General features: G+C 41.1%; 1 protein-coding gene, 1 long non-coding RNA gene, 1228 other non-coding genes and 138 pseudogenes across 1230 annotated transcripts; all 1368 read right to left on the bottom strand.

The window, feature by feature from the left end:
• Window positions 1-273: 273 nt before the first annotated feature.
• On the bottom strand, window positions 274-392 carry LOC130618658 (5S ribosomal RNA; annotated as a pseudogene).
• Window positions 393-842: 450 nt separating this feature from the next.
• On the bottom strand, window positions 843-961 carry LOC130617721 (5S ribosomal RNA). The gene has a single exon (XR_008978798.1). It is a non-coding gene; the product is annotated as a 5S ribosomal RNA (ribosomal RNA).
• A 450-nt stretch (window positions 962-1,411) lies between these two features.
• Window positions 1,412-1,530, bottom strand: LOC130617499 (5S ribosomal RNA). Its single transcript, XR_008978577.1, has one exon. It is a non-coding gene; the product is annotated as a 5S ribosomal RNA (ribosomal RNA).
• A 450-nt stretch (window positions 1,531-1,980) lies between these two features.
• On the bottom strand, window positions 1,981-2,099 carry LOC130617435 (5S ribosomal RNA). The gene has a single exon (XR_008978513.1). It is a non-coding gene; the product is annotated as a 5S ribosomal RNA (ribosomal RNA).
• Window positions 2,100-2,549: 450 nt separating this feature from the next.
• On the bottom strand, window positions 2,550-2,668 carry LOC130618738 (5S ribosomal RNA; annotated as a pseudogene).
• Window positions 2,669-3,118: 450 nt separating this feature from the next.
• On the bottom strand, window positions 3,119-3,237 carry LOC130618619 (5S ribosomal RNA; annotated as a pseudogene).
• Window positions 3,238-3,687: 450 nt separating this feature from the next.
• On the bottom strand, window positions 3,688-3,806 carry LOC130617720 (5S ribosomal RNA). Its single transcript, XR_008978797.1, has one exon. It is a non-coding gene; the product is annotated as a 5S ribosomal RNA (ribosomal RNA).
• Window positions 3,807-4,256: 450 nt separating this feature from the next.
• LOC130618304 (5S ribosomal RNA) lies at window positions 4,257-4,375 on the bottom strand. Its single transcript, XR_008979378.1, has one exon. It is a non-coding gene; the product is annotated as a 5S ribosomal RNA (ribosomal RNA).
• A 450-nt stretch (window positions 4,376-4,825) lies between these two features.
• Window positions 4,826-4,944, bottom strand: LOC130617538 (5S ribosomal RNA). Its single transcript, XR_008978615.1, has one exon. It is a non-coding gene; the product is annotated as a 5S ribosomal RNA (ribosomal RNA).
• A 449-nt stretch (window positions 4,945-5,393) lies between these two features.
• LOC130617356 (5S ribosomal RNA) lies at window positions 5,394-5,512 on the bottom strand. Its single transcript, XR_008978434.1, has one exon. It is a non-coding gene; the product is annotated as a 5S ribosomal RNA (ribosomal RNA).
• Window positions 5,513-5,962: 450 nt separating this feature from the next.
• LOC130617087 (5S ribosomal RNA) lies at window positions 5,963-6,081 on the bottom strand. Its single transcript, XR_008978164.1, has one exon. It is a non-coding gene; the product is annotated as a 5S ribosomal RNA (ribosomal RNA).
• Window positions 6,082-6,531: 450 nt separating this feature from the next.
• Window positions 6,532-6,650, bottom strand: LOC130615223 (5S ribosomal RNA). Its single transcript, XR_008976313.1, has one exon. It is a non-coding gene; the product is annotated as a 5S ribosomal RNA (ribosomal RNA).
• A 450-nt stretch (window positions 6,651-7,100) lies between these two features.
• On the bottom strand, window positions 7,101-7,219 carry LOC130618721 (5S ribosomal RNA; annotated as a pseudogene).
• Window positions 7,220-7,669: 450 nt separating this feature from the next.
• Window positions 7,670-7,788, bottom strand: LOC130618508 (5S ribosomal RNA; annotated as a pseudogene).
• A 450-nt stretch (window positions 7,789-8,238) lies between these two features.
• On the bottom strand, window positions 8,239-8,357 carry LOC130617335 (5S ribosomal RNA). Its single transcript, XR_008978413.1, has one exon. It is a non-coding gene; the product is annotated as a 5S ribosomal RNA (ribosomal RNA).
• A 450-nt stretch (window positions 8,358-8,807) lies between these two features.
• LOC130615211 (5S ribosomal RNA) lies at window positions 8,808-8,926 on the bottom strand. Its single transcript, XR_008976301.1, has one exon. It is a non-coding gene; the product is annotated as a 5S ribosomal RNA (ribosomal RNA).
• Window positions 8,927-9,376: 450 nt separating this feature from the next.
• LOC130618500 (5S ribosomal RNA) lies at window positions 9,377-9,495 on the bottom strand (annotated as a pseudogene).
• Window positions 9,496-9,945: 450 nt separating this feature from the next.
• On the bottom strand, window positions 9,946-10,064 carry LOC130615198 (5S ribosomal RNA). Its single transcript, XR_008976288.1, has one exon. It is a non-coding gene; the product is annotated as a 5S ribosomal RNA (ribosomal RNA).
• A 450-nt stretch (window positions 10,065-10,514) lies between these two features.
• On the bottom strand, window positions 10,515-10,633 carry LOC130618720 (5S ribosomal RNA; annotated as a pseudogene).
• Window positions 10,634-11,083: 450 nt separating this feature from the next.
• Window positions 11,084-11,202, bottom strand: LOC130618507 (5S ribosomal RNA; annotated as a pseudogene).
• Window positions 11,203-11,652: 450 nt separating this feature from the next.
• On the bottom strand, window positions 11,653-11,771 carry LOC130617334 (5S ribosomal RNA). The gene has a single exon (XR_008978412.1). It is a non-coding gene; the product is annotated as a 5S ribosomal RNA (ribosomal RNA).
• Window positions 11,772-12,221: 450 nt separating this feature from the next.
• On the bottom strand, window positions 12,222-12,340 carry LOC130615186 (5S ribosomal RNA). Its single transcript, XR_008976276.1, has one exon. It is a non-coding gene; the product is annotated as a 5S ribosomal RNA (ribosomal RNA).
• A 450-nt stretch (window positions 12,341-12,790) lies between these two features.
• Window positions 12,791-12,909, bottom strand: LOC130618499 (5S ribosomal RNA; annotated as a pseudogene).
• A 450-nt stretch (window positions 12,910-13,359) lies between these two features.
• LOC130615174 (5S ribosomal RNA) lies at window positions 13,360-13,478 on the bottom strand. The gene has a single exon (XR_008976263.1). It is a non-coding gene; the product is annotated as a 5S ribosomal RNA (ribosomal RNA).
• Window positions 13,479-13,928: 450 nt separating this feature from the next.
• LOC130618497 (5S ribosomal RNA) lies at window positions 13,929-14,047 on the bottom strand (annotated as a pseudogene).
• A 450-nt stretch (window positions 14,048-14,497) lies between these two features.
• LOC130618506 (5S ribosomal RNA) lies at window positions 14,498-14,616 on the bottom strand (annotated as a pseudogene).
• Window positions 14,617-15,066: 450 nt separating this feature from the next.
• On the bottom strand, window positions 15,067-15,185 carry LOC130618116 (5S ribosomal RNA). The gene has a single exon (XR_008979191.1). It is a non-coding gene; the product is annotated as a 5S ribosomal RNA (ribosomal RNA).
• A 450-nt stretch (window positions 15,186-15,635) lies between these two features.
• LOC130618278 (5S ribosomal RNA) lies at window positions 15,636-15,754 on the bottom strand. The gene has a single exon (XR_008979351.1). It is a non-coding gene; the product is annotated as a 5S ribosomal RNA (ribosomal RNA).
• A 449-nt stretch (window positions 15,755-16,203) lies between these two features.
• LOC130618689 (5S ribosomal RNA) lies at window positions 16,204-16,321 on the bottom strand (annotated as a pseudogene).
• Window positions 16,322-16,771: 450 nt separating this feature from the next.
• On the bottom strand, window positions 16,772-16,890 carry LOC130618505 (5S ribosomal RNA; annotated as a pseudogene).
• A 450-nt stretch (window positions 16,891-17,340) lies between these two features.
• On the bottom strand, window positions 17,341-17,459 carry LOC130618115 (5S ribosomal RNA). Its single transcript, XR_008979189.1, has one exon. It is a non-coding gene; the product is annotated as a 5S ribosomal RNA (ribosomal RNA).
• Window positions 17,460-17,908: 449 nt separating this feature from the next.
• On the bottom strand, window positions 17,909-18,026 carry LOC130618687 (5S ribosomal RNA; annotated as a pseudogene).
• Window positions 18,027-18,476: 450 nt separating this feature from the next.
• LOC130618744 (5S ribosomal RNA) lies at window positions 18,477-18,595 on the bottom strand (annotated as a pseudogene).
• Window positions 18,596-19,045: 450 nt separating this feature from the next.
• LOC130617455 (5S ribosomal RNA) lies at window positions 19,046-19,164 on the bottom strand. The gene has a single exon (XR_008978533.1). It is a non-coding gene; the product is annotated as a 5S ribosomal RNA (ribosomal RNA).
• Window positions 19,165-19,613: 449 nt separating this feature from the next.
• Window positions 19,614-19,732, bottom strand: LOC130618302 (5S ribosomal RNA). The gene has a single exon (XR_008979375.1). It is a non-coding gene; the product is annotated as a 5S ribosomal RNA (ribosomal RNA).
• Window positions 19,733-20,181: 449 nt separating this feature from the next.
• Window positions 20,182-20,299, bottom strand: LOC130618566 (5S ribosomal RNA; annotated as a pseudogene).
• Window positions 20,300-20,749: 450 nt separating this feature from the next.
• LOC130618589 (5S ribosomal RNA) lies at window positions 20,750-20,868 on the bottom strand (annotated as a pseudogene).
• A 450-nt stretch (window positions 20,869-21,318) lies between these two features.
• Window positions 21,319-21,437, bottom strand: LOC130617098 (5S ribosomal RNA). Its single transcript, XR_008978175.1, has one exon. It is a non-coding gene; the product is annotated as a 5S ribosomal RNA (ribosomal RNA).
• Window positions 21,438-21,887: 450 nt separating this feature from the next.
• Window positions 21,888-22,006, bottom strand: LOC130616282 (5S ribosomal RNA). Its single transcript, XR_008977365.1, has one exon. It is a non-coding gene; the product is annotated as a 5S ribosomal RNA (ribosomal RNA).
• A 450-nt stretch (window positions 22,007-22,456) lies between these two features.
• On the bottom strand, window positions 22,457-22,575 carry LOC130618588 (5S ribosomal RNA; annotated as a pseudogene).
• Window positions 22,576-23,025: 450 nt separating this feature from the next.
• On the bottom strand, window positions 23,026-23,144 carry LOC130616489 (5S ribosomal RNA). Its single transcript, XR_008977570.1, has one exon. It is a non-coding gene; the product is annotated as a 5S ribosomal RNA (ribosomal RNA).
• Window positions 23,145-23,594: 450 nt separating this feature from the next.
• On the bottom strand, window positions 23,595-23,713 carry LOC130615008 (5S ribosomal RNA). Its single transcript, XR_008976098.1, has one exon. It is a non-coding gene; the product is annotated as a 5S ribosomal RNA (ribosomal RNA).
• Window positions 23,714-24,163: 450 nt separating this feature from the next.
• Window positions 24,164-24,282, bottom strand: LOC130618641 (5S ribosomal RNA; annotated as a pseudogene).
• A 450-nt stretch (window positions 24,283-24,732) lies between these two features.
• Window positions 24,733-24,851, bottom strand: LOC130618586 (5S ribosomal RNA; annotated as a pseudogene).
• A 450-nt stretch (window positions 24,852-25,301) lies between these two features.
• On the bottom strand, window positions 25,302-25,420 carry LOC130617097 (5S ribosomal RNA). Its single transcript, XR_008978174.1, has one exon. It is a non-coding gene; the product is annotated as a 5S ribosomal RNA (ribosomal RNA).
• Window positions 25,421-25,870: 450 nt separating this feature from the next.
• Window positions 25,871-25,988, bottom strand: LOC130618690 (5S ribosomal RNA; annotated as a pseudogene).
• Window positions 25,989-26,438: 450 nt separating this feature from the next.
• LOC130616488 (5S ribosomal RNA) lies at window positions 26,439-26,557 on the bottom strand. Its single transcript, XR_008977569.1, has one exon. It is a non-coding gene; the product is annotated as a 5S ribosomal RNA (ribosomal RNA).
• A 450-nt stretch (window positions 26,558-27,007) lies between these two features.
• Window positions 27,008-27,126, bottom strand: LOC130615007 (5S ribosomal RNA). Its single transcript, XR_008976097.1, has one exon. It is a non-coding gene; the product is annotated as a 5S ribosomal RNA (ribosomal RNA).
• Window positions 27,127-27,576: 450 nt separating this feature from the next.
• On the bottom strand, window positions 27,577-27,695 carry LOC130618585 (5S ribosomal RNA; annotated as a pseudogene).
• Window positions 27,696-28,145: 450 nt separating this feature from the next.
• Window positions 28,146-28,264, bottom strand: LOC130616486 (5S ribosomal RNA). The gene has a single exon (XR_008977568.1). It is a non-coding gene; the product is annotated as a 5S ribosomal RNA (ribosomal RNA).
• Window positions 28,265-28,714: 450 nt separating this feature from the next.
• On the bottom strand, window positions 28,715-28,833 carry LOC130616095 (5S ribosomal RNA). The gene has a single exon (XR_008977179.1). It is a non-coding gene; the product is annotated as a 5S ribosomal RNA (ribosomal RNA).
• A 447-nt stretch (window positions 28,834-29,280) lies between these two features.
• On the bottom strand, window positions 29,281-29,399 carry LOC130617659 (5S ribosomal RNA). The gene has a single exon (XR_008978735.1). It is a non-coding gene; the product is annotated as a 5S ribosomal RNA (ribosomal RNA).
• Window positions 29,400-29,849: 450 nt separating this feature from the next.
• LOC130616225 (5S ribosomal RNA) lies at window positions 29,850-29,968 on the bottom strand. The gene has a single exon (XR_008977308.1). It is a non-coding gene; the product is annotated as a 5S ribosomal RNA (ribosomal RNA).
• A 450-nt stretch (window positions 29,969-30,418) lies between these two features.
• On the bottom strand, window positions 30,419-30,537 carry LOC130617920 (5S ribosomal RNA). Its single transcript, XR_008978996.1, has one exon. It is a non-coding gene; the product is annotated as a 5S ribosomal RNA (ribosomal RNA).
• Window positions 30,538-30,987: 450 nt separating this feature from the next.
• LOC130616683 (5S ribosomal RNA) lies at window positions 30,988-31,106 on the bottom strand. The gene has a single exon (XR_008977764.1). It is a non-coding gene; the product is annotated as a 5S ribosomal RNA (ribosomal RNA).
• Window positions 31,107-31,556: 450 nt separating this feature from the next.
• LOC130618584 (5S ribosomal RNA) lies at window positions 31,557-31,675 on the bottom strand (annotated as a pseudogene).
• Window positions 31,676-32,125: 450 nt separating this feature from the next.
• Window positions 32,126-32,244, bottom strand: LOC130617919 (5S ribosomal RNA). The gene has a single exon (XR_008978995.1). It is a non-coding gene; the product is annotated as a 5S ribosomal RNA (ribosomal RNA).
• A 450-nt stretch (window positions 32,245-32,694) lies between these two features.
• On the bottom strand, window positions 32,695-32,813 carry LOC130616682 (5S ribosomal RNA). The gene has a single exon (XR_008977763.1). It is a non-coding gene; the product is annotated as a 5S ribosomal RNA (ribosomal RNA).
• A 450-nt stretch (window positions 32,814-33,263) lies between these two features.
• LOC130618582 (5S ribosomal RNA) lies at window positions 33,264-33,382 on the bottom strand (annotated as a pseudogene).
• A 450-nt stretch (window positions 33,383-33,832) lies between these two features.
• LOC130615006 (5S ribosomal RNA) lies at window positions 33,833-33,951 on the bottom strand. Its single transcript, XR_008976096.1, has one exon. It is a non-coding gene; the product is annotated as a 5S ribosomal RNA (ribosomal RNA).
• A 450-nt stretch (window positions 33,952-34,401) lies between these two features.
• Window positions 34,402-34,520, bottom strand: LOC130618338 (5S ribosomal RNA). The gene has a single exon (XR_008979412.1). It is a non-coding gene; the product is annotated as a 5S ribosomal RNA (ribosomal RNA).
• A 450-nt stretch (window positions 34,521-34,970) lies between these two features.
• On the bottom strand, window positions 34,971-35,089 carry LOC130615005 (5S ribosomal RNA). Its single transcript, XR_008976095.1, has one exon. It is a non-coding gene; the product is annotated as a 5S ribosomal RNA (ribosomal RNA).
• Window positions 35,090-35,539: 450 nt separating this feature from the next.
• Window positions 35,540-35,658, bottom strand: LOC130618337 (5S ribosomal RNA). The gene has a single exon (XR_008979411.1). It is a non-coding gene; the product is annotated as a 5S ribosomal RNA (ribosomal RNA).
• A 450-nt stretch (window positions 35,659-36,108) lies between these two features.
• On the bottom strand, window positions 36,109-36,227 carry LOC130618735 (5S ribosomal RNA; annotated as a pseudogene).
• Window positions 36,228-36,677: 450 nt separating this feature from the next.
• LOC130616485 (5S ribosomal RNA) lies at window positions 36,678-36,796 on the bottom strand. The gene has a single exon (XR_008977567.1). It is a non-coding gene; the product is annotated as a 5S ribosomal RNA (ribosomal RNA).
• A 450-nt stretch (window positions 36,797-37,246) lies between these two features.
• LOC130618772 (5S ribosomal RNA) lies at window positions 37,247-37,365 on the bottom strand (annotated as a pseudogene).
• A 450-nt stretch (window positions 37,366-37,815) lies between these two features.
• LOC130616484 (5S ribosomal RNA) lies at window positions 37,816-37,934 on the bottom strand. Its single transcript, XR_008977566.1, has one exon. It is a non-coding gene; the product is annotated as a 5S ribosomal RNA (ribosomal RNA).
• A 450-nt stretch (window positions 37,935-38,384) lies between these two features.
• On the bottom strand, window positions 38,385-38,503 carry LOC130618780 (5S ribosomal RNA; annotated as a pseudogene).
• Window positions 38,504-38,953: 450 nt separating this feature from the next.
• Window positions 38,954-39,072, bottom strand: LOC130616483 (5S ribosomal RNA). The gene has a single exon (XR_008977565.1). It is a non-coding gene; the product is annotated as a 5S ribosomal RNA (ribosomal RNA).
• A 450-nt stretch (window positions 39,073-39,522) lies between these two features.
• Window positions 39,523-39,641, bottom strand: LOC130618568 (5S ribosomal RNA; annotated as a pseudogene).
• Window positions 39,642-40,091: 450 nt separating this feature from the next.
• LOC130616979 (5S ribosomal RNA) lies at window positions 40,092-40,210 on the bottom strand. The gene has a single exon (XR_008978058.1). It is a non-coding gene; the product is annotated as a 5S ribosomal RNA (ribosomal RNA).
• A 450-nt stretch (window positions 40,211-40,660) lies between these two features.
• On the bottom strand, window positions 40,661-40,779 carry LOC130617998 (5S ribosomal RNA). Its single transcript, XR_008979074.1, has one exon. It is a non-coding gene; the product is annotated as a 5S ribosomal RNA (ribosomal RNA).
• A 450-nt stretch (window positions 40,780-41,229) lies between these two features.
• Window positions 41,230-41,348, bottom strand: LOC130618504 (5S ribosomal RNA; annotated as a pseudogene).
• A 450-nt stretch (window positions 41,349-41,798) lies between these two features.
• LOC130617719 (5S ribosomal RNA) lies at window positions 41,799-41,917 on the bottom strand. The gene has a single exon (XR_008978796.1). It is a non-coding gene; the product is annotated as a 5S ribosomal RNA (ribosomal RNA).
• Window positions 41,918-42,366: 449 nt separating this feature from the next.
• On the bottom strand, window positions 42,367-42,484 carry LOC130618685 (5S ribosomal RNA; annotated as a pseudogene).
• A 450-nt stretch (window positions 42,485-42,934) lies between these two features.
• LOC130618743 (5S ribosomal RNA) lies at window positions 42,935-43,053 on the bottom strand (annotated as a pseudogene).
• A 450-nt stretch (window positions 43,054-43,503) lies between these two features.
• On the bottom strand, window positions 43,504-43,622 carry LOC130617450 (5S ribosomal RNA). Its single transcript, XR_008978527.1, has one exon. It is a non-coding gene; the product is annotated as a 5S ribosomal RNA (ribosomal RNA).
• A 449-nt stretch (window positions 43,623-44,071) lies between these two features.
• Window positions 44,072-44,190, bottom strand: LOC130617678 (5S ribosomal RNA). The gene has a single exon (XR_008978755.1). It is a non-coding gene; the product is annotated as a 5S ribosomal RNA (ribosomal RNA).
• Window positions 44,191-44,639: 449 nt separating this feature from the next.
• LOC130618565 (5S ribosomal RNA) lies at window positions 44,640-44,757 on the bottom strand (annotated as a pseudogene).
• A 450-nt stretch (window positions 44,758-45,207) lies between these two features.
• On the bottom strand, window positions 45,208-45,326 carry LOC130618644 (5S ribosomal RNA; annotated as a pseudogene).
• A 450-nt stretch (window positions 45,327-45,776) lies between these two features.
• On the bottom strand, window positions 45,777-45,895 carry LOC130615003 (5S ribosomal RNA). Its single transcript, XR_008976094.1, has one exon. It is a non-coding gene; the product is annotated as a 5S ribosomal RNA (ribosomal RNA).
• Window positions 45,896-46,345: 450 nt separating this feature from the next.
• Window positions 46,346-46,464, bottom strand: LOC130618581 (5S ribosomal RNA; annotated as a pseudogene).
• A 450-nt stretch (window positions 46,465-46,914) lies between these two features.
• LOC130616482 (5S ribosomal RNA) lies at window positions 46,915-47,033 on the bottom strand. The gene has a single exon (XR_008977564.1). It is a non-coding gene; the product is annotated as a 5S ribosomal RNA (ribosomal RNA).
• Window positions 47,034-47,483: 450 nt separating this feature from the next.
• LOC130615001 (5S ribosomal RNA) lies at window positions 47,484-47,602 on the bottom strand. Its single transcript, XR_008976092.1, has one exon. It is a non-coding gene; the product is annotated as a 5S ribosomal RNA (ribosomal RNA).
• A 450-nt stretch (window positions 47,603-48,052) lies between these two features.
• On the bottom strand, window positions 48,053-48,171 carry LOC130616481 (5S ribosomal RNA). Its single transcript, XR_008977563.1, has one exon. It is a non-coding gene; the product is annotated as a 5S ribosomal RNA (ribosomal RNA).
• Window positions 48,172-48,621: 450 nt separating this feature from the next.
• On the bottom strand, window positions 48,622-48,740 carry LOC130616480 (5S ribosomal RNA). Its single transcript, XR_008977561.1, has one exon. It is a non-coding gene; the product is annotated as a 5S ribosomal RNA (ribosomal RNA).
• A 450-nt stretch (window positions 48,741-49,190) lies between these two features.
• On the bottom strand, window positions 49,191-49,309 carry LOC130616726 (5S ribosomal RNA). The gene has a single exon (XR_008977807.1). It is a non-coding gene; the product is annotated as a 5S ribosomal RNA (ribosomal RNA).
• A 450-nt stretch (window positions 49,310-49,759) lies between these two features.
• LOC130616479 (5S ribosomal RNA) lies at window positions 49,760-49,878 on the bottom strand. Its single transcript, XR_008977560.1, has one exon. It is a non-coding gene; the product is annotated as a 5S ribosomal RNA (ribosomal RNA).
• A 450-nt stretch (window positions 49,879-50,328) lies between these two features.
• LOC130616477 (5S ribosomal RNA) lies at window positions 50,329-50,447 on the bottom strand. Its single transcript, XR_008977558.1, has one exon. It is a non-coding gene; the product is annotated as a 5S ribosomal RNA (ribosomal RNA).
• Window positions 50,448-50,897: 450 nt separating this feature from the next.
• On the bottom strand, window positions 50,898-51,016 carry LOC130615000 (5S ribosomal RNA). Its single transcript, XR_008976091.1, has one exon. It is a non-coding gene; the product is annotated as a 5S ribosomal RNA (ribosomal RNA).
• Window positions 51,017-51,466: 450 nt separating this feature from the next.
• On the bottom strand, window positions 51,467-51,585 carry LOC130616475 (5S ribosomal RNA). Its single transcript, XR_008977557.1, has one exon. It is a non-coding gene; the product is annotated as a 5S ribosomal RNA (ribosomal RNA).
• A 602-nt stretch (window positions 51,586-52,187) lies between these two features.
• Window positions 52,188-52,306, bottom strand: LOC130618583 (5S ribosomal RNA). The gene has a single exon (XR_008979491.1). It is a non-coding gene; the product is annotated as a 5S ribosomal RNA (ribosomal RNA).
• A 450-nt stretch (window positions 52,307-52,756) lies between these two features.
• Window positions 52,757-52,875, bottom strand: LOC130617642 (5S ribosomal RNA). The gene has a single exon (XR_008978719.1). It is a non-coding gene; the product is annotated as a 5S ribosomal RNA (ribosomal RNA).
• Window positions 52,876-53,325: 450 nt separating this feature from the next.
• LOC130618727 (5S ribosomal RNA) lies at window positions 53,326-53,444 on the bottom strand (annotated as a pseudogene).
• A 450-nt stretch (window positions 53,445-53,894) lies between these two features.
• On the bottom strand, window positions 53,895-54,013 carry LOC130617355 (5S ribosomal RNA). The gene has a single exon (XR_008978433.1). It is a non-coding gene; the product is annotated as a 5S ribosomal RNA (ribosomal RNA).
• Window positions 54,014-54,463: 450 nt separating this feature from the next.
• LOC130617641 (5S ribosomal RNA) lies at window positions 54,464-54,582 on the bottom strand. Its single transcript, XR_008978718.1, has one exon. It is a non-coding gene; the product is annotated as a 5S ribosomal RNA (ribosomal RNA).
• A 450-nt stretch (window positions 54,583-55,032) lies between these two features.
• On the bottom strand, window positions 55,033-55,151 carry LOC130617527 (5S ribosomal RNA). Its single transcript, XR_008978604.1, has one exon. It is a non-coding gene; the product is annotated as a 5S ribosomal RNA (ribosomal RNA).
• Window positions 55,152-55,601: 450 nt separating this feature from the next.
• On the bottom strand, window positions 55,602-55,720 carry LOC130618592 (5S ribosomal RNA; annotated as a pseudogene).
• Window positions 55,721-56,170: 450 nt separating this feature from the next.
• Window positions 56,171-56,289, bottom strand: LOC130618726 (5S ribosomal RNA; annotated as a pseudogene).
• Window positions 56,290-56,739: 450 nt separating this feature from the next.
• LOC130616127 (5S ribosomal RNA) lies at window positions 56,740-56,858 on the bottom strand. Its single transcript, XR_008977211.1, has one exon. It is a non-coding gene; the product is annotated as a 5S ribosomal RNA (ribosomal RNA).
• Window positions 56,859-57,308: 450 nt separating this feature from the next.
• On the bottom strand, window positions 57,309-57,427 carry LOC130617640 (5S ribosomal RNA). Its single transcript, XR_008978716.1, has one exon. It is a non-coding gene; the product is annotated as a 5S ribosomal RNA (ribosomal RNA).
• A 450-nt stretch (window positions 57,428-57,877) lies between these two features.
• On the bottom strand, window positions 57,878-57,996 carry LOC130617526 (5S ribosomal RNA). Its single transcript, XR_008978603.1, has one exon. It is a non-coding gene; the product is annotated as a 5S ribosomal RNA (ribosomal RNA).
• Window positions 57,997-58,446: 450 nt separating this feature from the next.
• On the bottom strand, window positions 58,447-58,565 carry LOC130618694 (5S ribosomal RNA; annotated as a pseudogene).
• Window positions 58,566-59,015: 450 nt separating this feature from the next.
• Window positions 59,016-59,134, bottom strand: LOC130618394 (5S ribosomal RNA; annotated as a pseudogene).
• A 450-nt stretch (window positions 59,135-59,584) lies between these two features.
• On the bottom strand, window positions 59,585-59,704 carry LOC130618368 (5S ribosomal RNA). Its single transcript, XR_008979441.1, has one exon. It is a non-coding gene; the product is annotated as a 5S ribosomal RNA (ribosomal RNA).
• A 495-nt stretch (window positions 59,705-60,199) lies between these two features.
• On the bottom strand, window positions 60,200-60,318 carry LOC130618729 (5S ribosomal RNA; annotated as a pseudogene).
• Window positions 60,319-60,768: 450 nt separating this feature from the next.
• LOC130616709 (5S ribosomal RNA) lies at window positions 60,769-60,887 on the bottom strand. Its single transcript, XR_008977789.1, has one exon. It is a non-coding gene; the product is annotated as a 5S ribosomal RNA (ribosomal RNA).
• Window positions 60,888-61,337: 450 nt separating this feature from the next.
• LOC130618574 (5S ribosomal RNA) lies at window positions 61,338-61,456 on the bottom strand (annotated as a pseudogene).
• Window positions 61,457-61,905: 449 nt separating this feature from the next.
• Window positions 61,906-62,024, bottom strand: LOC130617672 (5S ribosomal RNA). Its single transcript, XR_008978748.1, has one exon. It is a non-coding gene; the product is annotated as a 5S ribosomal RNA (ribosomal RNA).
• A 450-nt stretch (window positions 62,025-62,474) lies between these two features.
• On the bottom strand, window positions 62,475-62,593 carry LOC130618460 (5S ribosomal RNA; annotated as a pseudogene).
• A 450-nt stretch (window positions 62,594-63,043) lies between these two features.
• On the bottom strand, window positions 63,044-63,162 carry LOC130617671 (5S ribosomal RNA). Its single transcript, XR_008978747.1, has one exon. It is a non-coding gene; the product is annotated as a 5S ribosomal RNA (ribosomal RNA).
• Window positions 63,163-63,612: 450 nt separating this feature from the next.
• Window positions 63,613-63,731, bottom strand: LOC130618459 (5S ribosomal RNA; annotated as a pseudogene).
• Window positions 63,732-64,721: 990 nt separating this feature from the next.
• On the bottom strand, window positions 64,722-64,840 carry LOC130618760 (5S ribosomal RNA; annotated as a pseudogene).
• A 450-nt stretch (window positions 64,841-65,290) lies between these two features.
• Window positions 65,291-65,409, bottom strand: LOC130617670 (5S ribosomal RNA). Its single transcript, XR_008978746.1, has one exon. It is a non-coding gene; the product is annotated as a 5S ribosomal RNA (ribosomal RNA).
• Window positions 65,410-65,858: 449 nt separating this feature from the next.
• Window positions 65,859-65,977, bottom strand: LOC130618472 (5S ribosomal RNA; annotated as a pseudogene).
• A 450-nt stretch (window positions 65,978-66,427) lies between these two features.
• LOC130614898 (5S ribosomal RNA) lies at window positions 66,428-66,546 on the bottom strand. The gene has a single exon (XR_008975988.1). It is a non-coding gene; the product is annotated as a 5S ribosomal RNA (ribosomal RNA).
• Window positions 66,547-66,996: 450 nt separating this feature from the next.
• Window positions 66,997-67,115, bottom strand: LOC130617639 (5S ribosomal RNA). Its single transcript, XR_008978715.1, has one exon. It is a non-coding gene; the product is annotated as a 5S ribosomal RNA (ribosomal RNA).
• Window positions 67,116-67,564: 449 nt separating this feature from the next.
• Window positions 67,565-67,683, bottom strand: LOC130617524 (5S ribosomal RNA). The gene has a single exon (XR_008978602.1). It is a non-coding gene; the product is annotated as a 5S ribosomal RNA (ribosomal RNA).
• A 450-nt stretch (window positions 67,684-68,133) lies between these two features.
• Window positions 68,134-68,252, bottom strand: LOC130618693 (5S ribosomal RNA; annotated as a pseudogene).
• Window positions 68,253-68,702: 450 nt separating this feature from the next.
• LOC130618393 (5S ribosomal RNA) lies at window positions 68,703-68,821 on the bottom strand (annotated as a pseudogene).
• A 450-nt stretch (window positions 68,822-69,271) lies between these two features.
• Window positions 69,272-69,390, bottom strand: LOC130617638 (5S ribosomal RNA). Its single transcript, XR_008978714.1, has one exon. It is a non-coding gene; the product is annotated as a 5S ribosomal RNA (ribosomal RNA).
• A 450-nt stretch (window positions 69,391-69,840) lies between these two features.
• Window positions 69,841-69,959, bottom strand: LOC130617523 (5S ribosomal RNA). The gene has a single exon (XR_008978601.1). It is a non-coding gene; the product is annotated as a 5S ribosomal RNA (ribosomal RNA).
• Window positions 69,960-70,409: 450 nt separating this feature from the next.
• LOC130618692 (5S ribosomal RNA) lies at window positions 70,410-70,528 on the bottom strand (annotated as a pseudogene).
• Window positions 70,529-70,978: 450 nt separating this feature from the next.
• LOC130618392 (5S ribosomal RNA) lies at window positions 70,979-71,097 on the bottom strand (annotated as a pseudogene).
• A 450-nt stretch (window positions 71,098-71,547) lies between these two features.
• Window positions 71,548-71,667, bottom strand: LOC130618366 (5S ribosomal RNA). The gene has a single exon (XR_008979439.1). It is a non-coding gene; the product is annotated as a 5S ribosomal RNA (ribosomal RNA).
• A 495-nt stretch (window positions 71,668-72,162) lies between these two features.
• Window positions 72,163-72,281, bottom strand: LOC130618715 (5S ribosomal RNA; annotated as a pseudogene).
• A 450-nt stretch (window positions 72,282-72,731) lies between these two features.
• LOC130616707 (5S ribosomal RNA) lies at window positions 72,732-72,850 on the bottom strand. Its single transcript, XR_008977788.1, has one exon. It is a non-coding gene; the product is annotated as a 5S ribosomal RNA (ribosomal RNA).
• A 450-nt stretch (window positions 72,851-73,300) lies between these two features.
• LOC130618573 (5S ribosomal RNA) lies at window positions 73,301-73,419 on the bottom strand (annotated as a pseudogene).
• A 449-nt stretch (window positions 73,420-73,868) lies between these two features.
• LOC130617667 (5S ribosomal RNA) lies at window positions 73,869-73,987 on the bottom strand. Its single transcript, XR_008978744.1, has one exon. It is a non-coding gene; the product is annotated as a 5S ribosomal RNA (ribosomal RNA).
• Window positions 73,988-74,437: 450 nt separating this feature from the next.
• LOC130618458 (5S ribosomal RNA) lies at window positions 74,438-74,556 on the bottom strand (annotated as a pseudogene).
• Window positions 74,557-75,546: 990 nt separating this feature from the next.
• Window positions 75,547-75,665, bottom strand: LOC130618759 (5S ribosomal RNA; annotated as a pseudogene).
• Window positions 75,666-76,115: 450 nt separating this feature from the next.
• Window positions 76,116-76,234, bottom strand: LOC130617666 (5S ribosomal RNA). The gene has a single exon (XR_008978743.1). It is a non-coding gene; the product is annotated as a 5S ribosomal RNA (ribosomal RNA).
• A 449-nt stretch (window positions 76,235-76,683) lies between these two features.
• Window positions 76,684-76,802, bottom strand: LOC130618471 (5S ribosomal RNA; annotated as a pseudogene).
• A 3,425-nt stretch (window positions 76,803-80,227) lies between these two features.
• On the bottom strand, window positions 80,228-80,346 carry LOC130618406 (5S ribosomal RNA; annotated as a pseudogene).
• A 450-nt stretch (window positions 80,347-80,796) lies between these two features.
• On the bottom strand, window positions 80,797-80,915 carry LOC130616148 (5S ribosomal RNA). The gene has a single exon (XR_008977231.1). It is a non-coding gene; the product is annotated as a 5S ribosomal RNA (ribosomal RNA).
• A 450-nt stretch (window positions 80,916-81,365) lies between these two features.
• LOC130618691 (5S ribosomal RNA) lies at window positions 81,366-81,484 on the bottom strand (annotated as a pseudogene).
• Window positions 81,485-81,934: 450 nt separating this feature from the next.
• LOC130618390 (5S ribosomal RNA) lies at window positions 81,935-82,053 on the bottom strand (annotated as a pseudogene).
• Window positions 82,054-82,503: 450 nt separating this feature from the next.
• On the bottom strand, window positions 82,504-82,623 carry LOC130618480 (5S ribosomal RNA; annotated as a pseudogene).
• A 495-nt stretch (window positions 82,624-83,118) lies between these two features.
• LOC130618728 (5S ribosomal RNA) lies at window positions 83,119-83,237 on the bottom strand (annotated as a pseudogene).
• Window positions 83,238-83,687: 450 nt separating this feature from the next.
• LOC130616706 (5S ribosomal RNA) lies at window positions 83,688-83,806 on the bottom strand. The gene has a single exon (XR_008977787.1). It is a non-coding gene; the product is annotated as a 5S ribosomal RNA (ribosomal RNA).
• A 450-nt stretch (window positions 83,807-84,256) lies between these two features.
• LOC130618572 (5S ribosomal RNA) lies at window positions 84,257-84,375 on the bottom strand (annotated as a pseudogene).
• Window positions 84,376-84,824: 449 nt separating this feature from the next.
• Window positions 84,825-84,943, bottom strand: LOC130617665 (5S ribosomal RNA). The gene has a single exon (XR_008978742.1). It is a non-coding gene; the product is annotated as a 5S ribosomal RNA (ribosomal RNA).
• A 450-nt stretch (window positions 84,944-85,393) lies between these two features.
• On the bottom strand, window positions 85,394-85,512 carry LOC130618457 (5S ribosomal RNA; annotated as a pseudogene).
• A 990-nt stretch (window positions 85,513-86,502) lies between these two features.
• Window positions 86,503-86,621, bottom strand: LOC130618777 (5S ribosomal RNA; annotated as a pseudogene).
• Window positions 86,622-87,071: 450 nt separating this feature from the next.
• Window positions 87,072-87,190, bottom strand: LOC130617664 (5S ribosomal RNA). The gene has a single exon (XR_008978741.1). It is a non-coding gene; the product is annotated as a 5S ribosomal RNA (ribosomal RNA).
• A 449-nt stretch (window positions 87,191-87,639) lies between these two features.
• On the bottom strand, window positions 87,640-87,758 carry LOC130618470 (5S ribosomal RNA; annotated as a pseudogene).
• Window positions 87,759-91,183: 3,425 nt separating this feature from the next.
• LOC130618674 (5S ribosomal RNA) lies at window positions 91,184-91,302 on the bottom strand (annotated as a pseudogene).
• Window positions 91,303-91,752: 450 nt separating this feature from the next.
• LOC130616147 (5S ribosomal RNA) lies at window positions 91,753-91,871 on the bottom strand. Its single transcript, XR_008977230.1, has one exon. It is a non-coding gene; the product is annotated as a 5S ribosomal RNA (ribosomal RNA).
• Window positions 91,872-92,321: 450 nt separating this feature from the next.
• LOC130617423 (5S ribosomal RNA) lies at window positions 92,322-92,440 on the bottom strand. Its single transcript, XR_008978501.1, has one exon. It is a non-coding gene; the product is annotated as a 5S ribosomal RNA (ribosomal RNA).
• A 450-nt stretch (window positions 92,441-92,890) lies between these two features.
• Window positions 92,891-93,009, bottom strand: LOC130618673 (5S ribosomal RNA; annotated as a pseudogene).
• Window positions 93,010-93,459: 450 nt separating this feature from the next.
• Window positions 93,460-93,578, bottom strand: LOC130616145 (5S ribosomal RNA). The gene has a single exon (XR_008977228.1). It is a non-coding gene; the product is annotated as a 5S ribosomal RNA (ribosomal RNA).
• Window positions 93,579-94,028: 450 nt separating this feature from the next.
• Window positions 94,029-94,147, bottom strand: LOC130617410 (5S ribosomal RNA). Its single transcript, XR_008978488.1, has one exon. It is a non-coding gene; the product is annotated as a 5S ribosomal RNA (ribosomal RNA).
• Window positions 94,148-94,597: 450 nt separating this feature from the next.
• Window positions 94,598-94,716, bottom strand: LOC130617831 (5S ribosomal RNA). Its single transcript, XR_008978908.1, has one exon. It is a non-coding gene; the product is annotated as a 5S ribosomal RNA (ribosomal RNA).
• Window positions 94,717-95,166: 450 nt separating this feature from the next.
• Window positions 95,167-95,285, bottom strand: LOC130617491 (5S ribosomal RNA). Its single transcript, XR_008978569.1, has one exon. It is a non-coding gene; the product is annotated as a 5S ribosomal RNA (ribosomal RNA).
• A 450-nt stretch (window positions 95,286-95,735) lies between these two features.
• Window positions 95,736-95,854, bottom strand: LOC130616143 (5S ribosomal RNA). The gene has a single exon (XR_008977227.1). It is a non-coding gene; the product is annotated as a 5S ribosomal RNA (ribosomal RNA).
• A 450-nt stretch (window positions 95,855-96,304) lies between these two features.
• On the bottom strand, window positions 96,305-96,423 carry LOC130617830 (5S ribosomal RNA). The gene has a single exon (XR_008978907.1). It is a non-coding gene; the product is annotated as a 5S ribosomal RNA (ribosomal RNA).
• A 450-nt stretch (window positions 96,424-96,873) lies between these two features.
• LOC130617490 (5S ribosomal RNA) lies at window positions 96,874-96,992 on the bottom strand. Its single transcript, XR_008978568.1, has one exon. It is a non-coding gene; the product is annotated as a 5S ribosomal RNA (ribosomal RNA).
• A 450-nt stretch (window positions 96,993-97,442) lies between these two features.
• Window positions 97,443-97,561, bottom strand: LOC130616142 (5S ribosomal RNA). The gene has a single exon (XR_008977226.1). It is a non-coding gene; the product is annotated as a 5S ribosomal RNA (ribosomal RNA).
• A 450-nt stretch (window positions 97,562-98,011) lies between these two features.
• Window positions 98,012-98,130, bottom strand: LOC130618081 (5S ribosomal RNA). Its single transcript, XR_008979155.1, has one exon. It is a non-coding gene; the product is annotated as a 5S ribosomal RNA (ribosomal RNA).
• Window positions 98,131-98,580: 450 nt separating this feature from the next.
• LOC130618446 (5S ribosomal RNA) lies at window positions 98,581-98,699 on the bottom strand (annotated as a pseudogene).
• Window positions 98,700-99,149: 450 nt separating this feature from the next.
• Window positions 99,150-99,268, bottom strand: LOC130618080 (5S ribosomal RNA). The gene has a single exon (XR_008979154.1). It is a non-coding gene; the product is annotated as a 5S ribosomal RNA (ribosomal RNA).
• A 450-nt stretch (window positions 99,269-99,718) lies between these two features.
• LOC130618656 (5S ribosomal RNA) lies at window positions 99,719-99,837 on the bottom strand (annotated as a pseudogene).
• Window positions 99,838-100,287: 450 nt separating this feature from the next.
• LOC130616911 (5S ribosomal RNA) lies at window positions 100,288-100,406 on the bottom strand. Its single transcript, XR_008977990.1, has one exon. It is a non-coding gene; the product is annotated as a 5S ribosomal RNA (ribosomal RNA).
• A 450-nt stretch (window positions 100,407-100,856) lies between these two features.
• Window positions 100,857-100,975, bottom strand: LOC130618276 (5S ribosomal RNA). The gene has a single exon (XR_008979350.1). It is a non-coding gene; the product is annotated as a 5S ribosomal RNA (ribosomal RNA).
• Window positions 100,976-101,425: 450 nt separating this feature from the next.
• On the bottom strand, window positions 101,426-101,544 carry LOC130617859 (5S ribosomal RNA). The gene has a single exon (XR_008978935.1). It is a non-coding gene; the product is annotated as a 5S ribosomal RNA (ribosomal RNA).
• Window positions 101,545-101,993: 449 nt separating this feature from the next.
• LOC130616467 (5S ribosomal RNA) lies at window positions 101,994-102,112 on the bottom strand. Its single transcript, XR_008977548.1, has one exon. It is a non-coding gene; the product is annotated as a 5S ribosomal RNA (ribosomal RNA).
• A 450-nt stretch (window positions 102,113-102,562) lies between these two features.
• LOC130616141 (5S ribosomal RNA) lies at window positions 102,563-102,681 on the bottom strand. The gene has a single exon (XR_008977225.1). It is a non-coding gene; the product is annotated as a 5S ribosomal RNA (ribosomal RNA).
• Window positions 102,682-103,131: 450 nt separating this feature from the next.
• LOC130616228 (5S ribosomal RNA) lies at window positions 103,132-103,250 on the bottom strand. The gene has a single exon (XR_008977312.1). It is a non-coding gene; the product is annotated as a 5S ribosomal RNA (ribosomal RNA).
• Window positions 103,251-103,700: 450 nt separating this feature from the next.
• Window positions 103,701-103,819, bottom strand: LOC130616140 (5S ribosomal RNA). Its single transcript, XR_008977224.1, has one exon. It is a non-coding gene; the product is annotated as a 5S ribosomal RNA (ribosomal RNA).
• Window positions 103,820-104,269: 450 nt separating this feature from the next.
• LOC130616464 (5S ribosomal RNA) lies at window positions 104,270-104,388 on the bottom strand. The gene has a single exon (XR_008977546.1). It is a non-coding gene; the product is annotated as a 5S ribosomal RNA (ribosomal RNA).
• A 450-nt stretch (window positions 104,389-104,838) lies between these two features.
• LOC130616750 (5S ribosomal RNA) lies at window positions 104,839-104,957 on the bottom strand. The gene has a single exon (XR_008977830.1). It is a non-coding gene; the product is annotated as a 5S ribosomal RNA (ribosomal RNA).
• A 450-nt stretch (window positions 104,958-105,407) lies between these two features.
• Window positions 105,408-105,526, bottom strand: LOC130616463 (5S ribosomal RNA). The gene has a single exon (XR_008977545.1). It is a non-coding gene; the product is annotated as a 5S ribosomal RNA (ribosomal RNA).
• A 450-nt stretch (window positions 105,527-105,976) lies between these two features.
• On the bottom strand, window positions 105,977-106,095 carry LOC130615525 (5S ribosomal RNA). The gene has a single exon (XR_008976613.1). It is a non-coding gene; the product is annotated as a 5S ribosomal RNA (ribosomal RNA).
• A 450-nt stretch (window positions 106,096-106,545) lies between these two features.
• On the bottom strand, window positions 106,546-106,664 carry LOC130616139 (5S ribosomal RNA). The gene has a single exon (XR_008977223.1). It is a non-coding gene; the product is annotated as a 5S ribosomal RNA (ribosomal RNA).
• Window positions 106,665-107,114: 450 nt separating this feature from the next.
• Window positions 107,115-107,233, bottom strand: LOC130615524 (5S ribosomal RNA). Its single transcript, XR_008976612.1, has one exon. It is a non-coding gene; the product is annotated as a 5S ribosomal RNA (ribosomal RNA).
• Window positions 107,234-107,683: 450 nt separating this feature from the next.
• On the bottom strand, window positions 107,684-107,802 carry LOC130615522 (5S ribosomal RNA). The gene has a single exon (XR_008976611.1). It is a non-coding gene; the product is annotated as a 5S ribosomal RNA (ribosomal RNA).
• A 450-nt stretch (window positions 107,803-108,252) lies between these two features.
• Window positions 108,253-108,371, bottom strand: LOC130616138 (5S ribosomal RNA). The gene has a single exon (XR_008977222.1). It is a non-coding gene; the product is annotated as a 5S ribosomal RNA (ribosomal RNA).
• A 450-nt stretch (window positions 108,372-108,821) lies between these two features.
• On the bottom strand, window positions 108,822-108,940 carry LOC130615521 (5S ribosomal RNA). The gene has a single exon (XR_008976610.1). It is a non-coding gene; the product is annotated as a 5S ribosomal RNA (ribosomal RNA).
• Window positions 108,941-109,390: 450 nt separating this feature from the next.
• On the bottom strand, window positions 109,391-109,509 carry LOC130617489 (5S ribosomal RNA). Its single transcript, XR_008978567.1, has one exon. It is a non-coding gene; the product is annotated as a 5S ribosomal RNA (ribosomal RNA).
• Window positions 109,510-109,959: 450 nt separating this feature from the next.
• Window positions 109,960-110,078, bottom strand: LOC130615520 (5S ribosomal RNA). Its single transcript, XR_008976609.1, has one exon. It is a non-coding gene; the product is annotated as a 5S ribosomal RNA (ribosomal RNA).
• Window positions 110,079-110,528: 450 nt separating this feature from the next.
• LOC130616137 (5S ribosomal RNA) lies at window positions 110,529-110,647 on the bottom strand. The gene has a single exon (XR_008977220.1). It is a non-coding gene; the product is annotated as a 5S ribosomal RNA (ribosomal RNA).
• A 450-nt stretch (window positions 110,648-111,097) lies between these two features.
• On the bottom strand, window positions 111,098-111,216 carry LOC130615519 (5S ribosomal RNA). Its single transcript, XR_008976608.1, has one exon. It is a non-coding gene; the product is annotated as a 5S ribosomal RNA (ribosomal RNA).
• Window positions 111,217-111,666: 450 nt separating this feature from the next.
• LOC130617488 (5S ribosomal RNA) lies at window positions 111,667-111,785 on the bottom strand. The gene has a single exon (XR_008978566.1). It is a non-coding gene; the product is annotated as a 5S ribosomal RNA (ribosomal RNA).
• A 450-nt stretch (window positions 111,786-112,235) lies between these two features.
• On the bottom strand, window positions 112,236-112,354 carry LOC130617762 (5S ribosomal RNA). Its single transcript, XR_008978839.1, has one exon. It is a non-coding gene; the product is annotated as a 5S ribosomal RNA (ribosomal RNA).
• A 450-nt stretch (window positions 112,355-112,804) lies between these two features.
• Window positions 112,805-112,923, bottom strand: LOC130616136 (5S ribosomal RNA). Its single transcript, XR_008977219.1, has one exon. It is a non-coding gene; the product is annotated as a 5S ribosomal RNA (ribosomal RNA).
• A 450-nt stretch (window positions 112,924-113,373) lies between these two features.
• On the bottom strand, window positions 113,374-113,492 carry LOC130616227 (5S ribosomal RNA). The gene has a single exon (XR_008977311.1). It is a non-coding gene; the product is annotated as a 5S ribosomal RNA (ribosomal RNA).
• Window positions 113,493-113,942: 450 nt separating this feature from the next.
• LOC130616135 (5S ribosomal RNA) lies at window positions 113,943-114,061 on the bottom strand. The gene has a single exon (XR_008977218.1). It is a non-coding gene; the product is annotated as a 5S ribosomal RNA (ribosomal RNA).
• A 450-nt stretch (window positions 114,062-114,511) lies between these two features.
• Window positions 114,512-114,630, bottom strand: LOC130616462 (5S ribosomal RNA). Its single transcript, XR_008977544.1, has one exon. It is a non-coding gene; the product is annotated as a 5S ribosomal RNA (ribosomal RNA).
• Window positions 114,631-115,080: 450 nt separating this feature from the next.
• On the bottom strand, window positions 115,081-115,199 carry LOC130616749 (5S ribosomal RNA). Its single transcript, XR_008977829.1, has one exon. It is a non-coding gene; the product is annotated as a 5S ribosomal RNA (ribosomal RNA).
• Window positions 115,200-115,649: 450 nt separating this feature from the next.
• On the bottom strand, window positions 115,650-115,768 carry LOC130616461 (5S ribosomal RNA). The gene has a single exon (XR_008977543.1). It is a non-coding gene; the product is annotated as a 5S ribosomal RNA (ribosomal RNA).
• A 450-nt stretch (window positions 115,769-116,218) lies between these two features.
• LOC130615518 (5S ribosomal RNA) lies at window positions 116,219-116,337 on the bottom strand. The gene has a single exon (XR_008976607.1). It is a non-coding gene; the product is annotated as a 5S ribosomal RNA (ribosomal RNA).
• Window positions 116,338-116,787: 450 nt separating this feature from the next.
• LOC130616132 (5S ribosomal RNA) lies at window positions 116,788-116,906 on the bottom strand. Its single transcript, XR_008977216.1, has one exon. It is a non-coding gene; the product is annotated as a 5S ribosomal RNA (ribosomal RNA).
• Window positions 116,907-117,356: 450 nt separating this feature from the next.
• Window positions 117,357-117,475, bottom strand: LOC130615516 (5S ribosomal RNA). The gene has a single exon (XR_008976604.1). It is a non-coding gene; the product is annotated as a 5S ribosomal RNA (ribosomal RNA).
• A 450-nt stretch (window positions 117,476-117,925) lies between these two features.
• On the bottom strand, window positions 117,926-118,044 carry LOC130615515 (5S ribosomal RNA). Its single transcript, XR_008976603.1, has one exon. It is a non-coding gene; the product is annotated as a 5S ribosomal RNA (ribosomal RNA).
• Window positions 118,045-118,494: 450 nt separating this feature from the next.
• LOC130615514 (5S ribosomal RNA) lies at window positions 118,495-118,613 on the bottom strand. Its single transcript, XR_008976602.1, has one exon. It is a non-coding gene; the product is annotated as a 5S ribosomal RNA (ribosomal RNA).
• A 450-nt stretch (window positions 118,614-119,063) lies between these two features.
• LOC130617487 (5S ribosomal RNA) lies at window positions 119,064-119,182 on the bottom strand. Its single transcript, XR_008978565.1, has one exon. It is a non-coding gene; the product is annotated as a 5S ribosomal RNA (ribosomal RNA).
• Window positions 119,183-119,632: 450 nt separating this feature from the next.
• Window positions 119,633-119,751, bottom strand: LOC130615513 (5S ribosomal RNA). Its single transcript, XR_008976601.1, has one exon. It is a non-coding gene; the product is annotated as a 5S ribosomal RNA (ribosomal RNA).
• A 450-nt stretch (window positions 119,752-120,201) lies between these two features.
• Window positions 120,202-120,320, bottom strand: LOC130616131 (5S ribosomal RNA). Its single transcript, XR_008977215.1, has one exon. It is a non-coding gene; the product is annotated as a 5S ribosomal RNA (ribosomal RNA).
• A 450-nt stretch (window positions 120,321-120,770) lies between these two features.
• LOC130615511 (5S ribosomal RNA) lies at window positions 120,771-120,889 on the bottom strand. Its single transcript, XR_008976600.1, has one exon. It is a non-coding gene; the product is annotated as a 5S ribosomal RNA (ribosomal RNA).
• A 450-nt stretch (window positions 120,890-121,339) lies between these two features.
• LOC130617486 (5S ribosomal RNA) lies at window positions 121,340-121,458 on the bottom strand. Its single transcript, XR_008978564.1, has one exon. It is a non-coding gene; the product is annotated as a 5S ribosomal RNA (ribosomal RNA).
• Window positions 121,459-121,908: 450 nt separating this feature from the next.
• LOC130617761 (5S ribosomal RNA) lies at window positions 121,909-122,027 on the bottom strand. Its single transcript, XR_008978837.1, has one exon. It is a non-coding gene; the product is annotated as a 5S ribosomal RNA (ribosomal RNA).
• Window positions 122,028-122,477: 450 nt separating this feature from the next.
• On the bottom strand, window positions 122,478-122,596 carry LOC130616130 (5S ribosomal RNA). The gene has a single exon (XR_008977214.1). It is a non-coding gene; the product is annotated as a 5S ribosomal RNA (ribosomal RNA).
• A 450-nt stretch (window positions 122,597-123,046) lies between these two features.
• On the bottom strand, window positions 123,047-123,165 carry LOC130617485 (5S ribosomal RNA). Its single transcript, XR_008978562.1, has one exon. It is a non-coding gene; the product is annotated as a 5S ribosomal RNA (ribosomal RNA).
• A 450-nt stretch (window positions 123,166-123,615) lies between these two features.
• LOC130616869 (5S ribosomal RNA) lies at window positions 123,616-123,734 on the bottom strand. The gene has a single exon (XR_008977949.1). It is a non-coding gene; the product is annotated as a 5S ribosomal RNA (ribosomal RNA).
• Window positions 123,735-124,184: 450 nt separating this feature from the next.
• On the bottom strand, window positions 124,185-124,303 carry LOC130616129 (5S ribosomal RNA). Its single transcript, XR_008977213.1, has one exon. It is a non-coding gene; the product is annotated as a 5S ribosomal RNA (ribosomal RNA).
• A 450-nt stretch (window positions 124,304-124,753) lies between these two features.
• Window positions 124,754-124,872, bottom strand: LOC130618492 (5S ribosomal RNA; annotated as a pseudogene).
• A 450-nt stretch (window positions 124,873-125,322) lies between these two features.
• On the bottom strand, window positions 125,323-125,441 carry LOC130618538 (5S ribosomal RNA; annotated as a pseudogene).
• A 450-nt stretch (window positions 125,442-125,891) lies between these two features.
• Window positions 125,892-126,010, bottom strand: LOC130616910 (5S ribosomal RNA). The gene has a single exon (XR_008977989.1). It is a non-coding gene; the product is annotated as a 5S ribosomal RNA (ribosomal RNA).
• A 450-nt stretch (window positions 126,011-126,460) lies between these two features.
• On the bottom strand, window positions 126,461-126,579 carry LOC130615510 (5S ribosomal RNA). Its single transcript, XR_008976599.1, has one exon. It is a non-coding gene; the product is annotated as a 5S ribosomal RNA (ribosomal RNA).
• A 450-nt stretch (window positions 126,580-127,029) lies between these two features.
• LOC130616909 (5S ribosomal RNA) lies at window positions 127,030-127,148 on the bottom strand. Its single transcript, XR_008977988.1, has one exon. It is a non-coding gene; the product is annotated as a 5S ribosomal RNA (ribosomal RNA).
• Window positions 127,149-127,598: 450 nt separating this feature from the next.
• LOC130619267 (5S ribosomal RNA) lies at window positions 127,599-127,717 on the bottom strand. The gene has a single exon (XR_008980009.1). It is a non-coding gene; the product is annotated as a 5S ribosomal RNA (ribosomal RNA).
• A 450-nt stretch (window positions 127,718-128,167) lies between these two features.
• On the bottom strand, window positions 128,168-128,286 carry LOC130616908 (5S ribosomal RNA). Its single transcript, XR_008977987.1, has one exon. It is a non-coding gene; the product is annotated as a 5S ribosomal RNA (ribosomal RNA).
• Window positions 128,287-128,736: 450 nt separating this feature from the next.
• Window positions 128,737-128,855, bottom strand: LOC130615509 (5S ribosomal RNA). The gene has a single exon (XR_008976598.1). It is a non-coding gene; the product is annotated as a 5S ribosomal RNA (ribosomal RNA).
• A 450-nt stretch (window positions 128,856-129,305) lies between these two features.
• LOC130616459 (5S ribosomal RNA) lies at window positions 129,306-129,424 on the bottom strand. The gene has a single exon (XR_008977541.1). It is a non-coding gene; the product is annotated as a 5S ribosomal RNA (ribosomal RNA).
• A 450-nt stretch (window positions 129,425-129,874) lies between these two features.
• Window positions 129,875-129,993, bottom strand: LOC130618431 (5S ribosomal RNA; annotated as a pseudogene).
• Window positions 129,994-130,443: 450 nt separating this feature from the next.
• Window positions 130,444-130,562, bottom strand: LOC130618430 (5S ribosomal RNA; annotated as a pseudogene).
• Window positions 130,563-131,012: 450 nt separating this feature from the next.
• Window positions 131,013-131,131, bottom strand: LOC130618428 (5S ribosomal RNA; annotated as a pseudogene).
• Window positions 131,132-131,581: 450 nt separating this feature from the next.
• Window positions 131,582-131,700, bottom strand: LOC130618427 (5S ribosomal RNA; annotated as a pseudogene).
• Window positions 131,701-132,150: 450 nt separating this feature from the next.
• On the bottom strand, window positions 132,151-132,269 carry LOC130618184 (5S ribosomal RNA). The gene has a single exon (XR_008979259.1). It is a non-coding gene; the product is annotated as a 5S ribosomal RNA (ribosomal RNA).
• Window positions 132,270-132,719: 450 nt separating this feature from the next.
• Window positions 132,720-132,838, bottom strand: LOC130617463 (5S ribosomal RNA). The gene has a single exon (XR_008978540.1). It is a non-coding gene; the product is annotated as a 5S ribosomal RNA (ribosomal RNA).
• Window positions 132,839-133,288: 450 nt separating this feature from the next.
• Window positions 133,289-133,407, bottom strand: LOC130616128 (5S ribosomal RNA). Its single transcript, XR_008977212.1, has one exon. It is a non-coding gene; the product is annotated as a 5S ribosomal RNA (ribosomal RNA).
• A 450-nt stretch (window positions 133,408-133,857) lies between these two features.
• On the bottom strand, window positions 133,858-133,976 carry LOC130617874 (5S ribosomal RNA). Its single transcript, XR_008978951.1, has one exon. It is a non-coding gene; the product is annotated as a 5S ribosomal RNA (ribosomal RNA).
• A 450-nt stretch (window positions 133,977-134,426) lies between these two features.
• Window positions 134,427-134,545, bottom strand: LOC130617873 (5S ribosomal RNA). The gene has a single exon (XR_008978950.1). It is a non-coding gene; the product is annotated as a 5S ribosomal RNA (ribosomal RNA).
• Window positions 134,546-134,995: 450 nt separating this feature from the next.
• LOC130616705 (5S ribosomal RNA) lies at window positions 134,996-135,114 on the bottom strand. The gene has a single exon (XR_008977786.1). It is a non-coding gene; the product is annotated as a 5S ribosomal RNA (ribosomal RNA).
• Window positions 135,115-135,564: 450 nt separating this feature from the next.
• LOC130617350 (5S ribosomal RNA) lies at window positions 135,565-135,683 on the bottom strand. The gene has a single exon (XR_008978427.1). It is a non-coding gene; the product is annotated as a 5S ribosomal RNA (ribosomal RNA).
• Window positions 135,684-136,133: 450 nt separating this feature from the next.
• LOC130617872 (5S ribosomal RNA) lies at window positions 136,134-136,252 on the bottom strand. The gene has a single exon (XR_008978949.1). It is a non-coding gene; the product is annotated as a 5S ribosomal RNA (ribosomal RNA).
• A 450-nt stretch (window positions 136,253-136,702) lies between these two features.
• Window positions 136,703-136,821, bottom strand: LOC130617774 (5S ribosomal RNA). The gene has a single exon (XR_008978851.1). It is a non-coding gene; the product is annotated as a 5S ribosomal RNA (ribosomal RNA).
• A 450-nt stretch (window positions 136,822-137,271) lies between these two features.
• On the bottom strand, window positions 137,272-137,390 carry LOC130618618 (5S ribosomal RNA; annotated as a pseudogene).
• Window positions 137,391-137,840: 450 nt separating this feature from the next.
• Window positions 137,841-137,959, bottom strand: LOC130617406 (5S ribosomal RNA). Its single transcript, XR_008978483.1, has one exon. It is a non-coding gene; the product is annotated as a 5S ribosomal RNA (ribosomal RNA).
• Window positions 137,960-138,409: 450 nt separating this feature from the next.
• On the bottom strand, window positions 138,410-138,528 carry LOC130618079 (5S ribosomal RNA). The gene has a single exon (XR_008979153.1). It is a non-coding gene; the product is annotated as a 5S ribosomal RNA (ribosomal RNA).
• Window positions 138,529-138,978: 450 nt separating this feature from the next.
• LOC130618273 (5S ribosomal RNA) lies at window positions 138,979-139,097 on the bottom strand. The gene has a single exon (XR_008979347.1). It is a non-coding gene; the product is annotated as a 5S ribosomal RNA (ribosomal RNA).
• Window positions 139,098-139,547: 450 nt separating this feature from the next.
• Window positions 139,548-139,666, bottom strand: LOC130616693 (5S ribosomal RNA). Its single transcript, XR_008977774.1, has one exon. It is a non-coding gene; the product is annotated as a 5S ribosomal RNA (ribosomal RNA).
• A 450-nt stretch (window positions 139,667-140,116) lies between these two features.
• LOC130617442 (5S ribosomal RNA) lies at window positions 140,117-140,235 on the bottom strand. Its single transcript, XR_008978520.1, has one exon. It is a non-coding gene; the product is annotated as a 5S ribosomal RNA (ribosomal RNA).
• Window positions 140,236-140,685: 450 nt separating this feature from the next.
• LOC130618077 (5S ribosomal RNA) lies at window positions 140,686-140,804 on the bottom strand. Its single transcript, XR_008979152.1, has one exon. It is a non-coding gene; the product is annotated as a 5S ribosomal RNA (ribosomal RNA).
• A 450-nt stretch (window positions 140,805-141,254) lies between these two features.
• On the bottom strand, window positions 141,255-141,373 carry LOC130617441 (5S ribosomal RNA). The gene has a single exon (XR_008978518.1). It is a non-coding gene; the product is annotated as a 5S ribosomal RNA (ribosomal RNA).
• Window positions 141,374-141,823: 450 nt separating this feature from the next.
• LOC130618007 (5S ribosomal RNA) lies at window positions 141,824-141,942 on the bottom strand. The gene has a single exon (XR_008979083.1). It is a non-coding gene; the product is annotated as a 5S ribosomal RNA (ribosomal RNA).
• A 450-nt stretch (window positions 141,943-142,392) lies between these two features.
• On the bottom strand, window positions 142,393-142,511 carry LOC130618272 (5S ribosomal RNA). The gene has a single exon (XR_008979346.1). It is a non-coding gene; the product is annotated as a 5S ribosomal RNA (ribosomal RNA).
• A 450-nt stretch (window positions 142,512-142,961) lies between these two features.
• LOC130616692 (5S ribosomal RNA) lies at window positions 142,962-143,080 on the bottom strand. Its single transcript, XR_008977773.1, has one exon. It is a non-coding gene; the product is annotated as a 5S ribosomal RNA (ribosomal RNA).
• Window positions 143,081-143,530: 450 nt separating this feature from the next.
• Window positions 143,531-143,649, bottom strand: LOC130617440 (5S ribosomal RNA). The gene has a single exon (XR_008978517.1). It is a non-coding gene; the product is annotated as a 5S ribosomal RNA (ribosomal RNA).
• A 450-nt stretch (window positions 143,650-144,099) lies between these two features.
• LOC130618076 (5S ribosomal RNA) lies at window positions 144,100-144,218 on the bottom strand. The gene has a single exon (XR_008979151.1). It is a non-coding gene; the product is annotated as a 5S ribosomal RNA (ribosomal RNA).
• Window positions 144,219-144,668: 450 nt separating this feature from the next.
• Window positions 144,669-144,787, bottom strand: LOC130617439 (5S ribosomal RNA). Its single transcript, XR_008978516.1, has one exon. It is a non-coding gene; the product is annotated as a 5S ribosomal RNA (ribosomal RNA).
• Window positions 144,788-145,237: 450 nt separating this feature from the next.
• Window positions 145,238-145,356, bottom strand: LOC130618006 (5S ribosomal RNA). The gene has a single exon (XR_008979082.1). It is a non-coding gene; the product is annotated as a 5S ribosomal RNA (ribosomal RNA).
• Window positions 145,357-145,806: 450 nt separating this feature from the next.
• LOC130617544 (5S ribosomal RNA) lies at window positions 145,807-145,925 on the bottom strand. The gene has a single exon (XR_008978622.1). It is a non-coding gene; the product is annotated as a 5S ribosomal RNA (ribosomal RNA).
• A 450-nt stretch (window positions 145,926-146,375) lies between these two features.
• LOC130616916 (5S ribosomal RNA) lies at window positions 146,376-146,494 on the bottom strand. Its single transcript, XR_008977995.1, has one exon. It is a non-coding gene; the product is annotated as a 5S ribosomal RNA (ribosomal RNA).
• Window positions 146,495-146,944: 450 nt separating this feature from the next.
• Window positions 146,945-147,063, bottom strand: LOC130617543 (5S ribosomal RNA). The gene has a single exon (XR_008978621.1). It is a non-coding gene; the product is annotated as a 5S ribosomal RNA (ribosomal RNA).
• A 450-nt stretch (window positions 147,064-147,513) lies between these two features.
• Window positions 147,514-147,632, bottom strand: LOC130618371 (5S ribosomal RNA). Its single transcript, XR_008979445.1, has one exon. It is a non-coding gene; the product is annotated as a 5S ribosomal RNA (ribosomal RNA).
• A 450-nt stretch (window positions 147,633-148,082) lies between these two features.
• On the bottom strand, window positions 148,083-148,201 carry LOC130617438 (5S ribosomal RNA). The gene has a single exon (XR_008978515.1). It is a non-coding gene; the product is annotated as a 5S ribosomal RNA (ribosomal RNA).
• Window positions 148,202-148,651: 450 nt separating this feature from the next.
• LOC130616915 (5S ribosomal RNA) lies at window positions 148,652-148,770 on the bottom strand. The gene has a single exon (XR_008977994.1). It is a non-coding gene; the product is annotated as a 5S ribosomal RNA (ribosomal RNA).
• A 450-nt stretch (window positions 148,771-149,220) lies between these two features.
• LOC130618105 (5S ribosomal RNA) lies at window positions 149,221-149,339 on the bottom strand. Its single transcript, XR_008979180.1, has one exon. It is a non-coding gene; the product is annotated as a 5S ribosomal RNA (ribosomal RNA).
• A 450-nt stretch (window positions 149,340-149,789) lies between these two features.
• On the bottom strand, window positions 149,790-149,908 carry LOC130617453 (5S ribosomal RNA). The gene has a single exon (XR_008978531.1). It is a non-coding gene; the product is annotated as a 5S ribosomal RNA (ribosomal RNA).
• Window positions 149,909-150,358: 450 nt separating this feature from the next.
• Window positions 150,359-150,477, bottom strand: LOC130617452 (5S ribosomal RNA). Its single transcript, XR_008978529.1, has one exon. It is a non-coding gene; the product is annotated as a 5S ribosomal RNA (ribosomal RNA).
• Window positions 150,478-150,927: 450 nt separating this feature from the next.
• Window positions 150,928-151,046, bottom strand: LOC130617728 (5S ribosomal RNA). Its single transcript, XR_008978804.1, has one exon. It is a non-coding gene; the product is annotated as a 5S ribosomal RNA (ribosomal RNA).
• Window positions 151,047-151,496: 450 nt separating this feature from the next.
• Window positions 151,497-151,615, bottom strand: LOC130618104 (5S ribosomal RNA). The gene has a single exon (XR_008979178.1). It is a non-coding gene; the product is annotated as a 5S ribosomal RNA (ribosomal RNA).
• Window positions 151,616-152,065: 450 nt separating this feature from the next.
• On the bottom strand, window positions 152,066-152,184 carry LOC130617451 (5S ribosomal RNA). Its single transcript, XR_008978528.1, has one exon. It is a non-coding gene; the product is annotated as a 5S ribosomal RNA (ribosomal RNA).
• A 450-nt stretch (window positions 152,185-152,634) lies between these two features.
• On the bottom strand, window positions 152,635-152,753 carry LOC130615917 (5S ribosomal RNA). Its single transcript, XR_008977003.1, has one exon. It is a non-coding gene; the product is annotated as a 5S ribosomal RNA (ribosomal RNA).
• Window positions 152,754-153,203: 450 nt separating this feature from the next.
• Window positions 153,204-153,322, bottom strand: LOC130617646 (5S ribosomal RNA). The gene has a single exon (XR_008978723.1). It is a non-coding gene; the product is annotated as a 5S ribosomal RNA (ribosomal RNA).
• Window positions 153,323-153,772: 450 nt separating this feature from the next.
• On the bottom strand, window positions 153,773-153,891 carry LOC130616917 (5S ribosomal RNA). Its single transcript, XR_008977996.1, has one exon. It is a non-coding gene; the product is annotated as a 5S ribosomal RNA (ribosomal RNA).
• A 449-nt stretch (window positions 153,892-154,340) lies between these two features.
• LOC130617256 (5S ribosomal RNA) lies at window positions 154,341-154,459 on the bottom strand. The gene has a single exon (XR_008978334.1). It is a non-coding gene; the product is annotated as a 5S ribosomal RNA (ribosomal RNA).
• Window positions 154,460-159,315: 4,856 nt separating this feature from the next.
• On the bottom strand, window positions 159,316-159,434 carry LOC130618137 (5S ribosomal RNA). Its single transcript, XR_008979211.1, has one exon. It is a non-coding gene; the product is annotated as a 5S ribosomal RNA (ribosomal RNA).
• Window positions 159,435-159,884: 450 nt separating this feature from the next.
• LOC130618403 (5S ribosomal RNA) lies at window positions 159,885-160,003 on the bottom strand (annotated as a pseudogene).
• A 450-nt stretch (window positions 160,004-160,453) lies between these two features.
• Window positions 160,454-160,572, bottom strand: LOC130617925 (5S ribosomal RNA). The gene has a single exon (XR_008979000.1). It is a non-coding gene; the product is annotated as a 5S ribosomal RNA (ribosomal RNA).
• A 450-nt stretch (window positions 160,573-161,022) lies between these two features.
• Window positions 161,023-161,141, bottom strand: LOC130618402 (5S ribosomal RNA; annotated as a pseudogene).
• A 450-nt stretch (window positions 161,142-161,591) lies between these two features.
• On the bottom strand, window positions 161,592-161,710 carry LOC130618258 (5S ribosomal RNA). The gene has a single exon (XR_008979331.1). It is a non-coding gene; the product is annotated as a 5S ribosomal RNA (ribosomal RNA).
• A 450-nt stretch (window positions 161,711-162,160) lies between these two features.
• LOC130618110 (5S ribosomal RNA) lies at window positions 162,161-162,279 on the bottom strand. Its single transcript, XR_008979185.1, has one exon. It is a non-coding gene; the product is annotated as a 5S ribosomal RNA (ribosomal RNA).
• Window positions 162,280-162,729: 450 nt separating this feature from the next.
• LOC130618256 (5S ribosomal RNA) lies at window positions 162,730-162,848 on the bottom strand. The gene has a single exon (XR_008979329.1). It is a non-coding gene; the product is annotated as a 5S ribosomal RNA (ribosomal RNA).
• Window positions 162,849-163,298: 450 nt separating this feature from the next.
• On the bottom strand, window positions 163,299-163,417 carry LOC130616752 (5S ribosomal RNA). Its single transcript, XR_008977832.1, has one exon. It is a non-coding gene; the product is annotated as a 5S ribosomal RNA (ribosomal RNA).
• A 450-nt stretch (window positions 163,418-163,867) lies between these two features.
• Window positions 163,868-163,985, bottom strand: LOC130618253 (5S ribosomal RNA). The gene has a single exon (XR_008979327.1). It is a non-coding gene; the product is annotated as a 5S ribosomal RNA (ribosomal RNA).
• A 450-nt stretch (window positions 163,986-164,435) lies between these two features.
• LOC130618683 (5S ribosomal RNA) lies at window positions 164,436-164,554 on the bottom strand (annotated as a pseudogene).
• A 5,183-nt stretch (window positions 164,555-169,737) lies between these two features.
• LOC130616704 (5S ribosomal RNA) lies at window positions 169,738-169,856 on the bottom strand. The gene has a single exon (XR_008977785.1). It is a non-coding gene; the product is annotated as a 5S ribosomal RNA (ribosomal RNA).
• Window positions 169,857-170,306: 450 nt separating this feature from the next.
• On the bottom strand, window positions 170,307-170,425 carry LOC130618669 (5S ribosomal RNA; annotated as a pseudogene).
• A 450-nt stretch (window positions 170,426-170,875) lies between these two features.
• LOC130616703 (5S ribosomal RNA) lies at window positions 170,876-170,994 on the bottom strand. The gene has a single exon (XR_008977784.1). It is a non-coding gene; the product is annotated as a 5S ribosomal RNA (ribosomal RNA).
• A 450-nt stretch (window positions 170,995-171,444) lies between these two features.
• LOC130617385 (5S ribosomal RNA) lies at window positions 171,445-171,563 on the bottom strand. Its single transcript, XR_008978462.1, has one exon. It is a non-coding gene; the product is annotated as a 5S ribosomal RNA (ribosomal RNA).
• Window positions 171,564-172,013: 450 nt separating this feature from the next.
• Window positions 172,014-172,132, bottom strand: LOC130616702 (5S ribosomal RNA). The gene has a single exon (XR_008977783.1). It is a non-coding gene; the product is annotated as a 5S ribosomal RNA (ribosomal RNA).
• Window positions 172,133-172,582: 450 nt separating this feature from the next.
• On the bottom strand, window positions 172,583-172,701 carry LOC130618164 (5S ribosomal RNA). Its single transcript, XR_008979239.1, has one exon. It is a non-coding gene; the product is annotated as a 5S ribosomal RNA (ribosomal RNA).
• Window positions 172,702-173,151: 450 nt separating this feature from the next.
• Window positions 173,152-173,270, bottom strand: LOC130616701 (5S ribosomal RNA). The gene has a single exon (XR_008977781.1). It is a non-coding gene; the product is annotated as a 5S ribosomal RNA (ribosomal RNA).
• Window positions 173,271-173,720: 450 nt separating this feature from the next.
• Window positions 173,721-173,839, bottom strand: LOC130617398 (5S ribosomal RNA). The gene has a single exon (XR_008978476.1). It is a non-coding gene; the product is annotated as a 5S ribosomal RNA (ribosomal RNA).
• Window positions 173,840-174,289: 450 nt separating this feature from the next.
• LOC130618319 (5S ribosomal RNA) lies at window positions 174,290-174,408 on the bottom strand. The gene has a single exon (XR_008979393.1). It is a non-coding gene; the product is annotated as a 5S ribosomal RNA (ribosomal RNA).
• A 450-nt stretch (window positions 174,409-174,858) lies between these two features.
• LOC130616700 (5S ribosomal RNA) lies at window positions 174,859-174,977 on the bottom strand. Its single transcript, XR_008977780.1, has one exon. It is a non-coding gene; the product is annotated as a 5S ribosomal RNA (ribosomal RNA).
• Window positions 174,978-175,427: 450 nt separating this feature from the next.
• LOC130618349 (5S ribosomal RNA) lies at window positions 175,428-175,546 on the bottom strand. Its single transcript, XR_008979423.1, has one exon. It is a non-coding gene; the product is annotated as a 5S ribosomal RNA (ribosomal RNA).
• A 450-nt stretch (window positions 175,547-175,996) lies between these two features.
• On the bottom strand, window positions 175,997-176,115 carry LOC130617516 (5S ribosomal RNA). The gene has a single exon (XR_008978593.1). It is a non-coding gene; the product is annotated as a 5S ribosomal RNA (ribosomal RNA).
• Window positions 176,116-176,565: 450 nt separating this feature from the next.
• Window positions 176,566-176,684, bottom strand: LOC130617199 (5S ribosomal RNA). Its single transcript, XR_008978276.1, has one exon. It is a non-coding gene; the product is annotated as a 5S ribosomal RNA (ribosomal RNA).
• A 450-nt stretch (window positions 176,685-177,134) lies between these two features.
• LOC130618265 (5S ribosomal RNA) lies at window positions 177,135-177,253 on the bottom strand. The gene has a single exon (XR_008979339.1). It is a non-coding gene; the product is annotated as a 5S ribosomal RNA (ribosomal RNA).
• Window positions 177,254-177,703: 450 nt separating this feature from the next.
• On the bottom strand, window positions 177,704-177,822 carry LOC130617698 (5S ribosomal RNA). Its single transcript, XR_008978775.1, has one exon. It is a non-coding gene; the product is annotated as a 5S ribosomal RNA (ribosomal RNA).
• Window positions 177,823-178,272: 450 nt separating this feature from the next.
• On the bottom strand, window positions 178,273-178,391 carry LOC130618042 (5S ribosomal RNA). Its single transcript, XR_008979118.1, has one exon. It is a non-coding gene; the product is annotated as a 5S ribosomal RNA (ribosomal RNA).
• Window positions 178,392-178,841: 450 nt separating this feature from the next.
• Window positions 178,842-178,960, bottom strand: LOC130616787 (5S ribosomal RNA). The gene has a single exon (XR_008977866.1). It is a non-coding gene; the product is annotated as a 5S ribosomal RNA (ribosomal RNA).
• A 450-nt stretch (window positions 178,961-179,410) lies between these two features.
• LOC130618041 (5S ribosomal RNA) lies at window positions 179,411-179,529 on the bottom strand. The gene has a single exon (XR_008979117.1). It is a non-coding gene; the product is annotated as a 5S ribosomal RNA (ribosomal RNA).
• A 450-nt stretch (window positions 179,530-179,979) lies between these two features.
• On the bottom strand, window positions 179,980-180,098 carry LOC130618040 (5S ribosomal RNA). The gene has a single exon (XR_008979116.1). It is a non-coding gene; the product is annotated as a 5S ribosomal RNA (ribosomal RNA).
• A 450-nt stretch (window positions 180,099-180,548) lies between these two features.
• LOC130617540 (5S ribosomal RNA) lies at window positions 180,549-180,667 on the bottom strand. The gene has a single exon (XR_008978617.1). It is a non-coding gene; the product is annotated as a 5S ribosomal RNA (ribosomal RNA).
• Window positions 180,668-181,117: 450 nt separating this feature from the next.
• LOC130618252 (5S ribosomal RNA) lies at window positions 181,118-181,235 on the bottom strand. Its single transcript, XR_008979326.1, has one exon. It is a non-coding gene; the product is annotated as a 5S ribosomal RNA (ribosomal RNA).
• A 450-nt stretch (window positions 181,236-181,685) lies between these two features.
• On the bottom strand, window positions 181,686-181,804 carry LOC130618468 (5S ribosomal RNA; annotated as a pseudogene).
• Window positions 181,805-182,254: 450 nt separating this feature from the next.
• LOC130616698 (5S ribosomal RNA) lies at window positions 182,255-182,373 on the bottom strand. The gene has a single exon (XR_008977778.1). It is a non-coding gene; the product is annotated as a 5S ribosomal RNA (ribosomal RNA).
• Window positions 182,374-182,823: 450 nt separating this feature from the next.
• Window positions 182,824-182,942, bottom strand: LOC130618467 (5S ribosomal RNA; annotated as a pseudogene).
• Window positions 182,943-183,392: 450 nt separating this feature from the next.
• LOC130616696 (5S ribosomal RNA) lies at window positions 183,393-183,511 on the bottom strand. The gene has a single exon (XR_008977777.1). It is a non-coding gene; the product is annotated as a 5S ribosomal RNA (ribosomal RNA).
• Window positions 183,512-183,961: 450 nt separating this feature from the next.
• Window positions 183,962-184,080, bottom strand: LOC130617384 (5S ribosomal RNA). Its single transcript, XR_008978461.1, has one exon. It is a non-coding gene; the product is annotated as a 5S ribosomal RNA (ribosomal RNA).
• Window positions 184,081-184,530: 450 nt separating this feature from the next.
• LOC130616695 (5S ribosomal RNA) lies at window positions 184,531-184,649 on the bottom strand. The gene has a single exon (XR_008977776.1). It is a non-coding gene; the product is annotated as a 5S ribosomal RNA (ribosomal RNA).
• Window positions 184,650-185,099: 450 nt separating this feature from the next.
• Window positions 185,100-185,218, bottom strand: LOC130617383 (5S ribosomal RNA). The gene has a single exon (XR_008978460.1). It is a non-coding gene; the product is annotated as a 5S ribosomal RNA (ribosomal RNA).
• Window positions 185,219-185,668: 450 nt separating this feature from the next.
• LOC130616694 (5S ribosomal RNA) lies at window positions 185,669-185,787 on the bottom strand. The gene has a single exon (XR_008977775.1). It is a non-coding gene; the product is annotated as a 5S ribosomal RNA (ribosomal RNA).
• A 450-nt stretch (window positions 185,788-186,237) lies between these two features.
• Window positions 186,238-186,356, bottom strand: LOC130615896 (5S ribosomal RNA). The gene has a single exon (XR_008976983.1). It is a non-coding gene; the product is annotated as a 5S ribosomal RNA (ribosomal RNA).
• Window positions 186,357-186,806: 450 nt separating this feature from the next.
• Window positions 186,807-186,925, bottom strand: LOC130617386 (5S ribosomal RNA). Its single transcript, XR_008978463.1, has one exon. It is a non-coding gene; the product is annotated as a 5S ribosomal RNA (ribosomal RNA).
• A 450-nt stretch (window positions 186,926-187,375) lies between these two features.
• Window positions 187,376-187,494, bottom strand: LOC130617282 (5S ribosomal RNA). The gene has a single exon (XR_008978360.1). It is a non-coding gene; the product is annotated as a 5S ribosomal RNA (ribosomal RNA).
• A 450-nt stretch (window positions 187,495-187,944) lies between these two features.
• LOC130617697 (5S ribosomal RNA) lies at window positions 187,945-188,063 on the bottom strand. Its single transcript, XR_008978774.1, has one exon. It is a non-coding gene; the product is annotated as a 5S ribosomal RNA (ribosomal RNA).
• A 450-nt stretch (window positions 188,064-188,513) lies between these two features.
• Window positions 188,514-188,632, bottom strand: LOC130618334 (5S ribosomal RNA). Its single transcript, XR_008979407.1, has one exon. It is a non-coding gene; the product is annotated as a 5S ribosomal RNA (ribosomal RNA).
• Window positions 188,633-189,082: 450 nt separating this feature from the next.
• Window positions 189,083-189,201, bottom strand: LOC130618307 (5S ribosomal RNA). Its single transcript, XR_008979381.1, has one exon. It is a non-coding gene; the product is annotated as a 5S ribosomal RNA (ribosomal RNA).
• A 450-nt stretch (window positions 189,202-189,651) lies between these two features.
• On the bottom strand, window positions 189,652-189,770 carry LOC130616785 (5S ribosomal RNA). Its single transcript, XR_008977865.1, has one exon. It is a non-coding gene; the product is annotated as a 5S ribosomal RNA (ribosomal RNA).
• A 450-nt stretch (window positions 189,771-190,220) lies between these two features.
• LOC130617696 (5S ribosomal RNA) lies at window positions 190,221-190,339 on the bottom strand. Its single transcript, XR_008978773.1, has one exon. It is a non-coding gene; the product is annotated as a 5S ribosomal RNA (ribosomal RNA).
• Window positions 190,340-190,789: 450 nt separating this feature from the next.
• LOC130618440 (5S ribosomal RNA) lies at window positions 190,790-190,908 on the bottom strand (annotated as a pseudogene).
• A 450-nt stretch (window positions 190,909-191,358) lies between these two features.
• LOC130618030 (5S ribosomal RNA) lies at window positions 191,359-191,477 on the bottom strand. Its single transcript, XR_008979106.1, has one exon. It is a non-coding gene; the product is annotated as a 5S ribosomal RNA (ribosomal RNA).
• Window positions 191,478-191,927: 450 nt separating this feature from the next.
• Window positions 191,928-192,046, bottom strand: LOC130616783 (5S ribosomal RNA). The gene has a single exon (XR_008977863.1). It is a non-coding gene; the product is annotated as a 5S ribosomal RNA (ribosomal RNA).
• A 450-nt stretch (window positions 192,047-192,496) lies between these two features.
• On the bottom strand, window positions 192,497-192,615 carry LOC130618315 (5S ribosomal RNA). The gene has a single exon (XR_008979389.1). It is a non-coding gene; the product is annotated as a 5S ribosomal RNA (ribosomal RNA).
• A 450-nt stretch (window positions 192,616-193,065) lies between these two features.
• LOC130616782 (5S ribosomal RNA) lies at window positions 193,066-193,184 on the bottom strand. The gene has a single exon (XR_008977862.1). It is a non-coding gene; the product is annotated as a 5S ribosomal RNA (ribosomal RNA).
• A 450-nt stretch (window positions 193,185-193,634) lies between these two features.
• On the bottom strand, window positions 193,635-193,753 carry LOC130617515 (5S ribosomal RNA). Its single transcript, XR_008978592.1, has one exon. It is a non-coding gene; the product is annotated as a 5S ribosomal RNA (ribosomal RNA).
• A 450-nt stretch (window positions 193,754-194,203) lies between these two features.
• On the bottom strand, window positions 194,204-194,322 carry LOC130617198 (5S ribosomal RNA). Its single transcript, XR_008978275.1, has one exon. It is a non-coding gene; the product is annotated as a 5S ribosomal RNA (ribosomal RNA).
• A 450-nt stretch (window positions 194,323-194,772) lies between these two features.
• Window positions 194,773-194,891, bottom strand: LOC130618056 (5S ribosomal RNA). The gene has a single exon (XR_008979131.1). It is a non-coding gene; the product is annotated as a 5S ribosomal RNA (ribosomal RNA).
• A 450-nt stretch (window positions 194,892-195,341) lies between these two features.
• Window positions 195,342-195,460, bottom strand: LOC130617197 (5S ribosomal RNA). The gene has a single exon (XR_008978274.1). It is a non-coding gene; the product is annotated as a 5S ribosomal RNA (ribosomal RNA).
• Window positions 195,461-195,910: 450 nt separating this feature from the next.
• LOC130617281 (5S ribosomal RNA) lies at window positions 195,911-196,029 on the bottom strand. Its single transcript, XR_008978359.1, has one exon. It is a non-coding gene; the product is annotated as a 5S ribosomal RNA (ribosomal RNA).
• A 450-nt stretch (window positions 196,030-196,479) lies between these two features.
• On the bottom strand, window positions 196,480-196,598 carry LOC130617695 (5S ribosomal RNA). Its single transcript, XR_008978771.1, has one exon. It is a non-coding gene; the product is annotated as a 5S ribosomal RNA (ribosomal RNA).
• Window positions 196,599-197,048: 450 nt separating this feature from the next.
• On the bottom strand, window positions 197,049-197,167 carry LOC130618333 (5S ribosomal RNA). The gene has a single exon (XR_008979406.1). It is a non-coding gene; the product is annotated as a 5S ribosomal RNA (ribosomal RNA).
• Window positions 197,168-197,617: 450 nt separating this feature from the next.
• LOC130618028 (5S ribosomal RNA) lies at window positions 197,618-197,736 on the bottom strand. Its single transcript, XR_008979104.1, has one exon. It is a non-coding gene; the product is annotated as a 5S ribosomal RNA (ribosomal RNA).
• A 450-nt stretch (window positions 197,737-198,186) lies between these two features.
• On the bottom strand, window positions 198,187-198,305 carry LOC130616781 (5S ribosomal RNA). Its single transcript, XR_008977861.1, has one exon. It is a non-coding gene; the product is annotated as a 5S ribosomal RNA (ribosomal RNA).
• Window positions 198,306-198,755: 450 nt separating this feature from the next.
• LOC130618027 (5S ribosomal RNA) lies at window positions 198,756-198,874 on the bottom strand. The gene has a single exon (XR_008979103.1). It is a non-coding gene; the product is annotated as a 5S ribosomal RNA (ribosomal RNA).
• Window positions 198,875-199,324: 450 nt separating this feature from the next.
• On the bottom strand, window positions 199,325-199,443 carry LOC130616780 (5S ribosomal RNA). The gene has a single exon (XR_008977860.1). It is a non-coding gene; the product is annotated as a 5S ribosomal RNA (ribosomal RNA).
• Window positions 199,444-199,893: 450 nt separating this feature from the next.
• Window positions 199,894-200,012, bottom strand: LOC130616779 (5S ribosomal RNA). Its single transcript, XR_008977858.1, has one exon. It is a non-coding gene; the product is annotated as a 5S ribosomal RNA (ribosomal RNA).
• A 450-nt stretch (window positions 200,013-200,462) lies between these two features.
• Window positions 200,463-200,581, bottom strand: LOC130617694 (5S ribosomal RNA). Its single transcript, XR_008978770.1, has one exon. It is a non-coding gene; the product is annotated as a 5S ribosomal RNA (ribosomal RNA).
• A 450-nt stretch (window positions 200,582-201,031) lies between these two features.
• On the bottom strand, window positions 201,032-201,150 carry LOC130618439 (5S ribosomal RNA; annotated as a pseudogene).
• Window positions 201,151-201,600: 450 nt separating this feature from the next.
• LOC130618026 (5S ribosomal RNA) lies at window positions 201,601-201,719 on the bottom strand. The gene has a single exon (XR_008979101.1). It is a non-coding gene; the product is annotated as a 5S ribosomal RNA (ribosomal RNA).
• A 450-nt stretch (window positions 201,720-202,169) lies between these two features.
• On the bottom strand, window positions 202,170-202,288 carry LOC130616778 (5S ribosomal RNA). Its single transcript, XR_008977857.1, has one exon. It is a non-coding gene; the product is annotated as a 5S ribosomal RNA (ribosomal RNA).
• Window positions 202,289-202,738: 450 nt separating this feature from the next.
• On the bottom strand, window positions 202,739-202,857 carry LOC130618314 (5S ribosomal RNA). Its single transcript, XR_008979387.1, has one exon. It is a non-coding gene; the product is annotated as a 5S ribosomal RNA (ribosomal RNA).
• Window positions 202,858-203,307: 450 nt separating this feature from the next.
• Window positions 203,308-203,426, bottom strand: LOC130618039 (5S ribosomal RNA). Its single transcript, XR_008979115.1, has one exon. It is a non-coding gene; the product is annotated as a 5S ribosomal RNA (ribosomal RNA).
• Window positions 203,427-203,876: 450 nt separating this feature from the next.
• On the bottom strand, window positions 203,877-203,995 carry LOC130616777 (5S ribosomal RNA). The gene has a single exon (XR_008977856.1). It is a non-coding gene; the product is annotated as a 5S ribosomal RNA (ribosomal RNA).
• Window positions 203,996-204,445: 450 nt separating this feature from the next.
• Window positions 204,446-204,564, bottom strand: LOC130618345 (5S ribosomal RNA). The gene has a single exon (XR_008979418.1). It is a non-coding gene; the product is annotated as a 5S ribosomal RNA (ribosomal RNA).
• A 450-nt stretch (window positions 204,565-205,014) lies between these two features.
• On the bottom strand, window positions 205,015-205,133 carry LOC130618175 (5S ribosomal RNA). Its single transcript, XR_008979250.1, has one exon. It is a non-coding gene; the product is annotated as a 5S ribosomal RNA (ribosomal RNA).
• Window positions 205,134-205,583: 450 nt separating this feature from the next.
• Window positions 205,584-205,702, bottom strand: LOC130618710 (5S ribosomal RNA; annotated as a pseudogene).
• Window positions 205,703-206,152: 450 nt separating this feature from the next.
• On the bottom strand, window positions 206,153-206,271 carry LOC130617513 (5S ribosomal RNA). Its single transcript, XR_008978591.1, has one exon. It is a non-coding gene; the product is annotated as a 5S ribosomal RNA (ribosomal RNA).
• A 450-nt stretch (window positions 206,272-206,721) lies between these two features.
• On the bottom strand, window positions 206,722-206,840 carry LOC130618709 (5S ribosomal RNA; annotated as a pseudogene).
• A 450-nt stretch (window positions 206,841-207,290) lies between these two features.
• Window positions 207,291-207,409, bottom strand: LOC130617512 (5S ribosomal RNA). The gene has a single exon (XR_008978590.1). It is a non-coding gene; the product is annotated as a 5S ribosomal RNA (ribosomal RNA).
• A 450-nt stretch (window positions 207,410-207,859) lies between these two features.
• Window positions 207,860-207,978, bottom strand: LOC130615686 (5S ribosomal RNA). Its single transcript, XR_008976774.1, has one exon. It is a non-coding gene; the product is annotated as a 5S ribosomal RNA (ribosomal RNA).
• Window positions 207,979-208,428: 450 nt separating this feature from the next.
• LOC130616633 (5S ribosomal RNA) lies at window positions 208,429-208,547 on the bottom strand. Its single transcript, XR_008977713.1, has one exon. It is a non-coding gene; the product is annotated as a 5S ribosomal RNA (ribosomal RNA).
• Window positions 208,548-208,997: 450 nt separating this feature from the next.
• Window positions 208,998-209,116, bottom strand: LOC130615685 (5S ribosomal RNA). The gene has a single exon (XR_008976773.1). It is a non-coding gene; the product is annotated as a 5S ribosomal RNA (ribosomal RNA).
• Window positions 209,117-209,566: 450 nt separating this feature from the next.
• On the bottom strand, window positions 209,567-209,685 carry LOC130618174 (5S ribosomal RNA). The gene has a single exon (XR_008979249.1). It is a non-coding gene; the product is annotated as a 5S ribosomal RNA (ribosomal RNA).
• Window positions 209,686-210,135: 450 nt separating this feature from the next.
• On the bottom strand, window positions 210,136-210,254 carry LOC130618707 (5S ribosomal RNA; annotated as a pseudogene).
• A 450-nt stretch (window positions 210,255-210,704) lies between these two features.
• Window positions 210,705-210,823, bottom strand: LOC130617511 (5S ribosomal RNA). The gene has a single exon (XR_008978589.1). It is a non-coding gene; the product is annotated as a 5S ribosomal RNA (ribosomal RNA).
• A 450-nt stretch (window positions 210,824-211,273) lies between these two features.
• On the bottom strand, window positions 211,274-211,392 carry LOC130618706 (5S ribosomal RNA; annotated as a pseudogene).
• Window positions 211,393-211,842: 450 nt separating this feature from the next.
• LOC130617510 (5S ribosomal RNA) lies at window positions 211,843-211,961 on the bottom strand. The gene has a single exon (XR_008978588.1). It is a non-coding gene; the product is annotated as a 5S ribosomal RNA (ribosomal RNA).
• A 450-nt stretch (window positions 211,962-212,411) lies between these two features.
• Window positions 212,412-212,530, bottom strand: LOC130617750 (5S ribosomal RNA). Its single transcript, XR_008978826.1, has one exon. It is a non-coding gene; the product is annotated as a 5S ribosomal RNA (ribosomal RNA).
• A 450-nt stretch (window positions 212,531-212,980) lies between these two features.
• Window positions 212,981-213,099, bottom strand: LOC130615684 (5S ribosomal RNA). The gene has a single exon (XR_008976772.1). It is a non-coding gene; the product is annotated as a 5S ribosomal RNA (ribosomal RNA).
• A 450-nt stretch (window positions 213,100-213,549) lies between these two features.
• Window positions 213,550-213,668, bottom strand: LOC130617829 (5S ribosomal RNA). The gene has a single exon (XR_008978906.1). It is a non-coding gene; the product is annotated as a 5S ribosomal RNA (ribosomal RNA).
• A 450-nt stretch (window positions 213,669-214,118) lies between these two features.
• On the bottom strand, window positions 214,119-214,237 carry LOC130617749 (5S ribosomal RNA). The gene has a single exon (XR_008978825.1). It is a non-coding gene; the product is annotated as a 5S ribosomal RNA (ribosomal RNA).
• A 450-nt stretch (window positions 214,238-214,687) lies between these two features.
• LOC130617748 (5S ribosomal RNA) lies at window positions 214,688-214,806 on the bottom strand. The gene has a single exon (XR_008978824.1). It is a non-coding gene; the product is annotated as a 5S ribosomal RNA (ribosomal RNA).
• A 450-nt stretch (window positions 214,807-215,256) lies between these two features.
• Window positions 215,257-215,375, bottom strand: LOC130615683 (5S ribosomal RNA). Its single transcript, XR_008976771.1, has one exon. It is a non-coding gene; the product is annotated as a 5S ribosomal RNA (ribosomal RNA).
• A 450-nt stretch (window positions 215,376-215,825) lies between these two features.
• Window positions 215,826-215,944, bottom strand: LOC130616632 (5S ribosomal RNA). The gene has a single exon (XR_008977712.1). It is a non-coding gene; the product is annotated as a 5S ribosomal RNA (ribosomal RNA).
• A 450-nt stretch (window positions 215,945-216,394) lies between these two features.
• Window positions 216,395-216,512, bottom strand: LOC130617701 (5S ribosomal RNA). The gene has a single exon (XR_008978778.1). It is a non-coding gene; the product is annotated as a 5S ribosomal RNA (ribosomal RNA).
• Window positions 216,513-216,962: 450 nt separating this feature from the next.
• Window positions 216,963-217,081, bottom strand: LOC130617143 (5S ribosomal RNA). The gene has a single exon (XR_008978220.1). It is a non-coding gene; the product is annotated as a 5S ribosomal RNA (ribosomal RNA).
• Window positions 217,082-217,531: 450 nt separating this feature from the next.
• LOC130617431 (5S ribosomal RNA) lies at window positions 217,532-217,650 on the bottom strand. The gene has a single exon (XR_008978509.1). It is a non-coding gene; the product is annotated as a 5S ribosomal RNA (ribosomal RNA).
• Window positions 217,651-218,100: 450 nt separating this feature from the next.
• On the bottom strand, window positions 218,101-218,219 carry LOC130618705 (5S ribosomal RNA; annotated as a pseudogene).
• A 450-nt stretch (window positions 218,220-218,669) lies between these two features.
• On the bottom strand, window positions 218,670-218,788 carry LOC130615895 (5S ribosomal RNA). The gene has a single exon (XR_008976982.1). It is a non-coding gene; the product is annotated as a 5S ribosomal RNA (ribosomal RNA).
• Window positions 218,789-219,238: 450 nt separating this feature from the next.
• LOC130616397 (5S ribosomal RNA) lies at window positions 219,239-219,357 on the bottom strand. The gene has a single exon (XR_008977480.1). It is a non-coding gene; the product is annotated as a 5S ribosomal RNA (ribosomal RNA).
• A 450-nt stretch (window positions 219,358-219,807) lies between these two features.
• LOC130615682 (5S ribosomal RNA) lies at window positions 219,808-219,926 on the bottom strand. Its single transcript, XR_008976769.1, has one exon. It is a non-coding gene; the product is annotated as a 5S ribosomal RNA (ribosomal RNA).
• A 450-nt stretch (window positions 219,927-220,376) lies between these two features.
• LOC130617747 (5S ribosomal RNA) lies at window positions 220,377-220,495 on the bottom strand. The gene has a single exon (XR_008978823.1). It is a non-coding gene; the product is annotated as a 5S ribosomal RNA (ribosomal RNA).
• A 450-nt stretch (window positions 220,496-220,945) lies between these two features.
• On the bottom strand, window positions 220,946-221,064 carry LOC130615681 (5S ribosomal RNA). Its single transcript, XR_008976768.1, has one exon. It is a non-coding gene; the product is annotated as a 5S ribosomal RNA (ribosomal RNA).
• Window positions 221,065-221,514: 450 nt separating this feature from the next.
• Window positions 221,515-221,633, bottom strand: LOC130616630 (5S ribosomal RNA). The gene has a single exon (XR_008977711.1). It is a non-coding gene; the product is annotated as a 5S ribosomal RNA (ribosomal RNA).
• A 450-nt stretch (window positions 221,634-222,083) lies between these two features.
• Window positions 222,084-222,202, bottom strand: LOC130618643 (5S ribosomal RNA; annotated as a pseudogene).
• Window positions 222,203-222,652: 450 nt separating this feature from the next.
• LOC130615894 (5S ribosomal RNA) lies at window positions 222,653-222,771 on the bottom strand. Its single transcript, XR_008976981.1, has one exon. It is a non-coding gene; the product is annotated as a 5S ribosomal RNA (ribosomal RNA).
• A 450-nt stretch (window positions 222,772-223,221) lies between these two features.
• Window positions 223,222-223,340, bottom strand: LOC130616396 (5S ribosomal RNA). Its single transcript, XR_008977479.1, has one exon. It is a non-coding gene; the product is annotated as a 5S ribosomal RNA (ribosomal RNA).
• Window positions 223,341-223,790: 450 nt separating this feature from the next.
• On the bottom strand, window positions 223,791-223,909 carry LOC130615680 (5S ribosomal RNA). Its single transcript, XR_008976767.1, has one exon. It is a non-coding gene; the product is annotated as a 5S ribosomal RNA (ribosomal RNA).
• A 450-nt stretch (window positions 223,910-224,359) lies between these two features.
• Window positions 224,360-224,478, bottom strand: LOC130617745 (5S ribosomal RNA). Its single transcript, XR_008978822.1, has one exon. It is a non-coding gene; the product is annotated as a 5S ribosomal RNA (ribosomal RNA).
• Window positions 224,479-224,928: 450 nt separating this feature from the next.
• Window positions 224,929-225,047, bottom strand: LOC130615679 (5S ribosomal RNA). The gene has a single exon (XR_008976766.1). It is a non-coding gene; the product is annotated as a 5S ribosomal RNA (ribosomal RNA).
• Window positions 225,048-225,497: 450 nt separating this feature from the next.
• Window positions 225,498-225,616, bottom strand: LOC130617744 (5S ribosomal RNA). The gene has a single exon (XR_008978821.1). It is a non-coding gene; the product is annotated as a 5S ribosomal RNA (ribosomal RNA).
• A 450-nt stretch (window positions 225,617-226,066) lies between these two features.
• LOC130615677 (5S ribosomal RNA) lies at window positions 226,067-226,185 on the bottom strand. The gene has a single exon (XR_008976765.1). It is a non-coding gene; the product is annotated as a 5S ribosomal RNA (ribosomal RNA).
• Window positions 226,186-226,635: 450 nt separating this feature from the next.
• Window positions 226,636-226,754, bottom strand: LOC130616746 (5S ribosomal RNA). The gene has a single exon (XR_008977827.1). It is a non-coding gene; the product is annotated as a 5S ribosomal RNA (ribosomal RNA).
• A 450-nt stretch (window positions 226,755-227,204) lies between these two features.
• LOC130615675 (5S ribosomal RNA) lies at window positions 227,205-227,323 on the bottom strand. The gene has a single exon (XR_008976763.1). It is a non-coding gene; the product is annotated as a 5S ribosomal RNA (ribosomal RNA).
• Window positions 227,324-227,773: 450 nt separating this feature from the next.
• On the bottom strand, window positions 227,774-227,892 carry LOC130615674 (5S ribosomal RNA). Its single transcript, XR_008976762.1, has one exon. It is a non-coding gene; the product is annotated as a 5S ribosomal RNA (ribosomal RNA).
• A 450-nt stretch (window positions 227,893-228,342) lies between these two features.
• Window positions 228,343-228,461, bottom strand: LOC130618173 (5S ribosomal RNA). Its single transcript, XR_008979248.1, has one exon. It is a non-coding gene; the product is annotated as a 5S ribosomal RNA (ribosomal RNA).
• A 450-nt stretch (window positions 228,462-228,911) lies between these two features.
• LOC130615673 (5S ribosomal RNA) lies at window positions 228,912-229,030 on the bottom strand. The gene has a single exon (XR_008976761.1). It is a non-coding gene; the product is annotated as a 5S ribosomal RNA (ribosomal RNA).
• A 450-nt stretch (window positions 229,031-229,480) lies between these two features.
• Window positions 229,481-229,598, bottom strand: LOC130616983 (5S ribosomal RNA). Its single transcript, XR_008978062.1, has one exon. It is a non-coding gene; the product is annotated as a 5S ribosomal RNA (ribosomal RNA).
• Window positions 229,599-230,046: 448 nt separating this feature from the next.
• On the bottom strand, window positions 230,047-230,165 carry LOC130617786 (5S ribosomal RNA). Its single transcript, XR_008978863.1, has one exon. It is a non-coding gene; the product is annotated as a 5S ribosomal RNA (ribosomal RNA).
• Window positions 230,166-230,615: 450 nt separating this feature from the next.
• LOC130616629 (5S ribosomal RNA) lies at window positions 230,616-230,734 on the bottom strand. The gene has a single exon (XR_008977710.1). It is a non-coding gene; the product is annotated as a 5S ribosomal RNA (ribosomal RNA).
• Window positions 230,735-231,184: 450 nt separating this feature from the next.
• Window positions 231,185-231,303, bottom strand: LOC130617443 (5S ribosomal RNA). Its single transcript, XR_008978521.1, has one exon. It is a non-coding gene; the product is annotated as a 5S ribosomal RNA (ribosomal RNA).
• Window positions 231,304-231,753: 450 nt separating this feature from the next.
• Window positions 231,754-231,872, bottom strand: LOC130615672 (5S ribosomal RNA). Its single transcript, XR_008976760.1, has one exon. It is a non-coding gene; the product is annotated as a 5S ribosomal RNA (ribosomal RNA).
• A 450-nt stretch (window positions 231,873-232,322) lies between these two features.
• LOC130616469 (5S ribosomal RNA) lies at window positions 232,323-232,441 on the bottom strand. Its single transcript, XR_008977550.1, has one exon. It is a non-coding gene; the product is annotated as a 5S ribosomal RNA (ribosomal RNA).
• A 450-nt stretch (window positions 232,442-232,891) lies between these two features.
• Window positions 232,892-233,010, bottom strand: LOC130617785 (5S ribosomal RNA). The gene has a single exon (XR_008978862.1). It is a non-coding gene; the product is annotated as a 5S ribosomal RNA (ribosomal RNA).
• A 450-nt stretch (window positions 233,011-233,460) lies between these two features.
• On the bottom strand, window positions 233,461-233,579 carry LOC130617185 (5S ribosomal RNA). Its single transcript, XR_008978262.1, has one exon. It is a non-coding gene; the product is annotated as a 5S ribosomal RNA (ribosomal RNA).
• A 450-nt stretch (window positions 233,580-234,029) lies between these two features.
• Window positions 234,030-234,148, bottom strand: LOC130617193 (5S ribosomal RNA). The gene has a single exon (XR_008978271.1). It is a non-coding gene; the product is annotated as a 5S ribosomal RNA (ribosomal RNA).
• A 450-nt stretch (window positions 234,149-234,598) lies between these two features.
• Window positions 234,599-234,717, bottom strand: LOC130617509 (5S ribosomal RNA). Its single transcript, XR_008978587.1, has one exon. It is a non-coding gene; the product is annotated as a 5S ribosomal RNA (ribosomal RNA).
• Window positions 234,718-235,167: 450 nt separating this feature from the next.
• Window positions 235,168-235,286, bottom strand: LOC130615671 (5S ribosomal RNA). The gene has a single exon (XR_008976758.1). It is a non-coding gene; the product is annotated as a 5S ribosomal RNA (ribosomal RNA).
• Window positions 235,287-235,736: 450 nt separating this feature from the next.
• On the bottom strand, window positions 235,737-235,855 carry LOC130615670 (5S ribosomal RNA). The gene has a single exon (XR_008976757.1). It is a non-coding gene; the product is annotated as a 5S ribosomal RNA (ribosomal RNA).
• Window positions 235,856-236,305: 450 nt separating this feature from the next.
• Window positions 236,306-236,424, bottom strand: LOC130616656 (5S ribosomal RNA). Its single transcript, XR_008977736.1, has one exon. It is a non-coding gene; the product is annotated as a 5S ribosomal RNA (ribosomal RNA).
• Window positions 236,425-236,874: 450 nt separating this feature from the next.
• LOC130615669 (5S ribosomal RNA) lies at window positions 236,875-236,993 on the bottom strand. Its single transcript, XR_008976756.1, has one exon. It is a non-coding gene; the product is annotated as a 5S ribosomal RNA (ribosomal RNA).
• A 450-nt stretch (window positions 236,994-237,443) lies between these two features.
• Window positions 237,444-237,562, bottom strand: LOC130617507 (5S ribosomal RNA). The gene has a single exon (XR_008978584.1). It is a non-coding gene; the product is annotated as a 5S ribosomal RNA (ribosomal RNA).
• Window positions 237,563-238,012: 450 nt separating this feature from the next.
• Window positions 238,013-238,131, bottom strand: LOC130615668 (5S ribosomal RNA). The gene has a single exon (XR_008976755.1). It is a non-coding gene; the product is annotated as a 5S ribosomal RNA (ribosomal RNA).
• Window positions 238,132-238,581: 450 nt separating this feature from the next.
• LOC130615666 (5S ribosomal RNA) lies at window positions 238,582-238,700 on the bottom strand. The gene has a single exon (XR_008976754.1). It is a non-coding gene; the product is annotated as a 5S ribosomal RNA (ribosomal RNA).
• Window positions 238,701-239,150: 450 nt separating this feature from the next.
• Window positions 239,151-239,269, bottom strand: LOC130615665 (5S ribosomal RNA). Its single transcript, XR_008976753.1, has one exon. It is a non-coding gene; the product is annotated as a 5S ribosomal RNA (ribosomal RNA).
• A 450-nt stretch (window positions 239,270-239,719) lies between these two features.
• LOC130615663 (5S ribosomal RNA) lies at window positions 239,720-239,838 on the bottom strand. Its single transcript, XR_008976751.1, has one exon. It is a non-coding gene; the product is annotated as a 5S ribosomal RNA (ribosomal RNA).
• Window positions 239,839-240,288: 450 nt separating this feature from the next.
• Window positions 240,289-240,407, bottom strand: LOC130617243 (5S ribosomal RNA). The gene has a single exon (XR_008978320.1). It is a non-coding gene; the product is annotated as a 5S ribosomal RNA (ribosomal RNA).
• Window positions 240,408-240,857: 450 nt separating this feature from the next.
• LOC130618755 (5S ribosomal RNA) lies at window positions 240,858-240,975 on the bottom strand (annotated as a pseudogene).
• Window positions 240,976-241,425: 450 nt separating this feature from the next.
• On the bottom strand, window positions 241,426-241,544 carry LOC130618182 (5S ribosomal RNA). Its single transcript, XR_008979257.1, has one exon. It is a non-coding gene; the product is annotated as a 5S ribosomal RNA (ribosomal RNA).
• Window positions 241,545-254,769: 13,225 nt separating this feature from the next.
• LOC130614411 (uncharacterized) lies at window positions 254,770-268,696 on the bottom strand. Its single transcript, XR_008975873.1, has 2 exons — window positions 265,517-268,696; window positions 254,770-259,406 (listed from the first exon to the last, which is right to left on the bottom strand). It is a non-coding gene; the product is annotated as an uncharacterized LOC130614411 (long non-coding RNA).
• A 97,050-nt stretch (window positions 268,697-365,746) lies between these two features.
• Window positions 365,747-365,865, bottom strand: LOC130614999 (5S ribosomal RNA). The gene has a single exon (XR_008976090.1). It is a non-coding gene; the product is annotated as a 5S ribosomal RNA (ribosomal RNA).
• Window positions 365,866-366,315: 450 nt separating this feature from the next.
• Window positions 366,316-366,434, bottom strand: LOC130618075 (5S ribosomal RNA). Its single transcript, XR_008979150.1, has one exon. It is a non-coding gene; the product is annotated as a 5S ribosomal RNA (ribosomal RNA).
• A 450-nt stretch (window positions 366,435-366,884) lies between these two features.
• Window positions 366,885-367,003, bottom strand: LOC130614998 (5S ribosomal RNA). The gene has a single exon (XR_008976089.1). It is a non-coding gene; the product is annotated as a 5S ribosomal RNA (ribosomal RNA).
• A 449-nt stretch (window positions 367,004-367,452) lies between these two features.
• LOC130618230 (5S ribosomal RNA) lies at window positions 367,453-367,572 on the bottom strand. The gene has a single exon (XR_008979305.1). It is a non-coding gene; the product is annotated as a 5S ribosomal RNA (ribosomal RNA).
• Window positions 367,573-368,022: 450 nt separating this feature from the next.
• On the bottom strand, window positions 368,023-368,141 carry LOC130616229 (5S ribosomal RNA). Its single transcript, XR_008977313.1, has one exon. It is a non-coding gene; the product is annotated as a 5S ribosomal RNA (ribosomal RNA).
• Window positions 368,142-368,591: 450 nt separating this feature from the next.
• LOC130617194 (5S ribosomal RNA) lies at window positions 368,592-368,710 on the bottom strand. Its single transcript, XR_008978272.1, has one exon. It is a non-coding gene; the product is annotated as a 5S ribosomal RNA (ribosomal RNA).
• Window positions 368,711-369,160: 450 nt separating this feature from the next.
• LOC130614997 (5S ribosomal RNA) lies at window positions 369,161-369,279 on the bottom strand. The gene has a single exon (XR_008976087.1). It is a non-coding gene; the product is annotated as a 5S ribosomal RNA (ribosomal RNA).
• A 450-nt stretch (window positions 369,280-369,729) lies between these two features.
• Window positions 369,730-369,848, bottom strand: LOC130616094 (5S ribosomal RNA). The gene has a single exon (XR_008977178.1). It is a non-coding gene; the product is annotated as a 5S ribosomal RNA (ribosomal RNA).
• Window positions 369,849-370,298: 450 nt separating this feature from the next.
• LOC130615829 (5S ribosomal RNA) lies at window positions 370,299-370,417 on the bottom strand. Its single transcript, XR_008976916.1, has one exon. It is a non-coding gene; the product is annotated as a 5S ribosomal RNA (ribosomal RNA).
• Window positions 370,418-370,867: 450 nt separating this feature from the next.
• On the bottom strand, window positions 370,868-370,986 carry LOC130614996 (5S ribosomal RNA). The gene has a single exon (XR_008976086.1). It is a non-coding gene; the product is annotated as a 5S ribosomal RNA (ribosomal RNA).
• Window positions 370,987-371,436: 450 nt separating this feature from the next.
• On the bottom strand, window positions 371,437-371,555 carry LOC130617177 (5S ribosomal RNA). The gene has a single exon (XR_008978254.1). It is a non-coding gene; the product is annotated as a 5S ribosomal RNA (ribosomal RNA).
• Window positions 371,556-384,550: 12,995 nt separating this feature from the next.
• Window positions 384,551-384,669, bottom strand: LOC130616902 (5S ribosomal RNA). Its single transcript, XR_008977982.1, has one exon. It is a non-coding gene; the product is annotated as a 5S ribosomal RNA (ribosomal RNA).
• A 450-nt stretch (window positions 384,670-385,119) lies between these two features.
• LOC130615647 (5S ribosomal RNA) lies at window positions 385,120-385,238 on the bottom strand. The gene has a single exon (XR_008976734.1). It is a non-coding gene; the product is annotated as a 5S ribosomal RNA (ribosomal RNA).
• Window positions 385,239-385,688: 450 nt separating this feature from the next.
• Window positions 385,689-385,807, bottom strand: LOC130616982 (5S ribosomal RNA). The gene has a single exon (XR_008978061.1). It is a non-coding gene; the product is annotated as a 5S ribosomal RNA (ribosomal RNA).
• Window positions 385,808-386,257: 450 nt separating this feature from the next.
• On the bottom strand, window positions 386,258-386,376 carry LOC130614995 (5S ribosomal RNA). The gene has a single exon (XR_008976085.1). It is a non-coding gene; the product is annotated as a 5S ribosomal RNA (ribosomal RNA).
• Window positions 386,377-386,826: 450 nt separating this feature from the next.
• On the bottom strand, window positions 386,827-386,945 carry LOC130617121 (5S ribosomal RNA). The gene has a single exon (XR_008978198.1). It is a non-coding gene; the product is annotated as a 5S ribosomal RNA (ribosomal RNA).
• A 450-nt stretch (window positions 386,946-387,395) lies between these two features.
• LOC130616324 (5S ribosomal RNA) lies at window positions 387,396-387,514 on the bottom strand. The gene has a single exon (XR_008977406.1). It is a non-coding gene; the product is annotated as a 5S ribosomal RNA (ribosomal RNA).
• Window positions 387,515-387,964: 450 nt separating this feature from the next.
• LOC130614994 (5S ribosomal RNA) lies at window positions 387,965-388,083 on the bottom strand. The gene has a single exon (XR_008976084.1). It is a non-coding gene; the product is annotated as a 5S ribosomal RNA (ribosomal RNA).
• A 450-nt stretch (window positions 388,084-388,533) lies between these two features.
• Window positions 388,534-388,652, bottom strand: LOC130614992 (5S ribosomal RNA). Its single transcript, XR_008976083.1, has one exon. It is a non-coding gene; the product is annotated as a 5S ribosomal RNA (ribosomal RNA).
• Window positions 388,653-389,102: 450 nt separating this feature from the next.
• Window positions 389,103-389,221, bottom strand: LOC130617120 (5S ribosomal RNA). Its single transcript, XR_008978197.1, has one exon. It is a non-coding gene; the product is annotated as a 5S ribosomal RNA (ribosomal RNA).
• A 450-nt stretch (window positions 389,222-389,671) lies between these two features.
• LOC130616323 (5S ribosomal RNA) lies at window positions 389,672-389,790 on the bottom strand. Its single transcript, XR_008977405.1, has one exon. It is a non-coding gene; the product is annotated as a 5S ribosomal RNA (ribosomal RNA).
• A 450-nt stretch (window positions 389,791-390,240) lies between these two features.
• Window positions 390,241-390,359, bottom strand: LOC130614991 (5S ribosomal RNA). Its single transcript, XR_008976082.1, has one exon. It is a non-coding gene; the product is annotated as a 5S ribosomal RNA (ribosomal RNA).
• A 450-nt stretch (window positions 390,360-390,809) lies between these two features.
• Window positions 390,810-390,928, bottom strand: LOC130617119 (5S ribosomal RNA). The gene has a single exon (XR_008978196.1). It is a non-coding gene; the product is annotated as a 5S ribosomal RNA (ribosomal RNA).
• Window positions 390,929-391,378: 450 nt separating this feature from the next.
• On the bottom strand, window positions 391,379-391,497 carry LOC130616322 (5S ribosomal RNA). The gene has a single exon (XR_008977404.1). It is a non-coding gene; the product is annotated as a 5S ribosomal RNA (ribosomal RNA).
• Window positions 391,498-391,947: 450 nt separating this feature from the next.
• LOC130614989 (5S ribosomal RNA) lies at window positions 391,948-392,066 on the bottom strand. The gene has a single exon (XR_008976080.1). It is a non-coding gene; the product is annotated as a 5S ribosomal RNA (ribosomal RNA).
• Window positions 392,067-392,515: 449 nt separating this feature from the next.
• LOC130617842 (5S ribosomal RNA) lies at window positions 392,516-392,634 on the bottom strand. The gene has a single exon (XR_008978919.1). It is a non-coding gene; the product is annotated as a 5S ribosomal RNA (ribosomal RNA).
• A 450-nt stretch (window positions 392,635-393,084) lies between these two features.
• On the bottom strand, window positions 393,085-393,203 carry LOC130618667 (5S ribosomal RNA; annotated as a pseudogene).
• A 450-nt stretch (window positions 393,204-393,653) lies between these two features.
• On the bottom strand, window positions 393,654-393,772 carry LOC130617841 (5S ribosomal RNA). Its single transcript, XR_008978918.1, has one exon. It is a non-coding gene; the product is annotated as a 5S ribosomal RNA (ribosomal RNA).
• Window positions 393,773-394,222: 450 nt separating this feature from the next.
• Window positions 394,223-394,341, bottom strand: LOC130618666 (5S ribosomal RNA; annotated as a pseudogene).
• A 450-nt stretch (window positions 394,342-394,791) lies between these two features.
• On the bottom strand, window positions 394,792-394,909 carry LOC130617898 (5S ribosomal RNA). The gene has a single exon (XR_008978975.1). It is a non-coding gene; the product is annotated as a 5S ribosomal RNA (ribosomal RNA).
• Window positions 394,910-395,359: 450 nt separating this feature from the next.
• Window positions 395,360-395,478, bottom strand: LOC130616940 (5S ribosomal RNA). Its single transcript, XR_008978019.1, has one exon. It is a non-coding gene; the product is annotated as a 5S ribosomal RNA (ribosomal RNA).
• A 450-nt stretch (window positions 395,479-395,928) lies between these two features.
• Window positions 395,929-396,046, bottom strand: LOC130617773 (5S ribosomal RNA). The gene has a single exon (XR_008978850.1). It is a non-coding gene; the product is annotated as a 5S ribosomal RNA (ribosomal RNA).
• A 450-nt stretch (window positions 396,047-396,496) lies between these two features.
• Window positions 396,497-396,615, bottom strand: LOC130614988 (5S ribosomal RNA). The gene has a single exon (XR_008976079.1). It is a non-coding gene; the product is annotated as a 5S ribosomal RNA (ribosomal RNA).
• A 450-nt stretch (window positions 396,616-397,065) lies between these two features.
• On the bottom strand, window positions 397,066-397,184 carry LOC130616554 (5S ribosomal RNA). Its single transcript, XR_008977635.1, has one exon. It is a non-coding gene; the product is annotated as a 5S ribosomal RNA (ribosomal RNA).
• A 450-nt stretch (window positions 397,185-397,634) lies between these two features.
• LOC130614987 (5S ribosomal RNA) lies at window positions 397,635-397,753 on the bottom strand. Its single transcript, XR_008976078.1, has one exon. It is a non-coding gene; the product is annotated as a 5S ribosomal RNA (ribosomal RNA).
• A 450-nt stretch (window positions 397,754-398,203) lies between these two features.
• On the bottom strand, window positions 398,204-398,322 carry LOC130617117 (5S ribosomal RNA). Its single transcript, XR_008978195.1, has one exon. It is a non-coding gene; the product is annotated as a 5S ribosomal RNA (ribosomal RNA).
• A 450-nt stretch (window positions 398,323-398,772) lies between these two features.
• Window positions 398,773-398,891, bottom strand: LOC130616552 (5S ribosomal RNA). The gene has a single exon (XR_008977634.1). It is a non-coding gene; the product is annotated as a 5S ribosomal RNA (ribosomal RNA).
• A 450-nt stretch (window positions 398,892-399,341) lies between these two features.
• Window positions 399,342-399,460, bottom strand: LOC130614986 (5S ribosomal RNA). Its single transcript, XR_008976076.1, has one exon. It is a non-coding gene; the product is annotated as a 5S ribosomal RNA (ribosomal RNA).
• Window positions 399,461-399,910: 450 nt separating this feature from the next.
• Window positions 399,911-400,029, bottom strand: LOC130617115 (5S ribosomal RNA). Its single transcript, XR_008978193.1, has one exon. It is a non-coding gene; the product is annotated as a 5S ribosomal RNA (ribosomal RNA).
• A 450-nt stretch (window positions 400,030-400,479) lies between these two features.
• On the bottom strand, window positions 400,480-400,598 carry LOC130617050 (5S ribosomal RNA). The gene has a single exon (XR_008978129.1). It is a non-coding gene; the product is annotated as a 5S ribosomal RNA (ribosomal RNA).
• Window positions 400,599-401,048: 450 nt separating this feature from the next.
• Window positions 401,049-401,167, bottom strand: LOC130617049 (5S ribosomal RNA). The gene has a single exon (XR_008978128.1). It is a non-coding gene; the product is annotated as a 5S ribosomal RNA (ribosomal RNA).
• Window positions 401,168-401,617: 450 nt separating this feature from the next.
• Window positions 401,618-401,736, bottom strand: LOC130615828 (5S ribosomal RNA). The gene has a single exon (XR_008976915.1). It is a non-coding gene; the product is annotated as a 5S ribosomal RNA (ribosomal RNA).
• A 450-nt stretch (window positions 401,737-402,186) lies between these two features.
• On the bottom strand, window positions 402,187-402,304 carry LOC130617897 (5S ribosomal RNA). The gene has a single exon (XR_008978974.1). It is a non-coding gene; the product is annotated as a 5S ribosomal RNA (ribosomal RNA).
• Window positions 402,305-402,754: 450 nt separating this feature from the next.
• LOC130617772 (5S ribosomal RNA) lies at window positions 402,755-402,872 on the bottom strand. Its single transcript, XR_008978848.1, has one exon. It is a non-coding gene; the product is annotated as a 5S ribosomal RNA (ribosomal RNA).
• Window positions 402,873-403,322: 450 nt separating this feature from the next.
• On the bottom strand, window positions 403,323-403,440 carry LOC130617896 (5S ribosomal RNA). The gene has a single exon (XR_008978973.1). It is a non-coding gene; the product is annotated as a 5S ribosomal RNA (ribosomal RNA).
• Window positions 403,441-403,890: 450 nt separating this feature from the next.
• Window positions 403,891-404,008, bottom strand: LOC130618317 (5S ribosomal RNA). The gene has a single exon (XR_008979391.1). It is a non-coding gene; the product is annotated as a 5S ribosomal RNA (ribosomal RNA).
• Window positions 404,009-404,458: 450 nt separating this feature from the next.
• Window positions 404,459-404,577, bottom strand: LOC130614985 (5S ribosomal RNA). Its single transcript, XR_008976075.1, has one exon. It is a non-coding gene; the product is annotated as a 5S ribosomal RNA (ribosomal RNA).
• Window positions 404,578-405,027: 450 nt separating this feature from the next.
• On the bottom strand, window positions 405,028-405,145 carry LOC130617771 (5S ribosomal RNA). The gene has a single exon (XR_008978847.1). It is a non-coding gene; the product is annotated as a 5S ribosomal RNA (ribosomal RNA).
• A 450-nt stretch (window positions 405,146-405,595) lies between these two features.
• Window positions 405,596-405,714, bottom strand: LOC130616551 (5S ribosomal RNA). The gene has a single exon (XR_008977633.1). It is a non-coding gene; the product is annotated as a 5S ribosomal RNA (ribosomal RNA).
• A 450-nt stretch (window positions 405,715-406,164) lies between these two features.
• On the bottom strand, window positions 406,165-406,283 carry LOC130617493 (5S ribosomal RNA). The gene has a single exon (XR_008978570.1). It is a non-coding gene; the product is annotated as a 5S ribosomal RNA (ribosomal RNA).
• A 446-nt stretch (window positions 406,284-406,729) lies between these two features.
• LOC130616549 (5S ribosomal RNA) lies at window positions 406,730-406,848 on the bottom strand. The gene has a single exon (XR_008977631.1). It is a non-coding gene; the product is annotated as a 5S ribosomal RNA (ribosomal RNA).
• A 450-nt stretch (window positions 406,849-407,298) lies between these two features.
• Window positions 407,299-407,417, bottom strand: LOC130614984 (5S ribosomal RNA). Its single transcript, XR_008976074.1, has one exon. It is a non-coding gene; the product is annotated as a 5S ribosomal RNA (ribosomal RNA).
• A 450-nt stretch (window positions 407,418-407,867) lies between these two features.
• Window positions 407,868-407,986, bottom strand: LOC130617965 (5S ribosomal RNA). Its single transcript, XR_008979041.1, has one exon. It is a non-coding gene; the product is annotated as a 5S ribosomal RNA (ribosomal RNA).
• A 450-nt stretch (window positions 407,987-408,436) lies between these two features.
• LOC130614983 (5S ribosomal RNA) lies at window positions 408,437-408,555 on the bottom strand. The gene has a single exon (XR_008976073.1). It is a non-coding gene; the product is annotated as a 5S ribosomal RNA (ribosomal RNA).
• Window positions 408,556-409,005: 450 nt separating this feature from the next.
• Window positions 409,006-409,124, bottom strand: LOC130616548 (5S ribosomal RNA). The gene has a single exon (XR_008977630.1). It is a non-coding gene; the product is annotated as a 5S ribosomal RNA (ribosomal RNA).
• A 450-nt stretch (window positions 409,125-409,574) lies between these two features.
• Window positions 409,575-409,693, bottom strand: LOC130614981 (5S ribosomal RNA). The gene has a single exon (XR_008976072.1). It is a non-coding gene; the product is annotated as a 5S ribosomal RNA (ribosomal RNA).
• Window positions 409,694-410,143: 450 nt separating this feature from the next.
• LOC130617964 (5S ribosomal RNA) lies at window positions 410,144-410,262 on the bottom strand. The gene has a single exon (XR_008979040.1). It is a non-coding gene; the product is annotated as a 5S ribosomal RNA (ribosomal RNA).
• Window positions 410,263-410,712: 450 nt separating this feature from the next.
• Window positions 410,713-410,831, bottom strand: LOC130617081 (5S ribosomal RNA). The gene has a single exon (XR_008978159.1). It is a non-coding gene; the product is annotated as a 5S ribosomal RNA (ribosomal RNA).
• A 450-nt stretch (window positions 410,832-411,281) lies between these two features.
• Window positions 411,282-411,400, bottom strand: LOC130614980 (5S ribosomal RNA). The gene has a single exon (XR_008976071.1). It is a non-coding gene; the product is annotated as a 5S ribosomal RNA (ribosomal RNA).
• Window positions 411,401-411,850: 450 nt separating this feature from the next.
• Window positions 411,851-411,969, bottom strand: LOC130616547 (5S ribosomal RNA). The gene has a single exon (XR_008977629.1). It is a non-coding gene; the product is annotated as a 5S ribosomal RNA (ribosomal RNA).
• A 450-nt stretch (window positions 411,970-412,419) lies between these two features.
• Window positions 412,420-412,538, bottom strand: LOC130614979 (5S ribosomal RNA). The gene has a single exon (XR_008976070.1). It is a non-coding gene; the product is annotated as a 5S ribosomal RNA (ribosomal RNA).
• Window positions 412,539-412,988: 450 nt separating this feature from the next.
• LOC130617963 (5S ribosomal RNA) lies at window positions 412,989-413,107 on the bottom strand. Its single transcript, XR_008979039.1, has one exon. It is a non-coding gene; the product is annotated as a 5S ribosomal RNA (ribosomal RNA).
• Window positions 413,108-413,557: 450 nt separating this feature from the next.
• On the bottom strand, window positions 413,558-413,676 carry LOC130617078 (5S ribosomal RNA). Its single transcript, XR_008978157.1, has one exon. It is a non-coding gene; the product is annotated as a 5S ribosomal RNA (ribosomal RNA).
• Window positions 413,677-414,126: 450 nt separating this feature from the next.
• On the bottom strand, window positions 414,127-414,245 carry LOC130614977 (5S ribosomal RNA). The gene has a single exon (XR_008976068.1). It is a non-coding gene; the product is annotated as a 5S ribosomal RNA (ribosomal RNA).
• A 450-nt stretch (window positions 414,246-414,695) lies between these two features.
• LOC130616546 (5S ribosomal RNA) lies at window positions 414,696-414,814 on the bottom strand. Its single transcript, XR_008977627.1, has one exon. It is a non-coding gene; the product is annotated as a 5S ribosomal RNA (ribosomal RNA).
• A 450-nt stretch (window positions 414,815-415,264) lies between these two features.
• Window positions 415,265-415,383, bottom strand: LOC130614976 (5S ribosomal RNA). Its single transcript, XR_008976067.1, has one exon. It is a non-coding gene; the product is annotated as a 5S ribosomal RNA (ribosomal RNA).
• Window positions 415,384-415,833: 450 nt separating this feature from the next.
• LOC130617961 (5S ribosomal RNA) lies at window positions 415,834-415,952 on the bottom strand. The gene has a single exon (XR_008979037.1). It is a non-coding gene; the product is annotated as a 5S ribosomal RNA (ribosomal RNA).
• Window positions 415,953-416,402: 450 nt separating this feature from the next.
• On the bottom strand, window positions 416,403-416,521 carry LOC130617077 (5S ribosomal RNA). Its single transcript, XR_008978155.1, has one exon. It is a non-coding gene; the product is annotated as a 5S ribosomal RNA (ribosomal RNA).
• Window positions 416,522-416,971: 450 nt separating this feature from the next.
• LOC130614975 (5S ribosomal RNA) lies at window positions 416,972-417,090 on the bottom strand. Its single transcript, XR_008976065.1, has one exon. It is a non-coding gene; the product is annotated as a 5S ribosomal RNA (ribosomal RNA).
• A 450-nt stretch (window positions 417,091-417,540) lies between these two features.
• LOC130616545 (5S ribosomal RNA) lies at window positions 417,541-417,659 on the bottom strand. Its single transcript, XR_008977626.1, has one exon. It is a non-coding gene; the product is annotated as a 5S ribosomal RNA (ribosomal RNA).
• A 450-nt stretch (window positions 417,660-418,109) lies between these two features.
• Window positions 418,110-418,228, bottom strand: LOC130614974 (5S ribosomal RNA). Its single transcript, XR_008976064.1, has one exon. It is a non-coding gene; the product is annotated as a 5S ribosomal RNA (ribosomal RNA).
• Window positions 418,229-418,678: 450 nt separating this feature from the next.
• Window positions 418,679-418,797, bottom strand: LOC130617960 (5S ribosomal RNA). The gene has a single exon (XR_008979035.1). It is a non-coding gene; the product is annotated as a 5S ribosomal RNA (ribosomal RNA).
• Window positions 418,798-419,247: 450 nt separating this feature from the next.
• Window positions 419,248-419,366, bottom strand: LOC130617076 (5S ribosomal RNA). Its single transcript, XR_008978154.1, has one exon. It is a non-coding gene; the product is annotated as a 5S ribosomal RNA (ribosomal RNA).
• Window positions 419,367-419,816: 450 nt separating this feature from the next.
• On the bottom strand, window positions 419,817-419,935 carry LOC130614973 (5S ribosomal RNA). The gene has a single exon (XR_008976063.1). It is a non-coding gene; the product is annotated as a 5S ribosomal RNA (ribosomal RNA).
• Window positions 419,936-420,385: 450 nt separating this feature from the next.
• LOC130616921 (5S ribosomal RNA) lies at window positions 420,386-420,503 on the bottom strand. The gene has a single exon (XR_008977999.1). It is a non-coding gene; the product is annotated as a 5S ribosomal RNA (ribosomal RNA).
• A 450-nt stretch (window positions 420,504-420,953) lies between these two features.
• Window positions 420,954-421,072, bottom strand: LOC130614972 (5S ribosomal RNA). Its single transcript, XR_008976062.1, has one exon. It is a non-coding gene; the product is annotated as a 5S ribosomal RNA (ribosomal RNA).
• A 450-nt stretch (window positions 421,073-421,522) lies between these two features.
• On the bottom strand, window positions 421,523-421,642 carry LOC130618136 (5S ribosomal RNA). Its single transcript, XR_008979210.1, has one exon. It is a non-coding gene; the product is annotated as a 5S ribosomal RNA (ribosomal RNA).
• A 450-nt stretch (window positions 421,643-422,092) lies between these two features.
• On the bottom strand, window positions 422,093-422,211 carry LOC130617549 (5S ribosomal RNA). The gene has a single exon (XR_008978626.1). It is a non-coding gene; the product is annotated as a 5S ribosomal RNA (ribosomal RNA).
• A 450-nt stretch (window positions 422,212-422,661) lies between these two features.
• Window positions 422,662-422,780, bottom strand: LOC130618370 (5S ribosomal RNA). Its single transcript, XR_008979444.1, has one exon. It is a non-coding gene; the product is annotated as a 5S ribosomal RNA (ribosomal RNA).
• A 449-nt stretch (window positions 422,781-423,229) lies between these two features.
• LOC130617047 (5S ribosomal RNA) lies at window positions 423,230-423,348 on the bottom strand. The gene has a single exon (XR_008978126.1). It is a non-coding gene; the product is annotated as a 5S ribosomal RNA (ribosomal RNA).
• Window positions 423,349-423,798: 450 nt separating this feature from the next.
• Window positions 423,799-423,916, bottom strand: LOC130617895 (5S ribosomal RNA). The gene has a single exon (XR_008978972.1). It is a non-coding gene; the product is annotated as a 5S ribosomal RNA (ribosomal RNA).
• Window positions 423,917-424,366: 450 nt separating this feature from the next.
• Window positions 424,367-424,484, bottom strand: LOC130617894 (5S ribosomal RNA). Its single transcript, XR_008978971.1, has one exon. It is a non-coding gene; the product is annotated as a 5S ribosomal RNA (ribosomal RNA).
• A 450-nt stretch (window positions 424,485-424,934) lies between these two features.
• Window positions 424,935-425,053, bottom strand: LOC130617405 (5S ribosomal RNA). The gene has a single exon (XR_008978482.1). It is a non-coding gene; the product is annotated as a 5S ribosomal RNA (ribosomal RNA).
• A 450-nt stretch (window positions 425,054-425,503) lies between these two features.
• Window positions 425,504-425,622, bottom strand: LOC130616614 (5S ribosomal RNA). Its single transcript, XR_008977695.1, has one exon. It is a non-coding gene; the product is annotated as a 5S ribosomal RNA (ribosomal RNA).
• A 450-nt stretch (window positions 425,623-426,072) lies between these two features.
• LOC130616544 (5S ribosomal RNA) lies at window positions 426,073-426,191 on the bottom strand. The gene has a single exon (XR_008977625.1). It is a non-coding gene; the product is annotated as a 5S ribosomal RNA (ribosomal RNA).
• A 450-nt stretch (window positions 426,192-426,641) lies between these two features.
• LOC130614970 (5S ribosomal RNA) lies at window positions 426,642-426,760 on the bottom strand. The gene has a single exon (XR_008976061.1). It is a non-coding gene; the product is annotated as a 5S ribosomal RNA (ribosomal RNA).
• Window positions 426,761-427,210: 450 nt separating this feature from the next.
• On the bottom strand, window positions 427,211-427,328 carry LOC130617770 (5S ribosomal RNA). Its single transcript, XR_008978846.1, has one exon. It is a non-coding gene; the product is annotated as a 5S ribosomal RNA (ribosomal RNA).
• Window positions 427,329-427,778: 450 nt separating this feature from the next.
• LOC130616543 (5S ribosomal RNA) lies at window positions 427,779-427,897 on the bottom strand. The gene has a single exon (XR_008977624.1). It is a non-coding gene; the product is annotated as a 5S ribosomal RNA (ribosomal RNA).
• Window positions 427,898-428,340: 443 nt separating this feature from the next.
• Window positions 428,341-428,459, bottom strand: LOC130614969 (5S ribosomal RNA). The gene has a single exon (XR_008976060.1). It is a non-coding gene; the product is annotated as a 5S ribosomal RNA (ribosomal RNA).
• Window positions 428,460-428,909: 450 nt separating this feature from the next.
• Window positions 428,910-429,028, bottom strand: LOC130616393 (5S ribosomal RNA). The gene has a single exon (XR_008977476.1). It is a non-coding gene; the product is annotated as a 5S ribosomal RNA (ribosomal RNA).
• Window positions 429,029-429,478: 450 nt separating this feature from the next.
• On the bottom strand, window positions 429,479-429,597 carry LOC130618099 (5S ribosomal RNA). Its single transcript, XR_008979174.1, has one exon. It is a non-coding gene; the product is annotated as a 5S ribosomal RNA (ribosomal RNA).
• A 450-nt stretch (window positions 429,598-430,047) lies between these two features.
• Window positions 430,048-430,166, bottom strand: LOC130617114 (5S ribosomal RNA). Its single transcript, XR_008978192.1, has one exon. It is a non-coding gene; the product is annotated as a 5S ribosomal RNA (ribosomal RNA).
• A 450-nt stretch (window positions 430,167-430,616) lies between these two features.
• LOC130617716 (5S ribosomal RNA) lies at window positions 430,617-430,735 on the bottom strand. The gene has a single exon (XR_008978792.1). It is a non-coding gene; the product is annotated as a 5S ribosomal RNA (ribosomal RNA).
• A 450-nt stretch (window positions 430,736-431,185) lies between these two features.
• On the bottom strand, window positions 431,186-431,303 carry LOC130617769 (5S ribosomal RNA). The gene has a single exon (XR_008978845.1). It is a non-coding gene; the product is annotated as a 5S ribosomal RNA (ribosomal RNA).
• A 450-nt stretch (window positions 431,304-431,753) lies between these two features.
• LOC130616541 (5S ribosomal RNA) lies at window positions 431,754-431,872 on the bottom strand. The gene has a single exon (XR_008977623.1). It is a non-coding gene; the product is annotated as a 5S ribosomal RNA (ribosomal RNA).
• A 443-nt stretch (window positions 431,873-432,315) lies between these two features.
• On the bottom strand, window positions 432,316-432,434 carry LOC130614968 (5S ribosomal RNA). Its single transcript, XR_008976059.1, has one exon. It is a non-coding gene; the product is annotated as a 5S ribosomal RNA (ribosomal RNA).
• A 450-nt stretch (window positions 432,435-432,884) lies between these two features.
• Window positions 432,885-433,003, bottom strand: LOC130616392 (5S ribosomal RNA). Its single transcript, XR_008977475.1, has one exon. It is a non-coding gene; the product is annotated as a 5S ribosomal RNA (ribosomal RNA).
• Window positions 433,004-433,453: 450 nt separating this feature from the next.
• On the bottom strand, window positions 433,454-433,572 carry LOC130618098 (5S ribosomal RNA). The gene has a single exon (XR_008979173.1). It is a non-coding gene; the product is annotated as a 5S ribosomal RNA (ribosomal RNA).
• A 450-nt stretch (window positions 433,573-434,022) lies between these two features.
• On the bottom strand, window positions 434,023-434,141 carry LOC130617113 (5S ribosomal RNA). The gene has a single exon (XR_008978191.1). It is a non-coding gene; the product is annotated as a 5S ribosomal RNA (ribosomal RNA).
• A 450-nt stretch (window positions 434,142-434,591) lies between these two features.
• On the bottom strand, window positions 434,592-434,710 carry LOC130617715 (5S ribosomal RNA). Its single transcript, XR_008978791.1, has one exon. It is a non-coding gene; the product is annotated as a 5S ribosomal RNA (ribosomal RNA).
• A 450-nt stretch (window positions 434,711-435,160) lies between these two features.
• Window positions 435,161-435,279, bottom strand: LOC130614967 (5S ribosomal RNA). Its single transcript, XR_008976058.1, has one exon. It is a non-coding gene; the product is annotated as a 5S ribosomal RNA (ribosomal RNA).
• A 450-nt stretch (window positions 435,280-435,729) lies between these two features.
• LOC130617112 (5S ribosomal RNA) lies at window positions 435,730-435,848 on the bottom strand. Its single transcript, XR_008978190.1, has one exon. It is a non-coding gene; the product is annotated as a 5S ribosomal RNA (ribosomal RNA).
• A 450-nt stretch (window positions 435,849-436,298) lies between these two features.
• LOC130617289 (5S ribosomal RNA) lies at window positions 436,299-436,417 on the bottom strand. The gene has a single exon (XR_008978367.1). It is a non-coding gene; the product is annotated as a 5S ribosomal RNA (ribosomal RNA).
• Window positions 436,418-436,867: 450 nt separating this feature from the next.
• Window positions 436,868-436,986, bottom strand: LOC130614965 (5S ribosomal RNA). The gene has a single exon (XR_008976056.1). It is a non-coding gene; the product is annotated as a 5S ribosomal RNA (ribosomal RNA).
• A 450-nt stretch (window positions 436,987-437,436) lies between these two features.
• On the bottom strand, window positions 437,437-437,555 carry LOC130617657 (5S ribosomal RNA). Its single transcript, XR_008978734.1, has one exon. It is a non-coding gene; the product is annotated as a 5S ribosomal RNA (ribosomal RNA).
• A 450-nt stretch (window positions 437,556-438,005) lies between these two features.
• On the bottom strand, window positions 438,006-438,124 carry LOC130618418 (5S ribosomal RNA; annotated as a pseudogene).
• Window positions 438,125-438,574: 450 nt separating this feature from the next.
• Window positions 438,575-438,693, bottom strand: LOC130616540 (5S ribosomal RNA). The gene has a single exon (XR_008977622.1). It is a non-coding gene; the product is annotated as a 5S ribosomal RNA (ribosomal RNA).
• Window positions 438,694-439,143: 450 nt separating this feature from the next.
• Window positions 439,144-439,262, bottom strand: LOC130618036 (5S ribosomal RNA). The gene has a single exon (XR_008979111.1). It is a non-coding gene; the product is annotated as a 5S ribosomal RNA (ribosomal RNA).
• A 450-nt stretch (window positions 439,263-439,712) lies between these two features.
• LOC130618254 (5S ribosomal RNA) lies at window positions 439,713-439,832 on the bottom strand. The gene has a single exon (XR_008979328.1). It is a non-coding gene; the product is annotated as a 5S ribosomal RNA (ribosomal RNA).
• Window positions 439,833-440,282: 450 nt separating this feature from the next.
• On the bottom strand, window positions 440,283-440,401 carry LOC130617046 (5S ribosomal RNA). The gene has a single exon (XR_008978125.1). It is a non-coding gene; the product is annotated as a 5S ribosomal RNA (ribosomal RNA).
• Window positions 440,402-440,850: 449 nt separating this feature from the next.
• On the bottom strand, window positions 440,851-440,969 carry LOC130617045 (5S ribosomal RNA). Its single transcript, XR_008978124.1, has one exon. It is a non-coding gene; the product is annotated as a 5S ribosomal RNA (ribosomal RNA).
• A 449-nt stretch (window positions 440,970-441,418) lies between these two features.
• LOC130617044 (5S ribosomal RNA) lies at window positions 441,419-441,537 on the bottom strand. The gene has a single exon (XR_008978122.1). It is a non-coding gene; the product is annotated as a 5S ribosomal RNA (ribosomal RNA).
• Window positions 441,538-441,987: 450 nt separating this feature from the next.
• LOC130617111 (5S ribosomal RNA) lies at window positions 441,988-442,106 on the bottom strand. Its single transcript, XR_008978188.1, has one exon. It is a non-coding gene; the product is annotated as a 5S ribosomal RNA (ribosomal RNA).
• Window positions 442,107-442,556: 450 nt separating this feature from the next.
• LOC130618074 (5S ribosomal RNA) lies at window positions 442,557-442,675 on the bottom strand. Its single transcript, XR_008979149.1, has one exon. It is a non-coding gene; the product is annotated as a 5S ribosomal RNA (ribosomal RNA).
• Window positions 442,676-443,124: 449 nt separating this feature from the next.
• Window positions 443,125-443,243, bottom strand: LOC130617043 (5S ribosomal RNA). The gene has a single exon (XR_008978121.1). It is a non-coding gene; the product is annotated as a 5S ribosomal RNA (ribosomal RNA).
• A 450-nt stretch (window positions 443,244-443,693) lies between these two features.
• On the bottom strand, window positions 443,694-443,812 carry LOC130617110 (5S ribosomal RNA). Its single transcript, XR_008978187.1, has one exon. It is a non-coding gene; the product is annotated as a 5S ribosomal RNA (ribosomal RNA).
• Window positions 443,813-444,261: 449 nt separating this feature from the next.
• Window positions 444,262-444,380, bottom strand: LOC130617041 (5S ribosomal RNA). Its single transcript, XR_008978119.1, has one exon. It is a non-coding gene; the product is annotated as a 5S ribosomal RNA (ribosomal RNA).
• A 450-nt stretch (window positions 444,381-444,830) lies between these two features.
• LOC130617109 (5S ribosomal RNA) lies at window positions 444,831-444,949 on the bottom strand. The gene has a single exon (XR_008978186.1). It is a non-coding gene; the product is annotated as a 5S ribosomal RNA (ribosomal RNA).
• A 450-nt stretch (window positions 444,950-445,399) lies between these two features.
• On the bottom strand, window positions 445,400-445,519 carry LOC130618135 (5S ribosomal RNA). Its single transcript, XR_008979209.1, has one exon. It is a non-coding gene; the product is annotated as a 5S ribosomal RNA (ribosomal RNA).
• Window positions 445,520-445,969: 450 nt separating this feature from the next.
• LOC130617039 (5S ribosomal RNA) lies at window positions 445,970-446,088 on the bottom strand. Its single transcript, XR_008978118.1, has one exon. It is a non-coding gene; the product is annotated as a 5S ribosomal RNA (ribosomal RNA).
• A 449-nt stretch (window positions 446,089-446,537) lies between these two features.
• LOC130617038 (5S ribosomal RNA) lies at window positions 446,538-446,656 on the bottom strand. The gene has a single exon (XR_008978117.1). It is a non-coding gene; the product is annotated as a 5S ribosomal RNA (ribosomal RNA).
• Window positions 446,657-447,105: 449 nt separating this feature from the next.
• Window positions 447,106-447,224, bottom strand: LOC130617037 (5S ribosomal RNA). Its single transcript, XR_008978116.1, has one exon. It is a non-coding gene; the product is annotated as a 5S ribosomal RNA (ribosomal RNA).
• Window positions 447,225-447,674: 450 nt separating this feature from the next.
• On the bottom strand, window positions 447,675-447,793 carry LOC130617108 (5S ribosomal RNA). The gene has a single exon (XR_008978185.1). It is a non-coding gene; the product is annotated as a 5S ribosomal RNA (ribosomal RNA).
• Window positions 447,794-448,243: 450 nt separating this feature from the next.
• On the bottom strand, window positions 448,244-448,363 carry LOC130618132 (5S ribosomal RNA). The gene has a single exon (XR_008979207.1). It is a non-coding gene; the product is annotated as a 5S ribosomal RNA (ribosomal RNA).
• A 450-nt stretch (window positions 448,364-448,813) lies between these two features.
• Window positions 448,814-448,932, bottom strand: LOC130617036 (5S ribosomal RNA). The gene has a single exon (XR_008978115.1). It is a non-coding gene; the product is annotated as a 5S ribosomal RNA (ribosomal RNA).
• Window positions 448,933-449,381: 449 nt separating this feature from the next.
• On the bottom strand, window positions 449,382-449,500 carry LOC130617541 (5S ribosomal RNA). The gene has a single exon (XR_008978619.1). It is a non-coding gene; the product is annotated as a 5S ribosomal RNA (ribosomal RNA).
• Window positions 449,501-449,950: 450 nt separating this feature from the next.
• Window positions 449,951-450,068, bottom strand: LOC130617893 (5S ribosomal RNA). The gene has a single exon (XR_008978969.1). It is a non-coding gene; the product is annotated as a 5S ribosomal RNA (ribosomal RNA).
• A 450-nt stretch (window positions 450,069-450,518) lies between these two features.
• Window positions 450,519-450,637, bottom strand: LOC130615738 (5S ribosomal RNA). Its single transcript, XR_008976826.1, has one exon. It is a non-coding gene; the product is annotated as a 5S ribosomal RNA (ribosomal RNA).
• Window positions 450,638-451,087: 450 nt separating this feature from the next.
• Window positions 451,088-451,206, bottom strand: LOC130618518 (5S ribosomal RNA; annotated as a pseudogene).
• Window positions 451,207-451,656: 450 nt separating this feature from the next.
• On the bottom strand, window positions 451,657-451,775 carry LOC130617794 (5S ribosomal RNA). Its single transcript, XR_008978870.1, has one exon. It is a non-coding gene; the product is annotated as a 5S ribosomal RNA (ribosomal RNA).
• A 450-nt stretch (window positions 451,776-452,225) lies between these two features.
• LOC130617892 (5S ribosomal RNA) lies at window positions 452,226-452,343 on the bottom strand. Its single transcript, XR_008978968.1, has one exon. It is a non-coding gene; the product is annotated as a 5S ribosomal RNA (ribosomal RNA).
• A 450-nt stretch (window positions 452,344-452,793) lies between these two features.
• LOC130617871 (5S ribosomal RNA) lies at window positions 452,794-452,908 on the bottom strand. The gene has a single exon (XR_008978947.1). It is a non-coding gene; the product is annotated as a 5S ribosomal RNA (ribosomal RNA).
• Window positions 452,909-453,358: 450 nt separating this feature from the next.
• LOC130615726 (5S ribosomal RNA) lies at window positions 453,359-453,477 on the bottom strand. Its single transcript, XR_008976813.1, has one exon. It is a non-coding gene; the product is annotated as a 5S ribosomal RNA (ribosomal RNA).
• Window positions 453,478-453,927: 450 nt separating this feature from the next.
• Window positions 453,928-454,046, bottom strand: LOC130618517 (5S ribosomal RNA; annotated as a pseudogene).
• Window positions 454,047-454,496: 450 nt separating this feature from the next.
• On the bottom strand, window positions 454,497-454,615 carry LOC130617609 (5S ribosomal RNA). The gene has a single exon (XR_008978687.1). It is a non-coding gene; the product is annotated as a 5S ribosomal RNA (ribosomal RNA).
• Window positions 454,616-455,065: 450 nt separating this feature from the next.
• On the bottom strand, window positions 455,066-455,183 carry LOC130618281 (5S ribosomal RNA). Its single transcript, XR_008979354.1, has one exon. It is a non-coding gene; the product is annotated as a 5S ribosomal RNA (ribosomal RNA).
• Window positions 455,184-455,633: 450 nt separating this feature from the next.
• Window positions 455,634-455,752, bottom strand: LOC130617374 (5S ribosomal RNA). Its single transcript, XR_008978451.1, has one exon. It is a non-coding gene; the product is annotated as a 5S ribosomal RNA (ribosomal RNA).
• A 450-nt stretch (window positions 455,753-456,202) lies between these two features.
• On the bottom strand, window positions 456,203-456,321 carry LOC130614964 (5S ribosomal RNA). The gene has a single exon (XR_008976054.1). It is a non-coding gene; the product is annotated as a 5S ribosomal RNA (ribosomal RNA).
• Window positions 456,322-456,771: 450 nt separating this feature from the next.
• Window positions 456,772-456,890, bottom strand: LOC130617106 (5S ribosomal RNA). Its single transcript, XR_008978184.1, has one exon. It is a non-coding gene; the product is annotated as a 5S ribosomal RNA (ribosomal RNA).
• Window positions 456,891-457,340: 450 nt separating this feature from the next.
• LOC130618131 (5S ribosomal RNA) lies at window positions 457,341-457,460 on the bottom strand. Its single transcript, XR_008979206.1, has one exon. It is a non-coding gene; the product is annotated as a 5S ribosomal RNA (ribosomal RNA).
• A 450-nt stretch (window positions 457,461-457,910) lies between these two features.
• On the bottom strand, window positions 457,911-458,029 carry LOC130617362 (5S ribosomal RNA). Its single transcript, XR_008978439.1, has one exon. It is a non-coding gene; the product is annotated as a 5S ribosomal RNA (ribosomal RNA).
• A 450-nt stretch (window positions 458,030-458,479) lies between these two features.
• Window positions 458,480-458,598, bottom strand: LOC130614963 (5S ribosomal RNA). Its single transcript, XR_008976053.1, has one exon. It is a non-coding gene; the product is annotated as a 5S ribosomal RNA (ribosomal RNA).
• Window positions 458,599-459,048: 450 nt separating this feature from the next.
• On the bottom strand, window positions 459,049-459,167 carry LOC130617105 (5S ribosomal RNA). Its single transcript, XR_008978183.1, has one exon. It is a non-coding gene; the product is annotated as a 5S ribosomal RNA (ribosomal RNA).
• Window positions 459,168-459,617: 450 nt separating this feature from the next.
• Window positions 459,618-459,737, bottom strand: LOC130618130 (5S ribosomal RNA). Its single transcript, XR_008979205.1, has one exon. It is a non-coding gene; the product is annotated as a 5S ribosomal RNA (ribosomal RNA).
• A 450-nt stretch (window positions 459,738-460,187) lies between these two features.
• On the bottom strand, window positions 460,188-460,306 carry LOC130617035 (5S ribosomal RNA). Its single transcript, XR_008978114.1, has one exon. It is a non-coding gene; the product is annotated as a 5S ribosomal RNA (ribosomal RNA).
• Window positions 460,307-460,755: 449 nt separating this feature from the next.
• On the bottom strand, window positions 460,756-460,874 carry LOC130617034 (5S ribosomal RNA). Its single transcript, XR_008978113.1, has one exon. It is a non-coding gene; the product is annotated as a 5S ribosomal RNA (ribosomal RNA).
• Window positions 460,875-461,324: 450 nt separating this feature from the next.
• Window positions 461,325-461,442, bottom strand: LOC130617891 (5S ribosomal RNA). The gene has a single exon (XR_008978967.1). It is a non-coding gene; the product is annotated as a 5S ribosomal RNA (ribosomal RNA).
• A 450-nt stretch (window positions 461,443-461,892) lies between these two features.
• On the bottom strand, window positions 461,893-462,011 carry LOC130616013 (5S ribosomal RNA). Its single transcript, XR_008977097.1, has one exon. It is a non-coding gene; the product is annotated as a 5S ribosomal RNA (ribosomal RNA).
• A 450-nt stretch (window positions 462,012-462,461) lies between these two features.
• On the bottom strand, window positions 462,462-462,580 carry LOC130617501 (5S ribosomal RNA). The gene has a single exon (XR_008978579.1). It is a non-coding gene; the product is annotated as a 5S ribosomal RNA (ribosomal RNA).
• Window positions 462,581-463,030: 450 nt separating this feature from the next.
• LOC130617890 (5S ribosomal RNA) lies at window positions 463,031-463,148 on the bottom strand. Its single transcript, XR_008978966.1, has one exon. It is a non-coding gene; the product is annotated as a 5S ribosomal RNA (ribosomal RNA).
• Window positions 463,149-463,598: 450 nt separating this feature from the next.
• On the bottom strand, window positions 463,599-463,713 carry LOC130617870 (5S ribosomal RNA). The gene has a single exon (XR_008978946.1). It is a non-coding gene; the product is annotated as a 5S ribosomal RNA (ribosomal RNA).
• Window positions 463,714-464,163: 450 nt separating this feature from the next.
• LOC130615714 (5S ribosomal RNA) lies at window positions 464,164-464,282 on the bottom strand. The gene has a single exon (XR_008976801.1). It is a non-coding gene; the product is annotated as a 5S ribosomal RNA (ribosomal RNA).
• A 450-nt stretch (window positions 464,283-464,732) lies between these two features.
• LOC130618516 (5S ribosomal RNA) lies at window positions 464,733-464,851 on the bottom strand (annotated as a pseudogene).
• A 450-nt stretch (window positions 464,852-465,301) lies between these two features.
• LOC130617783 (5S ribosomal RNA) lies at window positions 465,302-465,420 on the bottom strand. Its single transcript, XR_008978859.1, has one exon. It is a non-coding gene; the product is annotated as a 5S ribosomal RNA (ribosomal RNA).
• Window positions 465,421-465,870: 450 nt separating this feature from the next.
• Window positions 465,871-465,988, bottom strand: LOC130618280 (5S ribosomal RNA). Its single transcript, XR_008979353.1, has one exon. It is a non-coding gene; the product is annotated as a 5S ribosomal RNA (ribosomal RNA).
• A 450-nt stretch (window positions 465,989-466,438) lies between these two features.
• LOC130617348 (5S ribosomal RNA) lies at window positions 466,439-466,557 on the bottom strand. Its single transcript, XR_008978426.1, has one exon. It is a non-coding gene; the product is annotated as a 5S ribosomal RNA (ribosomal RNA).
• Window positions 466,558-467,007: 450 nt separating this feature from the next.
• On the bottom strand, window positions 467,008-467,126 carry LOC130614962 (5S ribosomal RNA). The gene has a single exon (XR_008976052.1). It is a non-coding gene; the product is annotated as a 5S ribosomal RNA (ribosomal RNA).
• A 450-nt stretch (window positions 467,127-467,576) lies between these two features.
• On the bottom strand, window positions 467,577-467,695 carry LOC130618059 (5S ribosomal RNA). Its single transcript, XR_008979134.1, has one exon. It is a non-coding gene; the product is annotated as a 5S ribosomal RNA (ribosomal RNA).
• Window positions 467,696-468,145: 450 nt separating this feature from the next.
• On the bottom strand, window positions 468,146-468,263 carry LOC130618279 (5S ribosomal RNA). Its single transcript, XR_008979352.1, has one exon. It is a non-coding gene; the product is annotated as a 5S ribosomal RNA (ribosomal RNA).
• A 450-nt stretch (window positions 468,264-468,713) lies between these two features.
• Window positions 468,714-468,832, bottom strand: LOC130617336 (5S ribosomal RNA). The gene has a single exon (XR_008978414.1). It is a non-coding gene; the product is annotated as a 5S ribosomal RNA (ribosomal RNA).
• A 450-nt stretch (window positions 468,833-469,282) lies between these two features.
• Window positions 469,283-469,402, bottom strand: LOC130618259 (5S ribosomal RNA). Its single transcript, XR_008979332.1, has one exon. It is a non-coding gene; the product is annotated as a 5S ribosomal RNA (ribosomal RNA).
• Window positions 469,403-469,852: 450 nt separating this feature from the next.
• On the bottom strand, window positions 469,853-469,971 carry LOC130617266 (5S ribosomal RNA). The gene has a single exon (XR_008978344.1). It is a non-coding gene; the product is annotated as a 5S ribosomal RNA (ribosomal RNA).
• Window positions 469,972-470,420: 449 nt separating this feature from the next.
• LOC130617033 (5S ribosomal RNA) lies at window positions 470,421-470,539 on the bottom strand. The gene has a single exon (XR_008978111.1). It is a non-coding gene; the product is annotated as a 5S ribosomal RNA (ribosomal RNA).
• A 450-nt stretch (window positions 470,540-470,989) lies between these two features.
• LOC130617265 (5S ribosomal RNA) lies at window positions 470,990-471,108 on the bottom strand. Its single transcript, XR_008978342.1, has one exon. It is a non-coding gene; the product is annotated as a 5S ribosomal RNA (ribosomal RNA).
• Window positions 471,109-471,557: 449 nt separating this feature from the next.
• Window positions 471,558-471,676, bottom strand: LOC130617032 (5S ribosomal RNA). The gene has a single exon (XR_008978110.1). It is a non-coding gene; the product is annotated as a 5S ribosomal RNA (ribosomal RNA).
• Window positions 471,677-472,126: 450 nt separating this feature from the next.
• LOC130617645 (5S ribosomal RNA) lies at window positions 472,127-472,245 on the bottom strand. The gene has a single exon (XR_008978722.1). It is a non-coding gene; the product is annotated as a 5S ribosomal RNA (ribosomal RNA).
• Window positions 472,246-472,695: 450 nt separating this feature from the next.
• On the bottom strand, window positions 472,696-472,814 carry LOC130617264 (5S ribosomal RNA). Its single transcript, XR_008978341.1, has one exon. It is a non-coding gene; the product is annotated as a 5S ribosomal RNA (ribosomal RNA).
• Window positions 472,815-473,263: 449 nt separating this feature from the next.
• Window positions 473,264-473,382, bottom strand: LOC130617822 (5S ribosomal RNA). The gene has a single exon (XR_008978899.1). It is a non-coding gene; the product is annotated as a 5S ribosomal RNA (ribosomal RNA).
• Window positions 473,383-473,832: 450 nt separating this feature from the next.
• On the bottom strand, window positions 473,833-473,951 carry LOC130617262 (5S ribosomal RNA). The gene has a single exon (XR_008978339.1). It is a non-coding gene; the product is annotated as a 5S ribosomal RNA (ribosomal RNA).
• Window positions 473,952-474,400: 449 nt separating this feature from the next.
• On the bottom strand, window positions 474,401-474,519 carry LOC130617031 (5S ribosomal RNA). Its single transcript, XR_008978109.1, has one exon. It is a non-coding gene; the product is annotated as a 5S ribosomal RNA (ribosomal RNA).
• A 450-nt stretch (window positions 474,520-474,969) lies between these two features.
• Window positions 474,970-475,088, bottom strand: LOC130618204 (5S ribosomal RNA). The gene has a single exon (XR_008979279.1). It is a non-coding gene; the product is annotated as a 5S ribosomal RNA (ribosomal RNA).
• A 449-nt stretch (window positions 475,089-475,537) lies between these two features.
• On the bottom strand, window positions 475,538-475,656 carry LOC130617821 (5S ribosomal RNA). Its single transcript, XR_008978898.1, has one exon. It is a non-coding gene; the product is annotated as a 5S ribosomal RNA (ribosomal RNA).
• Window positions 475,657-475,823: 167 nt separating this feature from the next.
• Window positions 475,824-475,942, bottom strand: LOC130617260 (5S ribosomal RNA). The gene has a single exon (XR_008978338.1). It is a non-coding gene; the product is annotated as a 5S ribosomal RNA (ribosomal RNA).
• Window positions 475,943-476,391: 449 nt separating this feature from the next.
• On the bottom strand, window positions 476,392-476,510 carry LOC130617028 (5S ribosomal RNA). Its single transcript, XR_008978107.1, has one exon. It is a non-coding gene; the product is annotated as a 5S ribosomal RNA (ribosomal RNA).
• A 450-nt stretch (window positions 476,511-476,960) lies between these two features.
• Window positions 476,961-477,079, bottom strand: LOC130617370 (5S ribosomal RNA). Its single transcript, XR_008978448.1, has one exon. It is a non-coding gene; the product is annotated as a 5S ribosomal RNA (ribosomal RNA).
• A 450-nt stretch (window positions 477,080-477,529) lies between these two features.
• On the bottom strand, window positions 477,530-477,648 carry LOC130617259 (5S ribosomal RNA). The gene has a single exon (XR_008978337.1). It is a non-coding gene; the product is annotated as a 5S ribosomal RNA (ribosomal RNA).
• A 449-nt stretch (window positions 477,649-478,097) lies between these two features.
• Window positions 478,098-478,216, bottom strand: LOC130617027 (5S ribosomal RNA). Its single transcript, XR_008978106.1, has one exon. It is a non-coding gene; the product is annotated as a 5S ribosomal RNA (ribosomal RNA).
• A 450-nt stretch (window positions 478,217-478,666) lies between these two features.
• LOC130617258 (5S ribosomal RNA) lies at window positions 478,667-478,785 on the bottom strand. Its single transcript, XR_008978336.1, has one exon. It is a non-coding gene; the product is annotated as a 5S ribosomal RNA (ribosomal RNA).
• Window positions 478,786-479,234: 449 nt separating this feature from the next.
• Window positions 479,235-479,353, bottom strand: LOC130617820 (5S ribosomal RNA). Its single transcript, XR_008978897.1, has one exon. It is a non-coding gene; the product is annotated as a 5S ribosomal RNA (ribosomal RNA).
• A 167-nt stretch (window positions 479,354-479,520) lies between these two features.
• Window positions 479,521-479,639, bottom strand: LOC130617257 (5S ribosomal RNA). Its single transcript, XR_008978335.1, has one exon. It is a non-coding gene; the product is annotated as a 5S ribosomal RNA (ribosomal RNA).
• A 449-nt stretch (window positions 479,640-480,088) lies between these two features.
• LOC130617026 (5S ribosomal RNA) lies at window positions 480,089-480,207 on the bottom strand. Its single transcript, XR_008978105.1, has one exon. It is a non-coding gene; the product is annotated as a 5S ribosomal RNA (ribosomal RNA).
• A 450-nt stretch (window positions 480,208-480,657) lies between these two features.
• Window positions 480,658-480,776, bottom strand: LOC130617369 (5S ribosomal RNA). The gene has a single exon (XR_008978447.1). It is a non-coding gene; the product is annotated as a 5S ribosomal RNA (ribosomal RNA).
• Window positions 480,777-481,226: 450 nt separating this feature from the next.
• Window positions 481,227-481,346, bottom strand: LOC130618215 (5S ribosomal RNA). The gene has a single exon (XR_008979290.1). It is a non-coding gene; the product is annotated as a 5S ribosomal RNA (ribosomal RNA).
• A 450-nt stretch (window positions 481,347-481,796) lies between these two features.
• Window positions 481,797-481,915, bottom strand: LOC130618655 (5S ribosomal RNA; annotated as a pseudogene).
• Window positions 481,916-482,365: 450 nt separating this feature from the next.
• LOC130618214 (5S ribosomal RNA) lies at window positions 482,366-482,485 on the bottom strand. The gene has a single exon (XR_008979288.1). It is a non-coding gene; the product is annotated as a 5S ribosomal RNA (ribosomal RNA).
• Window positions 482,486-482,935: 450 nt separating this feature from the next.
• LOC130618129 (5S ribosomal RNA) lies at window positions 482,936-483,055 on the bottom strand. Its single transcript, XR_008979204.1, has one exon. It is a non-coding gene; the product is annotated as a 5S ribosomal RNA (ribosomal RNA).
• A 449-nt stretch (window positions 483,056-483,504) lies between these two features.
• LOC130617103 (5S ribosomal RNA) lies at window positions 483,505-483,623 on the bottom strand. Its single transcript, XR_008978181.1, has one exon. It is a non-coding gene; the product is annotated as a 5S ribosomal RNA (ribosomal RNA).
• A 450-nt stretch (window positions 483,624-484,073) lies between these two features.
• Window positions 484,074-484,193, bottom strand: LOC130618213 (5S ribosomal RNA). Its single transcript, XR_008979287.1, has one exon. It is a non-coding gene; the product is annotated as a 5S ribosomal RNA (ribosomal RNA).
• Window positions 484,194-484,643: 450 nt separating this feature from the next.
• Window positions 484,644-484,762, bottom strand: LOC130617025 (5S ribosomal RNA). Its single transcript, XR_008978104.1, has one exon. It is a non-coding gene; the product is annotated as a 5S ribosomal RNA (ribosomal RNA).
• Window positions 484,763-485,211: 449 nt separating this feature from the next.
• LOC130617024 (5S ribosomal RNA) lies at window positions 485,212-485,330 on the bottom strand. The gene has a single exon (XR_008978103.1). It is a non-coding gene; the product is annotated as a 5S ribosomal RNA (ribosomal RNA).
• A 450-nt stretch (window positions 485,331-485,780) lies between these two features.
• On the bottom strand, window positions 485,781-485,899 carry LOC130615354 (5S ribosomal RNA). The gene has a single exon (XR_008976444.1). It is a non-coding gene; the product is annotated as a 5S ribosomal RNA (ribosomal RNA).
• A 450-nt stretch (window positions 485,900-486,349) lies between these two features.
• Window positions 486,350-486,468, bottom strand: LOC130615353 (5S ribosomal RNA). The gene has a single exon (XR_008976443.1). It is a non-coding gene; the product is annotated as a 5S ribosomal RNA (ribosomal RNA).
• Window positions 486,469-486,918: 450 nt separating this feature from the next.
• On the bottom strand, window positions 486,919-487,038 carry LOC130618128 (5S ribosomal RNA). The gene has a single exon (XR_008979203.1). It is a non-coding gene; the product is annotated as a 5S ribosomal RNA (ribosomal RNA).
• A 449-nt stretch (window positions 487,039-487,487) lies between these two features.
• Window positions 487,488-487,607, bottom strand: LOC130618380 (5S ribosomal RNA). The gene has a single exon (XR_008979453.1). It is a non-coding gene; the product is annotated as a 5S ribosomal RNA (ribosomal RNA).
• A 450-nt stretch (window positions 487,608-488,057) lies between these two features.
• Window positions 488,058-488,175, bottom strand: LOC130618086 (5S ribosomal RNA). Its single transcript, XR_008979161.1, has one exon. It is a non-coding gene; the product is annotated as a 5S ribosomal RNA (ribosomal RNA).
• Window positions 488,176-488,624: 449 nt separating this feature from the next.
• Window positions 488,625-488,743, bottom strand: LOC130617023 (5S ribosomal RNA). The gene has a single exon (XR_008978102.1). It is a non-coding gene; the product is annotated as a 5S ribosomal RNA (ribosomal RNA).
• A 449-nt stretch (window positions 488,744-489,192) lies between these two features.
• LOC130617760 (5S ribosomal RNA) lies at window positions 489,193-489,310 on the bottom strand. The gene has a single exon (XR_008978836.1). It is a non-coding gene; the product is annotated as a 5S ribosomal RNA (ribosomal RNA).
• A 449-nt stretch (window positions 489,311-489,759) lies between these two features.
• On the bottom strand, window positions 489,760-489,879 carry LOC130618624 (5S ribosomal RNA; annotated as a pseudogene).
• Window positions 489,880-490,329: 450 nt separating this feature from the next.
• On the bottom strand, window positions 490,330-490,449 carry LOC130618438 (5S ribosomal RNA; annotated as a pseudogene).
• A 450-nt stretch (window positions 490,450-490,899) lies between these two features.
• On the bottom strand, window positions 490,900-491,017 carry LOC130618084 (5S ribosomal RNA). The gene has a single exon (XR_008979159.1). It is a non-coding gene; the product is annotated as a 5S ribosomal RNA (ribosomal RNA).
• A 449-nt stretch (window positions 491,018-491,466) lies between these two features.
• On the bottom strand, window positions 491,467-491,585 carry LOC130617022 (5S ribosomal RNA). Its single transcript, XR_008978100.1, has one exon. It is a non-coding gene; the product is annotated as a 5S ribosomal RNA (ribosomal RNA).
• A 450-nt stretch (window positions 491,586-492,035) lies between these two features.
• LOC130618378 (5S ribosomal RNA) lies at window positions 492,036-492,155 on the bottom strand. Its single transcript, XR_008979451.1, has one exon. It is a non-coding gene; the product is annotated as a 5S ribosomal RNA (ribosomal RNA).
• Window positions 492,156-492,605: 450 nt separating this feature from the next.
• On the bottom strand, window positions 492,606-492,723 carry LOC130618536 (5S ribosomal RNA; annotated as a pseudogene).
• A 449-nt stretch (window positions 492,724-493,172) lies between these two features.
• On the bottom strand, window positions 493,173-493,291 carry LOC130617021 (5S ribosomal RNA). Its single transcript, XR_008978099.1, has one exon. It is a non-coding gene; the product is annotated as a 5S ribosomal RNA (ribosomal RNA).
• Window positions 493,292-493,740: 449 nt separating this feature from the next.
• On the bottom strand, window positions 493,741-493,860 carry LOC130618377 (5S ribosomal RNA). Its single transcript, XR_008979450.1, has one exon. It is a non-coding gene; the product is annotated as a 5S ribosomal RNA (ribosomal RNA).
• Window positions 493,861-494,310: 450 nt separating this feature from the next.
• Window positions 494,311-494,428, bottom strand: LOC130618535 (5S ribosomal RNA; annotated as a pseudogene).
• A 449-nt stretch (window positions 494,429-494,877) lies between these two features.
• On the bottom strand, window positions 494,878-494,996 carry LOC130617020 (5S ribosomal RNA). Its single transcript, XR_008978098.1, has one exon. It is a non-coding gene; the product is annotated as a 5S ribosomal RNA (ribosomal RNA).
• A 450-nt stretch (window positions 494,997-495,446) lies between these two features.
• Window positions 495,447-495,565, bottom strand: LOC130617677 (5S ribosomal RNA). Its single transcript, XR_008978754.1, has one exon. It is a non-coding gene; the product is annotated as a 5S ribosomal RNA (ribosomal RNA).
• Window positions 495,566-496,015: 450 nt separating this feature from the next.
• LOC130618375 (5S ribosomal RNA) lies at window positions 496,016-496,135 on the bottom strand. The gene has a single exon (XR_008979449.1). It is a non-coding gene; the product is annotated as a 5S ribosomal RNA (ribosomal RNA).
• A 450-nt stretch (window positions 496,136-496,585) lies between these two features.
• On the bottom strand, window positions 496,586-496,704 carry LOC130617019 (5S ribosomal RNA). Its single transcript, XR_008978097.1, has one exon. It is a non-coding gene; the product is annotated as a 5S ribosomal RNA (ribosomal RNA).
• A 450-nt stretch (window positions 496,705-497,154) lies between these two features.
• LOC130617676 (5S ribosomal RNA) lies at window positions 497,155-497,273 on the bottom strand. The gene has a single exon (XR_008978753.1). It is a non-coding gene; the product is annotated as a 5S ribosomal RNA (ribosomal RNA).
• A 450-nt stretch (window positions 497,274-497,723) lies between these two features.
• LOC130618374 (5S ribosomal RNA) lies at window positions 497,724-497,843 on the bottom strand. Its single transcript, XR_008979448.1, has one exon. It is a non-coding gene; the product is annotated as a 5S ribosomal RNA (ribosomal RNA).
• Window positions 497,844-498,293: 450 nt separating this feature from the next.
• Window positions 498,294-498,412, bottom strand: LOC130617016 (5S ribosomal RNA). The gene has a single exon (XR_008978095.1). It is a non-coding gene; the product is annotated as a 5S ribosomal RNA (ribosomal RNA).
• Window positions 498,413-498,862: 450 nt separating this feature from the next.
• LOC130617811 (5S ribosomal RNA) lies at window positions 498,863-498,981 on the bottom strand. Its single transcript, XR_008978888.1, has one exon. It is a non-coding gene; the product is annotated as a 5S ribosomal RNA (ribosomal RNA).
• A 450-nt stretch (window positions 498,982-499,431) lies between these two features.
• LOC130618494 (5S ribosomal RNA) lies at window positions 499,432-499,551 on the bottom strand (annotated as a pseudogene).
• Window positions 499,552-500,001: 450 nt separating this feature from the next.
• On the bottom strand, window positions 500,002-500,121 carry LOC130618665 (5S ribosomal RNA; annotated as a pseudogene).
• A 450-nt stretch (window positions 500,122-500,571) lies between these two features.
• Window positions 500,572-500,690, bottom strand: LOC130617015 (5S ribosomal RNA). Its single transcript, XR_008978094.1, has one exon. It is a non-coding gene; the product is annotated as a 5S ribosomal RNA (ribosomal RNA).
• Window positions 500,691-501,138: 448 nt separating this feature from the next.
• Window positions 501,139-501,257, bottom strand: LOC130617014 (5S ribosomal RNA). Its single transcript, XR_008978093.1, has one exon. It is a non-coding gene; the product is annotated as a 5S ribosomal RNA (ribosomal RNA).
• A 450-nt stretch (window positions 501,258-501,707) lies between these two features.
• Window positions 501,708-501,826, bottom strand: LOC130614961 (5S ribosomal RNA). Its single transcript, XR_008976051.1, has one exon. It is a non-coding gene; the product is annotated as a 5S ribosomal RNA (ribosomal RNA).
• A 450-nt stretch (window positions 501,827-502,276) lies between these two features.
• LOC130615381 (5S ribosomal RNA) lies at window positions 502,277-502,395 on the bottom strand. Its single transcript, XR_008976470.1, has one exon. It is a non-coding gene; the product is annotated as a 5S ribosomal RNA (ribosomal RNA).
• A 450-nt stretch (window positions 502,396-502,845) lies between these two features.
• Window positions 502,846-502,965, bottom strand: LOC130618373 (5S ribosomal RNA). The gene has a single exon (XR_008979447.1). It is a non-coding gene; the product is annotated as a 5S ribosomal RNA (ribosomal RNA).
• Window positions 502,966-503,415: 450 nt separating this feature from the next.
• LOC130616555 (5S ribosomal RNA) lies at window positions 503,416-503,534 on the bottom strand. Its single transcript, XR_008977636.1, has one exon. It is a non-coding gene; the product is annotated as a 5S ribosomal RNA (ribosomal RNA).
• Window positions 503,535-503,984: 450 nt separating this feature from the next.
• Window positions 503,985-504,104, bottom strand: LOC130618372 (5S ribosomal RNA). The gene has a single exon (XR_008979446.1). It is a non-coding gene; the product is annotated as a 5S ribosomal RNA (ribosomal RNA).
• Window positions 504,105-504,554: 450 nt separating this feature from the next.
• LOC130617759 (5S ribosomal RNA) lies at window positions 504,555-504,672 on the bottom strand. Its single transcript, XR_008978835.1, has one exon. It is a non-coding gene; the product is annotated as a 5S ribosomal RNA (ribosomal RNA).
• A 449-nt stretch (window positions 504,673-505,121) lies between these two features.
• On the bottom strand, window positions 505,122-505,239 carry LOC130617758 (5S ribosomal RNA). The gene has a single exon (XR_008978834.1). It is a non-coding gene; the product is annotated as a 5S ribosomal RNA (ribosomal RNA).
• Window positions 505,240-505,688: 449 nt separating this feature from the next.
• On the bottom strand, window positions 505,689-505,808 carry LOC130618545 (5S ribosomal RNA; annotated as a pseudogene).
• Window positions 505,809-506,258: 450 nt separating this feature from the next.
• On the bottom strand, window positions 506,259-506,376 carry LOC130617756 (5S ribosomal RNA). The gene has a single exon (XR_008978833.1). It is a non-coding gene; the product is annotated as a 5S ribosomal RNA (ribosomal RNA).
• Window positions 506,377-506,825: 449 nt separating this feature from the next.
• LOC130617013 (5S ribosomal RNA) lies at window positions 506,826-506,944 on the bottom strand. The gene has a single exon (XR_008978092.1). It is a non-coding gene; the product is annotated as a 5S ribosomal RNA (ribosomal RNA).
• Window positions 506,945-507,393: 449 nt separating this feature from the next.
• Window positions 507,394-507,512, bottom strand: LOC130617012 (5S ribosomal RNA). Its single transcript, XR_008978091.1, has one exon. It is a non-coding gene; the product is annotated as a 5S ribosomal RNA (ribosomal RNA).
• A 449-nt stretch (window positions 507,513-507,961) lies between these two features.
• LOC130614958 (5S ribosomal RNA) lies at window positions 507,962-508,080 on the bottom strand. Its single transcript, XR_008976049.1, has one exon. It is a non-coding gene; the product is annotated as a 5S ribosomal RNA (ribosomal RNA).
• Window positions 508,081-508,529: 449 nt separating this feature from the next.
• LOC130617011 (5S ribosomal RNA) lies at window positions 508,530-508,648 on the bottom strand. Its single transcript, XR_008978089.1, has one exon. It is a non-coding gene; the product is annotated as a 5S ribosomal RNA (ribosomal RNA).
• A 449-nt stretch (window positions 508,649-509,097) lies between these two features.
• Window positions 509,098-509,216, bottom strand: LOC130617010 (5S ribosomal RNA). The gene has a single exon (XR_008978088.1). It is a non-coding gene; the product is annotated as a 5S ribosomal RNA (ribosomal RNA).
• A 450-nt stretch (window positions 509,217-509,666) lies between these two features.
• LOC130614957 (5S ribosomal RNA) lies at window positions 509,667-509,785 on the bottom strand. Its single transcript, XR_008976048.1, has one exon. It is a non-coding gene; the product is annotated as a 5S ribosomal RNA (ribosomal RNA).
• Window positions 509,786-510,235: 450 nt separating this feature from the next.
• Window positions 510,236-510,354, bottom strand: LOC130617271 (5S ribosomal RNA). The gene has a single exon (XR_008978349.1). It is a non-coding gene; the product is annotated as a 5S ribosomal RNA (ribosomal RNA).
• Window positions 510,355-510,804: 450 nt separating this feature from the next.
• On the bottom strand, window positions 510,805-510,923 carry LOC130617009 (5S ribosomal RNA). The gene has a single exon (XR_008978087.1). It is a non-coding gene; the product is annotated as a 5S ribosomal RNA (ribosomal RNA).
• Window positions 510,924-511,373: 450 nt separating this feature from the next.
• LOC130617008 (5S ribosomal RNA) lies at window positions 511,374-511,492 on the bottom strand. The gene has a single exon (XR_008978086.1). It is a non-coding gene; the product is annotated as a 5S ribosomal RNA (ribosomal RNA).
• Window positions 511,493-511,942: 450 nt separating this feature from the next.
• LOC130617006 (5S ribosomal RNA) lies at window positions 511,943-512,061 on the bottom strand. The gene has a single exon (XR_008978085.1). It is a non-coding gene; the product is annotated as a 5S ribosomal RNA (ribosomal RNA).
• Window positions 512,062-512,511: 450 nt separating this feature from the next.
• Window positions 512,512-512,630, bottom strand: LOC130616612 (5S ribosomal RNA). The gene has a single exon (XR_008977692.1). It is a non-coding gene; the product is annotated as a 5S ribosomal RNA (ribosomal RNA).
• Window positions 512,631-513,080: 450 nt separating this feature from the next.
• Window positions 513,081-513,199, bottom strand: LOC130618305 (5S ribosomal RNA). The gene has a single exon (XR_008979379.1). It is a non-coding gene; the product is annotated as a 5S ribosomal RNA (ribosomal RNA).
• Window positions 513,200-513,649: 450 nt separating this feature from the next.
• LOC130617004 (5S ribosomal RNA) lies at window positions 513,650-513,768 on the bottom strand. The gene has a single exon (XR_008978083.1). It is a non-coding gene; the product is annotated as a 5S ribosomal RNA (ribosomal RNA).
• Window positions 513,769-514,219: 451 nt separating this feature from the next.
• Window positions 514,220-514,338, bottom strand: LOC130617732 (5S ribosomal RNA). The gene has a single exon (XR_008978809.1). It is a non-coding gene; the product is annotated as a 5S ribosomal RNA (ribosomal RNA).
• A 450-nt stretch (window positions 514,339-514,788) lies between these two features.
• Window positions 514,789-514,907, bottom strand: LOC130618109 (5S ribosomal RNA). Its single transcript, XR_008979184.1, has one exon. It is a non-coding gene; the product is annotated as a 5S ribosomal RNA (ribosomal RNA).
• A 450-nt stretch (window positions 514,908-515,357) lies between these two features.
• Window positions 515,358-515,476, bottom strand: LOC130617788 (5S ribosomal RNA). Its single transcript, XR_008978865.1, has one exon. It is a non-coding gene; the product is annotated as a 5S ribosomal RNA (ribosomal RNA).
• A 450-nt stretch (window positions 515,477-515,926) lies between these two features.
• On the bottom strand, window positions 515,927-516,046 carry LOC130618746 (5S ribosomal RNA; annotated as a pseudogene).
• A 450-nt stretch (window positions 516,047-516,496) lies between these two features.
• LOC130617003 (5S ribosomal RNA) lies at window positions 516,497-516,615 on the bottom strand. The gene has a single exon (XR_008978082.1). It is a non-coding gene; the product is annotated as a 5S ribosomal RNA (ribosomal RNA).
• A 449-nt stretch (window positions 516,616-517,064) lies between these two features.
• LOC130618046 (5S ribosomal RNA) lies at window positions 517,065-517,182 on the bottom strand. Its single transcript, XR_008979121.1, has one exon. It is a non-coding gene; the product is annotated as a 5S ribosomal RNA (ribosomal RNA).
• A 450-nt stretch (window positions 517,183-517,632) lies between these two features.
• On the bottom strand, window positions 517,633-517,752 carry LOC130618127 (5S ribosomal RNA). Its single transcript, XR_008979202.1, has one exon. It is a non-coding gene; the product is annotated as a 5S ribosomal RNA (ribosomal RNA).
• A 450-nt stretch (window positions 517,753-518,202) lies between these two features.
• Window positions 518,203-518,320, bottom strand: LOC130618045 (5S ribosomal RNA). The gene has a single exon (XR_008979120.1). It is a non-coding gene; the product is annotated as a 5S ribosomal RNA (ribosomal RNA).
• Window positions 518,321-518,770: 450 nt separating this feature from the next.
• Window positions 518,771-518,890, bottom strand: LOC130618126 (5S ribosomal RNA). Its single transcript, XR_008979200.1, has one exon. It is a non-coding gene; the product is annotated as a 5S ribosomal RNA (ribosomal RNA).
• A 450-nt stretch (window positions 518,891-519,340) lies between these two features.
• On the bottom strand, window positions 519,341-519,459 carry LOC130617787 (5S ribosomal RNA). The gene has a single exon (XR_008978864.1). It is a non-coding gene; the product is annotated as a 5S ribosomal RNA (ribosomal RNA).
• Window positions 519,460-519,909: 450 nt separating this feature from the next.
• LOC130618745 (5S ribosomal RNA) lies at window positions 519,910-520,029 on the bottom strand (annotated as a pseudogene).
• A 450-nt stretch (window positions 520,030-520,479) lies between these two features.
• On the bottom strand, window positions 520,480-520,599 carry LOC130618613 (5S ribosomal RNA; annotated as a pseudogene).
• A 450-nt stretch (window positions 520,600-521,049) lies between these two features.
• LOC130617002 (5S ribosomal RNA) lies at window positions 521,050-521,168 on the bottom strand. The gene has a single exon (XR_008978081.1). It is a non-coding gene; the product is annotated as a 5S ribosomal RNA (ribosomal RNA).
• Window positions 521,169-521,617: 449 nt separating this feature from the next.
• LOC130618043 (5S ribosomal RNA) lies at window positions 521,618-521,735 on the bottom strand. The gene has a single exon (XR_008979119.1). It is a non-coding gene; the product is annotated as a 5S ribosomal RNA (ribosomal RNA).
• Window positions 521,736-522,185: 450 nt separating this feature from the next.
• LOC130618125 (5S ribosomal RNA) lies at window positions 522,186-522,305 on the bottom strand. The gene has a single exon (XR_008979199.1). It is a non-coding gene; the product is annotated as a 5S ribosomal RNA (ribosomal RNA).
• Window positions 522,306-522,755: 450 nt separating this feature from the next.
• Window positions 522,756-522,874, bottom strand: LOC130617605 (5S ribosomal RNA). The gene has a single exon (XR_008978682.1). It is a non-coding gene; the product is annotated as a 5S ribosomal RNA (ribosomal RNA).
• Window positions 522,875-523,323: 449 nt separating this feature from the next.
• LOC130618325 (5S ribosomal RNA) lies at window positions 523,324-523,442 on the bottom strand. Its single transcript, XR_008979398.1, has one exon. It is a non-coding gene; the product is annotated as a 5S ribosomal RNA (ribosomal RNA).
• A 450-nt stretch (window positions 523,443-523,892) lies between these two features.
• On the bottom strand, window positions 523,893-524,011 carry LOC130617001 (5S ribosomal RNA). The gene has a single exon (XR_008978080.1). It is a non-coding gene; the product is annotated as a 5S ribosomal RNA (ribosomal RNA).
• Window positions 524,012-524,461: 450 nt separating this feature from the next.
• LOC130617000 (5S ribosomal RNA) lies at window positions 524,462-524,580 on the bottom strand. The gene has a single exon (XR_008978078.1). It is a non-coding gene; the product is annotated as a 5S ribosomal RNA (ribosomal RNA).
• A 450-nt stretch (window positions 524,581-525,030) lies between these two features.
• On the bottom strand, window positions 525,031-525,149 carry LOC130616999 (5S ribosomal RNA). The gene has a single exon (XR_008978077.1). It is a non-coding gene; the product is annotated as a 5S ribosomal RNA (ribosomal RNA).
• A 450-nt stretch (window positions 525,150-525,599) lies between these two features.
• LOC130616998 (5S ribosomal RNA) lies at window positions 525,600-525,718 on the bottom strand. The gene has a single exon (XR_008978076.1). It is a non-coding gene; the product is annotated as a 5S ribosomal RNA (ribosomal RNA).
• Window positions 525,719-526,168: 450 nt separating this feature from the next.
• On the bottom strand, window positions 526,169-526,287 carry LOC130616997 (5S ribosomal RNA). Its single transcript, XR_008978075.1, has one exon. It is a non-coding gene; the product is annotated as a 5S ribosomal RNA (ribosomal RNA).
• Window positions 526,288-526,737: 450 nt separating this feature from the next.
• On the bottom strand, window positions 526,738-526,856 carry LOC130614956 (5S ribosomal RNA). The gene has a single exon (XR_008976047.1). It is a non-coding gene; the product is annotated as a 5S ribosomal RNA (ribosomal RNA).
• Window positions 526,857-527,306: 450 nt separating this feature from the next.
• LOC130616271 (5S ribosomal RNA) lies at window positions 527,307-527,425 on the bottom strand. Its single transcript, XR_008977354.1, has one exon. It is a non-coding gene; the product is annotated as a 5S ribosomal RNA (ribosomal RNA).
• A 450-nt stretch (window positions 527,426-527,875) lies between these two features.
• On the bottom strand, window positions 527,876-527,994 carry LOC130617733 (5S ribosomal RNA). The gene has a single exon (XR_008978810.1). It is a non-coding gene; the product is annotated as a 5S ribosomal RNA (ribosomal RNA).
• A 450-nt stretch (window positions 527,995-528,444) lies between these two features.
• On the bottom strand, window positions 528,445-528,563 carry LOC130614955 (5S ribosomal RNA). Its single transcript, XR_008976046.1, has one exon. It is a non-coding gene; the product is annotated as a 5S ribosomal RNA (ribosomal RNA).
• Window positions 528,564-529,013: 450 nt separating this feature from the next.
• LOC130617082 (5S ribosomal RNA) lies at window positions 529,014-529,132 on the bottom strand. Its single transcript, XR_008978160.1, has one exon. It is a non-coding gene; the product is annotated as a 5S ribosomal RNA (ribosomal RNA).
• Window positions 529,133-529,582: 450 nt separating this feature from the next.
• On the bottom strand, window positions 529,583-529,701 carry LOC130616270 (5S ribosomal RNA). The gene has a single exon (XR_008977352.1). It is a non-coding gene; the product is annotated as a 5S ribosomal RNA (ribosomal RNA).
• Window positions 529,702-530,151: 450 nt separating this feature from the next.
• On the bottom strand, window positions 530,152-530,270 carry LOC130616995 (5S ribosomal RNA). Its single transcript, XR_008978074.1, has one exon. It is a non-coding gene; the product is annotated as a 5S ribosomal RNA (ribosomal RNA).
• Window positions 530,271-530,720: 450 nt separating this feature from the next.
• LOC130616268 (5S ribosomal RNA) lies at window positions 530,721-530,839 on the bottom strand. The gene has a single exon (XR_008977350.1). It is a non-coding gene; the product is annotated as a 5S ribosomal RNA (ribosomal RNA).
• Window positions 530,840-531,289: 450 nt separating this feature from the next.
• LOC130616267 (5S ribosomal RNA) lies at window positions 531,290-531,408 on the bottom strand. The gene has a single exon (XR_008977349.1). It is a non-coding gene; the product is annotated as a 5S ribosomal RNA (ribosomal RNA).
• A 450-nt stretch (window positions 531,409-531,858) lies between these two features.
• Window positions 531,859-531,977, bottom strand: LOC130616994 (5S ribosomal RNA). Its single transcript, XR_008978073.1, has one exon. It is a non-coding gene; the product is annotated as a 5S ribosomal RNA (ribosomal RNA).
• A 450-nt stretch (window positions 531,978-532,427) lies between these two features.
• Window positions 532,428-532,546, bottom strand: LOC130614954 (5S ribosomal RNA). The gene has a single exon (XR_008976045.1). It is a non-coding gene; the product is annotated as a 5S ribosomal RNA (ribosomal RNA).
• Window positions 532,547-532,996: 450 nt separating this feature from the next.
• On the bottom strand, window positions 532,997-533,115 carry LOC130616265 (5S ribosomal RNA). The gene has a single exon (XR_008977348.1). It is a non-coding gene; the product is annotated as a 5S ribosomal RNA (ribosomal RNA).
• A 450-nt stretch (window positions 533,116-533,565) lies between these two features.
• On the bottom strand, window positions 533,566-533,684 carry LOC130616831 (5S ribosomal RNA). The gene has a single exon (XR_008977910.1). It is a non-coding gene; the product is annotated as a 5S ribosomal RNA (ribosomal RNA).
• Window positions 533,685-534,134: 450 nt separating this feature from the next.
• Window positions 534,135-534,253, bottom strand: LOC130616992 (5S ribosomal RNA). The gene has a single exon (XR_008978071.1). It is a non-coding gene; the product is annotated as a 5S ribosomal RNA (ribosomal RNA).
• A 450-nt stretch (window positions 534,254-534,703) lies between these two features.
• On the bottom strand, window positions 534,704-534,822 carry LOC130614952 (5S ribosomal RNA). Its single transcript, XR_008976042.1, has one exon. It is a non-coding gene; the product is annotated as a 5S ribosomal RNA (ribosomal RNA).
• A 450-nt stretch (window positions 534,823-535,272) lies between these two features.
• Window positions 535,273-535,391, bottom strand: LOC130616264 (5S ribosomal RNA). Its single transcript, XR_008977347.1, has one exon. It is a non-coding gene; the product is annotated as a 5S ribosomal RNA (ribosomal RNA).
• A 450-nt stretch (window positions 535,392-535,841) lies between these two features.
• On the bottom strand, window positions 535,842-535,960 carry LOC130616862 (5S ribosomal RNA). Its single transcript, XR_008977942.1, has one exon. It is a non-coding gene; the product is annotated as a 5S ribosomal RNA (ribosomal RNA).
• Window positions 535,961-536,410: 450 nt separating this feature from the next.
• Window positions 536,411-536,529, bottom strand: LOC130616263 (5S ribosomal RNA). Its single transcript, XR_008977346.1, has one exon. It is a non-coding gene; the product is annotated as a 5S ribosomal RNA (ribosomal RNA).
• A 450-nt stretch (window positions 536,530-536,979) lies between these two features.
• On the bottom strand, window positions 536,980-537,098 carry LOC130614951 (5S ribosomal RNA). The gene has a single exon (XR_008976041.1). It is a non-coding gene; the product is annotated as a 5S ribosomal RNA (ribosomal RNA).
• Window positions 537,099-537,548: 450 nt separating this feature from the next.
• Window positions 537,549-537,667, bottom strand: LOC130616262 (5S ribosomal RNA). Its single transcript, XR_008977345.1, has one exon. It is a non-coding gene; the product is annotated as a 5S ribosomal RNA (ribosomal RNA).
• Window positions 537,668-538,117: 450 nt separating this feature from the next.
• Window positions 538,118-538,236, bottom strand: LOC130616101 (5S ribosomal RNA). The gene has a single exon (XR_008977184.1). It is a non-coding gene; the product is annotated as a 5S ribosomal RNA (ribosomal RNA).
• Window positions 538,237-538,686: 450 nt separating this feature from the next.
• On the bottom strand, window positions 538,687-538,805 carry LOC130615782 (5S ribosomal RNA). The gene has a single exon (XR_008976868.1). It is a non-coding gene; the product is annotated as a 5S ribosomal RNA (ribosomal RNA).
• Window positions 538,806-539,255: 450 nt separating this feature from the next.
• Window positions 539,256-539,375, bottom strand: LOC130618124 (5S ribosomal RNA). The gene has a single exon (XR_008979198.1). It is a non-coding gene; the product is annotated as a 5S ribosomal RNA (ribosomal RNA).
• A 450-nt stretch (window positions 539,376-539,825) lies between these two features.
• LOC130615827 (5S ribosomal RNA) lies at window positions 539,826-539,944 on the bottom strand. The gene has a single exon (XR_008976914.1). It is a non-coding gene; the product is annotated as a 5S ribosomal RNA (ribosomal RNA).
• Window positions 539,945-540,394: 450 nt separating this feature from the next.
• Window positions 540,395-540,513, bottom strand: LOC130616261 (5S ribosomal RNA). The gene has a single exon (XR_008977344.1). It is a non-coding gene; the product is annotated as a 5S ribosomal RNA (ribosomal RNA).
• Window positions 540,514-540,963: 450 nt separating this feature from the next.
• On the bottom strand, window positions 540,964-541,083 carry LOC130618123 (5S ribosomal RNA). Its single transcript, XR_008979197.1, has one exon. It is a non-coding gene; the product is annotated as a 5S ribosomal RNA (ribosomal RNA).
• A 450-nt stretch (window positions 541,084-541,533) lies between these two features.
• LOC130615826 (5S ribosomal RNA) lies at window positions 541,534-541,652 on the bottom strand. Its single transcript, XR_008976912.1, has one exon. It is a non-coding gene; the product is annotated as a 5S ribosomal RNA (ribosomal RNA).
• A 450-nt stretch (window positions 541,653-542,102) lies between these two features.
• On the bottom strand, window positions 542,103-542,221 carry LOC130616260 (5S ribosomal RNA). The gene has a single exon (XR_008977343.1). It is a non-coding gene; the product is annotated as a 5S ribosomal RNA (ribosomal RNA).
• Window positions 542,222-542,671: 450 nt separating this feature from the next.
• LOC130617397 (5S ribosomal RNA) lies at window positions 542,672-542,790 on the bottom strand. Its single transcript, XR_008978474.1, has one exon. It is a non-coding gene; the product is annotated as a 5S ribosomal RNA (ribosomal RNA).
• Window positions 542,791-543,240: 450 nt separating this feature from the next.
• Window positions 543,241-543,359, bottom strand: LOC130617396 (5S ribosomal RNA). The gene has a single exon (XR_008978473.1). It is a non-coding gene; the product is annotated as a 5S ribosomal RNA (ribosomal RNA).
• Window positions 543,360-543,809: 450 nt separating this feature from the next.
• Window positions 543,810-543,929, bottom strand: LOC130618120 (5S ribosomal RNA). The gene has a single exon (XR_008979195.1). It is a non-coding gene; the product is annotated as a 5S ribosomal RNA (ribosomal RNA).
• A 450-nt stretch (window positions 543,930-544,379) lies between these two features.
• LOC130616751 (5S ribosomal RNA) lies at window positions 544,380-544,498 on the bottom strand. Its single transcript, XR_008977831.1, has one exon. It is a non-coding gene; the product is annotated as a 5S ribosomal RNA (ribosomal RNA).
• A 449-nt stretch (window positions 544,499-544,947) lies between these two features.
• Window positions 544,948-545,065, bottom strand: LOC130617828 (5S ribosomal RNA). The gene has a single exon (XR_008978905.1). It is a non-coding gene; the product is annotated as a 5S ribosomal RNA (ribosomal RNA).
• Window positions 545,066-545,515: 450 nt separating this feature from the next.
• LOC130618241 (5S ribosomal RNA) lies at window positions 545,516-545,634 on the bottom strand. The gene has a single exon (XR_008979315.1). It is a non-coding gene; the product is annotated as a 5S ribosomal RNA (ribosomal RNA).
• Window positions 545,635-546,083: 449 nt separating this feature from the next.
• Window positions 546,084-546,202, bottom strand: LOC130615852 (5S ribosomal RNA). The gene has a single exon (XR_008976939.1). It is a non-coding gene; the product is annotated as a 5S ribosomal RNA (ribosomal RNA).
• A 452-nt stretch (window positions 546,203-546,654) lies between these two features.
• LOC130618119 (5S ribosomal RNA) lies at window positions 546,655-546,774 on the bottom strand. Its single transcript, XR_008979194.1, has one exon. It is a non-coding gene; the product is annotated as a 5S ribosomal RNA (ribosomal RNA).
• A 450-nt stretch (window positions 546,775-547,224) lies between these two features.
• LOC130614950 (5S ribosomal RNA) lies at window positions 547,225-547,343 on the bottom strand. Its single transcript, XR_008976040.1, has one exon. It is a non-coding gene; the product is annotated as a 5S ribosomal RNA (ribosomal RNA).
• Window positions 547,344-547,780: 437 nt separating this feature from the next.
• LOC130614948 (5S ribosomal RNA) lies at window positions 547,781-547,899 on the bottom strand. The gene has a single exon (XR_008976039.1). It is a non-coding gene; the product is annotated as a 5S ribosomal RNA (ribosomal RNA).
• Window positions 547,900-548,336: 437 nt separating this feature from the next.
• Window positions 548,337-548,455, bottom strand: LOC130614947 (5S ribosomal RNA). Its single transcript, XR_008976038.1, has one exon. It is a non-coding gene; the product is annotated as a 5S ribosomal RNA (ribosomal RNA).
• A 450-nt stretch (window positions 548,456-548,905) lies between these two features.
• LOC130617776 (5S ribosomal RNA) lies at window positions 548,906-549,025 on the bottom strand. Its single transcript, XR_008978853.1, has one exon. It is a non-coding gene; the product is annotated as a 5S ribosomal RNA (ribosomal RNA).
• A 449-nt stretch (window positions 549,026-549,474) lies between these two features.
• Window positions 549,475-549,594, bottom strand: LOC130617148 (5S ribosomal RNA). Its single transcript, XR_008978226.1, has one exon. It is a non-coding gene; the product is annotated as a 5S ribosomal RNA (ribosomal RNA).
• Window positions 549,595-550,044: 450 nt separating this feature from the next.
• LOC130618363 (5S ribosomal RNA) lies at window positions 550,045-550,164 on the bottom strand. Its single transcript, XR_008979437.1, has one exon. It is a non-coding gene; the product is annotated as a 5S ribosomal RNA (ribosomal RNA).
• A 450-nt stretch (window positions 550,165-550,614) lies between these two features.
• On the bottom strand, window positions 550,615-550,734 carry LOC130618412 (5S ribosomal RNA; annotated as a pseudogene).
• Window positions 550,735-551,184: 450 nt separating this feature from the next.
• LOC130616676 (5S ribosomal RNA) lies at window positions 551,185-551,303 on the bottom strand. Its single transcript, XR_008977756.1, has one exon. It is a non-coding gene; the product is annotated as a 5S ribosomal RNA (ribosomal RNA).
• Window positions 551,304-551,753: 450 nt separating this feature from the next.
• LOC130618087 (5S ribosomal RNA) lies at window positions 551,754-551,872 on the bottom strand. Its single transcript, XR_008979162.1, has one exon. It is a non-coding gene; the product is annotated as a 5S ribosomal RNA (ribosomal RNA).
• A 449-nt stretch (window positions 551,873-552,321) lies between these two features.
• LOC130614946 (5S ribosomal RNA) lies at window positions 552,322-552,440 on the bottom strand. The gene has a single exon (XR_008976037.1). It is a non-coding gene; the product is annotated as a 5S ribosomal RNA (ribosomal RNA).
• Window positions 552,441-552,890: 450 nt separating this feature from the next.
• LOC130616674 (5S ribosomal RNA) lies at window positions 552,891-553,009 on the bottom strand. The gene has a single exon (XR_008977755.1). It is a non-coding gene; the product is annotated as a 5S ribosomal RNA (ribosomal RNA).
• A 450-nt stretch (window positions 553,010-553,459) lies between these two features.
• LOC130618114 (5S ribosomal RNA) lies at window positions 553,460-553,578 on the bottom strand. Its single transcript, XR_008979188.1, has one exon. It is a non-coding gene; the product is annotated as a 5S ribosomal RNA (ribosomal RNA).
• Window positions 553,579-554,028: 450 nt separating this feature from the next.
• Window positions 554,029-554,147, bottom strand: LOC130615988 (5S ribosomal RNA). Its single transcript, XR_008977073.1, has one exon. It is a non-coding gene; the product is annotated as a 5S ribosomal RNA (ribosomal RNA).
• A 450-nt stretch (window positions 554,148-554,597) lies between these two features.
• LOC130615427 (5S ribosomal RNA) lies at window positions 554,598-554,716 on the bottom strand. Its single transcript, XR_008976515.1, has one exon. It is a non-coding gene; the product is annotated as a 5S ribosomal RNA (ribosomal RNA).
• A 450-nt stretch (window positions 554,717-555,166) lies between these two features.
• On the bottom strand, window positions 555,167-555,285 carry LOC130618205 (5S ribosomal RNA). The gene has a single exon (XR_008979280.1). It is a non-coding gene; the product is annotated as a 5S ribosomal RNA (ribosomal RNA).
• Window positions 555,286-555,734: 449 nt separating this feature from the next.
• LOC130617731 (5S ribosomal RNA) lies at window positions 555,735-555,853 on the bottom strand. Its single transcript, XR_008978808.1, has one exon. It is a non-coding gene; the product is annotated as a 5S ribosomal RNA (ribosomal RNA).
• Window positions 555,854-556,303: 450 nt separating this feature from the next.
• Window positions 556,304-556,423, bottom strand: LOC130618659 (5S ribosomal RNA; annotated as a pseudogene).
• A 450-nt stretch (window positions 556,424-556,873) lies between these two features.
• On the bottom strand, window positions 556,874-556,992 carry LOC130616672 (5S ribosomal RNA). Its single transcript, XR_008977753.1, has one exon. It is a non-coding gene; the product is annotated as a 5S ribosomal RNA (ribosomal RNA).
• A 450-nt stretch (window positions 556,993-557,442) lies between these two features.
• On the bottom strand, window positions 557,443-557,561 carry LOC130614945 (5S ribosomal RNA). The gene has a single exon (XR_008976036.1). It is a non-coding gene; the product is annotated as a 5S ribosomal RNA (ribosomal RNA).
• Window positions 557,562-558,011: 450 nt separating this feature from the next.
• Window positions 558,012-558,130, bottom strand: LOC130614944 (5S ribosomal RNA). The gene has a single exon (XR_008976035.1). It is a non-coding gene; the product is annotated as a 5S ribosomal RNA (ribosomal RNA).
• Window positions 558,131-558,580: 450 nt separating this feature from the next.
• On the bottom strand, window positions 558,581-558,700 carry LOC130618118 (5S ribosomal RNA). Its single transcript, XR_008979193.1, has one exon. It is a non-coding gene; the product is annotated as a 5S ribosomal RNA (ribosomal RNA).
• Window positions 558,701-559,150: 450 nt separating this feature from the next.
• On the bottom strand, window positions 559,151-559,270 carry LOC130618415 (5S ribosomal RNA; annotated as a pseudogene).
• A 450-nt stretch (window positions 559,271-559,720) lies between these two features.
• On the bottom strand, window positions 559,721-559,839 carry LOC130617916 (5S ribosomal RNA). The gene has a single exon (XR_008978991.1). It is a non-coding gene; the product is annotated as a 5S ribosomal RNA (ribosomal RNA).
• A 450-nt stretch (window positions 559,840-560,289) lies between these two features.
• On the bottom strand, window positions 560,290-560,408 carry LOC130614943 (5S ribosomal RNA). The gene has a single exon (XR_008976034.1). It is a non-coding gene; the product is annotated as a 5S ribosomal RNA (ribosomal RNA).
• Window positions 560,409-560,858: 450 nt separating this feature from the next.
• Window positions 560,859-560,978, bottom strand: LOC130618117 (5S ribosomal RNA). The gene has a single exon (XR_008979192.1). It is a non-coding gene; the product is annotated as a 5S ribosomal RNA (ribosomal RNA).
• Window positions 560,979-561,428: 450 nt separating this feature from the next.
• LOC130618414 (5S ribosomal RNA) lies at window positions 561,429-561,548 on the bottom strand (annotated as a pseudogene).
• Window positions 561,549-561,998: 450 nt separating this feature from the next.
• LOC130617915 (5S ribosomal RNA) lies at window positions 561,999-562,117 on the bottom strand. The gene has a single exon (XR_008978990.1). It is a non-coding gene; the product is annotated as a 5S ribosomal RNA (ribosomal RNA).
• A 450-nt stretch (window positions 562,118-562,567) lies between these two features.
• Window positions 562,568-562,686, bottom strand: LOC130618003 (5S ribosomal RNA). Its single transcript, XR_008979078.1, has one exon. It is a non-coding gene; the product is annotated as a 5S ribosomal RNA (ribosomal RNA).
• A 450-nt stretch (window positions 562,687-563,136) lies between these two features.
• On the bottom strand, window positions 563,137-563,255 carry LOC130616357 (5S ribosomal RNA). The gene has a single exon (XR_008977439.1). It is a non-coding gene; the product is annotated as a 5S ribosomal RNA (ribosomal RNA).
• A 450-nt stretch (window positions 563,256-563,705) lies between these two features.
• LOC130616585 (5S ribosomal RNA) lies at window positions 563,706-563,824 on the bottom strand. The gene has a single exon (XR_008977666.1). It is a non-coding gene; the product is annotated as a 5S ribosomal RNA (ribosomal RNA).
• Window positions 563,825-564,274: 450 nt separating this feature from the next.
• On the bottom strand, window positions 564,275-564,393 carry LOC130615702 (5S ribosomal RNA). Its single transcript, XR_008976789.1, has one exon. It is a non-coding gene; the product is annotated as a 5S ribosomal RNA (ribosomal RNA).
• Window positions 564,394-564,843: 450 nt separating this feature from the next.
• Window positions 564,844-564,962, bottom strand: LOC130615688 (5S ribosomal RNA). The gene has a single exon (XR_008976776.1). It is a non-coding gene; the product is annotated as a 5S ribosomal RNA (ribosomal RNA).
• A 450-nt stretch (window positions 564,963-565,412) lies between these two features.
• On the bottom strand, window positions 565,413-565,531 carry LOC130616314 (5S ribosomal RNA). Its single transcript, XR_008977396.1, has one exon. It is a non-coding gene; the product is annotated as a 5S ribosomal RNA (ribosomal RNA).
• Window positions 565,532-565,981: 450 nt separating this feature from the next.
• Window positions 565,982-566,101, bottom strand: LOC130618442 (5S ribosomal RNA; annotated as a pseudogene).
• A 450-nt stretch (window positions 566,102-566,551) lies between these two features.
• Window positions 566,552-566,670, bottom strand: LOC130617235 (5S ribosomal RNA). The gene has a single exon (XR_008978313.1). It is a non-coding gene; the product is annotated as a 5S ribosomal RNA (ribosomal RNA).
• Window positions 566,671-567,119: 449 nt separating this feature from the next.
• LOC130616039 (5S ribosomal RNA) lies at window positions 567,120-567,238 on the bottom strand. Its single transcript, XR_008977124.1, has one exon. It is a non-coding gene; the product is annotated as a 5S ribosomal RNA (ribosomal RNA).
• Window positions 567,239-567,687: 449 nt separating this feature from the next.
• LOC130616038 (5S ribosomal RNA) lies at window positions 567,688-567,806 on the bottom strand. The gene has a single exon (XR_008977123.1). It is a non-coding gene; the product is annotated as a 5S ribosomal RNA (ribosomal RNA).
• A 450-nt stretch (window positions 567,807-568,256) lies between these two features.
• On the bottom strand, window positions 568,257-568,375 carry LOC130614942 (5S ribosomal RNA). The gene has a single exon (XR_008976032.1). It is a non-coding gene; the product is annotated as a 5S ribosomal RNA (ribosomal RNA).
• A 450-nt stretch (window positions 568,376-568,825) lies between these two features.
• LOC130618362 (5S ribosomal RNA) lies at window positions 568,826-568,945 on the bottom strand. Its single transcript, XR_008979436.1, has one exon. It is a non-coding gene; the product is annotated as a 5S ribosomal RNA (ribosomal RNA).
• Window positions 568,946-569,641: 696 nt separating this feature from the next.
• On the bottom strand, window positions 569,642-569,760 carry LOC130617818 (5S ribosomal RNA). Its single transcript, XR_008978895.1, has one exon. It is a non-coding gene; the product is annotated as a 5S ribosomal RNA (ribosomal RNA).
• A 450-nt stretch (window positions 569,761-570,210) lies between these two features.
• LOC130615676 (5S ribosomal RNA) lies at window positions 570,211-570,329 on the bottom strand. The gene has a single exon (XR_008976764.1). It is a non-coding gene; the product is annotated as a 5S ribosomal RNA (ribosomal RNA).
• Window positions 570,330-570,779: 450 nt separating this feature from the next.
• LOC130618615 (5S ribosomal RNA) lies at window positions 570,780-570,899 on the bottom strand (annotated as a pseudogene).
• Window positions 570,900-571,349: 450 nt separating this feature from the next.
• LOC130616603 (5S ribosomal RNA) lies at window positions 571,350-571,468 on the bottom strand. Its single transcript, XR_008977684.1, has one exon. It is a non-coding gene; the product is annotated as a 5S ribosomal RNA (ribosomal RNA).
• Window positions 571,469-571,918: 450 nt separating this feature from the next.
• LOC130617908 (5S ribosomal RNA) lies at window positions 571,919-572,037 on the bottom strand. The gene has a single exon (XR_008978984.1). It is a non-coding gene; the product is annotated as a 5S ribosomal RNA (ribosomal RNA).
• A 449-nt stretch (window positions 572,038-572,486) lies between these two features.
• Window positions 572,487-572,605, bottom strand: LOC130616037 (5S ribosomal RNA). Its single transcript, XR_008977121.1, has one exon. It is a non-coding gene; the product is annotated as a 5S ribosomal RNA (ribosomal RNA).
• Window positions 572,606-573,055: 450 nt separating this feature from the next.
• LOC130617905 (5S ribosomal RNA) lies at window positions 573,056-573,174 on the bottom strand. The gene has a single exon (XR_008978982.1). It is a non-coding gene; the product is annotated as a 5S ribosomal RNA (ribosomal RNA).
• A 449-nt stretch (window positions 573,175-573,623) lies between these two features.
• On the bottom strand, window positions 573,624-573,742 carry LOC130616036 (5S ribosomal RNA). Its single transcript, XR_008977120.1, has one exon. It is a non-coding gene; the product is annotated as a 5S ribosomal RNA (ribosomal RNA).
• A 450-nt stretch (window positions 573,743-574,192) lies between these two features.
• LOC130616602 (5S ribosomal RNA) lies at window positions 574,193-574,311 on the bottom strand. Its single transcript, XR_008977682.1, has one exon. It is a non-coding gene; the product is annotated as a 5S ribosomal RNA (ribosomal RNA).
• A 450-nt stretch (window positions 574,312-574,761) lies between these two features.
• LOC130617904 (5S ribosomal RNA) lies at window positions 574,762-574,880 on the bottom strand. The gene has a single exon (XR_008978980.1). It is a non-coding gene; the product is annotated as a 5S ribosomal RNA (ribosomal RNA).
• A 450-nt stretch (window positions 574,881-575,330) lies between these two features.
• LOC130616600 (5S ribosomal RNA) lies at window positions 575,331-575,449 on the bottom strand. The gene has a single exon (XR_008977680.1). It is a non-coding gene; the product is annotated as a 5S ribosomal RNA (ribosomal RNA).
• Window positions 575,450-575,899: 450 nt separating this feature from the next.
• Window positions 575,900-576,018, bottom strand: LOC130616599 (5S ribosomal RNA). The gene has a single exon (XR_008977679.1). It is a non-coding gene; the product is annotated as a 5S ribosomal RNA (ribosomal RNA).
• Window positions 576,019-576,467: 449 nt separating this feature from the next.
• On the bottom strand, window positions 576,468-576,586 carry LOC130616035 (5S ribosomal RNA). Its single transcript, XR_008977119.1, has one exon. It is a non-coding gene; the product is annotated as a 5S ribosomal RNA (ribosomal RNA).
• A 450-nt stretch (window positions 576,587-577,036) lies between these two features.
• LOC130616597 (5S ribosomal RNA) lies at window positions 577,037-577,155 on the bottom strand. The gene has a single exon (XR_008977678.1). It is a non-coding gene; the product is annotated as a 5S ribosomal RNA (ribosomal RNA).
• Window positions 577,156-577,605: 450 nt separating this feature from the next.
• On the bottom strand, window positions 577,606-577,724 carry LOC130617718 (5S ribosomal RNA). The gene has a single exon (XR_008978795.1). It is a non-coding gene; the product is annotated as a 5S ribosomal RNA (ribosomal RNA).
• Window positions 577,725-578,174: 450 nt separating this feature from the next.
• Window positions 578,175-578,293, bottom strand: LOC130617840 (5S ribosomal RNA). The gene has a single exon (XR_008978917.1). It is a non-coding gene; the product is annotated as a 5S ribosomal RNA (ribosomal RNA).
• Window positions 578,294-578,743: 450 nt separating this feature from the next.
• On the bottom strand, window positions 578,744-578,862 carry LOC130615812 (5S ribosomal RNA). The gene has a single exon (XR_008976898.1). It is a non-coding gene; the product is annotated as a 5S ribosomal RNA (ribosomal RNA).
• Window positions 578,863-579,312: 450 nt separating this feature from the next.
• Window positions 579,313-579,431, bottom strand: LOC130617847 (5S ribosomal RNA). Its single transcript, XR_008978923.1, has one exon. It is a non-coding gene; the product is annotated as a 5S ribosomal RNA (ribosomal RNA).
• Window positions 579,432-579,880: 449 nt separating this feature from the next.
• LOC130615970 (5S ribosomal RNA) lies at window positions 579,881-579,999 on the bottom strand. The gene has a single exon (XR_008977055.1). It is a non-coding gene; the product is annotated as a 5S ribosomal RNA (ribosomal RNA).
• A 450-nt stretch (window positions 580,000-580,449) lies between these two features.
• On the bottom strand, window positions 580,450-580,568 carry LOC130617838 (5S ribosomal RNA). The gene has a single exon (XR_008978914.1). It is a non-coding gene; the product is annotated as a 5S ribosomal RNA (ribosomal RNA).
• A 450-nt stretch (window positions 580,569-581,018) lies between these two features.
• LOC130618482 (5S ribosomal RNA) lies at window positions 581,019-581,138 on the bottom strand (annotated as a pseudogene).
• Window positions 581,139-581,588: 450 nt separating this feature from the next.
• Window positions 581,589-581,707, bottom strand: LOC130617903 (5S ribosomal RNA). Its single transcript, XR_008978979.1, has one exon. It is a non-coding gene; the product is annotated as a 5S ribosomal RNA (ribosomal RNA).
• A 449-nt stretch (window positions 581,708-582,156) lies between these two features.
• Window positions 582,157-582,275, bottom strand: LOC130616032 (5S ribosomal RNA). Its single transcript, XR_008977117.1, has one exon. It is a non-coding gene; the product is annotated as a 5S ribosomal RNA (ribosomal RNA).
• Window positions 582,276-582,725: 450 nt separating this feature from the next.
• On the bottom strand, window positions 582,726-582,844 carry LOC130615799 (5S ribosomal RNA). The gene has a single exon (XR_008976886.1). It is a non-coding gene; the product is annotated as a 5S ribosomal RNA (ribosomal RNA).
• A 450-nt stretch (window positions 582,845-583,294) lies between these two features.
• Window positions 583,295-583,413, bottom strand: LOC130618640 (5S ribosomal RNA; annotated as a pseudogene).
• Window positions 583,414-583,862: 449 nt separating this feature from the next.
• On the bottom strand, window positions 583,863-583,981 carry LOC130616031 (5S ribosomal RNA). Its single transcript, XR_008977116.1, has one exon. It is a non-coding gene; the product is annotated as a 5S ribosomal RNA (ribosomal RNA).
• A 450-nt stretch (window positions 583,982-584,431) lies between these two features.
• LOC130615787 (5S ribosomal RNA) lies at window positions 584,432-584,550 on the bottom strand. The gene has a single exon (XR_008976874.1). It is a non-coding gene; the product is annotated as a 5S ribosomal RNA (ribosomal RNA).
• A 450-nt stretch (window positions 584,551-585,000) lies between these two features.
• LOC130618639 (5S ribosomal RNA) lies at window positions 585,001-585,119 on the bottom strand (annotated as a pseudogene).
• Window positions 585,120-585,568: 449 nt separating this feature from the next.
• Window positions 585,569-585,687, bottom strand: LOC130616209 (5S ribosomal RNA). Its single transcript, XR_008977293.1, has one exon. It is a non-coding gene; the product is annotated as a 5S ribosomal RNA (ribosomal RNA).
• A 449-nt stretch (window positions 585,688-586,136) lies between these two features.
• On the bottom strand, window positions 586,137-586,255 carry LOC130614940 (5S ribosomal RNA). The gene has a single exon (XR_008976030.1). It is a non-coding gene; the product is annotated as a 5S ribosomal RNA (ribosomal RNA).
• A 450-nt stretch (window positions 586,256-586,705) lies between these two features.
• Window positions 586,706-586,824, bottom strand: LOC130614939 (5S ribosomal RNA). Its single transcript, XR_008976029.1, has one exon. It is a non-coding gene; the product is annotated as a 5S ribosomal RNA (ribosomal RNA).
• Window positions 586,825-587,273: 449 nt separating this feature from the next.
• LOC130616500 (5S ribosomal RNA) lies at window positions 587,274-587,392 on the bottom strand. The gene has a single exon (XR_008977581.1). It is a non-coding gene; the product is annotated as a 5S ribosomal RNA (ribosomal RNA).
• Window positions 587,393-587,475: 83 nt separating this feature from the next.
• Window positions 587,476-587,594, bottom strand: LOC130614937 (5S ribosomal RNA). Its single transcript, XR_008976028.1, has one exon. It is a non-coding gene; the product is annotated as a 5S ribosomal RNA (ribosomal RNA).
• Window positions 587,595-588,043: 449 nt separating this feature from the next.
• Window positions 588,044-588,162, bottom strand: LOC130617248 (5S ribosomal RNA). Its single transcript, XR_008978326.1, has one exon. It is a non-coding gene; the product is annotated as a 5S ribosomal RNA (ribosomal RNA).
• Window positions 588,163-588,612: 450 nt separating this feature from the next.
• Window positions 588,613-588,731, bottom strand: LOC130614936 (5S ribosomal RNA). Its single transcript, XR_008976027.1, has one exon. It is a non-coding gene; the product is annotated as a 5S ribosomal RNA (ribosomal RNA).
• Window positions 588,732-589,181: 450 nt separating this feature from the next.
• Window positions 589,182-589,300, bottom strand: LOC130615781 (5S ribosomal RNA). The gene has a single exon (XR_008976867.1). It is a non-coding gene; the product is annotated as a 5S ribosomal RNA (ribosomal RNA).
• A 450-nt stretch (window positions 589,301-589,750) lies between these two features.
• On the bottom strand, window positions 589,751-589,869 carry LOC130615643 (5S ribosomal RNA). The gene has a single exon (XR_008976731.1). It is a non-coding gene; the product is annotated as a 5S ribosomal RNA (ribosomal RNA).
• Window positions 589,870-590,319: 450 nt separating this feature from the next.
• LOC130614935 (5S ribosomal RNA) lies at window positions 590,320-590,438 on the bottom strand. The gene has a single exon (XR_008976026.1). It is a non-coding gene; the product is annotated as a 5S ribosomal RNA (ribosomal RNA).
• A 450-nt stretch (window positions 590,439-590,888) lies between these two features.
• LOC130615780 (5S ribosomal RNA) lies at window positions 590,889-591,007 on the bottom strand. The gene has a single exon (XR_008976866.1). It is a non-coding gene; the product is annotated as a 5S ribosomal RNA (ribosomal RNA).
• A 450-nt stretch (window positions 591,008-591,457) lies between these two features.
• On the bottom strand, window positions 591,458-591,576 carry LOC130614934 (5S ribosomal RNA). Its single transcript, XR_008976025.1, has one exon. It is a non-coding gene; the product is annotated as a 5S ribosomal RNA (ribosomal RNA).
• Window positions 591,577-592,026: 450 nt separating this feature from the next.
• Window positions 592,027-592,145, bottom strand: LOC130614933 (5S ribosomal RNA). Its single transcript, XR_008976024.1, has one exon. It is a non-coding gene; the product is annotated as a 5S ribosomal RNA (ribosomal RNA).
• A 450-nt stretch (window positions 592,146-592,595) lies between these two features.
• On the bottom strand, window positions 592,596-592,714 carry LOC130619180 (5S ribosomal RNA). The gene has a single exon (XR_008979923.1). It is a non-coding gene; the product is annotated as a 5S ribosomal RNA (ribosomal RNA).
• Window positions 592,715-593,164: 450 nt separating this feature from the next.
• Window positions 593,165-593,283, bottom strand: LOC130614932 (5S ribosomal RNA). Its single transcript, XR_008976023.1, has one exon. It is a non-coding gene; the product is annotated as a 5S ribosomal RNA (ribosomal RNA).
• Window positions 593,284-593,733: 450 nt separating this feature from the next.
• LOC130614931 (5S ribosomal RNA) lies at window positions 593,734-593,852 on the bottom strand. Its single transcript, XR_008976021.1, has one exon. It is a non-coding gene; the product is annotated as a 5S ribosomal RNA (ribosomal RNA).
• Window positions 593,853-594,302: 450 nt separating this feature from the next.
• On the bottom strand, window positions 594,303-594,421 carry LOC130619168 (5S ribosomal RNA). Its single transcript, XR_008979911.1, has one exon. It is a non-coding gene; the product is annotated as a 5S ribosomal RNA (ribosomal RNA).
• Window positions 594,422-594,871: 450 nt separating this feature from the next.
• On the bottom strand, window positions 594,872-594,990 carry LOC130615536 (5S ribosomal RNA). Its single transcript, XR_008976624.1, has one exon. It is a non-coding gene; the product is annotated as a 5S ribosomal RNA (ribosomal RNA).
• A 450-nt stretch (window positions 594,991-595,440) lies between these two features.
• On the bottom strand, window positions 595,441-595,559 carry LOC130614930 (5S ribosomal RNA). The gene has a single exon (XR_008976020.1). It is a non-coding gene; the product is annotated as a 5S ribosomal RNA (ribosomal RNA).
• Window positions 595,560-596,009: 450 nt separating this feature from the next.
• On the bottom strand, window positions 596,010-596,128 carry LOC130615664 (5S ribosomal RNA). Its single transcript, XR_008976752.1, has one exon. It is a non-coding gene; the product is annotated as a 5S ribosomal RNA (ribosomal RNA).
• A 450-nt stretch (window positions 596,129-596,578) lies between these two features.
• Window positions 596,579-596,697, bottom strand: LOC130616004 (5S ribosomal RNA). The gene has a single exon (XR_008977088.1). It is a non-coding gene; the product is annotated as a 5S ribosomal RNA (ribosomal RNA).
• A 450-nt stretch (window positions 596,698-597,147) lies between these two features.
• Window positions 597,148-597,266, bottom strand: LOC130616171 (5S ribosomal RNA). The gene has a single exon (XR_008977255.1). It is a non-coding gene; the product is annotated as a 5S ribosomal RNA (ribosomal RNA).
• Window positions 597,267-597,716: 450 nt separating this feature from the next.
• LOC130615535 (5S ribosomal RNA) lies at window positions 597,717-597,835 on the bottom strand. The gene has a single exon (XR_008976623.1). It is a non-coding gene; the product is annotated as a 5S ribosomal RNA (ribosomal RNA).
• Window positions 597,836-598,285: 450 nt separating this feature from the next.
• Window positions 598,286-598,404, bottom strand: LOC130614928 (5S ribosomal RNA). Its single transcript, XR_008976018.1, has one exon. It is a non-coding gene; the product is annotated as a 5S ribosomal RNA (ribosomal RNA).
• Window positions 598,405-598,854: 450 nt separating this feature from the next.
• LOC130615879 (5S ribosomal RNA) lies at window positions 598,855-598,973 on the bottom strand. The gene has a single exon (XR_008976965.1). It is a non-coding gene; the product is annotated as a 5S ribosomal RNA (ribosomal RNA).
• Window positions 598,974-599,423: 450 nt separating this feature from the next.
• LOC130616003 (5S ribosomal RNA) lies at window positions 599,424-599,542 on the bottom strand. The gene has a single exon (XR_008977087.1). It is a non-coding gene; the product is annotated as a 5S ribosomal RNA (ribosomal RNA).
• Window positions 599,543-599,992: 450 nt separating this feature from the next.
• LOC130616119 (5S ribosomal RNA) lies at window positions 599,993-600,111 on the bottom strand. The gene has a single exon (XR_008977203.1). It is a non-coding gene; the product is annotated as a 5S ribosomal RNA (ribosomal RNA).
• Window positions 600,112-600,561: 450 nt separating this feature from the next.
• On the bottom strand, window positions 600,562-600,680 carry LOC130614926 (5S ribosomal RNA). The gene has a single exon (XR_008976017.1). It is a non-coding gene; the product is annotated as a 5S ribosomal RNA (ribosomal RNA).
• Window positions 600,681-601,131: 451 nt separating this feature from the next.
• Window positions 601,132-601,251, bottom strand: LOC130618778 (5S ribosomal RNA; annotated as a pseudogene).
• Window positions 601,252-601,701: 450 nt separating this feature from the next.
• Window positions 601,702-601,820, bottom strand: LOC130615347 (5S ribosomal RNA). Its single transcript, XR_008976436.1, has one exon. It is a non-coding gene; the product is annotated as a 5S ribosomal RNA (ribosomal RNA).
• Window positions 601,821-602,270: 450 nt separating this feature from the next.
• LOC130615533 (5S ribosomal RNA) lies at window positions 602,271-602,389 on the bottom strand. Its single transcript, XR_008976622.1, has one exon. It is a non-coding gene; the product is annotated as a 5S ribosomal RNA (ribosomal RNA).
• Window positions 602,390-602,839: 450 nt separating this feature from the next.
• LOC130615532 (5S ribosomal RNA) lies at window positions 602,840-602,958 on the bottom strand. The gene has a single exon (XR_008976621.1). It is a non-coding gene; the product is annotated as a 5S ribosomal RNA (ribosomal RNA).
• A 450-nt stretch (window positions 602,959-603,408) lies between these two features.
• On the bottom strand, window positions 603,409-603,527 carry LOC130616280 (5S ribosomal RNA). Its single transcript, XR_008977362.1, has one exon. It is a non-coding gene; the product is annotated as a 5S ribosomal RNA (ribosomal RNA).
• Window positions 603,528-603,977: 450 nt separating this feature from the next.
• On the bottom strand, window positions 603,978-604,096 carry LOC130614925 (5S ribosomal RNA). Its single transcript, XR_008976016.1, has one exon. It is a non-coding gene; the product is annotated as a 5S ribosomal RNA (ribosomal RNA).
• Window positions 604,097-604,547: 451 nt separating this feature from the next.
• Window positions 604,548-604,667, bottom strand: LOC130618636 (5S ribosomal RNA; annotated as a pseudogene).
• Window positions 604,668-605,117: 450 nt separating this feature from the next.
• Window positions 605,118-605,237, bottom strand: LOC130618635 (5S ribosomal RNA; annotated as a pseudogene).
• A 450-nt stretch (window positions 605,238-605,687) lies between these two features.
• On the bottom strand, window positions 605,688-605,806 carry LOC130614924 (5S ribosomal RNA). Its single transcript, XR_008976015.1, has one exon. It is a non-coding gene; the product is annotated as a 5S ribosomal RNA (ribosomal RNA).
• A 450-nt stretch (window positions 605,807-606,256) lies between these two features.
• LOC130615652 (5S ribosomal RNA) lies at window positions 606,257-606,375 on the bottom strand. The gene has a single exon (XR_008976740.1). It is a non-coding gene; the product is annotated as a 5S ribosomal RNA (ribosomal RNA).
• A 449-nt stretch (window positions 606,376-606,824) lies between these two features.
• LOC130618083 (5S ribosomal RNA) lies at window positions 606,825-606,943 on the bottom strand. The gene has a single exon (XR_008979158.1). It is a non-coding gene; the product is annotated as a 5S ribosomal RNA (ribosomal RNA).
• Window positions 606,944-607,392: 449 nt separating this feature from the next.
• Window positions 607,393-607,511, bottom strand: LOC130618082 (5S ribosomal RNA). The gene has a single exon (XR_008979156.1). It is a non-coding gene; the product is annotated as a 5S ribosomal RNA (ribosomal RNA).
• Window positions 607,512-607,960: 449 nt separating this feature from the next.
• On the bottom strand, window positions 607,961-608,079 carry LOC130616578 (5S ribosomal RNA). Its single transcript, XR_008977659.1, has one exon. It is a non-coding gene; the product is annotated as a 5S ribosomal RNA (ribosomal RNA).
• Window positions 608,080-608,529: 450 nt separating this feature from the next.
• LOC130616497 (5S ribosomal RNA) lies at window positions 608,530-608,648 on the bottom strand. The gene has a single exon (XR_008977579.1). It is a non-coding gene; the product is annotated as a 5S ribosomal RNA (ribosomal RNA).
• Window positions 608,649-609,097: 449 nt separating this feature from the next.
• Window positions 609,098-609,216, bottom strand: LOC130617725 (5S ribosomal RNA). The gene has a single exon (XR_008978801.1). It is a non-coding gene; the product is annotated as a 5S ribosomal RNA (ribosomal RNA).
• Window positions 609,217-609,666: 450 nt separating this feature from the next.
• On the bottom strand, window positions 609,667-609,785 carry LOC130616878 (5S ribosomal RNA). Its single transcript, XR_008977957.1, has one exon. It is a non-coding gene; the product is annotated as a 5S ribosomal RNA (ribosomal RNA).
• A 449-nt stretch (window positions 609,786-610,234) lies between these two features.
• LOC130616030 (5S ribosomal RNA) lies at window positions 610,235-610,353 on the bottom strand. The gene has a single exon (XR_008977115.1). It is a non-coding gene; the product is annotated as a 5S ribosomal RNA (ribosomal RNA).
• A 450-nt stretch (window positions 610,354-610,803) lies between these two features.
• On the bottom strand, window positions 610,804-610,922 carry LOC130614923 (5S ribosomal RNA). Its single transcript, XR_008976014.1, has one exon. It is a non-coding gene; the product is annotated as a 5S ribosomal RNA (ribosomal RNA).
• Window positions 610,923-611,372: 450 nt separating this feature from the next.
• LOC130614922 (5S ribosomal RNA) lies at window positions 611,373-611,491 on the bottom strand. Its single transcript, XR_008976013.1, has one exon. It is a non-coding gene; the product is annotated as a 5S ribosomal RNA (ribosomal RNA).
• Window positions 611,492-611,941: 450 nt separating this feature from the next.
• LOC130614921 (5S ribosomal RNA) lies at window positions 611,942-612,060 on the bottom strand. Its single transcript, XR_008976012.1, has one exon. It is a non-coding gene; the product is annotated as a 5S ribosomal RNA (ribosomal RNA).
• Window positions 612,061-612,572: 512 nt separating this feature from the next.
• LOC130615779 (5S ribosomal RNA) lies at window positions 612,573-612,691 on the bottom strand. The gene has a single exon (XR_008976865.1). It is a non-coding gene; the product is annotated as a 5S ribosomal RNA (ribosomal RNA).
• A 449-nt stretch (window positions 612,692-613,140) lies between these two features.
• LOC130617407 (5S ribosomal RNA) lies at window positions 613,141-613,259 on the bottom strand. The gene has a single exon (XR_008978484.1). It is a non-coding gene; the product is annotated as a 5S ribosomal RNA (ribosomal RNA).
• A 450-nt stretch (window positions 613,260-613,709) lies between these two features.
• LOC130615777 (5S ribosomal RNA) lies at window positions 613,710-613,828 on the bottom strand. Its single transcript, XR_008976864.1, has one exon. It is a non-coding gene; the product is annotated as a 5S ribosomal RNA (ribosomal RNA).
• A 450-nt stretch (window positions 613,829-614,278) lies between these two features.
• On the bottom strand, window positions 614,279-614,397 carry LOC130614920 (5S ribosomal RNA). The gene has a single exon (XR_008976010.1). It is a non-coding gene; the product is annotated as a 5S ribosomal RNA (ribosomal RNA).
• A 512-nt stretch (window positions 614,398-614,909) lies between these two features.
• On the bottom strand, window positions 614,910-615,028 carry LOC130615776 (5S ribosomal RNA). Its single transcript, XR_008976863.1, has one exon. It is a non-coding gene; the product is annotated as a 5S ribosomal RNA (ribosomal RNA).
• Window positions 615,029-615,478: 450 nt separating this feature from the next.
• Window positions 615,479-615,597, bottom strand: LOC130614919 (5S ribosomal RNA). The gene has a single exon (XR_008976009.1). It is a non-coding gene; the product is annotated as a 5S ribosomal RNA (ribosomal RNA).
• Window positions 615,598-616,047: 450 nt separating this feature from the next.
• Window positions 616,048-616,166, bottom strand: LOC130614918 (5S ribosomal RNA). The gene has a single exon (XR_008976008.1). It is a non-coding gene; the product is annotated as a 5S ribosomal RNA (ribosomal RNA).
• A 450-nt stretch (window positions 616,167-616,616) lies between these two features.
• On the bottom strand, window positions 616,617-616,735 carry LOC130614915 (5S ribosomal RNA). The gene has a single exon (XR_008976006.1). It is a non-coding gene; the product is annotated as a 5S ribosomal RNA (ribosomal RNA).
• A 450-nt stretch (window positions 616,736-617,185) lies between these two features.
• On the bottom strand, window positions 617,186-617,304 carry LOC130615994 (5S ribosomal RNA). Its single transcript, XR_008977079.1, has one exon. It is a non-coding gene; the product is annotated as a 5S ribosomal RNA (ribosomal RNA).
• Window positions 617,305-617,754: 450 nt separating this feature from the next.
• LOC130617065 (5S ribosomal RNA) lies at window positions 617,755-617,873 on the bottom strand. Its single transcript, XR_008978143.1, has one exon. It is a non-coding gene; the product is annotated as a 5S ribosomal RNA (ribosomal RNA).
• A 450-nt stretch (window positions 617,874-618,323) lies between these two features.
• Window positions 618,324-618,442, bottom strand: LOC130616618 (5S ribosomal RNA). Its single transcript, XR_008977699.1, has one exon. It is a non-coding gene; the product is annotated as a 5S ribosomal RNA (ribosomal RNA).
• Window positions 618,443-618,892: 450 nt separating this feature from the next.
• LOC130615640 (5S ribosomal RNA) lies at window positions 618,893-619,011 on the bottom strand. The gene has a single exon (XR_008976728.1). It is a non-coding gene; the product is annotated as a 5S ribosomal RNA (ribosomal RNA).
• A 450-nt stretch (window positions 619,012-619,461) lies between these two features.
• Window positions 619,462-619,580, bottom strand: LOC130614914 (5S ribosomal RNA). The gene has a single exon (XR_008976005.1). It is a non-coding gene; the product is annotated as a 5S ribosomal RNA (ribosomal RNA).
• A 450-nt stretch (window positions 619,581-620,030) lies between these two features.
• LOC130614913 (5S ribosomal RNA) lies at window positions 620,031-620,149 on the bottom strand. Its single transcript, XR_008976004.1, has one exon. It is a non-coding gene; the product is annotated as a 5S ribosomal RNA (ribosomal RNA).
• A 450-nt stretch (window positions 620,150-620,599) lies between these two features.
• LOC130615500 (5S ribosomal RNA) lies at window positions 620,600-620,718 on the bottom strand. The gene has a single exon (XR_008976589.1). It is a non-coding gene; the product is annotated as a 5S ribosomal RNA (ribosomal RNA).
• Window positions 620,719-621,168: 450 nt separating this feature from the next.
• Window positions 621,169-621,287, bottom strand: LOC130616867 (5S ribosomal RNA). Its single transcript, XR_008977946.1, has one exon. It is a non-coding gene; the product is annotated as a 5S ribosomal RNA (ribosomal RNA).
• A 450-nt stretch (window positions 621,288-621,737) lies between these two features.
• Window positions 621,738-621,856, bottom strand: LOC130614912 (5S ribosomal RNA). The gene has a single exon (XR_008976003.1). It is a non-coding gene; the product is annotated as a 5S ribosomal RNA (ribosomal RNA).
• Window positions 621,857-622,306: 450 nt separating this feature from the next.
• Window positions 622,307-622,425, bottom strand: LOC130615316 (5S ribosomal RNA). The gene has a single exon (XR_008976405.1). It is a non-coding gene; the product is annotated as a 5S ribosomal RNA (ribosomal RNA).
• Window positions 622,426-622,875: 450 nt separating this feature from the next.
• On the bottom strand, window positions 622,876-622,994 carry LOC130615531 (5S ribosomal RNA). The gene has a single exon (XR_008976620.1). It is a non-coding gene; the product is annotated as a 5S ribosomal RNA (ribosomal RNA).
• A 450-nt stretch (window positions 622,995-623,444) lies between these two features.
• Window positions 623,445-623,563, bottom strand: LOC130615315 (5S ribosomal RNA). Its single transcript, XR_008976404.1, has one exon. It is a non-coding gene; the product is annotated as a 5S ribosomal RNA (ribosomal RNA).
• Window positions 623,564-624,013: 450 nt separating this feature from the next.
• Window positions 624,014-624,132, bottom strand: LOC130616499 (5S ribosomal RNA). Its single transcript, XR_008977580.1, has one exon. It is a non-coding gene; the product is annotated as a 5S ribosomal RNA (ribosomal RNA).
• Window positions 624,133-624,582: 450 nt separating this feature from the next.
• On the bottom strand, window positions 624,583-624,701 carry LOC130616617 (5S ribosomal RNA). The gene has a single exon (XR_008977698.1). It is a non-coding gene; the product is annotated as a 5S ribosomal RNA (ribosomal RNA).
• Window positions 624,702-625,151: 450 nt separating this feature from the next.
• On the bottom strand, window positions 625,152-625,270 carry LOC130615628 (5S ribosomal RNA). The gene has a single exon (XR_008976716.1). It is a non-coding gene; the product is annotated as a 5S ribosomal RNA (ribosomal RNA).
• A 450-nt stretch (window positions 625,271-625,720) lies between these two features.
• On the bottom strand, window positions 625,721-625,839 carry LOC130615314 (5S ribosomal RNA). Its single transcript, XR_008976403.1, has one exon. It is a non-coding gene; the product is annotated as a 5S ribosomal RNA (ribosomal RNA).
• Window positions 625,840-626,289: 450 nt separating this feature from the next.
• Window positions 626,290-626,408, bottom strand: LOC130615530 (5S ribosomal RNA). Its single transcript, XR_008976619.1, has one exon. It is a non-coding gene; the product is annotated as a 5S ribosomal RNA (ribosomal RNA).
• A 450-nt stretch (window positions 626,409-626,858) lies between these two features.
• On the bottom strand, window positions 626,859-626,977 carry LOC130616616 (5S ribosomal RNA). The gene has a single exon (XR_008977697.1). It is a non-coding gene; the product is annotated as a 5S ribosomal RNA (ribosomal RNA).
• A 450-nt stretch (window positions 626,978-627,427) lies between these two features.
• On the bottom strand, window positions 627,428-627,546 carry LOC130615713 (5S ribosomal RNA). Its single transcript, XR_008976800.1, has one exon. It is a non-coding gene; the product is annotated as a 5S ribosomal RNA (ribosomal RNA).
• Window positions 627,547-627,996: 450 nt separating this feature from the next.
• On the bottom strand, window positions 627,997-628,115 carry LOC130615528 (5S ribosomal RNA). Its single transcript, XR_008976617.1, has one exon. It is a non-coding gene; the product is annotated as a 5S ribosomal RNA (ribosomal RNA).
• Window positions 628,116-628,565: 450 nt separating this feature from the next.
• Window positions 628,566-628,684, bottom strand: LOC130616615 (5S ribosomal RNA). Its single transcript, XR_008977696.1, has one exon. It is a non-coding gene; the product is annotated as a 5S ribosomal RNA (ribosomal RNA).
• Window positions 628,685-629,134: 450 nt separating this feature from the next.
• On the bottom strand, window positions 629,135-629,253 carry LOC130616090 (5S ribosomal RNA). Its single transcript, XR_008977173.1, has one exon. It is a non-coding gene; the product is annotated as a 5S ribosomal RNA (ribosomal RNA).
• Window positions 629,254-629,703: 450 nt separating this feature from the next.
• Window positions 629,704-629,822, bottom strand: LOC130616512 (5S ribosomal RNA). The gene has a single exon (XR_008977593.1). It is a non-coding gene; the product is annotated as a 5S ribosomal RNA (ribosomal RNA).
• Window positions 629,823-630,272: 450 nt separating this feature from the next.
• Window positions 630,273-630,391, bottom strand: LOC130614911 (5S ribosomal RNA). The gene has a single exon (XR_008976002.1). It is a non-coding gene; the product is annotated as a 5S ribosomal RNA (ribosomal RNA).
• A 450-nt stretch (window positions 630,392-630,841) lies between these two features.
• On the bottom strand, window positions 630,842-630,960 carry LOC130616088 (5S ribosomal RNA). Its single transcript, XR_008977172.1, has one exon. It is a non-coding gene; the product is annotated as a 5S ribosomal RNA (ribosomal RNA).
• Window positions 630,961-631,410: 450 nt separating this feature from the next.
• On the bottom strand, window positions 631,411-631,529 carry LOC130616511 (5S ribosomal RNA). Its single transcript, XR_008977592.1, has one exon. It is a non-coding gene; the product is annotated as a 5S ribosomal RNA (ribosomal RNA).
• Window positions 631,530-631,979: 450 nt separating this feature from the next.
• LOC130614910 (5S ribosomal RNA) lies at window positions 631,980-632,098 on the bottom strand. The gene has a single exon (XR_008976001.1). It is a non-coding gene; the product is annotated as a 5S ribosomal RNA (ribosomal RNA).
• Window positions 632,099-632,548: 450 nt separating this feature from the next.
• Window positions 632,549-632,667, bottom strand: LOC130615878 (5S ribosomal RNA). The gene has a single exon (XR_008976964.1). It is a non-coding gene; the product is annotated as a 5S ribosomal RNA (ribosomal RNA).
• A 449-nt stretch (window positions 632,668-633,116) lies between these two features.
• On the bottom strand, window positions 633,117-633,235 carry LOC130617548 (5S ribosomal RNA). Its single transcript, XR_008978625.1, has one exon. It is a non-coding gene; the product is annotated as a 5S ribosomal RNA (ribosomal RNA).
• Window positions 633,236-633,685: 450 nt separating this feature from the next.
• Window positions 633,686-633,804, bottom strand: LOC130614909 (5S ribosomal RNA). Its single transcript, XR_008975999.1, has one exon. It is a non-coding gene; the product is annotated as a 5S ribosomal RNA (ribosomal RNA).
• A 450-nt stretch (window positions 633,805-634,254) lies between these two features.
• LOC130616087 (5S ribosomal RNA) lies at window positions 634,255-634,373 on the bottom strand. Its single transcript, XR_008977171.1, has one exon. It is a non-coding gene; the product is annotated as a 5S ribosomal RNA (ribosomal RNA).
• Window positions 634,374-634,823: 450 nt separating this feature from the next.
• Window positions 634,824-634,942, bottom strand: LOC130616510 (5S ribosomal RNA). Its single transcript, XR_008977591.1, has one exon. It is a non-coding gene; the product is annotated as a 5S ribosomal RNA (ribosomal RNA).
• Window positions 634,943-635,392: 450 nt separating this feature from the next.
• LOC130614908 (5S ribosomal RNA) lies at window positions 635,393-635,511 on the bottom strand. The gene has a single exon (XR_008975998.1). It is a non-coding gene; the product is annotated as a 5S ribosomal RNA (ribosomal RNA).
• Window positions 635,512-635,961: 450 nt separating this feature from the next.
• Window positions 635,962-636,080, bottom strand: LOC130615876 (5S ribosomal RNA). Its single transcript, XR_008976963.1, has one exon. It is a non-coding gene; the product is annotated as a 5S ribosomal RNA (ribosomal RNA).
• A 449-nt stretch (window positions 636,081-636,529) lies between these two features.
• LOC130617546 (5S ribosomal RNA) lies at window positions 636,530-636,648 on the bottom strand. Its single transcript, XR_008978624.1, has one exon. It is a non-coding gene; the product is annotated as a 5S ribosomal RNA (ribosomal RNA).
• A 450-nt stretch (window positions 636,649-637,098) lies between these two features.
• LOC130615326 (5S ribosomal RNA) lies at window positions 637,099-637,217 on the bottom strand. The gene has a single exon (XR_008976415.1). It is a non-coding gene; the product is annotated as a 5S ribosomal RNA (ribosomal RNA).
• A 450-nt stretch (window positions 637,218-637,667) lies between these two features.
• Window positions 637,668-637,786, bottom strand: LOC130616002 (5S ribosomal RNA). Its single transcript, XR_008977086.1, has one exon. It is a non-coding gene; the product is annotated as a 5S ribosomal RNA (ribosomal RNA).
• A 450-nt stretch (window positions 637,787-638,236) lies between these two features.
• On the bottom strand, window positions 638,237-638,356 carry LOC130618361 (5S ribosomal RNA). Its single transcript, XR_008979435.1, has one exon. It is a non-coding gene; the product is annotated as a 5S ribosomal RNA (ribosomal RNA).
• A 450-nt stretch (window positions 638,357-638,806) lies between these two features.
• LOC130618360 (5S ribosomal RNA) lies at window positions 638,807-638,926 on the bottom strand. The gene has a single exon (XR_008979434.1). It is a non-coding gene; the product is annotated as a 5S ribosomal RNA (ribosomal RNA).
• A 450-nt stretch (window positions 638,927-639,376) lies between these two features.
• On the bottom strand, window positions 639,377-639,496 carry LOC130618359 (5S ribosomal RNA). Its single transcript, XR_008979433.1, has one exon. It is a non-coding gene; the product is annotated as a 5S ribosomal RNA (ribosomal RNA).
• Window positions 639,497-639,945: 449 nt separating this feature from the next.
• LOC130617727 (5S ribosomal RNA) lies at window positions 639,946-640,064 on the bottom strand. The gene has a single exon (XR_008978803.1). It is a non-coding gene; the product is annotated as a 5S ribosomal RNA (ribosomal RNA).
• A 450-nt stretch (window positions 640,065-640,514) lies between these two features.
• On the bottom strand, window positions 640,515-640,633 carry LOC130614907 (5S ribosomal RNA). Its single transcript, XR_008975997.1, has one exon. It is a non-coding gene; the product is annotated as a 5S ribosomal RNA (ribosomal RNA).
• A 450-nt stretch (window positions 640,634-641,083) lies between these two features.
• LOC130615616 (5S ribosomal RNA) lies at window positions 641,084-641,202 on the bottom strand. Its single transcript, XR_008976703.1, has one exon. It is a non-coding gene; the product is annotated as a 5S ribosomal RNA (ribosomal RNA).
• Window positions 641,203-641,652: 450 nt separating this feature from the next.
• LOC130615604 (5S ribosomal RNA) lies at window positions 641,653-641,771 on the bottom strand. Its single transcript, XR_008976691.1, has one exon. It is a non-coding gene; the product is annotated as a 5S ribosomal RNA (ribosomal RNA).
• Window positions 641,772-642,221: 450 nt separating this feature from the next.
• Window positions 642,222-642,340, bottom strand: LOC130616596 (5S ribosomal RNA). The gene has a single exon (XR_008977677.1). It is a non-coding gene; the product is annotated as a 5S ribosomal RNA (ribosomal RNA).
• Window positions 642,341-642,787: 447 nt separating this feature from the next.
• On the bottom strand, window positions 642,788-642,906 carry LOC130615706 (5S ribosomal RNA). Its single transcript, XR_008976794.1, has one exon. It is a non-coding gene; the product is annotated as a 5S ribosomal RNA (ribosomal RNA).
• A 449-nt stretch (window positions 642,907-643,355) lies between these two features.
• Window positions 643,356-643,474, bottom strand: LOC130616029 (5S ribosomal RNA). Its single transcript, XR_008977114.1, has one exon. It is a non-coding gene; the product is annotated as a 5S ribosomal RNA (ribosomal RNA).
• Window positions 643,475-643,924: 450 nt separating this feature from the next.
• Window positions 643,925-644,044, bottom strand: LOC130618358 (5S ribosomal RNA). Its single transcript, XR_008979431.1, has one exon. It is a non-coding gene; the product is annotated as a 5S ribosomal RNA (ribosomal RNA).
• A 449-nt stretch (window positions 644,045-644,493) lies between these two features.
• Window positions 644,494-644,612, bottom strand: LOC130616577 (5S ribosomal RNA). Its single transcript, XR_008977658.1, has one exon. It is a non-coding gene; the product is annotated as a 5S ribosomal RNA (ribosomal RNA).
• Window positions 644,613-645,062: 450 nt separating this feature from the next.
• LOC130618357 (5S ribosomal RNA) lies at window positions 645,063-645,182 on the bottom strand. The gene has a single exon (XR_008979430.1). It is a non-coding gene; the product is annotated as a 5S ribosomal RNA (ribosomal RNA).
• Window positions 645,183-645,632: 450 nt separating this feature from the next.
• Window positions 645,633-645,750, bottom strand: LOC130617187 (5S ribosomal RNA). Its single transcript, XR_008978264.1, has one exon. It is a non-coding gene; the product is annotated as a 5S ribosomal RNA (ribosomal RNA).
• Window positions 645,751-646,199: 449 nt separating this feature from the next.
• LOC130616574 (5S ribosomal RNA) lies at window positions 646,200-646,318 on the bottom strand. The gene has a single exon (XR_008977656.1). It is a non-coding gene; the product is annotated as a 5S ribosomal RNA (ribosomal RNA).
• A 450-nt stretch (window positions 646,319-646,768) lies between these two features.
• LOC130618356 (5S ribosomal RNA) lies at window positions 646,769-646,888 on the bottom strand. Its single transcript, XR_008979429.1, has one exon. It is a non-coding gene; the product is annotated as a 5S ribosomal RNA (ribosomal RNA).
• A 450-nt stretch (window positions 646,889-647,338) lies between these two features.
• On the bottom strand, window positions 647,339-647,456 carry LOC130616914 (5S ribosomal RNA). Its single transcript, XR_008977993.1, has one exon. It is a non-coding gene; the product is annotated as a 5S ribosomal RNA (ribosomal RNA).
• A 450-nt stretch (window positions 647,457-647,906) lies between these two features.
• Window positions 647,907-648,025, bottom strand: LOC130615592 (5S ribosomal RNA). The gene has a single exon (XR_008976679.1). It is a non-coding gene; the product is annotated as a 5S ribosomal RNA (ribosomal RNA).
• Window positions 648,026-648,474: 449 nt separating this feature from the next.
• LOC130616028 (5S ribosomal RNA) lies at window positions 648,475-648,593 on the bottom strand. The gene has a single exon (XR_008977113.1). It is a non-coding gene; the product is annotated as a 5S ribosomal RNA (ribosomal RNA).
• A 450-nt stretch (window positions 648,594-649,043) lies between these two features.
• On the bottom strand, window positions 649,044-649,162 carry LOC130614906 (5S ribosomal RNA). Its single transcript, XR_008975996.1, has one exon. It is a non-coding gene; the product is annotated as a 5S ribosomal RNA (ribosomal RNA).
• A 450-nt stretch (window positions 649,163-649,612) lies between these two features.
• Window positions 649,613-649,731, bottom strand: LOC130615886 (5S ribosomal RNA). Its single transcript, XR_008976973.1, has one exon. It is a non-coding gene; the product is annotated as a 5S ribosomal RNA (ribosomal RNA).
• Window positions 649,732-650,180: 449 nt separating this feature from the next.
• LOC130615774 (5S ribosomal RNA) lies at window positions 650,181-650,299 on the bottom strand. The gene has a single exon (XR_008976861.1). It is a non-coding gene; the product is annotated as a 5S ribosomal RNA (ribosomal RNA).
• Window positions 650,300-650,749: 450 nt separating this feature from the next.
• LOC130616503 (5S ribosomal RNA) lies at window positions 650,750-650,868 on the bottom strand. The gene has a single exon (XR_008977585.1). It is a non-coding gene; the product is annotated as a 5S ribosomal RNA (ribosomal RNA).
• Window positions 650,869-651,317: 449 nt separating this feature from the next.
• LOC130617069 (5S ribosomal RNA) lies at window positions 651,318-651,436 on the bottom strand. The gene has a single exon (XR_008978148.1). It is a non-coding gene; the product is annotated as a 5S ribosomal RNA (ribosomal RNA).
• Window positions 651,437-651,886: 450 nt separating this feature from the next.
• Window positions 651,887-652,005, bottom strand: LOC130614903 (5S ribosomal RNA). The gene has a single exon (XR_008975994.1). It is a non-coding gene; the product is annotated as a 5S ribosomal RNA (ribosomal RNA).
• Window positions 652,006-652,455: 450 nt separating this feature from the next.
• Window positions 652,456-652,574, bottom strand: LOC130614978 (5S ribosomal RNA). Its single transcript, XR_008976069.1, has one exon. It is a non-coding gene; the product is annotated as a 5S ribosomal RNA (ribosomal RNA).
• A 449-nt stretch (window positions 652,575-653,023) lies between these two features.
• Window positions 653,024-653,142, bottom strand: LOC130616027 (5S ribosomal RNA). Its single transcript, XR_008977112.1, has one exon. It is a non-coding gene; the product is annotated as a 5S ribosomal RNA (ribosomal RNA).
• A 450-nt stretch (window positions 653,143-653,592) lies between these two features.
• Window positions 653,593-653,711, bottom strand: LOC130615983 (5S ribosomal RNA). The gene has a single exon (XR_008977068.1). It is a non-coding gene; the product is annotated as a 5S ribosomal RNA (ribosomal RNA).
• Window positions 653,712-654,161: 450 nt separating this feature from the next.
• On the bottom strand, window positions 654,162-654,280 carry LOC130615982 (5S ribosomal RNA). The gene has a single exon (XR_008977066.1). It is a non-coding gene; the product is annotated as a 5S ribosomal RNA (ribosomal RNA).
• A 450-nt stretch (window positions 654,281-654,730) lies between these two features.
• Window positions 654,731-654,849, bottom strand: LOC130614902 (5S ribosomal RNA). Its single transcript, XR_008975993.1, has one exon. It is a non-coding gene; the product is annotated as a 5S ribosomal RNA (ribosomal RNA).
• A 450-nt stretch (window positions 654,850-655,299) lies between these two features.
• LOC130616640 (5S ribosomal RNA) lies at window positions 655,300-655,418 on the bottom strand. The gene has a single exon (XR_008977721.1). It is a non-coding gene; the product is annotated as a 5S ribosomal RNA (ribosomal RNA).
• A 450-nt stretch (window positions 655,419-655,868) lies between these two features.
• On the bottom strand, window positions 655,869-655,987 carry LOC130616458 (5S ribosomal RNA). Its single transcript, XR_008977539.1, has one exon. It is a non-coding gene; the product is annotated as a 5S ribosomal RNA (ribosomal RNA).
• Window positions 655,988-656,437: 450 nt separating this feature from the next.
• On the bottom strand, window positions 656,438-656,556 carry LOC130614901 (5S ribosomal RNA). The gene has a single exon (XR_008975992.1). It is a non-coding gene; the product is annotated as a 5S ribosomal RNA (ribosomal RNA).
• A 449-nt stretch (window positions 656,557-657,005) lies between these two features.
• Window positions 657,006-657,124, bottom strand: LOC130617522 (5S ribosomal RNA). The gene has a single exon (XR_008978600.1). It is a non-coding gene; the product is annotated as a 5S ribosomal RNA (ribosomal RNA).
• Window positions 657,125-657,573: 449 nt separating this feature from the next.
• On the bottom strand, window positions 657,574-657,692 carry LOC130616769 (5S ribosomal RNA). Its single transcript, XR_008977849.1, has one exon. It is a non-coding gene; the product is annotated as a 5S ribosomal RNA (ribosomal RNA).
• Window positions 657,693-658,142: 450 nt separating this feature from the next.
• LOC130614900 (5S ribosomal RNA) lies at window positions 658,143-658,261 on the bottom strand. Its single transcript, XR_008975991.1, has one exon. It is a non-coding gene; the product is annotated as a 5S ribosomal RNA (ribosomal RNA).
• A 450-nt stretch (window positions 658,262-658,711) lies between these two features.
• Window positions 658,712-658,831, bottom strand: LOC130618353 (5S ribosomal RNA). The gene has a single exon (XR_008979427.1). It is a non-coding gene; the product is annotated as a 5S ribosomal RNA (ribosomal RNA).
• A 449-nt stretch (window positions 658,832-659,280) lies between these two features.
• Window positions 659,281-659,399, bottom strand: LOC130617458 (5S ribosomal RNA). The gene has a single exon (XR_008978536.1). It is a non-coding gene; the product is annotated as a 5S ribosomal RNA (ribosomal RNA).
• Window positions 659,400-659,848: 449 nt separating this feature from the next.
• On the bottom strand, window positions 659,849-659,967 carry LOC130617457 (5S ribosomal RNA). Its single transcript, XR_008978535.1, has one exon. It is a non-coding gene; the product is annotated as a 5S ribosomal RNA (ribosomal RNA).
• A 450-nt stretch (window positions 659,968-660,417) lies between these two features.
• Window positions 660,418-660,537, bottom strand: LOC130618352 (5S ribosomal RNA). Its single transcript, XR_008979426.1, has one exon. It is a non-coding gene; the product is annotated as a 5S ribosomal RNA (ribosomal RNA).
• A 450-nt stretch (window positions 660,538-660,987) lies between these two features.
• Window positions 660,988-661,105, bottom strand: LOC130616912 (5S ribosomal RNA). The gene has a single exon (XR_008977992.1). It is a non-coding gene; the product is annotated as a 5S ribosomal RNA (ribosomal RNA).
• Window positions 661,106-661,555: 450 nt separating this feature from the next.
• Window positions 661,556-661,674, bottom strand: LOC130615579 (5S ribosomal RNA). The gene has a single exon (XR_008976667.1). It is a non-coding gene; the product is annotated as a 5S ribosomal RNA (ribosomal RNA).
• A 449-nt stretch (window positions 661,675-662,123) lies between these two features.
• On the bottom strand, window positions 662,124-662,242 carry LOC130616026 (5S ribosomal RNA). Its single transcript, XR_008977110.1, has one exon. It is a non-coding gene; the product is annotated as a 5S ribosomal RNA (ribosomal RNA).
• Window positions 662,243-662,692: 450 nt separating this feature from the next.
• Window positions 662,693-662,811, bottom strand: LOC130616001 (5S ribosomal RNA). Its single transcript, XR_008977085.1, has one exon. It is a non-coding gene; the product is annotated as a 5S ribosomal RNA (ribosomal RNA).
• A 450-nt stretch (window positions 662,812-663,261) lies between these two features.
• LOC130614899 (5S ribosomal RNA) lies at window positions 663,262-663,380 on the bottom strand. Its single transcript, XR_008975990.1, has one exon. It is a non-coding gene; the product is annotated as a 5S ribosomal RNA (ribosomal RNA).
• Window positions 663,381-663,829: 449 nt separating this feature from the next.
• LOC130615773 (5S ribosomal RNA) lies at window positions 663,830-663,948 on the bottom strand. Its single transcript, XR_008976860.1, has one exon. It is a non-coding gene; the product is annotated as a 5S ribosomal RNA (ribosomal RNA).
• Window positions 663,949-664,398: 450 nt separating this feature from the next.
• Window positions 664,399-664,517, bottom strand: LOC130617400 (5S ribosomal RNA). The gene has a single exon (XR_008978478.1). It is a non-coding gene; the product is annotated as a 5S ribosomal RNA (ribosomal RNA).
• A 449-nt stretch (window positions 664,518-664,966) lies between these two features.
• LOC130617068 (5S ribosomal RNA) lies at window positions 664,967-665,085 on the bottom strand. The gene has a single exon (XR_008978147.1). It is a non-coding gene; the product is annotated as a 5S ribosomal RNA (ribosomal RNA).
• Window positions 665,086-665,535: 450 nt separating this feature from the next.
• Window positions 665,536-665,654, bottom strand: LOC130620032 (5S ribosomal RNA). Its single transcript, XR_008980765.1, has one exon. It is a non-coding gene; the product is annotated as a 5S ribosomal RNA (ribosomal RNA).
• A 450-nt stretch (window positions 665,655-666,104) lies between these two features.
• Window positions 666,105-666,223, bottom strand: LOC130615565 (5S ribosomal RNA). Its single transcript, XR_008976654.1, has one exon. It is a non-coding gene; the product is annotated as a 5S ribosomal RNA (ribosomal RNA).
• Window positions 666,224-666,672: 449 nt separating this feature from the next.
• On the bottom strand, window positions 666,673-666,791 carry LOC130616025 (5S ribosomal RNA). The gene has a single exon (XR_008977109.1). It is a non-coding gene; the product is annotated as a 5S ribosomal RNA (ribosomal RNA).
• Window positions 666,792-667,241: 450 nt separating this feature from the next.
• LOC130616877 (5S ribosomal RNA) lies at window positions 667,242-667,360 on the bottom strand. The gene has a single exon (XR_008977956.1). It is a non-coding gene; the product is annotated as a 5S ribosomal RNA (ribosomal RNA).
• A 450-nt stretch (window positions 667,361-667,810) lies between these two features.
• LOC130615981 (5S ribosomal RNA) lies at window positions 667,811-667,929 on the bottom strand. Its single transcript, XR_008977065.1, has one exon. It is a non-coding gene; the product is annotated as a 5S ribosomal RNA (ribosomal RNA).
• A 450-nt stretch (window positions 667,930-668,379) lies between these two features.
• LOC130620031 (5S ribosomal RNA) lies at window positions 668,380-668,498 on the bottom strand. The gene has a single exon (XR_008980764.1). It is a non-coding gene; the product is annotated as a 5S ribosomal RNA (ribosomal RNA).
• Window positions 668,499-668,948: 450 nt separating this feature from the next.
• LOC130616793 (5S ribosomal RNA) lies at window positions 668,949-669,067 on the bottom strand. Its single transcript, XR_008977873.1, has one exon. It is a non-coding gene; the product is annotated as a 5S ribosomal RNA (ribosomal RNA).
• A 450-nt stretch (window positions 669,068-669,517) lies between these two features.
• LOC130615980 (5S ribosomal RNA) lies at window positions 669,518-669,636 on the bottom strand. The gene has a single exon (XR_008977064.1). It is a non-coding gene; the product is annotated as a 5S ribosomal RNA (ribosomal RNA).
• Window positions 669,637-670,086: 450 nt separating this feature from the next.
• Window positions 670,087-670,205, bottom strand: LOC130616457 (5S ribosomal RNA). The gene has a single exon (XR_008977538.1). It is a non-coding gene; the product is annotated as a 5S ribosomal RNA (ribosomal RNA).
• A 450-nt stretch (window positions 670,206-670,655) lies between these two features.
• Window positions 670,656-670,774, bottom strand: LOC130615386 (5S ribosomal RNA). The gene has a single exon (XR_008976476.1). It is a non-coding gene; the product is annotated as a 5S ribosomal RNA (ribosomal RNA).
• A 449-nt stretch (window positions 670,775-671,223) lies between these two features.
• LOC130617521 (5S ribosomal RNA) lies at window positions 671,224-671,342 on the bottom strand. The gene has a single exon (XR_008978599.1). It is a non-coding gene; the product is annotated as a 5S ribosomal RNA (ribosomal RNA).
• Window positions 671,343-671,792: 450 nt separating this feature from the next.
• On the bottom strand, window positions 671,793-671,911 carry LOC130617480 (5S ribosomal RNA). Its single transcript, XR_008978558.1, has one exon. It is a non-coding gene; the product is annotated as a 5S ribosomal RNA (ribosomal RNA).
• A 450-nt stretch (window positions 671,912-672,361) lies between these two features.
• On the bottom strand, window positions 672,362-672,480 carry LOC130620030 (5S ribosomal RNA). Its single transcript, XR_008980763.1, has one exon. It is a non-coding gene; the product is annotated as a 5S ribosomal RNA (ribosomal RNA).
• Window positions 672,481-672,929: 449 nt separating this feature from the next.
• Window positions 672,930-673,048, bottom strand: LOC130617738 (5S ribosomal RNA). Its single transcript, XR_008978814.1, has one exon. It is a non-coding gene; the product is annotated as a 5S ribosomal RNA (ribosomal RNA).
• Window positions 673,049-673,498: 450 nt separating this feature from the next.
• Window positions 673,499-673,617, bottom strand: LOC130616174 (5S ribosomal RNA). The gene has a single exon (XR_008977258.1). It is a non-coding gene; the product is annotated as a 5S ribosomal RNA (ribosomal RNA).
• Window positions 673,618-674,067: 450 nt separating this feature from the next.
• On the bottom strand, window positions 674,068-674,186 carry LOC130615489 (5S ribosomal RNA). Its single transcript, XR_008976578.1, has one exon. It is a non-coding gene; the product is annotated as a 5S ribosomal RNA (ribosomal RNA).
• Window positions 674,187-674,636: 450 nt separating this feature from the next.
• On the bottom strand, window positions 674,637-674,755 carry LOC130615979 (5S ribosomal RNA). Its single transcript, XR_008977063.1, has one exon. It is a non-coding gene; the product is annotated as a 5S ribosomal RNA (ribosomal RNA).
• A 450-nt stretch (window positions 674,756-675,205) lies between these two features.
• LOC130615772 (5S ribosomal RNA) lies at window positions 675,206-675,324 on the bottom strand. The gene has a single exon (XR_008976859.1). It is a non-coding gene; the product is annotated as a 5S ribosomal RNA (ribosomal RNA).
• A 449-nt stretch (window positions 675,325-675,773) lies between these two features.
• On the bottom strand, window positions 675,774-675,892 carry LOC130616809 (5S ribosomal RNA). Its single transcript, XR_008977888.1, has one exon. It is a non-coding gene; the product is annotated as a 5S ribosomal RNA (ribosomal RNA).
• An 840-nt stretch (window positions 675,893-676,732) lies between these two features.
• On the bottom strand, window positions 676,733-676,851 carry LOC130615644 (5S ribosomal RNA). Its single transcript, XR_008976732.1, has one exon. It is a non-coding gene; the product is annotated as a 5S ribosomal RNA (ribosomal RNA).
• Window positions 676,852-677,691: 840 nt separating this feature from the next.
• On the bottom strand, window positions 677,692-677,810 carry LOC130616950 (5S ribosomal RNA). Its single transcript, XR_008978029.1, has one exon. It is a non-coding gene; the product is annotated as a 5S ribosomal RNA (ribosomal RNA).
• A 449-nt stretch (window positions 677,811-678,259) lies between these two features.
• On the bottom strand, window positions 678,260-678,378 carry LOC130616425 (5S ribosomal RNA). The gene has a single exon (XR_008977506.1). It is a non-coding gene; the product is annotated as a 5S ribosomal RNA (ribosomal RNA).
• Window positions 678,379-678,828: 450 nt separating this feature from the next.
• On the bottom strand, window positions 678,829-678,947 carry LOC130617529 (5S ribosomal RNA). Its single transcript, XR_008978606.1, has one exon. It is a non-coding gene; the product is annotated as a 5S ribosomal RNA (ribosomal RNA).
• A 449-nt stretch (window positions 678,948-679,396) lies between these two features.
• LOC130616655 (5S ribosomal RNA) lies at window positions 679,397-679,515 on the bottom strand. The gene has a single exon (XR_008977735.1). It is a non-coding gene; the product is annotated as a 5S ribosomal RNA (ribosomal RNA).
• Window positions 679,516-679,965: 450 nt separating this feature from the next.
• LOC130616660 (5S ribosomal RNA) lies at window positions 679,966-680,084 on the bottom strand. Its single transcript, XR_008977741.1, has one exon. It is a non-coding gene; the product is annotated as a 5S ribosomal RNA (ribosomal RNA).
• A 449-nt stretch (window positions 680,085-680,533) lies between these two features.
• On the bottom strand, window positions 680,534-680,652 carry LOC130616424 (5S ribosomal RNA). Its single transcript, XR_008977505.1, has one exon. It is a non-coding gene; the product is annotated as a 5S ribosomal RNA (ribosomal RNA).
• Window positions 680,653-681,101: 449 nt separating this feature from the next.
• Window positions 681,102-681,220, bottom strand: LOC130616654 (5S ribosomal RNA). The gene has a single exon (XR_008977734.1). It is a non-coding gene; the product is annotated as a 5S ribosomal RNA (ribosomal RNA).
• Window positions 681,221-681,670: 450 nt separating this feature from the next.
• On the bottom strand, window positions 681,671-681,789 carry LOC130616659 (5S ribosomal RNA). Its single transcript, XR_008977740.1, has one exon. It is a non-coding gene; the product is annotated as a 5S ribosomal RNA (ribosomal RNA).
• A 449-nt stretch (window positions 681,790-682,238) lies between these two features.
• Window positions 682,239-682,357, bottom strand: LOC130616423 (5S ribosomal RNA). The gene has a single exon (XR_008977504.1). It is a non-coding gene; the product is annotated as a 5S ribosomal RNA (ribosomal RNA).
• Window positions 682,358-682,807: 450 nt separating this feature from the next.
• On the bottom strand, window positions 682,808-682,926 carry LOC130620029 (5S ribosomal RNA). The gene has a single exon (XR_008980762.1). It is a non-coding gene; the product is annotated as a 5S ribosomal RNA (ribosomal RNA).
• Window positions 682,927-683,375: 449 nt separating this feature from the next.
• LOC130617637 (5S ribosomal RNA) lies at window positions 683,376-683,494 on the bottom strand. The gene has a single exon (XR_008978713.1). It is a non-coding gene; the product is annotated as a 5S ribosomal RNA (ribosomal RNA).
• Window positions 683,495-683,944: 450 nt separating this feature from the next.
• Window positions 683,945-684,063, bottom strand: LOC130620028 (5S ribosomal RNA). The gene has a single exon (XR_008980761.1). It is a non-coding gene; the product is annotated as a 5S ribosomal RNA (ribosomal RNA).
• Window positions 684,064-684,513: 450 nt separating this feature from the next.
• On the bottom strand, window positions 684,514-684,632 carry LOC130615646 (5S ribosomal RNA). The gene has a single exon (XR_008976733.1). It is a non-coding gene; the product is annotated as a 5S ribosomal RNA (ribosomal RNA).
• A 450-nt stretch (window positions 684,633-685,082) lies between these two features.
• On the bottom strand, window positions 685,083-685,201 carry LOC130615977 (5S ribosomal RNA). Its single transcript, XR_008977062.1, has one exon. It is a non-coding gene; the product is annotated as a 5S ribosomal RNA (ribosomal RNA).
• Window positions 685,202-685,651: 450 nt separating this feature from the next.
• On the bottom strand, window positions 685,652-685,770 carry LOC130615976 (5S ribosomal RNA). Its single transcript, XR_008977061.1, has one exon. It is a non-coding gene; the product is annotated as a 5S ribosomal RNA (ribosomal RNA).
• Window positions 685,771-686,220: 450 nt separating this feature from the next.
• LOC130617160 (5S ribosomal RNA) lies at window positions 686,221-686,339 on the bottom strand. Its single transcript, XR_008978238.1, has one exon. It is a non-coding gene; the product is annotated as a 5S ribosomal RNA (ribosomal RNA).
• Window positions 686,340-686,789: 450 nt separating this feature from the next.
• Window positions 686,790-686,908, bottom strand: LOC130620026 (5S ribosomal RNA). The gene has a single exon (XR_008980759.1). It is a non-coding gene; the product is annotated as a 5S ribosomal RNA (ribosomal RNA).
• Window positions 686,909-687,358: 450 nt separating this feature from the next.
• LOC130616792 (5S ribosomal RNA) lies at window positions 687,359-687,477 on the bottom strand. The gene has a single exon (XR_008977872.1). It is a non-coding gene; the product is annotated as a 5S ribosomal RNA (ribosomal RNA).
• Window positions 687,478-687,927: 450 nt separating this feature from the next.
• LOC130615975 (5S ribosomal RNA) lies at window positions 687,928-688,046 on the bottom strand. The gene has a single exon (XR_008977060.1). It is a non-coding gene; the product is annotated as a 5S ribosomal RNA (ribosomal RNA).
• Window positions 688,047-688,496: 450 nt separating this feature from the next.
• On the bottom strand, window positions 688,497-688,615 carry LOC130616456 (5S ribosomal RNA). Its single transcript, XR_008977537.1, has one exon. It is a non-coding gene; the product is annotated as a 5S ribosomal RNA (ribosomal RNA).
• Window positions 688,616-689,065: 450 nt separating this feature from the next.
• On the bottom strand, window positions 689,066-689,184 carry LOC130615771 (5S ribosomal RNA). Its single transcript, XR_008976857.1, has one exon. It is a non-coding gene; the product is annotated as a 5S ribosomal RNA (ribosomal RNA).
• A 450-nt stretch (window positions 689,185-689,634) lies between these two features.
• LOC130620025 (5S ribosomal RNA) lies at window positions 689,635-689,753 on the bottom strand. The gene has a single exon (XR_008980758.1). It is a non-coding gene; the product is annotated as a 5S ribosomal RNA (ribosomal RNA).
• A 450-nt stretch (window positions 689,754-690,203) lies between these two features.
• On the bottom strand, window positions 690,204-690,322 carry LOC130616791 (5S ribosomal RNA). The gene has a single exon (XR_008977871.1). It is a non-coding gene; the product is annotated as a 5S ribosomal RNA (ribosomal RNA).
• Window positions 690,323-690,772: 450 nt separating this feature from the next.
• On the bottom strand, window positions 690,773-690,891 carry LOC130615974 (5S ribosomal RNA). The gene has a single exon (XR_008977059.1). It is a non-coding gene; the product is annotated as a 5S ribosomal RNA (ribosomal RNA).
• Window positions 690,892-691,341: 450 nt separating this feature from the next.
• Window positions 691,342-691,460, bottom strand: LOC130616455 (5S ribosomal RNA). The gene has a single exon (XR_008977536.1). It is a non-coding gene; the product is annotated as a 5S ribosomal RNA (ribosomal RNA).
• Window positions 691,461-691,910: 450 nt separating this feature from the next.
• Window positions 691,911-692,029, bottom strand: LOC130620023 (5S ribosomal RNA). The gene has a single exon (XR_008980757.1). It is a non-coding gene; the product is annotated as a 5S ribosomal RNA (ribosomal RNA).
• Window positions 692,030-692,479: 450 nt separating this feature from the next.
• On the bottom strand, window positions 692,480-692,598 carry LOC130620022 (5S ribosomal RNA). The gene has a single exon (XR_008980756.1). It is a non-coding gene; the product is annotated as a 5S ribosomal RNA (ribosomal RNA).
• A 450-nt stretch (window positions 692,599-693,048) lies between these two features.
• Window positions 693,049-693,167, bottom strand: LOC130616827 (5S ribosomal RNA). The gene has a single exon (XR_008977907.1). It is a non-coding gene; the product is annotated as a 5S ribosomal RNA (ribosomal RNA).
• Window positions 693,168-693,578: 411 nt separating this feature from the next.
• Window positions 693,579-693,697, bottom strand: LOC130620021 (5S ribosomal RNA). Its single transcript, XR_008980755.1, has one exon. It is a non-coding gene; the product is annotated as a 5S ribosomal RNA (ribosomal RNA).
• A 449-nt stretch (window positions 693,698-694,146) lies between these two features.
• On the bottom strand, window positions 694,147-694,265 carry LOC130617061 (5S ribosomal RNA). The gene has a single exon (XR_008978140.1). It is a non-coding gene; the product is annotated as a 5S ribosomal RNA (ribosomal RNA).
• A 450-nt stretch (window positions 694,266-694,715) lies between these two features.
• On the bottom strand, window positions 694,716-694,834 carry LOC130616173 (5S ribosomal RNA). The gene has a single exon (XR_008977257.1). It is a non-coding gene; the product is annotated as a 5S ribosomal RNA (ribosomal RNA).
• A 450-nt stretch (window positions 694,835-695,284) lies between these two features.
• On the bottom strand, window positions 695,285-695,403 carry LOC130615488 (5S ribosomal RNA). Its single transcript, XR_008976577.1, has one exon. It is a non-coding gene; the product is annotated as a 5S ribosomal RNA (ribosomal RNA).
• A 450-nt stretch (window positions 695,404-695,853) lies between these two features.
• LOC130615971 (5S ribosomal RNA) lies at window positions 695,854-695,972 on the bottom strand. The gene has a single exon (XR_008977057.1). It is a non-coding gene; the product is annotated as a 5S ribosomal RNA (ribosomal RNA).
• Window positions 695,973-696,422: 450 nt separating this feature from the next.
• Window positions 696,423-696,541, bottom strand: LOC130615770 (5S ribosomal RNA). The gene has a single exon (XR_008976856.1). It is a non-coding gene; the product is annotated as a 5S ribosomal RNA (ribosomal RNA).
• A 449-nt stretch (window positions 696,542-696,990) lies between these two features.
• LOC130616807 (5S ribosomal RNA) lies at window positions 696,991-697,109 on the bottom strand. The gene has a single exon (XR_008977887.1). It is a non-coding gene; the product is annotated as a 5S ribosomal RNA (ribosomal RNA).
• Window positions 697,110-697,949: 840 nt separating this feature from the next.
• LOC130620020 (5S ribosomal RNA) lies at window positions 697,950-698,068 on the bottom strand. The gene has a single exon (XR_008980754.1). It is a non-coding gene; the product is annotated as a 5S ribosomal RNA (ribosomal RNA).
• Window positions 698,069-698,518: 450 nt separating this feature from the next.
• LOC130616175 (5S ribosomal RNA) lies at window positions 698,519-698,637 on the bottom strand. Its single transcript, XR_008977259.1, has one exon. It is a non-coding gene; the product is annotated as a 5S ribosomal RNA (ribosomal RNA).
• Window positions 698,638-699,086: 449 nt separating this feature from the next.
• Window positions 699,087-699,205, bottom strand: LOC130616422 (5S ribosomal RNA). The gene has a single exon (XR_008977503.1). It is a non-coding gene; the product is annotated as a 5S ribosomal RNA (ribosomal RNA).
• A 450-nt stretch (window positions 699,206-699,655) lies between these two features.
• On the bottom strand, window positions 699,656-699,774 carry LOC130617528 (5S ribosomal RNA). Its single transcript, XR_008978605.1, has one exon. It is a non-coding gene; the product is annotated as a 5S ribosomal RNA (ribosomal RNA).
• Window positions 699,775-700,224: 450 nt separating this feature from the next.
• On the bottom strand, window positions 700,225-700,343 carry LOC130615480 (5S ribosomal RNA). Its single transcript, XR_008976568.1, has one exon. It is a non-coding gene; the product is annotated as a 5S ribosomal RNA (ribosomal RNA).
• Window positions 700,344-700,793: 450 nt separating this feature from the next.
• LOC130616658 (5S ribosomal RNA) lies at window positions 700,794-700,912 on the bottom strand. The gene has a single exon (XR_008977739.1). It is a non-coding gene; the product is annotated as a 5S ribosomal RNA (ribosomal RNA).
• Window positions 700,913-701,361: 449 nt separating this feature from the next.
• On the bottom strand, window positions 701,362-701,480 carry LOC130616420 (5S ribosomal RNA). The gene has a single exon (XR_008977502.1). It is a non-coding gene; the product is annotated as a 5S ribosomal RNA (ribosomal RNA).
• A 449-nt stretch (window positions 701,481-701,929) lies between these two features.
• Window positions 701,930-702,048, bottom strand: LOC130616652 (5S ribosomal RNA). The gene has a single exon (XR_008977733.1). It is a non-coding gene; the product is annotated as a 5S ribosomal RNA (ribosomal RNA).
• Window positions 702,049-702,498: 450 nt separating this feature from the next.
• Window positions 702,499-702,617, bottom strand: LOC130616657 (5S ribosomal RNA). The gene has a single exon (XR_008977737.1). It is a non-coding gene; the product is annotated as a 5S ribosomal RNA (ribosomal RNA).
• Window positions 702,618-703,066: 449 nt separating this feature from the next.
• LOC130616419 (5S ribosomal RNA) lies at window positions 703,067-703,185 on the bottom strand. The gene has a single exon (XR_008977501.1). It is a non-coding gene; the product is annotated as a 5S ribosomal RNA (ribosomal RNA).
• A 450-nt stretch (window positions 703,186-703,635) lies between these two features.
• Window positions 703,636-703,754, bottom strand: LOC130620019 (5S ribosomal RNA). The gene has a single exon (XR_008980753.1). It is a non-coding gene; the product is annotated as a 5S ribosomal RNA (ribosomal RNA).
• Window positions 703,755-704,203: 449 nt separating this feature from the next.
• On the bottom strand, window positions 704,204-704,322 carry LOC130616418 (5S ribosomal RNA). The gene has a single exon (XR_008977500.1). It is a non-coding gene; the product is annotated as a 5S ribosomal RNA (ribosomal RNA).
• A 450-nt stretch (window positions 704,323-704,772) lies between these two features.
• On the bottom strand, window positions 704,773-704,891 carry LOC130620018 (5S ribosomal RNA). Its single transcript, XR_008980752.1, has one exon. It is a non-coding gene; the product is annotated as a 5S ribosomal RNA (ribosomal RNA).
• Window positions 704,892-705,340: 449 nt separating this feature from the next.
• On the bottom strand, window positions 705,341-705,459 carry LOC130616651 (5S ribosomal RNA). The gene has a single exon (XR_008977732.1). It is a non-coding gene; the product is annotated as a 5S ribosomal RNA (ribosomal RNA).
• A 536-nt stretch (window positions 705,460-705,995) lies between these two features.
• LOC130617635 (5S ribosomal RNA) lies at window positions 705,996-706,114 on the bottom strand. Its single transcript, XR_008978712.1, has one exon. It is a non-coding gene; the product is annotated as a 5S ribosomal RNA (ribosomal RNA).
• A 450-nt stretch (window positions 706,115-706,564) lies between these two features.
• Window positions 706,565-706,683, bottom strand: LOC130620017 (5S ribosomal RNA). The gene has a single exon (XR_008980750.1). It is a non-coding gene; the product is annotated as a 5S ribosomal RNA (ribosomal RNA).
• A 450-nt stretch (window positions 706,684-707,133) lies between these two features.
• LOC130614966 (5S ribosomal RNA) lies at window positions 707,134-707,252 on the bottom strand. The gene has a single exon (XR_008976057.1). It is a non-coding gene; the product is annotated as a 5S ribosomal RNA (ribosomal RNA).
• Window positions 707,253-707,702: 450 nt separating this feature from the next.
• On the bottom strand, window positions 707,703-707,821 carry LOC130615769 (5S ribosomal RNA). Its single transcript, XR_008976855.1, has one exon. It is a non-coding gene; the product is annotated as a 5S ribosomal RNA (ribosomal RNA).
• A 450-nt stretch (window positions 707,822-708,271) lies between these two features.
• On the bottom strand, window positions 708,272-708,390 carry LOC130616156 (5S ribosomal RNA). The gene has a single exon (XR_008977239.1). It is a non-coding gene; the product is annotated as a 5S ribosomal RNA (ribosomal RNA).
• Window positions 708,391-708,840: 450 nt separating this feature from the next.
• LOC130620016 (5S ribosomal RNA) lies at window positions 708,841-708,959 on the bottom strand. The gene has a single exon (XR_008980749.1). It is a non-coding gene; the product is annotated as a 5S ribosomal RNA (ribosomal RNA).
• A 450-nt stretch (window positions 708,960-709,409) lies between these two features.
• On the bottom strand, window positions 709,410-709,528 carry LOC130620014 (5S ribosomal RNA). Its single transcript, XR_008980747.1, has one exon. It is a non-coding gene; the product is annotated as a 5S ribosomal RNA (ribosomal RNA).
• Window positions 709,529-709,977: 449 nt separating this feature from the next.
• Window positions 709,978-710,096, bottom strand: LOC130616650 (5S ribosomal RNA). Its single transcript, XR_008977731.1, has one exon. It is a non-coding gene; the product is annotated as a 5S ribosomal RNA (ribosomal RNA).
• A 450-nt stretch (window positions 710,097-710,546) lies between these two features.
• LOC130615943 (5S ribosomal RNA) lies at window positions 710,547-710,665 on the bottom strand. Its single transcript, XR_008977029.1, has one exon. It is a non-coding gene; the product is annotated as a 5S ribosomal RNA (ribosomal RNA).
• Window positions 710,666-711,114: 449 nt separating this feature from the next.
• LOC130615482 (5S ribosomal RNA) lies at window positions 711,115-711,233 on the bottom strand. The gene has a single exon (XR_008976570.1). It is a non-coding gene; the product is annotated as a 5S ribosomal RNA (ribosomal RNA).
• A 450-nt stretch (window positions 711,234-711,683) lies between these two features.
• LOC130620012 (5S ribosomal RNA) lies at window positions 711,684-711,802 on the bottom strand. The gene has a single exon (XR_008980746.1). It is a non-coding gene; the product is annotated as a 5S ribosomal RNA (ribosomal RNA).
• Window positions 711,803-712,252: 450 nt separating this feature from the next.
• LOC130616154 (5S ribosomal RNA) lies at window positions 712,253-712,371 on the bottom strand. Its single transcript, XR_008977238.1, has one exon. It is a non-coding gene; the product is annotated as a 5S ribosomal RNA (ribosomal RNA).
• Window positions 712,372-712,821: 450 nt separating this feature from the next.
• On the bottom strand, window positions 712,822-712,940 carry LOC130615334 (5S ribosomal RNA). The gene has a single exon (XR_008976424.1). It is a non-coding gene; the product is annotated as a 5S ribosomal RNA (ribosomal RNA).
• Window positions 712,941-713,390: 450 nt separating this feature from the next.
• On the bottom strand, window positions 713,391-713,509 carry LOC130615968 (5S ribosomal RNA). Its single transcript, XR_008977053.1, has one exon. It is a non-coding gene; the product is annotated as a 5S ribosomal RNA (ribosomal RNA).
• Window positions 713,510-713,959: 450 nt separating this feature from the next.
• On the bottom strand, window positions 713,960-714,078 carry LOC130616153 (5S ribosomal RNA). The gene has a single exon (XR_008977237.1). It is a non-coding gene; the product is annotated as a 5S ribosomal RNA (ribosomal RNA).
• A 450-nt stretch (window positions 714,079-714,528) lies between these two features.
• On the bottom strand, window positions 714,529-714,647 carry LOC130615553 (5S ribosomal RNA). Its single transcript, XR_008976642.1, has one exon. It is a non-coding gene; the product is annotated as a 5S ribosomal RNA (ribosomal RNA).
• A 450-nt stretch (window positions 714,648-715,097) lies between these two features.
• LOC130615768 (5S ribosomal RNA) lies at window positions 715,098-715,216 on the bottom strand. Its single transcript, XR_008976854.1, has one exon. It is a non-coding gene; the product is annotated as a 5S ribosomal RNA (ribosomal RNA).
• A 450-nt stretch (window positions 715,217-715,666) lies between these two features.
• On the bottom strand, window positions 715,667-715,785 carry LOC130615766 (5S ribosomal RNA). Its single transcript, XR_008976853.1, has one exon. It is a non-coding gene; the product is annotated as a 5S ribosomal RNA (ribosomal RNA).
• A 450-nt stretch (window positions 715,786-716,235) lies between these two features.
• Window positions 716,236-716,354, bottom strand: LOC130615747 (5S ribosomal RNA). The gene has a single exon (XR_008976834.1). It is a non-coding gene; the product is annotated as a 5S ribosomal RNA (ribosomal RNA).
• Window positions 716,355-716,804: 450 nt separating this feature from the next.
• LOC130616024 (5S ribosomal RNA) lies at window positions 716,805-716,923 on the bottom strand. Its single transcript, XR_008977108.1, has one exon. It is a non-coding gene; the product is annotated as a 5S ribosomal RNA (ribosomal RNA).
• A 452-nt stretch (window positions 716,924-717,375) lies between these two features.
• LOC130620011 (5S ribosomal RNA) lies at window positions 717,376-717,494 on the bottom strand. Its single transcript, XR_008980745.1, has one exon. It is a non-coding gene; the product is annotated as a 5S ribosomal RNA (ribosomal RNA).
• Window positions 717,495-717,944: 450 nt separating this feature from the next.
• Window positions 717,945-718,063, bottom strand: LOC130616118 (5S ribosomal RNA). Its single transcript, XR_008977202.1, has one exon. It is a non-coding gene; the product is annotated as a 5S ribosomal RNA (ribosomal RNA).
• Window positions 718,064-718,513: 450 nt separating this feature from the next.
• LOC130617201 (5S ribosomal RNA) lies at window positions 718,514-718,632 on the bottom strand. The gene has a single exon (XR_008978279.1). It is a non-coding gene; the product is annotated as a 5S ribosomal RNA (ribosomal RNA).
• Window positions 718,633-719,082: 450 nt separating this feature from the next.
• LOC130620010 (5S ribosomal RNA) lies at window positions 719,083-719,201 on the bottom strand. Its single transcript, XR_008980744.1, has one exon. It is a non-coding gene; the product is annotated as a 5S ribosomal RNA (ribosomal RNA).
• Window positions 719,202-719,651: 450 nt separating this feature from the next.
• On the bottom strand, window positions 719,652-719,770 carry LOC130615928 (5S ribosomal RNA). Its single transcript, XR_008977014.1, has one exon. It is a non-coding gene; the product is annotated as a 5S ribosomal RNA (ribosomal RNA).
• A 450-nt stretch (window positions 719,771-720,220) lies between these two features.
• Window positions 720,221-720,338, bottom strand: LOC130618203 (5S ribosomal RNA). Its single transcript, XR_008979277.1, has one exon. It is a non-coding gene; the product is annotated as a 5S ribosomal RNA (ribosomal RNA).
• A 450-nt stretch (window positions 720,339-720,788) lies between these two features.
• On the bottom strand, window positions 720,789-720,907 carry LOC130617966 (5S ribosomal RNA). The gene has a single exon (XR_008979042.1). It is a non-coding gene; the product is annotated as a 5S ribosomal RNA (ribosomal RNA).
• A 450-nt stretch (window positions 720,908-721,357) lies between these two features.
• Window positions 721,358-721,476, bottom strand: LOC130620009 (5S ribosomal RNA). The gene has a single exon (XR_008980743.1). It is a non-coding gene; the product is annotated as a 5S ribosomal RNA (ribosomal RNA).
• A 450-nt stretch (window positions 721,477-721,926) lies between these two features.
• LOC130617324 (5S ribosomal RNA) lies at window positions 721,927-722,045 on the bottom strand. Its single transcript, XR_008978402.1, has one exon. It is a non-coding gene; the product is annotated as a 5S ribosomal RNA (ribosomal RNA).
• Window positions 722,046-722,494: 449 nt separating this feature from the next.
• Window positions 722,495-722,613, bottom strand: LOC130617368 (5S ribosomal RNA). Its single transcript, XR_008978446.1, has one exon. It is a non-coding gene; the product is annotated as a 5S ribosomal RNA (ribosomal RNA).
• A 450-nt stretch (window positions 722,614-723,063) lies between these two features.
• Window positions 723,064-723,182, bottom strand: LOC130617302 (5S ribosomal RNA). The gene has a single exon (XR_008978380.1). It is a non-coding gene; the product is annotated as a 5S ribosomal RNA (ribosomal RNA).
• A 450-nt stretch (window positions 723,183-723,632) lies between these two features.
• LOC130615906 (5S ribosomal RNA) lies at window positions 723,633-723,751 on the bottom strand. Its single transcript, XR_008976993.1, has one exon. It is a non-coding gene; the product is annotated as a 5S ribosomal RNA (ribosomal RNA).
• Window positions 723,752-724,201: 450 nt separating this feature from the next.
• On the bottom strand, window positions 724,202-724,320 carry LOC130617200 (5S ribosomal RNA). The gene has a single exon (XR_008978278.1). It is a non-coding gene; the product is annotated as a 5S ribosomal RNA (ribosomal RNA).
• Window positions 724,321-724,770: 450 nt separating this feature from the next.
• On the bottom strand, window positions 724,771-724,889 carry LOC130620008 (5S ribosomal RNA). The gene has a single exon (XR_008980742.1). It is a non-coding gene; the product is annotated as a 5S ribosomal RNA (ribosomal RNA).
• Window positions 724,890-725,338: 449 nt separating this feature from the next.
• Window positions 725,339-725,457, bottom strand: LOC130618512 (5S ribosomal RNA; annotated as a pseudogene).
• Window positions 725,458-725,907: 450 nt separating this feature from the next.
• Window positions 725,908-726,026, bottom strand: LOC130618511 (5S ribosomal RNA; annotated as a pseudogene).
• Window positions 726,027-726,476: 450 nt separating this feature from the next.
• LOC130615765 (5S ribosomal RNA) lies at window positions 726,477-726,595 on the bottom strand. Its single transcript, XR_008976852.1, has one exon. It is a non-coding gene; the product is annotated as a 5S ribosomal RNA (ribosomal RNA).
• Window positions 726,596-727,045: 450 nt separating this feature from the next.
• Window positions 727,046-727,164, bottom strand: LOC130620007 (5S ribosomal RNA). The gene has a single exon (XR_008980741.1). It is a non-coding gene; the product is annotated as a 5S ribosomal RNA (ribosomal RNA).
• A 450-nt stretch (window positions 727,165-727,614) lies between these two features.
• On the bottom strand, window positions 727,615-727,733 carry LOC130617553 (5S ribosomal RNA). Its single transcript, XR_008978631.1, has one exon. It is a non-coding gene; the product is annotated as a 5S ribosomal RNA (ribosomal RNA).
• A 451-nt stretch (window positions 727,734-728,184) lies between these two features.
• On the bottom strand, window positions 728,185-728,303 carry LOC130616758 (5S ribosomal RNA). Its single transcript, XR_008977838.1, has one exon. It is a non-coding gene; the product is annotated as a 5S ribosomal RNA (ribosomal RNA).
• Window positions 728,304-728,753: 450 nt separating this feature from the next.
• On the bottom strand, window positions 728,754-728,872 carry LOC130616023 (5S ribosomal RNA). Its single transcript, XR_008977107.1, has one exon. It is a non-coding gene; the product is annotated as a 5S ribosomal RNA (ribosomal RNA).
• Window positions 728,873-729,322: 450 nt separating this feature from the next.
• On the bottom strand, window positions 729,323-729,441 carry LOC130620006 (5S ribosomal RNA). The gene has a single exon (XR_008980739.1). It is a non-coding gene; the product is annotated as a 5S ribosomal RNA (ribosomal RNA).
• Window positions 729,442-729,891: 450 nt separating this feature from the next.
• Window positions 729,892-730,010, bottom strand: LOC130616536 (5S ribosomal RNA). Its single transcript, XR_008977618.1, has one exon. It is a non-coding gene; the product is annotated as a 5S ribosomal RNA (ribosomal RNA).
• Window positions 730,011-730,460: 450 nt separating this feature from the next.
• On the bottom strand, window positions 730,461-730,579 carry LOC130615764 (5S ribosomal RNA). The gene has a single exon (XR_008976851.1). It is a non-coding gene; the product is annotated as a 5S ribosomal RNA (ribosomal RNA).
• A 449-nt stretch (window positions 730,580-731,028) lies between these two features.
• On the bottom strand, window positions 731,029-731,147 carry LOC130616533 (5S ribosomal RNA). The gene has a single exon (XR_008977614.1). It is a non-coding gene; the product is annotated as a 5S ribosomal RNA (ribosomal RNA).
• A 450-nt stretch (window positions 731,148-731,597) lies between these two features.
• Window positions 731,598-731,716, bottom strand: LOC130620005 (5S ribosomal RNA). Its single transcript, XR_008980738.1, has one exon. It is a non-coding gene; the product is annotated as a 5S ribosomal RNA (ribosomal RNA).
• A 449-nt stretch (window positions 731,717-732,165) lies between these two features.
• Window positions 732,166-732,284, bottom strand: LOC130618718 (5S ribosomal RNA; annotated as a pseudogene).
• A 450-nt stretch (window positions 732,285-732,734) lies between these two features.
• On the bottom strand, window positions 732,735-732,853 carry LOC130617552 (5S ribosomal RNA). The gene has a single exon (XR_008978630.1). It is a non-coding gene; the product is annotated as a 5S ribosomal RNA (ribosomal RNA).
• Window positions 732,854-733,304: 451 nt separating this feature from the next.
• LOC130616757 (5S ribosomal RNA) lies at window positions 733,305-733,423 on the bottom strand. The gene has a single exon (XR_008977836.1). It is a non-coding gene; the product is annotated as a 5S ribosomal RNA (ribosomal RNA).
• A 450-nt stretch (window positions 733,424-733,873) lies between these two features.
• LOC130616020 (5S ribosomal RNA) lies at window positions 733,874-733,992 on the bottom strand. The gene has a single exon (XR_008977105.1). It is a non-coding gene; the product is annotated as a 5S ribosomal RNA (ribosomal RNA).
• A 450-nt stretch (window positions 733,993-734,442) lies between these two features.
• Window positions 734,443-734,561, bottom strand: LOC130620004 (5S ribosomal RNA). The gene has a single exon (XR_008980737.1). It is a non-coding gene; the product is annotated as a 5S ribosomal RNA (ribosomal RNA).
• Window positions 734,562-735,011: 450 nt separating this feature from the next.
• Window positions 735,012-735,130, bottom strand: LOC130620001 (5S ribosomal RNA). Its single transcript, XR_008980735.1, has one exon. It is a non-coding gene; the product is annotated as a 5S ribosomal RNA (ribosomal RNA).
• A 449-nt stretch (window positions 735,131-735,579) lies between these two features.
• Window positions 735,580-735,698, bottom strand: LOC130618717 (5S ribosomal RNA; annotated as a pseudogene).
• A 450-nt stretch (window positions 735,699-736,148) lies between these two features.
• Window positions 736,149-736,267, bottom strand: LOC130617551 (5S ribosomal RNA). Its single transcript, XR_008978628.1, has one exon. It is a non-coding gene; the product is annotated as a 5S ribosomal RNA (ribosomal RNA).
• A 451-nt stretch (window positions 736,268-736,718) lies between these two features.
• On the bottom strand, window positions 736,719-736,837 carry LOC130616756 (5S ribosomal RNA). The gene has a single exon (XR_008977835.1). It is a non-coding gene; the product is annotated as a 5S ribosomal RNA (ribosomal RNA).
• A 450-nt stretch (window positions 736,838-737,287) lies between these two features.
• On the bottom strand, window positions 737,288-737,406 carry LOC130616019 (5S ribosomal RNA). The gene has a single exon (XR_008977104.1). It is a non-coding gene; the product is annotated as a 5S ribosomal RNA (ribosomal RNA).
• A 450-nt stretch (window positions 737,407-737,856) lies between these two features.
• LOC130620000 (5S ribosomal RNA) lies at window positions 737,857-737,975 on the bottom strand. The gene has a single exon (XR_008980734.1). It is a non-coding gene; the product is annotated as a 5S ribosomal RNA (ribosomal RNA).
• Window positions 737,976-738,425: 450 nt separating this feature from the next.
• On the bottom strand, window positions 738,426-738,544 carry LOC130616535 (5S ribosomal RNA). Its single transcript, XR_008977616.1, has one exon. It is a non-coding gene; the product is annotated as a 5S ribosomal RNA (ribosomal RNA).
• A 450-nt stretch (window positions 738,545-738,994) lies between these two features.
• LOC130615762 (5S ribosomal RNA) lies at window positions 738,995-739,113 on the bottom strand. The gene has a single exon (XR_008976849.1). It is a non-coding gene; the product is annotated as a 5S ribosomal RNA (ribosomal RNA).
• Window positions 739,114-739,562: 449 nt separating this feature from the next.
• Window positions 739,563-739,681, bottom strand: LOC130616532 (5S ribosomal RNA). Its single transcript, XR_008977613.1, has one exon. It is a non-coding gene; the product is annotated as a 5S ribosomal RNA (ribosomal RNA).
• A 450-nt stretch (window positions 739,682-740,131) lies between these two features.
• LOC130619999 (5S ribosomal RNA) lies at window positions 740,132-740,250 on the bottom strand. Its single transcript, XR_008980733.1, has one exon. It is a non-coding gene; the product is annotated as a 5S ribosomal RNA (ribosomal RNA).
• Window positions 740,251-740,699: 449 nt separating this feature from the next.
• Window positions 740,700-740,818, bottom strand: LOC130618660 (5S ribosomal RNA; annotated as a pseudogene).
• Window positions 740,819-741,268: 450 nt separating this feature from the next.
• LOC130615761 (5S ribosomal RNA) lies at window positions 741,269-741,387 on the bottom strand. Its single transcript, XR_008976848.1, has one exon. It is a non-coding gene; the product is annotated as a 5S ribosomal RNA (ribosomal RNA).
• A 450-nt stretch (window positions 741,388-741,837) lies between these two features.
• Window positions 741,838-741,956, bottom strand: LOC130619998 (5S ribosomal RNA). Its single transcript, XR_008980732.1, has one exon. It is a non-coding gene; the product is annotated as a 5S ribosomal RNA (ribosomal RNA).
• Window positions 741,957-742,406: 450 nt separating this feature from the next.
• On the bottom strand, window positions 742,407-742,525 carry LOC130616099 (5S ribosomal RNA). The gene has a single exon (XR_008977183.1). It is a non-coding gene; the product is annotated as a 5S ribosomal RNA (ribosomal RNA).
• Window positions 742,526-742,975: 450 nt separating this feature from the next.
• Window positions 742,976-743,094, bottom strand: LOC130615927 (5S ribosomal RNA). Its single transcript, XR_008977013.1, has one exon. It is a non-coding gene; the product is annotated as a 5S ribosomal RNA (ribosomal RNA).
• A 450-nt stretch (window positions 743,095-743,544) lies between these two features.
• LOC130619997 (5S ribosomal RNA) lies at window positions 743,545-743,663 on the bottom strand. The gene has a single exon (XR_008980731.1). It is a non-coding gene; the product is annotated as a 5S ribosomal RNA (ribosomal RNA).
• Window positions 743,664-744,113: 450 nt separating this feature from the next.
• Window positions 744,114-744,232, bottom strand: LOC130619996 (5S ribosomal RNA). The gene has a single exon (XR_008980730.1). It is a non-coding gene; the product is annotated as a 5S ribosomal RNA (ribosomal RNA).
• Window positions 744,233-744,682: 450 nt separating this feature from the next.
• On the bottom strand, window positions 744,683-744,801 carry LOC130619995 (5S ribosomal RNA). Its single transcript, XR_008980728.1, has one exon. It is a non-coding gene; the product is annotated as a 5S ribosomal RNA (ribosomal RNA).
• Window positions 744,802-745,251: 450 nt separating this feature from the next.
• On the bottom strand, window positions 745,252-745,370 carry LOC130616098 (5S ribosomal RNA). The gene has a single exon (XR_008977182.1). It is a non-coding gene; the product is annotated as a 5S ribosomal RNA (ribosomal RNA).
• Window positions 745,371-745,820: 450 nt separating this feature from the next.
• Window positions 745,821-745,939, bottom strand: LOC130617881 (5S ribosomal RNA). The gene has a single exon (XR_008978957.1). It is a non-coding gene; the product is annotated as a 5S ribosomal RNA (ribosomal RNA).
• Window positions 745,940-746,389: 450 nt separating this feature from the next.
• LOC130619994 (5S ribosomal RNA) lies at window positions 746,390-746,508 on the bottom strand. Its single transcript, XR_008980727.1, has one exon. It is a non-coding gene; the product is annotated as a 5S ribosomal RNA (ribosomal RNA).
• A 450-nt stretch (window positions 746,509-746,958) lies between these two features.
• LOC130616097 (5S ribosomal RNA) lies at window positions 746,959-747,077 on the bottom strand. The gene has a single exon (XR_008977181.1). It is a non-coding gene; the product is annotated as a 5S ribosomal RNA (ribosomal RNA).
• Window positions 747,078-747,527: 450 nt separating this feature from the next.
• Window positions 747,528-747,646, bottom strand: LOC130616534 (5S ribosomal RNA). The gene has a single exon (XR_008977615.1). It is a non-coding gene; the product is annotated as a 5S ribosomal RNA (ribosomal RNA).
• A 450-nt stretch (window positions 747,647-748,096) lies between these two features.
• LOC130615760 (5S ribosomal RNA) lies at window positions 748,097-748,215 on the bottom strand. The gene has a single exon (XR_008976846.1). It is a non-coding gene; the product is annotated as a 5S ribosomal RNA (ribosomal RNA).
• A 449-nt stretch (window positions 748,216-748,664) lies between these two features.
• Window positions 748,665-748,783, bottom strand: LOC130616530 (5S ribosomal RNA). Its single transcript, XR_008977612.1, has one exon. It is a non-coding gene; the product is annotated as a 5S ribosomal RNA (ribosomal RNA).
• A 450-nt stretch (window positions 748,784-749,233) lies between these two features.
• On the bottom strand, window positions 749,234-749,352 carry LOC130615847 (5S ribosomal RNA). Its single transcript, XR_008976933.1, has one exon. It is a non-coding gene; the product is annotated as a 5S ribosomal RNA (ribosomal RNA).
• Window positions 749,353-749,802: 450 nt separating this feature from the next.
• Window positions 749,803-749,921, bottom strand: LOC130616595 (5S ribosomal RNA). The gene has a single exon (XR_008977676.1). It is a non-coding gene; the product is annotated as a 5S ribosomal RNA (ribosomal RNA).
• Window positions 749,922-750,371: 450 nt separating this feature from the next.
• Window positions 750,372-750,490, bottom strand: LOC130616529 (5S ribosomal RNA). Its single transcript, XR_008977611.1, has one exon. It is a non-coding gene; the product is annotated as a 5S ribosomal RNA (ribosomal RNA).
• A 450-nt stretch (window positions 750,491-750,940) lies between these two features.
• LOC130616528 (5S ribosomal RNA) lies at window positions 750,941-751,059 on the bottom strand. The gene has a single exon (XR_008977610.1). It is a non-coding gene; the product is annotated as a 5S ribosomal RNA (ribosomal RNA).
• Window positions 751,060-751,509: 450 nt separating this feature from the next.
• LOC130615846 (5S ribosomal RNA) lies at window positions 751,510-751,628 on the bottom strand. The gene has a single exon (XR_008976932.1). It is a non-coding gene; the product is annotated as a 5S ribosomal RNA (ribosomal RNA).
• Window positions 751,629-752,078: 450 nt separating this feature from the next.
• On the bottom strand, window positions 752,079-752,197 carry LOC130616594 (5S ribosomal RNA). Its single transcript, XR_008977675.1, has one exon. It is a non-coding gene; the product is annotated as a 5S ribosomal RNA (ribosomal RNA).
• Window positions 752,198-752,647: 450 nt separating this feature from the next.
• Window positions 752,648-752,766, bottom strand: LOC130617465 (5S ribosomal RNA). Its single transcript, XR_008978543.1, has one exon. It is a non-coding gene; the product is annotated as a 5S ribosomal RNA (ribosomal RNA).
• Window positions 752,767-753,216: 450 nt separating this feature from the next.
• On the bottom strand, window positions 753,217-753,335 carry LOC130615845 (5S ribosomal RNA). Its single transcript, XR_008976931.1, has one exon. It is a non-coding gene; the product is annotated as a 5S ribosomal RNA (ribosomal RNA).
• Window positions 753,336-753,785: 450 nt separating this feature from the next.
• On the bottom strand, window positions 753,786-753,904 carry LOC130616593 (5S ribosomal RNA). The gene has a single exon (XR_008977674.1). It is a non-coding gene; the product is annotated as a 5S ribosomal RNA (ribosomal RNA).
• A 450-nt stretch (window positions 753,905-754,354) lies between these two features.
• LOC130619993 (5S ribosomal RNA) lies at window positions 754,355-754,473 on the bottom strand. Its single transcript, XR_008980726.1, has one exon. It is a non-coding gene; the product is annotated as a 5S ribosomal RNA (ribosomal RNA).
• A 450-nt stretch (window positions 754,474-754,923) lies between these two features.
• LOC130617192 (5S ribosomal RNA) lies at window positions 754,924-755,042 on the bottom strand. Its single transcript, XR_008978270.1, has one exon. It is a non-coding gene; the product is annotated as a 5S ribosomal RNA (ribosomal RNA).
• Window positions 755,043-755,492: 450 nt separating this feature from the next.
• LOC130617674 (5S ribosomal RNA) lies at window positions 755,493-755,611 on the bottom strand. The gene has a single exon (XR_008978751.1). It is a non-coding gene; the product is annotated as a 5S ribosomal RNA (ribosomal RNA).
• A 450-nt stretch (window positions 755,612-756,061) lies between these two features.
• On the bottom strand, window positions 756,062-756,180 carry LOC130619992 (5S ribosomal RNA). The gene has a single exon (XR_008980725.1). It is a non-coding gene; the product is annotated as a 5S ribosomal RNA (ribosomal RNA).
• Window positions 756,181-756,630: 450 nt separating this feature from the next.
• On the bottom strand, window positions 756,631-756,749 carry LOC130617464 (5S ribosomal RNA). The gene has a single exon (XR_008978542.1). It is a non-coding gene; the product is annotated as a 5S ribosomal RNA (ribosomal RNA).
• Window positions 756,750-757,199: 450 nt separating this feature from the next.
• LOC130615843 (5S ribosomal RNA) lies at window positions 757,200-757,318 on the bottom strand. The gene has a single exon (XR_008976930.1). It is a non-coding gene; the product is annotated as a 5S ribosomal RNA (ribosomal RNA).
• Window positions 757,319-757,768: 450 nt separating this feature from the next.
• Window positions 757,769-757,887, bottom strand: LOC130616592 (5S ribosomal RNA). Its single transcript, XR_008977673.1, has one exon. It is a non-coding gene; the product is annotated as a 5S ribosomal RNA (ribosomal RNA).
• Window positions 757,888-758,337: 450 nt separating this feature from the next.
• LOC130619978 (5S ribosomal RNA) lies at window positions 758,338-758,456 on the bottom strand. The gene has a single exon (XR_008980713.1). It is a non-coding gene; the product is annotated as a 5S ribosomal RNA (ribosomal RNA).
• Window positions 758,457-758,906: 450 nt separating this feature from the next.
• On the bottom strand, window positions 758,907-759,025 carry LOC130617191 (5S ribosomal RNA). The gene has a single exon (XR_008978269.1). It is a non-coding gene; the product is annotated as a 5S ribosomal RNA (ribosomal RNA).
• Window positions 759,026-759,475: 450 nt separating this feature from the next.
• Window positions 759,476-759,594, bottom strand: LOC130617673 (5S ribosomal RNA). The gene has a single exon (XR_008978749.1). It is a non-coding gene; the product is annotated as a 5S ribosomal RNA (ribosomal RNA).
• A 450-nt stretch (window positions 759,595-760,044) lies between these two features.
• LOC130619966 (5S ribosomal RNA) lies at window positions 760,045-760,163 on the bottom strand. Its single transcript, XR_008980702.1, has one exon. It is a non-coding gene; the product is annotated as a 5S ribosomal RNA (ribosomal RNA).
• A 450-nt stretch (window positions 760,164-760,613) lies between these two features.
• Window positions 760,614-760,732, bottom strand: LOC130617813 (5S ribosomal RNA). Its single transcript, XR_008978889.1, has one exon. It is a non-coding gene; the product is annotated as a 5S ribosomal RNA (ribosomal RNA).
• A 450-nt stretch (window positions 760,733-761,182) lies between these two features.
• On the bottom strand, window positions 761,183-761,301 carry LOC130615759 (5S ribosomal RNA). The gene has a single exon (XR_008976845.1). It is a non-coding gene; the product is annotated as a 5S ribosomal RNA (ribosomal RNA).
• A 450-nt stretch (window positions 761,302-761,751) lies between these two features.
• LOC130615803 (5S ribosomal RNA) lies at window positions 761,752-761,870 on the bottom strand. The gene has a single exon (XR_008976889.1). It is a non-coding gene; the product is annotated as a 5S ribosomal RNA (ribosomal RNA).
• A 304-nt stretch (window positions 761,871-762,174) lies between these two features.
• Window positions 762,175-762,293, bottom strand: LOC130615527 (5S ribosomal RNA). Its single transcript, XR_008976615.1, has one exon. It is a non-coding gene; the product is annotated as a 5S ribosomal RNA (ribosomal RNA).
• A 450-nt stretch (window positions 762,294-762,743) lies between these two features.
• Window positions 762,744-762,862, bottom strand: LOC130616582 (5S ribosomal RNA). The gene has a single exon (XR_008977663.1). It is a non-coding gene; the product is annotated as a 5S ribosomal RNA (ribosomal RNA).
• Window positions 762,863-763,312: 450 nt separating this feature from the next.
• Window positions 763,313-763,431, bottom strand: LOC130619954 (5S ribosomal RNA). The gene has a single exon (XR_008980691.1). It is a non-coding gene; the product is annotated as a 5S ribosomal RNA (ribosomal RNA).
• A 449-nt stretch (window positions 763,432-763,880) lies between these two features.
• On the bottom strand, window positions 763,881-763,999 carry LOC130616159 (5S ribosomal RNA). The gene has a single exon (XR_008977242.1). It is a non-coding gene; the product is annotated as a 5S ribosomal RNA (ribosomal RNA).
• A 450-nt stretch (window positions 764,000-764,449) lies between these two features.
• Window positions 764,450-764,568, bottom strand: LOC130619942 (5S ribosomal RNA). The gene has a single exon (XR_008980679.1). It is a non-coding gene; the product is annotated as a 5S ribosomal RNA (ribosomal RNA).
• Window positions 764,569-765,018: 450 nt separating this feature from the next.
• LOC130616580 (5S ribosomal RNA) lies at window positions 765,019-765,137 on the bottom strand. Its single transcript, XR_008977662.1, has one exon. It is a non-coding gene; the product is annotated as a 5S ribosomal RNA (ribosomal RNA).
• Window positions 765,138-765,587: 450 nt separating this feature from the next.
• On the bottom strand, window positions 765,588-765,706 carry LOC130619930 (5S ribosomal RNA). Its single transcript, XR_008980667.1, has one exon. It is a non-coding gene; the product is annotated as a 5S ribosomal RNA (ribosomal RNA).
• Window positions 765,707-766,155: 449 nt separating this feature from the next.
• On the bottom strand, window positions 766,156-766,274 carry LOC130616157 (5S ribosomal RNA). The gene has a single exon (XR_008977240.1). It is a non-coding gene; the product is annotated as a 5S ribosomal RNA (ribosomal RNA).
• Window positions 766,275-766,724: 450 nt separating this feature from the next.
• Window positions 766,725-766,843, bottom strand: LOC130619918 (5S ribosomal RNA). The gene has a single exon (XR_008980654.1). It is a non-coding gene; the product is annotated as a 5S ribosomal RNA (ribosomal RNA).
• Window positions 766,844-767,293: 450 nt separating this feature from the next.
• On the bottom strand, window positions 767,294-767,412 carry LOC130615900 (5S ribosomal RNA). The gene has a single exon (XR_008976986.1). It is a non-coding gene; the product is annotated as a 5S ribosomal RNA (ribosomal RNA).
• Window positions 767,413-767,862: 450 nt separating this feature from the next.
• LOC130619906 (5S ribosomal RNA) lies at window positions 767,863-767,981 on the bottom strand. Its single transcript, XR_008980642.1, has one exon. It is a non-coding gene; the product is annotated as a 5S ribosomal RNA (ribosomal RNA).
• Window positions 767,982-768,431: 450 nt separating this feature from the next.
• On the bottom strand, window positions 768,432-768,550 carry LOC130619894 (5S ribosomal RNA). The gene has a single exon (XR_008980630.1). It is a non-coding gene; the product is annotated as a 5S ribosomal RNA (ribosomal RNA).
• A 450-nt stretch (window positions 768,551-769,000) lies between these two features.
• On the bottom strand, window positions 769,001-769,119 carry LOC130615898 (5S ribosomal RNA). The gene has a single exon (XR_008976985.1). It is a non-coding gene; the product is annotated as a 5S ribosomal RNA (ribosomal RNA).
• Window positions 769,120-769,569: 450 nt separating this feature from the next.
• Window positions 769,570-769,688, bottom strand: LOC130619882 (5S ribosomal RNA). Its single transcript, XR_008980618.1, has one exon. It is a non-coding gene; the product is annotated as a 5S ribosomal RNA (ribosomal RNA).
• Window positions 769,689-770,138: 450 nt separating this feature from the next.
• Window positions 770,139-770,257, bottom strand: LOC130617054 (5S ribosomal RNA). Its single transcript, XR_008978132.1, has one exon. It is a non-coding gene; the product is annotated as a 5S ribosomal RNA (ribosomal RNA).
• Window positions 770,258-770,707: 450 nt separating this feature from the next.
• On the bottom strand, window positions 770,708-770,826 carry LOC130615758 (5S ribosomal RNA). The gene has a single exon (XR_008976844.1). It is a non-coding gene; the product is annotated as a 5S ribosomal RNA (ribosomal RNA).
• A 450-nt stretch (window positions 770,827-771,276) lies between these two features.
• On the bottom strand, window positions 771,277-771,395 carry LOC130616776 (5S ribosomal RNA). Its single transcript, XR_008977855.1, has one exon. It is a non-coding gene; the product is annotated as a 5S ribosomal RNA (ribosomal RNA).
• A 450-nt stretch (window positions 771,396-771,845) lies between these two features.
• On the bottom strand, window positions 771,846-771,964 carry LOC130619869 (5S ribosomal RNA). The gene has a single exon (XR_008980606.1). It is a non-coding gene; the product is annotated as a 5S ribosomal RNA (ribosomal RNA).
• A 450-nt stretch (window positions 771,965-772,414) lies between these two features.
• Window positions 772,415-772,533, bottom strand: LOC130617053 (5S ribosomal RNA). Its single transcript, XR_008978131.1, has one exon. It is a non-coding gene; the product is annotated as a 5S ribosomal RNA (ribosomal RNA).
• Window positions 772,534-772,983: 450 nt separating this feature from the next.
• Window positions 772,984-773,102, bottom strand: LOC130617273 (5S ribosomal RNA). Its single transcript, XR_008978350.1, has one exon. It is a non-coding gene; the product is annotated as a 5S ribosomal RNA (ribosomal RNA).
• A 450-nt stretch (window positions 773,103-773,552) lies between these two features.
• LOC130617353 (5S ribosomal RNA) lies at window positions 773,553-773,671 on the bottom strand. The gene has a single exon (XR_008978430.1). It is a non-coding gene; the product is annotated as a 5S ribosomal RNA (ribosomal RNA).
• A 450-nt stretch (window positions 773,672-774,121) lies between these two features.
• LOC130616093 (5S ribosomal RNA) lies at window positions 774,122-774,240 on the bottom strand. Its single transcript, XR_008977176.1, has one exon. It is a non-coding gene; the product is annotated as a 5S ribosomal RNA (ribosomal RNA).
• A 450-nt stretch (window positions 774,241-774,690) lies between these two features.
• Window positions 774,691-774,809, bottom strand: LOC130619856 (5S ribosomal RNA). Its single transcript, XR_008980594.1, has one exon. It is a non-coding gene; the product is annotated as a 5S ribosomal RNA (ribosomal RNA).
• A 450-nt stretch (window positions 774,810-775,259) lies between these two features.
• On the bottom strand, window positions 775,260-775,378 carry LOC130616062 (5S ribosomal RNA). The gene has a single exon (XR_008977147.1). It is a non-coding gene; the product is annotated as a 5S ribosomal RNA (ribosomal RNA).
• A 450-nt stretch (window positions 775,379-775,828) lies between these two features.
• Window positions 775,829-775,947, bottom strand: LOC130617378 (5S ribosomal RNA). Its single transcript, XR_008978456.1, has one exon. It is a non-coding gene; the product is annotated as a 5S ribosomal RNA (ribosomal RNA).
• Window positions 775,948-776,397: 450 nt separating this feature from the next.
• On the bottom strand, window positions 776,398-776,516 carry LOC130617684 (5S ribosomal RNA). Its single transcript, XR_008978760.1, has one exon. It is a non-coding gene; the product is annotated as a 5S ribosomal RNA (ribosomal RNA).
• Window positions 776,517-776,966: 450 nt separating this feature from the next.
• LOC130615757 (5S ribosomal RNA) lies at window positions 776,967-777,085 on the bottom strand. Its single transcript, XR_008976843.1, has one exon. It is a non-coding gene; the product is annotated as a 5S ribosomal RNA (ribosomal RNA).
• Window positions 777,086-777,535: 450 nt separating this feature from the next.
• Window positions 777,536-777,654, bottom strand: LOC130619844 (5S ribosomal RNA). Its single transcript, XR_008980582.1, has one exon. It is a non-coding gene; the product is annotated as a 5S ribosomal RNA (ribosomal RNA).
• A 450-nt stretch (window positions 777,655-778,104) lies between these two features.
• LOC130616117 (5S ribosomal RNA) lies at window positions 778,105-778,223 on the bottom strand. The gene has a single exon (XR_008977201.1). It is a non-coding gene; the product is annotated as a 5S ribosomal RNA (ribosomal RNA).
• A 450-nt stretch (window positions 778,224-778,673) lies between these two features.
• Window positions 778,674-778,792, bottom strand: LOC130616012 (5S ribosomal RNA). Its single transcript, XR_008977096.1, has one exon. It is a non-coding gene; the product is annotated as a 5S ribosomal RNA (ribosomal RNA).
• A 450-nt stretch (window positions 778,793-779,242) lies between these two features.
• Window positions 779,243-779,361, bottom strand: LOC130618382 (5S ribosomal RNA; annotated as a pseudogene).
• A 450-nt stretch (window positions 779,362-779,811) lies between these two features.
• On the bottom strand, window positions 779,812-779,930 carry LOC130619132 (5S ribosomal RNA). The gene has a single exon (XR_008979874.1). It is a non-coding gene; the product is annotated as a 5S ribosomal RNA (ribosomal RNA).
• Window positions 779,931-780,380: 450 nt separating this feature from the next.
• Window positions 780,381-780,499, bottom strand: LOC130618156 (5S ribosomal RNA). The gene has a single exon (XR_008979230.1). It is a non-coding gene; the product is annotated as a 5S ribosomal RNA (ribosomal RNA).
• Window positions 780,500-780,949: 450 nt separating this feature from the next.
• Window positions 780,950-781,068, bottom strand: LOC130619832 (5S ribosomal RNA). The gene has a single exon (XR_008980570.1). It is a non-coding gene; the product is annotated as a 5S ribosomal RNA (ribosomal RNA).
• A 450-nt stretch (window positions 781,069-781,518) lies between these two features.
• On the bottom strand, window positions 781,519-781,637 carry LOC130617792 (5S ribosomal RNA). The gene has a single exon (XR_008978868.1). It is a non-coding gene; the product is annotated as a 5S ribosomal RNA (ribosomal RNA).
• A 449-nt stretch (window positions 781,638-782,086) lies between these two features.
• LOC130619820 (5S ribosomal RNA) lies at window positions 782,087-782,205 on the bottom strand. The gene has a single exon (XR_008980559.1). It is a non-coding gene; the product is annotated as a 5S ribosomal RNA (ribosomal RNA).
• Window positions 782,206-782,655: 450 nt separating this feature from the next.
• LOC130615775 (5S ribosomal RNA) lies at window positions 782,656-782,774 on the bottom strand. Its single transcript, XR_008976862.1, has one exon. It is a non-coding gene; the product is annotated as a 5S ribosomal RNA (ribosomal RNA).
• Window positions 782,775-783,224: 450 nt separating this feature from the next.
• On the bottom strand, window positions 783,225-783,343 carry LOC130616056 (5S ribosomal RNA). Its single transcript, XR_008977140.1, has one exon. It is a non-coding gene; the product is annotated as a 5S ribosomal RNA (ribosomal RNA).
• Window positions 783,344-783,793: 450 nt separating this feature from the next.
• On the bottom strand, window positions 783,794-783,912 carry LOC130619808 (5S ribosomal RNA). The gene has a single exon (XR_008980546.1). It is a non-coding gene; the product is annotated as a 5S ribosomal RNA (ribosomal RNA).
• A 450-nt stretch (window positions 783,913-784,362) lies between these two features.
• LOC130616976 (5S ribosomal RNA) lies at window positions 784,363-784,481 on the bottom strand. Its single transcript, XR_008978054.1, has one exon. It is a non-coding gene; the product is annotated as a 5S ribosomal RNA (ribosomal RNA).
• Window positions 784,482-784,931: 450 nt separating this feature from the next.
• LOC130616279 (5S ribosomal RNA) lies at window positions 784,932-785,050 on the bottom strand. Its single transcript, XR_008977361.1, has one exon. It is a non-coding gene; the product is annotated as a 5S ribosomal RNA (ribosomal RNA).
• Window positions 785,051-785,500: 450 nt separating this feature from the next.
• Window positions 785,501-785,619, bottom strand: LOC130617621 (5S ribosomal RNA). Its single transcript, XR_008978699.1, has one exon. It is a non-coding gene; the product is annotated as a 5S ribosomal RNA (ribosomal RNA).
• Window positions 785,620-786,069: 450 nt separating this feature from the next.
• LOC130616018 (5S ribosomal RNA) lies at window positions 786,070-786,188 on the bottom strand. The gene has a single exon (XR_008977103.1). It is a non-coding gene; the product is annotated as a 5S ribosomal RNA (ribosomal RNA).
• A 450-nt stretch (window positions 786,189-786,638) lies between these two features.
• LOC130616278 (5S ribosomal RNA) lies at window positions 786,639-786,757 on the bottom strand. Its single transcript, XR_008977360.1, has one exon. It is a non-coding gene; the product is annotated as a 5S ribosomal RNA (ribosomal RNA).
• A 450-nt stretch (window positions 786,758-787,207) lies between these two features.
• Window positions 787,208-787,326, bottom strand: LOC130617620 (5S ribosomal RNA). Its single transcript, XR_008978698.1, has one exon. It is a non-coding gene; the product is annotated as a 5S ribosomal RNA (ribosomal RNA).
• A 450-nt stretch (window positions 787,327-787,776) lies between these two features.
• LOC130615755 (5S ribosomal RNA) lies at window positions 787,777-787,895 on the bottom strand. The gene has a single exon (XR_008976842.1). It is a non-coding gene; the product is annotated as a 5S ribosomal RNA (ribosomal RNA).
• Window positions 787,896-788,345: 450 nt separating this feature from the next.
• LOC130619795 (5S ribosomal RNA) lies at window positions 788,346-788,464 on the bottom strand. Its single transcript, XR_008980533.1, has one exon. It is a non-coding gene; the product is annotated as a 5S ribosomal RNA (ribosomal RNA).
• Window positions 788,465-788,914: 450 nt separating this feature from the next.
• LOC130617652 (5S ribosomal RNA) lies at window positions 788,915-789,033 on the bottom strand. Its single transcript, XR_008978729.1, has one exon. It is a non-coding gene; the product is annotated as a 5S ribosomal RNA (ribosomal RNA).
• Window positions 789,034-789,483: 450 nt separating this feature from the next.
• On the bottom strand, window positions 789,484-789,602 carry LOC130619783 (5S ribosomal RNA). The gene has a single exon (XR_008980521.1). It is a non-coding gene; the product is annotated as a 5S ribosomal RNA (ribosomal RNA).
• A 448-nt stretch (window positions 789,603-790,050) lies between these two features.
• Window positions 790,051-790,169, bottom strand: LOC130617142 (5S ribosomal RNA). Its single transcript, XR_008978219.1, has one exon. It is a non-coding gene; the product is annotated as a 5S ribosomal RNA (ribosomal RNA).
• Window positions 790,170-790,618: 449 nt separating this feature from the next.
• On the bottom strand, window positions 790,619-790,737 carry LOC130616648 (5S ribosomal RNA). The gene has a single exon (XR_008977729.1). It is a non-coding gene; the product is annotated as a 5S ribosomal RNA (ribosomal RNA).
• A 450-nt stretch (window positions 790,738-791,187) lies between these two features.
• On the bottom strand, window positions 791,188-791,306 carry LOC130619770 (5S ribosomal RNA). Its single transcript, XR_008980509.1, has one exon. It is a non-coding gene; the product is annotated as a 5S ribosomal RNA (ribosomal RNA).
• A 452-nt stretch (window positions 791,307-791,758) lies between these two features.
• LOC130617917 (5S ribosomal RNA) lies at window positions 791,759-791,877 on the bottom strand. The gene has a single exon (XR_008978993.1). It is a non-coding gene; the product is annotated as a 5S ribosomal RNA (ribosomal RNA).
• Window positions 791,878-792,327: 450 nt separating this feature from the next.
• On the bottom strand, window positions 792,328-792,446 carry LOC130617683 (5S ribosomal RNA). Its single transcript, XR_008978759.1, has one exon. It is a non-coding gene; the product is annotated as a 5S ribosomal RNA (ribosomal RNA).
• Window positions 792,447-792,896: 450 nt separating this feature from the next.
• Window positions 792,897-793,015, bottom strand: LOC130615754 (5S ribosomal RNA). Its single transcript, XR_008976841.1, has one exon. It is a non-coding gene; the product is annotated as a 5S ribosomal RNA (ribosomal RNA).
• A 450-nt stretch (window positions 793,016-793,465) lies between these two features.
• LOC130619758 (5S ribosomal RNA) lies at window positions 793,466-793,584 on the bottom strand. Its single transcript, XR_008980497.1, has one exon. It is a non-coding gene; the product is annotated as a 5S ribosomal RNA (ribosomal RNA).
• A 450-nt stretch (window positions 793,585-794,034) lies between these two features.
• LOC130616116 (5S ribosomal RNA) lies at window positions 794,035-794,153 on the bottom strand. Its single transcript, XR_008977200.1, has one exon. It is a non-coding gene; the product is annotated as a 5S ribosomal RNA (ribosomal RNA).
• A 450-nt stretch (window positions 794,154-794,603) lies between these two features.
• LOC130616010 (5S ribosomal RNA) lies at window positions 794,604-794,722 on the bottom strand. The gene has a single exon (XR_008977095.1). It is a non-coding gene; the product is annotated as a 5S ribosomal RNA (ribosomal RNA).
• A 450-nt stretch (window positions 794,723-795,172) lies between these two features.
• LOC130618381 (5S ribosomal RNA) lies at window positions 795,173-795,291 on the bottom strand (annotated as a pseudogene).
• A 450-nt stretch (window positions 795,292-795,741) lies between these two features.
• On the bottom strand, window positions 795,742-795,860 carry LOC130619119 (5S ribosomal RNA). The gene has a single exon (XR_008979861.1). It is a non-coding gene; the product is annotated as a 5S ribosomal RNA (ribosomal RNA).
• Window positions 795,861-796,310: 450 nt separating this feature from the next.
• LOC130618154 (5S ribosomal RNA) lies at window positions 796,311-796,429 on the bottom strand. The gene has a single exon (XR_008979229.1). It is a non-coding gene; the product is annotated as a 5S ribosomal RNA (ribosomal RNA).
• A 450-nt stretch (window positions 796,430-796,879) lies between these two features.
• LOC130619746 (5S ribosomal RNA) lies at window positions 796,880-796,998 on the bottom strand. Its single transcript, XR_008980485.1, has one exon. It is a non-coding gene; the product is annotated as a 5S ribosomal RNA (ribosomal RNA).
• Window positions 796,999-797,448: 450 nt separating this feature from the next.
• On the bottom strand, window positions 797,449-797,567 carry LOC130617789 (5S ribosomal RNA). Its single transcript, XR_008978866.1, has one exon. It is a non-coding gene; the product is annotated as a 5S ribosomal RNA (ribosomal RNA).
• Window positions 797,568-798,016: 449 nt separating this feature from the next.
• On the bottom strand, window positions 798,017-798,135 carry LOC130619733 (5S ribosomal RNA). The gene has a single exon (XR_008980472.1). It is a non-coding gene; the product is annotated as a 5S ribosomal RNA (ribosomal RNA).
• Window positions 798,136-798,585: 450 nt separating this feature from the next.
• On the bottom strand, window positions 798,586-798,704 carry LOC130615763 (5S ribosomal RNA). Its single transcript, XR_008976850.1, has one exon. It is a non-coding gene; the product is annotated as a 5S ribosomal RNA (ribosomal RNA).
• Window positions 798,705-799,154: 450 nt separating this feature from the next.
• On the bottom strand, window positions 799,155-799,273 carry LOC130619721 (5S ribosomal RNA). Its single transcript, XR_008980460.1, has one exon. It is a non-coding gene; the product is annotated as a 5S ribosomal RNA (ribosomal RNA).
• A 450-nt stretch (window positions 799,274-799,723) lies between these two features.
• Window positions 799,724-799,842, bottom strand: LOC130616975 (5S ribosomal RNA). Its single transcript, XR_008978053.1, has one exon. It is a non-coding gene; the product is annotated as a 5S ribosomal RNA (ribosomal RNA).
• A 450-nt stretch (window positions 799,843-800,292) lies between these two features.
• On the bottom strand, window positions 800,293-800,411 carry LOC130617312 (5S ribosomal RNA). The gene has a single exon (XR_008978390.1). It is a non-coding gene; the product is annotated as a 5S ribosomal RNA (ribosomal RNA).
• Window positions 800,412-800,861: 450 nt separating this feature from the next.
• LOC130616973 (5S ribosomal RNA) lies at window positions 800,862-800,980 on the bottom strand. Its single transcript, XR_008978052.1, has one exon. It is a non-coding gene; the product is annotated as a 5S ribosomal RNA (ribosomal RNA).
• Window positions 800,981-801,430: 450 nt separating this feature from the next.
• On the bottom strand, window positions 801,431-801,549 carry LOC130616276 (5S ribosomal RNA). Its single transcript, XR_008977359.1, has one exon. It is a non-coding gene; the product is annotated as a 5S ribosomal RNA (ribosomal RNA).
• A 450-nt stretch (window positions 801,550-801,999) lies between these two features.
• On the bottom strand, window positions 802,000-802,118 carry LOC130617619 (5S ribosomal RNA). The gene has a single exon (XR_008978697.1). It is a non-coding gene; the product is annotated as a 5S ribosomal RNA (ribosomal RNA).
• A 450-nt stretch (window positions 802,119-802,568) lies between these two features.
• On the bottom strand, window positions 802,569-802,687 carry LOC130616017 (5S ribosomal RNA). Its single transcript, XR_008977102.1, has one exon. It is a non-coding gene; the product is annotated as a 5S ribosomal RNA (ribosomal RNA).
• A 450-nt stretch (window positions 802,688-803,137) lies between these two features.
• On the bottom strand, window positions 803,138-803,256 carry LOC130616275 (5S ribosomal RNA). The gene has a single exon (XR_008977358.1). It is a non-coding gene; the product is annotated as a 5S ribosomal RNA (ribosomal RNA).
• Window positions 803,257-803,706: 450 nt separating this feature from the next.
• Window positions 803,707-803,825, bottom strand: LOC130617617 (5S ribosomal RNA). Its single transcript, XR_008978694.1, has one exon. It is a non-coding gene; the product is annotated as a 5S ribosomal RNA (ribosomal RNA).
• A 450-nt stretch (window positions 803,826-804,275) lies between these two features.
• Window positions 804,276-804,394, bottom strand: LOC130615753 (5S ribosomal RNA). The gene has a single exon (XR_008976840.1). It is a non-coding gene; the product is annotated as a 5S ribosomal RNA (ribosomal RNA).
• A 450-nt stretch (window positions 804,395-804,844) lies between these two features.
• LOC130619709 (5S ribosomal RNA) lies at window positions 804,845-804,963 on the bottom strand. The gene has a single exon (XR_008980447.1). It is a non-coding gene; the product is annotated as a 5S ribosomal RNA (ribosomal RNA).
• A 450-nt stretch (window positions 804,964-805,413) lies between these two features.
• On the bottom strand, window positions 805,414-805,532 carry LOC130617651 (5S ribosomal RNA). Its single transcript, XR_008978727.1, has one exon. It is a non-coding gene; the product is annotated as a 5S ribosomal RNA (ribosomal RNA).
• A 450-nt stretch (window positions 805,533-805,982) lies between these two features.
• On the bottom strand, window positions 805,983-806,101 carry LOC130619697 (5S ribosomal RNA). Its single transcript, XR_008980435.1, has one exon. It is a non-coding gene; the product is annotated as a 5S ribosomal RNA (ribosomal RNA).
• Window positions 806,102-806,549: 448 nt separating this feature from the next.
• LOC130617139 (5S ribosomal RNA) lies at window positions 806,550-806,668 on the bottom strand. The gene has a single exon (XR_008978217.1). It is a non-coding gene; the product is annotated as a 5S ribosomal RNA (ribosomal RNA).
• A 449-nt stretch (window positions 806,669-807,117) lies between these two features.
• Window positions 807,118-807,236, bottom strand: LOC130616647 (5S ribosomal RNA). The gene has a single exon (XR_008977728.1). It is a non-coding gene; the product is annotated as a 5S ribosomal RNA (ribosomal RNA).
• Window positions 807,237-807,686: 450 nt separating this feature from the next.
• On the bottom strand, window positions 807,687-807,805 carry LOC130619685 (5S ribosomal RNA). The gene has a single exon (XR_008980423.1). It is a non-coding gene; the product is annotated as a 5S ribosomal RNA (ribosomal RNA).
• A 452-nt stretch (window positions 807,806-808,257) lies between these two features.
• On the bottom strand, window positions 808,258-808,376 carry LOC130617780 (5S ribosomal RNA). Its single transcript, XR_008978856.1, has one exon. It is a non-coding gene; the product is annotated as a 5S ribosomal RNA (ribosomal RNA).
• A 450-nt stretch (window positions 808,377-808,826) lies between these two features.
• On the bottom strand, window positions 808,827-808,945 carry LOC130615704 (5S ribosomal RNA). The gene has a single exon (XR_008976791.1). It is a non-coding gene; the product is annotated as a 5S ribosomal RNA (ribosomal RNA).
• Window positions 808,946-809,395: 450 nt separating this feature from the next.
• On the bottom strand, window positions 809,396-809,514 carry LOC130615830 (5S ribosomal RNA). The gene has a single exon (XR_008976917.1). It is a non-coding gene; the product is annotated as a 5S ribosomal RNA (ribosomal RNA).
• Window positions 809,515-809,964: 450 nt separating this feature from the next.
• Window positions 809,965-810,083, bottom strand: LOC130617132 (5S ribosomal RNA). The gene has a single exon (XR_008978209.1). It is a non-coding gene; the product is annotated as a 5S ribosomal RNA (ribosomal RNA).
• A 450-nt stretch (window positions 810,084-810,533) lies between these two features.
• On the bottom strand, window positions 810,534-810,652 carry LOC130615437 (5S ribosomal RNA). The gene has a single exon (XR_008976525.1). It is a non-coding gene; the product is annotated as a 5S ribosomal RNA (ribosomal RNA).
• Window positions 810,653-811,102: 450 nt separating this feature from the next.
• Window positions 811,103-811,221, bottom strand: LOC130619673 (5S ribosomal RNA). Its single transcript, XR_008980411.1, has one exon. It is a non-coding gene; the product is annotated as a 5S ribosomal RNA (ribosomal RNA).
• A 452-nt stretch (window positions 811,222-811,673) lies between these two features.
• Window positions 811,674-811,792, bottom strand: LOC130615541 (5S ribosomal RNA). The gene has a single exon (XR_008976630.1). It is a non-coding gene; the product is annotated as a 5S ribosomal RNA (ribosomal RNA).
• Window positions 811,793-812,241: 449 nt separating this feature from the next.
• On the bottom strand, window positions 812,242-812,360 carry LOC130618474 (5S ribosomal RNA; annotated as a pseudogene).
• Window positions 812,361-812,810: 450 nt separating this feature from the next.
• Window positions 812,811-812,929, bottom strand: LOC130615882 (5S ribosomal RNA). The gene has a single exon (XR_008976969.1). It is a non-coding gene; the product is annotated as a 5S ribosomal RNA (ribosomal RNA).
• Window positions 812,930-813,380: 451 nt separating this feature from the next.
• LOC130617804 (5S ribosomal RNA) lies at window positions 813,381-813,499 on the bottom strand. The gene has a single exon (XR_008978880.1). It is a non-coding gene; the product is annotated as a 5S ribosomal RNA (ribosomal RNA).
• Window positions 813,500-813,949: 450 nt separating this feature from the next.
• Window positions 813,950-814,068, bottom strand: LOC130615881 (5S ribosomal RNA). Its single transcript, XR_008976967.1, has one exon. It is a non-coding gene; the product is annotated as a 5S ribosomal RNA (ribosomal RNA).
• A 452-nt stretch (window positions 814,069-814,520) lies between these two features.
• On the bottom strand, window positions 814,521-814,639 carry LOC130615529 (5S ribosomal RNA). Its single transcript, XR_008976618.1, has one exon. It is a non-coding gene; the product is annotated as a 5S ribosomal RNA (ribosomal RNA).
• A 450-nt stretch (window positions 814,640-815,089) lies between these two features.
• On the bottom strand, window positions 815,090-815,208 carry LOC130615517 (5S ribosomal RNA). Its single transcript, XR_008976606.1, has one exon. It is a non-coding gene; the product is annotated as a 5S ribosomal RNA (ribosomal RNA).
• Window positions 815,209-815,658: 450 nt separating this feature from the next.
• LOC130619660 (5S ribosomal RNA) lies at window positions 815,659-815,777 on the bottom strand. Its single transcript, XR_008980399.1, has one exon. It is a non-coding gene; the product is annotated as a 5S ribosomal RNA (ribosomal RNA).
• A 450-nt stretch (window positions 815,778-816,227) lies between these two features.
• On the bottom strand, window positions 816,228-816,346 carry LOC130616079 (5S ribosomal RNA). Its single transcript, XR_008977163.1, has one exon. It is a non-coding gene; the product is annotated as a 5S ribosomal RNA (ribosomal RNA).
• Window positions 816,347-816,796: 450 nt separating this feature from the next.
• On the bottom strand, window positions 816,797-816,915 carry LOC130616493 (5S ribosomal RNA). Its single transcript, XR_008977575.1, has one exon. It is a non-coding gene; the product is annotated as a 5S ribosomal RNA (ribosomal RNA).
• Window positions 816,916-817,357: 442 nt separating this feature from the next.
• On the bottom strand, window positions 817,358-817,476 carry LOC130616076 (5S ribosomal RNA). The gene has a single exon (XR_008977161.1). It is a non-coding gene; the product is annotated as a 5S ribosomal RNA (ribosomal RNA).
• A 450-nt stretch (window positions 817,477-817,926) lies between these two features.
• LOC130615880 (5S ribosomal RNA) lies at window positions 817,927-818,045 on the bottom strand. The gene has a single exon (XR_008976966.1). It is a non-coding gene; the product is annotated as a 5S ribosomal RNA (ribosomal RNA).
• Window positions 818,046-818,496: 451 nt separating this feature from the next.
• On the bottom strand, window positions 818,497-818,615 carry LOC130615505 (5S ribosomal RNA). Its single transcript, XR_008976593.1, has one exon. It is a non-coding gene; the product is annotated as a 5S ribosomal RNA (ribosomal RNA).
• A 450-nt stretch (window positions 818,616-819,065) lies between these two features.
• Window positions 819,066-819,184, bottom strand: LOC130615410 (5S ribosomal RNA). Its single transcript, XR_008976500.1, has one exon. It is a non-coding gene; the product is annotated as a 5S ribosomal RNA (ribosomal RNA).
• Window positions 819,185-819,634: 450 nt separating this feature from the next.
• On the bottom strand, window positions 819,635-819,753 carry LOC130619648 (5S ribosomal RNA). The gene has a single exon (XR_008980387.1). It is a non-coding gene; the product is annotated as a 5S ribosomal RNA (ribosomal RNA).
• Window positions 819,754-820,203: 450 nt separating this feature from the next.
• Window positions 820,204-820,322, bottom strand: LOC130616946 (5S ribosomal RNA). The gene has a single exon (XR_008978025.1). It is a non-coding gene; the product is annotated as a 5S ribosomal RNA (ribosomal RNA).
• Window positions 820,323-820,772: 450 nt separating this feature from the next.
• On the bottom strand, window positions 820,773-820,891 carry LOC130619636 (5S ribosomal RNA). The gene has a single exon (XR_008980375.1). It is a non-coding gene; the product is annotated as a 5S ribosomal RNA (ribosomal RNA).
• A 450-nt stretch (window positions 820,892-821,341) lies between these two features.
• LOC130616078 (5S ribosomal RNA) lies at window positions 821,342-821,460 on the bottom strand. The gene has a single exon (XR_008977162.1). It is a non-coding gene; the product is annotated as a 5S ribosomal RNA (ribosomal RNA).
• Window positions 821,461-821,908: 448 nt separating this feature from the next.
• Window positions 821,909-822,027, bottom strand: LOC130618097 (5S ribosomal RNA). Its single transcript, XR_008979172.1, has one exon. It is a non-coding gene; the product is annotated as a 5S ribosomal RNA (ribosomal RNA).
• Window positions 822,028-822,470: 443 nt separating this feature from the next.
• LOC130615493 (5S ribosomal RNA) lies at window positions 822,471-822,589 on the bottom strand. Its single transcript, XR_008976581.1, has one exon. It is a non-coding gene; the product is annotated as a 5S ribosomal RNA (ribosomal RNA).
• A 450-nt stretch (window positions 822,590-823,039) lies between these two features.
• Window positions 823,040-823,158, bottom strand: LOC130616164 (5S ribosomal RNA). The gene has a single exon (XR_008977248.1). It is a non-coding gene; the product is annotated as a 5S ribosomal RNA (ribosomal RNA).
• A 451-nt stretch (window positions 823,159-823,609) lies between these two features.
• LOC130615842 (5S ribosomal RNA) lies at window positions 823,610-823,728 on the bottom strand. The gene has a single exon (XR_008976929.1). It is a non-coding gene; the product is annotated as a 5S ribosomal RNA (ribosomal RNA).
• Window positions 823,729-824,178: 450 nt separating this feature from the next.
• On the bottom strand, window positions 824,179-824,297 carry LOC130619624 (5S ribosomal RNA). Its single transcript, XR_008980363.1, has one exon. It is a non-coding gene; the product is annotated as a 5S ribosomal RNA (ribosomal RNA).
• Window positions 824,298-824,747: 450 nt separating this feature from the next.
• LOC130615481 (5S ribosomal RNA) lies at window positions 824,748-824,866 on the bottom strand. Its single transcript, XR_008976569.1, has one exon. It is a non-coding gene; the product is annotated as a 5S ribosomal RNA (ribosomal RNA).
• A 450-nt stretch (window positions 824,867-825,316) lies between these two features.
• On the bottom strand, window positions 825,317-825,435 carry LOC130619611 (5S ribosomal RNA). The gene has a single exon (XR_008980350.1). It is a non-coding gene; the product is annotated as a 5S ribosomal RNA (ribosomal RNA).
• A 452-nt stretch (window positions 825,436-825,887) lies between these two features.
• LOC130615469 (5S ribosomal RNA) lies at window positions 825,888-826,006 on the bottom strand. The gene has a single exon (XR_008976557.1). It is a non-coding gene; the product is annotated as a 5S ribosomal RNA (ribosomal RNA).
• A 450-nt stretch (window positions 826,007-826,456) lies between these two features.
• LOC130615456 (5S ribosomal RNA) lies at window positions 826,457-826,575 on the bottom strand. Its single transcript, XR_008976545.1, has one exon. It is a non-coding gene; the product is annotated as a 5S ribosomal RNA (ribosomal RNA).
• A 450-nt stretch (window positions 826,576-827,025) lies between these two features.
• Window positions 827,026-827,144, bottom strand: LOC130616259 (5S ribosomal RNA). The gene has a single exon (XR_008977341.1). It is a non-coding gene; the product is annotated as a 5S ribosomal RNA (ribosomal RNA).
• A 450-nt stretch (window positions 827,145-827,594) lies between these two features.
• On the bottom strand, window positions 827,595-827,713 carry LOC130619599 (5S ribosomal RNA). The gene has a single exon (XR_008980337.1). It is a non-coding gene; the product is annotated as a 5S ribosomal RNA (ribosomal RNA).
• A 450-nt stretch (window positions 827,714-828,163) lies between these two features.
• LOC130619587 (5S ribosomal RNA) lies at window positions 828,164-828,282 on the bottom strand. The gene has a single exon (XR_008980325.1). It is a non-coding gene; the product is annotated as a 5S ribosomal RNA (ribosomal RNA).
• A 450-nt stretch (window positions 828,283-828,732) lies between these two features.
• LOC130615426 (5S ribosomal RNA) lies at window positions 828,733-828,851 on the bottom strand. Its single transcript, XR_008976514.1, has one exon. It is a non-coding gene; the product is annotated as a 5S ribosomal RNA (ribosomal RNA).
• Window positions 828,852-829,303: 452 nt separating this feature from the next.
• On the bottom strand, window positions 829,304-829,422 carry LOC130615443 (5S ribosomal RNA). Its single transcript, XR_008976532.1, has one exon. It is a non-coding gene; the product is annotated as a 5S ribosomal RNA (ribosomal RNA).
• A 450-nt stretch (window positions 829,423-829,872) lies between these two features.
• LOC130615431 (5S ribosomal RNA) lies at window positions 829,873-829,991 on the bottom strand. Its single transcript, XR_008976520.1, has one exon. It is a non-coding gene; the product is annotated as a 5S ribosomal RNA (ribosomal RNA).
• A 450-nt stretch (window positions 829,992-830,441) lies between these two features.
• Window positions 830,442-830,560, bottom strand: LOC130619575 (5S ribosomal RNA). The gene has a single exon (XR_008980313.1). It is a non-coding gene; the product is annotated as a 5S ribosomal RNA (ribosomal RNA).
• A 450-nt stretch (window positions 830,561-831,010) lies between these two features.
• On the bottom strand, window positions 831,011-831,129 carry LOC130615752 (5S ribosomal RNA). The gene has a single exon (XR_008976839.1). It is a non-coding gene; the product is annotated as a 5S ribosomal RNA (ribosomal RNA).
• Window positions 831,130-831,581: 452 nt separating this feature from the next.
• Window positions 831,582-831,700, bottom strand: LOC130615419 (5S ribosomal RNA). Its single transcript, XR_008976508.1, has one exon. It is a non-coding gene; the product is annotated as a 5S ribosomal RNA (ribosomal RNA).
• Window positions 831,701-832,150: 450 nt separating this feature from the next.
• LOC130616113 (5S ribosomal RNA) lies at window positions 832,151-832,269 on the bottom strand. The gene has a single exon (XR_008977196.1). It is a non-coding gene; the product is annotated as a 5S ribosomal RNA (ribosomal RNA).
• A 450-nt stretch (window positions 832,270-832,719) lies between these two features.
• LOC130615406 (5S ribosomal RNA) lies at window positions 832,720-832,838 on the bottom strand. The gene has a single exon (XR_008976496.1). It is a non-coding gene; the product is annotated as a 5S ribosomal RNA (ribosomal RNA).
• Window positions 832,839-833,288: 450 nt separating this feature from the next.
• LOC130619562 (5S ribosomal RNA) lies at window positions 833,289-833,407 on the bottom strand. Its single transcript, XR_008980301.1, has one exon. It is a non-coding gene; the product is annotated as a 5S ribosomal RNA (ribosomal RNA).
• A 450-nt stretch (window positions 833,408-833,857) lies between these two features.
• Window positions 833,858-833,976, bottom strand: LOC130617102 (5S ribosomal RNA). The gene has a single exon (XR_008978180.1). It is a non-coding gene; the product is annotated as a 5S ribosomal RNA (ribosomal RNA).
• A 452-nt stretch (window positions 833,977-834,428) lies between these two features.
• LOC130618341 (5S ribosomal RNA) lies at window positions 834,429-834,547 on the bottom strand. The gene has a single exon (XR_008979415.1). It is a non-coding gene; the product is annotated as a 5S ribosomal RNA (ribosomal RNA).
• A 450-nt stretch (window positions 834,548-834,997) lies between these two features.
• On the bottom strand, window positions 834,998-835,116 carry LOC130619549 (5S ribosomal RNA). Its single transcript, XR_008980289.1, has one exon. It is a non-coding gene; the product is annotated as a 5S ribosomal RNA (ribosomal RNA).
• Window positions 835,117-835,566: 450 nt separating this feature from the next.
• LOC130618023 (5S ribosomal RNA) lies at window positions 835,567-835,685 on the bottom strand. Its single transcript, XR_008979098.1, has one exon. It is a non-coding gene; the product is annotated as a 5S ribosomal RNA (ribosomal RNA).
• A 450-nt stretch (window positions 835,686-836,135) lies between these two features.
• LOC130615425 (5S ribosomal RNA) lies at window positions 836,136-836,254 on the bottom strand. Its single transcript, XR_008976513.1, has one exon. It is a non-coding gene; the product is annotated as a 5S ribosomal RNA (ribosomal RNA).
• Window positions 836,255-836,706: 452 nt separating this feature from the next.
• Window positions 836,707-836,825, bottom strand: LOC130615394 (5S ribosomal RNA). Its single transcript, XR_008976483.1, has one exon. It is a non-coding gene; the product is annotated as a 5S ribosomal RNA (ribosomal RNA).
• A 450-nt stretch (window positions 836,826-837,275) lies between these two features.
• On the bottom strand, window positions 837,276-837,394 carry LOC130615382 (5S ribosomal RNA). The gene has a single exon (XR_008976471.1). It is a non-coding gene; the product is annotated as a 5S ribosomal RNA (ribosomal RNA).
• Window positions 837,395-837,844: 450 nt separating this feature from the next.
• LOC130619537 (5S ribosomal RNA) lies at window positions 837,845-837,963 on the bottom strand. The gene has a single exon (XR_008980277.1). It is a non-coding gene; the product is annotated as a 5S ribosomal RNA (ribosomal RNA).
• A 450-nt stretch (window positions 837,964-838,413) lies between these two features.
• LOC130615749 (5S ribosomal RNA) lies at window positions 838,414-838,532 on the bottom strand. Its single transcript, XR_008976837.1, has one exon. It is a non-coding gene; the product is annotated as a 5S ribosomal RNA (ribosomal RNA).
• A 452-nt stretch (window positions 838,533-838,984) lies between these two features.
• LOC130615370 (5S ribosomal RNA) lies at window positions 838,985-839,103 on the bottom strand. The gene has a single exon (XR_008976459.1). It is a non-coding gene; the product is annotated as a 5S ribosomal RNA (ribosomal RNA).
• Window positions 839,104-839,553: 450 nt separating this feature from the next.
• LOC130615358 (5S ribosomal RNA) lies at window positions 839,554-839,672 on the bottom strand. The gene has a single exon (XR_008976447.1). It is a non-coding gene; the product is annotated as a 5S ribosomal RNA (ribosomal RNA).
• Window positions 839,673-840,122: 450 nt separating this feature from the next.
• LOC130615345 (5S ribosomal RNA) lies at window positions 840,123-840,241 on the bottom strand. Its single transcript, XR_008976435.1, has one exon. It is a non-coding gene; the product is annotated as a 5S ribosomal RNA (ribosomal RNA).
• Window positions 840,242-840,691: 450 nt separating this feature from the next.
• LOC130619525 (5S ribosomal RNA) lies at window positions 840,692-840,810 on the bottom strand. Its single transcript, XR_008980265.1, has one exon. It is a non-coding gene; the product is annotated as a 5S ribosomal RNA (ribosomal RNA).
• A 450-nt stretch (window positions 840,811-841,260) lies between these two features.
• Window positions 841,261-841,379, bottom strand: LOC130617101 (5S ribosomal RNA). The gene has a single exon (XR_008978179.1). It is a non-coding gene; the product is annotated as a 5S ribosomal RNA (ribosomal RNA).
• A 452-nt stretch (window positions 841,380-841,831) lies between these two features.
• Window positions 841,832-841,950, bottom strand: LOC130618340 (5S ribosomal RNA). Its single transcript, XR_008979414.1, has one exon. It is a non-coding gene; the product is annotated as a 5S ribosomal RNA (ribosomal RNA).
• Window positions 841,951-842,400: 450 nt separating this feature from the next.
• Window positions 842,401-842,519, bottom strand: LOC130619513 (5S ribosomal RNA). The gene has a single exon (XR_008980253.1). It is a non-coding gene; the product is annotated as a 5S ribosomal RNA (ribosomal RNA).
• Window positions 842,520-842,969: 450 nt separating this feature from the next.
• Window positions 842,970-843,088, bottom strand: LOC130618010 (5S ribosomal RNA). The gene has a single exon (XR_008979086.1). It is a non-coding gene; the product is annotated as a 5S ribosomal RNA (ribosomal RNA).
• A 450-nt stretch (window positions 843,089-843,538) lies between these two features.
• LOC130617203 (5S ribosomal RNA) lies at window positions 843,539-843,657 on the bottom strand. The gene has a single exon (XR_008978281.1). It is a non-coding gene; the product is annotated as a 5S ribosomal RNA (ribosomal RNA).
• A 452-nt stretch (window positions 843,658-844,109) lies between these two features.
• Window positions 844,110-844,228, bottom strand: LOC130616356 (5S ribosomal RNA). Its single transcript, XR_008977438.1, has one exon. It is a non-coding gene; the product is annotated as a 5S ribosomal RNA (ribosomal RNA).
• A 444-nt stretch (window positions 844,229-844,672) lies between these two features.
• Window positions 844,673-844,791, bottom strand: LOC130616224 (5S ribosomal RNA). The gene has a single exon (XR_008977307.1). It is a non-coding gene; the product is annotated as a 5S ribosomal RNA (ribosomal RNA).
• A 452-nt stretch (window positions 844,792-845,243) lies between these two features.
• LOC130615333 (5S ribosomal RNA) lies at window positions 845,244-845,362 on the bottom strand. The gene has a single exon (XR_008976423.1). It is a non-coding gene; the product is annotated as a 5S ribosomal RNA (ribosomal RNA).
• A 450-nt stretch (window positions 845,363-845,812) lies between these two features.
• On the bottom strand, window positions 845,813-845,931 carry LOC130616223 (5S ribosomal RNA). The gene has a single exon (XR_008977306.1). It is a non-coding gene; the product is annotated as a 5S ribosomal RNA (ribosomal RNA).
• A 452-nt stretch (window positions 845,932-846,383) lies between these two features.
• On the bottom strand, window positions 846,384-846,502 carry LOC130615320 (5S ribosomal RNA). Its single transcript, XR_008976410.1, has one exon. It is a non-coding gene; the product is annotated as a 5S ribosomal RNA (ribosomal RNA).
• A 450-nt stretch (window positions 846,503-846,952) lies between these two features.
• Window positions 846,953-847,071, bottom strand: LOC130615308 (5S ribosomal RNA). The gene has a single exon (XR_008976398.1). It is a non-coding gene; the product is annotated as a 5S ribosomal RNA (ribosomal RNA).
• A 449-nt stretch (window positions 847,072-847,520) lies between these two features.
• On the bottom strand, window positions 847,521-847,639 carry LOC130618758 (5S ribosomal RNA; annotated as a pseudogene).
• A 450-nt stretch (window positions 847,640-848,089) lies between these two features.
• Window positions 848,090-848,208, bottom strand: LOC130615718 (5S ribosomal RNA). Its single transcript, XR_008976806.1, has one exon. It is a non-coding gene; the product is annotated as a 5S ribosomal RNA (ribosomal RNA).
• A 450-nt stretch (window positions 848,209-848,658) lies between these two features.
• On the bottom strand, window positions 848,659-848,777 carry LOC130619242 (5S ribosomal RNA). Its single transcript, XR_008979983.1, has one exon. It is a non-coding gene; the product is annotated as a 5S ribosomal RNA (ribosomal RNA).
• A 450-nt stretch (window positions 848,778-849,227) lies between these two features.
• On the bottom strand, window positions 849,228-849,345 carry LOC130618546 (5S ribosomal RNA; annotated as a pseudogene).
• A 450-nt stretch (window positions 849,346-849,795) lies between these two features.
• Window positions 849,796-849,914, bottom strand: LOC130615296 (5S ribosomal RNA). The gene has a single exon (XR_008976386.1). It is a non-coding gene; the product is annotated as a 5S ribosomal RNA (ribosomal RNA).
• Window positions 849,915-850,364: 450 nt separating this feature from the next.
• On the bottom strand, window positions 850,365-850,483 carry LOC130615717 (5S ribosomal RNA). The gene has a single exon (XR_008976805.1). It is a non-coding gene; the product is annotated as a 5S ribosomal RNA (ribosomal RNA).
• Window positions 850,484-850,933: 450 nt separating this feature from the next.
• Window positions 850,934-851,052, bottom strand: LOC130619229 (5S ribosomal RNA). Its single transcript, XR_008979971.1, has one exon. It is a non-coding gene; the product is annotated as a 5S ribosomal RNA (ribosomal RNA).
• Window positions 851,053-851,502: 450 nt separating this feature from the next.
• Window positions 851,503-851,621, bottom strand: LOC130617247 (5S ribosomal RNA). Its single transcript, XR_008978325.1, has one exon. It is a non-coding gene; the product is annotated as a 5S ribosomal RNA (ribosomal RNA).
• A 450-nt stretch (window positions 851,622-852,071) lies between these two features.
• LOC130615284 (5S ribosomal RNA) lies at window positions 852,072-852,190 on the bottom strand. Its single transcript, XR_008976373.1, has one exon. It is a non-coding gene; the product is annotated as a 5S ribosomal RNA (ribosomal RNA).
• Window positions 852,191-852,640: 450 nt separating this feature from the next.
• LOC130619501 (5S ribosomal RNA) lies at window positions 852,641-852,759 on the bottom strand. Its single transcript, XR_008980241.1, has one exon. It is a non-coding gene; the product is annotated as a 5S ribosomal RNA (ribosomal RNA).
• A 450-nt stretch (window positions 852,760-853,209) lies between these two features.
• Window positions 853,210-853,328, bottom strand: LOC130616871 (5S ribosomal RNA). The gene has a single exon (XR_008977951.1). It is a non-coding gene; the product is annotated as a 5S ribosomal RNA (ribosomal RNA).
• Window positions 853,329-853,778: 450 nt separating this feature from the next.
• Window positions 853,779-853,897, bottom strand: LOC130618344 (5S ribosomal RNA). The gene has a single exon (XR_008979417.1). It is a non-coding gene; the product is annotated as a 5S ribosomal RNA (ribosomal RNA).
• Window positions 853,898-854,347: 450 nt separating this feature from the next.
• LOC130615272 (5S ribosomal RNA) lies at window positions 854,348-854,466 on the bottom strand. Its single transcript, XR_008976361.1, has one exon. It is a non-coding gene; the product is annotated as a 5S ribosomal RNA (ribosomal RNA).
• Window positions 854,467-854,916: 450 nt separating this feature from the next.
• On the bottom strand, window positions 854,917-855,035 carry LOC130615260 (5S ribosomal RNA). The gene has a single exon (XR_008976349.1). It is a non-coding gene; the product is annotated as a 5S ribosomal RNA (ribosomal RNA).
• Window positions 855,036-855,485: 450 nt separating this feature from the next.
• Window positions 855,486-855,604, bottom strand: LOC130615716 (5S ribosomal RNA). The gene has a single exon (XR_008976804.1). It is a non-coding gene; the product is annotated as a 5S ribosomal RNA (ribosomal RNA).
• A 450-nt stretch (window positions 855,605-856,054) lies between these two features.
• On the bottom strand, window positions 856,055-856,173 carry LOC130619488 (5S ribosomal RNA). The gene has a single exon (XR_008980227.1). It is a non-coding gene; the product is annotated as a 5S ribosomal RNA (ribosomal RNA).
• A 450-nt stretch (window positions 856,174-856,623) lies between these two features.
• Window positions 856,624-856,742, bottom strand: LOC130617246 (5S ribosomal RNA). Its single transcript, XR_008978324.1, has one exon. It is a non-coding gene; the product is annotated as a 5S ribosomal RNA (ribosomal RNA).
• Window positions 856,743-857,192: 450 nt separating this feature from the next.
• LOC130615248 (5S ribosomal RNA) lies at window positions 857,193-857,311 on the bottom strand. The gene has a single exon (XR_008976337.1). It is a non-coding gene; the product is annotated as a 5S ribosomal RNA (ribosomal RNA).
• Window positions 857,312-857,763: 452 nt separating this feature from the next.
• Window positions 857,764-857,882, bottom strand: LOC130616395 (5S ribosomal RNA). Its single transcript, XR_008977478.1, has one exon. It is a non-coding gene; the product is annotated as a 5S ribosomal RNA (ribosomal RNA).
• A 449-nt stretch (window positions 857,883-858,331) lies between these two features.
• Window positions 858,332-858,450, bottom strand: LOC130618682 (5S ribosomal RNA; annotated as a pseudogene).
• A 450-nt stretch (window positions 858,451-858,900) lies between these two features.
• Window positions 858,901-859,019, bottom strand: LOC130616918 (5S ribosomal RNA). Its single transcript, XR_008977997.1, has one exon. It is a non-coding gene; the product is annotated as a 5S ribosomal RNA (ribosomal RNA).
• A 450-nt stretch (window positions 859,020-859,469) lies between these two features.
• Window positions 859,470-859,588, bottom strand: LOC130615841 (5S ribosomal RNA). The gene has a single exon (XR_008976928.1). It is a non-coding gene; the product is annotated as a 5S ribosomal RNA (ribosomal RNA).
• A 419-nt stretch (window positions 859,589-860,007) lies between these two features.
• On the bottom strand, window positions 860,008-860,126 carry LOC130618274 (5S ribosomal RNA). The gene has a single exon (XR_008979348.1). It is a non-coding gene; the product is annotated as a 5S ribosomal RNA (ribosomal RNA).
• Window positions 860,127-860,576: 450 nt separating this feature from the next.
• Window positions 860,577-860,695, bottom strand: LOC130616364 (5S ribosomal RNA). Its single transcript, XR_008977447.1, has one exon. It is a non-coding gene; the product is annotated as a 5S ribosomal RNA (ribosomal RNA).
• A 447-nt stretch (window positions 860,696-861,142) lies between these two features.
• On the bottom strand, window positions 861,143-861,261 carry LOC130617123 (5S ribosomal RNA). Its single transcript, XR_008978201.1, has one exon. It is a non-coding gene; the product is annotated as a 5S ribosomal RNA (ribosomal RNA).
• Window positions 861,262-861,680: 419 nt separating this feature from the next.
• LOC130618151 (5S ribosomal RNA) lies at window positions 861,681-861,799 on the bottom strand. The gene has a single exon (XR_008979226.1). It is a non-coding gene; the product is annotated as a 5S ribosomal RNA (ribosomal RNA).
• A 450-nt stretch (window positions 861,800-862,249) lies between these two features.
• Window positions 862,250-862,368, bottom strand: LOC130617648 (5S ribosomal RNA). The gene has a single exon (XR_008978724.1). It is a non-coding gene; the product is annotated as a 5S ribosomal RNA (ribosomal RNA).
• A 450-nt stretch (window positions 862,369-862,818) lies between these two features.
• Window positions 862,819-862,937, bottom strand: LOC130615715 (5S ribosomal RNA). Its single transcript, XR_008976802.1, has one exon. It is a non-coding gene; the product is annotated as a 5S ribosomal RNA (ribosomal RNA).
• A 450-nt stretch (window positions 862,938-863,387) lies between these two features.
• LOC130619476 (5S ribosomal RNA) lies at window positions 863,388-863,506 on the bottom strand. Its single transcript, XR_008980215.1, has one exon. It is a non-coding gene; the product is annotated as a 5S ribosomal RNA (ribosomal RNA).
• A 450-nt stretch (window positions 863,507-863,956) lies between these two features.
• On the bottom strand, window positions 863,957-864,072 carry LOC130618211 (5S ribosomal RNA). The gene has a single exon (XR_008979285.1). It is a non-coding gene; the product is annotated as a 5S ribosomal RNA (ribosomal RNA).
• Window positions 864,073-864,522: 450 nt separating this feature from the next.
• LOC130616274 (5S ribosomal RNA) lies at window positions 864,523-864,641 on the bottom strand. Its single transcript, XR_008977357.1, has one exon. It is a non-coding gene; the product is annotated as a 5S ribosomal RNA (ribosomal RNA).
• A 450-nt stretch (window positions 864,642-865,091) lies between these two features.
• On the bottom strand, window positions 865,092-865,210 carry LOC130618220 (5S ribosomal RNA). Its single transcript, XR_008979295.1, has one exon. It is a non-coding gene; the product is annotated as a 5S ribosomal RNA (ribosomal RNA).
• A 450-nt stretch (window positions 865,211-865,660) lies between these two features.
• On the bottom strand, window positions 865,661-865,779 carry LOC130616273 (5S ribosomal RNA). Its single transcript, XR_008977356.1, has one exon. It is a non-coding gene; the product is annotated as a 5S ribosomal RNA (ribosomal RNA).
• Window positions 865,780-866,229: 450 nt separating this feature from the next.
• LOC130618218 (5S ribosomal RNA) lies at window positions 866,230-866,348 on the bottom strand. The gene has a single exon (XR_008979293.1). It is a non-coding gene; the product is annotated as a 5S ribosomal RNA (ribosomal RNA).
• A 419-nt stretch (window positions 866,349-866,767) lies between these two features.
• Window positions 866,768-866,886, bottom strand: LOC130618225 (5S ribosomal RNA). Its single transcript, XR_008979299.1, has one exon. It is a non-coding gene; the product is annotated as a 5S ribosomal RNA (ribosomal RNA).
• Window positions 866,887-867,336: 450 nt separating this feature from the next.
• On the bottom strand, window positions 867,337-867,455 carry LOC130616363 (5S ribosomal RNA). The gene has a single exon (XR_008977446.1). It is a non-coding gene; the product is annotated as a 5S ribosomal RNA (ribosomal RNA).
• Window positions 867,456-867,902: 447 nt separating this feature from the next.
• On the bottom strand, window positions 867,903-868,021 carry LOC130618224 (5S ribosomal RNA). Its single transcript, XR_008979298.1, has one exon. It is a non-coding gene; the product is annotated as a 5S ribosomal RNA (ribosomal RNA).
• A 450-nt stretch (window positions 868,022-868,471) lies between these two features.
• LOC130618223 (5S ribosomal RNA) lies at window positions 868,472-868,590 on the bottom strand. The gene has a single exon (XR_008979297.1). It is a non-coding gene; the product is annotated as a 5S ribosomal RNA (ribosomal RNA).
• Window positions 868,591-869,040: 450 nt separating this feature from the next.
• LOC130616362 (5S ribosomal RNA) lies at window positions 869,041-869,159 on the bottom strand. The gene has a single exon (XR_008977445.1). It is a non-coding gene; the product is annotated as a 5S ribosomal RNA (ribosomal RNA).
• Window positions 869,160-869,606: 447 nt separating this feature from the next.
• Window positions 869,607-869,725, bottom strand: LOC130617797 (5S ribosomal RNA). The gene has a single exon (XR_008978874.1). It is a non-coding gene; the product is annotated as a 5S ribosomal RNA (ribosomal RNA).
• A 419-nt stretch (window positions 869,726-870,144) lies between these two features.
• LOC130618389 (5S ribosomal RNA) lies at window positions 870,145-870,263 on the bottom strand (annotated as a pseudogene).
• A 450-nt stretch (window positions 870,264-870,713) lies between these two features.
• LOC130618388 (5S ribosomal RNA) lies at window positions 870,714-870,832 on the bottom strand (annotated as a pseudogene).
• Window positions 870,833-871,282: 450 nt separating this feature from the next.
• Window positions 871,283-871,401, bottom strand: LOC130616474 (5S ribosomal RNA). The gene has a single exon (XR_008977556.1). It is a non-coding gene; the product is annotated as a 5S ribosomal RNA (ribosomal RNA).
• Window positions 871,402-871,851: 450 nt separating this feature from the next.
• On the bottom strand, window positions 871,852-871,970 carry LOC130616684 (5S ribosomal RNA). Its single transcript, XR_008977765.1, has one exon. It is a non-coding gene; the product is annotated as a 5S ribosomal RNA (ribosomal RNA).
• A 416-nt stretch (window positions 871,971-872,386) lies between these two features.
• On the bottom strand, window positions 872,387-872,505 carry LOC130616901 (5S ribosomal RNA). Its single transcript, XR_008977981.1, has one exon. It is a non-coding gene; the product is annotated as a 5S ribosomal RNA (ribosomal RNA).
• Window positions 872,506-872,955: 450 nt separating this feature from the next.
• Window positions 872,956-873,074, bottom strand: LOC130618009 (5S ribosomal RNA). Its single transcript, XR_008979085.1, has one exon. It is a non-coding gene; the product is annotated as a 5S ribosomal RNA (ribosomal RNA).
• Window positions 873,075-873,524: 450 nt separating this feature from the next.
• Window positions 873,525-873,643, bottom strand: LOC130616959 (5S ribosomal RNA). The gene has a single exon (XR_008978038.1). It is a non-coding gene; the product is annotated as a 5S ribosomal RNA (ribosomal RNA).
• Window positions 873,644-874,062: 419 nt separating this feature from the next.
• Window positions 874,063-874,181, bottom strand: LOC130616900 (5S ribosomal RNA). The gene has a single exon (XR_008977979.1). It is a non-coding gene; the product is annotated as a 5S ribosomal RNA (ribosomal RNA).
• A 450-nt stretch (window positions 874,182-874,631) lies between these two features.
• Window positions 874,632-874,750, bottom strand: LOC130615476 (5S ribosomal RNA). The gene has a single exon (XR_008976565.1). It is a non-coding gene; the product is annotated as a 5S ribosomal RNA (ribosomal RNA).
• Window positions 874,751-875,200: 450 nt separating this feature from the next.
• On the bottom strand, window positions 875,201-875,319 carry LOC130616755 (5S ribosomal RNA). Its single transcript, XR_008977834.1, has one exon. It is a non-coding gene; the product is annotated as a 5S ribosomal RNA (ribosomal RNA).
• Window positions 875,320-875,769: 450 nt separating this feature from the next.
• Window positions 875,770-875,888, bottom strand: LOC130616380 (5S ribosomal RNA). Its single transcript, XR_008977462.1, has one exon. It is a non-coding gene; the product is annotated as a 5S ribosomal RNA (ribosomal RNA).
• A 450-nt stretch (window positions 875,889-876,338) lies between these two features.
• On the bottom strand, window positions 876,339-876,457 carry LOC130616958 (5S ribosomal RNA). Its single transcript, XR_008978037.1, has one exon. It is a non-coding gene; the product is annotated as a 5S ribosomal RNA (ribosomal RNA).
• Window positions 876,458-876,907: 450 nt separating this feature from the next.
• LOC130618477 (5S ribosomal RNA) lies at window positions 876,908-877,026 on the bottom strand (annotated as a pseudogene).
• Window positions 877,027-877,445: 419 nt separating this feature from the next.
• LOC130618528 (5S ribosomal RNA) lies at window positions 877,446-877,564 on the bottom strand (annotated as a pseudogene).
• A 450-nt stretch (window positions 877,565-878,014) lies between these two features.
• LOC130616646 (5S ribosomal RNA) lies at window positions 878,015-878,133 on the bottom strand. The gene has a single exon (XR_008977726.1). It is a non-coding gene; the product is annotated as a 5S ribosomal RNA (ribosomal RNA).
• Window positions 878,134-878,552: 419 nt separating this feature from the next.
• On the bottom strand, window positions 878,553-878,671 carry LOC130616899 (5S ribosomal RNA). The gene has a single exon (XR_008977978.1). It is a non-coding gene; the product is annotated as a 5S ribosomal RNA (ribosomal RNA).
• A 450-nt stretch (window positions 878,672-879,121) lies between these two features.
• LOC130616956 (5S ribosomal RNA) lies at window positions 879,122-879,240 on the bottom strand. The gene has a single exon (XR_008978034.1). It is a non-coding gene; the product is annotated as a 5S ribosomal RNA (ribosomal RNA).
• Window positions 879,241-879,690: 450 nt separating this feature from the next.
• On the bottom strand, window positions 879,691-879,809 carry LOC130618475 (5S ribosomal RNA; annotated as a pseudogene).
• Window positions 879,810-880,228: 419 nt separating this feature from the next.
• LOC130618526 (5S ribosomal RNA) lies at window positions 880,229-880,347 on the bottom strand (annotated as a pseudogene).
• A 450-nt stretch (window positions 880,348-880,797) lies between these two features.
• LOC130616645 (5S ribosomal RNA) lies at window positions 880,798-880,916 on the bottom strand. The gene has a single exon (XR_008977725.1). It is a non-coding gene; the product is annotated as a 5S ribosomal RNA (ribosomal RNA).
• Window positions 880,917-881,335: 419 nt separating this feature from the next.
• On the bottom strand, window positions 881,336-881,454 carry LOC130616898 (5S ribosomal RNA). Its single transcript, XR_008977977.1, has one exon. It is a non-coding gene; the product is annotated as a 5S ribosomal RNA (ribosomal RNA).
• A 450-nt stretch (window positions 881,455-881,904) lies between these two features.
• On the bottom strand, window positions 881,905-882,023 carry LOC130616955 (5S ribosomal RNA). The gene has a single exon (XR_008978033.1). It is a non-coding gene; the product is annotated as a 5S ribosomal RNA (ribosomal RNA).
• Window positions 882,024-882,473: 450 nt separating this feature from the next.
• LOC130616897 (5S ribosomal RNA) lies at window positions 882,474-882,592 on the bottom strand. Its single transcript, XR_008977976.1, has one exon. It is a non-coding gene; the product is annotated as a 5S ribosomal RNA (ribosomal RNA).
• Window positions 882,593-883,042: 450 nt separating this feature from the next.
• Window positions 883,043-883,161, bottom strand: LOC130617656 (5S ribosomal RNA). Its single transcript, XR_008978733.1, has one exon. It is a non-coding gene; the product is annotated as a 5S ribosomal RNA (ribosomal RNA).
• A 450-nt stretch (window positions 883,162-883,611) lies between these two features.
• On the bottom strand, window positions 883,612-883,730 carry LOC130616954 (5S ribosomal RNA). The gene has a single exon (XR_008978032.1). It is a non-coding gene; the product is annotated as a 5S ribosomal RNA (ribosomal RNA).
• Window positions 883,731-884,180: 450 nt separating this feature from the next.
• Window positions 884,181-884,299, bottom strand: LOC130617500 (5S ribosomal RNA). Its single transcript, XR_008978578.1, has one exon. It is a non-coding gene; the product is annotated as a 5S ribosomal RNA (ribosomal RNA).
• Window positions 884,300-884,718: 419 nt separating this feature from the next.
• Window positions 884,719-884,837, bottom strand: LOC130618525 (5S ribosomal RNA; annotated as a pseudogene).
• A 450-nt stretch (window positions 884,838-885,287) lies between these two features.
• Window positions 885,288-885,406, bottom strand: LOC130616644 (5S ribosomal RNA). Its single transcript, XR_008977724.1, has one exon. It is a non-coding gene; the product is annotated as a 5S ribosomal RNA (ribosomal RNA).
• A 419-nt stretch (window positions 885,407-885,825) lies between these two features.
• LOC130618524 (5S ribosomal RNA) lies at window positions 885,826-885,944 on the bottom strand (annotated as a pseudogene).
• Window positions 885,945-886,394: 450 nt separating this feature from the next.
• On the bottom strand, window positions 886,395-886,513 carry LOC130616643 (5S ribosomal RNA). Its single transcript, XR_008977723.1, has one exon. It is a non-coding gene; the product is annotated as a 5S ribosomal RNA (ribosomal RNA).
• A 419-nt stretch (window positions 886,514-886,932) lies between these two features.
• On the bottom strand, window positions 886,933-887,051 carry LOC130616895 (5S ribosomal RNA). The gene has a single exon (XR_008977975.1). It is a non-coding gene; the product is annotated as a 5S ribosomal RNA (ribosomal RNA).
• A 450-nt stretch (window positions 887,052-887,501) lies between these two features.
• On the bottom strand, window positions 887,502-887,620 carry LOC130616204 (5S ribosomal RNA). The gene has a single exon (XR_008977288.1). It is a non-coding gene; the product is annotated as a 5S ribosomal RNA (ribosomal RNA).
• A 450-nt stretch (window positions 887,621-888,070) lies between these two features.
• Window positions 888,071-888,189, bottom strand: LOC130616972 (5S ribosomal RNA). The gene has a single exon (XR_008978051.1). It is a non-coding gene; the product is annotated as a 5S ribosomal RNA (ribosomal RNA).
• Window positions 888,190-888,614: 425 nt separating this feature from the next.
• On the bottom strand, window positions 888,615-888,733 carry LOC130619464 (5S ribosomal RNA). Its single transcript, XR_008980203.1, has one exon. It is a non-coding gene; the product is annotated as a 5S ribosomal RNA (ribosomal RNA).
• Window positions 888,734-889,183: 450 nt separating this feature from the next.
• On the bottom strand, window positions 889,184-889,302 carry LOC130617700 (5S ribosomal RNA). The gene has a single exon (XR_008978777.1). It is a non-coding gene; the product is annotated as a 5S ribosomal RNA (ribosomal RNA).
• A 450-nt stretch (window positions 889,303-889,752) lies between these two features.
• On the bottom strand, window positions 889,753-889,871 carry LOC130616400 (5S ribosomal RNA). Its single transcript, XR_008977482.1, has one exon. It is a non-coding gene; the product is annotated as a 5S ribosomal RNA (ribosomal RNA).
• A 450-nt stretch (window positions 889,872-890,321) lies between these two features.
• LOC130617436 (5S ribosomal RNA) lies at window positions 890,322-890,440 on the bottom strand. The gene has a single exon (XR_008978514.1). It is a non-coding gene; the product is annotated as a 5S ribosomal RNA (ribosomal RNA).
• Window positions 890,441-890,865: 425 nt separating this feature from the next.
• Window positions 890,866-890,984, bottom strand: LOC130619452 (5S ribosomal RNA). Its single transcript, XR_008980191.1, has one exon. It is a non-coding gene; the product is annotated as a 5S ribosomal RNA (ribosomal RNA).
• Window positions 890,985-891,434: 450 nt separating this feature from the next.
• Window positions 891,435-891,553, bottom strand: LOC130617699 (5S ribosomal RNA). Its single transcript, XR_008978776.1, has one exon. It is a non-coding gene; the product is annotated as a 5S ribosomal RNA (ribosomal RNA).
• Window positions 891,554-892,003: 450 nt separating this feature from the next.
• On the bottom strand, window positions 892,004-892,122 carry LOC130616832 (5S ribosomal RNA). The gene has a single exon (XR_008977911.1). It is a non-coding gene; the product is annotated as a 5S ribosomal RNA (ribosomal RNA).
• Window positions 892,123-892,572: 450 nt separating this feature from the next.
• On the bottom strand, window positions 892,573-892,691 carry LOC130616092 (5S ribosomal RNA). Its single transcript, XR_008977175.1, has one exon. It is a non-coding gene; the product is annotated as a 5S ribosomal RNA (ribosomal RNA).
• A 450-nt stretch (window positions 892,692-893,141) lies between these two features.
• Window positions 893,142-893,260, bottom strand: LOC130616937 (5S ribosomal RNA). The gene has a single exon (XR_008978016.1). It is a non-coding gene; the product is annotated as a 5S ribosomal RNA (ribosomal RNA).
• Window positions 893,261-893,710: 450 nt separating this feature from the next.
• LOC130615884 (5S ribosomal RNA) lies at window positions 893,711-893,829 on the bottom strand. Its single transcript, XR_008976971.1, has one exon. It is a non-coding gene; the product is annotated as a 5S ribosomal RNA (ribosomal RNA).
• Window positions 893,830-894,279: 450 nt separating this feature from the next.
• LOC130617876 (5S ribosomal RNA) lies at window positions 894,280-894,398 on the bottom strand. The gene has a single exon (XR_008978953.1). It is a non-coding gene; the product is annotated as a 5S ribosomal RNA (ribosomal RNA).
• Window positions 894,399-896,387: 1,989 nt separating this feature from the next.
• On the bottom strand, window positions 896,388-896,506 carry LOC130619439 (5S ribosomal RNA). The gene has a single exon (XR_008980179.1). It is a non-coding gene; the product is annotated as a 5S ribosomal RNA (ribosomal RNA).
• Window positions 896,507-897,982: 1,476 nt separating this feature from the next.
• Window positions 897,983-898,101, bottom strand: LOC130619427 (5S ribosomal RNA). The gene has a single exon (XR_008980167.1). It is a non-coding gene; the product is annotated as a 5S ribosomal RNA (ribosomal RNA).
• A 450-nt stretch (window positions 898,102-898,551) lies between these two features.
• LOC130616203 (5S ribosomal RNA) lies at window positions 898,552-898,670 on the bottom strand. The gene has a single exon (XR_008977286.1). It is a non-coding gene; the product is annotated as a 5S ribosomal RNA (ribosomal RNA).
• Window positions 898,671-899,119: 449 nt separating this feature from the next.
• Window positions 899,120-899,238, bottom strand: LOC130616936 (5S ribosomal RNA). The gene has a single exon (XR_008978015.1). It is a non-coding gene; the product is annotated as a 5S ribosomal RNA (ribosomal RNA).
• A 449-nt stretch (window positions 899,239-899,687) lies between these two features.
• LOC130617594 (5S ribosomal RNA) lies at window positions 899,688-899,806 on the bottom strand. Its single transcript, XR_008978671.1, has one exon. It is a non-coding gene; the product is annotated as a 5S ribosomal RNA (ribosomal RNA).
• Window positions 899,807-900,256: 450 nt separating this feature from the next.
• LOC130616399 (5S ribosomal RNA) lies at window positions 900,257-900,375 on the bottom strand. The gene has a single exon (XR_008977481.1). It is a non-coding gene; the product is annotated as a 5S ribosomal RNA (ribosomal RNA).
• A 449-nt stretch (window positions 900,376-900,824) lies between these two features.
• On the bottom strand, window positions 900,825-900,943 carry LOC130616408 (5S ribosomal RNA). The gene has a single exon (XR_008977491.1). It is a non-coding gene; the product is annotated as a 5S ribosomal RNA (ribosomal RNA).
• Window positions 900,944-901,392: 449 nt separating this feature from the next.
• LOC130617939 (5S ribosomal RNA) lies at window positions 901,393-901,511 on the bottom strand. Its single transcript, XR_008979015.1, has one exon. It is a non-coding gene; the product is annotated as a 5S ribosomal RNA (ribosomal RNA).
• A 449-nt stretch (window positions 901,512-901,960) lies between these two features.
• LOC130619415 (5S ribosomal RNA) lies at window positions 901,961-902,079 on the bottom strand. Its single transcript, XR_008980155.1, has one exon. It is a non-coding gene; the product is annotated as a 5S ribosomal RNA (ribosomal RNA).
• A 450-nt stretch (window positions 902,080-902,529) lies between these two features.
• LOC130616473 (5S ribosomal RNA) lies at window positions 902,530-902,648 on the bottom strand. Its single transcript, XR_008977555.1, has one exon. It is a non-coding gene; the product is annotated as a 5S ribosomal RNA (ribosomal RNA).
• A 449-nt stretch (window positions 902,649-903,097) lies between these two features.
• Window positions 903,098-903,216, bottom strand: LOC130617582 (5S ribosomal RNA). Its single transcript, XR_008978659.1, has one exon. It is a non-coding gene; the product is annotated as a 5S ribosomal RNA (ribosomal RNA).
• Window positions 903,217-903,665: 449 nt separating this feature from the next.
• LOC130619403 (5S ribosomal RNA) lies at window positions 903,666-903,784 on the bottom strand. The gene has a single exon (XR_008980143.1). It is a non-coding gene; the product is annotated as a 5S ribosomal RNA (ribosomal RNA).
• Window positions 903,785-904,234: 450 nt separating this feature from the next.
• Window positions 904,235-904,353, bottom strand: LOC130617084 (5S ribosomal RNA). The gene has a single exon (XR_008978162.1). It is a non-coding gene; the product is annotated as a 5S ribosomal RNA (ribosomal RNA).
• A 449-nt stretch (window positions 904,354-904,802) lies between these two features.
• Window positions 904,803-904,921, bottom strand: LOC130619390 (5S ribosomal RNA). Its single transcript, XR_008980131.1, has one exon. It is a non-coding gene; the product is annotated as a 5S ribosomal RNA (ribosomal RNA).
• Window positions 904,922-905,371: 450 nt separating this feature from the next.
• Window positions 905,372-905,490, bottom strand: LOC130618101 (5S ribosomal RNA). The gene has a single exon (XR_008979175.1). It is a non-coding gene; the product is annotated as a 5S ribosomal RNA (ribosomal RNA).
• A 450-nt stretch (window positions 905,491-905,940) lies between these two features.
• On the bottom strand, window positions 905,941-906,059 carry LOC130615329 (5S ribosomal RNA). The gene has a single exon (XR_008976419.1). It is a non-coding gene; the product is annotated as a 5S ribosomal RNA (ribosomal RNA).
• A 962-nt stretch (window positions 906,060-907,021) lies between these two features.
• Window positions 907,022-907,140, bottom strand: LOC130617532 (5S ribosomal RNA). Its single transcript, XR_008978610.1, has one exon. It is a non-coding gene; the product is annotated as a 5S ribosomal RNA (ribosomal RNA).
• Window positions 907,141-907,590: 450 nt separating this feature from the next.
• Window positions 907,591-907,709, bottom strand: LOC130616774 (5S ribosomal RNA). Its single transcript, XR_008977854.1, has one exon. It is a non-coding gene; the product is annotated as a 5S ribosomal RNA (ribosomal RNA).
• A 450-nt stretch (window positions 907,710-908,159) lies between these two features.
• LOC130617434 (5S ribosomal RNA) lies at window positions 908,160-908,278 on the bottom strand. Its single transcript, XR_008978512.1, has one exon. It is a non-coding gene; the product is annotated as a 5S ribosomal RNA (ribosomal RNA).
• Window positions 908,279-909,242: 964 nt separating this feature from the next.
• Window positions 909,243-909,361, bottom strand: LOC130615432 (5S ribosomal RNA). The gene has a single exon (XR_008976521.1). It is a non-coding gene; the product is annotated as a 5S ribosomal RNA (ribosomal RNA).
• A 963-nt stretch (window positions 909,362-910,324) lies between these two features.
• LOC130616208 (5S ribosomal RNA) lies at window positions 910,325-910,443 on the bottom strand. Its single transcript, XR_008977292.1, has one exon. It is a non-coding gene; the product is annotated as a 5S ribosomal RNA (ribosomal RNA).
• Window positions 910,444-910,893: 450 nt separating this feature from the next.
• Window positions 910,894-911,012, bottom strand: LOC130616201 (5S ribosomal RNA). The gene has a single exon (XR_008977284.1). It is a non-coding gene; the product is annotated as a 5S ribosomal RNA (ribosomal RNA).
• Window positions 911,013-911,462: 450 nt separating this feature from the next.
• LOC130616773 (5S ribosomal RNA) lies at window positions 911,463-911,581 on the bottom strand. The gene has a single exon (XR_008977853.1). It is a non-coding gene; the product is annotated as a 5S ribosomal RNA (ribosomal RNA).
• A 450-nt stretch (window positions 911,582-912,031) lies between these two features.
• On the bottom strand, window positions 912,032-912,150 carry LOC130618185 (5S ribosomal RNA). The gene has a single exon (XR_008979260.1). It is a non-coding gene; the product is annotated as a 5S ribosomal RNA (ribosomal RNA).
• A 963-nt stretch (window positions 912,151-913,113) lies between these two features.
• On the bottom strand, window positions 913,114-913,232 carry LOC130615430 (5S ribosomal RNA). The gene has a single exon (XR_008976519.1). It is a non-coding gene; the product is annotated as a 5S ribosomal RNA (ribosomal RNA).
• Window positions 913,233-913,682: 450 nt separating this feature from the next.
• Window positions 913,683-913,801, bottom strand: LOC130616771 (5S ribosomal RNA). The gene has a single exon (XR_008977851.1). It is a non-coding gene; the product is annotated as a 5S ribosomal RNA (ribosomal RNA).
• A 450-nt stretch (window positions 913,802-914,251) lies between these two features.
• LOC130617433 (5S ribosomal RNA) lies at window positions 914,252-914,370 on the bottom strand. Its single transcript, XR_008978511.1, has one exon. It is a non-coding gene; the product is annotated as a 5S ribosomal RNA (ribosomal RNA).
• A 450-nt stretch (window positions 914,371-914,820) lies between these two features.
• LOC130616583 (5S ribosomal RNA) lies at window positions 914,821-914,939 on the bottom strand. The gene has a single exon (XR_008977664.1). It is a non-coding gene; the product is annotated as a 5S ribosomal RNA (ribosomal RNA).
• Window positions 914,940-915,389: 450 nt separating this feature from the next.
• Window positions 915,390-915,508, bottom strand: LOC130617902 (5S ribosomal RNA). Its single transcript, XR_008978978.1, has one exon. It is a non-coding gene; the product is annotated as a 5S ribosomal RNA (ribosomal RNA).
• A 450-nt stretch (window positions 915,509-915,958) lies between these two features.
• LOC130616770 (5S ribosomal RNA) lies at window positions 915,959-916,077 on the bottom strand. Its single transcript, XR_008977850.1, has one exon. It is a non-coding gene; the product is annotated as a 5S ribosomal RNA (ribosomal RNA).
• A 450-nt stretch (window positions 916,078-916,527) lies between these two features.
• On the bottom strand, window positions 916,528-916,646 carry LOC130617432 (5S ribosomal RNA). The gene has a single exon (XR_008978510.1). It is a non-coding gene; the product is annotated as a 5S ribosomal RNA (ribosomal RNA).
• A 450-nt stretch (window positions 916,647-917,096) lies between these two features.
• LOC130618348 (5S ribosomal RNA) lies at window positions 917,097-917,215 on the bottom strand. Its single transcript, XR_008979422.1, has one exon. It is a non-coding gene; the product is annotated as a 5S ribosomal RNA (ribosomal RNA).
• Window positions 917,216-917,664: 449 nt separating this feature from the next.
• Window positions 917,665-917,783, bottom strand: LOC130616991 (5S ribosomal RNA). The gene has a single exon (XR_008978070.1). It is a non-coding gene; the product is annotated as a 5S ribosomal RNA (ribosomal RNA).
• Window positions 917,784-918,232: 449 nt separating this feature from the next.
• LOC130616501 (5S ribosomal RNA) lies at window positions 918,233-918,351 on the bottom strand. The gene has a single exon (XR_008977582.1). It is a non-coding gene; the product is annotated as a 5S ribosomal RNA (ribosomal RNA).
• Window positions 918,352-918,800: 449 nt separating this feature from the next.
• Window positions 918,801-918,919, bottom strand: LOC130615797 (5S ribosomal RNA). Its single transcript, XR_008976884.1, has one exon. It is a non-coding gene; the product is annotated as a 5S ribosomal RNA (ribosomal RNA).
• Window positions 918,920-919,368: 449 nt separating this feature from the next.
• LOC130616472 (5S ribosomal RNA) lies at window positions 919,369-919,487 on the bottom strand. Its single transcript, XR_008977554.1, has one exon. It is a non-coding gene; the product is annotated as a 5S ribosomal RNA (ribosomal RNA).
• Window positions 919,488-919,937: 450 nt separating this feature from the next.
• On the bottom strand, window positions 919,938-920,056 carry LOC130616471 (5S ribosomal RNA). The gene has a single exon (XR_008977553.1). It is a non-coding gene; the product is annotated as a 5S ribosomal RNA (ribosomal RNA).
• A 450-nt stretch (window positions 920,057-920,506) lies between these two features.
• On the bottom strand, window positions 920,507-920,625 carry LOC130616258 (5S ribosomal RNA). Its single transcript, XR_008977340.1, has one exon. It is a non-coding gene; the product is annotated as a 5S ribosomal RNA (ribosomal RNA).
• Window positions 920,626-921,074: 449 nt separating this feature from the next.
• Window positions 921,075-921,193, bottom strand: LOC130615796 (5S ribosomal RNA). The gene has a single exon (XR_008976883.1). It is a non-coding gene; the product is annotated as a 5S ribosomal RNA (ribosomal RNA).
• Window positions 921,194-921,643: 450 nt separating this feature from the next.
• Window positions 921,644-921,762, bottom strand: LOC130618409 (5S ribosomal RNA; annotated as a pseudogene).
• A 960-nt stretch (window positions 921,763-922,722) lies between these two features.
• Window positions 922,723-922,841, bottom strand: LOC130616588 (5S ribosomal RNA). The gene has a single exon (XR_008977668.1). It is a non-coding gene; the product is annotated as a 5S ribosomal RNA (ribosomal RNA).
• A 450-nt stretch (window positions 922,842-923,291) lies between these two features.
• On the bottom strand, window positions 923,292-923,410 carry LOC130619378 (5S ribosomal RNA). Its single transcript, XR_008980119.1, has one exon. It is a non-coding gene; the product is annotated as a 5S ribosomal RNA (ribosomal RNA).
• Window positions 923,411-923,860: 450 nt separating this feature from the next.
• Window positions 923,861-923,979, bottom strand: LOC130619365 (5S ribosomal RNA). Its single transcript, XR_008980105.1, has one exon. It is a non-coding gene; the product is annotated as a 5S ribosomal RNA (ribosomal RNA).
• A 450-nt stretch (window positions 923,980-924,429) lies between these two features.
• On the bottom strand, window positions 924,430-924,548 carry LOC130619353 (5S ribosomal RNA). The gene has a single exon (XR_008980093.1). It is a non-coding gene; the product is annotated as a 5S ribosomal RNA (ribosomal RNA).
• Window positions 924,549-924,998: 450 nt separating this feature from the next.
• Window positions 924,999-925,117, bottom strand: LOC130619341 (5S ribosomal RNA). The gene has a single exon (XR_008980081.1). It is a non-coding gene; the product is annotated as a 5S ribosomal RNA (ribosomal RNA).
• A 449-nt stretch (window positions 925,118-925,566) lies between these two features.
• On the bottom strand, window positions 925,567-925,685 carry LOC130615795 (5S ribosomal RNA). Its single transcript, XR_008976882.1, has one exon. It is a non-coding gene; the product is annotated as a 5S ribosomal RNA (ribosomal RNA).
• A 450-nt stretch (window positions 925,686-926,135) lies between these two features.
• LOC130619328 (5S ribosomal RNA) lies at window positions 926,136-926,254 on the bottom strand. Its single transcript, XR_008980069.1, has one exon. It is a non-coding gene; the product is annotated as a 5S ribosomal RNA (ribosomal RNA).
• Window positions 926,255-927,215: 961 nt separating this feature from the next.
• Window positions 927,216-927,334, bottom strand: LOC130615794 (5S ribosomal RNA). Its single transcript, XR_008976881.1, has one exon. It is a non-coding gene; the product is annotated as a 5S ribosomal RNA (ribosomal RNA).
• A 450-nt stretch (window positions 927,335-927,784) lies between these two features.
• Window positions 927,785-927,903, bottom strand: LOC130619316 (5S ribosomal RNA). Its single transcript, XR_008980057.1, has one exon. It is a non-coding gene; the product is annotated as a 5S ribosomal RNA (ribosomal RNA).
• A 961-nt stretch (window positions 927,904-928,864) lies between these two features.
• On the bottom strand, window positions 928,865-928,983 carry LOC130616426 (5S ribosomal RNA). The gene has a single exon (XR_008977508.1). It is a non-coding gene; the product is annotated as a 5S ribosomal RNA (ribosomal RNA).
• A 450-nt stretch (window positions 928,984-929,433) lies between these two features.
• LOC130617425 (5S ribosomal RNA) lies at window positions 929,434-929,552 on the bottom strand. Its single transcript, XR_008978503.1, has one exon. It is a non-coding gene; the product is annotated as a 5S ribosomal RNA (ribosomal RNA).
• A 947-nt stretch (window positions 929,553-930,499) lies between these two features.
• On the bottom strand, window positions 930,500-930,618 carry LOC130615342 (5S ribosomal RNA). Its single transcript, XR_008976432.1, has one exon. It is a non-coding gene; the product is annotated as a 5S ribosomal RNA (ribosomal RNA).
• Window positions 930,619-931,067: 449 nt separating this feature from the next.
• LOC130615341 (5S ribosomal RNA) lies at window positions 931,068-931,186 on the bottom strand. The gene has a single exon (XR_008976431.1). It is a non-coding gene; the product is annotated as a 5S ribosomal RNA (ribosomal RNA).
• Window positions 931,187-931,635: 449 nt separating this feature from the next.
• LOC130615340 (5S ribosomal RNA) lies at window positions 931,636-931,754 on the bottom strand. Its single transcript, XR_008976430.1, has one exon. It is a non-coding gene; the product is annotated as a 5S ribosomal RNA (ribosomal RNA).
• Window positions 931,755-932,203: 449 nt separating this feature from the next.
• LOC130615339 (5S ribosomal RNA) lies at window positions 932,204-932,322 on the bottom strand. Its single transcript, XR_008976428.1, has one exon. It is a non-coding gene; the product is annotated as a 5S ribosomal RNA (ribosomal RNA).
• Window positions 932,323-932,771: 449 nt separating this feature from the next.
• On the bottom strand, window positions 932,772-932,890 carry LOC130616628 (5S ribosomal RNA). The gene has a single exon (XR_008977709.1). It is a non-coding gene; the product is annotated as a 5S ribosomal RNA (ribosomal RNA).
• Window positions 932,891-933,340: 450 nt separating this feature from the next.
• Window positions 933,341-933,459, bottom strand: LOC130616990 (5S ribosomal RNA). The gene has a single exon (XR_008978069.1). It is a non-coding gene; the product is annotated as a 5S ribosomal RNA (ribosomal RNA).
• A 450-nt stretch (window positions 933,460-933,909) lies between these two features.
• On the bottom strand, window positions 933,910-934,028 carry LOC130617351 (5S ribosomal RNA). Its single transcript, XR_008978428.1, has one exon. It is a non-coding gene; the product is annotated as a 5S ribosomal RNA (ribosomal RNA).
• Window positions 934,029-934,478: 450 nt separating this feature from the next.
• Window positions 934,479-934,597, bottom strand: LOC130616386 (5S ribosomal RNA). Its single transcript, XR_008977469.1, has one exon. It is a non-coding gene; the product is annotated as a 5S ribosomal RNA (ribosomal RNA).
• Window positions 934,598-935,559: 962 nt separating this feature from the next.
• LOC130617739 (5S ribosomal RNA) lies at window positions 935,560-935,678 on the bottom strand. Its single transcript, XR_008978815.1, has one exon. It is a non-coding gene; the product is annotated as a 5S ribosomal RNA (ribosomal RNA).
• Window positions 935,679-936,128: 450 nt separating this feature from the next.
• Window positions 936,129-936,247, bottom strand: LOC130616491 (5S ribosomal RNA). The gene has a single exon (XR_008977572.1). It is a non-coding gene; the product is annotated as a 5S ribosomal RNA (ribosomal RNA).
• A 7,586-nt stretch (window positions 936,248-943,833) lies between these two features.
• LOC130613465 (ATP-dependent DNA helicase PIF1-like) lies at window positions 943,834-945,726 on the bottom strand. The gene has a single exon (XM_057434805.1). It carries the CDS (start codon window positions 945,724-945,726, stop codon window positions 943,834-943,836), a length of 1,893 nt encoding a protein of 630 aa, XP_057290788.1.
• Window positions 945,727-949,750: 4,024 nt separating this feature from the next.
• Window positions 949,751-949,869, bottom strand: LOC130616800 (5S ribosomal RNA). The gene has a single exon (XR_008977879.1). It is a non-coding gene; the product is annotated as a 5S ribosomal RNA (ribosomal RNA).
• Window positions 949,870-950,319: 450 nt separating this feature from the next.
• Window positions 950,320-950,438, bottom strand: LOC130618106 (5S ribosomal RNA). Its single transcript, XR_008979181.1, has one exon. It is a non-coding gene; the product is annotated as a 5S ribosomal RNA (ribosomal RNA).
• Window positions 950,439-974,064: the final 23,626 nt, after the last annotated feature.

Raw genomic sequence — 974,064 nt, 5'->3', positions numbered from 1 at the left:
AAAAAGTTCCAACGAAGGCAATCTAGGGTACTTTCAGACTTAATTTTCATATGACAAAAATAATTAGCAAAGTAACTACATCGCCATTTTCTTTGTCTGACGCTCGTAATCCATTCATTTGCGACGTGGCGCATATATAAAAGCAAAATTGTAGCCTTTTTGAAGGGAAAGCAACTTCTAATCACGTCCCTTACTTGATTTACTCGGCGGTTATTGCGTAAAAAAGATACGTCACAGTCGTAATGATAAATAATGTAACGTGAAAAAGTCAATAGCCTACGACACCGGGAGATCCCAGGCGGTCCCCCATCCAGGTACTATCCCGGCCCGACGATGCTTAACTTCCCTGAACGGACAAGAACAGGTGTGTTCATCGTGGTATGGTCGTAGACAAACAAACGGGCAGATATCTACGATTTATTAGCACATTACATCGAAAATGGTTCAAACTTTAAAGGTCATAATTCTTGATTGGATTATCCGAAATAGGTCGTGTTTATGTGCATTTGCAAGCTCTTTTCAAGCGCTATCCATTATTCACGACAACCATGCGCTTTAAGATTTCGGGTAAAAAGTTCCAACGAAGGCAATCTAGGGTACTTTCAGACTTAATTTTCATATGACAAAGTTAATTAGCAAAGTAACTACATCGCCATTTTCTTTGTCTGACGCTCGTAATCCATTCATTTGCGACGTGGCGCATTTATTGCAGCAAGATTGTAGCCTTTTTGAAGGGAAAGCAACTTCTAATCACGTCCCTTACTTGATTTACTCGGCGGCTATTGCGTAAAAAAGTTACGTCACAGTCGTAATGATAAATAATGTAACGTGAAAAAGTCAATAGCCTACGACACCGGGAGATCCCAGGCGGTCCCCCATCCAAGTACTATCCCGGCCCGACGATGCTTAACTTCCGTGATCGGACAAGAACAGGTGTGTTCATCGTGGTATGGTCGTAGACAAACAAACGGGCAGATATCTACGATTTATTAGCACATTACATCGAAAATGGTTCAAACTTTAAAGGTCATATTTCTTGACTGGATCATTCGAAATAGGTCGTGTTTATGTGCATTTGACAGCTCTTTTTAAGCGCTATCGATTCTTTACAACAATAATGCGCTTTATGATTTCCGGTAAAAAGTTCCAACAGAGGCAATCTAGTGTACTTGCAGACTTAATTTTCATATGACAAAGTTAATTAGCAAAGTAACTACATCGCCATTTTCTTTGTCTGACGCTCGCAATCCATTCATTTGCGACGTGGCGCATTTATTGCAGCAAGATTATAGCCTTTTTGAAGGGAAAGCAACTTCTAATCACGTCCCTTACTTGATTAACTCAGCGGCTATTGCGTAAAAAAGATACGTCACAGTCGTAATGATAAATAATGTAACGTGAAAAAGTCAATAGCATACGACACCGGGAGATCCCAGGCGGTCCCCCATCCAAGTACTATCCCGGCCCGACGATGCTTAACTTCCGTGATCGGACGAGAACAGGTGTGTTCATCGTGGTATGGTCGTAGACAAACATACGTGTAGATATCTATGATTTATTAGCACATTACATCGAAAATGGTTTAAACTTTAAAGATCATAATTCTTGACTGGGTGATCGGAAATAGTTCGTGTTTATGTGCATTTGAAAGCTCCTTTTAAGCGCTATCGATTCTTTACGACAATAATGCGCTTTAAGATTTCCGGTAAAAAGTTCCAACGTAGGCAATCTAGGGTACTTTCAGACTTAATTTTCATATGACAAAGTTAGTTAGCAAAGTAAGTACATCGCCATTTTCTTTGTCTCATGCTCGTAATCTATTCATTTGCGACGTGGCGCATTTATTGCAGCACGATTGTAGCCGTTTTGAAGGGAAAGCAACTTCTAATCATGTCTCTTTCTTGATTTACTCAGCGGCTATTGCGTAAAAAAGATACGTCACAGTCGTAATGATAAATAATGTAACGTGAAAAAGTCAATAGCCTACGACACCAGGAGTTCCCAGGCGGTCCCCCATCCAAGTACTATCCCGGCCCGACGATGCTTAACTTCCGTGATCGGACGAGAACAGGTGTGTTCATCGTGGTATGGTCGTAGACAAACAAACGGGCAGATATCTACGATTTATTAGCACATTACATCAAAAATGGTTCAAACTTTAAAGGTCATATTTCTTGACTGGATTATCCGAAATAGGTCGTGTTTATGTGCATTTGAAAGCTCTTTTCAAGCGCTATCCATTATTCACGACAACCATGCGCTTTAAGATTTCGGGTAAAAAGTTCCAACGAAGGCAATCTAGGGTACTTTCAGACTTAATTTTCATATGACAAAGTTAATTAGCAAAGTAACTACATCGCCATTTTCTTTGTCTGACGCTCGTAATCCATTCATTTGCGACGTGGCGCATATATAAAAGCAAAATTGTAGCCTTTTTGAAGGGAAAGCAACTTCTAATCACGTCCCTTACTTGATTTACTCGGCGGTTATTGCGTAAAAAAGATACGTCACAGTCGTAATGATAAATAATGTAACGTGAAAAAGTCAATAGCCTACGACACCGGGAGATCCCAGGCGGTCCCCCATCCAGGTACTATCCCGGCCCGACGATGCCTAACTTCCCTGAACGGACAAGAACAGGTGTGTTCATCGTGGTATGGTCGTAGACAAACAAACGGGCAGATATCTACGATTTATTAGCACATTACATCGAAAATGGTTCAAACTTTAAAGGTCATATTTCTTGACTGGATCATTCGAAATAGGTCGTGTTTATGTGCATTTGACAGCTCTTTTTAAGCGCTATCGATTCTTTACAACAATAATGCGCTTTATGATTTCCGGTAAAAAGTTCCAACAGAGGCAATCTAGTGTACTTGCAGACTTAATTTTCATATGACAAAGTTAATTAGCAAAGTAACTACATCGCCATTTTCTTTGTCTGACGCTCTTAATCCATTCATTTGCGACGTGGCGCATTTATTGCAGCAAGATTGTAGCCCTTTTTAAGGGAAAGAAGCTTCTAATCATGTCCCTTACTTGATTTACTCGGCGGCTATTGCGTAAGAAAGATACGTCCCAGTCGTAATGATAAATAATGTAACGTGAAAAAGTCAATAGCCTACGACACCGGGATATCCCAGGCGGTCACCCATCCAAGTACTATCCCGCCCCGACGATGCTTAACTTCCGTGATCGGACAAGAATAGGTGTGTTCATCGTGGTATGGTCGTAGACAAACAATCGGGCAGATATCTACGATTTATTACCACATTACATCGAAAATGGTTTAAACTTTAAAGGTCATAATTCTTGACTGGATTATCCGAAATAGGTCGTGTTTATGTGCATTGGCAAGCTCTTTTCAAGCGCTATCCATTATTCACGACAACCATGCGCTTTAAGATTTCGGGTAAAAAGTTCCAACGAAGGCAATCTAGGGTACTTTCAGACTTAATTTTCATATGACAAAGTTAATTAGCAAAGTAACCACATCGCCATTTTCTTTGTCTGACGCTCGTAATCCATTCATTTGCGACGTGGCGCATTTATTGCAGCAAGATTGTAGCCTTTTTGAAGGGAAAGCAACTTCTAATCACGTCCCTTACTTGATTTACTCGGCGGCTATTGCGTAAAAAAGTTACGTCACAGTCGTAATGATAAATAATGTAACGTGAAAAAGTCAATAGCCTACGACACCGGGAGATCCCAGGCGGTCCCCCATCCAAGTACTATCCCGGCCCGACGATGCTTAACTTCCGTGATCGGACAAGAACAGGTGTGTTCATCGTGGTATGGTCGTAGACAAACAAACCGGCAGATATCTACGATTTATTAGCACATTACATCGAAAATGGTTCAAACTTTAAAGGTCATATTTCTTGACTGGATCATTCGAAATAGGTCGTGTTTATGTGCATTTGACAGCTCTTTTTAAGCGCTATCGATTCTTTACAACAATAATGCGCTTTATGATTTCCGGTAAAAAGTTCCAACAGAGGCAATCTAGTGTACTTGCAGACTTAATTTTCATATGACAAAGTTAATTAGCAAAGTAACTACATCGCCATTTTCTTTGTCTGACGCTCGCAATCCATTCATTTGCGACGTGGCGCATTTATTGCAGCAAGATTATAGCCTTTTTGAAGGGAAAGCAACTTCTAATCACGTCCCTTACTTGATTAACTCAGCGGCTATTGCGTAAAAAAGATACGTCACAGTCGTAATGATAAATAATGTAACGTGAAAAAGTCAATAGCCTACGACACCGGGCGTTCCCAGGCGGTCCCCCATCCAGGTACTATCCCGGCCCGACGATGCTTAACTTCCCTGATTGGACGAGAACAGGTGTGTTCATCGTGGTATGGTCGTAGACAAACAACCGGGCAGATATCTACGATTTATTAGCACATTACATCGAAAATGGTTTAAACTTTAAAGGTCATATTTCTTGACTGGATCATTCGAAATAGGTCGTGTTTATGTGCATTTGACAGCTCTTTTTAAGCGCTATCGATTCTTGACAACAACCATGCGCTTTAAGATTTCCGGTAAAAAGTTGCAACGAAGGAAATCTAGGGTACTTTCAGACTTAATTTTCATATGACAAAGTTAATTAGCAAAGTAACTACATCGCCATTTTCTTTGTCTGACGCTCGTAATCCATTTATTTGCGACGTGGCGCATTTATTGCAGCAAGATTGTAGCCGTTTTGAAGGGAAAGCAACTTCTAATCACGTCCCTTACTTGATTTACTCAGCGGCTATTGCGTAAAAAAGATACGTCACAGTCGTAATGATAAATAATGTAACGTGAAATAGTCAATAGCCTACGACACCGGGAGATCCCAGGCGGTCCCCCATCCAAGTACTATCCCGACCCGACGATGCTTAACTTCCGTGATCGGACGAGAACAGGTGTGTTCATCGTGGTATGGTCGTAGACAAACAAACGGCACATATCTACGATTTATTAGCACATTACATCGAAAATGGTTCAAACTTTAAAGGTCATATTTTTTGACTGGATCATTCGAAATAGGTCGCGTTTATGTGCATTTGACAGCTCTTTTTAAGCGCTATCGATTCTTGACAACAAAAATGCGCTTTATGATTTCCGGTAAAAAGTTCCAACGAAGGCAATCTAGGGTACTTGCAGACTTAATTTCCATATGACAAAGTTAATTAGCAAATTAACTACATCGCCATTTTCTTTGTCTGACGCTCGTAATCCATTGATTTGCGACGTGGCGCATTTATTGCAGCCAGATCGTAGCCGTTTTAAAGGGAAAGAAACTTCTAATAACGTCCCTTACTTGATTTACTCAGCGGCTATTGCGTAAAAAAGATACGTCACAGTCGTAATGATAAATAATGTAACGTGAAAAAGTCAATAGCCTACGACACCGGGAGTTCCCAGGCGGTCCCCCATCCAAGTACTATCCCGGCACGACGATGCTTTACTTCCGTGATCGGACGAGAACAGGTGTGTTCATCGTGGTATGGTCGTAGACAAACAACCGGGCAGATATCTACGATTTATTAGCACATTACATCGAAAATGGTTCAAACTTTAAAGGTCATATTTCTTGACTGGATCATTCGAAATAGGTCGTGTTTATGTGCATTTGACAGCTCTTTTTAAGCGCTGTCGATTCTTTACAACAATAATGCGCTTTATGATTTCCGGTAAAAAGTTCCAACGAAGGCAATCTAGGGTAATTTCAGACTTAATTTTCATATGACAAAGTTAATTAGCAAATTAACTACATCGCCATTTTCTTTGTCTGACGCTCGTAATCCATTTATTTGCGACGTGGCGCATTTATTGCAGCAAGATTGTAGCCGTTTTGAAGGGAAAGCAACTTCTAATCACGTCCCTTACTTGATTTACTCAGCGGCTATTGCGTAAAAAAGATACGTCACAGTCGTAATAATAAATAATGTAACGTGAAAAAGTCAATAGCCTACGACACCGGGAGTTCCCAAGCGGTCCCCCATCCAAGTGCTATCCCGGCCCGACGATGCTTAACTTCCGTGATCGGACGAGAACAGGTGTGTTCATCGTGGTATGGTCGTAGACAAACAAACGGGCAGATATCTACGATTTATTAGCACATTACATCGAAAATGGTTCAAACTTTAAAGGTCATATTTCTTGAGTGGATCATTCGAAATAGTTCGTGTTTATGTGCATTTGAAAGCTCCTTTTAAGCGCTATCGATTCTTTACGACAATAATGCGCTTTAAGATTTCCGGTAAAAAGTTCCAACGTAGGCAATCTAGGGTACTTTCAGACTTAATTTTCATATGACAAAGTTAGTTAGCAAAGTAAGTACATCGCCATTTGCTTTGTCTCATGCTCGTAATCCATTCATTTGCGACGTGGCGCATTTATTGCAGCACGATTGTAGCCGTTTTGAAGGGAAAGCAACTTCTAATCATGTCTCTTTCTTGATTTACTCAGCGGCTATTGCGTAAAAAAGATACGTCACAGTCGTAATGATAAATAATGTAACGTGAAAAAGTCAATAGCCTACGACACCAGGAGTTCCCAGGTGGTCCCCCATCCAAGTACTATCCCGGCCCGACGATGCTTAACTTCCGTGATCGGACGAGAACAGGTGTGTTCATCGTGGTATGGTCGTAGACAAACAAACGGGCAGATATCTACGATTTATTAGCACATTACATCAAAAATGGTTCAAACTTTAAAGGTCATATTTCTTGACTGGATTATCCGAAATAGGTCGTGTTTATGTGCATTTGAAAGCTCTTTTCAAGCGCTATCCATTATTCACGACAACCATGCGCTTTAAGATTTCGGGTAAAAAGTTCCAACGAAGGCAATCTAGGGTACTTTCAGACTTAATTTTCATATGACAAAGTTAATTAGCAAAGTAACTACATCGCCATTTTCTTTGTCTGACGCTCGTAATCCATTCATTTGCGACGCGGCGCATATATAGCAGCAAGATTGTAGCCTTTTTGAAGGGAAAGCAACTTCTAATCACGTCCCTTACTTGATTTACTCGGCGGTTATTGCGTAAAAAAGATACGTCACAGTCGTAATGATAAATAATGTAACGTGAAAAAGTCAATAGCCTACGACACCGGGAGATACCGGGCGGTCCCCCATCCAGGTACTATCCCGGCCCGACGATGCTTAACTTCCCTGATCGGACAAGAACAGGTGTGTTCATCGTGGTATGGTCGTAGACAAACAAACGGGCAGATATCTACGATTTATTAGCACATTACATCGAAAATGGTTCAAACTTTAAAGGTCATATTTCTTGACTGGATCATTCGAAATAGGTCGTGTTTATGTGCATTTGACAGCTCTTTTTAAGCGCTATCGATTCTTTACAACAATAATGCGCTTTATGATTTCCGGTAAAAAGTTCCAACAGAGGCAATCTAGTGTACTTGCAGACTTAATTTTCATATGACAAAGTTAATTAGCAAAGTAACTACATCGCCATTTTCTTTGTCTGACGCTCTTAATCCATTCATTTGCGACGTGGCGCATTTATTGCAGCAAGATTGTAGCCCTTTTTAAGGGAAAGAAGCTTCTAATCATGTCCCTTACTTGATTTACTCGGCGGCTATTGCGTAAGAAAGATACGTCCCAGTCGTAATGATAAATAATGTAACGTGAAAAAGTCAATAGCCTACGACACCGGGATATCCCAGGCGGTCACCCATCCAAGTACTATCCCGCCCCGACGATGCTTAACTTCTGTGATCGGACAAGAATAGGTGTGTTCATCGTGGTATGGTCGTAGACAAACAAACGGGCAGATATCTACGATTTATTAGCACATTACATCGAAAATGGTTTAAACTTTAAAGGTCATAATTCTTGACTGGATTATCCGAAATAGGTCGTGTTTATGTGCATATGACAGCTCTTTTTAAGCGCTATCGATTCTTTACAACAATAATGCGCTTTATGATTTCCGGTAAAAAGTTCCAACGAAGGCAATCTAGGGTACTTGCAGACTTAATTTTCATATGACAAACTTAATTAGCAAAGTAACTACGTCGCCATTTTCTTTGTCTGACGCTCGTAATCCATTCATTTGCGACGTGGCGCATTTATTGCAGCAAGATTGTAGCCTTTTTGAAGGGAAAGGAACTTCTAATCACGTCCCTTACTTGATTTACTCAGCGGCTTTTGCGTAAAAAAGATACGTCACAGTCGTAATGATAAATAATGGAACGTGAAAAAGTCAATAGCCTACGACACCGGGAGATCCTAGGCGGTCCCCCATCCAAGTACTATCCCGGCCCGACGATGCTTAACTTCCGTGATCGGACGAGAACAGGTGTGTTCATCGTGGTATGGTCGTAGACAAACATACGTGTAGATATCTATGATTTATTAGCACATTACATCGAAAATGGTTTAAACTTTAAAGATCATAATTCTTGACTGGGTGATCGGAAATAGTTCGTGTTTATGTGCATTTGAAAGCTCCTTTTAAGCGCTATCGATTCTTTACGACAATAATGCGCTTTAAGATTTCCGGTAAAAAGTTCCAACGTAGGCAATCTAGGGTACTTTCAGACTTAATTTTCATATGACAAAGTTAGTTAGCAAAGTAAGTACATCGCCATTTTCTTTGTCTCATGCTCGTAATCCATTCATTTGCGACGTGGCGCATTTATTGCAGCACGATTGTAGCCGTTTTGAAGGGAAAGCAACTTCTAATCATGTCTCTTTCTTGATTTACTCAGCGGCTATTGCGTTAAAAAGATACGTCACAGTCGTAATGATAAATAATGTAACGTGAAAAAGTCAATAGCCTACGACACCAGGAGTTCCCAGGTGGTCCCCCATCCAAGTACTATCCCGGCCCGACGATGCTTAACTTCCGTGATCGGACGAGAACAGGTGTGTTCATCGTGGTATGGTCGTAGACAAACAAACGGGCAGATATCTACGATTTATTAGCACATTACATCAAAAATGGTTCAAACTTTAAAGGTCATATTTCTTGACTGGATTATCCGAAATAGGTCGTGTTTATGTGCATTTGAAAGCTCTTTTCAAGCGCTATCCATTATTCACGACAACCATGCGCTTTAAGACTTCGGGTAAAAAGTTCCAACGAAGGCAATCTAGGGTACTTTCAGACTTAATTTTCATATGACAAAGTTAATTAGCAAAGTAACTACATCGCCATTTTCTTTGTCTGACGCTCGTAATCCATTCATTTGCGACGTGGCGCATATATAGCAGCAAGATTGTAGCCTTTTTGAAGGGAAAGCAACTTCTAATCACGTCCCTTACTTGATTTACTCGGCGGTTATTGCGTAAAAAAGATACGTCACAGTCGTAATGATAAATAATGTAACGTGAAAAAGTCAATAGCCTACGACACCGGGAGATCCCAGGCGGTCCCCCATCCAGGTACTATCCCGGCCCGACGATGCTTAACTTCCCTGATCGGACAAGAACAGGTGTGTTCATCGTGGTATGGTCGTAGACAAACAAACGGGCAGATATCTACGATTTATTAGCACATTACATCGAAAATGGTTCAAACTTTAAAGGTCATATTTCTTGACTGGATCATTCGAAATAGGTCGTGTTTATGTGCATTTGACAGCTCTTTTTAAGCGCTATCGATTCTTTACAACAATAATGCGCTTTATGATTTCCGGTAAAAAGTTCCAACGTAGGCAATCTAGTGTACTTGCAGACTTAATTTTCATATGACAAAGTTAATTAGCAAAGTAACTACATCGCCATTTTCTTTGTCTCATGCTCGTAATCCATTCATTTGCGACGTGGCGCATTTATTGCAGCACGATTGTAGCCGTTTTGAAGGGAAAGCAACTTCTAATCATGTCTCTTTCTTGATTTACTCAGCGGCTATTGCGTAAAAAAGATACGTCACAGTCGTAATGATAAATAATGTAACGTGAAAAAGTCAATAGCCTACGACACCAGGAGTTCCCAGGTGGTCCCCCATCCAAGTACTATCCCGGCCCGACGATGCTTAACTTCCGTGATCGGACGAGAACAGGTGTGTTCATCGTGGTATGGTCGTAGACAAACAAACGGGCAGATATCTACGATTTATTAGCACATTACATCAAAAATGGTTCAAACTTTAAAGGTCATATTTCTTGACTGGATTATCCGAAATAGGTCGTGTTTATGTGCATTTGAAAGCTCTTTTCAAGCGCTATCCATTATTCACGACAACCATGCGCTTTAAGACTTCGGGTAAAAAGTTCCAACGAAGGCAATCTAGGGTACTTTCAGACTTAATTTTCATATGACAAAGTTAATTAGCAAAGTAACTACATCGCCATTTTCTTTGTCTGACGCTCGTAATCCATTCATTTGCGACGTGGCGCATATATAGCAGCAAGATTGTAGCCTTTTTGAAGGGAAAGCAACTTCTAATCACGTCCCTTACTTGATTTACTCGGCGGTTATTGCGTAAAAAAGATACGTCACAGTCGTAATGATAAATAATGTAACGTGAAAAAGTCAATAGCCTACGACACCGGGAGATACCGGGCGGTCCCCCATCCAGGTACTATCCCGGCCCGACGATGCTTAACTTCCCTGATCGGACAAGAACAGGTGTGTTCATCGTGGTATGGTCGTAGACAAACAAACGGGCAGATATCTACGATTTATTAGCACATTACATCGAAAATGGTTCAAACTTTAAAGGTCATATTTCTTGACTGGATCATTCGAAATAGGTCGTGTTTATGTGCATTTGACAGCTCTTTTTAAGCGCTATCGATTCTTTACAACAATAATGCGCTTTATGATTTCCGGTAAAAAGTTCCAACAGAGGCAATCTAGTGTACTTGCAGACTTAATTTTCATATGACAAAGTTAATTAGCAAAGTAACTACATCGCCATTTTCTTTGTCTGACGCTCTTAATCCATTCATTTGCGACGTGGCGCATTTATTGCAGCAAGATTGTAGCCCTTTTTAAGGGAAAGAAGCTTCTAATCATGTCCCTTACTTGATTTACTCGGCGGCTATTGCGTAAGAAAGATACGTCCCAGTCGTAATGATAAATAATGTAACGTGAAAAAGTCAATAGCCTACGACACCGGGATATCCCAGGCGGTCACCCATCCAAGTACTATCCCGCCCCGACGATGCTTAACTTCTGTGATCGGACAAGAATAGGTGTGTTCATCGTGGTATGGTCGTAGACAAACAAACGGGCAGATATCTACGATTTATTAGCACATTACATCGAAAATGGTTTAAACTTTAAAGGTCATAATTCTTGACTGGATTATCCGAAATAGGTCGTGTTTATGTGCATATGACAGCTCTTTTTAAGCGCTATCGATTCTTTACAACAATAATGCGCTTTATGATTTCCGGTAAAAAGTTCCAACGAAGGCAATCTAGGGTACTTGCAGACTTAATTTTCATATGACAAACTTAATTAGCAAAGTAACTACGTCGCCATTTTCTTTGTCTGACGCTCGTAATCCATTCATTTGCGACGTGGCGCATTTATTGCAGCAAGATTGTAGCCTTTTTGAAGGGAAAGGAACTTCTAATCACGTCCCTTACTTGATTTACTCAGCGGCTTTTGCGTAAAAAAGATACGTCACAGTCGTAATGATAAATAATGGAACGTGAAAAAGTCAATAGCCTACGACACCGGGAGATCCTAGGCGGTCCCCCATCCAAGTACTATCCCGGCCCGACGATGCTTAACTTCCGTGATCGGACGAGAACAGGTGTGTTCATCGTGGTATGGTCGTAGACAAACATACGTGTAGATATCTATGATTTATTAGCACATTACATCGAAAATGGTTTAAACTTTAAAGATCATAATTCTTGACTGGGTGATCGGAAATAGTTCGTGTTTATGTGCATTTGAAAGCTCCTTTTAAGCGCTATCGATTCTTTACGACAATAATGCGCTTTAAGATTTCCGGTAAAAAGTTCCAACGTAGGCAATCTAGGGTACTTTCAGACTTAATTTTCATATGACAAAGTTAGTTAGCAAAGTAAGTACATCGCCATTTTCTTTGTCTCATGCTCGTAATCCATTCATTTGCGACGTGGCGCATTTATTGCAGCACGATTGTAGCCGTTTTGAAGGGAAAGCAACTTCTAATCATGTCTCTTTCTTGATTTACTCAGCGGCTATTGCGTTAAAAAGATACGTCACAGTCGTAATGATAAATAATGTAACGTGAAAAAGTCAATAGCCTACGACACCAGGAGTTCCCAGGTGGTCCCCCATCCAAGTACTATCCCGGCCCGACGATGCTTAACTTCCGTGATCGGACGAGAACAGGTGTGTTCATCGTGGTATGGTCGTAGACAAACAAACGGGCAGATATCTACGATTTATTAGCACATTACATCAAAAATGGTTCAAACTTTAAAGGTCATATTTCTTGACTGGATTATCCGAAATAGGTCGTGTTTATGTGCATTTGAAAGCTCTTTTCAAGCGCTATCCATTATTCACGACAACCATGCGCTTTAAGACTTCGGGTAAAAAGTTCCAACGAAGGCAATCTAGGGTACTTTCAGACTTAATTTTCATATGACAAAGTTAATTAGCAAAGTAACTACATCGCCATTTTCTTTGTCTGACGCTCGTAATCCATTCATTTGCGACGTGGCGCATATATAGCAGCAAGATTGTAGCCTTTTTGAAGGGAAAGCAACTTCTAATCACGTCCCTTACTTGATTTACTCGGCGGTTATTGCGTAAAAAAGATACGTCACAGTCGTAATGATAAATAATGTAACGTGAAAAAGTCAATAGCCTACGACACCGGGAGATCCCAGGCGGTCCCCCATCCAGGTACTATCCCGGCCCGACGATGCTTAACTTCCCTGATCGGACAAGAACAGGTGTGTTCATCGTGGTATGGTCGTAGACAAACAAACGGGCAGATATCTACGATTTATTAGCACATTACATCGAAAATGGTTCAAACTTTAAAGGTCATATTTCTTGACTGGATCATTCGAAATAGGTCGTGTTTATGTGCATTTGACAGCTCTTTTTAAGCGCTATCGATTCTTTACAACAATAATGCGCTTTATGATTTCCGGTAAAAAGTTCCAACGTAGGCAATCTAGTGTACTTGCAGACTTAATTTTCATATGACAAAGTTAATTAGCAAAGTAACTACATCGCCATTTTCTTTGTCTCATGCTCGTAATCCATTCATTTGCGACGTGGCGCATTTATTGCAGCACGATTGTAGCCGTTTTGAAGGGAAAGCAACTTCTAATCATGTCTCTTTCTTGATTTACTCAGCGGCTATTGCGTAAAAAAGATACGTCACAGTCGTAATGATAAATAATGTAACGTGAAAAAGTCAATAGCCTACGACACCAGGAGTTCCCAGGTGGTCCCCCATCCAAGTACTATCCCGGCCCGACGATGCTTAACTTCCGTGATCGGACGAGAACAGGTGTGTTCATCGTGGTATGGTCGTAGACAAACAAACGGGCAGATATCTACGATTTATTAGCACATTACATCAAAAATGGTTCAAACTTTAAAGGTCATATTTCTTGACTGGATTATCCGAAATAGGTCGTGTTTATGTGCATTTGAAAGCTCTTTTCAAGCGCTATCCATTATTCACGACAACCATGCGCTTTAAGACTTCGGGTAAAAAGTTCCAACGAAGGCAATCTAGGGTACTTTCAGACTTAATTTTCATATGACAAAGTTAATTAGCAAAGTAACTACATCGCCATTTTCTTTGTCTGACGCTCGTAATCCATTCATTTGCGACGTGGCGCATATATAGCAGCAAGATTGTAGCCTTTTTGAAGGGAAAGCAACTTCTAATCACGTCCCTTACTTGATTTACTCGGCGGTTATTGCGTAAAAAAGATACGTCACAGTCGTAATGATAAATAATGTAACGTGAAAAAGTCAATAGCCTACGACACCGGGAGATCCCAGGCGGTCCCCCATCCAGGTACTATCCCGGCCCGACGATGCTTAACTTCCCTGATCGGACAAGAACAGGTGTGTTCATCGTGGTATGGTCGTAGACAAACAAACGGGCAGATATCTACGATTTATTAGCACATTACATCGAAAATGGTTCAAACTTTAAAGGTCATATTTCTTGACTGGATCATTCGAAATAGGTCGTGTTTATGTGCATTTGACAGCTCTTTTTAAGCGCTATCGATTCTTTACAACAATAATGCGCTTTATGATTTCCGGTAAAAAGTTCCAACAGAGGCAATCTAGTGTACTTGCAGACTTAATTTTCATATGACAAAGTTAATTAGCAAAGTAACTACATCGCCATTTTCTTTGTCTGACGCTCGCAATCCATTCATTTGCGACGTGGCGCATTTATTGCAGCAAGATTGTAGCCTTTTTGAAGGGAAAGCAACTTCTAATCACGTCCCTTACTTGATTAACTCAGCGGCTATTGCGTAAAAAAGATACGTCACAGTCGTAATGATAAATAATGTAACGTGAAAAAGTCAATAGCCTACGACACCGGGATATCCCAGGCGGTCACCCATCCAAGTACTATCCCGCCCCGACGATGCTTAACTTCTGTGATCGGACAAGAATAGGTGTGTTCATCGTGGTATGGTCGTAGACAAACAAACGGGCAGATATCTACGATTTATTAGCACATTACATCGAAAATGGTTTAAACTTTAAAGGTCATAATTCTTGACTGGATTATCCGAAATAGGTCGTGTTTATGTGCATTTGAAAGCTCTTTTCAAGCGCTATCCATTATTCACGACAACCATGCGCTTTAAGATTTCGGGTAAAAAGTTCCAACGAAGGCAATCTAGGGTACTTTCAGACTTAATTTTCATATGACAAAGTTAATTAGCAAAGTAACTACATCGCCATTTTCTTTGTCTGACGCTCGTAATCCATTCATTTGCGACGTGGCGCATTTATTGCAGCAAGATTGTAGCCTTTTTGAAGGGAAAGCAACTTCTAATCACGTCCCTTACTTGATTTACTCGGCGGCTATTGCGTAAAAAAGTTACGTCACAGTCGTAATGATAAATAATGTAACGTGAAAAAGTCAATAGCCTACGACACCGGGAGATCCCAGGCAGTCCCCCATCCAAGTACTATCCCGGCCCGACGATGCTTAACTTCCGTGATCGGACAAGAACAGGTGTGTTCATCGTGGTATGGTCGTAGACAAACAAACGGGCAGATATCTACGATTTATTAGCACATTACATCGAAAATGGTTCAAACTTTAAAGGTCATATTTCTTGACTGGATCATTCGAAATAGGTCGTGTTTATGTGCATTTGACAGCTCTTTTTAAGCGCTATCGATTCTTTACAACAATAATGCGCTTTATGATTTCCGGTAAAAAGTTCCAACAGAGGCAATCTAGTGTACTTGCAGACTTAATTTTCATATGACAAAGTTAATTAGCAAAGTAACTACATCGCCATTTTCTTTGTCTGACGCTCGCAATCCATTCATTTGCGACGTGGCGCATTTATTGCAACAAGATTGTAGCCTTTTTGAAGGGAAAGCAACTTCTAATCACGTCCCTTACTTGATTAACTCAGCGGCTATTGCGTAAAAAAGATACGTCACAGTCGTAATGATAAATAATGTAACGTGAAAAAGTCAATAGCCTACGACACCGGGCGTTCCCAGGCGGTCCCCCATCCAGGTACTATCCCGGCCATACGATGCTTAACTTCCCTGATCGGACGAGAACAGGTGTGTTCATCGTGGTATGGTCGTAGACAAACAAACGGCCAGATATCTACGATTTATTAGCACATTACATCGAAAATGGTTTAAACTTTAAAGGTCATATTTCTTGACTGGGCGATCGGAAATAGTTCGTGTTTATGTGCATTTGAAAGCTCTTTTTAAGCGCTAACGATTCCTTACGACAATAATGCACTTTAAGATTTCCAGTAAAATTTCCAACGAAGGCAATCTAGGGTACTTGCAGACTTAATTTTTATAAGACAAAGTTAATTAGCAAAGTAACTAAATCTTCATTTTCTTTGTCTGACACTCTTAATCCATTCATTTGCGACGTGGCGCATTTATTGCAGCAAGATTGTAGCCCTTTTTAAGGGAAAGAAACTTCTAATCACGTCCCTTACTTGATTTACTCAGCGACTATTGCGTAAAAAAGATACGTCACAGTCGTAATGATAAATAATGTAACGTGAAAAAGTCAATAGCCTACGACACCGGGAGTTCCCAGGCGGTCCCCTATCCAAGTAATATCCCGGCCGGCGATGCTTAACTTCCCTGATCGGACGGGAACAGGTGTGTTCATCGTGGTATGGTCGTAGACAAACAAACGGGCAGATATCTACGATTTATTAGCACATTACATCGAAAATGGTTCAAACTTTAAAGGTCATATTTCTTGACTGGATCATTCGAAATAGGTCGTGTTTATGTGCATTTGACAGCTCTTTTTAAGCGCTATCGATTCTTTACAACAATAATGCGCTTTATGATTTCCGGTAAAAAGTTCCAACAGAGGCAATCTAGTGTACTTGCAGACTTAATTTTCATATGACAAAGTTAATTAGCAAAGTAACTACATCGCCATTTTCTTTGTCTGACGCTCGCAATCCATTCATTTGCGACGTGGCGCATTTATTGCAGCAAGATTGTAGCCTTTTTGAAGGGAAAGCAACTTCTAATCACGTCCCTTACTTGATTAACTCAGCGGCTATTGCGTAAAAAAGATACGTCACAGTCGTAATGATAAATAATGTAACGTGAAAAAGTCAATAGCCTACGACACCGGGATATCCCAGGCGGTCACCCATCCAAGTACTATCCCGCCCCGACGATGCTTAACTTCTGTGATCGGACAAGAATAGGTGTGTTCATCGTGGTATGGTCGTAGACAAACAAACGGGCAGATATCTACGATTTATTAGCACATTACATCGAAAATGGTTTAAACTTTAAAGGTCATAATTCTTGACTGGATTATCCGAAATAGGTCGTGTTTATGTGCATTTGAAAGCTCTTTTCAAGCGCTATCCATTATTTACGACAACCATGCGCTTTAAGATTTCGGGTGAAAAGTTCCAACGAAGGCAATCTAGGGTACTTTCAGACTTAATTTTCATATGACAAAGTTAATTAGCAAAGTAACTACAACGCCATTTTCTTTGTCTGACGCTCGTAATCCATTCATTTGCGACGTGGCGCATTTATTGCAGCAAGATTGTAGCCTTTTTGAAGGGAAAGCAACTTCTAATCACGTCCCTTACTTGATTTACTCGGCGGCTATTGCGTAAAAAAGTTACGTCACAGTCGTAATGATAAATAATGTAACGTGAAAAAGTCAATAGCCTACGACACCGGGAGATCCCAGGCAGTCCCCCATCCAAGTACTATCCCGGCCCGACGATGCTTAACTTCCGTGATCGGACAAGAACAGGTGTGTTCATCGTGGTATGGTCGTAGACAAACAAACGGGCAGATATCTACGATTTATTAGCACATTACATCGAAAATGGTTCAAACTTTAAAGGTCATATTTCTTGACTGGATCATTCGAAATAGGTCGTGTTTATGTGCATTTGACAGCTCTTTTTAAGCGCTATCGATTCTTTACAACAATAATGCACTTTAATATTTCCAGTAAAATTTCCAACGAAGGCAATCTAGGGTACTTGCAGACTTAATTTTTATAAGACAAAGTTAATTAGCAAAGTAACTAAATCTTCATTTTCTTTGTCTGACACTCTTAATCCATTCATTTGCGACGTGGCGCATTTATTGCAGCAAGATTGTAGCCCTTTTTAAGGGAAAGAAACTTCTAATCACGTCCCTTACTTGATTTACTCAGCGACTATTGCGTAAAAAAGATACGTCACAGTCGTAATGATAAATAATGTAACGTGAAAAAGTCAATAGCCTACGACACCGGGAGTTCCCAGGCGGTCCCCTATCCAAGTAATATCCCGGCCGGCGATGCTTAACTTCCCTGATCGGACGGGAACAGGTGTGTTCATCGTGGTATGGTCGTAGACAAACAAACGGGCAGATATCTACGAAATATTAGCACATTACATCGAAAATGGTTTAAATTTTAAAGGTCATATTTCTTGACTGGATTATCCGAAATAGGTCGTGTTTATGTGCATTTGAAAGCTCTTATCAAGAGCTATCTATTATTTACGACAACCATGCGCTTTAAGATTTCCGGTAAAAAGTTCCAACGAAGGCAATCTAGGGTAATTTCAGACTTAATTTTCATATGACAAAGTTAATTAGCAAAGTAACTACATCGCCATTTTCTTTGTCTGACGCTCTTAATCCATTCATTTGCGGCGTGGCACATTTATTGCAGCAAGATTGTAGCCCTTTTTAAGGGAAAGAAACTTCTAATCACGTCCCTTACTTGATTTACTCAGCGGCTATTGCGTAAAAAAGATACGTCACAGTCGTTATGATAAATAATGTAACGTGAAAAAGTCAATAGCCTACGACACCGTGAGTTCCCAGGCGGTCCCTCATCCAAGTAATATCCCGGCCCGGCGATGCTCAACTTCCCTGATCGGACGGGAACAGGTGTGTTCATCGTGGTATGGTCGTAGACAAACAAACGGGCAGATATCTACGATTTATTAGCACATTACATCGAAAATGGTTTAAATTTTAAAGGTCATATTTCTTGACTGGATTATCCGAAATAGGTCGTGTTTATGTGCATTTGAAAGCTCTTTTCAAGAGCTATCCATTATTTACGACAACCATGCGCTTTAAGATTTCCGGTAAAAAGTTCCAACGAAGGCAATCTAGGGTAATTTCAGACTTAATTTTCATATGACAAAGTTAATCAGCAAAGTAACTACATCGCCATTTTCTTTGTCTGACGCTCGTAATCCATTTATTTGCGACGTGGCGCATTTATTGCAGCAAGATTGTAGCCCTTTTTAAGGGAAAGAAACTTCTAATCATGTCCCTTACTTGATTTACTCAGCGGCTATTGCGTAAAAAAGATACGTCACAGTCGTAATGATAAATAATGTAACGTGAAAAAGTCAATAGCCTACGACACCGGGAGATCCCAGGCGGTCCCCCATCCAAGTACTATCCCGGCCCGACGATGCTTAACTTCCGTGATCGGACGAGAACAGGTGTGTCCATCGTGGTAAGGTCGTAGACAAACATTCGGGCAGATATCTACGATTTATTAGCACATTACATCGAAAATGGTTTAAATTTAAAGGTCATATTTCTTGACGGGATTATCCTAAATAGGTCGTGTTTATGTGCATTTGAAAGCTGTTTTCAAGCGCTATTCATTATTTACGACAACCATGCGCTTTAAGATTTCCGGTAAAAAGTTCCAACGAACGCAATCTAGGGTAATTTCAGACTTAATTTTCATATGACAAAGTTAATTAGCAAAGTAACTACATCGCCATTTTCTTTGTCTGACGCTCTTAATCCATTCATTTGCGACGTGGCGCATTTATTGCAGCAAGATTGTAGCCCTTTTTAAGGGAAAGAAACTTCTAATCACGTCCCTTACTTGATTTACTCAGCGGCTATTGCGTAAAAAGGATACGTCACAGTCGTAATGATAAATAATGTAACGTGAAAAAGTCAATAGCCTACGACACCGGGCGTTCCCAGGCGGTCCCTCATCCAGGTACTATCCCGGCCCGACGATGCTTAACTTCCCTGATCGGACGAGAACAGGTGTGTTCATCGTGGTATGGTCGTAGACAAACAAACGGGCAGATATCTACGATTTATTAGCACATTACATCGAAAATGGTTTAAACTTTAAAGGTCATATTTCTTGACTGGGTGATCGGAAATAGTTCGTGTTTATGTGCATTTGAAAGCTCTTTTTAAGCGCTATCGATTCCTTACGACAATAATGCACTTTAAGATTTCCAGTAAAATTTCCAACGAAGGCAATCTAGGGTACTTGCAGACTTAATTTTTATAAGACAAAGTTAATTAGCGAAGTAACTACATCTTCATTTTCTTTGTCTGACGCTCTTAATCCATTCATTTGCGACGTGGCGCATTTATTGCAGCAAGATTGTAGCCCTTTTTAAGGGAAAGAAACTTCTAATCACGTCCCTTACTTGATTTACTCAGCGGCTATTGCGTAAAAAAGATACGTCACAGTCGTAATGATAAATAATGTAACGTGAAAAAGTCAATAGCCTACGACACCGGGAGTTCCCAGGCGGTCCCCCATCCAAGTAATATCCCGGCCGGCGATGCTTAACTTCCCTGATCGGACGGGAACAGGTGTGTTCATCGTGGTATGGTCGTAGACAAACAAACGGGCAGATATCTACGATTTATTAGCACATTACATCGAAAATGGTTTAAATTTTAAAGGTCATATTTCTTGACTGGATTATCCGAAATAGGTCGTGTTTATGTGCATTTGAAAGCTCTTTTCAAGAGCTATCTATTATTCACGACAACCATGCGCTTTAAGATTTCCGGTAAAAAGTTCCAACGAAGGCAATCTATGGTAATTTCAGACTTAATTTTCATATGACAAAGTTAATTAGCAAAGTAACTACATCACCATTTTCTTTGTCTGACGCTCTTAATCCATTCATTTGCGACGTGGCGCATTTATTGCAGCAAGATTGTAGCCCTTTTTAAGGGAAAGAAACTTCTAATCACGTCCCTTACTTGATTTACTCAGCGGCTATTGCGTAAAAAAGATACGTCACAGTCGTAATGATAAATAATGTAACGTGAAAAAGTCAATAGCCTACGACACCGGGAGTTCCCAGGCGGTCCCTCATCCAAGTAATATCCCGGCCCGGCGATGCTTAACTTCCCTGATCGGACGGGAACAGGTGTGTTCATCGTGGTAAGGTCGTAGACAAACATTCGGGCAGATATCTACGATTTATTAGCACATTACATCGAAAATGGTTCAAACTTTAAAGATCATATTTCTTGACTGGGTGATCGGAAATAGGTCGTGTTTATGTGCATTTGAAAGCTCTTTTTAAGCGCTATCCATTCTTTACGACAATAATGCACTTTAAGATTTCCAGTAAAAAGTTCAAACGAAGGCAATCTAGGGTACTTGAAGACTTAATTGTCATATGACAAAGTTAATTAGCAAAGTAACTACATCGTCATTTTCTTTGTCTGACGCTCGTATTCCATTTATTTGCGACGTGGCGCATTTATTGTAGCAAGATTGTAGCCGTTTTGAATGAAAAGAAACTTCTAATCACGTCCCTTACCTGATTTACTCAGCGGCTATTGCGTAAAAAAGATATGTCACAGTCGTAATGATAAATAATGTAACGTGAAAAAGTCAATAGCCTACGACACCGGGAGTTCCCAGGCGGTCCCCCATCCAAGTACTATCCCGGTCCGAAGATGCTTAACTTCCGTGATCGGACGAGAACAGGTGTGTTCATCGTGGTATGGTCGTAGACAAACAAACAGGCAGATATCTACGATTTATTAGCACATTACATCGAGAATGGTTTAAACTTTAAAGGTCATATTTCTTGACTGGATCATCCGAAATAGGTCGTGTTTATGTGCATTTGAAAGCTCTTTTTAAGCGCTATCGATTCTTTTCGACAACCATGCGCTTTAAGATTTCCGGTAAAAAGTTCCAACGAAGGAAATCTTAGGTACTTTCAGACTTAATTTTCATATGACTAAGTTAATTAGCAAAGTAACTACATCGCCATTTTCTTTGTCTGACGCTCGTAATTCATTCATTTGCGACGTGGCGCATTTATTGCAGCCAGATCGTAGCCGTTTTGAAGGGAAAGAAACTTCTAATCAAGTCCCTTACTTGATTAACTCAGCGGCTATTGCGTAAAAAAGATACGTCACAGTCGTAATGATAAATAATGTAACGTGAAAAAGTCAATAGCCTACGACACCGGGAGTTTCCAGGCGGTCCCCCATCCAAGTACTATCCCGGCCCGACGATGCTTAACTTCCGTGATCGGACGAGAACAGGTGTGTTCATCGTGGTATGGTCGTAGACAAACAAACGGGAAGATATCTACGATTTATTAGCACATTACATCGAAAATGGTTCAAACTTTAAAGGTCATATTTCTTGACTGGATCATTCGAAATAGGTCGTGTTTATGTGCATTTAACAGCTCTTTTTAAGCGCTATCGATTCTTTACAACAATAATGCGCTTTATGATTTCCGGTAAAAAGTTCCAACGAAGGCAATCTAGGCTACTTGCAGACTTAATTTTCATATGACAAAGTTAATTAGCAAAGTAACTACATCACCATTTTCTTTGTCTGACGCTCTTAATCCATTCATTTGCGACGTGGCGCATTTATTGCAGCAAGATTGTAGCCCTTTTTAAGGGAAAAAAACTTCTAATCACGTCCCTTACTTGATTTACTCAGCGGCTATTGCGTAAAAAAGATACGTCACAGTCGTAATGATAAATAATGTAACGTGAAAAAGTCAATAGCCTACGACACCGGGAGTTCCCAGGCGGTCCCTCATCCAAGTAATATCCCGGCCCGGCGATGCTTAACTTCCCTGATCGGACGGGAACAGGTGTGTTCATCGTGGTAAGGTCGTAGACAAACATTCGGGCAGATATCTACGATTTATTAGCACATTACATCGAAAATGGTTCAAACTTTAAAGATCATATTTCTTGACTGGGTGATCGGAAATAGGTCGTGTTTATGTGCATTTGAAAGCTCTTTTTAAGCGCTATCGATTCTTTACGACAATAATGCACTTTAAGATTTCCAGTAAAAAGTTCAAACGAAGGCAATCTAGGGTACTTGCAGACTTAATTGTCATATGACAAAGTTAATTAGCAAAGTAACTCCATCGTCATTTTCTTTGTCTGACGCTCGTATTCCATTCATTTGCGACGTGGCGCATTTATTGCAGCATGATTGTAGCCGTTTTGAATGAAAAGAAACTTCTAATCACGTCCCTTACCTGATTTACTCAGCGGCTATTGCGTAAAAAAGATATGTCACAGTCGTAATGATAAATAATGTAACGTGAAAAAGTCAATAGCCTACGACACCGGGAGTTCCCAGGCGGTCCCCCATCCAAGTACTATCCCGGCCCGAAGATGCTTAACTTCCGTGATCGGACGAGAACAGGTGTGTTCATCGTGGTATGGTCGTAGACAAACAAACAAGCAGATATCTACGATTTATTAGCACATTACATCGAGAATGGTTTAAACTTTAAAGGTCATATTTCTTGACTGGATCATCCGAAATAGGTCGTGTTTATGTGCATTTGAAAGCTCTTTTTAAGCGCTATCGATTCTTTTCGACAACCATGCGCTTTAAGATTTCCGGTAAAAAGTTCCAACGAAGGAAATCTTAGGTACTTTCAGACTTAATTTTCATATGACTAAGTTAATTAGCAAAGTAACTACATCGCCATTTTCTTTGTCTGACGCTCGTAATTCATTCATTTGCAACGTGGCGCATTTATTGCAGCCAGATCGTAGCCGTTTTGAAGGGATAGAAACTTCTAATCAAGTCCCTTACTTGATTAACTCAGCGGCTATTGCGTAAAAAAGATACGTCACAGTCGTAATGATAAATAAAGTAACGTGAAAAAGTCAATAGCCTACGACACCGGGAGTTCCCAGGCGGTCCCCCATCCAAGTACTATCCCGGCCCGACGATGCTTAACTTCCGTGATCGGACGAGAACAGGTGTGTTCATCGTGGTATGGTCGTAGACAAACAAACGGGCAGATATCTACGATTTATTAGCACATTACATCGAAAATGGTTCAAACTTTAAAGGTCATATTTCTTGACTGGATCATTCGAAATAGGTCGTGTTTATGTGCATTTGACAGCTCTTTTTAAGCGCTATCGATTCTTTACAACAATAATGCGCTTTATGATTTCCGGTAAAAAGTTCCAACGAAGGCAATCTAGGGTACTTGCAGACTTAATTTTCATATGACAAAGTTAATTAGCAAAGTAACTACATCACCATTTTCTTTGTCTGACGCTCTTAATCCATTCATTTGCGACGTGGCGCATTTATTGCAGCAAGATTGTAGCCCTTTTTAAGGGAAAGAAACTTCTAATCACGTCCCTTACTTGATTTACTCAGCGGCTATTGCGTAAAAAAGATACGTCACAGTCGTAATGATAAATAATGTAACGTGAAAAAGTCAATAGCCTACGACACCGGGAGTTCCCAGGCGGTCCCTCAACCAAGTAATATCCCGGCCCGGCGATGCTTAACTTCCCTGATCGGACGGGAACAGGTGTGTTCATCGTGGTAAGGTCGTAGACAAACATTCGGGCAGATATCTACGATTTATTAGCACATTACATCGAAAATGGTTCAAACTTTAAAGATCATATTTCTTGACTGGGTGATCGGAAATAGGGCGTGTTTATGTGCATTTGAAAGCTCTTTTTAAGCGCTATCGATTCTTTACGACAATAATGCACTTTAAGATTTCCAGTAAAAAGTTCAAACGAAGGCAATCTAGGGTACTTGCAGACTTAATTGTCATATGACAAAGTTAATTAGCAAAGTAACTACATCACCATTTTCTTTGTCTGACGCTCTTAATCCATTCATTTGCGACGTGGCGCATTTATTGCAGCAAGATTGTAGCCCTTTTTAAGGGAAAGAAACTTCTAATCACGTCCCTTACTTGATTTACTCAGCGGCTATTGCGTAAAAAAGATACGTCACAGTCGTAATGATAAATAATGTAACGTGAAAAAGTCAATAGCCTACGACACCGGGAGTTCCCAGGCGGTCCCTCATCCAAGTAATATCCCGGCCCGGCGATGCTTAACTTCCCTGATCGGACGGGAACAGGTGTGTTCATCGTGGTAAGGTCGTAGACAAACATTCGGGCAGATATCTACGATTTATTAGCACATTACATCGAAAATGGTTCAAACTTTAAAGATCATATTTCTTGACTGGGTGATCGGAAATAGGTCGTGTTTATGTGCATTTGAAAGCTCTTTTTAAGCGCTATCCATTCTTTACGACAATAATGCACTTTAAGATTTCCAGTAAAAAGTTCAAACGAAGGCAATCTAGGGTACTTGAAGACTTAATTGTCATATGACAAAGTTAATTAGCAAAGTAACTACATCGTCATTTTCTTTGTCTGACGCTCGTATTCCATTTATTTGCGACGTGGCGCATTTATTGTAGCAAGATTGTAGCCGTTTTGAATGAAAAGAAACTTCTAATCACGTCCCTTACCTGATTTACTCAGCGGCTATTGCGTAAAAAAGATATGTCACAGTCGTAATGATAAATAATGTAACGTGAAAAAGTCAATAGCCTACGACACCGGGAGTTCCCAGGCGGTCCCCCATCCAAGTACTATCCCGGTCCGAAGATGCTTAACTTCCGTGATCGGACGAGAACAGGTGTGTTCATCGTGGTATGGTCGTAGACAAACAAACAGGCAGATATCTACGATTTATTAGCACATTACATCGAGAATGGTTTAAACTTTAAAGGTCATATTTCTTGACTGGATCATCCGAAATAGGTCGTGTTTATGTGCATTTGAAAGCTCTTTTTAAGCGCTATCGATTCTTTTCGACAACCATGCGCTGTAAGATTTCCGGTAAAAAGTTCCAACGAAGGAAATCTAGGGTACTTGCAGACTTAATTTTCATATGACAAAGTTAATTAGCAAAGTAACTACATCACCATTTTCTTTGTCTGACGCTCTTAATCCATTCATTTGCGACGTGGCGCATTTATTGCAGCAAGATTGTAGCCCTTTTTAAGGGAAAAAAACTTCTATTCACGTCCCTTACTTGATTTACTCAGCGGCTATTGCGTAAAAAAGATACGTCACAGTCGTAATGATAAATAATGTAACGTGAAAAAGTCAATAGCCTACGACACCGGGAGTTCCCAGGCGTCCCTCATCCAAGTAATATCCCGGCCCGGCGATGCTTAACTTCCCTGATCGGACGGGAACAGGTGTGTTCATCGTGGTAAGGTCGTAGACAAACATTCGGGCAGATATCTACGATTTATTAGCACATTACATCGAAAATGGTTCAAACTTTAAAGATCATATTTCTTGACTGGGTGATCGGAAATAGGTCGTGTTTATGTGCATTTGAAAGCTCTTTTTAAGCGCTATCGATTCTTTACGACAATAATGCACTTTAAGATTTCCAGTAAAAAGTTCAAACGAAGGCAATCTAGGGTACTTGCAGACTTAATTGTCATATGACAAAGTTAATTAGCAAAGTAACTCCATCGTCATTTTCTTTGTCTGACGCTCGTATTCCATTCATTTGCGACGTGGCGCATTTATTGCAGCATGATTGTAGCCGTTTTGAATGAAAAGAAACTTCTAATCACGTCCCTTACCTGATTTACTCAGCGGCTATTGCGTAAAAAAGATATGTCACAGTCGTAATGATAAATAATGTAACGTGAAAAAGTCAATAGCCTACGACACCGGGAGTTCCCAGGCGGTCCCCCATCCAAGTACTATCCCGGCCCGAAGATGCTTAACTTCCGTGATCGGACGAGAACAGGTGTGTTCATCGTGGTATGGTCGTAGACAAACAAACAAGCAGATATCTACGATTTATTAGCACATTACATCGAGAATGGTTTAAACTTTAAAGGTCATATTTCTTGACTGGATCATCCGAAATAGGTCGTGTTTATGTGCATTTGAAAGCTCTTTTTAAGCGCTATCGATTCTTTTCGACAACCATGCGCTTTAAGATTTCCGGTAAAAAGTTCCAACGAAGGAAATCTTAGGTACTTTCAGACTTAATTTTCATATGACTAAGTTAATTAGCAAAGTAACTACATCGCCATTTTCTTTGTCTGACGCTCGTAATTCATTCATTTGCGACGTGGCGCATTTATTGCAGCCAGATCGTAGCCGTTTTGAAGGGAAAGAAACTTCTAATCAAGTCCCTTACTTGATTAACTCAGCGGCTATTGCGTAAAAAAGATACGTCACAGTCGTAATGATAAATAAAGTAACGTGAAAAAGTCAATAGCCTACGACACCGGGAGTTCCCAGGCGGTCCCCCATCCAAGTACTATCCCGGCCCGACGATGCTTAACTTCCGTGATCGGACGAGAACAGGTGTGTTCATCGTGGTATGGTCGTAGACAAACAAACGGGCAGATATCTACGATTTATTAGCACATTACATCGAAAATGGTTCAAACTTTAAAGGTCATATTTCTTGACTGGATCATTCGAAATAGGTCGTGTTTATGTGCATTTGACAGCTCTTTTTAAGCGCTATCGATTCTTTACAACAATAATGCGCTTTATGATTTCCGGTAAAAAGTTCCAACGAAGGCAATCTAGGGTACTTGCAGACTTAATTTTCATATGACAAAGTTAATTAGCAAAGTAACTACATCACCATTTTCTTTGTCTGACACTCTTAATCCATTCATTTGCGACGTGGCGCATTTATTGCAGCAAGATTGTAGCCCTTTTTAAGGGAAAGAAACTTCTAATCACGTCCCTTACTTGATTTACTCAGCGGCTATTGCGTAAAAAAGATACGTCACAGTCGTAATGATAAATAATGTAACGTGAAAAAGTCAATAGCCTACGACACCGGGAGTTCCCAGGCGGTCCCTCATCCAAGTAATATCCCGGCCCGGCGATGCTTAACTTCCCTGATCGGACGGGAACAGGTGTGTTCATCGTGGTAAGGTCGTAGACAAACATTCGGGCAGATATCTACGATTTATTAGCACATTACATCGAAAATGGTTCAAACTTTAAAGATCATATTTCTTGACTGGGTGATCGGAAATAGGTCGTGTTTATGTGCATTTGAAAGCTCTTTTTAAGCGCTATCGATTCTTTACGACAATAATGCACTTTAAGATTTCCAGTAAAAAGTTCAAACGAAGGCAATCTAGGGTACTTGCAGACTTAATTGTCATATGACAAAGTTAATTAGCAAAGTAACTACATCGTCATTTTCTTTGTCTGACGCTCGTATTCCATTTATTTGCGACGTGGCGCATTTATTGCAGCATGATTGTAGCCGTTTTGAATGAAAAGAAACTTCTAATCACGTCCCTTACCTGATTTACTCAGCGGCTATTGCGTAAAAAAGATATGTCACAGTCGTAATGATAAATAATGTAACGTGAAAAAGTCAATAGCCTACGACACCGGGAGTTCCCAGGCGGTCCCCCATCCAAGTACTATCCCGGCCCGAAGATGCTTAACTTCCGTGATCGGACGAGAACAGGTGTGTTCATCGTGGTATGGTCGTAGACAAACAAACAGGCAGATATCTACGATTTATTAGCACATTACATCGAGAATGGTTTAAACTTTAAAGGTCATATTTCTTGACTGGATCATCCGAAATAGGTCGTGTTTATGTGCATTTGAAAGCTCTTTTTAAGCGCTATCGATTCTTTTCGACAACCATGCGCTTTAAGATTTCCGGTAAAAAGTTCCAACGAAGGAAATCTTAGGTACTTTCAGACTTAATTTTCATATGACTAAGTTAATTAGCAAAGTAACTACATCGCCATTTTCTTTGTCTGACGCTCGTAATTCATTCATTTGCGACGTGGCGCATTTATTGCAGCCAGATCGTAGCCGTTTTGAAGGGAAAGAAACTTCTAATCAAGTCCCTTACTTGATTAACTCAGCGGCTATTGCGTAAAAAAGATACGTCACAGTCGTAATGATAAATAATGTAACGTGAAAAAGTCAATAGCCTACGACACCGGGAGTTCCCAGGCGGTCCCCCATCCAAGTACTATCCCGGCCCGACGATGGTTAACTTCCGTGATCGGACGAGAACAGGTGTGTTCATCGTGGTATGGTCGTAGACAAACAAACGGGCAGATATCTACGATTTATTAGCACATTACATCGAAAATGGTTCAAACTTTAAAGGTCATATTTCTTGACTGGATCATTCGAAATAGATCGTGTTTATGTGCATTTGACAGCTCTTTTTAAGCGCTATCGATTCTTTACAACAATAATGCGCTTTATGATTTCCGGTAAAAAGTTCCAACGAAGGCAAAGGGTACTTGCAGACTTAATTGTCATATGACAAAGTTAATTAGCAAAGTAACTACATCGTCATTTTCTTTGTCTGACGCTCGTATTCCATTTATTTGCGACGTGGCGCATTTATTGCAGCAAGATTGTAGCCGTTTTGAATGAAAAGAAACTTCTAATCACGTCCCTTACCTGATTTACTCAGCGGCTATTGCGTAAAAAAGATATGTCACAGTCGTAATGATAAATAATGTAACGTGAAAAAGTCAATAGCCTACGACACCGGGAGTTCCCAGGCGGTCCCCCATCCAAGCACTATCCCGGCCCGAAGATGCTTAACTTCCGTGATCGGACGAGAACAGGTGTGTTCATCGTGGTATGGTCGTAGACAAACAAACAGGCAGATATCTACGATTTATTAGCACATTACATCGAGAATGGTTTAAACTTTAAAGGTCATATTTCTTGACTGGATCATCCGAAATAGGTCGTGTTTATGTGCATTTGAAAGCTCTTTTTAAGCGCTATCGATTCTTTTCGACAACCATGCGCTTTAAGATTTCCGGTAAAAAGTTCCAAGGAAGGAAATCTTAGGTACTTTCAGACTTAATTTTCATATGACTAAGTTAATTAGCAAATTAACTACATCGCCATTTTCTTTGTCTGACGCTCGTAATTCATTCATTTGCGACGTGGCGTATTTATTGCAGCCAGATCGTAGCCGTTTTGAAGGGAAAGAAACTTCTAATCAAGTCCCTTACTTGATTAACTCAGCGGCTATTGCGTAAAAAAGATACGTCACAGTCGTAATGATAAATAATGTAACGTGAAAAAGTCAATAGCCTTCGACACCGGGAGTTCCCAGGAGGTCCCCCATCCAAGTACTATCCCGGCCCGACGATGCTTAACTTCCGTGATCGGACGAGAACAGGTGTGTTCATCGTGGTATGGTCGTAGACAAACAAACGGGCAGATATCTACGATTTATTAGCACATTACATCGAAAATGGTTCAAACTTTAAAGGTCATATTTCTTGACTGGATCATTCGAAATAGGTCGTGTTTATGTGCATTTGACAGCTCTTTTTAAGCGCTATCGATTCTTTACAACAATAATGCGCTTTATGATTTCCGGTAAAAAGTTCCAACGAAGGCAATCTAGGGTACTTGCAGACTTAATTTTCATATGACAAAGTTAATTAGCAAAGTAACTACATCACCATTTTCTTTGTCTGACGCTCTTAATCCATTCATTTGCGACGTGGCGCATTTATTGCAGCAAGATTGTAGCCCTTTTTAAGGGAAAGAAACTTCTAATCACGTCCCTTACTTGATTTACTCAGCGGCTATTGCGTAAAAAAGATACGTCACAGTCGTAATGATAAATAATGTAACGTGAAAAAGTCAATAGCCTACAACACCGGGAGTTCCCAGGCGTTCCCCCATCCAAGTACTATCCCGGCCCGAAGATGCTTAACTTCCGTGATCGGACGAGAACAGGTGTGTTCATCGTGGTATGGTCGTAGACAAACAAACGGGCAGATATCTACGATTTATTAGCACATTACATCGAAAATGGTTCAAACTTTAAAGGTCATATTTCTTGACTGGATCATTCGAAATAGGTCGTGTTTATGTGCATTTGACAGCTCTTTTTAAGCGCTATCGATTCTTTACAACAATAATGCGCTTTATGATTTCCGGTAAAAAGTTCCAACGAAGGCAATCTAGGGTACTTGCAGACTTAATTTTCATATGACAAAGTTAATTAGCAAAGTAACTACATCACCATTTTCTTTGTCTGACGCTCTTAATCCATTCATTTGCGACGTGGCGCATTTATTGCAGCAAGATTGTAGCCCTTTTTAAGGGAAAGAAACTTCTAATCACGTCCCTTACTTGATTTACTCAGCGGCTATTGCGTAAAAAAGATACGTCACAGTCGTAATGATAAATAATGTAACGTGAAAAAGTCAATAGCCTACGACACCGGGAGTTCCCAGGCGGTCCCCCATCCAAGTACTATCCCGGCCCCAAGATGCTTAACTTCCGTGATCGGACGAGAACAGGTGTGTTCATCGTGGTATGGTCGTAGACAAACAAACGGGCAGATATCTACGATTTATTAGCACATTACATCGAAAATGGTTCAAACTTTAAAGGTCATATTTCTTGACTGGATCATTCGAAATAGGTCGTGTTTATGTGCATTTGACAGCTCTTTTTAAGCGCTATCGATTCTTTACAACAATAATGCGCTTTATGATTTCCGCTAAAAAGTTCCAACGAAGGCAATCTAGGGTACTTGCAGACTTAATTTTCATATGACAAAGTTAATTAGCAAAGTAACTACATCACCATTTTCTTTGTCTGACGCTCTTAATCCATTCATTTGCGACGTGGCGCATTTATTGCAGCAAGATTGTAGCCCTTTTTAAGGGAAAGAAACTTCTAATCACGTCCCTTACCTGATTTACTCAGCGGCTATTGCGTAAAAAAGATACGTCACAGTCGTAATGATAAATAATGTAACGTGAAAAAGTCAATAGCCTACGACACCGGGAGTTCCCAGGCGGTCCCTCATCCAAGTAATATCCCGGCCCGGCGATGCTTAACTTCCCTGATCGGACGGGAACAGGTGTGTTCATCGTGGTAAGGTCGTAGACAAACATTCGGGCAGATATCTACGATTTATTAGCACATTACATCGAAAATGGTTCAAACTTTAAAGGTCATATTTCTTGACTGGATCATCCGAAATAGGTCGTGTTTATGTGCATTTGAAAGCTCTTTTTAAGCGCTATCGATTCTTTACAACAATAATGCGCTTTATGATTTCCGGTAAAAAGTTCCAACGAAGGCAATCTAGGGTACTTGCAGACTTAATTTTCATATGACAAAGTTAATTAGCAAAGTAACTACATCACCATTTTCTTTGTCTGACGCTCTTAATCCATTCATTTGCGACGTGGCGCATTTATTGCAGCAAGATTGTAGCCCTTTTTAAGGGAAAGAAACTTCTAATCACGTCCCTTACTTGATTTACTCAGCGGCTATTGCGTAAAAAAGATACGTCACAGTCGTAATGATAAATAATGTAACGTGAAAAAGTCAATAGCCTACAACACCGGGAGTTCCCAGGCGTTCCCCCATCCAAGTACTATCCCGGCCCGAAGATGCTTAACTTCCGTGATCGGACGAGAACAGGTGTGTTCATCGTGGTATGGTCGTAGACAAACAAACGGGCAGATATCTACGATTTATTAGCACATTACATCGAAAATGGTTCAAACTTTAAAGGTCATATTTCTTGACTGGATCATTCGAAATAGGTCGTGTTTATGTGCATTTGACAGCTCTTTTTAAGCGCTATCGATTCTTTACAACAATAATGCGCTTTATGATTTCCGGTAAAAAGTTCCAACGAAGGCAATCTAGGGTACTTGCAGACTTAATTTTCATATGACAAAGTTAATTAGCAAAGTAACTACATCACCATTTTCTTTGTCTGACGCTCTTAATCCATTCATTTGCGACGTGGCGCATTTATTGCAGCAAGATTGTAGCCCTTTTTAAGGGAAAGAAACTTCTAATCACGTCCCTTACTTGATTTACTCAGCGGCTATTGCGTAAAAAAGATACGTCACAGTCGTAATGATAAATAATGTAACGTGAAAAAGTCAATAGCCTACGACACCGGGAGTTCCCAGGCGGTCCCCCATCCAAGTACTATCCCGGCCCCAAGATGCTTAACTTCCGTGATCGGACGAGAACAGGTGTGTTCATCGTGGTATGGTCGTAGACAAACAAACGGGCAGATATCTACGATTTATTAGCACATTACATCGAAAATGGTTCAAACTTTAAAGGTCATATTTCTTGACTGGATCATTCGAAATAGGTCGTGTTTATGTGCATTTGACAGCTCTTTTTAAGCGCTATCGATTCTTTACAACAATAATGCGCTTTATGATTTCCGCTAAAAAGTTCCAACGAAGGCAATCTAGGGTACTTGCAGACTTAATTTTCATATGACAAAGTTAATTAGCAAAGTAACTACATCACCATTTTCTTTGTCTGACGCTCTTAATCCATTCATTTGCGACGTGGCGCATTTATTGCAGCAAGATTGTAGCCCTTTTTAAGGGAAAGAAACTTCTAATCACGTCCCTTACCTGATTTACTCAGCGGCTATTGCGTAAAAAAGATACGTCACAGTCGTAATGATAAATAATGTAACGTGAAAAAGTCAATAGCCTACGACACCGGGAGTTCCCAGGCGGTCCCTCATCCAAGTAATATCCCGGCCCGGCGATGCTTAACTTCCCTGATCGGACGGGAACAGGTGTGTTCATCGTGGTAAGGTCGTAGACAAACATTCGGGCAGATATCTACGATTTATTAGCACATTACATCGAAAATGGTTCAAACTTTAAAGGTCATATTTCTTGACTGGATCATCCGAAATAGGTCGTGTTTATGTGCATTTGAAAGCTCTTTTTAAGCGCTATCGATTCTTTTCGACAACCATGCGCTTTAAGATTTCCGGTAAAAAGTTCCAACGAAGGAAATCTTAGGTACTTTCAGACTTAATTTTCATATGACTAAGTTAATTAGCAAAGTAACTACATCGCCATTTTCTTTGTCTGACGCTCGTAATTCATTCATTTGCGACGTGGCGCATTTATTGCAGCCAGATCGTAGCCGTTTTGAAGGGAAAGAAACTTCTAATCAAGTCCCTTACTTGATTAACTCAGCGGCTATTGCGTAAAAAAGATACGTCACAGTCGTAATGATAAATAATGTAACGTGAAAAAGTCAATAGCCTACGACACCGGGAGTTCCCAGGCGGTCCCCCATCCAAGTACTATCCCGGCCCGACGATGCTTAACTTCCGTGATCGGACGAGAACAGGTGTGTTCATCGTGGTATGGTCGTAGACAAACAAACGGGCAGATATCTACGATTTATTAGCACATTACATCGAAAATGGTTCAAACTTTAAAGGTCATATTTCTTGACTGGATCATTCGAAATAGGTCGTGTTTATGTGCATTTGACAGCTCTTTTTAAGCGCTATCGATTCTTTACAACAATAATGCGCTTTATGATTTCCGGTAAAAAGTTCCAACGAAGGCAATCTAGGGTACTTGCAGACTTAATTTTCATATGACAAAGTTAATTAGCAAAGTAACTACATCACCATTTTCTTTGTCTGACGCTCTTAATCCATTCATTTGCGACGTGGCGCATTTATTGCAGCAAGATTGTAGCCCTTTTTAAGGGAAAGAAACTTCTAATCACGTCCCTTACTTGATTTACTCAGCGGCTATTGCGTAAAAAAGATACGTCACAGTCGTAATGATAAATAATGTAACGTGAAAAAGTCAATAGCCTACGACACCGGGAGTTCCCAGGCGGTCCCTCATCCAAGTAATATCCCGGCCCGGCGATGCTTAACTTCCGTGATCGGACGAGAACAGGTGTGTTCATCGTGGTATGCTCGTAGACAAACAAACAGGCAGATATCTACGATTTATTAGCACATTACATCGAGAATGGTTTAAACTTTAAAGGTCATATTTCTTGACTGGATCATCCGAAATAGGTCGTGTTTATGTGCATTTGAAAGCTCTTTTTAAGCGCTATCGATTCTTTTCGACAACCATGCGCTTTAAGATTTCCGGTAAAAAGTTCCAACGAAGGAAATCTTAGGTACTTTCAGACTTAATTTTCATATGACTAAGTTAATTAGCAAAGTAACTACATCGCCATTTTCTTTGTCTGACGCTCGTAATTCATTCATTTGCGACGTGGCGCATTTATTGCAGCCAGATCGTAGCCGTTTTGAAGGGAAAGAAACTTCTAATCAAGTCCCTTACTTGATTAACTCAGCGGCTATTGCGTAAAAAAGATACGTCACAGTCGTAATGATAAATAATGTAACGTGAAAAAGTCAATAGCCTACGACACCGGGAGTTCCCAGGCGGTCCCCCATCCAAGTACTATCCCGGCCCGACGATGCTTAACTTCCGTGATCGGACGAGAACAGGTGTGTTCATCGTGGTATGGTCGTAGACAAACAAACGGGCAGATATCTACGATTTATTAGCACATTACATCGAAAATGGTTCAAAATTTAAAGGTCATATTTCTTGACCGGATCATTCGAAATAGGTCGTGTTTATGTGCATTTGACAGCTCTTTTTAAGCGCTATCGATTCTTTACAACAATAATGCGCTTTATGATTTCCGGTAAAAAGTTCCAACGAAGGCAATCTAGGGTACTTGCAGACTTAATTTTCATATGACAAAGTTAATTAGCAAAGTAACTACATCACCATTTTCTTTGTCTGACGCTCTTAATCCATTCATTTGCGACGTGGCGCATTTATTGCAGCAAGATTGTAGCCCTTTTTAAGGGAAAGAAACTTCTAATCACGTCCCTTACTTGATTTACTCAGCGGCTATTGCGTAAAAAAGATACGTCACAGTCGTAATGATAAATAATGTAACGTGAAAAAGTCAATAGCCTACGACACCGGGAGTTCCCAGGCGGTCCCTCATCCAAGTAATATCCCGGCCCGGCGATGCTTAACTTCCGTGATCGGACGAGAACAGGTGTGTTCATCGTGGTATGCTCGTAGACAAACAAACGGGCAGATATCTACGATTTATTAGCACATTACATCGAAAATGGTTCAAACTTTAAAGGTCATATTTCTTGACTGGATCATTCGAAATAGGTCGTGTTTATGTGCATTTGACAGCTCTTTTTAAGCGCTATCGATTCTTTACAACAATAATGCGCTTTATGATTTCCGGTAAAAAGTTCCAACGAAGGCAATCTAGGGTACTTGCAGACTTAATTTTCATATGACAAAGTTAATTAGCAAAGTAACTACATCGCCATTTTCTTTGTCTGACGCTCTTAATCCATTCATTTGCGACGTGGCGCATTTATTGCAGCAAGATTGTAGCCTTTTTGAAGGGAAAGCAACTTCTAATCATGTCCCTTACATGATTTACTCGGCGGCTATTGCGTAAAAAAGATACGTCACAGTCGTAATGATAAATAATGTGACGTGAAAAAGTCAATAGCCTACGACAACGGGAGATCCCAGGCGGTCCCCCATCCAAGTACTATCCCGCCACGAAGATGCTTAACTTCCGTGATCGGACAAGAACAGGTGTGTTCATCGTGGTATTGTCGTAGACAAACAAACGGGCAGATATCTACGATTTATTAGCACATTACATCGAAAATGGTTCAAATTTTAAAGGTCATATTTCTTGACTGGATTATCCGAAATAGGTCGTGTTTATGTGCATTTGAAAGCTCTTTTTAAGCGCTATCGATTCTTTACGACAATAATGCACTTTAAGATTTCCAGTAAAAAGTTCAAACGAAGGCAATCTAGGGTACTTGCAGACTTAATTGTCATATGACAAAGTTAATTAGCAAAGTAACTACATCGTCATTTTCTTTGTCTGACGCTCGTATTCCATTTATTTGCGACGTGGCGCATTTATTGCAGCAAGATTGTAGCCGTTTTGAATGAAAAGAAACTTCTAATCACGTCCCTTACCTGATTTACTCAGCGGCTATTGCGTAAAAAAGATATGTCACAGTCGTAATGATAAATAATGTAACGTGAAAAAGTCAATAGCCTACGACACCGGGAGTTCCCAGGCGGTCCCCCATCCAAGTACTATCCCGGCCCGAAGATGCTTAACTTCCGTGATCGGACGAGAACAGGTGTGTTCATCGTGGTATGGTCGTAGACAAACAAACAGGCAGATATCTACGATTTATTAGCACATTACATCGAGAATGGTTTAAACTTTAAAGGTCATATTTCTTGACTGGATCATTCGAAATAGGTCGTGTTTATGTGCATTTGACAGCTCTTTTTAAGCGCTATCGATTCTTTACAACAATAATGCGCTTTATGATTTCCGGTAAAAAGTTCCAACGAAGGCAATCTAGGGTACTTGCAGACTTAATTTTCATATGACAAAGTTAATTAGCAAAGTAACTACATCGCCATTTTCTTTGTCTGACGCTCTTAATCCATTCATTTGCGACGTGGCGCATTTATTGCAGCAAGATTGTAGCCTTTTTGAAGGGAAAGCAACTTCTAATCATGTCCCTTACATGATTTACTCGGCGGCTATTGCGTAAAAAAGATACGTCACAGTCGTAATGATAAATAATGTGACGTGAAAAAGTCAATAGCCTACGACACCGGGAGATCCCAGGCGGTCCCCCATCCAAGTACTATCCCGCCACGAAGATGCTTAACTTCCGTGATCGGACAAGAACAGGTGTGTTCATCGTGGTATTGTCGTAGACAAACAAACGGGCAGATATCTACGATTTATTAGCACATTACATCGAAAATGGTTCAAATTTTAAAGGTCATATTTCTTGACTGGATTATCCGAAATAGGTCGTGTTTATGTGCATTTGAAAGCTCTTTTTAAGCGCTATCGATTCTTTACGACAATAATGCACTTTAAGATTTCCGGTAAAAAGTTCAAACGAAGGCAATCTAGGGTACTTGCAGACTTAATTGTCATATGACAAAGTTAATTAGCAAAGTAACTACATCGTCATTTTCTTTGTCTGACGCTCGTATTCCATTTATTTGCGACGTGGCGCATTTATTGCAGCAAGATTGTAGCCGTTTTGAATGAAAAGAAACTTCTAATCACGTCCCTTACCTGATTTACTGAGCGGCTATTGCGTAAAAAAGATATGTCACAGTCGTAATGATAAATAATGTAACGTGAAAAAGTCAATAGCCTACGACACCGGGAGTTCCCAGGCGGTCCCCCATCCAAGTACTATCCCGGCCCGAAGATGCTTAACTTCCGTGATCGGACGAGAACAGGTGTGTTCATCGTGGTATGGTCGTAGACAAACAAACAGGCAGATATCTACGATTTATTAGCACATTACATCGAGAATGGTTTAAACTTTAAAGGTCATATTTCTTGACTGGATCATCCGAAATAGGTCGTGTTTATGTGCATTTGAAAGCTCTTTTTAAGCGCTATCGATTCTTTTCGACAACCATGCGCTTTAAGATTTCCGGTAAAAAGTTCCAACGAAGGAAATCTTAGGTACTTTCAGACTTAATTTTCATATGACAAAGTTAATTAGCAAAGTAACTACATCGCCATTTTCTTTGTCTGACGCTCTTAATCCATTCATTTGCGACGTGGCGCATTTATTGCAGCAAGATTGTAGCCTTTTTGAAGGGAAAGCAACTTCTAATCATGTCCCTTACATGATTTACTCGGCGGCTATTGCGTAAAAAAGATACGTCACAGTCGTAATGATAAATAATGTGACGTGAAAAAGTCAATAGCCTACGACACCGGGAGATCCCAGGCGGTCCCCCATCCAAGTACTATCCCCCCACGAAGATGCTTAACTTCCGTGATCGGACAAGAACAGGTGTGTTCATCGTGGTATTGTCGTAGACAAACAAACGGGCAGATATCTACGATTTATTAGCACATTACATCGAAAATGGTTCAAATTTTAAAGGTCATATTTCTTGACTGGATTATCCGAAATAGGTCGTGTTTATGTGCATTTGAAAGCTCTTTTTAAGCGCTATCGTTTCTTTACGACAATAATGCACTTTAAGATTTCCAGTAAAAAGTTCAAACGAAGGCAATCTAGGGTACTTGCAGACTTAATTGTCATATGACAAAGTTAATTAGCAAAGTAACTACATCGTCATTTTCTTTGTCTGACGCTCGTATTCCATTTATTTGCGACGTGGCGCATTTATTGCAGCAAGATTGTAGCCGTTTTGAATGAAAAGAAACTTCTAATCACGTCCCTTACCTGATTTACTCAGCGGCTATTGCGTAAAAAAGATATGTCACAGTCGTAATGATAAATAATGTAACGTGAAAAAGTCAATAGCCTACGACACCGGGAGTTCCCAGGCGGTCCCCCATCCAAGTACTATCCCGGCCCGAAGATGCTTAACTTCCGTGATCGGACGAGAACAGGTGTGTTCATCGTGGTATGGTCGTAGACAAACAAACAGGCAGATATCTACGATTTATTAGCACATTACATCGAGAATGGTTTAAACTTTAAAGGTCATATTTCTTGACTGGATCATCCGAAATAGGTCGTGTTTATGTGCATTTGAAAGCTCTTTTTAAGCGCTATCGATTCTTTTCGACAACCATGCGCTTTAAGATTTCCGGTAAAAAGTTCCAACGAAGGAAATCTTAGGTACTTTCAGACTTAATTTTCATATGACTAAGTTAATTAGCAAAGTAACTACATCGCCATTTTCTTTGTCTGACGCTCTTAATCCATTCATTTGCGACGTGGCGGATTCATTGCAGCAAGATTGTAGCCTTTTTGAAGGGAAAGCAACTTCTAATCACGTCCCTTACATGATTTACTCGGCGGCTATTGCGTAAAAAAGATACGTCACAGTCGTAATGATAAATAATGTAACGTGAAAAAGTCAATAGCCTACGACACCGGGAGATCCCAAGCGGTCCCCCATCCAAGTACTATCCCGGCCCGAAGATGCTTAACTTCCGTGATCGGACAAGAACAGGTGTGTTCTTCGTGGTATGGTCGTAGACAAACAAACGGGCAGATATCTACGATTTATTAGCACATTACATCGAAAATGGTTCAAACTTTAAAGGTCATATTTCTTGACTGGATTATCCGAAATAGGTCGTGTTTATGTGCATTTGAAAGCTCTTTTCAAGCGCTATCCATTATTTACGACAACCATGCGCTTTAAGATTTCGGGTAAAAAGTTCCAACGAAGGCAATCTAGGGTACTTTCCGACTTAATTTTCATATGACAAAGTTAATTAGCAAAGTAACTACATCGCCATTTTCTTTGTCTGACGCTCTTAATCCATTCATTTGCGACGTGGCGCATTTATTGCAGCAAGATTGTGGCCCTTTTTAAGGGAAAGAAGCTTCTAATCATGTCCCATACTTGATTTACTCGGCGGCTATTGCGTAAGAAAGATACGTCACAGTCGTAATGATAAATAATGTAACGTGAAAAAGTCAATAGCCTACGACACCGGGAGTTCCCAGGCGGTCCCCCATCCAAGTACTATCCCGGCCCGAAAATGCTTAACTTCCGTGATCGGACGAGAACAGGTGTGTTCATCGTGGTATGGTCGTAGACAAACAAACAGGCAGATATCTACGATTTATTAGCACATTACATCGAGAATGGTTTAAACTTTAAAGGTCATATTTCTTGACTGGATCATCCGAAATAGGTCGTGTTTATGTGCATTTGAAAGCTCTTTTTAAGCGCTATCGATTCTTTTCGACAACCATGCGCTTTAAGATTTCCGGTAAAAAGTTCCAACGAAGGAAGTCTTAGGTACTTTCATACTTAATTTTCATATGACTAAGTTAATTAGCAAAGTAACTACATCGCCATTTTCTTTGTCTGACGCTCGTAATTCATTCATTTGCGACGTGGCGCATTTATTGCAGCCAGATCGTAGCCGTTTTGAAGGGAAAGAAACTTCTAATCAAGTCCCTTACTTGATTAACTCAGCGGCTATTGCGTAAAAAAGATACGTCACAGTCGTAATGATAAATAATGTAACATGAAAAAGTCAATGGCCTACGACACCGGGAGTTCCCAGGCGGTCCCCCATCCAAGTACTATCCCGGCCCGACGATGCTTAACTTCCGTGATCGGACGAGAACAGGTGTGTTCATCGTGGTATGGTCGTAGACAAACAAACGGGCAGATATCTACGATTTATTAGCACATTACATCGAAAATGGTTCAAACTTTAAAGGTCATATTTCTTGACTGGATCATTCGAAATAGGTCGTGTTTATGTGCATTTGACAGCTCTTTTTAAGCGCTATCGATTCTTTACAACAATAATGCGCTTTATGATTTCCGGTAAAAAGTTCCAACGAAGGCAATCTAGGGTACTTGCAGACTTAATTTTCATATGACAAAGTTAATTAGCAAAGTAACTACATCGCCATTTTCTTTGTCTGACGCTCTTAATCCATTCATTTGCGACGTGGCGCATTTATTGCAGCAAGATTGTAGCCCTTTTTAAGGGAAAGAAGCTTCTAATCATGTCCCTTACTTGATTTACTCGGCGGCTATTGCGTAAGAAAGATACGTCCCAGTCGTAATGATAAATAATGTAACGTGAAAAAGTCAATAGCCTACGACACCGGGATATCCCAGGCGGTCACCCATCCAAGTACTATCCCGCCCCGACGATGCTTAACTTCTGTGATCGGACAAGAATAGGTGTGTTCATCGTGGTATGGTCGTAGACAAACAAACGGGCAGATATCTACGATTTATTAGCACATTACATCGAAAATGGTTTAAACTTTAAAGGTCATAATTCTTGACTGGATTATCCGAAATAGGTCGTGTTTATGTGCATTTGAAAGCTCTTTTCAAGCGCTATCCATTATTCACGACAACCATGCGCTTTAAGATTTCGGGTAAAAAGTTCCAACGAAGGCAATCTAGGGTACTTTCAGACTTAATTTTCATATGACAAAGTTAATTAGCAAAGTAACTACATCGCCATTTTCTTTGTCTGACGCTCGTAATCCATTCATTTGCGACGTGGCGCATTTATTGCAGCAAGATTGTAGCCTTTTTGAAGGGAAAGCAACTTCTAATCACGTCCCTTACTTGATTTACTCGGCGGCTATTGCGTAAAAAAGTTACGTCACAGTCGTAATGATAAATAATGTAACGTGAAAAAGTCAATAGCCTACGACACCGGGAGATCCCAGGCGGTCCCCCATCCAAGTACTATCCCGGCCCGACGATGCTTAACTTCCGTGATCGGACAAGAACAGGTGTGTTCATCGTGGTATGGTCGTAGACAAACAAACGGGCAGATATCTACGATTTATTAGCACATTACATCGAAAATGGTTCAAACTTTAAAGGTCATATTTCTTGACTGGATCATTCGAAATAGGTCGTGTTTATGTGCATTTGAAAGCTCTTTTTAAGCGCTATCGATTCCTTACGACAATAATGCACTTTAAGAGTTCCAGTAAAATTTCCAACGAAGGCAATCTAGGGTACTTGCAGACTTAATTTTTATAAGACAAAGTTAATTAGCAAAGTAACTAAATCTTCATTTTCTTTGTCTGACACTCTTAATCCATTCATTTGCGACGTGGCGCATTTATTGCAGCAAGATTGTAGCCCTTTTTAAGGGAAAGAAACTTCTAATCACGTCCCTTACTTGATTTACTCAGCGACTATTGCGTAAAAAAGATACGTCACAGTCGTAATGATAAATAATGTAACGTGAAAAAGTCAATAGCCTACGACACCGGGAGTTCCCAGGCGGTCCCCTATCCAAGTAATATCCCGGCCGGCGATGCTTAACTTCCCTGATCGGACGGGAACAGGTGTGTTCATCGTGGTATGGTCGTAGACAAACAAACGGGCAGATATCTACGAAATATTAGCACATTACATCGAAAATGGTTTAAATTTTAAAGGTCATATTTCTTGACTGGATTATCCGAAATAGGTCGTGTTTATGTGCATTTGAAAGCTCTTTTCAAGAGCTATCTATTATTTACGACAACCATGCGCTTTAAGATTTCCGGTAAAAAGTTCCAACGAAGGCAATCTAGGGTAATTTCAGACTTAATTTTCATATGACAAAGTTAATTAGCAAAGTAACTACATCGCCATTTTCTTTGTCTGACGCTCTTAATCCATTCATTTGCGGCGTGGCGCATTTATTGCAGCAAGATTGTAGCCCTTTTTAAGGGAAAGAAACTTCTAATCACGTCCCTTACTTGATTTACTCAGCGGCTATTGCGTAAAAAAGATACGTCACAGTCGTTATGATAAATAATGTAACGTGAAAAAGTCAATAGCCTACGACACCGTGAGTTCCCAGGCGGTCCCTCATCCAAGTAATATCCCGGCCCGGCGATGCTCAACTTCCCTGATCGGACGGGAACAGGTGTGTTCATCGTGGTATGGTCGTAGACAAACAAACGGGCAGATATCTACGATTTATTAGCACATTACATCGAAAATGGTTTAAATTTTAAAGGTCATATTTCTTGACTGGATTATCCGAAATAGGTCGTGTTTATGTGCATTTGAAAGCTCTTTTCAAGAGCTATCCATTATTTACGACAACCATGCGCTTTAAGATTTCCGGTAAAAAGTTCCAACGAAGGCAATCTAGGGTAATTTCAGACTTAATTTTCATATGACAAAGTTAATCAGCAAAGTAACTACATCGCCATTTTCTTTGTCTGACGCTCGTAATCCATTTATTTGCGACGTGGCGCATTTATTGCAGCAAGATTGTAGCCCTTTTTAAGGGAAAGAAACTTCTAATCATGTCCCTTACTTGATTTACTCAGCGGCTATTGCGTAAAAAAGATACGTCACAGTCGTAATGATAAATAATGTAACGTGAAAAAGTCAATAGCCTACGACACCGGGAGATCCCAGGCGGTCCCCCATCCAAGTACTATCCCGGCCCGACGATGCTTAACTTCCGTGATCGGACGAGAACAGGTGTGTTCATCGTGGTAAGGTCGTAGACAAACATTCGGGCAGATATCTACGATTTATTAGCACATTACATCGAAAATGGTTTAAATTTAAAGGTCATATTTCTTGACGGGATTATCCTAAATAGGTCGTGTTTATGTGCATTTGAAAGCTGTTTTCAAGTGCTATTCATTATTTACGACAACCATGCGCTTTAAGATTTCGGGTAAAAAGTTCCAACGAAGGCAATCTAGGGTAATTTCAGACTTAATTTTCATATGACAAAGTTAATTAGCAAAGTAACTACATCGCCATTTTCTTTCTCTGACGCTCTTAATCCATTCATTTGCGACGTGGCGCATTTATTGCAGCAAGATTGTAGCCCTTTTTAAGGGAAAGAAACTTCTAATCACGTCCTTTACTTGATTTACTCAGCGGCTATTGCGTAAAAAGGATACGTCACAGTCGTAATGATAAATAATGTAACGTGAAAAAGTCAATAGCCTACGACACCGGGCGTTCCCAGGCGGTCCCCCATCCAGGTACTATCCCGGCCCGACGATGCTTAACTTCCCTGATCGGACGAGAACAGGTGTGTTCATCGTGGTATGGTCGTAGACAAACAAACGGGCAGATATCTACGATTTATTAGCACATTACATCGAAAATGGTTTAAACTTTAAAGGTCATATTTCTTGACTGGGTGATCGGAAATAGTTCGTGTTTATGTGCATTTGAAAGCTCTTTTTAAGCGCTATCGATTCCTTACGACAATAATGCACTTTAAGATTTCCAGTAAAATTTCCAACGAAGGCAATCTAGGGTACTTGCAGACTTAATTTTTATAAGACAAAGTTAATTAGCAAAGTAACTACATCTTCATTTTCTTTGTCTGACGCTCTTAATCCATTCATTTGCGACGTGGCGCATTTATTGCAGCAAGATTGTAGCCCTTTTTAAGGGAAAGAAACTTCTAATCACGTCCCTTACTTGATTTACTCAGCGGCTATTGCGTAAAAAAGATACGTCACAGTCGTAATGATAAATAATGTAACGTGAAAAAGTCAATAGCCTACGACACCGGGAGTTCCCAGGCGGTCCCCCATCCAAGTAATATCCCGGCCGGCGATGCTTAACTTCCCTGATCGGACGGGAACAGGTGTGTTCATCGTGGTATGGTCGTAGACAAACAAACGGGCAGATATCTACGATTTATTAGCACATTACATCGAAAATGGTTTAAATTTTAAAGGTCATATTTCTTGACTGGATTATCCGAAATAGGTCGTGTTTATGTGCATTTGAAAGCTCTTTTCAAGAGCTATCTATTATTCACGACAACCATGCGCTTTAAGATTTCCGGTAAAAAGTTCCAACGAAGGCAATCTAGGGTAATTTCAGACTTAATTTTCATATGACAAAGTTAATTAGCAAAGTAACTACATCACCATTTTCTTTGTCTGACGCTCTTAATCCATTCATTTGCGACGTGGCGCATTTATTGCAGCAAGATTGTAGCCCTTTTTAAGGGAAAGAAACTTCTAATCACGTCCCTTACTTGATTTACTCAGCGGCTATTGCGTAAAAAAGATACGTCACAGTCGTAATGATAAATAATGTAACGTGAAAAAGTCAATAGCCTACGACACCGGGAGTTCCCAGGCGGTCCCTCATCCAAGTAATATCCCGGCCCGGCGATGCTTAACTTCCCTGATCGGACGGGAACAGGTGTGTTCATCGTGGTAAGGCCGTAGACAAACATTCGGGCAGATATCTACGATTTATTAGCACATTACATCGAGAATGGTTTAAACTTTAAAGGTCATATTTCTTGACTGGATCATCCGAAATAGGTCGTGTTTATGTGCATTTGAAAGCTCTTTTTAAGCGCTATCGATTCTTTTCGACAACCATGCGCTTTAAGATTTCCGGTAAAAAGTTCCAACGAAGGAAATCTTAGGTACTTTCAGACTTAATTTTCATATGACTAAGTTAATTAGCAAAGTAACTACATCGCCATTTTCTTTGTCTGACGCTCGTAATTCATTCATTTGCGACGTGGCGCATTTATTGCAGCCAGATCGTAGCCGTTTTGAAGGGAAAGAAACTTCTAATCAAGTCCCTTACTTGATTAACTCAGCGGCTATTGCGTAAAAAAGATACGTCACAGTCGTAATGATAAATAATGTAACGTGAAAAAGTCAATAGCCTACGACACCGGGAGTTCCCAGGCGGTCCCCCATCCAAGTACTATCCCGGCCCGACGATGCTTAACTTCCGTGATCGGACGAGAACAGGTGTGTTCATCGTGGTATGGTCGTAGACAAACAAACGGGAAGATATCTACGATTTATTAGCACATTACATCGAAAATGGTTCAAACTTTAAAGGTCATATTTCTTGACTGGATCATTCGAAATAGGTCGTGTTTATGTGCATTTGACAGCTCTTTTTAAGCGCTATCGATTCTTTACAACAATAATGCGCTTTATGATTTCCGGTAAAAAGTTCCAACGAAGGCAATCTAGGGTACTTGCAGACTTAATTTTCATATGACAAAGTTAATTAGCAAAGTAACTACATCACCATTTTCTTTGTCTGACGCTCTTAATCCATTCATTTGCGACGTGGCGCATTTATTGCAGCAAGATTGTAGCCCTTTTTAAGGGAAAGAAACTTCTAATCACGTCCCTTACTTGATTTACTCAGCGGCTATTGCGTAAAAAAGATACGTCACAGTCGTAATGATAAATAATGTAACGTGAAAAAGTCAATAGCCTACGACACCGGGAGTTCCCAGGCGGTCCCTCATCCAAGTAATATCCCGGCCCGGCGATGCTTAACTTCCCTGATCGGACGGGAACAGGTGTGTTCATCGTGGTAAGGTCGTAGACAAACATTCGGGCAGATATCTACGATTTATTAGCACATTACATCGAAAATGGTTCAAACTTTAAAGATCATATTTCTTGACTGGGTGATCGGAAATAGGTCGTGTTTATGTGCATTTGAAAGCTCTTTTTAAGCGCTATCGATTCTTTACGACAATAATGCACTTTAAGATTTCCAGTAAAAAGTTCAAACGAAGGCAATCTAGGGTACTTGCAGACTTAATTGTCATATGACAAAGTTAATTAGCAAAGTAACTACATCGTCATTTTCTTTGTCTGACGCTCGTATTCCATTTATTTGCGACGTGGCGCATTTATTGCAGCATGATTGTAGCCGTTTTGAATGAAAAGAAACTTCTAATCACGTCCCTTACCTGATTTACTCAGCGGCTATTGCGTAAAAAAGATATGTCACAGTCGTAATGATAAATAATGTAACGTGAAAAAGTCAATAGCCTACGACACCGGGAGTTCCCAGGCGGTCCCCCATCCAAGTACTATCCCGGCCCGAAGATGCTTAACTTCCGTGATCGGACGAGAACAGGTGTGTTCATCGTGGTATGGTCGTAGACAAACAAACAAGCAGATATCTACGATTTATTAGCACATTACATCGAGAATGGTTTAAACTTTAAAGGTCATATTTCTTGACTGGATCATCCGAAATAGGTCGTGTTTATGTGCATTTGAAAGCTCTTTTTAAGCGCTATCGATTCTTTTCGACAACCATGCGCTTTAAGATTTCATGTAAAAAGTTCCAACGAAGGAAATCTTAGGTACTTTCAGACTTAATTTTCATATGACTAAGTTAATTAGCAAAGTAACTACATCGCCATTTTCTTTGTCTGACGCTCGTAATTCATTCATTTGCGACGTGGCGCATTTATTGCAGCCAGATCGTAGCCGTTTTGAAGGGAAAGAAACTTCTAATCAAGTCCCTTACTTGATTAACTCAGCGGCTATTGCGTAAAAAAGATACGTCACAGTCGTAATGATAAATAATGTAACGTGAAAAAGTCAATAGCCTACGACACCGGGAGTTCCCAGGCGGTCCCCCATCCAAGTACTATCCCGGCCCGACGATGCTTAACTTCCGTGATCGGACGAGAACAGGTGTGTTCATCGTGGTATGGTCGTAGACAAACAAACGGGCAGATATCTACGATTTATTAGCACATTACATCGAAAATGGTTCAAACTTTAAACGTCATATTTCTTGACTGGATCATTCGAAATAGGTCGTGTTTATGTGCATTTGACAGCTCTTTTTAAGCGCTATCGATTCTTTACAACAATAATGCGCTTTATGATTTCCGGTAAAAAGTTCCAACGAAGGCAATCTAGGGTACTTGCAGACTTAATTTTCATATGACAAAGTTAATTAGCAAAGTAACTACATCACCATTTTCTTTGTCTGACGCTCGTATTCCATTTATTTGCGACGTGGCGCATTTATTGCAGCATGATTGTAGCCGTTTTGAATGAAAAGAAACTTCTAATCACGTCCCTTACCTGATTTACTCAGCGGCTATTGCGTAAAAAAGATATGTCACAGTCGTAATGATAAATAATGTAACGTGAAAAAGTCAATAGCCTACGACACCGGGAGTTCCCAGGCGGTCCCCCATCCAAGTACTATCCCGGCCCGAAGATGCTTAACTTCCGTGATCGGACGAGAACAGGTGTGTTCATCGTGGTATGGTCGTAGACAAACAAACGGGCAGATATCTACGATTTATTAGCACATTACATCGAAAATGGTTCAAACTTTAAACGTCATATTTCTTGACTGGATCATTCGAAATAGGTCGTGTTTATGTGCATTTGACAGCTCTTTTTAAGCGCTATCGATTCTTTACAACAATAATGCGCTTTATGATTTCCGGTAAAAAGTTCCAACGAAGGCAATCTAGGGTACTTGCAGACTTAATTTTCATATGACAAAGTTAATTAGCAAAGTAACTACATCACCATTTTCTTTGTCTGACGCTCGTATTCCATTTATTTGCGACGTGGCGCATTTATTGCAGCATGATTGTAGCCGTTTTGAATGAAAAGAAACTTCTAATCACGTCCCTTACCTGATTTACTCAGCGGCTATTGCGTAAAAAAGATATGTCACAGTCGTAATGATAAATAATGTAACGTGAAAAAGTCAATAGCCTACGACACCGGGAGTTCCCAGGCGGTCCCCCATCCAAGTACTATCCCGGCCCGAAGATGCTTAACTTCCGTGATCGGACGAGAACAGGTGTGTTCATCGTGGTATGGTCGTAGACAAACAAACAAGCAGATATCTACGATTTATTAGCACATTACATCGAGAATGGTTTAAACTTTAAAGGTCATATTTCTTGACTGGATCATCCGAAATAGGTCGTGTTTATGTGCATTTGAAAGCTCTTTTTAAGCGCTATCGATTCTTTTCGACAACCATGCGCTTTAAGATTTCATGTAAAAAGTTCCAACGAAGGAAATCTTAGGTACTTTCAGACTTAATTTTCATATGACAAAGTTATTTAGCAAATTAACTACATCGCCATTTTCTTTGTCTGATGCTCGTAATTCATTCATTTGCGACGTGGCGCATTTATTGCAGCCAGATCGTAGCCGTTTTGAAGGGAAAGAAACTTCTAATCAAGTCCCTTACTTGATTTACTCAGCGGCTATTGTGTAAAAAAGATACGTCACAGTCGTAATGATAAATAATGTAACGTGAAAAAGTCAATAGCCTACGACACCGGGAGTTCCCAGGCGGTCCCCCATCCAAGTACTATCACGGCCCGACGATGCTTAACTTCCGTGATCGGACGAGAACAGGTGTGTTCATCGTGGTATGGTCGTAGACAAACGTACAGGTAGATATCTACGATTTATTAGCACATTACATCGAAAATGGTTCAAACTTTAAACGTCATATTTCTTGACTGGATCATTCGAAATAGGTCGTGTTTATGTGCATTTGACAGCTCTTTTTAAGCGCTATCGATTCTTTACAACAATAATGCGCTTTATGATTTCCGGTAAAAAGTTCCAACGAAGGCAATCTAGGGTACTTGCAGACTTAATTTTCATATGACAAAGTTAATTAGCAAAGTAACTACATCACCATTTTCTTTGTCTGACGCTCGTATTCCATTTATTTGCGACGTGGCGCATTTATTGCAGCATGATTGTAGCCGTTTTGAATGAAAAGAAACTTCTAATCACGTCCCTTACCTGATTTACTCAGCGGCTATTGCGTAAAAAAGATATGTCACAGTCGTAATGATAAATAATGTAACGTGAAAAAGTCAATAGCCTACGACACCGGGAGTTCCCAGGCGGTCCCCCATCCAAGTACTATCCCGGCCCGAAGATGCTTAACTTCCGTGATCGGACGAGAACAGGTGTGTTCATCGTGGTATGGTCGTAGACAAACAAACGGGCAGATATCTACGATTTATTAGCACATTACATCGAAAATGGTTCAAACTTTAAACGTCATATTTCTTGACTGGATCATTCGAAATAGGTCGTGTTTATGTGCATTTGACAGCTCTTTTTAAGCGCTATCGATTCTTTACAACAATAATGCGCTTTATGATTTCCGGTAAAAAGTTCCAACGAAGGCAATCTAGGGTACTTGCAGACTTAATTTTCATATGACAAAGTTAATTAGCAAAGTAACTACATCACCATTTTCTTTGTCTGACGCTCGTATTCCATTTATTTGCGACGTGGCGCATTTATTGCAGCATGATTGTAGCCGTTTTGAATGAAAAGAAACTTCTAATCACGTCCCTTACCTGATTTACTCAGCGGCTATTGCGTAAAAAAGATATGTCACAGTCGTAATGATAAATAATGTAACGTGAAAAAGTCAATAGCCTACGACACCGGGAGTTCCCAGGCGGTCCCCCATCCAAGTACTATCCCGGCCCGAAGATGCTTAACTTCCGTGATCGGACGAGAACAGGTGTGTTCATCGTGGTATGGTCGTAGACAAACAAACAAGCAGATATCTACGATTTATTAGCACATTACATCGAGAATGGTTTAAACTTTAAAGGTCATATTTCTTGACTGGATCATCCGAAATAGGTCGTGTTTATGTGCATTTGAAAGCTCTTTTTAAGCGCTATCGATTCTTTTCGACAACCATGCGCTTTAAGATTTCATGTAAAAAGTTCCAACGAAGGAAATCTTAGGTACTTTCAGACTTAATTTTCATATGACTAAGTTAATTAGCAAAGTAACTACATCGCCATTTTCTTTGTCTGACGCTCGTAATTCATTCATTTGCGACGTGGCGCATTTATTGCAGCCAGATCGTAGCCGTTTTGAAGGGAAAGAAACTTCTAATCAAGTCCCTTACTTGATTAACTCAGCGGCTATTGCGTAAAAAAGATACGTCACAGTCGTAATGATAAATAATGTAACGTGAAAAAGTCAATAGCCTACGACACCGGGAGTTCCCAGGCGGTCCCCCATCCAAGTACTATCCCGGCCCGACGATGCTTAACTTCCGTGATCGGACGAGAACAGGTGTGTTCATCGTGGTATGGTCGTAGACAAACAAACGGGCAGATATCTACGATTTATTAGCACATTACATCGAAAATGGTTCAAACTTTAAACGTCATATTTCTTGACTGGATCATTCGAAATAGGTCGTGTTTATGTGCATTTGACAGCTCTTTTTAAGCGCTATCGATTCTTTACAACAATAATGCGCTTTATGATTTCCGGTAAAAAGTTCCAACGAAGGCAATCTAGGGTACTTGCAGACTTAATTTTCATATGACAAAGTTAATTAGCAAAGTAACTACATCACCATTTTCTTTGTCTGACGCTCTTAATCCATTCATTTGCGACGTGGCGCATTTATTGCAGCAAGATTGTAGCCCTTTTTAAGGGAAAGAAACTTCTAATCACGTCCCTTACTTGATTTACTCAGCGGCTATTGCGTAAAAAAGATACGTCACAGTCGTAATGATAAATAATGTAACGTGAAAAAGTCAATAGCCTACGACACCGGGAGTTCCCAGGCGGTCCCCCATCCAAGTACTATCCCGGCCCGAAGATGCTTAACTTCCGTGATCGGACGAGAACAGGTGTGTTCATCGTGGTATGGTCGTAGACAAACAAACAGGCAGATATCTACGATTTATTAGCACATTACATCGAGAATGGTTTAAACTTTAAAGGTCATATTTCTTGACTGGATCATCCGAAATAGGTCGTGTTTATGTGCATTTGAAAGCTCTTTTTAAGCGCTATCGATTCTTTTCAACAACCATGCGCTTTAAGATTTCCGGTAAAAAGTTCCAACGAAGGAAATCTTAGGTACTTTCAGACTTAATTTTCATATGACTAAGTTAATTAGCAAAGTAACTACATCGCCATTTTCTTTGTCTGACGCTCGTAATTCATTCATTTGCGACGTGGCGCATTTATTGCAGCCAGATTGTAGCCGTTTTGAAGGGAAAGCAACTTCTAATCATGTCCCTTACATGATTTACTCGGCGGCTATTGCGTAAAAAAGATACGTCACAGTCGTAATGATAAATAATGTGACGTGAAAAAGATTTGCAACGTGGCGCATTTATTGCAGCACGATTGTAGCCGTTTTGAAGAGAAAGCAACTTCTAATCATGTCTCTTTCTTGATTTACTCAGCGGCTATTGCGTAAAAAAGATACGTCACAGTCGTAATGATAAATAATGTAACGTGAAAAAGTCAATAGCCTACGACACCAGGAGTTCCCAGGCGGTCCCCCATCCAAGTACTATCCCGGCCCGACGATGCTTAACTTCCGTGATCGGACGGGAACAGGTGTGTTCATCGTGGTATGGTCGTAGACAAACAAACGGGCCGATATCTACGATTTATTAGCACATTACATCGAAAATGGTTCAAACTTTAAAGGTCATATTTCTTGACTGGATCATCCGGAATAGGTCGTGTTTATGTGCATTTAAAAGCTCTTTTTAAGCGCTATCGATTCTTTACGACAACCATGCGTTTTAAGATTTCCGGTAAAAAGTTTCAACGAAGGAAATCTAGGGTACTTTCAGACTTAATTTTCATATGACAAAGTTAATTAGCAAAGTAACTACATAGCCATTTTCTTTGTCTGACGCTCGTAATCCATTTATTTGCGACGTGGCGCATTTATTGCAGCAAGATTGTAGCCGTTTTGAAGGGAAAGCAACTTCTAATCACGTCCCTTACTTGATTTACTCAGCGGCTATTGCGTAAAAAAGATACGTCACAGTCGTAATGATAAATAATGTAACGTGAAATAGTCAATAGCCTACGACACCGGGAGATCCCAGGCGGTCCCCCATCGAAGTACTCTCCCGGCCCGACGATGCTTAACTTCCGTGATCGGACGAGAACAGGTGTGTTCATCGTGGTATGGTCGTAGACAAACAAACGGGCAGATATCTACGATTTATTAGCACATTACATCGAAAATGGTTCAAACTTTAAAGGTCATATTTCTTGACTGGATCATTCGAAATAGGTCGTGTTTATGTGCATTTGACAGCTCTTTTTAAGCGCTATCGATTCTTTACAACAATAATGCGCTTAATGATTTCCGGTAAAAAGTTCCAACGAAGGCAATCTAGGGTACTTGCAGACTTAATTTTCATATGACAAAGTTAATTAGCAAAGTAACTACATCGCCATTTTCTTTGTCTGACGCTCGTAATCCATTTATTTGCGACGTGACGCATTTATTGCAGCAAGATTGTAGCCCTTTTTAAGGGAAAGAAGCTTCTAATCATGTCACTTACTTGATTTAGTCAGCGGCTATTGCGTAAGAAAGATACGTCACAGTCGTAATGATAAATAATGTAACGTGAAAAAGTCAATAGCCTACGACACCGGGATATCCAAGGCGGTCCCCCATCCAAGCACTATCCCGCCCCGACGATGCTTAACTTCCGTGATCGGAAAAGAACAGGTGTGTTCATCGTGGTATGGTCGTAGACAAACAAACGGGCAGATATCTACGATTTATTAGCACATTACATCGAAAATGGTTCGAACTTTAAAGATCATAATTCTTGACTGGGTGATCGGAAATAGTTCGTGTTTATGTGCATTTGTAAGCTCTTTTTAAGCGCTATCGATTCTTTACGACAATAATGCGCTTTAAGACTTCCGGTAAAAAGTTCCAACGAAGGCAATCTAGGGTACTTTCAGACTTAATTTTCATATGACAAAGTTAGTTAGCAAAGTAAGTACATCGCCATTTTCTTTGTCTGACGCTCGTAATCCATTCATTTGCAACGTGGCGCATTTATTGCAGCACGATTGTAGCCGTTTTGAAGAGAAAGCAACTTCTAATCATGTCTCTTTCTTGATTTACTCAGCGGCTATTGCGTAAAAAAGATACGTCACAGTCGTAATGATAAATAATGTAACGTGAAAAAGTCAATAGCCTACGACACCAGGAGTTCCCAGGCGGTCCCCCATCCAAGTACTATCCCGGCCCGACGATGCTTAACTTCCGTGATCGGACGGGAACAGGTGTGTTCATCGTGGTATGGTCGTAGACAAACAAACGGGCCGATATCTACGATTTATTAGCACATTACATCGAAAATGGTTCAAACTTTAAAGGTCATATTTCTTGACTGGATCATCCGGAATAGGTCGTGTTTATGTGCATTTAAAAGCTCTTTTTAAGCGCTATCGATTCTTTACGACAACCATGCGTTTTAAGATTTCCGGTAAAAAGTTCCAACGAAGGAAATCTAGGGTACTTTCAGACTTAATTTTCATATGACAAAGTTAATTAGCAAAGTAACTACATAGCCATTTTCTTTGTCTGACGCTCGTAATCCATTTATTTGCGACGTGGCGCATTTATTGCAGCAAGATTGTAGCCGTTTTGAAGGGAAAGCAACTTCTAATCACGTCCCTTACTTGATTTACTCAGCGGCTATTGCGTAAAAAAGATACGTGACAGTCGTAATGATAAATAATGTAACGTGAAATAGTCAATAGCCTACGACACCGGGAGATCCCAGGCGGTCCCCCATCGAAGTACTCTCCCGGCCCGACGATGCTTAACTTCCGTGATCGGACGAGAACAGGTGTGTTCATCGTGGTATGGTCGTAGACAAACAAACGGGCAGATATCTACGATTTATTAGCACATTACATCGAAAATGGTTCAAATTTTAAAGGTCATATTTCTTGACTGGATCATTCGAAATAGGTCGTGTTTATGTGCATTTGACAGCTCTTTTTAAGCGCTATCGATTCTTTACAACAATAATGCGCTTTATGATTTCCGGTAAAAAGTTCCAACGAAGGCAATCTAGGGTACTTTCAGACTTAATTTTCATATGACAAAGTTAATTAGCAAAGTAACTACATAGCCATTTTCTTTGTCTGACGCTCGTAATCCATTTATTTGCGACGTGGCGCATTTATTGCAGCAAGATTGTAGCCGTTTTGAAGGGAAAGCAACTTCTAATCACGTCCCTTACTTGATTTACTCAGCGGCTATTGCGTAAAAAAGATACGTCACAGTCGTAATGATAAATAATGTAACGTGAAATAGTCAATAGCCTACGACACCGGGAGATCCCAGGTGGTCCCCCATCGAAGTACTCTCCCGGCCCGACGATGCTTAACTTCCGTGATCGGACGAGAACAGGTGTGTTCATCGTGGTATGGTCGTAGACAAACAAACGGGCAGATATCTACGATTTATTAGCACATTACATCGAAAATGGTTCAAACTTTAAAGGTCATATTTCTTGACTGGATCATTCGAAATAGGTCGTGTTTATGTGCATTTGACAGCTCTTTTTAAGCGCTATCGATTCTTTACAACAATAATGCGCTTAATGATTTCCGGTAAAAAGTTCCAACGAAGGCAATCTAGGGTACTTGCAGACTTAATTTTCATATGACAAAGTTAATTAGCAAAGTAACTACATCGCCATTTTCTTTGTCTGACGCTCGTAATCCATTTATTTGCGACGTGACGCATTTATTGCAGCAAGATTGTAGCCCTTTTTAAGGGAAAGAAGCTTCTAATCATGTCACTTACTTGATTTAGTCAGCGGCTATTGCGTAAGAAAGATACGTCACAGTCGTAATGATAAATAATGCAACGTGAAAAAGTCAATAGCCTACGACACCGGGATATCCAAGGCGGTCCCCCATCCAAGCACTATCCCGCCCCGACGATGCTTAACTTCCGTGATCGGACGAGAACAGGTGTGTTCATCGTGGTATGGTCGTAGACAAACAAACGGGCAGATATCTACGATTTATTAGCACATTACATCGAAAATGGTTCAAACTTTAAAGGTCATATTTCTTGACTGGATCATTCGAAATAGGTCGTGTTTATGTGCATTTGACAGCTCTTTTTAAGCGCTATCGATTCTTTACAACAATAATGCGCTTAATGATTTCCGGTAAAAAGTTCCAACGAAGGCAATCTAGGGTACTTGCAGACTTAATTTTCATATGACAAAGTTAATTAGCAAAGTAACTACATCGCCATTTTCTTTGTCTGACGCTCGTAATCCATTTATTTGCGACGTGACGCATTTATTGCAGCAAGATTGTAGCCCTTTTTAAGGGAAAGAAGCTTCTAATCATGTCACTTACTTGATTTAGTCAGCGGCTATTGCGTAAGAAAGATACGTCACAGTCGTAATGATAAATAATGTAACGTGAAAAAGTCAATAGCCTACGACACCGGGATATCCAAGGCGGTCCCCCATCCAAGCACTATCCCGCCCCGACGATGCTTAACTTCCGTGATCGGAAAAGAACAGGTGTGTTCATCGTGGTATGGTCGTAGACAAACAAACGGGCAGATATCTACGATTTATTAGCACATTACATCGAAAATGGTTCGAACTTTAAAGATCATAATTCTTGACTGGGTGATCGGAAATAGTTCGTGTTTATGTGCATTTGTAAGCTCTTTTTAAGCGCTATCGATTCTTTACGACAATAATGCGCTTTAAGACTTCCGGTAAAAAGTTCCAACGAAGGCAATCTAGGGTACTTTCAGACTTAATTTTCATATGACAAAGTTAGTTAGCAAAGTAAGTACATCGCCATTTTCTTTGTCTGACGCTCGTAATCCATTCATTTGCAACGTGGCGCATTTATTGCAGCACGATTGTAGCCGTTTTGAAGAGAAAGCAACTTCTAATCATGTCTCTTTCTTGATTTACTCAGCGGCTATTGCGTAAAAAAGATACGTCACAGTCGTAATGATAAATAATGTAACGTGAAAAAGTCAATAGCCTACGACACCAGGAGTTCCCAGGCGGTCCCCCATCCAAGTACTATCCCGGCCCGACGATGCTTAACTTCCGTGATCGGACGGGAACAGGTGTGTTCATCGTGGTATGGTCGTAGACAAACAAACGGGCCGATATCTACGATTTATTAGCACATTACATCGAAAATGGTTCAAACTTTAAAGGTCATATTTCTTGACTGGATCATCCGGAATAGGTCGTGTTTATGTGCATTTAAAAGCTCTTTTTAAGCGCTATCGATTCTTTACGACAACCATGCGTTTTAAGATTTCCGGTAAAAAGTTCCAACGAAGGAAATCTAGGGTACTTTCAGACTTAATTTTCATATGACAAAGTTAATTAGCAAAGTAACTACATAGCCATTTTCTTTGTCTGACGCTCGTAATCCATTTATTTGCGACGTGGCGCATTTATTGCAGCAAGATTGTAGCCGTTTTGAAGGGAAAGCAACTTCTAATCACGTCCCTTACTTGATTTACTCAGCGGCTATTGCGTAAAAAAGATACGTGACAGTCGTAATGATAAATAATGTAACGTGAAATAGTCAATAGCCTACGACACCGGGAGATCCCAGGCGGTCCCCCATCGAAGTACTCTCCCGGCCCGACGATGCTTAACTTCCGTGATCGGACGAGAACAGGTGTGTTCATCGTGGTATGGTCGTAGACAAACAAACGGGCAGATATCTACGATTTATTAGCACATTACATCGAAAATGGTTCAAATTTTAAAGGTCATATTTCTTGACTGGATCATTCGAAATAGGTCGTGTTTATGTGCATTTGACAGCTCTTTTTAAGCGCTATCGATTCTTTACAACAATAATGCGCTTTATGATTTCCGGTAAAAAGTTCCAACGAAGGCAATCTAGGGTACTTTCAGACTTAATTTTCATATGACAAAGTTAATTAGCAAAGTAACTACATAGCCATTTTCTTTGTCTGACGCTCGTAATCCATTTATTTGCGACGTGGCGCATTTATTGCAGCAAGATTGTAGCCGTTTTGAAGGGAAAGCAACTTCTAATCACGTCCCTTACTTGATTTACTCAGCGGCTATTGCGTAAAAAAGATACGTCACAGTCGTAATGATAAATAATGTAACGTGAAATAGTCAATAGCCTACGACACCGGGAGATCCCAGGTGGTCCCCCATCGAAGTACTCTCCCGGCCCGACGATGCTTAACTTCCGTGATCGGACGAGAACAGGTGTGTTCATCGTGGTATGGTCGTAGACAAACAAACGGGCAGATATCTACGATTTATTAGCACATTACATCGAAAATGGTTCAAACTTTAAAGGTCATATTTCTTGACTGGATCATTCGAAATAGGTCGTGTTTATGTGCATTTGACAGCTCTTTTTAAGCGCTATCGATTCTTTACAACAATAATGCGCTTAATGATTTCCGGTAAAAAGTTCCAACGAAGGCAATCTAGGGTACTTGCAGACTTAATTTTCATATGACAAAGTTAATTAGCAAAGTAACTACATCGCCATTTTCTTTGTCTGACGCTCGTAATCCATTTATTTGCGACGTGACGCATTTATTGCAGCAAGATTGTAGCCCTTTTTAAGGGAAAGAAGCTTCTAATCATGTCACTTACTTGATTTAGTCAGCGGCTATTGCGTAAGAAAGATACGTCACAGTCGTAATGATAAATAATGCAACGTGAAAAAGTCAATAGCCTACGACACCGGGATATCCAAGGCGGTCCCCCATCCAAGCACTATCCCGCCCCGACGATGCTTAACTTCCGTGATCGGACAAGAACAGGTGTGTTCATCGTGGTATGGTCGTAGACAAACAAACGGGCAGATATCTACGATTTATTAGCACATTACATCGAAAATGGTTCAAATTTTAAAGGTCATATTTCTTGACTGGATCATTCGAAATAGGTCGTGTTTATGTGCATTTGACAGCTCTTTTTAAGCGCTATCGATTCTTTACAACAATAATGCGCTTTATGATTTCCGGTAAAAAGTTCCAACGAAGGCAATCTAGGGTACTTGCAGACGTAATTTTCATATGACAAAGTTAATTAGAAAAGTAACTACATCGCCATTTTCTTTGTCTGACGCTCTTAATCCATTTATTTGCGACGTGACGCATTTATTGCAGCAAGATTGTAGCCCTTTTTAAGGGAAAGAAGCTTCTAATCATGTCACTTACTTGATTTACTCAGCGGCTATTGCGTAAGAAAGATACGTCCCAGTCGTAATGATAAATAATGTAACGTGAAAAAGTCAATAGCCTACGACACCGGGATATCCCAGGCGGTCCCCCATCCAAGTACTATCCCGCCCCGACGATGCTTAACTTCCGTGATCGGACAAGAACAGGTGTGTTCATCGTGGTATGGTCGTAGACAAACAAACGGGCAGATATCTACGATTTATTAGCACATTACATCAAAAATGGTTTAAACTTTAAAGGTCATATTTCTTGACTGGATTATCCGAAATAGGTCGTGTTTATGTGCATTTGAAAGCTCTTTTCAAGCGCTATCCATTATGTACGACAACCATGCGCTTTAAGATTTCGGGTAAAAAGTTCCAACGAAGGCAATCTAGGGTACTTTCAGACTTAATTTTCATATGACAAAGTTAATTAGCAAAGTAAGTACATCGTCATTTTCTTTGTCTGACGCTCGTAATCCATTCATTTGCGACGTGGCACATTTATTGCAGCAAAATTGTAGCCTTTTTGAAGGAAAAGCAACTTCTAATCACGTCCCTTACTTGATTTACTCAGCAGCTATTGCGTAAAAAAGGTACGTCACAGTCGTAATGATAAATAATGTAACGTGAAAAAGTCAATAGCCTACGACACCGGGAGTTCCCAGGCGGATCCCCCATCCAGGTACTATCCCGGCCCGACGATGCTTAACTTCCCTGATCGGACGAGAACAGGTGTGTTCATCGTGGTATGGTCGTAGACAAACAAACGGGCAGATATCTACGATTTATTAGCACATTACATCGAAAATGGTTTAAACTTTAAAGGTCATATTTCTTGACTGGATTATCCGAAATAGGTCGTGTTTATGTGCATTTGAAAGCTCTTTTCAAGCGCTATCCACTATTTACGACAACCATGCGCTTTAAGATTTCCGGTAAAAAGTTCCAACGAAGGCAATCTAGGGTAATTTCAGACTTAATTTTCATATGACAAAGTTAATTAGCAAAGTAACTACATCGCCATTTTCTTTGTCTGACGCTCTTAATCCATTTATTTGCGACGTGACACATTTATTGCAGCAAGATTGTAGCCTTTTTTAGGGGAAAGAAACACATTTATTGCAGCAAGATTGTAGCCCTTTTTAAGGGAAAGAAGCTTCTAATCATGTCACTTACTTGATTTACTCAGCGGCTATTGCGTAAGAAAGATACGTCCCAGTCGTAATGATAAATAATGTAACGTGAAAAAGTCAATAGCCTACGACACCGGGATATCCCAGGCGGTCCCCCATCCAAGTACTATCCCGCCCCGACGATGCTTAACTTCGCTGATCGGACAAGAACAGGTGTGTTCATCGTGGTATGGTCGTAGACAAACAAACGGGCAGATATCTACGATTTATTAGCACATTACATCGAAAATGGTTTAAACTTTAAAGGTCATATTTCTTGACTCGATTATCCGAAATAGGTCGTGTTTATGTGCATTTGAAAGCTCTTTTCAAGCGCTATCCATTATTTACGACAACCATGCACTTTAAGATTTCCGGTAAAAAGTTCCAACGAAGGCAATTTAGGGTAATTTCAGACTTAATTTTCATATGACAAAGTTAATTAGCAAAGTAACTACATCACCATTTTCTTTGTCTGACGCTCTTAATCCATTCATTTGCGACGTGGCGCATTTATTGCAGCAAGATTGTAGCCCTTTTTAAGGGAAAGAAACTTCTAATCATGTCCCTTACTTGATTTACTCGGCGGCTATTGCGTAAAAAAGATACGTCACAGTCGTAATGATAAATATTGTAACGTGAAAAAGTCAATAGCCTACGACACCGGGAGATCCCAGGCGGTCCCCCATCCAAGTACTATCCCGGCCCGACGATGCTTAACTTCCGTGATCGGACGAGAACAGGTGTGTTCATCGTGGTATGGTCGTAGACAAACAAACGGGCAGATATCTACGATTTATTAGCACATTACATCGAAAATGGTTTAAACTTTAAAGGTCATATTTCTTGACTGGATTATCCGAAATAGGTCGTGTTTATGTGCATTTGAAAGCTCTTTTCAAGCGCTATCCCTTATTTACGACAACCATGCGCTTTAAGATTTCCGGTAAAAAGTTCCAACGAAGGCAATCTAGGGTAATTTCAGACTTAATTTTCATATGACAAAGTTAATTAGCAAAGTAACTACATCGCCATTTTCTTTGTCTGACGCTCTTAATTCATTCATTTGCGACGTGGCGCATTTATTGCAGCAAGATTGTAGCCCTTTTTAAGGGAAAGAAACTTCTAATCATGTCCCTTACTTGATTTACTCGGTGGCTATTGCGTAAAAAATATACGTCACAGTCGTAATGATAAATAATGTAACGTGAAAAAGTCAATAGCCTACGACACCGGGAGATCCCAGGCGGTCCCCCATCCAAGTACTATCCCGGCCCGACGATGCTTAACTTCCGTGATCGGAGAAGAACACGTGTGTTCATTGTGGTATGGTCGTAGACAAAAAACGGGCAGATATCTACGATTTATTAGCACATTACATCGAAAATGGTTTAAACTTTAAAGGTCATTTTTCTTGACTGGATTATCCGAAATAGGTCGTGCTTATGTGCATTTGAAAGCTCTTTTCAAGAGCTATCCATTATTTACGACAACCATGCGCTTTAAGATTTCGGGTAAAAAGTTCCAACGAAGGCAATCTAGGGTACTTTCAGACTTAATTCTCATATGACAAAGTTAATTAGCAAAGTAACTACATCGCCATTTTCTTTGTCTGACGCTCGTAATCCATTCATTTGCGACGTGGCGCATTTATTGCAGCAAGATTGTAGCCTTTTTGAAGGGAAAGCAACTTCTAATCACGTCCCTTACTTGATTTACTCAGCGGCTATTCCGTAAAAAAGATACGTCACAGTCGTAATGATAAATAATGTAACGTGAAAAAGTCAATAGCCTACGACACCGGGAGTTCCCAGGCGGTCCCCCATCCAGGTACTATCCCGGCCCGACGACGCTTAACTTCCCTGATCGGACGAGAACAGGTGTGTTCATCGTGGTATGGTCGTAGACAAACAAACGGGCAGATATCTACGATTTATTAGCACATTCCATCGAAAATGGTTTAAACTTTAAAGGTCATATTTCTTGACTGGATTATCCGAAATAGGTCGTGGTCATGTTCATTTGAAAGCTCTTTTCAAGCGCTATCCATTATTTACGACAACCATGCGCTTTAAGATTTCCGGTAAAAAGTTCCAACGAAGGCAATCTAGGGTAATTTCAGACTTAATTTTCATATGACAAAGTTAATTAGCAAAGTAACTACATCGCCATTTTCTTTGTCTGACGCTCTTAATCCATTCATTTGCGACGTGGCGCATTTATTGCAGGAAGATTGTAGCCCTTTTTAAGGGAAAGAAACTTCTAATCATGTCCCTTACTTGATTTACTCGGCGGCTATTGCGTAAAAAAGATACCTCACAGTCGTAATGATAAATAATGTAACGTGAAAAAGTCAATAGCCTACGACACCGGGACATCCCAAGCGGTCCCCCATCCAAGTACTATCCCAGCCCGACGATGCTCAACTTCCGTGATCGGACAAGAACAGGTGTGTTCATCGTGGTATGGTCGTAGACAAACAAACGGGCAGATATCTACGATTTATTAGCACATTACATCGAAAATGGTTTAAACTTTAAAGGTCATTTTTCTTGACTGGATTATCCGAAATAGGTCGTGCTTATGTGCATTTGAAAGCTCTTTTCAAGAGCTATCCATTATTTACGACAACCATGCGCTTTAAGATTTCGGGTAAAAAGTTCCAACGAAGGCAATCTAGGGTACTTTCAGACTTAATTCTCATATGACAAAGTTAATTAGCAAAGTAACTACATCGCCATTTTCTTTGTCTGACGCTCGTAATCCATTCATTTGCGACGTGGCGCATTTATTGCAGCAAGATTGTAGCCTTTTTGAAGGGAAAGCAACTTCTAATCACGTCCCTTACTTGATTTACTCAGCGGCTATTCCGTAAAAAAGATACGTCACAGTCGTAATGATAAATAATGTAACGTGAAAAAGTCAATAGCCTACGACACCGGGAGTTCCCAGGCGGTCCCCCATCCAGGTACTATCCCGGCCCGACGACGCTTAACTTCCCTGATCGGACGAGAACAGGTGTGTTCATCGTGGTATGGTCGTAGACAAACAAACGGGCAGATATCTACGATTTATTAGCACATTCCATCGAAAATGGTTTAAACTTTAAAGGTCATATTTCTTGACTGGATTATCCGAAATAGGTCGTGGTCATGTTCATTTGAAAGCTCTTTTCAAGCGCTATCCATTATTTACGACAACCATGCGCTTTAAGATTTCCGGTAAAAAGTTCCAACGAAGGCAATCTAGGGTAATTTCAGACTTAATTTTCATATGACAAAGTTAATTAGCAAAGTAACTACATCGCCATTTTCTTTGTCTGACGCTCTTAATCCATTCATTTGCGACGTGGCGCATTTATTGCAGGAAGATTGTAGCCCTTTTTAAGGGAAAGAAACTTCTAATCATGTCCCTTACTTGATTTACTCGGCGGCTATTGCGTAAAAAAGATACCTCACAGTCGTAATGATAAATAATGTAACGTGAAAAAGTCAATAGCCTACGACACCGGGACATCCCAAGCGGTCCCCCATCCAAGTACTATCCCAGCCCGACGATGCTCAACTTCCGTGATCGGACAAGAACAGGTGTGTTCATCGTGGTATGGTCGTAGACAAACAAACGGGCAGATATCTACGATTTATTAGCACATTACATCGAAAATGGTTTAAATTTTAAAGGTCATATTTCTTGACTGGATTATCCGAAATAGATCGTGTTTATGTGCATTTGAAAGCTCTTTTCAAGAGCTATCCATTATTTACGACAACGTTGCGCTTTAAGATTTCCGGTAAAAAGTTCCAACGAAGGCAATCTAGGGTAATTTCAGACTTAATTTTCATATGACAAAGTTAATTAGCAAAGTAACTACATCGCCATTTTCTTTGTCTGACGCTTTTAATCCATTCATTTGCGACATGGCGCATTTATTGCAGCAAGATTGTAGCCCTTTTTAAGGGAAAGAAACTTCTAATCATGTCCCTTACTTGATTTACTCGGCGGCTATTGCGTAAAAAAGATACGTCACAGTCGTAATGATAAATAATGTAACGTGAAAAAGTCAATAGCCTACGACACCGGGAGATCCCAGGCGGTCCCCCATCCAAGTACTATTTTACTAGTGTTCTAACACCATAGCGCGAAGAAAAACGACTTGGAACGTCGTATTCAATTGAGACTGGAAGGACTACATCAATGGTAGCATGGCTGGGAGCATGGAAGCACGTTATTTACGGGTAAGGCCTTTACTAGCCTGCAAAAGACAATAATGCCGCATTTAGAGGGCTGTGGACGTAGTTAACAGTGTTTTAACGCTAAAGCGCCAAGGAAAAGGACTTGAGACGTCATATTCCACTAAGACTGGGAACACTAGACCATTGGTAATCTTGCTTGGGGCGTGGAAGAACGTGATTTGCGTGTAAGACCTTTATTGGTCTGTAAAAGGCCATGTTACAGCATTTAGAGGACTGTGCGCGTAAGATTGTAGCCCTTTTTAAGGGAAAGAAACTTCTAATCATGTCCCTTACTTGATTTACTCGGTGGCTATTGCGTAAAAAATATACGTCACAGTCGTAATGAAAAATAATGTAACGTGAAAAAGTCAATAGCCTACGACACCGGGAGATCCCAGGCGGTCCCCCATCCAAGTACTATCCCGCCCCGACGATGCTTAACTTGCGTGATCGGAGAAGGACACGTGTGTTCATTGTGGTATGGTCGTAGACAAACAAACGGGCAGATATCTACGATTTATTAGCACATTACATCGAAAATGGTTTAAACTTTAAAGGTCATATTTTTTGACTGGATTATCCGAAATAGGTCGTGCTTATGTGCATTTGAAAGCTCTTTTCAAGAGCTATCCATTATTTACGACAACCATGCGCTTTAAGATTTCGGGTAAAAAGTTCCAACGAAGGCAATCTAGGGTACTTTCAGACTTAATTCTCATATGACAAAGTTAATTAGCAAAGTAACTACATCGCCATTTTCTTTGTCTGACGCTCGTAATCCATTCATTTGCGTCGTGGCACATTTATTGCAGCAAGATTGTAGCCTTTTTGAAGGGAAAGCAACTTCTAATCACGTCCCTTACTTGATTTACTCAGCGGCTATAGCGTAAAAAAGATACGTCACAGTCGTAATGATAAATAATGTAACGTGAAAAAGTCAATAGCCTACGACACCGGGAGTTCCCAGGCGGTCCCCCATCCAGGTACTATCCCGGCCCGACGACGCTTAACTTCCCTGATCGGACGAGAACAGGTGTGTTCATCGTGGTATGGTCGTAGACAAACAAACGGGCAGATATCTACGATTTATTAGCACATTCCATCGAAAATGGTTTAAACTTTAAAGGTCATATTTCTTGACTGGATTATCCGAAATAGGTCGTGTTTATGTGCATTTGAAAGCTCTTTTCAAGCGCTATCCATTATTTACGACAACCATGCGCTTTAAGATTTCCGGTAAAAAGTTCCAACGAAGGCAATCTAGGGTAATTTCAGACTTAATTTTCATATGACAAAGCTAATTAGCAAAGTAACTACATCGCCATTTTCTTTGTCGGACGCTCTTAATCTATTCATTTGCGACGTGGCGCATTTATTGCAGGAAGATTGTAGCCCTTTTTAAGGGAAAGAAACTTCTAATCATGTCCCTTACTTGATTTACTCGGCGGCTATTGCGTAAAAAGATACCTCACAGTCGTAATGATAAATAATATAACGTGAAAAAGTCAATAGCCTACGACACGGGGAGTTCCCAGGCGGTCCACCATCCAAGTACTATCCCAGCCCGACGATGCTCAACTTCCGTGATCGGACAAGAACAGGTGTGTTCATCGTGGTATGGTCGTAGACAAACAAACGGGCAGATATCTACGATTTATTAGCACATTACATCGAAAATGGTTTAAATTTTAAAGGTCATATTTCTTGACTGGATTATCCGAAATAGGTCGTGTTTATGTGCATTTCAAAGCTCTTTTCAAGAGCTATCCATTATTTACGACAACGTTGCGCTTTAAGATTTCCGGTAAAAAGTTCCAACGAAGGCAATCTAGGGTAATTTCAGACTTAATTTTCATATGACAAAGTTAATTAGCAAAGTAACTACATCGCCATTTTCTTTGTCTGACGCTCGTAATCCATTCATTTGCAACGTGGCGCATTTATTGCAGCACGATTGTAGCCGTTTTGAAGAGAAAGCAACTTCTAATCATGTCTCTTTCTTGATTTACTCAGCGGCTATTGCGTAAAAAAGATACGTCACAGTCGTAATGATAAATAATGTAACGTGAAAAAGTCAATAGCCTACGACACCAGGAGTTCCCAGGCGGTCCCCCATCCAAGTACTATCCCGGCCCGACGATGCTTAACTTCCGTGATCGGACGGGAACAGGTGTGTTCATCGTGGTATGGTCGTAGACAAACAAACGGGCCGATATCTACGATTTATTAGCACATTACATCGAAAATGGTTCAAACTTTAAAGGTCATATTTCTTGACTGGATCATCCGGAATAGGTCGTGTTTATGTGCATTTAAAAGCTCTTTTTAAGCGCTATCGATTCTTTACGACAACCATGCGTTTTAAGATTTCCGGTAAAAAGTTCCAACGAAGGAAATCTAGGGTACTTTCAGACTTAATTTTCATATGACAAAGTTAATTAGCAAAGTAACTACATAGCCATTTTCTTTGTCTGACGCTCGTAATCCATTTATTTGCGACGTGGCGCATTTATTGCAGCAAGATTGTAGCCGTTTTGAAGGGAAAGCAACTTCTAATCACGTCCCTTACTTGATTTACTCAGCGGCTATTGCGTAAAAAAGATACGTGACAGTCGTAATGATAAATAATGTAACGTGAAATAGTCAATAGCCTACGACACCGGGAGATCCCAGGCGGTCCCCCATCGAAGTACTCTCCCGGCCCGACGATGCTTAACTTCCGTGATCGGACGAGAACAGGTGTGTTCATCGTGGTATGGTCGTAGACAAACAAACGGGCAGATATCTACGATTTATTAGCACATTACATCGAAAATGGTTCAAATTTTAAAGGTCATATTTCTTGACTGGATCATTCGAAATAGGTCGTGTTTATGTGCATTTGACAGCTCTTTTTAAGCGCTATCGATTCTTTACAACAATAATGCGCTTTATGATTTCCGGTAAAAGTTCCAACGAAGGCAATCTAGGGTACTTTCAGACTTAATTTTCATATGACAAAGTTAATTAGCAAAGTAACTACATAGCCATTTTCTTTGTCTGACGCTCGTAATCCATTTATTTGCGACGTGGCGCATTTATTGCAGCAAGATTGTAGCCGTTTTGAAGGGAAAGCAACTTCTAATCACGTCCCTTACTTGATTTACTCAGCGGCTATTGCGTAAAAAAGATACGTCACAGTCGTAATGATAAATAATGTAACGTGAAATAGTCAATAGCCTACGACACCGGGAGATCCCAGGTGGTCCCCCATCGAAGTACTCTCCCGGCCCGACGATGCTTAACTTCCGTGATCGGACGAGAACAGGTGTGTTCATCGTGGTATGGTCGTAGACAAACAAACGGGCAGATATCTACGATTTATTAGCACATTACATCGAAAATGGTTCAAACTTTAAAGGTCATATTTCTTGACTGGATCATTCGAAATAGGTCGTGTTTATGTGCATTTGACAGCTCTTTTTAAGCGCTATCGATTCTTTACAACAATAATGCGCTTAATGATTTCCGGTAAAAAGTTCCAACGAAGGCAATCTAGGGTACTTGCAGACTTAATTTTCATATGACAAAGTTAATTAGCAAAGTAACTACATCGCCATTTTCTTTGTCTGACGCTCGTAATCCATTTATTTGCGACGTGACGCATTTATTGCAGCAAGATTGTAGCCCTTTTTAAGGGAAAGAAGCTTCTAATCATGTCACTTACTTGATTTAGTCAGCGGCTATTGCGTAAGAAAGATACGTCACAGTCGTAATGATAAATAATGCAACGTGAAAAAGTCAATAGCCTACGACACCGGGATATCCAAGGCGGTCCCCCATCCAAGCACTATCCCGCCCCGACGATGCTTAACTTCCGTGATCGGACAAGAACAGGTGTGTTCATCGTGGTATGGTCGTAGACAAACAAACGGGCAGATATCTACGATTTATTAGCACATTACATCGAAAATGGTTCAAATTTTAAAGGTCATATTTCTTGACTGGATCATTCGAAATAGGTCGTGTTTATGTGCATTTGACAGCTCTTTTTAAGCGCTATCGATTCTTTACAACAATAATGCGCTTTATGATTTCCGGTAAAAAGTTCCAACGAAGGCAATCTAGGGTACTTGCAGACGTAATTTTCATATGACAAAGTTAATTAGAAAAGTAACTACATCGCCATTTTCTTTGTCTGACACTCTTAATCCATTTATTTGCGACGTGACGCATTTATTGCAGCAAGATTGTAGCCCTTTTTAAGGGAAAGAAGCTTCTAATCATGTCACTTACTTGATTTACTCAGCGGCTATTGCGTAAGAAAGATACGTCCCAGTCGTAATGATAAATAATGTAACGTGAAAAAGTCAATAGCCTACGACACCGGGATATCCCAGGCGGTCCCCCATCCAAGTACTATCCCGCCCCGACGATGCTTAACTTCCGTGATCGGACAAGAACAGGTGTGTTCATCGTGGTATGGTCGTAGACAAACAAACGGGCAGATATCTACGATTTATTAGCACATTACATCAAAAATGGTTTAAACTTTAAAGGTCATATTTCTTGACTGGATTATCCGAAATAGGTCGTGTTTATGTGCATTTAAAAGCTCTTTTCAAGCGCTATCGATTCTTTACGACAACCATGCGTTTTAAGATTTCCGGTAAAAAGTTCCAACGAAGGAAATCTAGGGTACTTTCAGACTTAATTTTCATATGACAAAGTTAATTAGCAAAGTAACTACATAGCCATTTTCTTTGTCTGACGCTCGTAATCCATTTATTTGCGACGTGGCGCATTTATTGCAGCAAGATTGTAGCCGTTTTGAAGGGAAAGCAACTTCTAATCACGTCCCTTACTTGATTTACTCAGCGGCTATTGCGTAAAAAAGATACGTGACAGTCGTAATGATAAATAATGTAACGTGAAATAGTCAATAGCCTACGACACCGGGAGATCCCAGGCGGTCCCCCATCGAAGTACTCTCCCGGCCCGACGATGCTTAACTTCCGTGATCGGACGAGAACAGGTGTGTTCATCGTGGTATGGTCGTAGACAAACAAACGGGCAGATATCTACGATTTATTAGCACATTACATCGAAAATGGTTCAAATTTTAAAGGTCATATTTCTTGACTGGATCATTCGAAATAGGTCGTGTTTATGTGCATTTGACAGCTCTTTTTAAGCGCTATCGATTCTTTACAACAATAATGCGCTTTATGATTTCCGGTAAAAAGTTCCAACGAAGGCAATCTAGGGTACTTTCAGACTTAATTTTCATATGACAAAGTTAATTAGCAAAGTAACTACATAGCCATTTTCTTTGTCTGACGCTCGTAATCCATTTATTTGCGACGTGGCGCATTTATTGCAGCAAGATTGTAGCCGTTTTGAAGGGAAAGCAACTTCTAATCACGTCCCTTACTTGATTTACTCAGCGGCTATTGCGTAAAAAAGATACGTCACAGTCGTAATGATAAATAATGTAACGTGAAATAGTCAATAGCCTACGACACCGGGAGATCCCAGGTGGTCCCCCATCGAAGTACTCTCCCGGCCCGACGATGCTTAACTTCCGTGATCGGACGAGAACAGGTGTGTTCATCGTGGTATGGTCGTAGACAAACAAACGGGCAGATATCTACGATTTATTAGCACATTACATCGAAAATGGTTCAAACTTTAAAGGTCATATTTCTTGACTGGATCATTCGAAATAGGTCGTGTTTATGTGCATTTGACAGCTCTTTTTAAGCGCTATCGATTCTTTACAACAATAATGCGCTTAATGATTTCCGGTAAAAAGTTCCAACGAAGGCAATCTAGGGTACTTGCAGACTTAATTTTCATATGACAAAGTTAATTAGCAAAGTAACTACATCGCCATTTTCTTTGTCTGACGCTCGTAATCCATTTATTTGCGACGTGACGCATTTATTGCAGCAAGATTGTAGCCCTTTTTAAGGGAAAGAAGCTTCTAATCATGTCACTTACTTGATTTAGTCAGCGGCTATTGCGTAAGAAAGATACGTCACAGTCGTAATGATAAATAATGCAACGTGAAAAAGTCAATAGCCTACGACACCGGGATATCCAAGGCGGTCCCCCATCCAAGCACTATCCCGCCCCGACGATGCTTAACTTCCGTGATCGGACAAGAACAGGTGTGTTCATCGTGGTATGGTCGTAGACAAACAAACGGGCAGATATCTACGATTTATTAGCACATTACATCGAAAATGGTTCAAATTTTAAAGGTCATATTTCTTGACTGGATCATTCGAAATAGGTCGTGTTTATGTGCATTTGACAGCTCTTTTTAAGCGCTATCGATTCTTTACAACAATAATGCGCTTTATGATTTCCGGTAAAAAGTTCCAACGAAGGCAATCTAGGGTACTTGCAGACGTAATTTTCATATGACAAAGTTAATTAGAAAAGTAACTACATCGCCATTTTCTTTGTCTGACGCTCTTAATCCATTTATTTGCGACGTGACGCATTTATTGCAGCAAGATTGTAGCCCTTTTTAAGGGAAAGAAGCTTCTAATCATGTCACTTACTTGATTTACTCAGCGGCTATTGCGTAAGAAAGATACGTCCCAGTCGTAATGATAAATAATGTAACGTGAAAAAGTCAATAGCCTACGACACCGGGATATCCCAGGCGGTCCCCCATCCAAGTACTATCCCGCCCCGACGATGCTTAACTTCCGTGATCGGACAAGAACAGGTGTGTTCATCGTGGTATGGTCGTAGACAAACAAACGGGCAGATATCTACGATTTATTAGCACATTACATCAAAAATGGTTTAAACTTTAAAGGTCATATTTCTTGACTGGATTATCCGAAATAGGTCGTGTTTATGTGCATTTGAAAGCTCTTTTCAAGCGCTATCCATTATGTACGACAACCATGCGCTTTAAGATTTCGGGTAAAAAGTTCCAACGAAGGCAATCTAGGGTACTTTCAGACTTAATTTTCATATGACAAAGTTAATTAGCAAAGTAAGTACATCGTCATTTTCTTTGTCTGACGCTCGTAATCCATTCATTTGCGACGTGGCACATTTATTGCAGCAAAATTGTAGCCTTTTTGAAGGAAAAGCAACTTCTAATCACGTCCCTTACTTGATTTACTCAGCAGCTATTGCGTAAAAAAGGTACGTCACAGTCGTAATGATAAATAATGTAACGTGAAAAAGTCAATAGCCTACGACACCGGGAGTTCCCAGGCGGATCCCCCATCCAGGTACTATCCCGGCCCGACGATGCTTAACTTCCCTGATCGGACGAGAACAGGTGTGTTCATCGTGGTATGGTCGTAGACAAACAAACGGGCAGATATCTACGATTTATTAGCACATTACATCGAAAATGGTTTAAACTTTAAAGGTCATATTTCTTGACTGGATTATCCGAAATAGGTCGTGTTTATGTGCATTTGAAAGCTCTTTTCAAGCGCTATCCACTATTTACGACAACCATGCGCTTTAAGATTTCCGGTAAAAAGTTCCAACGAAGGCAATCTAGGGTAATTTCAGACTTAATTTTCATATGACAAAGTTAATTAGCAAAGTAACTACATCGCCATTTTCTTTGTCTGACGCTCTTAATCCATTTATTTGCGACGTGACACATTTATTGCAGCAAGATTGTAGCCTTTTTTAGGGGAAAGAAACACATTTATTGCAGCAAGATTGTAGCCCTTTTTAAGGGAAAGAAGCTTCTAATCATGTCACTTACTTGATTTACTCAGCGGCTATTGCGTAAGAAAGATACGTCCCAGTCGTAATGATAAATAATGTAACGTGAAAAAGTCAATAGCCTACGACACCAGGATATCCCAGGCGGTCCCCCATCCAAGTACTATCCCGCCCCGACGATGCTTAACTTCGCTGATCGGACAAGAACAGGTGTGTTCATCGTGGTATGGTCGTAGACAAACAAACGGGCAGATATCTACGATTTATTAGCACATTACATCGAAAATGGTTTAAACTTTAAAGGTCATATTTCTTGACTCGATTATCCGAAATAGGTCGTGTTTATGTGCATTTGAAAGCTCTTTTCAAGCGCTATCCATTATTTACGACAACCATGCACTTTAAGATTTCCGGTAAAAAGTTCCAACGAAGGCAATTTAGGGTAATTTCAGACTTAATTTTCATATGACAAAGTTAATTAGCAAAGTAACTACATCACCATTTTCTTTGTCTGACGCTCTTAATCCATTCATTTGCGACGTGGCGCATTTATTGCAGCAAGATTGTAGCCCTTTTTAAGGGAAAGAAACTTCTAATCATGTCCCTTACTTGATTTACTCGGCGGCTATTGCGTAAAAAAGATACGTCACAGTCGTAATGATAAATATTGTAACGTGAAAAAGTCAATAGCCTACGACACCGGGAGATCCCAGGCGGTCCCCCATCCAAGTACTATCCCGGCCCGACGATGCTTAACTTCCGTGATCGGACGAGAACAGGTGTGTTCATCGTGGTATGGTCGTAGACAAACAAACGGGCAGATATCTACGATTTATTAGCACATTACATCGAAAATGGTTTAAACTTTAAAGGTCATATTTCTTGACTGGATTATCCGAAATAGGTCGTGTTTATGTGCATTTGAAAGCTCTTTTCAAGCGCTATCCCTTATTTACGACAACCATGCGCTTTAAGATTTCCGGTAAAAAGTTCCAACGAAGGCAATCTAGGGTAATTTCAGACTTAATTTTCATATGACAAAGTTAATTAGCAAAGTAACTACATCGCCATTTTCTTTGTCTGACGCTCTTAATTCATTCATTTGCGACGTGGCGCATTTATTGCAGCAAGATTGTAGCCCTTTTTAAGGGAAAGAAACTTCTAATCATGTCCCTTACTTGATTTACTCGGTGGCTATTGCGTAAAAAATATACGTCACAGTCGTAATGATAAATAATGTAACGTGAAAAAGTCAATAGCCTACGACACCGGGAGATCCCAGGCGGTCCCCCATCCAAGTACTATCCCGGCCCGACGATGCTTAACTTCCGTGATCGGAGAAGAACACGTGTGTTCATTGTGGTATGGTCGTAGACAAAAAACGGGCAGATATCTACGATTTATTAGCACATTACATCGAAAATGGTTTAAACTTTAAAGGTCATTTTTCTTGACTGGATTATCCGAAATAGGTCGTGCTTATGTGCATTTGAAAGCTCTTTTCAAGAGCTATCCATTATTTACGACAACCATGCGCTTTAAGATTTCGGGTAAAAAGTTCCAACGAAGGCAATCTAGGGTACTTTCAGACTTAATTCTCATATGACAAAGTTAATTAGCAAAGTAACTACATCGCCATTTTCTTTGTCTGACGCTCGTAATCCATTCATTTGCGACGTGGCGCATTTATTGCAGCAAGATTGTAGCCTTTTTGAAGGGAAAGCAACTTCTAATCACGTCCCTTACTTGATTTACTCAGCGGCTATTCCGTAAAAAAGATACGTCACAGTCGTAATGATAAATAATGTAACGTGAAAAAGTCAATAGCCTACGACACCGGGAGTTCCCAGGCGGTCCCCCATCCAGGTACTATCCCGGCCCGACGACGCTTAACTTCCCTGATCGGACGAGAACAGGTGTGTTCATCGTGGTATGGTCGTAGACAAACAAACGGGCAGATATCTACGATTTATTAGCACATTCCATCGAAAATGGTTTAAACTTTAAAGGTCATATTTCTTGACTGGATTATCCGAAATAGGTCGTGGTCATGTTCATTTGAAAGCTCTTTTCAAGCGCTATCCATTATTTACGACAACCATGCGCTTTAAGATTTCCGGTAAAAAGTTCCAACGAAGGCAATCTAGGGTAATTTCAGACTTAATTTTCATATGACAAAGTTAATTAGCAAAGTAACTACATCGCCATTTTCTTTGTCTGACGCTCTTAATCCATTGATTTGCGACGTGGCGCATTTATTGCAGGAAGATTGTAGCCCTTTTTAAGGGAAAGAAACTTCTAATCATGTCCCTTACTTGATTTACTCGGCGGCTATTGCGTAAAAAAGATACCTCACAGTCGTAATGATAAATAATGTAACGTGAAAAAGTCAATAGCCTACGACACCGGGACATCCCAAGCGGTCCCCCATCCAAGTACTATCCCAGCCCGACGATGCTCAACTTCCGTGATCGGACAAGAACAGGTGTGTTCATCGTGGTATGGTCGTAGACAAACAAACGGGCAGATATCTACGATTTATTAGCACATTACATCGAAAATGGTTTAAATTTTAAAGGTCATATTTCTTGACTGGATTATCCGAAATAGATCGTGTTTATGTGCATTTGAAAGCTCTTTTCAAGAGCTATCCATTATTTACGACAACGTTGCGCTTTAAGATTTCCGGTAAAAAGTTCCAACGAAGGCAATCTAGGGTAATTTCAGACTTAATTTTCATATGACAAAGTTAATTAGCAAAGTAACTACATCGCCATTTTCTTTGTCTGACGCTTTTAATCCATTCATTTGCGACATGGCGCATTTATTGCAGCAAGATTGTAGCCCTTTTTAAGGGAAAGAAACTTCTAATCATGTCCCTTACTTGATTTACTCGGCGGCTATTGCGTAAAAAAGATACGTCACAGTCGTAATGATAAATAATGTAACGTGAAAAAGTCAATAGCCTACGACACCGGGAGATCCCAGGCGGTCCCCCATCCAAGTACTATTTTACTAGTGTTCTAACACCATAGCGCGAAGAAAAACGACTTGGAACGTCGTATTCAATTGAGACTGGAAGGACTACATCAATGGTAGCATGGCTGGGAGCATGGAAGCACGTTATTTACGGGTAAGGCCTTTACTAGCCTGCAAAAGACAATAATGCCGCATTTAGAGGGCTGTGGACGTAGTTAACAGTGTTTTAACGCTAAAGCGCCAAGGAAAAGGACTTGAGACGTCATATTCCACTAAGACTGGGAACACTAGACCATTGGTAATCTTGCTTGGGGCGTGGAAGAACGTGATTTGCGTGTAAGACCTTTATTGGTCTGTAAAAGGCCATGTTACAGCATTTAGAGGACTGTGCGCGTAAGATTGTAGCCCTTTTTAAGGGAAAGAAACTTCTAATCATGTCCCTTACTTGATTTACTCGGTGGCTATTGCGTAAAAAATATACGTCACAGTCGTAATGAAAAATAATGTAACGTGAAAAAGTCAATAGCCTACGACACCGGGAGATCCCAGGCGGTCCCCCATCCAAGTACTATCCCGCCCCGACGATGCTTAACTTGCGTGATCGGAGAAGGACACGTGTGTTCATTGTGGTATGGTCGTAGACAAACAAACGGGCAGATATCTACGATTTATTAGCACATTACATCGAAAATGGTTTAAACTTTAAAGGTCATATTTTTTGACTGGATTATCCGAAATAGGTCGTGCTTATGTGCATTTGAAAGCTCTTTTCAAGAGCTATCCATTATTTACGACAACCATGCGCTTTAAGATTTCGGGTAAAAAGTTCCAACGAAGGCAATCTAGGGTACTTTCAGACTTAATTCTCATATGACAAAGTTAATTAGCAAAGTAACTACATCGCCATTTTCTTTGTCTGACGCTCGTAATCCATTCATTTGCGTCGTGGCACATTTATTGCAGCAAGATTGTAGCCTTTTTGAAGGGAAAGCAACTTCTAATCACGTCCCTTACTTGATTTACTCAGCGGCTATAGCGTAAAAAAGATACGTCACAGTCGTAATGATAAATAATGTAACGTGAAAAAGTCAATAGCCTACGACACCGGGAGTTCCCAGGCGGTCCCCCATCCAGGTACTATCCCGGCCCGACGACGCTTAACTTCCCTGATCGGACGAGAACAGGTGTGTTCATCGTGGTATGGTCGTAGACAAACAAACGGGCAGATATCTACGATTTATTAGCACATTCCATCGAAAATGGTTTAAACTTTAAAGGTCATATTTCTTGACTGGATTATCCGAAATAGGTCGTGTTTATGTGCATTTGAAAGCTCTTTTCAAGCGCTATCCATTATTTACGACAACCATGCGCTTTAAGATTTCCGGTAAAAAGTTCCAACGAAGGCAATCTAGGGTAATTTCAGACTTAATTTTCATATGACAAAGCTAATTAGCAAAGTAACTACATCGCCATTTTCTTTGTCGGACGCTCTTAATCTATTCATTTGCGACGTGGCGCATTTATTGCAGGAAGATTGTAGCCCTTTTTAAGGGAAAGAAACTTCTAATCATGTCCCTTACTTGATTTACTCGGCGGCTATTGCGTAAAAAGATACCTCACAGTCGTAATGATAAATAATATAACGTGAAAAAGTCAATAGCCTACGACACGGGGAGTTCCCAGGCGGTCCACCATCCAAGTACTATCCCAGCCCGACGATGCTCAACTTCCGTGATCGGACAAGAACAGGTGTGTTCATCGTGGTATGGTCGTAGACAAACAAACGGGCAGATATCTACGATTTATTAGCACATTACATCGAAAATGGTTTAAATTTTAAAGGTCATATTTCTTGACTGGATTATCCGAAATAGGTCGTGTTTATGTGCATTTCAAAGCTCTTTTCAAGAGCTATCCATTATTTACGACAACGTTGCGCTTTAAGATTTCGGGTAAAAAGTTCCAACGAAGGCAATCTAGGGTAATTTCAGACTTAATTTTCATATGACAAAGTTAATTAGCAAAGTAACTACATCGCCATTTTCTTTGTCTGACGCTTTTAATCCATTCATTTGCGACATGGCGCATTTATTGCAGCAAGATTGTAGCCCTTTTTAAGGGAAAGTAACTTCTAATCATGTCCCTTACTTGATTTACTCGGCGGCTATTGCGTAAAAAAGATACGTCACAGTCGTAATGATAAATAATGTAACGTGAGAAAGTCAATAGCCTACGACACCGGGAGATCCCAGGCGGTCCCCCATCCAAGTACTATTTTACTAGTGTTCTAACACCATAGCGCGAAGGAAAACGACTTGGAACGTCGTATTCAATTGAGACTGGAAGGACTACATCAATTGTAGCATGGCTGGGAGCATGGAAGCACGTTATTTACGGGTAAGGCCTTTATTAGCCTGCAAAAGACGATAATGCCGCATTTAGAGGGCTGTGGATGTAGTTAACAGTGTTTTAACGCTAAAGCGCCAAGGAAAAGGACTTGAGACGTCATATTCCATTAAGACTGGGAACACTGGACCATTGGTAATCTTGCTTGGGGCGTGGAAGAACGTGATTTGCGTGTAAGACCTTTATTGGTCTGTAAAAGGCCATGTTACAGCATTTAGAGGACTGTGCGCGTAGTTGCCGGTCTTCTAACGCCAAGGTACCAAAGAAAACGACTTGGGACGTTGTAGTCCATTGGGACTGGAAGGACTAGACCAATGGTATCCCGCGGAGGGTGGTGGAACGACGCTGTTTACGTATAACACCTTTATTAGGCTGCAAATGGCCATGTTACAGCCCTTAGAGGGCTGTGCACGGAGTTAAAAGTGTTCTAAAGCCATGGCGCCAAGGAAAAGGACTTGGGACGTCATAGTCTATTGAGACTGGAAGGACTAGATTAATGGTATCCCGCGAAGGGTGGTGGAACCACGTTATTTACGTGTAAAGCCTTTATTTGGCTGCAAAAGGCAATATTACAGCATTTAGAGGTCTGTGCACGTAGTAAAAAGTGTTTTAACGCTAAGGCGCCAAGGAAAAGAAATTGTGACGTCGTAGTTCAATGATAGTCGCAAAAGGTACACCATTGGTAGCCTGGTTTGGAGAGTGGAAGCACGTGATTTACGCGTAAGGCCTTTTTTAGACTTACAAAGGCCATACTATAGCATTTAGAGGACTGTGCGCGTACTTAGGCGTTTTCAAACGTCACGGCGTCAAAGGAAACGACTTGGTACGTCATTGTCCATTGAGACTGGAAGGCCTACACCAATGGTAACTTGCGCAGGCAGGTGGAGCGACAGTATTTACGTATAAGGCCTTTAATAGGCTGCAAATGGCCATATTACAGCGTTCAAAGGGCCGTGCACGTAGTTAACAGTGTTCTAACACCATAGCGCGAAGGAAAACGACTTGGCACGTCGTATTCCATTGAGACTGGAAGGACTACATCAATGGTAGCATGGCTGGGAGCATGGAAGCACGTTATTTACGGGTAAGGCCTTTATTAGCCTGCAAAAGACGATAATGCCGCATTTAGAGGGCTGTGGGCGTAGTTAACAGTGCTCTAAAGCCATGGCGTCACGGAAAAGGACTTCAGACGTCATATTCCATTAAGACTGGGAACACTAGACCATTGGTAGCCTTGCTGGGGACGTGGTAGAACGTGATTTACGTGTAAGGCCTTTATTAGGCTCCAAATGGCCATATTAATGCCTTTAGAGGGCTGTGCACGTAGTTAACAGTGTTCTATAGCCATGGCGCCAAGGAAAAGGACTTGGGACGTCATAGTCCATTGAGACTGGAAGCACTACTCCTATGGTAACCTGCGCAGGCAGTTGGAACGACAGTATTTACGTTTAAAGCCTTTATTAGTCTGCAAAAGGCCATGTTACAGCATTTAGAGGGCTGTGCACGGAGTTAACCTTGTTCTAAAGCCATGGCGCCAAGGAAAAGGACTTGGGACGTCATAGTCCATTGAGACTGGAAGGACTACTCCTATGGTAACCTGCGCAGGCAGGTGGAACGACGCTATTTACGTATAACACCTTTATTAGGCTGCAAATGGCCATATTACAGCCTTTAGAGGGCTATCCACGGAGTTAAAAGTGTTCTAAAGCCATGGCGCCAAGGAAAAGGACTTGGGACGTCATAGTCTATTGAGACTGGAAGGACTAGACTAATGGCATCCCGCGAAGGGTGGTGGAACCACGTTATTTACGTGTTAAGCCTTTATTTGGCTGCAAAAGGCAATATTACAGCATTTAGAGGTCTGTGCACGTAGTAAAAAGTGTTTTAACGCTAAAGCACCAAGGAAAAGGACTTGACACGTCATAGTCTATTGAGACTGGAAGGACTAGACTAATGGTATCCCGCGACGGGTGATGGAACCACGTTATTTACGTGTAAAGCCTTTATTTGGCTGCAAAAGTCAATATTACAGCATTTAGAGGTCTGTGCACGTAGTAAAAAGTGTTTTAACGCTAAAGCGCCAAGGAAAAGGAATTGTGACGTCGTAGTTCAATGATAGTCGCAAAAGGTACACCATTGGTGGCCTGGTTTGGAGAGTGGAAGCACGTGATTTACGCGTAAGGCCTTTTTTAGACTTACAAAGGCCATACTATAGCATTTAGAGGACTGTGCGCGTACTTAGGCGTTTTCAAACGTCACGGCGTCAAAGAAAACGACTTGGGACGTCATTGTCCATTGAGACTGGAAGGACTAGACTAATGGCATCCCGCGAAGGGTGGTGGAACCACGTTATTTACGTGTTAAGCCTTTATTTGGCTGCAAAAGGCAATATTACAGCATTTAGAGGGCTATCCACGGAGTTAAAAGTGTTCTAAAGCCATGGCACCAAGGAAAATGACTTGGGACGTCATATTACATTGAGACTGAAAACACTAGACCAATGGTAACTTGCGCAGGCAGGTGGAGCGACAGTATTTACGTATAAGGCCTTTAATAGGATGCAAATGGCCATATTACAGCGTTCAAAGGGCCGTGCACGTAGTTAAATGTGTTTTAACGCTAAAGCGCCAAGGAAAAGGAATTGGGACGTCGTAGTTCAATGATTGCAAGATTGTAGCCCTTTTTAAGGGAAAGAAACTTCTAATCATGTCCCTTACTTGATTTACTCGGCGGCTATTGCGTAAAAAAGATACGTCACAGTCGTGATGATAAATAATGTAACGTGAAAAAGTCAATAGCCTACGACACCGGGAGATCCAAGGCTGCCCCCCATCCAAGTTCTATCCCGGCCCGACGATGCTTAACTTCCGTGATCGGACGAGAACAGGTGTGTTCATCGTGGTATGGTCGTAGACAAACATACGGGTAGATATCTACGATTTATTAGCACATTACATCGAAAATGGTTCGAACTTTAAAGATCATAATTCTTGACTGGGTGATCGGAAATAGTTCGTGTTTATGTGCATTTTAAAGCTCCTTTTAAGCGCTATCGATTCTTTACGACAATAATGCGCTTTAAAATTTCCGGTAAAAAGTTCCAACGAAGGCAATCTAGGGTACTTTCAGACTTAATTTTCATATGACAAAGTTAGTTAACAAAGTAAGTACATCGCCATTTTCTTTGTCTGACGTTCGTAATCCATTCATTTGCGACGTGGCGCATTTATTTCAGCACGATTGTAGCCGTTTTGAAGGGAAAGAAACTTCTAATCATGTCCCTTACTTGATTTACTCGGCGGCTATTGCGTAAAAAAGATACGTCACAGTCGTGATGATAAATAATGTAACGTGAAAACGTCAATAGCCTACGACACCGGGAGATCCCAGGCGGTCCCCCATCCAAGTTCTATCCCGGCCCGACGATGCTTAACTTCCGTGATCGGACGAGAACAGGTGTGTTCATCGTGGTATGGTCGTAGACAAACAAACGGGCAGATATCTACGATTTATTAGCACATTACATCGAAAATGGTTCAAACTTTAAAGGTCATATTTCTTGACTGGATCATTCGAAATAGGTCGTGTTTATGTGCATTTGACAGCTCTTTTTAAGCGCTATCGATTCTTTACAACAATAATGCGCTTAATGATTTCCGGTAAAAAGTTCCAACGAAGGCAATCTAGGGTACTTGCAGACTTAATTTTCATATGACAAAGTTAATTAGCAAAGTAACTACATCGCCATTTTCTTTGTCTGACGCTCGTAATCCATTTATTTGCGACGTGACGCATTTATTGCAGCAAGATTGTAGCCCTTTTTAAGGGAAAGAAGCTTCTAATCATGTCACTTACTTGATTTAGTCAGCGGCTATTGCGTAAGAAAGATACGTCACAGTCGTAATGATAAATAATGTAACGTGAAAAAGTCAATAGCCTACGACACCGGGATATCCAAGGCGGTCCCCCATCCAAGCACTATCCCGCCCCGACGATGCTTAACTTCCGTGATCGGACAAGAACAGGTGTGTTCATCGTGGTATGGTCGTAGACAAACAAACGGGCAGATATCTACGATTTATTAGCACATTACATCGAAAATGGTTCAAATTTTAAAGGTCATATTTCTTGACTGGATCATTCGAAATAGGTCGTGTTTATGTGCATTTGACAGCTCTTTTTAAGCGCTATCGATTCTTTACAACAATAATGCGCTTTATGATTTCCGGTAAAAAGTTCCAACGAAGGCAATCTAGGGTACTTGCAGACTTAATTTTCATATGACAAAGTTAATTAGAAAAGTAACTACATCGCCATTTTCTTTGTCTGACGCTCTTAATCCATTTATTTGCGACGTGACGCATTTATTGCAGCAAGATTGTAGCCCTTTTTAAGGGAAAGAAGCTTCTAATCATGTCACTTACTTGATTTACTCAGCGGCTATTGCGTAAGAAAGATACGTCCCAGTCGTAATGATAAATAATGTAACGTGAAAAAGTCAATAGCCTACGACACCGGGATATCCCAGGCGGTCCCCCATCCAAGTACTATCCCGCCCCGACGATGCTTAACTTCCGTGATCGGACAAGAACAGGTGTGTTCATCGTGGTATGGTCGTAGACAAACAAACGGGCAGATATCTACGATTTATTAGCACATTACATCAAAAATGGTTTAAACTTTAAAGGTCATATTTCTTGACTGGATTATCCGAAATAGGTCGTGTTTATGTGCATTTGAAAGCTCTTTTCAAGCGCTATCCATTATGTACGACAACCATGCGCTTTAAGATTTCGGGTAAAAAGTTCCAACGAAGGCAATCTAGGGTACTTTCAGACTTAATTTTCATATGACAAAGTTAATTAGCAAAGTAAGTACATCGTCATTTTCTTTGTCTGACGCTCGTAATCCATTCATTTGCGACGTGGCACATTTATTGCAGCAAAATTGTAGCCTTTTTGAAGGAAAAGCAACTTCTAATCACGTCCCTTACTTGATTTACTCAGCAGCTATTGCGTAAAAAAGGTACGTCACAGTCGTAATGATAAATAATGTAACGTGAAAAAGTCAATAGCCTACGACACCGGAAGTTCCCAGGCGGATCCCCCATCCAGGTACTATCCCGGCCCGACGATGCTTAACTTCCCTGATCGGACGAGAACAGGTGTGTTCATCGTGGTATGGTCGTAGACAAACAAACGGGCAGATATCTACGATTTATTAGCACATTACATCGAAAATGGTTTAAACTTTAAAGGTCATATTTCTTGACTGGATTATCCGAAATAGGTCGTGTTTATGTGCATTTGAAAGCTCTTTTCAAGCGCTATCCACTATTTACGACAACCATGCGCTTTAAGATTTCCGGTAAAAAGTTCCAACGAAGGCAATCTAGGGTAATTTCAGACTTAATTTTCATATGACAAAGTTAATTAGCAAAGTAACTACATCGCCATTTTCTTTGTCTGACGCTCTTAATCCATTTATTTGCGACGTGACACATTTATTGCAGCAAGATTGTAGCCTTTTTTAGGGGAAAGAAACACATTTATTGCAGCAAGATTGTAGCCCTTTTTAAGGGAAAGAAGCTTCTAATCATGTCACTTACTTGATTTACTCAGCGGCTATTGCGTAAGAAAGATACGTCCCAGTCGTAATGATAAATAATGTAACGTGAAAAAGTCAATAGCCTACGACACCGGGATATCCCAGGCGGTCCCCCATCCAAGTACTATCCCGCCCCGACGATGCTTAACTTCGCTGATCGGACAAGAACAGGTGTGTTCATCGTGGTATGGTCGTAGACAAACAAACGGGCAGATATCTACGATTTATTAGCACATTACATCGAAAATGGTTTAAACTTTAAAGGTCATATTTCTTGACTCGATTATCCGAAATAGGTCGTGTTTATGTGCATTTGAAAGCTCTTTTCAAGCGCTATCCATTATTTACGACAACCATGCACTTTAAGATTTCCGGTAAAAAGTTCCAACGAAGGCAATTTAGGGTAATTTCAGACTTAATTTTCATATGACAAAGTTAATTAGCAAAGTAACTACATCACCATTTTCTTTGTCTGACGCTCTTAATCCATTCATTTGCGACGTGGCGCATTTATTGCAGCAAGATTGTAGCCCTTTTTAAGGGAAAGCAACTTCTAATCATGTCCCTTACTTGATTTACTCGGCGGCTATTGCGTAAAAAAGATACGTCACAGTCGTAATGATAAATATTGTAACGTGAAAAAGTCAATAGCCTACGACACCGGGAGATCCCAGGCGGTCCCCCATCCAAGTACTATCCCGGCCCGACGATGCTTAACTTCCGTGATCGGACGAGAACAGGTGTGTTCATCGTGGTATGGTCGTAGACAAACAAACGGGCAGATATCTACGATTTATTAGCACATTACATCGAAAATGGTTTAAACTTTAAAGGTCATATTTCTTGACTGGATTATCCGAAATAGGTCGTGTTTATGTGCATTTGAAAGCTCTTTTCAAGCGCTATCCCTTATTTACGACAACCATGCGCTTTAAGATTTCCGGTAAAAAGTTCCAACGAAGGCAATCTAGGGTAATTTCAGACTTAATTTTCATATGACAAAGTTAATTAGCAAAGTAACTACATCGCCATTTTCTTTGTCTGACGCTCTTAATTCATTCATTTGCGACGTGGCGCATTTATTGCAGCAAGATTGTAGCCCTTTTTAAGGGAAAGAAACTTCTAATCATGTCCCTTACTTGATTTACTCGGTGGCTATTGCGTAAAAAATATACGTCACAGTCGTAATGATAAATAATGTAACGTGAAAAAGTCAATAGCCTACGACACCGGGAGATCCCAGGCGGTCCCCCATCCAAGTACTATCCCGGCCCGACGATGCTTAACTTCCGTGATCGGAGAAGAACACGTGTGTTCATTGTGGTATGGTCGTAGACAAAAAACGGGCAGATATCTACGATTTATTAGCACATTACATCGAAAATGGTTTAAACTTTAAAGGTCATATTTCTTGACTGGATTATCCGAAATAGGTCGTGCTTATGTGCATTTGAAAGCTCTTTTCAAGAGCTATCCATTATTTACGACAACCATGCGCTTTAAGATTTCGGGTAAAAAGTTCCAACGAAGGCAATCTAGGGTACTTTCAGACTTAATTCTCATATGACAAAGTTAATTAGCAAAGTAACTACATCGCCATTTTCTTTGTCTGACGCTCGTAATCCATTCATTTGCGACGTGGCGCATTTATTGCAGCAAGATTGTAGCCTTTTTGAAGGGAAAGCAACTTCTAATCACGTCCCTTACTTGATTTACTCAGCGGCTATTCCGTAAAAAAGATACGTCACAGTCGTAATGATAAATAATGTAACGTGAAAAAGTCAATAGCCTACGACACCGGGAGTTCCCAGGCGGTCCCCCATCCAGGTACTATCCCGGCCCGACGACGCTTAACTTCCCTGATCGGACGAGAACAGGTGTGTTCATCGTGGTATGGTCGTAGACAAACAAACGGGCAGATATCTACGATTTATTAGCACATTCCATCGAAAATGGTTTAAACTTTAAAGGTCATATTTCTTGACTGGATTATCCGAAATAGGTCGTGGTCATGTTCATTTGAAAGCTCTTTTCAAGCGCTATCCATTATTTACGACAACCATGCGCTTTAAGATTTCCGGTAAAAAGTTCCAACGAAGGCAATCTAGGGTAATTTCAGACTTAATTTTCATATGACAAAGTTAATTAGCAAAGTAACTACATCGCCATTTTCTTTGTCTGACGCTCTTAATCCATTCATTTGCGACGTGGCGCATTTATTTCAGGAAGATTGTAGCCCTTTTTAAGGGAAAGAAACTTCTAATCATGTCCCTTACTTGATTTACTCGGCGGCTATTGCGTAAAAAAGATACCTCACAGTCGTAATGATAAATAATGTAACGTGAAAAAGTCAATAGCCTACGACACCGGGACATCCCAAGCGGTCCCCCATCCAAGTACTATCCCAGCCCGACGATGCTCAACTTCCGTGATCGGACAAGAACAGGTGTGTTCATCGTGGTATGGTCGTAGACAAACAAACGGGCAGATATCTACGATTTATTAGCACATTACATCGAAAATGGTTTAAATTTTAAAGGTCATATTTCTTGACTGGATTATCCGAAATAGATCGTGTTTATGTGCATTTGAAAGCTCTTTTCAAGAGCTATCCATTATTTACGACAACGTTGCGCTTTAAGATTTCCGGTAAAAAGTTCCAACGAAGGCAATCTAGGGTAATTTCAGACTTAATTTTCATATGACAAAGTTAATTAGCAAAGTAACTACATCGCCATTTTCTTTGTCTGACGCTTTTAATCCATTCATTTGCGACATGGCGCATTTATTGCAGCAAGATTGTAGCCCTTTTTAAGGGAAAGAAACTTCTAATCATGTCCCTTACTTGATTTACTCGGCGGCTATTGCGTAAAAAAGATACGTCACAGTCGTAATGATAAATAATGTAACGTGAAAAAGTCAATAGCCTACGACACCGGAAGATCCCAGGCGGTCCCCCATCCAAGTACTATTTTACTAGTGTTCTAACACCATAGCGCGAAGAAAAACGACTTGGAACGTCGTATTCAATTGAGACTGGAAGGACTACATCAATGGTAGCATGGCTGGGAGCATGGAAGCACGTTATTTACGGGTAAGGCCTTTACTAGCCTGCAAAAGACAATAATGCCGCATTTAGAGGGCTGTGGACGTAGTTAACAGTGTTTTAACGCTAAAGCGCCAAGGAAAAGGACTTGAGACGTCATATTCCATTAAGACTGGGAACACTAGACCATTGGTAATCTTGCTTGGGGCGTGGAAGAACGTGATTTGCGTGTAAGACCTTTATTGGTCTGTAAAAGGCCATGTTACAGCATTTAGAGGACTGTGCGCGTAAGATTGTAGCCCTTTTTAAGGGAAAGAAACTTCTAATCATGTCCCTTACTTGATTTACTCGGTGGCTATTGCGTAAAAAATATACGTCACAGTCGTAATGATAAATAATGTAACGTGAAAAAGTCAATAGCCTACGACACCGGGAGATCCCAGGCGGTCCCCCATCCAAGTACTATCCCGCCCCGACGATGCTTAACTTCCGTGATCGGAGAAGGACACGTGTGTTCATTGTGGTATGGTCGTAGACAAACAAACGGGCAGATATCTACGATTTATTAGCACATTACATCGAAAATGGTTTAAACTTTAAAGGTCATATTTTTTGACTGGATTATCCGAAATAGGTCGTGCTTATGTGCATTTGAAAGCTCTTTTCAAGAGCTATCCATTATTTACGACAACCATGCGCTTTAAGATTTCGGGTAAAAAGTTCCAACGAAGGCAATCTAGGGTACTTTCAGACTTAATTCTCATATGACAAAGTTAATTAGCAAAGTAACTACATCGCCATTTTCTTTGTCTGACGCTCGTAATCCATTCATTTGCGTCGTGGCACATTTATTGCAGCAAGATTGTAGCCTTTTTGAAGGGAAAGCAACTTCTAATCACGTCCCTTACTTGATTTACTCAGCGGCTATAGCGTAAAAAAGATACGTCACAGTCGTAATGATAAATAATGTAACGTGAAAAAGTCAATAGCCTACGACACCGGGAGTTCCCAGGCGGTCCCCCATCCAGGTACTATCCCGGCCCGACGACGCTTAACTTCCCTGATCGGACGAGAACAGGTGTGTTCATCGTGGTATGGTCGTAGACAAACAAACGGGCAGATATCTACGATTTATTAGCACATTCCATCGAAAATGGTTTAAACTTTAAAGGTCATATTTCTTGACTGGATTATCCGAAATAGGTCGTGTTTATGTGCATTTGAAAGCTCTTTTCAAGCGCTATCCATTATTTACGACAACCATGCGCTTTAAGATTTCCGGTAAAAAGTTCCAACGAAGGCAATCTAGGGTAATTTCAGACTTAATTTTCATATGACAAAGCTAATTAGCAAAGTAACTACATCGCCATTTTCTTTGTCGGACGCTCTTAATCTATTCATTTGCGACGTGGCGCATTTATTGCAGGAAGATTGTAGCCCTTTTTAAGGGAAAGAAACTTCTAATCATGTCCCTTACTTGATTTACTCGGCGGCTATTGCGTAAAAAGATACCTCACAGTCGTAATGATAAATAATGTAACGTGAAAAAGTCAATAGCCTACGACACGGGGAGTTCCCAGGCGGTCCACCATCCAAGTACTATCCCAGCCCGACGATGCTCAACTTCCGTGATCGGACAAGAACAGGTGTGTTCATCGTGGTATGGTCGTAGACAAACAAACGGGCAGATATCTACGATTTATTAGCACATTACATCGAAAATGGTTTAAATTTTAAAGGTCATATTTCTTGACTGGATTATCCGAAATAGGTCGTGTTTATGTGCATTTGAAAGCTCTTTTCAAGAGCTATCCCTTATTTACGACAACGTTGCGCTTTAAGATTTCCGGTAAAAAGTTCCAACGAAGGCAATCTAGGGTAATTTCAGACTTAATTTTCATATGACAAAGTTAATTAGCAAAGTAACTACATCGCCATTTTCTTTGTCTGACGCTTTTAATCCATTCATTTGCGACATGGCGCATTTATTGCAGCAAGATTGTAGCCCTTTTTAAGGGAAAGTAACTTCTAATCATGTCCCTTACTTGATTTACTCGGCGGCTATTGCGTAAAAAAGATACGTCACAGTCGTAATGATAAATAATGTAACGTGAGAAAGTCAATAGCCTACGACACCGGGAGATCCCAGGCGGTCCCCCATCCAAGTACTATTTTACTAGTGTTCTAACACCATAGCGCGAAGGAAAACGACTTGGAACGTCGTATTCAATTGAGACTGGAAGGACTACATCAATTGTAGCATGGCTGGGAGCATGGAAGCACGTTATTTACGGGTAAGGCCTTTATTAGCCTGCAAAAGACGATAATGCCGCATTTAGAGGGCTGTGGATGTAGTTAACAGTGTTTTAACGCTAAAGCGCCAAGGAAAAGGACTTGAGACGTCATATTCCATTAAGACTGGGAACACTGGACCATTGGTAATCTTGCTTGGGGCGTGGAAGAACGTGATTTGCGTGTAAGACCTTTATTGGTCTGTAAAAGGCCATGTTACAGCATTTAGAGGACTGTGCGCGTAGTTGCCGGTCTTCTAACGCCAAGGTACCAAAGAAAACGACTTGGGACGTTGTAGTCCATTGGGACTGGAAGGACTAGACCAATGGTATCCCGCGGAGGGTGGTGGAACGACGCTGTTTACGTATAACACCTTTATTAGGCTGCAAATGGCCATGTTACAGCCCTTAGAGGGCTGTGCACGGAGTTAAAAGTGTTCTAAAGCCATGGCGCCAAGGAAAAGGACTTGGGACGTCATAGTCTATTGAGACTGGAAGGACTAGATTAATGGTATCCCGCGAAGGGTGGTGGAACCACGTTATTTACGTGTAAAGCCTTTATTTGGCTGCAAAAGGCAATATTACAGCATTTAGAGGTCTGTGCACGTAGTAAAAAGTGTTTTAACGCTAAGGCGCCAAGGAAAAGAAATTGTGACGTCGTAGTTCAATGATAGTCGCAAAAGGTACACCATTGGTAGCCTGGTTTGGAGAGTGGAAGCACGTGATTTACGCGTAAGGCCTTTTTTAGACTTACAAAGGCCATACTATAGCATTTAGAGGACTGTGCGCGTACTTAGGCGTTTTCAAACGTCACGGCGTCAAAGAAAACGACTTGGTACGTCATTGTCCATTGAGACTGGAAGGCCTACACCAATGGTAACTTGCGCAGGCAGGTGGAGCGACAGTATTTACGTATAAGGCCTTTAATAGGCTGCAAATGGCCATATTACAGCGTTCAAAGGGCCGTGCACGTAGTTAACAGTGTTCTAACACCATAGCGCGAAGGAAAACGACTTGGCACGTCGTATTCCATTGAGACTGGAAGGACTACATCAATGGTAGCATGGCTGGGAGCATGGAAGCACGTTATTTACGGGTAAGGCCTTTATTAGCCTGCAAAAGACGATAATGCCGCATTTAGAGGGCTGTGGGCGTAGTTAACAGTGCTCTAAAGCCATGGCGTCACGGAAAAGGACTTGAGACGTCATATTCCATTAAGACTGGGAACACTAGACCATTGGTAGCCTTGCTGGGGACGTGGTAGAACGTGATTTACGTGTAAGGCCTTTATTAGGCTCCAAATGGCCATATTAATGCCTTTAGAGGGCTGTGCACGTAGTTAACAGTGTTCTATAGCCATGGCGCCAAGGAAAAGGACTTGGGACGTCATAGTCCATTGAGACTGGAAGCACTACTCCTATGGTAACCTGCGCAGGCAGTTGGAACGACAGTATTTACGTTTAAAGCCTTTATTAGTCTGCAAAAGGCCATGTTACAGCATTTAGAGGGCTGTGCACGGAGTTAACCTTGTTCTAAAGCCATGGCGCCAAGGAAAAGGACTTGGGACGTCATAGTCCATTGAGACTGGAAGGACTACTCCTATGGTAACCTGCGCAGGCAGGTGGAACGACGCTATTTACGTATAACACCTTTATTAGGCTGCAAATGGCCATATTACAGCCTTTAGAGGGCTATCCACGGAGTTAAAAGTGTTCTAAAGCCATGGCGCCAAGGAAAAGGACTTGGGACGTCATAGTCTATTGACACTGGAAGGACTAGACTAATGGCATCCCGCGAAGGGTGGTGGAACCACGTTATTTACGTGTTAAGCCTTTATTTGGCTGCAAAAGGCAATATTACAGCATTTAGAGGTCTGTGCACGTAGTAAAAAGTGTTTTAACGCTAAAGCGCCAAGGAAAAGGACTTGACACGTCATAGTCTATTGAGACTGGAAGGACTAGACTAATGGTATCCCGCGACGGGTGATGGAACCACGTTATTTACGTGTAAAGCCTTTATTTGGCTGCAAAAGTCAATATTACAGCATTTAGAGGTCTGTGCACGTAGTAAAAAGTGTTTTAACGCTAAAGCGCCAAGGAAAAGGAATTGTGACGTCGTAGTTCAATGATAGTCGCAAAAGGTACACCATTGGTGGCCTGGTTTGGAGAGTGGAAGCACGTGATTTACGCGTAAGGCCTTTTTTAGACTTACAAAGGCCATACTATAGCATTTAGAGGACTGTGCGCGTACTTAGGCGTTTTCAAACGTCACGGCGTCAAAGAAAACGACTTGGGACGTCATTGTCCATTGAGACTGGAAGGACTAGACTAATGGCATCCCGCGAAGGGTGGTGGAACCACGTTATTTACGTGTTAAGCCTTTATTTGGCTGCAAAAGGCAATATTACAGCATTTAGAGGGCTATCCACGGAGTTAAAAGTGTTCTAAAGCCATGGCACCAAGGAAAATGACTTGGGACGTCATATTACATTGAGACTGAAAACACTAGACCAATGGTAACTTGCGCAGGCAGGTGGAGCGACAGTATTTACGTATAAGGCCTTTAATAGGATGCAAATGGCCATATTACAGCGTTCAAAGGGCCGTGCACGTAGTTAAATGTGTTTTAACGCTAAAGCGCCAAGGAAAAGGAATTGGGACGTCGTAGTTCAATGATTGCAAGATTGTAGCCCTTTTTAAGGGAAAGAAACTTCTAATCATGTCCCTTACTTGATTTACTCGGCGGCTATTGCGTAAAAAAGATACGTCACAGTCGTGATGATAAATAATGTAACGTGAAAAAGTCAATAGCCTACGACACCGGGAGATGCAAGGCTGCCCCCCATCCAAGTTCTATCCCGGCCCGACGATGCTTAACTTCCGTGATCGGACGAGAACAGGTGTGTTCATCGTGGTATGGTCGTAGACAAACATACGGGTAGATATCTACGATTTATTAGCACATTACATCGAAAATGGTTCGAACTTTAAAGATCATAATTCTTGACTGGGTGATCGGAAATAGTTCGTGTTTATGTGCATTTTAAAGCTCCTTTTAAGCGCTATCGATTCTTTACGACAATAATGCGCTTTAAAATTTCCGGTAAAAAGTTCCAACGAAGGCAATCTAGGGTACTTTCAGACTTAATTTTCATATGACAAAGTTAGTTAACAAAGTAAGTACATCGCCATTTTCTTTGTCTGACGTTCGTAATCCATTCATTTGCGACGTGGCGCATTTATTTCAGCACGATTGTAGCCGTTTTGAAGGGAAAGAAACTTCTAATCATGTCCCTTACTTGATTTACTCGGCGGCTATTGCGTAAAAAAGATACGTCACAGTCGTGATGATAAATAATGTAACGTGAAAACGTCAATAGCCTACGACACCGGGAGATCCCAGGCGGTCCCCCATCCAAGTTCTATCCCGGCCCGACGATGCTTAACTTCCGTGATCGGACGAGAACAGGTGTGTTCATCGTGGTATGGTCGTAGACAAACATACGGGTAGATATCTACGATTTATTAGCACATTACATCGAAAATGGTTCGAACTTTAAAGATCATAATTGTTGACTGGGTGATCGGAAATAGTTCGTGTTTATGTGCATTTGAAAGCTCCTTTTAAGCGCTATCGATTCTTTACGACAATAATGCACTTTAAGATTTCCGGTAAAAAGTTCCAACGAAGGCAATCTAGGGTACTTTCAGACTTAATTTTCATATGACAAAGTTAGTTAGCAAAGTAAGTACATCGCCATTTTCTTTGTCTGACGCTCGTAATCCATTCATTTGCGACGTGGCGCATTTATTTCAGCACGATTGTAGCCGTTTTGAAGGGAAAGCAACTTCTAATCATGTCTCTTTCTTGATTTACTCAGCGGCTATTGCGTAAAAAAGATACGTCACAGTCGTAATGATAAATAATGTAACGTGAAAAAGTCAATAGCCTACGACACCAGGAGTTCCCAGGCGGTCCCCCATCCAAGTACTATCCCGGCCCGACGATGCTTAACTTCCGTGATCGGACGAGAACAGGTGTGTTCATCGTGGTATGGTCGTAGACAAACAAACGGGCAGATATCTACGATTTATTAGCACATTACATCGAAAATGGTTCAAACTTTAAAGGTCATATTTCTTGACTGGATCATCCGAAATAGGTCGTGTTTATGTGCATTTGAAAGCTCTTTTTAAGCGCTATCGATTCTTTACGACAACCATGCGCTTTAAGATTTCCGGTAAAAAGTTCCAACGAAGGAAATCTAGGGTACTTTCAGACTTAATTTTCATATGACAAAGTTAATTAGCAAAGTAACTACATCGCCATTTTCTTTGTCTGACGCTCTTAATCCATTCATTTGCGACGTGGCGCATTTATTGCAGCAAGATTGTAGCCTTTTTTAAGGGAAAGAAACTTCTAATCATGTCCCTTACTTGATTTACTCGGCGGCTATTGCGTAAAAAAGATACGTCACAGTCGTGATGATAAATAATGTAACGTGAAAAAGTCAATAGCCTACGACACCGGGAGATGCAAGGCTGCCCCCCATCCAAGTTCTATCCCGGCCCGACGATGCTTAACTTCCGTGATCGGACGAGAACAGGTGTGTTCATCGTGGTATGGTCGTAGACAAACATACGGGTAGATATCTACGATTTATTAGCACATTACATCGAAAATGGTTCGAACTTTAAAGATCATAATTCTTGACTGGGTGATCGGAAATAGTTCGTGTTTATGTGCATTTTAAAGCTCCTTTTAAGCGCTATCGATTCTTTACGACAATAATGCGCTTTAAAATTTCCGGTAAAAAGTTCCAACGAAGGCAATCTAGGGTACTTTCAGACTTAATTTTCATATGACAAAGTTAGTTAACAAAGTAAGTACATCGCCATTTTCTTTGTCTGACGTTCGTAATCCATTCATTTGCGACGTGGCGCATTTATTTCAGCACGATTGTAGCCGTTTTGAAGGGAAAGAAACTTCTAATCATGTCCCTTACTTGATTTACTCGGCGGCTATTGCGTAAAAAAGATACGTCACAGTCGTGATGATAAATAATGTAACGTGAAAACGTCAATAGCCTACGACACCGGGAGATCCCAGGCGGTCCCCCATCCAAGTTCTATCCCGGCCCGACGATGCTTAACTTCCGTGATCGGACGAGAACAGGTGTGTTCATCGTGGTATGGTCGTAGACAAACATACGGGTAGATATCTACGATTTATTAGCACATTACATCGAAAATGGTTCGAACTTTAAAGATCATAATTGTTGACTGGGTGATCGGAAATAGTTCGTGTTTATGTGCATTTGAAAGCTCCTTTTAAGCGCTATCGATTCTTTACGACAATAATGCACTTTAAGATTTCCGGTAAAAAGTTCCAACGAAGGCAATCTAGGGTACTTTCAGACTTAATTTTCATATGACAAAGTTAGTTAGCAAAGTAAGTACATCGCCATTTTCTTTGTCTGACGCTCGTAATCCATTCATTTGCGACGTGGCGCATTTATTTCAGCACGATTGTAGCCGTTTTGAAGGGAAAGCAACTTCTAATCATGTCTCTTTCTTGATTTACTCAGCGGCTATTGCGTAAAAAAGATACGTCACAGTCGTAATGATAAATAATGTAACGTGAAAAAGTCAATAGCCTACGACACCAGGAGTTCCCAGGCGGTCCCCCATCCAAGTACTATCCCGGCCCGACGATGCTTAACTTCCGTGATCGGACGAGAACAGGTGTGTTCATCGTGGTATGGTCGTAGACAAACAAACGGGCAGATATCTACGATTTATTAGCACATTACATCGAAAATGGTTCAAACTTTAAAGGTCATATTTCTTGACTGGATCATCCGAAATAGGTCGTGTTTATGTGCATTTGAAAGCTCTTTTTAAGCGCTATCGATTCTTTACGACAACCATGCGCTTTAAGATTTCCGGTAAAAAGTTCCAACGAAGGAAATCTAGGGTACTTTCAGACTTAATTTTCATATGACAAAGTTAATTAGCAAAGTAACTACATCGCCATTTTCTTTGTCTGACGCTCGTAATCCATTTATTTGCGACGTGGCGCATTTATTGCAGCAAGATTGTAGCCGTTTTGAAGAGAAAGCAACTTCTAATCACGTCCCTTACTTGATTTACTCAGCGGCTATTGCGTAAAAAAGATACGTCACAGATGTAATGATAAATAATGTAACGTGAAATAGTCAATAGCCTACGACACCGGGAGATCCCAGGCGGTCCCCCATCCAAGTACTATCCCGGCCCGACGATGCTTAACTTCCGTGATTGGACGAGAACAGGTGTGTTCATCGTGGTATGGTCGTAGACAAACAAACGGGCAGATATCTACGATTTATTAGCACATTACATCGAAAATGGTTCAAACTTTAAAGGTCATATTTCTTGACTCGATCATTCGAAATAGGTCGTGTTTATGTGCATTTGAAAGCTCTTTTTAAGCGCTATCGATTCTTTACAACAATAATGCGCTTTATGATTTCCGGTAAAAAGTTCCAACGAAGGCAATCTAGGGTACTTGCAGACTTAATTTTCATATGACAAAGTTAATTAGCAAAGTAACTACATCGCCATTTTCTTTGTCTGACGCTCTTAATCCATTCATTTGCGACGTGGCGCATTTATTGCAGCAAGATTGTGGCCCTTTTTAAGGGAAAGAAACTTCTAATCATGTCCCTTACTTGATTTACTCGGCGGCTATTGCGTAAAAAAGATACGTCACAGTCGTGATGATAAATAATGTAACGTGAAAACGTCAATAGCCTACGACACCGGGAGATCCCAGGCAGTCCCCCATCCAAGTACTATCCCGGCCCGACGATGCTTAACTTCCGTGATCGGACGAGAACAGGTGTGTTCATCGTGGTATGGTCGTAGACAAACATACGGGTAGATATCTACGATTTATTAGCACATTACATCGAAAATGGTTCGAACTTTAAAGATCATAATTCTTGACTGGGTGATCGAAAATAGTTCGTGTTTATGTGCATTTTAAAGCTCCTTTTAAGCGCTATCGATTCTTTACGACAATAATGCGCTTTAAGATTTCCGGTAAAAAGTTCCAACGAAGGCAATCTAGGGTACTTTCAGACTTAATTTTCATATGACAAAGTTAGTTAACAAAGTAAGTACATCGCCATTTTCTTTGTCTGACGCTCGTAATCCATTCATTTGCGACGTGGCGCATTTATTTCAGCACGATTGTAGCCGTTTTGAAGGGAAAGAAACTTCTAATCATGTCCCTTACTTGATTTACTCGGCGGCTATTGCGTAAAAAAGATACGTCACAGTCGTGATGATAAATAATGTAACGTGAAAACGTCAATAGCCTACGACACCGGGAGATCCCAGGCGGTCCCCCATCCAAGTTCTATCCCGGCCCGACGATGCTTAACTTCCGTGATCGGACGAGAACAGGTGTGTTCATCGTGGTATGGTCGTAGACAAACATACGGGTAGATATCTACGATTTATTAGCACATTACATCGAAAATGGTTCGAACTTTAAAGATCATAATTCTTGACTGGGTGATCGGAAATAGTTCGTGTTTATGTGCATTTGAAAGCTCCTTTTAAGCGCTATCGATTCTTTACGACAATAATGCGCTTTAAGATTTCCGGTAAAAAGTTCCAACGAAGGCAATCTAGGGTACTTTCAGACTTAATTTTCATATGACAAAGTTAGTTAGCAAAGTAAGTACATCGCCATTTTCTTTGTCTGACGCTCGTAATCCATTCATTTGCGACGTGGCGCATTTATTTCAGCACGATTGTAGCCGTTTTGAAGGGAAAGCAACTTCTAATCACGTCCCTTACTTGATTTACTCAGCGGCTATTGCGTAAAAAAGATACGTCACAGATGTAATGATAAATAATGTAACGTGAAATAGTCAATAGCCTACGACACCGGGAGATCCCAGGCGGTCCCCCATCCAAGTACTATCCCGGCCCGACGATGCTTAACTTCCGTGATTGGACGAGAACAGGTGTGTTCATCGTGGTATGGTCGTAGACAAACAAACGGGCAGATATCTACGATTTATTAGCACATTACATCGAAAATGGTTCAAACTTTAAAGGTCATATTTCTTGACTCGATCATTCGAAATAGGTCGTGTTTATGTGCATTTGAAAGCTCTTTTTAAGCGCTATCGATTCTTTACAACAATAATGCGCTTTATGATTTCCGGTAAAAAGTTCCAACGAAGGCAATCTAGGGTACTTGCAGACTTAATTTTCATATGACAAAGTTAATTAGCAAAGTAACTACATCGCCATTTTCTTTGTCTGACGCTCTTAATCCATTCATTTGCGACGTGGCGCATTTATTGCAGCAAGATTGTGGCCCTTTTTAAGGGAAAGAAACTTCTAATCATGTCCCTTACTTGATTTACTCGGCGGCTATTGCGTAAAAAAGATACGTCACAGTCGTGATGATAAATAATGTAACGTGAAAACGTCAATAGCCTACGACACCGGGAGATCCCAGGCAGTCCCCCATCCAAGTACTATCCCGGCCCGACGATGCTTAACTTCCGTGATCGGACGAGAACAGGTGTGTTCATCGTGGTATGGTCGTAGACAAACATACGGGTAGATATCTACGATTTATTAGCACATTACATCGAAAATGGTTCGAACTTTAAAGATCATAATTCTTGACTGGGTGATCGAAAATAGTTCGTGTTTATGTGCATTTTAAAGCTCCTTTTAAGCGCTATCGATTCTTTACGACAATAATGCGCTTTAAGATTTCCGGTAAAAAGTTCCAACGAAGGCAATCTAGGGTACTTTCAGACTTAATTTTCATATGAGAAAGTTAGTTAACAAAGTAAGTACATCGCCATTTTCTTTGTCTGACGCTCGTAATCCATTCATTTGCGACGTGGCGCATTTATTTCAGCACGATTGTAGCCGTTTTGAAGGGAAAGAAACTTCTAATCATGTCCCTTACTTGATTTACTCGGCGGCTATTGCGTAAAAAAGATACGTCACAGTCGTGATGATAAATAATGTAACGTGAAAACGTCAATAGCCTACGACACCGGGAGATCCCAGGCGGTCCCCCATCCAAGTTCTATCCCGGCCCGACGATGCTTAACTTCCGTGATCGGACGAGAACAGGTGTGTTCATCGTGGTATGGTCGTAGACAAACATACGGGTAGATATCTACGATTTATTAGCACATTACATCGAAAATGGTTCGAACTTTAAAGATCATAATTCTTGACTGGGTGATCGGAAATAGTTCGTGTTTATGTGCATTTGAAAGCTCCTTTTAAGCGCTATCGATTCTTTACGACAATAATGCGCTTTAAGATTTCCGGTAAAAAGTTCCAACGAAGGCAATCTAGGGTACTTTCAGACTTAATTTTCATATGACAAAGTTAGTTAGCAAAGTAAGTACATCGCCATTTTCTTTGTCTGACGCTCGTAATCCATTCATTTGCGACGTGGCGCATTTATTTCAGCACGATTGTAGCCATTTTGAAGGGAAAGCAACTTCTAATCACGTCCCTTACTTGATTTACTCAGCGGCTATTGCGTAAAAAAGATACGTCACAGTTGTAATGATAAATAATGTAACGTGAAATAGTCAATAGCCTACGACACCGGGAGATCCCAGGCGGTCCCCCATCCAAGTACTATCCCGGCCCGACGATGCTTAACTTCCGTGATCGGACGAGAAAAGGTGTGTTCATCGTGGTATGGTCGTAGACAAACAAACGGGCAGATATCTACGATTTATTAGCACATTACATCGAAAATGGTTCAAACTTTAAAGGTCATATTTCTTGACTGGATCATCCGGAATAGGTCGTGTTTATGTGCATTTGAAAGCTCTTTTTAAGCGCTATCGATTCTTTACGACAACCATGCGCTTTAAGATTTCCGGTAAAAAGTTCCAACGAAGGAAATCTAGGGTACTTTCAGACTTAATTTTCATATGACAAAGTTAATTAGCAAAGTAACTACATCGCCACTTTCTTTGTCTGACGCTCGTAATCCATTTATTTGCGACGTGGCGCATTTATTGCAGCAAGATTGTAGCCGTTTTGAAGGGAAAGCAACTTCTAATCACGTCCCTTACTTGATTTACTCAGCGGCTATTGCGTAAAAAAGATACGTCACAGTTGTAATGATAAATAATGTAACGTGAAATAGTCAATAGCCTACGACACTGGGAGATCCCAGGCGGTCCCCCATCCAAGTACTATCCCGGCCCGACGATGCTTAACTTCCGTGATCGGACGAGAAAAGGTGTGTTCATCGTGGTATGGTCGTAGACAAACAAACGGGCAGATATCTACGATTTATTAGCACATTACATCGAAAATGGTTCAAACTTTAAAGGTCATATTTCTTGACTCGATCATTCGAAATAGGTCGTGTTTATGTGCATTTGAAAGCTCTTTTTAAGCGCTATCGATTCTTTACAACAATAATGCGCTTTAAGATTTCCGGTAAAAAGTTCCAACGAAGGCAATCTAGGGTACTTTCAGACTTAATTTTCATATGACAAAGTTAGTTAGCAAAGTAACTACATCGCCATTTTCTTTGTCTGACGCTCGTAATCCATTCATTTGCGACGTGGCGCATTTATTTCAGCACGATTGTAGCCATTTTGAAGGGAAAGCAACTTCTAATCACGTCCCTTACTTGATTTACTCAGCGGCTATTGCGTAAAAAAGATACGTCACAGTTGTAATGATAAATAATGTAACGTGAAATAGTCAATAGCCTACGACACCGGGAGATCCCAGGCGGTCCCCCATCCAAGTACTATCCCGGCCCGACGATGCTTAACTTCCGTGATCGGACGAGAAAAGGTGTGTTCATCGTGGTATGGTCGTAGACAAACAAACGGGCAGATATCTACGATTTATTAGCACATTACATCGAAAATGGTTCAAACTTTAAAGGTCATATTTCTTGACTGGATCATCCGGAATAGGTCGTGTTTATGTGCATTTGAAAGCTCTTTTTAAGCGCTATCGATTCTTTACGACAACCATGCGCTTTAAGATTTCCGGTAAAAAGTTCCAACGAAGGAAATCTAGGGTACTTTCAGACTTAATTTTCATATGACAAAGTTAATTAGCAAAGCAACTACATCGCCACTTTCTTTGTCTGACGCTCGTAATCCATTTATTTGCGACGTGGCGCATTTATTGCAGCAAGATTGTAGCCGTTTTGAAGGGAAAGCAACTTCTAATCACGTCCCTTACTTGATTTACTCAGCGGCTATTGCGTAAAAAAGATACGTCACAGTTGTAATGATAAATAATGTAACGTGAAATAGTCAATAGCCTACGACACTGGGAGATCCCAGGCGGTCCCCCATCCAAGTACTATCCCGGCCTGACGATGCTTAACTTCCGTGATCGGACGAGAAAAGGTGTGTTCATCGTGGTATGGTCGTAGACAAACAAACGGGCAGATATCTACGATTTATTAGCACATTACATCGAAAATGGTTCAAACTTTAAAGGTCATATTTCTTGACTCGATCATTCGAAATAGGTCGTGTTTATGTGCATTTGAAAGCTCTTTTTAAGCGCTATCGATTCTTTACAACAATAATGCGCTTTATGATTTCCGGTAAAAAGTTCCAACGAAGGCAATCTAGGGTACTTGCAGACTTAATTTTCATATGACAAAGTTAATTAGCAAAGTAACTACATCGCCATTTTCTTTGTCTGACGCTCTTAATCCATTCATTTGCGACGTGGCGCATTTATTGCAGCAAGAATGTAGCCCTTTTTAAGGGAAAGAAACTTCTAATCATGTCCCTTACTTGATTTACTCGGCGGCTATTGCGTAAAAAAGATACGTCACAGTCGTGATGATAAATAATGTAACGTGAAAACGTCAATAGCCTACGACACCGGGAGATCCCAGGCGGTGCCCCATCCAAGTTCTATCCCGGCCCGACGATGCTTAACTTCCGTGATCGGACGAGAACAGGTGTGTTCATCGTGGTATGGTCGTAGACAAACGTACGGGTAGATATCTACGATTTATTAGCACATTACATCGAAAATGGTTCGAACTTTAAAGATCATAATTATTGACTGGGTGATCGGAAATAGTTCGTGTTTATGTGCATTTTAAAGCTCCTTTTAAGCGCTATCGATTCTTTACGACAATAATGCGCTTTAAGATTTCCGGTAAAAAGTTCCAACGAAGGCAATCTAGGGTACTTTCAGACTTAATTTTCATATGACAAAGTTAGTTAACAAAGAAAGTACATCGCCATTTTCTTTGTCTGACGCTCGTAATCCATTCATTTGCGACGTGGCGCATTTATTTCAGCACGATTGTAGCCGTTTTGAAGGGAAAGAAACTTCTAATCATGTCCCTTACTTGATTTACTCGGCGGCTATTGCGTAAAAAAGATACGTCACAGTCGTGGTGATAAATAATGCAACGTGAAAACGTCAATAGCCTACGACACCGGGAGATCCCAGGCGGTGCCCCATCCAAGTTCTATCCCGGCCCGACGATGCTTAATTTCCGTGATCGGACGAGAACAGGTGTGTTCATTGTGGTATGGTCGTAGACAAACATACGGGTAGATATCTACGATTTATTAGCACATTACATCGAAAATGGTTCGAACTTTAAAGATCATAATTCTTGACTGGGTGATCGGAAATAGTTCGTGTTTATGTGCATTTGAAAGCTCCTTTTAAGCGCTATCGATTCTTTACGACAATAATGCGCTTTAAGATTTCCGGTAAAAAGTTCCAACGAAGGCAATCTAGGGTACTTTCAGACTTAATTTTCATATGACAAAGTTAGTTAACAAAGAAAGTACATCGCCATTTTCTTTGTCTGACTCTCGTAATCCATTCATTTGCGACGTGGCGCATTTATTTCAGCACGATTGTAGCCGTTTTGAAGGGAAAGAAACTTCTAATCATGTCCCTTACTTGATTTACTCGGCGGCTATTGCGTAAAAAAGATACGTCACAGTCGTGGTGATAAATAATGCAACGTGAAAACGTCAATAGCCTACGACACCGGGAGATCCCAGGCGGTGCCCCATCCAAGTTCTATCCCGGCCCGACGATGCTTAATTTCCGTGATCGGACGAGAACAGGTGTGTTCATCGTGGTATGGTCGTAGACAAACATACGGGTAGATATTTACGATTTATTAGCACATTACATCGAAAATGGTTCGAACTTTAAAGATCATAATTCTTGACTGGGTGATCGGAAATAGTTCGTGTTTATGTGCATTTGAAAGCTCCTTTTAAGCGCTATCGATTCTTTACGACAATAATGCGCTTTAAGATTTCCGGTAAAAAGTTCCAACGAAGGCAATCTAGGGTACTTTCAGACTTAATTTTCATATGACAAAGTTAGTTAGCAAAGTAAGTACATCGCCATTTTCTTTGTCTGACGCTCGTAATCCATTCATTTGCGACGTGGCGCATTTATTTCAGCACGATTGTAGCCGTTTTGAAGGAAAAGCAACTTCTAATCATGTCTCTTTCTTGATTTACTCAGCGGCTATTGCGTAAAAAAGATACGTCACAGTCGTAATGATAAATAATGTAACGTGAAAAGTCAATAGCCTACGACACCAGGAGTTCCCAGGCGGTCCCCCATCCAAGTACTATCCCGGCCCGACGATGCTTAACTTCCGCGATCGGACGAGAACAGGGGTGTTCATCGTGGTATGGTCGTAGACAAACAAACGGGCAGATATCTACGATTTATTAGCACATTACATCGAAAATGGTTCAAACTTTAAAGGTCATATTTCTTGACTGGATCATCCGAAATAGGTCGTGTTTATGTGCATTTGAAAGCTCTTTTTAAGCGCTATCGATTCTTTACGACAACCATGCGCTTTAAGATTTCCGGTAAAAAGTTCCAACGAAGGAAATCTAGGGTACTTTCAGACTTAATTTTCATATGACAAAGTTAGTTAACAAAGTAAGTACATCGCCATTTTCTTTGTCTGACGCTCGTAATCCATTCATTTGCGACGTGGCGCATTTATTTCAGCACGATTGTAGCCGTTTTGAAGGGAAAGAAACTTCTAATCATGTCCCTTACTTGATTTACTCGGCGGCTATTGCGTAAAAAAGATACGTCACAGTCGTGATGATAAATAATGTAACGTGAAAACGTCAATAGCCTACGACACCGGGAGATCCCAGGCGGTCCCCCATCCAAGTTCTATCCCGGCCCGACGATGCTTAACTTCCGTGATCGGACGAGAACAGGTGTGTTCATCGTGGTATGGTCGTAGACAAACATACGGGTAGATATCTACGATTTATTGGCACATTACATCGAAAATGGTTCAAACTTTAAAGATCATAATTCTTGACTGGGTGATCGGAAATAGTTCGTGTTTATGTGCATTTGAAAGCTCCTTTTAAGCGCTATCGATTCTTTACGACAATAATGCGCTTTAAGATTTCCGGTAAAAAGTTCCAACGAAGGCAATCTAGGGTACTTTCAGACTTAATTTTCATATGACAAAGTTAGTTAGCAATGTAAGTACATCGCCATTTTCTTTGTCTGACGCTCGTAATCCATTTATTTGCGACGTGGCGCATTTATTGCAGCAAGATTGTAGCCGTTTTGAAGGGAAAGCAACTTCTAATCACGTCCCTTACTTGATTTACTCAGCGGCTATTGCGTAAAAAAGATACGTCACAGTTGTAATGATAAATAATGTAACGTGAAAAAGTCAATAGCCTACGACACCAGGAGTTCCCAGGCGGTCCCCCATCCAAGTACTATCCCAGCCCGACGATGCTTAACTTCCGCGATCGGACGAGAACAGGTGTGTTCATCGTGGTATGGTCGTAGACAAACAAACGGGCAGATATCTACGATTTATTAGCACATTACATCGAAAATGGTTCAAACTTTAAAGGTCATATTTCTTGACTGGATCATCCGAAATAGGTCGTGTTTATGTGCATTTGAAAGCTCTTTTTAAGCGCTATCGATTCTTTACGACAACCATGCGCTTTAAGATTTCCGGTAAAAAGTTCCAACGAAGGAAATCTAGGGTACTTTCAGACTTAATTTTCATATGACAAAGTTAGTTAACAAAGTAAGTACATCGCCATTTTCTTTGTCTGACGCTCGTAATCCATTCATTTGCGACGTGGCGCATTTATTTCAGCACGATTGTAGCCGTTTTGAAGGGAAAGAAACTTCTAATCATGTCCCTTACTTGATTTACTCGGCGGCTATTGCGTAAAAAAGATACGTCACAGTCGTGATGATAAATAATGTAACGTGAAAACGTCAATAGCCTACGACACCGGGAGATCCCAGGCGGTCCCCCATCCAAGTTCTATCCCGGCCCGACGATGCTTAACTTCCGTGATCGGACGAGAACAGGTGTGTTCATCGTGGTATGGTCGTAGACAAACATACGGGTAGATATCTACGATTTATTGGCACATTACATCGAAAATGGTTCAAACTTTAGAGATCATAATTCTTGACTGGGTGATCGGAAATAATTCGTGTTTATGTGCATTTGAAAGCTCCTTTTAAGCGCTATCGATTCTTTACGACAATAATGCGCTTTAAGATTTCCGGTAAAAAGTTCCAACGAAGGCAATCTAGGGTACTTTCAGACTTAATTTTCATATGACAAAGTTAGTTAGCAATGTAAGTACATCGCCATTTTCTTTGTCTGACGCTCGTAATCCATTTATTTGCGACGTGGCGCATTTATTGCAGCAAGATTGTAGCCGTTTTGAAGGGAAAGCAACTTCTAATCACGTCCCTTACTTGATTTACTCAGCGGCTATTGCGTAAAAAAGATACGTCACAGTTGTAATGATAAATAATGTAACGTGAAAAAGTCAATAGCCTACGACACCAGGAGTTCCCAGGCGGTCCCCCATCCAAGTACTATCCCGGCCCGACGATGCTTAACTTCCGCGATCGGACGAGAACAGGGGTGTTCATCGTGGTATGGTCGTAGACAAACAAACGGGCAGATATCTACGATTTATTAGCACATTACATCGAAAATGGTTCAAACTTTAAAGGTCATATTTCTTGACTGGATCATCCGAAATAGGTCGTGTTTATGTGCATTTGAAAGCTCTTTTTAAGCGCTATCGATTCTTTACGACAACCATGCGCTTTAAGATTTCCGGTAAAAAGTTCCAACGAAGGAAATCTAGGGTACTTTCAGACTTAATTTTCATATGACAAAGTTAGTTAACAAAGTAAGTACATCGCCATTTTCTTTGTCTGACGCTCGTAATCCATTCATTTGCGACGTGGCGCATTTATTTCAGCACGATTGTAGCCGTTTTGAAGGGAAAGAAACTTCTAATCATGTCCCTTACTTGATTTACTCGGCGGCTATTGCGTAAAAAAGATACGTCACAGTCGTGATGATAAATAATGTAACGTGAAAACGTCAATAGCCTACGACACCGGGAGATCCCAGGCGGTTCCCCATCCAAGTTCTATCCCGGCCCGACGATGCTTAACTTCCGTGATCGGACGAGAACAGGTGTGTTCATCGTGGTATGGTCGTAGACAAACATACGGGTAGATATCTACGATTTATTGGCACATTACATCGAAAATGGTTCAAACTTTAAAGATCATAATTCTTGACTGGGTGATCGGAAATAGTTCGTGTTTATGTGCATTTGAAAGCTCCTTTTAAGCGCTATCGATTCTTTACGACAATAATGCGCTTTAAGATTTCCGGTAAAAAGTTCCAACGAAGGCAATCTAGGGTACTTTCAGACTTAATTTTCATATGACAAAGTTAGTTAGCAATGTAAGTACATCGCCATTTTCTTTGTCTGACGCTCGTAATCCATTTATTTGCGACGTGGCGCATTTATTGCAGCAAGATTGTAGCCGTTTTGAAGGGAAAGCAACTTCCAATCACGTCCCTTACTTGATTTACTCAGCGGCTATTGCGTAAAAAAGATACGTCACAGTTGTAATGATAAATAATGTAACGTGAAAAAGTCAATAGCCTACGACACCAGGAGTTCCCAGGCGGTCCCCCATCCAAGTACTATCCCGGCCCGACGATGCTTAACTTCCGCGATCGGACGAGAACAGGGGTGTTCATCGTGGTATGGTCGTAGACAAACAAACGGGCAGATATCTACGATTTATTAGCACATTACATCGAAAATGGTTCAAACTTTAAAGGTCATATTTCTTGACTGGATCATCCGAAATAGGTCGTGTTTATGTGCATTTGAAAGCTCTTTTTAAGCGCTATCGATTCTTTACGACAATAATGCGCTTTAAGATTTCCGGTAAAAAGTTCCAACGAAGGCAATCTAGGGTACTTTCAGACTTAATTTTCATATGACAAAGTTAGTTAGCAATGTAAGTACATCGCCATTTTCTTTGTCTGACGCTCGTAATCCATTTATTTGCGACGTGGCGCATTTATTGCAGCAAGATTGTAGCCGTTTTGAAGGGAAAGCAACTTCTAATCACGTCCCTTACTTGATTTACTCAGCGGCTATTGCGTAAAAAAGATACGTCACAGTTGTAATGATAAATAATGTAACGTGAAAAAGTCAATAGCCTACGACACCAGGAGTTCCCAGGCGGTCCCCCATCCAAGTACTATCCCGGCCCGACGATGCTTAACTTCCGCGATCGGACGAGAACAGGTGTGTTCATCGTGGTATGGTCGTAGACAAACAAACGGGCAGATATCTACGATTTATTAGCACATTACATCGAAAATGGTTCAAACTTTAAAGGTCATATTTCTTGACTGGATCATCCGAAATAGGTCGTGTTTATGTGCATTTGAAAGCTCTTTTTAAGCGCTATCGATTCTTTACGACAACCATGCGCTTTAAGATTTCCGGTAAAAAGTTCCAACGAAGGAAATCTAGGGTACTTTCAGACTTAATTTTCATATGACAAAGTTAGTTAACAAAGTAAGTACATCGCCATTTTCTTTGTCTGACGCTCGTAATCCATTCATTTGCGACGTGGCGCATTTATTTCAGCACGATTGTAGCCGTTTTGAAGGGAAAGAAACTTCTAATCATGTCCCTTACTTGATTTACTCGGCGGCTATTGCGTAAAAAAGATACGTCACAGTCGTGATGATAAATAATGTAACGTGAAAACGTCAATAGCCTACGACACCGGGAGATCCCAGGCGGTCCCCCATCCAAGTTCTATCCCGGCCCGACGATGCTTAACTTCCGTGATCGGACGAGAACAGGTGTGTTCATCGTGGTATGGTCGTAGACAAACATACGGGTAGATATCTACGATTTATTGGCACATTACATCGAAAATGGTTCAAACTTTAAAGATCATAATTCTTGACTGGGTGATCGGAAATAATTCGTGTTTATGTGCATTTGAAAGCTCCTTTTAAGCGCTATCGATTCTTTACGACAATAATGCGCTTTAAGATTTCCGGTAAAAAGTTCCAACGAAGGCAATCTAGGGTACTTTCAGACTTAATTTTCATATGACAAAGTTAGTTAGCAATGTAAGTACATCGCCATTTTCTTTGTCTGACGCTCGTAATCCATTTATTTGCGACGTGGCGCATTTATTGCAGCAAGATTGTAGCCGTTTTGAAGGGAAAGCAACTTCTAATCACGTCCCTTACTTGATTTACTCAGCGGCTATTGCGTAAAAAAGATACGTCACAGTTGTAATGATAAATAATGTAACGTGAAAAAGTCAATAGCCTACGACACCAGGAGTTCCCAGGCGGTCCCCCATCCAAGTACTATCCCGGCCCGACGATGCTTAACTTCCGCGATCGGACGAGAACAGGTGTGTTCATCGTGGTATGGTCGTAGACAAACAAACGGGCAGATATCTACGATTTATTAGCACATTACATCGAAAATGGTTCAAACTTTAAAGGTCATATTTCTTGACTGGATCATCCGAAATAGGTCGTGTTTATGTGCATTTGAAAGCTCTTTTTAAGCGCTATCGATTCTTTACGACAACCATGCGCTTTAAGATTTCCGGTAAAAAGTTCCAACGAAGGAAATCTAGGGTACTTTCAGACTTAATTTTCATATGACAAAGTTAGTTAGCAATGTAAGTACATCGCCATTTTCTTTGTCTGACGCTCGTAATCCATTTATTTGCGACGTGGCGCATTTATTGCAGCAAGATTGTAGCCGTTTTGAAGGGAAAGCAACTTCTAATCACGTCCCTTACTTGATTTACTCAGCGGCTATTGCGTAAAAAAGATACGTCACAGTTGTAATGATAAATAATGTAACGTGAAAAAGTCAATAGCCTACGACACCAGGAGTTCCCAGGCGGTCCCCCATCCAAGTACTATCCCGGCCCGACGATGCTTAACTTCCGCGATCGGACGAGAACAGGTGTGTTCATCGTGGTATGGTCGTAGACAAACAAACGGGCAGATATCTACGATTTATTAGCACATTACATCGAAAATGGTTCAAACTTTAAAGGTCATATTTCTTGACTGGATCATCCGAAATAGGTCGTGTTTATGTGCATTTGAAAGCTCTTTTTAAGCGCTATCGATTCTTTACGACAACCATGCGCTTTAAGATTTCCGGTAAAAAGTTCCAACGAAGGAAATCTAGGGTACTTTCAGACTTAATTTTCATATGACAAAGTTAGTTAACAAAGTAAGTACATCGCCATTTTCTTTGTCTGACGCTCGTAATCCATTCATTTGCGACGTGGCGCATTTATTTCAGCACGATTGTAGCCGTTTTGAAGGGAAAGAAACTTCTAATCATGTCCCTTACTTGATTTACTCGGCGGCTATTGCGTAAAAAAGATACGTCACAGTCGTGATGATAAATAATGTAACGTGAAAACGTCAATAGCCTACGACACCGGGAGATCCCAGGCGGTCCCCCATCCAAGTTCTATCCCGGCCCGACGATGCTTAACTTCCGTGATCGGACGAGAACAGGTGTGTTCATCGTGGTATGGTCGTAGACAAACATACGGGTAGATATCTACGATTTATTGGCACATTACATCGAAAATGGTTCAAACTTTAAAGATCATAATTCTTGACTGGGTGATCGGAAATAATTCGTGTTTATGTGCATTTGAAAGCTCCTTTTAAGCGCTATCGATTCTTTACGACAATAATGCGCTTTAAGATTTCCGGTAAAAAGTTCCAACGAAGGCAATCTAGGGTACTTTCAGACTTAATTTTCATATGACAAAGTTAGTTAGCAATGTAAGTACATCGCCATTTTCTTTGTCTGACGCTCGTAATCCATTTATTTGCGACGTGGCGCATTTATTGCAGCAAGATTGTAGCCGTTTTGAAGGGAAAGCAACTTCTAATCACGTCCCTTACTTGATTTACTCAGCGGCTATTGCGTAAAAAAGATACGTCACAGTTGTAATGATAAATAATGTAACGTGAAAAAGTCAATAGCCTACGACACCAGGAGTTCCCAGGCGGTCCCCCATCCAAGTACTATCCCGGCCCGACGATGCTTAACTTCCGCGATCGGACGAGAACAGGTGTGTTCATCGTGGTATGGTCGTAGACAAACAAACGGGCAGATATCTACGATTTATTAGCACATTACATCGAAAATGGTTCAAACTTTAAAGGTCATATTTCTTGACTGGATCATCCGAAATAGGTCGTGTTTATGTGCATTTGAAAGCTCTTTTTAAGCGCTATCGATTCTTTACGACAACCATGCGCTTTAAGATTTCCGGTAAAAAGTTCCAACGAAGGAAATCTAGGGTACTTTCAGACTTAATTTTCATATGACAAAGTTAATTAGCAAAGTAACTACATCGCCATTTTCTTTGTCTGACGCTCTTAATCCATTCATTTGCGACGTGGCGCATTTATTGCAGCAAGATTGTGGCCCTTTTTAAGGCAAAGAAACTTCTAATCATGTCCCTTACCTGATTTACTCGGCGGCTATTGCGTAAAAAAGATACGTCACAGTCGTGATGATAAATAATGTAACGTGAAAACGTCAATAGCCTACGACACCGGGAGATCCCAGGCAGTCCCCCATCCAAGTACTATCCCGGCCCGACGATGCTTAACTTCCGTGATCGGACGAGAACAGGTGTGTTCATCGTGGTATGGTCGTAGACAAACATACGGGTAGATATCTACGATTTATTAGCACATTACATCGAAAATGGTTCGAACTTTAAAGATCATAATTCTTGACTGGGTGATCGGAAATAGTTCGTGTTTATGTGCATTTTAAAGCTCCTTTTAAGCGCTATCGATTCTTTACGACAATAATGCGCTTTAAGATTTCCGGTAAAAAGTTCCAACGAAGGCAATCTAGGGTACTTTCAGCCTTAATTTTCATATGACAAAGTTAGTTAACAAAGTAAGTACATCGCCATTTTCTTTGTCTGACGCTCGTAATCCATTCATTTGCGACGTGGCGCATTTATTTCAGCACGATTGTAGCCGTTTTGAAGGGAAAGAAACTTCTAATCATGTCCCTTACTTGATTTACTCAGCGGCTATTGCGTAAAAAAGATACGTCACAGTCGTAATGATAAATAATGTAACGTGAAAAAGTCAATAGCCTACGACACCAGGAGTTCCCAGGCGGTCCCCCATCCAAGTACTATCCCGGCCCGACGATGCTTAACTTCCGCGATCGGACGAGAACAGGTGTGTTCATCGTGGTATGGTCGTAGACAAACAAACGGGCAGATATCTACGATTTATTAGCACATTACATCGAAAATGGTTCAAACTTTAAAGGTCATATTTCTTGACTGGATCATCCGAAATAGGTCGTGTTTATGTGCATTTGAAAGCTCTTTTTAAGCGCTATCGATTCTTTACGACAACCATGCGCTTTAAGATTTCCGGTAAAAAGTTCCAACGAAGGAAATCTAGGGTACTTTCAGACTTAATTTTCATATGACAAAGTTAGTTAACAAAGTAAGTACATCGCCATTTTCTTTGTCTGACGCTCGTAATCCATTCATTTGCGACGTGGCGCATTTATTTCAGCACGATTGTAGCCGTTTTGAAGGGAAAGAAACTTCTAATCATGTCCCTTACTTGATTTACTCGGCGGCTATTGCGTAAAAAAGATACGTCACAGTCGTGATGATAAATAATGTAACGTGAAAACGTCAATAGCCTACGACACCGGGAGATCCCAGGCGGTCCCCCATCCAAGTTCTATCCCGGCCCGACGATGCTTAACTTCCGTGATCGGACGAGAACAGGTGTGTTCATCGTGGTATGGTCGTAGACAAACATACGGGTAGATATCTACGATTTATTGGCACATTACATCGAAAATGGTTCAAACTTTAAAGATCATAATTCTTGACTGGGTGATCGGAAATAATTCGTGTTTATGTGCATTTGAAAGCTCCTTTTAAGCGCTATCGATTCTTTACGACAATAATGCGCTTTAAGATTTCCGGTAAAAAGTTCCAACGAAGGCAATCTAGGGTACTTTCAGACTTAATTTTCATATGACAAAGTTAGTTAGCAATGTAAGTACATCGCCATTTTCTTTGTCTGACGCTCGTAATCCATTTATTTGCGACGTGGCGCATTTATTGCAGCAAGATTGTAGCCGTTTTGAAGGGAAAGCAACTTCTAATCACGTCCCTTACTTGATTTACTCAGCGGCTATTGCGTAAAAAAGATACGTCACAGTTGTAATGATAAATAATGTAACGTGAAAAAGTCAATAGCCTACGACACCAGGAGTTCCCAGGCGGTCCCCCATCCAAGTACTATCCCGGCCCGACGATGCTTAACTTCCGCGATCGGACGAGAACAGGTGTGTTCATCGTGGTATGGTCGTAGACAAACAAACGGGCAGATATCTACGATTTATTAGCACATTACATCGAAAATGGTTCAAACTTTAAAGGTCATATTTCTTGACTGGATCATCCGAAATAGGTCGTGTTTATGTGCATTTGAAAGCTCTTTTTAAGCGCTATCGATTCTTTACGACAACCATGCGCTTTAAGATTTCCGGTAAAAAGTTCCAACGAAGGAAATCTAGGGTACTTTCAGACTTAATTTTCATATGACAAAGTTAATTAGCAAAGTAACTACATCGCCATTTTCTTTGTCTGACGCTCTTAATCCATTCATTTGCGACGTGGCGCATTTATTGCAGCAAGATTGTGGCCCTTTTTAAGGCAAAGAAACTTCTAATCATGTCCCTTACCTGATTTACTCGGCGGCTATTGCGTAAAAAAGATACGTCACAGTCGTGATGATAAATAATGTAACGTGAAAACGTCAATAGCCTACGACACCGGGAGATCCCAGGCAGTCCCCCATCCAAGTACTATCCCGGCCCGACGATGCTTAACTTCCGTGATCGGACGAGAACAGGTGTGTTCATCGTGGTATGGTCGTAGACAAACATACGGGTAGATATCTACGATTTATTAGCACATTACATCGAAAATGGTTCGAACTTTAAAGATCATAATTCTTGACTGGGTGATCGGAAATAGTTCGTGTTTATGTGCATTTTAAAGCTCCTTTTAAGCGCTATCGATTCTTTACGACAATAATGCGCTTTAAGATTTCCGGTAAAAAGTTCCAACGAAGGCAATCTAGGGTACTTTCAGCCTTAATTTTCATATGACAAAGTTAGTTAACAAAGTAAGTACATCGCCATTTTCTTTGTCTGACGCTCGTAATCCATTCATTTGCGACGTGGCGCATTTATTTCAGCACGATTGTAGCCGTTTTGAAGGGAAAGAAACTTCTAATCATGTCCCTTACTTGATTTACTCAGCGGCTATTGCGTAAAAAAGATACGTCACAGTCGTAATGATAAATAATGTAACGTGAAAAAGTAAATAGCCTACGACACCGGGAGTTCCCAGGCGGTGCCCCATCCAAGTACTATCCCGGCCCGACGATGCTTAACTTACGCGATCGGACGAGAACAGGTGTGTTCATCGTGGTATGGTCGTAGACAAACAAACGGGCAGATATCTACGATTTATTAGCACATTACATCGAAAATGGTTTAAACTTTAAAGGTCATAATTCTTGACTGGATTATCCGAAATAGGTCGTGTTTATGTGCATTTGAAAGCTCTTTTCAAGCGCTATCCATTATTCACGACAACCATGCGCTTTAAGATTTCGGGTAAAAAGTTCCAACGAAGGCAATCTAGGGTACTTTCAGACTTAATTTTCATATGACAAAGTTAATTAGCAAAGTAAGTACATCGCCATTTTCTTTGTCTGACGCTCGTAATCCATTCATTTGCGACGTGGCGCATTTATTTCAGCACGATTGTAGCCGTTTTGAAGGGAAAGAAACTTCTAATCATGTCCCTTACTTGATTTACTCGGCGGCTATTGCGTAAAAAAGATACGTCACAGTCGTGATGATAAATAATGTAACGTGAAAACGTCAATAGCCTACGACACCGGGAGATCCCAGGCGGTCCCCCATCCAAGTTCTATCCCGGCCCGACGATGCTTAACTTCCGTGATCGGACGAGAACAGGTGTGTTCATCGTGGTATGGTCGTAGACAAACATACGGGTAGATATCTACGATTTATTGGCACATTACATCGAAAATGGTTCAAACTTTAAAGATCATAATTCTTGACTGGGTGATCGGAAATAGTTCGTGTTTATGTGCATTTGAAAGCTCCTTTTAAGCGCTATCGATTCTTTACGACAATAATGCGCTTTAAGATTTCCGGTAAAAAGTTCCAACGAAGGCAATCTAGGGTACTTTCAGACTTAATTTTCATATGACAAAGTTAGTTAGCAATGTAAGTACATCGCCATTTTCTTTGTCTGACGCTCGTAATCCATTTATTTGCGACGTGGCGCATTTATTGCAGCAAGATTGTAGCCGTTTTGAAGGGAAAGCAACTTCTAATCACGTCCCTTACTTGATTTACTCAGCGGCTATTGCGTAAAAAAGATACGTCACAGTTGTAATGATAAATAATGTAACGTGAAAAAGTCAATAGCCTACGACACCAGGAGTTCCCAGGCGGTCCCCCATCCAAGTACTATCCCAGCCCGACGATGCTTAACTTCCGCGATCGGACGAGAACAGGTGTGTTCATCGTGGTATGGTCGTAGACAAACAAACGGGCAGATATCTACGATTTATTAGCACATTACATCGAAAATGGTTCAAACTTTAAAGGTCATATTTCTTGACTGGATCATCCGAAATAGGTCGTGTTTATGTGCATTTGAAAGCTCTTTTTAAGCGCTATCGATTCTTTACGACAACCATGCGCTTTAAGATTTCCGGTAAAAAGTTCCAACGAAGGAAATCTAGGGTACTTTCAGACTTAATTTTCATATGACAAAGTTAGTTAACAAAGTAAGTACATCGCCATTTTCTTTGTCTGACGCTCGTAATCCATTCATTTGCGACGTGGCGCATTTATTTCAGCACGATTGTAGCCGTTTTGAAGGGAAAGAAACTTCTAATCATGTCCCTTACTTGATTTACTCGGCGGCTATTGCGTAAAAAAGATACGTCACAGTCGTGATGATAAATAATGTAACGTGAAAACGTCAATAGCCTACGACACCGGGAGATCCCAGGCGGTCCCCCATCCAAGTTCTATCCCGGCCCGACGATGCTTAACTTCCGTGATCGGACGAGAACAGGTGTGTTCATCGTGGTATGGTCGTAGACAAACATACGGGTAGATATCTACGATTTATTGGCACATTACATCGAAAATGGTTCAAACTTTAGAGATCATAATTCTTGACTGGGTGATCGGAAATAATTCGTGTTTATGTGCATTTGAAAGCTCCTTTTAAGCGCTATCGATTCTTTACGACAATAATGCGCTTTAAGATTTCCGGTAAAAAGTTCCAACGAAGGCAATCTAGGGTACTTTCAGACTTAATTTTCATATGACAAAGTTAGTTAGCAATGTAAGTACATCGCCATTTTCTTTGTCTGACGCTCGTAATCCATTTATTTGCGACGTGGCGCATTTATTGCAGCAAGATTGTAGCCGTTTTGAAGGGAAAGCAACTTCTAATCACGTCCCTTACTTGATTTACTCAGCGGCTATTGCGTAAAAAAGATACGTCACAGTTGTAATGATAAATAATGTAACGTGAAAAAGTCAATAGCCTACGACACCAGGAGTTCCCAGGCGGTCCCCCATCCAAGTACTATCCCGGCCCGACGATGCTTAACTTCCGCGATCGGACGAGAACAGGGGTGTTCATCGTGGTATGGTCGTAGACAAACAAACGGGCAGATATCTACGATTTATTAGCACATTACATCGAAAATGGTTCAAACTTTAAAGGTCATATTTCTTGACTGGATCATCCGAAATAGGTCGTGTTTATGTGCATTTGAAAGCTCTTTTTAAGCGCTATCGATTCTTTACGACAACCATGCGCTTTAAGATTTCCGGTAAAAAGTTCCAACGAAGGAAATCTAGGGTACTTTCAGACTTAATTTTCATATGACAAAGTTAGTTAACAAAGTAAGTACATCGCCATTTTCTTTGTCTGACGCTCGTAATCCATTCATTTGCGACGTGGCGCATTTATTTCAGCACGATTGTAGCCGTTTTGAAGGGAAAGAAACTTCTAATCATGTCCCTTACTTGATTTACTCGGCGGCTATTGCGTAAAAAAGATACGTCACAGTCGTGATGATAAATAATGTAACGTGAAAACGTCAATAGCCTACGACACCGGGAGATCCCAGGCGGTTCCCCATCCAAGTTCTATCCCGGCCCGACGATGCTTAACTTCCGTGATCGGACGAGAACAGGTGTGTTCATCGTGGTATGGTCGTAGACAAACATACGGGTAGATATCTACGATTTATTGGCACATTACATCGAAAATGGTTCAAACTTTAAAGATCATAATTCTTGACTGGGTGATCGGAAATAGTTCGTGTTTATGTGCATTTGAAAGCTCCTTTTAAGCGCTATCGATTCTTTACGACAATAATGCGCTTTAAGATTTCCGGTAAAAAGTTCCAACGAAGGCAATCTAGGGTACTTTCAGACTTAATTTTCATATGACAAAGTTAGTTAGCAATGTAAGTACATCGCCATTTTCTTTGTCTGACGCTCGTAATCCATTTATTTGCGACGTGGCGCATTTATTGCAGCAAGATTGTAGCCGTTTTGAAGGGAAAGCAACTTCCAATCACGTCCCTTACTTGATTTACTCAGCGGCTATTGCGTAAAAAAGATACGTCACAGTTGTAATGATAAATAATGTAACGTGAAAAAGTCAATAGCCTACGACACCAGGAGTTCCCAGGCGGTCCCCCATCCAAGTACTATCCCGGCCCGACGATGCTTAACTTCCGCGATCGGACGAGAACAGGGGTGTTCATCGTGGTATGGTCGTAGACAAACAAACGGGCAGATATCTACGATTTATTAGCACATTACATCGAAAATGGTTCAAACTTTAAAGGTCATATTTCTTGACTGGATCATCCGAAATAGGTCGTGTTTATGTGCATTTGAAAGCTCTTTTTAAGCGCTATCGATTCTTTACGACAATAATGCGCTTTAAGATTTCCGGTAAAAAGTTCCAACGAAGGCAATCTAGGGTACTTTCAGACTTAATTTTCATATGACAAAGTTAGTTAGCAATGTAAGTACATCGCCATTTTCTTTGTCTGACGCTCGTAATCCATTTATTTGCGACGTGGCGCATTTATTGCAGCAAGATTGTAGCCGTTTTGAAGGGAAAGCAACTTCTAATCACGTCCCTTACTTGATTTACTCAGCGGCTATTGCGTAAAAAAGATACGTCACAGTTGTAATGATAAATAATGTAACGTGAAAAAGTCAATAGCCTACGACACCAGGAGTTCCCAGGCGGTCCCCCATCCAAGTACTATCCCGGCCCGACGATGCTTAACTTCCGCGATCGGACGAGAACAGGTGTGTTCATCGTGGTATGGTCGTAGACAAACAAACGGGCAGATATCTACGATTTATTAGCACATTACATCGAAAATGGTTCAAACTTTAAAGGTCATATTTCTTGACTGGATCATCCGAAATAGGTCGTGTTTATGTGCATTTGAAAGCTCTTTTTAAGCGCTATCGATTCTTTACGACAACCATGCGCTTTAAGATTTCCGGTAAAAAGTTCCAACGAAGGAAATCTAGGGTACTTTCAGACTTAATTTTCATATGACAAAGTTAGTTAACAAAGTAAGTACATCGCCATTTTCTTTGTCTGACGCTCGTAATCCATTCATTTGCGACGTGGCGCATTTATTTCAGCACGATTGTAGCCGTTTTGAAGGGAAAGAAACTTCTAATCATGTCCCTTACTTGATTTACTCGGCGGCTATTGCGTAAAAAAGATACGTCACAGTCGTGATGATAAATAATGTAACGTGAAAACGTCAATAGCCTACGACACCGGGAGATCCCAGGCGGTCCCCCATCCAAGTTCTATCCCGGCCCGACGATGCTTAACTTCCGTGATCGGACGAGAACAGGTGTGTTCATCGTGGTATGGTCGTAGACAAACATACGGGTAGATATCTACGATTTATTGGCACATTACATCGAAAATGGTTCAAACTTTAAAGATCATAATTCTTGACTGGGTGATCGGAAATAATTCGTGTTTATGTGCATTTGAAAGCTCCTTTTAAGCGCTATCGATTCTTTACGACAATAATGCGCTTTAAGATTTCCGGTAAAAAGTTCCAACGAAGGCAATCTAGGGTACTTTCAGACTTAATTTTCATATGACAAAGTTAGTTAGCAATGTAAGTACATCGCCATTTTCTTTGTCTGACGCTCGTAATCCATTTATTTGCGACGTGGCGCATTTATTGCAGCAAGATTGTAGCCGTTTTGAAGGGAAAGCAACTTCTAATCACGTCCCTTACTTGATTTACTCAGCGGCTATTGCGTAAAAAAGATACGTCACAGTTGTAATGATAAATAATGTAACGTGAAAAAGTCAATAGCCTACGACACCAGGAGTTCCCAGGCGGTCCCCCATCCAAGTACTATCCCGGCCCGACGATGCTTAACTTCCGCGATCGGACGAGAACAGGTGTGTTCATCGTGGTATGGTCGTAGACAAACAAACGGGCAGATATCTACGATTTATTAGCACATTACATCGAAAATGGTTCAAACTTTAAAGGTCATATTTCTTGACTGGATCATCCGAAATAGGTCGTGTTTATGTGCATTTGAAAGCTCTTTTTAAGCGCTATCGATTCTTTACGACAACCATGCGCTTTAAGATTTCCGGTAAAAAGTTCCAACGAAGGAAATCTAGGGTACTTTCAGACTTAATTTTCATATGACAAAGTTAGTTAGCAATGTAAGTACATCGCCATTTTCTTTGTCTGACGCTCGTAATCCATTTATTTGCGACGTGGCGCATTTATTGCAGCAAGATTGTAGCCGTTTTGAAGGGAAAGCAACTTCTAATCACGTCCCTTACTTGATTTACTCAGCGGCTATTGCGTAAAAAAGATACGTCACAGTTGTAATGATAAATAATGTAACGTGAAAAAGTCAATAGCCTACGACACCAGGAGTTCCCAGGCGGTCCCCCATCCAAGTACTATCCCGGCCCGACGATGCTTAACTTCCGCGATCGGACGAGAACAGGTGTGTTCATCGTGGTATGGTCGTAGACAAACAAACGGGCAGATATCTACGATTTATTAGCACATTACATCGAAAATGGTTCAAACTTTAAAGGTCATATTTCTTGACTGGATCATCCGAAATAGGTCGTGTTTATGTGCATTTGAAAGCTCTTTTTAAGCGCTATCGATTCTTTACGACAACCATGCGCTTTAAGATTTCCGGTAAAAAGTTCCAACGAAGGAAATCTAGGGTACTTTCAGACTTAATTTTCATATGACAAAGTTAGTTAACAAAGTAAGTACATCGCCATTTTCTTTGTCTGACGCTCGTAATCCATTCATTTGCGACGTGGCGCATTTATTTCAGCACGATTGTAGCCGTTTTGAAGGGAAAGCAACTTCTAATCACGTCCCTTACTTGATTTACTCAGCGGCTATTGCGTAAAAAAGATACGTCACAGTCGTGATGATAAATAATGTAACGTGAAAAAGTCAATAGCCTACGACACCAGGAGTTCCCAGGCGGTCCCCCATCCAAGTACTATCCCGGCCCGACGATGCTTAACTTCCGCGATCGGACGAGAACAGGTGTGTTCATCGTGGTATGGTCGTAGACAAACAAACGGGCAGATATCTACGATTTATTAGCACATTACATCGAAAATGGTTCAAACTTTAAAGGTCATATTTCTTGACTGGATCATCCGAAATAGGTCGTGTTTATGTGCATTTGAAAGCTCTTTTTAAGCGCTATCGATTCTTTACGACAACCATGCGCTTTAAGATTTCCGGTAAAAAGTTCCAACGAAGGAAATCTAGGGTACTTTCAGACTTAATTTTCATATGACAAAGTTAATTAGCAAAGTAACTACATCGCCATTTTCTTTGTCTGACGCTCTTAATCCATTCATTTGCGACGTGGCGCATTTATTGCAGCAAGATTGTGGCCCTTTTTAAGGCAAAGAAACTTCTAATCATGTCCCTTACCTGATTTACTCGGCGGCTATTGCGTAAAAAAGATACGTCACAGTCGTGATGATAAATAATGTAACGTGAAAACGTCAATAGCCTACGACACCGGGAGATCCCAGGCAGTCCCCCATCCAAGTACTATCCCGGCCCGACGATGCTTAACTTCCGTGATCGGACGAGAACAGGTGTGTTCATCGTGGTATGGTCGTAGACAAACATACGGGTAGATATCTACGATTTATTAGCACATTACATCGAAAATGGTTCGAACTTTAAAGATCATAATTCTTGACTGGGTGATCGGAAATAGTTCGTGTTTATGTGCATTTTAAAGCTCCTTTTAAGCGCTATCGATTCTTTACGACAATAATGCGCTTTAAGATTTCCGGTAAAAAGTTCCAACGAAGGCAATCTAGGGTACTTTCAGCCTTAATTTTCATATGACAAAGTTAGTTAACAAAGTAAGTACATCGCCATTTTCTTTGTCTGACGCTCGTAATCCATTCATTTGCGACGTGGCGCATTTATTTCAGCACGATTGTAGCCGTTTTGAAGGGAAAGAAACTTCTAATCATGTCCCTTACTTGATTTACTCAGCGGCTATTGCGTAAAAAAGATACGTCACAGTCGTAATGATAAATAATGTAACGTGAAAAAGTCAATAGCCTACGACACCAGGAGTTCCCAGGCGGTCCCCCATCCAAGTACTATCCCGGCCCGACGATGCTTAACTTCCGCGATCGGACGAGAACAGGTGTGTTCATCGTGGTATGGTCGTAGACAAACAAACGGGCAGATATCTACGATTTATTAGCACATTACATCGAAAATGGTTCAAACTTTAAAGGTCATATTTCTTGACTGGATCATCCGAAATAGGTCGTGTTTATGTGCATTTGAAAGCTCTTTTTAAGCGCTATCGATTCTTTACGACAACCATGCGCTTTAAGATTTCCGGTAAAAAGTTCCAACGAAGGAAATCTAGGGTACTTTCAGACTTAATTTTCATATGACAAAGTTAGTTAACAAAGTAAGTACATCGCCATTTTCTTTGTCTGACGCTCGTAATCCATTCATTTGCGACGTGGCGCATTTATTTCAGCACGATTGTAGCCGTTTTGAAGGGAAAGAAACTTCTAATCATGTCCCTTACTTGATTTACTCGGCGGCTATTGCGTAAAAAAGATACGTCACAGTCGTGATGATAAATAATGTAACGTGAAAACGTCAATAGCCTACGACACCGGGAGATCCCAGGCGGTCCCCCATCCAAGTTCTATCCCGGCCCGACGATGCTTAACTTCCGTGATCGGACGAGAACAGGTGTGTTCATCGTGGTATGGTCGTAGACAAACATACGGGTAGATATCTACGATTTATTGGCACATTACATCGAAAATGGTTCAAACTTTAAAGATCATAATTCTTGACTGGGTGATCGGAAATAATTCGTGTTTATGTGCATTTGAAAGCTCCTTTTAAGCGCTATCGATTCTTTACGACAATAATGCGCTTTAAGATTTCCGGTAAAAAGTTCCAACGAAGGCAATCTAGGGTACTTTCAGACTTAATTTTCATATGACAAAGTTAGTTAGCAATGTAAGTACATCGCCATTTTCTTTGTCTGACGCTCGTAATCCATTTATTTGCGACGTGGCGCATTTATTGCAGCAAGATTGTAGCCGTTTTGAAGGGAAAGCAACTTCTAATCACGTCCCTTACTTGATTTACTCAGCGGCTATTGCGTAAAAAAGATACGTCACAGTTGTAATGATAAATAATGTAACGTGAAAAAGTCAATAGCCTACGACACCAGGAGTTCCCAGGCGGTCCCCCATCCAAGTACTATCCCGGCCCGACGATGCTTAACTTCCGCGATCGGACGAGAACAGGTGTGTTCATCGTGGTATGGTCGTAGACAAACAAACGGGCAGATATCTACGATTTATTAGCACATTACATCGAAAATGGTTCAAACTTTAAAGGTCATATTTCTTGACTGGATCATCCGAAATAGGTCGTGTTTATGTGCATTTGAAAGCTCTTTTTAAGCGCTATCGATTCTTTACGACAACCATGCGCTTTAAGATTTCCGGTAAAAAGTTCCAACGAAGGAAATCTAGGGTACTTTCAGACTTAATTTTCATATGACAAAGTTAATTAGCAAAGTAACTACATCGCCATTTTCTTTGTCTGACGCTCTTAATCCATTCATTTGCGACGTGGCGCATTTATTGCAGCAAGATTGTGGCCCTTTTTAAGGCAAAGAAACTTCTAATCATGTCCCTTACCTGATTTACTCGGCGGCTATTGCGTAAAAAAGATACGTCACAGTCGTGATGATAAATAATGTAACGTGAAAACGTCAATAGCCTACGACACCGGGAGATCCCAGGCAGTCCCCCATCCAAGTACTATCCCGGCCCGACGATGCTTAACTTCCGTGATCGGACGAGAACAGGTGTGTTCATCGTGGTATGGTCGTAGACAAACATACGGGTAGATATCTACGATTTATTAGCACATTACATCGAAAATGGTTCGAACTTTAAAGATCATAATTCTTGACTGGGTGATCGGAAATAGTTCGTGTTTATGTGCATTTTAAAGCTCCTTTTAAGCGCTATCGATTCTTTACGACAATAATGCGCTTTAAGATTTCCGGTAAAAAGTTCCAACGAAGGCAATCTAGGGTACTTTCAGCCTTAATTTTCATATGACAAAGTTAGTTAACAAAGTAAGTACATCGCCATTTTCTTTGTCTGACGCTCGTAATCCATTCATTTGCGACGTGGCGCATTTATTTCAGCACGATTGTAGCCGTTTTGAAGGGAAAGAAACTTCTAATCATGTCCCTTACTTGATTTACTCAGCGGCTATTGCGTAAAAAAGATACGTCACAGTCGTAATGATAAATAATGTAACGTGAAAAAGTAAATAGCCTACGACACCGGGAGTTCCCAGGCGGTGCCCCATCCAAGTACTATCCCGGCCCGACGATGCTTAACTTACGCGATCGGACGAGAACAGGTGTGTTCATCGTGGTATGGTCGTAGACAAACAAACGGGCAGATATCTACGATTTATTAGCACATTACATCGAAAATGGTTCAAACTTTAAAGGTCATATTTCTTGACTGGATCATCCGAAATAGGTCGTGTTTATGTGCATTTGAAAGCTCTTTTTAAGCGCTATCGATTCTTTACGACAACCATGCGCTTTAAGATTTCTGGTAAAAAGTTCCAACGAAGGAAATCTAGGGTACTTTCAGACTTAATTTTCATATGACAAAGTTAGTTAACAAAGTAAGTACATCGCCATTTTCTTTGTCTGACGCTCGTAATCCATTCATTTGCGACGTGGCGCATTTATTTCAGCACGAATGTAGCCGTTTTGAAGGGAAAGAAACTTCTAATCATGTCCCTTACTTGATTTACTCGGCGGCTATTGCGTAAAAAAGATACGTCACAGTCGTGATGATAAATAATGTAACGTGAAAACGTCAATAGCCTACGACACCGGGAGATCCCAGGCGGTCCCCCATCCAAGTTCTATCCCGGCCCGACGATGCTTAACTTCCGTGATCGGACGAGAACAGGTGTGTTCATCGTGGTATGGTCGTAGACAAACATACGGGTAGATATCTACGATTTATTGGCACATTACATCGAAAATGGTTCAAACTTTAAAGATCATAATTCTTGACTGGGTGATCGGAAATAGTTCGTGTTTATGTGCATTTGAAAGCTCCTTTTAAGCGCTATCGATTCTTTACGACAACCATGCGCTTTAAGATTTCCGGTAAAAAGTTCCAACGAAGGAAATCTAGGGTACTTTCAGACTTAATTTTCATATGACAAAGTTAATTAGCAAAGTAACTACATCGCCATTTTCTTTGTCTGACGCTCTTAATCCATTCATTTGCGACGTGGCGCATTTATTGCAGCAAGATTGTGGCCCTTTTTAAGGCAAAGAAACTTCTAATCATGTCCCTTACCTGATTTACTCGGCGGCTATTGCGTAAAAAAGATACGTCACAGTCGTGATGATAAATAATGTAACGTGAAAACGTCAATAGCCTACGACACCGGGAGATCCCAGGCAGTCCCCCATCCAAGTACTATCCCGGCCCGACGATGCTTAACTTCCGTGATCGGACGAGAACAGGTGTGTTCATCGTGGTATGGTCGTAGACAAACATACGGGTAGATATCTACGATTTATTAGCACATTACATCGAAAATGGTTCGAACTTTAAAGATCATAATTCTTGACTGGGTGATCGGAAATAGTTCGTGTTTATGTGCATTTTAAAGCTCCTTTTAAGCGCTATCGATTCTGTACGACAATAATGCGCTTTAAGATTTCCGGTAAAAAGTTCCAACGAAGGCAATCTAGGGTACTTTCAGCCTTAATTTTCATATGACAAAGTTAGTTAACAAAGTAAGTACATCGCCATTTTCTTTGTCTGACGCTCGTAATCCATTCATTTGCGACGTGGCGCATTTATTTCAGCACGAATGTAGCCGTTTTGAAGGGAAAGAAACTTCTAATCATGTCCCTTACTTGATTTACTCGGCGGCTATTGCGTAAAAAAGATACGTCACAGTCGTGATGATAAATAATGTAACGTGAAAACGTCAATAGCCTACGACACCGGGAGATCCCAGGCGGTCCCCCATCCAAGTTCTATCCCGGCCCGACGATGCTTAACTTCCGCGATCGGACGAGAACAGGTGTGTTCATCGTGGTATGGTCGTAGACAAACAAACGGGCAGATATCTACGATTTATTAGCACATTACATCGAAAATGGTTCAAACTTTAAAGGTCATATTTCTTGACTGGATCATCCGAAATAGGTCGTGTTTATGTGCATTTGAAAGCTCTTTTTAAGCGCTATCGATTCTTTACGACAACCATGCGCTTTAAGATTTCCGGTAAAAAGTTCCAACGAAGGAAATCTAGGGTACTTTCAGACTTAATTTTCATATGACAAAGTTAGTTAACAAAGTAAGTACATCGCCATTTTCTTTGTCTGACGCTCGTAATCCATTCATTTGCGACGTGGCGCATTTATTTCAGCACGAATGTAGCCGTTTTGAAGGGAAAGAAACTTCTAATCATGTCCCTTACTTGATTTACTCGGCGGCTATTGCGTAAAAAAGATACGTCACAGTCGTGATGATAAATAATGTAACGTGAAAACGTCAATAGCCTACGACACCGGGAGATCCCAGGCGGTCCCCCATCCAAGTTCTATCCCGGCCCGACGATGCTTAACTTCCGTGATCGGACGAGAACAGGTGTGTTCATCGTGGTATGGTCGTAGACAAACATACGGGTAGATATCTACGATTTATTGGCACATTACATCGAAAATGGTTCAAACTTTAAAGATCATAATTCTTGACTGGGTGATCGGAAATAGTTCGTGTTTATGTGCATTTGAAAGCTCCTTTTAAGCGCTATCGATTCTTTACGACAATAATGCGCTTTGAGATTTCCGGTAAAAAGTTCCAACGAAGGCAATCTAGGGTACTTTCAGACTTAATTTTCATATGACAAAGTTAATTAGCAAAGTAACTACATCGCCACTTTCTTTGTCTGACGCTCGTAATCCATTTATTTGCGACGTGGCGCATTTATTGCAGCAAGATTGTAGCCGTTTTGAAGGGAAAGCAACTTCTAATCACGTCCCTTACTTGATTTACTCAGCGGCTATTGCGTAAAAAAGATACGTCACAGTTGTAATGATAAATAATGTAACGTGAAATAGTCAATAGCCTACGACACCGGGAGATACCAGGCGGTCCCCCATCCCAGTACTATCCCGGCCCGACGATGCTTAACTTCCGTGATCGGACGAGAAAAGGTGTGTTCATCGTGGTATGGTCGTAGACAAACAAACGGGCAGATATCTACGATTTATTAGCACATTACATCGAAAATGGTTCAAACTTTAAAGGTCATATTTCTTGACTGGATCATCCGGAATAGGTCGTGTTTATGTGCATTTGAAAGCTCTTTTTAAGCGCTATCGATTCTTTACGACAACCATGCGCTTTAAGATTTCCGGTAAAAAGTTCCAACGAAAGAAATCTAGGGTACTTTCAGACTTAATTTTCATATGACAAAGTTAATTAGCAAAGTAACTACATCGCCACTTTCTTTGTCTGACGCTCGTAATCCATTTATTTGCGACGTGGCGCATTTATTGCAGCAAGATTGTAGCCGTTTTGAAGGGAAAGCAACTTCTAATCACGTCCCTTACTTGATTTACTCAGCGGCTATTGCGTAAAAAAGATACGTCACAGTTGTAATGATAAATAATGTAACGTGAAATAGTCAATAGCCTACGACACCGGGAGATCCCAGGCGGTCCCCAATCCAAGTACTATCCCGGCCCGACGATGCTTAACTTCCGTGATCGGACGAGAAAAGGTGTGTTCATCGTGGTATGGTCGTAGACAAACAAACGGGCAGATATCTACGATTTATTAGCACATTACATCGAAAGTGGTTCAAACTTTAAAGGTCATATTTCTTGACTCGATCATTCGAAATAGGTCGTGTTTATGTGCATTTGAAAGCTCTTTTTAAGCGCTATCGATTCTTTACAACAATAATGCGCTTTATGATTTCCGGTAAAAAGTTCCAACGAAGGCAATCTAGGGTACTTGCAGACTTAATTTTCATATGACAAAGTTAATTAGCAAAGTAACTACATCGCCATTTTCTTTGTCTGACGCTCTTAATCCATTCATTTGCGACGTGGCGCATTTATTGCAGCATGATTGTAGCCCTTTTTAAGGGAAAGAAACTTCTAATCATGTCCCTTACTTGATTTACTCGGCGGCTATTGCGTAAAAAAGATACGTCACAGTCGTGATGATAAATAATGTAACGTGAAAACGTCAATAGCCTACGACACCGGGAGATCCCAGGCGGTGCCCCATCCAAGTTCTATCCCGGCCCGACGATGCTTAACTTCCGTGATCGGACGAGAACAGGTGTGTTCATCGTGGTATGGTCGTAGACAAACATACGGGTAGATATCTACGATTTATTAGCACATTACATCGAAAAGGGTTCGAACTTTAAAGATCATAATTCTTGACTGGGTGATCGGAAATAGTTCGTGTTTATGTGCATTTGAAAGCTCCTTTTAAGCGCTATCGATTCTTTACGACAATAATGCGCTTTAAGATTTCCGGTAAAAAGTTCCAACGAAGGCAATCTAGGGTACTTTCAGACTTAATTTTCATATGACAAAGTTAGTTAGCAAAGTAAGTACATCGCCATTTTCTTTGTCTGACGCTCGTAATCCATTCATTTGCGACGTGGCGCATTTATTTCAGCACGATTGTAGCCGTTTTGAAGGAAAAGCAACTTCTAATCATGTCTCTTTCTTGATTTACTCAGCGGCTATTGCGTAAAAAAGATACGTCACAGTCGTAATGATAAATAATGTAACGTGAAAAAGTCAATAGCCTACGACACCAGGAGTTCCCAGGCGGTCCCCCATCCAAGTACTATCCCGGCCCGACGATGCTTAACTTCCGCGATCGGACGAGAACAGGTGTGTTCATCGTGGTATGGTCGTAGACAAACAAACGGGCAGATATCTACGATTTATTAGCACATTACATCGAAAATGGTTCAAACTTTAAAGGTCATATTTCTTGACTGGATCATCCGAAATAGGTCGTGTTTATGTGCATTTGAAAGCTCTTTTTAAGCGCTATCGATTCTTTACGACAACCATGCGCTTTAAGATTTCCGGTAAAAAGTTCCAACGAAGGAAATCTAGGGTACTTTCAGACTTAATTTTCATATGACAAAGTTAGTTAACAAAGTAAGTACATCGCCATTTTCTTTGTCTGACGCTCGTAATCCATTCATTTGCGACGTGGCGCATTTATTTCAGCACTATTGTAGCCGTTTTGAAGGGAAAGAAACTTCTAATCATGTCCCTTACTTGATTTACTCGGCGGCTATTGCGTAAAAAAGATACGTCACAGTCGTGATGATAAATAATGTAACGTGAAAACGTCAATAGCCTACGACACCGGGAGATCCCAGGCGGTGCCCCATCCAAGTTCTATCCCGGCCCGACGATGCTTAACTTCCGTGATCGGACGAGAACAGGTGTGTTCATCGTGGTATGGTCGTAGACAAACATACGGGTAGATATCTACGATTTATTGGCATATTACATCGAAAATGGTTCAAACTTTAAAGATCATAATTCTTGACTGGGTGATCGGAAATAGTTCGTGTTTATGTGCATTTGAAAGCTCCTTTTAAGCGCTATCGATTCTTTACGACAATAATGCGCTTTAAGATTTCCGGTAAAAAGTTCCAACGAAGGCAATCTAGGGTACTTTCAGACTTAATTTTCATATGACAAAGTTAGTTAGCAATGTAAGTACATCGCCATTTTCTTTGTCTGACGCTCGTAATCCATTTATTTGCGACGTGGCGCATTTATTGCAGCAAGATTGTAGCCGTTTTGAAGGGAAAGCAACTTCTAATCACGTCCCTTACTTGATTTACTCAGCGGCTATTGCGTAAAAAAGATACGTCACAGTTGTAATGATAAATAATGTAACGTGAAAAAGTCAATAGCCTACGACACCAGGAATTCCCAGGCGGTCCCCCATCCAAGTACTATCCCGGCCCAACGATGCTTAACTTCCGCGATCGGACGAGAACAGGTGTGTTCATCGTGGTATGGTCGTAGACAAACAAACGGGCAGATATCTACGATTTATTAGCACATTACATCGAAAATGGTTCAAAATTTAAAGGTCATATTTCTTGACTGGATCATCCGAAATAGGTCGTGTTTATGTGCATTTGAAAGCTCTTTTTAAGCGCTATCGATTCTTTACGACAACCATGCGCTTTAAGATTTCCGGTAAAAAGTTCCAACGAAGGAAATCTAGGGTACTTTCAGACTTAATTTTCATATGACAAAGTTAGTTAACAAAGTAAGTACATCGCCATTTTCTTTGTCTGACGCTCGTAATCCATTCATTTGCGACGTGGCGCATTTATTTCAGCACGATTGTAGCCGTTTTGAAGGGAAAGAAACTTCTAATCATGTCCCTTACTTGATTTACTCGGCGGCTATTGCGTAAAAAAGATACGTCACAGTCGTGATGATAAATAATGTAACGTGAAAACGTCAATAGCCTACGACACCGGGAGATCCCAGGCGGTGCCCCATCCAAGTTCTATCCCGGCCCGACGATGCTTAACTTCCGTGATCGGACGAGAACAGGTGTGTTCATCGTGGTATGGTCGTAGACAAACATACGGGTAGATATCTACGATTTATTGGCATATTACATCGAAAATGGTTCAAACTTTAAAGATCATAATTCTTGACTGGGTGATCGGAAATAGTTCGTGTTTATGTGCATTTGAAAGCTCCTTTTAAGCGCTATCGATTCTTTACGACAATAATGCGCTTTAAGATTTCCGGTAAAAAGTTCCAACGAAGGCAGTCTAGGGTACTTTCAGACTTAATTTTCATATGACAAAGTTAGTTAGCAATGTAAGTACATCGCCATTTTCTTTGTCTGACGCTCGTAATCCATTTATTTGCGACGTGGCGCATTTATTGCAGCAAGATTGTAGCCGTTTTGAAGGGAAAGCAACTTCTAATCACGTCCCTTACTTGATTTACTCAGCGGCTATTGCGTAAAAAAGATACGTCACAGTTGTAATGATAAATAATGTAACGTGAAAAAGTCAATAGCCTACGACACCAGGAGTTCCCAGGCGGTCCCCCATCCAAGTACTATCCCGGCCCGACGATGCTTAACTTCCGCGATCGGACGAGAACAGGTGTGTTCATCGTGGTATGGTCGTAGACAAACAAACGGGCAGATATCTACGATTTATTAGCACATTACATCGAAAATGGTTCAAACTTTAAAGGTCATATTTCTTGACTGGATCATCCGAAATAGGTCGTGTTTATGTGCATTTGAAAGCTCTTTTTAAGCGCTATCGATTCTTTACGACAACCATGCGCTTTAAGATTTCCGGTAAAAAGTTCCAACGAAGGAAATCTAGGGTACTTTCAGACTTAATTTTCATATGACAAAGTTAATTAGCAAAGTAACTACATCGCCATTTTCTTTGTCTGACGCTCGTAATCCATTTATTTGCGACGTGGCGCATTTATTGCAGCAAGATTGTAGCCGTTTTGAAGGGAAAGCCACTTCTAATCACGTCCCTTACTTGATTTACTCAGCGGCTATTGCGTAAAAAAGATACGTCACAGTTGTAATGATAAATAATGTAACGTGAAATAGTCAATAGCCTACGACACCAGGAGATCCCAGGCGGTCCCCCATCCAAGTACTATCCCGGCCCGACGATGCTTAACTTCCGTGATCGGACGAGAACAGGTGTGTTCATCGTGGTATGGTCGTAGACAAACAAACGGGCAGATATCTACGATTTATTAGCACATTACATCGAAAATGGTTCAAACTTTAAAGGTCATATTTCTTGACTGGATCATCCGGAATAGGTCGTGTTTATGTGCATTTGAAAGCTCTTTTTAAGCGCTATCGATTCTTTACGACAACCATGCGCTTTAAGATTTCCGGTAAAAAGTTCCAACGAAGGAAATCTAGGGTACTTTCAGACTTAATTTTCATATGACAAAGTTAATTAGCAAAGTAACTACATCGCCACTTTCTTTGTCTGACGCTCGTAATCCATTTATTTGCGACGTGGCGCATTTATTGCAGCAAGATTGTAGCCGTTTTGAAGGGAAAGCAACTTCTAATCACGTCCCTTACTTGATTTACTCAGCGGCTATTGCGTAAAAAAGATACGTCACAGTTGTAATGATAAATAATGTAACGTGAAATAGTCAATAGCCTACGACACCGGGAGATCCCAGGCGGTCCCCCATCCAAGTACTATCCCGGCCCGACGATGCTTAACTTCCGTGATCGGACGAGAAAAGGTGTGTTCATCGTGGTATGGTCGTACACAAACAAACGGGCAGATATCTACGATTTATTAGCACATTACATCGAAAATGGTTCAAACTTTAAAGGTCATATTTCTTGACTGGATCATCCGGAATAGGTCGTGTTTATGTGCATTTGAAAGCTCTTTTTAAGCGCTATCGATTCTTTACGACAACCATGCGCTTTAAGATTTCCGGTAAAAAGTTCCAACGAAGGAAATCTAGGGTACTTTCAGACTTAATTTTCATATGACAAAGTTAATTAGCAAAGTAACTACATCGCCACTTTCTTTGTCTGACGCTCGTAATCCATTTATTTGCGACGTGGCGCATTTATTGCAGCAAGATTGTAGCCGTTTTGAAGGGAAAGCAACTTCTAATCACGTCCCTTACTTGATTTACTCAGCGGCTATTGCGTAAAAAAGATACGTCACAGTTGTAATGATAAATAATGTAACGTGAAATAGTCAATAGCCTACGACACCGGGAGATCCCAGGCGGTCCCCCATCCAAGTACTATCCCGGCCCGACGATGCTTAACTTCCGTGATCGGACGAGAAAAGGTGTGTTCATCGTGGTATGGTCGTACACAAACAAACGGGCAGATATCTACGATTTATTAGCACATTACATCGAAAATGGTTCAAACTTTAAAGGTCATATTTCTTGACTGGATCATCCGGAATAGGTCGTGTTTATGTGCATTTGAAAGCTCTTTTTAAGCGCTATCGATTCTTTACGACAACCATGCGCTTTAAGATTTCCGGTAAAAAGTTCCAACGAAGGAAATCTAGGGTACTTTCAGACTTAATTTTCATATGACAAAGTTAATTAGCAAAGTAACTACATCGCCACTTTCTTTGTCTGACGCTCGTAATCCATTTATTTGCGACGTGGCGCATTTATTGCAGCAAGATTGTAGCCGTTTTGAAGGGAAAGCAACTTCTAATCACGTCCCTTACTTGATTTACTCAGCGGCTATTGCGTAAAAAAGATACGTCACAGTTGTAATGATAAATAATGTAACGTGAAATAGTCAATAGCCTACGACACCGGGAGATCCCAGGCGGTCCCCCATCCAAGTACTATCCCGGCCCGACGATGCTTAACTTCCGTGATCGGACGAGAAAAGGTGTGTTCATCGTGGTATGGTCGTACACAAACAAACGGGCAGATATCTACGATTTATTAGCACATTACATCGAAAATGGTTCAAACTTTAAAGGTCATATTTCTTGACTGGATCATCCGGAATAGGTCGTGTTTATGTGCATTTGAAAGCTCTTTTTAAGCGCTATCGATTCTTTACGACAACCATGCGCTTTAAGATTTCCGGTAAAAAGTTCCAACGAAGGAAATCTAGGGTACTTTCAGACTTAATTTTCATATGACAAAGTTAATTAGCAAAGTAACTACATCGCCACTTTCTTTGTCTGACGCTCGTAATCCATTTATTTGCGACGTGGCGCATTTATTGCAGCAAGATTGTAGCCGTTTTGAAGGGAAAGCAACTTCTAATCACGTCCCTTACTTGATTTACTCAGCGGCTATTGCGTAAAAAAGATACGTCACAGTTGTAATGATAAATAATGTAACGTGAAATAGTCAATAGCCTACGACACCGGGAGATCCCAGGCGGTCCCCCATCCAAGTACTATCCCGGCCCGACGATGCTTAACTTCCGTGATCGGACGAGAAAAGGTGTGTTCATCGTGGTATGGTCGTACACAAACAAACGGGCAGATATCTACGATTTATTAGCACATTACATCGAAAATGGTTCAAACTTTAAAGGTCATATTTCTTGACTGGATCATCCGGAATAGGTCGTGTTTATGTGCATTTGAAAGCTCTTTTTAAGCGCTATCGATTCTTTACGACAACCATGCGCTTTAAGATTTCCGGTAAAAAGTTCCAACGAAGGAAATCTAGGGTACTTTCAGACTTAATTTTCATATGACAAAGTTAATTAGCAAAGTAACTACATCGCCACTTTCTTTGTCTGACTCTCGTAATCCATTTATTTGCGACGTGGCGCATTTATTGCAGCAAGATTGTAGCCGTTTTGAAGGGAAAGCAACTTCTAATCACGTCCCTTACTTGATTTACTCAGCGGCTATTGCGTAAAAAAGATACGTCGCAGTTGTAATGATAAATAATGTAACGTGAAATAGTCAATAGCCTACGACACCGGGAGATCCCAGGCGGTCCCCCATCCAAGTACTATCCCGGCCCGGCGATGCTTAACTTCCGTGATCGGACGAGAAAAGGTGTGTTCATCGTGGTATGGTCGTAGACAAACAAACGGGCAGATATCTTCGATTTATTAGCACATTACATCGAAAATGGTTCGAACTTTAAAGATCATAATTCTTGACTGGGTGATCGGAAATAGTTCGTGTTTATGTGCATTTTAAAGCTCCTTTTAAGCGCTATCGATTCTTTACGACAATAATGCGCTTTAAGATTTCCGGTAAAAAGTTCCAACGAAGGCAATCTAGGGTACTTTCAGACTTAATTTTCATATGACAAAGTTAGTTAACAAAGTAAGTACATCGCCATTTTCTTTGTCTGACGCTCGTAATCCATTCATTTGCGACGTGGCGCATTTATTTCAGCACGATTGTAGCCGTTTTGAAGGGAAAGAAACTTCTAATCATGTCCCTTACTTGATTTACTCGGCGGCTATTGCGTAAAAAAGATACGTCACAGTCGTGATGATAAATAATGTAACGTGAAAACGTCAATAGCCTACGACACCGGGAGATCCCAGGCGGTGCCCCATCCAAGTTCTATCCCGGTCCGACGATGCTTAACTTCCGTGATCGGACGAGAACAGGTGTGTTCATCGTGGTATGGTCGTAGACAAACATACGGGTAGATATCTACGATTTATTAGCACATTACATCGAAAATGGTTCGAACTTTAAAGATCATAATTCTTGACTGGGTGATCGGAAATAGTTCGTGTTTATGTGCATTTTAAAGCTCCTTTTAAGCGCTATCGATTCTTTACGACAATAATGCGCTTTGAGATTTCCGGTAAAAAGTTCCAACGAAGGCAATCTAGGGTACTTTCAGACTTAATTTTCATATGACAAAGTTAGTTAACAAAGTAAGTACATCGCCAATTTCTTTGTCTGACGCTCGTAATCCATTCATTTGCGACGTGGCGCATTTATTTCAGCACGATTGTAGCCGTTTTGAAGGGAAAGAAACTTCTAATCATGTCCCTTACTTGATTTACTCGGCGGCTATTGCGTAAAAAAGATACGTCACAGTCGTGATGATAAATAATGTAACGTGAAAACGTCAATAGCCTACGACACCGGGAGATCCCAGGCGGTCCCCCATCCAAGTTCTATCCCGGCCCGACGATGCTTAACTTCCGTGATCGGACGAGAACAGGTGTGTTCATCGTGGTATGGTCGTAGACAAACATACGGGTAGATATCTACGATTTATTAGCACATTACATCGAAAATGGTTCGAACTTTAAAGATCATAATTCTTGACTGGGTGATCGGAAATAGTTCGTGTTTATGTGCATTTAAAAGCTCCTTTTAAGCGCTATCGATTCTTTACGACAATAATGCGCTTTAAGATTTCCGGTAAAACGTTCCAACGAAGGCAATCTAGGGTACTTTCAGACTTAATTTTCATATGACAAAGTTAGTTAGCAAAGTAAGTACATCGCCATTTTCTTTGTCTGACGCTCGTAATGCATTCATTTGCGACGTGGCGCATTTATTTCAGCACGATTGTAGCCGTTTTGAAGGGAAAGCAACTTCTAATCATGTCTCTTTCTTGATTTACTCAGCGGCTATTGCGTAAAAAAGATACGTCACAGTCGTAATGATAAATAATGTAACGTGAAAAAGTCAATAGCCTACGACACCAGGAGTTCCCAGGCGGTCCCCCATCCAAGTACTATCCCGGCTTGACGATGCTTAACTTCCGCGATCGGACGAGAACAGGTGTGTTCATCGTGGTATGGTCGTAGACAAACAAACGGGCAGATATCTACGATTTATTAGCACATTACATCGAAAATGGTTCAAACTTTAAAGGTCATATTTCTTGACTGGATCATCCGAAATAGGTCGTGTTTATGTGCATTTGAAAGCTCTTTTTAAGCGCTATCGATTCTTTACGACATCCATGCGCTTTAAGATTTCTGGTAAAAAGTTCCAACGAAGGAAATCTAGGGTACTTTCAGACTTAATTTTCATATGACAAAGTTAGTTAACAAAGTAAGTACATCGCCATTTTCTTTGTCTGACGCTCGTAATGCATTCATTTGCGACGTGGCGCATTTATTTCAGCACGATTGTAGCCGTTTTGAAGGGAAAGCAACTTCTAATCATGTCTCTTTCTTGATTTACTCAGCGGCTATTGCGTAAAAAAGATACGTCACAGTCGTAATGATAAATAATGTAACGTGAAAAAGTCAATAGCCTACGACACCAGGAGTTCCCAGGCGGTCCCCCATCCAAGTACTATCCCGGCTTGACGATGCTTAACTTCCGCGATCGGACGAGAACAGGTGTGTTCATCGTGGTATGGTCGTAGACAAACAAACGGGCAGATATCTACGATTTATTAGCACATTACATCGAAAATGGTTCAAACTTTAAAGGTCATATTTCTTGACTCGATCATTCGAAATAGGTCGTGTTTATGTGCATTTGAAAGCTCTTTTTAAGCGCTATCGATTCTTTACAACAATAATGCGCTTTATGATTTCCGGTAAAAAGTTCCAACGAAGGCAATCTAGGGTACTTGCAGACTTAATTTTCATATGACAAAGTTAATTAGCAAAGTAACTACATCGCCATTTTCTTTGTCTGACGCTCTTAATCCATTCATTTGCGACGTGGCGCATTTATTGCAGCAAGATTGTGGCCCTTTTTAAGGGAAAGAAACTTCTAATCATGTCCCTTACTTGATTTACTCGGCGGCTATTGCGTAAAAAAGATACGTCACAGTCGTGATGATAAATAATGTAACGTGAAAACGTCAATAGCCTACGACACCGGGAGATCCCAGGCGGTCCCCCATCCAAGTACTATCCCGGCCCGACGATGCTTAACTTCCGTGATCGGACGAGAACAGGTGTGTTCATCGTGGTATGGTCGTAGACAAACATACGGGTAGATATCTACGATTTATTAGCACATTACATCGAAAATGGTTCGAACTTTAAAGATCATAATTCTTGACTGGGTGATCGGAAATAGTTCGTGTTTATGTGCATTTTAAAGCTCCTTTTAAGCGCTATCGATTCTTTACGACAATAATGCGCTTTAAGATTTCCGGTAAAAAGTTCCAACGAAGGCAATCTAGGGTACTTTCAGACTTAATTTTCATATGACAAAGTTAGTTAACAAAGTAAGTACATCGCCATTTTCTTTGTCTGACGCTCGTAATCCATTCATTTGCGACGTGGCGCATTTATTTCAGCACGATTGTAGCCGTTTTGAAGGGAAAGAAACTTCTAATCATGTCCCTTACTTGATTTACTCGGCGGCTATTGCGTAAAAAAGATACGTCACAGTCGTGATGATAAATAATGTAACGTGAAAACGTCAATAGCCTACGACACCGGGAGATCCCAGGCGGTCCCCCATCCAAGTTCTATCCCGGCCTGACGATGCTTAACTTCCGTGATCGGACGAGAACAGGTGTGTTCATCGTGGTATGGTCGTAGACAAACATACGGGTTGATATCTACGATTTATTAGCACATTACATCGAAAATGGTTCGAACTTTAAAGATCATAATTCTTGACTGGGTGATCGGAAATAGTTCGTGTTTATGTGCATTTGAAAGCTCCTTTTAAGCGCTATCGATTCTTTACGACAATAATGCGCTTTAAGATTTCCGGTAAAAAGTTCCAACGAAGGCAATCTAGGGTACTTTCAGACTTAATTTTCATATGACAAAGTTAGTTAACAAAGTAAGTACATCGCCATTTTCTCTGTCTGACGCTCGTAATGCATTCATTTGCGACGTGGCGCATTTATTTCAGCACGATTGTAGCCGTTTTGAAGGGAAAGCAACTTCTAATCATGTCTCTTTCTTGATTTACTCAGCGGCTATTGCGTAAAAAAGATACGTCACAGTCGTAATGATAAATAATGTAACGTGAAAAAGTCAATAGCCTACGACACCAGGAGTTCCCAGGCGGTCCCCCATCCAAGTACTATCCCGGCTTGACGATGCTTAACTTCCGCGATCGGACGAGAACAGGTGTGTTCATCGTGGTATGGTCGTAGACAAACAAACGGGCAGATATCTACGATTTATTAGCACATTACATCGAAAATGGTTCAAACTTTAAAGGTCATATTTCTTGACTGGATCATCCGAAATAGGTCGTGTTTATGTGCATTTGAAAGCTCTTTTTAAGCGCTATCGATTCTTTACGACAACCATGCGCTTTAAGATTTCTGGTAAAAAGTTCCAACGAAGGAAATCTAGGGTACTTTCAGACTTAATTTTCATATGACAAAGTTAGTTAACAAAGTAAGTACATCGCCATTTTCTTTGTCTGACGCTCGTAATCCATTCATTTGCGACGTGGCGCATTTATTTCAGCACGATTGTAGCCGTTTTGAAGGGAAAGAAACTTCTAATCATGTCCCTTACTTGATTTACTCGGCGGCTATTGCGTAAAAAAGATACGTCACAGTCGTGATGATAAATAATGTAACGTGAAAACGTCAATAGCCTACGACACCGGGAGATCCCAGGCGGTCCCCCATCCAAGTTCTATCCCGGCCCGACGATGCTTAATTTCGGTGATCGGACGAGAACAGGTGTGTTCATCGTGGTATGGTCGTAGACAAACATACGTGTAGATATCTACGATTTATTAGCACATTACATCGAAAATGGTTCAAACTTTAAAGATCATAATTCTTGACTGGGTGATCGGAAATAGTTCGTGTTTATGTGCATTTGAAAGCTCCTTTTAAGCGCTATCGATTCTTTACGACAATAATGCGCTTTAAGATTTCCGGTAAAACGTTCCAACGAAGGCAATCTAGGGTACTTTCAGACTTAATTTTCATATGACAAAGTTAGTTAGCAATGTAACTACATCGCCACTTTCTTTGTCTGACGCTCGTAATCCATTTATTTGCGACGTGGCGCATTTATTGCAGCAAGATTGTAGCCGTTTTGAAGGGAAAGCAACTTCTAATCACGTCCCTTACTTGATTTACTCAGCGGCTATTGCGTAAAAAAGATACGTCACAGTTGTAATGATAAATAATGTAACGTGAAATAGTCAATAGCCTACGACACCGGGAGATCCCAGGCGGTCCTCCATCCAAGTACTATCCCGGCCTGACGATGCTTAACTTCCGTGATCGGACGAGAAAAGGTGTGTTCATCGTGGTATGGTCGTAGACAAACAAACGGGCAGATATCTACGATTTATTAGCACATTACATCGAAAATGGTTCAAACTTTAAAGGTCATATTTCTTGACTGGATCATCCGGAATAGGTCGTGTTTATGTGCATTTGAAAGCTCTTTTTAAGCGCTATCGATTCTTTACGACAACCATGCGCTTTAAGATTTTCGGTAAAAAGTTCCAACGAAGGAAATCTAGGGTACTTTCAGACTTAATTTTCATATGACAAAGTTAGTTAACAAAGTAAGTACATCGCCATTTTCTTTGTCTGACGCTCGTAATCCATTCATTTGCGACGTGGCGCATTTATTTCAGCACGATTGTAGCCGTTTTGAAGGGAAAGAAACTTCTAATCATGTCCCTTACTTGATTTACTCGGCGGCTTTTGCGTAAAAAAGATACGTCACAGTCGTGATGATAAATAATGTAACGTGAAAACGTCAATAGCCTACGACACCGGGAGATCCCAGGCGGTCCCCCACCCAAGTTCTATCCCGGCCCGACGATGCTTAACTTCCGCGATCGGACGAGAACAGGTGTGTTCATCGTGGTATGGCCGTAGACAAACAAACGGGCAGATATCTACGATTTATTAGCACATTACATCGAAAATGGTTCAAACTTTAAAGGTCATATTTCTTGACTGGATCATCCGGAATAGGTCGTGTTTATGTGCATTTGAAAGCTCTTTTTAAGCGCTATCGATTCTTTACGACAACCATGCGCTTTAAGATTTCCGGTAAAAAGTTCCAACGAAGGAAATCTAGGGTACTTTCAGACTTAATTTTCATATGACAAAGTTAATTAGCAAAGTAACTACATCGCCACTTTCTTTGTCTGACGCTCGTAATCCATTTATTTGCGACGTGGCGCATTTATTGCAGCAAGATTGTAGCCGTTTTGAAGGGAAAGCAACTTCTAATCACGTCCCTTACTTGATTTACTCAGCGGCTATTGCGTAAAAAAGATACGTCACAGTTGTAATGATAAATAATGTAACGTGAAATAGTCAATAGCCTACGACACCGGGAGATCCCAGGCGGTCCCCCATCCAAGTACTATCCCGGCCCGACGATGCTTAACTTCCGTGATCGGACGAGAAAAGGTGTGTTCATCGTGGTATGGTCGTAGACAAACAAACGGGCAGATATCTACGATTTATTAGCACATTACATCGAAAATGGTTCAAACTTTAAAGGTCATATTTCTTGACTGGATCATCCGGAATAGGTCGTGTTTATGTGCATTTGAAAGCTCTTTTTAAGCGCTATCGATTCCTTACGACAACCATGCGCTTTAAGATTTCCGGTAAAAAGTTCCAACGAAGGAAATCTAGGGTACTTTCAGACTTAATTTTCATATGACAAAGTTAATTAGCAAAGTAACTACATCGCCACTTTTTTTGTCTGACGCTCGTAATCCATTTATTTGCGACGTGGCGCATTTATTGCAGCAAGATTGTAGCCGTTTTGAAGGGAAAGCAACTTCTAATCACGTCCCTTACTTGATTTACTCAGCGGCTATTGCGTAAAAAAGATACGTCACAGTTGTAATGATAAATAATGTAACGTGAAATGTTCAATAGCCTACGACACCGGGAGATCCCAGGCGGTCCCCCATCCAAGTACTATCCCGGCCCGACAATGCTTAACTTCCGTGATCGGACGAGAAAAGGTGTGTTCATCGTGGTATGGTCGTAGACAAACAAACGGGCAGATATCTACGATTTATTAGCACATTACATCGAAAATGGTTTAAACTTTAAAGGTCATATTTCTTGACTCGATCATTCGAAATAGGTCGTGTTTATGTGCATTTGAAAGCTCTTTTTAAGCGCTATCGATTCTTTACAACAATAATGCGCTTTATGATTTCCGGTAAAAAGTTCCAACGAAGGCAATCTAGGGTACTTGCAGACTTAATTTTCATATGACAAAGTTAATTAGCAAAGTAACTACATCGCCATTTTCTTTGTCTGACGCTCTTAATCCATTCATTTGCGACGTGGCGCATTTATTGCAGCAAGATTGTAGCCCTTTTTAAGGGAAAGAAACTTCTAATCATGTCCCTTACTTGATTTACTCGGCGGCTATTGCGTAAAAAAGATACGTCACAGTCGTGATGATAAATAATGTAACGTGAAAACGTCAATAGCCTACGACACCGGGAGATCCCAGGCGGTCCCCCATCCAAGTTCTATCCCGGCCCGACGATGCTTAACTACCGTGATCGGACGAGAACAGGTGTGTTCATCGTGGTATGGTCGTAGACAAACATACGGGTAGATATCTACGATTTATTAGCACATTACATCGAAAATGGTTCGAACTTTAAAGATCATAATTCTTGACTGGGTGATCGGAAATAGTTCGTGTTTATGTGCATTTGAAAGCTCCTTTTAAGCGCTATCGATTCTTTACGACAATAATGCGCTTTAAGATTTCCGGTAAAAAGTTCCAACGAAGGCAATCTAGGGTACTTTCAGACTTAATTTTCATATGACAAAGTTAGTTAGCAAAGTAAGTACATCGCCATTTTCTTTGTCTGACGCTCGTAATCCATTCATTTGCGACGTGGCGCATTTATTTCAGCACGATTGTAGCCGTTTTGAAGGAAAAGCAACTTCTAATCATGTCTCTTTCTTGATTTACTCAGCGGCTATTGCGTAAAAAAGATACGTCACAGTCGTAATGATAAATAATGTAACGTGAAAAAGTCAATAGCCTACGACACCAGGAGTTCCCAGGCGGTCCCCCATCCAAGTCCTATCCCGGCCCGACGATGCTTAACTTCCGCGATCGGACGAGAACAGGTGTGTTCATCGTGGTATGGTCGTAGACAAACAAACGGGCAGATATCTACGATTTATTAGCACATTACATCGAAAATGGTTCAAACTTTAAAGGTCATATTTCTTGACTGGATCATCCGAAATAGGTCGTGTTTATGTGCATTTGAAAGCTCTTTTTACGCGCTATCGATTCTTTACGACAACCATGCGCTTTAAGATTTCCGGTAAAAAGTTCCAACGAAGGAAATCTAGGGTACTTTCAGACTTAATTTTCATATGACAAAGTTAATTAGCAAAGTAACTACATCGCCATTTTCTTTGTCTGACGCTCGTAATCCATTTATTTGCGACGTGGCGCATTTATTGCAGCAAGATTGTAGCCGTTTTGAAGGGAAAGCAACTTCTAATCACGTCCCTTACTTGATTTACTCAGCGGCTATTGCGTAAAAAAGATACGTCACAGTTGTAATGATAAATAATGTAACGTGAAATGGTCAATAGCCTACGACACCGGGAGATCCCAGGCGGTCCCCCATCCAAGTACTATCCCGGCCCGACGATGCTTAACTTCCGTGATCGGACGAGAAAAGGTGTGTTCATCGTGGTATGGTCGTAGACAAACAAACGGGCAGATATCTACGATTTATTAGCACATTACATCGAAAATGGTTCAAACTTTAAAGGTCATATTTCTTGACTCGATCATTCGAAATAGGTCGTGTTTATGTGCATTTGAAAGCTCTTTTTAAGCGCTATCGATTCTTTACAACAATAATGCGCTTTATGATTTCCGGTAAAAAGTTCCAACGAAGGCAATCTAGGGTACTTGCAGACTTAATTTTCATATGACAAAGTTAATTAGCAAAGTAACTACATCGCCATTTTCTTTGTCTGACGCTCGTAATCCATTCATTTGCGACGTGGCGCATTTATTTCAGCACGATTGTAGCCGTTTTGAAGGAAAAGCAACTTCTAATCATGTCTCTTTCTTGATTTACTCAGCGGCTATTGCGTAAAAAAGATACGTCACAGTCGTAATGATAAATAATGTAACGTGAAAAAGTCAATAGCCTACGACACCAGGAGTTCCCAGGCGGTCCCCCATCCAAGTCCTATCCCGGCCCGACGATGCTTAACTTCCGCGATCGGACGAGAACAGGTGTGTTCATCGTGGTATGGTCGTAGACAAACAAACGGGCAGATATCTACGATTTATTAGCACATTACATCGAAAATGGTTCAAACTTTAAAGGTCATATTTCTTGACTGGATCATCCGAAATAGGTCGTGTTTATGTGCATTTGAAAGCTCTTTTTACGCGCTATCGATTCTTTACGACAACCATGCGCTTTAAGATTTCCGGTAAAAAGTTCCAACGAAGGAAATCTAGGGTACTTTCAGACTTAATTTTCATGTGACAAAGTTAATTAGCAAAGTAACTACATCGCCATTTTCTTTGTCTGACGCTCGTAATCCATTTATTTGCGACGTGGCGCATTTATTGCAGCAAGATTGTAGCCGTTTTGAAGGGAAAGCAACTTCTAATCACGTCCCTTACTTGATTTACTCAGCGGCTATTGCGTAAAAAAGATACGTCACAGTTGTAATGATAAATAATGTAACGTGAAATGGTCAATAGCCTACGACACCGGGAGATCCCAGGTGGTCCCCCATCCAAGTACTATCCCGGCCCGACGATGCTTAACTTCCGTGATCGGACGAGAAAAGGTGTGTTCATCGTGGTATGGTCGTAGACAAACAAACGGGCAGATATCTACGATTTATTAGCACATTACATCGAAAATGGTTCAAACTTTAAAGGTCATATTTCTTGACTGGATCATCCGGAATAGGTCGTGTTTATGTGCATTTGAAAGCTCTTTTTAAGCGCTATCGATTCCTTACGACAACCATGCGCTTTAAGATTTCCGGTAAAAAGTTCCAACGAAGGAAATCTAGGGTACTTTCAGACTTAATTTTCATATGACAAAGTTAATTAGCAAAGTAACTACATCGCCACTTTTTTTGTCTGACGCTCGTAATCCATTTATTTGCGACGTGGCGCATTTATTGCAGCAAGATTGTAGCCGTTTTGAAGGGAAAGCAACTTCTAATCACGTCCCTTACTTGATTTACTCAGCGGCTATTGCGTAAAAAAGATACGTCACAGTTGTAATGATAAATAATGTAACGTGAAATGTTCAATAGCCTACGACACCGGGAGATCCCAGGCGGTCCCCCATCCAAGTACTATCCCGGCCCGACAATGCTTAACTTCCGTGATCGGACGAGAAAAGGTGTGTTCATCGTGGTATGGTCGTAGACAAACAAACGGGCAGATATCTACGATTTATTAGCACATTACATCGAAAATGGTTTAAACTTTAAAGGTCATATTTCTTGACTCGATCATTCGAAATAGGTCGTGTTTATGTGCATTTGAAAGCTCTTTTTAAGCGCTATCGATTCTTTACAACAATAATGCGCTTTATGATTTCCGGTAAAAAGTTCCAACGAAGGCAATCTAGGGTACTTGCAGACTTAATTTTCATATGACAAAGTTAATTAGCAAAGTAACTACATCGCCATTTTCTTTGTCTGACGCTCTTAATCCATTCATTTGCGACGTGGCGCATTTATTGCAGCAAGATTGTAGCCCTTTTTAAGGGAAAGAAACTTCTAATCATGTCCCTTACTTGATTTACTCGGCGGCTATTGCGTAAAAAAGATACGTCACAGTCGTGATGATAAATAATGTAACGTGAAAACGTCAATAGCCTACGACACCGGGAGATCCCAGGCGGTCCCCCATCCAAGTTCTATCCCGGCCCGACGATGCTTAACTACCGTGATCGGACGAGAACAGGTGTGTTCATCGTGGTATGGTCGTAGACAAACATACGGGTAGATATCTACGATTTATTAGCACATTACATCGAAAATGGTTCGAACTTTAAAGATCATAATTCTTGACTGGGTGATCGGAAATAGTTCGTGTTTATGTGCATTTGAAAGCTCCTTTTAAGCGCTATCGATTCTTTACGACAATAATGCGCTTTAAGATTTCCGGTAAAAAGTTCCAACGAAGGCAATCTAGGGTACTTTCAGACTTAATTTTCATATGACAAAGTTAGTTAGCAAAGTAAGTACATCGCCATTTTCTTTGTCTGACGCTCGTAATCCATTCATTTGCGACGTGGCGCATTTATTTCAGCACGATTGTAGCCGTTTTGAAGGAAAAGCAACTTCTAATCATGTCTCTTTCTTGATTTACTCAGCGGCTATTGCGTAAAAAAGATACGTCACAGTCGTAATGATAAATAATGTAACGTGAAAAAGTCAATAGCCTACGACACCAGGAGTTCCCAGGCGGTCCCCCATCCAAGTCCTATCCCGGCCCGACGATGCTTAACTTCCGCGATCGGACGAGAACAGGTGTGTTCATCGTGGTATGGTCGTAGACAAACAAACGGGCAGATATCTACGATTTATTAGCACATTACATCGAAAATGGTTCAAACTTTAAAGGTCATATTTCTTGACTGGATCATCCGAAATAGGTCGTGTTTATGTGCATTTGAAAGCTCTTTTTACGCGCTATCGATTCTTTACGACAACCATGCGCTTTAAGATTTCCGGTAAAAAGTTCCAACGAAGGAAATCTAGGGTACTTTCAGACTTAATTTTCATATGACAAAGTTAATTAGCAAAGTAACTACATCGCCATTTTCTTTGTCTGACGCTCGTAATCCATTTATTTGCGACGTGGCGCATTTATTGCAGCAAGATTGTAGCCGTTTTGAAGGGAAAGCAACTTCTAATCACGTCCCTTACTTGATTTACTCAGCGGCTATTGCGTAAAAAAGATACGTCACAGTTGTAATGATAAATAATGTAACGTGAAATGGTCAATAGCCTACGACACCGGGAGATCCCAGGCGGTCCCCCATCCAAGTACTATCCCGGCCCGACGATGCTTAACTTCCGTGATCGGACGAGAAAAGGTGTGTTCATCGTGGTATGGTCGTAGACAAACAAACGGGCAGATATCTACGATTTATTAGCACATTACATCGAAAATGGTTCAAACTTTAAAGGTCATATTTCTTGACTCGATCATTCGAAATAGGTCGTGTTTATGTGCATTTGAAAGCTCTTTTTAAGCGCTATCGATTCTTTACAACAATAATGCGCTTTATGATTTCCGGTAAAAAGTTCCAACGAAGGCAATCTAGGGTACTTGCAGACTTAATTTTCATATGACAAAGTTAATTAGCAAAGTAACTACATCGCCATTTTCTTTGTCTGACGCTCGTAATCCATTCATTTGCGACGTGGCGCATTTATTTCAGCACGATTGTAGCCGTTTTGAAGGAAAAGCAACTTCTAATCATGTCTCTTTCTTGATTTACTCAGCGGCTATTGCGTAAAAAAGATACGTCACAGTCGTAATGATAAATAATGTAACGTGAAAAAGTCAATAGCCTACGACACCAGGAGTTCCCAGGCGGTCCCCCATCCAAGTCCTATCCCGGCCCGACGATGCTTAACTTCCGCGATCGGACGAGAACAGGTGTGTTCATCGTGGTATGGTCGTAGACAAACAAACGGGCAGATATCTACGATTTATTAGCACATTACATCGAAAATGGTTCAAACTTTAAAGGTCATATTTCTTGACTGGATCATCCGAAATAGGTCGTGTTTATGTGCATTTGAAAGCTCTTTTTACGCGCTATCGATTCTTTACGACAACCATGCGCTTTAAGATTTCCGGTAAAAAGTTCCAACGAAGGAAATCTAGGGTACTTTCAGACTTAATTTTCATGTGACAAAGTTAATTAGCAAAGTAACTACATCGCCATTTTCTTTGTCTGACGCTCGTAATCCATTTATTTGCGACGTGGCGCATTTATTGCAGCAAGATTGTAGCCGTTTTGAAGGGAAAGCAACTTCTAATCACGTCCCTTACTTGATTTACTCAGCGGCTATTGCGTAAAAAAGATACGTCACAGTTGTAATGATAAATAATGTAACGTGAAATGGTCAATAGCCTACGACACCGGGAGATCCCAGGTGGTCCCCCATCCAAGTACTATCCCGGCCCGACGATGCTTAACTTCCGTGATCGGACGAGAAAAGGTGTGTTCATCGTGGTATGGTCGTAGACAAACAAACGGGCAGATATCTACGATTTATTAGCACATTACATCGAAAATGGTTCAAACTTTAAAGGTCATATTTCTTGACTCGATCATTCGAAATAGGTCGTGTTTATGTGCATTTGAAAGCTCTTTTTAAGCGCTATCGATTCTTTACAACAATAATGCGCTTTATGATTTCCGGTAAAAAGTTCCAACGAAGGCAATCTAGGGTACTTGCAGACTTAATTTTCATATGACAAAGTTAATTAGCAAAGTAACTACATCGCCATTTTCTTTGTCTGACGCTCTTAATCCATTCATTTGCGACGTGGCGCATTTATTGCAGCAAGATTGTAGCCCTTTTTAAGGGAAAGAAACTTCTAATCATGTCCCTTACTTGATTTACTCGGCGGCTATTGCGTAAAAAAGATACGTCACAGTCGTGATGATAAATAATGTAACGTGAAAACGTCAATAGCCTACGACACCGGGAGATCCCAGGCGGTCCCCCATCCAAGTTCTATCCCGGCCCCACGATGCTTAACTTCCGTGATCGGACGAGAACAGGTGTGTTCATCGTGGTATGTTCGTAGACAAAGATACGGGTAGATATCTACGATTTATTAGCACATTACATCGAAAATGGTTCGAACTTTAAAGATCATAATTCTTGACTGGGTGATCGGAAATAGTTCGTGTTTATGTGCATTTGAAAGCTCCTTTTAAGCGCTATCGATTCTTTACGACAATAATGCGCTTTAAGATTTCCGGTAAAAAGTTCCAACGAAGGCAATCTAGGGTACTTTCAGACTTAATTTTCATATCACAAAGTTAGTTAGCAAAGTAAGTACATCGCCATTTTCTTTGTCTGACGCTCGTAATCCATTCATTTGCGACGTGGCGCATTTATTTCAGCACGATTGTAGCCGTTTTGAAGGGAAAGCAACTTCTAATCACGTCCCTTACTTGATTTACTCAGCGGCTATTGCGTAAAAAAGATACGTCACAGTTGTAATGATAAATAATGTAACGTGAAATAGTCAATAGCCTACGACACCGGGAGATCCCAGGCGGTCCCCCATCCAAGTACTATCCCGGCCCCACGATGCTTAACTTCCGTGATCGGACGAGAACAGGTGTGTTCATCGTGGTATGGTCGTAGACAAACATACGGTTAGATATCTACGATTTATTAGCACATTACATCGAAAATGGTTCAAACTTTAAAGGTCATATTTCTTGACTCGATCATTCGAAATAGGTCGTGTTTATGTGCATTTGAAAGCTCTTTTTAAGCGCTATCGATTCTTTACAACAATAATGCGCTTTATGATTTCCGGTAAAAAGTTCCAACGAAGGCAATCTAGGGTACTTGCAGACTGAATTTTCATATGACAAAGTTAATTAGCAAAGTAACTACATCGCCATTTTCTTTGTCTGACGCTCTTAATCCATTCATTTGCGACGTGGCGCATTTATTGCAGCAAGATTGTAGCCCTTTTTAAGGGAAAGAAACTTCTAATCATGTCCCTTACTTGATTTACTCGGCGGCTATTGCGTAAAAAAGATACGTCACAGTCGTGATGATAAATAATGTAACGTGAAAACGTCAATAGCCTACGACACCGGGAGATCCCAGGCGGTCCCCCATCCAAGTTCTATCCCGGCCCCACGATGCTTAACTTCCGTGATCGGACGAGAACAGGTGTGTTCATCGTGGTATGTTCGTAGACAAACATACGGGTAGATATCTACGATTTATTAGCACATTACATCGAAAATGGTTCGAACTTTAAAGATCATAATTCTTGACTGGGTGATCGGAAATAGTTCGTGTTTATGTGCATTTGAAAGCTCCTTTTAAGCGCTATCGATTCTTTACGACAATAATGCGCTTTAAGATTTCCGGTAAAAAGTTCCAACGAAGGCAATCTAGGGTACTTTCAGACTTAATTTTCATATCACAAAGTTAGTTAGCAAAGTAAGTACATCGCCATTTTCTTTGTCTGACGCTCGTAATCCATTCATTTGCGACGTGGCGCATTTATTTCAGCACGATTGTAGCCGTTTTGAAGGAAAAGCAACTTCTAATCATGTCTCTTTCTTGATTTACTAAGCGGCTATTGCGTAAAAAAGATACGTCACAGTCGTAATGATAAATAATGTAACGTGAAAAAGTCAATAGCCTACGACACCAGGAGTTCCCAGGCGGTCCCCCATCCAAGTCCTATCCCGGCCCGACGATGCTTAACTTCCGCGATCGGACGAGAACAGGTGTGTTCATCGTGGTATGGTCGTGTACAAACAAACGGGCAGATATCTACGATTTATTAGCACATTACATCGAAAATGGTTCAAACTTTAAAGGTCATATTTCTTGACTGGATCATCCGAAATAGGTCGTGTTTATGTGCATTTGAAAGCTCTTTTTACGCGCTATCGATTCTTTACGACAACCATGCGCTTTAAGATTTCTGGTAAAAAGTTCCAACGAAGGCAATCTAGGGTACTTTCAGACTTAATTTTCATATGACAAAGTTAGTTAGCAAAGTGAGTACATCGCCATTTTCTTTGTCTGACGCTCGTAATCCATTCATTTGCGACGTGGCGCATTTATTTCAGCACGATTGTAGCCGTTTTGAAGGAAAAGCAACTTCTAATCATGTCTCTTTCTTGATTTACTCAGCGGCTATTGCGTAAAAAAGATACATCACAGTCGTAATGATAAATAATGTAACGTGAAAAAGTCAATAGCCTACGACACCAGGAGTTCCCAGGCGGTCCCCCATCCAAGTCCTATCCCGGCCCGACGATGCTTAACTTCCGCGATCGGACGAGAACAGGTGTGTTCATCGTGGTATGGTCGTAGACAAACAAACGGGCAGATATCTACGATTTATTAGCACATTACATCGAAAATGGTTCAAACTTTAAAGGTCATATTTCTTGACTGGATCATCCGAAATAGGTCGTGTTTATGTGCATTTGAAAGCTCTTTTTACGCGCTATCGATTCTTTACGACAACCATGCGCTTTAAGATTTCCGGTAAAAAGTTCCAACGAAGGAAATCTAGGGTACTTTCAGACTTAATTTTCATATGACAAAGTTAATTAGCAAAGTAACTACATCGCCATTTTCTTTGTCTGACGCTCGTAATCCATTTATTTGCGACGTGGCGCATTTATTGCAGCAAGACTGTAGCCGTTTTGAAGGGAAAGCAACTTCTAATCACGTCCCTTACTTGATTTACTCAGCGGCTATTGCGTAAAAAAGATACGTCACAGTTGTAATGATAAATAATGTAACGTGAAATAGTCAATAGCCTACGACACCGGGAGATCCCAGGCGGTCCCCCATCCAAGTACTATCCCGGCCCCACGATGCTTAACTTCCGTGATCGGACGAGAACAGGTGTGTTCATCGTGGTATGGTCGTAGACAAACATACGGTTAGATATCTACGATTTATTAGCACATTACATCGAAAATGGTTCGAACTTTAAAGGTCATATTTCTTGACTGGGTGATCGGAAATAGTTCGTGTTTATGTGCATTTGAAAGCTCCTTTTAAGCGCTATCGATTCTTTACGACAATAATGCGCTTTAAGATTTCCGGTAAAAAGTTCCAACGAAGGCAATCTAGGGTACTTTCAGACGTAATTTTCATATGACAAAGTTAGTTAGCAAAGTAACTACATCGCCATTTTCTTTGTCTGACGCTCGTAATCCATTTATTTGCGACGTGGCGCATTTATTGCAGCAAGACAGTAGCCGTTTTGAAGGGAAAGCAACTTCTAATCACGTCCCTTACTTGATTTACTCAGCGGCTATTGCGTAAAAAAGATACGTCACAGTTGTAATGATAAAAAATGTAACGTGAAATAGTCAATAGCCTACGACACCGGGAGATCCCAGGCGGTCCCCCATCCAAGTACTATCCCGGCCCGACGATGCTTTACTTCCGTGATCCGACGAGAACAGGTGTGTTAATCGTGGTATGGTCGTAGACAAACAAACGGGCAGATATCTACGATTTATTAGCACATTACATCGAAAATGGTTCAAACTTTAAAGGTCATATTTCTTGACTCGATCATTCGAAATAGGTCGTGTTTATGTGCATTTGAAAGCTCTTTTTAAGCGCTATCGATTCTTTACGACAACCATGCGCTTTAAGATTTCCGGTAAAAAGTTCCAACGAAGGAAATCTAGGGTACTTTCAGACTTAATTTTCATATGACAAAGTTAATTAGCAAAGTAACTACATCGCCACTTTCTTTATCTGACGCTCGTAATCCATTTATTTGCGACGTGGCGCATTTATTGCAGCAAGATTGTAGCCGTTTTGAAGGGAAAGCAACTTCTAATCACGTCCCTTACTTGATTTACTCAGCGGCTATTGCGTAAAAAAGATACGTCACAGTCGTAATGATAAATAATGTAACGTGAAATAGTCAATAGCCAACGACACCGGGAGATCCCAGGCGGTCCCCCATCCAAGTACTATCCCGGCCCGACGATGCTTAACTTCCGTGATCGGACGAGAACAGGTGTGTTCATCGTGGTATGGTCGTAGACAAACAAACGGGCAGATATCTACGATTTATTACCACATTACATCGAAAATGGTTCAAACTTTAAAGGTCATATTTCTTGACTGGATCATTCGAAATAGGTCGTGTTTATGTGCATTTGACAGCTCTTTTCAAGCGCTATCGATTCTTTACAACAATAATGCGCTTTATGATTTCCGGTAAAAAGTTCCAGCGAAGGCAATCTAGGGTACTTGCAGACTTAATTTTCATATGACAAAGTTAATTAGCAAAGTAACTACATCGCCATTTTCTTTGTCTGACGCTCTTAATCCATTCATTTGCGACGTGGCGCATTTATTGCAGCAAGATTGTAGCCGTTTTGAAGGGAAAGCAACTTCTAATCACGTCCCTTACTTGATTTACTCAGCGGCTATTGCGTAAAAAAGATACGTCACAGTCGTAATGATAAATAATGTAACGTGAAATAGTCAATAGCCAACGACACCGGGAGATCCCAGGCGGTCCCCCATCCAAGTACTATCCCGGCCCGACGATGCTTAACTTCCGTGATCGGACGAGAACAGGTGTGTTCATCGTGGTATGGTCGTAGACAAACAAACGGGCAGATATCTACGATTTATTAGCACATTACATCGAAAATGGTTCAAACATTAAAGGTCATATTTCTTGACTGGATCATTCGAAATAGGTCGTGTTTATGTGCATTTGACAGCTCTTTTCAAGCGCTATCGATTCTTTACAACAATAATGCGCTTTATCATTTCCGGTAAAAAGTTCCAACGAAGGCAATCTAGGGTACTTGCAGACTTAATTTTCATATGACAAAGTTAATTAGCAAAGTAACTACATCGCCATTTTCTTTGTCTGACGCTCGTAATCCATTTATTTGCGACGTGGCGCATTTATTGCAGCAAGACTGTAGCCGTTTTGAAGGGAAAGCAACTTCTAATCACGTCCCTTACTTGATTTACTCAGCGGCTATTGCGTAAAAAAGATACGTCACAGTTGTAATGATAAATAATGTAACGTGAAATAGTCAATAGCCTACGACACCGGGAGATCCCAGGCGGTCCCCCATCCAAGTACTATCCCGGCCCGACGATGCTTAACTTCCGTGATCGGACGAGAACAGGTGTGTTCATCGTGGTATGGTCGTACACAAACATACGGGTAGATATCTACGATTTATTAGCACATTACATCGAAAATGGTTCGAACTTTAAAGGTCATATTTCTTGACTGGGTGATCGGAAATAGTTCGTGTTTATGTGCATTTGAAAGCTCCTTTTAAGCGCTATCGATTCTTTACGACAATAATGCGCTTTAAGATTTCCGGTAAAAAGTTCCAACGAAGGCAATCTAGGGTACTTTCAGACTTAATTTTCATATGACAAAGTTAGTTAGCAAAGTAACTACATCGCCATTTTCTTTGTCTGACGCTCGTAATCCATTTATTTGCGACGTGGCGCATTTATTGCAGCAAGACAGTAGCCGTTTTGAAGGGAAAGCAACTTCTAATCACGTCCCTTACTTGATTTACTCAGCGGCTATTGCGTAAAAAAGATACGTCACAGTTGTAATGATAAAAAATGTAACGTGAAATAGTCAATAGCCTACGACACCGGGAGATCCCAGGCGGTCCCCCATCCAAGTACTATCCCGGCCCGACGATGCTTTACTTCCGTGATCCGACGAGAACAGGTGTGTTAATCGTGGTATGGTCGTAGACAAACAAACGGGCAGATATCTACGATTTATTAGCACATTACATCGAAAATGGTTCAAACTTTAAAGGTCATATTTCTTGACTCGATCATTCGAAATAGGTCGTGTTTATGTGCATTTGAAAGCTCTTTTTAAGCGCTATCGATTCTTTACGACAACCATGCGCTTTAAGATTTCCGGTAAAAAGTTCCAACGTAGGAAATCTAGGGTACTTTCAGACTTAATTTTCATATGACAAAGTTAATTAGCAAAGTAACTACATCGCCACCTTCTTTATCTGACGCTCGTAATCCATTTATTTGCGACGTGGCGCATTTATTGCAGCAAGATTGTAGCCGTTTTGAAAGGAAAGCAACTTCTAATCACGTCCCTTACTTGATTTACTCAGCGGCTATTGCGTAAAAAAGATACGTCACAGTCGTAATGATAAATAATGTAACGTGAAATAGTCAATAGCCAACGACACCGGGAGATCCCAGGCGGTCCCCCATCCAAGTACTATCCCGGCCCGACGATGCTTAACTTCCGTGATCGGACGAGAACAGGTGTGTTCATCGTGGTATGGTCGTAGACAAACAAACGGGCAGATATCTACGATTTATTAGCACATTACATCGAAAATGGTTCGAACTTTAAAGATCATAATTCTTGACTGGGTGATCGGAAATAGTTCGTGTTTATGTGCATTTGAAAGCTCCCTTTAAGCGCTATCGATTCTTTACGACAATAATGCGCTTTAAGATTTCCGGTAAAAAGTTCCAACGAAGGCAATCTAGGGTACTTTCAGACTTAATTTTCATATGACAAAGTTAGTTAGCAAAGTAAGTACATCGCCATTTTCTTTGTCTGACGCTCGTAATCCATTCATTTGCGACGTGGCGCATTTATTGCAGCACCATTGTAGCCGTTTTGAAGGGAAAGCAACTTGTAATCATGTCTCTTTCTTGATTTACTCAGCGGCTATTGCGTAAAAAAGATACGTCACAGTCGTAATGATAAATAATGTAACGTGAAAAAGGCAATAGCCTACGACACCAGGAGTTCCCAGGCGGTCCCCCATCCAAGTACTATCCCGGCCCGACGATGCTTAACTTCCGTGATCGGACGAGAACAGGTGTGTTCATTGTGGTATGGTCGTAGACAAACAAACGGGCAGAGATCTACGATTTATTAGCACATTACATCAAAAATGGTTCAAACTTTAAAGGTCATATTTCTTGACTGGATCATCCGGAATAGGTCGTGTTTATGTGCATTTGAAAGCTCTTTTTAAGCGCTATCGATTCTTTACAACAATAATGCGCTTTATGATTTCCGGTAAAAAGTTCCAACGAAGGCAATCTAGGGTACTTGCAGACTTAATTTTCATATGACAAAGTTAATTAGCAAAGTAACTACATCGCCATTTTCCTTCTCTGACGCTCTTAATCCATTCATTTGCGACGTGGCGCATTTATTGCAGCAAGATTGTACCCCTTTTTAAGGGAAAGAAACTTCTAATCATGTCCCTTACTTGATTTACTCGGCGGCTATTGCGTAAAAAAGATACGTCACAGTCGTGATGATAAATAATGTAACGTGAAAACGTCAATAGCCTGCGACACCGGGAGATCCCAGGCGGTCCCCCATCCAAGTACTATCCCGGCCCGACGATGCTTAACTTCCGTGATCGGACGAGAACAGGTGCGTTCATCGTGGTATGGTCGTAGACAAACATACGGGTAGATATCTACGATTTATTAGCACATTACATCGAAAATGGTTCGAACTTTAAAGATCATAATTCTTGACTGGGTGATCGGAAATTGTTCGTGTTTATGTGCATTTGAAAGCTCCTTTTAAGCGCTATCGATTCTTTACGACAATAATGCGCTTTAAGATTTCCGGTAAAAAGTTCCAACGAAGGCAATCTAGGGTACTTTCAGACTTAATTTTCATATGACAAAGTTAGTTAGCAAAGTAAGTACATCGCCATTTTCTTTGTCTGACGCTCGTAATCCATTCATTTGCGACGTGGCGCATTTATTGCAGCACGATTCTAGCCGTTTTGAAGGGAAAGCAACTTGTAATCATGTCTCTTTCTTGATTTACTCAGCGGCTATTGCGTAAAAAAGATACGTCACAGTCGTAATGATAAATAATGTAACGTGAAAAAGTCAATAGCCTACGACACCAGGAGTTCCCAGGCGGTCCCCCATCCAAGTACTATCCCGGACCGACGATGCTTAACTTCCGTGATCGGACGAGAACAGGTGTGTTCATTGTGGTATGGTCGTAGACAATCAAACGGGCAGATATCTACGATTTATTAGCACATTACATCGAAAATGGTTCAAACTTTAAAGGTCATATTTCTTGACTGGATCATCCGGAATAGGTCGTGTTTATGTGCATTTGAAAGCTCTTTCAAGCGCTATCGATTCTTTACAACAATAATGCGCTTTATGATTTCCGGTAAAAAGTTCCAACGAAGGCAATCTAGGGTACTTGCAGACTTAATTTTCATATGACAAAGTTAATTAGCAAAGTAACTACATCGCCATTTTCCTTCTCTGACGCTCTTAATCCATTCATTTGCGACGTTGCGCATTTATTGCAGCAAGATTGTAGCCCTTTTTAAGGGAAAGAAACTTCTAATTATGTCCCTTACTGGATTTACTCCGCTGCTATTGCGTAAAAAAGATACGTCACAGTCGTGATGATAAATAATGTAACGTGAAAACGTCAATAGCCTACGACACCGGGAGATCCCAGGCGGTACCCCATCCAAGTACTATCCCGGCCCGACGATGCTTAACTTCCGTGATCGGACGAGAACAGGTGTGTTCATCGTGGTATGGTCGTAGACAAACATACGGGTAGATATCTACGATTTATTAGCACATTACATCGAAAATGGTTCGAACTTTAAAGATCATAATTCTTGACTGGGTGATCGGAAATAGTTCGTGTTTATGTGCATTCGAAAGCTCCTTTTAAGCGCTATCGATTCTTTACGACAATAATGCGCTTTAAGATTTCCGGTAAAAAGTTCCAACGAAGGCAATCTAGGGTACTTTCAGACTTAATTTTCATATGACAAAGTTAGTTAGCAAAGTAAGTACATCGCCATTTTCTTTGTCTGACGCTCGTAATCCATTCATTTGCGACGTGGCGCATTTATTGCAGCACAATTCTAGCCGTTTTGAAGGGAAAGCAACTTGTAATCATGTCTCTTTCTTGATTTACTCAGCGGCTATTGCGTAAAAAAGATACGTCACAGTCGTAATGATAAATAATGTAACGTGAAAAAGTCAATAGCCTACGACACCAGGAGTTCCCAGGCGGTCCCCCACAATCAATCTAATTTAAATGATAATGTATCGTATCATAAATTTCCAAAGGATCCAGAATTATGGATTGCCAAAGTCAAACGGACCTCACTGCCAAAATATCGGTACTTGTGTTCAACCCATTTCACCGAAGACTGTTTCGACAAATCTTTTGATATGCAACAAAAGTATGCAGCAAATAAAAATAAAAAAATGATTCGGAAGCTGGTGCCAGGGGCAATACCCACCTTATTCCCTCATATTGAGCCAACACCTGAGAGAGCATCATCCACAAAAAGATTGAAAGTCAAAGAACAAGCTGAGGTATTGTGATTTGCAATAACAACTTGGTGACCAGTCTTCAGCTTATAATTACGAGATATCAAATATGAAACTTCTTGAGAAAAATGATAAATATAGATACGTAAATTTATTTATCTTCCTTCCAATCATATACATTTTGTGTTATAAAAAGGTGTGACATATATAATATAATATACCTTAGTACCCAGGCCTTATCATTTGATTTTCTTTTAATTTCAGATTGTCTCAGACTTATTAGAAAAACAAGACTCTTATACAATTCCAGTTGATGATTTTGACAGTCTTGGAAGCCTCTCGCCTGCTGATTCTGATGTTCAAGGTTCTAGAAATATGTCAACTCAAACAGACATCACTTACAACACAGTCAGTGTGCAAACAGAACCGACGTATTATCGAGATGCGTCTACCCTCACGAGGATGAGACACTTCAGAAGTATTAGGTGCCAAACAAAAACGTTCAAAAAGAACAATCCATCGAAAGGTGTACAATTTCCAATAGCCAAGAAAGGTATTTTAGAAAGTGATGGCGTAAAAATTGTTTGTCAGAATCGTGAGAGTGTGTCGACTGACGTGTTAGAGACTGTGGTGGCTGACAATTTTTGTAACAATTTGGGTGTTCAGAGTAGTGGTTTAGATGAAGCGGAGGATGTCATTAGTGCTGCTGTTGAAATTGTAAATAATAAATTGGATGGTGTAAATAATAAATTGGATGGTGTAAATAATGAATTGGATGGTGTAAATAATGAATTGGAGGTTGTAAATAATGAATTGGAGGTTGTAAATAATGAATTGGAATTGGATGATAAATCAGAAAGTTCGAGTGACGAATGTGGTGAAGACGCTGCTGATAGTGATTATGTTCCTTCACAGAATGAGAATGCAACAGAATCTGATCTTTCGCAGAATGAGTGTGTCAGTTGGAAGGAGAAAATTAGAAATGAACGTGTATTTCTAGTTTACGAGAGTAAGTTATTTGAATTGCTCGGTCGGTGTCCAAGGTGTGGTGGGCCTGTTGATCAATCTGAAATCAGAGAAGTTATGAATACCGGTTCCCAATTGCATTTAAAAATTAATTGCTTCAATGAATGCAATATCGAATGGAAAAGTCAACCAATGGTCGGCTCACTAAACGGATTGGGAAATTTATTTATTTCAACATCAATCGCTTTTTCAGGGGTACCGTTTGCAAAAATTTCGAGGTTTGCATGGTTGATTAATTTGAAATTCATATCTGACAGTGTGTATTATCAGATTCGACGTGATTTCATCCTTCCCGTAGTTAGACAAAAGTGGAATGTCGAACGTAAACGTATGGTGGAATTGTTGAAATCGCGTGATGTCGTTGTTCTCGTTGGTGACGGAAGATGCGATAGCCCTGGCCATTCTGCAAAGTACTGCAATTATACGTTCATGGAAACACTTACCGGGAAAGTTATTGACACTGTTGTGGTACCTGTAACAGAAGTAAAGAATTCAAACGCCATGGAAAAAGAAGGGTTTGTTCGTATTTTACGACAGCTGCAAAATAATGATGTTCACGTGGATGTTGTGGCCACAGATAAACACACACAAATACGCAAACTAATGCGAGTGAACCCTGAGTTCAACAGAATCAAACATCAATTTGATCCAAGGCACGTTGCCAAAAATATAAATAAAAAAATCAATAAAATTGCAAAAAAGAAAAGTCATGAAAGTTTGTTAGAGTGGGTACCTTCAATAGTGAACCACTTCTGGTGGAGCGTTACAACTGCCAATGGCGATGCTGACCTTATCTATGAAAAATTTCAGTCAATCATCTATCACACTATCAACAAACATGAATGGCCGGGATGTAAAAAATTTAAAAGGTGTGAACATGAACCACTTACGAAAGAAGAACAAAAAAGTAAGAACTGGTTGTTAGAGGGTTCACCAGCTCATCAATATTTAGTTTCAATGGTCAGAGACAAGTCCTTCAAAAATGACTTGAAGTATTTAACGGATGTCGTGCACACAACGAATGTGGAAGTTTTTAACAACCTTTTGTTGAAGTATATTCCTAAGCAGTACCATTTTCAGCACGATCATATGGTCATGGGTGCTTATCTGGCTGCTTTGGATAATAACTTCAACTGCCAGCGAACTCAAGCAATTATTCAATCTGGTGAACAGCTTGGGAAACCACGCTTCAAAATTGCTTGGCGCAAACCAACGAAGAAGTTAATCGCTAGAACAGTATTTGAGAAAAAAAATTATGAATACTTGAAGGTCATGATGATAGGTGCATACAAACGAGCGGCGAAACGTGAAAAACACAGGTCGAGAAAGCGAATCATGGCACCAAAAGAAAGAGCAAGCCGAGATGAAATAATTGAGAAGAAAACGAAAATGGCGAGATTTAAAACATGATATATACATGTAATTTAGAAAAGGTTTTGGGGGAAGCGATTTAATTCTATCAAATATGAAAAACGTCCTGGGTTCTAAGTGCACAAATTCAGTCGAATAGGCGTTTGTGTTAAGGGCTCTATCTGTTCTGTTCTTCGCTCGTCATGTACTCCCACGCCTGGATAATTTCAGACATCCCGTCTGCTCCCTCATCGTCGCCATCGAAATTCACATAAATTCCATTTTCTTCTGGAAATTTTTTTCTAATTTTTGAAACCACACAAGCAGGAATGATTCTACGAACATGTCTTCCAAGTTTTGTATAAACAAACCAAGAAAACTGTCGATACGCTGCGTAGCGATAAGTCCTAAAACGAGAAAACAGCCTGGGGATGAGGTTCATTAAATGTATATTTTTGCATGTACATAAGTTGAGTATAGTTTTTTGAGATATAAATAGAGTTATTTTGTTGTTTTGTATTTTGTTGAGCGTGTTGAGAAACATTTTGTATGAGATCTATGTTTGAGAATAATATATATTTTTACCGATTCGGTATATTGTCTATGCAAGGTAGCCATGCACCTTCCCTGTCATTCAAACTAACCATAGCGGTCCATAAAACATGTGGATTTAAACACACAGCATCGAAACTTTCATGCTGAGTTACGCATGTATAATCTAGAAAAAAAACAAATTGGGAAAATTTACAAACTAGATCTAGAGGCCTGTCTCATACAGGTCCTGGGATCGAGCATATAAAAATTTCTTAGTTATTCATTCAACAAAATATGCACACTAATTAATTATACAGAATCATACCACCAGAAATATATCTCAACTTTATTTCGTCGATTTCTGTGCAGCATAAACATTCACGACTCACAGGCATCGTACAGCAAAACGAACATTTACACCATGAGGATGGTTCGACGTCTAGGCGATTGATACGAGGCTCTTGCTCTCTAACTTCTTCTAGACAGTCGGGAACATCTTCCCAACTATCATCGCTATCATTGTTGGAATTGTTAACAACCTTTTTTTGTGGTTCAAACTGGTAAGGATTTACAGACATTTTGCTGCATTAACGAAACGATTTTCTTGTGTATTATGTATTTCGCGCGCTTTTGATACTGAACTGGCGCGTCACAACTTTGACCCATGGAAAAAAGACTGGACGCTAGAGTTGAATTTTACCGAAATATAATCACAACAAAATGGAGGCGAGCGCTGCTGTTTTTACGAGGTAAACATGGATATATCTACTACATAATATTGATTTGGCTAAAAAGACTTTCTCTACTATATTTCTTTGAATGTTTTGAGTTGCATAAGCATTACTTGTGTAGACACCTCGGGATCCCTTTAAAAGCTCTTTTTAGGCGCTATCGATTCTTTACGACAACCATGCGCTTTAAGATTTCCGGTAAAAAGTTCCAACGAAGGAAATCTAGGGTACTTTCAGACTTAATTTTCATATGACAAAGTTAATTAGCAAAGTAAGTACATCGCCATTTTCTTTGTCTGACGCTCGTAATCCATTTATGTGCGACGTGGCGCATTTATTGCAGCAAGATTGTAGCCGTTTTGAAGGGAAAGCAACTTCTAATCACGTCCCTTACTTGATTTACTCAGCGGCTATTGCGTAAAAAAGATACGTCACAGTCGTAATGATAAATAATGTAACGTGAAATAGTCAATAGCCAACGACACCGGGAGATCCCAGGCGGTCCCCCATCCAAGTACTATCCCGGCCCGACGATGCTTAACTTCCGTGATCGGACGAGAACAGTTGTGTTCATCGTGGTATGGTCGTAGACAAACATACGGGTAGATATCTACGATTTATTAGCACATTACATCGAAAATGGTTCGAACTTTAAAGATCATAATTCTTGACTGGGTGATCGGAAATAGTTCGTGTTTATGGGCATTTGAAAGCTCCTTTTAAGCGCTATCGATTCTTTATGACAATAATGCGCTTTAAGATTTCCGGTAAAAAGTTCCAACGAAGGCAATCTAGGGTACTTTCAGACTTAATTTTCATATGACAAAGTTAGTTAGCAAAGTAAGTACATCGCCATTTTATTTGTCTGACGCTCGTAATCCATTCATTTGCGACGTGGCGCATTTATTGCAGCACGATTGTAGCCGTTTTGAAGGGAAAGCAACTTGTAATCAGGTCTCTTTCTTGATTTACTCAGCGGCTATTGCGTAAAAAAGATACGTCACAGTCGTAATGATAAATAATGTAACGTGAAAACGTCAATAGCCTACGACACCGGGAGATCCCGGGCGGTCCCCCATCCAAATACTATCCCGGCTCGACGATGCTTAACTTCCGTGATCAGACGAGAACAGGTGTGTTCATCGTGGTATGGTCGTAGACACACATACGGGCAGATATCTACGATTTATTAGCACATTACATCGAAAATGGTTCAAACTTTAAAGGTCATATTTCTTGACTGGGTGATCGGAAATAGTTCGTGTTTATGTGCATTTGAAAGCTCCTTTTAAGCGCTATCGATTCTTTACGACAATAATGCGCTTTAAGATTTCCGGTAAAAAGTTCCAACGAAGGCAATCTAGGGTACTTTCAGACTTAATTTTCATATGACAAAGTTAGTTAGCAAAGTAAGTACATCGCCATTTTCTTTGTCTGACGCTCGTAATCCATTCATTTGCGACGTGGCGCATTTATTGCAGCACGATTCTAGCCGTTTTGAAGGGAAAGCAACTTCTAATCATGTCCCTTACTTGATTTACTCGGCGGCTATTGCGTAAAAAAGATACGTCACAGTCGTGATGATAAATAATGTAATGTGAAAACGTCAATAGCCTACGACACCGGGAGATCCCAGGCGGTTCCCCATCCAAGTACTATGCCGGCCCGACGATGCTTAACTTCCGTGATCGGACGAGAACAGGTGTGTTCATCGTGGTATGGTCGTAGACAAACATACGGGTAGATATCTACGATTTATTAGCACATTACATCGAAAATGGTTCGAACTTTAAAGATCATAATTCTTGACTGGGTGATCGGAAATAGTTCGTGTTTATGTGCATTTGAAAGCTCCTTTTAAGCGCTATCGATTCTTTACGACAATAATGCGCTTTAAGATTTCCGGTAAAAAGTTCCAACGAAGGCAATCTAGGGTACTTTCAGACTTAATTTTCATATGACAAAGTTAGTTAGCAAAGTAAGTACATCGCCATTTTCTTTGTCTGACGCTCGTAATCCATTCATTTGCGACGTGGCGCATTTATTGCAGCACGATTCTAGCCGTTTTGAAGGGAAAGCAACTTGTAATCATGTCCCTTACTTGATTTACTCGGCGGCTATTGCGTAAAAAAGATACGTCACAGTCGTGATGATAAATAATGTAACGTGAAAACGTCAATAGCCTACGACACCGGGAGATCCCGGGCGGTCCCCCATCCAAATACTATCCCGGCTCGACGATGCTTAACTTCCGTGATCAGACGAGAACAGGTGTGTTCATCGTGGTATGGTCGTAGACACACATACGGGCAGATATCTACGATTTATTAGCACATTACATCGAAAATGGTTCAAACTTTAAAGGTCATATTTCTTGACTGGATCATCCGGAATAGGTCGTGTTTATGTGCATTTGAAAGCTCTTTTTAAGCGCTATCGATTCGTTACAACAATAATGCGCTTTATGATTTCCGGTAAAAAGTTCCAACGAAGGCAATCTAGGGTACTTGCAGACTTAATTTTCATATGACAAAGTTAATTAGCAAAGTAACTACATCGCCATTTTCTTTATCTGACGCTCTTAATCCATTCATTTGCGACGTGGCGCATTTATTGCAGCAAGATTGTAGCCCTTTTTAAGGGAAAAAAACTTCTAATCATGTCCCTTACTTGATTTACTCGGCGGCTATTGCGTAAAAAAGATACGTCACAGTCGTGATGATAAATAATGTAACGTGAAAACGTCAATAGCCAACGCCACCAGGAGATCCCAGGCGGTCCACCATCCAAGTACTATCCCGGCCCGACGATGCTTAACTTCCGTGATCGGACGAGAACAGGTGTGTTCATCGTGGTATGGTCGTAGACAAACATACGTGTAGATATCTACGATTTATTTGCACATTACATCGAAAATGGTTCGAACTTTAAAGATCATAATTCTTGACTGGGTGATCGGAAATAGTTCGTGTTTATGTGCATTTGAAAGCTCCTTTTAAGCGCTATCGATTCTTTACGACAATAATGCGCTTTATGATTTCCGGTAAAAAGTTTCAACGAAAGCAATCTAGGGTACTTGCAGACTTAATTTTCATATGACAAAGTTAATTAGCAAAGTAACTACATCGCCATTTTCTTTGTCTGACGCTCGTAATCCATTCATTTGCGACGTGGCGCATTTATTGCAGCAAGATTGTAGCCCTTTTTAAGGGAAAGAAACTTCTAATCATGTCCCTTACTTGATTTACTCGGCGGCTATTGCGTAAAAAAGATACGTCACAGTCGTGATGATAAATAATGTAACGTGAAAACGTCAATAGCCTACGACACCGGGAGATCCCGGGCGGTCCCCCATCCAAGTACTATCCCGGCTCGACGATGCTTAACTTCCGTGATCAGACGAGAACAGGTGTGTTCATCGTGGTATGGTCGTAGACACACATACGGGCAGATATCTACGATTTATTAGCACATTACATCGAAAATGGTTCAAACTTTAAAGGTCATATTTCTTGACTGGATCATCCGGAATAGGTCGTGTTTATGTGCATTTGAAAGCTCTTTTTAAGCGCTATCGATTCTTTACAACAATAATGCGCTTTATGATTTCCGGTAAAAAGTTCCAACGAAGGCAATCTAGGGTACTTGCAGACTTAATTTTCATATGACAAAGTTAATTAGCAAAGTAACTACATCGCCATTTTCTTTATCTGACGCTCTTAATCCATTCATTTGCGACGTGGCGCATTTATTGCAGCAAGATTGTAGCCCTTTTTAAGGGAAAAAAACTTCTAATCATGTCCCTTACTTGATTTACTCGGCGGCTATTGCGTAAAAAAGATACGTCACAGTCGTGATGATAAATAATGTAACGTGAAAACGTCAATAGCCAACGCCACCAGGAGATCCCAGGCGGTCCACCATCCAAGTACTATCCCGGCCCGACGATGCTTAACTTCCGTGATCGGACGAGAACAGGTGTGTTCATCGTGGTATGGTCGTAGACAAACATACGGGTAGATATCTACGATTTATTTGCACATTACATCGAAAATGGTTCGAACTTTAAAGATCATAATTCTTGACTGGGTGATCGGAAATAGTTCGTGTTTATGTGCATTTGAAAGCTCCTTTTAAGCGCTATCGATTCTTTACGACAATAATGCGCTTTAAGATTTCCGGTAAAAAGTTCCAACGAAGGCAATCTAGGGTACTTTCAGACTTAATTTTCATATGACAAAGTTAGTTAGCAAAGTAAGTACATCGCCATTTTCTTTGTCTGACGCTCGTAATCCATTCATTTGCGACGTGGCGCATTTATTGCAGCACGATTGTAGCCGTTTTGAAGGGAAAGCAACTTGTAATCATGTCTCTTTCTTGATTTACTCAGCGGCTATTGCGTAAAAAAGATACGTCACAGTCGTAATGATAAATAATGTAACGTGAAAAAGTCAATAGCCAACGACACCAGGAATTCCCAGGCGGTCCCCCATCAAAGTACTATCCCGGCCCGACGATGCTTAACTTCCGTGATCGGACGAGAACAGGTGTGTTCATTGTGGTATGGTCGTAGACAAACAAACGGGCAGATATCTACGATTTATTAGCACATTACATCGAAAATGGTTCAAACTTTAAGGGTCATATTTCTTGACTGGATCATCCGGAATAGATCGTGTTTATGTGCATTTGAAAGCTCTTTTTAAGCGCTATCGATTCTTTACAACAATAATGCGCTTTATGATTTCCGGTAAAAAGTTCCAACGAAAGCAATCTAGGGTACTTGCAGACTTAATTTTCATATGACAAAGTTAATTAGCAAAGTAACTACATCGCCATTTTCTTTATCTGACGCTCTTAATCCATTCATTTGCGACGTGGCGCATTTATTGCAGCAAGATTGTAGCCCTTTGTAAAGGAAAAAAACTTCTAATCATGTCCCTTACTTGATTTACTCGGCGGCTATTGCGTAAAAAAGATACGTCACAGTCGTGATGATAAATAATGTAACGTGAAAACGTCAATAGCCTACGACACCGGGAGATCCCAGGCGGACCCCATCCAAGTACTATCCCGGCCCGACGATGCTTAACTTCCGTGATCGGACGAGAACAGGTGTGTTCATCGTGGTATGGTCGTAGACAAACATACGGGTAGATATCTACGATTTATTAGCACATTACATCGAAAATGGTTCGAACTTTAAAGATCATAATTCTTGACTGGGTGATCGGAAATAGTTCGTGTTTATGTGCATTTGAAAGCTCCTTTTAAGCGCTATCGATTCTTTACGACAATAATGCGCTTTAAGATTTCCGGTAAAAAGTTCCAACGAAGGCAATCTAGGGTACTTTCAGATTTAATTTTCATATGACAAAGTTAGTTAGCAAAGTAAGTATATCGCCATTTTCTTTGTCTGACGCTGGTAATCCATTCATTTGCGACGTGGCGCATTTATTGCAACACGATTCTAGCCGTTTTGAAGGGAAAGCAACTTGTAATCATGTCTCTTTCTTGATTTACTCAGCGGCTATTGCGTAAAAAAGATACGTCACAGTCGTAATGATACATAATGTAACGTGAAAAAGTCAAAAGCCTACGACACAAGGAGTTCCGAGGCGGTCCCCCATCAAAGTACTATCCCGGCCCGACGATGCTTAACTTCCGTGATCGGACAAGAGCAGGTGTGTTCATTGTAGTATGGTCGTAGACAAACAAACGGGCAGATATCTACGATTTATTAGCACATTACATCGAAAATGGTTCAAACTTTAAAGGTCATATTTCTTGACTGGATCATCCGGAATAGGTCGTGTTTATGTGCATTTGAAAGCTCTTTTTAAGCGCTATCGATTCTTCTTCTTCTTCTTCTTAATTTATTTAACGTCGGAGAAATAACTATGTACATATAGCTTCCTGATATAAAAAAATAAATAAATACATACTTATAAATATACAGGAAACTAATCAAATCCGACAAAAATTTGTTTATGGTTTTATGAAAAATGTATAAAAATTAAGAAAAAATATTTAAATAGACCGAGTGACTGAAATCATACTCCTTTAGTTTCGTTTTAAATTTTTTAAGGCTGTTACAACTTTTCAATTCGGAAGGTAAAGTATTCCAAATTTTAGGCCCCAATGAGCGAAGACATTTTTCCCCAAAATTTTTTGTATTAAAGTTCAATGTTTTAAGATTATTTAAATATTGACTTCGTACTGGCCTGTTTGTTTCGCTGCGTTGAAAGATGTCTAACATAAATGGCGGATTTAAATTATTAAGAGATTTAAAAATCTCTATACATAGATTTCGTATTCGCATAATTTTCATGTAGTTACTTTTGTTCTTGGTAGAAATGTACCTTTCTTTTCTCTCTGAATATCCGCTATCTACAAATTTTAGGGCTCGCTTATGGAGTTTTTCGACCCTAGAAAGTGATTTTGAAGATGAGAAATTCCAAATAAGTGGACAGTAGTTAAAGTTTGAATACACAAAACTTTCTGCTAAGACACTCTTAGCTTTAAAAGGAAGTATGTTTTTAAATCTATACAAAGCATTTAGTTGCGCAGATGCTTTCTTGCAAACCTCATTTAAGTGCTGATCAAATCTAAGGTTATTGTCAATTTTAACTCCTAACAGTTTGACTGTGTCTTGCGAATATATGTTTTTATCTCCGATTCTTATCAGTTTACTACTTGTGTTTTCTATCCTATCTTTGCTGATTATAATGCATTGAAATTTGTCAGGGTTAGCAATCATTTTATTTTCATGTAGCCATGCTAACGCCTGCTCAGACTCACCTTCTAAAATTTTAATGAGGTTTGGAATTGAATTGGAAAAGCTTGACAATGTATTATCATCAGCATAGTTGTGTAGGTCACTTCTGGTTATAAAAAGAAAAATATCGTTAAGAAAAATATTAAAAATTATCGGGCCTAAGATTGATCCTTGCGGCACGCCTGAAAGAATCATTTGGAAAAGACTGTAGTGTCCGTTTATACGAGTAGATTGTTCTCTATTTGTTAGGTATGACAGGACAAATTTCAGGGCATTAATTTCAAATCCATATGCCTCAAGTTTAGCGATTAGTAAATCATGTGGCACACAATCGAATGCTTTTGATAGATCCATTAAGACTGCACCAACCACGTAATTCTTATCAAGTTTTTTTTTCCATTCTTCTAGTAAACGAATTAAGACATGCTGTGTGTTATAGTTTTTCCGATAGGCTGACAAAAATATTGAAAGTTTCGATTCTATGAAAGACATGATTTGATCCTTCATTATGTTTTCATAGAATTTTGAAAATACATTCAAACAACTGACAGGTCTAAAATTTTTAATGCTATGTTTGTCTTTGCCTCCTTTGTCAAGAGGTGCTACCGTTGCACGTTTGGCTCCATCGGGAAAAATATTCAATTTTATGCTGCTGTTTATAGCATTTTTCAATGGGCCAATCAGATATTCACTAGCTAACTTCACAAGCTTTGGGGGTATTTTGTCTCTACCTGGAGAGGAATTTATGTTTAAATTAGTAAAAAGTTTTTTGATTGTGTTGTCATCTACCTCCTCAAAGTTAAAAAAATTTATATTTTCGTTGCAGGCTTTAATTTTGACAATACTCGGATGACTCTCGTATGTTTTAATTATCTCATTAATTAGTCTCTCTTTGTCTAAGGAATTTCGATAATCAATTGATATTGGCTTGGTTCCACTACTTTTTTCTACAATGTTAATATAGTGTTCATTAAATAATTCAGCAAGCTCACTGTCATTGGTTATCTGAGCACCATCTTTGATAATCATAATGTTATCATTGTTCAAACCACTTTTATTGGTTATAAACGGCTTAATAGTTTTCCAAAAAGTTTTATTTTCTACAATCCCAGAATCTATAACATTTTTAAAATACATTTTTATGGCTTTCTTTCTGAGTCCAACACACTTATTTCGTTGTTTTTTATAGTTAATCTTGTTTTCTTCAGTAGGATCTTTATTGTATCGGTTTTTAAATCTTGACCTGGTATAAATGGCTTGCCTAAGTTCTTTATTCATAAAAGGTGCTTCATTTCCCCTGAGCAGTTTCTGTTTTAACGGGGCATGCTTTTCAATAATAGAACTAAACGTTTTTGTCAAGTGGTCGTAATTTGAAGCAGGGTCATTTTCATTAAAATCAAAACGTGTATTCCTAACATCAGAAAGAAACTTTCTCTTATCAAACTTTCTGTTACTTCTATAAACAATTAGTTTTGGTTTCAATCTTACCAGATGAGATCTTAGGAAAGTTGTAATCATCAGATGATGGTCACTGAGTCCAGTCTCAGTAACCATAGTGTTTTGAAAAGACCTTTGTTTATTTGTTAAAATAACATCAATTGATGTTCCTTGTTCACTTGCAAAACATGTTTTGTCTTTGACTAAGTTTTTTAGGTCAAAAGTATCGCAAAGAGAAGTTATGTAATGATAATTTATTATTTCATTTTTATTATGAGTATCAATGTTTATGTCCCCCATCACAATGATGTTATCACAAAATGAGAGTGTTTTGTTTAGAATTTTCTCCAAATCTTCAAAGAAACTTTGAAGATTAGAATGACGTGGTGGACGATAAAGGGTGATAATAGTCCATTTTTTGTTTCTGACGTTTAGCTCAGAACATATAATTTCATTACTTGTAAGGTTAGCTATGTTTATTTGCTTACAAACCACTCCCTTTTTTACATACTCAATTAGCCCACCCCCATTTTTATCCCGACCTTTTCTAGATCTTAATTCATAATCATCAATAGTAAATTGACTATTTGGAAAAGTACTATCTAATTTTGTTTCAGATAATACAAAATAATCTGGAGCAAATTTCACAAAGATTTCCCTTAAGTCAATTATTTTTTTCCTTAAACTATTTATATTCAAATATCCTATCAATAGATTGAAAGGATTTTTGATTCTAATATCACAGACATTTTTCAGAGAATTTTGTAAATTATATGTAGAATCATGTGATTGGTCAGTCTCAAATTGATCATTTAATTCCTTATTGCATTCAGAAGAAGTAACCCCATATGGATGTGTTACACCCTGGGAGCAGGATGCCGTAAGTTCAGTGCTTATCCTATCAGAAATCAGTATACATTCGTTTCTATAAAATCCAGACCTAAAAAATTATTTATATAAAATAAGAAATTATTAGCTAACAAAACTTTACCACTTTCCATTAGATGTAATCCATCTTTCCATAAATTAGATTCCATAATATTACTATTGTCGATAAAAATATAGCCATATTTCTTTGCCTCGTTCTCAAGTATATGATTTAACGATTTGATAAACTCAAAATCAATACGAGTACAGATAATAACACTTGAAATAAAAACTTTTTCGACGCCATGATCGATGTATACGCGTGATAGTTTGATTATTTTTTCTGCAATTTCATTAACTGATGATTTATTTCTCTTTATATCCAGCAAGTCGTTTATTCCAACATGCACAACTACTATTTCTGGATTCTCATCTACTAAGGTTGGTAGAGAGTAATGACCCAAATTTTTAATATTTGAACCAGGAAAAACTTTAAATCTTGCATCACCGTTTCTCAAATGATTATTGAATTCTCGAGTATTTATGCCTTTTGCGATGCTATCACTGATAATTCTAATCTTCTTTTTATTTTTACGGGTTTCAGATGATTTGATGTTATGTTGTAAAAGATCTCTTTCTGGAGAAAGGTTAATAACGGGATTTGGTCTTCTTATAGATTTATTTGGTTGTGGTGGTGCGTAACTTTGATTATTCGTAAGTGGTTGTGCGTCATAGTGATTATTGTTGTTTTGTTCGTTCTGAAGTGTACTAAACCGATTTGAAAGACTGAATCTATTATTATATCGTTTCTCTATTTTTCCCGAGGGACCTTTCTTTACTTCGTTCCAATCATTGGTTTCTGATTTGTTTTTAATTTTTTCATAATTATTTATGTTTATGTCTTGTAACAAAACGTCCCTCAACAAACTTTGAGATTCTTTTATCTCGTTTTTTAAAAAATCGTTTTCTTCCTTCAAGTGAACAACCAAATCATTTACCATATTTCTTCTTAATTTACCGACTTCATACGAGACGTATTCTTTCAGGTCCGATACCATTTTAACTATTTCTTTTAAAACTTCAAAGTTTTTAACCTGTTGTAGTTCCTGAGCGAGAAGATCGAGGTGGTCTACTTTTTCATCTGGTTCTTGGATATCATCTTCTCCTTCTTCCCTATCAACACTCGTAATTTTGCCAGTAAAAATGTTTTTACTTATCCTATAGCTAGGTAATCCTCGTCTGTTTATGAGAAAAAGTTTATCAGTATCGCAAAGTCGTTGAACAGTATATTTTACCTTTTCTGGACTGAATTCTTTCGACTCAACAATAATACTGTCCATATCTGCACGTTTCTTTCTTCCATGAATATTTTTAATAGATTGCAAAACGCTTTCTTCTAATGTTTCCATATCCTCGGTGTAATTTACTAAGATATCTTTAGCCGCCATCTTTCAACCTGCTGCCGTCCTCTACGTTTCTGCTACGTCCCCGTGCCTATTTGCGATTCTTTACAACAATAAGGCGCTTTATGATTTCCGGTAAAAAGTTTCAACGAAAGCAATCTAGGGTACTTGCAGACTTAATTTTCATATGACAAAGTTAATTAGCAAAGTAACTACATCGCCATTTTCTTTATCTGACGCTCTTAATCCATTCATTTGCGACGTGGCGCATTTATTGCAGCAAGATTGTAGCCCTTTTTAAGGGAAAGAAACTTCTAATCATGTCCCTTACTTGATTTACTCGGCGGCTATTGCGTAAAAAAGATACGTCACAGTCGTGATGATAAATAATGTAACGTGAAAACGTCAATAGCCTACGACACCGGGAGATCCCAGGCGGTCCCCCATCCAAGTACTATCCCGGCCCGACGATGCTTAACTTCCGTGATCGGACGAGAACAGGTGTGTTCATCGTGGTATGGTCGTAGACAAACATACGGGTAGATATCTACGATTTATTAGCACATTACATCGAAAATGGTTCGAACTTTAACGATCATAATTCTGGACTGGGTGATCGGAAATAGTTCGTGTTTATGTGCATTTGAAAGCTCCTTTTAAGCGCTATCGATTCTTTACGACAATAATGCGCTTTAAGATTTCCGGTAAAAAGTTCCAACGAAGGCAATCTAGGGTACTTTCAGACTTAATTTTCATATGACAAAGTTAGTTAGCAAAGTAAGTACATCGCCATTTTCTTTGTCTGACGCTCGTAATCCATTCATTTGCGACGTGGCGCATTTATTGCAACACGATTCTAGCCGTTTTGAAGGGAAAGCAACTTGTAATCATGTCTCTTTCTTGATTTACTCAGCGGCTATTGCGTAAAAAAGATACGTCACAGTCGTAATGATACATAATGTAACGTGAAAAAGTCAATAGCCTACGACACAAGGAGTTCCGAGGCGGTCCCCCATCCAAGTACTATCCCGGCCCGACGATGCTTAACTTCCGTGATCGGACAAGAGCAGGTGTGTTCATTGTAGTATGGTCGTAGACAAACAAACGGGCAGATATCTACGATTTATTAGCACATTACATCGAAAATGGTTCAAACTTTAAAGGTCATATTTCTTGACTGGATCATCCGGAATAGGTCGTGTTTATGTGCATTTGAAAGCTCTTTTTAAGCGCTATCGATTCTTTACAACAATAATGCGCTTTATGATTTCCGGTAAAAAGTTTCAACGAAAGCAATCTAGGGTACTTGCAGACTTAATTTTCATATGACAAAGTTAATTAGCAAAGTAACTACATCGCCATTTTCTTTATCTGACGCTCTTAATCCATTCATTTGCGACGTGGCGCATTTATTGCAGCAAGATTGTAGCCCTTTTTAAGGGAAAGAAACTTCTAATCATGTCCCTTACTTGATTTACTCGGCGGCTATTGCGTAAAAAAGATACGTCACAGTCGTGATGATAAATAATGTAACGTGAAAACGTCAATAGCCTACGACACCGGGAGATCCCAGGCGGTCCCCCATCCAAGTACTATCCCGGCCCGACGATGCTTAACTTCCGTGATCGGACGAGAACAGGTGTGTTCATCGTGGTATGGTCGTAGACAAACATACGGGTAGATATCTACGATTTATTAGCACATTACATCGAAAATGGTTCGAATTTTAACGATCATAATTCTTGACTGGGTGATCGGAAATAGTTCGTGTTTATGTGCATTTGAAAGCTCCTTTTAAGCGCTATCGATTCTTTACGACAATAATGCGCTTTAAGATTTCCGGTAAAAAGTTCCAACGAAGGCAATCTAGGGTACTTTCAGACTTAATTTTCATATGACAAAGTTAGTTAGCAAAGTAAGTACATCGCCATTTTCTTTGTCTGACGCTCGTAATCCATTCATTTGCGACGTGGCGCATTTATTGCAGCACGATTGTAGCCGTTTTGAAGGGAAAGCAACTTGTAATCATGTCTCTTTCTTGATTTACTCAGCGGCTATTGCGTAAAAAAGATACGTCACAGTCGTAATGATAAATAATGTAACGTGAAAAAGTCAATAGCCTACGACACCAGGAATTCCCAGGCGGTCCCCCATCAAAGTACTATCCCGGCACGACGATGCTTAACTTCCGTGATCGGACGAGAACAGGTGTGTTCATTGTGGTATGGTCGTAGACAAACAAACGGGCAGATATCTACGATTTATTAGCACATTACATCGAAAATGGTTCAAACTTTAAGGGTCATATTTCTTGACTGGATCATCCGGAATAGATCGTGTTTATGTGCATTTGAAAGCTCTTTTTAAGCGCTATCGATTCTTTACAACAATAATGCGCTTTATGATTTCCGGTAAAAAGTTCCAACGAAAGCAATCTAGGGTACTTGCAGACTTAATTTTCATATGACAAAGTTAATTAGCAAAGTAACTACATCGCCATTTTCTTTATCTGACGCTCTTAATCCATTCATTTGCGACGTGGCGCATTTATTGCAGCAAGATTGTAGCCCTTTGTAAGGGAAAGAAACTTCTAATCATGTCCCTTACTTGATTTACTCGGCGGCTATTGCGTAAAAAAGATACGTCACAGTCGTGATGATAAATAATGTAACGTGAAAACGTCAATAGCCTACGACACCGGGAGATCCCAGGCGGTCCCCCATCCAAGTACTATCCCGGCCCGACGATGCTTAACTTCCGTGATCGGACGAGAACAGGTGTGTTCATCGTGGTATGGTCGTAGACAAACATACGGGTAGAAATCTACGATTTATTAGCACATTACATCGAAAATGGTTCGAACTTTAAAGATCATAATTCTTGACTGGGTGATCGGAAATAGTTCGTGTTTATGTGCATTTGAAAGCTCCTTTTAAGCGCTATCGATTCTTTACGACAATAATGCGCTTTAAGATTTCCGGTAAAAAGTTCCAACGAAGGCAATCTAGGGTACTTTCAGATTTAATTTTCATATGACAAAGTTAGTTAGCAAAGTAAGTACATCGCCATTTTCTTTGTCTGACGCTCGTAATCCATTCATTTGCGACGTGGCGCATTTATTGCAACACGATTCTAGCCGTTTTGAAGGGAAAGCAACTTGTAATCATGTCTCTTTCTTGATTTACTCAGCGGTTATTGCGTAAAAAATATAAGTCACAGTCGTGATGATAAATAATGTAACGTGAAAAAGTCAAAAGCCTACGACACCAGGAGTTCCGAGGCGGTCCCCCATCCAAGTACTATCCCGGCCCGACGATGCTTAACTTCCGTGATCGGACGAGAGCAGGTGTGTTCATTGTAGTATGGTCGTAGACAAACAAACGGGCAGATATCTACGATTTATTAGCACATTACATCGAAAATGGTTCAAACTTTAAAGGTCATATTTCTTGACTGGATCATCCGGAATAGGTCGTGTTTATGTGCATTTGAAAGCTCTTTTTAAGCGCTATCGATTCTTTACAACAATAATGCGCTTTATGATTTCCGGTAAAAAGTTTCAACGAAAGCAATCTAGGGTACTTGCAGACTTAATTTTCATATGACAAAGTTAATTAGCAAAGTAACTACATCGCCATTTTCTTTATCTGACGCTCTTAATCCATTCATTTGCGACGTGGCGCATTTATTGCAGCAAGATTGTAGCCCTTTTTAAGGGAAAGAAACTTCTAATCATGTCCCTTACTTGATTTACTCGGCGGCTATTGCGTAAAAAAGATACGTCACAGTCGTGATGATAAATAATGTAACGTGAAAACGTCAATAGCCTACGACACCGGGAGATCCCAGGCGGTCCCCCATCCAAGTACTATCCCGGCCCGACGATGCTTAACTTCCGTGATCGGACGAGAACAGGTGTGTTCATCGTGGTATGGTCGTAGACAAACATACGGGTAGATATCTACGATTTATTAGCACATTACATCGAAAATGGTTTAAACTTTAAAGATCATAATTCTTGACTGGGTGATCGGAAATAGTTCGTGTTTATGTGCATTTGAAAGCTCCTTTTAAGCGCTATCGATTCTTTACGACAATAATGCGCTTTAAGATTTCCGGTAAAAAATTCCAACGAAGGCAATCTAGGGTACTTTCAGACTTAATTTTCATATGACAAAGTTAGTTAGCAAAGTAAGTACATCGCCATTTTCTTTGTCTGACGCTCGTAATCCATTCATTTGCGACGTAGCGCATTTATTGCAGCACGATTGTAGCCGTTTTGAAGGGAAAGCAACTTGTAATCATGTCTCTTTCTTGATTTACTCAGCGGCTATTGCGTAAAAAAGATACGTCACAGTCGTAATGATAAATAATGTAACGTGAAAAAGTCAATAGCCTACGACACCAGGAGTTCCCAGGCGGTCCCCCATCCAAGTACTATCCCGGCCCGACGATGCTTAACTTCCGTGATCGGACGAGAACAGGTGTGTTCATCGTGGTATGGTCGTAGACAAACAAACGGGCAGATATCTACGATTTATTAGCACATTACATCGAAAATGGTTCAAACTTTAAAGGTCATATTTTTTGACTGGATCATCCGGAATAGGTCGTGTTTATGTGCATTTGAAAGCTCTTTTTAAGCGCTATCGATTCTTTACAACAATAATGCGCTTTATGATTTCCGGTAAAAAGTTCCAACGAAAGCAATCTAGGGTACTTGCAGACTTAATTTTCATATGACAAAGTTAATTAGCAAAGTAACTACATCGCCATTTTCTTTATCTGACGCTCTTAATCCATTCATTTGCGACGTGGCGCATTTATTGCAGCAAGATTGTAGCCCTTTTTAACGGAAAGAAACTTCTAATCATGTCCCTTACTTGATTTACTCGGCGGCTATTGCGTAAAAAAGATACGTCACAGTCATGATGATAAATAATGTAACGTGAAAACGTCAATAGCCTACAACACCGGGAGATCCCAGGCGGTCCCCCATCCAAGTACTATCACGGCCCGACGATGCTTAACGTCCGTGATCGGACGAGAACAGGTGTGTTCATCGTGGTATGGTCGTAGACAAACATACGGGTAGATATCTACGATTTATTAGCACATTACATCGAAAATGGTTCGAACTTTAAAGATCATAATTCTTGACTGGGTGATCGGAAATAGTTCGTGTTTATGTGCATTTGAAAGCTCCTTTTAAGCGCTATCGATTCTTTACGACAATAATGCGCTTTATGTTTTCCGGTAAAAAGTTCCAACGAAGGCAATCTAGGGTACTTGCAGACTTAATTTTCATATGACAAAGTTAATTAGCAAAGTAACTACATCGCCATTTTCTTTATCTGACGCTCTTAATCCATTCATTTGCGACGTGGCGCATTTATTGCAGCAATATTGTAGCCCTTTTTAAGGGAAAGAAACTTCTAATCATGTCCCTTACTTGATTTACTCGGCGGCTATTGCGTAAAAAAGATACGTCACAGTCGTGATGATAAATAATGTAACGTGAAAACGTCAATAGCCTACGACACCGGGAGATCCCAGGCGGTCCCCCATCCAAGTACTATCCCGGCCCGACGATGCTTAACTTCCGTGATCGGACGAGAACAGGTGTGTTCATCGTGGTATGGTCGTAGACAAACATGCGGGTAGATATCTACGAATTATTAGCACATTACATCGAAAATGGTTCGAACTTTAAAGATCACAATTCTTGACTGGGTGATCGGAAATAGTTCGTGTTTATGTGCATTTGAAAGCTCCTTTTAAGCGCTATCGATTCTTTACGACAATAATGCGCTTTAAGATTTCCGGTAAAAAGTTCCAACGAAGGCAATCTAGGGTACTTTCAGACTTAATTTTCATATGACAAAGTTAGTTAGCAAAGTAAGTACATCGCCATTTTCTTTGTCTGACGCTCGTAATCCATTCATTTGCGACGTGGCGCATTTATTGCAGCACGATTGTAGCCGTTTTGAAGGGAAAGCAACTTGTAATCATGTCTCTTTCTTGATTTACTCAGCGGCTATTGCGTAAAAAAGATACGTCACAGTCGTAATGATAAATAATGTAACGTGAAAAAGTCAATAGCCTACGACACCAGGAGTTTCCAGGCGGTGCCCCATCCAAGTACTATCCCTGCTCGACGATGCTTAACTTCCGTGATCGGACGAGAACAGGTGTGTTCATCGTGGTATGGTCGTAGACAAACAGACGGGCAGATATCTACGATTTATTAGCACATTACATCGAAAATGGTTCAAACTTTAAAGGTCATATTTCTTGACTGGATCATCCGGAATAGGTCGTGTTTATGTGCATTTGAAAGCTCTTTTTAAGCGCTATCGATTCTTTACAACAATAATGCGCTTTATGATTTCCGGTAAAAAGTTCCAACGAAGGCAATCTAGGGTACTTTCAGACTTAATTTTCATATGACAAAGTTAGTTAGCAAAGTAAGTACATCGCCATTTTCTTTGTCTGACGCTCGTAATCCATTCATTTGCGACGTGGCGCATTTATTGCAGCACGATTGTAGCCGTTTTGAAGGGAAAGCAACTTCTAATCATGTCTCTTTCTTGATTTACTCAGCAGCTATTGCGTAAAAAAGATACGTCACAGTCGTAATGATAAGTAATGTAACATGAAAAAGTCAATAGCCTACGACACCAGGAGTTCCGAGGCGGTCCCCCATCCAAGTACTATCCCGGCCCGACGATGCTTAACTTTCGTGATCGGACGAGAACAGGTGTGTTCATAGTGGTATGGTCGTAGACAAACAAACGGGCCGATATCTACGATTTATTAGCACATTACATCGAAAATGGTTCAAACTTTAAAGGTCATATTTCTTGACTGGATCATCCGGAATAGGTCGTGTCTATGTGCATTTGAAAGCTCTTTTTAAGCGCTATCGATTATTTACAACAATAATGCGCTTTATGATTTCCGGTAAAAAGTTCCAACGAAGGCAATCTAGGGTACTTGCAGACTTAATTTTCATATGACAAAGTTAATTAGCAAAGTAACTACATCGCCATTTTCTTTATCTGACGCTCCTAATCCATTCATTTGCGACGTGGCGCATTTATTGCAGCAATATTGTAGCCCTTTTTAAGGGAAAGAAACTTCTAATCATGTCCCTTACTTGATTTACTCGGCGGCTATTGCGTAAAAAAGATACGTCACAGTCGTGATGATAAATAATGTAACGTGAAAACGTCAATAGCCTACGACACCGGGAGATCCCAGGCGGTTCCCCATCCAAGTACTATCCCGGCCCGACGATGCTTAACTTCCGTGATCGGACGAGAACAGGTGTGTTCATCGTGGTATGGTCGTAGACAAACATACGGGTAGATATCTACGAATTATTAGCACATTACATCGAAAATGGTTCGAACTTTAAAGATCACAATTCTTGACTGGGTGATCGGAAATAGTTCGTGTTTATGTGCATTTGAAAGCTCCTTTTAAGCGCTATCGATTCTTTACGACAATAATGCGCTTTGAGATTTCCGGTAAAAAGTTCCAACGAAGGCAATCTAGGGTACTTTCAGACTTAATTTTCATATGACAAAGTTAGTTAGCAAAGTAAGTACATCGCCATTTTCTTTGTCTGACGCTCGTAATCCATTCATTTGCGACGTGGCGCATTTATTGCAGCACGATTGTAGCCGTTTTGAAGGGAAAGCAACTTGTAATCATGTCTCTTTCTTGATTTACTCAGCGGCTATTGCGTAAAAAAGATACGTCACAGTCGTAATGATAAATAATGTAACGTGAAAAAGTCAATAGCCTACGACACCAGGAGTTTCCAGGCGGTGCCCAATCCAAGTACTATCCCGGCCCGACGATGCTTAACTTCCGTGATCGGACGAGAACAGGTATGTTCATCGTGGTATGGTCGTAGACAAACAAACGGGCAGATATCTACGATTTATTAGCACATTACATCGAAAATGGTTCAAACTTTAAAGGTCATATTTCTTGACTGGATCATCCGGAATAGGTCGTGTTTATGTGCATTTGAAAGCTCTTTTTAAGCGCTATCGATTCTTTACAACAATAATGCGCTTTATGATTTCCGGTAAAAAGTTCCAACGAAGGCAATCTAGGGTACTTTCAGACTTAATTTTCATATGACAAAGTTAGTTAGCAAAGTAAGTACATCGCCATTTTCTTTGTCTGACGCTCGTAATCCATTCATTTGCGACGTGGCGCATTTATTGCAGCACGATTGTAGCCGTTTTGAAGGGAAAGCAACTTCTAATCATGTTTCTTTCTTGATTTACTCAGCGGCTATTGCGTAAAAAAGATACGTCACAGTCGTAATGATAAATAATGTAACGTGAAAAAGTCAATAGCCTACGACACCAGAAGTTCCCAGGCGGTCCCCCATCCAAGTACTATCCCGGCCCGACGATGCTTACATTCCGTGATCGGACGAGAACAGGTGTGTTCATCGTGGTATGGTCGTAGACAAACAAACGGGCAGATATCTACGATTTATTAGCACATTACATCGAAAATGGTTCAAACTTTAAAGGTCATATTTCTTGACTGGATCATCCGGAATAAATCGTGTTTATGTGTATTTGAAAGCTCTTTTTAAGCGCTATCGATTCTTTACGACAACCATGCGCTTTAAGATTTCCGGTAAAAAGTTCCAACGAAGGAAATCTAGGGTACTTTCAGACTTAATTTTCATATGACAAAGTTAATTAGCAAAGTAACTACATCGCCATTTTCTTTGTCTGACGCTCGTAATCCATTTATTTGCGACGTGGCGCATTTATTGCAGCAAGATTCTAGCCGTTTTGAAGGGAAAGCAACTTCTAATCACGTCCCTTACTTGATTTACTCAGCGGCTATTGCGTAAAAAAGATACGTCACAGTCGTAATGATAAATAATGTAACGTGAAATAGTCAATAGCCTACGACACCGGGAGATCCCAGGCGGTCCCCCATCGAAGTACTCTCCCGGCCCGACGATGCTTAACTTCCGTGATCGGACGAAAACAGGTGTGTTCATCGTGGTATGGTCGTAGACAAACATACGGGTAGATATCTACGATTTATTAGCACATTACATCGAAAATTGTTCGAACTTTAAAGATCATAATTCTTGACTGGGTGATCGGAAATAGTTCGTGTTTATGTGCATTTGAAAGCTCCTTTTAAGCGCTATCGATTCTTTACGACAATAATGCGCTTTATGTTTTCCGGTAAAAAGTTCCAACGAAGGCAATCTAGGGTACTTGCAGACTTAATTTTCGTATGACAAAGTTAATTAGCAAAGTAACTACATCGCCATTTTCTTTATCTGACGCTCTTAATCCATTCATTTGCGACGTGGCGCATTTATTGCAGCACGATTGTAGCCGTTTTGAAGGGAAAGCAACTTGTAATCATGTCTCTTTCTTGATTTACTCAGCGGCTATTGCGTAAAAAAGATACGTCACAGTCGTAATGATAAATAATGTAACGTGAAAAAGTCAATAGCCTACGACACCAGGAGTTTCCAGGCGGTGCCCCATCCAAGTACTATCCCGGCCCGACGATGCTTAACTTCCGTGATCGGACGAGAACAGGTGTGTTCATCGTGGTATGGTCGTAGACAAACAAACGGGCAGATATCTACGATTTATTAGCACATTACATCGAAAATGGTTCAAACTTTAAAGGTCATATTTCTTGACTGGATCATCCGGAATAAATCGTGTTTATGTGTATTTGAAAGCTCTTTTTAAGCGCTATCGATTCTTTACGACAACCATGCGCTTTAAGATTTCCGGTAAAAAGTTCCAACGAAGGAAATCTAGGGTACTTTCAGACTTAATTTTCATATGACAAAGTTAATTAGCAAAGTAACTACATCGCCATTTTCTTTGTCTGACGCTCGTAATCCATTTATTTGCGACGTGGCGCATTTATTGCAGCAAGATTCTAGCCGTTTTGAAGGGAAAGCAACTTCTAATCACGTCCCTTACTTGATTTACTCAGCGGCTATTGCGTAAAAAAGATACGTCACAGTCGTAATGATAAATAATGTAACGTGAAATAGTCAATAGCCTACGACACCGGGAGATCCCAGGCGGTCCCCCATCGAAGTACTCTCCCGGCCCGACGATGCTTAACTTCCGTGATCGGACGAAAACAGGTGTGTTCATCGTGGTATGGTCGTAGACAAACATACGGGTAGATATCTACGATTTATTAGCACATTACATCGAAAATTGTTCGAACTTTAAAGATCATAATTCTTGACTGGGTGATCGGAAATAGTTCCTGTTTATGTGCATTTGAAAGCTCCTTTTAAGCGCTATCGATTCTTTACGACAATAATGCGCTTTATGTTTTCCGGTAAAAAGTTCCAACGAAGGCAATCTAGGGTACTTGCAGACTTAATTTTCATATGACAAAGTTAATTAGCAAAGTAACTACATCGCCATTTTCTTTGTCTGACGCTCGTAATCCATTTATTTGCGACGTGGCGCATTTATTGCAGCAAGATTCTAGCCGTTTTGAAGGGAAAGCAACTTCTAATCACGTCCTTTACTTGATTTACTCAGCGGCTATTGCGTAAAAAAGATACGTCACAGTCGTAATGATAAATAATGTAACGTGAAATAGTCAATAGCCTACGACACCGGGAGATCCCAGGCGGTCCCCCATCGAAGTACTCTCCCGGCCCGACGATGCTTAACTTCCGTGATCGGACGAAAACAGGTGTGTTCATCGTGGTATGGTCGTAGACAAACATACGGGTAGATATCTACGATTTATTAGCACATTACATCGAAAATTGTTCGAACTTTAAAGATCATAATTCTTGACTGGGTGATCGGAAATAGTTCCTGTTTATGTGCATTTGAAAGCTCCTTTTAAGCGCTATCGATTCTTTACGACAATAATGCGCTTTATGTTTTCCGGTAAAAAGTTCCAACGAAGGCAATCTAGGGTACTTGCAGACTTAATTTTCATATGACAAAGTTAATTAGCAAAGTAACTACATCGCCATTTTCTTTATCTGACGCTCTTAATCCATTCATTTGCGACGTGGCGCATTTATTGCAGCAAGATTGTAGCCCTTTTTAAGGGAAAAAAACTTCTAATCATGTCCCTTACTTGATTTACTCGGCGGCTATTGCGTAAAAAAGATACGTCACAGTCGTGATGATAAATAATGTAACGTGAAAACGTCAATAGCCAACGCCACCAGGAATTCCCAGGCGGTCCCCCATCAAAGTACTATCCCGGCCCGACGATGCTTAACTTCCGTGATCGGACGAGAACAGGTGTGTTCATTGTGGTATGGTCGTAGACAAACAAACGGGCAGATATCTACGATTTATTAGCACATTACATCGAAAATGGTTCAAACTTTAAGGGTCATATTTCTTGACTGGATCATCCGGAATAGATCCTGTTTATGTGCATTTGAAAGCTCTTTTTAAGCGCTATCGATTCTTTACAACAATAATGCGCTTTATGATTTCCGGTAAAACGTTCCAACGAAAGCAATCTAGGGTACTTGCAGACTTAATTTTCATATGACAAAGTTAATTAGCAAAGTAACTACATCGCCATTTTCTTTATCTGACGCTCTTAATCCATTCATTTGCGACGTGGCGCATTTATTGCAGCAAGATTGTAGCCCTTTGTAAAGGAAAAAAACTTCTAATCATGTCCCTTACTTGATTTACTCGGCGGCTATTGCGTAAAAAAGATACGTCACAGTCGTGATGATAAATAATGTAACGTGAAAACGTCAATAGCCTACGACACCGGGAGATCCCAGGCGGACCCCATCCAAGTACTATCCCGGCCCGACGATGCTTAACTTCCGTGATCGGACGAGAACAGGTGTGTTCATCGTGGTATGGTCGTAGACAAACATACGGGTAGATATCTACGATTTATTAGCACATTACATCGAAAATGGTTCGAACTTTAAAGATCATAATTCTTGACTGGGTGATCGGAAATAGTTCGTGTTTATGTGCATTTGGAAGCTCCTTTTAAGCGCTATCGATTCTTTACGACAATAATGCGCTTTAAGATTTCCGGTAAAAAGTTCCAACGAAGGCAATCTAGGGTACTTTCAGATTTAATTTTCATATGACAAAGTTAGTTAGCAAAGTAAGTATATCGCCATTTTCTTTGTCTGACGCTGGTAATCCATTCATTTGCGACGTGGCGCATTTATTGCAACACGATTCTAGCCGTTTTGAAGGGAAAGCAACTTGTAATCATGTCTCTTTCTTGATTTACTCAGCGGCTATTGCGTAAAAAAGATACGTCACAGTCGTAATGATACATAATGTAACGTGAAAAAGTCAATAGCCTACGACACCAGGAGTTCCGAGGCGGTCCCCCATCCAAGTACTATCCCGGCCCGACGATGCTTAACTTCCGTGATCGGACAAGAGCAGGTGTGTTCATTGTAGTATGGTCGTAGACAAACAAACGGGCAGATATCTACGATTTATTAGCACATTACATCGAAAATGGTTCAAACTTTAAAGGTCATATTTCTTGACTGGATCATCCGGAATAGGTCGTGTTTATGTGCATTTGAAAGCTCTTTTTAAGCGCTATCAATTCTTTACAACAATAATGCGCTTTATGATTTCCGGTAAAAAGTTTCAACGAAAGCAATCTAGGGTACTTGCAGACTTAATTTTCATATGACAAAGTTAATTAGCAAAGTAACTACATCGCCATTTTCTTTATCTGACGCTCTTAATCCATTCATTTGCGACGTGGCGCATTTATTGCAGCAAGATTGTAGCCCTTTTTAAGGGAAAGAAACTTCTAATCATGTCCCTTACTTGATTTACTCGGCGGCTATTGCGTAAAAAAGATACGTCACAGTCGTGATGATAAATAATGTAACGTGAAAACGTCAATAGCCTACGACACCGGGAGATCCCAGGCGGTCCCCCATCCAAGTACTATCCCGGCCCGACGATGCTTAACTTCCGTGATCGGACGAGAACAGGTGTGTTCATCGTGGTATGGTCGTAGACAAACATACGGGTAGATATCTACGATTTATTAGCACATTACATCGAAAATGGTTCGAACTTTAACGATCATAATTCTTGACTGGGTGATCGGAAATAGTTCGTGTTTATGTGCATTTGAAAGCTCCTTTTAAGCGCTATCGATTCTTTACGACAATAATGCGCTTTAAGATTTCCGGTAAAAAGTTCCAACGAAGGCAATCTAGGGTACTTTCAGACTTAATTTTCATATGACAAAGTTAGTTAGCAAAGTAAGTATATCGCCATTTTCTTTGTCTGACGCTGGTAATCCATTCATTTGCGACGTGGCGCATTTATTGCAACACGATTCTAGCCGTTTTGAAGGGAAAGCAACTTGTAATCATGTCTCTTTCTTGATTTACTCAGCGGCTATTGCGTAAAAAAGATACGTCACAGTCGTAATGATACATAATGTAACGTGAAAAAGTCAATAGCCTACGACACCAGGAGTTCCGAGGCGGTCCCCCATCCAAGTACTATCCCGGCCCGACGATGCTTAACTTCCGTGATCGGACAAGAGCAGGTGTGTTCATTGTAGTATGGTCGTAGACAAACAAACGGGCAGATATCTACGATTTATTAGCACATTACATCGAAAATGGTTCAAACTTTAAAGGTCATATTTCTTGACTGGATCATCCGGAATAGGTCGTGTTTATGTGCATTTGAAAGCTCTTTTTAAGCGCTATCAATTCTTTACAACAATAATGCGCTTTATGATTTCCGGTAAAAAGTTTCAACGAAAGCAATCTAGGGTACTTGCAGACTTAATTTTCATATGACAAAGTTAATTAGCAAAGTAACTACATCGCCATTTTCTTTATCTGACGCTCTTAATCCATTCATTTGCGACGTGGCACATTTATTGCAGCAAGATTGTAGCCCTTTTTAAGGGAAAGAAACTTCTAATCATGTCCCTTACTTGATTTACTCGGCGGCTATTGCGTAAAAAAGATACGTCACAGTCGTGATGATAAATAATGTAACGTGAAAACGTCAATAGCCTACGACACCGGGAGATCCCAGGCGGTCCCCCATCCAAGTACTATCCCGGCCCGACGATGCTTAACTTCCGTGATCGGACGAGAACAGGTGTGTTCATCGTGGTATGGTCGTAGACAAACATACGGGTAGATATCTACGATTTATTAGCACATTACATCGAAAATGGTTCGAACTTTAACGATCATAATTCTTGACTGGGTGATCGGAAATAGTTCGTGTTTATGTGCATTTGAAAGCTTCTTTTAAGCGCTATCGATTCTTTACGACAATAATGCGCTTTAAGATTTCCGGTAAAAAGTTCCAACGAAGGCAATCTAGGGTACTTTCAGACTTAATTTTCATATGACAAAGTTAGTTAGCAAAGTAAGTACATCGCCATTTTCTTTGTCTGACGCTCGTAATCCATTCATTTGCGACGTGGCGCATTTATTGCAGCACGATTGTAGCCGTTTTGAAGGAAAAGCAACTTGTAATCATGTCTCTTTCTTGATTTACTCAGCGGCTATTGCGTAAAAAAGATACGTCACAGTCGTAATGATAAATAATGTAACGTGAAAAAGTCAATAGCCTACGACACCAGGAATTCCCAGGCGGTCCCCCATCAAAGTACTATCCCGGCACGACGATGCTTAACTTCCGTGATCGGACGAGAACAGGTGTGTTCATTGTGGTATGGTCGTAGACAAACAAACGGGCAGATATCTACGATTTATTAGCACATTACATCGAAAATGGTTCAAACTTTAAGGGTCATATTTCTTGACTGGATCATCCGGAATAGATCGTGTTTATGTGCATTTGAAAGCTCTTTTTAAGCGCTATCGATTCTTTACAACAATAATGCGCTTTATGATTTCCGGTAAAAAGTTCCAACGAAAGCAATCTAGGGTACTTGCAGACTTAATTTTCATATGACAAAGTTAATTAGCAAAGTAACTACATCGCCATTTTCTTTATCTGACGCTCTTAATCCATTCATTTGCGACGTGGCGCATTTATTGCAGCAAGATTGTAGCCCTTTGTAAGGGAAAGAAACTTCTAATCATGTCCCTTACTTGATTTACTCGGCGGCTATTGCGTAAAAAAGATACGTCACAGTCGTGATGATAAATAATGTAACGTGAAAACGTCAATAGCCTACGACACCGGGAGATCCCAGGCGGTCCCCCATCCAAGTACTATCCCGGCCCGACGATGCTTAACTTCCGTGATCGGACGAGAACAGGTGTGTTCATCGTGGTATGGTCGTAGACAAACATACGGGTAGAAATCTACGATTTATTAGCACATTACATCGAAAATGGTTCGAACTTTAAAGATCATAATTCTTGACTGGGTGATCGGAAATAGTTCGTGTTTATGTGCATTTGAAAGCTCCTTTTAAGCGCTATCGATTCTTTACGACAATAATGCGCTTTAAGATTTCCGGTAAAAAGTTCCAACGAAGGCAATCTAGGGTACTTTCAGACTTAATTTTCATATGACAAAGTTAGTTAGCAAAGTAAGTACATCGCCATTTTCTTTGTCTGACGCTCGTAATCCATTCATTTGCGACGTGGCGCATTTATTGCAGCACGATTGTAGCCGTTTTGAAGGGAAAGCAACTTGTAATCATGTCTCTTTCTTGATTTACTCAGCGGCTATTGCGTAAAAAAGATACGTCACAGTCGTAATGATAAATAATGTAACGTGAAAAAGTCAATAGCCTACGACACCAGGAATTCCCAGGCGGTCCCCCATCAAAGTACTATCCCGGCACGACGATGCTTAACTTCCGTGATCGGACGAGAACAGGTGTGTTCATTGTGGTATGGTCGTAGACAAACAAACGGGCAGATATCTACGATTTATTAGCACATTACATCGAAAATGGTTCAAACTTTAAGGGTCATATTTCTTGACTGGATCATCCGGAATAGATCGTGTTTATGTGCATTTGAAAGCTCTTTTTAAGCGCTATCGATTCTTTACAACAATAATGCGCTTTATGATTTCCGGTAAAAAGTTCCAACGAAAGCAATCTAGGGTACTTGCAGACTTAATTTTCATATGACAAAGTTAATTAGCAAAGTAACTACATCGCCATTTTCTTTATCTGACGCTCTTAATCCATTCATTTGCGACGTGGCGCATTTATTGCAGCAAGATTGTAGCCCTTTGTAAGGGAAAGAAACTTCTAATCATGTCCCTTACTTGATTTACTCGGCGGCCATTGCGTAAAAAAGATACGTCACAGTCGTGATGATAAATAATGTAACGTGAAAACGTCAATAGCCTACGACACCGGGAGATCCCAGGCGGTCCCCCATCCAAGTACTATCCCGGCCCGACGATGCTTAACTTCCGTGATCGGACGAGAACAGGTGTGTTCATCGTGGTATGGTCGTAGACAAACATACGGGTAGAAATCTACGATTTATTAGCACATTACATCGAAAATGGTTCGAACTTTAAAGATCATAATTCTTGACTGGGTGATCGGAAATAGTTCGTGTTTATGTGCATTTGAAAGCTCCTTTTAAGCGCTATCGATTCTTTACGACAATAATGCGCTTTAAGATTTCCGGTAAAAAGTTCCAACGAAGGCAATCTAGGGTACTTTCAGATTTAATTTTCATATGACAAAGTTAGTTAGCAAAGTAAGTACATCGCCATTTTCTTTGTCTGACGCTCGTAATCCATTCATTTGCGACGTGGCGCATTTATTGCAACACGATTCTAGCCGTTTTGAAGGGAAAGCAACTTGTAATCATGTCTCTTTCTTGATTTACTCAGCGGCTATTGCGTAAAAAAGATACGTCACAGTCGTAATGATAAATAATGTAACGTGAAAAAGTCAAAAGCCTACGACACCAGGAGTTCCGAGGCGGTCCCCCATCCAAGTACTATCCCGGCCCGACGATGCTTAACTTCCGTGATCGGACGAGAACAGGTGTGTTCATCGTGGTATGGTCGTAGACAAACATACGGGTAGATATCTACGATTTATTAGCACATTACATCGAAAATGGTTTAAACTTTAAAGATCATAATTCTTGACTGGGTGATCGGAAATAGTTCGTGTTTATGTGCATTTGAAAGCTCCTTTTAAGCGCTATCGATTCTTTACGACAATAATGCGCTTTAAGATTTCCGGTAAAAAATTCCAACGAAGGCAATCTAGGGTACTTTCAGACTTAATTTTCATATGACAAAGTTAGTTAGCAAAGTAAGTACATCGCCATTTTCTTTGTCTGACGCTCGTAATCCATTCATTTGCGACGTAGCGCATTTATTGCAGCACGATTGTAGCCGTTTTGAAGGGAAAGCAACTTGTAATCATGTCTCTTTCTGGATTTACTCAGCGGCTATTGCGTAAAAAAGATACGTCACAGTCGTAATGATAAATAATGTAACGTGAAAAAGTCAATAGCCTACGACACCAGGAGTTCCCAGGCGGTCCCCCATCCAAGTACTATCCCGGCCCGACGATGCTTAACTTCCGTGATCGGACGAGAACAGGTGTGTTCATCGTGGTATGGTCGTAGACAAACAAACGGGCAGATATCTACGATTTATTAGCACATTACATCGAAAATGGTTCAAACTTTAAAGGTCATATTTTTTGACTGGATCATCCGGAATAGGTCGTGTTTATGTGCATTTGAAAGCTCTTTTTAAGCGCTATCGATTCTTTACAACAATAATGCGCTTTATGATTTCCGGTAAAAAGTTCCAACGAAAGCAATCTAGGGTACTTGCAGACTTAATTTTCATATGACAAAGTTAATTAGCAAAGTAAGTACATCGCCATTTTCTTTGTCTGACGCTCGTAATCCATTCATTTGCGACGTGGCGCATTTATTTCAGCACGATTGTAGCCGTTTTGAAGGGAAAGCAACTTGTAATCATGTCTCTTTCTTGATTTACTCAGCGGCTATTGCGTAAAAAAGATACGTCACAGTCGTAATGATAAATAATGTAACGTGAAAAAGTCAATAGCCTACGACACCAGGAGTTTCCAGGCGGTGCCCCATCCAAGTACTATCCCGGCCCGACGATGCTTAACTTCCGTGATCGGACGAGAACAGGTATGTTCATCGTGGTATGGTCGTAGACAAACAAACGGGCAGATATCTACGATTTATTAGCACATTACATCGAAAATGGTTCAAACTTTAAAGGTCATATTTCTTGACTGGATCATCCGGAATAGGTCGTGTTTATGTGCATTTGAAAGCTCTTTTTAAGCGCTATCGATTCTTTACAACAATAATGCGCTTTATGATTTCCGGTAAAAAGTTCCAACGAAGGCAATCTAGGGTACTTTCAGACTTAATTTTCATATGACAAAGTTAGTTAGCAAAGTAAGTACATCGTCATTTTCTTTGTCTGACGCTCGTAATCCATTCATTTGCGACGTGGCGCATTTATTGCAGCACGATTGTAGCCGTTTTGAAGGGAAAGCAACTTCTAATCATGTTTCTTTCTTGATTTACTCAGCGGCTATTGCGTAAAAAAGATACGTCACAGTCGTAATGATAAATAATGTAACGTGAAAAAGTCAATAGCCTACGACACCAGAAGTTCCCAGGCGGTCCCCCATCCAAGTACTATCCCGGCCCGACGATGCTTACATTCCGTGATCGGACGAGAACAGGTGTGTTCATCGTGGTATGGTCGTAGACAAACAAACGGGCAGATATCTACGATTTATTAGCACATTACATCGAAAATGGTTCAAACTTTAAAGGTCATATTTCTTGACTGGATCATCCGGAATAAATCGTGTTTATGTGTATTTGAAAGCTCTTTTTAAGCGCTATCGATTCTTTACGACAACCATGCGCTTTAAGATTTCCGGTAAAAAGTTCCAACGAAGGAAATCTAGGGTACTTTCAGACTTAATTTTCATATGACAAAGTTAATTAGCAAAGTAACTACATCGCCATTTTCTTTGTCTGACGCTCGTAATCCATTTATTTGCGACGTGGCGCATTTATTGCAGCAAGATTCTAGCCGTTTTGAAGGGAAAGCAACTTCTAATCACGTCCCTTACTTGATTTACTCAGCGACTATTGCGTAAAAAAGATACGTCACAGTCGTAATGATAAATAATGTAACGTGAAATAGTCAATAGCCTACGACACCGAGAGATCCCAGGCGGTCCCCCATCGAAGTACTCTCCCGGCCCGACGATGCTTAACTTCCGTGATCGGACGAAAACAGGTGTGTTCATCGTGGTATGGTCGTAGACAAACATACGGGTAGATATCTACGATTTATTAGCACATTACATCGAAAATTGTTCGAACTTTAAAGATCATAATTCTTGACTGGGTGATCGGAAATAGTTCGTGTTTATGTGCATTTGAAAGCTCCTTTTAAGCGCTATCGATTCTTTACGACAATAATGCGCTTTATGTTTTCCGGTAAAAAGTTCCAACGAAGGCAATCTAGGGTACTTGCAGACTTAATTTTCGTATGACAAAGTTAATTAGCAAAGTAACTACATCGCCATTTTCTTTATCTGACGCTCTTAATCCATTCATTTGCGACGTGGCGCATTTATTGCAGCAAGATTGTAGCCCTTTTTAAGGGAAAGAAACTTCTAATCATGTCCCTTACTTGATTTACTCGGCGGCTATTGCGTAAAAAAGATTCGTCACAGTCGTGATGATAAATAATGTAACGTGAAAACGTCAATAGCCTACGACACCGGGAGATCCCAGGCGGTCCCCCATCCAAGTACTATCCCGGCCCGACGATGCTTAACTTTCGTGATCGGACGAGAACAGGTGTGTTCATAGTGGTATGGTCGTAGAAAAACAAACGGGCCGATATCTACGATTTATTAGCACATTACATCGAAAATGGTTCAAACTTTAAAGGTCATATTTCTTGACTGGATCATCCGGAATAGGTCGTGTTTATGTGCATTTGAAAGCTCTTTTTAAGCGCTATCGATTCTTTACAACAATAATGCGCTTTATGATTTCCGGTAAAAAGTTCCAACGAAGGCAATCTAGGGTACTTGCAGACTTAATTTTCATATGACAAAGTTAATTAGCAAAGTAACTACATCGCCATTTTCTTTATCTGACGCTCTTAATCCATTCATTTGCGACGTGGCGCATTTATTGCAGCACGATTGTAGCCGTTTTGAAGGGAAAGAAACTTGTAATCATGTCTCTTTCTTGATTTACTCAGCGGCTATTGCGTAAAAAAGATACGTCACAGTCGTAATGATAAATAATGTAACGTGAAAAAGTCAATAGCCTACGACACCAGGAGTTTCCAGGCGGTGCCCCATCCAAGTACTATCCCGGCCCGACGATGCTTAACTTCCGTGATCGGACGAGAACAGGTGTGTTCATCGTGGTATGGTCGTAGACAAACAAACGGGCAGATATCTACGATTTATTAGCACATTACATCGAAAATGGTTCAAACTTTAAAGGTCATATTTCTTGACTGGATCATCCAGAATAGGTCGTGTTTATGTGCATTTGAAAGCTCTTTTTAAGCGCTATCGATTCTTTACAACAATAATGCGCTTTATGATTTCCGGTAAAAAGTTCCAACGAAGGCAATCTAGGGTACTTTCAGACTTAATTTTCATATGACAAAGTTAGTTAGCAAAGTAAGTACATCGCCATTTTCTTTGTCTGACGCTCGTAATCCATTCATTTGCGACGTGGCGCATTTATTGCAGCACGATTGTAGCCGTTTTGAAGGGAAAGCAACTTCTAATCATGTTTCTTTCTTGATTTACTCAGCGGCTATTGCGTAAAAAAGATACGTCACAGTCGTAATGATAAATAATGTAACGTGAAAAAGTCAATAGCCTACGACACCAGAAGTTCCCAGGCGGTCCCCCATCCAAGTACTATCCCGGCCCGACGATGCTTACATTCCGTGATCGGACGAGAACAGGTGTGTTCATCGTGGTATGGTCGTAGACAAACAAACGGGCAGATATCTACGATTTATTAGCACATTACATCGAAAATGGTTCAAACTTTAAAGGTCATATTTCTTGACTGGATCATCCGGAATAAATCGTGTTTATGTGTATTTGAAAGCTCTTTTTAAGCGCTATCGATTCTTTACGACAACCATGCGCTTTAAGATTTCCGGTAAAAAGTTCCAACGAAGGAAATCTAGGGTACTTTCAGACTTAATTTTCATATGACAAAGTTAATTAGCAAAGTAACTACATCGCCATTTTCTTTGTCTGACGCTCGTAATCCATTTATTTGCGACGTGACGCATTTATTGCAGCAAGATTCTAGCCGTTTTGAAGGGAAAGCAACTTCTAATCACGTCCCTTACTTGATTTACTCAGCGGCTATTGCGTAAAAAAGATACGTCACAGTCGTAATGATAAATAATGTAACGTGAAATAGTCAATAGCCTACGACACCGGGAGATCCCAGGCGGTCCCCCATCGAAGTACTCTCCCGGCCCGACGATGCTTAACTTCCGTGATCGGACGAACACAGGTGTGTTCATCGTGGTATGGTCGTAGACAAACATACGGGTAGATATCTACGATTTATTAGCACATTACATCGAAAATTGTTCGAACTTTAAAGATCATAATTCTTGACTGGGTGATCGGAAATAGTTCGTGTTTATGTGCATTTGAAAGCTCCTTTTAAGCGCTATCGATTCTTTACGACAATAATGCGCTTTATGTTTTCCGGTAAAAAGTTCCAACGAAGGCAATCTAGGGTACTTGCAGACTTAATTTTCGTATGACAAAGTTAATTAGCAAAGTAACTACATCGCCATTTTCTTTATCTGACGCTCTTAATCCATTCATTTGCGACGTGGCGCATTTATTGCAGCAAGATTGTAGCCCTTTTTAAGGGAAAGAAACTTCTAATCATGTCCCTTACTTGATTTACTCGGCGGCTATTGCGTAAAAAAGATTCGTCACAGTCGTGATGATAAATAATGTAACGTGAAAACGTCAATAGCCTACGACACCGGGAGATCCCAGGCGGTCCCCCATCCAAGTACTATCCCGGCCCGACGATGCTTAACTTTCGTGATCGGACGAGAACAGGTGTGTTCATAGTGGTATGGTCGTAGACAAACAAACGGGCCGATATCTACGATTTATTAGCACATTACATCGAAAATGGTTCAAACTTTAAAGGTCATATTTCTTGACTGGATCATCCGGAATAGGTCGTGTTTATGTGCATTTGAAAGCTCTTTTTAAGCGCTATCGATTCTTTACAACAATAATGCGCTTTATGATTTCCGGTAAAAAGTTCCAACGAAGGCAATCTAGGGTACTTGCAGACTTAATTTTCATATGACAAAGTTAATTAGCAAAGTAACTACATCGCCATTTTCTTTATCTGACGCTCTTAATCCATTCATTTGCGACGTGGCGCATTTATTGCAGCACGATTGTAGCCGTTTTGAAGGGAAAGCAACTTGTAATCATGTCTCTTTCTTGATTTACTCAGCGGCTATTGCGTAAAAAAGATACGTCACAGTCGTAATGATAAATAATGTAACGTGAAAAAGTCAATAGCCTACGACACCAGGAGTTTCCAGGCGGTGCCCCATCCAAGTACTATCCCGGCCCGACGATGCTTAACTTCCGTGATCGGACGAGAACAGGTGTGTTCATCGTGGTATGGTCGTAGACAAACAAACGGGCAGATATCTACGATTTATTAGCACATTACATCGAAAATGGTTCAAACTTTAAAGGTCATATTTCTTGACTGGATCATCCGGAATAGGTCGTGTTTATGTGCATTTGAAAGCTCTTTTTAAGCGCTATCGATTCTTTACAACAATAATGCGCTTTATGATTTCCGGTAAAAAGTTCCAACGAAGGCAATCTAGGGTACTTTCAGACTTAATTTTCATATGACAAAGTTAGTTAGCAAAGTAAGTACATCGCCATTTTCTTTGTCTGACGCTCGTAATCCATTCATTTGCGACGTGGCGCATTTATTGCAGCACGATTGTAGCCGTTTTGAAGGGAAAGCAACTTCTAATCATGTTTCTTTCTTGATTTACTCAGCGGCTATTGCGTAAAAAAGATACGTCACAGTCGTAATGATAAATAATGTAACGTGAAAAAGTCAATAGCCTACGACACCAGAAGTTCCCAGGCGGTCCCCCATCCAAGTACTATCCCGGCCCGACGATGCTTACATTCCGTGATTGGACGAGAACAGGTGTGTTCATCGTGGTATGGTCGTAGACAAACAAACGGGCAGATATCTACGATTTATTAGCACATTACATCGAAAATGGTTCAAACTTTAAAGGTCATATTTCTTGACTGGATCATCCGGAATAAATCGTGTTTATGTGTATTTGAAAGCTCTTTTTAAGCGCTATCGATTCTTTACGACAACCATGCGCTTTAAGATTTCCGGTAAAAAGTTCCAACCAAGGAAATCTAGGGTACTTTCAGACTTAATTTTCATATGACAAAGTTAGTTAGCAAAGTAAGTACATCGCCATTTTCTTTGTCTGACGCTCGTAATCCATTCATTTGCGACGTGGCGCATTTATTGCAGCACGATTGTAGCCGTTTTGAAGGGAAAGCAACTTGTAATCATGTCTCTTTCTTGATTTACTCAGCGGCTATTGCGTAAAAAAGATACGTCACAGTCGTAATGATAAATAATGTAACGTGAAAAAGTCAATAGCCTACGACACCAGGAGTTTCCAGGCGGTGCCCCATCCAAGTACTATCCCGGCCCGACGATGCTTAACTTCCGTGATCGGACGAGAACAGGTGTGTTCATCGTGGTATGGTCGTAGACAAACAGACGGGCAGATATCTACGATTTATTAGCACATTACATCGAAAATGGTTCAAACTTTAAAGGTCATATTTCTTGACTGGATCATCCGGAATAGGTCGTGTTTATGTGCATTTGAAAGCTCTTTTTAAGCGCTATCGATTCTTTACAACAATAATGCGCTTTATGATTTCCGGTAAAAAGTTCCAACGAAGGCAATCTAGGGTACTTTCAGACTTAATTTTCATATGACAAAGTTAGTTAGCAAAGTAAGTACATCGCCATTTTCTTTGTCTGACGCTCGTAATCCATTCATTTGCGACGTGGCGCATTTATTGCAGCACGATTGTAGCCGTTTTGAAGGGAAAGCAACTTCTAATCATGTCTCTTTCTTGATTTACTCAGCAGCTATTGCGTAAAAAAGATACGTCACAGTCGTAATGATAAGTAATGTAACATGAAAAAGTCAATAGCCTACGACACCAGGAGTTCCGAGGCGGTCCCCCATCCAAGTACTATCCCGGCCCGACGATGCTTAACTTTCGTGATCGGACGAGAACAGGTGTGTTCATAGTGGTATGGTCGTAGACAAACAAACGGGCCGATATCTACAATTTATTAGCACATTACATCGAAAATGGTTCAAACTTTAAAGGTCATATTTCTTGACTGGATCATCCGGAATAGGTCGTGTCTATGTGTATTTGAAAGCTCTTTTTAAGCGCTATCGATTATTTACAACAATAATGCGCTTTATGATTTCCGGTAAAAAGTTCCAACGAAGGCAATCTAGGGTACTTGCAGACTTAATTTTCATATGACAAAGTTAATTAGCAAAGTAACTACATCGCCATTTTCTTTATCTGACGCTCCTAATCCATTCATTTGCGACGTGGCGCATTTATTGCAGCAATATTGTAGCCCTTTTTAAGGGAAAGAAACTTCTAATCATGTCCCTTACTTGATTTACTCGGCGGCTATTGCGTAAAAAAGATACGTCACAGTCGTGATGATAAATAATGTAACGTGAAAACGTCAATAGCCTACGACACCGGGAGATCCCAGGCGGTTCCCCATCCAAGTACTATCCCGGCCCGACGATGCTTAACTTCCGTGATCGGACGAGAACAGGTGTGTTCATCGTGGTATGGTCGTAGACAAACATACGGGTAGATATCTACGAATTATTAGCACATTACATCGAAAATGGTTCGAACTTTAAAGATCACAATTCTTGACTGGGTGATCGGAAATAGTTCGTGTTTATGTGCATTTGAAAGCTCCTTTTAAGCGCTATCGATTCTTTACGACAATAATGCGCTTTGAGATTTCCGGTAAAAAGTTCCAACGAAGGCAATCTAGGGTACTTTCAGACTTAATTTTCATATGACAAAGTTAGTTAGCAAAGTAAGTACATCGCCATTTTCTTTGTCTGACGCTCGTAATCCATTCATTTGCGACGTGGCGCATTTATTTCAGCACGATTGTAGCCGTTTTGAAGGGAAAGCAACTTGTAATCATGTCTCTTTCTTGATTTACTCAGCGGCTATTGCGTAAAAAAGATACGTCACAGTCGTAATGATAAATAATGTAACGTGAAAAAGTCAATAGCCTACGACACCAGGAGTTTCCAGGCGGTGCCCCATCCAAGTACTATCCCGGCCCGACGATGCTTAACTTTCGTGATCGGACGAGAACAGGTGTGTTCATAGTGGTATGGTCGTAGACAAACAAACGGGCCGATATCTACAATTTATTAGCACATTACATCGAAAATGGTTCAAACTTTAAAGGTCATATTTCTTGACTGGATCATCCGGAATAGGTCGTGTCTATGTGTATTTGAAAGCTCTTTTTAAGCGCTATCGATTATTTACAACAATAATGCGCTTTATGATTTCCGGTAAAAAGTTCCAACGAAGGCAATCTAGGGTACTTGCAGACTTAATTTTCATATGACAAAGTTAATTAGCAAAGTAACTACATCGCCATTTTCTTTATCTGACGCTCCTAATCCATTCATTTGCGACGTGGCGCATTTATTGCAGCAATATTGTAGCCCTTTTTAAGGGAAAGAAACTTCTAATCATGTCCCTTACTTGATTTACTCGGCGGCTATTGCGTAAAAAAGATACGTCACAGTCGTGATGATAAATAATGTAACGTGAAAACGTCAATAGCCTACGACACCGGGAGATCCCAGGCGGTTCCCCATCCAAGTACTATCCCGGCCCGACGATGCTTAACTTCCGTGATCGGACGAGAACAGGTGTGTTCATCGTGGTATGGTCGTAGACAAACATACGGGTAGATATCTACGAATTATTAGCACATTACATCGAAAATGGTTCGAACTTTAAAGATCACAATTCTTGACTGGGTGATCGGAAATAGTTCGTGTTTATGTGCATTTGAAAGCTCCTTTTAAGCGCTATCGATTCTTTACGACAATAATGCGCTTTGAGATTTCCGGTAAAAAGTTCCAACGAAGGCAATCTAGGGTACTTTCAGACTTAATTTTCATATGACAAAGTTAGTTAGCAAAGTAAGTACATCGCCATTTTCTTTGTCTGACGCTCGTAATCCATTCATTTGCGACGTGGCGCATTTATTTCAGCACGATTGTAGCCGTTTTGAAGGGAAAGCAACTTGTAATCATGTCTCTTTCTTGATTTACTCAGCGGCTATTGCGTAAAAAAGATACGTCACAGTCGTAATGATAAATAATGTAACGTGAAAAAGTCAATAGCCTACGACACCAGGAGTTTCCAGGCGGTGCCCCATCCAAGTACTATCCCGGCCCGACGATGCTTAACTTCCGTGATCGGACGAGAACAGGTATGTTCATCGTGGTATGGTCGTAGACAAACAAACGGGCAGATATCTACGATTTATTAGCACATTACATCGAAAATGGTTCAAACTTTAAAGGTCATATTTCTTGACTGGATCATCCGGAATAGGTCGTGTTTATGTGCATTTGAAAGCTCTTTTTAAGCGCTATCGATTCTTTACAACAATAATGCGCTTTATGATTTCCGGTAAAAAGTTCCAACGAAGGCAATCTAGGGTACTTTCAGACTTAATTTTCATATGACAAAGTTAGTTAGCAAAGTAAGTACATCGTCATTTTCTTTGTCTGACGCTCGTAATCCATTCATTTGCGACGTGGCGCATTTATTGCAGCACGATTGTAGCCGTTTTGAAGGGAAAGCAACTTCTAATCATGTTTCTTTCTTGATTTACTCAGCGGCTATTGCGTAAAAAAGATACGTCACAGTCGTAATGATAAATAATGTAACGTGAAAAAGTCAATAGCCTACGACACCAGAAGTTCCCAGGCGGTCCCCCATCCAAGTACTATCCCGGCCCGACGATGCTTACATTCCGTGATCGGACGAGAACAGGTGTGTTCATCGTGGTATGGTCGTAGACAAACAAACGGGCAGATATCTACGATTTATTAGCACATTACATCGAAAATGGTTCAAACTTTAAAGGTCATATTTCTTGACTGGATCATCCGGAATAAATCGTGTTTATGTGTATTTGAAAGCTCTTTTTAAGCGCTATCGATTCTTTACGACAACCATGCGCTTTAAGATTTCCGGTAAAAAGTTCCAACGAAGGAAATCTAGGGTACTTTCAGACTTAATTTTCATATGACAAAGTTAATTAGCAAAGTAACTACATCGCCATTTTCTTTGTCTGACGCTCGTAATCCATTTATTTGCGACGTGGCGCATTTATTGCAGCAAGATTCTAGCCGTTTTGAAGGGAAAGCAACTTCTAATCACGTCCCTTACTTGATTTACTCAGCGGCTATTGCGTAAAAAAGATACGTCACAGTCGTAATGATAAATAATGTAACGTGAAATAGTCAATAGCCTACGACACCGAGAGATCCCAGGCGGTCCCCCATCGAAGTACTCTCCCGGCCCGACGATGCTTAACTTCCGTGATCGGACGAAAACAGGTGTGTTCATCGTGGTATGGTCGTAGACAAACATACGGGTAGATATCTACGATTTATTAGCACATTACATCGAAAATTGTTCGAACTTTAAAGATCATAATTCTTGACTGGGTGATCGGAAATAGTTCGTGTTTATGTGCATTTGAAAGCTCCTTTTAAGCGCTATCGATTCTTTACGACAATAATGCGCTTTATGTTTTCCGGTAAAAAGTTCCAACGAAGGCAATCTAGGGTACTTGCAGACTTAATTTTCGTATGACAAAGTTAATTAGCAAAGTAACTACATCGCCATTTTCTTTATCTGACGCTCTTAATCCATTCATTTGCGACGTGGCGCATTTATTGCAGCAAGATTGTAGCCCTTTTTAAGGGAAAGAAACTTCTAATCATGTCCCTTACTTGATTTACTCGGCGGCTATTGCGTAAAAAAGATTCGTCACAGTCGTGATGATAAATAATGTAACGTGAAAACGTCAATAGCCTACGACACCGGGAGATCCCAGGCGGTCCCCCATCCAAGTACTATCCCGGCCCGACGATGCTTAACTTTCGTGATCGGACGAGAACAGGTGTGTTCATAGTGGTATGGTCGTAGACAAACAAACGGGCCGATATCTACGATTTATTAGCACATTACATCGAAAATGGTTCAAACTTTAAAGGTCATATTTCTTGACTGGATCATCCGGAATAGGTCGTGTTTATGTGCATTTGAAAGCTCTTTTTAAGCGATATCGATTCTTTACAACAATAATGCGCTTTATGATTTCCGGTAAAAAGTTCCAACGAAGGCAATCTAGGGTACTTGCAGACTTAATTTTCATATGACAAAGTTAATTAGCAAAGTAACTACATCGCCATTTTCTTTATCTGACGCTCTTAATCCATTCATTTGCGACGTGGCGCATTTATTGCAGCACGATTGTAGCCGTTTTGAAGGGAAAGCAACTTGTAATCATGTCTCTTTCTTGATTTACTCAGCGGCTATTGCGTAAAAAAGATACGTCACAGTCGTAATGATAAATAATGTAACGTGAAAAAGTCAATAGCCTACGACACCAGGAGTTTCCAGGCGGTGCCCCATCCAAGTACTATCCCGGCCCGACGATGCTTAACTTCCGTGATCGGACGAGAACAGGTGTGTTCATCGTGGTATGGTCGTAGACAAACAAACGGGCAGATATCTACGATTTATTAGCACATTACATCGAAAATGGTTCAAACTTTAAAGGTCATATTTCTTGACTGGATCATCCGGAATAGGTCGTGTTTATGTGCATTTGAAAGCTCTTTTTAAGCGCTATCGATTCTTTACAACAATAATGCGCTTTATGTTTTCCGGTAAAAAGTTCCAACGAAGGCAATCTAGGGTACTTGCAGACTTAATTTTCGTATGACAAAGTTAATTAGCAAAGTAACTACATCGCCATTTTCTTTATCTGACGCTCTTAATCCATTCATTTGCGACGTGGCGCATTTATTGCAGCAAGATTGTAGCCCTTTTTAAGGGAAAGAAACTTCTAATCATGTCCCTTACTTGATTTACTCGGCGGCTATTGCGTAAAAAAGATTCGTCACAGTCGTGATGATAAATAATGTAACGTGAAAACGTCAATAGCCTACGACACCGGGAGATCCCAGGCGGTCCCCCATCCAAGTACTATCCCGGCCCGACGATGCTTAACTTTCGTGATCGGACGAGAACAGGTGTGTTCATAGTGGTATGGTCGTAGACAAACAAACGGGCCGATATCTACGATTTATTAGCACATTACATCGAAAATGGTTCAAACTTTAAAGGTCATATTTCTTGACTGGATCATCCGGAATAGGTCGTGTTTATGTGCATTTGAAAGCTCTTTTTAAGCGCTATCGATTCTTTACAACAATAATGCGCTTTATGATTTCCGGTAAAAAGTTCCAACGAAGGCAATCTAGGGTACTTGCAGACTTAATTTTCATATGACAAAGTTAATTAGCAAAGTAACTACATCGCCATTTTCTTTATCTGACGCTCTTAATCCATTCATTTGCGACGTGGCGCATTTATTGCAGCACGATTGTAGCCGTTTTGAAGGGAAAGCAACTTGTAATCATGTCTCTTTCTTGATTTACTCAGCGGCTATTGCGTAAAAAAGATACGTCACAGTCGTAATGATAAATAATGTAACGTGAAAAAGTCAATAGCCTACGACACCAGGAGTTTCCAGGCGGTGCCCCATCCAAGTACTATCCCGGCCCGACGATGCTTAACTTCCGTGATCGGACGAGAACAGGTGTGTTCATCGTGGTATGGTCGTAGACAAACAAACGGGCAGATATCTACGATTTATTAGCACATTACATCGAAAATGGTTCAAACTTTAAAGGTCATATTTCTTGACTGGATCATCCGGAATAGGTCGTGTTTATGTGCATTTGAAAGCTCTTTTTAAGCGCTATCGATTCTTTACAACAATAATGCGCTTTATGATTTCCGGTAAAAAGTTCCAACGAAGGCAATCTAGGGTACTTGCAGACTTAATTTTCATATGACAAAGTTAATTAGCAAAGTAACTACATCGCCATTTTCTTTATCTGACGCTCTTAATCCATTCATTTGCGACGTGGCGCATTTATTGCAGCACGATTGTAGCCGTTTTGAAGGGAAAGCAACTTGTAATCATGTCTCTTTCTTGATTTACTCAGCGGCTATTGCGTAAAAAAGATACGTCACAGTCGTAATGATAAATAATGTAACGTGAAAAAGTCAATAGCCTACGACACCAGGAGTTTCCAGGCGGTGCCCCATCCAAGTACTATCCCGGCCCGACGATGCTTAACTTCCGTGATCGGACGAGAACAGGTGTGTTCATCGTGGTATGGTCGTAGACAAACAAACGGGCAGATATCTACGATTTATTAGCACATTACATCGAAAATGGTTCAAACTTTAAAGGTCATATTTCTTGACTGGATCATCCGGAATAGGTCGTGTTTATGTGCATTTGAAAGCTCTTTTTAAGCGCTATCGATTCTTTACAACAATAATGCGCTTTATGATTTCCGGTAAAAAGTTCCAACCAAGGAAATCTAGGGTACTTTCAGACTTAATTTTCATATGACAAAGTTAGTTAGCAAAGTAAGTACATCGCCATTTTCTTTGTCTGACGCTCGTAATCCATTCATTTGCGACGTGGCGCATTTATTGCAGCACGATTGTAGCCGTTTTGAAGGGAAAGCAACTTCTAATCATGTTTCTTTCTTGATTTACTCAGCGGCTATTGCGTAAAAAAGATACGTCACAGTCGTAATGATAAATAATGTAACGTGAAAAAGTCAATAGCCTACGACACCAGAAGTTCCCAGGCGGTCCCCCATCCAAGTACTATCCCGGCCCGACGATGCTTACATTCCGTGATCGGACGAGAACAGGTGTGTTCATCGTGGTATGGTCGTAGACAAACAAACGGGCAGATATCTACGATTTATTAGCACATTACATCGAAAATGGTTCAAACTTTAAAGGTCATATTTCTTGACTGGATCATCCGGAATAAATCGTGTTTATGTGTATTTGAAAGCTCTTTTTAAGCGCTATCGATTCTTTACGACAACCATGCGCTTTAAGATTTCCGGTAAAAAGTTCCAACGAAGGAAATCTAGGGTACTTTCAGACTTAATTTTCATATGACAAAGTTAATTAGCAAAGTAACTACATCGCCATTTTCTTTGTCTGACGCTCGTAATCCATTTATTTGCGACGTGGCGCATTTATTGCAGCAAGATTCTAGCCGTTTTGAAGGGAAAGCAACTTCTAATCACGTCCCTTACTTGATTTACTCAGCGGCTATTGCGTAAAAAAGATACGTCACAGTCGTAATGATAAATAATGTAACGTGAAATAGTCAATAGCCTACGACACCGGGAGATCCCAGGCGGTCCCCCATCGAAGTACTCTCCCGGCCCGACGATGCTTAACTTCCGTGATCGGACGAACACAGGTGTGTTCATCGTGGTATGGTCGTAGACAAACATACGGGTAGATATCTACGATTTATTAGCACATTACATCGAAAATTGTTCGAACTTTAAAGATCATAATTCTTGACTGGGTGATCGGAAATAGTTCGTGTTTATGTGCATTTGAAAGCTCCTTTTAAGCGCTATCGATTCTTTACGACAATAATGCGCTTTATGTTTTCCGGTAAAAAGTTCCAACGAAGGCAATCTAGGGTACTTGCAGACTTAATTTTCGTATGACAAAGTTAATTAGCAAAGTAACTACATCGCCATTTTCTTTATCTGACGCTCTTAATCCATTCATTTGCGACGTGGCGCATTTATTGCAGCAAGATTGTAGCCCTTTTTAAGGGAAAGAAACTTCTAATCATGTCCCTTACTTGATTTACTCGGCGGCTATTGCGTAAAAAAGATTCGTCACAGTCGTGATGATAAATAATGTAACGTGAAAACGTCAATAGCCTACGACACCGGGAGATCCCAGGCGGTCCCCCATCCAAGTACTATCCCGGCCCGACGATGCTTAACTTTCGTGATCGGACGAGAACAGGTGTGTTCATAGTGGTATGGTCGTAGACAAACAAACGGGCCGATATCTACGATTTATTAGCACATTACATCGAAAATGGTTCAAACTTTAAAGGTCATATTTCTTGACTGGATCATCCGGAATAGGTCGTGTTTATGTGCATTTGAAAGCTCTTTTTAAGCGCTATCGATTCTTTACAACAATAATGCGCTTTATGATTTCCGGTAAAAAGTTCCAACGAAGGCAATCTAGGGTACTTGCAGACTTAATTTTCATATGACAAAGTTAATTAGCAAAGTAACTACATCGCCATTTTCTTTATCTGACGCTCTTAATCCATTCATTTGCGACGTGGCGCATTTATTGCAGCACGATTGTAGCCGTTTTGAAGGGAAAGCAACTTGTAATCATGTCTCTTTCTTGATTTACTCAGCGGCTATTGCGTAAAAAAGATACGTCACAGTCGTAATGATAAATAATGTAACGTGAAAAAGTCAATAGCCTACGACACCAGGAGTTTCCAGGCGGTGCCCCATCCAAGTACTATCCCGGCCCGACGATGCTTAACTTCCGTGATCGGACGAGAACAGGTGTGTTCATCGTGGTATGGTCGTAGACAAACAAACGGGCAGATATCTACGATTTATTAGCACATTACATCGAAAATGGTTCAAACTTTAAAGGTCATATTTCTTGACTGGATCATCCGGAATAGGTCGTGTTTATGTGCATTTGAAAGCTCTTTTTAAGCGCTATCGATTCTTTACAACAATAATGCGCTTTATGATTTCCGGTAAAAAGTTCCAACGAAGGCAATCTAGGGTACTTTCAGACTTAATTTTCATATGACAAAGTTAGTTAGCAAAGTAAGTACATCGCCATTTTCTTTGTCTGACGCTCGTAATCCATTCATTTGCGACGTGGCGCATTTATTGCAGCACGATTGTAGCCGTTTTGAAGGGAAAGCAACTTCTAATCATGTTTCTTTCTTGATTTACTCAGCGGCTATTGCGTAAAAAAGATACGTCACAGTCGTAATGATAAATAATGTAACGTGAAAAAGTCAATAGCCTACGACACCAGAAGTTCCCAGGCGGTCCCCCATCCAAGTACTATCCCGGCCCGACGATGCTTACATTCCGTGATTGGACGAGAACAGGTGTGTTCATCGTGGTATGGTCGTAGACAAACAAACGGGCAGATATCTACGATTTATTAGCACATTACATCGAAAATGGTTCAAACTTTAAAGGTCATATTTCTTGACTGGATCATCCGGAATAAATCGTGTTTATGTGTATTTGAAAGCTCTTTTTAAGCGCTATCGATTCTTTACGACAACCATGCGCTTTAAGATTTCCGGTAAAAAGTTCCAACGAAGGAAATCTAGGGTACTTTCAGACTTAATTTTCATATGACAAAGTTAATTAGCAAAGTAACTACATCGCCATTTTCTTTGTCTGACGCTCGTAATCCATTTATTTGCGACGTGGCGCATTTATTGCAGCAAGATTCTAGCCGTTTTGAAGGGAAAGCAACTTCTAATCACGTCCCTTACTTGATTTACTCAGCGGCTATTGCGTAAAAAAGATACGTCACAGTCGTAATGATAAATAATGTAACGTGAAATAGTCAATAGCCTACGACACCGGGAGATCCCAGGCGGTCCCCCATCGAAGTACTCTCCCGGCCCGACGATGCTTAACTTCCGTGATCGGACGAAAACAGGTGTGTTCATCGTGGTATGGTCGTAGACAAACATACGGGTAGATATCTACGATTTATTAGCACATTACATCGAAAATTGTTCGAACTTTAAAGATCATAATTCTTGACTGGGTGATCGGAAATAGTTCGTGTTTATGTGCATTTGAAAGCTCCTTTTAAGCGCTATCGATTCTTTACGACAATAATGCGCTTTATGTTTTCCGGTAAAAAGTTCCAACGAAGGCAATCTAGGGTACTTGCAGACTTAATTTTCATATGACAAAGTTAATTAGCAAAGTAACTACATCGCCATTTTCTTTATCTGACGCTCTTAATCCATTCATTTGCGACGTGGCGCATTTATTGCAGCACGATTGTAGCCGTTTTGAAGGGAAAGCAACTTGTAATCATGTCTCTTTCTTGATTTACTCAGCGGCTATTGCGTAAAAAAGATACGTCACAGTCGTAATGATAAATAATGTAACGTGAAAAAGTCAATAGCCTACGACACCAGGAGTTTCCAGGCGGTGCCCCATCCAAGTACTATCCCGGCCCGACGATGCTTAACTTCCGTGATCGGACGAGAACAGGTGTGTTCATCGTGGTATGGTCGTAGACAAACAAACGGGCAGATATCTACGATTTATTAGCACATTACATCGAAAATGGTTCAAACTTTAAAGGTCATATTTCTTGACTGGATCATCCGGAATAGGTCGTGTTTATGTGCATTTGAAAGCTCTTTTTAAGTGCTATCGATTCTTTACAACAATAATGCGCTTTATGATTTCCGGTAAAAAGTTCCAACGAAGGCAATCCAGGGTACTTGCAGACTTAATTTTCATATGACAAAGTTAATTAGCAAAGTAACTACATCGCCATTTTCTTTGTCTGACGCTCTTAATCCATTTATTTGCGACGTGGCGCATTTATTGCAGCAAGATTCTAGCCGTTTTGAAGGGAAAGCAACTTCTAATCACGTCCCTTACTTGATTTACTCAGCGGCTATTGCGTAAAAAAGATACGTCACAGTCGTAATGATAAATAATGTAACGTGAAATAGTCAATAGCCTACGACACCGGGAGATCCCAGGCGGTCCCCCATCGAAGTAATCTCCCGGTCCGACGATGCTTAACTTCCGTGATCGGACGAGAACGGGTGTGTTCATCGTGGTATGGTCGTAGTCAAACAAACGGGCAGATATCTACGATTTATTAGCACATTACATCGAAAATGGTTCAAACTTTAAAGGTCATATTTCTTGACTGGAACATCCGGAATAGGTCGTGTTTATGTGTATTTGAAAGCTCTTTTTAAGCGCTATCGATTCTTTACGACAACCATGCGCTTTAAGATTTCCGGTAAAAAGTTCCAACGAAGGAAATCTAGGGTACTTTCAGACTTAATTTTCATATGACAAAGTTAATTAGCAAAGTAACTACATCGCCATTTTCTTTGTCTGACGCTCGTAATCCATTTATTTGCGACGTGGCGCATTTATTGCAGCAAGATTGTAGCCGTTTTGAAGGGAAAGCAACTTCTAATCACGTCCCTTACTTAATTTACTCAACGGCTATTGCGTAAAAAAGATACGTCACAGTCGTAATGATAAATAATGTAATGTGAAATAGTCAATAGCCTACGACACCGGGAGATCCCAGGCGGTCCCCCATCGAAGTACTCTCCCGGACCGACGATGCTTAACTTCCGTGATCGGACGAGAACAGGTGTGTTCATCGTGGTATGGTCGTAGACAAACAAACGGGCAGATATCTACGATTTATTAGCACATTACATCGAAAATGGTTCAAACTTTAAAGGTCATATTTCTTGACTGGATCATTCAAGATAGGTCGTGTTTATGTGCATTTGACAGCTCTTTTTAAGGGCTATCGATTCTTTACAACAATAATGCGCTTTATGATTTCCGGTAAAAAGTTCCAACGAAGGCAATCCAGGGTACTTGCAGACTTAATTTTCATATGACAAAGTTAATTAGCAAAGTAACTACATCGCCATTTTCTTTGTCTGACGCTCTTAATCCATTTATTTGCGACGTGGCGCATTTATTGCAGCAAGATTGTAGCCCGTTTTAAGGGAAAGAAGCTTCTAATCATGTCAATTACTTGATTTACTCAGCGGCTATTGCGTAAGAAAGATACGTCCCAGTCGTAATGATAAATAATGTAACGTGAAAAAGTCAATAGCCTACGACACCGGGATATCCCAGGCGGTCCCCCATCCAAGTACTATCCCGCCCCGACGATGCTTAACTTCCGTGATGGGACAAGAACAGGTGTGTTCATCGTGGTATGGTCGTAGACAAACAAACGGGCAGATATCTACGATTTATTAGCACATTACATCGTTAATGGTTTAAACTTTAAAGGTCATATTTCTTGACTGGATTATCCGAAATAGGTCGTGTTTATGTGCATTTGAAAGCTCTTTTCAAGCGCTATCCATTATTTACGACAACCATGCGCTTTAAGATTACGGGTAAAAAGTTCCAACGAAGGCAATCTAGAGTACTTTCAGACTTAATTTTCATATGACAAAGTTAATTAGCAAAGTAACTACTTCGTCATTTTCTTTGTCTGACGCTCGTAATCCATTCATTTGCGACGTGGTGCATTTATTGCAGCACGATTGTAGCCGTTTTGAAGGGAAAGCAACTTCTAATCATGTCTCTTTCTTCATTTACTCAGCAGCTATTGCGTAAAAAAGACACGTCACAGTCGTAATGATAAATAATGTAACGTGAAAAAGTCAATAGCCTACGACACCAGGAGTTCCGAGGCGGTCCCCCATCCAAGTACTATCCCGGCCCGACGATGCTTAACTTTCGTGATCGGACGAGAACAGGTGTGTTCATAGTGGTATGGTCGTAGACAAACAAACGGGCCGATATCTACGATTTATTAGCACATTACATCGAAAATGGTTCAAACTTTAAAGGTCATATTTCTTGACTGGATCATCCGGAATAGGTCGTGTTTATGTGCATTTGAAAGCTCTTTTTAAGCGCTATCGATTCTTTACAACAATAATGCGCTTTATGATTTCCGGTAAAAAGTTCCAACGAAGGCAATCTAGGGTACTTGCAGACTTAATTTTCATATGACAAAGTTAATTAGCAAAGTAACTACATCGCCATTTTCTTTGTCTGACGCTCTTAATCCATTTATTTGCGACGTGGCGCATTTATTGCAGCAAGATTGTAGCCCGTTTTAAGGGAAAGAAGCTTCTAATCATGTCACTTACTTGATTTACTCAGCGGCTATTGCGTAAGAAAGATACGTCCCAGTCGTAATGATAAATAATGTAACGTGAAAAAGTCAATAGCCTACGACACCGGGATATCCCAGGCGGTCCCCCATCCAAGTACTATCCCGCCCCGACGATGCTTAACTTCCGTGATGGGACAAGAACAGGTGTGTTCATCGTGGTATGGTCGTAGACAAACAAACGGGCAGATATCTACGATTTATTAGCACATTACATCGTTAATGGTTTAAACTTTAAAGGTCATATTTCTTGACTGGATTATCCGAAATAGGTCGTGTTTATGTGCATTTGAAAGCTCTTTTCAAGCGCTATCCATTATTTACGACAACCATGCGCTTTAAGATTACGGGTAAAAAGTTCCAACGAAGGCAATCTAGAGTACTTTCAGACTTAATTTTCATATGACAAAGTTAATTAGCAAAGTAACTACTTCGTCATTTTCTTTGTCTGACGCTCGTAATCCATTCATTTGCGACGTGGCGCATTTATTGCAGCACGATTGTAGCCGTTTTGAAGGGAAAGCAACTTCTAATCATGTCTCTTTCTTCATTTACTCAGCAGCTATTGCGTAAAAAAGACACGTCACAGTCGTAATGATAAATAATGTAACATGAAAAAGTCAATAGCCTACGACACCAGGAGTTCCGAGGCGGTCCCCCATCCAAGTACTATCCCGGCCCGACGATGCTTAACTTTCGTGATCGGACGAGAACAGGTGTGTTCATAGTGGTATGGTCGTAGACAAACAAACGGGCCGATATCTACGATTTATTAGCACATTACATCGAAAATGGTTCAAACTTTAAAGGTCATATTTCTTGACTGGATCATCCGGAATAGGTCGTGTTTATGTGCATTTGAAAGCTCTTTTTAAGCGCTATCGATTCTTTACAACAATAATGCGCTTTATGATTTCCGGTAAAAAGTTCCAACGAAGGCAATCTAGGGTACTTGCAGACTTAATTTTCATATGACAAAGTTAATTAGCAAAGTAACTACATCGCCATTTTCTTTATCTGACGCTCTTAATCCATTCATTTGCGACGTGGCGCATTTATTGCAGCAAGATTGTAGCCCTTTTTAAGGGAAAGAAACTTCTAATCATGTCCCTTACTTGATTTACTCGGCGGCTATTGCGTAAAAAAGATACGTCACAGTCGTAATGATAAATAATGTAACGTGAAAAAGTCAATAGCCTACGACACCAGGAGTTCCCAGGCGGTGCCCCATCCAAGTACTATCCCGGCCCGACGATGCTTAACTTCCGTGATCGGACGAGAACAGGTGTGTTCATCGTGGTATGGTCGTAGACAAACAAACGGGCAGATATCTACGATTTATTAGCACATTACATCGAAAATGGTTCAAACTTTAAAGGTCGTATTTCTTGACTGGATCATCCGGAATATGTCGTGTTTATGTGCATTTGAAAGCTCTTTTTAAGCGCTATCGATTCTTTACAACAATAATGCGCTTTATGATTTCCGGTAAAAAGTTCCAACGAAGGCAATCTAGGGTACTTTCAGACTTAATTTTCATATGACAAAGTTAGTTAGCAAAGTAACTACATCGCCATTTTCTTTATCTGACGCTCGTAATCCATTCATTTGCGACGTGGCGCATTTATTGCAGCAAGATTGTAGCCCTTTTTAAGGGAAAGAAACTTCTAATCATGTCCCTTACTTGATTTACTCGGCGGCTATTGCGTAAAAAAGATACGTCACAGTCGTGATGATAAATAATGTAACGTGAAAACGTCAATAGCCTACGACACCGGGAGATCCCAGGTGGTCCCCCATCCAAGTACTATCCCGGCCCGACGATGCTTAACTTCCGTGATCGGACGAGAACAGGTGTGTTCATCGTGGTATGGTCGTAGACAAACATACGGGTAGATATCTACGATTTATTAGCACATTACATCGAAAATGGTTCGAACTTTAAAGATCATAATTCTTGACTGGGTGATCGGAAATAGTTCGTGTTTATGTGCATTTGAAAGCTCCTTTTAAGCGCTATCGATTCTTTACGACAATAATGCGCTTTAAGATTTCCGGTAAAAAGTTCCAACGAAGGCAATCTAGGGTACTTTCAAACTTAATTTTCATATGACAAAGTTAGTTAGCAAAGTAAGTACATCGCCATTTTCTTTGTCTGACGCTCGTAATCCATTCATTTGCGACGTGGCGCATTTATTGCAGCACGATTGTAGCCGTTTTGAAGGGAAAGCAACTTGTAATCATGTCTCTTTCTTGATTTACTCAGCGGCTATTGCGTAAAAAAGATACGTCACAGTCGTAATGATAAATAATGTAACGTGAAAAAGTCAATAGCCTACGACACCAGGAGTTCCCAGGCGGTGCCCCATCCAAGTACTATCCCGGCCCGACGATGCTTAACTTCCGTGATCGGACGAGAACAGGTGTGTTCATCGTGGTATGGTCGTAGACAAACAAACGGGCAGATATCTACGATTTATTAGCACATTACATCGAAAATGGTTCAAACTTTAAAGGTCGTATTTCTTGACTGGATCATCCGGAATAGGTCGTGTTTATGTGCATTTGAAAGCTCTTTTTAAGCGCTATCGATTCTTTACAACAATAATGCGCTTTATGATTTCCGGTAGAAAGTTCCAACGAAGGCAATCTAGGGTACTTTCAGACTTAATTTTCATATGACAAAGTTAGTTAGCAAAGTAACTACATCGCCATTTTCTTTGTCTGACGCTCGTAATCCATTTATTTGCGACGTGGCGCATTTATTGCAGCAAGATTGTAGCCGTTTTGAAGGGAAAGCAACTTCTAATCACGTCCCTTACTTAATTTACTCAGCGGCTATTGCGTAAAAAAGATACGTCACAGTCGTAATGATAAATAATGTAATGTGAAATAGTCAATAGCCTACGACACCGGGAGATCCCAGGCGGTCCCCCATCGAAGTACTCTCCCGGACCGACGATGCTTAACTTCCGTGATCGGACGAGAACAGGTGTGTTCATCGTGGTATGGTCGTAGACAAACAAACGGGCAGATATCTACGATTTATTAGCACATTACATCGAAAATGGTTCAAACTTTAAAGGTCATATTTCTTGACTGGATCATTCAAGATAGGTCGTGTTTATGTGCATTTGACAGCTCTTTTTAAGGGCTATCGATTCTTTACAACAATAATGCGCTTTATGATTTCCGGTAAAAAGTTCCAACGAAGGCAATCCAGGGTACTTGCAGACTTAATTTTCATATGACAAAGTTAATTAGCAAAGTAACTACATCGCCATTTTCTTTGTCTGACGCTCTTAATCCATTTATTTGCGACGTGGCGCATTTATTGCAGCAAGATTGTAGCCCGTTTTAAGGGAAAGAAGCTTCTAATCATGTCAATTACTTGATTTACTCAGCGGCTATTGCGTAAGAAAGATACGTCCCAGTCGTAATGATAAATAATGTAACGTGAAAAAGTCAATAGCCTACGACACCGGGATATCCCAGGCGGTCCCCCATCCAAGTACTATCCCGCCCCGACGATGCTTAACTTCCGTGATGGGACAAGAACAGGTGTGTTCATCGTGGTATGGTCGTAGACAAACAAACGGGCAGATATCTACGATTTATTAGCACATTACATCGTTAATGGTTTAAACTTTAAAGGTCATATTTCTTGACTGGATTATCCGAAATAGGTCGTGTTTATGTGCATTTGAAAGCTCTTTTCAAGCGCTATCCATTATTTACGACAACCATGCGCTTTAAGATTACGGGTAAAAAGTTCCAACGAAGGCAATCTAGAGTACTTTCAGACTTAATTTTCATATGACAAAGTTAATTAGCAAAGTAACTACTTCGTCATTTTCTTTGTCTGACGCTCGTAATCCATTCATTTGCGACGTGGTGCATTTATTGCAGCACGATTGTAGCCGTTTTGAAGGGAAAGCAACTTCTAATCATGTCTCTTTCTTCATTTACTCAGCAGCTATTGCGTAAAAAAGACACGTCACAGTCGTAATGATAAATAATGTAACGTGAAAAAGTCAATAGCCTACGACACCAGGAGTTCCGAGGCGGTCCCCCATCCAAGTACTATCCCGGCCCGACGATGCTTAACTTTCGTGATCGGACGAGAACAGGTGTGTTCATAGTGGTATGGTCGTAGACAAACAAACGGGCCGATATCTACGATTTATTAGCACATTACATCGAAAATGGTTCAAACTTTAAAGGTCATATTTCTTGACTGGATCATCCGGAATAGGTCGTGTTTATGTGCATTTGAAAGCTCTTTTTAAGCGCTATCGATTCTTTACAACAATAATGCGCTTTATGATTTCCGGTAAAAAGTTCCAACGAAGGCAATCTAGGGTACTTGCAGACTTAATTTTCATATGACAAAGTTAATTAGCAAAGTAACTACATCGCCATTTTCTTTGTCTGACGCTCTTAATCCATTTATTTGCGACGTGGCGCATTTATTGCAGCAAGATTGTAGCCCGTTTTAAGGGAAAGAAGCTTCTAATCATGTCACTTACTTGATTTACTCAGCGGCTATTGCGTAAGAAAGATACGTCCCAGTCGTAATGATAAATAATGTAACGTGAAAAAGTCAATAGCCTACGACACCGGGATATCCCAGGCGGTCCCCCATCCAAGTACTATCCCGCCCCGACGATGCTTAACTTCCGTGATGGGACAAGAACAGGTGTGTTCATCGTGGTATGGTCGTAGACAAACAAACGGGCAGATATCTACGATTTATTAGCACATTACATCGTTAATGGTTTAAACTTTAAAGGTCATATTTCTTGACTGGATTATCCGAAATAGGTCGTGTTTATGTGCATTTGAAAGCTCTTTTCAAGCGCTATCCATTATTTACGACAACCATGCGCTTTAAGGTTACGGGTAAAAAGTTCCAACGAAGGCAATCTAGAGTACTTTCAGACTTAATTTTCATATGACAAAGTTAATTAGCAAAGTAACTACTTCGTCATTTTCTTTGTCTGACGCTCGTAATCCATTCATTTGCGACGTGGCGCATTTATTGCAGCACGATTGTAGCCGTTTTGAAGGGAAAGCAACTTCTAATCATGTCTCTTTCTTCATTTACTCAGCAGCTATTGCGTAAAAAAGACACGTCACAGTCGTAATGATAAATAATGTAACATGAAAAAGTCAATAGCCTACGACACCAGGAGTTCCGAGGCGGTCCCCCATCCAAGTACTATCCCGGCCCGACGATGCTTAACTTTCGTGATCGGACGAGAACAGGTGTGTTCATAGTGGTATGGTCGTAGACAAACAAACGGGCCGATATCTACGATTTATTAGCACATTACATCGAAAATGGTTCAAACTTTAAAGGTCATATTTCTTGACTGGATCATCCGGAATAGGTCGTGTTTATGTGCATTTGAAAGCTCTTTTTAAGCGCTATCGATTCTTTACAACAATAATGCGCTTTATGATTTCCGGTAAAAAGTTCCAACGAAGGCAATCTAGGGTACTTGCAGACTTAATTTTCATATGACAAAGTTAATTAGCAAAGTAACTACATCGCCATTTTCTTTATCTGACGCTCTTAATCCATTCATTTGCGACGTGGCGCATTTATTGCAGCAAGATTGTAGCCCTTTTTAAGGGAAAGAAACTTCTAATCATGTCCCTTACTTGATTTACTCGGCGGCTATTGAGTAAAAAAGATACGTCACAGTCGTGATGATAAATAATGTAACGTGAAAACGTCAATAGCCTACGACACCGGGAGATCCCAGGCGGTCCCCCATCCAAGTACTATCCCGGCCCGACGATTCTTAACTTCCGTGATCGGACGAGAACAGGTGTGTTCATCGTGGTATGGTCGTAGACAAACATACGGGTAGATATCTACGATTTATTAGCACATTACATCGAAAATGGTTCGAACTTTAAAGATCATAATTCTTGACTGGGTGATCGGAAATAGTTCGTGTTTATGTGCATTTGAAAGCTCCTTTTAAGCGCTATCGATTCTTTACGACAATAATGCGCTTTAAGATTTCCGGTAAAAAGTTCCAACGAAGGCAATCTAGGGTACTTTCAGACTTAATTTTCATATGACAAAGTTAGTTAGCAAAGTAAGTACATCGCCATTTTCTTTGTCTGACGCTCGTAATCCATTCATTTGCGACGTGGCGCATTTATTGCAGCACGATTGTAGCCGTTTTGAAGGGAAAGCAACTTGTAATCATGTCTCTTTCTTGATTTACTCAGCGGCTATTGCGTAAAAAAGATACGTCACAGTCGTAATGATAAATAATGTAACGTGAAAAAGTCAATAGCCTACGACACCAGGAGTTCCCAGGCGGTGCCCCATCCAAGTACTATCCCGGCCCGACGATGCTTAACTTCCGTGATCGGACGAGAACAGGTGTGTTCATCGTGGTATGGTCGTAGACAAACAAACGGGCAGATATCTACGATTTATTAGCACATTACATCGAAAATGGTTCAAACTTTAAAGGTCGTATTTCTTGACTGGATCATCCGGAATATGTCGTGTTTATGTGCATTTGAAAGCTCTTTTTAAGCGCTATCCATTATTTACGACAATAATGCGCTTTATGATTTCCGGTAAAAAGTTCCAACGAAGGCAATCTAGGGTACTTTCAGACTTAATTTTCATATGACAAAGTTAGTTAGCAAAGTAACTACATCGCCATTTTCTTTATCTGACGCTCGTAATCCATTCATTTGCGACGTGGCGCATTTATTGCAGCACGATTGTAGCCGTTTTGAAGGGAAAGCAACTTCTAATCATGTCTCTTTCTTCATTTACTCAGCAGCTATTGCGTAAAAAAGACACGTCACAGTCGTAATGATAAATAATGTAACATGAAAAAGTCAATAGCCTACGACACCAGGAGTTCCGAGGCGGTCCCCCATCCAAGTACTATCCCGGCCCGACGATGCTTAACTTTCGTGATCGGACGAGAACAGGTGGGTTCATAGTGGTATGGTCGTAGACAAACAAACGGGCCGATATCTACGATTTATTAGCACATTACATCGAAAATGGTTCAAACTTTAAAGGTCATATTTCTTGACTGGATCATCCGGAATAGGTCGTGTTTATGTGCATTTGAAAGCTCTTTTTAAGCGCTATCGATTCTTTACAACAATAATGCGCTTTATGATTTCCGGTAAAAAGTTCCAACGAAGGCAATCTAGGGTACTTGCAGACTTAATTTTCATATGACAAAGTTAATTAGCAAAGTAACTACATCGCCATTTTCTTTATCTGACGCTCTTAATCCATTCATTTGCGACGTGGCGCATTTATTGCAGCAAGATTGTAGCCCTTTTTAAGGGAAAGAAACTTCTAATCATGTCCCTTACTTGATTTACTCGGCGGCTATTGCGTAAAAAAGATACGTCACAGTCGTGATGATAAATAATGTAACGTGAAAACGTCAATAGCCTACGACACCGGGAGATCCCAGGCGGTCCCCCATCCAAGTACTATCCCGGCCCGACGATTCTTAACTTCCGTGATCGGACGAGAACAGGTGTGTTCATCGTGGTATGGTCGTAGACAAACATACGGGTAGATATCTACGATTTATTAGCACATTACATCGAAAATGGTTCGAACTTTAAAGATCATAATTCTTGACTGGGTGATCGGAAATAGTTCGTGTTTATGTGCATTTGAAAGCTCCTTTTAAGCGCTATCGATTCTTTACGACAATAATGCGCTTTAAGATTTCCGGTAAAAAGTTCCAACGAAGGCAATCTAGGGTACTTGCAGACTTAATTTTCATATGACAAAGTTAATTAGCAAAGTAACTACATCGCCATTTTCTTTATCTGACGCTCTTAATCCATTCATTTGCGACGTGGCGCATTTATTGCAGCAAGATTGTAGCCCTTTTTAAGGGAAAGAAACTTCTAATCATGTCCCTTACTTGATTTACTCGGCGGCTATTGAGTAAAAAAGATACGTCACAGTCGTGATGATAAATAATGTAACGTGAAAACGTCAATAGCCTACGACACCGGGAGATCCCAGGCGGTCCCCCATCCAAGTACTATCCCGGCCCGACGATTCTTAACTTCCGTGATCGGACGAGAACAGGTGTGTTCATCGTGGTATGGTCGTAGACAAACATACGGGTAGATATCTACGATTTATTAGCACATTACATCGAAAATGGTTCGAACTTTAAAGATCATAATTCTTGACTGGGTGATCGGAAATAGTTCGTGTTTATGTGCATTTGAAAGCTCCTTTTAAGCGCTATCGATTCTTTACGACAATAATGCGCTTTAAGATTTCCGGTAAAAAGTTCCAACGAAGGCAATCTAGGGTACTTTCAGACTTAATTTTCATATGACAAAGTTAGTTAGCAAAGTAAGTACATCGCCATTTTCTTTGTCTGACGCTCGTAATCCATTCATTTGCGACGTGGCGCATTTATTGCAGCACGATTGTAGCCGTTTTGAAGGGAAAGCAACTTGTAATCATGTCTCTTTCTTGATTTACTCAGCGGCTATTGCGTAAAAAAGATACGTCACAGTCGTAATGATAAATAATGTAACGTGAAAAAGTCAATAGCCTACGACACCAGGAGTTCCCAGGCGGTGCCCCATCCAAGTACTATCCCGGCCCGACGATGCTTAACTTCCGTGATCGGACGAGAACAGGTGTGTTCATCGTGGTATGGTCGTAGACAAACAAACGGGCAGATATCTACGATTTATTAGCACATTACATCGAAAATGGTTCAAACTTTAAAGGTCGTATTTCTTGACTGGATCATCCGGAATATGTCGTGTTTATGTGCATTTGAAAGCTCTTTTTAAGCGCTATCGATTCTTTACAACAATAATGCGCTTTATGATTTCCGGTAAAAAGTTCCAACGAAGGCAATCTAGGGTACTTTCAGACTTAATTTTCATATGACAAAGTTAGTTAGCAAAGTAACTACATCGCCATTTTCTTTATCTGACGCTCGTAATCCATTCATTTGCGACGTGGCGCATTTATTGCAGCAAGATTGTAGCCCTTTTTAAGGGAAAGAAACTTCTAATCATGTCCCTTACTTGATTTACTCGGCGGCTATTGCGTAAAAAAGATACGTCACAGTCGTGATGATAAATAATGTAACGTGAAAACGTCAATAGCCTACGACACCGGGAGATCCCAGGTGGTCCCCCATCCAAGTACTATCCCGGCCCGACGATGCTTAACTTCCGTGATCGGACGAGAACAGGTGTGTTCATCGTGGTATGGTCGTAGACAAACATACGGGTAGATATCTACGATTTATTAGCACATTACATCGAAAATGGTTCGAACTTTAAAGATCATAATTCTTGACTGGGTGATCGGAAATAGTTCGTGTTTATGTGCATTTGAAAGCTCCTTTTAAGCGCTATCGATTCTTTACGACAATAATGCGCTTTAAGATTTCCGGTAAAAAGTTCCAACGAAGGCAATCTAGGGTACTTTCAAACTTAATTTTCATATGACAAAGTTAGTTAGCAAAGTAAGTACATCGCCATTTTCTTTGTCTGACGCTCGTAATCCATTCATTTCCGACGTGGCGCATTTATTGCAGCACGATTGTAGCCGTTTTGAAGGGAAAGCAACTTGTAATCATGTCTCTTTCTTGATTTACTCAGCGGCTATTGCGTAAAAAAGATACGTCACAGTCGTAATGATAAATAATGTAACGTGAAAAAGTCAATAGCCTACGACACCAGGAGTTCCAGGCGGTGCCCCATCCAAGTACTATCCCGGCCCGACGATGCTTAACTTCCGTGATCGGACGAGAACAGGTGTGTTCATCGTGGTATGGTCGTAGACAAACAAACGGGCAGATATCTACGATTTATTAGCACATTACATCGAAAATGGTTCAAACTTTAAAGGTCGTATTTCTTGACTGGATCATCCGGAATAGGTCGTGTTTATGTGCATTTGAAAGCTCTTTTTAAGCGCTATCGATTCTTTACAACAATAATGCGCTTTATGATTTCCGGTAGAAAGTTCCAACGAAGGCAATCTAGGGTACTTTCAGACTTAATTTTCATATGACAAAGTTAGTTAGCAAAGTAACTACATCGCCATTTTCTTTATCTGACGCTCGTAATCCATTCATTTGCGACGTGGCGCATTTATTGCAGCAAAATTGTAGCCCTTTTTAAGGGAAAGAAACTTCTAATCATGTCCCTTACTTGATTTACTCGGCGGCTATTGCGTAAAAAAGATACGTCACAGTCGTGATGATAAATAATGTAACGTGAAAACGTCAATAGCCTACGACACCGGAAGATCCCAGGCGGTCCCCCATCCAAGTACTATCCCGGCCCGACGATGCTTAACTTCCGTGATCGGACGAGAACAGGTGTGTTCATCGTGGTATGGTCGTAGACAAACATACGGGTAGATATCTACGATTTATTAGCACATTACATCGTTAATGGTTTAAACTTTAAAGGTCATATTTCTTGACTGGATTATCCGAAATAGGTCGTGTTTATGTGCATTTGAAAGCTCTTTTCAAGCGCTATCCATTATTTACGACAACCATGCGCTTTAAGATTACGGGTAAAAAGTTCCAACGAAGGCAATCTAGAGTACTTTCAGACTTAATTTTCATATGACAAAGTTAATTAGCAAAGTAACTACTTCGTCATTTTCTTTGTCTGACGCTCGTAATCCATTCATTTGCGACGTGGCGCATTTATTGCAGCACGATTGTAGCCGTTTTGAAGGGAAAGCAACTTCTAATCATGTCTCTTTCTTCATTTACTCAGCAGCTATTGCGTAAAAAAGACACGTCACAGTCGTAATGATAAATAATGTAACATGAAAAAGTCAATAGCCTACGACACCAGGAGTTCCGAGGCGGTCCCCCATCCAAGTACTATCCCGGCCCGACGATGCTTAACTTTCGTGATCGGACGAGAACAGGTGTATTCATAGTGGTATGGTCGTAGACAAACAAACGGGCCGATATCTACGATTTATTAGCACATTACATCGAAAATGGTTCAAACTTTAAAGGTCATATTTCTTGACTGGATCATCCGGAATAGGTCGTGTTTATGTGCATTTGAAAGCTCTTTTTAAGCGCTATCGATTCTTTACAACAATAATGCGCTTTATGATTTCCGGTAAAAAGTTCCAACGAAGGCAATCTAGGGTACTTGCAGACTTAATTTTCATATGACAAAGTTAATTAGCAAAGTAACTACATCGCCATTTTCTTTGTCTGACGCTCTTAATCCATTTATTTGCGACGTGGCGCATTTATTGCAGCAAGATTGTAGCCCGTTTTAAGGGAAAGAAGCTTCTAATCATGTCACTTACTTGATTTACTCAGCGGCTATTGCGTAAGAAAGATACGTCCCAGTCGTAATGATAAATAATGTAACGTGAAAAAGTCAATAGCCTACGACACCGGGATATCCCAGGCGGTCCCCCATCCAAGTACTATCCCGCCCCGACGATGCTTAACTTCCGTGATGGGACAAGAACAGGTGTGTTCATCGTGGTATGGTCGTAGACAAACAAACGGGCAGATATCTACGATTTATTAGCACATTACATCGTTAATGGTTTAAACTTTAAAGGTCATATTTCTTGACTGGATTATCCGAAATAGGTCGTGTTTATGTGCATTTGAAAGCTCTTTTCCAGCGCTATCCATTATTTACGACAACCATGCGCTTTAAGATTACGGGTAAAAAGTTCCAACGAAGGCAATCTAGAGTACTTTCAGACTTAATTTTCATATGACAAAGTTAATTAGCAAAGTAACTACTTCGTCATTTTCCTTGTCTGACGCTCGTAATCCATTCATTTGCGACGTGGCGCATTTATTGCAGCACGATTGTAGCCGTTTTGAAGGGAAAGCAACTTCTAATCATGTCTCTTTCTTCATTTACTCAGCAGCTATTGCGTAAAAAAGACACGTCACAGTCGTAATGATAAATAATGTAACATGAAAAAGTCAATAGCCTACGACACCAGGAGTTCCGAGGCGGTCCCCCATCCAAGTACTATCCCGGCCCGACGATGCTTAACTTCCGTGATCGGACGAGAACAGGTGTGTTCATCGTGGTATGGTCGTAGACAAACAAACGGGCAGATATCTACGATTTATTAGCACATTACATCGAAAATGGTTCAAACTTTAAAGGTCGTATTTCTTGACTGGATCATCCGGAATATGTCGTGTTTATGTGCATTTGAAAGCTCTTTTTAAGCGCTATCGATTCTTTACAACAATAATGCGCTTTATGATTTCCGGTAAAAAGTTCCAACGAAGGCAATCTAGAGTACTTTCAGACTTAATTTTCATATGACAAAGTTAGTTAGCAAAGTAACTACATCGCCATTTTCTTTATCTGACGCTCGTAATCCATTCATTTGCGACGTGGCGCATTTATTGCAGCAAGATTGTAGCCCTTTTTAAGGGAAAGAAACTTCTAATCATGTCCCTTACTTGATTTACTCGGCGGCTATTGCGTAAAAAAGATACGTCACAGTCGTGATGATAAATAATGTAACGTGAAAACGTCAATAGCCTACGACACCGGGAGATCCCAGGCGGTCCCCCATCCAAGTACTATCCCGGCCCAACGATGCTTAACTTCCGTGATCGGACGAGAACAGGTGTGTTCATCGTGGTATGGTCGTAGACAAACATACGGGTAGATATCTACGATTTATTAGCACATTACATCGAAAATGGTTCGAACTTTAAAGATCATAATTCTTGACTGGGTGATCGGAAATAGTTCGTGTTTATGTGCATTTGAAAGCTCCTTTTAAGCGCTATCGATTCTTTACGACAATAATGCGCTTTAAGATTTCCGGTAAAAAGTTCCAACGAAGGCAATCTAGGGTACTTTCAAACTTAATTTTCATATGACAAAGTTAGTTAGCAAAGTAAGTACATCGCCATTTTCTTTGTCTGACGCTCGTAATCCATTCATTTGCGACGTGGCGCATTTATTGCAGCACGATTGTAGCCGTTTTGAAGGGAAAGCAACTTGTAATCATGTCTCTTTCTTGATTTACTCAGCGGCTATTGCGTAAAAAAGATACGTCACAGTCGTAATGATAAATAATGTAACGTGAAAAAGTCAATAGCCTACGACACCAGGAGTTCCCAGGCGGTGCCCCATCCAAGTACTATCCCGGCCCGACGATGCTTAACTTCCGTGATCGGACGAGAACAGGTGTGTTCATCGTGGTATGGTCGTAGACAAACAAACGGGCAGATATCTACGATTTATTAGCACATTACATCGAAAATGGTTCAAACTTTAAAGGTCGTATTTCTTGACTGGATCATCCGGAATAGGTCGTGTTTATGTGCATTTGAAAGCTCTTTTTAAGCGCTATCGATTCTTTACAACAATAATGCGCTTTATGATTTCCGGTAAAAAGTTCCAACGAAGGCAATCTAGGGTACTTGCAGACTTAATTTTCATATGACAAAGTTAATTAGCAAAGTAACTACATCGCCATTTTCTTTATCTGACGCTCTTAATCCATTCATTTGCGACGTGGCGCATTTATTGCAGCAAGATTGTAGCCCTTTTTAAGGGAAAGAAACTTCTAATCATGTCCCTTACTTGATTTACTCGGCGGCTATTGCGTAAAAAAGATACGTCACAGTCGTGATGATAAATAATGTAACGTGAAAACGTCAATAGCCTACGACACCGGGAGATCCCAGGCGGTCCCCCATCCAAGTACTATCCCGGCCCGACGATTCTTAACTTCCGTGATCGGACGAGAACAGGTGTGTTCATCGTGGTATGGTCGTAGACAAACATACGGGTAGATATCTACGATTTATTAGCACATTACATCGAAAATGGTTCGAACTTTAAAGATCATAATTCTTGACTGGGTGATCGGAAATAGTTCGTGTTTATGTGCATTTGAAAGCTCCTTTTAAGCGCTATCGATTCTTTACGACAATAATGCGCTTTAAGATTTCCGGTAAAAAGTTCCAACGAAGGCAATCTAGGGTACTTTCAGACTTAATTTTCATATGACAAAGTTAGTTAGCAAAGTAAGTACATCGCCATTTTCTTTGTCTGACGCTCGTAATCCATTCATTTGCGACGTGGCGCATTTATTGCAGCACGATTGTAGCCGTTTTGAAGGGAAAGCAACTTGTAATCATGTCTCTTTCTTGATTTACTCAGCGGCTATTGCGTAAAAAAGATACGTCACAGTCGTAATGATAAATAATGTAACGTGAAAAAGTCAATAGCCTACGACACCAGGAGTTCCCAGGCGGTGCCCCATCCAAGTACTATCCCGGCCCGACGATGCTTAACTTCCGTGATCGGACGAGAACAGGTGTGTTCATCGTGGTATGGTCGTAGACAAACAAACGGGCAGATATCTACGATTTATTAGCACATTACATCGAAAATGGTTCAAACTTTAAAGGTCGTATTTCTTGACTGGATCATCCGGAATATGTCGTGTTTATGTGCATTTGAAAGCTCTTTTTAAGCGCTATCGATTCTTTACAACAATAATGCGCTTTATGATTTCCGGTAAAAAGTTCCAACGAAGGCAATCTAGGGTACTTTCAGACTTAATTTTCATATGACAAAGTTAGTTAGCAAAGTAACTACATCGCCATTTTCTTTATCTGACGCTCGTAATCCATTCATTTGCGACGTGGCGCATTTATTGCAGCAAGATTGTAGCCCTTTTTAAGGGAAAGAAACTTCTAATCATGTCCCTTACTTGATTTACTCGGCGGCTATTGCGTAAAAAAGATACGTCACAGTCGTGATGATAAATAATGTAACGTGAAAACGTCAATAGCCTACGACACCGGGAGATCCCAGGTGGTCCCCCATCCAAGTACTATCCCGGCCCGACGATGCTTAACTTCCGTGATCGGACGAGAACAGGTGTGTTCATCGTGGTATGGTCGTAGACAAACATACGGGTAGATATCTACGATTTATTAGCACATTACATCGAAAATGGTTCGAACTTTAAAGATCATAATTCTTGACTGGGTGATCGGAAATAGTTCGTGTTTATGTGCATTTGAAAGCTCCTTTTAAGCGCTATCGATTCTTTACGACAATAATGCGCTTTAAGATTTCCGGTAAAAAGTTCCAACGAAGGCAATCTAGGGTACTTTCAAACTTAATTTTCATATGACAAAGTTAGTTAGCAAAGTAAGTACATCGCCATTTTCTTTGTCTGACGCTCGTAATCCATTCATTTGCGACGTGGCGCATTTATTGCAGCACGATTGTAGCCGTTTTGAAGGGAAAGCAACTTGTAATCATGTCTCTTTCTTGATTTACTCAGCGGCTATTGCGTAAAAAAGATACGTCACAGTCGTAATGATAAATAATGTAACGTGAAAAAGTCAATAGCCTACGACACCAGGAGTTCCCAGGCGGTGCCCCATCCAAGTACTATCCCGCCCCGACGATGCTTAACTTCCGTGATGGGACAAGAACAGGTGTGTTCATCGTGGTATGGTCGTAGACAAACAAACGGGCAGATATCTACGATTTATTAGCACATTACATCGTTAATGGTTTAAACTTTAAAGGTCATATTTCTTGACTGGATTATCCGAAATAGGTCGTGTTTATGTGCATTTGAAAGCTCTTTTCCAGCGCTATCCATTATTTACGACAACCATGCGCTTTAAGATTACGGGTAAAAAGTTCCAACGAAGGCAATCTAGAGTACTTTCAGACTTAATTTTCATATGACAAAGTTAATTAGCAAAGTAACTACTTCGTCATTTTCCTTGTCTGACGCTCGTAATCCATTCATTTGCGACGTGGCGCATTTATTGCAGCACGATTGTAGCCGTTTTGAAGGGAAAGCAACTTCTAATCATGTCTCTTTCTTCATTTACTCAGCAGCTATTGCGTAAAAAAGACACGTCACAGTCGTAATGATAAAAAATGTAACATGAAAAAGTCAATAGCCTACGACACCAGGAGTTCCGAGGCGGTCCCCCATCCAAGTACTATCCCGGCCCGACGATGCTTAACTTCCGTGATCGGACGAGAACAGGTGTGTTCATCGTGGTATGGTCGTAGACAAACAAACGGGCAGATATCTACGATTTATTAGCACATTACATCGAAAATGGTTCAAACTTTAAAGGTCGTATTTCTTGACTGGATCATCCGGAATATGTCGTGTTTATGTGCATTTGAAAGCTCTTTTTAAGCGCTATCGATTCTTTACAACAATAATGCGCTTTATGATTTCCGGTAAAAAGTTCCAACGAAGGCAATCTAGAGTACTTTCAGACTTAATTTTCATATGACAAAGTTAGTTAGCAAAGTAACTACATCGCCATTTTCTTTATCTGACGCTCGTAATCCATTCATTTGCGACGTGGCGCATTTATTGCAGCAAGATTGTAGCCCTTTTTAAGGGAAAGAAACTTCTAATCATGTCCCTTACTTGATTTACTCGGCGGCTATTGCGTAAAAAAGATACGTCACAGTCGTGATGATAAATAATGTAACGTGAAAACGACAATAGCCTACGACACCGGGAGATCCCAGGCGGTCCCCCATCCAAGTACTATCCCGGCCCAACGATGCTTAACTTCCGTGATCGGACGAGAACAGGTGTGTTCATCGTGGTATGGTCGTAGACAAACATACGGGTAGATATCTACGATTTATTAGCACATTACATCGAAAATGGTTCGAACTTTAAAGATCATAATTCTTGACTGGGTGATCGGAAATAGTTCGTGTTTATGTGCATTTGAAAGCTCCTTTTAAGCGCTATCGATTCTTTACGACAATAATGCGCTTTAAGATTTCCGGTAAAAAGTTCCAACGAAGGCAATCTAGGGTACTTTCAAACTTAATTTTCATATGACAAAGTTAGTTAGCAAAGTAAGTACATCGCCATTTTCTTTGTCTGACGCTCGTAATCCATTCATTTGCGACGTGGCGCATTTATTGCAGCACGATTGTAGCCGTTTTGAAGGGAAAGTAACTTGTAATCATGTCTCTTTCTTGATTTACTCAGCGGCTATTGCGTAAAAAAGATACGTCACAGTCGTAATGATAAATAATGTAACGTGAAAAAGTCAATAGCCTACGACACCAGGAGTTCCCAGGCGGTGCCCCATCCAAGTACTATCCCGGCCCGACGATGCTTAACTTCCGTGATCGGACGAGAACAGGTGTGTTCATCGTGGTATGGTCGTAGACAAACAAACGGGCAGATATCTACGATTTATTAGCACATTACATCGAAAATGGTTCAAACTTTAAAGGTCGTATTTCTTGACTGGATCATCCGGAATAGGTCGTGTTTATGTGCATTTGAAAGCTCTTTTTAAGCGCTATCGATTCTTTACAACAATAATGCGCTTTATGATTTCCGGTAAAAAGTTCCAACGAAGGCAATCTAGGGTACTTGCAGACTTAATTTTCATATGACAAAGTTAATTAGCAAAGTAACTACATCGCCATTTTCTTTATCTGACGCTCTTAATCCATTCATTTGCGACGTGGCGCATTTATTGCAGCAAGATTGTAGCCCTTTTTAAGGGAAAGAAACTTCTAATCATGTCCCTTACTTGATTTACTCGGCGGCTATTGCGTAAAAAAGATACGTCACAGTCGTGATGATAAATAATGTAACGTGAAAACGTCAATAGCCTACGACACCGGGAGATCCCAGGCGGTCCCCCATCCAAGTACTATCCCGGCCCGACGATTCTTAACTTCCGTGATCGGACGAGAACAGGTGTGTTCATCGTGGTATGGTCGTAGACAAACATACGGGTAGATATCTACGATTTATTAGCACATTACATCGAAAATGGTTCGAACTTTAAAGATCATAATTCTTGACTGGGTGATCGGAAATAGTTCGTGTTTATGTGCATTTGAAAGCTCCTTTTAAGCGCTATCGATTCTTTACGACAATAATGCGCTTTAAGATTTCCGGTAAAAAGTTCCAACGAAGGCAATCTAGGGTACTTTCAGACTTAATTTTCATATGACAAAGTTAGTTAGCAAAGTAAGTACATCGCCATTTTCTTTGTCTGACGCTCGTAATCCATTCATTTGCGACGTGGCGCATTTATTGCAGCACGATTGTAGCCGTTTTGAAGGGAAAGCAACTTGTAATCATGTCTCTTTCTTGATTTACTCAGCGGCTATTGCGTAAAAAAGATACGTCACAGTCGTAATGATAAATAATGTAACGTGAAAAAGTCAATAGCCTACGACACCAGGAGTTCCCAGGCGGTGCCCCATCCAAGTACTATCCCGGCCCGACGATGCTTAACTTCCGTGATCGGACGAGAACAGGTGTGTTCATCGTGGTATGGTCGTAGACAAACAAACGGGCAGATATCTACGATTTATTAGCACATTACATCGAAAATGGTTCAAACTTTAAAGGTCGTATTTCTTGACTGGATCATCCGGAATATGTCGTGTTTATGTGCATTTGAAAGCTCTTTTTAAGCGCTATCGATTCTTTACAACAATAATGCGCTTTATGATTTCCGGTAAAAAGTTCCAACGAAGGCAATCTAGGGTACTTTCAGACTTAATTTTCATATGACAAAGTTAGTTAGCAAAGTAACTACATCGCCATTTTCTTTATCTGACGCTCTTAATCCATTCATTTGCGACGTGGCGCATTTATTGCAGCAAGATTGTAGCCCTTTTTAAGGGAAAGAAACTTCTAATCATGTCCCTTACTTGATTTACTCGGCGGCTATTGCGTAAAAAAGATACGTCACAGTCGTGATGATAAATAATGTAACGTGAAAACGTCAATAGCCTACGACACCGGGAGATCCCAGGCGGTCCCCCATCCAAGTACTATCCCGGCCCGACGATTCTTAACTTCCGTGATCGGACGAGAACAGGTGTGTTCATCGTGGTATGGTCGTAGACAAACATACGGGTAGATATCTACGATTTATTAGCACATTACATCGAAAATGGTTCGAACTTTAAAGATCATAATTCTTGACTGGGTGATCGGAAATAGTTCGTGTTTATGTGCATTTGAAAGCTCCTTTTAAGCGCTATCGATTCTTTACGACAATAATGCGCTTTAAGATTTCCGGTAAAAAGTTCCAACGAAGGCAATCTAGGGTACTTTCAGACTTAATTTTCATATGACAAAGTTAGTTAGCAAAGTAAGTACATCGCCATTTTCTTTGTCTGACGCTCGTAATCCATTCATTTGCGACGTGGCGCATTTATTGCAGCACGATTGTAGCCGTTTTGAAGGGAAAGCAACTTGTAATCATGTCTCTTTCTTGATTTACTCAGCGGCTATTGCGTAAAAAAGATACGTCACAGTCGTAATGATAAATAATGTAACGTGAAAAAGTCAATAGCCTACGACACCAGGAGTTCCCAGGCGGTGCCCCATCCAAGTACTATCCCGGCCCGACGATGCTTAACTTCCGTGATCGGACGAGAACAGGTGTGTTCATCGTGGTATGGTCGTAGACAAACAAACGGGCAGATATCTACGATTTATTAGCACATTACATCGAAAATGGTTCAAACTTTAAAGGTCGTATTTCTTGACTGGATCATCCGGAATATGTCGTGTTTATGTGCATTTGAAAGCTCTTTTTAAGCGCTATCGATTCTTTACAACAATAATGCGCTTTATGATTTCCGGTAAAAAGTTCCAACGAAGGCAATCTAGGGTACTTTCAGACTTAATTTTCATATGACAAAGTTAGTTAGCAAAGTAACTACATCGCCATTTTCTTTATCTGACGCTCGTAATCCATTCATTTGCGACGTGGCGCATTTATTGCAGCAAGATTGTAGCCCTTTTTAAGGGAAAGAAACTTCTAATCATGTCCCTTACTTGATTTACTCGGCGGCTATTGCGTAAAAAAGATACGTCACAGTCGTGATGATAAATAATGTAACGTGAAAACGTCAATAGCCTACGACACCGGGAGATCCCAGGGGGTCCCCCATCCAAGTACTATCCCGGCCCGACGATGCTTAACTTCCGTGATCGGACGAGAACAGGTGTGTTCATCGTGGTATGGTCGTAGACAAACAAACGGGCAGATATCTACGATTTATTAGCACATTACATCGAAAATGGTTCAAACTTTAAAGGTCATATTTCTTGACTGGATCATCCGGAATAGGTCGTGTTTATGTGCATTTGAAAGCTCTTTTTAAGCGCTATCGATTCTTTACAACAATAATGCGCTTTATGATTTCCGGTAAAAAGTTCCAACGAAGGCAATCTAGGGTACTTTCAGACTTAATTTTCATATGACAAAGTTAGTTAGCAAAGTAAGTACATCGCCATTTTCTTTGTCTGACGCTCGTAATCCATTCATTTGCGACGTGGCGCATTTATTGCAGCACGATTGTAGCTGTTTTGAAGGGAAAGCAACTTCTAATCATGTCTCTTTCTTGATTTACTCAGCGGCTATTGCGTAAAAAAGATACGTCACAGTCGTAATGATAAATAATGTAACGTGAAAAAGTCAATAGCCTACGACACCAGGAGTTCCCAGGCGGTGCCCCATCCAAGTACTATCCCGGCCCGACGATGCTTAACTTCCGTGATCGGACGAGAACAGGTGTGTTCATCGTGGTATGGTCGTAGACAAACAAACGGGCAGATATCTACGATTTATTAGCACATTACATCGAAAATGGTTCAAACTTTAAAGGTCATATTTCTTGACTGGATCATCCGGAATAGGTCGTGTTTATGTGCATTTGAAAGCTCTTTTTAAGCGCTATCGATTCTTTACAACAATAATGCGCTTTATGATTTCCGGTAAAAAGTTCCAACGAAGGCAATCTAGGGTACTTTCAGACTTAATTTTCATATGACAAAGTTAGTTAGCAAAGTAAGTACATCGCCATTTTCTTTGTCTGACGCTCGTAATCCATTCATTTGCGACGTGGCGCATTTATTGCAGCACGATTGTAGCTGTTTTGAAGGGAAAGCAACTTCTAATCATGTCTCTTTCTTGATTTACTCAGCGGCTATTGCGTAAAAAAGATACGTCACAGTCGTAATGATAAATAATGTAACGTGAAAAAGTCAATAGCCTACGACACCAGGAGTTCCCAGGCGGTGCCCCATCCAAGTACTATCCCGGCCCGACGATGCTTAACTTCCGTGATCGGACGAGAACAGGTGTGTTCATCGTGGTATGGTCGTAGACAAACAAACGGGCAGATATCTACGATTTATTAGCACATTACATCGAAAATGGTTCAAACTTTAAAGGTCATATTTCTTGACTGGATCATCCGGAATAGGTCGTGTTTATGTGTATTTGAAAGCTCTTTTTAAGCGCTATCGATTCTTTACGACAACCATGCGCTTTAAGATTTCCGGTAAAAAGTTCCAACGAAGGAAATCTAGGGTACTTTCAGACTTAATTTTCATATGACAAAGTTAATTAGCAAAGTAACTACATCGCCATTTTCTTTATCTGACGCTCTTAATCCATTAATTTGCGACGTGGCGCATTTATTGCAGCAAGATTGTAGCCCTTTTTAAGGGAAAGAAACTTCTAATCATGTCCCTTACTTGATTTACTCGGCGGCTATTGCGTAAAAAAGATACGTCACAGTCGTGATGATAAATAATGTAACGTGAAAACGTCAATAGCCTACGACACCGGGAGATCCCAGGCGGTGCCCCATCCAAGTACTATCCCGGCCCGACGATGCTTAACTTCCGTGATCAGACAAGAACAGGTGTGTTCATCGTGGTATGGTCGTAGACAAACATACGGGTAGATATCTACGATTTATTAGCACATTACATCGAAAATGGTTCGAACTTTAAAGATCATAATTCTTGACTGGGTGATCGGAAATTGTTCGTGTTTATGTGCATTTGAAAGCTCCTTTTAAGCGCTATCGATTCTTTACGACAATAATGCGCTTTATGATTTCCGGTAAAAAGTTCCAACGAAGGCAATCTAGGGTACTTTCAGACTTAATTTTCATATGACAAAGTTAGTTAGCAAAGTAAGTACATCGCCATTTTCTTTGTCTGACGCTCGTAATCCATTCATTTGCGACGTGGCGCATTTATTGCAGCACGATTGTAGCTGTTTTGAAGGGAAAGCAACTTCTAATCATGTCTCTTTCTTGATTTACTCAGCGGCTATTGCGTAAAAAAGATACGTCACAGTCGTAATGATAAATAATGTAACGTGAAAAAGTCAATAGCCTACGACACCAGGAGTTCCCAGGCGGTGCCCCATCCAAGTACTATCCCGGCCCGACGATGCTTAACTTCCGTGATCGGACGAGAACAGGTGTGTTCATCGTGGTATGGTCGTAGACAAACAAACGGGCAGATATCTACGATTTATTAGCACATTACATCGAAAATGGTTCAAACTTTAAAGGTCATATTTCTTGACTGGATCATCCGGAATAGGTCGTGTTTATGTGCATTTGAAAGCTCTTTTTAAGCGCTATCGATTCTTTACAACAATAATGCGCTTTATGATTTCCGGTAAAAAGTTCCAACGAAGGCAATCTAGGGTACTTTCAGACTTAATTTTCATATGACAAAGTTAGTTAGCAAAGTAAGTACATCGCCATTTTCTTTGTCTGACGCTCGTAATCCATTCATTTGCGACGTGGCGCATTTATTGCAGCACGATTGTAGCTGTTTTGAAGGGAAAGCAACTTCTAATCATGTCTCTTTCTTGATTTACTCAGCGGCTATTGCGTAAAAAAGATACGTCACAGTCGTAATGATAAATAATGTAACGTGAAAAAGTCAATAGCCTACGACACCAGGAGTTCCCAGGCGGTGCCCCATCCAAGTACTATCCGGCCCGACGATGCTTAACTTCCGTGATCGGACGAGAACAGGTGTGTTCATCGTGGTATGGTCGTAGACAAACAAACGGGCAGATATCTACGATTTATTAGCACATTACATCGAAAATGGTTCAAACTTTAAAGGTCATATTTCTTGACTGGATCATCCGGAATAGGTCGTGTTTATGTGTATTTGAAAGCTCTTTTTAAGCGCTATCGATTCTTTACACCAACCATGCGCTTTAAGATTTCCGGTAAAAAGTTCCAACGAAGGAACTAGGGTACTTTCAGACTTAATTTTCATATGACAAAGTTAATTAGCAAAGTAACTACATCGCCATTTTCTTTATCTGACGCTCTTAATCCATTAATTTGCGACGTGGCGCATTTATTGCAGCAAGATTGTAGCCCTTTTTAAGGGAAAGAAACTTCTAATCATGTCCCTTACTTGATTTACTCGGCGGCTATTGCGTAAAAAAGATACGTCACAGTCGTGATGATAAATAATGTAACGTGAAAACGTCAATAGCCTACGACACCGGGAGATCCCAGGCGGTCCCCCATCCAAGTACTATCCCGGCCCGACGATGCTTAACTTCCGTGATCAGACAAGAACAGGTGTGTTCATCGTGGTATGGTCGTAGACAAACATACGGGTAGATATCTACGATTTATTAGCACATTACATCGAAAATGGTTCGAACTTTAAAGATCATAATTCTTGACTGGGTGATCGGAAATTGTTCGTGTTTATGTGCATTTGAAAGCTCCTTTTAAGCGCTATCGATTCTTTACGACAATAATGCGCTTTATGATTTCCGGTAAAAAGTTCCAACGAAGGCAATCTAGGGTACTTTCAGACTTAATTTTCATATGACAAAGTTAGTTAGGAAAGTAAGTACATCGCCATTTTCTTTATCTGACGCTCGTAATCCATTCATTTGCGACGTGGCGCATTTATTGCAGCAAGATTGTAGCCCTTTTTAAGGGAAAGAAACTTCTAATCATGTCCCTTACTTGATTTACTCGGCGGATATTGCGTAAAAAAGATACGTCACAGTCGTGATGATAAATAATGTAACGTGAAAACGTCAATAGCCTACGACACCGGGAGATCCCAGGTGGTCCCCCATCCAAGTACTATCCCGGCCCGACGATGCTTAACTTCCGTGATCGGACGAGAACAGGTGTGTTCATCGTGGTATGGTCGTAGACAAACAAACGGGCAGATATCTACGATTTATTAGCACATTACATCGAAAATGGTTCAAACTTTAAAGGTCATATTTCTTGACTGGATCATCCGGAATAGGTCGTGTTTATGTGCATTTGAAAGCTTTTTTTAAGCGCTATCGATTCTTTACAACAATAATGCGCTTTATGATTTCCGGTAAAAAGTTCCAACGAAGGCAATCTAGGGTACTTTCAGACTTAATTTTCATATGACAAAGTTAGTTAGCAAAGTAAGTACATCGCCATTTTCTTTGTCTGACGCTCGTAATCCATTCATTTGCGACGTGGCGCATTTATTGCAGCACGATTGTAGCTGTTTTGAAGGGAAAGCAACTTCTAATCATGTCTCTTTCTTGATTTACTCAGCGGCTATTGCGTAAAAAAGATACGTCACAGTCGTAATGATAAATAATGTAACGTGAAAAAGTCAATAGCCTACGACACCAGAAGTTCCCAGGCGGTGCCCCATCCAAGTACTATCCCGGCCCGACGATGCCTAACTTCCGTGATCGGACGAGAACAGGTGTGTTCATCGTGGTATGGTCGTAGACAAACAAACGGGCAGATATCTACGATTTATTAGCACATTACATCGAAAATGGTTCAAACTTTAAAGGTCATATTTCTTGACTGGATCATCCGGAATAGGTCGTGTTTATGTGCATTTGAAAGCTCTTTTTAAGCGCTATCGATTCTTTACAACAATAATGCGCTTTATGATTTCCGGTAAAAAGTTCCAACGAAGGCAATCTAGGGTACTTTCAGACTTAATTTTCATATGACAAAGTTAGTTAGCAAAGTAAGTACATCGCCATTTTCTTTGTCTGACGCTCGTAATCCATTCATTTGCGACGTGGCGCATTTATTGCAGCACGATTGTAGCTGTTTTGAAGGGAAAGCAACTTCTAATCATGTCTCTTTCTTGATTTACTCAGCGGCTATTGCGTAAAAAAGATACGTCACAGTCGTAATGATAAATAATGTAACGTGAAAAAGTCAATAGCCTACGACACCAGGAGTTCCCAGGCGGTGCCCCATCCAAGTACTATCCCGGCCCGACGATGCTTAACTTCCGTGATCGGACGAGAACAGGTGTGTTCATCGTGGTATGGTCGTAGACAAACAAACGGGCAGATATCTACGATTTATTAGCACATTACATCGAAAATGGTTCAAACTTTAAAGGTCATATTTCTTGACTGGATCATCCGGAATAGGTCGTGTTTATGTGCATTTGAAAGCTCTTTTTAAGCGCTATCGATTCTTTACAACAATAATGCGCTTTATGATTTCCGGTAAAAAGTTCCAACGAAGGCAATCTAGGGTACTTTCAGACTTAATTTTCATATGACAAAGTTAGTTAGCAAAGTAAGTACATCGCCATTTTCTTTGTCTGACGCTCGTAATCCATTCATTTGCGACGTGGCGCATTTATTGCAGCACGATTGTAGCTGTTTTGAAGGGAAAGCAACTTCTAATCATGTCTCTTTCTTGATTTACTCAGCGGCTATTGCGTAAAAAAGATACGTCACAGTCGTAATGATAAATAATGTAACGTGAAAAAGTCAATAGCCTACGACACCAGGAGTTCCCAGGCGGTGCCCCATCCAAGTACTATCCCGGCCCGACGATGCTTAACTTCCGTGATCGGACGAAAACAGGTGTGTTCATCGTGGTATGGTCGTAGACAAACAAACGGGCAGATATCTACGATTTATTAGCACATTACATCGAAAATGGTTCAAACTTTAAAGGTCATATTTCTTGACTGGATCATCCGGAATAGGTCGTGTTTATGTGTATTTGAAAGCTCTTTTTAAGCGCTATCGATTCTTTACGACAACCATGCGCTTTAAGATTTCCGGTAAAAAGTTCCAACGAAGGAAATCTAGGGTACTTTCAGACTTAATTTTCATATGACAAAGTTAATTAGCAAAGTAACTACATCGCCATTTTCTTTATCTGACGCTCTTAATCCATTAATTTGCGACGTGGCGCATTTATTGCAGCAAGATTGTAGCCCTTTTTAAGGGAAAGAAACTTCTAATCATGTCCCTTACTTGATTTACTCGGCGGCTATTGCGTAAAAAAGATACGTCACAGTCGTGATGATAAATAATGTAACGTGAAAACGTCAATAGCCTACGACACCGGGAGATCCCAGGCGGTCCCCCATCCAAGTACTATCCCGGCCCGACGATGCTTAACTTCCGTGATCAGACAAGAACAGGTGTGTTCATCGTGGTATGGTCGTAGACAAACATACGGGTAGATATCTACGATTTATTAGCACATTACATCGAAAATGGTTCGAACTTTAAAGATCATAATTCTTGACTGGGTGATCGGAAATTGTTCGTGTTTATGTGCATTTGAAAGCTCCTTTTAAGCGCTATCGATTCTTTACGACAATAATGCGCTTTATGATTTCCGGTAAAAAGTTCCAACGAAGGCAATCTAGGGTACTTTCAGACTTAATTTTCATATGACAAAGTTAGTTAGGAAAGTAAGTACATCGCCATTTTCTTTGTCTGACGCTCGTAATCCATTCATTTGCGACGTGGCGCATTTATTGCAGCACGATTGTAGCCGTTTTGAAGGGAAAGCAACTTCTAATCTTGTCTCTTTCTTGATTTACTCAGCGGCTATTGCGTAAAAAAGATACGTCACAGTCGTAATGATAAATAATGTAACGTGAAAAAGTCAATAGCCTACGTCACCAGGAGTTCCCAGGCGGTGCCCCATCCAAGTACTATCCCGGCCCGACAATGCTTAACTTCCGTGATCGGACGAGAACAGGTGTGTTCATCGTGGTATGGTCGTAGACAAACAAACGGGCAGATATCTACGAATTATTAGCACATTACATCGAAAATGGTTCAAACTTTAAAGGTCATATTTCTTGACTGGATCATCCGGAATAGGTCGTGTTTATGTGTATTTGAAAGCTCTTTTTAAGCGCTATCGATTCTTTACGACAACCATGCGCTTTAAGATTTCCGGTAAAAAGTTCCAACGAAGGAAATCTAGGGTACTTTCAGTCTTAATTTTCATATGACAAAGTTAATTAGCAAAGTAACTACATCGCCATTTTCTTTGTCTGACGCTCGTAGTCCATTTATTTGCGACGTGGCGCATTTATTGCAGCACGATTGTAGCCGTTTTGAAGGGAAAGCAACTTCTAATCATGTCTCTTTCTTGATTTACTCAGCAGCTATTGCGTAAAAAAGATACGTCACAGTCGTAATGATAAATAATGTAACATGAAAAAGTCTGTAGCCTACGACACCAGGAGTTCCGAGGCGGTCCCCCATCCAAGTACTATCCCGGCCCGACGATGCTTAACTTTCGTGATCGTACGAGAACAGGTGTGTTCATCGTGGTATGGTCGTAGACAAACAAACGGGCAGATATCTACGATTTATTAGCACATTACATCGAAAATGGTTCAAACTTTAAAGGTCATATTTCTTGACTGGATCATCCGGAATAGGTCGTGTTTATGTGTATTTGAAAGCTCTTTTTAAGCGCTATCGATTCTTTACGACAACCATGCGCTTTAAGATTTCCGGTAAAAAGTTCCAACGAAGAAAATCTAGGGTACTTTCAGTCTTAATTTTCATATGACAAAGTTAATTAGCAAAGTAACTACATCGCCATTTTCTTTGTCTGACGCTCGTAGTCCATTTATTTGCGACGTGGCGCATTTATTGCAGCACGATTGTAGCCGTTTTGAAGGGAAAGCAACTTCTAATCATGTCTCTTTCTTGATTTACTCAGCAGCTATTGCGTAAAAAAGATACGTCACAGTCGTAATGATAAATAATGTAACATGAAAAAGTCTATAGCCTACGACACCAGGAGTTCCGAGGCGGTCCCCCATCCAAGTACTATCCCGGCCCGACGATGCTTAACTTTCGTGATCGGACGAGAACAGGTGTGTTCATAGTGGTATGGTCGTAGACAAACAAACGGGCCGATATCTACGATTTATTAGCACATTACATCGAAAATGGTTCAAACTTTAAAGGTCATATTTCTTGACTGGATCATCCGGAATGGGTCGTGTTTATGTGCATTTAAAAGCTCTTTTTAAGTGCTATCGATTCTTTACGACAATAATGCGCTTTAAGATTTCCGGTAAAAAGTTCCAACGAAGGCAATCTAGGGTACTTTCAGACTTAATTTTCATATGACAAATTTAGTTAGCAAACTAAATACATCGCCATTTTCTTTGTCTGACGCTCGTAATCCATTCATTTGCGACGTGGCGCATTTATTGCAGCACGATTGTAGCCGTTTTGAAGGGAAAGCAACTTGTAATTATGTCTCTTTCTTGATTTACTCAGCGGCTATTGCGTAAAAAAGATACGTCACAGTCGTAATGATAAATAATGTAACGTGAAAAAGTCAATAGCCTACGACACCAGGAGTTCCCAGGCGGTGCCCCATCCAAGTACTATCCCGGCCCGACGATGCTTAACTTCCGTGATCGGACGAGAACAGGTGTGTTCATCGTGGTATGGTCGTAGACAAACAAACGGGCAGATATCTACGATTTATTAGCACATTACATCGAAAATGGTTCAAACTTTAAAGGTCATATTTCTTGACTGGATCATCCGGAATAGGTCGTGTTTATGTGCATTTGAAAGCTCTTTTTAAGCGCTATCGATTCTTTACAACAATAATGCGCTTTATGATTTCCGGTAAAAAGTTCCAACGAAGGCAATCTAGGGTACTTTCAGACTTAATTTTCATATGACAAATTTAGTTAGCAAACTAAATACATCGCCATTTTCTTTGTCTGACGCTCGTAATCCATTCATTTGCGACGTGGCGCATTTATTGCAGCACGATTGTAGCCGTTTTGAAGGGAAAGCAACTTGTAATTATGTCTCTTTCTTGATTTACTCAGCGGCTATTGCGTAAAAAAGATACGTCACAGTCGTAATGATAAATAATGTAACGTGAAAAAGTCAATAGCCTACGACACCAGGAGTTCCCAGGCGGTGCCCCATCCAAGTACTATCCCGGCCCGACGATGCTTAACTTCCGTGATCGGACGAGAACAGGTGTGTTCATCGTGGTATGGTCGTAGACAAACAAACGGGCAGATATCTACGATTTATTAGCACATTACATCGAAAATGGTTCAAACTTTAAAGGTCATATTTCTTGACTGGATCATCCGGAATAGGTCGTGTTTATGTGCATTTGAAAGCTCTTTTTAAGCGCTATCGATTCTTTACAACAATAATGCGCTTTATGATTTCCGGTAAAAAGTTCCAACGAAGGCAATCTAGGGTACTTTCAGACTTAATTTTCATATGACAAAGTTAGTTAGCAAAGTAAGTACATCGCCATTTTCTTTGTCTGACGCTCGTAATCCATTCATTTGCGACGTGGCGCATTTATTGCAGCACGATTGTAGCCGTTTTGAAGGGAAAGCAACTTCTAATCATGTCTCTTTCTTGATTTACTCAGCGGCTATTGCGTAAAAAAGATACGTCACAGTCGTAATGATAAATAATGTAACGTGAAAAAGTCAATAGCCTACGACACCAGCAGTTCCCAGGCGGTGCCCCATCCAAGTACTATCCCGGCCCGACGATGCTTAACTTCCGTGATCGGACGAGAACAGGTGTGTTCATCGTGGTATGGTCGTAGACAAACAAACGGGCAGATATCTACGATTTATTGGCACATTACATCGAAAATGGTTCGAACTTTAAAGATCATAATTCTTGACTGGGTGATCGGAAATTGTTCGTGTTTATGTGCATTTGAAAGCTCCTTTTAAGCGCTATCGATTCTTTACGACAATAATGCGCTTTATGATTTCCGGTAAAAAGTTCCAACGAAGGCAATCTAGGGTACTTTCAGACTTAATTTTCATATGACAAAGTTAGTTAGCAAAGTAAGTACATCGCCATTTTCTTTGTCTGACGCTCGTAATCCATTCATTTGCGACGTGGCGCATTTATTGCAGCACGATTGTAGCCGTTTTGAAGGGAAAGCAACTTCTAATCATGTCTCTTTCTTGATTTACTCAGCGGCTATTGCGTAAAAAAGATACGTCACAGTCGTAATGATAAATAATGTAACGTAAAAAAGTCAATAGCCTACGACACCAGGAGTTCCCAGGCGGTGCCCCATCCAAGTACTATCCCGGCCCGACGATGCTTAACTTCCGTGATCGGACGAGAACAGGTGTGTTCATCGTGGTATGGTCGTAGACAAACAAACGGGCAGATATCTACGATTTATTAGCACATTACATCGAAAATGGTTCAAACTTTAAAGGTCATATTTCTTGACTAGATCATCCGGAATAGGTCGTGTTTATGTGTATTTGAAAGCTCTTTTTAAGCGCTATCGATTCTTTACGACAACCATGCGCTTTAAGATTTCCGGTAAAAAGTTCCAACGAAGGAATTCTAGGGTACTTTCAGTCTTAATTTTCATATGACAAAGTTAATTAGTAAAGTAACTACATCGCCATTTTCTTTGTCTGACGCTCGTAGTCCATTTATTTGCGACGTGGCGCATTTATTGCAGCACGATTGTAGCCGTTTTGAAGGGAAAGCAACTTCTAATCATGTCTCTTTCTTGATTTACTCAGCAGCTATTGCGTAAAAAAGATACGTCACAGTCGTAATGATAAATAATGTAACATGAAAAAGTCTATAGCCTACGACACCAGGAGTTCCGAGGCGGTCCCCCATCCAAGTACTATCCCGGCCCGACGATGCTTAACTTTCGTGATCGGACGAGAACAGGTGTGTTCATAGTGGTATGGTCGTAGACAAACAAACGGGCCGATATCTACGATTTATTAGCACATTACATCGAAAATGGTTCAAACTTTAAAGGTCATATTTCTTGACTGGATCATCCGGAATGGGTCGTGTTTATGTGCATTTGAAAGCTCTTTTTAAGCGCTATCGATTCTTTACGACAATAATGCGCTTTAAGATTTCCGGTAAAAAGTTCCAACGAAGGCAATCTAGGGTACTTTCAGACTTAATTTTCATATGACAAAGTTAGTTAGCAAACTAAATACATCGCCATTTTCTTTGTCTGACGCTCGTAATCCATTCATTTGCGACGTGGCGCATTTATTGCAGCACGATTGTAGCCGTTTTGAAGGGAAAGCAACTTGTAATCATGTCTCTTTCTTGATTTACTCAGCGGCTATTGCGTAAAAAAGATACGTCACAGTCGTAATGATAAATAATGTAACGTGAAAAAGTCATTAGCCTACGACACCAGGAGTTCCCAGGCGGTGCCCCATCCAAGTACTATCCCGGCCCGACGATGCTTAACTTCCGTGATCGGACGAGAACAGGTGTGTTCATCGTGGTATGGTCGTAGACAAACAAACGGGCAGATATCTACGATTTATTAGCACATTACATCGAAAATGGTTCAAACTTTAAAGGTCATATTTCTTGACTGGATCATCCGGAATAGGTCGTGTTTATGTGCATTTGAAAGCTCTTTTTAAGCACTATCGATTCTTTACAACAATAATGCGCTTTATGATTTCCGGTAAAAAGTTCCAACGAAGGCAATCTAGGGTACTTTCAGACTTAATTTTCATATGACAAAGTTAGATAGCAAAGTAAGTACATCGCCATTTTCTTTGTCTGACGCTCGTAATCCATTCATTTGCGACGTGGCGCATTTATTGCAGCACGATTGTAGCCGTTTTGAAGGGAAAGCAACTTCTAATCATGTCTCTTTCTTGATTTACTCAGCGGCTATTGCGTAAAAAAGATATGTCACAGTCGTAATGATAAATAATGTAACGTGAAAAAGTCAATAGCCTACGACACCAGGAGTTCCCAGGCGGTGCCCCATCCAAGTACTATCCCGGCCCGACGATGCTTAACTTCCGTGATCGGACGAGAACAGGTGTGTTCATCGTGGTATGGTCGTAGACAAACAAACGGGCAGATATCTACGATTTATTGGCACATTACATCGAAAATGGTTCAAACTTTAAAGGTCATATTTCTTGACTGGATCATCCGGAATAGGTCGTGTTTATGTGTATTTGACAGGTCTTTTTAAGCGCTATCGATTCTTTACGACAACCATGCGCTTTAAGATTTCCGGTAAAAAGTTCCAACGAAGGAAATCTAGGGTACTTTCAGACTTAATTTTCATATGACAAAGTTAATTAGCAAAGTAACTACATCGCCATTTTCTTTGTCTGACGCTCGTAATCCATTCATTTGCGACGTGGCGCATTTATTGCAGCACGATTGTAGCCGTTTTGAAGGGAAAGCAACTTGTAATCATGTCTCTTTCTTGATTTACTCAGCGGCTATTGCGTAAAAAAGATACGTCACAGTCGTAATGATAAATAATGTAACGTGAAAAAGTCAATAGCCTACGACACCAGGAGTTCCCAGGCGGTGCCCCATCCAAGTACTATCCCGGCCCGACGATGCTTAACTTCCGTGATCGGACGAGAACAGGTGTGTTCATCGTGGTATGGTCGTAGACAAACAAACGGGCAGATATCTACGATTTATTAGCACATTACATCGAAAATGGTTCAAACTTTAAAGGTCATATTTCTTGACTGGATCATCCGGAATAGGTCGTGTTTATGTGCATTTGAAAGCTCTTTTTAAGCACTATCGATTCTTTACAACAATAATGCGCTTTATGATTTCCGGTAAAAAGTTCCAACGAAGGCAATCTAGGGTACTTTCAGACTTAATTTTCATATGACAAAGTTAGATAGCAAAGTAAGTACATCGCCATTTTCTTTGTCTGACGCTCGTAATCCATTCATTTGCGACGTGGCGCATTTATTGCAGCACGATTGTAGCCGTTTTGAAGGGAAAGCAACTTCTAATCATGTCTCTTTCTTGATTTACTCAGCGGCTATTGCGTAAAAAAGATATGTCACAGTCGTAATGATAAATAATGTAACGTGAAAAAGTCAATAGCCTACGACACCAGGAGTTCCCAGGCGGTGCCCCATCCAAGTACTATCCCGGCCCGACGATGCTTAACTTCCGTGATCGGACGAGAACAGGTGTGTTCATCGTGGTATGGTCGTAGACAAACAAACGGGCAGATATCTACGATTTATTGGCACATTACATCGAAAATGGTTCAAACTTTAAAGGTCATATTTCTTGACTGGATCATCCGGAATAGGTCGTGTTTATGTGTATTTGACAGCTCTTTTTAAGCGCTATCGATTCTTTACGACAACCATGCGCTTTAAGATTTCCGGTAAAAAGTTCCAACGAAGGAAATCTAGGGTACTTTCAGACTTAATTTTCATATGACAAAGTTAATTAGCAAAGTAACTACATCGCCATTTTCTTTGTCTGACGCTCGTAATCCATTTATTTGCGACGTGGCGCATTTATTGCAGCAAGATTGTAGCCGTTTTGAAGGGAAAGCAACTTCTAATCACGTCCCTTACTTGATTTACTCAGCGGCTATTGCGTAAAAAAGATACGTCACAGTCGTAATGATAAATAATGTAACGTGAAATAGTCAATAGCCTACGACACCGGGAGATCCCATGCGGTCCCCCATCAAAGTACTCTCCCGGCCCGACGATGCTTAACTTCTGTGATCGGACGAGAACAGGTGTGTTCATCGTGGTATGGTCGTAGACAAAAAAACGTGCAGATATCTGCGATTTATTAGCACAGTACATCGAAAATGGTTCAAACTTTAAAGGTCATATTTCCTGACTGGATCATTCGAAATAGGTCGTGTTTATGTGCATTTGACAGCTCTTTTTAAGCGCTATCGATTCTTTACAACAATAATGCGCTACATGATTTCCGGTAAAAAGTTCCAACGAAGGCAATCCAGGGTACTTGCAGACTTAATTTTCATATGACAAAGTTAATTAGCAAAGTAACTACATCGCCATTTTCTTTGTCTGACGCTCTTAATCCATTTATTTGCGACGTGGCGCATTTATTGCAGCAAGATTGTAGCCGTTTTTAAGGGAAAGAAGCTTCTAATCATGTCACTTACTTGATTTACTCAGCGGCTATTGCATAAGAAAGATACGTCCCAGTCGTAATGATAAATAATGTAACGTGAAAAAGTCAATAGCCTACGACACCGGGTATCCCAGCCGGTCCCCCATCCAAGTACTATCCCGCCCCGACGATGCTTAACTTCCGTGATGGGACAAGAACAGGTGTGTTCATCGTGGTATGGTCGTAGACAAACAAACGGGCAGATATCTACGATTTATTGGCACATTACATCGTTAATGGTTTAAACTTTAAAGGTCATATTTCTTGACTGGATTATCCGAAATAGGTCGTGTTTATGTGCATTTGAAAGCTCTTTTCAAGCGCTATCCATTATTTACGACAACCATGCGCTTTAAGATTACGGGAAAAAAGTTCCAACGAAGGCAATCTAGGGTACTTTCAGACTTAATTTTCATATGACAAAGTTAATTAGCAAAGTAACTACTTCGTCATTTTCTTTGTCTGACGCTCGTAATCCATTCATTTGCGACGTGGCGCATTTATTGCAGCAAGATTGTAGCCTTTTTGAAGGGAAAGCAACTTCTAATCACGTCACTTACTTGATTTACTCAGCGGCTATTGCGTAAAAAAGGTACGTCACAGTCGTAATGATAAATAATGTAACGTGAAAAAGTCAATAGCCTACGACACCGGGAGTTCCCAGGCGGTTCCCCATCCAGGTACTATCCCGGCCCGACGATGCTTAACTTTCCTGATCGGACGAGAACAGGTGTGTTCATCGTGGTATGGTCGTAGACAAACAAACGGGCAGATATCTACGATTTATTAGCACATTACATCGAAAATGGTTTAAACTTTAAAGGTCATATTTCTGGGGACGTGGAAGAACGTGATTTACGTGCAAGGCCTTTATTAGTCTGTAAAAGGACATATTACTGCCTTTAGAGGGCTGTCCACGTAGTTCACAGTATTCTATAGCCATGGCACCAAGGAAAAGAACTTCAGACGTCATATTCCATTGAGACTAGAAGGACTAGATCAATGGTAGCCTGGCTGGGAGCGTGGAAGCACGTGGTTTACGTCTAAGGCCTTTTATAGGCTGCAAAGGTAATAATACAGCTTACAGGTGCACGTAGTTAACAGTGTTCTATAGCCATGGCGCCAAGGAAAAGGACTTTGGACGTCTTATTCCATTAAGACTGGGAACACTAGACCATTGGTAGCCTTGCTGGGGACGTGGAAGAACGTGATTTACGTGTAAGGCCTTTATTAGGCTGCAAATGGACATATTACTGCCTTTAGAGGGCTGTGCACGTAGTTCACAGTATTCTATAGCCATGGCACCAAGGAAAAGAACTTCAGACGTCATATTCCATTGAGACTAGAAGGACTACTCCCATGGTAACCTGCGCAGGCAGGTGGAACGATGGTATTCACGTATAACACCTTTATTTAACTGGAAATGGCCATATTACAGCCTTTAGAGGGCTGTGCACGGAGTTAAAAGTGTTCTAAAGCCATGGCGCTAAGGAAAATGAATTGGGACGTCATATTCCATTGAGACTGAAAACACTAGACCAATGGTAGCCTGGTTGGCAGCGTGGAAGCACGTGGTTTACGTGTAAGGCCTTTATTAGTCTGCAAAAGGCCATGTTACAGCATTTAGAGGACTGTGCACGTAGTTAACAGTGTTCTAACGCCATGGCGTCAAGGAAAAGGACTTTGGACGTCATATTCCATTAAGACTGGGAACACTAGACCATTGGTAGCCTTGCTGGGGACGTGGAAGAACGTGATTTACGTGTAAGGCCTTTATTAGGCTGCAAATGGCCATACTATAGCATTTAGAGGACTGTGCGCGTACTTGCGGGTTTTCAAACGTCACAGCGTCAAAGAAAACGACTTGGGACGTCATAGTCCATTGAGACTGGAAGGACTAGATCAATGGTAGCATGGCTGGGAGCATGGAAGCACGTTATTTACGTGTAAGGCCTTTATTAGGCTGCAAATGGACATATTACTGCCTTTAGAGGGCTGTGCACGTAGTTCACAGTATTCTATAGCCATGGCACCAAGGAAAAGAACTTCAGACGTCATATTCCATTGAGACTAGAAGGACTACTCCCATGGTAACCTGCGCAGGCAGGTGGAACGATGGTATTCACGTATAACACCTTTATTTAACTGGAAATGGCCATACTATAGCATTTAGAGGACTGTGCCCGTAGTTGCCGGTCTTCTAACGCCAAGGTGCCAAAGAAAACGACTTGGGACGTTGTAGTCCATTGGGACTGGAAGGACTAGACCAATGGTGTCCCGCGGAGGGTGGTGGAATCACGGTATTTTCGTGTAAAGGCTTTATTTGGCCGCAAATGGCCATATTACAGCCTTTAGAGGGCTGTGCACGGAGTTAAAAGTGTTCTATAGCCATGGCGTCAAGGAAAAGGACTTTGGACGTCTTATTCCATTAAGACTGGGAACACTAGACCATTGGTAGCCTTGCTGGGGACGTGGAAGAACGTGATTTACGTGTAAGGCCTTTATTAGGCTGCAAATGGCCATATTACTGCCTTTAGAGGGCTGTGCACGTAGTTAACAGTGTTCTATAGCCATGGCGCCAAGGAAAAGGACTTGGGACGTCATAGTCCATTGAGACTGGAAGGACTACTCCTATATGGTAACCTGCGCAGGCAGTTGGAACGACAGTGTTTACGTTTAAAGCCTTTATTTAACTGCAAATGGCCATATTACAGCCTTTAGAGGGCTGTGCACGGAGTTAAAAGTGTTCTAAAGCCATGGCGCCAAGGAAAATGACTTCGGACGTCATATTACATTGAGACTGAAAACACTAGACCAATGATAGCCTGGTTGGGAGCGTGGAAGCACGTGGTTTACGTGTAAGGCCTTTTTTTAGTCTGCAAAAGGCCATGTTACAGCATTTAGAGGACTGTGCGCGTAGTTGACAGTGTTCTATAGCCATGGCGTCAAGGAAAAGGACTTGGGACGTAATAGTCCATTGAGACTGGAAGGACTACTCCTATGGTAACCTGCGCAGGCAGTTGGAACGACAGTATTTACGTTTAAAGCCTTTATTAGTCTGCAAAAGGCCATGTTACAGCATTTAGAGGGCTGTGCACGGACTTAACATTGTTCTAAAGCCATGGCGCCAAGGAAAAGGACTTGGGACGTCATAGTCCATTGAGACTGGAAGGACTACTCCTATGGTAACCTGCGCAGGGAGGTGGAACGACGCTGTTTACGTATAACACCTTTATTAGGCTGCAAATGGCCATCTTACAGCCTTTAGAGGGCTGTGCACGGAGTTAAAAGTGTTCCAAAGCCATGGCGCCAAGGAAAAGGACTTGGGACGTCATAGTCTATTGAGACTGGAAGGACTAGACTAATGGTATCCCGCCAAGGGTGGTGGAACCACGTTATTTACGTGTAAAGCCTTTAGTTGGCTGCAAAAGGCAATATTACAGCAATTAGAGGTCTGTGCACGTAGTAAAAAGTGTTTTAACGCTAAGGCGCCAAGGAAAAAAAATTGTGACGTCGTAGTTCAATGATAGTCGCAAAAGGTACACCATTGGTAGCCTGGTTTGGAGAGTGGAAGCACGTGATTTACGCGTAAGGCCTTTTTTAGACTTACAAAGGCCATACTATAGCATTTAGAGGACTGTGCGCGTACTTGGGCGTTTTCAAACGTCACGGCGTCAAAGAAAACGACTTGGAACGTCATTGTCCATTGAGACTGGAAGTACTATACCAATGGTAACTTGCGCAGGCAGGTGGAGCGACAGTATTTACGTATAAGGCCTTTAATAGGCTGCAAATGGCCATATTACAGCGTTCAAAGGGCCGTGCACGTAGTTAGCAGTGTTCTAACGCCATAGCGCGAAGGAAAACGACTTGGAACGTCGTATTCCATTGAGACTGGAAGGACTACATCAATGGTAGCATGGCTGGGAGCATGGAAGCACGTTATTTACGGGTAAGGCCTTTATTAGCCTGCAAAAGACGATAATGCCGCATTTAGAGGGCTGTGGACGTAGTTAACAGTGCTCTAAAGCCATGGCGTCACGGAAAAGGACTTGAGACTTCATATTTTATTAACACTGAAAACACTAGACCAATGGTAGCCTGGTTGGGAGCGTGGAAGCACGTGGTTTACGTGTAAGGCCTTTTTTTAGTCTACAAAAGGCCATGTTACAGCATTTAGAGGACTGTGCGCGTAGTTGCCGGTCTTCTAACGCCAAGGTGCCAAAGAAAACGACTTGGGACGTTGTAGTCCATTGGGACTGGAAGGACTAGACCAATGGTATCCCGCGGAGGGTGGTGGAATCACGGTATTTTCGTGTAAAGGCTTTATTAGGCCGCAAAAGGCCATATTACTGACTTTAGAGGGCTGTGCACGTAGTTGACAGTGTTCCATAGCCATGGCGTCAAGGTAAAGGAGTTTGGACGTCTTATTCCATTAAGACTGGGAACACTAGACCATTGGTAGCCTTGCTGAGGACGTGGAAGAACGTGATTTACGTGTAAGGCCTTTATTAGTCTGCAAATGGCCATATTACTGCCTTTAGAGGGCTGTGCACGTAGTTAACAGTGTTCTATAGCCATGGCGCCAAGGAAAAGGACTTGGGACGTAATAGTCCATTGAGACTGGAAGGACTACTCCTATGGTAACCTGCGCAGGCAGTTGGAACGACAGTATTTACGTTTAAGGACTTTATTAGTCTGCAAAAGGCCATGTTACAGCATTTAGAGGGCTGTGCACGGAGTTAACATTGTTCTAAAGGCATGGCGCCAAGGAAAAGGACTTGGGACGTCATAGTCTATTGAGACTGGAAGGACTAGACTAATGGTATCCCGCGAAGGGTGGTGGAACCTCGTTATTTACGTGTAAAGCCTTTATTTGGCTGCAAAAGGCAATATTACAGCATCTAGAGGTCTGTGCACGTAGTGAAAAGTGTTTTAACGCTAAAGCGCCAAGGAAAAGGAATTGTGACGTCGTTGTTCAATGATAGTCGCAAAAGGTACACCATTGGTAGCCTGGTTTGGAGAGTGGAAGCACGTGATTTACGCGTAAGGCCTTTTTTAGACTTACAAAGGCCATACTATAGCATTTAGAGGACTGTGCGCGTACTTAGGCGTTTTCAAACGTCACGGCGTCAAAGAAAACGACTTGGGACGTCATTGTCCATTGAGACTGGAAGGCCTACACCAATGGTAACTTGCGCAGGCAGGTGGAGCGACTGTATTTAGGTATAAGGCCTTTATTAGTCTGCAAAAGGCCATGTTACAGCATTTAGAGGGCTGTTTACGGAGTTAACCTTGTTCTAAAGCCATGGCGCTAAGGAAAAGGACTTGGGACGTCATAGTCCATTGAGACTGGAAGGACTACTCCTATGGTAACATGCGCAGGCAGTTGGAACGACAGTGTTTACGTTTAAAGCCTTTATTTAACTGCAAATGGCCATATTACGGCCTTTAGAGGGCTGTGCACGGAGTTAAAAATGTTCTAAAGCCATGGCGCCAAGGAAAAGGACTTGGGACGTCATAGTCTATTGAGACTGGAAGGACTAGACTAATGGTATCCCGCGAAGGGTGGTGCAACCTCGTTATTTACGTGTAAAGCCTTTATTTGGCTGCAAAAGGCAATATTACAGCATCTAGAGGTCTGTGCACGTAGTGAAAAGTGTTTTAACGCTAAAGCGCCAAGGAAAAGGAATTGTGACGTCGTTGTTCAATGATAGTCGCAAAAGGTACACCATTGGTAGCCTGGTTTGGAGAGTGGAAGCACGTGATTTACGCGTAAGGCCTTTTTTAGACTTACAAAGGCCATACTATAGCATTTAGAGGACTGTGCGCGTACTTGCGTGTTTTCAAACGTCACGGCGTCAAAGAAAACGACTTGGGACGTCATTGTCCATTGAGACTGGAAGGCCTACACCAATGGTAACTTGCGCAGGCAGGTGGAGCGACAGTATTTAGGTATAAGGCCTTTATTAGTCTGCAAAAGGCCATGTTACAGCATTTAGAGGGCTGTTTACGGAGTTAACCTTGTTCTAAAGCCATGGCGCCAAGGAAAAGGACTTGGGACGTCATAGTCCATTGAGACTGGAAGGACTACTCCTATGGTAACCTGCGCAGGCAGGTGGAACGACGCTATTTACGTGTTAAGCCTTTATTTGGCTGCAAAAGGCAATATTACAGCATTTAGAGGTCTGTGCACGTAGTAAAAAGTGTTTTAACGCTAAAGCGCCAAGGAAAAGGACTTGAGACGTCATAGTCTATTGAGCCTGGAAGGACTAGACTAATGGTATCCCGCGAAGGGTGATGGAACCACGTTATTTACGTGTAAAGCCTTTATTTGGCTGCAAAAGGCAATATTACAGCATTTAGAGGTCTGTGCACGTAGTAAAAAGTGTTTTAACGCTAAAGCGCCAAGGAAAAGGAATTGTGACGTCGTAGTTCAATGATAGTCGCAAAAGGTACACCATTGGTAGCCTGGTTTGGAGAGTGGAAGCACGTGATTTACGCGTAAGGCCTTTTTTAGACTTACAAAGGCCATACTATAGCATTTAGAGGACTGTGCGCGTACTTAGGCGTTTTCAAACGTCACGGCGTCAAAGAAAACGACTTGGGACGTCATTGTCCATTGAGACTGGAAGGACTACACCAATGGTAACTTGCGCAGGCAGGTGGAGCGACAGTATTTACGTATAAGGCTTTTAATAGGCTGCAAATGGCCATATTACAGCGTTCAAAGGGCCGTGCACGTAGTTAGCAGTGTTCTAACGCCATAGCGCGAAGGAAAACGACTTGGAACATCGTATTCCATTGAGACTGGAAGGACTACATCAATGGTAGCATGGCTGGGAGCATGGAAGCACGTTATTTACGGGTAAGGCCTTTATTAGCCTGCAAAAGACGATAATGCCGCATTTAGAGGGCTGTGGACGTAGTTAACAGTGCTCTAAAGCCATGGCGTCACGGAAAAGGACTTGAGACGTCATATTTTATTAAGACTGGGAACACTAGACCATTGGTAACCTTGCTTGGGGCGTGGAAGAACGTGATTTGCGTGTAAGACCTTTATTAGTCTGTAAAAGGCCATGTTACAGCATTTAGAGGACTGTGCGCGTAGTTGGCGGTCTTCTAACGCCAAGGTGCCAAAGAAAACGACTTGGGACGTTGTAGTCCATTGGGACTGGAAGGACTAGACCAATGGTATCCCGCGGAGGCAGTTGGAACGACAGTGTTTACGTTTAAAGCCTTTATTTAACTGCAAATGGCCATATTACAGCCTTTAGAGGGCTGTGCACGGAGTTAAAAGTATTCTAAAGCCATGGCGCCAAGGAAAATGACTTGGTACGTCATATTACATTGAGACTGAAAACACTAGACCAATGGTAGCCTGGTTGGGAGCGTGGAAGCACGTGGTTTACGTGTAAGGCCTTTTTTTAGTCTGCAAAAGGCCATATTACAGCCTTTAGAGGGCTGTGCACGTAGTTAACAGTGTTCTATAGCCATGGCTCCAAGGAAAAGGACTTGGGACGTCATAGTCCATTGAGACTGGAAGGACTACTCCTATGGTAACCTGCGCAGGCAGTTGGAACGACAGTGTTTGCGTTTAAAGCCTTTATTTAACTGCAAATGGCCATATTACAGCCTTTAGAGGGCTGTGCACGGAGTTAAAAATGTTCTAAAGCCATGGCGCCAAGGAAAAGGACTTGGGACGTCATAGTCTATTGAGACTGGAAGGACTAGACTAATGGTATCCCGCGAAGGGTGGTGGAACCACGTTATTTCCGTGTAAAGCCTTTATTTGGCTACAAAAGGCAATATTACAGCATTTAAAGGACTGTGCGCGTAGTTGACAGTGTTCTATAGCCATGGCGTCAAGGAAAAGGACTTTGGACGTCTTATTCCATTAAGACTGGGAACACTAGACCATTGGTAGCCTTGCTGAGGACGTGGTAGAACGTGATTTACGTGTAAGGCCTTTATTAGGCTCCAAATCGCCATATTACTGCCTTTAGAGGGCTGTGCACGTAGTTAACAGTGTTCTATAGCCATGGCGCCAAGGAAAAGGACTTGGGACGTCATAGTCCATTGAGACTGGAAGGACTACTCCTATGGTAACCTGCGCAGGCAGTTGGAACGACAGTATTTACGTTTAAAGCCTTTATTAGTCTGCAAAAGGCCATGTTACAGCATTTAGAGGGCTGTGCACGGAGTTAACCTTGTTCTAAAGCCATGGCGCCAAGGAAAAGGACTTGGGACGTCATAGTCCATTGAGACTGGAAGGACTACTCCTATGGTAACCTGCGCAGGCAGGTGGAACGACGCTATTTACGTATAACACTTTTATTAGGCTGCAAATGGCCATATTACAGCCTTTAGAGGGCTGTGCACGAAGTTAAAAGTGTTCTAAGGCCATGGCGCCAAGGAAAAGGACTTGGAACGTCATAGTCTATTAAGACTGGAAGGAATAGACTAATGGTATCCCGCGAAGGGTGGTGGAACCACGTTATTTACGTGTTAAGCCTTTATATGGCTGCAAAAGGCAATATTACAGCATTTAGAGGTCTGTGCACGTAGTAAAAAGTGTTTTAACGCTAAAGCGCCAAGGAAAAGGACTTGAGACGTCATAGTCTATTGAGACTGGAAGGACTAGACTAATGGTATCCCGCGAAGGGTGATGGAACCACGTTATTTACGTGTAAAGCCTTTATTTGGCTACAAAAGGCAATATTACAGCATTTAAAGGACTGTGCGCGTAGTTGACAGTGTTCTATAGCCATGGCATCAAGGAAAAGGAATTGTGACGTCGTAGTTCAATGATAATCGCAAAAGGTACACCATTGGTAGCTTGGTTTAGAGAGTGGAAGCACGTGATTTACGCGTAAGGCCTTTTTTAGACTTACAAAGGCCATACTATAGCATTTAGAGGACTGTGCGCGTACTTAGGCGTTTTCAAACGTCACGGCGTCAAATAAAACGACTTGGGACGTCATTGTCCATTGAGACTGGAAGGACTACACCAATGGTAACTTGCGCAGGAAGGTGGAGCGACAGTATTTACGTATAAGGCTTTTAATAGGCTGCAAATGGCCATATTACAGCGTTCAAAGGGCCGTGCACGTAGTTAGCAGTGTTCTAACGCCATAGCGCGAAGGAAAACGACTTGGAACATCGTATTCCATTGAGACTGGAAGGACTACATCAATGGTAGCATGGCTGGGAGCATGGAAGCACGTTATTTACGGGTAAGGCCTTTATTAGCCTGCAAAAGACGATAATGCCGCATTTAGAGGGCTGTGGACGTAGTTAACAGTGCTCTAAAGCCATGGCGTCACGGAAAAGGACTTGAGACGTCATATTTTATTAAGACTGGGAACACTAGACCATTGGTAACCTTGCTTGGGGCGTGGAAGAACGTGATTTGCGTGTAAGACCTTTATTAGTCTGTAAAAGGCCATGTTACAGCATTTAGAGGACTGTGCGCGTAGTTGCCGGTCTTCTAACGCCAAGGTGCCAAAGAAAACGACTTGGGACGTTGTAGTCCATTGGGACTGGAAGGACTAGACCAATGGTATCCCGCGGAGGCAGTTGGAACGATAGTGTTTACGTTTAAAGCCTTTATTTAACTGCAAATGGCCATATTACAGCATTTAGAGGGCTGTGCACGGAGTTAAAAGTATTCTAAAGCCATGGCGCCAAGGAAAATGACTTGGTACGTCATATTACATTGAGACTGAAAACACTAGACCAATGGTAGCCTGGTTGGGAGCGTGGAAGCACGTGGTTTACGTGTAAGGCCTTTTTTTAGTCTGCAAAAGGCCATATTACAGCCTTTAGGGGGCTGTGCACGGAGTTAAAAGTGTTCTAAAGCCATGGCGCCAAGGAAAAGGAGTTGGGACGTCATAGTCTATTGAGACTGGAAGGACTAGACTAATGGTATCCCGCGAAGGGTGGTGGAACCACGTTATTTACGTGTAAAGCCTTTATTTGGCTGCAAAAGGCAATATTACAGCATTTAGAGGGCTGTGCACGGAGTTAACATTGTTCTAAAGCCATGGCGCCAAGGAAAAGGACTTGGGACGTCATAGTCCATTGAGACTGGAAGGACTACTCCTATGGTAACTTGCGCAGGCAGGTGGAACGACGCTGTTTACGTATAACACCTTTATTAGGCTGCAAATGGCCATATTACAGCCTTTAGAGGGCTGTGCACGGAGTTAAAAGTGTTCTATAGCCATGGCGTCAAGAAAAAGGACTTTGGACGTCTTATTCCATTAAGACTGGGAACACTAGACCATTGGTAGCCTTGCTGGGGACGTGGAAGAACGTGATTTACGTGTAAGGCCTTTATTAGGCTCCAAATGGCCATATTACTGCCTTTAGAGGGCTGTGCACGTAGTTAACAGTGTTCTATAGCCATGGCGCCAAGGAAAAGGACTTGGGACGTCATAGTCCATTGAGACTGGAAGGACTACTCCTATGGTAACCTGCGCAGGCAGTTGGAACGACAGTATTTACGTTTAAAGCCTTTATTAGTCTGCAAAAGGCCATGTTACAGCATTTAGAGGGCTGTGCACGGAGTTAACCTTGCTCTAAAGCCATGGCGCCAAGGAAAAGGACTTGGGACGTCATAGTCCATTGAGACTGGAAGGACTACTCCTATGGTAACTTGCGCAGGCAGGTGGAACGACGCTATTTACGTATAACACCTTTATTAGGCTGCAAATGGCCATATTACAGCCTTTAGAGGGCTGTGCACGGAGTTAAAAGTGTTCTAAAGCCATGGCGCCAAGGAAAAGGACTTGGGACGTCATAGTCTATTGAGACTGGAAGAACTAGACTAATGGTATCCCGCGAAGGGTGGTGGAACCACGTTATTTACGTGTAAAGGCTTTATTAGGCCGCAAAAGGCAATATTACAGCATTTAGAGGTCTGTGCACGTAGTAAAAAGTGTTTTAACGCTAAAGCGCTAAGGAAAAGGACTTGAGACGTCATATTCCATTAAGACTGGGAACACTAGACCATTGGTAACCTTGCTTGGGGCGTGGAAGAACGTGATTTGCGTGTAAGACCTTTATTAGTCTGTAAAAGGCCACGTTACAGCATTTAGAGGACTGTGCGCGTAGTTGGCGGTCTTCTAACGCCAAGGTGCCAAAGAAAACGACTTGGGACGTTGTAGTCCATTGGGACTTGAAGGACTAGACCAATGGTATCCCGCGGAGGGTGGTGGAATCACGGTATTTTCGTGTAAAGGCTTTATTAGGCCGCAAAAGGCCATATTACTGACTTTAGAGGGCTGTACACGTAGTTAACAGTGTTCTATAGCCATGGCGTCAAGGAAAAGGACTTTGGACATCTTATTCCATTAAGACTGGGAACACTAGACCATTGGTAGCCTTGCTGGGGACGTGGAAGAACGTGATTTACGTGTAAGGCCTTTATTAGGCTGCAAATGGCCATATTACTGCCTTTAGAGGGCTGTGCACGTAGTTAACAGTGTTCTATAGCCATGGCGCTAAGGAAAAGGACTTGGGACGTCATAGTCCATTGAGACTGGAAGGACTACTCCTATGGTAACCTGCGCAGGCAGTTGGAACGACAGTGTTTACGTTTAAAGCCTTTATTTAACTGCAAATGGCCATATTACAGCCTTTAGAGGGCTGTGCACGGAGTTAAAAGTGTTCTAAAGCCATGGCGTTAAGGAAAATGACTTGGGACGTCATATTACATTGAGACTGAAAACACTAGACCAATGGTAACTTGCGCAGGCAGGTGGAGCGACAGTATTTACGTATAAGGCCTTTAATAGGAGGCAAATGGCCATATTACAGCGTTCAAAGGGCCGTGCACGTAGTTAAATGTGTTTTAACGCTAAAGCGCCAAGGAAAAGGAATTGGGACGTCGTAGTTCAATGATAGTCGGAAAGGTACACCATTGGTAGCCTGGTTTGGAGAGTGGAAGCACGTGATTTACGCGTAAGGCCTTTTTTAGACTTACAAAAGCCATACTATAGCATTTAGAGGACTGTGCGCGTACTTGCGGGTTTTTAAACGTCACGGCGACAAAGAAAACGACTTGGGACGTCATAGTCCATTGAGACTGGAAGGACTACAGCAATGGTAACTTGCGCAGGCAGGTGGAGCGACAGTATTTACGTATAAGGCCTTTAATAGGCTGCAAATGGCCATATTACAGCCTTTAGAGGGCTGTGCACGTAGTTGACAGTGTTCTATAGCCATGGCGTCAAGGAAAAGGACTTTGGACGTCTTATTTCATTAAGACTGGGAACACTAGACCATTGGTAGCCTTGCTGGGGACGTGAAAGAACGTGATTTACGTGTAAGGCCTTTATTAGGCTGCAAATGGCCATATTACTGCCTTTAGAGGGCTGTGCACGTAGTTAACAGTGTTCTATAGCCAAGGCGCCAAGGAAAAGGACTTGGGACGTCATAGTCCATTGAGACTGGAAGGACTACTCCTATGGTAACCTGCGCTGGCAGTTGGAACGACAGTGTTTACGTTTAAAGCCTTTATTTAACTTCAAATGGCCATATTACAGCCTTTAGAGGGCTGTGCACGGAGTTAAAAGTGTTCTAAAGCCATGGCGCTAAGGAAAATGACTTGGGACGTCATATTACATTGAGACTGAAAACACTAGACCAATGGTAGCCTGGTTGGGAGCGTGGAAGCACGTGGTTAACGTGTTAGGCCTTTATTTGGCTACAAAAGGCAATATTACAGCATTTAAAGGCCTGTGCGCGTAGTTGACAGTGTTCTATAGCCATGGCGACAAGGAAAAGGACTTTGGACGTCATATTTCATTAAGACTGCGAACACTAGACCATTGGTAGCCTTGCTGGGAACGTGGAAGAATGTGATTTGCGCGTAAGACCTTTATTAGTCTGTAAAAGGCAATGTTACAGCATTTAGAGGACTGTGCGCGTAGTTAACAGTGTTCTATAGCCATGGCACCAAGGAAAAGGACTTGGGACGTCATAGTCCATTGAGACTGGAAGGACTAGATCAATGATAGCCTGGCTTGGAGCGTGGAAGCACGTGGTTTACGTCCAAGGCCTTTATTAGGCTGCAAAGGCAATAATACGGCTTACAGGGGGCTGTGCACGTAGTTAACAGTGTTCTATAGCCATGGCGTCAAGAAAAAGGGCTTTGGACGTCATATTCCATTAAGACTGGGAACACTAGACCATTGGTAGCCTTGCTGGAGACGTGGAAGAACGTGATTTGCGTGTAAGCCCTTTATTAGTCTGTAAAAGGCCATGTTACAGCATTTAGAGGACTGTGCGCGTAATTGCCGGTCTTCTAAAGCCAAGGTGCCAAAGAAAACGACTTGGCACGTTGTAGTCCATTGGGACTGGAAGGACTAGACCAATGGTATCCCGCGAAGGGTGGTGGAACCACGTTATTTCCGTGTAAAGCCTTTAATTGGCCACAAAAGGCAATATTACAGCACTTAAAGGACTGTGCGCGTAGTTGACAGTGTTCTATAGCCATGGCGTCAAGGAAAAGGACTTCGGACGTCTTATTCCATTAGGACTGGGAACACTAGACCATTGGTAGCCTTGCTGGGGACGTGGAAGAACGTGATTTACGTGTAAGGCCTTTATTAGGCTCCAAATGGCCATATTACTGCCTTTAGAGGGCTGTGCACGTAGTTAACAGTGTTCTATAGCCATGGCGCCAAGGAAAAGGACTTGGGACGTCATAGTCCATTGGGACTGGAAGAACTACTCCTATGGTGACCTGCGCAGGCAGTTGGAACGACAGTATTTACGTTTAAAGCCTTTATTAGTCTGCAAAAGACCATGTTACAGCATTTAGAGGGCTGTGCACGGAGTTAACCTTGCTCTAAAGCCATGGCGCCAAGGAAAAGGACTTGGGACGTCATAGTCCATTGAGACGGGAAGGACTACTCCTATGGTAACCTGCGCAGGCAGGTGGAACGACGCTATTTACGTATAACACCTTTATTAGGCTGCAAATGGCCATATTACAGCCTTTAGAGGGCTGTGCACGGAGTTAAAAGTGTTCTAAAGCCATGGCGCCAAGGAAAAGGACTTGGGACGTCATAGTCCATTGAGACTGGAAGGACTACTCCTATGGTAACCTGCGCAGGCAGTTGGAACAACAGTATTTACGTTTAAAGCCTTTATTAGTCTGCAAAAGGCCATGTTACAGCATTTAGAGGGCTGTGCACGGAGTTAACCTTGCTCTAAAGCCATGGCGCCAAGGAAAAGAACTTGGGACGTCATAGTCCATTGAGACTGGAAGGACTACTCCTATGGTAACTTGCGCAGGCAGGTGGAACGACGCTATTTACGTATAACACCTTTATTAGGCTAGACCATTGGTAGCCTTGCTGGAGACGTGGAAGAACGTGATTTGCGTGTAAGACCTTTATTAGTCTGTAAAAGGCCATGTTACAGCATTTAGAGGACTGTGCGCGTAGTTGCCGGTCTTCTAACGCCAAGGTGCCAAAGAAAACGACTTGGCACGTTGTAGTCCATTGGGACTGGAAGGACTAGACCAATGGTATCCCGCGGAGGGTGATGGAATCACGGCATTTACGTGTAAAGGCGTTATTAGGCTGCAAAAGGACATATTACTGACTTTAGAGGGTTGTGCACGTAGTCAACAGTGTTCTATAGCCATGGCGTCAAGGAAAAGGACTTGGGACGTCATATTCCATTAAGACTGCGAACACTAGACCATTGGTAGCCTTGCTGGGGACGTGGAAGAACGTGATTTGCGTGTAAGACCTTTATTAGTCTGTAAAAGGCCATGTTAGAGCATTTAGAGGACTGTGCGCGTAGTTGGCGGTCTTCTAACGCCAAGGTGCCAAAGAAAACGACTTGGGACGTTGTAGTCCATTGGGACTGGAAGGACTAGACCAATGGTATCCCGCGGAGGCAGTTGGAACGACAGTGTTTACGTTTAAAGCCTTTATTTAACTGCAAATGGCCATATTACAGCCTTTAGAGGGCTGTGCACGGAGTTAAAAGTATTCTAAAGCCATGGCGCCAAGGAAAATGACTTGGTACGTCATATTACATTGAGACTGAAAACACTAGACCAATGGTAGCCTGGTTGGGAGCGTGGAAGCACGTGGTTTACGTGTAAGGCCTTTTTTTAGTCTGCAAAAGGCCATATTACAGCCTTTAGAGGGCTGTGCACGTAGTTAACAGTGTTCTATAGCCATGGCTCCAAGGAAAAGGACTTGGGACGTCATAGTCCATTGAGACTGGAAGGACTACTCCTATGGTAACCTGCGCAGGCAGTTGGAACGACAGTGTTTACGTTTAAAGCCTTTATTTAACTGCAAATGGCCATATTACAGCCTTTAGAGGGCTGTGCACGGAGTTAAAAATGTTCTAAAGCCATGGCGCCAAGGAAAAGGACTTGGGACGTCATAGTCTATTGAGACTGGAAGGACTAGACTAATGGTATCCCGCGAAGGGTGGTGGAACCACGTTATTTCCGTGTAAAGCCTTTATTTGGCTACAAAAGGCAATATTACAGCATTTAAAGGACTGTGCGCGTAGTTGACAGTGTTCTATAGCCATGGCGTCAAGGAAAAGGACTTTGGACGTCTTATTCCATTAAGACTGGGAACACTAGACCATTGGTAGCCTTGCTGAGGACGTGGTAGAACGTGATTTACGTGTAAGGCCTTTATTAGGCTCCAAATCGCCATATTACTGCCTTTAGAGGGCTGTGCACGTAGTTAACAGTGTTCTATTGCCATGGCGCCAAGGAAAAGGACTTGGGACGTCATAGTCCATTGAGACTGGAAGGACTACTCCTATGGTAACCTGCGCAGGCAGTTGGAACGACAGTATTTACGTTTAAAGCCTTTATTAGTCTGCAAAAGGCCATGTTACAGCATTTAGAGGGCTGTGCACGGAGTTAACCTTGTTCTAAAGCCATGGCGCCAAGGAAAAGGACTTGGGACGTCATAGTCCATTGAGACTGGAAGGACTACTCCTATGGTAACCTGCGCAGGCAGGTGGAACGACGCTATTTACGTATAACACTTTTATTAGGCTGCAAATGGCCATATTACAGCCTTTAGAGGGCTGTGCACGAAGTTAAAAGTGTTCTAAGGCCATGGCGCCAAGGAAAAGGACTTGGAACGTCATAGTCTATTAAGACTGGAAGGAATAGACTAATGGTATCCCGCGAAGGGTGGTGGAACCACGTTATTTACGTGTTAAGCCTTTATATGGCTGCAAAAGGCAATATTACAGCATTTAGAGGTCTGTGCACGTAGTAAAAAGTGTTTTAACGCTAAAGCGCCAAGGAAAAGGACTTGAGACGTCATAGTCTATTGAGACTGGAAGGACTAGACTAATGGTATCCCGCGAAGGGTGATGGAACCACGTTATTTACGTGTAAAGCCTTTATTTGGCTACAAAAGGCAATATTACAGCATTTAAAGGACTGTGCGCGTAGTTGACAGTGTTCTATAGCCATGGCATCAAGGAAAAGGAATTGTGACGTCGTAGTTCAATGATAATCGCAAAAGGTACACCATTGGTAGCCTGGTTTAGAGAGTGGAAGCACGTGATTTACGCGTAAGGCCTTTTTTAGACTTACAAAGGCCATACTATAGCATTTAGAGGACTGTGCGCGTACTTAGGCGTTTTCAAACGTCACGGCGTCAAATAAAACGACTTGGGACGTCATTGTCCATTGAGACTGGAAGGACTACACCAATGGTAACTTGCGCAGGAAGGTGGAGCAACAGTATTTACGTATAAGGCTTTTAATAGGCTGCAAATGGCCATATTACAGCGTTCAAAGGGCCGTGCACGTAGTTAACAGTGTTCTATAGCCATGGCGCCAAGGAAAAGGACTTGGGACGTCATAGTCCATTGGGACTGGAAGAACTACTCCTATGGTGACCTGCGCAGGCAGTTGGAACGACAGTATTTACGTTTAAAGCCTTTATTAGTCTGCAAAAGACCATGTTACAGCATTTAGAGGGCTGTGCACGGAGTTAACCTTGCTCTAAAGCCATGGCGCCAAGGAAAAGGACTTGGGACGTCATAGTCCATTGAGACGGGAAGGACTACTCCTATGGTAACCTGCGCAGGCAGGTGGAACGACGCTATTTACGTATAACACCTTTATTAGGCTGCAAATGGCCATATTACAGCCTTTAGAGGGCTGTGCACGGAGTTAAAAGTGTTCTAAAGCCATGGCGCCAAGGAAAAGGACTTGGGACGTCATAGTCCATTGAGACTGGAAGGACTACTCCTATGGTAACCTGCGCAGGCAGTTGGAACAACAGTATTTACGTTTAAAGCCTTTATTAGTCTGCAAAAGGCCATGTTACAGCATTTAGAGGGCTGTGCACGGAGTTAACCTTGCTCTAAAGCCATGGCGCCAAGGAAAAGGACTTGGGACGTCATAGTCCATTGAGACTGGAAGGACTACTCCTATGGTAACTTGCGCAGGCAGGTGGAACGACGCTATTTACGTATAACACCTTTATTAGGCTAGACCATTGGTAGCCTTGCTGGAGACGTGGAAGAACGTGATTTGCGTGTAAGACCTTTATTAGTCTGTAAAAGGCCATGTTACAGCATTTAGAGGACTGTGCGCGTAGTTGCCGGTCTTCTAACGCCAAGGTGCCAAAGAAAACGACTTGGCACGTTGTAGTCCATTGGGACTGGAAGGACTAGACCAATGGTATCCCGCGGAGGCAGTTGGAACGACAGTGTTTACGTTTAAAGCCTTTATTTAACTGCAAATGGCCATATTACAGCCTTTAGAGGGCTGTGCACGGAGTTAAAAGTATTCTAAAGCCATGGCGCCAAGGAAAATGACTTGGTACGTCATATTACATTGAGACTGAAAACACTAGACCAATGGTAGCCTGGTTGGGAGCGTGGAAGCACGTGGTTTACGTGTAAGGCCTTTTTTTAGTCTGCAAAAGGCCATATTACAGCCTTTAGAGGGCTGTGCACGTAGTTAACAGTGTTCTATAGCCATGGCTCCAAGGAAAAGGACTTGGGACGTCATAGTCCATTGAGACTGGAAGGACTACTCCTATGGTAACCTGCGCAGGCAGTTGGAACGACAGTGTTTACGTTTAAAGCCTTTATTTAACTGCAAATGGCCATATTACAGCCTTTAGAGGGCTGTGCACGGAGTTAAAAATGTTCTAAAGCCATGGCGCCAAGGAAAAGGACTTGGGACGTCATAGTCTATTGAGACTGGAAGGACTAGACTAATGGTATCCCGCGAAGGGTGGTGGAACCACGTTATTTCCGTGTAAAGCCTTTATTTGGCTACAAAAGGCAATATTACAGCATTTAAAGGACTGTGCGCGTAGTTGACAGTGTTCTATAGCCATGGCGTCAAGGAAAAGGACTTTGGACGTCTTATTCCATTAAGACTGGGAACACTAGACCATTGGTAGCCTTGCTGAGGACGTGGTAGAACGTGATTTACGTGTAAGGCCTTTATTAGGCTCCAAATCGCCATATTACTGCCTTTAGAGGGCTGTGCACGTAGTTAACAGTGTTCTATTGCCATGGCGCCAAGGAAAAGGACTTGGGACGTCATAGTCCATTGAGACTGGAAGAACTACTCCTATGGTAACCTGCGCAGGCAGTTGGAACGACAGTATTTACGTTTAAAGCCTTTATTAGTCTGCAAAAGGCCATGTTACAGCATTTAGAGGGCTGTGCACGGAGTTAACCTTGTTCTAAAGCCATGGCGCCAAGGAAAAGGACTTGGGACGTCATAGTCCATTGAGACTGGAAGGACTACTCCTATGGTAACCTGCGCAGGCAGGTGGAACGACGCTATTTACGTATAACACTTTTATTAGGCTGCAAATGGCCATATTACAGCCTTTAGAGGGCTGTGCACGAAGTTAAAAGTGTTCTAAGGCCATGGCGCCAAGGAAAAGGACTTGGAACGTCATAGTCTATTAAGACTGGAAGGAATAGACTAATGGTATCCCGCGAAGGGTGGTGGAACCACGTTATTTACGTGTTAAGCCTTTATATGGCTGCAAAAGGCAATATTACAGCATTTAGAGGTCTGTGCACGTAGTAAAAAGTGTTTTAACGCTAAAGCGCCAAGGAAAAGGACTTGAGACGTCATAGTCTATTGAGACTGGAAGGACTAGACTAATGGTATCCCGCGAAGGGTGATGGAACCACGTTATTTACGTGTAAAGCCTTTATTTGGCTACAAAAGGCAATATTACAGCATTTAAAGGACTGTGCGCGTAGTTGACAGTGTTCTATAGCCATGGCATCAAGGAAAAGGAATTGTGACGTCGTAGTTCAATGATAATCGCAAAAGGTACACCATTGGTAGCCTGGTTTAGAGAGTGGAAGCACGTGATTTACGCGTAAGGCCTTTTTTAGACTTACAAAGGCCATACTATAGCATTTAGAGGACTGTGCGCGTACTTAGGCGTTTTCAAACGTCACGGCGTCAAATAAAACGACTTGGGACGTCATTGTCCATTGAGACTGGAAGGACTACACCAATGGTAACTTGCGCAGGAAGGTGGAGCAACAGTATTTACGTATAAGGCTTTTAATAGGCTGCAAATGGCCATATTACAGCGTTCAAAGGGCCGTGCACGTAGTTAGCAGTGTTCTAACGCCATAGCGCGAAGGAAAACGACTTGGAACATCGTATTCCATTGAGACTGGAAGGACTACATCAATGGTAGCATGGCTGGGAGCATGGAAGCACGTTATTTACGGGTAAGGCCTTTATTAGCCTGCAAAAGACGATAATGCCGCATTTAGAGGGCTGTGGACGTAGTTAACAGTGCTCTAAAGCCATGACGTCACGGAAAAGGACTTGAGACGTCATATTTTATTAAGACTGGGAACACTAGACCATTGGTAACCTTGCTTGGGGCGTGGAAGAACGTGATTTGCGTGTAAGACCTTTATTAGTCTGTAAAAGGCCATGTTACAGCATTTAGAGGACTGTGCGCGTAGTTGCCGGTCTTCTAACGCCAAGGTGCCAAAGAAAACGACTTGGGACGTTGTAGTCCATTGGGACTGGAAGGACTAGACCAATGGTATCCCGCGGAGGCAGTTGGAACGACAGTGTTTACGTTTAAAGCCTTTATTTAACTGCAAATGGCCATATTACAGCCTTTAGAGGGCTGTGCACGGAGTTAAAAGTATTCTAAAGCCATGGCGCCAAGGAAAATGACTTGGTACGTCATATTACATTGAGACTGAAAACACTAGACCAATGGTAGCCTGGTTGAGAGCGTGGAAGCAGGTGGTTTACGTGTAAGGCCTTTTTTTAGTCTGCAAAAGGCCATATTACAGCCTTTAGGGGGCTGTGCACGGAGTTAAAAGTGTTCTAAAGCCATGGCGCCAAGGAAAAGGAGTTGGGACGTCATAGTCTATTGAGACTGGAAGGACTAGACTAATGGTATCCCGCGAAGGGTGGTGGAACCACGTTATTTACGTGTAAAGCCTTTATTTGGCTGCAAAAGGCAATATTACAGCATTTAGAGGGCTGTGCACGGAGTTAACATTGTTCTAAAGCCATGGCGCCAAGGAAAAGGACTTGGGACGTCATAGTCCATTGAGACTGGAAGGACTACTCCTATGGTAACTTGCGCAGGCAGGTGGAACGACGCTGTTTACGTATAACACCTTTATTAGGCTGCAAATGGCCATATTACAGCCTTTAGAGGGCTGTGCACGGAGTTAAAAGTGTTCTATAGCCATGGCGTCAAGAAAAAGGACTTTGGACGTCTTATTCCATTAAGACTGGGAACACTAGACCATTGGTAGCCTTGCTGGGGACGTGGAAGAACGTGATTTACGTGTAAGGCCTTTATTAGGCTCCAAATGGCCATATTACTGCCTTTAGAGGGCTGTGCACGTAGTTAACAGTGTTCTATAGCCATGGCGCCAAGGAAAAGGACTTGGGACGTCATAGTCCATTGAGACTGGAAGGACTACTCCTATGGTAACCTGCGCAGGCAGTTGGAACGACAGTATTTACGTTTAAAGCCTTTATTAGTCTGCAAAAGGCCATGTTACAGCATTTAGAGGGCTGTGCACGGAGTTAACCTTGCTCTAAAGCCATGGCGCCAAGGAAAAGGACTTGGGACGTCATAGTCTATTGAGACTGGAAGAACTAGACTAATGGTATCCCGCGAAGGGTGGTGGAACCACGTTATTTACGTGTTAAGCCTTTATTTGGCTGCAAAAGGCAATATTACAGCATTTAGAGGTCTGTGCACGTAGTAAAAAGTGTTTTAACGCTAAAGCGCCAAGGAAAAGGACTTGAGACGTCATATTCCATTAAGACTGGGAACATTAGACCATTGGTAACCTTGCTTGGGGCGTGGAAGAACGTGATTTGCGTGTAAGACCTTTATTAGTCTGTAAAAGGCCACGTTACAGCATTTAGAGGACTGTGCGCGTAGTTGGCGGTCTTCTAACGCCAAGGTGCCAAAGAAAACGACTTGGGACGTTGTAGTCCATTGGGACTTGAAGGACTAGACCAATGGTATCCCGCGGAGGGTGGTGGAATCACGGTATTTTCGTGTAAAGGCTTTATTAGGCCGCAAAAGGCCATATTACTGACTTTAGAGGGCTGTGCACGTAGTTAACAGTGTTCTATAGCCATGGCGTCAAGGAAAAGGACTTTGGACATCTTATTCCATTAAGACTGGGAACACTAGACCATTGGTAGCCTTGCTGGGGACGTGGAAGAACGTGATTTACGTGTAAGGCCTTTATTAGGCTGCAAATGGCCATATTACTGCCTTTAGAGGGCTGTGCACGTAGTTAACAGTGTTCTATAGCCATGGCGCTAAGGAAAAGGACTTGGGACGTCATAGTCCATTGAGACTGGAAGGACTACTCCTATGGTAACCTGCGCAGGCAGTTGGAACGACAGTGTTTACGTTTAAAGCCTTTATTTAACTGCAAATGGCCATATTACAGCCTTTAGAGGGCTGTGCACGGAGTTAAAAGTGTTCTAAAGCCATGGCGTTAAGGAAAATGACTTGGGACGTCATATTACATTGAGACTGAAAACACTAGACCAATGGTAACTTGCGCAGGCAGGTGGAGCGACAGTATTTACGTATAAGGCCTTTAATAGGAGGCAAATGGCCATATTACAGCGTTCAAAGGGCCGTGCACGTAGTTAAATGTGTTTTAACGCTAAAGCGCCAAGGAAAAGGAATTGGGACGTCGTAGTTCAATGATAGTCGGAAAGGTACACCATTGGTAGCCTGGTTTGGAGAGTGGAAGCACGTGATTTACGCGTAAGGCCTTTTTTAGACTTACAAAAGCCATACTATAGCATTTAGAGGACTGTGCGCGTACTTGCGGGTTTTTAAACGTCACGGCGACAAAGAAAACGACTTGGGACGTCATAGTCCATTGAGACTGGAAGGACTACAGCAATGGTAACTTGCGCAGGCAGGTGGAGCGACAGTATTTACGTATAAGGCCTTTAATAGGCTGCAAATGGCCATATTACAGCCTTTAGAAAATGAAAACACTAGACCAATGGTAACTTGCGCAGGCAGGTTTAGAAAATGAAAACACTAGACCAATGGTAACTTGCGCAGGCAGGTGGAGCGAGCGTTCAAAGGGCCGTGCACGTAGTTAAATGTGTTTTAACGCTAAAGCGCCAAGGAAAAGGAATTGGGACGTCGTAGTTCAATGATAGTCGGAAAGGTACACCATTGGTAGCCTGGTTTGGAGAGTGGAAGCACGTGATTTACGCGTAAGGCCTTTTTTAGACTTACAAAAGCCATACTATAGCATTTAGAGGACTGTGCGCGTACTTGCGGGTTTTTAAACGTCACGGCGACAAAGAAAACGACTTGGGACGTCATAGTCCATTGAGACTGGAAGGACTACAGCAATGGTAACTTGCGCAGGCAGGTGGAGCGACAGTATTTACGTATAAGGCCTTTAATAGGCTGCAAATGGCCATATTACAGCCTTTAGAGGGCTGTGCACGTAGTTGACAGTGTTCTATAGCCATGGCGTCAAGGAAAAGGACTTTGGACGTCTTATTCCATTAAGACTGGGAACACTAGACCATTGGTAGCCTTGCTGGGGACGTGAAAGAACGTGATTTACGTGTAAGGCCTTTATTAGGCTGCAAATGGCCATATTACTGCCTTTAGAGGGCTGTGCACGTAGTTAACAGTGTTCTATAGCCAAGGCGCCAAGGAAAAGGACTTGGGACGTCATAGTCCATTGAGACTGGAAGGACTACTCCTATGGTAACCTGCGCAGGCAGTTGGAACGACAGTGTTTACGTTTAAAGCCTTTATTTAACTTCAAATGGCCATATTACAGCCTTTAGAGGGCTGTGCACGGAGTTAAAAGTGTTCTAAAGCCATGGCGCTAAGGAAAATGACTTGGGACGTCATATTACATTGAGACTGAAAACACTAGACCAATGGTAGCCTGGTTGGGAGCGTGGAAGCACGTGGTTAACGTGTAAGGCCTTTATTTGGCTACAAAAGGCAATATTACAGCATTTAAAGGCCTGTGCGCGTAGTTGACAGTGTTCTATAGCCATGGCGACAAGGAAAAGGACTTTGGACGTCATATTTCATTAAGACTGCGAACACTAGACCATTGGTAACCTTGCTGGGAACGTGGAAGAATGTGATTTGCGCGTAAGACCTTTATTAGTCTGTAAAAGGCAATGTTACAGCATTTAGAGGACTGTGCGCGTAGTTAACAGTGTTCTATAGCCATGGCACCAAGGAAAAGGACTTGGGACGTCATAGTCCATTGAGACTGGAAGGACTAGATCAATGATAGCCTGGCTTGGAGCGTGGAAGCACGTGGTTTACGTCCAAGGCCTTTATTAGGCTGCAAAGGCAATAATACGGCTTACAGGGGGCTGTGCACGTAGTTAACAGTGTTCTATAGCCATGGCGTCAAGAAAAAGGGCTTTGGACGTCATATTCCATTAAGACTGGGAACACTAGACCATTGGTAGCCTTGCTGGAGACGTGGAAGAACGTGATTTGCGTGTAAGACCTTTATTAGTCTGTAAAAGGCCATGTTACAGCATTTAGAGGACTGTGCGCGTAGTTGCCGGTCTTCTAAAGCCAAGGTGCCAAAGAAAACGACTTGGCACGTTGTAGTCCATTGGGACTGGAAGGACTAGACCAATGGTATCCCGCGAAGGGTGGTGGAACCACGTTATTTCCGTGTAAAGCCTTTAATTGGCCACAAAAGGCAATATTACAGCACTTAAAGGACTGTGCGCGTAGTTGACAGTGTTCTATAGCCATGGCGTCAAGGAAAAGGACTTCGGACGTCTTATTCCATTAGGACTGGGAACACTAGACCATTGGTAGCCTTGCTGGGGACGTGGAAGAACGTGATTTACGTGTAAGGCCTTTATTAGGCTCCAAATGGCCATATTACTGCCTTTAGAGGGCTGTGCACGTAGTTAACAGTGTTCTATAGCCATGGCGCCAAGGAAAAGGACTTGGGACGTCATAGTCCATTCGGACTGGAAGGACTACTCCTATGGTGACCTGCGCAGGCAGTTGGAACGACAGTATTTACGTTTAAAGCCTTTATTAGTCTGCAAAAGACCATGTTACAGCATTTAGAGGGCTGTGCACGGAGTTAACCTTGCTCTAAAGCCATGGCGCCAAGGAAAAGGACTTGGGACGTCATAGTCCATTGAGATGGGAAGGACTACTCCTATGGTAACCTGCGCAGGCAGGTGGAACGACGCTATTTACGTATAACACCTTTATTAGGCTGCAAATGGCCATATTACAGCCTTTAGAGGGCTGTGCACGGAGTTAAAAGTGTTCTAAAGCCATGGCGCCAAGGAAAAGGACTTGGGACGTCATAGTCCATTGAGACTGGAAGGACTACTCCTATGGTAACCTGCGCAGGCAGTTGGAACAACAGTATTTACGTTTAAAGCCTTTATTAGTCTGCAAAAGGCCATGTTACAGCATTTAGAGGGCTGTGCACGGAGTTAACCTTGCTCTAAAGCCATGGCGCCAAGGAAAAGGACTTGGGACGTCATAGTCCATTGAGACTGGAAGGACTACTCCTATGGTAACTTGCGCAGGCAGGTGGAACGACGCTATTTACGTATAACACCTTTATTAGGCTAGACCATTGGTAGCCTTGCTGGAGACGTGGAAGAACGTGATTTGCGTGTAAGACCTTTATTAGTCTGTAAAAGGCCATGTTACAGCATTTAGAGGACTGTGCGCATAGTTGCCGGTCTTCTAACGCCAAGGTGCCAAAGAAAACGACTTGGCACGTTGTAGTCCATTGGGACTGGAAGGACTAGACCAATGGTATCCCGCGGAGGGTGATGGAATCACGGCATTTACGTGTAAAGGCGTTATTAGGCTGCAAAAGGACACATTACTGACTTTAGAGGGTTGTGCACGTAGTCAACAGTGTTCTATAGCCATGGCGTCAAGGAAAAGGACTTGGGACGTCATATTCCATTAAGACTGCGAACACTAGACCATTGGTAGCCTTGCTGGGGACGTGGAAGAACGTGATTTACGTGTAAGGCCTTTAATAGGCTGCAAATGGCCTTATTACAGCCTTTAGAGGGCCGTGCATGAAATTAACAGTGAGCTAAAGCCATGGCGCCAAGGAAAATGACTTGGCACGTCATAGTCCATTGGGACTGGAAGGACTAGACTAATGGTATCCCGCGAAGGGTGGTGGAACCACGTTATTTCCGTGTAAAGCCTTTATTTGGCCACAAAAGGCAATATTACAGCACTTAAAGGACTGTGCGCGTAGTTGACAGTGTTCTATAGCCATGGCGTCAAGGAAAAGGACTTCGGACGTCTTATTCCATTAGGACTGGGAACACTAGACCATTGGTAGCTTTGCTGGGGACGTGGAAGAACGTGATTTACGTGTAAGGCCTTTATTAGGCTCCAAATGGCCATATTACTGCCTTTAGAGGGCTGTGCACGTAGTTAACAGTGTTCTATAGCCATGGCGCCAAGGAAAAGGACTTGGGACGTCATAGTCCATTGGGACTGGAAGGACTACTCCTATGGTAACCTGCGCAGGCAGTTGGAACGACAGTATTTACGTTTAAAGCCTTTATTAGTCTGCAAAAGACCATGTTACAGCATTTAGAGGGCTGTGCACGGAGTTAACCTTGCTCTAAAGCCATGGCGCCAAGGAAAAGGACTTGGGACGTCATAGTCCATTGAGACTGGAAGGACTACTCCTATGGTAACCTGCGCAGGCAGGTGGAACGACGCTATTTACGTATAACACCTTTATTAGGCTGCAAATGGCCATATTACAGCCTTTAGAGGGCTGTGCACGGAGTTAAAAGTGTTCTAAAGCCATGGCGCCAAGGAAAAGGACTTGGGACGTCATAGTCCATTGAGACTGGAAGGACTACTCCTATGGTAACCTGCGCAGGCAGTAGGAACGACAGTATTTACGTTTAAAGCCTTTATTAGTCTGCAAAAGGCCATGTTACAGCATTTAGAGGGCTGTGCACGGAGTAAAAAGTGTTTTAACGCTAAAGCGCCAAGGAAAAGGACTTGAGACGTCATATTCCATTAAGACTGGGATTACTAGACCATTGGTAACCTTGCTTGGGGCGTGGAAGAACGTGATTTGCGTGTAAGACCTTTATTAGTCTGTAAAAGGCCATACTTTTAGAGGACTGTGCGCGTACTTGCGGGTTTTTAAACGTCACGGCGACAAAGAAAACGACTTGGGACGTCATATTCCATTGAGACTGGAAGGACTACACCAATGGTAACTTGCGCAGGCAGGTGGAGCGACAGTATTTACGTATAAGGCCTTTAATAGGCTGCAAATGGCCATATTACAGCCTTTAGAGGGCTGTGCACGTAGTTGACAGTGTTCTATAGCCATGGCGTCAAGGAAAAGGACTTTGGACGTCTTATTCCATTAAGACTGGGAACACTAGACCATTGGTAGCCTTGCTGGGGACGTGGAAGAACGTGATTTACGTGTAAGGTCTTTATTAGGCTGCAAATGGCCATATTACTGCCTTTAGAGGGCTGTGCACGTAGTTAACAGTTTTCTATAGCCATGGCGACAAAGAAAACGACTTGGGACGTCATATTCCATTGAGACTGGAAGGACTACACCAATGGTAACTTGCGCAGGCAGGTGGAGCGACAGTATTTACGTATAAGGCCTTTAATAGGCTGCAAATGGCCATATTACAGCCTTTAGAGGGCTGTGCACGTAGTTGACAGTGTTCTATAGCCATGGCGTCAAGGAAAAGGACTTTGGACGTCTTATTCCATTAAGACTGGGAACACTAGACCATTGGTAGCCTTGCTGGGGACGTGGAAGAACGTGATTTACGTGTAAGGCCTTTATTTGGCTACAAAAGTCAATATTACAGCATTTAAAGGACTGTGCGCGTAGTTGACAGTGTTCTATAGCCATGGCGTCCAGGAAAAGGACTTTTGACGTCTTATTCCATTAAGACTGGGAACACTAGACCATTGGTAGCCTTGCTGGAGACGTGGAAGAACGTGATTTGAGTGTAAGACCTTTATTAGTCTGTAAAAGGCCATGTTACAGCATTTAGAGGACTGTGCGCGTAGTTGCCGGTCTTCTAACGCCAAAGTGCCAAAGAAAACGACTTGGCACGTTGTAGTCCATTGGGACTGGAAGGACTAGACCAATGGTATCCCGCGGAGGGTGATGGAATCACGGCATTTACGTGTAAAGGCGTTATTAGGCTGCAAAAGGCAATATTACAGCATTTAAAGGACTGTGCGCGTAGTTGACAGTGTTCTATAGCTATGACGTCAAGGAAAAGGACTTTGGACGTCTTATTCCATTAAGACTGGGAACACTAGACCATTGGTAGCCTTGCTGGGGACGTGGAAGAACGTGATTTACGTGTAAGGCTTTTAATAGGCTGCAAATGGCCATATTACAGCCTTTAGAGGGCGTGCACGAAATTAACAGTGTGCTAAAGCCATGGCGCCAAGGAAAATGACTTGGCACGTCATAGTCCATTGGGACTGGAAGGACTAGACTAATGGTATCCCGCGAAGGGTGGTGGAACCACGTTATTTCCGTGTAAAGCCTTTATTTGGCTACAAAAGGCAATATTACAGCATTTAAAGAACTGTGCGCGTAGTTGACAGTGTTCTATAGCCATGGCGTCAAGGAAAAGGACTTTGGACGTCTTATTCCATTAAGACTGGGAACACTAGACCATTGGTAGCCTTGCTGGGGACGTGGAAGAACGTGATTTACGTGTAAGGCCTTTATTAGGCTGCAAATGGCCATATTACTGCCTTTAGAGGGCTGTGCACGTAGTTAACAGTGTTCTATAGCCATGGCGCTAAGGAAAAGGACTTGGGACGTCATAGTCCATTGAGACTGGAAGGACTACTCCTATGGTAACCTGCGCAGGCAGTTGGAACGACAGTGTTTACGTTTAAAGCCTTTATTTAACTGCAAATGGCCATATTACAGCCTTTAGAGGGCTGTGCACGGAGTTAAAAGTGTTCTAAAGCCATGGCGTTAAGGAAAATGACTTGGGACGTCATATTACATTGAGACTGAAAACACTAGACCAATGGTAACTTGCGCAGGCAGGTGGAGCGACAGTATTTACGTATAAGGCCTTTAATAGGATGCAAATGGCCATATTACAGCGTTCAAAGGGCCGTGCACGTAGTTAAATGTGTTTTAACGCTAAAGCGCCAAGGAAAAGGATTTGGGACGTCGTAGTTCAATGATAGTCGGAAAGGTACACCATTGGTAGCCTGGTTTGGAGAGTGGAAGCACGTGATTTACGCGTAAGGCCTTTTTTAGACTTACAAAAGCCATACTATAGCATTTAGAGGACTGTGCGCGTACTTGCGGGTTTTTAAACGTCACGGCGACAAAGAAAACGACTTGGGACGTCATAGTCCATTGAGACTGGAAGGACTACACCAATGGTAACTTGCGCAGGCGGGTGGAGCGACAGTATTTACGTATAAGGCCTTTAATAGGCTGCAAATGGCCATATTACAGCCTTTAGAGGGCTGTGCACGTAGTTGACAGTGTTCTATAGCCATGGCGTCAAGGAAAAGGAGTTTGGACGTCTTATTCCATTAAAGACCATTGGTAGCCTTGCTGGGGACGTGGAAGAACGTGATTTACGTGTAAGGTCTTTATTAGGCTCCAAATGGCCATATTACTGCCTTTAGAGGGCTGTGCACGTAGTTAACAGTGTTCTATAGCCATGGCGCCAAGGAAAAGGACTTGGGACGTCATAGTCTATTGAGACTGGAAGGACTAGACTAATGGTATCCCGCGAAGGGTGGTGGAACCACGTTATTTACGTGTTAAGCCTTTATTTGGCTGCAAAAGGCAATATTACAGCATTTAGAGGTCTGTGCACGTAGTAAAAAGTGTTTTAACGCTAAAGCGCCAAGGAAAAGGACTTGAGACGTCATATTCCAATAAGGCTGGGAACACTAGACCATTGGTAACCTTGCTTGGGGCGTGTAAGACCTTTATTAGTCTGTAAAAGGCCATGTTACAGCATTTAGAGGACTGTGCGCGTAGTTGCCGGTCTTCTAACGCCAAGGTGCCAAAGAAAACGACTTGGGACGTTGTAGTCCATTGGGACTGGAAGAACTAGACCAATGGTATCCCGCGGAGGGTGGTGGAATCACGGTATTTTCGTGTAAAGGCTTTATTAGGCCGCAAAAGGCCATATTACTGACTTTAGAGGGCTGTGCACGTAGTTGACAGTGTTCTATAGCCATGGCGTCAAGGAAAAGGACTTTGGACCTCTTATTCCATTAAGACTGGGAACACTAGACCATTGGTAGCCTTGCTGGGGACGTGGAAGAACGTGATTTACGTGTAAGGCCTTTATTAGGCTGCAAATGGCCATATTACTGCCTTTAGAGGGCTGTGCACGTAGTTAACAGTGTTCTATAGCCATTGCGCCAAGGAAAAGGACTTGGGACGCCATAGTCCATTGAGACTGGAAGGACTAGACCAATGGTATCCCGCGAAGGGTGGTGGAACGACAGTATTTACGTTTAAAGCCTTTATTAGTCTGCAAAAGGCCATGTTACAGCCTTTAGAGGGCTGTGCACGGAGTTAACAGTGTTCTATAGCCATGGCACCAAGGAAAAGGACTTGGGACGTCATAGTCCATTGAGACTGGAAGGACTAGATCAATGATAGCCTGGCTTGGAGCGTGGAAGCACGTGGTTTACGTCCAAGGCCTTTATTAGGCTGCAAAGGCAATAATAAGGCTTACAGGGGGCTGTGCACGTATTTAACAGTGTTCTATAGCCATGGCGTCAAGAAAAAGGACTTTGGACGTCATATTCCATTAAGACTGGGAACACTAGACCATTGGTAGCCTTGCTGGAGACGTGGAAGAACGTGATTTGCGTGTAAGACCTTTATTAGTCTGTAAAAGGCCATGTTACAGCATTTAGAGGACTGTGCGCGTAGTTGCCGGTCTTCTAACGCCAAGGTGCCAAAGAAAACGACTTGGCACGTTGTAGTCCATTGGGACTGGAAGGACTAGACCAATGGTATCCCGCGGAGGGTGATGGAATCACGGCATTTACGTGTAAAGGCGTTATTAGGCTGCAAAAGGCAATATTACAGCATTTAAAGGACTGTGCGCGTAGTTGACAGTGTTCTATAGCCATGACGTCAAGGAAAAGGACTTTGGACGTCTTATTCCATTAAGACTGGGAACACTAGACCATTGGTAGCCTTGCTGGGGACGTGGAAGAACGTGATTTACGTGTAAGGCTTTTAATAGGCTGCAAACGGCCATATTACAGCCTTTAGAGGGCCGTGCACGAAATTAACAGTGTGCTAAAGCCATGGCGCCAAGGAAAATGACTTGGCACGTCATAGTCCATTGGGACTGGAAGGACTAGACTAATGGTATCCCGCGAAGGGTGGTGGAACCACGTTATTTCCGTGTAAAGCCTTTATTTGGCTACAAAAGGCAATATTACAGCATTTAAAGGACTGTGCGCGTAGTTGACAGTGTTCTATAGCCATGGCGTCAAGGAAAAGGACTTTGGACGTCTTATTCCATTAAGACTGGGAACACTAGACCATTGGTAGCCTTGCTGGGGACGTGGAAGAACGTGATTTACGTGTAAGGCCTTTATTAGGCTGCAAATGGCCATATTACTGCCTTTAGAGGGCTGTGCACGTAGTTAACAGTGTTCTATAGCCATGGCGCTAAGGAAAAGGACTTGGGACGTCATAGTCCATTGAGACTGGAAGGACTACTCCTATGGTAACCTGCGCAGGAAGTTGGAACGACAGTGTTTACGTTTAAAGCCTTTATTTAACTGCAAATGGCCATTATGCCATTTGGAAGGACTAGACCAATGGTATCCCGCGAAGGGTGGTGGAACGACAGTATTTACGTTTAAAGCCTTTATTAGTCTGCAAAAGGCCATGTTACAGCATTTAGAGGGCTGTGCACGGAGTTAACATTGTTCTAAAGCCATGGCGCCAAGGAAAAGGACTTGGGACGTCATAGTCCATTGAGACTGGAAGGACTACTTCTATGGTAACCTGCGCAAGCAGGTGGAACGACGCTATTTACGTATAACACCTTTATTAGGCTGCAAATGGCCATATTGCAGCCTTTAGAGGGCTGTGCACGGAGTTAAAAGTGTTCTAAAGCCATGGCGCCAAGGAAAAGGACTTTGGACGTCATATTCCATTAAGACTGCGAACACTACACCATTGGTAGCCTTGCTGGGGACGTGGAAGAACGTGATTTACGTGTAAGGCCTTTAATAGGCTGCAAATGGCCATATTACAGCCTTTAGAGGGCCGTGCACGAAATTAACAGTGTGCTAAAGCCATGGCGCCAAGGAAAATGACTTGGCACGTCATAGTCCATTGAGACTGGAAGGACTAGACTAATGGTATCCCGCTAAGAGTGGTGTAACCACGTTATTTCCGTGTAAAGCCTTTATTTGGCTACAAAAGGCAATATTACAGCATTTAAAGGACTGTGCGCGTAGTTGACAGTGTTCTATAGCCATGGCGTCAAAGAAAAGGACTTTGGACGTCTTATTCCATTAAGACTGGGAACACTAGACCATTGGTAGCCTTGCTGGGGACGTGGAAGAACGTGATTTACGTGTAAGGCCTTTATTAGGCTCCAAATGGCCATATTACTGCCTTTAGAGGGCTGTGCACAGAGTTAACAGTGTTCTATAGCCATGGCGCCAAGGAAAAGGACTTGGGACGTCATAGTCTATTGAGACTGGAAGGACTAGACTAATGGTATCCCGCGAAGGGTGGTGGAACCACGTTATTTACGTGTTAAGCCTTTATTTGGCTGCAAAAGGCAATATTACAGCATTTAGAGGTCTGTGCACGTAGTAAAAAGTGTTTTAACGCTAAAGCGCCAAGGACAAGGACTTGAGACGTCATATTCCAATAAGGCTGGGAACACTAGACCATTGATAACCTTGCTTGGGGCGTGGAAGAACGTGATTTGCGTGTAAGACCTTTATTAGTCTGTAAAAGGCCATGTTACAGCATTTAGAGGACTGTGCGCGTAGTTGCCGGTCTTCTAACGCCAAGGTGCCAAAGAAAACGACTTGGGACGTTGTAGTCCATTGGGACTGGAAGGACTAGACCAATGGTGTCCCGCGGAGGGTGGTGGAATCACGGTATTTTCGTGTAAAGGCTTTATTAGGCCGCAAAAGGCCATATTACTGACTTTAGAGGGCTGTGCACGTAGTTGACAGTGTTCTATAGCCATGGCGTCAAGGAAAAGGACTTTGGACCTCTTATTCCATTAAGACTGGGAACACTAGACCATTGGTAGCCTTGCTGGGGACGTGGAAGAACGTGATTTACGTGTAAGGCCTTTATTAGGCTGCAAATGGCCATATTACTGCCTTTAGAGGGCTGTGCACGTAGTTAACAGTGTTCTATAGCCATTGCGCCAAGGAAAAGGACTTGGGACGTCATAGTCCATTGAGACTGAAAACACTAGACCAATGGTAGCCTGGTTGGGAGCGTGGAAGCACGTGGTTTACGTGTAAGGCCTTCATTTGGCTACAAAAGGCAATATTACAGCATTTAAAGGACTGTGCGCGTAGTTGACAGTGTTCTATAGCCATGGCGTCAAAGAAAAGGACTTTGGACGTCTTATTGCATTAAGACTGGGAATACTAGACCATTGGTAGCCTTGCTGGGGACGTGGAAGAACGTGATTTACGTGTAAGGCCTTTATTAGGCTCCAAATGGCCATATTGCTGCCTTTAGAGGGCTGTGCACGTAGTTAACAGTGTTCTATAGCCATGGCGCCAAGGAAAAAGACTTGGGACGTCATAGTCTATTGAGACTGGAAAGACTACTCCTATGGTAACCTGCGCAGGCAATTGGAACGACAGTGTTTACGTTTAAAGCCTTTATTTAACTGCAAATGGCCATATTACAGCCTTTAGAGGGCTGTGCACGGAGTTAAAAGTGTTCTAAACCCATGGCGCCAGGGAAAATGACTTGGGACGTCATATTACATTGAGACTGAAAACACTAGACCAATGGTAACTTGCGCAGGCAGGTGGAGCGACAGTATTTACGTATAAGGCCTTTAATAGGCTGCAAATGGCCATATTACAGCGTTCAAAGGGCCGTGCACGTAGTTAAATGTGTTTTAACGCTAAAGCGCCAATGAAAAGGAATTGGGACGTCGTAGTTCAATGATAGTCGGAAAGGTACACCATTGGTAGCCTGGTTTGGAGAGTGGAAGCACGTGATTTACGCGTAAGGCCTTTTTTAGACTTACAAAAGCCATAATATAGCATTTAGAGGACTGTGCGCGTACTTGCGGGTTTTTAAACGTCACGGCGACAAAGAAAACGACTTGGGACGTCATAGTCCATTGAGACTGGAAGGACTACACCAATGGTAACTTGCGCAGGCGGGTGGAGCAACAGTGTTTACGTATAAGGCCTTTAATAGGCTGCAAATGGCCATATTACAGCCTTTAGAGGGCTGTGCACGTAGTTGACAGTGTTCTATAGCCATGGCGTCAAGGAAAAGGAGTTTGGACGTCTTATTCCATTAAGACTGGGAACACTAGACCATTGGTAGCCTTGCTGGGGACGTGGAAGAACGTGATTTACGTGTAAGGTCTTTATTAGGCTCCAAATGGCCATATTACTGCCTTTAGAGGGCTGTGCACGTAGTTAACAGTGTTCTATAGCCATGGCGCCAAGGAAAAGGACTTGGGACGTCATAGTCTATTGAGACTGGAAGGACTAGACTAATGGTATCCCGCGAAGGGTGGTGGAACCACGTTATTTACGTGTTAAGCCTTTATTTGGCTGCAAAAGGCAATATTACAGCATTTAGAGGTCTGTGCACGTAGTAAAAAGTGTTTTAACGCTAAAGCGCCAAGGAAAAGGACTTGAGACGTCATATTCCAATAAGGCTGGGAACACTAGACCATTGGTAACCTTGCTTGGGGCGTGTAAGACCTTTATTAGTCTGTAAAAGGCCATGTTACAGCATTTAGAGGACTGTGCGCGTAGTTGCCGGTCTTCTAACGCCAAGGTGCCAAAGAAAACGACTTGGGACGTTGTAGTCCATTGGGACTGGAAGAACTAGACCAATGGTATCCCGCGGAGGGTGGTGGAATCACGGTATTTTCGTGTAAAGGCTTTATTAGGCCGCAAAAGGCCATATTACTGACTTTAGAGGGCTGTGCACGTAGTTGACAGTGTTCTATAGCCATGGCATCAAGGAAAAGGACTTTGGACCTCTTATTCCATTAAGACTGGGAACACTAGACCATTGGTAGCCTTGCTGGGGACGTGGAAGAACGTGATTTACGTGTAAGGCCTTTATTAGGCTGCAAATGGCCATATTACTGCCTTTAGAGGGCTGTGCACGTAGTTAACAGTGTTCTATAGCCATTGCGCCAAGGAAAAGGACTTGGGACGCCATAGTCCATTGAGACTGGAAGGACTAGACCAATGGTATCCCGCGAAGGGTGGTGGAACGACAGTATTTACGTTTAAAGCCTTTATTAGTCTGCAAAAGGCCATGTTACAGCATTTAGAGGGCTGTGCACGGAGTTAACATTGTTCTAAAGCCATGGCGCCAAGGAAAAGGACTTGGGACGTCATAGTCCATTGAGACTGGAAGGACTACTTCTATGGTAACCTGCGCAGGCAGGTGGAACGACGCTATTTACGTATAACACCTTTATTAGGCTGCAAATGGCCATATTGCAGCCTTTAGAGGGCTGTGCACGGAGTTAAAAGTGTTCTAAAGCCATGGCGCCAAGGAAAAGGACTTTGGACGTCATATTCCATTAAGACTGCGAACACTACACCATTGGTAGCCTTGCTGGGGACGTGGAAGAACGTGATTTACGTGTAAGGCCTTTAATAGGCTGCAAATGGCCATATTACAGCCTTTAGAGGGCCGTGCACGAAATTAACAGTGTGCTAAAGCCATGGCGCCAAGGAAAATGACTTGGCACGTCATAGTCCATTGAGACTGGAAGGACTAGACTAATGGTATCCCGCTAAGAGTGGTGTAACCACGTTATTTCCGTGTAAAGCCTTTATTTGGCTACAAAAGGCAATATTACAGCATTTAAAGGACTGTGCGCGTAGTTGACAGTGTTCTATAGCCATGGCGTCAAAGAAAAGGACTTTGGACGTCTTATTCCATTAAGACTGGGAACACTAGACCATTGGTAGCCTTGCTGGGGACGTGGAAGAACGTGATTTACGTGTAAGGCCTTTATTAGGCTCCAAATGGCCATATTACTGCCTTTAGAGGGCTGTGCACGTAGTTAACAGTGTTCTATAGCCATGGCGCCAAGGAAAAGGACTTGGGACGTCATAGTCCATTGAGACTGGAAGGACTACTCCTATGGTAACCTGTGCAGGCAGTTGGAACGACAGTATTTACGTTTAAAGCCTTTTTAAGTCTGCAAAAGGCCATGTTACAGCCTTTAGAGGGCTGTGCACGGAGTTAAAAGTGTTCTAAAGCCATGGCGCCAAGGAAAAGGACTTGGGACGTCATAGTCTATTGAGACTGGAAGGACTAGACTAATGGTATCCCGCGAAGGGTGGTGGAACCTCGTTATTTACGTGTTAAGCCTTTATTTGGCTGCAAAAGGCAATATTACAGCATTTAGAGGTTTGTGCACGTAGTAAAAAGTGTTTTAACGCTAAAGCGCCAAGGAAAAGGACTTGAGACGTCATATTCCAATGAGGCTGGGAACAACTAGACCATTGGTAACCTTGCTTGGGGCGTGGAAGAACGTGATTTGCGTGTAAGACCTTTATTAGTCTGTATAAGGCTATGTTACAGCATTTAGAGGACTGTGCGCGTAGTTGCCGGTCTTCTAACGCCAAGGTGCCAAAGAAAACGACTTGGGACGTTGTAGTCCATTGGGACTGGAAGGACTAGACCAATGGTATCCCGCGGAGGGTGGTGGAATCACGGTATTTTCGTGTAAAGGCTTTATTAGGCCGCAAAAGGCCATATTACTGACTTTAGAGGGCTGTGCACGTAGTTGACAGTGTTCTATAGCCATGGCGTCAGGGAAAAGGACTTTGGACCTCTTATTCCATTAAGACTGGTAACACTAGACCATTGGTAGCATGGCTGGGAGCATGGAAGCACGTTATTTACGTGTAAGGCCTTTTTTTAGTCTGCAAAAGGACATGTTACAGCATTTAAAGGACTGTGCGCGTAGTTGACAGTGTTCTATAGCCATGGCGTCAAAGAAAAGGACTTTGGACGTCTTATTCCATTAAGACTGGGAACACTAGACCATTGGTAGCCTTGCTGGGGACGTGGAAGAACGTGATTTACGTGTAAGGCCTTTATTAGGCTCCAAATGGCCATATTACTGCCTTTAGAGGGCTGTGCTCAGAGTTAACAGTGTTCTATAGCCATGGCGCCAAGGAAAAGGACTTGGGACGTCATAGTCTATTGAGACTGAAAGGACTAGACTAATGGTATCCCGCGAAGGGTGGTGGAACCACGTTATTTACGTGTTAAGCCTTTATTTGGCTGCAAAAGGCAATATTACAGCATTTAGAGGTCTGTGCACGTAGTAAAAAGTGTTTTAACGCTAAAGCGCCAAGGACAAGGACTTGAGACGTCATATTCCAATAAGGCTGGGAACACTAGACCATTGATAACCTTGCTTGGGGCGTGGAAGAACGTGATTTGCGTGTAAGACCTTTATTAGTCTGTAAAAGGCCATGTTACAGCATTTAGAGGACTGTGCGCGTAGTTGCCGGTCTTCTAACGCCAAGGTGCCAAAGAAAACGACTTGGGACGTTATAGTCCATTGGGACTGGAAGGACTAGACCAATGGTGTCCCGCGGAGGGTGGTGGAATCACGGTATTTTCGTGTAAAGGCTTTATTAGGCCGCAAAAGGCCATATTACTGACTTTAGAGGGCTGTGCACGTAGTTGACAGTGTTCTATAGCCATGGCGTCAAGGAAAAGGACTTTGGACCTCTTATTCCATTAAGACTGGGAACACTAGACCATTGGTAGCCTTGCTGGGGACGTGGAAGAACGTGATTTACGTGTAAGGCCTTTATTAGGCTGCAAATGGCCATATTACTGCCTTTAGAGGGCTGTGCACGTAGTTAACAGTGTTCTATAGCCATTGCGCCAAGGAAAAGGACTTGGGACGTCATAGTCCATTGAGACTGAAAACACTAGACCAATGGTAGCCTGGTTGGGAGCGTGGAAGCACGTGGTTTACGTGTAAGGCCTTCATTTGGCTACAAAAGGCAATATTACAGCATTTAAAGGACTGTGCGCGTAGTTGACAGTGTTCTATAGCCATGGCGTAAGGGAAAAGGACTTTGGACGTCATATTCCATTAAGACTGCGAACACTAGACCATTGGTAGCCTTGCTGGGGACGTGGAAGAACGTGATTTACGTGTAAGGCCTTTAATAGGCTGCAAATGGCCATATACCAGCCTTTAGAGGGCCGTGCACGAAATTAACAGTGTGCTAAAGCCATGGCGCCAAGGAAAATGACTTGGCACGTCATAGTCCATTGAGACTGGAAGGACTAGACCAATGGTATCCCGCGAAGGGTGGTGGAACCACGTTATTTCCGTGTAAAGCCTTTATTTGGCTACAAAAGGCAATATTACAGCATTTAAAGGACTGTGCGCGTAGTTGACAGTGTTCTATAGCCATGGCGTCAAAGAAAAGGACTTTGGACGTCTTATTGCATTAAGACTGGGAATACTAGACCATTGGTAGCCTTGCTGGGGACGTGGAAGAACGTGATTTACGTGTAAGGCCTTTATTAGGCTCCAAATGGCCATATTGCTGCCTTTAGAGGGCTGTGCACGTAGTTAACAGTGTTCTATAGCCATGGCGACAAAGAAAACGACTTGGGACGTCATAGTCCATTGAGACTGGAAAGACTACTCCTATGGTAACCTGCGCAGGCAATTGGAACGACAGTGTTTACGTTTAAAGCCTTTATTTAACTGCAAATGGCCATATTACAGCCTTTAGAGGGCTGTGCACGGAGTTAAAAGTGTTCTATAGCCATGGCGCCAAGGAAAAGGACTTGGGACGTCATAGTCTATTGAGACTGGAAGGACTAGACTAATGGTATCCCGCGAAGGGTGGTGGAACCACGTTATTTACGTGTTAAGCCTTTATTTGGCTGCAAAAGGCAATATTACAGCATTTAGAGGTCTGTGCACGTAGTAAAAAGTGTTTTAACGCTAAAGCGCCAAGGAAAAGGACTTGAGACGTCATATTCCAATAAGGCTGGGAACACTAGACCATTGGTAACCTTGCTTGGGGCGTGTAAGACCTTTATTAGTCTGTAAAAGGCCATGTTACAGCATTTAGAGGACTGTGCGCGTAGTTGCCGGTCTTCTAACGCCAAGGTGCCAAAGAAAACGACTTGGGACGTTGTAGTCCATTGGGATTGGAAGAACTAGACCAATGGTATCCCGCGGAGGGTGGTGGAATCACGGTATTTTCGTGTAAAGGCTTTATTAGGCCGCAAAAGGCCATATTACTGACTTTAGAGGGCTGTGCACGTAGTTGACAGTGTTCTATAGCCATGGCGTCAAGGAAAAGGACTTTGGACCTCTTATTCCATTAAGACTGGGAACACTAGACCATTGGTAGCCTTGCTGGGGACGTGGAAGAACGTGATTTACGTGTAAGGCCTTTATTAGGCTGCAAATGGCCATATTACTGCCTTTAGAGGGCTGTGCACGTAGTTAACAGTGTTCTATAGCCATTGCGCCAAGGAAAAGGACTTGGGACGCCATAGTCCATTGAGACTGGAAGGACTAGACCAATGGTATCCCGCGAAGGGTGGTGGAACGACAGTATTTACGTTTAAAGCCTTTATTAGTCTGCAAAAGGCCATGTTACAGCATTTAGAGGGCTGTGCACGGAGTTAACATTGTTCTAAAGCCATGGCGCCAAGGAAAAGGACTTGGGACGTCATAGTCCATTGAGACTGGAAGGACTACTTCTATGGTAACCTGCGCAGGCAGGTGGAACGACGCTATTTACGTATAACACCTTTATTAGGCTGCAAATGGCCATATTGCAGCCTTTAGAGGGCTGTGCACGGAGTTAAAAGTGTTCTAAAGCCATGGCGCCAAGGAAAAGGACTTTGGACGTCATATTCCATTAAGACTGCGAACACTACACCATTGGTAGCCTTGCTGGGGACGTGGAAGAACGTGATTTACGTGTAAGGCCTTTAATAGGCTGCAAATGGCCATATTACAGCCTTTAGAGGGCCGTGCACGAAATTAACAGTGTGCTAAAGCCATGGCGCCAAGGAAAATGACTTGGCACGTCATAGTCCATTGAGACTGGAAGGACTAGACTAATGGTATCCCGCTAAGAGTGGTGTAACCACGTTATTTCCGTGTAAAGCCTTTATTTGGCTACAAAAGGCAATATTACAGCATTTAAAGGACTGTGCGCGTAGTTGACAGTGTTCTATAGCCATGGCGTCAAAGAAAAGGACTTTGGACGTCTTATTCCATTAAGACTGGGAACACTAGACCATTGGTAGCCTTGCTGGGGACGTGGAAGAACGTGATTTACGTGTAAGGCCTTTATTAGGCTCCAAATGGCCATATTACTGCCTTTAGAGGGCTGTGCACGTAGTTAACAGTGTTCTATAGCCATGGCGCCAAGGAAAAGGACTTGGGACGTCATAGTCCATTGAGACTGGAAGGACTACTCCTATGGTAACCTGCGCAGGCAGTTGGAACGACAGTATTTACGTTTAAAGCCTTTATTAGTCTGCAAAAGGCCATGTTACAGCATTTAGAGGGCTGTGCACGTAGTTAACATTGTTCTAAAGCCATGGCGCCAAGGAAAAGGACTTGGGACGTCATAGTCTATTGAGACTGGAAGGACTAGACTAATGGTATCCCGCGAAGGGTGGTGGAACCACGTTATTTACGTGTTAAGCCTTTATTTGGCTGCAAAAGGCAATATTGCAGCATTTAGAGGTCTGTGCACGTAGTAAAAAGTGTTTTAACGCTAAAGCGCCAAGGAAAAGGACTTGAGACGTCATATTCCATTAAGACTGGGAACACTAGACCATTGGTAACCTTGCTTGGGGCGTGGAAGAACGTGATTTGCGTGTAAGACCTTTATTAGTCTGTAAAAGGCCATGTTACAGCATTTAGAGGACTGTGCGCGTAGTTGCCGGTCTTCTAACGCCAAGGTGCCAAAGAAAATGACTTGGGACGTTGTAGTCCATTGGGACTGGAAGGACTAGACCAATGGTATCCCGCGGAGGGTGGTGGAATCACGGTATTTTCGTGTAAAGGCTTTACTAGGCCGCAAAAGGCCATATTACTGACTTTAGAGGGCTGTGCACGTAGTTGACAGTGTTCTATAGCCATGGCGCCAAGGAAAAGGACTTGGGACGTCAAAGTCCATTGAGACTGGAAGGACTACTCCTATGGTAACCTGCGCAGGCAGTTGGAACGACAGTGTTTACGTTTAAAGCCTTTATTTAACTGCAAATGGCCATATTACAGCCTTTAGAGGGCTGTGCACGGAGTTAAAAGTGTTCTAAAGCCATGGCGCCAAGGAAAATGACTTGGGACGTCATATTACATTGAGACTGAAAACACTAGACCAATGGTAACTTGCGCAGGCAGGTGGAGCGACAGTATTTACGTATAAGGCCTTTAATAGGCTGCAAATGGCCATATTACAGCGTTCAAAGGGCCGTGCACGTAGTTAAATGTGTTTTAACGCCAAAGCGCCAAGGAAAAGGAATTGGGACGTCGTATTACATTGAGACTGAAAACACTAGACCAATGGTAGCCTGGTTGGGAGCGTGGAAGCACGTGGTTTACGTGTAAGACCTTTATTTGGCTACAAAAGGCAATATTACAGCATTTAAAGGACTGTGCGCGTAGTTGACAGTCTTCTATAGCCATGGCGTCAAGGAAAAGGACTTTGGACGTCATATTCCATTAAGACTGCGAACACTACACCATTGGTAGCCTTGCTGGGGACGTGGAAGAACGTGATTTACGTGTAAGGCCTTTAATAGGCTGCAAATGGCTATATTACAGCCTTTAGAGGGCCGTGCACGAAATTAACAGTGTGCTAAAGCCATGGCGCCAAGGAAAATGACTTGGCACGTCATAGTCCATTGAGACTGGAAGGACTAGACTAATGGTATCCCGCGAAGGGTGGTGGAACCACGTTATTTCCGTGTAAAGCCTTTATTTGGCTACAAAAGGCAATATTACAGCATTTAAAGGACTGTGCGTGTAGTTGACAGTGTTCTATAGCCATGGCGTCAAAGAAAAGGACTTTCGACGTCTTATTCCATTAAGTCTGGGAACACTAGACCATTGGTAGCCTTGCTGGGGACGTGGAAGAACGTGATTTACGTGTCAGGCCTTTATTAGGCTCCAAATGGCCATATTACTGCCTTTAGAGGGCTGTGCACGTAGTTAACAGTGTTCTATAGCCATGGCGCCAAAGAAAAGGACTTGGGACGTCAAAGTCCATTGAGACTGGAAGGACTACTCCTATGGTAACCTGCGCAGGCAGTTGGAACGACAGTATTTACGTTTAAAGCCTTTATTAGTCTGCAAAAGGCCATGTTACAGCATTTAGAGGGCTGTGCACGGAGTTAACATTGTTCTAAAGCCATGGCGCCAAGGAAAAGGACTTGGGACGTCATAGTCCATTGAGACTGGAAGGACTACTCCTATGGTAACCTGCGCAGGCAGGTGGAACGACGCTATTTACGTATAACACCTCTATTAGGCTGCAAATGGCCATATTACAGCGTTCAAAGGGCCGTGCACGTAGTTAAATGTGTTTTAACGCTAAAGCGTCAAGGAAAAGGAATTGGGACGTCGTATTACATTGAGACTGAAAACACTAGACTAATGGTATCCCGCGAAGGGTGGTGGAACCACGTTATTTACGTGTTAAGCCTTTATTTGGCTGCAAAAGGCAATATTACAGCCTTTAGAGGGCTGTGCACGGAGTTAAAAGTGTTCTAAAGCCATGGCGCCAAGGAAAATGACTTGGGACGTCATATTACATTGAGACTGAAAACACTAGACCAATGGTAGCCTGGTTGGGAGCGTGGAAGCACGTGGTTTACGTGTAAGACCTTTATTTGGCTACAAAAGGCAATATTACAGCATTTAAAGGACTGTGCGCGTAGTTGACAGTCTTCTATAGCCATGGCGTCAAGGAAAAGGACTTTGGACGTCATATTCCATTAAGACTGCGAACACTACACCATTGGTAGCCTTGCTGGGGACGTGGAAGAACGTGATTTACGTGTAAGGCCTTTAATAGGCTGCAAATGGCTATATTACAGCCTTTAGAGGGCCGTGCACGAAATTAACAGTGTGCTAAAGCCATGGCGCCAAGGAAAATGACTTGGCACGTCATAGTCCATTGAGACTGGAAGGACTAGACTAATGGTATCCCGCGAAGGGTGGTGGAACCACGTTATTTCCGTGTAAAGCCTTTATTTGGCTACAAAAGGCAATATTACAGCATTTAAAGGACTGTGCGTGTAGTTGACAGTGTTCTATAGCCATGGCGTCAAAGAAAAGGACTTTCGACGTCTTATTCCATTAAGACTGGGAACACTAGACCATTGGTAGCCTTGCTGGGGACGTGGAAGAACGTGATTTACGTGTCAGGCCTTTATTAGGCTCCAAATGGCCATATTACTGCCTTTAGAGGGCTGTGCACGTAGTTAACAGTGTTCTATAGCCATGGCGCCAAAGAAAAGGACTTGGGACGTCAAAGTCCATTGAGACTGGAAGGACTACTCCTATGGTAACCTGCGCAGGCAGTTGGAACGACAGTATTTACGTTTAAAGCCTTTATTAGTCTGCAAAAGGCCATGTTACAGCATTTAGAGGGCTGTGCACGGAGTTAACATTGTTCTAAAGCCATGGCGCCAAGGAAAAGGACTTGGGACGTCATAGTCCATTGAGACTGGAAGGACTACTCCTATGGTAACCTGCGCAGGCAGGTGGAACGACGCTATTTACGTATAACACCTTTATTAGGCTGCAAATGGCCATATTACAGCGTTCAAAGGGCCGTGCACGTAGTTAAATGTGTTTTAACGCTAAAGCGTCAAGGAAAAGGAATTGGGACGTCGTATTACATTGAGACTGAAAACACTAGACTAATGGTATCCCGCGAAGGGTGGTGGAACCACGTTATTTACGTGTTAAGCCTTTATTTGGCTGCAAAAGGCAATATTACAGCCTTTAGAGGGCTGTGCACGGAGTTAAAAGTGTTCTAAAGCCATGGCGCCAAGGAAAATGACTTGGGACGTCATATTACATTGAGACTGAAAACACTAGACCAATGGTAGCCTGGTTGGGAGCGTGGAAGCACGTGGTTTACGTGTAAGACCTTTATTTGGCTACAAAAGGCAATATTACAGCATTTAAAGGACTGTGCGCGTAGTTGACAGTCTTCTATAGCCATGGCGTCAAGGAAAAGGACTTTGGACGTCATATTCCATTAAGACTGCGAACACTACACCATTGGTAGCCTTGCTGGGGACGTGGAAGAACGTGATTTACGTGTAAGGCCTTTAATAGGCTGCAAATGGCTATATTACAGCCTTTAGAGGGCCGTGCACGAAATTAACAGTGTGCTAAAGCCATGGCGCCAAGGAAAATGACTTGGCACGTCATAGTCCATTGAGACTGGAAGGACTAGACTAATGGTATCCCGCGAAGGGTGGTGGAACCACGTTATTTCCGTGTAAAGCCTTTATTTGGCTACAAAAGGCAATATTACAGCATTTAAAGGACTGTGCGTGTAGTTGACAGTGTTCTATAGCCATGGCGTCAAAGAAAAGGACTTTCGACGTCTTATTCCATTAAGACTGGGAACACTAGACCATTGGTAGCCTTGCTGGGGACGTGGAAGAACGTGATTTACGTGTCAGGCCTTTATTAGGCTCCAAATGGCCATATTACTGCCTTTAGAGGGCTGTGCACGTAGTTAACAGTGTTCTATAGCCATGGCGCCAAAGAAAAGGACTTGGGACGTCAAAGTCCATTGAGACTGGAAGGACTACTCCTATGGTAACCTGCGCAGGCAGTTGGAACGACAGTATTTACGTTTAAAGCCTTTATTAGTCTGCAAAAGGCCATGTTACAGCATTTAGAGGGCTGTGCACGGAGTTAACATTGTTCTAAAGCCATGGCGCCAAGGAAAAGGACTTGGGACGTCATAGTCCATTGAGACTGGAAGGACTACTCCTATGGTAACCTGCGCAGGCAGGTGGAACGACGCTATTTACGTATAACACCTTTATTAGGCTGCAAATGGCCATATTACAGCGTTCAAAGGGCCGTGCACGTAGTTAAATGTGTTTTAACGCTAAAGCGTCAAGGAAAAGGAATTGGGACGTCATAGTCTATTGAGACTGGAAGGACTAGACTAATGGTATCCCGCGAAGGGTGGTGGAACCACGTTATTTACGTGTTAAGCCTTTATTTGGCTGCAAAAGGCAATATTACAGCATTTAGAGGTCTGTGCACGTAGTAAAAAGTGTTTTAACGCTAAAGCGCCAAGGAAAAGGACTTGAGACGTCATATTCCATTAAGACTGGGAACACTAGACCATTGGTAACCTTGCTTGGGGCGTGGAAGAACGTTATTTCCGTGTAAAGCCTTTATTTGGCTACAAAAGGCAATATTACAGCATTTAAAGGACTGTGCGCGTAGTTGACAGTCTTCTATAGCCATGGCGTCAAGGAAAAGGACTTTGGACGTCATATTCCATTAAGACTGCGAACACTAGACCATTGGTAGCCTTGCTGGGGACGTGGAAGAACGTGATTTACGTGTAAGGCCTTTATTAGGCTCCAAATGGCCATATTACTGCCTTTAGAGGGCTGTGCACGTAGTTATCAGTGTTCTATAGCCATGGCGCCAAGGAAAAGGACTTGGGACGTCGTAGTCCATTGAGACTGGAAGGACTTCTCCTATGGTAACCTGCGCAGGCAGTTGGAACGACAGTATTTACGTTTAAAGCCTTTATTAGTCTGCAAAAGGCCATGTTACAGCATTTAGAGGGCTGTGCACGTAGTTAACATTGTTCTAAAGCCATGGCGCCAAGGAAAAGGACTTGGGACGTCATAGTCTATTGAGACTGGAAGGACTAGACTAATGGTATCCCGCGAAGGGTGGTGGAACCACGTTATTTACGTGTAAGGCCTTTATTAGGCTCCAAATGGCCATATTACTGCCTTTAGAGGGCTGTGCACGTAGTTAACAGTGTTCTATAGCCATGGCGCCAAGGAAAAGGACTTGGGACGTCGTAGTCCATTGAGACTGGAAGGACTACTCCTATGGTAACCTGCGCAGGCAGTTGGAACGACAGTATTTACGTTTAAAGCCTTTATTAGTCTGCAAAAGGCCATGTTACAGCATTTAGAGGGCTGTGCACGTAGTTAACATTGTTCTAAAGCCATGGCGCCAAGGAAAAGGACTTGGGACGTCATAGTCTATTGAGACTGGAAGGACTAGACTAATGGTATCCCGCGAAGGGTGGTGGAACCACGTTATTTACGTGTTAAGCCTTTATTTGGCTGCAAAAGGCAATATTGCAGCATTTAGAGGTCTGTGCACGTAGTAAAAAGTGTTTTAACGCTAAAGCGCCAAGGAAAAGGACTTGAGACGTCATATTCCATTAAGACTGGGAACACTAGACCATTGGTAACCTTGCTTGGGGCGTGGAAGAACGTGATTTGCGTGTAAGACCTTTATTAGTCTGTAAAAGGCCATGTTACAGCATTTAGAGGACTGTGCGCGTAGTTGCCGGTCTTCTAACGCCAAGGTGCCAAAGAAAATGACTTGGGACGTTGTAGTCCATTGGGACTGGAAGGACTAGACCAATGGTATCCCGCGGAGGGTGGTGGAATCACGGTATTTTCGTGTAAAGGCTTTACTAGGCCGCAAAAGGCCATATTACTGACTTTAGAGGGCTGTGCACGTAGTTGACAGTGTTCTATAGCCATGGCGCCAAAGAAAAGGACTTGGGACGTCAAAGTCCATTGAGACTGGAAGGACTACTCCTATGGTAACCTGCGCAGGCAGTTGGAACGACAGTATTTACGTTTAAAGCCTTTATTAGTCTGCAAAAGGCCATGTTACAGCATTTAGAGGGCTGTGCACGGAGTTAACATTGTTCTAAAGCCATGGCGCCAAGGAAAAGGACTTGGGACGTCATAGTCCATTGAGACTGGAAGGACTACTCCTATGGTAACCTGCGCAGGCAGGTGGAACGACGCTATTTACGTATAACACCTTTATTAGGCTGCAAATGGCCATATTACAGCGTTCAAAGGGCCGTGCACGTAGTTAAATGTGTTTTAACGCTAAAGCGTCAAGGAAAAGGAATTGGGACGTCGTATTACATTGAGACTGAAAACACTAGACTAATGGTATCCCGCGAAGGGTGGTGGAACCACGTTATTTACGTGTTAAGCCTTTATTTGGCTGCAAAAGGCAATATTACAGCCTTTAGAGGGCTGTGCACGGAGTTAAAAGTGTTCTAAAGCCATGGCGCCAAGGAAAATGACTTGGGACGTCATATTCCATTAAGACTGCGAACACTACACCATTGGTAGCCTTGCTGGGGACGTGGAAGAACGTGATTTACGTGTAAGGCCTTTAATAGGCTGCAAATAGCTATATTACAGCCTTTAGAGGGCCGTGCACGAAATTAACAGTGTGCTAAAGCCATGGCGCCAAGGAAAATGACTTGGCACGTCATAGTCCATTGAGACTGGAAGGACTAGACTAATGGTATCCCGCGAAGGGTGGTGGAACCACGTTATTTCCGTGTAAAGCCTTTATTTGGCTACAAAAGGCAATATTACAGCATTTAAAGGACTGTGCGTGTAGTTGACAGTGTTCTATAGCCATGGCGTCAAAGAAAAGGACTTTCGACGTCTTATTCCATTAAGACTGGGAACACTAGACCATTGGTAGCCTTGCTGGGGACGTGGAAGAACGTGATTTACGTGTCAGGCCTTTATTAGGCTCCAAATGGCCATATTACTGCCTTTAGAGGGCTGTGCACGTAGTTAACAGTGTTCTATAGCCATGGCGCCAAAGAAAAGGACTTGGGACGTCAAAGTCCATTGAGACTGGAAGGACTACTCCTATGGTAACCTGCGCAGGCAGTTGGAACGACAGTATTTACGTTTAAAGCCTTTATTAGTCTGCAAAAGGCCATGTTACAGCATTTAGAGGGCTGTGCACGGAGTTAACATTGTTCTAAAGCCATGGCGCCAAGGAAAAGGACTTGGGACGTCATAGTCCATTGAGACTGGAAGGACTACTCCTATGGTAACCTGCGCAGGCAGGTGGAACGACGCTATTTACGTATAACACCTTTATTAGGCTGCAAATGGCCATATTACAGCGTTCAAAGGGCCGTGCACGTAGTTAAATGTGTTTTAACGCTAAAGCGTCAAGGAAAAGGAATTGGGACGTCGTATTACATTGAGACTGAAAACACTAGACTAATGGTATCCCGCGAAGGGTGGTGGAACCACGTTATTTACGTGTTAAGCCTTTATTTGGCTGCAAAAGGCAATATTACAGCCTTTAGAGGGCTGTGCACGGAGTTAAAAGTGTTCTAAAGCCATGGCGCCAAGGAAAATGACTTGGGACGTCATATTACATTGAGACTGAAAACACTAGACCAATGGTAATTTGCGCAGGCAGGTGGAGCGACAGTATTTACGTATAAGGCCTTTAATAGGCTGCAAATGGCCATATTACAGCGTTCAAAGGGCCGTGCACGTAGTTAAATGTGTTTTAACGCTAAAGCGCCAAGGAAAAGGAATTGGGACGTCGTATTACATTGAGACTGAAAACACTAGACTAATGGTATCCCGCGAAGGGTGGTGGAACCACGTTATTTACGTGTTAAGCCTTTATTTGGCTGCAAAAGGCAATATTACAGCATTTAGAGGTCTGTGCGCGTAGTTGACAGTCTTCTATAGCCATGGCGTCAAGGAAAAGGACTTTGGACGTCATATTCCATTAAGACTGCGAACACTAGACCATTGGTAGCCTTGCTGGGAACGTGGAAGAACGTGATTTACGTGTAAGGCCTTTAATAGGCTGCAAATGGCTATATTACAGCCTTTAGAGGGCCGTGCACGAAATTAACAGTGTGCTAAAGCCATGGCGCCAAGGAAAATGACTTGGCACGTCATAGTCCATTGAGACTGGAAGGACTAGACTAATGGTATCCCGCGAAGGGTGGTGGAACCACGTTATTTCCGTGTTAAGCCTTTATTTGGCTGCAAAAGGCAATATTACAGCATTTAGAGGTCTGTGCACGTAGTAAAAAGTGTTTTAACGCTAAAGCGTCAAGGAAAAGGACTTTGGACGTCATATTCCATTAAGACTGCGAACACTAGACCATTGGTAGCCTTGCTGGGGACGTGGAAGAACGTGATTTGCGTGTAAGACCTTTATTAGTCTGTAAAAGGCCATGTTACAGCATTTAGAGGACTGTGCGCGTAGTTGCCGGTCTTCTAACGTCAAGGTGCCAAAGAAAACGACTTGGGACGTTGTAGTCCATTGGGACTGGAAGGACTAGACCAATTGTATTCCGCGGAGGGTGGTGGAACCACGTTATTTCCGTGTAAAGCCTTTATTTGGCTACAAAAGGCAATATTACAGCATTTAGAGGTCTGTGCACGTAGTAAAAAGTGTTTTAACGCTAAAGCGCCAAGGAAAAGGACTTGAGACGTCATAGTCTATTGAGACTGGAAGGACTAGACTAATGGTATCCCGCGAAGGGTGGTGGAACCACGTTATTTACGTGTTAAGCCTTTATTTGGCTGCAAAAGGCAATATTACAGCATTTAGAGGTCTGTGCACGTAGTAAAAAGTGTTTTAACGCTAAAGCGCCAAGGAAAAGGACTTGAGACGTCATATTCCATTAAGACTGGGAACACTAGACCATTGGTAACCTTGCTTTGGGCGTGGAAGAACGTGATTTCCGTGTAAAGCCTTTATTTGGCTACAAAAGGCAATATTACAGCATTTAAAGGACTGTGCGCGTAGTTGACAGTCTTCTATAGCCATGGCGTCAAGGAAAAGGACTTTGGACGTCATATTCCATTAAGACTGCGAACACTAGACCATTGGTAGCCTTGCTGGGGACGTGGAAGAACGTGATTTACGTGTAAGGCCTTTAATATGCTGCAAATGGCTATATTACAGCCTTTAGAGGGCCGTGCACGAAATTAACAGTGTGCTAAAGCCATGGCGCCAAGGAAAATGACTTGACACGTCATAGTCCATTGAGACTGGAAGGACTAGACTAATGGTATCCCGCGAAGGGTGGTGGAACCACGTTATTTCCGTGTAAAGCCTTTATTTGGCTACAAAAGGCAATATTACAGCATTTAAAGGACTGTGCGCGTAGTTGACAGTGTTCTATAGCCATGGCGTCAAAGAAAAGGACTTTCGACGTCTTATTCCATTAAGACTGGGAACACTAGACCATTGGTAGCCTTGCTGGGGACTTGGAAGAACGTGATTTACGTGTAAGGCCTTTATTAGGCTCCAAATGGCCATATTACTGCCTTTAGAGGGCTGTGCACGTAGTTAACAGTGTTCTATAGCCATGGCGCCAAGGAAAAGGACTTGGGACGTCATAGTCCATTGAGACTGGAAGGACTACTCCTATGGTAACCTGCGCAGGCAGTTGGAACGACAGTATTTACGTTTAAAGCCTTTATTAGTCTGCAAAAGGCCATGTTACAGCATTTAGAGGGCTGTGCACGGAGTTAACATTGTTCTAAAGCCATGGCGCCAAGGAAAAGGACTTGGGACGTCATAGTCCATTGAGACTGGAAGGACTACTCCTATGGTAACCTGCGCAGGCAGGTGGAACGACGCTATTTACGTATAACACCTTTATTAGGCTGCAAATGGCCATATTACAGCCTTTAGAGGGCTGTGCACGGAGTTAAAAGTGTTCTAAAGCCATGGCGCCAAGGAAAAGGACTTGGGACGTCATAGTCTATTGAGACTGGAAGGACTAGACTAATGGTATCCCGCGAAGGGTGGTGGAACCACGTTATTTACGTGTTAAGCCTTTATTTGGCTGCAAAAGGCAATATTACAGCATTTAGAGGTCTGTGCACGTAGTAAAAAGTGTTTTAACGCTAAAGCGCCAAGGAAAAGGACTTGAGACGTCATATTCCATTAAGACTGGGAACACTAGACCATTGGTAACCTTGCTTGGGGCGTGGAAGAACGTTATTTCCGTGTAAAGCCTTTATTTGGCTACAAAAGGCAATATTACAGCATTTAAAGGACTGTGCGCGTAGTTGACAGTCTTCTATAGCCATGGCGTCAAGGAAAAGGACTTTGGACGTCATATTCCATTAAGACTGCGAACACTAGACCATTGGTAGCCTTGCTGGGGACGTGGAAGAACGTGATTTACGTGTAAGGCCTTTAATAGGCTGCAAATGGCTATATTACAGCCTTTAGAGGGCCGTGCACGAAATTAACAGTGTGCTAAAGCCATGGCGCCAAGGAAAAGGACTTGACACGTCATAGTCCATTGAGACTGGAAGGACTAGACTAATGGTATCCCGCGAAGGGTGGTGGAACCACGTTATTTACGTGTAAGGCCTTTATTAGGCTCCAAATGGCCATATTACTGCCTTTAGAGGGCTGTGCACGTAGTTAACAGTGTTCTATAGCCATGGCGCCAAGGAAAAGGACTTGGGACGTCGTAGTCCATTGAGACTGGAAGGACTACTCCTATGGTAACCTGCGCAGGCAGTTGGAACGACAGTATTTACGTTTAAAGCCTTTATTAGTCTGCAAAAGGCCATGTTACAGCATTTAGAGGGCTGTGCACGTAGTTAACATTGTTCTAAAGCCATGGCGCCAAGGAAAAGGACTTGGGACGTCATAGTCTATTGAGACTGGAAGGACTAGACTAATGGTATCCCGCGAAGGGTGGTGGAACCACGTTATTTACGTGTTAAGCCTTTATTTGGCTGCAAAAGGCAATATTGCAGCATTTAGAGGTCTGTGCACGTAGTAAAAAGTGTTTTAACGCTAAAGCGCCAAGGAAAAGGACTTGAGACGTCATATTCCATTAAGACTGGGAACACTAGACCATTGGTAACCTTGCTTGGGGCGTGGAAGAACGTGATTTGCGTGTAAGACCCTAATTAGTCTGTAAAAGGCCATGTTACAGCATTTAGAGGACTGTGCGCGTAGTTGCCGGTCTTCTAACGCCAAGGTGCCAAAGAAAATGACTTGGGACGTTGTAGTCCATTGGGACTGGAAGGACTAGACCAATGGTATCCCGCGGAGGGTGGTGGAATCACGGTATTTTCGTGTAAAGGCTTTACTAGGCCGCAAAAGGCCATATTACTGACTTTAGAGGGCTGTGCACGTAGTTGACAGTGTTCTATAGCCATGGCGCCAAGGAAAAGGACTTGGGACGTCAAAGTCCATTGAGACTGGAAGGACTACTCCTATGGTAACCTGCGCAGGCAGTTGGAACGACAGTGTTTACGTTTAAAGCCTTTATTTAACTGCAAATGGCCATATTACAGCCTTTAGAGGGCTGTGCACGGAGTTAAAAGTGTTCTAAAGCCATGGCGCCAAGGAAAATGACTTGGGACGTCATATTACATTGAGACTGAAAACACTAGACCAATGGTAACTTGCGCAGGCAGGTGGAGCGACAGTATTTACGTATAAGGCCTTTAATAGGCTGCAAATGGCCATATTACAGCGTTCAAAGGGCCGTGCACGTAGTTAAATGTGTTTTAACGCCAAAGCGCCAAGGAAAAGGAATTGGGACGTCGTATTACATTGAGACTGAAAACACTAGACCAATGGTAGCCTGGTTGGGAGCGTGGAAGCACGTGGTTTACGTGTAAGACCTTTATTTGGCTACAAAAGGCAATATTACAGCATTTAAAGGACTGTGCGCGTAGTTGACAGTCTTCTATAGCCATGGCGTCAAGGAAAAGGACTTTGGACGTCATATTCCATTAAGACTGCGAACACTACACCATTGGTAGCCTTGCTGGGGACGTGGAAGAACGTGATTTACGTGTAAGGCCTTTAATAGGCTGCAAATGGCTATATTACAGCCTTTAGAGGGCCGTGCACGAAATTAACAGTGTGCTAAAGCCATGGCGCCAGGGAAAATGACTTGGCACGTCATAGTCCATTGAGACTGGAAGGACTAGACTAATGGTATCCCGCGAAGGGTGGTGGAACCACGTTATTTCCGTGTAAAGCCTTTATTTGGCTACAAAAGGCAATATTACAGCATTTAAAGGACTGTGCGCGTAGTTGACAGTGTTCTATAGCCATGGCGTCAAAGAAAAGGACTTTCGACGTCTTATTCCATTAAGACTGGGAACACTAGACCATTGGTAGACTTGCTGGGGACGTGGAAGAACGTGATTTACGTGTCACGCCTTTATTAGGCTCCAAATGGCCATATTACTGCCTTTAGAGGGCTGTGCACGTAGTTAACAGTGTTCTATAGCCATGGCGCCAAGGAAAAGGACTTGGGACGTCATAGTCCATTGAGACTGGAAGGACTACTCCTATGGTAACCTGCGCAGGCAGTTGGAACGACAGTATTTACGTTTAAAGCCTTTATTAGTCTGCAAAAGGCCATGTTACAGCATTTAGAGGGCTGTGCACGGAGTTAACATTGTTCTAAAGCCATGGCGCCAAGGAAAAGGACTTGGGACGTCATAGTCCATTGAGACTGGAAGGACTACTCCTATGGTAACCTGCGCAGGCAGGTGGAACGACGCTATTTACGTATAACACCTTTATTAGGCTGCAAATGGCCATATTACAGCGTTCAAAGGGCCGTGCACGTAGTTAAATGTGTTTTAACGCTAAAGCGTCAAGGAAAAGGAATTGGGACGTCATAGTCTATTGAGACTGGAAGGACTAGACTAATGGTATCCCGCGAAGGGTGGTGGAACCACGTTATTTACGTGTTAAGCCTTTATTTGGCTGCAAAAGGCAATATTACAGCATTTAGAGGTCTGTGCACGTAGTAAAAAGTTTTTTAACGCTAAAGCGCCAAGGAAAAGGACTTGAGACGTCATATTCCATTAAGACTGGGAACACTAGACCATTGGTAACCTTGCTTGGGGCGTGGAAGAACGTTATTTCCGTGTAAAGCCTTTATTTGGCTACAAAAGGCAATATTACAGCATTTAAAGGACTGTGCGCGTAGTTGACAGTCTTCTATAGCCATGGCGTCAAGGAAAAGGACTTTGGACGTCATATTCCATTAAGACTGCGAACACTAGACCATTGGTAGCCTTGCTGGGGACGTGGAAGAACGTGATTTACGTGTAAGGCCTTTATTAGGCTCCAAATGGCCATATTACTGCCTTTAGAGGGCTGTGCACGTAGTTATCAGTGTTCTATAGCCATGGCGCCAAGGAAAAGGACTTGGGACGTCGTAGTCCATTGAGACTGGAAGGACTTCTCCTATGGTAACCTGCGCAGGCAGTTGGAACGACAGTATTTACGTTTAAAGCCTTTATTAGTCTGCAAAAGGCCATGTTACAGCATTTAGAGGGCTGTGCACGTAGTTAACATTGTTCTAAAGCCATGGCGCCAAGGAAAAGGACTTGGGACGTCATAGTCTATTGAGACTGGAAGGACTAGACTAATGGTATCCCGCGAAGGGTGGTGGAACCACGTTATTTACGTGTAAGGCCTTTATTAGGCTCCAAATGGCCATATTACTGCCTTTAGAGGGCTGTGCACGTAGTTAACAGTGTTCTATAGCCATGGCGCCAAGGAAAAGGACTTGGGACGTCGTAGTCCATTGAGACTGGAAGGACTACTCCTATGGTAACCTGCGCAGGCAGTTGGAACGACAGTATTTACGTTTAAAGCCTTTATTAGTCTGCAAAAGGCCATGTTACAGCATTTAGAGGGCTGTGCACGTAGTTAACATTGTTCTAAAGCCATGGCGCCAAGGAAAAGGACTTGGGACGTCATAGTCTATTGAGACTGGAAGGACTAGACTAATGGTATCCCGCGAAGGGTGGTGGAACCACGTTATTTACGTGTTAAGCCTTTATTTGGCTGCAAAAGGCAATATTGCAGCATTTAGAGGTCTGTGCACGTAGTAAAAAGTGTTTTAACGCTAAAGCGCCAAGGAAAAGGACTTGAGACGTCATATTCCATTAAGACTGGGAACACTAGACCATTGGTAACCTTGCTTGGGGCGTGGAAAAACGTGATTTGCGTGTAAGACCTTTATTAGTCTGTAAAAGGCCATGTTACAGCATTTAGAGGACTGTGCGCGTAGTTGCCGGTCTTCTAACGCCAAGGTGCCAAAGAAAATGACTTGGGACGTTGTAGTCCATTGGGACTGGAAGGACTAGACCAATGGTATCACGCGGAGGGTGGTGGAATCACGGTATTTTCGTGTAAAGGCTTTACTAGGCCGCAAAAGGCCATATTACTGACTTTAGAGGGCTGTGCACGTAGTTGACAGTGTTCTATAGCCATGGCGCCAAGGAAAAGGACTTGGGACGTCAAAGTCCATTGAGACTGGAAGGACTACTCCTATGGTAACCTGCGCAGGCAGTTGGAACGACAGTGTTTACGTTTAAAGCCTTTATTTAACTGCAAATGGCCATATTACAGCCTTTAGAGGGCTGTGCACGGAGTTAAAAGTGTTCTAAAGCCATGGCGCCAAGGAAAATGACTTGGGACGTCATATTACATTGAGACTGAAAACACTAGACCAATGGTAACTTGCGCAGGCAGGTGGAGCGACAGTATTTACGTATAAGGCCTTTAATAGGCTGCAAATGGCCATATTACAGCGTTCAAAGGGCCGTGCACGTAGTTAAATGTGTTTTAACGCCAAAGCGCCAAGGAAAAGGAATTGGGACGTCGTATTACATTGAGACTGAAAACACTAGACCAATGGTAGCCTTGCTGGGGACGTGGAAGAACGTGATTTACGTGTAAGGCCTTTAATAGGCTGCAAATGGCTATATTACAGCCTTTAGAGGGCCGTGCACGAAATTAACAGTGTGCTAAAGCCATGGCGCCAAGGAAAATGACTTGGCACGTCATAGTCCATTGAGACTGGAAGGACTAGACTAATGGTATCCCGCGAAGGGTGGTGGAACCACGTTATTTCCGTGTAAAGCCTTTATTTGGCTACAAAAGGCAATATTACAGCATTTAAAGGACTGTGCGTGTAGTTGACAGTGTTCTATAGCCATGGCGTCAAAGAAAAGGACTTTCGACGTCTTATTCCATTAAGACTGGGAACACTAGACCATTGGTAGCCTTGCTGGGGACGTGGAAGAACGTGATTTACGTGTCAGGCCTTTATTAGGCTCCAAATGGCCATATTACTGCCTTTAGAGGGCTGTGCACGTAGTTAACAGTGTTCTATAGCCATGGCGCCAAAGAAAAGGACTTGGGACGTCAAAGTCCATTGAGACTGGAAGGACTACTCCTATGGTAACCTGCGCAGGCAGTTGGAACGACAGTATTTACGTTTAAAGCCTTTATTAGTCTGCAAAAGGCCATGTTACAGCATTTAGAGGGCTGTGCACGGAGTTAACATTGTTCTAAAGCCATGGCGCCAAGGAAAAGGACTTGGGACGTCATAGTCCATTGAGACTGGAAGGACTACTCCTATGGTAACCTGCGCAGGCAGGTGGAACGACGCTATTTACGTATAACACCTTTATTAGGCTGCAAATGGCCATATTACAGCGTTCAAAGGGCCGTGCACGTAGTTAAATGTGTTTTAACGCTAAAGCGTCAAGGAAAAGGAATTGGGACGTCGTATTACATTGAGACTGAAAACACTAGACTAATGGTATCCCGCGAAGGGTGGTGGAACCACGTTATTTACGTGTTAAGCCTTTATTTGGCTGCAAAAGGCAATATTACAGCCTTTAGAGGGCTGTGCACGGAGTTAAAAGTGTTCTAAAGCCATGGCGCCAAGGAAAATGACTTGGGACGTCATATTACATTGAGACTGAAAACACTAGACCAATGGTAATTTGCGCAGGCAGGTGGAGCGACAGTATTTACGTATAAGGCCTTTAATAGGCTGCAAATGGCCATATTACAGCGTTCAAAGGGCCGTGCACGTAGTTAAATGTGTTTTAACGCTAAAGCGCCAAGGAAAAGGAATTGGGACGTCGTATTACATTGAGACTGAAAACACTAGACCAATGGTAGCCTGGTTGGGAGCGTGGAAGCACGTGGTTTACGTGTAAGGCCTTTATTTGGCTACAAAAGGCAATATTACAGCATTTAAAGGACTGCGCGCGTAGTTGACAGTCTTCTATAGCCATGGCGTCAAGGAAAAGGACTTTAGACGTCATATTCCATTAGGACTGCGAACACTAGACCATTGGTAGCCACGCTGGGGACGTGGAAGAACGTGATTTACGTGTAAGGCCTTTAATAGGCTGCAAATGGCTATATTACAGCCTTTAGAGGGCCGTTCACGAAATTAACAGTGTGCTAAAGCCATGGCGCCAAGGAAAATGACTTGGCACGTCATAGTCCATTGAGACTGGAAGGACTAGACTAATGGTATCCCGCGAAGGGTGGTGGAACCACGTTATTTCCGTGTAAAGCCTTTATTTGGCTACAAAAGGCAATATTACAGCATTTAAAGGACTGTGCGCGTAGTTGACAGTGTTCTATAGCCATGGCGTCAAAGAAAAGGACTTTCGACGTCTTATTCCATTAAGACTGGGAACACTAGACCATTGGTAGCTTTGTTGGGGACGTGGAAGAACGTGATTTACGTTTCAGGCCTTTATTAGGCTCCAAATGGCCATATTACTGCCTTTAGAGGGCTGTGCACGTAGTTAACAGTGTTCTATAGCCATGGCGCCAAGGAAAAGGACTTGGGACGTCATAGTCCATTGAGACTGGAAGGACTACTCCTATGGTAACCTGCGCAGGCAGTTGGAACGACAGTATTTACGTTTAAAGCCTTTATTAGTCTGCAAAAGGCCATGTTACAGCATTTAGAGGGCTGTGCACGGAGTTAACATTGTTCTAAAGCCATGGCGCCAAGGAAAAGGACTTGGGACGTCATAGTCCATTGAGACTGGAAGGACTACTCCTATGGTAACCTGCGCAGGCAGCTGGAACGACGCTATTTACGTATAACACCTTTATTAGGCTGCAAATGGCCATATTACAGCGTTCAAAGGGCCGTGCATGTAGTTAAATGTGTTTTAACGCTAAAGCGCCAAGGAAAAGGAATTGGGACGTCGTATTACATTGAGACTGAAAACACTAGACTAATGGTATCCCGCGAAGGGTGGTGGAACCACGTTATTTACGTGTTAAGCCTTTATTTGGCTGCAAAAGGCAATATTACAGCATTTAGAGGTCTGTGCGCGTAGTTGACAGTCTTCTATAGCCATGGCGTCAAGGAAAAGGACTTTGGACGTCATATTCCATTAAGACTGCGAACACTAGACCATTGGTAGCCTTGCTGGGGACGTGGAAGAACGTGATTTACGTGTAAGGCCTTTAATAGGCTGCAAATGGCTATATTACAGCCTTTAGAGGGCCGTGCACGAAATTAACAGTGTGCTAAAGCCATGGCGCCAAGGAAAATGACTTGGCACGTCATAGTCCATTGAGACTGGAAAACTAGACTAATGGTATCCCGCGAAGGGTGGTGGAACCACGTTATTTCCGTGTAAAGCCTTTATTTGGCTACAAAAGGCAATATTACAGCATTTAAAGGACTGTGCGCGTAGTTGACAGTGTTCTATAGCCATGGCGTCAAGGAAAAGGACTTGGGACGTCATAGTCCATTGAGACTGGAAGGACTACTCCTGTGGTAACCTGCGCAGGCAGTTGGAACGACAGTATTTACGTATAACACCTTTATTAGGCTGCAAATGGCCATATTACAGCCTTTAGAGGGCTGTGCACGGAGTTAAAAGTGTTCTAAAGCCATGGCGCCGAGGAAAAGGACTTGGGACGTCATAGTCTATTGAGACTGGAAGGACTAGACTAATGGTATCCCGCGAAGGGTGGTGGAACCACGTTATTTCCGTGTAAAGCCTTTATTTGGCTACAAAAGGCAATATTACAGCCTTTAGAGGGCTGTGCACGTAGTTGACAGTGTTCTATAGCCATGGCGTCAAGGAAAAGGACTTTGGACGTCATATTCCATTAAGACTGCGAACACTAGACCATTGGTAGCCTTGCTGGGGACGTGGAAGAACGTGATTTACGTGTAAGGACTTTAATAGGCTGCAAATGGCTATATTACAGCCTTTAGAGGGCCGTGCACGAAATTAACAGTGTGCTAAAGCCATGGCGCCAAGGAAAATGACTTGGCACGTCATAGTCCATTGAGACTGGAAGGACTAGACTAATGGTATCCCGCGAAGGGTGGTGGAACCACGTTATTTCCGTGTAAAGCCTTTATTTGGCTACAAAAGGCAATATTACAGCATTTAAAGGACTGTGCGCGTAGTTGACAGTGTTCTATAGCCATGGCGTCAAAGAAAAGGACTTTCGACCTCTTATTTCATTAAGACTGGGAACACTAGACCATTGGTAGCCTTGCTGGGGACGTGGAAGAACGTGATTTACGTGTCAGGCCTTTATTAGGCTCCAAATGGCCATATTACTGCCTTTAGAGGGCTGTGCACGTAGTTAACAGTGTTCTATAGCCATGGCGCCAAGGAAAAGGACTTGGGACGTCATAGTCCATTGAGACTGGAAGGACTACTCCTATGGTAACCTGCGTAGGCAGTTGGAACGACAGTATTTACGTTTAAAGCCTTTATTAGTCTGCAAAAGGCCATGTTACAGCATTTAGAGGGCTGTGCACGGAGTTAACATTGTTCTAAAGCCATGACGCCAAGGAAAATGACTTGGCACGTCATAGTCCATTGAGACTGGAAGGACTAGACTAATGGTATCCCGCGAAGGGTGGTGGAACCACGTTATTTCCGTGTAAAGCCTTTATTAAGCTGCAAATGGCCATATTACAGCGTTCAAAGGGCCGTGCACGTAGTTAAATGTGTTTTAACGCTAAAGCGCCAAGGAAGAGGAATTGGGACGTCGTATTACATTGAGACTGAAAACACTAAACTAATGGTATCCCGCGAAGGGTGGTGGAACCACGTTATTTACGTGTTAAGCCTTTATTTGGCTGCAAAAGGCAATATTACAGCATTTAGAGGTCTGTGCGCGTAGTTGACAGTCTTCTATAGCCATGGCGTCAAGGAAAAGGACTTTGGACGTCATATTCCATTAAGACTGCGAACACTAGACCATTGGTAGCCTTGCTGGGAACGTGGAAGAACGTGATTTACGTGTAAGGCCTTTAATAGGCTGCAAATGGCTATATTACAGCCTTTAGAGGGCCGTGCACGAAATTAACAGTGTGCTAAAGCCATGGCGCCAAGGAAAATGACTTGGCACGTCATAGTCCATTGAGACTGGAAGGACTAGACTAATGGTATCCCGCGAAGGGTGGTGGAACCACGTTATTTCCGTGTAAAGCCTTTATTAGTCTGCAAAAGGCCATGTTACAGCATTTAGAGGGCTGTGCACGGAGTTAACATTGTTCTAAAGCCATGGCGCCAAGGAAAAGGACTTGGGACGTCATAGTCCATTGAGACTGGAAGGACTACTCCTATGGTAACCTGCGCAGGCAGTTGGAACGACAGTATTTACGTTTAAAGCCTTTATTAGTCTGCAAAAGGCCATGTTACAGCATTTAGAGGGCTGTGCACGGAGTTAACATTGTTCTAAAGCCATGGCGCCAAGGAAAAGGACTTGGGACGTCATAGTCCATTGAGACTGGAAGGACTACTACTATGGTAACCTGCGCAGGCAGGTGGAACGACGCTATTTACGTATAACACCTTTATTAGGCTGCAAATGGCCATATTGCAGCCTTTAGAGGGCTGTGCACGGAGTTAAAAGTGTTCTAAAGCCATGGCGCCAAGGAAAAGGACTTGGGACGTCATAGTCTATTAAGACTGGAAGGACTAGACTAATGGTATCCTGCGAAGGGTGGTGGAACCACGTTATTTACGTGTTAAGCCTTTATTTGGCTGCAAAAGGCAATATTACAGCATTTAGAGGTCTGTGCACGTAGTAAAAAGTGTTTTAACGCTAAAGCGCCAAGGAAAAGGACTTGAGACGTCATATTCCATTAAGACTGGGAACACTAGACCATTGGTAACCTTGCTTGGGGCGTGGAAGAACGTGATTTGCGTGTAAGACCTTTATTAGTCTGTAAAAGGCCATGTTACAGCATTTAGAGGACTGTGCGCGTAGTTGCCGGTCTTCTAACGCCAAGGTGCTAAAGAAAACGACTTGGGACGTTGTAGTCCATTGGGACTGGAAGGACTAGACCAATGGTATCCCGCGGAGGGTGGTGGAATCACGGTATTTTCTTGTAAAGGCTTTATTAGGCCGCAAAAGGCCATATTACTGACTTTAGAGGGCTGTGCACGTAGTTGACAGTGTTCTATAGCCATGGCGTCAAGGAAAAGGACTTTAGACGTCTTATTCCATTAAGACTGGGAACACTAGACCATTGGTAGCCTTGCTGGGGACGTGGAAGAACGTGATTTACGTGTAAGGCCTTTATTAGGCTGCAAATGGCCATATTACTGCCTTTAGAGGGCTGTGCACGTAGTTAACAGTGTTTTATAGCCATGACGCCAAGGAAAAAGACTTGGGACGTCATAGTCCATTGAGACTGGAAGGACTACTCCTATGGTAACCTGCGCAGGCAATTGGAACGACAGTGTTTACGTTTAAAGCCTTTATTTAACTGCAAATGGCCATATTACAGCCTTTAGAGGGCTGTGCACGGAGTTAAAAGTGTTCTAAAGCCATGGCGCCAAGGAAAATGACTTGGGACGTCATATTACATTGAGACTGAAAACACTAGACCAATGGTAACTTGCGCAGGCAGGTGGAGCGACAGTATTTACGTATAAGGCCTTTAATAGGCTGCAAATGGCCATATTACAGCATTTAAAGGACTGTGCGCGTAGTTGACAGTGTTCTATAGCCATGCCGTCAAAGAAAAGGACTTTCGACGTCTTATTCCATTAAGACTGGGAACACTAGACCATTGGTAGCCTTGCTGGGGACGTGGAAGAACGTGATTTACGTGTAAGGCCTTTATTAGGCTACAAAAGGCAATATTACAGCATTTAAAGGACTGTGCGCGTAGTTGACAGTCTTCTATAGCCATGGCGTCAAGGAAAAGGACTTTGGACGTCATATTCCATTAAGACTGCGAACACTAGACCATTGGTAGCCTTGCTGGGGACGTGGAAGAACGTGATTTACGTGTAAGGCCTTTAATAGGCTGCAAATGGCTATATTACAGCCTTTAGAGGGCCGTGCACGAAATTAACAGTGTGCTAAAGCCATGGCGCCAAGGAAAATGACTTGACACGTCATAGTCCATTGAGACTGGAAGGACTAGACTAATGGTATCCCGCGAAGGGTGGTGGAACCACGTTATTTCCGTGTAAAGCCTTTATTTGGCTACAAAAGGCAATATTACAGCATTTAAAGGACTGTGCGCGTAGTTGACAGTGTTCTATAGCCATGGCGTCAAAGAAAAGGACTTTCGACGTCTTATTCCATTAAGACTGGGAACACTAGACCATTGGTAGCCTTGCTGGGGACGTGGAAGAACGTGATTTACGTGTAAGGCCTTTATTAGGCTCCAAATGGCCATATTACTGCCTTTAGAGGGCTGTGCACGTAGTTAACAGTGTTCTATAGCCATGGCGCCAAGGAAAAGGACTTGGGACGTCATAGTCCATTGAGACTGGAAGGACTACTCCTATGGTAACCTGCGCAGGCAGTTGGAACGACAGTATTTACGTTTAAAGCCTTTATTAGTCTGCAAAAGGCCATGTTACAGCATTTAGGGGGCTGTGCACGGAGTTAAAAGTGTTCTAAAGCCATGGCGCAAAGGAAAAGGACTTGGGACGTCATAGTCCATTGAGACTGGAAGGACTAGACTAATGGTATCCCGCGAAGGGTGGTGGAACCACGTTATTTCCGTGTAAAGCCTTTATTTGGCTACAAAAGGCAATATTACAGCATTTAAAGGACTGTGCGCGTAGTTGACAGTGTTCTATAGCCATGGCGCCAAAGAAAAAGACTTGGGACGTCATAGTCCATTGAGACTGGAAGGACTACTCCTATGGTAACCTGCGCAGGCAATTGAAACGACAGTGTTTACGTTTAAAGCCTTTATTTAACTGCAAAAGGCAATATTACAGCATTTAGAGGTCTGTGCACGTAGTAAAAAGTGTTTTAACGCTAAAGCGCCAAGGAAAAGGACTTGAGACGTCATATTCCATTAAGACTGGGAACACTAGACCATTGGTAACCTTGCTTGGGGCGTGGAAGAACGTTATTTCCGTGTAAAGCCTTTATTTGGCTACAAAAGGCAATATTACAGCATTTAAAGGACTGTGCGCGTAGTTGACAGTGTTCTATAGCCATGGCGTCAAAGAAAAGGACTTTCGACGTCTTATTCCATTAAGACTGGGAACACTAGACCATTGGTAGCCTTGCTGGGGACGTGGAAGAACGTGATTTACGTGTAAGGCCTTTATTAGGCTACAAAAGGCAATATTACAGCATTTAAAGGACTGTGCGCGTAGTTGACAGTCTTCTATAGCCATGGCGTCAAGGAAAAGGACTTTGGACGTCATATTCCATTAAGACTGCGAACACTAGACCATTGGTAGCCTTGCTGGGGACGTGGAAGAACGTGATTTACGTGTAAGGCCTTTAATAGGCTGCAAATGGCTATATTACAGCCTTTAGAGGGCCGTGCACGAAATTAACAGTGTGCTAAAGCCATGGCGCCAAGGAAAATGACTTGACACGTCATAGTCCATTGAGACTGGAAGGACTAGACTAATGGTAACCTGCGCAGGCAGTTGGAACGACAGTATTTACGTTTAAAGCCTTTATTAGTCTGCAAAAGGCCATGTTACAGCATTTAGGGGGCTGTGCACGTAGTTAACATTGTTCTAAAGCCATGGCGCCAAGGAAAAGGACTTGGGACGTCATAGTCTATTGAGACTGGAAGGACTAGACTAATGGTATCCCGCGAAGGGTGGTGGAACCACGTTATTTACGTGTTAAGCCTTTATTTGGCTGCAAAAGGCAATATTACAGCATTTAGAGGTCTGTGCACGTAGTAAAAAGTGTTTTAACGCTAAAGCGCCAAGGAAAAGGACTTGAGACGTCATATTCCATTAAGACTGGGAACACTAGACCATTGGTAACCTTGCTTGGGGCGTGGAAGAACGTTATTTCCGTGTAAAGCCTTTATTTGGCTACAAAAGGCAATATTACAGCATTTAAAGGACTGTGCGCGTAGTTGACAGTGTTCTATAGCCATGGCGTCAAGGAAAAGGACTTTGGACGTCATATTCCATTAAGACTGCGAACACTAGACCATTGGTAGCCTTGCTGGGGACGTGGAAGAACGTGATTTACGTGTAAGGCCTTTAATAGGCTGCAAATGGCTATATTACAGCCTTTAGAGGGCCGTGCACGAAATTAACAGTGTGCTAAAGCCATGGCGCCAAGGAAAATGACTTGACACGTCATAGTCCATTGAGACTGGAAGGACTAGACTAATGGTATCCCGCGAAGGGTGGTGGAACCACGTTATTTCCGTGTAAAGCCTTTATTTGGCTACAAAAGGCAATATTACAGCATTTAAAGGACTGTGCGCGTAGTTGACAGTGTTCTATAGCCATGGCGTCAAAGAAAAGGACTTTCGACGTCTTATTCCATTAAGACTGGGAACACTAGACCATTGGTAGCCTTGCTGGGGACGTGGAAGAACGTGATTTACGTGTAAGGCCTTTATTAGGCTCCAAATGGCCATATTACTGCCTTTAGAGGGCTGTGCACGTAGTTAACAGTGTTCTATAGCCATGGCGCCAAGGAAAAGGACTTGGGACGTCATAGTCCATTGAGACTGGAAGGACTACTCCTATGGTAACCTGCGCAGGCAGTTGGAACGACAGTATTTACGTTTAAAGCCTTTATTAGTCTGCAAAAGGCCATGTTACAGCATTTAGGGGGCTGTGCACGTAGTTAACATTGTTCTAAAGCCATGGCGCCAAGGAAATGGACTTGGGACGTCATAGTCCATTGAGACTGGAAGAACTACTCCTATGGTAACCTGCGCAGGCAGGTGGAACGACGCTATTTACGTATAACACCTTTATTAGGCTGCAAATGGCCATATTACAGCCTTTAGAGGGCTGTGCACGGAGTTAAAAGTGTTCTAAAGCCATGGCGCCAAGGAAAAGGACTTGGGACGTCATAGTCTATTGAGACTGGAAGGACTAGACTAATGGTATCCCGCGAAGGGTGGTGGAACCACGTTATTTACGTGTTAAGCCTTTATTTGGCTGCAAAAGGCAATATTACAGCATTTAGAGGTCTGTGCACGTAGTAAAAAGTGTTTTAACGCTAAAGCGCCAAGGAAAAGGACTTGAGACGTCTTATTCCATTAAGACTGGGAACACTAGACCATTGGTAGCCTTGCTGGGGACGTGGAAGAACGTGATTTACGTGTAAGGCCTTTATTAGGCTGCAAATGGCCATATTACTGCCTTTAGAGGGCTGTGCACGTAGTTAACAGTGTTTTATAGCCATGACGCCAAGGAAAAAGACTTGGGACGTCATAGTCCATTGAGACTGGAAGGACTACTCCTATGGTAACCTGCGCAGGCAATTGGAACGACAGTGTTTACGTTTAAAGCCTTTATTTAACTGCAAATGGCCATATTACAGCCTTTAGAGGGCTGTGCACGGAGTTAAAAGTGTTCTAAAGCCATGGCGCCAAGGAAAATGACTTGGGACGTCATATTACATTGAGACTGAAAACACTAGACCAATGGTAACTTGCGCAGGCAGGTGGAGCGACAGTATTTACGTATAAGGCCTTTAATAGGCTGCAAATGGCCATATTACAGCATTTAAAGGACTGTGCGCGTAGTTGACAGTGTTCTATAGCCATGCCGTCAAAGAAAAGGACTTTCGACGTCTTATTCCATTAAGACTGGGAACACTAGACCATTGGTAGCCTTGCTGGGGACGTGGAAGAACGTGATTTACGTGTAAGGCCTTTATTAGGCTACAAAAGGCAATATTACAGCATTTAAAGGACTGTGCGCGTAGTTGACAGTGTTCTATAGCCATGCCGTCAAAGAAAAGGACTTTCGACGTCTTATTCCATTAAGACTGGGAACACTAGACCATTGGTAGCCTTGCTGGGGACGTGGAAGAACGTGATTTACGTGTAAGGCCTTTAATAGGCTGCAAATGGCTATATTACAGCCTTTAGAGGGCCGTGCACGAAATTAACAGTGTGCTAAAGCCATGGCGCCAAGGAAAATGACTTGACACGTCATAGTCCATTGAGACTGGAAGGACTAGACTAATGGTATCCCGCGAAGGGTGGTGGAACCACGTTATTTCCGTGTAAAGCCTTTATTTGGCTACAAAAGGCAATATTACAGCATTTAAAGGACTGTGCGCGTAGTTGACAGTGTTCTATAGCCATGGCGTCAAAGAAAAGGACTTTCGACGTCTTATTCCATTAAGACTGGGAACACTAGACCATTGGTAGCCTTGCTGGGGACGTGGAAGAACGTGATTTACGTGTAAGGCCTTTATTAGGCTCCAAATGGCCATATTACTGCCTTTAGAGGGCTGTGCACGTAGTTAACAGTGTTCTATAGCCATGGCGCCAAGGAAAAGGACTTGGGACGTCATAGTCCATTGAGACTGGAAGGACTACTCCTATGGTAACCTGCGCAGGCAATTGAAACGACAGTGTTTACGTTTAAAGCCTTTATTTAACTGCAAAAGGCAATATTACAGCATTTAGAGGTCTGTGCACGTAGTAAAAAGTGTTTTAACGCTAAAGCGCCAAGGAAAAGGACTTGAGACGTCATATTCCATTAAGACTGGGAACACTAGACCATTGGTAACCTTGCTTGGGGCGTGGAAGAACGTTATTTCCGTGTAAAGCCTTTATTTGGCTACAAAAGGCAATATTACAGCATTTAAAGGACTGTGCGCGTAGTTGACAGTGTTCTATAGCCATGGCGTCAAAGAAAAGGACTTTCGACGTCTTATTTTATTAAGACTGGGAACACTAGACCATTGGTAGCCTTGCTGGGGACGTGGAAGAACGTGATTTACGTGTAAGGCCTTTATTAGGCTACAAAAGGCAATATTACAGCATTTAAAGGACTGTGCGCGTAGTTGACAGTCTTCTATAGCCATGGCGTCAAGGAAAAGGACTTTGGACGTCATATTCCATTAAGACTGCGAACACTAGACCATTGGTAGCCTTGCTGGGGACGTGGAAGAACGTGATTTACGTGTAAGGCCTTTAATAGGCTGCAAATGGCTATATTACAGCCTTTAGAGGGCCGTGCACGAAATTAACAGTGTGCTAAAGCCATGGCGCCAAGGAAAATGACTTGACACGTCATAGTCCATTGAGACTGGAAGGACTAGACTAATGGTAACCTGCGCAGGCAGTTGGAACGACAGTATTTACGTTTAAAGCCTTTATTAGTCTGCAAAAGGACTAGACTAATGGTATCCCGCGAAGGGTGGTGGAACCACGTTATTTACGTGTTAAGCCTTTATTTGGCTGCAAAAGGCAATATTACAGCATTTAGAGGTCTGTGCACGTAGTAAAAAGTGTTTTAACGCTAAAGCGCCGAGGAAAAGGACTTGAGACGTCATATTCCATTAAGACTGGGAACACTAGACCATTGGTAACCTTGCTTGGGGCGTGGAAGAACGTTATTTCCGTGTAAAGCCTTTATTTGGCTACAAAAGGCAATATTACAGCATTTAAAGGACTGTGCGCGTAGTTGACAGTGTTCTATAGCCATGGCGTCAAAGAAAAGGACTTTCGACGTCTTATTCCATTAAGACTGGGAACACTAGACCATTGGTAGCCTTGCTGGGGACGTGGAAGAACGTGATTTACGTGTAAGGCCTTTATTAGGCTCCAAATGGCCATATTACTGCCTTTAGAGGGCTGTGCACGTAGTTAACAGTGTTCTATAGCCATGGCGCCAAGGAAAAGGACTTGGGACGTCATAGTCCATTGAGACTGGAAGGACTACTCCTATGGTAACCTGCGCAGGCAGTTGGAACGACAGTATTTACGTTTAAAGCCTTTATTAGTCTGCAAAAGGCCATGTTACAGCATTTAGGGGGCTGTGCACGTAGTTAACATTGTTCTAAAGCCATGGCGCCAAGGAAATGGACTTGGGACGTCATAGTCCATTGAGACTGGAAGAACTACTCCTATGGTAACCTGCGCAGGCAGGTGGAACGACGCTATTTACGTATAACACCTTTATTAGGCTGCAAATGGCCATATTACAGCCTTTAGAGGGCTGTGCACGGAGTTAAAAGTGTTCTAAAGCCATGGCGCCAAGGAAAAGGACTTGGGACGTCATAGTCTATTGAGACTGGAAGGACTAGACTAATGGTATCCCGCGAAGGGTGGTGGAACCACGTTATTTACGTGTTAAGCCTTTATTTGGCTGCAAAAGGCAATATTACAGCATTTAGAGGTCTGTGCACGTAGTAAAAAGTGTTTTAACGCTAAAGCGCCAAGGAAAAGGACTTGAGACGTCATATTCCATTAAGACTGGGAACACTAGACCATTGGTAACCTTGCTTTGGGCGTGGAAGAACGTGATTTCCGTGTAAAGCCTTTATTTGGCTACAAAAGGCAATATTACAGCATTTAAAGGACTGTGCGCGTAGTTGACAGTCTTCTATAGCCATGGCGTCAAGGAAAAGGACTTTGGACGTCATATTCCATTAAGACTGCGAACACTACACCATTGGTAGCCTTGCTGGGGACGTGGAAGAACGTGATTTACGTGTAAGGCCTTTAATATGCTGCAAATGGCTATATTACAGCCTTTAGAGGGCCGTGCACGAAATTAACAGTGTGCTAAAGCCATGGCGCCAAGGAAAATGACTTGACACGTCATAGTCCATTGAGACTGGAAGGACTAGACTAATGGTATCCCGCGAAGGGTGGTGGAACCACGTTATTTCCGTGTAAAGCCTTTATTTGGCTACAAAAGGCAATATTACAGCATTTAAAGGACTGTGCGCGTAGTTGACAGTGTTCTATAGCCATGGCGTCAAAGAAAAGGACTTTCGACGTCTTATTCCATTAAGACTGGGAACACTAGACCATTGGTAGCCTTGCTGGGGACTTGGAAGAACGTGATTTACGTGTAAGGCCTTTATTAGGCTCCAAATGGCCATATTACTGCCTTTAGAGGGCTGTGCACGTAGTTAACAGTGTTCTATAGCCATGGCGCCAAGGAAAAGGACTTGGGACGTCATAGTCCATTGAGACTGGAAGGACTACTCCTATGGTAACCTGCGCAGGCAGTTGGAACGACAGTATTTACGTTTAAAGCCTTTATTAGTCTGCAAAAGGCCATGTTACAGCATTTAGAGGGCTGTGCACGGAGTTAACATTGTTCTAAAGCCATGGCGCCAAGGAAAAGGACTTGGGACGTCATAGTCCATTGAGACTGGAAGGACTACTCCTATGGTAACCTGCGCAGGCAGGTGGAACGACGCTATTTACGTATAACACCTTTATTAGGCTGCAAATGGCCATATTACAGCCTTTAGAGGGCTGTGCACGGAGTTAAAAGTGTTCTAAAGCCATGGCGCCAAGGAAAAGGACTTGGGACGTCATAGTCTATTGAGACTGGAAGGACTAGACTAATGGTATCCCGCGAAGGGTGGTGGAACCACGTTATTTACGTGTTAAGCCTTTATTTGGCTGCAAAAGGCAATATTACAGCATTTAGAGGTCTGTGCACGTAGTAAAAAGTGTTTTAACGCTAAAGCGCCAAGGAAAAGGACTTGAGACGTCATATTCCATTAAGACTGGGAACACTAGACCATTGGTAACCTTGCTTGGGGCGTGGAAGAACGTTATTTCCGTGTAAAGCCTTTATTTGGCTACAAAAGGCAATATTACAGCATTTAAAGGACTGTGCGCGTAGTTGACAGTCTTCTATAGCCATGGCGTCAAGGAAAAGGACTTTGGACGTCATATTCCATTAAGACTGCGAACACTAGACCATTGGTAGCCTTGCTGGGGACGTGGAAGAACGTGATTTACGTGTAAGGCCTTTAATAGGCTGCAAATGGCTATATTACAGCCTTTAGAGGGCCGTGCACGAAATTAACAGTGTGCTAAAGCCATGGCGCCAAGGAAAATGACTTGACACGTCATAGTCCATTGAGACTGGAAGGACTAGACTAATGGTATCCCGCAAAGGGTGGTGGAACCACGTTATTTACGTGTAAGGCCTTTATTAGGCTCCAAATGGCCATATTACTGCCTTTAGAGGGCTGTGCACGTAGTTAACAGTGTTCTATAGCCATGGCGCCAAGGAAAAGGACTTGGGACGTCGTAGTCCATTGAGACTGGAAGGACTACTCCTATGGTAACCTGCGCAGGCAGTTGGAACGACAGTATTTACGTTTAAAGCCTTTATTAGTCTGCAAAAGGCCATGTTACAGCATTTAGAGGGCTGTGCACGTAGTTAACATTGTTCTAAAGCCATGGCGCCAAGGAAAAGGACTTGGGACGTCATAGTCTATTGAGACTGGAAGGACTAGACTAATGGTATCCCGCGAAGGGTGGTGGAACCACGTTATTTACGTGTTAAGCCTTTATTTGGCTGCAAAAGGCAATATTGCAGCATTTAGAGGTCTGTGCACGTAGTAAAAAGTGTTTTAACGCTAAAGCGCCAAGGAAAAGGACTTGAGACGTCATATTCCATTAAGACTGGGAACACTAGACCATTGGTAACCTTGCTTGGGGCGTGGAAGAACGTGATTTGCGTGTAAGACCTTTATTAGTCTGTAAAAGGCCATGTTACAGCATTTAGAGGACTGTGCGCGTAGTTGCCGGTCTTCTAACGCCAAGGTGCCAAAGAAAATGACTTGGGACGTTGTAGTCCATTGGGACTGGAAGGACTAGACCAATGGTATCCCGCGCAGGCAGTTGGAACGACAGTGTTTTCGTGTAAAGGCTTTACTAGGCCGCAAAAGGCCATATTACAGCCTTTAGAGGGCTGTGCACGGAGTTAAAAGTGTTCTAAAGCCATGGCGCCAAGGAAAATGACTTGGGACGTCATATTACATTGAGACTGAAAACACTAGACCAATGGTAACTTGCGCAGGCAGGTGGAGCGACAGTATTTACGTATAAGGCCTTTAATAGGCTGCAAATGGCCATATTACAGCGTTCAAAGGGCCGTGCACGTAGTTAAATGTGTTTTAACGCCAAAGCGCCAAGGAAAAGGAATTGGGACGTCGTATTACATTGAGACTGAAAACACTAGACCAATGGTAGCCTGGTTGGGAGCGTGGAAGCACGTGGTTTACGTGTAAGACCTTTATTTGGCTACAAAAGGCAATATTACAGCATTTAAAGGACTGTGCGCGTAGTTGACAGTCTTCTATAGCCATGGCGTCAAGGAAAAGGACTTTGGACGTCATATTCCATTAAGACTGCGAACACTACACCATTGGTAGCCTTGCTGGGGACGTGGAAGAACGTGATTTACGTGTAAGGCCTTTAATAGGCTGCAAATGGCTATATTACAGCCTTTAGAGGGCCGTGCACGAAATTAACAGTGTGCTAAAGCCATGGCGCCAGGGAAAATGACTTGGCACGTCATAGTCCATTGAGACTGGAAGGACTAGACTAATGGTATCCCGCGAAGGGTGGTGGAACCACGTTATTTCCGTGTAAAGCCTTTATTTGGCTACAAAAGGCAATATTACAGCATTTAAAGGACTGTGCGCGTAGTTGACAGTGTTCTATAGCCATGGCGTCAAAGAAAAGGACTTTCGACGTCTTATTCCATTAAGACTGGGAACACTAGACCATTGGTAGCCTTGCTGGGGACGTGGAAGAACGTGATTTACGTGTAAGGCCTTTATTAGGCTCCAAATGGCCATATTACTGCCTTTAGAGGGCTGTGCACGTAGTTAACAGTGTTCTATAGCCATGGCGCCAAGGAAAAGGACTTGGGACGCCATAGTCCATTGAGACTGGAAGGACTACTCCTATGGTAACCTGCGCAGGCAGTTGGAACGACAGTATTTACGTTTAAAGCCTTTATTAGTCTGCAAAAGGCCATGTTACAGCATTTAGGGGGCTGTGCACGGAGTTAAAAGTGTTCTAAAGCCATGGCGCAAAGGAAAAGGACTTGGGACGTCATAGTCCATTGAGACTGGAAGGACTAGACTAATGGTATCCCGCGAAGGGTGGTGGAACCACGTTATTTCCGTGTAAAGCCTTTATTTGGCTACAAAAGGCAATATTACAGCATTTAAAGGACTGTGCGCGTAGTTGACAGTGTTCTATAGCCATGGCGCCAAAGAAAAAGACTTGGGACGTCATAGTCCATTGAGACTGGAAGGACTACTCCTATGGTAACCTGCGCAGGCAATTGAAACGACAGTGTTTACGTTTAAAGCCTTTATTTAACTGCAAAAGGCAATATTACAGCATTTAGAGGTCTGTGCACATAGTAAAAAGTGTTTTAACGCTAAAGCGCCAAGGAAAAGGACTTGAGACGTCATATTCCATTAAGACTGGGAACACTAGACCATTGGTAACCTTGCTTGGGGCGTGGAAGAACGTTATTTCCGTGTAAAGCCTTTATTTGGCTACAAAAGGCAATATTACAGCATTTAAAGGACTGTGCGCGTAGTTGACAGTGTTCTATAGCCATGGCGTCAAGGAAAAGGACTTTGGACGTCATATTCCATTAAGACTGCGAACACTAGACCATTGGTAGCCTTGCTGGGGACGTGGAAGAACGTGATTTACGTGTAAGGCCTTTAATAGGCTGCAAATGGCTATATTACAGCCTTTAGAGGGCCGTGCACGAAATTAACAGTGTGCTAAAGCCATGGCGCCAAGGAAAATGACTTGACACGTCATAGTCCATTGAGACTGGAAGGACTAGACTAATGGTATCCCGCGAAGGGTGGTGGAACCACGTTATTTCCGTGTAAAGCCTTTATTTGGCTACAAAAGGCAATATTACAGCATTTAAAGGACTGTGCGCGTAGTTGACAGTGTTCTATAGCCATGGCGTCAAAGAAAAGGACTTTCGACGTCTTATTCCATTAAGACTGGGAACACTAGACCATTGGTAGCCTTGCTGGGGACGTGGAAGAACGTGATTTACGTGTAAGGCCTTTATTAGGCTCCAAATGGCCATATTACTGCCTTTAGAGGGCTGTGCACGTAGTTAACAGTGTTCTATAGCCATGGCGCCAAGGAAAAGGACTTGGGACGTCATAGTCCATTGAGACTGGAAGGACTACTCCTATGGTAACCTGCGCAGGCAGTTGGAACGACAGTATTTACGTTTAAAGCCTTTATTAGTCTGCAAAAGGCCATGTTACAGCATTTAGGGGGCTGTGCACGTAGTTAACATTGTTCTAAAGCCATGGCGCCAAGGAAAAGGACTTGGGACGTCATAGTCCATTGAGACTGGAAGAACTACTCCTATGGTAACCTGCGCAGGCAGTTGGAACGACAGTATTTACGTATAACACCTTTATTAGGCTGCAAATGGCCATATTACAGCCTTTAGAGGGCTGTGCACGGAGTTAAAAGTGTTCTAAAGCCATGGCGCCAAGGAAAAGGACTTGGGACGTCATAGTCTATTGAGACTGGAAGGACTAGACTAATGGTATCCCGCGAAGGGTGGTGGAACCACGTTATTTACGTGTTAAGCCTTTATTTGGCTGCAAAAGGCAATATTACAGCATTTAGAGGTCTGTGCACGTAGTAAAAAGTGTTTTAACGCTAAAGCGCCAAGGAAAAGGACTTGAGACGTCATATTCCATTAAGACTGGGAACACTAGACCATTGGTAACCTTGCTTTGGGCGTGGAAGAACGTGATTTCCGTGTAAAGCCTTTATTTGGCTACAAAAGGCAATATTACAGCATTTAAAGGACTGTGCGCGTAGTTGACAGTCTTCTATAGCCATGGCGTCAAGGAAAAGGACTTTGGACGTCATATTCCATTAAGACTGCGAACACTACACCATTGGTAGCCTTGCTGGGGACGTGGAAGAACGTGATTTACGTGTAAGGCCTTTAATATGCTGCAAATGGCTATATTACAGCCTTTAGAGGGCCGTGCACGAAATTAACAGTGTGCTAAAGCCATGGCGCCAAGGAAAATGACTTGACACGTCATAGTCCATTGAGACTGGAAGGACTAGACTAATGGTATCCCGCGAAGGGTGGTGGAACCACGTTATTTCCGTGTAAAGCCTTTATTTGGCTACAAAAGGCAATATTACAGCATTTAAAGGACTGTGCGCGTAGTTGACAGTGTTCTATAGCCATGGCGTCAAAGAAAAGGACTTTCGACGTCTTATTCCATTAAGACTGGGAACACTAGACCATTGGTAGCCTTGCTGGGGACTTGGAAGAACGTGATTTACGTGTAAGGCCTTTATTAGGCTCCAAATGGCCATATTACTGCCTTTAGAGGGCTGTGCACGTAGTTAACAGTGTTCTATAGCCATGGCGCCAAGGAAAAGGACTTGGGACGTCATAGTCCATTGAGACTGGAAGGACTACTCCTATGGTAACCTGCGCAGGCAGTTGGAACGACAGTATTTACGTTTAAAGCCTTTATTAGTCTGCAAAAGGCCATGTTACAGCATTTAGAGGGCTGTGCACGGAGTTAACATTGTTCTAAAGCCATGGCGCCAAGGAAAAGGACTTGGGACGTCATAGTCCATTGAGACTGGAAGGACTACTCCTATGGTAACCTGCGCAGGCAGGTGGAACGACGCTATTTACGTATAACACCTTTATTAGGCTGCAAATGGCCATATTACAGCCTTTAGAGGGCTGTGCACGGAGTTAAAAGTGTTCTAAAGCCATGGCGCCAAGGAAAAGGACTTGGGACGTCATAGTCTATTGAGACTGGAAGGACTAGACTAATGGTATCCCGCGAAGGGTGGTGGAACCACGTTATTTACGTGTTAAGCCTTTATTTGGCTGCAAAAGGCAATATTACAGCATTTAGAGGTCTGTGCACGTAGTAAAAAGTGTTTTAACGCTAAAGCGCCAAGGAAAAGGACTTGAGACGTCATATTCCATTAAGACTGGGAACACTAGACCATTGGTAACCTTGCTTGGGGCGTGGAAGAACGTTATTTCCGTGTAAAGCCTTTATTTGGCTACAAAAGGCAATATTACAGCATTTAAAGGACTGTGCGCGTAGTTGACAGTCTTCTATAGCCATGGCGTCAAGGAAAAGGACTTTGGACGTCATATTCCATTAAGACTGCGAACACTAGACCATTGGTAGCCTTGCTGGGGACGTGGAAGAACGTGATTTACGTGTAAGGCCTTTAATAGGCTGCAAATGGCTATATTACAGCCTTTAGAGGGCCGTGCACGAAATTAACAGTGTGCTAAAGCCATGGCGCCAAGGAAAATGACTTGACACGTCATAGTCCATTGAGACTGGAAGGACTAGACTAATGGTATCCCGCGAAGGGTGGTGGAACCACGTTATTTACGTGTAAGGCCTTTATTAGGCTCCAAATGGCCATATTATTGCCTTTAGAGGGCTGTGCACGTAGTTAACAGTGTTCTATAGCCATGGCGCCAAGGAAAAGGACTTGGGACGTCGTAGTCCATTGAGACTGGAAGGACTACTCCTATGGTAACCTGCGCAGGCAGTTGGAACGACAGTATTTACGTTTAAAGCCTTTATTAGTCTGCAAAAGGCCATGTTACAGCATTTAGAGGGCTGTGCACGTAGTTAACATTGTTCTAAAGCCATGGCGCCAAGGAAAAGGACTTGGGACGTCATAGTCTATTGAGACTGGAAGGACTAGACTAATGGTATCCCGCGAAGGGTGGTGGAACCACGTTATTTACGTGTTAAGCCTTTATTTGGCTGCAAAAGGCAATATTGCAGCATTTAGAGGTCTGTGCACGTAGTAAAAAGTGTTTTAACGCTAAAGCGCCAAGGAAAAGGACTTGAGACGTCATATTCCATTAAGACTGGGAACACTAGACCATTGGTAACCTTGCTTGGGGCGTGGAAGAACGTGATTTGCGTGTAAGACCTTTATTAGTCTGTAAAAGGCCATGTTACAGCATTTAGAGGACTGTGCGCGTAGTTGCCGGTCTTCTAACGCCAAGGTGCCAAAGAAAATGACTTGGGACGTTGTAGTCCATTGGGACTGGAAGGACTAGACCAATGGTATCCCGCGGAGGGTGGTGGAATCACGGTATTTTCGTGTAAAGGCTTTACTAGGCCGCAAAAGGCCATATTACTGACTTTAGAGGGCTGTGCACGTAGTTGACAGTGTTCTATAGCCATGGCGCCAAGGAAAAGGACTTGGGACGTCAAAGTCCATTGAGACTGGAAGGACTACTCCTATGGTAACCTGCGCAGGCAGTTGGAACGACAGTGTTTACGTTTAAAGCCTTTATTTAACTGCAAATGGCCATATTACAGCCTTTAGAGGGCTGTGCACGGAGTTAAAAGTGTTCTAAAGCCATGGCGCCAAGGAAAATGACTTGGGACGTCATATTACATTGAGACTGAAAACACTAGACCAATGGTAACTTGCGCAGGCAGGTGGAGCGACAGTATTTACGTATAAGGCCTTTAATAGGCTGCAAATGGCCATATTACAGCGTTCAAAGGGCCGTGCACGTAGTTAAATGTGTTTTAACGCCAAAGCGCCAAGGAAAAGGAATTGGGACGTCGTATTACATTGAGACTGAAAACACTAGACCAATGGTAGCCTGGTTGGGAGCGTGGAAGCACGTGGTTTGCGTGTAAGACCTTTATTTGGCTACAAAAGGCAATATTACAGCATTTAAAGGACTGTGCGCGTAGTTGACAGTCTTCTATAGCCATGGCGTCAAGGAAAAGGACTTTGGACGTCATATTCCATTAAGACTGCGAACACTACACCATTGGTAGCCTTGCTGGGGACGTGGAAGAACGTGATTTACGTGTAAGGCCTTTAATAGGCTGCAAATGGCTATATTACAGCCTTTAGAGGGCCGTGCACGAAATTAACAGTGTGCTAAAGCCATGGCGCCAGGGAAAATGACTTGGCACGTCATAGTCCATTGAGACTGGAAGGACTAGACTAATGGTATCCCGCGAAGGGTGGTGGAACCACGTTATTTCCGTGTAAAGCCTTTATTTGGCTACAAAAGGCAATATTACAGCATTTAAAGGACTGTGCGCGTAGTTGACAGTGTTCTATAGCCATGGCGTCAAAGAAAAGGACTTTCGACGTCTTATTCCATTAAGACTGGGAACACTAGACCATTGGTAGCCTTGCTGGGGACGTGGAAGAACGTGATTTACGTGTCAGGCCTTTATTAGGCTCCAAATGGCCATATTACTGCCTTTAGAGGGCTGTGCACGTAGTTAACAGTGTTCTATAGCCATGGCGCCAAGGAAAAGGACTTGGGACGTCATAGTCCATTGAGACTGGAAGGACTACTCCTATGGTAACCTGCGCAGGCAGTTGGAACGACAGTATTTACGTTTAAAGCCTTTATTAGTCTGCAAAAGGCCATGTTACAGCATTTAGAGGGCTGTGCACGGAGTTAACATTGTTCTAAAGCCATGGCGCCAAGGAAAAGGACTTGGGACGTCATAGTCCATTGAGACTGGAAGGACTACTCCTATGGTAACCTGCGCAGGCAGGTGGAACGACGCTATTTACGTATAACACCTTTATTAGGCTGCAAATGGCCATATTACAGCGTTCAAAGGGCCGTGCACGTAGTTAAATGTGTTTTAACGCTAAAGCGTCAAGGAAAAGGAATTGGGACGTCATAGTCTATTGAGACTGGAAGGACTAGACTAATGGTATCCCGCGAAGGGTGGCGGAACCACGTTATTTACGTGTTAAGCCTTTATTTGGCTGCAAAAGGCAATATTACAGCATTTAGAGGTCTGTGCACGTAGTAAAAAGTGTTTTAACGCTAAAGCGCCAAGGAAAAGGACTTGAGACGTCATATTCCATTAAGACTGGGAACACTAGACCATTGGTAACCTTGCTTGGGGCGTGGAAGAACGTTATTTCCGTGTAAAGCCTTTATTTGGCTACAAAAGGCAATATTACAGCATTTAAAGGACTGTGCGCGTAGTTGACAGTCTTCTATAGCCATGGCGTCAAGGAAAAGGACTTTGGACGTCATATTCCATTAAGACTGCGAACACTAGACCATTGGTAGCCTTGCTGGGGACGTGGAAGAACGTGATTTACGTGTAAGGCCTTTATTAGGCTCCAAATGGCCATATTACTGCATTTAGAGGTCTGTGCACGTAGTAAAAAGTGTTTTAACGCTAAAGCGCCAAGGAAAAGGACTTGAGATGTCATATTCCATTAAGACTGGGAACACTAGACCATTGGTAACCTTGCTTGGGGCGTGGAAGAACGTGATTTGCGTGTAAGACCTTTATTAGTCTGTAAAAGGCCATGTTACAGCATTTAGAGGACTGTGCGCGTAGTTGCCGGTCTTCTAACGCCAAGGTGCCAAAGAAAATGACTTGGGACGTTGTAGTCCATTGGGACTGGAAGGACTAGACCAATGGTATCCCGCGGAGGGTGGTGGAATCACGGTATTTTCGTGTAAAGGCTTTACTAGGCCGCAAAAGGCCATATTACTGACTTTAGAGGGCTGTGCACGTAGTTGACAGTGTTCTATAGCCATGGCGCCAAGGAAAAGGACTTGGGACGTCAAAGTCCATTGAGACTGGAAGGACTACTCCTATGGTAACCTGCGCAGGCAGTTGGAACGACAGTGTTTACGTTTAAAGCCTTTATTTAACTGCAAATGGCCATATTACAGCCTTTAGAGGGCTGTGCACGGAGTTAAAAGTGTTCTAAAGCCATGGCGCCAAGGAAAATGACTTGGGACGTCATATTACATTGAGACTGAAAACACTAGACCAATGGTAACTTGCGCAGGCAGGTGGAGCGACAGTATTTACGTATAAGGCCTTTAATAGGCTGCAAATGGCCATATTACAGCGTTCAAAGGGCCGTGCACGTAGTTAAATGTGTTTTAACGCCAAAGCGCCAAGGAAAAGGAATTGGGACGTCGTATTACATTGAGACTGAAAACACTAGACCAATGGTAGCCTGGTTGGGAGCGTGGAAGCACGTGGTTTACGTGTAAGACCTTTATTTGGCTACAAAAGGCAATATTACAGCATTTAAAGGACTGTGCGCGTAGTTGACAGTCTTCTATAGCCATGGCGTCAAGGAAAAGGACTTTGGACGTCATATTCCATTAGGACTGCGAACACTACACCATTGGTAGCCTTGCTGGGGACGTGGAAGAACGTGATTTACGTGTAAGGCCTTTAATAGGCTGCAAATGGCTATATTACAGCCTTTAGAGGGCCGTGCACGAAATTAACAGTGTGCTAAAGCCATGGCGCCAAGGAAAATGACTTGGCACGTCATAGTCCATTGAGACTGGAAGGACTAGACTAATGGTATCCCGCGAAGGGTGGTGGAACCACGTTATTTCCGTGTAAAGCCTTTATTTGGCTACAAAAGGCAATATTACAGCATTTAAAGGACTGTGCGTGTAGTTGACAGTGTTCTATAGCCATGGCGTCAAAGAAAAGGACTTTCGACGTCTTATTCCATTAAGACTGGGAACACTAGACCATTGGTAGCCTTGCTGGGGACGTGGAAGAACGTGATTTACGTGTCAGGCCTTTATTAGGCTCCAAATGGCCATATTACTGCCTTTAGAGGGCTGTGCACGTAGTTAACAGTGTTCTATAGCCATGGCGCCAAGGAAAAGGACTTGGGACGTCAAAGTCCATTGAGACTGGAAGGACTACTCCTATGGTAACCTGCGCAGGCAGTTGGAACGACAGTATTTACGTTTAAAGCCTTTATTAGTCTGCAAAAGGCCATGTTACAGCATTTAGAGGGCTGTGCACGGAGTTAACATTGTTCTAAAGCCATGGCGCCAAGGAAAAGGACTTGGGACGTCATAGTCCATTGAGACTGGAAGGACTACTCCTATGGTAACCTGCGCAGGCAGGTGGAACGACGCTATTTACGTATAACACCTTTATTAGGCTGCAAATGGCCATATTACAGCGTTCAAAGGGCCGTGCACGTAGTTAAATGTGTTTTAACGCTAAAGCGTCAAGGAAAAGGAATTGGGACGTCGTATTACATTGAGACTGAAAACACTAGACTAATGGTATCCCGCGAAGGGTGGTGGAACCACGTTATTTACGTGTTAAGCCTTTATTTGGCTGCAAAAGGCAATATTACAGCCTTTAGAGGGCTGTGCACGGAGTTAAAAGTGTTCTAAAGCCATGGCGCCAAGGAAAATGACTTGGGACGTCATATTACATTGAGACTGAAAACACTAGACCAATGGTAATTTGCGCAGGCAGGTGGAGCGACAGTATTTACGTATAAGGCCTTTACTAGGCTGCAAATGGCCATATTACAGCGTTCAAAGGGCCGTGCACGTAGTTAAATGTGTTTTAACGCTAAAGCGCCAAGGAAAAGGAATTGGGACGTCGTATTACATTGAGACTGAAAACACTAGACCAATGGTAGCCTGGTTGGGAGCGTGGAAGCACGTGGTTTACGTGTAAGGCCTTTATTTGGCTACAAAAGGCAATATTACAGCATTTAAAGGACTGCGCGCGTAGTTGACAGTCTTCTATAGCCATGGCGTCAAGGAAAAGGACTTTAGACGTCATATTCCATTAGGACTGCGAACACTAGACCATTGGTAGCCACGCTGGGGACGTGGAAGAACGTGATTTACGTGTAAGGCCTTTAATAGGCTGCAAATGGCTATATTACAGCCTTTAGAGGGCCGTTCACGAAATTAACAGTGTGCTAAAGCCATGGCGCCAAGGAAAATGACTTGGCACGTCATAGTCCATTGAGACTGGAAGGACTAGACTAATGGTATCCCGTGAAGGGTGGTGGAACCACGTTATTTCCGTGTAAAGCCTTTATTTGGCTACAAAAGGCAATATTACAGCATTTAAAGGACTGTGCGCGTAGTTGACAGTGTTCTATAGCCATGGCGTCAAAGAAAAGGACTTTCGACGTCTTATTCCATTAAGACTGGGAACACTAGACCATTGGTAGCTTTGTTGGGGACGTGGAAGAACGTGATTTACGTGTCAGGCCTTTATTAGGCTCCAAATGGCCATATTACTGCCTTTAGAGGGCTGTGCACGTAGTTAACAGTGTTCTATAGCCATGGCGCCAAGGAAAAGGACTTGGGACGTCATAGTCCATTGAGACTGGAAGGACTACTCCTATGGTAACCTGCGCAGGCAGTTGGAACGACAGTATTTACGTTTAAAGCCTTTATTAGTCGGCAAAAGGCCATGTTACAGCATTTAGAGGGCTGTGCACGGAGTTAACATTGTTCTAAAGCCATGGCGCCAAGGAAAAGGACTTGGGACGTCATAGTCCATTGAGACTGGAAGGACTACTCCTATGGTAACCTGCGCAGGCAGCTGGAACGACGCTATTTACGTATAACACCTTTATTAGGCTGCAAATGGCCATATTACAGCGTTCAAAGGGCCGTGCATGTAGTTAAATGTGTTTTAACGCTAAAGCGCCAAGGAAAAGGAATTGGGACGTCGTATTACATTGAGACTGAAAACACTAGACTAATGGTATCCCGCGAAGGGTGGTGGAACCACGTTATTTACGTGTTAAGCCTTTATTTGGCTGCAAAAGGCAATATTACAGCATTTAGAGGGCTGTGCACGTAGTTGACAGTGTTCTATAGCCATGGCGTCAAGGAAAAGGTTTTTGGACGTCATATTCCATTAAGACTGCGAACACTAGACCATTGGTAGCCTTGCTGGGGACGTGGAAGAACGTGATTTACGTGTAAGGCCTTTAATAGGCTGCAAATGGCTATATTACAGCCTTTAGAGGGCCGTGCACGAAATTAACAGTGTGCTAAAGCCATGGCGCCAAGGAAAATGACTTGGCACGTCATAGTCCATTGAGACTGGAAGGACTAGACTAATGGTATCCCGCGAAGGGTGGTGGAACCACGTTATTTCCGTGTAAAGCCTTTATTTGGCTACAAAAGGCAATATTACAGCATTTAAAGGACTGTGCGCGTAGTTGACAGTGTTCTATAGCCATGGCGTCAAAGAAAAGGACTTTCGACCTCTTATTTCATTAAGACTGGGAACACTAGACCATTGGTAGCCTTGCTGGGGACGTGGAAGAACGTGATTTACGTGTCAGGCCTTTATTAGGCTCCAAATGGCCATATTACTGCCTTTAGAGGGCTGTGCACGTAGTTAACAGTGTTCTATAGCCATGGCGCCAAGGAAAAGGACTTGGGACGTCATAGTCCATTGAGACTGGAAGGACTACTCCTATGGTAACCTGCGTAGGCAGTTGGAACGACAGTATTTACGTTTAAAGCCTTTATTAGTCTGCAAAAGGCCATGTTACAGCATTTAGAGGGCTGTGCACGGAGTTAACATTGTTCTAAAGCCATGACGCCAAGGAAAATGACTTGGCACGTCATAGTTCATTGAGACTGGAAGGACTAGACTAATGGTATCCCGCGAAGGGTGGTGGAACCACGTTATTTCCGTGTAAAGCCTTTATTAAGCTGCAAATGGCCATATTACAGCGTTCAAAGGGCCGTGCACGTATTTAAATGTGTTTTAACGCTAAAGCGCCAAGGAAAAGGAATTGGGACGTCGTATTACATTGAGACTGAAAACACTAGACTAATGGTATCCCGCGAAGGGTGGTGGAACCACGTTATTTACGTGTTAAGCCTTTATTTGGCTGCAAAAGGCAATATTACAGCATTTAGAGGTCTGTGCGCGTAGTTGACAGTCTTCTATAGCCATGGCGTCAAGGAAAAGGACTTTGGACGTCATATTCCATTAAGACTGCGAACACTAGACCATTGGTAGCCTTGCTGGGAACGTGGAAGAACGTGATTTACGTGTAAGGCCTTTAATAGGCTGCAAATGGCTATATTACAGCCTTTAGAGGGCCGTGCACGAAATTAACAGTGTGCTAAAGCCATGGCGCCAAGGAAAATGACTTGGCACGTCATAGTCCATTGAGACTGGAAGGACTAGACTAATGGTATCCCTCGAAGGGTGGTGGAACCACGTTATTTCCGTGTTAAGCCTTTATTTGGCTGCAAAAGGCAATATTACAGCATTTAGAGGTCTGTGCACGTAGTAAAAAGTGTTTTAACGCTAAAGCGTCAAGGAAAAGGACTTTGGACGTCATATTCCATTAAGACTGCGAACACTAGACCATTGGTAGCCTTGCTGGGGACGTGGAAGAACGTGATTTGCGTGTAAGACCTTTATTAGTCTGTAAAAGGCCATGTTACAGCATTTAGAGGACTGTGCGCGTAGTTGCCGGTCTTCTAACGTCAAGGTGCCAAAGAAAACGACTTGGGACGTTGTAGTCCATTGGGACTGGAAGGACTAGACCAATTGTATCCCGCGGAGGGTGGTGGAACCACGTTATTTCCGTGTAAAGCCTTTATTTGGCTACAAAAGGCAATATTACAGCATTTAGAGGTCTGTGCACGTAGTAAAAAGTGTTTTAACGCTAAAGCGCCAAGGAAAAGGACTTGAGACGTCATAGTCTATTGAGACTGGAAGGACTAGACTAATGGTATCCCGCGAAGGGTGGTGGAACCACGTTATTTACGTGTTAAGCCTTTATTTGGCTGCAAAAGGCAATATTACAGCATTTAGAGGTCTGTGCACGTAGTAAAAAGTGTTTTAACGCTAAAGCGCCAAGGAAAAGAACTTGAGACGTCATATTCCATTAAGACTGGGAACACTAGACCATTGGTAACCTTGCTTTGGGCGTGGAAGAACGTGATTTCCGTGTAAAGCCTTTATTTGGCTACAAAAGGCAATATTACAGCATTTAAAGGACTGTGCGCGTAGTTGACAGTCTTCTATAGCCATGGCGTCAAGGAAAAGGACTTTGGACGTCATATTCCATTAAGACTGCGAACACTAGACCATTGGTAGCCTTGCTGGGGACGTGGAAGAACGTGATTTACGTGTAAGGCCTTTAATATGCTGCAAATGGCTATATTACAGCCTTTAGAGGGCCGTGCACGAAATTAACAGTGTGCTAAAGCCATGGCGCCAAGGAAAATGACTTGACACGTCATAGTCCATTGAGACTGGAAGGACTAGACTAATGGTATCCCGCGAGGGTGGTGGAACCACGTTATTTCCGTGTAAAGCCTTTATTTGGCTACAAAAGGCAATATTACAGCATTTAAAGGACTGTGCGCGTAGTTGACAGTGTTCTATAGCCATGGCGTCAAAGAAAAGGACTTTCGACGTCTTATTCCATTAAGACTGGGAACACTAGACCATTGGTAGCCTTGCTGGGGACTTGGAAGAACGTGATTTACGTGTAAGGCCTTTATTAGGCTCCAAATGGCCATATTACTGCCTTTAGAGGGCTGTGCACGTAGTTAACAGTGTTCTATAGCCATGGCGCCAAGGAAAAGGACTTGGGACGTCATAGTCCATTGAGACTGGAAGGACTACTCCTATGGTAACCTGCGCAGGCAGTTGGAACGACAGTATTTACGTTTAAAGCCTTTATTAGTCTGCAAAAGGCCATGTTACAGCATTTAGAGGGCTGTGCACGGAGTTAACATTGTTCTAAAGCCATGGCGCCAAGGAAAAGGACTTGGGACGTCATAGTCCATTGAGACTGGAAGGACTACTCCTATGGTAACCTGCGCAGGCAGGTGGAACGACGCTATTTACGTATAACACCTTTATTAGGCTGCAAATGGCCATATTACAGCCTTTAGAGGGCTGTGCACGGAGTTAAAAGTGTTCTAAAGCCATGGCGCCAAGGAAAAGGATTTGGGACGTCATAGTCTATTGAGACTGGAAGGACTAGACTAATGGTATCCCGCGAAGGGTGGTGGATCCACGTTATTTACGTGTTAAGCCTTTATTTGGCTGCAAAAGGCAATATTACAGCATTTAGAGGTCTGTGCACGTAGTAAAAAGTGTTTTAACGCTAAAGCGCCAAGGAAAAGGACTTGAGACGTCATATTCCATTAAGACTGGGAACACTAGACCATTGGTAACCTTGCTTGGGGCGTGGAAGAACGTTATTTCCGTGTAAAGCCTTTATTTGGCTACAAAAGGCAATATTACAGCATTTAAAGGACTGTGCGCGTAGTTGACAGTCTTCTATAGCCATGGCGTCAAGGAAAAGGACTTTGGACGTCATATTCCATTAAGACTGCGAACACTAGACCATTGGTAGCCTTGCTGGGGACGTGGAAGAACGTGATTTACGTGTAAGGCCTTTAATAGGCTGCAAATGGCTATATTACAGCCTTTAGAGGGCCGTGCACGAAATTAACAGTGTGCTAAAGCCATGGCGCCAAGGAAAATGACTTGACACGTCATAGTCCATTGAGACTGGAAGGACTAGACTAATGGTATCCCGCGAAGGGTGGTGGAACCACGTTATTTACGTGTAAGGCCTTTATTAGGCTCCAAATGGCCATATTACTGCCTTTAGAGGGCTGTGCACGTAGTTAACAGTGTTCTATAGCCATGGCGCCAAGGAAAAGGACTTGGGACGTCGTAGTCCATTGAGACTGGAAGGACTACTCCTATGGTAACCTGCGCAGGCAGTTGGAACGACAGTATTTACGTTTAAAGCCTTTATTAGTCTGCAAAAGGCCATGTTACAGCATTTAGAGGGCTGTGCACGTAGTTAACATTGTTCTAAAGCCATGGCGCCAAGGAAAAGGACTTGGGACGTCATAGTCTATTGAGACTGGAAGGACTAGACTAATGGTATCCCGCGGAGGGTGGTGGAATCACGGTATTTTCGTGTAAAGGCTTTACTAGGCCGCAAAAGGCCATATTACTGACTTTAGAGGGCTGTGCACGTAGTTGACAGTGTTCTATAGCCATGGCGCCAAGGAAAAGGACTTGGGACGTCAAAGTCCATTGAGACTGGAAGGACTACTCCTATGGTAACCTGCGCAGGCAGTTGGAACGACAGTGTTTACGTTTAAAGCCTTTATTTAACTGCAAATGGCCATATTACAGCCTTTAGAGGGCTGTGCACGGAGTTAAAAGTGTTCTAAAGCCATGGCGCCAAGGAAAATGACTTGGGACGTCATATTACATTGAGACTGAAAACACTAGACCAATGGTAACTTGCGCAGGCAGGTGGAGCGACAGTATTTACGTATAAGGCCTTTAATAGGCTGCAAATGGCCATATTACAGCGTTCAAAGGGCCGTGCACGTAGTTAAATGTGTTTTAACGCCAAAGCGCCAAGGAAAAGGAATTGGGACGTCGTATTACATTGAGACTGAAAACACTAGACCAATGGTAGCCTGGTTGGGAGCGTGGAAGCACGTGGTTTACGTGTAAGACCTTTATTTGGCTACAAAAGGCAATATTACAGCATTTAAAGGACTGTGCGCGTAGTTGACAGTCTTCTATAGCCATGGCGTCAAGGAAAAGGACTTTGGACGTCATATTCCATTAAGACTGCGAACACTACACCATTGGTAGCCTTGCTGGGGACGTGGAAGAACGTGATTTACGTGTAAGGCCTTTAATAGGCTGCAAATGGCTATATTACAGCCTTTAGAGGGCCGTGCACGAATTTAACAGTGTGCTAAAGCCATGGCGCCAGGGAAAATGACTTGGCACGTCATAGTCCATTGAGACTGGAAGGACTAGACTAATGGTATCCCGCGAAGGGTGGTGGAACCACGTTATTTCCGTGTAAAGCCTTTATTTGGCTACAAAAGGCAATATTACAGCATTTAAAGGACTGTGCGCGTAGTTGACAGTGTTCTATAGCCATGGCGTCAAAGAAAAGGACTTTCGACGTCTTATTCCATTAAGACTGGGAACACTAGACCATTGGTAGCCTTGCTGGGGACGTGGAAGAACGTGATTTACGTGTCAGGCCTTTATTAGGCTCCAAATGGCCATATTACTGCCTTTAGAGGGCTGTGCACGTAGTTAACAGTGTTCTATAGCCATGGCGCCAAGGAAAAGGACTTGGGACGTCATAGTCCATTGAGACTGGAAGGACTACTCCTATGGTAACCTGCGCAGGCAGTTGGAACGACAGTATTTACGTTTAAAGCCTTTATTAGTCTGCAAAAGGCCATGTTACAGCATTTAGAGGGCTGTGCACGGAGTTAACATTGTTCTAAAGCCATGGCGCCAAGGAAAAGGACTTGGGACGTCATAGTCCATTGAGACTGGAAGGACTACTCCTATGGTAACCTGCGCAGGCAGGTGGAACGACGCTATTTACGTATAACACCTTTATTAGGCTGCAAATGGCCATATTACAGCGTTCAAAGGGCCGTGCACGTAGTTAAATGTGTTTTAACGCTAAAGCGTCAAGGAAAAGGAATTGGGACGTCATAGTCTATTGAGACTGGAAGGACTAGACTAATGGTATCCCGCGAAGGGTGGTGGAACCACGTTATTTACGTGTTAAGCCTTTATTTGGCTGCAAAAGGCAATATTACAGCATTTAGAGGTCTGTGCACGTAGTAAAAAGTGTTTTAACGCTAAAGCGCCAAGGAAAAGGACTTGAGACGTCATATTCCATTAAGACTGGGAACACTAGACCATTGGTAACCTTGCTTGGGGCGTGGAAGAACGTTATTTCCGTGTAAAGCCTTTATTTGGCTACAAAAGGCAATATTACAGCATTTAAAGGACTGTGCGCGTAGTTGACAGTCTTCTATAGCCATGGCGTCAAGGAAAAGGACTTTGGACGTCATATTCCATTAAGACTGCGAACACTAGACCATTGGTAGCCTTGCTGGGGACGTGGAAGAACGTGATTTACGTGTAAGGCCTTTATTAGGCTCCAAATGGCCATATTACTGCCTTTAGAGGGCTGTGCACGTAGTTATCAGTGTTCTATAGCGATGGCGCCAAGGAAAAGGACTTGGGACGTCGTAGTCCATTGAGACTGGAAGGACTTCTCCTATGGTAACCTGCGCAGGCAGTTGGAACGACAGTATTTACGTTTAAAGCCTTTATTAGTCTGCAAAAGGCCATGTTACAGCATTTAGAGGGCTGTGCACGTAGTTAACATTGTTCTAAAGCCATGGCGCCAAGGAAAAGGACTTGGGACGTCATAGTCTATTGAGACTGGAAGGACTAAACTAATGGTATCCCGCGAAGGGTGGTGGAACCACGTTATTTACGTGTTAAGCCTTTATTTGGCTGCAAAAGGCAATATTGCAGCATTTAGAGGTCTGTGCACGTAGTAAAAAGTGTTTTAACGCTAAAGCGCCAAGGAAAAGGACTTTGGACGTCATATTCCATTAAGACTGCGAACACTAGACCATTGGTAACCTTGCTTGGGGCGTGGAAGAACGTGATTTGCGTGTAAGACCTTTATTAGTCTGTAAAAGGCCATGTTACAGCATTTAGAGGACTGTGCGCGTAGTTGCCGGTCTTCTAACGCCAAGGTGCCAAAGAAAATGACTTGGGGCGTTGTAGTCCATTGGGACTGGAAGGACTAGACCAATGGTATCCCGAGGAGGGTGGTGGAATCACGGTATTTTCGTGTAAAGGCTTTACTAGGCCGCAAAAGGCCATATTACTGACTTTAGAGGGCTGTGCACGTAGTTGACAGTGTTCTATAGCCATGGCGCCAAGGAAAAGGACTTGGGACGTCAAAGTCCATTGAGACTGGAAGGACTACTCCTATGGTAACCTGCGCAGGCAGTTGGAACGACAGTGTTTACGTTTAAAGCCTTTATTTAACTGCAAATGGCCATATTACAGCCTTTAGAGGGCTGTGCACGGAGTTAAAAGTGTTCTAAAGCCATGGCGCCAAGGAAAATGACTTGGGACGTCATATTACATTGAGACTGAAAACACTAGACCAATGGTAACTTGCGCAGGCAGGTGGAGCGACAGTATTTACGTATAAGGCCTTTAATAGGCTGCAAATGGCCATATTACAGCGTTCAAAGGGCCGTGCACGTAGTTAAATGTGTTTTAACGCCAAAGCGCCAAGGAAAAGGAATTGGGACGTCGTATTACATTGAGACTGAAAACACTAGACCAATGGTAGCCTGGTTGGGAGCGTGGAAGCACGTGGTTTACGTGTAAGACCTTTATTTGGCTACAAAAGGCAATATTACAGCATTTAAAGGACTGTGCGCGTAGTTGACAGTCTTCTATAGCCATGGCGTCAAGGAAAAGGACTTTGGACGTCATATTCCATTAAGACTGCGAACACTACACCATTGGTAGCCTTGCTGGGGACGTGGAAGAACGTGATTTACGTGTAAGGCCTTTAATAGGCAGCAAATGGCTATATTACAGCCTTTAGAGGGCCGTGCACGAAATTAACAGTGTGCTAAAGCCATGGCGCCAAGGAAAATGACTTGGCACGTCATAGTCCATTGAGACTGGAAGGACTAGACTAATGGTATCCCGCGAAGGGTGGTGGAACCACGTTATTTCCGTGTAAAGCCTTTATTTGGCTACAAAAGGCAATATTACAGCATTTAAAGGACTGTGCGTGTAGTTGACAGTGTTCTATAGCCATGGCGTCAAAGAAAAGGACTTTCGACGTCTTATTCCATTAAGACTGGGAACACTAGACCATTGGTAGCCTTGCTGGGGACGTGGAAGAACGTGATTTACGTGTCAGGCCTTTATTAGGCTCCAAATGGCCATATTACTGCCTTTAGAGGGCTGTGCACGTAGTTAACAGTGTTCTATAGCCATGGCGCCAAGGAAAAGGACTTGGGACGTCAAAGTCCATTGAGACTGGAAGGACTACTCCTATGGTAACCTGCGCAGGCAGTTGGAACGACAGTATTTACGTTTAAAGCCTTTATTAGTCTGCAAAAGGCCATGTTACAGCATTTAGAGGGCTGTGCACGGAGTTAACATTGTTCTAAAGCCATGGCGCCAAGGAAAAGGACTTGGGACGTCATAGTCCATTGAGACTGGAAGGACTACTCCTATGGTAACCTGCGCAGGCAGGTGGAACGACGCTATTTACGTATAACACCTTTATTAGGCTGCAAATGGCCATATTACAGCGTTCAAAGGGCCGTGCACGTAGTTAAATGTGTTTTAACGCTAAAGCGTCAAGGAAAAGGAATTGGGACGTCGTATTACATTGAGACTGAAAACACTAGACTAATGGTATCCCGCGAAGGGTGGTGGAACCACGTTATTTACGTGTTAAGCCTTTATTTGGCTGCAAAAGGCAATATTACAGCCTTTAGAGGGCTGTGCACGGAGTTAAAAGTGTTCTAAAGCCATGGCGCCAAGGAAAATGACTTGGGACGTCATATTACATTGAGACTGAAAACACTAGACCAATGGTAAATTGCGCAGGCAGGTGGAGCGACAGTATTTACGTATAAGGCCTTTAATAGGCTGCAAATGGCCATATTACAGCGTTCAAATGGCCGTGCACGTAGTTAAATGTGTTTTAACGCTAAAGCGCCAAGGAAAAGGAATTGGGACGTCGTATTACATTGAGACTGAAAACACTAGACCAATGGTAGCCTGGTTGGGAGCGTGGAAGCACGTGGTTTACGTGTAAGGCCTTTATTTGGCTACAAAAGGCAATATTACAGCATTTAAAGGACTGCGCGCGTAGTTGACAGTCTTCTATAGCCATGGCGTCAAGGAAAAGGACTTTAGACGTCATATTCCATTAGGACTGCGAACACTAGACCATTGGTAGCCACGCTGGGGACGTGGAAGAACGTGATTTACGTGTAAGGCCTTTAATAGGCTGCAAATGGCTATATTACAGCCTTTAGAGGGCCGTTCACGAAATTAACAGTGTGCTAAAGCCATGGCGCCAAGGAAAATGACTTGGCACGTCATAGTCCATTGAGACTGGAAGGACTAGACTAATGGTATCCCGCGAAGGGTGGTGGAACCACGTTATTTCCGTGTAAAGCCTTTATTTGGCTACAAAAGGCAATATTACAGCATTTAAAGGACTGTGCGCGTAGTTGACAGTGTTCTATAGCCATGGCGTCAAAGAAAAGGACTTTCGACGTCTTATTCCATTAAGACTGGGAACACTAGACCATTGGTAGCTTTGTTGGGGACGTGGAAGAACGTGATTTACGTGTCAGGCCTTTATTAGGCTCCAAATGGCCATATTACTGCCTTTAGAGGGCTGTGCACGTAGTTAACAGTGTTCTATAGCCATGGCGCCAAGGAAAAGGACTTGGGACGTCACAGTCCATTGAGACTGGAAGGACTACTCCTATGGTAACCTGCGCAGGCAGTTGGAACGACAGTATTTACGTTTAAAGCCTTTATTAGTCTGCAAAAGGCCATGTTACAGCATTTAGAGGGCTGTGCACGGAGTTAACATTGTTCTAAAGCCATGGCGCCAAGGAAAAGGACTTGGGACGTCATAGTCCATTGAGACTGGAAGGACTACTCCTATGGTAACCTGCGCAGGCAGCTGGAACGACGCTATTTACGTATAACACCTTTATTAGGCTGCAAATGGCCATATTACAGCGTTCAAAGGGCCGTGCATGTAGTTAAATGTGTTTTAACGCTAAAGCGCCAAGGAAAAGGAATTGGGACGTCGTATTACATTGAGACTGAAAACACTAGACTAATGGTATCCCGCGAAGGGTGGTGAAACCACGTTATTTACGTGTTAAGCCTTTATTTGGCTGCAAAAGGCAATATTACAGCATTTAGAGGTCTGTGCGCGTAGTTGACAGTCTTCTATAGCCATGGCGTCAAGGAAAAGGACTTTGGACGTCATATTCCATTAAGACTGCGAACACTAGACCATTGGTAGCCTTGCTGGGGACGTGGAAGAACGTGATTTACGTGTAAGGCCTTTAATAGGCTGCAAATGGCTATATTACAGCCTTTAGAGGGCCGTGCACGAAATTAACAGTGTGCTAAAGCCATGGCGCCAAGGAAAATGACTTGGCACGTCATAGTCCATTGAGACTGGAAAACTAGACTAATGGTATCCCGCGAAGGGTGGTGGAACCACGTTATTTCCGTGTAAAGCCTTTATTTGGCTACAAAAGGCAATATTACAGCATTTAAAGGACTGTGCGCGTAGTTGACAGTGTTCTATAGCCATGGCGTCAAGGAAAAGGACTTGGGACGTCATAGTCCATTGAGACTGGAAGGACTACTCCTGTGGTAACCTGCGCAGGCAGTTGGAACGACAGTATTTACGTATAACACCTTTATTAGGCTGCAAATGGCCATATTACAGCCTTTAGAGGGCTGTGCACGGAGTTAAAAGTGTTCTAAAGCCATGGCGCCGAGGAAAAGGACTTGGGACGTCATAGTCTATTGAGACTGGAAGGACTAGACTAATGGTATCCCGCGAAGGGTGGTGGAACCACGTTATTTCCGTGTAAAGCCTTTATTTGGCTACAAAAGGCAATATTACAGCCTTTAGAGGGCTGTGCACGTAGTTGACAGTGTTCTATAGCCATGGCGTCAAGGAAAAGGACTTTGGACGTCATATTCCATTAAGACTGCGAACACCAGACCATTGGTAGCCTTGCTGGGGACGTGGAAGAACGTGATTTACGTGTAAGGCCTTTAATAGGCTGCAAATGGCTATATTACAGCCTTTAGAGGGCCGTGCACGAAATTAACAGTGTGCTAAAGCCATGGCGCCAAGGAAAATGACTTGGCACGTCATAGTCCATTGAGACTGGAAGGACTAGACTAATGGTATCCCGCGAAGGGTGGTGGAACCACGTTATTTCCGTGTAAAGCCTTTATTTGGCTACAAAAGGCAATATTACAGCATTTAAAGGACTGTGCGCGTAGTTGACAGTGTTCTATAGCCATGGCGTCAAAGAAAAGGACTTTCGACCTCTTATTTCATTAAGACTGGGAACACTAGACCATTGGTAGCCTTGCTGGGGACGTGGAAGAACGTGATTTACGTGTCAGGCCTTTATTAGGCTCCAAATGGCCATATTACTGCCTTTAGAGGGCTGTGCACGTAGTTAACAGTGTTCTATAGCCATGGCGCCAAGGAAAAGGACTTGGGACGTCATAGTCCATTGAGACTGGAAGGACTACTCCTATGGTAACCTGCGTAGGCAGTTGGAACGACAGTATTTACGTTTAAAGCCTTTATTAGTCTGCAAAAGGCCATGTTACAGCATTTAGAGGGCTGTGCACGGAGTTAACATTGTTCTAAAGCCATGACGCCAAGGAAAATGACTTGGCACGTCATAGTCCATTGAGACTGGAAGGACTAGACTAATGGTATCCCGCGAAGGGTGGTGGAACCACGTTATTTCCGTGTAAAGCCTTTATTAAGCTGCAAATGGCCATATTACAGCGTTCAAAGGGCCGTGCACGTAGTTAAATGTGTTTTAACGCTAAAGCGCCAAGGAAAAGGAATTGGGACGTCGTATTACATTGAGACTGAAAACACTAGACTAATGGTATCCCGCGAAGGGTGGTGGAACCACGTTATTTACGTGTTAAGCCTTTATTTGGCTGCAAAAGGCAATATTACAGCATTTAGAGGTCTTTGCGCGTAGTTGACAGTCTTCTATAGCCATGGCGTCAAGGAAAAGGACTTTGGACGTCATATTCCATTAAGACTGCGAACACTAGACCATTGGTAGCCTTGCTGGGAACGTGGAAGAACGTGATTTACCTTTAATAGGCTGCAAATGGCTATATTACAGCCTTTAGAGGGCCGTGCACGAAATTAACAGTGTGCTAAAGCCATGGCGCCAAGGAAAATGACTTGGCACGTCATAGTCCATTGAGACTGGAAGGACTAGACTAATGGTATCCCGCGAAGGGTGGTGGAACCACGTTATTTCCGTGTTAAGCCTTTATTTGGCTGCAAAAGGCAATATTACAGCATTTAGAGGTCTGTGCACGTAGTAAAAAGTGTTTTAACGCTAAAGCGTCAAGGAAAAGGACTTTGGACGTCATATTCCATTAAGACTGCGAACACTAGACCATTGGTAGCCTTGCTGGGGACGTGGAAGAACGTGATTTGCGTGTAAGACCTTTATTAGTCTGTAAAAGGCCATGTTACAGCATTTAGAGGACTGTGCGCGTAGTTGCCGGTCTTCTAACGTCAAGGTGCCAAAGAAAACGACTTGGGACGTTGTAGTCCATTGGGACTGGAAGGACTAGACCAATTGTATCCCGCGGAGGGTGGTGGAACCACGTTATTTCCGTGTAAAGCCTTTATTTGGCTACAAAAGGCAATATTACAGCATTTAAAGGACTGTGCGCGTAGTTGACAGTGTTCTATAGCCATGGCGTCAAAGAAAAGGACTTTCGACGTCTTATTCCATTAAGACTGGGAACACTAGACCAATGGTAACTTGCGCAGGCAGGTGGAGCGAGAGTATTTACGTATAAGGCCTTTAATAGGCTGCAAATGGCCATATTACAGCGTTCAAAGGGCCGTGCACGTAGTTAAATGTGTTTTAACGCTAAAGCGCCAAGGAAAAGGAATTGGGACGTCGTATTACATTGAGACTGAAAACACTAGACCAATGGTAGCCTGGTTGGGAGCGTGGAAGCACGTGGTTTACGTGTAAGGCCTTTATTTGGCTACAAAAGGCAATATTACAGCATTTAAAGGACTGTGCGCGTAGTTGACAGTCTTCTATAGCCATGGCGTCAAGGAAAAGGACTTTGGACGTCATATTCCATTAAGACTGCGAACACTAGACCATTGGTAGCCTTGCTGGGGACGTGGAAGAACGTGATTTACGTGTAAGGCCTTTAATAGGCTGCAAATGGCTATATTACAGCCTTTAGAGGGCCGTGCACGAAATTAACAGTGTGCTAAAGCCATGGCGCCAAGGAAAATGACTTGGCACGTCATAGTCCATTGAGACTGGAAGGACTAGACTAATGGTATCCCGCGAAGGGTGGTGGAACCACGTTATTTCCGTGTAAAGCCTTTATTTGGCTACAAAAGGCAATATTACAGCATTTAAAGGACTGTGCGCGTAGTTGACAGTGTTCTATAGCCATGGCGTCAAAGAAAAGGACTTTGGACGTCTTATTCCATTAAGACTGGGAACACTAGACCATTGGTAGCCTTGCTGGGGACGTGGAAGAACGTGATTTACGTGTCAGACCTTTATTAGGCTCCAAATGGCCATATTACTGCCTTTAGAGGGCTGTGCACGTAGTTAACATTGTTCTAAAGCCATGACGCCAAGGAAAAGGACTTGGGACGTCTTCGTTTATTGACACTGGAAGGACTACTCCTATGGTAACCTGCGCAGGCAGGTGGAACGACGCTATTTACGTATAACACCTTTATTAGGCTGCAAATGGCCATATTACAGCGTTCAAACGGCCGTGCACGTAGTTAAATGTGTTTAAACGCTAAAGCGCCAAGGAAAAGGAATTGGGACGTCGTATTACATTGAGACTGAAAACACTAGACTAATGGTATCCCGCGAAGGGTGGTGGAACCACGTTATTTACGTGTTAAGCCTTTATTTGGCTGCAAAAGGCAATATTACAGCATTTAGAGGTCTGTGCGCGTAGTTGACAGTCTTCTATAACCATGGCGTCAAGGAAAAGGACTTGGGACGTCAAAGTCCATTGAGACTGGAAGGACTACTCCTATGGTAACCTGCGCAGGCAGTTGGAACGACAGTGTTTACGTATAAGGCCTTTAATAGGCTGCAAATGGCCATATTACAGCGTTCAAAGGGCCGTGCACGTAGTTAAATGTGTTTTAACGCTAAAGCGCCAAGGAAAAGGAAATGGGACGTCGTATTACATTGAGACTGAAAACACTAGACTAATGGTATCCCGCGAAGGGTGGTGGAACCACGTTATTTACGTGTTAAGCCTTTATTTGGCTGCAAAAGGCAATATTACAGCATTTAGAGGTCTGTGCACGTAGTAAAAAATTGTTTTAACGCTAAAGCGCCAAGGAAAAGGACTTGAGACGTCATATTCCATTAAGACTGGGAACACTAAACCATTGGTAACCTTGCTTGGGGCGTGGAAAAACGTGATTTGCGTGTAAGACCTTTATTAGTCTGTAAAAGGCCATGTTACAGCATTTAGAGGACTGTGCGCGTAGTTGCCGGTCTTCTAACGCCAAGGTGCCAAAGAAAACGACTTGGGACGTTGTAGTCCATTGGGACTGGAAGGACTAGACCAATGGTATCCCGCGGAGGGTGGTGGAATCACGGTATTTTCGTGTAAAGGCTTTATTAGGCCGCAAAAGGCCGTATTACTGACTTTAGAGGGCTGTGCACGTAGTTGACAGTGTTCTATAGCCATGGCGTCAAGGAAAGGACTTTGGACGTCTTTTTCCATTAAGGCTGGGAACACTAGACCATTGGTAGCCTTGCTGGGGACGTGGAAGAACGTGATTTACGTATAACACCTTTATTAGGCTGCAAATGGCCATATTACTGCCTTTAGAGGGCTGTGCACGTAGTTAACAGTGTTCTATAGCCATGGCGCCAAGGAAAAGGACTTGGGACGTCATAGTCCATTGAGACTGGAAGGACTACTCCTATGGTAACTTGCGCAGGCAGTTGGAACGACAGTATTTACGTTTAAAGCCTTTATTAGTCTGCAAAAGGCCATGTTACAGCATTTAGAGGGCCGTGCACGGAGTTAAAAGTGTTCTAAAGCCATGGCGCCAAGGAAAAGGAATTGGGACGTCGTATTACATTGAGACTGAAAACACTAGACCAATGGTAGCCTGGTTGGGAGCGTGGAAGCACGTGGTTTACGTGTAAGGCCTTTATTTGGCTACAAAAGGCAATATTACAGCATTTAAAGGACTGTGCGCGTAGTTGACAGTCTTCTATAGCCATGGCGCCAAGGAAAAGGACTTGAGACGTCATATTCCATTAAGACTGGGAACAGTAGACCATTGGTAATCTTGCTTGGGGCGTGGAAGAACGTGATTTGCGTGTAAGACCTTTATTAGTCTGTAAAAGGCCATATTACAGCATTTAGAGGACTGTGCGCGTAGTTGCCGGTCTTCTAACGCCAAGGTGCGAAAGAAAACGACTTGGGACGTTGTAGTCCATTGGGACTGGAAGGACTAGACCAATGGTATCCCGCGGAGGGTGGTGGAATCACGGTATTTTCGTGTAAAGGCTTTATTAGGCCGCAAAAGGCCATATTACTGACTTTAGAGGGCTGTGCACGTTGTTGACAGTGTTCTATCGCCATGGCGCCAAGGAAAAGGACTTGGGACGTCATAGTCCATTGAGACTGGAAGGACTACTCCTATGCTTACCTGCGCAGGCAGTTGGAACGACAGTGTTTACGTTTAAAGCCTTTATTTAACTGCAAATGGCCTTATTACAGCCTTTAGAGGGCTGTGCACGGAGTTAAAAGTGTTCTAAAGCCATGGCGCCAAGGAAAATGACTTGGGACGTCATATTACATTGAGACTGAAAACACTAGACCAATGGTAACTTGCGCAGGCAAGTGGAGCGACAGTATTTACGTATAAGGCCTTTAATAGGCTGCAAATGGCCATATTACAGCGTTCAAAGGGCCGTGCACGTAGTTAAATGTGTTTTAACGCTAAAGCGCCAAAGAAAAGGAATTGGGACGTCGTAGTTCAATGATAGTCGGAAAGGTACACCATTGGTAGCCTGGTTTGGAGAGTGGAAGCACGTGATTTACGCGTAAGGCCTTTTTTAGACTTACAAAAGCCATACTATAGCATTTAGAGGACTGTGCGCGTACTTGCGGGTTTTTTAACGTCACGGCGACAAAGAAAACGACTTGGGACGTCATAGTCTATTGAGACTGGAAGGACTACACCAATGGTAACTTGCGCAGGCAGGTGGAGTGACAGTATTTACGTTTAAGGCCTTTAATAGGCTGCAAATGGCCATATTACAGCCTTTACAGGGCTGTGCACGTAGTTGACAGTGTTCTATAGCCATGGCGTCAAGGAAAAGGACTTTGGACGTCTTATTCCATTAAGACTGGGAACACTAGACCATTGGTAGCCTTGCTGGGGACGTGGAAGAACGTGATTTACGTGTAAGGCCTTTATTAGGCTGCAAATGGCCATAATACTGCCTTTAGAGGGCTGTGCACGTAGTTAACAGTGTTCTATAGCCATGGCGCCAAGGAAAAGGACTTGGGACGTCATAGTCCATTGAGACTGGAAGGACTACTCCTATGCTAACCTGCGCAGGCAGTTGGAACGACAGTGTTTACGTTTAAAGCCTTTATTTAACTGCAAATGGCCATATTACAGCCTTTAGAGGGCTGTGCACGGAGTTAAAAGTGTTCTAAAGCCATGGCGCCAAGGAAAATGACTTGGGACGTCATATTACATTGAGACTGAAAACACTAGACCAATGGTAGCCTTGCTGGGGACGTGGAAGAACGTGATTTACGTGTAAGGCCTTTATTAGGCTGCAAATGGCCATATTACTGCCTTTAGAGGGCTGTGCACGTAGTTAACAGTGTTCTATAGCCATGGCGCCAAGGAAAAGGACTTGGGACGTCATAGTCCATTGAGACTGGAAGGACTACTCCTATGGTAACCTGCGCAGGCAGTTGGAACGACAGTGTTTACGTTTAAAGCCTTTATTTAACTGCAAATGGCCATATTACAGCCTTTAGAGGGCTGTGCACGGAGTTAAAAGTGTTCTAAAGCCATGGCGCCAAGGAAAATGACTTGGGACGTCATATTACATTGACACTGAAAACACTAGACCAATGCTAACTTGCGCAGGCAGGTGGAGCGACAGTATTTACGTATAAGGCCTTTAATAGGCTGCAAATGGCCATATTACAGCGTTCAAAGGGCCATGCACGTAGTTAAATGTGTTTTAACGCTAAAGCGCCAAGGAAAAGGAATTGGGACGTCGTATTACATTGAGACTGAAAACACTAGACCAATGGTAGCCTGGTTGGGAGCGTAGAAGCACATGGTTTACGTGTAAGGCCTTTATTTGGCTACAAAAGGCAATATTACAGCATTTAAAGGACTGTGCGCGTAGTTGACAGTCTTCTATAGCTATGGCGTCAAGGAAAAGAACTTTGGACGTCATATTCCATTAAGACTGCGAACACTAGACCATTGGTAGCCTTGCTGGGGACGTGAAAGAACGTGATTTACGTGTAAGGCCTTTATTAGGCTGCAAATGGCTATATTACAGCCTTTAGAGGGCCGTGCACGAAATTAACAGTGTGCTAAAGCCATGGCGCCAAGGAAAATGACTTGGCACGTCATATTACATTGAGACTGAAAACACTAGACCAATGGTAGCCTTGCTGGGGACGTGGAAGAACGTGATTTGCGTGTAAGACCTTTATTAGTCTGTAAAAGGCCATGTTACAGCATTTAGAGGACTGTGCGCGTAGTTGCCGTTCTTCTAACGCCAAGGTGCCAAAGAAAACGACTTGGGACGTTGTAGCCCATTGGGACTGGAAGGACTAGACCAATGGAAACCTGCGCAGGCAGTTGGAACGACAGTGTTTACGTTTAAAGCCTTTATTTAACTGCAAATGGCCATATTACAGCTTTTAGAGGGCTGTGCACGGAGTTAAAAGTGTTCTAAAGCCATGGCGCCAAGGAAAAGGAATTGGGACGTCGTATTACATTGAGACTGAAAACACTAGACCAATGGTAGCCTGGTTGGGAGCGTGGAAGCACATGGTTTACGTGTAAGGCCTTTATTTGGCTACAAAAGGCAATATTACAGCATTTAAAGGACTGTGCGCGTAGTTGACAGTCTTCTATAGCTATGGCGTCAAGGAAAAGAACTTTGGACGTCATATTCCATTAAGACTGCGAACACTAGACCATTGGTAGCCTTGCTGGGGACGTGGAAGAACGTGATTTACGTGTAAGGCCTTTATTAGGCTGCAAATGGCCATAATACTGCCTTTAGAGGGCTGTGCACGTAGTTAACAGTGTTCTATAGCCATGGCGCCAAGGAAAAGGACTTGGGACGTCATAGTCCATTGAGACTGGAAGGACTACTCCTATGCTAACCTGCGCAGGCAGTTGGAACGACAGTGTTTACGTTTAAAGCCTTTATTTAACTGCAAATGGCCATATTACAGCCTTTAGAGGGCTGTGCACCGAGTTAAAAGTGTTCTAAAGCCATGGCGCCAAGGAAAATGACTTGGGACGTCATATTACATTGAGACTGAAAACACTAGACCAATGGTAGCCTTGCTGGGGACGTGGAAGAACGTGATTTACGTGTAAGGCCTTTATTAGGCTGCAAATGGCCATATTACTGCCTTTAGAGGGCTGTGCACGTAGTTAACAGTGTTCTATAGCCATGGCGCCAAGGAAAAGGACTTGGGACGTCATAGTCCATTGAGACTGGAAGGACTACTCCTATGGTAACCTGCGCAGGCAGTTGGAACGACAGTGTTTACGTTTAAAGCCTTTATTTAACTGCAAATGGCCATATTACAGCCTTTAGAGGGCTGTGCACGGAGTTAAAAGTGTTCTAAAGCCATGGCGCCAAGGAAAATGACTTGGGACGTCATATTACATTGACACTGAAAACACTAGACCAATGGTAACTTGCGCAGGCAGGTGGAGCGACAGTATTTACGTATAAGGCCTTTAATAGGCTGCAAATGGCCATATTACAGCGTTCAAAGGGCCATGCACGTAGTTAAATGTGTTTTAACGCTAAAGCGCCAAGGAAAAGGAATTGGGACGTCGTATTACATTGAGACTGAAAACACTAGACCAATGGTAGCCTGGTTGGGAGCGTGGAAGCACATGGTTTACGTGTAAGGCCTTTATTTGGCTACAAAAGGCAATATTACAGCATTTAAAGGACTGTGCGCGTAGTTGACAGTCTTCTATAGCTATGGCGTCAAGGAAAAGAACTTTGGACGTCATATTCCATTAAGACTGCGAACACTAGACCATTGGTAGCCTTGCTGGGGACGTGAAAGAACGTGATTTACGTGTAAGGCCTTTAATAGGCTGCAAATGGCTATATTACAGCCTTTAGAGGGCCGTGCACGAAATTAACAGTGTGCTAAAGCCATGGCGCCAAGGAAAATGACTTGGCACGTCATATTACATTGAGACTGAAAACACTAGACCAATGGTAGCCTTGCTGGGGACGTGGAAGAACGTGATTTGCGTGTAAGACCTTTATTAGTCTGTAAAAGGCCATGTTACAGCATTTAGAGGACTGTGCGCGTAGTTGCCGGTCTTCTAACGCCAAGGTGCCAAAGAAAACGACTTGGGACGTTGTAGCCCATTGGGACTGGAAGGACTAGACCAATGGAAACCTGCGCAGGCAGTTGGAACGACAGTGTTTACGTTTAAAGCCTTTATTTAACTGCAAATGGCCATATTACAGCTTTTAGAGGGCTGTGCACGGAGTTAAAAGTGTTCTAAAGCCATGGCGCCAAGGAAAATGACTTGGGACGTCATATTACATTGAGACTGAAAACACTAGACCAATGGTAACTTGCGCAGGCAGGTGGAGCGACAGTATTTACGTATAAGGCCTTTAATAGGATGCAAATGGCCATATTACAGCGTTCAAAGGGCCGTGCACGTAGTTAAATGTGTTTTAACGCTAAAGCGCCAAGGAAAAGGAATTGGGACGTCGTAGTTCAATGATAGTTGGAAAGGTACACCATTGGTAGCCTGGTTTGGAGAGTGGAAGCACGTGATTTACGAGTAAGGCCTTTTTTAGACTTACAAAAGCCATACTATAGCATTTAGAGGACTGTGCGCGTACTTGCGGGTTTTTAAACGTCACGGCGACAAAGAACACGACTTGGGACGTCATAGTCCATTGAGACTGGAAGGACTACACAAATGGTAACTTGCGCAGGCTGGTGGAGCGACAGTATTTACGTATAAGGCATTTAATAGGCTGCAAATGGGCATATTACAGCCTTTAGAGGGCCGTGCAGGGAGTTAACAGTGTGCTAAAGCCATGACGCCAAGGAAAATGACTTGGCACGTCATAGTCCATTGAGACTGGAAGGACTAGACTAATGGTATCCCGCGAAGGGTGGTGGAACCACGTTATTTCCGTGTAAAGCCTTTATTTGGCTACAAAAGGCAATATTACAGCCTTTAGAGGGCTGTGCACGTAGTTGACAGTGTTCTATAGCCATGGCGTCAAGGAAAAGGACTTTGGACATCTTATTCCATTAAGACTGGGAACACTAGACCATTGGTAGCCTTGCTGGGGACGTGGAAGAACGTGATTTACGTGTAAGGCCTTTATTAGGCTGCAAATGGCCATATTACTGCCTTTAGAGGGCTGTGCACGTAGTTAACAGTGTTCTATAGTCATGGCGCCAAGGAAAAAGACTTGGAACGTCATAGTCCATTGAGACTGGAAGGACTACTCCTATGGTAACCTGCGCAGGCAGTTGGAACGACAGTGTTTACGTTTAAAGCCTTTATTTAACTTTAAATGGCCATATTACAGCCTTTAGAGGGCTGTGCACGGAGTTAAAAGTGTTCTAAAGCCATGGCGCCAAGGAAAATGACTTGGGACGTCATATTACATTGAGACTGAAAACACTAGACCAATGGTAGCCTGGTTGGGAGCGTGGAAGCACGTGGTTTACGTGTAAAGCCTTTATTTGGCTACAAAAGGCAATATTACAGCATTTAAAGGACTGTGCGCGTAGTTGACAGTGTTCTATAGCCATGGCGTCAAGGAAAAGGACTTTGGACGTCCTATTCCATTAAGACTGCGAACACTAGACCATTGGTAGCCTTGCTGGGGACGTGAAAAAACGTGATTTACGTGTAAGGCCTTTAATAAGCTGCAAATGGCCATATTACAGCCTTTAGAGGGCCGTGCACGAAATTAACAGTGTGCAAAAGCCATGGCGCCAAGGAAAATGACTTGGCACGTCATAGTCTATTGAGACTGGAAGGACTAGACTAATGGTATCCCGCGAAGGGTGGTGGAACCACGTTATTTCCGTGTAAAGCCTTTATTTGGCTACAAAAGGCAATATTACAGCCTTTAGAGGGCTGTGCACGTAGTTGACAGTGTTCTATAGCCATGGCGTCAAGGAAAAGGACTTTGGACGTCTTATTCCATTAAGACTGGGAACACTAGACCATTGGTAGCCTTGCTGGGGACGTGGAAGAACGTGATTTACGTGTAAGGCCTTTATTAGGCTGCAAATGGCCATATTACTGCCTTTAGAGGGCTGTGCACGTAGTTAACAGTGTTCTATAGCCATGGCGCCAAGGAAAAAGACTTGGAACGTCATAGTCCATTGAGACTGGAAGGACTACTCCTATGGTAACCTGCGCAGGCAGTTGGAACGACAGTGTTTACGTTTAAAGCCTTTATTTAACTTCAAATGGCCATATTACAGCCTTTAGAGGGCTGTGCACGGAGTTAAAAGTGTTCTAAAGCCATGGCGCCAAGGAAAATGACTTGGGACGTCATATTACATTGAGACTGAAAACACTAGACCAATGGTAGCCTGGTTGGGAGCGTGGAAGCACGTGGTTTACGTGTAAGGCCTTTATTTGGCTACAAAAGGCAATATTACAGCATTTAAAGGACTGTGCGCGTAGTTGACAGTGTTCTATAGCCATGGCGTCAAGGAAAAGGACTTTGGACGTCCTATTCCATTAAGACTGGGAACACTAGACCATTGGTAATCTTGCTTGGGGCGTGGAAGAACGTGATTTGCGTGTAAGACCTTTATTAGTCTGTAAAAGGCCATGTTACAGCATTTAGAGGACTGTGCGCGTAGTTGCCGGTCTTCTAACGCCAAGGTGCCAAAGAAAACGACTTGGGACGTTGTAGTCCATTGGGACTGGAAGGACTAGACCAATGGTATCCCGCGGAGGGTGGTGGAATCACGGTATTTTCGTGTAAAGGCTTTATTAGGCCGCAAAAGGCCATATTACTGACTTTAGAGGGCTGTGCACGTTGTTGACCGTGTTCTATAGCCATGGCGCCAAGGAAAAGGACTTGGGACGTCATAGTCCATTGAGACTGGAAGGACTACTCCTATGCTAACCTGCGCAGGCAGTTGGAACGACAGTGTTTACGTTTAAAGCCTTTACTTAACTGCAAATGGCCATATTACAGCCTTTAGAGGGCTGTGCACGGAGTTAAAAGTGTTCTAAAGCCATGGCGCCAAGGAAAATGAGTTGGGACGTCATATTACATTGAGACTGAAAACACTAGACCAATGGTAACTTGCGCAGGCAAGTGGAGCGACAGTATTTACGTATAAGGCCTTTAATAGGCTGCAAATGGCCATATTACAGCGTTTAAAGGGCCGTGCACGTAGTTAAATGTGTTTTAACGCTAAAGCGCCAAGGAAAAGGAATTGGGACGTCGTAGTTCAATGATAGTCGGAAAGGTACACCATTGGTAGCCTGGTTTGGAGAGTGGAAGCACGTGATTTACGCGTAAGGCCTTTTTTAGACTTACAAAAGCCATACTATAGCCTTTAGAGGACTGTGCGCGTACTTGCGGGTTTTTAAACGTCACGGCGACAAAAAACACGACTTGGGACGTCATAGTCCATTGAGACTGGAAGGACTACACCAATGGTAACTTGCGCAGGCTGGTGGAGCGACAGTATTTACGTATAAGGCCTTTAATAGGCTGCAAATGGCCATATTACAGCCTTTAGAGGGCCGTGCACGAAATTAACAGTGTGCTAAAGCCATGGCGCCAAGGAAAAGGACTTGGAACGTCATAGTCCATTGAGACTGGAAGGACTACTCCTATGGTAACCTGCGCAGGCAGTTGGAACGACAGTGTTTACGTTTAAAGCCTTTATTTAACTTCAAATGGCCATATTACAGCCTTTAGAGGGCTGTGCACGAAGTTAAAAGTGTTCTAAAGCCATGGCGCCAAGGAAAATGACTTGGCACGTCATATTACATTGAGACTGAAAACACAAGACCAATGGTAGCCTGGTTGGGAGCGTGGAAGCACGTGGTTTACGTGTAAGGCCTTTATTTGGCTACAAAAGGCAATATTACAGCATTTAAAGGACTGTGCGCGTAGTTGACAGTGTTCTATAGCCATGGCGTCAAGGAAAAGGACTTTGGACGTCCTATTCCATTAAGACTGCGAACACTAGACCATTGGTAGCCTTGTTGGGGACGTGAAAAAACGTGATTTACGTGTAAGGCCTTTAATAAGCTGCAAATGGCCATATTACAGCCTTTAGAGGGCCGTGCACGAAATTAACAGTGTGCTAAAGCCATGGCGCCAAGGAAAATGACTTGGCACGTCATAGTCTATTGAGACTGGAAGGACTAGACTAATGGTATCCCGCGAAGGGTGGTGGAACCACGTTATTTCCGTGTAAAGCCTTTATTTGGCTACAAAAGGCAATATTACAGCATATAAAGGACTGTGCGCGTAGTTGACAGTGTTCTATAGCCATGGCGTCAAAGAAAAGGACTTTGGACGTCTTATTCCATTAAGACTGGGAACACTAGACCATTGGTAGCCTTGCTGGGGACGTGGAAGAACGTGATTTACGTATAACACCTTTATTAGGCGGCAAATGGCCATATTACTGCCTTTAGAGGGCTGTGCACGTAGTTAACAGTGTTCTATAGCCATGGCGCCAAGGAAAAGGACTTGGGACGTCATAGTCCATTGAGACTGGAAGGACTACTCCTATGGAAACCTGCGCAGGCAGTTGGAACGACAGTGTTTACGTTTAAAGCCTTTATTTAACTGCAAATGGCCATATTACAGCCTTTAGAGGGCTGTGCACGGAGTTAAAAGTGTTCTAAAGCCATGGCGCCAAGGAAAATGACTTGGGACGTCATATTACATTGAGACTGAAAACACTAGACCAATGGTAGCCTGGTTGGGAGCGTGGAAGCACGTGGTTTACGTGTAAGGCCTTTATTTGGCTACAAAAGGCAATATTACAGCATTTAAAGGACTGTGCGCGTAGTTGACAGTGTTCTATAGCCATGGCGTCAAGGAAAAGGACTTTGGACGTCCTATTCCATTAAGACTGCGAACACTAGACCATTGGTAGCCTTGTTGGGGACGTGAAAAAACGTGATTTACGTGTAAGGCCTTTAATAAGACTACTCCTATGGAAACCTGCGCAGGCAGTTGGAACGACAGTGTTTACGTTTAAAACCTTTATTTAACTGCAAATGGCCATATTACAGCATTTAGAGGGCTGTGCACGGAGTTAACATTGTTCTAAAGCCATGGCGCCAAGGAAAAGGACTTGGGACGTCATAGTCCATTGAGACTGGAAGGACTACTCCTATGGTAACCTGCGCAGGCAGGTGGAACGACGCTATTTACGTATAACACCTTTATTAGGCTGCAAATGGCCATATTACAGCCTTTAGAGGGCTGTGCACGGAGTTAAAAGTGTTCTAAAGCCATGGCGCCAAGGAAAAGGACTTGGGACGTCATAGTCTATTGAGACTGGAAGGACTAGACTAATGGTATCCCGCGAACGGTGGTGGAACCACGTTATTTCCGTGTAAAGCCTTTATTTGGCTACAAAAGGCAATATTACAGCCTTTAGAGGGCTGTGCACGTAGTTGACAGTGTTCTATAGCCATGACGTCAAGGAAAAGGACTTTGGACGTCTTATTCCATTAAGACTGGGAACACTAGACCATTGGTAGCCTTGCTGGGGACGTGGAAGAACGTGATTTACGTGTAAGGCCTTTATTAGGCTGCAAATGGCCATATTACTGCCTTTAGAGGGCTGTGCACGTAATTAACAGTGTTCTATAGCCATGGCGCCAAGGAAAAAGACTTGGAACGTCATAGTCCATTGAGACTGGAAGGACTACTCCTATGGTAACCTGCGCAGGCAGTTGGAACGACAGTGTTTACGTTTAAAGCCTTTATTTAACTTCAAATGGCCATATTACAGCCTTTAGAGGGCTGTGCACGAAGTTAAAAGTGTTCTAAAGCCATGGCGCCAAGGAAAATGACTTGGGACGTCATATTACATTGAGACTGAAAACACTAGACCAATGGTAGCCTGGTTGGGAGCGTGGAAGCACGTGGTTTACGTGTAAGGCCTTTATTTGGCTACAAAAGGCAATATTACAGCATTTAAAGGACTGTGCACGTAGTTGACAGTGTTCTATAGCCATGGCGTCAAGGAAAAGGACTTTGGACGTCCTATTCCATTAAGACTGCGAACACTAGACCATTGGTAGCCTTGTTGGGGACGTGAAAAAACGTGATTTACGTGTAAGGCCTTTAATAAGCTGCAAATGGCCATATTACAGCCTTTAGAGGGCCGTGCACGAAATTAACAGTGTGCTAAAGCCATGGCGCCAAGGAAAATGACTTGGCACGTCATAGTCCATTGAGACTGGAAGGACTAGACTATTGGTATCCCGCGAAGGGTGGTGGAACCACGTTATTTCCGTGTAAAGCCTTTATTTGGCTACAAAAGGCAATAATACAGCATTTAAAGGACTGTGCGCGTAGTTGACAGTGTTCTATAGCCATGGCGTCAAAGAAAAGGACATTGGACGTCTTATTCCATTAAGACTGGGAACACTAGACCATTGGTAGCCTTGCTGGGGACGTGGAAGAACGTGATTTACGTATAACACCTTTATTAGGCTGCAAATGGCCATATTACTGCCTTTAGAGGGCTGTGCACGTAGTTAACAGTGTTCTATAGCCATGGCGCCAAGGAAAAGGACTTGGGACGTCATAGTCCATTGAGACTGGAAGGACTACTCCTATGGTAACCTGCGCAGGCAGTTGGAACGACAGTATTTACGTTTAAAGCCTTTATTAGTCTGCAAAAGGCCATGTTACAGCATTTAGAGGGCTGTGCACGGAGTTAAAAGTGTTCTAAAGCCATGGCGCCAAGGAAAAGGAATTGGGACGTCGTATTACATTGAGACTGAAAACACTAGACCAATGGTAGCCTGGTTGGGAGCGTGGAAGCACGTGGTTTACGTGTAAGGCCTTTATTTGGCTACAAAAGGCAATATTACAGCATTTAAAGGACTGTGCGCGTAGTTGACAGTCTTCTATAGCCATGGCGCCAAGGAAAAGGACTTGAGACGTCATATTCCATTAAGACTGGGAACACTAGACCATTGGTAATCTTGCTTGGGGCGTGGAAGAACGTGATTTGCGTGTAAGACCTTTATTAGTCTGTAAAAGGCCATGTTACAGCATTTAGAGGACTGTGCGCGTAGTTGCCGGTCTTCTAACGCCAAGGTGCCAAAGAAAACGACTTGGGACGTTGTAGTCCATTGGGACTGGAAGGACTAGACTAATGGTATCCCGCGGAGGGTGGTGGAATCACGGTATTTTCGTGTAAAGGCTTTATTAGGCCGCAAAATGCCATATTACTGACTTTAGAGGGCTGTGCACGTTGTTGACAGTGTTCTATAGCCATGGCGCCAAGGAAAAGGACTTGGGACGTCATAGTCCATTGAGACTGGAAGGACTACTCCTATGCTAACCTGTGCAGGCAGTTGGAACGACAGTGTTTACGTTTAAAGCCTTTATTTAACTGCAAATGGCCATATTACAGCCTTTAGAGGGCTGTGCACGGAGTTAAAAGTGTTCTAAAGCCATGGCGCCAAGGAAAATGAGTTGGGACGTCATATTACATTGAGACTGAAAACACTAGACCAATGGTAACTTGCGCAGGCAAGTGGAGCGACAGTATTTACGTATAAGGCCTTTAATAGGCTGCAAATGGCCATATTACAGCGTTTAAAGGGCCGTGCACGTAGTTAATTGTGTTTTAACGCTAAAGCGCCAAGGAAAAGGAATTGGGACGTCGTAGTTCAATGATAGTCGGAAAGGTACACCATTGGTAGCCTGGTTTGGAGAGTGGAAGCACGTGATTTACGCGTAAGGCCTTTTTTAGACTTACAAAAGCCATACTATAGCCTTTAGAGGACTGTGCGCGTACTTGCGGGTTTTTAAACGTCACGGCGACAAAAAACACGACTTGGGACGTCATAGTCCATTGAGACTGGAAGGACTACACCAATGGTAACTTGCGCAGGCTGGTGGAGCGACAGTGTTTACGTTTAAAGCCTTTATTTAACTTCAAATGGCCATATTACAGCCTTTAGAGGGCTGTGCACGAAGTTAAAAGTGTTCTAAAGCCATGGCGCCAAGGAAAATGACTTGGGACGTCATATTACATTGAGACTGAAAACACTAGACCAATGGTAGCCTGGTTGGGAGCGTGGAAGCACGTGGTTTACGTGTAAGGCCTTTATTTGGCTACAAAAAGGCAATATTACAGCATTTAAAGGACTGTGCGCGTAGTTGACAGTGTTCTATAGCCATGGCGTCAAGGAAAAGGACTTTGGACGTCCTATTCCATTAAGACTGCGAACACTAGACCATTGGTAGCCTTGTTGGGGACGTGAAAAAACGTGATTTACGTGTAAGGCCTTTAATAAGCTGCAAATGGCCATATTACAGCCTTTAGAGGGCCGTGCACGAAATTAACAGTGTGCTAAAGCCATGGCGCCAAGGAAAAGGACTTGCGACGTCATAGTCTATTGAGACTGGAAGGACTACTCCTATGGTAACCTGCGCAGGCAGTTGGAACGACAGTATTTACGTTTAAAGCCTTTATTAGTCTGCAAAAGGCCATGTTACAGCATTTAGAGGGCTGTGCACGGAGTTAACATTGTTCTAAAGCCATGGCGCCAAGGAAAAGGACTTGGGACGTCATAGTCCATTGAGACTTGAAGGACTACTCCTATGGTAACCTGCGCAGGCAGGTGGAACGACGCTATTTACGTATAACACCTTTATTAGGCTGCAAATGGCCATATTACAGCCTTTAGAGGGCTGTGCACGTAATTAACAGTGTTCTATAGCCATGGCGCCAAGGAAAAAGACTTGGAACGTCATAGTCTATTGAGACTGGAAGGAATAGACTAATGGTATCCCGCGAAGGGTGATGGAACCACGTTATTTCCGTGTAAAGCCTTTATTTGGCTACAAAAGGCAATATTACAGCCTTTAGAGGGCTGTGCACGTAGTTGACAGTGTTCTATAGCCATGGCGTCAAGGAAAAGGACTTTGGACGTCTTATTCCATTCAGACTGGGAACACTAGACCATTGGTAGCCTTGCTGGGGACGTGGAAGAACGTGATTTACGTGTAAGGCCTTTATTAGGCTGCAAATGGCCATATTACTGCCTTTAGAGGGCTGTGCACGTAATTAACAGTGTTCTATAGCCATGGCGCCAAGGAAAAAGACTTGGAACGTCATAGTCCATTGAGACTGGAAGGACTACTCCTATGGTAACCTGCGCAGGCAGTTGGAACGACAGTGTTTACGTTTAAAGCCTTTATTTAACTTCAAATGGCCATATTACAGCCTTTAGAGGGCTGTGCACGAAGTTAAAAGTGTTCTAAAGCCATGGCGCCAAGGAAAATGACTTGGGACGTCATAGTCCATTGAGACTGGAAGGACTACTCCTATGGTAACCTGCGCAGGCAGTTGAAACGACAGTGTTTACGTTTAAAGCCTTTATTTAACTTCAAATGGCCATATTACAGCCTTTAGAGGGCTGTGCACGAAGTTAAAAGTGTTCTAAAGCCATGGCGCCAAGGAAAATGACTTGGGACGTCATATTACATTGAGACTGAAAACACTAGACCAATGGTAGCCTGGTTGGGAGCGTGGAAGCACGTGGTTTACGTGTAAGGCCTTTATTTGGCTACAAAAGGCAATATTACAGCATTTAAAGGACTGTGCGCGTAGTTGACAGTGTTCTATAGCCATGGCGTCAAGGAAAAGGACTTTGGACGTCCTATTCCATTAAGACTGCGAACACTAGACCATTGGTAGCCTTGTTGGGGACGTGAAAAAACGTGATTTACGTGTAAGGCCTTTAATAAGCTGCAAATGGCCATATTACAGCCTTTAGAGGGCCGTGCACGAAATTAACAGTGTGCTAAAGCCATGGCGCCAAGGAAAAGGACTTGCGACGTCATAGTCTATTGAGACTGGAAGGACTACTACTATGGTAACCTGCGCAGGCAGTTGGAACGACAGTATTTACGTTTAAAGCCTTTATTAGTCTGCAAAAGGCCATGTTACAGCATTTAGAGGGCTGTGCACGGAGTTAACATTGTTCTAAAGCCATGGCGCCAAGGAAAAGGACTTGGGACGTCATAGTCCATTGAGACTGGAAGGACTACTCCTATGGTAACCTGCGCAGGCAGGTGGAACGACGCTATTTACGTATAACACCTTTATTAGGCTGCAAATGGCCATATTACAGCCTTTAGAGGGCTGTGCACGGAGTTAAAAGTGTTCTAAAGCCATGGCGCCAAGGAAAAGGACTTGGGACGTCATAGTCTATTGAGACTGGAAGGACTAGACTAATGGTATCCCGCGAAGGGTGGTGGAACCACGTTATTTCCGTGTAAAGCCTTTATTTGGCTACAAAAGGCAATATTACAGCCTTTAGAGGGCTGTGCACGTAGTTGACAGTGTTCTATAGCCATGGCGTCAAGGAAAAGGACTTTGGACGTCTTATTCCATTAAGACTGGGAACACTAGACCATTGGTAGCCTTGCTGGGGACGTGGAAGAACGTGATTTACGTGTAAGGCCTTTATTAGGCTGCAAATGGCCATATTACTGCCTTTAGAGGGCTGTGCACGTAATTAACAGTGTTCTATAGCCATGGCGCCAAGGAAAAGGACTTGGAACGTCATAGTCCATTGAGACTGGAAGGACTACTCCTATGCTAACATGCGCAGGCAGTTGGAACGACAGTGTTTACGTTTAAAGCCTTTATTTAACTGCAAATGGCCATATTACAGCCTTTAGAGGGCTGTGCACGGAGTTAAAAGTGTTCTAAAGCCATGGCGCCAAGGAAAATTAGTTGGGACGTCATATTACATTGAGACTGAAAACACTAGACCAATGGTAACTTGCGCAGGCAAGTGGAGCGACAGTATTTACGTATAAGGCCTTTAATAGGCTGCAAATGGCCATATTACAGCGTTTAAAGGGCCGTGCACGTAGTTAAATGTGTTTTAACGCTAAAGCGCCAAGGAAAAGGAATTGGGACGTCGTAGTTCAATGATAGTCGGAAAGGTACACCATTGGTAGCCTGGTTTGGAGAGTGGAAGCACGTGATTTACGCGTAAGGCCTTTTTTAGACTTACAAAAGCCATACTATAGCCTTTAGAGGACTGTGCGCGTACTTGCGGGTTTTTAAACGTCACGGCGACAAAAAACACGACTTGGGACGTCATAGTCCATTGAGACTGGAAGGACTACACCAATGGTAACTTGCGCAGGCTGGTGGAGCGACAGTATTTACGTATAAGGCCTTTAATAGGCTGCAAATGGCCATATTACAGCCTTTAGAGGGCCGTGCACGAAATTAACAGTGTGCTAAAGCCATGGCGCCAAGGAAAAGGACTTGGAACGTCATAGTCCATTGAGACTGGAAGGACTACTCCTATGGTAACCTGCGCAGGCAGTTGGAACGACAGTGTTTACGTTTAAAGCCTTTATTTAACTTCAAATGGCCATATTACAGCCTTTAGAGGGCTGTGCACGAAGTTAAAAGTGTTCTAAAGCCATGGCGCCAAGGAAAATGACTTGGCACGTCATATTACATTGAGACTGAAAACACAAGACCAATGGTAGCCTGGTTGGGAGCGTGGAAGCACGTGGTTTACGTGTAAGGCCTTTATTTGGCTACAAAAGGCAATATTACAGCATTTAAAGGACTGTGCGCGTAGTTGACAGTGTTCTATAGCCATGGCGTCAAGGAAAAGGACTTTGGACGTCCTATTCCATTAAGACTGCGAACACTAGACCATTGGTAGCCTTGTTGGGGACGTGAAAAAACGTGATTTACGTGTAAGGCCTTTAATAAGCTGCAAATGGCCATATTACAGCCTTTAGAGGGCCGTGCACGAAATTAACAGTGTGCTAAAGCCATGGCGCCAAGGAAAATGACTTGGCACGTCATAGTCTATTGAGACTGGAAGGACTAGACTAATGGTATCCCGCGAAGGGTGGTGGAACAACGTTATTTCCGTGTAAAGCCTTTATTTGGCTACAAAAGGCAATATTACAGCATATAAAGGACTGTGCGCGTAGTTGACAGTGTTCTATAGCCATGGCGTCAAAGAAAAGGACTTTGGACGTCTTATTCCATTAAGACTGGGAACACTAGACCATTGGTAGCCTTGCTGGGGACGTGGAAGAACGTGATTTACGTATAACACCTTTATTAGGCGGCAAATGGCCATATTACTGCCTTTAGAGGGCTGTGCACGTAGTTAACAGTGTTCTATAGCCATGGCGCCAAGGAAAAGGACTTGGGACGTCATAGTCCATTGAGACTGGAAGGACTACTCCTATGGAAACCTGCGCAGGCAGTTGGAACGACAGTGTTTACGTTTAAAGCCTTTATTTAACTGCAAATGGCCATATTACAGCCTTTAGAGGGCTGTGCACGGAGTTAAAAGTGTTCTAAAGCCATGGCGCCAAGGAAAATGACTTGGGACGTCATATTACATTGAGACTGAAAACACTAGACCAATGGTAGCCTGGTTGGGAGCGTGGAAGCACGTGGTTTACGTGTAAGGCCTTTATTTGGCTACAAAAGGCAATATTACAGCATTTAAAGGACTGTGCGCGTAGTTGACAGTGTTCTATAGCCATGGCGTCAAGGAAAAGGACTTTGGACGTCCTATTCCATTAAGACTGCGAACACTAGACCATTGGTAGCCTTGTTGGGGACGTGAAAAAACGTGATTTACGTGTAAGGCCTTTAATAAGCTGCAAATGGCCATATTACAGCCTTTAGAGGGCCGTGCACGAAATTAACAGTGTGCTAAAGCCATGGCGCCAAGGAAAAGGACTTGCGACGTCATAGTCTATTGAGACTGGAAGGACTACTCCTATGGTAACCTGCGCAGGCAGTTGGAACGACAGTATTTACGTTTAAAGCCTTTATTAGTCTGCAAAAGGCCATGTTACAGCATTTAGAGGGCTGTGCACGGAGTTAACATTGTTCTAAAGCCATGGCGCCAAGGAAAAGGACTTGGGACGTCATATTACATTGAGACTGAAAACACTAGACCAATGGTAGCCTGGTTGGGAGCGTGGAAGCACGTGGTTTACGTGTAAGGCCTTTATTTGGCTACAAAAGGCAATATTACAGCATTTAAAGGACTGTGCGCGTAGTTGACAGTGTTCTATAGCCATGGCGTCAAGGAAAAGGACTTTGGACGTCCTATTCCATTAAGACTGCGAACACTAGACCATTGGTAGCCTTGTTGGGGACGTGAAAAAACGTGATTTACGTGTAAGGCCTTTAATAAGCTGCAAATGGCCATATTACAGCCTTTAGAGGGCCGTGCACGAAATTAACAGTGTGCTAAAGCCATGGCGCCAAGGAAAAGGACTTGCGACGTCATAGTCTATTGAGACTGGAAGGACTACTACTATGGTAACCTGCGCAGGCAGTTGGAACGACAGTATTTACGTTTAAAGCCTTTATTAGTCTGCAAAAGGCCATGTTACAGCATTTAGAGGGCTGTGCACGGAGTTAACATTGTTCTAAAGCCATGGCGCCAAGGAAAAGGACTTGGGACGTCATAGTCCATTGAGACTGGAAGGACTACTCCTATGGTAACCTGCGCAGGGAGGTGGAACGACGCTATTTACGTATAACACCTTTATTAGGCTGCAAATGGCCATATTACAGCCTTTAGAGGGCTGTGCACGGAGTTAAAAGTGTTCTAAAGCCATGGCGCCAAGGAAAAGGACTTGGGACGTCATAGTCTATTGAGACTGGAAGGACTAGACTAATGGTATCCCGCGAAGGGTGGTGGAACCACGTTATTTCCGTGTAAAGCCTTTATTTGGCTACAAAAGGCAATATTACAGCCTTTAGAGGGCTGTGCACGTAGTTGACAGTGTTCTATAGCCATGGCGTCAAGGAAAAGGACTTTGGACGTCTTATTCCATTAAGACTGGGACACTAGACCATTGGTAGCCTTGCTGGGGACGTGGAAGAACGTGATTTACGTGTAAGGCCTTTATTAGGCTGCAAATGGCCATATTACTGCCTTTAGAGGGCTGTGCACGTAATTAACAGTGTTCTATAGCCATGGCGCCAAGGAAAAAGACTTGGAACGTCATAGTCCATTGAGACTGGAAGGACTACTCCTATGGTAACCTGCGCAGGCAGTTGGAACGACAGTGTTTACGTTTAAAGCCTTTATTTAACTTCAAATGGCCATATTACAGCCTTTAGAGGGCTGTGCACGAAGTTAAAAGTGTTCTAAAGCCATGGCGCCAAGGAAAATGACTTGGGACGTCATATTACATTGAGACTGAAAACACTAGACCAATGGTAGCCTGGTTGGGAGCGTGGAAGCACGTGGTTTACGTGTAAGGCCTTTATTTGGCTACAAAAGGCAATATTACAGCATTTAAAGGACTGTGCGCGTAGTTGACAGTGTTCTATAGCCATGGCGTCAAGGAAAAGGACTTTGGACGTCCTATTCCATTAAGACTGCGAACACTAGACCATTGGTAGCCTTGTTGGGGACGTGAAAAAACGTGATTTACGTGTAAGGCCTTTAATAAGCTGCAAATGGCCATATTACAGCCTTTAGAGGGCCGTGCACGAAATTAACAGTGTGCTAAAGCCATGGCGCCAAGGAAAATGACTTGGCACGTCATAGTCCATTGAGACTGGAAGGACTAGACTAATGGTATCCCGCGAAGGGTGGTGGAACCACGTTATTTCCGTGTAAAGCCTTTATTTGGCTACAAAAGGCAATAATACAGCATTTAAAGGACTGTGCGCGTAGTTGACAGTGTTCTATAGCCATGGCGTCAAAGAAAAGGACTTTGGACGTCTTATTCCATTAAGACTGGGAACACTAGACCATTGGTAGCCTTGCTGGGGACGTGGAAGAACGTGATTTACGTATAACACCTTTATTAGGCTGCAAATGGCCATATTACTGCCTTTAGAGGGCTGTGCACGTAGTTAACAGTGTTCTATAGCCATGGCGCCAAGGAAAAGGACTTGGGACGTCATAGTCCATTGAGACTGGAAGGACTACTCCTATGGTAACCTGCGCAGGCAGTTGGAACGACAGTATTTACGTTTAAAGCCTTTATTAGTCTGCAAAAGGCCATGTTACAGCATTTAGAGGGCTGTGCACGGAGTTAAAAGTGTTCTAAAGCCATGGCGCCAAGGAAAAGGAATTGGGACGTCGTATTACATTGAGACTGAAAACACTAGACCAATGGTAGCCTGGTTGGGAGCGTGGAAGCACGTGATTTACGTGTAAGGCCTTTATTTGGCTACAAAAGGCAATATTACAGCATTTAAAGGACTGTGCGCGTAGTTGACAGTCTTCTATAGCCATGGCGCCAAGGAAAAGGACTTGAGACGTCATATTCCATTAAGACTGGGAACACTAGACCATTGGTAATCTTGCTTGGGGCGTGGAAGAACGTGATTTGCGTGTAAGACCTTTATTAGTCTGTAAAAGGCCATGTTACAGCATTTAGAGGACTGTGCGCGTAGTTGCCGGTCTTCTAACGCCAAGGTGCCAAAGAAAACGACTTGGGACGTTGTAGTCCATTGGGACTGGAAGGACTAGACCAATGGTATCCCGCGGAGGGTGGTGGAATCACGGTATTTTCGTGTAAAGGCTTTATTAGGCCGCAAAAAGCCATATTACTGACTTTAGAGGGCTGTGCACGTTGTTGAGAGCGTTCTATAGCCATGGCGCCAAGGAAAAGGACTTGGGACGTCATAGTCCATTGAGACTGGAAGGACTACTCCTATGCTAACCTGCGCAGGCAGTTGGAACGACAGTGTTTACGTTTAAAGCCTTTATTTAACTGCAAATGGCCATATTACAGCCTTTAGAGGGCTGTGCACGGAGTTAAAAGTGTTCTAAAGCCATGGCGCCAAGGAAAATGACTTGGGACGTCATATTACATTGAGACTGAAAACACTAGACCAATGGTAACTTGCGCAGGCAAGTGGAGCGACAGTATTTACGTATAAGGCCTTTAATAGGCTGCAAATGGCCATATTACAGCGTTCAAAGGGCCGTGCACGTAGTTAAATGTGTTTTAACGCTAAAGCGCCAAGGAAAAGGAATTGGGACGTCGTAGTTCAATGATAGTCGGAAAGGTACACCATTGGTAGCCTGGTTTGGAGAGTGGAAGCACGTGATTTACGCGTAAGGCCTTTTTTAGACTTACAAAAGCCATACTATAGCATTTAGAGGACTGTGCGCGAACTTGCGGGTTTTTTAACGTCACGGCGACAAAGAAAACGACTTGGGACGTCATAGTCCATTGAGACTGGAAGGACTACACCAATGGTAACTTGCGCAGGCAGGTGGAGCGACATTATTTACGTTTAAGGCCTTTAATAGGCTGCAAATGGCCATATTACAGCCTTTACAGGGCTGTGCACGTAGTTGACAGTGTTCTATAGCCATGGCGTCAAGGAAAAGGACTTGGGACGTCATAGTCCATTGAGACTGGAAGGACTACTCCTATGCTAACCTGCGCAGGCAGTTGGAACGACAGTGTTTACGTTTAAAGCCTTTATTTAACTGCAAATGGCCATATTACAGCCTTTAGAGGGCTGTGCACGGAGTTAAAAGTGTTCTAAAGCCATGGCGCCAAGGAAAAGGACTTGGGACGTCATAGTCCATTGAGACTGGAAGGACTACTCCTATGGTAACCTGCGCAGGCAGGTGGAACGACGCTATTTACGTATAACACCTTTATTAGGCTGCAAATGGCCATTTTACAGCCTTTAGAGGGCTGTGCACGGAGTTAAAAGTGTTCTAAAGCCATGGCGTCAAAGAAAAGGACTTTCGACGTCTTATTTCATAAAGACTGGGAACACTAGACCATTGGTAGCCTTGCTGGGGACGTGGAAGAACGTGATTTACGTGTAAGGCCTTTATTAGGCTGCAAATGGCCATATTACTGCCTTGAGAGGGCTGTGCACGTAGTTAACAGTGTTCTATAGCCATGGCGCCAAGGAAAAGGACTTGGGACGTCATAGTCCATTGAGACTGGAAGGACTACTCCTATGCTAACCTGCGCAGGCAGTTGGAACGACAGTGTTTACGTTTAAAGCCTTTATTTAACTGCAAATGGCCATATTACAGCCTTTAGAGGGCTGTGCACGGAGTTAAAAGTGTTCTAAAGCCATGGCGCCAAGGAAAATGACTTGGGACGTCATATTACATTGAGACTGAAAACACTAGACCAATGGTAACTTGCGCAGGCAGGTGGAGCGACAGTATTTACGTATAAGGCCTTTAATAGGCTGCAAATGGCCATATTACAGCGTTCAAAGGGCCGTGCACGTAGTTAAATGTGTTTTAACGCTAAAGCGATAAGGAAAAGGAATTGGGACGTCGTATTACATTGAGACTGAAAACACTAGACCAATGGTAACCTGGTTGGGAGCGTGGAAGCACATGGTTTACGTGTAAGGCCTTTATTTGGCTACAAAAGGCAATATTACAGCATTTAAAGGACTGTGCGCGTAGTTGACAGTCTTCTATAGCCATGGCGTCAAGGAAAAGGACTTTGGACGTCATATTCCATTAAGACTGCGAACACTAAACCATTGGTAGCCTTGCTGGGGACGTGGAAGAACGTGATTTACGTGTAAGGCCTTTAATAGGCTGCAAATGGCTATATTACAGCCTTTAGAGGGCCGTGCACAAAATTAACAGTGTGCTAAAGCCATGGCGCCAAGGAAAATGACTTGGCACGTCATAGTCCATTGAGACTGGAAGGACTGGACTAATGGTATCCCGCGAAGGGTGGTGGAACCACGTTATTTCCGTGTAAAGCCTTTATTTGGCTACAAAAGGCAATATTACAGCATTTAAAGGACTGTGCGCGTAGTTGACAGTGTTCTATAGCCATGGCGTCAAAGAAAAGGACTTTCGACGTCTTATTTCATAAAGACTGGGAACACTAGACCATTGGTAGCCTTGCTGGGGACGTGGAAGAACGTGATTTACGTGTAAGGCCTTTATTAGGCTCCAAATGGCCATATTACTGCCTTTAGAGGGCTGTGCACGTAGTTAACAGTGTTCTATAGCCATGGCGCCAAGGAAAAGGACTTGGGACGTCATAGTCTATTGAGACTGGAAGGACTACTCCTATGGTAACCTGCGCAGGCAGTTGGAACGACAGTATTTACGTTTAAAGCCTTTATTAGTCTGCAAAAGGCCATGTTACAGCATTTAGAGGGCTGTGCACGGAGTTAACATTGTTCTAAAGCCATGGCGCCAAGGAAAAAGAACTTGGGACGTCATAGTCCATTGAGACTGGAAGGACTACTCCTATGGTAACCTGCGCAGGCAGGTGGAACGACGCTATTTACGTATAACACCTTTATTAGGCTGCAAATGGCCATATTACAGCCTTTAGAGGGCTGTGCACGGAGTTAAAAGTGTTCTAAAGCCATGGCGCCAAGGAAAAGGACTTGGGACGTCATAGTCTATTGAGACTGGAAGGACTAGACTAATGGTATCCCGCGAAGGGTGGTGGAACCACGTTATTTACGTGTTAAGCCTTTATTTGGCTGCAAAAGGCAATATTACAGCATTTAGAGGTCTGTGCACGTAGTAAAAAGTGTTTTAACGCTAAAGCGCCAAGGAAAAGGACTTGAGACGTCATATTCCATTAAGAATGGGAACACTAGACCATTGGTAACCTTGCTTGGGGCGTGGAAGAACGTGATTTGCGTGTAAGACCTTTATTAGTCTGTAAAAGGCCATGTTACAGCATTTAGAGGACTGTGCGCGTAGTTGCCGGTCTTCTAACGCCAAGGTGCCAAAGAAAACGACTTTGGACGTTGTAGTCCATTGGGACTGGAAGGACTAGACCAATGGTATCCCGCGGAGGGTGGTGGAATCACGGTATTTTCGTGTAAAGGCTTTATTAGGCCGCAAAAGGCCATATTACTGACTTTAGAGGGCTGTGCACGTAGTTGACAGTGTTCTATAGCCATGGCGTCAAGGAAAGGACTTTGGACGTCTTATTCCATTAAGACTGGGAACACTAGACCATTGGTAGCCTTGCTGGGGACGTGGAAGAACGTGATTTACGTGTAAGGCCTTTATTAGGCTGCAAATGGCCATATTACTGCCTTTAGAGGGCTGTGCACGTAGTTAACAGTGTTCTATAGCCATGGCGCCAAGGAAAAGGACTTGGGACGTCATAGTCCATTGAGACTGGAAGGACTACTCCTATGGAAACCTGCGCAGGCAGTTGGAACGACAGTGTTTACGTTTAAAGCCTTTATTTAACTGCAAATGGCCATATTACAGCCTTTAGAGGGCCGTGCACGGAGTTAACAGTGTGCTAAAGCCATGGCGCCAAGGAAAATGACTTGGCACGTCATAGACCATTGAGACTGGAAGGACTAGACTAATGGTATCCCGCGAAGGGTGCTGGAACAACGTTATTTCCGTGTAAAGCCTTTATTTGGCTACAAAAGGCAATATTACAGCCTTTAGAGGGCTGTGCACGTAGTTGACAGTGTTCTATAGCCATGGCGTCAAGGAAAAGGACTTTGGACGTCTTATTCCATTAAGACTGGGAACACTAGACCATTGGTAGCCTTGCTGGGACGTGGAAGAACGTGATTTACGTGTAAGGCCTTTATTAGGCTGCAAATGGCCATATTACTGCCTTTAGAGGGCTGTGCACGTAGTTAACAGTGTTCTATAGCCATGGCGCCAAGGAAAAGGACTTGGGACGTCATAGTCCATTGAGACTGGAAGGACTACTCCTATGGTAACCTGCGCAGGCAGTTGGAATGACAGTGTTTACGTTTAAAGCCTTTATTTAACTGCAAATGGCCATATTACAGCCTTTAGAGGGCTGTGCACGGAGTTAAAAGTGTTCTAAAGCCATGGCGCCAAGGAAAATGACTTGGGACGTCATATTACATTGAGACTGAAAACACTAGACCAATGGTAGCCTGGTTGGGAGCGTGGAAGCACGTGGTTTACGTGTAAGGCCTTTATTTGGCTACAAAAGGCAATATTACAGCATTTAAAGGACTGTGCGCGTAGTTGACAGTGTTCTATAGCCATGGCGTCAAGGAAAAGGACTTTGGACGTCCTATTCCATTAAGACTGCGAACACTAGACCATTGGTAGCCTTGCTGGGGACGTGGAAAAACGTGATTTACGTGTAAGGCCTTTAATAGGCTGCAAATGGCCATATTACAGCCTTTAGAGGGCCGTGCACGAAATTAACAGTGTGCTAAAGCCATGGCGCCAAGGAAAATGACTTGGCACGTCATAGTCCATTGAGACTGGAAGGACTACTCCTATGGAAACCTGCGCAGGCAGTTGGAACGACAGTGTTTACGTTTAAAGCCTTTTTTTAACTGCAAATGGCCATATTACAGCCTTTAGAGGGCTGTGCACGGAGTTAAAAGTGTTCTAAAGCTATGGCGCCAAGGAAAATGACTTGGGACGTCATATTACATTGAGACTGAAAACACTAGACCAATGGTAACTTGCGCAGGCAGGTGGAGCGACAGTATTTACGTATAAGGCCTTTAATAGGATGCAAATGGCCATATTACAGCGTTCAAAGGGCCGTGCACGTAGTTAAATGTGTTTTAACGTCAAAGCGCCAAGGAAAAGGAATTGGGACGTCGTAGTTCAATGATAGTCGGAAAGGTACACCATTGGTAGCCTGGTTTGGAGAGTTCAAGCACGTGATTTACGCGTAAGGCCTTCTTTAGACCTACAAAAGCCATACTATAGCATTTAGAGGACTGTGCGCGTACTTGCGGGTTTTTAAACGTCACGGCGACAAAGAACACGACTTGGGACGTCATAGTCCATTGAGACTGGAAAGACTACACCAATGGTAACTTGCGCAGCCTGGTGGAGCGACAGTATTTACGTATAAGGCCTTTAATAGGCTGCAAATGGCCATATTACAGCCTTTAGAGGGCCGTGCAGGGAGTTAACAGTGTGCTAAAGCCATGGCGCCAAGGAAAATGACTTGGCACGTCATAGTCCATTGAGACTGGAAGGACTAGACTAATGGTATCCCGCGAAGGGTGGTGGAACCACGTTATTTCCGTGTAAAACCTTTATTTGGCTACAAAAGGCAATATTACAGCCTTTAGAGGGCTGTGCACGTAGTTGACAGTGTTCTATAGCCATGGCGTCAAGGAAAAGGACTTTGGACGTCTTATTCCATTAAGACTGGGAACACTAGACCATTGGTAGCCTTGCTGGGGACTTGGAAGAACGTGATTTACGTGTAAGGCCTTTATTAGGCTGCAAATGGCCATATTACTGCCTTTAGAGGGCTGTGCACGTAGTTAACAGTGTTCTATAGCCATGGCGCCAAGGAAAAGGACTTGGAACGTCATAGTCCATTGAGACTGGAAGGACTACTCCTATGGTAACCTGCGCAGGCAGTTGGAACGACAGTGTTTACGTTTAAAGCCTTTATTTAACTGCAAATGGCCATATTACAGCCTTTAGAGGGCTGTGCACGGAGTTAAAAGTGTTCTAAAGCCATGGCGCCAAGGAAAATGACTTGGGACGTCATATTACATTGAGACTGAAAACACTAGACCAATGGTAGCCTGGTTGGGAGCGTGGAAGCACGTGGTTTACGTGTAAGGCCTTTATTTGGCTACAAAAGGCAATATTACAGCATTTAAAGGACTGTGCGCGTAGTTGACAGTGTTCTATAGCCATGGCGTCAAGGAAAAGGACTTTGGACGTCCTATTCCATTAAGACTGCGAACACTAGATCATTGGTAGCCTTGCTGGGGACGTGAAAAAACGTGATTTACGTGTAAGGCCTTTAATAAGCTGCAAATAGCCATATTACAGCCTTTAGAGGGCAGTGCACGAAATTAACAGTGTGCTAAAGCCATGGCGCCAAGGAAAATGACTTGGCACGTCATAGTCTATTGAGACTGGAAGAACTAGACTAATGGTATCCCGCGAAGGGTGGTGGAACCACGTTATTTCCGTGTAAAGCCTTTATTTGGCTACAAAAGGCAATATTACAGCATTTAAAGGACTGTGCGCGTAGTTGACAGTGTTCTATAGCCATGGCGTCAAAGAAAAGGACTTTGGACGTCTTATTCCATTAAGACTGGGAACACTAGACCATTGGTAGCCTTGCTGGGGACGTGGAAGAACGTGATTTTCGTATAACACCTTTATTAGGCTGCAAATGGCCATATTACTGCCTTTAGAGGGCTGTGCACGTAGTTAACAGTGTTCTATAGCCATGGCGCCAAGGAAAAGGACTTGGGACGTCATAGTCCATTGAGACTGGAAGGACTACTCCTATGGAAACCTGCGCAGGCAGTTGGAACGACAGTGTTTACGTTTAAAGCTTTTATTTAACTGCAAATGGCCATATTACAGCCTTTAGAGGGCTGTGCACGGAGTTAAAAGTGTTCTAAAGCCATGGCGCCAAGGAAAATGACTTGGGACGTCATATTACATTGAGACTGAAAACACTAGACCAATGGTAGAGTGGTTGGGAGCGTGGAAGCACGTGGTTTACGTGGAAGGCCTTTATTTGGCTACAAAAGGCAATATTACAGCATTTAAAGGACTGTGCGCGTAGTTGACAGTGTTCTATAGCCATGGCGTCAAGGAAAAGGACTTTGGACGTCCTATTCTATTAAAACTGCGAACACTAGACCATTGGTAGCCTTGCTGGGGACGTGGAAAAACGTGATTTACGTGTAAGGCCTTTAATAAGCTGCAAATGGCCATATTACAGCCTTTAGAGGGCCGTGCACGAAATTAACAGTGTGCTAAAGCCATGGCGCCAAGGAAAATGACTTGGCACGTCATAGTCTATTGAGACTGGAAGGACTAGACTAATGGTAACTTGCGCAGGCAGGTGGAGCGACAGTATTTACGTATAAGGCCTTTAATAGGCTGCAAATGGCCATATTACAACGTTCAAAGGGCCGTGCACGTAGTTAAATGTGTTTTAACGCTAAAGCGCCAAGGAAAAGGAATTGAGACGTCGTAGTTCAATGATAGTCGGAAAGGTACACCATTGGTAGCCTGGTTTGAAGAGTGGAAGCACGAGATTTACGCGTAAGGCCTTTTTTAGACTTACAAAAGCCATACTATAGCATTTAGAGGACTGTGCGCGTACTTGCGGGTTTTTTAACGTCACGGCGACAAAGAAAACGACTTGGGACGTCATAGTCCATTGAGACTGGAAGGACTACACCAATGGTACCTTGCGCAGGCAGGTGGAGCGACAGAATTTACGTATAAGGCCTTTAATAGGCTGCAAATGGCCATATTACAGCCTTTACAGGGCTGTGCACGTTGTTGACAGTGTTCTATAGCCATGGCGTCAAGGAAAAGGACTTTGGACGTCTTATTCCATTAAGACTGGGAACATCAGACCATTGGTAGCCTTGCTGGGGACGTGGAAGAACGTGATTTACGTGTAAGGCCTTTATTAGGCTGCAAATGGCCATATTACTGCCTTTAGAGGGCTGTGCACGTAGTTAACAGTGTTCTATAGCCATGGCGCCAAGGAAAAGGACTTGGGACGTCATAGTCCATTGAGACTGGAAGGACTACTCCTATGCTAACCTGCGCAGGCAGTTGGAACGACAGTGTTTACGTTAAAAGCCTTTATTTAACTGCAAATGGCCATATTACAGCCTTTAGAGGGCTGTGCACGGAGTTAAAAGTGTTCTAAAGCCATGGCGCCAAGAAAAAATGACTTGGGACGTCATATTACATTGAGACTGAAAACACTAGACCAATGGTAACTTGCGCAGGCAGGTGGAGCGACAGTATCTACGTATAAGGCCTTTAATAGGCTGCAAATGGCAATATTACAGCGTTCAAAGGGCCGTGCACGTAGTTAAATGTGTTTTAACGGTAAAGCACCAAGGAAAAGGAATTGGGACGTCGTAGTTCAATGATAGTCGGAAAGGTATTTGCAGTCTAGTCCTTCCAGTCTCAATGGACTATGACGGCGGCTATTGCGTAAAAAAGATACGTCACAGTCGTAATGATAAATAATGTAACGTGAAAAAGTCAATAGCCTACGACACCGGGAGTTCCCAGGCGGTCCCCCATCCAAGTACTATCCCGGCCCGACGATGCTTAACTTCCGTGATCGGACGAGAACAGGTGTGTTCATCGTGGTATGGTCGTAGACAAAGAAACGGGCAGATATCTACGATTTATTAGCACATTACATCGAAAATGGTTTAAACTTTAAAGGTCATATTTCTTGACTGGATTATCCGAAATATGTCGTGTTTATGTGCATTTGAAAGCTCTTTTCAAGCGCTATCGATTATTTACGACAACCATGCGCTTTAAGATTTCCGGTAAAAAGTTCCAACTAAGGCAATCTAAGGTACTTTCAGACTTAATTTTCATATGACAAAGTTATTTAGCAAATTAACTACATCGCCATTTTCTTTGTCTGACGCTCGTAATCCATTCATTTGCGACGTGGAGCATTTATTGCAGCCAGATCGTAGCCGTTTTGAAGGGAAAGAAACTTCTAATCAAGTCCCTTACTTGATTTACTCAGCGGCTATTGCGTCAAAAAGATACGTCACAGTCGTAATGATAAATAATGTAACGTGAAAAAGTCAATAGCCTACGACACCGGGAGTTCCCAGGCGGTCCCCCTTCCAAGTACTATCCTGGCCCGACGATGCTTAACTTCCGTGATCGTACGAGAACAGGTGTGTTCATCCTGGTATGGTCGTTGACAAACAAACGGGCAGATATCTACGAATTATTAGCACATTACATCGAAAATGGTTTAAATTTTAAAGGTCATATTTCTTGACTGGATTATCCGAAATATGTCGTGTTTATGTGCATTTGAAAGCTCTTTTCAAGCGCTATCCATTATTTACGACAACCATGCGCTTTAAGATTTCCGGTAAAAAGTTCCAACGAAGGCAATCTAGGGTACTTTCAGACTTAATTTTCATATGACAAAGTTAATTAGCAAAGTAACTACATCGCAATTTTCTTTGTCTGACGCTCTTAATCCATTCATTTGCGACGTGGTGCATTTATTGCCGCAAGATTGTAGCCCTTTTTAAGGAAAAGCAACTTCTAATCATGTCTCTTACTTGATTTACTCGGCGGCTATTGCGTAAAAAAGATACGTCACAGTCGTAATGATAAATAATGTAACGTGAAAAAGTCAATAGCCTACGACACCGGGAGTTCCCAGGCGGTCCCCCATCCAAGTACTATCCCGGCCCGACGATGCTTAACTTCCGTGATCGGACGAGAACAGGTGTGTTCATCGTGGTATGGTCGTAGACAAACAAACGGGCATATATCTACGATTTATTAGCACATTACATCGAAAATGGTTTAAATTTTAAAGGTCATATTTCTTGACTGGATTATCCGAAATATGTCGTGTTTATGTGCATTTGAAAGCTCTTTTCAAGCGCTATCCATTATTTACGACAACCATGCGCTTTAAGATTTCCGGTAAAAAGTTCCAACGAAGGCAATCTAGGGTACTTTCAGACTTAATTTTCATATGACAAAGTTAATTAGCAAAGTAACTACATCGCCATTTTTTTTGTCTGACGCTCTTAATCCATTCATTTGCGACGTGGTGCATTTATTGCCGCAAGATTGTAGTCCTTTTTAAGGAAAAGCAACTTCTAATCATGTCTTTTACTTGATTTACTCTAGGCTATTGCGTAAAAAAGATACGTTACAGTCGTAATGATAAATAATGTAACGTGAAAAAGTCAATAGCCTACGACACCGGGAGTTCCCAGGCGGTTCCCCCATCCAAGTACTATCCCGGCCGGACGATGCTTAACTTCCGTGATCGGACGAGAACAGGTGTGTTCATCGTGGTATGGTCGTAGACAAACAAACGGGCATATATCTACGATTTATTAGCACATTACATCGAAAATGGTTTAAACTTTAAAGGTCATATTTCTTGACTGGATTATCCGAAATATGTCGTGTTTATGTGCATTTGAAAGCTCTTTTCAAACGCTATCCATTATTTACGACAACCATGCGCTTTAAGATTTCTGGTAAAAAGTTCCAACGAAGGCAATCTAGGGTACTTTCAGACTTAATTTTCATATGACAAAGTTAATTAGCAAAGTAACTACATCGCCATTTTCTTTGTCTGACGCTCTTAATCCATTCATTTGCGTCGTGACGCATTTTGTGCAGCAAGATTGTAGCCCTTTTTAGGGGAAAGAAACTTTTAATCATGTCCCTTACTTGATTAACTCAGCGGCTATTGCGTAAAAAAGATACGTCACAGTCGTAATGATAAATAATGTAACGTGAAAAAGTCAATAGCCTACGACACCGGGAGTTCCCAGGCGGTCCCCCATCCAAGTACTATGCCGGCCCGACGATGCTTAACTTCCGTGATCGGACGAGAACAGGTGTGTTCATCGTGGTATGGTCGTAGACAAACAAACGGGCAGATATCTACGATTTATTAGCACATTACATCGAAAATGGTTTAAACTTTAAAGGTCATATTTCTTGACTGGATTATCCGAATTATGTCGTGTTTATGTGCATTTGAAAGCTCTTTTCAAGCGCTATCGATTATTTACGACAACCATGCGCTTTAAGATTTCCGGTAAAAAGTTCCAACGAAGGCAATCTAGGGTACTTTCAGACTTAATTTTCATATGACAAAGTTAATTAGCAAAGTAACTACATCGCCATCTTCTTTGTCTGACGCTCTTAATCCATTCATTTGCGACGTGGTGCATTTATTGCCGCAAGATTGTAGCCCTTTTTAAGGAAAAGCAACTTCTAATCATGTCTTTTACTTGATTTACTCGGCGGCTATTGCGTAAAAAAGATACGTTACAGTCGTAATGATAAATAATGTAACGTGAAAAAGTCAATAGCCTACGACACCGGGAGTTCCCAGGCGGTCCCCCATCCAAGTACTATCCCGGCCGGACGATGCTTAACTTCCGTGATCGGACGAGAACAGGTGTGTTCATCGTGGTATGATCGTAGACAAACAAACGGGCAGATATCTCCGATTTATTAGCACATTACATCGAAAATGGTTTAAACTTTAAAGGTCATATTTCTTGACTGGATTATCCGAAATATGTCGTGTTTATGTGCATTTGAAAGCTCTTTTCAAACGCTATCCATTATTTACGACAACCATGCGCTTTAAGATTTCTGGTAAAAAGTTCCAACGAAGGCAATCTAGGGTACTTTCAGACTTAATTTTCATATGACAAAGTTAATTAGCAAAGAAACTACATCGCCATTTTCTTTGTCTGACGCTCTTAATCCATGCATTTGCGTCGTGACGCATTTTGTGCAGCAAGATTGTAGCCCTTTTTAGGGGAAAGAAACTTCTAATCATGTCCCTTACTTGATTAACTCAGCGGCTATTGCGTAAAAAAGATACGTCACAGTCGTAATGATAAATAATGTAACGTGAAAAAGTCAATAGCCTACGACACCGGGAGTTCCCAGGCGGTCCCCCATCCAAGTACTATCCCGGCCCGACGATGCTTAACTTCCGTGATCGGACGAGAACAGGTGTGTTCATCGTGGTATGGTCGTAGACAAACAAACGGGCAGATATCTACGATTTATTAGCACATTACATCGAAAATGGTTTAAACTTTAAAGGTCATATTTCTTGACTGGATTATCCGAAATATGTCGTGTTTATGTGCATTTGAAAGCTCTTTTCAAGCGCTATCCATTATTTACGACAACCATGCGCTTTAAGATTTCTGGTAAAAAGTTCCAACGAAGGCAATCTAGGGTACTTTCAGACTTAATTTTCATATGACAAAGTTAATTAGCAAAGTAACTACATCGCCATTTTCTTTGTCTGACGCTCTTAATCCATGCATTTGCGTCGTGACGCATTTTGTGCAGCAAGATTGTAGCCCTTTTTAGGGGAAAGAAACTTCTAATCATGTCCCTTACTTGATTAACTCAGCGGCTATTGCGTAAAAAAGATACGTCACAGTCGTAATGATAAATAATGTAACGTGAAAAAGTCAATAGCCTACGACACCGGGAGTTCCCAGGCGGTCCCCCATCCAAGTACTATCCCGGCCCGACGATGGTTAACTTCCGTGATCGGACGAGAACAGGTGTGTTCATCGTGGTATGGTCGTAGACAAACAAACGGGCAGATATCTACGATTTATTAGCACATTACATCGAAAATGGTTTAAACTTTAAAGGTCATATTTCTTGACTGGATTATCCGAAATATGTCGTGTTTATGTGCATTTGAAAGCTCTTTTCAAGCGCTATCGATTATTTACGACAACCATGCGCTTTAAGATTTCCGGTAAAAAGTTCCAACGAAGGCAATCTAAGGTACTTTCAGACTAAATTTTCATATGACAAAGTTATTTAGCAAATTAACTACATCTCCATTTTCTTTGTCTGACGCTCGTAATCCATTCATTTGCGACGTGGAGCATTTATTGCAGCCAGATCGTAGCCGTTTTGAAGGGAAAGAAACTTCTAATCAAGTCCCTTACTTGATTTACTCAGCGGCTATTGCGTCAAAAAGATACGTCACAGTCGTAATGATAAATAATGTAACGTGAAAAAGTCAATAGCCTACGACACCGGGAGTTCCCAGGCGGTCCCCCATCCAAGTACTATCCCGGCCCGACGATGCTTAACTTCCGTGATCGTACGAGAACAGGTGTGTTCATCGTGGTATGGTCGTAGACAAACAAACGGGCAGATATCTACGAATTATTAGCACATTACATCGAAAATGGTTTAAATTTTAAAGGTCATATTTCTTGACTGGATTATCCGAAATATGTCGTGTTTATGTGCATTTGAAAGCTCTTTTCAAGCGCTATCCATTATTTACGACAACCATGCGCTTTAAGATTTCCGGTAAAAAGTTCCAACGAAGGCAATCTAGGGTACTTTCAGACTTAATTTTCATATGACAAAGTTAATTAGCAAAGTAACTACATCGCCATTTTCTTTGTCTGACGCTCTTAATCCATTCATTTGCGACGTGGTGCATTTATTGCCGCAAGATTGTAGCCCTTTTTAAGGAAAAGCAACTTCTAATCATGTCTCTTACTTGATTTACTCGGCGGCTATTGCGTAAAAAAGATACGTCACAGTCGTAATGATAAATAATGTAACGTGAAAAAGTCAATAGCCTACGACACCGGGAGTTCCCAGGCGGTCCCCCATCCAAGTACTATCCCGGCCCGACGATGCTTAACTTCCGTGATCGGACGAGAACAGGTGTGTTCATCGTGGTATGGTCGTAGACAAACAAACGGGCAGATATCTACGATTTATTAGCACATTACATCGAAAATGGTTTAAACTTTAAAGGTCATATTTCTTGACTGGATTATCCGAAATATGTCGTGTTTATGTGCATTTGAAAGCTCTTTTCAAACGCTATCCATTATTTACGACAACCATGCGCTTTAAGATTTCTGGTAAAAAGTTCTAACGAAGGCAATCTAGGGTACTTTCAGACTTAATTTTCATATGACAAAGTTAATTAGCAAAGTAACTACATCGCCATTTTCTTTGTCTGACGCTCTTAATCCATTCATTTGCGTCGTGACGCATTTTGTGCAGCAAGATTGTAGCCCTTTTTAGGGGAAAGAAACTTCTAATCATGTCCCTTACTTGATTAACTCAGCGGCTATTGCGTAAAAAAGATACGTCACAGTCGTAATGATAAATAATGTAACGTGAAAAAGTCAATAGCCTACGACACCGGGAGTTCCCAGGCGGTCCCCCATCCAAGTACTATCCCGGCCCGATGATGCTTAACTTCCGTGATCGAACGAGAACAAGTGTGTTCATCGTGGTATGGTCGTAGACAAACAAACGGGCAGATATCTACGATTTATTAGCACATTACATCGAAAATGGTTTAAACTTTAAAGGTCATATTTCTTGACTGGATTATCCGAAATATGTCGTGTTTATGTGCATTTGAAAGCTCTTTTCAAGCGCTATCGATTATTTACGACAACCATGCGCTTTAAGATTTCCGGTAAAAAGTTCCAACGAAGGCAATCTAAGGTACTTTCAGACTTAATTTTCATATGACAAAGTTATTTAGCAAATTTGACAGTCTTCTATACACCATTGGTAGCCTGGTTTGCACGTGATTTACGCGTAAGGCCTTTTTTAGACTTACAAAAGCCATACTATAGAATTTAGAGGACTGTGCGCGTACTTGCTGGTTTTTAAACGTCACAGCGACAAAGAAAACGACTTGGGACGTCATAGTCCATTGAGACTGGAAGGACTACACCAATGATAGCCTGGTTGGGAGCGTGGAAGCACGTGGTTTACGTGTAAGGCCTTTATTTGGCTACAAAAGGCAATATTACAGCATTTAAAGGACTGTGCGCTTAGTTGACAGTGTTCTATAGCCATGGCGTCAAAGACAAGGACTTTGGACGTCTTATTTCATTAAGACTGGGAACACTAGACCATTGGTAGCCTTGCTGGGTACGTGGAAGAACGTGATTTACGTATAACACCTTTATTAGGCTGCAAATGGCCATATTACTGCCTTTAGAGGGCTGTGCACGTAGTTAACAGTGTTCTATAGCCATGGCGCTAAGGAAAAGGACTTGGGACGTCATAGTCCATTGAGACTGGAAGGACTAGACTAATGGTATCCCGCGAAGGGTGGTGGAACCACGTTATTTCCGTGTAAAGCCTTTATTTGGCTACAAAAGGCAATATTACAGCATTTAAAGGACTGTGCGCGTAGTTGACAGTGTTCTATAGCCATGGCGTCAAGGAAAAGGACTTTGGACGTCATATTACATTGAGACTGAAAACACTAGACCAATGGTAGCCTGGTTGGGAGCGTGGAAGCACGTGGTTTACGTGTAAGGCCTTTATTTGGCTACAAATGGCCATATTACAGCCTTTAGAGGGCCGTGCACGGAGTTAAAAGTGTTTTAACGCTAAAGCGCCAAGGAAAAGGACTTGAGACGTCATATTCCATTAAGACTGGGAACACTAGACCATTGGTAACCTTGCTTGGGGCGTGGAAGAACGTGATTTGCGTGTAAGACCTTTATTAGTCTGTAAAAGGCCATGTTACAGCATTTAGAGGACTGTGCGCGTAGTTGCCGGTCTTCTAACGCCAAGGTGCCAAAGAAAACGACTTGGGACGTTGAAGTCTATTGGGACTGGAAGGACTAGACCAATGATATCCCGCGGAGGGTGGTGGAATCACGGTATTTTCGTGTAAAGGCTTTATTAGGCTGCAAAAGGCCATATTACTGACTTTAGAGGGCTGTGCACGTAGTTGACAGTGTTCTATAGCCATGGCGTCAAGGAAAGGACTTTGGACGTCCTATTCCATTAAGACTGGGAACACTAGACCATTGGTAGCCTTGCTGGGGACGTGGAAGAACGTGATTTACGTGTAAGGCCTTTATTAGGCTGCAAATGGCCATATTACTGCCTTTAGAGGGCTGTGCACGTAGTTAACAGTGTTCTATAGCCATGGCGCCAAGGAAAAGGACTTGGGACGTCATAGTCCATTGAGACTGGAAGGACTAGACTAATGGTATCCCGCGAAGGGTGGTGGAACCACGTTATTTCCGTGTAAAGCCTTTATTTGGCTACAAAAGGCAATATTACAGCATTTAAAGGACTGTGCGCGTAGTTGACAGTGTTCTATAGCCATGGCGTCAAGGAAAAGGACTTTGGACGTCATATTACATTGAGACTGAAAACACTAGACCAATGGTAGCCTGGTTGGGAGCGTGGAAGCACGTGGTTTACGTGTAAGGCCTTTATTTGGCTACAAATGGCCATATTACAGCCTTTAGAGGGCCGTGCACGAAATTAACAGTGTGCTAAAGCCATGGCGCCAAGGAAAATGACTTGGCACGTCATAGTCCATTGAGACTGGAAGGACTAGACTAATGGTATCCCGCGAAGGGTGGTGGAACCACGTTATTTCCGTGTAAAGCCTTTATTTGGCTACAAAAGGCAATATTACAGCATTTAAAGAACTGTGCGCGTAGTTGACAGTGTTCTATAGCCATGGCGTCAAAGACAAGGACTTTGGACGTCTTATTCCATTAAGACTGGGAACACTAGACCATTGGTAGCCTTGCTGGGGACGTGGAAGAACGTGATTTACGTATAACACCTTTATTAGGCTGCAAATGGCCATATTACAGCATTTAGAGGTCTGTGCACGTAGTAAAAAGTGTTTTAACGCTAAAGCGCCAAGGAAAAGGACTTGAGACGTTATATTCCATTAAGACTGGGAACACTAGACCATTGGTAACCTTGCTTGGGGCGTGGAAGAACGTGATTTGCGTGTAAGACCTTTATTAGTCTGTAAAAGGCCATGTTACAGCATTTAGAGGACTGTGCGCGTAGTTGCCGGTCTTATAACGCCAAGGTGCCAAAGAAAACGACTTGGGACGTTGTAGTCCATTGGGACTGGAAGGACTAGACCAATGGTATCCCGCGGAGGATGGTGGAATCACGGTATTTTCGTGTAAAGGCTTTATTAGGCCGCAAAAGGCCATATTACTGACTTTAGAGGGCTGTGCACGTAGTTGACAGTGTTCTATAGCCATGGCGCCAAGGAAAAGGACTTGGGACGTCATAGTCCATTGAGACTGGAAGGACTACTCCTATGGTAACCTGCGCAGGCAGTTGGAACGACAGTGTTTACGTTTAAAGCCTTTATTTAACTGCAAATGGCCATATTACAGCCTTTAGAGGGCTGTGCACGGAGTTAAAAGTGTTCTAAAGCCATGGCGCCAAGGAAAATGACTTGGGACGTCATATTACATTGAGACTGAAAACACTAGACCAATGGTAACTTGCGCAGGCAGGTGGAGCGACAGTATTTACGTATAAGGCCTTTAATAGGCTGCAAATGGCAATATTACAGCGTTCAAAGGGCCGTGCACGTAGTTAAATGTGTTTTAACGCTAAAGCGCCAAGGAAAAGGAATTGGGACGTCGTAGTTCAATGATAGTCGGAAAGGTACACCATTGGTAGCCTGGTTTGAAGAGTGGAAGCACGTGATTTACGCGTAAGGCCTTTTTTAGACTTACAAAAGCCATACTATAGAATTTAGAGACTTGGGACGTCATAGTCCATTGAGACTGGAAGGACTACACCAATGGTAACTTGCGCAGGCAGGTGGAGCGACAGTATTTACGTATAAGGCCTTTAATAGGCTGCAAATGGCCATATTACAGCCTTTAGAGGGCCGTGCACGGAGTTAACAGTGTGCTAAAGCCATGGCGCCAAGGAAAATGACTTGGCACGTCATAGTCCATTGAGACTGGAAGGACTAGACTAATGGTAGCCGCGCTGGGACGTGGAAGAACGTGATTTTCGTGTAAGGCCTTTATTAGGCTGCAAATGGCCATATTACTGCCTTTAGAGGGCTGTGCACGTAGTTAACAGTGTTCTATAGCCATGGCGCCAAGGAAAAGGACTTGGGACGTCATAGTCCATTGAGATTGGAAGGACTACTCCTTTGGTAACCTGCGCAGGCAGTTGGAACGATAGTATTTACGTTTAAAGCCTTTATTAGTCTGCAAAAGGCCATGTTACAGCATTTAGAGGGCTGTGCAAGGAGTTAAAAGTGTTTTAACGCTAAAGCGCCAAGGAAAAGGACTTGAGACGTCATATTCCATTAGACTGGGAACACTAGACCATTTGTAACCTTGCTTGGGGCGTGGAAGAACGTGGTTTACGTGTAAGGCCTTTATTTGGCTACAAAAGGCAATATTACAGCATTTAAAGGACTGTGCGCGTAGTTGACAGTGTTCTATAGCCATGGCGTCAAGGAAAAGGACTTTGGACGTCCTATTCCATTAAGACTGCGAACACTAGACCATTGGTAGCCTTGCTGGGGACGTGGAAAAACGTGATTTACGTGTAAGGCCTTTAATAGGCTGCAAATGGCCATATTACAGCCTTTAGAGGGCCGTGCACGTAGTTAACAGTGTTCTATAGCCATGGCGCCAAGGAAAAGGACTTGGGACGTCATAGTCCATTGAGACTGGAAGGACTAGACTAATGGTATCCCGCGAAGGGTGGTGGAACCACGTTATTTCCGTGTAAAGCCTTTATTTGGCTACAAAAGGCAATATAACAGCATTTAAAGGACTGTGCGCGTAGTTGACAGTGTTCTATAGCCATGGCGTCAAGGAAAAGGACTTTGGACGTCATATTACATTGAGACTGAAAACACTAGACCAATGGTAGCCTGGTTGGGAGCGTGGAAGCACGTGGTTTACGTGTAAGGCCTTTATTTGGCTACAAATGGCCATATTACAGCCTTTAGAGGGCCGTGCACGAAATTAACAGTGTGCTAAAGCCATGGCGCCAAGGAAAATGACTTGGCACGTCATAGTCCATTGAGACTGGAAGGACTAGACTAATGGTATCCCGCGAAGGGTGGTGGAACCACGTTATTTCCGTGTAAAGCCTTTATTTGGCTACAAAAGGCAATATTACAGCATTTAAAGAACTGTGCGCGTAGTTGACAGTGTTCCATAGCCATGGCGTCAAGGAAAAGGACTTTGGACGTCTTATTCCATTAAGACTGGGAACACTAGACCATTGGTAGCCTTGCTGGGGACGTGGAAGAACGTGATTTACGTATAACACCTTTATTAGGCTGCAAATGGCTATATTACAGCCTTTAGAGGGCCGTGCACGAAATTAACAGTGTGCTAAAGCGATGGCGCCAAGGAAAATGACTTGGCACGTCATAGTCCATTGCGACTGGAAGGACTGGACTAATGGTATCCCGCGAAGGGTGGTGGAACCACGTTATTTCCGTGTAAAGCCTTTATTTGGCTACAAAAGGCAATATTACAGCATTAAAAGGACTGTGCGCGTAGTTGACAGTGTTCTATAGCCATGGCGTCAAAGAAAAGGACTTTCGACGTCTTATTCCATTAAGACTGGGAACACTAGACCATTGGTAGCCTTGCTGGGGACGTGGAAGAACGTGATTTACGTGTAAGGCCTTTATTAGGCTCCAAATGGCCATATTACTGCCTTTAAAGGGCTGTGCACGTAGTTAACAGTGTTCTATAGCCATGGCGCCAAGGAAAAGGACTTGAGACGTTATAGTCCATTGAGACTGGAAGGACTACTCCTATGGTAACCTGCGCAGGCAGTTGGAACGACAGTATTTACGTTTAAAGCCTTTATTAGTCTGCAAAAGGCCATGTTACAGCATTTAGAGGGCTGTGCACGGAGTTAACATTGTTCTAAAGCCATGGCGCCAAGGAAAAGGACTTGGGACATCATAGTCCATTGAGACTGGAAGGACTAGTCCTATGGTAACCTACGCAGGCAGGTGGAACGACGCTATTTACGTATAACACCTTTATTAGGCTGCAAATGGCCATATTACAGCCTTTAGAGGGCTGTGCACGGAGTTAAAAGTGTTCTAAAGCCATGGCGCCAAGGAAAAGGACTTGGGACGTCATAGTCTATTGAGACTGGAAGGACTAGACTAATGGTATCCCGCGAAGGGTGGTGGAACCACGTTATTTACGTGTTAAGCCTTTATTTGGCTGCAAAAGGCAATATTACAGCATTTAGAGGTCTGTGCACGTAGTAAAAAGTGTTTTAACGCTAAAGCGCCAAGGAAAAGGACTTGAGACGTCATATTCCATTAAGAATGGGAACACTAGACCATTGGTAACCTTGCTTGGGGCGTGGAAGAACGTGATTTGCGTGTAAGACCTTTATTAGTCTGTAAAAGGTAATGTTACAGCATTTCGAGGACTGTGCGCGTAGTTGCCGGTCTTCTAACGCCAAGGTGCCAAAGAAAACGACTTGGGACGTTGTAGTCCATTGGGACTGGAAGGACTAGACCAATGGTATCCCGCGGAGGGTAGTGGAATCACGGTATTTTCGTGTAAAGGCTTTATTAGGCCGCAAATGGCCATATTACTGCCTTTAGAGGGCTGTGCACGTAGTTAACAGTGTTCTATAGCCATGGCGCCAAGGAAAAGGACTTGGGACGTCATAGTCCAATGAGACTGGAAGGACTACTCCTATGGAAACCTGCGCAGGCAGTTGGAACGACAGTGTTTACGTTTAAAGCCTTTATTTAACTGCAAATGGCCATATTACAGCCTTTAGAGGGCTGTGCACGGAGTTAAAAGTGTTCTAAAGCCATGGCGCCAAGGAAAATGACTTGGGACGTCATATTACATTGAGACTGAAAACACTAGACCAATGGTAACTTGCGCAGGCAGGTGGAGCGACAGTATTTACGTATAAGGCCTTTAATAGGCTGCAAATGGCAATATTACAGCGTTCAAAGGGCCGTGCACGTAGTTAAATGTGTTTTAACGCTAAAGCGTCAAGGAAAAGGAATTGGGACGTCGTAGTTCAATGATAGTCGGAAAGGTACACCATTGGTAGCCTGGTTTGCAAAGTGGAAGCACGTGATTTACGCGTAAGGCCTTTTTTAGACTTACAAAAGCCATCATATAGCATTTAGAGGACTGTGCGCGTACTTGCGGGTTTTTAAACGTCACAGCGACAAAGAAAACGACTTGGGACGTCATAGTCCATTGAGACTGGAAGGACTACACCAATGGTAACTTGCGCAAGCAGGTTGAGCGACAGTATTTACGTATAAGGCCTTTAATAGGCTGCAAATGGCCATATTACAGCCTTTAGAGGGCCGTGCACGGAATTAACAGTGTGCTAAAGCCATGGCGCCAAGGAAAATGACTTGGCACGTCATAGTCCATTGAGACTGGAAGGACTAGACTAATGGTATCCCGCGAAAGGTGGTGGAACAACGTTATTTCCGTGTAAAGCCTTTATTTGGCTACAAAAGGCAATATTACAGCCTTTAGAGGGCTGTGCACGTAGTTGACAGTGTTCTATAGCCATGGCGTCAAGGAAAAGGACTTTGGACGTCTTATTCCATTAAGACTGGGAACACTAGACCATTGGTAGCCGTGCTGGGACGTGGAAGAACGTGATTTACGTGTAAGGCCTTTATTAGGCTGCAAATGGCCATAATACTGCCTTTAGAGGGCTGTGCACGTAGTTAACAGTGTTCTATAGCCATGGCGCCAAGGAAAAGGACTTGGGACGTCATAGTCCATTGAGACTGGAAGGACTACTCCTATGGTAACCTGCGCAGGCAGTTGGAACGACAGTGTTTACGTTTAAAGCCTTTATTTAACTGCAAATGGCCATATTACAGCCTTCAGAGGGCTGTGCACGGAGTTAAAAGTGTTCTAAAGCCATGGCGCCAAGGAAAATGACTTGGGACGTCATATTACATTGAGACTGAAAACACTAGACCAATGGTAGCCTGGTTGGGAGCGTGGAAGCACGTGGTTTACGTGTAAGGCCTTTATTTGGCTACAAAAGGCAATATTACAGCATTTAAAGGACTGTGCGCGTAGTTGACAGTGTTCTATAGCCATGGCGTCAAAGACAAGGACTTTGCACGTCTTATTCCATTAAGACTGGGAACACTAGACCATTGGTAGCCTTGCTGGGTACGTGGAAGAACGTGATTTACGTATAACACCTTTATTAGGCTGCAAATGGCCATATTACTGCCTTTAGAGGGCTGTGCACGTAGTTAACAGTGTTCTATAGCCATGGCGCAAAGGAAAAGGACTTGGGACGTCATAGTCCATTGAGACTGGAAGGACTACTCCTATGGTAACCTGCGCAGGCAGTTGGAACGATAGTATTTACGTTTAAAGCCTTTATTAGTCTGCAAAAGGCCATGTTACAGCATTTAGAGGGCTGTGCACGGAGTTAAAAGTGTTTTAACGCTAAAGCGCCAAAGAAAAGGACTTGAGACGTCATATTCCATTAAGACTGGGAACACTAGACCATTGGTAACCTTGCTTGGGGCGTGGAAGAACGTGATTTGCGTGTAAGACCTTTATTAGTCTGTAAAAGGCCATGTTACAGCATTTAGAGGACTGTGCGCGTAGTTGCCGGTCTTCTAACGCCAAGGTGCCAAAGAAAACGACTTGGGACGTTGAAGTCCATTGGGACTGGAAGGACTAGACCAATGATATCCCGCGGAGGGTGGTGGAATCACGGTATTTTCGTGTAAAGGCTTTATTAGGCCGCAAAAGGCCATATTACTAACTTTAGAGGGCTGTGCACGTAGTTGACAGTGTTCTATAGCCATGGCGTCAAGGAAAGGACTTTGGACGTCTTATTCCATTAAGACTGGGAACACTAGACCATTGGTAGCCTTGCTGGGGACGTGGAAGAACGTGATTTACGTGTAAGGCCTGTATTAGGCTGCAAATGGCTATATTACTGCCTTTAGAGGGCTGTGCACGTAGTTAACAGTGTTCTATAGCCATGGCGCCAAGGAAAAGGACTTGGAACGTCATAGTCCATTGAGACTGGAAGGACTACTCCTATGGTAACCTGCGCAGGCAGTTGGAACGACAGTGTTTACGTTTAAAGCCTTTATTTAACTGCAAATGGCCATATTACAGCCTTTAGAGGGCTGTGCACGGAGTTAAAAGTGTTCTAAAGCCATGGCGCCAAGGAAAAGGACTTGGGACGTCATAGTCTATTGAGACTGGAAGGACTAGACTAATGGTATCCCGCGAATGGTGGTGGAACCACGTTATTTACGTGTTAAGCCTTTATTTGGCTGCAAAAGGCAATATTACAGCATTTAGAGGTCTGTGCACGTAGTAAAAAGTGTTTTAACGCTAAAGCGCCAAGGAAAAGGACTTGAGACGTCATATTCCATTAAGAATGGGAACACTAGACCATTGGTAACCTTGCTTGGGGCGTGGAAGGCCTTTAATAGGCTGCAAATGGCCATATTACAGCCTTTAGAGGGCCGTGCACGGAGTTAACAGTGTGGTAAAGCCATGGCGCCAAGGAAAATGACTTGGCACGTCATAGTCCATTGAGACTGGAAGGACTAGACTAATGGTAGCCTTGCTGGGGACGTGGAAAAACGTGATTTACGTGTAAGGCCTTTATTAGGCTGCAAATGGCCATATTACTGCCCTTAGAGGGCTGTGCACGTAGTTAACAGTGTTCTATAGCCATGGCGCCAAGGAAAAGGACTTGGGACGTCATAGTCCAATGAGACTGGAAGGACTACTCCTATGGAAACCTGCGCAGGCAGTTGGAACGACAGTGTTTACGTTTAAAGCCTTTATTTAACTGCAAATGGCCATATTACAGCCTTTAGAGGGCTGTGCACGGAGTTAAAAGTGTTCTAAAGCCATGGCGCCAAGGAAAATTACTTGGGACGTCATATTACATTGAGACTGAAAACATTAGACCAATGGTAACTTGCGCAGGCAGGCGGAGCGACAGTTTTTACGTATAAGGCCTTTAATAGGCTGCAAATGGCAATATTACAGCGTTCAAAGGGCCGTGCACGTAGTTAAATGTGTTTTAACGCTAAAGCGCCAAGGAAAAGGAATTGGGACGTCGTAGTTCAATGATAGTCGGAAAGGTACACCATTGGTAGCCTGGTTTGCACGTGATTTACGCGTAAGACCTTTTTTAGACTTACAAAAGCCATACTATAGAATTTAGAGGACTGTGCGCGTACTTGCGGGTTTTTAAACGTCACAGCGACAAAGAAAACGACTTGGGACGTCATAGTCCATTGAGACTGGAAGGACTACACCAATGGTAGCCTGGTTGGGAGCGTGGAAGCACGTGGTTTACGTGTAAGGCCTTTATTTGGCTACAAAATGCAATATTACAGCATTTAAAGGACTGTGCGCGTAGTTGACAGTGTTCTATAGCCATGGCGTCAAAGACAAGGACTTTGGACGTCTTATTCCATTAAGACTGGGAACACTAGACCATTGGTAGCCTTGCTGGGTACGTGGAAGAACGTGATTTACGTATAACACCTTTATTAGGCTGCAAATGGCCATATTACTGCCGTTAGAGGGCTGTGCACGTAGTTAACAGTGTTCTATAGCCATGGCGCCAAGGAAAAGGACTTGGGACGTCATAGTCCATTGAGACTGGAAGGACTACTCCTATGGTAACCTGCGCAGGCAGTTGGAACGATAGTATTTACGTTTAAAGCCTTTATTAGTCTGCAAAAGGCCATGTTACAGCATTTAGAGGGCTGTGCACGGAGTTAAAAGTGTTTTAACGCTAAAGCGCCAAGGAAAAGGACTTGAGACGTCATATTCCATTAAGACTGGGAACACTAGACCATTGGTAACCTTGCTTGGGGCGTGGAAGAACGTGATTTGCGTGTAAGACCTTTATTAGTCTGTAAAAGGCCATGTTACAGCATTTAGAGGACTGTGCGCGTAGTTGCCGGTCTTCTAACGCCAAGGTGCCAAAGAAAACGACTTGGGACGTTGAAGTCCATTGGGACTGGAAGGACTAGACTAATGATATCCCGCGGAGGGTGGTGGAATCACGGTATTTTCGTGTAAAGGCTTTATTAGGCCGCAAAAGGCCATATTACTGACTTTAGAGGGCTGTGCACGTAGTTGACAGTGTTCTATAGCCATGGCGTCAAGGAAAGGACTTTGGACGTCTTATTCCATTAAGACTGGGAACACTAGACCATTGGAAGCCTTGCTGGGGACGTGGAAGAACGTGATTTACGTGTAAGGCCTTTATTAGGCTGCAAATGGCCATATTACTGCCTTTAGAGGGCTGTGCACGTAGTTAACAGTGTTCTATAGCCATGGCGCCAAGGAAAAGGACTTGGGACGTCATAGTCCATTGAGACTGGAAGGACTAGACTAATGGTATCCCGCGAAGGGTGGTGGAACCACGTTATTTCCGTGTAAAGCCTTTATTTGGCTACAAAAGGCAATATTACAGCATTTAAAGGACTGTGCGCGTAGTTGACAGTGTTCTATAGCCATGGCGTCAAGGAAAAGGACTTTGGACGTCATATTACATTGAGACTGGAAACACTAGACCAATGGTAGCCTGGTTGGGAGCGTGGAAGCACGTGGTTTACGTGTAAGGCCTTTATTTGGCTACAAATGGCCATATTACAGCCTTTAGAGGGCCGTGCACGAAATTAACAGTGTGCTAAAGCCATGGCGCAAAGGAAAATGACTTGGCACGTCATAGTCCATTGAGACTGGAAGGACTAGACTAATGGTATCCTGCGAAGGGTGGTGGAACCACGTTATTTCCGTGTAAAGCCTTTATTTGGCTACAAAAGGCAATATTACAGCATTTAAAGAACTGTGCGCGTAGTTGACAGTGTTCTATAGCCATGGCGTCAAAGACAAGCACTTTGGACGTCTTATTCCATTAAGACTGGGAACACTAGACCATTGGTAGCCTTGCTGGGGACGTGGAAGAACGTGATTTACGTATAACATCTTTATTAGGCTGCAAATGGCCATATTACAGCATTTAGAGGTCTGTGCACGTAGTAAAAAGTGTTTTAACGCTAAAGCGCCAAGGAAAAGGACTTGAGACGTTATATTCCATTAAGACTGGGAACACTAGACCATTGGTAACCTTGCTTGGGGCGTGGAAGAACTTGATTTGCGTGTAAGACCTTTATTAGTCTGTAAAAGGCCATGTTACAGCATTTAGAGGACTGTGCGCGTAGTTGCCGGTCTTCTAACGCCAAGGTGCCAAAGAAAACGACTTGGGACGTTGTAGTCCATTGGGACTGGAAGGACTAGACCAATGGTATCCCGCGGAGGATGGTGGAATCACGGTATTTTCGTGTAAAGGCTTTATTAGGCCGCAAAAGGCCATATTACTGACTTTAGAGGGCTGTGCACGTAGTTGACAGTGTTCTATAGCCATGGCGCCAAGGAAAAGGACTTGGGACGTCATAGTCCATTGAGACTGGAAGGACTACTCCTATGGTAACCTGCGCAGGCAGTTGGAATGACAGTGTTTACGTTTAAAGCCTTTATTTAACTGCAAATGGCCATATTACAGCCTTTAGAGGGCTGTGCACGGAGTTAAAAGTGTTCTAAAGCCATGGCGCCAAGGAAAAGGACTTGGGACGTCATAGTCCATTGAGACTGGAAGGACTACTCCTTTGGTAACCTGCTCAGGCAGTTGGAACGATAGTATTTACGTTTAAAGCCTTTATTAGTCTGCAAAAGGCCATGTTACAGCATTTAGAGGGCTGTGCACGGAGTTAAAAGTGTTTTAACGCTAAAGCGCCAAGGAAAAGGACTTGAGACGTCATATTCCATTAAGACTGGGAACACTAGACCATTTGTAACCTTGCTTGGGGCGTGGAAGAACGTGGTTTACGTGTAAGGCCTTTATTTGGCTACAAAAGGCAATATTACAGCATTTAAAGGACTGTGCGCGTAGTTGACAGTGTTCTATAGCCATGGCGTCAAGGAAAAGGACTTTGGACGTCATATTACATTGAGACTGAAAACACTAGACCAATGGTAGCCTGGTTGGGAGCGTGGAAGCACGTGGTTTACGTGTAAGGCCTTTATTTGGTCGTAGACAAACAAACGGGCAGATATCTACGATTTATTAGCACATTACATCGAAAATGGTTTAAACTTTAAAGGTCATATTTCTTGACTGGATTATCCGAAATATGTCGTGTTTATGTGCATTTGAAAGCTCCTTTCAAGCGCTATCGATTATTTACGACAACCATGCGCTTTAAGATTTCCGGTAAAAAGTTCCCACGAAGGCAATCTAGGGTACTTTCAGACTTAATTTTCATATGACAAAGTTAATTAGCAAAGTAACTACATCGCCATTTTCTTTGTCTGACGCTCTTAATCCATTCATTTGCGACGTGGTGCATTTATTGCCGCAAGATTGTAGCCCTTTTTAAGGAAAAGCAACTTCTAATCATGTAACGTGAAAAAGTCAGTAGCCTACGACACCGGGAGTTCCCAGGCGGTCCCCCATCCAAGTACTATCCCGGCCCGACGATGCTTAACTTCCGTGATCGGACGAGAACAGGTGTGTTCATCGTGGTATATTCGTAGACAAACAAACGGGCAGATATCTACGATTTATTAGCACATTACATCAAAAATGGTTTAAACTTTAAAGGTCATATTTCTTGACTGGATTATCCGAAATATGTCGTGTTTATGTGCATTTGAAAGCTCTTTTCAAACGCTATCCATTATTTACGACAACCATGCGCTTTAAGATTTCTGGTAAAAAGTTCCAACGAAGGCAATCTAGGGTACTTTCAGACTTAATTTTCATATGACAAAGTTAATTAGCAAAGTAACTACATCGCCATTTTCTTTGTCTGACGCTCTTAATCCATTCATTTGCGTCGTGACGCATTTTGTGCAGCAAGATTGTAGCCCTTTTTAGGGGAAAGAAACTTCTAATCATGTCCCTTACTTGATTAACTCAGCGGCTATTGCGTAAAAAAGATACGTCACAGTCGTAATGATAAATAATGTAACGTGAAAAAGTCAATAGCCTACGACACCGGGAGTTCCCAGGCGGTCCCCCATTCAAGTACTATCCCGGCCCGACGATGCTTAACTTCCGTGATCGGACGAGAACAGGTGTGTTCATCGTGGTATGGTCGTAGACAAACAAACGGGCAGATATCTACGATTTATTAGCACATTACATCGAAAATGGTTTAAACTTTAAAGGTCATATTTCTTGACTGGAATATCTGAAATATGTCGTGTTTATGTGCATTTGAAAGCTCTTTTCAAGCGCTATCGATTATTTACGACAACCATGCGCTTCAAGATTTCCGGTAAAAAGTTCCAACGAAGGCAATCTTAGGTACTTTCAGACTTAATTTTCATATGACAAAGTTATTTAGCAAATTAACTACATCGCCATTTTCTTTGTCTGACGCTCGTAATCCATTCATTTGCGACGTGGAGCATTTATTGCAGCCAGATCGTAGCCGTTTTGAAGGGGAAGAAACTTCTAATCAAGTCCCTTACTTGATTTACTCAGCGGCTATTGCGTCAACAAGATACGTCACAGTCGTAATGATAAATAATGTAACGTGAAAAAGTCAATAGCCTACGACACCGGGAGTTCCCAGGCGGTCCCCCATCCAAGTACTATCCTGGCCCGACGATGCTTAACTTCCGTGATCGTACGAGAACAGGTGTGTTCATCCTGGTATGGTCGTAGACAATCAAACGGGCAGATATCTACGAATTATTAGCACATTACATCGAAAATGGCTTAAATTTTAAAGGTCATATTTCTTGACTGGATTATCCGAAATATGTCGTGTTTATGTGCATTTGAAAGCTCTTTTCAAGCGCTATCCATTATTTACGACAACCATGCGCTTTAAGATTTCCGGTAAAAAGTTCCAACGAAGGCAATCTAGGGTACTTTCAGACTTAATTTTCATATGACAAAGTTAATTAGCAAAGTAACTACATCGCCATTTTCTTTGTCTGACGCTCTTAATCCATTCATTTGCGACATGGTGCATTTATTGCCGCAAGATTGTAGCCCTTTTTAAGGAAAAGCAACTTCTAATCATGTCTCTTACTTGATTTACTCGGCGGCTTTTGCGTAAAAAAGATACGTCACAGTCGTAATGATAAATAATGTAACGTGAAAAAGTCAATAGCCTACGACACCGGGAGTTCCCAGGCGGTCCCCCATCCAAGTACTATCCCGGCCCGACGATGCTTAACTTCCGTGATCGGACGAGAACAGGTGTGTTCATCGTGGTATGGTCGTAGACAAACAAACGGGCATATATCTACGATTTATTAGCACATTACATCGAAAATGGTTTAAACTTTAAAGGTCATATTTCTTGACTGGATTATCCGAAATATGTCGTGTTTATGTGCATTTGAAAGCTCTTTTCAAACGCTATCCATTATTTACGACAACCATGCGCTTTAAGAGTTCCGGTAAAAAGTTCCAACGAAGGCAATCTAGGGTACTTTCAGACTTATTTTTCATATGACAAAGTTAATTAGCAAAGTAACTACATCGCCATTTTCTTTGTCTGACGCTCTTAATCCATTCATTTGCGTCGTGACGCATTTTGTGCAGCAAGATTGTAGCCGTTTTGAAGGGAAAGAAACTTCTAATCAAGTCCCTTACTTGATTTACTCAGCGGCTATTGCGTCAAAAAGATACGTCACAGTCGTAATGATAAATGATGTAACGTGAAAAAGTCAATAGCCTACGACACCGGGAGTTCCCAGGCGGTCCCCCATCCAAGTACTATCCCGGCCCGACGATGCTTAACTTCCGTGATCGTACGAGAACAGGTGTGTTCATCCTGGTATGGTCGTAGACAAAAAAACGGGCAGATATCTACGAATTATTAGCACATTACATCGAAAATGGTTTAAATTTTAAAGGTCATATTTCTTGACTGGATTATCCAAAATATGTCGTGTTTATGTGCATTTGAAAGCTCTTTTCAAGCGCTATCCATTATTTACGACAACCATGCGCTTTAAGATTTCCGGTAAAAAGTTCCAACGAAGGCAATCTAGGGTACTTTCAGACTTAATTTTCATATGACAAAGTTAATTAGCAAAGTAACTACATCGCCATTTTCTTTGTCTGACGCTCTTAATCCATTCATTTGCGACGTGGTGCATTTATTGCCGCAAGATTGTAGCCCTTTTTAAGGAAAAGCAACTTCTAATCATGTCTCTTACTTGATTTACTCGGCGGCTATTGCGTAAAAAAGATACGTCACAGTCGTAATGATAAATAATGTAACGTGAAAAAGTCAATAGCCTACGACACCGGGAGTTCCCAGGCGGTCCCCCATCCAAGTACTATCCCGGCCCGACGATGCTTAACTTCCGTGATCGGACAAGAACAGGTGTGTTCATCGTGGTATGGTCGTAGACAAACAAACGGGCAGATATCTACGATTTATTAGCACATTACATCGAAAATGGTTTAAACTTTAAAGGTCATATTTCTTGACTGGATTATCCGAAATATGTCGTGTTTATGTGCATTTGAAAGCTCTTTTCAAACGCTATCCATTATTTACGACAACCATGCGCTTTAAGATTTCTGGTAAAAAGTTCCAACGAAGGCAATCTAGGGTACTTTCAGACTTAATTTTCATATGACAAAGTTAATTAGCAAAGTAACTACATCGCCATTTTCTTTGTCTGACGCTCTTAATCCATTCATTTGCGTAGTGACGCATTTTGTGCAGCAAAATTGTAGCCCTTTTTAGGGGAAAGAAACTTCTAATCATGTCCCTTACTTGATTAACTCAGCGGCTATTGCGTAAAAAAGATACGTCACAGTCGTAATGATAAATAATGTAACGTGAAAAAGTCAATAGCCTACGACACCGGGAGTTCCCAGGCGGTCCCCCATCCAAGTACTATCCCGGCCCGACGATGCTTAACTTCCGTGATCGGACGAGAACAGGTGTGTTCATCGTGGTATGGTCGTAGACAAACAAACGGGCAGATATCTACGATTTATTAGCACATTACATCGAAAATGGTTTAAACTTTAAAGGTCATATTTCTTGACTGGATTATCCGAAATATGTCGTGTTTATGTGCATTTGAAAGCTCTTTTCAAGCGCTATCGATTATTTACGACAACCATGCGCTTTAAGATTTCCGGTAAAAAGTTCCAACGAAGGCAATCTAGGGTACTTTCAGACTTAATTTTCATATGACAAAGTTAATTAGCAAAGTAACTACATCGCCATTTTCTTTGTCTGACGCTCTTAATCCATTCATTTGCGACATGGTGCATTTATTGCCGCAAGATTGTAGCCCTTTTTAAGGAAAAGCAACTTCTAATCATGTCTCTTACTTGATTTACTCGGCGGCTTTTGCGTAAAAAAGATACGTCACAGTCGTAATGATAAATAATGTAACGTGAAAAAGTCAATAGCCTACGACACCGGGAGTTCCCAGGCGGTCCCCCATCCAAGTACTATCCCGGCCCGACGATGCTTAACTTCCGTGATCGGACGAGAACAGGTGTGTTCATCGTGGTATGGTCGTAGACAAACAAACGGGCATATATCTACGATTTATTAGCACATTACATCGAAAATGGTTTAAACTTTAAAGGTCATATTTCTTGACTGGATTATCCGAAATATGTCGTGTTTATGTGCATTTGAAAGCTCTTTTCAAACGCTATCCATTATTTACGACAACCATGCGCTTTAAGAGTTCCGGTAAAAAGTTCCAACGAAGGCAATCTAGGGTACTTTCAGACTTATTTTTCATATGACAAAGTTAATTAGCAAAGTAACTACATCGCCATTTTCTTTGTCTGACGCTCTTAATCCATTCATTTGCGTCGTGACGCATTTTGTGCAGCAAGATTGTAGCCGTTTTGAAGGGAAAGAAACTTCTAATCAAGTCCCTTACTTGATTTACTCAGCGGCTATTGCGTCAAAAAGATACGTCACAGTCGTAATGATAAATGATGTAACGTGAAAAAGTCAATAGCCTACGACACCGGGAGTTCCCAGGCGGTCCCCCATCCAAGTACTATCCCGGCCCGACGATGCTTAACTTCCGTGATCGTACGAGAACAGGTGTGTTCATCCTGGTATGGTCGTAGACAAAAAAACGGGCAGATATCTACGAATTATTAGCACATTACATCGAAAATGGTTTAAATTTTAAAGGTCATATTTCTTGACTGGATTATCCAAAATATGTCGTGTTTATGTGCATTTGAAAGCTCTTTTCAAGCGCTATCCATTATTTACGACAACCATGCGCTTTAAGATTTCCGGTAAAAAGTTCCAACGAAGGCAATCTAGGGTACTTTCAGACTTAATTTTCATATGACAAAGTTAATTAGCAAAGTAACTACATCGCCATTTTCTTTGTCTGACGCTCTTAATCCATTCATTTGCGACGTGGTGCAATTATTGCCGCAAGATTGTAGCCCTTTTTAAGGAAAAGCAACTTCTAATCATGTCTCTTACTTGATTTACTCGGCGGCTATTGCGTAAAAAAGATACGTCACAGTCGTAATGATAAATAATGTAACGTGAAAAAGTCAATAGCCTACGACACCGGGAGTTCCCAGGCGGTCCCCCATCCAAGTACTATCCCGGCCCGACGATGCTTAACTTCCGTGATCGGACAAGAACAGGTGTGTTCATCGTGGTATGGTCGTAGACAAACAAACGGGCAGATATCTACGATTTATTAGCACATTACATCGAAAATGGTTTAAACTTTAAAGGTCATATTTCTTGACTGGATTATCCGAAATATGTCGTGTTTATGTGCATTTGAAAGCTCTTTTCAAACGCTATCCATTATTTACGACAACCATGCGCTTTAAGATTTCTGGTAAAAAGTTCCAACGAAGGCAATCTAGGGTACTTTCAGACTTAATTTTCATATGACAAAGTTAATTAGCAAAGTAACTACATCGCCATTTTCTTTGTCTGACGCTCTTAATCCATTCATTTGCGTAGTGACGCATTTTGTGCAGCAAAATTGTAGCCCTTTTTAGGGGAAAGAAACTTCTAATCATGTCCCTTACTTGATTAACTCAGCGGCTATTGCGTAAAAAAGATACGTCACAGTCGTAATGATAAATAATGTAACGTGAAAAAGTCAATAGCCTACGACACCGGGAGTTCCCAGGCGGTCCCCCATCCAAGTACTATCCCGGCCCGACGATGCTTAACTTCCGTGATCGGACGAGAACAGGTGTGTTCATCGTGGTATGGTCGTAGACAAACAAACGGGCAGATATCTACGATTTATTAGCACATTACATCGAAAATGGTTTAAACTTTAAAGGTCATATTTCTTGACTGGATTATCCGAAATATGTCGTGTTTATGTGCATTTGAAAGCTCTTTTCAAGCGCTATCGATTATTTACGACAACCATGCGCTTTAAGAGTTCCGGTAAAAAGTTCCAACGAAGGCAATCTAGGGTACTTTCAGACTTATTTTTCATATGACAAAGTTAATTAGCAAAGTAACTACATCGCCATTTTCTTTGTCTGACGCTCTTAATCCATTCATTTGCGTCGTGACGCATTTTGTGCAGCAAGATTGTAGCCGTTTTGAAGGGAAAGAAACTTCTAATCAAGTCCCTTACTTGATTTACTCAGCGGCTATTGCGTCAAAAAGATACGTCACAGTCGTAATGATAAATAATGTAACGTGAAAAAGTCAATAGCCTACGACACCGGGAGTTCCCAGGCGGTCCCCCATCCAAGTACTATCCCGGCCCGACGATGCTTAACTTCCGTGATCGTACGAGAACAGGTGTGTTCATCCTGGTATGGTCGTAGACAAAAAAACGGGCAGATATCTACGAATTATTAGCACATTACATCGAAAATGGTTTAAATTTTAAAGGTCATATTTCTTGACTGGATTATCCAAAATATGTCGTGTTTATGTGCATTTGAAAGCTCTTTTCAAGCGCTATCCATTATTTACGACAACCATGCGCTTTAAGATTTCCGGTAAAAAGTTCCAACGAAGGCAATCTAGGGTACTTTCAGACTTAATTTTCATATGACAAAGTTAATTAGCAAAGTAACTACATCGCCATTTTCTTTGTCTGACGCTCTTAATCCATTCATTTGCGACGTGGTGCATTTATTGCCGCAAGATTGTAGCCCTTTTTAAGGAAAAGCAACTTCTAATCATGTCTCTTACTTGATTTACTCGGCGGCTATTGCGTAAAAAAGATACGTCACAGTCGTAATGATAAATAATGTAACGTGAAAAAGTCAATAGCCTACGACACCGGGAGTTCCCAGGCGGTCCCCCATCCAAGTACTATCCCGGCCCGACGATGCTTAACTTCCGTGATCGGACAAGAACAGGTGTGTTCATCGTGGTATGGTCGTAGACAAACAAACGGGCAGATATCTACGATTTATTAGCACATTACATCGAAAATGGTTTAAACTTTAAAGGTCATATTTCTTGACTGGATTATCCGAAATATGTCGTGTTTATGTGCATTTGAAAGCTCTTTTCAAACGCTATCCATTATTTACGACAACCATGCGCTTTAAGATTTCTGGTAAAAAGTTCCAACGAAGGCAATCTAGGGTACTTTCAGACTTAATTTTCATATGACAAAGTTAATTAGCAAAGTAACTACATCGCCATTTTCTTTGTCTGACGCTCTTAATCCATTCATTTGCGTCGTGACGCATTTTGTGCAGCAAGATTGTAGCCGTTTTGAAGGGAAAGAAACTTCTAATCAAGTCCCTTACTTGATTTACTCAGCGGCTATTGCGTCAAAAAGATACGTCACAGTCGTAATGATAAATAATGTAACGTGAAAAAGTCAATAGCCTACGACACCGGGAGTTCCCAGGCGGTCCCCCATCCAAGTACTATCCCGGCCCGACGATGCTTAACTTCCGTGATCGGACGAGAACAGGTGTGTTCATCGTGGTATGGTCGTAGACAAACAAACGGGCAGATATCTACGATTTATTGGCACATTACATCGAAAATGGTTTAAACTTTAAAGGTCATATTTTTGACTGGATTATCCGCAATAGGTCGTGTTTATGTGCATTTGAAAGCTCTTTTCAAGCGCTATCAATTATTTACGACAACCATGCGCTTTAAGATTTCCGGTAAAAAGTTCCAACGAAGGCAATCTGGGGTACTTTCAGACTTAATTTTCATATGACAAAGTTAATTAGCAAAGTAACTACATCGCCATTTTCTTTGTCTGACGCTCTTAATCCATTCATTTGCGACGTGGTTCATTTATTGCAGCAAGATTGTAGCCCTTTTTAAGGGAAAGCAAATTCTAATCATGTCTCTTACTTGATTTACTCAGCGGCTAATGCGTAAAAAAGATACGTCACAATCGTAATGATAAATAATGTAACGTGAAAAAGTCAATAGCCTACGACACCGGGAGTTCCCAGGCGGTCCCCCATCCAAGTACTATCGCGGCCCGACGATGCTTAACTTCCGTGATCGGACAAGAACAGGTGTGTTCATCGTGGTATGGTCGTAGACAAACAAACGGGCAGATATCTACGATTTATTAGCACATTACATCGAAAATGGTTTAAACTTTAAAGGTCATATTTCTTGACTGGATTATCCGCAATAGGTCGTGTTTATGTGCATTTGAAAGCTCTTTTCAAGCGCTATCCATTATTTACGACAACCATGCGCTTTAAGATTTCCGGTAAAAAGTTCCAACGAAGGCAATCTGGGGGACTTTCAGACTTAATTTTCATATGACAAAGTTAATTAGCAAAGTAACTACATCGCCATTTTCTTTGTCTGACGCTCTTAATCCATTCATTTGCGACGTGGCGCATTTATTGCAGCAAGATTGTAGCCCTTTTTAAGGGAAAGCAACTTCAAATCATGTCTCTTACTTGATTTACTCAGCGGCTATTGCGTAAAAAAGATACGTCACAGTCGTAATGATAAATAATGTAACGTAAAAAAGTCAATAGCCTACGACACCGGGAGTTCCCAGGCGGTTCCCCCATCCAAGTACTATCCCGGCCCGACGATGCTTAACTTCCGTGATGGACGAGAACAGGTGTGTTCATAGTGGTATGGTCGTAGACAAACATACGGGTAGATATCTACGATTTATTAGCACATTACATCGAAAATGGTTTAAATTTTAAAGGTCATATTTCTTAACTGGAGCATCCGAAATAGGTCGTGTTTATGTGCATTTGAAAGCTCTTTTCAAGCGCTATCAATTATTTACGACAACCATGCGCTTTAAGATTTCTGGTAAAAAGTTCCAACGAAGGCAATCTGGGGTACTTTCAGACTTAATTTTCATATGACAAAGTTAATTAGCAAAGTAACTACATCGCCATTTTCTTTGTCTGACGCTCTTAATCCATTTATTTGCGACGTGGTTCATTTATTGCAGCAAGATTGTAGCCCTTTTTAAGGGAAAGCAACTTCAAATTATGTCTCTTACTTGATTTACTCAGCGGCTATTGCGTAAAAAAGATACGTCACAGTCGTAATGATAAATAATGTAACGTAAAAAAGTCAATAGCCTACGACACCGGGAGTTCCCAGGCGGTCCCCCATCCAAGTACTATCGCGGCCCGACGATGCTTAACTTCCGTGATCGGACAAGAACAGGTGTGTTCATCGTGGTATGGTCGTAGACAAACAAACGGGCAGATATCTACGATTTATTAGCACATTACATCGAAAATGGTTTAAACTTTAAAGGTCATATTTCTTGACTGGATTATCCGCAATAGGTCGTGTTTATGTGCATTTGAAAGCTCTTTTCAAGCGCTATCCATTATTTACGACAACCATGCGCTTTAAGATTTCCGGTAAAAAGTTCCAACGAAGGCAATCTGGGGGACTTTCAGACTTAATTTTCATATGACAAAGTTAATTAGCAAAGTAACTACATCGCCATTTTCTTTGTCTGACGCTCTTAATCCATTCATTTGCGACGTGGCGCATTTATTGCAGCAAGATTGTAGCCCTTTTTAAGGGAAAGCAACTTCAAATCATGTCTCTTACTTGATTTACTCAGCGGCTATTGCGTAAAAAAGATACGTCACAGTCGTAATGATAAATAATGTAACGTAAAAAAGTCAATAGCCTACGACACCGGGAGTTCCCAGGCGGTTCCCCCATCCAAGTACTATCCCGGCCCGACGATGCTTAACTTCCGTGATGGACGAGAACAGGTGTGTTCATAGTGGTATGGTCGTAGACAAACATACGGGTAGATATCTACGATTTATTAGCACATTACATCGAAAATGGTTTAAATTTTAAAGGTCATATTTCTTAACTGGAGCATCCGAAATAGGTCGTGTTTATGTGCATTTGAAAGCTCTTTTCAAGCGCTATCAATTATTTACGACAACCATGCGCTTTAAGATTTCTGGTAAAAAGTTCCAACGAAGGCAATCTGGGGTACTTTCAGACTTAATTTTCATATGACAAAGTTAATTAGCAAAGTAACTACATCGCCATTTTCTTTGTCTGACGCTCTTAATCCATTTATTTGCGACGTGGTTCATTTATTGCAGCAAGATTGTAGCCCTTTTTAAGGGAAAGCAACTTCAAATTATGTCTCTTACTTGATTTACTCAGCGGCTATTGCGTAAAAAAGATACGTCACAGTCGTAATGATAAATAATGTAACGTAAAAAAGTCAATAGCCTACGACACCGGGAGTTCCCAGGCGGTCCCCCATCCAAGTACTATCCCGGCCCGACGATGCTTAACTTCCGTGATGGACGAGAACAGGTGTGTTCATCGTGGTATGGTCGTAGACAAACATACGGGTAGATATCTACGATTTATTAGCACATTACATCGAAAATGGTTTAAATTTTAAAGGTCATATTTCTTAACTGGAGCATCCGAAATAGGTCGGGTTTATGTGCATTTGAAAGCTCTTTTCAAGCGCTATCAATTATTTACGACAACCATGCGCTTTAAGATTTCCGGTAAAAAGTTCCAACGAAGGCAATCTGGGGTACTTTCAGACTTAATTTTCATATGACAAAGTTAATTAGCAAAGTAACTACATCGCCATTTTCTTTGTCTGACGCTCTTAATCCATTCATTTGCGACGTGGTTCATTTATTGCAGCAAGATTGTAGCCCTTTTTAAGGGAAAGCAAATTCTAATCATGTCTCTTACTTGATTTACTCAGCGGCTATTGCGTAAAAAAGATACGTCACAATCGTAATGATAAATAATGTAACGTGAAAAAGTCAATAGCCTACGACACCGGGAGTTCCCAGGCGGTCCCCCATCCAAGTACTATCCCGGCCCGACGATGCTTAACTTCCTTGATCGGACGAGAACAGGTGTGTTCATCGTGGTATGGTCGTAGACAAACAAACGGGCAGATATCTACCATTTATTAGCACATTTCATCGAAAATGGTTTAAACTTTAAAGGTCATATTTCTTAACTGGATTATCCGAAATATGTCGTGTTTATGTGCATTTGAAAGCTCTTTTCAAGCGCTATCCATTATTTACGACAACCATGCGCTTTAAGATTTCCGGTAAAAAGTTCCAACGAAGGCAATCTGGGGGACTTTCAGACTTAATTTTCATATGACAAAGTTAATTAGCAAAGTAACTACATCGCCATTTTCTTTGTCTGACGCTCTTAATCCATTCGTTTGCGACGTGGCGCATTTATTGCAGCAAGATTGTAGCCCTTTTTAAGGGAAAGCAACTTCTAATCATGTCTCTTACTTGATTTACTCAGCGGCTATTGCGTAAAAAATATACGTCACAGTCGTAATGATAAATAATGTAACGTAAAAAAGTCAAAAGCCTACGACACCTGGAGTTCCCAGGCGGTCCCCCATCCAAGTACTATCCCGGCCCGACGATGCTTAACTTCCGTGATGGACGAGAACAGGTGTGTTCATCGTGGTATGGTCGTAGACAAACATACGGGTAGATATCTACGATTTATTAGCACATTACATCGAAAATGGTTTAAATTTTAAAGGTCATATTTCTTGACTGGAGCACCTGAAATAGGTCGTGTTTATGTGCATTTGAAAGCTCTTTTCAAACGCTATCCATTATTTACGACAACCATGCGCTTTAAGATTTCTGGTAAAAAGTTCCAACGAAGGCAATCTAGGGTACTTTCAGACTTAATTTTCATATGACAAAGTTAATTAGCAAAGTAACTACATCGCCATTTTCTTTGTCTGACGCTCTTAATCCATTCATTTGCGTCGTGACGCATTTATTGCAGCAAGATCGTAGCCCTTTTTAGGGGAAAGAAACTTCTAATCATGTCCCTTACTTGATTTACTCAGCGGCTATTGCGTAAAAAAGATACGTCACAGTCGTAATGATAAATAATGTAACGTGAAAAAGTCAATAGCCTACGACACCGGGAGTTCCCAGGCGGTCCCCCATCCAAGTACTATCCCGGCCCGACGATGCTTAACTTCCGTGATCGGACGAGAACAGGTGTGTTCATCGTGGTATGGTCGTAGACAAACATACGGGTAGATATCTACGATTTATTAGCACATTACATCGAAAATGGTTTAAATTTTAAAGGTCATATTTCTTGACTGGAGCATCCGAAATAGGTCGTGTTTATGTGCATTTGAAAGCTCATTTCAAGTGCTATCCATTAATTACGACAACCATGCGCTTTAAGATTTCCGGTAAAAAGTTCCAACGAAGGCAATCTAGGGTACTTTTAGACTTAATTTTCATATGACAAAGTTAATTAGCAAAGTAACTACATCGCCATTTTCTTTGTCTGACGCTCTTAATCCATTCATTTGCGACGTGGTGCATTTATTGCAGCAAGATTGTAGCCCTTTTTAAGGAAAAGCAGCTTCTAATCATGTCTCTTACTTGATTTACTCGGCGGCTATTGCGTAAACAAGATACGTCACAGTCGTAATGATAAATAATGTAACGTGAAAAAGTCAATAGCCTACGACACCGGGAGTTCCCAGGCGGTCCCCCATCCAAGTACTATCCCGGCTCGACGATGCTTAACTTCCGTGATCGGACGAGAACAGGTGTGTTCATCGTGGTATGGTCGTAGACAAACAAACGGGCAGATATCTACGATTTATTAGCACATTACATCAAAAATGGTTTAAACTTTAAAGGTCATATTTCTTGACTGGATTATCCGAAATATGTCGTGTTTATGTGCATTTGAAAGCTCTTTTCAAACGCTATCCATTATTTACGACAACCATGCGCTTTAAGATTTCTGGTAAAAAGTTCCAACGAAGGCAATCTAGGGTACTTTCAGACTTAATTTTCATATGACAAAGTTAATTAGCAAAGTAACTACATCGCCATTTTCTTTGTCTGACGCTCTTAATCCATTCATTTGCGTCGTGACGCATTTATTGCAGCAAGATTGTAGCCCTTTTTAGGGGAAAGAAACTTCTAATCATGTCCCTTACTTGATTTACTCAGCGGCTATTGCGTAAAAAAGATACGTCACAGTCGTAATGATAAATAATGTAACGTGAAAAAGTCAATAGCCTACGACACCGGGAGTTCCCAGGCGGTCCCCCATCCAAGTACTATCCCGGCCCGACGATGCTTAACTTCCGTGATCGGACGAGAACAGGTGTGTTCATCGTGGTATGGTCGTAGACAAACAAACGGGCAGATATCTACGATTTATTAGCACATTACATCGAAAATGGTTTAAACTTTAAAGGTTATATTTCTTGACTGGATTATCCGAAATATGTCGTGTTTATGTGCATTTGAAAGCTCTTTTCAAGCGCTATCGATTATTTACGACAACCATGCGCTTTAAGATTTCCGGTAAAAAGTTCCAACGAAGGCAATCTAAGGTACTTTCAGACTTAATTTTCATATGACAAAGTTATTTAGCAAATTAACTACATCGCCATTTTCTTTGTCTGACGCTCGTAATCCATTCATTTGCGACGTGGAGCATTTATTGCAGCCAGATCGTAGCCGTTTTGAAGGGAAAGAAACTTCTAATCAAGTCCCTTACTTGATTTACTCAGCGGCTATTGCGTCAAAAAGATACGTCACAGTCGTAATGATAAATAATGTAACGTGAAAAAGTCAATAGCCTACGACACCGGGAGTTCCCAGGCGGTCCCCCATCCAAGTACTATCCCGGCCCGACGATGCTTAACTTCCGTGATCGTACGAGAACAGGTGTGTTCATCCTGGTATGGTCGTAGACAAACAAACGGGCAGATATCTACGAATTATTAGCACATTACATCGAAAATGGTTTAAATTTTAAAGGTCATATTTCTTGACTGGATTATCCGAAATAGGTCGTGTTTATGTGCATTTGAAAGCTCATTTCAAGTGCTATCCATTAATTACGACAACCATGCGCTTTAAGATTTCCGGTAAAAAGTTCCAACGAAGGCAATCTAGGGTACTTTTAGACTTAATTTTCATATGACAAAGTTAATTAGCAAAGTAACTACATCGCCATTTTCTTTGTCTGACGCTCTTAATCCATTCATTTGCGACGTGGTGCATTTATTGCAGCAAGATTGTAGCCCTTTTTAAGGAAAAGCAGCTTCTAATCATGTCTCTTACTTGATTTACTCGGCGGCTATTGCGTAAACAAGATACGTCACAGTCGTAATGATAAATAATGTAACGTGAAAAAGTCAATAGCCTACGACACCGGGAGTTCCCAGGCGGTCCCCCATCCAAGTACTATCCCGGCTCGACGATGCTTAACTTCCGTGATCGGACGAGAACAGGTGTGTTCATCGTGGTATGGTCGTAGACAAACAAACGGGCAGATATCTACGATTTATTAGCACATTACATCAAAAATGGTTTAAACTTTAAAGGTCATATTTCTTGACTGGATTATCCGAAATATGTCGTGTTTATGTGCATTTGAAAGCTCTTTTCAAACGCTATCCATTATTTACGACAACCATGCGCTTTAAGATTTCTGGTAAAAAGTTCCAACGAAGGCAATCTAGGGTACTTTCAGACTTAATTTTCATATGACAAAGTTAATTAGCAAAGTAACTACATCGCCATTTTCTTTGTCTGACGCTCTTAATCCATTCATTTGCGTCGTGACGCATTTATTGCAGCAAGATTGTAGCCCTTTTTAGGGGAAAGAAACTTCTAATCATGTCCCTTACTTGATTTACTCAGCGGCTATTGCGTAAAAAAGATACGTCACAGTCGTAATGATAAATAATGTAACGTGAAAAAGTCAATAGCCTACGACACCGGGAGTTCCCAGGCGGTCCCCCATCCAAGTACTATCCCGGCCCGACGATGCTTAACTTCCGTGATCGGACGAGAACAGGTGTGTTCATCGTGGTATGGTCGTAGACAAACAAACGGGCAGATATCTACGATTTATTAGCACATTACATCGAAAATGGTTTAAACTTTAAAGGTTATATTTCTTGACTGGATTATCCGAAATATGTCGTGTTTATGTGCATTTGAAAGCTCTTTTCAAGCGCTATCGATTATTTACGACAACCATGCGCTTTAAGATTTCCGGTAAAAAGTTCCAACGAAGGCAATCTAAGGTACTTTCAGACTTAATTTTCATATGACAAAGTTATTTAGCAAATTAACTACATCGCCATTTTCTTTGTCTGACGCTCGTAATCCATTCATTTGCGACGTGGAGCATTTATTGCAGCCAGATCGTAGCCGTTTTGAAGGGAAAGAAACTTCTAATCAAGTCCCTTACTTGATTTACTCAGCGGCTATTGCGTCAAAAAGATACGTCACAGTCGTAATGATAAATAATGTAACGTGAAAAAGTCAATAGCCTACGACACCGGGAGTTCCCAGGCGGTCCCCCATCCAAGTACTATCCCGGCCCGACGATGCTTAACTTCCGTGATCGTACGAGAACAGGTGTGTTCATCCTGGTATGGTCGTAGACAAACAAACGGGCAGATATCTACGAATTATTAGCACATTACATCGAAAATGGTTTAAATTTTAAAGGTCATATTTCTTGACTGGATTATCCGAAATATGTCGTGTTTATGTGCATTTGAAAGCTCTTTTCAAACGCTATCCATTATTTACGACAACCATGCGCTTTAAGATTTCTGGTAAAAAGTTCCAACGAAGGCAATCTAGGGTACTTTCAGACTTAATTTTCATATGACAAAGTTAATTAGCAAAGTAACTACATCGCCATTTTCTTTGTCTGACGCTCTTAATCCATTCATTTGCGACGTGGTTCATTTATTGCAGCAAGATTGTAGCCCTTTTTAAGGGAAAGCAAATTCTAATCATGTCTCTTACTTGATTTACTCAGCGGCTAATGCGTAAAAAAGATACGTCACAATCGTAATGATAAATAATGTAACGTGAAAAAGTCAATAGCCTACGACACCGGGAGTTCCCAGGCGGTCCCCCATCCAAGTACTATCGCGGCCCGACGATGCTTAACTTCCGTGATCGGACGAGAACAGGTGTGTTCATCGTGGTATGGTCGTAGACAAACAAACGGGCAGATATCTACGATTTATTAGCACATTACATCGAAAATGGTTTAAATTTTAAAGGTCATATTTCTTGACTGGATTATCCGAAATATGTCGTGTTTATGTGCATTTGAAAGCTCTTTTCAAACGCTATCCATTATTTACGACAACCATGCGCTTTAAGATTTCTGGTAAAAAGTTCCAACGAAGGCAATCTAGGGTACTTTCAGACTTAATTTTCATATGACAAAGTTAATTAGCAAAGTAACTACATCGCCATTTTCTTTGTCTGACGCTCTTAATCCATTCATTTGCGACGTGGTTCATTTATTGCAGCAAGATTGTAGCCCTTTTTAAGGGAAAGCAAATTCTAATCATGTCTCTTACTTGATTTACTCAGCGGCTAATGCGTAAAAAAGATACGTCACAATCGTAATGATAAATAATGTAACGTGAAAAAGTCAATAGCCTACGACACCGGGAGTTCCCAGGCGGTCCCCCATCCAAGTACTATCGCGGCCCGACGATGCTTAACTTCCGTGATCGGACGAGAACAGGTGTGTTCATCGTGGTATGGTCGTAGACAAACAAACGGGCAGATATCTACGATTTATTAGCACATTACATCGAAAATGGTTTAAACTTTAAAGGTCATATTTCTTGACTGGATTATCCGCAATAGGTCGTGTTTATGTGCATTTGAAAGCTCTTTTCAAGCGCTATCCATTATTTACGACAACCATGCGCTTTAAGATTTCCGGTAAAAAGTTCCAACGAAGGCAATCTGGGGGACTTTCAGACTTAATTTTCATATGACAAAGTTAATTAGCAAAGTAACTACATCGCCATTTTCTTTGTCTGACGCTCTTAATCCATTCATTTGCGACGTGGCGCATTTATTGCAGCAAGATTGTAGCCCTTTTTAAGGGAAAGCAACTTCAAATCATGTCTCTTACTTGATTTACTCAGCGGCTATTGCGTAAAAAAGATACGTCACAGTCGTAATGATAAATAATGTAACGTAAAAAAGTCAATAGCCTACGACACCGGGAGTTCCCAGGCGGTCCCCCATCCAAGTACTATCCCGGCCCGACGATGCTTAACTTCCGTGATCGTACGAGAACAGGTGTGTTCATCGTGGTATGGTCGTAGACAAACATACGGGTAGATATCTACGATTTATTAGCACATTACATCGAAAATGGCTTAAATTTTAAAGGTCATATTTCTTAACTGGAGCATCCGAAATAGGTCGTGTTTATGTGCATTTGAAAGCTCTTTTCAAGCGCTATCAATTATTTACGACAACCATGCGCTTTAAGATTTCCGGTAAAAAGTTCCAACGAAGGCAATCTGGGGTACTTTCAGACTTAATTTTCATATGACAAAGTTAATTAGCAAAGTAACTACATCGCCATTTTCTTTGTCTGACGCTCTTAATCCATTTATTTGCGACGTGGTTCATTTATTGCAGCAAGATTGTAGCCCTTTTTAAGGGAAAGCAACTTCAAATTATATCTCTTACTTGATTTACTCAGCGGCTATTGCGTAAAAAAGATACGTCACAGTCGTAATGATAAATAATGTAACGTAAAAAAGTCAATAGCCTACGACACCGGGAGTTCCCAGGCGGTCCCCCATCCAAGTACTATCCCGGCCCGACGATGCTTAACTTCCGTGATGGACGAGAACAGGTGTGTTCATCGTGGTATGGTCGTAGACAAACAAACGGGCAGATATCTACCATTTATTAGCACATTTCATCGAAAATGGTTTAAACTTTAAAGGTCATATTTCTTGACTGGATTATCCGAAATATGTCGTGTTTATGTGCATTTGAAAGCTCTTTTCAAGCGCTATCCATTATTTACGACAACCATGCGCTTTAAGATTTCCTGTAAAAAGTTCCAACGAAGGCAATCTGGGGGACTTTCAGACTTAATTTTCATATGACAAAGTTAATTAGCAAAGTAACTACATCGCCATTTTCTTTGTCTGACGCTCTTAATCCATTCGTTTGCGACGTGGCGCATTTATTGCAGCAAGATTGTAGCCCTTTTTAAGGGAAAGCAACTTCTAATCATGTCTCTTACTTGATTTACTCAGCGGCTATTGCGTGAAAAATATACGTCACAGTCGTAATGATAAATAATGTAACGTAAAAAAGTCAATAGCCTACGACACCTGGAGTTCCCAGGCGGTCCCCCATCCAAGTACTATCCCGGCCCGACGATGCTTAACTTCCGTGATGGACGAGAACAGGTGTGTTCATCGTGGTATGGTCGTAGACAAACATACGGGTAGATATCTACGATTTATTAGCACATTACATCGAAAATGGTTTAAATTTTAAAGGTCATATTTCTTGACTGGAGCATCCGAAATAGGTCGTGTTTATGTGCATTTGAAAGCTCATTTCAAGTGCTATCCATTAATTACGACAACCATGCGCTTTAAGATTTCCGGTAAAAAGTTCCAACGAAGGCAATCTAGGGTACTTTTAGACTTAATTTTCATATGACAAAGTTAATTAGCAAAGTAACTACATCGCCATTTTCTTTGTCTGACGCTCTTAATCCATTCATTTGCGACGTGGTGCATTTATTGCAGCAAGATTGTAGCCCTTTTTAAGGAAAAGCAGCTTCTAATCATGTCTCTTACTTGATTTACTCGGCGGCTATTGCGTAAACAAGATACGTCACAGTCGTAATGATAAATAATGTAACGTGAAAAAGTCAATAGCCTACGACACCGGGAGTTCCCAGGCGGTCCCCCATCCAAGTACTATCCCGGCCCGACGATGCTTAACTTCCGTGATGGACGAGAACAGGTGTGTTCATCGTGGTATGGTCGTAGACAAACATACGGGTAGATATCTACGATTTATTAGCACATTACATCGAAAATGGTTTAAATTTTAAAGGTCATATTTCTTAACTGGAGCATCCGAAATAGGTCGTGTTTATGTGCATTTGAAAGCTCTTTTCAAGCACTATCAATTATTTACGACAACCATGCGCTTTAAGATTTCCGGTAAAAAGTTCCAACGAAGGCAATCTGGGGTACTTTCAGACTTAATTTTCATATGACAAAGTTAATTAGCAAAGTAACTACATCGCCATTTTCTTTGTCTGACGCTCTTAATCCATTCATTTGCGACGTGGTTCATTTATTGCAGCAAGATTGTAGCCCTTTTTAAGGGAAAGCAACTTCAAATTATGTCTCTTACTTGATTTACTCAGCGGCTATTGCGTAAAAAAGATACGTCACAGTCGTAATGATAAATAATGTAACGTAAAAAAGTCAATAGCTTACGACACCGGGAGTTCCCAGGCGGTCCCCCATCCAAGTACTATCCCGGCCCGACGATGCTTAACTTCCGTGATGGACGAGAACAGGTGTGTTCATCGTGGTATGGTCGTAGACAAACATACGGGTAGATATCTACGATTTATTAGCACATTACATCGAAAATGGTTTAAATTTTAAAGGTCATATTTCTTAACTGGAGCATCCGAAATAGGTCGTGTTTATGTGCATTTGAAAGCTCTTTTCAAGCGCTATCAATTATCTACGACAACCATGCGCTTTAAGATTTCCGGTAAAAAGTTCCAACGAAGGCAATCTGGGGTACTTTCAGACTTAATTTTCATATGACAAAGTTAATTAGCAAAGTAACTACATCGCCATTTTCTTTGTCTGACGCTCTTAATCCATTCATTTGCGACGTGGTTCATTTATTGCAGCAAGATTGTAGCCCTTTTTAAGGGAAAGCAAATTCTAATCATGTCTCTTACTTGATTTACTCAGCGGCTATTGCGTAAAAAAGATACGTCACAATCGTAATGATAAATAATGTAACGTGAAAAAGTCAATAGCCTACGACACCGGGAGTTCCCAGGCGGTCCCCCATCCAAGTACTATCCCGGCCCGACGATGCTTAACTTCCGTGATCGGACGAGAACAGGTGTGTTCATCGTGGTATGGTCGTAGACAAACAAACGGGCAGATATCTACCATTTATTAGCACATTTCATCGAAAATGGTTTAAACTTTAAAGGTCATATTTCTTGACTGGATTATCCGAAATATGTCGTGTTTATGTGCATTTGAAAGCTCTTTTCAAGCGCTATCCATTATTTACGACAACCATGCGCTTTAAGATTTCCGGTAAAAAGTTCCAACGAAGGCAATCTGGGGGACTTTCAGACTTAATTTTCATATGACAAAGTTAATTAGCAAAGTAACTACATCGCCATTTTCTTTGTCTGACGCTCTTAATCCATTCGTTTGCGGCGTGGCGCATTTATTGCAGCAAGATTGTAGCCCTTTTTAAGGGAAAGCAACTTCTAATCATGTCTCTTACTTGATTTACTCGGCGGCTATTGCGTAAAAAATATACGTCACAGTCGTAATGATAAATAATGTAACGTAAAAAAGTCAATAGCCTACGACACCTGGAGTTCCCAGGCGGTCCCCCATCCAAGTACTATCCCGGCCCGACGATGCTTAACTTCCGTGATGGACGAGAACAGGTGTGTTCATCGTGGTATGGTCGTAGACAAACATACAGGTAGATATCTACGATTTATTAGCACATTACATCGAAAATGGTTTAAATTTTAAAGGTCATATTTCTTGACTGAAGCATCCGAAATAGGTCGTGTTTATGTGCATTTGAAAGCTCATTTCAAGTGCTATCCATTAATTACGACAACCATGCGCTTTAAGATTTCCGGTAAAAAGTTCCAACGAAGGCAATCTAGGGTACTTTTAGACTTAATTTTCATATGACAAAGTTAATTAGCAAAGTAACTACATCGCCATTTTCTTTGTCTGACGCTCTTAATCCATTCATTTGCGACGTGGTGCATTTATTGCAGCAAGATTGTAGCCCTTTTTAAGGAAAAGCAGCTTCTAATCATGTCTCTTACTTGATTTACTCGGCGGCTATTGCGTAAACAAGATACGTCACAGTCGTAATGATAAATAATGTAACGTGAAAAAGTCAATAGCCTACGACACCGGGAGTTCCCAGGCGGTCCCCCATCCAAGTACTATCCCGGCTCGACGATGCTTAACTTCCGTGATCGGACGAGAACAGGTGTGTTCATCGTGGTATGGTCGTAGACAAACAAACGGGCAGATATCTACGATTTATTAGCACATTACATCAAAAATGGTTTAAACTTTAAAGGTCATATTTCTTGACTGGATTATCCGAAATATGTCGTGTTTATGTGCATTTGAAAGCTCTTTTCAAACGCTATCCATTATTTACGACAACCATGCGCTTTAAGATTTCTGGTAAAAAGTTCCAACGAAGGCAATCTAGGGTACTTTCAGACTTAATTTTCATATGACAAAGTTAATTAGCAAAGTAACTACATCGCCATTTTCTTTGTCTGACGCTCTTAATCCATTCATTTGCGTCGTGACGCATTTATTGCAGCAAGATTGTAGCCCTTTTTAGGGGAAAGAAACTTCTAATCATGTCCCTTACTTGATTTACTCAGCGGCTATTGCGTAAAAAGGATACGTCACAGTCGTAATGATAAATAATGTAACGTGAAAAAGTCAATAGCTTACGACACCGGGAGTTCCCAGGCGGTCCCCCATCCAAGTACTATCCCGGCCCGACGATGCTTAACTTCCGTGATTGGACGAGAACAGGTGTGTTCATCGTGGTATGGTCGTAGACAAACATACGGGTAGATATCTACGATTTATTAGCACATTACATCGAAAATGGTTTAAATTTTAAAGGTCATATTTCTTGACTGGAGCATCCGAAGTCGTGTTTATGGGCATTTGAAAGCTCATTTCAAGTGCTATCCATTAATTACGACAACCATGCGCTTTAAGATTTCCGGTAAAAAGTTCCAACGAAGGCAATCTAGGGTACTTTTAGACTTAATTTTCATATGACAAAGTTAATTAGCAAAGTAACTACATCGCCATTTTCTTTGTCTGACGCTCTTAATCCATTCATTTGCGACGTGGTGCATTTATTGCAGCAAGATTGTAGCCCTTTTTAAGGAAAAGCAGCTTCTAATCATGTCTCTTACTTGATTTACTCGGCGGCTATTGCGTAAACAAGATACGTCACAGTCGTAATGATAAATAATGTAACGTGAAAAAGTCAATAGCCTACGACACCGGGAGTTCCCAGGCGGTCCCCCATCCAAGTACTATCCCGGCTCGACGATGCTTAACTTCCGTGATCGGACGAGAACAGGTGTGTTCATCGTGGTATGGTCGTAGACAAACAAACGGGCAGATATCTACGATTTATTAGCACATTACATCAAAAATGGTTTAAACTTTAAAGGTCATATTTCTTGACTGGATTATCCGAAATATGTCGTGTTTATGTGCATTTGAAAGCTCTTTTCAAACGCTATCCATTATTTACGACAACCATGCGCTTTAAGATTTCTGGTAAAAAGTTCCAACGAAGGCAATCTAGGGTACTTTCAGACTTAATTTTCATATGACAAAGTTAATTAGCAAAGTAACTACATCGCCATTTTCTTTGTCTGACGCTCTTAATCCATTCATTTGCGTCGTGACGCATTTATTGCAGCAAGATTGTAGCCCTTTTTAGGGGAAAGAAACTTCTAATCATGTCCCTTACTTGATTTACTCAGCGGCTATTGCGTAAAAAAGATACGTCACAGTCGTAATGATAAATAATGTAACGTGAAAAAGTCAATAGCCTACGACACCGGGAGTTCCCAGGCGGTCCCCCATCCAAGTACTATCCCGGCCCGACGATGCTTAACTTCCGTGATCGGACGAGAACAGGTGTGTTCATCGTGGTATGGTCGTAGACAAACAAACGGGCAGATATCTACGATTTATTAGCACATTACATCGAAAATGGTTTAAACTTTAAAGGTTATATTTCTTGACTGGATTATCCGAAATATGTCGTGTTTATGTGCATTTGAAAGCTCTTTTCAAGCGCTATCGATTATTTACGACAACCATGCGCTTTAAGATTTCCGGTAAAAAGTTCCAACGAAGGCAATCTAAGGTACTTTCAGACTTAATTTTCATATGACAAAGTTATTTAGCAAATTAACTACATCGCCATTTTCTTTGTCTGACGCTCGTAATCCATTCATTTGCGACGTGGAGCATTTATTGCAGCCAGATCGTAGCCGTTTTGAAGGGAAAGAAACTTCTAATCAAGTCCCTTACTTGATTTACTCAGCGGCTATTGCGTCAAAAAGATACGTCACAGTCGTAATGATAAATAATGTAACGTGAAAAAGTCAATAGCCTTCGACACCGGGAGTTCCCAGGCGGTCCCCCATCCAAGTACTATCCCGGCCCGACGATGCTTAACTTCCGTGATCGTACGAGAACAGGTGTGTTCATCCTGGTATGGTCGTAGACAAACAAACGGGCAGATATCTACGAATTATTAGCACATTACATCGAAAATGGTTTAAATTTTAAAGGTCATATTTCTTGACTGGATTATCCGAAATATGTCTTGTTTATGTGCATTTGAAAGCTCTTTTCAAACGCTATCCATTATTTACGACTACCATGCGCTTTAAGATTTCTGGTAAAAAGTTCCAACGAAGGCAATCTAGGGTACTTTCAGACTTAATTTTCATATGACAAAGTTAATTAGCAAAGTAACTACATCGCCATTTTCTTTGTCTGACGCTCTTAATCCATTCATTTGCGTCGTGACGCATTTTGTGCAGCAAGATTGTAGCCCTTTTTAGGGGAAAGAAACTTCTAATCATGTCCCTTACTTGATTAACTCAGCGGCTATTGCGTAAAAAAGATACGTCACAGTCGTAATGATAAATAATGTAACGTGAAAAAGTCAATAGCCTACGACACCGGGAGTTCCCAGGCGGTCCCCCATCCAAGTACTATCCCGGCCCGACGATGCTTAACTTCCGTGATCGGACGAGAACAGGTGTGTTCATCGTGGTATGGTCGTAGACAAACATACGGGTAGATATCTACGATTTATTAGCACATTACATCGAAAATGGTTTAAATTTTAAAGGTCATATTTCTTGACTGGCGCATCCGAAATAGGTCGTGTTTATGTGCATTTGAAAGCTCATTTCAAGTGCTATCCATTAATTACGACAACCATGCGCTTTAAGATTTCCGGTAAAAAGTTCCAACGAAGGCAATCTAGGGTACTTTTAGACTTAATTTTCATATGACAAAGTTAATTAGCAAAGTAACTACATCGCCATTTTCTTTGTCTGACGCTCTTAATCCATTCATTTGCGACGTGGTGCATTTATTGCAGCAAGATTGTAGCCCTTTTTAAGGAAAAGCAGCTTCTAATCATGTCTCTTACTTGATTTACTCGGCGGCTATTGCGTAAACAAGATACGTCACAGTCGTAATGATAAATAATGTAACGTGAAAAAGTCAATAGCCTACGACACCGGGAGTTCCCAGGCGGTCCCCCATCCAAGTACTATCCCGGCTCGACGATGCTTAACTTCCGTGATCGGACGAGAACAGGTGTGTTCATCGTGGTATGGTCGTAGACAAACAAACGGGCAGATATCTACGATTTATTAGCACATTACATCAAAAATGGTTTAAACTTTAAAGGTCATATTTCTTGACTGGATTATCCGAAATATGTCGTGTTTATGTGCATTTGAAAGCTCTTTTCAAACGCTATCCATTATTTACGACAACCATGCGCTATAAGATTTCTGGTAAAAAGTTCCAACGAAGGCAATCTAGGGTACTTTCAGACTTAATTTTCATATGACAAAGTTAATTAGCAAAGTAACTACATCGCCATTTTCTTTGTCTGACGCTCTTAATCCATTCATTTGCGTCGTGACGCATTTATTGCAGCAAGATTGTAGCCCTTTTTAGGGGAAAGAAACTTCTAATCATGTCCCTTACTTGATTTACTCAGCGGCTATTGCGTAAAAAAGATACGTCACAGTCGTAATGATAAATAATGTAACGTGAAAAAGTCAATAGCCTACGACACCGGGAGTTCCCAGGCGGTCCCCCATCCAAGTACTATCCCGGCCCGACGATGCTTAACTTCCGTGATCGGACGAGAACAGGTGTGTTCATCGTGGTATGGTCGTAGACAAACAAACGGGCAGATATCTACGATTTATTAGCACATTACATCGAAAATGGTTTAAACTTTAAAGGTTATATTTCTTGACTGGATTATCCGAAATATGTCGTGTTTATGTGCATTTGAAAGCTCTTTTCAAGCGCTATCGATTATTTACGACAACCATGCGCTTTAAGATTTCCGGTAAAAAGTTCCAACGAAGGCAATCTAAGGTACTTTCAGACTTAATTTTCATATGACAAAGTTATTTAGCAAATTAACTACATCGCCATTTTCTTTGTCTGACGCTCGTAATCCATTCATTTGCGACGTGGAGCATTTATTGCAGCCAGATCGTAGCCGTTTTGAAGGGAAAGAAACTTCTAATCAAGTCCCTTACTTGATTTACTCAGCGGCTATTGCGTCAAAAAGATACGTCACAGTCGTAATGATAAATAATGTAACGTGAAAAAGTCAATAGCCTTCGACACCGGGAGTTCCCAGGCGGTCCCCCATCCAAGTACTATCCCGGCCCGACGATGCTTAACTTCCGTGATCGTACGAGAACAGGTGTGTTCATCCTGGTATGGTCGTAGACAAACAAACGGGCAGATATCTACGAATTATTAGCACATTACATCGAAAATGGTTTAAATTTTAAAGGTCATATTTCTTGACTGGATTATCCGAAATATGTCGTGTTTATGTGCATTTGAAAGCTCTTTTCAAACGCTATCCATTATTTACGACTACCATGCGCTTTAAGATTTCTGGTAAAAAGTTCCAACGAAGGCAATCTAGGGTACTTTCAGACTTAATTTTCATATGACAAAGTTAATTAGCAAAGTAACTACATCGCCATTTTCTTTGTCTGACGCTCTTAATCCATTCATTTGCGTCGTGACGCATTTTGTGCAGCAAGATTGTAGCCCTTTTTAGGGGAAAGAAACTTCTAATCACGTCCCTTACTTGATTAACTCAGCGGCTATTGCGTAAAAAAGATACGTCACAGTCGTAATGATAAATAATGTAACGTGAAAAAGTCAATAGCCTACGACACCGGGAGTTCCCAGGCGGTCCCCCATCCAAGTACTATCCCGCCCCGACGATGCTTAACTTCCGTGATCGGACGAGAACAGGTGTGTTCATCGTGGTATGGTCGTAGACAAACAAACGGGCAGATATCTACGATTTATTAGCACATTACATCGAAAATGGTTTAAACTTTAAAGGTCATATTTCTTGACTGGATTATCCGAAATATGTCGTGTTTATGTGCATTTGAAAGCTCTTTTCAAACGCTATCCATTATTTACGACAACCATGCGCTTTAAGATTTCTGGTAAAAAGTTCCAACGAAGGCAATCTAGGGTACTTTCAGACTTAATTTTCATATGACAAAGTTAATTAGCAAAGTAACTACATCGCCATTTTCTTTGTCTGACGCTCTTACTCCATTCATTTGCGTCGTGACGCATTTATTGCAGCAAGATTGTAGCCCTTATTAGGGGAAAGAAACTTCTAATCATGTCCCTTACTTGATTTACTCAGCGGCTATTGCGTAAAAAAGATACGTCACAGTCGTAATGATAAATAATGTAACGTGAAAAAGTCAATAGCCTACGACACCGGGAGTTCCCAGGCGGTCCCCCATCCAAGTACTATCCCGGCCCGACGATGCTTAACTTCCGTGATCGGACGAGAACAGGTGTGTTCATCGTGGTATGGTCGTAGACAAACATACGGGTAGATATCTACGATTTATTAGCACATTACATCGAAAATGGTTTAAATTTTAAAGGTCATATTTCTTGACTGGCGCATCCGAAATAGGTCGTGTTTATGTGCATTTGAAAGCTCATTTCAAGTGCTATCCATTAATTACGACAACCATGCGCTTTAAGATTTCCGGTAAAAAGTTCCAACGAAGGCAATCTAGGGTACTTTTAGACTTAATTTTCATATGACAAAGTTAATTAGCAAAGTAACTACATCGCCATTTTCTTTGTCTGACGCTCTTAATCCATTCATTTGCGACGTGGTGCATTTATTGCAGCAAGATTGTAGCCCTTTTTAAGGAAAAGCAGCTTCTAATCATGTCTCTTACTTGATTTACTCGGCGGCTATTGCGTAAACAAGATACGTCACAGTCGTAATGATAAATAATGTAACGTGAAAAAGTCAATAGCCTACGACACCGGGAGTTCCCAGGCGGTCCCCCATCCAAGTACTATCCCGGCTCGACGATGCTTAACTTCCGTGATCGGACGAGAACAGGTGTGTTCATCGTGGTATGGTCGTAGACAAACAAACGGGCAGATATCTACGATTTATTAGCACATTACATCAAAAATGGTTTAAACTTTAAAGGTCATATTTCTTGACTGGATTATCCGAAATATGTCGTGTTTATGTGCATTTGAAAGCTCTTTTCAAACGCTATCCATTATTTACGACAACCATGCGCTATAAGATTTCTGGTAAAAAGTTCCAACGAAGGCAATCTAGGGTACTTTCAGACTTAATTTTCATATGACAAAGTTAATTAGCAAAGTAACTACATCGCCATTTTCTTTGTCTGACGCTCTTAATCCATTCATTTGCGTCGTGACGCATTTATTGCAGCAAGATTGTAGCCCTTTTTAGGGGAAAGAAACTTCTAATCATGTCCCTTACTTGATTTACTCAGCGGCTATTGCGTAAAAAAGATACGTCACAGTCGTAATGATAAATAATGTAACGTGAAAAAGTCAATAGCCTACGACACCGGGAGTTCCCAGGCGGTCCCCCATCCAAGTACTATCCCGGCCCGACGATGCTTAACTTCCGTGATCGGACGAGAACAGGTGTGTTCATCGTGGTATGGTCGTAGACAAACAAACGGGCAGATATCTACGATTTATTAGCACATTACATCGAAAATGGTTTAAACTTTAAAGGTTATATTTCTTGACTGGATTATCCGAAATATGTCGTGTTTATGTGCATTTGAAAGCTCTTTTCAAGCGCTATCGATTATTTACGACAACCATGCGCTTTAAGATTTCCGGTAAAAAGTTCCAACGAAGGCAATCTAAGGTACTTTCAGACTTAATTTTCATATGACAAAGTTATTTAGCAAATTAACTACATCGCCATTTTCTTTGTCTGACGCTCGTAATCCATTCATTTGCGACGTGGAGCATTTATTGCAGCCAGATCGTAGCCGTTTTGAAGGGAAAGAAACTTCTAATCAAGTCCCTTACTTGATTTACTCAGCGGCTATTGCGTCAAAAAGATACGTCACAGTCGTAATGATAAATAATGTAACGTGAAAAAGTCAATAGCCTTCGACACCGGGAGTTCCCAGGCGGTCCCCCATCCAAGTACTATCCCGGCCCGACGATGCTTAACTTCCGTGATCGTACGAGAACAGGTGTGTTCATCCTGGTATGGTCGTAGACAAACAAACGGGCAGATATCTACGAATTATTAGCACATTACATCGAAAATGGTTTAAATTTTAAAGGTCATATTTCTTGACTGGATTATCCGAAATATGTCGTGTTTATGTGCATTTGAAAGCTCTTTTCAAACGCTATCCATTATTTACGACTACCATGCGCTTTAAGATTTCTGGTAAAAAGTTCCAACGAAGGCAATCTAGGGTACTTTCAGACTTAATTTTCATATGACAAAGTTAATTAGCAAAGTAACTACATCGCCATTTTCTTTGTCTGACGCTCTTAATCCATTCATTTGCGTCGTGACGCATTTTGTGCAGCAAGATTGTAGCCCTTTTTAGGGGAAAGAAACTTCTAATCACGTCCCTTACTTGATTAACTCAGCGGCTATTGCGTAAAAAAGATACGTCACAGTCGTAATGATAAATAATGTAACGTGAAAAAGTCAATAGCCTACGACACCGGGAGTTCCCAGGCGGTCCCCCATCCAAGTACTATCCCGCCCCGACGATGCTTAACTTCCGTGATCGGACGAGAACAGGTGTGTTCATCGTGGTATGGTCGTAGACAAACAAACGGGCAGATATCTACGATTTATTAGCACATTACATCGAAAATGGTTTAAACTTTAAAGGTCATATTTCTTGACTGGATTATCCGAAATATGTCGTGTTTATGTGCATTTGAAAGCTCTTTTCAAACGCTATCCATTATTTACGACAACCATGCGCTTTAAGATTTCTGGTAAAAAGTTCCAACGAAGGCAATCTAGGGTACTTTCAGACTTAATTTTCATATGACAAAGTTAATTAGCAAAGTAACTACATCGCCATTTTCTTTGTCTGACGCTCTTAATCCATTCATTTGCGTCGTGACGCATTTTGTGCAGCAAGATTGTAGCCCTTTTTAGGGGAAAGAAACTTCTAATCATGTCCCTTACTTGATTAACTCAGCGGCTATTGCGTAAAAAAGATACGTCACAGTCGTAATGATAAATAATGTAACGTGAAAAAGTCAATAGCCTACGACACCGGGAGTTCCCAGGCGGTCCCCCATCCAAGTACTATCCCGGCCCGACGATGCTTAACTTCCGTGATCGGACGAGAACAGGTGTGTTCATCGTGGTATGGTCGTAGACAAACATACGGGTAGATATCTACGATTTATTAGCACATTACATCGAAAATGGTTTAAATTTTAAAGGTCATATTTCTTGACTGGCGCATCCGAAATAGGTCGTGTTTATGTGCATTTGAAAGCTCATTTCAAGTGCTATCCATTAATTACGACAACCATGCGCTTTAAGATTTCCGGTAAAAAGTTCCAACGAAGGCAATCTAGGGTACTTTTAGACTTAATTTTCATATGACAAAGTTAATTAGCAAAGTAACTACATCGCCATTTTCTTTGTCTGACGCTCTTAATCCATTCATTTGCGACGTGGTGCATTTATTGCAGCAAGATTGTAGCCCTTTTTAAGGAAAAGCAGCTTCTAATCATGTCTCTTACTTGATTTACTCGGCGGCTATTGCGTAAACAAGATACGTCACAGTCGTAATGATAAATAATGTAACGTGAAAAAGTCAATAGCCTACGACACCGGGAGTTCCCAGGCGGTCCCCCATCCAAGTACTATCCCGGCTCGACGATGCTTAACTTCCGTGATCGGACGAGAACAGGTGTGTTCATCGTGGTATGGTCGTAGACAAACAAACGGGCAGATATCTACGATTTATTAGCACATTACATCAAAAATGGTTTAAACTTTAAAGGTCATATTTCTTGACTGGATTATCCGAAATATGTCGTGTTTATGTGCATTTGAAAGCTCTTTTCAAACGCTATCCATTATTTACGACAACCATGCGCTATAAGATTTCTGGTAAAAAGTTCCAACGAAGGCAATCTAGGGTACTTTCAGACTTAATTTTCATATGACAAAGTTAATTAGCAAAGTAACTACATCGCCATTTTCTTTGTCTGACGCTCTTAATCCATTCATTTGCGTCGTGACGCATTTATTGCAGCAAGATTGTAGCCCTTTTTAGGGGAAAGAAACTTCTAATCATGTCCCTTACTTGATTTACTCAGCGGCTATTGCGTAAAAAAGATACGTCACAGTCGTAATGATAAATAATGTAACGTGAAAAAGTCAATAGCCTACGACACCGGGAGTTCCCAGGCGGTCCCCCATCCAAGTACTATCCCGGCCCGACGATGCTTAACTTCCGTGATCGGACGAGAACAGGTGTGTTCATCGTGGTATGGTCGTAGACAAACAAACGGGCAGATATCTACGATTTATTAGCACATTACATCGAAAATGGTTTAAACTTTAAAGGTTATATTTCTTGACTGGATTATCCGAAATATGTCGTGTTTATGTGCATTTGAAAGCTCTTTTCAAGCGCTATCGATTATTTACGACAACCATGCGCTTTAAGATTTCCGGTAAAAAGTTCCAACGAAGGCAATCTAAGGTACTTTCAGACTTAATTTTCATATGACAAAGTTATTTAGCAAATTAACTACATCGCCATTTTCTTTGTCTGACGCTCGTAATCCATTCATTTGCGACGTGGAGCATTTATTGCAGCCAGATCGTAGCCGTTTTGAAGGGAAAGAAACTTCTAATCAAGTCCCTTACTTGATTTACTCAGCGGCTATTGCGTCAAAAAGATACGTCACAGTCGTAATGATAAATAATGTAACGTGAAAAAGTCAATAGCCTTCGACACCGGGAGTTCCCAGGCGGTCCCCCATCCAAGTACTATCCCGGCCCGACGATGCTTAACTTCCGTGATCGTACGAGAACAGGTGTGTTCATCCTGGTATGGTCGTAGACAAACAAACGGGCAGATATCTACGAATTATTAGCACATTACATCGAAAATGGTTTAAATTTTAAAGGTCATATTTCTTGACTGGATTATCCGAAATATGTCGTGTTTATGTGCATTTGAAAGCTCTTTTCAAACGCTATCCATTATTTACGACTACCATGCGCTTTAAGATTTCTGGTAAAAAGTTCCAACGAAGGCAATCTAGGGTACTTTCAGACTTAATTTTCATATGACAAAGTTAATTAGCAAAGTAACTACATCGCCATTTTCTTTGTCTGACGCTCTTAATCCATTCATTTGCGTCGTGACGCATTTTGTGCAGCAAGATTGTAGCCCTTTTTAGGGGAAAGAAACTTCTAATCACGTCCCTTACTTGATTAACTCAGCGGCTATTGCGTAAAAAAGATACGTCACAGTCGTAATGATAAATAATGTAACGTGAAAAAGTCAATAGCCTACGACACCGGGAGTTCCCAGGCGGTCCCCCATCCAAGTACTATCCCGCCCCGACGATGCTTAACTTCCGTGATCGGACGAGAACAGGTGTGTTCATCGTGGTATGGTCGTAGACAAACAAACGGGCAGATATCTACGATTTATTAGCACATTACATCGAAAATGGTTTAAACTTTAAAGGTCATATTTCTTGACTGGATTATCCGAAATATGTCGTGTTTATGTGCATTTGAAAGCTCTTTTCAAACGCTATCCATTATTTACGACAACCATGCGCTTTAAGATTTCTGGTAAAAAGTTCCAACGAAGGCAATCTAGGGTACTTTCAGACTTAATTTTCATATGACAAAGTTAATTAGCAAAGTAACTACATCGCCATTTTCTTTGTCTGACGCTCTTAATCCATTCATTTGCGTCGTGACGCATTTATTGCAGCAAGATTGTAGCCCTTATTAGGGGAAAGAAACTTCTAATCATGTCCCTTACTTGATTTACTCAGCGGCTATTGCGTAAAAAAGATACGTCACAGTCGTAATGATAAATAATGTAACGTGAAAAAGTCAATAGCCTACGACACCGGGAGTTCCCAGGCGGTCCCCCATCCAAGTACTATCCCGGCCCGACGATGCTTAACTTCCGTGATCGGACGAGAACAGGTGTGTTCATCGTGGTATGGTCGTAGACAAACATACGGGTAGATATCTACGATTTATTAGCACATTACATCGAAAATGGTTTAAATTTTAAAGGTCATATTTCTTGACTGGCGCATCCGAAATAGGTCGTGTTTATGTGCATTTGAAAGCTCATTTCAAGTGCTATCCATTAATTACGACAACCATGCGCTTTAAGATTTCCGGTAAAAAGTTCCAACGAAGGCAATCTAGGGTACTTTTAGACTTAATTTTCATATGACAAAGTTAATTAGCAAAGTAACTACATCGCCATTTTCTTTGTCTGACGCTCTTAATCCATTCATTTGCGACGTGGTGCATTTATTGCAGCAAGATTGTAGCCCTTTTTAAGGAAAAGCAGCTTCTAATCATGTCTCTTACTTGATTTACTCGGCGGCTATTGCGTAAACAAGATACGTCACAGTCGTAATGATAAATAATGTAACGTGAAAAAGTCAATAGCCTACGACACCGGGAGTTCCCAGGCGGTCCCCCATCCAAGTACTATCCCGGCTCGACGATGCTTAACTTCCGTGATCGGACGAGAACAGGTGTGTTCATCGTGGTATGGTCGTAGACAAACAAACGGGCAGATATCTACGATTTATTAGCACATTACATCAAAAATGGTTTAAACTTTAAAGGTCATATTTCTTGACTGGATTATCCGAAATATGTCGTGTTTATGTGCATTTGAAAGCTCTTTTCAAACGCTATCCATTATTTACGACAACCATGCGCTATAAGATTTCTGGTAAAAAGTTCCAACGAAGGCAATCTAGGGTACTTTCAGACTTAATTTTCATATGACAAAGTTAATTAGCAAAGTAACTACATCGCCATTTTCTTTGTCTGACGCTCTTAATCCATTCATTTGCGTCGTGACGCATTTATTGCAGCAAGATTGTAGCCCTTTTTAGGGGAAAGAAACTTCTAATCATGTCCCTTACTTGATTTACTCAGCGGCTATTGCGTAAAAAAGATACGTCACAGTCGTAATGATAAATAATGTAACGTGAAAAAGTCAATAGCCTACGACACCGGGAGTTCCCAGGCGGTCCCCCATCCAAGTACTATCCCGGCCCGACGATGCTTAACTTCCGTGATCGGACGAGAACAGGTGTGTTCATCGTGGTATGGTCGTAGACAAACAAACGGGCAGATATCTACGATTTATTAGCACATTACATCGAAAATGGTTTAAACTTTAAAGGTTATATTTCTTGACTGGATTATCCGAAATATGTCGTGTTTATGTGCATTTGAAAGCTCTTTTCAAGCGCTATCGATTATTTACGACAACCATGCGCTTTAAGATTTCCGGTAAAAAGTTCCAACGAAGGCAATCTAAGGTACTTTCAGACTTAATTTTCATATGACAAAGTTATTTAGCAAATTAACTACATCGCCATTTTCTTTGTCTGACGCTCGTAATCCATTCATTTGCGACGTGGAGCATTTATTGCAGCCAGATCGTAGCCGTTTTGAAGGGAAAGAAACTTCTAATCAAGTCCCTTACTTGATTTACTCAGCGGCTATTGCGTCAAAAAGATACGTCACAGTCGTAATGATAAATAATGTAACGTGAAAAAGTCAATAGCCTTCGACACCGGGAGTTCCCAGGCGGTCCCCCATCCAAGTACTATCCCGGCCCGACGATGCTTAACTTCCGTGATCGTACGAGAACAGGTGTGTTCATCCTGGTATGGTCGTAGACAAACAAACGGGCAGATATCTACGAATTATTAGCACATTACATCGAAAATGGTTTAAATTTTAAAGGTCATATTTCTTGACTGGATTATCCGAAATATGTCGTGTTTATGTGCATTTGAAAGCTCTTTTCAAACGCTATCCATTATTTACGACTACCATGCGCTTTAAGATTTCTGGTAAAAAGTTCCAACGAAGGCAATCTAGGGTACTTTCAGACTTAATTTTCATATGACAAAGTTAATTAGCAAAGTAACTACATCGCCATTTTCTTTGTCTGACGCTCTTAATCCATTCATTTGCGTCGTGACGCATTTTGTGCAGCAAGATTGTAGCCCTTTTTAGGGGAAAGAAACTTCTAATCACGTCCCTTACTTGATTAACTCAGCGGCTATTGCGTAAAAAAGATACGTCACAGTCGTAATGATAAATAATGTAACGTGAAAAAGTCAATAGCCTACGACACCGGGAGTTCCCAGGCGGTCCCCCATCCAAGTACTATCCCGCCCCGACGATGCTTAACTTCCGTGATCGGACGAGAACAGGTGTGTTCATCGTGGTATGGTCGTAGACAAACAAACGCGCAGATATCTACGATTTATTAGCACATTACATCGAAAATGGTTTAAACTTTAAAGGTCATATTTCTTGACTGGATTATCCGAAATATGTCGTGTTTATGTGCATTTGAAAGCTCTTTTCAAACGCTATCCATTATTTACGACAACCATGCGCTTTAAGATTTCTGGTAAAAAGTTCCAACGAAGGCAATCTAGGGTACTTTCAGACTTAATTTTCATATGACAAAGTTAATTAGCAAAGTAACTACATCGCCATTTTCTTTGTCTGACGCTCTTAATCCATTCATTTGCGTCGTGACGCATTTATTGCAGCAAGATTGTAGCCCTTTTTAGGGGAAAGAAACTTCTAATCATGTCCCTTACTTGATTTACTCAGCGGCTATTGCGTAAAAAAGATACGTCACAGTCGTAATGATAAATAATGTAACGTGAAAAAGTCAATAGCCTACGACACCGGGAGTTCCCAGGCGGTCCCCCATCCAAGTACTATCCCGGCCCGACGATGCTTAACTTCCGTGATCGGACGAGAACAGGTGTGTTCATCGTGGTATGGTCGTAGACAAACAAACGGGCAGATATCTACGATTTATTAGCACATTACATCGAAAATGGTTTAAACTTTAAAGGTCATATTTCTTGACTGGATCATCCGAAATATGTCGTGTTTATGTGCATTTGAAAGCTCTTTTCAAGCGCTATCGATTATTTACGACAACCATGCGCTTTAAGATTTCCGGTAAAAAGTTCCAACGAAGGCAATCTAAGGTACTTTCAGACTTAATTTTCATATGACAAAGTTATTTAGCAAATTAACTACATCGCCATTTTCTTTGTCTGACGCTCGTAATCCATTCATTTGCGACGTGGAGCATTTATTGCAGCCAGATCGTAGCCGTTTTAAAGGGAAAGAAACTTCTAATCAAGTCCCTTACTTGATTTACTCAGCGGCTATTGCGTCAAAAAGATACGTCACAGTCGTAATGATAAATAATGTAACGTGAAAAAGTCAATAGCCTACGACACCGGGAGTTCCCAGGCGGTCCCCATCCAAGTACTATCCCGGCCCGACGATGCTTAACTTCCGTGATCGGACGAGAACAGGTGTGTTCATCGTGGTATGGTCGTAGACAAACAAACGGGCAGATATCTACGATTTATTAGCACATTACATCGAAAATGGTTTAAACTTTAAAGGTCATATTTCTTGACTGGATTATCCGAAATATGTCGTGTTTATGTGCATTTGAAAGCTCTTTTCAAACGCTATCCATTATTTACGACAACCATGCGCTTTAAGATTTCTGGTAAAAAGTTCCAACGAAGGCAATCTAGGGTACTTTCAGACTTAATTTTCATATGACAAAGTTAATTAGCAAAGTAACTACATCGCCATTTTCTTTGTCTGACGCTCTTAATCCATTCATTTGCGTAGTGACGCATTTTGTGCAGCAAGATTGTAGCCCTTTTTAGGGGAAAGAAACTTCTAATCATGTCCCTTACTTGATTAACTCAGCGGCTATTGCGTAAAAAAGATACGTCACAGTCGTAATGATAAATAATGTAACGTGAAAAAGTCAATAGCCTACGACACCGGGAGTTCCCAGGCGGTCCCCCATCCAAGTACTATCCCGGCCCGACGATGCTTAACTTCCGTGATCGGACGAGAACAGGTGTGTTCATCGTGGTATGGTCGTAGACAAACAAACGGGCAGATATCTACGATTTATTAGCACATTACATCGAAAATGGTTTAAACTTTAAAGGTCATATTTCTTGACTGGATTATCCGAAATATGTCGTGTTTATGTGCATTTGAAAGCTCTTTTCAAGCGCTATCGATTATTTACGACAACCATGCGCTTTAAGATTTCCGGTAAAAAGTTCCAACGAAGGCAATCTAAGGTACTTTCAGACTTAATTTTCATATGACAAAGTTATTTAGCAAATTAACTACATCGCCATTTTCTTTGTCTGACGCTCGTAATCCATTCATTTGCAACGTGGAGCATTTATTGCAGCCAGATCGTAGCCGTTTTGAAGGGAAAGAAACTTTTAATCAAGTCCCTTACTTGATTTACTCAGCGGCTATTGCGTCAAAAAGATACGTCACAGTCGTAATGATAAATAATGTAACGTGAAAAAGTCAATAGCCTACGACACCGGGAGATCCCAGGCGGTTCCCCCATCCAAGTACTATCCCGGCCCGACGATGCTTAACTTCCGTGATCGGACGAGAACAGGTGTGTTCATCGTGGTATGGTCGTAGACAAACAAACGGGCAGATATCTACGATTTATTAGCACATTACATCGAAAATGGTTTAAACTTTAAAGGTCATATTTCTTGACTGGATTATCCGAAATATGTCGTGTTTATGTGCATTTGAAAGCTCTTTTCAAGCGCTATCGATTATTTACGACAACCATGCGCTTTAAGATTTCCGGTAAAAAGTTCCAACGAAGGCAATCTAAGGTACTTTCAGACTTAATTTTCATATGACAAAGTTATTTAGCAAATTAACTACATCGCCATTTTCTTTGTCTGACGCTCGTAATCCATTCATTTGCAACGTGGAGCATTTATTGCAGCCAGATCGTAGCCGTTTTGAAGGGAAAGAAACTTTTAATCAAGTCCCTTACTTGATTTACTCAGCGGCTATTGCGTCAAAAAGATACGTCACAGTCGTAATGATAAATAATGTAACGTGAAAAAGTCAATAGCCTACGACACCGGGAGTTCCCAGGCGGTCCCCCATCCAAGTACTATCCCGGCCCGACAATGCTTAACTTCCGTGATCGTACGAGAACAGGTGTGTTCATCCTGGTATGGTCGTAGACAAACAAACGGGCAGATATCTACGAATTATTAGCACATTACATCGAAAATGGTTTAAATTTTAAAGGTCATATTTCTTGACTGGATTATCCGAAATATGTCGTGTTTATGTGCATTTGAAAGCTCTTTTCAAGCGCTATCCATTATTTACGACAACCATGCGCTTTAAGATTTCCGGTAAAAAGTTCCAACGAAGGCAATCTAGGGTACTTTCAGACTTAATTTTCTTATGACAAAGTTAATTAGCAAAGTAACTACATCGCCATTTTCTTTGTCTGACGCTCTTAATCCATTCATTTGCGACGTGGCGCATTTATTGCATCAAGATTGTAGCCCTTTTTAGGGGAAAGAAACTTCTAATCATGTCCCTTACTTGATTTACCTAGCGGCTATTGCGTAAAAAAGATACGTCACAGTCGTAATGATAAATAATGAAACGTGAAAAAGTCAATAGCCTACGACACCGGGAGATCTCAGGCGGTTCCCCCATCAAGTACTATCCCGGCCCGACGATGCTTAACTTCCGTGATCGGACGAGAACAGGTGTGTTCATCGTGGTATGGTCGTAGACAAACAAACGGGCAGATATCTACGATTTATTGGCACATTACATCGAAAATGGTTTAAACTTTAAAGGTCATATTTTTGACTGGATTATCCGCAATAGGTCGTGTTTATGTGCATTTGAAAGCTCTTTTCAAGCGCTATCAATTATTTACGACAACCATGCGCTTTAAGATTTCCGGTAAAAAGTTCCAACGAAGGCAATCTGGGGTACTTTCAGACTTAATTTTCATATGACAAAGTTAATTAGCAAAGTAACTACATCGCCATTTTCTTTGTCTGACGCTCTTAATCCATTCATTTGCGACGTGGTTCATTTATTGCAGCAAGATTGTAGCCCTTTTTAAGGGAAAGCAAATTCTAATCATGTCTCTTACTTGATTTACTCAGCGGCTAATGCGTAAAAAAGATACGTCACAATCGTAATGATAAATAATGTAACGTGAAAAAGTCAATAGCCTACGACACCGGGAGTTCCCAGGCGGTCCCCCATCCAAGTACTATCGCGGCCCGACGATGCTTAACTTCCGTGATCGGACGAGAACAGGTGTGTTCATCGTGGTATGGTCGTAGACAAACAAACGGGCAGATATCTACGATTTATTAGCACATTACATCGAAAATGGTTTAAACTTTAAAGGTCATATTTCTTGACTGGATTATCTGCAATAGGTCGTGTTTATGTGCATTTGAAAGCTCTTTTCAAGCGCTATCCATTATTTACGACAACCATGCGCTTTAAGATTTCCGGTAAAAAGTTCCAACGAAGGCAATCTGGGGGACTTTCAGACTTAATTTTCATATGACAAAGTTAATTAGCAAAGTAACTACATCGCCATTTTCTTTGTCTGACGCTCTTAATCCATTCATTTGCGACGTGGCGCATTTATTGCAGCAAGATTGTAGCCCTTTTTAAGGGAAAGCAACTTCAAATCATGTCTCTTACTTGATTTACTCAGCGGCTATTGCGTAAAAAAGATACGTCACAGTCGTAATGATAAATAATGTAACGTAAAAAAGTCAATAGCCTACGACACCGGGAGTTCCCAGGCGGTCCCCCATCCAAGTACTATCCCGGCCCGACGATGCTTAACTTCCGTGATGGACGAGAACAGGTGTGTTCATCGTGGTATGGTCGTAGACAAACATACGGGTAGATATCTACGATTTATTAGCACATTACATCGAAAATGGTTTAAATTTTAAAGGTCATATTTCTTAACTGGAGCATCCGAAATAGGTCGTGTTTATGTGCATTTGAAAGCTCTTTTCAAGCGCTATCAATTATTTACGACAACCATGCGCTTTAAGATTTCCGGTAAAAAGTTCCAACGAAGGCAATCTGGGGTACTTTCCGACTTAATTTTCATATGACAAAGTTAATTAGCAAAGTAACTACATCGCCATTTTCTTTGTCTGACGCTCTTAATCCATTCATTTGCGACGTGGTTCATTTATTGCAGCAAGATTGTAGCCCTTTTTAAGGGAAAGCAACTTCAAATTATGTCTCTTACTTGATTTACTCAGCGGCTATTGCGTAAAAAAGATACGTCACAGTCGTAATGATAAATAATGTAACGTAAAAAAGTCAATAGCCTACGACACCGGGAGTTCCCAGGCGGTCCCCCATCCAAGTACTATCCCGGCCCGACGATGCTTAACTTCCGTGATGGACGAGAACAGGTGTGTTCATCGTGGTATGGTCGTAGACAAACATACGGGTAGATATCTACGATTTATTAGCACATTACATCGAAAATGGTTTTAATTTTAAAGGTCATATTTCTTGACTGGAGCATCCGAAATAGGTCGTGTTTATGTGCATTTGAAAGCTCATTTCAAGTGCTATCCATTAATTACGACAACCATGCGCTTTAAGATTTCCGGTAAAAAGTTCCAACGAAGGCAATCTAGGGTACTTTTAGACTTAATTTTCATATGACAAAGTTAATTAGCAAAGTAACTACATCGCCATTTTCTTTGTCTGACGCTCTTAATCCATTCATTTGCGACGTGGTGCATTTATTGCAGCAAGATTGTAGCCCTTTTTAAGGAAAAGCAAATTCTAATCATGTCTCTTACTTGATTTACTCGGCGGCTATTGCGTAAACAAGATACGTCACAGTCGTAATGATAAATAATGTAACGTGAAAAAGTCAATAGCCTACGACACCAGGAGTTCCCAGGCGGTCCCCCATCCAAGTACTATCCCGGCTTGACGATGCTTAACTTCCGTGATCGGACGAGAACAGGTGTGTTCATCGTGGTATGGTCGTAGACAAACAAACGGGCAGATATCTACGATTTATTAGCACATTACATCAAAAATGGTTTAAATTTTAAAGGTCATATTTCTTGACTGGATTATCCGAAATATGTCGTGTTTATGTGCATTTGAAAGCTCTTTTCAAACGCTATCCATTATTTACGACAACCATGCGCTTTAAGATTTCTGGTAAAAAGTTCCAACGAAGGCAATCTAGGGTACTTTCAGACTTAATTTTCATATGACAAAGTTAATTAGCAAAGTAACTACATCGCCATTTTCTTTGTCTGACGCTCTTAATCCATTCATTTGCGTCGTGACGCATTTATTGCAGCAAGATTGTAGCCCTTTTTAGGGGAAAGAAACTTCTAATCATGTCCCTTACTTGATTTACTCAGCGGCTATTGCGTAAAAAAGATACCTCACAGTCGTAATGATAAATAATGTAACGTGAAAAAGTCAATAGCCTACGACACCGGGAGTTCCCAGGCGGTCCCTCATCCAAGTACTATCCCGGCCCGACGATGCTTAACTTCCGTGATCGGACGAGAACAGGTGTGTTCATCGTGGTATGGTCGTAGACAAACATACGGGTAGATATCTACGATTTATTAGCACATTACATCGAAAATGGTTTAAATTTTGAAGGTCATATTTCTTGACTGGAGCATCCGAAATAGGTCGTGTTTATGTGCATTTGAAAGCTCATTTCAAGTGCTATCCATTAATTACGACAACCATGCGCTTTAAGATTTCCGGTAAAAAGTTCCAACGAAGGCAATCTAGGGTACTTTTAGACTTAATTTTCATATGACAAAGTTAATTAGCAAAGTAACTACATCGCCATTTTCTTTGTCTGACGCTCTTAATCCATTCATTTGCGACGTGGTGCATTTATTGCAGCAAGATTGTAGCCCTTTTTAAGGAAAAGCAGCTTCTAATCATGTCTCTTACTTGATTTACTCGGCGGCTGTTGCGTAAACAAGATACGTCACAGTCGTAATGATAAATAATGTAACGTGAAAAAGTCAATAGCCTACGACACCGGGAGTTCCCAGGCGGTCCCCCATCCAAGTACTATCCCGGCTCGACGATGCTTAACTTCCGTGATCGGACGAGAACAGGTGTGTTCATCGTGGTATGGTCGTAGACAAACAAACGGGCAGATATCTACGATTTATTAGCACATTACATCGAAAATGGTTTAAACTTTAAAGGTCATATTTCTTGACTGGATTATCCGCAATAGGTCGTGTTTATGTGCATTTGAAAGCTCTTTTCAAGCGCTATCCATTATTTACGACAACCATGCGCTTTAAGATTTCCGGTAAAAAGTTCCAACGAAGGCAATCTGGGGGACTTTCAGACTTAATTTTCATATGACAAAGTTAATTAGCAAAGTAACTACATCGCCATTTTCTTTGTCTGACGCTCTTAATCCATTCATTTGCGACGTGGCGCATTTATTGCAGCAAGATTGTAGCCCTTTTTAAGGGAAAGCAACTTCAAATCATGTCTCTTACTTGATTTACTCAGCGGCTATTGCGTAAAAAAGATACGTCACAGTCGTAATGATAAATAATGTAACGTAAAAAAGTCAATAGCCTACGACACCGGGAGTTCCCAGGCGGTCCCCCATCCAAGTACTATCCCGGCCCGACGATGCTTAACTTCCGTGATCGGACGAGAACAGGTGTGTTCATCGTGGTATGGTCGTAGACAAAAAAACGGGCAGATATCTACCATTTATTAGCACATTTCATCGAAAATGGTTTAAACTTTAAAGGTCATATTTCTTGACTGGATTATCCGAAATATGTCGTGTTTATGTGCATTTGAAAGCTCTTTTCAAGCGCTATCCATTATTTACGACAACCATGCGCTTTAAGATTTCCGGTAAAAAGTTCCAACGAAGGCAATCTGGGGGACTTTCAGACTTAATTTTCATATGACAAAGTTAATTAGAAAAGAAACTACATCGCCATTTTCTTTGTCTGACGCTCTTAATCCATTCGTTTGCGACGTGGCGCATTTATTGCAGCAAGATTGTAGCCCTTTTTAAGGGAAAGCAACTTCTAATCATGTCTCTTACTTGATTTACTCAGCGGCTATTGCGTAAAAAATATACGTCACAGTCGTAATGATAAATAATGTAACGTAAAAAAGTCAATAGCCTACGACACCTGGAGTTCCCAGGCGGTCCCCCATCCAAGTACTATCCCGGCCCGACGATGCTTAACTTCCGTGATGGACGAGAACAGGTGTGTTCATCGTGGTATGGTCGTAGACAAACATACGGGTAGATATCTACGATTTATTAGCACATTACATCGAAAATGGTTTAAATTTTAAAGGTCATATTTCTTGACTGGAGCATCCGAAATAGGTCGTGTTTATGTGCATTTGAAAGCTCATTTCAAGTGCTATCCATTAATTACGACAACCATGCGCTTTAAGATTTCCGGTAAAAAGTTCCAACGAAGGCAATCTAGGGTACTTTTAGACTTAATTTTCATATGACAAAGTTAATTAGCAAAGTAACTACATCGCCATTTTCTTTGTCTGACGCTCTTAATCCATTCATTTGCGACGTGGTGCATTTATTGCAGCAAGATTGTAGCCCTTTTTAAGGAAAAGCAGCTTCTAATCATGTCTCTTACTTGATTTACTCGGCGGCTATTGCGTAAACAAGATACGTCACATTCGTAATGATAAATAATGTAACGTGAAAAAGTCAATAGCCTACGACACCGGGAGTTCCCAGGCGGTCCCCCATCCAAGTACTATCCCGGCTCGACGATGCTTAACTTCCGTGATCGGACGAGAACAGGTGTGTTCATCGTGGTATGGTCGTAGACAAACAAACGGGCAGATAGCTACGATTTATTAGCACATTACATCAAAAATGGTTTAAATTTTAAAGGTCATATTTCTTGACTGGATTATCCGAAATATGTCGTGTTTATGTGCATTTGAAAGCTCTTTTCAAACGCTATCCATTATTTACGACAACCATGCGCTTTAAGATTTCTGGTAAAAAGTTCCAACGAAGGCAATCTAGGGTACTTTCAGACTTAATTTTCATATGACAAAGTTAATTAGCAAAGTAACTACATCGCCATTTTCTTTGTCTGACGCTCTTAATCCATTCATTTGCGTCGTGACGCATTTATTGCAGCAAGATTGTAGCCCTTTTTAGGGGAAAGAAACTTCTAATCATGTCCCTTACTTGATTTACTCAGCGCGTAAAAAAGATACCTCACAGTCGTAATGATAAATAATGTAACGTGAAAAAGTCAATAGCCTACGACACCGGGAGTTCCCAGGCGGTCCCCCATCCAAGTACTATCCCGGCCCGACGATGCTTAACTTCCGTGATCGGACGAGAACAGGTGTGTTCATCGTGGTATGGTCGTAGACAAAAATACGGGTAGATATCTACGATTTATTAGCACATTACATCGAAAATGGTTTAAATTTTAAAGGTCATATTTCTTGACTGGAGCATCCGAAATAGGTCGTGTTTATGTGCATTTGAAAGCTCATTTCAAGTGCTATCCATTAATTACGACAACCATGCGCTTTAAGATTTCCGGTAAAAAGTTCCAACGAAGGCAATCTAGGGTACTTTTAGACTTAATTTTCATATGACAAAGTTAATTAGCAAAGTAACTACATCGCCATTTTCTTTGTCTGACGCTCTTAATCCATTCATTTGCGTCGTGACGCATTTATTGCAGCAAGATTGTAGCCCTTTTTAGGGGAAAGAAACTTCTAATCATGTCCCTTACTTGATTTACTCAGCGGCTATTGCGTAAAAAAGATACGTCACAGTCGTAATGATAAATAATGTAACGTGAAAAAGTCAATAGCCTACGACACCGGGAGTTCCCAGGCGGTCCCCCATCCAAGTACTATCCCGGCCTGACGATGCTTAACTTCCGTGATCGGACGAGAACAGGTGTGTTCATCGTGGTATGGTCGTAGACAAACAAACGGGCAGATATCTACGATTTATTAGCACATTACATCGAAAATGGTTTAAACTTTAAAGGTTATATTTCTTGACTGGATTATCCGAAATATGTCGTGTTTATGTGCATTTGAAAGCTCTTTTCAAGCGCTATCGATTATTTACGACAACCATGCGCTTTAAGATTTCCGGTAAAAAGTTCCAACGAAGGCAATCTAAGGTACTTTCAGACTTAATTTTCATATGACAAAGTTATTTAGCAAATTAACTACATCGCCATTTTCTTTGTCTGACGCTCGTAATCCATTCATTTGCGACGTGGAGCATTTATTGCAGCCAGATCGTAGCCGTTTTGAAGGGAAAGAAACTTCTAATCAAGTCCCTTACTTGATTTACTCAGCGGCTATTGCGTCAAAAAGATACGTCACAGTCGTAATGATAAATAATGTAACGTGAAAAAGTCAATAGCCTACGACACCGGGAGTTCCCAGGCGGTCCCCCATCCAAGTACTATCCCGGCCCGACGATGCTTAAGTTCCGTGATCGTACGAGAACAGGTGTGTTCATCCTGGTATGGTCGTAGACAAACAAACGGGCAGATATCTACGAATTATTAGCACATTACATCGAAAATGGTTTAAATTTTAAAGGTCATATTTCTTAACTGGATTATCCGAAATATGTCGTGTTTATGTGCATTTGAAAGCTCTTTTCAAGCGCTATCCATTATTTACGACAACCATGCGCTTTAAGATTTCCGGTAAAAAGTTCCAACGAAGGCAATCTAAGGTACTTTCAGACTTAATTTTCATATGACAAAGTTATTTAGCAAATTAACTACATCGCCATTTTCTTTGTCTGACGCTCGTAATCCATTCATTTGCGACGTGGAGCATTTATTGCAGCCAGATCGTAGCCGTTTTGAAGGGAAAGAAACTTCTAATCAAGTCCTTTACTTGATTTACTCAGCGGCTATTGCGTCAAAAAGATACGTCACAGTCGTAATGATAAATAATGTAACGTGAAAAAGTCAATAGCCTACGACACCGGGAGTTCCCAGGCGGTCCCCCATCCAAGTACTATCCCGGCCCGACGATGCTTAACTTCCGTGATCGTACGAGAACAGGTGTGTTCATCCTGGTATGGTCGTAGACAAACAAACGGGCAGATATCTACGAATTATTAGCACATTACATCGAAAATGGTTTAAATTTTAAAGGTCATATTTCTTAACTGGATTATCCGAAATATGTCGTGTTTATGTGCATTTGAAAGCTCTTTTCAAGCGCTATCCATTATTTACGACAACCATGCGTTTTAAGGTTTCCGGTAAAAAGTTCCAACGAAGGCAATCTAGGGTACTTTCAGACTTAATTTTCTTATGACAAAGTTAATTAGCAAAGTAACTACATCGCCATTTTCTTTGTCTGACGCTCTTAATCCATTCATTTGCGACGTGGCGCATTTATTGCAGCAAGATTGTAGCCCTTTTTAGGGGAAAGAAACTTCTAATCATGTCCCTTACTTGATTTACTTAGCGGCTATTGCGTAAAAAAGATACGTCACAGTCGTAATGATAAATAATGTAACGTGAAAAAGTCAATAGCCTACGACACCGGGAGTTCCCAGGCGGTCCCCCATCCAAGTACTATCCCGGCTCGAAGATGCTTAACTTCCGTGATCGGACGAGAACAGGTGTGTTCATCGTGGTATGGTCGTAGACAAACAAACGGGCAGATATCTACGATTTATTAGCACATTACATCAAAAATGGTTTAAACTTTAAAGGTCATATTTCTTGACTGGATTATCCGAAATATGTCGTGTTTATGTGCATTTGAAAGCTCTTTTCAAACGCTATCCATTATTTACGACAACCATGCGCTTTAAGATTTCTGGTAAAAAGTTCCAACGAAGGCAATCTGGGGGACTTTCAGACTTAATTTTCATATGACAAAGTTAATTAGAAAAGAAACTACATCGCCATTTTCTTTGTCTGACGCTCTTAATCCATTCGTTTGCGACGTGGCGCATTTATTGCAGCAAGATTGTAGCCCTTTTTAAGGGAAAGCAACTTCTAATCATGTCTCTTACTTGATTTACTCAGCGGCTATTGCGTAAAAAATATACGTCACAGTCGTAATGATAAATAATGTAACGTAAAAAAGTCAATAGCCTACGACACCTGGAGTTCCCAGGCGGTCCCCCATCCAAGTACTATCCCGGCCCGACGATGCTTAACTTCCGTGATGGACGAGAACAGGTGTGTTCATCGTGGTATGGTCGTAGACAAACATACGGGTAGATATCTACGATTTATTAGCACATTACATCGAAAATGGTTTAAATTTTAAAGGTCATATTTCTTGACTGGAGCATCCGAAATAGGTCGTGTTTATGTGCATTTGAAAGCTCATTTCAAGTGCTATCCATTAATTACGACAACCATGCGCTTTAAGATTTCCGGTAAAAAGTTCCAACGAAGGCAATCTAGGGTACTTTTAGACTTAATTTTCATATGACAAAGTTAATTAGCAAAGTAACTACATCGCCATTTTCTTTGTCTGACGCTCTTAATCCATTCATTTGCGACGTGGTGCATTTATTGCAGCAAGATTGTAGCCCTTTTTAAGGAAAAGCAGCTTCTAATCATGTCTCTTACTTGATTTACTCGGCGGCTATTGCGTAAACAAGATACGTCACATTCGTAATGATAAATAATGTAACGTGAAAAAGTCAATAGCCTACGACACCGGGAGTTCCCAGGCGGTCCCCCATCCAAGTACTATCCCGGCTCGACGATGCTTAACTTCCGTGATCGGACGAGAACAGGTGTGTTCATCGTGGTATGGTCGTAGACAAACAAACGGGCAGATAGCTACGATTTATTAGCACATTACATCAAAAATGGTTTAAATTTTAAAGGTCATATTTCTTGACTGGATTATCCGAAATATGTCGTGTTTATGTGCATTTGAAAGCTCTTTTCAAACGCTATCCATTATTTACGACAACCATGCGCTTTAAGATTTCTGGTAAAAAGTTCCAACGAAGGCAATCTAGGGTACTTTCAGACTTAATTTTCATATGACAAAGTTAATTAGCAAAGTAACTACATCGCCATTTTCTTTGTCTGACGCTCTTAATCCATTCATTTGCGTCGTGACGCATTTATTGCAGCAAGATTGTAGCCCTTTTTAGGGGAAAGAAACTTCTAATCATGTCCCTTACTTGATTTACTCAGCGCGTAAAAAAGATACCTCACAGTCGTAATGATAAATAATGTAACGTGAAAAAGTCAATAGCCTACGACACCGGGAGTTCCCAGGCGGTCCCCCATCCAAGTACTATCCCGGCCCGACGATGCTTAACTTCCGTGATCGGACGAGAACAGGTGTGTTCATCGTGGTATGGTCGTAGACAAAAATACGGGTAGATATCTACGATTTATTAGCACATTACATCGAAAATGGTTTAAATTTTAAAGGTCATATTTCTTGACTGGAGCATCCGAAATAGGTCGTGTTTATGTGCATTTGAAAGCTCATTTCAAGTGCTATCCATTAATTACGACAACCATGCGCTTTAAGATTTCCGGTAAAAAGTTCCAACGAAGGCAATCTAGGGTACTTTTAGACTTAATTTTCATATGACAAAGTTAATTAGCAAAGTAACTACATCGCCATTTTCTTTGTCTGACGCTCTTAATCCATTCATTTGCGTCGTGACGCATTTATTGCAGCAAGATTGTAGCCCTTTTTAGGGGAAAGAAACTTCTAATCATGTCCCTTACTTGATTTACTCAGCGGCTATTGCGTAAAAAAGATACGTCACAGTCGTAATGATAAATAATGTAACGTGAAAAAGTCAATAGCCTACGACACCGGGAGTTCCCAGGCGGTCCCCCATCCAAGTACTATCCCGGCCTGACGATGCTTAACTTCCGTGATCGGACGAGAACAGGTGTGTTCATCGTGGTATGGTCGTAGACAAACAAACGGGCAGATATCTACGATTTATTAGCACATTACATCGAAAATGGTTTAAACTTTAAAGGTTATATTTCTTGACTGGATTATCCGAAATATGTCGTGTTTATGTGCATTTGAAAGCTCTTTTCAAGCGCTATCGATTATTTACGACAACCATGCGCTTTAAGATTTCCGGTAAAAAGTTCCAACGAAGGCAATCTAAGGTACTTTCAGACTTAATTTTCATATGACAAAGTTATTTAGCAAATTAACTACATCGCCATTTTCTTTGTCTGACGCTCGTAATCCATTCATTTGCGACGTGGAGCATTTATTGCAGCCAGATCGTAGCCGTTTTGAAGGGAAAGAAACTTCTAATCAAGTCCCTTACTTGATTTACTCAGCGGCTATTGCGTCAAAAAGATACGTCACAGTCGTAATGATAAATAATGTAACGTGAAAAAGTCAATAGCCTACGACACCGGGAGTTCCCAGGCGGTCCCCCATCCAAGTACTATCCCGGCCCGACGATGCTTAAGTTCCGTGATCGTACGAGAACAGGTGTGTTCATCCTGGTATGGTCGTAGACAAACAAACGGGCAGATATCTACGAATTATTAGCACATTACATCGAAAATGGTTTAAATTTTAAAGGTCATATTTCTTAACTGGATTATCCGAAATATGTCGTGTTTATGTGCATTTGAAAGCTCTTTTCAAGCGCTATCCATTATTTACGACAACCATGCGCTTTAAGATTTCCGGTAAAAAGTTCCAACGAAGGCAATCTAAGGTACTTTCAGACTTAATTTTCATATGACAAAGTTATTTAGCAAATTAACTACATCGCCATTTTCTTTGTCTGACGCTCGTAATCCATTCATTTGCGACGTGGAGCATTTATTGCAGCCAGATCGTAGCCGTTTTGAAGGGAAAGAAACTTCTAATCAAGTCCTTTACTTGATTTACTCAGCGGCTATTGCGTCAAAAAGATACGTCACAGTCGTAATGATAAATAATGTAACGTGAAAAAGTCAATAGCCTACGACACCGGGAGTTCCCAGGCGGTCCCCCATCCAAGTACTATCCCGGCCCGACGATGCTTAACTTCCGTGATCGTACGAGAACAGGTGTGTTCATCCTGGTATGGTCGTAGACAAACAAACGGGCAGATATCTACGAATTATTAGCACATTACATCGAAAATGGTTTAAATTTTAAAGGTCATATTTCTTAACTGGATTATCCGAAATATGTCGTGTTTATGTGCATTTGAAAGCTCTTTTCAAGCGCTATCCATTATTTACGACAACCATGCGTTTTAAGGTTTCCGGTAAAAAGTTCCAACGAAGGCAATCTAGGGTACTTTCAGACTTAATTTTCTTATGACAAAGTTAATTAGCAAAGTAACTACATCGCCATTTTCTTTGTCTGACGCTCTTAATCCATTCATTTGCGACGTGGCGCATTTATTGCAGCAAGATTGTAGCCCTTTTTAGGGGAAAGAAACTTCTAATCATGTCCCTTACTTGATTTACTTAGCGGCTATTGCGTAAAAAAGATACGTCACAGTCGTAATGATAAATAATGTAACGTGAAAAAGTCAATAGCCTACGACACCGGGAGTTCCCAGGCGGTCCCCCATCCAAGTACTATCCCGGCTCGAAGATGCTTAACTTCCGTGATCGGACGAGAACAGGTGTGTTCATCGTGGTATGGTCGTAGACAAACAAACGGGCAGATATCTACGATTTATTAGCACATTACATCAAAAATGGTTTAAACTTTAAAGGTCATATTTCTTGACTGGATTATCCGAAATATGTCGTGTTTATGTGCATTTGAAAGCTCTTTTCAAACGCTATCCATTATTTACGACAACCATGCGCTTTAAGATTTCTGGTAAAAAGTTCCAACGAAGGCAATCTAGGGTACTTTCAGACTTAATTTTCATATGACAAAGTTAATTAGCAAAGTAACTACATCGCCATTTTCTTTGTCTGACGCTCTTAATCCATTCATTTGCGTCGTGACGCATTTATTGCAGCAAGATTGTAGCCCTTTTTAGGGGAAAGAAACTTCTAATCATGTCCCTTACTTGATTTACTCAGCGGCTATTGCGTAAAAAAGATACGTCACAGTCGTAATGATAAATAATGTAACGTGAAAAAGTCAATAGCCTACGACACCGGGAGTTCCCAGGCGGTCCCCCATCCAAGTACTATCCCGGCCCGACGATGCTTAACTTCCGTGATCGGACGAGAACAGGTGTGTTCATCGTGGTATGGTCGTAGACAAACAAACGGGCAGATATCTACGATTTATTAGCACATTACATCGAAAATGGTTTAAACTTTAAAGGTTATATTTCTTGACTGGATTATCCGAAATATGTCGTGTTTATGTGCATTTGAAAGCTCTTTTCAAGCGCTATCCATTATTTACGACAACCATGCGCTTTAAGATTTCCGGTAAAAAGTTCCAACGAAGGCAATCTAAGGTACTTTCAGACTTAATTTTCATATGACAAAGTTATTTAGCAAATTAACTACATCGCCATTTTCTTTGTCTGACGCTCGTAATCCATTCATTTGCGACGTGGAGCATTTATTGCAGCGAGATCGTAGCCGTTTTGAAGGGAAAGAAACTTCTAATCAAGTCCTTTACTTGATTTACTCAGCGGCTATTGCGTCAAAAAGATACGTCACAGTCGTAATGATAAATAATGTAACGTGAAAAAGTCAATAGCCTACGACACCGGGAGTTCCCAGGCGGTCCCCCATCCAAGTACTATCCCGGCCCGACGATGCTTAACTTCCGTGATCGTACGAGAACAGGTGTGTTCATCCTGGTATGGTCGTAGACAAACAAACGGGCAGATATCTACGAATTATTAGCACATTACATCGAAAATGGTTTAAATTTTAAAGGTCATATTTCTTAACTGGATTATCCGAAATATGTCGTGTTTATGTGCATTTGAAAGCTCTTTTCAAGCGCTATCCATTATTTACGACAACCATGCGTTTTAAGATTTCCGGTAAAAAGTTCCAACGAAGGCAATCTAGGGTACTTTCAGACTTAATTTTCTTATGACAAAGTTAATTAGCAAAGTAACTACATCGCCATTTTCTTTGTCTGACGCTCTTAATCCATTCATTTGCGACGTGGCGCATTTATTGCAGCAAGACTGTAGCCCTTTTTAGGGGAAAGAAACTTCTAATCATGTCCCTTACTTGATTTACTTAGCGGCTATTGCGTAAAAAAGATACGTCACAGTCATAATGATAAATAATGTAACGTGAAAAAGTCAATAGCCTACGACACCGGGAGTTCCCAGGCGGTCCCCCATCCAAGTACTATCCCGGCTCGACGATGCTTAACTTCCGTGATCGGACGAGAACAGGTGTGTTCATCGTGGTACGGTCGTAGACAAACAAACGGGCAGATATCTACGATTTATTAGCACATTACATCAAAAATGGTTTAAACTTTAAAGGTCATATTTCTTGACTGGATTATCCGAAATATGTCGTGTTTATGTGCATTTGAAAGCTCTTTTCAAACGCTATCCATTATTTACGACAACCATGCGCTTTAAGATTTCTGGTAAAAAGTTCCAACGAAGGCAATCTAGGGTACTTTCAGACTTAATTTTCATATGACAAAGTTAATTAGCAAAGTAACTACATCGCCATTTTCTTTGTCTGACGCTCTTAATCCATTCATTTGCGTCGTGACGCATTTATTGCAGCAAGATTGTAGCCCTTTTTAGGGGAAAGAAACTTCTAATCATGTCCCTTACTTGATTTACTCAGCGGCTATTGCGTAAAAAAGATACGTCACAGTCGTAATGATAAATAATGTAACGTGAAAAAGTCAATAGCCTACGACACCGGGAGTTCCCAGGCGGTCCCCCATCCAAGTACTATCCCGGCCCGACGATGCTTAACTTCCGTGATCGGACGAGAACAGGTGTGTTCATCGTGGTATGGTCGTAGACAAACAAACTGGCAGATATCTACGATTTATTAGCACATTACATCGAAAATGGTTTAAACTTTAAAGGTTATATTTCTTGACTGGATTATCCGAAATATGTCGTGTTTATGTGCATTTGAAAGCTCTTTTCAAGCGCTATCGATTATTTACGACAACCATGCGCTTTAAGATTTCCGGTAAAAAGTTCCAACGAAGGCAATCTAAGGTACTTTCAGACTTAATTTTCATATGACAAAGTTATTTAGCAAATTAACTACATCGCCATTTTCTTTGTCTGACGCTCGTAATCCATTCATTTGCGACGTGGAGCATTTATTGCAGCCAGATCGTAGCCGTTTTGAAGGGAAAGAAACTTCTAATCAAGTCCCTTACTTGATTTACTCAGCGGCTATTGCGTCAAAAAGATACGTCACAGTCGTAATGATAAATAATGTAACGTGAAAAAGTCAATAGCCTACGACACCGGGAGTTCCCAGGCGGTCCCCCATCCAAGTACTATCCCGGCCCGACGATGCTTAACTTCCGTGATCGTACGAAAACAGGTGTGTTCATCTTGGTATGGTCGTAGACAAACAAACGGGCAGATATCTACGAATTATTAGCACATTACATCGAAAATGGTTTAAATTTTAAAGGTCATATTTCTTGACTGGATTATCCGAAATATGTCGTGTTTATGTGCATTTGAAAGCTCTTTTCAAGCGCTATCCATTATTTACGACAACCATGCGCTTTAAGATTTCCGGTAAAAAGTTCCAACGAAGGCAATCTAAGGTACTTTCAGACTTAATTTTCATATGACAAAGTTATTTAGCAAATTAACTACATCGCCATTTTTTTTGTCTGACGCTCGTAATCCATTCATTTGCGACGTGGAGCATTTATTGCAGCCAGATCGTAGCCGTTTTGAAGGGAAAGAAACTTCTAATCAAGTCCCTTACTTGATTTACTCAGCGGCTATTGCGTCAAAAAGATACGTCACAGTCGTAATGATAAATAATGTAACGTGAAAAAGTCAATAGCCTACGACACCGGGAGTTACCAGGCGGTCCCCCATCCAAGTACTATCCCGGCCCGACGATGCTTAACTTCCGTGATCGTACGAGAACAGGTGTGTTCATCCTGGTATGGTCCTAGACAAACAAACGGGCAGATATCTACGAATTATTAGCACATTACATCGAAAATGGTTTAAATTTTAAAGGTCATATTTCTTGACTGGATTATCCGAAATATGTCGTGTTTATGTGCATTTGAAAGCTCTTTTCAAGCGCTATCCATTATTTGCGACAACCATGCGCTTTAAGATTTCCGGTAAAAAGTTCCAACGAAGGCAATCTAGGGTACTTTCAGACTTAATTTTCTTATGACAAAGTTAATTAGCAAAGTAACTACATCGCCATTTTCTTTGTCTGACGCTCGTAATCCATTCATTTGCGACGTGGCGCATTTATTGCAGCAAGATTGTAGCCCTTTTTAGGGGAAAGAAACTTCTAATCATGTCCCTTACTTGATTTACTTAGCGGCTATTGCGTAAAAAAGATACGTCACAGTCGTAATGATAAATAATGTAACGTGAAAAAGTCAATAGCCTACGACACCGGGAGTTCCCAGGCGGTCCCCCATCCAAGTACTATCCCGGCTCGACGATGCTTAACTTCCGTGATCGGACGAGAACAGGTGTGTTCATCGTGGTATGGTCGTAGACAAACAAACGGGCAGATATCTACGATTTATTAGCACATTACATCAAAAATGGTTTAAACTTTAAAGGTCATATTTCTTGACTGGATTATCCGAAATATGTCGTGTTTATGTGCATTTGAAAGCTCTTTTCAAACGCTATCCATTATTTACGACAACCATGCGCTTTAAGATTTCTGGTAAAAAGTTCCAACGAAGCCAATCTAGGGTACTTTCAGACTTAATTTTCATATGACAAAGTTAATTAGCAAAGTAACTACATCGCCATTTTCTTTGTCTGACGCTCTTAATCCATTCATTTGCGTCGTGACGCATTTATTGCAGCAAGATTGTAGCCCTTTTTAGGGGAAAGAAACTTCTAATCATGTCCCTTACTTGATTTACTCAGCGGCTATTGCGTAAAAAAGATACGTCACAGTCGTAATGATAAATAATGTAACGTGAAAAAGTCAATAGCCTACGACACCGGGAGTTCCCAGGCGGTCTCCCATCCAAGTACTATCCCGGCCCGACGATGCTTAACTTCCGTGATCGGACGAGAACAGGTGTGTTCATCGTGGTATGGTCGTAGACAAACAAACGGGCAGATATCTACGATTTATTAGCACATTACATCGAAAATGGTTTAAACTTTAAAGGTTATATTTCTTGACTGGATTATCCGAAATATGTCGTGTTTATGTGCATTTGAAAGCTCTTTTCAAGCGCTATCGATTATTTACGACAACCATGCGCTTTAAGATTTCCGGTAAAAAGTTCCAACGAAGGCAATCTAAGGTACTTTCAGACTTAATTTTCATATGACAAAGTTATTTACCAAATTAACTACATCGCCATTTTCTTTGTCTGACGCTCGTAATCCATTCATTTGCGACGTGGAGCATTTATTGCAGCCAGATCGTAGCCGTTTTGAAGGGAAAGAAACTTCTAATCAAGTCCCTTACTTGATTTACTCAGCGGCTATTGCGTCAAAAAGATACGTCACAGTCGTAATGATAAATAATGTAACGTGAAAAAGTCAATAGCCTACGACACCGGGAGATCCCAGGCGGTTCCCCCATCCAAGTACTATCCCGGCCCGACGATGCTTAACTTCCGTGATCGGACGAGAACAGGTGTGTTCATCGTGGTATGATCGTAGACAAACATACGTGCAGATATCTAGGATTTACTAGCACATTACATCGAAAATGGTTCAAATTTTAAAGATCATATTTCTTGACTGGATGATCGGAAATAGGTCGAGTTTATGTGCATTTGAAAGCTCTTTTTAAGCGCTATCGATTCTTTACGACAATAATGCGCTTTAAGATTTCCGGTAAAAAGTTCCAACGAAGGCAATCTAGGGTACTTTCAGACTTAATTTTCATATGACAAAGTTAATTAGCAAATTAACTACATCGCCATTTTCTTTGTCTGACGCTCGTAATCCATTCATTTGCGACGTGGCGCATTAATTGCAGCCAGATCGTAGCCGTTTTGAAGGGAAAGAAACTTCTAATCAAGTCCCTTACATGATTTACTCAGCGGCTATTGCGTAAAAAAGATACGTCACAATCGTAATGATAAATAATGTAACGTGAAAAAGTCAATAGCCTACGACACCGGGAGTTCCCAGGCGGTCCCCCATCCAAGTACTATCGCGGCCCGACGATGCTTAACTTCCGTGATCGGACGAGAACAGGTGTGTTCATCGTGGTATGGTCGTAGACAAACAAACGGGCAGATATCTACGATTTATTAGCACATTACATCGAAAATGGTTTAAACTTTAAAGGTCATATTTTTGACTGGATTATCCGCAATAGGTCGTGTTTATGTGCATTTGAAAGCTCTTTTCAAGCGCTATCAATTATTTACGACAACCATGCGCTTTAAGATTTCCGGTAAAAAGTTCCAACGAAGGCGATCTGGGGTACTTTCAGACTTAATTTTCATATGACAAAGTTAATTAGCAAAGTAACTACATCGCCATTTTCTTTGTCTGACGCTCTTAATCCATTCATTTGCGACGTGGTTCATTTATTGCAGCAAGATTGTAGCCCTTTTTAAGGGAAAGCAAATTCTAATCATGTCTCTTACTTGATTTACTTAGCGGCTATTGCGTAAAAAAGATACGTCACAATCGTAATGATAAATAATGTAACGTGAAAAAGTCAATAGCCTACGACACCGGGAGTTCCCAGGCGGTCCCCCATCCAAGTACTATCGCGGCCCGACGATGCTTAACTTCCGTGATCGGACGAGAACAGGTGTGTTCATCGTGGTATGGTCGTAGACAAACAAACGGGCAGATATCTACGATTTATTAGCACATTACATCGAAAATGGTTTAAACTTTAAAGGTCATACTTTTGACTGGATTATCCGCAATAGGTCGTGTTTATGTGCATTTGAAAGCTCTTTTCAAGCGCTATCAATTATTTACGACAACCATGCGCTTTAAGATTTCCGGTAAAAAGTTCCAACGAAGGCAATCTGGGGTACTTTCAGACTTAATTTTCATATGACAAAGTTAATTAGCAAAGTAACTACATCGCCATTTTCTTTGTCTGACGCTCTTAATCCATTCATTTGCGACGTGGTTCATTTATTGCAGCAAGATTGTAGCCCTTTTTAAGGGAAAGCAAATTCTAATCATGTCTCTTACTTGATTTACTCAGCGGCTATTGCGTAAAAAAGATACGTCACAATCGTAATGATAAATAATGTAACGTGAAAAAGTCAATAGCCTACGACACCGGGAGTTCCCAGGCGGTCCCCCATCCAAGTACTATCGCGGCCCGACGATGCTTAACTTCCGTGATCGGACGAGAACAGGTGTGTTCATCGTGGTATGGTCGTAGACAAACAAACGGGCAGATATCTACGATTTATTAGCACATTACATCGAAAATGGTTTAAACTTTAAAGGTCATATTTCTTGACTGGATTATCCGCAATAGGTCGTGTTTATGTGCATTTGAAAGCTCTTTTCAAGCGCTATCCATTATTTACGACAACCATGCGTTTTAAGATTTCCGGTAAAAAGTTCCAACGAAGGCAATCTGGGGGACTTTCAGACTTAATTTTCATATGACAAAGTTAATTAGCAAAGTAACTACATCGCCATTTTCTTTGTCTGACGCTCGTAATCCATTCATTTGCGACGTGGAGCATTTATTGCAGCCAGATCGTAGCCGTTTTGAAGGGAAAGAAACTTCTAATCAAGTCCCTTACTTGATTTACTCAGCGGCTATTGCGTCAAAAAGATACGTCACAGTCGTAATGATAAATAATGTAACGTGAAAAAGTCAATAGCCTACGACACCGGGAGTTCCCAGGCGGTCCCCCATCCAAGTACTATCCCGGCCCGACGATGCTTAACTTCCGTGATCGTACGAGAACAGGTGTGTTCATCCTGGTATGGTCGTAGACAAACAAACGGGCAGATATCTACGAATTATTAGCACATTACATCGAAAATGGTTTAAATTTTAAAGGTCATATTTCTTGACTGGATTATCCGAAATATGTCGTGTTTATGTGCATTTGAAAGCTCTTTTCAAGCGCTATCCATTATTTACGACAACCATGCGCTTTAAGATTTCCGGTAAAAAGTTCCAACGAAGGCAATCTAGGGTACTTTCAGACTTAATTTTCTTATGACAAAGTTAATTAGCAAAGTAACTACATCGCCATTTTCTTTGTCTGACGCTCTTAATCCATTCATTTGCGACGTGGCGCATTTATTGCCGCAAGATTGTAGCCCTTTTTAGGGGAAAGAAACTTCTAATCATGTCCCTTACTTGATTTACTTAGCGGCTATTGCGTAAAAAAAATACGTCACAGTCGTAATGATAAATAATGTAACGTGAAAAAGTCAATAGCCTACGACACCGGGAGATCCCAGGCGGTCCCCCATCCAAGTACTATCGCGGCCCGACGATGCTTAACTTCCGTGATCGGACGAGAACAGGTGTGTTCATCGTGGTATGGTCGTAGACAAACAAACGGGCAGATATCTACGATTTATTAGCACATTACATCGAAAATGGTTTAAACTTTAAAGGTCATACTTTTGACTGGATTATCCGCAATAGGTCGTGTTTATGTGCATTTGAAAGCTCTTTTCAAGCGCTATCAATTATTTACGACAACCATGCGCTTTAAGATTTCCGGTAAAAAGTTCCAACGAAGGCAATCTGGGGTACTTTCAGACTTAATTTTCATATGACAAAGTTAATTAGCAAAGTAACTACATCGCCATTTTCTTTGTCTGACGCTCTTAATCCATTCATTTGCGACGTGGTTCATTTATTGCAGCAAGATTGTAGCCCTTTTTAAGGGAAAGCAAATTCTAATCATGTCTCTTACTTGATTTACTCAGCGGCTATTGCGTAAAAAAGATACGTCACAATCGTAATGATAAATAATGTAACGTGAAAAAGTCAATAGCCTACGACACCGGGAGTTCCCAGGCGGTCCCCCATCCAAGTACTATCGCGGCCCGACGATGCTTAACTTCCGTGATCGGACGAGAACAGGTGTGTTCATCGTGGTATGGTCGTAGACAAACAAACGGGCAGATATCTACGATTTATTAGCACATTACATCGAAAATGGTTTAAACTTTAAAGGTCATATTTCTTGACTGGATTATCCGCAATAGGTCGTGTTTATGTGCATTTGAAAGCTCTTTTCAAGCGCTATCCATTATTTACGACAACCATGCGTTTTAAGATTTCCGGTAAAAAGTTCCAACGAAGGCAATCTGGGGGACTTTCAGACTTAATTTTCATATGACAAAGTTAATTAGCAAAGTAACTACATCGCCATTTTCTTTGTCTGACGCTCGTAATCCATTCATTTGCGACGTGGAGCATTTATTGCAGCCAGATCGTAGCCGTTTTGAAGGGAAAGAAACTTCTAATCAAGTCCCTTACTTGATTTACTCAGCGGCTATTGCGTCAAAAAGATACGTCACAGTCGTAATGATAAATAATGTAACGTGAAAAAGTCAATAGCCTACGACACCGGGAGTTCCCAGGCGGTCCCCCATCCAAGTACTATCCCGGCCCGACGATGCTTAACTTCCGTGATCGTACGAGAACAGGTGTGTTCATCCTGGTATGGTCGTAGACAAACAAACGGGCAGATATCTACGATTTATTAGCACATTACATCGAAAATGGTTTAAACTTTAAAGGTCATACTTTTGACTGGATTATCCGCAATAGGTCGTGTTTATGTGCATTTGAAAGCTCTTTTCAAGCGCTATCAATTATTTACGACAACCATGCGCTTTAAGATTTCCGGTAAAAAGTTCCAACGAAGGCAATCTGGGGTACTTTCAGACTTAATTTTCATATGACAAAGTTAATTAGCAAAGTAACTACATCGCCATTTTCTTTGTCTGACGCTCTTAATCCATTCATTTGCGACGTGGTTCATTTATTGCAGCAAGATTGTAGCCCTTTTTAAGGGAAAGCAAATTCTAATCATGTCTCTTACTTGATTTACTCAGCGGCTATTGCGTAAAAAAGATACGTCACAATCGTAATGATAAATAATGTAACGTGAAAAAGTCAATAGCCTACGACACCGGGAGTTCCCAGGCGGTCCCCCATCCAAGTACTATCGCGGCCCGACGATGCTTAACTTCCGTGATCGGACGAGAACAGGTGTGTTCATCGTGGTATGGTCGTAGACAAACAAACGGGCAGATATCTACGATTTATTAGCACATTACATCGAAAATGGTTTAAACTTTAAAGGTCATATTTCTTGACTGGATTATCCGCAATAGGTCGTGTTTATGTGCATTTGAAAGCTCTTTTCAAGCGCTATCCATTATTTACGACAACCATGCGTTTTAAGATTTCCGGTAAAAAGTTCCAACGAAGGCAATCTGGGGGACTTTCAGACTTAATTTTCATATGACAAAGTTAATTAGCAAAGTAACTACATCGCCATTTTCTTTGTCTGACGCTCGTAATCCATTCATTTGCGACGTGGAGCATTTATTGCAGCCAGATCGTAGCCGTTTTGAAGGGAAAGAAACTTCTAATCAAGTCCCTTACTTGATTTACTCAGCGGCTATTGCGTCAAAAAGATACGTCACAGTCGTAATGATAAATAATGTAACGTGAAAAAGTCAATAGCCTACGACACCGGGAGTTCCCAGGCGGTCCCCCATCCAAGTACTATCCCGGCCCGACGATGCTTAACTTCCGTGATCGTACGAGAACAGGTGTGTTCATCCTGGTATGGTCGTAGACAAACAAACGGGCAGATATCTACGAATTATTAGCACATTACATCGAAAATGATTTAAATTTTAAAGGTCATATTTCTTGACTGGATTATCCGAAATATGTCGTGTTTATGTGCATTTGAAAGCTCTTTTCAAGCGCTATCCATTATTTACGACAACCATGCGCTTTAAGATTTCCGGTAAAAAGTTCCAACGAAGGCAATCTAGGGTACTTTCAGACTTAATTTTCTTATGACAAAGTTAATTAGCAAAGTAACTACATCGCCATTTTCTTTGTCTGACGCTCTTAATCCATTCATTTGCGACGTGGCGCATTTATTGCAGCAAGATTGTAGCCCTTTTTAGGGGAAAGAAACTTCTAATCATGTCCCTTACTTGATTTACTTAGCGGCTATTGCGTAAAAAAAATACGTCACAGTCGTAATGATAAATAATGTAACGTGAAAAAGTCAATAGCCTACGACACCGGGAGATCCCAGGCGGTTCCCCCATCCAAGTACTATCCCGGCCCGACGATGCTTAACTTCCGTGATCGGACGAGAACAGGTGTGTTCATCGTGGTATGGTCGTAGACAAACATACGGGCAGATATCTAGGATTTACTAGCACATTACATCGAAAATGGTTCAAATTTTAAAGATCATATTTCTTGACTGGATGATCGGAAATAGGTCGAGTTTATGTGCATTTGAAAGCTCTTTTTAAGCGCTATCGATTCTTTACGACAATAATGCGCTTTAAGATTTCCGGTAAAAAGTTCCAACGAAGGCAATCTAGGGTACTTTCAGACTTAATTTTCATATGACAAAGTTAATTAGCAAATTAACTACATCGCCATTTTCTTTGTCTGACGCTCGTAATCCATTCATTTGCGACGTGGTGCATTAATTGCAGCCAGATCGTAGCCGTTTTGAAGGGAAAGAAACTTCTAATCAAGTCCCTTACCTGATTTACTCAGCGGCTATTGCGTAAAAAAGATACGTCACAATCGTAATGATAAATAATGTAACGTGAAAAAGTCAATAGCCTACGACACCGGGAGTTCCCAGGCGGTCCCCCATCCAAGTACTATCGCGGCCCGACGATGCTTAACTTCCGTGATCGGACGAGAACAGGTGTGTTCATCGTGGTATGGTCGTAGACAAACAAACGGGCAGATATCTACGATTTATTAGCACATTACATCGAAAATGGTTTAAACTTTAAAGGTCATATTTTTGACTGGATTATCCGCAATAGGTCGTGTTTATGTGCATTTGAAAGCTCTTTTCAAGCGCTATCAATTATTTACGACAACCATGCGCTTTAAGATTTCCGGTAAAAAGTTCCAACGAAGGCAATCTGGGGTACTTTCAGACTTAATTTTCATATGACAAAGTTAATTAGCAAAGTAACTACATCGCCATTTTCTTTGTCTGACGTTCTTAATCCATTCATTTGCGACGTGGTTCATTTATTGCAGCAAGATTGTAGCCCTTTTTAAGGGAAAGCAAATTCTAATCATGTCTCTTACTTGATTTACTCAGCGGCTATTGCGTAAAAAAGATACGTCACAATCGTAATGATAAATAATGTAACGTGAAAAAGTCAATAGCCTACGACACCGGGAGTTCCCAGGCGGTCCCCCATCCAAGTACTATCGCGGCCCGACGATGCTTAACTTCCGTGATCGGACGAGAACAGGTGTGTTCATCGTGGTATGGTCGTAGACAAACAAACGGGCAGATATCTACGATTTATTAGCACATTACATCGAAAATGGTTTAAACTTTAAAGGTCATACTTTTGACTGGATTATCCGCAATAGGTCGTGTTTATGTGCATTTGAAAGCTCTTTTCAAGCGCTATCAATTATTTACGACAACCATGCGCTTTAAGATTTCCGGTAAAAAGTTCCAACGAAGGCAATCTGGGGTACTTTCAGACTTAATTTTCATATGACAAAGTTAATTAGCAAAGTAACTACATCGCCATTTTCTTTGTCTGACGCTCTTAATCCATTCATTTGCGACGTGGTTCATTTATTGCAGCAAGATTGTAGCCCTTTTTAAGGGAAAGCAAATTCTAATCATGTCTCTTACTTGATTTACTCAGCGGCTATTGCGTAAAAAAGATACGTCACAATCGTAATGATAAATAATGTAACGTGAAAAAGTCAATAGCCTACGACACCGGGAGTTCCCAGGCGGTCCCCCATCCAAGTACTATCGCGGCCCGACGATGCTTAACTTCCGTGATCGGACGAGAACAGGTGTGTTCATCGTGGTATGGTCGTAGACAAACAAACGGGCAGATATCTACGATTTATTAGCACATTACATCGAAAATGGTTTAAACTTTAAAGGTCATATTTCTTGACTGGATTATCCGCAATAGGTCGTGTTTATGGGCATTTGAAAGCTCTTTTCAAGCGCTATCCATTATTTACGACAACCATGCGCTTTAAGATTTCCGGTAAAAAGTTCCAACGAAGGCAATCTAGGGTACTTTCAGACTTAATTTTCTTATGACAAAGTTAATTAGCAAAGTAACTACATCGCCATTTTCTTTGTCTGACGCTCTTAATCCATTCATTTGCGACGTGGCGCATTTATTGCAGCAAGATTGTAGCCCTTTTTAGGGGAAAGAAACTTCTAATCATGTCCCTTACTTGATTTACTCAGCGGCTATTGCGTAAAAAAGATACGTCACAGTCGTAATGATAAATAATGTAACGTGAAAAAGTCAATAGCCTACGACACCGGGAGTTCCCAGGCGGTCCCCCATCCAAGTACTATCCCGGCCCGACGATGCTTAACTTCCGTGATCGTACGAGAACAGGTGTGTTCATCCTGGTATGGTCGTAGACAAACAAACGGGCAGATATCTACGAATTATTAGCACATTACATCGAAAATGGTTTAAATTTTAAAGGTCATATTTCTTGACTGGATTATCCGAAATATGTCGTGTTTATGTGCATTTGAAAGCTCTTTTCAAGCGCTATCCATTATTTACGACAACCATGCGCTTTAAGATTTCCGGTAAAAAGTTCCAACGAAGGCAATCTAGGGTACTTTCAGACTTAATTTTCTTATGACAAAGTTAATTAGCAAAGTAACTACATCGCCATTTTCTTTGTCTGACGCTCTTAATCTATTCATTTGCGACGTGGCGCATTTATTGCAGCAAGATTGTAGCCCTTTTTAGGGGAAAGAAACTTCTAATCATGTCCCTTACTTGATTTACTTAGCGGCTATTGCGTAAAAAAAATACGTCACAGTCGTAATGATAAATAATGTAACGTGAAAAAGTCAATAGCCTACGACACCGGGAGATCCCAGGCGGTTCCCCCATCCAAGTACTATCCCGGCCCGACGATGCTTAACTTCCGTGATCGGACGAGAACAGGTGTGTTCATCGTGGTATGGTCGTAGACAAACATACGGGCAGATATCTAGGATTTACTAGCACATTACATCGAAAATGGTTCAAATTTTAAAGATCATATTTCTTGACTGGATGATCGGAAATAGGTCGAGTTTATGTGCATTTGAAAGCTCTTTTTAAGCGCTATCGATTCTTTACGACAATAATGCGCTTTAAGATTTCCGGTAAAAAGTTCCAACGAAGGCAATCTAGGGTACTTTCAGACTTAATTTTCATATGACAAAGTTAATTAGCAAATTAACTACATCGCCATTTTCTTTGTCTGACGCTCGTAATCCATTCATTTGCGACGTGGCGCATTAATTGCAGCCAGATCGTAGCCGTTTTGAAGGGAAAGAAACTTCTAATCAAGTCCCTTACATGATTTACTCAGCGGCTATTGCGTAAAAAAGATACGTCACAATCGTAATGATAAATAATGTAACGTGAAAAAGTCAATAGCCTACGACACCGGGAGTTCCCAGGCGGTCCCCCATCCAAGTACTATCGCGGCCCGACGATGCTTAACTTCCGTGATCGGACGAGAACAGGTGTGTTCATCGTGGTATGGTCGTAGACAAACAAACGGGCAGATATCTACGATTTATTAGCACATTACATCGAAAATGGTTTAAACTTTAAAGGTCATATTTTTGACTGGATTATCCGCAATAGGTCGTGTTTATGTGCATTTGAAAGCTCTTTTCAAGCGCTATCAATTATTTACGACAACCATGCGCTTTAAGATTTCCGGTAAAAAGTTCCAACGAAGGCAATCTGGGGTACTTTCAGACTTAATTTTCATATGACAAAGTTAATTAGCAAAGTAACTACATCGCCATTTTCTTTGTCTGACGTTCTTAATCCATTCATTTGCGACGTGGTTCATTTATTGCAGCAAGATTGTAGCCCTTTTTAAGGGAAAGCAACTTCTAATCATGTCTCTTACTTGATTTACTCAGCGGCTATTGCGTAAAAAAGATACGTCACAATCGTAATGATAAATAATGTAACGTGAAAAAGTCAATAGCCTACGACACCGGGAGTTCCCAGGCGGTCCCCCATCCAAGTACTATCGCGGCCCGACGATGCTTAACTTCCGTGATCGGACGAGAACAGGTGTGTTCATCATGGTATGGTCGTAGACAAACAAACGGGCAGATATCTACGATTTATTAGCACATTACATCGAAAATGGTTTAAACTTTAAAGGTCATATTTCTTGACTGGATTATCCGCAATAGGTCGTGTTTATGTGCATTTGAAAGCTCTTTTCAAGCGCTATCCATTATTTACGACAACCATGCGCTTTAAGATTTCCGGTAAAAAGTTCCAACGAAGGCAATCTGGGGGACTTTCAGACTTAATTTTCATATGACAAAGTTAATTAGCAAAGTAACTACATCGCCATTTTCTTTGTCTGACGCTCTTAATCCATTCATTTGCGACGTGGCGCATTTATTGCAGCAAGATTGTAGCCCTTTTTAAGGGAAAGCAACTTCTAATCATGTCTCTTACTTGATTTACTCAGCGGCTATTGCGTAAAAAAGATACGTCACAGTCGTAATGATAAATAATGTAACGTAAAAAAGTCAATAGCCTACGACACCGGGAGTTCCCAGGCGGTCCCCCATCCAAGTACTATCCCGGCCCGACGATGCTTAACTTCCGTGATGGACGAGAACAGGTGTGTTCATCGTGGTATGGTCGTAGACAAACATACGGGTAGATATCTACGATTTATTAGCACATTACATCGAAAATGGTTTAAATTTTAAAGGTCATATTTCTTAACTGGAGCATCCGAAATAGGTCGTGTTTATGTGCATTTGAAAGCTCATTTCAAGTGCTATCCATTAATTACGACAACCATGCGCTTTAAGATTTCCGGTAAAAAGTTCCAACGAAGGCAATCTGGGGTACTTTCAGACTTAATTTTCATATGACAAAGTTAATTAGCAAAGTAACTACATCGCCCATTTCTTTGTCTGACGCTCTTAATCCATTCATTTGCGACGTGGCGCATTTATTGCAGCAAGATTGAAGCCCTTTTTAAGGGAAAGCAACTTCTAAACATGTCTCTTACTTGATTTACTCAGCGGCTATTGCGTAAAAAAGATACGTCACAGTCGTAATGATAAATAATGTGACGTGAAAAAGTCAATAGCCTACGACACCGGGAGTTCCCAGGCGGTCCCCCATCCAAGTACTATCCCGGCCCGACGATGCTTAACTTCCGTGATCGGATGAGAACAGGTGTGTTCATCGTGGTATGGTCGTAGACAAACAAACGGGCAGATATCTACGATTTATTAGCACATTACATCGAAAATGGTTTAAACTTTAAAGGTCATATTTCTTGACTGGATTATCCGAAATAGGTCGTGTTTATGTGCATTTGAAAGCTCTTTTCAAGCGCTATCCATTATTTACGACAACCATGCACTTTAAGATTTCCGGTAAAAAGTTCCAACGATGGCAATCTAGGGTACTTTCAGTCTTAATTTTCATATGACAAAGTTAATTAGCAAAGTAACTACATCGCCATTTTCTTTGTCTGACGCTCTTAATCCATTCATTTGCGACGTGGCGCATTTATTGCAGCAAGATTGTAGCCCTTTTTAAGGGAAAGCAACTTCTAATCATGTCTCTTACTTGATTTACTCAGCGGCTATTGCGTAAAAAAGATACGTCACAGTCGTAATGATAAATAATGTAACGTGAAAAAGTCAATACCCTACGACACCAGGAGTTTCCAGGCGCTTCCCCATCCAAGTACTATCCCGGCCCGACGATGCTTAACTTCCGTGATCGGACGAGAACAGGTGTGTTCATCGTGGTACGGTCGTAGACAAACAAACGGGCAGATATCTACCATTTATTAGCACATTTCATCGAAAATGGTTTAAACTTTAAAGGTCATATTTCTTGACTGGATTATCTGAAATAGGTCGTGTTTATGTGCATTTGAAAGCTCTTTTCAAGCGCTATCCATTATTTACGACAACCATGCGCTTTAAGATTTCCGGTAAAAAGTTCCAACGAAGGCAATCTGGGGTACTTTCAGACTTAATTTTCATATGACAAAGTTAATTAGCAAAGTAACTACATCGCCATTTTCTTTGTCTGACGTTCTTAATCCATTCATTTGCGACGTGGTTCATTTATTGCAGCAAGATTGTAGCCCTTTTTAAGGGAAAGCAAATTCTAATCATGTCTCTTACTTGATTTACTCAGCGGCTATTGCGTAAAAAAGATACGTCACAATCGTAATGATAAATAATGTAACGTGAAAAAGTCAATAGCCTACGACACCGGGAGTTCCCAGGCGGTCCCCCATCCAAGTACTATCGCGGCCCGACGATGCTTAACTTCCGTGATCGGACGAGAACAGGTGTGTTTATCGTGGTATGGTCGTAGACAAACAAACGGGCAGATATCTACGATTTATTAGCACATTACATCGAAAATGGTTTAAACTTTAAAGGTCATATTTCTTGACTGGATTATCCGCAATAGGTCGTGTTTATGTGCATTTGAAAGCTCTTTTCAAGCGCTATCCATTATTTACGACAACCATGCGCTTTAAGATTTCCGGTAAAAAGTTCCAACGAAGGCAATCTGGGGGACTTTCAGACTTAATTTTCATATGACAAAGTTAATTAGCAAAGTAACTACATCGCCATTTTCTTTGTCTGACGCTCTTAATCCATTCATTTGCGACGTGGCGCATTTATTGCAGCAAGATTGTAGCCCTTTTTAAGGGAAAGCAACTTCTAATCATGTCTCTTACTTGATTTACTCAGCGGCTATTGCGTAAAAAAGATACGTCACAGTCGTAATGATAAATAATGTAACGTAAAAAAGTCAATAGCCTACGACACCGGGAGTTCCCAGGCGGTCCCCCATCCAAGTACTATCCCGGCCCGACGATGCTTAACTTCCGTGATGGACGAGAACAGGTGTGTTCATCGTGGTATGGTCGTAGACAAACATACGGGTAGATATCTACGATTTATTAGCACATTACATCGAAAATGGTTTAAATTTTAAAGGTCATATTTCTTAACTGGAGCATCCGAAATAGGTCGTGTTTATGTGCATTTGAAAGCTCATTTCAAGTGCTATCCATTAATTACGACAACCATGCGCTTTAAGATTTCCGGTAAAAAGTTCCAACGAAGGCAATCTAGGGTACTTTTAGACTTAATTTTCATATGACAAAGTTAATTAGCAAAGTAACTACATCGCCATTTTCTTTGTCTGACGCTCTTAATCCATTCATTTGCGACGTGGCGCATTTATTGCAGCAAGATTGTAGCCCTTTTTAGGCGAAAGAAATTTCTAATCATGTCCCTTACTTGATTTACTCAGCGGCTATTGCGTAAAAAAGATACGTCACTGTCGTAATGATAAATAATGTAACGTGAAAAAGTCAATAGCCTACGACACCGGGAATTCCCAGGCGGTCACCCAAGTACTATCCCGGCCCGACGATGCTTAACTTCCGTGATCGGACGAGAACAGGTGTGGTCATCGTGGTATGGTCGTAGACAAACATACGGGCAGATATCTACGATTTACTAGCACATTACATCGAAAATGGTTCAAATTTTAAAGATCATATTTCTTGACTGGGTGATCGGAAATAGGTCGGGTTTATGTGCATTTGAAAGCTCTTTTTAAGCGCTATCCATTATTTACGGCAACCATGCGCTTTAAGATTTCCGGTAAAAAGTTCCAACGAAGGCAATCTGGGGTACTTTCAGACTTAATTTTCATATGACAAAGTTAATTAGCAAAGTAACTACATCGCCCATTTCTTTGTCTGACGCTCTTAATCCATTCATTTGCGACGTGGCGCATTTATTGCAGCAAGATTGTAGCCCTTTTTAAGGGAAAGCAACTTCTAAACATGTCTCTTACTTGATTTACTCAGCGGCTATTGCGTAAAAAAGATACGTCACAGTCGTAATGATAAATAATGTGACGTGAAAAAGTCAATAGCCTACGACACCGGGAGTTCCCAGGCGGTCCCCCATCCAAGTACTATCCCGGCCCGACGATGCTTAACTTCCGTGATCGGATGAGAACAGGTGTGTTCATCGTGGTATGGTCGTAGACAAACAAACGGGCAGATATCTACGATTTATTAGCACATTACATCGAAAATGGTTTAAACTTTAAAGGTCATATTTCTTGACTGGATTATCCGAAATAGGTCGTGTTTATGTGCATTTGAAAGCTCTTTTCAAGCGCTATCCATTATTTACGACAACCATGCGCTTTAAGATTTCCGGTAAAAAGTTCCAACGATGGCAATCTAGGGTACTTTCAGTCTTAATTTTCATATGACAAAGTTAATTAGCAAAGTAACTACATCGCCATTTTCTTTGTCTGACGCTCTTAATCCATTCATTTGCGACGTGGCGCATTTATTGCAGCAAGATTGTAGCCCTTTTTAAGGGAAAGCAACTTCTAATCATGTCTCTTACTTGATTTACTCAGCGGCTATTGCGTAAAAAAGATACGTCACAGTCGTAATGATAAATAATGTAACGTGAAAAAGTCAATACCCTACGACACCAGGAGTTTCCAGGCGCTTCCCCATCCAAGTACTATCCCGGCCCGACGATGCTTAACTTCCGTGATCGGACGAGAACAGGTGTGTTCATCGTGGTACGGTCGTAGACAAACAAACGGGCAGATATCTACCATTTATTAGCACATTTCATCGAAAATGGTTTAAACTTTAAAGGTCATATTTCTTGACTGGATTATCTGAAATAGGTCGTGTTTATGTGCATTTGAAAGCTCTTTTCAAGCGCTATCCATTATTTACGACAACCACGCGCTTTAAGATTTCCGGTAAAAAGTTCCAACGAAGGCAATCTAGGGTACTTTCAGTCTTAATTTTCATATGACAAAGTTAATTAGCAAAGTAACTACATCGCCATTTTCTTTGTCTGACGCTCTTAATCCATTCATTTGCGACGTGGCGCATTTATTGCAGCAAGATTGTAGCCTTTTTTAAGGGAAAGCAACTTCTAATCATGTCTCTTACTTGATTTACTCAGCGGCTATTGCGTAAAAAAGATACGTCACAGTCGTAATGATAAATAATGTAACGTGAAAAAGTCAATACCCTACGACACCAGGAGTTTCCAGGCGGTTCCCCATCCAAGTACTATCCCGGCCCGACGATGCTTAACTTCCGTGATCGGACGAGAACAGGTGTGTTCATCGTGGTATGGTCGTAGACAAACAAACGGGCAGATATCTACCATTTATTAGCACATTTCATCGAAAATGGTTTAAACTTTAAAGGTCATATTTCTTGACTGGATTATCCGAAATAGGTCGTGTTTATGTGCATTTGAAAGCTCTTTTCAAGCGCTATCCATTATTTACGACAACCAAGCGCTTTAAGATTTCCGGTAAAAAGTTCCAACGAAGGCAATCTGGGGGACTTTCAGACTTAATTTTCCTATGACAAAGTTAATTAGCAAAGTAACTACATCGCCATTTTCTTTGTCTGACGCTCTTAATCCATTCATTTGCGACGTGGCGCATTTATTGCAGCAAGATTGTAGCCCTTTTTAAGGAAAAGCAACTTCTAATCATGTCTCTTACTTGATTTACTCAGCGGCTATTGCGTAAAAAAGATACGTCACAGTCGTAATGATAAATAATGTAACGTAAAAAACTCAATAGCCTACGACACCGGGAGTTCCCAGGCGGTCCACCATCCAAGTACTATCCCGGCCCGACGATGCTTAACTTCCGTGATGGACGAGAACAGGTGTGTTCATCGTGGTATGGTCGTAGACAAACATACGGGTAGATATCTACGATTTATTAGCACATTACATCGAAAATGGTTTAAATTTTAAAGGTCATATTTCTTGACTGGAGCATCCGAAATAGGTCGTGTTTATGTGCATTTGAAAGCTCATTTCAAGTGCTATCCATTAATTACGACAACCATGCGCTTTAAGATTTCCGGTAAAAAGTTCCAACGAAGGCAATCTAGGGTACTTTTAGACTTAATTTTCATATGACAAAGTTAATTGGCAAAGTAACTACATCGCCATTTTCTTTGTCTGACGCTCTTAATCCATTCATTTGCGACGTGGTGCATTTATTGCAGCAAGATTGTAGCCCTTTTTAAGGAAAAGCAACTTCTAATCATGTCTCTTACTTGATTTACTCGGCGGCTATTGCGTAAACAAGATACGTCACAGTCGTAATGATAAATAATGTAACGTGAAAAAGTCAATAGCCTACGACACCAGGAGTTCCCAGGCGGTCCCCCATCCAAGTACTATCCCGGCCCGACGATGCTTAACTTCCGTGATCGGACGAGAACAGGTGTGTTCATCGTGGTATGGTCGTAGACAAACAAACGGGCAGATATCTACGATTTATTAGCACATTACATCGAAAATGGTTTAAACTTTAAAGGTCATATTTCTTGACTGGATTATCCGAAATATGTCGTGTTTATGTGCATTTGAAAGCTCTTTTCAAACGCTATTCATTATTTACGACAACCATGCGCTTTAAGATTTCTGGTAAAAAGTTCCAACGAAGGCAATCTAGGGTACTTTCAGACTTAATTTTTATATGACAAAGTTAATTAGCAAAGTAACTACATCGCCATTTTCTTTGTCTGACGCTCTTAATCCATTCATTTGCGTCGTGACGCATTTATTGCAGCAAGATTGTAGCCCTTTTTAGGGGAAAGAAACTTCTAATCATGTCCCTTACTTGATTTACTCAGCGGCTATTGCGTAAAAAAGATACGTCACAGTCGTAATGATAAATAATGTAACGCGAAAAAGTCAATAGCCTACGACACCGGGAGTTCCCAGGCGGTCCCCCATCCAAGTACTATCCCGGCCCGACGATGCTTAACTTCCGTGATCGGACGAGAACAGGTGTGTTCATCGTGGTATGGTCGTAGACAAACAAACGGGCAGATATCTACGATTTATTAGCACATTACATCGAAAATGGTTTAAACTTTAAAGGTTATATTTCTTGACTGGATTATCCAAAATATGTCGTGTTTATGTGCATTTGAAAGCTCTTTTCAAGCGCTATCGATTATTTACGACAACCATGCGCTTTAAGATTTCCGGTAAAAAGTTCCAACGAAGGCAATCTAGGGTACTTTCAGACTTAATTTTCTTATGACAAAGTTAATTAGCAAAGTAACTACATCGCCATTTTCTTTGTCTGACGCTCTTAATCCATTCATTTGCGACGTGGCGCATTTATTGCAGCAAGATTGTAGCCCTTTTTAGGGGAAAGAAACTTCTAATCATGTCCCTTACTTGATTTACTTAGCGGCTATTGCGTAAAAAAAATACGTCACAGTCGTAATGATAAATAATGTAACGTGAAAAAGTCAATAGCCTACGACACCGGGAGTTCCCAGGCGGTCCCCCATCCAAGTACTATCCCGGCCCGACGATGCTTAACTTCCGTGATCGTACGAGAACAGGTGTGTTCATCCTGGTATGGTCGTAGACAAACAAACGGGCAGATATCTACGAATTATTAGCACATTACATCGAAAATGGTTTAAATTTTAAAGGTCATATTTCTTGACTGGATTATCCGAAATATGTCGTGTTTATGTGCATTTGAAAGCTCTTTTCAAGCGCTATCCATTATTTACGACAACCATGCGCTTTAAGATTTCCGGTAAAAAGTTCCAACGAAGGCAATCTAGGGTACTTTCAGACTTAATTTTCTTATGACAAAGTTAATTAGCAAAGTAACTACATCGCCATTTTCTTTGTCTGACGCTCTTAATCCATTCATTTGCGACGTGGCGCATTTATTGCAGCAAGATTGTAGCCCTTTTTAGGGGAAAGAAACTTCTAATCATGTCCCTTACTTGATTTACTTAGCGGCTATTGCGTAAAAAAAATACGTCACAGTCGTAATGATAAATAATGTAACGTGAAAAAGTCAATAGCCTACGACACCGGGAGATCCCAGGCGGTTCCCCCATCCAAGTACTATCCCGGCCCGACGATGCTTAACTTCCGTGATCGGACGAGAACAGGTGTGTTCATCGTGGTATGGTCGTAGACAAACATACGGGCAGATATCTAGGATTTACTAGCACATTACATCGAAAATGGTTCAAATTTTAAAGATCATATTTCTTGACTGGATGATCGGAAATAGGTCGAGTTTATGTGCATTTGAAAGCTCTTTTTAAGCGCTATCGATTCGTTACGACAATAATGCGCTTTAAGATTTCCGGTAAAAAGTTCCAACGAAGGCAATCTAGGGTACTTTCAGACTTAATTTTCATATGACAAAGTTAATTAGCAAAGTAACTACATCGCCATTTTCTTTGTCTGACGCTCTTAATCCATTCATTTGCGACGTGGTGCATTTATTGCAGCAAGATTGTAGCCCTTTTTAAGGAAAAGCAACTTCTAATCATGTCTCTTACTTGATTTACTCGGCGGCTATTGCGTAAACAAGATACGTCACAGTCGTAATGATAAATAATGTAACGTGAAAAAGTCAATAGCCTACGACACCAGGAGTTCCCAGGCGGTCCCCCATCCAAGTACTATCCCGGCCCGACGATGCTTAACTTCCGTGATCGGACGAGAACAGGTGTGTTCATCGTGGTATGGTCGTAGACAAACAAACGGGCAGATATCTACGATTTATTAGCACATTACATCGAAAATGGTTTAAACTTTAAAGGTCATATTTCTTGACTGGATTATCCGAAATATGTCGTGTTTATGTGCATTTGAAAGCTCTTTTCAAACGCTATTCATTATTTACGACAACCATGCGCTTTAAGATTTCTGGTAAAAAGTTCCAACGAAGGCAATCTAGGGTACTTTCAGACTTAATTTTTATATGACAAAGTTAATTAGCAAAGTAACTACATCGCCATTTTCTTTGTCTGACGCTCTTAATCCATTCATTTGCGTCGTGACGCATTTATTGCAGCAAGATTGTAGCCCTTTTTAGGGGAAAGAAACTTCTAATCATGTCCCTTACTTGATTTACTCAGCGGCTATTGCGTAAAAAAGATACGTCACAGTCGTAATGATAAATAATGTAACGCGAAAAAGTCAATAGCCTACGACACCGGGAGTTCCCAGGCGGTCCCCCATCCAAGTACTATCCCGGCCCGACGATGCTTAACTTCCGTGATCGGACGAGAACAGGTGTGTTCATCGTGGTATGGTCGTAGACAAACAAACGGGCAGATATCTACGATTTATTAGCACATTACATCGAAAATGGTTTAAACTTTAAAGGTTATATTTCTTGACTGGATTATCCAAAATATGTCGTGTTTATGTGCATTTGAAAGCTCTTTTCAAGCGCTATCGATTATTTACGACAACCATGCGCTTTAAGATTTCCGGTAAAAAGTTCCAACGAAGGCAATCTAGGGTACTTTCAGACTTAATTTTCTTATGACAAAGTTAATTAGCAAAGTAACTACATCGCCATGTTCTTTGTCTGACGCTCTTAATCCATTCATTTGCGACGTGGCGCATTTATTGCAGCAAGATTGTAGCCCTTTTTAGGGGAAAGAAACTTCTAATCATGTCCCTTACTTGATTTACTTAGCGGCTATTGCGTAAAAAAAATACGTCACAGTCGTAATGATAAATAATGTAACGTGAAAAAGTCAATAGCCTACGACACCGGGAGTTCCCAGGCGGTCCCCCATCCAAGTACTATCCCGGCCCGACGATGCTTAACTTCCGTGATCGTACGAGAACAGGTGTGTTCATCCTGGTATGGTCGTAGACAAACAAACGGGCAGATATCTACGAATTATTAGCACATTACATCGAAAATGGTTTAAATTTTAAAGGTCATATTTCTTGACTGGATTATCCGAAATATGTCGTGTTTATGTGCATTTGAAAGCTCTTTTCAAGCGCTATCCATTATTTACGACAACCATGCGCTTTAAGATTTCCGGTAAAAAGTTCCAACGAAGGCAATCTAGGGTACTTTCAGACTTAATTTTCTTATGACAAAGTTAATTAGCAAAGTAACTACATCGCCATTTTCTTTGTCTGACGCTCTTAATCCATTCATTTGCGACGTGGCGCATTTATTGCAGCAAGATTGTAGCCCTTTTTAGGGGAAAGAAACTTCTAATCATGTCCCTTACTTGATTTACTTAGCGGCTATTGCGTAAAAAAAATACGTCACAGTCGTAATGATAAATAATGTAACGTGAAAAAGTCAATAGCCTACGACACCGGGAGATCCCAGGCGGTTCCCCCATCCAAGTACTATCCCGGCCCGACGATGCTTAACTTCCGTGATCGGACGAGAACAGGTGTGTTCATCGTGGTATGGTCGTAGACAAACATACGGGCAGATATCTAGGATTTACTAGCACATTACATCGAAAATGGTTCAAATTTTAAAGATCATATTTCTTGACTGGATGATCGGAAATAGGTCGAGTTTATGTGCATTTGAAAGCTCTTTTTAAGCGCTATCGATTCGTTACGACAATAATGCGCTTTAAGATTTCCGGTAAAAAGTTCCAACGAAGGCAATCTAGGGTACTTTCAGACTTAATTTTCATATGACAAAGTTAATTAGCAAATTAACTACATCGCCATTTTCTTTGTCTGACGCTCGTAATCCATTCATTTGCGACGTGGCGCAATAATTGCAGCCAGATCGTAGCCGTTTTGAAGGGAAAGAAACTTCTAATCAAGTCCCTTACATGATTTACTCAGCGGCTATTGCGTAAAAAAGATACGTCACAATCGTAATGATAAATAATGTAACGTGAAAAAGTCAATAGCCTACGACACCGGGAGTTCCCAGGCGGTCCCCCATCCAAGTACTATCGCGGCCCGACGATGCTTAACTTCCGTGATCGGACGAGAACAGGTGTGTTCATCGTGGTATGGTCGTAGACAAACAAACGGGCAGATATCTACGATTTATTAGCACATTACATCGAAAATGGTTTAAACTTTAAAGGTCATATTTTTGACTGGATTATCCGCAATAGGTCGTGTTTATGTGCATTTGAAAGCTCTTTTCAAGCGCTATCAATTATTTACGACAACCATGCGCTTTAAGATTTCCGGTAAAAAGTTCCAACGAAGGCAATCTGGGGTACTTTCAGACTTAATTTTCATATGACAAAGTTAATTAGCAAAGTAACTACATCGCCATTTTCTTTGTCTGACGTTCTTAATCCATTCATTTGCGACGTGGTTCATTTATTGCAGCAAGATTGTAGCCCTTTTTAAGGGAAAGCAAATTCTAATCATGTCTCTTACTTGATTTACTCAGCGGCTATTGCGTAAAAAAGATACGTCACAATCGTAATGATAAATAATGTAACGTGAAAAAGTCAATAGCCTACGACACCGGGAGTTCCCAGGCGGTCCCCCATCCAAGTACTATCGCGGCCCGACGATGCTTAACTTCCGTGATCGGACGAGAACAGGTGTGTTCATCGTGGTATGGTCGTAGACAAACAAACTGGCAGATATCTACGATTTATTAGCACATTACATCGAAAATGGTTTAAACTTTAAAGGTCATATTTCTTGACTGGATTATCCGCAATAGGTCGTGTTTATGTGCATTTGAAAGCTCTTTTCAAGCGCTATCCATTATTTACGACAACCATGCGCTTTAAGATTTCCGGTAAAAAGTTCCAACGAAGGCAATCTGGGGGACTTTCAGACTTAATTTTCATATGACAAAGTTAATTAGCAAAGTAACTACATCGCCATTTTCTTTGTCTGACGCTCTTAATCCATTCATTTGCGACGTGGCGCATTTATTGCAGCAAGATTGTAGCCCTTTTTAAGGGAAAGCAACTTCTAATCATGTCTCTTACTTGATTTACTCAGCGGCTATTGCGTAAAAAAGATACGTCACAGTCGTAATGATAAATAATGTAACGTAAAAAAGTCAATAGCCTACGACACCGGGAGTTCCCAGGCGGTCCCCCATCCAAGTACTATCCCGGCCCGACGATGCTTAACTTCCGTGATGGACGAGAACAGGTGTGTTCATCGTGGTATGGTCGTAGACAAACATACGGGTAGATATCTACGATTTATTAGCACATTACATCGAAAATGGTTTAAATTTTAAAGGTCATATTTCTTAACTGGAGCATCCGAAATAGGTCGTGTTTATGTGCATTTGAAAGCTCATTTCAAGTGCTATCCATTAATTACGACAACCATGCGCTTTAAGATTTCCGGTAAAAATTTCCAACGAAGGCAATCTGGGGTACTTTCAGACTTAATTTTCATATGACAAAGTTAATTAGCAAAGTAACTACATCGCCCATTTCTTTGTCTGACGCTCTTAATCCATTCATTTGCGACGTGGCGCATTTATTGCAGCAAGATTGAAGCCCTTTTTAAGGGAAAGCAACTTCTAAACATGTCTCTTACTTGATTTACTCAGCGGCTATTGCGTAAAAAAGATACGTCACAGTCGTAATGATAAATAATGTGACGTGAAAAAGTCAATAGCCTACGACACCGGGAGTTCCCAGGCGGTCCCCCATCCAAGTACTATCCCGGCCCGACGATGCTTAACTTCCGTGATCGGACGAGAACAGGTGTGTTCATCGTGGTACGGTCGTAGACAAACAAACGGGCAGATATCTACCATTTATTAGCACATTTCATCGAAAATGGTTTAAACTTTAAAGGTCATATTTCTTGACTGGATTATCTGAAATAGGTCGTGTTTATGTGCATTTGAAAGCTCTTTTCAAGCGCTATCCATTATTTACGACAACCATGCGCTTTAAGATTTCCGGTAAAAAGTTCCAACGAAGGCAATCTGGGGTACTTTCAGACTTAATTTTCATATGACAAAGTTAATTAGCAAAGTAACTACATCGCCATTTTCTTTGTCTGACGTTCTTAATCCATTCATTTGCGACGTGGTTCATTTATTGCAGCAAGATTGTAGCCCTTTTTAAGGGAAAGCAAATTCTAATCATGTCTCTTACTTGATTTACTCAGCGGCTATTGCGTAAAAAAGATACGTCACAATCGTAATGATAAATAATGTAACGTGAAAAAGTCAATAGCCTACGACACCGGGAGTTCCCAGGCGGTCCCCCATCCAAGTACTATCGCGGCCCGACGATGCTTAACTTCGGTGATCGGACGAGAACAGGTGTGTTCATCGTGGTATGGTCGTAGACAAACAAACGGGCAGATATCTACGATTTATTAGCACATTACATCGAAAATGGTTTAAACTTTAAAGGTCATATTTCTTGACTGGATTATCCGCAATAGGTCGTGTTTATGTGCATTTGAAAGCTCTTTTCAAGCGCTATCCATTATTTACGACAACCATGCGCTTTAAGATTTCCGGTAAAAAGTTCCAACGAAGGCAATCTGGGGGACTTTCAGACTTAATTTTCATATGACAAAGTTAATTAGCAAAGTAACTACATCGCCATTTTCTTTGTCTGACGCTCTTAATCCATTCATTTGCGACGTGGCGCATTTATTGCAGCAAGATTGTAGCCCTTTTTAAGGGAAAGCAACTTCTAATCATGTCTCTTACTTGATTTACTCAGCGGCTATTGCGTAAAAAAGATACGTCACAGTCGTAATGATAAATAATGTAACGTAAAAAAGTCAATAGCCTACGACACCGGGAGTTCCCAGGCGGTCCCCCATCCAAGTACTATCCCGGCCCGACGATGCTTAACTTCCGTGATGGACGAGAACAGGTGTGTTCATCGTGGTATGGTCGTAGACAAACATACGGGTAGATATCTACGATTTATTAGCACATTACATCGAAAATGGTTTAAATTTTAAAGGTCATATTTCTTAACTGGAGCATCCGAAATAGGTCGTGTTTATGTGCATTTGAAAGCTCATTTCAAGTGCTATCCATTAATTACGACAACCATGCGCTTTAAGATTTCCGGTAAAAAGTTCCAACGAAGGCAATCTAGGGTACTTTTAGACTTAATTTTCATATGACAAAGTTAATTAGCAAAGTAACTACATCGCCATTTTCTTTGTCTGACGCTCTTAATCCATTCATTTGCGACGTGGCGCATTTATTGCAGCAAGATTGTAGCCCTTTTTAGGCGAAAGAAATTTCTAATCATGTCCCTTACTTGATTTACTCAGCGGCTATTGCGTAAAAAAGATACGTCACTGTCGTAATGATAAATAATGTAACGTGAAAAAGTCAATAGCCTACGACACCGGGAATTCCCAGGCGGTCACCCAAGTACTATCCCGGCCCGACGATGCTTAACTTCCGTGATCGGACGAGAACAGGTGTGGTCATCGTGGTATGGTCGTAGACAAACATACGGGCAGATATCTACGATTTACTAGCACATTACATCGAAAATGGTTCAAATTTTAAAGATCATATTTCTTGACTGGGTGATCGGAAATAGGTCGGGTTTATGTGCATTTGAAAGCTCTTTTTAAGCGCTATCCATTATTTACGGCAACCATGCGCTTTAAGATTTCCGGTAAAAAGTTCCAACGAAGGCAATCTGGGGTACTTTCAGACTTAATTTTCATATGACAAAGTTAATTAGCAAAGTAACTACATCGCCCATTTCTTTGTCTGACGCTCTTAATCCATTCATTTGCGACGTGGCGCATTTATTGCAGCAAGATTGTAGCCCTTTTTAAGGGAAAGCAACTTCTAAACATGTCTCTTACTTGATTTACTCAGCGGCTATTGCGTAAAAAAGATACGTCACAGTCGTAATGATAAATAATGTGACGTGAAAAAGTCAATAGCCTACGACACCGGGAGTTCCCAGGCGGTCCCCCATCCAAGTACTATCCCGGCCCGACGATGCTTAACTTCCGTGATCGGATGAGAACAGGTGTGTTCATCGTGGTATGGTCGTAGACAAACAAACGGGCAGATATCTACGATTTATTAGCACATTACATCGAAAATGGTTTAAACTTTAAAGGTCATATTTCTTGACTGGATTATCCGAAATAGGTCGTGTTTATGTGCATTTGAAAGCTCTTTTCAAGCGCTATCCATTATTTACGACAACCATGCGCTTTAAGATTTCCGGTAAAAAGTTCCAACGATGGCAATCTAGGGTACTTTCAGTCTTAATTTTCATATGACAAAGTTAATTAGCAAAGTAACTACATCGCCATTTTCTTTGTCTGACGCTCTTAATCCATTCATTTGCGACGTGGCACATTTATTGCAGCAAGATTGTAGCCCTTTTTAAGGGAAAGCAACTTCTAATCATGTCTCTTACTTGATTTACTCAGCGGCTATTGCGTAAAAAAGATACGTCACAGTCGTAATGATAAATAATGTAACGTGAAAAAGTCAATACCCTACGACACCAGGAGTTTCCAGGCGCTTCCCCATCCAAGTACTATCCCGGCCCGACGATGCTTAACTTCCGTGATCGGACGAGAACAGGTGTGTTCATCGTGGTACGGTCGTAGACAAACAAACGGGCAGATATCTACCATTTATTAGCACATTTCATCGAAAATGGTTTAAACTTTAAAGGTCATATTTCTTGACTGGATTATCTGAAATAGGTCGTGTTTATGTGCATTTGAAAGCTCTTTTCAAGCGCTATCCATTATTTACGACAACCACGCGCTTTAAGATTTCCGGTAAAAAGTTCCAACGAAGGCAATCTAGGGTACTTTCAGTCTTAATTTTCATATGACAAAGTTAATTAGCAAAGTAACTACATCGCCATTTTCTTTGTCTGACGCTCTTAATCCATTCATTTGCGACGTGGCGCATTTATTGCAGCAAGATTGTAGCCTTTTTTAAGGGAAAGCAACTTCTAATCATGTCTCTTACTTGATTTACTCAGCGGCTATTGCGTAAAAAAGATACGTCACAGTCGTAATGATAAATAATGTAACGTGAAAAAGTCAATACGCTACGACACCAGGAGTTTCCAGGCGGTTCCCCATCCAAGTACTATCCCGGCCCGACGATGCTTAACTTCCGTGATCGGACGAGAACAGGTGTGTTCATCGTGGTATGGTCGTAGACAAACAAACGGGCAGATATCTACCATTTATTAGCACATTTCATCGAAAATGGTTTAAACTTTAAAGGTCATATTTCTTGACTGGATTATCCGAAATAGGTCGTGTTTATGTGCATTTGAAAGCTCTTTTCAAGCGCTATCCATTATTTACGACAACCAAGCGCTTTAAGATTTCCGGTAAAAAGTTCCAACGAAGGCAATCTGGGGGACTTTCAGACTTAATTTTCATATGACAAAGTTAATTAGCAAAGTAACTACATCGCCATTTTCTTTGTCTGACGCTCTTAATCCATTCATTTGCGACGTGGCGCATTTATTGCAGCAAGATTGTAGCCCTTTTTAAGGAAAAGCAACTTCTAATCATGTCTCTTACTTGATTTACTCAGCGGCTATTGCGTAAAAAAGATACGTCACAGTCGTAATGATAAATAATGTAACGTAAAAAACTCAATAGCCTACGACACCGGGAGTTCCCAGGCGGTCCACCATCCAAGTACTATCCCGGCCCGACGATGCTTAACTTCCGTGATGGACGAGAACAGGTGTGTTCATCGTGGTATGGTCGTAGACAAACATACGGGTAGATATCTACGATTTATTAGCACATTACATCGAAAATGGTTTAAATTTTAAAGGTCATATTTCTTGACTGGAGCATCCGAAATAGGTCGTGTTTATGTGCATTTGAAAGCTCATTTCAAGTGCTATCCATTAATTACGACAACCATGCGCTTTAAGATTTCCGGTAAAAAGTTCCAACGAAGGCAATCTAGGGTACTTTTAGACTTAATTTTCATATGACAAAGTTAATTAGCAAAGTAACTACATCGCCATTTTCTTTGTCTGACGCTCTTAATCCATTCATTTGCGACGTGGTGCATTTATTGCAGCAAGATTGTAGCCCTTTTTAAGGAAAAGCAACTTCTAATCATGTCTCTTACTTGATTTACTCGGCGGCTATTGCGTAAACAAGATACGTCACAGTCGTAATGATAAATAATGTAACGTGAAAAAGTCAATAGCCTACGACACCAGGAGTTCCCAGGCGGTCCCCCATCCAAGTACTATCCCGGCCCGACGATGCTTAACTTCCGTGATCGGACGAGAACAGGTGTGTTCATCGTGGTATGGTCGTAGACAAACAAACGGGCAGATATCTACGATTTATTAGCACATTACATCGAAAATGGTTTAAACTTTAAAGGTCATATTTCTTGACTGGATTATCCGAAATATGTCGTGTTTATGTGCATTTGAAAGCTCTTTTCAAACGCTATTCATTATTTACGACAACCATGCGCTTTAAGATTTCTGGTAAAAAGTTCCAACGAAGGCAATCTAGGGTACTTTCAGACTTAATTTTTATATGACAAAGTTAATTAGCAAAGTAACTACATCGCCATTTTCTTTGTCTGACGCTCTTAATCCATTCATTTGCGTCGTGACGCATTTATTGCAGCAAGATTGTAGCCCTTTTTAGGGGAAAGAAACTTCTAATCATGTCCCTTACTTGATTTACTCAGCGGCTATTGCGTAAAAAAGATACGTCACAGTCGTAATGATAAATAATGTAACGTGAAAAAGTCAATAGCCTACGACACCGGGAGTTCCCAGGCGGTCCCCCATCCAAGTACTATCCCGGCCCGACGATGCTTAACTTCCGTGATCGGACGAGAACAGGTGTGTTCATCGTGGTATGGTCGTAGACAAACAAACGGGCAGATATCTACGATTTATTAGCACATTACATCGAAAATGGTTTAAACTTTAAAGGTTATATTTCTTGACTGGATTATCCGAAATATGTCGTGTTTATGTGCATTTGAAAGCTCTTTTCAAGCGCTATCGATTATTTACGACAACCATGCGCTTTAAGATTTCCGGTAAAAAGTTCCAACGAAGGCAATCTAAGGTACTTTCAGACTTAATTTTCATATGACAAAGTTATTTAGCAAATTAACTACATCGCCATTTTCTTTGTCTGACGCTCGTAATCCATTCATTTGCGACGTGGAGCATTTATTGCAGCCAGATCGTAGCCGTTTTGGATGGAAAGAAACTTCTAATCAAGTCCCTTACTTGATTTACTCAGCGGCTATTGCGTCAAAAAGATACGTCACAGTCGTAATGATAAATAATGTAACGTGAAAAAGTCAATAGCCTACGACACCGGGAGTTCCCAGGCGGTCCCCCATCCAAGTACTATCCCGGCCCGACGATGCTTAACTTCCGTGATTGTACGAGAACAGGTGTGTTCATCCTGGTATGGTCGTAGACAAACAAACGGGCAGATATCTACGAATTATTAGCACATTACATCGAAAATGGTTTAAATTTTAAAGGTCATATCTCTTGACTGGATTATCCGAAATATGTCGTGTTTATGTGCATTTGAAAGCTCTTTTCAAGCGCTATCCATTATTTACGACAACCAAGCGCTTTAAGATTTCCGGTAAAAAGTTCCAACGAAGGCAATCTGGGGGACTTTCAGACTTAATTTTCATATGACAAAGTTAATTAGCAAAGTAACTACATCGCCATTTTCTTTGTCTGACGCTCTTAATCCATTCATTTGCGACGTGGCGCATTTATTGCAGCAAGATTGTAGCCCTTTTTAAGGAAAAGCAACTTCTAATCATGTCTCTTACTTGATTTACTCAGCGGCTATTGCGTAAAAAAGATACGTCACAGTCGTAATGATAAATAATGTAACGTAAAAAACTCAATAGCCTACGACACCGGGAGTTCCCAGGCGGTCCACCATCCAAGTACTATCCCGGCCCGACGATGCTTAACTTCCGTGATGGACGAGAACAGGTGTGTTCATCGTGGTATGGTCGTAGACAAACATACGGGTAGATATCTACGATTTATTAGCACATTACATCGAAAATGGTTTAAATTTTAAAGGTCATATTTCTTGACTGGAGCATCCGAAATAGGTCGTGTTTATGTGCATTTGAAAGCTCATTTCAAGTGCTATCCATTAATTACGACAACCATGCGCTTTAAGATTTCCGGTAAAAAGTTCCAACGAAGGCAATCTAGGGTACTTTTAGACTTAATTTTCATATGACAAAGTTAATTAGCAAAGTAACTACATCGCCATTTTCTTTGTCTGACGCTCTTAATCCATTCATTTGCGACGTGGTGCATTTATTGCAGCAAGATTGTAGCCCTTTTTAAGGAAAAGCAACTTCTAATCATGTCTCTTACTTGATTTACTCGGCGGCTATTGCGTAAACAAGATACGTCACAGTCGTAATGATAAATAATGTAACGTGAAAAAGTCAATAGCCTACGACACCAGGAGTTCCCAGGCGGTCCCCCATCCAAGTACTATCCCGGCCCGACGATGCTTAACTTCCGTGATCGGACGAGAACAGGTGTGTTCATCGTGGTATGGTCGTAGACAAACAAACGGGCAGATATCTACGATTTATTAGCACATTACATCGAAAATGGTTTAAACTTTAAAGGTCATATTTCTTGACTGGATTATCCGAAATATGTCGTGTTTATGTGCATTTGAAAGCTCTTTTCAAACGCTATTCATTATTTACGACAACCATGCGCTTTAAGATTTCTGGTAAAAAGTTCCAACGAAGGCAATTTAAGGTACTTTCAGACTTAATTTTCATATGACAAAGTTATTTAGCAAATTAACTACATCGCCATTTTCTTTGTCTGACGCTCGTAATCCATTCATTTACGACGTGGAGCATTTATTGCAGCCAGATCGTAGCCCTTTTTAGGGGAAAGAAACTTCTAATCATGTCCCTTACTTGATTTACCTAGCGGCTATTGCGTAAAAAAGATACGTCACAGTCGTAATGATAAATAATGAAACGTGAAAAAGTCAATAGCCTACGACACCGGGAGATCCCAGGCGGTTGCCCCATCCAAGTACTATCCCGGCCCGACGATGCTTAACTTCCGTGATCGGACGAGAACAGGTGTGTTCATCGTGGTATGGTCGTAGACAAACATACGGGCAGATATCTACGATTTACTAGCACATTACATCGAAAATGGTTCAAATTTTAAAGATCATATTTCTTGACTGGGTGATCGGAAATAGGTCGAGTTTATGTGCATTTGAAAGCTCTTTTTAAGCGCTATCGATACTTTACGACAATAATGCGCTTTAAGATTTCCGGTAAAAAGTTCCAACGAAGGCAATCTAGGGTACTTTCAGACTTAGTTTTCTTATGACAAAGTTAATTAGCAAAGTAACTACATCGCCATTTTCTTTGTCTGACGCTCGTAATCCATTCATTTGCGACGTGGCGCATTAATTGCAGCCAGATCGTAGACGTTTTGAAGGGAAAGAAACTTCTAATCAAGTCCCTTACTTGATTTACTTAGCGTCTATTGCGTAAAAAAGATACGTCACAATCGCAATGATAAATAATGTAACGTGAAAAAGTCAATAGCCTACGACACCGGGAGTTCCCAGGCGGTCCCCCATCCAAGTACTATCGCGGCCCGACGATGCTTAACTTCCGTGATCGGACGAGAACAGGTGTGTTCATCGTGGTATGATCGTAGACAAACAAACGGGCAGATATCTACGATTTATTAGCACATTACATCGTAAATGGTTTAAACTTTAAAGGTCATATTTTTGACTGGATTATCCGCAATAGGTCGTTTTTATGTGCATTTTAAAGCTCTTTTCAAGCGCAATCAATTATTTACGACAACCATGCGCTTTAAGATTTCCGGTAAAAAGTTCCAACGAAGGCAATCTGGGGTACTTTCAGACTTAATTTTCATATGACAAAGTTAATTAGCAAAGTAACTACATCGCCATTTTCTTTGTCTGACGCTCTTAATCCATTCATTTGCGACGTGGTGCATTTATTGCAGCAAGATTGTAGCCCTTTTTAAGGGAAAGCAAATTCTAATCATGTCTCTTACTTGATTTACTCAGCGGCCTTTGCGTAAAAAAGATACGTCACAATCGTATTGATAAATAATGTAACGTGAAAAAGTCAATAGCCTACGACACCGGGAGTTCCCAGGCGGTCCCCCATCCAAGTACTATCGCGGCCCGACGATGCTTAACTTCCGTGATCGGACGAGAACAGGTGTGTTCATCGTGGTATGGTCGTAGACAAACATACGGGCAGATATCTACGATTTACTAGCACATTACATCGAAAATGGTTCAAATTTTAAAGATCATATTTCTTGACTGGGTGATCGGAAATAGGTCGAGTTTATGTGCATTTGAAAGCTCTTTTTAAGCGCTATCGATACTTTACGACAATAATGCGCTTTAAGATTTCCGGTAAAAAGTTCCAACGAAGGCAATCTAGGGTACTTTCAGACTTAGTTTTCTTATGACAAAGTTAATTAGCAAAGTAACTACATCGCCATTTTCTTTGTCTGACGCTCGTAATCCATTCATTTGCGACGTGGCGCATTAATTGCAGCCAGATCGTAGCCGTTTTGAAGGGAAAGAAACTTCTAATCAAGTCCCTTACTTGATTTACTTAGCGTCTATTGCGTAAAAAAGATACGTCACAATCGCAATGATAAATAATGTAACGTGAAAAAGTCAATAGCCTACGACACCGGGAGTTCCCAGGCGGTCCCCCATCCAAGTACTATCGCGGCCCGACGATGCTTAACTTCCGTGATCGGACGAGAACAGGTGTGTTCATCGTGGTATGATCGTAGACAAACAAACGGGCAGATATCTACGATTTATTAGCACATTACATCGAAAATGGTTTAAACTTTAAAGGTCATATTTTTGACTGGATTATCCGCAATAGGTCGTGTTTATGTGCATTTTAAAGCTCTTTTCAAGCGCAATCAATTATTTACGACAACCATGCGCTTTAAGATTTCCGGTAAAAAGTTCCAACGAAGGCAATCTGGGGTACTTTCAGACTTAATTTTCATATGACAAAGTTAATTAGCAAAGTAACTACATCGCCATTTTCTTTGTCTGACGCTCTTAATCCATTCATTTGCGACGTGGTGCATTTATTGCAGCAAGATTGTAGCCCTTTTTAAGGGAAAGCAAATTCTAATCATGTCTCTTACTTGATTTACTCAGCGGCCTTTGCGTAAAAAAGATACGTCACAATCGTATTGATAAATAATGTAACGTGAAAAAGTCAATAGCCTACGACACCGGGAGTTCCCAGGCGGTCCCCCATCCAAGTACTATCGCGGCCCGACGATGCTTAACTTCCGTGATCGGACGAGAACAGGTGTGTTCATCGTGGTATGGTCGTAGACAAACAAACGGGCAGATATCTACGAATTATTAGCACATTACATCGAACATGGTTTAAACTTTAAAGGTTATATTTCTTGACTGGGTGATCGGAAATATGTCGTGTTTATGTGCATTTGAAAGCTCTTTTCAAGCGCTATCGATTCTTTACGACAACCATGCGCTTTAAGATTTCCGGTAAAAAGTTCCAACGAAGGCAATCTAAGGTACTTTCAGACTTAATTTTCATATGACAAAGTTATTTAGCAAATTAACTACATCGCCATTTTCTTTGTCTGACGCTCGTAATCCATTCATTTGCGACGTGGAGCATTTATTGCAGCCAGATCGTAGCCGTTTTGAAGGGAAAGAAACTTCTAATCAAGTCCCTTACTTGATTTACTCAGCAGCTATTGCGTCAAAAAGATACGTCACAGTCGTAATGATAAATAATGTAACGTGAAAAAGTCAATAGCCTACGACACCGGGAGTTCCCAGGCGGTACCCCATCCAAGTACTATCCCGGCCCGACGATGCTTAACTTCCGTGATCGTACGAGAACAGGTGTGTTCATCCTGGTATGGTCGTAGACAAACAAACGGGCAGATATCTACGAATTATTAGCACATTACATCGAAAATGGTTCAAATTTTAAAGGTCATATTTCTTGACTGGATTATCCGAAATATGTCGTGTTTATGTGCATTTGAAAGCTCTTTTCAAGCGCTATCCATTATTTACGACAACCATGCGCTTTAAGATTTCCGGTAAAAAGTTCCAACGAAGGCAATCTGGGGTACTTTCAGACTTAATTTTCATATGACAAAGTTAATTAGCAAATTAACTACATCGCCATTTTCTTTGTCTGACGCTCGTAATCCATTCATTTGCGACGAGGCGCATTAATTGCAGCCAGATCGTAGCCGTTTTGAAGGGAAAGAAACTTCTAATCAAGTCCCTTACATGATTTACTCAGCGGCTATTGCGTAAAAAAAATACGTCACAATCGTAATGATAAATAATGTAACGTGAAAAAGTCAATAGCCTACGACACCGGGAGTTCCCAGGCGGTCCCCCATCCAAGTACTATCGCGGCCCGACGATGCTTAACTTCCGTGATCGGACGAGAACAGGTGTGTTCATCGTGGTATGATCGTAGACAAACAAACGGGCAGATATCTACGATTTATTAGCACATTACATCGAAAATGGTTTAAACTTTAAAGGTCATATTTTTGACTGGATTATCCGCAATAGGTCGTGTTTATGTGCATTTGAAAGCTCTTTTCAAGCGCTATCAATTATTTACGACAACCATGCGCTTTAAGATTTCCGGTAAAAAGTTCCAACGAAGGCAATCTGGGGTACTTTCAGACTTAATTTTCATATGACAAAGTTAATTAGCAAAGTAACTACATCGCCATTTTCTTTGTCTGACGCTCTTAATCCATTCATTTGCGACGTGGTGCATTTATTGCAGCAAGATTGTAGCCCTTTTTAAGGGAAAGCAAATTCTAATCATGTCTCTTACTTGATTTACTCAGCGGCCTTTGCGTAAAAAAGATACGTCACAATCGTATTGATAAATAATGTAACGTGAAAAAGTCAATAGCCTACGACACCGGGAGTTCCCAGGCGGTCCCCCATCCAAGTACTATCGCGGCCCGACGATGCTTAACTTCCGTGATCGGACGAGAACAGGTGTGTTCCTCGTGGTATGGTCGTAGACAAACAAACGAGCAGATATCTACGATTTATTAGCACATTACATCGAAAATGGTTTAAACTTTAAAGGTTATATTTCTTGACTGGATTATCCGAAATATGTCGTGTTTATGTGCATTTGAAAGCTCTTTTCAAGCGCTATCGATTATTTACGACAACCATGCGCTTTAAGATTTCCGGTAAAAAGTTCCAACGAAGGCAATCTAAGGTACTTTCAGACTTAATTTTCATATGACAAAGTTATTTAGCAAATTAACTACATCGCCATTTTCTTTGTCTGACACTCGTAATCCATTCATTTGCGACGAGGCGCATTAATTGCAGCCAGATCGTAGCCGTTTTGAAGGGAAAGAAACTTCTAATCAAGTCCCTTACATGATTTACTCAGCGGCTATTGCGTAAAAAAGATACGTCACAATCGTAATGATAAATAATGTAACGTGAAAAAGTCAATAGCCTACGACACCGGGAGTTCCCAGGCGGTCCCCCATCCAAGTACTATCGCGGCCCGACGATGCTTAACTTCCGTGATCGGACGAGAACAGGTGTGTTCATCGTGGTATGATCGTAGACAAACAAACGGGCAGATATCTACGATTTATTAGCACATTACATCGAAAATGGTTTAAACTTTAAAGGTCATATTTTTGACTGGATTATCCGCAATAGGTCGTGTTTATGTGCATTTGAAAGCTCTTTTCAAGCGCTATCAATTATTTACGACAACCATGCGCTTTAAGATTTCCGGTAAAAAGTTCCAACGAAGGCAATCTGGGGTACTTTCAGACTTAATTTTCATATGACAAAGTTAATTAGCAAAGTAACTACATCGCCATTTTCTTTGTCTGACGCTCTTAATCCATTCATTTGCGACGTGGTGCATTTATTGCAGCAAGATTGTAGCCCTTTTTAAGGGAAAGCAAATTCTAATCATGTCTCTTACTTGATTTACTCAGCGGCCTTTGCGTAAAAAAGATACGTCACAATCGTATTGATAAATAATGTAACGTGAAAAAGTCAATAGCCTACGACACCGGGAGTTCCCAGGCGGTCCCCCATCCAAGTACTATCGCGGCCCGACGATGCTTAACTTCCGTGATCGGACGAGAACAGGTGTGTTCATCGTGGTATGGTCGTAGACAAACAAACGAGCAGATATCTACGATTTATTAGCACATTACATCGAAAATGGTTTAAAATTTAAAGGTTATATTTCTTGACTGGATTATCCGAAATATGTCGTGTTTATGTGCATTTGAAAGCTCTTTTCAAGCGCTATCCATTATTTACGACAACCATGCGCTTTAAGATTTCCGGTAAAAAGTTCCAACGAAGGCAATCTGGGGTACTTTCAGATTTAATTTTCATATGACAAAGTTAATTAGCAAATTAACTACATCGCCATTTTCTTTGTCTGACGCTCGTAATCCATTCATTTGCGACGAGGCGCATTAATTGCAGCCAGATCGTAGCCGTTTTGAAGGGAAAGAAACTTCTAATCAAGTCCCTTACATGATTTACTCAGCGGCTATTGCGTAAAAAAGATACGTCACAATCGTAATGATAAATAATGTAACGTGAAAAAGTCAATAGCCTACGACACCGGGAGTTCCCAGGCGGTCCCCCATCCAAGTACTATCGCGGCCCGACGATGCTTAACTTCCGTGATCGGACGAGAACAGGTGTGTTCATCGTGGTATGATCTTAGACAAACAAACGGGCAGATATCTACGATTTATTAGCACATTACATCGAAAATGGTTTAAACTTTAAAGGTCATATTTTTGACTGGATTATCCGCAATAGGTCGTGTTTATGTGCATTTGAAAGCTCTTTTCAAGCGCTATCAATTATTTACGACAACCATGCGCTTTAAGATTTCCGGTAAAAAGTTCCAACGAAGGCAATCTGGGGTACTTTAAGACTTAATTTTCATATGACAAAGTTAATTAGCAAAGTAACTACATCGCCATTTTCTTTGTCTGACGCTCTTAATCCATTCATTTGCGACGTGGTGCATTTATTGCAGCAAGATTGTAGCCCTTTTTAAGGGAAAGCAAATTCTAATCATGTCTCTTACTTGATTTACTCAGCGGCCTTTGCGTAAAAAAGATACGTCACAATCGTATTGATAAATAATGTAACGTGAAAAAGTCAATAGCCTACGACACCGGGAGTTCCCAGGCGGTCCCCCATCCAAGTACTATCGCGGCCCGACGATGCTTAACTTCCGTGATCGGACGAGAACAGGTGTGTTCCTCGTGGTATGGTCGTAGACAAACAAACGAGCAGATATCTACGATTTATTAGCACATTACATCGAAAATGGTTTAAACTTTAAAGGTTATATTTCTTGACTGGATTATCCGAAATATGTCGTGTTTATGTGCATTTGAAAGCTCTTTTCAATCGTAATGATAAATAATGTAACGTGAAAAAGTCAATAGCCTACGACACCGGGAGTTCCCAGGCGGTCCCCCATCCAAGTACTATCGCGGCCCGACGATGCTTAACTTCCGTGATCGGACGAGAACAGGTGTGTTCATCGTGGTATGATCGTAGACAAACAAACGGGCAGATATCTACGATTTATTAGCACATTACATCGAAAATGGTTTAAACTTTAAAGGTCATATTTTTGACTGGATTATCCGCAATAGGTCGTGTTTATGTGCATTTGAAAGCTCTTTTCAAGCGCTATCAATTATTTACGACAACCATGCGCTTTAAGATTTCCGGTAAAAAGTTCCAACGAAGGCAATCTGGGGTACTTTCAGACTTAATTTTCATATGACAAAGTTAATTAGCAAAGTAACTACATCGCCATTTTCTTTGTCTGACGCTCTTAATCCATTCATTTGCGACGTGGTGCATTTATTGCAGCAAGATTGTAGCCCTTTTTAAGGGAAAGCAAATTCTAATCATGTCTCTTACTTGATTTACTCAGCGGCCTTTGCGTAAAAAAGATACGTCACAATCGTATTGATAAATAATGTAACGTGAAAAAGTCAATAGCCTACGACACCGGGAGTTCCCAGGCGGTCCCCCATCCAAGTACTATCGCGGCCCGACGATGCTTAACTTCCGTGATCGGACGAGAACAGGTGTGTTCATCGTGGTATGGTCGTAGACAAACAAACGAGCAGATATCTACGATTTATTAGCACATTACATCGAAAATGGTTTAAAATTTAAAGGTTATATTTCTTGACTGGATTATCCGAAATATGTCGTGTTTATGTGCATTTGAAAGCTCTTTTCAAGCGCTATCGATTATTTACGACAACCATGCGCTTTAACATTTCCGGTAAAAAGTTCCAACGAAGGCAATCTAAGGTACTTTCAGACTTAATTTTCATATGACAAAGTTATTTAGCAAATTAACTACATCGCCATTTTCTTTGTCTGACGCTCGTAATCCATTCATTTGCGACGTGGAGCATTTATTGCAGCCAGATCGTAGCCGTTTTGAAGGGAAAGAAACTTCTAATCAAGTCCCTTACTTGATTTACTCAGCGGCTATTGCGTCAAAAAGATACGTCAAAGTCGTAATGATAAATAATGTAACGTGAAAAAGTCAATAGCCTACGACACCGGGAGTTCCCAGACGGTCCCCCATCCAAGTACTATCCCGGCCCGACGATGCTTAACTTCCGTGATCGTACGAGAACAGGTGTGTTCATCCTGGTATGGTCGTAGACAAACAAACGGGCAGATATCTACGAATTATTAGCACATTACATCGAAAATGGTTTAAATTTTAAAGGTCATATTTCTTGACTGGATTATCCGAAATATGTCGTGTTTATGTGCATTTGAAAGCTCTTTTCAAGCGCTATCCATTATTTACGACAACCATGCGCTTTAAGATTTCCGGTAAAAAGTTCCAACGAAGGCAATCTAGGGTACTTTCAGACTTAATTTTCTTATGACAAAGTTAATTAGCAAAGTAACTACATCGCCATTTTCTTTGTCTGACGCTCTTAATCCATTCATTTGCGACGTGGCGCATTTATTGCATCAAGATTGTAGCCCTTTTTAGGGGAAAGAAACTTCTAATCATGTCCCTTACATGATTTACTCAGCGGCTATTGCGTAAAAAAGATACGTCACAATCGTAATGATATATAATGTAACGTGAAAAAGTCAATAGCCTACGACACCGGGAGTTCCCAGGCGGTCCCCCATCCAAGTACTATCGCGGCCCGACGATGCTTAACTTCCGTGATCGGACGAGAACAGGTGTGTTCATCGTGGTATGATCGTAGACAAACAAACGGGCAGATATCTACGATTTATTAGCACATTACATCGAAAATGGTTTAAACTTTAAAGGTCATATTTTTGACTGGATTATCCGCAATAGGTCGTGTTTATGTGCATTTGAAAGCTCTTTTCAAGCGCTATCAATTATTTACGACAACCATGCGCTTTAAGATTTCCGGTAAAAAGTTCCAACGAAGGCAATCTGGGGTACTTTCAGACTTAATTTTCATATGACAAAGTTAATTAGCAAAGTAACTACATCGCCATTTTCTTTGTCTGACGCTCTTAATCCATTCATTTGCGACGTGGTGCATTTATTGCAGCAAGATTGTAGCCCTTTTTAAGGGAAAGCAAATTCTAATCATGTCTCTTACTTGATTTACTCAGCGGCCTTTGCGTAAAAAAGATACGTCACAATCGTATTGATAAATAATGTAACGTGAAAAAGTCAATAGCCTACGACACCGGGAGTTCCCAGGCGGTCCCCCATCCAAGTACTATCGCGGCCCGACGATGCTTAACTTCCGTGATCGGACGAGAACAGGTGTGTTCATCGTGGTATGGTCGTAGACAAACAAACGAGCAGATATCTACGATTTATTAGCACATTACATCGAAAATGGTTTAAAATTTAAAGGTTATATTTCTTGACTGGATTATCCGAAATATGTCGTGTTTATGTGCATTTGAAAGCTCTTTTCAAGCGCTATCCATTATTTACGACAACCATGCGCTTTAAGATTTCCGGTAAAAAGTTCCAACGAAGGCAATCTGGGGTACTTTCAGACTTAATTTTCATATGACAAAGTTAATTAGCAAATTAACTACATCGCCATTTTCTTTGTCTGACGCTCGTAATCCATTCATTTGCGACGAGGCGCATTAATTGCAGCCAGATCGTAGCCGTTTTGAAGGGAAAGAAACTTCTAATCAAGTCCCTTACATGATTTACTCAGCGGCTATTGCGTAAAAAAGATACGTCACAATCGTAATGATAAATAATGTAACGTGAAAAAGTCAATAGCCTACGACACCGGGAGTTCCCAGGCGGTCCCCCATCCAAGTACTATCGCGGCCCGACGATGCTTAACTTCCGTGATCGGACGAGAACAGGTGTGTTCATCGTGGTATGATCGTAGACAAACAAACGGGCAGATATCTACGATTTATTAGCACATTACATCGAAAATGGTTTAAACTTTAAAGGTCATATTTTTGACTGGATTATCCGCAATAGGTCGTGTTTATGTGCATTTGAAAGCTCTTTTCAAGCGCTATCAATTATTTACGACAACCATGCGCTTTAAGATTTCCGGTAAAAAGTTCCAACGAAGGCAATCTGGGGTACTTTCAGACTTAATTTTCATATGACAAAGTTAATTAGCAAAGTAACTACATCGCCATTTTCTTTGTCTGACGCTCTTAATCCATTCATTTGCGACGTGGTGCATTTATTGCAGCAAGATTGTAGCCCTTTTTAAGGGAAAGCAAATTCTAATCATGTCTCTTACTTGATTTACTCAGCGGCCTTTGCGTAAAAAAGATACGTCACAATCGTATTGATAAATAATGTAACGTGAAAAAGTCAATAGCCTACGACACCGGGAGTTCCCAGGCGGTCCCCCATCCAAGTACTATCGCGGCCCGACGATGCTTAACTTCCGTGATCGGACGAGAACAGGTGTGTTCCTCGTGGTATGGTCGTAGACAAACAAACGAGCAGATATCTACGATTTATTAGCACATTACATCGAAAATGGTTTAAACTTTAAAGGTTATATTTCTTGACTGGATTATCCGAAATATGTCGTGTTTATGTGCATTTGAAAGCTCTTTTCAATCGTAATGATAAATAATGTAACGTGAAAAAGTCAATAGCCTACGACACCGGGAGTTCCCAGGCGGTCCCCCATCCAAGTACTATCGCGGCCCGACGATGCTTAACTTCCGTGATCGGACGAGAACAGGTGTGTTCATCGTGGTATGATCGTAGACAAACAAACGGGCAGATATCTACGATTTATTAGCACATTACATCGAAAATGGTTTAAACTTTAAAGGTCATATTTTTGACTGGATTATCCGCAATAGGTCGTGTTTATGTGCATTTGAAAGCTCTTTTCAAGCGCTATCAATTATTTACGACAACCATGCGCTTTAAGATTTCCGGTAAAAAGTTCCAACGAAGGCAATCTGGGGTACTTTCAGACTTAATTTTCATATGACAAAGTTAATTAGCAAAGTAACTACATCGCCATTTTCTTTGTCTGACGCTCTTAATCCATTCATTTGCGACGTGGTGCATTTATTGCAGCAAGATTGTAGCCCTTTTTAAGGGAAAGCAAATTCTAATCATGTCTCTTACTTGATTTACTCAGCGGCCTTTGCGTAAAAAAGATACGTCACAATCGTATTGATAAATAATGTAACGTGAAAAAGTCAATAGCCTACGACACCGGGAGTTCCCAGGCGGTCCCCCATCCAAGTACTATCGCGGCCCGACGATGCTTAACTTCCGTGATCGGACGAGAACAGGTGTGTTCATCGTGGTATGGTCGTAGACAAACAAACGAGCAGATATCTACGATTTATTAGCACATTACATCGAAAATGGTTTAAAATTTAAAGGTTATATTTCTTGACTGGATTATCCGAAATATGTCGTGTTTATGTGCATTTGAAAGCTCTTTTCAAGCGCTATCGATTATTTACGACAACCATGCGCTTTAACATTTCCGGTAAAAAGTTCCAACGAAGGCAATCTAAGGTACTTTCAGACTTAATTTTCATATGACAAAGTTATTTAGCAAATTAACTACATCGCCATTTTCTTTGTCTGACGCTCGTAATCCATTCATTTGCGACGTGGAGCATTTATTGCAGCCAGATCGTAGCCGTTTTGAAGGGAAAGAAACTTCTAATCAAGTCCCTTACTTGATTTACTCAGCGGCTATTGCGTCAAAAAGATACGTCAAAGTCGTAATGATAAATAATGTAACGTGAAAAAGTCAATAGCCTACGACACCGGGAGTTCCCAGACGGTCCCCCATCCAAGTACTATCCCGGCCCGACGATGCTTAACTTCCGTGATCGTACGAGAACAGGTGTGTTCATCCTGGTATGGTCGTAGACAAACAAACGGGCAGATATCTACGAATTATTAGCACATTACATCGAAAATGGTTTAAATTTTAAAGGTCATATTTCTTGACTGGATTATCCGAAATATGTCGTGTTTATGTGCATTTGAAAGCTCTTTTCAAGCGCTATCCATTATTTACGACAACCATGCGCTTTAAGATTTCCGGTAAAAAGTTCCAACGAAGGCAATCTAGGGTACTTTCAGACTTAATTTTCTTATGACAAAGTTAATTAGCAAAGTAACTACATCGCCATTTTCTTTGTCTGACGCTCTTAATCCATTCATTTGCGACGTGGCGCATTTATTGCATCAAGATTGTAGCCCTTTTTAGGGGAAAGAAACTTCTAATCATGTCCCTTACTTGATTTACCTAGCGGCTATTGCGTAAAAAAGATACGTCACAGTCGTAATGATAAATAATGAAACGTGAAAAAGTCAATAGCCTACGACACCGGGAGATCCCAGGCGGTTTCCCCATCCAAGTACTATCCCGGCCCGACGATGCTTAACTTCCGTGATCGGACGAGAACAGGTGTGTTCATCGTGGTATGGTCGTAGACAAACATACGGGCAGATATCTACGATTTACTAGCACATTACATCGAAAATGGTTCAAATTTTAAAGATCATATTTCTTGACTGGGTGATCGGAAATAGGTCGAGTTTATGTGCATTTGAAAGCTCTTTTTAAGCGCTATGGATACTTTACGACAATAATGCGCTTTAAGATTTCCGGTAAAAAGTTCCAACGAAGGCAATCTAGGGTACTTTCAGACTTAATTTTCTTATGACAAACGTAATTAGCAAAGTAACTACATCGCCATTTTCTTTGTCCGACGCTCTTAATCCATTCATTTGCGACGTGGCGCATTTATTGCAGCAAGATTGTAGCCCTTTTTAGGGGAAAGAGACTTCTAATCAAGTCCCTTACTTGATTTACTCAGCGGCTATTGCGTCAAAAAGATACGTCACAGTCGTAATGATAAATAATGTAACGTGAAAAAGTCAATAGCCTACGACACCGGGAGTTCCCAGGCGGTACCCCATCCAAGTATTATCCCAGCCCGACGATGCTTAACTTCCGTGATCGTACGAGAACAGGTGTGTTCATCCTGTTATGGTCGTAGACAAACAAACGGGCAGATATCTACGAATTATTAGCACATTACATCGAAAATGGTTTAAATTTTAAAGGTCATATTTCTTGACTGGATTATCCGAAATATGTCGTGTTTATGTGCATTTGAAAGCTCTTTTCAAGCGCTATCCATTATTTACGACAACCATGCGCTTTAAGATTTCCGGTAAAAAGTTCCAACGAAGGCAATCTAGGGTACTTTCAGACTTAATTTTCTTATGACAAAGTTAATTAGCAAAGTAACTACATCGCCATTTTCTTTGTCTGACGCTCTTAATCCATTCATTTGCGACGTGGCGCATTTATTGCATCAAGATTGTAGCCCTTTTTAGGGGAAAGAAACTTCTAATCATGTCCCTTACTTGATTTACCTAGCGGCTATTGCGTAAAAAAGATACGTCACAGTCGTAATGATAAATAATGAAACGTGAAAAAGTCAATAGCCTACGACACCGGGAGATCCCAGGCGGTTTCCCCATCCAAGTACTATCCCGGCCCGACGATGCTTAACTTCCGTGATCGGACGAGAACAGGTGTGTTCATCGTGGTATGGTCGTAGACAAACATACGGGCAGATATCTACGGTTTACTAGCACATTACATCAAAAATGGTTCAAATTTTAAAGATCATATTTCTTGACTGGGTGATCGGAAATAGGTCGAGTTTATGTGCATTTGAAAGCTCTTTTTAAGCGCTATCGATACTTTACGACAATAATGCGCTTTAAGATTTCCGGTAAAAAGTTCCAACGAAGGCAATCTAGGGTACTTTCAGACTTAATTTTCTTATGACAAAGTTAATTAGCAAAGTAACTACATCGCCATTTTCTTTGTCCGACGCTCTTAATCCATTCATTTGCGACGTGGCGCATTTATTGCAGCAAGATTGTAGCCCTTTTTAGGGGAAAGAAACTTCTAATCATGTCCCTTACTTGATTTACTTAGCGGCTATTGCGTAAAAAAGATACGTCACAGTCGTAATGATAAATAATGTAACGTGAAAAAGTCAATAGCCTACGACACCGGGAGATCCCAGGCGGTTCCCCCATCCAAGTACTATCCCGGCCCGACGATGCTTAACTTCCGTGATCGGACGAGAACAGGTGTGTTCATCGTGGTATGGTCGTAGACAAACAAACGGGCAGATATCTACGATTTACTAGCACATTACATCGAAAATGGTTCAAATTTTAAAGATCATATTTCTTGACTGGGTGATCGGAAATAGGTCGTGTTTATGTGCATTTGAAAGCTCTTTTTAAGCGCTATCGATTGTTTACGACAATAATGCGCTTTAAGATTTCCGGTAAAAGTTCCAACGAAGGCAATCTAGGGTACTTTCAGACTTAATTTTCATATGACAAAGTTAATTAGCAAATTAACTACATCGCCATTTTCTTTGTCTGACGCTCGTAATCCATTCATTTGCAACTTGGCGCATTAATTGCAGCCAGATCGTAGCCGTTTTGAAGGGAAAGAAACTTCTAATCAAGTCCCTTACTTGATTTACTCAGCGGCTATTGCGTCAAAAACATACGTCACAGTCGTAATGATAAATAATGTAACGTGAAAAAGTCAATAGCCTACGACACCGGGAGTTCCCAGGCGGTCCCCCATCCAAGTACTATCCCGGCCCGACGATGCTTAACTTCCGTGATCGTACGAGAACAGGTGTGTTCATCCTGGTATGGTCGTAGACAAACAAACGGGCAGATATCTACGAATTATTAGCACATTACATCGAAAATGGTTTAAATTTTAAAGGTCATATTTCTTGACTGGATTATCCGAAATATGTCGTGTTTATGTGCATTTGAAAGCTCTTTTCAAGCGCTATCCATTATTTACGACAACCATGTGCTTTAAGATTTCCGGTAAAAAGTTCCAACGAAGGCAATCTAGGGTACTTTCAGACTTAATTTTCTTATGACAAAGTTAATTAGCAAAGTAACTACATCGCCATTTTCTTTGTCTGACGCTCTTAATCCATTCTTTTGCGACGTGGCGCATTTATTGCAGCAAGATTGTAGCCCTTTTTAGGGGAAAGAAACTTCTAATCATGTCCCTTACTTGATTTACCTAGCGGCTATTGCGTAAAAAAGATACGTCACAGTCGTAATGATAAATAATGAAACGTGAAAAAGTCAATAGCCTACGACACCGGGAGATCCCAGGCGGTTTCCCCATCCAAGTACTATCCCGGCCCGACGATGCTTAACTTCCGTGATCGGACGAGAACAGGTGTGTTCATCGTGGTATGGTCGTAGACAAACATACGGGCAGATATCTACGGTTTACTAGCACATTACATCGAAAATGGTTCAAATTTTAAAGATCATATTTCTTGACTGGGTGATCGGAAATAGGTCGAGTTTATGTGCATTTGAAAGCTCTTTTTAAGCGCTATCGATACTTTACGACAATAATGCGCTTTAAGATTTCCGGTAAAAAGTTCCAACGAAGGCAATCTAGGGTACTTTCAGACTTAATTTTCATATGACAAAGTTAATTAGCAAATTAACTACATCGCCATTTTCTTTGTCTGACGCTCGTAATCCATTCATTTGCGACGTGGTGCATTAATTGCAGCCAGATCGTAGCCGTTTTGAAGGGAAAGAAACTTCTAATCAAGTCCCTTACATGATTTACTCAGCGGCTATTGCGTAAAAAAGATACGTCACAATCGTAATGATAAATAATGTAACGTGAAAAAGTCAATAGCCTACGACACCGGGAGTTCCCAGGCGGTCCCCCATCCAAGTACTATCGCGGCCCGACGATGCTTAACTTCCGTGATCGGACGAGAACAGGTGTGTTCATCGTGGTATGGTCGTAGACAAACAAACGGGCAGATATCTACGATTTATTAGCACATTACATCGAAAATGGTTTAAACTTTAAAGGTCATATTTTTGACTGGATTATCCGCAATAGGTCGTGTTTATGTGCATTTGAAAGCTCTTTTCAAGCGCTATCAATTATTTACGACAACCATGCGCTTTAAGATTTCCGGTAAAAAGTTCCAACGAAGGCAATCTGGGGTACTTTCAGACTTAATTTTCATATGACAAAGTTAATTAGCAAAGTAACTACATCGCCATTTTCTTTGTCTGACGCTCTTAATCCATTCATTTGCGACGTGGTGCATTTATTGCAGCAAGATTGTAGCCCTTTTTAAGGGAAAGCAAATTCTAATCATGTCTCTTACTTGATTTACTCAGCGGCTATTGCGTAAAAAAGATACGTCACAATCGTAATGATAAATAATGTAACGTGAAAAAGTCAATAGCCTACGACACCGGGAGTTCCCAGGCGGTCCCCCATCCAAGTACTATCGCGGCCCGACGATGCTTAACTTCCGTGATCGGACGAGAACAGGTGTGTTCATCGTGGTATGGTCGTAGACAAACAAACGGGCAGATATCTACGATTTATTAGCACATTACATCGAAAATGGTTTAAACTTTAAAGGTCATATTTCTTGACTGGATTATCCGCAATAGGTCGTGTTTATGTGCATTTGAAAGCTCTTTTCAAGCGCTATCCATTATTTACGACAACCATGCGCTTTAAGATTTCCGGTAAAAAGTTCCAACGAAGGCAATCTGGGGTACTTTCAGACTTAATTTTCATATGACAAAGTTAACTAGCAAAGTAGCTACATCGCGATTTTCTTTGTCTGACGCTCTTAATCCATTCATTTGCGACGTGGTGCATTTATTGCAGCAAGATTGTAGCCCTTTTTAAGGGAAAGCAAATTCTAATCATGTCTCTTACTTGATTTACTAAGCGGCTATTGCGTAAAAAAGATACGTCACAGTCGTAATGATAAATAATGTAACGTGAAAAAGTCAATAGCCTACAACACCGGGAGTTCCCAGGCGGTCCCCCATCCAAGTACTATCCCGGCCCGACGATGCTTAACTTCCGTGATCGGACGAGAACAGGTGTGTTCATCGTGGTATGGTCGTAGACAAACAAACGGGCAGATATCTACGAATTATTAGCACATTACATCGAAAATGGTTTAAATTTTAAAGGTCATATTTCTTGACTGGGTGATCGGAAATAGGTCGAGTTTATGTGCATTTGAAAGCTCTTTTTAAGCGCTATCCATTATTTACGACAACCATGCGCTTTAAGATTTCCGGTAAAAAGTTCCAACGAAGGCAATCTGGGGTACTTTCAGACTTAATTTTCATATGACAAAGTTAACTAGCAAAGTAGCTACATCGCGATTTTCTTTGTCTGACGCTCTTAATCCATTCATTTGCGACGTGGTGCATTTATTGCAGCAAGATTGTAGCCCTTTTTAAGGGAAAGCAAATTCTAATCATGTCTCTTACTTGATTTACTAAGCGGCTATTGCGTAAAAAAGATACGTCACAGTCGTAATGATAAATAATGTAACGTGAAAAAGTCAATAGCCTACAACACCGGGAGTTCCCAGGCGGTCCCCCATCCAAGTACTATCCCGGCCCGACGATGCTTAACTTCCGTGATCGGACGAGAACAGGTGTGTTCATCGTGGTATGGTCGTAGACAAACAAACGGGCAGATATCTACGAATTATTAGCACATTACATCGAAAATGGTTTAAATTTTAAAGGTCATATTTCTTGACTGGGTGATCGGAAATAGGTCGAGTTTATGTGCATTTGAAAGCTCTTTTTAAGCGCTATCGATACTTTACGACAATAATGCGCTTTAAGATTTCCGGTAAAAAGTTCCAACGAAGGCAATCTAGGGTACTTTCAGACTTAATTTTCTTATGACAAAGTTAATTAGCAAAGTAACTACATCGCCATTTTCTTTGTCTGACGCTCTTAATCCATTCATTTGCGACGTGGCGCATTTATTGCAGCAAGATTGTAGCCCTTTTTAGGGGAAAGAAACTTCTAATCATGTCCCTTACTTGATTTACTTAGCGGCTATTGCGTAAAAAAGATACGTCACAGTCGTAATGATAAATAATGTAACGTGAAAAAGTCAATAGCCTACGACACCGGGAGATCCCAGGCGGTTCCCCCATCCAAGTACTATCCCGGCCCGACGATGCTTAACTTCCGTGATCGGACGAGAACAGGTGTGTTCATCGTGGTATGGTCGTAGACAAACAAACGGGCAGATATCTACGATTTATTAGCACATTACATCGAAAATGGTTTAAACTTTAAAGGTCATATTTTTGACTGGATTATCCATAATAGGTCGTGTTTATGTGCATTTGAAAGCTCTTTTCAAGCGCTATCAATTATTTACGACAACCATGCGCTTTAAGATTTCCGGTAAAAAGTTCCAACGAAGGCAATCTGGGGTACTTTCAGACTTAATTTTCATATGACAAAGTTAATTAGCAAAGTAACTACATCGCGATTTTCTTTGTCTGACGCTCTTAATCCATTCATTTGCGACGTGGTGCATTTATTGCAGCAAGATTGTAGCCCTTTTTAAGGGAAAGCAAATTCTAATCATGTCTCTTACTTGATTTACTAAGCGGCTATTGCGTAAAAAAGATACGTCACAGTCGTAATGATAAATAATGTAACGTGAAAAAGTCAATAGCCTACGACACCGGGAGATCCCAGGCGGTTCCCCCATCCAAGTACTATCCCGGCCCGACGATGCTTAACTTCCGTGATCGGACGAAAACAGGTGTGTTCATCGTGGTATGGTCGTAGACAAACATACGGGCAGATATCTAGGATTTACTAGCACATTACATCGAAAATGGTTCAAATTTTAAAGATCATATTTCTTGACTGGGTGATCGGAAATAGGTCGAGTTTATGTGCATTTGAAAGCTCTTTTTAAGTGCTATCGATTTTTTACGACAATAATGCGCTTTAAGATTTCCGGTAAAAAGTTCCAACGAAGGCAATCTAGGGTACTTTCAGACTTAATTTTCATATGACAAAGTTAATTAGCAAATTAACTACATCGCCATTTTCTTTGTCTGACGCTCGTAATCCATTCATTTGCGACGTGGCGCATTAATTGCAGCCAGATCGTAGCCGTTTTGAAGGGAAAGAAACTTCTAATCAAGTCCTTTACATGATTTACTCAGCGGCTATTGCGTAAAAAAGATACGTCACAATCGTAATGATAAATAATGTAACGTGAAAAAGTCAATAGCCTACGACACCGGGAGTTCCCTGGCGGTCCCCCATCCAAGTACTATCGCGCCCGACGATGCTTAACTTCCGTGATCGGACGAGAACAGGTGTGTTCATCGTGGTATGGTCGTAGACAAACAAACGGGCAGATATCTACGATTTATTAGCACATTACATCGAAAATGGTTTAAACTTTAAAGGTCATATTTTTGACTGGATTATCCGCAATAGGTCGTGTTTATGTGCATTTGAAAGCTCTTTTCAAGCGCTATCAATTATTTACGACAACCATGCGCTTTAAGATTTCCGGTAAAAAGTTCCACCGAAGGCAATCTGGGGTACTTTCAGACTTAATTTTCATATGACAAAGTTAATTAGCAAAGTAACTACATCGCCATTTTCTTTGTCTGACGCTCTTAATCCATTCATTTGCGACGTGGTGCATTTATTGCAGCAAGATTGTAGCCCTTTTTAAGGGAAAGCAAATTCTAATCATGTCTCTTACTTGATTTACTCAGCGGCTATTGCGTAAAAAAGATACGTCACAATCGTAATGATAAATAATGTAACGTGAAAAAGTCAATAGCCTACGACACCGGGAGTTCCCAGGCGGTCCCCCATCCAAGTACTATCGCGGCCCGACGATGCTTAACTTCCGTGATCGGACGAGAACAGGTGTGTTCATCGTGGTATGGTCGTAGACAACAAACGGGCAGATATCTACGATTTATTAGCACATTACATCGAAAATGGTTTAAACTTTAAAGGTCATATTTCTTGACTGGATTATCCGCAATAGGTCGTGTTTATGTGCATTTGAAAGCTCTTTTCAAGCGCTATCCATTATTTACGACAACCACGCGCTTTAAGATTTCCGGTAAAAAGTTCCAACGAAGGCAATCTGGGGTACTTTCAGACTTAATTTTCATATGACAAAGTTAATTAGCAAAGTAACTACATCGCCATTTTCTTTGTCTGACGCTCGTAATCCATTCATTTGCGACGTGGCGCATTAAGTGCAGCCAGATCGTAGCCGTTTTGAAGGGAAAGAAACTTCTAATCAAGTCCCTTACATGATTTACTCAGCGGCTATTGCGTAAAAAAGATACGTCACAATCGTAATGATAAATAATGTAACGTGAAAAAGTCAATAGCCTACGACACCGGGAGTTCCCAGGCGGTCCCCCATCCAAGTACTATCGCGCCCGACGATGCTTAACTTCCGTGATCGGACGAGAACAGGTGTGTTCATCGTGGTATGGTCGTAGACAAACAAACGGGCAGATATCTACGATTTATTAGCACATTACATCGAAAATGGTTTAAACTTTAAAGGTCATATTTTTGACTGGATTATCCGCAATAGGTCGTGTTTATGTGCATTTGAAAGCTCTTTTCAAGCGCTATCAATTATTTACGACAACCATGCGCTTTAAGATTTCCGGTAAAAAGTTCCAACGAAGGCAATCTGGGGTACTTTCAGACTTAATTTTCATATGACAAAGTTAATTAGCAAAGTAACTACATCGCGATTTTCTTTGTCTGACGCTCTTAATCCATTCATTTGCGACGTGGTGCATTTATTGCAGCAAGATTGTAGCCCTTTTTAAGGGAAAGCAAATTCTAATCATGTCTCTTACTTGATTTACTAAGCGGCTATTGCGTAAAAAAGATACGTCACAGTCGTAATGATAAATAATGTAACGTGAAAAAGTCAATAGCCTACGACACCGGGAGATCCCAGGCGGTTCCCCCATCCAAGTACTATCCCGGCCCGACGATGCTTAACTTCCGTGATCGGACGAAAACAGTTGTGTTCATCGTGGTATGGTCGTAGACAAACATACGGGCAGATATCTAGGATTTACTAGCACATTACATCGAAAATGGTTCAAATTTTAAAGATCATATTTCTTGACTGGGTGATCGGAAATAGGTCGAGTTTATGTGCATTTGAAAGCTCTTTTTAAGCGCTATCGATTTTTTACGACAATAATGCGCTTTAAGATTTCCGGTAAAAAGTTTCAACGAAGGCAATCTAGGGTACTTTCAGACTTAATTTTCATATGACAAAGTTAATTAGCAAATTAACTACATCGCCATTTTCTTTGTCTGACGCTCGTAATCCATTCATTTGCGACGTGGCGCATTAATTGCAGCCAGATCGTAGCCGTTTTGAAGGGGAAGAAACTTCTAATCAAGTCCCTTACATGATTTACTCAGCGGCTATTGCGTAAAAAAGATACGTCACAATCGTAATGATAAATAATGTAATGTGAAAAAGTCAATAGCCTACGACACCGGGAGATCTCAGGCGGTTCCCCCATCCAAGTACTATCCCGGCCCGACGATGCTTAACTTCCGTGATCGGACGAAAACAGGTGTGTTCATCGTGGTATGGTCGTAGACAAACATACGGGCAGATATCTAGGATTTACTAGCACATTACATCGAAAATGGTTCAAATTTTAAAGATCATATTTCTTGACTGGGTGATCGGAAATAGGTCGAGTTTATGTGCATTTGAAAGCTCTTTTTAAGCGCTATCGATTTTTTACGACAATAATGCGCTTTAAGATTTCCGGTAAAAAGTTCCAACGAAGGCAATCTAGGGTACTTTCAGACTTAATTTTCATATGACAAAGTTAATTAGCAAATTAACTACATCGCCATTTTCTTTGTCTGACGCTCGTAATCCATTCATTTGCGACGTGGCGCATTAATTGCAGCCAGATCGTAGCCGTTTTGAAGGGAAAGAAACTTCTAATCAAGTCCCTTACATGATTTACTCAGCGGCTATTGCGTAAAAAAGATACGTCACAATCGTAATGATAAATAATGTAACGTGAAAAAGTCAATAGCCTACGACACCGGGAGTTCCCTGGCGGTCCCCCATCCAAGTACTATCGCGCCCGACGATGCTTAACTTCCGTGATCGGACGAGAACAGGTGTGTTCATCGTGGTATGGTCGTAGACAAACAAACGGGCAGATATCTACGATTTATTAGCACATTACATCGAAAATGGTTTAAACTTTAACGGTCATATTTTTGACTGGATTATGCGCAATAGGTCGTGTTTATGTGCATTTGAAAGCTCTTTTCAAGCGCTATCAATTATTTACGACAACCATGCGCTTTAAGATTTCCGGTAAAAAGTTCCACCGAAGGCAATCTGGGGTACTTTCAGACTTAATTTTCATATGACAAAGTTAATTAGCAAAGTAACTACATCGCCATTTTCTTTGTCTGACGCTCTTAATCGATTCATTTGCGACGTGGTGCATTTATTGCAGCAAGATTGTAGCCCTTTTAAAGGGAAAGCAAATTCTAATCATGTCTCTTACTTGATTTACTCAGCGGCTATTGCGTAAAAAAGATACGTCACAATCGTAATGATAAATAATGTAACGTGAAAAAGTCAATAGCCTACGACACCGGGAGTTCCCAGGCGGTCCCCCATCCAAGTACTATCGCGGCCCGACGATGCTTAACTTCCGTGATCGGACGAGAACAGGTGTGTTCATCGTGGTATGGTCGTAGACAAACAAACGGGCAGATATCTACGATTTATTAGCACATTACATCGAAAATGGTTTAAACTTTAAAGGTCATATTTCATGATTGGATTATCCGCAATAGGTCGTGTTTATGTGCATTTGAAAGCTCTTTTCAAGCGCTATCCATTATTTACGACTACCATGCGCTTTAAGATTTCCGGTAAAAAGTTCCAACGAAGGCAATCTGGGGTACTTTCAGACTTCATTTTCATATGACAAAGTTAATTAGCAAAGTAACTACATCGCCATTTTCTTTGTCTGACGCTCGTAATCCATTCATTTGCGACGTGGCGCATTAATTGCAGCCAGATCGTAGCCGTTTTGAAGGGAAAGAAACTTCTAATCAAGTCCCTTACATGATTTACTCAGCGGCTATTGCGTAAAAAAGATACGTCACAATCGTAATGATAAATAATGTAACGTGAAAAAGTCAATAGCCTACGACACCGGGAGATCCCAGGCGGTTCCCCCATCCAAGTACTATCCCGGCCCGACGATGCTTAACTTCCGTGATCGGACGAAAACAGGTGTGTTCATCGTGGTATGGTCGTAGACAAACATACGGGCAGATATCTAGGATTTACTAGCACATTACATCGAAAATGGTTCAAATTTTAAAGATCATATTTCTTGACTGGGTGATCGGAAATAGGTCGAGTTTATGTGCATTTGAAAGCTCTTTTTAAGCGCTATCGATTTTTTACGACAATAATGCGCTTTAAGATTTCCGGTAAAAAGTTCCAACGAAGGCAATCTAGGGTACTTTCAGACTTAATTTTCATATGACAAAGTTAATTAGCAAATTAACTACATCGCCATTTTCTTTGTCTGACGCTCGTAATCCATTCATTTGCGACGTGGCGCATTAATTGCAGCCAGATCGTAGCCGTTTTGAAGGGAAAGAAACTTCTAATCAAGTCCCTTACATGATTTACTCAGCGGCTATTGCGTAAAAAAGATACGTCACAATCGTAATGATAAATAATGTAACGTGAAAAAGTCAATAGCCTACGACACCGGGAGTTCCCTGGCGGTCCCCCATCCAAGTACTATCGCTCCCGACGATGCTTAACTTCCGTGATCGGACGAGAACAGGTGTGTTCATCGTGGTATGGTCGTAGACAAACAAACGGGCAGATATCTACGATTTATTAGCACATTACATCGAAAATGGTTTAAACTTTAAAGGTCATATTTTTGACTGGATTATCCGCAATAGGTCGTGTTTATGTGCATTTGAAAGCTCTTTTCAAGCGCTATCAATTATTTACGACAACCATGCGCTTTAAGATTTCCGGTAAAAAGTTCCACCGAAGGCAATCTGGGGTACTTTCAGACTTAATTTTCATATGACAAAGTTAATTAGCAAAGTAACTACATCGCCATTTTCTTTGTCTGACGCTCTTAATCCATTCATTTGCGACGTGGTGCATTTATTGCAGCAAGATTGTAGCCCTTTTAAAGGGAAAGCAAATTCTAATCATGTCTCTTACTTGATTTACTCAGCGGCTATTGCGTAAAAAAGATACGTCACAATCGTAATGATAAATAATGTAACGTGAAAAAGTCAATAGCCTACGACACCGGGAGTTCCCAGGCGGTCCCCCATCCAAGTACTATCGCGGCCCGACGATGCTTAACTTCCGTGATCGGACGAGAACAGGTGTGTTCATCGTGGTATGGTCGTAGACAAACAAACGGGCAGATATCTACGATTTATTAGCACATTACATCGAAAATGGTTTAAACTTTAAAGGTCATATTTTTGACTGGATTATCCGCAATAGGTCGTGTTTATGTGCATTTGAAAGCTCTTTTCAAGCGCTATCAATTATTTACGACAACCATGCGCTTTAAGATTTCCGGTAAAAAGTTCCAACGAAGGCAATCTGGGGTACTTTCAGACTTAATTTTCATATGACAAAGTTAATTAGCAAAGTAACTACATCGCGAATTTCTTTGTCTGACGCTCTTAATCCATTCATTTGCGACGTGGTGCATTTATTGCAGCAAGATTGTAGCCCTTTTTAAGGGAAAGCAAATTCTAATCATGTCTCTTACTTGATTTACTAAGCGGCTATTGCGTAAAAAAGATACGTCACAGTCGTAATGATAAATAATGTAACGTGAAAAAGTCAATAGCCTACGACACCGGGAGATCCCAGGCGGTTCCCCCATCCAAGTACTATCCCGGCCCGACGATGCTTAACTTCCGTGATCGGACGAAAACAGGTGTGTTCATCGTGGTATGGTCGTAGACAAACATACGGGCAGATATCTAGGATTTACTAGCACATTACATCGAAAATGGTTCAAATTTTAAAGATCATATTTCTTGACTGGGTGATCGGAAATAGGTCGAGTTTATGTGCATTTGAAAGCTCTTTTTAAGCGCTATCGATTTTTTACGACAATAATGCGCTTTAAGATTTCCGGTAAAAAGTTCCAACGAAGGCAATCTAGGGTACTTTCAGACTTAATTTTCATATGACAAAGTTAATTAGCAAATTAACTACATCGCCATTTTCTTTGTCTGACGCTCGTAATCCATTCATTTGCGACGTGGTGCATTTATTGCAGCCAGATCGTAGCCGTTTTGAAGGGAAAGAAACTTCTAATCAAGTCCCTTACATGATTTACTCAGCGGCTATTGCGTAAAAAAGATACGTCACAATCGTAATGATAAATAATGTAACGTGAAAAAGTCAATAGCCTACGACACCGGGAGTTCCCTGGCGGTCCCCCATCCAAGTACTATCGCTCCCGACGATGCTTAACTTCCGTGATCGGACGAGAACAGGTGTGTTCATCGTGGTATGGTCGTAGACAAACAAACGGGCAGATATCTACGATTTATTAGCACATTACATCGAAAATGGTTTAAACTTTAAAGGTCATATTTTTGACTGGATTATCCGCAATAGGTCGTGTTTATGTGCATTTGAAAGCTCTTTTCAAGCGCTATCAATTATTTACGACAACCATGCGCTTTAAGATTTCCGGTAAAAAGTTCCACCGAAGGCAATCTGGGGTACTTTCAGACTTAATTTTCATATGACAAAGTTAATTAGCAAAGTAACTACATCGCCATTTTCTTTGTCTGACGCTCTTAATCCATTCATTTGCGACGTGGTGCATTTATTGCAGCAAGATTGTAGCCCTTTTAAAGGGAAAGCAAATTCTAATCATGTCTCTTACTTGATTTACTCAGCGGCTATTGCGTAAAAAAGATACGTCACAATCGTAATGATAAATAATGTAACGTGAAAAAGTCAATAGCCTACGACACCGGGAGTTCCCAGGCGGTCCCCCATCCAAGTACTATCGCGGCCCGACGATGCTTAACTTCCGTGATCGGACGAGAACAGGTGTGTTCATCGTGGTATGGTCGTAGACAAACAAACGGGCAGATATCTACGATTTATTAGCACATTACATCGAAAATGGTTTAAACTTTAAAGGTTATATTTCTTGACGGGATTATCCGAAATATGTCGTGTTTATGTGCATTTGAAAGCTCTTTTCAAGCGCTATCGATTATTTACGACAACCATGCGCTTTAAGATTTCCGGTAAAAAGTTCCAACGAAGGCAATCTAAGGTACTTTCAGACTTAATTTTCATATGACAAAGTTATTTAGCAAATTAACTACATCGCCATTTTCTTTGTCTGACGCTCGTAATCCATTCATTTGCGACGTGGAGCATTTATTGCAGCCAGATCGTAGCCGTTTTGAAGGGAAAGAAACTTCTAATCAAGTCCCTTACTTGATTTACTCAGCGGCTATTGCGTCAAAAAGATACGTCACAGTCGTAATGATAAATAATGTAACGTGAAAAAGTCAATAGCCTACGACACCGGGAGTTCCCAGGCGGTCCCCCAACCAAGTACTATCCCGGCCCGACGATGCTTAACATCCGTGATCGGACGAGAACAGGTGTGTTCATCGTGGTATGCTCGTAGACAAACAAACGGGCAGATATCTACGAATTATCAGCACATTACATCGAAAATGGTTTAAATTTTAAAGGTCATATTTCTTGACTGGATTATCCGAAATATGTCGTGTTTATGTGCATTTGAAAGCTCTTTTCAAGCGCTATCCATTACTTACGACAACCATGCGCTTTAAGATTTCCGGTAAAAAGTTCCAACGAAGGCAATCTAGGGTACTTTCAGACTTAATTTTCATATGACAAAGTTAATTAGCAAAGTAACTACATCGCCATTTACTTTGTCCGACGCTCTTAATCCATTCATTTGCGACGTGGCGCATTTATTGCAGCAAGATTGTAGCCCTTTTTAGGGGAAAGAAACTTCTAATCATGTACCTTACTTGATTTACTTAGCGGCTATTGCGTAAAAAAGATACGTCACAGTCGTAATGATAAATAATGTAACGTGAAAAAGTCAATAGCCTACGACACCGGGAGATCCCAGGCGGTTCCCCCATCCAAGTACTATCCCGGCCCGACGATGCTTAACTTCCGTGATCGGACGAAAACAGGTGTGTTCATCGTGGTATGGTCGTAGACAAACATACGGGCAGATATCTAGGATTTACTAGCACATTACATCGAAAATGGTTCAAATTTTAAAGATCATATTTCTTGACTGGGTGATCGGAAATAGGTCGAGTTTATGTGCATTTGAAAGCTCTTTTTAAGCGCTATCGATTCTTTACGACAATAATGCGCTTTAAGATTTCCGGTAAAAAGTTCCAACGAAGGCAATCTAGGGTACTTTCAGACTTAATTTTCATATGACAAAGTTAATTAGCAAATTAACTACATCGCCATTTTCTTTGTCTGACGCTCGTAATCCATTCATTTGCGACGTGGCGCATTAATTGCAGCCAGATCGTAGCCGTTTTGAAGGGAAAGAAACTTCTAATCAAGTCCCTTACATGATTTACTCAGCGGCCTTTGCGTAAAAAAGATACGTCACAATCGTATTGATAAATAATGTAACGTGAAAAAGTCAATAGCCTACGACACCGGGAGTTCCCAGGCGGTCCCCCATCCAAGTACTATCGCGGCCCGACGATGCTTAACTTCCGTGATCGGACGAGAACAGGTGTGTTCATCGTGGTATGGTCGTAGACAAACAAACGGGCAGATATCTACGATTTATTAGCACATTACATCGAAAATGGTTTAAACTTTAAAGGTTATATTTCTTGACGGGATTATCCGAAATATGTCGTGTTTATGTGCATTTGAAAGCTCTTTTCAAGCGCTATCGATTATTTACGACAACCATGCGCTTTAAGATTTCCGGTAAAAAGTTCCAACGAAGGCAATCTAAGGTACTTTCAGACTTAATTTTCATATGACAAAGTTATTTAGCAAATTAACTACATCGCCATTTTCTTTGTCTGACGCTCGTAATCCATTCATTTGCGACGTGGAGCATTTATTGCAGCCAGATCGTAGCCGTTTTGAAGGGAAAGAAACTTCTAATCAAGTCCCTTACTTGATTTACTCAGCGGCTATTGCGTCAAAAAGATACGTCACAGTCGTAATGATAAATAATGTAACGTGAAAAAGTCAATAGCCTACGACACCGGGAGTTCCCAGGCGGTCCCCCAACCAAGTACTATCCCGGCCCGACGATGCTTAACATCCGTGATCGGACGAGAACAGGTGTGTTCATCGTGGTATGCTCGTAGACAAACAAACGGGCAGATATCTACGAATTATTAGCACATTACATCGAAAATGGTTTAAATTTTAAAGGTCATATTTCTTGACTGGATTATCCGAAATATGTCGTGTTTATGTGCATTTGAAAGCTCTTTTCAAGCGCTATCCATTACTTACGACAACCATGCGCTTTAAGATTTCCGGTAAAAAGTTCCAACGAAGGCAATCTAGGGTACTTTCAGACTTAATTTTCATATGACAAAGTTAATTAGCAAAGTAACTACATCGCCATTTTCTTTGTCCGACGCTCTTAATCCATTCATTTGCGACGTGGCGCATTTATTGCAGCAAGATTGTAGCCCTTTTTAGGGGAAAGAAACTTCTAATCATGTACCTTACTTGATTTACTTAGCGGCTATTGCGTAAAAAAGATACGTCACAGTCGTAATGATAAATAATGTAACGTGAAAAAGTCAATAGCCTACGACACCGGGAGATCCCAGGCGGTTCCCCCATCCAAGTACTATCCCGGCCCGACGATGCTTAACTTCCGTGATCGGACGAAAACAGGTGTGTTCATCGTGGTATGGTCGTAGACAAACATACGGGCAGATATCTAGGATTTACTAGCACATTACATCGAAAATGGTTCAAATTTTAAAGATCATATTTCTTGACTGGGTGATCGGAAATAGGTCGAGTTTATGTGCATTTGAAAGCTCTTTTTAAGCGCTATCGATTCTTTACGACAATAATGCGCTTTAAGATTTCCGGTAAAAAGTTCCAACGAAGGCAATCTAGGGTACTTTCAGACTTAATTTTCATATGACAAAGTTAATTAGCAAATTAACTACATCGCCATTTTCTTTGTCTGACGCTCGTAATCCATTCATTTGCGACGTGGCGCATTAATTGCAGCCAGATCGTAGCCGTTTTGAAGGGAAAGAAACTTCTAATCAAGTCCCTTACATGATTTACTCAGCGGCCTTTGCGTAAAAAAGATACGTCACAATCGTATTGATAAATAATGTAACGTGAAAAAGTCAATAGCCTACGACACCGGGAGTTCCCAGGCGGTCCCCCATCCAAGTACTATCGCGGCCCGACGATGCTTAACTTCCGTGATCGGACGAGAACAGGTGTGTTCATCGTGGTATGGTCGTAGACAAACAAACGGGCAGATATCTACGATTTATTAGCACATTACATCGAAAATGGTTTAAACTTTAAAGGTTATATTTCTTGACGGGATTATCCGAAATATGTCGTGTTTATGTGCATTTGAAAGCTCTTTTCAAGCGCTATCGATTATTTACGACAACCATGCGCTTTAAGATTTCCGGTAAAAAGTTCCAACGAAGGCAATCTAAGGTACTTTCAGACTTAATTTTCATATGACAAAGTTATGTAGCAAATTAACTACATCGCCATTTTCTTTGTCTGACGCTCGTAATCCATTCATTTGCGACGTGGAGCATTTATTGCAGCCAGATCGTAGCCGTTTTGAAGGGAAAGAAACTTCTAATCAAGTCCCTTACTTGATTTACTCAGCGGCTATTGCGTCAAAAAGATACGTCACAGTCGTAATGATAAATAATGTAACGTGAAAAAGTCAATAGCCTACGACACCGGGAGTTCCCAGGCGGTCCCCCATCCAAGTACTATCCCGGCCCGACGATGCTTAACTTCCGTGATCGTACGAGAACAGGTGTGTTCATCCTGGTATAGTCGTAAACAAACAAACGGGCAGATATCTACGAATTATTAGCACATTACATCGAAAATGGTTTAAATTTTAAAGGTCATATTTCTTGACTGGATTATCCGAAATATGTCGTGTTTATGTGCATTTGAAAGCTCTTTTCAAGCGCTATCCATTATTTACGACAACCATGCGCTTTAAGATTTCCGGTAAAAAGTTCCAACGAAGGCAATCTAGGGTACTTTCAGACTTAATTTTCTTATGACAAAGTTAATTAGCAAAGTAACTACATCGCCATTTTCTTTGTCTGACGCTCTTAATCCATTCATTTGCGACGTGGCGCATTTATTGCATCAAGATTGTAGCCCTTTTTAGGGGAAAGAAACTTCTAATCATGTCCCTTACTTGATTTACCTAGCGGCTATTGCGTAAAAAAGATACGTCACAGTCGTAATGATAAATAATGAAACGTGAAAAAGTCAATAGCCTACGACACCGGGAGATCCCAGGCGGTTTCCCCATCCAAGTACTATCCCGGCCCGACGATGCTTAACTTCCGTGATCGGACAAGAACAGGTGTGTTCATCGTGGTATGGTCGTAGACAAACATACGGGCAGATATCTACGATTTACTAGCACATTACATCGAAAATGGTTCAAATTTTAAAGATCATATTTCTTGACTGGGTGATCGGAAATAGGTCGAGTTTATGTGCATTTGAAAGCTCTTTTTAAGCGCTATCGATACTTTACGACAATAATGCGCTTTAAGATTTCCGGTAAAAAGTTCCAACGAAGGCAATCTAGGGTACTTTCAGACTTAATTTTCTTATGACAAAGTTAATTAGCAAAGTAACTACATCGCCATTTTCTTTGTCCGACGCTCTTAATCCATTCATTTGCGACGTGGCGCATTTATTGCAGCAAGATTGTAGCCCTTTTTAGGGGAAAGAAACTTCTAATCATGTCCCTTACTTGATTTACTTAGCGGCTATTGCGTAAAAAAGATACGTCACAGTCGTAATGATAAAAATTGTAACGTGAAAAAGTCAATAGCCTACGACACCGGGAGATCCCAGGCGGTTCCCCTATCCAAGTACTATCCCGGCCCGACGATGCTTAACATCCGTGATCGGACGAAAACAGGTGTGTTCATCGTGGTATGGTCGTAGACAAACATACGGGCAGATATCTAGGATTTACTAGCACATTACATCGAAAATGGTTCAAATTTTAAAGATCATATTTCTTGACTGGGTGATCGGAAATAGGTCGAGTTTATGTGCATTTGAAAGCTCTTTTTAAGCGCTATCGATTCTTTACGACAATAATGCGCTTTAAGATTTCCGGTAAAAAGTTCCAACGAAGGCAATCTAGGGTACTTTCAGACTTAATTTTCATATGACAAAGTTAATTAGCAAATTAACTACATCGCCATTTTCTTTGTCTGACGCTCGTAATCCATTCATTTGCGACGTGGCGCATTAATTGCAGCCAGATCGTAGCCGTTTTGAAGGGAAAGAAACTTCTAATCAAGTCCCTTACATGATTTACTCAGCGGCTATTGCGTAAAAAAGATACGTCACAATCGTAATGATAAATAATGTAACGTGATAAAGTCAATAGCCTACGACACCGGGAGTTCCCAGGCGGTCCCCCATCCAAGTACTATCGCGGCCCGACGATGCTTAACTTCCGTGATCGGACGAGAACAGGTGTGTTCATCGTGGTATGGTCGTAGACAAACAAACGGGCAGATATCTACGATTTAGTAGCACATTACATCGAAAATGGTTTAAACTTTAAAGGTCATATTTTTGACTGGATTATCCGCAATAGGTCGTGTTTATGTGCATTTGAAAGCTCTTTTCAAGCGCTATCAATTATTTACGACAACCATGCGCTTTAAGATTTCCGGTAAAAGTTCCAACGAAGGCAATCTGGGGTACTTTCAGACTTAATTTTCATATGACAAAGTTAATTAGCAAAGTAACTACATCGCCATTTTCTTTGTCTGACGCTCTTAATCCATTCATTTGCGACGTGGTGCATTTATTGCAGCAAGATTGTAACCCTTTTTAAGGGAAAGCAAATTCTAATCATGTCTCTTACTTGATTTACTCAGCGGCTATTGCGTAAAAAAGATACGTCACAATTGTAATGATAAATAATGTAACGTGAAAAAGTCAATAGCCTACGACACCGGGAGTTCCCAGGCGGTCCCCCATCCAAGTACTATCGCGGCCCGACGATGCTTAACTTCCGTGATCGGACGAGAACAGGTGTGTTCATCGTGGTATGGTCGTAGACAAACAAACGGGCAGATATCTACGATTTATTAGCACATTACATCGAAAATGGTTTAAACTTTAAAGGTCATATTTCTTGACTGGATTATCCGCAATAGGTCGTGTTTATGTGCATTTGAAAGCTCTTTTCAAGCGATATCCATTATTTACGACAACCATGCGCTTTAAGATTTCCGGTAAAAAGTTCCAACGAAGGCAATCTGGGGTACTTTCAGACTTAATTTTCATATGACAAAGTTAATTAGCAAAGTAACTACATCGCGATTTTCTTTGTCTGACGCTCGTAATCCATTCATTTGCGACGTGGTGCATTTATTGCAGCAAGATTGTAGCCCTTTTTAAGGGAAAGCAAATTCTAATCATGTCTCTTACTTGATTTACTAAGCGGCTATTGCGTAAAAAAGATACGTCACAGTCGTAATGATAAATAATGTAACGTGAAAAAGTCAATAGCCTACGACACCGGGAGTTCCCAGGCGGTCCCCCATCCAAGTACTATCCCGGCCCGACGATGCTTAACTTCCGTGATCGGACGAGAACAGGTGTGTTCATCGTGGTATGGTCGTAGACAAACAAACGGGCAGATATCTACGAATTATTAGCACATTACATCGAAAATGGTTTAAATTTTAAAGGTCATATTTCTTGACTGGGTGATCGGAAATAGGTCGAGTTTATGTGCATTTGAAAGCTCTTTTTAAGCGCTATCGATACTTTACGACAATAATGCGCTTTAAGATTTCCGGTAAAAAGTTCCAACGAAGGCAATCTAGGGTACTTTCAGACTTAATTTTCTTATGACAAAGTTAATTAGCAAAGTAACTACATCGCCATTTTCTTTGTCTGACGCTCTTAATCCATTCATTTGCGACGTGGCGCATTTATTGCAGCAAGATTGTAGCCCTTTTTAGGGGAAAGAAACTTCTAATCATGTCCCTTACTTGATTTACTTAGCGGCTATTGCGTAAAAAAGATACGTCACAGTCGTAATGATAAATAATGTAACGTGAAAAAGTCAATAGCCTACGACACCGGGAGTTCCCAGGCGGTCCCCCATCAAAGTACTATCCCGGCCCGACGATGCTTAACTTCCGTGATCGGACGAGAACAGGTGTGTTCATCGTGGTATGGTCGTAGACAAACAAACGGGCAGATATCTACGAATTATTAGCACATTACATCGAAAATGGTTTAAATTTTAAAGGTCATATTTCTTGACTGGGTGATCGGAAATAGGTCGAGTTTATGTGCATTTGAAAGCTCTTTTTAAGCGCTATCGATACTTTACGACAATAATGCGCTTTAAGATTTCCGGTAAAAAGTTCCAACGAAGGCAATCTAGGGTACTTTCAGACTTAATTTTCTTATGACAAAGTTAATTAGCAAAGTAACTACATCGCCATTTTCTTTGTCTGACGCTCTTAATCCATTCATTTGCGACGTGGCGCATTTATTGCAGGAAGATTGTAGCCCTTTTTAGGGGAAAGAAACTTCTAATCATGTCCCTTACTTGATTTACTTAGCGGCTATTGCGTAAAAAAGATACGTCACAGTCGTAATGATAAATAATGTAACGTGAAAAAGTCAATAGCCTACGACACCGGGAGATCCCAGGCGGTTCCCCCATCCAAGTACTATCCCGGCCCGACGATGCTTAACTTCCGTGATCGGACGAAAACAGGTGTGTTCATCGTGGTATGGTCGTAGACAAACATACGGGCAGATATCTAGGATTTACTAGCACATTACATCGAAAATGGTTCAAATTTTAAAGATCATATTTCTTGACTGGGTGATCGGAAATAGGTCGAGTTTATGTGCATTTGAAAGCTCTTTTTAAGCGCTATCGATTCTTTACGACAATAATGCGCTTTAAGATTTCCGGTGAAAAGTTCCAACGAAGGCAATCTAGGGTACTTTCAGACTTAATTTTCATATGACAAAGTTAATTAGCAAAGTAACTACATCGCGATTTACTTTGTCTGACGCTCTTAATCCATTCATTTGCGACGTGGTGCATTTATTGCAGCAAGATTGTAGCCCTTTTTAAGGGAAAGCAAATTCTAATCATGTCTCTTACTTGATTTACTAAGCGGCTATTGCGTAAAAAAGATACGTCACAGTCGTAATGATAAATAATGTAACGTGAAAAAGTCAATAGCCTACGACACCGGGAGTTCCCAGGCGGTCCCCCATCCAAGTACTATCCCGGCCCGACGATGCTTAACTTCCGTGATCGGACTAGAACAGGTGTGTTCATCGTGGTATGGTCGTAGACAAACAAACGGGCAGATATCTACGAATTATTAGCACATTACATCGAAAATGGTTTAAATTTTAAAGGTCATATTTCTTGACTGGGTGATCGGAAATAGGTCGAGTTTATGTGCATTTAAAAGCTCTTTTTAAGCGCTATCGATACTTTACGACAATAATGCGCTTTAAGATTTCCGGTAAAAAGTTCCAACGAAGGCAATCTAGGGTACTTTCAGACTTAATTTTCCTATGACAAAGTTAATTAGCAAAGTAACTACATCGCCATTTTCTTTGTCTGACGCTCTTAATCCATTCATTTGCGACGTGGCGCATTTATTGCAGCAAGATTGTAGCCCTTTTTAGGGGAAAGAAACTTCTAATCATGTCCCTTACTTGATTTACTTAGCGGCTATTGCGTAAAAAAGATACGTCACAGTCGTAATGATAAATAATATAACGTGAAAAAGTCAATAGCCTACGACACCGGGAGATCCCAGGCGGTTCCCCCATCCAAGTACTATCCCGGCCCGACGATGCTTAACTTCCGTGATCGGACGAAAACAGGTGTGTTCATCGTGGTATGGTCGTAGACAAACATACGGGCAGATATCTAGGATTTACTAGCACATTACATCGAAAATGGTTCAAATTTTAAAGATCATATTTCTTGACTGGGTGATCGGAAATAGGTCGAGTTTATGTGCATTTGAAAGCTCTTTTTAAGCGCTATCGATTTTTTACGACAATAATGCGCTTTAAGATTTCCGGTAAAAAGTTCCAACGAAGGCAATCTAGGGTACTTTCAGACTTAATTTTCATATGACAAAGTTAATTAGCAAATTAACTACATCGCCATTTTCTTTGTCTGACGCTCGTAATCCATTCATTTGCGACGTGGCGCATTAATTGCAGCCAGATCGTAGCCGTTTTGAAGGGAAAGAAACTTCTAATCAAGTCCCTTACATGATTTACTCAGCGGCTATTGCGTAAAAAAGATACGTCACAATCGTAATGATAAATAATGTAACGTGAAAAAGTCAATAGCCTACGACACCGGGAGTTCCCAGGCGGTCCCCCATCCAAGTACTATCGCGCCCGACGATGCTTAACTTCCGTGATCGGACGAGAACAGGTGTGTTCATCGTGGTATGGTCGTAGACAAACAAACGGGCAGATATCTACGATTTATTAGCACATTACATCGAAAATGGTTTAAACTTTAAAGGTCATATTTTTGACTGGATTATCCGCAATAGGTCGTGTTTATGTGCATTTGAAAGCTCTTTTCAAGCGCTATCAATTATTTACGACAACCATGCGCTTTAAGATTTCCGGTAAAAAGTTCCAACGAAGGCAATCTGGGGTACTTTCAGACTTAATTTTCATATGACAAAGTTAATTAGCAAAGTAACTACATCGCCATTTTCTTTGTCTGACGCTCGTAATCCATTCATTTGCGACGTGGCGCATTAATTGCAGCCAGATCGTAGCCGTTTTGAAGGGAAAGAAACTTCTAATCAAGTCCCTTACATGATTTACTCAGCGGCTATTGCGTAAAAAAGATACGTCACAATCGTAATGATAAATAATGTAACGTGAAAAAGTCAATAGCCTACGACACCGGGAGTTCCCAGGCGGTCCCCCATCCAAGTACTATCGCGCCCGACGATGCTTAACTTCCGTGATCGGACGAGAACAGGTGTGTTCATCGTGGTATGGTCGTAGACAAACAAACGGGCAGATATCTACGACTTATTAGCACGTTACATCGAAAATGGTTTAAACTTTAAAGGTCATATTTTTGACTGGATTATCCGCAATAGGTCGTGTTTATGTGCATTTGAAAGCTCTTTTCAAGCGCTATCAATTATTTACGACAATAATGCGCTTTAAGATTTCCGGTAAAAAGTTCCAACGAAGGCAATCTAGGGTACTTTCAGACTTAATTTTCTTATGACAAAGTTAATTAGCAAAGTAACTACATCGCCATTTTCTTTGTCTGACGCTCTTAATCCATTCATTTGCGACGTGGCGCATTTATTGCAGCAAGATTGTAGCCCTTTTTAGGGGAAAGAAACTTCTAATCATGTCCCTTACTTGATTTACTTAGCGGCTATTGCGTAAAAAAGATACGTCACAGTCGTAATGATAAATAATGTAACGTGAAAAAGTCAATAGCCTACGACACCGGGAGATCCCAGGCGGTTCCCCCATCCAAGTACCATCCCGGCCCGACGATGCTTAACTTCCGTGATCGGACGAAAACAGGTGTGTTCATCGTGGTATGGTCGTAGACAAACATACGGGCAGATATCTAGGATTTACTAGCACAATACATCGAAAATGGTTCAAATTATAAAGATCATATTTCTTGACTGGGTGATCGGAAATAGGTCGAGTTTATGTGCATTTGAAAGCTCTTTTTAAGCGCTATCGATTTTTTACGACAATAATGCGCTTTAAGATTTCCGGTAAAAAGTTCCAACGAAGGCAATCTAGGGTACTTTCAGACTTAATTTTCATATGACAAAGTTAATTAGCAATATAACTACATCGCCATTTTCTTTGTCTGACGCTCGTAATCCATTCATTTGCGACGTGGCGCATTAATTGCAGCCAGATCGTAGCCGTTTTGAAGGGAAAGAAATTTCTAATCAAGTCCCTTACATGATTTACTCAGCGGCTATTGCGTAAAAAAGATACGTCACAATCGTAATGATAAATAATGTAACGTGAAAAAGTCAATAGCCTACGACACCGGGAGTTCCCAGGCGGTCCCCCATCCAAGTACTATCGCGCCCGACGATGCTTAACTTCCGTGATCGGACGAGAACAGGTGTGTTCATCGTGGTATGGTCGTAGACAAACAAACGGGCAGATATCTACGATTTATTAGCACATTACATCGAAAATGGTTTAAACTTTAAAGGTCATATTTTTGACTGGATTATCCGCAATAGGTCGTGTTTATGCGCATTTGAAAGCTCTTTTCAAGCGCTATCAATTATTTACGACAACCATGCGCTTTAAGATTTCCGGTAAAAAGTTCCAACGAAGGCAATCTGGGGTACTTTCAGACTTAATTTTCATATGACAAAGTTAATTAGCAAAGTAACTACATCGCCATTTTCTTTGTCTGACGCTCTTAATCCATTCATTTGCGACGTGGTGCATTTATTGCAGCAAGATTGTAGCCCTTTTTAAGGGAAAGCAAATTCTAATCATGTCTCTTACTTGATTTACTCAGCCGCTATTGCGTAAAAAAGATACGTCACAATCGTAATGATAAATAATGTAACGTGAAAAAGTCAATAGCCTACGACACCGGGAGTTCCCAGGCGGTCCCCCATCCAAGTACTATCGCGGCCCGACGATGCTTAACTTCCGTGATCGGACGAGAACAGGTGTGTTCATCGTGGTATGGTCGTAGACAAACAAACGGGCAGATATCTACGATTTAGTAGCACATTACATCGAAAATGGTTTAAACTTTAAAGGTCATATTTTTGACTGGATTATCCGCCATAGGTCGTGTTTATGTGCATTTGAAAGCTCTTTTCAAGCGCTATCAATTATTTACGACAACCATGCGCTTTAAGATTTCCGGTAAAAAGTTCCAACGAAGGCAATCTGGGGTACTTTCAGACTTAATTTTCACATGACAAAATTAATTAGCAAAGTAACTACATCGCCATTTTCTTTGTCTGACGCTCTTAATCCATTCATTTGCGACGTGGTGCATTTATTGCAGCAAGATTGTAGCCCTTTTTAAGGGAAAGCAAATTCTAATCATGTCTCTTACTTGATTTACTCAGCGGCTATTGCGTAAAAAAGATACGTCACAATCGTAATGATAAATAATGTAACGTGAAAAAGTCAATAGCCTACGACACCGGGAGTTCCCAGGCGGTCCCCCATCCAAGTACTATCGCGGCCCGACGATGCTTAACTTCCGTGATCGGACGAGAACAGGTGTGTTCATCGTGGTATGGTCGTAGACAAACAAACGGGCAGATATCTACGATTTAGTAGCACATTACATCGAAAATGGTTTAAACTTTAAAGGTCATATTTTTGACTGGATTATCCGCAATAGGTCGTGTTTATGTGCATTTGAAAGCTCTTTTCAAGCGCTATCAATTATTTACGACAACCATGCGCTTTAAGATTTCCGGTAAAAAGTTCCAACGAAGGCAATCTGGGGTACTTTCAGACTTAATTTTCATATGACAAAGTTAATTAGCAAAGTAACTACATCGCGATTTTCTTTGTCTGACGCTCTTAATCCATTCATTTGCGACGTGGTGCATTTATTGCAGCAAGATTGTAGCCCTTTTTAAGGGAAAGCAAATTCTAATCATGTCTCTTACTTGATTTACTAAGCGGCTATTGCGTAAAAAAGATACGTCACAGTCGTAATGATAAATAATGTAACGTGAAAAAGTCAATAGCCTACGACACCGGGAGTTCCCAGGCGGTCCCCCATCCAAGTACTATCCCGGCCCGACGATGCTTAACTTCCGTGATCGGACGAGAACAGGTGTGTTCATCGTGGTATGGTCGTAGACAAACAAACGGGCAGATATCTACGATTTATTAGCACATTACATCGAAAATGGTTTAAACTTTAAAGGTCATATTTTTGACTGGATTATCCGCAATAGGTCGTGTTTATGTGCATTTGAAAGCTCTTTTCAAGCGCTATCAATTATTTACGACAACCATGCGCTTTAAGATTTCCGGTAAAAAGTTCCAACGAAGGCAATCTGGGGTACTTTCAGACTTAATTTTCATATGACAAAGTTAATTAGCAAAGTAACTACATCGCCATTTTCTTTGTCTGACGCTCTTAATCCATTCATTTGCGACGTGGTGCATTTATTGCAGCAAGATTGTAGCCCTTTTTAAGGGAAAGAAAATTCTAATCATGTCTCTTACTTGATTTACTCAGCGGCTATTGCGTAAAAAAGATACGTCACAATCGTAATGATAAATAATGTAACGTGAAAAAGTCAATAGCCTACGACACCGGGAGTTCCCAGGCGGTCCCCCATCCAAGTACTATCGCGGCCCGACGATGCTTAACTTCCGTGATCGGACGAGAACAGGTGTGTTCATCGTGGTATGGTCGTAGACAAACAAACGGGCAGATATCTACGATTTATTAGCACATTACATCGAAAATGGTTTAAACTTTAAAGGTCATATTTTTGACTGGATTATCCGCAATAGGTCGTGTTTATGTGCATTTGAAAGCTCTTTTCAAGCGCTATCAATTATTTACGACAACCATGCGCTTTAAGATTTCCGGTAAAAAGTTCCAACGAAGGCAATCTGGGGTACTTTCAGACTTAATTTTCATATGACAAAGTTAATTAGCAAAGTAACTACATCGCCATTTTCTTTGTCTGACGCTCTTAATCCATTCATTTGCGACGTGGTGCATTTATTGCAGCAAGATTGTAGCCCTTTTTAAGGGAAAGAAAATTCTAATCATGTCTCTTACTTGATTTACTCAGCGGCTATTGCGTAAAAAAGATACGTCACAATCGTAATGATAAATAAGGTAACGTGAAAAAGTCAATAGCCTACGACACCGGGAGTTCCCAGGCGGTCCCCCATCCAAGTACTATCGCGGCCCGACGATGCTTAACTTCCGTGATCGGACGAGAACAGGTGTGTTCATCGTGGTATGGTCGTAGACAAACAAACGGGCAGATATCTACGATTTATTAGCACATTACATCGAAAATGGTTTAAACTTTAAAGGTCATATTTCTTGACTGGATTATCCGCAATAGGTCGTGTTTATGTGCATTTGAAAGCTCTTTTCAAGCGCTATCCATTATTTACGACAACCATGCGCTTTAAGATTTCCGGTAAAAAGTTCCAACGAAGGCAATCTGGGGTACTTTCAGACTTAAGTTTCATATGACAAAGTTAATTAGCAAAGTAACTACATCGCGATTTTCTTTGTCTGACGCTCTTAATCCATTCATTTGCGACGTGGTGCATTTATTGCAGCAAGATTGTAGCCCTTTTTAAGGGAAAGCAAATTCTAATCATGTCTCTTACTTGATTTACTAAGCTGCTATTGCGTAAAAAAGATACGTCACAGTCGTAATGATAAATAATGTAACGTGAAAAAGTCAATAGCCTACGACACCGGGAGTTCCCAGGCGGTCCCCCATCCAAGTACTATCCCGGCCCGACGATGCTTAACTTCCGTGATCGGACGAGAACAGGTGTGTTCATCGTGGTATGGTCGTAGACAAACAAACGGGCAGATATCTACGAATTATTAGCACATTACATCGAAAATGGTTTAAATTTTAAAGGTCATATTTCTTGACTGGATTATCCGAAATATGTCGTGTTTATGTGCATTTGAAAGCTCTTTTCAAGCGCTATCAATTATTTACGACAACCATGCGCTTTAAGATTTCCGGTAAAAAGTTCCAACGAAGGCAATCTGGGGTACTTTCAGACTTAATCTTCATATGACAAAGTTAATTAGCAAAGTAACTACATCGCCATTTTCTTTGTCTGACGCTCTTAATCCATTCATTTGCGACATGGTGCATTTATTGCAGCAAGATTGTAGCCCTTTTTAAGGGAAAGCAAATTCTAATCATGTCTCTTACTTGATTTACTCAGCGGCTATTGCGTAAAAAAGATACGTCACAGTCGTAATGATAAATAATGTAACGTGAAAAAGTCAATAGCCTACGACACCGGGAGTTCCCAGGCGGTCCCCCAACCAAGTACTATCCCGGCCCGACGATGCTTAACATCCGTGATCGGACGGGAACAGGTGTGTTCATCGTGGTATGTTCGTAGACAAACAAACGGGCAGATATCTACGAATTATTAGCACATTACATCGAAAATGGTTTAAATTTTAAAGGTCATATTTCTTGACTGGATTATCCGAAATATGTCGTGTTTATGTGCATTTGAAAGCTCTTTTCAAGCGCTATCCATTATTTACGACAACCATGCGCTTTAAGATTTCCGGTAAAAAGTTCCAACGAAGGCAATCTAGGGTACTTTCAGACTTAATTTTCATATGACAAAGTTAATTAGCAAATTAACTACATCGCCATTTTCTTTGTCTGACGCTCTTAATCCATTCATTTGCGACGTGGCGCATTAATTGCAGCCACATCGTAGCCGTTTTGAAGGGAAAGAAACTTCTAATCAAGTCCCTTACATGATTTACTCAGCGGCTATTGCGTAAAAAAGATACGTCACAATCGTAATGATAAATAATGTAACGTGAAAAAGTCAATAGCCTACGACACCGGGAGTTCCCAGGCGGTCCCCCATCCAAGTACTATCGCGGCCCGACGATGCTTAACTTCCGTGATCGGACGAGAACAGGTGTGTTCATCGTGGTATGGTCGTAGACAAACAAACGGGCAGATATCTACGATTTATTAGCACATTACATCGAAAATGGTTTAAACTTTAAAGGTCATATTTCTTGACTGGATTATCCACAATAGGTCGTGTTTATGTGCATTTGAAAGCTCTTTTCAAGCGCTATCAATTATTTACGACAATAATGCGCTTTAAGATTTCCGGTAAAAAGTTCCAACGAAGGCAATCTGGGGTACTTTCAGACTTAATTTTCATATGACAAAGTTAATTAGCAAAGTAACTACATCGCCATTTTCTTTGTCTGACGCTCTTAATCCATTCATTTGCGACGTGGTGCATTTATTGCAGCAAGATTGTAGCCCTTTTTAAGGGAAAGCAAATTCTAATCATGTCTCTTACTTGATTTACTCAGCGGCTATTGCGTAAAAAAGATACGTCACAATCGTAATGATAAATAATGTAACGTGAAAAAGTCAATAGCCTACGACACCGGGAGTTCCCAGGCGGTCCCCCATCCAAGTACTATCGCGGCCCGACGATGCTTAACTTCCGTGATCGGACGAGAACAGGTGTGTTCATCGTGGTATGGTCGTAGACAAACAACCGGGCAGATATCTACGATTTATTAGCACATTACATCGAAAATGGTTTAAACTTTAAAGGTCATATTTCTTGACTGGATTATCCGCAATAGGTCGTGTTTATGTGCATTTGAAAGCTCTTTTCAAGCGCTATCCATTATTTACGACAACCATGCGCTTTAAGATTTCCGGTAAAAAGTTCCAACGAAGGCAATCTGGGGTACTTTCAGACTTAATTTTCATATGACAAAGTTAATTAGCAAAGTAACTACATCGCGATTTTCTTTGTCTGACGCTCTTAATCCATTCATTTGCGACGTGGTGCATTTATTGCGGCAAGATTGTAGCCCTTTTTAAGGGAAAGCAAATTCTAATCATGTCTCTTACTTGATTTACTAAGCGGCTATTGCGTAAAAAAGATACGTCACAGTCGTAATGATAAATAATGTAACGTGAAAAAGTCAATAGCCTACGACACCGGGAGTTCCCAGGCGGTCCCCCATCCAAGTACTATCGCGGCCCGACGATGCTTAACTTCCGTGATCGGACGAGAACAGGTGTGTTCATCGTGGTATGGTCGTAGACAAACAAACGGGCAGATATCTACGATTTATTAGCACATTACATCGAAAATGGTTTAAACTTTAAAGGTCATATTTCTTGACTGGATTATCCAAAATAGGTCGTGTTTATGTGCATTTGAAAGCTCTTTTCAAGCGCTATCAATTATTTACGACAATAATGCGCTTTGAGATTTCCGGTAAAAAGTTCCAACGAAGGCAATCTGGGGTACTTTCAGACTTAATTTTCATATGACAAAGTTAATTAGCAAAGTAACTACATCGCCATTTTCTTTGTCTGACGCTCTTAATCCATTCATTTGCGACGTGGTGCATTTATTGCAGCAAGATTGTAGCCCTTTTTAAGGGAAAGCAAATTCTAATCATGTCTCTTACTTGATTTACTAAGCGGCTATTGCGTAAAAAAGATACGTCACAGTCGTAATGATAAATAATGTAACGTGAAAAAGTCAATAGCCTACGACACCGGGAGTTCCCAGGCGGTCCCTCATCCAAGTACTATCCCGGCCCGACGATGCTTAACTTCCGTGATCGGACGAGAACAGGTGTGTTCATCGTGGTATGGTCGTAGACAAACAAACGGGCAGATATCTACGAATTATTAGCACATTACATCGAAAATGGTTTAAATTTTAAAGGTCATATTTCTTGACTGGATTATCCGAAATATGTCGTGTTTATGTGCATTTGAAAGCTCTTTTCAAGCGCTATCAATTATTTACGACAACCATGCGCTTTAAGATTTCCGGTAAAAAGTTCCAACGAAGGCAATCTGGGGTACTTTCAGACTTAATTTTCATATGACAAAGTTAATTAGCAAAGTAACTACATTGCGATTTTCTTTGTCTGACTCTCTTAATCCATTCATTTGCGACATGGTGCATTTATTGCAGCAAGATTGTAGCCCTTTTTAAGGGAAAGCAAATTCTAATCATGTCTCTTACTTGATTTACTCAGCGGCTATTGCGTAAAAAAGATACGTCACAGTCGTAATGATAAATAATGTAACGTGAAAAAGTCAATAGCCTACGACACCGGGAGTTCCCAGGCGGTCCCCCAACCAAGTACTATCCCGGCCCGACGATGCATAACAACCGTGATCGGACGGGAACAGGTGTGTTCATCGTGGTATGCTCGTAGACAAACAAACGGGCAGATATCTACGAATTATTAGCACATTACATCGAAAATGGTTTAAATTTTAAAGGTCATATTTCTTGACTGGATTATCCGAAATATGTCGTGTTTATGTGCATTTGAAAGCTCTTTTCAAGCGCTATCCATTATTTACGACAACCATGCGCTTTAAGATTTCCGGTAAAAAGTTACAACGAATGCAATCTAGGGTACTTTCAGACTTAATTTTCATATGACAAAGTTAATTAGCAAATTAACTACATCGCCATTTTCTTTGTCTGACGCTCTTAATCCATTCATTTGCGACGTGGCGCATTAATTGCAGCCACATCGTAGCCGTTTTGAAGGGAAAGAAACTTCTAATCAAGTCCCTTACATGATTTACTCAGCGGCTATTGCGTAAAAAAGATACGTCACAATCGTAATGATAAATAATGTAACGTGAAAAAGTCAATAGCCTACGACACCGGGAGTTCCCAGGCGGTCCCCCATCCAAGTACTATCGCGGCCCGACGATGCTTAACTTCCGTGATCGGACGAGAACAGGTGTGTTCATCGTGGTATGGTCGTAGACAAACAAACGGGCAGATATCTACGATTTATTAGCACATTACATCGAAAATGGTTTAAACTTTAAAGGTCATATTTCTTGACTGGATTATCCACAATAGGTCGTGTTTATGTGCATTTGAAAGCTCTTTTCAAGCGCTATCAATTATTTACGACAACCATGCGCTTTAAGATTTCCGGTAAAAAGTTCCAACGAAGGCAATCTGGGGTACTTTCAGACTTAATTTTCATATGACAAAGTTAATTAGCAAAGTAACTACATCGCGATTTTCTTTGTCTGACGCTCTTAATCCAATCATTTGCCACGTGGTGCATTTATTGCAGCAAGATTGTAGCCCTTTTTAAGGGAAAGCAAATTCTAATCATGTCTCTTACTTGATTTACTAAGCGGCTATTGCGTAAAAAAAGATACGTCACAGTCGTAATGATAAATAATGTAACGTGAAAAAGTCAATAGCCTACGACACCGGGAGTTCCCAGGCGGTCCCCCATCCAAGTACTATCCCGGCCCGACGATGCTTAACTTCCGTGACAGGACGAGAACAGGTGTGTTCATCGTGGTATGGTCGTAGACAAACAAACGGGCAGATATGTACGAATTATTAGCACATTACATCGAAAATGGTTTAAATTTTAAAGGTCATATTTCTTGACTGGATTATCCGAAATATGTCGTGTTTATGTGCATTTGAAAGCTCTTTTCAAGCGCTATCCATTATTTACGACAACCATGCGCTTTAAGATTTCCGGTAAAAAGTTCCAACGAAGGCAATCTAGGGTACTTTCAGACTTCATTTTCTTATGACAAAGTTAATTAGCAAAGTAACTACATCGCCATTTTCTTTGTCTGACGCTCTTAATCCATTCATTTGCGACGTGGCGCATTTTTTGCAGCAAGATTGTAGCCCTTTTTAGGGGAAAGAAACTTCTAATCATGTCTCTTACTTGATTTACTTAGCGGCTATTGCGTAAAAAAGATACGTCACAGTCGTAATGATAAATAATGTAACGTGAAAAAGTCAATAGCCTACGACACCGGGAGTTCCCAGGCGGTCCCCCATCCAAGTACTATCCTGGCCCGACGATGCTTAACTTCCGTGATCGGACGAGAACAGGTGTGTTCATCGTGGTATGGTCGTAGACAAACAAACGGGCAGATATCTACGAATTATTAGCACATTACATCAAAAATGGTTTAAATTTTAAAGGTCATATTTCTTGACTGGAGTATCCGAAATATGTCGTGTTTACGTGCATTTGAAAGCTCTTTTCAAGCGCTATCCATTATTTACGACAACCATGCGCTTTAAGATTTCCGGTAAAAAGTTCCAACGAAGGCAATCTAGGGTACTTTCAGACTTAATTTTCTTATGACAAAGTTATTTAGCAAATTAACTACATCGCCATTTTCTTTGTCTGACGCTCGTAATCCATTCATTTGCGACGTGGAGCATTTATTGCAGCCAGATCTTAGCTGTTTTGAAGGGAAAGAAACTTCTAATCAAGTCCCTTACTAGATTTACTCAGCGGCTATTGCGTCAAAAAGATACGTCACAGTCGTAATGATAAATAATGTAACGTGAAAAAGTCAATAGCCTACGACACCGGGAGTTCCCAGGCGGTCCCCCATCCAAGTACTATCCCGACCCGACGATGCTTAACTTCCGTGATCGTACGAGAACAGGTGTGTTCATCCTGGTATGGTCGTAGACAAACAAACGGGCAGATATCTACGAATTATTAGCACATTACATCGAAAATGGTTTAAATTTTAAAGGTCATATTTCTTGACTGGATTATCCGAAATATGTCGTGTTTATGTGCATTTGAAAGCTCTTTTCAAGCGCTATCCATTATTTACGACAACCATGCGCTTTAAGACTTCCGGTAAAAAGTTCCAACGAAGGCAATCTAGGGTACTTTCAGACTTAATTTTCTTATGACAAAGTTAATTAGCAAAGTAACTACATCGCCATTTTCTTTGTCTGACGCTCTTAATCCATTCATTTGCGACGTGGCGCATTTATTGCATCAAGATTGTAGCCCTTTTTAGGGGAAAGAAACTTCTAATCATGTCCCTTACTTGATTTACCTAGCGGCTATTGCGTAAAAAAGATACGTCACAGTCGTAATGATAAATAATGAAACGTGAAAAAGTCAATAGCCTACGACACCGGGAGATCCCAGGCATTTCCCCCATCCAAGTACTATCCCGGCCCGACGATGCTTAACTTCCTTGATCGGACGAGAACAGGTGTGTTCATCGTGGTATGGTCGTAGACAAACATACGGGCAGATATCTACGATTTACTAGCACATTACATCGAAAATGGTTCAAATTTTAAAGATCATATTTCTTGACTGAGTGATCGGAAATAGGTCGAGTTTATGTGCATTTGAAAGCTCTTTTTAAGCGCTATCGATACTTTACGACAATAATGCGCTTTAAGATTTCCGGTAAAAAGTTCCAACGAAGGCAATTTAGGGTACTTTCAGACTTAATTTTCTTATGACAAAGTTAATTAGCAAAGTAACTACATCGCCATTTTCTTTGTCTGACGCTCTTAATCCATTCATTTGCGACGTGGCGCATTTATTGCAGCAAGATTGTAGCCCTTTTTAGGGGAAAGAAACTTCTAATCATGTCCCTTACTTGATTTACTTAGCGGCTATTGCGTAAAAAAGATACGTCACAGTCGTAATGATAAATAATGTAACGTGAAAAAGTCAATAGCCTACGACACCGGGAGTTCCCAGGCGGTCCCCCATCCAAGTACTATCGCGGCCCGACGATGCTTAACTTCCGTGATCGGACGAGAACAGGTGTGTTCATCGTGGTATGGTCGTAGACAAACAAACGGGCAGATATCTACGATTTATTAGCACATTACATCGAAAATGGTTTAAACTTTAAAGGTCATATTTTTGACTAGATTATCCGCAATAGGTCGTGTTTATGTGCATTTGAAAGCTCTTTTCAAGCGCTATCAATTATTTACGACAACCATGCGCTTTAAGATTTCCGGTAAAAAGTTCCAACGAAGGCAATCTGGGGTACTTTCAGACTTAATTTTCATATGACAAAGTTAATTAGCAAAGTAACTACATCGCCATTTTCTTTGTCTGACGCTCTTAATCCATTCATTTGCGACGTGGTGCATTTATTGCAGCAAGATTGTAGCCCTTTTTAAAGGAAAGCAAATTCTAATCATGTCTCTTACTTGATTTACTCAGCGGCTATTGCGTAAAAAAGATACGTCACAATCGTAATGATAAATAATGTAACGTGAAAAAGTCAATAGCCTACGACACGGGAGTTCCCAGGAGGTCCCCCATCCAAGTACTATCGCGGCCCGACGATGCTTAACTTCCGTGATCGGACGAGAACAGGTGTGTTCATCGTGGTATGGTCGTAGACAAACAAACGGGCAGATATCTACGATTTATTAGCACATTACATCGAAAATGGTTTAAACTTTAAAGGTCATATTTCTTGACTGGATTATCCGCAATAGGTCGCGTTTATGTGCATTTGAAAGCTCTTTTCAAGCGCTATCCATTATTTACGACAACCATGCGCTTTAAGATTTCCGGTAAAAAGTTCCAACGAAGGAAATCTGGGGTACTTTCAGACTTAATTTTCATATGACAAAGTTAATTAGCAAAGTAACTACATCGCAATTTTCTTTGTCTGACGCTCTTAATCCATTCATTTGCGACGTGGCGCATTTATTGCATCAAAATTGTAGCCCTTTTTAGGGGAAAGAAACTTCTAATCATGTCCCTTACTTGATTTACCTAGCGGCTATTGCGTAAAAAAGATACGTCACAGTCGTAATGATAAATAATGAAACGTGAAAAAGTCAATAGCCTACGACACCGGGAGATCCCAGGCGGTTCCCCCATCCAAGTACTATCCCGGCCCGACGATGCTTAACTTCCGTGATCGGACGAGAACAGGTGTGTTCATCGTGGTATGGTCGTAGACAAACATACGGGCAGATATCTACGAATTATTAGCACATTACATCAAAAATGGTTTAAATTTTAAAGGTCATATTTCTTGACTGGATTATCCGAAATATGTCGTGTTTACGTGCATTTGAAAGCTCTTTTCAAGCGCTATCCATTATTTACGACAACCATGCGCTTTAAGATTTCCGGTAAAAAGTTCCAACGAAGGCAATCTGGGGTACTTTCAGACTTAATTTTCATATGACAAAGTTAATTAGCAAAGTAACTACATCGCCATTTTCTTTGTCTGACGCTCTTAATCCATTCATTTGCGACGTGGTGCATTTATTGCAGCAAGATTGTAGCCCTTTTTAAAGGAAAGCAAATTCTAATCATGTCTCTTACTTGATTTACTCAGCGGCTATTGCGTAAAAAAGATACGTCACAATCGTAATGATAAATAATGTAACGTGAAAAAGTCAATAGCCTACGACACGGGAGTTCCCAGGAGGTCCCCCATCCAAGTACTATCGCGGCCCGACGATGCTTAACTTCCGTGATCGGACGAGAACAGGTGTGTTCATCGTGGTATGGTCGTAGACAAACAAACGGGCAGATATCTACGATTTATTAGCACATTACATCGAAAATGGTTTAAACTTTAAAGGTCATATTTCTTGACTGGATTATCCGCAATAGGTCGCGTTTATGTGCATTTGAAAGCTCTTTTCAAGCGCTATCCATTATTTACGACAACCATGCGCTTTAAGATTTCCGGTAAAAAGTTCCAACGAAGGAAATCTGGGGTACTTTCAGACTTAATTTTCATATGACAAAGTTAATTAGCAAAGTAACTACATCGCAATTTTCTTTGTCTGACGCTCTTAATCCATTCATTTGCGACGTGGCGCATTTATTGCATCAAAATTGTAGCCCTTTTTAGGGGAAAGAAACTTCTAATCATGTCCCTTACTTGATTTACCTAGCGGCTATTGCGTAAAAAAGATACGTCACAGTCGTAATGATAAATAATGAAACGTGAAAAAGTCAATAGCCTACGACACCGGGAGATCCCAGGCGGTTCCCCCATCCAAGTACTATCCCGGCCCGACGATGCTTAACTTCCGTGATCGGACGAGAACAGGTGTGTTCATCGTGGTATGGTCGTAGACAAACATACGGGCAGATATCTACGAATTATTAGCACATTACATCAAAAATGGTTTAAATTTTAAAGGTCATATTTCTTGACTGGATTATCCGAAATATGTCGTGTTTACGTGCATTTGAAAGCTCTTTTCAAGCGCTATCCATTATTTACGACAACCATGCGCTTTAAGATTTCCGGTAAAAAGTTCCAACGAAGGCAATCTAGGGTACTTTCAGACTTAATTTTCTTATGACAAAGTTGTTTAGCAAATTAACTACATCGCCATTTTCTTTGTCTGACGCTCGTAATCCATTCATTTGCGACGTGGAGCATTTATTGCAGCCAGATCTTAGCCGTTTTGAAGGGAAAGAAACTTCTAATCAAGTCCCTTACTAGATTTACTCAGCGGCTATTGCGTCAAAAAGATACGTCACAGTCGTAATGATAAATAATGTAACGTGAAAAAGTCAATAGCCTACGACACCGGGAGTTCCCAGGCGGTCCCCCATCCAAGTACTATCCCGACCCGACGATGCTTAACTTCCGTGATCGTACGAGAACAGGTGTGTTCATCCTGGTATGGTCGTAGACAAACAAACGGGCAGATATCTACGAATTATTAGCACATTACATCGAAAATGGTTTAAATTTTAAAGGTCACATTTCTTGACTGGATTATCCGAAATATGTCGTGTTTATGTGCATTTGAAAGCTCTTTTCAAGCGCTATCCATTATTTACGACAACCATGCGCTTTAAGACTTCCGGTAAAAAGTTCCAACGAAGGCAATCTAGGGTACTTTCAGACTTAATTTTCTTATGACAAAGTTAATTAGCAAAGTAACTACATCGCCATTTTCTTTGTCTGACGCTCTTAATCCATTCATTTGCGACGTGGCGCATTTATTGCATCAAGATTGTAGCCCTTTTTAGGGGAAAGAAACTTCTAATCATGTCCCTTACTTGATTTACCTAGCGGCTATTGCGTAAAAAAGATACGTCACAGTCGTAATGATAAATAATGAAACGTGAAAAAGTCAATAGCCTACGACACCGGGAGATCCCAGGCATTTCCCCCATCCAAGTACTATCCCGGCCCGACGATGCTTAACTTCCTTGATCGGACGAGAACAGGTGTGTTCATCGTGGTATGGTCGTAGACAAACATACGGGCAGATATCTACGATTTACTAGCACATTACATCGAAAATGGTTCAAATTTTAAAGATCATATTTCTTGACTGAGTGATCGGAAATAGGTCGAGTTTATGTGCATTTGAAAGCTCTTTTTAAGCGCTATCGATACTTTACGACAATAATGCGCTTTAAGATTTCCGGTAAAAAGTTCCAACGAAGGCAATTTAGGGTACTTTCAGACTTAATTTTCTTATGACAAAGTTAATTAGCAAAGTAACTACATCGCCATTTTCTTTGTCTGACGCTCTTAATCCATTCATTTGCGACGTGGCGCATTTATTGCAGCAAGATTGTAGCCCTTTTTAGGGGAAAGAAACTTCTAATCATGTCCCTTACTTGATTTACCTAGCGGCTATTGCGTAAAAAAGATACGTCACAGTCGTAATGATAAATAATGAAACGTGAAAAAGTCAATAGCCTACGACAGCGGGAGATCCCAGGCGGTTCCCCCATCCAAGTACTATCCCGGCCCGACGATGCTTAACTTCCGTGATCGGACGAGAACAGGTGTGTTCATCGTGGTATGGTCGTAGACAAACATACGGGCAGATATCTACGAATTATTAGCACATTACAACAAAAATGGTTTAAATTTTAAAGGTCATATTTCTTGACTGGATTATCCGAAATATGTCGTGTTTACGTGCATTTGAAAGCTCTTTTCAAGCGCTATCCATTATTTACGACAACCATGCGCTTTAAGATTTCCGGTAAAAAGTTCCAACGAAGGCAATCTAGGGTACTTTCAGACTTAATTTTCTTATGACAAAGTTATTTAGCAAATTAACTACATCGCCATTTTCTTTGTCTGACGCTCGTAATCCATTCATTTGCGACGTGGAGCATTTATTGCAGCCAGATCTTAGCCGTTTTGAAGGGAAAGAAACTTCTAATCAAGTCCCTTACTTGATTTACTTAGCGGCTATTGCGTAAAAAAGATACGTCACAGTCGTAATGATAAATAATGTAACGTGAAAAAGTCAATAGCCTACGACACCGGGAGTTCCCAGGCGGTCCCCCATCCAAGTACTATCGCGGCCCGACGATGCTTAACTTCCGTGATCGGACGAGAACAGGTGTGTTCATCGTGGTATGGTCGTAGACAAACAAACGGGCAGATATCTACGATTTATTAGCACATTACATCGAAAATGGTTTAAACTTTAAAGGTCATATTTTTGACTGGATTATCCGCAATAGGTCGTGTTTATGTGCATTTGAAAGCTCTTTTCAAGCGCTATCAATTATTTACGACAACCATGCGCTTTAAGATTTCCGGTAAAAAGTTCCAACGAAGGCAATCTGGGGTACTTTCAGACTTAATTTTCATATGACAAAGTTAATTAGCAAAGTAACTACATCGCCATTTTCTTTGTCTGACGCTCTTAATCCATTCATTTGCGACGTGGTGCATTTATTGCAGCAAGATTGTAGCCCTTTTTAAAGGAAAGCAAATTCTAATCATGTCTCTTACTTGATTTACTCAGCGGCTATTGCGTAAAAAAGATACGTCACAATCGTAATGATAAATAATGTAACGTGAAAAAGTCAATAGCCTACGACACGGGAGTTCCCAGGAGGTCCCCCATCCAAGTACTATCGCGGCCCGACGATGCTTAACTTCCGTGATCGGACGAGAACAGGTGTGTTCATCGTGGTATGGTCGTAGACAAACAAACGGGCAGATATCTACGATTTATTAGCACATTACATCGAAAATGGTTTAAACTTTAAAGGTCATATTTCTTGACTGGATTATCCGCAATAGGTCGCGTTTATGTGCATTTGAAAGCTCTTTTCAAGCGCTATCCATTATTTACGACAACCATGCGCTTTAAGATTTCCGGTAAAAAGTTCCAACGAAGGAAATCTGGGGTACTTTCAGACTTAATTTTCATATGACAAAGTTAATTAGCAAAGTAACTACATCGCAATTTTCTTTGTCTGACGCTCTTAATCCATTCATTTGCGACGTGGCGCATTTATTGCATCAAAATTGTAGCCCTTTTTAGGGAAAAGAAACTTCTAATCATGTCCCTTACTTGAGTTACCTAGCGGCTATTGCGTAAAAAAGATACGTCACAGTCGTAATGATAAATGATGAAACGTGAAAAAGTCAATAGCCTACGACACCGGGAGATCCCAGGCGGTTCCCCCATCCAAGTACTATCCCGGCCCGACGATGCTTAACTTCCGTGATCGGACGAGAACAGGTGTGTTCATCGTGGTATGGTCGTAGACAAACATACGGGCAGATATCTACGATTTACTAGCACATTACATCGAAAATGGTTCAAATTTTAAAGATCATATTTCTTGACTGAGTGATCGGAAATAGGTCGAGTTTATGTGCATTTGAAAGCTCTTTTTAAGCGCTATCGATACTTTACGACAATAATGCGCTTTAAGATTTCCGGTCAAAAGTTCCAACGAAGGCAATTTAGGGTACTTTCAGACTTAATTTTCTTATGACAAAGTTAATTAGCAAAGTAACTACATCGCCATTTTCTTTGTCTGACGCTCTTAATCCATTCATTTGCGACGTGGCGCATTTATTGCAGCAAGATTGTAGCCCTTTTTAGGGGAAAGAAACTTCTAATCATGTCCCTTACTTGATTTACTTAGCGGCTATTGCGTAAAAAAGATACGTCACAGTCGTAATGATAAATAATGTAACGTGAAAAAGTCAATAGCCTACGACACCGGGAGTTCCCAGGCGGTCCCCCATCCAAGTACTATCGCGGCCCGACGATGCTTAACTTCCGTGATCGGACGAGAACAGGTGTGTTCATCGTGGTATTGTCGTAGACAAACAAACGGGCAGATATCTACGATTTATTAGCACATTACATCGAAAATGGTTTAAACTTTAAAGGTCATATTTTTGACTGGATTATCCGCAATAGGTCGTGTTTATGTGCATTTGAAAGCTCTTTTCAAGCGCTATCAATTATTTACGACAACCATGCGCTTTAAGATTTCCGGTAAAAAGTTCCAACGAAGGCAATCTGGGGTACTTTCAGGCTTAATTTTCATATGACAAAGTTAATTAGCAAAGTAACTACATCGCCATTTTCTTTGTCTGACGCTCTTAATCCATTCATTTGCGACGTGGTGCATTTATTGCAGCAAGATTGTAGCCCTTTTTAAGGGAAAGCAAATTCTAATCATGTCTCTTACTTGATTTACTCAGCGGCTATTGCGTAAAAAAGATACGTCACAATCGTAATGATAAATAATGTAACGTGAAAAAGTCAATAGCCTACGACACCGGGAGTTCCCAGGCGGTCCCCCATCCAAGTACTATCGCGGCCCGACGATGCTTAACTTTCGTGATCGGACGAAAACAGGTGTGTTCATCATGGTATGGTCGTAGACAAACAAACGGGCAGATATCTACGATTTATTAGCACATTACATCGAAAATGGTTTAAACTTTAAAGGTCATATTTCTTGACTGGATTATCCGCAATAGGTCGTGTTTATGTGCATTTGAAAGCTCTTTTCAAGCGCTATCCATTATTTACGACAACCATGCGCTTTAAGATTTCCGGTAAAAAGTTCCAACGAAGGCAATCTAGGGTACTTTCAGACTTAATTTTCATATGACAAAGTGAATTAACAAATTAACTACATCGCCATTTTCTTTGTCTGACGCTCGTAATCCATTCATTTGCGACGTGGCGCATTAATTGCAGCCAGATCGTAGCCGTTTTGAAGGGAAAGAAACTTCTAATCAAGTCCCTTACATGATTTACTCAGCGGCTATTGCGTAAAAAAGATACGTCACAATCGTAATGATAAATAATGTAACGTGAAAAAGTCAATAGCCTACGACACCGGGAGTTCCCAGGCGGTCCCCCATCCAAGTACTATCGCGGCCCGACGATGCTTAACTTCCGTGATCGGACGAGAACAGGTGTGTTCATCGTGGTATGGTCGTAGACAAACAAACGGGTAGATATCTACGATTTATTAGCACATTACATCGAAAATGGTTTAAACTTTAAAGGTCATATTTCTTGACTGGATTATCCGCAATAGGTCGTGTTTATGTGCATTTGAAAGCTCTTTTCACGCGCTATCAATTATTTACGACAACTATGCGCTTTAAGATTTCCGGTAAAAAGTTCCAACGAAGGCAATCTGGGGTACTTTCAGACTTAATTTTCATATGACAAAGTTAATTAGCAAAGTAACTACATCGCCATTTTCTTTGTCTGACGCTCTTAATCCATTCATTTGCGACGTGGTGCATTTATTGCAGCAAGATTGTAGCCCTTTTTAAGGGAAAGCAAATTCTAATCATGTCTCTTACTTGATTTACTCAGCGGCTATTGCGTAAAAAAGATACGTCACAATCGTAATGATAAATAATGTAACGTGAAAAAGTCAATAGCCTACGACACCGGGAGTTCCCAGGCGGTCCCCCATCCAAGTACTATCGCGGCCCGACGATGCTTAACTTCCGTGATCGGACGAGAACAGGTGTGTTCATCGTGGTATGGTCGTAGACAAACAAACGGGCAGATATCTACGATTTATTAGCACATTACATCGAAAATGGTTTAAACTTTAAAGGTCATATTTCTTGACTGGATTATCCGCAATAGGTCGTGTTTATGTGCATTTGAAAGCTCTTTTCAAGCGCTATCCATTATTTACGACAACCATGCGCTTTAAGATTTCCGGTAAAAAGTTCCAACGAAGGCAATCTAGGGTACTTTCAGACTTAATTTTCATATGACAAAGTTAATTAGCAAATTAACTACATCGCCATTTTCTTTGTCTGACGCTCGTAATCCATTCATTTGCGACGTGGCGCATTAATTGCAGCCAGATCGTAGCCGTTTTGAAGGGAAAGAAACTTCTAATCAAGTCCCTTACATGATTTACTCAGCGGCTATTGCGTAAAAAAGATACGTCACAATCGTAATGATAAATAATGTAACGTGAAAAAGTCAATAGCCTACGACACCGGGAGTTCCCAGGCGGTCCCCCATCCAAGTACTATCGCGGCCCGACGATGCTTAACTTCCGTGATCGGACGAGAACAGGTGTGTTCATCGTGGTATGGTCGTAGACAAACAAACGGGTAGATATCTACGATTTATTAGCACATTACATCGAAAATGGTTTAAACTTTAAAGGTCATATTTCTTGACTGGATTATCCGCATTAGGTCGTGTTTATGTGCATTTGAAAGCTCTTTTTAAGCGCTATCAATTATTTACGACAACTATGCGCTTTAAGATTTCCGGTAAAAAGTTCCAACGAAGGCAATCTGGGATACTTTCAGACTTAATTTTCATATGACAAAGTTAATTAGCAAAGTAACTACATCGCGATTTTTTTTGTCTGACGCTCTTAATCCATTCATTTGCGACGTGGTGCATTTATTGCAGCAAGATTGTAGCCCTTTTTAAGGGAAAGCAAATTCTAATCATGTCTCTTACTTGATTTACTCAGCGGCTATTGCGTAAAAAAGATACGTCACAATCGTAATGATAAATAATGTAACGTGAAAAAGTCAATAGCCTACGACACCGGGAGTTCCCAGGCGGTCCCCCATCCAAGTACTATCGCGGCCCGACGATGCTTAACTTCCGTGATCGGACGAGAACAGGTGTGTTCATCGTGGTATGGTCGTAGACAAACAAACTGGCAGATATCTACGATTTATTAGCACATTACATCGAAAATGGTTTAAACTTTAAAGGTCATATTTCTTGACTGGATTATCCGCAATAGGTCGTGTTTATGTGCATTTGAAAGCTCTTTTCAAGCGCTATCCATTATTTACGACAACCATGCGCTTTAAGATTTCCGGTAAAAAGTTCCAACGAAGGCAATCTAGGGTACTTTCAGACTTAATTTTCATATGACAAAGTTAATTAGCAAATTAACTACATCGCCATTTTCTTTGTCTGACGCTCGTAATCCATTCATTTGCGACGTGGCGCATTAATTGCAGCCAGATCGTAGCCGTTTTGAAGGGAAAGAAACTTCTAATCAAGTCCCTTACATGATTTACTCAGCGGCTATTGCGTAAAAAAGATACGTCACAATCGTAATGATAAATAATGTAACGTGAAAAAGTCAATAGCCTACGACACCGGGAGTTCCCAGGCGGTCCCCCATCCAAGTACTATCGCGGCCCGACGATGCTTAACTTCCGTGATCGGACGAGAACAGGTGTGTTCATCGTGGTATGGTCGTAGACAAACAAACGGGTAGATATCTACGATTTATTAGCACATTACATCGAAAATGGTTTAAACTTTAAAGGTCATATTTCTTGACTGGATTATCCGCATTAGGTCGTGTTTATGTGCATTTGAAAGCTCTTTTTAAGCGCTATCAATTATTTACGACAACTATGCGCTTTAAGATTTCCGGTAAAAAGTTCCAACGAAGGCAATCTGGGATACTTTCAGACTTAATTTTCATATGACAAAGTTAATTAGCAAAGTAACTACATCGCGATTTTTTTTGTCTGACGCTCTTAATCCATTCATTTGCGACGTGGTGCATTTATTGCAGCAAGATTGTAGCCCTTTTTAAGGGAAAGCAAATTCTAATCATGTCTCTTACTTGATTTACTAAGCGGCTATTGCGTAAAAAAGATACGTCACAGTCGTAATGATAAATAATGTAACGTGAAAAAGTCAATAGCCTACGACACCGGGAGTTCCCAGGCGGTCCCCCATCCAAGTACTATCCCGGCCCGACGATGCTTAACTTCCGTGATCGGACGAGAACAGGTGTGTTCATCGTGGTATGGTCGTAGACAAACAAACGGGCAGATATCTACGAATTATTAGCACATTACATCGAAAATGGTTTAAATTTTAAAGGTCATATTTCTTGACTGGATTAGCCGAAATATGTCGTGTTTATGTGCATTTGAAAGCTCTTTTCAAGCGCTATCCATTATTTACGACAACCATGCGCTTTAAGATTTCCGGTCAAAAGTTCCGACGAAGGCAATCTAGGGTACTTTCAGACTTAATTTTCTTATGACAAAGTTAATTAGCAAAGTAACTACATCGCCATTTTCTTTGTCTGACGCTCTTAATCCATTCATTTGCGACGTGGCGCATTTTTTGCAGCAAGATTGTAGCCCTTTTTAGGGGAAAGAAACTTCTAATCATGTCCCTTACTTGATTTACTTAGCGGCTATTGCGTAAAAAAGATACGTCACAGTCGTAATGATAAATAATGTAACGTGAAAAAGTCAATAGCCTACGACACCGGGAGTTCCCAGGCGGTCCCCCATCCAAGTACTATCCCGGCCCGACGATGCTTAACTTCCGTGATCGGACGAGAACAGGTGTGTTCATCGTGGTATGGTCGTAGAGAAACAAACGAGCAGATATCTACGAATTATTAGCACATTACATCGAAAATGGTTTAAATTTTAAAGGTCATATTTCTTGACTGGATTATCCGAAATATGTCGTGTTTATGTGCATTTGAAAGCTCTTTTCAAGCGCTATCCATTACTTACGACAACCATGCGCTTTAAGATTTCCTGTAAAAAGTTCCAACGAAGGCAATCTAGGGTACTTTCAGACTTAATTTTCTTATGACAAAGTTAATTAGCAAAGTAACTACATCGCCATTTTCTTTGTCTGACGCTCTTAATCCATTCATTTGCGACGTGGCGCATTTTTTGCAGCAAGATTGTAGCCCTTTTTAGGGGAAAGAAACTTCTAATCATGTCCCTTACTTGATTTACTTAGCGGCTATTGCGTAAAAAAGATACGTCACAGTCGTAATGATAAATAATGTAACGTGAAAAAGTCAATAGCCTACGACACCGGGAGTTCCCAGGCGGTCCCCCATCCAAGTACGATCGCGGCCCGACGATGCTTAACTTCCGTGATCGGACGAGAACAGGTGTGTTCATCGTGGTATGGTCGTAGACAAACAAACGGGTAGATATCTACGATTTATTAGCACATTACATCGAAAATGGTTTAAACTTTAAAGGTCATATTTCTTGACTGGATTATCCGCATTAGGTCGTGTTTATGTGCATTTGAAAGCTCTTTTCAAGCGCTATCAATTATTTACGACAACTATGCGCTTTAAGATTTCCGGTAAAAAGTTCCAACGAAGGCAATCTGGGATACTTTCAGACTTAATTTTCATATGACAAAGTTAATTAGCAAAGTAACTACATCGCGATTTTTTTTGTCTGACGCTCTTAATCCATTCATTTGCGACGTGGTGCATTTATTGCAGCAAGATTGTAGCCCTTTTTAAGGGAAAGCAAATTCTAATCATGTCTCTTACTTGATTTACTAAGCGGCTATTGCGTAAAAAAGATACGTCACAGTCGTAATGATAAATAATGTAACGTGAAAAAGTCAATAGCCTACGACACCGGGAGTTCCCAGGCGGTCCCCCATCCAAGTACTATCCCGGCCCGACGATGCTTAACTTCCGTGATCGGACGAGAACAGGTGTGTTCATCGTGGTATGGTCGTAGACAAACAAACGGGCAGATATCTACGAATTATTAGCACATTACATCGAAAATGGTTTAAATTTTAAAGGTCATATTTCTTGACTGGATTAGCCGAAATATGTCGTGTTTATGTGCATTTGAAAGCTCTTTTCAAGCGCTATCCATTATTTACGACAACCATGCGCTTTAAGATTTCCGGTCAAAAGTTCCGACGAAGGCAATCTAGGGTACTTTCAGACTTAATTTTCTTATGACAAAGTTAATTAGCAAAGTAACTACATCGCCATTTTCTTTGTCTGACGCTCTTAATCCATTCATTTGCGACGTGGCGCATTTTTTGCAGCAAGATTGTAGCCCTTTTTAGGGGAAAGAAACTTCTAATCATGTCCCTTACTTGATTTACTTAGCGGCTATTGCGTAAAAAAGATACGTCACAGTCGTAATGATAAATAATGTAACGTGAAAAAGTCAATAGCCTACGACACCGGGAGTTCCCAGGCGGTCCCCCATCCAAGTACCATCCCGGCCCGACGATGCTTAACTTCCGTGATCGGACGAGAACAGGTGTGTTCATCGTGGTATGGTCGTAGAGAAACAAACGAGCAGATATCTACGAATTATTAGCACATTACATCGAAAATGGTTTAAATTTTAAAGGTCATATTTCTTGACTGGATTAGCCGAAATATGTCGTGTTTATGTGCATTTGAAAGCTCTTTTCAAGCGCTATCCATTATTTACGACAACCATGCGCTTTAAGATTTCCGGTCAAAAGTTCCGACGAAGGCAATCTAGGGTACTTTCAGACTTAATTTTCTTATGACAAAGTTAATTAGCAAAGTAACTACATCGCCATTTTCTTTGTCTGACGCTCTTAATCCATTCATTTGCGACGTGGCGCATTTTTTGCAGCAAGATTGTAGCCCTTTTTAGGGGAAAGAAACTTCTAATCATGTCCCTTACTTGATTTACTTAGCGGCTATTGCGTAAAAAAGATACGTCACAGTCGTAATGATAAATAATGTAACGTGAAAAAGTCAATAGCCTACGACACCGGGAGTTCCCAGGCGGTCCCCCATCCAAGTACTATCCCGGCCCGACGATGCTTAACTTCCGTGATCGGACGAGAACAGGTGTGTTCATCGTGGTATGGTCGTAGAGAAACAAACGAGCAGATATCTACGAATTATTAGCACATTACATCGAAAATGGTTTAAATTTTAAAGGTCATATTTCTTGACTGGATTATCCGAAATATGTCGTGTTTATGTGCATTTGAAAGCTCTTTTCAAGCGCTATCCATTACTTACGACAACCATGCGCTTTAAGATTTCCTGTAAAAAGTTCCAACGAAGGCAATCTAGGGTACTTTCAGACTTAATTTTCTTATGACAAAGTTAATTAGCAAAGTAACTACATCGCCATTTTCTTTGTCTGACGCTCTTAATCCATTCACTTGCGACGTGGCGCATTTTTTGCAGCAAGATTGTAGCCCTTTTTAGGGGAAAGAAACTTCTAATCATGTCCCTTACTTGATTTACTTAGCGGCTATTGCGTAAAAAAGATACGTCACAGTCGTAATGATAAATAATGTAACGTGAAAAAGTCAATAGCCTACGACACCGGGAGTTCCCAGGCGGTCCCCCATCCAAGTACTATCGCGGCCCGACGATGCTTAACTTCCGTGATCGGACGAGAACAGGTGTGTTCATCGTGGTATGGTCGTAGACAAACAAACGGGTAGATATCTACGATTTATTAGCACATTACATCGAAAATGGTTTAAACTTTAAAGGTCATATTTCTTGACTGGATTATCCGCATTAGGTCGTGTTTATGTGCATTTGAAAGCTCTTTTCAAGCGCTATCCATTATTTACGACAACCATGCGCTTTAAGATTTCCGGTCAAAAGTTCCGACGAAGGCAATCTAGGGTACTTTCAGACTTAATTTTCTTATGACAAAGTTAATTAGCAAAGTAACTACATCGCCATTTTCTTTGTCTGACGCTCTTAATCCATTCATTTGCGACGTGGCGCATTTTTTGCAGCAAGATTGTAGCCCTTTTTAGGGGAAAGAAACTTCTAATCATGTCCCTTACTTGATTTACTTAGCGGCTATTGCGTAAAAAAGATACGTCACAGTCGTAATGATAAATAATGTAACGTGAAAAAGTCAATAGCCTACGACACCGGGAGTTCCCAGGCGGTCCCCCATCCAAGTACTATCCCGGCCCGACGATGCTTAACTTCCGTGATCGGACGAGAACAGGTGTGTTCATCGTGGTATGGTCGTAGAGAAACAAACGAGCAGATATCTACGAATTATTAGCACATTACATCGAAAATGGTTTAAATTTTAAAGGTCATATTTCTTGACTGGATTAGCCGAAATATGTCGTGTTTATGTGCATTTGAAAGCTCTTTTCAAGCGCTATCCATTATTTACGACAACCATGCGCTTTAAGATTTCCGGTCAAAAGTTCCGACGAAGGCAATCTAGGGTACTTTCAGACTTAATTTTCTTATGACAAAGTTAATTAGCAAAGTAACTACATCGCCATTTTCTTTGTCTGACGCTCTTAATCCATTCATTTGCGACGTGGCGCATTTTTTGCAGCAAGATTGTAGCCCTTTTTAGGGGAAAGAAACTTCTAATCATGTCCCTTACTTGATTTACTTAGCGGCTATTGCGTAAAAAAGATACGTCACAGTCGTAATGATAAATAATGTAACGTGAAAAAGGCAATAGCCTACGACACCGGGAGTTCCCAGGCGGTCCCCCATCCAAGTACTATCCCGGCCCGACGATGCTTAACTTCCGTGATCGGACGAGAACAGGTGTGTTCATCGTGGTATGGTCGTAGAGAAACAAACGAGCAGATATCTACGAATTATTAGCACATTACATCGAAAATGGTTTAAATTTTAAAGGTCATATTTCTTGACTGGATTATCCGAAATATGTCGTGTTTATGTGCATTTGAAAGCTCTTTTCAAGCGCTATCCATTACTTACGACAACCATGCGCTTTAAGATTTCCTGTAAAAAGTTCCAACGAAGGCAATCTAGGGTACTTTCAGACTTAATTTTCTTATGACAAAGTTAATTAGCAAAGTAACTACATCGCCATTTTCTTTGTCTGACGCTCTTAATCCATTCATTTGCGACGTGGCGCATTTTTTGCAGCAAGATTGTAGCCCTTTTTAGGGGAAAGAAACTTCTAATCATGTCCCTTACTTGATTTACTTAGCGGCTATTGCGTAAAAAAGATACGTCACAGTCGTAATGATAAATAATGTAACGTGAAAAAGTCAATAGCCTACGACACCGGGAGTTCCCAGGCGGTCCCCCATCCAAGTACTATCGCGGCCCGACGATGCTTAACTTCCGTGATCGGACGAGAACAGGTGTGTTCATCGTGGTATGGTCGTAGACAAACAAACGGGTAGATATCTACGATTTATTAGCACATTACATCGAAAATGGTTTAAACTTTAAAGGTCATATTTCTTGACTGGATTATCCGCATTAGGTCGTGTTTATGTGCATTTGAAAGCTCTTTTCAAGCGCTATCAATTATTTACGACAACTATGCGCTTTAAGATTTCCGGTAAAAAGTTCCAACGAAGGCAATCTGGGATACTTTCAGACTTAATTTTCATATGACAAAGTTAATTAGCAAAGTAACTACATCGCGATTTTTTTTGTCTGACGCTCTTAATCCATTCATTTGCGACGTGGTGCATTTATTGCAGCAAGATTGTAGCCCTTTTTAAGGGAAAGCAAATTCTAATCATGTCTCTTACTTGATTTACTAAGCGGCTATTGCGTAAAAAAGATACGTCACAGTCGTAATGATAAATAATGTAACGTGAAAAAGTCAATAGCCTACGACACCGGGAGTTCCCAGGCGGTCCCCCATCCAAGTACTATCCCGGCCCGACGATGCTTAACTTCCGTGATCGGACGAGAACAGGTGTGTTCATCGTGGTATGGTCGTAGACAAACAAACGGGCAGATATCTACGAATTATTAGCACATTACATCGAAAATGGTTTAAATTTTAAAGGTCATATTTCTTGACTGGATTAGCCGAAATATGTCGTGTTTATGTGCATTTGAAAGCTCTTTTCAAGCGCTATCAATTATTTACGACAACCATGCGCTTTAAGATTTCCGGTCAAAAGTTCCGACGAAGGCAATCTAGGGTACTTTCAGACTTAATTTTCTTATGACAAAGTTAATTAGCAAAGTAACTACATCGCCATTTTCTTTGTCTGACGCTCTTAATCCATTCATTTGCGACGTGGCGCATTTTTTGCAGCAAGATTGTAGCCCTTTTTAGGGGAAAGAAACTTCTAATCATGTCCCTTACTTGATTTACTTAGCGGCTATTGCGTAAAAAAGATACGTCACAGTCGTAATGATAAATAATGTAACGTGAAAAAGTCAATAGCCTACGACACCGGGAGTTCCCAGGCGGTCCCCCATCCAAGTACTATCCCGGCCCGACGATGCTTAACTTCCGTGATCGGACGAGAACAGGTGTGTTCATCGTGGTATGGTCGTAGAGAAACAAACGAGCAGATATCTACGAATTATTAGCACATTACATCGAAAATGGTTTAAATTTTAAAGGTCATATTTCTTGACTGGATTAGCCGAAATATGTCGTGTTTATGTGCATTTGAAAGCTCTTTTCAAGCGCTATCCATTATTTACGACAACCATGCGCTTTAAGATTTCCGGTCAAAAGTTCCGACGAAGGCAATCTAGGGTACTTTCAGACTTAATTTTCTTATGACAAAGTTAATTAGCAAAGTAACTACATCGCCATTTTCTTTGTCTGACGCTCTTAATCCATTCATTTGCGACGTGGCGCATTTTTTGCAGCAAGATTGTAGCCCTTTTTAGGGGAAAGAAACTTCTAATCATGTCCCTTACTTGATTTACTTAGCGGCTATTGCGTAAAAAAGATACGTCACAGTCGTAATGATAAATAATGTAACGTGAAAAAGTCAATAGCCTACGACACCGGGAGTTCCCAGGCGGTTCCCCATCCAAGTACTATCCCGGCCCGACGATGCTTAACTTCCGTGATCGGACGAGAACAGGTGTGTTCATCGTGGTATGGTCGTAGAGAAACAAACGAGCAGATATCTACGAATTATTAGCACATTACATCGAAAATGGTTTAAATTTTAAAGGTCATATTTCTTGACTGGATTATCCGAAATATGTCGTGTTTATGTGCATTTGAAAGCTCTTTTCAAGCGCTATCCATTACTTACGACAACCATGCGCTTTAAGATTTCCTGTAAAAAGTTCCAACGAAGGCAATCTAGGGTACTTTCAGACTTAATTTTCTTATGACAAAGTTAATTAGCAAAGTAACTACATCGCCATTTTCTTTGTCTGACGCTCTTAATCCATTCATTTGCGACGTGGCGCATTTTTTGCAGCAAGATTGTAGCCCTTTTTAGGGGAAAGAAACTTCTAATCATGTCCCTTACTTGATTTACTTAGCGGCTATTGCGTAAAAAAGATACGTCACAGTCGTAATGATAAATAATGTAACGTGAAAAAGTCAATAGCCTACGACACCGGGAGTTCCCAGGCGGTCCCCCATCCAAGTACTATCGCGGCCCGACGATGCTTAACTTCCGTGATCGGACGAGAACAGGTGTGTTCATCGTGGTATGGTCGTAGACAAACAAACGGGTAGATATCTACGATTTATTAGCACATTACATCGAAAATGGTTTAAACTTTAAAGGTCATATTTCTTGACTGGATTATCCGCATTAGGTCGTGTTTATGTGCATTTGAAAGCTCTTTTCAAGCGCTATCAATTATTTACGACAACTATGCGCTTTAAGATTTCCGGTAAAAAGTTCCAACGAAGGCAATCTGGGATACTTTCAGACTTAATTTTCATATGACAAAGTTAATTAGCAAAGTAACTACATCGCGATTTTTTTTGTCTGACGCTCTTAATCCATTCATTTGCGACGTGGTGCATTTATTGCAGCAAGATTGTAGCCCTTTTTAAGGGAAAGCAAATTCTAATCATGTCTCTTACTTGATTTACTAAGCGGCTATTGCGTAAAAAAGATACGTCACAGTCGTAATGATAAATAATGTAACGTGAAAAAGTCAATAGCCTACGACACCGGGAGTTCCCAGGCGGTCCCCCATCCAAGTACTATCCCGGCCCGACGATGCTTAACTTCCGTGATCGGACGAGAACAGGTGTGTTCATCGTGGTATGGTCGTAGACAAACAAACGGGCAGATATCTACGAATTATTAGCACATTACATCGAAAATGGTTTAAATTTTAAAGGTCATATTTCTTGACTGGATTAGCCGAAATATGTCGTGTTTATGTGCATTTGAAAGCTCTTTTCAAGCGCTATCCATTATTTACGACAACCATGCGCTTTAAGATTTCCGGTCAAAAGTTCCGACGAAGGCAATCTAGGGTACTTTCAGACTTAATTTTCTTATGACAAAGTTAATTAGCAAAGTAACTACATCGCCATTTTCTTTGTCTGACGCTCTTAATCCATTCATTTGCGACGTGGCGCATTTTTTGCAGCAAGATTGTAGCCCTTTTTAGGGGAAAGAAACTTCTAATCATGTCCCTTACTTGATTTACTTAGCGGCTATTGCGTAAAAAAGATACGTCACAGTCGTAATGATAAATAATGTAACGTGAAAAAGTCAATAGCCTACGACACCGGGAGTTCCCAGGCGGTCCCCCATCCAAGTACTATCCCGGCCCGACGATGCTTAACTTCCGTGATCGGACGAGAACAGGTGTGTTCATCGTGGTATGGTCGTAGAGAAACAAACGAGCAGATATCTACGAATTATTAGCACATTACATCGAAAATGGTTTAAATTTTAAAGGTCATATTTCTTGACTGGATTATCCGAAATATGTCGTGTTTATGTGCATTTGAAAGCTCTTTTCAAGCGCTATCCATTACTTACGACAACCATGCGCTTTAAGATTTCCTGTAAAAAGTTCCAACGAAGGCAATCTAGGGTACTTTCAGACTTAATTTTCTTATGACAAAGTTAATTAACAAAGTAACTACATCGCCATTTTCTTTGTCTGACGCTCTTAATCCATTCATTTGCGACGTGGTGCATTTATTGCAGCAAGATTGTAGCCCTTTTTAAGGGAAAGCAAATTCTAATCATGTCTCTTACTTGATTTACTAAGCGGCTATTGCGTAAAAAAGATACGTCACAGTCGTAATGATAAATAATGTAACGTGAAAAAGTCAATAGCCTACGACACCGGGAGTTCCCAGGCGGTCCCCCATCCAAGTGCTATCCCGGCCCGACGATGCTTAACTTCCGTGATCGGACGAGAACAGGTGTGTTCATCGTGGTATGGTCGTAGACAAACAAACGGGCAGATATCTACGAATTATTAGCACATTACATCGAAAATGGTTTAAATTTTAAAGGTCATATTTCTTGACTGGATTAGCCGAAATATGTCGTGTTTATGTGCATTTGAAAGCTCTTTTCAAGCGCTATCCATTATTTACGACTACCATGCGCTTTAAGATTTCCGGTCAAAAGTTCCAACGAAGGCAATCTAGGGTACTTTCAGACTTAATTTTCTTATGACAAAGTTAATTAGCAAAGTAACTACATCGCCATTTTCTTTGTCTGACGCTCTTAATCCATTCATTTGCGACGTGGCGCATTTTTTGCAGCAAGATTGTAGCCCTTTTTAGGGGAAAGAAACTTCTAATCATGTCCCTTACTTGATTTACTTAGCGGCTATTGCGTAAAAAAGATACGTCACAGTCGTAATGATAAATAATGTAACGTGAAAAAGTCAATAGCCTACGACACCGGGAGTTCCCAGGCGGTCCCCCATCCAAGTACTATCCCGGCCCGACGATGCTTAACTTCCGTGATCGGACGAGAACAGGTGTGTTCATCGTGGTATGGTCGTAGAGAAACAAACGGGCAGATATCTACGAATTATTAGCACATTACATCGAAAATGGTTTAAATTTTAAAGGTCATATTTTTTGACTGGATTATCCGAAATATGTCGTGTTTATGTGCATTTGAAAGCTCTTTTCAAGCGCTATCCATTATTTACGACAACCATGCGCTTTAAGATTTCCGGTAAAAAGTTCCAACGAAGGCAATCTGGGGTACTTTCAGACTTAATTTTCATATGACAAAGTTAATTAGCAAAGTAACTACATCGCGATTTTCTTTGTCTGACGCTCTTAATCCATTCATTTGCGACGTGGTGCATTTATTGCAGCAAGATTGTAGCCCTTTTTAAGGGAAAGCAAATTCTAATCATGTCTCTTACTTGATTTACTAAGCGGCTATTGCGTAAAAAAGATACGTCACAGTCGTAATGATAAATAATGTAACGTGAAAAAGTCAATAGCCTACGACACCGGGAGTTCCCAGGCGGTCCCCCATCCAAGTACTATCCCGGCCCGACGATGCTTAACTTCCGTGATCGGACGAGAACAGGTGTGTTCATCGTGGTATGGTCGTAGACAAACAAACGGGCAGATATCTACGAATTATTAGCACATTACATCGAAAATGGTTTAAATTTTAAAGGTCATATTTCTTGACTGGATTAGCCGAAATATGTCGTGTTTATGTGCATTTGAAAGCTCTTTTCAAGCGCTATCCATTATTTACGACTACCATGCGCTTTAAGATTTCCGGTCAAAAGTTCCAACGAAGGCAATCTAGGGTACTTTCAGACTTAATTTTCTTATGACAAAGTTAATTAGCAAAGTAACTACATCGCCATTTTCTTTGTCTGACGCTCTTAATCCATTCATTTGCGACGTAGCGCATTTTTTGCAGCAAGATTGTAGCCCTTTTTAGGGGAAAGAAACTTCTAATCATGTCCCTTACTTGATTTACTTAGCGGCTATTGCGTAAAAAAGATACGTCACAGTCGTAATGATAAATAATGTAACGTGAAAAAGTCAATAGCCTACGACACCGGGAGTTCCCAGGCGGTCCCCCATCCAAGTACTATCCCGGCCCGACGATGCTTAACTTCCGTGATCGGACGAGAACAGGTGTGTTCATCGTGGTATGGTCGTAGAGAAACAAACGGGCAGATATCTACGAATTATTAGCACATTACATCGAAAATGGTTTAAATTTTAAAGGTCATATTTTTTGACTGGATTATCCGAAATATGTCGTGTTTATGTGCATTTGAAAGCTATTTTCAAGCGCTATCCATTATTTACGACAACCATGCGCTTTAAGATTTCCGGTAAAAAGTTCCAACGAAGGCAATCTAGGGTACTTTCAGACTTAATTTTCTTATGACAAAGTTAATTGGCAAAGTAACTACATCGCCATTTTCTTTGTCTGACGCTCTTAATCCATTCATTTGCGACGTGGCGCATTTTTTGCAGCAAGATTGTAGCCCTTTTTAGGGGAAAGAAACTTCTAATCATGTCCCTTACTTGATTTACTTAGCGGCTATTGCGTAAAAAAGATACGTCACAGTCGTAATGATAAATAATGTAACGTGAAAAAGTCAATAGCCTACGACACCGGGAGTTCCCAGGCGGTCCCCCATCCAAGTACTATCCCGGCCCGACGATGCTTAACTTCCGTGATCGGACGAGAACAGGTGTGTTCATTGTGGTATGGTCGTAGACAAACAAACGGGCAGATATCTACGAATTATTAGCACATTACATCGAAAATGGTTTAAATTTTAAAGGTCATATTTCTTGACTGGATTATCCGAAATATGTCGTGTTTATGTGCATTTGAAAGCTCTTTTCAAGCGCTATCCATTATTTACGACAACCATGCGCTTTAAGATTTCCGGTAAAAAGTTCTAACGAAGGCAATCTAGGGTACTTTCAGACTTAATTTTCTTATGACGAAGTTAATTAGCAAAGTAACTACATCGCCATTTTCTTTGTCTGACGCTCTTAATCCATTCATTTGCGACGTGGTGCATTTTTTGCAGCAAGATTGTAGCCCTTTTTAGGGGAAAGAAACTTCTAATCATGTCCCTTACTTGATTTACTTAGCGGCTATTGCGTAAAAAAGATACGTCACAGTCGTAACGATAAATAATGTAACGTGAAAAAGTCAATAGCCTACGACACCGGGAGTTCCCAGGCGGTTCCCCATCCAAGTACTATCCCGGCCCGACGATGCTTAACTTCCGTGATCGGACGAGAACAGGTGTGTTCATCGTGGTATGGTCGTAGACAAACAAACGGGCAGATATCTACGAATTATTAGCACATTACATCGAAAATGGTTTAAATTTTAAAGGTCATATTTCTTGACTGTATTATCCGAAATATGTCGTGTTTATGTGCATTTGAAAGCTCTTTTCAAGCCCTATCCATTATTTACGACAACCATGCACTTTAAGATTTCCGATAAAAAGTTCCAACGAAGGCAATCTAGGGTACTTTCAGACTTAATTTTCTTATGACAAAGTTAATTAATAAAGTAACTACATCGCCATTTTCTTTGTCTGACGCTCTTAATCCATTCATTTGCGACGTGGCGCATTTAATGCAGCAAGATTGTATCCCTTTTTAGGGGAAAGAAACTTCTAATCATGTCCCTTACTTGATTTACTTAGCGGCTATTGCGTAAAAAAGATACGTTACAGTCGTAATGATAAATAATGTAACGTGAAAAAGTCAATAGCCTACGACACCGGGAGATCCCAGGCGGTTCCCCCATCCAAGTACTATCCCGGCCCGACGATGCTTAACTTCCGTGATCGGACGAGAACAGGTGTGTTCATCGTGGTATGGTCGTAGACAAACATACGGGCAGATATCTACGATTTACTAGCACATTACATCGAAAATGGTTCAAATTTTAAAGATCATATTTCTTGACTGGGTGATCGGAAATAGGTCGAGTTTATGTGCATTTGAAAGCTCTTTTTAAGCGCTATCGATTCTTTACGACAATAATGCGCTTTAAGATTTCCGGTAAAAAGTTCCAACGAAGGCAATCTAGGGTACTTTCAGACTTAATTTTCATATGACAAAGTTAATTAGCAAATTAACTACATCGCCATTTTCTTTGTCTGACGCTCGTAATCCATTCATTTGCGACGTGGCGCATTAATTGCAGCCAGATCGTAGCCCTTTTTAAGGGAAAGCAAATTCTAATCATGTCTCTTACTTGATTTACTAAGCGGCTATTGCGTAAAAAAGATACGTCACAGTCGTAATGATAAATAATGTAACGTGAAAAAGTCAATAGCCTACGACACCGGGAGTTCCCAGGCGGTCCCCCATCCAAGTACTATCCCGGCCCGACGATGCTTAACTTCGGTGATCGGACGAGAACAGGTGTGTTCATCGTGGTATGGTCGTAGACAAACAAACGGGCAGATATCTACGAATTATTAGCACATTACATCGAAAATGGTTTAAATTTTAAAGGTCATATTTCTTGACTGGATTAGCCGAAATATGTCGTGTTTATGTGCATTTGAAAGCTCTTTTCAAGCGCTATCCATTATTTACGACAACCATGCGCTTTAAGATTTCCGGTCAAAAGTTCCAACGAAGGCAATCTAGGGTACTTTCAGACTTAATTTTCTTATGACAAAGTTAATTAGCAAAGTAACTACATCGCCATTTTCTTTGTCTGACGCTCTTAATCCATTCATTTGCGACGTGGCGCATTTTTTGCAGCAAGATTGTAGCCCTTTTTAGGGGAAAGAAACTTCTAATCATGTCCCTTACTTGATTTAGTTAGCGGCTATTGCGTAAAAAAGATACGTCACAGTCGTAATGATAAATAATGTAACGTGAAAAAGTCAATAGCCTACGACACCGGGAGTTCCCAGGCGGTCCCCCATCCAAGTACTATCCCGGCCCGACGATGCTTAACTTCCGTGATCGGACGAGAACAGGTGTGTTCATCGTGGTATGGTCGTAGAGAAACAAACGGGCAGATATCTACGAATTATTAGCACATTACATCGAAAATGATTTAAATTTTAAAGGTCATATTTTTTGACTGGATTATCCGAAATATGTCGTGTTTATGTGCATTTGAAAGCTCTTTTCAAGCCCTATCCATTATTTACGACAACCATGCACTTTAAGATTTCCGATAAAAAGTTCCAACGAAGGCAATCTAGGGTACTTTCAGACTTAATTTTCTTATGACAAAGTTAATTAATAAAGTAACTACATCGCCATTTTCTTTGTCTGACGCTCTTAATCCATTCATTTGCGACGTGGCGCATTTAATGCAGCAAGATTGTATCCCTTTTTAGGGGAAAGAAACTTCTAATCATGTCCCTTACTTGATTTACTTAGCGGCTATTGCGTAAAAAAGATACGTTACAGTCGTAATGATAAATAATGTAACGTGAAAAAGTCAATAGCCTACGACACCGGGAGATCCCAGGCGGTTCCCCCATCCAAGTACTATCCCGGCCCGACGATGCTTAACTTCCGTGATCGGACGAGAACAGGTGTGTTCATCGTGGTATGGTCGTAGACAAACATACGGGCAGATATCTACGATTTACTAGCACATTACATCGAAAATGGTTCAAATTTTAAAGATCATATTTCTTGACTGGGTGATCGGAAATAGGTCGAGTTTATGTGCATTTGAAAGCTCTTTTTAAGCGCTATCGATTCTTTACGACAATAATGCGCTTTAAGATTTCCGGTAAAAAGTTCCAACGAAGGCAATCTAGGGTACTTTCAGACTTAATTTTCATATGACAAAGTTAATTAGCAAATTAACTACATCGCCATTTTCTTTGTCTGACGCTCGTAATCCATTCATTTGCGACGTGGCGCATTAATTGCAGCCAGATCGTAGCCCTTTTTAAGGGAAAGCAAATTCTAATCATGTCTCTTACTTGATTTACTAAGCGGCTATTGCGTAAAAAAGATACGTCACAGTCGTAATGATAAATAATGTAACGTGAAAAAGTCAATAGCCTACGACACCGGGAGTTCCCAGGCGGTCCCCCATCCAAGTACTATCCCGGCCCGACGATGCTTAACTTCGGTGATCGGACGAGAACAGGTGTGTTCATCGTGGTATGGTCGTAGACAAACAAACGGGCAGATATCTACGAATTATTAGCACATTACATCGAAAATGGTTTAAATTTTAAAGGTCATATTTCTTGACTGGATTAGCCGAAATATGTCGTGTTTATGTGCATTTGAAAGCTCTTTTCAAGCGCTATCCATTATTTACGACAACCATGCGCTTTAAGATTTCCGGTCAAAAGTTCCAACGAAGGCAATCTAGGGTACTTTCAGACTTAATTTTCTTATGACAAAGTTAATTAGCAAAGTAACTACATCGCCATTTTCTTTGTCTGACGCTCTTAATCCATTCATTTGCGACGTGGCGCATTTTTTGCAGCAAGATTGTAGCCCTTTTTAGGGGAAAGAAACTTCTAATCATGTCCCTTACTTGATTTAGTTAGCGGCTATTGCGTAAAAAAGATACGTCACAGTCGTAATGATAAATAATGTAACGTGAAAAAGTCAATAGCCTACGACACCGGGAGTTCCCAGGCGGTCCCCCATCCAAGTACTATCCCGGCCCGACGATGCTTAACTTCCGTGATCGGACGAGAACAGGTGTGTTCATCGTGGTATGGTCGTAGAGAAACAAACGGGCAGATATCTACGAATTATTAGCACATTACATCGAAAATGATTTAAATTTTAAAGGTCATATTTTTTGACTGGATTATCCGAAATATGTCGTGTTTATGTGCATTTGAAAGCTCTTTTCAAGCGCTATCCATTATTTACGACAACCATGCGCTTTAAGATTTCCGGTAAAAAGTTCCAACGAAGGCAATCTAGGGTACTTTCAGACTTAATTTTCTTATGACAAAGTTAATTAACAAAGTAACTACGTCGCCATTTTCTTTGTCTGACGCTCTTAATCCATTCATTTGCGACGTGGCGCATTTTTTGCAGCAAGATTGTAGCCCTTTTTAGGGGAAAGAAACTTCTAATCATGTCCCTTACTTGATTTACTTAGCGGCTATTGCGTAAAAAAGATACGTCACAGTCGTAATGATAAATAATGTAACGTGAAAAAGTCAATAGCCTACGACACCGGGAGTTCCCAGGCGGTTCCCCATCCAAGTACTATCCCGGCCGGACGATGCTTAACTTCCGTGATCGGACGAGAACAGGTGTGTTCATCGTGGTATGGTCGTAGACAAACAAACGGGCAGATATCTACGAATTATTAGCACATTACATCGAAAATGGTTTAAATTTTAAAGGTCATATTTCTTGACTGGATTATCCGAAATATGTCGTGTTTATTTGCATTTGAAAGCTCTTTTCAAGCGCTATCCATTATTTACGACAACCATGCGCTTTAAGATTTCCGGTAAAAAGTTCCAACGAAGGCAATCTAGGGTACTTTCAGACTTAATTTTCTTATGACAAAGTTAATTAGCAAAGTAACTACATCGCCATTTTCTTTGTCTGACGCTCTTAATCCATTCATTTGCGACGTGGCGCATTTTTTGCAGCAAGATTGTAGCCCTTTTTAGGGGAAAGAAACTTCTAATCATGTCCCTTACTTGATTTACTTAGCGGCTATTGCGTAAAAAAGATACGTCACAGTCGTAACGATAAATAATGTAACGTGAAAAAGTCAATAGCCTACGACACCGGGAGTTCCCAGGCGGTTCCCCATCCAAGTACTATCCCGGCCGGACGATGCTTAACTTCCGTGATCGGACGAGAACAGGTGTGTTCATCGTGGTATGGTCGTAGACAAACAAACGGGCAGATATCTACGAATTATTAGCACATTACATCGAAAATGGTTTAAATTTTAAAGGTCATATTTCTTGACTGGATTATCCGAAATATGTCGTGTTTATGTGCATTTGAAAGCTCTTTTCAAGCGCTATCCATTATTTACGACAACCATGCGCTTTAAGATTTCCGATAAAAAGTTCCAACGAAGGCAATCTAGGGTACTTTCAGACTTAATTTTCTTATGACATAGTTAATTAATAAAGTAACTACATCGCCATTTTCTTTGTCTGACGCTCTTAATCCATTTATTTGCGACGTGGCGCATTTAATGCAGCAAGATTGTATCCCTTTTTAGGGGAAAGAAACTTCTAATCATGTCCCTTACTTGATTTACTTAGCGGCTATTGCGTAAAAAAGATACGTCACAGTCGTAATGATAAATAATGTAACGTGAAAAAGTCAATAGCCTACGACACCGGGAGATCCCAGGCGGTTCCCCCATCCAAGTACTATCCCGGCCCGACGATGCTTAACTTCCGTGATCGGACGAGAACAGGTGTGTTCATCGTGGTATGGTCGTAGACAAACATACGGGCAGATATCTACGATTTACTAGCACATTACATCGAAAATGGTTCAAATTTTAAAGATCATATTTCTTGACTGGGTGATCGGAAATAGGTCGAGTTTATGTGCATTTGAAAGCTCTTTTTAAGCGCTATCGATTCTTTACGACAATAATGCGCTTTAAGATTTCCGGTAAAAAGTTCCAACGAAGGCAATCTAGGGTACTTTCAGACTTAATTTTCATATGACAAAGTTAATTAGCAAATTAACTACATCGCCATTTTCTTTGTCTGACGCTCGTAATCCATTCATTTGCGACGTGGCGCATTAATTGCAGCCAGATCGTAGCCGTTTTGAAGGGAAAGAAACTTCTAATCAAGTCCCTTACATGATTTACTCAGCGGATATTGCGTAAAAAAGATACGTCACAATCGTAATGATAAATAATGTAACGTGAAAAAGCCAATAGCCTACGACACCGGGAGTTCCCAGGCGGTCCCCCATCCAAGTACTATCGCGGCCCAACGATGCTTAACTTCCGTGATCGGACGAGAACAGGTGTGTTCATCGTGGTATGGTCGTAGACAAACAAACGGGCAGATATCTACGATTTATTAGCACATTACATCGAAAATGGTTTAAACTTTAAAGGTCATATTTTTGACTGGATTATCCGCAATAGGTCGTGTTTATGCGCATTTGAAAGCTCTTTTCAAGCGCTATCAATTATTTACGACAACCATGCGCTTTAAGATTTCCGGTAAAAAGTTCCAACGAAGGCAATCTGGGGTACTTTCAGACTAAATTTTCATATGACAAAGTTAATTAGCAAAGTAACTACATCGCGATTTTCTTTGTCTGACGCTCTTAATCCATTCATTTGCGACGTGGTGCATTTATTGCAGCAAGATTGTAGCCCTTTTTAAGGGAAAGCAAATTCTAATCATGTCTCTTACTTGATTTACTCAGCGGCTATTGCGTAAAAGAGATACGTCACAGTCGTAGTGATAAATAATGTAACGTGAAAAAGTCAATAGCCTACGACACCGGGAGTTCCAGGCGGTCCCCCATCCAAGTACTATCCCGGCCCGACGATGCTTAACTTCCGTGATCGGACGAAAACAGGTGTGTTCATCGTGGTATGGTCGTAGACAAACAAACGGGCAGATATCTACGAATTATTAGCACATTACATCGAAAATGGTTTAAATTTTAAAGGTCATATTTCTTGACTGGATTATCCGAAATATGTCGTGTTTACGTGCATTTGAAAGCTCTTTTCAAGCGCTATCCATTACTTACAACAACCATGCGCTTTAAGATTTCCGGTAAAAAGTTCCAACGAAGGCAATCTAGGGTACTTTCAGACTTAATTTTCATATGACAAAGTTAATTAGCAAATAAACTACATCGCCATTTTCTTTGTCTGACGCTCGTAATCCATTCATTTGCGACGTGGCGCATTAATTGCAGCCAGATCGTAGCCGTTTTGAAGGGAAAGAAACTTCTAATCAAGTCCCTTACATGATTTACTCAGCGGCTATTGCGTAAAAAAGATACGTCACAATCGTAATGATAAATAATGTAACGTGAAAAAGTCAATAGCCTACGACACCGGGAGTTCCCAGGCGGTTCCCCATCCAAGTACTATCGCGGCCCGACGATGCTAAACTTCCGTGATCGGACGAGAACAGGTGTGTTCATCGTGGTATGGTCGTAGACAAACAAACGGGCAGATATCTACGATTTATTAGCACATTACATCGAAAATGGTTTAAACTTTAAAGGTCAAATTTCTTGACTGGATTATCCGCAATAGGTCGTGTTTATGTGCATTTGAAAGCTCTTTTCATGCGCTATCAATTATTTACGACAACCATGCGCTTTAAGATTTCCTGTAAAAGTTCCAACGAAGGCAATCTAGGGTACTTTCAGACTTAATTTTCATATGACAAAGTTAATTAGCAAATTAACTACATCGCCATTTTCTTTGTCTGACGCTCGTAATCCATTCATTTGCGACGTGGCGCATTAATTGCAGCCAGATCGTAGCCGTTTTGAAGGGAAAGAAACTTCTAATCAAGTCCCTTACATGATTTACTCAGCGGCTATTGCGTAAAAAAGATACGTCACAATCGTAATAATAAATAATGTAACGTGAAAAAGTCAATAGCCTACGACACCGGGAGTTCCCAGGCGGTCCCCCATCCAAGTACTATCCCGGCCCGACGATGCTTAACTTCCGTGATCGGACGAGAACAGGTGTGTTCATCATGGTATGGTCGTAGACAATACCATACGGGTAGATATCTACGATTTATTAGCACATTACATCGAAAATGGTTCAAACTTTAAAGATCATAATTCTTGACTGGGTGATCGGAAATAGTTCGTGTTTATGTGCATTTGAAAGCTCTTTTTAAGCGCTATCGATTCTTTACGAAAATAATGCGCTTTAAGATTTCCGGTAAAAAGTTCCAACGAAGGCAATCTAAGGCACTTTCAGGCTTAATTTTCATATGACAAAGTTAGTTAGCAAAGTAAGTACATCGCCATTTTCTTTGTCTGACGCTCGTAATCCATTCATTTGCGACGTGGCGCATTTATTGCAGCAAGATTGTAGCCCTTTTTAAGGGAAAGCAACTTCTAATCATGTCTCTTACTTGATTTACTTAGCGGCTATTGCGTAAAAAAGATACGTCACAGTCGTAATGATAAATAATGTAACGTGAAAAAGTCAATAGCCTACGACACCGGGAGATCCCAGGCGGTTCCCCCATCCAAGTACTATCCCGGCCCGACGATGCTTAACTTCCGTGATCGGACGAGAACAGGTGTGTTCATCGTGGTATGGTCGTAGACAAACATACGGGCAGATATCTACGATTTACTAGCACATTACATCGAAAATGGTTCAAATTTTAAAGAGCATATTTCTTGACTGGGTGATCGGAAATAGGTCGAGTTTATGTGCATTTGAAAGCTCTTTTTAAGCGCTATCGATTCTATACGACAATAATGCACTTTAAGATTTCTGGTAAAAAGTTCCAACGAAGGCAATCTAGGGTACTTTCAGACTTAATTTTCATATGACAAAGTTAATTAGCAAATAAACTACATCGCCATTTTCTTTGTCTGACGCTCTTAATCCATTCATTTGCGACGTGGTGCACTTATTGCAGCAAGATTGTAGCCCTTTTTAAGGGAAAGCAACTTCTAATCATGTCTCTTACTTGATTTACTCAGCGGCTATTGCGTAAAAAAGATACGTCACAATCGTAATGATAAATAATGTAACGTGAAAAAGTCACTAGCCTACGACACCGGGAGTTCCCAGGCGGTCCCCCATCCAAGTACTATCCCGGCCCGACGATGCTTAACTTCCGTGATCGGACGAGAACAGGTGTGTTCATCGTGGTATGGTCGTAGACAAACAAACGGGCAGATATCTACGAATTATTAGCACATTACATCGAAAATAATTTAAATTTTAAAGGTCATGTTTCTTGACTGGATTATCCGAAATATGTCGTGTTTATGTGCATTTGAAAGCTCTTTTCAAGCGCCATCCATTATTTACGACAACCATGCGCTTTAAGATTTCCGGTAAAAAGTTCCAACGAAGGCAATCTGGGGTACTTTCAGACTTAATTTTCATATGACAAAGTTAATTAGCAAAGTAACTACATCGCCATTTTCTTTGTCTGACGCTCTTAATCCATTCATTTGCGACTGCAGCAAGATTGCAGCCCTTTTTAAGGAAAAGCAACTTCTAATCATGTCTCTTACTTGATTTACTCAGCGACTATTGCGTAAAAAAGATACGTCACAGTCGTAATGATAAATAATGTAACGTGAAAAAGTTAATAGCCTACGACACCGGGAGTTCCCAGGCGGTCCCCCATCCAAGTACTATCCCGGCCCGACGATGCTTAACTTCCGTGATCGGACGAGAACAGGTGTGTTCATCGTGGTATGGTCGTAGACAAACAAACGGGCAGATATCTACGAATTATTAGCACATTACATCGAAAATGGTTTAAATTTCAAAGGTCATATTTCTTGACTGGATTATCCGAACTATGTCGTGTTTATGTGCATTTGAAAGCTCTTTTCAAGCGCTATCCATTATTTACGACAACCATGCGCTTTAAGATTTCCGGTAAAAAGTTCCAACGAAGGCAATCTAGGGTACTTTCAGACTTAATTTTCTTATGACAAAGTTAATTAGCAAAGTAAGTACATCGCCATTTTCTTTGTCTGACGCTCTTAATCCATTCATTTGCGACTGCAGCAAGATTGTAGCCCTTTTTAAGGGAAAGCATTATCTAATCATGTCTCTTACTTGATTTACTCAGCGGCTATTGCGTAAAAAAGATACGTCACAGTCGTAATGATAAATAATGTAACGTGAAAAAGTCAATAGCCTACGACACCGGGAGTTCCCAGGCGGTCCCCCATCCAAGTACTATCCCGGCCCGACGATGCTTAACTTCCGTGATCGGACGAGAACAGGTGTGTTCATCGTGGTATGGTCGTAGACAAACAAACGGGCAGATATCTACGAATTATTAGCACATTACATCGAAAATGGTTTAAATTTCAAAGGTCATATTTCTTGACTGGATTATCCGAAATATGTCGTGTTTATGTGCATTTGAAAGCTCTTTTCAAGCGCTATCCATTATTTACGACAACCATGCGCTTTAAGATTTCCGGTAAAAAGTTCCAACGAAGGCAATCTAGGGTACTTTCAGACTTAATTTTCTTATGACAAAGTTAATTAGCAAAGTAACTACATCGCCATTTTCTTTGTCTGACGCTCTTAATCCATTCATTTGCGACGTGGCGCATTTATTGCAGCAAGATTGTAGCCCTTTTTATGGGAAAGAAACTTCTAATCATGTCCCTTACTTGATTTACTTAGCGGCTATTGCGTAAAAAAGATACGTCACAGTCGTAATGATAAATAATGTAACGTGAAAAAGTCAATAGCCTACGACACCGGGAGATCCCAGGCGGTTCCCCCATCCAAGTACTATCCCGGCCCAACGATGCTTAACTTCCGTGATCGGACGAGAACAGGTGTGTTCATCGTGGTATGGTCGTAGGCAAACATACGGGCAGATATCTACGATTTACTAGCACATTACATCGAAAATGGTTCAAATTTTAAAGATCATATTTCTTGACTGGGTGATCGGAAATAGGTCGAGTTTATGTGCATTTGAAAGCTCTTTTTAAGCGCTATCGATTCTTTACGACAATAATGCGCTTTAAGATTTCCGGTAAAAGTTCCAACGAAGGCAATCTAGGGTACTTTCAGACTTAATTATCATATGACAAAGTTAATTAGCAAATTAACTACATCGCCATTTTCTTTGTCTGACGCTCGTAATCCATTCATTTGCGACGTGGCGCATTAATTGCAGCCAGATCGTAGCCGTTTTCAAGGGAAAGAAACTTCTAATCAAGTCCCTTACATGATTTACTCAGCGGCTATTGCGTAAAAAAGATACGTCACAATCGTAATGATAAATAATGTAACGTGAAAAAGTCAATAGCCTACGACACCGGGAGTTCCCAGGCGGTTCCCCCATCCAAGTACTATCCCGGCCCGACGATGCTTAACTTCCGTGATCGGACGAGAACAGGTGTGTTCATCGTGGTATGGTCGTAGACAAACAAACGGGCAGATATCTACGAATTATTAGCACATTACATCGAAAATGGTTCAAATTTTAAAGATCATAATTCTTGACTGGATTATCCGAAATATGTCGTGTTTATGTGCATTTGAAAGCGCTTTTTAAGCGCTATCCATTGTTTACGAAAACCATGCGCTTTAAGATTTCCGGTAAGAAGTTCCAACGAAGGCAATCTAGGGTACTTTCAGACTTATTTTTCATATGACAAAGTTAATTAGCAAAGTAACTACATTGCCATTTTCTTTGTCTGACGCTCTTAATCCATTCATTTGCGACGTGGCGCATTTATTGCAGCAAGATTGCAGCCCTTTTTAGGGGAAAGAAACTTCTAATCATGTCCCTTACTTGATTTACTCAGCGGCTATTGCGTAAAAAAGATACGTCACAGTCGTAATGATAAATAATGTAACGTGAAAAAGTCAATAGCCTACGACACCGGGAGATCCCAGGCGGTTCCCCTATCCAAGTACTATCCCGGCCCGACGATGCTTAACTTCCGTGATCGGACGAGAACAGGTGTGTTCATCGTGGTATGGTCGTAGACAAACATACGGGCAGATGTCTACGATTTACTAGCACATTACATCGAAAATGGTTCAAATTTTAAAGATCATATTTCTTGACTGGGTGATCGGAAATAGGTCGGGTTTATGTGCATTTGAAAGCTCTTTTTAAGCGCTATCGATTCTTTACGACAATAATGCGCTTTAAAATTTCCGGTAAAAAGTTCCAACGAAGGCAATCTAGGGTACTTTCAGACTTAATTTTCATATGACAAAGTTAATTACCAAATTAACTACATCGCCATTTTCTTTGTCTGACGCTCGTAATCCATTCATTTGCGACGTGGCGCATTAATTGCAGCCAGATCGTAGCTGTTTTTAATGGAAAGAAACTTCTAATCAAGTCGCTTACATGATTTACTCAGCGGCTATTGCGTAAAAAAGATACGTCACAATCGTAATGATAAATAATGTAACGTGAAAAAGTCAATAGCCTACGACACCGGGAGATCCCAGGCGGTTCCCACATCCAAGTACTATCCCGGCCCGACGATGCTTAACTTCCGTGATCGGACGAGAACAGGTGTGTTCATCGTGGAATGGTCGTAGACAAACATACGGGTAGATATCTACGATTTATTAGCACATTACATCGAAAATGGTTCAAATTTTAAAGATCATAATTCTTGACTGGGTGATCGGAAATAGTTCGTGTTTACGTGCATTTGAAAGCTCTTTTCAAGCGCTATCCATTATTTACGACAACCATGCGCTTTAAGATTTCCGGTAAAAAGTTCCAACGAAGGCAATCTGGGGTACTTTCAGACTTAATTTTCATATGACAAAGTTAATTAGCAAAGTAACTACATCGCCATTTTCTTTGTCTGACGCTCTTAATGCATTCATTTGCGACGTGGCGCATTTATTGCAGCAAGATTGTAGCCCTTTTTAAGGGAAAGCAACTTCTAATCATGTCTCTTACTTGATTTACTCAGCGGCTATTGTGTAAAAAAGATACGTCACAGTCGTAATGATAAATAATGTGACGTGAAAAAGTCAATAGCCTACGACACCGGGAGTTCCCAGGCGGTTCCCCATCCAAGTACTATCCCGGCCCGACGATGCTTAACTTCCATGATCGGACGAGAACAGGTGTGTTCATCGTGGTATGGTCGTAGACAAACATACGGGCAGATATCTACGATTTATTAGCACATTACATCGAAAATGGTTTAAACTTTAAAGATCATATTTCTTGACTGGATTATCCGAAATAGGTCGTGTTTATGTGCATTTGAAAGCTCTTTTTAAGCGCTATCGATTCTTTACGACAATAATGCGCTTTAAGATTTTCGGTAAAAAGTTCCAACGAAGGCAATCTAGGGTACTTTCAGACTTAATTTTCATATGACAAAGTTAATTAGCAAATTAACTGCATCGCCATTTTCTTTGTCTGACGCTCGTAATCCATTCATTTGCGACGTGGCGCATTAATTGCAGCCAGATCGTAGCCGTTTTGAAGGGAAAGAAACTTCTAATCAAGTCGCTTACATGATTTACTCAGCGGCTATTGCGTAAAAAAGATACGTCACAATCGTAATGATAAATAATGTAACGTGAAAAAGTCAATAGCCTACGACACCGGGAGATCCCAGGCGGTCCCCCATCCAAGTACTATCCCGGCCCGACAATGCTTAACTTCCGTGATCGGACTAGAACAGGTGTGTTCATCGTGGTATGGTCGTAGACAAACATACGGGTAGATATCTACGATTTATTAGCACAATACATCGAAAATGGTTCAAACTTTAAAGATCATAATTCTTGACTGGGTGATCGGAAATAGTTCGTGTTTATGTGCATTTGAAAGCTCTTTTCAAGCGCTATCCATTATTTACGACAACCATGCGCTTTAAGATTTCTGGTAAAAAGTTCCAACGAAGGCAATCTAGGGTACTTTCAGACGTAATTTTCATATGACAAAGTTAGTTAGCAAAGTAAGTACATCGCCATTTTCTTTGTCTGACGCTCGTAATCCATTCATTTGCGACGTGGCGCATTAATTGCAGCACGATTGTAGCCGTTTTGCTGGGAAAGAAATTTCTAATCATGTCTCTTTCTTGATTTACTCAGCAGCTATTGCGTAAAAAAGATACGTCACAGTCGTAATGATAAATAATGTAACGTGAAAAGTCAATAGCCTACGACACCGGGAGTTCCCAGGCGGTCCCCCATCCAAGTACTATCCCGGCCCGACGATGCTTAACTTCCGTGATCGGACGAGAACAGGTGTGTTCATCGTGGTATGGTCGTAGACAAACATACGGGCAGATATCTGCGATTTATTAGCACATTACATCGAAAATGGTTTAACCTTTAAAGGTCATATATCTTAACTGGATTATCCGAAATAGGTCGTGTTTATGTGCATTTGAAAGCTCTTTTCAAGCGCTATCCATTATTTACGACAACCATGCGCTTTAAGATTTCCGGTAAAAAGTTCCAACGAAGGCAATCTGGGGTACTTTCAGACTTAATTTTCATATGACAAAGTTAATTAGCAAAGTAACTACATCGTCATTTTCTTTGTCTGACGCTCGTAATCCATTCATTTGCGACGTGGCGCATTAATTGCAGCCAGATCGTAGCCGTTTTAAATGGAAAGAAACTTCTAATCAAGTCGCTTACATGATTTACTCAGCGGCTATTGCGTAAAAAAGATACGTCACAATCGTAATGATAAATAATGTGACGTGAAAAAGTCAATAGCCTACGACACCGGGAGTTCCCAGGCGGTTCCCCATCCAAGTACTATCCCGGCCCGACGATGCTTAACTTCCATGATCGGACGAGAACAGGTGTGTTCATCGTGGTATGGTCGTAGACAAACACACGGGCAGATATCTGCGATTTATTAGCACATTACATCGAAAATGGTTTAAACTTTAAAGGTCATATTTCTTAACTGGATTATCCGAAATAGGTCGTGTTTATGTGCATTTGAAAGCTCTTTTCAAGCGCTATCCATTATTTACGACAACCATGCGCTTTAAGATTTCCGGTAAAAAGTTCCAACGAAGGCAATCTGGGGTACTTTCAGACTTAATTTTCATATGACAAAGTTAATTAGCAAATTAACTACATCGCCATTTTCTTTGTCTGACGCTCGTAATCCATTCATTTGCGACGTGGCGCATTAATTGCAGCCAGATCGTAGCCGTTTTGAAGGGAAAGAAACTTCTAATCAAGTCGCTTACATGATTTACTCAGCGGCTATTGCGTAAAAAAGATACGTCACAATCGTAATGATAAATAATGTAACGTAAAAAAGTCAATAGCCTACGACACCGGGAGATCCCAGGCGGTTCCCCATCCAAGTACTATCCCGGCCCGACGATGCTTAAATTCCGTGATCGGACGAGAACAGGTGTGTTCATCGTGGTATGGTCGTAGACAAACATACGGGTAGATATCTACGATTTATTAGCACATTACATCGAAAATGGTTCAAATTTTAAAGATCATAATTCTTGCCTGGGTGATCGGAAATAATTCGTGTTTATGTGCATTTGAAAGCTCTTTTCAAGCGCTATCCATTATTTCCGACAACCATGCGCTTTAAGATTTCCGGTAAAAAGTTCCAACGAAGGCAATCTAGGGTACTTTCAGACGTAATTTTCATATGACAAAGTTAGTTAGCAAAGTAAGTACATCGCCATTTTCTTTGTCTGACGCTCGTAATCCATTCATTTGCGACGTGGCGCATTAATTGCAGCACGATTGTAGCCGTTTTGCTGGGAAAGCAACTTCTAATCATGTCTCTTACTTGATTTACTCAGCGGCTATTGCGTAAAAAAGATACGTCACAGTCGTAATGATAAATAATGTGACGTGAAAAAGTCAATAGCCTACGACACCGGGAGTTCCTAGGCGGTACCCCATCCTAGTACTATCCCGGCCCGACGATGCTTAACTTCCGTGATCGGATGAGAACAGGTGTGTTCATCGTGGTATGGTCGTAGACAAACAAACGGGGAGATATCTACGATTTATTAGCACATTACATCGAAAATGGTTTTAACTTTAAAGATCATATTTCTTGACTGGATTATCCGAAATAGGTCGTGTTTATGTGCATTTGAAAGCTCTTTTTAAGCGCTATTCATTATTTACGACAACCATGCGCTTTAAGATTTCCGGTAAAAAGTTCCAACGAAGGCAATCTGGGGTACTTTCAGACTTAATTTTCATATGACAAAGTTAATTAGGAAAGTAACTACATCGCCACTTTCTTTGTCTGACGCTCGTAATCCATTCATTTGCGACGTGGCGCATTTATTGCAGCACGATTGTAGCCGTTTTGCTGGGAAAGCAACTTCTAATCATGTCTCTTTCTTGATTTACTCAGCGGCTATTGCGTAAAAAAGATACGTCACAGTCGTAATGATAAATAATGTAACGTGAAAAAGTCAATAGCCTACGACACCAGGAGTTCCCAGGCGGTTCCCCATCCAAGTACTATCCCGGCCCGACGATGCTTAACTTCCGTGATCGGACGAGAACAGGTGTGTTCATCGTGGTATGGTCGTAGACAAACATACGGGCAGATATCTACGATTTATTAGCACATTACATCAAAAATGGTTTAAACTTTAAAGATCATATTTCTTGACTGGATTATCCGAAATAGGTCGTGTTTATGTGCATTTGAAAGCTCTTTTTAAGCGCTATCGATTCTTTACGACAATAATGCGCTTTAAGATTTCCGGTAAAAAGTTCCAACGAAGGCAATCTAGGGTACTTTCAGACTTAATTTTCATATGACAAAGTTAATTAGCAAATTAACTACATCGCCATTTTCTTTGTCTGACGCTCGTAATCCATTCATTTGCGACGTGGCGCATTAATTGCAGCCAGATCGTAGCCGTTTTGAAGGGAAAGAAACTTCTAATCAAGTCGCTTACATGATTTACTCAGCGGCTATTGCGTAAAAAAGATACGTCACAATCGTAATGATAAATAATGTAACGTGAAAAAGTCAACAGCCTACGACACCGGGAGATCCCAAGCGGTCCCCCATCCAAGTACTATCCCGGCCCGACGGTGCTTAACTTCCGTGATTGGACGGGAACAGGTGTGTTCATCGTGGTATGGTCGTAGACAAACATACGGGTAGATATCTACGATTTATTAGCACATTACATCGAAAATGGTTCAAATTTTAAAGATCATAATTCTTGCCTGGGTGATCGGAAATAATTCGTGTTTATGTGCATTTGAAAGCTCTTTTCAAGCGCTATCCATTATTTCCGACAACCATGCGCTTTAAGATTTCCGGTAAAAAGTTCCAACGAAGGCAATCTAGGTACTTTCAGACGTAATTTTCATATGACAAAGTTAGTTAGCAAAGTAAGTACATCGCCATTTTCTTTGTCTGACGCTCGTAATCCATTCATTTGCGACGTGGCGCATTAATTGCAGCACGATTGTAGCCGTTTTGCTGGGAAAGAAACTTCTAATCATGTCTCTTTCTTGATTTACTCAGCGGCTATTGCGTAAAAAAGATACGTCACAGTCGTAATGATAAATAATGTAACGTGAAAAAGTCAATAGCCTACGACACCGGGAGTTCCCAGGCGGTACCCCATCCAAGTACTATACCGGCCCGACGATGCTAAACTTCCGTGATCGGACGAGAACAGGTGTGTTCATCGTGGTATGGTCGTAGACAAACATACGGGCAGATATCTACGATTTATTAGCACATTACATCGAAAATGGTTCAAATTTTAAAGATCATAATTCTTGACTGGGTGATCGGAAATAGTTCGTGTTTATGTGCATTTGAAAGCTCTTTTTAAGCGCTATCGATTCTTTACGACAATAATGCGCTTTAAGATTTCCGGTAAAAAGTTCCAACGAAGGCAATTTAGGGTACTTTCAGACTTAATTTTCATATGACAAAGTTAATTACCAAATTAACTACATCGCCATTTTCTTTGTCTGACGCTCGTAATCCATTCATTTGCGACGTGGCGCATTAATTGCAGCCAGATCGTAGCCGTTTTTAATGGAAAGAAACTTCTAATCAAGTCGCTTACATGATTTACTCAGCGGCTATTGCGTAAAAAAGATACGTCACAATCGTAATGATAAATAATGTAACGTGAAAAAGTCAATAGCCTACGACACCGGGAGATCCCAGGCGGTTCCCCCATCCAAGTACTATCCCGTCCCGACGATGCTTAACTTCCGTGATCGGACGAGAACAGGTGTGTTCATCGTGGAATGGTCGTAGACAAACATACGTGTAGATATCTACGATTTATTAGCACATTACATCGAAAATGGTTCAAATTTTAAAGATCATAATTCTTGACTGGGTGATCGGAAATAGTTCGTGTTTACGTGCATTTGAAAGCTCTTTTCAAGCGCTATCCATTATTTACGACAACCATGCGCTTTAAGATTTCCGGTAAAAAGTTCCAACGAAGGCAATCTGGGGTACTTTCAGACTTAATTTTCATATGACAAAGTTAATTAGCAAAGTAACTACATCGCCATTTTCTTTGTCTGACGCTCTTAATGCATTCATTTGCGACGTGGCGCATTTATTGCAGCAAGATTGTAGCCCTTTTTAAGGGAAAGCAACTTCTAATCATGTCTCTTACTTGATTTACTCAGCGGCTATTGCGTAAAAAAGATACGTCACAGTCGTAATGATAAATAATGTGACGTGAAAAAGTCAATAGCCTACGACACCGGGAGTTCCCAGGCGGTTCCCCATCCAAGTACTATCCCGGCCCGACGATGCTTAACTTCCATGATCGGACGAGAACAGGTGTGTTCATCGTGGTATGGTCGTAGACAAACAAACGGGCAGATATCTACGATTTATTAGCACATTACATCGAAAATGGTTTAAACTTTAAAGATCATATTTATTGACTGGATTATCCGAAATAGGTCGTGTTTATGTGCATTTGAAAGCTCTTTTTAAGCGCTATCGATTCTTTACGACAATAATGCGCTTTAAGATTTTTGGTAAAAAGTTCCAACGAAGGCAATCTAGGGTACTTTCAGACTTAATTTTGATATGACAAAGTTAATTAGCAAATTAACTACATCGCCATTTTCTTTGTCTGACGCTCGTAATCCATTCATTTGCGACGTGGCGCATTAATTGCAGCCAGATCGTAGCCGTTTTGAAGGGAAAGAAACTTCTAATCAAGTCGCTTACATGATTTACTCAGCGGCTATTGCGTAAAAAAGATACGTCACAGTCGTAATGATAAATAATGTAACGTGAAAAAGTCAATAGCCTACGACACCGGGAGTTCCCAGGCGGTCCCCCATCCAAGTACTATCCCGGCCCGACGATGCTTAACTTCCGTGATCGGACGAGAACAGGTGTGTTCATCGTGGTATGGTCGTAGACAAACATACGGGTAGATATCTACGATTTATTAGCACATTACATCGAAAATGGTTCAAACTTTAAAGATCATAATTCTTGACTGGGTGATCGGAAATAGTTCGTGTTTATGTGCATTTGAAAGCTCTTTTCAAGCGCTATCCATTATTTACGACAACCATGCGCTTTAAGATTTCCGGTAAAAAGTTCCAACGAAGGCAATCTAGGGTACTTTCAGACGTAATTTTCATATGACAAAGTTAGTTAGCAAAGTAAGTACATCGCCATTTTCTTTGTCTGACGCTCGTAATCCATTCATTTGCGACGTGGCGCATTAATTGCAGCACAATTGTAGCCGTTTTGCTGGGAAAGAAATTTCTAATCATGTCTCTTTCTTGATTTACTCAGCAGCTATTGCGTAAAAAAGATACGTCACAGTCGTAATGATAAATAATGTAACGTGAAAAAGTCAATAGCCTACGACACCGGGAGTTCCCAGGCGGTCCCCCATCCAAGTACTATCCCGGCCCGACGATGCTTAACTTCCGTGATCGGACGAGAACAGGTGTGTTCATCGTGGTATGGTCGTAGACAAACATACGTGTAGATATCTACGATTTATTAGCACATTACATCGAAAATGGTTTAAACTTTAAAGATCATATTTCTTGACTGGATTATCCGAAATAGTTCGTGTTTACGTGCATTTGAAAGCTCTTTTCAAGCGCTATCCATTATTTACGACAATAATGCGCTTTAAGATTTTCGGTAAAAAGTTCCAACGAAGGCAATCTAGGGTACTTTCAGACTTAATTTTCATATGACAAAGATAATTAGCAAATTAACTACATCGCCATTTTCTTTGTCTGACGCTCGTAATCCATTCATTTGCGACGTGGCGCATTAATTGCAGCCAGATTGTAGCCCTTTTTAAGGGAAAGCAACTTCTAATCATGTCTCTTACTTGATTTACTCAGCGGTTATTGCGTAAAAAAGATACGTCACAATCGTAATGATAAATAATGTAACGTAAAAAAGTCAATAGCCTACGACACCGGGAGATCCCAGGCGGTTCCCCCATCCAAGTACTATCCCGGCCCGACGATGCTTAACTTCCGTGATCGGACGAGAACAGGTGTGTTCATCGTGGTATGGTCGTAGACAAACATACGTGTAGATATCTACGATTTATTAGCACATTACATCGAAAATGGTTCAAACTTTAAAGATCATAATTCTTGACTGGGTGATCGGAAATAGTTCGTGTTTATGTGCATTTGAAAGCTCTTTTCAACCGCTATCCATTATTTACGACAACCATGCGCTTTAAGATTTCCGGTAAAAAGTTCCAACGAAGGCAATCTAGGGTACCTTCAGACGTAATTTTCATATGACAAAGTTAGTTAGCAAAGTAAGTACATCGCCATTTTCTTTGTCTGACGCTCGTAATCCATTCATTTGCGACGTGGCGCATTAATTGCAGCACGATTGTAGCCGTTTTGCTGGGAAAGAAATTTCTAATCATGTCTCTTACTTGATTTACTCAGCGGCTATTGCGTAAAAAAGATACGTCACAATCGTAATGATAAATAATGTAACGTGAAAAAGTCAATAGCCTACGACACCGGGAGATCCCAGGCGGTTCCCCCATCCAAGTACTATCCCGGCCCCACGATGCTTAACTTCCGTGATCGGACGAGAACAGGTGTGTTCATCGTGGAATGGTCGTAGACAAACATACGGGTAGATATCTACGATTTATTAGCACATTACATCGAAAATGGTTCAAATTTTAAGGATCATAATTCTTGCCTGGGTGATCGGAAATAATTCGTGTTTATGTGCATTTGAAAGCTCTTTTCAAGCGCTATCCATTATTTCCGACAACCATGCGCTTTAAGATTTCCGGTAAAAAGTTCCAACGAAGGCAATCTAGGGTACTTTCAGACGTAATTTTCATATGACAAAGTTAGTTAGCAAAGTAAGTACATCGCCATTTTCTTTGTCTGACGCTCGTAATCCATTCATTTGCGACGTGGCGCATTAATTGCAGCACGATTGTAGCCGTTTTGCTGGGAAAGAAACTTCTAATCATGTCTCTTTCTTGATTTACTCAGCGGCTATTGCGTAAAAAAGATACGTCACAGTCGTAATGATAAATAATGTAACGTGAAAAAGTCAATAGCCTACGACACCGGGAGTTGCCAGGCGGTCCCCCATCCAAGTACTATCCCGGCCCGACGATGCGTAACTTCCGTGATCGGATGAGAACAGGTGTGTTCATCGTGGAATGGTCGTAGGCAAACATACGGGTAGATATCTACGATTTATTAGCACATTACATCGAAAATGGTTCAAATTTTAAGGATCATAATTCTTGCCTGGGTGATCGGAAATAATTCGTGTTTATGTGCATTTGAAAGCTCTTTTCAAGCGCTATCCATTATTTCCGACAACCATGCGCTTTAAGATTTCCGGTAAAAAGTTCCAACGAAGGCAATCTAGGGTACTTTCAGACGTAATTTTCATATGACAAAGTTAGTTAGCAAAGTAAGTACATCGCCATTTTCTTTGTCTGACGCTCGTAATCCATTCATTTGCGACGTGGCGCATTAATTGCAGCACGATTGTAGCCGTTTTGCTGGGAAAGAAATTTCTAATCATGTCTCTTTCTTGATTTACTCAGCAGCTATTGCGTAAAAAAGATACGTCACAGTCGTAATGATAAATAATGTAACGTGAAAAAGTCAATAGCCTACGACACCGGGAGTTCCCAGGCGGTCCCCCATCCAAGTACTATCCCGGCCCGACGATGCTTAACTTCCGTGATCGGACGAGAACAGGTGTGTTCATCGTGGTATGGTCGTAGACAAACATACGTGTAGATATCTACGATTTATTAGCACATTACATCGAAAATGGTTTAAACTTTAAAGATCATATTTCTTGACTGGATTATCCGAAATAGTTCGTGTTTACGTGCATTTGAAAGCTCTTTTCAAGCGCTATCCATTATTTACGACAATAATGCGCTTTAAGATTTTCGGTAAAAAGTTCCAACGAAGGCAATCTAGGGTACTTTCAGACTTAATTTTCATATGACAAAGATAATTAGCAAATTAACTACATCGCCATTTTCTTTGTCTGACGCTCGTAATCCATTCATTTGCGACGTGGCGCATTAATTGCAGCCAGATTGTAGCCCTTTTTAAGGGAAAGCAACTTCTAATCATGTCTCTTACTTGATTTACTCAGCGGTTATTGCGTAAAAAAGATACGTCACAATCGTAATGATAAATAATGTAACGTAAAAAAGTCAATAGCCTACGACACCGGGAGATCCCAGGCGGTTCCCCCATCCAAGTACTATCCCGGCCCGACGATGCTTAACTTCCGTGATCGGACGAGAACAGGTGTGTTCATCGTGGTATGGTCGTAGACAAACATACGTGTAGATATCTACGATTTATTAGCACATTACATCGAAAATGGTTCAAACTTTAAAGATCATAATTCTTGACTGGGTGATCGGAAATAGTTCGTGTTTATGTGCATTTGAAAGCTCTTTTCAACCGCTATCCATTATTTACGACAACCATGCGCTTTAAGATTTCCGGTAAAAAGTTCCAACGAAGGCAATCTAGGGTACCTTCAGACGTAATTTTCATATGACAAAGTTAGTTAGCAAAGTAAGTACATCGCCATTTTCTTTGTCTGACGCTCGTAATCCATTCATTTGCGACGTGGCGCATTAATTGCAGCACGATTGTAGCCGTTTTGCTGGGAAAGAAATTTCTAATCATGTCTCTTACTTGATTTACTCAGCGGCTATTGCGTAAAAAAGATACGTCACAATCGTAATGATAAATAATGTAACGTGAAAAAGTCAATAGCCTACGACACCGGGAGATCCCAGGCGGTTCCCCCATCCAAGTACTATCCCGGCCCCACGATGCTTAACTTCCGTGATCGGACGAGAACAGGTGTGTTCATCGTGGAATGGTCGTAGACAAACATACGGGTAGATATCTACGATTTATTAGCACATTACATCGAAAATGGTTCAAATTTTAAGGATCATAATTCTTGCCTGGGTGATCGGAAATAATTCGTGTTTATGTGCATTTGAAAGCTCTTTTCAAGCGCTATCCATTATTTCCGACAACCATGCGCTTTAAGATTTCCGGTAAAAAGTTCCAACGAAGGCAATCTAGGGTACTTTCAGACGTAATTTTCATATGACAAAGTTAGTTAGCAAAGTAAGTACATCGCCATTTTCTTTGTCTGACGCTCGTAATCCATTCATTTGCGACGTGGCGCATTAATTGCAGCACGATTGTAGCCGTTTTGCTGGGAAAGAAACTTCTAATCATGTCTCTTTCTTGATTTACTCAGCGGCTATTGCGTAAAAAAGATACGTCACAGTCGTAATGATAAATAATGTAACGTGAAAAAGTCAATAGCCTACGACACCGGGAGTTGCCAGGCGGTCCCCCATCCAAGTACTATCCCGGCCCGACGATGCGTAACTTCCGTGATCGGATGAGAACAGGTGTGTTCATCGTGGAATGGTCGTAGGCAAACATACGGGTAGATATCTACGATTTATTAGCACATTACATCGAAAATGGTTCAAATTTTAAGGATCATAATTCTTGCCTGGGTGATCGGAAATAATTCGTGTTTATGTGCATTTGAAAGCTCTTTTCAAGCGCTATCCATTATTTCCGACAACCATGCGCTTTAAGATTTCCGGTAAAAAGTTCCAACGAAGGCAATCTAGGGTACTTTCAGACGTAATTTTCATATGACAAAGTTAGTTAGCAAAGTAAGTACATCGCCATTTTCTTTGTCTGACGCTCGTAATCCATTCATTTGCGATGTGGCGCATTAATTGCAGCACGATTGTAGCCGTTTTGCTGGGAAAGAAACTTCTAATCATGTCTCTTTCTTGATTTACTCAGCGGCTATTGCGTAAAAAAGATACGTCACAGTCGTAATGATAAATAATGTAACGTGAAAAAGTCAATAGCCTACGACACCGGGAGTTGCCAGGCGGTCCCCCATCCAAGTACTATCCCGGCCCGACGATGCGTAACTTCCGTGATCGGATGAGAACAGGTGTGTTCATCGTGGTATGGTCATAGACAAACAAACGGGGAGATATCTACGATTTATTAGCACATTACATCGAAAATGGTTCTAACTTTAAAGATCATATTTCTTGACTGGATTATCCAAAATAGGTCGTGTTTATGTGCATTTGAAAGCTCTTTTTAAGCGCTATCCATTATTTACGACAACCATGCGCTTTAAGATTTCCGGTAAAAAGTTCCAACGAAGGCAATCTAGGTTACTTTCAGACTTAATTTTCATATGACAAAGTTAATTAGCAAAGTAACTACATCCCCATTTTCTTTGTCTGACGCTCTTAATCCATTCATTTGCGACGTGGCGCATTTATTGCAGCACGATTGTAGCCCTTTTTAGGGGAAAGAAACTTCTAATCATGTCCCTTACTTGATTTACTCAGCGGCTATTGCGTAAAAAAGATACGTCACAGTCGTAATGATAAATAATGTAACGTGAAAAAGTCAATAGCCTACGACACCGGGAGTTCCTAGGCGGTCCTCCATCCAAGTACTATCCCGGCCCGACGATGCTTAACTTCCGTGATCGGATGAGAACAGGTGTGTTCATCGTGGTATGGTCGTAGACAAACAAACGGGGAGATATCTACGATTTATTAGCACATTACATCAAAAATGGTTTTAACTTTAAAGATCATATTTCTTGACTGGATTATCCGAAATAGGTCGTGTTTATGTGCATTTGAAAGCTCTTTTTAAGCGCTATCCATTATTTACGACAACCATGCGCTTTAAGATTTCCGGTAAAAAGTTCCAACGAAGGCAATCTAGGTTACTTTCAGACTTAATTTTCATATGACAAAGTTAATTAGCAAAGTAACTACATCCCCATTTTCTTTGTCTGACGCTCTTAATCCATTCATTTGCGACGTGGCGCATTTATTGCCGCACGATTGCAGCCCTTTTTAGGGGAAAGAAACTTCTAATCATGTCCCTTACTTGATTTACTCAGCGGCTATTGCGTAAAAAAGATACGTCACAGTCGTAATGATAAATAATGTAACGTGAAAAAGTCAATAGCCTACGACACCGGGAGTTCCCAGGCGGTCCCCCATCCAAGTACTATCCCGGCCCGACGATGCCTAACTTCCGTGATCGGACGAGAACAGGTGTGTTCATCGTGGTATGGTCGTAGACAAACATACGGGTAGATATCTACGATTTATTAGCACATTACATCGAAAATGGTTCAAATTTTAAAGATCATAATTCTTGACTGGGTGATCGGAAATAGTTCGTGTTTATGTGCATTTGAAAGCTCTTTTTAAGCGCTATCCATTATTTACGACAACCATGCGCTTTAAGATTTCCGGTAAAAAGTTCCAACGAAGGCAATCTGGGGTACTTTCAGACTTAATTTTCATATGACAAAGTTAATTAGCAAAGTAACTACATCGCCATTTTCTTTGTCTGACGCTCTTAATCCATTCATTTGCGACGTGGCGCATTTATTGCAGCAAGATTGTAGCCCTTTTTAAGGGAAAGCAACTTCTAATCATGTCTTTTACTTGATTTACTCAGCGGCTATTGCGTAAAAAAGATACGTCACAGTCGTAATGATAAATAATGTGACGCGAAAAAGTAAATAGCCTACGACACCGGGAGTTCCCAGGCGGTCCCCCATCCAAGTACTATCCCGGCCCGACGATGCTTAACTTCCGTGATCGGATGAGAACAGGTGTGTTCATCGTGGTATGGTCGTAGACAAACAAACGGGCAGATATCTACGATTTATTAGCACATTACATCGAAAATGGTTTAAACTTTAAAGGTCATATTTCTTGACTGGATTATCCGAAATAGGTCGTGTTTATGTGCATTTGAAAGCTCTTTTTAAGCGCTATCCATTATTTACGACAACCATGCGCTTTAATATTTCCGGTAAAAAATTCCAACGAAGGCAATCTAGGGTACTTTCAGTCTTAATTTTCATATGACAAAGTTAATTAGGAAAGTAACTACATCGCCACTTTTTTTGTCTGACGCTCGTAATCCATTCATTTGCGACGTGGTGCATTTATTGCAGCACGATTGTAGCCGTTTTGCTGGGAAAGCAACTTCTAATCATGTCTCTTTCTTGATTTACTCAGCGGCTATTGCGTAAGAAAGATACGTCACAGTCGTAATGATAAATAATGTAACGTGAAAAAGTCAATAGCCTACGACACCGGGAGTTCCCAGGCGGTCCCCCATCCAAGTACTATCCCGGCCCGACGATGCTTAACTTCCGTGATCGGATGAGAACAGGTGTGTTCATCGTGGTATGGTCGTAGACAAACAAACGGGGAGATATCTACGATTTATTAGCACATTACATCGAAAATGGTTTTAACTTTAAAGATCATATTTCTTGACTGGATTATCCGAAATAAGTCGTGTTTATGTGCATTTGAAAGCTCTTTTTAAGCGCTATTGATTCTTTACGACAATAATGCGCTTTAAGATTTCCGGTAAAAAGTTCCAACGAAGGCAATCTAGGGTACTTTCAGACTTAATTTTCATATGACAAAGTTAATTAGCAAATTAACTACATCGCCATTTTCTTTGTCTGACGCTCGTAATCCATTCATTTGCGACGTGGCGCATTAATTGCAGACAGATCGTAGCCGTTTTGAAGGGAAAGAAACTTCTAATCAAGTCGCTTACATGATTTACTCAGCGGCTATTGCGTAAAAAAGATACGTCACAATCGTAGTGATAAATAATGTAACGTGAAAAAGTCAATAGCCTACGACACCGGGAGTTCCCAGGCGGTCCCCTATCCAAGTACTATCCCGGCCCGACGATGCTTAACTTCCGTGATCGGACGAGAACAGGTGTGTTCATCGTGGTATGGTCGTAGACAAACATACGGGTAGATATCTACGATTTATTAGCACATTACATCGAAAATGGTTCAAATTTTAAAGATCATAATTCTTGACTGGGTGATCGGAAATAGTTCGTGTTTATGTGCATTTGAAAGCTCTTTTTAAGCGCTATCCATTATTTACGACAACCATGCGCTTTAAGATTTCCGGTAAAAAGTTCCAACGAAGGCAATCTAGGTTACTTTCAGACTTAATTTTCATATGACAAAGTTAATTAGCAAAGTAACTACATCGCCATTTTCTTTGTCTGACGCTCTTAATCCATTCATTTGCGACGTGGCGCATTTATTGCAGCACGATTGTAGCCCTTTTGAAGGGAAAGAAACTTCTAATCATGTCCCTTACTTGATTTACTCAGCGGCTATTGCGTAAAAAAGATACGTCACAGTCGTAATGATAAATAATGTAACGTGAAAAAGTCAATAGCCTACGACACCAGGAGATCCCAGGCGGTTCCCCTATCCAAGTACTATCCCGGCCCGACGATGCTTAACTTCTGTGATCGGACAAGAACAGGTGTGTTCATCGTGGTATGGTCGTAGACAAACATACGGGCAGATATCTACGATTTACTAGCACATTACATCAAAAATGGTTCAAATTTTAAAGATCATATTTCTTGACTGGGTGATCGGAAATAGGTCGTGTTTATGTGCATTTGAAGGCTCTTTTTAAGCGCTATCGATTCTTTACGACAATAATGCACTTTAAGATTTCCGGTAAAAAGTTCCAACGACGGCAATCTAGGGTACTTTCAGACTTAATTTTCATATGACAAAGTTAATTAGCAAATTAACTACATCGCCATTTTCTTTGTCTGACGCTCGTAATCCATTCATTTGCGACGTGGCGCATTAATTGCAGCCAGATCGTAGCCGTTTTGAAGGGAAAGAAACTTCTAATCAAGTCGCTTACATGATTTACTCAGCGGCTATTGCGTAAAAAAGATACGTCACAGTCGTAGTGATAAATAATGTAACGTGAAAAAGTCAATAGCCTACGACACCAGGAGTTTCCAGGCGGTCCCCCATCCAAGCACTATCCCGGCCCGACGATGCTTAACTTCCGTGATCGGACGAGAACAGGTGTGTTCATCGTGGTATGGTCGTAGACAAACATATGGGTAGATATCTACGATTTATTAGCACATTACATCGAAAATGGTTCAAATTTAAAAGATCATAATTCTTGACTGGGTGATCGGAAATAGTTCGTGTTTATGTACATTTGAAAGCTCTTTTCAAGTGCTATCCATTATTTACGACAACCATGCGCTTTAAGATTTCCGGTAAAAAGTTCCAACGAAGGCAATCTGGGGTACTTTCAGACTTAATTTTCATATGACAAAGTTAATTAGCAAAGTAACTACATCGCCATTTTCTTTGTCTGACGCTCTTAATCCATTCATTTGCGACGTGGCGCATTTATTGCAGCAAGATTGTAGCCCTTTTTAAGGGAAAGCAACTTCTAATCATGTCTCTTACTTGATTTACTCAGCGGCTATTGCGTAAAAAAATACGTCACAGTCGTAATGATAAATAATGTAACGTGAAAAAGTCAATAGCCTACGACACCAGGAGTTTCCAGGCGGTCCCCCATCCAAGTACTATCCCGGCCCGACGATGCTTAACTTCCGTGATCGGACGAGAACAGGTGTGTTCATCGTGGTATGGTCGTAGACAAACAAACAGGCAGATATCTACGATTTATTAGCACATTACATCGAAAATGGTTTAAGCTTTAAAGATCATATTTCTTGACTGGTTTATCCGAAATAGGTCGTGTTTATGTGCATTTGAAAGCTCTTTTTAAGCGCTATCCATTATTTACGACAACCATGCGCTTTAAGATTTCCGGTAAAAAATTCCAACGAATGCAATCTAGGCTACTTTCACACTTAATTTTCATATGACAAAGTTAATTAGCAAAGTAACTACATCGCCATTTTCTTTGTCTGACGCTCTTAATCCATTCATTTGCGACGTGGCGCATTTATTGCAGCAAGATTGTACCACTTTTTAAGGGAAAGCAACTTCTAATCATGTCTCTTACTTGATTTACTCAGCGGCTATTGCGTAAAAAAATACGTCACAGTCGTAATGATAAATAATGTAACGTGAAAAAGTCAATAGCCTACGACACCAGGAGTTTCCAGGCGGTCCCCCATCCAAGTACTATCCCGGCCCGACGATGCTTAACTTCCGTGATCGGACGAGAACAGGTGTGTTCATCGTGGTATGGTCGTAGACAAACAAACGGGCAGATATCTTCGATTTATTAGCACATTACATCGAAAATGGTTTAAGCTTTCAAGATCATATTTCTTGACTGGTTTATCCGAAATAGGTCGTGTTTATGTGCATTTGAAAGCTCTTTTTAAGCGCTATCCATTATTTACGACAACCATGCGCTTTAAGATTTCCGGTAAAAAGTTCCAACGAATGCAATCTAGGCTACTTTCAGACTTAATTTTCATATGACAAAGTTAGTTAGCAAACTAAGTACATCGCCATTTTCTTTGTCTGACGCTCGTAATCCATTCATTTGCGACGTGGCGCATTTATTGCAGCACGATTGTAGCCGTTTTGCTGGGAAAGCAACTTCTAATCATGTCTCTTTCTTGATTTACTCAGCGGCTATTGCGTAAAAAAGATACGTCACAGTCGTAATGATAAATAATGTAACGTTAAAAAGTCAATAGCCTACGACACCGGGAGTTCCCAGGCGGTCCCCCATCCAAGTACTATCCCGGCCCGACGATGCTTAACTTCCGTGATCGGACGAGAACAGGTGTGTTCATCGTGGTATGGTCGTAGACAAACATACGGGCAGATATCTACGATTTATTAGCACATTACATCGAAAATGGTTCAAATTTTAAAGATCATAATTCTTGAGTGGGTGATCGGAAATTGTTCGTTTTTATGTGCATTTGAAAGCTCTTTTTAAGCGCTATCGATTCTTTACGACAACCATGCGCTTTAAGATTTCCGGTAAAAAGTTCCAACGAAGGCAATCTAGGTTACTTTCAGACTTAATTTTCATATGACAAAGTTAATTAGCAAAGTAACTACATCGCCATTTTCTTTGTCTGACGCTCTTAATCCATTCATTTGCGACGTGGCGCATTTATTGCAGCACGATTGTAGCCCTTTTTTGGGGAAAGAAACTTCTAATCATGTCCCTTACTTGATTTACTCAGCGGCTATTGCGTAAAAAAGATACGTCACAGTCGTAATGATAAATAATGTAACGTGAAAAAGTCAATAGCCTACGACACCGGGAGATCCCAGGCGGTTCCCCTATCCAAGTACTATCCCGGCCCGACGATGCTTAACTTCCGTGATCGGACGAGAACAGGTGTGTTCATCGTGGTATGGTCGTAGACAAACATACGGGCAGATATCTACGATTTACTAGCACATTACATCGAAAATGGTTCAAATTTTAAAGATCATATTTCTTGACTGGGTGATCGGAAATAGGTCGTGTTTATGTGCATTTGAAAGTTCTTTTTAAGCGCCATCGATTCTTTACGACAATAATGCGCTTTAAGATTTCCGGTAAAAAGTTCCAACAAATGCAATCTACGCTACTTTCAGACTTAATTTTCATATGACAAAGTTAATTAGCAAATTAACTACATCGCCATTTTCTTTGTCTGACGCTCGTAATCCATTCATTTGCGACGTGGTGCATTGATTGCAGCCAGATCGTAGCCGTTTTGAAGGGAAAGAAACTTCTAATCAAGTCGCTTACATGATTTACTCAGCGGCTATTGCGTAAAAAAGATACGTCACAATCGTAATGATAAATAATGTAACGTGAAAAAGTCAATAGCCTACGACACCGGGAGTTCCCAGGCGGTCCCCCATCCCCGTGGTAAGTACATCGCCACTTTCTTTGTCTGACGCTCGTAATCCATTCATTTGCGACGTGGCGCATTTATTGCAGCACGATTGTAGCCGTTTTGCTGGGAAAGCAACTTCTAATCATGTCTCTTTCTTGATTTACTCAGCGGCTATTGCGTAAAAAAGATACGTCACAGTCGTAATGATAAATAATGTAACGTGAAAAAGTCAATAGCCTACGACACCGGGAGTTTCCAGGCGGTCCCCCGTCCAAGTACTATCCCGGCCCGACGATGCTTAACTTCCGTGATCGGACGAGAACAGGTGTGTTCATTGTGGTATGGTCGTAGACAAACAAACGGGCAGATATCTACGATTTATTAGCACATTACATCGAAAATGGTTTAAGATTTAAAGATCATATTTCTTGACTGGTTTATCCGAAATAGGTCGTGTTTATGTGCCTTTGAAAGCTCTTTTTAAGCGCTATCCATTATTTACGACAACCATGCGCTTTAAGATTTCCGGTAAAAAGTTCCAACGAATGCAATCTAGGCTACTTTCAGACTTAATTTTCATATGACAAAGTTAGTTACCAAAGTAAGTACATCGCCACTTTCTTTGTCTGACGCTCGTAATCCATTCATTTGCGACGTGGCGCATTTATTGCAGCACGATTGTAGCCGTTTTGCTGGGAAAGCAACTTCTAATCATGTCTCTTTCTTGATTTACTCAGCGGCTATTGCGTAAAAAAGATACGTCACAGTCGTAATGATAAATAATGTAACGTGAAAAAGTCAATAGCCTACGACACCGGGAGTTCCCAGGCGGTCCCCCATCCAAGTACTATCCCGGCCCGACGATGCTTAACTTCCGTGATCGGATGAGAACAGGTGTGTTCATCGTGGTATGGTCGTAGACAAACAAACGGGGAGATATCTACGATTTATTAGCACATTACATCGAAAATGGTTTTAACTTTAAAGATCATATTTCTTGACTGGATTATCCGAAATAGGTCGTGTTTATGTGCATTTGAAAGCTATTTTTAAGCGCTATCCATTATTTACGACAACCATGCGCTTTAAGATTTCCGGTAAAAAGTTCCAACGAAGGCAATCTAGGTTACTTTCAGACTTAATTTTCATATGACAAAGTTAATTAGCAAAGTAATTACATCGCCATTTTCTTTGTCTGACGCTCTTAATCAATTCATTTGCGACGTGGCGCATTTATTGCAGCACGATTGTAGCCCTTTTTAGGGGAAAGAAACTTCTAATCATGTCCCTTACTTGATTTACTCAGCGGCTATTGCGTAAAAAAGATACGTCACAGTCGTAATGATAAATAATGTAACGTGAAAAAGTCAATAGCCTACGACACCGGGAGATCCCAGGCGGTTCCCCTATCCAAGTACTATCCCGGCCCGACGATGCTTAACTTCCGTGATCGGACAAGAACAGGTGTGTTCATCGTGGTATGGTCGTAGACAAACATACGGGCAGATGTCTACGATTTACTAGCACATTACATCAAAAATGGTTCAAATTTTAAAGATCATATTTCTTGACTGGGTGATCGGAAATAGTTCGTGTTTATGTGCATTTGAAAGCTCTTTTCAAGCGCTATCCATTATTTACGACAACCATGCGCTTTAAGATTTCCGGTAAAAAGTTCCAACGAAGGCAATCTGGGGTACTTTCAGACTTAATTTTCATATGACAAAGTTAATTAGCAAAGTAACTACATCGCCATTTTCTTTGTCTGACGCTCTTAATCCATTCATTTGCGACGTGGTGCATTTATTGCAGCAAGATTGTAGCCCTTTTTAAGGGAAAGCAACTTCTAATCATGTCTCTTACTTGATTTACTCAGCGGCTATTGCGTAAAAAAGATACGTCACAGTCGTAATGATAAATAATGTGACGTGAAAAAGTCAATAGCCTACGACACCGGGAGTTGCCAGGCGGTCCCCCATCCAAGTACTATCCCGGCCCGACGATGCTTAACTTCCGTGATCGGATGAGAACAGGTGTGTTCATCGTGGTATGGTCGTAGACAAACAAACGGGCAGATATCTACGATTTATTAGCACATTACATCGAAAATGGTTTAAACTTTAAAGGTCCTATTTCTTGACTGGATTATCCGAAATAGGTCGTGTTTATGTGCATTTGAAAGCTCTTTTTAAGCGCTATCCATTATTTACGACAACCATGCGCTTTAAGATTTCCGGTAAAAAGTTCCAACGAAGGCAATCTAGGGTACTTTCAGTCTTAATTTTCATATGACAAAGTTAATTAGCAAAGTAACTACATCGCCATTTTCTTTGTCTGACGCTTTTAATCCATTCATTTGCGACGTGGCGCATTTATTGCAGCAATATTTTAGCCCTTTTTAAGGGAAAGCAACTTCTAATCATGTCTCTTACTTGATTTACTCACCGGCTATTGCGTTAAAAAGATACGTCACAGTCGTAATGATAAATAATGTGACGTGAAAAAGTCAATAGCCTACGACACCGGGAGTTGCCAGGCGGTCCCCAATCCAAGTACTATCCCGGCCCGACGATGCTTAACTTCCGTGATCGGATGAGAACAGGTGTGTTCATCGTGGTATGGTCGTAGACAAACAAACGGGCAGATATCTACGATTTATTAGCACATTACATCGAAAATGGTTTAAACTTTAAAGGTCCTATTTCTTGACTGGATTATCCGAAATAGGTCGTGTTTATGTGCATTTGAAAGCTCTTTTTAAGCGCTATCCATTATTTACGACAACCATGCGCTTTAAGATTTCCGGTAAAAAGTTCCAACGAAGGCAATCTAGGGTACTTTCAGTCTTAATTTTCATATGACAAAGTTAATTAGGAAAGTAACTACATCGCCATTTTCTTTGTCTGACGCTCTTAATCCATTCATTTGCGACGTGGCGCATTTATTGCAGCAAGATTGTAGCCCTTTTTAAGGGAAAGCAACTTCTAATCATGTCTCTTACTTGATTTACTCAGCGGCTATTGCGTAAAAAAATAGGTCACAGTCGTAATGATAAATAATGTAACGTGAAAAAGTCAATAGCCTACGACACCAGGAGTTTCCAGGCGGTCCCCCATCCAAGTACTATCCCGGCCCGACGATGCTTAACTTCCGTGATCGGACGAGAACAGGTGTGTTCATCGTGGTATGGTCGTAGACAAACAAACGGGCAGATATCTACGATTTACTAGCACATTACATCGAAAATGGTTCAAATTTTAAAGATCATATTTCTTGACTGGGTGATCGGAAATAGGTCGTGTTTATGTGCATTTGAAAGCTCTTTTTAAGCGCTATCGATTCTTTACGACAATAATGCGCTTTAAGATTTCCGGTAAAAAGTTCCAACGAAGGCAATCTAGGGTACTTTCAGACTTAATTTTCATATGACAAAGTTAATTAGCAAATTAACTACATCGCCATTTTCTTTGTCTGACGCTCTTAATCCATTCATTTGCGACGTGGCGCATTTATTGCAGCAAGATTGTAGCCCTTTTTAAGGGAAAGCAACTTCTAATCATGTCTCTTACTTGATTTACTCACCGGCTATTGCGTTAAAAAGATACGTCACAGTCGTAATGATAAATAATGTGACGTGAAAAAGTCAATAGCCTACGACACCGGGAGTTGCCAGGCGGTCCCCAATCCAAGTACTATCCCGGCCCGACGATGCTTAACTTCCGTGATCGGATGAGAACAGGTGTGTTCATCGTGGTATGGTCGTAGACAAACAAACGGGCAGATATCTACGATTTATTAGCACATTACATCGAAAATGGTTTAAACTTTAAAGGTCCTATTTCTTGACTGGATTATCCGAAATAGGTCGTGTTTATGTGCATTTGAAAGCTCTTTTTAAGCGCTATCCATTATTTACGACAACCATGCGCTTTAAGATTTCCGGTAAAAAGTTCCAACGAAGGCAATCTAGGGTACTTTCAGTCTTAATTTTCATATGACAAAGTTAATTAGGAAAGTAACTACATCGCCATTTTCTTTGTCTGACGCTCTTAATCCATTCATTTGCGACGTGGCGCATTTATTGCAGCAAGATTGTAGCCCTTTTTAAGGGAAAGCAACTTCTAATCATGTCTCTTACTTGATTTACTCAGCGGCTATTGCGTAAAAAAATAGGTCACAGTCGTAATGATAAATAATGTAACGTGAAAAAGTCAATAGCCTACGACACCAGGAGTTTCCAGGCGGTCCCCCATCCAAGTACTATCCCGGCCCGACGATGCTTAACTTCCGTGATCGGACGAGAACAGGTGTGTTCATCGTGGTATGGTCGTAGACAAACAAACGGGCAGATATCTACGATTTACTAGCACATTACATCGAAAATGGTTCAAATTTTAAAGATCATATTTCTTGACTGGGTGATCGGAAATAGGTCGTGTTTATGTGCATTTGAAAGCTCTTTTTAAGCGCTATCGATTCTTTACGACAATAATGCGCTTTAAGATTTCCGGTAAAAAGTTCCAACGAAGGCAATCTAGGGTACTTTCAGACTTAATTTTCATATGACAAAGTTAATTAGCAAATTAACTACATCGCCATTTTCTTTGTCTGACGCTCTTAATCCATTCATTTGCGACGTGGCGCATTTATTGCAGCAAGATTGTAGCCCTTTTTAAGGGAAAGCAACTTCTAATCATGTCTCTTACTTGATTTACTCAGCGGCTATTGCGTAAAAAAGATACGTCACAGTCGTAATGATAAATAATGTGACGTGAAAAAGTCAATAGCCTACGACACCGGGAGTTGCCAGGCGGTCCCCCATCCAAGTACTATCCCGGCCCGACGATGCTTAACTTCCGTGATCGGATGAGAACAGGTGTGTTCATCGTGGTATGGTCGTAGACAAACAAACGGGCAGATATCTACGATTTATTAGCACATTACATCGAAAATGGTTTAAACTTTAAAGGTCCTATTTCTTGACTGGATTATCCGAAATAGGTCGTGTTTATGTGCATTTGAAAGCTCTTTTTAAGCGCTATCCATTATTTACGACAACCATGCGCTTTAAGATTTCCGGTAAAAAGTTCCAACGAAGGCAATCTAGGGTACTTTCAGTCTTAATTTTCATATGACAAAGTTAATTAGGAAAGTAACTACATCGCCATTTTCTTTGTCTGACGCTCTTAATCCATTCATTTGCGACGTGGCGCATTTATTGCAGCAATATTGTAGCCCTTTTTAAGGGAAAGCAACTTCTAATCATGTCTCTTACTTGATTTACTCACCGGCTATTGCGTTAAAAAGATACGTCACAGTCGTAATGATAAATAATGTGACGTGAAAAAGTCAATAGCCTACGACACCGGGAGTTGCCAGGCGGTCCCCAATCCAAGTACTATCCCGGCCCGACGATGCTTAACTTCCGTGATCGGATGAGAACAGGTGTGTTCATCGTGGTATGGTCGTAGACAAACAAACGGGCAGATATCTACGATTTATTAGCACATTACATCGAAAATGGTTTAAACTTTAAAGGTCCTATTTCTTGACTGGATTATCCGAAATAGGTCGTGTTTATGTGCATTTGAAAGCTCTTTTTAAGCGCTATCCATTATTTACGACAACCATGCGCTTTAAGATTTCCGGTAAAAAGTTCCAACGAAGGCAATCTAGGGTACTTTCAGTCTTAATTTTCATATGACAAAGTTAATTAGGAAAGTAACTACATCGCCATTTTCTTTGTCTGACGCTCTTAATCCATTCATTTGCGACGTGGCGCATTTATTGCAGCAAGATTGTAGCCCTTTTTAAGGGAAAGCAACTTCTAATCATGTCTCTTACTTGATTTACTCAGCGGCTATTGCGTAAAAAAGATACGTCACAGTCGTAATGATAAATAATGTGACGTGAAAAAGTCAATAGCCTACGACACCGGGAGTTGCCAGGCGGTCCCCCATCCAAGTACTATCCCGGCCCGACGATGCTTAACTTCCGTGATCGGATGAGAACAGGTGTGTTCATCGTGGTATGGTCGTAGACAAACAAACGGGCAGATATCTACGATTTATTAGCACATTACATCGAAAATGGTTTAAACTTTAAAGGTCCTATTTCTTGACTGGATTATCCGAAATAGGTCGTGTTTATGTGCATTTGAAAGCTCTTTTTAAGCGCTATCCATTATTTACGACAACCATGCGCTTTAAGATTTCCGGTAAAAAGTTCCAACGAAGGCAATCTAGGGTACTTTCAGTCTTAATTTTCATATGACAAAGTTAATTAGGAAAGTAACTACATCGCCATTTTCTTTGTCTGACGCTCTTAATCCATTCATTTGCGACGTGGCGCATTTATTGCAGCAAGATTGTAGCCCTTTTTAAGGGAAAGCAACTTCTAATCATGTCTCTTACTTGATTTACTCAGCGGCTATTGCGTAAAAAAGATACGTCACAGTCGTAATGATAAATAATGTGACGTGAAAAAGTCAATAGCCTACGACACCGGGAGTTGCCAGGCGGTCCCCCATCCAAGTACTATCCCGGCCCGACGATGCTTAACTTCCGTGATCGGATGAGAACAGGTGTGTTCATCGTGGTATGGTCGTAGACAAACAAACGGGCAGATATCTACGATTTATTAGCAAATTACATCGAAAATGGTTTAAATTTTAAAGGTCCTATTTCTTGACTGGATTATCCGAAATAGGTCGTGTTTATGTGCATTTGAAAGCTCTTTTTAAGCGCTATCCATTATTTACGACAACCATGCGCTTTAAGATTTCCGGTAAAAAGTTCCAACGAAGGCAATCTAGGGTACTTTCAGTCTTAATTTTCATATGACAAAGTTAATTAGGAAAGTAACTACATCGCCATTTTCTTTGTCTGACGCTCTTAATCCATTCATTTGCGACGTGGCGCATTTATTGCAGCAAGATTGTAGCCCTTTTTAAGGGAAAGCAACTTCTAATCATGTCTCTTACTTGATTTACTCAGCGGCTATTGCGTAAAAAAATAGGTCACAGTCGTAATGATAAATAATGTAACGTGAAAAAGTCAATAGCCTACGACACCAGGAGTTTCCAGGCGGTCCCCCATCCAAGTACTATCCCGGCCCGACGATGCTTAACTTCCGTGATCGGACGAGAACAGGTGTGTTCATCGTGGTATGGTCGTAGACAAACAAACGGGCAGATATCTACGATTTACTAGCACATTACATCGAAAATGGTTCAAATTTTAAAGATCATATTTCTTGACTGGGTGATCGGAAATAGGTCGTGTTTATGTGCATTTGAAAGTTCTTTTTAAGCGCTATCGATTCTTTACGACAATAATGCGCTTTAAGATTTCCGGTAAAAAGTTCCAACGAAGGCAATCTAGGGTACTTTCAGACTTAATTTTCATATGACAAAGTTAATTAGCAAATTAACTACATCGCCATTTTCTTTGTCTGACGCTCTTAATCCATTCATTTGCGACGTGGCGCATTTGTTGCAGCAAGATTGTAGCCCTTTTTAAGGGAAAGCAACTTCTAATCATGTCTCTTACTTGATTTACTCAGCGGCTATTGCGTAAAAAAGATACGTCACAGTCGTAATGATAAATAATGTGACGTGAAAAAGTCAATAGCCTACGACACCGGGAGTTGCCAGGCGGTCCCCCATCCAAGTACTATCCCGGCCCGACGATGCTTAACTTCCGTGATCGGATGAGAACAGGTGTGTTCATCGTGGTATGGTCGTAGACAAACAAACGGGCAGATATCTACGATTTATTAGCACATTACATCGAAAATGGTTTAAACTTTAAAGGTCCTATTTCTTGACTGGATTATCCGAAATAGGTCGTGTTTATGTGCATTTGAAAGCTCTTTTTAAGCGCTATCCATTATTTACGACAACCATGCGCTTTAAGATTTCCGGTAAAAAGTTCCAACGAAGGCAATCTAGGGTACTTTCAGTCTTAATTTTCATATGACAAAGTTAATTAGGAAAGTAACTACATCGCCATTTTCTTTGTCTGACGCTCTTAATCCATTCATTTGCGACGTGGCGCATTTGTTGCAGCAAGATTGTAGCCCTTTTTAAGGGAAAGCAACTTCTAATCATGTCTCTTACTTGATTTACTCAGCGGCTATTGCGTAAAAAAGATACGTCACAGTCGTAATGATAAATAATGTGACGTGAAAAAGTCAATAGCCTACGACACCGGGAGTTGCCAGGCGGTCCCCCATCCAAGTACTATCCCGGCCCGACGATGCTTAACTTCCGTGATCGGATGAGAACAGGTGTGTTCATCGTGGTATGGTTGTAGACAAACAAACGGTCAGATATCTACGATTTATTAGAACATTACATCGAAAATGGTTTAAGCTTTAAAGATCATATTTCTTGACTGGCTTATCCGAAATAGGTCGTGTTTATGTGCATTTGAAAGCTCATTTTAAGCGCTATCCATTATTTACGACAACCATGCGCTTTAAGATTTCCGGTAAAAAGTTCCAACGAATGCAATCTAGGCTACTTGCAGACTTAATTTTCATATGACAAAGTTAGTTAGCAAACTAAGTACATCGCCATTTTCTTTGTCTGACGCTCGTAATCCATTCATTTGCGACGTGGCGCATTTATTGCAGCACGATTGTAGCCGTTTTGCTGGGAAAGCAACTTCTAATCATGTCTCTTTCTTGATTTACTCAGCGGCTATTGCGTAAAAAAGATACGTCACAGTCGTAATGATAAATAATGTAACGTGAAAAAGTCAATAGCCTACGACACTGGGAGTTCCCAGGCGGTCCCCAATCCAAGTACTATCCCGGCCCGACGATGCTTAACTTCCGTGATCGGACGAGAACAGGTGTGTTCATCGTGGTATGGTCGTAGACAAACATACGGGCAGATATCTACGATTTATTAGCACATTACATCGAAAATGGTTCAAATTTTAAAGATCATAATTCTTGACTGGGTGATCGGAAATAGTTCGTTTTTATGTGCATTTGAAAGCTCTTTTTAAGCGCTATCGATTCTTTACGACAACCATGCGCTTTAAGATTTCCGGTAAAAAGTTCCAACGAAGGCAATCTAGGTTACTTTCAGACTTAATTTTCATATGACAAAGTTAATTAGCAAAGTAACTACATCGCCATTTTCTTTGTCTGACGCTCTTAATCCATTCATTTGCGACGTGGCGCATTTATTGCAGCACGATTGTAGCCTTTTTTAGGGGAAAGAAACTTCTAATCAAGTCGCTTACATGATTTACTCAGCGGCTATTGCGTAAAAAAGATACGTCACAATCGTAATGATAAATAATGTAACGTGAAAAAGTCAATAGCCTACGACACCGGGAGTTCCCAGGCGGTCCCCCATCCAAGTACTATCCCGGCCCAACGATGCTTAACTTCCGTGATCGGACGAGAACAGGTGTGTTCATCGTGGTATGGTCGTAGACAAACATACGGGTAGATATCTACGATTTATTAGCACATTACATCGAAAATGGTTCAAATTTTGAAGATCATAATTCTTGACTGGGTGATCGGAAATAGTTCGTGTTTATGTGCATTTGAAAGCTCTTTTCAAGCGCTATCCATTATTTACGACAACCATGCGCTTTAAGATTTCCGGTAAAAAGTTCCAACGAAGGCAATCTGGGGTACTTTCAGACTTAATTTTCATATGACAAAGTTAATTAGCAAAGTAACTACATCGCCATTTTCTTTGTCTGACGCTCTTAATCCATTCATTTGCGACGTGGCGCATTTATTGCAGCAATATTGTAGCCCTTTTTAAGGGAAAGCAACTTCTAATCATGTCTCTTACTTGATTTACTAAGCGGCTATTGCGTAAAAAAGATACGTCACAGTCGTAATGATAAATAATGTGACGTGAAAAAGTCAATAGCCTACGACACCGGGAGTTGCCAGGCGGTCCCCCATCCAAGTACTATCCCGGCACGACGATGCTTAACTTCCGTGATCGGATGAGAACAGGTGTGTTCATCGTGGTATGGTCGTAGACAAACAAACGGGCAGATATCTACGATTTATTAGCACATTACATCGAAAATGGTTTAAACTTTAAAGGTCCTATTTCTTGACTGGATTATCCGAAATAGGTCGTGTTTATGTGCATTTGAAAGCTCTTTTTAAGCGCTATCCATTATTTACGACAACCATGCGCTTTAAGATTTCCGGTAAAAATTTCCAACGAAGGCAATCTAGGGTACTTTCAGTCTTAATTTTCATATGACAAAGTTAATTAGGAAAGTAACTACATCGCCATTTTCTTTGTCTGACGCTCTTAATCCATTCATTTGCGACGTAGCGCATTTATTGCACCAAGATTGTAGCCCTTTTTAAGGGAAAGCAACTTCTAATCATGTCTCTTACTTGATTTACTCAGCGGCTATTGCGTAAAAAAATAGGTCACAGTCGTAATGATAAATAATGTAACGTGAAAAAGTCAATAGCCTACGACACCAGGAGTTTCCAGGTGGTCCCCCATCCAAGTACTATCCCGGCCCGACGATGCTTAACTTCCGTGATCGGACGAGAACAGGTGTGTTCATCGTGGTATGGTCGTAGACAAACAAACGGTCAGATATCTACGATTTATTAGAACATTACATCGAAAATGGTTTAAGCTTTAAAGATCATATTTCTTGACTGGTTTATCCGAAATAGGTCGTGTTTATGTGCATTTGAAAGCTCATTTTAAGCGCTATCCATTATTTACGACAACCATGCGCTTTAAGATTTCCGGTAAAAAGTTCCAACAAATGCAATCTAGGCTACTTGCAGACTTAATTTTCATATGACAAAGTTAGTTAGCAAACTAAGTACATCGCCATTTTCTTTGTCTGACGCTCGTAATCCATTCATTTGCGACGTGGCGCATTTATTGCAGCACGATTGTAGCCGTTTTGCTGGGAAAGCAACTTCTAATCATGTCTCTTTCTTGATTTACTCAGCGGCTATTGCGTAAAAAAGATACGTCACAGTCGTAATGATAAATAATGTAACGTGAAAAAGTCAATAGCCTACGACACTGGGAGTTCCCAGGCGGTCCCCAATCCAAGTACTATCCCGGCCCGACGATGCTTAACTTCCGTGATCGGACGAGAACAGGTGTGTTCATCGTGGTATGGTCGTAGACAAACATACGGGCAGATATCTACGATTTATTAGCACATTACATCGAAAATGGTTCAAATTTTAAAGATCATAATTCTTGACTGGGTGATCGGAAATAGTTCGTTTTTATGTGCATTTGAAAGCTCTTTTTAAGCGCTATCGATTCTTTACGACAACCATGCGCTTTAAGATTTCCGGTAAAAAGTTCCAACGAATGCAATCTAGGTTACTTTCAGACTTAATTTTGATATGACAAAGTTAATTAGCAAAGTAACTACATCGCCATTTTCTTTGTCTGACGCTCTTAATCCATTCATTTGCGACGTGGCGCATTTATTGCAGCACGATTGTAGCCTTTTTTAGGGGAAAGAAACTTCTAATCATGTCCCTTACTTGATTTAATCAGCGGCTATTGCGTAAAAAAGATACGTCACAGTCGTAATGATAAATAATGTAACGTGAAAAAGTCAATAGACTACGACACCGGGAGATCTCAGGCGGTTCCCCTATCCAAGTACTATCCCGGCCCGACGATGCTTAACTTCCGTGATCGGACGAGAACAGGTGTGTTCATCGTGGTATGGTCGTAGACAAACATACGGGCAGATATCTACGATTTACTAGCACATTACATCGAAAATGGTTCAAATTTTAAAGATCATATTTCTTGACTGGGTGATCGGAAATAGGTCGTGTTTATGTGCATTTGAAAGCTCTTTTTAAGCGCTATCGATTCTTTACGACAATAATGCGCTTTAAGATTTCCGGTAAAAAGTTCCAACGAAGGCAATCTGGGGTACTTTCAGACTTAATTTTCATATGACAAAGTTAATTAGCAAAGTAACTACATCGCCATTTTCTTTGTCTGACGCTCTTAATCCATTCATTTGCGACGTGGCGCATTTATTGCAGCAATATTGTAGCCCTTTTTAAGGCAAAGCAACTTCTAATCATGTCTCTTACTTGATTTACTCACCGGCTATTGCGTAAAAAAGATACGTCACAGTCGTAATGATAAATAATGTGACGTGAAAAAGTCAATAGCCTACGACACCGGGAGTTGCCAGGCGGTCCCCAATCCAAGTACTATCCCGGCCCGACGATGCTTAACTTCCGTGATCGGATGAGAACAGGTGTGTTCATCGTGGTATGGTCGTAGACAAACAAATGGGCAGATATCTACGATTTATTAGCACATTACATCGAAAATGGTTTAAACTTTAAAGGTCCTATTTCTTGACTGGATTATCCGAAATAGGTCGTGTTTATGTGCATTTGAAAGCTCTTTTTAAGCGCTATCCATTATTTACGACAACCATGCGCTTTAAGATTTCCGGTAAAAAGTTCCAACGAAGGCAATCTAGGGTACTTTCAGTCTTAATTTTCATATGACAAAGTTAATTAGGAAAGTAACTACATCGCCATTTTCTTTGTCTGACGCTCTTAATCCATTCATTTGCGACGTGGCGCATTTATTGCAGCAAGATTGTAGCCCTTTTTAAGGGAAAGCAACTTCTAATCATGTCTCTTACTTGATTTACTCAGCGGCTATTGCGTAAAAAAATAGGTCACAGTCGTAATGATAAATAATGTAACGTGAAAAAGTCAATAGCCTACGACACCAGGAGTTTCCAGGCGGTCCCCCATCCAAGTACTATCCCGGCCCGACGATGCTTAACTTCCGTGATCGGACGAGAACAGGTGTGTTCATCGTGGTATGGTCGTAGACAAACAAACGGGCAGATATCTACGATTTACTAGCACATTACATCGAAAATGGTTCAAATTTTAAAGATCATATTTCTTGACTGGGTGATCGGAAATAGGTCGTGTTTATGTGCATTTAAAAGCTCTTTTTAAGCGCTATCGATTCTTTACGACAATAATGCGCTTTAAGATTTCCGGTAAAAAGTTCCAACGAAGGCAATCTAGGGTACTTTCAGACTTAATTTTCATATGACAAAGTTAATTAGCAAATTAACTACATCGCCATTTTCTTTGTCTGACGCTCGTAATCCATTCATTTGCGACTTGGCGCATTAATTGCAGCCAGATCGTAGCCGTTTTGAAGGGAAAGAAACTTCTAATCAAGTCGCTTACATGATTTACTCAGCGGCTATTGCGTAAAAAAGATACGTCACAATCGTAATGATAAATAATGTAACGTGAAAAAGTCAATAGCCTACGACACCGGGAGTTCCCAGGCGGTCCCCCATCCAAGTACTATCCCGGCCCAACGATGCTTAACTTCCGTGATCGGACGAGAACAGGTGTGTTCATCGTGGTATGGTCGTAGACAAACATACGGGTAGATATCTACGATTTATTAGCACATTACATCGAAAATAGTTCAAATTTTGAAGATCATAATTCTTGACTGGGTGATCGGAAATAGTTCGTGTTTATGTGCATTTGAAAGCTCTTTTCAAGCGCTATCCATTATTTACGACAACCATGCGCTTTAAGATTTCCGGTAAAAAGTTCCAACGAAGGCAATCTAGGGTACTTTCAGACTTAATTTTCATATGACAAAGTTAATTAGCAAAGTAACTACATCGCCATTTTCTTTGTCTGACGCTCTTAATCCATTCATTTGCGACGTGGCGCATTTATTGCAGCAATATTGTAGCCCTTTTTAAGGGAAAGCAACTTCTAATCATGTCTCTTACTTGATTTACTCACCGGCTATTGCGTAAAAAAGATACGTCACAGTCGTAATGATAAATAATGTGACGTGAAAAAGTCAATAGCCTACGACACCGGGAGTTGCCAGGCGGTCCCCAATCCAAGTACTATCCCGTCCCGACGATGCTTAACTTCCGTGATCGGATGAGAACAGGTGTGTTCATTGTGGTATGGTCGTAGACAAACAAACGGGCAGATATCTACGATTTATTAGCACATTACATCGAAAATGGTTTAAACTTTAAAGGTCCTATTTCTTGACTGGATTATCCGAAATAGGTCGTGTTTATGTGCATTTGAAAGCTCTTTTTAAGCGCTATCCATTATTTACGACAACCATGCGCTTTAAGATTTCCGGTAAAAAGTTCCAACGAAGGCAATCTAGGGTACTTTCAGTCTTAATTTTCATATGACAAAGTTAATTAGGAAAGTAACTACATCGCCATTTTCTTTGTCTGACGCTCTTAATCCATTCATTTGCGACGTGGCGCATTTATTGCAGCAAGATTGTAGCCCTTTTTAAGGGAAAGCAACTTCTAATCATGTCTCTTACTTGATTTACTCAGCGGCTATTGCGTAAAAAAATAGGTCACAGTCGTAATGATAAATAATGTAACGTGAAAAAGTCAATAGCCTACGACACCAGGAGTTTCCAGGCGGTCCCCCATCCAAGTACTATCCCGGCCCGACGATGCTTAACTTCCGTGATCGGACGAGAACAGGTGTGTTCATCGTGGTATGGTCGTAGACAAACAAACGGGCAGATATCTACGATTTACTAGCACATTACATCGAAAATGGTTCAAATTTTAAAGATCATATTTCTTGACTGGGTGATCGGAAATAGGTCGTGTTTATGTGCATTTGAAAGCTCTTTTTAAGCGCTATCGATTCTTTACGACAATAATGCGCTTTAAGATTTCCGGTAAAAAGTTCCAACGAAGGCAATCTAGGGTACTTTCAGACTTAATTTTCATATGACAAAGTTAATTAGCAAATTAACTACATCGCCATTTTCTTTGTCTGACGCTCGTAATCCATTCATTTGCGACTTGGCGCATTAATTGCAGCCAGATCGTAGCCGTTTTGAAGGGAAAGAAACTTCTAATCAAGTCGCTTACATGATTTACTCAGCGGCTATTGCGTAAAAAAGATACGTCACAATCGTAATGATAAATAATGTAACGTGAAAAAGTCAATAGCCTACGACACCGGGAGTTCCCAGGCGGTCCCCCATCCAAGTACTATCCCGGCCCAACGATGCTTAACTTCCGTGATCGGACGAGAACAGGTGTGTTCATCGTGGTATGGTCGTAGACAAACATACGGGTAGATATCTACGATTTATTAGCACATTACATCGAAAATAGTTCAAATTTTGAAGATCATAATTCTTGACTGGGTGATCGGAAATAGTTCGTGTTTATGTGCATTTGAAAGCTCTTTTCAAGCGCTATCCATTATTTACGACAACCATGCGCTTTAAGATTTCCGGTAAAAAGTTCCAACGAAGGCAATCTAGGGTACTTTCAGACTTAATTTTCATATGACAAAGTTAATTAGCAAAGTAACTACATCGCCATTTTCTTTGTCTGACGCTCTTAATCCATTCATTTGCGACGTGGCGCATTTATTGCAGCAATATTGTAGCCCTTTTTAAGGGAAAGCAACTTCTAATCATGTCTCTTACTTGATTTACTCACCGGCTATTGCGTAAAAAAGATACGTCACAGTCGTAATGATAAATAATGTGACGTGAAAAAGTCAATAGCCTACGACACCGGGAGTTGCCAGGCGGTCCCCAATCCAAGTACTATCCCGTCCCGACGATGCTTAACTTCCGTGATCGGATGAGAACAGGTGTGTTCATTGTGGTATGGTCGTAGACAAACAAACGGGCAGATATCTACGATTTATTAGCACATTACATCGAAAATGGTTTAAACTTTAAAGGTCCTATTTCTTGACTGGATTATCCGAAATAGGTCGTGTTTATGTGCATTTGAAAGCTCTTTTTAAGCGCTATCCATTATTTACGACAATCATGCGCTTTAAGATTTCCGGTAAAAAGTTCCAACGAAGGCAATCTAGGGTACTTTCAGTCTTAATTTTCATATGACAAAGTTAATTAGGAAAGTAACTACATCGCCATTTTCTTTGTCTGACGCTCTTAATCCATTCATTTGCGACGTGGCGCATTTATTGCAGCAAGATTGTAGCCCTTTTTAAGGGAAAGCAACTTCTAATCATGTCTCTTACTTGATTTACTCAGCAGCTATTGCGTAAAAAAATAGGTCACAGTCGTAATGATAAATAATGTAACGTGAAAAAGTCAATAGCCTACGACACCAGGAGTTTCCAGGCGGTCCCCCATCCAAGTACTATCCCGGCCCGACGATGCTTAACTTCCGTGATCAGACGAGAACAGGTGTGTTCATCGTGGTATGGTCGTAGACAAACAAACGGGCAGATATCTACGATTATTAGCACATTACATCGAAAATGGTTTAAGCTTTAAAGATCATATTTCTTGACTGGTTTATCCGAAATAGGTCGTGTTTATGTGCATTTGAAAGCTCATTTTAAGCGCTATCCATTATTTACGACAACCATGCGCTTTAAGATTTCCGGTAAAAAGTTCCAACGAATGCAATCTACGCTACTTTCAGACTTAATTTTCATATGACAAAGTTAGTGAGCAAACTAAGTACATCGCCATTTTCTTTGTCTGACGCTCGTAATCCATTCATTTGCGACGTGGCGCATTTATTGCAGCACGATTGTAGCCGTTTTGCTGGGAAAGCAACTTCTAATCATGTCTCTTTCTTGATTTACTCAGCGGCTATTGCGTAAAAAAGATACGTCACAGTCGTAATGATAAATAATGTAACGTGAAAAAGTCAATAGCCTACGACACCGGGAGTTCCCAGGCGGTCCCCCATCCAAGTACTATCCCGGCCCGACGATGCTTAACTTCCGTGATCGGACGAGAACAGGTGTGTTCATCGTGGTATGGTCGTAGACAAACATACGGGCAGATATCTACGATTTATTAGCACATTACATCGAAAATGGTTCAAATTTTAAAGATCATAATTCTTGACTGGGTGATCGGAAATAGTTCGTTTTTATGTGCATTTGAAAGCTCTTTTTAAGCGCTATCGATTCTTTACGACAATAATGCGCTTTAAGATTTCCGGTAAAAAGTTCCAACGAAGGCAATTTAGGGTACTTTCAGACTTAATTTTCATATGACAAAGTTAGTTAGCAAAGTAAGTACATCGCCATTTACTTTGTCTGACGCTTGTAATCCATTCATTTGCGACGTGGCGAATTTATTGCAGCAAGATTGTATGTTTTTTTAAGGGAAAAAAACTTCTAATCATGTCTCTTACTTGATTTACTCAGCGGCTATTGCGTAAAAAAGATACGTCACAGTCGTAATGATAAATAATGTAACGTGAAAAAGTCAATAGCCTACGACACCGGGAGTTCCCAGGCGGTCCCCCATCCAAGTACTATCCCGGCCCGACGATGCTTAACTTCCGTGATCGGACGAGAACAGGTGTGTTCATCGTGGTATGGTCGTAGACAAACATAGGGGTAGATATCTACGATTTATTAGCACATTACATCGAAAATGGTTCAAATTTTAAAGATCATAATTCTTGACTGGGTGATCGGAAATAGTTCGTGTTTATGTGCATTTGAAAGCTCTTTTCAAGTGCTATCCATTATTTACGACAACCATGCGCTTTAAGATTTCCGGTAAAAAGTTCCAACGAAGGCAAACTGGGGTACTTTCAGACTTAATTTTCATATGACAAAGTTAATTAGCAAAGTAACTACATCGCCATTTTCTTTGTCTGACGCTCTTAATCCATTCATTTGCGACGTGGTGCATTTATTGCAGCGAGATTGTAGCCCTTTTTAAGGGAAAGCAACTTCTAATCATGTCTCTTACTTGATTTACTCAGCGGCTATTGCGTAAAAAAATATGTCACAGTCGTAATGATAAATAATGTAACGTGAAAAAGTCAATAGCCTACGACACCAGGAGTTTCCAGGCGGTCCCCCATCCAAGTACTATCCCGGCCCGACGATGCTTAACTTCCGTGCTCGGACGAGAACAGGTGTGTTCATCGTGGTATGGTCGTAGACAAACAAACGGGCAGATATCTGCGATTTATTAGCACATTACATCGAAAATGGTTTAAGCTTTAAAGATCATATTTCTTGTCAATAGCCTACGACACCGGGAGTTCCCAGGCGGTCCCCCATCCAAGTACTATCCCGGCCCGACGATGCTTAACTTCCGTGATCGGACGAGAACAGGTGTGTTCATCGTGGTATGGTCGTAGACAAACATAGGGGTAGATATCTACGATTTATTAGCACATTACATCGAAAATGGTTCAAATTTTAAAGATCATAATTCTTGACTGGGTCATCGGAAATAGTTCGTGTTTATGTGCATTTGAAAGCTCTTTTCAAGCGCTATCCATTATTTACGACAACTATGCGCTTTAAGATTTCCGGTAAAAAGTTCCAACGAAGGCAATCTGGGGTACTTTCAGACTTAATTTTCATATGACAAAGTTAATTAGCAAAGTAACTACATCGCCATTTTCTTTGTCTGACGCTCTTAATCCATTCATTTGCGACGTGGCGCATTTATTGCAGCAAGATTGTAGCCCTTTTTAAGGGAAAGCAACTTCTAATCATGTCTCTTACTTGATTTACTCAGCGGCTATTGCGTAAAAAAATATGTCACAGTCGTAATGATAAATAATGTAACGGGAAAAAGTCAATAGCCTACGACACCAAGAGTTTCCAGGCGGTCCCCCATCCAAGTACTATCCCGGCCCGACGATGCTTAACTTCCGTGCTCGGACGAGAACAGGTGTGTTCATCGTGGTATGGTCGTAGACAAACAAACGGGCAGATATCTACGATTTATTAGCACATTACATCGAAAATGGTTTAAGCTTTAAAGATCATATTTCTTGACTGGTTTATCCGAAATAGGTCGTGTTTATGTGCATTTGAAAGCTCTTTTTAAGCGCTATCCATTTTTTACGACAACCATGCGCTTTAAGATTTCCGGTAAAAAGTTCCAACGAATGCAATCTAGGGTACTTTCAGACTTAATTTTCATATGACAAAGTTAGTTAGCAAACTAAGTACATCGCCATTTTCTTTGTCTGACGCTCGTAATCCATTCATTTGCGACGTGGCGCATTTATTGCAGCACGATTGTAGCCGTTTTGCTGGGAAAGCAACTTTTAATCATGTCTCTTTCTTGATTTACTCAGCGGCTATTGCGTAAAAAAGATACGTCACAGTCGTAATGATTAATAATGTAACGTGAAAAAGTCAATAGCCTACGACACCGGGAGTTCCCAGGCGGTCCCCCATCCAAGTACTATCCCGGCCCGACGATGCTTAACTTCCGTGATCGGACGAGAACAGGTGTGTTCATCGTGGTATGGTCGTAGACAAACATACGGGCAGATATCTACGATTTATTAGCACATTACATCGAAAATGGTTCAAATTTTAAAGATCATAATTCTTGACTGGGTGATCGGAAATAGTTCGTCTTTATGTGCATTTGAAAGCTCTTTTTAAGCGCTATCGGTTTTTTACGACAATAATGCGCTTTAAGATTTCCGGTAAAAAGTTCCAACGAAGGCAATTTAGGGTACTGTCAGACTTAATTTTCATATGACAAAGTTAGTTAGCAAAGTAAGTACATCGCCATTTACTTTGTCTGACGCTCGTAATCCATTCATTTGCGACGTGGCGAATTTATTGCAGCAAGATTGTAGCCCTTTTTAAGGGAAAGAAACTTCTAATCATGTCTCTTACTTGATTTACTCAGCGGCTATTGCGTAAAAAAGATACGTCACAGTCGTAATGATAAATAATGTAACGTGAAAAAGTCAATAGCCTACGACACCGGGAGTTCCCAGGCGGTTCCCCATCCAAGTACTATCCCGGCCCGACGATGCTTAACTTCCGTGATCGGACGAGAACAGGTGTGTTCATCGTGGTATGGTCGTAGACAAACAAACGGGCAGATATCTACGATTTATTAGCACATTACATCGAAAATGGTTCCAATTTTAAAGATCATATTTCTTGACTGGGTGATCGGAAATAGGTCGTGTTTATGTGCATTTGAAAGCTCTTTTTAAGCGCTATCGATTCTTTACGACAATAATGCGCTTTAAGATTTCCGGTAAAAAGTTCCAACGAAGGCAATCTAGGGTACTTTCAGACTTAATTTTCATATGACAAAGTTAATTAGCAAATTAACTACATCGCCATTTTCTTTGTCTGACGCTCTTAATCCATTCATTTGCGACGTGGCGCATTTATTGCAGCAAGATTGTAGCCCTTTTTAAGGGAAAGCAACTTCTAATCATGTCTCTTACTTGATTTACTCAGCGGCTATTGCGTAAAAAAGATACGTCACAATCGTAATGATAAATAATGTGACGTGAAAAAGTCAATAGCCTACGACACCGGGAGTTCCCAGGCGGTCCCCCATCCAAGTACTATCCCGGCCCGACGATGCTTAACTTCCGTGCTCGGACGAGAACAGGTGTGTTCATCGTGGTATGGTCGTAGACAAACAAACGGGCAGATATCTACGATTTATTAGCACATTACATCGAAAATGGTTTAAGCTTTAAAGATCATATTTCTTGACTGGTTTATCCGAAATAGGTCGTGTTTATGTGCATTTGAAAGCTCTTTTTAAGCGCTATCCATTTTTTACGACAACCATGCGCTTTAAGATTTCCGGTAAAAAGTTCCAACGAATGCAATCTAGGGTACTTTCAGACTTAATTTTCATATGACAAAGTTAGTTAGCAAACTAAGTACATCGCCATTTTCTTTGTCTGACGCTCGTAATCCATTCATTTGCGACGTGGCGCATTTATTGCAGCACGATTGTAGCCGTTTTGCTGGGAAAGCAACTTTTAATCATGTCTCTTTCTTGATTTACTCAGCGGCTATTGCGTAAAAAAGATACGTCACAGTCGTAATGATTAATAATGTAACGTGAAAAAGTCAATAGCCTACGACACCGGGAGTTCCCAGGCGGTCCCCCATCCAAGTACTATCCCGGCCCGACGATGCTTAACTTCCGTGATCGGACGAGAACAGGTGTGTTCATCGTGGTATGGTCGTAGACAAACATACGGGCAGATATCTACGATTTATTAGCACATTACATCGAAAATGGTTCAAATTTTAAAGATCATAATTCTTGACTGGGTGATCGGAAATAGTTCGTGTTTATGTGCATTTGAAAGCTCTTTTTAAGCGCTATCGGTTTTTTACGACAATAATGCGCTTTAAGATTTCCGGTAAAAAGTTCCAACGAAGGCAATTTAGGGTACTGTCAGACTTAATTTTCATATGACAAAGTTAGTTAGCAAAGTAAGTACATCGCCATTTACTTTGTCTGACGCTCGTAATCCATTCATTTGCGACGTGGCGAATTTATTGCAGCAAGATTGTAGCCCTTTTTAAGGGAAAGAAACTTCTAATCATGTCTCTTACTTGATTTACTCAGCGGCTATTGCGTAAAAAAGATACGTCACAGTCGTAATGATAAATAATGTAACGTGAAAAAGTCAATAGCCTACGACACCGGGAGTTCCCAGGCGGTTCCCCATCCAAGTACTATCCCGGCCCGACGATGCTTAACTTCCGTGATCGGACGAGAACAGGTGTGTTCATCGTGGTATGGTCGTAGACAAACAAACGGGCAGATATCTACGATTTATTAGCACATTACATCGAAAATGGTTCCAATTTTAAAGATCATATTTCTTGACTGGGTGATCGGAAATAGGTCGTGTTTATGTGCATTTGAAAGCTCTTTTTAAGCGCTATCGATTCTTTACGACAATAATGCGCTTTAAGATTTCCGGTAAAAAGTTCCAACGAAGGCAATCTAGGGTACTTTCAGACTTAATTTTCATATGACAAAGTTAATTAGCAAATTAACTACATCGCCATTTTCTTTGTCTGACGCTCTTAATCCATTCATTTGCGACGTGGCGCATTTATTGCAGCAAGATTGTAGCCCTTTTTAAGGGAAAGCAACTTCTAATCATGTCTCTTACTTGATTTACTCAGCGGCTATTGCGTAAAAAAGATACGTCACAATCGTAATGATAAATAATGTGACGTGAAAAAGTCAATAGCCTACGACACCGGGAGTTCCCAGGCGGTCCCCCATCCAAGTACTATCCCGGCCCGACGATGCTTAACTTCCGTGATCGGACGAGAACAGGTGTGTTCATCGTGGTATGGTCGTAGACAAACAAACGGGCAGATATCTACGATTTATTAGCACATTACATCGAAAATGGTTTAAGCTTTAAAGATCATATTTCTTGACTGGTTTATCCGAAATAGGTCGTGTTTATGTGCATTTGAAAGCTCTTTTTAAGCGCTATCCATTATTTACGACAACCATGCGCTTTAAGATTTCCGGTAAAAAGTTCCAACGAATGCAATCTAGGCTACTTTCAGACTTAATTTTCATATGACAAAGTTAGTTAGCAAACTAAGTACATCGCCATTTTCTTTGTCTGACGCTCGTAATCCATTCATTTGCGACGTGGCGCACTTATTGCAGCACGATTGTAGCCGTTTTTCTGGGAAAGCAACTTCTAATCATGTCTCTTTCTTGATTTACTCAGCGGCTATTGCGTAAAAAAGATACGTCACAGTCGTAATGATAAATAATGTAACGTGAAAAAGTCAATAGCCTACGACACCGGGAGTTCCCAGGCGGTCCCCCATCCAAGTACTATCCCGGCCCGACGATGCTTAACTTCCGTGATCGGACGAGAACAGGTGTGTTCATCGTGGTATGGTCGTAGACAAACAAACGGGCAGATATCTACGATTTATTAGCACATTACATCGAAAATGGTTTAAGCTTTAAAGATCATATTTCTTGACTGGTTTGTCCGAAATAGGTCGTGTTTATGTGCATTTGAAAGCTCTTTTTAAGCGCTATCCATTATTTACGACAACCATGCGCTTTAAGATTTCCGGTAAAAAGTTCCAACGAATGCAATCTAGGCTACTTTCAGACTTAATTTTCATATGACAAAGTTAGTTAGCAAACTAAGTACATCGCCATTTTCTTTGTCTGACGCTCGTAATCCATTCATTTGCGACGTGGCGCATTTATTGCAGCACGAATGTAGCCGTTTTGCTGGGAAAACAACTTCTAATCATGTCTTTTTCTTGATTTACTCAGCGGCTTTTGCGTAAAAAAGATACGTCACAGTCGTAATGATAAATAATGTAACGTGAAAAAGTCAAAAGCCTACGACACCGGGAGTTCCCAGGCGGTCCCCCATCCAAGTACTATCCCGGCCCGACGATGCTTAACTTCCGTGATCGGACGAGAACAGGTGCGTTCATCGTGGTATGGTCGTAGACAAACATACGGGCAGATATCTACGATTTATTAGCACATTACATCGAAAATGGTTCAAATTTTAAAGATCATAATTCTTGACTGGGTGATCGGAAATAGTTCGTGTTTATGTGCATTTGAAAGCTCTTTTTAAGCGATATCGATTCTTTACGACAATAATGCGCTTTAAGATTTCCGGTAAAAAGTTCCAACGAAGGCAATCTAGGGTACTTTCAGACTTAATTTTCATATGACAAAGTTAATTAGCAAATTAACTACATCGCCATTTTCTTTGTCTGACGCTCTTAATCCATTCATTTGCGACGTGGCGCATTTATTGCAGCAAGATTGTAGCCCTTTTTAAGGGAAAGCAACTTCTAATCATGTCTCTTACTTGATTTACTCAGCGGCTATTGCGTAAAAAAGATACGTCACAATCGTAATGATAAATAATGTGACGTGAAAAAGTCAATAGCCTACGACACCGGGAGTTCCCAGGCGGTCCCCCATCCAAGTACTATCCCGGCCCGACGATGCTTAACTTCCGTGATCGGACGAGAACAGGTGTGTTCATCGTGGTATGGTCGTAGACAAACAAACGGGCAGATATCTACGATTTATTAGCACATTACATCGAAAATGGTTTAAGCTTTAAAGATCATATTTCTTCACTGGTTTATCCGAAATAGGTCGTGTTTATGTGCATTTGAAAGCTCTTTTTAAGCGCTATCCATTATTTACGACAACCATGCGCTTTAAGATTTCCGGTAAAAAGTTCCAACGAATGCAATCTAGGCTACTTTCAGACTTAATTTTCATATGACAAAGTTAGTTAGCAAACTAAGTACATCGCCATTTTCTTTGTCTGACGCTCGTAATCCATTCATTTGCGACGTGGCGCACTTATTGCAGCACGATTGTAGCCGTTTTTCTGGGAAAGCAACTTCTAATCATGTCTCTTTCTTGATTTACTCAGCGGCTATTGCGTAAAAAAGATACGTCACAGTCGTAATGATAAATAATGTAACGTGAAAAAGTCAATAGCCTACGACACCGGGAGTTCCCAGGCGGTCCCCCATCCAAGTACTATCCCGGCCCGACGATGCTTAACTTCCGTGATCGGACGAGAACAGGTGTGTTCATCGTGGTATGGTCGTAGACAAACAAACGGGCAGATATCTACGATTTATTAGCACATTACATCGAAAATGGTTTAAGCTTTAAAGATCATATTTCTTGACTGGTTTGTCCGAAATAGGTCGTGTTTATGTGCATTTGAAAGCTCTTTTTAAGCGCTATCCATTATTTACGACAACCATGCGCTTTAAGATTTCCGGTAAAAAGTTCCAACGAATGCAATCTAGGCTACTTTCAGACTTAATTTTCATATGACAAAGTTAGTTAGCAAACTAAGTACATCGCCATTTTCTTTGTCTGACGCTCGTAATCCATTCATTTGCGACGTGGCGCATTTATTGCAGCACGAATGTAGCCGTTTTGCTGGGAAAGCAACTTCTAATCATGTCTTTTTCTTGATTTACTCAGCGGCTATTGCGTAAAAAAGATACGTCACAGTCGTAATGATAAATAATGTAACGTGAAAAAGTCAATAGCCTACGACACCGGGAGTTCCCAGGCGGTCCCCCATCCAAGTACTATCCCGGCCCGACGATGCTTAACTTCCGTGATCGGACGAGAACAGGTGCGTTCATCGTGGTATGGTCGTAGACAAACATACGGGCAGATATCTACGATTTATTAGCACATTACATCGAAAATGGTTCAAATTTTAAAGATCATAATTCTTGACTGGGTGATCGGAAATAGTTCGTGTTTATGTGCATTTGAAAGCTCTTTTTAAGCGATATCGATTCTTTACGACAATAATGCGCTTTAAGATTTCCGGTAAAAAGTTCCAACGAAGGCAATTTAGGGTACTTTTAGACTTAATTTTCATATGACAAAGTTAGTTAGCAAAGTAAGTACATCGCCATTTACTTTGTCTGACGCTCGTAATCCAATCATTTGCGACGTGGCGAATTTATTGCAGCAAGATTGTAGCCCTTTTTAAGGGAAAGAAACTTCTAATCATGTCTCTTACTTGATTTACACAGCGGCCATTGCGTAAAAAAGATACGTCACAGTCGTAATGATAAATAATGTAACGTGAAAAAGTCAATAGCCTACGACACCGGGAGTTCCCAGGTGGTTCCCCATCCAAGTACTATCCCGGCCCGACGATGCTTAACTTCCGTGATCGGACGAGAACAGGTGTGTTCATCGTGGTATGGTCGTAGACAAACAACCGGGCAGATATCTACGATTTATTAGCACATTACATCGAAAATGGTTCAAATTTTAAAGATCATATTTCTTGACTGGGTGATCGGAAATAGCTCGTGTTTATGTGCATTTGAAAGCTCTTTTTAAGCGCTATCGATTCTTTACGACAAAAATGCGCTTTAAGATTTCCGGTAAAAAGTTCCAACGAAGGCAATCTAGGGTACTTTCAGACTTAATTTTCATATGACAAAGTTAATTAGCAAATTAACTACATCGCCATTTTCTTTGTCTGACGCTCGTAATCCATTCATTTGCGACGTGGCGCATTAATTGCAGCCAGATCGTAGCCGTTTTGAAGGAAAAGAAACTTCTAATCAAGTCGCTTACATGATTTACTTAGCGGCTATTGCGTAAAAAAGATACGTCAAATTCGTAATGATAAATAATGTAACGTGAAAAAGTCAATAGCCTACGACACCGGGAGTTCCCAGGCGGTCCCCCATCCAAGTACTATCCCGGCCCGACGATGCTTAACTTCCGTGATCGGACGAGAACAGGTGTGTTCATCGTGGTATGGTCGTAGACAAACATACGGGTAGATATCTACGATTTATTAGCACATTACATCGAAAATGGTTCAAATTTTAAAGATCATAATTCTTGACTGGGTGATCGGAAATAGTTCGTGTTTATGTGCATTTGAAAGCTCTTTTCAAGCGCTATCCATTATTTACGACAACCATGCGCTTTAAGATTTCTGGTAAAAAGTTCCAACGAAAGCAATCTGGGGTACTTTCAGACTTAATTTTCATATGACAAAGTTAATTAGCAAAGTAACTTCATCGCCATTTTCTTTGTCTGACGCTCTTAATCCATTCATTTGCGACGTGGCGCATTTATTGCAGCAAGATTGTAGCCCTTTTTAAGGGAAAGCAACTTCTAATCATGTCTCTTACTTGATTTACTCAGCGGCTATTGCGTAAAAAACATACGTCACAGTCGTAATGATAAATAATGTGACGTGAAAAAGTCAATAGCCTACGACACCGGGAGTTCCCAGGCGGTCCCCCATCCAAGTACTATCCCGGCCCGACGATGCTTAACTTCCGTGATCGGATGAGAACAGGTGTGTTCATCGTGGTATGGTCGTAGACAAACAAACGGGCAGATATCTACGATTTATTAGCACATTACATCGAAAATGGTTTAAATTTTAAAGGTCATATTTCTTGACTGGATTATCCGAAATAGGTCGTGTTTATGTGCATTTGAAAGCTCTTTTTAAGCGCTATCCATTATTTACGACAACCATGCGCTTTAAGATTTCCGGTAAAAAGTTCCAACGAAGGCAATCTAGGGTACTTTCAGTCTTAATTTTCATATGACAAAGTTAATTAGCAAAGTAACTACATCGCCATTTTCTTTGTCTGACGCTCTTAATCCATTCATTTGCGACGTGGCGCATTTATTGCAGCCAGATCGTAGCCGTTTTGAAGGGAAAGAAACTTCTAATCAAGTCGCTTACATGATTTACTCAGCGGCTATTGCGTAAAAAAGATACGTCACAATCGTAGTGATAAATAATGTAACGTGAAAAAGTCAATAGCCTACGACACCGGGAGTTCCCAGGCGGTCCCCCATCCAAGTACTATCCCGGCCCGACGATGCTTAACTTCCGTGATCGGACGAAAACAGGTGTGTTCATCGTGGTATGGTCGTAGACAAACATACGGGTAGATATCTACGATTTATTAGCACATTACATCGAAAATGGTTCAAATTTTAAAGATCATAATTCTTGACTGGGTGATCGGAAATAGTTCGTGTTTATGTGCATTTGAAAGCTCTTTTCAAGCGCTATCCATTATTTACGACAACCATGCGCTTTAAGATTTCCGGTAAAAAGTTCCAACGAAGGCAATCTGGGGTACTTTCAGACTTAATTTTCATATGACAAAGTTAATTAGCAAAGTAACTACATCGCCATTTTCTTTGTCTGACGCTCTTAATCCATTCATTTGCGACGTGGCGCATTTATTGCAGCACGAATGTAGCCGTTTTGCTGGGAAAGCAACTTCTAATCATGTCTTTTTCTTGATTTACTCAGCGGCTATTGCGTAAAAAAGATACGTCACAGTCGTAATGATAAATAATGTAACGTGAAAAAGTCAATACCCTACGACACCGGGAGTTCCCAGGCGGTCCCCCATCCAAGTACTATCCCGGCCCGACGATGCTTAACTTCCGTGATCGGACGAGAACAGGTGCGTTCATCGTGGTATGGTCGTAGACAAACATACGGGCAGATATCTACGATTTATTAGCACATTACATCGAAAATGGTTCAAATTTTAAAGATCATAATTCTTGACTGGGTGATCGGAAATAGTTCGTGTTTATGTGCATTTGAAAGCTCTTTTTAAGCGATATCGATTCTTTACGACAATAATGCGCTTTAAGATTTCCGGTAAAAAGTTCCAACGAAGGCAATTTAGGGTACTTTTAGACTTAATTTTCATATGACAAAGTTAGTTAGCAAAGTAAGTACATCGCCATTTACTTTGTCTGACGCTCGTAATCCAATCATTTGCGACGTGGCGAATTTATTGCAGCAAGATTGTAGCCCTTTTTAAGGGAAAGAAACTTCTAATCATGTCTCTTACTTGATTTACACAGCGGCCATTGCGTAAAAAAGATACGTCACAGTCGTAATGATAAATAATGTAACGTGAAAAAGTCAATAGCCTACGACACCGGGAGTTCCCAGGTGGTTCCCCATCCAAGTACTATCCCGGCCCGACGATGCTTAACTTCCGTGATCGGACGAGAACAGGTGTGTTCATCGTGGTATGGTCGTAGACAAACAACCGGGCAGATATCTACGATTTATTAGCACATTACATCGAAAATGGTTCAAATTTTAAAGATCATATTTCTTGACTGGGTGATCGGAAATAGCTCGTGTTTATGTGCATTTGAAAGCTCTTTTTAAGCGCTATCGATTCTTTACGACAAAAATGCGCTTTAAGATTTCCGGTAAAAAGTTCCAACGAAGGCAATCTAGGGTACTTTCAGACTTAATTTTCATATGACAAAGTTAATTAGCAAATTAACTACATCGCCATTTTCTTTGTCTGACGCTCGTAATCCATTCATTTGCGACGTGGCGCATTAATTGCAGCCAGATCGTAGCCGTTTTGAAGGAAAAGAAACTTCTAATCAAGTCGCTTACATGATTTACTCAGCGGCTATTGCGTAAAAAAGATACGTCACAATCGTAATGATAAATAATGTAACGTGAAAAAGTCAATAGCCTACGACACCGGGAGTTCCCAGGCGGTCCCCCATCCAAGTACTATCCCGGCCCGACGATGCTTAACTTCCGTGATCGGACGAGAACAGGTGTGTTCATCGTGGTATGGTCGTAGACAAACATACGGGTAGATATCTGCGATTTATTAGCACATTACATCGAAAATGGTTCAAATTTTAAAGATCATAATTCTTGACTGGGTGATCGGAAATAGTTCGTGTTTATGTGCATTTGAAAGCTCTTTTCAAGCGCTATCCATTATTTACGACAACCATGCGTTTTAAGATTTCTGGTAAAAAGTTCCAACGAAAGCAATCTGGGGTACTTTCAGACTTAATTTTCATATGACAAAGTTAATTAGCAAAGTAACTACATCGCCATTTTCTTTGTCTGACGCTCTTAATCCATTCATTTGCGACGTGGCGCATTTATTGCAGCAAGATTGTAGCCCTTTTTAAAAGAAAGCAACTTCTAATCATGTCTCTTACTTGATTTACTCAGCGGCTATTGCGTAAAAAACATACGTCACAGTCGTAATGATAAATAATGTGACGTGAAAAAGTCAATAGCTTACGACACCGGGAGTTCCCAGGCGGTCCCCCATCCAAGTACTATCCCGGCCCGACGATGCTTAACTTCCGTGATCGGATGAGAACAGGTGTGTTCATCGTGGTATGGTCGTAGACAAACAAACGGGCAGATATCTACGATTTATTAGCACATTACATCGAAAATGGTTTAAATTTTAAAGGTCATATTTCTTGACTGGATTATCCGAAATAGGTCGTGTTTATGTGCATTTGAAAGCTCTTTTTAAGCGCTATCCATTATTTACGACAACCATGCGCTTTAAGATTTCCGGTAAAAAGTTCCAACGAAGGCAATCTAGGGTACTTTCAGTCTTAATTTTCACATGACAAAGTTAATTAGCAAAGTAACTACATCGCCATTTTCTTTGTCTGACGCTCTTAATCCATTCATTTGCGACGTGGCGCATTTATTGCAGCCAGATCGTAGCCGTTTTGAAGGGAAAGAAACTTCTAATCAAGTCGCTTACATGATTTACTCAGCGGCTATTGCGTAAAAAAGATACGTCACAATCGTAGTGATAAATAATGTAACGTGAAAAAGTCAATAGCCTACGACACCGGGAGTTCCCAGGCGGTCCCCCATCCAAGTACTATCCCGGCCCGACGATGCTTAACTTCCGTGATCGGACGAAAACAGGTGTGTTCATCGTGGTATGGTCGTAGACAAACATACGGGTAGATATCTACGATTTATTAGCACATTACATCGAAAATGGTTCAAATTTTAAAGATCATAATTCTTGACTGGGTGATCGGAAATAGTTCGTGTTTATGTGCATTTGAAAGCTCTTTTCAAGCGCTATCCATTATTTACGACAACCATGCGCTTTAAGATTTCCGGTAAAAAGTTCCAACGAAGGCAATCTGGGGTACTTTCAGACTTAATTTTCATATGACAAAGTTAATTAGCAAAGTAACTACATCGCCATTTTCTTTGTCTGACGCTCTTAATCCATTCATTTGCGACGTGGCGCATTTATTGCAGCAAGATTGTAGCCCTTTTTAAGGGAAAGCAACTTCTAATCATGTCTCTTACTTGATTTACTCAGCGGCTATTGCGTAAAAAAGATACGTCACAGTCGTAATGATAAATAATGTGACGTGAAAAAGTCAATAGCCTACGACACCAGGGGTTTCCAGGCGGTCCCCCATCCAAGTACTATCCCGGCCCGACGATGCTTAACTTCCGTGATCGGACGAGAACAGGTGTGTTCATCGTGGTATGGTCGTAGACAAACAAACGGGCAGATATCTACGATTTATTAGCACATTACATCGAAAATGGTTTAAGCTTTAAAGATCATATTTCTTGACTGGTTTATCCGAAATAGGTCGTGTTTATGTGCATTTGAAAGCTCTTTTTAAGCGCTATCCATTATTCACGACAACCAAGCGCTTTAAGATTTCCGGTAAAAAGTTCCAACGAATGCAATCTAGGCTACTTTCAGACTTAATTTTCATATGACAAAGTTAGTTAGCAAACTAAGTACATCGCCATTTTCTTTGTCTGACGCTCGTAATCCATTCATTTGCGACGTGGCGCATTTATTGCAGCACGATTGTAGCCGTTTTGCTGGGAAAGCAACTTCTAATCATGTCTCTTTCTTGATTTACTCAGCGGCTATTGCGTAAAAAAGATACGTCACAGTCGTAATGATAAATAATGTAACGTGAAAAAGTCAATAGCCTACGACACCGGGAGTTCCCAGGCGGTCCCCCATCCAAGTACTATCCCGGCCCGACGATGCTTAACTTCCGTGATCGGACGAGAACAGGTGTGTTCATCGTGGTATGGTCGTAGACAAACATACGGGCAGATATCTACGATTTATTAGCACATTACATCGAAAATGGTTCAAATTTTAAAGATCATAATTCTTGACTGGGTGATCGGAAATAGTTCGTTTTTATGTGCATTTGAAAGCTCTTTTTAACGGCTATCGATTCTTTACGACAAACATGCGCTTTAAGATTTCCGGTAAAAAGTTCCAACGAAGGCAATCTAGGTTACTTTCAGACTTAATTTTTTATATGACAAAGTTAATTAGCAAAGTAACTACACCGCCATTTTCTTTGTCTGACGCTCTTAATCCATTCACTTGCGACGTGGCGCATTTATTGCAGCACGATTGTAGCCCTTTTTAGGGGAAAGAAACTTCTAATCATGTCCCTTACTTGATTTACTTAGCAGCTATTGCGTAAAAAAGATACGTCACAGTCGTAATGATAAATAATGTAACGTGAAAAAGTCAATAGCCTACGACACCGGGAGATCCCAGGCGGTTCCCCTATCCAAGTACTATCCCGGCCCGACGATCCTTAACTTCCGTGATCGGACGACAACAGGTGTGTTCATCGTGGTATCGTCGTAGACAAACATACGGGCAGATATCTACGATTTACTAGCACATTACATCGAAAATGGTTCAAATTTTAAGGATCATACTTCTTGACTGGGTGATCGGAAATAGGTCGTGTTTATGTGCATTTGAAAGCTCTTTTTAAGAGCTATCGATTCTTTCCGACAGTAATGCGCTTTAAGATTTCCGGTAAAAAGTTCCAACGAAGGCAATCTAGGGTACTTTCAGACTTAATTTTCATATGACAAAGTTAATTAGCAAATTAACTACATCGCCATTTTCTTTGTCTGACGCTCGTAATCCATTCATTTGCGACGTGGCGCATTTATTGCAGCACGAATGTAGCCGTTTTGCTGGGAAAGCAACTTCTAATCATGTCTTTTTCTTGATTTACTCAGCGGCTATTGCGTAAAAAAGATACGTCACAGTCGTAATGATAAATAATGTAACGTGAAAAAGTCAATAGCCTACGACACCGGGAGTTCTCAGGCGGTCCCCCATCCAAGTACTATCCCGGCCCGACGATGCTTAACTTCCGTGATCGGACGAGAACAGGTGCGTTCATCGTGGTATGGTCGTAGACAAACATACGGGCAGATATCTACGATTTATTAGCACATTACATCGAAAATGGTTCAAATTTTAAAGATCATAATTCTTGACTGGGTGATCGGAAATAGTTCGTGTTTATGTGCATTTGAAAGCTCTTTTTAAGCGATATCGATTCTTTACGACAATAATGCGCTTTAAGATTTCCGGTAAAAAGTTCCAACGAAGGCAATTTAGGGTACTTTTAGACTTAATTTTCATATGACAAAGTTAGTTAGCAAAGTAAGTACATCGCCATTTACTTTGTCTGACGCTCGTAATCCAATCATTTGCGACGTGGCGAATTTATTGCAGCAAGATTGTAGCCCTTTTTAAGGGAAAGAAACTTCTAATCATGTCTCTTACTTGATTTACACAGCGGCCATTGCGTAAAAAAGATACGTCACAGTCGTAATGATAAATAATGTAACGTGAAAAAGTCAATAGCCTACGACACCGGGAGTTCCCAGGTGGTTCCCCATCCAAGTACTATCCCGGCCCGACGATGCTTAACTTCCGTGATCGGACGAGAACAGGTGTGTTCATCGTGGTATGGTCGTAGACAAACAACCGGGCAGATATCTACGATTTATTAGCACATTACATCGAAAATGGTTCAAATTTTAAAGATCATATTTCTTGACTGGGTGATCGGAAATAGTTCGTGTTTATGTGCATTTGAAAGCTCTTTTTAAGCGATATCGATTCTTTACGACAATAATGCGCTTTAAGATTTCCGGTAAAAAGTTCCAACGAAGGCAATTTAGGGTACTTTTAGACTTAATTTTCATATGACAAAGTTAGTTAGCAAAGTAAGTACATCGCCATTTACTTTGTCTGACGCTCGTAATCCAATCATTTGCGACGTGGCGAATTTATTGCAGCAAGATTGTAGCCCTTTTTAAGGGAAAGAAACTTCTAATCATGTCTCTTACTTGATTTACACAGCGGCCATTGCGTAAAAAAGATACGTCACAGTCGTAATGATAAATAATGTAACGTGAAAAAGTCAATAGCCTACGACACCGGGAGTTCCCAGGTGGTTCCCCATCCAAGTACTATCCCGGCCCGACGATGCTTAACTTCCGTGATCGGACGAGAACAGGTGTGTTCATCGTGGTATGGTCGTAGACAAACAACCGGGCAGATATCTACGATTTATTAGCACATTACATCGAAAATGGTTCAAATTTTAAAGATCATATTTCTTGACTGGGTGATCGGAAATAGCTCGTGTTTATGTGCATTTGAAAGCTCTTTTTAAGCGCTATCGATTCTTTACGACAAAAATGCGCTTTAAGATTTCCGGGAAAAAGTTCCAACGAAGGCAATCTAGGGTACTTTCAGACTTAATTTTCATATGACAAAGTTAATTAGCAAATTAACTACATCGCCATTTTCTTTGTCTGACGCTCGTAATCCATTCATTTGCGACGTGGCGCATTAATTGCAGCCAGATCGTAGCCGTTTTGAAGGAAAAGAAACTTCTAATCAAGTCGCTTACATGATTTACTCAGCGGCTATTGCGTAAAAAAGATACGTCACAATCGTAATGATAAATAATGTAACGTGAAAAAGTCAATAGCCTACGACACCGGGAGTTTCCAGGCGGTCCCCCATCCAAGTACTATCCCGGCCCGACGATGCTTAACTTCCGTGATCGGACGAGAACAGGTGTGTTCATCGTGGTATGGTCGTAGACAAACATACGGGTAGATATCTACGATTTATTAGCACATTACATCGAAAATGGTTCAAATTTTAAAGATCATAATTCTTGACTGGGTGATCGGAAATAGTTCGTGTTTATGTGCATTTGAAAGCTCTTTTCAAGCGCTATCCATTATTTACGACAACCATGCGCTTTAAGATTTCTGGTAAAAAGTTCCAACGAAAGCAATCTGGGGTACTTTCAGACTTAATTTTCATATGACAAAGTTAATTAGCAAAGTAACTAGATCGCCATTTTCTTTGTCTGACGCTCTTAATCCATTCATTTGCGACGTGGCGCATTTATTGCAGCAAGATTGTAGCCCTTTTTAAAAGAAAGCAACTTCTAATCATGTCTCTTACTTGATTTACTCAGCGGCTATTGCGTAAAAAACATACGTCACAGTCGTAATGATAAATAATGTGACGTGAAAAAGTCAATAGCCTACGACACCGGGAGTTCCCAGGCGGTCCCCCATCCAAGTACTATCCCGGCCCGACGATGCTTAACTTCCGTGATCGGACGAGAACAGGTGTGTTCATCGTGGTATGGTCGTAGACAAACAAACGGGCAGATATCTACGATTTATTAGCACATTACATCGAAAATGGTTTAAGCTTTAAAGATCATATTTCTTGACTGGTTTATCCGAAATAGGTCGTGTTTATGTGCATTTGAAAGCTCTTTTTAAGCGCTATCCATTATTTACGACAACCAAGCGCTTTAAGATTTCCGGTAAAAAGTTCCAACGAAGGCAATCTAGGTTACTTTCAGACTTAATTTTTTATATGACAAAGTTAATTAGCAAAGTAACTACACCGCCATTTTCTTTGTCTGACGCTCTTAATCCATTCACTTGCGACGTGGCGCATTTATTGCAGCACGATTGTAGCCCTTTTTAGGGGAAAGAAACTTCTAATCATGTCCCTTACTTGATTTACTTAGCGGCTATTGCGTAAAAAAGATACGTCACAGTCGTAATGATAAATAATGTAACGTGAAAAAGTCAATAGCCTACGACACCGGGAGATCCCAGGCGGTTCCCCTATCCAAGTACTATCCCGGCCCGACGATCCTTAACTTCCGTGATCGGACGAGAACAGGTGTGTTCATCGTGGTATGGTCGTAGACAAACATACGGGCAGATATCAACGATTTACTAGCACATTACATCGAAAATGGTTCAAATTTTAAAGATCATACTTCTTGACTGGGTGATCGGAAATAGGTCGTGTTTATGTGCATTTGAAAGCTCTTTTTAAGAGCTATCGATTCTTTACGACAGTAATGCGCTTTAAGATTTCCGGTAAAAAGTTCCAACGAAGGCAATCTAGGGTACTTTCAGACTTAATTTTCATATGACAAAGTTAATTAGCAAATTAACTACATCGCCATTTTCTTTGTCTGACGCTCTTAATCCATTCACTTGCGACGTGGCGCATTTATTGCAGCACGATTGTAGCCCTTTTTAGGGGAAAGAAACTTCTAATCATGTCCCTTACTTGATTTACTCAGCGGCTATTGCGTAAAAAAGATACGTCACAGTCGTAATGATAAATAATGTAACGTGAAAAAGTCAATAGCCTACGACACCGGGAGATCCCAGGCGGTTCCCCTATCCAAGTACTATCCCGGCCCGACGATCCTTAACTTCCGTGATCGGACGAGAACAGGTGTGTTCATCGTGGTATGGTCGTAGACAAACATACGGGCAGACATCTACGATTTACTAGCACATTACATCGAAAATGGTTCAAATTTTAAAGATCATATTTCTTGACTGGGTGATCGGAAATAGGTCGTGTTTATGTGCATTTGAAAGCTCTTTTTAAGAGCTATCGATTCTTTACGACAGTAATGCGCTTTAAGATTTCCGGTAAAAAGTTCCAACGAAGGCAATCTAGGGTACTTTCAGACTTAATTTTCATATGACAAAGTTAATTAGCAAATTAACTACATCGCCATTTTCTTTGTTTGACGCTCGTAATCCATTCATTTGCGACGTGGCGCACTAATTGCAGCCAGATCGTAGCAGGTTGAAGGGGAAAAAAACTTCTAATCAAGTCGCTTACATGATTTACTCAGCGGCTATTGCGTAAAAAAGATACGTCAAAATCGTAATGATAAATAATGTAACGTGAAAAAGTCAATAGCCTACGACACCGGGAGTTCCCAGGCGGTCCCCCATCCAAGTACTATCCCGGCCCGACGATGCTTAACTTCCGTGATCGGACGAGAACAGGTGTGTTCATCGTGGTATGGTCGTAGACAAACATACGGGTAGATATCTACGAATTATTAGCACATTACATCGAAAATGGTTCAAAGTTTAAAGATCATAATTCTTGACTGGGTGATCGGAAATAGTTCGTGTTTATGTGCATTTGAAAGCTCTTTTCAAGCGCTCTCCATTATTTACGACAACCATGCGCTTTAAGATTTCCGGTAAAAAGTTCCAACGAAGGCAATCTGGGGTACTTTTAGACTTAATTTTCATATGACAAAGTTAATTAGCAAAGTAACTACATCGCCATTTTCTTTGTCTGACGCTCTTAATCCATTCATTTGCGACGTGGCGCATTTATTGCAGCAATATTGTAGCCTTTTTTAAGGGAAAGCAACTTCTAATCATGTCTCTTACTGGATTTACTCAGCGGCTATTGCGTAAAAAAGATACGTCACAGTCGTAATGATAAATAATGTGACGTGAAAAATTCAATAGCCTACGACACCGGGAGTTCCCAGGCGGTCCCCCATCCAAGTACTATCCCGGCCCGACGATGCTTAACTTCCGTGATCGGATGAGAACAGGTGTGTTCATCGTGGTATGGTCGTAGACAAACAAACGGGCAGATATCTACGATTTATTAGCACATTACATCGAAAATGGATTAAACTTTAAAGGTCATATTTCTTGACTGGATTATCCGAAATAGGTCGTGTTTATGTGCATTTGAAAGCTCTTTTTAAGCGCTATCCATTATTTACGACAACCTTGCGCTTTAAGATTTCCGGTAAAAAGTTCCAACGAAGGCAATCTTGGGTACTTTCAGTCTTAATTTTCATATCACAAAGTTAATTAGGAAAGTAACTACATCGCCATTTTCTTTGTCTGACGCTCTTAATCCATTCATTTGCGACGTGGCGCATTTATTGCAGCAAGTTTGTAACCCTTTTTAAGGGAAAGCAACTTCTAATCATGTCTCTTACTTGATTTACTCAGCGGCTATTGCGTAAAAAAATACGTCACAGTCGTAATGATAAATAATGTAACGTGAAAAAGTCAATAGCCTACGACACCAGGAGTTTCCAGGCGGTCCCCAATCCAAGTACTATCCCGGCCCGACGATGCTTAACTTCCGTGATCGGACGAGAACAGGTGTGTTCATCGTGGTACGGTCGTAGACAAACAAACGGGCAGGTATCTACGATTTATTAGCACATTACATCGAAAATGGTTTAAGCTTTAAAGATCATATTTCTTGACTGGTTTATCCGAAATAGGTCGTGTTTATGTGCATTTGAAAGCTCTTTTTAAGCGCTATCCATTATTTACGACAACCTTGCGCTTTAAGATTTCCGGTAAAAAGTTCCAACGAAGGCAATCTTGGGTACTTTCAGTCTTAATTTTCATATCACAAAGTTAATTAGGAAAGTAACTACATCGCCATTTTCTTTGTCTGACGCTCTTAATCCATTCATTTGCGACGTGGCGCATTTATTGCAGCAAGTTTGTAACCCTTTTTAAGGGAAAGCAACTTCTAATCATGTCTCTTACTTGATTTACTCAGCGGCTATTGCGTAAAAAAATACGTCACAGTCGTAATGATAAATAATGTAACGTGAAAAAGTCAATAGCCTACGACACCAGGAGTTTCCAGGCGGTCCCCAATCCAAGTACTATCCCGGCCCGACGATGCTTAACTTCCGTGATCGGACGAGAACAGGTGTGTTCATCGTGGTACGGTCGTAGACAAACAAACGGGCAGGTATCTACGATTTATTAGCACATTACATCGAAAATGGTTTAAGCTTTAAAGATCATATTTCTTGACTGGTTTATCCGAAATAGGTCGTGTTTATGTGCATTTGAAAGCTCTTTTTAAGCGCTATCCATTATTTACGACAACCATGCGCTTTAAGATTTCCGGTAAAAAGTTCCAACGAATGCAATCTAGGCTACTTTCAAACTTAATTTTCATATGACAAAGTTAGTTAGCAAACTAAGTACATCGCCATTTTCTTTGTCTGACGCTCGTAATCCATTCATTTGCGACGTGGCGCATTTATTGCAGCACGATTGTAGCCGTTTTGCTGGGAAAGCAACTTCTAATCATGTCTCTTACTTGATTTACTCAGCGGCTATTGCGTAAAAAAATATGTCACAGTCGTAATGATAAATAATGTAACGTGAAAAAGTCAATAGCCTACGACACCAGGAGTTTCCAGGCGGTTCCCCATCCAAGTACTATCCCGGCCCGACGATGCTTAACTTCCGTGATCGGACGAGAACAGGTGTGTTCATCGTGGTATGGTCGTAGACAAACAAACGGGCAGATATCTACGATTTATTAGCACATTACATCGAAAATGGTTTAAGCTTTAAAGATCATATTTCTTGACTGGTTTATCCGAAATAGGTCGTGTTTATGTGCATTTGAAAGCTCTTTTTAAGCGCTATCCATTATTTACGACAAACATGCGCTTTAAGATTTCCGGTAAAAAGTTCCAACGAATGCAATCTAGGCTACTTTTAGACTTAATTTTCATATGACAAAGTTAGTTAGCAAACTAAGTACATCGCCATTTTATTTGTCTGACACTCGTAATCCATTCATTTGCGACGTGGCGCATTCATTGCAGCACGATTGTAGCCGTTTTGCTGGGAAAGCAACTTCTAATCATGTCTCTTTCTTGATTTACTCAGCGGCTATTGCGTAAAAAAGATACGTCACAGTCGTAATGATAAATAATGTAACGTGAAAAAGTCAATAGCCTACGACACCGGGAGTTCCCAGGCGGTCGCCCATTCAAGTACTATCCCGGCCCGACGATGCTTAACTTCCGTGATCGGACGAGAACAGGTGTGTTCATCGTGGTACGGTCGTAGACAAACAAACGGGCAGATATCTACGATTTATTAGCACATTACATCGAAAATGGTTTAAGCTTTAAAGATCATATTTCTTGACTGGTTTATCCGAAATAGGTCGTGTTTATGTGCATTTGAAAGCTCTTTTTAAGCGCTATCCATTATTTACGACAACCATGCGCTTTAAGATTTCCGGTAAAAAGTTCCAACGAATGCAATCTAGGCTACTTTCAAACTTAATTTTCATATGACAAAGTTAGTTAGCAAACTAAGTACATCGCCATTTTCTTTGTCTGACGCTCGTAATCCATTCATTTGCGACGTGGCGCATTTATTGCAGCACGATTGTAGCCGTTTTGCTGGGAAAGCAACTTCTAATCATGTCTCTTACTTGATTTACTCAGCGGCTATTGCGTAAAAAAATATGTCACAGTCGTAATGATAAATAATGTAACGTGAAAATGTCAATAGCCTACGACACCAGGAGTTTCCAGGCGGTCCCCCATTCAAGTACTATCCCGGCTCGACGATGCTTAACTTCCGTGATCGGACGAGAACAGGTGTGTTCATCGTGGTATGGTCGTAGACAAACAAACGGGCAGATATCTACGATTTATTAGCACATTACATCGAAAATGGTTTAAGCTGTAAAGATCATATTTCTTGACTGGTTTATCCGAAATAGGTCGTGTTTATGTGCATTTGAAAGCTCTTTTTAAGCGCTATCCATTATTTACGACAACCATGCGCTTTAAGATTTCCGGTAAAAAGTTCCAACGAATGCAATCTAGGCTACTTTTAGACTTAATTTTCATATGACAAAGTTAGTTAGCAAACTAAGTACATCGCCATTTTATTTGTCTGACACTCGTAATCCATTCATTTGCGACGTGGCGCATTCATTGCAGCACGATTGTAGCCGCTTTGCTGGGAAAGCAACTTCTAATCATGTCTCTTTCTTGATTTACTCAGCGGCTATTGCGTAAAAAAGATACGTCACAGTCGTAATGATAAATAATGTAACGTGAAAAAGTCAATAGCCTACGACACCGGGAGTTCCCAGGCGGTCCCCCATTCAAGTACTATCCCGGCCTGACGATGCTTAACTTCCGTGATCGGACGAGAACAGGTGTGTTCATCGTGGTATGGTCGTAGACAAACATACGGGCAGATATCTACGATTTATTAGCACATTACATCGAAAATGGTTTAAACTTTAAAGGTCATATTTCTTGACTGGATTATCCGAAATAGGTCGTGTTTATGTGCATTTGAAAGCTCTTTTTAAGCGCTATTCATTATTTACGACAACCATGCGCTTTAAGATTTCCGGTAAAAAGTTCCAACGAAGGCAATCTAGGGTACTTTCAGTCTTAATTTTCATATGACAAAGTTAATTAGGAAAGTAACTACATCGCCATTTTCTTTGTCTGACGCTCTTAATCCATTCATTTGCGACGTGGCTCATTTATTGCAGCAAGATTGTAGCCCTTTTTAAGGGAAAGCAACTTCTAATCATGTCTCTTACTTGATTTACTCAGCGGCTATTGCGTAAAAAAATACGTCACAGTCGTAATCATAAATAATGTAACGTGAAAAAGTCAATAGCCTACGACACCAGGAGTTTCCAGGCGGTCCCCCATCCAAGTACTATCCCGGCCCGACGATGCTTAACTTCCGTGATCGGACGAGAACAGGTGTGTTCATCGTGGTATGGTCGTAGACAAACAAACGGGCAGATATCTACGATTTATTAGCACATTACATCGAAAATGGTTTAAGCTTTAAAGATCATATTTCTTGACTGGTTTATCCGAAATAGGTCGTGTTTATGTGCATTTGAAAGCTCTTTTTAAGCGCTATCCATTATTTACGACAACCATGCGCTTTAAGATTTCCGGTAAAAAGTTCCAACGAATGCAATCTACGCTACTTTCAGACTTAATTTTCATATGACAAAGTTAGTTAGCAAACTAAGTACATCGCCATTTTCTTTGTCTGACGCTCGTAATCCATTCATTTGCGACGTGGCGCATTTATTGCAGCACGATTGTAGCCGTTTTGCTGGGAAAGCAACTTCTAATCATGACTTTTTCTTGATTTACTCAGCGGCTATTGCGTAAAAAAGATACGTCACAGTCGTAATGATAAATAATGTAACGTGAAAAAGTCAATAGCCTACGACACCGGGAGTTCCCAGGCGGTCCCCCATCCAAGTACTATCCCGGCCCGACGATGCTTAACTTCCGTGATCGGACGAGAACAGGTGTGTTCATCGTGGTATGGTCGTAGACAAACATAGGGGTAGATATCTACGATTTATTAGCACATTACATCGAAAATGGTTCAAATTTTAAAGATCATAATTCTTGACTGGGTGATCGGAAATAGTTCGTGTTTATGTGCATTTGAAATCTCTTTTCAAGCGCTATCCATTATTCACGACAACCATGCGCTTTAAGATTTCCGGTAAAAAGTTCCAACGAAGGCAATCTGGGGTACTTTCAGACTTAATTTTCATATGACAAAGTTAATTAGCAAAGTAACTACATCGCCATTTTCTTTGTCTGACGCTCTTAATCCATTCATTGGCGACGTGGCGCATTTATTGCAGCAAGATTGTAGCCCTTTTTAAGGGAAAGAAACTTCTAATTATGTCTCTTACTTGATTTACTCAGCGGCTATTGCGTAAAAAAGATACGTCACAGTCGTAATGATAAATAATGTAACGTGAAAAAGTCAATAGCCTACGACACCGGGAGTTCCCAGGCGGTCCCCCATCCAAGTACTATCCCGGCCCGACGATGCTTAACTTCCGTGATCGGACGAGAACAGGTGTGTTCATCGTGGTATGGTCGTAGACAAACAAACGGGCAGATATCTACGATTTATTAGCACATTACATCGAAAATGGTTCCAATTTTAAAGATCATATTTCTTGACTGGGTGATCGGAAATAGGTCGTGTTTATGTGCATTTGAAAGCTCTTTTTAAGCGCTATCGATTCTTTACGACAATAATGCGCTTTAAGATTTCCGGTAAAAAGTTTTAAGGAAGGCAATCTAGGGTACTTTCAGACTTAATTTTCATATGACAAAGTTAATTAGCAAATTAACTACATCGCCATTTTCTTTGTCTGACGCTCTTAATCCATTCATTTGCGACGTGGCGCATTTATTGCAGCAAGATTGTAGCCCTTTTTAAGGGAAAGCAACTTCTAATCATGTCTCTTACTTGATTTACTCAGCGGCTATTGCGTAAAAAACATACGTCACAATCGTAATGATAAATAATGTGACGTGAAAAAGTCAATAGCCTACGACACCGGGAGTTCCCAGGCGGTCCCCCATCCAAGTACTATCCCGGCCCGACGATGCTTAACTTCCGTGATCGGACGAGAACAGGTGTGTTCATCGTGGTATGGTCGTAGACAAACAAACGAGCAGATATCTACGATTTATTAGCACATTACATCGAAAATGGTTTAAGCTTTAAAGATCATATTTCTTGACTGGTTTATCCGAAATACATTACATCGAAAATGGTTCAAATTTTAAAGATCATAATTCTTGACTGGGTGATCGGAAATAGTTCGTGTTTATGTGCATTTGAAAGCTCTTTTTAAGCGCTATCGATTCTTTACGACAATAATGCGCTTTAAGATTTCCGGTAAAAAGTTCCAACGAAGGCAATTTAGGGTACTTTCAGACTTAATTTTCATATGACAAAGTTAGTTAGCAAAGTAAGTACATCGCCATTTACTTTGTCTGACGCTCGTAATCCATTCATTTGCGACGTGGCGAATTTATTGCAGCAAGATTGTAGCCCTTTTTAAGTGAAAGAAACTTCTAATCATGTCTCTTACTTGATTTACTCAGCGGCTATTGCGTAAAAAAGATACGTCACAGTCGTAATGATAAATAATGTAACGTGAAAAAGTCAATAGCCTACGACACCGGGAGTTCCCAGGCGGTTCCCCATCCAAGTACTATCCCGGCCCGACGATGCTTAACTTCCGTGATCGGACGAGAACAGGTGTGTTCATCGTGGTATGGTCGTAGACAAACAAACGGGCAGATATCTACGATTTATTAGCACATTACATCGAAAATGGTTCCAATTTTAAAGATCATATTTCTTGACTGGGTGATCGGAAATAGGTCGTGTTTATGTGCATTTGAAAGCTCTTTTTAAGCGCTATCGATTCTTTACGACAATAATGCGCTTTAAGATTTCCGGTAAAAAGTTCCAACGAAGGCAATCTAGGGTACTTTCAGTCTTAATTTTCATATGACAAAGTTAATTAGGAAAGTAACTACATCGCCATTTTCTTTGTCTGACGCTCTTAATCCATTCATTTGCGACGTGGCTCATTTATTGCAGCAAGATTGTAGCCCTTTTTAAGGGAAAGCAACTTCTAATCATGTCTCTTACTTGATTTACTCAGCGGCTATTGCGTAAAAAAATACGTCACAGTCGTAATCATAAATAATGTAACGTGAAAAAGTCAATAGCCTACGACACCAGGAGATTCCAGGCGGTCCCCCATCCAAGTACTATCCCGGCCCGACGATGCTTAACTTCCGTGATCGGACGAGAACAGGTGTGTTCATCGTGGTATGGTCGTAGACAAACAAACGGGCAGATATCTACGATTTATTAGCACATTACATCGAAAATGGTTTAAGCTTTAAAGATCATATTTCTTGACTGGTTTATCCGAAATAGGTCGTGTTTATGTGCATTTGAAAGCTCTTTTTAAGCGCTATCCATTATTTACGACAACCATGCGCTTTAAGATTTCCGGTAAAAAGTTCCAACGAATGCAATCTACGCTACTTTCAGACTTAATTTTCATATGACAAAGTTAGTTAGCAAACTAAGTACATCGCCATTTTCTTTGTCTGACGCTCGTAATCCATTCATTTGCGACGTGGCGCATTAATTGCAGCACGATTGTAGCCGTTTTGCTGGGAAAGCAACTTCTAATCATGACTTTTTCTTGATTTACTCAGCGGCTATTGCGTAAAAAAGATACGTCACAGTCGTAATGATAAATAATGTAACGTGAAAAAGTCAATAGCCTACGACACCGGGAGTTCCCAGGCGGTTCCCCATCCAAGTACTATCCCGGCCCGACGATGCTTAACTTCCGTGATCGGACGAGAACAGGTGTGTTCATCGTGGTATGGTCGTAGACAAACAAACGGGCAGATATCTACGATTTATTAGCACATTACATCGAAAATGGTTCCAATTTTAAAGATCATATTTCTTGACTGGGTGATCGGAAATAGGTCGTGTTTATGTGCATTTGAAAGCTCTTTTTAAGCGCTATCGATTCTTTACGACAATAATGCGCTTTAAGATTTCCGGTAAAAAGTTTCAACGAAGGCAATCTAGGGTACTTTCAGACTTAATTTTCATATGACAAAGTTAATTAGCAAATTAACTACATCGCCATTTTCTTTGTCTGACGCTCTTAATCCATTCATTTGCGACGTGGCGCATTTATTGCAGCAAGATTGTAGCCCTTTTTAAGGGAAAGCAACTTCTAATCATGTCTCTTACTTGATTTACTCAGCGGCTATTGCGTAAAAAAGATACGTCACAATCGTAATGATAAATAATGTGACGTGAAAAAGTCAATAGCCTACGACACCGGGAGTTCCCAGGCGGTCCCCCATCCAAGTACTATCCCGGCCCGACGATGCTTAACTTCCGTGATCGGACGAGAACAGGTGTGTTCATCGTGGTATGGTCGTAGACAAACAAACGAGCAGATATCTACGATTTATTAGCACATTACATCGAAAATGGTTTAAGCTTTAAAGATCATATTTCTTGACTGGTTTATCCGAAATACATTACATCGAAAATGGTTCAAATTTTAAAGATCATAATTCTTGACTGGGTGATCGGAAATAGTTCGTGTTTATGTGCATTTGAAAGCTCTTTTTAAGCGCTATCGATTCTTTACGACAATAATGCGCTTTAAGATTTCCGGTAAAAAGCTCCAACGAAGGCAATTTAGGGTACTTTTAGACTTAATTTTCATATGACAAAGTTAGTTAGCAAAGTAAGTACATCGCCATTTACTTTGTCTGACGCTCGTAATCCATTCATTTGCGACGTGGCGAATTTATTGCAGCAAGATTGTAGCCCTTTTTAAGTGAAAGAAACTTCTAATCATGTCTCTTACTTGATTTACTCAGCGGCTATTGCGTAAAAAAGATACGTCACAGTCGTAATGATAAATAATGTAACGTGAAAAAGTCAATAGCCTACGACACCGGGAGTTCCCAGGCGGTTCCCCATCCAAGTACTATCCCGGCCCGACGATGCTTAACTTCCGTGATCGGACGAGAACAGGTGTGTTCATCGTGGTATGGTCGTAGACAAACAAACGGGCAGATATCTACGATTTATTAGCACATTACATCCAAAATGGTTCCAATTTTAAAGATCATATTTCTTGACTGGGTGATCGGAAATAGGTCGTGTTTATGTGCATTTGAAAGCTCTTTTTAAGCGCTATCGATTCTTTACGACAATAATGCGCTTTAAGATTTCCGGTAAAAAGTTCCAACGAAGGCAATCTAGGGTACTTTCAGACTTAATTTTCATATGACAAAGTTAATTAGCAAATTAACTACATCGCCATTTTCTTTGTCTGACGCTCTTAATCCATTCATTTGCGACGTGGCGCATTTATTGCAGCAAGATTGTAGCCCTTTTTAAGGGAAAGCAACTTCTAATCATGTCTCTTACTTGATTTACTCAGCGGCTATTGCGTAAAAAAGATACGTCACAATCGTAATGATAAATAATGTGACGTGAAAAAGTCAATAGCCTACGACACCGGGAGTTCCCAGGCGGTCCCCCATCCAAGTACTATCCCGGCCCGACGATGCTTAACTTCCGTGATCGGACGAGAACAGGTGTGTTCATCGTGGTATGGTCGTAGACAAACAAACGGGCAGATATCTACGATTTATTAGCACATTACATCGAAAATGGTTTAAGCTTTAAAGATCATATTTCTTGACTGGTTTATCCGAAATAGGTCGTGTTTATGTGCATTTGAAAGTTCTTTTTAAGCGCTATCCATTATTTACGACAACCATGCGCTTTAAGATTTCCGGTAAAAAGTTCCAACGAATGCAATCTAGGGTACTTTCAGACTTAATTTTCATATGACAAAGTTAGTTAGCAAAGTAAGTACATCGCCATTTTCTTTGTCTGACGCTCGTAATCCATTCATTTGCGACGTGGCGCATTTATTGCAGCACGATTGTAGCCGTTTTGCTGGGAAAGCAACTTCTAATCATGTCTCTTTCTTGATTTACTCAGCGACTATTGCGTAAAAAAGATACGTCACAGTCGTAATGATTAATAATGTAACGTGAAAAAGTCAATAGCCTACGACACCGGGAGTTCCCAGGCGGTCCCCCATCCAAGTACTATCCCGGCCCGACGATGCTTAACTTCCGTGATCGGACGAGAACAGGTGTGTTCATCGTGGTATGGTCGTAGACAAACATACGGGCAGATATCTACGATTTATTAGCACATTACATCGAAAATGGTTCAAATTTTAAAGATCATAATTCTTGACTGGGTGATCGGAAATAGTTCGTGTTTATGTGCATTTGAAAGCTCTTTTTAAGCGCTATCGATTCTTTACGACAATAATGCGCTTTAAGATTTCCGGTAAAAAGTTCCAACGAAGGCAATCTAGGCTACTTTCAGACTTAATTTTCATATGACAAAGTTAGTTAGCAAAGTAAGTACATCGCCATTTTCTTTGTCTGACGCTCGTAATCCATTCATTTGCGACGTGGCGCATTTATTGCAGCACGATTGTAGCCGTTTTTCTGGGAAAGCAACTTCTAATCATGTCTCTTTCTTGATTTACTCAGCGGCTATTGCGTAAAAAAGATACGTCACAGTCGTAATGATAAATAATGTAACGTGAAAAAGTAAATAGCCTACGACACCGGGAGTTCCCAGGCGGTCCCCCATCCAAGTACTATCCCGGCCCGACGATGCTTAACTTCCGTGATCGGACGAGAACAGGTGTGTTCATCGTGGTATGGTCGTAGACAAACAAACGGGCAGATATCTACGATTTATTAGCACATTACATCGAAAATGGTTTAAGCTTTAAAGATCATATTTCTTGACTGGTTTGTCCGAAATAAGTCGTGTTTATGTGCATTTGAAAGCCCTTTTTAAGCGCTATCCATTATTTACGACAACCATGCGCTTTAAGATTTCCGGTAAAAAGTTCCAACGAATGCAATCTAGGCTACTTTCAGACTTAATTTTCATATGACAAAGTTAGTAAGCAAACTAAGTACATCGCCATTTTCTTTGTCTGACGCTCGTAATCCATTCATTTGCGACGTGGCGCATTTATTGCAGCACGATTGTAGCCGTTTTGCTGGGAAAGCAACTTCTAATCATGTCTTTTTCTTGATTTACTCAGCGGCTATTGCGTAAAAAAGATACGTCACAGTCGTAATGATAAATAATGTAACGTGAAAAAGTCAATAGCCTACGACACCGGGAGTTCCCAGGCGGCCCCCCATCCAAGTACTATCCAGGCCCGACGATGCTTAACTTCCGTGATCGGACGAGAACAGGTGTGTTCATCGTGGTATGGTCGTAGACAAACATACGGGCAGATATCTACGATTTATTAGCACATTACATCGAAAATGGTTCAAATTTTAAAGATCATAATTCTTGACTGGGTGATCGGAAATAGTTCGTGTTTATGTGCATTTGAAAGCTCTTTTTAAGCGATATCGATTCTTTACGACAATAATGCGCTTTAAGATTTCCGGTAAAAAGTTCCAACGAAGGCAATTTAGGGTACTTTTAGACTTAATTTTCATATGACAAAGTTAGTTAGCAAAGTAAGTACATTGCCATTTACTTTGTCTGACGCTCGTAATCTAATCATTTGCGACGTGGCGAATTTATTGCAGCAAGATTGTAGCCCTTTTTAAGGGAAAGAAACTTCTAATCATGTCTCTTACTTGATTTACTCAGCGGCCATTGCGTAAAAAAGATACGTCACAGTCGTAATGATAAATAATGTAACGTGAAAAAGTCAATAGCCTACGACACCGGGAGTTCCCAGGTGGTTCCCCATCCAAGTACTATCCCGGCCCGACGATGCATAACTTCCGTGATCGGACGAGAACAGGTGTGTTCATCGTGGTATGGTCGTAGACAAACAAACGGGCAGATATCTACGATTTATTAGCACATTACATCGAAAATGGTTCAAATTTTAAAGATCAAATTTCTTGACTGGGTGATCGGAAATAGCTCGTGTTTATGTGCATTTGAAAGCTCTTTTTAAGCGCTATCGATTCTTTACGACAAAAATGCGCTTTAAGATTTCCGGTAAAAAGTTCCAACGAAGGCAATCTAGGGTACTTTCAGACTTAATTTTCATATGACAAAGTTAATTAGCAAATTAAATACATCGCCATTTTCTTTGTCTGACGCTCGTAATCCATTCATTTGCGACGTGGCGCATTAATTGAAGCCAGATCGTAGCCGTTTTGAAGGGAAAGAAACTTCTAATCAAGTCGCTTACATGATTTACTCAGCGGCTATTGCGTAAAAAAGATACGTCACAATCGTAATGATAAATAATGTAACGTGAAAAAGTCAATAGCCTACGACACCGGGAGTTCCCAGGCGGTCCCCCATCCAAGTACTATCCCGGCCCGACGATGCATAACTTCCGTGATCGGACGAGAACAGGTGTGTTCATCGTGGTATGGTCGTAGACAAACATACGGGTAGATATCTACGATTTATTAGCACATTACATCGAAAATGGTTCAAATTTTAAAGATCATAATTCTTGACTGGGTGATCGGAAATAGTTCGTGTTTATGTGCATTTGAAAGCTCTTTTCAAGCGCTATCCATTATTTACGACAACCATGCGCTTTAAGATTTCCGGTAAAAAGTTCCAACGAAAGCAATCTGGGGTACTTTCAGACTTAATTTTCATATGACAAAGTTAATTAGCAAAGTAACTACATCGCCATTTTCTTTGTCTGACGCTCTTAATCCATTCATTTGCGACGTGGCGCATTTATTGCAGCAAGATTGTAGCCCTTTTTAAGGGAAAGCAACTTCTAATCATGTCTCTTACTTGATTTACTCAGCGGCTATTGCGTAAAAAAGATACGTCACAGTCGTAATGATAAATAATGTGACGTGAAAAAGTCAATAGCCTACGACACCGGGAGTTCCCAGGCGGTCCCCCATCCAAGTACTATCCCGGCCCGACGATGCTTAACTTCCGTGATCGGATGAGAACAGGTGTGTTCATCGTGGTATGGTCGTAGACAAACAAACGGGCAGATATCTACGATTTATTAGCACATTACATCGAAAATGGTTTAAACTTTAAAGGTCATATTTCTTGACTGGATTATCCGAAATAGGTCGTGTTTATGTGCATTTGAAAGCTCTTTTTAAGCGCTATCCATTATTTACGACAACCATGCGCTTTAAGATTTCCCGTAAAAAGTTCCAACGAAGGCAATCTAGGGTACTTTCAGTCTTAATTTTCATATGACAAAGTTAATTAGCAAAGTAACTACATCGCCATTTTCTTTGTCTGACGCTCGTAATCCATTCATTTGCGACGTGGCGAATTTATTGCAGCAAGATTGTAGCCCTTTTTAAGTGAAAGAAACTTCTAATCATGTCTCTTACTTGATTTACTCAGCGGCTATTGCGTAAAAAAGATACGTCACAGTCGTAATGATAAATAATGTAACGTGAAAAAGTCAATAGCCTACGACACCGGGAGTTCCCAGGCGGTCCCCCATCCAAGTACTATCCCGGCCCGACGATGCTTAACTTCCGTGATCGGACGAGAACAGGTGTGTTCATCGTGGTATGGTCGTAGACAAACAAACGGGCAGATATCTACGATTTATTAGCACATTACATCGAAAATGGTTCCAATTTTAAAGATCATATTTCTTGACTGGGTGATCGGAAATAGGTCGTGTTTATGTGCATTTGAAAGCTCTTTTTAAGCGCTATCGATTCTTTACGACAATAATGCGCTTTAAGATTTCCGGTAAAAAGTTCCAACGAAGGCAATCTAGGGTACTTTCAGACTTAATTTTCATATGACAAAGTTAATTAGCAAATTAACTACATCGCCATTTTCTTTGTCTGACGCTCTTAATCCATTCATTTGCGACGTGGCGCATTTATTGCAGCAAGATTGTAGCCCTTTTCAAGGGAAAGCAACTTCTAATCATGTCTCTTACTTGATTTACTCAGCGGCTATTGCGTAAAAAAGATACGTCACAATCGTAATGATAAATAATGTGACGTGAAAAAGTCAATAGCCTACGACACCGGGAGTTCCCAGGCGGTCCCCCATCCAAGTACTATCCCGGCCCGACGATGCTTAACTTCCGTGATCGGACGAGAACAGGTGTGTTCATCGTGGTATGGTCGTAGACAAACAAACGGGCAGATATCTACGATTTATTAGCACATTACATCGAAAATGGTTTAAGCTTTAAAGATCATATTTCTTGACTGGTTTATCCGAAATAGGTCGTGTTTATGTGCATTTGAAAGTTCTTTTTAAGCGCTATCCATTATTTACGACAACCATGCGCTTTAAGATTTCCGGTAAAAAGTTCCAACGAATGCAATCTAGGGTACTTTCAGACTTAATTTTCATATGACAAAGTTAGTTAGCAAAGTAAGTACATCGCCATTTTCTTTGTCTGACGCTCGTAATCCATTCATTTGCGACGTGGCGCATTTATTGCAGCACGATTGTAGCCGTTTTGCTGGGAAAGCAACTTCTAATCATGTCTCTTTCTTGATTTACTCAGCGACTATTGCGTAAAAAAGATACGTCACAGTCGTAATGATAAATAATGTAACGTGAAAAAGTCAATAGCCTACGACACCGGGAGTTCCCAGGCGGTTCCCCATCCAAGTACTATCCTGGCCCGACGATGCTTAACTTCCGTGATCGGACGAGAACAGGTGTGTTCATCGTGGTATGGTCGTAGACAAACAAACGGGCAGATATCTACGATTTATTAGCACATTACATCGAAAATGGTTCCAATTTTAAAGATCATATTTCTTGACTGGGTGATCGGAAATAGGTCGTGTTTATGTGCATTTGAAAGCTCTTTTTAAGCGCTATCGATTCTTTACGACAATAATGCGCTTTAAGATTTCCGGTAAAAAGTTCCAACGAAGGCAATCTAGGGTACTTTCAGACTTAATTTTCATATGACAAAGTTAATTAGCAAATTAACTACATCGCCATTTTCTTTGTCTGACGCTCTTAATCCATTCATTTGCGACGTGGCGCATTTATTGCAGCAAGATTGTAGCCCTTTTTAAGGGAAAGCAACTTCTAATCATGTCTCTTACTTGATTTACTCAGCGGCTATTGCGTAAAAAAGATACGTCACAATCGTAATGATAAATAATGTGACGTGAAAAAGTAAATAGCCTACGACACCGGGAGTTCCCAGGCGGTCCCCCATCCAAGTACTATCCCGTCCCGACGATGCTTAACTTCCGTGATCGGACGAGAACAGGTGTGTTCATCGTGGTATGGTCGTAGACAAACAAACGGGCAGATATCTACGATTTATTAGCACATTACATCGAAAATGGTTTAAGCTTTAAAGATCATATTTCTTGACTGGTTTATCCGAAATAGGTCGTGTTTATGTGCATTTGAAAGTTCTTTTTAAGCGCTATCCATTATTTACGACAACCATGCGCTTTAAGATTTCCGGTAAAAAGTTCCAACGAATGCAATCTAGGGTACTTTCAGACTTAATTTTCATATGACAAAGTTAGTTAGCAAAGTAAGTACATCGCCATTTTCTTTGTCTGACGCTCGTAATCCATTCATTTGCGACGTGGCGCATTTATTGCAGCACGATTGTAGCCGTTTTGCTGGGAAAGCAACTTCTAATCATGTCTCTTTCTTGATTTACTCAGCGACTATTGCGTAAAAAAGATACGTCACAGTCGTAATGATTAATAATGTAACGTGAAAAAGTCAATAGCCTACGACACCGGGAGTTCCCAGGCGGTCCCCCATCCAAGTACTATCCCGGCCCGACGATGCTTAACTTCCGTGATCGGACGAGAACAGGTGTGTTCATCGTGGTATGGTCGTAGACAAACAAACGGGCAGATATCTACGATTTAATAGCACATTACATCGAAAATGGTTTAAGCTTTAAAGATCATATTTCTTGACTGGTTTGTCCGAAATAAGTCGTGTTTATGTGCATTTGAAAGCCCTTTTTAAGCGCTATCCATTATTTACGACAACCATGCGCTTTAAGATTTCCGGTAAAAAGTTCCAACGAATGCAATCTAGGCTACTTTCAGACTTAATTTTCATATGACAAAGTTAGTAAGCAAACTAAGCACATCGCCATTTTCTTTGTCTGACGCTCGTAATCCATTCATTTGCGACGTGGCGCATTTATTGCAGCACGATTGTAGCCGTTTTGCTGGGAAAGCAACTTCTAATCATGTCTTTTTCTTGATTTACTCAGCGGCTATTGCGTAAAAAAGATACGTCACAGTCGTAATGATAAATAATGTAACGTGAAAAAGTCAATAGCCTACGACACCGGGAGTTCCCAGGCGGTCCCCCATCCAAGTACTATCCAGGCCCGACGATGCTTAACTTCCGTGATCGGACGAGAACAGGTGTGTTCATCGTGGTATGGTCGTAGACAAACATACGGGCAGATATCTACGATTTATTAGCACATTACATCGAAAATGGTTCAAATTTTAAAGATCATAATTCTTGACTGGGTGATCGGAAATAGTTCGTGTTTATGTGCATTTGAAAGCTCTTTTTAAGCGATATCGATTCTTTACGACAATAATGCGCTTTAAGATTTCCGGTAAAAAGTTCCAACGAAGGCAATTTAGGGTACTTTTAGACTTAATTTTCATATGACAAAGTTAGTTAGCAAAGTAAGTACATTGCCATTTACTTTGTCTGACGCTCGTAATCTAATCATTTGCGACGTGGCGAATTTATTGCAGCAAGATTGTAGCCCTTTTTAAGGGAAAGAAACTTCTAATCATGTCTCTTACTTGATTTACTCAGCGGCCATTGCGTAAAAAAGATACGTCACAGTCGTAATGATAAATAATGTAACGTGAAAAAGTCAATAGCCTACGACACCGGGAGTTCCCAGGTGGTTCCCCATCCAAGTACTATCCCGGCCCGACGATGCTTAACTTCCGTGATCGGACGAGAACAGGTGTGTTCATCGTGGTATGGTCGTAGACAAACAAACGGGCAGATATCTACGATTTATTAGCACATTACATCGAAAATGGTTTAAGCTTTAAAGATCATATTTCTTGACTGGTTTGTCCGAAATAAGTCGTGTTTATGTGCATTTGAAAGCCCTTTTTAAGCGCTATCCATTATTTACGACAACCATGCGCTTTAAGATTTCCGGTAAAAAGTTCCAACGAATGCAATCTAGGCTACTTTCAGACTTAATTTTCATATGACAAAGTTAGTAAGCAAACTAAGTACATCGCCATTTTCTTTGTCTGACGCTCGTAATCCATTCATTTGCGACGTGGCGCATTTATTGCAGCACGATTGTAGCCGTTTTGCTGGGAAAGCAACTTCTAATCATGTCTTTTTCTTGATTTACTCAGCGGCTATTGCGTAAAAAAGATACGTCACAGTCGTAATGATAAATAATGTAACGTGAAAAAGTCAATAGCCTACGACACCGGGAGTTCCCAGGCGGTCCCCCATCCAAGTACTATCCAGGCCCGACGATGCTTAACTTCCGTGATCGGACGAGAACAGGTGTGTTCATCGTGGTATGGTCGTAGACAAACATACGGGCAGATATCTACGATTTATTAGCACATTACATCGAAAATGGTTCAAATTTTAAAGATCATAATTCTTGACTGGGTGATCGGAAATAGTTCGTGTTTATGTGCATTTGAAAGCTCTTTTTAAGCGATATCGATTCTTTACGACAATAATGCGCTTTAAGATTTCCGGTAAAAAGTTCCAACGAAGGCAATTTAGGGTACTTTTAGACTTAATTTTCATATGACAAAGTTAGTTAGCAAAGTAAGTACATTGCCATTTACTTTGTCTGACGCTCGTAATCTAATCATTTGCGACGTGGCGAATTTATTGCAGCAAGATTGTAGCCCTTTTTAAGGGAAAGAAACTTCTAATCATGTCTCTTACTTGATTTACTCAGCGGCCATTGCGTAAAAAAGATACGTCACAGTCGTAATGATAAATAATGTTACGTGAAAAAGTCAATAGCCTACGACACCGGCAGTTCCCAGGTGGTTCCCCATCCAAGTACTATCCTGGCCCGACGATGCTTAACTTCCGTGATCGGACGAGAACAGGTGTGTTCATCGTGGTATGGTCGTAGACAAACAAACGGGCAGATATCTACGATTTATTAGCACATTACATCGAAAATGGTTCAAATTTTAAAGATCAATTTTCTTGACTGGGTGATCGGAAATAGCTCGTGTTTATGTGCATTTGAAAGCTCTTTTTAAGCGCTATCGATTCTTTACGACAAAAATGCGCTTTAAGATTTCCGGTAAAAAGTTCCAACGAAGGCAATCTAGGGTACTTTCAGACTTAATTTTCATATGACAAAGTTAATTAGCAAATTAAATACATCGCCATTTTCTTTGTCTGACGCTCGTAATCCATTCATTTGCGACGTGGCGCATTAATTGAAGCCAGATCGTAGCCGTTTTGAAGGGAAAGAAACTTCTAATCAAGTCGCTTACATGATTTACTCAGCGGCTATTGCGTAAAAAAGATACGTCACAATCGTAATGATAAATAATGTAACGTGAAAAAGTCAATAGCCTACGACACCGGGAGTTCCCAGGCGGTCCCCCATCCAAGTACTATCCCGGCCCGACGATGCATAACTTCCGTGATCGGACGAGAACAGGTGTGTTCATCGTGGTATGGTCGTAGACAAACATACGGGTAGATATCTACGATTTATTAGCACATTACATCGAAAATGGTTCAAATTTTAAAGATCATAATTCTTGACTGGGTGATCGGAAATAGTTCGTGTTTATGTGCATTTGAAAGCTCTTTTCAAGCGCTATCCATTATTTACGACAACCATGCGCTTTAAGATTTCCGGTAAAAAGTTCCAACGAAAGCAATCTGGGGTACTTTCAGACTTAATTTTCATATGACAAAGTTAATTAGCAAAGTAACTACATCGCCATTTTCTTTGTCTGACGCTCTTAATCCATTCATTTGCGACGTGGCGCATTTATTGCAGCAAGATTGTAGCCCTTTTTAAGGGAAAGCAACTTCTAATCATGTCTCTTACTTGATTTACTCAGCGGCTATTGCGTAAAAAAGATACGTCACAGTCGTAATGATAAATAATGTGACGTGAAAAAGTCAATAGCCTACGACACCGGGAGTTCCCAGGCGGTCCCCCATCCAAGTACTATCCCGGCCCGACGATGCTTAACTTCCGTGATCGGATGAGAACAGGTGTGTTCATCGTGGTATGGTCGTAGACAAACAAACGGGCAGATATCTACGATTTATTAGCACATTACATCGAAAATGGTTTAAACTTTAAAGGTCATATTTCTTGACTGGATTATCCGAAATAGGTCGTGTTTATGTGCATTTGAAAGCTCTTTTTAAGCGCTATCCATTATTTACGACAACCATGCGCTTTAAGATTTCCCGTAAAAAGTTCCAACGAAGGCAATCTAGGGTACTTTCAGTCTTAATTTTCATATGACAAAGTTAATTAGCAAAGTAACTACATCGCCATTTTCTTTGTCTGACGCTCTTAATCCATTCATTTGCGACGTGGCGGATTTATTGCAGCACGATTGTAGCCGTTTTGCTGGGAAAGCAACTTCTAATCATGTCTTTTTCTTGATTTACTCAGCGGCTATTGCGTAAAAAAGATACGTCACAGTCGTAATGATAAATAATGTAACGTGAAAAAGTCAATAGCCTACGACACCGGGAGTTCCCAGGCGGTCCCCCATCCAAGTACTATCCAGGCCCGACGATGCTTAACTTCCGTGATCGGACGAGAACAGGTGTGTTCATCGTGGTATGGTCGTAGACAAACATACGGGCAGATATCTACGATTTATTAGCACATTACATCGAAAATGGTTCAAATTTTAAAGATCATAATTCTTGACTGGGTGATCGGAAATAGTTCGTGTTTATGTGCATTTGAAAGCTCTTTTTAAGCGATATCGATTCTTTACGACAATAATGCGCTTTAAGATTTCCGGTAAAAAGTTCCAACGAAGGCAATTTAGGGTACTTTTAGACTTAATTTTCATATGACAAAGTTAGTTAGCAAAGTAAGTACATTGCCATTTACTTTGTCTGACGCTCGTAATCTAATCATTTGCGACGTGGCGAATTTATTGCAGCAAGATTGTAGCCCTTTTTAAGGGAAAGAAACTTCTAATCATGTCTCTTACTTGATTTACTCAGCGGCCATTGCGTAAAAAAGATACGTCACAGTCGTAATGATAAATAATGTAACGTGAAAAAGTCAATAGCCTACGACACCGGGAGTTCCCAGGTGGTTCCCCATCCAAGTACTATCCCGGCCCGACGATGCTTAACTTCCGTGATCGGACGAGAACAGGTGTGTTCATCGTGGTATGGTCGTAGACAAACAAACGGGCAGATATCTACGATTTATTAGCACATTACATCGAAAATGGTTCAAATTTTAAAGATCAAATTTCTTGACTGGGTGATCGGAAATAGCTCGTGTTTATGTGCATTTGAAAGCTCTTTTTAAGCGCTATCGATTCTTTACGACAAAAATGCGCTTTAAGATTTCCGGTAAAAAGTTCCAACGAAGGCAATCTAGGGTACTTTCAGACTTAATTTTCATATGACAAAGTTAATTAGCAAATTAAATACATCGCCATTTTCTTTGTCTGACGCTCGTAATCCATTCATTTGCGACGTGGCGCATTAATTGAAGCCAGATCGTAGCCGTTTTGAAGGGAAAGAAACTTCTAATCAAGTCGCTTACATGATTTACTCAGCGGCTATTGCGTAAAAAAGATACGTCACAATCGTAATGATAAATAATGTAACGTGAAAAAGTCAATAGCCTACGACACCGGGAGTTCCCAGGCGGTCCCCCATCCAAGTACTATCCCGGCCCGACGATGCATAACTTCCGTGATCGGACGAGAACAGGTGTGTTCATCGTGGTATGGTCGTAGACAAACATACGGGTAGATATCTACGATTTATTAGCACATTACATCGAAAATGGTTCAAATTTTAAAGATCATAATTCTTGACTGGGTGATCGGAAATAGTTCGTGTTTATGTGCATTTGAAAGCTCTTTTCAAGCGCTATCCATTATTTACGACAATAATGCGCTTTAAGATTTCCGGTAAAAAGTTCCAACGAAGGCAATCTAGGGTACTTTCAGACTTAATTTTCATATGACAAAGTTAATTAGCAAAGTAACTACATCGCCATTTTCTTTGTCTGACGCTCTTAATCCATTCATTTGCGACGTGGCGCATTTATTGCAGCACGATTGTAGCCGTTTTGCTGGGAAAGCAACTTCTAATCATGTCTTATTCTTGATTTACTCAGCGGCTATTGCGTAAAAAAGATACGTCACAGTCGTAATGATAAATAATGTAACGTGAAAAAGTCAATAGCCTACGACACCGGGAGTTCCCAGGCGGTCCCCCATCCAAGTACTATCCAGGCCCGACGATGCTTAACTTCCGTGATCGGACGAGAACAGGTGTGTTCACCGTGGTATGGTCGTAGACAAACATACGGGCAGATATCTACGATTTATTAGCACATTACATCGAAAATGGTTCAAATTTTAAAGATCATAATTCTTGACTGGGTGATCGGAAATAGTTCGTGTTTATGTGCATTTGAAAGCTCTTTTTAAGCGATATCGATTCTTTACGACAATAATACGCTTTAAGATTTCCGGTAAAAAGTTCCAACGAAGGCAATTTAGGGTACTTTTAGACTTAATTTTCATATGACAAAGTTAGTTAGCAAAGTAAGTACATTGCCATTTACTTTGTCTGACGCTCGTAATCTAATCATTTGCGACGTGGCGAATTTATTGCAGCAAGATTGTAGCCCTTTTTAAGGGAAAGAAACTTCTAATCATGTCTCTTACTTGATTTACTCAGCGGCCATTGCGTAAAAAAGATACGTCACAGTCGTAATGATAAATAATGTAACGTGAAAAAGTCAATAGCCTACGACACCGGGAGTTCCCAGGTGGTTCCCCATCCAAGTACTATCCCGGCCCGACGATGCTTAACTTCCGTGATCGGACGAGAACAGGTGTGTTCATCGTGGTATGGTCGTAGACAAACAAACGGGCAGATATCTACGATTTATTAGCACATTACATCGAAAATGGTTCAAATTTTAAAGATCAAATTTCTTGACTGGGTGATCGGAAATAGCTCGTGTTTATGTGCATTTGAAAGCTCTTTTTAAGCGCTATCGATTCTTTACGACAAAAATGCGCTTTAAGATTTCCGGTAAAAAGTTCCAACGAAGGCAATCTAGGGTACTTTCAGACTTAATTTTCATATGACAAAGTTAATTAGCAAATTAAATACATCGCCATTTTCTTTGTCTGACGCTCGTAATCCATTCATTTGCGACGTGGCGCATTAATTGAAGCCAGATCGTAGCCGTTTTGAAGGGAAAGAAACTTCTAATCAAGTCGCTTACATGATTTACTCAGCGGCTATTGCGTAAAAAAGATACGTCACAATCGTAATGATAAATAATGTAACGTGAAAAAGTCAATAGCCTACGACACCGGGAGTTCCCAGGCGGTCCCCCATCCAAGTACTATCCCGGCCCGACGATGCATAACTTCCGTGATCGGACGAGAACAGGTGTGTTCATCGTGGTATGGTCGTAGACAAACATACGGGTAGATATCTACGATTTATTAGCACATTACATCGAAAATGGTTCAAATTTTAAAGATCATAATTCTTGACTGGGTGATCGGAAATAGTTCGTGTTTATGTGCATTTGAAAGCTCTTTTCAAGCGCTATCCATTATTTACGACAACCATGCGCTTTAAGATTTCCGGTAAAAAGTTCCAACGAAAGCAATCTGGGGTACTTTCAGACTTAATTTTCATATGACAAAGTTAATTAGCAAAGTAACTACATCGCCATTTTCTTTTTCTGACGCTCTTAATCCATTCATTTGCGACGTGGCGCATTTATTGCAGCAAGATTGTAGCCCTTTTTAAGGGAAAGCAACTTCTAATCATGTCTCTTACTTGATTTACTCAGCGGCTATTGCGTAAAAAAGATACGTCACAGTCGTAATGATTAATAATGTGACGTGAAAAATTCAATAGCCTACGACACTGGGAGTTCCCAGGCGGTCCCCCATCCAAGTACTATCCCGGCCCGACGATGCTTAACTTCCGTGATCGGATGAGAACAGGTGTGTTCATCGTGGTATGGTCGTAGACAAACAAACGGGCAGATATCTACGATTTATTAGCACATTACATCGAAAATGGTTTAAACTTTAAAGGTCATATTTCTTGACTGGATTATCCGAAATAGGTCGTGTTTATGTGCATTTGAAAGCTCTTTTTAAGCGCTATCCATTATTTACGACAACCATGCGCTTTAAGATTTCCCGTAAAAAGTTCCAACGAAGGCAATCTAGGGTACTTTCAGTCTTAATTTTCATATGACAAAGTTAATTAGCAAAGTAACTACATCGCCATTTTCTTTGTCTGACGCTCTTAATCCATTCATTTGCGACGTGGCGCATTTATTGCAGCCAGATCGTAGCCGTTTTGAAGGGAAAGAAACTTCTAATCAAGTCGCTTACATGATTTACTCAGCGGCTATTGCGTAAAAAAGATACGTCACAATCGTAGTGATAAATAATGTAACGTGAAAAAGTCAATAGCCTACGACACCGGGAGTTCCCAGGCGGTTCCCCATCCAAGTACTATCCCGGCCCGACGATGCTTAACTTCCGTGATCGGACGAAAACAGGTGTGTTCATCGTGGTATGGTCGTAGACAAACATACGGGTAGATATCTCCGATTTATTAGCACATTACATCGAAAATGGTTCAAATTTTAAAGATCATAATTCTTGACTGGATTATCCGAAATAGGTCGTGTTTATGTGCATTTGAAAGCTCTTTTTAAGCGCTATCGATTCTTTACGACAGTAATGCGCTTTAAGATTTCCGGTAAAAAGTTCCAACGAAGGCAATCTAGGGTACTTTCAGTCTTAATTTTCATATGACAAAGTTAATTAGGAAAGTAACTACATCGCCATTTTCTTTGTCTGACGCTCGTAATCCATTCATTTGCGACGTGGCGCATTAATTGCAGCCAGATCGTAGCCGTTTTGAAGGGAAAGAAACTTCTAATCAAGTCGCTTACATGATTTACTCAGCGGCTATTGCGTAAAAAAGATACGTCACAATCGTAATGATAAATAATGTAACGTGAAAAAGTCAATAGCCTACGACACCGGGAGTTCCCAGGCGGTCCCCCATCCAAGTACTATCCCGGCCCGACGATGCTTAACTTCCGTGATCGGACGAGAACAGGTGTGTTCATCGTGGTATGGTCGTAGACAAACATACGGGTAGATATCTACGATTTATTAGCACATTACATCGAAAATGGTTCAAATTTTAAAGATCATAATTCTTGACTGGGTGATCGGAAATAGTTCGTGTTTAAGTGCATTTGAAAGCTCTTTTCAAGCGCTATCCATTATTTACGACAACCATGCGCTTTAAGATTTCCGGTAAAAAGTTCCAACGAAAGCAATCTGGGGTACTTTCAGACTTAATTTTCATATGACAAAGTTAATTAGCAAAGTAACTACATCGCCATTTTCTTTGTCTGACGCTCTTAATCCATTCATTTGCGACGTGGCGCATTTATTGCAGCAAGATTGTAGCCCTTTTTAAGGGAAAGCAACTTCTAATCATGTCTCTTACTTGATTTACTCAGCGGCTATTGCGTAAAAAAGATACGTCACAGTCGTAATGATAAATAATGTGACGTGAAAAAGTCAATAGCCTACGACACTGGGAGTTCCCAGGCGGTCCCCCATCCAAGTACTATCCCGGCCCGACGATGCTTAACTTCCGTGATCGGATGAGAACAGGTGTGTTCATCGTGGTATGGTCGTAGACAAACAAACGGGCAGATATCTACGATTTATTAGCACATTACATCGAAAATGGTTTAAACTTTAAAGGTCATATTTCTTGACTGGATTATCCGAAATAGGTCGTGTTTATGTGCATTTGAAAGCTCTTTTTAAGCGCTATCCATTATTTACGACAACCATGCGCTTTAAGATTTCCCGTAAAAAGTTCCAACGAAGGCAATCTAGGGTACTTTCAGTCTTAATTTTCATATGACAAAGTTAATTAGCAAAGTAACTACATCGCCATTTTCTTTGTCTGACGCTCTTAATCCATTCATTTGCGACGTGGCGCATTTATTGCAGCCAGATCGTAGCCGTTTTGAAGGGAAAGAAACTTCTAATCAAGTCGCTTACATGATTTACTCAGCGGCTATTGCGTAAAAAAGATACGTCACAATCGTAGTGATAAATAATGTAACGTGAAAAAGTCAATAGCCTACGACACCGGGAGTTCCCAGGCGGTTCCCCATCCAAGTACTATCCCGGCCCGACGATGCTTAACTTCCGTGATCGGACGAAAACAGGTGTGTTCATCGTGGTATGGTCGTAGACAAACATACGGGTAGATATCTCCGATTTATTAGCACATTACATCGACAATGGTTCAAATTTTAAAGATCATAATTCTTGACTGGATTATCCGAAATAGGTCGTGTTTATGTGCATTTGAAAGCTCTTTTTAAGCGCTATCGATTCTTTACGACAGTAATGCGCTTTAAGATTTCCGGTAAAAAGTTCCAACGAAGGCAATCTAGGGTACTTTCAGTCTTAATTTTCATATGACAAAGTTAATTAGGAAAGTAACTACATCGCCATTTTCTTTGTCTGACGCTCGTAATCCATTCATTTGCGACGTGGCGCATTAATTGCAGCCAGATCGTAGCCGTTTTGAAGGGAAAGAAACTTCTAATCAAGTCGCTTACATGATTTACTCAGCGGCTATTGCGTAAAAAAGATACGTCACAATCGTAATGATAAATAATGTAACGTGAAAAAGTCAATAGCCTACGACACCGGGAGTTCCCAGGCGGTCCCCCATCCAAGTACTATCCCGGCCCGACGATGCTTAACTTCCGTGATCGGACGAGAACAGGTGTGTTCATCGTGGTATGGTCGTAGACAAACATACGGGTAGATATCTACGATTTATTAGCACATTACATCGAAAATGGTTCAAATTTTAAAGATCATAATTCTTGACTGGGTGATCGGAAATAGTTCGTGTTTATGTGCATTTGAAAGCTCTTGTCAAGCGCTATCCATTATTTACGACAACCATGCGCTTTAAGATTTCTGGTAAAAAGTTCCAACGAAAGCAATCTGGGGTACTTTCAGACTTAATTTTCATATGACAAAGTTAATTAGCAAAGTAACTACATCGCCATTTTCTTTGTCTGACGCTCTTAATCCATTCATTTGCGACGTGGCGCATTTATTGCAGCAAGATTGTAGCCCTTTTTAAAAGAAAGCAACTTCTAATCATGTCTCTTACTTGATTTACTCAGCGGCTATTGCGTAAAAAACATACGTCACAGTCGTAATGATAAATAATGTGACGTGAAAAAGTCAATAGCTTACGACACCGGGAGTTCCCAGGCGGTCCCCCATCCAAGTACTATCCCGGCCCGACGATGCTTAACTTCCGTGATCGGATGAGAACAGGTGTGTTCATCGTGGTATGGTCGTAGACAAACAAACGGGCAGATATCTACGATTTATTAGCACATTACATCGAAAATGGTTTAAACTTTAAAGGTCATATTTCTTGACTGGATTATCCGAAATAGGCCGTCTTTATGTGCATTTGAAAGCTCTTTTTAAGCGCTATCCATTATTTACGACAACCATGCGCTTTAAGATTTCCGGTAAAAAGTTCCAACGAAGGCAATCTAGGGTACTTTCATTCTTAATTTTCATATGACAAAGTTAATTAGGAAAGTAACTACATCGCCATTTTCTTTGTCTGACGCTCTTAATCCATTCATTTGCGACGTGGCGCATTTATTGCAGCAAGATTGTAGTCCTTTTTAAGGGAAAGCAACTTCTAATCATGTCTCTTACTTGATTTACTCAGCGGCTATTGCGTAAAAAAATACGTCACAGTCGTAATGATAAATAATGTGACGTGAAAAAGTCAATAGCCTACGACACCAGGAGTTTCAAGGCGGTCCCCCATCCAAGTACTATCCCGGCCCGACGATGCTTAACTTCCGTGATCGGACGAAAACAGGTGTGTTCATCGTGGTATGGTCGTAGACAAACATACGGGTAGATATCTCCAATTTATTAGCACATTACATCGACAATGGTTCAAATTTTAAAGATCATAATTCTTGACTGGGTGATCGGAAATAGTTCGTGTTTATGTGCATTTGAAAGCTCTTTTCAAGCGCCATCCATTATTTACGACAACCATGCGCTTTAAGATTTCCGGTAAAAAGTTCCAACGAAGGCAATCTAGGGTACTTTCAGTCTTAATTTTCATATGACAAAGTTAATTAGGAAAGTAACTACATCGCCATTTTCTTTGTCTGACGCTCGTAATCCATTCATTTGCGACGTGGCGCATTAATTGCAGCCAGATCGTAGCCGTTTTGAAGGGAAAGAAACTTCTAATCAAGTCGCTTACATGATTTACTCAGCGGCTATTGCGTAAAAAAGATACGTCACAATCGTAATGATAAATAATGTAACGTGAAAAAGTCAATAGCCTACGACACCGGGAGTTCCCAGGCGGTCCCCCATCCAAGTACTATCCCGGCCCGACGATGCTTAACTTCCGTGATCGGACGAGAACAGGTGTGTTCATCGTGGTATGGTCGTAGACAAACATACGGGTAGATATCTACGATTTATTAGCACATTACATCGAAAATGGTTCAAATTTTAAAGATCATAATTCTTGACTGGGTGATCGGAAATAGTTCGTGTTTAAGTGCATTTGAAAGCTCTTTTCAAGCGCTATCCATTATTTACGACAACCATGCGCTTTAAGATTTCCGGTAAAAAGTTCCAACGAAAGCAATCTGGGGTACTTTCAGACTTAATTTTCATATGACAAAGTTAATTAGCAAAGTAACTACATCGCCATTTTCTTTGTCTGACGCTCTTAATCCATTCATTTGCGACGTGGCGCATTTATTGCAGCAAGATTGTAGCCCTTTTTAAGGGAAAGCAACTTCTAATCATGTCTCTTACTTGATTTACTCAGCGGCTATTGCGTAAAAAAGATACGTCACAGTCGTAATGATAAATAATGTGACGTGAAAAAGTCAATAGCCTACGACACTGGGAGTTCCCAGGCGGTCCCCCATCCAAGTACTATCCCGGCCCGACGATGCTTAACTTCCGTGATCGGATGAGAACAGGTGTGTTCATCGTGGTATGGTCGTAGACAAACAAACGGGCAGATATCTACGATTTATTAGCACATTACATCGAAAATGGTTTAAACTTTAAAGGTCATATTTCTTGACTGGATTATCCGAAATAGGTCGTGTTTATGTGCATTTGAAAGCTCTTTTTAAGCGCTATCCATTATTTACGACAACCATGCGCTTTAAGATTTCCCGTAAAAAGTTCCAACGAAGGCAATCTAGGGTACTTTCAGTCTTAATTTTCATATGACAAAGTTAATTAGCAAAGTAACTACATCGCCATTTTCTTTGTCTGACGCTCTTAATCCATTCATTTGCGACGTGGCGCATTTATTGCAGCCAGATCGTAGCCGTTTTGAAGGGAAAGAAACTTCTAATCAAGTCGCTTACATGATTTACTCAGCGGCTATTGCGTAAAAAAGATACGTCACAATCGTAGTGATAAATAATGTAACGTGAAAAAGTCAATAGCCTACGACACCGGGAGTTCCCAGGCGGTTCCCCATCCAAGTACTATCCCGGCCCGACGATGCTTAACTTCCGTGATCGGACGAAAACAGGTGTGTTCATCGTGGTATGGTCGTAGACAAACATACGGGTAGATATCTCCGATTTATTAGCACATTACATCGACAATGGTTCAAATTTTAAAGATCATAATTCTTGACTGGATTATCCGAAATAGGTCGTGTTTATGTGCATTTGAAAGCTCTTTTTAAGCGCTATCGATTCTTTACGACAGTAATGCGCTTTAAGATTTCCGGTAAAAAGTTCCAACGAAGGCAATCTAGGGTACTTTCAGTCTTAATTTTCATATGACAAAGTTAATTAGGAAAGTAACTACATCGCCATTTTCTTTGTCTGACGCTCGTAATCCATTCATTTGCGACGTGGCGCATTAATTGCAGCCAGATCGTAGCCGTTTTGAAGGGAAAGAAACTTCTAATCAAGTCGCTTACATGATTTACTCAGCGGCTATTGCGTAAAAAAGATACGTCACAATCGTAATGATAAATAATGTAACGTGAAAAAGTCAATAGCCTACGACACCGGGAGTTCCCAGGCGGTCCCCCATCCAAGTACTATCCCGGCCCGACGATGCTTAACTTCCGTGATCGGACGAGAACAGGTGTGTTCATCGTGGTATGGTCGTAGACAAACATACGGGTAGATATCTACGATTTATTAGCACATTACATCGAAAATGGTTCAAATTTTAAAGATCATAATTCTTGACTGGGTGATCGGAAATAGTTCGTGTTTATGTGCATTTGAAAGCTCTTGTCAAGCGCTATCCATTATTTACGACAACCATGCGCTTTAAGATTTCTGGTAAAAAGTTCCAACGAAAGCAATCTGGGGTACTTTCAGACTTAATTTTCATATGACAAAGTTAATTAGCAAAGTAACTACATCGCCATTTTCTTTGTCTGACGCTCTTAATCCATTCATTTGCGACGTGGCGCATTTATTGCAGCAAGATTGTAGCCCTTTTTAAAAGAAAGCAACTTCTAATCATGTCTCTTACTTGATTTACTCAGCGGCTATTGCGTAAAAAACATACGTCACAGTCGTAATGATAAATAATGTGACGTGAAAAAGTCAATAGCTTACGACACCGGGAGTTCCCAGGCGGTCCCCCATCCAAGTACTATCCCGGCCCGACGATGCTTAACTTCCGTGATCGGATGAGAACAGGTGTGTTCATCGTGGTATGGTCGTAGACAAACAAACGGGCAGATATCTACGATTTATTAGCACATTACATCGAAAATGGTTTAAACTTTAAAGGTCATATTTCTTGACTGGATTATCCGAAATAGGCCGTCTTTATGTGCATTTGAAAGCTCTTTTTAAGCGCTATCCATTATTTACGACAACCATGCGCTTTAAGATTTCCGGTAAAAAGTTCCAACGAAGGCAATCTAGGGTACTTTCATTCTTAATTTTCATATGACAAAGTTAATTAGGAAAGTAACTACATCGCCATTTTCTTTGTCTGACGCTCTTAATCCATTCATTTGCGACGTGGCGCATTTATTGCAGCAAGATTGTAGTCCTTTTTAAGGGAAAGCAACTTCTAATCATGTCTCTTACTTGATTTACTCAGCGGCTATTGCGTAAAAAAATACGTCACAGTCGTAATGATAAATAATGTGACGTGAAAAAGTCAATAGCCTACGACACCAGGAGTTTCAAGGCGGTCCCCCATCCAAGTACTATCCCGGCCCGACGATGCTTAACTTCCGTGATCGGACGAAAACAGGTGTGTTCATCGTGGTATGGTCGTAGACAAACATACGGGTAGATATCTCCAATTTATTAGCACATTACATCGACAATGGTTCAAATTTTAAAGATCATAATTCTTGACTGGGTGATCGGAAATAGTTCGTGTTTATGTGCATTTGAAAGCTCTTTTCAAGCGCCATCCATTATTTACGACAACCATGCGCTTTAAGATTTCCGGTAAAAAGTTCCAACGAAGGCAATCTGGGGTACTTTTAGACTTAATTTTCATATGACAAAGTTAATTAGCAAAGTAACTACATCGCCATTTTCTTTGTCTGACGCTCTTAATCCATTCATTTGCGACGTGGCGCATTTATTGCAGCAAGATTGTAGCCCTTTTTAAGGGAAAGCAACTTCTAATCATGTCTCTTACTTGATTTACTCAGCGGCTATTGCGTAAAAAAGATACGTCACAGTCGTAATGATAAATAATGTGACGTGAAAAAGTCAATAGCCTACGACACCGGGAGTTCCCAGGCGGTCCCCCAACCAAGTACTATCCCGGCCCGACGATGCTTAACTTCCGTGATCGGATGAGAACAGGTGTGTTCATCGTGGTATGGTCGTAGACAAACAAACGGGCAGATATCTACGATTTATTAGCACATTACATCGAAAATGGTTTAAACTTTAAAGGTCATATTTCTGGACTGGATTATCCGAAATAGGTCGTGTTTATGTGCATTTGAAAGCTCTTTTTAAGCGCTATCCATTATTTACGACAACCATGCGCTTTAAGATTTCCGGTAAAAAGTTCCAACGAAGGCAATCTATGGTACTTTCAGTCTTAATTTTCATATGACAAAGTTAATTAGCAAAGTAACTACATCGCCATTTTCTTTGTCTGACGCTCTTAATCCATTCATTTGCGACGTGGCGCATTTATTGCAGCCAGATCGTAGCCGTTTTGAAGGAAAAGAAACTTCTAATCAAGTCGCTTACATGATTTACTCAGCGGCTATTGCGTAAAAAAGATACGTCACAATCGTAGTGATAAATAATGTAACGTGAAAAAGTCAATAGCCTACGACACCGGGAGTTCCCAGGCGGTCCCCCATCCAAGTACTATCCCGGCCCGACGATGCTTAACTTCCGTGATCGGACGAAAACAGGTGTGTTCATCGTGGTATGGTCGTAGACAAACATACGGGTAGATATCTCCTATTTATTAGCACATTACATCGAAAATGGTTCAAATTTTAAAGATCATAATTCTTGACTGGGTGATCGGAAATAGTTCGTTTTTATGTGCATTTGAAAGCTCTTTTTAAGCGCTATCGATTCTTTACGACAACCATGCGCTTTAAGATTTCCGGTAAAAAGTTCCAACGAAGGCAATCTAGGTTACTTTCAGACTTAATTTTCATATGACAAAGTTAATTAGCAAAGTAACTACACCGCCATTTTCTTTGTCTGACGCTCTTAATCCATTCACTTGCGACGTGGCGCATTTATTGCAGCACGATTGTAGCCCTTTTTAGGGGAAAGAAACTTCTAATCATGTCCCTTACTTGATTTACTCAGCGGCTATTGCGTAAAAAAGATACGTCACAGTCGTAATGATAAATAATGTAACGTGAAAAAGTCAATAGCCTACGACACCGGGAGATCCCAGGCGGTTCCCCTATCCAAGTACTATCCCGGCCCGACGATGCTTAACTTCCGTGATCGGACGAGAACAGGTGTGTTCATCGTGGTATGGTCGTAGACAAACATACGGACAGATATCTACGATTTACTAGCACATTACATCGAAAATGGTTCAAATTTTAAAGATCATATTTCTTGACTGGGTGATCGGAAATAGGTCGTGTTTATGTGCATTTGAAAGCTCTTTTTAAGAGCTATCGATTCTTTACGACAGTAATGCGCTTTAAGATTTCCGGTAAAAAGTTCCAACGAAGGCAATCTAGGTTACTTTCAGACTTAATTTTCATATGACAAAGTTAATTAGCAAAGTAACTACATCGCCATTTTCTTTGTCTGACGCTCTTAATCCATTCATTTGCGACGTGGCACATTTATTGCAGCAAGATTGTAGCCCTTTTTAAGGGAAAGCAACTTCTAATCATGTCCCTTACTTGATTTACTCAGCGGCTATTGCGTAAAAAAGATACGTCACAGTCGTAATGATAAATAATGTAACGTGAAAAAGTCAATAGCCTACGACACCGGGAGATCCCAGGCGGTTCCCCTATCCAAGTACTATCCCGGCCCGACGATGCTTAACTTCCGTGATCGGACGAGAACAGGTGTGTTCATCGTGGTATGGTCGTAGACAAACATACGGACAGATATCTACGATTTACTAGCACATTACATCGAAAATGGTTCAAATTTTAAAGATCATATTTCTTGACTGGGTGATCGGAAATAGGTCGTGTTTATGTGCATTTGAAAGCTCTTTTTAAGAGCTATCGATTCTTTACGACAGTAATGCGCTTTAAGATTTCCGGTAAAAAGTTCCAACGAAGGCAATCTAGGTTACTTTCAGACTTAATTTTCATATGACAAAGTTAATTAGCAAAGTAACTACATCGCCATTTTCTTTGTCTGACGCTCTTAATCCATTCATTTGCGACGTGGCACATTTATTGCAGCAAGATTGTAGGCCTTTTTAAGGGAAAGCAACTTCTAATCATGTCTCTTACTTGATTTACTCAGCGGCTATTGCGTAAAAAAGATACGTCACAGTCGTAATGATAAATAATGTAACGTGAAAAAGTCAATAGCCTACGACACCGGGAGATCCCAGGCGGTTCCCCTATCCAAGTACTATCCCGGCCCGACGATGCTTAACTTCCGTGATCGGACGAGAACAGGTGTGTTCATCGTGGTATGGTCGTAGACAAACATACGGGCAGATATCTACGATTTACTAGCACATTACATCGAAAATGGTTCAAATTTTAAAGATCATATTTCTTGACTGGGTGATCGGAAATAGGTCGTGTTTATGTGCATTTGAAAGCTCTTTTTAAGAGCTATCGATTCTTTACGACAGTAATGCGCTTTAAGATTTCCGGTAAAAAGTTCCAACGAAGGCAATCTAGGGTACTTTCAGACTTAATTTTCATATGACAAAGTTAATTAGCAAAGTAACTACATCGCCATTTTCTTTGTCTGACGCTCTTAATCCATTCATTTGCGACGTGGCGCATTTATTGCAGCAAGATTGTAGCCCTTTTTAAGGGAAAGCAACTTCTAATCATGTCTCTTACTTGATTTACTCAGCGGCTATTGCGTAAAAAATTACGTCACAGTCGTAATGATAAATAATGTAACGTGAAAAAGTCAATAGCCTACGACACCAGGAGTTTCCAGGCGGTCCCCCATCCAAGTACTATCGCGGCCCGACGATGCTTAACTTCCGTGATCGGACGAGAACAGGTGTGTTCATCGTGGTATGGTCGTAGACAAACAAACGGGCAGATATCTACGATTTATTAGCACATTACATCGAAAATGGTTTAAGCTTTAAAGATCATATTTCTTGACTGGTTTATCCGAAATAGGTCGTGTTTATGTGCATTTGAAAGCTCTTTTTAAGCGCTATCCATTATTTACGACAACCATGCGCTTTAAGATTTCCGGTAAAAAGTTCCAACGAATGCAATCTAGGCTACTTTCAGACTTAATTTTCATATGACAAAGTTAGTTAGCAAACTAAGTGCATCGCCATTTTCTTTGTCTGACGCTCGTAACCCATTCATTTGCGACGTGGCGCATTAATTGCAGCCAGATCGTAGCCGTTTTGAAGGGAAAGAAACTTCTAATCAAGTCGCTTACATGATTTACTCAGCGGCTATTGCGTAAAAAAGATACGTCACAATCGTAATGATAAATAATGTAACGTGAAAAAGTCAATAGCCTACGACACCGGGAGTTCCCAGGCGGTCCCCCATCCAAGTACTATCCCGGCCCGACGATGCTTAACTTCCGTGATCGGACGAGAACAGGTGTGTTCATCGTGGTATGGTCGTAGACAAACATACGGGTAGATATCTACGATTTATTAGCACATTACATCGAAAATGGTTCAAATTTTAAAGATCATAATTCTTGACTGGGTGATCGGAAATAGTTCATGTTTATGTGCATTTGAAAGCTCTTTTCAAGGGCTATGCATTATTTACGACAACCATGCGCTTTAAGATTTCCGGTAAAAAGTTCCAACGAAAGCAATCTGGGGTACTTTCAGACTTAATTTTCATATGACAAAGTTAATTAGCAAAGTAACTACATCGCCATTTTCTTTGTCTGACGCTCTTAATCCATTCATTTGCGACGTGGCGCATTTATTGCAGCAAGATTGTAGCCCTTTTTAAGGGAAAGCAACTTCTAATCATGTCTCTTACTTGATTTACTCAGCGGCTATTGCGTAAAAAAGATACGTCACAGTCGTAATGATAAATAATGTGACGTGAAAAAGTCAATAGCCTACGACACCGGGAGTTCCCAGGCGGTCCCCCATCCAAGTACTATCCCGGCCCGACGATGCTTAACTTCCGTGATCGGATGAGAACAGGTGTGTTCATCGTGGTATGGTCGTAGACAAACATACGGGTAGATATCTACGATTTATTAGCTCATTACATCGAAAATGGTTCAAATTTTAAAGATCATAATTCTTGACTGGGTGATCGGAAATAGTTCGTGTTTATGTGCATTTGAAAGCTCTTTTCAAGCGCTATCCATTATTTACGACAACCATGCGCTTTAAGATTTCCGGTAAAAAGTTCCAACGAAGGCAATCTGGGGTACTTTCAGACTTAATTTTCATATGACAAAGTTAATTAGCAAAGTAACTACATCGCCATTTTCTTTGTCTGACGCTCTTAATCCATTCATTTGCGACGTGGCGCATTTATTGCAGCAAGATTGTAGCCCTTTTTAAGGGAAAGCAACTTCTAATCATGTCTCTTACTTGATTTACTCAGCGGCTATTGCGTAAAAAAGATACGTCACAGTCGTAATGATAAATAATGTGACGTGAAAAAGTCAATAGCCTACGACACCGGGAGTTCCCAGGCGGTCCCCCATCCAAGTACTATCCCGGCCCGACGATGCTTAACTTCCGTGATCGGATGAGAACAGGTGTGTTCATCGTGGTATGGTCGTAGACAAACATACGGGTAGATATCTACGATTTATTAGCTCATTACATCGAAAATGGTTCAAATTTTAAAGATCATAATTCTTGACTGGGTGATCGGAAATAGTTCGTGTTTATGTGCATTTGAAAGCTCTTTTCAAGCGCTATCCATTATTTACGACAACCATGCGCTTTAAGATTTCCGGTAAAAAGTTCCAACGAAGGCAATCTGGGGTACTTTCAGACTTAATTTTCATATGACAAAGTTAATTAGCAAAGTAACTACATCGCCATTTTCTTTGTCTGACGCTCTTAATCCATTCATTTGCGACGTGGCGCATTTATTGCAGCAAGATTGTAGCCCTTTTTAAGGGAAAGCAACTTCTAATCATGTCTCTTACTTGATTTACTCAGCGGCTATTGCGTAAAAAAGATACGTCACAGTCGTAATGATAAATAATGTGACGTGAAAAAGTCAATAGCCTACGACACCGGGAGTTGCCAGGCGGTCCCCCATCCAAGTACTATCCCGGCCCGACGATGCTTAACTTCCGTGATCGGATGAGAACAGGTGTGTTCATCGTGGTATGGTCGTAGACAAACAAACGGGCAGATATCTACGATTTATTAGCACATTACATCGAAAATGGTTTAAACTTTAAAGGTCATATTTCTTGACTGGATTATCCGAAATAGGTCGTGTTTATGTGCATTTGAAAGCTCTTTTTAAGCGCTATCGACTCTTTACGACAGTAATGCGCTTTAAGATTTCCGGTAAAAAGTTCCAACGAAGGCAATCTAGGGTACTTTCAGACTTAATTTTCATATGACAAAGTTAATTAGGAAAGTAACTACATCGCCATTTTCTTTGTCTGACGCTCTTAATCCATTCATTTGCGACGTGGCGCATTTATTGCAGCAAGATTGTAGCCCTTTTTAAGGGAAAGCAACTTCTAATCATGTCTCTTACTTGATTTACTCAGCGGCTATTGCGTAAAAAAATACGTCACAGTCGTAATGATAAATAATGTGACGTGAAAGTCAATAGCCTACGACACCAGGAGTTTCCAGGCGGTCCCCCATCCAAGTACTATCCCGGCCCGACGATGCTTAACTTCCGTGATCGGATGAGAACAGGTGTGTTCATCGTGGTATGGTCGTAGACAAACAAACGGGCAGATATCTACGATTTATTAGCACATTACATCGAAAATGGTTTAAACTTTAAAGGTCATATTTCTTGACTGGATTATCCGAAATAGGTCGTCTTTATGTGCATTTGAAAGCTCTTTTTAAGCGCTATCCATTATTTACGACAACCATGCGCTTTAAGATTTCCGGTAAAAAGTTCCAACGAAGGCAATCTAGGGTACTTTCAGTCTTAATTTTCATATGACAAAGTTAATTAGGAAAGTAACTACATCGCCATTTTCTTTGTCTGACGCTCTTAATCCATTCATTTGCGACGTGGCGCATTTATTGCAGCAAGATTGTAGCCCTTTTTAAGGGAAAGCAACTTCTAATCATGTCTCTTACTTGATTTACTCAGCGGCTATTGCGTAAAAAAATACGTCACAGTCGTAATGATAAATAATGTGACGTGAAAAAGTCAATAGCCTACGACACCAGGAGTTTCCAGGCGGTCCCCCATCCAAGTACTATCCCGGCCCGACGATGCTTAACTTCCGTGATCGGACGAGAACAGGTGTGTTCATCGTGGTATGGTCGTAGACAAACAAACGGGCAGATATCTACGATTTATTAGCACATTACATCGAAAATGGTTTAAGCTTTAAAGATCATATTTCTTCACTGGTTTATCCGAAATAGGTCGTGTTTATGTGCATTTGAAAGCTCTTTTTAAGCGCTATCCATTATTTACGACAACCATGCGCTTTAAGATTTCCGGTAAAAAGTTCCAACGAAGGCAATCTAGGTTACTTTCAGACTTAATTTTCATATGACAAAGTTAATTAGCAAAGTAACTACACCGCCATTTTCTTTGTCTGACGCTCTTAATCCATTCACTTGCGACGTGGCGCATTTATTGCAGCACGATTGTAGCCCTTTTTAGGGGAAAGAAACTTCTAATCATGTCCCTTACTTGATTTACTCAGCGGCTATTGCGTAAAAAAGATACGTCACAGTCGTAATGATAAATAATGTAACGTGAAAAAGTCAATAGCCTACGACACCGGGAGATCCCAGGCGGTTCCCCTATCCAAGTACTATCCCGGCCCGACGATGCTTAACTTCCGTGATCGGACGAGAACAGGTGTGTTCATCGTGGTATGGTCGTAGACAAACATACGGGCAGATATCTACGATTTACTAGCACATTACATCGAAAATGGTTCAAATTTTAAAGATCATATTTCTTGACTGGGTGATCGGAAATAGGTCGTGTTTATGTGCATTTGAAAGCTCTTTTTAAGAGCTATCGATTCTTTACGACAGTAATGCGCTTTAAGATTTCCGGTAAAAAGTTCCAACGAAGGCAATCTGGGGTACTTTCAGACTTAATTTTCATATGACAAAGTTAATTAGCAAAGTAACTACATCGCCATTTTCTTTGTCTGACGCTCTTAATCCATTCATTTGCGACGTGGCGCATTTATTGCAGCAAGATTGTAGCCCTTTTTAAGGGAAAGCAACTTCTAATCATGTCTCTTACTTGATTTACTCAGCGGCTATTGCGTAAAAAAATACGTCACAGTCGTAATGATAAATAATGTGACGTGAAAAAGTCAATAGCCTACGACACCAGGAGTTTCCAGGCGGTTCCCCATCCAAGTACTATCCCGGCCCGACGATGCTTAACTTCCGTGATCGGACGAGAACAGGTGTGTTCATCGTGGTATGGTCGTAGACAAACAAACGGGCAAATATCTACGATTTATTAGCACATTACATCGAAAATGGTTTAAGCTTTAAAGATCATATTTCTTGACTGGTTTATCCGAAATAGGTCGTGTTTATGTGCATTTGAAAGCTCTTTTTAAGCGCTATCCATTATTTACGACAACCATGCGCTTTAAGATTTCCGGTAAAAAGTTCCAACGAAGGCAATCTAGGTTACTTTCAGACTTAATTTTCATATGACAAAGTTAATTAGCAAAGTAACTACACCGCCATTTTCTTTGTCTGACGCTCTTAATCCATTCACTTGCGACGTGGCGCATTTATTGCAGCACGATTGTAGCCCTTTTTAGGGGAAAGAAACTTCTAATCATGTCCCTTACTTGATTTACTCAGCGGCTATTGCGTAAAAAAGATACGTCACAGTCGTAATGATAAATAATGTAACGTGAAAAAGTCAATAGCCTACGACACCGGGAGATCCCAGGCGGTTCCCCTATCCAAGTACTATCCCGGCCCGACGATGCTTAACTTCCGTGATCGGACGAGAACAGGTGTGTTCATCGTGGTATGGTCGTAGACAAACATACGGGCAGATATCTACGATTTACTAGCACATTACATCGAAAATGGTTCAAATTTTAAAGATCATATTTCTTGATTGGGTGATCGGAAATAGGTCGTGTTTATGTGCATTTGAAAGCTCTTTTTAAGAGCTATCGATTCTTTACGACAGTAATGCGCTTTAAGATTTCCGGTAAAAAGTTCCAACGAAGGCAATCTAGGGTACTTTCAGACTTAATTTTCATATGACAAAGTTAATTAGCAAATTAACTACATCGCCATTTTCTTTGTCTGACGCTCGTAATCCATTCATTTGCGACGTGGCGCATTAATTGCAGCCAGATCGTAGCCGTTTTGAAGGGAAAGAAACTTCTAATCAAGTCGCTTACATGATTTACTCAGCGGCTATTGCGTAAAAAAGATACGTCACAATCGTAATGATAAATAATGTAACGTGAAAAAGTCAATAGCCTACGACACCGGGAGTTCCCAGGCGGTTTCCCATCTAAGTACTATCCGGCCCGACGATGCTTAACTTCCGTGATCGGACGAGAACAGGTGTGTTCATCGTGGTATGGTCGTAGACAAACATACGGGTAGATATCTACGATTTATTAGCACATTACATCGAAAATGGTTCAAATTTTAAAGATCATAATTCTTGACTGGGTGATCGGAAATAGTTCGTGTTTATGTGCATTTGAAAGCTCTTTTCAAGCGCTATCCATTATTTACGACAACCATGCGCTTTAAGATTTCCGGTAAAAAGTTCCAACGAAGGCAATCTGGGGTACTTTCAGACTTAATTTTCATATGACAAAGTTAATTAGCAAAGTAACTACATCGCCATTTTCCTTGTCTGACGCTCTTAATCCATTCATTTGCGACGTGGCACATTTATTGCAGCAAGATTGTAGCCCTTTTTAAGGGAAAGCAACTTCTAATCATGTCTCTTACTTGATTTACTCAGCGGCTATTGCGTAAAAAAATACGTCACAGTCGTAATGATAAATAATGTGACGTGAAAAAGTCAATAGCCTACGACACCAGGAGTTTCCAGGCGGTTCCCCATCCAAGTACTATCCCGGCCCGACGATGCTTAACTTCCGTGATCGGACGAGAACAGGTGTGTTCATCGTGGTATGGTCGTAGACAAACAAACGGGCAAATATCTACGATTTATTAGCACATTACATCGAAAATGGTTTAAGCTTTAAAGATCATATTTCTTGACTGGTTTATCCGAAATAGGTCGTGTTTATGTGCATTTGAAAGCTCTTTTTAAGCGCTATCCATTATTTACGACAACCATGCGCTTTAAGATTTCCGGTAAAAAGTTCCAACGAAGGCAATCTAGGTTACTTTCAGACTTAATTTTCATATGACAAAGTTAATTAGCAAAGTAACTACACCGCCATTTTCTTTGTCTGACGCTCTTAATCCATTCACTTGCGACGTGGCGCATTTATTGCAGCACGATTGTAGCCCTTTTTAGGGGAAAGAAACTTCTAATCATGTCCCTTACTTGATTTACTCAGCGGCTATTGCGTAAAAAAGATACGTCACAGTCGTAATGATAAATAATGTAACGTGAAAAAGTCAATAGCCTACGACACCGGGAGATCCCAGGCGGTTCCCCTATCCAAGTACTATCCCGGCCCGACGATGCTTAACTTCCGTGATCGGACGAGAACAGGTGTGTTCATCGTGGTATGGTCGTAGACAAACATACGGGCAGATATCTACGATTTACTAGCACATTACATCGAAAATGGTTCAAATTTTAAAGATCATATTTCTTGATTGGGTGATCGGAAATAGGTCGTGTTTATGTGCATTTGAAAGCTCTTTTTAAGAGCTATCGATTCTTTACGACAGTAATGCGCTTTAAGATTTCCGGTAAAAAGTTCCAACGAAGGCAATCTAGGGTACTTTCAGACTTAATTTTCATATGACAAAGTTAATTAGCAAATTAACTACATCGCCATTTTCTTTGTCTGACGCTCGTAATCCATTCATTTGCGACGTGGCGCATTAATTGCAGCCAGATCGTAGCCGTTTTGAAGGGAAAGAAACTTCTAATCAAGTCGCTTACATGATTTACTCAGCGGCTATTGCGTAAAAAAGATACGTCACAATCGTAATGATAAATAATGTAACGTGAAAAAGTCAATAGCCTACGACACCGGGAGTTCCCAGGCGGTTTCCCATCCAAGTACTATCCGGCCCGACGATGCTTAACTTCCGTGATCGGACGAGAACAGGTGTGTTCATCGTGGTATGGTCGTAGACAAACATACGGGTAGATATCTACGATTTATTAGCACATTACATCGAAAATGGTTCAAATTTTAAAGATCATAATTCTTGACTGGGTGATCGGAAATAGTTCGTGTTTATGTGCATTTGAAAGCTCTTTTCAAGCGCTATCCATTATTTACGACAACCATGCGCTTTAAGATTTCCGGTAAAAAGTTCCAACGAAGGCAATCTGGGGTACTTTCAGACTTAATTTTCATATGACAAAGTTAATTAGCAAAGTAACTACATCGCCATTTTCCTTGTCTGACGCTCTTAATCCATTCATTTGCGACGTGGCACATTTATTGCAGCAATATTGTAGCCCTTTTTAAGGGAAAGCAACTTCTAATCATGTCTCTTACTTGATTTACTCAGCGGCTATTGCGTAAAAAAGATACGTCACAGTCGTAATGATAAATAATGTGACGTGAAAAAGTCAATAGCCTACGACACCGGGAGTTCCCAGGCGGTCCCCCATCCAAGTACTATCCCGGCCCGACGATGCTTAACTTCCGTGATCGGATGAGAACAGGTGTGTTCATCGTGGTATGGTCGTAGACAAACAAACGGGCAGATATCTACGATTTATTAGCACATTACATCGAAAATGGATTAAACTTTAAAGGTCATATTTCTTGACTGGATTATCCGAAATAGGTCGTGTTTATGTGCATTTGAAAGCTCTTTTTAAGCGCTATCCATTATTTACGACAACCATGCGCTTTAAGATTTCCGGTAAAAAGTTCCAACGAATGCAATCTAGGCTACTTTCAGACTTAATTTTCATATGACAAAGTTAGTTAGCAAACTAAGTACATCGCCATTTTCTTTGTCTGACGCTCGTAATCCATTCATTTGCGACGTGGCGCATTTATTGCAGCACGATTGTAGCCGTTTTGCTGGGAAAGCAACTTCTAATCATGTCTCTTACTTGATTTACTCAGCGGCTATTGCGTAAAAAAATACGTCACAGTCGTAATGATAAATAATGTAACGTGAAAAAGTCAATAGCCTACGACACCAGGAGTTTCCAGGCGGTCCCCCATCCAAGTACTATCCCGGCCCGACGATGCTTAACTTCCGTGATCGGACGAGAACAGGTGTGTTCATCGTGGTATGGTCGTAGACAAACAAACGGGCAGATATCTACGATTTATTAGCACATTACATCGAAAATGGTTTAAGCTTTAAAGATCTTATTTCTTGACTGGTTTATCCGAAATAGGTCGTGTTTATGTGCATTTGAAAGCTCTTTTTAAGCGCTATCCATTATTTACGACAACCATGCGCTTTAAGATTTCCGGTAAAAAGTTCCAACGAATGCAATCTAGGCTACTTTCAGACTTAATTTTCATATGACAAAGTTAGTTAGCAAACTAAGTACATCGCCATTTCCTTTGTCTGACACTCGTAATCCATTCATTTGCGACGTGGCGCATTCATTGCAGCACGATTGTAGCCGTTTTGCTGGGAAAGCAACTTCTAATCATGTCTCTTTCTTGATTTACTCAGCGGCTATTGCGTAAAAAAGATACGTCACAGTCGTAATGATAAATAATGTAACGTGAAAAAGTCAATAGCCTACGACACCGGGAGTTCCCAGGCGGTCCCCCATCCAAGTACTATCCCGGCCCGACGATGCTTAACTTCCGTGATCGGACGAGAACAGGTGTGTTCATCGTGGTATGGTCGTAGACAAACATACGGGCAGATATCTACGATTTATTAGCACATTACATCGAAAATTGTTCAAATTTTAAAGATCATAATTCTTGACTGGGTGATCGGAAATAGTTCGTTTTTATGTGCATTTGAAAGCTCTTTTTAAGCGCTATCGATTCTTTACGACAATAATGCGCTTTAAGATTTCCGGTAAAAAGTTCCAACGAAGGCAATTTAGGGTACTTTCAGACTTAATTTTCATATGACAAAGTTAGTTAGCAAACTAAGTACATCGCTATTTTCTTTGTCTGACGCTCGTAATCCATTCATTTGCGACGTGGCGCATTTATTGCAGCACGATTGTAGCCGTTTTGCTGGGAAAGCAACTTCTAATCATGTCTCTTTCTTGATTTACTCAGCGGCTATTGCGTAAAAAAGATACGTCACAGTCGTAATGATAAATAATGTAACGTGAAAAAGTCAATAGCCTACGACACCGGGAGTTCCCAGGCGGTCCCCCATCCAAGTACTATCCCGGCCCGACGATGCTTAACTTCCGTGATCGGAGGAGAACAGGTGTGTTCATCGTGGTATGGTCGTAGACAAACATACGGGCAGATATCTACGATTTATTAGCACATTACATCGAAAATGGTTCAAATTTTAAAGATCATAATTCTTGACTGGGTGATCGGAAATAGTTCGTTTTTATGTACATTTGAAAGCTCTTTTTAAGCGCTATCGATTCTTTACGACAATAATGCGCTTTAAGATTTCCGGTAAAAAGTTCCAACGAAGGCAATTTAGGGTACTTTCAGACTTAATTTTCATATGACAAAGTTATTTAGCAAAGTAAGTACATCGCCATTTACTTTGTCTGACGCTCGTAATCCATTCATTTGCGGCGTGGCGAATTTATTGCAGCAAGATTGTAGGTTTTTTAAGGGAAAGAAACTTCTAATCATGTCTCTTACTTGATTTACTCAGCGGCTATTGCGTAAAAAAGATACGTCACAGTCGTAATGATAAATAATGTAACGTGAAAAAGTCAATAGCCTACGACACCGGGAGTTCCCAGGCGGTTCCCCATCCAAGTACTATCCCGGCCCGACGATGCTTAACTTCCGTGATCGGACGAGAACAGGTGTGTTCATCGTGGTATGGTCGTAGACAAACAAACGGGCAGATATCTACGATTTATTAGCACATTACATCGAAAATGGTTCAAATTTTAAAAATCATATTTCTTGACTGGGTGATCGGAAATAGGTCGTGTTTATGTGCATTTGAAAGCTCTTTTTAAGCGCTATCGATTCTTTACGACAATAATGCGCTTTAAGATTTCCGGTAAAAAGTTCCAACGAAGGCAATCTAGGGTACTTTCAGACTTAATTTTCATATGACAAAGTTAATTAGCAAATTAACTACATCGCCATTTTCTTTGTCTGACGCTCGTAATCCATTCATTTGCGACGTGGCGCATTAATTGCAGCCAGATCGTAGCCGTTTTGAAGGGAAAGAAACTTCTAATCAAGTCGCTTACATGATTTACTCAGCGGCTATTGCGTAAAAAAGATACGTCACAATCGTAATGATAAATAATGTAACGTGAAAAAGTCAATAGCCTACGACACCGCGAGTTCCCAGGCGGTCCCCCATCCAAGTACTATCCCGGCCCGACGATGCTTAACTTCCGTGATCGGACGAGAACAGGTGTGTTCATCGTGGTATGGTCGTAGACAAACATACGGGTAGATATCTACGATTTATTAGCACATTACATCGAAAATGGTTCCAATTTTAAAGATCATAATTCTTGACTGGGTGATCGGAAATAGTTCGTGTTTATGTGCATTTGAAAGCTCTTTTCAAGCGCTATCCATTATTTACGACAACAATGCGCTTTAAGATTTCCGGTAAAAAGTTCCAACGAAGGCAATCTGGGGTACTTTCAGACTTAATTTTCATATGACAAAGTTAATTAGGAAAGTAACTACATCGCCATTTTCTTTGTCTGACGCTCTTAATCCATTCATTTGCGACGTGGCGCATTTATTGCAGCAAGATTGTAGCCCTTTTTAAGGGAAAGCAACTTCTAATCATGTCTCTTACTTGATTTACTCAGCGGCTATTGCGTAAAAAAATACGTCACAGTCGTAATGATAAATAATGTAACGTGAAAAAGTCAATAGCCTACGACACCAGGAGTTTCCAGGCGGTCCCCCATCTAAGTACTATCCCGGCCCGGCGATGCTTAACTTCCGTGCTCGGACGAGAACAGGTGTGTTCATCGTGGTATGGTCGTAGACAAAGAAACGGGCAGATATCTACGATTTATTAGCACATTACATCGAAAATGGTTTAAGCTTTAAAGATCATTTTTCTTGACTGGTTTATCCGAAATAGGTCGTGTTTATGTGCATTTGAAAGCTCTTTTTAAGCGCTATCCATTATTTACGACAACCATGCGCTTTAAAATTTCCGGTAAAAAGTTCCAACGAATGCAATCTAGGGTACTTTCAGACTTAATTTTCATATGACAAAGTTAGTTACCAAAGTAAGTACATCGCCATTTTCTTTGTCTGACGCTCGTAATCCATTCATTTGCGACGTGGCGCATTTATTGCAGCATGATTGTGGCCGTTTTGCTGGGAAAACAACTTCTAATCATGTCTCTTTCTTGATTTACTCAGCGGCTATTGCGTAAAAAAGATACGTCACAGTCGTAATGATTAATAATGTAACGTGAAAAAGTCAATAGCCTACGACACCGGGAGTTCCCAGGCGGTCCCCCATCCAAGTACTATCCCGGCCCGACGATGCTTAACTTCCGTGATCGGACGAGAACAGGTGTGTTCATCGTGGTATGGTCGTAGACAAACATACGGGCAGATATCTACGATTTATTAGCACATTACATCGAAAATGGTTCAAATTTTAAAGATCATAATTCTTGACTGGGTGATCGGAAATAGTTCGTGTTTATGTGCATTTGAAAGCTCTTTTCAAGCGCTATCCATTATTTACGACAACCATGCGCTTTAAGATTTCCGGTAAAAAGTTCCAACGAAGGCAATCTGGGGTACTTTCAGACTTAATTTTCATATGACAAAGTTAATTAGCAAAGTAACTACATCGCCATTTTCTTTGTCTGACGCTCTTAATCCATTCATTTGCGACGTGGCGCATTTATTGCAGCAATATTGTAGCCCTTTTTAAGGGAAAGCAACTTCTAATCATGTCTCTTACTTGATTTACTCAGCGGCTATTGCGTAAAAAAGATACGTCACAGTCGTAATGATAAATAATGTGACGTGAAAAAGTCAATAGCCTACGACACCGGGTGTTCCCAGGCGGTCCCCCATCCAAGTACTATCCCGGCCCGACGATGCTTAACTTCCGTGATCGGATGAGAACAGGTGTGTTCATCGTGGTATGGTCGTAGACAAACAAACGGGCAGATATCTACGATTTATTAGCACATTACATCGAAAATGGATTAAACTTTAAAGGTCATATTTCTTGACTGGATTATCCGAAATAGGTCGTGTTTATGTGTATTTGAAAGCTCTTTTTAAGCGCTATCCATTATTTACGACAACCATGCGCTTTAAGATTTCCGGTAAAAAGTTCCAACGACTGCAATCTAGGCTACTTTCAGACTTAATTTTCATATGACAAAGTTAGTTAGCAAACTAAGTACATCGCCATTTTCTTTGTCTGACGCTCGTAATCCATTCATTTGCGACGTGGCGCATTTATTGCAGCACGATTGTAGCCGTTTTGCTGGGAAAGCAACTTCTAATCATGTCTCTTACTTGATTTACTCAGCTGCTATTGCGTAAAAAAATACGTCACAGTCGTAATGATAAATAATGTAACGTGAAAAAGTCAATAGCCTACGACACCAGGAGTTTCCAGGCGGTCCCCCATCCAAGTACTATCCCGGCCCGACGATGCTTAACTTCCGTGATCGGACGAGAACAGGTGTGTTCATCGTGGTATGGTCGTAGACAAACATGCGGGCAGATATCTACGATTTATTAGCACATTACATCGAAAATTGTTCAAATTTTAAAGATCATAATTCTTGACTGGGTGATCGGAAATAGTTCGTTTTTATGTGCATTTGAAAGCTCTTTTTAAGCGCTATCGATTTTTTACGACAATAATGCGCTTTAAGATTTCCGGTAAAAAGTTCCAACGAAGGCAATTTAGGGTACTTTCAGACTTAATTTTCATATGACAAAGTTAGTTAGCAAACTAAGTACATCGCCATTTTCTTTGTCTGACGCTCGTAATCCATTCATTTGCGACGTGGCGCATTTATTGCAGCACGATTGTAGCCGTTTTGCTGGGAAAGCAACTTCTAATCATGTCTCTTTCTTGATTTACTCAGCGGCTATTGCGTAAAAAAAATACGTCACAGTCGTAATGATAAATAATGTAACGTGAAAAAGTCAATAGCCTACGACACCGGGAGTTCCCAGGCGGTCCCCCATCCAAGTACTATCCCGGCCCGACGATACTTAACTTCCGTGATCGGACGAGAACAGGTGTGTTCATCGTGGTATGGTCGTAGACAAACATACGGGCAGATATCTACGATTTATTAGCACATTACATCGAAAATGGTTCAAATTTTAAAGATCATAATTCTTGACTGGGTGATCGGAAATAGTTCGTTTTTATGTGCATTTGAAAGCTCTTTTTAAGCGCTATCGATTCTTTACGACAATAATGCGCTTTAAGATTTCCGGTAAAAAGTTCCAACGAAGGCAATTTAGGGTACTTTCAGACTTAATTTTCATATGACAAAGTTAGTTAGCAAAGTAAGTACATCGCCATTTACTTTGTCTGACGCTCGTAATCCATTCATTTGCGACGTGGCGAATTTATTGCAGCAAGATTGCAGGTTTTTTTAAGGGAAAGAAACTTCTAATCATGTCTCTTACTTGATTTACTCAGCGGCTATTGCGTAAAAAAGATACGTCACAGTCGTAATGATAAATAATGTAACGTGAAAAAGTCAATAGCCTACGACACCGGGAGTTCCCAGGCGGTCCCCCATCCAAGTACTATCCCGGCCCGACGATACTTAACTTCCGTGATCGGACGAGAACAGGTGTGTTCATCGTGGTATGGTCGTAGACAAACATACGGGCAGATATCTACGATTTATTAGCACATTACATCGAAAATGGTTCAAATTTTAAAGATCATATTTCTTGACTGGGTGATCGGAAATAGGTCGTGTTTATGTGCATTTGAAAGCTCTTTTTAAGCGCTATCGATTCTTTACGACAATAATGCGCTTTACGATTTCCGGTAAAAAGTTCCAACGAAGGCAATCTAGGGTACTTTCAGACTTAATTTTCATATGACAAAGTTAATTAGCAAATTAACTACATCGCCATTTTCTTTGTCTGACGCTCGTAATCCATTCATTTGCGACGTGGCGCATTAATTGCAGCCAGATCGTAGCCATTTTGAAGGGAAAGAAACTTCTAATCAAGTCGCTTACATGATTTACTCAGCGGCTATTGCGTAAAAAAGATACGTCACAATCGTAATGATAAATAATGTAACGTGAAAAAGTCAATAGCCTACGACACCGGGAGTTCCCAGGCGGTCCCCCATCCAAGTACTATCCCGGCCCGACGATGCTTAACTTCCGTGATCGGACGAGAACAGGTGTGTTCATCGTGGTATGGTCGTAGACAAACATACGGGTAGATATCTACGATTTATTAGCACATTACATCGAAAATGGTTCAAATTTTAAAGATCATAATTCTTGACTGGGTGATCGGAAATAGTTCGTGTTTATGTGCATTTGAAAGCTCTTTTCAAGCGCTATCCATTATTTACGACAACCATGCGCTTTAAGATTTCCGGTAAAAAGTTCCAACGAAGGCAATCTAGGCTACTTTCAGACTTAATTTTCATATGACAAAGTTAGTTAGCAAACTAAGTACATCGCCATTTTCTTTGTCTGACGCTCGTAATCCATTCATTTGCGACGTGGCGCATTTATTGCAGCACGATTGTAGCCGTTTTGCTGGGAAAGCAACTTCTAATCATGTCTCTTTCTTGATTTACTCAGCGGCTATTGCGTAAAAAAGATACGTCACAGTCGTAATGATAAATAATGTAACGTGAAAAAGTCAATAGCCTACGACACCGGGAGTTCCCAGGCGGTCCCCCATCCAAGTACTATACCGGCCCGACGATACTTAACTTCCGTGATCGGACGAGAACAGGTGTGTTCATCGTGGTATGGTCGTAGACAAACATACGGGCAGATATCTACGATTTATTAGCACATTACATCGAAAATGGTTCAAATTTTAAAGATCATAATTCTTGACTGGGTGATCGGAAATAGTTCGTTTTTATGTGCATTTGAAAGCTCTTTTTAAGCGCTATCGATTCTTTACGACAATAATGCGCTTTAAGATTTCCGGTAAAAAGTTCCAACGAAGGCAATTTAGGGTACTTTCAGACTTAATTTTCATATGACAAAGTTAGTTAGCAAAGTAAGTACATCGCCATTTACTTTGTCTGACGCTCGTAATCCATTCATTTGCGACGTAGCGAATTTATTGCAGCAAGATTGTAGGTTTTTTTAAGGGAAAGAAACTTCTAATCATGTCTCTTACTTGATTTACTCAGCGGCTATTGCGTAAAAAAGATACGTCACAGTCGTAATGATAAATAATGTAACGTGAAAAAGTCAATAGCCTACGACACCGGGAGTTCCCAGGCGGTTCCCCATCCAAGTACTATCCCGGCCCGACGATGCTTAACTTCCGTGATCGGACGAGAACAGGTGTGTTCATCGTAGTATGGTCGTAGACAAACAAACGGGCAGATATCTACGATTTATTAGCACATTACATCGAAAATGGTTCAAATTTTAAAGATCATATTTCTTGACTGGGTGATCGGAAATAGGTCGTGTTTATGTGCATTTGAAAGCTCTTTTTAAGCGCTATCGATTCTTTACGACAATAATGCGCTTTAAGATTTCCGGTAAAAAGTTTCAACGAAGGCAATCTAGGGTACTTTCAGACTTAATTTTCATATGACAAAGTTAATTAGCAAATTAACTACATCGCCATTTTCTTTGTCTGACGCTCGTAATCCATTCATTTGCGACGTGGCGCATTAATTGCAGCCAGATCGTAGCCGTTTTGAAGGGAAAGAAACTTCTAATCAAGTCGCTTACATGATTTACTCAGCGGCTATTGCGTAAAAAAGATACGTCACAATCGTAATGATAAATAATGTAACGTGAAAAAGTCAATAGCCTACGACACCGGGAGTTCCCAGGCGGTCCCCCATCCAAGTACTATCCCGGCCCGACGATGCTTAACTTCCGTGATCGGACGAGAACAGGTGTGTTCATCGTGGTATGGTCGTAGACAAACATACGGGTAGATATCTACGATTTATTAGCACATTACATCGAAAATGGTTCAAATTTTAAAGATCATAATTCTTGACTGGGTGATCGGAAATAGTTCGTGTTTATGTGCATTTGAAAGCTCTTTTCAAGCGCTATCCATTATTTACGACAACCATGCGCTTTAAGATTTCCGGTAAAAAGTTCCAACGAAGGCAGTCTGGGGTACTTTCAGACTTAATTTTCATATGACAAAGTTAATTAGGAAAGTAACTACATCGCCATTTTCTTTGTCTGACGCTCTTAATCCATTCATTTGCGACGTGGCGCATTTATTGCAGCAAGATTGTAGCCCTTTTTAATGGAAAGCAACTTCTAATCATGTCTCTTACTTGATTTACTCAGCGGCTAATGCGTAAAAAAATACGTCACAGTCGTAATGATAAATAATGTAACGTGAAAAAGTCAATAGCCTACGACACCAGGAGTTTCAAGGCGGTCCCCCATCTAAGTACTATCCCGGCCCGACGATGCTTAACTTCCGTGCTCGGACGAGAACAGGTGTGTTCATCGTGGTATGGTCGTAGACAAACAAACGGGCAGATATCTACGATTTATTAGCACATTACATCGAAAGTGGTTTAAGATTTAAAGATCATTTTTCTTGACTGGTTTATCCGAAATAGGTCGTGTTTATGTGCATTTGAAAGCTCTTATTAAGCGCTATCCATTATTTACGACAACCATGCGCTTTAAGATTTCCGGTAAAAAGTTCCAACGAATGCAATCTAGGGTACTTTCAAACTTAATTTTCATATGACAAAGTTAGTTACCAAAGTAAGTACATCGCCATTTTCTTTGTCTGACGCTCGTAATCCATTCATTTGCGACGTGGCGCATTTATTGCAGCATGATTGTGGCCGTTTTGCTGGGAAAACAACTTCTAATCATGTCTCTTTCTTGATTTACTCAGCGGCTATTGCGTAAAAAAATACGTCACAGTCGTAATGATTAATAATGTAACGTGAAAAAGTCAATAGCCTACGACACCGGGAGTTCCCAGGCGGTTCCCCATCCAAGTACTATCCCGGCCCGACGATGCTTAACTTCCGTGATCGGACGAGAACAGGTGTGTTCTTCGTGGTATGGTCGTAGACAAACATACGGGCAGATATCTACGATTTATTAGCAGATTACATCGAAAATGGTTCAAATTTTAAAGATCATAATTCTTGACTGGGTGATCGGAAATAGTTCGTGTTTATGTGCATTTGAAAGCTCTCTTTAAGCGCTATCGATTCTTTACGACAATAATGCGCTTTAAGATTTCCGGTAAAAAGTTCCAACAAAGGCAATTTAGGGTACTTTCAGACTTAATCTTCATATGACAAAGTTAGTTACCAAATTAACTACATCGCCATTTTCTTTGTCTGACGCTCGTAATCCATTCATTTGCGACGTGGCGCATTAATTGCAGCCAGATCGTAGCCGTTTTGAAGGGAAAGAAACTTCTAATCAAGTCGCTTACATGATTTACTCAGCGGCTATTGCGTAAAAAAGATACGTCACAATCGTAATGATAAATAATGTAACGTGAAAAAGTCAATAGCCTACGACACCGGGAGTTCCCAGGCGGTCCCCCATCCAAGTACTATCCCGGCCCGACGATGCTTAACTTCCGTGATCGGACGAGAACAGGTGTGTTCATCGTGGTATGGTCGTAGACAAACATACGGGTAGATATCTACGATTTATTAGCACATTACATCGAAAATGGTTCAAATTTTAAAGATCATAATTCTTGACTGGGTGATCGGAAATAGTTCGTGTTTATGTGCATTTGAAAGCTCTTTTTAAGCGCTATCCATTATTTACGACAACCATGCGCTTTAAGATTTCCGGTAAAAAGTTCCAACGAAGGCAATCTAGGTTACTTTCAGACTTAATTTTCATATGACAAAGTTAATTAGCAAAGTAACTACACCGCCATTTTCTTTGTCTGACACTCTTAATCCATTCACTTGCGACGTGGCGCATTTATTGCAGCACGATTGTAGCCCTTTTTAGGGGAAAGAAACTTCTAATCATGTCCCTTACTTGATTTACTCAGCGGCTATTGCGTAAAAAAGATACGTCACAGTCGTAATGATAAATAATGTAACGTGAAAAAGTCAATAGCCTACGACACCGGGAGATCCCAGGCGGTTCCCCTATCCAAGTACTATCCCGGCCCGACGATGCTTAACTTCCGTGATCGGACGAGAACAGGTGTGTTCATCGTGGTATGGTCGTAGACAAACATACGGGCAGATATCTACGATTTACTAGCACATTACATCGAAAATGGTTCAAATTTTAAAGATCATATTTCTTGACTGGGTGATCGGAAATAGGTCGTGTTTATGTGCATTTGAAAGCTCTTTTTAAGAGCTATCGATTCTTTACGACAGTAATGCGCTTTAAGATTTCCGGTAAAAAGTTCCAACGAAGGCAATCTGGGGTACTTTCAGACTTAATTTTCATATGACAAAGTTAATTAGCAAAGTAACTACATCGCCATTTTCTTTGTCTGACGCTCTTAATCCATTCATTTGCGACGTGGCGCATTTATTGCAGCAAGATTGTAGCCCTTTTTAAGGGAAAGCAACTTCTAATCATGTCTCTTACTTGATTTACTCAGCGGCTATTGCGTAAAAAAATACGTCACAGTCGTAATGATAAATAATGTGACGTGAAAAAGTCAATAGCCTACGACACCAGGAGTTTCCAGGCGGTTCCCCATCCAAGTACTATCCCGGCCCGACGATGCTTAACTTCCGTAATCGGACGAGAACAGGTGTGTTCATCGTGGTATGGTCGTAGACAAACAAACGGGCAAATATCTACGATTTATTAGCACATTACATCGAAAATGGTTTAAGCTTTAAAGATCATATTTCTTGACTGGTTTATCCGAAATAGGTCGTGTTTATGTGCATTTGAAAGCTCTTTTTAAGCGCTATCCATTATTTACGACAACCATGCGCTTTAAGATTTCCGGTAAAAAGTTCCAACGAAGGCAATCTAGGTTACTTTCAGACTTAATTTTCATATGACAAAGTTAATTAGCAAAGTAACTACATCGCCATTTTCTTTGTCTGACGCTCTTAATCCATTCATTTGCGACGTGGCGCATTTATTGCAGCAAGATTGTAGCCCTTTTTAAGGGAAAGCAACTTCTAATCATGTCTCTTACTTGATTTACTCAGCGGCTATTGCGTAAAAAAATACGTCACAGTCGTAATGATAAATAATGTGACGTGAAAAAGTCAATAGCCTACGACACCAGGAGTTTCCAGGCGGTTCCCCATCCAAGTACTATCCCGGCCCGACGATGCTTAACTTCCGTAATCGGACGAGAACAGGTGTGTTCATCGTGGTATGGTCGTAGACAAACAAACGGGCAAATATCTACGATTTATTAGCACATTACATCGAAAATGGTTTAAGCTTTAAAGATCATATTTCTTGACTGGTTTATCCGAAATAGGTCGTGTTTATGTGCATTTGAAAGCTCTTTTTAAGCGCTATCCATTATTTACGACAACCATGCGCTTTAAGATTTCCGGTAAAAAGTTCCAACGAAGGCAATCTAGGTTACTTTCAGACTTAATTTTCATATGACAAAGTTAATTAGCAAAGTAACTACACCGCCATTTTCTTTGTCTGACGCTCTTAATCCATTCACTTGCGACGTGGCGCATTTATTGCAGCACGATTGTAGCCCTTTTTAGGGGAAAGAAACTTCTAATCATGTCCCTTACTTGATTTACTCAGCGGCTATTGCGTAAAAAAGATACGTCACAGTCGTAATGATAAATAATGTAACGTGAAAAAGTCAATAGCCTACGACACCGGGAGATCCCAGGCGGTTCCCCTATCCAAGTACTATCCCGGCCCGACGATGCTTAACTTCCGTGATCGGACGAGAACAGGTGTGTTCATCGTGGTATGGTCGTAGACAAACATACGGGCAGATATCTACGATTTACTAGCACATTACATCGAAAATGGTTCAAATTTTAAAGATCATATTTCTTGATTGGGTGATCGGAAATAGGTCGTGTTTATGTGCATTTGAAAGCTCTTTTTAAGAGCTATCGATTCTTTACGACAGTAATGCGCTTTAAGATTTCCGGTAAAAAGTTCCAACGAAGGCAATCTAGGGTACTTTCAGACTTAATTTTCATATGACAAAGTTAATTAGCAAATTAACTACATCGCCATTTTCTTTGTCTGACGCTCGTAATCCATTCATTTGCGACGTGGCGCATTAATTGCAGCCAGATCGTAGCCGTTTTGAAGGGAAAGAAACTTCTAATCAAGTCGCTTACATGATTTACTCAGCGGCTATTGCGTAAAAAAGATACGTCACAATCGTAATGATAAATAATGTAACGTGAAAAAGTCAATAGCCTACGACACCGGGAGTTCCCAGGCGGTTTCCCATCCAAGTACTATCCGGCCCGACGATGCTTAACTTCCGTGATCGGACGAGAACAGGTGTGTTCATCGTGGTATGGTCGTAGACAAACATACGGGTAGATATCTACGATTTATTAGCACATTACATCGAAAATGGTTCAAATTTTAAAGATCATAATTCTTGACTGGGTGATCGGAAATAGTTCGTGTTTATGTGCATTTGAAAGCTCTTTTCAAGCGCTATCCATTATTTACGACAACCATGCGCTTTAAGATTTCCGGTAAAAAGTTCCAACGAAGGCAATCTGGGGTACTTTCAGACTTAATTTTCATATGACAAAGTTAATTAGCAAAGTAACTACATCGCCATTTTCCTTGTCTGACGCTCTTAATCCATTCATTTGCGACGTGGCACATTTATTGCAGCAATATTGTAGCCCTTTTTAAGGGAAAGCAACTTCTAATCATGTCTCTTACTTGATTTACTCAGCGGCTATTGCGTAAAAAAGATACGTCACAGTCGTAATGATAAATAATGTGACGTGAAAAAGTCAATAGCCTACGACACCGGGAGTTCCCAGGCGGTCCCCCATCCAAGTACTATCCCGGCCCGACGATGCTTAACTTCCGTGATCGGATGAGAACAGGTGTGTTCATCGTGGTATGGTCGTAGACAAACAAACGGGCAGATATCTACGATTTATTAGCACATTACATCGAAAATGGATTAAACTTTAAAGGTCATATTTCTTGACTGGATTATCCGAAATAGGTCGTGTTTATGTGCATTTGAAAGCTCTTTTTAAGCGCTATCCATTATTTACGACAACCATGCGCTTTAAGATTTCCGGTAAAAAGTTCCAACGAATGCAATCTAGGCTACTTTCAGACTTAATTTTCATATGACAAAGTTAGTTAGCAAACTAAGTACATCGCCATTTTCTTTGTCTGACGCTCGTAATCCATTCATTTGCGACGTGGCGCATTTATTGCAGCACGATTGTAGCCGTTTTGCTGGGAAAGCAACTTCTAATCATGTCTCTTACTTGATTTACTCAGCGGCTATTGCGTAAAAAAATACGTCACAGTCGTAATGATAAATAATGTAACGTGAAAAAGTCAATAGCCTACGACACCAGGAGTTTCCAGGCGGTCCCCCATCCAAGTACTATCCCGGCCCGACGATGCTTAACTTCCGTGATCGGACGAGAACAGGTGTGTTCATCGTGGTATGGTCGTAGACAAACAAACGGGCAGATATCTACGATTTATTAGCACATTACATCGAAAATGGTTTAAGCTTTAAAGATCATATTTCTTGACTGGTTTATCCGAAATAGGTCGTGTTTATGTGCATTTGAAAGCTCTTTTTAAGCGCTATCCATTATTTACGACAACCATGCGCTTTAAGATTTCCGGTAAAAAGTTCCAACGAATGCAATCTAGGCTACTTTCAGACTTAATTTTCATATGACAAAGTTAGTTAGCAAACTAAGTACATCGCCATTTTCTTTGTCTGACACTCGTAATCCATTCATTTGCGACGTGGCGCATTCATTGCAGCACGATTGTAGCCGTTTTGCTGGGAAAGCAACTTCTAATCATGTCTCTTTCTTGATTTACTCAGCGGCTATTGCGTAAAAAAGATACGTCACAGTCGTAATGATAAATAATGTAACGTGAAAAAGTCAATAGCCTACGACACCGGGAGTTCCCAGGCGGTCCCCCATCCAAGTACTATCCCGGCCCGACGATGCTTAACTTCCGTGATCGGACGAAAACAGGTGTGTTCATCGTGGTATGGTCGTAGACAAACATACGGGCAGATATCTACGATTTATTAGCACATTACATCGAAAATTGTTCAAATTTTAAAGATCATAATTCTTGACTGGGTGATCGGAAATAGTTCGTTTTTATGTGCATTTGAAAGCTCTTTTTAAGCGCTATCGATTCTTTACGACAATAATGCGCTTTAAGATTTCCGGTAAAAAGTTCCAACGAAGGCAATTTAGGGTACTTTCAGACTTAATTTTCATATGACAAAGTTAGTTAGCAAACTAAGTACATCGCTATTTTCTTTGTCTGACGCTCGTAATCCATTCATTTGCGACGTGGCGCATTTATTGCAGCACGATTGTAGCCGTTTTGCTGGGAAAGCAACTTCTAATCATGTCTCTTTCTTGATTTACTCAGCGGCTATTGCGTAAAAAAGATACGTCACAGTCGTAATGATAAATAATGTAACGTGAAAAAGTCAATAGCCTACGACACCGGGAGTTCCCAGGCGGTCCCCCATCCAAGTACTATCCCGGCCCGACGATGCTTAACTTCCGTGATCGGACGAGAACAGGTGTGTTCATCGTGGTATGGTCGTAGACAAACATACGGGCAGATATCTACGATTTATTAGCACATTACATCGAAAATGGTTCAAATTTTAAAGATCATAATTCTTGACTGGGTGATCGGAAATAGTTCGTTTTTATGTACATTTGAAAGCTCTTTTTAAGCGCTATCGATTCTTTACGACAATAATGCGCTTTAAGATTTCCGGTAAAAAGTTCCAACGAAGGCAATTTAGGGTACTTTCAGACTTAATTTTCATATGACAAAGTTATTTAGCAAAGTAAGTACATCGCCATTTACTTTGTCTGACGCTCGTAATCCATTCATTTGCGGCGTGGCGAATTTATTGCAGCAAGATTGTAGGTTTTTTAAGGGAAAGAAACTTCTAATCATGTCTCTTACTTGATTTACTCAGCGGCTATTGCGTAAAAAAGATACGTCACAGTCGTAATGATAAATAATGTAACGTGAAAAAGTCAATAGCCTACGACACCGGGAGTTCCCAGGCGGTTCCCCATCCAAGTACTATCCCGGCCCGACGATGCTTAACTTCCGTGATCGGACGAGAACAGGTGTGTTCATCGTGGTATGGTCGTAGACAAACAAACGGGCAGATATCTACGATTTATTAGCACATTACATCGAAAATGGTTCAAATTTTAAAAATCATATTTCTTGACTGGGTGATCGGAAATAGGTCGTGTTTATGTGCATTTGAAAGCTCTTTTTAAGCGCTATCGATTCTTTACGACAATAATGCGCTTTAAGATTTCCGGTAAAAAGTTCCAACGAAGGCAATCTAGGGTACTTTCAGACTTAATTTTCATATGACAAAGTTAATTAGCAAATTAACTACATCGCCATTTTCTTTGTCTGACGCTCGTAATCCATTCATTTGCGACGTGGCGCATTAATTGCAGCCAGATCGTAGCCGTTTTGAAGGGAAAGAAACTTCTAATCAAGTCGCTTACATGATTTACTCAGCGGCTATTGCGTAAAAAAGATACGTCACAATCGTAATGATAAATAATGTAACGTGAAAAAGTCAATAGCCTACGACACCGCGAGTTCCCAGGCGGTCCCCCATCCAAGTACTATCCCGGCCCGACGATGCTTAACTTCCGTAATCGGACGAGAACAGGTGTGTTCATCGTGGTATGGTCGTAGACAAACATACGGGTAGATATCTACGATTTATTAGCACATTACATCGAAAATGGTTCCAATTTTAAAGATCATAATTCTTGACTGGGTGATCGGAAATAGTTCGTGTTTATGTGCATTTGAAAGCTCTTTTCAAGCGCTATCCATTATTTACGACAACAATGCGCTTTAAGATTTCCGGTAAAAAGTTCCAACGAAGGCAATCTGGGGTACTTTCAGACTTAATTTTCATATGACAAAGTTAATTAGGAAAGTAACTACATCGCCATTTTCTTTGTCTGACGCTCTTAATCCATTCATTTGCGACGTGGCGCATTTATTGCAGCAAGATTGTAGCCCTTTTTAAGGGAAAGCAACTTCTAATCATGTCTCTTACTTGATTTACTCAGCGGCTATTGCGTAAAAAAATACGTCACAGTCGTAATGATAAATAATGTAACGTGAAAAAGTCAATAGCCTACGACACCAGGAGTTTCCAGGCGGTCCCCCATCTAAGTACTATCCCGGCCCGGCGATGCTTAACTTCCGTGCTCGGACGAGAACAGGTGTGTTCATCGTGGTATGGTCGTAGACAAAGAAACGGGCAGATATCTACGATTTATTAGCACATTACATCGAAAATGGTTTAAGCTTTAAAGATCATTTTTCTTGACTGGTTTATCCGAAATAGGTCGTGTTTATGTGCATTTGAAAGCTCTTTTTAAGCGCTATCCATTATTTACGACAACCATGCGCTTTAAAATTTCCGGTAAAAAGTTCCAACGAATGCAATCTAGGGTACTTTCAGACTTAATTTTCATATGACAAAGTTAGTTACCAAAGTAAGTACATCGCCATTTTCTTTGTCTGACGCTCGTAATCCATTCATTTGCGACGTGGCGCATTTATTGCAGCATGATTGTGGCCGTTTTGCTGGGAAAACAACTTCTAATCATGTCTCTTTCTTGATTTACTCAGCGGCTATTGCGTAAAAAAGATACGTCACAGTCGTAATGATTAATAATGTAACGTGAAAAAGTCAATAGCCTACGACACCGGGAGTTCCCAGGCGGTCCCCCATCCAAGTACTATCCCGGCCCGACGATGCTTAACTTCCGTGATCGGACGAGAACAGGTGTGTTCATCGTGGTATGGTCGTAGACAAACATACGGGCAGATATCTACGATTTATTAGCACATTACATCGAAAATGGTTCAAATTTTAAAGATCATAATTCTTGACTGGGTGATCGGAAATAGTTCGTGTTTATGTGCATTTGAAAGCTCTTTTCAAGCGCTATCCATTATTTACGACAACCATGCGCTTTAAGATTTCCGGTAAAAAGTTCCAACGAAGGCAATCTGGGGTACTTTCAGACTTAATTTTCATATGACAAAGTTAATTAGCAAAGTAACTACATCGCCATTTTCTTTGTCTGACGCTCTTAATCCATTCATTTGCGACGTGGCGCATTTATTGCAGCAATATTGTAGCCCTTTTTAAGGGAAAGCAACTTCTAATCATGTCTCTTACTTGATTTACTCAGCGGCTATTGCGTAAAAAAGATACGTCACAGTCGTAATGATAAATAATGTGACGTGAAAAAGTCAATAGCCTACGACACCGGGAGTTCCCAGGCGGTCCCCCATCCAAGTACTATCCCGGCCCGACGATGCTTAACTTCCGTGATCGGATGAGAACAGGTGTGTTCATCGTGGTATGGTCGTAGACAAACAAACGGGCAGATATCTACGATTTATTAGCACATTACATCGAAAATGGATTAAACTTTAAAGGTCATATTTCTTGACTGGATTATCCGAAATAGGTCGTGTTTATGTGTATTTGAAAGCTCTTTTTAAGCGCTATCCATTATTTACGACAACCATGCGCTTTAAGATTTCCGGTAAAAAGTTCCAACGACTGCAATCTAGGCTACTTTCAGACTTAATTTTCATATGACAAAGTTAGTTAGCAAACTAAGTACATCGCCATTTTCTTTGTCTGACGCTCGTAATCCATTCATTTGCGACGTGGCGCATTTATTGCAGCACGATTGTAGCCGTTTTGCTGGGAAAGCAACTTCTAATCATGTCTCTTACTTGATTTACTCAGCGGCTATTGCGTAAAAAAATACGTCACAGTCGTAATGATAAATAATGTAACGTGAAAAAGTCAATAGCCTACGACACCAGGAGTTTCCAGGCGGTCCCCCATCCAAGTACTATCCCGGCCCGACGATGCTTAACTTCCGTGATCGGACGAGAACAGGTGTGTTCATCGTGGTATGGTCGTAGACAAACAAACGGGCAGATATCTACGATTTATTAGCACATTACATCGAAAATGGTTCAAATTTTAAAGATCATATTTCTTGACTGGGTGATCGGAAATAGGTCGTGTTTATGTGCATTTGAAAGCTCTTTTTAAGCGCTATCGATTCTTTACGACAATAATGCGCTTTAAGATTTCCGGTAAAAAGTTCCAACGAAGGAAATCTAGGGTACTTTCAGACTTAATTTTCATATGACAAAGTTAATTAGGAAAGTAACTACATCGCCATTTTCTTTGTCTGACGCTCTTAATCCATTCATTTGCGACGTGGCGCATTCATTGCAGCACGATTGTAGCCGTTTTGCTGGAAAAGCAACTTCTAATCATGTCTCTTTCTTGATTTACTCAGCGGCTATTGCGTAAAAAAGATACGTCACAGTCGTAATGATAAATAATGTAACGTGAAAAAGTCAATAGCCTACGACACCGGGAGTTCCCAGGCGGTCCCCCATTCAAGTACTATCCCGGCCTGACGATGCTTAACTTCCGTGATCGGACGAGAACAGGTGTGTTCATCGTGGTATGGTCGTAGACAAACATGCGGGCAGATATCTACGATTTATTAGCACATTACATCGAAAATTGTTCAAATTTTAAAGATCATAATTCTTGACTGGGTGATCGGAAATAGTTCGTTTTTATGTGCATTTGAAAGCTCTTTTTAAGCGCTATCGATTCTTTACGACAATAATGCGCTTTAAGATTTCCGGTAAAAAGTTCCAACGAAGGCAATTTAGGGTACTTTCAGACTTAATTTTCATATGACAAAGTTAGTTAGCAAAGTAAGTACATCGCCATTTACTTTGTCTGACGCTCGTAATCCATTCATTTGCGACGTGGCGAATTTATTGCAGCAAGATTGTAGGTTTTTTTAAGGGAAAGAAACTTCTAATCATGTCTCTTACTTGATTTACTCAGCGGCTATTGCGTAAAAAAGATACGTCACAGTCGTAATGATAAATAATGTAACGTGAAAAAGTCAATAGCCTACGACACCGGGAGTTCCCAGGCGGTCCCCCATCCAAGTACTATCCCGGCCCGACGATACTTAACTTCCGTGATCGGACGAGAACAGGTGTGTTCATCGTGGTATGGTCGTAGACAAACATACGGGCAGATATCTACGATTTATTAGCACATTACATCGAAAATGGTTCAAATTTTAAAGATCATATTTCTTGACTGGGTGATCGGAAATAGGTCGTGTTTATGTGCATTTGAAAGCTCTTTTTAAGCGCTATCGATTCTTTACGACAATAATGCGCTTTACGATTTCCGGTAAAAAGTTCCAACGAAGGCAATCTAGGGTACTTTCAGACTTAATTTTCATATGACAAAGTTAATTAGCAAATTAACTACATCGCCATTTTCTTTGTCTGACGCTCGTAATCCATTCATTTGCGACGTGGCGCATTAATTGCAGCCAGATCGTAGCCGTTTTGAAGGGAAAGAAACTTCTAATCAAGTCGCTTACATGATTTACTCAGCGGCTATTGCGTAAAAAAGATACGTCACAATCGTAATGATAAATAATGTAACGTGAAAAAGTCAATAGCCTACGACACCGGGAGTTCCCAGGCGGTCCCCCATCCAAGTACTATCCCGGCCCGACGATGCTTAACTTCCGTGATCGGACGAGAACAGGTGTGTTCATCGTGGTATGGTCGTAGACAAACATACGGGTAGATATCTACGATTTATTAGCACATTACATCGAAAATGGTTCAAATTTTAAAGATCATAATTCTTGACTGAGTGATCGGAAATAGTTCGTGTTTATGTGCATTTGAAAGCTCTTTTCAAGCGCTATCCATTATTTACGACAACCATGCGCTTTAAGATTTCCGGTAAAAAGTTCCAACGAAGGCAATCTAGGCTACTTTCAGACTTAATTTTCATATGACAAAGTTAGTTAGCAAACTAAGTACATCGCCATTTTCTTTGTCTGACACTCGTAATCCATTCATTTGCGACGTGGCGCATTCATTGCAGCACGATTGTAGCCGTTTTGCTGGAAAAGCAACTTCTAATCATGTCTCTTTCTTGATTTACTCAGCGGCTATTGCGTAAAAAAGATACGTCACAGTCGTAATGATAAATAATGTAACGTGAAAAAGTCAATAGCCTACGACACCGGGAGTTCCCAGGCGGTCCCCTATTCAAGTACTATCCCGGCCCGACGATGCTTAACTTCCGTGATCGGACGAGAACAGGTGTGTTCATCGTGGTATGGTCGTAGACAAACATGCGGGCAGAAATCTACGATTTATTAGCACATTACATCGAAAATTGTTCAAATTTTAAAGATCATAATTCTTGACTGGGTGATCGGAAATAGTTCGTTTTTATGTGCATTTGAAAGCTCTTTTTAAGCGCTATCGATTCTTTACGACAATAATGCGCTTTAAGATTTCCGGTAAAAAGTTCCAACGAAGGCAATTTAGGGTAGTTTCAGACTTAATTTTCATATGACAAAGTTAGTTAGCAAACTAAGTACATCGCCATTTTCTTTGTCTGACGCTCGTAATCCATTCATTTGCGACGTGGCGCATTTATTGCAGCACGATTGTAGCCGTTTTGCTGGGAAAGCAACTTCTAATCATGTCTCTTTCTTGATTTACTCAGCGGCTATTGCGTAAAAAAGATACGTCACAGTCGTAATGATAAATAATGTAACGTGAAAAAGTCAATAGCCTACGACACCGGGAGTTCCCAGGCGGTCCCCCATCCAAGTACTATCCCGGCCCGACGATACTTAACTTCCGTGATCGGACGAGAACAGGTGTGTTCATCGTGGTATGGTCGTAGACAAACATACGGGCAGATATCTACGATTTATTAGCACATTACATCGAAAATGGTTCAAATTTTAAAGATCATAATTCTTGACTGGGTGATCGGAAATAGTTCGTTTTTATGTGCATTTGAAAGCTCTTTTTAAGCGCTATCGATTCTTTACGACAATAATGCGCTTTAAGATTTCCGGTAAAAAGTTCCAACGAAGGCAATTTAGGGTACTTTCAGACTTAATTTTCATATGACAAAGTTAGTTAGCAAAGTAAGTACATCGCCATTTACTTTGTCTGACGCTCGTAATCCATTCATTTGCGACGTGGCGAATTTATTGCAGCAAGATTGTAGGTTTTTTTAAGGGAAAGAAACTTCTAATCATGTCTCTTACTTGATTTACTCAGCGGCTATTGCGTAAAAAAGATACGTCACAGTCGTAATGATAAATAATGTAACGTGAAAAAGTCAATAGCCTACGACACCGGGAGTTCCCAGGCGGTTCCCCATCCAAGTACTATCCCGGCCCGACGATGCTTAACTTCCGTGATCGGACGAGAACAGGTGTGTTCATCGTAGTATGGTCGTAGACAAACAAACGGGCAGATATCTACGATTTATTAGCACATTACATCGAAAATGGTTCAAATTTTAAAGATCATATTTCTTGACTGGGTGATCGGAAATAGGTCGTGTTTATGTGCATTTGAAAGCTCTTTTTAAGCGCTATCGATTCTTTACGACAATAATGCGCTTTAAGATTTCCGGTAAAAAGTTTCAACGAAGGCAATCTAGGGTACTTTCAGACTTAATTTTCATATGACAAAGTTAATTAGCAAATTAACTACATCGCCATTTTCTTTGTCTGACGCTCGTAATCCATTCATTTGCGACGTGGCGCATTAATTGCAGCCAGATCGTAGCCGTTTTGAAGGGAAAGAAACTTCTAATCAAGTCGCTTACATGATTTACTCAGCGGCTATTGCGTAAAAAAGATACGTCACAATCGTAATGATAAATAATGTAACGTGAAAAAGTCAATAGCCTACGACACCGGGAGTTCCCAGGCGGTCCCCCATCCAAGTACTATTCCGGCCCGACGATGCTTAACTTCCGTGATCGGACGAGAACAGGTGTGTTCATCGTGGTATGGTCGTAGACAAACATACGGGTAGATATCTACGATTTATTAGCACATTACATCGAAAATGGTTCAAATTTTAAAGATCATAATTCTTGACTGGGTGATCGGAAATAGTTCGTGTTTATGTGCATTTGAAAGCTCTTTTCAAGCGCTATCCATTATTTACGACAACCATGCGCTTTAAGATTTCCGGTAAAAAGTTCCAACGAAGGCAGTCTGGGGTACTTTCAGACTTAATTTTCATATGACAAAGTTAATTAGGAAAGTAACTACATCGCCATTTTCTTTGTCTGACGCTCTTAATCCATTCATTTGCGACGTGGCGCATTTATTGCAGCAAGATTGTAGCCCTTTTTAATGGAAAGCAACTTCTAATCATGTCTCTTACTTGATTTACTCAGCGGCTATTGCGTAAAAAAATACGTCACAGTCGTAATGATAAATAATGTAACGTGAAAAAGTCAATAGCCTACGACACCAGGAGTTTCAAGGCGGTCCCCCATCTAAGTACTATCCCGGCCCGACGATGCTTAACTTCCGTGCTCGGACGAGAACAGGTGTGTTCATCGTGGTATGGTCGTAGACAAACAAACGGGCAGATATCTACGATTTATTAGCACATTACATCGAAAGTGGTTTAAGATTTAAAGATCATTTTTCTTGACTGGTTTATCCGAAATAGGTCGTGTTTATGTGCATTTGAAAGCTCTTATTAAGCGCTATCCATTATTTACGACAACCATGCGCTTTAAGATTTCCGGTAAAAAGTTCCAACGAATGCAATCTAGGGTACTTTCAAACTTAATTTTCATATGACAAAGTTAGTTACCAAAGTAAGTACATCGCCATTTTCTTTGTCTGACGCTCGTAATCCATTCATTTGCGACGTGGCGCATTTATTGCAGCATGATTGTGGCCGTTTTGCTGGGAAAACAACTTCTAATCATGTCTCTTTCTTGATTTACTCAGCGGCTATTGCGTAAAAAAGATACGTCACAGTCGTAATGATTAATAATGTAACGTGAAAAAGTCAATAGCCTACGACACCGGGAGTTCCCCGGCGGTTCCCCATCCAAGTACTATCCCGGCCCGACGATGCTTAACTTCCGTGATCGGACGAGAACAGGTGTGTTCTTCGTGGTATGGTCGTAGACAAACATACGGGCAGATATCTACGATTTATTAGCAGATTACATCGAAAATGGTTCAAATTTTAAAGATCATAATTCTTGACTGGGTGATCGGAAATAGTTCGTGTTTATGTGCATTTGAAAGCTCTCTTTAAGCGCTATCGATTCTTTACGACAATAATGCGCTTTAAGATTTCCGGTAAAAAGTTCCAACAAAGGCAATTTAGGGTACTTTCAGACTTAATCTTCATATGACAAAGTTAGTTACCAAATTAACTACATCGCCATTTTCTTTGTCTGACGCTCGTAATCCATTCATTTGCGACGTGGCGCATTAATTGCAGCCAGATCGTAGCCGTTTTGAAGGGAAAGAAACTTCTAATCAAGTCGCTTACATGATTTACTCAGCGGCTATTGCGTAAAAAAGATACGTCACAATCGTAATGATAAATAATGTAACGTGAAAAAGTCAATAGCCTACGACACCGGGAGTTCCCAGGCGGTCCCCCATCCAAGTACTATCCCGGCCCGACGATGCTTAACTTCCGTGATCGGACGAGAACAGGTGTGTTCATCGTGGTATGGTCGTAGACAAACATACGGGTAGATATCTACGATTTATTAGCACATTACATCGAAAATGGTTCAAATTTTAAAGATCATAATTCTTGACTGGGTGATCGGAAATAGTTCGTGTTTATGTGCATTTGAAAGCTCTTTTCAAGCGCTATCCATTATTTACGACAACCATGCGCTTTAAGATTTCCGGTAAAAAGTTCCAACGAAGGCAGTCTGGGGTACTTTCAGACTTAATTTTCATATGACAAAGTTAATTAGGAAAGTAACTACATCGCCATTTTCTTTGTCTGACGCTCTTAATCCATTCATTTGCGACGTGGCGCATTTATTGCAGCAAGATTGTAGCCCTTTTTAAGGGAAAGCAACTTCTAATCATGTCTCTTACTTGATTTACTCAGCGGCTATTGCGTAAAAAAATACGTCACAGTCGTAATGATAAATAATGTAACGTGAAAAAGTCAATAGCCTACGACACCAGGAGTTTCCAGGCGGTCCCCTATCTAAGTACTATCCCGGCCCGACGATGCTTAACTTCCGTGCTCGGACGAGAACAGGTGTGTTCATCGTGGTATGGTCGTAGACAAACAAACGGGCAGATATCTACGATTTATTAGCACATTACATCGAAAGTGGTTTAAGATTTAAAGATCATTTTCCTTGACTGGTTTATCCGAAATAGGTCGTGTTTATGTGCATTTGAAAGCTCTTTTGAAGCGCTATCTATTATTTACGACAACCATGCGCTTTAAGATTTCCGGTAAAAAGTTCCAACGAATGCAATCTAGGGTACTTTCAGACTTAATTTTCATATGACAAATTTAGTTACCAAAGTAAGTACATCGCCATTTTCTTTGTCTGACGCTCGTAATCCATTCATTTGCGACGTGGCGCATTTATTGCAGCATGATTGTGGCCGTTTTGCTGGGAAAACAACTTCTAATCATGTCTCTTTCTTGATTTACTCAGCGGCTATTGCGTAAAAAAGATACGTCACAGTCGTAATGATTAATAATGTAACGTGAAAAAGTCAATAGCCTACGACACCGGGAGTTCCCAGGCGGTCCCCCATCCAAGTACTATCCCGGCCCGACGATGCTTAACTTCCGTGATCGGACGAGAACAGGTGTGTTCTTCGTGGTATGGTCGTAGACAAACATACGGGCAGATATCTACGATTTATTAGCAGATTACATCGAAAATGGTTCAAATTTTAAAGATCATAATTCTTGACTGGGTGATCGGAAATAGTTCGTGTTTATGTGCATTTGAAAGCTCTCTTTAAGCGCTGTCGATTCTTTACGACAATAATGCGCTTTAAGATTTCCGGTAAAAAGTTCCAACGAAGGCAATTTAGGGTACTTTCAGACTTAATTTTCATATGACAAAGTTAGTTACCAAATTAACTACATCGCCATTTTCTTTGTCTGACGCTCGTAATCCATTCATTTGCGACGTGGCGCATTAATTGCAGCCAGATCGTAGCCGTTTTGAAGGGAAAGAAACTTCTAATCAAGTCGCTTACATGATTTACTCAGCGGCTATTGCGTAAAAAAGATACGTCACAATCGTAATGATAAATAATGTAACGTGAAAAAGTCAATAGCCTACGACACCGGGAGTTCCCAGGCGGTCCCCCATCCAAGTACTATCCCGGCCCGACGATGCTTAACTTCCGTGATCGGACGAGAACAGGTGTGTTCATCGTGGTATGGTCGTAGTCAAACATACGGGTAGATATCTACGATTTATTAGCACATTACATCGAAAATGGTTCAAATTTTAAAGATCATAATTCTTGACTGGGTGATCGGAAATAGTTCGTGTTTATGTGCATTTGAAAGCTCTTTTCAAGCGCTATCCATTATTTACGACAACCATGCGCTTTAAGATTTCCGGTAAAAAGTTCCAACGAAGGCAATCTAGGCTACTTTCAGACTTAATTTTCATATGACAAAGTTAATTAGCAAAGTAACTACATCGCCATTTTCTTTGTCTGACACTCGTAATCCATTCATTTGCGACGTGGCGCATATATTGCAGCACGATTGTAGCCGTTTTGCTGGGAAAGCAACTTCTAATCATGTCTCTTTCTTGATTTACTCAGCGGCTATTGCGTAAAAAAGATACGTCACAGTCGTAATGATAAATAATGTAACGTGAAAAAGTCAATAGCCTACGACACCGGGAGTTCCCAGGCGGTCCCCCATCCAAGTACTATCCCGGCCCGACGATACTTAACTTCCGTGATCGGACGAGAACAGGTGTGTTCATCGTGGTATGGTCGTAGACAAACATACGGGCAGATATCTACGATTTATTAGCACATTACATCGAAAATGGTTCAAATTTTAAAGATCATAATTCTTGACTGGGTGATCGGAAATAGTTCGTTTTTATGTGCATTTGAAAGCTCTTTTTAAGCGCTATCGATTCTTTACGACAATAATGCGCTTTAAGATTTCCGGTAAAAAGTTCCAACGAAGGCAATTTAGGGTACTTTCAGACTTAATTTTCATATGACAAAGTTAGTTAGCAAAGTAAGTACATCGCCATTTACTTTGTCTGACGCTCGTAATCCATTCATTTGCGACGTGGCGAATTTATTGCAGCAAGATTGTAGGTTTTTTTAAGGGAAAGAAACTTCTAATCATGTCTCTTACTTGATTTACTCAGCGGCTATTGCGTAAAAAAGATACGTCACAGTCGTAATGATAAATAATGTAACGTGAAAAAGTCAATAGCCTACGACACCGGGAGTTCCCAGGCGGTTCCCCATCCAAGTACTATCCCGGCCCGACGATGCTTAACTTCCGTGATCGGACGAGAACAGGTGTGTTCATCGTGGTATGGTCGTAGACAAACAAACGGGCAGATATCTACGATTTATTAGCACATTACATCGAAAATGGTTCAAATTTTAAAGATCATATTTCTTGACTGGGTGATCGGAAATAGGTCGTGTTTATGTGCATTTGAAAACTCTTTTTAAGCGCTATCGATTCTTTACGACAATAATGCGCTTTAAGATTTCCGGTAAAAAGTTCCAACGAAGGCAATCTACGGTACTTTCAGAATTAATTTTCATATGACAAAGTTAATTAGGAAAGTAACTACATCGCCATTTTCTTTGTCTGACGCTCTTAATCCATTCATTTGCGACGTGGCGCATTTATTGCAGCAAGATTGTAGCCCTTTTTAAGGGAAAGCAACTTCTAATCATGTCTCTTACTTGATTTACTCAGCGGCTATTGCGTAAAAAAATACGTCACAGTCGTAATGATAAATAATGTAACGTGAAAAAGTCAATAGCCTACGACACCAGGAGTTTCCAGGCGGTCCCCCATCTAAGTACTATCCCGGCCCGACGATGCTTAACTTCCGTGCTCGGACGAGAACAGGTGTGTTCATCGTGGTATGGTCGTAGACAAACAAACGGGCAGATATCTACGATTTATTAGCACATTACATCGAAAATGGTTTAAGATTTAAAGATCATTTTTCTTGACTGGTTTATCCGAAATAGGTCGTGTTTATGTGCATTTGAAAGCTCTTTTTAAGCGCTATCCATTATTTACGACAACCATGCGCTTTAAGATTTCCGGTAAAAAGTTCCAACGAATGCAATCTAGGGTACTTTTAGACTTAATTTTCATATGACAAAGTTAGTTACCAAAGTAAGTACATCGCCATTTTCTTTGTCTGACGCTCGTAATCCATTCATTTGCGACGTGGCGCATTTATTGCAGCATGATTGTGGCCGTTTTGCTGGGAAAACAACTTCTAATCATGTGTCTTTCTTGATTTACTCAGCGGCTATTGCGTAAAAAACAACTTCTAATCATGTCTCTTACTTGATTTACTCAGCGGCTATTGCGTAAAAAAGATACGTCACAATCGTAATGAGAAATAATGTAACGTGTTTATGTGCATTTGAAAGCTCTCTTTAAGCGCTATCGATTCTTTACGACAATAATGCGCTTTAAGATTTCCGGTAAAAAGTTCCAACGAAGGCAATTTAGGGTACTTTCAGACTTAATTTTCATATGACAAAGTTAGTTACCAAATTAACTACATCGCCATTTTCTTTGTCTGACGCTCGTAATCCATTCATTTGCGACGTGGCGCATTAATTGCAGCCAGATCGTAGCCGTTTTGAAGGGAAAGAAACTTCTAATCAAGTCGCTTACATGATTTACTCAGCGGCTATTGCGTAAAAAAGATACGTCACAATCGTAATGAGAAATAATGTAACGTGAAAAAGTCAATAGCCTACGACACCGGGAGTTCCCAGGCGGTCCCCCATCCAAGTACTATCCCGGCCCGACGATGCTTAACTTCCGTGATCGGACGAGAACAGGTGTGTTCACCGTGGTATGGTCGTAGACAAACATACGGGTAGATATCTACGATTTATTAGCACATTACATCGAAAATGGTTTAAGATTTAAAGATCATTTTTCTTGACTGGTTTATCCGAAATAGGTCGTGTTTATGTGCATTTGAAAGCTCTTTTTAAGCGCTATCCATTATTTACGACAACCATGCGCTTTAAGATTTCCGGTAAAAAGTTCCAACGAATGCAATCTAGGGTACTTTTAGACTTAATTTTCATATGACAAAGTTAGTTACCAAAGTAAGTACATCGCCATTTTCTTTGTCTGACGCTCGTAATCCATTCATTTGCGACGTGGCGCATTTATTGCAGCATGATTGTGGCCGTTTTGCTGGGAAAACAACTTCTAATCATGTGTCTTTCTTGATTTACTCAGCGGCTATTGCGTAAAAAACAACTTCTAATCATGTCTCTTACTTGATTTACTCAGCGGCTATTGCGTAAAAAAGATACGTCACAATCGTAATGAGAAATAATGTAACGCGTTTATGTGCATTTGAAAGCTCTCTTTAAGCGCTATCGATTCTTTACGACAATAATGCGCTTTAAGATTTCCGGTAAAAAGTTCCAACGAAGGCAATTTAGGGTACTTTCAGACTTAATTTTCATATGACAAAGTTAGTTACCAAATTAACTACATCGCCATTTTCTTTGTCTGACGCTCGTAATCCATTCATTTGCGACGTGGCGCATTAATTGCAGCCAGATCGTAGCCGTTTTGAAGGGAAAGAAACTTCTAATCAAGTCGCTTACATGATTTACTCAGCGGCTATTGCGTAAAAAAGATACGTCACAATCGTAATGAGAAATAATGTAACGTGAAAAAGTCAATAGCCTACGACACCGGGAGTTCCCAGGCGGTCCCCCATCCAAGTATAATCCCGGCCCGACGATGCTTAACTTCCGTGATCGGACGAGAACAGGTGTGTTCATCGTGGTATGGTCGTAGACAAACATACGGGTAGATATCTACGATTTATTAGCACATTACATCGAAAATGGTTCAAATTTTAAAGATCATAATTCTTGACTGGGTGATCGGAAATAGTTCGTGTTTATGTGCATTTGAAAGCTCTTTTCAAGCGCTATCCATTATTTACGACAACCATGCGCTTTAAGATTTCTGGTAAAAAGTTCCAACGAAGGCAATCTGGGGTACTTTCAGACTTAATTTTCATATGACAAAGTTAATTAGCAAAGTAACTACATCGCCATTTTCTTTGTTTGACGCTCTTAATCCATTCATTTGCGACGTGGCGCATTTATTGCAGCAAGATTGTAGCCCTTTTTAAGGGAAAGCAACTTCTAATCATGTCTCTTACTTGATTTACTCAGCGGCTATTGCGTAAAAAAATACGTCACAGTCGTAGTGATAAATAATGTAACGTGAAAAAGTCAATAGCCTACGACACCAGGAGTTTCCAGGCGGTCCCCCATCCAAGTACTATCCCGGCCCTACGATGCTTAACTTCCGTGATCGGACGAGAACAGGTGAGTTCATCGTGGTATGGTCGTAGACAAACAAACGGGCAGATATCTACGATTTATTAGCACATTACATCGAAAATGGTTTAAGCTTTAAAGATCATATTTCTTGACTGGTTTATCCGAAATAGGTCGTGTTTATGTGCATTTGAAAGCTCTTTTCAAGCGCTATCCATTATTTACGACAACCATGCGCTTTAAGATTTCCGGTGAAAAGTTCCAACGAAGGCAATCTGGGGTACTTTCAGACTTAATTTTCATATGACAAAGTTAATTAGCAAAGTAACTACATCGCCATTTTCTTTGTCTGACGCTCTTAATCCATTCATTTGCGACGTGGCGCATTTATTGCAGCAAGATTGTAGCCCTTTTTAAGGGAAAGCAACTTCTAATCATGTCTCTTACTTGATTTACTCAGCGGCTATTTCGTAAAAAAGATACGTCACAGTCGTAATGATAAATAATGTGACGTGAAAAAGTCAATAGCCTACGACACCGGGAGTTCCCAGGCGGTCCCCCATCCAAGTACTATCCCGGCCCGACGATGCTTAACGTCCGTGATCGGACGAGAACAGGTGTGGTCCTCGTGGTATGGTCGTAGACAAACAAACGGGCAGATATCTACGATTTATTAGCACATTACATCGAAAATGGTTCAAATTTTAAAGATCATATTTCTTGTCTGGGTGATCGGAAATAGGTCGTGTTTATGTGCATTTGAAAGCTCTTTTTAAGCGCTATCGATTCTTTACGACAATAATGCGCTTTAAGATTTCCGGTAAAAAGTTCCAACGAAGGCAATCTAGGGTACTTTCAGTCTTAATCTTCATATGACAAAGTTAATTAGCAAAGTAACTACATCGCCATTTTCTTTGTCTGACGCTCTTAATCCATTCATTTGCGACGTGGCGCATTTATTGCAGCAAGATTGTAGCCCTTTTTAAGGGAAAGCAAATTCTAATCATGTCTCTTACTTGATTTACTCAGCGTCTATTGCGTAAAAAAATACGTCACAGTCGTAATGATAAATAATGTAACGTGAAAAAGTCAATAGCCTACGACACCAGGAGTTTCCAGGCGGTCCCCCATCCAAGTACTATCCCGGCCCGACGATGCTTAACTTCCGTGATCGGACGAGAACAGGTGAGTTCATCGTGGTATGGTCGTAGACAAACAAACGGGCAGATATCTACGATTTATTAGCACATTACATCGAAAATGGTTCAAATTTTAAAGATCATATTTCTTGTCTGGGTGATCGGAAATAGGTCGTGTTTATGTGCATTTGAAAGCTCTTTTTAAGCGCTATCGATTCTTTACGACAATAATGCGCTTTAAGATTTCCGGTAAAAAGTTCCAACGAAGGAAATTAAGGGTACTTTCAGACTTAATTTTCATATGACAAAGTTAGTTACCAAATTAACTACATCGCCATTTTCTTTGTCTGACGCTCGTAATCCATTCATTTGCGACGTGGCGCATTAATTGCAGCCAGATCGTAGCCGTTTTGAAGGGAAAGAAACTTCTAATCAAGTCGCTTACATGATTTACTCAGCGGCTATTGCGTAAAAAAGATACGTCACAATCGTAATGATAAATAATGTAACGTAAAAAAGTCAATAGCCTACGACACCGGGAGTTCCCAGGCGGTCCCCCATCCAAGTACTATCCCGGCCCGACGATGCTTAACTTCCGTGATCGGACGAGAACAGGTGTGTTCATCGTGCTATGGTCGTAGACAAACATACGGGTAGATATCTACGATTTATTAGCACATTACATCGAAAATGGTTCAAATTTTAAAGATCATAATTCTTGACTGGGTGATCGGAAATAGTTCGTGTTTATGTGCATTTGAAAGCTCTTTTCAAGCGCTATCCATTATTTACGACAACCACGCGCTCTAAGATTTCCGGTAAAAAGTTCCAACGAAGGCAATCTGGGGTACTTTCAGACTTAATTTTCATATGACAAAGTTAATTAGCAAAGTAACTACATCGCCATTTTCTTTGTCTGACGCTCTTAATCCATTCATTTGCGACGTGGCGCATTTATTGCAGCAAGATTGTAGCCCTTTTTAAGGGAAAGCAACTTCTAATCATGTCTCTTACTTGATTTACTCAGCGGCTATTGCGTAAAAAAATACGTCACAGTCGTAATGATAAATAATGTAACGTGAAAAAGTCAATAGCCTACGACACCAGGAGTTTCCAGGCGGTCCCCCATCCAAGTACTATCCCGGCCCTACGATGCTTAACTTCCGTGATCGGACGAGAACAGGTGAGTTCATCGTGGTATGGTCGTAGACAAACAAACGGGCAGATATCTACGATTTATTAGCACATTACATCGAAAGTGGTTTAAGCTTTAAAGATCATATTTCTTGACTGGTTTATCCGAAATAGGTCGTGTTTATGTGCATTTGAAAGCTCTTTTCAAGCGCTATCCATTATTTACGACAATAATGCGCTTTAAGATTTCCGGTAAAAAGTTCCAACGAAGGCAATCTAGGGTACTTTCAGTCTTAATCTTCATATGACAAAGTTAATTAGCAAAGTAACTACATCGCCATTTTCTTTGTCTGACGCTCTTAATCCATTCATTTGCGACGTGGCGCATTTATTGCAGCAAGATTGTAGCCCTTTTTAAGGGAAAGCAACTTCTAATCATGTCTCTTACTTGATTTACTCAGCGTCTATTGCGTAAAAAAATACGTCACAGTCGTAATGATAAATAATGTAACGTGAAAAAGTCAATAGCCTACGACACCAGGAGTTTCCAGGCGGTCCCCCATCCAAGTACTATCCCGGCCCGACGATGCTTAACTTCCGTGATCGGACGAGAACAGGTGAGTTCATCGTGGTATGGTCGTAGACAAACAAACGGGCAGATATCTACGATTTATTAGCACATTACATCGAAAATGGTTCAAATTTTAAAGATCATATTTCTTGTCTGGGTGATCGGAAATAGGTCGTGTTTATGTGCATTTGAAAGCTCTTTTTAAGCGCTATCGATTCTTTACGACAATAATGCGCTTTAAGATTTCCGGTAAAAAGTTCCAACGAAGGAAATTAAGGGTACTTTCAGACTTAATTTTCATATGACAAAGTTAGTTACCAAATTAACTACATCGCCATTTTCTTTGTCTGACGCTCGTAATCCATTCATTTGCGACGTGGCGCATTAATTGCAGCCAGATCGTAGCCGTTTTGAAGGGAAAGAAACTTCTAATCAAGTCGCTTACATGATTTACTCAGCGGCTATTGCGTAAAAAAGATACGTCACAATCGTAATGATAAATAATGTAACGTAAAAAAGTCAATAGCCTACGACACCGGGAGTTCCCAGGCGGTCCCCCATCCAAGTACTATCCCGGCCCGACGATGCTTAACTTCCGTGATCGGACGAGAACAGGTGTGTTCATCGTGCTATGGTCGTAGACAAACATACGGGTAGATATCTACGATTTATTAGCACATTACATCGAAAATGGTTCAAATTTTAAAGATCATAATTCTTGACTGGGTGATCGGAAATAGTTCGTGTTTATGTGCATTTGAAAGCTCTTTTCCAGCGCTATCCATTATTTACGACAACCACGCGCTCTAAGATTTCCGGTAAAAAGTTCCAACGAAGGCAATCTGGGGTACTTTCAGACTTAATTTTCATATGACAAAGTTAATTAGCAAAGTAACTACATCGCCATTTTCTTTGTCTGACGCTCTTAATCCATTCATTTGCGACGTGGCGCATTTATTGCAGCAAGATTGTAGCCCTTTTTAAGGGAAAGCAACTTCTAATCATGTCTCTTACTTGATTTACTCAGCGGCTATTGCGTAAAAAAATACGTCACAGTCGTAATGATAAATAATGTAACGTGAAAAAGTCAATAGCCTACGACACCAGGAGTTTCCAGGCGGTCCCCCATCCAAGTACTATCCCGGCCCTACGATGCTTAACTTCCGTGATCGGACGAGAACAGGTGAGTTCATCGTGGTATGGTCGTAGACAAACAAACGGGCAGATATCTACGATTTATTAGCACATTACATCGAAAGTGGTTTAAGCTTTAAAGATCATATTTCTTGACTGGTTTATCCGAAATAGGTCGTGTTTATGTGCATTTGAAAGCTCTTTTCAAGCGCTATCCATTATTTACGACAACCATGCGCTTTAAGATTTCCGGTAAAAAGTTCCAACGAAGGCAATCTGGGGTACTTTCAGACTTAATTTTCATATGACAAAGTTAATTAGCAAAGTAACTACATCGCCATTTTCTTTGTCTGACGCTCTTAATCCATTCATTTGCGACGTGGCGCATTTATTGCAGCAAGATTGTAGCCCTTTTTAAGGGAAAGCAACAACTAATCATGTCTCTTACTTGATTTACTCAGCGGCTATTGCGTAAAAAAGATACGTCACAGTCGTAATGATAAATAATGTGACGTGAAAAAGTCAATAGCCTACGACACCGGGAGTTCCCAGGCGGTCCCCCATCCAAGTACTATCCCGGCCCGACGATGCTTAACTTCCGTGATCGGACGAGAACAGGTGTGTTCATCGTGGTATGGTCGTAGACAAACAAACGGGCAGATATCTACGATTTATTAGCACATTACATCGAAAATGGTTCAAATTTTAAAGATCATATTTCTTGTCTGGGTGATCGGAAATAGGTCGTGTTTATGTGCATTTGAAAGCTCTTTTTAAGCGCTATCGATTCTTTACGACAATAATGCGCTTTAAGATTTCCGGTAAAAAGTTTCAACGAAGGCAATCTAGGGTACTTTCAGTCTTAATTTTCATATGACAAAGTTAATTAGCAAAGTAACTACATCGCCATTTTCTTTGTCTGACGCTCTTAATCCATTCATTTGCGACGTGGCGCATTTATTGCAGCAAGATTGTAGCCCTTTTTAAGGGAAAGCAACTTCTAATCATGTCTCTTACTTGATTTACTCAGCGGCTATTGCGTAAACAAATACGTCACAGTCGTAATGATAAATAATGTAACGTGAAAAAGTCAATAGCCTACGACACCAGGAGTTTCCAGGCGGTCCCCCATCCAAGTACTATCCCGGCCCGACGATGCTTAACTTCCGTGATCGGGCGAGAACAGGTGAGTTCATCGTGGTATGGTCGTAGACAAACAAACGGGCAGATATCTACGATTTATTAGCACATTACATCGAAAATGGTTTAAGCTTTAAAGATCATATTTCTTGACTGGTTTATCCGAAATAGGTCGTGTTTATGTGCATTTGAAAGCTCTTTTTAAGCGCTATCCATTGTTTACGACAACCATGCGCTTTAAAATTTCCGGTTAAAAGTTCCAACGAATGCAATCTAGGGTACTTTCAGACTTAATTTTCATATGACAAAGTTAGTTAGCAAAGTAAGTACATCGCCATTTTCTTTGTCTGACGCTCGTAATCCATTCATTTGCGACGTGGCGCATTTATTGCAGCACGATTGTAGCCGTTTTGCTGGGAAAGCAACTTCTAATCATGTCTCTTTCTTGATTTACTCAGCGGCTATTGCGTAAAAAAGATACGTCACAGTCGCAATGATTAATAATGTAACGTGAAAAAGTCAATAGCCTACGACACCGGGAGTTCCCAGGCGGTCCCCCATCCAAGTACTATCCCGGCCCGACGATGCTTAACTTCCGTGATCGGACGAGAACAGGTGTGTTCATCGTGGTATGGTCGTAGACAAGCATACGGGCAGATATCTACGATTTATTAGCACATTACATCGAAAATGGTTCAAATTTTAAAGATCATAATTCTTGACTGGGTGATCGGAAATAGTTCGTGTTTATGTGCATTTGAAAGATCTTTTTAAGCGCTATCGATTCTTTACGACAATAAACCGCTTTAAGATTTCCGGTAAAAAGTTTCAACGAAGGCAATTTAGGGTACTTTCAGACTTAATTTTCATATGACAAAGTTAGTTAGCAAAGTAAGTACATCGCCATTTTCTTTGTCTGACGCTCGTAATCCATTCATTTGCGACGTGGCGCATTTATTGCAGCACGATTGTAGCCGTTTTGCTGGGAAAGCAACTTCTAATCATGTCTCTTTCTTGATTTACTCAGCGGCTATTGCGTAAAAAAGATACGTCACAGTCGTAATGATAAATAATGTAACGTGAAAAAGTCAATAGCCTACGACACCGGGAGTTCCCAGGCGGTCCCCCATTCAAGTACTATCCCGGCCCGACGATGCTTAACTTCCGTGATCGGACGAGAACAGGTGTGTTCATCGTGGTATGGTCGTAGACAAACATGCGGGCAGATATCTACGATTTATTAGCACATTACATCGAAAATTGTTCAAATTTTAAAGATCATAATTCTTGACTGGGTGATCGGAAATAGTTCGTTTTTATGTGCATTTGAAAGCTCTTTTTAAGCGCTATCGATTTTTTACGACAATAATGCGCTTTAAGATTTCCGGTAAAAAGTTCCAACGAAGGCAATTTAGGGTACTTTCAGACTTAATTTTCATATGACAAAGTTAGTTAGCAAACTAAGTACATCGCCATTTTCTTTGTCTGACGCTCGTAATCCATTCATTTGCGACGTGGCGCATTTATTGCAGCACGATTGTAGCCGTTTTGCTGGGAAAGCAACTTCTAATCATGTCTCTTTCTTGATTTACTCAGCGGCTATTGCGTAAAAAAAATACGTCACAGTCGTAATGATAAATAATGTAACGTGAAAAAGTCAATAGCCTACGACACCGGGAGTTCCCAGGCGGTCCCCCATCCAAGTACTATCCCGGCCCGACGATACTTAACTTCCGTGATCGGACGAGAACAGGTGTGTTCATCGTGGTATGGTCGTAGACAAACATACGGGCAGATATCTACGATTTATTAGCACATTACATCGAAAATGGTTCAAATTTTAAAGATCATAATTCTTGACTGGGTGATCGGAAATAGTTCGTTTTTATGTGCATTTGAAAGCTCTTTTTAAGCGCTATCGATTCTTTACGACAATAATGCGCTTTAAGATTTCCGGTAAAAAGTTCCAACGAAGGCAATTTAGGGTACTTTCAGACTTAATTTTCATATGACAAAGTTAGTTAGCAAAGTAAGTACATCGCCATTTACTTTGTCTGACGCTCGTAATCCATTCATTTGCGACGTGGCGAATTTATTGCAGCAAGATTGTAGGTTTTTTTAAGGGAAAGAAACTTCTAATCATGTCTCTTACTTGATTTACTCAGCGGCTATTGCGTAAAAAAGATACGTCACAGTCGTAATGATAAATAATGTAACGTGAAAAAGTAAATAGCCTACGACACCGGGAGTTCCCAGGCGGTCCCCCATCCAAGTACTATCCCGGCCCGACGATACTTAACTTCCGTGATCGGACGAGAACAGGTGTGTTCATCGTGGTATGGTCGTAGACAAACATACGGGCAGATATCTACGATTTATTAGCACATTACATCGAAAATGGTTCAAATTTTAAAGATCATAATTCTTGACTGGGTGATCGGAAATAGTTCGTTTTTATGTGCATTTGAAAGCTCTTTTTAAGCGCTATCGATTCTTTACGACAATAATGCGCTTTAAGATTTCCGGTAAAAAGTTCCAACGAAGGCAATTTAGGGTACTTTCAGACTTAATTTTCATATGACAAAGTTAGTTAGCAAAGTAAGTACATCGCCATTTACTTTGTCTGACGCTCGTAATCCATTCATTTGCGACGTGGCGAATTTATTTTAGCAAGATTGTAGGTTTTTTTAAGGGAAAGAAACTTCTAATCATGTCTCTTACTTGATTTACTCAGCGGCTATTGCGTAAAAAAGATACGTCACAGTCGTAATGATAAATAATGTAACGTGAAAAAGTCAATAGCCTACGACACCGGGAGTTCCCAGGCGGTTCCCCATCAAAGAACTATCCCGGCCCGACGATGCTTAACTTCCGTGATCGGACGAGAACAGGTGTGTTCATCGTGGTATGGTCGTAGACAAACAAACGGGCAGATATCTACGATTTATTAGCACATTACATCGAAAATGGTTCAAATTTTAAAGATCATATTTCTTGACTGGGTGATCGGAAATAGGTCGTGTTTATGTGCATTTGAAAGCTCTTTTTAAGCGCTATCGATTCTTTACGACAATAATGCGCTTTACGATTTCCGGTAAAAAGTTCCAACGAAGGCAATCTAGGGTACTTTCAGACTTAATTTTCATATGACAAAGTTAATTAGCAAATTAACTACATCGCCATTTTCTTTGTCTGACGCTCGTAATCCATTCATTTGCGACGTGGCGCATTAATTGCAGCCAGATCGTAGCCGTTTTGAAGGGAAAGAAACTTCTAATCAAGTCGCTTACATGATTTACTCAGCGGCTATTGCGTAAAAAAGATACGTCACAATCGTAATGATAAATAATGTAACGTGAAAAAGTCAATAGCCTACGACACCGGGAGTTCCCAGGCGGTCCCCCATCCAAGTACTATCCCGGCCCGACGATGCTTAACTTCCGTGATCGGACGAGAACAGGTGTGTTCATCGTGGTATGGTCGTAGACAAACATACGGGTAGATATCTACGATTTATTAGCACATTACATCGAAAATGGTTCAAATTTTAAAGATCATAATTCTTGACTGGGTGATCGGAAATAGTTCGTGTTTATGTGCATTTGAAAGCTCTTTTCAAGCGCTATCCATTATTTACGACAACCATGCGCTTTAAGATTTCCGGTAAAAAGTTCCAACGAAGGCAATCTAGGCTACTTTCAGACTTAATTTTCATATGACAAAGTTAGTTAGCAAACTAAGTACATCGCCATTTTCTTTGTCTGACACTCGTAATCCATTCATTTGCGACGTGGCGCATTCATTGCAGCACGATTGTAGCCGTTTTGCTGGAAAAGCAACTTCTAATCATGTCTCTTTCTTGATTTACTCAGCGGCTATTGCGTAAAAAAGATACGTCACAGTCGTAATGATAAATAATGTAACGTGAAAAAGTCAATAGCCTACGACACCGGGAGTTCCCAGGCGGTCCCCTATTCAAGTACTATCCCGGCCCGACGATGCTTAACTTCCGTGATCGGACGAGAACAGGTGTGTTCATCGTGGTATGGTCGTAGACAAACATGCGGGCAGAAATCTACGATTTATTAGCACATTACATCGAAAATTGTTCAAATTTTAAAGATCATAATTCTTGACTGGGTGATCGGAAATAGTTCGTTTTTATGTGCATTTGAAAGCTCTTTTTAAGCGCTATCGATTCTTTACGACAATAATGCGCTTTAAGATTTCCGGTAAAAAGTTCCAACGAAGGCAATTTAGGGTACTTTCAGACTTAATTTTCATATGACAAAGTTAGTTAGCAAACTAAGTACATCGCCATTTTCTTTGTCTGACGCTCGTAATCCATTCATTTGCGACGTGGCGCATTTATTGCAGCACGATTGTAGCCGTTTTGCTGGGAAAGCAACTTCTAATCATGTCTCTTTCTTGATTTACTCAGCGGCTATTGCGTAAAAAAGATACGTCACAGTCGTAATGATAAATAATGTAACGTGAAAAAGTCAATAGCCTACGACACCGGGAGTTCCCAGGCGGTCCCCCATCCAAGTACTATCCCGGCCCGACGATACTTAACTTCCGTGATCGGACGAGAACAGGTGTGTTCATCGTGGTATGGTCGTAGACAAACATACGGGCAGATATCTACGATTTATTAGCACATTACATCGAAAATGGTTCAAATTTTAAAGATCATAATTCTTGACTGGGTGATCGGAAATAGTTCGTTTTTATGTGCATTTGAAAGCTCTTTTTAAGCGCTATCGATTCTTTACGACAATAATGCGCTTTAAGATTTCCGGTAAAAAGTTCCAACGAAGGCAATTTAGGGTACTTTCAGACTTAATTTTCATATGACAAAGTTAGTTAGCAAAGTAAGTACATCGCCATTTACTTTGTCTGACGCTCGTAATCCATTCATTTGCGACGTGGCGAATTTATTGCAGCAAGATTGTAGGTTTTTTTAAGGGAAAGAAACTTCTAATCATGTCTCTTACTTGATTTACTCAGCGGCTATTGCGTAAAAAAGATACGTCACAGTCGTAATGATAAATAATGTAACGTGAAAAAGTCAATAGCCTACGACACCGGGAGTTCCCAGGCGGTTCCCCATCCAAGTACTATCCCGGCCCGACGATGCTTAACTTCCGTGATCGGACGAGAACAGGTGTGTTCATCGTAGTATGGTCGTAGACAAACAAACGGGCAGATATCTACGATTTATTAGCACATTACATCGAAAATGGTTCAAATTTTAAAGATCATATTTCTTGACTGGGTGATCGGAAATAGGTCGTGTTTATGTGCATTTGAAAGCTCTTTTTAAGCGCTATCGATTCTTTACGACAATAATGCGCTTTAAGATTTCCGGTAAAAAGTTTCAACGAAGGCAATCTAGGGTACTTTCAGACTTAATTTTCATATGACAAAGTTAATTAGCAAATTAACTACATCGCCATTTTCTTTGTCTGACGCTCGTAATCCATTCATTTGCGACGTGGCGCATTAATTGCAGCCAGATCGTAGCCGTTTTGAAGGGAAAGAAACTTCTAATCAAGTCGCTTACATGATTTACTCAGCGGCTATTGCGTAAAAAAGATACGTCACAATCGTAATGATAAATAATGTAACGTGAAAAAGTCAATAGCCTACGACACCGGGAGTTCCCAGGCGGTTCCCCATCCAAGTACTATCCCGGCCCGACGATGCTTAACTTCCGTGATCGGACGAGAACAGGTGTGTTCATCGTGGTATGGTCGTAGACAAACATACGGGTAGATATCTACGATTTATTAGCACATTACATCGAAAATGGTTCAAATTTTAAAGATCATAATTCTTGACTGGGTGATCGGAAATAGTTCGTGTTTATGTGCATTTGAAAGCTCTTTTCAAGCGCTATCCATTATTTACGACAACCATGCGCTTTAAGATTTCCGGTAAAAAGTTCCAACGAAGGCAGTCTGGGGTACTTTCAGACTTAATTTTCATATGACAAAGTTAATTAGGAAAGTAACTACATCGCCATTTTCTTTGTCTGACGCTCTTAATCCATTCATTTGCGACGTGGCGCATTTATTGCAGCACGATTGTAGCCGTTTTTCTGGGAAAGCAACTTCTAATCATGTCTCTTTCTTGATTTACTCAGCGGCTATTGCGTAAAAAAGATACGTCACAGTCGTAATGATAAATAATGTAACGTGAAAAAGTCAATAGCCTACGACACCGGGAGTTCCCAGGCGGTCCCCCATCCAAGTACTATCCCGGCCCGACGATGCTTAACTTCCGTGATCGGACGAGAACAGGTGTGTTCATCGTGGTATGGTCGTAGACAAACATACGGGTAGATATCTACGATTTATTAGCACATTACATCGAAAATGGTTCAAATTTTAAAGATCATAATTCTTGACTGGGTGATCGGAAATAGTTCGTGTTTATGTGCATTTGAAAGCTCTTTTCAAGCGCTATCCATTATTTACGACAACCATGCGCTTTAAGATTTCCGGTAAAAAGTTCCAACGAAGGCAATCTAGGCTACTTTCAGACTTAATTTTCATATGACAAAGTTAGTTAGCAAACTAAGTACATCGCCATTTTCTTTGTCTGACACTCGTAATCCATTCATTTGCGACGTGGCGCATTCATTGCAGCACGATTGTAGCCGTTTTGCTGGAAAAGCAACTTCTAATCATGTCTCTTTCTTGATTTACTCAGCGGCTATTGCGTAAAAAAGATACGTCACAGTCGTAATGATAAATAATGTAACGTGAAAAAGTCAATAGCCTACGACACCGGGAGTTCCCAGGCGGTCCCCTATTCAAGTACTATCCCGGCCCGACGATGCTTAACTTCCGTGATCGGACGAGAACAGGTGTGTTCATCGTGGTATGGTCGTAGACAAACATGCGGGCAGAAATCTACGATTTATTAGCACATTACATCGAAAATTGTTCAAATTTTAAAGATCATAATTCTTGACTGGGTGATCGGAAATAGTTCGTTTTTATGTGCATTTGAAAGCTCTTTTTAAGCGCTATCGATTCTTTACGACAATAATGCGCTTTAAGATTTCCGGTAAAAAGTTCCAACGAAGGCAATTTAGGGTACTTTCAGACTTAATTTTCATATGACAAAGTTAGTTAGCAAACTAAGTACATCGCCATTTTCTTTGTCTGACGCTCGTAATCCATTCATTTGCGACGTGGCGCATTTATTGCAGCACGATTGTAGCCGTTTTGCTGGGAAAGCAACTTCTAATCATGTCTCTTTCTTGATTTACTCAGCGGCTATTGCGTAAAAAAGATACGTCACAGTCGTAATGATAAATAATGTAACGTGAAAAAGTCAATAGCCTACGACACCGGGAGTTCCCAGGCGGTCCCCCATCCAAGTACTATCCCGGCCCGACGATACTTAACTTCCGTGATCGGACGAGAACAGGTGTGTTCATCGTGGTATGGTCGTAGACAAACATACGGGCAGATATCTACGATTTATTAGCACATTACATCGAAAATGGTTCAAATTTTAAAGATCATAATTCTTGACTGGGTGATCGGAAATAGTTCGTTTTTATGTGCATTTGAAAGCTCTTTTTAAGCGCTATCGATTCTTTACGACAATAATGCGCTTTAAGATTTCCGGTAAAAAGTTCCAACGAAGGCAATTTAGGGTACTTTCAGACTTAATTTTCATATGACAAAGTTAGTTAGCAAAGTAAGTACATCGCCATTTACTTTGTCTGACGCTCGTAATCCATTCATTTGCGACGTGGCGAATTTATTGCAGCAAGATTGTAGGTTTTTTTAAGGGAAAGAAACTTCTAATCATGTCTCTTACTTGATTTACTCAGCGGCTATTGCGTAAAAAAGATACGTCACAGTCGTAATGATAAATAATGTAACGTGAAAAAGTCAATAGCCTACGACACCGGGAGTTCCCAGGCGGTTCCCCATCCAAGTACTATCCCGGCCCGACGATGCTTAACTTCCGTGATCGGACGAGAACAGGTGTGTTCATCGTAGTATGGTCGTAGACAAACAAACGGGCAGATATCTACGATTTATTAGCACATTACATCGAAAATGGTTCAAATTTTAAAGATCATATTTCTTGACTGGGTGATCGGAAATAGGTCGTGTTTATGTGCATTTGAAAGCTCTTTTTAAGCGCTATCGATTCTTTACGACAATAATGCGCTTTAAGATTTCCGGTAAAAAGTTTCAACGAAGGCAATCTAGGGTACTTTCAGACTTAATTTTCATATGACAAAGTTAATTAGCAAATTAACTACATCGCCATTTTCTTTGTCTGACGCTCGTAATCCATTCATTTGCGACGTGGCGCATTAATTGCAGCCAGATCGTAGCCGTTTTGAAGGGAAAGAAACTTCTAATCAAGTCGCTTACATGATTTACTCAGCGGCTATTGCGTAAAAAAGATACGTCACAATCGTAATGATAAATAATGTAACGTGAAAAAGTCAATAGCCTACGACACCGGGAGTTCCCAGGCGGTCCCCCATCCAAGTACTATCCCGGCCCGACGATGCTTAACTTCCGTGATCGGACGAGAACAGGTGTGTTCATCGTGGTATGGTCGTAGACAAACATACGGGTAGATATCTACGATTTATTAGCACATTACATCGAAAATGGTTCAAATTTTAAAGATCATAATTCTTGACTGGGTGATCGGAAATAGTTCGTGTTTATGTGCATTTGAAAGCTCTTTTCAAGCGCTATCCATTATTTACGACAACCATGCGCTTTAAGATTTCCGGTAAAAAGTTCCAACGAAGGCAGTCTGGGGTACTTTCAGACTTAATTTTCATATGACAAAGTTAATTAGGAAAGTAACTACATCGCCATTTTCTTTGTCTGACGCTCTTAATCCATTCATTTGCGACGTGGCGCATTTATTGCAGCCAGATCGTAGCCGTTTTGAAGGGAAAGAAACTTCTAATCAAGTCGCTTACATGATTTACTCAGCGGCTATTGCGTAAAAAAGATACGTCACAATCGTAATGATAAATAATGTAACGTGAAAAAGTCAATAGCCTACGACACCGGGAGTTCCCAGGCGGTCCCCCATCCAAGTACTATCCCGGCCCGACGATGCTTAACTTCCGTGATCGGACGAGAACAGGTGTGTTCATCGTGGTATGGTCGTAGACAAACATACGGGTAGATATCTACGATTTATTAGCACATTACATCGAAAATGGTTCAAATTTTAAAGATCATAATTCTTGACTGGGTGATCGGAAATAGTTCGTGTTTATGTGCATTTGAAAGCTCTTTTCAAGCGCTATCCATTATTTACGACAACCATGCGCTTTAAGATTTCCGGTAAAAAGTTCCAACGAAGGCAGTCTGGGGTACTTTCAGACTTAATTTTCATATGACAAAGTTAATTAGGAAAGTAACTACATCGCCATTTTCTTTGTCTGACGCTCTTAATCCATTCATTTGCGACGTGGCGCATTTATTGCAGCAAGATTGTAGCCCTTTTTAATAGAAAGCAACTTCTAATCATGTCTCTTACTTGATTTACTCAGCGGCTATTGCGTAAAAAAGATACGTCACAGTCGTAATGATTAATAATGTAACGTGAAAAAGTCAATAGCCTACGACACCGGGAGTTCCCAGGCGGTTCCCCATCCAAGTACTATCCCGGCCCGACGATGCTTAACTTCCGTGATCGGACGAGAACAGGTGTGTTCCTCGTGGTATGGTCGTAGACAAACATACGGGCAGATATCTACGATTTATTAGCACATTACATCGAAAGTGGTTTAAGATTAAGTGTTTATGTGCATTTGAAAGCTCTCTTTAAGCGCTATCGATTCTTTACGACAATAATGCGCTTTAAGATTTCCGGTAAAAGTTCCAACAAAGGCAATTTAGGGTACTTTCAGACTTAATCTTCATATGACAAAGTTAGTTACCAAATTAACTACATCGCCATTTTCTTTGTCTGACGCTCGTAATCCATTCATTTGCGACGTGGCGCATTAATTGCAGCCAGATCGTAGCCGTTTTGAAGGGAAAGAAACTTCTAATCAAGTCGCTTACATGATTTACTCAGCGGCTATTGCGTAAAAAAGATACGTCACAATCGTAATGATAAATAATGTAACGTGAAAAAGTCAATAGCCTACGACACCGGGAGTTCCCAGGCGGTCCCCCATCCAAGTACTATCCCGGCCCGACGATGCTTAACTTCCGTGATCGGACGAGAACAGGTGTGTTCATCGTGGTATGGTCGTAGACAAACATACGGGTAGATATCTACGATTTATTAGCACATTACATCGAAAATGGTTCAAATTTTAAAGATCATAATTCTTGACTGGGTGATCGGAAATAGTTCGTGTTTATGTGCATTTGAAAGCTCTTTTCAAGCGCTATCCATTATTTACGACAACCATGCGCTTTAAGATTTCCGGTAAAAAGTTCCAACGAAGGCAGTCTGGGGTACTTTCAGACTTAATTTTCATATGACAAAGTTAATTAGGAAAGTAACTACATCGCCATTTTCTTTGTCTGACGCTCTTAATCCATTCATTTGCGACGTGGCGCATTTATTGCAGCAAGATTGTAGCCCTTTTTAAGGGAAAGCAACTTCTAATCATGTCTCTTACTTGATTTACTCAGCGGCTATTGCGTAAAAAAATACGTCACAGTCGTAATGATAAATAATGTAACGTGAAAAAGTCAATAGCCTACGACACCAGGAGTTTCCAGGCGGTCCCCCATCTAAGTACTATTCCGGCCCGACGATGCTTAACTTCCGTGCTCGGACGAGAACAGGTGTGTTCATCGTGGTATGGTCGTAGACAAACAAACGGGCAGATATCTACGATTTATTAGCACATTACATCGAAAGTGGTTTAAGATTTAAAGATCATTTTCCTTGACTGGTTTATCCGAAATAGGTCGTGTTTATGTGCATTTGAAAGCTCTTTTGAAGCGCTATCTATTATTTACGACAACCATGCGCTTTAAGATTTCCGGTAAAAAGTTCCAACGAATGCAATCTAGGGTACTTTCAGACTTAATTTTCATATGACAAATTTAGTTACCAAAGTAAGTACATCGCCATTTTCTTTGTCTGACGCTCGTAATCCATTCATTTGCGACGTGGCGCATTTATTGCAGCATGATTGTGGCCGTTTTGCTGGGAAAACAACTTCTAATCATGTCTCTTTCTTGATTTACTCAGCGGCTATTGCGTAAAAAAGATACGTCACAGTCGTAATGATTAATAATGTAACGTGAAAAAGTCAATAGCCTACGACACCGGGAGTTCCCAGGCGGTCCCCCATCCAAGTACTATCCCGGCCCGACGATGCTTAACTTCCGTGATCGGACGAGAACAGGTGTGTTCTTCGTGGTATGGTCGTAGACAAACATACGGGCAGATATCTACGATTTATTAGCAGATTACATCGAAAATGGTTCAAATTTTAAAGATCATAATTCTTGACTGGGTGATCGGAAATAGTTCGTGTTTATGTGCATTTGAAAGCTCTCTTTAAGCGCTGTCGATTCTTTACGACAATAATGCGCTTTAAGATTTCCGGTAAAAAGTTCCAACGAAGGCAATTTAGGGTACTTTCAGACTTAATTTTCATATGACAAAGTTAGTTACCAAATTAACTACATCGCCATTTTCTTTGTCTGACGCTCGTAATCCATTCATTTGCGACGTGGCGCATTAATTGCAGCCAGATCGTAGCCGTTTTGAAGGGAAAGAAACTTCTAATCAAGTCGCTTACATGATTTACTCAGCGGCTATTGCGTAAAAAAGATACGTCACAATCGTAATGATAAATAATGTAACGTGAAAAAGTCAATAGCCTACGACACCGGGAGTTCCCAGGCGGTCCCCCATCCAAGTACTATCCCGGCCCGACGATGCTTAACTTCCGTGATCGGACGAGAACAGGTGTGTTCATCGTGGTATGGTCGTAGTCAAACATACGGGTAGATATCTACGATTTATTAGCACATTACATCGAAAATGGTTCAAATTTTAAAGATCATAATTCTTGACTGGGTGATCGGAAATAGTTCGTGTTTATGTGCATTTGAAAGCTCTTTTCAATCGCTATCCATTATTTACGACAACCATGCGCTTTAAGATTTCCTGTAAAAAGTTCCAACGAAGGCAATCTAGGCTACTTTCAGACTTAATTTTCATATGACAAAGTTAATTAGCAAAGTAACTACATCGCCATTTTCTTTGTCTGACACTCGTAATCCATTCATTTGCGACGTGGTGCATATATTGCAGCACGATTGTAGCCGTTTTGCTGGGAAAGCAACTTCTAATCATGTCTCTTTCTTGATTTACTCAGCGGCTATTGCGTAAAAAAGATACGTCACAGTCGTAATGATAAATAATGTAACGTGAAAAAGTCAATAGCCTACGACACCGGGAGTTCCCAGGCGGTCCCCCATCCAAGTACTATCCCGGCCCGACGATACTTAACTTCCGTGATCGGACGAGAACAGGTGTGTTCATCGTGGTATGGTCGTAGACAAACATACGGGCAGATATCTACGATTTATTAGCACATTACATCGAAAATGGTTCAAATTTTAAAGATCATAATTCTTGACTGGGTGATCGGAAATAGTTCGTTTTTATGTGCATTTGAAAGCTCTTTTTAAGCGCTATCGATTCTTTACGACAATAATGCGCTTTAAGATTTCCGGTAAAAAGTTCCAACGAAGGCAATTTAGGGTACTTTCAGACTTAATTTTCATATGACAAAGTTAGTTAGCAAAGTAAGTACATCGCCATTTACTTTGTCTGACGCTCGTAATCCATTCATTTGCGACGTGGCGAATTTATTGCAGCAAGATTGTAGGTTTTTTTAAGGGAAAGAAACTTCTAATCATGTCTCTTACTTGATTTACTCAGCGGCTATTGCGTAAAAAAGATACGTCACAGTCGTAATGATAAATAATGTAACGTGAAAAAGTCAATAGCCTACGACACCGGGAGTTCCCAGGCGGTTCCCCATCCAAGTACTATCCCGGCCCGACGATGCTTAACTTCCGTGATCGGACGAGAACAGGTGTGTTCATCGTGGTATGGTCGTAGACAAACAAACGGGCAGATATCTACGATTTATTAGCACATTACATCGAAAATGGTTCAAATTTTAAAGATCATATTTCTTGACTGGGTGATCGGAAATAGGTCGTGTTTATGTGCATTGGAAAACTCTTTTTAAGCGCTATCGATTCTTTACGACAATAATGCGCTTTAAGATTTCCGGTAAAAAGTTCCAACGAAGGCAATCTAGGGTACTTTCAGACTTAATTTTCATATGACAAAGTTAATTAGGAAAGTAACTACATCGCCATTTTCTTTGTCTGACGCTCTTAATCCATTCATTTGCGACGTGGCGCATTTATTGCAGCAAGATTGTAGCCCTTTTTAAGGGAAAGCAACTTCTAATCATGTCTCTTACTTGATTTACTCAGCGGCTATTGCGTAAAAAAATACGTCACAGTCGTAATGATAAATAATGTAACGTGAAAAAGTCAATAGCCTACGACACCAGGAGTTTCCAGGCGGTCCCCCATCTAAGTACTATCCCGGCCCGACGATGCTTAACTTCCGTGCTCGGACGAGAACAGGTGTGTTCATCGTGGTATGGTCGTAGACAAACAAACGGGCAGATATCTACGATTTATTAGCACATTACATCGAAAATGGTTTAAGATTTAAAGATCATTTTTCTTGACTGGTTTATCCGAAATAGGTCGTGTTTATGTGCATTTGAAAGCTCTTTTTAAGCGCTATCCATTATTTACGACAACCATGCGCTTTAAGATTTCCGGTAAAAAGTTCCAACGAATGCAATCTAGGGTACTTTCAGACTTAATTTTCATATGACAAAGTTAGTTACCAAAGTAAGTACATCGCCATTTTCTTTGTCTGACGCTCGTAATCCATTCATTTGCGACGTGGCGCATTTATTGCAGCATGATTGTGGCCGTTTTGCTGGGAAAACAACTTCTAATCATGTGTCTTTCTTGATTTACTCAGCGGCTATTGCGTAAAAAACAACTTCTAATCATGTCTCTTACTTGATTTACTCAGCGGCTATTGCGTAAAAAAGATACGTCACAATCGTAATGAGAAATAATGTAACGTGTTTATGTGCATTTGAAAGCTCTCTTTAAGCGCTATCGATTCTTTACGACAATAATGCGCTTTAAGATTTCCGGTAAAAAGTTCCAACGAAGGCAATTTAGGGTACTTTCAGACTTAATTTTCATATGACAAAGTTAGTTACCAAATTAACTACATCGCCATTTTCTTTGTCTGACGCTCGTAATCCATTCATTTGCGACGTGGCGCATTAATTGCAGCCAGATCGTAGCCGTTTTGAAGGGAAAGAAACTTCTAATCAAGTCGCTTACATGATTTACTCAGCGGCTATTGCGTAAAAAAGATACGTCACAATCGTAATGAGAAATAATGTAACGTGAAAACGTCAATAGCCTACGACACCGGGAGTTCCCAGGCGGTCCCCCATCCAAGTACTATCCCGGCCCGACGATGCTTAACTTCCGTGATCGGACGAGAACAGGTGTGTTCATCGTGGTATGGTCGTAGACAAACATACGGGCAGATATCTACGATTTATTAGCACATTACATCGAAAATGGTTCAAATTTTAAAGATCATAATTCTTGACTGGGTGATCGGAAATAGTTCGTGTTTATGTGCATTTGAAAGCTCTCTTTAAGCGCTATCGATTCTTTACGACAATAATGCGCTTTAAGATTTCCGGTAAAAAGTTCCAACGAAGGCAATTTAGGGTACTTTCAGACTTAATTTTCATATGACAAAGTTAGTTACCAAATTAACTACATCGCCATTTTCTTTGTCTGACGCTCGTAATCCATTCATTTGCGACGTGGCGCATTAATTGCAGCCAGATCGTAGCCGTTTTGAAGGGAAAGAAACTTCTAATCAAGTCGCTTACATGATTTACTCAGCGGCTATTGCGTAAAAAAGATACGTCACAATCGTAATGAGAAATAATGTAACGTGAAAAAGTCAATAGCCTACGACACCGGGAGTTCCCAGGCGGTCCCCCATCCAAGTACTATCCCGGCCCGACGATGCTTAACTTCCGTGATCGGACGAGAACAGGTGTGTTTATCGTGGTATGGTCGTAGACAAACATACGGGTAGATATCTACGATTTATTAGCACATTACATCGAAAATGGTTCAAATTTTAAAGATCATAATTCTTGACTGGGTGATCGGAAATAGTTCGTGTTTATGTGCATTTGAAAGCTCTTTTCAAGCGCTATCCATTATTTACGACAACCATGCGCTTTAAGATTTCTGGTAAAAAGTTCCAACGAAGGCAATCTGGGGTACTTTCAGACTTAATTTTCATATGACAAAGTTAATTAGCAAAGTAACTACATCGCCATTTTCTTTGTTTGACGCTCTTAATCCATTCATTTGCGACGTGGCGCATTTATTGCAGCAAGATTGTAGCCCTTTTTAAGGGAAAGCAACTTCTAATCATGTCTCTTACTTGATTTACTCAGCGGCTATTGCGTAAAAAAATACGTCACAGTCGTAGTGATAAATAATGTAACGTGAAAAAGTCAATAGCCTACGACACCAGGAGTTTCCAGGCGGTCCCCCATCCAAGTACTATCCCGGCCCTACGATGCTTAACTTCCGTGATCGGACGAGAACAGGTGAGTTCATCGTGGTATGGTCGTAGACAAACAAACGGGCAGATATCTACGATTTATTAGCACATTACATCGAAAATGGTTTAAGCTTTAAAGATCATATTTCTTGACTGGTTTATCCGAAATAGGTCGTGTTTATGTGCATTTGAAAGCTCTTTTCAAGCGCTATCCATTATTTACGACAACCATGCGCTTTAAGATTTCCGGTGAAAAGTTCCAACGAAGGCAATCTGGGGTACTTTCAGACTTAATTTTCATATGACAAAGTTAATTAGCAAAGTAACTACATCGCCATTTTCTTTGTCTGACGCTCTTAATCCATTCATTTGCGACGTGGCGCATTTATTGCAGCAAGATTGTAGCCCTTTTTAAGGGAAAGCAACTTCTAATCATGTCTCTTACTTGATTTACTCAGCGGCTATTTCGTAAAAAAGATACGTCACAGTCGTAATGATAAATAATGTGACGTGAAAAAGTCAATAGCCTACGACACCGGGAGTTCCCAGGCGGTCCCCCATCCAAGTACTATCCCGGCCCGACGATGCTTAACGTCCGTGATCGGACGAGAACAGGTGTGGTCCTCGTGGTATGGTCGTAGACAAACAAACGGGCAGATATCTACGATTTATTAGCACATTACATCGAAAATGGTTCAAATTTTAAAGATCATATTTCTTGTCTGGGTGATCGGAAATAGGTCGTGTTTATGTGCATTTGAAAGCTCTTTTTAAGCGCTATCGATTCTTTACGACAATAATGCGCTTTAAGATTTCCGGTAAAAAGTTCCAACGAAGGCAATTTAGGGTACTTTCAGACTTAATTTTCATATGACAAAGTTAGTTAGCAAAGTAAGTACATCGCCATTTACTTTGTCTGACGCTCGTAATCCATTCATTTGCGACGTGGCGAATTTATTGCAGCAAGATTGTAGGTTTTTTTAAGGGAAAGAAACTTCTAATCATGTCTCTTACTTGATTTACTCAGCGGCTATTGCGTAAAAAAGATACGTCACAGTCGTAATGATAAATAATGTAACGTGAAAAAGTCAATAGCCTACGACACCGGGAGTTCCCAGGCGGTTTCCCATCCAAGTACTATCCCGGCCCGACGATGCTTAACTTCCGTGATCGGACGAGAACAGGTGTGTTCATCGTGGTATGGTCGTAGACAAACAAACGGGCAGATATCTACGATTTATTAGCACATTACATCGAAAATGGTTCAAATTTTAAAGATCATATTTCTTGACTGGGTGATCGGAAATAGGTCGTGTTTATGTGCATTGGAAAACTCTTTTTAAGCGCTATCGATTCTTTACGACAATAATGCGCTTTAAGATTTCCGGTAAAAAGTTCCAACGAAGGCAATCTAGGGTACTTTCAGACTTAATTTTCATATGACAAAGTTAGTTACCAAATTAACTACATCGCCATTTTCTTTGTCTGACGCTCGTAATCCATTCATTTGCGACGTGGCGCATTAATTGCAGCCAGATCGTAGCCGTTTTGAAGGGAAAGAAACTTCTAATCAAGTCGCTTACATGATTTACTCAGCGGCTATTGCGTAAAAAAGATACGTCACAATCGTAATGATAAATAATGTAACGTAAAAAAGTCAATAGCCTACGACACCGGGAGTTCCCAGGCGGTCCCCCATCCAAGTACTATCCCGGCCCGACGATGCTTAACTTCCGTGATCGGACGAGAACAGGTGTGTTCATCGTGCTATGGTCGTAGACAAACATACGGGTAGATATCTACGATTTATTAGCACATTACATCGAAAATGGTTCAAATTTTAAAGATCATAATTCTTGACTGGGTGATCGGAAATAGTTCGTGTTTATGTGCATTTGAAAGCTCTTTTCAAGCGCTATCCATTATTTACGACAACCACGCGCTCTAAGATTTCCGGTAAAAAGTTCCAACGAAGGCAATCTGGGGTACTTTCAGACTTAATTTTCATATGACAAAGTTAATTAGCAAAGTAACTACATCGCTATTTTCTTTGTCTGACGCTCTTAATCCATTCATTTGCGACGTGGCGCATTTATTGCAGCAAGATTGTAGCCCTTTTTAAGGGAAAGCAACTTCTAATCATGTCTCTTACTTGATTTACTCAGCGGCTATTTCGTAAAAAAATACGTCACAGTCGTAATGATAAATAATGTAACGTGAAAAAGTCAATAGCCTACGACACCAGGAGTTTCCAGGCGGTCCCCCATCCAAGTACTATCCCGGCCCTACGATGCTTAACTTCCGTGATCGGACGAGAACAGGTGAGTTCATCGTGGTATGGTCGTAGACAAACAAACGGGCAGATATCTACGATTTATTAGCACATTACATCGAAAGTGGTTTAAGCTTTAAAGATCATATTTCTTGACTGGTTTATCCGAAATAGGTCGTGTTTATGTGCATTTGAAAGCTCTTTTCAAGCGCTATCCATTATTTACGACAATAATGCGCTTTAAGATTTCCGGTAAAAAGTTCCAACGAAGGCAATCTAGGGTACTTTCAGTCTTAATCTTCACATGACAAAGTTAATTAGCAAAGTAACTACATCGCCATTTTCTTTGTCTGACGCTCTTAATCCATTCATTTGCGACGTGGCGCATTTATTGCAGCAAGATTGTAGCCCTTTTTATGGGAAAGCAACTTCTAATCATGTCTCTTACTTGATTTACTCAGCGTCTATTGCGTAAAAAAATACGTCACAGTCGTAATGATAAATAATGTAACGTGAAAAAGTCAATAGCCTACGACACCAGGAGTTTCCAGGCGGTCCCCCATCCAAGTACTATCCCGGCCCGACGATGCTTAACTTCCGTGATCGGACGAGAACAGGTGAGTTCATCGTGGTATGGTCGTAGACAAACAAACGGGCAGATATCTACGATTTATTAGCACATTACATCGAAAATGGTTCAAATTTTAAAGATCATATTTCTTGTCTGGGTGATCGGAAATAGGTCGTGTTTATGTGCATTTGAAAGCTCTTTTTAAGCGCTATCGATTCTTTACGACAATAATGCGCTTTAAGATTTCCGGTAAAAAGTTCCAACGAAGGAAATTAAGGGTACTTTCAGACTTAATTTTCATATGACAAAGTTAGTTACCAAATTAACTACATCGCCATTTTCTTTGTCTGACGCTCGTAATCCATTCATTTGCGACGTGGCGCATTAATTGCAGCCAGATCGTAGCCGTTTTGAAGGGAAAGAAACTTCTAATCAAGTCGCTTACATGATTTACTCAGCGGCTATTGCGTAAAAAAGATACGTCACAATCGTAATGATAAATAATGTAACGTAAAAAAGTCAATAGCCTACGACACCGGGAGTTCCCAGGCGGTCCCCCATCCAAGTACTATCCCGGCCCGACGATGCTTAACTTCCGTGATCGGACGAGAACAGGTGTGTTCATCGTGCTATGGTCGTAGACAAACATACGGGTAGATATCTACGATTTATTAGCACATTACATCGAAAATGGTTCAAATTTTAAAGATCATAATTCTTGACTGGGTGATCGGAAATAGTTCGTGTTTATGTGCATTTGAAAGCTCTTTTCAAGCGCTATCCATTATTTACGACAACCACGCGCTCTAAGATTTCCGGTAAAAAGTTCCAACGAAGGCAATCTGGGGTACTTTCAGACTTAATTTTCATATGACAAAGTTAATTAGCAAAGTAACTACATCGCCATTTTCTTTGTCTGACGCTCTTAATCCATTCATTTGCGACGTGGCGCATTTATTGCAGCAAGATTGTAGCCCTTTTTAAGGGAAAGCAACTTCTAATCATGTCTCTTACTTGATTTACTCAGCGGCTATTGCGTAAAAAAATACGTCACAGTCGTAATGATAAATAATGTAACGTGAAAAAGTCAATAGCCTACGACACCAGGAGTTTCCAGGCGGTCCCCCATCCAAGTACTATCCCGGCCCTACGATGCTTAACTTCCGTGATCGGACGAGAACAGGTGAGTTCATCGTGGTATGGTCGTAGACAAACAAACGGGCAGATATCTACGATTTATTAGCACATTACATCGAAAGTGGTTTAAGCTTTAAAGATCATATTTCTTGACTGGTTTATCCGAAATAGGTCGTGTTTATGTGCATTTGAAAGCTCTTTTCAAGCGCTATCCATTATTTACGACAACCATGCGCTTTAAGATTTCCGGTAAAAAGTTCCAACGAAGGCAATCTGGGGTACTTTCAGACTTAATTTTCATATGACAAAGTTAATTAGCAAAGTAACTACATCGCCATTTTCTTTGTCTGACGCTCTTAATCCATTCATTTGCGACGTGGCGCATTTATTGCAGCAAGATTGTAGCCCTTTTTAAGGGAAAGCAACAACTAATCATGTCTCTTACTTGATTTACTCAGCGGCTATTGCGTAAAAAAGATACGTCACAGTCGTAATGATAAATAATGTGACGTGAAAAAGTCAATAGCCTACGACACCGGGAGTTCCCAGGCGGTCCCCCATCCAAGTACTATCCCGGCCCGACGATGCTTAACTTCCGTGATCGGACGAGAACAGGTGTGTTCATCGTGGTATGGTCGTAGACAAACAAACGGGCAGATATCTACGATTTATTAGCACATTACATCGAAAATGGTTCAAATTTTAAAGATCATATTTCTTGTCTGGGTGATCGGAAATAGGTCGTGTTTATGTGCATTTGAAAGCTCTTTTTAAGCGCTATCGATTCTTTACGACAATAATGCGCTTTAAGATTTCCGGTAAAAAGTTCCAACGAAGGCAATCTAGGGTACTTTCAGTCTTAATTTTCATATGACAAAGTTAATTAGCAAAGTAACTACATCGCCATTTTCTTTGTCTGACGCTCTTAATCCATTCATTTGCGACGTGGCGCATTTATTGCAGCAAGATTGTAGCCCTTTTTAAGGGAAAGCAACTTCTAATCATGTCTCTTACTTGATTTACTCAGCGGCTATTGCGTAAAAAAATACGTCACAGTCGTAATGATAAATAATGTAACGTGAAAAAGTCAATAGCCTACGACACCAGGAGTTTCCAGGCGGTCCCCCATCCAAGTACTATCCCGGCCCTACGATGCTTAACTTCCGTGATCGGACGAGAACAGGTGAGTTCATCGTGGTATGGTCGTAGACAAACAAACGGGCAGATATCTACGATTTATTAGCACATTACATCGAAAGTGGTTTAAGCTTTAAAGATCATATTTCTTGACTGGTTTATCCGAAATAGGTCGTGTTTATGTGCATTTGAAAGCTCTTTTCAAGCGCTATCCATTATTTACGACAACCATGCGCTTTAAGATTTCCGGTAAAAAGTTCCAACGAAGGCAATCTGGGGTACTTTCAGACTTAATTTTCATATGACAAAGTTAATTAGCAAAGTAACTACATCGCCATTTTCTTTGTCTGACGCTCTTAATCCATTCATTTGCGACGTGGCGCATTTATTGCAGCAAGATTGTAGCCCTTTTTAAGGGAAAGCAACAACTAATCATGTCTCTTACTTGATTTACTCAGCGGCTATTGCGTAAAAAAGATACGTCACAGTCGTAATGATAAATAATGTGACGTGAAAAAGTCAATAGCCTACGACACCGGGAGTTCCCAGGCGGTCCCCCATCCAAGTACTATCCCGGCCCGACGATGCTTAACTTCCGTGATCGGACGAGAACAGGTGTGTTCATCGTGGTATGGTCGTAGACAAACAAACGGGCAGATATCTACGATTTATTAGCACATTACATCGAAAATGGTTCAAATTTTAAAGATCATATTTCTTGTCTGGGTGATCGGAAATAGGTCGTGTTTATGTGCATTTGAAAGCTCTTTTTAAGCGCTATCGATTCTTTACGACAATAATGCGCTTTAAGATTTCCGGTAAAAAGTTCCAACGAAGGCAATCTAGGGTACTTTCAGTCTTAATTTTCATATGACAAAGTTAATTAGCAAAGTAACTACATCGCCATTTTCTTTGTCTGACGCTCTTAATCCATTCATTTGCGACGTGGCGCATTTATTGCAGCAAGATTGTAGCCCTTTTTAAGGGAAAGCAACTTCTAATCATGTCCCTTACTTGATTTACTCAGCGGCTATTGCGTAAAAAAATACGTCACCGTCGTAATGATAAATAATGTAACGTGAAAAAGTGAATAGCCTACGACACCAGGAGTTTCCAGGCGGTCCCCCATCCAAGTACTATCCCGGCCCGACGATGCTTAACTTCCGTGATCGGACGAGAACAGGTGAGTTCATCGTGGTATGGTCGTAGACAAACAAACAGTACTATCCCGGCCCGACGATGCTTAACTTCCGTGATCGGACGAGAACAGGTGAGTTCATCGTGGTATGGTCGTAGACAAACAAACGGGCAGATATCTACGATTTATTAGCACATTACATCGAAAATGGTTCAAATTTTAAAGATCATATTTCTTGTCTGGGTGATCGGAAATAGGTCGTGTTTATGTGCATTTGAAAGCTCTTTTTAAGCGCTATCGATTCTTTACGACAATAATGCGCTTTAAGATTTCCGGTAAAAAGTTCCAACGAAGGCAATCTAGGGTACTTTCAGTCTTAATTTTCATATGACAAAGTTAATTAGCAAAGTAACTACATCGCCATTTTCTTTGTCTGACGCTCTTAATCCATTCATTTGCGACGTGGCGCATTTATTGCAGCAAGATTGTAGCCCTTTTTAAGGGAAAGCAACTTCTAATCATGTCTCTTACTTGATTTACTCAGCGGCTATTGCGTAAACAAATACGTCACAGTCGTAATGATAAATAATGTAACGTGAAAAAGTCAATAGCCTACGACACCAGGAGTTTCCAGGCGGTCCCCCATCCAAGTACTATCCCGGCCCGACGATGCTTAACTTCCGTGATCGGGCGAGAACAGGTGAGTTCATCGTGGTATGGTCGTAGACAAACAAACGGGCAGATATCTACGATTTATTAGCACATTACATCGAAAATGGTTTAAGCTTTAAAGATCATATTTCTTGACTGGTTTATCCGAAATAGGTCGTGTTTATGTGCATTTGAAAGCTCTTTTTAAGCGCTATCCATTGTTTACGACAACCATGCGCTTTAAAATTTCCGGTTAAAAGTTCCAACAAATGCAATCTAGGGTACTTTCAGACTTAATTTTCATATGACAAAGTTAGTTAGCAAAGTAAGTACATCGCCATTTTCTTTGTCTGACGCTCGTAATCCATTCATTTGCGACGTGGCGCATTTATTGCAGCACGATTGTAGCCGTTTTGCTGGGAAAGCAACTTCTAATCATGTCTCTTTCTTGATTTACTCAGCGGCTATTGCGTAAAAAAGATACGTCACAGTCGCAATGATTAATAATGTAACGTGAAAAAGTCAATAGCCTACGACACCGGGAGTTCCCAGGCGGTCCCCCATCCAAGTACTATCCCGGCCCGACGATGCTTAACTTCCGTGATCGGACGAGAACAGGTGTGTTCATCGTGGTATGGTCGTAGACAAGCATACGGGCAGATATCTACGATTTATTAGCACATTACATCGAAAATGGTTCAAATTTTAAAGATCATAATTCTTGACTGGGTGATCGGAAATAGTTCGTGTTTATGTGCATTTGAAAGATCTTTTTAAGCGCTATCGATTCTTTACGACAATAAAGCGCTTTAAGATTTCCGGTAAAAAGTTTCAACGAAGGCAATTTAGGGTACTTTCAGACTTAATTTTCATATGACAAAGTTAGTTAGCAAAGTAAGTACATCGCCATTTTCTTTGTCTGACGCTCGTAATCCATTCATTTGCGACGTGGCGCATTTATTGCAGCACGATTGTAGCCGTTTTGCTGGGAAAGCAACTTCTAATCATGTCTCTTTCTTGATTTACTCAGCGGCTATTGCGTAAAAAAGATACGTCACAGTCGTAATGATTAATAATGTAACGTGAAAAAGTCAATAGCCTACGACACCGGGAGTTCCCAGGCGGTCACCCATCCAAGTACTATCCCGGCCCGACGATGCTTAACTTCCGTGATCGGACGAGAACAGGTGCGTTCATCGTGGTATGGTCGTAGACAAACATACGGACAGATATCTACGATTTATTAGCACATTACATCGAAAATGGTTCAAATTTTAAAGATCATAATTCTTGACTGGGTGATCGGAAATAGTTTGTGTTTATGTGCATTTGAAAGCTCTTTTTAAGCGTCATCGATTCTTTACGCCAATATTGCGCTTTAAGATTTCCGGTAAAAAGTTCCAACGAATGCAATCTAGGGTACTTTCAGACTTAATTTTCATATGACAAAGTTAGTTAGCAAAGTAAGAACATCGCCATTTTCTTTGTCTGACGCTCGTAATCCATTCATTTGCGACGTGGCGCATTTATTGCAGCACGATTGTAGCCGTTTTGCTGGGAAAGCAACTTCTAATCATGTCTCTTTCTTGATTTACTCAGCGGCTATTGCGTAAAAAAGATACGTCACAGTCGCAATGATTAATAATGTAACGTGAAAAAGTCAATAGCCTACGACACCGGGAGTTCCCAGGCGGTTCCCCATCCAAGTACTATCCCGGCCCGACGATGCTTAACTTCCGTGATCGGACGAGAACAGGTGTGTTCATCGTGGTATGGTCGTAGACAAACATACGGGCAGATATCTACGATTTATTAGCACATTACATCGAAAATGGTTCAAATTTTAAAGATCATAATTCTTGACTGGGTGATCGGAAATAGTTCGTGTTTATGTGCATTTAAAAGATCTTTTTAAGCGCTATCAATTCTTTACGACAATAAAGCGCTTTAAGATTTCCGGTAAAAAGTTCCAACGAAGGCAATTTAGGGTACTTTCAGACTTAATTTTCATATGACAAAGTTAGTTAGCAAAGTAAGTACATCGCCATTTTCTTTGTCTGACGCTCGTAATCCATTCATTTGCGACGTGGCGCATTTATTGCAGCACGATTGTAGCCGTTTTGCTAGGAAAGCAACTTCTAATCATGTCTCTTTCTTGATTTACTCAGCGGCTATTGCGTAAAAAAGATACGTCACAGTCGTAATGATTAATAATGTAACGTGAAAAAGTCAATAGCCTACGACACCGGGAGTTCCCAGGCGGTCCGCCATCCAAGTACTATCCCGGCCCGACGATGCTTAACTTCCGTGATCGGACGAGAACAGGTGCGTTCATCGTGGTATGGTCGTAGACAAACATACGGGCAGATATCTACGATTTATTAGCACATTACATCGAAAATGGTTCAAATTTTAAAGATCATAATTCTTGACTGGGTGATCGGAAATAGTTCGTGTTTATGTGCATTTGAAAGCTCTTTTTAAGCGTCATCGATTCTTTACGACAATAATGCGCTTTAAGATTTCCGGTAAAAAGTTCCAACGAAGGCAATTTAGGGTACTTTCAGACTTAATTTTCATATGACAAAGTTAGTTAGCAAAGTAAGTACATCGCCATTTACTTTGTCTGACGCTCGTAATCCATTCATTTGCGACGTGGCGAATTTATTGCAGCAAGATTGTAGCCCTTTTTAAGGGAAAGCAACTTCTAATCATGTCTCTTACTTGATTTACTCAGCGGCTATTGCGTAAAAAAGATACGTCACAGTCGTAATGATAAATAATGTGACGTGAAAAAGTCAATAGCCTACGACACCGGGAGTTCCCAGGCGGTCCCCCATCCAAGTACTATCCCGGCCCGACGATGCTTAACTTCCGTGATCGGACGAGAACAGGTGTGTTCATCGTGGTATGGTCGTAGACAAACAAACAGGCAGATATCTACGATTTATTAGCACATTACATCGAAAATGGTTCAAATTTTAAAGATCATATTTCTTGTCTGGGTGATCGGAAATAGGTCGTGTTTATGTGCATTTGAAAGCTCTTTTTAAGCGCTATCGATTCTTTACGACAATAATGCGCTTTAAGATTTCCGGTAAAAAGTTCCAACGAAGGCAATTTAGGGTACTTTCAGACTTAATTTTCATATGACAAAGTTAGTTAGCAAAGTAAGTACATCGCCATTTACTTTGTCTGACGCTCGTAATCCATTCATTTGCGACGTGGCGAATTTATTGCAGCAAGATTGTAGCCCTTTTTAAGGGAAAGCAACTTCTAATCATGTCTCTTACTTGATTTACTCAGCGGCTATTGCGTAAAAAAGATACGTCACAGTCGTAATGATAAATAATGTGACGTGAAAAAGTCAATAGCCTACGACACCGGGAGTTCCCAGGCGGTCCCCCATCCAAGTACTATCCCGGCCCGACGATGCTTAACTTCCGTGATCGGACGAGAACAGGTGTGTTCATCGTGGTATGGTCGTAGACAAACAAACGGGCAGATATCTACGATTTATTAGCACATTACATCGAAAATGGTTCAAATTTTAAAGATCATATTTCTTGTCTGGGTGATCGGAAATAGGTCGTGTTTATGTGCATTTGAAAGCTCTTTTTAAGCGCTATCGATTCTTTACGACAATAATGCGCTTTAAGATTTCCGGTAAAAAGTTCCAACGAAGGCAATCTAGGGTACTTTCAGTCTTAATTTTCATATGACAAAGTTAATTAGCAAAGTAACTACATCGCCATTTTCTTTGTCTGACGCTCTTAATCCATTCATTTGCGACGTGGCGCATTTATTGCAGCAAGATTGTAGCCCTTTTTAAGGGAAAGCAACTTCTAATCATGTCTCTTACTTGATTTACTCAGCGGCTATTGCGTAAACAAATACGTCACAGTCGTAATGATAAATAATGTAACGTGAAAAAGTCAATAGCCTACGACACCAGGAGTTTCCAGGCGGTCCCCCATCCAAGTACTATCCCGGCCCGACGATGCTTAACTTCCGTGATCGGACGAGAACAGGTGAGTTCATCGTGGTATGGTCGTAGACAAACAAACGGGCAGATATCTACGATTTATTAGCACATTACATCGAAAATGGTTTAAGCTTTAAAGATCATATTTCTTGACTGGTTTATCCGAAATAGGTCGTGTTTATGTGCATTTGAAAGCTCTTTTTAAGCGCTATCCATTATTTACGACAACCATGCGCTTTAAGATTTCCGGTTAAAAGTTCCAACGAATGCAATCTAGGGTACTTTCAGACTTAATTTTCATATGACAAAGTTAGTTAGCAAAGTAAGTACATCGCCATTTTCTTTGTCTGACGCTCGTAATCCATTCATTTGCGACGTGGCGCATTTATTGCAGCACGATTGTAGCCGTTTTGCTGGGAAAGCAACTTCTAATCATGTCTCTTTCTTGATTTACTCAGCGGCTATTGCGTAAAAAAGATACGTCACAGTCGCAATGATTAATAATGTAACGTGAAAAAGTCAATAGCCTACGACACCGGGAGTTCCCAGGCGGTGCCCCATCCAAGTACTATCCCGGCCCGACGATGCTTAACTTCCGTGATCGGACGAGAACAGGTGTGTTCATCGTGGTATGGTCGTAGACAAGCATACGGGCAGATATCTACGATTTATTAGCACATTACATCGAAAATGGTTCAAATTTTAAAGATCATAATTCTTGACTGGGTGATCGGAAATAGTTCGTGTTTATGTGCATTTGAAAGCTCTTTTTAAGCGCTATCGATTCTTTACGACAATAAAGCGCTTTAAGATTTCCGGTAAAAAGTTTCAACGAAGGCAATTTAGGGTACTTTCAGACTTAATTTTCATATGACAAAGTTAGTTAGCAAAGTAAGTACATCGCCATTTTCTTTGTCTGACGCTCGTAATCCATTCATTTGCGACGTGGCGCATTTATTGCAGCACGATTGTAGCCGTTTTGCTGGAAAGCAACTTCTAATCATGTCTCTTTCTTGATTTACTCAGCGGCTATTGCGTAAAAAAGATACGTCACAGTCGTAATGATTAATAATGTAACGTGAAAAAGTCAATAGCCTACGACACCGGGAGTTCCCAGGCGGTCCCCCATCCAAGTACTATCCCGGCCCGACGATGCTTAACTTCCGTGATCGGACGAGAACAGGTGCGTTCATCGTGGTATAGTCGTAGACAAACATACGGGCAGATATCTACGATTTATTAGCACATTACATCGAAAATGGTTCAAATTTTAAAGATCATAATTCTTGACTGGGTGATCGGAAATAGTTTGTGTTTATGTGCATTTGAAAGCTCTTTTTAAGCGTCATCGATTCTTTACGACAATAATGCGCTTTAAGATTTCCGGTAAAAAGTTCCAACGAATGCAATCTAGGGTACTTTCAGACTTAATTTTCATATGACAAAGTTAGTTAGCAAAGTAAGTACATCGCCATTTTCTTTGTCTGACGCTCGTAATCCATTCATTTGCGACGTGGCGCATTTATTGCAGCACGATTGTAGCCGTTTTGCTGGGAAAGCAACTTCTAATCATGTCTCTTTCTTGATTTACTCAGCGGCTATTGCGTAAAAAAGATACGTCACAGTCGCAATGATTAATAATGTAACGTGAAAAAGTCAATAGCCTACGACACCGGGAGTTCCCAGGCGGTCCCCCATCCAAGTACTATCCCGGCCCGACGATGCTTAACTTCCGTGATCGGACGAGAACAGGTGTGTTCATCGTGGTATGGTCGTAGACAAACATACGGGCAGATATCTACGATTTATTAGCACATTACATCGAAAATGGTTCAAATTTTAAAGATCATAATTCTTGACTGGGTGATCGGAAATAGTTCGTGTTTATGTGCATTTGAAAGATCTTTTTAAGCGCTATCAATTCTTTACGACAATAAAGCGCTTTAAGATTTCCGGTAAAAAGTTCCAACGAAGGCAATTTAGGGTACTTTCAGACTTAATTTTCATATGACAAAGTTAGTTAGCAAAGTAAGTACATCGCCATTTTCTTTGTCTGACGCTCGTAATCCATTCATTTGCGACGTGGCGCATTTATTGCAGCACGATTGTAGCCGTTTTGCTGGGAAAGCAACTTCTAATCATGTCTCTTTCTTGATTTACTCAGCGGCTATTGCGTAAAAAAGATACGTCACAGTCGTAATGATTAATAATGTAACGTGAAAAAGTCAATAGCCTACGACACCGGGAGTTCCCAGGCGGTCCGCCATCCAAGTACTATCCCGGCCCGACGATGCTTAACTTCCGTGATCGGACGAGAACAGGTGCGTTCATCGTGGTATGGTCGTAGACAAACATACGGGCAGATATCTACGATTTATTAGCACATTACATCGAAAATGGTTCAAATTTTAAAGATCATAATTCTTGACTGGGTGATCGGAAATAGTTCGTGTTTATGTGCATTTGAAAGCTCTTTTTAAGCGTCATCGATTCTTTACGACAATAATGCGCTTTAAGATTTCCGGTAAAAAGTTCCAACGAAGGCAATTTAGGGTACTTTCAGACTTAATTTTCATATGACAAAGTTAGTAAGCAAAGTAAGTACATCGCCATTTACTTTGTCTGACGCTCGTAATCCATTCATTTGCGACGTGGCGAATTTATTGCAGCAAGATTGTAGCCCTTTTTAAGGGAAAGCAACTTCTAATCATGTCTCTTACTTGATTTACTCAGCGGCTATTGCGTAAAAAAGATACGTCACAGTCGTAATGATAAATAATGTGACGTGAAAAAGTCAATAGCCTACGACACCGGGAGTTCCCAGGCGGTCCCCCATTCAAGTACTATCCCGGCCCGACGATGCTTAACTTCCGTGATCGGATGAGAACAGGTGTGTTCATCGTGGTATGGTCGTAGACAAACATACGGGCAGATATCTACGATTTATTAGCACATTACATCAAAAATGGTTCAAATTTTAAAGATCATAATTCTTGACTGGGTGATCGGAAATAGTTCGTGTTTATGTGCATTTGAAACCTCTTTTTAAGCGCTATCGATTCTTTACGACAATAATGCGCTTTAAGATTTCCGGTAAAAAGTTCCAACGAAGGCAATTTAGGGTACTTTCAGACTTAATTTTCATATGACAAAGTTAGTTAGCAAAGTAAGTACATCGCCATTTACTTTGTCTGACGCTCGTAATCCATTCATTTGCGACGTGGCGAATTTATTGCAGCAAGATTGTAGCCCTTTTTAAGGGAAAGAAACTTCTAATCATGTCTCTTACTTGATTTACTCAGCGGCTATTGCGTAAAAAAGATACGTCACAGTCGTAATGATAAATAATGTAACGTGAAAAACTCAATAGCCTACAACACCGGGAGTTCCCAGGCGGTTCCCCATCCAAGTACTATCCCGGCCCGACGATGCTTAACTTCCGTGATCGGACGAGAACAGGTGTGTTCATCGTGGTATGGTCGTAGACAAACACACGAGCAGATATCTACGATTTATGAGCACATTACATCGAAAATTGTTCAAATTTTAAAGATCATATTTCTTGACTGGGTGATCGGAAATAGGTCGTGTTTATGTGCATTTGAAAGCTCTTTTTAAGCGCTATAGATTCTTTACGACAATAATGCGCTTTAAGATTTCCGGTAAAAAGTTCCAACGAAGGCAATCTAGGGTACTTTCAGACTTAATTTTCATATGACAAAGTTAATTAGCAAATTAACTACATCGCCATTTTCTTTGTCTGACGCTCTTAATCCATTCATTTGCGACGTGGCGAATTTATTGCAGCAAGATTGTAGCCCTTTTTAAGGGAAAGAAACTTCTAATCATGTCTCTTACTTGATTTACTCAGCGGCTATTGCGTAAAAAAGATACGTCACAGTCGTAATGATTAATAATGTAACGTGAAAAAGTCAATAGCCTACGACACCGGGAGTTCCCAGGCGGTCCGCCATCCAAGTACTATCCCGGCCCGACGATGCTTAACTTCCGTGATCGGACGAGAACAGGTGCGTTCATCGTGGTATGGTCGTAGACAAACATACGGGCAGATATCTACGATTTATTAGCACATTACATCGAAAATGGTTCAAATTTTAAAGATCATAATTCTTGACTGGGTGATCGGAAATAGTTCGTGTTTATGTGCATTTGAAAGCTCTTTTTAAGCGTCATCGATTCTTTACGACAATAATGCGCTTTAAGATTTCCGGTAAAAAGTTCCAACGAAGGCAATTTAGGGTACTTTCAGACTTAATTTTCATATGACAAAGTTAGTTAGCAGAGTAAGTACATCGCCATTTACTTTGTCTGACGCTCGTAATCCATTCATTTGCGACGTGGCGAATTTATTGCAGCAAGATTGTAGCCCTTTTTAAGGGAAAGCAACTTCTAATCATGTCTCTTACTTGATTTACTCAGCGGCTATTGCGTAAAAAAGATACGTCACAGTCGTAATGATAAATAATGTGACGTGAAAAAGTCAATAGCCTACGACACCGGGAGTTCCCAGGCGGTCCCCCATCCAAGTACTATCCCGGCCCGACGATGCTTAACTTCCGTGATCGGATGAGAACAGGTGTGTTCATCGTGGTATGGTCGTAGACAAACATACGGGCAGATATCTACGATTTATTAGCACATTACATCAAAAATGGTTCAAATTTTAAAGATCATAATTCTTGACTGGGTGATCGGAAATAGTTCGTGTTTATGTGCATTTGAAACCTCTTTTTAAGCGCTATCGATTCTTTACGACAATAATGCGCTTTAAGATTTCCGGTAAAAAGTTCCAACGAAGGCAATTTAGGGTACTTTCAGACTTAATTTTCATATGACAAAGTTAGTTAGCAAAGTAAGTACATCGCCATTTACTTTGTCTGACGCTCGTAATCCATTCATTTGCGACGTGGAGAATTTATTGCAGCAAGATTGTAGCCCTTTTTAAGGGAAAGAAACTTCTAATCATGTCTCTTACTTGATTTACTCAGCGGCTATTGCGTAAAAAAGATACGTCACAGTCGTAATGATAAATAATGTAACGTGAAAAACTCAATAGCCTACGACACCGGGAGTTCCCAGGCGGTTCCCCATCCAAGTACTATCCCGGCCCGACGATGCTTAACTTCCGTGATCGGACGAGAACAGGTGTGTTCATCGTGGTATGGTCGTAGACAAACACACGAGCAGATATCTACGATTTATGAGCACATTACATCGAAAATTGTTCAAATTTTAAAGATCATATTTCTTGACTGGGTGATCGGAAATAGGTCGTGTTTATGTGCATTTGAAAGCTCTTTTTAAGCGCTATAGATTCTTTACGACAATAATGCGCTTTAAGATTTCCGGTAAAAAGTTCCAACGAAGGCAATCTAGGGTACTTTCAGACTTAATTTTCATATGACAAAGTTAATTAGCAAATTAACTACATCGCCATTTTCTTTGTCTGACGCTCTTAATCCATTCATTTGCGACGTGGCGAATTTATTGCAGCAAGATTGTAGCCCTTTTTAAGGGAAAGAAACTTCTAATCATGTCTCTTACTTGATTTACTCAGCGGCTATTGCGTAAAAAAGATACGTCACAGTCGTAATGATAAATAATGTAACGTGAAAAAGTCAATAGCCTACGACACCGGGAGTTCCCAGGCGGTTCCCCATCCAAGTACTATCCCGGCCCGACGATGCTTAACTTCCGTGATCGGACGAGAACAGGTGTGTTCATCGTGGTATGGTCGTAGACAAACAAACGGGCAGATATCTACGATTTATTAGCACATTACATCGAAAATGGTTCAAATTTTAAAGATCATATTTCTTGACTGGGTGATCGGAAATAGGTCGTGTTTATGTGCATTTGAAAGCTCTTTTTAAGCGCTATCCATTATTTACAACAACCATTCGCTTTAAGATTTCCGGTAAAAAGTTCCAACGAATGCAATCTAGGCTACTTTCAGACTTAATTTTCATATGACAAAGTTAGTTAGCAAACTAAGTACATCGCCATTTTCTTTGTCTGACGCTCGTAATCAATTCATTTGCGACGTGGCGCATTTATTGCAGCACGATTGTAGCCGTTTTTCTGGGAAAGGAACTTCTAATCATGTCTCTTTCTTGATTTACTCAGCGGCTATTGCGTAAAAAAGATACGTCACAGTCGTAATGATAAATAATGTAACGTGAAAAAGTCAATAGCCTACGACACCGGGAGTTCCCAGGCGGTCCCCCATCCAAGTACTGTCCCGGCCCGACGATGCTTAACTTCCGTGATCGGACGAGAACAGGTGTGTTCATCGTGGTATGGTCGTAGACAAACAAACGGGCAGATATCTACGATTTATTAGCACATTACATCGAAAATGGTTTAAGCTTTAAAGATCATATTTCTTGACTTGTTTATCCGAAATAGGTCGTGTTTATGTGCATGTGAAAGCTCTTTTTAAGCGCTATCCATTATTTACGACAACCATGCGCTTTAAGATTTCCGGTAAAAAGTTCCAACGAATGCAATCTAGGCTACTTTCAGACTTAATTTTCATATGACAAAGTTAGTTAGCAAACTAAGTACATCGCCATTTACTTTGTCTGACGCTCGTAATCCATTCATTTGCGACGTGGCGAATTTATTGCAGCAAGATTGTAGCCCTTTTTAAGGGAAAGCAACTTCTAATCAAGCCTCTTACTTGATTTACTAAGCGGCTATTGCGTAAAAAAGATACGTCACAGTCGTAATGATAAATAATGTAACGTGAAAAAGTCAATAGCCTACGACACCAGGAGTTTCCAGGCGGTCCCCCATCCAAGTACTATCCCGGCCCGACGATGCTTAACTTCCGTGATCGGACGAGAACAGGTGTGTTCATCGTGGTATGGTCGTAGACAAACAAACGGGCAGATATCTACGATTTATTAGCACATTACATCGAAAATGGTTTAAGCTTTAAAGATCATATTTCTTGACTGGTTTATCCGAAATAGGTCGTGTTTTTTTGTGCATTTGAAAGCTCTTTTTAAGCGCTATCCATTATTTACAACAACCATGCGCTTTAAGATTTCCGGTAAAAAGTTCCAACGAATGCAATCTAGGCTACTTTCAGACTTAATTTTCATATGACAAAGTTAGTTAGCAAACTAAGTAAATCGCCATTTTCTTTGTCTGACGCTCGTAATCCATTTATTTGCGACGTGGCGCATTTATTGCAGCACGATTGTAGCCGTTTTTCTGGGAAAGCAACTTCTAATCATGTCTCTTTCTTGATTTACTCAGCGGCTATTGCGTAAAAAAGATACGTCACAGTCGTAATGATAAATAATGTAACGTGAAAAAGTCAATAGCCTACGACACCGGGAGTTCCCAGGCGGTCCCCCATCCAAGTACTATCCCGGCCCGACGATGCTTAACTTCCGTGATCGGACGAGAACAGGTGTGTTCATCGTGGTATGGTCGTAGACAAACAAACGGGCAGATATCTACGATTTATTAGCACATTACATCGAAAATGGTTTAAGCTTTAAAGATCATATTTCTTGACTGGTGTATCCGAAATAGGTCGTGTTTATGTGCATTTGAAAGCTCTTTTTAAGCGCTATCCATTATTTACAACAACCATGCGCTTTAAGATTTCCGGTAAAAAGTTCCAACGAATGCAATCTAGGCTACTTTCAGACTTAATTTTCATATGACAAAGTTAGTTAGCAAACTAAGTAAATCGCCATTTTCTTTGTCTGACGCTCGTAATCCATTTATTTGCGACGTGGCGCATATATTGCAGCACAATTGTAGCCGTTTTTCTGGGAAAGCAACTTCTAATCATGTCTCTTTCTTGATTTACTCAGCGGCTATTGCGTAAAAAAGATACGTCACAGTCGTAATGATAAATAATGTAACGTGAAAAAGTCAATAGCTTACGACACCGGGAGTTCCCAGGCGGTCCCCCATCCAAGTACTATCCCGGCCCGACGATGCTTAACTTCCGTGATCGGACGAGAACAGGTGTGTTCATCGTGGTATGGTCGTAGACAAACATACGGGCAGATATCTACGATTTATTAGCACATTACATCGAAAATAGTTCAAATTTTAAAGATCATAATTCTTGACTGGGTGATCGGAAATAGTTCGTGTTTATGTGCATTTGAAAGCTCTTTTTAAGCGCTATCCATTATTTACGACAACCATGCGCTTTAAGATTTCCGGTAAAAAGTTCCAACGAAGGCAATTTAGGGTACTTTCAGACTTAATTTTCATATGACAAAGTTAGTTAGCAAACTAAGTACATCGCCATTTTCTTTGTCTGACGCTCGTAATCCATTCATTTGCGACGTGGCGCACTTATTGCAGCACGATTGTAGCCGTTTTGCTGGGAAAGCAACTTCTAATCATGTCTCTTTCTTGATTTACTCAGCGGCTATTGCGTAAAAAAGATACGTCACAGTCGTAATGATAAATAATGTAACGTGAAAAAGTCAATAGCCTACGACACCGGGAGTTCCCACGTGGTTCCCCATCCAAGTACTATCCCGGCCCGACGATGCATAACTTCCGTGATCGGACGAGAACAGGTGTGTTCATCGTGGTATGGTCGTAGACAAACAAACGGGCAGATATCTACGATTTATTAGCACATTACATCGAAAATGGTTTAAATTTTAAAGATCATATTTCTTGACTGGGTGATCGGAAATAGGTCGTGTTTATGTGCATTTGAAAGCTCTTTTTAAGCGCTATCGATTCTTTACGACAAAAATGCGCTTTAAGATTTCCGGTAAGAAGTTCCAACGAAGGCAACCTAGGGTACTTTCAGACTTAATTTTCATATGACAAAATTAATTAGCAAATTAACTACATCGTCATTTTCTTTGTCTGACGCTCGTAATCCATTCATTTGCGACGTGGCGCATTAATTGCAGCCAGATCGTAGCCGTTTTGAAGGGAAAGAAACTTCTAATCAAGTCGCTTACATGATTTACTCAGCGGCTATTGCCTAAAAAAGATACGTCACAATCGTAATGATAAATAATGTAACGTAAAAAAGTCAATAGCCTACGACACCGGGAGTTCCCAGGCGGTCCCCCATCCAAGTACTATCCCGGCCCGACGATGCTTAACTTCCGTGATCGGACGAGAACAGGTGTGTTCATCGTGGTATGGTCGTAGACAAACAAACGGGCAGATATCTACGATTTATTAGCACATTACATCGAAAATGGTTTAAGCTTTAAAGATCATATTTCTTGACTGGTTTATCCGAAATAGGTCGTGTTTATGTGCATTTGAAAGCTCTTTTTAAGCGCTATCCATTATTTACAACAACCATGCGCTTTAAGATTTCCGGTAAAAAGTTCCAACGAATGCAATCTAGGCTACTTTCAGACTTAATTTTCATATGACAAAGTTAGTTAGCAAACTAAGTACATCGCCATTTTCTTTGTCTGACGCTCGTAATCCATTCATTTGCGACGTGGCGCATTTATTGCAGCACGATTGTAGCCGTTTTTCTGGGAAAGCAACTTCTAATCATGTCTCTTTCTTGATTTACTCAGCGGCTATTGCGTAAAAAAGATACGTCACAGTCGTAATGATAAATAATGTAACGTGAAAAAGTCAATAGCCTACGACACCGGGAGTTCCTAGGCGGTCCCCCATCCAAGTACTATCCCGGCCCGACGATGCTTAACTTCCGTGATCGGACGAGAACAGGTGTGTTCATCGTGGTATGGTCGTAGACAAACAATCGGGCAGATATCTACGATTTATTAGCACATTACATCGAAAATGGTTTAAGCTTTAAAGATCATATTTCTTGACTGGTTTATCCGAAATAGGTCGTGTTTATGTGCATTTGAAAGCTCTTTTTAAGCGCTATCCATAATTTACGACAACCATGCGCTTTAAGATTTCCGGTAAAAAGTTCCAACGAATGCAATCTAGGCTACTTTCAGACTTAATTTTCATATGACAAAGTTAATTAGCAAACTAAGTACATCGCCATTTTCTTTGGCTGACGCTCGTAATCCATTCATTTGCGACGTGGCGCATTTATTGCAGCACGATTGTAGCCGTTTTGCTGGGAAAGCAACTTCTAATCATGTCTCTTTCTTGATTTACTCAGCGGCTATTGCGTAAAAAAGATACGTCACAGTCGTAATGATAAATAATGTAACGTGAAAAATTCAATAGCCTACGACACCGGGAGTTCCCAGGCGGACCCCATCCAAGTACTATCCCGGCCCGACGATGCTTAACTTCCGTGATCGTACGAAAACAGGTGTGTTCATCGTGGTATGGTCGTAGACAAACATACGGGCAGATATCTACGATTTATTAGCACATTACATCGAAAATGGTTCAAATTTTAAAGATCATAATTCTTGACTGGGTGATCGGAAATAGTTCGTGTTTATGTGCATTTGAAAGCTCTTTTTAAGCGCTATCGATTCTTTACGACAATAATGCGCTTTAAGATTTCCGGTAAAAAGTTCCAACGAAGGCAATTTAGGGTACTTTCAGACTTAATTTTCATATGACAAAGTTAGTTAGCAAAGTAAGTACATCGCCATTTACTTTGTCTGACGCTCGTAATCCATTCATTTGCGACGTGGCGAATTTATTGCAGCAAGATTGTAGCCCTTTTTAAGGGAAAGAAACTTCTAATCATGTCTCTTACTTGATTTACTCAGCGGCTATTGCGTAAAAAAGATACGTCACAGTCGTAATGATAAATAATGTAACGTGAAAAAGTCAATAGCCTACGACACCGGGAGTTCCCACGTGGTTCCCCATCCAAGTACTATCCCGGCCCGACGATGCATAACTTCCGTGATCGGACAAGAACAGGTGTGTTCATCGTGGTATGGTCGTAGACAAACAAACGGGCAGATATCTACGATTTATTAGCACATTACATCGAAAATGGTTTAAATTTTAAAGATCATATTTCTTGACTGGGTGATCGGAAATAGGTCGTGTTTATGTGCATTTGAAAGCTCTTTTTAAGCGCTATCGATTCTTTACGACAAAAATGCGCTTTAAGATTTCCGGTAAAAAGTTCCAACGAAGGCAATCTAGGGTACTTTCAGACTTAATTTTCATATGACAAAGTTAATTAGCAAATTAACTACATCGCCATTTTCTTTGTCTGACGCTCGTAATCCATTCATTTGCGACGTGGCGCATTAATTGCAGCCAGATCGTAGCCGTTTTGAAGGGAAAGAAACTTCTAATCAAGTCGCTTACATGATTTACTCAGCGGCTATTGCGTAAAAAACATACGTCACAATCGTAATGATAAATAATGTAACGTGAAAAAGTCAATAGCCTACGACACCGGGAGTTCCCAGGCGGTCCCCCATCCAAGTACTATCCCGGCCCGACGATGCTTAACTTCCGTGATCGGACGAGAACAGGTGTGTTCATCGTGGTATGGTCGTAGACAAACATACGGGTAGATATCTACGATTTATTAGCACATTACATCGAAAATGGTTCAAATTTTAAAGATCATAATTCTTGACTGGGTGATCGGAAATAGTTCGTGTTTATGTGCATTTGAAAGCTCTTTTCAAGCGCTATCCATTATTTACGACAACCATGCGCTTTAAGATTTCCGGTAAAAAGTTCCAACGAAGGCAATCTGGGGTACTTTCAGACTTAATTTTCATATGACAAAGTTAATTAGCAAAGTAACTACATCGCCATTTTCTTTGTCTGACGCTCTTAATCCATTCATTTGCGACGTGGCGCATTTATTGCAGCAAGATTGTAGCCCTTTTTAAGGGAAAGCAACTTCTAATCATGTCTCTTACTTGATTTACTCAGCGGCTATTGCGTAAAAAAGATACGTCACAGTCGTAATGATAAATAATGTGACGTGAAAAAGTCAATAGCCTACGACACCAGGAGTTCCCAGGCGGTCCCCCATCCAAGTACTATCCCGGCCCGACGATGCTTAACTTCCGTGATCGGACGAGAACAGGTGTGTTCATCGTGGTATGGTCGTAGACAAACAAACGGGCAGATATCTACGATTTATTAGCACATTGCATCGAAAATGGTTCAAATTTTAAAGATCATATTTCTTGACTGGGTGATCGGAAATAGGTCGTGTTTATGTGCATTTGAAAGCTCTTTTTAAGCGCTATCGATTCTTTACGACAATAATGCGCTTTAAGATTTCCGGTAAAAAGTTCCAACGAAGGCAATCTAGGGTACTTTCAGTCTTAATTTTCATATGACAAAGTTAATTAGCAAAGTAACTACATCGCCATTTTCTTTGTCTGACGCTCTTAATCCATTCATTTGCGACGTGGCGCATTTATTGCAGCAAGATTGTAGCCCTTTTTAAGGGAAAGCAACTTCTAATCATGTCTCTTACTTGATTTACTCAGCGGCTATTGCGTAAAAAAATACGTCACAGTCGTAATGATAAATAATGTAACGTGGAAAAGTCAATAGCCTACGACACCAGGAGTTTCCAGGCGGTCCCCCATCCAAGTACTATCCCGGCCCGACGATGCTTAACTTCCGTGATCGGACGAGAACAGGTGAGTTCATCGTGATATGGTCGTAGACAAACAAACGGGCAGATATCTACGATTTATCAGCACATTACATCGAAAATGGTTTAAGCTTTAAAGATCATATTTCTTGACTGGTTTATCCGAAATAGGTCGTGTTTATGTGCATTTGAAAGCTCTTTTTAAGCGCTATCCATTATTTACGACAACCATGCGCTTTAAGATTTCCGGTAAAAAGTTCCAACGAATGCAATCTAGGGTACTTTCAGAATTAATTTTCATATGACAAAGTTAGTTAGCAAAGTAAGTACATCGCCATTTTCTTTGTCTGACGCTCGTAATCCATTCATTTGCGACGTGGCGCATTTATTGCAGCACGATTGTAGCCGTTTTGCTGGGAAAGCAACTTCTAATCATGTCTCTTTCTTGATTTACTCAGCGGCTATTGCATAAAAAAGATACGTCACAGTCGCAATGATTAATAATGTAACGTGAAAAAGTCAATAGCCTACGACACCGGGAGTTCCCAGGCGGTCCCCCATCCAAGTACTATCCCGGCCCGACGATGCATAACTTCCGTGACCGGACGAGAACAGGTGTGTTCATCGTGGTATGGTCGTAGACAAACATACGGGCAGATATCTACGATTTATTAGCACATTACATCGAAAATGGTTCAAATTTTAAAGATCATAATTCTTGACTGGGTGATCGGAAATAGTTCGTGTTTATGTGCATTTGAAAGCTCTTTTTAAGCGCTATCGATTCTTTACGACAATAATGCGCTTTAAGATTTCCGGTAAAAAGTTCCAACGAAGGCAATTTAGGGTACTTTCAGACTTAATTTTCATATGACAAAGTTAGTTAGCAAAGTAAGTACATCGCCATTTTCTTTGTCTGACGCTCGTAATCCATTCATTTGCGACGTGGCGCATTTATTGCAGCACGATTGTAGCCGTTTTTCTGGGAAAGCAACTTCTAATCATGTCTCTTTCTTGATTTACTCAGCGGCTATTGCATAAAAAAGATACGTCACAGTCGCAATGATTAATAATGTAACGTGAAAAAGTCAATAGCCTACGACACCGGGAGTTCCCAGGCGGTCCCCCATCCAAGTACTATCCTGGCCCGACGATGCTTAACTTCCGTGACCGGACGAGAACAGGTGTGTTCATCGTGGTATGGTCGTAGACAAACATACGGGCAGATATCTACGATTTATTAGCACATTACATCGAAAATGGTTCAAATTTTAAAGATCATAATTCTTGACTGGGTGATCGGAAATAGTTCGTGTTTATGTGCATTTGAAAGCTCTTTTTAAGCGCTATCGATTCTTTACGACAATAATGCGCTTTAAGATTTCCGGTAAAAAGTTCCAACGAAGGCAATTTAGGGTACTTTCAGACTTAATTTTCATATGACAAAGTTAGTTAGCAAAGTAAGTACATCGCCATTTTCTTTGTCTGACGCTCGTAATCCATTCATTTGCGACGTGGCGAATTTATTGCAGCAAGATTGTAGCCCTTTTTAAGGGAAAGAAACTTCTAATCATGTCTCTTACTTGATTTACTCAGCGGCTATTGCGTAAAAAAGATACGTCACAGTCGTAATGATAAATAATGTAACGTGAAAAAGTCAATAGCCTACGACACCGGGAGTTCCCACGTGGTTCCCCATCCAAGTACTATCCCGGCCCGACGATGCATAACTTCCGTGATCGGACGAGAACAGGTGTGTTCATCGTGGTATGGTCGTAGACAAACAAACGGGCAGATATCTACGATTTATTAGCACATTACATCGAAAATGGTTTAAATTTTAAAGATCATATTTCTTGACTGGGTGATCGGAAATAGGTCGTGTTTATGTGCATTTGAAAGCTCTTTTTAAGCGCTATCGATTCTTTACGACAAAAATGCGCTTTAAGATTTCCGGTAAAAAGTTCCAACGAAGGCAATCTAGGGTACTTTCAGACTTAATTTTCATATGACAAAGTTAATTAGCAAATTAACTACATCGCCATTTTCTTTGTCTGACGCTCGTAATCCATTCATTTGCGACGTGGCGCATTAATTGCAGCCAGATCGTAGCCGTTTTGAAGGGAAAGAAACTTCTAATCAAGTCGCTTATATGATTTACTCAGCGGCTATTGCGTAAAAAAGATACGTCACAATCGTAATGATAAATAATGTAACGTGAAAAAGTCAATAGCCTACGACACCGGGAGTTCCCAGGCGGTCCCCCATCCAAGTACTATCCCGGCCCGACGATGCTTAACTTCCGTGATCGGACGAGAACAGGTGTGTTCATCGTGGTATGGTCGTAGACAAACATACGGGTAGATATCTACGATTTATTAGCACATTACATCGAAACTAGTTCAAATTTTAAAGATCATAATTCTTGACTGGGTGATCGGAAATAGTTCGTGTTTATGTGCATTTGAAAGCTCTTTTCAAGCGCTATCCATTATTTACGACAACCATGCGCTTTAAGATTTCCTGTAAAAAGTTCCAACGAAGACAATCTGGGGTACTTTCAGACTTAATTTTCATATGACAAAGTTAATTAGCAAAGTAACTACATCGCCATTTTCTTTGTCTGACGCTCTTAATCCATTCATTTGCGACGTGGCGCATTTATTGCAGCAAGATTGTAGCCCTTTTTAAGGGAAAGCAACTTCTAATCATGTCTCTTACTTGATTTACTCAGCGGCTATTGCGTAAAAAAATACGTCACAGTCGTAATGATAAATAATGTAACGTGAAAAAGTCAATAGCCTACGATACCAGGAGTTTCCAGGCGGTTCGCCATCCAAGTACTATCTCGGCCCGACGATGCTTAACTTCCGTGATCGGACGAGAACAGGTGAGTTCATCGTGGTATGGTCGTAGACAAACAAACGGGCAGATATCTACGATTTATTAGCACATTACATCGAAAATGGTTTAAGCTTTAAAGATCATATTTCTTGACTGGTTTATCCGAAATAGGTCGTGTTTATGTGCATTTGAAAGCTCTTTTCAAGCGCTATCCATTATTTACGACAACCATGCGCTTTAAGATTTCCGGTAAAAAGTTCCAACGAAGGCAATCTGGGGTACTTTCAGACTTAGTTTTCATATGACAAAGTTAATTAGCAAAGTAACTACATCGCCATTTTCTTTGTCTGACGCTCTTAATCCATTCATTTGCGACGTGGCACATTTATTGCAGCAAGATTGTAGCCCTTTTTAAGGGAAAGCAACTTCTAATCATGCCTCTTACTTGATTTACTCAGCGGCTATTGCGTAAAAAAGATACGTCACAGTCGTAATGATAAATAATGTGACGTGAAAAAGTCAATAGCCTACGATACCAGGAGTTTCCAGGCGGTTCGCCATCCAAGTACTATCTCGGCCCGACGATGCTTAACTTCCGTGATCGGACGAGAACAGGTGAGTTCATCGTGGTATGGTCGTAGACAAACAAACTGGCAGATATCTACGATTTATTAGCACATTACATCGAAAATGGTTTAAGCTTTAAAGATCATATTTCTGGACTGGTTTATCCGAAATAGGTCGTGTTTATGTGCATTTGAAAGCTCTTTTCAAGCGCTATCCATTATTTACGACAACCATGCGCTTTAAGATTTCCGGTAAAAAGTTCCAACGAAGGCAATCTGGGGTACTTTCAGACTTAGTTTTCATATGACAAAGTTAATTAGCAAAGTAACTACATCGCCATTTTCTTTGTCTGACGCTCTTAATCCATTCATTTGCGACGTGGCACATTTATTGCAGCAAGATTGTAGCCCTTTTTAAGGGAAAGCAACTTCTAATCATGCCTCTTACTTGATTTACTCAGCGGCTATTGCGTAAAAAAGATACGTCACAGTCGTAATGATAAATAATGTGACGTGAAAAAGTCAATAGCCTACGACACCGGGAGTTCCCAGGCGGTTCCCCATCCAAGTACTATCCCGGCCCGACGATGCTTAACTTCCGTGATCGGACGAGAACAGGTGTGTTCATCGTGGTATGGTCGTAGACAAACATACGGGCAGATATCTACGATTTATTAGCACATTACATCGAAAATGGTTCAAATTTTAAAGATCATAATTCTTGACTGGGTGATCGGAAATAGTTCGTGTTTATGTGCATTTGAAAGCTCTTTTTAAGCGCTATCGAGTCTTTACGACAATAATGCGCTTTAAGATTTCCGTTAAAAAGTTCCAACGAAGGCAATTTAGGGTACTTTCAGACTTAATTTTCATATGACAAAGTTAGTTAGCAAAGTAAGTACATCGCCATTTTCTTTGTCTGACGATCGTAATCCATTCATTTGCGACGTGGCGCATTTATTGCAGCACGATTGTAGCCGTTTTGCTGGGAAAGCAACTTCTAATCATGTCTCTTTCTTGATTTACTCAGCGGCTATTGCGTAAAAAAGATACATCACAGTCGTAATGATTAATAATGTAACGTGAAAAAGTCAATAGCCTACGACACCGGGAGTTCCCAGGCGGTCCCCCATCCAAGTACTATCCCGGCCCGACGATGCTTAACTTCCGTGATCGGACGAGAACAGGTGTGTTCATCGTGGTATGGTCGTAGACAAACATACGGGCAGATATCTACGATTTATTAGCACATTACATCGAAAATGGTTCAAATTTTAAAGATCATAATTCTTGACTGGGTGATCGGAAATAGTTCGTGTTTATGTGCATTTGAAAGCTCTTTTTAAGCGCTATCGATTCTTTACGACAATAATGCGCTTTAAGATTTCCGGTAAAAAGTTCCAACGAAGGCAATTTAGGGTACTTTCACACTTAATTTTCATATGACAAAGTTAGTTAGCAAAGTAAGTACATCGCCATTTACTTTGTCTGACGCTCGTAATCCATTCATTTGCGACGTGGCGAATTTATTGCAGCAAGATTGTAGCCCTTTTTAAGGGAAAGCAACTTCTAATCATGTCTCTTACTTGATTTACTCAGCGGCTATTGCGTAAAAAAGATACGTCACAGTCGTAATGATAAATAATGTAACGTGAAAAGGTCAATAGCCTACGACACCGGGAGTTCCCAGGCGGTCCCCCATCCAAGTACTATCCCGGCCCGACGATGCTTAACTTCCGTGATCGGACGAGAACAGGTGTGTTCATTGTGGTATGGTCTTAGACAAACATACGGGCAGATATCTACGATTTATTAGCACATTACATCGAAAATGGTTCAAATTTTAAAGATCATAATTCTTGACTGGGTGATCGGAAATAGTTCGTGTTTATGTGCATTTGAAACATCTTTTTAAGCGCTATCGATTCTTTACGACAATAATGCGCTTTAAGATTTCCGGTAAAAAGTTCCAACGAAGGCAATTTAGGGTACTTTCAGACTTAATTTTCATATGACAAAGTTAGTTAGCAAAGTAAGTACATCGCCATTTACTTTGTCTGACGCTCGTAATCTATTCATTTGCGACGTGGCGAATTTATTGCAGCAAGATTGTAGCCCTTTTTAAGGGAAAGAAACTTCTAATCATGTCTCTTACTTGATTTACTCAGCGGCTATTGCGTAAAAAAAGATACGTCACAGTCGTAATGATAAATAATGTAACGTGAAAAACTCAATAGCCTACGACACCGGGAGTTCCCAGGCGGTTCCCCATCCAAGTACTATCCCGGCCCGACGATGCTTAACTTCCGTGATCGGACGAGAACAGGTGTGTTCATCGTGGTATGGTCGTGGACAAACAAACGGGCAGATATCTACGATTTATTAGCACATTACATCGAAAATGGTTCAAATTTTAAAGATCATATTTCTTGACTGGGTGATCAGAAATAGGTCGTGTTTATGTGCATTTGAAAGCTCTTTTTAAGCGCTATCGATTCTTTACGACAATAATGCGCTTTAAGATTTCCGATAAAAAGTTCCAACGAAGGCAATCTAGGGTACTTTCAGTCATAATTTTCATATGACAAAGTTAATTAGCAAAGTAACTACATCGCCATTTTCTTTGTCTGACGCTCTTAATCCATTCATTTGCGACGTGGCACATTTATTGCAGCAAGATTGTAGCCCTTTTTAAGGGAAAGCAACTTCTAATCATGCCTCTTACTTGATTTACTCAGCGGCTATTGCGTTAAAAAGATACGTCACAGTCGTAATGATAAATAATGTGACGTGAAAAAGTCAATAGCCTACGACACCAGGAGTTTCCAGGCGGTCCCCCATCCAAGTACTATCCCGGCCCGACGATGCTTAACTTCCGTGATCGGACGAGAACAGGTGTGTTCATCGTGGTATGGTCGTAGACAAACATACGGGCAGATATCTACGATTTATTAGCACATTACGTCGAAAATGGTTCAAATTTTAAAGATCATAATTCTTGACTGGGTGATCGGAAATAGTTCGTGTTTATGTGCATTTGAAAGCTCTTTTTAAGCGCTATCGATTCTTTACGACAATAATGCGGTTTAAGATTTCCGGTAAAAAGTTCCAACGAAGGCAATTTAGGGTACTTTCAGACTTAATTTTCATATGACAAAGTTAGTTAGCAAAGTAAGTACATCGCCATTTTCTTTGTCTGACGCTCGTAATCCATTCATTTGCGACGTGGCGCATTTATTGCAGCACGATTGTAGCCGTTTTGCTGGGAAAGCAACTTCTAATCATGTCTTTTTCTTGATTTACTCAGCGGCTATTGCGTAAAAAAGATACATCACAGTCGTAGTGATTAATAATGTAACGTGAAAAAGTCAATAGCCTACGACACCGGGAGTTCCCAGGCGGTCCCCCATCCAAGTACTATCCCGGCCCGACGATGCTTAACTTCCGTGATCGGACGAGAACAGGTGTGTTCATCGTGGTATGGTCGTAGACAAACATACGGGCAGATATCTACGATTTATTAGCACATTACATCAAAAATGGTTCAAATTTTAAAGATCATAATTCTTGACTGGGTGATCGGAAATAGTTCGTGTTTATGTGCATTTGAAACCTCTTTTTAAGCGCTATCGATTCTTTACGACAATAATGCGCTTTAAGATTTCCGGTAAAAAGTTCCAACGAAGGCAATTTAGGGTACTTTCAGACTTAATTTTCATATGACAAAGTTAGTTAGCAAAGTAAGTACATCGCCATTTTCTTTGTCTGACGCTCGTAATCCATTCATTTGCGACATGGCGAATTTATTGCAGCAAGATTGTAGCCCTTTTTAAGGGAAAGAAACTTCTAATCATGTCTCTTACTTGATTTACTCAGCGGCTATTGCGTAAAAAAGATACGTCACAGTCGTAATGATAAATAATGTAACGTGAAAAAGTCAATAGCCTACGACACCGAGAGTTCCCAGGCGGTTCCCCATCCAAGTACTATCCCGGCCCGACGATGCTTAACTTCCGTGATCGGACGAGAACAGGTGTGTTCATCGTGGTATGGTCGTAGACAAACAAACGGGCAGATATCTACGATTTATTAGCACATTACATCGAAAATGGTTCAAATTTTAAAGATCATACTTCTTGACTGGGTGATCGGAAATAGGTCGTGTTTATGTGCATTTGAAAGCTCTTTTTAAGCGCTATCGATTCTTTACGACAATAATGCGCTTTAAGATTTCCGGTAAAAAGTTCCAACGAAGGCAATCTAGGGTACTTTCAGACTTAATTTTCATATGACAAAGTTAATTAGCAAATTAACTACATCGCCATTTTCTTTGTCTGACCCTCTTAGTCCATTCATTTGCGACGTGGCGAATTTATTGCAGCAAGATTGTAGCCCTTTTTAAGGGAAAGAAACTTCTAATCATGTCTCTTACTTGATTTACTCAGCGGCTATTGCGTAAAAAAGATACGTCACAGTCGTAATGATAAATAATGTAACGTGAAAAAGTCAATAGCCTACGACACCGGGAGTTCCCAGGCGGTTCCCCATCCAAGTACTATCCCGGCCCGACGATGCTTAACTTCCGTGATCGGACGAGAACAGGTGTGTTCATCGTGGTATGGTCGTAGACAAACAAACGGCAGATATCTACGATTTATTAGCACATTACATCGAAAATGGTTCAAATTTTAAAGATCATATTTCTTGACTGGGTGATCGGAAATAGGTCGTGTTTATGTGCATTTGAAAGCTCTTTTTAAGCGCTATCAATTCTTTACGACAATAATGCGCTTTAAGATTTCCGGTAAAAAGTTCCAACGAAGGCAATCTAGGGTACTTTCAGACTTAATTTTCATATGACAAAGTTAATTAGCAAATTAACTACATCGCCATTTTCTTTGTCTGACGCTCTTAATCCATTCATTTGCGACGTGGCGAATTTATTGCAGCAAGATTGTAGCCCTTTTTAAGGGAAAGAAACTTCTAATCATGTCTCTTACTTGATTTAATCAGCGGCTATTGCGTAAAAAAGATACGTCACAGTCGTAATGATAAATAATGTAACGTGAAAAAGTCAATAGCCTACGACACCGGGAGTTCCCAGGTGGTTCCCCATCCAAATACTATCCCGGCCCGACGATGCTTAACTTCCGTGATCGGACGAGAACAGGTGTGTTCATCGTGGTATGGTCGTAGACAAACAAACGGGCAGATATCTACGATTTATTAGCACATTACATCGAAAATGGTTCAAATTTTAAAGATCATATTTCTTGACTGGGTGATCAGAAATAGGTCGTGTTTATGTGCATTTGAAAGCTCTTTTTAAGCGCTATCGATTCTTTACGACAATAATGCGCTTTAAGATTTCCGGTAAAAAGTTCCAACGAAGGCAATCTAGGGTACTTTCAGACTTAATTTTCATATGACAAAGTTAATTAGCAAATTAACTACATCGCCATTTTCTTTGTCTGACGCTCGTAATCCATTCATTTGCGACGTGGCGCATTAATTGCAGCCAGATCGTAGCCGTTTTGAAGGGAAAGAAACTTCTAATCAAGTCGCTTATATGATTTACTCAGCGGCTATTGCGTAAAAAAGATACGTCACAATCGTAATGATAAATAATGTAACGTGAAAAAGTCAATAGCCTACGACACCGGGAGTTCCCAGGCGGTCCCCCATCCAAGTACTATCCCGGCCCGACGATGCTTAACTTCCGTGATCGGACGAGAACAGGTGTGTTCATCGTGGTATGGTCGTAGACAAACATACGGGTAGATATCTACGATTTATTAGCACATTACATCGAAAATAGTTCAAATTTTAAAGATCATAATTCTTGACTGGGTGATCGGAAATAGTTCGTGTTTATGTGCATTTGAAAGCTCTTTTCAAGCGCTATCCATTATTTACGACAACCATGCGCTTTAAGATTTCCTGTAAAAAGTTCCAACGAAGGCAATCTGGGGTACTTTCAGACTTAATTTTCATATGACAAAGTTAATTAGCAAAGTAACTACATCGCCATTTTCTTTGTCTGACGCTCTTAATCCATTCATTTGCGACGTGGCGCATTTATTGCAGCAAGATTGTAGCCCTTTTTAAGGGAAAGCAACTTCTAATCATGTCTCTTACTTGATTTACTCAGCGGCTATTGCGTAAAAAAATACGTCACAGTCGTAATGATAAATAATGTAACGTGAAAAAGTCAATAGCCTACGTTACCAGGAGTTTCCAGGCAGTTCGCCATCCAAGTACTATCTCGGCCCGACGATGCTTAACTTCCGTGATCGGACGAGAACAGGTGAGTTCATCGTGGTATGGTCGTAGACAAACATACGGGCAGATATCTACGATTTATTAGCACATTACATCGAAAATGGTTCAAATTTTAAAGATCATAATTCTTGACTGGGTGATCGGAAATAGTTCGTGTTTATGTGCATTTGAAAGCTCTTTTTAAGCGCTATCGATTCTTTACGACAATAATGCGCTTTAAGATTTCCGGTAAAAAGTTCCAACGAAGGCAATTTAGGGTACTTTCACACTTAATTTTCATATGACAAAGTTAGTTAGCAAAGTAAGTACATCGCCATTTACTTTGTCTGACGCTCGTAATCCATTCATTTGCGACGTGGCGAATTTATTGCAGCAAGATTGTAGCCCTTTTTAAGGGAAAGCAACTTCTAATCATGTCTCTTACTTGATTTACTCAGCGGCTATTGCGTAAAAAAGATACGTCACAGTCGTAATGATAAATAATGTAACGTGAAAAGGTCAATAGCCTACGACACCGGGAGTTCCCAGGCGGTCCCCCATCCAAGTACTATCCCGGCCCGACGATGCTTAACTTCCGTGATCGGACGAGAACAGGTGTGTTCATTGTGGTATGGTCTTAGACAAACATACGGGCAGATATCTACGATTTATTAGCACATTACATCGAAAATGGTTCAAATTTTAAAGATCATAATTCTTGACTGGGTGATCGGAAATAGTTCGTGTTTATGTGCATTTGAAACATCTTTTTAAGCGCTATCGATTCTTTACGACAATAATGCGCTTTAAGATTTCCGGTAAAAAGTTCCAACGAAGGCAATTTAGGGTACTTTCAGACTTAATTTTCATATGACAAAGTTAGTTAGCAAAGTAAGTACATCGCCATTTACTTTGTCTGACGCTCGTAATCTATTCATTTGCGACGTGGCGAATTTATTGCAGCAAGATTGTAGCCCTTTTTAAGGGAAAGAAACTTCTAATCATGTCTCTTACTTGATTTACTCAGCGGCTATTGCGTAAAAAAAGATACGTCACAGTCGTAATGATAAATAATGTAACGTGAAAAACTCAATAGCCTACGACACCGGGAGTTCCCAGGCGGTTCCCCATCCAAGTACTATCCCGGCCCGACGATGCTTAACTTCCGTGATCGGACGAGAACAGGTGTGTTCATCGTGGTATGGTCGTGGACAAACAAACGGGCAGATATCTACGATTTATTAGCACATTACATCGAAAATGGTTCAAATTTTAAAGATCATATTTCTTGACTGGGTGATCAGAAATAGGTCGTGTTTATGTGCATTTGAAAGCTCTTTTTAAGCGCTATCGATTCTTTACGACAATAATGCGCTTTAAGATTTCCGATAAAAAGTTCCAACGAAGGCAATCTAGGGTACTTTCAGTCATAATTTTCATATGACAAAGTTAATTAGCAAAGTAACTACATCGCCATTTTCTTTGTCGGACGCTCTTAATCCATTCATTTGCGACGTGGCACATTTATTGCAGCAAGATTGTAGCCCTTTTTAAGGGAAAGCAACTTCTAATCATGCCTCTTACTTGATTTACTCAGCGGCTATTGCGTTAAAAAGATACGTCACAGTCGTAATGATAAATAATGTGACGTGAAAAAGTCAATAGCCTACGACACCAGGAGTTTCCAGGCGGTCCCCCATCCAAGTACTATCCCGGCCCGACGATGCTTAACTTCCGTGATCGGACGAGAACAGGTGTGTTCATCGTGGTATGGTCGTAGACAAACATACGGGCAGATATCTACGATTTATTAGCACATTACGTCGAAAATGGTTCAAATTTTAAAGATCATAATTCTTGACTGGGTGATCGGAAATAGTTCGTGTTTATGTGCATTTGAAAGCTCTTTTTAAGCGCTATCGATTCTTTACGACAATAATGCGCTTTAAGATTTCCGGTAAAAAGTTCCAACGAAGGCAATTTAGGGTACTTTCAGACTTAATTTTCATATGACAAAGTTAGTTAGCAAAGTAAGTACATCGCCATTTTCTTTGTCTGACGCTCGTAATCCATTCATTTGCGACGTGGCGCATTTATTGCAGCACGATTGTAGCCGTTTTGCTGGGAAAGCAACTTCTAATCATGTCTTTTTCTTGATTTACTCAGCGGCTATTGCGTAAAAAAGATACATCACAGTCGTAGTGATTAATAATGTAACGTGAAAAAGTCAATAGCCTACGACACCGGGAGTTCCCAGGCGGTCCCCCATCCAAGTACTATCCCGGCCCGACGATGCTTAACTTCCGTGATCGGACGAGAACAGGTGTGTTCATCGTGGTATGGTCGTAGACAAACATACGGGCAGATATCTACGATTTATTAGCACATTACATCGAAAATGGTTCAAATTTTAAAGATCATATTTCTTGACTGGGTGATCAGAAATAGGTCGTGTTTATGTGCATTTGAAAGCTCTTTTTAAGCGCTATCGATTCTTTACGACAATAATGCGCTTTAAGATTTCCGGTAAAAAGTTCCAACGAAGGCAATCTAGGGTACTTTCAGACTTAATTTTCATATGACAAAGTTAATTAGCAAATTAACTACATCGCCATTTTCTTTGTCTGACGCTCGTAATCCATTCATTTGCGACGTGGCGCATTAATTGCAGCCAGATCGTAGCCGTTTTGAAGGGAAAGAAACTTCTAATCAAGTCGCTTATATGATTTACTCAGCGGCTATTGCGTAAAAAAGATACGTCACAATCGTAATGATAAATAATGTAACGTGAAAAAGTCAATAGCCTACGACACCGGGAGTTCCCAGGCGGTCCCCCATCCAAGTACTATCCCGGCCCGACGATGCTTAACTTCCGTGATCGGACGAGAACAGGTGTGTTCATCGTGGTATGGTCGTAGACAAACATACGGGTAGATATCTACGATTTATTAGCACATTACATCGAAAATAGTTCAAATTTTAAAGATCATAATTCTTGACTGGGTGATCGGAAATAGTTCGTGTTTATGTGCATTTGAAAGCTCTTTTCAAGCGCTATCCATTATTTACGACAACCATGCGCTTTAAGATTTCCTGTAAAAAGTTCCAACGAAGGCAATCTGGGGTACTTTCAGACTTAATTTTCATATGACAAAGTTAATTAGCAAAGTAACTACATCGCCATTTTCTTTGTCTGACGCTCTTAATCCATTCATTTGCGACGTGGCGCATTTATTGCAGCAAGATTGTAGCCCTTTTTAAGGGAAAGCAACTTCTAATCATGTCTCTTACTTGATTTACTCAGCGGCTATTGCGTAAAAAAATACGTCACAGTCGTAATGATAAATAATGTAACGTGAAAAAGTCAATAGCCTACGTTACCAGGAGTTTCCAGGCAGTTCGCCATCCAAGTACTATCTCGGCCCGACGATGCTTAACTTCCGTGATCGGACGAGAACAGGTGAGTTCATCGTGGTATGGTCGTAGACAAACATACGGGCAGATATCTACGATTTATTAGCACATTACATCGAAAATGGTTCAAATTTTAAAGATCATAATTCTTGACTGGGTGATCGGAAATAGTTCGTGTTTATGTGCATTTGAAAGCTCTTTTTAAGCGCTATCGATTCTTTACGACAATAATGCGCTTTAAGATTTCCGGTAAAAAGTTCCAACGAAGGCAATTTAGGGTACTTTCACACTTAATTTTCATATGACAAAGTTAGTTAGCAAAGTAAGTACATCGCCATTTACTTTGTCTGACGCTCGTAATCCATTCATTTGCGACGTGGCGAATTTATTGCAGCAAGATTGTAGCCCTTTTTAAGGGAAAGCAACTTCTAATCATGTCTCTTACTTGATTTACTCAGCGGCTATTGCGTAAAAAAGATACGTCACAGTCGTAATGATAAATAATGTAACGTGAAAAGGTCAATAGCCTACGACACCGGGAGTTCCCAGGCGGTCCCCCATCCAAGTACTATCCCGGCCCGACGATGCTTAACTTCCGTGATCGGACGAGAACAGGTGTGTTCATTGTGGTATGGTCTTAGACAAACATACGGGCAGATATCTACGATTTATTAGCACATTACATCGAAAATGGTTCAAATTTTAAAGATCATAATTCTTGACTGGGTGATCGGAAATAGTTCGTGTTTATGTGCATTTGAAACATCTTTTTAAGCGCTATCGATTCTTTACGACAATAATGCGCTTTAAGATTTCCGGTAAAAAGTTCCAACGAAGGCAATTTAGGGTACTTTCAGACTTAATTTTCATATGACAAAGTTAGTTAGCAAAGTAAGTACATCGCCATTTACTTTGTCTGACGCTCGTAATCTATTCATTTGCGACGTGGCGAATTTATTGCAGCAAGATTGTAGCCCTTTTTAAGGGAAAGAAACTTCTAATCATGTCTCTTACTTGATTTACTCAGCGGCTATTGCGTAAAAAAAGATACGTCACAGTCGTAATGATAAATAATGTAACGTGAAAAACTCAATAGCCTACGACACCGGGAGTTCCCAGGCGGTTCCCCATCCAAGTACTATCCCGGCCCGACGATGCTTAACTTCCGTGATCGGACGAGAACAGGTGTGTTCATCGTGGTATGGTCGTGGACAAACAAACGGGCAGATATCTACGATTTATTAGCACATTACATCGAAAATGGTTCAAATTTTAAAGATCATATTTCTTGACTGGGTGATCAGAAATAGGTCGTGTTTATGTGCATTTGAAAGCTCTTTTTAAGCGCTATCGATTCTTTACGACAATAATGCGCTTTAAGATTTCCGATAAAAAGTTCCAACGAAGGCAATCTAGGGTACTTTCAGTCATAATTTTCATATGACAAAGTTAATTAGCAAAGTAACTACATCGCCATTTTCTTTGTCGGACGCTCTTAATCCATTCATTTGCGACGTGGCACATTTATTGCAGCAAGATTGTAGCCCTTTTTAAGGGAAAGCAACTTCTAATCATGCCTCTTACTTGATTTACTCAGCGGCTATTGCGTTAAAAAGATACGTCACAGTCGTAATGATAAATAATGTGACGTGAAAAAGTCAATAGCCTACGACACCAGGAGTTTCCAGGCGGTCCCCCATCCAAGTACTATCCCGGCCCGACGATGCTTAACTTCCGTGATCGGACGAGAACAGGTGTGTTCATCGTGGTATGGTCGTAGACAAACATACGGGCAGATATCTACGATTTATTAGCACATTACGTCGAAAATGGTTCAAATTTTAAAGATCATAATTCTTGACTGGGTGATCGGAAATAGTTCGTGTTTATGTGCATTTGAAAGCTCTTTTTAAGCGCTATCGATTCTTTACGACAATAATGCGCTTTAAGATTTCCGGTAAAAAGTTCCAACGAAGGCAATTTAGGGTACTTTCAGACTTAATTTTCATATGACAAAGTTAGTTAGCAAAGTAAGTACATCGCCATTTTCTTTGTCTGACGCTCGTAATCCATTCATTTGCGACGTGGCGCATTTATTGCAGCACGATTGTAGCCGTTTTGCTGGGAAAGCAACTTCTAATCATGTCTTTTTCTTGATTTACTCAGCGGCTATTGCGTAAAAAAGATACATCACAGTCGTAGTGATTAATAATGTAACGTGAAAAAGTCAATAGCCTACGACACCGGGAGTTCCCAGGCGGTCCCCCATCCAAGTACTATCCCGGCCCGACGATGCTTAACTTCCGTGATCGGACGAGAACAGGTGTGTTCATCGTGGTATGGTCGTAGACAAACATACGGGCAGATATCTACGATTTATTAGCACATTACATCAAAAATGGTTCAAATTTTAAAGATCATAATTCTTGACTGGGTGATCGGAAATAGTTCGTGTTTATGTGCATTTGAAACCTCTTTTTAAGCGCTATCGATTCTTTACGACAATAATGCGCTTTAAGATTTCCGGTAAAAAGTTCCAACGAAGGCAATTTAGGGTACTTTCAGACTTAATTTTCATATGACAAAGTTAGTTAGCAAAGTAAGTACATCGCCATTTACTTTGTCTGACGCTCGTAATCCATTCATTTGCGACATGGCGAATTTATTGCAGCAAGATTGTAGCCCTTTTTAAGGGAAAGAAACTTCTAATCATGTCTCTTACTTGATTTACTCAGCGGCTATTGCGTAAAAAAGATACGTCACAGTCGTAATGATAAATAATGTAACGTGAAAAAGTCAATAGCCTACGACACCGAGAGTTCCCAGGCGGTTCCCCATCCAAGTACTATCCCGGCCCGACGATGCTTAACTTCCGTGATCGGACGAGAACAGGTGTGTTCATCGTGGTATGGTCGTAGACAAACAAACGGGCAGATATCTACGATTTATTAGCACATTACATCGAAAATGGTTCAAATTTTAAAGATCATACTTCTTGACTGGGTGATCGGAAATAGGTCGTGTTTATGTGCATTTGAAAGCTCTTTTTAAGCGCTATCGATTCTTTACGACAATAATGCGCTTTAAGATTTCCGGTAAAAAGTTCCAACGAAGGCAATCTAGGGTACTTTCAGACTTAATTTTCATATGACAAAGTTAATTAGCAAATTAACTACATCGCCATTTTCTTTGTCTGACCCTCTTAGTCCATTCATTTGCGACGTGGCGAATTTATTGCAGCAAGATTGTAGCCCTTTTTAAGGGAAAGAAACTTCTAATCATGTCTCTTACTTGATTTACTCAGCGGCTATTGCGTAAAAAAGATACGTCACAGTCGTAATGATAAATAATGTAACGTGAAAAAGTCAATAGCCTACGACACCGGGAGTTCCCAGGCGGTTCCCCATCCAAGTACTATCCCGGCCCGACGATGCTTAACTTCCGTGATCGGACGAGAACAGGTGTGTTCATCGTGGTATGGTCGTAGACAAACAAACGGCAGATATCTACGATTTATTAGCACATTACATCGAAAATGGTTCAAATTTTAAAGATCATATTTCTTGACTGGGTGATCGGAAATAGGTCGTGTTTATGTGCATTTGAAAGCTCTTTTTAAGCGCTATCAATTCTTTACGACAATAATGCGCTTTAAGATTTCCGGTAAAAAGTTCCAACGAAGGCAATCTAGGGTACTTTCAGACTTAATTTTCATATGACAAAGTTAATTAGCAAATTAACTACATCGCCATTTTCTTTGTCTGACGCTCTTAATCCATTCATTTGCGACGTGGCGAATTTATTGCAGCAAGATTGTAGCCCTTTTTAAGGGAAAGAAACTTCTAATCATGTCTCTTACTTGATTTAATCAGCGGCTATTGCGTAAAAAAGATACGTCACAGTCGTAATGATAAATAATGTAACGTGAAAAAGTCAATAGCCTACGACACCGGGAGTTCCCAGGTGGTTCCCCATCCAAATACTATCCCGGCCCGACGATGCTTAACTTCCGTGATCGGACGAGAACAGGTGTGTTCATCGTGGTATGGTCGTAGACAAACAAACGGGCAGATATCTACGATTTATTAGCACATTACATCGAAAATGGTTCAAATTTTAAAGATCATATTTCTTGACTGGGTGATCAGAAATAGGTCGTGTTTATGTGCATTTGAAAGCTCTTTTTAAGCGCTATCGATTCTTTACGACAATAATGCGCTTTAAGATTTCCGGTAAAAAGTTCCAACGAAGGCAATCTAGGGTACTTTCAGACTTAATTTTCATATGACAAAGTTAATTAGCAAATTAACTACATCGCCATTTTCTTTGTCTGACGCTCGTAATCCATTCATTTGCGACGTGGCGCATTAATTGCAGCCAGATCGTAGCCGTTTTGAAGGGAAAGAAACTTCTAATCAAGTCGCTTATATGATTTACTCAGCGGCTATTGCGTAAAAAAGATACGTCACAATCGTAATGATAAATAATGTAACGTGAAAAAGTCAATAGCCTACGACACCGGGAGTTCCCAGGCGGTCCCCCATCCAAGTACTATCCCGGCCCGACGATGCTTAACTTCCGTGATCGGACGAGAACAGGTGTGTTCATCGTGGTATGGTCGTAGACAAACATACGGGTAGATATCTACGATTTATTAGCACATTACATCGAAAATAGTTCAAATTTTAAAGATCATAATTCTTGACTGGGTGATCGGAAATAGTTCGTGTTTATGTGCATTTGAAAGCTCTTTTCAAGCGCTATCCATTATTTACGACAACCATGCGCTTTAAGATTTCCTGTAAAAAGTTCCAACGAAGGCAATCTGGGGTACTTTCAGACTTAATTTTCATATGACAAAGTTAATTAGCAAAGTAACTACATCGCCATTTTCTTTGTCTGACGCTCTTAATCCATTCATTTGCGACGTGGCGCATTTATTGCAGCAAGATTGTAGCCCTTTTTAAGGGAAAGCAACTTCTAATCATGTCTCTTACTTGATTTACTCAGCGGCTATTGCGTAAAAAAATACGTCACAGTCGTAATGATAAATAATGTAACGTGAAAAAGTCAATAGCCTACGTTACCAGGAGTTTCCAGGCGGTTCGCCATCCAAGTACTATCTCGGCCCGACGATGCTTAACTTCCGTGATCGGACGAGAACAGGTGAGTTCATCGTGGTATGGTCGTAGACAAACAAACGGGCAGATATCTACGATTTATTAGCACATTACATCGAAAATGGTTTAAGCTTTAAAGATCATATTTCTTGACTGGTTTATCCGAAATAGGTCGTGTTTATGTGCATTTGAAAGCTCTTTTCAAGCGCTATCCATTATTTACGACAACCATGCGCTTTAAGATTTCCGGTAAAAAGTTCCAACGAAGGCAATCTGGGGTACTTTCAGACTTAGTTTTCATATGACAAAGTTAATTAGCAAAGTAACTACATCGCCATTTTCTTTGTCTGACGCTCTTAATCCATTCATTTGCGACGTGGCACATTTATTGCAGCAAGATTGTAGCCCTTTTTAAGGGAAAGCAACTTCTAATCATGCCTCTTACTTGATTTACTCAGCGGCTATTGCGTAAAAAAGATACGTCACAGTCGTAATGATAAATAATGTGACGTGAAAAAGTCAATAGCCTACGACACCGGGAGTTCCCAGGCGGTTCCCCATCCAAGTACTATCCCGGCCCGACGATGCTTAACTTCCGTGATCGGACGAGAACAGGTGTGTTCATCGTGGTATGGTCGTAGACAAACATACGGGCAGATATCTACGATTTATTAGCACATTACATCGAAAATGGTTCAAATTTTAAAGATCATAATTCTTGACTGGGTGATCGGAAATAGTTCGTGTTTATGTGCATTTGAAAGCTCTTTTTAAGCGCTATCGAGTCTTTACGACAATAATGCGCTTTAAGATTTCCGGTAAAAAGTTCCAACGAAGGCAATTTAGGGTACTTTCAGACTTAATTTTCATATGACAAAGTTAGTTAGCAAAGTAAGTACATCGCCATTTTCTTTGTCTGACGATCGTAATCCATTCATTTGCGACGTGGCGCATTTATTGCAGCACGATTGTAGCCGTTTTGCTGGGAAAGCAACTTCTAATCATGTCTCTTTCTTGATTTACTCAGCGGCTATTGCGTAAAAAAGATACATCACAGTCGTAATGATTAATAATGTAACGTGAAAAAGTCAATAGCCTACGACACCGGGAGTTCCCAGGCGGTCCCCCATCCAAGTACTATCCCGGCCCGACGATGCTTAACTTCCGTGATCGGACGAGAACAGGTGTGTTCATCGTGGTATGGTCGTAGACAAACATACGGGCAGATATCTACGATTTATTAGCACATTACATCGAAAATGGTTCAAATTTTAAAGATCATAATTCTTGACTGGGTGATCGGAAATAGTTCGTGTTTATGTGCATTTGAAAGCTCTTTTTAAGCGCTATCGATTCTTTACGACAATAATGCGCTTTAAGATTTCCGGTAAAAAGTTCCAACGAAGGCAATTTAGGGTACTTTCAGACTTAATTTTCATATGACAAAGTTAGTTAGCAAAGTAAGTACATCGCCATTTACTTTGTCTGACGCTCGTAATCCATTCATTTGCGACGTGGCGAATTTATTGCAGCAAGATTGTAGCCCTTTTTAAGGGAAAGCAACTTCTAATCATGTCTCTTACTTGATTTACTCAGCGGCTATTGCGTAAAAAAGATACGTCACAGTCGTAATGATAAATAATGTAACGTGAAAAGGTCAATAGCCTACGACACCGGGAGTTCCCAGGCGGTCCCCCATCCAAGTACTATCCCGGCCCGACGATGCTTAACTTCCGTGATCGGACGAGAACAGGTGTGTTCATTGTGGTATGGTCGTAGACAAACATACGGGCAGATATCTACGATTTATTAGCACATTACATCGAAAATGGTTCAAATTTTAAAGATCATAATTCTTGACTGGGTGATCGGAAATAGTTCGTGTTTATGTGCATTTGAAACATCTTTTTAAGCGCTATCGATTCTTTACGACAATAATGCGCTTTAAGATTTCCGGTAAAAAGTTCCAACGAAGGCAATTTAGGGTACTTTCAGACTTAATTTTCATATGACAAAGTTAGTTAGCAAAGTAAGTACATCGCCATTTACTTTGTCTGACGCTCGTAATCTATTCATTTGCGACGTGGCGAATTTATTGCAGCAAGATTGTAGCCCTTTTTAAGGGAAAGAAACTTCTAATCATGTCTCTTACTTGATTTACTCAGCGGCTATTGCGTAAAAAAGATACGTCACAGTCGCAATGATTAATAATGAAACGTGAAAAAGTCAATAGCCTACGACACCGGGAGTTCCCAGGCGGTCCCCCATCCAAGTACTATCCCGGCCCGACGATGCTTTACTTCCGTGATCGGACGAGAACAGGTGTGTTCATCGTGGTATGGTCGTAGACAAACATACGGGCAGATATCTACGATTTATTAGCACATTACATCGAAAATGGTTCAAATTTTAAAGATCATAATTCTTGACTGTGTGATCGGAAATAGTTCGTGTTTATGTGCATTTGAAAGCTCTTTTTAAGCGCTATCGATTCTTTACGACAATAATGCGCTTTAAGATTTCCGGTAAAAAGTTCCAACGAAGGCAATTTAGGGTACTTTCAGACTTAATTTTCATATGACAAAGTTAGTTAGCAAAGTAAGTACATCGCCATTTTCTTTGTCTGACGCTCGTAATCCATTCATTTGCGACGTGGCGCATTTATTGCAGCACGATTGTAGCCGTTTTGCTGGGAAAGCAACTTCTAATCATGTCTTTTTCTTGATTTACTCAGCGGCTATTGCGTAAAAAAGATACATCACAGTCGTAGTGATTAATAATGTAACGTGAAAAAGTCAATAGCCTACGACACCGGGAGTTCCCAGGCGGTCCCCCATCCAAGTACTATCCCGGCCCGACGATGCTTAACTTCCGTGATCGGACGAGAACAGGTGTGTTCATCGTGGTATGGTCGTAGACAAACATACGGGCAGATATCTACGATTTATTAGCACATTACATCAAAAATGGTTCAAATTTTAAAGATCATAATTCTTGACTGGGTGATCGGAAATAGTTCGTGTTTATGTGCATTTGAAAGCTCTTTTTAAGCGCTATCGATTCTTTACAACAATAATGCGCTTTAAGATTTCCGGTAAAAAGTTCCAACGAAGGCAATTTAGGGTACTTTCAGACTTAATTTTCATATGACAAAGTTAGTTAGCAAAGTAAGTACATCGCCATTTACTTTGTCTGACGCTCGTAATCCATTCATTTGCGACGTGGCGAATTTATTGCAGCAAGATTGTAGCCCTTTTTAAGGGAAAGCAACTTCTAATCATGTCTCTTACTTGATTTACTCAGCGGCTATTGCGTAAAAAAGATACGTCACAGTCGTAATGATAAATAATGTAACGTGAAAAGGTCAATAGCCTACGACACCGGGAGTTCCCAGGCGGTCCCCCATCCAAGTACTATCCCGGCCCGACGATGCTTAACTTCCGTGATCGGACGAGAACAGGTGTGTTCATCGTGGTATGGTCGTAGACAAACATACGGGCAGATATCTACGATTTATTAGCACATTACATCGAAAATGGTTCAAATTTTAAAGATCATAATTCTTGACTGGGTGATCGGAAATAGTTCGTGTTTATGTGCATTTGAAAGCTCTTTTTAAGCGCTATCGATTCTTTACGACAATAATGCGCTTTAAGATTTCCGGTAAAAAGTTCCAACGAAGGCAATTTAGGGTACTTTCAGACTTAATTTTCATATGACAAAGTTAGTTAGCAAAGTAAGTACATCGCCATTTTCTTTGTCTGACGCTCGTAATCCATTCATTTGCGACGTGGCGCATTTATTGCAGCACGATTGTAGCCGTTTTGCTGGGAAAGCAACTTCTAATCATGTCTTTTTCTTGATTTACTCAGCGGCTATTGCGTAAAAAAGATACATCACAGTCGTAGTGATTAATAATGTAACGTGAAAAAGTCAATAGCCTACGACACCGGGAGTTCCCAGGCGGTCCCCCATCCAAGTACTATCCCGGCCCGACGATGCTTAACTTCCGTGATCGGACGAGAACAGGTGTGTTCATCGTGGTATGGTCGTAGACAAACATACGGGCAGATATCTACGATTTATTAGCACATTACATCAAAAATGGTTCAAATTTTAAAGATCATAATTCTTGACTGGGTGATCGGAAATAGTTCGTGTTTATGTGCATTTGAAAGCTCTTTTTAAGCGCTATCGATTCTTTACAACAATAATGCGCTTTAAGATTTCCGGTAAAAAGTTCCAACGAAGGCAATTTAGGGTACTTTCAGACTTAATTTTCATATGACAAAGTTAGTTAGCAAAGTAAGTACATCGCCATTTACTTTGTCTGACGCTCGTAATCCATTCATTTGCGACGTGGCGAATTTATTGCAGCAAGATTGTAGCCCTTTTTAAGGGAAAGCAACTTCTAATCATGTCTCTTACTTGATTTACTCAGCGGCTATTGCGTAAAAAAGATACGTCACAGTCGTAATGATAAATAATGTAACGTGAAAAGGTCAATAGCCTACGACACCGGGAGTTCCCAGGCGGTCCCCCATCCAAGTACTATCCCGGCCCGACGATGCTTAACTTCCGTGATCGGACGAGAACAGGTGTGTTCATTGTGGTATGGTCGTAGACAAACATACGGGCAGATATCTACGATTTATTAGCACATTACATCGAAAATGGTTCAAATTTTAAAGATCATAATTCTTGACTGGTTGATCGGAAATAGTTCGTGTTTATGTGCATTTGAAACCTCTTTTTAAGCGCTATCGATTCTTTACGACAATAATGCGCTTTAAGATTTCCGGTAAAAAGTTCCAACGAAGGCAATTTAGGGTACTTTCAGACTTAATTTTCATATGACAAAGTTAGTTAGCAAAGTAAGTACATCGCCATTTACTTTGTCTGACGCTCGTAATCCATTCATTTGCGACGTGGCGAATTTATTGCAGCAAGATTATAGCCCTTTTTAAGGGAAAGAAACTTCTAATCATGTCTCTTACTTGATTTACTCAGCGGCTATTGCGTAAAAAAGATACGTCACAGTCGTAATGATAAATAATGTAACGTGAAAAAGTCAATAGCCTACGACACCGAGAGTTCCCAGGCGGTTCCCCATCCAAGTACTATCCCGGCCCGACGATGCTTAACTTCCGTGACCGGACGAGAACAGGTGTGTTCATCGTGGTATGGTCGTATACAAACAAACGGGCAGATATCTACGATTTATTAGCACATTACATCGAAAATGGTTCAAATTTTAAAGATCATACTTCTTGACTGGGTGATCGGAAATAGGTCGTGTTTATGTGCATTTGAAAGCTCTTTTTAAGCGCTATCGATTCTTTACGACAATAATGCGCTTTAAGATTTCCGGTAAAAAGTTCCAACGAAGGCAATCTAGGGTACTTTCAGACTTAATTTTCATATGACAAAGTTAGTTAGCAAAGTAAGTACATCGCCATTTTCTTTGTCTGACGCTCGTAATCCATTCATTTGCGACGTGGCGCATTTATTGCAGCACGATTGTAGCCGTTTTGCTGGGAAAGCAACTTCTAATCATGTCTTTTTCTTGATTTACTCAGCGGCTATTGCGTAAAAAAGATACATCACAGTCGTAGTGATTAATAATGTAACGTGAAAAAGTCAATAGCCTACGACACCGGGAGTTCCCAGGCGGTCCCCCATCCAAGTACTATCCCGGCCCGACGATGCTTAACTTCCGTGATCGGACGAGAACAGGTGTGTTCATCGTGGTATGGTCGTAGACAAACATACGGGCAGATATCTACGATTTATTAGCACATTACATCAAAAATGGTTCAAATTTTAAAGATCATAATTCTTGACTGGGTGATCGGAAATAGTTCGTGTTTATGTGCATTTGAAAGCTCTTTTTAAGCGCTATCGATTCTTTACAACAATAATGCGCTTTAAGATTTCCGGTAAAAAGTTCCAACGAAGGCAATTTAGGGTACTTTCAGACTTAATTTTCATATGACAAAGTTAGTTAGCAAAGTAAGTACATCGCCATTTACTTTGTCTGACGCTCGTAATCCATTCATTTGCGACGTGGCGAATTTATTGCAGCAAGATTGTAGCCCTTTTTAAGGGAAAGCAACTTCTAATCATGTCTCTTACTTGATTTACTCAGCGGCTATTGCGTAAAAAAGATACGTCACAGTCGTAATGATAAATAATGTAACGTGAAAAGGTCAATAGCCTACGACACCGGGAGTTCCCAGGCGGTCCCCCATCCAAGTACTATCCCGGCCCGACGATGCTTAACTTCCGTGATCGGACGAGAACAGGTGTGTTCATTGTGGTATGGTCGTAGACAAACATACGGGCAGATATCTACGATTTATTAGCACATTACATCGAAAATGGTTCAAATTTTAAAGATCATAATTCTTGACTGGTTGATCGGAAATAGTTCGTGTTTATGTGCATTTGAAACCTCTTTTTAAGCGCTATCGATTCTTTACGACAATAATGCGCTTTAAGATTTCCGGTAAAAAGTTCCAACGAAGGCAATTTAGGGTACTTTCAGACTTAATTTTCATATGACAAAGTTAGTTAGCAAAGTAAGTACATCGCCATTTACTTTGTCTGACGCTCGTAATCCATTCATTTGCGACGTGGCGAATTTATTGCAGCAAGATTGTAGCCCTTTTTAAGGGAAAGAAACTTCTAATCATGTCTCTTACTTGATTTACTCAGCGGCTATTGCGTAAAAAAGATACGTCACAGTCGTAATGATAAATAATGTAACGTGAAAAAGTCAATAGCCTACGACACCGAGAGTTCCCAGGCGGTTCCCCATCCAAGTACTATCCCGGCCCGACGATGCTTAACTTCCGTGATCGGACGAGAACAGGTGTGTTCATCGTGGTATGGTCGTAGACAAACAAACGGGCAGATATCTACGATTTATTAGCACATTACATCGAAAATGGTTCAAATTTTAAAGATCATACTTCTTGACTGGGTGATCGGAAATAGGTCGTGTTTATGTGCATTTGAAAGCTCTTTTTAAGCGCTATCGATTCTTTACGACAATAATGCGCTTTAAGATTTCCGGTAAAAAGTTCCAACGAAGGCAATCTAGGGTAGTTTCAGACTTAATTTTCATATGACAAAGTTAATTAGCAAATTAACTACATCGCCATTTTCTTTGTCTGACCCTCTTAGTCCATTCATTTGCGACGTGGCGAATTTATTGCAGCAAGATTGTAGCCCTTTTTAAGGGAAAGAAACTTCTAATCATGTCTCTTACTTGATTTACTCAGCGGCTATTGCGTAAAAAAGATACGTCACAGTCGTAATGATAAATAATGTAACGTGAAAAAGTCAATAGCCTACGACACCGGGAGTTCCCAGGCGGTTCCCCATCCAAGTACTATCCCGGCCCGACGATGCTTAACTTCCGTGATCGGACGAGAACAGGTGTGTTCATCGTGGTATGGTCGTAGACAAACAAACGGCAGATATCTACGATTTATTAGCACATTACATCGAAAATGGTTCAAATTTTAAAGATCATATTTCTTGACTGGGTGATCGGAAATAGGTCGTGTTTATGTGCATTTGAAAGCTCTTTTTAAGCGCTATCAATTCTTTACGACAATAATGCGCTTTAAGATTTCCGGTAAAAAGTTCCAACGAAGGCAATCTAGGGTACTTTCAGACTTAATTTTCATATGACAAAGTTAATTAGCAAATTAACTACATCGCCATTTTCTTTGTCTGACGCTCTTAATCCATTCATTTGCGACGTGGCGAATTTATTGCAGCAAGATTGTAGCCCTTTTTAAGGGAAAGAAACTTCTAATCATGTCTCTTACTTGATTTAATCAGCGGCTATTGCGTAAAAAAGATACGTCACAGTCGTAATGATAAATAATGTAACGTGAAAAAGTCAATAGCCTACGACACCGGGAGTTCCCAGGTGGTTCCCCATCCAAATACTATCCCGGCCCGACGATGCTTAACTTCCGTGATCGGACGAGAACAGGTGTGTTCATCGTGGTATGGTCGTAGACAAACAAACGGGCAGATATCTACGATTTATTAGCACATTACATCGAAAATGGTTCAAATTTTAAAGATCATATTTCTTGACTGGGTGATCAGAAATAGGTCGTGTTTATGTGCATTTGAAAGCTCTTTTTAAGCGCTATCGATTCTTTACGACAATAATGCGCTTTAAGATTTCCGGTAAAAAGTTCCAACGAAGGCAATCTAGGGTACTTTCAGACTTAATTTTCATATGACAAAGTTAATTAGCAAATTAACTACATCGCCATTTTCTTTGTCTGACGCTCTTAATCCATTCATTTGCGACGTGGCGCATTTATTGCAGCAAGATTGTAGCCCTTTTTAAGGGAAAGCAACTTCTAATCATGTCTCTTACTTGATTTACTCAGCGGCTATTGCGTAAAAAAGATACGTCACAGTCGTAATGATAAATAATGTGACGTGAAAAAGTCAATAGCCTACGACACCGGGAGTTCCCAGGCGGTACCCCATCCAAGTACTATCCCGGCCCGACGATGCTTAACTTCCGTGATCGGACGAGAACAGGTGTGTTCATCGTGGTATGGTCGTAGACAAACAAACGGGCAGATATCTACGATTTATTAGCACATTACATCGAAAATGGTTTAAGCTTTAAAGATCATATTTCTTGACTGGTTTATCCGAAATAGGTCGTGTTTATGTGCATTTGAAAGCTCTTTTTAAGCGCTATCCATTATTTACAACAACCATGCGCTTTAAGATTTCCGGTAACAAGTTCCAACGAATGCAATCTAGGCTACTTTCAGACTTAATTTTCATATGACAAAGTTAGTCAGCAAAATAAGTACATCGCCATTTTCTTTGTCTGACGCTCGTAATCCATTCATTTGCGACGTGGCGCATTTATTGCAGCACGATTGTAGCCGTTTTTCTGGGAAAGCAACTTCTAATCATGTCTCTTTCTTGATTTACTCAGCGGCTATTGCGTAAAAAAGATACGTCACAGTCGTAATGAAAAATAATGTAACGTGAAAAAGTCAATAACCTACGACACCGGGAGTTCCCAGGCGGTCCCCCATCCAAGTACTATCCCGGCCCGACCATGCTTAACTTCCGTGATCGGACGAGAACAGGTGTGTTCATCGTGGTATGGTCGTAGACAAACAAACGGGCAGATATCTACGATTTATTAGCACATTACATCAAAAATGGTTCAAATTTTAAAGATCATAATTCTTGACTGGGTGATCGGAAATAGTTCGTGTTTATGTGCATTTGAAAGCTCTTTTTAAGCGCTATCGGTTCTTTACGACAATAATGCGCTTTAAGATTTCCGGTAAAAAGTTCCAACGAAGGCAATTTAGGGTACTTTCAGACTTAATTTTCATATGACAAAGTTAGTTAGCAAAGTAAGTACATCGCCATTTACTTTGTCTGACGCTCGTAATCCATTCATTTGCGACGTGGCGAATTTATTGCAGCAAGATTGTAGCCCTTTTTAAGGGAAAGAAACTTCTAATCATGTCTCTTACTTGATTTAATCAGCGGCTATTGCGTAAAAAAGATACGTCACAGTCGTAATGATAAATAATGTAACGTGAAAAAGTCAATAGCCTACGACACCGGGAGTTCCCAGGTGGTTCCCCATCCAAATACTATCCCGGCCCGACGATGCTTAACTTCCGTGATCGGACGAGAACAGGTGTGTTCATCGTGGTATGGTCGTAGACAAACAAACGGGCAGATATCTACGATTTATTAGCACATTACATCGAAAATGGTTCAAATTTTAAAGATCATATTTCTTGACTGGGTGATCAGAAATAGGTCGTGTTTATGTGCATTTGAAAGCTCTTTTTAAGCGCTATCGATTCTTTACGACAATAATGCGCTTTAAGATTTCCGGTAAAAAGTTCCAACGAAGGCAATCTAGGGTACTTTCAGACTTAATTTTCATATGACAAAGTTAATTAGCAAATTAACTACATCGCCATTTTCTTTGTCTGACGCTCTTAATCCATTCATTTGCGACGTGGCGAATTTATTGCAGCAAGATTGTAGCCCTTTTTAAGGGAAAGAAACTTCTAATCATGTCTCTTACTTGATTTAATCAGCGGCTATTGCGTAAAAAAGATACGTCACAGTCGTAATGATAAATAATGTAACGTGAAAAAGTCAATAGCCTACGACACCGGGAGTTCCCAGGTGGTTCCCCATCCAAATACTATCCCGGCCCGACGATGCTTAACTTCCGTGATCGGACGAGAACAGGTGTGTTCATCGTGGTATGGTCGTAGACAAACAAACGGGCAGATATCTACGATTTATTAGCACATTACATCGAAAATGGTTCAAATTTTAAAGATCATATTTCTTGACTGGGTGATCAGAAATAGGTCGTGTTTATGTGCATTTGAAAGCTCTTTTTAAGCGCTATCGATTCTTTACGACAATAATGCGCTTTAAGATTTCCGGTAAAAAGTTCCAACGAAGGCAATCTAGGGTACTTTCAGACTTAATTTTCATATGACAAAGTTAATTAGCAAATTAACTACATCGCCATTTTCTTTGTCTGACGCTCTTAATCCATTCATTTGCGACGTGGCGCATTTATTGCAGCAAGATTGTAGCCCTTTTTAAGGGAAAGCAACTTCTAATCATGTCTCTTACTTGATTTACTCAGCGGCTATTGCGTAAAAAAGATACGTCACAGTCGTAATGATAAATAATGTGACGTGAAAAAGTCAATAGCCTACGACACCGGGAGTTCCCAGGCGGTACCCCATCCAAGTACTATCCCGGCCCGACGATGCTTAACTTCCGTGATCGGACGAGAACAGGTGTGTTCATCGTGGTATGGTCGTAGACAAACAAACGGGCAGATATCTACGATTTATTAGCACATTACATCGAAAATGGTTTAAGCTTTAAAGATCATATTTCTTGACTGGTTTATCCGAAATAGGTCGTGTTTATGTGCATTTGAAAGCTCTTTTTAAGCGCTATCCATTATTTACAACAACCATGCGCTTTAAGATTTCCGGTAAAAAGTTCCAACGAATGCAATCTAGGCTACTTTCAGACTTAATTTTCATATGACAAAGTTAGTCAGCAAACTAAGTACATCGCCATTTTCTTTGTCTGACGCTCGTAATCCATTCATTTGCGACGTGGCGCATTTATTGCAGCACGATTGTAGCCGTTTTTCTGGGAAAGCAACTTCTAATCATGTCTCTTTCTTGATTTACTCAGCGGCTATTGCGTAAAAAAGATACGTCACAGTCGTAATGAAAAATAATGTAACGTGAAAAAGTCAATAACCTACGACACCGGGAGTTCCCAGGCGGTCCCCCATCCAAGTACTATCCCGGCCCGACCATGCTTAACTTCCGTGATCGGACGAGAACAGGTGTGTTCATCGTGGTATGGTCGTAGACAAACAAACGGGCAGATATCTACGATTTATTAGCACATTACATCAAAAATGGTTCAAATTTTAAAGATCATAATTCTTGACTGGGTGATCGGAAATAGTTCGTGTTTATGTGCATTTGAAAGCTCTTTTTAAGCGCTATCGGTTCTTTACGACAATAATGCGCTTTAAGATTTCCGGTAAAAAGTTCCAACGAAGGCAATTTAGGGTACTTTCAGACTTAATTTTCATATGACAAAGTTAGTTAGCAAAGTAAGTACATCGCCATTTACTTTGTCTGACGCTCGTAATCCATTCATTTGCGACGTGGCGAATTTATTGCAGCAAGATTGTAGCCCTTTTTAAGGGAAAGAAACTTCTAATCATGTCTCTTACTTGATTTAATCAGCGGCTATTGCGTAAAAAAGATACGTCACAGTCGTAATGATAAATAATGTAACGTGAAAAAGTCAATAGCCTACGACACCGGGAGTTCCCAGGTGGTTCCCCATCCAAATACTATCCCGGCCCGACGGTGCTTAACTTCCGTGATCGGACGAGAACAGGTGTGTTCATCGTGGTATGGTCGTAGACAAACAAACGGGCAGATATCTACGATTTATTAGCACATTACATCGAAAATGGTTCAAATTTTAAAGATCATATTTCTTGACTGGGTGATCAGAAATAGGTCGTGTTTATGTGCATTTGAAAGCTCTTTTTAAGCGCTATCGATTCTTTACGACAATAATGCGCTTTAAGATTTCCGGTAAAAAGTTCCAACGAAGGCAATCTAGGGTACTTTCAGACTTAATTTTCATATGACAAAGTTAATTAGCAAATTAACTACATCGCCATTTTCTTTGTCTGACGCTCTTAATCTATTCATTTGCGACGTGGCGCATTTATTGCAGCAAGATTGTAGCCCTTTTTAAGGGAAAGCAACTTCTAATCATGTCTCTTACTTGATTTACTCAGCGGCTATTGCGTAAAAAAGATACGTCACAGTCGTAATGATAAATAATGTGACGTGAAAAAGTCAATAGCCTACGACACCGGGAGTTCCCAGGCGGTACCCCATCCAAGTACTATCCCGGCCCGACGATGCTTAACTTCCGTGATCGGACGAGAACAGGTGTGTTCATCGTGGTATGGTCGTAGACAAACAAACGGGCAGATATCTACGATTTATTAGCACATTACATCGAAAATGGTTTAAGCTTTAAAGATCATATTTCTTGACTGGTTTATCCGAAATAGGTCGTGTTTATGTGCATTTGAAAGCTCTTTTTAAGCGCTATCCATTATTTACAACAACCATGCGCTTTAAGATTTCCGGTAAAAAGTTCCAACGAATGCAATCTAGGCTACTTTCAGACTTAATTTTCATATGACAAAGTTAGTCAGCAAACTAAGTACATCGCCATTTTCTTTTTCTGACGCTCGTAATCCATTCATTTGCGACGTGGCGCATTTATTGCAGCACGATTATAGCCGTTTTTCTGGGAAAGCAACTTCTAATCATGTCTCTTTCTTGATTTACTCAGCGGCTATTGCGTAAAAAAGATACGTCACAGTCGTAATGAAAAATAATGTAACGTGAAAAAGTCAATAACCTACGACACCGGGAGTTCCCAGGCGGTCCCCCATCCAAGTACTATCCCGGCCCGACCATGCTTAACTTCCGTGATCGGACGAGAACAGGTGTGTTCATCGTGGTATGGTCGTAGACAAACAAACGGGCAGATATCTACGATTTATTAGCACATTACATCAAAAATGGTTCAAATTTTAAAGATCATAATTCTTGACTGGGTGATCGGAAATAGTTCGTGTTTATGTGCATTTGAAAGCTCTTTTTAAGCGCTATCGGTTCTTTACGACAATAATGCGCTTTAAGATTTCCGGTAAAAAGTTCCAACGAAGGCAATTTAGGGTACTTTCAGACTTAATTTTCATATGACAAAGTTAGTTAGCAAAGTAAGTACATCGCCATTTACTTTGTCTGACGCTCGTAATCCATTCATTTGCGACGTGGCGAATTTATTGCAGCAAGATTGTAGCCCTTTTTAAGGGAAAGCAACTTCTAATCATGTCTCTTACTTGATTTACTCAGCGGCTATTGCGTAAAAAAGATACGTCACAGTCGTAATGATAAATAATGTAACGTGAAAAGGTCAATAGCCTACGACACCGGGAGTTCCCAGGCGGTCCCCCATCCAAGTACTATCCCGGCCCGACGATGCTTAACTTCCGTGATCGGACGAGAACAGGTGTGTTCATCGTGGTATGGTCGTAGACAAACAAACGGGCAGATATCTACGATTTATTAGCACATTACATCGAAAATGGTTCAAATTTTAAAGATCATAATTCTTGACTGGGTGATCGGAAATAGTTCGTGTTTATGTGCATTTGAAAGCTCTTTTTAAGCGCTATCGATTCTTTACGACAATAATGCGCTTTAAGATTTCCGGTAAAAAGTTCCAACGAAGGCAATTTAGGGTACTTTCAGACTTAATTTTCATATGACAAAGTTAGTTAGCAAAGTAAGTACATCGCCATTTACTTTGTCTGACGCTCGTAATCCATTCATTTGCGACGTGGCGAATTTATTGCAGCAAGATTGTAGCCCTTTTTAAGGGAAAGCAACTTCTAATCATGTCTCTTACTTGATTTACTCAGCGGCTATTGCGTAAAAAAGATACGTCACAGTCGTAATGATAAATAATGTAACGTGAAAAGGTCAATAGCCTACGACACCGGGAGTTCCCAGGCGGTCCCCCATCCAAGTACTATCCCGGCCCGACGATGCTTAACTTCCGTGATCGGACGACAACAGGTGTGTTCATCGTGGTATGGTCGTAGACAAACATACGGGCAGATATCTACGATTTATTAGCACATTACATCGAAAATGGTTCAAATTTTAAAGATCATAATTCTTGACTGGTTGATCGGAAATAGTTCGTGTTTATGTGCATTTGAAACCTCTTTTTAAGCGCTATCGATTCTTTACGACAATAATGCGCTTTAAGATTTCCGGTAAAAAGTTCCAACGAAGGCAATTTAGGGTACTTTCAGACTTAATTTTCATATGACAAAGTTAGTTAGCAAAGTAAGTACATCGCCATTTACTTTGTCTGACGCTCGTAATCCATTCATTTGCGACGTGGCGAATTTATTGCAGCAAGATTGTAGCCCTTTTTAAGGGAAAGAAACTTCTAATCATGTCTCTTACTTGATTTACTCAGCAGCTATTGCGTAAAAAAGATACGTCACAGTCGTAATGATAAATAATGTAACGTGAAAAACTCAATAGCCTACGACACCGGGAGTTCCCAGGCGGTTCCCCATCCAAGTACTATCCCGGCCCGACGTTGCTTAACTTCCGTGATCGGACGAGAACAGGTGTGTTCATTGTGGTATGGTCGTAGACAAACAAACGGGCAGATATCTACGATTTATTAGCACATTACATCGAAAATGGTTCAAATTTTAAAGATCATATTTCTTGACTGGGTGATCGGAAATAGGTCGTGTTTATGTGCATTTGAAAGCTCTTTTTAAGCGCTATCGATTCTTTACGACAATAATGCGCTTTATAATTTCCGGTAAAAAGTTCCAACGAAGGCAATCTAGGGTACTTTCAGACTTAATTTTCATATGACAAAGTTAATTAGCAAATTAACTACATCGCCATTTTCTTTGTCTGACGCTCTTAATCCATTCATTTGCGACGTGGCGAATTTATTGCAGCAAGATTGTAGCCCTTTTTAAGGGAAAGCAACTTCTAATCATGTCTCTTACTTGATTTACTCAGCGGCTATTGCGTAAAAAAGATACGTCACAGTCGTAATGATAAATAATGTAACGTGAAAAGGTCAATAGCCTACGACACCGGGAGTTCCCAGGCGGTCCCCCATCCAAGTACTATCCCGGCCCGACGATGCTTAACTTCCGTGATCGGACGAGAACAGGTGTGTTCATCGTGGTATGGTCGTAGACAAACAAACGGGCAGACATCTACGATTTATTAGCACATTACATCGAATATGGTTCAAATTTTAAAGATCATAATTCTTGACTGGGTGATCGGAAATAGTTCGTGTTTATGTGCATTTGAAACCTCTTTTTAAGCGCTATCGATTCTTTACGACAATAATGCGCTTTAAGATTTCCGGTAAAAAGTTCCAACGAAGGCAATTTAGGGTACTTTCAGACTTAATTTTCATATGACAAAGTTAGTTAGCAAAGTAAGTACATCGCCATTTACTTTGTCTGACGCTCGTAATCCATTCATTTGCGACGTGGCGAATTTATTGCAGCAAGATTGTAGCCCTTTTTAAGGGAAAGAAACTTCTAATCATGTCTCTTACTTGATTTAATCAGCGGCTATTGCGTAAAAAAGATACGTCACAGTCGTAATGATAAATAATGTAACGTGAAAAAGTCAATAGCCTACGACACCGGGAGTTCCCAGGTGGTTCCCCATCCAAATACTATCCCGGCCCGACGGTGCTTAACTTCCGTGATCGGACGAGAACAGGTGTGTTCATCGTGGTATGGTCGTAGACAAACAAACGGGCAGATATCTACGATTTATTAGCACATTACATCGAAAATGGTTCAAATTTTAAAGATCATATTTCTTGACTGGGTGATCAGAAATAGGTCGTGTTTATGTGCATTTGAAAGCTCTTTTTAAGCGCTATCGATTCTTTACGACAATAATGCGCTTTAAGATTTCCGGTAAAAAGTTCCAACGAAGGCAATCTAGGGTACTTTCAGACTTAATTTTCATATGACAAAGTTAATTAGCAAATTAACTACATCGCCATTTTCTTTGTCTGACGCTCTTAATCTATTCATTTGCGACGTGGCGCATTTATTGCAGCAAGATTGTAGCCCTTTTTAAGGGAAAGCAACTTCTAATCATGTCTCTTACTTGATTTACTCAGCGGCTATTGCGTAAAAAAGATACGTCACAGTCGTAATGATAAATAATGTGACGTGAAAAAGTCAATAGCCTACGACACCGGGAGTTCCCAGGCGGTACCCCATCCAAGTACTATCCCGGCCCGACGATGCTTAACTTCCGTGATCGGACGAGAACAGGTGTGTTCATCGTGGTATGGTCGTAGACAAACAAACGGGCAGATATCTACGATTTATTAGCACATTACATCGAAAATGGTTTAAGCTTTAAAGATCATATTTCTTGACTGGTTTATCCGAAATAGGTCGTGTTTATGTGCATTTGAAAGCTCTTTTTAAGCGCTATCCATTATTTACAACAACCATGCGCTTTAAGATTTCCGGTAAAAAGTTCCAACGAATGCAATCTAGGCTACTTTCAGACTTAATTTTCATATGACAAAGTTAGTCAGCAAACTAAGTACATCGCCATTTTCTTTTTCTGACGCTCGTAATCCATTCATTTGCGACGTGGCGCATTTATTGCAGCACGATTATAGCCGTTTTTCTGGGAAAGCAACTTCTAATCATGTCTCTTTCTTGATTTACTCAGCGGCTATTGCGTAAAAAAGATACGTCACAGTCGTAATGAAAAATAATGTAACGTGAAAAAGTCAATAACCTACGACACCGGGAGTTCCCAGGCGGTCCCCCATCCAAGTACTATCCCGGCCCGACCATGCTTAACTTCCGTGATCGGACGAGAACAGGTGTGTTCATCGTGGTATGGTCGTAGACAAACAAACGGGCAGATATCTACGATTTATTAGCACATTACATCAAAAATGGTTCAAATTTTAAAGATCATAATTCTTGACTGGGTGATCGGAAATAGTTCGTGTTTATGTGCATTTGAAAGCTCTTTTTAAGCGCTATCGGTTCTTTACGACAATAATGCGCTTTAAGATTTCCGGTAAAAAGTTCCAACGAAGGCAATTTAGGGTACTTTCAGACTTAATTTTCATATGACAAAGTTAGTTAGCAAAGTAAGTACATCGCCATTTACTTTGTCTGACGCTCGTAATCCATTCATTTGCGACGTGGCGAATTTATTGCAGCAAGATTGTAGCCCTTTTTAAGGGAAAGCAACTTCTAATCATGTCTCTTACTTGATTTACTCAGCGGCTATTGCGTAAAAAAGATACGTCACAGTCGTAATGATAAATAATGTAACGTGAAAAGGTCAATAGCCTACGACACCGGGAGTTCCCAGGCGGTCCCCCATCCAAGTACTATCCCGGCCCGACGATGCTTAACTTCCGTGATCGGACGAGAACAGGTGTGTTCATCGTGGTATGGTCGTAGACAAACAAACGGGCAGATATCTACGATTTATTAGCACATTACATCGAAAATGGTTCAAATTTTAAAGATCATAATTCTTGACTGGGTGATCGGAAATAGTTCGTGTTTATGTGCATTTGAAAGCTCTTTTTAAGCGCTATCGATTCTTTACGACAATAATGCGCTTTAAGATTTCCGGTAAAAAGTTCCAACGAAGGCAATTTAGGGTACTTTCAGACTTAATTTTCATATGACAAAGTTAGTTAGCAAAGTAAGTACATCGCCATTTACTTTGTCTGACGCTCGTAATCCATTCATTTGCGACGTGGCGAATTTATTGCAGCAAGATTGTAGCCCTTTTTAAGGGAAAGCAACTTCTAATCATGTCTCTTACTTGATTTACTCAGCGGCTATTGCGTAAAAAAGATACGTCACAGTCGTAATGATAAATAATGTAACGTGAAAAGGTCAATAGCCTACGACACCGGGAGTTCCCAGGCGGTCCCCCATCCAAGTACTATCCCGGCCCGACGATGCTTAACTTCCGTGATCGGACGACAACAGGTGTGTTCATCGTGGTATGGTCGTAGACAAACATACGGGCAGATATCTACGATTTATTAGCACATTACATCGAAAATGGTTCAAATTTTAAAGATCATAATTCTTGACTGGTTGATCGGAAATAGTTCGTGTTTATGTGCATTTGAAACCTCTTTTTAAGCGCTATCGATTCTTTACGACAATAATGCGCTTTAAGATTTCCGGTAAAAAGTTCCAACGAAGGCAATTTAGGGTACTTTCAGACTTAATTTTCATATGACAAAGTTAGTTAGCAAAGTAAGTACATCGCCATTTACTTTGTCTGACGCTCGTAATCCATTCATTTGCGACGTGGCGAATTTATTGCAGCAAGATTGTAGCCCTTTTTAAGGGAAAGAAACTTCTAATCATGTCTCTTACTTGATTTACTCAGCAGCTATTGCGTAAAAAAGATACGTCACAGTCGTAATGATAAATAATGTAACGTGAAAAACTCAATAGCCTACGACACCGGGAGTTCCCAGGCGGTTCCCCATCCAAGTACTATCCCGGCCCGACGTTGCTTAACTTCCGTGATCGGACGAGAACAGGTGTGTTCATTGTGGTATGGTCGTAGACAAACAAACGGGCAGATATCTACGATTTATTAGCACATTACATCGAAAATGGTTCAAATTTTAAAGATCATATTTCTTGACTGGGTGATCGGAAATAGGTCGTGTTTATGTGCATTTGAAAGCTCTTTTTAAGCGCTATCGATTCTTTACGACAATAATGCGCTTTATAATTTCCGGTAAAAAGTTCCAACGAAGGCAATCTAGGGTACTTTCAGACTTAATTTTCATATGACAAAGTTAATTAGCAAATTAACTACATCGCCATTTTCTTTGTCTGACGCTCTTAATCCATTCATTTGCGACGTGGCGAATTTATTGCAGCAAGATTGTAGCCCTTTTTAAGGGAAAGCAACTTCTAATCATGTCTCTTACTTGATTTACTCAGCGGCTATTGCGTAAAAAAGATACGTCACAGTCGTAATGATAAATAATGTAACGTGAAAAGGTCAATAGCCTACGACACCGGGAGTTCCCAGGCGGTCCCCCATCCAAGTACTATCCCGGCCCGACGATGCTTAACTTCCGTGATCGGACGAGAACAGGTGTGTTCATCGTGGTATGGTCGTAGACAAACAAACGGGCAGACATCTACGATTTATTAGCACATTACATCGAATATGGTTCAAATTTTAAAGATCATAATTCTTGACTGGGTGATCGGAAATAGTTCGTGTTTATGTGCATTTGAAACCTCTTTTTAAGCGCTATCGATTCTTTACGACAATAATGCGCTTTAAGATTTCCGGTAAAAAGTTCCAACGAAGGCAATTTAGGGTACTTTCAGACTTAATTTTCATATGACAAAGTTAGTTAGCAAAGTAAGTACATCGCCATTTACTTTGTCTGACGCTCGTAATCCATTCATTTGCGACGTGGCGAATTTATTGCAGCAAGATTGTAGCCCTTTTTAAGGGAAAGAAACTTCTAATCATGTCTCTTACTTGATTTAATCAGCGGCTATTGCGTAAAAAAGATACGTCACAGTCGTAATGATAAATAATGTAACGTGAAAAAGTCAATAGCCTACGACACCGGGAGTTCCCAGGCGGTTCCCCATCCAAGTACTATCCCGGCCCGACGATGCTTAACTTCCGTGAACGGACGAGAACAGGTGTGTTCATCGTGGTATGATCGTGGACAATCAAACGGGCAGATATCTACGATTTATTAGCACATTACATCGAAAATGGTTCAAATTTTAAAGATCATATTTCTTGACTGGGTGATCGGAAATAGGTCGTGTTTATGTGCATTTGAAAGCTCTTTTTAGGCGCTATCGATTCTTTACGACAATAATGCGCTTTAAGATTTCCGGTAAAAAGTTCCAACGAAGGCAATCTAGGGTACTTTCAGACTTAATTTTCATATGACAAAGTTAATTAGCAAATTAACTACATCGCCATTTTCTTTGTCTGACGCTCTTAATCCATTCATTTGCGACGTGGCGAATTTATTGCAGCAAGATTGTAGCCCTTTTTAAGGGAAAGAAACTTCTAATCATGTCTCTTACTTGATTTACTCAGCGGCTATTGCGTAAAAAAGATACGTCACAGTCGTAATGATAAATAATGTAACGTGAAAAAGTCAATAGCCTACGACACCGGGAGTTCCCAGGCGGTTCCCCATCCAAGTACTATCCCGGCCCGACGATGCTTAACTTCCGTGATCGGACGAGAACAGGTGTGTTCATCGTGGTATGGTCGTAGACAAACAAACGGGCAGATATCTACGATTTATTAGCACATTACATCGAAAATGGTTCAAATTTTAAAGATCATATTTCTTAACTGGGTGATCGGAAATAGGTCGTGTTTATGTGCATTTGAAAGCTCTTTTTAAGCGCTATCGATTCTTTACGACAATAATGCGCTTTAAGATTTCCGGTAAAAAGTTCCAACGAAGGCAATCTAGGGTACTTTCAGACTTAATTTTCATATGACAAAGTTAGTTAGCAAAGTAAGTACATCGCCATTTTCTTTGTCTGACGCTCGTAATCCATTCATTTGCGACGTGGCGCATTTATTGCAGCACGATTGTAGCCGTTTTGCTGGGAAAGCAACTTCTAATCATGTCTCTTTCTTGATTTACTCAGCGGCTATTGCGTAAAAAAGATACGTCACAGTCGCAATGATTAATAATGTAACGTGAAAAAGTCAATAACCTACGACACCGGGAGTTCCCAGGCGGTCCCCCATCCAAGTACTATCCCGGCCCGACGATGCTTAACTTCCGTGATCGGACGAGAACAGGTGTGTTCATCGTGGTATGGTCGTAGACAAACATACGGGCAGATATCTACGATTTCGGTAAAAAGTTCCAACGAAGGCAATCTAGGGTACTTTCAGACTTAATTTTCATATGACAAAGTTAATTAGCAAATTAACTACATCGCCATTTTCTTTGTCTGACGCTCTTAATCCATTCATTTGCGACGTGGCGAATTTATTGCAGCAAGATTGTAGCCCTTTTTAAGGGAAAGAAACTTCTAATCATGTCTCTTACTTGATTTAATCAGCGGCTATTGCGTAAAAAAGATACGTCACAGTCGTAATGATAAATAATGTAACGTGAAAAAGTCAATAGCCTACGACACCGGGAGTTCCCAGGTGGTTCCCCATCCAAGTACTATCCCGGCCCGACGATGCTTAACTTCCGTGATCGGACGAGAACAGGTGTGTTCATCGTGGTATGGTCGTAGACAAACAAACGGGCAGATATCTACGATTTATTAGCACATTACATCGAAAATGGTTCAAATTTTAAAGATCATATTTCTTGACTGGGTGATCGGAAATAGGTCGTGTTTATGTGCATTTGAAAGCTCTTTTTAAGCGCTATCGATTCTTTACGACAATAATGCGCTTTAAGATTTCCGGTAAAAAGTTCCAACGAATGCAATCTAGGCTACTTTCAGACTTAATTTTCATATGACAAAGTTAGTTAGCAAAGTAAGTACATCGCCATTTACTTTGTCTGACGCTCGTAATCCATTCATTTGCGACGTGGCGAATTTATTGCAGCAAGATTGTAGCCCTTTTTAAGGGAAAGCAACTTCTAATCATGTCTCTTACTTGATTTACTCAGCGGCTATTGCGTAAAAAAGATACGTCACAGTCGTAATGATAAATAATGTAACGTGAAAAGGTCAATAGCCTACGACACCGGGAGTTCCCAGGCGGTCCCCCATCCAAGTACTATCCCGGCCCGACGATGCTCAACTTCCGTGATCGGACGAGAACAGGTGTGTTCATCGTGGTATGGTCGTAGACAAACAAACGGGCAGATATCTACGATTTATTAGCACATTACATCGAAAATGGTTCAAATTTTAAAGATCATAATTCTTGACTGGGTGATCGGAAATAGTTCGTGTTTATGTGCATTTGAAAGCTCTTTTTAAGCGCTATCGATTCTTTACGACAATAATGCGCTTTAAGATTTCCGGTAAAAAGTTCCAACGAAGGCAATTTAGGGTACTTTCAGACTTAATTTTCATATGACAAAGTTAGTTAGCAAAGTAAGTACATCGCCATTCACTTTGTCTGACGCTCGTAATCCATTCATTTGCGACGTGGCGAATTTATTGCAGCAAGATTGTAGCCCTTTTTAAGGGAAAGCAACTTCTAATCATGTCTCTTACTTGATTTACTCAGCGGCTATTGCGTAAAAAAAATACGTCACAGTCGTAATGATAAATAATGTAACGTGAAAAGGTCAATAGCCTACGACACCGGGAGTTCCCAGGCGGTCCCCCATCCAAGTACTATCCCGGCCCGACGATGCTTAACTTCCGTGATCGGACGAGAACAGGTGTGTTCATCGTGGTATGGTCGTAGACAAACATACGGCAGATATCTACGATTTATTAGCACATTACATCGAAAATGGTTCAAATTTTAAAGATCATAATTCTTGACTGGGTGATCGGAAATAGTTCGTGTTTATGTGCATTTGAAACCTCTTTTTAAGCGCTATCGATTCTTTACGACAATAATGCGCTTTAAGATTTCCGGTAAAAAGTTCCAACGAAGGCAATTTAGGGTACTTTCAGACTTAATTTTCATATGACAAAGTTAGTTAGCAAAGTAAGTACATCGCCATTTACTTTGTCTGACGCTCGTAATCCATTCATTTGCGACGTGACGAATTTATTGCAGCAAGATTGTAGCCCTTTTTAAGGGAAAGCAACTTCTAATCATGTCTCTTACTTGATTTACTCAGCGGCTATTGCGTAAAAAAGATACGTCACAGTCGTAATGATAAATAATGTAACGTGAAAAACTCAATAGCCTACGACACCGGGAGTTCCCAGGCGGTTCCCCATCCAAGTACTATCCCGGCCCGACGATGCTTAACTTCCGTGATCGGACGAGAACAGGTGTGTTCATCGTGGTATGGTCGTAAACAAACAAACGGGCAGATATCTACGATTTATTAGCACATTACATCGAAAATGGTTCAAATTTTAAAGATCATATTTCTTGACTGGGTGATCGGAAATAGGTCGTGTTTATGTGCATTTGAAAGCTCTTTTTAAGCGCTATCGATTCTTTACGACAATAATGCGCTTTAAGATTTCCGGTAAAAAGTTCCAACGAAGGCAATCTAGGGTACTTTCAGACTTAATTTTCATATGACAAAGTTAGTTAGCAAAGTAAGTACATCGCCATTTTCTTTGTCTGACGCTCGTAATCCATTCATTTGCGACGTGGCGCATTTATTGCAGCAAGATTGTAGCCCTTTTTAAGGGAAAGCAACTTCTAATCATGTCTCTTACTTGATTTACTCAGCGGCTATTGCGTAAAAAAGATACGTCACAGTCGTAATGATAAATAATGTGACGTGAAAAAGTCAATAGCCTACGACACCGGGAGTTCCCAGGCGGTCCCCCATCCAAGTACTATCCCGGCCCGACGATGCTTAACTTCCGTGATCGGACGAGAACAGGTGTGTTCATCGTGGTATGGTCGTAGACAAACAAACGGGCAGATATCTATGATTTATTAGCACATTACATCGAAAATGGTTTAAGCTTTAAAGATCATATTTCTTGACTGGTTTATCCGAAATAGGTCGTGTTTATGTGCATTTGAAAGCTCTTTTTAAGCGCTATCCATTATTTACAACAACCATGCGCTTTAAGATTTCCGGTAAAAAGTTCCAACGAATGCAATCTAGGCTACTTTCAGACTTAATTTTCATATGACAAAGTTAGTTAGCAAAGTAAGTACATCGCCATTTACTTTGTCTGACGCTCGTAATCCATTCATTTGCGACGTGGCGAATTTATTGCAGCAAGATTGTAGCCCTTTTTAAGGGAAAGCAACTTCTAATCATGTCTCTTACTTGATTTACTCAGCGGCTATTGCGTAAAAAAGATACGTCACAGTCGTAATGATAAATAATGTAACGTGAAAAGGTCAATAGCCTACGACACCGGGAGTTCCCAGGCGGTCCCCCATCCAAGTACTATCCCGGCCCGACGATGCTCAACTTCCGTGATCGGACGAGAACAGGTGTGTTCATCGTGGTATGGTCGTAGACAAACAAACGGGCAGATATCTACGATTTATTAGCACATTACATCGAAAATGGTTCAAATTTTAAAGATCATAATTCTTGACTGGGTGATCGGAAATAGTTCGTGTTTATGTGCATTTGAAAGCTCTTTTTAAGCGCTATCGATTCTTTACGACAATAATGCGCTTTAAGATTTCCGGTAAAAAGTTCCAACGAAGGCAATTTAGGGTACTTTCAGACTTAATTTTCATATGACAAAGTTAGTTAGCAAAGTAAGTACATCGCCATTTACTTTGTCTGACGCTCGTAATCCATTCATTTGCGACGTGGCGAATTTATTGCAGCAAGATTGTAGCCCTTTTTAAGGGAAAGCAACTTCTAATCATGTCTCTTACTTGATTTACTCAGCGGCTATTGCGTAAAAAAAATACGTCACAGTCGTAATGATAAATAATGTAACGTGAAAAGGTCAATAGCCTACGACACCGGGAGTTCCCAGGCGGTCCCCCATCCAAGTACTATCCCGGCCCGACGATGCTTAACTTCCGTGATCGGACGAGAACAGGTGTGTTCATCGTGGTATGGTCGTAGACAAACATACGGCAGATATCTACGATTTATTAGCACATTACATCGAAAATGGTTCAAATTTTAAAGATCATAATTCTTGACTGGGTGATCGGAAATAGTTCGTGTTTATGTGCATTTGAAACCTCTTTTTAAGCGCTATCGATTCTTTACGACAATAATGCGCTTTAAGATTTCCGGTAAAAAGTTCCAACGAAGGCAATTTAGGGTACTTTCAGACTTAATTTTCATATGACAAAGTTAGTTAGCAAAGTAAGTACATCGCCATTTACTTTGTCTGACGCTCGTAATCCATTCATTTGCGACGTGGCGAATTTATTGCAGCAAGATTGTAGCCCTTTTTAAGGGAAAGCAACTTCTAATCATGTCTCTTACTTGATTTACTCAGCGGCTATTGCGTAAAAAAGATACGTCACAGTCGTAATGATAAATAATGTAACGTGAAAAACTCAATAGCCTACGACACCGGGAGTTCCCAGGCGGTTCCCCATCCAAGTACTATCCCGGCCCGACGATGCTTAACTTCCGTGATCGGACGAGAACAGGTGTGTTCATCGTGGTATGGTCGTAAACAAACAAACGGGCAGATATCTACGATTTATTAGCACATTACATCGAAAATGGTTCAAATTTTAAAGATCATATTTCTTGACTGGGTGATCGGAAATAGGTCGTGTTTATGTGCATTTGAAAGCTCTTTTTAAGCGCTATCGATTCTTTACGACAATAATGCGCTTTAAGATTTCCGGTAAAAAGTTCCAACGAAGGCAATCTAGGGTACTTTCAGACTTAATTTTCATATGACAAAGTTAGTTAGCAAAGTAAGTACATCGCCATTTTCTTTGTCTGACGCTCGTAATCCATTCATTTGCGACGTGGCGCATTTATTGCAGCAAGATTGTAGCCCTTTTTAAGGGAAAGCAACTTCTAATCATGTCTCTTACTTGATTTACTCAGCGGCTATTGCGTAAAAAAGATACGTCACAGTCGTAATGATAAATAATGTGACGTGAAAAAGTCAATAGCCTACGACACCGGGAGTTCCCAGGCGGTCCCCCATCCAAGTACTATCCCGGCCCGACGATGCTTAACTTCCGTGATCGGACGAGAACAGGTGTGTTCATCGTGGTATGGTCGTAGACAAACAAACGGGCAGATATCTATGATTTATTAGCACATTACATCGAAAATGGTTTAAGCTTTAAAGATCATATTTCTTGACTGGTTTATCCGAAATAGGTCGTGTTTATGTGCATTTGAAAGCTCTTTTTAAGCGCTATCGATTCTTTACGACAATAATGCGCTTTAAGATTTCCGGTAAAAAGTTCCAACGAAGGCAATCTAGGGTACTTTCAGACTTATTTTTCATATGACAAAGTTAATTAGCAAATTAACTACATCGCCATTTTCTTTGTCTGACGCTCTTAATCCATTCATTTGCGACGTGGCGCATTTATTGCAGCAAGATTGTAGCCCTTTTTAAGGGAAAGCAACTTCTAATCATGTCTCTTACTTGATTTACTCAGCGGCTATTGCGTAAAAAAGATACGTCACAGTCGTAATGATAAATAATGTGACGTGAAAAAGTCAATAGCCTACGACACCGGGAGTTCCCAGGCGGTCCCCCATCCAAGTACTATCCCGGCCCAACGATGGTTAACTTCCGTGATCGGACGAGAACAGGTGTGTTCATCGTGGTATGGTCGTAGACAAACAAACGGGCAGATATCTACGATTTATTAGCACATTACATCGAAAATGGTTTAAGCTTTAAAGATCATATTTCTTGACTGGTTTATCCGAAATAGGTCGTGTTTATGTGCATTTGAAAGCTCTTTTTAAGCGCTATCCATTATTTACAACAACCATGCGCTTTAAGATTTCCGGTAAAAAGTTCCAAGGAATGCAATCTAGGCTACTTTCAGACTTAATTTTCATATGACAAAGTTAGTTAGCAAACTAAGTACATCGCCATTTTCTTTGTCTGACGCTCGTAATCCGTTCATTTGCGACGTGGCGCATTTATTGCAGCACGATTGTAGCCATTTTTCTGGGAAAGCAACTTCTAATCATGTCTCTTTCTTGATTTACTCAGCGGCTATTGCGTAAAATAGATACGTCACAGTCGTAATGATAAATAATGTAACGTGAAAAAGTCAATAGCCTACGACACCGGGAGTTCCCAGGCGGTCCCCCATCCAAGTACTATCCCGGCCCGACGATGCTTAACTTCCGTGATCGGACGAGAACAGGTGTGTTCATCGTGGTATGGTCGTAGACAAACAAACGGGCAGATATCTATGATTTATTAGCACATTACATCGAAAATGGTTTAAGCTTTAAAGATCATATTTCTTGACTGGTTTATCCGAAATAGGTCGTGTTTATGTGCATTTGAAAGCTCTTTTTAAGCGCTATCGATTCTTTACGACAATAATGCGCTTTAAGATTTCCGGTAAAAAGTTCCAACGAAGGCAATCTAGGGTACTTTCAGACTTATTTTTCATATGACAAAGTTAATTAGCAAATTAACTACATCGCCATTTTCTTTGTCTGACGCTCTTAATCCATTCATTTGCGACGTGGCGCATTTATTGCAGCAAGATTGTAGCCCTTTTTAAGGGAAAGCAACTTCTAATCATGTCTCTTTCTTGATTTACTCAGCGGCTATTGCGTAAAATAGATACGTCACAGTCGTAATGATAAATAATGTAACGTGAAAAAGTCAATAGCCTACGACACCGGGAGTTCCCAGGCGGTCCCCCATCCAAGTACTATCCCGGCCCGACGATGCTTAACTTCCGTGATCGGACGAGAACAGGTGTGTTCATCGTGGTATGGTCGTAGACAAACAAACGGGCAGATATCTATGATTTATTAGCACATTACATCGAAAATGGTTTAAGCTTTAAAGATCATATTTCTTGACTGGTTTATCCGAAATAGGTCGTGTTTATGTGCATTTGAAAGCTCTTTTTAAGCGCTATCGATTCTTTACGACAATAATGCGCTTTAAGATTTCCGGTAAAAAGTTCCAACGAAGGCAATCTAGGGTACTTTCAGACTTATTTTTCATATGACAAAGTTAATTAGCAAATTAACTACATCGCCATTTTCTTTGTCTGACGCTCTTAATCCATTCATTTGCGACGTGGCGCATTTATTGCAGCAAGATTGTAGCCCTTTTTAAGGGAAAGCAACTTCTAATCATGTCTCTTACTTGATTTACTCAGAGGCTATTGCGTAAAAAAGATACGTCACAGTCGTAATGATAAATAATGTGACGTGAAAAAGTCAATAGCCTACGACACCGGGAGTTCCCAGGCGGTCCCCCATCCAAGTACTATCCCGGCCCAACGATGGTTAACTTCCGTGATCGGACGAGAACAGGTGTGTTCATCGTGGTATGGTCGTAGACAAACAAACGGGCAGATATCTACGATTTATTAGCACATTACATCGAAAATGGTTTAAGCTTTAAAGATCATATTTCTTGACTGGTTTATCCGAAATAGGTCGTGTTTATGTGCATTTGAAAGCTCTTTTTAAGCGCTATCCATTATTTACAACAACCATGCGCTTTAAGATTTCCGGTAAAAAGTTCCAAGGAATGCAATCTAGGCTACTTTCAGACTTAATTTTCATATGACAAAGTTAGTTAGCAAACTAAGTACATCGCCATTTTCTTTGTCTGACGCTCGTAATCCGTTCATTTGCGACGTGGCGCATTTATTGCAGCACGATTGTAGCCATTTTTCTGGGAAAGCAACTTCTAATCATGTCTCTTTCTTGATTTACTCAGCGGCTATTGCGTAAAATAGATACGTCACAGTCGTAATGATAAATAATGTAACGTGAAAAAGTCAATAGCCTACGACACCGGGAGTTCCCAGGCGGTCCCCCATCCAAGTACTATCCCGGCCCGACGATGCTTAACTTCCGTGATCGGACGAGAACAGGTGTGTTCATCGTGGTATGGTCGTAGACAAACAAACGGGCAGATATCTACGATTTATTAGCACATTACATCGAAAATGGTTTAAGATTTAAAGATCATATTTCTTGACTGGTTTATCCGAAATAGGTCGTGTTTATGTGCATTTGAAAGCTCTTTTTAAGCGCTATCCATTATTTACGACAACCATGCGCTTTAAGATTTCCGGTAAAAAGTTCCAACGAATGCAATCTAGGCTACTTTCAGACTTAATTTTCATATCACAAAGTTATTTAGCAAACTAAGTACATCGCCATTTTCTTTGTCTGACGCTCGTAATCCATTCATTTGCAACGTGGTGCATTTATTGCAGCACGATTGTAGCCGTTTTGCTGGGAAAGCAACTTCTAATCATGTCTCTTTCTTGATTTACTCAGCGGCTATTGCGTAAAAAAGATACGTCACAGTCGTAATGATTAATAATGTAACGTGAAAAAGTCAATAGCCTACGACACCGGCAGTTCCCAGGCAGTCCCCCATCCAAGTACTATCCCGGCCCGACGATGCTTAACTTCCGTGATCGGACGAGAACAGGTGTGTTCATCGTGGTATGGTCGTAGACAAACATACGGGCAGATATCTACGATTTATTAGCACATTACATCGAAAATGGTTCAAATTTTAAAGATCATAATTCTTGACTGGGTGATCGGAAATAGTTCGTGTTTATGTGCATTTGAAACCTCTTTTTAAGCGCTATCGATTCTTTACGACAATAATGCGCTTTAAGATTTCCGGTAAAAAGTTCCAACGAAGGCAATTTAGGGTACTTTCAGACTTAATTTTCATATGACAAAGTTAGTTAGCAAAGTAAGTACATCGCCATTTACTTTGTATGACGCTCGTAATCCATTCATTTGCGACGTGGCGCATTTATTGCAGCAAGATTGTAGCCGTTTTGAATGGAAAGAAACTTCTAATCACGTCCCTTACTTGATTTACTCAGCGGTTATTGCGTAAAAAAGATATGTCACAGTCGTAATGATAAATAATGTAACGTGAAAAACTCAATAGCCTACGACACCGGGAGTTCCCAGGCGGTTCCCCATCCAAGTACTATCCCGGCCCGACGATGCTTAACTTCCGTGATCGGACGAGAACAGGTGTGTTCATCGTGGTATGGTCGTAGACAAACAAACGGGCAGATATCTACGATTTATTAGCACATTACATCGAAAAGGGTTCAAGTTTTAAAGATCATATTTCTTGACTGGGTGATCGGAAATAGGTCGTGTTTATGTGCATTTGAAAGCTCTTTTTAAGCGCTATCGATTCTTTACGACAATAATGCGCTTTAAGATTTCCGGTAAAAAGTTCCAACGAAGGCAATCTAGGGTACTTTCAGACTTATTTTTCATATGACAAAGTTAATTAGCAAATTAACTACATCGCCATTTTCTTTGTCTGACGCTCTTAATCCATTCATTTGCGACGTGGCGCATTTATTGCAGCAAGATTGTAGCCCTTTTTAAGGGAAAGCAACTTCTAATCATGTCTCTTACTTGATTTACTCAGCGGCTATTGCGTAAAAAAGATACGTCACAGTCGTAATGATAAATAATGTGACGTGAAAAAGTCAATAGCCTACGACACCGGGAGTTCCCAGGCGGTCCCCCATCCAAGTACTATCCCGGCCCAACGATGGTTAACTTCCGTGATCGGACGAGAACAGATGTGTTCATCGTGGTATGGTCGTAGACAAACAAACGGGCAGATATCTACGATTTATTAGCACATTACATCGAAAATGGTTTAAGCTTTAAAGATCATATTTCTTGACTGGTTTATCCGAAATAGGTCGTGTTTATGTGCATTTGAAAGCTCTTTTTAAGCGCTATCCATTATTTACAACAACCATGCGCTTTAAGATTTCCGGTAAAAAGTTCCAACGAATGCAATCTAGGCTACTTTCAGACTTAATTTTCATATGACAAAGTTAGTTAGCAAACTAAGTACATCGCCATTTTCTTTGTCTGACGCTCGTAATCCGTTCATTTGCGACGTGGCGCATTTATTGCAGCACGATTGTAGCCATTTTTCTGGGAAAGCAACTTCTAATCATGTCTCTTTCTTGATTTACTCAGCGGCTATTGCGTAAAATAGATACGTCACAGTCGTAATGATAAATAATGTAACGTGAAAAAGTCAATAGCCTACGACACCGGGAGTTCCCAGGCGGTCCCCCATCCAAGTACTATCCCGGCCCGACGATGCTTAACTTCCGTGATCGGACGAGAACAGGTGTGTTCATCGTGGTATGGTCGTAGACAAACAAACGGGCAGATATCTACGATTTATTAGCACATTACATCGAAAATGGTTTAAGATTTAAAGATCATATTTCTTGACTGGTTTATCCGAAATAGGTCGTGTTTATGTGCATTTGAAAGCTCTTTTTAAGCGCTATCCATTATTTACGACAACCATGCGCTTTAAGATTTCCGGTAAAAAGTTCCAACGAATGCAATCTAGGCTACTTTCAGACTTAATTTTCATATCACAAAGTTAGTTAGCAAACTAAGTACATCGCCATTTTCTTTGTCTGACGCTCGTAATCCATTCATTTGCAACGTGGTGCATTTATTGCAGCACGATTGTAGCCGTTTTGCTGGGAAAGCAACTTCTAATCATGTCTCTTTCTTGATTTACTCAGCGGCTATTGCGTAAAAAAGATACGTCACAGTCGTAATGATTAATAATGTAACGTGAAAAAGTCAATAGCCTACGACACCGGCAGTTCCCAGGCAGTCCCCCATCCAAGTACTATCCCGGCCCGACGATGCTTAACTTCCGTGATCGGACGAGAACAGGTGTGTTCATCGTGGTATGGTCGTAGACAAACATACGGGCAGATATCTACGATTTATTAGCACATTACATCGAAAATGGTTCAAATTTTAAAGATCATAATTCTTGACTGGGTGATCGGAAATAGTTCGTGTTTATGTGCATTTGAAACCTCTTTTTAAGCGCTATAGATTCTTTACGACAATAATGCGCTTTAAGATTTCCGGTAAAAAGTTCCAACGAAGGCAATTTAGGGTACTTTCAGACTTAATTTTCATATGACAAAGTTAGTTAGCAAAGTAAGTACATCGCCATTTACTTTGTATGACGCTCGTAATCCATTCATTTGCGACGTGGCGCATTTATTGCAGCAAGATTGTAGCCGTTTTGAATGGAAAGAAACTTCTAATCACGTCCCTTACTTGATTTACTCAGCGGCTATTGCGTAAAAAAGATATGTCACAGTCGTAATGATAAATAATGTAACGTGAAAAACTCAATAGCCTACGACACCGGGAGTTCCCAGGCGGTTCCCCATCCAAGTACTATCCTGGCCCGACGATGCTTAACTTCCGTGATCGGACGAAAACAGGTGTGTTCATTGTGGTATGGTCGTAGACAAACAAACGGGCAGATATCTACGATTTATTAGCACATTACATCGAAAATGGTTCAAATTTTAAAGATCATATTTCTTGACTGGGTGATCGGAAATAGTTCGTGTTTATGTGCATTTGAAACCTCTTTTTAAGCGCTATCGATTCTTTACGACAATAATGCGCTTTAAGATTTCCGGTAAAAAGTTCCAACGAAGGCAATTTAGGGTACTTTCAGACTTAATTTTCATATGACAAAGTTAGTTAGCAAAGTAAGTACATCGCCATTTTCTTTGTCTGACGCTCGTAATCCATTCATTTGCGACGTGGCGCATTTATTGCATCACGATTGTAGCCGTTTTGCTGGGAAAGCAACTTCTAATCATGTCTCTTTCTTGATTTACTCAGCGGCTATTGCGTAAAAAAGATACGTCACAGTCGCAATGATTAATAATGTAACGTGAAAAAGTCAATAGCCTACGACACCGGGAGTTCCCAGGCGGTTCCCAATCCAAGTACTATCCCGGCCCGACGATGCTTAACTTCCGTGATCGGACGAGAACAGGTGTGTTCATCGTGGTATGGTCGTAGACAAACAAACGGGCAGATATCTACGATTTATTAGCACATTACATCGAAAAGGGTTCAAGTTTTAAAGATCATATTTCTTGACTGGGTGATCGGAAATAGGTCGTGTTTATGTGCATTTGAAAGCTCTTTTTAAGCGCTATCGATTCTTTACGACAATAATGCGCTTTAAGATTTCCGGTAAAAAGTTCCAACGAAGGCAATCTAGGGTACTTTCAGACTTATTTTTCATATGACAAAGTTAATTAGCAAATTAACTACATCGCCATTTTCTTTGTCTGACGCTCTTAATCCATTCATTTGCGACGTGGCGCATTTATTGCAGCAAGATTGTAGCCCTTTTTAAGGGAAAGCAACTTCTAATCATGTCTCTTACTTGATTTACTCAGCAGCTATTGCGTAAAAAAGATACGTAACAGTCGTAATGATAAATAATGTGACGTGAAAAAGTCAATAGCCTACGACACCGGGAGTTCCCAGGCGGTCCCCCATCCAAGTACTATCCCGGCCCGACGATGGTTAACTTCCGTGATCGGACGAGAACAGGTGTGTTCATCGTGGTATGGTCGTAGACAAACAAACGGGCAGATATCTACGATTTATTAGCACATTACATCGAAAATGGTTTAAGCTTTAAAGATCATATTTCTTGACTGGTTTATCCGAAATAGGTCGTGTTTATGTGCATTTGAAAGCTCTTTTTAAGCGCTATCCATTATTTACAACAACCATGCGCTTTAAGATTTCCGGTAAAAAGTTCCAACGAATGCAATCTAGGCTACTTTCAGACTTAATTTTCATATGACAAAGTTAGTTAGCAAACTAAGTACATCGCCATTTTCTTTGTCTGACGCTCGTAATCCGTTCATTTGCGACGTGGCGCATTTATTGCAGCACGATTGTAGCCATTTTTCTGGGAAAGCAACTTCTAATCATGTCTCTTTCTTGATTTACTCAGCGGCTATTGCGTAAAATAGATACGTCACAGTCGTAATGATAAATAATGTAACGTGAAAAAGTCAATAGCCTACGACACCGGGAGTTCCCAGGCGGTCCCCCATCCAAGTACTATCCCGGCCCGACGATGCTTAACTTCCGTGATCGGACGAGAACAGGTGTGTTCATCGTGGTATGGTCGTAGACAAACAAACGGGCAGATATCTACGATTTATTAGCACATTACATCGAAAATGGTTTAAGATTTAAAGATCATATTTCTTGACTGGTTTATCCGAAATAGGTCGTGTTTATGTGCATTTGAAAGCTCTTTTTAAGCGCTATCCATTATTTACGACAACCATGCGCTTTAAGATTTCCGGTAAAAAGTTCCAACGAATGCAATCTAGGCTACTTTCAGACTTAATTTTCATATCACAAAGTTAGTTAGCAAACTAAGTACATCGCCATTTTCTTTGTCTGACGCTCGTAATCCATTCATTTGCAACGTGGTGCATTTATTGCAGCACGATTGTAGCCGTTTTGCTGGGAAAGCAACTTCTAATCATGTCTCTTTCTTGATTTACTCAGCGGCTATTGCGTAAAAAAGATACGTCACAGTCGTAATGATTAATAATGTAACGTGAAAAAGTCAATAGCCTACGACACCGGGAGTTCCCAGGCAGTCCCCCATCCAAGTACTATCCCGGCCCGACGATGCTTAACTTCCGTGATCGGACGAGAACAGGTGTGTTCATCGTGGTATGGTCGTAGACAAACATACGGGCAGATATCTACGATTTATTAGCACATTACATCGAAAATGGTTCAAATTTTAAAGATCATAATTCTTGACTGGGTGATCGGAAATAGTTCGTGTTTATGTGCATTTGAAACCTCTTTTTAAGCGCTATCGATTCTTTACGACAATAATGCGCTTTAACATTTCCGGTAAAAAGTTCCAACGAAGGCAATTTAGGGTACTTTCAGACTTAATTTTCATATGACAAAGTTAGTTAGCAAAGTAAGTACATCGCCATTTACTTTGTATGACGCTCGTAATCCATTCATTTGCGACGTGGCGCATTTATTGCAGCAAGATTGTAGCCGTTTTGAATGGAAAGAAACTTCTAATCACGTCCCTTACTTGATTTACTCAGCGGCTATTGCGTAAAAAAGATATGTCACAGTCGTAATGATAAATAATGTAACGTGAAAAACTCAATAGCCTACGACACCGGGAGTTCCCAGGCGGTTCCCCATCCAAGTACTATCCCGGCCCGACGATGCTTAACTTCCGTGATCGGACGAAAACAGGTGTGTTCATTGTGGTATGGTCGTAGACAAACAAACGGGCAGATATCTACGATTTATTAGCACATTACATCGAAAATGGTTCAAATTTTAAAGATCATATTTCTTGACTGGGTGATCGGAAATAGTTCGTGTTTATGTGCATTTGAAACCTCTTTTTAAGCGCTATCGATTCTTTACGACAATAATGCGCTTTAAGATTTCCGGTAAAAAGTTCCAACGAAGGCAATTTAGGGTACTTTCAGACTTAATTTTCATATGACAAAGTTAGTTAGCAAAGTAAGTACATCGCCATTTACTTTGTCTGACGCTCGTAATCCATTCATTTGCGACATGGCGAATTTATTGCAGCAAGATTGTAGCCCTTTTTAAGGGAAAGAAACTTCTAATCATGTCTCTTACTTGATTTACTCAGCGGCTATTGCGTAAAAAAGATACGTCACAGTCGTAATGATAAATAATGTAACGTGAAAAACTCAATAGCCTACGACACCGGGAGTTCCCAGGCGGTTCTCCATCTAAGTACTATCCCGGCCCGACGATGCTTAACTTCCGTGATCGGACGAGAACAGGTGTGTTCATTGTGGTATGGTCGTAGACATACAAACGGGCAGATATCTACGATTTATTAGCACATTACATCGAAAATGGTTCAAATTTTAAAGATCATATTTCTTGACTGGGTGATCGGAAATAGGTCGTGTTTATGTGCATTTGAAAGCTCTTTTTAAGCGCTATCGATTCTTTACGACAATAATGCGCTTTAAGATTTCCGGTAAAAATTTCCAACGAAGGCAATCTAGGGTACTTTCAGACTTAATTTTCATATGACAAAGTTAATTAGCAAATTAACTACATCGCCATTTTCTTTGTCTGACGCTCTTAATCCATTCATTTGCGACGTGGCGAATTTATTGCAGCAAGATTGTAGCACTTTTTAAGGGAAAGAAACTTCTAATCATGTCTCTTACTTGATTTACTCAGCGGCTATTGCGTAAAAAAGTTACGTCACAGTCGTAATGATAAATAATGTAACGTGAAAAAGTCAATAGCCTACGACACCGGGAGTTCCCAGGCGGTTCCCCATCCAAGTACTATCCCGGCCCGACGATGCTTAACTTCCGTGATCGGACGAGAACAGGTGTGTTCATCGTGGTATGGTCGTAGACAAACAAACGGGCAGATATCTACGATTTATTAGCACATTACATCGAAAATGGTTTAAGCTTTAAAGATCATATTTCTTGACTGGTTTATCCGAAATAGGTCGTGTTTATGTGCATTTGAAAGCTCTTTTTAAGCGCTATCCATTATTTACAACAACCATGCGCTTTAAGATTTCCGGTAAAAAGTTCCAACGAATGCAATCTAGGCTACTTTCAGACTTAATTTTCATATGACAAAGTTAGTTAGCAAACTAAGTACATCGCCATTTTCTTTGTCTGACGCTCGTAATCCATTCATTTGCGACGTGGCGCATTTATTGCAGCACGATTGTAGCCGTTTTTCTGGGAAAGCAACTTCTAATCATGTCTCTTTCTTGATTTACTCAGCGGCTATTGCGTAAAAAAGATACGTCACAGTCGTAATGATAAATAATGGAACGTGAAAAAGTCAATAGCCTACGACACCGGGAGTTCCCAGGCGGTCCCCCATCCAAGTACTATCCCGGCCCGACGATGCTTAACTTCCGTGATCGGACGAGAACAGGTGTGTTCATCGTGGTATGGTCGTAGACAAACAAACGGGCAGATATCTACGATTTATTAGCACATTACATCGAAAATGGTTTAAGCTTTAAAGATCATATTTCTTGACTGGTTTATCCGAAATAGGTCGTGTTTATGTGCATTTGAAAGCTCTTTTTAAGCGCTATCCATTATTTACGACAACCATGCGCTTTAAGATTTCCGGTAAAAAGTTCCAACGAATGCAATCTAGGCTACTTTCAGACTTAATTTTCATATGACAAAGTTACTTAGCAAACTAAGTACATCGCCATTTTCTTTGTCTGACGCTCGTAATCCATTCATTTGCGACGTGGCGCATTTATTGCAGCACGATTATAGCCGTTTTGCTGGGAAAGCAACTTCTAATCATGTCTCTTTCTTGATTTACTCAGCGGCTATTGCGTAAAAAAGATACGTCACAGTCGTAATGATAAATAATGTAACGTGAAAAAGTCAATAGCTTACGACACCGGGAGTTCCCAGGCGGTCCCCCATCCAAGTACTATCCCGGCCCGACGATGCTTAACTTCCGTGATCGGACGAGAACAGGTGTGTTCATCGTGGTATGGTCGTAGACAAACATACGGGCAGATATCTACGATTTATTAGCACATTACATCGAAAATGGTTCAAATTTTAAAGATCATAATTCTTGACTGGGTGATCGGAAATAGTTCGTGTTTATGTGCATTTGAAAGCTCTTTTTAAGCGCTATCGATTCTTTACGACAATAATGCGCTTTAAGATTTCCGGTAAAAAGTTCCAACGAAGGCAATTTAGGGTACTTTCAGACTTAATTTTCATATGACAAAGTTAGTTAGCAAACTAAGTACATCGCCATTTTCTTTGTCTGACGCTCGTAATCCATTCATTTGCGACGTGGCGCATTTATTGCAGCACGATTGTAGCCGTTTTTCTGGGAAAGCAACTTCTAATCATGTCTCTTTCTTGATTTACTCAGCGGCTATTGCGTAAAAAAGATACGTCACAGTCGTAATGATAAATAATGTAACGTGAAAAAGTCAATAGCCTACGACACCGGGAGTTCCCAGGCGGTCCCCCATCCAAGTACTATCCCGGCCCGACGATGCTTAACTCCCGTGATCGGACGAGAACAGGTGTGTTCATCGTGGTATGGTCGTAGACAAACAAACGGGCAGATATCTACGATTTATTAGCACATTACATCGAAAATGGTTTAGGCTTTAAAGATCATATTTCTTGACTGGTTTATCCGAAATAGGTCGTGTTTATGTGCATTTGAAAGCTCTTTTTAAGCGCTATCCATTATTTACAACAACCATGCGCTTTAAGATTTCCGGTAAAAAGTTCCAACGAATGCAATCTAGGCTACTTTCAGACTTAATTTTCATATGACAAAGTTACTTAGCAAACTAAGTACATCGCCATTTTCTTTGTCTGACGCTCGTAATCCATTCATTTGCGACGTGGCGCATTTATTGCAGCACGATTGTAGCCGTTTTGCTGGGAAAGCAACTTCTAATCATGTCTCTTTCTTGATTTACTCAGCGGCTATTGCGTAAAAAAGATACGTCACAGTCGTAATGATAAATAATGTTACGTGAAAAAGTCAATAGCCTACGACACCAGGAGTTTCCAGGCGGTCCCCCATCCAAGTACTATCCCGGCCTGACGATGCTTAACTTCCGTGATCGGACGAAAATAGGTGTGTTCATCGTGGTATGGTCGTAGACAAACAAACGGGCAGATATCTACGATTTATTAGCACATTACATCAAAAATGGTTTAAGCTTTAAAGATCATATTTCTTGACTGGTTTATCCGAAATAGGTCGTGTTTATGTGCATTTGAAAGCTCTTTTTAAGCGCTATCCATTATTTACGACAACCATGCGCTTTAAGATTTCCGGTAAAAAGTTCCAACGAATGCAATCTAGGCTACTTTCAGACCTAATTTTCATATGACAAAGTTAGTTAGCAAACTAAGTACATCGCCATTTTCTTTGTCTGACGCTCGTAATCCATTCATTTGCGACGTGGCGCATTTATTGCAGCACGATTGTAGCCGTTTTGCTGGGAAAGCAACTTCTAATCATGTCTCTTTCTTGATTTACTCAGCGGCTATTGCGTAAAAAAGATACGTCACAATCGTAATGATAAATAATGTAACGTGAAAAAGTCAATTGCCTACGACACCGGGAGTTCCCAGGCGGTCCCCCATCCAAGTACTATCCCGGCCCAACGATGCTTAACTTCCGTGATCGGACGAGAACAGGTGTGTTCATCGTGGTATGGTCGTAGACAAACATACGGGTAGATATCTACGATTTATTAGCACATTACATCGAAAATGGTTTAAGCTTTAAAGATCATATTTCTTGACTGGTTTATCCGAAATAGGTCGTGTTTATGTGCATTTGAAAGCTCTTTTCAAGCGCTATCCATTATTTACGACAACCATGCGCTTTAAGATTTCCGGTAAAAAGTTCCAACGAAGGCAATCTTGGGTACTTTCAGACTTAGTTTTCATATGACAAAGTTAATTAGCAAAGTAACTACATCGCCATTTTCTTTGTCTGACGCTCTTAATCCATTCATTTGCGACGTGGCACATTTATTGCAGCAAGATTGTAGCCCTTTTTAAGGGAAAGCAACTTCTAATCATGTCTCTTACTTGATTTACTCAGCGGCTATTGCGTAAAAAAGATACGTCACAGTCGTAATGATTAATAATGTAACGTGAAAAAGTCAATAGCCTACGACACCGGGAGTTCCCAGGCGGTTCCCCATCCAAGTACTATCCCGGCGCGACGATGCTTAACTTCCGTGATCGGACGAGAGCAGGTGTGTTCATCGTGGTATGGTCGTAGACAAACATACGGGCAGATATCTACGATTTATTAGCACATTACATCGAAAATGGTTCAAATTTTAAAGATCATAATTCTTGACTGGGTGATCGGAAATAGTTCGTGTTTATGTGCATTTGAAAGCTCCTTTTAAGAGCTATCGATTCTTTACGACAATAATGCGCTTTAATATTTCCGGTAAAAAGTTCCAACGAAGGCAATTTAGGGTACTTTCAGACTTAATTTTCATATGACAAAGTTAGTTAGCAAAGTAAGTACATCGCCATTTACTTTGTCTGACGCTCGTAATCCATTCATTTGCGACGTGGCGAATTTATTGCAGCAAGATTGTAGCCCTTTTTAAGGGAAAGCAACTTCTAATCATGTCTCTTACTTGATTTACTCAGCGGCTATTGCGTAAAAAAGATACGTCACAGTCGTAATGATAAATAATGTAACGTGAAAAGGTCAATAGCCTACGACACCGGGAGTTCCCAGGCGGTCCCCCATCCAAGTACTATCCCGGCCCGACGATGCTTAACTTCCGTGATCGGACGAGAACAGGTGTGTTCATCGTGGTATGGTCGTAGACAAACATACGGGCAGATATCTACGATTTATTAGCACATTACATCGAAAATGGTATAAATTTTAAAGATCATAATTCTTGACTGGGTGATCGGAAATAGTTCGTGTTTATGTGCATTTGAAACCTCTTTTTAAGCGCTATCGATTCTTTACGACAATAATGCGCTTTAAGATTTCCGGTAAAAAGTTCCAACGAAGGCAATTTAGGGTACTTTCAGACTTAATTTTCATATGACAAAGTTAGTTAGCAAAGTAAGTACATCGCCATTTACTTTGTCTGACGCTCGTAATCCATTCATTTGCGACGTGGGGAATTTATTGCAGCAAGATTGTAGCCCTTTTTAAGGGAAAGAAACTTCTAATCATGTCTTTTACTTGATTTACTCAGCGGCTATTGCGTAAAAAAGATACGTCACAGTCGTAATGATAAATAATGTAACGTGAAAAAGTCAATAGCCTACGACACCGGGAGTTCCCAGGCGGTTCCCCATCCAAATACTATCCCGGCCCGACGATGCTTAACTTCCGTGATTGGACGAGAACAGGTGTGTTCATCGTGGTATGGTCGTAGACAAACAATCGGGCAGATATCTACGATTTATTAGCACATTACATCGAAAATGGTTCAAATTTTAAAGATCATATTTCTTGACTGGGTGATCGGAAAAAGGTCGTGTTTATGTGCATTTGAAAGCCCTTTTTAAGCGCTATCGATTCTTTACGACAATAATGCGCTTTAGGATTTCCGGTAAAAAGTTCCAACGAAGGCAATCTAGGGTACTTGCAGACTTAATTTTCATATGACAAAGTTAATTAGCAAAGTAACTACATCGCCATTTTCTTTGTCTGACGCTCGTAATCCATTCATTTGCGACGTGGCGCATTTATTGCAGCAAGATTGTAGCCGTTTTGAATGGAAATAAACTTCTAATCACGTCCCTTACTTGATTTACTCAGCGGCTATTGCGTAAAAAAGATATGTCACAGTCGTAATGATAAATAATGTAACGTGAAAAGTCAATAGCCTACGACACCGGGAGTTCCCAGGCGGTCCCCCATCCAAGTACTATCCCGGCCCGACGATGCTTAACTTCCGTGATCGGACGAGAACAGGTGTGTTCATCGTGGTATGGTCGTAGACAAACAAACGGGCAGATATCTACGATTTATTAGCACATTACATCAAAAATGGTTCAAATTTTAAAGATCATATTTCTTGACTGGGTGATCGGAAATAGGTCGTGTTTATGTGCATTTGAAAGCTCTTTTTAAGCGCTATCGATTCTTTACGACAATAATGCGCTTTAAGATTTCCGGTAAAAAGTTCCAACGAATGCAATCTAGGCTACTTTCAGACTTAATTTTCATATGACAAAGTTAGTTAGCAAACTAAGTACATCGCCATTTTCTTTGTCTGACGCTCGTAATCCATTCATTTGCGACGTGGCGCATTTATTGCAGCACGATTGTAGCCGTTTTTCTGGGAAGGCAACTTCTAATCATGTCTCTTTCTTGATTTACTCAGCGGCTATTGCGTAAAAAAGATACGTCACAGTCGTAATGATAAATAATGTAACGTGAAAAAGTCAATAGCCTACGACACCGGGAGTTCCCAGGCGGTCCCCCATCCAAGTACTATCCCGGCCCAACGATGCTTAACTTCCGTGATCGGACGAGAACAGGTGTGTTCATCGTGGTATGGTCGTAGACAAACAAACGGGCAGATATCTACGATTTATTAGCACATTACATCGAAAATGGTTTAAGCTTTAAAGATCATATTTCTTGACTGGTTTATCCGAAATAGGTCGTGTTTATGTGCATTTGAAAGCTCTTTTTAAGCGCTATCCATTATTTACGACAACCATGCGCTTTAAGATTTCCGGTAAAAAGTTCCAACGAATGCAATCTAGGCTACTTTCAGACTTAATTTTCATATGACAAAGTTAGTTAGCAAACTAAGTACATCGCCATTTTCTTTGTCTGACGCTCGTAATCCATTCATTTGCGACGTGGCGCATTTATTGCAGCACGATTGTAGCCGTTTTTCTGGGAAAGCAACTTCTAATCATGTCTCTTTCTTGATTTACTCAGCGGCTATTGCGTAAAAAAGATACGTCACAGTCGTAATGATAAATAATGTAACGTGAAAAAGTCAATAGCCTACGACACCGGGAGTTCCCAGGCGGTCCACCATCCAAGTACTATCCCGGCCCGACGATGCTTAACTTCCGTGATCGGACGAGAACAGGTGTGTTCATCGTGGTATGGTCGTAGACAAACAAACGGGCAGATATCTACGATTTATTAGCACATTACATCAAAAATGGTTTAAGCTTTAAAGATCATATTTCTTGACTGGTTTATCCGAAATAGGTCGTGTTTATGTGCATTTGAAAGCTCTTTTTAAGCGCTATCCATTATTTACGACAACCATGCGCTTTAAGATTTCCGGTAAAAAGTTCCAACGAATGCAATCTAGGCTACTTTCAGACTTAATTTTCATATGACAAAGTTAGTTAGCAAACTAAGTACATCGCCATTTTCTTTGCCTGACGCTCGTAATCCATTCATTTGCGACGTGGCGCATTTATTGCAGCACGATTGTAGCCGTTTTTCTGGGAAAGCAACTTCTAATCATGTCTCTTTCTTGATTTACTCAGCGGCTATTGCGTAAAAAAGATACGTCACAGTCGTAATGATAAATAATGTAACGTGAAAAAGTCAATAGCCTACGACACCGGGAGTTCCCAGGCGGTCCCCCATCCAAGTACTATCCCGGCCCGACGATGCTTAACTTCCGTGATCGGACGAGAACAGGTGTGTTCATCGTGGTATGGTCGTAGACAAACAAACGGGCAGATATCTACGATTTATTAGCACATTACATCAAAAATGGTTTAAGCTTTAAAGATCATATTTCTTGACTGGTTTATCCGAAATAGGTCGTGTTTATGTGCATTTGAAAGCTCTTTTTAAGCGCTATCCATTATTTACGACAACCATGCGCTTTAAGATTTCCGGTAAAAAGTTCCAACGAATGCAATCTAGGCTACTTTCAGACCTAATTTTCATATGACAAAGTTAGTTAGCAAACTAAGTACATCGCCATTTACTTTGTCTGACGCTCGTAATCCATTCATTTGCGACGTGGCGAATTTATTGCAGCAAGATTGTAGCCCTTTTTAAGGGAAAGCAACTTCTAATCAAGTCTCTTACTTGATTTACTCAGCGGCTATTGCCTAAAAAAGATACGTCACAGTCGTAATGATAAATAATGTAACGTGAAAAAGTCAATAGCCTACGACACCAGGAGTTTCCAGGCGGTCCCCCATCCAAGTACTATCCCGGCCCGACTATGCTTAACTTCCGTGATCGGACGAGAACAGGTGTGTTCATCGTGGTATGGTCGTAGACAAACAAACAGGCAGATATCTACGATTTATTAGCACATTACATCGAAAATGGTTTAAGCTTTAAAGATCATATTTCTTGACTGGTTTATCCGAAATAGGTCATGTTTATGTGCATTTGAAAGCTCTTTTTAAGCGCTATCCATTATTTACGACAACCATGCGCTTTAAGATTTCCGGTAAAAAGTTCCAACGAATGCAATCTAGGCTACTTTCAGACTTAATTTTCATATGACAAAGTTAGTTAGCAAACTAAGTACATCGCCATTTTCTTTGCCTGACGCTCGTAATCCATTCATTTGCGACGTGGCGCATTTATTGCAGCACGATTGTAGCCGTTTTTCTGGGAAAGCAACTTCTAATCATGTCTCTTTCTTGATTTACTCAGCGGCTATTGCGTAAAAAAGATACGTCACAGTCGTAATGATAAATAATGTAACGTGAAAAAGTCAATAGCCTACGACACCGGGAGTTTCCAGGCGGTCCCCCATCCAAGTACTATCCCGGCCCGACGATGCTTAACTTCCGTGATCGGACGAGAACAGGTGTGTTCATCGTGGTATGGTCGTAGACAAACAAACGGGCAGATATCTACGATTTATTAGCACATTACATCGAAAATGGTTTAAGCTTTAAAGATCATATTTCTTGACTGGTTTATCCGAAATAGGTCGTGTTTATGTGCATTTGAAAGCTCTTTTTAAGCGCTATCCATTATTTACGACAACCATGCGCTTTAAGATTTCCGGTAAAAAGTTCCAACGAATGCAATCTAGGCTACTTTCAGACTTAATTTTCATATGACAAAGTTAGTTAGCAAACTAAGTACATCGCCATTTTCTTTGTCTGACGCTCGTAATCCATTCATTTGCGACGTGGCGCATTTATTGCAGCACGATTGTAGCCGTTTTGCTGGGAAAGAAACTTCTAATCATGTCTCTTTCTTGATTTACTCAGCGGCTATTGCGTAAAAAAGATACGTCACAGTCGTAATGATAAATAATGTAACGTGAAAAAGTCAATAGCCTACGACACCGGAAGTTCCCAGGCGGTCCCCCATCCAAGTACTATCCCGGCTCGACGATGCTTAACTTCCGTGATCGGATGAGAACAGGTGTGTTTATCGTGGTATGGTCGTAGACAAACAAACGGGCAGATATCTACGATTTATTAGCACATTACATCGAAAATGGTTTAAGCTTTAAAGATCATATTTCTTGACTGGTTTATCCGAAATAGGTCGTGTTTATGTGCATTTGAAAGCTCTTTTCAAGCGCTATCCATTATTTACGACAACCATGCGCTTTAAGATTTCCGGTAAAAAGTTCCAACGAATGCAATCTAGGCTACTTTCAGACTTAATTTTCATATGACAAAGTTAGTTAGCAAACTAAGTACATCGCCATTTTCTTTGTCTGACGCTCGTAATCCATTCATTTGCGACGTGGCGCATTTATTGCAGCACGATTGTAGCCCTTTTTAAGGGAAAGCAACTTCTAATCAAGTCTCTTACTTGATTTACTCAGCGGCTATTGCCTAAAAAAGATACGTCACAGTCGTAATGATAAATAATGTAACGTGAAAAAGTCAATAGCCTACGACACCAGGAGTTTCCAGGCGGTCCCCCATCCAAGTACTATCCCGGCCCGACGATGCTTAACTTCCGTGATCGGACGAGAACAGGTGTGTTCATCGTGGTATGGTCGTAGACAAACAAACAGGCAGATATCTACGATTTATTAGCACATTACATCGAAAATGGTTTAAGCTTTAAAGATCATATTTCTTGACTGGTTTATCCGAAATAGGTCATGTTTATGTGCATTTGAAAGCTCTTTTTAAGCGCTATCCATTATTTACGACAACCATGCGCTTTAAGATTTCCGGTAAAAAGTTCCAACGAATGCAATCTAGGCTACTTTCAGACTTAATTTTCATATGACAAAGTTAGTTAGCAAACTAAGTACATCGCCATTTTCTTTGCCTGACGCTCGTAATCCATTCATTTGCGACGTGGCGCATTTATTGCAGCACGATTGTAGCCGTTTTTCTGGGAAAGCAACTTCTAATCATGTCTCTTTCTTGATTTACTCAGCGGCTATTGCGTAAAAAAGATACGTCACAGTCGTAATGATAAATAATGTAACGTGAAAAAGTCAATAGCCTACGACACCGGGAGTTTCCAGGCGGTCCCCCATCCAAGTACTATCCCGGCCCGACGATGCTTAACTTCCGTGATCGGACGAGAACAGGTGTGTTCATCGTGGTATGGTCGTAGACAAACAAACGGGCAGATATCTACGATTTATTAGCACATTACATCGAAAATGGTTTAAGCTTTAAAGATCATATTTCTTGACTGGTTTATCCGAAATAGGTCGTGTTTATGTGCATTTGAAAGCTCTTTTTAAGCGCTATCCATTATTTACGACAACCATGCGCTTTAAGATTTCCGGTAAAAAGTTCCAACGAATGCAATCTAGGCTACTTTCAGACTTAATTTTCATATGACAAAGTTAGTTAGCAAACTAAGTACATCGCCATTTTCTTTGTCTGACGCTCGTAATCCATTCATTTGCGACGTGGCGCATTTATTGCAGCACGATTGTAGCCGTTTTGCTGGGAAAGAAACTTCTAATCATGTCTCTTTCTTGATTTACTCAGCGGCTATTGCGTAAAAAAGATACGTCACAGTCGTAATGATAAATAATGTAACGTGAAAAAGTCAATAGCCTACGACACCGGAAGTTCCCAGGCGGTCCCCCATCCAAGTACTATCCCGGCTCGACGATGCTTAACTTCCGTGATCGGATGAGAACAGGTGTGTTTATCGTGGTATGGTCGTAGACAAACAAACGGGCAGATATCTACGATTTATTAGCACATTACATCGAAAATGGTTTAAGCTTTAAAGATCATATTTCTTGACTGGTTTATCCGAAATAGGTCGTGTTTATGTGCATTTGAAAGCTCTTTTTAAGCGCTATCCATTATTTACGACAACCATGCGCTTTAAGATTTCCGGTAAAAAGTTCCAACGAATGCAATCTAGGCTACTTTCAGACTTAATTTTCATATGACAAAGTTAGTTAGCAAACTAAGTACATCGCCATTTTCTTTGTCTGACGCTCGTAATCCATTCATTTGCGACGTGGCGCATTTATTGCAGCACGATTGTAGCCGTTTTGCTGGGAAAGCAACTTCTAATCATGTCTCTTTCTTGATTTACTCAGCGGCTATTGCGTAAAAAAGATACGTCACAGTCGTAATGATAAATAATGTAACGTGAAAAAGTCAATAGCCTACGACACCGGGAGTTCCCAGGCGGTTCCCCATCCAAGTACTATCCCGGCCCGACGATGCTTAACTTCCGTGATCGGACGAGAACAGGTGTGTTCATCGTGGTATGGTCGTAGACAAACAAACGGGCAGATATCTACGATTTATTAGCACATTACATCGAAAATGGTTTAAGCTTTAAAGATCATATTTCTTGACTGGTTTATCCGAAATAGGTCGTGTTTATGTGCATTTGAAAGCTCTTTTTAAGCGCTATCCATTATTTACGACAACCATGCGCTTTAAGATTTCCGGTAAAAAGTTCCAACGAATGCAATCTAGGCTACTTTCAGACTTAATTTTCATATGACAAAGTTAGTTAGCAAACTAAGTACATCGCCATTTTCTTTGTCTGACGCTCGTAATCCATTCATTTGCGACGTGGCGCATTTATTGCAGCACGATTGTAGCCGTTTTGCTGGGAAAGCAACTTCTAATCATGTCTCTTTCTTGATTTACTCAGCGGCTATTGCGTAAAAAAGATACGTCACAGTCGTAATGATAAATAATGTAACGTGAAAAAGTCAATAGCCTACGACACCGGGAGTTCCCAGGCGGTCCCCCATCCAAGTACTATCCCGGCCCGACGATGCTTAACTTCCGTGATCGGACGAGAACAGGTGTGTTCATCGTGGTATGGTCGTAGACAAACATACGGGCAGATATCTACGATTTATTAGCACATTACATCGAAAATGGTTCAAATTTTAAAGATCATAATTCTTGACTGGGTGATCGGAAATAGTTCGTGTTTATGTGCATTTGAAAGCTCTTTTTAAGCGCTATCGATTCTTTACGACAATAATGCACTTTAAGATTTCCGGTAAAAAGTTCCAACGGATGCAATTTAGGGTACTTTCAGACTTAATTTTCATATGACAAAGTTAGTTAGCAAAGTAAGTACATCGCCATTTACTTTGTCTGACGCTCGTAATCCATTCATTTGCGACGTGGCGCATTTATTGCAGCACGATTGTAGCCGTTTTTCTGGGAAAGCAACTTCTAATCATGTCTCTTTCTTGATTTACTCAGCGGCTATTGCGTAAAAAAGATACGTCACAGTCGTAATGATAAATAATGTAACGTGAAAAAGTCAATAGCCTACGATACCGGGAGTTCCCAGGCGGTTCCCCATCCAAGGACTATCCCGGCCCGACGATGCTTAACTTCCGTGATCGGACGAGAACAGGTGTGTTCATCGTGGTATGGTCGTAGACAAACAAACGGGCAGATATCTACGATTTATTAGCACATTACATCGAAAATGGTTTAAGCTTTAAAGATCATATTTCTTGACTGGTTTATCCGAAATAGGTCGTGTTTATGTGCATTTGAAAGCTCTTTTTAAGCGCTATCGATTATTTACGACAACCATGCGCTTTAAGATTTCCGGTAAAAAGTTCCAACGAATGCAATCTAGGCTACTTTCAGACTTAATTTTCATATGACAAAGTTAGTTAGCAAACTAAGTACATCGCCATTTTCTTTGTCTGACGCTCGTAATCCATTCATTTGCGACGTGGCGCATTTATTGCAGCACGATTGTAGCCGTTTTGCTGGGAAAGCAACTTCTAATCATGTCTCTTTCTTGATTTACTCAGCGGCTATTGCGTAAAAAAGATACGTCACAGTCGTAATGATAAATAATGTAACGTGAAAAAGTCAATAGCCTACGACACCGGGAGTTCCCAGGCGGTCCCCCATCCAAGTACTATCCCGGCCCGACGATGCTTAACTTCCGTGATCGGACGAGAACAGGTGTGTTCATCGTGGTATGGTCGTAGACAAACATACGGGCAGATATCTACGATTTACTAGCGCATTACATCGAAAATGGTTCAAATTTTAAAGATCATAATTCTTGACTGGGTGATCGGAAATAGTTCGTGTTTATGTGCATTTGAAAGCTCTTTTCAAGCGCTATCCATTATTTACGACAACCATGCGCTTTAAGATTTCCGGTAAAAAGTTCCAACGAAGGCAATCTGGGGTACTTTCAGACTTAATTTTCATATGACAAAGTTAATTAGCAAAGTAACTACATCGCCATTTTCTGTGTCTGACGCTCTTAATCCATTCATTTGCGACGTGGCGCATTTATTGCAGCAAGATTGTAGCCCTTTTTAAGGGAAAGCAACTTCTAATCATGTCTCTTACTTAATTTACTCAGCGGCTATTGCGTAAAAAATACGTCACAGTCGTAATGATAAATAATGTAACGTGAAAAAGTCAATAGCCTACGACACCAGGAGTTTCCAGGCGGTTCCCCATCCAAGTACTATCCCGGCCCGACGATGCTTAACTTCCGTGATCGGACGAGAACAGGTGAGTTCATCGTGGTATGGTCGTAGACAAACAAACGGGCAGATATCTACGATTTATTAGCACATTACATCGAAAATGGTTTAAACTTTAAAGGTCATATTTCTTGACTGGATTATCCGAAATAGGTCGTGTTTATGTGCATTTGAAAGCTCTTTTTAAGCGCTATCGATTCTTTACGACAATAATGCGCTTTAAGATTTCCGGTAAAAAGTTCCAACGAAGGCAATCTGGGGTACTTTCAGACTTAGTTTTCATATGACAAAGTTAATTAGCAAAGTAACTACATCGCCATTTTCTTTGTCTGACCCTCTTAATCCATTCATTTGCGACGTGGCGCATTTATTGCAGCAAGATTGTAGCCCTTTTTAAGGGAAAGCAACTTCTAATCATGTCTCTTACTTGATTTACTCAGCGGCTATTGCGTAAAAAAATACGTCACAGTCGTAATGATAAATAATGTAACGTGCAAAAGTCAATAGCCTACGACACCAGGAGTTTCCAGGCGGTCCCCCATCCAAGTACTATCCCGGCCCGACGATGCTTAACTTCCGTGATCGGACGAGAACAGGTGAGTTCATCGTGGTATGGTCGTAGACAAACAAACGGGCAGATATCTACGATTTATTAGCACATTACATCGAAAATGGTTTAAGCTTTGAAGATCATATTTCTTGACTGGTTTATCCGAAATAGGTCGTGTTTATGTGCATTTGAAAGCTCTTTTTAAGCGCTATCCATTATTTACGACAACCATGCGCTTTAAGATTTCCGGTAAAAAGTTCCAACGAATGCAATCTAGGGTACTTTCAGACGTAATTTTCATATGACAAAGTTAGTTAGCAAAGTAAGTACATCGCCATTTTCTTTGTCTGACGCTCGTAATCCATTCATTTGCGACGTGGCGCATTTATTGCAGCACGATTGTAGCCGTTTTGCTGGGAAAGCAACTTCTAATCATGTCTCTTTCTTGATTTACTCAGCGGCTATTGCGTAAAAAAGATACGTCACAGTCGTAATGATTAATAATGTAACGTGAAAAAGTTAATAGCCTACGACACCGGGAGTTCCCAGGCGGTCCCCCATCCAAGTACTATCCCGGCCCGACGATGCTTAACTTCCGTGATCGGACGAGAACAGGTGTGTTCATCGTGGTATGGTCGTAGACAAACAAACGGGCAGACATCTACGATTTATTAGCACATTACATCGAAAATGGTTTAAACTTCAAAGATCATATTTCTTGACTGGATTATCCGAAATAGGTCGTGTTTTTTTGTGCATTTGAAAGCTCTTTTTAAGCGCTATCCATTATTTACGACAACCATGCGCTTTAAGATTTCCGGTAAAAAGTTCCAACGAAGGCAATTTAGGGTACTTTCAGACTTAATTTTCATATGACAAAGTTAGTTAGCAAAGTAAGTACATCGCCATTTACTTTGTCTGACGCTCGTAATCCATTCATTTGCGACGTGGCGAATTTATTGCAGCAAGATTGTAGCCCTTTTTAAGGGAAAGCAACTTCTAATCATGTCTCTTACTTGATTTACTCAGCGGCTATTGCGTAAAAAAGATACGTCACAGTCGTAATGATAAATAATGTAACGTGAAAAAGTCAATTGCCTACGACACCGGGAGTTCCCAGGCGGTCCCCCATCCAAGTACTATCCCGGCCCGACGATTCTTAACTTCCCTGATCGGATGAGAACAGGTGTGTTCATCGTGGTATGGTCGTAGACAAACAAACGGGCAGATATCTACGATTTATTAGCACATTACATCGAAAATGGTTTAAACTTTAAAGGTCATATTTCTTGACTGGATTATCCGAGATAGGTCGTGTTTATGTGCATTTGAAAGCTCTTTTCAAGCGCTATCCATTATTTACGACAATAATGCGCTTTAAGATTTCCGGTAAAAAGTTCCAACGAAGGCAATTTAGGGTACTTTCAGACTTAATTTTCATATGACAAAGTTAGTTAGCAAAGTAAGTACATCGCCATTTACTTTGTCTGACGCTCGTAATCCATTCATTTGCGACATGGCGAATTTATTGCAGCAAGATTGTAGCCCTTTTTAAGGGAAAGAAACTTCTAATCATGTCTCTTACTTGATTTACTCAGCGGCTATTGCGTAAAAAAGATACGTCACAGTCGTAATGATAAATAATGTAACGTGAAAAACTCAATAGCCTACGACACCGGGAGTTCCCAGGCGGTTCTCCATCTAAGTACTATCCCGGCCCGACGATGCTTAACTTCCGTGATCGGACGAGAACAGGTGTGTTCATTGTGGTATGGTCGTAGACATACAAACGGGCAGATATCTACGATTTATTAGCACATTACATCGAAAATGGTTCAAATTTTAAAGATCATATTTCTTGACTGGGTGATCGGAAATAGGTCGTGTTTATGTGCATTTGAAAGCTCTTTTTAAGCGCTATCGATTCTTTACGACAATAATGCGCTTTAAGATTTCCGGTAAAAATTTCCAACGAAGGCAATCTAGGGTACTTTCAGACTTAATTTTCATATGACAAAGTTAATTAGCAAATTAACTACATCGCCATTTTCTTTGTCTGACGCTCTTAATCCATTCATTTGCGACGTGGCGAATTTATTGCAGCAAGATTGTAGCACTTTTTAAGGGAAAGAAACTTCTAATCATGTCTCTTACTTGATTTACTCAGCGGCTATTGCGTAAAAAAGTTACGTCACAGTCGTAATGATAAATAATGTAACGTGAAAAAGTCAATAGCCTACGACACCGGGAGTTCCCAGGCGGTTCCCCATCCAAGTACTATCCCGGCCCGACGATGCTTAACTTCCGTGATCGGACGAGAACAGGTGTGTTCATCGTGGTATGGTCGTAGACAAACAAACGGGCAGATATCTACGATTTATTAGCACATTACATCGAAAATGGTTTAAGCTTTAAAGATCATATTTCTTGACTGGTTTATCCGAAATAGGTCGTGTTTATGTGCATTTGAAAGCTCTTTTTAAGCGCTATCCATTATTTACAACAACCATGCGCTTTAAGATTTCCGGTAAAAAGTTCCAACGAATGCAATCTAGGCTACTTTCAGACTTAATTTTCATATGACAAAGTTAGTTAGCAAACTAAGTACATCGCCATTTTCTTTGTCTGACGCTCGTAATCCATTCATTTGCGACGTGGCGCATTTATTGCAGCACGATTGTAGCCGTTTTTCTGGGAAAGCAACTTCTAATCATGTCTCTTTCTTGATTTACTCAGCGGCTATTGCGTAAAAAAGATACGTCACAGTCGTAATGATAAATAATGTAACGTGAAAAAGTCAATAGCCTACGACACCGGGAGTTCCCAGGCGGTCCCCCATCCAAGTACTATCCCGGCCCGACGATGCTTAACTTCCGTGATCGGACGAGAACAGGTGTGTTCATCGTGGTATGGTCGTAGACAAACAAACGGGCAGATATCTACGATTTATTAGCACATTACATCGAAAATGGTTTAAGCTTTAAAGATCATATTTCTTGACTGGTTTATCCGAAATAGGTCGTGTTTATGTGCATTTGAAAGCTCTTTTTAAGCGCTATCCATTATTTACGACAACCATGCGCTTTAAGATTTCCGGTAAAAAGTTCCAACGAATGCAATCTAGGCTACTTTCAGACTTAATTTTCATATGACAAAGTTACTTAGCAAACTAAGTACATCGCCATTTTCTTTGTCTGACGCTCGTAATCCATTCATTTGCGACGTGGCGCATTTATTGCAGCACGATTATAGCCGTTTTGCTGGGAAAGCAACTTCTAATCATGTCTCTTTCTTGATTTACTCAGCGGCTATTGCGTAAAAAAGATACGTCACAGTCGTAATGATAAATAATGTAACGTGAAAAAGTCAATAGCTTACGACACCGGGAGTTCCCAGGCGGTCCCCCATCCAAGTACTATCCCGGCCCGACGATGCTTAACTTCCGTGATCGGACGAGAACAGGTGTGTTCATCGTGGTATGGTCGTAGACAAACATACGGGCAGATATCTACGATTTATTAGCACATTACATCGAAAATGGTTCAAATTTTAAAGATCATAATTCTTGACTGGGTGATCGGAAATAGTTCGTGTTTATGTGCATTTGAAAGCTCTTTTTAAGCGCTATCGATTCTTTACGACAATAATGCGCTTTAAGATTTCCGGTAAAAAGTTCCAACGAAGGCAATTTAGGGTACTTTCAGACTTAATTTTCATATGACAAAGTTAGTTAGCAAACTAAGTACATCGCCATTTTCTTTGTCTGACGCTCGTAATCCATTCATTTGCGACGTGGCGCATTTATTGCAGCACGATTGTAGCCGTTTTTCTGGGAAAGCAACTTCTAATCATGTCTCTTTCTTGATTTACTCAGCGGCTATTGCGTAAAAAAGATACGTCACAGTCGTAATGATAAATAATGTAACGTGAAAAAGTCAATAGCCTACGACACCGGGAGTTCCCAGGCGGTCCCCCATCCAAGTACTATCCCGGCCCGACGATGCTTAACTCCCGTGATCGGACGAGAACAGGTGTGTTCATCGTGGTATGGTCGTAGACAAACAAACGGGCAGATATCTACGATTTATTAGCACATTACATCGAAAATGGTTTAGGCTTTAAAGATCATATTTCTTGACTGGTTTATCCGAAATAGGTCGTGTTTATGTGCATTTGAAAGCTCTTTTTAAGCGCTATCCATTATTTACAACAACCATGCGCTTTAAGATTTCCGGTAAAAAGTTCCAACGAATGCAATCTAGGCTACTTTCAGACTTAATTTTCATATGACAAAGTTACTTAGCAAACTAAGTACATCGCCATTTTCTTTGTCTGACGCTCGTAATCCATTCATTTGCGACGTGGCGCATTTATTGCAGCACGATTGTAGCCGTTTTGCTGGGAAAGCAACTTCTAATCATGTCTCTTTCTTGATTTACTCAGCGGCTATTGCGTAAAAAAGATACGTCACAGTCGTAATGATAAATAATGTTACGTGAAAAAGTCAATAGCCTACGACACCAGGAGTTTCCAGGCGGTCCCCCATCCAAGTACTATCCCGGCCTGACGATGCTTAACTTCCGTGATCGGACGAAAATAGGTGTGTTCATCGTGGTATGGTCGTAGACAAACAAACGGGCAGATATCTACGATTTATTAGCACATTACATCAAAAATGGTTTAAGCTTTAAAGATCATATTTCTTGACTGGTTTATCCGAAATAGGTCGTGTTTATGTGCATTTGAAAGCTCTTTTTAAGCGCTATCCATTATTTACGACAACCATGCGCTTTAAGATTTCCGGTAAAAAGTTCCAACGAATGCAATCTAGGCTACTTTCAGACCTAATTTTCATATGACAAAGTTAGTTAGCAAACTAAGTACATCGCCATTTTCTTTGTCTGACGCTCGTAATCCATTCATTTGCGACGTGGCGCATTTATTGCAGCACGATTGTAGCCGTTTTGCTGGGAAAGCAACTTCTAATCATGTCTCTTTCTTGATTTACTCAGCGGCTATTGCGTAAAAAAGATACGTCACAATCGTAATGATAAATAATGTAACGTGAAAAAGTCAATTGCCTACGACACCGGGAGTTCCCAGGCGGTCCCCCATCCAAGTACTATCCCGGCCCAACGATGCTTAACTTCCGTGATCGGACGAGAACAGGTGTGTTCATCGTGGTATGGTCGTAGACAAACATACGGGTAGATATCTACGATTTATTAGCACATTACATCGAAAATGGTTTAAGCTTTAAAGATCATATTTCTTGACTGGTTTATCCGAAATAGGTCGTGTTTATGTGCATTTGAAAGCTCTTTTCAAGCGCTATCCATTATTTACGACAACCATGCGCTTTAAGATTTCCGGTAAAAAGTTCCAACGAAGGCAATCTTGGGTACTTTCAGACTTAGTTTTCATATGACAAAGTTAATTAGCAAAGTAACTACATCGCCATTTTCTTTGTCTGACGCTCTTAATCCATTCATTTGCGAAGTGGCACATTTATTGCAGCAAGATTGTAGCCCTTTTTAAGGGAAAGCAACTTCTAATCATGTCTCTTACTTGATTTACTCAGCGGCTATTGCGTAAAAAAGATACGTCACAGTCGTAATGATTAATAATGTAACGTGAAAAAGTCAATAGCCTACGACACCGGGAGTTCCCAGGCGGTTCCCCATCCAAGTACTATCCCGGCGCGACGATGCTTAACTTCCGTGATCGGACGAGAGCAGGTGTGTTCATCGTGGTATGGTCGTAGACAAACATACGGGCAGATATCTACGATTTATTAGCACATTACATCGAAAATGGTTCAAATTTTAAAGATCATAATTCTTGACTGGGTGATCGGAAATAGTTCGTGTTTATGTGCATTTGAAAGCTCCTTTTAAGAGCTATCGATTCTTTACGACAATAATGCGCTTTAATATTTCCGGTAAAAAGTTCCAACGAAGGCAATTTAGGGTACTTTCAGACTTAATTTTCATATGACAAAGTTAGTTAGCAAAGTAAGTACATCGCCATTTACTTTGTCTGACGCTCGTAATCCATTCATTTGCGACGTGGCGAATTTATTGCAGCAAGATTGTAGCCCTTTTTAAGGGAAAGCAACTTCTAATCATGTCTCTTACTTGATTTACTCAGCGGCTATTGCGTAAAAAAGATACGTCACAGTCGTAATGATAAATAATGTAACGTGAAAAGGTCAATAGCCTACGACACCGGGAGTTCCCAGGCGGTCCCCCATCCAAGTACTATCCCGGCCCGACGATGCTTAACTTCCGTGATCGGACGAGAACAGGTGTGTTCATCGTGGTATGGTCGTAGACAAACATACGGGCAGATATCTACGATTTATTAGCACATTACATCGAAAATGGTATAAATTTTAAAGATCATAATTCTTGACTGGGTGATCGGAAATAGTTCGTGTTTATGTGCATTTGAAACCTCTTTTTAAGCGCTATCGATTCTTTACGACAATAATGCGCTTTAAGATTTCCGGTAAAAAGTTCCAACGAAGGCAATTTAGGGTACTTTCAGACTTAATTTTCATATGACAAAGTTAGTTAGCAAAGTAAGTACATCGCCATTTACTTTGTCTGACGCTCGTAATCCATTCATTTGCGACGTGGGGAATTTATTGCAGCAAGATTGTAGCCCTTTTTAAGGGAAAGAAACTTCTAATCATGTCTTTTACTTGATTTACTCAGCGGCTATTGCGTAAAAAAGATACGTCACAGTCGTAATGATAAATAATGTAACGTGAAAAAGTCAATAGCCTACGACACCGGGAGTTCCCAGGCGGTTCCCCATCCAAATACTATCCCGGCCCGACGATGCTTAACTTCCGTGATTGGACGAGAACAGGTGTGTTCATCGTGGTATGGTCGTAGACAAACAATCGGGCAGATATCTACGATTTATTAGCACATTACATCGAAAATGGTTCAAATTTTAAAGATCATATTTCTTGACTGGGTGATCGGAAAAAGGTCGTGTTTATGTGCATTTGAAAGCCCTTTTTAAGCGCTATCGATTCTTTACGACAATAATGCGCTTTAGGATTTCCGGTAAAAAGTTCCAACGAAGGCAATCTAGGGTACTTGCAGACTTAATTTTCATATGACAAAGTTAATTAGCAAAGTAACTACATCGCCATTTTCTTTGTCTGACGCTCGTAATCCATTCATTTGCGACGTGGCGCATTTATTGCAGCAAGATTGTAGCCGTTTTGAATGGAAATAAACTTCTAATCACGTCCCTTACTTGATTTACTCAGCGGCTATTGCGTAAAAAAGATATGTCACAGTCGTAATGATAAATAATGTAACGTGAAAAGTCAATAGCCTACGACACCGGGAGTTCCCAGGCGGTCCCCCATCCAAGTACTATCCCGGCCCGACGATGCTTAACTTCCGTGATCGGACGAGAACAGGTGTGTTCATCGTGGTATGGTCGTAGACAAACAAACGGGCAGATATCTACGATTTATTAGCACATTACATCAAAAATGGTTCAAATTTTAAAGATCATATTTCTTGACTGGGTGATCGGAAATAGGTCGTGTTTATGTGCATTTGAAAGCTCTTTTTAAGCGCTATCGATTCTTTACGACAATAATGCGCTTTAAGATTTCCGGTAAAAAGTTCCAACGAATGCAATCTAGGCTACTTTCAGACTTAATTTTCATATGACAAAGTTAGTTAGCAAACTAAGTACATCGCCATTTTCTTTGTCTGACGCTCGTAATCCATTCATTTGCGACGTGGCGCATTTATTGCAGCACGATTGTAGCCGTTTTTCTGGGAAGGCAACTTCTAATCATGTCTCTTTCTTGATTTACTCAGCGGCTATTGCGTAAAAAAGATACGTCACAGTCGTAATGATAAATAATGTAACGTGAAAAAGTCAATAGCCTACGACACCGGGAGTTCCCAGGCGGTCCCCCATCCAAGTACTATCCCGGCCCAACGATGCTTAACTTCCGTGATCGGACGAGAACAGGTGTGTTCATCGTGGTATGGTCGTAGACAAACAAACGGGCAGATATCTACGATTTATTAGCACATTACATCGAAAATGGTTTAAGCTTTAAAGATCATATTTCTTGACTGGTTTATCCGAAATAGGTCGTGTTTATGTGCATTTGAAAGCTCTTTTTAAGCGCTATCCATTATTTACGACAACCATGCGCTTTAAGATTTCCGGTAAAAAGTTCCAACGAATGCAATCTAGGCTACTTTCAGACTTAATTTTCATATGACAAAGTTAGTTAGCAAACTAAGTACATCGCCATTTTCTTTGTCTGACGCTCGTAATCCATTCATTTGCGACGTGGCGCATTTATTGCAGCACGATTGTAGCCGTTTTTCTGGGAAAGCAACTTCTAATCATGTCTCTTTCTTGATTTACTCAGCGGCTATTGCGTAAAAAAGATACGTCACAGTCGTAATGATAAATAATGTAACGTGAAAAAGTCAATAGCCTACGACACCGGGAGTTCCCAGGCGGTCCCCCATCCAAGTACTATCCCGGCCCGACGATGCTTAACTTCCGTGATCGGACGAGAACAGGTGTGTTCATCGTGGTATGGTCGTAGACAAACAAACGGGCAGATATCTACGATTTATTAGCACATTACATCAAAAATGGTTTAAGCTTTAAAGATCATATTTCTTGACTGGTTTATCCGAAATAGGTCGTGTTTATGTGCATTTGAAAGCTCTTTTTAAGCGCTATCCATTATTTACGACAACCATGCGCTTTAAGATTTCCGGTAAAAAGTTCCAACGAATGCAATCTAGGCTACTTTCAGACCTAATTTTCATATGACAAAGTTAGTTAGCAAACTAAGTACATCGCCATTTACTTTGTCTGACGCTCGTAATCCATTCATTTGCGACGTGGCGAATTTATTGCAGCAAGATTGTAGCCCTTTTTAAGGGAAAGCAACTTCTAATCAAGTCTCTTACTTGATTTACTCAGCGGCTATTGCCTAAAAAAGATACGTCACAGTCGTAATGATAAATAATGTAACGTGAAAAAGTCAATAGCCTACGACACCAGGAGTTTCCAGGCGGTCCCCCATCCAAGTACTATCCCGGCCCGACTATGCTTAACTTCCGTGATCGGACGAGAACAGGTGTGTTCATCGTGGTATGGTCGTAGACAAACAAACAGGCAGATATCTACGATTTATTAGCACATTACATCGAAAATGGTTTAAGCTTTAAAGATCATATTTCTTGACTGGTTTATCCGAAATAGGTCATGTTTATGTGCATTTGAAAGCTCTTTTTAAGCGCTATCCATTATTTACGACAACCATGCGCTTTAAGATTTCCGGTAAAAAGTTCCAACGAATGCAATCTAGGCTACTTTCAGACTTAATTTTCATATGACAAAGTTAGTTAGCAAACTAAGTACATCGCCATTTTCTTTGCCTGACGCTCGTAATCCATTCATTTGCGACGTGGCGCATTTATTGCAGCACGATTGTAGCCGTTTTTCTGGGAAAGCAACTTCTAATCATGTCTCTTTCTTGATTTACTCAGCGGCTATTGCGTAAAAAAGATACGTCACAGTCGTAATGATAAATAATGTAACGTGAAAAAGTCAATAGCCTACGACACCAGGAGTTCCCAGGCGGTCCCCCATCCAAGTACTATCCCGGCCCGACGATGCTTAACTTCCGTGATCGGACGAGAACAGGTGTGTTCATCGTGGTATGGTCGTAGACAAACAAACGGGCAGATATCTACGATTTATTAGCACATTACATCAAAAATGGTTTAAGCTTTAAAGATCATATTTCTTGACTGGTTTATCCGAAATAGGTCGTGTTTATGTGCATTTGAAAGCTCTTTTTAAGCGCTATCCATTATTTACGACAACCATGCGCTTTAAGATTTCCGGTAAAAAGTTCCAACGAATGCAATCTAGGCTACTTTCAGACCTAATTTTCATATGACAAAGTTAGTTAGCAAACTAAGTACATCGCCATTTACTTTGTCTGACGCTCGTAATCCATTCATTTGCGACGTGGCGAATTTATTGCAGCAAGATTGTAGCCCTTTTTAAGGGAAAGCAACTTCTAATCAAGTCTCTTACTTGATTTACTCAGCGGCTATTGCCTAAAAAAGATACGTCACAGTCGTAATGATAAATAATGTAACGTGAAAAAGTCAATAGCCTACGACACCAGGAGTTTCCAGGCGGTCCCCCATCCAAGTACTATCCCGGCCCGACTATGCTTAACTTCCGTGATCGGACGAGAACAGGTGTGTTCATCGTGGTATGGTCGTAGACAAACAAACAGGCAGATATCTACGATTTATTAGCACATTACATCGAAAATGGTTTAAGCTTTAAAGATCATATTTCTTGACTGGTTTATCCGAAATAGGTCATGTTTATGTGCATTTGAAAGCTCTTTTTAAGCGCTATCCATTATTTACGACAACCATGCGCTTTAAGATTTCCGGTAAAAAGTTCCAACGAATGCAATCTAGGCTACTTTCAGACTTAATTTTCATATGACAAAGTTAGTTAGCAAACTAAGTACATCGCCATTTTCTTTGCCTGACGCTCGTAATCCATTCATTTGCGACGTGGCGCATTTATTGCAGCACGATTGTAGCCGTTTTTCTGGGAAAGCAACTTCTAATCATGTCTCTTTCTTGATTTACTCAGCGGCTATTGCGTAAAAAAGATACGTCACAGTCGTAATGATAAATAATGTAACGTGAAAAAGTCAATAGCCTACGACACCGGGAGTTTCCAGGCGGTCCCCCATCCAAGTACTATCCCGGCCCGACGATGCTTAACTTCCGTGATCGGACGAGAACAGGTGTGTTCATCGTGGTATGGTCGTAGACAAACAAACGGGCAGATATCTACGATTTATTAGCACATTACATCGAAAATGGTTTAAGCTTTAAAGATCATATTTCTTGACTGGTTTATCCGAAATAGGTCGTGTTTATGTGCATTTGAAAGCTCTTTTTAAGCGCTATCCATTATTTACGACAACCATGCGCTTTAAGATTTCCGGTAAAAAGTTCCAACGAATGCAATCTAGGCTACTTTCAGACTTAATTTTCATATGACAAAGTTAGTTAGCAAACTAAGTACATCGCCATTTTCTTTGTCTGACGCTCGTAATCCATTCATTTGCGACGTGGCGCATTTATTGCAGCACGATTGTAGCCGTTTTGCTGGGAAAGAAACTTCTAATCATGTCTCTTTCTTGATTTACTCAGCGGCTATTGCGTAAAAAAGATACGTCACAGTCGTAATGATAAATAATGTAACGTGAAAAAGTCAATAGCCTACGACACCGGAAGTTCCCAGGCGGTCCCCCATCCAAGTACTATCCCGGCTCGACGATGCTTAACTTCCGTGATCGGATGAGAACAGGTGTGTTTATCGTGGTATGGTCGTAGACAAACAAACGGGCAGATATCTACGATTTATTAGCACATTACATCGAAAATGGTTTAAGCTTTAAAGATCATATTTCTTGACTGGTTTATCCGAAATAGGTCGTGTTTATGTGCATTTGAAAGCTCTTTTCAAGCGCTATCCATTATTTACGACAACCATGCGCTTTAAGATTTCCGGTAAAAAGTTCCAACGAATGCAATCTAGGCTACTTTCAGACTTAATTTTCATATGACAAAGTTAGTTAGCAAACTAAGTACATCGCCATTTTCTTTGTCTGACGCTCGTAATCCATTCATTTGCGACGTGGCGCATTTATTGCAGCACGATTGTAGCCCTTTTTAAGGGAAAGCAACTTCTAATCAAGTCTCTTACTTGATTTACTCAGCGGCTATTGCCTAAAAAAGATACGTCACAGTCGTAATGATAAATAATGTAACGTGAAAAAGTCAATAGCCTACGACACCAGGAGTTTCCAGGCGGTCCCCCATCCAAGTACTATCCCGGCCCGACGATGCTTAACTTCCGTGATCGGACGAGAACAGGTGTGTTCATCGTGGTATGGTCGTAGACAAACAAACAGGCAGATATCTACGATTTATTAGCACATTACATCGAAAATGGTTTAAGCTTTAAAGATCATATTTCTTGACTGGTTTATCCGAAATAGGTCATGTTTATGTGCATTTGAAAGCTCTTTTTAAGCGCTATCCATTATTTACGACAACCATGCGCTTTAAGATTTCCGGTAAAAAGTTCCAACGAATGCAATCTAGGCTACTTTCAGACTTAATTTTCATATGACAAAGTTAGTTAGCAAACTAAGTACATCGCCATTTTCTTTGCCTGACGCTCGTAATCCATTCATTTGCGACGTGGCGCATTTATTGCAGCACGATTGTAGCCGTTTTTCTGGGAAAGCAACTTCTAATCATGTCTCTTTCTTGATTTACTCAGCGGCTATTGCGTAAAAAAGATACGTCACAGTCGTAATGATAAATAATGTAACGTGAAAAAGTCAATAGCCTACGACACCGGGAGTTTCCAGGCGGTCCCCCATCCAAGTACTATCCCGGCCCGACGATGCTTAACTTCCGTGATCGGACGAGAACAGGTGTGTTCATCGTGGTATGGTCGTAGACAAACAAACGGGCAGATATCTACGATTTATTAGCACATTACATCGAAAATGGTTTAAGCTTTAAAGATCATATTTCTTGACTGGTTTATCCGAAATAGGTCGTGTTTATGTGCATTTGAAAGCTCTTTTTAAGCGCTATCCATTATTTACGACAACCATGCGCTTTAAGATTTCCGGTAAAAAGTTCCAACGAATGCAATCTAGGCTACTTTCAGACTTAATTTTCATATGACAAAGTTAGTTAGCAAACTAAGTACATCGCCATTTTCTTTGTCTGACGCTCGTAATCCATTCATTTGCGACGTGGCGCATTTATTGCAGCACGATTGTAGCCGTTTTGCTGGGAAAGAAACTTCTAATCATGTCTCTTTCTTGATTTACTCAGCGGCTATTGCGTAAAAAAGATACGTCACAGTCGTAATGATAAATAATGTAACGTGAAAAAGTCAATAGCCTACGACACCGGAAGTTCCCAGGCGGTCCCCCATCCAAGTACTATCCCGGCTCGACGATGCTTAACTTCCGTGATCGGATGAGAACAGGTGTGTTTATCGTGGTATGGTCGTAGACAAACAAACGGGCAGATATCTACGATTTATTAGCACATTACATCGAAAATGGTTTAAGCTTTAAAGATCATATTTCTTGACTGGTTTATCCGAAATAGGTCGTGTTTATGTGCATTTGAAAGCTCTTTTTAAGCGCTATCCATTATTTACGACAACCATGCGCTTTAAGATTTCCGGTAAAAAGTTCCAACGAATGCAATCTAGGCTACTTTCAGACTTAATTTTCATATGACAAAGTTAGTTAGCAAACTAAGTACATCGCCATTTTCTTTGTCTGACGCTCGTAATCCATTCATTTGCGACGTGGCGCATTTATTGCAGCACGATTGTAGCCGTTTTGCTGGGAAAGCAACTTCTAATCATGTCTCTTTCTTGATTTACTCAGCGGCTATTGCGTAAAAAAGATACGTCACAGTCGTAATGATAAATAATGTAACGTGAAAAAGTCAATAGCCTACGACACCGGGAGTTCCCAGGCGGTTCCCCATCCAAGTACTATCCCGGCCCGACGATGCTTAACTTCCGTGATCGGACGAGAACAGGTGTGTTCATCGTGGTATGGTCGTAGACAAACAAACGGGCAGATATCTACGATTTATTAGCACATTACATCGAAAATGGTTTAAGCTTTAAAGATCATATTTCTTGACTGGTTTATCCGAAATAGGTCGTGTTTATGTGCATTTGAAAGCTCTTTTTAAGCGCTATCCATTATTTACGACAACCATGCGCTTTAAGATTTCCGGTAAAAAGTTCCAACGAATGCAATCTAGGCTACTTTCAGACTTAATTTTCATATGACAAAGTTAGTTAGCAAACTAAGTACATCGCCATTTTCTTTGTCTGACGCTCGTAATCCATTCATTTGCGACGTGGCGCATTTATTGCAGCACGATTGTAGCCGTTTTGCTGGGAAAGCAACTTCTAATCATGTCTCTTTCTTGATTTACTCAGCGGCTATTGCGTAAAAAAGATACGTCACAGTCGTAATGATAAATAATGTAACGTGAAAAAGTCAATAGCCTACGACACCGGGAGTTCCCAGGCGGTCCCCCATCCAAGTACTATCCCGGCCCGACGATGCTTAACTTCCGTGATCGGACGAGAACAGGTGTGTTCATCGTGGTATGGTCGTAGACAAACATACGGGCAGATATCTACGATTTATTAGCACATTACATCGAAAATGGTTCAAATTTTAAAGATCATAATTCTTGACTGGGTGATCGGAAATAGTTCGTGTTTATGTGCATTTGAAAGCTCTTTTTAAGCGCTATCGATTCTTTACGACAATAATGCACTTTAAGATTTCCGGTAAAAAGTTCCAACGGATGCAATTTAGGGTACTTTCAGACTTAATTTTCATATGACAAAGTTAGTTAGCAAAGTAAGTACATCGCCATTTACTTTGTCTGACGCTCGTAATCCATTCATTTGCGACGTGGCGCATTTATTGCAGCACGATTGTAGCCGTTTTTCTGGGAAAGCAACTTCTAATCATGTCTCTTTCTTGATTTACTCAGCGGCTATTGCGTAAAAAAGATACGTCACAGTCGTAATGATAAATAATGTAACGTGAAAAAGTCAATAGCCTACGATACCGGGAGTTCCCAGGCGGTTCCCCATCCAAGGACTATCCCGGCCCGACGATGCTTAACTTCCGTGATCGGACGAGAACAGGTGTGTTCATCGTGGTATGGTCGTAGACAAACAAACGGGCAGATATCTACGATTTATTAGCACATTACATCGAAAATGGTTTAAGCTTTAAAGATCATATTTCTTGACTGGTTTATCCGAAATAGGTCGTGTTTATGTGCATTTGAAAGCTCTTTTTAAGCGCTATCGATTATTTACGACAATCATGCGCTTTAAGATTTCCGGTAAAAAGTTCCAACGAATGCAATCTAGGCTACTTTCAGACTTAATTTTCATATGACAAAGTTAGTTAGCAAACTAAGTACATCGCCATTTTCTTTGTCTGACGCTCGTAATCCATTCATTTGCGACGTGGCGCATTTATTGCAGCACGATTGTAGCCGTTTTGCTGGGAAAGCAACTTCTAATCATGTCTCTTTCTTGATTTACTCAGCGGCTATTGCGTAAAAAAGATACGTCACAGTCGTAATGATAAATAATGTAACGTGAAAAAGTCAATAGCCTACGACACCGGGAGTTCCCAGGCGGTCCCCCATCCAAGTACTATCCCGGCCCGACGATGCTTAACTTCCGTGATCGGACGAGAACAGGTGTGTTCATCGTGGTATGGTCGTAGACAAACATACGGGCAGATATCTACGATTTACTAGCGCATTACATCGAAAATGGTTCAAATTTTAAAGATCATAATTCTTGACTGGGTGATCGGAAATAGTTCGTGTTTATGTGCATTTGAAAGCTCTTTTCAAGCGCTATCCATTATTTACGACAACCATGCGCTTTAAGATTTCCGGTAAAAAGTTCCAACGAAGGCAATCTGGGGTACTTTCAGACTTAATTTTCATATGACAAAGTTAATTAGCAAAGTAACTACATCGCCATTTTCTGTGTCTGACGCTCTTAATCCATTCATTTGCGACGTGGCGCATTTATTGCAGCAAGATTGTAGCCCTTTTTAAGGGAAAGCAACTTCTAATCATGTCTCTTACTTAATTTACTCAGCGGCTATTGCGTAAAAAATACGTCACAGTCGTAATGATAAATAATGTAACGTGAAAAAGTCAATAGCCTACGACACCAGGAGTTTCCAGGCGGTTCCCCATCCAAGTACTATCCCGGCCCGACGATGCTTAACTTCCGTGATCGGACGAGAACAGGTGAGTTCATCGTGGTATGGTCGTAGACAAACAAACGGGCAGATATCTACGATTTATTAGCACATTACATCGAAAATGGTTTAAACTTTAAAGGTCATATTTCTTGACTGGATTATCCGAAATAGGTCGTGTTTATGTGCATTTGAAAGCTCTTTTTAAGCGCTATCGATTCTTTACGACAATAATGCGCTTTAAGATTTCCGGTAAAAAGTTCCAACGAAGGCAATCTGGGGTACTTTCAGACTTAGTTTTCATATGACAAAGTTAATTAGCAAAGTAACTACATCGCCATTTTCTTTGTCTGACCCTCTTAATCCATTCATTTGCGACGTGGCGCATTTATTGCAGCAAGATTGTAGCCCTTTTTAAGGGAAAGCAACTTCTAATCATGTCTCTTACTTGATTTACTCAGCGGCTATTGCGTAAAAAAATACGTCACAGTCGTAATGATAAATAATGTAACGTGAAAAAGTCAATAGCCTACGACACCAGGAGTTTCCAGGCGGTCCCCCATCCAAGTACTATCCCGGCCCGACGATGCTTAACTTCCGTGATCGGACGAGAACAGGTGAGTTCATCGTGGTATGGTCGTAGACAAACAAACGGGCAGATATCTACGATTTATTAGCACATTACATCGAAAATGGTTTAAGCTTTGAAGATCATATTTCTTGACTGGTTTATCCGAAATAGGTCGTGTTTATGTGCATTTGAAAGCTCTTTTTAAGCGCTATCCATTATTTACGACAACCATGCGCTTTAAGATTTCCGGTAAAAAGTTCCAACGAATGCAATCTAGGGTACTTTCAGACGTAATTTTCATATGACAAAGTTAGTTAGCAAAGTAAGTACATCGCCATTTTCTTTGTCTGACGCTCGTAATCCATTCATTTGCGACGTGGCGCATTTATTGCAGCACGATTGTAGCCGTTTTGCTGGGAAAGCAACTTCTAATCATGTCTCTTTCTTGATTTACTCAGCGGCTATTGCGTAAAAAAGATACGTCACAGTCGTAATGATTAATAATGTAACGTGAAAAAGTTAATAGCCTACGACACCGGGAGTTCCCAGGCGGTCCCCCATCCAAGTACTATCCCGGCCCGACGATGCTTAACTTCCGTGATCGGACGAGAACAGGTGTGTTCATCGTGGTATGGTCGTAGACAAACAAACGGGCAGACATCTACGATTTATTAGCACATTACATCGAAAATGGTTTAAACTTCAAAGATCATATTTCTTGACTGGATTATCCGAAATAGGTCGTGTTTTTTTGTGCATTTGAAAGCTCTTTTTAAGCGCTATCCATTATTTACGACAACCATGCGCTTTAAGATTTCCGGTAAAAAGTTCCAACGAAGGCAATTTAGGGTACTTTCAGACTTAATTTTCATATGACAAAGTTAGTTAGCAAAGTAAGTACATCGCCATTTACTTTGTCTGACGCTCGTAATCCATTCATTTGCGACGTGGCGAATTTATTGCAGCAAGATTGTAGCCCTTTTTAAGGGAAAGCAACTTCTAATCATGTCTCTTACTTGATTTACTCAGCGGCTATTGCGTAAAAAAGATACGTCACAGTCGTAATGATAAATAATGTAACGTGAAAAAGTCAATTGCCTACGACACCGGGAGTTCCCAGGCGGTCCCCCATCCAAGTACTATCCCGGCCCGACGATGGTTAACTTCCCTGATCGGATGAGAACAGGTGTGTTCATCGTGGTATGGTCGTAGACAAACAAACGGGCAGATATCTACGATTTATTAGCACATTACATCGAAAATGGTTTAAACTTTAAAGGTCATATTTCTTGACTGGATTATCCGAAATAGGTCGTGTTTATGTGCATTTGAAAGCTCTTTTCAAGCGCTATCCATTATTTACGACAATAATGCGCTTTAAGATTTCCGGTAAAAAGTTCCAACGAAGGCAATTTAGGGTACTTTCAGACTTAATTTTCATATGACAAAGTTAGTTAGCAAAGTAAGTACATCGCCATTTACTTTGTCTGACGCTCGTAATCCATTCATTTGCGACGTGGCGCATTTATTGCAGCACGATTGTAGCCGTTTTTCTGGGAAAGCAACTTCTAATCATGTCTCTTACTTGATTTACTCAGCGGCTATTGCGTAAAAAAGATACGTCACAGTCGTAATGATAAATAATGTAACGTGAAAAAGTCAATAGCCTACGACACCGGGAGTTCCCAGGCGGTCCTCCATCCAAGTACTATCCCGGCCCGACGATGCTTAACTTCCGTGATCGGATGAGAACAGGTGTGTTCATCGTGGTATGGTCGTAGACAAACAAACGGGCAGATATCTACGATTTATTAGCACATTACATCGAAAATGGTTTAAACTTTAAAGGTCATATTTCTTGACTGGATTATCCGAAATAGGTCGTGTTTATGTGCATTTGAAAGCTCTTTTTAAGCGCTATCCATTATTTACGACAATAATGCGCTTTAAGAATTCCGGTAAAAAGTTCCAACGAAGGCAATTTAGGGTACTTTCAGACTTAATTTTCATATGACAAAGTTAGTTAGCAAAGTAAGTACATCGCCATTTACTTTGTCTGACGCTCGTAATCCATTCATTTGCGACGTGGCGCAATTATTGCAGCACGATTGTAGCCGTTTTTCTGGGAAAGCAACTTCTAATCATGTCTCTTTCTTGATTTACTCAGCGGCTATTGCGTAAAACAGATACGTCACAGTCGTAATGATAAATAATGTAACGTGAAAAAGTCAATAGCCTACGACACCGGGAGTTCCCAGGCGGTCCCCCATCCAAGTACTATCCCGGCCCGACGATGCTTAACTTCCGTGATCGGACGAGAACAGGTGTGTTAATCGTGGTATGGTCGTAGACAAACAAACGGGCAGATATCTACGATTTATTAGCACATTACATCGAAAATGGTTTAAGCTTTAAAGATCATATTTCTTGACTGGTTTATCCGAAATAGGTCGTGTTTATGTGCATTTGAAAGCTCTTTTTAAGCGCTATTCATTATTTACGACAACCATGCGCTTTAAGATTTGCGGTAAAAAATTCCAACGAATGCAATCTAGGCTACTTTCAGACTTAATTTTCATATGACAAAGTTAGTTAGCAAACTAAGTACATCGCCATTTTCTTTGTCTGACGCTCGTAATCCATTCATTTGCGACGTGGCGCATTTATTGCAGCACGATTGTAGCCGTTTTGCTGAGAAAGCAATTTCTACTCATATCTCTTTCTTGATTTACTCAGCGGCTATTGCGTAAAAAAGATACGTCACAGTCGTAATGATAAATAATGTAACGTGAAAAAGTCAATAGCCTACGACACCGGGAGTTCCCAGGCGGTCCCCCATCCAAATACTATGCCGGCCCGACGATGCTTAACTTCCGTGATCGGACGAGAACAGGTGTGTTCATCGTGGTATGGTCGTAGACAAACATACAGGTAGATATCTACGATTTATTAGCACATTACATCGAAAATGGTTCAAATTTTAAAGATTATAATTCTTGACTGGGTGATCGGAAATAGTTCGTGTTTATGTGCATTTGAAAGCTCTTTTCAAGCGCTATCCATTATTTACGACAACCATGCGCTTTAAGATTTCCGGTAAAAAGTTCCAACGAAGGCAATCTGGGGTACTTTCAGACTTTATTTTCATATAACAAAGTTAATTAGCAAAGTAACTACATCGCCATTTTCTTTGTATGACGCTCTTAATCCATTCATTTGCGACGTGGCGCATTTATTGCAGCAAGATTGTAGCCCTTTTTAAGGGAAAGCAACTTCTAATCATGTCTCTTACTTGATTTACTCAGCGGCTATTGCGTAAAAAAGATACGCCACAGTCGTAATGATAAATAATGTGACGTGAAAAAGTCAATAGCCTACGACACCGGGAGTTCCCAGGCGGTCCCCCATCCAAGTACTATCCCAGCCCGACGATGCTTAACTTCCGTGATCGGATGAGAACAGGTGTGTTCATCGTGGTATGGTCGTAGACAAACAAACGGGCAGATATCTACGATTTATTAGCACATTACATCGAAAATGGTTTAAACTTTAAAGGTCATATTTCTTGACTGGATTATCCGAAATAGGTCGTGTTTATGTGCATTTGAAAGCTCTTTTTAAGCGCTATCCATTATTTACGACAACCATGCGCTTTAAGATTTCCGGTAAAAAGTTCCAACGAATGCAATCTAGGGTACTTTCAGACTTAATTTTCATATGACAAAGTTAGTTAGCAAAGTAAGTACATCGCCATTTTCTTTGTCTGACGCTCGTAATCCATTCATTTGCGACGTGGCGCATTTATTGCAGCACGATTGTAGCCGTTTTGCTGGGAAAGCAACTTCTAATCATGTCTCTTTCTTGATTTACTCAGCGGCTATTGGGTAAAAAAGATACGTCACAGTCGTAATGATTAATAATGTAACGTGAAAAAGTCAATAGCCTACGACACCGGGAGTTCCCAGGCGGTCCCCCATCCAAGTACTATCCCGGCCCGACGATGCTTAACTTCCGTGATCGGACGAGAACAGGTGTGTTCATCGTGGTATGGTCGTAGACAAACAAACGGGCAGACATCTACGATTTATTAGCACATTACATCGAAAATGGTTTAAACTTCAAAGATCATATTTCTTGACTGGATTATCCGAAATAGGTCGTGTTTTTTTGTGCATTTGAAAGCTCTTTTTAAACGCTATCCATTATTTACGACAACCATGCGCTTTAAGATTTCCGGTAAAAAGTTCCAACGAAGGCAATTTAGGGTACTTTCAGACTTAATTTTCATATGACAAAGTTAGTTAGCAAAGTAAGTACATCGCCATTTACTTTGTCTGACGCTCGTAATCCATTCATTTGCGACGTGGCGAATTTATTGCAGCAAGATTGTAGCCCTTTTTAAGGGAAAGCAACTTCTAATCATGTCTCTTACTTGATTTACTCAGCGGCTATTGCGTAAAAAAGATACGTCACAGTCGTAATGATAAATAATGTAACGTGAAAAAGTCAATAGCCTACGACACCGGGAGTTCCCAGGCGGTCCCCCATCCAAGTACTATCCCGGCCCGACGATGCTTAACTTCCGTGATCGGATGAGAACAGGTGTGTTCATCGTGGTATGGTCGTAGACAAACAAACGGGCAGATATCTACGATTTTTTAGCACATTACATCGAAAATGGTTTAAACTTTAAAGGTCATATTTCTTGACTGGATTATCCGAAATAGGTCGTGTTTATGTGCATTTGAAAGCTCTTTTCAAGCGCTATCCATTATTTACGACAACCATGCGCTTTAAGATTTCCGGTAAAAAGTTCCAACGAAGGCAATCTGGGGTACTTTCAGACTTAATTTTCATATGACAAAGTTAATTAGCAAAGTAACTACATCGCCATTTTCTTTGTCTGACGCTCTTAATCCATTCATTTGCGACGTGGCGCATTTATTGCAGCAAGATTGTAGCCCTTTTTAAGGGAAAGCAACTTCTAATCATGTCTCTTACTTGATTTACTCAGCGGCTATTGCGTAAAAAAATACGTCACAGTCGTAATGATAAATAATGTAACGTGAAAAAGTCAATAGCCTACGACAGCAGGAGTTTCCAGGCGGTCCCCCATCCAAGTACTATCCCGGCCCGACGATGCTTAACTTCCGTGATTGGACGAGAACAGGTGAGTTCATCGTGGTATGGTCGTAGACAAACAAACGGGCAGATATCTACGATTTATTAGCACATTACATCGAAAATGGTTTAAGCTTTAAAGATCATATTTCTTGACTGGTTTATCCGAAATAGGTCGTGTTTATGTGCATTTGAAAGCTCTTTTTAAGCGCTATCCATTATTTACGACAACCATGCGCTTTAAGATTTCCGGTAAAAAGTTCCAACGAATGCAATCTAGGGTACTTTCAGACTTAATTTTCATATGACAAAGTTAGTTAGCAAAGTAAGTACATCGCCATTTTCTTTGTCTGACGCTCGTAATCCATTCATTTGCGACGTGGCGCATTTATTGCAGCACGATTGTAGCCGTTTTGCTGGAAAAGCAACTTCTAATCATGTCTCTTTCTTGATTTACTCAGCGGCTCTTGCGTAAAAAAGATACGTCACAGTCGTAATGATTAATAATGTAACGTGAAAAAGTCAATAGCCTACGACACCGGGAGTTCCCAGGCGGTCCCCCATCCAAGTACTATCCCGGCCCGACGATGCTTAACTTCCGTGATCGGACGAGAACAGGTGTGTTCATCGTGGTATCGTCGTAGACAAACAAACGGGCAGACATCTACGATTTATTAGCACATTACATCGAAAATGGTTTAAACTTCAAAGATCATATTTCTTGACTGGATTATCCGAAATAGGTCGTGTTTTTTTGTGCATTTGAAAGCTCTTTTTAAGCGCTATCCATTATTTACGACAACCATGCGCTTTAAGATTTCCGGTAAAAAGTTCCAACGAAGGCAATTTAGGGTACTTTCAGACTTAATTTTCATATGACAAAGTTAGTTAGCAAAGTAAATACATCGCCATTTACTTTGTCTGACGCTCGTAATCCATTCATTTGCGACGTGGCGAATTTATTGCAGCAAGATTGTAGCCCTTTTTAAGGGAAAGCAACTTCTAATCATGTCTCTTACTTGATTTACTCAGCGGCTATTGCGTAAAAAAATACGTCACAGTCGTAATGATAAATAATGTAACGTGAAAAAGTCAATAGCCTACGACACCAGGAGTTTCCAGGCGGTCCCCCATCCAAGTACTATCCCGGCCCGACGATGCTTAACTTCCGTGATTGGACGAGAACAGGTGAGTTCATCGTGGTATGGTCGTAGACAAACAAACGAGCAGATATCTACGATTTATTAGCACATTACATCGAAAATGGTTTAAGCTTTAAAGATCATATTTCTTGACTGGTTTATCCGAAATAGGTCGTGTTTATGTGCATTTGAAAGCTCTTTTTAAGCGCTATCCATTATTTACGACAACCATGCGCTTTAAGATTTCCGGTAAAAAGTTCCAACGAATGCAATCTAGGGTACTTTCAGACTTAATTTTCATATGACAAAGTTAGTTAGCAAAGTAAGTACATCGCCATTTTCTTTGTCTGACGCTCGTAATCCATTCATTTGCGACGTGGCGCATTTATTGCAGCACGATTGTAGCCGTTTTGCTGGGAAAGCAACTTCTAATCATGTCTCTTTCTTGATTTACTCAGCGGCTCTTGCGTAAAAAAGATACGTCACAGTCGTAATGATTAATAATGTAACGTGAAAAAGTCAATAGCCTACGACACCGGGAGTTCCCAGGCGGTCCCCCATCCAAGTACTATCCCGGCCCGACGATGCTTAACTTCCGTGATCGGACGAGAACAGGTGTGTTCATCGTGGTATCGTCGTAGACAAACAAACGGGCAGACATCTACGATTTATTAGCACATTACATCGAAAATGGTTTAAACTTCAAAGATCATATTTCTTGACTGGATTATCCGAAATAGGTCGTGTTTTTTTGTGCATTTGAAAGCTCTTTTTAAGCGCTATCCATTATTTACGACAACCATGCGCTTTAAGATTTCCGGTAAAAAGTTCCAACGAAGGCAAATTAGGGTACTTTCAGACTTAATTTTCATATGACAAAGTTAGTTAGCAAAGTAAATACATCGCCATTTACTTTGTCTGACGCTCGTAATCCATTCATTTGCGACGTGGCGAATTTATTGCAGCAAGATTGTAGCCCTTTTTAAGGGAAAGCAACTTCTAATCATGTCTCTTACTTGATTTACTCAGCGGCTATTGCGTAAAAAAGATACGTCACAGTCGTAATGATAAATAATGTGACGTGAAAAAGTCAATAGCCTACGACACCGGGAGTTCCCAGGCGGTCCCCCATCCAAGTACTATCCCGGCCCGACGATGCTTAACTTCCGTGATCGGATGAGAACAGGTGTGTTCATCGTGGTATGGTCGTAGACAAGCAAACAGGCAGATATCTACGATTTATTAGCACATTACATCGAAAATGGTTTAAACTTTAAAGGACATATTTCTTGACTGGATTATCCGAAATAGGTCGTGTTTATGTGCATTTGAAAGCTCTTTTTAAGCGCTATCCATTATTTACGACAATAATGCGCTTTAAGATTTCCGGTAAAAAGTTCCAACGAAGGCAATTTAGGGTACTTTCAGACTTAATTTTCATATGACAAAGTTAGTTAGCAAAGTAAGTACATCGCCATTTACTTTGTCTGACGCTCGTAATCCATTCATTTGCGACGTGGCGCATTTATTGCAGCACGATTGTAGCCGTTTTTCTGGGAAAGCAACTTCTAATCATGTCTCTTACTTGATTTACTCAGCGGCTATTGCGTAAAAAAGATACGTCACAGTCGTAATGATAAATAATGTGACGTGAAAAAGTCAATAGCCTACGACACCGGGAGTTCCCAGGCGGTCCCCCATCCAAGTACTATCCCGGCCCGACGATGCTTAACTTCCGTGATCGGATGAGAACAGGTGTGTTCATCGTGGTATGGTCGTAGACAAACAAACGGGCAGATGTCTACGATTTATTAGCACATTACATCGAAAATGGTTTAAACTTTAAAGGTCATATTTCTTGACTGGATTATCCGAAATAGGTCGTGTTTATGTGCATTTGAAAGCTCTTTTTAAGCGCTATCCATTATTTACGACAATAATGCGCTTTAAGATTTCCGGTAAAAAGTTCCAACGAAGGCAATTTAGGGTACTTTCAGACTTAATTTTCATATGACAAAGTTAGTTAGCAAAGTAAGTACATTGCCATTTACTTTGTCTGACGCTCGTAATCCATTCATTTGCGACGTGGTGCATTTATTGCAGCACGATTGTAGCCGTTTTTCTGGGAAAGCAACTTCTAATCATGTCTCTTTCTTGATTTACTCAGCGGCTATTGCGTAAAAAAGATACGTCACAGTCGTAATGATAAATAATGTAACGTGAAAAAGTCAATAGCCTACGACACCGGGAGTTCCCAGGCGGTCCCCCATCCAAGTACTATCCCGGCCCGACGATGCTTAACTTCCGTGATCGGACGAGAACAGGTGTGTTCATCGTGGTATGGTCGTAGACAAACAAACGGGCAGATATCTACGATTTATTAGCACATTACATCGAAAATGGTTTAAGCTTTAAAGATCATATTTCTTGACTGGTTTATCCGAAATAGGTCGTGTTTATGTGCATTTGAAAGCTCTTTTTAAGCGCTATTCATTATTTACGACAACCATGCGCTTTAAGATTTCCGGTAAAAAGTTCCAACGAATGCAATCTAGGCTACTTTCAGACTTAATTTTCATATGACAAAGTTAGTTAGCAAACTAAGTACATCGCCATTTTCTTTGTCTGACGCTCGTAATCCATTCATTTGCGACGTGTAGCATTTATTGCAGCACGATTGTAGCCGTTTTGCTGAGAAAGCAATTTCTACTCATATCTCTTTCTTGATTTACTCAGCGGCTATTGCGTAAAAAAGATACGTCACAGTCGTAATGATAAATAATGTAACGTGAAAAAGTCAATAGCCTACGACACCGGGAGTTCCCAGGCGGTCCCCCATCCAAATACTATCCCGGCCCGACGATGCTTAACTTCCGTGATCGGACGAGAACAGGTGTGTTCATCGTGGTATGGTCGTAGACAAACATACGGGTAGATATCTACGATTTATTAGCACATTACATCGAAAATGGTTCAAATTTTAAAGATCATAATTCTTGACTGGGTGATCGGAAATAGTTCGTGTTTATGTGCATTTGAAAGCTCTTTTCAAGCGCTATCCATTATTTACGACAACCATGCGCTTTAAGATTTCCGGTAAAAATTTCCAACGAAGGCAATCTGGGGTACTTTCAGACTTAATTTTCATATAACAAAGTTAATTAGCAAAGTAACTACATCGCCATTTTCTTTGTCTGACGCTCTTAATCCATTCATTTGCGACGTGGCGCATTTATTGCAGCAAGATTGTAGCCCTTTTTAAGGGAAAGCAACTTCTAATCATGTCTCTTACTTGATTTACTCAGCGGCTATTGCGTAAAAAAGATACGTCACAGTCGTAATGATAAATAATGTGACGTGAAAAAGTCAATAGCCTACGACACCGGGAGTTCCCAGACGGTCCCCCATCCAAGTACTATCTGGGCCCGACGATGCTTAACTTCCGTGATCGGATGAGAACAGGTGTGTTCATCGTGGTATGGTCGTAGACAAACAAATGGGCAGATATCTACGATTTATTAGCACATTACATCGAAAATGGTTTAAACTTTAAAGGTCATATTTCTTGACTGGATTATCCGAAATAGGTCGTGTTTATGTGCATTTGAAAGCTCTTTTCAAGCGCTATCCATTATTTACGACAACCATGCGCTTTAAGATTTCCGGTAAAAAGTTCCTACGAAGGCAATCTGGGGTACTTTCAGACTTAATTTTCATATGAAAAAGTTAATTAGCAAAGTAACTACATCGCCATTTTCTTTGTCTGACGCTCTTAATCCATTCATTTGCGACGTGGCGCATTTATTGCAGCAAGCCCTTTTTAAAGGGAAGCAACTTCTAATCATGTCTCTTACTTGATTTACTCAGCGGCTATTGCGTAAAAAAATACGTCACAGTCGTAATGATAAATAATGTAACGTGAAAAAGTCAATAGCCTACGACACCAGGAGTTTCCAGGCGGTCCCCCATCCAAATACTATCCCGGCCCGACGATGCTTAACTTCCGTGATCGGACGAGAACAGGTGAGTTCATCGTGGTATGGTCGTAGACAAACAAACGGGCAGATATCTACGATTTATTAGCACATTACATCGAAAATGGTTTAAGCTTTAAAGATCATATTTCTTGACTGGTTTATCCGAAATAGGTCGTGTTTATGTGCATTTGAAAGCTCTTTTTAAGCGCTATCCATTATTTACGACAACCATGCGCTTTAAGATTTCCGGTAAAAAGTTCCAACGAATGCAATCTAGGGTACTTTCAGACTTAATTTTCATATGACAAAGTTAGTTAGCAAAGTAAGTACATCGCCATTTTCTTTGTCTGACGCTCGTAATCCATTCATTTGCGACGTGGCGCATTTATTGCATCACGATTGTAGCCGTTTTGCTGGGAAAGCAACTTCTAATCATGTCTCTTTCTTGATTTACTCAGCAGCTATTGCGTAAAAAAGATACGTCACAGTCGTAATGATTAATAATGTAACGTGAAAAAGTCAATAGCCTACGACACCGGGAGTTCCCAGGCGGTCCCCCATCCAAGTACTATCCCGGCCCGACGATGCTTAACTTCCGTGATCGGACGAGAACAGGTGTGTTCATCGTGGTATCGTCGTAGACAAACAAACGGGCAGACATCTACGATTTATTAGCACATTACATCGAAAATGGTTTAAACTTCAAAGATCATATTTCTTGACTGGATTATCCGAAATAGGTCGTGTTTTTTTGTGCATTTGAAAGCTCTTTTTAAGCGCTATCCATTATTTACGACTGCACGCGCTTTAAGATTTCCGGTAAAAAGTTCCAACGAAGGCAATTTAGGGTACTTTCAGACTTAATTTTCATATGACAAAGTTAGTTAGCAAAGTAAGTACATCGCCATTTACTTTGTCTGACGCTCGTAATCCATTCATTTGCGACGTGGCGCATTTATTGCAGCACGATTGTAGCCGTTTTTCTGGGAAAGCAACTTCTAATCATGTCTCTTACTTGATTTACTCAGCGGCTATTGCGTAAAAAAGATACGTCACAGTCGTAATGATAAATAATGTAACGTGAAAAAGTCAATAGCCTACGACACCGGGAGTTCCCAGGCGGTCCCCCATCCAAGTACTATCCCGGCCCGACGATGCTTAACTTCCGTGATCGGATGAGAACAGGTGTGTTCATCGTGGTATGGTCGTAGACAAACAAACGGGCAGATATCAACGATTTATTAGCACATTACATCGAAAATGGTTTAAACTTTAAAGGTCATATTTCTTGACTGGATTATCCGAAATAGGTCGTGTTTATGTGCATTTGAAAGCTCTTTTCAAGCGCTATCCATTATTTACGACAACCATGCGCTTTAAGATTTCCGGTAAAAAGTTCCAACGAAGGCAATCTGGGGTACTTTCAGACTTAATTTTCATATGACAAAGTTAATTAGCAAAGTAACTACATCGCCATTTTCTTTGTCTGACCCTCTTAATCCATTCATTTGCGACGTGGCGCATTTATTGCAGCAGGATTGTAGCCCTTTTTAAGGGAAAGCAACTTCTAATCATGTCTCTTACTTGATTTACTCAGCGGCTATTGCGTAAAAAAGATACGTCACAGTCGTAATGATAAAAAATGTGACGTGAAAAAGTCAATAGCCTACGACACCGGGAGTTCCCAGGCGGTACCCCATCCAAGTACTATCCCGGCCCGACGATGCTTAACTTCCGTGATCGGATGAGAACAGGTGTGTTCATCGTGGTATGGTCGTAGACAAACAAACGGGCAGATGTCTACGATTTATTAGCACATTACATCGAAAATGGTTTAAACTTTAAAGGTCATATTTCTTGACTGGATTATCCGAAATAGGTCGTGTTTATGTGCATTTGAAAGCTCTTTTTAAGCGCTATCCATTATTTACGACAATAATGCGCTTTAAGATTTCCGGTAAAAAGTTCCAACGAAGGCAATTTAGGGTACTTTCAGACTTAATTTTCATATGACAAAGTTAGTTAGCAAAGTAAGTACATTGCCATTTACTTTGTCTGACGCTCGTAATCCATTCATTTGCGACGTGGCGCATTTATTGCAGCACGATTGTAGCCGTTTTTCTGCGAAAGCAACTTCTAATCATGTCTCTTTCTTGATTTACTCAGCGGCTATTGCGTAAAAAAGATACGTCACAGTCGTAATGATAAATAATGTAACGTGAAAAAGTCAATAGCCTACGACACCGGGAGTTCCCAGGCGGTCCCCCATCCAAGTACTATCCCGGCCCGACGATGCTTAACTTCCGTGATCGGACGAGAACAGGTGTGTTCATCGTGGTATGGTCGTAGACAAACAAACGGGCAGATATCTACGATTTATTAGCACATTACATCGAAAATGGTTTAAGCTTTAAAGATCATATTTCTTGACTGGTTTATCCGAAATAGGTCGTGTTTATGTGCATTTGAAAGCTCTTTTTAAGCGCTATTCATTATTTACGACAACCATGCGCTTTAAGATTTCCGGTAAAAAGTTCCAACGAAGGCAATCTGGGGTACTTTCAGACTTAATTTTCATATGACAAAGTTAATTAGCAAAGTAACTACATCGCCATTTTCTTTGTCTGACCCTCTTAATCCATTCATTTGCGACGTGGCGCATTTATTGCAGCAGGATTGTAGCCCTTTTTAAGGGAAAGCAACTTCTAATCATGTCTCTTACTTGATTTACTCAGCGGCTATTGCGTAAAAAAGATACGTCACAGTCGTAATGATAAATAATGTGACGTGAAAAAGTCAATAGCCTACGACACCGGGAGTTCCCAGGCGGTACCCCATCCAAGTACTATCCCGGCCCGAGGATGCTTAACTTCCGTGATCGGATGAGAACAGGTGTGTTCATCGAGGTATGGTCGTAGACAAACAAATGGGCAGATGTCTACGATTTATTAGCACATTACATCGAAAATGGTTTAAACTTTAAAGGTCATATTTCTTGACTGGATTATCCGAAATAGGTCGTGTTTATGTGCATTTGAAAGCTCTTTTTAAGCGCTATCCATTATTTACGACAATAATGCGCTTTAAGATTTCCGGTAAAAAGTTCCAACGAAGGCAATTTAGGGTACTTTCAGACTTAATTTTCATATGACAAAGTTAGTTAGCAAAGTAAGTACATTGCCATTTACTTTGTCTGACGCTCGTAATCCATTCATTTGCGACGTGGCGCATTTATTGCAGCACGATTGTAGCCGTTTTTCTGGGAAAGCAACTTCTAATCATGTCTCTTTCTTGATTGACTCAGCGGCTATTGCGTAAAAAAGATACGTCACAGTCGTAATGATAAATAATGTAACGTGAAAAAGTCAATAGCCTACGACACCGGGAGTTCCCAGGCGGTCCCCCATCCAAGTACTATCCCGGCCCGACGATGCTTAACTTCCGTGATCGGACGAGAACAGGTGTGTTCATCGTGGTATGGTCGTAGACAAACAAACGGGCAGATATCTACTATTTATTAGCACATTACATCGAAAATGGTTTAAGCTTTAAAGATCATATTTCTTGACTGGTTTATCCGAAATAGGTCGTGTTTATGTGCATTTGAAAGCTCTTTTTAAGCGCTATTCATTATTTACGACAACCATGCGCTTTAAAATTTCCGGTAAAAAGTTCCAACGAATGCAATCTAGGCTACTTTCAGACTTAATTTTCATATGACAAAGTTAGTTAGCAAACTAAGTACATCGCCATTTTCTTTGTCTGACGCTCGTAATCCATTCATTTGCGACGTGTAGCATTTATTGCAGCACGATTGTAGCCGTTTTGCTGAGAAAGCAATTTCTACTCATATCTCTTTCTTGATTTACTCAGCGGCTATTGCGTAAAAAAGATACGTCACAGTCGTAATGATAAATAATGTAACGTGAAAAAGTCAATAGCCTACGACACCGGGAGTTCCCAGGCGGTCCCCCATCCAAATACTATCCCGGCCCGACGATGCTTAACTTCCGTGATCGGACGAGAACAGGTGTGTTCATCGTGGTATGGTCGTAGACAAACATACGGGTAGATATCTACGATTTATTAGCACATTACATCGAAAATGGTTCAAATTTTAAAGATCATAATTCTTGACTGGGTGATCGGAAATAGTTCGTGTTTATGTGCATTTGAAAGCTCATTTCAAGCGCTATCCATTATTTACGACAACCATGCGCTTTAAGATTTCTGGTAAAAAGTTCCAACGAAGGCAATCTGGGGTACTTTCAGACTTAATTTTCATATAACAAAGTTAATTAGCAAAGTAACTACATCGCCATTTTCTTTGTCTGACGCTCTTAATCCATTCATTTGCGACGTGGCGCATTTATTGCAGCAAGATTGTAGCCCTTTTTAAGGGAAAGCAACTTCTAATCATGTCTCTTACTTGATTTACTCAGCGGCTATTGCGTAAAATATACGTCACAGTCGTAATGATAAATAATGTGACGTGAAAAAGTCAATAGCCTACGACACCGGGAGTTCCCAGGCGGTCCCCCATCCAAGTACTATCCGGGCCCGACGATGCTTAACTTCCGTGATCGGATGAGAACAGGTGTGTTCATCGTGGTATGGTCGTAGACAAACAAATGGGCAGATATCTACGATTTATTAGCACATTACATCGAAAATGGTTTAAACTTTAAAGGTCATATTTCTTGACTGGATTATCCGAAATAGGTAGTGTTTATGTGCATTTGAAAGCTCTTTTCAAGCGCTATCCATTATTTACGACAACCATGCGCTTTAAGATTTCCGGTAAAAAGTTCCTACGAAGGCAATCTGGGGTACTTTCAGACTTAATTTTCATATGAAAAAGTTAATTAGCAAAGTAACTACATCGCCATTTTCTTTGTCTGACGCTCTTAATCCATTCATTTGCGACGTGGCGCATTTGTTGCAGCAAGCCCTTTTTAAAAGAAAGCAACTTCTAATCATGCCTCTTACTTGATTTACTCAGCGGCTATTGCGTAAAAAAGATACGTCACAGTCGTAATGATAAATAATGTAACGTGAAAAAGTCAATAGCCTACGACACCGGGAGTTCCCAGGCGGTCCCCCATCCAAGTACTATCCCGGCCCGACGATGCTTAACTTCCGTGATCGGATGAGAACAGGTGTGTTCATCGTGGTATGGTCGTAGACAAACAAACGGGCAGATATCTACGATTTATTAGCACATTACATCGAAAATGGTTTAAACTTTAAAGGTCATATTTCTTGACTGGATTATCCGAAATAGGTCGTGTTTATGTGCATTTGAAAGCTCTTTTCAAGCGCTATCCATTATTTACGACAACCATGCGCTTTAAGATTTCCGGTAAAAAGTTCCAACGAAGGCAATCTGGGGTACTTTCAGACTTAATTTTCATATGACAAAGTTAATTAGCAAAGTAACTACATCGCCATTTTCTTTGTCTGACGCTCTTAATCCATTCATTTGCGACGTGGCGCATTTATTGCAGCAAGATTGTAGCCCTTTTTAAGGGAAAGCAACTTCTAATCATGTCTCTTACTTGATTTACGCAGCGGCTATTGCGTAAAAAAGATACGTCACAGTCGTAATGATAAATAATGTGACGTGAAAAAGTCAATAGCCTACGACACCGGGAGTTCCCAGGCGGTCCCCCAGCCAAGTACTATCCCGGCCCGACGATGCTTAACTTTCGTGATCGGATGAGAACAGGTGTGTTCATCGTGGTATGGTCGTAGACAAGCAAACAGGCAGATGTCTACGATTTATTAGCACATTACATCGAAAATGGTTTAAACTTTAAAGGTCATATTTCTTGACTGGATTATCCGAAATAGGTCGTGTTTATGTGCATTTGAAAGCTCTTTTTAAGCGCTATCCATTATTTACGACAATAATGCGCTTTAAGATTTCCGGTAAAAAGTTCCAACGAAGGCAATTTAGGGTACTTTCAGACTTAATTTTCATATGACAAAGTTAGTTAGGAAAGTAAGTACATCGCCATTTACTTTGTCTGACGCTCGTAATCCATTCATTTGCGACGTGGCGCATTTATTGCAGCACGATTGTAGCCGTTTTTTCTGGGAAAGCAACTTCTAATCATGTCTCTTTCTTGATTTACTCAGCAGCTATTGCGTAAAAAAGATACGTCACAGTCGTAATGATAAATAATGTGACGTGAAAAAGTCAATAGCCTACGACACCGGGAGTTCCCAGGCGGTACCCCATCCAAGTACTATCCCGGCCCGACGATGCTTAACTTCCGTGATCGGACGAGAACAGGTGTGTTCATCGTGGTATGGTCGTAGACAAACAAACGGGCAGATATCTACGATTTATTAGCACATTACATCGAAAATGGTTTAAACTTTAAAGGTCATATTTCTTGACTGGATTATCCGAAATAGGTCGTGTTTATGTGCATTTGAAAGCTCTTTTTAAGCGCTATCCATTATTTACGACAATAATGCGCTTTAAGATTTCCGGTAAAAAGTTCCAACGAAGGCAATTTAGGGTACTTTCAGACTTAATTTTCATATGACAAAGTTAGTTAGCAAAGTAAGTACATCGCCATTTACTTTGTCTGACGCTCGTAATCCATTCATTTGCGACGTGGCGCATTTATTGCAGCACGATTGTAGCCGTTTTTCTGGGAAAGCAACTTCTAATCATGTCTCTTTCTTGATTTACTCAGCGGCTATTGCGTAAAAAAGATACGTCGCAGTCGTAATGATAAATAATGTAACGTGAAAAAGTCAATAGCCTACGACACCGGGAGTTCCCAGGCGGTCCCCCATCCAAGTACTATCCCGGCCCGACGATGCTTAACTTCCGTGATCGGACGAGAACAGGTGTGTTCATCGTGGTATGGTCGTAGACAAACAAACGGGCAGATATCTACGATTTATTAGCACATTACATCGAAAATGGTTTAAGCTTTAAAGATCATATTTCTTGACTGGTTTATCCGAAATAGGTCGTGTTTAAGTGCATTTGAAAGCTCTTTTTAAGCGCTATTCATTATTTACGACAACCATGCGCTTTAAGATTTCCGGTAAAAAGTTCCAACGAATGCAATCTAGGCTACTTTCAGACTTAATTTTCATATGACAAAGTTAGTTAGCAAACTAAGTACATCGCCATTTTCTTTGTCTGACGCTCTTAATCCATTCATTTGCGACGTGGCGCATTTATTGCAGATAGATTGTAGCCCTTTTTAAGGGAAAGCAACTTCTAATCATGTCTCTTACTTGATTTACTCAGCGGCTATTGCGTAAAAAAGATACGTCACAGTCGTAATGATAAATAATGTGACGTGAAAAAGTCAATAGCCTACGACACCGGGAGTTCCCAGGCGGTCCCCCATCCAAGTACTATCCCGGCCCGACGATGCTTAACTTCCGTGATCGGATGAGAACAGGTGTGTTCATCGTGGTATGGTCGTAGACAAACAAACGGGCAGATATCTACGATTTATTAGCACATTACATCGAAAATGGTTTAAACTTTAAAGGTCATATTTCTTGACTGGATTATCCGAAATAGGTCGTGTTTATGTGCATTTGAAAGCTCTTTTTAAGCGCTATCCATTATTTACGACAACCATGCGCTTTAAGATTTCCGGTAAAAAGTTCTAACGAATGCAATCTAGGGTACTTTCAGACTTAATTTTCATATGACAAAGTTAGTTAGCAAAGTAAGTACATCGCCATTTTCTTTGTCTGACGCTCGTAATCCATTCATTTGAGACGTGGCGCATTTACTGCAGCACGATTGTAGCCGTTTTGCTGGGAAAGCAACTTCTAATCATGTCTCTTTCTTGATTTACTCAGCGGCTATTGCGTAAAAAAGATACGTCACAGTCGTAATGATTAATAATGTAACGTGAAAAAGTCAATAGCCTACGACACCGGGAGTTCCCAGGCGGTCCCCCATCCAAGTACTATCCCGGCCCGACGATGCTTAACTTCCGTGATCGGACGAGAACAGGTGTGTTCATCGTGGTATGGTCGTAGACAAACAAACGGGCAGACATCTACGATTTATTAGCACATTACATCGAAAATGGTTTAAACTTCAAAGATCATATTTCTTGACTGGATTATCCGAAATAGGTCGTGTTTTTTTGTGCATTTGAAAGCTCTTTTTAAACGCTATCCATTATTTACGACAACCATGCGCTTTAAGATTTCCGGTAAAAAGTTCTAACGAAGGCAATTTAGGGTACTTTCAGACTTAATTTTCATATGACAAAGTTAGTTAGCAAAGTAAGTACATCGCCATTTACTTTGTCTGACGCTCGTAATCCATTCATTTGCGACGTGGCGACTTTATTGCAGCAAGATTGTAGCCCTTTTTAAGGGAAAGCAACTTCTAATCATGTCTCTTACTTGATTTACTCAGCGGCTATTGCGTAAAAAAGATACGTCACAGTCGTAATGATAAATAATGTAACGTGAAAAAGTCAATAGCCTACGACACCGGGAGTTCCCAGGCGGTCCCCCATCCAAGTACTATCCCGGCCCGACGATGCTTAACTTCCGTGATCGGATGAGAACAGGTGTGTTCATCGTGGTATGGTCGTAGACAAACAAACGGGCAGATATCTGCGATTTATTAGCACATTACATCGAAAATGGTTTAAACTTTAAAGGTCATATTTCTTGACTGGATTATCCGAAATAGGTCGTGTTTATGTGCATTTGAAAGCTCTTTTCAAGCGCTATACATTATTTACGACAACCATGCGCTTTAAGATTTCCGGTAAAAAGTTCCAACGAAGGCAATCTGGGGTACTTTCAGACTTAATTTTCATATGACAAAGTTAATTAGCAAAGTAAGTACATCGCCATTTCCTTTGTCTGACGCTCGTAATCCATTCATTTGCGACGTGGCGCATTTATTGCAGCACGATTGTAGCCGTTTTTCTGGGAAAGCAACTTCTAATCATGTCTCTTACTTGATTTACTCAGCGGCTATTGCGTAAAAAAGATACGTCACAGTCGTAATGATAAATAATGTAACGTGAAAAAGTCAATAGCCTACGACACCGGGAGTTCCCAGGCGGTCCCCCATCCAAGTACTATCCCGGCCCGACGATGCTTAACTTCCGTGATCGGATGAGAACAGGTGTGTTCATCGTGGTATGGTCGTAGACAAACAAACGGGCAGATATCTACGATTTATTAGCACATTACATCGAAAATGGTTCAAATTTTAAAGATCATAATTCTTGACTGGGTGATCGGAAATAGTTCGTGTTTATGTGCATTTGAAAGCTCTTTTTAAGCGCTATCCATTATTTACGACAACCATGCGCTTTAAGATTTCCGGTAAAAAGTTCCAACGAATGCAATCTAGGGTACTTTCAGACTTAATTTTCATATGACAAAGTTAGTTAGCAAAGTAAGTACATCGCCATTTTCTTTGTCTGACGCTCGTAATCCATTCATTTGCGACGTGGCGCATTTATTGCAGCACGATTGTAGCCGTTTTGCTGGGAAAGCAACTTCTAATCATGTCTCTTTCTTGATTTACTCAGCGGCTATTGCGTAAAAAATATACGTCACAGTCGTAATGATTAATAATGTAACGTGAAAAAGTCAATAGCCTACGACACCGGGAGTTCCCAGGCGGTCCCCCATCCAAGTACTATCCCGGCCCGACGATGCTTAACTTCCGTGATCGGACGAGAACAGGTGTGTTCATCGTGGTATGGTCGTAGAGAAACATACGGGCAGATATCTACGATTTATTAGCACATTACATCGAAAATGGTTCAAATTTTAAAGATCATAATTCTGGACTGGGTGATCGGAAATAGTTCGTGTTTATGTGCATTTGAAAGCTTTTTTTAAGCGCTATCGATTCTTTACGACAATAATGCGCTTTAAAATTTCCGGTAAAAAGTTCCAACGAAGGCAATTTAGGGTACTTTCAGACTTAATTTTCATATGACAAAGTTAGTTAGCAAAGTAAGTACATCGCCATTTACTTTGTCTGACGCTCGTAATCCATTCATTTGCGACGTGGCGCATTTATTGCAGCACGATTGTAGCCATTTTTCTGGGAAAGCAACTTCTAATCATGTCTCTTTCTTGATTTACTCAGCGGCTATTGCGTAAAAAAGATACGTCACAGTCGTAATGATAAATAATGTAACGTGAAAAAGTCAATAGCCTACGACACCGGGAGTTCCCAGGCGGTCCCCCATCCAAGTACTATCCCGGCCCGACGATGCTTAACTTCCGTGATCGGACGAGAACAGGTGTGTTCATCGTGGTATGGTCGTAGACAAACAAACGGGCAGATATCTACGATTTATTAGCACATTACATCGAAAATGGTTTAAGCTTTAAAGATCATATTTCTTGACTGGTTTATCCGAAATAGGTCGTGTTTATGTGCATTTGAAAGCTCTTTTTAAGTGCTATTCATTATTTACGACAACCATGCGCTTTAAGATTTCCGGTAAAAAGTTCCAACGAATGCAATCTAGGCTACTTTCAGACTTAATTTTCATATGACAAAGTTAGTTAGCAAACTAAGTACATCGCCATTTTCTTTGTCTGACGCTCGTAATCCATTCATTTGCGACGTGGCGCATTTATTGCAGCAAGATTGTAGCCCTTTTTAAGGGAAAGCAACTTCTAATCATGTCTCCTACTTGATTTACTCAGCGGCTATTGTGTAAAAAAGATACGTCACAGTCGTAATGATAAATAATGTAACGTGAAAAAGTCAATAGCCTACGACACCGGGAGTTCCCAGGCGGTCCCCCATCCAAGTACTATCCCGGCCCGACGATGCTTAACTTCCGTGATCGGACGAGAACAGGTGTGTTCATCGTGGTATGGTCGTAGACAAACATACGGGCAGATATCTACGATTTATTAGCACATTACATCGAAAATGGTTCAAATTTTAAAGATCATAATTCTTGACTGGGTGATCGGAAATAGTTCGTGTTTATGTGCATTTGAAAGCTCTTTTTAAGCGCTATCCATTATTTACGACAACCATGCGCTTTAAGATTTCCGGTAAAAAGTTCCAACGAATGCAATCTAGGGTACTTTCAGACTTAATTTTCATATGACAAAGTTAGTTAGCAAAGTAAGTACATCGCCATTTTCTTTGTCTGACGCTCGTAATCCATTCATTTGCGACGTGGCGCATTTATTGCAGCACGATTGTCGCCGTTTTGCTGGGAAAGCAACTTCTAATCATGTCTCTTTCTTGATTTACTCAGCGGCTATTGCGTAAAAAAGATACGTCACAGTCGTAATGATTAATAATGTAACGTGAAAAAGTCAATAGCCTACGACACCAGGAGTTCCCAGGCGGTTCCCCATCCAAGTACTATCCCGGCCCGACGATGCTTAACTTCCGTGATCGGACGAGAACAGGTGTGTTCATCGTGGTATGGTCGTAGACAAACAAACGGGCAGACATCTACGATTTATTAGCACATTACATCGAAAATGGTTTAAGCTTTAAAGATCATATTTCTTGACTGGTTTATCCGAAATAGGTCGTGTTTTTTTGTGCATTTGAAAGCTCTTTTTAAACGCTATCCATTATTTACGACAACCATGCGCTTTAAGATTTCCGGTAAAAAGTTCCAACGAAGGCAATCTAGGGTACTTTCAGACTTAATTTTCATATGACAAAGTTAGTTAGCAAAGTAAGTACATCGCCATTTACTTTGTCTGACGCTCGTAATCCATTCATTTGCGACGTGGCGACTTTATTGCAGCAAGATTGTAGCCCTTTTTAAGGGAAAGCAACTTCTAATCATGTCTCTTACTTGATTTACTCAGCGGCTATTGCGTAAAAAAGATACGTCACAGTCGTAATGATAAATAATGTAACGTGAAAAAGTCAATAGCCTACGACACCGGGAGTTCCCAGGCGGTCCCCCATCCAAGTACTATCCCGGCCCGACGATGCTTAACTTCCGTGATCGGATGAGAACAGGTGTGTTCATCGTGGTATGGTCGTAGACAAACAAACGGGCAGATATCTGCGATTTATTAGCACATTACATCGAAAATGGTTTAAATTTTAAAGGTCATATTTCTTGACTGGATTATCCGAAATAGGTCGTGTTTATGTGCATTTGAAAGCTCTTTTCAAGCGCTATCCATTATTTACGACAACCATGCGCTTTAAGATTTCCGGTAAAAAGTTCCAACGAAGGCAATCTGGGGTACTTTCAGACTTAATTTTCATATGACAAAGTTAATTAGCAAAGTAACTACATCGCCATTTTCTTTGTCTGACGCTCGTAATCCATTCATTTGCGACGTGGCGCATTTATTGCAGCACGATTGTAGCCGTTTTTCTGGGAAAGCAACTTCTAATCATGTCTCTTACTTGATTTACTCAGCGGCTATTGCGTAAAAAAGATACGTCACAGTCGTAATGATAAATAATGTAACGTGAAAAAGTCAATAGCCTACGACACCGGGAGTTCCCAGGCGGTCCCCCATCCAAGTACTATCCCGGCCCGACGATGCTTAACTTCCGTGATCGGATGAGAACAGGTGTGTTCATCGTGGTATGGTCGTAGACAAACAAACGGGCAGATATCTACGATTTATTAGCACATTACATCGAAAATGGTTCAAATTTTAAAGATCATAATTCTTGACTGGGTGATCGGAAATAGTTCGTGTTTATGTGCATTTGAAAGCTCTTTTTAAGCGCTATCCATTATTTACGACAACCATGCGCTTTAAGATTTCCGGTAAAAAGTTCCAACGAATGCAATCTAGGGTACTTTCAGACTTAATTTTCATATGACAAAGTTAGTTAGCAAAGTAAGTACATCGCCATTTTCTTTGTCTGACGCTCGTAATCCATTCATTTGCGACGTGGCGCATTTATTGCAGCACGATTGTAGCCGTTTTGCTGGGAAAGCAACTTCTAATCATGTCTCTTTCTTGATTTACTCAGCGGCTATTGCGTAAAAAATATACGTCACAGTCGTAATGATTAATAATGTAACGTGAAAAAGTCAATAGCCTACGACACCGGGAGTTCCCAGGCGGTCCCCCATCCAAGTACTATCCCGGCCCGACGATGCTTAACTTCCGTGATCGGACGAGAACAGGTGTGTTCATCGTGGTATGGTCGTAGACAAACATACGGGCAGATATCTACGATTTATTAGCACATTACATCGAAAATGGTTCAAATTTTAAAGATCATAATTCTGGACTGGGTGATCGGAAATAGTTCGTGTTTATGTGCATTTGAAAGCTTTTTTTAAGCGCTATCGATTCTTTACGACAATAATGCGCTTTAAAATTTCCGGTAAAAAGTTCCAACGAAGGCAATTTAGGGTACTTTCAGACTTAATTTTCATATGACAAAGTTAGTTAGCAAAGTAAGTACATCGCCATTTACCTTGTCTGACGCTCGTAATCCATTCATTTGCGACGTGGCGAATTTATTGCAGCAAGATTGTAGCCCTTTTTAAGGGAAAGCAACTTCTAATCATGTCCCTTTCTTGATTTACTCAGCGGCTATTGCGTAAAAAAGATACGTCACAGTCGTAATGATTAATAATGTAACGTGAAAAAGTCAATAGCCTACGACACCGGGAGTTCCCAGGCGGTTCCCCATCCAAGTACTATCCCGGCCCGACGATGCTTAACTTCCGTGATCGGACGAGAACAGGTGTGTTCATCGTGGTATGGTCGTAGACAAACAAACGGGCAGACATCTACGATTTATTAGCACATTACATCGAAAATGGTTTAAACTTCAAAGATCATATTTCTTGACTGGATTATCCGAAATAGGTCGTGTTTTTTTGTGCATTTGAAAGCTCTTTTTAAACGCTATCCATTATTTACGACAACCATGCGCTTTAAGATTTCCGGTAAAAAGTTCCAACGAAGGCAATTTAGGGTACTTTCAGACTTAATTTTCATATGACAAAGTTAGTTAGCAAAGTAAGTACATCGCCATTTACTTTGTCTGACGCTCGTAATCCATTCATTTGCGACGTGGCGACTTTATTGCAGCAAGATTGTAGCCCTTTTTAAGGGAAAGCAACTTCTAATCATGTCTCTTACTTGATTTACTCAGCGGCTATTGCGTAAAAAAGATACGTCACAGTCGTAATGATAAATAATGTAACGTGAAAAAGTCAATAGCCTACGACACCGGGAGTTCCCAGGCGGTCCCCCATCCAAGTACTATCCCGGCCCGACGATGCTTAACTTCCGTGATCGGATGAGAACAGGTGTGTTCATCGTGGTATGGTCGTAGACAAACAAACGGGCAGATATCTGCGATTTATTAGCACATTACATCGAAAATGGTTTAAATTTTAAAGGTCAAATTTCTTGACTGGATTATCCGAAATAGGTCGTGTTTATGTGCATTTGAAAGCTCTTTTCAAGCGCTATCCATTATTTACGACAACCATGCGCTTTAAGATTTCCGGTAAAAAGTTCCAACGAAGGCAATCTGGGGTACTTTCAGACTTAATTTTCATATGACAAAGTTAATTAGCAAAGTAACTACATCGCCATTTTCTTTGTCTGACGCTCTTAATCCATTCATTTGCGACGTGGCGCATTTATTGCAGCAAGATTGTAGCCCTTTTTAAGGGAAAGCAACTTCTAATCATGTCTCTTACTTGATTTACTCAGCGGCTATTGCGTAAAAAAGATACGTCACAGTCGTAATGATAAATAATGTGACGTGAAAAAGTCAATAGCCTACCACACCGGGAGTTCCCAGGCGGTCCCCCATCCAAGTACTATCCCGGCCCGACGATGCTTAACTTCCGTGATCGGATGAGAACAGGTGTGTTCATCGTGGTATGGTCGTAGACAAACAAACGGGCAGATATCTACGATTTATTAGCACATTACATCGAAAATGGTTTAAACTTTAAAGGTCATATTTCTTGACTGGATTATCCGAAATAGGTCGTGTTTATGTGCATTTGAAAGCACTTTTTAAGCGCTATCCATTATTTACGACAATAATGCGCTTTAAGATTTCCGGTAAAAAGTTCCAACGAAGGCAATTTAGGGTACTTTCAGACTTAATTTTCATATGACAAGGTTAGTTAGCAAAGTAAGTACATCGCCATTTACTTTGTCTGACGCTCGTAATCCATTCATTTGCGACGTGGCGCATTTATTGCAGCACGATTGTAGCCGTTTTTCTGGGAAAGCAACTTCTAATCATGTCTCTTACTTGATTTACTCAGCGGCTATTGCGTAAAAAAGATACGTCACAGTCGTAATGATAAATAATGTAACGTGAAAAAGTCAATAGCCTACGACACCGGGAGTTCCCAGGCGGTCCCCCATCCAAGTACTATCCCGGCCCGACGATGCTTAACTTCCGTGATCGGATGAGAACAGGTGTGTTCATCGTGGTATGGTCGTAGACAAACAAACGGGCAGATATCTACGATTTATTAGCACATTACATCGAAAATGGTTCAAATTTTAAAGATCATAATTCTTGACTGGGTGATCGGAAATAGTTCGTGTTTATGTGCATTTGAAAGCTCTTTTTAAGCGCTATCCATTATTTACGACAACCATGCGCTTTAAGATTTCCGGTAAAAAGTTCCAACGAATGCAATCTAGGGTACTTTCAGACTTAATTTTCATATGACAAAGTTAGTTAGCAAAGTAAGTACATCGCCATTTTCTTTGTCTGACGCTCGTAATCCATTCATTTGCGACGTGGCGCATTTATTGCAGCACGATTGTAGCCGTTTTGCTGGGAAAGCAACTTCTAATCATGTCTCTTTCTTGATTTACTCAGCGGCTATTGCGTAAAAAATATACGTCACAGTCGTAATGATTAATAATGTAACGTGAAAAAGTCAATAGCCTACGACACCGGGAGTTCCCAGGCGGTCCCCCATCCAAGTACTATCCCGGCCCGACGATGCTTAACTTCCGTGATCGGACGAGAACAGGTGTGTTCATCGTGGTATGGTCGTAGACAAACATACGGGCAGATATCTACGATTTATTAGCACATTACATCGAAAATGGTTCAAATTTTAAAGATCATAATTCTGGACTGGGTGATCGGAAATAGTTCGTGTTTATGTGCATTTGAAAGCTTTTTTTAAGCGCTATCGATTCTTTACGACAATAATGCGCTTTAAAATTTCCGGTAAAAAGTTCCAACGAAGGCAATTTAGGGTACTTTCAGACTTAATTTTCATATGACAAAGTTAGTTAGCAAAGTAAGTACATCGCCATTTACCTTGTCTGACGCTCGTAATCCATTCATTTGCGACGTGGCGAATTTATTGCAGCAAGATTGTAGCCCTTTTTAAGGGAAAGCAACTTCTAATCATGTCTCTTACTTGATTTACTCAGCGGCTATTGCGTAAAAAAGATACGTCACAGTCGTAATGATAAATAATTAAACGTGAAAAAGTCAATAGCCTACGACACCGGGAGTTCCCAGGCGGTCCCCCATCCAGGTACTATCCCGGCGCGACGATGCTTAACTTCCGTGATCGGACGAGAACAGGTGTGTTCATCGTGGTATGGTCGTAGACAAACAAACGGGCAGACATCTACGATTTATTAGCACATTACATCGAAAATGGTTCAAACTTTAAAGATCATATTTCTTGACTGGATTATCCGAAATAGGTCGTGTTTTTTTGAGCATTTGAAAGCTCTTTTTAAGCGCTATCCATTATTTACGACAACCATGCGCTTTAAGATTTCCGGTAAAAAGTTCCAACGAATGCAATCTAGGGTACTCTCAGACTTAATTTTCATATGACAAAGTTAGTTAGCAAAGTAAGTACATCGCCACTTTCTTTGTCTGACGCTCGTAATCCATTCATTTGCGACGTGGCGCATTTATTGCAGCACGATTGTAGCCCTTTTTAAGGGAAAGCAACTTCTAGTCATGTCTCTTACTTGATTTACTCAGCGGCTATTGCGTAAAAAAGATACGTCACAGTCGTAATGATAAATAATGTAACGTGAAAAAGTCAATAGCCTACGACACCAGGAGTTTCCAGGCGGTCCCCCATCCAAGTCTTATCCCGGCCCAACGATGCTTAACTTCCGTGATCGGACGAGAACAGGTGAGTTCATCGTGGTATGGTCGTAGACAAACAAACGGGCAGATATCTACGATTTATTAGCACATTACATCGAAAATGGTTTAAGCTTTAAAGATCATATTTCTTGACTGGTTTATCCGAAATAGGTCGTGTTTATGTGCATTTGAAAGCTCTTTTTAAGCGCTATCCATTATTTACGACAACCATGCGCTTTAAGATTTCCGGTAAAAAGTTCCAACGAATGCAATCTAGGGTACTTTCAGACTTAATTTTCATATGACAAAGTTAGTTAGCAAACTAAGTACATCGCCATTTTCTTTGTCTGACGCTCGTAATCCATTCATTTGCGACGTGGCGCACTTATTGCAGCACGATTGTAGCCGTTTCGCTGAGAAAGCAATTTCTACTCATATCTCTTTCTTGATTTACTCAGCGGCTATTGCGTAAAAAAGATACGTCACAGTCGTAATGATTAATAATGTAACGTGAAAAAGTCAATAGCCTACGACACCGGGAGTTCCCAGGCGGTCCCCCATCCAAGTACTATCCCGGCCCGACGATGCTTAACTTCCGTGATCGGACGAGAACAGGTGTGTTCATCGTGGTATGGTCGTAGACAAACATACGGGCAGATATCTACGATTTATTAGCACATTACATCGAAAATGGTTCAAATTTTAAAGATCATAATTCTTGACTGGGTGATCGGAAATAGTTCGGGTTTATGTGCATTTGAAAGCTCTGTTTAAGCGCTATCGATTCTTTACGACAACCATGCGCTTTAAGATTTCCGGTAAAAAGTTCCAACGAAGGCAATTTAGGGTACTTTCAGACTTAATTTTCATATGACAAAGTTAGTTAGCAAACTAAGTACATCGCCATTTACCTTGTCTGACGCTCGTAATCCATTCATTTGCGACGTGGCGAATTTATTGCAGCAAGATTGTAGCCCTTTTTAAGGGAAAGCAACTTCTAATCATGTCTCTTACTTGATTTACTCAGCGGCTATTGTGTAAAAAAGATACGTCACAGTCGTAATGATAAATAATGTAACGTGAAAAAGTCAATAGCCTACGACACCGGGAGTTCCCAGGCGGTCTCCCATCCAAGTACTATCCCGGCCCGACGATGCTTAACTTCCGTGATCGGACGAGAACAGGTGTGTTCATCGTGGTATGGTCGTAGACAAACATACGGGCAGATATCTACGATTTATTAGCACATTACATCGAAAATGGTTTAAGCTTTAAAGATCATATTTCTTGACTGGTTTATCCGAAATAGGTCGTGTTTATGTGCATTTGAAAGCTCTTTTTAAGCGCTATCCATTATTTACGACAACCATGCGCTTTAAGATTTCCGGTAAAAAGTTCCAACGAATGCAATCTAGGGTACTTTCAGACTTAATTTTCATATGACAAAGTTAGTTAGCAAAGTAAGTACATCGCCATTTTCTTTGTCTGACGCTCGTAATCCATTCATTTGCGACGTGGCGCATTTATTGCAGCACGATTGTCGCCGTTTTGCTGGGAAAGCAACTTCTAATCATGTCTCTTTCTTGATTTACTCAGCGGCTATTGCGTAAAAAAGATACGTCACAGTCGTAATGATTAATAATGTAACGTGAAAAAGTCAATAGCCTACGACACCAGGAGTTCCCAGGCGGTTCCCCATCCAAGTACTATCCCGGCCCGACGATGCTTAACTTCCGTGATCGGACGAGAACAGGTGTGTTCATCGTGGTATGGTCGTAGACAAACAAACGGGCAGACATCTACGATTTATTAGCACATTACATCGAAAATGGTTTAAGCTTTAAAGATCATATTTCTTGACTGGTTTATCCGAAATAGGTCGTGTTTTTTTGTGCATTTGAAAGCTCTTTTTAAACGCTATCCATTATTTACGACAACCATGCGCTTTAAGATTTCCGGTAAAAAGTTCCAACGAAGGCAATCTAGGGTACTTTCAGACTTAATTTTCATATGACAAAGTTAGTTAGCAAAGTAAGTACATCGCCATTTACTTTGTCTGACGCTCGTAATCCATTCATTTGCGACGTGGCGACTTTATTGCAGCAAGATTGTAGCCCTTTTTAAGGGAAAGCAACTTCTAATCATGTCTCTTACTTGATTTACTCAGCGGCTATTGCGTAAAAAAGATACGTCACAGTCGTAATGATAAATAATGTAACGTGAAAAAGTCAATAGCCTACGACACCGGGAGTTCCCAGGCGGTCCCCCATCCAAGTACTATCCCGGCCCGACGATGCTTAACTTCCGTGATCGGATGAGAACAGGTGTGTTCATCGTGGTATGGTCGTAGACAAACAAACGGGCAGATATCTGCGATTTATTAGCACATTACATCGAAAATGGTTTAAATTTTAAAGGTCATATTTCTTGACTGGATTATCCGAAATAGGTCGTGTTTATGTGCATTTGAAAGCTCTTTTCAAGCGCTATCCATTATTTACGACAACCATGCGCTTTAAGATTTCCGGTAAAAAGTTCCAACGAAGGCAATCTGGGGTACTTTCAGACTTAATTTTCATATGACAAAGTTAATTAGCAAAGTAACTACATCGCCATTTTCTTTGTCTGACGCTCGTAATCCATTCATTTGCGACGTGGCGCATTTATTGCAGCACGATTGTAGCCGTTTTTCTGGGAAAGCAACTTCTAATCATGTCTCTTACTTGATTTACTCAGCGGCTATTGCGTAAAAAAGATACGTCACAGTCGTAATGATAAATAATGTAACGTGAAAAAGTCAATAGCCTACGACACCGGGAGTTCCCAGGCGGTCCCCCATCCAAGTACTATCCCGGCCCGACGATGCTTAACTTCCGTGATCGGATGAGAACAGGTGTGTTCATCGTGGTATGGTCGTAGACAAACAAACGGGCAGATATCTACGATTTATTAGCACATTACATCGAAAATGGTTCAAATTTTAAAGATCATAATTCTTGACTGGGTGATCGGAAATAGTTCGTGTTTATGTGCATTTGAAAGCTCTTTTTAAGCGCTATCCATTATTTACGACAACCATGCGCTTTAAGATTTCCGGTAAAAAGTTCCAACGAATGCAATCTAGGGTACTTTCAGACTTAATTTTCATATGACAAAGTTAGTTAGCAAAGTAAGTACATCGCCATTTTCTTTGTCTGACGCTCGTAATCCATTCATTTGCGACGTGGCGCATTTATTGCAGCACGATTGTAGCCGTTTTGCTGGGAAAGCAACTTCTAATCATGTCTCTTTCTTGATTTACTCAGCGGCTATTGCGTAAAAAATATACGTCACAGTCGTAATGATTAATAATGTAACGTGAAAAAGTCAATAGCCTACGACACCGGGAGTTCCCAGGCGGTCCCCCATCCAAGTACTATCCCGGCCCGACGATGCTTAACTTCCGTGATCGGACGAGAACAGGTGTGTTCATCGTGGTATGGTCGTAGACAAACATACGGGCAGATATCTACGATTTATTAGCACATTACATCGAAAATGGTTCAAATTTTAAAGATCATAATTCTGGACTGGGTGATCGGAAATAGTTCGTGTTTATGTGCATTTGAAAGCTTTTTTTAAGCGCTATCGATTCTTTACGACAATAATGCGCTTTAAAATTTCCGGTAAAAAGTTCCAACGAAGGCAATTTAGGGTACTTTCAGACTTAATTTTCATATGACAAAGTTAGTTAGCAAAGTAAGTACATCGCCATTTACCTTGTCTGACGCTCGTAATCCATTCATTTGCGACGTGGCGAATTTATTGCAGCAAGATTGTAGCCCTTTTTAAGGGAAAGCAACTTCTAATCATGTCCCTTTCTTGATTTACTCAGCGGCTATTGCGTAAAAAAGATACGTCACAGTCGTAATGATTAATAATGTAACGTGAAAAAGTCAATAGCCTACGACACCGGGAGTTCCCAGGCGGTTCCCCATCCAAGTACTATCCCGGCCCGACGATGCTTAACTTCCGTGATCGGACGAGAACAGGTGTGTTCATCGTGGTATGGTCGTAGACAAACAAACGGGCAGACATCTACGATTTATTAGCACATTACATCGAAAATGGTTTAAACTTCAAAGATCATATTTCTTGACTGGATTATCCGAAATAGGTCGTGTTTTTTTGTGCATTTGAAAGCTCTTTTTAAACGCTATCCATTATTTACGACAACCATGCGCTTTAAGATTTCCGGTAAAAAGTTCCAACGAAGGCAATTTAGGGTACTTTCAGACTTAATTTTCATATGACAAAGTTAGTTAGCAAAGTAAGTACATCGCCATTTACTTTGTCTGACGCTCGTAATCCATTCATTTGCGACGTGGCGACTTTATTGCAGCAAGATTGTAGCCCTTTTTAAGGGAAAGCAACTTCTAATCATGTCTCTTACTTGATTTACTCAGCGGCTATTGCGTAAAAAAGATACGTCACAGTCGTAATGATAAATAATGTAACGTGAAAAAGTCAATAGCCTACGACACCGGGAGTTCCCAGGCGGTCCCCCATCCAAGTACTATCCCGGCCCGACGATGCTTAACTTCCGTGATCGGATGAGAACAGGTGTGTTCATCGTGGTATGGTCGTAGACAAACAAACGGGCAGATATCTGCGATTTATTAGCACATTACATCGAAAATGGTTTAAATTTTAAAGGTCAAATTTCTTGACTGGATTATCCGAAATAGGTCGTGTTTATGTGCATTTGAAAGCTCTTTTCAAGCGCTATCCATTATTTACGACAACCATGCGCTTTAAGATTTCCGGTAAAAAGTTCCAACGAAGGCAATCTGGGGTACTTTCAGACTTAATTTTCATATGACAAAGTTAATTAGCAAAGTAACTACATCGCCATTTTCTTTGTCTGACGCTCTTAATCCATTCATTTGCGACGTGGCGCATTTATTGCAGCAAGATTGTAGCCCTTTTTAAGGGAAAGCAACTTCTAATCATGTCTCTTACTTGATTTACTCAGCGGCTATTGCGTAAAAAAGATACGTCACAGTCGTAATGATAAATAATGTGACGTGAAAAAGTCAATAGCCTACGACACCGGGAGTTCCCAGGCGGTCCCCCATCCAAGTACTATCCCGGCCCGACGATGCTTAACTTCCGTGATCGGATGAGAACAGGTGTGTTCATCGTGGTATGGTCGTAGACAAACAAACGGGCAGATATCTACGATTTATTAGCACATTACATCGAAAATGGTTTAAACTTTAAAGGTCATATTTCTTGACTGGATTATCCGAAATAGGTCGTGTTTATGTGCATTTGAAAGCACTTTTTAAGCGCTATCCATTATTTACGACAATAATGCGCTTTAAGATTTCCGGTAAAAAGTTCCAACGAAGGCAATTTAGGGTACTTTCAGACTTAATTTTCATATGACAAGGTTAGTTAGCAAAGTAAGTACATCGCCATTTACTTTGTCTGACGCTCGTAATCCATTCATTTGCGACGTGGCGCATTTATTGCAGCACGATTGTAGCCGTTTTTCTGGGAAAGCAACTTCTAATCATGTCTCTTACTTGATTTACTCAGCGGCTATTGCGTAAAAAAGATACGTCACAGTCGTAATGATAAATAATGTAACGTGAAAAAGTCAATAGCCTACGACACCGGGAGTTCCCAGGCGGTCCCCCATCCAAGTACTATCCCGGCCCGACGATGCTTAACTTCCGTGATCGGATGAGAACAGGTGTGTTCATCGTGGTATGGTCGTAGACAAACAAACGGGCAGATATCTACGATTTATTAGCACATTACATCGAAAATGGTTCAAATTTTAAAGATCATAATTCTTGACTGGGTGATCGGAAATAGTTCGTGTTTATGTGCATTTGAAAGCTCTTTTTAAGCGCTATCCATTATTTACGACAACCATGCGCTTTAAGATTTCCGGTAAAAAGTTCCAACGAATGCAATCTAGGGTACTTTCAGACTTAATTTTCATATGACAAAGTTAGTTAGCAAAGTAAGTACATCGCCATTTTCTTTGTCTGACGCTCGTAATCCATTCATTTGCGACGTGGCGCATTTATTGCAGCACGATTGTAGCCGTTTTGCTGGGAAAGCAACTTCTAATCATGTCTCTTTCTTGATTTACTCAGCGGCTATTGCGTAAAAAATATACGTCACAGTCGTAATGATTAATAATGTAACGTGAAAAAGTCAATAGCCTACGACACCGGGAGTTCCCAGGCGGTCCCCCATCCAAGTACTATCCCGGCCCGACGATGCTTAACTTCCGTGATCGGACGAGAACAGGTGTGTTCATCGTGGTATGGTCGTAGACAAACATACGGGCAGATATCTACGATTTATTAGCACATTACATCGAAAATGGTTCAAATTTTAAAGATCATAATTCTGGACTGGGTGATCGGAAATAGTTCGTGTTTATGTGCATTTGAAAGCTTTTTTTAAGCGCTATCGATTCTTTACGACAATAATGCGCTTTAAAATTTCCGGTAAAAAGTTCCAACGAAGGCAATTTAGGGTACTTTCAGACTTAATTTTCATATGACAAAGTTAGTTAGCAAAGTAAGTACATCGCCATTTACCTTGTCTGACGCTCGTAATCCATTCATTTGCGACGTGGCGAATTTATTGCAGCAAGATTGTAGCCCTTTTTAAGGGAAAGCAACTTCTAATCATGTCTCTTACTTGATTTACTCAGCGGCTATTGCGTAAAAAAGATACGTCACAGTCGTAATGATAAATAATTAAACGTGAAAAAGTCAATAGCCTACGACACCGGGAGTTCCCAGGCGGTCCCCCATCCAGGTACTATCCCGGCGCGACGATGCTTAACTTCCGTGATCGGACGAGAACAGGTGTGTTCATCGTGGTATGGTCGTAGACAAACAAACGGGCAGACATCTACGATTTATTAGCACATTACATCGAAAATGGTTCAAACTTTAAAGATCATATTTCTTGACTGGATTATCCGAAATAGGTCGTGTTTTTTTGAGCATTTGAAAGCTCTTTTTAAGCGCTATCCATTATTTACGACAACCATGCGCTTTAAGATTTCCGGTAAAAAGTTCCAACGAATGCAATCTAGGGTACTCTCAGACTTAATTTTCATATGACAAAGTTAGTTAGCAAAGTAAGTACATCGCCACTTTCTTTGTCTGACGCTCGTAATCCATTCATTTGCGACGTGGCGCATTTATTGCAGCACGATTGTAGCCCTTTTTAAGGGAAAGCAACTTCTAGTCATGTCTCTTACTTGATTTACTCAGCGGCTATTGCGTAAAAAAGATACGTCACAGTCGTAATGATAAATAATGTAACGTGAAAAAGTCAATAGCCTACGACACCAGGAGTTTCCAGGCGGTCCCCCATCCAAGTCTTATCCCGGCCCAACGATGCTTAACTTCCGTGATCGGACGAGAACAGGTGAGTTCATCGTGGTATGGTCGTAGACAAACAAACGGGCAGATATCTACGATTTATTAGCACATTACATCGAAAATGGTTTAAGCTTTAAAGATCATATTTCTTGACTGGTTTATCCGAAATAGGTCGTGTTTATGTGCATTTGAAAGCTCTTTTTAAGCGCTATCCATTATTTACGACAACCATGCGCTTTAAGATTTCCGGTAAAAAGTTCCAACGAATGCAATCTAGGGTACTTTCAGACTTAATTTTCATATGACAAAGTTAGTTAGCAAACTAAGTACATCGCCATTTTCTTTGTCTGACGCTCGTAATCCATTCATTTGCGACGTGGCGCACTTATTGCAGCACGATTGTAGCCGTTTCGCTGAGAAAGCAATTTCTACTCATATCTCTTTCTTGATTTACTCAGCGGCTATTGCGTAAAAAAGATACGTCACAGTCGTAATGATTAATAATGTAACGTGAAAAAGTCAATAGCCTACGACACCGGGAGTTCCCAGGCGGTCCCCCATCCAAGTACTATCCCGGCCCGACGATGCTTAACTTCCGTGATCGGACGAGAACAGGTGTGTTCATCGTGGTATGGTCGTAGACAAACATACGGGCAGATATCTACGATTTATTAGCACATTACATCGAAAATGGTTCAAATTTTAAAGATCATAATTCTTGACTGGGTGATCGGAAATAGTTCGGGTTTATGTGCATTTGAAAGCTCTGTTTAAGCGCTATCGATTCTTTACGACAACCATGCGCTTTAAGATTTCCGGTAAAAAGTTCCAACGAAGGCAATTTAGGGTACTTTCAGACTTAATTTTCATATGACAAAGTTAGTTAGCAAACTAAGTACATCGCCATTTACCTTGTCTGACGCTCGTAATCCATTCATTTGCGACGTGGCGAATTTATTGCAGCAAGATTGTAGCCCTTTTTAAGGGAAAGCAACTTCTAATCATGTCTCTTACTTGATTTACTCAGCGGCTATTGTGTAAAAAAGATACGTCACAGTCGTAATGATAAATAATGTAACGTGAAAAAGTCAATAGCCTACGACACCGGGAGTTCCCAGGCGGTCTCCCATCCAAGTACTATCCCGGCCCGACGATGCTTAACTTCCGTGATCGGACGAGAACAGGTGTGTTCATCGTGGTATGGTCGTAGACAAACATACGGGCAGATATCTACGATTTATTAGCACATTACATCGAAAATGGTTTAAGCTTTAAAGATCATATTTCTTGACTGGTTTATCCGAAATAGGTCGTGTTTATGTGCATTTGAAAGCTCTTTTTAAGCGCTATCCATTATTTACGACAACCATGCGCTTTAAGATTTCCGGTAAAAAGTTCCAACGAATGCAATCTAGGGTACTTTCAGACTTAATTTTCATATGACAAAGTTAGTTAGCAAAGTAAGTACATCGCCATTTTCTTTGTCTGACGCTCGTAATCCATTCATTTGCGACGTGGCGCATTTATTGCAGCACGATTGTAGCCGTTTTGCTGGGAAAGCAACTTCTAATCATGTCTCTTTCTTGATTTACTCAGCCGCTATTGCGTAAAAAAGATACGTCACAGTCGTAATGATTAATAATGTAACGTGAAAAAGTCAATAGCCTACGACACCGGGAGTTCCCAGGCGGTCCCCCATCCAAGTACTATCCCGGCCTGACGATGCTTAACTTTCGTGATCGGACGAGAACAGGTGTGTTCATCGTGGTATGGTCGTAGACAAACATACGGGCAGATATCTACGATTTATTAGCACATTACATCGAAAATGGTTCAAATTTTAAAGATCATAATTCTTGACTGGGTGATCAGAAATATTTCGTGTTTTTTTGAGCATTTGAAAGCTCTTTTTAAGCGCAATCCATTATTTACGACAACCATGCGCTTTAAGATTTCCGGTAAAAAGTTCCAACGAATGCAATCTAGGGTACTCTCAGACTTAATTTTCATATGACAAAGTTAGTTAGCAAAGTAAGTACATCGCCACTTTCTTTCTCTGACGCTCGTAATCCATTCATTTGCGACGTGGCGCATTTATTGCAGCACGATTGTAGCCCTTTTTAAGGGAAAACAACTTCTAATCATGTCTCTTACTTGATTTACTCAGCGGCTATTGCGTAAAAAAGATACGTCACAGTCGTAATGATAAATAATGTAACGTGAAAAAGTCAAAAGCCTACGACACCAGGAGTTTCCAGGCGGTCCCCCATCCAAGTACTATCCCGGCCCAACGATGCTTAACTTCCGTGATCGGACGAGAACAGGTGAGTTCATCGTGGTATGGTCGTAGACAAACAAACGGGCAGATATCTACGATTTATTAGCACATTACATCGAAAATGGTTTAAGCTTTAAAGATCATAATTCTTGACTGGGTGATCGGAAATAGTTCGTGTTTATGTGCATTTGAAAGCTCTTTTTAAGCGCTATCGATTCTTTACGACAATAATGCGCTTTAAGATTTACGGTAAAAAGTTCCAACGAAGGCAATTTAGGGTACTTTTAATTTTCATATGACAAAGTTAGTTAGCAAACTAAGTACATCGCCATTTACTTTGTCTGACGCTCGTAATCCATTCATTTGCGACGTGGCGAATTTATTGCAGCAAGATTGTAGCCCTTTTTAAGGGAAAGCAACTTCTAATCATGTCTCTTACTTGATTTACTCAGCGGCTATTGCGTAAAAAAGATACGTCACAGTCGTAATGATAAATAATGTAACGTGAAAAAGTCAATAGCCTACGACACCGGGAGTTCCCAGGCGGTCCCCCATCCAAGTACTATCCCGGACCGACGATGCTTAACTTCCGTGATCGGACGAGAACAGGTGTGTTCATCGTGGTATGGTCGTAGACAAACAAACGGGCAGACATCTACGATTTATTAGCACATTACATCGAAAATGGTTTAAACTTTAAAGATCATATTTCTTGACTGGATTATCCGAAATAGGTCGTGTTTTTTTGTGCATTTGAAAGCTCTTTTTAAGCGCTATCCATTATTTACGACAACCATGCACTTTAAGATTTCCGGTAAAAAGTTCCAACGAAGGCAATTTAGGGTACTTTCAGACTTAATTTTCATATGACAAAGTTAGTTAGCAAAGTAAGTACATCGCCATTTACTTTGTCTGACGCTCGTAATCCATTCATTTGCGACGTGGCGAATTTATTGCAGCAAGATTGTAGCCCTTTTTAAGGGAAAGCAACTTCTAATCATGTCTCTTACTTGATTTACTCAGCGGTTATTGCGTAAAAAAGATACGTCACAGTCGTAATGATAAATAATGTAACGTGAAAAAGTCAATAGCCTACGACACCGGGAGTTCCCAGGCGGTCCCCCATCCAAGTACTATCCCGGCCCGACGATGCTTAACTTCCGTGATCGGATGAGAACAGGTGTGTTCATCGTGGTATGGTCGTAGACAAACAAACGGGCAGATATCTACGATTTATTAGCACATTACATCGAAAATGGTTTAAACTTTAAAGGTCATATTTCTTAACTGGATTATCCGAAATAGGTCGTGTTTATGTGCATTTGAAAGCTCTTTTCATGCGCTATCCATTATTTACGACAACCATGCGCTTTAAGATTTCCGGTAAAAAGTTCCAACGAAGTCAATCTGGGGTACTTTCAGACTTATTTTTCATATGACAAAGTTAATTAGCAAAGTAACTACATCGCCATTTTCTTTGTCTGACGCTCTTAATCCATTCATTTGCGACGTGGCGCATTTATTGCAGCAAGATTGTAGCCCTTTTTAAGGGAAAGCAACTTCTAATCATGTCTCTTACTTGATTTACTCAGCGGCTATTGCGTAAAAAAGATACGTCACAGTCGTAATGATAAATAATGTAACGTGAAAAAGTCAATAGCCTACGACACCGGGAGTTCCCAGGCGGTCCCCCATCCAAGTACTATCCCGGACCGACGATGCTTAACTTCCGTGATCGGACGAGAACAGGTGTGTTCATCGTGGTATGGTCGTAGACAAACAAACGGGCAGACATCTACGATTTATTAGCACATTACATCGAAAATGGTTTAAACTTTAAAGATCATATTTCTTGACTGGATTATCCGAAATAGGTCGTGTTTTTTTGTGCATTTGAAAGCTCTTTTTAAGCGCTATCCATTATTTACGACAACCATGCACTTTAAGATTTCCGGTAAAAAGTTCCAACGAAGGCAATTTAGGGTACTTTCAGACTTAATTTTCATATGACAAAGTTAGTTAGCAAAGTAAGTACATCGCCATTTACTTTGTCTGACGCTCGTAATCCATTCATTTGCGACGTGGCGAATTTATTGCAGCAAGATTGTAGCCCTTTTTAAGGGAAAGCAACTTCTAATCATGTCTCTTACTTGATTTACTCAGCGGTTATTGCGTAAAAAAGATACGTCACAGTCGTAATGATAAATAATGTAACGTGAAAAAGTCAATAGCCTACGACACCGGGAGTTCCCAGGCGGTCCCCCATCCAAGTACTATCCCGGCCCGACGATGCTTAACTTCCGTGATCGGATGAGAACAGGTGTGTTCATCGTGGTATGGTCGTAGACAAACAAACGGGCAGATATCTACGATTTATTAGCACATTACATCGAAAATGGTTTAAACTTTAAAGGTCATATTTCTTAACTGGATTATCCGAAATAGGTCGTGTTTATGTGCATTTGAAAGCTCTTTTCATGCGCTATCCATTATTTACGACAACCATGCGCTTTAAGATTTCCGGTAAAAAGTTCCAACGAAGTCAATCTGGGGTACTTTCAGACTTATTTTTCATATGACAAAGTTAATTAGCAAAGTAACTACATCGCCATTTTCTTTGTCTGACGCTCTTAATCCATTCATTTGCGACGTGGCGCATTTATTGCAGCAAGATTGTAGCCCTTTTTAAGGGAAAGTAACTTCTAATCATGTCTCTTACTTGATTTACTCAGCGGCTATTGCGTAAAAAAGATACGTCACAGTCGTAATGATAAATAATGTGACGTGAAAAAGTCAATAGCCTACGACACCGGGAGTTCCCAGGCGGTCCCCCATCCAAGTACTATCCCGGCCCGACGATGCTTAACTTCCGTGATCGGATGAGAACAGGTGTGTTCATCGTGGTATGGTCGTAGACAAACAAACGGGCAGATATCTACGATTTATTAGCACATTACATCGAAAATGGTTTAAACTTTAAAGGTCATATTTCTTGACTGGATTATCCGAAATAGGTCGTGTTTATGTGCATTTGAAAGCTCTTTTTAAGCACTATCCATTAATTACGACAACCATGCGCTTTAAGATTTCCGGTAAAAAGTTCCAACGAAGGCAATCTAGGGTACTTTCAGTCTTAATTTTCATATGACAAAGTTAATTAGCAAAGTAACTACATTGCCATTTTCTTTGTCTGACGCTCTTAATCCATTCATTTGCGACGTGGCGCATTTATTGCAGCAAGATTGTAGCCCTTTTTAAGGGAAAGCAACTTCTAATCATGTCTCTTACTTGATTTACTCAGCGGCTATTTCGTAAAAAAATACGTCACAGTCGTAATGATAAATAATGTAACGTGAAAAAGTCAATAGCCTACGAAACCAGGAGTTTCTGGCGGTTCCCCCATCCAAGTACTATCCCGGCCCGACGATGCTTAACTTCCGTGATTGGACGAGAACAGGTGAGTTCATCGTGGTATGGTCGTAGACAAACAAACGGGCAGATATCTACGATTTATTAGCACATTACATCGAAAATGATTAAAGCTTTAAAGATCATATTTCTTGACTGGTTTATCCGAAATAGGTCGTGTTTATGTTCATTTGAAAGCTCTTTTTAAGCGCTATCCATTATTTACGACATCCATGCGCTTTAAGATTTCCGGTAAAAAGTTCCAACGAATGCAATCTAGGGTACTTTCAGACTTAATTTTCATATGACAAAGTTAATTAGCAAAGTAAGTACATCGCCATTTTCTTTGTCTGACGCTCGTAATCCATTCATTTGCGACGTGGCGCATTTATTGCAGCACGATTGTAGCCGTTTTGCTGGGAAAGCAACTTATAATCATGTCTCTTTCTTGATTTACTCAGCGGCTATTGCGTAAAAAAGATACGTCACAGTCGTAATGATTAATAATGTAACGTGAAAAAGTCAATAGCCTACGACACCGGGAGTTCCCAGGCGGTCCCCCATCCAAGTACTATCCCGGCCCGACGATGCTTAACTTCCGTGATCGGACGAGAACAGGTGTGTTCATCGTGGTATGGTCGCAGACAAACATACGGGCAGATATCTACGATTTATTAGCACATTACATCGAAAATGGTTCAAATTTTAAAGATCATAATTCTTGACTGGGTGATCGGAAATAGTTTGTGTTTATGTGCATTTGAAAGCTCTTTTTAAGCGCTATCGATTCTTTACGACAATAATGCGCTTTAAGATTTCCGGTAAAAAGTTCCAACGAAGGCAATTTAGGGTACTTTCAGACTTAATTTTCATATGACAAAGTTAGTTAGCAAAGTAAGTACATCGCCATTTTCTTTGTCTGACGCTCGTAATCCATTCATTTGCGACGTGGCGCATTTATTGCAGCACGATTGTAGCCGTTTTGCTGGGAAAGCAACTTCTAATAATGTCTCTTTCTTGATTTACTCAGCGGCTATTGCGTAAAAAAGAGACGTCACAGTCGTAATGATTAATAATGTAACGTGAAAAAGTCAATAGCCTACGACACCGGGAGTTCCCAGGCGGTCCCCCATCCAAGTACTATTCCGGCCCAACGATGCTTAACTTCCGTGATCGGACGAGAACAGGTGTGTTCATCGTGGTATGGTCGTAGACAAACATACGGGCAGATATCTACGATTTATTAGCACATTACATCGAAAATGGTTCAAATTTTAAAGATCATAATTCTTGACTGGGTGATCGGAAATAGTTCGTGTTTATGTGCATTTGAAAGCTCTTTTTAAGCGCTATCCATTATTTACGACAACCATGCACTTTAAGATTTCCGGTAAAAAGTTCCAACGAAGGCAATTTAGGGTACTTTCAGACTTAATTTTCATATGACAAAGTTAGTTAGCAAAGTAAGTACATCGCCATTTACTTTGTCTGACGCTCGTAATCCATTCATTTGCGACGTGGCGAATTTATTGCAGCAAGATTGTAGCCCTTTTTAAGGGAAAGCAACTTCTAATCATGTCTCTTACTTGATTTACTCAGCGGTTATTGCGTAAAAAAGATACGTCACAGTCGTAATGATAAATAATGTAACGTGAAAAAGTCAATAGCCTACGACACCGGGAGTTCCCAGGCGGTCCCCAATCCAAGTACTATCCCGGCCCGACGATGCTTAACTTCCGTGATCGCATGAGAACAGGTGTGTTCACGTGGTATGGTCGTAGACAAACAAACGGGCAGATATCTACGATTTATTAGCACATTACATCGAAAATGGTTTAAACATTAAAGGTCATATTTCTTAACTGGATTATCCGAAATAGGTCGTATTTATGTGCATTTGAAAGCTCTTTTCAAGCGCTATCCATTATTTACGACAACCATGCGCTTTAAGATTTCCGGTAAAAAGTTCCAACGAAGGCAATCTGGGGTACTTTCAGACTTATTTTTCATATGACAAAGTTAATTAGCAAAGTAACTACATCGCCATTTTCTTTGTCTGACGCTCTTAATCCATTCATTTGCGACGTGGCGCATTTATTGCAGCAAGATTGTAGCCCTTTTTAAGGGAAAGTAACTTCTAATCATGTCTCTTACTTGATTTACTCAGCGGCTATTGCGTAAAAAAGATACGTCACAGCCGTAATGATAAATAATGTGACGTGAAAAAGTCAATAGCCTACGACACCGGGAGTTCCCAGGCGGTCCCCCATCCAAGTACTATCCCGGCCCGACGATGCTTAACTTCCGTGATCGGATGAGAACAGGTGTGTTCATCGTGGTATGGTCGTAGACAAACAAACGGGCAGATATCTACGATTTATTAGCACATTACATCGAAAATGGTTCAAATTTTAAAGATCATAATTCTTGACTGGGTGATCGGAAATAGTTCGTGTTTATGTGCATTTGAAAGCTCTTTTTAAGCGCTATCGATTCTTTACGACAATAATGCGCTTTAAGATTTCCGGTAAAAAGTTCCAACGAAGGCAATTTAGGGTACTTTCAGACTTAATTTTCATATGACAAAGTTAGTTAGCAAAGTAAGTACATCGCCATTTTCTTTGTCTGACGCTCGTAATCCATTCATTTGCGACGTGGCGCATTTATTGCAGCACGATTGTAGCCGTTTTGCTGGGAAAGCAACTTCTAATCATGTCTCTTTCTTGATTTACTCAGCGGCTATTGCGTAAAAAAGAGACGTCACAGTCGTAATGATTAATAATGTAACGTGAAAAAGTCAATAGCCTACGACACCGGGAGTTCCCAGGCGGTCCCCCATCCAAGTACTATCCCGGCCCGACGATGCTTAACTTCCGTGATCGGACGAGAACAGGTGTGTTCATCGTGGTATGGTCGCAGACAAACATACGGGCAGATATCTACGATTTATTAGCACATTACATCGAAAATGGTTCAAATTTTAAAGATCATAATTCTTGACTGGGTGATCGGAAATAGTTTGTGTTTATGTGCATTTGAAAGCTCTTTTTAAGCGCTATCGATTCTTTACGACAATAATGCGCTTTAAGATTTCCGGTAAAAAGTTCCAACGAAGGCAATTTAGGGTACTTTCAGACTTAATTTTCATATGACAAAGTTAGTTAGCAAAGTAAGTACATCGCCATTTTCTTTGTCTGACGCTCGTAATCCATTCATTTGCGACGTGGCGCATTTATTGCAGCACGATTGTAGCCGTTTTGCTGGGAAAGCAACTTCTAATCATGTCTCTTTCTTGATTTACGCAGCGGCTATTGCGTAAAAAAGAGACGTCACAGTCGTAATGATTAATAATGTAACGTGAAAAAGTCAATAGCCTACGACACCGGGAGTTCCCAGGCGGTCCCCCATCCAAGTACTATTCCGGCCCAACGATGCTTAACTTCCGTGATCGGACGAGAACAGGTGTGTTCATCGTGGTATGGTCGTAGACAAACATACGGGCAGATATCTACGATTTATTAGCACATTACATCGAAAATGGTTCAAATTTTAAAGATCGTAATTCTTGACTGGGTGATCGGAAATAGTTCGTGTTTATGTGCATTTGAAAGCTCTTTTTAAGCGCTATCCATTATTTACGACAACCATGCACTTTAAGATTTCCGGTAAAAAGTTCCAACGAAGGCAATTTAGGGTACTTTCAGACTTAATTTTCATATGACAAAGTTAGTTAGCAAAGTAAGTACATCGCCATTTACTTTGTCTGACGCTCGTAATCCATTCATTTGCGACGTGGCGAATTTATTGCAGCAAGATTGTAGCCCTTTTTAAGGGAAAGCAACTTCTAATCATGTCTCTTACTTGATTTACTCAGCGGTTATTGCGTAAAAAAGATACGTCACAGTCGTAATGATAAATAATGTAACGTGAAAAAGTCAATAGCCTACGACACCGGGAGTTCCCAGGCGGTCCCCAATCCAAGTACTATCCCGGCCCGACGATGCTTAACTTCCGTGATCGCATGAGAACAGGTGTGTTCATCGTGGTATGGTCGTAGACAAACAAACGGGCAGATATCTACGATTTATTAGCACATTACATCGAAAATGGTTTAAACATTAAAGGTCATATTTCTTAACTGGATTATCCGAAATAGGTCGTATTTATGTGCATTTGAAAGCTCTTTTCAAGCGCTATCCATTATTTACGACAACCATGCGCTTTAAGATTTCCGGTAAAAAGTTCCAACGAAGGCAATCTGGGGTACTTTCAGACTTATTTTTCATATGACAAAGTTAATTAGCAAAGTAACTACATCGCCATTTTCTTTGTCTGACGCTCTTAATCCATTCATTTGCGACGTGGCGCATTTATTGCAGCAAGATTGTAGTCCTTTTTAAGGGAAAGTAACTTCTAATCATGTCTCTTACTTGATTTACTCAGCGGCTATTGCGTAAAAAAGATACGTCACAGCCGTAATGATAAATAATGTGACGTGAAAAAGTCAATAGCCTACGACACCGGGAGTTCCCAGGCGGTCCCCCATCCAAGTACTATCCCGGCCCGACGATGCTTAACTTCCGTGATCGGATGAGAACAGGTGTGTTCATCGTGGTATGGTCGTAGACAAACAAACGGGCAGATATCTACGATTTATTAGCACATTACATCGAAAATGGTTCAAATTTTAAAGATCATAATTCTTGACTGGGTGATCGGAAATAGTTCGTGTTTATGTGCATTTGAAAGCTCTTTTTAAGCGCTATCGATTCTTTACGACAATAATGCGCTTTAAGATTTCCGGTAAAAAGTTCCAACGAAGGCAATTTAGGGTACTTTCAGACTTAATTTTCATATGACAAAGTTAGTTAGCAAAGTAAGTACATCGCCATTTTCTTTGTCTGACGCTCGTAATCCATTCATTTGCGACGTGGCGCATTTATTGCAGCACGATTGTAGCCGTTTTGCTGGGAAAGCAACTTCTAATCATGTCTCTTTCTTGATTTACTCAGCGGCTATTGCGTAACAAAGAGACGTCACAGTCGTAATGATTAATAATGTAACGTGAAAAAGTCAATAGCCTACGACACCGGGAGTTCCCAGGCGGTCCCCCATCCAAGTACTATCCCGGCCCGACGATGCTTAACTTCCGTGATCGGACGAGAACAGGTGTGTTCATCGTGGTATGGTCGTAGACAAACATACGGGCAGATATCTACGATTTATTAGCACATTACATCGAAAATGGTTCAAATTTTAAAGATCATAATTCTTGACTGGGTGATCGGAAATAGTTCGTGTTTATGTGCATTTGAAAGCTCTTTTTAAGCGCTATCCATTATTTACGACAACCATGCACTTTAAGATTTCCGGTAAAAAGTTCCAACGAAGGCAATTTAGGGTACTTTCAGACTTAATTTTCATATGACAAAGTTAGTTAGCAAAGTAAGTACATCGCCATTTACTTTGTCTGACGCTCGTAATCCATTCATTTGCGACGTGGCGAATTTATTGCAGCAAGATTGTAGCCCTTTTTAAGGGAAAGCAACTTCTAATCATGTCTCTTACTTGATTTACTCAGCGGTTATTGCGTAAAAAAGATACGTCACAGTCGTAATGATAAATAATGTAACGTGAAAAAGTCAATAGCCTACGACACCGGGAGTTCCCAGGCGGTCCCCAATCCAAGTACTATCCCGGCCCGACGATGCTTAACTTCCGTGATCGGACGAGAACAGGTGTGTTCATCGTGGTATGGTCGTAGACAAACATACGGGCAGATATCTACGATTTATTAGCACATTACATCGAAAATGGTTCAAATTTTAAAGATCATAATTCTTGACTGGGTGATCGGAAATAGTTCGTGTTTATGTGCATTTGAAAGCTCTTTTTAAGCGCTATCCATTATTTACGACAACCATGCACTTTAAGATTTCCGGTAAAAAGTTCCAACGAAGGCAATTTAGGGTACTTTCAGACTTAATTTTCATATGACAAAGTTAGTTAGCAAAGTAAGTACATCGCCATTTACTTTGTCTGACGCTCGTAATCCATTCATTTGCGACGTGGCGAATTTATTGCAGCAAGATTGTAGCCCTTTTTAAGGGAAAGCAACTTCTAATCATGTCTCTTACTTGATTTACTCAGCGGTTATTGCGTAAAAAAGATACGTCACAGTCGTAATGATAAATAATGTAACGTGAAAAAGTCAATAGCCTACGACACCGGGAGTTCCCAGGCGGTCCCCAATCCAAGTACTATCCCGGCCCGACGATGCTTAACTTCCCTGATCGCATGAGAACAGGTGTGTTCATCGTGGTATGGTCGTAGACAAACAAACGGGCAGATATCTACGATTTATTAGCACATTACATCGAAAATGGTTTAAACATTAAAGGTCATATTTCTTAACTGGATTATCCGAAATAGGTCGTATTTATGTGCATTTGAAAGCTCTTTTCAAGCGCTATCCATTATTTACGACAACCATGCGCTTTAAGATTTCCGGTAAAAAGTTCCAACGAAGGCAATCTGGGGTACTTTCAGACTTATTTTTCATATGACAAAGTTAATTAGCAAAGTAACTACATCGCCATTTTCTTTGTCTGACGCTCTTAATCCATTCATTTGCGACGTGGCGCATTTATTGCAGCAAGATTGTAGCCCTTTTTAAGGGAAAGTAACTTCTAATCATGTCTCTTACTTGATTTACTCAGCGGCTATTGCGTAAAAAAGATACGTCACAGCCGTAATGATAAATAATGTGACGTGAAAAAGTCAATAGCCTACGACACCGGGAGTTCCCAGGCGGTCCCCCATCCAAGTACTATCCCGGCCCGACGATGCTTAACTTCCGTGATCGGATGAGAACAGGTGTGTTCATCGTGGTATGGTCGTAGACAAACAAACGGGCAGATATCTACGATTTATTAGCACATTACATCGAAAATGGTTTAAACATTAAAGGTCATATTTCTTAACTGGATTATCCGAAATAGGTCGTATTTATGTGCATTTGAAAGCTCTTTTCAAGCGCTATCCATTATTTACGACAACCATGCGCTTTAAGATTTCCGGTAAAAAGTTCCAACGAAGGCAATCTGGGGTACTTTCAGACTTATTTTTCATATGACAAAGTTAATTAGCAAAGTAACTACATCGCCATTTTCTTTGTCTGACGCTCTTAATCCATTCATTTGCGACGTGGCGCATTTATTGCAGCAAGATTGTAGCCCTTTTTAAGGGAAAGTAACTTCTAATCATGTCTCTTACTTGATTTACTCAGCGGCTATTGCGTAAAAAAGATACGTCACAGCCGTAATGATAAATAATGTGACGTGAAAAAGTCAATAGCCTACGACACCGGGAGTTCCCAGGCGGTCCCCCATCCAAGTACTATCCCGGCCCGACGATGCTTAACTTCCGTGATCGGATGAGAACAGGTGTGTTCATCGTGGTATGGTCGTAGACAAACAAACGGGCAGATATCTACGATTTATTAGCACATTACATCGAAAATGGTTTAAATTTTAAAGGTCATATTTCTTGACTGGATTATCCGAAATAGGTCGTGTTTATGTGCATTTGAAAGCTCTTTTTAAGCGCTATCCACTAATTACGACAACCATGCGCTTTAAGATTTCCGGTAAAAAGTTCCAACGAAGGCAATCTAGGGTACTTTCAGTCTTAATTTTCATATGACAAAGTTAATTAGCAAAGTAACTACATTGCCATTTTCTTTGTCTGACGCTCTTAATCCATTCATTTGCGACGTGGCGCATTTATTGCAGCACGATTGTAGCCGTTTTGCTGGGAAAGCAACTTATAATCATGTCTCTTTCTTGATTTACTCAGCGGCTATTGCGTAAAAAAGATACGTCACAGTCGTAATGATTAATAATGTAACGTGAAAAAGTCAATAGCCTACGACACCGGGAGTTCCCAGGCGGTCCCCCATCCAAGTACTATCCCGGCCCGACGATGCTTAACTTCCGTGATCGGACGAGAACAGGTGTGTTCATCGTGGTATGGTCGCAGACAAACATACGGGCAGATATCTACGATTTATTAGCACATTACATCGAAAATGGTTCAAATTTTAAAGATCATAATTCTTGACTGGGTGATCGGAAATAGTTTGTGTTTATGTGCATTTGAAAGCTCTTTTTAAGCGCTATCGATTCTTTACGACAATAATGCGCTTTAAGATTTCCGGTAAAAAGTTCCAACGAAGGCAATTTAGGGTACTTTCAGACTTAATTTTCATATGACAAAGTTAGTTAGCAAAGTAAGTACATCGCCATTTTCTTTGTCTGACGCTCGTAATCCATTCATTTGCGACGTGGCGCATTTATTGCAGCACGATTGTAGCCGTTTTGCTGGGAAAGCAACTTCTAATCATGTCTCTTTCTTGATTTACTCAGCGGCTATTGCGTAAAAAAGAGACGTCTTAGTCGTAATGATTAATAATGTAACGTGAAAAAGTCAATAGCCTACGACACCGGGAGTTCCCAGGCGGTCCCCCATCCAAGTACTATCCCGGCCCGACGATGCTTAACTTCCGTGATCGGACGAGAACAGGTGTGTTCATCGTGGTATGGTCGTAGACAAACATACGGGCAGATATCTACGATTTATTAGCACATTACATCGAAAATGGTTCAAATTTTAAAGATCATAATTCTTGACTGGGTGATCGGAAATAGTTCGTGTTTATGTGCATTTGAAAGCTCTTTTTAAGCGCTATCCATTATTTACGACAACCATGCACTTTAAGATTTCCGGTAAAAAGTTCCAACGAAGGCAATTTAGGGTACTTTCAGACTTAATTTTCATATGACAAAGTTAGTTAGCAAAGTAAGTACATCGCCATTTACTTTGTCTGACGCTCGTAATCCATTCATTTGCGACGTGGCGAATTTATTGCAGCAAGATTGTAGCCCTTTTTAAGGGAAAGCAACTTCTAATCATGTCTCTTACTTGATTTACTCAGCGGTTATTGCGTAAAAAAGATACGTCACAGTCGTAATGATAAATAATGTAACGTGAAAAAGTCAATAGCCTACGACACCGGGAGTTCCCAGGCGGTCCCCAATCCAAGTACTATCCCGGCCCGACGATGCTTAACTTCCGTGATCGCATGAGAACAGGTGTGTTCATCGTGGTATGGTCGTAGACAAACAAACGGGCAGATATCTACGATTTATTAGCACATTACATCGAAAATGGTTTAAACATTAAAGGTCATATTTCTTAACTGGATTATCCGAAATAGGTCGTATTTATGTGCATTTGAAAGCTCTTTTCAAGCGCTATCCATTATTTACGACAACCATGCGCTTTAAGATTTCCGGTAAAAATTTCCAACGAAGGCAATCTGGGGTACTTTCAGACTTATTTTTCATATGACAAAGTTAATTAGCAAAGTAACTACATCGCCATTTTCTTTGTCTGACGCTCTTAATCCATTCATTTGCGACGTGGCGCATTTATTGCAGCAAGATTGTAGCCCTTTTTAAGGGAAAGTAACTTCTAATCATGTCTCTTACTTGATTTACTCAGCGGCTATTGCGTAAAAAAGATACGTCACAGCCGTAATGATAAATAATGTGACGTGAAAAAGTCAATAGCCTACGACACCGGGAGTTCCCAGGCGGTCCCCCATCCAAGTACTATCCCGGCCCGACGATGCTTAACTTCCGTGATCGGATGAGAACAGGTGTGTTCATCGTGGTATGGTCGTAGACAAACAAACGGGCAGATATCTACGATTTATTAGCACATTACATCGAAAATGGTTCAAATTTTAAAGATCATAATTCTTGACTGAGTGATCGGAAATAGTTCGTGTTTATGTGCATTTGAAAGCTCTTTTTAAGCGCTATCGATTCTTTACGACAATAATGCGCTTTAAGATTTCCGGTAAAAAGTTCCAACGAAGGCAATTTAGGGTACTTTCAGACTTAATTTTCATATGACAAAGTTAGTTAGCAAAGTAAGTACATCGCCATTTTCTTTGTCTGACGCTCGTAATCCATTCATTTGCGACGTGGCGCATATGAATTGCAGCACGATTGTAGCCGTTTTGCTGGGAAAGCAACTTCTAATCATGTCTCTTTCTTGATTTACTCAGCGGCTATTGCGTAAAAAAGAGACGTCACAGTCGTAATGATTAATAATGTAACGTGAAAAAGTCAATAGCCTACGACACCGGGAGTTCCCAGGCGGTCCCCCATCCAAGTACTATCCCGGCCCGACGATGCTTAACTTCCGTGATCGGACGAGAACAGGTGTGTTCATCGTGGTATGGTTGTAGACAAACATACGGGCAGATATCTACGATTTATTAGCACATTACATCGAAAATGGTTCAAATTTTAAAGATCATAATTCTTGACTGGGTGATCGGAAATAGTTCGTGTGTATGTGCATTTGAAAGTTCTTTTTAAGCGCTATCGATTCTTTACGACAATAATGCGCTTTAAGATTTCCGGTAAAAAGTTCCAACGAAGGCAATCTGGGGTACTTTCAGACTTTTTTTTCATATGACAAAGTTAATTAGCAAAGTAACTACATCGCCATTTTCTTTGTCTGACGCTCTTAATCCATTCATTTGCGACGTGGCGCATTTATTTCAGCAAGATTGTAGCCCTTTTTAAGGGAAAGTAACTTCTAATCATGTCTCTTACTTGATTTACTCAGCGGCTATTTCGTAAAAAAATGCGTCACAGTCGTAATGATAAATAATGTAACGTGAAAAAGTCAATAGCCTACGAAACCAGGAGTTTCTGGCGGTTCCCCCATCCAAGTACTATCCCGGCCCGACGATGCTTAACTTCCGTGATCGGACGAGAACAGGTGAGTTCATCGTGGTATGGTCGTAGACAAACAAACGCGCAGATATCTACGATTTATTAGCACATTACATCGAAAATGGTTAAAGCTTTAAAGATCATATTTCTTGACTGGTTTATCCGAAATAGTTCGTGTTTATGTGCATTTGAAAGCTCTTTTTAAGCGCTATCCATTATTTACGACATCCATGCGCTTTAAGATTTCCGGTAAAAAGTTCCAACGAATGCAATCTAGGGTACTTTCAGACTTAATTTTCATATGATAAAGTTAGTTAGCAAAGTAAGTACATCGCCATTTTCTTTGTCTGACGCTCGTAATCCATTCATTTGCGACGTGGCGCATTTATTGCAGCACGATTGTAGCCGTTTTGCTGGGAAAGCAACTTATAATCATGTCTCTTTCTTGATTTACTCAGCGGCTATTGCGTAAAAAAGATACGTCACAGTCGTAATGATTAATAATGTAACGTGAAAAAGTCAATAGCCTACGACACCGGGAGTTCCCAGGCGGTCCCCCATCCAAGTACTATCCCGGCCTGACGATGCTTAACTTCCGTGATCGGACGAGAACAGGTGTGTTCATCGTGGTATGGTCGCAGACAAACATACGGGCAGATATCTACGATTTATTAGCACATTACATCGAAAATGGTTCAAATTTTAAAGATCATAATTCTTGACTGGGTGATCGGAAATAGTTCGTGTTTATGTGCATTTGAAAGCTCTTTTTAAGCGCTATCGATTCTTTACGACAATAATGCGCTTTAAGATTTCCGGTAAAAAGTTCCAACGAAGGCAATTTAGGGTACTTTCAGACTTAATTTTCATATGACAAAGTTAGTTAGCAAAGTAAGTACATCGCCATTTTCTTTGTCTGACGCTCGTAATCCATTCATTTGCGACGTGGCGCATTTATTGCAGCACGATTGTAGCCGTTTTGCTGGGAAAGCAACTTCTAATCATGTCTCTTTCTTGATTTACTCAGCGGCTATTGCGTAAAAAAGAGACGTCACAGTCGTAATGATTAATAATGTAACGTGAAAAAGTCAATAGCCTACGACACCGGGAGTTCCCAGGCGGTACCCCATCCAAGTACTATCCCGGCCCGACGATGCTTAACTTCCGTGATCGGACGAGAACAGGTGTGTTCATCGTGGTATGGTCGTAGACAAACATACGGGCAGATATCTACGATTTATTAGCACATTACATCGAAAATGGTTCAAATTTTAAAGATCATAATTCTTGACTGGGTGATCGGAAATAGTTCGTATTTATGTGCATTTGAAAGCTCTTTTTAAGCGCTATCGATTCTTTACGACAATAATGCGCTTTAAGATTTCCGGTAAAAAGTTCCAACGAAGGCAATCTAGGGTACTTTCAGTCTTAATTTTCATATGACTTTTCTTTGTCTGACGCTCGTAATCCATTCATTTGCGACGTGGCGAATTTACTGCAGCACGATTGTAGCCGTTTTGAAGGGAAAGCAACTTCTAATCATGTCTCTTTCTTGATTTACTCAGTGGCTATTGCGTAAAAAAGATACGTCACAGTCGTAATTATAAATATTGTAACGTGAAAAAGTCAATAGCCTACGACACCGAGAGTTCCCAGGCGGTCCCCCATCCATTTACTATCCCAGCCCGACGATGCTTAACTTCCGTGATCGGACGAGAACAGGTGTGTTCATCGTGGTATGGTCGTAGACAAACAAACGGGCAGATATCTACGATTTATTAGCACATTCCATCGAAAATGGTTTAAACTTTAAAGGTCATATTTCTTGACTGGATTATCCGAAATAGGTCGTGTTTATGTGCATTTGAAAGCTCTTTTCAAGCGCTATCCATTATTTACGACAACCATGCGCTTTAAGATTTCCGGTAAAAAGTTCCAACGAAGGCAATCCAGGGTACTTTCAGTCTTAATTTTCATATGACAAAGTTAATTAGCAAAGTAACTACATCGCCATTTTCTTTGTCTGACGCTCTTAATCCATTCATTTGCGACGTGGCGCATTTATTGCAGCAAGATTGTAGCCCTTTTTAAGGGAAAGCAACTTCTAATCATGTCTCTTACTTGATTTACTCAGCGGCTATTTCGTAAAAAAGATACGTCAAAGTCGTAATGATAAATAATGTAACGTGAAAAAGTCAATAGCCTACGACACCGGGAGTTCCCAGGCGGTCCCCCATCCAAGTACTATCCCGGCCCGACGATGCTTAACTGCCGTGATCGGACGAGAACAGGTGTGTTCATCGTGGTATGGTCGTAGAACAAACAAGCAGATATCTACGATTCATTAGCACATTACATCGAAAATGGTTTAAACTTTAATAATCATATTTCTTCACTGGATTATCCGAAATAGGTCATGTTTATGTGCATTTGAAAGCTCTTTTTAAGCGCTATCCATTACTTACGACAACCATGCGCTTAAAGATTTCCGGTAAAAAGTTCCAACGAATGCAATCTAGGGTACTTTCAGACTTAATTTTCATATGACAAAGTTAGTTAGCAAAGTAAGTACATCGCCATTTTCTTAGTCTGACGCTAGTAATCCATTCATTTGCGACGTGGCGAATTTATTGCAGCACGATTGTAGCCGTTTTGAAGGGAAGGCAACTTCTAATCATGTCTCTTTCTTGATTTACTCAGCGGCTATTGCGTAAAAAAGATACGTCACAGTCGTAACGATAAATAATGTAACGTGAAAAAGTCAATAGCCTACGACACCGGGAGTTCCCAGGCGGTCCACCATCCAAGTACTATCCCGGCCCGACGATGCTTAACTTCCGTGATCGGACGAGAACAGGTGTGTTGATCGTGGTATGGTCGTAGACAAACATACGGGTAGATATCTACGATTTATTAGCACATTACATCGAAAATGGTTCAAATTTTAAAGAGCATAATTCTTGAATGGGTGATCGGAAATAGTTCGTGTTTATGTGCATTTGAAAGCTCTTTTTAAGCGCTATCAATTCTTTACGACAATAATGCGCTTTAAGATTTCCGGTAAAAAGTTCCAACGAAGGCAATTTAGGGTACTTTCAGACTTAATTTTCATATGACTTTTCTTTGTCTGACGCTCGTAATCCATTCATTTGCGACGTGGCGAATTTACTGCAGCACGATTGTAGCCGTTTTGAAGGGAAAGCAACTTCTAATCATGTCTCTTTCTTGATTTACTCAGTGGCTATTGCGTAAAAAAGATACGTCACAGTCGTAGTGATAAATATTGTAACGTGAAAAAGTCAATAGCCTACCACACCGGGAGTTCCCAGGCGGTTCCCCATCCATGTACTATCCCGGTCCGACGATGCTTAACTTCCGTGATCGGACGAGAACAGGTGTGTTCATCGTGGTATGGTCGTAGACAAACAAACGGGCAGATATCTACGATTTATTAGCACATTCCATCGAAAATGGTTTAAACTTTAAAGGTCATATTTCTTGACTGGATTATCCGAAATAGGTCGTGTTTATGTGCATTTGAAAGCTCTTTTCAAGCGCTATCCATTATTTACGACAACCATGCGCTTTAAGATTTCCGGTAAAAAGTTCCAACGAAGGCAATCTAGGGTACTTTCAGACTTAATTTTCATATGACAAAGTTAGTTAGCAAAGTAAGTACATCGCCATTTTCTTTGTCTGACGCTCGTAATCCATTCATTTGCGACGTGGCGAATTTATTGCAGCACGATTGTAGCCGTTTTGAAGGGAAGGCAACTTCTAATCTTGTCTCTTTCTTGATTTACTCAGCGGTTATTGCGTAAAAAAGATACGTCACAGTCGTAACGATAAATAATGTAACGTGAAAAAGTCAATAGCCTACGACACCGGGAGTTCCCAGGCGGTCCCCCATCCAAGTACTATCCCGGCCCGACGATGCTTAACTTCCGTGATCGCACGATAACAGGTGTGTTCATCGTGGTATGGTCGTAGACAAACATACGGGTAGATATCTACGATTTATTAGCACATTAAATCGAAAATGGTTCAAATTTTAAAGAGCATAATTCTTGACTGGGTGATCGGAAATAGTTCGTGTTTATGTGCATTTGAAAGCTCTTTTTAAGCGCTATCGATTCTTTACGACAATAATGCGCTTTAAGATTTCCGGTAAAAGGTTCCAACGAATGCAATCTAGGGTACTTTCAGACTTAATTTTCATATGACAAAGTTAGTTAGCAAAGTAAGTACATCGCCATTTTCTTTGTCTGACGCTCGTAATCCATTCATTTGCGACGTGGCGAATTTACTGCAGCACGATTGTAGCCGTTTTGCTGGGAAAGCAACTTCTAATCATGTCTCTTACTTGATTTACTCAGCGGCTATTTCGTAAAAAAGATACGTCACAGTCGTAATGATTAATAATGTAATGTGAAAAAGTCAATAGCCTACGACACCGGGAGTTCCCAGGCGGTCCCCCATCCAAGTACTATCCCGGCCCGACGATGCTTAACTTCCGTGATCGGACGAGAACAGGTGTGTTCATCGTGGTATGGTCGCAGACAAACATACGGGCAGATATCTACGATTTATTAGCACATTACATCAAAAATGGTTCAAATTTTAAAGATCATAATTCTTGACTGGGTGATCGGAAATAGTTCGTGTTTATGTGCATTTGAAAGCTCTTTTTAAGCGCTATCGATTCTTTACGACAATAATGCGCTTTAAGATTTCCGGTAAAAAGTTCCAACGAAGGCAATTTAGGGTACTTTCAAACTTAATTTTCATATGACAAAGTTAGTTAGCAAAGTAAGTACATCGCCATTTTCTTTGTCTGACGCTCGTAATCCATTCATTTGCGACGTGGCGCATTTATTGCAGCACGATTGTAGCCGTTTTGCTGGGAAAGCAACTTCTAATCATGTCTCTTTCTTCATTTACTCAGCGGCTATTGCGTAAAAAAGAGACGTCACAGTCGTAATGATTAATAATGTAACGTGAAAAAGTCAATAGCCTACGACACCGGGAGTTCCCAGGCGGTCCCCCATCCAAGTACTATCCCGGCCCGACGATGCTTAACTTCCGTGATCGGACGAGAACAGGTGTGTTCATCGTGGTATGGTCGTAGACAAACATACGGGCAGATATCTACGATTTATTAGCACATTACATCGAAAATGGTTCAAATTTTAAAGATCATAATTCTTGACTGGGTGATCGGAAATAGTTCGTGTTTATGTGCATTTGAAAGCTCTTTTTAAGCGCTATCGATTCTTTACGACAATAATGCGCTTTAAGATTTCCGGTAAAAAGTTCCAACGAAGGCAAACTAGGGTACTTTCAGTCTTAATTTTCATATGACAAAGTTAATTAGCAAAGTAAGTACATCGCCATTTTCTTTGTCTGACGCTCGTAATCCATTCATTTGCGACGTGGCGCATTTATTGCTGCACGATTGTAGCTGTTTTGCTGGGAAAGCAACTTCTAATCATGTCTCTTTCTTGATTTACTCAGCGGCTATTGCGTAAAAAAGATACGTCACAGTCGTAATGATTAATAATGTAACGTGAAAAAGTCAATAGCCTACGACACCGGGAGTTCCCAGGCGGTCCCCCATCCAAGTACTATCCAGGCCCGATGCTTAACTTCCGTGATCGGACGAGAACAGGTGTGTTCATCGTGGTATGGTCGTAGACAAACATACGGGCAGATATCTACGATTTATTAGCACATTACATCGAAAATGGTTCAAATTTTAAAGATCATAATTCTTGACTGGGTGATCGGAAATAGTTCGTGTTTATGTGCATTTGAAAGCTCTTTTTAAGCGCTATCGATTCTTTACGACAATAATGCGCTTTAAGATTTCCGGTAAAAAGTTCCAACGAAGGCAATCTAGGGTACTTTCAGTCTTAATTTTCATATGAAAAAGTTAATTAGCAAAGTAACTACATCGCCATTTTCTTTGTCTGACGCTCTTAATCCATTCATTTGCGACGTGGCGCATTTATTGCAGCAAGATTGTAGCCCTTTTTAAGGGAAAGCAACTTCTAATCATGTCTCTTACTTGATTTACTCAGCGGCTATTGCGTAAAAAAGATACGTCACAGTCGTAATGATAAATAATGTAACATGAAAAAGTCAATAGCCTACGACACCGGGAGTTTCCAGGCGGTCCCCCATCCAAGTACTATCCCGGCCCGACGATGCTTAACTTCCGTGATCGGACGAGAACAGGTGTGTTCATCGTGGTATGGTCGTAGACAAACAAACGGGCAGATATCTACGATTTATTAGCACAATACATCGAAAATGGTTTAAACTTTAAGGGTCATATTTCTTGACTGGATTATCCGAAATAGGTCATGTTTATGTGCATTTGAAAGCTCTTTTTAAGCGCTATCCATCATTTACGACAACCATGCGCTTTAAGATTTCCGGTAAAAAGTTCCAACGTATGCAATCTAGGCTACTTTCAGACTTAATTTTCATATTACAAAGTTAGTTAGCAAAGTAAGTACATCGCCATTTTCTTTGTCTGACGCTCGTAATCCATTAATTTGCGACGTGGCGCATTTATTGCAGCACGATTGTAGCCGTTTTGCTGGGAAAGCAACTTCTAATCATGTCTCTTTCTTGATTTACTCAGCGGCTATTGCGTAAAAAAGATACGTCACAGTCGTAATGATAAATAATGTAACGTGAAAAAGTCAATAGCCTACGACACCGGGAGTTCCCAGGCGGTCCCCCATCCAAGTACTATCCCGGCCCGACGATGATTAACTTCCGTGATCGGACGAGAAAAGGTGTGTTTATCGTGGTATGGTCGTAGACAAACATACGGGCAGATATCTACGATTTATTAGCACATTACATCGAAAATGGTTCAAATTTTAAAGATCATAATTCTTGACTGGGTGATCGGAAATAGTTCGTGTTTATGTGCATTTGAAAGCTCTTTTTAAGCGCTATCGATTCTTTACGACAATAATGCGCTTTAAGATTTCCGGTAAAAAGTTCCAACGAAGGCAATCTAGGGTACTTTCAGTCTTAATTTTCATATGAAAAAGTTAATTAGCAAAGTAACTACATCGCCATTTTCTTTGTCTGACGCTCTTAATCCATTCATTTGCGACGTGGCGCATTTATTGCAGCAAGATTGTAGCCCTTTTTAAGGGAAAGCAACTTCTAATCATGTCTCTTACTTGATTTACTCAGCGGCTATTGCGTAAAAAAGATACGTCACAGTCGTAATGATAAATAATGTAACATGAAAAAGTCAATAGCCTACGACACCGGGAGTTTCCAGGCGGTCCCCCATCCAAGTACTATCCCGGCCCGACGATGCTTAACTTCCGTGATCGGACGAGAACAGGTGTGTTCATCGTGGTATGGTCGTAGACAAACAAACGGGCAGATATCTACGATTTATTAGCACAATACATCGAAAATGGTTTAAACTTTAAGGGTCATATTTCTTGACTGGATTATCCGAAATAGGTCATGTTTATGTGCATTTGAAAGCTCTTTTTAAGCGCTATCCATCATTTACGACAACCATGCGCTTTAAGATTTCCGGTAAAAAGTTCCAACGTATGCAATCTAGGCTACTTTCAGACTTAATTTTCATATTACAAAGTTAGTTAGCAAAGTAAGTACATCGCCATTTTCTTTGTCTGACGCTCGTAATCCATTAATTTGCGACGTGGCGCATTTATTGCAGCACGATTGTAGCCGTTTTGCTGGGAAAGCAACTTCTAATCATGTCTCTTTCTTGATTTACTCAGCGGCTATTGCGTAAAAAAGATACGTCACAGTCGTAATGATAAATAATGTAACGTGAAAAAGTCAATAGCCTACGACACCGGGAGTTCCCAGGCGGTCCCCCATCCAAGTACTATCCCGGCCCGACGATGATTAACTTCCGTGATCGGACGAGAAAAGGTGTGTTTATCGTGGTATGGTCGTAGACAAACATACGGGTAGATATCTACGATTTATTAGCACATTACATCGAAAATGGTTCAAATTTTAAAGAGCATAATTCTTGACTGGGTGATCGGAAATAGTTCGTGTTTATGTACATTTGAAAGCTCTTTTTAAGCGCTATCGATTCTTTACGACAATAATGCGCTTTAAGATTTCCGGTAAAAAGTTCCAACGAAGGCAATTTAGGGTACTTTCAGACTTAATTTTCATATGACTTTTCTTTGTCTGACGCTCGTAATCCATTCATTTGCGACGTGGCGAATTTACTGCAGCACGATTGTAGCCGTTTTGAAGGGAAAGCAACTTCTAATCATGTCTCTTTCTTGATTTACTCAGTGGCTATTGCGTAAAAAAGATACGTCACAGTCGTAATGATAAATATTGTAACGTGAAAAAGTCAATAGCCTACGACACCGGGAGTTCCCAGTCGGTCCCCCATCCATTTACTATCCCAGCCCGACGATGCTTAACTTCCGTGATCGGACGAGAACAGGTGTGTTCATCGTGGTATGGTCGTAGACAAACAAACGGGCAGATATCTACGATTTATTAGCACATTCCATCGAAAATGGTTTAAACTTTAAAGGTCATATTTCTTGACTGGATTATCCGAAATAGGTCGTGTTTATGTGCATTTGAAAGCTCTTTTCAAGCGCTATCCATTATTTACGACAACCATGCGCTTTAAGATTTCCGGTAAAAAGTTCCAACGAAGGCAATCCAGGGTACTTTCAGTCTTAATTTTCATATGACAAAGTTAATTAGCAAAGTAACTACATCGCCATTTTCTTTGTCTGACGCTCTTAATCCATTCATTTGCGACGTGGCGCATTTATTGCAGCAAGATTGTAGCCCTTTTTAAGGGTAAGCAACTTCTAATCATGTCTCTTACTTGATTTACTCAGCGGCTATTGCGTAAAAAAGATACGTCAAAGTCGTAATGATAAATAATGTAACGTGAAAAAGTCAATAGCCTACGACACCGGGAGTTCCCAGGCGGTCCCCCATCCAAGTACTATCCCGGCCCGACGATGCTTAACTGCCGTGATCGGACGAGAACAGGTGTGTTCATCGTGGTATGGTCGTAGAACAAACAAGCAGATATCTACGATTCACTAGCACATTACATCGAAAATGGTTTAAACTTTAATGATCATATTTCTTCACTGGATTATCCGAAATAGGTCATGTTTATGTGCATTTGAAAGCTCTTTTTAAGCGCTATCCATTACTTACGACAACCATGCGCTTTAAGATTTCCGGTAAAAAGTTCCAACGAATGCAATCTAGGGTACTTTCAGACTTAATTTTCATATGACAAAGTTAGTTAGCAAAGTAAGTACATCGCCATTTTCTTTGTCTGACGCTCGTAATCCATTCATTTGCGACGTGGCGAATTTATTGCAGCACGATTGTAGCCGTTTTGAAGGGAAGGCAACTTCTAATCATGTCTCTTTCTTGATTTACTCAGCGGCTATTGCGTAAAAAAGATACGTCACAGTCGTAATGATAAATAATGTAACGTGAAAAAGTCAATAGCCTACGACACCGGGAGTTCCCAGTCGGTCCCCCATCCATTTACTATCCCAGCCCGACGATGCTTAACTTCCGTGATCGGACGAGAACAGGTGTGTTCATCGTGGTATGGTCGTAGACAAACAAACGGGCAGATATCTACGATTTATTAGCACATTCCATCGAAAATGGTTTAAACTTTAAAGGTCATATTTCTTGACTGGATTATCCGAAATAGGTCATGTTTATGTGCATTTGAAAGCTCTTTTCAAGCGCTATCCATTACTTACGACAACCATGCGCTTTAAGATTTCCGGTAAAAAGTTCCAACGAATGCAATCTAGGGTACTTTCAGACTTAATTTTCATATGACAAAGTTAGTTAGCAAAGTAAGTACATCGCCATTTTCTTTGTCTGACGCTCGTAATCCATTCATTTGCGACGTGGCGAATTTATTGCAGCACGATTGTAGCCGTTTTGAAGGGAAGGCAACTTCTAATCATGTCTCTTTCTTGATTTACTCAGCGGCTATTGCGTAAAAAAGATACGTCACAGTCGTAATGATAAATAATGTAACGTGAAAAAGTCAATAGCCTACGACACCGGGAGTTCCCAGTCGGTCCCCCATCCATTTACTATCCCAGCCCGACGATGCTTAACTTCCGTGATCGGACGAGAACAGGTGTGTTCATCGTGGTATGGTCGTAGACAAACAAACGGGCAGATATCTACGATTTATTAGCACATTCCATCGAAAATGGTTTAAACTTTAAAGGTCATATTTCTTGACTGGATTATCCGAAATAGGTCGTGTTTATGTGCATTTGAAAGCTCTTTTCAAGCGCTATCCATTATTTACGACAACCATGCGCTTTAAGATTTCCGGTAAAAAGTTCCAACGAAGGCAATCCAGGGTACTTTCAGTCTTAATTTTCATATGACAAAGTTAATTAGCAAAGTAACTACATCGCCATTTTCTTTGTCTGACGCTCTTAATCCATTCATTTGCGACGTGGCGCATTTATTGCAGCAAGATTGTAGCCCTTTTTAAGGGTAAGCAACTTCTAATCATGTCTCTTACTTGATTTACTCAGCGGCTATTGCGTAAAAAAGATACGTCAAAGTCGTAATGATAAATAATGTAACGTGAAAAAGTCAATAGCCTACGACACCGGGAGTTCCCAGGCGGTCCCCCATCCAAGTACTATCCCGGCCCGACGATGCTTAACTGCCGTGATCGGACGAGAACAGGTGTGTTCATCGTGGTATGGTCGTAGAACAAACAAGCAGATATCTACGATTCATTAGCACATTACATCGAAAATGGTTTAAACTTTAATGATCATATTTCTTCACTGGATTATCCGAAATAGGTCATGTTTATGTGCATTTGAAAGCTCTTTTTAAGCGCTATCCATTACTTACGACAACCATGCGCTTTAAGATTTCCGGTAAAAAGTTCCAACGAATGCAATCTAGGGTACTTTCAGACTTAATTTTCATATGACAAAGTTAGTTAGCAAAGTAAGTACATCGCCATTTTCTTTGTCTGACGCTCGTAATCCATTCATTTGCGACGTGGCGAATTTATTGCAGCACGATTGTAGCCGTTTTGAAGGGAAGGCAACTTCTAATCATGTCTCTTTCTTGATTTACTCAGCGGCTATTGCGTAAAAAAGATACGTCACAGTCGTAATGATAAATAATGTAACGTGAAAAAGTCAATAGCCTACGACACCGGGAGTTCCCAGGCGGTCCCCCATCCAAGTACTATCCCGGCCCGACGATGCTTAACTTCCGTGATCGGACGAGAAAAGGTGTGTTTATCGTGGTATGGTCGTAGACAAACATACGGGTAGATATCTACGATTTATTAGCACATTACATCGAAAATGGTTCAAATTTTAAAGAGCATGATTCTTGACTGGGTGATCGGAAATAGTTCGTGTTTATGTGCATTTGAAAGCTCTTTTTAAGCGCTATCGATTCTTTACGACAATAATGCGCTTTAAGATTTCCGGTAAAAAGTTCCAACGAAGGCAATTTAGGGTACTTTCAGACTTAATTTTCATATGACTTTTCTTTGTCTGACGCTCGTAATCCATTCATTTGCGACGTGGCGAATTTACTGCAGCACGATTGTAGCCGTTTTGAAGGGAAAGCAACTTCTAATCATGTCTCTTTCTTGATTTACTCAGTGGCTATTGCGTAAAAAAGATACGTCACAGTCGTAATGATAAATATTGTAACGTGAAAAAGTCAATAGCCTACGACACCGGGAGTTCCCAGGCGGTCCCCCATCCATTTACTATCCCAGCCCGACGATGCTTAACTTCCGTGATCGGACGAGAACAGGTGTGTTCATCGTGGTATGTTCGTAGACAAACAAACGGGCAGATATCTACGATTTATTAGCACATTCCATCGAAAATGGTTTAAACTTTCAAGGTCATATTTCTTGACTGGATTATCCGAAATAGGTCGTGTTTATGTGCATTTGAAAGCTCTTTTCAAGCGCTATCCATTATTTACGACAACCATGCGCTTTAAGATTTCCGGTAAAAAGTTCCAACGAAGGCAATCCAGGGTACTTTCAGCCTTAATTTTCATATGACAAAGTTAATTAGCAAAGTAACTACATCGCCATTTTCTTTGTCTGACGCTCTTAATCCATTTATTTGCGACGTGGCGCACTTATTGCAGCAAGATTGTAGCCCTTTTTAAGGGAAAGCAACTTCTAATCATGTCTCTTTCTTGATTTACTCAGTGGCTATTGCGTAAAAAAGATACGTCACAGTCGTAATGATAAATATTGTAACGTGAAAAAGTCAATAGCCTACGACACCGGGAGTTCCCAGGCGGTCCCCCATCCATTTACTATCCCAGCCCGACGATGCTTAACTTCCGTGATCGGACGAGAACAGGTGTGTTCATCGTGGTATGTTCGTAGACAAACAAACGGGCAGATATCTACGATTTATTAGCACATTCCATCGAAAATGGTTTAAACTTTCAAGGTCATATTTCTTGACTGGATTATCGGAAATAGGTCGTGTTTATGTGCATTTGAAAGCTCTTTTCAAGCGCTATCCATTATTTACGACAACCATGCGCTTTAAGATTTCCGGTAAAAAGTTCCAACGAAGGCAATCTAGGGTACTTTCAGTCATAATTTTCATATGACAAAGTTAATTAGCAAAGTAACTACATCGCCATTTTCTTTGTCTGACGCTCTTAATCCATTTATTTGCGACGTGGCGCACTTATTGCAGCAAGATTGTAGCCCTTTTTAAGGGAAAGCAACTTCTAATCATGTCTCTTACTTGATTTACTCAGCGGCTATTGCGTAAAAAAGATACGTCAAAGTCGTAATGATAAATAATGTAACGTGAAAAAGTCAATAGCCTACGACACCGGGAGTTCCAAGGCGGTCCCCCATCCAAGTACTATCCCGGCCCGACGATGCTTAACTGCCGTGATCGGACGAGAACAGGTGTGTTCATCGTGGTATGGTCGTAGACAAACAAACGGGCAGATATCTACGATTTATTAGCACATTACATCGAAAATGGTTTAAACTTTAAAGGTCATATTTCTTGACTGGATTATCCGAAATAGGTCGTGTTTATGTGCATTTGAAAGCTCTTTTCAAGCGCTATTCATTATTTACGACAACCATGCGCTTTAAGATTTCCGGTAAAAAGTTCCAACGAAGGCAATCCAGGGTACTTTCAGTCTTAATTTTCATATGACAAAGTTAATTAGCAAAGTAACTACATCGCCATTTTCTTTGTCTGACGCTCTTAATCCATTTATTTGCGACGTGGCGCATTTATTGCAGCAAGATTGTAGCCCTTTTTAAGGGAAAGCAACTTCTAATCATGTCTCTTACTTGATTTACTCAGCGGCTATTGCGTAAAAAAGATACGTCAAAGTCGTAATGATAAATAATGTAACGTGAAAAAGTCAATAGCCTACGACACCGGGAGTTCCCAGACGGTCCCCCATCCAAGTACTATCCCGGCCCGACGATGCTTAACTGCCGTGATCGGACGAGAACAGGTGTGTTCATCGTGGTATGGTCGTAGAACAAACAAGCAGATATCTACGATTCATTAGCACAATACATCGAAAATGGTTTAAACTTTAATGCTCATATTTCTTCACTGGATTATCCGAAATAGGTCATGTTTATGTGCATTTGAAAGCTCTTTTTAAGCGCTATCCATTACTTACGACAACCATGCGCTTTAAGATTTCCGGTAAAAAGTTCCAACGAATGCAATCTAGGGTACTTTCAGACTTAATTTTCATATGACTTTTCTTTGTCTGACGCTCGTAATCCATTTATTTGCGACGTGGCGAATTTACTGCAGCACGATTGTAGCCGTTTTGAAGGGAAAGCAACTTCTAATCATGTCTCTTTCTTGATTTACTCAGTGGCTATTGCGTAAAAAAGATACGTCACAGTCGTAGTGATAAATATTGTAACGTGAAAAAGTCAATAGCCTACGACACCGGGAGTTCCCAGGCGGTCCCCCATCCATGTACTATCCCGGTCCGACGATGCTTAACTTCCGTGATCGGACGAGAACAGGTGTGTTCATCGTGGTATGGTCGTAGACAAACAAACGGGCAGATATCTACGATTTATTAGCACATTCCATCGAAAATGGTTTAAAATTTAAAGGTCATATTTCTTGACTGGATTATCCGAAATAGGTCGTGTTTATGTGCATTTGAAAGCTCTTTTCAAGCGCTATCCATTATTTACGACAACCATGCGCTTTCAGATTTCCGGTAAAAAGTTCCAACGAAAGCAATCTAGGGTACTTTCAGACTTAATTTTCATATGACAAAGTTAGTTAGCAAAGTAAGTACATCGCCATTTTCTTTGTCTGACGCTCGTAATCCATTCATTTGCGACGTGGCGAATTTATTGCAGCACGATTGTAGCCGTTTTGAAGGGAAGGCAACTTCTAATCTTGTCTCTTTCTTGATTTACTCAGCGGTTATTGCGTAAAAAAGATACGTCACAGTCGTAACGATAAATAATGTAACGTGAAAAAGTCAATAGCCTACGACACCGGGAGTTCCCAGGCGGTCCCCCATCCATGTACTATCCCGGTCCGACGATGCTTAACTTCCGTGATCGGACGAGAACAGGTGTGTTCATCGTGATTTGGTCGTAGACAAACAAACGGGCAGATATCTACGATTTATTAGCACATTCCATCGAAAATGGTTTAAACTTTAAAGGTCATATTTCTTGACTGGATTATCCGAAATAGGTCGTGTTTATGTGCATTTGAAAGCTCTTTTCAAGCGCTATCCATTATTTACGACAACCATGCGCTTTAAGATTTCCGGTAAAAAGTTCCAACGAAGGCAATCTAGGGTACTTTCAGACTTAATTTTCATATGACAAAGTTAGTTAGCAAAGTAAGTACATCGCCATTTTCTTTGTCTGACGCTCGTAATCCATTCATTTGCGACGTGGCGAATTTATTGCAGCAGGATTGTAGCCGTTTTGAAGGGAAGGCAACTTCTAATCTTGTCTCTTTCTTGATTTACTCAGCGGTTATTGCGTAAAAAAGATACGTCACAGTCGTAACGATAAATAATGTAACGTGAAAAAGTCAATAGCCTACGACACCGGGAGTTCCCAGGCGGTCCCCCATCCAAGTACTATCCCGGCCCGACGATGCTTAACTTCCGTGATCGGACGATAACAGGTGTGTTCATCGTGGTATGGTCGTAGACAAACATACGGGTAGATATCTACGATTTATTAGCACATTACATCGAAAATGGTTCAAATTTTAAAGAGCATAATTCTTGACTGGGTGATCGGAAATAGTTCGTGTTTATGTGCATTTGAAAGCTCTTTTTAAGCGCTATAGATTCTTTACGACAATAATGCGCTTTAAGATTTCCGGTAAAAAGTTCCAACGAAGGCAATTTAGGGTACTTTCAGACTTAATTTTCATATGACTTTTCTTTGTCTGACGCTCGTAATCCATTCATTTGCGACGTGGCGAATTTACTGCAGCACGATTGTAGCCGTTTTGAAGGGAAAGCAACTTCTAATCATGTCTCTTTCTTGATTTACTCAGTGGCTATTGCGTAAAAAAGATACGTCACAGTCGTAGTGATAAATATTGTAACGTGAAAAAGTCAATAGCCTACGACACCGGGAGTTCCCAGGCGGTCCCCCATCCATGTACTATCCCGGTCCGACGATGCTTAACTTCCGTGATCGGACGAGAACAGGTGTGTTCATCGTGGTATGGTCGTAGACAAACAAACGGGCAGATATCTACGATTTATTAGCACATTCCATCAAAAATGGTTTAAACTTTAAAGGTCATATTTCTTGACTGGATTATCCGAAATAGGTCGTGTTTATGTGCATTTGAAAGCTCTTTTCAAGCGCTATCCATTATTTACGACAACCATGCGCTTTAAGATTTCCGGTAAAAAGTTCCAACGAAGGCAATCTAGGGTACTTTCAGTCATAATTTTCATATGACAAAGTTAATTAGCAAAGTAACTACATCGCCATTTTCTTTGTCTGACGCTCTTAATCCATTCATTTGCGACGTGGCGCATTTATTGCAGCAAGATTGTAGCCCTTTTTAAGGGAAATCAACTTCTAATCATGTCTCTTACTTGATTTACTCAGCGGCTATTGCGTAAAAAAGATACGTCACAGTCGTAATGATAAATAATGTAACGTGAAAAAGTCAATAGCCTACGACACCGGGAGTTCCCAGGCGGTACCCCATCCAAGTACTATCCCGGCCCTACGATGCTTAACTTCCGTGATCGGACGAGAACAGGTGTGTTCATCGTGGTATGGTCGTAGACAAACAAACGGGCAGATATCTACGATTCATTAGCACATTACATCGAAAATGGTTTAAACTTTAAAGATCATATTTCTTGACTGGATTATCCGAAATAGGTCATGTTTATGTGCATTTGAAAGCTCTTTTTAAGCGCTATCCATTACTTACGACAACCATGCGCTTTAAGATTTCCGGTAAAAAGTTCCAACGAATGCAATCTAGGGTACTTTCAGACTTAATTTTCATATGACAAAGTTAGTTAGCAAAGTAAGTACATCGCCATTTTCTTTGTCTGACGCTCGTAATCCATTCATTTGCGACGTGGCGAATTTATTGCAGCACGATTGTAGCCGTTTTGAAGGGAAAGCAACTTCTAATCATGTCTCTTTCTTGATTTACTCAGCGGCTATTGCGTAAAAAAGATACGTCACAGTCGTAACGATAAATAATGTAACGTGAAAAAGTCAATAGCCTACGACACCGGGAGTTCCCAGGCGGTTCCCCATCCAAGTACTATCCCGGCCCGACGATGCTTAACTTCCGTGATCGGACGAGAACAGGTGTGTTCATCGTGGTATGGTCGTGGACAAACAAACGCGCAGATATCTACGATTTATTAGCACATTACATCGAAAATGGTTTAAACTTTAAAGGTCATATTTCTTGACTGGATTATCCGAAATAGGTCGTGTTTATGTGCATTTGAAAGCTCTTTTCAAGTGCTATCCATTATTTACGACAACCATGCGCTTTAAGATTTCCGGTAAAAAGTTCCAACGAAGGCAATCTGGGGTACTTTCAGACTTAATTTTCATATGACAAAGTTAATTAGCAAAGTAACTACATCGCCATTTTCTTTGTCTGACGCTCTTAATCCATTCATTTGCGACGTGGCGCATTTATTGCAGCAAGATTGTAGCCCTTTTTAAGGGAAAGCAACTTCTAATCATGTCTCTTACTTGATTTACTCAGCGGCTATTGCGTAAAAAAGATACGTCACAGTCGTAATGATAAATAATGTAACGTGAAAAAGTCAATAGCCTACGACACCGGGAGTTCCCAGGCGGTCCCCCATCCAAGTACTATCCCGGCCCTACGATGCTTAACTTCCGTGATCGGACGAGAACAGGTGTGTTCATCGTGGTATGGTGGTAGACAAACAAACGGGCAGATATCTACGATTTATTAGCACATTACATCGAAAATGGTTTAAATTTTGAAGATCATATTTCTTGACTGGATTATCCGAAATAGGTCATGTTTATGTGCATTTGAAAGCTCTTTTTAAGCGCTATCCATTATTTACGACAACCATGCGCTTTAAGATTTCCGGTAAAAAGTTCCAACGAATGCAATCTAGGGTACTTTCAGACTTAATTTTCATATGACAAAGTTAGTTAGCAAAGTAAGTACATCGCCATTTTCTTTGTCTGACGTTCGTAATCCATTCATTTGAGACGTGGCACATTTATTGCAGCCAGATCGTAGCCGTTTTGATTGGAAAGAAACTTCTAATCAAGTCCCTTACTTGATTTACTCAGCGGCTATTGCGTAAAAAAGATACGTCACAGTCGTAACGATAAATAATGTAACGTGAAAAAGTCAATAGCCTACGACACCGGGAGTTCCCAGGCGGTCCCCCATCCAAGTACTATCCCGGCCCGACGATGCTTAACTTCCGTGATCGGACGATAACAGGTGTGTTCATCGTGGTATGGTCGTAGACAAACATACGGGTAGATATCTACGATTTATTAGCACATTACATCGAAAATGGTTCAAATTTTAAAGAGCATAATTCTTGACTGGGTGATCGGAAATAGTTCGTGTTTATGTGCATTTGAAACCTCTTTTTAAGCGCTATCGATTCTTTACGACAACCATGCGCTTTAAGATTTCCGGTAAAAAGTTCCAACGAAGGCAATCTAGGGTACTTTCAATCATAATTTTCATATGACAAAGTTAATTAGCAAAGTAACTACATCGCCATTTTCTTTGTCTGACGCTCTTAATCCATTCATTTGCGACGTGGCGCATTTATTGCAGCAAGATTGTAGCCCTTTTTAAGGGAAATCAACTTCTAATCATGTCTCTTACTTGATTTACTCAGCGGCTATTGCGTAAAAAAGATACGTCACAGTCGTAATGATAAATAATGTAACGTGAAAAAGTCAATAGCCTAAGACACCGGGAGTTCCAAGGCGGTCCCCCATCCAAGTACTATCCCGGCCCTACGATGCTTAACTTCCGTGATCGGACGATAACAGGTGTGTTCATCGTGGTACGGTCGTAGACAAACATACGGGTAGATATCTACGATTTATTAGCACATTACATCGAAAATGGTTCAAATTTTAAAGAGCATAATTCTTGACTGGGTGATCGGAAATAGTTCGTGTTTATATGCATTTGAAAGCTCTTTTTAAGCGCTATCGATTCTTTACGACAATAATGCGCTTTAAGATTTCCGGTAAAAAGTTCCAACGAAGGCAATTTAGGGTTCTTTCAGACTTAATTTTCATATGACTTTTCTTTGTCTGACGCTCGTAATCCATTCATTTGCGACGTGGCGAATTTACTGCAGCACGATTGTAGCCGTTTTAAAGGGAAAGCAACTTCTAATCATGTCTCTTTCTTGATTTACTCAGTGGCTATTGCGTAAAAAAGATACGTCACAGTCGTAGTGATAAATATTGTAACGTGAAAAAGTCAATAGCCTACGACACCAGGAGTTCCCAGGCGGTCCCCCATCCATGTACTATCCCGGTCCGACGATGCTTAACTTCCGTGATTGGACCAGAACAGGTGTGTTCATCGTGGTTTGGTCGTAGACAAACAAACGGGCAGATATCTACGATTTATTAGCACATTCCATCGAAAATGGTTTAAACTTTAAAGGTCATATTTCTTGACTGGATTATCCGAAATAGGTCGTGTTTATGTGCATTTGAAAGCTCTTTTCAAGCGCTATCCATTATTTACGACAACCATGCGCTTTAAGATTTCCGGTAAAAAGTTCCAACGAAGGCAATCTAGGGTACTTTCAGACTAAATTTTCATATGACAAAGTTAGTTAGCAAAGTAAGTACATCGCCATTTTCTTTGTCTGACGCTCGTAATCCATTCATTTGCGACGTGGCGAATTTATTGCAGCAGGATTGTAGCCGTTTTGAAGGGAAGGCAACTTCTAATCTTGTCTTTTTCTTGATTTACTCAGCGGTTATTGCGTAAAAAAGATACGTCACAGTCGTAACGATAAATAATGTAACGTGAAAAAGTCAATAGCCTACGACACCGGGAGTTCCCAGGCGGTCCCCCATCCAAGTACTATCCCGGCCCGACGATGCTTAACTTCCGTGTTCGGACGATAACAGGTGTGTTCATCGTGGTATGGTCGTAGACAAACATACGGGTAGATATCTACGATTTATTAGCACATTACATCGAAAATAGTTCAAATTTTAAAGAGCATAATTCTTGACTGGGTGATCGGAAATAGTTCGTGTTTATGTGCATTTGAAAGCTCTTTTTAAGCGCTATCGATTCTTTACGACAAAAATTCGCTTTAAGATTTCCGGTAAAAAGTTCCAACGAAGGCAATTTAGGGTACTTTCAGACTTAATTTTCATATGACTTTTCTTTGTCTGACGCTCGTAATCCATTCATTTGCGACGTGGCGAATTTACTGCAGCACGATTGTAGCCGTTTTGAAGGGAAAGCAACTTCTAATCATGTCTCTTTCTTGATTTACTCAGTGGCTATTGCGTAAAAAAGATACGTCACAGTCGTAGTGATAAATATTGTAACGTGAAAAAGTCAATAGCCTACGACACCGGGAGTTCCCAGGCGGTCCCCCATCCATGTACTATCCCGGTCCGACGATGCTTAACTTCCGTGATCGGACGAGAACAGGTGTGTTCATCGTGGTATGGTCGTAGACAAACAAACGGGCAGATATCTACGATTTATTAGCACATTCCATCAAAAATGGTTTAAACTTTAAAGGTCATATTTCTTGACTGGATTATTCGAAATAGGTCGTGTTTATGTGCATTTGAAAGCTCTTTTCAAGCGCTATCCATTATTTACGACAACCATGCGCTTTAAGATTTCCGGTAAAAAGTTCCAACGAATGCAATCTAGGGTACTTTCAGACTTAATTTTCATATGACAAAGTTAGTTAGCAAAGTAAGTACATCGCCATTTTCTTTGTCTGACGTTCGTAATCCATTCATTTGAGACGTGGCACATTTATTGCAGCCAGATCGTAGCCGTTTTGATTGGAAAGAAACTTCTAATCAAGTCCCTTACTTGATTTACTCAGCGGCTATTGCGTAAAAAAGATACGTCACAGTCGTAACGATAAATAATGTAACGTGAAAAAGTCAATAGCCTACGACACCGGGAGTTCCCAGGCGGTCCCCCATCCAAGTACTATCCCGGCCCGACGATGCTTAACTTCCGTGATCGGACGATAACAGGTGTGTTCATCGTGGTATGGTCGTAGACAAACATACGGGTAGATATCTACGATTTATTAGCACATTACATCGAAAATGGTTCAAATTTTAAAGAGCATAATTCTTGACTGGGTGATCGGAAATAGTTCGTGTTTATGTGCATTTGAAACCTCTTTTTAAGCGCTATCGATTCTTTACGACAACCATGCGCTTTAAGATTTCCGGTAAAAAGTTCCAACGAAGGCAATCTAGGGTACTTTCAATCATAATTTTCATATGACAAAGTTAATTAGCAAAGTAACTACATCGCCATTTTCTTTGTCTGACGCTCTTAATCCATTCATTTGCGACGTGGCGCATTTATTGCAGCAAGATTGTAGCCCTTTTTAAGGGAAATCAACTTCTAATCATGTCTCTTACTTGATTTACTCAGCGGCTATTGCGTAAAAAAGATACGTCACAGTCGTAATGATAAATAATGTAACGTGAAAAAGTCAATAGCCTAAGACACCGGGAGTTCCAAGGCGGTCCCCCATCCAAGTACTATCCCGGCCCTACGATGCTTAACTTCCGTGATCGGACGATAACAGGTGTGTTCATCGTGGTACGGTCGTAGACAAACATACGGGTAGATATCTACGATTTATTAGCACATTACATCGAAAATGGTTCAAATTTTAAAGAGCATAATTCTTGACTGGGTGATCGGAAATAGTTCGTGTTTATATGCATTTGAAAGCTCTTTTTAAGCGCTATCGATTCTTTACGACAATAATGCGCTTTAAGATTTCCGGTAAAAAGTTCCAACGAAGGCAATTTAGGGTTCTTTCAGACTTAATTTTCATATGACTTTTCTTTGTCTGACGCTCGTAATCCATTCATTTGCGACGTGGCGAATTTACTGCAGCACGATTGTAGCCGTTTTAAAGGGAAAGCAACTTCTAATCATGTCTCTTTCTTGATTTACTCAGTGGCTATTGCGTAAAAAAGATACGTCACAGTCGTAGTGATAAATATTGTAACGTGAAAAAGTCAATAGCCTACGACACCAGGAGTTCCCAGGCGGTCCCCCATCCATGTACTATCCCGGTCCGACGATGCTTAACTTCCGTGATTGGACCAGAACAGGTGTGTTCATCGTGGTTTGGTCGTAGACAAACAAACGGGCAGATATCTACGATTTATTAGCACATTCCATCGAAAATGGTTTAAACTTTAAAGGTCATATTTCTTGACTGGATTATCCGAAATAGGTCGTGTTTATGTGCATTTGAAAGCTCTTTTCAAGCGCTATCCATTATTTACGACAACCATGCGCTTTAAGATTTCCGGTAAAAAGTTCCAACGAAGGCAATCTAGGGTACTTTCAGACTAAATTTTCATATGACAAAGTTAGTTAGCAAAGTAAGTACATCGCCATTTTCTTTGTCTGACGCTCGTAATCCATTCATTTGCGACGTGGCGAATTTATTGCAGCAGGATTGTAGCCGTTTTGAAGGGAAGGCAACTTCTAATCTTGTCTTTTTCTTGATTTACTCAGCGGTTATTGCGTAAAAAAGATACGTCACAGTCGTAACGATAAATAATGTAACGTGAAAAAGTCAATAGCCTACGACACCGGGAGTTCCCAGGCGGTCCCCCATCCAAGTACTATCCCGGCCCGACGATGCTTAACTTCCGTGTTCGGACGATAACAGGTGTGTTCATCGTGGTATGGTCGTAGACAAACATACGGGTAGATATCTACGATTTATTAGCACATTACATCGAAAATAGTTCAAATTTTAAAGAGCATAATTCTTGACTGGGTGATCGGAAATAGTTCGTGTTTATGTGCATTTGAAAGCTCTTTTTAAGCGCTATCGATTCTTTACGACAAAAATTCGCTTTAAGATTTCCGGTAAAAAGTTCCAACGAAGGCAATTTAGGGTACTTTCAGACTTAATTTTCATATGACTTTTCTTTGTCTGACGCTCGTAATCCATTCATTTGCGACGTGGCGAATTTACTGCAGCACGATTGTAGCCGTTTTGAAGGGAAAGCAACTTCTAATCATGTCTCTTTCTTGATTTACTCAGTGGCTATTGCGTAAAAAAGATACGTCACAGTCGTAGTGATAAATATTGTAACGTGAAAAAGTCAATAGCCTACGACACCGGGAGTTCCCAGGCGGTCCCCCATCCATGTACTATCCCGGTCCGACGATGCTTAACTTCCGTGATCGGACGAGAACAGGTGTGTTCATCGTGGTATGGTCGTAGACAAACAAACGGGCAGATATCTACGATTTATTAGCACATTCCATCAAAAATGGTTTAAACTTTAAAGGTCATATTTCTTGACTGGATTATTCGAAATAGGTCGTGTTTATGTGCATTTGAAAGCTCTTTTCAAGCGCTATCCATTATTTACGACAACCATGCGCTTTAAGATTTCCGGTAAAAAGTTCCAACGAATGCAATCTAGGGTACTTTCAGACTTAATTTTCATATGACAAAGTTAGTTAGCAAAGTAAGTACATCGCCATTTTCTTTGTCTGACGTTCGTAATCCATTCATTTGAGACGTGGCACATTTATTGCAGCCAGATCGTAGCCGTTTTGATTGGAAAGAAACTTCTAATCAAGTCCCTTACTTGATTTACTCAGCGGCTATTGCGTAAAAAAGATACGTCACAGTCGTAACGATAAATAATGTAACGTGAAAAAGTCAATAGCCTACGACACCGGGAGTTCCCAGGCGGTCCCCCATCCAAGTACTATCCCGGCCCGACGATGCTTAACTTCCGTGATCGGACGATAACAGGTGTGTTCATCGTGGTATGGTCGTAGACAAACATACGGGTAGATATCTACGATTTATTAGCACATTACATCGAAAATGGTTCAAATTTTAAAGAGCATAATTCTTGACTGGGTGATCGGAAATAGTTCGTGTTTATGTGCATTTGAAACCTCTTTTTAAGCGCTATCGATTCTTTACGACAACCATGCGCTTTAAGATTTCCGGTAAAAAGTTCCAACGAAGGCAATCTAGGGTACTTTCAATCATAATTTTCATATGACAAAGTTAATTAGCAAAGTAACTACATCGCCATTTTCTTTGTCTGACGCTCTTAATCCATTCATTTGCGACGTGGCGCATTTATTGCAGCAAGATTGTAGCCCTTTTTAAGGGAAATCAACTTCTAATCATGTCTCTTTCTTGATTTACTCAGTGGCTATTGCGTAAAAAAGATACGTCACAGTCGTAGTGATAAATATTGTAACGTGAAAAAGTCAATAGCCTACGACACCGGGAGTTCCCAGGCGGTCCCCCATCCATGTACTATCCCGGTCCGACGATGCTTAACTTCCGTGATCGGACGAGAACAGGTGTGTTCATCGTGGTATGGTCGTAGACAAACAAACGGGCAGATATCTACGATTTATTAGCACATTCCATCAAAAATGGTTTAAACTTTAAAGGTCATATTTCTTGACTGGATTATTCGAAATAGGTCGTGTTTATGTGCATTTGAAAGCTCTTTTCAAGCGCTATCCATTATTTACGACAACCATGCGCTTTAAGATTTCCGGTAAAAAGTTCCAACGAATGCAATCTAGGGTACTTTCAATCATAATTTTCATATGACAAAGTTAATTAGCAAAGTAACTACATCGCCATTTTCTTTGTCTGACGCTCGTAATCCATTCATTTGCGACGTGGCGCATTTATTGCAGCAAGATTGTAGCCCTTTTTAAGGGAAATCAACTTCTAATCATGTCTCTTTCTTGATTTACTCAGTGGCTATTGCGTAAAAAAGATACGTCACAGTCGTAGTGATAAATATTGTAACGTGAAAAAGTCAATAGCCTACGACACCGGGAGTTCCCAGGCGGTCCTCCATCCATGTACTATCCCGGTCCGACGATGCTTAACTTCCGTGATCGGACGAGAACAGGTGTGTTCATCGTGGTATGGTCGTAGACAAACAAACGGGCAGATATCTACGATTTATTAGCACATTCCATCAAAAATGGTTTAAACTTTAAAGGTCATATTTCTTGACTGGATTATTCGAAATAGGTCGTGTTTATGTGCATTTGAAAGCTCTTTTCAAGTGCTATCCATTATTTACGACAACCATGCGCTTTAAGATTTCCGGTAAAAAGTTCCAACGAATGCAATCTAGGGTACTTTCAGACTTAATTTTCATATGACAAAGTTAGTTAGCAAAGTAAGTACATCGCCATTTTCTTTGTCTGACGTTCGTAATCCATTCATTTGAGACGTGGCACATTTATTGCAGCCAGATCGTAGCCGTTTTGATTGGAAAGAAACTTCTAATCAAGTCCCTTACTTGATTTACTCAGCGGCTATTGCGTAAAAAAGATACGTCACAGTCGTAACGATAAATAATGTAACGTGAAAAAGTCAATAGCCTACGACACCGGGAGTTCCCAGGCGGTCCCCCATCCAAGTACTATCCCGGCCCGACGATGCTTAACTTCCGTGATCGGACGATAACAGGTGTGTTCATCGTGGTATGGTCGTAGACAAACATACGGGTAGATATCTACGATTTATTAGCACATTACATCGAAAATGGTTCAAATTTTAAAGAGCATAATTCTTGACTGGGTGATCGGAAATAGTTCGTGTTTATGTGCATTTGAAACCTCTTTTTAAGCGCTATCGATTCTTTACGACAACCATGCGCTTTAAGATTTCCGGTAAAAAGTTCCAACGAAGGCAATCTAGGGTACTTTCAATCATAATTTTCATATGACAAAGTTAATTAGCAAAGTAACTACATCGCCATTTTCTTTGTCTGACGCTCTTAATCCATTCATTTGCGACGTGGCGCATTTATTGCAGCAAGATTGTAGCCCTTTTTAAGGGAAATCAACTTCTAATCATGTCTCTTACTTGATTTACTCAGCGGCTATTGCGTAAAAAAGATACGTCACAGTCGTAATGATAAATAATGTAACGTGAAAAAGTCAATAGCCTACGACACCGGGAGTTCCAAGGCGGTCCCCCATCCAAGTACTATCCCGGCCCTACGATGCTTAACTTCCGTGATCGGACGATAACAGGTGTGTTCATCGTGGTATGGTCGTAGACAAACATACGGGTAGATATCTACGATTTATTAGCACATTACATCGAAAATGGTTCAAATTTTAAAGAGCATAATTCTTGACTGGGTGATCGGAAATAGTTCGTGTTTATATGCATTTGAAAGCTCTTTTTAAGCGCTATCGATTCTTTACGACAATAATGCGCTTTAAGATTTCCGGTAAAAAGTTCCAACGAAGGCAATTTAGGGTTCTTTCAGACTTAATTTTCATATGACTTTTCTTTGTCTGACGCTCGTAATCCATTCATTTGCGACGTGGCGAATTTACTGCAGCACGATTGTAGCCGTTTTAAAGGGAAACCAACTTCTAATCATGTCTCTTTCTTGATTTACTCAGTGGCTATTGCGTAAAAAAGATACGTCACAGTCGTAGTGATAAATATTGTAACGTGAAAAAGTCAATAGCCTACGACACCAGGAGTTCCCAGGCGGTCCCCCATCCATGTACTATCCCGGTCCGACGATGCTTAACTTCCGTGATTGGACCAGAACAGGTGTGTTCATCGTGGTTTGGTCGTAGACAAACAAACGGGCAGATATCTACGATTTATTAGCACATTCCATCGAAAATGGTTTAAACTTTAAAGGTCATATTTCTTGACTGGATTATCCGAAATAGGTCGTGTTTATGTGCATTTGAAAGCTCTTTTCAAGCGCTATCCATTATTTACGACAACCATGCGCTTTAAGATTTCCGGTAAAAAGTTCCAACGAAGGCAATCTAGGGTACTTTCAGACTAAATTTTCATATGACAAAGTTAGTTAGCAAAGTAAGTATTTCGCCATTTTCTTTGTCTGACGCTCGTAATCCATTCATTTGCGACGTGGCGAATTTATTGCAGCAGGATTGTAGCCGTTTTGAAGGGAAGGCAACTTCTAATCTTGTCTCTTTCTTGATTTACTCAGCGGTTATTGCGTAAAAAAGATACGTCACAGTCGTAACGATAAATAATGTAACGTGAAAAATTCAATAGCCTACGACACCGGGAGTTCCCAGGCGGTCCCCCATCCAAGTACTATCCCGGCCCGACGATGCTTAACTTCCGTGTTCGGACGATAACAGGTGTGTTCATCGTGGTATGGTCGTAGACAAACATACGGGTAGATATCTACGATTTATTAGCACATTACATCGAAAATGGTTTAAATTTTAAAGAGCATAATTCTTGACTGGGTGATCGGAAATAGTTCGTGTTTATGTGCATTTGAAAGCTCTTTTTAAGCGCTATCGATTCTTTACGACAAAAATGCGCTTTAAGATTTCCGGTAAAAAGTTCCAACGAAGGCAATTTAGGGTACTTTCAGACTTAATTTTCATATGACTTTTCTTTGTCTGACGCTCGTAATCCATTCATTTGCGACGTGGCGAATTTACTGCAGCACGATTGTAGCCGTTTTGAAGGGAAAGCAACTTCTAATCATGTCTCTTTCTTGATTTACTCAGTGGCTATTGCGTAAAAAAGATACGTCACAGTCGTAGTGATAAATATTGTAACGTGAAAAAGTCAATAGCCTACGACACCAGGAGTTCCCAGGCGGTCCCCCATCCATGTACTATCCCGGTCCGACGATGCTTAACTTCCGTGATTGGACCAGAACAGGTGTGTTCATCGTGGTTTGGTCGTAGACAAACAAACGGGCAGATATCTACGATTTATTAGCACATTCCATCGAAAATGGTTTAAACTTTAAAGGTCATATTTCTTGACTGGATTATCCGAAATAGGTCGTGTTTATGTGCATTTGAAAGCTCTTTTCAAGCGCTATCCATTATTTACGACAACCATGCGCTTTAAGATTTCCGGTAAAAAGTTCCAACGAAGGCAATCTAGGGTACTTTCAGACTAAATTTTCATATGACAAAGTTAGTTAGCAAAGTAAGTATTTCGCCATTTTCTTTGTCTGACGCTCGTAATCCATTCATTTGCGACGTGGCGAATTTATTGCAGCAGGATTGTAGCCGTTTTGAAGGGAAGGCAACTTCTAATCTTGTCTCTTTCTTGATTTACTCAGCGGTTATTGCGTAAAAAAGATACGTCACAGTCGTAACGATAAATAATGTAACGTGAAAAATTCAATAGCCTACGACACCGGGAGTTCCCAGGCGGTCCCCCATCCAAGTACTATCCCGGCCCGACGATGCTTAACTTCCGTGTTCGGACGATAACAGGTGTGTTCATCGTGGTATGGTCGTAGACAAACATACGGGTAGATATCTACGATTTATTAGCACATTACATCGAAAATGGTTTAAATTTTAAAGAGCATAATTCTTGACTGGGTGATCGGAAATAGTTCGTGTTTATGTGCATTTGAAAGCTCTTTTTAAGCGCTATCGATTCTTTACGACAAAAATGCGCTTTAAGATTTCCGGTAAAAAGTTCCAACGAAGGCAATTTAGGGTACTTTCAGACTTAATTTTCATATGACTTTTCTTTGTCTGACGCTCGTAATCCATTCATTTGCGACGTGGCGAATTTACTGCAGCACGATTGTAGCCGTTTTGAAGGGAAAGCAACTTCTAATCATGTCTCTTTCTTGATTTACTCAGTGGCTATTGCGTAAAAAAGATACGTCACAGTCGTAGTGATAAATATTGTAACGTGAAAAAGTCAATAGCCTACGACACCGGGAGTTCCCAGGCGGTCCCCCATCCATGTACTATCCCGGTCCGACGATGCTTAACTTCCGTGATCGGACGAGAACAGGTGTGTTCATCGTGGTATGGTCGTAGACAAACAAACGGGCAGATATCTACGATTTATTAGCACATTCCATCAAAAATGGTTTAAACTTTAAAGGTCATATTTCTTGACTGGATTATTCGAAATAGGTCGTGTTTATGTGCATTTGAAAGCTCTTTTCAAGCGCTATCCATTATTTACGACAACCATGCGCTTTAAGATTTCCGATAAAACGTTCCAACGAAGGCAATCTAGGGTACTTTCAGTCATAATTTTCATATGACAAAGTTAATTAGCAAAGTAACTACATCGCCATTTTCTTTGTCTGACGCTCTTAATCCATTCATTTGCGACGTGGCGCATTTATTGCAGCAAGATTGTAGCCCTTTTTAAGGGAAATCAACTTCTAATCATGTCTCTTACTTGATTTACTCAGCGGCTATTGCGTAAAAAAGATACGTCACAGTCGTAATGATAAATAATGTAACGTGAAAAAGTCAATAGCCTACGACACTGGGAGTTCCCAGGCGGTCCCCCATCCAAGTACTATCCCGGCCCTACGATGCTTAACTTCCGTGATCGGACGAGAACAGGTGTGTTCATCGTGGTATGGTCGTAGACAAACAAACGGGCAGATATCTACGATTCATTAGCACATTACATCGAAAATGGTTTAAACTTTAAAGATCATATTTCTTGACTGGATTATCCGAAATAGGTCATGTTTATGTGCATTTGAAAGCTCTTTTTAAGCGCTATCCATTACTTACGACAACCATGCGCTTTAAGATTTCCGGTAAAAAGTTCCAACGAATGCAATCTAGGGTACTTTCAGACTTAATTTTCATATGACAAAGTTAGTTAGCAAAGTAAGTACATCGCCATTTTCTTTGTCTGACGCTCGTAATCCATTCATTTGCGACGTGGCGAATTTATTGCAGCACGATTGTAGCCCTTTTTAAGGGAAAGCAACTTCTAATCATGTCTCTTACTTGATTTACTCAGCGGCTATTGCGTAAAAAAGATACGTCACAGTCGTAATGATAAATAATGTAACGTGAAAAAGTCAATAGCCTACGACACCGGGAGTTCCCAGGCGGTCCCCCATCCAAGTACTATCCCGGCCCGACGATGCTTAACTTCCGTGATCGGACGAGAACAGGTGTGTTCATCGTGGTATGGTCGTGGATTTATTAGCACATTACATCGAAAATGGTTTAAACTTTAAAGGTCATATTTCTTGACTGGATTATCCGAAATAGGTCGTGTTTATGTGCATTTGAAAGCTCTTTTCAAGCGCTATCCATTATTTACGACAACCATGCTCTTTAAGATTTCTGGTAAAAAGTTCCAACGAAGGCAATCTGGGGTACTTTCAGACTTAATTTTCATATGACAAAGTTAATTAGCAAAGTAACTACATCGCCATTTTCTTTGTCTGACGCTCTTAATCCATTCATTTGCGACGTGGCGCATTTATTGCAGCAAGATTGTAGCCCTTTTTAAGGGAAAGCAACTTCTAATCATGTCTCTTACTTGATTTACTCAGCGGCTATTGCGTAAAAAAGATACGTCACAGTCGTAATGATAAATAATGTAACGTGAAAAAGTCAATAGCCTACGACACCGGGAGTTCCCAGGCGGTCCCCCATCCAAGTACTATCCCGGCCCGACGATGCTTAACTTCCGTGATCGGACGAGAACAGGTGTGTTCATCGTGGTATGGTCGTAGACAAACAAACGGGCAGATATCTACGATTTATTAGCACATTACATCGAAAATGGTTTAAACTTTAAAGGTCATATTTCTTGACTGGATCATCCGAAATAGGTCGTGTTTATGTGCATTTGAAAGCTCATTTCAAGCGCTATCCAGTAATTACGACAACAATGCGCTTTAAGATTTCCGGTAAAAAGTTCCAACGAAGGCAATCTAGGGTACTTTCAGATTTAATTTTCATATGACAAAGTTATTTAGCAAATTAACTACGTCGCCATTTTCTTTGTCTGACGCTCGTAATCCATTCATTTGAGACGTGGCGCAATTATTGCAGCCAGATCGTAGCCGTTTTGATTGGAAAGAAACTTCTAATGAAGTCCCTTACTTGATTTACTCAGCGGCTATTGCGTAAAAAAGATACGTCACAGTCGTAATGATAAATAATGTAACGTGAAAAAGTCAATAGCCTACGACACCGGGAGTTCCCAGGCGGTCCCCCCTCCAAGTACTATCACGGCCCGACGATGCTTAACTTCCGTGATCGGACGAGAACAGGTGTGTTCATCGTGGTATGGTCGTAGACAAACAAACGGGCAGATATCTACGATTTATTAGCACATTACATAGGAAATGGTTTGAACATTAAAGGTCATATTTCTTGACTGGATTATCCGAAATAGGTCGTGTTTATGTGCATTTGAAAGCTCTTTTCAAGCGCTATCCAATATTTACGACAACCATGCGCTTTAAGATTTCCGGTAAAAAGTTCCAACGAATGCAATCTAGGGTACTTTCAGACTTAATTTTCATATGACAAAGTTAGTTAGCAAAGTAAGTACATCGCCATTTTCTTTGTCTGACGCTCGTAATCCATTCATTTGCGACGTGGCGAATTTATTGCAGCACGATTGTAGCCCTTTTTAAGGGAAAGCAACTTCTAATCATGTCTCTTACTTGATTTACTCAGCGGCTATTGCGTAAAAAAGATACGTCACAGTCGTAATGATAAATAATGTAACGTGAAAAAGTCAATAGCCTACGACACTGGGAGTTCCCAGGCGGTCCCCCATCCAAGTACTATCCCGGCCCGACGATGCTTAACTTCCGTGATCGGACGAGAACAGGTGTGTTCATCGTGGTATGGTCGTAGACAAACAAACGGGCAGATATCTACGATTTATTAGCACATTACATCGAAAATGGTTTAAACTTTAAAGGTCATATTTCTTGACTGGATCATCCGAAATAGGTCGTGTTTATGTGCATTTGAAAGCTCATTTCAAGCGCTATCCAGTAATTACGACAACAATGCGCTTTAAGATTTCCGGTAAAAAGTTCCAACGAAGGCAATCTAGGGTACTTTCAGATTTAATTTTCATATGACAAAGTTAGTTAGCAAAGTAAGTACATCGCCATTTTCTTTGTCTGACGCTCGTAATCCATTCATTTGCGACGTGGCGAATTTATTGCAGCACGATTGTAGCTGTTTTGAAGGGAAAGCAACTTCTAATCATGTCTCTTTCTTGATTTACTCAGCGGCTATTGCGTAAAAAAGATACGTCACAGTCGTAACGATAAATAATGTAACGTGAAAAAGTCAATAGCCTACGACACCGGGAGTTCCCAGGCGGTTCCCCATCCAAGTACTATCCCGGCCCGACGATGCTTAACTTCCGTGATCGGACGAGAACAGGTGTGTTCATCGTGGTATGGTCGTGGATTTATTAGCACATTACATCGAAAATGGTTTAAACTTTAAAGGTCATATTTCTTGACTGGATTATCCGAAATAGGTCGTGTTTATGTGCATTTGAAAGCTCTTTTCAAGCGCTATCCATTATTTACGACAACCATGCTCTTTAAGATTTCTGGTAAAAAGTTCCAACGAAGGCAATCTGGGGTACTTTCAGACTTAATTTTCATATGACAAAGTTAATTAGCAAAGTAACTACATCGCCATTTTCTTTGTCTGACGCTCTTAATCCATTCATTTGCGACGTGGCGCATTTATTGCAGCAAGATTGTAGCCCTTTTTAAGGGAAAGCAACTTCTAATCATGTCTCTTACTTGATTTACTCAGCGGCTATTGCGTAAAAAAGATACGTCACAGTCGTAATGATAAATAATGTAACGTGAAAAAGTCAATAGCCTACGACACCGGGAGTTCCCAGGCGGTCCCCCATCCAAGTACTATCCCGGCCCGACGATGCTTAACTTCCGTGATCGGACGAGAACAGGTGTGTTCATCGTGGTATGGTCGTAGACAAACAAACGGGCAGATATCTACGATTTATTAGCACATTACATCGAAAATGGTTTAAACTTTAAAGGTCATATTTCTTGACTGGATCATCCGAAATAGGTCGTGTTTATGTGCATTTGAAAGCTCATTTCAAGCGCTATCCAGTAATTACGACAACAATGCGCTTTAAGATTTCCGGTAAAAAGTTCCAACGAAGGCAATCTAGGGTACTTTCAGATTTAATTTTCATATGACAAAGTTATTTAGCAAATTAACTACGTCGCCATTTTCTTTGTCTGACGCTCGTAATCCATTCATTTGAGACGTGGCGCAATTATTGCAGCCAGATCGTAGCCGTTTTGATTGGAAAGAAACTTCTAATGAAGTCCCTTACTTGATTTACTCAGCGGCTATTGCGTAAAAAAGATACGTCACAGTCGTAATGATAAATAATGTAACGTGAAAAAGTCAATAGCCTACGACACCGGGAGTTCCCAGGCGGTCCCCCCTCCAAGTACTATCACGGCCCGACGATGCTTAACTTCCGTGATCGGACGAGAACAGGTGTGTTCATCGTGGTATGGTCGTAGACAAACAAACGGGCAGATATCTACGATTTATTAGCACATTACATAGGAAATGGTTTGAACATTAAAGGTCATATTTCTTGACTGGATTATCCGAAATAGGTCGTGTTTATGTGCATTTGAAAGCTCTTTTCAAGCGCTATCCAATATTTACGACAACCATGCGCTTTAAGATTTCCGGTAAAAAGTTCCAACGAAGGCAATCTAGGGTACTTTTAGTCTTAATTTTCATATGACAAAGTTAATTAGCAAAGTAACTACATCGCCATTTTCTTTGTCTGACGCTCTTAATCCATTCATTTGCGACGTGGCGCATTTATTGCAGCAAGATTGTAGCCGTTTTGAAAGGAAAGAAACTTCTAATCACGTCCCTTACTTGATTTACTCAGCGGCTATTGCGTAAAAAAGATATGTCACAGTCGTAATGATAAATAATGTAACGTGAAAAAGTCAATAGCCTACGACACCGAGAGTTCCCAGGCGGTCCTCCATCCAAGTACTATCCCGGCCCGACGATGCTTAACTTCCGTGATCGGACGAGAACAGGTGTGTTCATCGTGGTATGGTCGTAGACAAACAAACGGGCAGATATCTACGATTTATTAGCACATTACATCGAAAATGGTTTAAACTTTAAAGGTCATATTTCTTGACTGGATCATCCGAAATAGGTCGTGTTTATGTGCATTTGAAAGCTCATTTTAAGCGCTATCCAGTAATTACGACAACAATGCGCTTTAAGATTTCCGGTAAAAAGTTCCAACGAAGGCAATCTAGGGTACTTTTAGATTTAATTTTCATATGACAAAGTTATTTAGCAAATTAACTACGTCGCCATTTTCTTTGTCTGACGCTCGTAATCCATTCATTTGAGACGTGGCGCATTTATTGCAGCCAGATCGTAGCCGTTTTGATTGGAAAGAAACTTCTAATCAAGTCCCTTACTTGATTTACTCAGCGGCTATTGCGTAAAAAAGATACGTCACAGTCGTAATGATAAATAATGTAACGTGAAAAAGTCAATAGCCTACGACACCGGGAGTTCCCAGGCGGTCCCCCATCCAAGTACTATCCCGGCCCTATGATGCTTAACTTCCGTGATCGGACGAGAACAGGTGTGTTCATCGTGGTATGGTCGTAGACAAAGAAACGGGCAGATATCTACGATTTATTAGCACATTACATCGAAAATGGTTTAAACTTTGAAGATCATATTTCTTGACTGGATTATCCGAAATAGGTTATGTTTATGTGCATTTGAAAGCTCTTTTTAAGCGCTATCCATTATTTACGACAACCATGCGCTTTAAGATTTCCGGTAAAAAGTTCCAACGAATGCAATCTAGGGTACTTTCAGACTTAATTTTCATATGACAAAGTTAGTTAGCAAAGTAAGTACATCGACATTTTCTTTGTCTGACGCTCGTAATCCACTCATTTGAGACGTGGCACATTTATTGCAGCCAGATCGTAGCCGTTTTGATTGGAAAGAAACTTCTAATCAAGTCCCTTACTTGATTTACTCAGCGGCTATTGCGTAAAAAAGATACGTCACAGTCGTAATGATAAATAATGTAACGTGAAAAAGTCAATAGCCTACGACACCGGGAGATCCCAGGCGGTCCCCCATCAAAGTACTATCCCGGCCCGACGATGCTTAACTTCCGTGATCGGACGAGAACAGGTGTGTTCATCGTGGTATGGTCGTAGACAAACATACGGGCAGATATCTACGATCTATTAGCACATTACATCGAAAATGGTTCAAACTTTAAAGATCATATTTCTTGACTGGGTGATCGGAAATAGGTCGTGTTTATGTGCATTTGAAAGCTCTTTTTAAGCGCTATCGATTCTTTACGACAATAATGCGCTTTAAGATTTCCGGTAAAAAGTTCCAACGAAGGCAATCGAAGGTACTTGCAGACTTAATTTTCATATAACAAAGTTAATTAGCAAAGTAACTACATCGCCATTTTCTTTGTCTGAGGCTCGTAATCCATTCATTTGCGACGTGGCGCATTTATTGCAGCAAGATTGTAGCCGTTTTGAATGGAAAGAAACTTCTAATCACGTCCCTTACTTGATTTACTCAGCGGCTATTGCGTAAAAAAGATATGTCACAGTCGTAATGATAAATAATGTAACGTGAAAAAGTCAATAGCCTACGACACCGGGAGTTCCCAGGCGGTCCCCCATCCAAGTACTATCCCGGCCCGACGATGCTTAACTTCCGTGATCGGACGAGAACAGGTGTGTTCATCGTGGTATTGTCGTAGACAAACAAACGGGCAGATATCTACGATTTATTAGCACATTACATCGAAAATGGTTTAAACTTTAAAGGTCATATTTCTGGACTGGATCATCCGAAATAGGTCGTGTTTATGTGCATTTGAAAGCTCATTTCAAGCGCTATCGAGTAATTACGACAACAATGCGCTTTAAGATTTCCGGGTAAAAGTTCCAACGAAGGCAATCTAGGGTACTTTCAGATTTAATTTTCATATGACAAAGTTATTTAGCAAATTAACTACGTCGCCATTTTCTTTGTCTGACGCTCGTAATCCATTCATTTGAGACGTGGCGCATTTATTGCAGCCAGATCGTAGCCGTTTTGATTGGAAAGAAACTTCTAATCAAGTCCCTTACTTGATTTACTCAGCGGCTATTGCGTAAAAAAGATACGTCACAGTCGTAATGATAAATAATGTAACGTAAAAAAGTCAATAGCCTACGACACCGGGAGATCCCAGGCGGTCCCCCATCAAAGTACTATCCCGGCCCGACGATGCTTAACTTCCGGGATCGGACGAGAACAGGTGTGTTCATCGTGGTATGGTCGTAGACAAACAAACGGGCAGATATCTACGATCAATTAGCACATTACATCGAAAATGGTTCAAACTTTAAAGATCATATTTCTTGACTGGGTGATCGGAAATAGGTCGTGTTTATGTGCATTTGAAAGCTCTTTTTAAGCGCTATCGATTCTTTACGACAAGAATGCGCTTTAAGATTTCCGGTAAAAAGTTCCAACGAAGGCAATCGAGGGTACTTGCAGACTTAATTTTCATATGACAAAGTTAATTAGCAAAGTAACTACATCGCCATTTTCTTTGTCTGACGCTCGTAATCCATTCATTTGCGACGTGGCGCATTTATTGCAGCAAGATTGTAGCCGTTTTGAATGGAAAGAAACTTCTAATCACGTCCCTTACTTGATTTACTCAGCGGCTATTGCGTAAAAAAGATATGTCACAGTCGTAATGATAAATAATGTAACGTGAAAAAGTCAATAGCCTACGACACCGGGAGTTCCCAGACGAGAACAGGTGTGTTCATCGTGGTATGGTTGTAGACAAACATACGGGCAGATATCTACGATCTATTAGCACATTACATCGAAAATGATTCAAACTTTAAAGATCATATTTCTTGACTGGGTGATCGGAAATAGGTCGTGTTTATGTGCATTTGAAAGCTCTTTTTAAGCGCTATCGATTCTTTACGACAATAATGCGCTTTAAGATTTCCGGTAAAAAGTTCCAACGAAGGCAATCGAGGGTACTTGCAGACTTAATTTTCATATGACAAAGTTAATTAGCAAAGTAACTACATCGCCATTTTCTTTGTCTGACGCTCGTAATCCATTCATTTGCGACGTGGCGCATTTATTGCAGCAAGATTGTAGCTGTTTTGAATGGAAAGAAACTTCTAATCACGTCCCTTACTTGATTTACTCAGCGGCTATTGCGTAAAAAAGATATGTCACAGTCGTAATGATAAATAATGTAACGTGAAAAAGTCAATAGCCTACGACACCGGGAGTTCCCAGACGAGAACAGGTGTGTTCATCGTGGTATGGTTGTAGACAAACATACGGGCAGATATCTACGATCTATTAGCACATTACATCGAAAATGATTCAAATTTTAAAGATCATATTTCTTGACTGGGTGATCGGAAATAGGTCGTGTTTATGTGCATTTGAAAGCTCTTTTTAAGCGCTATCGATTCTTTACGACAATAATGCGCTTTAAGATTTCCGGTAAAAAGTTCCAACGAAGGCAATCTGGGGTACTTGCAGACTTAATTTTCATATGACAAAGTTAATTAGCAAAGTAACTACATCGCCATTTTCTTTGTCTGACGCTCTTAATCCATTCATTTGCGACGTGGCGCATTTATTGCAGCAAGATTGTAGCCGTTTTGAATGGAAAGAAACTTCTAATCACGTCCCTTACTTGATTTACTCAGCGGCTATTGCGTAAAAAAGATATGTCACAGTCGTAATGATAAATAATGTAACGTGAAAAAGTCAATAGCCTACGACACCGGGAGTTCCCAGACGAGAACAGGTGTGTTCATCGTGGTATGGTTGTAGACAAACATACGGGCAGATATCTACGATCTATTAGCACATTACATCGAAAATGATTCAAACTTTAAAGATCATATTTCTTGACTGGGTGATCGGAAATAGGTCGTGTTTATGTGCATTTGAAAGCTCTTTTTAAGCGCTATCGATTCTTTACGACAATAATGCGCTTTAAGATTTCCGGTAAAAAGTTCCAACGAAGGCAATCTGGGGTACTTGCAGACTTAATTTTCATATGACAAAGTTAATTAGCAAAGTAACTACATCGCCATTTTCTTTGTCTGACGCTCTTAATCCATTCATTTGCGACGTGGCGCATTTATTGCAGCAAGATTGTAGCCGTTTTGAATGGAAAGAAACTTCTAATCACGTCCCTTACTTGATTTACTCAGCGGCTATTGCGTAAAAAAGATATGTCACAGTCGTAATGATAAATAATGTAACGTAAAAAAGTCAATAGCCTACGACACCGGGAGTTCCCAGGCGGTCCCCCATCCAAGTACTATCCCGGCCCGACGATGCTTAACTTCCGTGATCGGACGAGAACAGGTGTGTTCATCGTGGTATGGTCGTAGACAAACAAACGGGCAGATATCTACGATTTATTAGCACATTACATCGAAAATGGTTCAAACTTTAAAGATCATATTTCTTGACTGGGTGATCGGAAATAGGTCGTGTTTATGTGCATTTGAAAGCTCTTTTTAAGCGCTATCGATTCTTTACGACAAGAATGCGCTTTAAGATTTCCGGTAAAAAGTTCCAACGAAGGCAATCGAGGGTACTTGCAGACTTAATTTTCATATGACAAAGTTAATTAGCAAAGTAACTACATCGCCATTTTCTTTGTCTGACGCTCGTAATCCATTCATTTGCGACGTGGCGCATTTATTGCAGCAAGATTGTAGCCGTTTTGAATGGAAAGAAACTTCTAATCACGTCCCTTACTTGATTTACTCAGCGGCTATTGCGTAAAAAAGATATGTCACAGTCGTAATGATAAATAATGTAACGTGAAAAAGTCAATAGCCTACGACACCGGGAGTTCCCAGACGAGAACAGGTGTGTTCATCGTGGTATGGTTGTAGACAAACATACAGGCAGATATCTACGATCTATTAGCACATTACATCGAAAATGATTCAAACTTTAAAAATCATATTTCTTGACTGGGTGATCGGAAATAGGTCGTGTTTATGTGCATTTGAAAGCTCTTTTTAAGCGCTATCGATTCTTTACGACAATAATGCGCTTTAAGATTTCCGGTAAAAAGTTCCAACGAAGGCAATCGAGGGTACTTGCAGACTTAATTTTCATATGACAAAGTTAATTAGCAAAGTAACTACATCGCCATTTTCTTTGTCTGACGCTCGTAATCCATTCATTTGCGACGTGGCGCATTTATTGCAGCAAGATTGTAGCTGTTTTGAATGGAAAGAAACTTCTAATCACGTCCCTTACTTGATTTACTCAGCGGCTATTGCGTAAAAAAGATATGTCACAGTCGTAATGATAAATAATGTAACGTGAAAAAGTCAATAGCCTACGACACCGGGAGTTCCCAGACGAGAACAGGTGTGTTCATCGTGGTATGGTTGTAGACAAACATACGGGCAGATATCTACGATCTATTAGCACATTACATCGAAAATGATTCAAACTTTAAAGATCATATTTCTTGACTGGGTGATCGGAAATAGGTCGTGTTTATGTGCATTTGAAAGCTCTTTTTAAGCGCTATCGATTCTTTACGACAATAATGCGCTTTAAGATTTCCGGTAAAAAGTTCCAACGAAGGCAATCTGGGGTACTTGCAGACTTAATTTTCATATGACAAAGTTAATTAGCAAAGTAACTACATCGCCATTTTCTTTGTCTGACGCTCTTAATCCATTCATTTGCGACGTGGCGCATTTATTGCAGCAAGATTGTAGCCGTTTTGAATAGAAAGAAACTTCTAATCACGTCCCTTACTTGATTTACTCAGCGGCTATTGCGTAAAAAAGATATGTCACAGTCGTAATGATAAATAATGTAACGTAAAAAAGTCAATAGCCTACGACACCGGGAGTTCCCAGGCGGTCCCCCATCCAAGTACTATCCCGGCCCGACGATGCTTAACTTCCGTGATCGGACGAGAACAGGTGTGTTCATCGTGGTATGGTCGTAGACAAACAAACGGGCAGATATCTACGATTTATTAGCACATTACATCGAAAATGGTTTAAACTTTAAAGGTCATAATTCTTGACTGGATTATCCGAAATAGGTCGTGTTTATGTGCATTTGAAAGCTCATTTCAAGCGCTATCCAGTAATTACGACAACAATGCGCCTTAAGATTTCCGGTAAAAAGTTCCAACGAAGGCAATCTAGGGTAATTTCAGATTTAATTTTCATATGACAAAGTTATTTAGCAAATTAACTACGTCGCCATTTTCTTTGTCTGACGCTCGTAATCCATTCATTTCAGACGTGGCGCATTTATTGCAGCCAGATCGTAGCCGTTTTGATTGGAAAGAAACTTCTAATCAAGTCCCTTACTTGATTTACTCAGCGGCTATTGCGTAAAAAAGATACGTCACAGTCGTAATGATAAATAATGTAACGTGAAAAAGTCAATAGCCTACGACACTGGGAGTTCCCAGGCGGTCCCCCATCCAAGTACTATCCCGGCCCTACGATGCTTAACTTCCGTGATCGGACGAGAACAGGTGTGTTCATCGTGGTATGGTCGTAGACAAACAAACGGGCAGATATCTACGATTTATTAGCACATTACATCGAAAATGGTTTAAACTTTGAATATATATTTCTTGACTGGATTATCCGAAATAGGTCATGTTTATGTGCATTTGAAAGCTCTTTTTAAGCGCTATCCATTATTTACGACAACCATGCGCTTTAAGATTTCCAGTAAAAAGTTCCAACGAATGCAATCTAGGGTATTTTCAGACTTAATTTTCATATGACAAAGTTAGTTAGCAAAGTAAGTACATCGCCAATTTCTTTGTCTGACGCTCGTAATCCATTCATTTGCGACGTGGCGCATTTATTGCAGCAAGATTGTAGCCGTTTTGAATGGAAAGAAACTTCTAATCAAGTCCCTTACTTGATTTACTCAGCGGCTATTGCGTAAAAAAGATACGTCACAGTCGTAATGATAAATAATGTAACGTGAAAAAGTCAATAGCCTACGACACCGGGAGATCCCAGGCGGTCCCCCATCAAAGTACTATCCCGGCCCGACGATGCTTAACTTCCGTGATCGGACGAGAACAGGTGTGTTCATCGTGGTATGGTCGTAGACAAACATACGGGCAGATATCTACGATCTATTAGCACATTACATCGAAAATGGTTCAAATTTTAAAGATCATATTTCTTGACTGGGTGATCGGAAATAGGTCGTGTTTATGTGCATTTGAAAGCTCTTTTTAAGCGCTATCGATTCTTTACGACAAGAATGCGCTTTAAGATTTCCGGTAAAAAGTTCCAACGATGGCAATCGAGGGTACTTGCAGACTTAATTTTCATATGACAAAGTTAATTAGCAAAGTAACTACATCGCCATTTTCTTTGTCTGACGCTCGTAATCCATTCATTTGCGACGTGGCGCATTTATTGCAGCACGATTGTAGCCCTTTTGAATGGAAATAAACTTCTAATCACGTCCCTTACTTGATTTACTCAGCGGCTATTGCGTAAAAAAGATATGTCACAGTCGTAATGATAAATAATGTAACGTGAAAAGTCAATAGCCTACGACACCGGGAATTCCCAGGCGGTCCCCCATCCAAGTACTATCCCGGCCCGACGATGCTTAACTTCCGTGATCGGACGAGAACAGGTGTGTTCATCGTGGTATGGTCGTAGACAAACAAACGGGCAGATATCTACGATTTATTAGCACATTACATCGAAAATGGTTTAAACTTTAAAGGTCATATTTCTTGACTGGATTATCCGAAATAGGTCGTGTTTATGTGCATTTGAAAGCTCTTTTCAAGCGCTATCCATTATTTACGACAACCATGCGCTTTAAGATTTCCGGTAAAAAGTTCCAACGAAGGCAAGCTGGGGTACTTTCAGACTTAATATTCATATGACAAAGTTAATTAGCAAAGTAACTACATCGCCATTTTCTTTGTCTGACGCTCTTAATCCATTCAAATGCGACGTGGTGCATTTATTGCAGCAAGATTGTAGCCGTTTTGAATGGAAAGAAACTTTTAATCACGTCCCTTACTTGATTTACTCAGCGGCTATTGCGTAAAAAAGATATGTCACAGTCGTAATGATAAATAATGTAACGTAAAAAAGTCAATAGCCTACGACACTGGGAGTTCCCAGGCGGTCCCCCATCCAAGTACTATCCCGGCCCGACGATGCTTAACTTCCGTGATCGGACGAGAACAGGTGTGTTCATCGTGGTATGGTCGTAGACAAACAAACGGGCAGATATCTACGATTTATTAGCACATTACATCGAAAATGGTTTAAACTTTGAATATATATTTCTTGACTGGATTATCCGAAATAGGTCATGTTTATGTGCATTTGAAAGCTCATTTCAAGCGCTATCCAGTAATTACGAAAACAATGCGCCTTAAAATTTCCGGTAAAAAGTTCCAACGAAGGCAATCTAGGGTAATTTCAGATTTAATTTTCATATGACAAAGTTATTTAGCAAATTAACTACGTCGCCATTTTCTTTGTCTGACGCTCGTAATCCATTCATTTCAGACGTGGCGCATTTATTGCAGCCAGATCGTAGCCGTTTTGATTGGAAAGAAACTTCTAATCAAGTCCCTTACTTGATTTACTCAGCGGCTATTGCGTAAAAAAGATACGTCACAGTCGTAATGATAAATAATGTAACGTGAAAAAGTCAATAGCCTACGACACTGGGAGTTCCCAGGCGGTCCCCCATCCAAGTACTATCCCGGCCCTACGATGCTTAACTTCCGTGATCAGACGAGAACAGGTGTGTTCATCGTGGTATGGTCGTAGACAAACAAACGGGCAGATATCTACGATTTATTAGCACATTACATCGAAAATGGTTTAAACTTTGAATTTATATTTCTTGACTGGATTATCCGAAATAGGTCATGTTTATGTGCATTTGAAAGCTCTTTTTAAGCGCTATCCATTATTTACGACAACCATGCGCTTTAAGATTTCCAGTAAAAAGTTCCAACGAATGCAATCTAGGGTATTTCCAGACTTAATTTTCATATGACAAAGTTAGTTAGCAAAGTGAGTACATCGCCAATTTCTTTGTCTGACGCTCGTAATCCATTCATTTGCGACGTGGCGCATTTATTGCAGCAAGATTGTAGCCGTTTTGAATGGAAAGAAACTTCTAATCAAACCCCTTACTTGATTTACTCAGCGGCTATTGCGTAAAAAAGATACGTCACAGTCGTAATGGTAAATAATGTAACGTGAAAAAGTCAATAGCCTACGACACCGGGAGATCCCAGGCGGTCCCCCATCAAAGTACTATCCCGGCCCGACGATGCTTAACTTCCGTGATCGGACGAGAACAGGTGTGTTCATCGTGGTATGGTGGTAGACAAACATACGGGCAGATATCTACGATCTATTAGCACATTACATCGAAAATGGTTCAAATTTTAAAGATCATATTTCTTGACTGGGTGATCGGAAATAGGTAGTGTTTATGTGCATTTGAAAGCTCTTTTTAAGCGCTATCGATTCTTTACGACAAGAATGCGCTTTAAGATTTCCGGTAAAAAGTTCCAACGAAGGCAATCGAGGGTACTTGCAGACTTAATTTTCATATGACAAAGTTAATTAGCAAAGTAACTACATCGCCATTTTCTTTGTCTGACGCTCGTAATCCATTCATTTGCGACGTGGCGCATTTATTGCAGCAAGATTGTAGCCGTTTTGAATGGAAATAAACTTCTAATCACGTCCCTTACTTGATTTACTCAGCGGCTATTGCGTAAAAAAGATATGTCACAGTCGTAATGATAAATAATGTAACGTGAAAAGTCAATAGCCTACGACACCGGGAGTTCCCAGGCGGTCCCCCATCCAAGTACTATCCCGGCCCGACGATGCTTAACTTCCGTGATCGGACGAGAACAGGTGTGTTCATCGTGGTATGGTCGTAGACAAACAAACGGATAGATATCTACGATTTATTAGCACATTACATCGAAAATGGTTTAAACTTCAAAGGTCATATTTCTTGACTGGATCATCCGAAATAGGTCGTGTTTATGTGCATTTCAAAGCTCATTTCAAGCGCTATCCAGTAATTACGACAACAATGCGCTTTAAGATTTCCGGTAAAAAGTTCCAACGAAGGCAATCTAGGGTACTTTCAGATTTAATTTTCATATGACAAAGTTATTTAGCAAATTAACTACATCGCCATTTTCTTTGTCTGACGCTCGTAATCCATTCATTTGAGACGTGGCGCATTTATTGCAGCCAGATCGTAGCCGTTTTGAAGGGAAAGAAACTTCTAATCAAGTCCCTTACTTGATTTACTCAGCGGCTATTGCGTAAAAAAGATACGTCACAGTCGTAATGATAAATAATGTAACGTGAAAAAGTCAATAGCCTACGACACCGGGAGTTCCCAGGCGGTCCCCCATCCAAGTACTATCCCGGCCCGACGATGCTTAACTTCCGGGATCGGACGAGAACAGGTGTGTTCATCGTGGTATGGTCGTAGACAAACAAACGGGCAGATATCTACGATTTATTAGCACATTACATCGAAAATGGTTTAAACTTTAAAGGTCATATTTCTTGACTGGATTATCCGAAATAGGTCGTGTTTATGTGCATTTGAAAGCTCTTTTCAAGCGCTATCCATTCTTTACGACAATAATGCGCTTTAAGATTTACGGTAAAAAGTTCCAACGAAGGCAAGCTGGGGTACTTTCAGACTTAATATTGATATGACAAAGTTAATTAGCAAAGTAACTACATCGCCATTTTCTTTGTCTGACGCTCTTAATCCATTCATTTGCGACGTGGTGCATTTATTGCAGCAAGATTGTAGCCCTTTTTAAGGGAAAGCAACTTCTAATCATGTCTCTTACTTGATTTACTCAGCGGCTATTGCGTAAAAAAGATATGTCACAGTCGTAATGATAAATAATGTAACGTGAAAAGTCAATAGCCTACGACACCGGGAATTCCCAGGCGGTCCCCCATCCAAGTACTATCCCGGCCCGACGATGCTTAACTTCCGTGATCGGACGAGAACAGGTGTGTTCATCGTGGTATGGTCGTAGACAAACAAACGGGCAGATATCTACGATTTATTAGCACATTACATCGAAAATGGTTTAAACTTTAAAGGTCATATTTCTTGACTGGATTATCCGAAATAGGTCGTGTTTATGTGCATTTGAAAGCTCTTTTCAAGCGCTATCGATTCTTTACGACAAGAATGCGGTTTAAGATTTCCGGTAGAAAGTTCCAACGAAGGCAATCGAGGGTACTTGCAGACTTAATTTTCATATGACAAAGTTAATTAGCAAAGTAACTACATCGCCATTTTCTTTGTCTGACGCTCGTAATCCATTCATTTGCGACGTGGCGCATTTATTGCAGCAAGATTGTAGCCGTTTTGAATGGAAAGAAACTTCTAATCACGTCCCTTACTTGATTTACTCAGCGGCTATTGCGTAAAAAAGATATGTCACAGTCGTAATGATAAATAATGTAACGTGAAAAGTCAATAGCCTACGACACCGGGAGTTCCCAGGCGGTCCCCCATCCAAGTACTATCCCGGCCCGACGATGCTTAACTTCCGTGATCGGACGAGAACAGGTGTGTTCATCGTGGTATGGTCGTAGACAAACAAACGGGTAGATATCTACGATTTATTAGCACATTACATCGAAAATGGTTTAAACTTCAAAGGTCATATTTCTTGACTGGATCATCCGAAATAGATCGTGTTTATGTGCATTTCAAAGCTCATTTCAAGCGCTATCCAGTAATTACGACAACAATGCGCTTTAAGATTTCCGGTAAAAAGTTCCAACGAAGGCAATCTAGGGTACTTTCAGATTTAATTTTCATATGACAAAGTTATTTAGCAAATTAACTACATCGCCATTTTCTTTGTCTGACGCTCGTAATCCATTCATTTGAGACGTGGCGCATTTATTGCAGCCAGATCGTAGCCGTTTTGAAGGGAAAGAAACTTCTAATCAAGTCCCTTACTTGATTTACTCAGCGGCTATTGCGTAAAAAAGATACGTCACAGTCGTAATGATAAATAATGTAACGTGAAAAAGTCAATAGCCTACGACACCGGGAGTTCCCAGGCGGTCCCCCATCCAAGTACTATCCCGGCCCGACGATGCTTAACTTCCGGGATCGGACGAGAACAAGTGTGTTCATCGTGGTATGGTCGTAGACAAACAAACGGGCAGATATCTACGATTTATTAGCACATTACATCGAAAATGGTTTAAACTTTAAAGGTCATATTTCTTGACTGGATTATCCGAAATAGGTCGTGTTTATGTGCATTTGAAAGCTCTTTTCAAGCGCTATCCATTATTTACGACAACCATGCGCTTTAAGATTTACGGTAAAAAGTTCCAACGAAGGCAAGCTGGGGTACTTGCAGACTTAATTTTCATATGACAAAGTTAATTAGCAAAGTAACTACATCGCCATTTTCTTTGTCTGACGCTCGTAATCCATTCATTTGCGACGTGGCGCATTTATTGCAGCAAGATTGTAGCCGTTTTGAATGGAAAGAAACTTCTAATCACGTCCCTTACTTGATTTACTCAGCGGCTATTGCGTAAAAAAGATATGTCACAGTCGTAATGATAAATAATGTAACGTGAAAAGTCAATAGCCTACGACACCGGGAGTTCCCAGGCGGTCCCCCATCCAAGTACTATCCCGGCCCGACGATGCTTAACTTCCGTGATCGGACGAGAACAGGTGTGTTCATCGTGGTATGGTCGTAGACAAACAAACGGGTAGATATCTACGATTTATTAGCACATTACATCGAAAATGGTTTAAACTTCAAAGGTCATATTTCTTGACTGGATCATCCGAAATAGATCGTGTTTATGTGCATTTCAAAGCTCATTTCAAGCGCTATCCAGTAATTACGACAACAATGCGCTTTAAGATTTCCGGTAAAAAGTTCCAACGAAGGCAATCTAGGGTACTTTCAGATTTAATTTTCATATGACAAAGTTATTTAGCAAATTAACTACATCGCCATTTTCTTTGTCTGACGCTCGTAATCCATTCATTTGAGACGTGGCGCATTTATTGCAGCCAGATCGTAGCCGTTTTGAAGGGAAAGAAACTTCTAATCAAGTCCCTTACTTGATTTACTCAGCGGCTATTGCGTAAAAAAGATACGTCACAGTCGTAATGATAAATAATGTAACGTGAAAAAGTCAATAGCCTACGACACGGGGAGTTCCCAGGCGGTCCCCCATCCAAGTACTATCCCGGCCCGACGATGCTTAACTTCCGGGATCGGACGAGAACAAGTGTGTTCATCGTGGTATGGTCGTAGACAAACAAACGGGCAGATATCTACGATTTATTAGCACATTACATCGAAAATGGTTTAAACTTTAAAGGTCATATTTCTTGACTGGATTATCCGAAATAGGTCGTGTTTATGTGCATTTGAAAGCTCTTTTCAAGCGCTATCCATTATTTACGACAACCATGCGCTTTAAGATTTACGGTAAAAAGTTCCAACGAAGGCAAGCTGGGGTACTTTCAGACTTAATATTGATATGACAAAGTTAATTAGCAAAGTAACTACATCGCCATTTTCTTTGTCTGACGCTCTTAATCCATTCATTTGCGACGTGGTGCATTTATTGCAGCAAGATTGTAGCCCTTTTTAAGGGAAAGCAACTTCTAATCATGTCTCTTACTTGATTTACTCAGCGGCTATTGCGTAAAAAAGATACGTCACAGTCGTAATGATAAATAATGTAACGTGAAAAAGTCAATAGCCTACGACACCGGGAGTTCCCAGACGGTCCCCCATCCAAGTACTATCCCGGCCCTACGATGCTTAACTTCCGTGATCGGACGAGAACAGGTGTGTTCATCGTGGTATGGTCGTAGACAAACAAACGGGCAGATATCTACGATTTATTAGCACATTACATCGAAAATGGTTTAAACTTTAAAGATCATATTTCTTGACTGGGTGATCCGAAATAGGTCGTGTTTATGTGCATTTGAAAGCTCTTTTTAAGCGCTATCGATTTTTTACGACAATAATGCGCTTTAAGATTTCCGGTAAAAAGTTCCAACGAAGGCAATCTAGGGTACTTGCAGACTTAATTTTCATATGACAAAGTTAATTAGCAAAGTAACTACATCGCCATTTTCTTTGTCTGAAGCTCGTAATCCATTCATTTGCGACGTGGCGCATTTATTGCAGCAAGATTGTAGCCGTTTTGAATGGAAAGAAACTTCTAATCACGTCCCTTACTTGATTTACTCAGCGGCTATTGCGTAAAAAAGATATGTCACAGTCGTAATGATAAATAATGTAACGTGAAAAGTCAATAGCCTACGACACCGGGAGTTCCCAGACGAGAACAGGTGTGTTCATCGTGGTATGGTCGTAGACAAACATACGGGCAGATATCTACGATCTATTAGCACATTACATCGAAAATGGTTCAAACTTTAAAGATCATATTTCTTGACTGGGTGATCAGAAATAGGTCGTGTTTATGTGCATTTGAAAGCTCTTTTTAAGCGCTATCGATTCTTTACGACAATAATGCGCTTTAAGATTTCCGGTAAATAGTTCCAACGAAGGCAATCTAGGGTACTTGCAGACTTAATTTTCATATGACAAAGTTAATTTTCAAAGTAACTACATCGCCATTTTCTTTGTCTGGCGCTCGTAATCCATTCATTTGCGACGTGGTGCATTTATTGCAGCAAGATTGTAGCCCTTTTTAAGGGAAAGCAACTTCTAATCATGTCTCTTACTTGATTTACTCAGCGGCTATTGCGTAAAAAAGATACGTCACAGTCGTAATGATAAATAATGTAACGTGAAAAAGTCAATAGCCTACGACACCGGGAGTTCCCAGGCGGTCCCCCATCCAAGTACTATCCCGGCCCTACGATGCTTAACTTCCGTGATCGGACGAGAACAGGTGTGTTCATCGTGGTATGGTCGTAGACAAACAAACGGGCAGATATCTACGATTTATTAGCACATTACATCGAAAATGGTTTAAACTTTAAAGGTCATATTTCTTGACTGGATCATCCGAAATAGGTCGTGTTTATGTGCATTTGAAAGCTCATTTCAAGCGCTATCCAGTAATTACGACAACAATGCGCTTTAAGATTTCCGGTAAAAAGTTCCAACGAAGGCAATCTAGGGTACTTTCAGATTTAATTTTCATATGACAAAGTTATTTAGCAAATTAACTACATCGCCATTTTCTTTGTCTGACGCTCTTAATCCATTCATTTGCGACGTGGTCCATTTATTGCAGCAAGATTGCAGCTCTTTTGAAGGAAAAGAAACTTCTAATCAAGTCCCTTACTTGATTTACTCAGCGGCTATTGCGTAAAAAAGATACGTCACAGTCGTAATGATAAATAATGTAACGTGAAAAAGTTAATAGCCTACGACACCGGGAGTTCCCAGGCGGTCCCCCATCCAAGTACTATCCCGGCCCGACGATGCTTAACTTCCGGGATCGAACGAGAACAGGTGTGTTCATCGTGGTATGGTCGTAGACAAACAAACGGGCAGATATCTACATTTTATTAGCACATTACATCGAAAATGGTTTAAACTTTAAAGGTCATATTTCTTGATTGGATTATCCGAAATAGGTCGTGTTTATGTGCATTTGAAAGCTCTTTTCAAGCGCTATCCATTATTTACGACAACCATGCGCTTTACGTTTTCCGGTAAAAAGTTCCAACGAAGGCAAGCTGGGGTACTTTCAGACTTAATTTTCATATGACAAAGTTAATTAGCAAAGTAACTACATCGCCATTTTCTTTGTCTGACGCTCTTAATCCATTCATTTGCGACGTGGTCCATTTATTGCAGCAAGATTGTAGCTCTTTTTAAGAGAAAGCAACTTCTAATCATGTCTCTTACTTGATTTACTCAGCGGCTATTGCGTAAAAAAGATACGTCACAGTCGTAATGATAAATAATGTAACGTGAAAAAGTCAATAGCCTACGACACCGGGAGTTCCCAGGCGGTCCCCCATCCAAGTACTATCCCGGCCCGATGATTCTTAACTTCCGTGATCGGACGAGAACAGGTGTGTTCATCGTGGTATGGTCGTAGACAAACAAACGGGCAGATATCTACGATTTATTAGCACATTACATCGAAAATGGTTTAAACTTTAAAGGTCATATTTCTTGACTGGATCATCCGAAATAGGTCGTGTTTATGTGCATTTGAAAGCTCATTTCAAGCGCTATCCAGTAATTACGACAACAATGCCCTTTAAGATTTCTGGTAAAAAGTTTCAACGAAGGCAATCTAGGGTACTTTCAGATTTAATTTTCATATGACAAAGTTATTTAGCAAATTAACTACATCGCCATTTTCTTTGTCTGACGCTCGTAATCCATTCATTTGAGACGTGGCGCATTTATTGCAGCCAGATCGTAGCCGTTTTTGAAGGAAAAAAAACTTCTAATCAAGTCCCTTACTTGATTTACTCAGCGGCTATTGCGTAAAAAAGATACGTCACAATCGTAATGATAAATAATGTAACGTGAAAAAGTCAATAGCCTACGACACCGGGAGTTCCCAGACGAGAACAGGTGTGTTCATCGTGGTATGGTTGTAGACAAACATACGGGCATATATCTACGATCTATTAGCACATTACATCGAAAATGGTTCGAACTTTAAAGATCATATTTCTTGACTGGGTGATCGGAAATAGGTCGTGTTTATGTGCATTTGAAAGCTCTTTTTAAGCGCTATCGATTCTTTACGACAATAATGCGCTTTAAGATTTCCGGTAAAAAGTTCCAACGAAGGCAATCTAGGGTACTTGCAGAATTAATTTTCATATGACAAAGTTAATTAGCAAAGTAACTACATCGCCATTTTCTTTGTCTGACGCTCGTAATCCATTCATTTGCGACGTGGCGCATTTATTGCAGCAAGATTGTAGCCGTTTTGAATGGAAAGAAACTTCTAATCACGTCCCTTACTTGATTTACTCAGCGGCTATTGCGTAAAAAAGATACGTCACAGTCGTAATGATAAATAATGTAACGTGAAAAAGTTAATAGCCTACGACACCGGGAGTTCCCAGGCGGTCCCCCATCCAAGTACTATCCCGGCCCGACGATGCTTAACTTCCGTGATCGAACGAGAACAGGTGTGTTCATCGTGGTATGGTCGTAGACAAACAAACGGGCAGATATCTACGATTTATTAGCACATTACATCGAAAATGGTTTAAACTTTAAAGGTCATATTTCTTGACTGGATCATCCGAAATAGGTCGTGTTTATGTGCATTTGAAAGCTCATTTCAAGCACTATCCAGTAATTACGACAACAATGCGCTTTAAGATTTCCGGTAAAAAGTTCCAACGAAGGCAATCTAGGGTACTTTCAGATTTAATTTTCATATGACAAAGTTATTTAGCAAATTAACTACATCGCCATTTTCTTTGTCTGACGCTCGTAATCCATTCATTTGAGACGTGGCGCATTTATTGCAGCAAGATTGTAGCCGTTTTGAATGGAAAGAAACTTCTAATCACGTCCCTTACTTGATTTACTCAGCGGCTATTGCGTAAAAAAGATACGTCACAATCGTAATGATAAATAATGTAACGTGAAAAAGTCAATAGCCTACGACACCGGGAGTTCCCAGACGAGAACAGGTGTGTTCATCGTGGTATGGTTGTAGACAAACATACGGGCATATATCTACGATCTATTAGCACATTACATCGAAAATGGTTCGAACTTTAAAGATCATATTTCTTGACTGGGTGATCGGAAATAGGTCGTGTTTATGTGCATTTGAAAGCTCTTTTTAAGCGCTATCGATTCTTTACGACAATAATGCGCTTTAAGATTTCCGGTAAAAAGTTCCAACGAAGGCAATCTAGGGTACTTGCAGAATTAATTTTCATATGACAAAGTTAATTAGCAAAGTAACTACATCGCCATTTTCTTTGTCTGACGCTCGTAATCCATTCATTTGCGACGTGGCGCATTTATTGCAGCAAGATTGTAGCCGTTTTGAATGGAAAGAAACTTCTAATCACGTCCCTTACTTGATTTACTCAGCGGCTATTGCGTAAAAAAGATACGTCACAGTCGTAATGATAAATAATGTAACGTGAAAAAGTTAATAGCCTACGATACCGGGAGTTCCCAGGCGGTCCCCCATCCAAGTACTATCCCGGCCCGACGATGCTTAACTTCCGTGATCGAACGAGAACAGGTGTGTTCATCGTGGTATGGTCGTAGACAAACAAACGGGCAGATATCTACGATTTATTAGCACATTACATCGAAAATGGTTTAAACTTTAAAGGTCATATTTCTTGACTGGATCATCCGAAATAGGTCGTGTTTATGTGCATTTGAAAGCTCATTTCAAGCACTATCCAGTAATTACGACAACAATGCGCTTTAAGATTTCCGGTAAAAAGTTCCAACGAAGGCAATCTAGGGTACTTTCAGATTTAATTTTCATATGACAAAGTTATTTAGCAAATTAACTACATCGCCATTTTCTTTGTCTGACGCTCGTAATCCATTCATTTGAGACGTGGCGCATTTATTGCAGCCAGATCGTAGCCGTTTTGAAGGGAAAGAAACTTCTAATCAAGTCCCTTACTTGATTTACTCAGCGGCTATTGCGTAAAAAAGAGACGTCACAGTCGTAATGATAAATAATGTAACGTGAAAAAGTTAATAGCCTACGACACCGGGAGTTCCCAGGGGGTCCCCCATCCAAGTACTATCCCGGCCCGACGATGCTTAACTTCTGGGATCGAACGAGAACAGGTGTGTTCATCGTGGTATGGTCGTAGACAAACAAACGGGCAGATATCTACGATTTATTAGCACATTACATCGAAAATGGTTTAAACTTTAAAGGTCATATTTCTTGACTGGATCATCCGAAATAGGTCGTGTTTATGTGCATTTGAAAGCTCATTTCAAGCGCTATCCAGTAATTACGACAACAATGCGCTTTAAGATTTCCGGTAAAAAGTTCCAACGAAGGCAATCTAGGGTACTTTCAGATTTAATTTTCATATGACAAAGTTATTTAGCAAATTAACTACATCGCCATTTTCTTTGTCTGACGCTCTTAATCCATTCATTTGCGACGTGGTCCATTTATTGCAGCAAGATTGTAGCTCTTTTGAAGGGAAAGAAACTTCTAATCAAGTCCCTTACTTGATTTACTCAGCGGCTATTGCGTAAAAAAGATACGTCACAGTCGTAATGATAAATAATGTAACGTGAAAAAGTTAATAGCCTACGACACCGGGAGTTCCCAGGCGGTCCCCCATCCAAGTACTATCCCGGCCCGACGATGCTTAACTTCCGGGATCGAACGAGAACAGGTGTGTTCATCGTGGTATGGTCGTAGACAAACAAACGGGCAGATATCTACAATTTATTAGCACATTACATCGAAAATGGTTTAAACTTTAAAGGTCATATTTCTTGATTGGATTATCCGAAATAGGTCGTGTTTATGTGCATTTGAAAGCTCTTTTCAAGCGCTATCCATTATTTACGACAACCATGCGTTTTAAGATTTCCGGTAAAAAGTTCCAACGAAGGCAAGCTGGGGTACTTTCAGACTTAATTTTCATATGACAAAGTTAATTAGCAAAGTAACTACATTGCCATTTTCTTTGTCTGACGCTCTTAATCCATTCATTTGCGACGTGGTCCATTTATTGCAGCAAGATTGTAGCTCTTTTTAAGGGAAAGCAACTTCTAATCATGTCTCTTACTTGATTTACTCAGCGGCTATTGCGTAAAAAAGATACGTCACAGTCGTAATGATAAATAATGTAACGTGAAAAAGTCAATAGCCTACGACACCGGGAGTTCCCAGGCGGTCCCCCATCCAAGTACTATCCCGGCCCGATGATTCTTAACTTCCGTGATCGGACGAGAGCAGGTGTGTTCATCGTGGTATGGTCGTAGACAAACAAACGGGCAGATATCTACAATTTATTAGCACATTACATCGAAAATGGTTTAAACTTTAAAGGTCATATTTCTTGATTGGATTATCCGAAATAGGTCGTGTTTATGTGCATTTGAAAGCTCTTTTCAAGCGCTATCCAGTAATTACGACAACAATGCGCTTTAAGATTTCCGGTAAAAAGTTCCAACGAAGGCAATCTAGGGTACTTTCAGATTTAATTTTCATATGACAAAGTTATTTAGCAAATTAACTACATCGCCATTTTCTTTGTCTGACGCTCGTAATCCATTCATTTGAGACGTGGCGCATTTATTGCAGCCAGATCGTAGCCGTTTTTGAAGGAAAAAAAACTTCTAATCAAGTCCCTTACTTGATTTACTCAGCGGCTATTGCGTAAAAAAGATACGTCACAATCGTAATGATAAATAATGTAACGTGAAAAAGTCAATAGCCTACGACACCGGGAGTTCCCAGACGAGAACAGGTGTGTTCATCGTGGTATGGTTGTAGACAAACATACGGGCATATATCTACGATCTATTAGCACATTACATCGAAAATGGTTCAAACTTTAAAGATCATATTTCTTGACTGGGTGATCGGAAATAGGTCGTGTTTATGTGCATTTGAAAGCTCTTTTAAGCGCTATCGATTCTTTACGACAATAATGCGCTTTAAGATTTCCGGTAAAAAGTTCCAACGAAGGCAATCTAGGGTACTTGCAGAATTAATTTTCATATGACAAAGTTAATTAGCAAAGTAACTACATCGCCATTTTCTTTGTCTGACGCTCGTAATCCATTCATTTGCGACGTGGCGCATTTATTGCAGCAAGATTGTAGCCGTTTTTAATGGAAAGAAACTTCTAATCACGTCCCTTACTTGATTTACTCAGCGGCTATTGCGTAAAAAAGATACGTCACAGTCGTAATGATAAATAATGTAACGTGAAAAAGTTAATAGCCTACGACACCGGGAGTTCCCAGGCGGTCCCCCATCCAAGTACTATCCCGGCCCGACGATGCTTAACTTCCGTGATCGAACGAGAACAGGTGTGTTCATCGTGGTATGGTCGTAGACAAACAAACGGGCAGATATCTACGATTTATTAGCACATTACATCGAAAATGGTTTAAACTTTAAAGGTCATATTTCTGGACTGGATCATCCGAAATAGGTCGTGTTTATGTGCATTTGAAAGCTCATTTCAAGCGCTATCCAGTAATTACGACAACAATGCGCTTTAAGATTTCCGGTAAAAAGTTCCAACGAAGGCAATCTAGGGTACTTTCAGATTTAATTTTCATATGACAAAGTTATTTAGCAAATTAACTACATCGCCATTTTCTTTGTCTGACGCTCGTAATCCATTCATTTGAGACGTGGCGCATTTATTGCAGCCAGATCGTAGCCGTTTTGAAGGGAAAGAAACTTCTAATCAAGTCCCTTACTTGATTTACTCAGCGGCTATTGCGTAAAAAAGAGACGTCACAGTCGTAATGATAAATAATGTAACGTGAAAAAGTTAATAGCCTACGACACCGGGAGTTCCCAGGCGGTCCCCCATCCAAGTACTATCCCGGCCCGACGATGCTTAACTTCCGGGATCGAACGAGAACAGGTGTGTTCATCGTGGTATGGTCGTAGACAAACAAACGGGCAGATATCTACAATTTATTAGCACATTACATCGAAAATGGTTTAAACTTTAAAGGTCATATTTCTTGATTGGATTATTCGAAATAGGTCGTGTTTATGTGCATTTGAAAGCTCTTTTCAAGCGCTATCCATTATTTACGACAACCATGCGTTTTAAGATTTCCGGTAAAAAGTTCCAACGAAGGCAAGCTGGGGTACTTTCAGACTTAATTTTCATATGACAAAGTTAATTAGCAAAGTAACTACATCGCCATTTTCTTTGTCTGACGCTCTTAATCCATTCATTTGCGACGTGGTCCATTTATTGCAGCAAGATTGTAGCTCTTTTTAAGGGAAAGCAACTTCTAATCATGTCTCTTACTTGATTTACTCAGCGGCTATTGCGTAAAAAAGATATGTCACAGTCGTAATGATAAATAATGTAACGTGAAAAAGTCAATAGCCTACGACACCGGGAGTTCCCAGGCGGTCCCCCATCCAAGTACTATCCCGGCCCGATGATTCTTAACTTCCGTGATCGGACGAGAACAGGTGTGTTCATCGTGGTATGGTCGTAGACAAACAAACGGGCAGATATCTACGATTTATTAGCACATTACATCGAAAATGGTTTAAACTTTAAAGGTCATATTTCTTGACTGGATCATCCGAAATAGGTCGTGTTTATGTGCATTTGAAAGCTCATTTCAAGCGCTATCCAGTAATTACGACAACAATGCCCTTTAAGATTTCCGGTAAAAAGTTTCAACGAAGGCAATCTAGGGTACTTTCAGATTTAATTTTCATATGACAAAGTTATTTAGCAAATTAACTACATCGCCATTTTCTTTGTCTGACGCTCGTAATCCATTCATTTGAGACGTGGCGCATTTATTGCAGCCAGATCGTAGCCGTTTTGATTGGAAAGAAACTTCTAATCAAGTCCCTTACTTGATTTACTCAGCGGCTATTGCGTAAAAATGATACGTCACAGTCGTAATGATAAATAATGTAACGTGAAAAAGTCAATAGCCTACGACACCGGGAGTTCCCAGGCGGTTCCCCATCCAAGTACTATCCCGGCCCGACGATGCTTAACTTTCGTGATCGGACGAGAACAGGTGTGTTCATCGTGGTATGGTCGTAGACAAACAAACGGGCAGATATCTACGATTTATTAGCACATTACATCGAAAATGGTTTAAATTTTAAAGGTCATATTTCTTGACTGGATCATCCGAAATAGGTCGTGTTTATGTGCATTTGAAAGCTCATTTCAAGCGCTATCCAGTAATTACGACAACAATGCGCTTTAAGATTTCCGGTAAAAAGTTCCAACGAAGGCAATCTAGGGTACTTTCAGACTTAATTTTCATATGACAAAGTTAGTTAGCAAAGTAAGTACATCGCCATTTTCTTTGTCTGACGCTCGTAATCCATTCATTTGCGACGTGGCGCATTTATTGCAGCACGATTTTAGCCCTTTTTAAGGGAAAGAAACTTCTAATCATGTCCTTTACTTGATTTACTCTGCGGCTATTGCGTAAAAAAGATACGTCACAGTCGTAATGATAAATAATGTAACGTGAAAAAGTCAATAGCCTACGACACCGGGAGATCCCAGGCGGTCCCCCATCCAAGTACTATCCCGGCCCGACGATGCTTAACTTCCGTGATCGGACGAGAACAGGTGTGGTCTTCGTGGTATGGTCGTAGACAAACAAACCGGCAGATATCTACGATTTATTAGCACATTACATCGAAAATGGTTTAAACTTTAAAGGTCATATTTCTTGACTGGATCATCCGAAATAGGTCGTGTTTATGTGCATTTGAAAGCTCATTTCAAGCGCTATCCAGTAATTACGACAACAATGCGCTTTAAGATTTCCGGTAAAAAGTTCCAACGAAGGCAATCTAGGGTACTTTCAGATTTAATTTTCATATGACAAAGTTATTTAGCAAATTAACTACATCGCCACTTTCTTTGTCTGACGCTCTTAATCCATTCATTTGCGACGTGGTCCATTTATTGCAGCAAGATTGTAGCTCTTTTTAAGGGAAAGCAACTTCTAATCATGTCTCTTACTTGATTTACTCAGCGGCTATTGCGTAAAAAAGATACGTCACAGTCGTAATGATAAATAATGTAACGTGAAAAAGTTAATAGCCTACGACACCGGGAGTTCCCAGGCGGTCCCCCATCCAAGTACTATCCCGGCCCGACGATGCTTAACTTCCGGGATCGAACGAGAACAGGTGTGTTCATCGTGGTATGGTCGTAGACAAACAAACGGGCAGATATCTACAATTTATTAGCACATTACATCGAAAATGGTTTAAACTTTAAAGGTCATATTTCTTGATTGGATTATTCGAAATAGGTCGTGTTTATGTGCATTTGAAAGCTCTTTTCAAGCGCTATCCATTATTTACGACAACCATGCGTTTTAAGATTTCCGGTAAAAAGTTCCAACGAAGGCAAGCTGGGGTACTTTCAGACTTAATTTTCATATGACAAAGTTAATTAGCAAAGTAACTACATCGCCATTTTCTTTGTCTGACGCTCTTAATCCATTCATTTGCGACGTGGTCCATTTATTGCAGCAAGATTGTAGCTCTTTTTAAGGGAAAGCAACTTCTAATCATGTCTCTTACTTGATTTACTCAGCGGCTATTGCGTAAAAAAGATACGTCACAGTCGTAATGATAAATAATGTAACGTGAAAAAGTCAATAGCCTACGACACCGGGAGTTCCCAGGCGGTCCCCCATCCAAGTACTATCCCGGCCCGATGATTCTTAACTTCCGTGATCGGACGAGAACAGGTGTGTTCATCGTGGTATGGTCGTAGACAAACAAACGGGCAGATATCTACGATTTATTAGCACATTACATCGAAAATGGTTTAAACTTTAAAGGTCATATTTCTTGACTGGATCATCCGAAATAGGTCGTGTTTATGTGCATTTGAAAGCTCATTTCAAGCGCTATCCAGTAATTACGACAACAATGCCCTTTAAGATTTCCGGTAAAAAGTTTCAACGAAGGCAATCTAGGGTACTTTCAGATTTAATTTTCATATGACAAAGTTATTTAGCAAATTAACTACATCGCCATTTTCTTTGTCTGACGCTCGTAATCCATTCATTTGCGACGTGGCGCATTTATTGCAGCACGATTTTAGCCCTTTTTAAGGGAAAGAAACTTCTAATCATGTCCTTTACTTGATTTACTCAGCGGCTATTGCGTAAAAAAGATACGTCACAGTCGTAATGATAAATAATGTAACGTGAAAAAGTCAATAGCCTACGACACCGGGAGATCCCAGGCGGTCCCCCATCCAAGTATTATCCCGGCCCGACGATGCTTAACTTCCGTGATCGGACGAGAACAGGTGTGGTCTTCGTGGTATGGTCGTAGACAAACAAACGGGCAGATATCTACGATTTATTAGCACATTACATCGAAAATGGTTTAAACTTTAAAGGTCATATTTCTTGACTGGATCATCCGAAATAGGTCGTGTTTATGTGCATTTGAAAGCTCATTTCAAGCGCTATCCAGTAATTACGACAACAATGCGCTTTAAGATTTCCGGTAAAAAGTTCCAACGAAGGCAATCTAGGGTACTTTCAGATTTAATTTTCATATGACAAAGTTATTTAGCAAATTAACTACATCGCCATTTTCTTTGTCTGACGCTCGTAATCCATTCATTTGCGACGTGGCGCATTTATTGCAGCAAGATTGTAGCCGTTTTGAATGGAAAGAAACTTCTAATCACGTCCCTTACTTGATTTACTCAGCGGCTATTGCGTAAAAAAGATATGTCACAGTCGTAATGATAAATAATGTAACGTGAAAGGTCAATAGCCTACGACACCGGGAGTTCCCAGGCGGTCCCCCATCCAAGTACTATCGCGGCCCGACGATGCTTAACTTCCGTGATCGGACGAGAACAGGTGTGTTCATCGTGGTATGGTCGTAGACAAACATACGGGCAGATATCTACGATCTATTAGCACATTATATCGAAAATGGTTCAAACTTTAAAGATCATATTTCTTGACTGGGTGATCGGAAATAGGTCGTGTTTATGTGCATTTGAAAGCTCTTTTTAAGCGCTATCGATTCTTTACGACAATAATGCGCTTTAAGATTTCCGGTAAAAAGTTCCAACGAAGGCAATCTAGGGTACTTGCAGACTTAATTTTCATATGACAAAGTTAATTAGCAAAGTAACTACATCGCCATTTTCTTTGTCTGACGCTCGTAATCCATTCATTTGCGACGTGGCGCATTTATTGCAGCAAGATTGTAGCCGTTTTGAATGGAAAGAAACTTCTAATCACGTCCCTTACTTGATTTACTCAGCGGCTATTGCGTAAAAAAGACATGTCACAGTCGTAATGATAAATAATGTACCGTGAAAAGTCAATAGCCTACGACACCGGGAGTTTCCAGGCGGTCCCCCATCCAAGTACTATCCGGGCCCGACGATGCTTAACTTCTGTGATCGGACGAGAACAGGTGTGGTCATCGTGGTATGGTCGTAGACAAACAAACGGGCAGATATCTACGATTTATTAGCACATTACATCGAAAATGGTTTAAACTTTAAAGGTCATATTTCTTGATTGGATTATCCGAAATAGGTCGTGTTTATGTGCATTTGAAAGCTCATTTCAAGCGCTATCCAGTAATTACGACAACAATGCGCTTTAAGATTTCCGGTAAAAAGTTCCAACGAAGGCAATCTAGGGTACTTTCAGACTTAATTTTCATATGACAAAGTTATTTAGCAAATTAACTACATCGCCATTTTCTTTGTCTGACGCTCGTAATCCATTCATTTGAGACGTGGCGCAGTTATTGCAGCCAGATCGTAGCCGTTTTGAAGGGAAAGAAACTTCTAATCAAGTCCCTTACTTGATTTACTCAGCGGCTATTGCGTAAAAAAGATACGTCACAGTCGTAATGATAAATAATGTAACGTGAAAGGTCAATAGCCTACGACACCGGGAGTTCCCAGGCGGTCCCCCATCCAAGTACTATCCCGGCCCGACGATGCTTAACTTCCGTGATCGGACGAGAACAGGTGTGGTCATCGTGGTATGGTCGTAGACAAACAAACGGGCAGATATCTACGATTTATTAGCACATTACATCGAAAATGGTTTAAACTTTAAAGGTCATATTTCTTGACTGGATCATCCGAAATAGGTCGTGTTTATGTGCATTTGAAAGCTCATTTCAAGCGCTATCCAGTAATTACGACAACAATGCGCTTTAAGATTTCCGGTAAAAAGTTCCAACGAAGGCAATCTAGGGTACTTTCAGATTTAATTTTCATATGACAAAGTTATTTAGCAAATTAACTACATCGCCATTTTCTTTGTCTGACGCTCGTAATCCATTCATTTGAGACGTGGCGCATTTATTGCAGCCAGATCGTAGCCGTTTTGAAGGGAAAGAAACTTCTAATCAAGTCCCTTACTTGATTTACTCAGCGGCTATTGCGTAAAAAAGATACGTCACAGTCGTAATGATAAATAATGTAACGTGAAAGGTCAATAGCCTACGACACCGGGAGTTCCCAGGCGGTCCCCCATCCAAGTACTATCCCGGCCCGACGATGCTTAACTTCCGGGATCGGACGAGAACAGGTGTGTTCATCGTGGTATGGTCGTAGACAAACAAACGGGCAGATATCTACGATTTATTAGCACATTACATCGAAAATGGTTTAAACTTTAAAGGTCATATTTCTTGACTGGATCATCCGAAATAGGTCGTGTTTATGTGCATTTGAAAGCTCATTTCAAGCGCTATCCAGTAATTACGACAACAATGCGCCTTAAGATTTCCGGTAAAAAGTTCCAACGAAGGCAATCTAGGGTACTTTCAGATTTAATTTTCATATGACAAAGTTATTTAGCAAATTAACTACATCGCCATTTTCTTTGTCTGACGCTCTTAATCCATTCATTTGAGACGTGGCGCATTTATTGCAGCCAGATCGTAGCCGTTTTGAAGGGAAAGAAACTTCTAATCAAGTCCCTTACTTGATTTACTCAGCGGCTATTGCGTAAAAAAGATACGTCACAGTCGTAATGATAAATAATGTAACGTGAAAAAGTCAATAGCCTACGACACCGGGAGTTCCCAGGCGGTCCCCCATCCAAGTACTATCCCGGCCCGACGATGCTTAACTTCCGGGATCGGACGAGAACAGGTGTGTTCATCGTGGTATGGTCGTAGACAAACAAACGGGCAGATATCTACGATTTATTAGCACATTACATCGAAAATGGTTTAAACTTTAAAGGTCATATTTCTTGACTGGATTATCCGAAATAGGTGGTGTTTATGTGCATTTGAAAGCTCTTTTCAAGCGCTATCGATTCTTTACGACAATAATGCGCTTTAAGATTTCCGGTAAAAAGTTCCAACGAAGGCAATTTAGGGTACTTGCAGACTTAATTTTCATATGGCAAAGTTAATTAGCAAAGTAACTACATCGCCATTTTCTTTGTCTGACGCTCGTAATCCATTCATTTGAGACGTGGCGCATTTATTGCAGCCAGATCGTAGCCGTTTTGAAGGGAAAGAAAATTCTAATCAAGTCCCTTACTTGATTTACTCAGCGGCTATTGCGTAAAAAAGATACGTCACAGTCGTAATGATAAATAATGTAACGTGAAAAAGTCAATACCCTACGACACCGGGAGTTCCCAGGCGGTCCCCCATCCAAGTACTATCCCGGCCCGACGATGCTTAACTTCCGTGATCGGACGAGAACAGGTGTGTTCATCGTGGTATGGTCGTAGACAAACATACGGGCAGATATCTACGATCTATTAGCACATTACATCGAAAATGGTTCAAACTTTAAAGATCATATTTCTTGACTGGGTGATCCGAAATAGGTCGTGTTTATGTGCATTTGAAAGCTCTTTTTAAGCGCTATCGATTCTTTACGACAATAATGCGCTTTAAGATTTCCGGTAAAAAGTTCCAACGAAGGCAATCTAGGGTACTTGCAGACTTAATTTTCATATGACAAAGTTAATTAGCAAAGTAACTACATCGCCATTTTCTTTGTCTGACGCTCGTAATCCATTCATTTGCGACGTGGCGCATTTATTGCAGCAAGATTGTAGCCGTTTTGAATGGAAAGAAACTTCTAATCACGTCCCTTACTTGATTTACTCAGCGGCTATTGCGTAAAAAAGATATGTCACAGTCGTAATGATAAATAATGTAACGTGAAAAGTCAATAGCCTACGACACCGGGAGTTCCCAGGCGGTCCCCCATCCAAGTACTATCCCGGCCCGACGATGCTTAACTTCCGTGATCGGACGAGAACAGGTGTGGTCATCGTGGTATGGTCGTAGACAAACAAACGGGCAGATATCTACGATTTATTAGCACATTACATCGAAAATGGTTTAAACTTTAAAGGTCATATTTCTTGACTGGATCATCCGAAATAGGTCGTGTTTATGTGCATTTGAAAGCTCATTTCAAGCGCTATCCAGTAATTACGACAACAATGCGCTTTAAGATTTCCGGTAAAAAGTTCCAACGAAGGCAATCTAGGGTACTTTCAGATTTAATTTTCATATGACAAAGTTATTTAGCAAATTAACTACATCGCCATTTTCTTTGTCTGACGCTCGTAATCCATTCATTTGAGACGTGGCGCATTTATTGCAGCCAGATCGTAGCCGTTTTGAAGGGAAAGAAACTTCTAATCAAGTCCCTTACTTGATTTACTCAGCGGCTATTGCGTAAAAAAGATACGTCACAGTCGTAATGATAAATAATGTAACGTGAAAAAGTCAATAGCCTACGACACCGGGAGAACCCAGGCGGTCCCCCATCAAAGTACTATCCCGGCCCGACGATGCTTAACTTCCGTGATCGGACGAGAACAGGTTTCTTCATCGTGGTATGGTCGTAGACAAACATACGGGCAGATATCTACGATCTATTAGCACATTACATCGAAAATGGTTCAAACTATAAAGATCATATTTCTTGACAGGGTGATCGGAAATAGGTCGTGTTTATGTGCATTTGAAAGCTCTTTTTAAGCGCTATCGATTCTTTACAACAATAATGCGCTTTAAGATTTCCGGTAAAAGTTCCAACGAAGGCAATATAGGGTACTTGCAGACTTAATTTTCATATGGCAAAGTTAATTAGCAAAGTAACTACATCGCCATTTTCTTTGTCTATCGCTCGTAATCCATTCATTTGCGACGTGGCGCATTTATTGCAGCAAGATTGTAGCCGTTTTGAATGGAAAGAAACTTCTAATCACGTCCCTTACTTGATTTACTCAGCGGCTATTGCGTAAAAAAGATATGTCACAGTCGTAATGATAAATAATGTAACGTGAAAAGTCAATAGCCTACGACACCGGGAGTTCCCAGACGAGAACAGGTGTGTTCATCGTGGTATGGTTGTAGACAAACATACGGGCGGATATCTACGATCTATTAGCACATTACATCGAAAATGGTTCAAACTTTAAAGATCATATTTCTTGACTGGGTGATCGGAAATAGGTCGTGTTTATGTGCATTTGAAAGCTCTTTTTAAGCGCTATCGATTCTTTACGACAATAATGCGCTTTAAGATTTCCGGTAAAAAGTTCCAACGAAGGCAATTTAGGGTACTTGCAGACTTAATTTTCATATGACAAAGTTAATTAGCAAAGTAACTACATCGCCATTTTCTTTGTCTGACGCTCGTAATCCATTCATTTGCGACGTGGCGCATTTATTGCAGCAAGATTGTAGCCGTTTTGAATGGAAAGAAACTTCTAATCACGTCCCTTACTTGATTTACTCAGCGGCTATTGCGTAAAAAAGATATGTCACAGTCGTAATGATAAATAATGTAACGTGAAAGGTCAATAGCCTACGACACCGGGAGTTCCCAGGCGGTCCCCCATCCAAGTACTATCCCGGCCCGACGATGCTTAACTTTCGTGATCGGACGAGAACAGGTGTGGTCATCGTGGTATGGTCGTAGACAAACAAACGGGCAGATATCTACGATTTATTAGCACATTACATCGAAAATGGTTTAAACTTTAAAGGTCATATTTCTTGACTGGATCATCCGAAATAGGTCGTGTTTATGTGCATTTGAAAGCTCATTTCAAGCGCTATCGATTCTTTACGACAATAATGCGCTTTAAGATTTCCGGTAAAAAGTTCCAACGAAGGCAATTTAGGGTACTTGCAGACTTAATTTTCATATGGCAAAGTTAATTAGCAAAGTAACTACATCGCCATTTTCTTTGTCTGACGCTCGTAATCCATTCATTTGAGACGTGGCGCATTTATTGCAGCCAGATCGTAGCCGTTTTGAAGGGAAAGAAACTTCTAATCAAGTCCCTTACTTGAATTACTCAGCGGCTATTGCGTAAAAAAGATACGTCACAGTCGTAATGATAAATAATGTAACGTGAAAAAGTCAATAGCCTACGACACCGGGAGTTCCCAGGCGGTCCCCCATCCAAGTACTATCCCGGCCCGACGATGCTTAACTTCCGTGATCGGACGAGAACAGGTGTGTTCATCGTGGTATGGTCGTAGACAAACATACGGGCAGATATCTACGATCTATTAGCACATTACATCGAAAATGGTTCAAACTTTAAAGATCATATTTCTTGACTGGGTGATCGGAAATAGGTCGTGTTTATGTGCATTTGAAAGCTCCTTTTAAGCGCTATCGATTTTTTACGACAATAATGCGCTTTAAGATTTCCGGTAAAAAGTTCCAACGAAGGCAATCTAGGGTACTTGCAGACTTAATTTTCATATGACAAAGTTAATTAGCAAAGTAACTACATCGCCATTTTCTTTGTCTGACGCTCGTAATCCATTCATTTGCCACGTGGCGCATTTATTGCAGCAAGATTGTAGCCGTTTTGAATGGAAAGAAACTTCTAATCACGTCCCTTACTTGATTTACTCAGCGGCTATTGCGTAAAAAAGATATGTCACAGTCGTAATGATAAATAATGTAACGTGAAAAAGTCAATAGCCTACGACACCGGGAGTTCCCAGGCGGTCCCCCATCCAAGTACTATCCCGGCCCGACGATGCTTAACTTCCGTGATCGGACGAGAACAGGTGTGTTCATCGTGGTATGGTCGTAGACAAACATACGGGCAGATATCTACGATCTATTAGCACATTACATCGAAAATGGTTCAAACTTTAAAGATCATATTTCTTGACTGGGTGATCGGAAATAGGTCGTGTTTATGTGCATTTGAAAGCTCTTTTTAAGCGCTATCGATTCTTTACGACAATAATGCGCTTTAAGATTTCCGGTAAAAAGTTCCAACGAAGGCAATCTAGGGTACTTGCAGACTTAATTTTCATATGACAAAGTTAATTAGCAAAGTAACTACATCGCCATTTTCTTTGTCTGACGCTCGTAATCCATTCATTTGCCACGTGGCGCATTTATTGCAGCCAGATCGTAGCCGTTTTGAAGGGAAAGAAACTTCTAATCAAGTCCCTTACTTGAATTACTCAGCGGCTATTGCGTAAAAAAGATACGTCACAGTCGTAATGATAAATAATGTAACGTGAAAAAGTCAATAGCCTACGACACCGGGAGTTCCCAGGCGGTCCCCCATCCAAGTACTATCCCGGCCCGACGATGCTTAACTTCCGTGATCGGACGAGAACAGGTGTGTTCATCGTGGTATGGTCGTAGACAAACATACGGGCAGATATCTACGATCTATTAGCACATTACATCGAAAATGGTTCAAACTTTAAAGATCATATTTCTTGACTGGGTGATCGGAAATAGGTCGTGTTTATGTGCATTTGAAAGCTCCTTTTAAGCGCTATCGATTTTTTACGACAATAATGCGCTTTAAGATTTCCGGTAAAAAGTTCCAACGAAGGCAATCTAGGGTACTTGCAGACTTAATTTTCATATGACAAAGTTAATTAGCAAAGTAACTACATCGCCATTTTCTTTGTCTGACGCTCGTAATCCATTCATTTGCCACGTGGCGCATTTATTGCAGCAAGATTGTAGCCGTTTTGAATGGAAAGAAACTTCTAATCACGTCCCTTACTTGATTTACTCAGCGGCTATTGCGTAAAAAAGATATGTCACAGTCGTAATGATAAATAATGTAACGTGAAAAAGTCAATAGCCTACGACACCGGGAGTTCCCAGGCGGTCCCCCATCCAAGTACTATCCCGGCCCGACGATGCTTAACTTCCGTGATCGGACGAGAACAGGTGTGTTCATCGTGGTATGGTCGTAGACAAACATACGGGCAGATATCTACGATCTATTAGCACATTACATCGAAAATGGTTCAAACTTTAAAGATCATATTTCTTGACTGGATGATCGGAAATAGGTCGTGTTTATGTGCATTTGAAAGCTCTTTTTAAGCGCTATCGATTCTTTACGACAATAATGCGCTTTAAGATTTCCGGTAAAAAGTTCCAACGAAGGCAATCTAGGGTACTTGCAGACTTAATTTTCATATGACAAAGTTAATTAGCAAAGTAACTACATCGCCATTTTCTTTGTCTGACGCTCGTAATCCATTCATTTGCCACGTGGCGCATTTATTGCAGCAAGATTGTAGCCGTTTTGAATGGAAAGAAACTTCTAATCACGTCCCTTACTTGATTTACTCAGCGGCTATTGCGTAAAAAAGATATGTCACAGTCGTAATGATAAATAATGTAACGTGAAAAGTCAATAGCCTACGACACCGGGAGTTCCCAGGCGGTCCCCCATCCAAGTACTATCCCGGCCCGACGATGCTTAACTTCCGTGATCGGACGAGAACAGGTGTGGTCATCGTGGTATGGTCGTAGACAAACAAACGGGCAGATATCTACGATTTATTAGCACATTACATCGAAAATGGTTTAAACTTTAAAGGTCATATTTCTTGACTGGATCATCCGAAATAGGTCGTGTTTATGTGCATTTGAAAGCTCATTTCAAGGGCTATCCAGTAATTACGACAACAATGCGCTTTAAGATTTCCTGTAAAAAGTTCCAACGAAGGCAATCTAGGGTACTTTCAGATTTAATTTTCATATGACAAAGTTATTTAGCAAATTAACTACATCGCCATTTTCTTTGTCTGACGCTCGTAATCCATTCATTTGAGACGTGGCGCATTTATTGCAGCCAGATCGTAGCCGTTTTGAAGGGAAAGAAACTTCTAATCAAGTCCCTTACTTGATTTACTCAGCGGCTATTGCGTAAAAAAGATACGTCACAGTCGTAATGATAAATAATGTAACGTGAAAAAGTCAATAGCCTACGACACCGGGAGTTCCCAGGCGGTCCCCCATCCAAGTACTATCCCGGCCCGACGATGCTTAACTTCCGTGATCGGACGAGAACAGGTGTGTTCATCGTGGTATGGTCGTAGACAAACATACAGGCAGATATCTACGATCTATTAGCACATTACATCGAAAATGGTTCAAACTTTAAAGATCATATTTCTTGACTGGGTGATCGGAAATAGGTCGTGTTTATGTGCATTTGAAAGCTCTTTTTAAGCGCTATCGATTCTTTACGACAATAATGCGCTTTAAGATTTCCGGTAAAAAGTTCCAACGAAGGCAATCTAGGGTACTTTCAGACTTAATTTTCATATGACAAAGTTAGTTAGCAAAGTAAGTACATCGCTATTTTCTTTGTCTGACGATCGTAATCCATTCATTTGCGACGTGGCGCATTTATTGCAGCACGATGGTAGCCGTTTTGAAGGGAAAGCAACTTCTAATCATGTCTCTTTCTTGATTTACTCAGCGGCTATTGCGTAAAAAAGATATGTCACAGTCGTAATGATAAATAATGTAACGTGAAAAGTCAATAGCCTACGACACCGGGAGTTCCCAGACGAGAACAGGTGTGTTCATCGTGGTATGGTTGTAGACAAACATACGGGCGGATATCTACGATCTATTAGCACATTACATCGAAAATGGTTCAAACTTTAAAGATCATATTTCTTGACTGGGTGATCGGAAATAGGTCGTGTTTATGTGCATTTGAAATCTCTTTTTAAGCGCTATCGATTCTTTACGACAATAATGCGCTTTAAGATTTCCGGTAAAAAGTTCCAACGAAGGCAATCTAGGGTACTTGCAGACTTAATTTTCATATGACAAAGTTAATTAGCAAAGTAACTACATCGCCATTTTCTTTGTCTGACGCTCGTAATCCATTCATTTGCCACGTGGCGCATTTATTGCAGCAAGATTGTAGCCGTTTTGAATGGAAAGAAACTTCTAATCACGTCCCTTACTTGATTTACTCAGCGGCTATTGCGTAAAAAAGATATGTCACAGTCGTAATGATAAATAATGTAACGTGAAAAGTCAATAGCCTACGACACCGGGAGTTCCCAGGCGGTCCCCCATCCAAGTACTATCCCGGCCCGACGATGCTTAACTTCCGTGATCGGACGAGAACAGGTGTGGTCATCGTGGTATGGTCGTAGACAAACAAACGGGCAGATATCTACGATTTATTAGCACATTACATCGAAAATGGTTTAAACTTTAAAGGTCATATTTCTTGACTGGATCATCCGAAATAGGTCGTGTTTATGTGCATTTGAAAGCTCATTTCAAGGGCTATCCAGTAATTACGACAAGAATGCGCTTTAAGATTTCCTGTAAAAAGTTCCAACGAAGGCAATCTAGGGTACTTTCAGATTTAATTTTCATATGACAAAGTTATTTAGCAAATTAACTACATCGCCATTTTCTTTGTCTGACGCTCGTAATCCATTCATTTGAGACGTGGCGCATTTATTGCAGCCAGATCGTAGCCGTTTTGAAGGGAAAGAAACTTCTAATCAAGTCCCTTACTTGATTTACTCAGCGGCTATTGCGTAAAAAAGATACGTCACAGTCGTAATGATAAATAATGTAACGTGAAAAAGTCAATAGCCTACGACACCGGGAGTTCCCAGGCGGTCCCCCATCCAAGTACTATCCCGGCCCGACGATGCTTAACTTCCGTGATCGGACGAGAACAGGTGTGTTCATCGTGGTATGGTCGTAGACAAACATACAGGCAGATATCTACGATCTATTAGCACATTACATCGAAAATGGTTCAAACTTTAAAGATCATATTTCTTGACTGGGTGATCGGAAATAGGTCGTGTTTATGTGCATTTGAAAGCTCTTTTTAAGCGCTATCGATTCTTTACGACAATAATGCGCTTTAAGATTTCCGGTAAAAAGTTCCAACGAAGGCAATCTAGGGTACTTTCAGACTTAATTTTCATATGACAAAGTTAGTTAGCAAAGTAAGTACATCGCTATTTTCTTTGTCTGACGATCGTAATCCATTCATTTGCGACGTGGCGCATTTATTGCAGCACGATGGTAGCCGTTTTGAAGGGAAAGCAACTTCTAATCATGTCTCTTTCTTGATTTACTCAGCGGCTATTGCGTAAAAAAGATATGTCACAGTCGTAATGATAAATAATGTAACGTGAAAAGTCAATAGCCTACGACACCGGGAGTTCCCAGACGAGAACAGGTGTGTTCATCGTGGTATGGTTGTAGACAAACATACGGGCGGATATCTACGATCTATTAGCACATTACATCGAAAATGGTTCAAACTTTAAAGATCATATTTCTTGACTGGGTGATCGGAAATAGGTCGTGTTTATGTGCATTTGAAATCTCTTTTTAAGCGCTATCGATTCTTTACGACAATAATGCGCTTTAAGATTTCCGGTAAAAAGTTCCAACGAAGGCAATCTAGGGTACTTGCAGACTTAATTTTCATATGACAAAGTTAATTAGCAAAGTAACTACATCGCCATTTTCTTTGTCTGACGCTCGTAATCCATTCATTTGCGACGTGGCGCATTTATTGCAGCCAGATCGTAGCCGTTTTGAAGGGAAAGAAACTTCTAATCAAGTCCCTTACTTGATTTACTCAGCGGCTATTGCGTAAAAAAGATATGTCACAGTCGTAATGATAAATAATGTAACGTGAAAAGTCAATAACCTACGACACCGGGGGTTCCCAGGCGGTTCCCCATCCAAGTACTATCCCGGCCCGACGATGCTTAACTTCCGTGATCGGACGAGAACAGGTGTGTTCATCGTGGTATGGTCGTAGACAAACAAACGGGCAGATATCTGCGATTTATTAGCACATTACATCGAAAATGGTTTAAACTTTAAAGGTCATATTTCTTGACTGGATCATCCGAAATAGGTCGTGTTTATGTGCATTTGAAAGCTCATTTCAAGCGCTATCCAGTAATTACGACAACAATGCGCTTTAAGATTTCCGGTAGAAAGTTCCAACGAAGGCAATCTAGGGTACTTTCAGATTTAATTTTCATATGACAAAGTTATTTAGCAAATTAACTACATCGCCATTTTCTTTGTCTGACGCTCGTAATCCATTCATTTGAGACGTGGCGCATTTATTGCAGCCAGATCGTAGCCGTTTTGAAGGGAAAGAAACTTCTAATCAAGTCCCTTACTTGATTTACTCAGCGGCTATTGCGTAAAAAAGATACGTCACAGTCGTAATGATAAATAATGTAACGTGAAAAAGTCAATAGCCTACGACACCGGGAGTTCCCAGGCGGTCCCCCATCCAAGTACTATCCCGGCCCGACGATTCTTAACTTCCGTGATCGGACAAGAACAGGTGTGTTCATCGTGGTATGGTCGTAGACAAACAAACGGGCAGATATCTACGATTTATTAGCACATTACATCGAAAATGGTTTAAACTTTAAAGGTCATATTTCTGGACTGGATCGTGTTTATGTGCATTTGAAAGCTCATTTCAAACGCTATCCAGTAATTACGACAATAATGCGCTTTAAGATTTCCGGTAAAAAGTTCCAACGAAGGCAATCTAGGGTACTTTCAGACTTAATTTTCATATGACAAAGTTAGTTAGCAAAGTAAGTACATCGCTATTTTCTTTGTCTGACGATCGTAATCCATTCATTTGCGACGTGGCGCATTTATTGCAGCACGATGGTAGCCGTTTTGAAGGGAAAGCAACTTCTAATCATGTCTCTTTCTTGATTTACTCAGCGGCTATTGCGTAAAAAAGATATGTCACAGTCGTAATGATAAATAATGTAACGTGAAAAGTCAATAGCCTACGACACCGGGAGTTCCCAGACGAGAACAGGTGTGTTCATCGTGGTATGGTTGTAGACAAACATACGGGCGGATATCTACGATCTATTAGCACATTACATCGAAAATGGTTCAAACTTTAAAGATCATATTTCTTGACTGGGTGATCGGAAATAGGTCGTGTTTATGTGCATTTGAAATCTCTTTTTAAGCGCTATCGATTCTTTACGACAATAATGCGCTTTAAGATTTCCGGTAAAAAGTTCCAACGAAGGCAATCTAGGGTACTTGCAGACTTAATTTTCATATGACAAAGTTAATTAGCAAAGTAACTACATCGCCATTTTCTTTGTCTGACGCTCGTAATCCATTCATTTGCGACGTGGCGCATTTATTGCAGCAAGATTGTAGCCGTTTTGAATGGAAAGAAACTTCTAATCACGTCCCTTGCTTGATTTACTCAGCGGCTATTGCGTAAAAAAGATATGTCACAGTCGTAATGATAAATAATGTAACGTGAAAAGTCAATAGCCTACGACACCGGGGGTTCCCAGGCGGTCCCCCATCCAAGTACTATCCCGGCCCGACGATGCTTAACTTCCGTGATCGGACGAGAACAGGTGTGTTCATCGTGGTATGGTCGTAGACAAACAAACGGGCAGATATCTGCGATTTATTAGCACATTACATCGAAAATGGTTTAAACTTTAAAGGTCATATTTCTTGACTGGATCATCCGAAATAGGTCGTGTTTATGTGCATTTGAAAGCTCATTTCAAGCGCTATCCAGTAATTACGACAATAATGCGCTTTAAGATTTCCGGTAAAAAGTTCCAACGAAGGCAATCTAGGGTACTTGCAGACTTAATTTTCATATGACAAAGTTAATTAGCAAAGTAACTACATCGCCATTTTCTTTGTCTGACGCTCGTAATCCATTCATTTGCGACGTGGCGCATTTATTGCAGCAAGATTGTAGCCGTTTTGAATGGAAAGAAACTTCTAATCACGTCCCTTGCTTGATTTACTCAGCGGCTATTGCGTAAAAAAGATATGTCACAGTCGTAATGATAAATAATGTAACGTGAAAAGTCAATAGCCTACGACACCGGGGGTTCCCAGGCGGTCCCCCATCCAAGTACTATCCCGGCCCGACGATGCTTAACTTCCGTGATCGGACGAGAACAGGTGTGTTCATCGTGGTATGGTCGTAGACAAACAAACGGGCAGATATCTGCGATTTATTAGCACATTACATCGAAAATGGTTTAAACTTTAAAGGTCATATTTCTTGACTGGATCATCCGAAATAGGTCGTGTTTATGTGCATTTGAAAGCTCATTTCAAGCGCTATCCAGTAATTACGACAACAATGCGCTTTAAGATTTCCCGTAAAAAGTTCCAACGAAGGCAATCTAGGGTACTTGCAGACTTAATTTTCATATGACAAAGTTAATTAGCAAAGTAACTACATCGCCATTTTCTTTGTCTGACGCTCGTAATCCATTCATTTGCGACGTGGCGCATTTATTGCAGCAAGATTGTAGCCGTTTTGAATGGAAAGAAACTTCTAATCACGTCCCTTGCTTGATTTACTCAGCGGCTATTGCGTAAAAAAGATATGTCACAGTCGTAATGATAAATAATGTAACGTGAAAAGTCAATAGCCTACGACACCGGGGGTTCCCAGGCGGTCCCCCATCCAAGTACTATCCCGGCCCGACGATGCTTAACTTCCGTGATCGGACGAGAACAGGTGTGTTCATCGTGGTATGGTCGTAGACAAACAAACGGGCAGATATCTGCGATTTATTAGCACATTACATCGAAAATGGTTTAAACTTTAAAGGTCATATTTCTTGACTGGATCATCCGAAATAGGTCGTGTTTATGTGCATTTGAAAGCTCATTTCAAGCGCTATCCAGTAATTACGACAATAATGCGCTTTAAGATTTCCGGTAAAAAGTTCCAACGAAGGCAATCTAGGGTACTTGCAGACTTAATTTTCATATGACAAAGTTAATTAGCAAAGTAACTACATCGCCATTTTCTTTGTCTGACGCTCGTAATCCATTCATTTGCGACGTGGCGCATTTATTGCAGCAAGATTGTAGCCGTTTTGAATGGAAAGAAACTTCTAATCACGTCCCTTGCTTGATTTACTCAGCGGCTATTGCGTAAAAAAGATATGTCACAGTCGTAATGATAAATAATGTAACGTGAAAAGTCAATAGCCTACGACACCGGGGGTTCCCAGGCGGTCCCCCATCCAAGTACTATCCCGGCCCGACGATGCTTAACTTCCGTGATCGGACGAGAACAGGTGTGTTCATCGTGGTATGGTCGTAGACAAACAAACGGGCAGATATCTGCGATTTATTAGCACATTACATCGAAAATGGTTTAAACTTTAAAGGTCATATTTCTTGACTGGATCATCCGAAATAGGTCGTGTTTATGTGCATTTGAAAGCTCATTTCAAGCGCTATCCAGTAATTACGACAACAATGCGCTTTAAGATTTCCCGTAAAAAGTTCCAACGAAGGCAATCTAGGGTACTTGCAGACTTAATTTTCATATGACAAAGTTAATTAGCAAAGTAACTACATCGCCATTTTCTTTGTCTGACGCTCGTAATCCATTCATTTGCGACGTGGCGCATTTATTGCAGCAAGATTGTAGCCGTTTTGAATGGAAAGAAACTTCTAATCACGTCCCTTACTTGATTTACTCAGCGGCTATTGCGTAAAAAAGATATGTCACAGTCGTAATGATAAATAATGTAACGTGAAAAGTCAATAGCCTACGACACCGGGGGTTCCCAGGCGGTCCCCCATCCAAGTACTATCCCGGCCCGAAGATGCTTAACTTCCGTGATCGGACGAGAACAGGTGTGTTCATCGTGGTATGGTCGTAGACAAACAAACGGGCAGATATCTGCGATTTATTAGCACATTACATCGAAAATGGTTTAAACTTTAAAGATCATATTTCTTGACTGGATCATCCGAAATAGGTCGTGTTTATGTGCATTTGAAAGCTCATTTCAAGCGCTATCCAGTAATTACGACAACAATGCGCTTTAAGATTTCCGGTAAAAAGTTCCAACGAAGGCAATCTAGGGTACTTGCAGACTTAATTTTCATATGACAAAGTTAATTAGCAAAGTAACTACATCGCCATTTTCTTTGTCTGACGCTCGTAATCCATTCATTTGCGACGTGGCGCATTTATTGCAGCAAGATTGTAGCCGTTTTGAATGGAAAGAAACTTCTAATCACGTCCCTTACTTGATTTACTCAGCGGCTATTGCGTAAAAAAGATACGTCACAGTCGTAATGATAAATAATGTAACGTGAAAAAGTCAATAGCCTACGACACCGGGAGTTCCCAGGCGGTTCCCCATCCAAGTACTATCCCGGCCCGACGATGCTTAACTTCCGGGATCGGACGAGAACAGGTGTGTTCATCGTGGTATGGTCGTAGACAAACAAACGGGCAGATATCTACGATTTATTAACACATTACATCGAAAATGGTTGAAACTTTAAAGGTCATATTTCTTGACTGGGTGATCGGAAATAGGTCGTGTTTATGTGCATTTGAAAGCTCTTTTTAAGCGCTATCGATTCTTTACGACAATAATGCGCTTTAAGATTTCCGGTAAAAAGTTCCAACGAAGGCAATCTAGGGTACTTTCAGATTTAATTTTCATATGACAAAGTTATTTAGCAAATTAACTACATCGCCATTTTCTTTGTCTGACGCTCGTAATCCATTCATTTGAGACGTGGCGCATTTATTGCAGCCAGATCGTAGCCGTTTTGAAGGAAAAGAAACTTCTAATCAAGTCCCTTACTTGATTTACTCAGCGGCTATTGCGTAAAAAAGATACGTCACAGTCGTAATGATAAATAATGTAACGTGAAAAAGTCAATAGCCTACGACACCGGGAGTTCCCAGGCGGTCCCCCATCCAAGTACTATCCCGGCCCGACGATGCTTAACTTCCAGGATCGGACGAGAACAGGTGTGTTCATCGTGGTATGGTCGTAGACAAACAAACGGGCAGATATCTACGATTTATTAGCACATTACATCGAAAATGGTTTAAACTTTAAAGGTCATATTTCTTGACTGGATTATCCGAAATAGGTCGAGTTTATGTGCATTTGAAAGCTCTTTTCAAGCGCTATCCATTATTTACAACAACCATGCGCTTTAAGATTTCCGGTAAAAAGTTCCAACGAAGGCAAGCTGGGGTACTTTCAGACTTAATATTCATATGACAAAGTTAATTAGCAAAGTAACTACATCGCCATTTTCTTTGTCTGACGCTCTTAATCCATTCATTTGCGACGTGGTGCATTTATTGCAGCAAGATTGTAGCCCTTTTTCAGGGAAAGCAACTTCTAATCATGTCTCTTACTTGATTTACTCAGCGGCTATTGCGTAAAAAAGATACGTCACAGTCGTAATGATAAATAATGTAACGTGAAAAAGTCAATAGCCTACGACACCGGGAGTTCCCAGGCGGTCCCCCATCCAAGTACTATCCCGGCCCGACGATTCTTAACTTCCGTGATCGGACGAGAACAGGTGTGTTCATCGTGGTATGGTCGTAGACAAACAAACGGGCAGATATCTACGATTTATTAGCACATTACATCGAAAATGGTTTAAACTTTAAAGGTCATATTTCTTGACTGGATCATCCGAAATAGGTCGTGTTTATGTGCATTTGAAAGCTCATTTCAAACGCTATCCAGTAATTACGACAATAATGCGCTTTAAGATTTATGGTAAAAAGTTCCAACGAAGGCAATTTAGGGTACTTGCAGACTTAATTTTCATATGGCAAAGTTAATTAGCAAAGTAACTACATCGCCATTTTCTTTGTCTGACGCTCGTAATCCATTCATTTGCGACGTGGTGCATTTATTGCAGCAAGATTGTAGCCGTTTTGAATGGAAAGACACTTCTAATCACGTCCCTTACTTGATTTACTCAGCGGCTATTGCGTAAAAAAGATATGTCACAGTCGTAATGATAAATAATGTAACGTGAAAAGTCAATAGCCTACGACACCGGGAGTTCCCAGACGAGAACAGGTGTGTTCATCGTGGTATGGTTGTAGACAAACATACGGGCAGATATCTACGATCTATTAGCACATTACATCGAAAATGGTTCAAACTTTAAAGATCATATTTCTTGACTGGGTGATCGGAAATAGGTCGTGTTTATGTGCATTTGAAAGCTCTTTTTAAGCGCTATCGATTCTTTACGACAATAATGCGCTTTAAGATTTCCGGTAAAAAGTTCCAACGAAGGCAATCTAGGGTACTTGCAGACTTAATTTTCATATGACAAAGTTAATTAGCAAAGTAACTACATCGCCATTTTTCTTTGTCTGACGCTCGTAATCCATTCATTTGCGACGTGGCGCATTTATTGCAGCAAGATTGTAGCCGTTTTGAATGGAAAGAAACTTCTAATCACGTCCCTTACTTGATTTACTCAGCGGCTATTGCGTAAAAAAGATATGTCACAGTCGTAATGATAAATAATGTAACGTGAAAAGTCAATAGCCTACGACACCGGGAGTTCCCAGGCGGTCCCCCATCCAAGTACTATCCCGGCCAGACGATGCTTAACTTCCGTGATCGGACGAGAACATGTGTGTTCATCGTGGTATGGTCGTAGACAAACAAACGGGCAGATATCTACGATTTATTAGCACATTACATCGAAAATGGTTTAAACTTTAAAGGTGATATTTCTTGACTGGATCATCCGAAATAGGTCATGTTTATGTGCATTTGAAAGCTCATGTCAAGCGCTATCCATTAATTACGACAACAATGCGCTTTAAGATTTCCGGTAAAAAGTTCCAACGAAGGCAATCTAGGGTACTTTCAGATTTAATTTTCATATGACAAAGTTATTTAGCAAATTAACTACATCGCCATTTTCTTTGTCTGACGCTCGTAATCCATTCATTTGAGACGTGGCGCATTTATTGCAGCCAGATCGTAGCCGTTTTGAAGGGAAAGAAACTTCTAATCAAGTCCCTTACTTGATTTACTCAGCGGCTATTGCGTAAAAAAGATACGTCACAGTCGTAATGATAAATAATGTAACGTGAAAAAGTCAATAGCCAACGACACCGGAAGTTCCCAGGCGGTCCCCCATCCAAGTACTATCCCGGCCCGACGATGCTTAACTTCCGTGATCGGACGAGAACAGGTGTGTTCATCGTGGTATGGTCGTAGACAAACAAACGGGCAGATATCTACGATTTATTAGCACATTACATCGAAAATGGTTTAAACTTTAAAGGTCATATTTCTTGACTGGATTATCCGAAATAGGTCGTGTTTATGTGCATTTGAAAGCTCTTTTCAAGCGCTATCCATTATTTACGACAACCATGCGCTTTAAGATTTCCGGTAAAAAGTTCCAACGAAGGCAAGCTGGGGTACTTTCAGACTTAATTTTCATATGACAAAGTTAATTAGCAAAGTAACTACATTATTATTATTATTATTATTATTATTAACATTTATTTGGGTTCAATTTTGTGCAAAATTGTTCTTCTCCCTAAAATGAAATATAAAAATGAAAAAAAATTATAGATTAAGAATAAATGAGTGTTCAAAAAATAAATTTTTTTTTTATATACATTAAATAAAAAAGAAAACCGCGATGAGAAAAACTGAAAAGGCTTGAAAGAAATTGAAACGCTCGAATCGACGAGAAATTGAGAAACGATATATGGAATCAACCTAAATTGTAACTAGACAAAAAGCAGAGAAAACGATAAATGGCCTTGAAAGTAAGGAAAATATAAATAAACTATAAATAAAGAATAAATAATTGTTCAAAAAAATATTATCTTTTTATATATATACATCATAAAAAACCGCGATGAAAAGCAAAATTAAAAATAAACTTGAAAGGCTCGAAAGAGATTGAAACACTCGAATCGACAAGATAAATAGAGACGATATTGGAATCAACCTAGATAGGAGTAACTAGAAAAAAACCCAGAGAAAACGATAAATGGCCTTGGAAGTAAGAAAATATAAAATAAACTAATTGAATTATGAAAAAAAAAAAAAAAAAAGAAATATTTCATATATATACTTGGCTAGTCGCAAAAGGAGAAAAGGCAAAAGTAAACACAAGCTGAAAATGAGTAAGGGTAGATTGTGAACAGGTCGATTGAATATTGGCACCCAAACTTCGGCGAACAGAATTCAAACAGACAAGACTCTAGCGACTGCCTTATTTAGATAAAATTGTTTTGCTTCTTTAGTAAATTTTTCTAGAGTTTCAATAATTTTTATACTATCCGGGATTTCATCGTAACACCGTGCTTGGTTTTGAAAAGTGCCATTTCCAACATTTTTAACAAGAGGCTCCTTCGTAGAAGATCTCAAATTTCGTGTTGGTACAACAAACTCTACGTTTAGATAGCTTGGATGGTTGTTATCAATTCTCGATTTGTGTACAAGTTTACTTATACTGAATTCAATATGTTCTTTTACGGGAAGCCATTTTAGATTCGTGACTTCTTGCAGATTAGCATAACGGCGGAGAACGTAACCAGCAGCCATGTTTTGGATCTTTTGTAGCCGACATATCAGATAATCAGGTATTTGCGAGAAGACAACATTACCGTAACTTATCCTTGATAAGATCAACGTTTGCGCCAAGGTTTTGCGTACATGGAAAGGTGTGAAACGACTAAACTTTCGTAGAGCACGTAGTGTTGAGTGCGAGGATTTTATAACATTGTTTATATGGCAGGTCCATGATAGATTTTGATCGAATTGAATGCCAAGTAACTTAACATTTTCTTCCTGCTCGATTGACATACCAGCACAACGACAAAGATAGCTTCGGTCAGAATCAAATGCTCTCAGTCGCTTAGAATGGAATATGATTAACTTAAGCTTGTCACTGTTGAACAAAAGATTGTTTTCTTTTGACCAAGCTAGAAGGTTATCTACATCCTTTTCCATATCTTTGATTGATTGAAATAGATCTTTGACTTTGCAGTGTTTATATAATGTTGTATCATCAGCATATTGGATACTGGCGGAGTTGATTTGATTTGATAACTCGATGACGTAGAGGTTAAACAGGACAGGGCCAAGTATGCTACCCTGTGGTACACCGTAAAACATTGATTTTAAAGATGAAATTTTGTCTTCAATTTGAACGTATTGTTTCATATCTTTCAGATAACTTGATAATATCTTTAAAGCACGAAATGAAAAATTCATATCACGTAGTTTCAGCAGCAGATTTTTGTGATCAATCGTGTCGAAAGCTTTGGAGTAATCGATGAGGATAGAGAGTGTCACTTCACTTTTCGCCATTGCTTTTTTTATGTCGTCACGAAGCTTAAGCATCAATGTGGTAGTCGTATGACCTTTGCGAAAACCGGATTGTGTTTCATTGTAAAGTTGATTACTTTCGATGAATTCACATAACTGAGATAAGATTACTCTCTCGTAGATTTTTGACAATACTGGCAGTACTGAGATTGGACGATAGTCCTTTGTGCTAATTGGTGTGTCGATCTTTGGTATTGGGCAAACACGAGCAATCTTCCATTGCTGGGGAAATATTTCTTTGTTGATGCAATTGTTAATAATATGGACCAGAGGGGATGTTATGAATTCTGATACTGGCTTGATAAATCGTATTGGAATATTGTCATGACCACTGGAGCAGTCATTCTTGAGGTTTTTTAGTATTTTATTTATTTCATTGTAAGTAGTATGTTGAATTTTGAACGATTGTTCGTTTTCAGTAGTTTTGATATCATCTGGTAATGTAGACTCGACGTTTGATTTCCCAGTTAGGTTTGCTGCTAGATTGCTAAAATATTCATTCATTTCTGAAAGATCGTGTTTGATTCGTGTTTTTTGATTGCTCAGAATACGATGAATAGTATTCCAGACAGATTTTTGATCCTTTGACGATAACGATTTCTTGAAGAACGAGTTTTTTATTTCCTTCAATGTCTTTCGATAATTAGTGCGTTTTTCTTTATAGTCATTTTTGTAATTTGGATCTTCTTGGGCTTTTTTACGATAAAATTCCAGTTGGTTTCGACTGTCTTGGATGGCAGGGTCTTTCATCCACGGAGCGATCAAGCGTGTTAGCTTTACTCGCTTCAGTGGGGCATGACGTTCAATACAGGATAATATGAGATGATTCAGTGTATCTATTTGTTCATCTGGATCATCGAATGTAAATATCAAACTAAATGGTAATTTTGAAAAATCGTCGATATAGGAATTCATATCCAGATTTTTTTCGTCATGAACGAATTTATATCGCGGTTCGAAACGTTCTTTTTTAATGCTAAGTAGAATATATGGCGTGTCATGATCACTTATTTCGTCAGTAATAGGCACGTCACTGTTTGTCACTTTACCAGGAATGTTAGTAATAATATGATCAATGAGAGTAGCTCCCTTTCTGGTTGGTTTATTGACATGTTGATACAAATTGTACGAATTTAGTATGTCTTTATAACGTTTGGTGGATTCTTTTTCTTGGCCTTGAAGGTCAATGTTCATATCACCGGTTACAATAATGACACCGCTCCATTTAATAGATATTTCGGCTATCAATGTTTCAAAATTATTGAGCCATTCGATCTTTTGCTCTTCCTTTGAGCTTGGTTGATATACTGTAATTAGAAGGTAGGGTGTATTTTTGTTCCGACCACGAAATTCGACGCATAAAACTTCCATTGAAGAATGTTTTGTCAAATCATCTCTCGATTTAAAGTGTAGAGAATCTTTGGCATAAATCCCAACTCCACCCCCTCGAGATTTTCTGTTTTTGAAAAGTGTCTTATATCCTGGTTTGTTGACGTAATCTAACTGTTCCTTGTTGTCTTGAAGCCAAGTCTCGCTTAGGGTTATGATGTCAAAGTCATAAATGTTTAACATTAAAGAGAATTCTGTGAATGTCGATAAGAGAGATTGGGTGTTTATATGAGCGATAGACGTTTGATTGCGATGCTTGTTTAAAAGCTTTAGATGACTGTTCTCGGTAGTTATTGGGTCATCAGTAGTGTCTGTGTTAAATGCGATATTACGTACGCCAAAGTAGGGAAGCTCTGATAATATACATCCACTGCATGTCCATTTAACAACAATTCTGGATGTCATACGATTCTGTTCAAAGATGGGAAGGTTAGAACATGATGCATGTGTAAAACATAAACACTTAATACATTGTAAACGTTTTCTATTTGTTTCAACTCCTTTATTACACTCAGTGCACTTGGATGAACCAGGTCCTGGATTCTCTTGAATATCTCCTGACAAAATTATGTTAAATGTTGATACAGAGTTCGCATAATAAACGATAGGTGATTTACCTCTCTTTATCTTTGTACGAATAACATTTGCTTTATAAACGTTTGTATTATCTTGAGATGCAACATCATTAAATGACAAAGTGTGAAAGATGCCAATTAAAGCAATTAAAACGACGATATTTCTCATGTTTATAAAGTTATAGAGAAAAAATGTGTTTTGAGTGTAAAAAAGATTTCTCCAACATGTAAGCATAAAGTACATAACTTGAAAAAAAAATTCAATATTCACCACAAAAAACAAGTCAAAACCATTAAGCATGACTAGAATAACCAGTAGCGTTATTTCGATCGATTTCGTCATAAATATTCAAGTTGAAGTAAATCGAATAAACAAAAAAAATTTATAACAACTTTATAAAACCAGAACACGTCTGCTCTCTCCCAAAACGATATAAAAACTTCTAATCAAGTCCCTTACCTGATTTACTCAGCGCCTATTGCGTAAAAAAGATACGTCACAGTCGTAATGATAAACTAGGGCAGTGTCCACACTGGTGCGACCGCTGCGTGCATCAATTTTTCAGTTCAAATAAATAAGTTTTCTTGCGAATGGTCATATATATCATCACTTTTGTTGAAGGCCAATTTATATGTATATATATTACAGATATTTATTGACTGCCTTTCAACCTATTTGTATACCTGAATCAGTTGAATATGCTGCTGGTTTCATACTTTCTATGCAAGAACTTATCCTATTTTCTACAAAGCTTGCATATGCGCAGCAGTTGGAAAAGTGGTACGCTACGATAGGTGACCAATTTGCAATACCGCGAAATTCATTTTTCCATCGTTCAGTACGGCTAGGGCAGGTTAACTTTTCATTGGAAAATTTTTGGCCATGAAAAAACAGAATATAATGCGCGGGGAGAGGCCACATTGCGTAGTTACTTTTCAGCATTGGAAATTGACGAAGCATGGTATAACAAAACCAAACGTACTTTTTGTTTTTAAAGTAAATATTTACAATGTGAAAATAAAGAAAAGTCACATACCTATCAAAATAATAACAAAAAATAGAGAGCAAAAAAGTGTTTGATCTTTATTTGTTAGACCAGCTATCAAAATGATATAAAAAGAGTTTTCATATAAAAGCTGTAATAGAAAATTAACGAGAAACGAATCAGCTCAATTTCTACAACTGACAAATTGGTACATATATAGCATGAAATAAGCAGTTTTCACAGTCCCACGGTAATAATAACACAAGTAGTACAAAAAAAAAGCCATAGTGGAATCATCTTTGAATAGTTCATTTTTTATGCATGGTCATTTTGCTAACTTTTTGACCTTTGGTGATAACAAAATCAACATCTGTGAGATTCAACAAATCGGATCGCAGTTTCACCTCATCCGCAATTTCTTCGCCGAAATATTCTTCAAGGACTTCTCTGTAAGCAGCTACGGTTAAAGCAACATATTCGTTACGCATATCCAAAACAACACATATTTGGCAGCAGTTCGGTTGCTGCTTTAAATGAGTGACTGAGAAATCTCGACCACAGTGAACATTGGTGCAGGTTGCCAAACCAGTTCCTGGACGAATATCTACTTTTCCCTTACATATTTTGCATTGTAAGAAGGTTTTCACGACAATACTCTCAATAACGGGACAACATACGATCATTTCCTTAGGCGGTGTTGCTGTAGAATCTTTTTGCGCTACAGACTCATCAAATTGTACATCCAACGCTTCTGTTAAAAAGCAAATGATTGTCGAATAATTGGTTGTAAGAACCAGCTCTTCATTGAAGGTCTTGGTTGACGCATTTGCTATTTGAATCAATTGGAATTCCTTAACAATTTCCAACAAATCAGCCCAAATAGTGATCTTCAATGTTCTTGTACCATCACTAAAGATGCCCTCTCTCATTCTATCCTGGCGATTTTTACCCTGCTTCGTGTACACTTGACATGTTTCTTCTGAAGTGAATTTTATTTGACCAACCACTGATGTCACTAAACCATCATCATCTATATCAGCTAAACGCACTGCATCAGCATCGTTCAAATCAAAGCCAATGGCATCTGATGCTGGTGAGATGACCGAGTATGCATTGAAGAAGAAAAGATCTTTGCCAGGTACAAGTTTCGCAAGTAATATTGGAGTTTTGTCATGAAAAGCATCCAATATTTTCTGTCTAATGATTTTGATATTTTTGTGGTTGCTAACCAAAATTTTCTTGAAGTCCGTAGGACCACTTTTGATGAAAATGAAAAAGTAATCACGGGTTTTCTGTTGGTTTTGTTTGATGGGTGAAAACGATGCGACAAAGCCAGTTATGTCTAAAAAAGAGGAGCATTATACAGGATTAGTTTGCTTGTACAGAATCAGGGATTCTTTATTCACAGAATACAGAGAATCGTCAACTTCATCTGTGTGTAAAATTTTTCTCAATATGTACCTTGAGATTATTGCAGTATTGTTTCAAGATTTTTTCAGATACAATTTTGTTTTTTATAAGCAACTCGTTTATGGGCAACTGAACTTGATTTCAAAAAGTATTAAGCAACTTCATTTCTTGACAATTCCAAACATAAGCAACTGTCTAAATTAGTATTGCACATAAATAATTCAAAGCCCAAGAGAAACGCACTATTTTCGTCTTCGTGGGCCGAAATTGTGCCTTTTCCTTGTATTTCCCTTTAAAAACTACCAGTAAATTAAGCCTGATTGCAATTTTTCTTTTCTTTATTATAACACCGAAAAGTTTATCAAGAAAAATAAGCAACCATTAAGCAACTTGAGATACAAAAATTGGTCAAAAAGTAAGCAACTTGAGTTCTTATCAAAATCCTAAGTTGCTTATAAAAGAAATCACGCATCATAGAATCAATTTTTAGCAGTTGGAAACATATCCGCTAAAATTTCTCTACAATAAAGTAAATCATTATGCTAAGCAAAATATGTATCAGACTTATTCACTTACCAATAGCAGTTGATGGTGCTGAGGGTGAATAAGGGGAAGATACATTGGTGAAAAGTCTTTTGCTTGGAGTTAATGGACTATCTGAAATTGAAGATGTCGATGCTCGTTTCTTGGGTGTACTTTGTTCTAAAGGCAAGTAACAAATTTCATGAAGAGGGAAAGGTAGTATTTATATGCTAGCTGTTGAATAGATAAATCATTGAAAGTTTTGTCTACTTGTTTTGGTTGTGTTAGAATGAAAAAATTCACAACTCATCAAAATATTTGTACAATGTAAAGGTTTTCTAACAGTTTGACAGATATGAATAAATGAAAAAAGTTACCTGTGTCAGGTACATTTATAGGTGGTGAACCATTGGGAGTATCATCCACTCGTTTTAGTTGTGCTAATAATAAAAAAAGCAAACCTTATTACTTCTCATACGTAGTCTAGTGAAGATGAAGTTAATTGAAGAAAAAAACAACTTACCTTTTTTAACTACTTTTCTCATCTTTTTGACATCAGACACTAAAAATGAATTATATAGCTATATCATGCAGTCTATGCTCTTCTGAAATACGGTATTGAAAATTTGCACTGTTGCTTATGGATGTAAGACGTTCATAACTCATTGGTTCAACTATAAGATCTTGCAATTTTCGGACTCTCGACAATGCAACATAAGTCAATCCTGGTGATTTTTCACTGCTGCCAAGGTCAATCCACACCTTTGGTAGAGTAAGACCTTGTGATTTGTGAATTGTAATGGCCCAAGCTAATTTTAAAGGAAATTGTGTCCTTTCAAAGTTTGACCCATATGATTCAGAAGTGCTTGAGCAGGGTGCAATTGGCACAACATTGTCGTTATTAAAACATGGACCAGAATAAGTGTCAAATTGAACAAGAATTGCTACTGGAAAGAGTTCGTAAGCAGATGCATACACGATGTTATGAATGGTTCCTAAAGAACCATTGCACAAACCCACTTCTGTCCAAAGATTCCTTGTGAGCATCACTCTGGCACCTACAGCTAAATAAATACATGGTGACAGACCACCCATATCATCAGCAGAAAATTTAGCAGCAGAAGCTTTGCTATGGATTGCTTTTATTTTGGCAATTGGTTTTTGAAGAGATTTTAATGACGTAAAATTATTCTTTGCAACTTCTCTGTTACCATAAGATAATCTCAAGGATTCAGAGAAAGAATTAATATTATTACAAATTCTAGGAGTGCGAGTTAGTAAAGTGCTCCAATCATGAAGTGTTGGTTTACCATCTCTGATATTGGAGAGCAAATTTTTGAATTCAACACAGTCCTGATTGTTTCCAGAAACTCGTTGATTGATAGTTAGCTCTATCACTGTTTGAAACATGTTGTATAAAAAAAATCCTTCTGAGTCATGTTCTGTAGAAGGTTTATGATGGTAAAGAACCTTACCATTGACAGGAGGTAGCTGACCCAAGTCACCAACTAAAATAATGTTGATGCCACCAAATGCTTTCTCAGTTATACCTGTGGCTTGCTTACACCTTCTATTGACCCAAGATAAATCTCGTTGACTGATAACAGAATACTCATCTATGATCAGATACTTTTTATTACAAAATGTATTTTGTATCTGTGATAAGCTGGCACCTTGAAGTTCATGGTTACGCTTCCCTCTCACAGGCAACTTAAGTAAATAGTGTAGTGTTTTACCGCTTACATTGTAAGCAGCAATACCGAACAAAGCTGAAATGTAACAGCTTGCATTTAGAGCATAGCGCAATCTGTCAATCAAGAAACTCTTACCACTACCTGCTTTACCAATGACCAAAAGTAAAAGCTGCTCACAAGTATCAGATTCAGAATGATGAATAACCAAGTCAAATGCTTTACGCTGCTGTAAATTCAACTTCTCAATATTTTCCGATTCATCAGAAGGAACTGATAAAACATCATCGTTGAGATGAATGCTTCTCTGGGCACTGATCCAGGCTGGCATATTGCTGATTTCCTGTTCAGTAAATTGACTTCTCTGTTGATTCCAGTATTGCACATCTTCCAGTCTGTCATTTTCATCCGAGTCATTGGGATTGTTGATGAGAAGCTCAGAGAGAAACATCCATTCCTCCTTCTCATCCTGATTGGACAAATTTGTATTATTTTCATCATCAGAAGCGTCACTTTCTTTTTCATATATTGTTGAGCTCTGTAAATTTTCTAATTCAAAAGCAAAATGAGGAACCAAGTCTGTAGCTATTTCTGACTGTAAAAAGGCACCCCATGTTCCTATGAATGTTTCATCACACTCTTTATTGTTATTCCACAGTGAAGCTACGGTACGAGACCATGGTTTATACTTGATCAGATTAAACTTACAATAACTACCATAGTTAACACCCTTTCGGTATGAAGAGTAAGTTGGAATAGTTCTCACAATGACCATTTTCCGCCGTTTTTTTATTTGACCATCTTTCAAAAAATAATGAGAATGGAAATTGATAAAATTAGAGTTGATCACTTTTACATCAGAGGTAAAATCATGCCGGTTAGCATATATATCTGATAAGGACCACCGAGTTATCAGCTCTCCATCTACTGATTCAACCTCGATCCATCAAGAGAAATTGTAATTACTTCAAATGATGAACTATGCAACTTGAACTTCAATATTTGGTGGCACACTTCTTGGATACTCATGTCACGCAAGCCAACGGCTCGCATCATAAGTTTTTTGACAACTTTCACAGGATCAAACTCACTATTTGATACACTATTAGCAACATGAGTGAATGCATCTTTTGCAACTACGGAAAGCTTTTCAGGTTTTGAGGCATATTTGGTGAGGTATTCTAAACAAGAATGATAATCAATCACAACACTTACATCACAATTAGCTCTCCAACCCTGAAGCTGTACACGTTGGTGCCTGTTCAACCTGGGATCATTTCTGGCAGTTTCTATTTCTGCTCTCAATTTTAGAGATCCATCTCTGGTGTTGACTTTCTTAAATTTCAAAGAAGTTTTTGAACGCATTTCGAATGGGTAGTTGAATCTGCACACCAGTCCACTTCCATTATCTTTCAAACAATACAAGGTACTACACACATGTTTTTGGACAGAATTGAGCAGATCTACATAATCAGTATGTAAAAGTTCAGGATTTTGTAATTCACTGAACAGTCTTTTACATGGATGCTTAACTGGTTTGCTCCACACACAATCACCTTCAGGATTAATAGTAGTAAGTAGTGTATCAATGTAATTGCAACCTATTTGTTCAGCATATTTACCAACTTCAATATCATACTCAAGAAGAGCCAATTCATCCTCTGACATGCTACGCTTGTCAACTTTGACACTACATTCAGTTGCTAAAAATCCTTTCAGTGCGATGTCTGTAAGTTCAACTAATCCTGGGTCATTTTTTAGTTTAGCGAGTCCATGACAGTGCACAGAGCCACGTAATACAGTGAATTCGTAGCGGAACCAATGCCATGATGCTCCTAAATAATCATATAACCAAGACTTCACAAACGCTTCAGTTCTCTCAGTAAAAAACCAATCTACAAGATGTGGGTTGTTTGTGATCGCATCCCTAATTTCACTAGTAGGGGCATCCTCTGCAACACTTAACAATTTGAGTAGATCTGGCCAATGATATTCAGCCATAGAAAGAGTGAAGAAAATTGTTGGAACACCAACTTGTTTGATGGTTGCATTGAGCTCTTGTCTCACGCGATTCCAATATGAATTAGAACCAGTGATTTCCTTTGTGTAATAGAATATTTTTGACAACAACCCATTATCTGATGAAGATAGCATCTCATTGAACTCTTCAAAAGTGAACTCAGCTTCCCCAGGATTTCTTTTGACATAGAGATTCCCCTTAGCTAAAATCCGCTTCCGGTATAAAATATTGTAAGCCCAGTAAGCAAAACGCGGGTGAGCAGCAAACCGATAAAACCATTTCTGGTCAATTTTCTCAGCAAATTGGAGCAAATGTTTCAACTTCAATGCAAAAGACTCCGTGTCACTAGATGAAATTTCACGTAAAATAGAAAAGTTGGTGGGATCACCCTTCCCATCTGGAAACAGAGTTGGAAAAGCCATAGATGCGATAAATTCTGTGCGAAACTCATTGAATGGGTTTTCACCCACCAAATCAATTTCGAGTGCCTCTGTGAAGTGTTGAAGAAGCAAGTCTTTCTGTTTTTTCGAATTAAGGGGCACTGGGAGGAACGATCTCATCTCTGCAATGCTTTCATTTTCTGCAATGCTTTCATTTTCTACAACAGGACCTCTGTCGACAGGATATTGCATTTCATCATCATCATCATCATCATATATAACCACATCATTAAAGTTTGATATATCACCATCTTCTGGCAATTCAATTATTCTAGAATTATCTATTATTACATCATGATAAAGAGGATTGTTTTCAACTAACCAATGCAATGCATGAAGAACTTTTAGGCGACGGACACGAAAATCTCTAGACTGAAAATCTGTTTTTTTCGAAACAAGTCTGATGACAGGAAGATCTTCAGGACAGTTGGGAAGCCTGGTTGCAACTGTCCGAACATTTGAAGGAAAAGTAATAACATGTCCTTTGTATGCTCGCTGTCCGCCTCTAGGTTTACAGTACACATTCATCACTGGAAAGGCCCGCGCAATCAACATTTCCTCAATTTGTGTTAAACCATACAATTCTTGTGGTACGCACGAAGGCACCATGTTATTTTCACTGCTGAATTTCCGAGGTTCTATTTTATCTCTTTTGCAACGGCCACAAATATTTCCTGTAATTCCGCACCAAACCTCATAACAAATTTTACACTGATTCAATTGAAGGTTATTCATTTTTTTGTGAAATTTAAATATCAGGTTAAAGGCATTATCAGTAAATTCAGAAGCCATACTGGTGGGAGAAGAATTTTCAGCATTTGAATTTTGATGACCTGTTATAATATGCTCTGCAGAATAAGTCACAACACTTTCACTATGATTCATATCATGCCCTTCAAATGAATTCTCATCAGGTGTAGAATTATCAACTAGTGCAGCTTTACAGTAATTATGATCATTGCAAACTACACCACCAAAATTTGTTACAGAATCCAAACTGTTGGTGTCACACGTTGCATAATCAACAAGACAGTAACAAAAAAAGAACCAGCCATCCGGATATTTCAGTAACAATTCCGAAAAAGTTGTGAAGATTTCTGTTTGCCTACGCAAATCATCTATATACATCCATGAATTCTGGAAAGTAACACATGTCGTAAAATGCATATTTTTATTTTTCACTGCACCTGAAAGTTTATACCGCAAACCACCCACTTCAATGATGGTCTGTATTTTCAACTGATTCTGCATTTCATTGGAAAACTCAATGAACAAAACTGTTGCTGGGGTGGTCAAAGCATTTGGCACAGTAGTACGTTCTCCACACAGAGGACAAACAATCTTAGTGACAAAAAAATTATGTGCAAATAAATACATATGCCAATTGTCATTGAAATGAGCAAGTGGAAGAGATGTATAATTAGACACGTATTGTATGAAACTGCACATCGAACCGCATATAATCCTCCCACAACACTCGCAACAATCATTATATTGAAAAGATGTGATAAATAATGCTTTTTCAGAATCATTCAAAGATCCAAACACTGATTCCTGAAAAATTTCTGAGAACTGAGCATTGCAGTCCCTTCTACGAAATGAGGAACATCTTGATTGTATCAAAGTCCAAATGGGATCCCTAACATTATAGGCGATCAAGTCGTAAATTAGTGAAAGATCAGTGACATTAGAAGATAGATGTTGGTCATATTTGACACATGCGTCATATATTTTGTGACAGAAATGTGTCATATCTGGATGAATATTTTTCAGATATGGATAAAAAACATAGTAACACAACTCTAAAAATGTGTCTATTGCACAGCTGTATATACCTGGACTTTTAAGGACCGCATTCAAGAGATGGTAGCGCTGAGAAATGAACATTTTTTAGACGAGTTTCACTTTACTGAACAATCAAATATGAGTGAAGCTTTCATGCTCGTTCGAGCCTTCACGCTCATCCGTTAAAATAAAAATTCTATAATAATTCTACTTACTTGTGAAAATACCGCCACCACAAACACGTGCTTATAGTAAAGTTCGTTTCGAAAGAGAGAGATGTGAAAATACCGCCACCACACGTTTCGAAAGAGAGAGAATTGAACAGCAGCGTGCACACTTGTTCTTTCAAGGGCAGTCTGCTGCTCATCATATGATGGCGAAGCCAGCAAATCTTCAACTGTTTTCAGCTGTATCTCCATCATTCCGCGACCTTTACATTCAACATGGGACCACAGCTACGAACGCAGAAATTTTTTGCAAGAAAGACTACGCACCCAGGGCCTCCGGGAGTGACCGCCTTCAGGCGGTCGATAATGTAACGTGAAAAAGTCAATAGCCTACGACACCGGGAGTTCCCAGTCGGTCCCCCATCCAAGTACTATCCCGGCCCGACGATGGTTAACTTCCGTGATCGGACGAGAACAGGTGTGTTCATCGTGGTATGGTCGTAGACAAACAAACGGGCAGATATCTACGATTTATTAGCACATTACATCGAAAATGGTTTAAACTTTAAAGATCATATTTCTTGACTGGATTATCCGAAGTAGGTCGTGTTTATGTGCATTTGAAAGCTCTTTTTAAGCGCTATCCATTATTTACGACAAACATGCGCTTTAAGATTTCCGGTAAAAAGTTCCAACGAATGCAATCTAGGGTACTTTCAGACTTAATTTTCATATGACAAAGTTAGTTAGCAAAGTAAGTACATCGCCATTTTCTTTGTCTGACGCTCGTAATCCATTCATTTGCGACGTGGCGAATTTATTGCAGCACGATTGTAGCCGTTTTAAAGGGAAAGCAACTTCTAATCATGTCTCTTTCTTGATTTACTCAGCGGCTATTGCGTAAAAAAGATACGTCCCAGTCGTAATGATAAATAATGTAACGTGAAAAAGTCAATTGCCTACGACACCGGGAGTTCCCAGGCGGTTCCCCATCCAAGTACTATCCCGGCCCGACGATACTTAACTTTCGTGATCGGACAAGAACAGGTGTGTTCATCGTGGTATGGTCGTAGACAAACAAACGGGCAGATATCTACGATTTATTAGCACATTACATCGAAAATGGTTTAAACTTTAAAGGTCATATTTCTTGACTGGATTATCCGAAATAGGTCGTGTTTATGTGCATTTGAAAGCTCTTTTCAAGCGCTATCCATTATTTACGACAACCATGCGCTTTAAGATTTCCGGTAAAAAGTTCCAACGAAGGCAATCTGGGGTACTTTCAGACTTAATTTTCATATGACAAAGTTAATTAGCAAAGTAACTACATCGCCATTTTCTTTGTCTGACGCTCTTAATCCATTCATTTGCGACGTGGCGCATTTATTACAGCAAGATTGTAGCCCTTTTTAAGGGAAAACAACTTCTAATCATGTCTCTTACTTGATTTACTCAGCGGCTATTGCGTAAAAAAGATACGTCACAGTCGTAATGATAAATAATGTAACGTGAAAAAGTCAATAGCCTACGACAAAAGCCATACTATAGCATTTAGAGGACTGTGCGCGTACTTGCGGTTTTCAAACGTCACGGCGTCAAAGAAAACGACGTGGGACGTCATAGTCCATTGAGACTTGAAGGACTACACCAATGGTAGCAGGCAGGTGGAGCGACAGTATTTACGTATAAGGCCGTTAATAGGCTGCAAATGGCCTTATTACAGCGTTCAAAGGGCCGTGCACGTGGTTAACAGTGTTCTAACGCCATAGCGCGAAGGAAAACGACTTGGAACGTCGTATTCCAATGAGACTTGAAGGACTAGATCAATGGTAGCATGGCTGGGAGCATTGAAGCACGTTATTTACGTGTAAGGTCTTTATTAGTCTGCAAAAGGACATAATACTGCCTTTAGAAGGCTGTGCACGTAGTTAACAGTGTTCTATAGCTATGGCGTCAAGGAAAAGGACTTGGCACGTTGTAGTTCATCGAGACTGGGAACACTAGGCCATTGGTAGCCTTGCTGGGGACGTGGAAGAACGTTATTTACGTGCAACGCCTTTATTAGTCTGTAAAAGGACATATTGCAGCATTTAGAGGGCTGTGCACATAGTTCACAGTGCTCTAACGCCATAACGCCAAGGAGAACGACTAGGCAAGTTGTAGTCCATTGAGACTTGAAGTAGTAGATCAATGGTAGCCTGGCTGGGAGCATGGAAGCACGTGGTTTACGTCTAAGGCCTTTATTAGGCTGCAAAAGACGATAATGCCGCATTTAGAGGGCTGTGGACGCAGTTAACAGTGTTCTAAAGCCATTGCGTCAGGGAAAAGGACTTGAGACGTCATAGTCCATTGAGACTGGAAGGACTAGACTAATGGTATCCCGCGAAGGGTGGTAGAACCACGTAATTTACGTGTAAAGCCTTTATTTGGCTGCAAAAAGCAATATTACAGCATTTAGAGGTCTGTGCACGTAGTTAAAAGTGTTTTAACGCTAAAGCGCCAAGGAAAAGGAATTGTGACGTCGTAGTTCAATGATAGTCGCAAAAGGTACACCATTGGTAGCCTGGGTTGGAGAGTGGAAGCACGTGATTTACGCGTAAGGCCTTTTTTAGACTTACAAAGGCCATACTATAGCATTTAGAGGACTGTGCGCGTACTTGGGCGTTTTCAAACGTCACGGCGCAAAGAAAACGACTTGTGACGTCGTTGTCCATTAAGACTGGAAGGACTACACCAATGGTAACTTGCGCAGGCAGGTGGAGCGACAGTATTTACGTATAAGGCATTTAATAGGCTGCAAATGGCCATATTACAGCTTTCAAAGGGCCGTGCACGTGGTTAACAGTGTTCTAACGCCATAGCGCGAAGGAAAACGACTTGGAACGTCGTATTCCAATGAGACTTGAAGTACTAGATCATTGGTAGCATGGCTGGGAGCATTGAAGCACGTTATTTACGGGTAAGGCATTTATTAGCCTGAAAAAGACATAATACTGCCTTTAGAAGGCTGTGCACGTAGTTAACAGTGTTTTATAGCCATGGCGTGAAGGAAAAGGACTTAGGACGTCATAGACCATTAAGACTGGGAACACTAGACCATTGGTAGCCTTGCTGGGGACGTGGAAGAACTTGATTTGCGTGTAAGACCTTTATTAGTCTGTGAAAGGCCATGTTACAGCATTTAGAGGACTGTGCGCGTAGTTGCCGGTCTTCTAACGCCAAGGGGCCAACGAAAACGACTTGGAACGTCGTATTCCATTGAGACTGGAAGGACTACATCAATGTTAGCATGGCTTGGAGCATGGAAGCACGTTATTTACGGGTAAGGCCTTTATTAGCCTGAAAAAGACATAATACTGCCTTTAGAAGGCTGTGCACGTATTTAACAGTGTTTTATAGCCATGGCGTGAAGGAAAAGGACTTAGGACGTCATAGACCATTAAGACTGGGAACACTAGACCATTGGTAGCCTTGCTGGGGACGTGGAAGAACGTGATTTACGTGTATAGCCTTTACTAGGCTGCAAATGGACATATTACTGCCTTCAGAGGGCTGTGCGCGTAGTTGCCGGTCTTCTAACGCCAAGGGGCCAAAGAAAGCGACTTGGCACATTGTAGTCCATTGGGACTGGAAGGACTAGACCAATGGTATCCAGCGGAGGGTAATGGAATCACGGCATTTACGTGTAAAGCCTTTATTAGTCTGCAAAAAGCCATGTTACAGCATTTAGAGGGCTGTGCACGGAGTTAACATTGTTCTAAAGTCATGGCGCCAAGGAAAAGGACTTTGGACGTCTTATTCCATTAAGACTGGGAACACTAGACCATTGGTAGCCTTGCTGGGGACGTGGAAGAACTTGATTTGCGTGTAAGACCTTTATTAGTCTGTGAAAGACCATGTTACAGCATTTAGAGGACTGTGCGCGTAGTTGCCGGTCTTCTAACGCCAAGGGGCCAACGAAAACGACTTGGAACGTCGTATTCCATTGAGACTGGAAGGACTACATCAATGGTAGCATGGCTTGGAGCATGGAAGCACGTTATTTACGGGTAAGGCCTTTATTAGCCTGAAAAAGACATAATACTGCCTTTAGAAGGCTGTGCACGTAGTTAACAGTGTTTTATAGCCATGGCGTGAAGGAAAAGGACTTAGGACGTCATAGACCATTAAGACTGGGAACACTAGACCATTGGTAGCCTTGCTGGGGACGTGGAAGAACGTGATTTACGTGTATAGCCTTTACTAGGCTGCAAATGGACATATTACTGCCTTTAGAGGGCTGTGCGCGTAGTTGCCGGTCTTCTAACGCCAAGGGGCCAAAGAAAACGACTTGGCACGTTGTAGTCCATTAGGACTGGAAGGACTAGACCAATGGTATCCCGCGGAGGGTAATGGAATCACGGCATTTACGTGTAAAGCCTTTATTAGTCTGCAAAAAGCCATGTTACAGCATTTAGAGGGCTGTGCACGGAGTTAACATTGTTCTAAAGTCATGGCGCCAAGGAAAAGGACTTTGGACGTCTTATTCCATTAAGACTGGGAACACTAGACCATTGGTAGCCTTGCTGGGGACGTGGAAGAACTTGATTTGCGTGTAAGACCTTCATTAGTCTGTGAAAGGCCATGTTACAGCATTTAGAGGGCTGTGCACATAGTTCACAGTGCTCTAACGCCATGACGCCAAGGAGAACGACTAGGCAAGTTGTAGTCCATTGAGACTTGAAGGAGTAGATCAATGGTAGCCTGGCTGGGAGCATGGAAGCACGTGGTTTACGTCTAAGGCCTTTATTAGGCTGCAAAAGACGATAATGCCGCATTTAGAGGGCTGTGGACGTAGTTAACAGTGTTCTAAAGCCATGGCGTCAAGGAAAAGGACTTGAGACGTCATATTTCATTAAGACTGGGAACACTAGACCATTGGTAACCTTGCTTGGGACGTGGAAGAACGTGATTTGCGTGTAAGACCTTTATTAGTCTGTAAAAGGCCATGTTACAGCATTTAGAGGACTGTGCGCGTAGTTGCCGGTCTTCTAACGCCAAGGTGCCAAAGAAAACGACTTGGCACGTTGTAGTCCATTGAGACTGGGAACACTAGACCATTGGTAGCCTTGCTGGGGACGTGGAAGAACGTGATTTACGTGTAAGGCCTTTATTAGGCTGCAAATGGACATATTACTGCCTTTAGAGGGCTGTGAACGTAGTTAACAGTGTTCTATAGCCATGACGCCAAGGAAAATGACTTGGCATGTCATAGTCTATTGAGAATGGAAGGACTAGACTAATGGTATCCCGCGAAGGGTGGTGGAACCACGTTATTTTCGTGTAAAGCTTTTATTTGGCTACAAAAGGCAATATTACAGCATTTAGAGGCCTGTGCACATAGTTAAAAGTGTTTTAACGCTAAAACGCAAAGCAAAAGGAATTGGGACGTCGTAGTTCAATGATAGTCGGAAAGGTACACCATTGGTAGCCTGGTTTGGAGAGTGGAAGCACGTGATTTACGCGTATGGCCTTTTTTAGACTTACAAAAGCCATACTATAGCATTTAAAGGACTGTGCGCGTACTTGCAGGCTTTCAAACGTCACGGCCTCAAAGGAAACGACTTGGGACGTCATAGTGCATTGAGACTGGAAGGACTACACCAATGGTAATTTGCGGAGGCAGGTGGAGCGACAGTATTTACGTGTAAGGCCTTTAAGAGGCTGCAAATGGCCAAATTACAGCGTTCAAAGCGCCGTGCACGTAGTTAACAGTGTTCTAACGCCATAGCGCGAAAGAAAGCAACTTGGAACGTCGAATTCCATTGAGACTGGAAGGACTAGATCAATGGTAGTATGGCTGGGAGCATGGAAGCACGTTATTTACGGGTAAGGTCTTTATTAGTCTGCGAAAGGACATAATACTGCCTTTAGAAGGCTTGCACGTAGTTAACAGTGTTCTATAGCCATGGCGTCAAGGAAAAGGACTTGGCACGTTGTAGTCCATTGAGACTGGGAACACTAGGCCATTGGTAGCCTTGCTGAGGACGTGGAAGAACGTGATTTACGTGCAAGGCCTTTATTAGTCTGTTAAAGGACATATTACAGCATTTAGAGGGCTGTGCACATAGTTCACAGTGCTCTAAAGCCATGACGCCAAGGAGAACGACTTGGCAAGTCGTAGTCCATTGAGACTAGAAGGACAAGATCAATGGTAGCCTGGCTGGGAACGTGGAAGAACGTGATTTACGTGCAAGGCCTTTATTAGTCTGTAAAAGGACATAATGCAGCATATAGAGGGCTGTGCACATAGTTCACAGAGCTCTAAAGCCATGACGCCAAGGAGAACGACTTGGCAAGTCGTAGTCCATTGGAACTGGAAGGACTAGATCAATGGTAGCCTGGCTGGGAGCGTGGAAACACGTGGTTTACGTCTAAGGTCTTTATTAGGCTGCAAAGGCTATAATACGGCTTACATGGGGCTGTCCACGTAGTTAACAGTGTTTTATAGCCATGGCGTCAGGAAAAGGATTTGGGACGTCATATTCCATTAAGACTGGGAACACTAGACCATTGGTAGCCTTGCTGGGGACGTGGAAGAACGTGATTTACGTGTAAGGCATTTATTAGGCTGCAAAAGGCCCTATTACTGACTTTAGAGAGCTGTGCACGTAGTTAACAGTGTTCTTTAGCCATGGCACCAAGGAAAAGGACTTGGGACGTCATAGTCCATTGAGACTGGAAGGACTACTTCTATGGTAACCTGTGCAGGCAGTTGGAACGACAGTATTTACGTTTAAAGCCTTTATTAGTCTGCAAAAGGCCGTGTTACAGCATTTAGAGGGCTGTGCACGGAGTTAACATTGTTTTAAAGCTAAAAGGCCAAGGAAAAGGAATTGGGACGTCGTAGTTCAATGATAGTTGGAAAGGTACACCATTGGTAGCCTGGTTTGGAGAGTGGAAGCACGTGATTTACGCGTAAAGCCTTTTTTAGACTTACAAAAGCCATACTATAGCATTTAGAGGACTGTGTGCATACTTGCAGTTTTCAAACGTCACGGCGTCAAAGAAAACGACGTGGGACGTCATAGTCCATTGAGCCTGGAAGGACTATACCAATGGTAGCAGGCAGGTGGAGCGACAGTATTTACGTATATAGCCGTTAATAGGCTGCAAATGGCCTTATTACAGCGTTCAAAGGGCCGTGCACGTGGTTAACAGTGTTCTAACGCCATAGCGCGAAGGAAAACGACTTGAAACGTCGTATTCTAATGAGACTTGAAGGACAAGATCAATGGTAGCCTGGCTGGGAGCGTGGAAGAACGTGATTTACGTGCAAGGCCTTTATTAGTCTGTAAAAGGACATAATGCAGCATATAGAGGGCTGTGCACATAGTTCACAGAGCTCTAAAGCCATGACGCTAAGGAGAACGACTTGGCAAGTCGTAGTCCATTGGAACTGGAAGGACTAGATCAATGGTAGCCTGGCTGGGAGCGTGGAAACACGTGGTTTACGTCTAAGGTCTTTATTAGGCTGCAAAGGCTATAATACGGCTTACATGGGGCTGTCCACGTAGTTAACAGTGTTTTATAGCCATGGCGTCAGGGAAAAGGACTTGGCATGTTGTAGTCCATTGAGACTGGGAACACTAGGCCATTGGTAGCCTTGCTGGGGACGTGGAAGAACGTGATTTACGTGCAACGCCTTTATTAGTCTGTAAAAGGATATATTGCAGCATTTAGAGGGCTGTGCACATAGTTCACAGTGCTCTAACGCCATGACGCCAAGGAGAACGACTAGGCAAGTTGTAGTCCATTGAGACTGGAAGGAGTAGATCAATGGTAGCCTGGCTGGGAGCATTGAAGCACGTGGTTTACGTCTAAGGCCTTTATTAGGCTGCAAAAGACGATAATGCCGCATTTCGAGGGCTGTGGACGTAGTTAACAGTGTTCTAAAGCCATGGCGTCAAGGAAAAGGACTTGAGACGTCATATTTCATTAAGACTGGGAACACTAGACCATTGGTAACCTTGCTTGGGGCGTGGAAGAACGTGATTTGCGTGTAAGACCTTTATTAGTCTGTAAAAGGCCATGTTACAGCATTTAGAGGACTGTGCGCGTAGTTGCCGGTCTTCTAACGCCAAGGTGCCATAGAAAACGACTTGGCACGTTGTAGTCCATTGAGACTGGGAACACTAGACCATTGGTAGCCTTGCTGGGGACGTGGAAGAACGTGATTTACGTGTAAGGCCTTTATTAGGCTGCAAATGGACATATTACAGCCTTTAGAAGGCCGTGCAAGGAGTTAACAGTGTGCTAAAGCCATGGCGCCAAGGAAAATGACTTGGCATGTCATAGTTCATTAAGACTGAAAGGACTACTCCTATGTTAACCTGTGCAGGCAGGTGGAACGACGGTATTTACGTATAACGCCTTTATTAGGCTGCAAATGGCAATATTACAGCTTTTAGAGGGCCGTGCACGGAGTTAACAGTGTGCTAAAGCCATGGCGCCAAGGAAAATGACTTGGCACGTCATAGTCCATTGAGACTGGAAGGACTAGACTAATGGTATCCCGCGAAGGGTCGTTGAACCACGTTATTTCCGTGTAAAGCCTTTATTTGGCTACAAAAGGCAATATTACAGCATTTAGAGGCCTGTGCACATAATTAAAAGTGTTTTAACGCTAAAACGCCAAGGAAAAGGAATTGGGACGTCGTAGTTTAATGATAGTCGGAAAGGTACACCATTGGTAGCCTGGTTTGGAGAGTGGAAGCACGTGATTTACGCGTAAGGCCTTTTTTAGACTTACAAAAGCCATACTATAGCATTTAGAGGACTGTGCGCATACTTGCGGTTTTCAAAAGTCACGGCGTCAAAGAAAACGACGTGGGACGTCATAGTCCATTGAGACTGGAAGGACTACACCAATCGTAGCAGGCAGGTGGAGCGACAGTATTTACGTATAAGGCCGTTAATAGGCTGCAAATGGCCTTATTACAGCGTTCAAAGGGCCGTGCACGTGGTTAACAGTGTTCTAACGCCATAGCGCGAAGGAAAACGACTTGGAACGTCGTATTCCAATGAGACTTGAAGAACTAGATCAATGGTAGCATGGCTGGGAGCATTGAAGCACGTTATTTACGTGTAAGGTCTTTATTAGTCTGCAAAAGGACATAATACTGCCTTTAGAAGGCTGTGCACGTAGTTAACAGTGTTCTATAGCTATGGCGTCAAGGAAAAGGACTTGGCACGTTGTAGTCCATTGAGACTGGGAACACTAGGCCATTGGTAGCCTTGTTGGGGACGTGGAAGAACGTGATTTACGTGCAACGCCTTTATTAGTCTGTAAAAGGACATATTGCAGCATTTAGAGGGCTTTGCACATAGTTCACAGTGCTCTAACGCCATGACGCCAAGGAGAACGACTAGGCAAGTTGTAGTCCATTGAGACTTGAAGGAGTAGATCAATGGTAGCCTGGCTGGGAGCAAGGAAGCACGTGGTTTACGTCTAAGGCCTTTATTAGGCTGCAAAAGACGATAATGCCGTATTTAGAGGGCTGTGGACGTAGTTAACAGTGTTCTAAAGCCATGGCGTCAAGGAAAAGGACTTGAGACGTCATATTTCATTAAGACTGGGAACACTAGACCATTGGTAACCTTGCTTGGGACGTGGAAGAACGTGATTTGCGTGTAAGACCTTTATTAGTCTGTAAAGGGCCATGTTACAGCATTTAGAGGACTGTGCGCGTAGTTGCCGGTCTTCTAACGCCAAGGTGCCAAAGAAAACGACTTGGCACGTTGTAGTCCATTGAGACTGGGAACACTAGACCATTGGTAGCCTTGCTGGGGACGTGGAAGAACGTGATTTACGTGTAAGGCCTTTATTAGGCTGCAAATGGACATATTACTGCCTTTAGAGGGCTGTGAACGTAGTTAACAGTGTCCTATAGCCATGGCACCAAGGAAAAGGACTTGGGACGTCATAGTCCATTGAGACTGGAAGGACTAGACTAATGGTATCCCGCGAAGGGTGGTAGAACCACGTAATTTACGTGTAAAGCCTTTATTTGGCTGCAAAAGGCAATATTACAGCATTTAGAGGTCTGTGCACGTAGTTAAAAGTGTTTTAACGCTAAAGCACCAAGGAAAAGGAATTGTGACGTCGTAGTTCAATGATAGTCGCAAAAGGTACACCATTGGTAGCCTGGGTTGGAGAGTGGAAGCACGTGATTTACGCGTAAGGCCTTTTTTAGACTTACAAAGGCCATACTATAGCATTTAGAGGACTGTGCGCGTACTTGGGCGTTTTCAAACGTCACGGCGTCAAAGAAAACGACTTGGGACGTCATTGTCCATTGAGACTGGAAGGACTACACCAATGGTAACTTGCGCAGGCAGGTGGAGCCACAGTATTTACGTATAAGGCATTTAATAGGCTGCAAATGGCCATATTACAGCGTTCAAAGAGCCGTGCACGTAGTTAACAGTGTTCTAACGCCATAGCGCAAAGGAAAACGACTTGGAACGTCGTATTCCATTGAGACAGGAAGGACTACATCAATGGTAGCATGGCTTGGAGCATGGAAGCACGTTATTTACGGGTAAGGCCTTTATTAGCCTGAAAAAGACATAATACTGCCTTTAGAAGGCTGTGCACGTAGGTAACAGTGTTCTATAGCCATGGCGTCAAGGAAAAGGACTTAGGACGTCATAGACCATTAAGACTGGGAACACTAGACCATTGGTAGCCTTGCTGGGGACGTGGAAGAACGTGATTTACGTGTAAGGCCTTTATTAGTCTGCAAATGGACATATTACTGCCTTTAGAGGGCTGTGCGCGTAGTTGCCGGTCTTCTAACGCCAAGGGGCCAAAGAAAACGACTTGGCACGTTGTAGTCCATTGGGACTGGAAGGACTAGACCAATGGTATCCCGCGGAGGGTCATGGAATCACGGCATTTACGTGTAAAGCCTTTATTAGTCTGCAAAAAGCCATGTTACAGCATTTAGAGGGCTGTGCACGGAGTTAACATTGTTCTAAAGTCATGGCGCCAAGGAAAAGGACTTTGGACGTCATATTCCATTAAGACTGGGAACACTAGACCATTGGTAGCCTTGCTGGGGACGTGGAAGAACTTGATTTGCGTGTAAGCCCTTTATTAGTCTGTGAAAGGCCATGTTACAGCATTTAGAGGACTGTGCGCGTAGTTGCCGGTCTTCTAACGCCAAGGGGCCAACGAAAACGACTTGGCACGTTGTAGTCCATTGGGACTGGAAGGACTAGACCAATGGTATCCCGCGGAGGGTGATGGAATCACGGCATTTAAGTGTAAAGGCGTTATTGGGCTGCAAAAGGCCATATTACTGACTTTAGAGGGCTGTGCACGTAGTTAACATTGTTCTAAAGCCATGGCGCCAAGGAAAAGGACTTGGGACGTCATAGTCCATTGAGACTGGAAGGACTACTTCTATGGTAACCTGCGCAGGCAGGTGGAACGACGGTATTTACGTATAACGCCTTTATTATGCTGCAAATGGCCATATTACAGCATTTAGAGGGCCGTGCAAGGAGTTAACAGTGTGCTAAAGCCATGACGCCAAGGAAAATGACTTGGCATGTCATAGTCTATTGAGAATGGAAGGACTAGACTAATGGTATCCCGCGAAGGGTGGTGGAACCACGTTATTTCCGTGTAAAGCTTTTATTTGGCTACAAAAGGCAATATTACAGCATTTAGAGGCCTGTGCACATAGTTAAAAGTGTTTTAACGCTAAAACGCAAAGCAAAAGGAATTGGGACGTCGTAGTTCAATGATAGTCGGAAAGGTACACCATTGGTAGCCTGGTTTGGAGAGTGCAAGCACGTGATTTACGCGTATGGCCTTTTTTAGACTTACAAAAGCCATACTATAGCATTTAAAGGACTGTGCGCGTACTTGCAGGCTTTCAAACGTCACGGCCTCAAAGGAAACGACTTGGGACGTCATAGTCCATTGCGACTGGAAGGACTACACCAATGGTAATTTGCGCAGGCAGGTGGAGCGACAGTATTTACGTGTAGGGCCTTTAAGAGGCTGCAAATGGCCAAATACAGCGTTCAAAGCGCCGTGCACGTAGTTAACAGTGTTCTAACGCCATAGCGCGAAGGAAAGCAACTTGGAACATCGAATTCCATTGAGACTGGAAGGACTAGATCAATAGTAGTATGGCTGGGAGCATGGAAGCACGTTATTTACGGGTAAGGTCTTTATTAGTCTGCAAAAGGACATAATACTGCCTTTAGAAGGCTTGCACGTAGTTAACAGTGTTCTATAGCCTTGGCGTCAAGGAAAAGGACTTGGCACGTTGTAGTCCATTGAGACTGGGAACACTAGGCCATTGGTAGCCTTGCTGAGGACGTGGAAGAACGTGATTTACGTGCAAAGCCTTTATTAGTCTGTTAAAGGACATATTGCAGCATTTAGAGGGCTGTGCACATAGTTCACAGTGCTCTAAAGCCATGACGCCAAGGAGAACGACTTGGCAAGTCGTAGTCCATTGAGACTAGAAGGACAAGATCAATGGTAGCCTGGCTGGGAGCGTGGAAGAACGTGATTTACGTGCAAGGCCTTTATTAGTCTGTAAAAGGACATAATGCAGCATATAGAGGGCTGTGCACATAGTTCACAGAGCTCTAAAGCCATGACGCCAAGGAGAACGACTTGGCAAGTCGTAGTCCATTGGAACTGGAAGGACTAGATCAATGGTAGCCTGGCTGGGAGCGTGGAAACACGTGGTTTACGTCTAAGGACTTTATTAGGCTGAAAAGGCTATAATACGGTTTACATGGGGCTGTCCACGTAGTTAACAGTGTTTTATAGCCATGGCGTCAGGGAAAAGGACTTGGGACGTCATATTCCATTAAGACTGGGAACACTAGACCATTGGTAGCCTTGCTGAGGACGTGGAAGAACGTGATTTACGTGCAAGGCCTTTATTAGTCTGTTAAAGGACATATTGCAGCATTTAGAGGGCTGTGCACATAGTCCACAGTGCTCTAAAGCCATGACGCCAAGGAGAACGACTAGGCAAGTTGTAGTCCATTGAGACTTGAAGGAGTAGATCAATGGTAGCCTGGCTGGGAGCATGGAAGCACGTGGTTTACGTCTAAGGTCTTTATTAGGCTGCAAAAGACGATAATGCCGCATTTAGAGGGCTGTGGACGTAGTTAACAGTGTTCTAAAGCCATGGCGTCAAGAAAAAGGACTTGAGACGTCATATTTCACTAAGAGTGGGAACACTAGACCATTGGTAACCTTGCTTGGGGCGTGAAAGAACGTGATTTGCGTGTAAGACCTTTATTAGTCTGTAAAAGGCCATGTTACAGCATTTAGAGGACTGTGCGCGTAGTTGCCGGTATTCTAACGCCAAGGTGCCAAAGAAAACGACTTGGCACGTTGTAGTCCATTGGGACTGGAAGGACTAGACCAATGGTATCCCGCGGAGGGTGGTGGAATCACGGTATTTTCGTGTAAAGGCTTTATTAGGCTGCAAAAGGCCATAATACTGCCTTTAGAGCGCTGTGCACGTAGTTAACAGTTTTCTATAGCCATGGCGCCAAGGAAAAGGACTTGGGAAGTCATAGTCCATTGACACTGGAAGGACTACTTCTAAGGTAACCTGTGCAGGCAGTGGGAACGACAGTATTTACGTTTAAAGCCTTTATTAGTTTGCAAAAGGCTATGTTACAGCATTTATAGGGATGTGCACGGAGTTAACATTGTTCTAAAGCCATTGCGCCAAGGAAAAGGACTTGGGGCGTCATAGTCCATTGAGACTGGAAGGACTACTCCAATGGTAACCTACGCAGGCAGGTGGAACGATGGTATTCACGTATAAGGCCGTTAATAGGCTGCAAATGGCCTTATTACAGCGTTCAAAGGGCCATGCACGTGGTTAACAGTGTTCTAACGCCATAGCGCGAAGGAAAACGACTTGGAACGTCGTATTCCAATGAGACTTGAAGGACTAGATCAATGGTAGCATCGCTGGGAGCATGGAAGCACGTTATTTACGTGTAATGTCTTTATTAGTCTGCAAAAGGACGTAATACTGCCTTTAGAAGGCTGTGCACGTAGTTAACAGTGTTCTATAGCCATGGCGTCAAGGAAAAGGACTTGGCACGTTGTAGTCCATTGAGACTGGGAACACTAGGCCATTGGTGGCTTTGCTGGGGACTGGAAGAACGTGATTTACGTGCAACGCCTTTATTAGTCTGTAAAAGGACATATTGCAGCATTTAGAGGGCTGTGCACCTAGTTCACAGTGCTCTAACGCCATGACGCCAAGGAGAACGACTAGGCAAGTTGTAGTCCATTGAGACTTGAAGGAGTAGATCAATGGTAGCCTGGCTGGGAGCATGGAAGCACGTGTTTTACGTCTAAGGCCTTTATTAGGCTGCAAAAGACGATAATGCCGCATTTAGAGGGCTGTGGACGTAGTTAACAGTGTTCTAAAGCCATGGCGTCAAGGAAATGGACTTGAAACGTCATATTCCATTAAGACTGGGAACACTAGACCATTGGTAACCTTGCTTGGGGCGTGGAAGAACGTGATTTGCGTGTAAGACCTTTATTAGTCTGTAAAAGGCCATGTTACAGCATTTAGAGGACTGTGCGCGTAGTTGCCGGTCTTCTAACGCCAAGGTGCCAAAGAAAACGACTTGCCACGTTGTAGTCCATTGGGACTGGAAGGACTAGACCAATGGTATCCCGCGGAGGGTGGTGGAATCACGGTATTTTCGTGTAAAGGTTTTATTAGGCTGCAAAAGGCCATAATACTGCCTTTAGAGCGCTGTGCACGTAGTTAACAGTGTTCTATAGCCATGGCGCCAAGGAAAAGGACTTGGGAAGTCATAGTCCATTGAGACTGGAAGGACTACTCCTTAGGTAACCTGTGCAGGCAGTAGGAACGACAGTATTTACGTTTAAAGCCTTTGTTAGTCTGCAAAAGGCTGTGTTACAATATTTATAGGGATGTGCACGGAGTTAACATTGTTCTAAAGCCATTGCGCCAAGGAAAAGGACTTGGGGCGTCATAGTCCATTGAGACTGGAAGGACTACTCCAATGGTAACCTGCGCAGGCAGGTGGAACGATGGTATTCACGTATAACGCCTTTATTTAACTGCAAATGGCCATCTTACAGCCTTTAGAGGGCTGTGCACGGAGTTAAAAGTGTTCTAAAGCCATGGCGCCAAGGAAAGAGACTTGGGACGTCATATTCCATTGAGACTGGAAACACTAGACCAATGGTAGCCTGGTTGGGAGCGTGGAAGCACGTGGTTTACGTGAAAGGCCTTTATTAGTCTGCAAAAGGCCATGTTTCAGCATTTAGAGGCCTGTGCACGTAGTTAAATGTGTTTTAACGCTAAAGCGCCAAGGAAAAGGAATTGGGACGTCGTAGTTCAATGATAGTCGGATAGGTACACCATTAGTACCCTGGTTTGGGGAGTGGAAGCACGTGATTTACGCGTAAGGCCTTTTTTAGACTTGCAAAAGCCATACTATAACATTTAGAGGACTGTGCGCGTACTTGCGGGTTTTCAAACGTCACGGCGTCAAAGAAAACGACTTGGGACGTCATAATCCATTGAGACTGGAAGGACTACACCAACGGTAACTTGCGCAGGCAGGTAGAGCGATGGTATTTACGTAAAAGGCTTTTAATAGGCTGCAAATGGCCATATTACAGCGTTCAAAGGGCCGTGCACGTAGTTAACAGTGTTTTAACGCCATAGCGCGAAGGAAAACGACTTGGAACGTTGTATTCCATTGAGACTTGAAGAACTAGATCAATGGTAGCATGGCTGGGAGCATGGAAGAACGTTATTTACGTGTAAGGTCTTCATTAGTCTGCAAAAGGACATAATACTGCTTTTAGAAGGCTGTGCACGTAGTTAACAGTGTTCTATAGCCATGGCGTCAAGGAAAAGGGCTTGGCACGTTGTAATCCATTGAGACTGGGAACACTAGGCCATTGGTAGCCTTGCTGAGGACGTGGAAGAACGTGATTTACGTGCAAGGCCTTTATTAGTCTGTTAAAGGACATATTGCAGCATTTAGAGGGCTGTGCACATAGTTCACAGTGCTCTAAAGCCATGACGCCAAGGAGAACGACTTGGCAAGTCGTAGTCCATTGAGACTAGAAGGACTAGATCAATGGTAGCCTGGCTGGGAGCGTGGAAGAACGTGATTTACGTGCAAGGCCTTTATTAGTCTGTAAAAGGACTTAATGCAGCATATAGAGGGCTGTGCACATAGTTCACAGAGCTCTAAAGTCATGACGCCAAGGAGACCGACTTGGCAAGTCGTAGTCCATTGGAACTGGAAGGACTAGATCAATGGTAGCCTGGCTGGGAGCGTGGAAGCACGTGGTTTACGTCTAAGGTCTTTATTAGGCTGCAAAGGCTATAATACGGCTTACATGGGGCTGTCCACGTAGTTAACAGTGTTTTATAGCCATGGCGTCTGGGAAAAGGACTTGGGACGTCATATTCCATTAAGACTGGGAACACTAGACCATTGGTAACCTGCGCAGGCAGGTGGAACGACGGTATTTACGTATAACGCCTTTATTAGGCTGCAAATGGCCATATTACTGCCTTTAGAGGGCTGTGCACGTAGTTAACAGTGTTCTATAGCCATGGCGTCAAGGAGAAGGACTTGGCACGTTGTAGTCCATTGAGACTGGAAACACTAGGCCATTGGTAGCCTTGCTGGGGACGTGGAAGCACGTGATTTACGTGCAACGCCTTTATTAGTCTGCAAAAGGACATATTGCAGCATTTAGAGGGCTGTGCACATAGTTCACAGTGCTCTAAAGCCATGACGCCAAGGAGAACGACTTGGCAAGTCTTAGTCCATTGAAACTGGAAGGACTAGACCAATGGTATCCCGCGAAAGGTGGTGGAACCACGTTATTTACGTGTAAAGCCTTTATATGGCTGCAAAAGGCAATATTACAGCATTTAGAGTCCTGTGCACGTAGTTAAATGTGTTTTAACGCTAAAGCGCAAAGGAAAAGGAATTGGGACGTCGTAGTTCAATGATAGTCCGAAAAGTACACCATTGGTAGCCTGGTTTGGAGAGTGGAAGCACGTGATTTACGCGTAACGCGTTTTTTAGACTTACAAAAGCCATACTATAGCATTTAGAGGAATGTGCGCGTACTTGCGGGTTTTCAAACGTCACGGCGTCAAAGAAAACGAATTGGAACGTCATATTCTATTGAGACTGGAAGGACTACACCAATGGTAACTTGCGCAGGCAGGTGGAGCGACGGTATTTACGTATAAGGCCTTTAATAGGCTGCAAATAGCCATATTACAGCGTTCAAAGGTCCGTGCACGTAGCTAACAGTGTTCTAACGACATGGCGTCAAGGAAAAGGACTTTGGACGTCATATTCCATTAAGACTGGGAACACTACACCATAGGTAGCCTTGCTGGGGACGTGGAAGAACGTGATTTACGTGTAAGGCCTTTATTAGGCTGCAAATGGACATATTACTGCCTTTAGAGGGCTGTGCGCGTAGTTGCCGGTCTTCTAACGCCAAGGGGCCAAAGAAAACGACTTGGCACGTTGTAGTCCATTGGGACTGGAAGGACTAGACCAATGGTATCCCGCGGAGGGTAACGGAATCACGGCATTTACGTGTAAAGCCTTTATTAGTCTGCAAAAAGCCATGTTACAGCATTTAGAGGGCTGTGCACGGAGTTAACATTGTTCTATAGCCATGGCGTCAAGGAGAAGGACTTGGCACGTTGTAGTCCATTGAGACTTGGAACACTAGACCATTGGTAGCCTTGCTGGGGACGTGGAAGAACGTGATTTACGTGTAAGGCCTTTATTAGGCTGCAAATGGCCATATTACTGCCTTTAGAGGGCTGTGCACGTAGTTAACAGTGTTCTATAGCCATGGCGTCAAGGAGAAGGACTTGACACGTTGTAGTCCATTGAGACTGGGAACACTAGGCCATTGGTAGCCTTGCTGGGGACGTGGAAGGACGTGATTTACGTGCAACGCCTTTATTAGTCTGTAAAAGGACATACTGCAGCATTTAGAGGGCTGTGCACATAGTTCACAGTGCTCTAAAGCCATGACGCCAAGGAGAACGACTAGGCAAGTTGTAGTCCATTGAGACTTGAAGGACTAGATCAATGGTAGCCAGGCTGGGAGCGTGGAGGCACGTGGTTTACGTCTAAAGCCTTTATTAGGCTGCAAAGGCATTAATACGGCTTACAGGGGGCTGTGCACGTAGTTAACAGTGTTCTATAGCCATGGCGTCAAGAAAAAGGACTTTGTACGTCACATTCCATTAAGACTGGGAACAGTAGACCATTGGTAGCCTTGCTGGGGACGTGGAAGAACGTGATTTACGTGGAAGGCCTTTATTAGGCTGCAAATAGCCATACTATAGCATTTAGAGGACTGTGCGCGTACTTGCGGTTTTCAAACCTCACGGCGTCAAAGAAAACGACGTGGGACGTCATAGTCCATTGAGACTGGAAGGACTACACCAATGGTAACTTGTGCAGGCAGATGGAGCGACAGTATTTACGTATAAGATCGTTAATAGGCTGCAAATGGCCATTATACAGCGTTCAAAGTGCCGTGCACGTGGTTAACAGTGTTCTAACGCCATAGCGCGAAGGAAAACGACTTGGAATGTCGTATTCCATTGAGAATTGAAGGACTAGATCAATGGTGGCCTGGCTGGGAGCGTGGAAGCACGTGGTTTACGTCTAACGCCTTTATTAGGCTGTAAAAGACGATAATGCCGCATTTAGAGGGCCGTGGACGTAGTTAACAGTGTTCTAAAGCCATGGCGTCAAGGAAAAGGACTTGAGACGTCATATTCCATTAAGACTGGGAACACTAGACCATTGCTAACCTTGCTTGGGGCGCGGAAAAACGTGATTTGCGTGTAAGACCTTTATTAGTCTGTAAAAGGGTATGTTACAGCATTTAGAGGACTGTGCGCGTACTTGCGGTTTTCAAACCTCACGGCGTCAAAGAAAACGACTTGGCAAGTCTTAGTCCATTGAAACTGGAAGGACTAGACCAATGGTATCCCGCGAAAGGTGGTGGAACCACGTTATTTACGTGTAAAGCCTTTATATGGCTGCAAAAGGCAATATTACAGCATTTAGAGGCCTGTGCACGTAGTTAAATGTGTTTTAACGCTAAAGCGCAAAGGAAAAGGAATTGGGACGTCGTAGTTCAATGATAGTCCGAAAAGTACACCATTGGTAGCCTGGTTTGGAGAGTGGAAGCACGTGATTTACGCGTCAGGCGTTTTTTAGACTTACAAAAGCCATACTATAGCATTTAGAGGAATGTGCGCGTACTTGCGGGTTTTCAAACGTCACGGCGTCAAAGAAAACGAATTGGAACGTCATAGTCTATTGAGACTGGAAGGACTACACTAATGGTAACTTGCGCAGGCAGGTGGAGCGACGGTATTTACGTATAAGGCCTTTAATAGGCTGCAAATAGCCATATTACAGCGTTCAAAGGTCCGTGCACGTAGCTAACAGTGTTCTAACGACATGGCGTCAAGGAAAAGGACTTTGGACGTCATATTCCATTAAGACTGGGAACACTAGACCATTGGTAGCCTTGCTGGGGACGTGGAAGAACGTGATTTGCGTGTAAGGCCTTTATTAGACTGCAAATGGACATATTACTGCCTTTAGAGGGCTGTGAACGTAGTTAACAGTGTTCTATAGCCATGGCACCAAGGAAAAGGACTTGGGACGTCATAGTCCATTGAGACTGGAAGGACTAGACTAATGGTATCCCGCGAAAGGTGGTAGAACCACGAAATTTACGTGTAAAGCCTTTATTTGGCTGCAAAAGGCAATATTACAGCATTTAGAGGTCTGTGCACGTAGTTAAAAGTGTTTTAACGCTAAAGCGCCAAGGAAAAGGAATTGTGACGTCGTAGTTCAATGATAGTCGCAAAAGGTACACCATTGTTAGCCTGGTTTGGGGAGTGGAAGCACGTGATTTACGCGTAAGGCCTTTTTTAGACTTACAAAGGCCATACTATAGCATTTAAAGGACTGTGCGCGTACTTGGGCGTTTTCAAACGTCACGCGTCAAAGAAAACTGATTGGAACGTCATAGTCTATTGAGACTGGAAGGACTACACCAATGGTAACTTGCGCAGGCAGGTGGAGCGACGGTATTTACGTATAAGGCCTTTAATAGGCTGCAAATAGCCATATTACAGCGTTCAAAGGTCCGTGCACGTAGTTAACAGTGTTCTATAGCAATTGCGTCAAGGAAAAGGACTTGGGACGTCATAGACGATTAAGACTGGGAACACTAGACCATTGGTAGCCTTGCTGGGGACGTGGAAGAACGTGATTTACGTGTAAGGCCTTTATTAGGCTGCAAATGGACATATTACTGCCTTTAGAGGGCTGTGAACGTAGTTAACAGTGTTCTATAGCCATGGCACTGGAAGGACTAGACTAATGGTATCCCGCGAAAGGTGGTAGAACCACGTAATTTACGTGTAAAGCCTTTATTTGGCTGCAAAAGGCAATATTACAGCATTTAGAGGTCTGTGCACGTAGTTAAAAGTGTTTTAACGCTAAAGCGCCAAGGAAAAGGAATTGTGACGTCGTAGTTCAATGATAGTCGCAAAAGGTACACCATTGGTAGCCTGGTTTGGGGAGTGGAAGCACGTGATTTACGCGTAAGGCCTTTTTTAGACTTACAAAGGCCATACTATAGCATTTAAAGGACTGTGCGCGTACTTGGGCGTTTTCAAACGTCACGGCGTCAAAGAAAACGACTTGGGACGTCATTGTCCATTGAGACTGGAACGACTACACCAATGGTAACTTGCGCAGGCAGGCGGAGGCACAGTATTTACATATAAGGCATTTAATAGGCTGCAAATGGCCATATTACAGCGTTCAAAGAGCCGTGCACGTAGTTAACAGTGTTCTAACGCCATAGCGCGAACGAAAACGACTTGGAACGTCGTATTCCATTGAGACTGGAAGGACTACATCAATGGTAGCATGGCTGGGAGCATGGAAGCACGTTATTTACGGGTAAGGCCTTTATTAGCCTGAAAAATACATAATACTTTAGAAGGCTGTGCACGTAGTTAACAGTGTTCTATAGCCATGGCGTCAAGGAAAAGGACTTAGGACGTCATAGACCATTAAGACTGGGAACACTAGACCATTGGTAGCGTTGCTGGGGACGTGGAAGAACGTGATTTACGTTTAAGGCTTTTATTAGGCTGCAAATGGACATATTACTGCCCTTAGAGGGCTGTGCGCGTAGTTGCCGGTCTTCTAACGCCAAGGGGCCAAAGAAAACGACATGGCACGTTGTAGTCCATTGGGACTGGAAGGACTAGACCAATGCTATCCCGCGGAGGGTAATGGAATCACGGCATTTACGTGTAAAGCCTTTATTAGTCTGCAAAAAGCCATGTTACAGCATTTAGAGGGCTGTGCACGGAGTTAACATTGTTCTATAGCCATGGCGTCAAGGAGAAGGACTTGGCACGTTGTAGTCCATTGAGACTGGGAACACTAGACCATTGGTAGCCTTGCTGGGGACGTGGAAGAACGTGATTTACGTGTAAGGCCTTTATTAGGCTGCAAATGGCCATATTACTGCCTTTAGAGGGCTGTGCACGTAGTTAACAGTGTTCTATAGCCATGGCGTCAAGGAGAAGGACTTGGCACGTTGTAGTCCATTGAGACTGGGAACACTAGGCCATTGGTGGCCTTGCTGGGGACGTGGAAGGACGTGATTTACGTGCAACGCCTTTATTAGTCTGTAAAAGGACATACTGCAGCATTTAGAGGGCTGTGCACATAGTTCACAGTGCTCTAAAGCCATGACGCCAAGGAGAACGACTAGGCAAGTTGTAGTCCATTGAGACTTGAAGGACTAGATCAATGGTAGCCAGGCTGGGAGCGTGGAGGCACGTGGTTTACGTCTAAGGCCTTTATTAGGCTGCAAAGGCAATAATACGGCTTACAGGGGGCTGTGCACGTAGTTAACAGTGTTCTATAGGCATGGCGTCAAGAAAAAGGACTTTGTACGTCACATTCCATTAAGACTGGGAACACTAGACCATTGGTAGCCTTGCTGGGGACGTGGAAGAACGTGATTTACGTGGAAGGCCTTTATTAGGCTGCAAATAGCCATACTATAGCATTTAGAGGACTGTGCGCGTACTTGCTGTTTTCAAACCTCACGGCGTCAAAGAAAACGACGTGGGACGTCATAGTCCATTGAGACTGGAAGGACTACACCAATGGTAACTTGCGCAGGCAGATGGAGCGACAGTATTTACGTATAAGATCGTTAATAGGCTGCAAATGGCCATTATACAGCGTTCAAAGGGCCGTGCACGTGGTTAACAGTGTTCTAACGCCATAGCGCGAAGGAAAACGACTTGGAACGTCGTATTCCATTGAGAATTGAAGGACTAGATCAATGGTGGCCTGGCTGGGAGCGTGGAAGCACGTGGTTTACGTCTAACGCCTTTATAAGGCTGTAAAAGACGATAATGCCGCATTTAGAGGGCCGTGGACGTAGTTAACAGTGTTATAAAGCCATGGCGTCAAGGAAAAGGACTTGAGACGTCATATTCCATTAAGACTGGGAACACTAGACCATTGCTAACCTTGCTTGGGGCGTGTAAAAACGTGATTTGCGTGTAAGACCTTTATTAGTCTGTAAAAGGCCATGTTACAGCATTTAGAGGACTGTGCGCGTAGTTGCCGGTCTTCTAACGCCAAGGTGCCAAAGAAAACGACTTGGCACGTTGTAGTCTATTGGGACTAAAAGGACTAGATCAATGGTATCCCGCGGAGGGTGGTGGAATCACGGTATTTTCGTGTAAAGGCTTTATTAGGCTGCAAATGGCCATATTACTGGCTTTAGAGGGCTGTGCACGTTGTTGACAGTGTTCTATAGCCATGGCGCCAAGGAAAAGGACTTGGGACGTCATAGTCCATTGAGACTGGAAGGACTACTCCTATGGTAACCTGCGCAGGCAGTTCGAACGACAGCATTTACGTTTAAAGCCTTTATTAGTCTGCAAAAGGCCATGTTACAGCATTTAGAGAGCTGTGCACGGAGTTAACATTGTTCTAAAGCCATGGCGCCAAGGAAAGGACTTGGGACGTCATAGTCCATTGAGACTGGAAGGACTACTCCTATGGTAACCTGCGCAGGCAGTTCGAACGACAGCATTTACGTTTAAAGCCTTTATTAGTCTGCAAATGGCCATATTACAGCGTTCAAAGAGCCGTGCACGTAGTTAACAGTGTTCTAACGCCATAGCGCGAAGGAAAACGACTTGGAACGTCGTATTCCATTGAGACTGGAAGGACTACATCAATGGTAGCATGGCTGGGAGCATGGAAGCACGTTATTTACGGGTAAGGCGTTTATTAGCATGAAAAAGACATAATACTGCCTTTAGAAGGCTGTGCACGTAGTTAACAGTGTTCTATAGCCATGGCGTCAAGGAAAAGGACTTGGGACGTCATAGACCATTAAGACTGGGAACACTAGACCATTGGTAGCCTTGCTGGGGACGTTGGAGCACGTGATTTACGCGTAAGGCCTTTTTTAGACTTACAAAAGCCATACTATAGCATTTAGAGGACTGTGCGCGTACTTGCGGGTTTTCAAACGTCACGCGTCAAAGAAAACTGATTGGAACGTCATAGTCTATTGAGACTGGAAGGACTACACCAATGGTAACTTGCGCAGGCAGGTGGAGCGACGGTATTTACGTATAAGGCCTTTAATAGGCTGCAAATAGCCATATTACAGCGTTCAAAGGTCCGTGCACGTAGTTAACAGTGTTCTATAGCAATTGCGTCAAAGAAAAGGACTTGGGACGTCATAGACGAATAAGACTGGGAACACTAGACCATTGGTAGCCTTGCTGGGGACGTGGAAGAACGTGATTTACGTGTAAGGCCTTTATTAGGCTGCAAATGGACATATTACTGCCTTTAAAGGGCTGTGAACGTAGTTAACAGTGTTCTATAGCCATGGCACCAAGGAAAAGGACTTGGAACGTCATAGTCCATTGAGACTGGAAGGACTAGGCTAATGGTATCCCGCGAAAGATGGTAGAACCACGTAATTTACGTGTAAAGCCTTTATTTGGCTGCAAAAGGCAATATTACAGCATTTAGAGGTCTGTGCACGTAGTTAAAAGTGTTTTAACGCTAAAGCGCCAAGGAAAAGGAATTGTGACGTCGTAGTTCAATGATAGTCGCAAAAGACACACCATTGGTAGCCTGGTTTGGGGAGTGGAAGCACGTGATTTACGCGTAAGACCTTTTTTAGACTTACAAAGGCCATACTATAGCATTTAAAGGACTGTGCGCGTACTTGGGCGTTTTCAAACGTCACGGCGTCAAAGAAAACGACTTGGGACGTCATTGTCCATTGAGACTGGAACGACTACACCAATGGTAACTTGCGCAGGCAGGTGGAGCCACAGTATTTACGTATAAGGCATTTAATAGGCTGCAAATGGCCATATTACAGCGTTCAAAGAGCCGTGCACGTAGTTAACAGTGTTCTAACGCCATAGCGCGAAGGAAAACGACTTGGAACGTCGTATTCCATTGAGACTGGAAGGACTACATCAATGGTAGCATGGCTG

This window comes from Hydractinia symbiolongicarpus, chromosome 11 (genome assembly GCF_029227915.1).
Source record: "Hydractinia symbiolongicarpus strain clone_291-10 chromosome 11, HSymV2.1, whole genome shotgun sequence".
Taxonomy (NCBI): domain Eukaryota; kingdom Metazoa; phylum Cnidaria; class Hydrozoa; order Anthoathecata; family Hydractiniidae; genus Hydractinia; species Hydractinia symbiolongicarpus.
The sequence above is the reverse complement of the archived record's forward strand: the minus strand, read 5'-3'. Positions and strand labels throughout refer to the sequence as shown.

Excerpts from the sequence above, each read along its gene's own strand:
- LOC130613465 (XM_057434805.1), bottom strand. The coding sequence starts at position 945,726 with ATGGTCATTGTGAGAACTATTCCAACTTACTCTTCATACCGAAAGGGT.